This window comes from Lissotriton vulgaris, chromosome 4_1, assembly GCF_964263255.1.
Source record: "Lissotriton vulgaris chromosome 4_1, aLisVul1.2, whole genome shotgun sequence".
NCBI lineage: Eukaryota > Metazoa > Chordata > Amphibia > Caudata > Salamandridae > Lissotriton > Lissotriton vulgaris.
In genome coordinates this window covers 1,201,624,669-1,202,778,101 of record NC_141691.1, presented here as the reverse complement: position 1 = coordinate 1,202,778,101, position 1,153,433 = coordinate 1,201,624,669, and the positions used below count along the sequence as shown (strand labels likewise).

Below are 1,153,433 nucleotides of genomic sequence, written 5' to 3'. Positions count from 1 at the left end.
TGGTACTCGCTGGTTTCCTTCTGTATAACTATTTTCTGGAGATCAGCTTTAATAGTAGTTTTTCTTTTTAAACTCTCCTGTCCACCCCGTCCTTGGCCAATATCCTTAATATGCTGCTCTTCAGCTACCACTAACGTGTCCATAAGCTTCTCAATCTCTCTCTTATCATCTCTCCTAAGCCTAGCTGAACAACTTATCGTCTCTCCCCTTAATGAGGCCTTAAAGGCATTCCACACGCCGTTCCGGGACGTGCTATATCGGTAAGCATCATAAAACACGCCAGCCCATTTTCTAAGATGTTCCACGAATCTGGTATCTAATAATAATTTCCTCTCAAAAGACCAGCTAGTTTGTTTTCTCTCAACTTTAGGCACTTCACAAAACAACACCAGAGGATTGTGGTCCGAAATTGACTTTGGGAGATTCTTGATGCGAACCTTATTCAACTCTGAGATCAGAAAGTAGTCTAACTTAGAATACCTCAAATTAGGACTAGAGAAGTAGGTGTAGCCTGGATCTAAGGGTTCCTTGACCCCCCACACATCCTTGAGGCCATGAGACTTCATCAGAGAATCAAGGGCTCAGAACACTCTAGGTTTCCTCCCAGAATAACCAGCTGGCTTATTCCAATCTACTGAAATATTTAAATCCCCACAAACTATTATGGGTGTTGGCCAATTGGCTAGCTCTCTTTCCAAGAAGTCAAAGATTTCTGGATCATCCTGATTAGACCCGTATATCACACAGAGAGTATAACCTAAATTGAGTTCCACTATCACCCATCTCCCTGCGCTATCAGCCTTGCGACGCTTAGCCCCCCTAAATAGGGTTTAGCTAGGATGGCCACCCCCCTAACTGTTGATGTTTGGGAGGAGCAGGCCAGGATTTCGAACACCCTAAAATTCATCATATTTCTTTTTGCTCAAGGGAGATGAGTCTCCTGTACACAAAAAATATCAAAGGTATTATATTTTGAGAAGTGTCCCACCCTTTGACGCTTCCTCACATCATTCAGGCCACCCATGTTAGCTGTACAAATTTTAATGCTTGACATACCCTTGTATCAAGTTTCCCTGACGAGCCTGGATTATTGTTATAATCTTCAATGAAACCTTAAGGCCAATAATATTTACCTTAACACACCTTTTTTTCTCTTTTTTTTCTTTTTCCCCTAACCCCTTGTCCTCCCCCCTCCTGACCCCCCACCCTACCCCCACTCCCCCCTTGGCCTCCACCCCCTCCCTCTCCACACCCCCTCCCTTTCCCAGCACCCCTGCACCCTTGCTCGTGAGGCGTTCAGACCAAGTCTGTGCGTGTGATGGTCACAGTGAGAGCAGTGAAGCCCTTAACACGATAATCCGAATCAACCTCCTGTTACCCCTTACAACCTTCTGAAAGAACCTTTCTCTGAATTCACCTGATCCTTCGATAATACTTCAATAGTGCTTCAAAAACCAACATATATATGTCCAGTATTGAGTGATTCTACTTCCCATAAGAGTCCGGATACTCTTTGGCTTTAATCTCGGAAGCAAAATAAATAGTTCTCCCTTCATTGATGATTTTTAACTGAGCTGGGTTGAGCAGGTAGGCCTGCATTTTTTTCTCCTGAAATGGGTTGATCAGTTGCCTAAGTCTCCAACGCCTCTCAACCATTACATGGCAAAGAAAGAGACCCCTAAATGTTCCTCTTAGCTTCAGGTCTTGCCTTCTCCGCAATTGCCTGCCTCAGCACGAAATTGCCCAGGAAAATTAGAATTGCTCTGGGTTTGTCGCCTTCCTTGGTACCTTTTTTGATTTTAAACGGGGTGCAATGCGCTCTCTGGATCTCTGCTGCCCAGTCCCAGCTTGAAAGCTCCAGAAATGCCTGCTCAAATAGTTTAATCACGTAGGCTCTGACATCGGACCCTTCCACTCCCTCGGATACCCCAAGAATCCGGAGATTATTCCGTCTGAACCTGTTCTCAATGTCCTCCAGTTTCCACTGGATGTCTATTACTTGTGAGTTTTGGGCTTCGACCTTGTTAATTGCGGCTGCTGCCTCCGCCTCCGTAGAGACCACTCTGTCCTCCAGATTAGTTACCTGATCTCCCAGGTTAATACCGGCCTTGGACAACTTCCTAACAGCCCCCTGTATTTTCCTTACAGCGGCTTGAGACTTCCGACTATACTGCCGGGCTTCCTCCCTGTGGGCCAAAATCTCGCTATGAATAGTTTCCAGAAGTGACATCTGGCAGTAGCCCCCCCCCCCGGCTCCCCTGCAAGGGCATTGCTGAAAAGTGGTCCCAACTAAGCTCGCATTGAGGGAGCTCGCGGCTTTTTGGCCTCGCTTGAGGCTTGACTGCTGTCACCGGAGAGCCAGGCTCAGGATCACTTTCTGCGTCAAGGTCTGAAACCACGTTGGAGCCAAGATCTTCTTCATCATCATCATCCTCTGACCACTCACCTCCCTCCGACACTGAAAAAAAAAATTAGCTCGGGACCTTTTCATTCTCTATTCCCTTGTCGGCTTCCGGGCAGGCCACTGCGTTCTCCTGATCATGCCAGTGGCGTGCCTTTGTTAACTCGCCGGATTCCTGCCCATCTTGGTCTTCTGCCTTGTTCTCGACTTCATCCAAACCAGCTGGACTCCTTTGAATCGCACAAGCAGCTAGTCCGGCATTAATATCCCCTGGCTCGCACTCATACAGTTTGTTATTGCCGATAGTCCCATTTTCCATAGTCTCACTTTCCAAATTGCCTGGGGCATCAAGCTCATTTAGATCAGCTCTTTTCACCATACTTTGTCCTGCGGTACTCAGGGGCAGAGGGGGGTCAGTCAAATCAGGCACTATTGAGGAGGTTACATCATCCCCTGACTCTAGTTCAGCCTCGCCTCCCTCCCCCGCTAGTGTTGTAATCTTTAGCCCCTTCTCTCTGCCAGCCTTAGTGAAGATATCTGCAAATGGGGCTGCGGCTGTGGCCTGCCTCGTTCTAGCTGCCATCTGTTTTCTTACCGGGGGTCTGTATTTTGCCATCAGTGTCTCCACTCCAGTCTTCTTTTTCTTTTCAGAGGCGGATTTTCCTCCCGTATTAACTTTGGGAGCCATTGCCCTTCATCTTTTCTCTGCCCAAAGCCTGTTTGTGCTGTAATCCCCTTCGTGTCTTGCTGACTTCGCCTGCTCCGCCTCAGACGCCGCTATTCTCCGCGAAGCCTGCGTTGTTTCGCCCCTGCCCCGCCCCTTCACTCTCTGACGGGTGCGGGAACACAGAGAGAGAGCGGATCGGGTCTGCTCCTGAAGCAGACGTAACGCCGAGCTGCTACAGGTGAGTGGAAAGAGCATCCATTTAAGTGCTCCGCCGGTTTTATATTATTCAGTTCTGCAGTTTGTTCCTTTACAGAGGGATCAGGGACCTTCGGAGTGAGAGGGGAAACATCCCCGTGGTTCCGCTGGGGTGATTACTCGAGCTTCACTGCTCTGCTGTGCTGTGCTCGACCGCAACTAGGCGGCCGCCATCTTGCCTCGCGTTAACCTCATTTTGCAGGAATTATCACACGTTCTTGAGAATATCCCCCAGTGTTTCTCTGCTCTCAATGTAGCCCTCATGATGTGTGCCTAGAAATAATTAGGTTTGTAGCATTCACAGTATAAGTTTTACAAATAAATATATGATATGTCAAGCAGTGGGCAAAGGGGTCTGCACTTGGGTCTTCCATTCAAGATGCAGTAAAAATTAGAAAGGGCACACCGACAAGCAAACAGTCATCCCTGATACATTATTTTCAACTAGCTGGAGTAGCAGGGAGGTCAAATCACTCAGTGAAGCACCTTCAGAAAACATACATGGGAATGATCATGGACAGCCCATATAACCACATTGACTCAGCAGCAGAAAACATTGGGCTTCAGAAGGAAGCTGTATATTGGACTTTCACCTGAAATTTCTTTGGTCTTCATTAAAGTTTGTATCCATTGTTCACCAATGAAATGGAATATTACTTTACAACAAATGCTTTTACCCCCAATGGCTTTAAAATAATATATACATACAAAGGTGGCAGCCGAAATGCGTTTAGTCGTGTAAACTGTAATCCCAATAAAATCTGGGCAACTACGTTCCTGTGAGTGCTGGTGCATTTTTACCATGAGCTTGAAATCCTGCAGATCCGCGTGGTGTCCGTTAACCCCGCAAGGAAGCACCCGATCGCGAGTGCAAGGGAGCCAAAGACGGAAAGTGAGCACGATATATATATATATAGGGATCTGCCTGTAATTTTACTTAAATTTGCCACGCTGCGCTCCGCTCCTTCCCTGAAAGTTTCAGGGGGATTCGTCAAGCGGAGGCCGAGAAAAAAGGGGGTCCCAAAACGTGTTTTCCCATGTTAATTTCCATAGGGACATTCTGACAAGGCTACAGCTTGAACGGCTGAACGGAATTACACCAGATTTGGCAAAATGGTAGGGACTGGTATGCAGCAGTGCCTTTTGTATATTTGGTGAAAATCCCTCCAGTAGTTGTTGAGAAAATTCAATTTTCCCAAATTATATATCTATAGGCGGGAGACCGTGAGTGCACGTAAGCTTACTGTACTCTGTAACTTCCCGAGTATGAGCTGCATGCTGATTGGCTGCTACTGTCTGTGAACATTCCAAAACAGAAATTGTTGGTAGCCATCTTGTGCCTCGGTAGACTGAGGCACAGGAAAGCAGAAAAAAACATGTAGAACTCAAAAAGGGGGCAGGGTAGAAGTACCCTGACCCCCTAGGCCTGCTCACGGGGTCCCACAAGGCCCCCCCAGCCCCCCCCCCCAAAAAAACAAATATATGCTGTGAGAGCTGTGTGGGCTGTGAGAGCTGTGTGGTCTGTGAGAGCTGTGTGGGCTGTGTGGGCTGTGAGAGCTGTGTGGGCTGTGTGGGCTGTGAGAGCTGTGTGGGCTGTGAGGGCTGTATGGGCTGTGAGGCCTGTGAGAGCTGTGTGGGCTGTGAGAGCTGTGTGGGCTGTGAGGGCTGTGTGTGCTGTGAGAGCTGTGTGGGCTGTGAGATCTGTGTGGGCTGTGAGAGCTGTGTGGGCTGTGAGAGTGTGGGCTGTGTGGGCTGTGAGAGCTGTGAGAGCTGTGTGGGCTGTGAGAGCTGTGTGGGCTATGTGAGCTGTGAGAGCTGTGTGGGCTGTGAGAGCTGTGTGGGCTGTGAGGGCTGTGTGGGATGTGAGCTGTGTGGGCTGAGAGGGCTGTGTGGGCTGTGAGAGCTGTGTGGGATGTGAGCTGTGTGGGATGTGAGCTGTGTGGGCTGTGAGGGCTGTGTGAGCTGTGTGGGCTGTGAGAGCTGTGTGGGCTGTGAGAGCTGTGTGGGCTGTGAGAGCTGTGTGGGCTGTGAGAGCTGTGTGGGCTGTGAGAGCTGTGAGAGCTGTGTGGGATGTGAGCTGTGTGGGATGTGAGCTGTGAGGGCTGGAGGGCTGTGTGGGCTGTGAGAGCTGTGTGGGCTGTGAGAGCTGTGAGAGCTGTATGGGCTGTGAGGGCTGTGAGAGCTGTGTGGGCTGTGAGAGCTGTTTGGGCTGTGAGAGTGTGGGCCGTGTGGTCTGTGAGAGCTGTCAGAGCTGTGTGGGCTGTGAGAGCTGTGTGGGCTGTGAGAGCTGTGTGGGCTGTGAGGGCTGTGAGAGCTGTGTGGGCTGTGAGGGCTGTGAGAGCTGTGTGGGCTGTGAGGGCTGTGAGGGCTGTGTGGGCTGTGCGGGCTGTGAGAGCTGTGTGGGCTGTGAGAGCTGTGTGGGTTGTGAGCTCTGCTTCTTTTGTGTCTCGGTCTACCTAGCACAAGATGAATGCCAACACTTCCTGGTTAGAAGTGTTGACATCCAATGAGCATGCTGCTTTCCTGTGAAAGCGGTACAAAAGGGGTGGTGATGGACGGAGCATCTGAATCAATCAAACACTCACACCCAGTCAAAAGATCTGGGTTTAATCCATCACCATTCTTTAGCCCACTCTGCCACCCCAGTTCAGACATGCTATATGCAAATCAGTCTGACCCTGTGCCTCATGGGAACAGTCCAGCCCGAACTGCCAAGCCATGTCTTCCCTGGACTGGAAACAAGCTTCCAAGGACCGGTTTCTGGCATTCCAGCCGTCTTCAGCCCGGCGTGCTTGAATCCAGTGGCAAAGTGAGCAAGGGACTCACGTCTGAGCATACCCTGCCACACTTATGGCGGCCAAAAGCGTTACAAAAGGGGGTGGTGATTGACGGAGCATCTGAATCAATCAAACACTCACACCCAGTCAAAAGATCTGGGTTTAATCCAATTTTTGAGATGTCATCAGTGATGTCATCAGTGATGTCACTGACAATGTCATGAATGATGTAATATGTGACATCATCAGCAGTGGATTACGGGTGCGCGAAATATAGTTAGTACAACTAACTATATGGGAGCAATTTCAATGGTTTTTTATATGCTATTTCCGAACTATATAAGGCCTAAAACCTATGGTTTTTTTCAGTGAATATATATATATATATTACCTACTGGCGTTAGGTAGTTATAGTTAGGACCTAGCTTCCATAGGAAATCCGCAACAATCTATTGGGAATAACTTTGGCACCGGTAAAGGAATTTGCGTGTAATTTTCCAAAATTTAGGCCAGCTCCGCTCCGCTTCTTTCCTGGAAGTTTTGGGGGATTCCTCAAGCGGGGGCTGAGAAAAAAGGGGGGTCCCAAAGCATGTTTTCCCCATGTTAATTTCCATAGGACGAATAGACAAGGCTACAGCCTCGACCGCTGAACGGAATTACACCAAACTTTGCAAAATTTTAGGGGCTGGTACGCAGAAGTGCCTTTTCTATATTTGGTGAAAATTTCTCCAGTGGTTTTTACGTAAATGAGGTTCAAAAACACATATATATCTATATGCGCGCTTCCAGGGAGCGCACCCGGCGCGACACGGAAGTGCGCGAGCGGAAAGCTGATTGGCTCTCGAGTGTCTGTCAACATTCTAAACAGTCCGGAGAGTCCGCCATCTTGTGTCTCGGTAGAATTGAGACACAAGAGGTGAAAATAAAAAGGGGGAAATGATTATAAGGGGGCAGGGTAGACACCCCCTGACCCCCTAGGTTTTCTGAGGGGGGCCTAGAAGGACACTGAAGGGCTTAAAAACTTTTTTTTTTTTTACATTTTCGCGGGGTAAGCGCTGGGTGCGTTCCCATGTACGCTTCCCGGTACGCGCACCCTAAGCGCACCACAGGGAAAAACAGTGTAAAAAATTTGAGTAAAAAATAATTTAGAGTGCTTAGAGGTAGGGTAGCTCTGAAAAGAGCTGTTGTGTTATGTGGGTGTTTTTTGTACCTACATGTAGTTACCAAATGCAGAGTCTCAAATTCAAGAGGAAGACTCTATTCCCCTCATCTGTAAAATGTACACCCTCTCTCCTATAGATGCCTTGCATGTTGTAACGCAATTTGTTGTGGTATATGGAACCCATACCATAGTCTCTGAGGAAAGCAGAAACAGATTTATTCACATGTTTCCTTGCTTTCTCAATCTGTGGATAAAATTGGTTGGACCAGTTCCATTTTTACCTTTGGCATATATTAGAAAATACCAAGACAGTTTTTGGAAAAAGTGACATCAATTGCCCAAAGAAGTCCCTTAAAAGCATTTCCAGACCTACCCCAGTCAATGTACCCAGGTCATTGCCACCACAGTGCACAATTATGAGGTCAGGGTGTGGTAGATGCATTAAGGATTTTACCAATGGTATCAATTGGTGACTTCTCAATCCTCTCTGTCCAATTCACACAATGTCCACATTTGGTAAATCAAGGTTGCAAATACCACTGTTACGTGCATATTTTTTACTCCAGTGAACAAAGCTATGACCCACAAACCAGACATTTGGCATCTTGAAGGTAGATGTGCTTGTATTCAGATGAGTTGTGGAAATGAAATGGCAGTTTGAAAGTAGGAGTTATGAAAAAAAGTGGTTGCGATTCAGTGCACTTGAAAAACAAGAAATTATTGGTGGTTTCCTAACATTCTCCACTGAAAATTAGGGTGTATGCATCTGTTTTTTGAAAGAAGTAATTCTAATGGTTGAGAAAAAGTAATTGAAAGAAACATTGCACATGATTATCTACTACATTGAGAGGTCAAACACCCTTGCTGGATTTTTTTTCAACATAGTTTGATTAACTTTTCAACTCTGTGCTGAGTTAGGTGGGAGTTACCATGGTAACAGGGTGAATGAGCCCTGGGGGGATGGGTGAATATTATGTGAGTTTCAAAGTGTTGAAATGTAGAACCAATTAAAATGTTAGTTTGGTTTTGAAATAGTGTGGGAAGAATTCTAATTGGTTAAGTCCAGGAATATGTCTGAAGAATTACAGGGAATCAGGGCCATTTGTGGTTGCAGTGTTTCAGGTGCATTTCAGAGATTCTGCTTAAGAAAATCTGGTGTGTGTGACTGACACTGTTCTAAATCTTGCTATCAAAGGAGAGGGGTTTAAGTATTCAGGATTTGTAGGCGCTCAAGCAAAGTGAACATGCAGAGTATATCTCAAAGGTGATGGTGCAGGCAAGAAGGGGAGACCCTTGAGAACCCCTCAATTAGAGCGTAACAAACACACCCTTACAATATAAACACAAAATTCTGCGCACTCAAAAAGAATCTCAACAACAATGTGAAAATTAGATTTGCAAATTAATACAAAAGGAAATTCTTGTCCAGCGTTGTTTTCATGGAGGTTCATGTGACTCTCCTTTTTAGTAGGTCATCAAAATAGGTAACTTTATACACAGCTAGCCAACACGTGTTTCGTTGTAGGACTGTACATATCCAGAAGCTACAACTCTTCAGTGCTGGAAAATACAAAAGGAATGACCTAAGTCGCACTCCTACATATGCATGTCAAAACAAAGTATGCTCTGCCATGCATTATGTACCAATAGTGACATTTTTAGTCGATAGACACCTCCTTTTGTGGAACCCCTAGAGAAATAATAGTACAATGGTATTCCAAAAGTACAGTCTAGTCTCAACAGAACGAATAGAGTGAAACCTCACCCGTGTCGCAATTCTAATAGGTCCCAAATTGTGTGTATACACCAATCCCTCATTGATTACAGCCATTGACACAATGTGAGAGGCCACAGAGAGAACCAAAATGTACATGATCAAAATAATCAAAGTTTATAATACCTCAAATGCTGAATCGCCAATATCTTGACTAGTTCCATGTAAAAAATGTATATGGAAAGAAAGAGAAAGGAAGGAACAGAGAGAAGAGGGGATGGACATAAAGAGAGCGGAGTTAGTCTCTCAAAATCCTTACAACTGAACTCCTCTTGGTTTCAAATATCAATGGCATTCAAGTTATAACTTACCCCAATTCCGGTGATACTTCCAACCCGGAGGGGTATCTTTAAATCTGTCAAATCACGATAGACATTGCCACTGTAAAATATAGGGGTCATGCTATCAGTAAAGCTTGAGTGTAAAATGTGTGGGAAGACACACATTCTCTCAAGAACCTTGTGATTTAATCTATCTAGTCAATTGTCAGTAAAAAAAACGTCATTAAAAAACCTGCTCTTTCGACACCATACAAATGATACGATATAGCAATGAAGATTATAATTGTGGCTCATTAGGGTCCAAGACCATCTCTGTTCCACAAAATATTGTTTGTATTTAAGATATCAAAAACCATCTCCCAACACTCACAGTGTGCCACCGATGTATAATGGCGTACCCTGTACATAGATTAACATAAAGTAAAAGTTAGGCAAATCTTACCCGCTATTATACTGTAATCTCAATCCCAAAGATCCGTATATATTTATTATAGCTTCCGTTTTCACTGAAGTCAGGTCAAGTCCAAAGGGTAAATTCCGCGAAAAAACAACAACAAAACGTAACCAGGGGTGCGTGAGTTACGAGTTCCTATAAACGAGTAATAACCAAACATTAATTCTCCTCATATTCTCATAAATTAGTTAGTGAACTATCATAAACTCAAGTCGAGAATCACAAAAATTATATCCCCGGACCGATGTCCTTACCTTCGGCACAATCGCCCTTGCGCTACTGGCGTCCAAAACCCGGAAGTGAATCGGGTTTGAACTAGGAAGTGGCATCTAAGTAGAGCAATCGGGGAAAACGACTATAGTGATAACCCAATGTCACCTCTGATCGCGTCCGGTGTATACTACAAAAAAGTTACTACTCGGTCTAAAAAACGGGTGTAGACTAAAATACCTATTTATATATCCAGTGTTTAAAAGATGTGATGTGCCGGGAGAAAATTAAAGCGTGGGCTAATTTCTATTTCACATTCGCCTTACAAACGCAATTAAAACAGATGTCAATGCAGCGTGTGTCTGACGGAGATTAATTCTAATGTATCTTACCTCACGGCATAGATGGCTATCTATATGTACATCACCAATACCCTGTAAAGATCAATAAAACCAACTATGCTGAATTATTGCGAGTATATGAAGTCAAAGGGGTCCAAATTGTATACAGGACCCAAAATTATATCAAACACCAATTAAACACTTCAGGACAACCAAGCACAAAGTAAACCTCAAAGCCAAGATGGTCAATCAATGTAGGGTAGTTAAAGGATAGAGAAGTTTCAAACCAGTTCAAAAGACATGGAATAAGTAAAATTACAAAAATACAATGGTGTGTTACTATAATATTGACAAGCACATAGTGCGTTGAGCACAAATTTACCCAAATTAAAATTGCACATGAGAGTTTACAACATCTACTCCTAGAGGTGCATCACATTAGGTTCAGAATCTATATTATCTCCTATGTCCCCCAAGTTGGTTTGCTCATCAAAATTATTTAAGGACATAGGGACAATAAGATAAGTTGCAGTATGAGACCCTAGTCGCCTAAGAAAAATTGCATCTCCGGATCACAGTTGAGCCCCCGTCCCACCATGTGCAACCTCATAATACAGAGCGCCTCTGCACGTCTCAACCGTAGTTCCCTATTGCCACCTCTAATGTTTATGGGGATGTGATCTATTCCAAAGAAAACAAACTCCTTCGGCAAACCGAATTGTGCGTTTCGGGGACGGGTCCCAACCATTTTTTTAAAAGGTTGATGTGGAAACATTGTTTCCGTGCTGGGGATATCTGGAGCCTATATGTGGTGTTTCCTATCACCCAATCAGCCCAATCGCCTATTCTCAGGACCATCCATCTTTTACCTTTATCATAAGCCCGCTTTTGTCGCTGTTGGTTACGCTCGATGTAGGCCAGATCCCTAAGTTTCCCTATCTTGCTCCGCAAGAGTTGGGTGTACTCCAGGAGCGACCTTGATTCTTCCTGTTCCTCTCTCTCCCAGGCCTCTGGGGTTATTTCCAGGAGGGAGGTTGTCTCCCGTAAAGCAGCTCAAACGCTGAATAACAGGTGGTGCTTTGTGTTTGGACCTTAGTACATATAATGCCAATGGGATTAGGCGGTCCCAATCTATGATTGGCATTGGTTGTAAGGGTACCGCCGGGGGTCTTTGAAGGTTTCTCTTTTGACACACTTCGCATGTTCTACAGAAGGAGGTGGTCTCCTTATAAAGACCAGGCCAAAAGAACCATTTGAGAATGTTTTGTAGGGTCTTTTCTTCTCCTGTATGACCAGCTGTTAGATGTGTGTGGGCATAGTATAAAATCTGTTCCCTGAAGTCTTGGGGCACTAGCAATTGTCTAGGGTCACCTTCCTTTCCCTCCCTGTGTAGGAGTTCGTTCACGATGACAAATCTGGGGAACGGAGCACTGGGGTCATTTAGGCTAGCACGAGCCGTTTCCTACGCATTGTATAGTGCAGCATCGTTCACCTGGGCAAAGCGGAAATTCCGGTCCAGTGCCCATGGCTCTGCGGCTATGAGGGCACTCTGTGTACATTCTGGACTCTCTTCTGTTTCCTGGGTTTTTGTCTTAAAAAGGGCTACAAAGTCAGGGTTGTCTTCACCTAGGATCAAATCCTCTGGCAGTGCATCTACCACTCCTACTCTCACCATACAGGGTTTTCTCCCTACGGGTCATAAAGTAATGTCAGCTACAGGATATGGCTTTACATCCCTGTGGATGCATCTAATAAACACCTGGGTTTTGGGTATGAGCTGTTGGGGTAAGTAATACTAACGCTTTTTGAATCACTGATTGTCAGCACCCCGAAACCAGTAACGCCTTAACCCATCTGTGGTTAACCATCACCCTTACGTAAAATGAGGGGCCCATTTCGGCCGTGTACATCACGGCTTTGGGAGCGTAGCCCACTTCCATTGGCTCTTTGGTTTGTTTCCTCCGTGGACACAGGCGGGCGATATGGCCCCACTCCCCGCAGTCGAAGCACTGGCGACCCTTCATCACCGGATATTCTACTTTGTAAGGTTTTGGCTTGGGAGGTTCTGCTCCACTTTTCCCTCTTTTATCCTATTTGGGAACCGGTAGTGTTTTTGGTTTTCTGTGTCCCAGGGGTATGCTCTTGGTTGGGCCCTGGAGTAATTGGCGGCCATTTCTATGGCCTGGGCTGGTGTTAACCCCGCATGCTGTTTCAGCCACCTCTGAGTCCCGTAGGGTAAGGCCACCATGAACTGCTCTAGGTATATGCAGTCTATGATCTCTTGTTTGTTTTTGTTCTCAGGTTGGATCCACTTATCCGCCACGTTTTTAAGCTGGAAGAACAAGGTCTTTGGATTCCCCCCGGGCATTCCTTTTTCTTTTCGGAACCTAACTCGGTACGCTTCCGCGTCCAGCCCCAGGTGGTCGAGAATCACGGTCTTTATCTGCTGGTAGGGGGTGTCCCTGGAGGCATTTGCGACTTGGTACGCGACCTGCGCTTCTCCGGAGAGTAGGGGAGCCAAAAAATACGGCAATTTTTCTTCCGCCCAGCCACATGCTCGGGCCGCCCTCTCAAAGTTTGTCAGAAAGGCATCAGGATCTTCTCCAGTTGTATACTTCTGGAGGGAAACTCCTGAAGGATGGGGTACCGGAGCTCTCCGTTCCACAAGATGGGCTCCTCCTGGTTCCTTTATAGCCTGTTGTAGACCCTCCATCTGGGCTGACATGGCCGCTTTGAACACCTCTCAGTCTGCCTGGGCTGAGCTCATCTGGCGTTCGACCGCCCACTCTAACTGTTCTTGCCCCTTGATGAGGTGGTGTATCAATTGGTCCATCTCTGATACCGGGATGGAAGGGACGTATCCCACTTCTGACACCAGTTGTGGCGGTACTGATGAATGGGCACAGAGACTACTGCGAGGTAGGTAAGGTTTTATTTTAATAAATGTCTTTTTCTTCCTCAGGGACTGTCTCTCTTGGGCCAGTGCTGCTGGATCTATTGTGGCTTGTAGGGAGCAAGATCTTTTGGGGCTGGTCAGTCTCTGTCCAGGCTCAGCAGGGTCCTCTTCTTTTCCTCTCGTCGCGTCCCAGCGCCACATGCGGAGGAAAAAAGAACTCTTTAGTGAGGTGTTATGATAGTCGCTTCCCAAAAGGGAACCCGGGACGTGAGGTCACGGTGCAGGTGTATTCACACAAAATGGTCCGGTGATATGCACATGAGGGATAGAGTGTGAGGGAAAGTAGGTAAGGGGAAGGAACGGTAAAGAAGGGAAGATGGGATATGTACATTATTTACACAGAGTCGCCTCACCTCCCCAGCCAGCCCGATACACACTGACGTACCTGGCTGAGCCACACTCCTCAGTGAGTGTGGCGGGGCGCTTCACGGTGATGTTGGCCTCCAGGCACAGCTACCTCCGTTCTCCTCTCCTCCGGTATCGTTCTCCGTCTCACTCAGTCCTCCTCGTCCTCAGCTCGCTCTCCTCTCCTCTCTCCAGTCTCCGCGGTGTCGGGACACACCTAGCGTTCCTCTTCCTGCTTCTTCACGAATCCACAGTGCAGCGCGTCATAGGGGGGCGTGTCCCCGTCCTCGAAGCCCAGTTAGAGGAGCCTGCCTTATTTTTCCTTGGTTGTTGGTTCCACCATTCTTCGGACTCGGTTTCCCAATGAGCCTGAGACGGTGGAAGAGAGGGGATTGAACGCAAGTCAGTTGTCCACCATTCACTTCCCTCTTCATGACCCGTCCCACGGTTACATATAGCATGAACAAACTGTAAGAAAATGTTGGAAGTGTTTTCATAGAAAAAACAGTATCTCACTGACTTTTTCACATTAAATATACTTTTGTAATAAGTAGGTACACTTTCTTTTGTGCAGTCAAAATAACGTTTCTCTGTTTATGGAGAGTTAAAACTGGTGTGCTCAAAACTGCAGTCTTTTTGTAACAGTTACTTACTGAGCTAAGCACATATATTGTTAAGTATACATAATGTGCAGCAGGTGCATAAACATTCTGCACTACATAATTGGTAATGGTACTTTTATTTCACTTACTTTGGTGCATTGCCTGTGATTATTAGGAGTGTCTTAGGCTAACAGTATTGTTGTTGAAATCTTTGCAGTCCTACTTGCATTAAGATTCTCAGGTGATTTTTTTCTTTAATATGTGAGAGGTGAGTATGCTCCATAGTGTCTGTAATATTCAATTAGTTGTGCAGAGATAAGTAATATGCTTTTTTTATAAACATTTCTTAGAACCGTGGATCTTCTGTGGCACCATAGATGGGCAAAACTCTATTGTTTTTCTTCCAATCACGTGATCGGAATAAACCTGCAGTTCCAATCCACAGTTTCATCAAATTTGTAAGAATATTTTAAGTATATTGGAGTCACTGGTTGAAAAGTTAGGATAAGGTGGGACATATCAGGAAGCTGGGAATTCATGTTAAATATTTATGTTTTTATAAAGAAGTGTTTTTGCGGTTTACCTGCACCCGCAAATCTGCGGCCCTGCACATGTGATTCTGCTCGATGTCAGAAAAAGATTCTGCCATTTCATTGGTTAATATTGGATCACACCTATGTTTGAGTTGGCCACTTCCCAAAACAATTATTATTTCTCTAGCTGGTGTGGGAGAAAAATCTGTTTGATAATCTTCCAGAAATACTGCTTTTCACAATGGCTGAAGGAAGTGCTGCACCACCACCTGCAGAACCTGTGGTAATTCCACATGAAGAAGAAGCTGAAGAGTTGCCTTCATCTTCACAAAGAGAGCGATGTAGGACAGTTTTTCACCATACCTAGTCTCTCAGAAAATTTGTGAAATGCAACCTGTGTAGAAAAGAATTGTCTCATGGCACCGCAAAAAAGCTATAGCCAAGAAATGTCAACTATGTGAAAGCCTGCCTGTAAAATCCACAAGTACGTACATCTGCAGATGATCAGAGAGAGGGAAGGAAGAGGATTGGATGCTGCAGCTGGGTTACTATTACCCACTCCTGCAGCAATCACAATGGCAGGCACCTGCAGCAAATTGGGAGGTATGGTTACTCACTATGCCTCCTGCCACATGTTTGTGGCTGCAAAGGTGAAGGATATCACATTTTTTTTTTGTTGCGCAGGTGAAGAAGTACCATTGTTAGTTTTTTCTCAAACTTTATTTTCCAGTAACTTTTGTACAGCATAGTGGTGTTCTGGAAGTGCGAAGTTTCAGCATTTTTTTTCACAAAAGGTAATTTGATACTTTGTGAAGGAAAAAAAAATAACTAAATAAAAAATGTTTACAAAACCCCCTGAAAGAAACGGTTCTTGTTAGAACCACCATTGAATCAAAGAAAGAGCTGTGTCTGACTCTTTATTATTATTGCCTATTTTGTCTATATGGTGTTAGGTGTACGAATAACTCTGTCTTTGGATTGATGTGTGCATGGGTGTGTCAGCGTAGGTATTACTGTGTCCGAGGGTGTCTGAGTGTAATTATGAGTCAGTGTTTGAGTGAGTCAGTGAATGTATCACAGTACTTTCTTCGTTGTGGCGGTATATGTATGAATGTGTCCTGGGGTGTCTGATCTATGTATGAGTGTCTCAGTTAGTCTGTGAATGCACCAGTGCGTGCTTTGGTTTGTCTGTATATGTATAAGTGAGTCCAGTTTGTGTGAGTGTATGTTTGAGTGAGCGTGTGCGTATGTCAGTGAATGCATTAGTGTGTTCATAGAAATGTGTCAGTGAGTGAGTATATATATATATATATATATATATTCACTGAAAAAACCATAGGTTTCACACCAGTTATAGTTAGGAATTAGCATTTAAAAAACCTATTAAATTCACTAAAAAAAAACATAGGTTTCACACCAGTTATAGTTAACAGGAAACTTTACTGACATAAAACCATTGAAATTCCACATTATAGTTAGTTGGACTCAATATAACTTGCGAGCCTGCAATGCACTGCTGATGACGTCACATATTACATCACTCATGACATGGTCAGTGACATCACTCATGACATCACTGATGACATCATCCAGTGAATGTGTGTCTTTCTGAAAAATAAATATGTTTTATATATGTATTTGTAAAGGTCGATGGACAAATACATGTTTAAATAAGTGTGTAAATGGATGTTTATTTTTAATAAAATAATGATTGTTTAACTGGCTTATAAAGTGTATCTTAGTGAATACATATATTAGCAACTAATTTTTAAATATTTTAAATATATGTATCAGTGTTTCACTTTGTGTATAAGTGGCGGCATGGGTTGGTGACTGACTCACTGTTTGTATGTATTTTTAAGACAGCGTATGTGCAGGACTGTATGGGTGGATGAGTGTGAATATGTGTGTGTTAGTGAGTGAATGCCTGCCTCACTAGTGTTTTTATGAGTAACTACATATGTTTTAATCTAGTATATGTGAGTATTGATGTATATAAGTGACTATATGAGAGAGTGAGAGATTGAAAGAGTTCCTGTTTAAATTAGTATGTGTTTCTATAAGTGATTGTTTAAGAGAGTAAGTATGTGTAAGTTTCCTTAGAAGTAATGTACTAGTGTGTGTATAGCTGTATATGCAAATAAATGGATGTTCAATAGTTTATTTGCATGTGTGAGTATGTGTGTGAGTAACTTTTGGATGACTGTTGGTGTGTAACAGGATGTATATGTGTATCACTACATATGATGAGTGAGTATATGTATGAGTGACTATATAGAACTGTTGCTGAATGAGAGGATGTGTATATAGATGGTGGAATTACTGATTTTGTTGTTGTAACTGGTATGGGTATCTCAATTTTTTTGAAAATGTAAGTTTCTATTTTTGAATATGTGTTTCAAGGGTTACATTACACCCAAAGCAGGTCTGTCAGTCTGTCAAAAGGATGGTGTCATCAGTGATGTCATGAGTGATGTCACTGACCATGTCATGAGTGATGTAATATGTGACGTCATCAGCAGTGCATTGCAGGCGCGCAAGTTATAGTGAGTCCAACTAACTATAACGTGGAATTTCAATGGTTTTATGTCAGTAAAATTTCCAATTAACTATAACTGGTGTGAAACCTATGTTTTTTTTAGTGAATTTAATAGGTTTTTTAAATGCTAATTCCTTACTATAACTGGTGTGAAACCTATGGTTTTTTCAGTGAATTTCTTAGGTTTTTTAAATGCTAATTCCTAACTATAACTGGTGTGAAACCTATGGTTTTTTCAGTGAATTTCATAGGTTTTTTAAATGCTAATTCCTAACTTTATATAGGGCCTCATACCTATGTGTTTTTTATTGAATTTCTAAGGTTATTTATTAGCAAATGTCTATAGCTAAGAAAGGTATTTTTTTCTAAAAATGAATCCTATATTGTATACTAATATAATACTTTTTTTTAAAGTATATTCATTTTTTTTAATGTTTCACCCTGGAGCGCTCCCGGTGTGCATACCGGTGAGCGCACCGGTGAGCGCACCAAAAAAAATAAAAATAATGAAGGAGTGAGCATCAGCAAAGGGGACAGAGACAGTGGTGTAAAGAGAAAGAGAGCTAGAGGGAAGAACACAGAGGGACTGTGTAATAGATAGTAAAACAGAGAAAAGGTATAAGTGGAAGTACCTGAGAAAAGGAAAATGAATAAGGGAGCAAAAGAAGAGAAGAAAGAGGAAGAAGACTAAAGCAGAGGTTCTGGGAGAATGTGAATAGGTGATAAAAGTAAAATGAAGGAAAGTAAAGGATGGGGAGTGACGGGTAGTGACGGAACCAGAGAAAAGGAACAGCGATGACGGAGGGAAAGAAAAGAGCAGTGAGTGTAAGTAAAGAGGGATGAAAGAGGGTGGATAAAAGTGTAAAAGGGTAAGACATGGGGAGTGACAGAGAGAAAGAACAGAGAGAGTAAAGGAAGGAGTTACAGAAAGGCACTAAGTGAACCAGAAAAAAAAGGTGAGTGTGGGTGAGCAGGGGCACTAAAAGAAGTTGAATGTGGTAGGAAAGTAAGGAAAAGAGAAGTAAACATGGAGGATAAGAATAAGTGAGGAAAGCAGAGTAAGGAAACAGGAGTGAGGTAGGGTGAGAGAAAAGTAGTGAGGTTAAAACAAAGGGTTATGACAAACTACATTTTCTAGTCACACTTACCATATAATTAATGTAAACTTAATTGCATGTTTAAACTACACTTTGTATCTGTGAAAGACAAAAGCAAAAAAAGTTATAATTAGTAAAATATGTATTTTAAAATAGAAGAAACAGGTCAAGAGGTAAAAAAAAAATGTACTAAGAAATAAAGCAAGAGTGAAGGATACAGAAACGGAAATAAAGTAATGTACAAGGACAAAAAGAGGGGAAAAAATAGAAGGAAAGCAAATTACTGAAGGTAAGTAAGATACTAAAAGAATGTGAGATACCAAAACGAAATCAAGAAAGAGAAGTAAGTAAAAGAAGAATGAGTGAAAGGGAAAGGAGTCTAAATGAGGATCCATTTACAAGAAAGAGGAATGGAAGATGACTGAGAGTGAGTGAAGGGGAGTCACAGAGTGAAGGGATGAAGGGAATGAGGTTAATATAGAACGATAGAAGAAAAAGGAGTGAGGAAGTAAGTACACAGAAAGACTAAGGGAAGGACTAGGGTGAAGTGCTGTACATTGAGTGAAGAAATGAAAAAGAGTAAAGGAGCAAAACAAGGAAAGAGAGGGGAAGAGAACTAAAGCAGTGGTACTGAGAGAATGTGAGAAAGCTGAAAAGTGGTGCAAGGGAGAGAGGAAATGCAGATAGTTGAAATTGGATTGAGGGGTTGTGAAAGAAGTGGAGTAAAGGAACAGCGATGAAACAAAGTAAAAAAAGGCAGTGTAAGTGAGTAAAGAGAGCTGAAAAAGGGTGGAAAAAGGAAATTGAGTGTGAGACAATGGGAATACAATATAAATTACACAATGCAAACTATAGAATAACTTATACAACATGTTAGATAGTTTATTTTTGCTGTTCTCAGAAGATATTGAATTTCACTAAAAACAGTGAGTTCAAACTCTTCCTCATATAACAGCGGGAAAAACAATCTAAAAGATTGTGTTTTAAAAAACCCATATAAACTTACAAATCATATATGTACACTAATCTTTGATTCACTTACTTTTCCTTGAGGCCAAATAGTAGATAGTGAAGGTCCTTTTCGTTGGAAAATACTCTGCTGTTTTCTAAAACTTCCATTTCATCGACTTTCTATAAAAAAAGCTCTAAGAACATCCGTAATAATTCTCAATGTTTTCATTTTCCTCCTTGTGTTAAGTTATAACTTATTGCTCATACCTTCAACTTTCCTTACGGCCAAATAGTGCCAGATATATGAGTATATTTTGAAATTTCTCTAATTAAACTCTGAAATTACTGTTTACCCAGAGTTTTCAAAGAAAAGCTCATATAACATTTTCACAATGTTTAAAAATTCATATTCCCTTTTTTGATCACTCATGTTCAACATTTCCTATAATACTGATATCACTTACTATGAGATCCACTTACAGTACCTATATAAGATAAATAATTTTAAACATTATACTAACTAAGTAACTAACTTTTTTTAACTGCTCCCGTCTTCATAGACCAATTACCTTTACTAACATTTTGGTTCTAAGAACACTAGGTAAGAATTTTTTAAGTCAAAAGGCAAACGTTGTTTATAAGTCAAATGAGAATCATTGCAGTAACTCCAACCTTTTTGACATTTCAAGTAGCATGTGTATTGTCCTGATGTTGTCGAAGGACCGTCATGATAAATAATAGCTAAAGTTGTAAAGGTTCTTCCTGAAATTGATAACTGAGAAGCCACAACATTTTTGATACAAGTTGTCAATTTAGTTCCATCAGGTCTACATCATTGGAAAACTAAAATGACATACTGATCATAAGTTTGTATAAATAATGTGGACAGCATTGGACACTTACATTGGGTACACACCATATTATGATCAGCTGCTTTAACTAGATTATTAAATGACACTGATTTGCAGTCTGGTAAAGTCAAATATATAAATCTTTCAGTGTCTATTCTAGTAGTACTTGATAAACTACAATTGTCGCAGTCATGCTGCCATTGATAGGAAAGGCTAAAAAGATTTTCTACATCTACACCTTCATCTTCCAAAACACCAAACATATACATTAAAAATTCCTGACAATCCTGCTGAATGTTCTGTGAAAATTTATCTTGACCAGAACACATGTCTAAAATATTTCAAATTTCTGTTGCACTTTCTATTTTTGCTCTATCACTGCTACATTTCTCAAACACAGAATCCAATAAACGGCACAATCTTTGATCCCGATTTTCAACAATCTGTTCTTGTAAAGTTTGAAGAAAAAACAACATTAACACTTTAGCATAGCATAGCATAGCATAGCAGTTGACACCAGAACTGTTTTCAAACTGAAATCCAACATTTTCATCAGAATCCTTTTTCTTTCTGTTTTCAATTACATTTTCATCTACTTTTTGTCTTTTTGCTACTACCTCACTACAATTACTCTCATTTCTTCTTTTTCGGCCTACCACACATTTTTCAAACAGAGGATATTGTGGCAAATGTGGAGCATACTCTCTTCTTAATTTATTGTATTCTTTAACACAATCCAGATCTGCACAAATCATTGTGTCATCACACTTAATCAAATACAATCCTGATAAAGTTCTGACTCGTGATAATGGCACATATGCCATACCCTCTTTAAACACAGAACTTCCAATGTTCACCAAAGCACTATCTACACTTAAACCTTGAGATTTATGAATTGTCACTGCATATGCCAAACAAACAGGAAACGGTTTTCGGTGAACATATAAGTCTTTTACAAGCAAAAATCTAGCAGAACAACGACTGATTTGTTGTACTTGCTCAATGCCATAAAATTTAATTTTTAAAAATTCAATTCCATCTCTATTTCTATAATTCATAAAATCAACAACATGACCCATTGCTCCATTTACCAGACCTCTTTCAAATTTAAATTCCTTCTCAAAATAATACGACAATTAAAACACACATTCAGAGTCTTTTCAAAACCAGCTGTTTTAGATATATTCTTCTCTAATGAATCCAATTTTGATTTCAAATTTTCTGACAAAATAATTGATGCTCCCATATGCTCAATTTTATCTATTGCTTCTAGTTTCACAATCTCTTCATTTTCTAACTTCTAAAAAATTTGTTGTTGAAGATGAAACATTCTTGCAGAATTGGCATCAAACATATTCCAGATTTGTTCTCGGGAATTTTCTTAAAAATATTCTCTGGAAGAATGTTTTCATTTGGATACAAATTTGAAATTAATCGTGCATGTAAAGCTTCTTTCCCATGCTCACTTACTTTTCCGATTCTTATATCATCCTTTGCCTGTCGCATATTTTGAAACAGTTCTGCATATTTGAAATGTAACCATATATTAACATTTCCAATGCTTCCAAGGGACTTCCTGGTATCTTCATGTGTAAGCATTTTAAACACTGGTTGTCCTTTTACTGGAGTCAACTGCAATAGATCTCCAAAAACAATAATGTGTTTTCCTCCAAATACCACATCATACTCTGTTCTAAGAATTTCTTGCATTCTCAAATGCACAAAAGCAAGCATTCGATTTGAGACCATGCTTACTTCATCAATGATAAGAAGTTTCATTTTCTTCAGGACTCTGGAAACTTCAGAACGCGCATCTCCAGATAACTTGTTGTAATGCAATTTATTATCATGCTCAACTGGCAGCATCAGTAAACGATGTAGAGTAATCCCTTTAATGTTATGTGCTGCCAGTCCAGTAGGAGCGGTTACAACACAAGACAGCGGTGATTCAGTCCTTTTCTGCAGATAAGTTGCAATTGTTTTAATCAGAAAACTTTTTCCTGTCCCCGCTTCACCACTTACGTACAGTTGTACAGGCTTAAATGATGTACATGAGCACCCTTTTTTCTCATGTCTGAATCCATGTTCAATCTGTTCGGTGACTTCATCATATATCTTTTTCTGCTCAACGTTTAGTTGATTTACCAAATCTTTTAAGGTAACTACATCCTCTTGAGCTTGTTCTATAGCTCTTTCCACCTCATCCATGGCAGTGGCAGCTTCATTTTGGATAATTGGTCCTCCTAGTGGATCCTGACTCAATGAAGTAGAACTCTGACTGTCTTGAGAACTGTCTCCGGCAATCTCTTCAGCAATTGTGGCTTCTTGCTCTATTTCTTCGTTCAACATTTGCAGATAATTTGGAAAAACAGGACATTCTATGGTATCCTTGGTTGCATTAAAAGAATCTTCATAACAGAGAAAATCTCCAAGTAGTTCCTCTTCTGTACGCCATGGCTTAAAGAGTTGCAAAAGAGCTAAATAGTAAAATTCTCTTTTGCCTGGAGATTCACAACTCAATTTTCGATGATTAATCAAATGGCCTTTTTTCTGCTTCACTAGACATCCTTCATTTCCAATGACAGCATATTTTCCATTATTGATATATTCTGTGATGTTCCTTTTATAACTATAGTTTTGCAGAACTTCTTACAAACAAGTGTTCTCAAGGTGAGTACTTCTATTTGGATAGTATGTATCCAACATGTTTGTCTTCAAAATATCTGTACTATTTGGTTCTTTCTCCGCCAAATACTCAATTTCTAGTACAGATTTCAAAACACGGTTTCGTGTTGCAGCAAGACCTAGACTCACCCAAATGATTGTTCTAGATTTGGCATAGAGACTTGCTGATGATAACCGATCAGAACATTCATATGCTCCAATTTCTCGATGCGACAACATCTTCAGACTGTAACTGTATAATTTCTTGCTTAGACTCTTTTCATGTGAAATGTCCTCCCACATTTCCTTTAGTTCTGTGTTTTCTTTTTTTGTGATGTAAGATGTCACATATCGAGCCACAGCAATAGAGTTGTCAGCAACGAACTGAATATCCATGTTAGCATTCCACATGGACTAAATCACTGGGTTGTAGTCGTTGATGTACTTGGACTCTTTGTTTCTTTTTAAATTGTATGTATTTTTTGGAGATTTCCTCGTCACAGTATGTCGTAGAGATGACATCAAATTATTTACTCTTCCCTTAGAAATCACTGGTCGTGGAAAAGCAAAACGACATTTTGTCTAGAACTTTTCCTTGTTTTTGAATTTTCGACGACAGTACTTCCCACAACGATGGGATTGAAAGCGTAAAACTTGTTGCCTTAAATTGTTTTCTTCAGTAGTTTTCGGAACAGCACATGTTGAATACTCTTCAATGAAACTCATCACTGTTTCATCTGAATCTGATCCAAATTTGGGTGCATCTTTAATCCACAACAACATATGTATATGAGGAGCACCTCTCGCTTGATACTCCTTTCTCCAAAAGAAATCCAAAACCTCTCCAAGAGGAGGATTTTTTTATTGGTAATAACAGACATCATAGCTTCAATCTATGATTGAAATATCTGCATACATTCACTGGATCCAAATAACACATTTCTCCTGGTGTTTTCAATTCTATATTTTGTATATTAGCATTTGCCTCGCGTAGAAATTCAAGTAAGTCGTCCCATGCCTACTCAGCACAGCTAAGAGTAAGGAACCATGTAGGAGTTCCTAAGTTTCTTAGCATACATTTCAATTCCCCATGACGACGGTACCAATACTCGTTTGTACCACACTGACATGCCATGAGATTGATTAGAGGAGATTCCAAAATATTATCTTGCAGATTGACTTTCTCCATAAATTCCCTTCGCAAAACATTTTGCAGATGTGCTCCACTTTTCAGTATATGATTTACTGCATATGAAAGTCGAGACAAGTCACTTTCATACAGTAGATGAAACAAATATGGAATGCATTGACGAAACCTTGAATCTTCAGCATATAATCTTAAAGTCCGGTATTCAGAAGCAGGAATTTGAACTGGTCGATCGTCATATCGTCCACCTCGACCTGTTGGAAATAGCTGTGGAAAACAACGAGCTTCCAAACTTTCTCCCCATAAACTAATGGGACTTCCTTTTGCTGCTTTCATTTGAAACTAGTCAATTGCATTCCCCATTACTTCTTTGGAATGCAAAGGATGAACAGTATAATGTTCATATATTTCTTCACCTCTAGACACATCAACTTTTTCAATTTGGCCGACTGAACAATCACTGTATTCTTCTGCAACTATTTCCTCTGCTTCAACACATACATGTTTGTAGTACTCATTGTTTTTGACCAAATACAACGTTGCCTTTTTGACTTTCCTAACATCCACTAAATCTTGCCAGATTTTCTTACTCTTTGTCGGAACCCCATTAACTAGAATAACTAAAGGTTCCTCTTCCACTTTTTCTACACCAATTATATCAATATTTTTCTGGAAATCTAGAGGCAAATAAACAACTCTTCCCTTTAATCCTCTCTGTAGATCTGAAGGAGGGAATTTCCCTGTCTTAGGCTCCATGCGAACAATTGCCTGAAAAGGATGGACACATTGAATCAAAATAGATTCATATGTATTTAAATCCATCAATTCAGAAGGAATGTCTACCAACTCCAGATTATTATAAACCGCTCTAGCAGGCATTCTGTTTTCATTTAATTTATTATAACAATATTTACAAATATGCTGATCAAAACTCAAATCAAAATAATTCTCCACCAACAAATAAGTTGCAAAATTCCTCCATTCACTATTATTTTCCATTTCACTTTTTGCATATAAATCAACTAACCTAGTCTGAATCCTATAATGAGTCCGTCGACAACACACACAAGTAAAATTAGGCCTTTCACTCGATTTCAAACTGAAACTTGCTAATTTCCTGGTCAAACTTTTCTGTACTTGAAATCTGTACATTGTCTTCCACATTACCTTGTATTACTGTGTCAATTTCTACACTGTCCTCTTTTTCACAAAAATAACAAATCTCAATTTCTTCACAAATCTTCTTCACATCTAATTCAGTTTCATGCAAAAGAACACTGTTTAACTGTTTAAGCTTAAGTGCTGGACTTTTTGCATAATACAACCTTCTCACTAATTTCCTCATTTTGTTATGATGCACTGCTAACATCCTAAAATGATGAAAAACACTCTGACATACTTTTCTAGAAAGACAAGCCAATGAATTTCCATGCAAACCTGTGTTTTCTCTCACTCTGCAAGGATCTAAGTCTTGCAACATCTTCATTTTCTGTTTTAGACTTTTCTTACTATATGTACGTAAGAAATTACGAAGCACATCGATGGAATCCTGTCGCACACTACAAATACTACTACAGTTCCAATTGCACACTGGACCCTTAGTACGTCTTCCTAAAACTTCATCACTTAATACCTCTTCTACATCTCTAGACACAAGTTTCTCTTTTTCAATCGGACAACCGCCTTTCACCTCATTTGCTCGACCACTGGTGTCAACTGCATGCATCAAATCATTCTCCTGGAAGTAACTCTCCTCATTAAAAAATGGCTCACAACTTGAACTATGCATCTATTCTCCAGAAAAACTTTACAAAAATTAGTTCGATTAATTACTCTTTTGGATCTACTGTTTGATTTGAAAACATCAATTGTCTTGTTAAGTGTTCTAATTCTATTGATGACTAAAATAAATAATTTGTTCCTAACTTCAAAAGCTTGATCAACAATCTTCTCTACATTTTTCTTTTTCTTATAAAAAGCAGCACAAACCAACAGCAAAGAAACTCAGGGCCTTATTTATGAAGGCCTTGCGCCACCGGTGCGTCACTTTTTTCCCATGTTAAAAGTGACGCACCGGTGGCACAAGGCAATCATAAATAAGGCCCTAATGTAAATAACATTGATTTGCCCCTAAAATCGTTTTTTGAATAACATTTTAGAAACACAGCGCAGGTCCTATGTACAAGCATTCAATTTCACCACTGACACCTCACTATTTCACAAAATACAAATCCTCTATCTTGCAAATGTTGATAGCAAGCATTATCAAAAAGCAAGACACAAACCAACAGCAAAGAAACTCAGGGCCTTATTTATGAAGGCCTTGCGCTACTGGTGCATCACTTTTTCCCATGTTAAAAGTGACGCACCGGCGGCACAAGGCAATCATAAATAAGGCCCAAATGTAAATACCATTGATTTGCCCCTAAAATCGTTTTTTGAATAACATTTTAGAAAAACAGCGCAGGTCCTATGTACAAGCATTCAATTTCACTACTGAAACCTCCCTATTTCACAAAATACAAATCCTCTATCTTGCAAATGTTGATAGCAAGCATTATCAAAAAGCAAGACACAAACCAACAGCAAAGAAACTCAGGGCCTTATTTATGAAGGCCTTGCGCCACCGGTGCGTTATCTTGATCATTGTTAACCTCTCCACATTTTTGGGCGAGAGGCGGGTCCCTTTGGAAGTTACAATGCCACCAGCAGCACTGAAAACACGTTCAGAAGACACGCTTGCGAGTGGGCAAGACAAGTAGTTTATAGCCAGGTTGGAGATCTGTGCCCACAATTCTTTTTTCCCATGCCAATGGGTCAGCATTAACATAGACCTCTGTTGAGTCATTCAGATAGTCCTGCACCATTGACTCAAGGTCCTCCAAGGTTCCTCCACTTTGCTTACTTTTTGCTGTGACCTTTTGAGAACCAAACCCAAGCCAAGTTAGCCAATCCTCTTCTGCATCCAATGTTACTGTTGTGTCTGGTGCAGATGATCCGGTTGCCGGTGTCTTTAATGGCTGAGAGGTCACTTGTGCCACAGCCACAGGTGCAGAAGTGGATTCTTTTGACTTGGGATGGCCTGCTGGTGCTGATGTACTGCCTTTCCCTTCAATTTGCTGCCGTTCTCTTTCAAACCTCATGCCTGACAAGGCTAGCCAACGTTTGTACTTTGTAACATCTTCTTCATCAAAAGGAAAGAATGCTCGGCCTGCCAGCGCCTTTTTGTAGCGTGGATCCAGAATAGTAGCACAAATGTAATGCTGTTCTGAGTGGATCATTTTAAGACGTTCATCACCAAGTAGGCGCTCTAATAATTTCTCCGCCAAAACAAAATTGTCTTGTTTTTTTTCATCTTTTTGAAACATAGAAGACACCGCCTTCAGTTGGTGCTCCAGCATGTGCAACAATGGGATAGCTTTTCCCAAATTACAGTCCTCCTTGCTGACTGCACGTGTGAAGACCTCAAAAGGATGAAGCATGTCTGTCAGGCTTTTAACTAGGTTCCATTGCGCCGCATCTAGCCTCAGGTCCTTCTGAGCTGTACCCAGTGTTAAGAAATAGTGATCGAGTACCGTATACTGCTCATACAGACGCTCAAGCATGTAGAAGGTTGAGTTCCAACGTGTTGGCACCTCCTGGATGAGTGCTTTCACTGGCATTCGACGTTCATGTAGCAGGCTCCTCAGATGCTTCCGGGCCTTAAAAGAATGGCTGAAATGGTTGCACATTCTTCGGCAGGTGGCCACTAACTCACACGCTGGACTGTCTTCATCACTCAAGAATTTTTTAACAACCAGGTTTATACAGTGCGCCAAACACGGCACTCTGAAATAGTGACCCAGATCCATGGCCTTAACTACATTGGCGCCATTATCCGTGGAAACATAACCAATCTGGCGTTTTTTTGGGGACAGCCAGTGAAAGACCTTTGTGTTAAACTCATTCAAAATGTTTTCTGCTGTATGACGTTTCTCCAAGCCAAACATGGCTAGTGTTGCATGTTTCCGAGCAGCTTTAAAAACTTGGTCCGGGTCAACACCTGTGTTTAGCTTTGCTTTAACCACTGAAAAAGAGACCCAGTGTGCAGTGATGCATATGTAATCAGCGCCTGCGCCACTGGTCCACATGTCTGTTGTCAGATGTATAGTGTGAACAGCACTCTTCTGCAAAGCTGCCCCAATCACCTCCAGCACATCTTCATGTAGTGCTGGAACCGCAACTCTGGCAAAATAGAACCGGCTAGGAACCTTCCATTTAGGGCTGAGCGCTGCCACTAATTCTAGAAAACCAACCCCTTCTACAAAAGAAAAAGGGAGAAGGTCCAGAGCTAGCATTTTAGCCAGCTTAGTGTTATACAGACTCGTCAGTGGGTGGTTGCGATCACATGGCGCTGCTGAAAACAACAAGGTTCTAATGTTGCCCTGGACAATGCTTTTACGGAATGATGATGATGATGACTTCTTCGACCCAGTTACGCTCGCTGATGAACTTTTTCGCATTGGTGTCTCACTCTCTCCCACACTCTTAGTGTGGCTCACAGGGGGTGTGCTGCTGACAGGGGTACTGGGTGTAAGTGAAGTGTTTGAAACTTTTTCCTCCTCGTCATCATCAGATGAAACATCAACGTTTTCTTGACTTCCAATTCGGGCTTCCTTGATCTCCTTTAGGTGCGCATGCCATTGGACAGTGTGCTGTCTCTCAAGATGACCTCTCTGGCCTCCGGTACCATAGTTGGTACCAAGCTTACCACAACTAACTGCATGCTTACAAATGCTACAAATGGCGAAGTTTTCCTTTTTTGGGCAAACACTAAATAAGTCCCAAACTGCGGACTTGAAATGTCTGTGGGGGCCGGAGGAGGCGGCGATACTGGTGGTGGTGGTCATGCTGCTAATGCCAGATGAAGTGGAGGATGTGGATTGCCGAACTTTACTACGTTGTGCACTTTCACCACCACTAATTGAGGTCGAGGTGGATTGAGGTCCCTTCTGGCGAGGAAGAAATATGGAAGCGGTACGTGTTGGTGTACTAGTTAACTCCAATGATTCTGGTGTTTCCATTGCCTCCTCGTCGACAACATCATCACGCTCAGCAGCTTCTCGGGCTAGGGTCAAAATGTCTCTTTGCTGCATGCCCGCTGGGGCTGCAGTGACCTTTATGATGACTGGGTCGTCGTCGTGAGAGTCTTCATCAGCAGTAGTATCCGCCACTTCTTGTTGAGCCTCATCACACTCCATAACTATGAGACTTTCGACGACCTTCCTTTTACGCTTAACTACCTTTGTCAGATCATGGTGTGCCTCACTCTCAGACCGCAGTGGTGGTTCCCAAGTTTGATCCATATCATCAGAAGGAGGTGGGCTTGAAGAAGATGTAGACACCACCCTTGATCTTTTCCTTGCTAGGGATGAGGAAGACAATGAATGATCATCAGGAGGAGTGGCTTCCTTAAATGATACCTCGGCTTGATTGTCGATTTCCTGATGTGCCCCTACTTCGGGAGGAACAACAATTGTGGGCACTTGTGACCCTCCATGCACCTCTGCTTGCGCATCTCCTTGCGCTGCCTCCCCTTCCACAAGTACTTGGGCTTGTACTTGCACATGTGGTTGTTGTTGCGGCTGTGGTTGTTCAACACTCGTCAGATAAGTTACAACAACCTGTGTTGATTGAGGGACATTACTGCTACTTTCTTGCAATGAGCCAACATCACTGGTCGATGGTGATTGAACAACTAGACTAAGTGCCTCTGCAGCACTCAAGGGCTTGGACTTAAGTTGGCTTGGTGGTAGTGCCACTGAGCCCAATGGTGCGGGGGTGCTGCTCCCAGCTTGGTCCCCAGCAGATCCTGCTGCTGCTGCAGGCGTACTTTTTTTTTTACTCCCAAAAAATGTGGCGGTCGGCACACCAGTCTCCTTGGTAACTTGCTTCTTCTGCTCCTTACTGGCAACTTTCCTGCTAGAGGAGCTACGGGTAACTTTTTTTGGGGCCATCTTCTTCAGAGGTCAGAACAGCAGGCCGCAGTTGCACGAGTTGAGAGTTGTCTGTGGCCAGACATGACGTCGCGTGACGTTATGCTGCACACACACACACCGCTGCAGGACTTCTTCCTGGAACTGGTGGTTCTCTTGAGTCTTGTGCACCTAAAAGCAATGGAAGACAGAGGAACATCAGTTCAGTTATACACCCCAAAAACTCGAAAACCACATAAAAATTAGCACAATCCCATACCATCCATGCCCTCCATGATGTTTAAATTCAAGACACCCCACAGAAAGACTAGGCCCATGCACCACTCACTACCCCTGGTCAAAAGGCCACAACAACAGCCCAAAAATCGAAAAACACAGAAAAATCAGCACAATCCCATGCCATCCATGCCCTCCATGATGTTTTAATTCAAGACATCCCACAGAAAGACTAGGCCCATGCACCACTCACTACCCCTGGGCATAATGGTTGAAACCTAGGCAAAATGGTTGCAGACCTAAGAACACTGCCTGCATTCAAAATGGCCCCCTGCCTCCCAGCACATGGCCAGGGCCTGCCTGTACCAGCACTCAAAATGGCCCCCACCCACATGGCCTGTCCCCATGAACACCCCAAAAAATCGAAAAACACAGAAAAATCAGCACAATCCCATGCCATCCATGCCCTCCATGATGTTTTAATTTAAGACACCCCACAGAAAGACTAGGCCCATGCACCACTCACTACCCCTGGTCAAAAGGCCACAACCACAGCCCAAAAAATCGAAAAACACAGAAAAATCAGCGCAATCCCATGCCATCCATGCCCTCCATGATGTTTAAATTCAAGACACCCCACAGAAAGACTAGGCCCATGCACCACTCACTACCCCTGTCAAAAGGCCACAACAACAGCCCAAAAATCGAAAATTCCAAAATTGTAGTTGCAGCAACTGTAATGCCCCAAACAAACTTACTTTTGAAATTTCTAATCCAAAAGTGATCCAAAGAAAGTCAAAAAGGCCTCAAATCCAAATATCCAGCAGCATCCACAAAAAGTATCCTTCCAGGTCAAGAATCCGAATGAAAGTGACCAGCACATGAAGAAAGCACTGGGAGGAGCCTGCTGGACAGGAACAGGAAGTTGGAGACTGTGGGGCACTTCCTTCCTCCCACCCCCCCGCCAAAAAAATGGACTCCTTGCAAAAAAAAGTGCAGTCAACCTGAGGAGGTATTCTGATAAAAATCTTCATTTTCAGAAGGTTTATGCTGCTTGCTGGTGGATTTCTTGTGCAGAATTTCAAATTTTGTAATTTCGCGCGTGCGAGATTGTTGCTGCTCGCCGCATCCACGTGTTCGCGATTGCGAACTCTCGCAATGCGTGCTGTGCAAGGTGGCAAGCCGCGATTACGTAATCCCGGTCGCCAAACTCCCGCAGCAAGATCTAAAATGGCACAGCACTAGCAAAATATCGAGAAAAACAACTCGGCAAACGCTGAATGACGGTAAGTGAATGCCGCAAAATTGTATCACCAAGAAAAAAAAATCCGCTGCGCGCAAATTTGCGGATTTTCGGTAAATTCGCGAGAGTTCGTGGATTGCGAATTTATCGAAAATCCGCAAAATCCGCGAGCGGAACGGATTTTCCGCCCATGCTTAGTGTTTTCACTGTATTGATGTATGTGTTCACAAATGCTTTACACACTGCCTCTGAGATACGTCTGCCTGCTCATGCCAAGCTACCACAGGGTTGAGCAGGGGTTATTTTAGGAGTGTGAACTAGAAGCAAGGGTCCCTATTTGGTCAAAGGTGCAAGCCATTGCCAACTAGAGACCCCAAGTTCTGACAGGGGCAGGTAGTACTTATAAAATGGCTGGGGTGCTAAAATACACCCTTGTTTTAAGCCACTGTCTGTGTTGAGTTGCAGGTAGAGGCAACTATTTTGCACTTAGTCGGATGTTTACAATTGCTTATTTGCACTGCGTCCAAAGTTTACAATTTGCGATTTTTGTACAATAATGCTGTTCGATTCCGTGCTTACTGAAGGTTTACATAGCGCCCATTTGCCCTTTATCACTATGTTTCGCACATTGGTTTTATGTTATTTATTGATTGCAAGACTATTGTCCTATCCCATTTTTTAACTCCTTTTATATTTCTTATTGATGATTGTATGTTATATGTATATTGGCAGTGATGATTTGTACTTTTATGGATATTTGATATCCGAATAAAGACCATTTGACTTGACTTAAAGAGGCTGCAAGATTATTTATTTTAACCCTAAAACAGGTTTCAATATGCAGTTGTCTTTTCACATTTTTCAGTCCGTCTTCAATCCCCTAGTCAGTCATCTTTTTAAAGATTCACCTTGGCTAACATGATCAAAGCATGCCCTTGAATCAGCAAAAAAGCTATAAAATTCTCTTTCATGATGTTTACTGAGTAGTGCTAACTAATATATTGCCAACCATCGAGCTCTCTCTATGAAAGCCTATTTAGGTAGAAGTGATAATTTTCTTTAACCCATGTTTCAAGAGGAGATAGAAATATTCTTTCAGAAAAATGTCCATCTTTATCCAGAAGTGCTATAAACCTGTGTCTACTGAAATAATGATATAAATAGCAATTGCAATGCAATCCGTCTCGCATTTGTGAAAGTTAGAGGTATTGACGTTGTGACTGACAATGTCTTTTAGTTATGTGTATGGAGTGGATGTATGTGGTGTGGAGTGGAATTATGTGGCTTAAATTGAAATTGTTGAATTATGTGGCATGGAATAGTGTGGTGTGGAGTGGATTTGTGCAGTGGAAATATTTGGATAGTAGTTATGTGGTATTGAGTGTACTGGAATTATGTAGAGTGGGAGTGTGTGTCATGGCGTGTAATTTTGTGGTGTGGTATGTAATGGAGTTTAATTATGTGGTGTGGTGAATTTTGTGGCATGATATGGAATGCTATGGTGTGGTTTGGATGCATGTGTTGTGTAATTGTGTTTTTGAGTTGAATTATGTGGTTTGTTGTCAAATTATATGATGTGGAATCAAAATGTGTGGAGCTGAATTGTAATGTGCAATTGTCTGAATTGTGTGGTGTGCAATTGTATGGCATTGAGTGAAATTATGCTGATGGAAATTATGTGGCATGGTGTGGAGTGTATTTATATGGATTGTTGCTATGTGGCATTGAGTGATTTTATGTGGAGCATATTTATGTGGTATTGAGTAGAGTGTAATTACGTGGTTGTGGCTACCTGTCGTTCATCATATTTTAGTGTCCTATCATTACAAATTACATGCTTTAGACAACTTATTTGCACATTCTGCTTCTATCTATTCAAGTTAAAATACAACTTCATTTTTTTAAAGATGCTCAGTTGACCCTTCCTCAATCAATCAACAATATCTGTTCTTTACAAGATGTTCTCAATAATAAAAGATCAGGGATGTCTTTTGTCTGATGCAATCATGTTACATCCTTTCACGAACATTCCCATTGAATAAGCATAGTAATATTATTTCTTATAAGGGACTCATGCTCTACTATAATTATTTGCCGCACTAAGAGATATAAAATTGTGCTTCGTTGACTTGCACACTGCAACAACTGACCTTGTAATTCTTTTTAAAGTGCTTTAAAGAATTGGTCATCACTCTCACTATACCTCCCTATGAAATTACAGCTCCATGGGATATATGGAAAATGTGAGAGCATCACAGCCCGCTTCACAAGATATGGGAACTACTAGGCAAAATCTACTTCATGAAATATGGTTAACTTTAAGAAACTTCTCAAAATTTCCCAGAACATTAAGGGACCATTATTTTCAGAGAAACAGACATAGTATTTTATTCCTGGTCCTTATCTTAACAAGGTTGTCTACATCCTGGAGCACCCATAAAGCATCTTGCACAGGGTATGAACACTTTGCAACAAACTGTAGTTAAGAGCCGCAAAAGGTCGACTTTCAGAAAGCTATCTCAAGGGACGAATAATAACAGGCATTGCTTCCAATGTTTAACAGCCCGAAAAGATTCTTATCATAGATACAAGCTGTATTTAAGATTTTTTGAAGCACTAGGCAGGAAACTGCATTCCCATTAATCATAGGATGTTAAACAGTTCTCTAAGTAATTTTCTTTTTTTTTTTTACAAACTATGTGTGCTTAATACAAACCTCCTTTGCATTTGGAAATGGATCATCTGCAATGTGCCCCAAGTACTATTTTTTTGTATTGAAAAGGACTAAAACATTAAAGTTACAAAATAGAATAACAAACAAATACCCAGTGTACATGCGGTACAAGTTGATCAGTGCAGTAAGTTATTTTTCTAGACTAAATTGAATGTTTTTATTTATGTTGCGAAGACCAAGCACCTGCAAAACGCAACCCTCACTAATATAAGAAAACATTCAGAAATAATTTGTGCAGGCTGCAAGTAAACAAATAGTGCACTAACATTAAACATACACAACAAAAAGCACCTGGAAATGTGGCCTGGAATAAAGTGCCTGTTGCATAGACCAAATTAGGTCTAGCGTTTGTTAGAGTTAGAGCTATTGGTTTTGTAAATGACAATGCCTTTGGTCTATGTATTTTGGTTTGGAATGGACTGGATGTTTGTGGTGAAGACTAGAATTATGTGGGTTGGATTGGAATTTTGTGGGGTGCAATTGAGTTGTGTGTAGTGTATTTGTGTAATGGAATTATGTGGTGTTGTGAATAGATAGAAGTGAGAGCTGCACAGAATAGAAAGGTAGATAGAGAGGCATACGTCGTTTTTACACAAATTGGTGAACATACTCCTTACAGTGGAGCAGACTGTGGGTCAGAAAGAGAGAAAGAAGGGTAGAGCAGGCCACAGACGCATAAATAGCGAGCGCCTATGTAGGCAGAAGAGGCCCAAAGTAGTGGAGGAAAGCCTCGGTCTGAGGGACGGAAACCTTGAAAAGTCACTGGAAAGATACTGTGCTTGATACCTGAAGTCAACCGCATGAGGGAGGCGGGAAGAGTGTGTTAGAGAGCGAGAGAGAGGGGTGAGAGAGAGGATGAGTAGGAGAGGCATCCAGAGGAGGGGGGATTCGAAAGGTGGGCCAGTGCATAGCACAAGGAGGTACAGGAAGGTAGCATGTGTGAGCAGGCAGTATAAAGAGGGAATGTGTGGGAGGCATGAGATGGGGCTGTGAGATTGTGAGATGAGAGGGAGTAATGGCCGTGTGAGATGGAGATGAGAGGGGCAGTGGCCATGTGGGGAGGCTTGACAGGTTGGTGGAAGTGCAAGGGAGAGATGAGATGTATTGGAATTGTTTGTTGTGGAATTGTGTGGCATGGAATTGGATAGTTGAAATATTGGGCATGGAAACTGACACAATTCATTGAAGAGAATGCTGTCCTTGACCCGTCCCAATCCGAATTCCGAAGCAACCACAGCTCAGAGACCACCCTACTCGCCGCCACAAATGACATCCGCACCCTCCTGGACCAAGGCCACTCCACAGCCCTCATCCTACTTGACCTATCAGCAGTCTTTGACACCGTCCCCCACCGCACACTAGTCGCCAGACTACACAACGCAGGCATACAAGGAACAGCCCTGGACTGGATCCGATCATTAGTCACCGGAAGAAGCCAAAGGATCAGACTCCCACCCTTCCTCTCTGACCCCATGAACATCACCTGCTGAGTTGCACAGGGTTCATCACTGAGCCTCACCCTCTTCAACATCTGCATGGCCCCCCTCGTAGCCATCGTCCGACAACACGGCCTCAACATCGTATCCTACACCAACGACACCCAGCTCATCCTCTCCCTCACCAAAGACCCCACCACTGCCAAACTCCACTTCGAGAAAGGAATGCAAGATGTTGCACTCTGGATGACCAACAGCTGCCTGAAGCTCAACGCAAAGAAGGCAGAAGTTCTCATCCTCATTACCACCCCTTCTGCATGGGTACAGTACTTAGTAGCTGACCGCCCTCGGAAGCCCACCTACCCCCTCAGACCACACCAAGAACCTCAGCATCGTACTTGACTCATCACTCACCATGAACCGACAGGTCAATACCGTCACCTCCAGCTGCTTCAACACCCGCTACATCCTCCGCAAGACCTTCAAGTGAATGCCCCCTGAGTCAAGGAAGAGAGTCACCCATGCAATCATCACCAGCAGACTGGATTATGGAAATGCACTCTACGCCGGCATCAACAAGTCCCTACTTCGCAAACTCCAGACAATACAGAACACCGCTGCCAGACTTGTCCTCAGCATCCCCCAACACGAGCACATCAGCCAACACCTACGAAGTCTCCACTGGCTCTCTCCGTGGAGAAAAGAGTCACTTTCAAAATCCTCACTCACACCTACAAATGCCTACACAACAACAAACCCAAATACCTCAACGACAGAATCAACTTCCATGTACCCAAATGAAACGTCTGATCTTCCAACCTCGCACTGGCCGAAACCCCACACATCCACAAAGCCAGAGCAGGCAGAAGATCCTTCTCTCACATTGCAGCCAAGACCTGGAATAAGCTACCAGCAGACGCGCCCCCTCCCTGAACACATCGAGGAAGACCCTCATGACCTTGCTCTTTGGCTAAGCAGATCTGCTGACTCCCAACCCACCCCGCCCCCCCTCCTCAGCGCCTTGAAACCCTCAGGGGTGAGTAGTGTCTTACAATTCCCTGATTGATTGATTGATTGATTGATTGATTGATTGATTGATTGATTGATTGATTGGTGTGCTGTGGAATTATGTGGATAGTAATTATATGGTATTAATCGATCGGAATAATGTAGAGTGTGATTGAGTCTTATGGAGCTTATTGAGTGGAATGGTATTGTGTGTTGTGGCATGTTGTGGAGTTGAATTATGTGGTGTGCTGTTAAATTTTGTGGCATGATGTGGGAATCTATGGTGTGGATTGGGAGTATATGGTGTGTTGTGGAACTGTGTTGTGTATTTGAAATGTGTTGTTTGCTGTGGAATTAAGCGGTGTGTATTGGGAATGTGTGGAGTTGAGTTGTGAGGCCTGGAACTGTGTGACAATAGATGTAATTATGATTATTGGAAGTATGTGTCATGGTGTGGAGGGCATTTATGTGGATTGCTGGTATGTGGCATAGAGTGCATTTATGTGGGGTGTGTTTATGTTGCATTGAGTAAAGTGTAGTTGTGTGGAGTGTAATTATGTTGTGTGATGTAGAATTGTGTGGTGCTGTGTGGAATTATGTGGGATAGTTTGGAGTAGTGTTATGTGGCATGGTGTGGATACTATTATATGGGCTGGAATTATGTGGCATGTTGCAAAGTTGAATTAATTTTGTGCAATACCAATAGGTTTTGCATTTGCGAGAGTTAGACCTATTAGCGTTGAAATGACAATTTATTTTTCCCATGTGTTATGGAGTGGAGGTATGTGTTATGGAGTGGATTCATATGTGTTGTTTTGGAGTGGATGTGTGTTGTGAAATTATGTGGCAAGGTGTGCAGTAGAATTATGTGGATAGTAATTATGTGGCTTTGAGTGTACGAGAATTATGTGGAGTGGGATTGTGTGTTGGAAAGACTGGAAAGCCTGGGGCAGTGTTAGTGGAACAGCAAACCCTGCTTAAATTGCAACTCACTGCAAAAGGTGAAAGCTGTGATACCTTTTAGTAAAAGTAAAACATGTCATGTTACCGCGTCTGATGTACTAGAATGGCTGGGACAGTGTTGGTAGCCTGGGATGTCCTGCTTAAAGTACAGCTCACTGCCACTGTAAAATTACAAAAAAACATCAGTAGGGCTGCATAATATGGCTCCTAATGCAAAGAATCTTTTAAAACTGCTGTTTGCTGCCATTCATGAAACACAAACTGTCACAAGGCGAAGTAACACTCCTAATGTGCTATATTGAAGGCAAACCATTCGAATAATGTACTAACATTTTGAAATATGATTTGTACCCCACTAGATTTGTGTGTGTTCTCTCCAAGCCACAAGACATGAACACAAGCACTCACCAAAAGTCATGTTTTGGACCAAGTTTCTGAAAGTACCGCAATTTGTCTTCAAGGCCTCCCTGGTTGACACAGAAACTTTTGCAAATTAATTCCCAAATATGCTTTTATCCTTAGTGAATGACTTAAAATTACATTTCCTTCATTTATTTATGCCATGTTTTTAGAAACATATCTATTTCGGTTTTTTGCCCAAATACAATATTATTGTATGCAATCATGATTTCACATTTATGGCCAGATGTAGGTGGCTAAATACCGGTCGATAACGCCGAAAATCAGTAAATTTCAGCATTACCGACCGGTATTTAGCCATGTGCGATGTAGGTATTACAGAACGGCATCAGTAATAAAGAATCAGTAAAAATAAGGAAGCCAGTTACAGATTCCTTATTTACCGATTGGTAGACAAAAATACCGAATCGGTAAATAAGGAATCGGTAAAAAATTGCAAATGCGATGTACCAAAAATCGGTAATACCGAATTTGCTGAAAATCGGTATTTAAGAATCGATAATTAGCACTGACTCAAAGCAGGTGATAATCAGGTGCACTGCATATAAACAGCCCCAAAATGCAACAGTGTGAACATAATGGCGGCCCTCTAAGTGATAGAAAGGTGTCTACGTTTGCGAGCAGCAGGAGTGAGGATCTGGAGACGGGAGGAGCACGTGTACAGACTGCATGTTACACTGTTACAACTGACTGAGGCTGAAATCCATGAGAGGTACAGGCTACACCCAAACACCATCCTGGACCTGATGTGGGACCTGCACCCCCTCCTGGAACACCAGACACCAAGGGCTCACGCAATACCCACTCATGTACAGGTGCTCTGTCGCCTGCAACTACTGGCATCTGGCAGTTACCACGGTGTGATAGCTGCGGCAGGTGGTATGTCACAGAGTTGCCTGTCCTGTTTCTTTAACTCCTTTTTGGATGCCATGATGCAGAGAATGCATCACTGCATATGCTTCCCCAGCACACAGGCGGAACTGCAGAAGACAAAGCTGGATTACTACCAAAAGGCACAGTTCCCACATGTAATAGGGTGCATTGATGGGACCCACATTCCAATCTGCCCATCTGCAGCTACAGAATACATATATTGCAACCACAAATCCACCCATTCCATCAACGTGCAGGTGATATGTGATGCAGACTACATTATTACTGGCATTGTGGTGAACTTTCCAGGGACTACCCAAGACTCCTACATATTCAGGAACAGTGGGATCTACACACGTCTGGCTGCTGGTGAATTCAGGGAGGGATACCTGCTAAGTAAATCAATGTGACACACCCGGACGTATACCTTGGATGAATGTATTGGTGACTCAAATTAATTACACTTTCTTTCCCATTTAGGTAACAGCGCATATGTTGTGCGGTCATTTATCCTAGCACCATAACTCAACCCATCCACCCCAAGTGAGAGGAGATACAATGTGGCACATAAAAGCACGCACAACGTTGTGGAGCTCACCTTTAGACTACTAAAAAGCAGGTTCCTTTGCCTCCACAAAAGTGGAGGTGCACGTCAGTACCGCCCCATCATCTGCTGCAAAATAATAGCAACATGTGCAATGCTGCATAACCTTGCCACAAAGAAAGGAACAGCAGTGGAACTAACTGACTCTAAGGACGAGGGTGAGGACTGTCCACAGCCAGAGCACAGTGCATCAGGTGTGGCAGCAGCACCGGATGGGAGACACAGACAGGCTGAGATAACACACAACTATTTCTGAGTAAGTAAGGAGACATAGCCAGTTACTGTATTTGAGTGATGGTGTTTAATGATCATAGCACACCACCAAGGTCAAAAGCAGTGTCCATACAAACATGGGTTACGTCACCCATTTCAGTGCTACCATATCATGGCTGTCTCTATGTCTTGTGCCCACGCGCTGTCCTGCCACTTTCCTTTGCCCCTCTGTCCGTAATGCCAGTCTGTCCAGAGCCAGCGCTGTGGCGTTCGCTGCACCTCCTGGACTCTGTGGGAGGGGGCGTGATGCTACTATGGCTAGTAGCCTCTTCACTCCCCCCCCCATCACCAGTAGTGGCCACCTTATCTGTTTGGAGCACTTCAAGTGCAGTGGTCACTGTGACCAGCCCCCTAGCCACATCACAACTGCAGTGTGCCATCTCCTCCTGCATGGCCACCGAGCATCTGCACATGAGAGAGGTTGCGGTGGACAGGCGGTTCACCTCCTTGTTGTAATTATAAAGTTTCTGCCTCTCCTTGCGCCTTGACAGACGGTCCTCGTCTAATTTGCTGCACATCAGCCTCACAGCCTCTGCAACGTCACTCATGTCCTCTGCAATGGTAGTGGTCATGGCACTGATGCCCTTCTCTTAGCGGTGCATGTGGGCATTCATGTGTGCCATCTCCCCCTGCACTGACCTTATTGCTCTTCCTTGCAGGCGCTGGACCTTCAGCATGTTATCTTCAAGCCCAGCAAACACACTGTCATCTTTTCCCTGGAAGTGAGGACTGGCTGCCCTTGCCCTGCGGCATCTGGAAGTTGTGTGGGCCCTCTCTGTGGGGGACTGTAATCCTGCCCTGTTGGCATCCTCAACCACTGTGGACTGTTGGCCCCCTGTGCTGTCCTCCTCGGACACCTCCATCTGCTGGAGGGTGGCCACTGCATGCCTCCTGCCTGTCGGTGGTGGTGGCTTTGATGGTGGCGGTGGTGTGGTGATGTTGGTAGTGGTGGTGGTGGTGGTGGTGGGTTGGTGTGCACTGTAGGTTACTGGACCTCCTCCTCTTGTCTCCTCTCTGTCTTGGGTGCCTTTCCTTCTCCCCTCAGCAACCCTGCGAGTTGGCTCGCCTGTGAAGACAGAATGTAGATATGCTCACTTATATGGCAGCAGTTGCATTGTAATAAATGTAATGCCTGGCAATCACACTGACTGTCCTCTGCTTGCTAATTGCTAATTGGTGTCACATGCCTTTGGGTTTGGTGGACTGACTGTTCTGACTTGTGTTACTTCTGACTTCATCTCCCTCCACCAGTTTGGTTGACCTGCTTCTGCCTCTCTGCCCTCCTCACCTTAGCAGTCTTTCTCAAATCATACCATCTTTTCTTCATGTCCTCGATGGAGCGCTGGGTGACACTGATGGCATTGATTTTCTCCTGTATTGCAAGCCAGATCTGCCTTTTTTGAGAGATTCTGACACGTGCAGGGACTGCTTTCCAAACAACCTATCATGGTCCTTGGTAACATCTTGAATGAGGACCTCCAGCTTCATCTCACTGAATTTCTGTTTTCTTTTCCTTTCACCTGCCTCCTTCTCCCTCTCCTGGTTTGCCATTTTGCTAGGTTTCTGTTGCAAAATTAAGTTGAGTTGCACCTGGCTTCTCTGCTCCCTGCCTCACAGTCAGCTCCAGATTCAGTGCAGCTGCTTGGGTGTGGCCACTTCCTCTTTGGGAGGTAATTGGGATGCACAGGTTTGGCTGATTCCACAATTACTGATTTTTTAAAATTACCGATTCGGTATTTACTGTTTCGGGATTGGGGATTCGGTGTTTACAATTCTGTAGTGGGGATTCGGTATTTATTTTTTACCGATCCATTCCGAGTCGCTATTTTTTTGCGATTTATACCAAATAGGTAATTTTTACCGATTCATTACGTACATCGGAAATACCGCGTCCTTAATAATGAATCGGTAAAATCCGCTATTTAGGGACTCGGTATTTCTGGATTACCTACATCTAGCCCTTAGAATTTAAGGGCCTGATTCACAGAACTAACTTAAGACAAAATACTAAACTTACTACCATTTTGGTATTCAGAGAAGACACTTACTCATTTTAGTATTCACAAAAGGCACTTACTCATTGATGAGTAAGTGCCTTCTGTGAATACCAAAATGAGTAAGTGCCTTCTGTGAATACCAAAATCCTAAACTTACTACCATTTTGGTATTCACAGAAGGCACTTACTCATTTTGGTATTCACAGAAGGCACTTACTCATTTTGGTATTCACGAAGGCACTTACTCATTTTAGTATTCACAAAAGGCACTTACTCATTGATGAGTAAGTGCCTTCTGTGAATACCAAAATGAGTAAGTGCCTTCTGTGAATACCAAAATGAGTAAGTGCCTTAGTGAATACCAAAATGAGTAAATGCCTTCTGTGAATACCAAAATGAGTAAGTGCCTTCCGTGACTACCAAAATGGAAGTAAGTTTATGATTTTGGTATTCACAGAAGGCATTTACTCATTTTGTTATTCACAAAGGCACTTACTCATTTTGATATTCACAGAAGGCACTTACTCATTGATGAGTAAGTGCCTTCTGTGAATACCAAAATGAGTAAGTGCCTTCTGTGAAAACCAAAATGAGTAAGTGCCTTCTGTGAATACCAAAATGGTAGGAAGTTTAGGATTTTGTCTTAAGTCAGTTCTGTGAATCGGGCCCCCAGGGGTGGCCTGGGAGGCTGCACTTTACCCCTCTGCTTCGAGTCTTAGGTAAGTAAGTAATGCTTTATTGTACATGGTTATTTAAAACCTTTACAATGTAGAAAAAAGTTCAGTTAATAAAACAAAGGTCAAATTCAAACATATTAAGACAATAAATCCTTCAGTAAAAAACATACTGAGACAGCAGCAACACAGTTAAAATAAATTATGATTTCAGTTAGTCAGGCTGTTTATCATGAGAAGATATGCAGAAAGTTAATCCTTGTTGCCGGCCGAGGGGTAATATAGTAAAGTGCCAGGGCAATAAGAACATTTTGTAAAGTGCCACTTCGATAAAAACATGTTTGTGTTAAAAAAGAGACAGTGATTAATTATGTTGACAGTTCAGGCTGTCCCTGTAATATGATCAGTGCTATTCAGTATAGTTCAAAGTGGCTGTTTGCTTTCGGCATTGTCCTCTACCTAGTGAGAATCATGGCTTGGCAGATGGCAACATGAGGCTTGGGTAAAATTCAGGGACCTTGGTTTTGGCCCTTCTGCTTGAGTTGGACCAAGAGATGCGGCTTATTATTCATCCTCGCCAAATGTCTGGCGCATGCTCGACCTTAGTGCGAGTGCACTTTGGAACTCGTTACTCGAGGGGCTGGTGCGATTAACTGCGGTGCGGTGTTCCTGAGCGTTCTCAGCAGATGGGTAGGTGGAAGCTGGATAGTCCATCTGTTGGAAACATATCCGTTTGCATCTTAATTGGGCTGCTAGAATGCTTCTATCTAGGTGCTACTACTGTTTTTCCTGATGGTTAAAGCAGTAAACTTTGGGGCCTGTCAAATTCCCTGCCAGGACTGCGCTCTCCCAAAGTTGGTTTGTGGATGCTTAGGAGTAACTCGACGCCCCTCATGCCGACATAATGCAGCCTATTTCTTTGCCAGTGCCAGTTGGTGTTTGGTCTTTGGGAGTCAGAGTGAATTTGATCCTCTCGTCCTTCATGGTACTGCTAGGTTTTTTGGTTATCCTTCAGCATTTTGAGGCAGGTTTCAAGGAGTTTTACCATTTGACAGCTCAGTTGGATGTCATCGCCTTTGAAGCAGGCAAGCGCCACTTGCCTGCAGGTCCGTATCCTGTGGTTGTTGAGTATTGGTCTCAAGAAAGAGTGACTTTCTTGAATGAGTTTGCTGCAGATGGCAATGAGATGTATTGTGTTTTCTTTGCCATTCCCACAAAGTCGGCATGTCATTGGTAGCTGCAGCCGTAACCATGGTGGTAGGTGAGCCGCTGACGGCAGTAGCCCTAGGCGGATTTTCAGGAACTTTTGTTTTTTTGGAGAAGCCAGTCTGTACTTGTGGCGTGGGCTTGATGTGCGATTGAACTGTAAGCCAGCCGTGAGCACGCTTTATCAAGGCGGCTTTGTCCTGCAACAGTGATTCTTTTCGGACTGTCTTATTGACCACCTTTTTGAAGCCTGCTGGTGAGCCTGGTAGTTCTCATAGTTGCCGTAAGCCGAAATGATCAATAGCGGCCTCCAAGTACAGCCTTGCCAGGCAAGTTTCATTTTCTTGAAGTTCCTTCCACAGGAGAGCATTTAAAGTTTTCGGATCTCCCCTGCTTACTTTGTGCCAGCTTTATATGTAGGTTCCTTTACGTGCCAGCTCTTCTTTTGGTAGCCCAAATTCTAGTCTAATCTGGGCGTGCGATGTATACCTAGGAAGGCCAAAGATCATGCGTAGCGCCTTTGCTACCATTCCATCTGTTGAGGGAGCGCCCCTCCCCCTCATCACTTCGCTGCCGTAAGTGATGGCTGAAATGAATTTTTCCTGGATCACCTTCATGAGGAGTAGTAAGCTTTGCCCAGAGACCGCGTTTTTTGAGTTTCTAAGTTCCACCGCAACCATTAGCCCTCTCCTTTTTATGGCGTCACGTTGGGGCTTGAAGCTGCTCTTGCAGTCTATGATGACCCTCAAGTATCTATATTCACAGACCGTTTCCAGCTTCCTTGATGCCAAGAGCCAATTCCGTGTTATTTTCTTTTTGGAGAGATTAATGCACATAACTTTAGATTTTTCGCTATTGATGCTAAGCCTATTAGCAGCAGAATATCTTGACGTAATTTCCAGCAGCTTCTGTAGGCCTACAAGGGTCCGGCTAATAAGTAACAGGTCGTCTGCATAAAAGAGGTTCGACAGCTGGGAGCCCCCCAGTTTTGGTGCGTGCGAATTGCATTCATTTAGCAGCGTTGATAGCACTCCCATGAAAAAATTAAAATCAGCCCTGAGGAAGTCACAGGGCTTTTACCCTTTCAGCGACAAAACACGTTAGCTTGTTGAGGCTAAAAATTTACACAACTGGACAAAAGATCAAAAAAGAATAAAAAGACACCTGCTAACTTTTGATTGTTGTTAATGTCATTATGTATTAGCGTGTGCTGGAGGTATGCTTGTACATGGTTATTCTGTGTCTTGGAGCTGTAATTTTTGCAAGCAGATGGAATCAGGTAAAAGGACAGCAGCCCATGAGTCTCGGCTGAAGGCTTTTTTTAAACCTGTTAGCCAGTGCCAGGTGGCCTGGGAGGCTGCACTTGACCTCTCTGCTTCTGGTCTTAGGGGCTACAGTGGGCACCAGTACCAGCCCCATGATGCCCTAAGCATGTGGTGAAAGGCCTTCTGCAAAAGAGTATGCACATGGTGCCATAAAAATGCAGCATCAATAGAGAGTAACCCTCTCGGCTGTGTGCAAAGAGTCGGCCTTTCATTTAAAGTCAGAAAGAAAGAAAATAGAGTGAAGAAACCTAAGGGAGGGCTTCTTCCTGACTGAGAGCCCTGCAGAATGTATTTTGTGAGCCCCGGCACACACACCCCTATTTTTCAGAATCAGGGTCCGGTTGGGCCACCAATCAGCCAGAGCAATCTCCACTGTACTCCTCCAAGGAGCATGCTTCAACATTGTACCGTGGCAAATGCAGCCCCTGGAACAATACGGTGCTTTCCAGTACCATGGCAGATGCACCCCTCAAATACCACTGTGCTTTCTGGTACCATGATAAACACACCTCAGGAATAATGTGGTGCTACCCATAGCATGGCAGATGCACCCCTGGAATAATGCAGTTCTTTGGTACCATGAAAGACACACCCAAATATTTGTATACCTGCCTTATCAATGAAATTTTGTCACAGAAAAACAGGATCACTATTGGTGTTTCCGCTGAAGAACTTCGTTTCAAAAAGTAGAAACTAAACAATTCTTAAACAATGGTACATTCGAACGTGAAGTTGTTGTGAATTCCGTTGACTGTCTCTTTCCAAAATATGCCTTAGCTCCCCAGACCGACTCATGTAACAACAAGAGCCGAGAAATACACCAGGGTAGGCAATTTCAGCTGGAGAAGCAAGGGGAAGGAGGGACAGCTGGAAGACAAAGAATGGGGCACTAGAAGAATTAGAACGGTCACAAAACATGTAAGTGGGGAACAGAAAGTGGGTGAAATGAAAGAACAAAACAGAACAACAAGCAGCAATAGGGTATACAGTGGCATAGCATTGGCCCCTGCAGTGAGAGAGGATTCGAGCTCCAGGGTGCCCCTTCTGCACAGTACTAGGTTTGAGAGCCACCGGTTGAGTCCAGAGGGGGGCCCTTCCATGTCCCTTGCAGCGGACCCCTCAAGTTTTTTTACCCCACTGGGGGAATTAGGTCGGCCAATTGGCAACCTGGAAGACATGGTGGGGGCGGGCAAGCAGTGTTGTGGGAGGGAATTGAGGAGACTGGTGAAGGTGTGCACTGGGACAGGAATAACATACGGCATGCAACAAGCTCAAAGCAGAGTGACTGAAAGGAACAAGGAGTCCCTGAAAAACAACCCATAAAGATGAAAGCATATATACATGCAATAATAGAAATGTACAGTCAAGAAAAAGAAACACAAAGACCTCTTCTGCGTGAGTGCAGTGCAGAAAACAGAAGCATGATACTGTCCCAGATTAATGGAGGGCTGTGGCGATGCCATTAAGTCCTAGATTTGCACATGATCCTTTTATTGGCTTGAGCAGCAGTAGTTTCCAAATTAACTGCCTTTTAATCACAAGCAGCTTCTTTTCTCGTTTAGAAGATTTGCTGTATAAATTCACCTATGTATTCAGTCCAGCTGCCAATACTGATGTGCAAATCAGGTCACCTTTTATGATGTTATTTTCATTTTGGGATTGCTGGTGGCCAGGGGTGCTGTTTACCTTTCCTTCAGTGCTGGGATGACCCACAACTATTTCTTCATGCGTAGCTGCTGTGAGACTGGCACTCTTGACAGTCAGGAATGCTGGGGCGGCACAATCTCAAGCACATATATTGGCTTCTAAGCGCCGCAGTGTGACAGTTTCAATTTGGTAATGCTTGTGGCAAGAGGTGCTTTTTTACTTTCCGTACATTATCAGCGCCTTGAACATTAAATAATTGTGGGTTTCTAACGCGCTAGAATCGACTCCCGAAGGAGTATCTCTGCGCAGTAGACCGCTGGGGAACCCGTCCTGGCTTTCCCAGTGAGATGGTCCCTACTGGGTATCTCCAAGGTGAAACAAGGCATCCCCGGCGTATGTTGGGGGCCGTTGTGGAGATGAGGCAAGCTAATGCCCAGAGTTGCCGAGTGTGATCCCTGGTTAGAGTAGGCACCGAGGTGAGAATTATCGAGTCCGCTGACCCTGATCCACGACCCTGCCCTGTCGGTAATGGAACCGTGGTCCCGGGCCGTCCTCTGCTCCCGGGTCTACCGCCTCTAACCAGTGAGCCACACCACTCCACTAATTCTGTGTGAAAGCTAAAGTTCACCTTGCAAAATAATGTTATTTAATATTGTTTGCGTGGAGACAGCTTTGTCAGGGTCGAATAAATAATGGTTGCCTGACTGGGAGTCGGCATGGCAACATGGGTGATGTTTATTATACAAACTCCATCACTTGTTTGTTTAGTTAGAGCAGCATTTCACTGGCACTGAGAGGGGTGCCCCATGCCGGAAATCAAGCCCAGCTGATTCCTGTTTACCTCCTATGAGGGATCAAGCCCAGCTCTCCACCAAGACAGGCTACCAATGACACGTACCCAAAGATATCATGGAAGTTAAATCACCCTACAGGGATTCTGGAAGATTTACCCACCCTAGGCACACTAGAATAGGTAGCATTAGGAAGGGGTCCAAAATATAACTGTACCCATATGCGAACATATATTCTCTGTTACAGCACACTGGTTGAATTGCTTCTCGTCATCACCATGCTTGTAATACTGATCACAATATTCTGTTTCCTTATACTGGTTATTGCAGCTCACATATTTTACACAAGAATCATAATGCTTCAATAAATATTGAAATGTCATGTTGTGTATTTCTTGTGCATCTCTTAGGGTATACATAAGTTACCAAATAAAAAGGTACTAGATCTGTTTCCTCGATTTCCTTGGGTAGTCAAGGTTGTAATGTTCTGAGATTACACATTCTACCTGATACCTTGCCAGGCTATGGGTACAGATGGTGCACTGGGAGCTAGAAGGATTAAGGCCAAAATATCCTAATGGTGTGCATAGAATTAGTCTTGCACAGCTTAGACATTTATGTTGTGTTCGATATAAGCTGTACGACATTGGTCCCACGTTGGGCAATTTAGTGCCTAAGTAGACCCATTCCTATTGATTCACCTGATGTATTGGCAATCATCTTGGTGCCCCTGTCAGGGCTGCCACTAAAAGTATTTAATATGTACAATCAAGTGGTAGCATGAAATGCAGAGACTGGCATGCTTAATGTGATAGAATCAGGTCTCTTTGAGAAAAAGAGGAACTTTGGCTGCAATCCACTCATGCCTTGCAGCCAGGGGTCTGAAGCCAGATAGGATCCCCAATGATTTATATAATGTCAACCAACAAGTGTGGGGGCCATACATTAATTTTCTATTAAATGCAATACTTTCTGGCGTGAAAATCCCTGTATCGTGGAAGTTAACTGAGATTATCCCAATCTTCAAGAAGGGGGCCAGAGCAATCCTGGGAACTACAGGCCCATTAACTTGATTGACTCTCTTCAAAAGAGTTTGTGTAAACAGGTACTTGTTCACCTCCAGGAGTGGATCAAGGAAAATTATGTATTGTCTGACTTACACACAGGTTTTAGAAATAAAGTAATTACCACTGATCAGGTTTTTCAATTCATTTGCATTTTCTGAAAAAGTGGCAGTAATCAACAGGGGCAAACTATATGTTGCCTTTGTTGTTTAAGGGACGCTTTTGATTTGGTTCCTAGTGGTAAACTTTGGAGGCTCCTAGAAACAATGGGCATTCTTGAAAATTTACTGGATATCTTGGTGCGATTACACTCGGAAAACTTTGCCCAAGTAAAATGGGGGATGATGGGCAATTGACTGAGCCCAGTAGGGTCAATAATGTAGTCAGGCAGCGGTGTATCCTTGCCTCCACCCAGTTTTCCCTGTATAATAATAGGGTGGTGGATTATCTGAATAGTGATGGGTGGGATGCCCCTAAAGTTGGAGGGTGCCTGCCCTTCTGTTTGCAGCTGTAGGAAAGTAGGATCTTCTTCTTCTGACTAGCCTGACTGAGATCCTGCTAATCAGGACCCCAGTCCATCTGCTTTCTCCTAAAACTGTTCTGTATGCACTTATGTACACCCCAGATTGGATACGGGAGTACCCTTGTCAGTCCCTAGTATATAGTACTCATGTACCCAGGGCATAGTTACCTCAGCGCTCTCCCCTGGGCTGAGCATGTATTATGGCACCCCTGACAGACCATTCAAAATGGAACTACAGGCCTGCCATTGCAGCCTAGCTAAGTTGATACATGCACCACATACAAAAGATATAGGTGTACCATATCTAAGGGTCACTGCACCTAGAACCAAGCACCCTGCCCTCAGGATTGTAAAGGCCCGCTATAGGGGTGACTTATAGGTTTTAAGTGAGAACGTGCCCCTGCATGAGCAGGACACCCCTGCAGCCTACGGAGTCCATTCTCTCTGGTTGTCAGTGAAGCAACCATGTACTAATGTAGAGGGGCATTACCTGAAAGCATGATGACCATCTCAAAATCAGCTGCAATGAACCTTATCATGTTTGTTGTCGACCATGTTGGAATCATACCCCCACACTGTTACCGGTGTGGGAGTTATGATTCCACTCACCGGGAGAACCCTCCATTAGGCTCTCAGTGTTCCGGGTACCATCCTTCTAGTCCCAGACAGCACAAAATGGTTGTTGCCAACCAGACACACATTTCTGCCCTCCTGCGGCTGAGCAAAGCTCGAGCAGGGGATGGCAGGACAATAGGCATCCTGTCACAGGGAGGTGTGACCACCTCCCAGACAGGATTTAGTGTATTAGGGCTGGGTGGGTGCACTTGCAAGCACCTGAAAGTCTGCATGAGGGGCACATTTGGTGTCCCTTTGCATAGACCAGTTCAAACCAGTCCTAGGAACTGTTGGCCCCCGCTCTGGAGCGAAACTGAACAAAGACATGGGAGTAACCTCCCCCCTGTCCAGACCCTACCCTGGGAGGGTCCCCTGAATCTTCCCAACCCACTCCTAAGAGAACCTAAGGGCTTACCTAGCTGTAGGTTCCTGGATTCATCGTGGACAAGATTCAGAACTGAAACCACTGCACTTTGATGGTCTGGGCACTCTGAACTTCACTGGACGTCGTTTGGGCCTGACTTCCTATCCCTTTCAATCTGCTGCCTCATCTGTGCCCGTGCTCCATTCAGAATCCGTGTAGGGCCTGTGAAGCATCCAAGACATCTGAAGATAATCTCCCTTGGAGTGAAGAAGTCACTTTCATGCATTCACAAGCACTGCAACACTGCTGACCTGTCTGCTGATCCCGAGCTCCTACGGACTCCGAAGGGTTCAACAATAAAGGAGGTGGGTTTCTACTCCCATGAGGTCCGAGTTGTCCTCTCACCTAAATTGAGGCCAGAAACCCTTGTGGGGCTGCAATACTGAACTCCTGTGCACTGCGTACTTTTACAAGTGCAAATGCATGTTGACAATTCTGCAGCAAGTGCATTGGGCTCCAAGTAACCCCAACCTCTGGCAACTTGTCCTGCAAAGGTCTTCAATCACTTCACACCTTGCGCTCCAAGGCCTGTTGTTTTGTAAAGCTGCCCGAGGTCCTCCTGTTACTCCAGTGTCTTCGACCTGTGGGTCCTGTGAAGGGTCATCGTCTTTGGGCTCTACCAATTGCCCTGGGCTTGCCCTGACTCCCCTACTTGTGGTGAGTCTCCTGGATCTTGCTGATCCTTTTACTGCAACTTCGTGACTTCCTGCATGGGTTGCTTTTGCCAAGGCTTGTTGGTGCTCCCACCAGACACCGACCCTTCAGCACTCAACCTCCTTTATAGGACAGCTCGTATTTGGCTCCTGGTCATCCTCAGCGTCACCTGGCCTCCACAGCTCCAGAGTCAAGGTCATCAACATCTATCCTGAAGCACCCCACATCAGTGGGTATTCATCTACCAAGCCCCTAGTCACTCTGAAGTGACCCGGACTCTGTCCCCTCTTCTTTCAGGTACTCCTCATCAAGAATCCACTTTGGATTCCTACAGACATTTCCTCCTCTTCCAGCAGTAGCACTTTCCAGAAGTCCTCCACTGGGTTCGACGGCTATTTCCGACGCCACTTCATACCTATGAACCCTGCTTCTCTGGGATAGGTCACTTGGCTACCATGGTATCCACGGTATCTGTCTTCCACTGGGTTTCCTCAGGGTCCAGTGGGGAAAGGTCCTTAATCTTTAAAAATCTAACTGCAACTTGCATATAGACTTGTCCAAAGCACGCCGTCTTATTCACACACTGCCCGCACTCTCCATGGGGTCTAAATAGCCAGTAGGTATTCGGCAATGGAAAAGACCACTACTCTACTTGTATCACCACTAATTAATCTAAAGTCTTTTATGTGCTGCCTAGCACCAATATTTATGAATAGGTGGACTATCCACTTTGCCCGTAAGCTAAAATAAAACGGGCAACAAAATAAAATGTGGGACAATGTTTCAGGCACCCCTAAGCCTTATTCACTTCCAATTTGCTACAAAACATTTTGGTTGGAAGGGTTTGCTGTCTAAATTGGAGATACATTTTTTTGTGCAAGAGGACAAATAATTTCACCAATTGTTGGTTCATACCATGAGCAGGGTTTGATACCCATATATTCAAATGATCATGATCCCTTGCACCTAGTCAGAATTTTCACGGCTATGAACTCCCAGTAATTTTTTTAACTCTAGCTCTGGGAATACAGCACATCTCCTCTGGTGATGTCCAAAAGCTCTCCAGACCCAGATTCCCTAAATGGGCTTTAATTAACCTCAACCAAGGAATCTTATTCAATTTATAGTAACTCATCCCCCTTTATATTTTATTACCTTTGTTATTTAGGGCCCGAAACACAAACTGCATTTTGTACTACTTAAAGTAGTGCTCAAGTACTACTTACTACAAAAACGAATTGTGGTCTCCACCTTTGCCTCCCTATATTTTCTGCATGGAGATCTTTACCAGAGTTGGAGTCTCTTGGGAGAATAACACATGAATTAAGGGACCATTGTAACTTGGAGCCATCATGGTCTTCCCCAGGTAACTAGGACTCAGCGCCAGGACACCCTAGGGTAGCAGTGCGCTTTATAAGTTTAATAACATAACACATCCCATCACCGGCACAAGCAGTTAAGAACTGGTGCATGTGATGCAATGAAAATGAATCGGTTGGCTGGCAAATGTTGCAGGAGATCAAGGAAGCCGATTTCTTTGTAATGCTCATAAAAATACTGATTCCTCTAATCTAACGTATCTGCTGTATTGAAGTAACCATGACCCTCGTATTACTGAGACTTGGCTGCTGCTTTATTCTTCATGTGAGGCAACCAAATTACACTCTTGCGGTCGTGGAAAGCCGCCACTGCTCATGTTTTTGGATTTCAACCAAAGAGGAGGTTAACAAACTGTGGAGAGGAAGATTCTGTTTTAAGTTAAAAAAAATCTGGTTGCATCAGGGTCCTCATTATGTCAAGGGCATACTGGCTCTGTTGTGCCACTGTGCTCCTTTAAGCAGGTGGAATGGATGAAAACAGGGACAGTGTGCCCTATTATAGAAAATGCTGCTCTGAGGGCAGTGAGGAACACATGCCATCCTTAGGGGTAGTACATTAGTGAAAGGTGGACCAGATGTTTGAATTGGCCCTTTCTCTTTCCATATTGCAAGTGGCATTCCAGTCTGCTTTACAAAGGAGGACAAATGGTACCCCTGAGACAGTTGAGGTGGGTGACTTCACCTGCCAAGAGAGCGCATCTGGGGGGGGGGGGGATCCATGAGATCCTCTCTGGACGATGCAGGATTCACCCACTGTGGCGGAGTCCTTAACCCACCTAGCCAAAGTGTTTTCCTCAGCTGCATTGGGATCACACCCCTATGTAAATGATGGAATGCCCTGTTAGGATAGCAGTAATTCTAATTGTGTACCAGTGCTGTCTATCACAGAAGCAGCTGTACAAGTATCTGCAGACTTTCTGTAATTCCAAAGTGCTCTGAGGGTGTAGAAATCAGGTGCACACACAAATTGCACCACCGTGGCGCTTTAGGTAATCCAGCCCTAAAATAGCTCTAAAAAAATGACACCGGAAGCACAAAGGATATATTTAAATTTACTTTGCATTGTTGTGAAAGTACTTGATGGGATGGGGCCAACATGTGTGCAGATTCTTTACTTCCTGCACAACTAATCGCATATCGAGATTGAGCAAGGCTCACCCTTTCACTCAATACAGATTGCACTAAAATAAGGATGGAAGGAGATCAAAATTGGCAGGAAGGATGTCTTGGATTTCATACAAACTTCAAACACATAAAGTCCTTCAGTTTTTCTGAAATGTTCCCAGTTCCTAACATATCTCACGGAAAATCTGCAGGAAGGCAGATGTTGAATATATATATATATATATTACCTACTGGCGGTCGCCAGTAGGTAGTTATAGTTAGGATTATTTTGTATAGGAAATTCGCAACATTCTATTGGGAATAACTTTGGCGCCGATTGAGGAATCTGCCTGAAATTTTCCTGAAATTTGCCTCCCGGCGCTCCGCTCCTTCCCCTGTAAGTTTGGGGGGGATTCGTCAAGCGGGGGCCGAGATAAAAGGAGGGTCCCAAAACGTGTTTTCCCAATGTTAAATTCCATAGGGCGGTTGGACTCACTTTTAGCCCGGAACGGCTGAATGGATTTCCACCAAACTTGGCAAAATTGTAGGGACTGGTAGCCCGATGTGCCTTTGCTATGTCTCAAGATATGTGCTCCAGTGGATTTTGAGTAATTTAGGTTCAAAAAAATATATATATCTATAAGCACGCCCCGGTACGCGCACCGGGGCGCGTACCAGCGCGCTACGCGAGTTCGACGCGGAAAGCTGATTGGCTCTTGGGTGTCTGTCAACATTCCAAACAGTCCGGAGCCGCCGCCATCTTGTGTCTCGGTAGTATCCCGTAGCCGCGTCCGCGTGATACGCACGGCGTAAGCGCATCCCGGAAGCACTCGAGCGCATACGATCGCGCTACGTAACCATCCGACGCGCCCCGGGGCCTGAGCTTTGCAAACATTTTTTACTAGATCATAAATGGTTGAGGGGTGGCTGGTTGGGGCTCCACTGTTTGAAGAATAGGGTGATTGGAGGGACTGTTCTGTGGCTTGAACTAATTATTGTTACTGCATCGGGAACCTGCGGAGCGTGACGGATTACTCCAACAGTTGTTAGTAAAGTACATGGATTGGCACTCACAGACCCAAAGAGAAGAGGAGCCACTCACCTCTTAGCTCCCTACAGCGTTTGTCTGCCACACCACAATAACCTCAGTCCCAGAACACATACACACACGCACGCACACATGCAGCACCACACTTATGTTTGGCTTCTGACCTGCCAAAACTCGTTTTAGATATTGTAAAAATAAATATACATATATGTTGCTGTCAAAGGGGATGACGTGGTTTTAGCATATACCCATGTTAATTATCTCTCACTTATACACTTTTCAGGTTGTGAAGAAATGTTCCAGGTGTCAGATCATTTGCATTGATCAGCAGACTGGAGAACGAAGCAATGAACTTTTGCAGGTGCTGGCTTCTTGCAAAGGTGGAAAGGTTAGTGTTGCCAGTTGGAAACGAAAATACATTTATGGTTTGTGTTCCCTCTATTCAAAGGGCTCTTCGGGTTATTGTAAGAATCACTGGATAGTAGAAGTGAGATCATGTTCCTAATGACCCAGGAAGACATATCATGAAGGGACTTCACATTACAAATAACCCCAGTGACTAGGAGAATGAATGCATGGAAACTGGCTAAAATACAATCTTGCTACAACTGTGAAACTAGAAATTAACTAAAGAACGATTGAGAAGAAATAACAGCTGAAAGATACCAGGGGTTGAATTGCACATCCTGTGATATTCCTGCCATTGTTTACTGTGCCACAAAATGGCTAGTCCTCAGTTTCAGCTCCATGATGGGTCGGTGGGGACAATCCAAAATAGCGACTTCTCCTCTCGTGTGGATGTTAAACACACAGTAGTCGCCCATCTGAAAGTTGAGAATCTTACACGTGCATGTATTGCTGGCAAAGATCTTGGGACCCGTGATCAGAATCTCACATGCTTTGCACACCACCTTTTGAATGGTCTGCTAGAGAAAACAGAGGGGCATATTATCAAGAACGGAGTTAAAATTATCACCACTTTAGCGGCGATAACAGGCTTCATAATACCCCCTTGCGAATTCCAATAGAAGCCCATGTTGACACCAGAACATGGGCTTCTATGGGAATTCACAAGGGCATATTATGAAGCCCCATTATGGCTGCTTTAGCAGCAGTTTCCTGCCGCTAAAGCAGCGATAATTTTAACTCCATTTCTTGATAATATGCCCCAGAGTTCTGTTGTCTGGAACGTGTTATTGCCCACAGCAGCTGAAGAACGAATGCTGTGTTATACAATTTAAATAGAGGGGCTTTGGATCAGCCCTCTACACCCATTGGTTTGTTTAGGCCAGCAACTGCTTGAAAAAAAATATTAGAATTAAAATTTTGGTTCAGTGCAAAGTAGTATTTCAGTCTTACTGTTCACTTTAGGCTACTAGGTGTGTTTGCCTGCCTGAAGAGTACCCAGTTTTGGTGAAGGGTTGTGTAAATGCCAATGCCCCATTCAGGAGGTACAGTATTCTGATTTCCTTCTATCCTGTCGCTGTGGGTCCACCGCACTGCTCTGTTGGTGACATGTCACCTAGTTTTATGTGGTAGGAGCGTACTCAGATTGGGATGGGTATTTTGTGCCTGCTCTGTGAAGGAGATGTCTGCCTGATCTTCTCCTCCCTTTCCTTTTACAGATTATTTACTGAACACTATTTCAAAAGGGGCACATTACATATAGTTACAATAGTATTCAATGGCACATGCTATTGTTTTATTAAAGTATTTGGTTGTATGCGTCAGATAGCAGGGCAAGTTTACGTGTGCAGCAGAAAGACAAGACCATTAAAGCTTCAAACCAAACGATAGATTTGATCAATTAATCACTCACCATGGCAATTTGGTTATCTGCTTGAGAGAGCAGCTCAGTGTGAGCTAAAGGATCACCACACCTAGCACGTAAGATAGTTTCATGCAATACCTTTGTCACCTGGTTAAATGAGCTCACTGACACGATCACAACTACATAAAACTGGAAACATGAAATGATGAATAAGCATCATTACATGATGAGGGATCAGCAGCAACATTCAGTTAGATAAGCAACAAACCAACAACCTAGGGGCCAATGAGCAACAGAGATGCTCGGGTCTAGCAAAAGCACAGGATAGCTGAGAGGCCAGCAGCAGCACATGGAGCCGAGGTATGAGTAGCAGTACAGTGGACTCGATGACACCTGCCAAGTGTCAGACTTCCTATATGATACAAAAAAAAATGTCCCATTGGCCACTGCATACCCACTTTGTCCCTGATATTGAGGGTACTTTGATCAGTACGCAAACCAAACTTCAGTGCAAAACATTTGCTTCACCCTTGTTGGCAAAGTCATGCTTAGCCATGCCAATGAACTGGACACACTGTAACTTCCTTCTTAGGAAGCTACCTTTCATGGCTCCCTCAACAGCCTTCCTTTTTATAGGTGTGTTTTCTGGGTTGATCAAGGATAAGAACATCTTTATGTATACATTGATGTTTGTCTATTGCATTACCCATTGCCCCACCTCTTGCTTTTCTGCCTTTCTAGATGAGGCAGATCTGCCTTACAAGATGAGGCAGATCTGCCTCCCAGGGCATGCCAGTTTCCAAACAAAAAACAAAATAAGACACCACCCACCTGTTTCTTTTCTGTCTCTTTTAGGCAGTTAGCCATCCAGTCACAGATTGCAGGAAACATCAGGCAATGTATCCTGTCATTTGCTGCTGGCAGGGTGTGCCGGGGAGATACTTACCTGATTGGTGTCCAGAGGGGGACATAGACTCTGCAGGACTGAGTTTTACCAGTGTTTCTCTCGGCCAGTCATGACAACGTCCGGTCAGTCCGATGGGCCTGGCACTGTGCTTCTTGGTTCAGGAGGTTGTAGTTGCCAGGGGAAACAGGATTGCATTTCCTGGCATGGTATGCTGCACACAATGCTGGGAGGCTGGTCGGTTGCCCTATGAAGGAAGTGACCAGAATAGGGTCACCCGGTTCACTCGTGACCACCTCTCGACCTTCCAAACCAAATGAAGTGTTTGAACTCGCAAATAGGAACCCATTTGCGAGTTCAAACACTGAATGCTGTTGACTTTGGTGTTTTTCGTTTCACACGGCATGTCGCTTTCCCCCTGAAGAAGAGCCTATGGCTCAGAATGCATTGGAGTGACCTCTATAACAGCATGATACTGCTTCAACCTCAACGATTGTAATTGTACAGCTACTTTGGAGTTTGTTCAACTCTCGGAATCATTCTGGATCATATGAAGTAATATGATTTAAATCACAGGTTGAATACAATTTTGAACATTCAGATAAACTACATTTGGACATTTATATTTTAAGAAAACCCAGCAATTAATTTTGCACATAGGTGTGCTCAAGTTTCTATCCTTACACCAGTAAGGCATCCATTCATTTCTACCAACTAAAGCTGAAACCCTCTGCTATATGTAATGAACATATTACAAGGCTAGATATACCATTAATATTAAAGAATCCCCATGTCAATGCACATCATATCCTGGATATATTGCATCATCAAGGTCTTGTGCTTAGAGTCATGTTCCAAGTGTTTGGGACGAGGTGTTAACATTTGTGCACAGCATGCACAACAGGCAGGAAGGCAGTGTATGCACAGACAACATGTTAAAAGGATACCAGCTATTGCAATCAGGAAGATAATAATTTTCCTGGCCCGGGTCGCGAATAGGCCCCAGAACCACCCAGTCAGAGACCATGTGCCATTCTCTTGGTGTATATCAGAGGCAAGCCTATGGAGCTTCTGTATAGCAGCATATACATTTGGAGCGTGGTCCGGTATGTATACAGAGCAGCTACTTCCAATGACACGGCATGCCCCACCCATCTCAGCAAGTATGATGTCTAGCACCATCTTGTTTTGAAGGGCAATGAGTCTTGTAGCCTGTAGCTCAGCTGTAAAATTAGTCAGGATGCCAGCTGTTGCAATAGTCACTTCTTCTACCACCCAAGTGGGTTTTGAATATTGAGACTATTAGACATTGGGCCCCAAAAGAGAACAATACACTACAGAGCATCCGTAAACTGCTGCAATGTGGTATCTGTCTGATCTATGTCTACTGTGTCAATAACTTGTCTAACATGTAACAGATGAACACCCCTGCGTTGTAGCCGGTGATCCCCATGGCAGTTGGATGGCGCTATATACACTGGGGGAAGGAGAAAGGAGAGGTAGCATATTCTAGAACATCCTTGAGGAAGACAAACATAGGCTGAGACCTACAAAACAAAGTAAACATTGTGAGGGGGCAGCAGAGGTGGGCTATTTGCAGTGCTCAGTACATAAGCGTAGCTGCAATTACTTACCCCTGCCCCTATTTTCCCTTTTCACTTAACACAGAAACTCGCTGTCATATTAACCACCGGCATTGCCACATCATGAGTAATATTGCGCATCTGAAATAATCTAAAATATTCAGTGCCATTAAAATCACAAAAATCAGACATCTAATTTTGAACTATGTTACATTTTGTTCTCTTTCGTAAACATTCACACAAGCTGTCAGAGACAAGGTATCCGGTGTCCCTTTTTCCCCTGGGGTAAACCCTTGATGTACACGTATATAGTCTAAGACTGTTTCGTAATCAGCTAACGTCATATTCATAGTATCAGAGTGATAATGAGTGTATACCATAGTGAGGAGCTGAAACCAGCCGTCACAACTCCTGAGGTAAGAGAAAGGCATTGACAACAAAATGTCATTCTTGTGTGTCACAGAAGGGTGTAGACTGCAGATCCAGCAATTTGTGACGTTGGACGTACCATGGGCCTGGAGTAAAATTTGTAGGAACACATTATCTACATATGTCTTTTATTGGTGACCCTTGTGAGGAGCCAGGGTAAAAAACATATGTTTGGGGGGGGGGGGGGTGTTGTACCAATCAAAGAGTTCACTGGATATTTCTCGCCTAGAAACCACAATATTCCAAGTACTGCTAGTAGGGAAATCAGAATAATAATCAGGATAACCAATTTACCCTTTTTCGACTAACTGGGCCAATCAACCCCATCCCTCTCCAAACGTGGTGCCCGCAAAAGGCAGTTGTTCCTCAACAACTGGGCGGCCAAAGGGATACATAGTGATAAAAAAAATTATTGCAATGGTAGAAATAGTTGGATGGGAAAACAGTTTCCTGCGTCCTTCGGATCCTTGCTGGCAGACTCCTATAGTTCATCTACAGTGGGGTGGCGTGATCGCAGCCTGTTGAAAAAATTCCACATTGTCCAGGATAGGGCACCCCCCTTTTCAGGAAGACACCCTCAGCTTATCCTGTTCAGTGTTTTGGGCAATGCACCAATCTTCCTTTCCCTAAGCTATCGTTGGTACCACGGACAGGGTACATTCTCCCTATTCTTCATCCATGCAGTCCATCCCTACTAATCTGATTTTTCATTTGGTGCACTGTCCCTCTGGTGGGGTGTGCACAGAGTGGTCAGTGAACAGGGGCTCAAATTTAGAGGGGCCAAGAGACTGAGGCTCAAGCACTTGTGGGTCAGGAGGAGGAGGATCCTGGACAGGCCCTCTCTTTTGGGGGGACCGCCTCATTCAATACTGCATCGTTCTCCTCTGTTTGCACTGACGACAGTCAGGCATCCAAAAAAGGGATGAAGCATGGCACTTTCTCTGTCTCATGGTCACCTATGCCATTGATCACCTACTGGTCATAGGGGAGGGGTAGCAGCACCTTGCAGCTATGATTGGCGTGGGTCTAGTTTTTCCGACCGGTCACTTTAACAGCACTCCTGGTGGCAAGAAGTACCTGCAGAGGCTTTTTACAATGCGGCTCCTGGCTCCCCATCTATGGATTGCTGAACAAGGACAAAGTTGCCAGGTCAGATGGTATGCCCGGGTTCTCTGTTTGCGGTGGTAACATCTCTTGTATCTTGTACACTATTTCCTTGGACAAGGATGGGACTTGGTCAGCAAGGTCTTGAATAAGACCAACACGACTTTCCAACACTTCAACTTTCTGTTCGGTAACGGACCAATTGGTTTCCAAATTGAGTAGACGACGATTAGTTTCCTCCATGTGGGGTTTAAGGGAGCGCAATTCCTCAAGGATAAGATCTGAGGAAGTCAAGGAGGAAGATGCCGGAGGAGGAGATGGAGGATTAACCTTGACACGTTTACCCGGTGTAGAAGGTGAACTGGACGTTGTTGGGGGCGTCTTGGTATTTTGTTTAGTATTAGAACGTGACGCTGAGTTAGAAGACCCCTTAGGACTAGTGGAATCCATGAGAGAGGCCGCCTTAGGGTCCTGTAGAACATCAAAGGGTCAAAGGGATTAAAGTCTTCCAAAGGTAGGCCACTCACTGGTATAGACCCATTGCCGGTATTGCGTGTTTTTGCCATAATGAGAAGTCATGAGGGAAGTAGCTCCTTTTCCAAAAATGACGCAGCACACCTCACAGGATTTACTGGACAAAATGAAGATAAACGATGAAGCCAGTCAGAAAACACACTTCAGCCCAGCAACAGATCAATTGAGGGGTCTAAACGGCCAAAATACTGAGAAAATCAAGTGTGTCCCAAGAATTAAAGGCAGTTCATGAGGAGAAAGACATCAAAAACATCCTGCAGGCGAGAAAACGCGGACGCGCCAAAAACAAAATGGCGGCCGCGACGTTGCGGTGAAATCGCGGGGGTCGAAAACATCAAAAACATGGGTTTTTCCTTACGGGTGCAAGTTGTCGTGGAGACATGATGGGCAGCGTCTCTTCCGACATCAGGAAAAGCCAGAAACTCGGCCCAACAGTCAGTTTGAAAGCCTGGAGGCAGCCCGGTCCCTCATGTCTCGACGGAGCCCCGGACAAACGCGGCCATCTCCTGAGGCTCCTAAGCCACGCCCACCCCATCCTGTCAATTATAACATAGCATAAGTCTGCTCCACTGTCGGAGATGATCCTGATAAGCAACTGCAGTTCTGCTACATTTCCATGTAATTTATAACAAGAAGAGGCTGTCTTCTGGGACTTGACGTTTGAAGTGTTTCTTTGATGTGCATTCGATCGAATATCTGCATGTGAAGTGACAAAACTGCTGTCAAGTGTGACTCTCGACAATGGGCGCAGGAGGGAAGCCAATTTTTTTAGAGGCACTTTAAGGAAAAGCAGGTAGCACAAACTAGAGTAAACAAGCATTTGCAATGCAATAAACTCGTGTAAATGCGAGACCTGAGCTATTGGCATTTTAAATGACAATGCCAGGTAGCACAAACTAGAGTAAACAAGCATTTGCAATGCAATAAACTCGTGTAAATGCGAGACCTGAGCTATTGGCATTGTAAATGACAATGCCAGGTAGCACAAACTAGAGTAAAAAAGGATTTGCAATGCAATAAACTCGTGTAAATGCGAGACCTGAGCTATTGGCATTGTAAATGACAATGCCTTTTATTTATGTTTTGGTTTTTCAAACATAAATTAAAGGCATTGTCATTTACAATGCCAATAGCTTAAACTTATGGAAATGTGAGACCTATTGCATTGCAAATGCTTGTTTGTTTGCACATTCCCTTGTTATTTCAGTTCATAAATTTGAATTGTTTGTTATTTTGTAATTTGTTTTATCTATTATGTATGCACTTTCATGATAGTTTTTTATTTCCGAAGAAACAAATAGAATTGAACACAAATGGCAGGATGACTGACAGGCAGTCTCAAAACAAAAGGTGACCTAGCATTAATAAATAATATTAGTACTGCACAATATTACCCGTATTACATGGGAGTAATTCCCTCATACTGGCTGGGGCGAGATTTAGACTTTACTAATTTGTAGAATCCAAAACATGTCCCTAATTGGACATTCACAAACTTTCCGCTGACCATATCCCAATCTTGAAATAGTTTGGAAGTTTTGTATTCACGCGAGTGAAGGACAAGAGAACTCCCCCAAAGATCCTGAGGGGCTGTGGTGGCGTATAAAAAAGTAGTACACATGCACATTTGTGCAGTGGCAAACTTTTAATGTCAACTGCCAGCACAATTGTGGATTATTCAAATACAAGTGCCTACGAAAAAAAATGAAATAACAAACTTTTCCAAAGATCTTGCTAGCTGTGACTGGTGCAGTGTTATGCTGATCCCTTGCAGAGTTTTGGGATATCAAAAACTTGAAACCACATACCTGTGTAAATATAAAGCTCTGAGTGTAGGTTTATTGTTTTTTTTTGTCAATTCTGCCCAATTCTTTTGTATTGTGTACCGTATAAATATATAAACAAAGATAATAATAAATATGTTTGAAGTATTGCTGTACTTGAATAAAATTGAAGGAAATTTACCCTTGAAAATAACATGTTTCTATATAAATTTAGAAACATCTTTGTGAATCAGGTGTTATATGACTTACTTAAGTAGTGATCTTGGTTTACTCCTGGTCCAGAAGTAGGCTAGTAAGTGTATACATATATATATATATATATACACAAACACTGTAAGAATTCATAAATGTTTGAATGAGAAATATTTAACAAAGTAGCTAGCAGCACCTAAATCCATTTAGCCGCTTACTAATGAAATCATCTTTATTCTGTCTTTTACAGACTACATTTGGCATGTACCTACAGAATCAGGAACTGGGCTCCTCTGTGTCCTCTGTGCTATCTGTAGGATCCAAAGTAGTTCCGGTGCGGAAGAAGGATGAACAAATTGCGCATCCGCTGTCCACTGACTTGAAAATGCTTGAATAGCTTAGAATATTTGGTCAGTTATGTTTTTAATGGGAATCTTGACGATGTAAATGCTAGTTTTATTATTGAGAAATAGAGACCGTGTCATGAAGGAGTGCCTCTTGCCGGCCACAGCTATGCGCCTGATTTTTTGTGATTGCACTTTCTAGAGCAAATACATTATCCTTGAAAGTGTTCCTGGTTGGTGCACGCGTGGAAGACCGTGAGTTCTGATTCCCTTTCTTTATTTTCGAGCTGTGCTCTTTGCAGCACATCCGGGTAATAGTTGAAAGGGTGTGCTATAGAAAGTGCATCACATAAAAACAGGTGCACACCTGTGTCCTGCGTGAATTCACACCTTCACGAAAAAGTAAATAGCCTCATAAGAACAGTAGTACTCGAAAATTAACTCAGGCACTGACATGTAGGGTTTAAATTATATGGAGGTAATCATTTATGTAAACCGTTGCAATTTTGATAAGTCAGTTACTAAAGACTTTATTACTTTTTTGTAACACAAATTGTTGGTACGAGTTTTGAAAATGTCCCCTGCATGATATCCAAGCTTGTTCCCGATTGCCCAACTGCAAGAGGAACTGGTAACCTAATTTTTATGTTTTTTGACCCCAGCATCCTACTAATCTAGCCTTTGTACCGAGGGCTAGGCCTGTCCTTGAGCATGTGAGTTCCAGGATCTGTCCTGTGACCTAAAGAGGTGCATCAAGCATGCCCTTATAATAGACAGTGAAATATTGTTCCTGTCCTAGGTGTATTACTTAAAGCGATGGTGGCAGCATACAGCGTTTTGTGATTTATGGTGTGACTAGACCATTGTCTCTGTGTGAGCATGGTCTACTTACCCCTGTTGTATAAACTTCTGCTTTTATGTGAAAACCAGAACTTTGCACTCAACTTGCACACAGAATGTCAGTGCTGTAAGCTTGTGACACCTGTACAGTGTACCGTAGTAGTGGTAGTAGTAGTAGTAGTAGTAGTAGTAGTAGTAGTAGTAGAAGTATCCTTGTGAGCAGTGCTTAATTTGTAAAATAATAAGTGCCAGGGACCTGACTAGAATGCCACTGCAGTTTGCACCACCCATTGCCCCCTGTCATTGCTGCCAATGGCGGTACCAAAACAACTACTAACCATTTCTCTCGCCTGTAAGTGTGACAGTTCTGATTATTCCAGGCTAGGGAAGCAGGTATTAGAAGTATTTATGGCTATTATATTAATAAACAACAGTTGTTCTGCTCATCTCTAAATTAGCTGAGCAGTGCCACCATGTGGCAGACTGTCATAACTGTGGTGTTGACAATTAATTGGTTTCCGGTGCTCAGCACTGGCACTGCTTGTGAGGACTTGGGTGTGATAACACACTCACTCTGCCTTGTGGGGACCTGGATTCAGGTTTCTACAATGTCTTTTAAATGATGAAAATGACTTGAGGAACACCTGTGTCAATTTGTACAACTTTTATTTTTAAATTGCCTTGTGGGAACCCACGTTTCATAAAGTCTGTTTATATTTTTGTTCAGATCCGCCCCTTTTAACAGGAGGTGGTACTGCAGTCCTAAATACACTTTGAAATGTCTGCTCATTAGAAGCACAAGCTAGCAGCAAGAATAACAAAGGACAAGCTGCATACTCTGTTAAAAAATATTTTTTAATGCAAATTAACCTTTTCTCTATTTATTAAAATACATAGTCCACATTTAATAGCTTCATGTAATTAAAGCTGTGTTTCTGAAATCACTAGTGGTTTTATAAACATTGCTAAAATCAATTTGGGTCAGTTTTGAATCCCAGAATACTCCACAAATGCAGTTTGAGCCTTATTAAAGAATAATGTATCACGGTGTAGTGCATCAACATAAACTGATCTGAACACTTTCTGAAAAAAAAACTAAAAGCATCAATGACTATTGTTGCATTTTAATGCGTTTAACAGGAATTTAGAGTCTTTGTGAAACTTTTATATATTAATATGCAATATGAAATGTGTTCTTTTAGATGATGGCTACTTGAGTGACTAGTGTTGCATTGTGCTTAGGGCTACGCCTCGCAGACACTGAACTGCAGCAATGTTAAGCCTGCAGCATGGAGGATGTTTAAGTTTATTTTTCTGGAAACATGCCTTTTCTGTTAGTGATGTTCTTAAAAAGTATATTCAAATTTTGTAATAATATGTCATTACTTTTAAATAATTTGAATTACTTAATTTAAAAACTGTTCCTAAAACTTTGTCAACAAGCTGTTTTAATTCCCATTTGCCAAAAGTGGGTGATGAGCAATCATATCACTAGGATTGGTAAAGCCAATAGGTCTTGCTTCCAAGAGATCTACAGGCTTTGGCAAAGTTTGTTTGCCATGTTTACAGCAGCGTGCCTGTTCTGCTCCATGGATGAAATTTACATTATAATTTTTCAAAATCTTGAGATGTGAGCTGCAATGGGTAGGACGGACAGTTCGAATGGAGGGTGTCAGCTGCCCTCCGTCCCCAGAATGCTTGTGCATGCACAATTTCCCATATGGTATACTTTTGAGCAGATATCCACACCCCTCTGACACGGACCCAGGATGAAGCACACTTGATCATAACAAGATATCTTGGAGATTGGAGAGAAACTATGCTTTCGGAATGCTCTTAGTTACTGTAATGTGGCCATGGCTCGGAAATGTATTGTAATTTGTGTCTGCTGGTTAAATTGCAATAAAGGAAGTTCATTTTTTAAAGAAGTTTTTTTTTCCTACTACGCAGACAGAGCTGACCGCATCATGGCATTTTTTAAGCTGGTTGTTGGGCAGGAGGGTGGGCATGTGAGGCGTCAGCACTAACAACGGATATGTAGGGAAAAGAAAAATTGCTGGCAAGACCACTGCTGATCACAGTATATAAAGCAGTTGTCAGAGCTAAGCATGGGCGAATTTTGCGAATCCGCGATCTGCGAATTTTGCGGATTTGCGAATTCGCGATCTGCAAAATTCGCGAATTTGTGCGAATTTGCCGATTTTTGTTTTTTTGCGTGTTTGCGGGGTTTTTTGCGTGTTTGCTGGGTTTTTTGCATGTTCGCGGGGCTTTTTGCGTCTTCGCGAGCCGCTTGCATAGCGAAGTTACCCATGCAGTCGTTTATGGGAGAGGGAGAGATAGATAGATAGATAGATAGATAGATAGATAGATAGATAGATAGATAGATAGATAGATAGATAGATAGATAGAAAGAGAGAGAAAGAGAGGGACTGAGAGAGGGAGAGAGAGAACGAGAGAAAGAAAGAGAGGTCGGATCTCTGAAGGGCTAGATTCCTGAGTTGCCCCTACAGAACATACAGCTTTTTATTTTTAGCAAAATGCATATGAAAATTGTGCTGTAAAGGTCTCTTTTAGTTTAACCCCTCCTGACAACTCAAAATGGGTGTATTTGCCATCCTCTCCCTTCTTCCTGTTTTTTATATCTGTAAGTGCTTCCTGATGAGGTTTAATTCCTTGGACAGGTGCCTCGTTGCCTACTTGTAACTATTCTCTGACCCTGCTTCAAGGGTCAGAGCAGGGTCAGAGAATAGTTGCAAGTAGGCAACGAGGCGCCAGGAAGCAATTAGCAGCAGGTGTCCAAGTTGAAGTTAATTTGTTTGTAACCCTTTTGTAAAAGGTTACAAAGAAATTAGGTTCAACATTTGCACCTGCTGCTGTAACCCTTGCTTGGCTGAAAATTCGTCCCCGCTGATTCGCGGATTTTACCGCGATTTCGCGAGATTCGCGGATCCCGAAATTGCGAAAAATCCGCAAATTCGCCCGCGAAACGGATTTTACGCCCACCCTTAGTCAGAGCCTCCTAGGCTTTATTGAAATGTAAAATGGTGCTTCAGATATATATCAAGCTTTATTGAAGTAGGTGCAGAGACACTAGGACCTATTTCACCCTAATTAATGACTATTTTTTATAAAGCCAAAAAAGGGAAGGTTTGTAGGAGCTCACATTCCTATCTTGCATTAGGGCCCACATGGCCTTGCTATTGCAACGGTACCGAGGCGTGAAGTTCTGTGTAAAAAACAGGCCCCCTTATGTAGGTGTCCACTTCAATATGTCCTTTTATGTATTTTAAACACAGATTGTTGTTGTACTACAGTAGCATAGGCTGTGAACAACCACCTGCCTTATGTCTCACTTGTACCACTAGTGTAGTCTAGGGAGATCGTTTTCAAGCTGGAAAAGATGTGGCTTTATGCCAGAGCTGCAGATTTAAAACTTGGAACTCGAGTCTTCACGTTGTATCAACATCAATTCTGGAAAAAAACGTAAGTTCCCTGTGCCTAAAAAAATGAAATTTGCCTTACTGGTGCTCATGTAAGTGCTCCAAAGTGATGCAACACAAGTACCAGCACTGGTGACAATAAGGCATTCATAGAAGTACGTGAGAAGTGCCCCCTGTTGCCTTGCCTTGTGAACTTTTGTGCGAGTCAATAGTGCGCTCACACGTGCCACTCGCTGCGCCCCACTGCATCCCTCTCAAGGAAATGGACAAAAGTCATTACTGTGGTTTAACCAAGGGCGTAGCCTTTTAATCACATAGAAACAACATTGTGCAATGATAAGTGACAACCTTCGTCATAGTAAAGCATACATCATTATGAGAACACCGTTCATAAGATCCACCAGATCACACATAATTGTTTGAGAAGCAGGATATAGGGCAGATAAACAGTTCATCGATTGTGTAGGCAACACATCAGTATCTCGACCTTCCTCTACCGAGGAACATTTCCAAAAGGTTAATGGCAAGTGCCAGCAGGCCCCTTACCTTATCCATCGCCCTCACCATCAATCAAGGGTATACATTTATTAATAACTTCCACGGCAGCGCAGCGCGGTCCATCCCTGGCAGAGTTACCTAGCACTAGGTAACTCCCCCAAAAGGTTCAATTTTTCAGGTAGAGCCGAAGAGTCCGGGACCACCAGCAGGTCATCCCCCCCCCTCCTGCCTTCCCGGTACTCACATAATGAAAACCCCCTTCCAAGGGGAAAATTCCAGTAAATCAGTCCACATTTGGGGTAGCCCCCATTTCTGCTGCAAGAAATTATGCCACTGGGCGAGTTGGCCACTGACGAACTCGCCCTCCCCGGGAAAAAGAGGCCGATCCCTCGCTTGCGGGGCCTTATATGTTGCTGCCCCCCTTTTGCGCCCTCCGATGATGTCATGGGGCGACCCCTCCATTGTGGCGACTCAGAGGACGGACGACTCTCCACCTTTGGCTGCTCCTGCCCGTGTTGCGACTAAGGGCGCCCCTCTGCTATGCGCCGGATGTGCCTTCAGTGTCCTGATGCAAGCACAGCCATAGGCCTAGATGAGATAGCTGTGGTTACCTCTTGACAGACCTTGAGACTGAAGTAGTAGTCTGTTACATATCAATACTACACAAAGTGAGTAGATGAACTACCTGTTTATTATATAGAATAAAAAAGATAAATATGAACAAAGAGAACACTGAGGCCCTGTAGAAAACGTTCCATCTGCTTGGATGAAAAGGTGAAAAGGAAGAGGCAATTGACTCCTGCCCCACTGGTTTTCACTTTTACACAGCTCAGGATTACTATTAAATACTACTGCTTAGATATAAAGGTGAAAAGGAAGAGGCAATTGTCTCCTGCCCCGCTGGTTTTCACTTTTACACAGCTCAGGATTACTATTAAATACTACAACTGTAATAGAGCAACGTTATTTCTGTGATGTTAACGAAAAAGTTTGACAAATGTGGGACAAGTAAAGATTGCATCAGCACAAAAGAATATTCAAGTAATTACGGGCTGGTAATTGAAATATGTCATGTTAAAATTCCAATCAGACTCTTTGATCTTCCATGATTTAACACTTTAGAGCGTAGCCCAAGACCACACATGTAGCTTTGACTTACTGAGCGTGTGCTGGTGTATGCAGATATAAAGAACACACTTTAGAGCGTAGCCTAAGACGACACATGTAGCTTTGACTTACTGAGCGTGTGCTAGTGTATGCAGATATAAATAACACTCTCCCTCCAGAGTCTATGATGGAGCATCACCATGACACGTAAGAGTAATCTACGTGGTGAGAGTCTCTGTAGATTGTAGAGTCGGACTGTACACATTGATCATAGGGCCATCTGGCCTACCCCACTGATTGCTACTGCTTCGCATGGTTGGTCAAGAGTAGAGGCCTGGGTATCTTTCTCCTTTTGACTTTCGCACGTTTTTCCAGTAGAGTGACTGAAGATCTTTTTCCTGATGAATGCCTTGAACTTGTGTGGTCAACATGTTTCAGCCCTATATGACATACAACAGTGTGCACATCCAAAACCCTGTTTACATTGCTTTTATCCCCTATCCTGTAGGACATAAAATTAAAGTTTGTTGTCCCTACTGAGATCATTTTAAACTTACACCTTTTTCTTGCACTCTGCCCCTCACCTTCACCCTTGAGGTATTGAAATTTGGCCTTCTCTATAAAAACACTCCTGGTCCTTCCCCGAGAGGAAGTTCTAGCCCACATATATATCGTGCAGTCCCATTGTGTTGAGGGTGACATGCTTCATCATGGGGTTCCTCCGTGTTTGGACAAGAACCCTCACTCACCCATGTTGTGCCCCACCTGACACAGCCTCTCCTTGGTTGCACCTTGCTACCATATATCCTGTGAGAGTGATCTATCCTATACTTCTTCCAGACAAATATTACTCAATTTCGTAGCATATACTTCCTTTTGACCTACCTGGTGAGAGATACACAATTAATTCTATTTATCATTCTGAGAGGTGCCCAAAAGAAAAGATGGCAGAATTTAAAAAAACGATGACGTGGCCAGCTTTTTAACCTTTTTTTAGATCTCGTCTACGCAGCGCGCATGCGCTGCATAGGAGAGGACCTCATGTCATCGATGAGCTGTTCTTCCCAAAAATGTGCAGGCGTTGCATTGCTTTCTATTGCAACGCCCGCACGTTTGGCGATCTTCTCGAGGGAACGAGCAGCTGGCATATGGCAGCAATTATCGTGGTGCCAGCAGCTCCCTCCTGCGATTAAATCGCGCAGGCCCCCATCTGTCTCCCCTCCCCCTGCGCATACACACTTGTTTATCCTTGTGTTTCCCTGCCTCAGTGTGGGGCTGTAGTGTAGTTCCTTATATTCCCAATAGGCTCTGCCCATTGGAATAACATATACTATAGATTAGACGTAGGACTGAGGTCGACTAGGTCTCTATCGTATATATTAAACTTAATTGTGAGTGCCAGCTAGCTCAGAGGCCACTAGAAACTTTCTTGAATACACAAGAAGGGATTAGTTTCTGACAACCGCATAAACATGACAACTTTGTTTCCCCAGGATAAGAAACGTATCTCTAGAGTCGCTGAAACAATAGATAACTATTTTACTCAGTCAATCGTGCATGCTTCGTTTCACCAGAGGTGCTGAGAAAATAGAGAGAGGGGCATTTTCAATAAAAAGTATTTATTGAACAGTCTTCTTTCTCAAGCATAAGAAATGTACTGCTACAATCGTAATACTGGTTATAAAGAACAGGGCATATAATACGAAAAGTATTAGAAAGTAGTACTGTAAAAGCATGATATGGCTTCTAAGCCATAGGTTGCCTAAAACATATAAAATACATACAGTAATAAAAAAATGACTAAAAGTACTCAACTGGTGCTTCTAAAATACGCCTACCCCGGTGTACCTAACCTAAGTCTAGTACAAGGGAAGTAGTAAATGAGGAGTAGCTTAAGTTTAGTATTTCTCTGCAAGGATCTATCCAGAAATTCTCTAAGTGTCTAATCAGCTCCGTACCTTGGTTTTAGAATGAAGGAGATCTTGAATCTCTCTCTCTCAGGACTCGATCTCCCAGCAACCCGCAAGGATAGCCTGGAAACACTGGAGCTGGATTTCTCGGCAGGAGAAAGGACAGCGTCTCACAGTGCGTCAGCTGGAGGGTCGGCTTCCTTCGGCACTTGCTGCTGCAGGGCGTTGGGCAAGTAGTTAGTTGATCTGCCCCAAACCATGCGTGTTTGTCTAGGCAAATGTAGGCATATTTATACTTTGAGTGACGCTATTAAGTCTAATCATACGTCAAACTCGGCACCTTCAAAGTCCCAGTTCTGTGAAAACTCCATGATTTCCTAGATAAATTAGTATTCAGGTGAGGGGAAGTCCCTAGCTGCTGAAGGCGGGTTTCTCTAAAAAATCGTTGTTGATTCTCTGAACTTAGTGGAAGTAGCCATGCCATATTTGGGCGTCATAGGCTCAGTCTAAATATGGTAATGATTTCTATGCTTATATAAGGATCGGCTAATTTATACCTATGTAAGGGCATGAATCGGGAAAATTACACTAGGGTACTAGATTTATTTACAACAGGGCATGCTTCACGTCTGCTGAGCTTCATCTTCCTTTTTTGTGTTCCTCATGCTCAACGTGGCACACACTTCACATCCGCCATGATTTGTTTTTTCCCCACTTACCCTGTGTCATGCTCTTTGTTTTATTTTTATCCGTGAGGGCATGCAGCATTGTATCCCATTCCAGTCCTCCTTGCTAAGCTTGGTGGTGGCTTCGGAGGCCTCACGCCTTTCTTATATTCTGCATGCATCTGCTTTTGTAAACTGCATCCGCAGTTGGGTTCTGGCCCAAACAAGCTGTATTTCACTCCACCCAGCAGCCATCACAGAAGCGATCAAAACACTCCATCTATTTCTGTGCATCACCAAGGCTTTCGCAAAACTGGGCCATTTTAACATTGGGCAAACGTCACGCTGTTCACACCCCTCCTGGGTCCTCTTTCTCCCAATCTCCATTTGGCAGCAGTTCAGGAGCATCGCCTGTTTTGGAAAACAGCTGACAGGAAGGTGGTGTTCCCCACGCTGAGTTGGGTGAGCGGCGGCTGACTACAGAATCCCGCCCGGAGGCGTCCCGCCTACCGCAACTATTGCCCCCATGCCCCCAAACGCAACCATTGCACTCATGCCACTTAAAAGCACAATCACTTCACTGGGCGGCTTGCCAACGGCAGGGGCCATGCTCCTTTCACCACCAGCTTCTGAGATCCCACGGTGGGCAGCGACTGGGAAAAGGAGAGGGTGTCACCACAGTGCGTGCTGCGGATCTAGAGGTGAGGCCCCCCACCCCTAATTCCACTTCACTTGTGATACTCTCTCCTGTAATGGCCATCCCCAGCTACTGAGACATCCAACTGTCACTATCCTCGTCATCAGCCATTCCAAAATGGCAGCAGAAAAAAAGGATTATGTTTCCTTCAACAACAACAAAAAATAAATTTAAAAAGCATCCAATGCAGTATTTACAATCCTAAGTAAAGTTGTATGAAGATTTGGCGACACAACATGCACTAAGCATTTAAATGTATATTTCATTAAATAAACTTGAAGCGTGAACAACTTTTCCTTTTCATATATTAAATGAGGCAATGTCACACATGTTTAATAGCATCTCCCTCATGTAACTAATTAAAGGTACGGTATAGGCCTTGTTGTAACTTGGAATGTTCTGTTCACCCACCTTCCCGTGTTTCCCCCCATCCCTACCCAGACATTGGTACAGTCCGCCTGACAGCCCGGCGCTCGCTATGGAATGTTGACGGAGCAGCTGGGTTCCTTGTTGACAAGCTGACGGCACCTTAAGCGTTTACTTAGTGAATAAAGATTCTAATTACCCACAACGGTGTTCCTCTTTACTACAATTCTTGGCGACGAGGTGAGGAGACTGTGCCAGGGACAGTGGATGCCGTTCCCCTGGAGTGAATTAATTGCCTGTCAACGGAAGATTAACAGAGTCCGTGGTGATCAGCAGAAGAAGGAGAGTGTTACTGCTGTGGACGGACACGTGTGAAAAGGAACACAAGTAAGGAACTATTGTGACTGAATGCTAATTGGACACGAGCTAGACGCTAGCGAGTCTATGTCAGAGACTAAATGGAAAAATAATCCTGTGTGGATGGCAATTCACTCGGGTGCCAGATCGGGCACTGTGAGCACTGTTTGAATCGTGTGGAAGTATATTAATGAGGGGAGCTGCCTCAGGTTCCAGGGTTCAGTGCGCAAGGAGGCTCATTCGTGTGTCGGGTCGGGCACAGGGGGCGTCCTGTTGGAGAGTGAAGTCGGAGGACAGAGAAAACGAACTGTGAGGCGTATTGGGAAAAAAAAATTAATCGCCAAAGGGGCAGTTAGCGGACCCGTTCACGGACTTTGTACACGCGCAGGGCCCCCAATCTTCCACAGAGCACAGAGCTTCTTGTGTGTGTTTGTTGGGGAGAAACCGCACTCCGATACAGCTTTGGCGCGAGGCAAGCGCGCTTACCGGCAAGCTTCCACGCGGAGGGATCGCGGAATATCTGACTCACTTTTCGCTTAACTCCAGTGGAAATGGCATTCAAATAGCATACGAAGTTTAACTTTAAACTGGGTGAAAGAAGTTTGAAACCAGCAGCACGTATTCTCAGGAGCAGCAGATCCTTTCTTCAGGCAGCTCCGTCCTGACAGGAACTTCTTCAGGGAAAATCTCTCCACAGGAAGTTCCCGCCAGCTTGGGAGGAGGCTCGCATTTTGATTGGATCACAGACTAAAACAAGTGGCTGAAGAAAGGGGACAACAGAGATAATGCTGAATTCACATGTAATGTAGGAAATTGTGCGGCTGTTGAGGGAAAACGTGGTTGTACTAGTTGATACACGGTGGAAGCTCTATTCTTAGTACTCACCCTCAGTTGCAGTATCTCACCCCTTTCATTCTGCTAGTGGAAAGGTTGATCAGGAAATTTAAGGTAATTTTATGGCAATGGCAGGCGCAGGAATGAGTCAGCCTCCACCTTTCCTCAATGAGTTAGGAGAACCCGTCATTCCCTGGAGAAGGTGGGAAGGCATATTGAAATCATATCTAATAGCCATAGGAGGTAGCAATTATACAAATTTGAGAAAACAACATATACTACTCCACAATTTAGGCACACATGGGAGAAAAATCTATGAAGATATTACAGGGAGGTTGGTGGAGGATAATCAAGAGGAAGTGGAGGAGGGTGTCAATGTCTATGAAAGCACATTAAGGGAGTTGGAGTCTCACTTCAAGGAGAAAATAAATGTGGTGATGGAAAAGCATAAGTTTTTTAAGAGGGTGCAGAAGAGGGAGGAGAAAGTGAGTGCGTATATTGCAGTGTTGAGAGGATTATCAGCCACATGTGAATTTGGGCAACTCACGGACTCTTTGATTAGAGACCAACTCGTGAGATGCACCAACGACACCAAGACTCAAGAGGAATTACTTACCAAGAACCCCAACCTAGAGGAAGCCATAAATATAGCTAAGGGCCTAGAACACACCGCGCGATGTATGAGAGAGATGAAATCACAGGAGGGGACAAATAAGGAGAGGGCAGAAAACAAGTCTTGTACAGAGGGAGAAACTGTTTGTAAAGTAGGGGACAAGAGTAAAGAGATGAATCGCAGTAAGTCCAGTACCATGGTGTGTTTTAAATGTGGTAGTCCAAACCATTTTGCCAATAACTGGAAGTGTCCAGCAAGAAATGTGCAATGTAGAAAGTGTAACAGGTGGGGGCACTATTCTATGGTATGTAAAGCTCCCAGTAAAGCAGTGCATGTTATTGAGGAGTCCCCCCAGGATGAGGAAGGAGAAAAATCTTACATTTTCCAAGTGGGGGAGGAGGATGAAAATAATGATGACATTTATCCAAAATGTGATGTTTTACTTGATGGTGTGAAGTTTAGTATGTATGCTGACTCATGTTCCCCTTACACTTTGGTAGATAAAAACGTGTTTGAGGATAAATTTGCAAACCATCCTGTCAAAATGATGCAAGCTGACATTAGTCCCAAGGGGTAAAACAAAGGAAAAATCCCGCTAGAGGGCATGGTGACAATGAGAATTTCATTTAAAGATAGACACACTGTGGGAAAAGTGTATGTGTCCACTAGTGGCTCGACTCTGTTGGGCTGGAAACACCAGAAGGAGTTGGGTATGAAACTGGATCCGAACAACAAGGAGCAGGTGTTATTAATTGACCAGGCAGGAATAGCAGGGGACCTCACCGAGGAGTTGAAGGAGGTATTCAGTGACAGGTTGGGAGTATTTAAGAATTATATGCACAGGATCATTCTAAAGGAGGGGGCAGTACCCGTAGTGCATAAGACTAGATCCATACCTTTGCGCATGAGAGAGCCCCTCCAGCAGGAACTTCAGAGGTTGGTTAGTCAGGGAGTTATCACAGAAATTGAGAGTTCAGCCTGGTTGGCCCCGATCGTGATCACGGCAAAAGATGGAGGGAACAGCATAAGACTCTGTGTGGACCTGAGGGATCTTAATGCGAATATCCTGGTGGACAGGTTTCCTCTTCCCAGGATAGGAGAAATGTTAAGCACGATCCGGGGGGCCAGATATTTTAGTGTACTGGACCTGTCCTCTGCCTATTACCAAATCAAGCTTCATCCGGATTCACAAATACTAACGGCATTCACCACCCCTTTTTGGCAATTTCAAGTTTCAGCGAATGCCATTTGGTTTGGCGTCAGCGGCTGCGGCCTTCCAAAGAGTCATGCAACATGTGTTAAAAGACTGCAGGAACACTATCTGCTTCCAAGACGATATCCTGATCTTCGGTGGTTGTGAGGGTGAACACAATGAGATGGCAAAGAAGGTGTTGGAGAAGTTGAAAGAGGTAGGATTCACCACCAAACCATCCAAATGCAAGCTAGGAGTGTGTTCGGTGGACTACCTAGGACACACCTTATCTGAAGAAGGTATCAAGCCTAAGCACGACTTGGTTAGAGCAGTGAGAGACGCCCCCACTCCCGAGAGCAAAGAAGACATACTATCGTTCTTAGGGCTTGCTGAATACATGGCTAAGTTCATCAAGGATTTTGCAATGGTGTCACAACCGCTAAGAGATTTAATCAGGAAAGACAGTGTCTTCACTTGGGGAAAAGAACAAGAGATGGCCATGAAGTGCATAAAGAAGGCAATCATTGAAGCCCCGTTTATTGGGAAGTTTGACCCGAATGGTGCAACCATCCTCTTGACTGATGCCAGCAACAGAGGAATCGGGGCGACGTTGGCGCAAAGAGAGGGGAGCAAGGTCAATGTCGTGGCTTTTGCATCAAGAACCCTCACTTCATCAGAGAAAAACTACTCGACCATAGAGAAAGAAGCTCTAGCGGTCTATTGGGCCATCTGTCACTACAAATTTTTCATCTGGGGAATTCCATTTAAAGTACAGACCGACCATAAACCACTGGTCTCGCTGTTCACAAAGAAGGACATGGAAAGCATGACGCCCCGCATAGCTAAATGGGCTGTGGGTCTGCAAGCCTACAATTTCAGAGTATCCTACATTCCAGGGCAACAGAATAAGGTTGCAGATTTCCTATTGAGAGCACCAGCTGGAGGAGAGGAGGAAGAAGAGTTGATGGGTGGCTCAATTCTGGAGTTGCGTTTAGCTGCGGTGGAAAAGAATGCATGGGTAACCCAGATGGAACAAGATGAAGTTCTGAAGAAGGTGAAGAGACATATACTCACGGGATGGCCAAAGAAGTGCAAGGACATGGAAACAGAGATCCAACCGTACTGGAACGTGAGGGAAGATCTATCAGTAGAAGGAGATTTCATACTCAAGTCCGGGAAATTAGTCCCACCAGAAGCTTTAAGAAGCCAAATAGTGGAACTAGCGCAGGAAGGACACTTAGGCCGTATTTTGAGCAAAGCAAGACTACGTAGAGACTACTGGTTCCCAACAATGGACAGTGAGATGGAGGACAAGGTGCGCGACTGCTACGCGTGCAGTTTGAGTGACAAGTCCAAAATCACGAGGCGAGCACCCCTGTCACCAGTGGAAGATCCCGAGGTTCCGTGGGACAAGTTAGGCTTCGACATAGCCGGACCCATCCATGGCAAAGGGCCCCAAGACTGGTACCTACTGGTCCTGGTGGACTACTGCTCAAGCTGGATAACCTGCAAGATGGTCCACAACGTGAACACAAAGGCGATCATTGAGTTCCTGAAAGAGGTGTTTTCGAGAGAAGGAATGCCTTTAACACTGGTGACAGACAATGGGGTGCAGCTGATCTCAGAAGAGATGAAGGAGTTTCTTAAGGACTGTTCCATAGTCCATATCCGCACACCACTGTATTGCCCCAAAGCCAATGGCAAGGTGGAGAGAGTAAACCGCATGTTGAAAGAGTGCATACAGTTGGCCAATCAAGCCGGGGAGAACATCGAGGTAGCCATAAGAGACATGCTGTGGGCGTACCACTTGAAGTCAATCAACAGAAATACAAGGAGTGGTACGATAAGAAGTGGGGAGTTAAGGAGAGAGGATTCCAGCGAGGACAGAAAGTCTACGTAAGGAAACCGGAGAGACTGAGAAAAGGGGGTGACAAGTTTTATGCCCCCAATACCATCAGAATGCAAAATAAGAACACAGTGGTCATGGAAGATGGTAGATTATGGAGCCATGATCGGGTGGTTCCCGCAGGTGAAGAAGAACCTAGGTCAGACACGAGAAGGATGGTGGGTGGAGACATCAGTGGAGGGATCAGACAAGACAGGAAGAGTGATAGACCTAGGATCTCCCCTCATTGGCACAAACAATACCTTATGAGATAGTATTCTGCAGGAGAGCTCAAAGTATCACGGAGGGTCTTCTGCGAAAGACCAGGTGCCAGGACTATGGGGTGGTAGCCTCTTGCCCATACCCCACACTGGAGGGTTGTTATCTCTCTCTCCTCTCTTTCCCTTCCCGTTTTTCCTCTTTCCCTTAGGGAGGATGATGTGTTGTAACTTGGAATGTTCTGTTCACCCACCTTCCCGTGTTTCCCCCATCCCTTCCCAGACATTGGTACAGTCCGCCTGACAGCCCGGCGCTCGCTATGGAATGTTGACGGAGCAGCTGGGTTCCTTGTTGACAAGCTGACGGCACCTTAGGCGTTTACTTAGTGAATAAAGATTCTAATTACCCACAACGGTGTTCCTCTTTACTACAGGCCTTTTGCTGGATTTCAATCTTATCGTATTTATACTGCAGTGTAACTGTGATGCCATATAGCAACACAAAGTCAAAAAATGCCCTTTTCTGTGCCTTTCAATTGAATATATATTACACAAGAAAAGCACTTTTGGCCTGATTGTTAGCTTTACTTTGATGCCTTATTTTAGGACTTTGTCTCCTGAAGCCGCCCATGTTATAAACATGGTGCTGTATTGAATCATTCTCAGTTACCTGCCTGGACAGAGGGGTTGTTTGAAACAGACCATTATATTGATTGGACCGCAGTTACCGCAAAGGACAGAAGGGTTGGTGTAAATAGTGTTACTTCTTATTCTGCATCTTATTTATATTATTATGTTTTTAGGCGATAATTGAAGACTACCAAGCACAGTGCGTGTTCTGAGCCGTGTGCTTTTCTCCTCCACTCGGGCTGCGAATGTTTCAGGTGGGGGGTTCTAGATATTTAATCTGGTGTGTGTTCCTTTATTTTGTGCAAAACACACTATTTCTCAAAGTTTTCTCTGTCTGTTAAACCCACTGAGTTCAGGCGGGGCAAGGAACCGATGTATGCCACCACCCGGTTCTTCAGTGCTTTGTGTGGAGCACAAAGATTTTTTCTTGTGTATTCTATTGTTGGTGCTGACGTGCACATATACATTCAAGAATAGTCTCTCAGTAGTGCACACAAAAGCAACGCCTCATTCTTCCGCACACATCCTCTGCCAATCATACTCGGGCATGAAGTAAACATGAACATTCAAATGAACACCATCCAAACACAAAATTGCTTTGAAACACTCTACACACGCAGTTTCTTATATACACACTAAAACACAAAACGTTTACAGGCTTATACGCGCGCACACAATCAAATGCACACAAATAGGAATAAAATAACTTCCTATTCACCCTCACACCCACAATCGTACAAACTGTGAGAATAAGACACCCACATGTACATATTTTCTGTTCATCTGTTGCAGCGCGCACCCATCTCCAGGGCTATTTGATTTTGCACGAAAAAAAAAGAAAGCACCGAAAAAGGATCTTGAATTCATTACTCTGTAAACTGCGTGGCAATGAGTCATTCTGCTTGAAAGGGGAAGAAACAACATTCATTAAATATTTGAAAGATGGTTATTTTTCATTGCAACAGTATATTATCCACCTGCAATCATCTTCAGGTCTTGTGGGAGCTGTATTAGTAGAGCTTATGTTGCCGACTTAGTATATTTTCAGTAAACAAGCTATGTGCACACATGCAAACACTGTTTTTCTAACTGCAATCTTTCTCACAGGTGCAGAATACCACACGTAAAATGCAATCTAAAAAATGCAGAAATGCTATACACAATATTATTACACATAATTAACTTCATAGCACACATTCTCCCTTTACATAATTCCAATACACTTAATTACTATCCACACATTCTCCCTTTACATAATTCCAATACACTTAATTACTATCTACACATTTCCCTGCCACACACTTCCACAAGAAACAATTCCATTACAATACTTCTCTCCTTTGCACTTCTACCAACACTGTCATCTCTCCCTCAAACTCCCACTGCCCCTCTAATCTCTCTCACACGCCCCACTCTCCTCTCACAACACCATTGCCTCTCTCATCCCTCCCTTACACTACCTGTCTTCTCTCTATACTGCCTACTCACACATGCTACTATCCTGTACCTCCTCCTGTTGTGCACTAGTCCACCCCCTTCCCCCCCAGGTTCCCCTTCTACGTGTCCCAATATCTCTCTCTCTCTCTCTTATACTCTCTCCTATGCTCTCTCTCACCCATCTCTCTTGCTCTCTCACACACTATTCCTGCCTCTCTCATGTGGTTAACCTCAGGTCGTCAAGCAGAGTTTCTATCCTGTAACTTTTCAAATTTCCATCCCTCAAACCCACACTCCCCTCTTCTTAAGGCGTCTTCTGCATACACAAAACCTCCCTCTTTACTCGTTTATGGTCTGCTGTACCCTTCTTTCTATCTTTCTCACACACTATTTCTGCTTCTCTGTCTCAAGTTCAATAGCCACTTCCTACAGGAAGTACCTATCCCTCACATTCTTCCTTTCTATCTATTCTCTGCAGCTGTCACCACTATCTACATACCATGCCACATCATTACACTATACAAATGCACTTCACAACATATAATTCTACAACTAACAATTCTGATACAACCCACATGATTCCACTCTACACCACACACTTCCACTACACTCAGAAAACAAAACACATAAGTAAAAAAGAACTTTCATTTACAACGCCAGTAGCTCTAACTCTCACAAATGAGAGACCTATTGCATTGCAAATGCTTGTTATTTATTGCAGGCCGTAGGGTGGTGTGGGGGCAACTTGGAGCATCAGCATGTGGGAGTAAGAGTAACACCGACAACTTTACAGGTGGGGTTAAAAAGCAACATGACACGGCCAGAGTTGGCAGTGTCATAATGTTTTTTTATGTTTATTATGGAGGGACTGTGTGTCGGCAGGCAACATTGTGGAAGGGAGAGTAAGCCAAGGGCAACAAAACAGTGGAGGATGGAGAGAAGGACTGGGGGCAGCATGGACAGCAAAAAGGGGTTGAGGAGGTGGAAGCAAGCACATGGACAATGGAGGTTGGGAGAGAGGGACCTGGGCGAGCAGCAACACGGTCTTCAAAAGATGGAGAGATGGTGGACCAAGCAGCACAAACGAGTGCTAAGAAGTAAAAGGAAGGGAGATGTAGTACATGAGGGATCCAGCTGAAAATGCCTGACTCTACCAGTCCGCTTATATCTAAAGATATAATCAGTGCCCAAGAGAATAAGCAATGGAAGGACACAAGTAATGCATTCATGCTCAGGGAAGGGATGCCATATGAAGAAGCAGGAAGCCTACAGCAGCTGACCAAGGCCTATTTGTCGTTCAGGAGATTTTTCGAGTAACCCTTCATTTCGTCCTTGTGCACCTTGGCGAAATAGGTACATCAGGATCTGGTGATCCTAGCTGAAAGAATCTTCCTGTTATGTTCTTAGATCCCCATTGTGGGGTTTCCAAACCATTTCCAAAAGCAGCTGAAACTGCAGCTTGGCCAGACCTTCCACTGGAAGTAGCCTGTTGTACTGAATTTAAATTAGAATCTGCATTTATTGCACTAGAGACATTTGCTAAATTGATGGTTCTTGATTAATCTGTTCTAGAATTGGGTCTGTCATAGTAGGAACAGTGCTACTAATCTCAGTACGAATAGCCCATGTATGTACATTTTGTCCCCTGTTCCCAGTTTGATTGAATGAACCTTTAGAAGTAATGGTTACAGAACCAGTCAAGGAATCTGGTGCACTGAGCATGGTCTGAGTATTAGTTTCAAGTCTTCCTGTGATATTGTTTACAAGTAAGAAAGGGTTATGTGAATCTGCTTTACTCTGGACTTTTCAGCAAATGGTTCAACCCTGAATGCTCTGCAGCACAAACTACCTTAACTAAAGCATTGCGCCAAAACCCAAGAGATAGAAACATGGTTATACTGGCTAGGAAACAATATAGGCAGGCAATTAGAAAAAGGAAAAATGAACTGAAGACCTGGACAAAGCAGTTGATTTAAGGGATAATAGACTCTTTTGGGAAGTAATAAATAGGCCCTTTTTAAAATCAGGGGACGAAAATACTATTCGAGTTCATTTACCAGAGGAAACCTGGGTAACTCATTACAATAAAATCTTTAATCCCAAAGAGATATTACAGATTGCTACCTCGGAGGAGGATGATTCCTGTTATATTAATATGGAATCAGCTAAGAAGCTTAGTGAATCACTAATGCTCTCAGAAGTAGAGCTAGCTTTGACTAAGGGGGCGCCTTCAAAAGCCCCAGGGCCTGACTCAGTACCTTTAGATCTTTTTAAATATAATCAAGAGGTTTGGTCTCCTCTACTTATGAATGTGTTTAAGGCATTAATACTTGGGCCTATTCCGACCTCCTGGAAAGAGGCCGTTTTGGTTCCAATTTTTAAAAAGGGTGACAAGTATGATCCACGATGTTATAGGCCAATATCACTAATAGACTCAACATGTAAGCTAATGGGTAGGGTGATATTGGCACGGCTGGAAACATGGGCTGAGTCGTCAGGGGTTATTGTAGAATCTCAATATGGTTTTAGGAAGGGGAAAGGAACTATCAAGCAGTGCCTGAACCTGGCATTGATCATGGGCAAGTACATGGGTGCCAAGAATGGTTCTATACACTTGGCATTCATGGACTTGTCCAGTGCCTTTGACACAGTATGCAGGGACAAATTATGGCGCATGATGGACTCTATGGGTTTTGAAGAACCACTGGTCACCCTGCTCCGCAGGTTACATACCGCCACAACGGTTAGGATTAGATATGGCCGTGGTGGAGAGAAATCAAAACCTATATTATCCACTGAAGGTGTCCGACAAGGATGTATTTTAGCACCTTTTCTATTTTTGGTCTATACGAATGGCTTAGAGGGCTTCTTATTAGAAACGACTGCTGATTTCCCAAAGATAAACGGAAAAAGAATCCCAATGTTGTCTTATGCAGATGACACTGTTTTAATGGCACTTACCCCCAACAGCATGCAGATTTCTCTGAATGCTTTTGATACATTTATGGGCAAACTAGAACTAGGTGTCAATTTTACTAAATCTTTTGCCATGACTTGTGGTCAAAAAAATGTTAAAATACGGAAGTATGTGATGAAGAACGCTACTATTGAGAAAGTGGATAACTTCTGCTATCTGGGTAACCTTTTTAACAAAAAATTGAATTGGGAACCTTTGTTGACAGCCCGGGTTCAGAAGGTTGCACAGTTAATTGAAGCCCTCTTCCGTTTTGCCAGCAAATTAGGCCAGCGACGTGTAGCGGAAATTACATCATTATACAAAGCTAAGTGTGTTTCTGCCTTGACCTATGGTGCAGGGGTTTGGGGTTCACAAAACTGTGAAAAAATACAAATTGTGGAAAATAAGTTTGTAAAACGTTTATTATCTGTTCCACTGGGCACATCTAACATATTTTGCCACGGAGAAGTTGGAATTGAGTTTATAAGTGATATTATTCACGTTGCCCCTTTAACATTATGGGCTAAAATTTGGCGATCTGAAGAATTGAAATTAACAAAAGATATTATTCAAGATTGCCTTAAACTTGAACACTACACCCAAATCCCGTGGCTACGATATGTCAGAGAGACTTTTAATAAAATAGGTTTAAGTAAGATGTTTGCAAATCCTGAAATGCTTGGTAAGGATGCTAAGGAGATTAGCAAAAATGCCTATAGTGTCAACTTAGGTTCTTTTAAGACAAATGATCATGCACTAAGTGTACAGGGAAAACTAGTTCGCCAATTTTATTTGTCATATATTATGAACACGCAATGGCGTTTTTATCTTACAAGATTTCGCCTTCACACTTTACACTTTCTGTTTGCATTCCCAAAGCAGGGGGGTTGGTGGGAGAAGTTACTCTGCTGCCCCTGTAACAATAGGGTTTCGCAAAATACTCTTCACCGTCTTCTTTTTTGCACTTTGTATAAAGTTCCAAGAAACACTTTCCTCAAACCATTATTAGAATCATTTGGAACGCGTTATTACAAAGAAGCGTATGACCTCTTGTTATCTTTGTCAACTGCACATATTTGTAATGCCGTTTTAAACTTTATCAGATCAGCTTTGGTGATTAGAAATAGATACTGAATCTTGATGGAAATTAGTTTTAAAAAATTGTGTAAACATGTACTGTGATTTTATGGTGGATTAATTGCAATGTTTTTTAAAAATTTCTATGTACACTTTTATGATTTCTATATGGAATTGAAATAAAGTTATTTGACTTGACTTGACTTGACTTTTCAGCATTGCAGGTGCATTTGAACTAGCCCAAACTCAAATTGTGGGCATATTCCCTCGTTGTAGGGTGGGGGATGATTAAGATTTAATAATAATTCATTTAGGAATTCATCATCATTCTTGATGTCACCCATCTGTGTTAATATCTGTGAGTGAGTCATCAAGATGTTTTTTTCTATTCCTTACACTTTCTCGTCTCTGTGTCTAGTACAGGGTTCATTCAAGTTTACTCTACTATATCTGTCCTCTAAGCTTTCTGCTGTGCATCCCATTTGGCTTCAGCATTTTCTGCTGTGCATCCCATTTAGCTCCGGCATATCAATGTAAGTTTTTTTGTCCCTTCCCTAAACATGTTGTTTCTCCATCTGATGCGCTACATGTTCCCATTCATTGAGGGCTTCAAATTGCATAGGTTTCGGAGGCAGTTTGATGTCATACAGTTGTCTCCGTAGATTTTCGAGAATTCAAATATTAGACCATTAGTTTTTCCACAGTATGGGACATCTGTCTTTCTCACTGTATTTCATATGATTCTCAAGCCATGTGCATGTGTGGTCTCCTCTCTACTGTGTGATGTATATAGCTGGTGTACCAGCTGGTGGTATCGGTACCCCATCTCTTGAGAGCATGGGTACATCTCCCTGAAGTACCTTCTTTAAAAGTATCCTTTTTCCCAACCTAATACTGTCTTTGACAGCAAACTATTTGTAAAAGTTTGCAATATTCGCTTCCTTATTTATGTTGAGCAAGCCAGCCCCAGCACAGCACCTCTATGACGTTATCAACCTATCCAAGCACGGTATTACACCAACCAACCACCTCTGCATCGCCACTTCACTCCTTGCAGCAAGTACGCCTCCTTCACAATTCTCATGAGCACGTTATCTTCTAGCAATCAATTTACTAAAATGCAAGTTTTTCGATATTCCTGTCTGCTCCACAAAAATAAAATATAGATTTCACTCATTTAATAGAACCAATAACACTCCAAACTAGCTTTCCTAACACCTATGCACTGAGAACATATATAATGATCGTAATTATCAACCTCCCAATAGAAAGTTCCCTTCCTTTATTGGTACTGCCGATGAAATCTCACACACAGCAAACACAATAAGCTGATGGCTGGAGTGCTGAAACTTTTCAACTATATCCCCAAGTTAGAGATCTGGGTTAAATCCATCGTTCTTTGGACCCAGCCATATGCAAATCAAACTGGGGTGGCATGGTGAGCAAGTCTTGACCCTGCTTCTCATGGGAACAGTCCAGCCCGGACTGCCAGGCCAGGTACTCCCTGGACCGGAAACAAGCACCCTAGGACATGTTTCAGTATTTCATCAAATCAGCCAGGCTAGTTTCAATCCAGTGGCACAACAAGCAAGGGACCCACCTCTGGGCATAACCTTGGCCACTTTGCCCATCATCCTGTTGTGTTTGCTATGTTTGGGGGTGAGTGGTTTATTCAGCACTAAGTGCAGTCACAGATCTGGGTTTAATCCATAATTCCTATTCTCACTAAGCCACCCCAGTTTCACGCACAGCTCCTTTAAAACCACAGCAGACCGTATGGCATATGCTAAGTAAGAGTGAAACCACCCGTAGGTGTATATCCTGGGATCTTAAGCCACATCGTACCCAATAACAAATTTAGCTTCACTGCATAGGTGCCACATTCAATACAATTATTGATACCTTTGCATAACCTCTCACAGCCATATTTTCACAATGTAGATCTTTAAGCAATAACGTGCAACCCTATTGATACTGACACCATGATCTTGTTGATGTTGTCATTCTCCTCCACACTGGTACTTGGTCACCTTCAACTGCACAGAGAGCTTTGGATTACATCTAAATCTTATTCTGGTATTGTGGCAGATGTTTTGTTGTACAATGAATTAGGAAATTCCTTACTGAGACCCCTATTCAAACCTTGATTTATTTGGGTGCAGCTCAATAATCAGCTCGCCGCCTTCCTCGAATCCAACAAATCCCTCGACCCTACACAATCCGGATTCCGAGCCAAACATAGCACCGAAACCGCCCTCATCGCTGCTACAGACGACATCCGAACACTACTGGACAACAGAGAAACAGTTGCCCTCATCTTACTTGACCTCTCCGCAGCCTTCAACACATTCTGTCATAACACCCTCATACAATGCCTTAGCAACGTCGGAATACAAGGAAAAGCTCTGGACTGGATCATCTCGTTCCTCGCAGGAAGAACCCAGAGAGTCCACCTCCCCCCATTCAAATCAGAGGCCACCAAAGTCATCTGCGGCGTACCACAAGGATCATCGCTCAGCCCCACCCTCTTCAACGTTTACATGAGGCCCCTCGCATCCATCGTGCGAAAACACAACCTCAACATCATCTCCTACGCAGACGACACCCAGCTGATCATCTCCCTCACCAAAGACCCAAACACCGCCAAAACCAATCTACACGAAGGAATGAAAGAAGTAGCCGATTGGATGAAGAACAGCTGTTTAAAACTAAACTCGGACGAAACAGAAGTCCTCATCTTAGGATCACCCCCCTCTGCCTGGGACGACTCATGGTGGCCACCGGCCCTGGGTACAGCACCCATACCTACAGATCACGCACGTAACCTGGGCTTCATCCTAGACTCCTCCCTATCGATGACCAGACAAATCAACGCCGTCTCATCTTCATGCTTCAACATCCTACGCATGCTCTAAAAAATATTCTGTTGGATCCCCACCGAAACAAGAAAGACAGTCACCCACGCACTGGTCACTAGTCGACTGGATTATGGAAATACCCTTTACGCCGGAACCACAGCCAAACTACAGAAAAAACTCCAACGCATCCAAAACGCCTCAGCCAGACTCATACTGGACATCCCCCGTCATGCTCACATTTCTGGCCACCTGAAAGACCTCCACTGGCTCCCAGTAAACAAGAGAATCTCATTCCGTCTCCTCACCCACGCACACAAGGCTCTCTACGACCTAGGACCTGAATGCCTCAACACACGACTATCCTTCTACACACCCACCCGCCAATTACATTCATCCAATCAAGCCCTCGCCGCAATTCCGCGCATCCATAGATCCACCATGGGAGGAAGATCCTTCTCCTACTTAGCAGCCAAGACTTGGAATTCTCTCCCCACTCACCTTCGTCTTACGCAGAACCACCTCTCCTTCAGAAAGCAGCTCAAAACCTGGCTTTTCAATAAGTAATGCACCCAATCTCCCTCAAGCGCCTTGAGACCCTCTGGGTGAGTAGTGCGCTATACAAATTACTGAACTTGAACTTGAACATAACGCTACAACAGTTAAAGTCAATCAACAAATCATAGCAAGAGATATAGTTTTTAGAATGAATACATTTTCCAACTCTCTTGGTCCCCCAACTTTTTTTTTTATCAGATCGATCTCGGCACACAGCAAGATCCAACAGTCATCAAATAAGGACCAGGAATTGGGTGGCTTATTTCAAATTTGTAGTTCAAACTCAAGCAGATTACTCTCAAGAATGCTGTAAAAATAAAAGATTAATACGGCATGCCCAAATCTCCTAAAGAAATGCAGTGGAGCCAAAATGATACACACCAAGTATAGATGAAGCTATGTAGAATAATAATATGATTATTTGATGGGATGGCAGAAGTAGATCAGTTCATGGAGCTCTGAGACCATCCTGGAATCCCGATACCATCGAACTCATCACAGCGACCATGAGGAAAACACACGCAAGAGCCCCAACGGACCCCTGCCCACCACACATCTTCCACAGGGCCCCATCGCACCCGAACTAGGACGCACCATCAATGCCTCCCTCAGATCATGCATCTGCCCAGATGACTAGAAACAGTTTCTTGAGGAGGAGTTTTACTTCCACCCATCGGCCAACCCAATGGACCTGAAAAACTACTGGCCCATCTCTCTCCTCCTGTTTGTGGCCAGGGTCACAGAGAGACTTATAAACGCACTGACTGCCTTCATAGAAGAGAACTCCATACTTGACGCCTCCCAATCTGGATTCCGCAGCAACCACAGCACCGAGACAGCCCTCCTCGCTCCCACCGACGACATCCGCATGCTACTTGAGCAGGGACACACAGCAGCCCTTATCCTGCTAGACCTCTCCACAGCCTTCGACACCGTTTCACATCGTACTCTCGCAGCAAGATGACACGACACAAGACTACAAGAAATCGTTCTTGACTAGATCCAATCCTTCCTCTCTGGCAGACCCCAGAGGATCTGACTCCCTCGACTAGATCCAATCCTTCCTCTCTGGCAGACCCCAGAGAATCTGACTCCCTCCCTTTCTCTCCAAACCCATGGAAATCAACTGCGGAGTATCCCAGGGATCATCACTCAGCCCCACTCTCTTCAACATCTACATGGCCCTCCCGCACCACCATCGTCTGACAGCATGGGCTCAGCATCATATCCTACGCCGACAACATCCAGCTCATCCTCTCTCTCACGAAGAATCCCGAAGACACCAGACTCTGTTTCCAGGAAGGTATGAAGAACCTGTGGCCTGGTTGGACAGCTGACTGGAGCTCAACTCAGAGAAGACTGGTGTCCTCACCCTTGTGACAGGCAGAGGTGCAGGGGCCAACACCTGATGGCCCTCCGCCTCGGGAGCCCACCCACCCCTACAGACCATGCTCGAAATCTCAGCATCATCCTTGACTCCTACCTCTCCTTGAACTGCAAGATCAATGCTGTCACCTCCACCAGCTTCAACTGCCTTTGCATCCGCCATAAGACCTTCAAGTGGATGCCTCGGGAGCCCACCCACCCCTACAGACCATGCTCGAAAATCTCAGCATCATCCTTGACTCCTACCTCTCCATGAACTGCAAGATCAATGCTGTCGCCTCCACCAGCTTCAACTGCCTTTGCATCCGCCATAAGACCTTCAAGTGGATCCCCGCTGACTGCAAAGGACCGTCACCCACATACTCATTACCAGCAGACATGCAGAGAGGGCGTTGCCGTAGTCTTGTTGATTCTGGCATAGACTCCAGACCATTCAGACTCTTCCTCGGGACACTGCTGTGAGAAAGTGCCATCTTTCTTGCATTGGTATGCCCCCAATTTCTGCTGAATTGCTGATGTGCTTTGACTGAGTGTGCCCTGGGCTCCTGCCAATCAGGTGCCCAGGGCATGTGTTCCTTCCCTAAAACTGTATTGAAGCTGAAACCCAATTTGCATCTCTGGCCACATGTCAGCCCCTGGTAGATGGTACCCAGGGCATTGTGACCAGCGAAGACCCCTAAGGGCTGCAGCAGTTATTGTGCCACCCTTAGGGGCCCTGCACCCTGACACCCATACCCTGCCTTTGCAAACGGTTTAGTTCTGCACCAGGACACTGAAAGAGTTGACATGGCACACATCCCTGTGTGCCATGCCCTCACACCCACTGCCCTGGCATACATCAGTCACCCCTCAGCTGGGCACCCTATGCCGGTGGTGTGGGCACAGGTGCATGAGCCCTGTGCCCCTACAGTACCCATTGCCATTCCTGAGCACTGTAAGTGCAGTGATGCGATTAGGAGTATATGGTGCTGGGAGGTTGTCATTACGACCTCCACAGCACCATAATGGCTACACTGAAGACTGACAAGTTTGATATCAAACTTCTCAGCACATTAATCCACACTGATGCCAGTGTGGGATTTAATGTAAAATGCACTTAAGAGGGCATCTTAGAGATGCCCCCTGAAACCTAACCTACAATCCACATCTGCGGTGGGGCAGCCTAGGCAGCCTCTCAGCCATACATGTTGCTCGAACCCTTGGTGGAGAGACCCTGCTCTCCTGGGCCTGCGACAATGAACATCCTGGGTGAGGTGCTAGGCTTCCTCCCCCCCAGGATGGGCAGGGGGTAGCTTCAAAGGCATACCCCCTTTGTGAGCTTCTCCAGACCACTTGCTATACTCAGCCACTGGCCCCCATCGGTTCTGACCCCCACCCTGGCGGGAAAACCTATGTGAGGAAAGGGGGTGTGCCAGCCTGTGCCAACTCCACCCCTCAGGTGGGAGAGGCGAGGTGAAGCACAACTCCGGGCTCCGGTCATCTTGTGGATGGGGCGCCCTTCCCAATTAGAGATAGGCTCCTGCCCCCCTACCACAGGAGAGGAGCAGGATAGGGGGTGTACTCACCCAAGGACAGGGACCCATTGGTCCCTGCCCTTCCCCTACCTGTAATGCCCCTAAATTTAGTATTTAGGGGCACCCTGAATCTTCTTGTTTCAAAATCGGGATCTGAGGAAGGAAGACCAAGAAGAAGAAGACCTGCCTGCTAACAAGAGGACAACACCAACTGATTTGGCCCCAGCCCTTCAGGCCTGTTGATCCTTGAACCTGCTCCTGCTAAATAGCGGCGTGTCCTGTGGACAGCAACCTCAAGAACCCTGGAGGACCTGCCTGCCGTGAACTTCTTAGATTGGGACTCCCACTAGCAGTGGCTCTGCTCAAACAGCAATACCCCTGGTGCCAGCCAGGAACCCCAAATCCAGCCCACTCTGCACCCGCCGAGCCCGGCCTGTGCCAGAGTGGACAAAGACCCTGAAGACGTCTCTCTGGCAATTCTGACCTGGAATCCAGTGTCCAATGACCTTCCTCGACGACCCCTGCAGACTCAGAACCAGGGACCCCTCCAACTGCGACCACCAGAGGATAAGATTTCCCGATGTCCAAAGACACGCCTGCACCAGGCGCCCCCCGGCCTCCTATGCCCAACTCTGGGATTACTACTGTAGTAAATAGCTGGAGACCACAGGTACAGCAATAGAGGTTTATTGCAGGAAAACAGAGTGAAGCAACCTCAACACAAGCTGGCCAGGCACAAACTGTCGCCAGCTAGAACACTAGAAGGAGACAGAGCTATGTACATTCCGGAATGGGTGACATAGGTAAGAACTATAGTGGAGCAAGGGAAAAAGAAGAAAGATAAATATGCAACACATCTCCTCTCGTAGAATAAAACAAAAGAAGTGAAAGAAAACTTAACACGAAAAGGTAAGCATGTCATGGAAAGGAAACTTAACACAACATCATAGAATAATAAGCATTGAAAAACATCATATAATTAATAAGCAATGAAAGGGACACACGTCACCCCTCTAAAAGGCCTAAACGCAACAGAAATCATTCAAATAAGCAGGAGGTCTGTGGCACCTTTGAGGTCTGGAGGCAGGCAAAGAAGAACTTGAAGTAGCAATGGGATTGGAATCAGGATCAGCAATGGAATTGGGAACAGACCCAACGGGATCAGGAGCATCCCCCCCACCATCACCCCTAGCCAAGACATTCACAGGAGCAGGAACCACAAGAGCCGGATCCTGAGAAGGAACAAGCATGAACCCTGAGGAGGGAAGATCTTGGACAGGAGCAGGAAGGAGAGCAGGACCAGGACCAACAACGGGACCTACACTAGCTTTCTGATAGAGGGCAACCCTCCTTAAATTCCATTTTTCCCCATTGGAGAGGACAACATAGTGAGGATAGACCATCTTAACAAGAAATGGACCACGGAACTTGGATAAGCCGCCAGAAACGCGACCAGACTTTACCTTGACAAGGTCACCTTTCGCAATTTTACCAGCAACAACTTTAACAGAGGACCTATCGCCTACAAGAGGTTTGCTAGAATTAACTTTAGAAGGCAGACCTACAGAACTACTACTTGGAGCACACTTACCAGGCGAACCTGTAGGGCCCTTACAAGAAGGCTTGGGGGCCACTCTAGAGACATCACCTAAAAGGGACTGACAGACCAAGTCCTTGAGCCAAGAGGGAATGAGTTTGGTGCTAGGAACTCTACCCCTCATCATCTCAAAAGGGGATCTGGAGTGGGAACCATGAAGGGTGGTACAGTACGCATAAACCATTTCACTAACAAGGGAAGAGACAGAAGAACCACTGGAGAGAGCCATTTTAACAGTACCTTTCACCAATCTATTAAGGCGTTCACAGAGGCCATTCCCCTGAGGGTTGTAGAGGGAGGTCCTATGGTGGGAAATACCGCAATCAGACGAAAAAAATTGCATGTCATGCGAAACTAACTGTGTGCCATTGTCAGTTATAAGAACACTAGGGAAACCTTCTCTAAAAAACACAGACTTAAGATGATTAATGGTAGTAGCCGTAGTAATGTCCTTGAGAAACTCCACAGACAACCATTTAGAATGGCAGTCGACAATGACGACAGCAAATCTCTGAGAAAGAGGCAGTTCGGCAATGGGACCTATGAAATCTAAGCAGATGGTGTGCCACGGAATTTCGGGGAACTGCAGAGCACCCATCTCAGACCCCACAGAAACCTTAAGTCTCTTCTCACCCACCTTGCAGGTAAAACAGTCCTCAACCCATGAGGAAACCATGGAGTCCATACCGGGCCACCAGAAGTTCAGCTTGAGACGCTGTTGCGTCAGGGTTTGGCCAAGGTGACCCTCATGTGCTAAGGAAATGAGCTTTGGTCTCAAGTCAGCAGGGGGCACAAATCTGTCACCACGCATTATGACGTTGTCATTGCAAACGGACAAATCATCAATGACTTTAAGAAAAGGACGGACAGAGACATGGAGACAGCTCTCCCTGCGGGAACCCAACTTGATGAGCTGGATAACTTCCTGCAACACAATATCCCTAGACATGGCATCCACCCACTCAGAACGAGAAAAGGAGCTCTCAGAAAGTAGAAGAACATCATCGATCCAGGCAACATTCTCGTCATAACCCTCCAGACTGAAACCAACATCAGAACCAGACGGAACAGCCAACCTAGACAGACAGTCGGCCTGGAAGTTCCTCCACCCAGAGATGTGAGAGATGTCAAAGTGGTATTCCTGGAGTTTAGAGGCCAACCTTGCCAACCTTGGAGAACCAAATGCCCCTCCCCCGGGAGAAAGAATGCGGATGAGGGGTTTATGGTCAGTCTTAAGGTTGAAGCGGGTGCCCCATAGGTATGGTCGAAAGTGATGAACACCCCACGCAGCAGCCAAAGCCTCTTTCTCGATAACAGAATAGTTCTGTTCGCATTTTGAAAGAGTACGTGAGGCAAAGGCAACCGGCCTGTCGCCATCCTTGTGGGACTGAAGCAAGACTGCACTGAGACCACAGGCACTGGCATCCACCAACAAAGTGGAGGACTTGGCAGTATCAAAGGGTGCCAGAACCTTAGCATTGCAGATAGCCTGCTTAATCTCATTGAAGCAAACTTCCATTTCAGGACCCCAAGAGAACTTGCAACCCTTCTTCAGCAAGGTCCTCAGAGGCAAGGTCTTCTCTGAGAATTTCTCCACAAATTTGGAGTAGTATTCGATCAAGCCCATGAATGACCGCAACTGGTCCTTGTCAGACGGGCAAGGGGCTAAGCGTATTGCATCAAGAAGATTCTTCTTGGGTCTGACACCATTGACTGAAATTTCATGTCCCAAGTACTCAATGTTCTCCACAAGAAAAGAACACTTCTCCCTACGTAATGTAAGGCCAGTGTCCCAGATTCTGTGTAGAACATTCCTGAGAACAAGGTTGTGATCAGCCACAGACTCTCCAAAGACCAAGATGTCATCTTGAAAGAATACCACATTTTTGAGTCCCTTAAAGATTTCGCTGACCAACCTTTGGAAGACACTCGCCGCCGAAATCAACCCAAAGGGGAGACGAGTAAATTGAAAGATCCCCTCTGGAGTGATGAAGGCGGTAAGGTGCTTCGAGGACTCATGGAGCTTAACCTGATGGTAGGCGCTCTTCAGGTCGAGTTTTGAGAAAAATCCCGCCCCCTGAAGAGTGGAAACCATCTCCGTAATATTGGGTAAGGGAAAGGTGTCCGCAACGACACACTTGTTTAGGGACCTGAGGTCCACACAGAATCTCAATTTTCCGTCTGATTTCTTAGAAATCACGACGGGCGAAACCCATGCCGAAGTTTCTGTAGGCTCAATTACACCAGACTGGAGCATCTCTTCAATTAAGAGTTTTACCTCACTGCGGATGGAGATGGGAATTCTCCTTACACGATGTTGCACAGGCAAACTTCCCTTCTTCAACTTAATAAGGTGGGCATACCCCCGAAGTTCACCCAACTCCTCCCTGAACACAGACCCAAATTCAGACAAAGTGAACTCAATGGAGTCATCATCAACCACCATTATTTGGTTCTTTGCCCTAGGATTGATGACGATGTAGAGGTCATATTGATGTACCCACCCTAGAATGGGCGGACCATCAATGGAAACATAGATTTTCCCAAAGATAGACCTTTTCTCAAAAGCAATCTCAGATTCAAAGAAACCAAGGATTTCGATTTTCTGGCCATTGAAACCCTTAGGGGAAATATCACTGCGGTGTAAATTCACTCCCTCCCAAAAGGCATCGAAAGTAGACTTGGGTATAATGGTATGTCGAGAACCAGTGTCAACCATCAACAACACCTCGTGGGAGTCAATCTTGAACATGGCTTTGGGTCTGGTTTGTCTTGGATCATCACAGATGACATCAACATCGTCAATGACCAGAAGTCTATCGGGTTCAACTCCAGAATCATCAGCGTAGTCATCAACAATATTCACTCTCTGTCTAGCTTTGGCCTTGCACATCTTGGAGAAATGTCCAACTTTCCCACACTTCAAACACTCTTTGTTTGAGGCAAAGCAAAACCTCGCGTCGGAAGAGTGACTGCTACTGCCACACCTGTTGCAGACTTTGCTTACTGAGGTTTTCTTGACAATGGGCCTGGGTCTGTTTTTCACTACAGCAACATTGTCTCCAGAACAGTGTTCACACCCCGCAACGCCACCTTTGTCGGTAACCACAGAAACTTCCTGATGTGGAGTAGATTTGTGCGAATCAAGGACCTTCATGCACTTACTAGACTCCTCAATTACTTTGGCCAGATCAATTGCATCTTTCAAGGTAGGGTTCTTAGCTGCCCATAGCCTCTCTTGGATTTTCTTACTTGAGCACTGGACGACTAATTGATCTCTTATGAGCTCGTCGTTCATGGAACCGAACTTACACTTTATAGAAAGCTCTCTGAGTCTGGCCACGAAATCATCTATGGTTTCTGACTCTTTTTGGCGTTGTGTGTAGAATTTATAGCGGTTCATAATCAGATTCTCCTCCTTCGCAAATCTGATCTCCAAGCGATCAACCGCCTCCTTAAACTCATCAATGTCATGTCCACTAGCTCCAAGTGTGATAGGTAGAAATCTAAAAACCCTCTGCCCTTCCTTGCCCAGAGTGCTCAAAAGGATAGCTTTTTTCCTTTTGGGTGAAAATTCCTGTCCATCAAGTGCTTCCAGGTAATTGTCAAACATGATGTACCAGTCTTCCCAAGGTATCTCAGGGACACCAGGTTCAGGTAAGAACTGGGGAGGCAAAGTTACCACAAATTGTTGTGCCATGTTCACTGATTATGTAGAGTGAAAATAAAATAAACACAGGTTTTGCACAACAGGACAAAGTTTGAATTATAGTAACATACCTCTTACCATTACAAAGTGTCCAAAACGATACTAGAGCACTGCGACAGGGCCAGGCAGAAGTTTGAAGGTGAAACGAGAAAATTCCGCTTTAAAACCACTAAAAACGGCTGCCAGTCGAAGTCGAGACTTGGGATGTAAACACTTGAAGGTAAAGATGGCCGCCGCTGGAAACGAGGCTTGGATTGGAGTCAAAATGAGGCTTGAAGAGCAAACACTTGAAGATAAGATGGCCGCCACCGAAAACGAGGCTGAAAATGCTCTGGAACGAGGCTTGAAACGCACACGCAGCGTCTCCCTGCTAACGCCAGGCAACAACGCTGCACTCGGCTCGGCTGACTCACGCGCCGGCTCCACTGACGTCAGCGCTGGTGCGTCTCCAGGGCAACATACAACAGCGTCTCGCGTGTGGCTCACTCACCGATCAGACACGCGCTGAGCTCGCTCAGCTGTTTGAATGACGTCAGCGTTGATTGCGGATCACTTTCCGACTGCTTACCCACGCACACAAATCACTCTACGACATCGGTCCAGAATGCCTCAACTCACGACTGTCCTTCTACACCCCCTCCCGCCAACTACGTTCTTCCAGCCAAGCCCTCGCCACTGTACCTCGCATCAACAAGACCACCATGGGAGGCAGATCCTTTTCATACCTGGCTGCTAAAACATGGAACTCACTCCCCCCTTACCTTCGCCTTACCCAGAACCACCTAGCATTCAGAAAGCAACTTAAAACGTGGATTTTTGACAAGTAATCCTCCTCCCCTTCCTAAGCGCCTTGAAACCCTCTGGGTATGTAGTGCGCTATATAAATTTTATGACTTGACTTGACTTGACATTGCGCTCGAGCTCCGCTCCTCGATCAGATCCCAAATGATATAATTACCCCAGATGGGCGTCTTCACTGGAAACCGAAGCGGACCAAAGGACATTGACGAGGTCTGCACGCCGTAGATTCGTTTCTTGTTGAGGAAACTCCGTTAAAAACTGCTTTCCGCTGTAAATCTTGAAACAGGCATCAAGATGAGGTCTTCAGTGATACTGGCCAGCAGGTAACGTCGCCAAAATTGTAGTAAATAGCTGGAGACCACAGGTACAGCAATAGAGGTTTATTGCAGGAAAACAGAGTGAAGCAACCTCAACACAAGCTGGCCAGGCACAAACTGTCGCCAGCTAGAACACTAGAAGGAGACAGAGCTATGTACATTCTGGAATGGGTGACATAGGTAAGAACTATAGTGGAGCAAGGGAAATAGAAGAAAGATAAATATACAACAACTACCTACCCTCCAAGATCCCAACTTACCCCTCGAAGTGTTGGTCGCTCCAGAAGATCCTCCGACCCTGAGCCTGCAGCCTTTTCTCCCTTTTCAGGCTACGAACTGATGCAGGAGATTTACATAACTTACCTAATAAGTCAGTGTGTATGCTGAACAGCAGCCTTATGGAATTGTCACCACCTTCAGATGCATGAACACATCATCCTTTTTGGGCACACATTGGCTTCCTTTCTTCAAATGCAAAACAGCCCAAAAAGTCTCCAAACAATTGATTCAGGCAATATTATATTCTTTGCGCTTCCGGGGGTGACAACTCCTGGTGTCACCTCATCTGATCATACCACTCAGTCAGTTAGTCAGTTTGCATGGAATGTGGATCAGGAGACATAAAGAGGAAACAAGGACTGCATAATGCTTCCACCTATTTCCTCTGCATTTTAAGTCATCCAGTATGTGAAACGTTGAACACGTTTTTATCTAAAGTAGCATTGTTTAAGGCAGATGTGTTGCAAAATGTTTAACTATAAAATAAAAAATGTTACCATTTCAGGATATGTGAATCTCTGTAAACACACTGAACTCAAGAAGATTACTGGATGTAACCGTTATTTTGTAACCAATCTCTCCTTTTCCAGAGTCATAAAACTTCATAAATACGGTTTGGTCCGTGTCAACTTTAGTTTATGAATGCATGCTCATACTTCTATATATTCTGCATTATAAGGAAACATGAAGATGTCGGAATGTTTGTTTAATTTCTGATACAGGTATTAATGGAGTAGTACCCTAAATGCATTATTTGATCCGATTTCTACATTAAATATTTTTAAGTACCAACATGTAAATGCACTTTAAGAATGTTCTACATATATGTGCTAATAATATTTGCTTGAACCGAAAATTGAAAGTTTCCCAAATGCAGCTCTAGAATGTGTATTTAAAAGTACAAATGTGTGCACCTACTTTTCTTTTGCCATTTTCGGTGCACAGTTTTACACACACAAGAAGGTACTTTTTAAAAATAGTTATTATTTAATGTACATTAAATTCAATTATAGGTAAACTTGTGCGCATGGTGAATTCTCATGTTATTGTTTTCTAGCCCACATTAATAAAACGAAATACTTGTCAAGCTATAAAAAACCGTCTATATTGGAAAATGAATTTATCATCTAGTCTATATCTAGTTCTGCATGCTTTTGTGATGCAGTAACTAAAAATTCTCTTTTCTTGATCATGTTTTCGTAAACGTGTTGTTAGTGCGTTTTTTTTTAGCACTAGTTCATTAACAAAATGCCTCAACTTGTGGTGTTATTTTGACTAATTTCCATTCATCCCTCTTGCATTTAATGCAATATGACATGCTCCTTGGTGATCATAGCCTTCGAAAATACACAATACCCATTCAAAAATATAGTTAGGTATAATATGTAATAAAAGAGTACACAAGTGAAGACTGAAGTGGATTTGATGTAATCATTTGTATTTAAATGTGTGAACATATACACCAGCTGCACTTTATTAATGCATCTAGCAGGTCTTATTCAATCATTTTATTATTTTTTATTCACATTGGCATTTGTAAATCATGTCATTTAAAATACACATTTAAAGCAGAAGCCTAAATCACCACGTCAGTTCTCTTTAGCAGTTCAGAAGTAAAAAGTAAGAACACCATTTTTTTCTTAAAGATGCTTAAATGAGTCATTCAATGTAGAGAAAAAGTACCGATTTTATGAACCTATCCTTCAATGCTAAAAATAACCAATAGTCATTCCAGAACATTGATGTCAAAATCCATCTTAAAAACAAAACAAATATCATCACACAAAGCGTTCACAAGATGCGTCCTTTATAATTACAGCAATAGGGGTACCACTTTGCCAAAAGAAAAATACCAGTCATGGTTCCATGTTTCCGCGTGCTTGCATGCACGTGCTGTTTCTAGTGTTATCCTTTGAATACTATGTCTCATGGCACGGCATGATCTGTGATCGGACCGTTGAGTTTTGAGTAAGCGGAATAGTCAGTTGCTGGGTGCTAACCGGTGCTTCAAGACCTGTAACCGGTGGTGCTTCATTACTTGGGATTAAACTTCTATTTTAAACTACACTTTGCGTACTTTTCAACTTGACAATTTGGCAACGAGGATGGGATCACTCAGACACAAGAGGTCTTCACTTACTTGTACACTTTCTGAAGTATAACATCGTGATCACATTTCAGGTTACAATTTGGTGTTTTGTGCTTTTGTCATGGTTATTTAGACATTTCGATTTAATTATTAGCTGTTGTTTTTTACCTATTATTTTTTTTTGAGGTACAAAATTTATTAAATGGAGTGCTCAAGGTTATCTCCTCCACAATGCTACTGGGCTACAGGAAGTTCTCCCTGCATGCCTTGGATCGAATGGAAGGCATATTTTGTAAATTATATTGAGACTTTAGATGCCAATGGTAAGATGAAACTAGCAGAAAAGAAAGGTATATTTCTGCATTGTTTGGTTGAAAGCCTTGAGACCTTCTGGCCCCAGTTACCTGTAACACAATCCAGTGGTGACATGAATGTTTTTGATAAGGCTTTATTTGACTTTGATAAATATTGTTCACCAAAAGTATGTATTGGTATCTCTAGGTTCAAATTATTTCAGAGAAAACAACTTTGTGATGAAACTGTTGATAACTACGTTTCTGCCCTTAAAACTTTGTCACTTGATTGTAAATTTGCACTTTACAGGAAGATTTAATTAGGGACCAGGTGGTCATGCATTCCAGTAATGAAACTATCCAAGAAAGACTATGGGTGAATGGTGATGAAAATCTAGATTTCAATTGAGCTATTGTGAGGAAATCGGAACTGTCTTGTAAGAGTGCACACCAAATTAAGGGCAATGATGCCACTATTAGCAAAGAGGTTGTGTTTAAAATTAATTCAAAGTCAGAAAATAAAAGTACTGATTTTGCAAAGAGGAAACAGACAGTTAACTCAAAGGGTAATTTTGACGATAATAAGGGAAATTTGAAGTGCTTCAGGTGCAATAGCAAATCTTATTTGGCAAATAGCAAAAGTTGCCCTGGTTTGAAACAAAAATGTTCCAATTGTGGTTTAGTTGGTCATTTTACTTCTGCATGTAAGAAGAACAAGAACAATTGCAAGGTCAAATGCATCGAACAAAGTGACAATAGTGGAGATGAAGGTAATTCTAATGATTCTAGTAAAAGTTCATTTGGACTGAATGTTAAAGACTCTAAACCTTCTGTTTTAAATGTTGATAGTGCTACCATAAAAAAGAAACCTGTGTGTGAAATGACCATTGGTGGTGTGAAAATCAACATGTATGCTGATTATGGTTCTCCCTATTCTGTTGTAAATGAATCTGTATGGAAATCATTCTTCGTTAACAGATTAGGGAATCATCTAGAAAAAAACGATATTAGTCCTGAAGGTTATTCAGGAGAAAGGATTGATATCCTGGGTTTCAGAACCTTAGTCTTTAGATTTAAAAATCGAACCAACTAAGGACAGATGGGCCCTTCTTTGAAATATATAACTTAGCAACACTTTTTCGATCAGGGTAAATTGGATATTATTTTAAATCCCAATAGTCCAAATCCAGTGATGTTGGTGGACGAACAAAATGGTATTGGTTTGTCTATGTTGAAGAAATTTCCTGGGGTGTTCAAAATTGGTATTGGGAAATTGACCAATTTTAAACATGAGATTCGTTTAAAAGAAAATGCTTGTCCTAAAGTACACAAAGCGCGCGACATTCCTTTTGCTGTTCGTGATGAAGTTAAAAATGAACTTCAGGCTTTGGTTAGGGATGGTATCATTGAAAGAATTGAGTCATCCGAATGGGTTTCCCCCATTGTCGTTGCGAGACGTGCCAACGGCAAGGTCAGGCTTTGCATTGACTTGCGCCATCTAAATAATAATATGGGTATAGATCAATTTCCATTACTTCGCATTTCAGAAATGTTGTCAACTGTTGGTGGGTCAAAATTCTTTTCTACGCTGGATCTATCTGCTGCATGCCTCCAAATAGAACTACATGAAAAAAGCAAGGATCTCACTGCCTTCATCACCCCTTTTGGGTGTTTCAGGTACAATAGAGTGCCTTTTGGTCTTGCGTCTGCTGCTGCCATTTTCCAAAGGGTGATGCAGAATATTGTGGTAGACTGTAAGGAATCTATTTGTTTTCAAGATGACATTTTGGTGTTTAGTGAAAGCCAAGAAAAGCTAAGTTTTGCCCTGGAGGGTGTACTGAATGCTCTTGATGAACATGGTTTAACCATTAAGCATGACAAATGCAAGTTTGGAGTTTATTCAGTGAATTATCTGGGCCACGAATTGTGTGAAGATGGTATTAAGCCCAAACATGACCTAATTGAAGCTATCAAATCTGCTCCACATCCTCACTCCAAACATGATGTGAGGTCTTTTTTAGGTCTAATTGAATTCTACGCTAAATATATTCCTAACTTTTCTTGTCGCACATTTAACATAAGAAAACTAATTAAGAACAAAAATAAATTTTCTTGGTCCATAGAGTGTGAAGAAGAGTTCAATGCTGTAAAAAAAGCGATTTGTTCTGCCACTGCACTCTCTTGCTTTGACCCTTCTCTGTCGTGCATCATTACTACTGATGCCAGTTCAAAAGGTTTGGGTGCTGTGATTGCACAATTGCACAAAAAGGTAAATGTGGGAGAGAATGCAACATTGCACCTGCTTCTAGAGCACTCACTCCTTCTGAAGAGAAGTGTTCCACAATAGAAAGAGAAACTTTAGCTTGCTTATGGGCGTTGGAGCATTTTAGAGTGTTTGTTTGGGGAAAAGAGTGTCAAATAAGGAGTGACCACAAACCATTAGTACGTTTACTTACTACGGAAGGCATGTTAAAAGCTTCAGCACGTATTGCACGTATGTCGTTTACAAGATTTTATTTATACTATACAATATGTTCCTGGTAAAGATAATGTTACTACTGATTTTTTATCCCGAATGCCTTTACCCATTAAGGAAGATCTTTATAATGAATGGGATGATTTTCACATTGATCAATGGACATGGTACCTTCATCATGAACCATGGCAAACCTTATGGAGTAGTAAATTTGAAGAAGATGAGATTTTAAAAAAAGTTGCTGGTTACATCTCTAGTGCATGGCCAAGTAAAAAAAACATTAACTCAGAGCTTAGATGTTTCTGAACTCTCTTGTAGTGATAACATTGTTAAAAGAGGTGATCATAGGGTCATAGTGGGAGTTAGAAATAAACAGACTGTAAAAGTTTATACTGGTGGCCTGGGATGGACATGTTCATTGAACGTATAGCTAGAAACTGTATTACCTTTGCAAACTCTGATAACTCCTTAATTACTCTGTAGCCTAACATGGGCGAGCATATTATTCCTGACAATCCTTGGGATCCAATAGTATCCCATCGGCTGTAATTCCAAATTTATCATTGCAGCAATTGATATTTTCTCAAAATGGCCACTCATCAAAATTGTTGAGAGAACTGATACTGACTCTGTACTGTGTTTTTTAGATGAGACTTTTACTGAAGAAGGTTTACCAGTGAGACTTAGAAACTGAACACCATTATCAGTTATTTCCAATAAAGCTAAAGAATATTTAAAAAGAATAGGAATAACTCACGCTACCACTTCTTTGTATAATCCAAGTGGAAATGGTGTTAGAGAAAGGTTTAACAGAGTTCTCTAAAGTGCTATACAAGCTGTCGGATTAGAGAGTGATAAATGGGAATTACAAGTTCACAAAACGGTTTGGATGTACAGAACCATGTTGAATTCCATGACTTGTTCTGGGAAGTCTTCCTCTCATGATTTCAAAAGGAGAGTAACCAAAGTGAATCCATCCTGGTTAGTCAAATCAACTTCATCTAATTTAGATTTAGAAAAGGTAAAAGCAAAACATTGAACGCACTCATCTTATCAACAAAAAGTATTTTGATGGGAAAAAAGGTTAGAAAATAGATCCTTCTGTGGAAATTGCTATGCCAAGAAACAGTGGAAGGTTAAAAAAGGAGAAAGTCAATTCTTGGGTCCATATGAGGTCATTGAGGTATTAAAAACCAAACTCTAAGATTGAGGTCATTGAGGTATTAAAAAACTCTAAGATTGACTGATAACAAAGTGTAGAATCTTAACAGGATTGCTGTTCTTAAAGCAGATAAGGACGTGTATACCAACACCGTTGTCAATAATCACTCTGATTATTCTTATTTAGATGTTAATGAAGATGCAGAGAATTGTCAAGAAGAAGTCAATGTGTCAGATGTTAATGATACAGTTGTTTTAGGGAAAAGATTAATAAGGAAGCCTAAATGGATGTCTGATTTAATTTCTTTTGTGAAAGACAAGTTCGAATTATAATGTATATATATATTTTTTCTTTTTTATTATTATAGTGTTATCCTTTGAATACTATGTCTCATGGCACGGCACGATCTGTGATCGGGCCGTTGAGTTATGAGTAAACGGAATAGTCAGTTGCTGGGTGCTGACCGGTGCTTCAAGACCTGTAACCGGTGGTGCTTCATTACTTGGGATTAAACTTCTATTTTAAATTACTCTTTGCAGTCTTTTAAAGCATGTGCAGATGGCTGTCAAGTTGAAAAGTACGCAAAGGCCCGACTTTTAACTGAAAATGAATACAGGTTACTTATAAAAGTGTTCTAGAGCTGCGGTAAGGATCTCTATTTAACACAACCTGGATCTCTATTTAACACAACCTTTCTGAATAGTAAGTAAAGACAATAAAATCCGAACTTCATACAACATGAAAACACTTTAAATTTGCTTTTTGCAGTATGTACTGATTAAAGTGGAAAGACGTACGTGTGCTTTTAGTTTATTTATTTATTTACCACCTCCAGCACAATGGGCACTGCAGAGATCTGTAGGCAACATTCAATGTTACATTTGCAGGTACAAGTGTGTGTTGGGGGGTGTACCTTTTATTAACTTAGTGAAGGCCTCAGCTTTTGACTTTGACCTCTGAATGTATGTAAATTGATGCCTTTGTTTTCACATCTATACCAGTGGTTGCTGGACAACATTTGTGTTGCTAATGCAGTGCTCTCTTTCCTCCTATTCAGAGAGAACTCGGAGTTTTCATTTCTAACAGTAGAAAAATAAGGGCCCTTCAAAGCAGTCGTACTCTAAGTATAAAATGTAACATCGCCTTTGTCACATTTTTTGTGGAGAGCAGAATAAAACCGAGTAGCTGCTTATGTGCACATATTTACAAACAACATTACTATTGCTTCTCTTGGGTTTAGATTCTATTTCAATTGATCCATGGCGGGGGGATATGAATACTGCTTTCTTGCCTGTTTCGCTTGACGAGCCTGTTGGTAGCTCCTCCCAGAACGCCTGAACTCCATTACGAGTTGGCAACTGCAGTAACGGGCTGCCGGCTGCCGTCTTTCTGTCTGCTGAAGCTGTAACCACTGAAGCCACTTGAAGCCATTCGGAGCCGTGAAAAATTCCTCCACCGAAGCCCCACTGACGCCGCAGTCCTGCAGTAGCTCGCTGAGCTTCCACTCCACCTGCCCACTTTTCCTGAGCCGCCTCTGACCTTGCGCCTAGCCGGTTAGGTGGGTCCGGGCTCGGGTCCTTCTCCCGGTGGAGTCACGACGGTGCGGCGGTGGAGTGGGCCACGGCACGGCAGACTGCGGCAGGAGGACAGCGGGTGTGAGCAGTGAGCAGCAATGCACCACGCCCCCCCCCCTCGCTGCCTCCGCTCCCGCCCGGCTCCCGCGCACCTGGAGGCAGAGGCAGTCCCACGTCAAAGGCATCCCGCGGCTTGGGGGCTGTGGACTGTTTTGCTGCCGGGAGAAGGTCCTGGACGTAGTGGGAACTGCCAGAGCTTAGTTAAAATGGAGAGAGCTGCAGTGGTAGCGGAGAGAGCCGCAGTGGGAGCATAAAGAGCAAAGAAAGGAAAAAAAAAAGCAAACTTACGAGGCTTTGGCCGCCTTCATCCCCTATCAGAGCCAGGTGCGGTCAGGAATAGCTGGTCGCTCCCCGGGCACTTGGCGGGCAGAGACAACCCACGGCAGAGTCATCCTGAGACTGGACGGTAGGGAGCTACTGATTGCTACTTCCATCACAGCAAGATAATCTCCTCCGCAGGGAGCAGGACAAATGAGGCAGGTAAACGCCAGAACCTTCACATCTATCTTCACCACCGGAGAGAATAGCAGCAGCAGCAGCAGCATACGGCGAGCCGCGGGAGGGCTGTGAAAGCCTCATCACTTACGCTGAGGTCCCTGGCCGCCTCTCCCTCACAAGGAGAACCCGCAGATCCCGGCGTCGCTGGAGTGGAGACAAACTTGCTCCCCTAGCCCCCCCCCCCACTTAAGTTGTTGGCATTGTGCCCAGTTGAACCGGGTGAGACGATCAAACTTGGCAAACTATGAGGACCAGAAATTCGAACCTAATACAACTACAGGAGAAGCCCCACCCCCATAGATCAGCCAGGAGACAGAAGGCGAAGCTATTCTACCCTCCAGGAACAGGGGGCTCCTACTTAGGGCCAGGGCTCTGGGATGGGGAACACATAGGTGCAACCGGATCGACGCCTACGTCCCCGGGAGCACCTGTGGAATTTTCAGCTCCGAGTCAAGTAGTGCCACCAGGGAAGACCCATAGCCCTTTTAAGCCATCCGCTCATAAGTCTTGTCTCAGTGTGAAAGAAACTCCTAACGGGACCGTAGGTAACAGAGATATAAGAGACTTTCTGAGCCCCAAAGCATTCATCCCAGCTGAAACCCACCGGATTTTAAACAGCCCACCCACCAATAAGGCAACGCAGGATGGACAGATCCCCAGCCCTGTAGCCCTCCGGGCATTTGGCATTCCTCTTTCACCAACAATAACCACGCACTGGAGTGGAACATTTCCCAAACCTGCGACACCAAACACGGTTTTACCCAGGCCTTTCCACACAAGGCCCACAGCCCTGACCCATCAACAACCGGAGGACCTTCAGCTGAGTCCCACTCCAAATGGAGTTACCATGCCTGACGCACCTAATAGCACACACGCTGACAATGAAGGAAGAACCCCGGCAAATGGAGCAATCATGCCCGACATGCCTAATAGCATCTATGCATCTATGCAGTCAATGAAGGAGGAACCCCAAATTCCCCTGGCTTACCACAAAACCAGTCCCCGAACTTGTCAAGATGGAGCACCCCGGAACACGACAAAACGGCCCAGTCACCAATTTCTGTGAGCAGCCACGCGGATAAAGGCGAGAGGCCCCCATTGATCTCAAATCACCTATTACTGATCAATGAGGCCCTCACCTCAATGACAGGCGCAGCCGTAATGCACGCAGACAAGCTCGACGCCCAAATCAATATTCTACAAACTTTTGCAAGTCTGATCCCCTGGATAGATTTCAAATTGGACAATCTGAATTCATTGATTCATAGAGCACAGGATAGCACGCATTTAAAGATAGAGTCTTGTGGTTGTAGCCCAATTCTGCACAGTCTAGAAAAACTACCAAACATCATGACCACATTAATCGAGGACCTTAAGAACGAAGCAAGTAAGAACCAGAACTTATCCGCACGGGACAGAGCCCAGGCATCCCTAAAAACACAAAGCACAACAAACCCCCAAATTTGTAGCACAGAAATTAACAAAGGAGAAAATACCGTCTGCCCGGCGCCCCCAGCGACAATCAATGTGAGCGGAACAAATGTCATCCTGATTCAGGCCAAATATCAAGACCCTCAACATACCTCCAAACTGACCAGTTCTGAACTCCAAAATCTATCCAGGAAAAACAAGAAAACATTAAGAAAACTGAACAAGGTGAACAAAAACAAATCACACGTCACCAACTCTATTTGGCAATGGCTACAGCCTGACACACAGACGCCTAGTCATACCGAGACTCAGAAAATTACCCAACTGGCAGTCACTACTAAAATGGCAGAAATAAATGTGTCCACCACGGAAGCCTCACACACAATCAATTCAGCAACAGATCTGAGTATGCCGGCCCAACTCGCAGCACCTCAGCTAGCTCCAGCATTGAAAACACAAACCCAAGTGACTGATCCGCAAGGACAAAATAATGGGGAAGTAAATCAAGCCCATCCAAGTGATCGCGATTTTTGCCCGACAAGTTTCCAGCCCTCCGCTCACATAAAGACCACAATGAGCAGAGCGACCCAAGTGCCACCAGATGTCAAAAAACTAACAGCGACCATAGCAATAACGGAAACTTCCAAGCGCCCTCCTCAAGGCAATCCAGCCCTTAAACCTGAGGATGCCGAGAATAGGCCACTTAACAACAGGCCACCTAGCCCACCCTTTGTGGTGGCTCCCCAGCAGACAACAGGGCCAACAAACTAGGCAATCCTCCATCCGTCCAGCGTGGCTCAGCCAATATTCCACTTTTTGCCCTGAATGCTGGTGAAGGACGTGGAATCTGCTAACCATCTAACTCAAATAACACTACAGGACCGGAAAATAATGCTGTACCCTGAATATGTTTCTCAGGGCAAGTGGGACATCCTCAACCGCAGCAACCTTCTTACACTCTGCGCAAACATCCCAGGGCTGGAAGGGACAAAATCCACAGATATTGAGACTATTTCTTTCCTTCCGCCGGACCGGAGGAGAAAAATGAAACTACGGAGATAACTTTCATCAGCTCAAACATGGTAGAGGCACTGAAGAGCCAACAAATGTTACTGGAAAGTTGGGGCATAAAAATAAAGCCTCAGCATGTACAAAAATACCCCTTAATTTTAAAATCTTACTACCCGCTCTTCAACTCGGAAAACCATGAACAGCCTGCCGGGGGGTACCCACGCTCGAACGCTCCCCCTGCCCACGCCCCAGATGCGGCGTCCATTCTTCAGGGGTCCAAAGGCAGCACGAACATAGGTTTAATCTATGGAACCCCAATTAAGATAACCACAAACCCGAGTCAAGGAAAACGCTTGTGCGTAACAAGGGGGTGCGCGAGCAAAGACAGGAGCTGGGGTTTAATGCTAGTGGCAGCCAGGACCAAACAGGCACTGCCCTGAAGACATAGGTCAATCCTATCAACGCACGATTAATGAGCGGGCGAAACCCCTAAACAAAACCGGAACTACAAAGAGCCTGAAAATCATGACCGGGAACGTTGCAGGACTCAAAAAGCTGCTACAAAATCAAGCTGCGGTGACATTCCTGGAGGAGGGGGATATAATCTGCATACAAGAATCCTGGTTGACTAACCCACTTTCATTAAGAGGATATGCAGAATACGGCAAACCAGCAATAAAGACCAACATATTTGGAAGACCATCAGGTGGGACAAGTGTATACATAAAGCACTCGTTGAAACTAGAATTCATGGAAATAAACAACCTACCAAACATGCTCCAGGCGGGCATTTTGAAAGGCCCCCACCCGACCAACGGAACTTTTCAATTCTAGTAATTAACATCTACCATAACCCGCATGGGCCCACAGCCAACTCGCTCATATTAATAAACCATCTAGAGACCCTATTACTACAATTCCCGTTACTAGATTGCATCATCCTCGGAGACCTTAATATTCATAACATAGGGGTCCCAACTACACAAAATCACCAATCTGGGGCTACCAATGCATTGAACGAACTACTAAAATCCTACAAATTGGCAACAACGCACTCAATCTGGGGCTACCAATGCATTGAACGAACTACTAAAATCCTATAAATTGGCAACAACACACTCAGGTCATTTAAAGAACAACCCAGGGGCTTTTGTCACTCCCACGTACAACAATCAGACGACGATCGATTATATCATCTTAAGCGACAAATTGCAACCCCTAATGTCAGATTATACAGTTCACCTGCGCAGTGACAGCGACCACGCCGCCTTAACAATCACTCTGAACCTAACTGCTGAAACACGCCATAGGCTGCAATGTATTGGGGCTGCTGACGGAGAAGAATTGATAAAGCTTCCCAGAAGAATTAAAAGGAGGCACGTAGCGACGTCCACATTCAATAACTGGATAAATTTGTGGGCGGGTTGGCCACCGAGTGAACAGAAGAAGGGTGCTATTACAACATGGGATGGAATTACCGGGCCACTAGCGCCGATACTCCGAGGGGACACAGACAGGATAACCCATTGGCACCCACCAACTGCATTCGGATTCAACCGGGCTATCAAAAAAAGTGCCAAAGACCTGAACACGAAACGAAAAGCTTTCCATAAAAATGGCACAGCCTCAGATAAAAAACAATTACAAGAGGCCGCAAAAAGCCATTCCAAGAACGTGTGGGCCGCAAAGCGTGAACACTGCGAAGCACAATGGCTGAAAATCTTTGACCTGTTGAGCCCCGGTAAATCACAAGAGTTCTGGAGCTACCTAAGCAATCTTGGACGAGGTATAAACCACAGAGAAAACTCCCTTGAGGCCTCAACCTGGGTAGCCCACGTAAAAGCTCTGTAGAATGAAGACCAAACCGCCTCCCAGCCAAACGATGCACCTATAGCAAGAGATGAGCCAGATTCCTTCACTGACAAGAAGGCCCCGCCTGAAAAATTGCTAGTGTCTAAAATTCTCTCTTATTTGGCCTACCAAGCACGGTCACGTAAAAGCCTCCCCTTATTCGACTACTCTGCTGCATTCGATGGGGTAGATAGCGCTACTCTATGGAGAAAGCTGGCACAATGGAACATCAATCCGACCCTGCAAAGAGCGATTCAGTAGTTGTACCAAAAAACGTGTGTGAGAATCAAACTCTCGAGTGACTCCGCATCCGAGAAGATTAACATGGATCGAGGTCTAAAACAAGGGTGCGTTTTAGCACCACTGCTGTTCAATCTATACACAGCAGACATGGAGACAGCCCTGTCTGGGGCAGCCTTAGCATCCCCAAGGATTGGGGGGACCAAAATCCAGTCTGCAATACGCCGACGACCTGGTACTCCTGGACCACACCAAAATAGGACTACAAAAGGCGCTGACTACACTGGCAATATATAACGATAAAAACAGTTTGGTAGCAAACCCTTCCAAGTCAAAAATAGTCGTCTTCGGGCTTGACCCTTCTCTCCATGGAAACAAACTGTGGGACTGGTGGCGGACTGATTCCGTGCACCCCCACCGGGTATGTTAACCTGTCCGCATCAGCTAGCTCACAGTACCACTATAATCTCCATTTACCAAGGAGAGAATAAATTCTGGCAATCTCAGAACATTATTTCCACGATCATGAGGGATCAGGGTTTTAATGTGCTACTTTTCACTTAGTCACTCATGCTTACTTAGTTTGTCCCAGAGAGATACACAGAATAAACTGGCCGGGCATTTTCAATAAGAATTTATTGAACAGTTGTTATTCTAGTGTAGAATAGATGAGCTGCAACAACGATTAGACAGTAGCCGAGATATAAGATCAGAAGTACTTCGAAAGTAAAGGGGTGGTAAAGTTCTACCATCTTGTAATAATCATGAATACATACAAGTATACAAAACACATGATGAAAAGTGCATACTCCTACAATGCCTTCCTAACTAGATGTACCTAAATGTGCCTAGCCTCTGTGTAGGTGCAATGCCAAGAATCCCTCTAGGATCCAGTCACCCCATTACCTGAGAATGAGAGAATATGGGACCCCATCCTGGTCTCAAGTTGGAGACCCGGTGAGTGATGTTAGACCACTGTGAGCTGGAGTGTCTGCGTGTAGGAACCTCAGCGTGTCAGCCGGGAAGTTTTGGTCTCTTCTGTCTTTCTAAGCAAGATGTGATTTGTATATACCCATGTCTCCTCAGGGGTCCTACCTTGCTATGCTACTGTGTCAGTCTAAAGGATGACGTCGGGACTGCACTTTATACAGAGATATTATACAGGGGATGTTAGTCCTGCTGTGCTTCCAAGAAGCCTCATTTCGAACAAGGGAATAAACTGCGGTCTGAATGCAGTGTCGTAGCTAGGTAAAAGTCAGTCCCTAAGAACCGTTATGTATGTTATGTAGGGAAGAATATAGGTGAAAGGTTGCAATGTTCCCTGTGCCTATATAGGGTACCTTTGTGGAATATAACAGCTGGATCCAACCCAACTCAAGCTACCTGGCCAGGTCCTCTCTGCACTGGAAAACGAGCATCCTGGGAACAGTTTCAGGGTATCACCTTTCTTCAGCCAGGCTAGCTACTATAAAGTGGTACAGTAAGCATGGAACCCACTAATGGACCCACTTGGGCCAAAGGCTGATGATGGATTTAACATAAATCTAGCAACACAAAAAGATGATATTGTCATGCTAAGACTGGGAGTGAATGTTAGATGGAATGCTGAACATTCACAACACTAAAAGAAGATTGACAAAGTTGCCCTAGTTGGGAAAGTGGTGCCAACATATGCGTGTACACTATTAAGCCTTAAGTAGTACAATTACTCGCAAATGTAAGAATAAACATGCACATGAAGGTTATTCACCTGTAAGTTTACCCTTGCCAACCTATGGAGTCTATTAACATTTTGTAGTGAGTATATAGAATTTCTGTTGCACTAGCTCATGAACTACAAAATACAGTTTGGAAATTTGGACATGACTACCATAACAAAAACATGGATACCGTTCACAAATGTATGTGAGAAGTTTACCATATTTTAACTTAATGCCCAGGTCTCCACAGAGTTAAATGGCATCACTATAATTACACACTGTGTTTGATTATAGCAAACTTAATCATGTTCAAGTCTAGAGACAGTCTTCATATACTATCTTTGCAGACACTTGGACACCAGTCTAGTCTCTCATGATCTTTGTTTGGACTGGAACATAATTATTTTCACACTGTGTGGACACAAACATCATCATCACGGAGCATTGCCTGGCAATCCAACATGGATTTCTTCAATAGCCCTGAAGAAATGTAAACCTCCTGTAGGGATTCACTGATACAGCTTCTGTGCCAATCTCTTCTTTGTTGGTTTAAAAGAACCAGGTGTAATATAAAAATAACATGTTTGTGACGCATTGTCCCTCATCTCAGGTTAATACAGTACCCTCTGTACTCCTTGGAATGCTTCCTGCAGTGGACAGAGAACAGGGGCCTTATATATACATAGGTTTACATTGTCAGCCATTTTGCGTGCTGGTATGTGCCAGGACCTCCCTTTGGTTTTATGCTACTATGGGTATACAAAATGTGCTTGCTCAACAAAGTGGGAGGAGAGACATTTCTCCTTACATCAGCAAGAATAGCCTGATAGTTCTATTCTAGGAGCAGGTGCATTCTAATACCTAGGCCCCTCTGAGCATGTGCAAGGCTCTGGAAGAGGGAAAAAAGCACATGGCAACCACATGGCTATCTAAGATGGCTGCAAAGTACAAAATGGCTTGCAGCTCACGCTAACAGATTCCTGCAGTCTTTAGCTCATGCTAAAAGGACTATCTGTTAAAGACATTCCTATGATCTAGTAGGAACATAAAAAATATTTTGCACATTTATTCTCATAAATGTATCAATATCCTAATTCATTGCTAGGTGGGCATTTTTCTTTCTAAATCTTAATATGTCCATCAGTTGCACTCTTGTATTTTCACTGTTAAATAAAAAATTTTGAACTTGAAAGAGTTGTTGTTGATGGATTCTTATTGAACAATGATGAATTGTAATACAGGACCACGTCAGGTCCGAGTAAAAATGTGCACACCTCTACACAGAGTGTAGTACCTCTACCCTCACCAATGTTGCATTTTTCTTTCTAAACATTTCATTAAATGGGTATATATAAGGTATAAGTAGGAGTACAAAGGGAACAGAGGATTGGGTCATAATTAACATGAGCAGGAGAGAGTAATGACTATTATCACAAACCGAATGATACATTTTTCTAGCCCTAAGCAAAAAGCAAATCCTAGAATCATCTAGTCTAATTCTATGTAAAAATATTTTTTAAGGGCGCCTCTGCATTTCAGTGACCATCCATTTCAAAATAGCTAACAGTACATATCTAATAAAAACATTTTCAATAGGCTTTTCCAGTGTTCCTTTTATAGGGGGTAGAGTATTATTCATATTTTTAGGAGGAGGGCAAAGAAACATTTTTCTGAGCAATTCAAAATTGTTATTCATGTACAATAAACATTATAACTGATGCAAATATTAAAGCAGTCAGAGAGATTATTACAAAAACAGTCCTGGCTCCAAGGGACCAGGAGGACCACACAGGGTCATAGGAATTAGGACGAGGAGCTGCAAAGGGCTCCACCTCCTCAAAAATGGGTAGACCAAAGGGGTACATTATTATAAAAAAAAATAAGTCCTTGGGGAATTGAAGCCGCTGTGCAACCAGCCAGAGGGGAGTCTTCCTGTGTCCGTTTGAGCATCACAGGCAGGCTCTAGCTGTTCCCACTGTGGAGCTGCACAACTCGCAAATCAGGAATCATGGCTCAGTTTAAGAAGAAAAGTCTTTCAACGATCCTGTCCAGTGTATCAGGCAGTGCACCAGTTTTCTCCACTTTGATCTAACAGGCACCAGAGACACAGCACCTGTACCCTAATCTCAAGTCCTTCCCTAACTTCTGTATTGCTCTGCTGGCACACTGCTATTTTGTTGGGGCCACAAATTATACAGTATGCCCAGGACCTCTTGATCAACAAACAAAGGTGCAAACTTGCATTCACTTTGGGACAAGGATTCAGGGGCCTGATGCTGGGATCTCTGAAGCAACCCTAGTTTCAAAAGGGATCACCTCAAGCAAAGCCTCCTCGCCGTTCTGGTTGGTATGTGACTCATCTGGGCATCAAAAACTTGATGCACAATTTCTCCTTTCTGATTTGTGACCCCGTCTTTCGCCCAAGGCAGGGGTACACACTTCACATCACAGTGATTCTGCCTTCACTGAGGTCCTAGTTAGCATCAACGTCTGTGCTGGCTACCTTCACTTTGGCTTCACGCTGAACTGGTGCTAACTCCCCAGGCTGGATCTGATGTCCGAGCCCCTCTGCCAATGGTTGTAAGGCAGGAAATATCTATTGATGGACAGAACAAAAGGTCTTTAGACAAGGCACAGAAATAATCTATCAAAAGAGAGGAAAGTCTCAGAATACTTCCTAGTCTTGGGAGGCCCCATATATTAGCAAGGCACCCAAGAACCACTTCATCTATCTGAGAGTAAAAAAAGAACTCTGGACCTATTACTCGATTTGAAGCAGCTAAGGAAGTCTGTGTAATTTACTAAATTCTGAGGAAAAGAGAACAATAATACAGATATAGGAATACACAGATGTAAGGATTTAGAGTATATTACTAATCTGAAGACCCTCAAGAAAAAGAGAAACATTCTACACTTTAACTCATAGACTTTGCATTATTTGTACAGGACTGCAGACACTTCTAAAATGATTTATCTTAATAATAACACCTACATGCAGGAAAATCTAAAACTGCTAATTTAACAGGGAATCTTATTACAAAAATAACTAAACACTTAAACATAATGGGTACATATATTTCTCCAGCAGAACATGTTGTGACAAAGAAACTCCAATAGAACATATATCCTTCAGAAATGTTTGCAGGAAAGACGCCCATGTGATCCTTAGCATTCTACTTTTCACAATCCAGACTATGTGTAAATAAACTGACAGTACTTATTAGAGCTCATGTTGCAGATTAGCTAACAATAATGGTGTTATCACCTAAGAATTTTAAAACAAAAACTACCCACATCTAGTTCCTGTTAAAGGTCAACTAAGGGAACATCAATCTAGACTACTCATCCTTTCATAATTTCATCAGGCAGGATGGGCAGTAACATAGCATAGATATATTTTTTCATTTTATTAATGCTAACAATGTCTCATGGCTATTTCATTGACCGCTTAGACAGGCTCAAAAGAGATTGAGAAAAAGAGAGAGAAAACATAAATTTGCCTACCCTTAAGTTGTAGGAGCTAGGCTCATCCCCCCATTACGACAGTAGGAAAACCTGAAACAGGTTTCACTTCTGTTGACACTATCTGCTTCTATTTAAGGCTGCTGGGCACAAATACACTTGTAGGAGGTAAATAGCACATGCAGCTAGATAGAAAACATTAATAACCAACCACCAATTTCTTTAGCAAGTATATTAGTTGTAACATGAGGGCACATGCATTCAAACTAAATCCCATTGCCTCCTTATCTTACAAATGCTGCTATCCCTTGATAAAGTTATTCAATAGGATAACCCCACCTGCACATTTCCTACACTTGTAAGATAAGGAGGCAAATAATACAAGTGTAGGAAATGTGCAGGTGGGGTTATCCTATTGAATAACATTATCAAGGGATAGCAGCATGTGTAAGATAAGGTGGCAAATAATACAACTGCTGCTATCCCTTGATAATGTTATTCAATAGGATAACCCCACCTGCACATTTCCTACACTTGTATTATATCTCAAGAAAACAGTTATATCCCCATGTGCTCCAAACAGAAAACAGTTATATCCCCATGTGCTCCTAACAAAATATGCAATATTTCCTTTAGCTAATGTTATCTAATGCATTACTTATAGTGCTTTACCCTACAGTGCTTTACCCTCCAGTGTGAGGATCAGGATTTTTAAGTAATACAAAGAAATCATATACTGTCACAGTGGCTCCCTACGTGGAAATTGCACGTTCAGTTGGTTAGTTCTAAAAACAGACTTTAGCCCTTACCAGTTGTCCTATTTTTTGTGCAAGGCTTTCCTTGCGGTTTTTCAATTAAAGCAACTTATGGAGACTCACAACTGAAAAGCAGAAGCAGTCCTGTTCCATTCCCGTTTTCCAGTAATCTAGAGGTACGCTTAATAACTTCTGCTGTTTTTTTATATTTAGTTTCATTTGTGTGCAATGTGCAGTGTGCTTTCCTAGCAGTATAGAGGTCAGCTATTTGTGTTAGGCTTCAGTAAATGTACACATTTAAGTATAAGAGCAGTTTGAAAGCTGCTCTGAGTGACAGAACTGCTTTTAAACAGTGAATGTTGGCCAATTTTGACTTTGGTGTTAGGGGCAGTTAAAAATGAATAACCTACAATGTTTTGGCATATTAGTCATCCCCAGAATGTCCTCTTCATATCCCAGAGATGGGGGATCACAAATGTGTACGGTACACCCTTATAAAAATGAGTTTTGTACGCCTGGGTAAGGAGACATTTCGCAAGGTAATTACCCCCATTCTGGTAAAACGCTGCTTAAATTTAACTTTGATGCTAGGAGTTCACAGTATGATAATTAGGCAGTATGGAGATTAAAAAACGTTTTGTGTGCACTTATTTGTAATTAACATTTTTTATTTATATAATCAAAATTCTCTTTTTTTTTAATTTTCTTTTTTTTAAGAACACCAACCCTGTTGATGGTTGCACATATAAAAAAGCAAGCTACATTCCTTCTTGCCTTCAAAATGTATTCATTTATAACCTTAAGCACAGAAGCCTTACTTGAAATCTGAAAATTCTGTGCCACTTTGTAAAGGACAGTTATTATTTAATATTAAAACCACAGATGTGCTTATGTAAAAAGCGGTACAAAAGGGGGTGGTGATGGACGGAGCATCTGAATCAATCAAACACTCACACCCAGTCAAAAGATCTGGGTTTAATCCATCACCGTTCTTTAGCCCACTCTGCCACCTCAGTTCAGACATGGCTATATGCAAATCAGTCTGACCCTGTGCCTCATGGGAACAGTCAAGCCCGAACTGCCAAGCCATGTCTTCTCTGGACCGGAAACAAGCTTCAGAGGACCGGCCAAAAGCGGTACAAACGGGGTGGTGATGGACGGAGCATCTGGCCGCCATAGTTGTGGCAGGGTATGCTCAGATGTGAGTCCCTTGCTCACTTTCCTACTGGATTCAAGCAAGCCGGGCTGAAGACAGCTGGAATGCCAGAAACCGGTCCTCGGAAGCTTGTTTCTGGACCAGGGAAGACATGGCTTGGCAGTTCGGGATGGACTGTTCCCATGAGGCACTGGGTCAGACTGATTTGCATACAGCCATGTCTGAACTGGGGTGGCAGAGTGGGCTAAAGAACGGTGATGGATTAAACCCAGATCTTTTGACTGGGTGTGAGTGTTTGATTGATTCAGATGCTCCGTCCATCACCACCCCCTTTTGTACTGCTTTTGGCCGCCATAAGTGTGGCAGGGTATGCTCAGACGTGAGTCCCTTGCTCACTTTGCCACTGGATTCAAGCAAGCCGGGCTGAAGACGGCTGGAATGCCAGAAACCGGTCCTCTGAAGCATGTTTCCGGTCCAGGAAAGACATGGCTTGGCAGTTCGGGCTGGACTGTTACCATGAGGCACAGGGTCAGACTGATTTGCATACAGCCATGTCTGAACTGGGGTGGCTGAGTGGGCTAAAGAACGGTGATGAATTAAACCCAGATCTTTTGACTGGGTGTGAGTGTTTGATTGATTCAGATGCTCCGTCCATCACCACCCCCCTTTGTAATGCTTATGTAAAAAGGCATTAAGAAAGGAAAATTCCTACTTTCAATAAGTTCTCTGTTATCCAAAATTATGAAACTGTATTTCTAACTTTTAAAATAGCAGTCTGTACTACATGCCTTTATACCAGCTTTACTCTGACTTAAAATCTAGTTTACTCAGCAGTTTCCATCTGTGGCCTACAATCAGGAATAGCCATGTGCTACTGACGCAGCTGTTGCCGTTACCAGCAGGTGTCTAATTTTCACGCCTTTCTGAGGAGAAAAACACTTTTTCTGTATTTGTAATGCCCTGACACAGTGTAATTTCTGTTTGTTGTGTCAGACAGCGGCATCTCAGTGATACAGTTAAAACACAGCTGTTGAAAAGCTTCTTTTTTTTCTCTGGTGGTGAAAGTAAGCACATCATAGTCTATTTAAAAACCGAAACATTTCAATGCAGTCAAAATCTATCTTTCTATTATGTGTGTTTAGTTCAGCAACAACCCACTCAGATGATGTGAATACCTTTTAACAACTAATACAATGTACTTAAGGAAAATGCTGTAACATTTTGTATTTTAGTCACAATTATTACAAAGTGCACAATTTCTTTTTTGAGGCCTATTTTATAAGTATAGAATGTGAATTCTAATTTTATCTTTATACATGTGTGCAAATTGCCACAATGCTAGTTTCTTACTCTGTCAATTTAATAGTAACATGCAGCTATTTAGCATATGTTCTATAATTCATGTCTGGATTTTTTATTTAATATTTATTAAATTACATTTAGCATAACAAAATGATAACAACCAAAAAAAAACACATTGAGCTCATTTCAGACATTTACAGAAGGGGGGCATACACTCAGAACACACAATACAGCACGCTTAAGGCTAGCCATTCTTACACAAAAAGCACAATTACTATTTGACATCAGTGGTACTTGTGTGAGTAAACCACATAGACATGCACAATTGCAATTTACTCACACAAGTACCACTGATGTCAAACCACATAGACATATAAACACACGATTAACCCACAAATCAACACACAGGACAGAACAAAAGACAGCCCGCAGACTGTACTTAAGCCAAACCATTTGTAAATACTAATTGTAAGTCATATTTACAAGAAAAGCTCTCAAAAGTAGCCCAAAAGACTGGACAGAAAACAGCCCAAAGTCTGGTCCATGTCCAAGAAGCTAAAAAATACACCAGATTCGCTAGTTTTGGCTGGCAGAACACTCAAAAAGCGCTCTGCATATCACTACTTATAAAAGTGTGCAGATTAGGATCCTTTTTATGTACATATTTTAATTCCATGGGGTACGTAGTCACCAAGGAAGAAATATGTTTTTTATACCTAAACCTATTTAGGTATCCCCTCTAGGGCAGCCGGCTGATACAAGTTTCTTAATGGTACCTCCAAGAAAGCAACACATTCTATGATGTGTGCTAAGAACAGGCATGCCAAAAATATTGCAGCATACACAATATTATACTCGAAGTAGCACTTAAGTTACGGTGTGCTATTCAAGTTTTGTAAAAAGTAGAGAATAGTCTCCTCATTACGTGCCTACATACATTGGCCAATATTTGGAATTTGGAAATATATGAATTGCAATTTCTATACAATTCCAAAAGCGTCGCAACAAACGACCTTACCAAGCACAAATCTCCAACCTCTCAGTGCCAAGTTCTTAGTGACCTAACGGTAGTTTTAGAATACTCACGCCAAAAAGGTTATCAGTCAGGAGCGGTAAACATTTGGAGGAGTCAAGACCAGAAATATATTGGGCTGCAGCGACAGGAATCTACAGAGGAGGACAGGACTCTGTGTGCAGGGTACCTCCTTAGTAGAGATTATCTGTCTCCTGTCAAGACCACTCCCTTGGATAGCCGCTTCTCTGATGAGCCCCACGATGGGCGCCATTTGAAGAAATATAAACCTCCTATAGGGGTTCACTGGTACACCTGGTTCTTTTAAACCAACAAATAAGAGATTGGCACAGAAGTTGTAATATAAAATAACATGTTTATTAACCTCAGATGAGGGAGATTGCTTCCTATACTGGCCTGAGTGTACTGTGTGATGCATTCTAAGAAGCACACACAACAGGGGCCTTATATATGCATAGGTTTACATAGTCAGCATAAAACCAAGGGGGGGTCCCGGCACATACCGGTATGCAAAATGACTGATATGGGTATACAAAATGTCCTTGCTCAGCAAAGTGGGAGGGGAGACATTTCTCCTTACATCAGCAAGAATAGTCTGACAGCTATTAGAATGCACCTGCTCCTGGAATAGAACTAAGCCCCTCTGAGCATATGCAAGGCTCTGGAAGAGAGACAAAGCACAGGGCTAACTACGATGGCTGCCAAGTACAACATGGCTTTCAGCTCATGCTAACAGATTCCTGCAATCTTTAAAAGCCCGAACTCATATCCTCCATATATCCTGCCCAATCCTCACCTGTTGCCAAACTAACCTTCCCATGTGTCATTGGAGCACTGCAGGCATGGAGCAGTGAGGAGAAATCAGGGTTGCCGAGCTGAAAACCCCGACGCCTCAGGCAATTGCGAAGAAGAAGTGCTGGGCCTGGAGTGGGGCTTGCCTGCGGCCTAGCGGACTTGGTGTCACACCAGAGTGGCCGAAATGAAAGAACAAGGGAACCCTACTCACAACGGAACCAGGGTGTGGACTTTATATAGGAAAACAACGGTTCAAGTGGTATAATATATTCCATTTGTATGGTAACAGAGCGTAATAGCAATAAAAACAAGGGTTAACTGGGATGTCAGAGAGAAAAATTCTAAAAATGCAGTTGTATTTATATAGATCCATAAATCAAGGTATATTACCTACTGGCTATCGCCAGTAGGTATATATAGTTAGAATTTTTTCTCTATGGGACTTTTGAAAATTCTATGTCTAATAACTTTGGCGTTTGTGGACGGAATCGGCTGAAATTTTCAGGAAAATGGCACATTTTGATTCTGAGCAGCCCCTGAAAATTTGGGGGGGTTTCGTCAAGGGGGGGCCGAGAAAAAAGGGGGGTCCCAAAACGCGTTTTTTGCATTGAGTTTTCCATAGGGCGGTTGGACTCACTTTTAGCTCGAACGGCTGAATGGATTTGCACGAAACTTGGCGAAATTGTAGGGACTGTTAGCCCGATGTGCCTTTGCTAGGTCTCAATATATGTGCTCCAGTAGTTTTTGAGAAATTAACGTTCAAACCAAGATATATATCTGTAACAGCGCTCTGGGCAGCGATCCGGTCCGCTTACTTTTCGCTTATCGGAACTTTGCGCGCAGAAAGCTGATTGGCTCTCCGGTGTCTGTCAACATTCTAAACAGTCCGGAGCGGACGCCATCTTGTCTCTCGGTAGGATCGAGAGAGAAGAAGAGGTGGAAAACGAAAGGGGAATTTAATGAAAGGGGGCAAGGTATCCCCCTCTTGACCCCCTAGGAATGTTGTTGGGGTTATTAAAGGGTCCCGTGGGGAAAATAAAAAAAAAAATGATTTTTCACGGTAGAAGCGCTTCACGGGCCGCGAACTGGGCCGCAAACTGGTAGCGAAACGGGAATTCGCCATTTTGTGCTTCGTTAATTAAATTACTAGGTATAAGGGGGTGCGGGAGACGTATCCTAATCCCCTTACTAGTTATAAGTGGGTGCGGGAGACGTATCCTAATCCCCTATGTTTCCTGAGGGTGGCTGAGGAGGCTGATATATGTTGATACATCTCTTCCAGCGGCTGTGCGTGAGCTTTTTTTTTTTTTTTGCTGCGTGACAGTCCGGAGCGGCCGCCATCTTGTCTCTCGGTAGGATCGAGAGAGAAGAAAAGGTGAAAAACTAAGGGGGAATTTAATGAAAGGGGGCAAGGTATCCCCCTCTTCACCCCCTAGGAATGTTGTTGGGGTTATTAAAGGGTCCCGTGGGGAAAATAAAAAAAAAAATGATTTTTCACGGTAGAAGCGCTTCACGGGCCGCGAACTGGGCCGCAAACTGGTAGCGAAACGGGAATTCGCCATTTGCTTCACGGGCCGCGAACTGGGCCGCAAACTGGTAGCGAAACGGGAATTCGCCATTTTGTGCTTCGTTAATTAAATTACTAGGTATAAGGGGGTGCGGGAGAGGTATCCTAATCCCCTATGTTTCCTGAGGGTGGCTGAGGAGGCTGATATATGTTGATACATCTCTTCCAGCGGCTGCGCCATCTTGCCTTTTTTTCGAATGCCACAATTTTGTCGTGCACGGCAGCCATTTTAGATGCCAGGCTGGTCCCAGGATATCACCTAACCCTGCGGATGTAGTTTATGGCCCCAGCTGTAGAGAATTCAGACATGCCAATCCTCCTGATTCAGGCGTGTGACTACTGATTTCAGTGCTAGTCTCCCGCCTCCCGATTTCTGCAAGCAAAAACCCGGGGGCATATTACGAACAACTAGCGATAATTTTTGTCTCTAACTTGTTTAGAGACAAAAATTATCGCCGCACATCGGCGATTTTTATCGCAGATAAACCTTGCTATTATCGCAGAAAAGTCAGCGATATTCATGTATTATTGACCTAATGCTCTTAGCCATGTTATCCACCTCCCATTGGATAACATGGCTAAGAACTGCTCAGGGCAGGTGTTACATTTTGGAGATATTCGCGCTTAGCGCGAATATCTCCAAAAGTTGGTAATAGAAGGTAGCGATGTTAGGGACTGTTTCCAGTCGCTAACATCTTGGCACGCCACTTTGCATGTCATTAGTGATAAATATCACTGACATGCAAAGCGGGGCCCAAGATGGTCGCTATCTCCTTTTAGCTGTCACTAACTGGTGTTAGCGACAGCTTGGTAATAGGGAGATAATTTTATCTCCGCTTTCATGGCTTTTAAAGCCAAAAAAAGCGGAGATAAACCCCCTTGATAATATGCCCCACGATTCCTTGGGGGTTTCAGCCGACAGGGCTTGGTATTGTGTTACATGGTAATTTTTCCATGAAACGTCAGAGGGTCGATGCAGGGGTTGTAGAAGAGGTGATAAACCATTTAAGCCTCATGAACAAGCGCATGGTCTTTTAAAGATTTGTGAAGTACTCGGGGCGGCGGTGTGTGTGTCCCCTCTTTCAGGAGCGGGCGGGGGGGCACTGCCAGCAACTTGCCAGGTCAGGTAGTGTTCAACACGTGCATCACCCTTTCTCTGCCTGCTATTGCGCTCCATGCTTCGGAAAGGTAAGAAAAAGAACGTGCATTTGAGTTTGAAATGTCCGATCCTGCAGCAGCACACTTCCAAAGCCCACACATGACAATAACCCGATTCAAGGCCCATTCACCCGTTTTTAAAAAAATAGATAACACTCCAACAAAGTAAGGTTATAAAACTTTATTAACTACTAACTTTAACAAACGGAACAAAAACTAAAAACATTTAAACATTTCTCAACACAAAAAGCAACAATGGTTAGAAGCGGTCTTTTGTGCGAATAGTCCCAAGGCAGCACAACGTGCAGAGTTCTGGACGGCACCCAGGTGATGTCGCCTGGGTGCCGCACTGGTTTAGGGATCCTACAATGCTGCTCCGAAAATTGGCGTGGGGCGTCCCGGGTGGGGCGAGGGGAGGCCTCGTCAGTAGCGGTCTGTTGTGCGAATAGTCCCAAGGCAGCACAACGTGCAGAGTTCTGGACGGCACCCAGGTGATGTCGCCTGGGTGCCGCACTGGTTTAGGGATCCTACAATGCAGCACAGAAAAACAGCGTGGGGCGTCCCGGGTGGTGCGGGGGGAGGCCTCGTCAGTAGCGGTCTGTGTCCAGTGTCACATGGCTGACACAACATGTACGACAGGCACCCAGGTGATGTCCAGTAAACTGCCGCACTGGTTTTGGTATCCTACAATGCTGCTCCGAAAATTGGCGTGCGGCGGCTCGGGGGGGGGGGCGTGGGGGAGCCGGCGTGAACGGGCCTCCCAAGGTGGCGGCCATCTAGCTGAGTTGCGCTCGCTCTTGCGGCCACAGCGTCTCGCTCACCATGTTGTTGAGTTGCTCCCACTCTTGCAGTGCAGCGATAGGCGGCTGCCACATGGCTCTTAAAATGGCGGACAGCTCCTCGGTTTTAGGCCTGGTCCACTGAAATGGCCCTGGGACACTTTGGAACTCGGACGCTTGCCTGCTAGGGCTTGGGCTCCATTCTCGAAAAGCGTCCGCTCAGCCGTGAAGATTGTATAAAAGTCTTGGGGGCCCCCGACTCCCGCAGGCTTCCGGTGGGGAGCGGCTGCCATGATTGCTCGCGGAATGACCACGACGGAGCCACGAGATGGTGGTGCTCTCATGCTGACGCCAGCTTCAGTCTGAATGATCCAGAAACAAGGTGGGGCTTTCATCGTTTGGGAAAAAAAAATGTTCTAAACCAATGAAAAGTGTTATTTTTAGGTCATATGACCAAGCCTTCCATCTTTAGGAAACCAAAAGTAAAATGAACCAATGAAAAGTTTTATAAACAAGTCACATGACCTGTTATGCGACATAGGGCTACAAAAAGCGTAGAAAATCCGTTGGCACGTGAGGCGGCGTCAGTAGCGGACCGATGTGCGAATAGGCCGAAGGCAGCACAACGGGCCGAGATCCGGATGGTACCGAGGTGGTGTCCAGCAAATTGCCGCACTGGTGTGGCCATCCTACAATGCTGCGCCGAAAGACGGCGTGTCCAGCTGAATTGCGGTCACTGTTGCGGTACAGTGACTCGAACGCGCCGAGATCCGGATGGCACCGAGGTGGTGTCCAGCAAATTGCCGCACTGGTGTGGCCATCCTACAATGCTGCGCCGAAAGACGGCGTGTCCAGCTGAATTGCGGTCACTGTTGCGGTACAGTGACTCGAACGCGCCGAGATCCGGATGGCGCCGAGGTGGTGTCCAGCAAATTGCCGTACTGGTGTGGCCATCCTACAATGCTGCGCCGAAAGACGGCGTGTTCAGCTGAGTTCCGGTCACTCTTCCGGCACAGTGACTCGAACGCGCTGAGATCCGGATGGCACCGAGGTGGTGTCCAGCAAGTGGCTGCACTGGTGTGGCCATCCTACAATGCTGCGCCGAAAGTCGGCGTGGGGTGCCCCGTTGGCTTATGAGGTGATGTCAGTAGTGGACTGATGTGTGAATAGGTCGGAACCAGCACAAGGCGCCAAGATCCGAATGGCAAGTCCTGGATGTTGAGTGCCTCAGTTGAGATTTCTGAGCAGTGCTTGTAGGACTGTCTGAAGCTTATTTGCACCTGCTGCAGCTTCACTAGGTCCGGCGGAACTTTTTGCCTTTTCCTTTCTGCTTCTTTTCCTACAATGCGTTTCATCTGAAGACACGACCAGGTCCCTGAATGTGTGCAGGGGGACGCTATTGATTGAATGAACGCGCCGAGATCTGGATGGCACCGAGGTGGTGTCCAGCAAATTGCCGCACTGGTGTGGCCATCCTACAATGCTGCGCCGAAAGTCGGCGTGGGGTGCCCCGTTGGCTTATGAGGTGATGTCAGTAGTGGACTGATGTGTGAATAGGTCGGAACCAGCACAAGGCGCCAAGATCCGAATGGCAAGTCCTGGATGTTGAGTGCCTCAGTTGAGATTTCTGAGCAGTGCTTGTAGGACTGTCTGAAGCTTATTTGCACCTGCTGCAGCTTCACTAGGTCCGGCGGAACTTTTTTCCTTTTCCTTTCTGCTTCTTTTCCTACAATGCGTTTCATCTGAAGACACGACCAGGTCCCTGAATGTGTGCAGGGGGACGCTATTGATTGAATGAAAATGGCGGCTTGACACAAAGCTGACTCAAGCGTTACTGTTGGTGCTATACAGACAAAAATTGGTTTTCAGTTTGTACATTCTTCAGGTTTTTTTTTTCCATCCAAGTCTGATTGAGAGTTTGTAGAAAAATGGCTTCAGATTTTCCACATACTACTCTTCAACATTCTTCCTAAATGTAACAATGTGAAACTCACTAGGAGAACGGCTGTTTCTGTTTCCTTTCAAAATGCTGCCACCAATATTTTCTGAATGGAAGACACCATCTTGTAGCATAAAGGGCCGAAAGGGGTTCTGGTCTGGCCGATGGTTGGTGGAGACATTTTGACTATATCTTGGACCTGCCCGGCCTCGCCCAAAATGGCGCCGGTATAAATGGGACTCGTAACTCTTTGCCCGCAAATGTATATCTAGAAAATGTTATTGTAAGTGGCCCTGTCGTATTTTAATTACAAAATGTACGTCCACCGATTCCGCAACTGTTAGACACCTTTGTTCTTGTCACCTAATGGCCCGCTCGTTACGTTCTTCTACAGTGTAAATGTCTCCTCATCATATACGATTTCAGTTTGCTCCGTGGCCGGCCCACGTGGTTGTAGGCCCATATTTGTATACTGACATTTTTACAATAAAGGTTTTTAAAACAAAACACGGTAGTAGTATTTTCATTTGTAAAGTTTTTACTTTTAGTGACTGTTTTCGAATCAGTAAAAGGCAAGTGAAATAAAGCAGTCCAATTACATGACGGATAAAAGGTATAATATGTAGGAACGCAGTAAAGATAAATGGTCAAGGGCAGTTGTGTTTTCCACTCCTGCAACATAAAGTGATCGATAAGAATCTGATAATCAGGCGTATCGGCGACTAAGACAGCAGGCCGAATCTCTTTTACTCAACGGCTCCGTCATGGAAGGAAGAAACGCCCTTTTTCTCGAAAAAGGAATATATTTTACTTGCAAGACAGTTGTAAATTTTCCGGGAAAGTACATTAGCCTGGAATATTATAACATATGTTTGAAAAAAAAATATTGTTCGAAAATAATAAAAAGCGTAATTTTTAGGTCATATGACCAAGCTTTTCATCATTAAATTAACAAAAGTAAAATGAACCAATGAAAAGTTTTATTAACAAGTCACATGACCTGTTATGCTTACGTTACGCGCTGCGCGCCGCGCCTCGGATCACTTCCGGGTGCGCTAACGCGGCGTGTCATAAAACGCATTACGCGACAACGTAGGTCAAGAATATAGTCAAAATGTCTCCACCAACCAGCGTTCAGAACACAACCCCTTTCAGCAGTCCAAAAAGTTCTGTTAAATGACAACAGAGGGGACAGGCAACAAGAACCATCAGTCAAAGAGGGGAGGGCAAGTTCTTCTCTTCCGGGTCATGTTGGGGCGCTACCGGAACTGATCGAATTGGTAGTCTACAGTGTTTCTGGATGTTTCAGACTAAAGCTGGCGTCAGCATGAGACCACTACCATCTCGTAGCTCCGTCGTGGCCATTCCACGAGCAATCATGGCAGCCGCTCCCCACCAGAAGCCTGCGGGAGTCGGAGGCCCCCAAGACTTTTGTAGAATCTTCACGGCTGAGGGGACGCTTTTCGAGAATGGGACCCAAGCCCTAGCAGACTAAGCGTGGGCGGAAAATCCGTTCCGCTCGCGGATTTTGCGGATTTTCGGGAAATCCGCAATCCGCGAGATTTGCGGATTTCCCGCAAAATCCGCAAATTCGCACGCAGCGGATTTTTTTGGCGGCGCGCGGCGTTGGTGATACAATTTTTGCGGCGCGCGGCGTTTATCATCGTTTGCCGAGTTGTTTTTTTCGATAGTTTGCGAGTGCTGCGCCATTTTGGATCTTGCTGTGTGATCCCGCGGGAATTGGCGAGCGCGATTACGTCATCGCGGCTTGCCAGCGATAGTTTGTCAACGCGAGTACGGCGAGATCACGTCTCGCGGTACTTCGCAATTGCGAGATTTGAGATGCGGCGAGCGAAAATATAAATTTGCAATTCTGCACAAGAAATCCACCAGCAAGCAGCATAAACCTTCTAGAAATGATGATTTTTATGTGAATAACTCCTTAGTTTGACATTTGCCTGCACTTTTTTAGCGAGGAGTCCATTTTGGGGAGGGGGGCAGGGGGGTGGGAGGAAGGAAGTGCCCCATAGTCTTCAACTTCCTGTTCCTGTTCAGCAGGCTCCTCCCAGTGCTTTGTCCATCTCCTGGTCACTTTTCATTCGGATGTGGACCTGGAAGGATTACTTTTTGTGGATGCTGCTGGATCTTTGGATTTGAGGCCTTTTTGACTTTCTTTGGATCACTGTTGGATTAGAAATTTTACAAGTAAGTTTGTTTGGGGCATTACAGTTGCTGCAACTAAAATTTTGGGATTTTCGATTTTTGGGCTGTTTTGGGGCCTTTTCCCCAGGGGTACTCAGTGGTGGGTGGACTGTGGTTGTCTTGAACTTAAACATCATGGAGGCCATAGATGAATTGGGATTGTGCTGATTTTTCTGTGTTTTTCGATTTTTTTTTTTTGTAAAATTTTGTGTTTTTCGATTTTTGACCTGTTGTTGGGGCCTTGACCAGGGGTAGTGAGTGGTGCATGGGCCTAGTCTTTCTGTGGGCTGTCTTGAATTTAAACATCATGGAGGCCATGGATGGAATGGGATTGTGCTGATTTTGCAGTGTTTTTCGATTTTTGGGCCTGTACTTGTGGCCTTTTCACCAGGGGTATTTGAGTCTAGCATGGGCCTAGTCTTTCTGTGGGCTGTCTTGAATTTAAACATCATGGAGGCCATGGATGGAATAGGATTGTGCGGATTTTGCAGTGTTTTTCGATTTTTGGGCCTGTACTTGTGGCCTTTTCACCAGGGGTATTTGAGTCTAGCATGGGCCTAGTCTTTCTGTGGGATGTCTTGAATTTAAACATCATGGAGGCCATGGATTGAATGGGATTGTGCTGATTTTGCAGTGTTTTTCGATTTTTGGGGGTGTTCATGGGGAGGGACATGCCATGTGGCTGGTGGCCATTTTGAGTGCAGCTACAGGCACTGGCCATGTGCTGGCAGGCAAGTGGCCATTTTGAATGCAGGCTTTGTTGTTAGGCCTCCAACCATTTTGCCTACTTTTCAACCTTTATTTATGCCCAGGGGTAGTGAGTCTTGCATGGGCCTAGTATTTCTGTGGGTTGTCTTGAATTTAAACATCATGGAGGCCATGGATTGAATGGGATTGTGCTGATTTTGCAGTGTTTTTCGATTTTTGGGCCTGTACTTGTGGCCTTTTCACCAGGGGTATTTCAGTCTAGCATGGGCCTAGTCTTTCTGTGGGCTGTCTTGAATTTAAACATCATGGAGGCCATGGATGGAATAGGATTGTGCTGATTTTGCAGTGTTTTTCGATTTTTGGGCCTGTACTTGTGGCCTTTTCACCAGGGGTATTTGAGTCTAGCATGGGCCTAGTCTTTCTGTGGGCTGTCTTGAATTTAAACATCATGGAGGCCATGGATGGAATAGGATTGTGCTGATTTTGCAGTGTTTTTCGATTTTTGGGCCTGTACTTGTGGCCTTTTCACCAGGGGTATTTGAGTCTAGCATGGGCCTAGTCTTTCAGTGGGTTGTCTTGAATTTAAACATCATGGAGGCCATGGATTGAATGGGATTGTGCTGATTTTGCAGTGTTTTTCGATTTTTGGGGGTGTTCATGGGGAGGGACATGCCATGTGGCTGGTGGCCATTTTGAGTGCAGCTACAGGCACTGGCCATGTGCTGGCAGGCAAGTGGCCATTTTGAATGCAGGCTTTGTTGTTAGGCCTCCAACCATTTTGCCTACTTTTCAACCTTTATTTATGCCCAGGGGTAGTGAGTCTTGCATGGGCCTAGTCTTTCTGTGGGTTGTCTTGAATTTAAACATTATGGAGGGCATGGATGGATTGGGATTGTGCTGATTTTGCAGTGTTTTTCGATTTTTTTGTGCTCTATAACTGAACTGATGTTCCTCTGTCTTCCATTTTTTTTAGGTGCACAAGACTCAAGAGAACCACCAGTGCCAGGAAGAAGTCCTGCAGCGGTGTGTGTGTGCAGCATAACGTCACGCGACGTCACGTCTGGCCTCAGACAACTCTACAATTCGTGCAACTGCGGCCTGCTGTCTGACCTGCTCTGAAGAAGATGGCCCCAAAGAAAGTTCTCCGTAGCTCCTCTAGCAAGAAAGTTGCTAGTAAGGAGCAGAAGAAGCAAGTTACCAAGGAGGCTGGTGTGCCACCCGCCACTTTTTTTGGGAGCAAAAAAAAAAGTACGCCTGCAGCAGCAGGATCTGCTGGGGACCAACCTGAGAGCAGCACCCCTGCTCCATTGGGTTCAGTGCCTCCACCACCACGCCAACTTAAGTCAAAGCCCTTGAGTGCTTCAGAGGCAGTCAGTGTACTTCTCCAATCACCATCGACCAGTGATGTTGGCTCATCGCAAGAAAGTAGCAGCAATGTCCCTGAATCAACACAGGTTGTTGTAACTCATCTGACAAGTGTTGAACAACCACAGCCGCAACAACAACACCATGTGCAAGTACACGCCCAAGTACATGTGGAAGGAGAGGCAGCAAAAGGAGATGCGCAAGCAAAGGTGCATGGACGTTCACAAGTGCCCACAATAGTTGTTCCTCCCGAAGTAGGGGCACATTTGGAAATCGACAATGAAGCTGAGGTATCATTGGAAGCCACTCCTCCTGATGATCATTCATTGTCTTCCACATCCCTAGCAAGGAAAAGATCAAGGGGGGTGTCTACATCTTCTTCAAGCCCACCTCGTTCTGGTGCAAGTGATCTGTCTTGGGAACCACAACTGCGGTCTGACAGTGAGGCAGAGGCACACCATGATCTGACACCGTTACCTAAGCGTAAAAGGAAGGTCGTCCAAAAACTCAAACCTATGGAGTGTGATGAGGCTCAACAAGAAGTGACAGATACTGCTGGTGATGAAGCCTCTCACGATGACGACGAGCCAGTCATCACAAAGGTCACTGCAGCCCCACCGGGCATGCAGCAAAGAGACATTTTGACCCTATCCCGAGAAGCTGCTGAGCGTGATGATGATGTCGGCGAGGAGGCAATGGAAATGGAATCATTAGATTTGGAGTTAAGTAGTACACCAAAACCTACCGCTTCCATATTTCTTCGCAAGAAGGTACCCACCTCGTCCTCGACCTCAATTCGTGGTGGTGAAAGTGCAAAACGTACTGAAGTTCGGCAATCCACATCCTCCACTTCATCTGTCATTAGCAGCAGGACCACCACCACCAGTATCGCCGCCTCCTCCGGCCCCCGAAGACATTTCAAGTCTCCAGTTTGGGACTTCTTTAGTGTTTGCCCAAAAAAGGAAAACGTAGCCATTTGTAGCCTTTGTAAGCTTCTAGTTAGTCGTGGTAAGCTTGGTTCTAACTATGGTACCGGAGGCCAGAGAGGTCATCTTGAGAGAGCGCACCCTGTCCAATGGTTTCCGCACCTAGAGGCGGTCAAGAAAGCCGGAATTGCACGTAATGAAAACGTTGATTTGTCATCTGCTGATGACGAGGAGGTACAAGAAGACGATTCAAACACTTCACTTACACCCAGTTCCCATGTCAGCAGCACACCCCATGGGAGCCACACTAAGAGTGTGGGAGAGAGTGAGACATCAATGCGGAAAAGTTCATCAGCGAGCGTAACTGGGTCGAAGAGATCATCATCATCCCGTAAATCATTGGTCCAGGGCAACATTAAAAAGATGTTGTTTACAGAAGCGCAATATGAACGCAACCACCCAATGACCCGTCTGTATAACACTAAGCTGGCTAAAATGCTAGCTCTGGACCTTCTCCCTTTTTCTTTTGTAGAAGGGGTTGGTTTTCTAGAATTAGTGGCAGTGCTCTGCCCTAAATGGAAGGTTCCTAGCCGGTTCTATTTTGCCCGAGTTGCGGTTCCAGCACTACATGAAGATGTTCTGAAGGTGATTGGGGCAGCTTTGCAGAAGAGTGCTGTTCACACTATACATCTGACAACAGACATGTGGACCAGTGGCGCAGGCGCTGATTACATGTGCATCACTGCACACTGGGTCTCTTTTTCAGGGGCTAAAGCAAAGCTAAACTCAGGTGTTGACACTAACATTGTTTTTAAAGGTGCTCGGAAACATGCAACACTAGCCATGTTTGGTTTGGAGAAACGTCACACAGCAGAAAACATTTTGGATGTCTTTAACACAAAGGTCCTTAACTGTCTGTCCCCACTAAAACGCAAGGTTGGTTATGTTTCCACGGACAATGGCTCCAATATAGTTAAGGCCATGAGGGACGGTTACTATTTCAGAGTGCCGTGTTTGGCGCACTGTATAAACCTGGTTGTCCAAAAATTCTTGGGTAATAAAAGCAGTGCAGCGTACAGTGTATTGGAGAACTGCCGAAAAATTTGCAAGCATTTCAGGCATTCTTTTAAGGCCCGGAAGCAGCTGAGGAGCATGCTATATCAATGTCAAATGCCAGTGAAAGCACTCATCCAGGAGGTGGTAACACGTTGGAACTCAACCTTCTACATGCTTGAGCGTCTGTATGAGCAGTATACGCAACTCGATCAATATTTCTTGAAAGAGGGTATAGAGGAGCTGAGGATGGGTGGGCCGCAATGGAACATAGTTGAAAGCCTAACACGCATGCTTCGTCCTTTTGAGGTCTTCACGCGTGCAGTCAGCAAGGAGGACTCTAATTTGGGAAAAGCTATCCCATTGTTGTACATGCTGGAGGACCAACTGAAGGAGGTGTGTTCTGTGTTTCGAAAAGATGACAAAAAGAAAGACTCTTTGCTTCTGGCTGAGCAATTATTAGAGCTCCTACAAGGTGATGAACGTCTTCAAAAGATCCACTCAGAACAGCATTACATTTGTGCTACTATTCTGGATCCACGCTACAAAAAGGCGCTGGCAGGCAGAGCATTCTTTCCTTTTGGTGATGAAGATGTTACAAAGTACAAACGTTGGCTAGCCTTGTCAGCCAAGAAGTTTGAAACAGAACGGCTGGAAATTGAAGGAAATGGCAGTACATCAGCAGGCCATCCCCAGTCAAAACAATCCACTTCTGCACCTGTGGCTGTGGCACAAGTGACCTCTCAGCCGTTAAAGACACCGGCAACCGGATCATCTGCACGAAAGACAACAGAAACATTGGAGGCTGAAGAGGATTGGCTAGCTCTGCGTGGGTTTGGTTCTCAAAAGGTCAGAGGCACAGCAAGAGCTACGCAAAGTGGAGGAACCTTGGAGGAGGACCTTGAGTCGATGGTGAAGGACTATCTGAATGACTCCACAGAGGTCTATGTTAATTCTGACCCATTGGCGTATTGGCATGGGAAAAAAGAATTGTGGCCACAGCTCACCAACCTGGCTATAAACTACTTGTCTTGCCCACTCGCAAGTGTGTCTTCTGAACGGGTTTTCAGTGCGGCTGGTGGGATTGTAACTCCCAAACGGAGCCGCCTCTCGCCCAAAAATGTGGAGAGGTTAACAATGATCAAGATGAATCAGCACCTCATACCACCAGATATAAGAGTACGAGAGAGCGTGCCGGATGAAGAGGAGGTGGCCAGCACCATAGATGAGGGAATTTCTACTCTGTCAGGTGGCACTGACCTCACCCGGGCTGAATTCGCAGAGTATGATGACGAAGCCTTATTCTTATTCCTGGACCGTGATACCGACTTCGAGCCCTGAAAATGAGACAACGAATCAATAACTTTCTTTTTCATCCTTATTCACTTTTATTCCTGTGTGTCTGTCTTTCTTTGTTGTGCACAGTTAATATAATTCAAACTTTAATCAGATAATCACAAAGACAAGCCCATCAGCAGAACTGTCTTCACTTGTTTGCTAATTTATTTGAAGGTGCCGCAGTCTGCATTCCTCAGGTTCACAAGTTCAGAAGAACATGCTCCTCTATCCTCCTCCTCCAGACTCCTATTTCCATCAAAGCAGAGGGCTGGTTTACGCCCAATGAAGAAAGACTCAGCACTTGTGGGGGTGTTGTTCTACCTCTTTGCAGGTGAGTTGACGGGTCTGGGGCCATTGCTGGGAAGCACTAAAAGTGGTTTGTGCCAAATCCGAGGCGGAAATTTTTTTGTGTTTTTGATGACTTGCTTGCCTTTGAGGTGCTCTTAGGGGGGGTTCCGTCTGTTTGTGGGTGAGTTTCGTGGTCTGAGAGCATTGCTGGGACACTCTAATCTTGATTGCATTTGCTTTTCAGGAAATCCGTCGTGCCAACCCCGACTTATGGCCTAGCTACGCAGCGCGTTTGGACCGAAGGCCCAGAAATATTGCAAGTATGAGATTTTGCTTTTGGCCTGTTTGGGGGTGTTATGCTTCTTGGCGGGTGGGTTGCCGGGTCTTGGGGCATTCCTGGGAAGGTCTAATACCGGGTAGAAGTGGTTGGGACAAAATCCAGGCCGATTTTTTTTTGGGCTATTTCAGACATTTTGCTCTATGTAGCGTTTTCGGGGGCCTGTTTGGGGGGCTTCCTGGTGTTTGTGGGTGAGTTTCGTGGTCTGGGAGCACTGCTGGGACACTCTAATCTTGATTGCATTTGCTTTTCAGGAAATCCGTCGTGCCAACCCCGACTTATGGCCTAGCTACGCAGCGCGTTTGGACCGAAGGCCCAGAAATATTGCAAGTATGAGATTTTGCTTTTGGCCTGTTTGGGGGTGTTATGCTTCTTGGCGGGTGGGTTGCCGGGTCTTGGGGCATTCCTGGGAAGGTCTAATACCGGGTAGAAGTGGTTGGGACAAAATCCAGGCCGATTTTTTTTTGGGCTATTTCTGACATTTTGCTCTATGTAGCGTTTTCGGGGGCCTGTTTGGGGGGCTTCCTGGTGTTTGTGGGTGAGTTTCGTGGTCTGGGAGCACTGCTGGGACACTCTAATCTTGATTGCATTTGCTTTTCAGGAAATCCGTCGTGCCAACCCCGACTTATGGCCTAGCTACGCAGCGCGTTTGGACCGAAGGCCCAGAAATATTGCAAGTATGAGATTTTGCTTTTGGCCTGTTTGGGGGTGTTATGCTTCTTGGCGGGTGGGTTGCCGGGTCTTGGGGCATTCCTGGGAAGGTCTAATACCGGGTAGAAGTGGTTGGGACAAAATCCAGGCCGATTTTTTTTTGGGCTATTTCTGACATTTTGCTCTATGTAGCGTTTTCGGGGGCCTGTTTGGGGGGCTTCCTGGTGTTTGCGGGTGAGTTTCGTGGTGTGGGAGCACTGCTGGGACACTCTAATCTTGATTGCATTTGCTTTTCAGGAAATCCGTCGTGCCAACCCCGACTTATGGCCTAGCTACGCAGCGCGTTTGGACCGAAGGCCCAGAAATATTGCAAGTATGAGATTTTGCTTTTGGCCTGTTTGGGGGTGTTATGCTTCTTGGCGGGTGGGTTGCCGGGTCTTGGGGCATTCCTGGGAAGGTCTAATACCGGGTAGAAGTGGTTGGGACAAAATCCAGGCCGATTTTTTTTTGGGCTATTTCAGACATTTTGCTCTATGTAGCGTTTTCGGGGGCCTGTTTGGGGGGCTTCCTGGTGTTTGCGGGTGAGTTTCGTGGTCTGGGAGCACTGCTGGGACACTCTAATCTTGATTGCATTTGCTTTTCAGGAAATCCGTCGTGCCAACCCCGACTTATGGCCTAGCTACGCAGCGCGTTTGGACCGAAGGCCCAGAAATATTGCAAGTATGAGATTTTGCTTTTGGCCTGTTTGGGGGTGTTATGCTTCTTGGCGGGTGGGTTGCCGGGTCTTGGGGCATTCCTGGGAAGGTCTAATACCGGGTAGAAGTGGTTGGGACAAAATCCAGGCCGATTTTTTTTTGGGCTATTTCTGACATTTTGCTCTATGTAGCGTTTTCGGGGGCCTGTTTGGGGGGCTTCCTGGTGTTTGCGGGTGAGTTTCGTGGTGTGGGAGCACTGCTGGCTATATATACTTTACTTTGCAAGAGGTTTGAAGCAAATCCATGGTGGCTGAGGGGACTTAGGGCCTAGCTGCAGAGCGCGCGCGGAGTGATTTGGGAAATTTGTGAAAAAGTGACTAAGTCCCCATTTTTGTACTTTTGCTCTTTGGCTGTTTGGGGGTCTTCTACTCGTTTTCTCCTGGGTTGACGGCTCTGGGGCCATTGCTGGGAAGCTCTAATACCGGATAAAAGTGTTTTGGACCAAATCCCAGGCGGAATTTTTTTTGTGTTTTTGATGACTTGCTTGCCTTTGAGGTGCTCTTAGGGGGGGTTCCGTCTGTTTGCGGGTGAGTTTCGTGGTCTGGGAGCACTGCTGGGACACTCTAATCTTGATTGCATTTGCTTTTCAGGAAATCCGTCGTGCCAACCCCGACTTATGGCCTAGCTACGCAGCGCGTTTGGACCGAAGGCCCAGAAATATTGCAAGTATGAGATTTTGCTTTTGGCCTGTTTGGGGGTGTTATGCTTCTTGGCGGGTGGGTTGCCGGGTCTTGGGGCATTCCTGGGAAGGTCTAATACCGGGTAGAAGTGGTTGGGACAAAATCCAGGCCGATTTTTTTTTGGGCTATTTCTGACATTTTGCTCTATGTAGCGTTTTCGGGGGCCTGTTTGGGGGGCTTCCTGGTGTTTGCGGGTGAGTTTCGTGGTGTGGGAGCACTGCTGGCTATATATACTTTACTTTGCAAGAGGTTTGAAGCAAATCCATGGTGGCTGAGGGGACTTAGGGCCTAGCTGCAGAGCGCGCGCGGAGTGATTTGGGAAATTTGTGAAAAAGTGACTAAGTCCCCATTTTTGTACTTTTGCTCTTTGGCTGTTTGGGGGTCTTCTACTCGTTTTCTCCTGGGTTGACGGCTCTGGGGCCATTGCTGGGAAGCTCTAATACCGGATAAAAGTGTTTTGGACCAAATCCCAGGCAGAATTTTTTTTGTGTTTTTGATGACTTGCTTGCCTTTGAGGTGCTCTTAGGGGGGGTTCCGTCTGTTTGTGGGTGAGTTTCGTGGTCTGGGAGCACTGCTGGGACACTCTAATCTTGATTGCATTTGCTTTTCAGGAAATCCGTCGTGCCAACCCCGACTTATGGCCTAGCTACGCAGCGCGTTTGGACCGAAGGCCCAGAAATATTGCAAGTATGAGATTTTGCTTTTGGCCTGTTTGGGGGTGTTACGCTTCTTGGCGGGTGGGTTGCCGGGTCTTGGGGCATTCCTGGGAAGGTCTAATACCGGGTAGAAGTGGTTGGGACAAAATCCGCGCGGAAAAGCCTTTAGTTTTGGCACTTTTTGTAACTTAGGGTTCGTTAGGGTTAGCCCTAGCAGCAGGATTGCATGTGTTTCGGGGTGTTCTAGATTTTTCAAACTGAGTTCTGGGGTCTTAGAGCACTCGTGAGAATGTGTAATTTTGGTTGCAAGTCATTTGAAGAAAATCCATGGTGGGAAAGGGGGGATTTGGCATAGTTAAAGAAAGCCTTTGCCACTATTCTTAACTTAGGGTTCGTTAGGGTTAGCAGTATTTCTATTGCATGTGTTTGAGTGGGGGGGATTTCGAGTCTTGGAGCGATGCTGGCTATGGCTACTTTTGCTTGGTTGCTTGCAAGTGGTTTGAATGCAATCCACGGTGGGTAATGGGTAATTAGGGTACTTCGGCCTACTTTTACTTTCAAAGTAAGTTTTGTCACCAGTTTTCTGCTAGGCCTCGTTTTTTGAGATTTGATTGGGGGTCTTCTACATTTTTGCGACTGGCTTTAGTAAGGGTCTGGGTGGGAGCACTGCTAGGAAGATCTAATTTTGTTCTAAAACACAGTTTACAGTACACCTAGCTTGAGGGGCAAGATCCGATACATTAATTTGCCCATACATCCTTCAAAAGGTGACTCAGAGTACGCACTTTCAAAAACATTGTACTGTCTACTAGGAAAAACAAATTGTGACTTTTTGCACTCCACAGCCTACATGCCTTATATTTATTTATCAGTGGTGTTGTAATATTATATCACTTCCTGTTTTTCGTTGAATAATTACAGGCCGGGTTTCAGTCTCTGCAATGGGGAAAAAAGGATGGAGTCAGGCTTCACAGTAGCGAGCCACAATTCAGCATCAGGCAGGCAGTGGACAGGGTGTCTTCTGGTGACCAACATCGATGGACGAAGCGTCGGCTGCAATGGAGGAGTGCCGCTAATAGGAGGATTTTTTTTCTGCGGGCAACTTACTTACCACTTCCAACAGGACCACTACAACCACATAGATACAGTATCCCTTGCCTTTTTCTCTGACTGTGACTGCATTTCTTGGCTCTCTCTCTGCTTCTACATTGATCCCTTAACACATCACTTAGTCCACTCCACTATCACATCTGCACCACACATAGTCATTTGTAAGTGCTCCTACGTAATTCGCAAGTCGCAGCACGCCCCAGGCCGTAGAGGACTGGGATGGCCCCAATGATGAAGCATGTCACCAAGGGGCAACCCTGGTGAGTGAGGGGACACCTAGAAAAAAAGCAATTTCTCCTTTTCTATCTACTATACCTTCTTCTTGTATGTTAGGACAGCACTTCACTGATGCCTGTCTTGTCTTCTGTTACAGGTATCCTTTCCCTGCTGACCCTACCTTTACCCATCCCACATTTTTTATTTTAGTTTGTTATTTTTCTCCCCCGCCTAATGCCTCGAACACCCTGTGTTTACACTTCTGGGTGTTGGTGACATTTGGAAGTGGAACCATATTTGCATCGACTGGATCACGGGGAGTAAACCGGACACCTTCCAGACCAACCCCATTGAGTGTTGTTGTGAATGGATTTATAGTGACCAGCAAGGCTCTCGGGTATCTGGCTACAGAGACCTTATGTTGAATATCGTTATCAATAATTCCACACAGGCCCTGTACTGTCGCATTCTTTCTTTCCACAGTTGTCGATGATATATTCTTACTCAGCTTGACAAAGAACCATTGCTAATGTGAAAGAACTTCAACCGAATTAGTAGTTATACTTTACCATTTGTTAGGCTACAATGTGGCACTGCTCTACTGTACTTCTGTCACATGCTATATTCTCAGTTGTACCGTTGAATTGCTCAGGAGGACAAACCAGATTTCATTTTCTTTTTTTTCATAGGCATGCAACTGCCACTGTGTCACAACAATAGTACCACCGCTATGAGGAAATTTTATCCGACCAAGATTGCCAACGTTATTCGGTGTTTCCCGTGGAGCCAGCCCTGGGTCTAGCCCTACTTTCAAACACAAATTACAGGTAAGATAAGCGTTTGGTGGTTTGGGGGTATAATGGAGTATTAGTACGAGAGACGAGAGACTGAAGGTAGTACTACTAAAGTCCTAGGACTCTTGGATTCACTTCACTGAGTCTGTGAGAGGCACTTAGTGTTGAAAACATTTGGGCATTTACACTTAAAGGAAGAAAATGGAACTAAACTTTCAGGAAAACAGTCAACGTTAAACCCCCACCCACCAGGCAAGCAGTAAAAAACAGGTATGCTCAGATAAAGTTTGAAAAAGTATATTTATATCCCTAACAAAATAATCTCCCGCAAGACCCTCCCTAACCCCAACGATTGTCCTTCAAAAGTCCCCAAAAACCCAACTCCCAATTCCCACCCCCCAAAAGTCTCTAAAAAAGGGGCAAGGGACACTATGGGTGGATGCTGTTCACTTTTTGGGCCAGGGCATCATGCTCCTCGCGGAGCAAGGCGAGCTCCTGCTGAAGGCGGGACACCATCAGGGTGGTGCGGCGCAGGCGTGCCTTCACTGCCTTGCAGGTGCAATGCCTGTGAGAGGCAGCTGTTGGCCTTGCTGCTCGGTGGTGGCGTTTGCCTTTGGCAGCCCGGCTCAGTCTGGGTGGACCACTGTGCTGGGTGGCAGCCCGTGGGGCCACGGAGGCCGATGCAGACGACGTTGTTGTAGTTGTCGACTGCACACTTTCCACGTCCTCCAGGGCCACCAGCCGCCGATATTCCGCAACAGTGGCCTCGATCCTCCGTTGCCGGGCCGCTCTAGCCAGCTCCTTCCTCCTTGTCCGTTTGGAAGGAGAACCTATATGAAGAAAGAAAGACATAGTCTGTAACCAATGCTCTTTTAGATTAACTCAATCATTCAGCAGAAATTTGTGTTGCAGTACAACTAGCAACTTGCAAGCGCATTACATAACTATTGAGGCCAGTATCTATCTAACCTCACACTTCTTCATCCTTGCTCTAACATTAGTGGGAGTTTAAGGAACAAAGTCTACGAGCACTGTGGACTTCCATTGGAGTCGACTATGAAAGTACACCAGTCTTATTCTTCTTCTTATCTCTTGTTTTGGAAAATTGGTACGTTATTTTCTGCAAGCCGGCATAATGCCAGCGCGGTAAACTTGCACCCGAGAAAAAGAGACGCACGCCATGAGGAGTGACCTAGACTTGCGTTGCCGTTGCGTTACTGTACCCGTCCAGTACATGCAGGTGGTGAATCTCTTACTTTTCTAGTACGGGTGGCACTGAGAATACTCTGTTACAACTCAAGGGCTACTGCTTAATTAATTTAACTTTCACCCTACAGTGGAAATGAGTACTAGAAATGGAAAATTGAAGAAGATAAATAATCTGATTATCTATCACTTCACATGGGATGTTTTTGCTTATATATGGGATGACTTTAGGTGCTTTGCTTTTTATTGAGTGACCAGTGATACATCCACACATGAATGACTGAGTACTACTAAACTTATTAAGAGAGGTAGGGAGTGGCCACCATAATAACCGGATCTATGCAGTGCTTGCAATACAAACTACTGCTACTATTTATGGTAGTATTTGGACAAAATTAAAAGTTATTTTCCTTGCCTTTCCTACACTGGAACGGACGTGCGGGTGCAGTGTTAGTGTTACATGCTCTTCAAAGTTACACTTAGTTCATCCACTGACCGTCTACTCTCTCTAGATCATGGGTACTCACAAACTTTCTCTCAGGGGCTACATTTACAGTGTAGTTTGGGGCGGAGGGCCGCACTGGTGGGGGCGGAGTCAGAGGGGGCGGGGCTAAAGCAAAACGATAACTTGTGACCATGAGGTTGCACACAGGTCCCTGCAGCAGATGCCCTCATCCACTGAGCCACCAGACCCAGCATTTACATACATCTCTCTCCCTCCTGCTCTCCCTCCTGCCCTCCCTCCATCTCTCTCTCCCTCCTGCCCTCCCTCTCCCTCCCCCTCTGTCATCTCACTGTGTGTGTGTCTATCTGTGTCAGCCTTCAGCCCGGGTTGAGACCGCTTCCTCAACGCGCACACACAGACAACAACACCAAAGTACTTAACAGGTCTTTAAAAGACCATTAACATATTATTGAGGCTTTGTTTGTTTTAGCGCCCCTGCTTCTCCACCCTGACAATCACTGCTTGCCCGGCCCCACAGAGCAGAGGCTTAGTTCTATTTCACCTCTTTGTGGCCTTGCATCTCCACTCTGCTCTGTGGGGGCCGGGGGAGCAGTGATTGTCAGAGTGGAGATGCAGGGGCGCTAACAGGTGAAATACAAAAAAGCCTCTGCTCTGTGGGGGCCGGGGGAGCAGTGATTGTCTGCAAGGTCAGCGCACCGCCAACGAAGGCTTGCCGGGCCACCACCGGCCCGCGGGCCGTACTAGGAGTACCCCTGCTCTAGATACACATATGCTATCTAAGAGTCAGATAGTAGCATGATCCAGGTATATGGACACATACAGTTTCTGTGTCACCCACCCAGGCTGTTGTCCTTCCACCCATCATTGCTTCATCATTCACCCAGCCATGCATCTCATATTCTTGCCTTCCCAGCTAGTCTTCAATCTCAATAAGTAAGGAATATATAAGAGCTTACCTCTGGCCGCCACCACCACCGTCTCAACTCTCACAGCTGCCGCCGCCGCCTCCTCCCCTGAAGCATCGCCCGATTCGCCCTCCGCCTCGGTGTCGAGCACCACCACCTCCACACTGGCCCCGCCACCAGATGTTCCACCTACAAAGTACATTTAAGAATGTTAGAATAAAGCAGTCACTAGTATTTGGTCTAGGAATGAAGACATGTGAAAACAATGTAATTTGTGACTGTCGTTAAAGTTAAAAAAAAATGTCCCTTTTTCCAGGGAAGGTTGTCTTGCTGCACTTTTTGGCACAACTGATGAAGGCTGTTTTTTTAACACGCACCATTTTTCTCCACACAGACAGAAGATGGACTTCTAACAACAAGATCAAGTTGAAACCAGGTGAGAGCTCGGCTCGACCACAAGAAATGTCTTCAATTAATCGTCAGCACTAACCACTTTTCCATTATCAGTTAAACGTTTAGTTTTATTATGACTTCATTTTAATAAATGTGTTTACTTTTAATAAAGCTTTTAAACTTAAATACAATCTGTGTTTTTTGGTCCAGACTAGAGTGACTGAGCGAAAGGTTTTGCAATTTTTGCAAGCATGAGTCCAGATAGAACACTTCAAAAGACATTATGGACAATCCCAGAGGACTGCACTAAGTTGATAGAGCTATTGCTGACTAGAATCATGGGAGTTTCGCCAACCGTGCAATCTTAGTTAGCTACACAGACAGACTAATAAGAATAATCTAGTAATACCACAGGGAGTCATAGTAGAGGCAGGATAAGAATTTAGATACAGTCTACAAGAAGAGCAAAGACAATTTTGAAAAAAGTCAAATGAGGAACGCTAGGAAAAATAGGTACTAGTCTAAAATGAAAACTTACTGGGGCCAGCAGAGGAGCCCTCGCCTGCCCGATCCTGGCCCTGTTGATGAACAGCATCCGCCGCCTGCTGCTCCTGTGTCCTCCTCTCGCCCCTGGGGGGAGCTGACGTACAACATGAAAGAAAGAACAGAAAACATGGATGATTGTTGCTTGTCCATGTCAACCAAATCAAACATTTCAAAAGAACAATAACAAAATATTTCTGCGAAATTATATTGATTATGGTTACTTTTCATTTATATGCGGACCTGTGACTTCGAAAGTCACGTAACTCACTAAACAAAGTGCTGAAACGTTCACCTAGGACTGGCAGGCAGCAGTCCGCAGGCAAGACGCAAAGTGACAGACAAACTCCATTGTGATTTCAGTCAGATCAGTGACAACACTAACAGTTGCCTGCTACATTACCAGTCATTTAAATAGTCAAACTATCAATCCACCGCCACTATTTTTCTTATTGTCAGGGTTACAAAGGAAGGGGCAGATTTAAGCCCTTGCGGCTCTTTTGCGCCGTTCTTGCGTGACTTTTGTGACGCAGCAGCTAAACAAAAAAGGGCGCCATGGTGCGGCGTATAATATTATAACAACGTGACGCATTTGGGAGATGCATCCCGTTATAAAGCCCTGCGCCATCAGGGGGCGTTCCGGCGCAAGGGAGGGCATTCCTGCGCTGGAACACATCCTAATAGTGGCTGAGGGAAATCTACAAAATATCAATCAGTCACCTTTAGGACAATGATGCGTCACACAAACCCTGCACCTGCTTGAAGCAGACGTACGGCTTGACCCAGCATTGGGGAGATAGGGTACCCCAGAGCATTGATGGAGCTGCGCCATCGTTGCGACGCAACTCCAGCAGTAAAGCTTCGGTGACGTTTTGGGCCCATGGTGCGCCGCATTGCAAATACGGCGCACCATGTTTGGTGGTGGTAGCGGGCCGCACAATTAATGGCGCATCCCTGCTACTTTGCAGGGATGCGACGGTAATTGCAATTCTGCCCCTTAGGGGCATACTTACTTACGCGTTCTGGCGCATCTCCAGAGATGCGCCAGATCAAATGCGTCACGCAAAACTACCCTTGCGACACGGCAGATGTGCCTCATTTACAATGCGGCGCGCCCTGGCGCAAGGGTAGGCACTTGCGTGAGGCATCTCGTCACGTAAGAGCGGCGCATCGCTGGAGTCACGTCGCCAACGCAATGCAACTCCAGTAATGCTCAGGGCCACCCAATACTTAACATGCTGTGTCAGTCCTTTCGCCTGCTTCGAGCAGACATAAGGAATTGAATTGACGTAGCAGCGTCGCAGAAGTGCCTGCGTTAAATCTTGTACATTTCACGCAGGCAATTTTGCGAGGCGCACAGCCGCTGGACCGCGGCGCCCACCCTGCGTACTAGGAACGCACCCATTGTGGTGCAGGCCCATGGCTTTATAACATGACGCATCTCCTAGATGCGTCATGCTGTAAATGACTCGCAGGGATGCGGCACGTTTACGCCGCTGTTGCGTCACGCAAGGCAACGTAAACGTGGCGCAAGGGGCTTGTAAATGTAATCTGCCCCCTAGTGTCTAGCATTACGCAGTTCTGTAAAGTACACTCATACATAATAGTTACTCAGGCCAATGAGACCACGAAATAGAAAACAAATAAGCATAGTAGCAACGCCACTGAGAAGGAGAGCAGTGCACCTCAAATGCACAGAAGATTTTGAAATATAATTTAACTACAATGTAATCGTCATCAGCGGCATTATTGGCTTGCTCCATGTAAAAAACAAATATTTGCAATACAACAACACAGAGCAGGAGAAAACATCATAGTAGTGAGTGATTAAATGGCTACTACTACTCACCAAGCCCGGGGATCTCCAAGCCGAGCTGGTCCAGCAGGTCGCGCTCGCGGTCCAGGAGGTCCGTCCAGCGATGGGTGACCTGGCTGTAGGTGCGCTGGACCCCGTAGAGGTGGGATATGGCCCAGCACACCTTCTCCCACCGCTTCCGGCGCTCCCGCATGTTGTACCCGCCGGCCGCGATCCTGCCGCCTCCCGCGATGGTCCTGGGCAGGCGGCGCTGGACGAAGTAGACCAGCGCGCCCACTTCCTCCGGGCTGAAGATCTCCCGTCGCGTCACCTGCTCCCCCCTCAATCTCCCGCATGCTGTCCTGCCACTGGGTCCAGCACTACTCCCCGCCGCCGCTGCGGCCCTCAAGTGCCTGGGCAGCTTCACGGCGCCTGGCTTGACCATGGTCTGGGCAGGTAAGGTAGGAAGAAGTAGAAAATTAAGAAAGAATAGGATAGGGAAGAAGAAAAGAAAAGAGTTTAAAAATGTAGTTTAAAAGTAAAGAAAAATAGCAGAAAAGACAAAAATATACAGCTAGGAAAAGAGAGGGATAGATAAGAAGCAAAATCGTAAAAAAAAAACTGAAAACAAGCAAAGGATGGCAAAGATACCAAGAGGATTAAACACCATGCCCAGACACAGGAAATGAATGAAAAACAAGATGGCCGGCGCCCGTTCACGAGCGCAAAAGTAAGTTCGCGCGAGATTTTCCTCGCGATCTCGTGCGAACCTCTAGATTTCCCGCGCGATCTCGTGCGACCCTCTACTCGCAATGCGCTTACTGCGCGAGATTATACATAGCGGGCGGAAACGGAAATACGTCACGCAAACAAAATGGCCGCGCCCGTACTCGACCTTGGGGTAAATTCGCGTGTTGCGCTGCAAGCGGCTCGCGAATACTGCAAAAAAACTCGCGAAACAACAAGCCGCAAAAAAATAAAATGCTCATTCGCACGAATTGGCGGCTTCCGCGGTCGGTTTCGCACGACGCCGCGCCCCGCGAATAGCGCGAAAAAAAACGAAAAACGATTTCAGCAAAAGCAATGAGCAGGTGCAAAAGGTCAACCTCATGATTTGTAACGATTCTTTGTAGTGCTTCCTGAGGGGGCCCTCCAGAATTCGGTTGCCTGCTTGCAACTATTGTGTGACCCTGCTCTGACCTTAACTGTATGCCACAAAGGTCCTGATTTACAGCTAAAGGAGCAGACAAGCAGGTGCCAGGCTGGAACTTTAAATTCTTTCAGTGACACATTAATTAGCCCCTAATTCATTATTGTCAGTTGGGGCAGGGCAGGTGTTGTAACTAATTTTGCAACAATGAAAGCACTTAGCAAGTGCAAAAGATCACTAATCAGGGCGCACTAAGGAAGCAGGTGCCAGCTAAAAAAATATTCTGTGACACATTAATCAGCCCCAAATTAATTCAAGTCACTTGAGGCAGGGAAGGTGTGCTTTGCTTTGCCGAAAATAATGTACACTGGACAACCAGAGGGTGTGGTGATGAAACAGAGGGTGGCATGGGTGGGCCAGAGGGTGGCATGAGTAGTCAGAGAGTGGCAGTGGTGACAGAGAGTGGCAGTGATGAAGAAGAGTGTCCCAAACAGGCTGGACATGTAGAAACAACAAGTTCGCAAAACTTGCGACCCGACAGGTAAGTTCGCAAATTGCGAAATTGTAAAAACCCTCGCGAACTGGCAGAAACACGGGCGAACACAAAAAAAAAAAAAATCCGCAAATTCGCGGGAATTCGCAGATTTTGCGGATTGCGAATCCGCAAATCCGCAAAATTCGCGAACGCGAGATCCGCAAAATTCGCCCATGCTTATAGCAGACAAGCGTCCGAGTTCCAAGGTGTCCCAGGGCCATTTTAGTGGACCAGGCCCAAAACCGAAGAGCCGGCCGCCATTTTGAGAGTCCTGTGGCAGCCGCCTATCGCTGCACCGCAAGAGCGGGCGCATCTCAACTACATGGTGAGCGAGACGCTGTAGTCGCAAGAGCGGGCGGTAAACAGCTGAATGGCGGAAGAGGCACAGTGTAGCAAAAGCGGGCGGAATGGCAACTAAAACGATAAAGGGGCGCCCCACTACAGCTTGTCTTCAGGTCAAACGGATTGTGGGACAAGGTCCAGAATTGAAGAGTCATCAAAAGGCAAAAAGTTCCGCCGGACCCCGGGAGCCGGCCGCCTATGTCGGGGGCGATCTCAGGCTACACCAGTGCTATAAGACTTGGGGAGGGTGTCGGAGCCAAGCGTCTTCTCCGAGTCCATGGCCATCACACCGCCCCTCAGGGGCCTCCGTCAAGCTGTTTAGGAAGGTAACATATCACATTGTTTTCTAATGCAGTCAGGTCCACAAACGACACTCACTTACTTTGAGAATAGTGAAGCTGCAGTAGGTGGAAATAAGCTTCAGACAGTGTTACAAGCACTGCTCAGAACTCTTAACTATGGCACCCAACATCCAGAACTTATGCTATTTGAGAATGGTAGTGACATCGAAGCATCTCAGGGACCAAAACCATTAACGTACTTTCACGTATGAAAATCTTACTTGGGGAGGGGGCAGGAGCGAAGCGCCCCCTCCCAGTCAGCGCCACCACACCGTATGTTGAAAATCTGAAGCCATCGTTCTACAAAGTCAACCAAACTTGGATTGAAAAATCTAGAAAAATGTACAAACTGAAAACCAGTTTTGGTCTGCATAGCATCAGTAACAACGCTTGAGTCAGCTTTGTGTCAAGCCGCCATTTTGATTCAACAAAGCACAGGCATTGAAAAAGGCTGAAATTCAGAACTCTAAACTATGGCACCCAACATCCAGGAGCTTGCTATCTGGATCTTGGAGCCTTGTGCTGTTTTCGATCTATTCACACATCGGTCCACTACTGACATCATCTTATAAACCAACGTTATGTAAATAGTTTTTTAATAAAATGTTTTACCCTGTTTCTTTGTTGGTGTGTTGTCTATATTTTTAATATTTGCATAGGGTTTGTCGTTATTTTGTGCAGGATGGGTGATGGAGCCGAGCTGTCTTGCAGCCCTCATGGTGTGGAGCTCAGTTCATCTCACTATTTTCGTATTTCTCAAGAAGGGTTGTTCCTAATATTTCTATTTTAGCGAGGTCAAAAAGAGATCCAATTAGTGGCCTACTGATTTTGCTCGATTACTTTTATTTTTTTACACGATTTTTCACTATCTGCAAAGACTAAACAGAGTATTGCGACTTTGTGCTTGTTTGTAAATAGAGAATGATCCAAAGAGAACCAATTCTAAAACAGTAAATGCTTGGACAACAATCAATCAAATGGAGAGACAAGGAGGCACGACGGATTACAACGGGGGTAAAGGCCTGCGTTAACTACCCTTCAGTATCTGCAAAGAGAGAGTACTACTAAGGCAAAAGAGGGGAGGGGGGGGGGGTGCAGCGTTCAAAGCACATCAGCGTGCATAAATACGAAAATGTTTTTATCTATCACGTACTTGACATTTTAAAGCTTTTCATATTTGCTATTAAAAAACCAATGAAATTCACAGAAAAAACCATAGGTTATAGTGGATATATAGTTAGGAATTTGCATTTACAAAACCTTGAAAATTCAATGAAAAAACCATAGGTTATAGGCCATATATAGTTAGGAATTAGCATTTACAAAACCTTATTTTACTCGCATAAAACCATTGAAATTCCATATATAGTTAGAAGCGCTAACTATATATCGCGCACCCGCAATCCACTGCTGATGATGTCACATATTACATCATTCATGACATGGTCAGTGACATCACTGATGACATCACTGATGACATCTCAAATGACATCACTGATGACAACTCAAATGATATCAATGATGACATCTCAAATGACATCACTGATGACATCACTGATGACAACTCAAATGACATCACTGATGACATCTCATTTGTCATCACTGATCACATCACTCATGTGATAATACAATGAACCTCTTCAGACTCTAATATAACCTTAGATACACTCAGTGTAAACAGACACTCACAGACTGTCACTCATCCATGGAGTTACTCACACACCTAGTCAGTCATGCAAAGAATCAATCACACCTCCATTTCCTCAACTATACAGTTATACACATCTTACTTATTCAAACATATAATAACACATATTTACTCTCTTATATAATCCCTGATACAAGCTCACAGTGATCGATACAGCCACTCACACATTCACTGGCTCTTATGTTCAGTTATTTATATATCTCAACTCTCACATGTATTGTGTTTTACATACGTACTTACTTGCTCATGTAGCAATGAGAAATCCATTCACTCACCAACACACCCATGCATAGTCAACCGCCCATATAGCTGTTTCCACATGCACTCTTGAACTCATACTCCTAGTGAATCAACTGCTTACACATCTATGCACAGAGTCACGCACCTCCCAGCCACCCACACACACACTCAGCCTCCCATTCAAATACTTGGGCAACCAATCAATAACCCATATGGCCACTCTTATAGCTACTGATCAACACATGCAGCAGCTTACACAACAACAAACATACTGATGCACAAATTAAGACAGTTTAGTCACTAACCCATGCACTCAGTGAGACACATTTAATCACTCACTCATACAGTCAGTCATGCACCTACTAAATTCTTCATCCAGACACTTATACATCCACTCATTCTTCAATATGTGAAACATATTTAAACTTTACAGACACATACAATCATTTGAGTTGTCATCAGTGATGTCATTTGAGATGTCATCAGTGATGTCACTGACCATGTCATGAATGATGTAATATGTGACATCATCAGCAGTGGATTGCGGGTGCGCGATATATAGTTAGCGCTTCTAACTATATATGGAATTTCAATGGTTTTATGCGAGTAAAATAAGGTTTTGTAAATGCTAATTCCTAACTATATATGGCCTATAACCTATGGTTTTTTCATTGAATATATATATATATATATATATATATATATATATATATATATATATATATATATATATATATATATATATATATATATATATATATATATACACTGCACTAAAAGATTTATGTATATGTAAAGAGAACCAAATGAACTTTTGGGTGATTATTGGTGACTGTATATCTATCTTGTACATATTCAGAATAGTCGCTTTCCATGAAAGAATTGCACAGAACCTTGTAAATACAGACACTTTATACAATCATAAGTGCTGTTTGCAAGGTTCGTTTTCCTTTTTATCGTCGACAGCGTTTCGACCCTGTGGTGAATGGAGGGTCTCATCAGGACCAATAGTAAAGGGATATCTGATTTGGACAATAAAGGTCACGTGCGGTGTACGGTGTTAACCCTGTGCATGGAAGTGAAGTAAAAGTACTCACAGTGAACCCGGCTGGGTTCACTGGTACAGTTGACTTGTCAATGAATGTAGTCAAGGGTGAGTCGCAGTAAAGATGGAGCGCAATGTTGTCTCGACGTGGAATTGAATCCAGGAGACTTGATTAGGCCCAAAATGGGGTGATCGTTCTCGAGGGTAATGCCTCAAGTAATTGCTACGATGGCAGTCCGAATGAATCCGCCTGCTCAGGCAATGAGTTCCGCGGATTCATTCGGACTGCCATTGTGCCATCGTAGCAATTACTTGAGGCATTACCCTCGAGAACGACCGACCCATTTTGGGCCTAATCAAGCCTCTGGGTAGCCGAGATTGACAAGCGAGAGTTATCCACTGAAGGCTACATTTGTGATCTACCTAAAGGGGAGTTGCCCACTGGGGGGATACTCTTGTCTGTGGAGGCGGTTAGGCCAGGTTCCAATGAGACTTGTGGGTGGCAGGTCCCCCATCCAACCTCATTTTCTGCAGAAGGTGATAGTGGTTGACCGCCACAAGGTACACAGAAGCTCTAACAGACAAATATCTTGGTAGTAGGCCTGTGCGCTGGCTGGGGAGCAGGCTACCCCACTGCGTATAGTATTAATGTCTATTACCCTGCTGGACGAGATACTTACCGGGGCCTACAGATACATCCACAATAACTCGGGACAAACCGGCCAGTGGGGCATCAAAGCAGAGCACCATAGATAGTTATGCAGAGCTGAGGGCCTCATCTGACGAAAGGCCTAGCAACCCAGGTGGAAGACGCTGAAGGAAGAGCATGCTGAAACAACCTCCGCTTCGTGGGATTTGTCGAGGGCTGCAAGGTTGAGGATGTTGGGAAGTTCCTTACCACTTTGCTGGTTGTCGGTGGACTTGCTCTCTTCTTGTTTCATCATTGAGAGGGTGCATAGGGCCCTTGTTAAGAAGGCCCCTCCTGGCGCTACGGGGATCCATTGGAGGGGCATTGCCACCAACCCCCATTGTGGTAGGCTTGACTTACTTCAGGAAGATTGTAGTATCTATTGCGGAGGGTTTTGGGGTAATGGAAATGGGTCTATAGGACATAGCATGCACAACAGGTAAACATTCCCCATCACTGTTGCTCTCTTTCTGGTGACCACACACCCATTGCAACCTCCCAGCATGCACATCATACTTGGATAATAGATGTTAACTCTGGTATCTCACAGGGCAAGCTGCACATCATCCAGAACGCCTCTCACTTAATCAGCTGGAATATCAAATGGGGAGCAGTGCTCCAACAGGCCAAGCGTTTTTGCTGCAGATGTCCTAATGCTCCAGGAAACACACCTCATGGGAACTAATGCACAAGCTAGAATATCAAATGGGGAGCAGTGCTCCAACAGGCCAAGCGTTTTGCTGCAGATGTCCTAATGCTCCAGGAAACACACCTCATGGGAACTAATGCACAAGCTGGAATATCAAATGGGGAGCAGTGCTCCAACAGGCCAAGCGTTTTGCTGCAGATGTCCTAATGCTCCAGGAAACACACCTCATGGGAACAAATGCACAAGCTGGAATATCAAATGGGGAGCAGTGCTCCAACAGGCCAAGCGTTTGGCTGCATATGTCCTAATGCTCCAGGAAACACACCTCGTGGGAACTGATGCACAAGTTACTACTTGTGTAACGATATATCTGTAAGAGACATTAGTTAGTGATAGATTCCTTACCTTAGAATATCCCCAGGCGTCAGACTGGATCTGGAAATTTTTGCGTAGCAGTACCCTTCCGCGTCGGTAGGCGTCATCTGTGGCTCCGCATCCGGCGTCGTGGGCGCCGTGATGATGTCCTCGGAGTACTTAGACACCGCCTCCGCGTGCTGACGTCAGTTCTTAGACACAGCTTTTCCACGCCAGAAACGCAGAGCTATGCTAAAAACCAACACTGGTGCCATTGCAACTAGGGCCCTGAAAGGGGATGACCTTAACCCTAGATATCGGTTCGCAGAACAGGGAGGATGGGTGGGTCGGTAAGGAATCTATCACTAACTAATGTCTCTTACAGATATATCATTACACAAGTAGTAACTTGTGCATCTGAAAGAGACACGTTAGTGATAGATTCCTTACCTTAGAATAGGTACCCCAGCAATACCAACCCCAGTGGTGGGTCAGCAAACCAATAATCACACCAGAAAGTCCTGGAGGACAGAACGGCCAAAGAAGCCATCCCTCCGGATTTGGTTGTCCAGGCAATAATGTCTTGCAAATGTGTGCAGCGAGGCCCACGTAGCTGCCTGCAAATGTCCTGCAAGGGCACTCCTCGGCCCAGGGCAGTTGTAGTCGCTGTGGCCCGAGTGGAATGAGCCCTTAGTCCAACAGGGGGCTCCTTCTTAGCCAAGGAGTAACACGCCTGGATACACAAGATGATCCACCGCGAGATGGTCCGCTTGTGCACCGCCTTTCCCTTCTTAGTGCCCACGTAACCAACAAAGAGTTGGTCATTCACCCGGAACTGGCGTGTGCAATCCAGATAGTAAGAGAGAGCACGTTTTGGGTCCAGACGGTGGAGCCGCTCTTCCTCCCTTGAGGGATGCGGAGACGGAAAGAAGTGGGCAAGGTGATGGACTGCCCGATGTGGAAGGCTGTGACTACCTTGGGCAGGAAAGAGGGCCATGTCCGCAACACAACCTTGTCCGGATGGACAGAAAGGAAAGGAGGTTTAGAGGATAGAGCCTCGAGCTCACTCACTCTCCTGGCAGAGGTGATAGCAACCAGGAAGGCAGTCTTCAAGGTAAGAAGGCAGATAGGACAGTTGTGAAGTGGCTCAAAGGGAACGCACATCAGAAAAGTAAGAACCAGGTTCAAGTCCCACTGAGGCATCACGAAGGGAACAGGTGGAAACGTATGTGTGATGCCTTTCAGGAATTGATTAACATCAGGGGACTTGAACAAAGAAGGTTGATCAGGCAGCCTTAAAAAGGCTGAAAGAGCAGAAAGGTAGCCCTTGATAGTGCCCAGAGCAGAGCCCTGCTGGGCAAGAGAAAGAAGGAAAAGGTAGCCCTTGATAGTGCCCAGAGCAGAGCCCTGCAAAGCAAGAGAAAGAAGGAAGAGAAGAACCTCAGAAAGAGGGGCAGAGAGAGGATCCACAGCCTTTGCTGTGCACCATGCCACAAATCTGTTCTACCTGCAGGCGTATACCGACTTTGTGGAGGGACGCCTGGCTGCCAGAATGATGTTACAGACTTCAGGAGGCAAGTCAAATGGCCTCAACTGTCGCCGCTCAATCTCCAAGCATGGAGGTGGAGACTGGACAGGCTCGGGTGGAGGACCATCCCCTGCTGCTGCAACAGAAGGTCCTCCTGAAGAGGCAGATGAACCGGGGGATCGACTGACATACTGACTAGCTCGGGATACCAGTACCTTCGTGCCCAGTCCGGAGCCACAAGGATGACTTGTGCCCGGTCGCGCTTGATCTTCTTCAGCACTCTGGGCAGAAGTGGTATAGGCGTAAAGGCGTACAACAGACCGCAACTCCACTCGCGACGAAAAGCGTCTCCGAGCGAGTGCCGCCTTGGAAATTCCAACAAGCAGAACTATGACATTGCGCGTTCTCTTCAGTGGCGAATAGATCTAATCAAGGCTCTCCCCACTGCTGAAAGAGGCCTAGCGCCACGTCTGAGTTCAGACGCCATTCGTGATCCATCATGCACCGGCGGCTGAGTTCGTCCACCCTGGCGTTCAGAGAACCTGCCAGGTGTTGAACCACCAGGGTCACACCCTCATGTTCCAGCCACTGCCAAAGGCGCAGAGCCTCCTGGCAGAGGGTCCACGACCCCACCCCGCCCTGTTTGTTGCAGTACCACATGGCGGTAGTGTTGTCTGTGAACACCTGCACTACACTCCCCCGGACCGAGGGGAGGAATGCCTTCAGTGCTAGACGAATCGCCCGCAACTCCAAAAGGTTGATATGGAGCCGGGACTCCGCCGGAGACCAGAGGCCTCTGATCTCTGCCTCTCCCATGTGGCCTTCTCAGCCCTGGAGGGACGGGTCCGTCACAACTACGTGCTCCGGTTGGGGAAAGGAGAGGGATCTGCCGCTGACCCAATCGCGGTCCGTGAGCCACCACTGCAGCTGTCTCACAGTGCCCTTGGAGATCAGGACATGGTCGGACAGTTTGCCCTGATGCCGGGCCCACTGAAACTTCAGCTCCCACTGCAGAGCCCGCAACACCCACCGGCGTGATGCACCAGAAGGATGCAGGAAGCCATCAGCCCCAGAAGCCGCAGCGTCAACCTGACTGAGAATCGGGATAAAGGCTGAAAGATTGGAATCAGAGCCTGTATATCCCGCAACCCGCAGTTCGGGTGGGTGAACCGCTCCGATGAAAAGGAGCTTCTGCGAGGGACACAGGTGTGACTTCGGCACATTGATGGAGAACCCCAGCTGGTGCAAGAGGTCTGCGGATGTCTGGAGGTGTCTGACGACTGGGCGAGCCCGCCTTCAACAACTAAAGTAGGGAAAGACTGAAACCCCTAACCTGCGCAGATGAGCTGCGACCACCGCCATCACTTTCATGAACACCCGTGGGGCGCTGGTAAGGCCGAAGGGGAGCACGGTAAACTGAAAGTGCTCGTGGCCTACCGTGAACCGCAGATAGCGCCGGTGGGCCGGCAGGACGGGGATGTGAAAATAAGCGTCCTGCAAGTCCAACACTACCATCCCGTCTCCTGGGTCCAGGGCAGCTAAGACCTGAGCCAGATTCCGCATTTTGAACTTCTCCTTCCGGAGGAAGCAGTTGACATTCCGTAGGTCCAAGATAGGGCGTAGGCCCCCTTTGCCCTTCTTGGATACCAGAAAGTGGTGAGAGTAGCAACTACATCCTACTTCTGGCCCAGGAATGCGCTCGATGGCCCCCTTAGCCAAGAGGGCCGTAACTTCCTCCTGCAAAAGCCGCAAATGATCCCCCGATACAAGGTGGTTTTGTGGTGGCATGGCTTGAGGGGTCGTCTCGAAGGGGAGGGAGTAGCCCCTTCGGACGATTTGCAGCCCCCACCTGTCCGACGTGACAGTGCGCCAGTGGGAGTGGTGATTGCGAACCCTGCACCCCACTGGCATCACATGGGCCGAAAAACACGGACTAGGAGGGTTTTGTGGCGGATGCTGCGGGGGAGAGTGTGGACTGGCCTCGCCGTTGTCCCCGACCGCCTCCACCGCAATTTCCACGGCCGCCACCGCGCTGGATGTTAGTCTGCGGTGTGTGGCTGGCAGCACGTGTGGGGGCGCCCCTTCCTTGGCCACGAAAGGAGCGAAAGGCACCCGTTTGCTGGCGCGGGGCCGAGAGGCCCAAGGACTTGGCCGTAGCCCTGGAGTCCTTAAAGCGCTCAAGCGCATGGTCTGCCTTGTCGCCAAAAAGGTGACATCCGGAATACACTGATGGACATGCTATTTGATGGCCATCGGCCGAAAAGTCGGCGGACCTCAACCAGGCATGTCGATGAATCACCACTGTTGTTGCCATCGCTCTACCTAGTGAGTCGGTGGTATCCAGCCCTCACCGGATTGAATATTTTGCTGCATCCCGGCCTTCCACAAGAGCTTGGCCGAGTTTGGCCCGTACCTCCAACGGACACTCTGGCAGCAATTCCGCGACCGTATCCCACAGAGAGTGGGTGTAGCGGCCCAAGAGGCATGCAGTGTTGGAAGAACGCAGTCCCAGACTAAGGGAGGGGAATACCTTTTTGCCGTACTGCTCATACCTCTTGGATTCCCTGTCCGGCAGAGCTGATGGGAATGCGGTCTGGGAATTTGAAGCCTGGATGACCAGGCTCTTGGGGGTGGGTTGGGGTAAAAAAATTATCAAAAGGGATCAAAAAAGTCTAGTCAAAAAGTGATTACAGTACTGCTTTTTCCAGATCTGCGCTTGCTGGCGCGGAAAAAAGAACTAACGTCAGCACGCGGAGGAGGCGTCTAAGTACTCCGACGACGTCCTCACGGCACCCACGATGCCTACGACAGACAGGGAGCCGCAGACGACGCCTACCGACGGGCAAGGGTACTGCTACGCAAAAATCTCCGGATTCAGTCTGACGCCTGGGGATATTCTAAGGTCTTGGCCGCCATCTAATCCTGCCTCTGTAACGACAACTGTATGCAAATTTTCCAGCTAGCGCCAGGGTGCTCCTTCCGGAGCGATAGTTGCGCTTTACAAATACCAAATACCAATACCAATACCAATACCAAGGTAAGGAATCTATCACTAACGTGTCTTTTCCATATTCAGATATGATTTTATATATCACTATGCATTCACTAGAGCATGCAGCCGCCGGGGAGATGTTTGTGAGTACCCAAACTACTGTCTGTGGCATGCCCGAGAGCTGGACAGATTGCAGCAATGCCAGGTTCAGGCTGATGAAAGGAGGGCATAGGGAGATGCGAAGCAGATGCATGGTGTGGACAACAAACTGTTCTCATGCACCAATAATTAGAGTGAGCGTTCATGTGACTTCTGTCTGTCACCAACAAAGTCAAAGTAATAACTTCCAATGCACAATGTGAGAGTGAAAGATATTCATCTGGTAGCTGAATTGCAATATGTGAAACCAGAAAACCTGGTATCAGTCCTGACTTCCACACTTCAACCAATTGACTAGGATCACACAGTTTTGTGATGTCGCTATGCCTCCCTTCTTCATTAGCACATATGAGATATGAGAGACGTTTAAAATGTTTGAGTTCAGGATGTCTGAAGTACAACACCTTTTCTTGTGTTTTATTTAATAAACTATAATGTGTGTAGTCTAGGTTGTTATATATTTGGAACAACAAGGTGCACCTAACCAATGGCTTGCCTCTTGGTTCACCTAAAGGCATTTTTTTCTGAATGAGGGTGGCATGACTGTTTCCAACATCATGTTTGAAAACTAACACTGCTAAAACACTCAAGCATGTTAAAAAAATTAACTCTCTGCATACTTCAAGAAATGTTATCACATTTTTACATGTTTAGTGCAAAATGTCTTTAAACCTACAGGTGTTCCTAAAGATAAGTTGTCTAGGACGCCTTCTTTTCTTCTTTACCATTAAATGTAGTTAATGTGCAATAAAAGTATGTCCATTCATTTTACAGCTTTCTGAATGCTCCAGCTCTGTCTAGCAAACAGCAACCCCATGCTACTGTTCTCCTGGGGACCATAAGTAAAGGTCAGGACGGCCAAATGCGGTCCACAGGCCGTACTTTAAATATCCCTGCACTAGAGGCCTCTGGGGCACAGCGCTCTTCATACACCATAGAATCCCTTTCCAATTTACACACTCCTGGATAGATACACAGGTCAGATATGTTATTGTGACAGATACCATTTATGGCGAGAAGGTAATACTGGATAGTGTACATGCAACCCCAGCCCTTGCTCAACCACTCAGAGCAACTAATGACCATCTGATTAGATATACCTGGAAAACTAGTGGCCATTGGGGGGGAGACTGGAATGGAATTATGTAATGCACCCACAGCAACACCGATAGCATCCCCCAGGAGGACCAGGGAACGTATGGGAACCACACCTACCGTGACTGTCTGAAGGTATGGGATGGACAGACATGTGGTGCATGCTTTCCCCAACTGAACAGGGCTACACATACTACTCGCAGGTTCATAAGTCACTCTCCTGTATAGACTATGTGTGTAGCTGGTGGGAAAGAACAGATGCACAAGTTACTTACCTTCGGTATCAATATATCTGTAAGAAACATTGGTTAGTTAGATTCCTTACCTTAGAATACCCTCCAGGCATCAGACTGGATCCGGAAAGTTTTTTCGTCAGCAGTACCCCTGAGCGTCGGTAAGCTTCGTCTGTGGCTCCGCGTCCGTCGCCGGTATGACTACGGACTACGGAGTACTTAGATGCCGCCCTTGCGCACTGATGTCAGTCCTGTACATAGCTTTCCATGCCAGGAACGCAGAGTCATGCAAGAAACCGACACTGGTGCCATTAAACTAGGGCCCTGAAAGGGATGACCTTAACCCTAGATATCCACTGTTGGCTTGATTAACATTAAACATCGGAAGCATTGGGAGGACTGATTGAGGTACATCTTTGCAAGGGCAATTGAAGTTTGATACAGCAGCCGTTTACTAAAAAGTAACCTCCTGCGCCAGTTTGCGCCTCTTAAGGAAGTAAAGTTAAACCTATTGATCGTGGACCAAATATGGGGAGAGATTTCACAGTTCTCCTGCCCTGACCATTTCCTTATAGCTTTAGATTCAAGATCAACCCCCCTATGGAGGCTAAATATTTCTTCAAGGCGCCTGGCTTCCTATCAGAAGTCTTAACTAAAAGATCCTCCACCAACTGATTTGGAGCCAAAAAGGGGGTGACGTTTATTTCAGCAAGGTATTTGAATAAAGTGCCATAAGAGTTCATTAGAATAAAGTCATTAATCATTAATTGGTGCATGTCTGCTATAGACACCCAGTTACCATTCCTTATAAAATCAGAAATTTTAAGATAGCCAGCTGCCGCCCATTTTATGGCCAAATATGTGGGTTGTCTAACACCTATCAGGGGGAGAATTTTTTCTAATTAGGAAATAGAGTTAAATACTGGAATGGAATATTTTAAAAAAAATGCCTGCCTTCTTTTAAAAAGCCATTGCAGACTCTTGTAATGGACCAACTTTGGAGACCTAAACATTAGTAGGGGAGAATCAATTTGACTGTCATGACACATAAGATTGATAAAAATATTAGAGAAGAAATGTACTTGTGGTGGAGTCTTGAACCTTGATAAATATTGTGCAAAATATGCATCATAATAACTTTTAAGATTGGGAAGTGCTAAACCACCCTGGTCTTAATCTTCATACAAAGTGCTGAGTGCTAGGCGTGGATTTTTTTCGCCCAAATAAAGGCTGAAAACATTGACTCAACCTGAGAAAAAAAGGCGCCTGACAAAGTGCATGGAATTGAGGAAAACAGAAAATTAAATAACGGCAACACAGACATTTTAATCAGAGCAACACGTCCTATTATAGACAGAGGGAGTAGGCTCCCTCTGGAAAACAGGCCTTTAACCTTCTTTATTAAGGGGACAAAATTCAATTTGTATAGATCCTCTATTAAATTGGGAAAGAATATTCCCCACTATCTCTTTGGGGTGGAATTACCAGAGCGCTGAATATTGGGATGTAGATTTATCGTATCACTCCCACACTGTATGACTTCCGTCTTGCCTTTATTTATTCGATAACCCCCTAAAGCTTTGAATTCCTCAAACAGCTTAAAAACCTTAGATTGCACCTCCACTGTTGGCTTGATTAACAGCAAGATGTCATCTGTGTATAGCTTTATTTTAGGCATTGCTGGAATTGGAGGGCCTATATCAACACAATTTCGAATAGCTGTTGCTAGGGGTTCTATAAAAAAAAGCAAATAACACAGGCGATAAAGGGCACCCTTGCCTTATGCCTCGCTTGATTTTAATAGATCCTACCATTTCAGAGTTAATAATTATATTGGCCACCGCATTCTCATATAAGTTCTGAATTAATAGTATCATAGACTGTGGGATATTAAAGGAATATAAAATTGAAAATAATATCTCCCAAACCACAAGGTCAAGGCCTTTTCTGCGTCAAACAATAACACAAGAGTCGGAATTTCTGAACCTCAAAATAATTCAGTGCTTCTGCAAGAAAGTGGGTATTGGTGACCAATTGTCTACCAGCTAAGAACCCGTTTTGATCAGCATGGATCAACTGTGCTGCGAATTGGTTGAACCTGCAAGATAAAAGTTTTGTAACAATTTTATAGTCCGAATTTAATAGCGTGATCGGACGATAGGAACTTGGGTCCATCTTGTTTTTGCCTTTCTTTGTGAAACCGACTATGTTACCCTGCCTAAAAGATTCTGGGACTGGACCTCCTTCTAATAAGGAAATAATCAGGGTTAAAAAAAAAATCAGATATTTCTCCAAAAAAGACCTTAAAAAATTCTACTGGTAGTCTATCTGGGCCACAGGCCTAGCCATTCGCCAAACTTTTACAACTTCCTCCAACTCTATCAAAGAAAAAGAGCTAGCCATAGATTGGCTATCTGTTTCGGACAGAGTTGATGATGGATTATCCTGACGGAAGGTAGCAAGTAGTTGGGCATCGACCCTTTGAAGTTTACCATAAATAGAATCGTAATAGGCCATCATGATGTCGCCAATTATCCCTGGATCTTCTGTGGAAGCAGCTGTCAAAGGGGATTTTAATACCTTTATTTGATTTGCCGCGGCGTGCTCTTTGGCCTGCCATGCCAACAGCCTACCTGTGAAATTACTCTCTTCATATACCTTCTGTTGGAAGCGTTGAAAAAAGATCTCACTTTGGGTGTTATAGACAGAGCGGAGCTCACGCTTGGCCTGATCAAGAAGCTTTTTACTGGAGACAGAGGGATCTTTTAGAAATATCTCATTAAGGGCATGGATCTTATCTTCACAATGTAGCTTCTCGAGCCTAGCTTTCTTTGACATGGCTGCGTCCTTGTCTATTATCAGGCCCCGGACAAATGCTTTAAGTGAATACCAGACTATATGTGGAGCAGCAGACAGAGTATTCAGGCTTAAGAATTCTCTAATCTCTGAATCCATCAATTTCATCCACTCCTTATCATTTAAATATTGCTTATTGAAAATCGACAGTTTCGGCAGTCTCAATCCTGCCCCCAGGTGGATTTCCAAAGTCAGCATTGCGTGGTCTGAGAAGGCATTAAAACATTTTTTTTGTTGAACAAACTCTAACCCCTAGGAAATCAGAAAAAAAAATTGCGGGAAGAGGAACAGAACTGTCCCGATCCACACATGAATTTCCTTTGAGACGGAAACGCTAATCGCCATGGATCATGTAGGTTCAATATAGATTCATAATTCCTCAAGATTTTAAAGGATATTGGCTTTGTCTGCCTCTTCCCATGTACTGTAGAGTCTAACCGCGGGTCCATCAAAGTATTAAAATCCCCCCCCCCACAATTAAATCACGCGGGATCCTGGTCAGTGCTAGAAAGAGTTCCACTTAGGGGTTTGTACTATCCTCCACTGGTGCGTAAAAACTCACAAATGTGAGAGGGCAAGGTTTAGATCTATACGAAAAGGAAGCCCAGCACCACCTCCCCGATGGATCACTGCTCAAGTTGATATACTCTGCTTGTAAGCTTTTATTAATAAATATAGCTGTCTCTCTGTGGGAGGCCGAAGAGGATGAAAACCCCCGGTAGGGTGCCCATAGTCTGAACATACAGAATTCAGATATCTTTGTGGTAGAAATATGGGTTTCCTGTGGGAGAATTACCCCAGGATTTTCCGTTTTTATCCAAGCTTCAATGGCGCGCATCTTTCTCTTATTATTGAGTCCATTAATGTTAAAAGATACAACCTTTAAATTTGATGTATTAGCCATATATGAAAACTTGTGGTAGGGAGTTTCGATTCTAGGAACTCGGCAGTCGGAGTGTCATTGCGGATTCCCAGATTGTCAGTCCGAGCCGTATAAATGAGACTGAACACTCCCTCAATGTCACGGTGCTTGACTCTGACACCAAGCCTCCTTTTAATCGAGCTGGTGTCAGTACAACAAAGCTCAAGACTGTCCCATTTTAGTATTATTTTCACCTAGGTTGAGATCTTGTATGTGTTACTGTTACTGCTGCTGCAGCATTAGCATTTCTCTCATATGGGAAAATGCGGTATACATTTTGTACTGCAATTTTATATAGCGTGAACTCGTTGAGCACCAGTTGCATTACCGACGGTCTGGACACCTTCTATTGCCTTAGGGCACGCGGCAACAGTTCGTAGTTGTCTCAAGTTGTTCTCTGGAGCTTTGGCGAAGCCATGAGGGAAACGGCACCAGCAGCATTGAAGCGCATCACCGCCGGGCCATACTCGAAACGCCGTGAGGGCAACAGCTGTAGCGGACTACACTACCCAGCAGCCCCAGCAAGGTCGCAGGCCCGTGACGCTCCCAACGCGCCCAGAGGCGCCATAAGATCACCGAACGCCTCCCGCCCGCGGGATGCGCGCGGGCAGCGCCGGGGGAAGCCCGGGCAAAGGGCGAGCAGTCTGTGGCAGTCCGGGGCAGGACGAGGCTGGGCTGGGCAACCCCCCTTGGCAGTTGTTATCGACAACCCAGTAAGTTATAATACAAAGACTTTTTATTTTGTTTTACTCGTAACGTCGTGTTCATAGGCTTCTGGTGTTCCTGCACAGACTAATAACCGTATTCTTTGAAACCAACCACCTATATCCATAGGTATTTGGGTCCAACTATCAGTAATAAAAAGGTCTAAAAACAAATCTACCATGGATAATTATTTAGTAAAAGTGGTACATAAGATTAATAACGACCGGAGAAAGTCGCTGGGACGGGAGAGTCCACCTGACCTACCCCCCCCCCCCATCATCTCCCATAGTTGATACTGTAGTGGCTATGGACGTAAATCATGATCCTGATGTTATACTGACAGAATTACCAGAAATGCCGGCTCTTAATCAGGATTCTCCTACGCATCTGACGATATCCCACGACGGCGTTCTCCAGCCCTGAGAACTATGAGGGCATGCAGAAAATTACAAATTAAGTGTGGGGGAAATAACAACAAGAGAAGAATTGACAGCACACCAAAGAACACTGTATGTGACAATGAGACTTTGCCCAAGATCAGTGCTGTCGACTTTAACACTGAGCAATTGGACATACTAGCCAGCATTATAGAGGGAAAACTTGAAACTATTGTTAAACCACTGGTGGATAAAATAGAACCTACTTACAGCCGAAGTGTCTAGACTAGGTAGCCTCTTAGATGCACATACTGGTAAGATTGACAGCCCTAGTCCTAAAGCGAGGGGTGTACCGCCTAACGATACTGTCCCGAAGCTGTCTGCTGGGGGGACCAGCTCTAACAAATTAGCGCTTGATGGGGGGACCAGCTCTAACAAATTAGTTACACCAGGCCCTCCTGTGGGAAGTCAGACCACAAAGGTATTAATGGCACCTGCTGGTACGATTGGAGCACCAGTACCCAAGAACAGTCGTTATATTAACCTTCTGCCAGATTGTGTGCCTTATGTAGTTGTCCTTTCCAGCGTCCCTCCTCTAGACCTTAGCTAGGATGAAACCCCACAAGAATCGCATGATTCACTCAAAAACAAAACGGTCTCATGGTTACACAGGCACTGTGGGTTCCCCACAAACTACTCTGACGACATATTAACAACTAGAAGGGTAAATTGGATTGGCAACTCAAGAAAGACCTGTAGGGGCGAGTGTGTCATTGTTAATTTTAAATACCCTCAGCATGTCGCAACTGTCCTGCTTAGAGCAGCCTCCCTAACACCAAATAAGAATGATCTAGTGGTGTGGCCATTGAGTTACTTTTATAACCATCTTAGTAAGACCTCTTCAGCTACTAAAAGAGATAGACCTTTCCCCCCCAACCGCTGTCCAGCTTTTGAGGTACCATTACAGAATAGATATGAAGCTTTGAGCTCCCAGGATCAGAACGATTGACATCTAAAGGTTACTCCCATATTGAGCATAACTCCTACTGATCAAGAAAAATATTTGGGAGGGACCAACTTAGATTTGGAGCAGTACTGGGACATTACCTTGAAAGTGAATACTGACAATCGGTTAGAATTTGCTCATGCAATAGAGGAGGGGGTGAATAACCAGCAATTATTGTGTGCTGAGGATCCTAATGCTAGTTTAACTGAGGTTGATACCCATGTATATGGTGCAAACTATAATATTGCCAAAGATAAACCTAAAAATTGTTCCACAGGGGGAACGTCTATTGTTAGCTGGAACATAGCAGGTTGGGCATCAAAAGAGAATAAGTTGGGATGGGAGGACATGATCAATCTTATGATATCTTATGTCTCCAAGAGACATGGTGTACGACAAAACCCAGCTTTGATGGATTTGTTTGTTACAGCTTAGATGCCTTAGAGTCCCGGCATGGCAGAGCAAAGGGAGGTCTGCTTTTCCTTTTATCTGTGGATCTATCGCTAAAAGTTGTAAAACATGTAACAGTTGGAACTCATTCCCAAATTTTATGGGTACAGATGAAGGAAGACCCATAAGTACTTTTAATCAACTTCTATAACAATATTTTTAACAATCACGGCACAAAGTTATAGAGGAATTGGAAAGTGCCCTCATGAAGCTTGAATCAGAAGCAAAATATATTTGTAATTACATTTGGTTAGGCGATTTTAATTCTCCAATTTGTCCATTGTCTTTTTCAAGGGCATGTGGGGTACAAAACAATAGTGATGAGTACACACCACATTTCCCTCATAACAACTATGGGGAGGCAAATAATAGTATTATGACTACATATGACTTAGAAATGGTACAGCCTGTAAAAGACGCTAATAATTTAATTATCCCGACCTATACAGGAAAAAATACTAATTCCTGCATCAATCATATTATGGTCTCTTCTAGTATTGTACCACACTGTTTGACAACGGTAGTAGAGGTACCCACTTTAAGTGATCATAACAGTATCGTAATGAGGATAGAAACTTGGAAGTGCAGAAATCAGCGGGTATCAAGAACCCTAGTTAATATTGAACCCCATAGGGAAAATGGAATTAGGCTAAGGTGGAAAGGGGAAAAATCTGCAATAGTAATTCCTATAATTATATCTAAATCTTTAGTAGATATTAATGCTATCTTGATATCAGGAATTGTATCTGTCTCTACTGTGAATAATTTGTTAATATTAACAGAACCATTGATACTATATTTACAGGAAACAGGCCAGGCAGGATTACCCATGGCAAGGGTTGGTTCGACCATGCTTGTGCAACCCTTCTTTCCCAACTGAAACCTGCCTTAGCCCTTAGACCTAGGGATAAGAATCAAGTTATACTCCTGAGACATGATTATAAAATGGCACTTTCTAAATGGAAGAGGGAGTTGCAGCAAGAGGCGTGGGATAGTTTAACACGGGCTGCTGAAACATCTGATAGCTGCCTGTTTTGGTCTACAATTAACTCCACCTTTCTTAAGGATGATAAAATTCCGCAACTTTCATCTAATGTTATTAGCGACGCTTGGGTTTCCCATTTTTCAACCATATTCCAAGCTAATGGACCGAATAATGTCGAGGAAAGGGACTGGCCTGTAGCCCCACTAAACATCACCTTAGACGAGGTTGAGCGTAGTATAAAAGCTAGTAAGGGGGGAAGGCACAGGGGCCTGATGGAGTCCCCATTGATGTCTACAAGGCCCTCCCGCTGATGTGGGGACCTATACTAACCTTAGTCCTTAACGCAGCAGTAACAGCGGTGATCCCACCTACTTGGGGAGACTCGATTATCGTTCCAAATCATAAAAAGGGAGACAAGACAGCAGCATGTAAATATCGACCAATTAGCCTGCTCGACTCATCGGTGAAAATCATGAGCCGAGTGCTGCTATCTAGACTGGAAGACTGGGCCGATGAGAAGGGGATCCTTGCGTATTCCCAATATGGCTTTAGAAAGGGTTGAGGGACACTAGACCAATGCCTGAATTTAGATCTATTAATTGGCAAGTATACCAAGGCTAAGCCTGGTAATTTATATCTCTGCTTTGACAATTTAAGCAGTGCATTTGATCTGGTCGACCACTCCCTTCTATGGCCAGCTTTGCTAGAGCTTGGTGCACCAGAAGAAATTATCTACTTTTTAGCTAGATTATATGACAAGATGCAGGCCTGTGTAAGTTATGGGACAAGTGGGGAGTGTACCCCAAATTTTAATGTAAAGCTCGGAATAAGACAGGGCTGCGTGCTCGCCCCGTTGTTGTTTTCCCTTTTTATCAACGGCATAGATTCCGCCTTGAAGAAAGTCAAGGCCGATGCTCCCCAGGTTGATGGGTCCAGTGTGCCAGTTCTGCTTTATGCAGATGATGCTGTGCTCCTCTCACGAACCCCCTTAGGTTTACAGCGCCTGATGGATCGGTTCTCTGATTTTATAAGGGAGAGGAAGTTACTGATCAATAAGAGTAAAACCCATATTATGATCTGTGGGGCTAGAACTAACAAAAATCGCGCCTTTTTTATAGAAGGGGTGAAAGTCCAGCAGGTGGAAAATTTTGTTATTTGGGTATTATTTTTTCACATGATGGTAGTTGGCACCAGGATTTAGTAACTGTTAGGTCTAAGATGGTAAAAAGCGCCTATGGCATATTTAAATTCGCCTCCAAGATCGGTGATAGGCGCATCAGGGATATGATGCTGATCTATAACGTTACGTTACTTTACGTTAAAATTATTTGTATCGCGCACTATCACCAATGGTTTCTTGGCGCTCGTTGACAGGTACAGTGATCCAGGGCGAGGGAGTTAGTCAAAGGCGGATTTGAAGAGCAGAGTTTTTAATAGTCTGCGGAAGCTGTCATAGTTGGGGCATAGACGAAGTGAGGGTGGCAGGGAGTTCCAAGTGGAGGGGGCCTGAACAGAGAAGCTCAAACCACCGTGCTTTTTCCTTTTGAATTTGGGGACCTCAAGGAGATTAAGAGATGCTGAGCGAAGAGCTCTAGGAGGGATGTGACGAGTCAAGACCGAAGAGATGAACGCGGGGGCTGCATCCGAGAGGGCCTTGAAAGTTGAGCATGCCAGTTTGAAGGTGCAGCGTTTGGAGACAGGGAGCCCGTGCAGACTACGGAGGAGGGGAATGACGTGCTGATGTATAGGCTGGCGGAAAATCAGGCGGGCAGCTTGATTCTGCACCAACTGTAGTCGGTGGAGGTGGCATGCAGGAATCCCCACGTACAGCATGTTGGCATAGTCAAGCCTGGAGGTGATGAGCGCAATGATAACTTGAGTCAGGGCTTCTCTGGTGAGAAACCTACTGATCTTGCGGATCCGCCTGAGGTGGAAGAAGCAGGCTGAGGTGACCGCGTTGATTTGCGGTCTCATTGAAATCTATAAGGCAAGGAGTGTCTCTATTGCATTATATGGGGCAGGATTATGGGGCTACTCCACCGTAGATTTTCTGCAAAGGGAAGAAAATTTCTTCCTTAAAACACTTCTTTGTTTACCCACCTCAGACCCAAACGATTTGATCCACAGGGAAGTTGGGCTTGCTGATTTGGGTGATCTCATTTCATTAAGGCCCCTGATGCTATGGTGAGGTATATGGTGCAAGGAAGAGAAAGTTTTTAATCAACTTGCCATTAAGGACTGCCTAGACCTGGATAATTGGACCAAGATACCTTGGCTTAAGTATGTCGTTGACAGTTTTCAGATGATCTATGGACTTAACATACTGACAGACCCATGTTCCGCTGGAAATATCCCTAAACAGGAAATGAAAAAAACCTTTATGTTGTACAGAGCTCAAAAATGCCTATTAGCCAATGGTTGCCTTACTACAGTTCATCTTTATAATAAATACATTGAAAGTGAAGGCTTCCAACAGTTCTTGCGCCTGGTAACTAGACCAGCCCAAAGATTTGTCTTAACAAGACTTAGATTTGGAACGGCCCATTGTAGGAAGGTGAATATCTGACTATGGTTACCCCCAAACTTTTTGCCTGGTGTTTAGCTGGTTTTTGACTTAGTTGGCCTGGGATCCTGCTATTCAGGGCCCCAGGCTGATTGCTCTCTCCTTAAAATGGACTCCATGTACCTTAGGTGCATACACAATTGGAACTGGTTCACCTTATAGGCCCCTGTAACAGTGTACCCTAGGTACCCAGGGCATAGGTGTTTCAAAGGCCTACCAGGGGCTGCAGCATGTATTGTGCCACCCCTGGCCTGGCCTCCATATTTGACACAACTGGCTGATCACTCAGCTGGGGTAAGTTGGTGTAATCACCTCTTGCTTAGATATAGTATCCCTATATCTACCCTTAAACTGGACACATATGTTCCTATCAGCCACTTCTATGGAAGGCCTCTTCAATCCTGGAGGCAGAGTGCTTGGAAATATGTGAGGTGGTGCTCTAGCATGAGCTGAGCCTGTCTGCAGCTGTCGGGAACCACTCCCTAAGCTGTTCCGGGATATTGCCATACCATATACTCTTAAGTGCATTATAATCCTCGCGGTTAAATGCTATCTTTGGTTTGGCTTTATCAAAACATGTCGAGTCAGGTGTCGACAGTTCTGTCGACGGGGATAGCATTCCACCCTTCTAGAGGGACACGACATGTGTGTAGCCTTAACCCCGGTTAAAGTTAACCAGAGCCTCAGCATCACAAAATGGATGCTGCCACCACAGACACGAGTCTGACCTCCTGCTGCTGGGAGTCCTTCCAGCGAGGGAGGCTGGGACAAAGGGTTTCCTGCCTTAGGAGGTGCGAGCACCACCCCAGACAGGGTTTTGTGTATTGGGTAGGACAGGGCTGAATATATTGAGACATGCCCGGGGCACACAAGGTGTCCCCGTGCATAAGCCAGTCCAAACCGGTCCTGGGACTTTCCAGACCCAGGCCTGGCGAGGAGCTGGACAAAGGAAAGGGGGTGTAACCGCCCCCCTTCCTGGTTCCTCCCAGAGGAGGGACCTAGTAGGTGATCCACCCCTCAGATTGGGAATAAGAGTGGGAGCAGTGCCATTGCACAGCAGATCATCCTTAATCAACTTGAAATAAAGAAGAAGACTGGACTTCGACATTCTGCTGCTCAGAAGACTGAAGAGAATCTCCCTTGTGGCCTAGGAGTGGCCACCCTGTGAACACAGGCACCAACCAGCAACTCGACGTCTGCTTTGCCGCCGCCTCCCGCCGGAGCCCGAGCCCAGAGCCCAACAAGATCCAGACTCCCAGACCTCTCACAGCCCGATCCACAGTACCTGCAAAGAAGGGACCCGTGGAGGCACCGAGTGACGTGGGACCAGACCTCTTGGAAGACACCCGAAAAGCTGACTGCGCAGCATCTGAGGCATCCTCGACATTGTGCTTTGGGGACTGAGAACCCCCACCACCAAGCAGCCCTTGCACCGAAGATCAACCCCCCAGCATCTCCACGATCTGCGTGGGGCCCTTTTGCATTGTGCCACTCGACATGCCATCCCGGCCACTAGCCACGGGTCAGCGGCCATCTTGGCGACGAAACCGACAAACTACACAGCGGGTCTGGTTGCTCCAGACTTGCCCAAGCTCCTGTGAAAAGGAGCACTCGCTCTGACCTTGCTGGTCCGAGTGTTAAGCATCTTTTGATTCCTGCGTGGCTTGCATTAGCCAAGGCCTGTTTGCTCCGATCAGGTCGCCGACACCGCCAACAGCGAGAAGCCTGCGTGGGACAGCTCGTGGCCGACTCCTGGACGTCCTCGACCTCCGGTGTCCACGTGGCTGCAGAGAGAAGCTACACCTCAACGCCTGTTTGCACCCGACATCGCCTGGTTCCAATCTGGTTCCACAGTAGTCACTGGCTAGTGACTTTGAACATTGTCCCCTCTGCTTTGAGGTCTTCACAACTTCATATCCACCCTTGGATCCACCGGAACTCTTCACATCGAGCCGCCTGCAGCATCTTCAGCTCCAAGCACCATCGACCAGCGTGACGAAACCCGACACTACTTCGACCCTGTGCACCCGCTTCCTGTGGGTGAGGTAACTCAGCTCCGCCGGTGTTCCTACACTGGTACACATCTCAAGGGCCTGTGTCTTAAGTTTCAACGTTCTAGGTCACTCGGAAGGTTCCAAACTATCTAACTTTGTACTTTTTACGCACCATAGACTTTACATTGAGAAGTGCGTGCACTTTAGACACTGCACCCGAGTCCCGCGGGCCTTTCCCGACTTAGTCACTGCTAGTCTCGAATAGCTCCAGCGATTCCCAAGGCCCTAGGCCTGTTCCTGTCCTGATTGGTATCTCTTATACCACTTTCTTAGTATATGGTTTAGGTGGCCCCTAGGGCTCATCCATATTGTGCAACTTTTGTGTATTTTAAACTGTCTTGTGATTTAACGCTTGTGCTTCTGTGCTCATAAAGAGTCCAGGGGATTTTATAGTTAATAAATCAATATATATTTTCAATATATATCTGTGTGGTGTCCCTTTCATTTGGTATTCAAGGGGGTTGTGTATGGTAATACAGCTGGCTTCACATGCCTTTCAGAGTTTAGCCTAAGACTGCTTTGTCCACGTTACCACTAGGATAACTGGTCTACAAGGTTGAATTACAACCAATCATCATAAAGGTTGCTTGGCATGGTACAAAGTGATCACTAAGAATTAGTGAGCATTATATACCAGGCCAACTTCTCACATTGGTGGCAGCGGTGGGATCTGAGCTTGCTGTTGTTTTACCATTACAATCTTTGAGATTATCATTTGAAAGATCATACAGGTACCTGCTAGGTACATATAAAACAAGACTAGTATACTTAAGTTCTACTGAACTTAGTTGTTGTAGAGCAAAGGGAGTAGCACACCCTGACTACAACTACTAGATAGGTTTAGTAGGTAAACACCAGTGTAGGTAGATTGCAACACATCCACCCACACTAGAGCAATGTCTGGAGCAGAGGGTTCCACTGGGAACATCCCTGTTGAGAGTGACCCTCCAAGGGCACCATCCAAATTTGCTATTTTCTCCTTTAAGGAACTAAGACAGCTTTGTGTCTTAAGGGGTCTGAAGACCGGGCCTTCCCCTACTACAGACCACCTAAGAGAGCTCTTAGACCAGTCTGAGACTCTAAAGCCCTCTAAGGCAGACCCCACTGGGAATGCTGATGGAGGCCATCCTTCAGAGGATGACACTGTAGACACCCCTGTCCCTATCATCCTGGTAGATGAGGAAGCCCCCATCACTGGAGCTCCTCAGGTAGATGAGGAGGAAGAGGAAGAAGAGACAGAAGAGGGGGGAGCAGTGAGTCAGATGATGACAGAAATAGTCAGGTGCTGGTCAGTAGACTGAACCAGGCTAACTTAAGCCTATTTGGGACTGAATCTGGTAACAACCCATTCAGATCCCCAGGTGGACTTAACCAGAAGCCTAGGAGGAGAAGGACTCACTCAGGTGACTCTAACAACTCCCATGCTTCTAGAGGTTCTCATGGTCACTCCAGAAGGGAGATGACTAGCCCTCAGAGAAGGGAACATGAGGCCAAAATGAGAGAGGCTGAATTGAGGATCCAGAGACAAGAATTAGAGGTTGCCCTGGCCCAAGAGAAACTTGCTAGAGCAAGACAGCCTAGAGAGAGTGGATTAGGATCCACTGGTGGCAGCACTATCCCTAAGGATAAAGACAGGTCTTTTGATACAAGAAACCTGAGTAAGATTGTGCCCCCCTACAAAGCTGGGGATGACATCCACAAATGGATGACTGCACTTGAGAGAGCCTGCATGGTACAGCAGACCCCTCAGGAGCAGTGGACAGCAATCCTTTGGCTCTCCTTTGAAGGTAGAGGCAGAGACAGACTCCTCACAGTTAGTGATGAAGATTATAGAAACTACATGGTCCTGAAGAGTGCTCTGATTGATGGGTTAGGCTTAACCACTGAACAGTACAGGTTAATGTTCAGAGACACCCAGAAGACACAGACTGGAGGGCTGGTTGCTGGGAAGTAAGGTTACTGACTATACAGGATTGTATAATTTAATTATGAGAGAGCAAATCTTAAGTAATTGTCAAAATCAGCTTCTACATCAGCACCTGGTTGACTCTGATCTGACCTCCCCACAAGAATTGGGTAGGAGGGCAGACAAATGGGTCAGAACCAGGATCAGGCCTAGGAACCAGGGTGGTGACCAAAAGAAAGAGACTACCAAGCCTCAAGAGAAGGGTGGGGATAAAAGTAAGGAAAAGACTTCCCCAGGGCCCCAAAACTCCAAGAATGGGGGTGGGTCCCAAGACACTTCTACAACCCAGAAAAAGCCTTATTGTCATACCTGTAAACAGGTTGGGCATTACAAAACAGACAGCTGTTGTCCCAAGAATGGCAATAAAGAGAATATACCTCCAGGTAAGGCTCCAACACCTCCTGTCACTGTTAGCAGTGGTCCCCCAGGTGGTGGGAGCACCCCCAAGAATTTGGGTGGGTTTACTTTTGGACGACAGGTGGACTCTGGCCTATCCAGGTCCCCTAACTCAGATACTCTTGTCTATGAGACTGGCATGGGGTTTGCCAATTTCACTGCTTGCCCAAACACTTTGAGCAAGTATAGACAGGAGCCCCTCATCAATGGCTTGAAAGTTGAGGCCTTCAGAGACACAGGGGCTAGCATCACCATGGTGGCTGAATGTCTAGTCCCCTCAAGGCAACTTTTACCTGATGCCAAATATCAGGTGACAAACATTGATGGCATAGAAACCAATCATCCCATGGCAGTAGTCAATCTTAGCTGGGGAGGTGTCACTGGCCCAAAGAGAGTGGCAGTGTCAGCAAACTTGCCTGTAGATTGCCTACTGGGTAATGATTTGGAAATCTCAGCCTGGGCTGAGGTTGAACAGCAAACCCATTCTAGAATGGTAAATCTCCATGGAAAGGTTAGTGGGGCTGTGATGGCTACAGCCCCAATCCAAGATGTCCTTCCTGAAAAGGTTGGGAGGGGTGAGCAAACCTCAGCCCCATCTTTAGATAACTTCCCTCCTGAAAAGAGTAGCAGGGCTGTACTAGTAACAGCCCACACCCAAACTGAGTCTCCTCCTGAAAAGGTTGGTGGGGCTGTGATGGCCACAGCCCAAACTCAAACTGATACATGGGTAGTGAAGCCTGAAATGATGGATCACTCAACCCAAACAGAGAGCATTGAGGATGAAGAGAAATCTACCTGCCACCAGACTTTAGGAAAGGAAACTTGCCCAAGCTCCTGTGAAAAGGAGCACTCGCTCTGACCTTGCTGGTCCGAGTGTTAAGCATCTTTCGATTCCTGCGTGGCTTGCATTAGCCAAGGCCTGTTTGCTCTGATCAGGTCGCCGACACCACCAACAGCGAGAAGCCTGCGTAGGACAGCTCGTGACCGATTCCTGGACGTCCTCGACCCCCGGTGTCCACGTGGCTGCAGAGAGAAGCTACACCTCAACGCCTGTTTGCACCCGACATCGCCTGGTTCCAATCTGGTTCCACGGTAGTCACTGGCTAGTGACTTTGAACATTGTCCCCTCTGCTTTCAGGTCTTCACAACTTCAGATCCACCCTTGGATCCACCGGAACTCTTCACATCGAGCCGCCTGCAGCATCTTCAGCTCCAAGCACCATCGACCAGCGTGACGAAACCCGACACTACTTCGACCCTGTGCACCCGCTTCCTGTGGGTGAGGTAACTCAGCTCCGCCGGTGTTCCTACACTGGTACACATCTCAAGGGCCTGTGTCTTAAGTTTCAACGTTCTAGGTCACTTGGAAGGTTCCAAACTATCTAACTTTGTACTTTTTACGCACCATAGACTTTACATTGAGAAGTGCGTGCACTTTAGACACTGCACCCGAGTCCCGCGGGCCTTTCCCGACTTAGTCACTGCTAGTCTCGAATAGCTCCAGTGATTCCCAAGGCCCTAGGCCTGTTCCTGTCCTGATTGGTATCTCTTATACCACTTTCTTAGTATATGGTTTAGGTGGCCCCTAGGGCTCATCCATATTGTGCAACTTTTGTGTATTTTAAACTGTCTTGTGATTTAACGCTTGTGCTTCTGTGCTCATAAAGAGTCCAGGGGATTTTATAGTTAATAAATCAATATACATTTTCTATATATATCTGTGTGGTGTCCCTTTCATTTGGTATTCAAGGGGGTTGTGTATGGTAATACAGCTGGCTTCACATGCCTTTCAGAGTTTAGCCTAAGACTGCTTTGTCCACGTTACCACTAGGATAACTGGTCTACAAGGTTGAATTACAACCAATCATCATAAGGGTTGCTTGGCATGGTACAAAGTGATCACTAAGAATTAGTGAGCATTATATACCAGGCCACCTTCTCACACCCATGACCTGGTGGCCTTCCCCATCCAAAGAAACGTCCTGTTGGCCCTTGCCCTTGTGATGGGCATTCAAAACAAAGCACCATGCACTTTATGCTAATTTGCACGTTATTTTCGAATCTCAGGGTTGTTTACTTAAAACCTTTGTTTGTAAAGTACGGCATTTTTAATGTGGAAGACGCAATGAAGCTGATTTATAATATGAACTCTGTGGACAAATGTTTTTATACTGCTACTTTTATATGTAAATCTATCCAGTCTAAGAAAAGTATGATATTTTAAACCATTCGCTTTTTTAACCTGTATCTTTTATGTTGTAATGCATTTTTGCCTGTGTGCTTTTATGGTCATTGTTTTAATGTACTAAATAAAGCTTCATGAAATGAAAACTAGTGACTTTCTAATGAAGCAAAAAAGAAAAAAAACAATAAATTCTAGACAAACAACCAGCTTCATTTTTTCCTCTTTGCCAACCCAACCCCTCCCCACCCCCAAGAAAAAGTGGACTTCCCCCCTCCACCACACCCTCCACTTTCCCCTACCCCAACTCAATTCGGGTGTCATGTTTTTACACCCTGGTGATCTCAGCTCCCGCCTTACCTGGAGTGTGGGCTACATGTTCCCCTTGACACCTAACCTCCAAAGGTAGCCAGCTGACTGACTATTTAGTTACCCTGCAAAGACAAATAATCAAAAGAAAAAAAAAAGAAAAGGAGAGAAAAGAAAAAAGGATTTTTATCTAGAGCGGGGAATTTTGACCCTTTTACTACTATCCCATAAATCCTAAAAGCAGGCTAGGTGTCAATATCATCCTGGGACTTTAATTATTCTAGCCCTTATCCGTTCAGAGAGATCTGATCCAGAAGCCGCTGGGTTACATCAACATCTGTAAACATAAAAAACTTCCCCTTCAGCAGGACTCTTAGCTTGGATTGCTGAGCTATAGACGCCTGTGCCCCCTTTGCCTTGAATAATTGCAACATTTTGACAAATTCTTTCCAGCGGCGAGCCGCAGAGGTAGACATGTCTGAGAAGATTCAACATTTTGTAGTCTCATTCATGGAGAACTGTCTTTTCTGAAAAGCTTTTGTTAGAACGGCCTCTTTGATGCAAAAATTTGCAAAATTGAGCAAGATCGTGCACAGGAGTGTTGAGTTGGGAAAGGGTTGAGGTGGGACACGATGGGCTTTCGTAATCGTGAGGTCCCCCTTAAAATCAGGAATGACCCTTTGTTTGATTAAGTTATTGACCCAGCTCAAGGGTTGGGACCCTTCCAGACCCTCATGTACCCCAACCAAACGGAGATTTGATCTCCGAGAATGGTTTTCCAACTCATCCAGTTTCATTTCCATTGCTTGTTTACTTTTAGTAGCGACTTTGACCTCTTTCAAAATGGAAGCGAGTTGATCTTCTAAGAGCGAAATTCTTTCCTCAGCCTCTTGAAGCTTGATTGGGAAGCTCCCCATAGTGTTCTCTATTTTCTCCAAACGTAGGCTGAGGGAGGCCAATTCTGCTTTATGAACCCCTTTTAAGTCCGGCACCTCGTCTAAGATTACATTTTGCATATCCTTGACACTCATCTGGAATTCTCCTGTAGAGTCCATCAGTGTATTAGAATCGGTATCAATATTGACATTAGCATTAAAGGGAGGCGAAGGCAAGGATGACAACTGTGGCAGAGGCGGAGGCATTGCGGAAGGAGGAGTTCTTAGATCTGCTGCCGTTGTGTGCTCGTGCTGGCGGGATGGCCCCTGGACCGAAGGTATAGACACTGTTGGAGCTGTTGAAGCAGGGACAGGATTTTTCGCAGAATTGGGCTGTTGCTCTCTTGATTGAACCTTCCCGGAATTCGGCAGATTGAGCATTGGCCTCTCAGTTTGGTTAACAGACTAGGGTTGGTCTCTTTATCAGAATTACGGGAGGCGGGCAGGTTTGATAAGGCAGTTTGATTGACACAATACACCATATTAGGTTAATCTTGTGGACTTACATTCTCGTTGACAGTTCTCAGCATCCGGATGGCTGCTACGGAGAACCACACCTCCGAGTAGCATCAGGTGATCCACCGCTCCTCCCCTGGGAATGGTGGAGTGTACCTGACGACGTGTGTACTGATGGGCTACGAGCTACTGCCGATCTTCACTGGACAGATTTGGCTGGCGGCGTCTCCTATTTTCTCCCCGTTGGCGTGCCGCAATTGAAGGAGGCTGCTTACGGCGGACATACGGCGGATTCCCCTTGGAGCTGGAACTGAGCAGATATTGTCATCAATCAGCAGGGCGGAGACTTGCGGAGAACCGCGGAGCTCCGTGAGAAACAGCCATGAGTAGGTCTGGCGTCTTGTAAGGAGGTGGTGGAGGTGAGGAGACTTTGGGCAGTGGCTATCTAAACTCACATTCAACTAGAGCTAGAGCCATACTCCTCGGCGTTGGAGGCAGAGGCGGACCATCAGATTTAAAATGCTGACTACACAAGCTTAAAGCATAGGGGTAAAACAGAGCGGGCAAGGCAAGGCAAGGCTTACTCAAAAAGTGTACTCCGCGCAGAGAGAACTACTGAAGTTAGAATCAGAGGCAGTGTAAGCACTATAAGCAGTCTAAATGCCGGTCACTCCAGAGATGGGGAAACAGCCGAATACTCCTCTCGCAAAAGCCAAGGCGCGGCGGTTAGCTAAGGAGGCAAGGGAAGCTAAGCAGTACGGCTAGCAGGGGTGGAAAGCACCCCCCCCCCGCCTCGTATCGTGGATTCAACACCTGAGAGTTCCGAGGGAAGTGGAGGTAGAGAGCTTGGACACAGCCACTCAGCAGCTAGTACTCCCTGAAGAGAACTCCAGCAAAGACTGTTGCCACTGTTGCCACTGTAACCGCTGTCTGCCCTCCAAGATTGGTGCAAGATGAATGTATTCTGGAAAAGGAACCAGATTCGCAGAAGAAGGGGTGTACAAAGGAGTTAAGCAGTTTTCATCATTCCTGAAAAAACCTATGCCACAGGCCTCCTTTCCTAGCTCCTCATCAGGTACCCAGAACACTAAGAACGCTAATAAGGATGCAGATAACGGTGGCACGGTCAGTCTAGAAAGTCCGGGTCCGGGTCTGGGCCCTGACCTTTTTTAAATCCTGATATCCAATTCAAGCACTTTATTCCACTACTGTGCCTCACCTCTGCCGTTAGAGCTCCAGGGCCTTGAGGTATTCTTGAACTAGCCCTTTGCATATTTGTAAAAATAACATGTGTCACGGTGCATACATTTTTCTTAGAAAAAGATTCTGAGCATTTTTTCACTGAGGAAATGTCATATGCATGGGGTGAGACAAAAACAGGTTAGTAAACCAAGTCAGAATTAACGTAATTGTAGCTTAACCACCCCTCTCGATATACAGGAATTATGATCATTTTGTGACAAGAAAACAGGACACAGTAACTAATATTGTTAATATTATAAAATGAAGGTGTGCTACATTAGGTATAAATTACGTATGCGAGAAGCAAGAACGGGTTCAAATGATATAAGGGTAGTTAAACATTATTGTACAATTGACTTACTTGCAACAGATATATTGTAAGACATACGAGTATAAAATATGTTGTACTTGAACTGTGTGGTGAAACTTAAAGTCAATGCCTGCGAAGCGAGTTACATTCAAATCGTTAAAATATATGTGTCCATTCAAGGTATTCGTTATCACCAAATCCTCAAATAGAGATAACTTCTCAACTTCATGCAAATATGATGTTCTATCCTGCAATGTCTTCGTGAAGCCAATATTCCAAAATGTGCTTTCCCTGGTTTGATGCAATATTTAATTGATATAATGCGGCTTCAGCGACTAGTCAAGAGGATGAATTGGGATTTATGCAAATCATGTTCTCTTGAGGTTCAGTAATAATTTAACGCAAAGATATGATGCCACACGTATCAATTGTATTCATGTGACAGTGAAACACACCGAAACAACCTTCTTGGTCTGTTCAAGCAAGCACAGCCGTAGACGTGATCAATGCTGCACATTTCTAATTCTACCTAATGTAATTTTCCCAGATAATTTTTGCAAACAGGGTACACAGATTTAGAAAACATATATGTAATGAGGGCACCAGTGGAATAAAGAACATTCCTCTTTACCTGTTTTTCGGGAGGTGAAGTAATCCTGTAGCTCCTGTGGTTATGCTACCATGCCCCAGGGGTGAGCAGAGGCCCACGGGGTAAATTCCAGGCCTTTAAGGTCACCAACAGGTTTCTGAGTGAGAGTAAGGTTCACAAAATGATAGGTTGGCGCTAAATCCTGTCAAAATTCCCCCTGGGTATGGTTGTAAAATGAGGCATTCCCCTGATGCCTCTAGCAAATGTAATCCATAATACCCGCGATATCCTGGGGCCTGTTCTGAACCTAGCAGCATGTACACTCCTTGACCTACATTGAACTAGGCAAAGAATGCTGTCAATGAGGTCTATTATTTCTGTAGAAACAGAGATGGGTATCTATTTTAAACTGAGAATCTCCTTTCTTGGTTTGCGTTCAGCCATTATTTTAAGCTTCCAACCCCTGAGTTCATCAGTTGTCCTTGCTGAAGTGTTGGTCTACTGGTAGCCTAGCATCACACAGACTGTTCACCTGAACTTAATGCCTATCAAAAGTACCAAATGTATAATAACTACATTTTCCTTCAGTTGATCCTCATCTTCCTTTGCCATCCTCAGCATGTGTTTTCTCTCTGGCTCAACCTTTTACAAGACGCCTGCATGTTAGCCTTAATTACTATTAATATATTTCTGCAGTTTGCTCAAAATCAATTTTAAACATCCCAACCTCTTATTTTAAAAATCAATCCCCTTCAACCTAACAACACCTAAGTCTTTCTAGTTCATCTATTAACCTCACCCACCACCTACCCTATCACCAATAAACTACACATTTACTCATATTAATTAATCTTCCACACAGAAACTGCAATGAAAGCCTTGAATGGTATGCTTGAGCACACAAGACTCATCCAGAAAACTGACAGCAACAAATACCACTGGACTAACCACTAATCTTGGGCTCCAGACAGTATGCTGCCCGGCGCAAATATCTTCAATTTCTCATTTTATGTAGTAAGTGTTATGTAAATGCAACTACAATATAATTCAGCGAATAAGTGTAATCAATTAACAGGAAAAGTAGCTTTTAAGTGTCTAATTTAAAAATAAATACCCTTAAATTAAAGATATTACACCTTGTTTCATAACATTTATCTTCGTTTTACTGCATGGTAGAAAACAACGTGGCCCAACAAGGGAGGCTGCAGTGTTCCTCAACATAGATCCCGTAGTGCATGATCCATGATGAAGAGAGAGGACCCAAAGATGTTGCTCTTTCGGTATTGTGGGGCGATGCATTCAATTTTATGTTGTTTTGAAACACTATAATTTGTACCTATATCATCTCTACATCAATGTCCCTTATGAGTACAATTTCAGCTACTTGAATGTAACTGAAATAGCCATGTACCTAGTTAAAACCATAGTCGTTGGTTATGGGGGCTAACTATACCTTTGAAAAAGAAGTTAACAAGTACTCTAATATTCATATTACTAAATAATATTTTTTATCTAGAGGTCGCTGTTACAACAGAATAATACCAGTGCAAATCTGAAAAATATAATGAAAGCTCCAAATGATTTTATATTTTGAAGGATAAGGCTATCTTTACTGTAATGGGCAGATTTACTCATTTTTCGATTTTTCGAATAATAAAGTGCAGCAACCAGCTCTGCTGCTCATTGTTGTGCAGATAGGGAAACACAGGGCACAGCCATATCTCCTAAAATGGGACTGTTGCTGCTGTTCCCTGCGCTGGCACTTTAATTAGGATGGCTTGCACAGCTGATAGCCTTGCACTATGATATGATTTTGTGCTAATAGAGGGTTTGTCCTATAAAGATACCCCTTCCAGTACAAATTCATATGTCCTGACAAACCCAGAATTATCCCATGCAGTGGATGATATGCTGCACACTTTAATACAGATTGGTGGATCACTGGAAACGCCCAAAGGCTTTGACACAAGGCCCGATCTACCAAGATAGGCAGACCAATGTTAGTGTCATAACCAGTACCTCCATGAAACAGGCGCCAACAAGGGTAAATGTTTTAATATCTCAAAAAATCCATGAATTGCAAGTAATTCCCCTGTTAGTCTTCCTTAATGCAAAGTGATGCAAAGCAGCACAACGTGCTTTCTGTACTGAGAAATGGGACATTTCCAGTGTAGAATAACTTTAATGCTGGAAAGTAAATGATGCATTGCTTTCTGTTGCTTTGTACTGCTTAGCAATGGTTCTGAGCCTTAATAAAGCTGGGTCTTAGTTCGTAAGCAATCTTCCATAATACACCCTGTGAATAGCCTTCTAGAGAGTGGAAAAACCAGAAACTGTTTTCATAGCAGTTAAAACAGAGTATCACACACTGGCGCCATGGTTTCTCATCATTCCTGTGGATATGATCGTCCTCACCAGTTCCTTCTTTAAAGAAGGAGCCCATCAGTTTGTGTTTTCACTGATCTGCAAGAAGGTGTTGAAAATAGAAAATATACTATATGGGTAAGAAATGGGAATAAAGAGTCTTACTAATGTCACGTTTGTCCTACTCTTACATTCTGTCTTTTTTCCCTTTCTATTCCTGTGGGTAGATTCTGTTTTTTTGAGCATGAGAAAGAGTAGGAAGAGATAGTTGCTTGAACAGGTCTCTGCTTAGAGAATGTGAAGAATTTCCTGACCAAAATGAACATTACTAGCAGAAAAAACCTCAGGAGTGCAGTCTCAGCAAAACATATGGGGGATAGCTTATCTACCTTACAGCCACATGTCACATACATGCCTGGAGAATGCGTCATACACCTTTATGTCGGCGGTAAATTGTACCCAAAAAGAGGATAGATGTTGGCCGCATAGAAAAGTAATGCACACCGCAATGCAAGTGACCTTGGCATTCAAAAGGCTGGCTCCATTGCCCAAAAAGGCCACACTTGATTGAACAAAAAAATTGAAATACCTAGTTCATTACAAATAGGAATGCAACATATGTGCCCTTTCCAGATGGTGAGATGATTGCTTAGCCAATGAAACACACAGGCCAGGAACAAAATATCAGGAGAACAATCTCTTCATTCAGATGGAAATCAAAAGCACTTTTGTGATGAAGGAAGGATGCCTCCTGAGAAAAACATTTTTAATGAAAAACGTGGCATAAAGGATGTGCATCTCACTCATGGGCCAGGCCAATGTTTTGGCGGCAAATAACATAGTCTTTCATGAAAGAAGTATATCAGCTTAAAATATTTTTGCTAAGCTGGTCACAACTAGCTTCAGATTCCATGAGGCAGATGGACATATAAATAAAGGAAAAACTTCAATGGACGCATCAGTTGTCTCGCGAAAGCCTCATTGGCTATGTGAGTGGGCTGATTGTCTGCACCCAGTGATTGAATCTCAAAGACTTATTTCTATTTTGAGTCCGGGTGGTGGATTTCTTCTCTGTCACAAATACAACAAAATTATCTCAGGGGAGATCTATATCTGTAATGTTTGGCTCCATGTGCTGAGGCTGATCAATGGTAGGCAAGGATGTAACACCTTTTCCCCTTCCAGGATCAAAGGTTTTCCATCATAGGGAAATGGAAATTGGTCTTATGAAGAAACTACACCAGGCTTGAAAATTACATTTGGCAACACTAAGCCAGAGGTTCTTGAATGACAGAGATCCCTGGACTCTCTCAGATGTTCTGAAATACCCTCAAGGTCATAGCAGTTTGATGGAAGTAATATAGAAACTCACCAGTTCAACCCAACATCCCTAGTGATCTATGAGGCAATCTGATGGCACCTTTTTTTGTACCAGGAAAGGCATCTATGGGTGCACAAATGCAATCCTCAAACATGGAGTCGAGGAGTTTGCAGAGACTTTATTACTTCTATGGTGAGTGGAAATGCCGACTCAAGCGGCCCACTTTGGCATTATACTCTGCTCTGTTTCCCACTGATCCACTATGAGCAGGGGGAGCTGAAGGTAATGGAGTCTCCTTCATTCCTCACACAAAAGACGGCTATGATTCATCGCAGGAAGCGTTACAAAGGTTGCTTTCAACTCAAAACCCATTTATGGGCATGTATGAATCTGATTTACCCACAATGCACTGATTGTGAACTTCCTGCAATGCAATCCAGTGATACCCATAGGAATGTGTTTTTACAGCAAGTTGTGAATGGTGCGGACTCAAAGGGCATCCTCCCAAGATGTTTGGAGAATATGTCCAACATTGTAAGGTCAAAATAGAAATGGCCGGACTAGGATGTATTTTATCTGAATCGCCCGCATCTTGTCTATGTGTCAACTAGCTTGAACTGCAACAACTGAGGATATTGGCATGAGCTATGACCTCTAGTAAGAATGTCTATCACAGAAGGTGCTTATAGCTTATCATGATGGCATTGGTGTCACTTGTATAAAGGGGGGAACATAATACCAGGCTGAGGCAGTTTCTTGCAATGTGTTGCAAGACTCTTGCTTCCTTGATCATGTGAGAGTACATTGTCTTACCCCAGGGCTGGACTGGGAACCGAAACTGGCCCTGGCAAACTACTCGGCCGGCCCCCGGTGTGGGGAGGGGTGGGGGCTGCGGCCATGCTGTTTGCTAGGACCGACACCTGTTTGGCCAATTTTGTTATAGGGGGTCGATATTGTCGGCCCCTGGAAACAGAAATGGCCCAGAGGGCCCAAAAATCGGTCTCCACCCTGGTGGCCCACCAGGGAAACGCCCGGTGCCCGCTACGGCCAGTCTGGCCGTTCCTTACCCTTCAGGGGAGCTGCTATCACCAACTTAGACTGAGATGGAGCATTTCTGAAGACAAAAACTGGAGTTACTTTGCAGCCCTGCAGTCACTTGCTGCTTGTATAAACAAGAAGATGACATGTGTACGGGGTGAAGAGCTCTCAAGAATTTTGCAATTGTTTGTGCTGAGAAAATGGTTTCGTCCAAATATCTTTGCCCTGGTTTACAACCTGTGGCTCAACGACCAGGTCTGGGTTAGTGGGATTGACAACAATATTTAATTGTCATTAGGGTGAGTTGGACAGAGCCCTGAGGAGAGGCACTGCCATTATTGTAAGTGCATGTGCAGAGGAGATCACCACTATTGCTGCTCCAAAACATTCACTGGTAGAGAGGTTGAAGGGTTTCCCATTATGCTTGGTGTGGTGTGCTACCTGTGTCCGGACGCCTCCCAACAGGACTGTTGCCTTTGCATGTCTAAAGCATAAAGCGCAGTGGGCGCTTGCGCCTGCTTTGTGCTTCCCCAGTGCACTTTGGTATGACAGAAGGAGGTGCAGATGCTTGTGCGTCCCCTCCTATAGTACCAATAGCGCTGGCGCACTTATAGCGCCAGTGTTACCTTCAGAGGGCGTTCCCTCATTTGCATAGGGGAGTGCCCTATGCAAATAAGGGGAATCTTTGACTTTCCACCCACGCCAAATTACAGAAGCAGGCCCAGAGTCAAAGGAGCCCTCAGAGGCGCACTGACAGTGCGCCATTTAAAGGGTGGCGCACTGTCCTGGAGCCTCCGGACAGCAGCCCTCTGCAGGGGGCCAAGGGGGGTCCCATGGACCCCCAAGACATCCCCTTGCAGGCGGGTGCAGTCACTGACTGAACCCGCCTGCAAACCTGTGGTGTGCGCTCTAGTCTATGAGCGAGTACGCGATGACGCGTCACGCCATAGACTAGAGCGGAAGGCGCGAGCATGCGCAGTAGGCGTCAGAGTGAAGGCGCGAACGGGGAAAACGGCAGTTGGTGACCGGAGCTCGCTGTAGACAGACGCTCGGCGCCCTAAGCTTGTGATAACTTTGTGCATAAGAAATAAAGCAGTTCTTCACCATATGAGGCTCAGACCATTGTGTGTGGGGGCAAGGAAGGAACATTATATTGGCGACGAGGCTGGTACCACGAACACCATCGAGCACAGTGGACAGGAGCAAGCACCCTCCAACAGCCCTACACCAGCCAGAGGTACAGGACAGCGACCAGCACGAGCATAGGGCGTGGCAGCAGCGCAGCAGCAACTGATAAGCCAGGACACAGGCATAAGCATCCAGGTCAGTGACTCACAAGGAAAAGAGCCTGCAGCCAGCACCCTGGCAACCAAAGGCATCACCCCCAAGGCAGAGGAAGGGGCGCAGACAGACAACCCCACGCAGGCCATTAGGGACAGCACTCCAGGTAGTCCCAGAAGTCAAAGTGACGCAGCAGGGAGTGCAGGAGCATCCAGTGTGCCTGACCAGCCCAGTGCCCAGGCGGTAGACCCCAGAGGCGAGGCCAGGATGGCGAATCAAGCCTCAGCCCTGATGGCCCCCATCCCATTCCTGCCCAGACCGGGGGAACCCCAGTTAAAATGGGAGGATTGGAAGGAATATTTTCAAAATTACATTGAGGCACTGGAGGACGAGAATGGGGAGGAGTACACCCCGGCAAGGAAAAAGAGACTGTTACTCCACAATTTAGGCCCAGAAGGGGTGAGAGTGTTCAAAAACTTGGTGTCCAAGGAGCGGGGTGCGACGGAGACGGATGTCTTCAAGAATGCACTAGAAGACTTGGACCGTCATTACCGCCCTGCAGTCTGTGTCTCCATAGACCGCTACAATTTTCAACAGAGGAAACAAGAGGCAGGCGAATCCATAGACGACTACGTGGCCGCCCTCCGGCGACTGGCCATCACGTGCCAGTATGGTGCCCTACAAGATGAGTACATAAAAGACCAAATTGTTATGCACACCACCAGCAGGGCCGTCCAAGATAAACTATGGGCACAGAACGAAACCTCCCTCAAGGAAGTAGTGGCAATGGTTAAAAAGGCGGAAATGTCGAAACGCGGCGCAGATGCGGCCAAAAGGGAAGGCACGCAGCGACAAATGATTAACAAGATAGACGAGGCCTTGCAGTCCAGTAAACATAAAGGGACGTATGGAGAACAGAGGAAGGATACAAAATGGATAGGAAAACAGACGGCCCGCCCTGGCACAGGCAGCAAGTTCTCGTGTTATAGATGTGGTAGCACGGCGCATTCCGCTCAGGATAAACGCTGTCCTGCGTTCCGCGCCAGATGCGCGTTCTGCGGCCTGGTCGGCCATTTTGAAAAAGTATGCCGCAAGAGGGGGAAGAAGTCCACGGTCAAGTGTGTCGAGGCTGCCGCTGCGGAGATCAGCGAGGAAGACGACCCAGAAGACGGAGAAATGGTGCTGTGCATTGAAGACCAGGTGCTGGAGGTGACAGGGAAGCGAAGAGATAAGCCTCGCACGGACATGCTAATAGGTGGAGTGAAAGTGCACGTGGCCGTCGACTCAGGATCTCCCTGGACCATCGTACAAAGATCCATATGGGACGAAGACTTCGCACCAGTAGTGGGACCAGACCTGCTGCCGCCGGACATCAAACCCATCTCGTATACAGAAAACGCCATTCCCCTGGTGGGGTGCCGAGACTTCACATTTGAATTCAGAGGGAGGTCGGCCACATGCACCCTGTACGTCGCTGAGAAGGGCCCGTCGGTGCTCGGATGGAGAGACGCAGGGGATCTAGGAATCATACTCAACCCGGGCGGGAGAGAACAGATATTATTGACGGACGAGTGGCCCCTCTCGAAAGAAGAAGACTGGAAATCAGCATACCCCAAAGTGTTTGAGGGTACAGTCGGTAAACTGGACAAATTCGTCCACAAAATGGTCCTCAAGGAGGGAGCAGTACCGGTAGTACACAAAGTCAGGAACATACCCATATCCACGAGTGGAGCAGTGCAACAGGAACTCAGGAGGCTGGAGAAGCAAGGCATCATAGAGCCGGTGGACAGTTCAGAGTGGCTATCCCCCTTGGTGGTAGTAAAGAAACCCAATGGAAAGGTTCGTCTCTGTGTGGACCTCCGAGAGCTCAACAAAAACCTCATTGTGGAGAGATTTCCCCTTCCCAGAATTGAGGAGATGCTGGCAAGAACAAAAGGTGTCACTCACTTCTCCACCATAGATCTCACGTCGGCCTACTATCAGATTGAGTTGCATCCCTTGAGTAGGAAGTACACCTCTTTCATTACGCCCTTTGGGTGCTACCAGTTCCGGAGGATGCCATTTGGCCTAGCATCTGCAGCGGCCGTATTTCAGAAGCTGATGCATCGATTGTTCAAGGACATCTCTGGAGTGCAGTACTTCCAGGATGACATCCTGGTGATGGGTTCCAACAAAGGAGACCATGACAGGAAGCTGCATAGGGTCCTAGGAGTGCTGCAAAGCAAAGGTTTAACTGCGGAATGGAGCAAATGTAAGATTGGGACTCACTCAGTAACGTACTTAGGTCATGAAATTGGGACACATGGTATTTCACCCAAGGAACAAAACGTGAAGGCCATCAGAAATGCCAAAGCTCCGAGTACAAAGGAGGAAGTACGGTCATTCCTCGGAATGGCCGAGTATTATAGTAAGTTCGTGAGGCACTTCGCCACCAGAACATACAGAATGAGGCAACTCATCAGAGACAAGGCAAAGTTTGATTGGGACTCGGAAGCACAATCTGAATTCGACACGATAAAGGATTGCATCAGCCAAGCTGTTCCACTGCAAGGTTACGTCCCCACAGGCAAGACCATAGTGACGACGGATGCAAGTGACAAGGGCTTAGGGGCGGTCTTGGCACAGGAAAGGGAAGATGGATCCATTGAAACTATCAGCTTTGCTTCACGCGCGCTGTCCCCGACGGAACAAAGGTACAGCATCATTGAAAAAGAGATGCTGGCGGTCACTTGGGCCATGGGCAAGTTTCGGCAATTCATATGGGGCACAAGATTCAAGCTTTGTACAGATCACAAACCCCTGATCAAAGTCCTGACGTCCTCGGGCCATGAGACAGCGACCCCGAGAATTGCGAAAATGACCCTGAAACTACTTGATTACACCTATGACGTGGAATACCTACCGGGAACGCAAAATAGGGTTGCAGATTACCTCAGCCGGGCTGCGGCGATGGAGGATGCGCCGGAGGAGGCCCCGGAAGGAGAGGAGATGGTGGCCAGCATGCAGGACCATGAGACGACGATAAGCTGTCAGGAATGGGCGGCTGCTCACGAGCAGGATGCGGAGAAGGTAGAGATAAAAAGACATCTTACGTCAGGATGGCCAGACAAAAAGAAGCTCACGGAAGGAGTACGAAGGTTCTACGAGATGAGAGAGGAACTGTCCCTGAGCGATTCTGGAATCTTCCTATACAGAGGAGAAAGGGTGGTGCCACCGGAAACACTGATACCCAAGTTGTTGAGACAACTGCACGAAGGACATCTAGGGATCGTAAAGACCAAAGCACGAGTCAAGCAAATGTATTGGTGGCCAGGCATGGATGGCCACATAGAAAGACAAGTGAGGGAGTGTGGGCAGTGCCAAGGAGCAGACAAAGTTCTACGACCACTCAGACCTGCATTGGGAAAGTTCGACACTCCACAAAGCCCCTGGGAGAACGTGGCCATCGACATACTGGGGCCTGTCCTGGACAGCAGAGGTGTGAACAAATATCTATGTGTAGTAATAGACAAGTATTCTAAATGGCCTGAAGTGGACATACAAGAGTCCATGGATACGTACACGATACTGAAATTTCTGACGTCTGTGTTCTTGAGAGAAGGTATACCCAAGTCCATTCTCAGTGACAATGGACCGCAATTTGTCTCGGACAAGTGGGTTCGATTTATGAGGAGGAACGGGATTGAGTCAAAGCACACGGCTGTCTACCACCCAGCATGCAATGGCCAAGTGGAGCGGTTCAACCGCGTACTAATGGGCTCCATACAGGCAGCCATCTCGCAGGGAAAGGACTGGGAGACTGAAGTAATGAGCATGCTGTGGGCCTACAGGATCACCCCCACGGTGGTGGGGTACAGTCCGTTCCAAGTGCTAAGAGGACGACATCCATTCACCCGGGACAACGTAATGTGGAGGGAAAAGACCATCACCAGCAAGTGGTCCCCTGCAGTGGTCCAGCACAACCTGGAGAAGGCCCAGAAGATTTATGCGGCACACTACGACAAACGACGTAACACGAAGGAAACAGAGCTGGAAGAAGGAGAATGGGTCAGGGTCAAACTCCCTACCATACAAAAGAAAGGTGAAAGCAGGTATAGCCAGCCCTTACAGGTCAAAGAGGTGCGAGGCAGGGCGGCTCTCCTCAGCGACGGCAAAGTGTGGTCCCAAGACCGCATGGCCAGAGTCAACAAGATAGTAGTGTGGCCCAAGTCCGAGGAGGAGGAGATGCAGGAGGAGTCCCAAGAAGCAAGTCCTCCAATGGGGCATAGTGCACAAGACCTGTGGGATGGAGAAGGAGATGACATAGAAACGGAAACACCCAACACAGAGTCTACCGACAGAGACGATACACCGGCTGGTGTAGTACAGAGAGGAGATCAGAGAGACGGAGAGAGATCACGAGGAGAGAGAGAGGTGGAAGAGAACATGCCGGTAAGATGCACCCGCAGTGGCAGGGCAGTTACTGTGCCCTCTCGATATAGAGACTTTGAAATGAGTGGACACTAGTCATGATGCATGGTCACCACTATGGTGTCCTCCAGAGACAGAGACTTGGGACAATGGACACTTAGTGAGTTGGGGGGGATAGTTATCTTGTTACTGTTAAAGGGGGGAGATATGTGGTGTGCGCTCTAGTCTATGAGCGAGTACGCGATGACGCGTCACGCCATAGACTAGAGCGGAAGGCGCGAGCATGCGCAGTAGGCGTCAGAGTGAAGGCGCGAACGGGGAAAACGGCAGTTGGTGACCGGAGCTCGCTGTAGACAGACGCTCGGCGCCCTAAGCTTGTGATAACTTTGTGCATAAGAAATAAAGCAGTTCTTCACCATATGAGGCTCAGACCATTGTGTGTGGGGGCAAGGAAGGAACATTATAAAACCGATCTCTAAACTCCTTTGAAAGTTCAGGCGGGTGCCGTCTGCAATGTGAAAACAAAGAGTAGCTGCTCCGTGTTTCACATGAACGCGCTGACCTGGTGGCAGCGCGAGTTCGTGGCTGCCCTGGGGACAGCACATAAGTCATAATAGGACGCATTGTGATTGTTTGCACCTGACTCGCCTTTTAAAAGGTGCCTCGGTCGCAAACAATCACAATACATAATATGGCCCCTGGTTGCATGTGAATTAATGGAAAATGTTTTCCTCGCACTACTATGTCACTGTTAGAATTTAATGTTAAAGTGATAGAGCGCGCAGTTCACCCGGGTCACCAATTTCTTACACGCACTGGGCCCCGGCGTGCATTTAGTTTCAATCAGTGATTCTCGTGAACCGGGTGAGATCCTGGCACGCCACTATGAGTAATCAATGGTTCAGAATTACCTCTGCTTACCATGCACCTGACTTACCACAGGCACAAACTTTCGATGGACCTAGAGCTAAAAGGGAAAATAGTAGACAGGACCTTAAAACATTTCTTTACGTCCATATATTTTATCCACTTTCTGTAAAATGACCACAGACACCTGATGAAGTTTTGACACTTTATATGAAAATTCAAAAAGAAGATGCCAAGACAATAAGCGATATGCAGAACACTATGTCAAACATTAATATCAACATCAAAAGGTAACTTTGCACAAAGAAAATCACGACCATTAAGATATATGGGAAAAACTAGAGGTAGGGTTTGGAACAGAACTAATCACTGCAACGTTATACTAGGGCACGAGGTATAAGGTTGGGACCTAAACATGTACTTAATCCTTAAACTATTCTTTCTAAGTTCACTGCAATCAACTAAAGGAAAGGGAAAAACGGGAACATACTATTATTTATGATAAAATCAATGAGCTCCTAAAGGAAGGGGGGGGAGAGAGAAGGAACCAAACTAAATCAGCAACGGCAATAGAGCAATATCACAGGTAAAGTGCTTTAATAGATCATACGAAAGAGAGAAGAGAGAGAAGAAAACAGGCTACAGAAAGTACGCAAACCCACAAACGATATTTACCTAATTCAGATTTGAAGTCTAACCCTGGCCACGGGTCAGATGGGAAGACGGGGACAAGGACCCTCGGAAAAGGAACACCAGAATGCGAACAGGTACAACCCACGGACAGGTCAGGACAGGATACCCCTCAGGTTCGGGTCAAAGGACTGGGCCTCCCAGGGAACGACCAACACCCACAGCTTCGGACAGCAACGCCTGCGTTACCCCTTTCTGCAAGTAATCCGCCAGAAACCCCGATTGGATTTTCGAATCTCCCAGCAAAGTGCTTCGCCAGCACTTAGGAATTTCCACCCCTTAGAAGTTTGTGGAAAGTATGGACAAAGTGCTCCGCAGCACTTTCAGATTGAGCACCTATTGAGATCGTAGGGTCAGTGACAGGTCTGCTACTCGGACAAGTCGGACAATTTCCATAAGCTAAACTAGGGCAATTATACAGTTCTGGGGTCCCTCAGACCACCCACTAATGTTGCAAGTGACAGTTTCCCATATTTTGATTGGTCAGGAGAGGTGGTGCGATCATTACCACCTCCTAAAATTCAGCTTTCCCAGATTCAATATTCAGGTTTTCATACCCGCCCCCCGGGTTCACGTTCCCATCCATAGAGTACAACAGAAAGTATGAGCGCATAAGACAGTTGCAACAAGTTTGTTAAATTCAAGGTGATTGTCCACACTGGGTGCTGGATTCCCAGGCGCATTTTGCTTCAGGAGCCAGCTGGCTTGGTTTAGCTTCTGCGCAGTCGAGTTTCTCCCAGGTCACATGGCAAACCCCAGAAGAGAGTCAAAGATGGCGTAGCTTAAGAGCTCCCAGCCCCAAAAGACGCGGTACATGAAAAATAAGCGAAAACAAATTAATATCACATCCAGAATGATCACACTGTATACCATGAAAAATCTTATCCAACCCTTACTTTATAATGACTATAGCATTAAGGTTTTAGTGCGAAAAGATAGATAGGCTGAAGCAGCAGCAATAGCAGAGAGCGTGGTGAGAGTCAAGCGGCCATATTAGCAACAATGCGCTTGTGCACAGAACTCCCTCCAGAATGCGAGTGCGTGACATCACATGGGTATGACCGACGCATGCGCAGACTGAATTTCAGCGAAGCAGCCATTTTCCTTAGCGCAAGCTTCGTTAATATGGAAAAGACATACAGGCAAGCATCCGGGGACACCCGCGTGTTTGGAAAAACGTGTAATAAACGACAATAATGAATTTTAGTAATGTTATACATTTGGCGAGGTTCTTGCACGGGGCAAGGCGCTTCACGTGCAAATCCTTGCTCCATCAATCCCCTCTTTGATGATATTTACTATCATCACTACATAATGGAAACAGATGCCAACTTTTTCTCATTCATCCACATCACTCATTTCAATTTCAATAAATTTATTGTTCAGTTTTCTTTCAGCTTCTCTATGAGAGTGGTGATTTTTCGCCTTTTTATAGATGGTATTCTTCACCTCTTCTAATTCCAGTTCATCAATATTTCTTTTCATCCCTCTCTGATTTACTGTGTATTTCCTTTTGCACTTCTGACATTTGCAGCAGATAAAAATAATCAATATAATTACACCTATCACAATTATTGGCATCACTATTTTCCACAACAGGTTTCTACCTAGGTTAGCAAACCAACTACCTATAGAGGAGAGACCTCCAGTCAGTCTTGTCCAGGCACTGTCAACCTCCAATGGTTTGAGTTCTTTTTCCAAATTAGTTATGTTCTTCACATATTGCTTTAATTCGATACTTTTGTCAGGAATGTAAGTGCAACAATGTTGCGCTTTCAGCATTCTACAGACTCCGCCCTCTTTTGCTAATAGGGTGTCAAGGGCAAGACGGTTTTGTAAAACCATTGATCTGATCGCAACCATTTCAGTATTGACCAGCAGGAATCCAGCAGCAGTGTCCGTTGATAACCGGTCCACTACTGTAGACAATTTGCAGATTCTATGGGTGTTCAGAACTACCCCCATCCCAGGTATCAGTGCACTGAAAATATCACCTATAACTTCACCTACACTTTCGCGCTTACTACGCACTAAGCCATTAGTTTCTTCATCGCTTCCAGCTGCATTATTCACATGGTATATTTTCGGGAAAACAATGCCAAAGTAGCAGCTTCCATACCAGTGATCCGGCAATTTGAAATACGCCTTGTTCCCACATATATAATATATTCCGGGAAACACAGGTTCTGACCCATTTTTGAAACCCCAACCTCCAATTACCTTGTAATTATGTTCACACTCGCTGGAACCGATGAATTCATTGTTATAGTACTCTGTCTTTTCCCTATGGATACAAAGTTTCCCTTTTCGTTCAAAATCCAGCAACAAGGCAGGATTAGCTTCGCCTTGCGAGGTGTTATCCATGTGTTCAGCCCACCTAGGGACTCTATCTTTCTCGTCATTTGCTTTCTTTTGAAACTTTTCTCTCCTTCTGTCTGCCATCTTTATGAACATCTTTTCCTGCTCTTGCAGAGAACAGGTCAGATTAGATTCTCTTGCTTCATTTAAATCTATATTACCTATAGTCAGAAAATATTCTCCCATATAACGGGTCACGTCACTTGTAGTATGTACACGGTTCAAGTGTTTTCTAACAGGAAGTTCAGAAAAAACTACGTCATCATTTGAATAATAATATTGCAAGGTGCTTCTATAGAACAAGCTAGCTAAAATACTACAGGAAATTCCATAGGTTAACGGTAGGTGATGATATGTCACACCTTCAGCTACTGAGGTAGGTAGCTTCATGCAGACATAGCAGTCTTCTATTTCCATAGCTTCTACGTAATGCACTAACAAGTTAGCAAAGACATTTAGATGTGTCCTGTTTCTCATTTTGTGAAAATGTAGTCCATCCTCATCTGATGCTTCTAATTTAGGTCGTGTGTGTGTCAAGCCTGCTAGTTTGTCGCGTCTTTCTAAGCTTCGTGGTGTTTCTGCAGTCGGGTCAGCCCCTACATCTACTGCCTCAGGTTCAGTAGGGGAAAGGTTAGGATTCTTACTTATCATAAACGGTAAGAAGATTGTTAGTCCTATCCATATTACTATTAGCACAGCTACGCTACATAAGCATATTTTACAGCAAGTTTTTAGACACCCACATCTGGATCTCCCAGAGACACTCGGATCAGACATTTTAGCTTACAGGTGGCTTTCGCTACCCCTCTTCGTTTCCTTGTACCAGAGGTTCACTTCTGGGCTCTCTCAAGGAGGGTCTTCGTCAGAGCTCCGATCAGCAATGGACTCGTCTTCACTGTTGCCACTGTGGTGTGGTTCGTCTATTTCTTCCAACACATAGTAAGTCCACTCAGGGCTTCGATACTGTTTGCTCTGTTTCTTTATTCTGTCGCTCTTTCTCAGCGATTTTCCTTGGGCTGTCCTTCTTTCACTTTGAGCCCTTTTTCGGTCTTTGTCGTTGTCTGCGGCTGTCTTTAGTCTGAGCCTCAGTCTTTTTACGTATCGAGGTGCACTTCTGCCTCCTTTCCTCCCAGTAGTTGAGGAAACTTGCCCTTCTTCGTGCACTCTTTTTACTTTTTGTTGTGGCACTTCTGTTTCCCTACCTGACTGGCTAGTTCCAGGTCTTTCATCTATCTCTTCTGCCTGGTCCCTAGTCTGACCCTGCTCAGATTCAAACCGCACTTTCTTTTTCTGTTTAGTTGGTTTTATTTCAGATGTCTGAGCACATTGATCTATTTCTATCTGTTCCTGTTCATGCGCTTCGATCTCTTCGTTTTCTTCTGCATGAACGTCAGCTCTAATTACTATTTGTCCCTCTCCAGACTCCGGAGTTCCAGGAGGAGTCTCGATGCCTTGATCTGACCCTACTTGGCCTACTTCCTGATCAGGTGTGATGTGATTCTCGTGGACCTGATCTGCTTCGTCTATTTCTAGCTCACCTGGACTATCCCACTCACTGTCTAAGTAGGAATACTTCCTGGTTCGTATTGGATCATGAACCGGGTCGTCGGCGGGATACCATTCAACGTCTCGACTGGTGCTCGGCAGTTCGATGTCAGCTAGTTCTGGACTCTCCTCTTCGGAAGCCTCCTCAGCTGAGCTGCCTTCAGCTACAGTTGCGTCTTCTCCAGCTACCCGCTTCGTGTGGCTGGCGTGGATCCACTTCGGTACACCAGCACACTTTACAGCAGTGGTAGTGACGAGGATCACTTGTCGTGGCTTTCCCCACCTGGGTTTCAGGCAACTGCTCCGGGTGTGTTTCTTTAACGCCACCCAATCTCCTGGTCGCAAGTTGTGTGCTGGAGTCTTTGGCCACTCGTCTTCTGTCTCTCCAATCTGCTGAGAGAGAGAACGCACTTGGTCACCCAGCTGCTTGCAGTATTCTAGCACCATATCATCAGAAATGCTTAGCAGTTTGTGTCCGGGTACCCATGCCTGCCGCATCACTCTTCCCATCAACACTTCATGGGGACTCAGGCCAGTCTTTCGGTTCGGGATACTTCTCAAACTCATCAGCACAAGGGGTAAAGCCTCTATCCAGTTCATTTTTGTGGAATCACACATTTTTCCCAACCTGGACTTCAGGGTGCCGTTTATTTGTTCCACTACTCCAGAAGCCTCTGGATGGTAGGCACAATGTATTCTTTTCTTCATTTTGAATGCTTTACAGAGTTCTTCTAGCACATCGTTGGCAAAATGCCCACCTTGGTCCGTTTCGATAGTCTCTGGGATTCCATACCTAGGTATCAATTCCCTAAGCAATAGCTTAGCTGTAGTTAAGGCATCAATTTTCTTTGCTGGGTAAGCCTCCACCCACCTGGAGAACAGACAAACTATGACTAGGATATATCTATATCCCTTGCAATTTGGCATGGTTACAAAGTCTGCCTGCATTCTTACAAAGGGACCTACTGCCTTCCCAATGGTACTCTGTTTTACTACAGTCTTCTTTCCTGCATTAAATTGCTGACACACTAGGCACCTCTGGCAAAACCTTTCCGCCTGGTTCCTGAACCTTGAGTTACAGAACACCTGTTCAAACACCCGACACATAGCGTCTCTTCCCATATGTGTTGGTTCATGTATCATTCTGACCATGGGGTCCACCAAGCTATCAGGCAGTACAGGCACCCCAGCCGAATTTACCACCACACCATCCTCTCTCAACTTGCATTCATTTGCTGCCCACCTGCCTTTCTCTTGCCTGTCTGTAGCCTGTTGCAACTCCTTTAGTTCTTCCCACGTTGACACATTCTCAAACAACATAAGTTGGCAGCTGTTTCCACTCCACAATGCAATTTGGAGAGACATTTGATGTCGGGCACAAAACTGTGCCATTTGGTCAGCGTATCTATTACCGGCGGTCACATCATCATTTCCTGATCTGTGAGCCGCACACTTGACCACAGCCAATTCTTTGGGCAATTGGATAGCTTCCAGTAAGTTATGCACCACTTTTCCATTTCTGATAGGGGTGCCGGAGGAAGTCATGAATTCTCTTTGCAACCACAACTGGCCGAAGTCATGAACAACCCCGTAACAATACTGGCTGTCGGTGTATACAGTTATTCTTTTGTTCTTTCCCCTCTTACAGGCTCTGGTTAACGCGATGAGCTCTGCCACTTGTGCAGATTTCACCTCGCTTAGGTATGATGCCTCTATGGTCTTTGTCAATGTAACCACAGCATAGGCAGCACTCAGGCCCCCATTCTCATGTCTTAAACATGAGCCATCCACGAACATTGTCTCATCCCCATCAAGCAATGCTATTTCACGAATGTCTGGACGGGGCTTTGTACTGAACTCAGTCAGATCAACGCAATTATGGTCCCCTTCTTCTTCTGATTCTATATCCAGGGGGACAGGTAACAGTGTCGCTGGGTTTAGGACATTGCACCGGGAGATGGTGACGTTTTCAGCACCAATCAGGATTCTTTCATACTTAGTCAGCCGACTAGGTGTGAGGTACTGGGTCTTGGTTCTAGTTAGCAGGATTACAACAGAATGAGGAACATATACAGTGACGTGATGTCCCATGACAATGTTCTCACTCTGTTCCAGGCTGACACAAGTAGCAGCAACTGCCTTCAGACACCCCGGTAATCCAGCAGCCACCGGATCTAGGGTGGCCGAAAAATAGGCCACTGGGCGTCTAACTAATCCGTGCTCCTGAGTCAGAACTGAAAGAGCACAATTTTCTCTGGTGTCACAGAACAGTTCAAAAGATTTAGAGTAGTCCGGCATACCTAATGCAGGAGCGGTACATAGGCAATTTCTCAATGTTACCCACACATTCATGCTTTCACTGTCCCAGCTGACGGGGTCTTCTACTCCTTTCTTGGTCATGTTTATCAGGGGCCTGGCCAGTGCAGCAAATCCTACAATCCATTGTCTACAGTAACCCACAACTCCTAGAAACATTCTCACTTCTTTCTGAGTTTTGGGCAGTTCCATTGCTCTAATTATTTTGATTCTTTCAGTAGTTACTTTCCTGATTCCTTTTTCTATCTGGTGCCCCAGATACTTCACTGAGTTTTTACAAAACTGCAATTTGTCAGGCGACACTTTATGTCCTCCCTTTCCTAGGTGATTCAGCAAGGCAATGGTGTCAGTGACACAGTCAGTTTGGGTTTTAGATGCCACTAACAGGTCATCTATGTACTGCACCAGAACAGACTCTCTTGGTAGCACTAGGGATTCAAGGCACTTTTTCAGTATCTGGTTGAAAATCGAGGGACTCTCGGTGTACCCCTGAGGGACACGATTCCAGACATAGATATGGCTGTCGAATTCAAAACTGAAAAGGAATTTGCTTTCTGGATGCAATGGGATGGAAAAGAATGCGTGGCACAGATCAATGACAGTGAACCATTCTGCATTCCAGGGAATCTGGTAGAGAATGACTGCAGGGTTGGGTACAATAGGACAGCAAGGTACGACAATTTGGTTTACCTTGCGCAGATCTTGCACTACCCTGTACTTCCCACTAGGCTTTTTGATCCCAATGATAGGCGAGTTACAGGGGCTGCTCATCACTTCTTCTATGATTTCGGCTTCGAGCAGCCGGGTAATTTCAGTCGCCACTCCTGCTTTCACTTCTGCACTCATCTTATACTGTCTGGTTTTGGGGTATATAGCATTCGTTTTTATTGCTATTTTAACTGGGTCCACATTTGCCATCAGGCCTACATCTTTTCCTGTGAAATCCCACACTTCTGGTACTACTCTTAATTGGAGCTCTTCAGGTAAATCTTCAATTGTCAATGTCTTTATATCAGCATCTTGTCTAACTAACATCAGTTTGTATAGGCCATCTTCATCGGGGGTCTGAATTTCGACACCATTTGGTGTGCAGTAGATGGTACAACGCATCTTGCACAACAAATCACGTCCTAGCAGGTTTACAGGACTGGAATCACAGACCACAAATCTGTGCATTTCCTTGAAATTCCCTATAGAAATTTCCATGGGTTCAGTTACTGGAGTACTTATTATTTGATTTGAGACTCCCACTACTTGGATTGCTTCTCCCGAGAGGGGTAGGTTAGGAACATCCACTGTTCTCACAGTAGATCTGGTAGCACCAGTGTCCAACAGAAAGGTGACATCTTTTCCTTCAACCTTTCCTTCAATGTATGGTCCAGTCTGGTCTACCGGTAAGGAGGCGCCAAGCACACACTCCTCATCCTCCCCTCTCAGGCCCCGTCAATCTTGATCCTCACAAAGGAATGTATCATTTAGCAAATACTGTGGAATGACTGCGTTTCTTTCACTCTCGACTTCCCATACTTCCGCCCTTTCATTCTGCTGACCCTGATTCTTAAAATTCTGTCTAGGAGCGCGAGGCACTGGGGGTAGCTTTACCTGTTTCTGGTTCTTTCTCGTCCCCTCTTTCGGCACCTGTGGATTTAAACCATTTACAGGAGCATTACCGGCCTGCAGGTGTGGACACTCGTCTCTCCAATGCCCTATCTGGCCGCACCCATGGCACGGGAATTTCTTCATGGCTTCTTCTCTACTCATTTTAGTGCGGGGCTTCCCTCCTCCCCCAGCAGTGGCATTCTGAGCATTATTATCAGAAGTTAATCTACTTAACTGCTTTTCTTGCTGTTCGGCTAATTTCACCTGTGCCCACATAACTTTCTCTTTGAGGGCCTTCCTTTTGTTTTCGATTTCATCTTCACAATATTTTGCATATTTCAGGACAGCATCTATTGGTTCTCCCTGCCAACTGATTTTATTGTCCCTAATCCATTGGGAAATTTCAGGCCTTAATCCTAGCACAAACCTGTAACTGAAATGTGTCATGTCTTTCAGGTCCACATTGTCGATACCGCTGTATGTTTTAAACACTTGCAGTAACCTTTCATAGTAGGAGTGAACAGTTTCATCACGTTCTTGGGTGGTTCTATCTATTCGGGTCCAATCTGTTTCCTTTGCGGGAACCTTTTTCTTAAGGTATTGTATGACCTGGTCATATTTCCTCATTACATCAGGTGAGGGAGCTCCGGTTTTCTCATCTCTGGGATATTCATCATTAGGCCAATCAATTTCTATTTTACATTCGGTCCATAGATCTACAGGGACCACAATGTCGAAAAACCCATCCAGGTCTTTTAGCAGACATTTCTGAACCTTTATGAAGCGTTCTACCTGCCTGTACCAGTCAACTGGTTTCTCCCGCAATTTCGGGAAGTCATTGGTAAATGACACAATATCCTGTCGGGACCAAGGGACATGAACATATTTTCCTCCCGGGACCTCCCTCATGGGGCACAATTTTTCGGCTGGTGTTACTTCCTTTAATAAGAGTTCCGAAGTCACTGACCCAGCCCTGCTGCTTTCCTTTTTCTTTGCCCACCGGGTTCTCCACTTCCCCACCTCGCCCCACTTCTGCAGGAGTTTCAACAATTCTTTTACTTGGATCTGTTTTCCCATTACATTCAGGCTTTCTAAATCTTTGTCTGAAAAATCCACTCTGTAAGGTTTCTGAAGGATTTTGGAGCGACTAACATCTATTCCCATTTCTTCTGCTGTATCCATTATCTTTTCATGGAGCGACCTAGCGTTCCGGGTCAGATATTTACTGATAAACAGCAACTCTTCTTCGTTATACGAGCTTAGGCGCTCAACTCCTACGTTTCCAGCCATCATTTCTTCTATTTCTATTCTCAATTTATATATTTCCAATGCTTTAGGTTGGGGAGTGGCCTCCTTCTCTAGCTCCTTTGTCCATCTATCTAGTTCTTCAGGGGAAACTAAAGTAGCACTCCTAATTCCCGTTGCACCTTCAATTCCCACCTCCTTTGGTCTGGGTTGACTTCTAGTCCCTATTATACTGGCCCTTGATTCCCTTATGGGCAGATCCATCAAACTCCCCGATTCACACTCACTCTCTTGATCTTCATCTATGAATATCACCTTTTTCGAAGTCAAAATGCTAGAAGAAGGCAGCATCGAGGGGAAAACAGGAGGCTGGGGACCGGTCATGTCATTTTTATACAGAGGAATAGCTGGGCCAATGGTTACTGGAATAGTCAAGGAATCAGGATGGGGCTGCATTTGGGTAATGGTTCGAATTAATTCATCTCGCTGTTTAGTCAGGACCTCTCTCTCTTTTTCTCCCAATACCTTTCCAGTAGATTTGTCATGCAATACCTGGGGTACTAGGGACGGATAAATATTCGGAGCGGTCGGAGTGACCAGTCGCGGAGGATCTTCTCCGAACGGCTGATAATTCGGAACTGTAGGTTTGGGTCTGCAAAACCCGTCCCTTTCACTGGTTTTACTGTCTGTCCCGGTTCCATCTGTATCACTATCCCTCCTACATCTGGGATACTTTGCAAAGGGATTTCGAGAGGGCACAGGTTCTGAGTCTGCATCATAGGGAGGTGGATTTTTCATTAGTAAATCTTCCAAGTGGTCATCATCCAAGTCCCCCATAGGAGCTAGGTGATGGGTCTTTTCTTTGCATTTTCCTTTCCTTTCCTCAACCACCCCCATCATCGGGAACAGCCCTTCAGTTATCATAGACTGCCTCCACTGTTTCATTTTCTGCTCTTTAGTTGGCGTTGGAAGCTTAGGATACCATTTACTCACTCCCTTATCCATCCTGGGTTTATCTCGCTCTGCAGCCTCAATCTCCCATTCCTCCAGAGCTTCGTACTGGGTCAACCTAGGTCTAGGGTGCAATTCATTCATGCGGGTCCTTAGGTTAAACAGGATCCGACCATTAAAAGTACCTTCAACAGGGAATGCTAGAACTCCGTCATCTACTGTATAATTTGCCCAATTTTCTAACCAAACACAAGTGTGATACCCTTTATCAAACATCATGAAAGAAGCAGGGGTATTTGGTGGGGGAATGAGCACACCCTCCCTCGTTCTAATGGGCTTGTCGGCTTTGAAAAAATTCTTTATTTTGTCAGAAAAAGACAATTTCCTCTTTATTCCGTACATCATGTGTGGTCTACCTCGCATAAGCTGATCCTTATAAAATCCTAGGTACTTTGGATTCGGTATAAAATCTGGATACCACATATAATCTTCGGGACTCTCTTCGAACTCGGCTTGATTAATTTTGTTTACCTTTGTGCTTCCAATGCTAGCGCGACTTCTATTTCTCACTACCCAATCAGGTCAGAGAATACAAAACTCTTAGCCAATGGGTGCGCGGCCTTTTCGCGAGACAGAGTCTCACTCTGCGGCACTCACCCCTCCTTCACAAATTCAGCTTCACTACACGCCCGCTGTCTTGACCAATACCAGCGCGGCACGGAGTGACGTCAGAGCAGCTCTCCGACTGACTCCCTCCTTTACAAGGTAACGGAAACTTTTAACTTTTCCTAAAGTGCGATTGAAAAACTTAGTTACCAACACACAACGTCTGCCACTATGTCTGAGTGTTCTAAAAAGATAGAAAGACTTCCTCTCACTGCAAGTAAACCACTTCTGTCTACTTCTCATTCACTCCGGGTAGACTTCTTTGCCTATCCTCACACTCGAGTAATATAGAACCCGTTATTCTTCCGACTCATCCACTGTCGTCAGGGATATGTACTGAGCCGGGATTTCACCAGTGAACTATTTTACTTACCAGACAAGCCTCGGAGACCCTACTACTCCTTCCGTATGCGACCCTTACTAGGTGATATCGCAATGAAAGTTTTATACCGGACTCGTAGCTATCAATTATTCAGATATAACAAAGATCCTAATTAGTGCTTCCAGTTATTCATTTAACCCTACACTAATGTTTCAGACCCTAGTGACTTCAACAGCTAACCGGATTCTGCTCACCGTTAGCTAAAATACTTCCCTGGGGATTCGGACTACACTGAACATTCACAAACAATTCTGGGTTAATTCAACATTTATAGCAGCAATGTAAAAATCATATACATTTATTATATAAAATTTTTTAAAACATTTCAAAAAATTTCAAACAATATAGTAAAAGTCAGCAGCACATTATTTTTCACGGTTTGTTCCCTGTCTACCTAATCTAACTAGTCCAAACCATCCTCTGGCTGCCAGAAAATTACTGATAGAGCGCGCAGTTCACCCGGGTCACCAATTTCTTACACGCACTGGGCCCCGGCGTGCATTTAGTTTCAATCAGTGATTCTCGTGAACCGGGTGAGATCCTGGCACGCCACTATGAGTAATCAATGGTTCAGAATTACCTCTGCTTACCATGCACCTGACTTACCACAGGCACAAACTTTCGATGGACCTAGAGCTAAAAGGGAAAATAGTAGACAGGACCTTAAAACATTTCTTTACGTCCATATATTTTATCCACTTTCTGTAAAATGACCACAGACACCTGATGAAGTTTTGACACTTTATATGAAAATTCAAAAAGAAGATGCCAAGACAATAAGCGATATGCAGAACACTATGTCAAACATTAATATCAACATCAAAAGGTAACTTTGCACAAAGAAAATCACGACCATTAAGATATATGGGAAAAACTAGAGGTAGGGTTTGGAACAGAACTAATCACTGCAACGTTATACTAGGGCACGAGGTATAAGGTTGGGACCTAAACATGTACTTAATCCTTAAACTATTCTTTTTAAGTTCACTGCAATCAACTAAAGGAAAGGGAAAAACGGGAACATACTATTATTTATGATAAAATCAATGAGCTCCTAAAGGAAGGGGGGGGAGAGAGAAGGAACCAAACTAAATCAGCAACGGCAATAGAGCAATATCACAGGTAAAGTGCTTTAATAGATCATACGAAAGAGAGAAGAGAGAGAAGAAAACAGGCTACAGAAAGTACGCAAACCCACAAACGATATTTACCTAATTCAGATTTGAAGTCTAACCCTGGCCACGGGTCAGATGGGAAGACGGGGACAAGGACCCTCGGAAAAGGAACACCAGAATGCGAACAGGTACAACCCACGGACAGATCAGGACAGGATACCCCTCAGGTTCGGGTCAAAGGACTGGGCCTCCCAGGGAACGACCAACACCCACAGCTTCGGACAGCAACGCCTGCGTTACCCCTTTCTGCAAGTAATCCGCCAGAAACCCCGATTGGATTTTCGAATCTCCCAGCAAAGTGCTTCGCCAGCACTTAGGAATTTCCACCCCTTAGAAGTTTGTGGAAAGTATGGACAAAGTGCTCCGCAGCACTTTCAGATTGAGCACCTATTGAGATCGTAGGGTCAGTGACAGGTCTGCTACTCGGACAAGTCGGACAATTTCCATAAGCTAAACTAGGGCAATTATACAGTTCTGGGGTCCCTCAGACCACCCACTAATGTTGCAAGTGACAGTTTCCCATATTTTGATTGGTCAGGAGAGGTGGTGCGATCATTACCACCTCCTAAAATTCAGCTTTCCCAGATTCAATATTCAGGTTTTCATACCCGCCCCCCGGGTTCACGTTCCCATCCATAGAGTACAACAGAAAGTATGAGCGCATAAGACAGTTGCAACAAGTTTGTTAAATTCAAGGTGATTGTCCACACTGGGTGCTGGATTCCCAGGCGCATTTTGCTTCAGGAGCCAGCTGGCTTGGTTTAGCTTCTGCGCAGTCGAGTTTCTCCCAGGTCACATGGCAAACCCCAGAAGAGAGTCAAAGATGGCGTAGCTTAAGAGCTCCCAGCCCCAAAAGACGCGGTACATGAAAAATAAGCGAAAACAAATTAATATCACATCCAGAATGATCACACTGTATACCATGAAAAATCTTATCCAACCCTTACTTTATAATGACTATAGCATTAAGGTTTTAGTGCGAAAAGATAGATAGGCTGAAGCAGCAGCAATAGCAGAGAGCGTGGTGAGAGTCAAGCGGCCATATTAGCAACAATGCGCATGTGCACAGAACTCCCTCCAGAATGCGAGTGCGTGACATCACATGGGTATGACCGACGCATGCGCAGACTGAATTTCAGCGAAGCAGCCATTTTCCTTAGCGCAAGCTTCGTTAATATGGAAAAGACATACAGGCAAGCATCCGGGGACACCCGCGTGTTTGGAAAAACGTGTAATAAACGACAATAATGAATTTTAGTAATGTTATACATTTGGCGAGGTTCTTGCACGGGGCAAGGCGCTTCACGTGCAAATCCTTGCTCCATCAAAAGTACTTATCAAATTATGATTTTAACATTGGTTTGTTTTATTGAAACCTTTTGAAGGAATAGGTTTTATTGTTGAAAAAGGCTTTTTTTTATTCCGTTTCACAGTTACTATTTTTTCGTCGTACTTGTGAAGCAGCAGTTTGGAATGTTGATCTTTCGTCAGATCAACTGCCATTCTAACTGCTAGGCAGCAGAGGGAGCAGTACCACAAGACTTCTGTAAGCTCCATCAGTCACACAAAAGATAAAGTTACCCATTTGCAGAGAGAAATCTCAAATCTGCTCTAACTGTAATGTTCCTTTTCCCTGCAGTAACAAGAATAGACCAACTATATTTTGTGTGTTCTCTTCAGGTGCCAACAGCTCTGATAAGAAATGGAACTAAAATGTATTAACTGCCAGAGGGGTACAGTGTTGTTAACTTCAGGAGGGTACATCTACAGCAGAGAGAAAAGTTACAAAGAGAAAGTTTTCTATAATGCACTCAGTATCAAAGTGCAAACTGTCGGGACTTGTCTGCACTGTCTTTGAAAATTGTGGGCGCTGCACGGGTACTTCAACTTTCCTGCCGGTTTTACAATAAACTGTTCCGGGGATCTATTAATACTGACTGCCATTATTAAAATATAAACATTTTGCAATTGTTGCTTTGTTGTTTAAAATTAAATAAATAACTAATGACACTAAATAATAATCGTACTATAGTTTCGATTGAACTGTGTTTTCATTTAAATGCACCCTTACATTTTCAATTTAAATGCATTTCAATAAAAATGTTTCCACTGATTTTCGATGTTTTGGTGTTTCATTATAAGTGACTTTCCACAAATAAAGTTTTCCATGACTTTGTTTCCTACAATATGCTTTCTATGTTTTTGTTTTTTTATGAATTTACCTTCTGCTCTTTCTTCCTTACTCTTCTTCCAAAACAGGAAATCTAATGTCTCCTGATGAATTGGTGCTCTCTTAAGCCACTTGCAAGCCAAGCGCTACATGAGGGGGCCTTGCCTCAGTGGTATAACAAAGTGCAGGCATGTACCAGGTACGCACTCGGAGGATATGTGGGTCATCTACTGCACTGTTTGAAGTCAGAACAATGTGACATCATCCCCCTGATCTTAAGGAATAAGAGGTCAAAGGGAAAAACTGCAGAAAAAAAATAAAAAATGATCAAAGGCTATAGTGAACGTCACAGCATTAAGAATTACTGAGTATTAGAGAAGTGTATTTCGATCCACACAATTCAGAAAACGAGAACTAGTGAGTGTGTGCTTACACTCAGGAATAGTGGTGAGCACTTATGTGCACAGCATCTATAGACTATGGGGCAGATTTATGATGCCCTTGCGCCGCAATTGCGTCACTTTATTTGACGCAACTGCGGCGCAAACAATGCGCCCTATTTACAACGTGACGCATCTAGGAACCCGAGGATCCCGAGGGATGCGCCAGTTAATGTGCGCCACAGTGCGCCACAGCTACGCCACCCATGGTGCGCCGCATTTATAATGCGGCGCACCATGGTGCAAAAACGGCACAGATGCGTGACGCATCTGCGCAGGAACGCCTCCTGAAAGTGGTTGAGTGAAATCTATCAGATTTCACTCAGTCACTTTCAGGCCAATGCTGTGTCAAAACCCTGCGCCTGCTTGAAGCAGGCGTAGGTCTTGATGCAGCATTGTGTAGATGGGGCACCCCGAGCCTTGCTGGAGCTGCGTCGCGCTTGCGACGCAACTACAGCAATGCGCCACATTTCCGGCACAGATGCGTCACGCATCTGTGCCGTTTTTGCACCATGGTGCGCCGCATTATAAATGCGGCGCACCATGGGTGGCGTAGCTGTGGCGCACTGTGGCGCACGTTAACTGGCGCATCCCTCGGGATGCGCCAGTTAACATAAATCTGCCCCATAGCTCGGTTTCGAAAACTGTAGAAGCAGTTTTGCTTTGTTCATCAGGTAGCTCCTCACCAACAATAGATGATAATGGGTAAGCGGCAGGATTAGGAGTATCATTTATACTTACTGAAATGAACTTTAAATTTATATGTCACTCTTCTGGAATGAAATTGGCCTGATAGTCATTGTGCCCAGATAATGCAACCTGCCCTGCTGCCAGACAAGTTTGCAGGCTTCCACAAATGTTGTCCAGGAGCTGAACACATTTGCACTGCTGACCAAACTGACCGGTGCAAAAGTTATATGTTTGCCTAGGGCAGTTCCAAAATTGTCGGGCATCAGTGAAAAATGTTCTCTACCGGTATAGGGTCTGCTATCTGGATCTTTTCCTTAACAGCAGAACTTGTATCAAAACAACTTCACAAGCCTGGTTGCAAATCCAACCACTCTTTGCTCCATTATGTTTCAGGCAGGCCAGGTCAAAACTGATACAGTGACAGGTCACTCACCATCTTCAAGAGTTTGGTTGACCTGCGAGCTCGTAAACATTAATTATGGGTTGTCACTAGGGCTACGAGCCAATCGCAGCTGCCCCTACTATACCTTTGTCTCCTCAGAGGGAGGACAGGGGCGTTAGTGACTTTAAAGTGTGTAATCTACATCAGTCATGTCAGTCACTCGCGCGGTGGACTGAGGATTGCAGCAGACTGCAATAAATCACCACGTGCAGGGCTGAGTCTGGGTGTGTGCTCTTCTGGCCCCACCTACATGTCATCATCCTGTTCATAAAAGTAACCTCTAAACGCCGCAAGCGAACAACGGAGGTTTTCTGTCACTACTGCCTGGTTGTACACTGGCAACCTTGGGAGCACAATGGAAAGACCACAGCACCATCACAGCAGTGGCTCCAAGACCTGGGACGAGCTGCTCTCTTTCAGATACTTCCAAGGCCTGCCAACGACCCGAGGCTACGGCTACGGGGGCAAAATTAAAGACATTAGAGAGAAAGAGTTCAGCAGGATCCGAGGTAAACAAGAACGTAAATATTTAACCTGCCAAAGCAGTCGGCAAATGTGCAATTACAGAAGAGTATAGCTCAAAAGAATGGATCATTTGTTGCGTTTACTTTTTCTGTTTTAAACTTGGTTGTTGTTCTGAAAGCTTTAAAAGACTCGAAATTTAAATGGGAAAAGGGTTTGTGACCATATTGTCACTGCTAGTTCTACCACTCATTTTGGAGTTTTGTACAGTATATTGGCGAAGAAGAACATAAACATTTCTTAAAAGCAAGACCAGGAATCATTTGGTGATGCAACCATTAATATTAAGGGTGAGCGTAACTTGCTTTTGCGTAATTACATGAAATTTCAGAAAAAATGTGGTGAAATTGCAGATAATGATGTAAACTGCAAATCCATCATTCAGCGCTATATTTTACTGGGAAATGTACAAAACAGTCACAAACAACAGCTGCTTACGCTCTATTTGCTTATATTGTTCCTGCGCTCCTACACATTAATGTCGCTGTGAATGACAGCGTAATTACGAAACATGGCATAATAGCGTAATATCGGGTTTTTTGTTTCGCCCAGACCTAGTCACTATTTGATTTTATTTGATTTTGCTAGCTTTGAACTTCTACTTGAAAGGCACTGGGCCGAAGGAGCATTTGGACGAGTTTAAAAAGTGGGCCGGGGAGACTCATTTTGAGTTATGGTATTCATGTTGTTCGAACCAATGTGCAAATATTTTCTTTGTGTCTTTAAAAATAATTGCTGGTTTAATTTAGTTTGTGGTCAGATATGGTGGTTTGTGGAATATTGTTCTTTAAAAAAACAAAAACACAGTCTTACTTCATATCAAGATGTATTCCAGCTGCGGCTTGTGACTCATATCAACCATCAAAGTACAGTCTGCACCACATCACTGCTCATAGTATCTCTCAATAGTAAAATACATTGACCCTACTTTCAGTGCTTTGTATGACTATACATCATCTTCATAATAAGCTTTTACAGCGAAATTTCTCCTATACTAGCATGTAGAGTAAATATATTATGCTATTTTTAAATGCACATTTTGTTCTTCAACGCCACTTTTATTAGCTTAACTCCTAAAGCTAATTTCACACACACAAAACCATAGAGATTCAGCAGTTGTAGTTACCTGAGCTAACTATAACTTATGCCTCCTGCAATGCACTGCTTATGATCTCACATATTACATCACCCATGACATGTGCAGTGATATCACTGATGACATCATCCAATGAGTTGAGTGCTTCACAAACGTTTGGCATACTGAAAGACATATTTACTGTAACTACATCAGTTTACTTACTATTCTTTCTGTACTACAATTGAGTGTTTTTATTTCTAACATATATCATCTTAACCACAATCCCATTTTAAAGCACCCATACTATTTATGAGTGAACTAGCCTATAAACTGTCATATGTTTCCTGTTGATATATGTGTATGGTAGTTCTTTACAGTCTAAGCTGTTCATTGAGACTTCACTCCATATTGTTAACTGAGTAAACTTTTGTTGACCACTTTGCTTAGATCTCTCGTTTTGTGATGAAGGCGTGTAGTATATTTTTTCAATCAAATTAATCTGTTCACTAAGTCCTCTCTAGGATGATGGCTTAGTGTAGTAGTGATCTGTAACAGGCTGACCTCTATGCTGACACCTTTCTCCAGGATGAAGAATAATTTTACTAGTGGTTTGTGACAGTGGCCTGTCTGCTAAGACCTCTCTACTGGGTGTGTGTTGTAGTGGTTTGTTTAAAACTGATCTCTGCACTAAAGCCTCTTTCCAGGTTGACAAAGGATGTTGTTGTGGTTTGCGATAGATTAGACTCTATCGTTTTTCTGCCCTCCATTTTGCCCTCATCTGCTCTGTTTTGTCTTTTCTGCTAATTTTCCTGCCCTCTGTTTTGCCTTCTCTGCTCACTTTTAAGCCTTCTGTTCTGCTCTCTTCTGCTCTGTTTTGCCGTTATTACACATTTTTCTGCCTTGTTTTTTGCCTTTTTCTGCTTGTTTTTTCTGCCCACTGTTTTGCCTTTTCTACTCAATTTTCTGCCCTCTGTTTTGCATCTTCTGCTAGATTTTCTGCCCTCTGTTTTGCCTTTTATGCTTGTATTCCTGCCCTCTGTTTTGCCCTCTTCTGCTCTGTTTTACCTTTTATGCTTGTTTTTCTGCCCTCTGTTTTGCTGTATCAGCTCGTTTTTCTGGCCTACGGTTTTGCCCTCATCTGCTTTGGCTCTTTTGCTTGTTTTTCTGCTCTCGGCTTTGCCTCTAGTGCAATGTGGGAGGGGAGGACATGTGTACCTCCCTTACCAGGCCACTTTTGGTCCCATGGAACTCAACCCCGGGGTCCAGCCACATCTACTTGTGTCTCCTGGTTCTACCCAGAGCACCCAGTGTGTTTTGTTGGGAACCACAGGGTGCGCCTTAATGATGTCCACTAATGTAAGTGGGCACCCTGCACCAGTCCAGACAACCCTTATGATGAGTTAAGAGGTCTCAGACAACCTTAGAAAGCTATCCAAGTAGTAGCTGTGGAGAGCAATGTGGATGATTCAACCAGCACATCCATATTCTCAACTACTATTCAATTATATGCTATTTCTCGATTAATCAATGTGTGCTGCTTCGTGCATGGACTCTGCCGCTGTGCCTGAAAATGAATTGCTAAGCTTAGTGCATATAAACCTGTACACTTTGTGCAAAGCGTACTATGCAATGACCCAGAAGAGTTCAAAATGATTCAACTAAACTTGAAATAATGTGAAACAAAATACTTGATATTCAACACAAAAACAAGCTCTATTTGCTGGTGTTGTATTTTCAAATATTACTCATTCCCAATTCAGTACATAAACATGTATTCATATAATTGATCATTCTCCTGAATTGAACATCTGTGCATGCATAAATTATTTATAGCAATTCATAAACAGTTCAACATGTATACTAATAGTAAGGCCCTAATGCATTTCCAGTTCTAAGAACCCTTCTTCAGGGGAGCAAATTCATGATAAATGTAAAATAATTGTTGGCCACCCGCCGGAACACACACAAAAAAAATCATAATTGTAATATAAACGATATCCACAGTTTCAAGAAAATTACATAATACTTGGATGAAAGTCCCATTGCATGCTAACATCCGTGCCGACCCGTAAAAAATGTCAAAACATTAGTTTAAAATAATTGTGCCAAAGTATCCAAATGAGTTTGAATATAAATTCACCACACCCTTGCCGCTGTTTCACAAACATATTGTGATGTACAAATTCGTTCCACGTAACTCCACCTTGAGTGCCATTCATAAACCATGCTCAAGTCAAGTAATCCCTGGCGTACCTTCGCTCTAAGCCTCTACTGTTTCATGTCCAAAAAAACTGCAGTATACTCCAGAATTATTAAGAAAGTGATAGCTTTCTGTTTCCTCATTGTGCTGTAGTTTTCTTTTCTTTCCTACATGTTGATTTTCTTTTTGTTCATCTTTCTGTTCAACTCTGATAGACTTCTTTGATATTTCCCATTTTGAACACAGTTGTGCTTTTTGAACCACAGTATACTGGCCTAAATGAGGAGCATATTGAGCTCCTAACCGATTATACTCTGTTACATAGCTCACATCAGCACTTAATTTCTTCGCATCAAAATCAATTAGAAATAAACTAGAGAATGCTCTAATTCATGAGAAAACAGCATATGACATTACTTCTTTGAATACACTTCTACCAATATCAACAAGACCTGTATCTACACTTAAGCCCTGCGATTTGTGAATAGTTACTGCATACGCTTAAGACACTGGGAACTGCTTTCGCTGGACATTCAAGTCTTTAACAAGTGGTAAACAAACAATCCATCTACCAATCTGCTTAATTTCAGCAATATCATCACATTTTATAGCTAAGTGTGCCACATAATTTTTGTTTGGACAATAAATAAATTTCATAACTTTACCTATTGCGTCATTCACTAGTCCTCCTTCAAAATTTTAATTATGACGTAAGATTACACAACAATTTTTACAGATACATAACTGTTTTTCAAATTGTTCTGTTTTCAATACAGACTTTTCATAACATTCCAATTTTGATTATAGTTTCTCTGTTAGTAGCACTGTGACTCCTTAGTGTTCTATTTTATCATTTCCTCTAATTGAGATGATCTCTTCTTTTTCCAGTTGAAATAATTGTTCATTGAATTTACTGTACTCCTCAAGAGTTGGCATTAAACCAACAATAGACTTCTCTTCCTTAACAAAATTATACATTGCATCAGCAGCTGAAACATCATTGGAAACACATTTTTGATGAGACGGATTTGTAATACCGTCTTTCCCTCTTTTGTGAGAACTCCCACTCTTATGTCCTTTAGTATTTTTCCATAATGGATATCTGATGCGTGGCACATATTTTGGAATAACTTTTTGTATTGAAAGTTTTCCCAAATGTTCAAACTTCCAATTCGTCCTAGTTATTCCTTGTTTCAATATGTAGTAGTTTCTTGAATACAGGGTGTCCTTTTACAGGAGTTAGTTGTAGCAGGTCACCAAAGACTAATAAATGTTTCCTTCAAAACATACATCGTAGTCAGTTTTAATATTTGCTGCATTCTTAAATGTATAAAAGCTAGCATTAGGTTAGACACCAAGCTAACTTCATCAATAATTATTAGCTTTTGCTTCTTTAATACTCTTGCCACTTCATGACAAGCACCACCGGATAATTCTTTGTATTGTAATTTGTTGTCACGTTCAACAGGCAGCATTAATAATCGATGAAGGGTAACTCCTTTAACATTATGAGCAGACAAGTCTGTTGGTGCAGTGACTACACACAACAGACTGGAATCAGTTGTCTTCTGTAGGTAACTTGTTAATCGAGAAGCTTTTTTAAGTTCCAGCTTCACCACTTATGCCAACAGAACTAGTTTATATGTACAACATTCAAGCGTTTTTTTCTAATTCAGAAATCCATGTTTTACTTTTCATTTTAACTCTTCAAAAATGTCTTTCTGATCTGCATTCATTTGCTGTATTAGTAGTTTCAGATTAGCAGTTTTCTGTCTTACTTGCTGCAGTGCATTCTCCACCTCATTCATAGATATTTCAGGTTCATTTTCAATCTTTTTCTACCCAAGAGGATCTTGACTTCCAGTTGCTGAACTTTTACTGCTTTTAGAACTCTCCCTTGATATCTCATCAGCAATTATTTCTTCTTGTTCAATCTCTTCTCTCAATCAATCAATCAATCAATCAATCACAGCATTTATATAGCGCACTACTCACCCAGAGGGTCTCAAGGTGCTGGGGGAGGGGGGGTCCGCTACTGCTCGAACAGCCAGGTCTTGAGTTGCTTCCTGAAGGCGAGGTGGTCCTGGGTCAGGCGGAGGTGGGTCGGTAGGGAGTTCCATGTCTTGGCGGCGAGGTAGGAGAAGGACCGTCCCCAAGTGGTGGCTCTTCGGATGCGGGGGACGGCGGCGAGGGCGTGGCCAGTCGATCGAAGCTGGCGTTTGGGAGCGTAGAAGTTGAGGCGGCTGTTGAGGTATCCTGGGCCTTGGTTGTGTAGGGCTTTGTGTGCGTGGGTGAGGAGTCGGAAGGTGATTCTCTTGTTGACCGGGAGCCAGTGCAGGTCTCTCAGGTATCCGGAGATGTGGCTGCGGCGGGGGATGTCCAGGATGAGTCATGCTGAGGCGTTCTGGATCCGCTGGAGTCTCTTCTGGAGTTTGGCGGTAGTTCCGGCGTAGAGGGAGTTGCCGTAGTCCAGACTGCTGGTGACGAGGGCCTGGGTGACCGTCTTCCTGGTCTCGGAGGGGATCCACCGAAAGATCTTACGTAGCATGCGCAGGATGTTGAAGCACGACGAGGAGATGGCGTTGACTTGTCTGGTCATGGAGAGGGAGGAGTCCAGGATGAAGCCCAGGTTGCGTGCGTGGTCTGTTGGTTTGGGTGCGCTGCCTAGAGTGGGGGGCCACCAGGAGTCGTCCCAGGCGGAGGTTGAGGATCCAAGGATGAGGACTTCCGTTTTGTCCGAGTTCAGTTTCAGGCGGCTGTTCTTCATCCATTCGGCTACCTCTTTTATCCCTTTGTGAAGGTTGGCTCTGGCGGTGGCGGGGTCGTTGGTGAGGGAGAGGATCAGCTGGGTGTCGTCGGTGTAGGAGATGATGTTGAGGTTTGCTGGCGTGCGATGTCTGCGAGGGGGCTCATGTAGACGTTGAAGAGGGTTGGGCTGAGTGAGGAGCCTTGAGGAACGTAGCAGATGACTTTGGTGGCTTCAGATCTGAACGGAGGGAGGCAGACTCTCTGTGTCCTTCCAGCGAGGAAGGAGATGATCCACTCCAGTGCCTTCTCCTGGACTCCGGCGTTGCTGAGGCGCTGTACTAGGGTACGGTGGCAGACAGTGTCGAAGGCCGCGGAGAGGTCTAGAAGGATGAGGGCCGCTCTTCCTCTGTTGTGGCTGCGATCATGGCGGTCTCAGTGCTGTGGTTGGCCCGGAAGCCGGACTGCGAGGGGTCGAGGGATCCGTTCGTCTCGAGGAAGGCGGCCAGCTGCTTGTTGACGGTCTTCTCGATGACTTTAGCAGGAAACGGGAGCAGCGAGATGGGGCGGTAGTTCTTGAGGTCGGTGGGGTCCGCTGTTGGTTTCTTCAGTAGGGCGCTGAGCTCGGCGTGCTTCCAGCTCTCCGGGAAGGTAGCGGTGTCGGTGGTCTTCAATCACCCGCCATGTTAGATCTGTGGCACCACAGATCTAACATGGCGGGTGATTGAAGACCACTACGAACGAGCGCTACTGCATAACTAAAATACCCGTGCGAAATAAGAAAATAAATCGAGTACATTGAAGTATTGAAATCGAGTGCTCCGACGTATCCAGTTGGAGTTTGGTCCGCACATACTAAAAAGAGCGGCCATCGGATCACCTCTAGAGGCAATATCGACAGTACTAATTAATTGGAAAATAGGAGTCCACAACACTTTTGTTCGCTATTTATCAGTTCATTTGGAAAAGTTCTTTGCTGTTCGTTGTCTGCAAATCGTTTGGAGTACACTAACTACGACGGATTATCATTAGCCCTTGTCCTGATGAGGCCCATAGTCAATGGGCTGAAACGCGTCGACACCCAAAAGAGACACCAGTGTTAAAACATCTTACGTTGTGAAAATATACAGTTAAAAGAGTTTAATAAGAAGATAGGTTGAAACAATATAGACCTTCCTTGCTCTTTGTTTGATTTCTGGTTAGATCTTGTTTCTTAGGAATGCTTAGTTGTACATGTTTTTAGCATCCTCTTTTTCAAAAAAATTTGGGCTATCATATTTGGAAAGAGATACAAAAAATATGTGTGTATATATATATATATATATGTAAAAAGTAATGTGTGTGTATATATATGTTTGGTTTGTTACTGTACCAAGATATTGGTTGATAAATCAATAAGCCGTTGAGGTAAAGAATTTTTCTAATCAACACAAAAATAAAGTACAAGTCATAAATTGGTGTTTTGTTTGGGATTGGGTATGGAGTGATATATATGAGGTCGAATTTGTTTTATGAAAATGATTAGTTTCATTTAGGAGGAGACAATTTATATTGCTCTTTCATAAACAGAGTGTTTGAATCAGACCTAAGGCATCGTTTGTTTTGGATTAGATGTTATTTACCCAGATGCCGTTGGCTTACCGGGTTTCCCCTTGTTTGAGGTAATGATTAAAGTATTAGCATACAAGTGCCAAACAGTTATGTTCAATATGCAAGGCTCTACTGCAGCCCCACAGTAAACAACCTCAGTGAGCTTTGCTGATTTGAAAATAGAAAACACATTTACAATGAGCCGCCCATGACCTTTCCCATGCAAAGATGTATTGGCAGGCAACTCCTCCAGTGGTACAGCAGCTCAGGAGACACCTGTCCCTGCTTTTCAGTCTTCCTCAGCACCACTGAGTCTGAATGCCAACCAGACTGACTCCTTGAGGCATTTAGCTGCCTCTAATCCCAGCTATAAATCAATGCCCGGGGCGAAGCATTGCCAAAAGAAGTGCGGTGCCTGCTGCTTTGTTTATGCAAATGAAGGGTGGTACCACAGGTACCCCCCCGTGTGCAGACCCCACCTCTCCTTCACTCTGGGGGCTTTCGAGACGACTGCATGCCTTTCCGTGGCGGCATCGCCGCCACGGAATGGATTCTCTTTGGGCCCATCATAATATCGCTGGCGGTGTCTATGAGACACCGCCACCATATTAATCCTTTTCCGCCCCTGCCGCAAGGCGACCGGGGCGGAAAAGTGGCGGACGGTCTTTAGAATGGCGGGGGGAATTCAGGAGACGATGTCGGGCAGATTGCCCCCGCCAGGCCGGCGGTGGCTACGGCCAGCCTGGCAAGGGCAATCCGCCCAACATCCTAATGGGCCCCTGAGAGTCTGTTAGGCCAAGCAGAAGTGATCCAAACTCACGCAATGGCTCAACTCTTCAATATACCGTAATGAGCAGCTTGAGTTAGATGCAGAATTGTTAACATTGCCCTCCAAACCCAGAGACATTTTTAGGCTTTGAGACAATACCCCACACCCATGTAGTCCATCTCAATATGTCACATCACTTGTGATGGCAGCTGCAACTTCTCTATTTGGGCGAAGTCGTGTTACCCCCACTCCCGCTACGGCGACAGCGAAAGTGAAAAATAAAATGGAAATAGCATGATTTTATTATCATTTTACCGATTCCTTTACCAGCTCGAGTTTGGTGTGAGGGCAGGGCCATGACTGCTGATTGGCAGTAAGGAGGAGTGGTGGCTGATTATACCAGTTTAAATTGTGCTTTTCACTCCGGTTGTCTTGCAGTAGCCAGCCTGACATGCGCACCTTAAACCTCTCCAAACTGAGCTGTGTTAGACTGTAGGGTGGGGAGAAAGCACAGTTCCCAGTGCTTAAATGAGCGCATAGCCACCCTGCTCCAACCGCAACTGGTGCTTCAATCAAGCTGGTTAACAGTATGAGGGCAGTGTCTGAATTGGTGTTGGTTCTGGGGCCCCATGCTTGGACAGCAGGAAAAGAACACCAGGACAGGAAAACATGCAGCCAGTAGGTAAGTAAATATTGCATTTAAAAAAGCAATATAAACAGTAGTTAAATCTCTGACATGCTTACCATTAACATTTTAAAAGTTAAACATTTTAACTTTAAAACATTATTGTAATGCATGTCAGAGATTTAGTTACTGTTTATTGCATGCAAGCGTTTTATTTAATTTTGCTTGAGTCAGCAGTCAACACCTTTTTGGCCCACTGAGAGAAACTTGCATTGCCTTCATCCTCAACTCAAGAGCTCTTAGTCAAGCTACGATTGAGAGCTTTGGCACTGAGCCTAAAGATATTGCTGTGTTTTTCTCAGTACCAGTTTGCTCACACTACCGATTTCACTGGTCACAAGCTGCCACATTTTGATGGAACCCAATGATTTCAGTTGTTCTGAAAGAGGCTTTAAATCTCCTACTACTTGATTACATGCTAAAAATCTCCTCCAAGTTACATAAAAATCACCCCTACCACGTCCAAGGTGTGGAAACTAATGCTGATTGGATATGGAATTGAAATATGTGGGTGGGGTTAGACAACACAGATAGGTAGGAGGCTTTGTGGGGATTTACAATAGTAATAGTGCTCACAAAGTAAATAAATACACATGAAATACCGGCATCATAAATTATTCCCTTGCATGTTGTATCGCTAAGTCAACATGATGAGTCTCTCATTGCATATCCACTACTGCTTACTTTCTTATTTTGTAAATTGTAAATGTTAAAGAAAAAATATGGATCTATAAATGAGAATGGCGCCCAACATTGTCGACCATAGTGCAGAAAATGTATTCAGTTAAAGCGCTGTTCAACTTACCTTTCTCAAGATAAGGGGGCAGATTAAATATTGCATTGAAGGCCCGCTTCTCTGCCAGTGCAATGGAGTAAATTACTCTGTTGCTCTACTAAAGATGCCGCTAACCAAATTTGGAAATTACTGCCAAGCTGATAGTCATTTCTATAGCATTGGCAGGAACCACTGTCATGGCGGTCCCTGTCAATGCTTTTCGAAGTTTGGTGCAGGATTCTGTCAACATGACAAAGCCTTCCACCAAACTGTTTTCTTTTTTATTTAAAACAAAATCACAAAGCAGGATTTTGTTTTTAAATAAGAAATATAATTCCTCCCAGTGACGGTCCAAGATGGCGGATTGACACCGCCGAGCGGAGGAACGCTGTACGGGTCCGGGCTAATGATTCTGCTGCTTATGCCGTGTTGTGTGACAAGTTATACCGCAAGCTATACCGCAAGTTCTTGTGACTACACAGATTACACACGGGTGCCGAGAATGCTGCATGCTGCCTACCTGAAATGCTGAAGGCGAAGCTACGGCTGACTGCGAGCCGTTTTCCGCGTCTGACCACATCTGATCCTCGGGAGTTACACCAAACACCGGAGCGGGCGTAGGCGGAGGCATATATGCTGGGGCCGAGATAGAAGAAAATTTTGGAAATTGTGGAAATTGTGGAGCACTGCTGAATGTTGAGACTACGGCTGATTAAGAGCCGAGTACGGAGCTTGCTGCGCTCCGCTCGATTACCGCGTCTGACCCCTGAGACCACGAGGGGTTGGTCGGCGATTAGTTGGTTTGGTCTGCGGATCTATCAGCAGTTCTCCTCTACGTCGACGGAGATAGAGTGCTCAGTGATGGCTCCGAAACCCCCAGCAAGGAATACTCGGACTACAGCAGGAACGGGGAAACAAACACCAGCGCCGCTCTTAACGACATCTAATTCCAGCAATCCAGCTTCTCTGGGGGGCCCTGCTAATAACCTATTGACTTCTACGCTGGATGTGAACAAACAATTCTCTGGTAGGCAAGAGAAACCGGGGGTACTTGTGGGTGGTGTAAAAGCTGATACAATGCTTTCAAAGGTGGGTGCTCAGCCAGTGTTGCTTGAGTCTATTTGCAACAATGTTACTGTAAATAATCAGGACAATCAGGACATTGCTACAGTTTCCAGGATTGCTACAGTTTTCACGGTTGAGGCTAATACTGGCTCTCCTGTTCTGATTAATCAAGATACTTGTTTAATAATTGATACCAGCACAGCCCCCACACAGCCTGACTCTCTCTGTATAGAAAATGCACCAACTATTCAAGCGCTACCTATTAACCTGCCTACTGATTTAATTGTTAACACAGTTGAAATAGGAGTGCTAGGGGCTGAAGGTGGCGACAATGCCGAAAGCATTGAAACAGATGAGGAGTATCTTGATCTTTACGAACATGGGAATAACTCGCCTTCAGGATTGATTAAAGATAAAACTATTAATTAAAAAAAACTTAGAGGCAAAACTAAGAATAAAACCAAAAAGACTATTAGCAAATCTAAACCAAACACTATGAAAGCTATTGCAGAAAACAGCCCTATCAGACAATGGGTGCAAGCTAAAGGCGATGTTAAATCAATGGCATTGAGATTATCAGGTAATAGTCCCACTGATTTAGGTATGATAACCAATGATGCTAATGCCTCTATAGCAATGATCGACGTGCCCGGACCGATGGGTTCTAGCCAACGACCAAATGTAACATCCACTACAGGTCAGATTGCAGAAGTTGAGGCGGCCATAACGGAAAGGCAGGAACTATCTGGCCCTGGCTCTGGCAACAAACCACTAGAAGAATCTCCCTCTTCTCCACTAACAAGTCTGCAATTGCCTTCCTCAATACCGACAAAACCTATGAGCGATACTATTACACTCTCATCTAACAATAACACCTCAGCAGAGGATACAACAAGCATAGTAAGAGCAACAAAAGGGGGCAAGGCATCGGCTCCAGTGATAGAATCAACTAAAGAGAATAATTCAGAAGGACCGGCTCAACCGCCTATATTATCAGCCGATTGGACCCTTCAAGGGGAGGTGTCCGCTTCATTTCAGACGATATTACAGTTACTTAATGAACAGAAACAAGAAGCCAAGATTCATTATCAACAGATGAGGGAAGACAGCAATAAAACTTCTTTGCAAGAATTGTCATGTAAAGTGGGAGCTGTATCCCAAGAGGTGGAGGAATTACAGCAGAGAGTGGTTCTAACAGAGGAAAAATCACACCGGTCAGAGATCGCTGTAAATAAACATTCTTCTCAACTTCTTCAGATGCAAGCTAAACTCGAAGATTTAGAAAATAGACAACGGAGACAAAACCTACGCGTTTTTGGTATTGCGGAGGGAGTCAAGGGAGCTGACCCTAGGGCATTTATTGTCCGACTGTTTCAGAAGGCTTTTCCTGATTTAGCAGATTGGGATTGGGACTCTCAGATCCAACGCGCCCATCGGCTTCCCTTATTTCAAAGGAATAAGAGTGATACATTTCCTCGCCCAATCCTGATCTGTCTAGGTAACTATCTGCTTCGACAAGCCATATCAATAAAAGCTCGACCAAATACTCCAGTTACTATTGACTCAGTTAAATTTTTTGTTCGATCTGATTTAAGTAAACTTTCTTTGGAACGACGCTGGAAATTGAAACAATTTATTGATCCAATTAAGGAGTTGGGTTACCAAGCTTTTTTGCAAGAACCAGCAAAACTGAAAGTATTTAGAAATGGTCGCTCTTATTTTTTTTCTGGAAGAGAACGAGGTTGAATCTGCTATTGCTAAGTGGAGACTGGAAAAATGAAGTCGATATTGACTAATGCTATGCTCTTCCTATTGTCTATTAGTCACTGATGTCTTTAAACACGGTCTCTCTTTTGATTATTTTGAATGCCCGGATCCTACAGGCGGCTAAATCCGCTTGTTGGCTGCCATTATAGCGGCTGCCGAATTTAGGGGGGAACCTGCAGGTAATTATGGGGTGGGGGGAGGTTGGGGTAGAGTGTGGGGTGGGCAAGGGGAAGATATGTTTTGGGGTAAAAAATGCATCAAAGGACACAACAACTATAAAAAAAACTAAGAGGAATTATAAGGCTGTTATGATTTATTATAGAGGTCATATAGATAGCGATATACATAATCTGAAATGCATCAAATAAAATGCTTAACCTGGAACGTGTCAGGTTTAAATAATAAAATAAAGCGGCGTCTTGTATATGAGGAGCTTAAGATGTATAACCCTCAAATAGTGGTTCTTACTGAAACTCATATTGCTTATAAAGATAAACACTTGCTTAAACAACTAGGATATGATATTTTAGTTTGCACTGACTTCAATGCTTCAATTCGGGGGGTAGCGATTTTAAAACATAAAGGATTAAAATGTGAGATACTTAAGACATTAACTGATAAAGCTGGTAGATGGGCGATAGCACAGATAAAGCTAGAAAACCGTAAATATACAATATGTGGAGTTTATGCATCAAATCAAGATGAGCCTATAATTTTTGATCAGATTAATATGGAATTACTTGTTTGGGAGGGGGAATATATTGTGTTGGGTGATTTTAATTGTATAATGAACTATAACTTGGACATTACCAGGAAAAATTCTTTTCAGAGAATGAGGAAAACTAGAGCTGCAATTTTGGATTTAGCTGCTATACATCTCCTAAAAGATGTATGGAGATGTTTAAATCCTAAAGTAGCTGGCTACACATTTTATTCTGCTGCGCATAAGGTATGCTCACGCATAGATATGATATGGGCTTCAGACTTTATTCTTGGTAATTGTTCGATGGTTATATACCCAAGGGTAACCGCGGACCATAACCCGATCTCTTTAACATTTGAACTAGCAACTGAAGAGTTTGCCCCTCGTTTCTTCTCATTTCCTCGATATTTGTTTTCTGACACAGTGTTTGTAACTCAACTTAAAGAGCATATAAAAGAGTTTATTGATATAAACATACAATCTAGCTTACCCTGGATAGTATGGGATTCTTGCAAAGCAAGTATACGTGGATTCACCCAACAATATATTTGGCGACAAAATAAAGAACTTCGAAATTTAAATGAGGGAAGGCTCATTGAAATCCGTGATATTGAACTTCAAATATCTGATGCTATTTGTAATGGGGCTCTGAACTTAGATGTACTAAACTTTAAACTAATTGAGCTTAAAGCTGCATTAAAAGATCTTCTCAGGGGTAAAAGTATTAGCAAATTAAAAAAATATCAACTAGATCAGTATGAAAATGGTGATAAAATTGGTAAACTACTGGCTTACAAAGTTGCTGAAGATCGATCTCAGAATATGGTTAAAGAAATTAAAGGGGATAATAATCAATTATTTTGTGACTCAAAATCGATATTACAACAATTTGCTTCCTTCTATCAAGCTTTATATACACCAGAAACTGCTATCTCAGATGATAGCATTAATAATTATATAAACCTAAACAAAGTTAAAAATGTAAAGCCGGAACAATCTGCTCAACTAGCGGCCGACATTACAGTAATAGAAATTAGGGATGCTATCAAATCTTTAGCGATGGGTAAAGCTGTAGGGGAAGATCTTATTCCTCTGGAACTTTATAAACACTGTACTGAGGAATTGATACCATTATTTACTGGTGTGATTTGTGCTATAGGTAAAGGGCAACAAGCACCCAGATCTTGGAATTTAACACAAATTATTTTCTTTTTAAAAAAAGGTAAGGTACCCCAAGAGAGAGGATCATACAGGCCAATTTCTCTTATCAATAGTGATGCAAAAATTTTTGCCAAAATATTGGCTACTAGGTTAGCGCCACTCATGTCCCAGCTTGTTTCTCCCCAACAACATGGTTTTATTCCAAAGCGAGACACTACAGCGCATATTAATATGGCCATATCTGCCTTTGATGCTGCACGGACTAAACACGCCCCACTCGGTATGATCTTATTAGATGCAGAAAAAGCTTTACAGGCATTTGGCATCCGTGGTCAACTTTTACGATGGATTCAATCGATATACGATAATCCCATGGGTAAGATCTCGTATATGGGGAAATGCTCTACTATGTTTCCAATTAAAAGGGGGACAAGACAGGGGTGCCCTTTATCACCCCTGCTTTTTGCTTTAGGGATGGAACCCTTTTTAATCGCACTTCAACGCCAGGCTTTAATTTGTCCTTTTTTTAATGGCTTAAATAAACTAGATATTACTGTATACGCGGACGACGTTGCAGTTTTTTCCTCAGATGTGTCTCAAACCATGAAAGGCATTATAATAGAAGCAGGTATATACGGATCTGTTTCTTAATACTACTAAAACTCAAGTTGTTATGAATTATCAATCACCTGCCCCTATCCCTGGAACGTGTTGCGCTGCAACTATCTAGGCGTTAAAATCTCTTCTGATATTGACTCTATTATAGCATTAAACTACGAACCTTTATTAAAAGAGACCACTATGCAACTTAAGAAATGGCATAAATTGCCAATTAGTATGATTGGCCGAATAAATCTAATTAAAATGAAAATTTTGCCTAAGTTTTTATATTTGTTTCGAGCAATTCCCTTACGGGTTAACATTTCTTATTTTCTTAGATTAGAAGGTATCACTAGCAGCTTTGTATGGGGATATAAAAAAGCCCGACGTGCCGTATCATCGCTTAAGCTCCCCTTCAGTCAAGGGGGATTGGCGCTTCCGGACTTCAAATTCTATTATTGGTCAGCGTTTTTGATTCGGCTACGTAGTTTGACAGTCATTGATAAATGTTTGTATTTTCATAGGTTCTTACTAGGACCGGATGCTAATATGTTTCTTTACAGGCTGAACGACCCTAATTACTTCAAAAGGGTTAAATTCAAGACAATACGTGATACTGTGAGTATTTGGCGATCTATTATGGTTAAATGTAATACTTCTCCTCTACATTGTAAAACACCTTTATGGGGTAATCCTGGCTTTCCTTTAATTTTTCATGATCCAACTTGTCGATTACTTTTAGATTCTGGTATCAGATTTTTGGGAGATTTATATGACCATCAGGGATTTATGGCATTTGATAAAATGAAACACTGTTATAATTTATCCGAACTGGCAAGGTTTAAATGTTATCAGATTAAAGACTATTTGGTGAAGAAACTAGAACTTACTATGGTATTAGATTCCGAGATATGGGATTGTATTTATAGAGATGTAGACAAATCTATGATTAGCTTAGGATATAAGCTTCTTTCTGACCTCAGGATTAGCGATGTCATAAACTTAACAGAGAAATGGAATAGAAAATTGGCTTTGACTGTACCAACTGATCTAATTACTACATCTCTTAAAAGTCTAAACTTATCTGTTCAATCTTCTAGTCTAAAACTGCAAATGTTTAAAACTGTTTGTCAATTATACCATACTCCTGAGAGGATCCTTAAATGGACAACGAATAATAATTATTGTGATCGCACGAAATGCCCTAAATGTGACCTGAAAGGCGCTGATATTACCCACATGTTTTTTTCTTGCCCACGCCTTAGTGAGAATTGGGAGGGAATAATTAAGGTGATTGCTGATAGACTTGATCAACCCATTTCATTTTCATATACTGATGTGTTGGTGGGCATCAGTGGGGGTAATAGCGCACTCAGAGATCTGTTGAATATTCTAATTACATGTGCAAGACTAACTATTGCTAGAGCCTGGATTCAAAAAAAACCACCAATAGTTTTGGAATGGTGGAGCCTAGTTAAGGAAACATATAATATGGAGACTGCTATTGCTGATTCAAGGGGTCTACAGGCTAAACGAAAAATTGATAGAATTTGGGGTTTATTTATGTCTCAATAACTGTATCTGTCATGTTTTTCTTTTTTTGGATCCTTCTCTTTGCTTTTTTTTCCTTCTTTTTTTTCTTTCTTCTAAAAACTTATGTTTGTATGACCTCTTTATTGGCTATGGCCTATGCAATGTTTAATATTTGCTCACTGCAGTTACTGAAAAATTTATTTATTTCTTTTGTAAACCGAAAAGTTTTATTTATTTTTGGCTTATCTTGTGTGTCCATTTGATGCAAATAAAAAATCTTTAAAATAAAAAAAAATAAAAAAATAAAGAAATATAATTCCTCCCTAGCCATGGGCGTCCTCCCCCATGGGGAGGAGGGCATTTATTGTTTACTCTCCCTTATCACCAAGGTTTGCCTCGTGGTGAACGACAGTAAGACAAATGGCTATAAATGTGCCCATCCTAATTGGGTGGACAGACATATAGCCAGTTCTCCCACAGCCCTTACTCTTTTGGGCCATCGGAGAAGTTTTACTACGACTGTGACAAAGAGTCTAAATCAGTCCCAAGGTTTTAGGTTCACCCTCTACTATACAAGACATTTTCTGGGGAACCTGGACAAGGTATTTTTTTAGTCATAAAAAGCACTAAGAGGGATGACATTGATCGTACATTTACACAAAAGCACACTTCAATTCCCTCATTCAATTTAGAGATATTATAACAACTGGATTCCTTATTGACACTCTTTATTTCTATACCACGGAACACACAGGAGGATCTCAGATGAACTGCACCTGGGAGGCGGCAAAGGAATGTAAATTAGGGGTCAAGGGAAGAAGAATTGGGACATTAAGATTAATTTAAGTAATCCGGCCATAACCTCCATATTGCCTTACTCGTCCAATACCCTACTTCATGTCTAGATACGAAAGTGGCATGCCTTTGTTGCAGTCCACATCTGTTTGCCCAAAGATAAACCATTAAACGACAGGAATTCCATGTCAGTTTCTAAAATGAAACCAAGAAGGAGACCTGCATATTAAAGACCAAGGCATCTCATCTAACGCCAGTCCGATGTGTCTTGGACACACCTAACCCAACCACAAATGGATCTTTAAGCACCCCCACCCAAAACACAAGCATCCTGATTGTTGGCGGCAATCCCAGACAGAAAGACTGGAAGCCATAGAGAGTGAAATCCACCCTAGACATGAAGAAGGTAGCTCTGAAGAGATAAGGTGCATGAACACCACAGGACAGCAGAGGAGGCTAGGCAGACCCCCATGCCTAGGAGAAGGAAAAACACCACTGCCGCCACCAGTGGGCCCAGGAAGAAGACAGAACCACTTCAAAGGCAGAAGAATTCCAGTGGGAAATATTCGGAACACCCCAGACTTAACAATGAGTGTTCTGACTCGGCAAGCTAAATCACGCTTGCCTTAACCTTGCATGTGCCGTAACCAGGCCTATGCGTGGTTAAGGCAATGCGCAGTCTAGTTGCTGGCTGTTGGGGACGGAAGCAGGAAGACCTTGCAGGAAGAGCTCCGCAGTGAGGTAAGTGGGATGTAGTTTTGTGGGCTTAAGGGGTTGGGTAATTTTCTGGGCTGAGGGGTTGGACAGTAGTTTTGTGGGCTGGGGGTTGAGTCGGGCGTATTTTACTGGGCTAGGTCGCAGTCGTTTCCTGGGCTGGGAGGGTCAGGGTAATTTTGGTGCTGGGGCCGGGGTGGTTTTCTGGGCTGGGGGTGGATTAGGGTCGTTTTCTGGGCAGTGGGGTAGGTCAGGGGTATTTTTATGGGCTGGGGTTGGTGTCGTTTTCAAGGCTTGGGTGGGTTGGGGTAGATTTGTGAGCTGGGGGTGGGTCAGTTGTAGTTTTGTGAGCTGGGGGTCAGGTGTACTTTTGTGGGCTGTGTTGTTTGGGGTCGTTTTCTGGGCTGCGGGTCAGGGTAGTTTTCAGGGCTGAGGGGTGGGTCAGGGTAGTTTTTTGGGCTGGATCGGGGGTAGTTTTCTGGGCTGGGAGTGGGTTGGGTAGCTTTCTGGGCTGGGGTAGTTTTCTAGGCTGGGGTCAGTGGTACTTTTGTGGGCTGGGGGTCGGGGTAGTGTTCTGTGTTGGGTGGTTGGGCCATTTTCGGTGCTGGGGTTCGGGCTAGTTTTCAGGGCTGGGGGTGTTAAAGTAATTTTCAGGGCTGGGGAGGGTCGGATTTGTTTTCTTAATTAGGGGTTACGGTATTAGTCCTCAGGACAGCAGGAGAACAGGTTGTTGGGGTAGTTGTTAGTGCTTAAGGAAGGGTAGGGTAGGTTTTAGAGATGGGGGATCAGGTTGTATAAAATAGGGGTTTGCCTAAGGGCAGTGGAATAGGTTGGGGTATTTGTAGGGACAGCACAAGGGGGCAGGGTGTCAAAGTTATGTTTTAAGGGTTATGGACAGCGTGGGGGTCGGGAGGGGGTAGGAGTATTTGGACCTCAGGGTGGGGGGGGGCCTGGGGGGAGTTTGTAGCCTAGGGCGGGGGGAGGCAGGTTGTGGCATTAGCCATTCGTTTTCCTTTACCATTCATGCCTTTACCCTGAAATTACGTGGTAAAGGCATGCGTGGAAAAGGAATGTATGGTTAAGACTCATTTGTGGTTTAGGACGTGGCTCACAACACAAGCCAGGGCAGCCACATCAATAAGCATCAACATCAACAGAAACGTAGAAGATATTTTTGTGGAGAGAGATACAGGAGCCGGACCAAACCCACAAAGAAAACACACAAGAATGTCAAACAACTATATTAAATGAATATACACAGAAAATAAACTTTGAGAAAGAGACGAGGGAGTGAATTCCATCCAGAAAGCGCTACAATAACATCTGAAATATTAACAGCCACCTGCACACTAAACCAGGAGCAAAGGAACAAGGGGTCCGGTCCAAATTCTAAATGGAGGTGAAAATCAAAGCTGAACATTCTGAAGGGTTTAGGACATAGAGGGCATGGCATGCGTGTAGAAGACAACTGTATGGCAAAAACAAGGAACAAAACCGCCAATAAATACACGTGGTATGCCAAGGACATGTTGATCAGGCCCACCGTTTATAGAGGCACGGAGTTGGTGAGGCGCGTGGAGGTGTTGATCATACATTATTTTTCTTTCAATGATTTAGGGAACTATGAAAGTGCTGCTTGGCCAGAGGAGGTGGACTGTCGTCTTTCCTTAATAATGACATGAGCTAAAAAGGGGGTGAGGATGTGATCTGCCTTTTCATTTAATTATAGTTTATATATTTTGCAGCCTTATATTTCTCAAGCAAACTTGCCTTTTGTGTATACTCAAACTGATTTTTACCCACTGGTTGGAGTTACCAGTTACCAGCTGCTAGTCTGTTGTACAATTGTATTTCATGCACTTGATAGCTTAAAGAGATAAATATAAAGGATAATTTTAATTGGAGGGGGGGGAGGGCTTTTCATGCCCGGCAACCTTGTGTCTCATGAAACTGCTGTTGTGTAAGTCATTTTTATAATCACCGTAATGACATTGATGTAGGTATTATAGGGATTAAATAGTAGAGCTATATGTCGGTCCTTTTTTTCCACTGCTTATTTATACCAATGAAGGCTGGGAACAAAACATGTAGATTTGAGTGACGTCCTCCCCACTTGTAGTATATTAGGTTGCGCAAGACATAAGAACCAAAATCCTTCGAGAAAAAAATACCACACTGCCCTACATCTTCAAAAGGTCACACATACGCGCAATTTTGGAGTGGGCCTTATCGCAATTAAGGAAATATGATTTGCTGCACCGAAATTCTATGGGGCCACTTGTTTATTTTTCAATCACAGCGTGAGTTTGAACACGCCAGGTGACATTTGTCAGGTAGATTAGTGGATGGTGTAATACACAGGAAGGGCTGTGCGGAAATTGTGATGTCCTGCCCTTTTGTTTATATCAGATAATTGTCTTTGACCTGGGTATTAATTGTTCATAATTGGAAGGAAAAGCTCAGGGTGAAACTGAAGGTGACAGGTATCATTAGGGATGGGCATATTCTGCTTCTCGCCTTTAATTATTTTTTATACTACTCACCCTCATAAACGTCGAATAGTGGGCGTGGTATTAAAAAGTGTGGATACAAAATACAGCAAAAAGTTACCTTTTCAGTAGAAAAAGATAGCATAATCTACTTACTGCAGATAAATTATTTATTTATTACAAGTATTGGCTGGGAACATGTGCAAAACCTTTTCTACTGGACATTCAGGGAGGAATCGAATTTCTGTTATGGTAACATCTTTTCATCTACACTAAGAACAAATTGTGATTTTCACACAATTTCACAAGAAGAAATGTCATTTTACACACTCCTATACAGCCTGAGTATTTTTCATTTTTTTTTTGTTTCTTTTCATTTTTCGCATTTTTACCTGGCCTTGACATCCTCTGTTAGTCACACGTTGACTTTAGATCTAAAACATTGATTTTATTTCTTAATACAAAATACCTTCAATGTTTAGAAAACCACAATGTAAAATCAATTAAATATCAAAACTGAATACTGATACTCGTGACATGATGTTATACCTATTTCTGCAGTGGCTGTCATGAACTAGAATAATGATACTGGTACTTCAGACTACATCACCCAATCATGTGAAATCTGATGTAAACTTCTGTTTCTACTTTATCAGTGAACTTTTTTGTCCCAAGTTGGTGGAGTGCTACTTGGCCCAATGATGGGAACTTGCAGCCACTAACATGAATGAAACAATCCATGATTGAGTATTATTTTTCTAGTCTCCACCAGTTCTGATATTTGGATAAGGATTAGAGCCCAAGCAGAGACGTTTTAAGGCATAGACAAAGTGGGCAATTGCCCCAACCTTCCAAGGGGGCCCCTGAACAGTGTACTATCTCTCTAGCTCTCTTCCATGCATTTTTGTATCTTCATCTTTTACTATAATTCTTAGGGAAATGTTGGATAAATTATGTATTTTAAATCTCATGGAGTCAGAAACATTGGTGAAAACTAGAAGCACTACATTTTGGCTGGGCAAGTGAGATGAAATAAAGTGGCCCAAAGTCCACAACTCCTGAGTTGGCTATTTATGCCACCTGGCCATTTTTTTTAATCAGCATTACCGGTATTTTACTGTTCTGTCTGGTAGGAAAATTATGAAAATCACCTAAAGTTTGTATTTTCTCCTCTGCTCAAGATGTACTTCAATCAATAAACATAAGGTGAATGCAGGTTAAAATGTGGTCTAAAGCTGCTTTAATGATCTGTGGCATATAGTTAAAAACTAAACAAACGCAGAAAAGCCATGTGAAGAAGCAACACAGACTTCTTTATAATTGTATAAAGAATCCTCTTTCATTATTATTCCAACCTTTGCAGACTCTTCAAACATGAGCATCCAGAAGGTTATTTTTTCTTGTAGTTTTACCGTGAACTCAAGGAGCCCAAGGACAGCGATTATATGAACAGGAGTCACATTACAGAAGGTCACATTCATTTTTATTTTAGCCCTTAGGCAATTAAGTCATTTACCCAGAATCACAGGATGTTGAGCTGAGGCTGGGACTTGAACCTATTTCCATAGTTCCAAATTCGGCAGCTCCGACCCTAACATTACATTCTCACAATGTTGCTCACTGGGAAAGATGCCTCACAGCAAGGCCTGTGCAAGCATGCCCCCTTGCCCCACCAAGGCCTAAAAGACACTAGGGCCGAGGTGCCAACAACAGGCCCTCAATGAAGCTGCTTGACCTACTGAGGGGCGGCTCCTCCATTAGGGCCGAGGAGCGTCATCCCACTGCTTATTCGCAGTGCCAGAAGCAGAAACATAAAATGGTATTTTAAATACCATTTTACGTTTCTGCTTCTTGCTCTGCAAGAAAGCAAAATGGAAGCCTGGTTGGGGGCAGGCAGGTGGTCGGGGATGAGTGGCTTGCCCAATGCTGTTGGCTGACCAAACCAGTCATGACCACTCTGCATTTTCTCTATATAGGGTGCATGCAGCCTACATAGAACATTGCCTCCCCATAGGGCGCCTGGCTGAGCGCTGTCCCCACCAATCACAATGCTGCTATTGCAGCGTTGTGATTGGCTTAGGGGAGGGGAGGGAGGCTGCCTGCTTTCTGTTCCTGCCGGAGCCAATCGAGCAGGAAAGCAGCAGGAAAAAGCAGGACCTGGCCAGGAGATGAGGCAGTACGGGACCGGGTAAGGTAAGCTTTTTTTGTTTTTAAACTCCCCCTCCCCCGCGTGACCCACCACCCAACCCCCCCCATGAGTCATTCCGACCGTGACTGCTCCCCAGCACACTAAAGCCTTAGGGTGATGGCCTGGCAGGGGAGGGTTGAAAGTAAAGCTGAGAGCTGCTGCTGCTCCTGGGGAGATGAGGTGATAATGGGCCAGTGCTCACATCACCTGCTCCCAGGCACCTCTGTCTAAGAGCACAGCAGGGAAGTGTGAGACTGCTTCTGAGAGTCTACCCCGGCCCCACGGGGACTAACTAAAGTCTGCAGCAGTCAGAATCTGACCACCTAGCGAAGTTGCTACAAGTTTCCCCCATCCAAACCTGCCTCCCATAGATGTAGCCTCATGTTACAGTGGCCTGGCGAGGAAGAGGCTCTGTGGGCACTTTTTACCGAGCTGCTAACAAAAAGCTGTCCATAGGTGACCCTTCGATACAGGCCCATTTGGCCAATGCCTGAACGCTCGCTTTCCCAATCTGGTGCTGGTTGCTGGAAAATGTCAAGCTATTTAGCTCGTTCTTGCAGAAAACGCGTAGATTAATTAAGACCTACAGGGCTAGCCTTTTCGGGAAAAGTAGCAGAATGCACTCTACGGTGTTACAAGAGGCACAAAGGACGTATCATCTCAGGGCGTAGGAAGTCATACCAAAATGTACACAGTATCACATTGCTAGCATTCACTTTGCCAATATGCTATTGACAGTTTACCCTTTTTTTGCTTAACCTAATTAAAATTATTTCAGAATTCTACCAGTAAATGTATGATTAGATATCTCTTTTTATTGCTAAATATTAACTGCCTTAAAAATATCAAAAATTGGTCTGGGTGAAATTTTAATTACGCTGTCAGAACTTCCTACATTTTTTGTAATGCAAAACGTTTCCAACATTTGTATTACTACATTTTGCAAAGGTTCTTTCAAGTGAATGTCCACCCAATATTGAAAAGTGTCATGGAATACCAGCGGGAAATGGGTGAGCACAATGAAAAAAGACAAACCACATTTCACTTCAAAATTATGATTTAACAAAATTTTAATGGCAATATCTTGCAATTTCACACACCCCTAAAATGAAAACGTATAGTGGTATTTGAGATAAAAAGGTTTGGAAAGGTCATGTCAAGCTATTGCCTAGTATCTCCAAGATGTGTGTTTTGTAGAGCCCTACCACTAGTATTATGAAAAGAGACTCAAGAGAGACACAGCCATACATTGACATAAAATTGATTAGCACTTGAAAATAAAACGATGTAAATAGAATTTACTTTCCATTAGCAAAACATTCAGCTTATAGCTTTATTCACCCCCCCAAATGTTATACGATAACACGCACTAATCTGAAATATGCAGGAGTACAAAAAACGGGATTAAAACTGTGACCCCTAAAAAGGAATTAACTAGTGGTGAACTTGTTGACATGGCAAACCAGAATCTACTTCCCTCATACAGGGCACAATCAATACCCGTCCCCAGTGACTTACTCTTGAATTAATCAGTAGCTGCCAAATGATGGGACAGCAATCAATGGACTGCAATTAGCACGCTTCCCGAAAAGCTGAGCCACAAACATGTTAGATCTGTTTTTATAATTGCTAGACTTGCCACACCTACTTACCAGCAAGGGGAGAATCTTAAAGGTATGATACATTTTCAAATATCAATGAGCACATCGTATAGTAAAAAGGACATTATAAAAAAGCAGTGCAACTTTACAAAATATTATTTTGTATCTGTTAGACCTGGCAGCCTTAAGGCGGTCTTTCACCCAAAACTTTTTTTGCCTTCAACTCTCCCATTTTGATGATCTTGTTTTTGCTGGCCATAGGACTCTGTGAACTTTACCACTGCTAAACATTGCTAAAGTGCTTGGGATCTCTCCCCTAAACATGGTAGAATTGGCTTATACCAAATTGCTGTACTTAATTTTCTTGTAAATCCCAAGTAAAATGGTACCACATTTAACCAGGACCTGTATATTAAATACTGCTAGTGGGCTTGTATCACTGATTGCAACAAGGGTCAGATGAATGGACAACCAACTCATATGATTGGAGTAACACTGAAGATTCAGATTCCAGCGACTCTGGCAGTTTAAGTAGAAATAAGATGAGACAATCAAGGGGACAAGACTTATTTTCAGCACCCCCCCCCCCCACAGATGCCTTAATTGATGTCCCCTCCAACCTTGGGGTTTTATGACACAACCTTACAACCCCTGCCCTTTGGTAACCAAGGATATCTGGCTTTTTTTGGGGAAGGTCTATGGGAGAAGATTAAGAAGAAGAAACAGAAGTCTACCCAGGAACCAATTGGATGCACGGAAGAGCCATGTGCATAGGTAACCCATGATAGACCAGCAACTGACATGGAGCATGACCAAAGAATGAACACCATCCATGAGCAAAACAACAACATCGTCATAAAACTGAGTCGACTGAGTTTGAATACACAAGTAGAAAATGTTCTGAACAAAGATCTAGGCTCTGTTCCTACCCACCTTTGGGATGATTTTACCACACACTCCAAATTCTTTTGAAAGATATGCGTGTCCTCCTTCTTTGACAAAGCAGAGCACACAATATCATGGTCCAATCTTAACGCAGGATTGAGGAACAAGTCCTCCTTTCACCCACCATAACATCTGATTCCCTTCGAAGTATCTACTTTAAAAAAAGCAGTTCTCAAGTATTTTGAATCACTGAAAGCCCAAGCGAAACACACTTTCTTTAACCTCTCCAAGGGGATGTACTGTCTTAAAAATCTTTGAGATCTGACAAGGAAATCATTGTAAAACCAACAGATAAAAGGCAGTGCAATGGTCATCTTAGATTCCAACACTAACCAGGAAGAATGCCTCTGACCGCTGAGAGATGCAAGATATTACCAGACGTTTCAGAGAGACCCCACACCTAAACTACAGAGAACTATCAGTGCTCTGGTAAAAAGAGGAAGGGATACCGAATGTATTACAAAAGGTGACAACCCCATCATTCAAGAATGGCTCAAGGCTATCACAGCGTTAAACTGCACCCCTATCGTGGTAGACTCTTCCAAATCACTTGGAATAACCATTGATGGCATCTTGAATATGTGTGGCCATATCAATTTGATGGCCAAAACTGCCAGATTTCACCTGAGCTACCTAAGAAACTTTTAACCCTTCCTCGGCACTCCGACCTAAAAATGGCAACCCAGGCACTAGTGATTTCCAGACTAGAATATGGATGCTCCACCCTCACAGGTCTACCCAAGAGCTCGCTGGCACCAGTGAAAGCTTTCCTCAACGCCGCCACCAGACTCCTAACTGGTTCAAAGAAATTCAACCACATCTCTCCCCACTTGAAAGCTCTAAAATGGCTTACTCATGAGGCCAGGATCCAACTTAAGCTGATTTGCATCACCCACAAGGCTCTATACGCCTATTCCCTGGCATATCTGTCCAAGAAACTCGTGATATCCGGAGGAGCCAGAAATTACTGATCCGCCAGAGACCTTTTGCTCCAACCAGCACACCTGCAGAAGAAAATGTACAATTGTGCTTTCTCCGGGGCCGCACCTAGAATCTGGAACTCATCCCGCCTGCCATCAGAAGACTTCCCTCCTTGGCACGCTTCAAAAAAAAGGCCCAAACTTTCCTAATGGGCAAATTCCTCCCCTAACGCTGGCATTACATCCACCACAGTGTCCCTGTTCCACCCACTATCTCGGCATTATCCTCGGTCTTCCTGGATGATATTCACCCACAGTGAGTCAGTTGTTTTAAATATTTCCTCATGTTCTTTTTTCCCCCCAAGGGTATCCTGGGACAGAAACTGCCTGCCTCTTTGTACAATGTATCTCCCTGTTTTTTATCATAACTGTATACCCCCACAAATTCCTTTGTTTACCTCCTATCTATCCTGTAAAGCGCACTGATACCATCATGGGTCTGATGTGCGCTTTATAAAACTCTAAATAAAAAGAAAATAAAAAAAGTGAGGCTGACTTTTTATTTAAACCCTGTCCGAAGACTCCCTACTTCCACAAGTTTTCAAAGATTCATAAACTGGGAAGACCACCTCCAGGTAGATCTATTGCCTTAGGAATTGACTCTCTCCTAGAGCCCTTTTCTCAGTGTGTTGACTGGTTCCTGAGACCCATGGTGATTCATATGCTTTCTTACTTACATGATACCAAACATGTACACACAATTATGACTGATGGCCAGGTTGAAACTCATATGCACTATTTGGTGTCACACTACATTGACTCACTCTATCTGAACATTCCACAAGAGGATAACCTTCAGACAGTCAAAGGATTGTTAGAACAAAAAAAAACAACACAATATGACCAACCCCCTTGTCATGAAGTGTGCATCTATAGCTAAGAAAGAAAACTTCTTCTTGTTCCAAGACTAACTTTATTGGCAGGAGACTAGGACTTCGATGGGCAGTACAGTTTCTCCAAGCATGGCTCATAATTACATGCACAGTTTTGACAGCACCCATATCTATACAGCCAAAAAACCCTTCCAGATGAACCTCAAATTATGGAAGAGATATATGGATGACATCTTGGTCATCTGGGAGGGGATCTTACGATGCTGAACAGCTTTTCTGAATGACTCAGCATGAGGTTCAACAAACTCAAATTCACCTGCAAATACAGTAATATTTTGCTTCCTGTTTCAGATATATTAATATGTACCAAGGGTGGTGTTATAGATTCAGAACTGTATAAGAAACCTATGGTTAGAAACTCCTTACAATGCTAGAATAGCGTTCGTCCACATGCACTTCACAATAACCCTCTGGTGGGACAGTTCCTAAGAATCCGGAAGAACTGCACAGAACTTGAGAAGTTAAAAAACATGTGGCGGAAGTGAGTGACAACCTTACACAGAAACAGTATCTGCAAGCTCTCATCTGAAGAACAAAGAAAAGAACTAGAAACAACTATAGAGAATCTCTATTGGAATCTTTTCTGAAACGTGCTTCAGATAGACTAGTATGCATCAGTAAAAAGAGCCATCTGACTGACACTGTCGTAAAGGCTATTAACAAAAACGGGCACATCCTTAATACAGGTGAGGGTACTCTAGCAAAACCCTTGTTTACCCTTAAACAAAGTAAGAACATCAGAGGCTTAGTTGTCCACACCAGACCACTACCCATGTCCTAGAGAGAAAGTCAAGACAAGTTATGTCTTTACCTCTGGTCAAGGGACACTTCCTTTGTGGTTCCTGCTCAGTTTTTCTTCTGACACAACCTCTGAACCAGATAGTCCTAGGTATGAGGACCCCATAGGAGTTATAAAATCATAATAATTGCAACACCAGTGGGGTAATTTACCTCATTACCTGTTCTTGAAATCTCAAATATGTGGGTATGACTACCCGTATGGTTAAAACAAAAATAGTTGAACACCACAGTTTAGGAAGATGCAAAAAATGGCAAACACGAAATTGAACAGACATTACCTAACATCTGGAAATACAGATGAAGACATCAGATGGGTGATTTTAGATAAACCTTATTGCACTACCCACACGTGTAATTTAGAGACGGTTTTATTCCAGAGTGAACAGCTCTGGATTTTCAGACCTAAACGTCATTTACAGGGACTGAACAATAACATCCCTTGGACTACCTCATAATAACCGTGGTCTGTCCACTGTCATTTGAAAACATGATTATCTGTATGGACTTCCATACACATCTGACCCATGCTCTTACTTAGCACTGCATTTGCTTGAAATAACAAGGAATTCCGTCATGCAACAAGCCCTGCGTTTCAAAAATAATTTTACCTGATTACTGTTGGCTTCCACATCTAAAAGGGACACACCCAGTAGTGCGCATCAATCTGTAAACCTTTGTGATCACAGCTCAGGTTCTTCCCCAATCACAGATGAAAGACGAATGCAGAGCAAGTGAAACATTCAACCCCATTCAAGAGATCCAGGTTAAATCCATCGTTCTTCTGCTCATCATGCCAACCCAGTTTAGACCCAGCCATATGCAAATCAGTCTTTACCCTGAGACCTAAGTGGGAAGGGTATTTCCAGACATGGGTGCCATGCTCACTACGCCAACAGATTGAAGTTAGCCTTGCTGAAGAGGGCTGTTACCCCAAAACAGGCTCCAGGATGCTTGTTTCTGGTCCGGGTAGGACCTGGCCTGGCAGTTCGGACTGGACTGTTACCATGGGGCACAGGGTCAAGACTGATTTGCATATGGCTGGGTCTAAACTTGAATGGCGCTGCGTGCAAAAAAACGATGGATTTAACCCAGATTTGTGACTGGGTTGTGGATGTTTGATTAATTCAGTAATCTGTCCATCCATATTTGCTGATAGATTTTCCATTCTTAAGGCATCGCATTTACCCGCCACCGTGCACGAGGGCCATGAGAGGGTGAATGGCGGGGTTAATCTGAGCATCCAACTTGTCTTTGTTAAAGAAGTGATGTATTGTCACTATTGTTAGTAAACTCCAAGCTGGGGTAATAGATCTAAGAACACAATTAGCAACATTTTCAACTGAGTTAATCATTGGCAGAACTTGTTGCGCCAGAGGAATACAGACTTCTCTCCTATTCTGCAACAAGGCGGGGTCACAGAAAGTTTCAAGTGGAAGCACCGTCCTTCAAATGACCAAAATTTTTAATATCTGCATTTCTCCCAATTCCTCTTCTACAAAGAATTCTCAAAAAGAATCAATAGTTGATTGATCCTTTTTGGCCAAGAGTCCAGTAGTTTCCAATTTTTTAAGAAGTTGGCAATAATGGAAATGATTCACCTGCCAATTTCTCTTATCTCTGCATTATACGGATTGGCCAGTTTTTACTTTTTACCTTCACACTTCTACATCTGACGGCCTGGCCTCTGAGAGGGTAAGTCTAGAAATGTCCGGAGTTCATTCATTGAAGTAGAAGGCGAACCACATTGGCTTCTTATGGAAGACACTTGAGGTTTGTTTTCCAAATGGTATTATGAGAAATCTTTGTATCTCAATTCATTTGACCCTTTTAGGATTATAAATCTCCTTAGAGATGGAATTAAGCTGGGAGTAGCTGTTCCCTGCTAAAGGTTCAGGGAGCGTCTCTCAGTTTGATTGGACAACATGACAATTTTATTTCTAAAATTGAAACAATAGAGGGTAGATTGCTTATGTGTTTTTAGTATCGCAGAGCTGTGGCTCATTCTCTGGCTCCATGGTGGTATATTCTACTACTGTTAGGAGGTTTGCAAGATTTTCATTCCAGCCATTGCCTTTGGGCTTTTCTCTATTTTATCTAGTATGGTAGCACTTCTACTTTTAACATCAAGTAGACGATTGGGGGGACAAGGTCCTTGATCATAGATGAGCCATACATGAAAGTATTTTCTCACAAAACTGTATTTAGGCCAGCTCCTACCATCAGACTGAATATTTGTTTTAAATCTCATTTTGAGCAGAAAATTGTTCTTCTATTTTTTTTCCCAAACCCCATAAGTCAGGAAATATTAGCCAGCATCTTTTAGATTTGAGAAGGGCAGTCCTAATTTACCTGGAGCATACTGAAGCTTTCAGGTCATAAAGATTGTTCTTGAAGTATTTTGCATCGAATGGAATGGGTCATACGCAAACTACTCATGCTATTAGTCTGTGGGACCAGGTCTGCCGTTATCTAGCTTATACTAAGCACTTTCATTTGAATGTTACCTATAATTGTGAGGGTGTTTTAGCCAAAGCAGTTTGAATTTCAGTCAAATATTTTCTGCAACACATTTATTAGTAAATAAATATGGAAGAATTTCTTGAGTGGATCGTATATGTCTAATCTCAGGAGGTCTTAATATGTTCATCCTGAAGAGAGAATAATAACAAGGATGGATAGATAAGGAGGTAATGTCTAGATTACTTATTGGTAATCTTTATTTTTCTGAAACTGGGTCATCCTCGTCACAGTCCTAAAATCCCATCTCTCATGTCTCAGTAGCATGTTCCTCACAATTTGCTTGGTATAAAAAGGAGGAGGAGAAAAGGTGGTTGAATTTCCAGACAGAGTAGTACACATGCACATGAAAGAAAGAGTTACAACCAGAGTTTTTGGTGTAGAAAACATTAGACATCTTTCTTTGCAACAGTTTGGTAAATTATTAGTGCAGCTTGTATTGAGAGGAGGGGAGTTCCTTATGAAGCAGGACTGTGAAGAGGATAACCCAGATTTGGAGTAATTACATTTTCTGGTTAGTAATCTATTTATTTATTTATTTATTTTAAAGGTTTCATATAGAGCTGGCTAGACCAGGAGGTATCAGAGCGCTTTACATGAGCATCAGATCGTGTTTCAAGGTTACATCGTTACAAAGGTTACACCGTTATTAGAGCATGGCAACATAGTTACTTGTAAGGTCAAGATAAACAATAGGCACAAATATGAAAGGGGAAAAGCAAGCACGGGGAAAGATTCAGGGGAGGGGGGAAGGAGCTAGGGAAGTAGATAGGTAATGAAGGTGGGAAAGAGGAGGGGAGGGTGAAGGGCATCGGAAGGAAAGAGGAGGGGAAGGGTGTCGGGGACACAAACAGGTAGACGAGTCAAAACAACGTCAGTAAGCTGTGATCCAATGGGGAAGTGGTATCACTTCCCTATCTCTGTTGCGGGAGGCTCCCTTTACGCAGTGGACTCTCTCAGAGGGGTCTCTGAGACTCCAGGCCTACATACTGGATCCTTCCTCAAAAAGGGGAGAGGGAGTGCTTTGGAAAGGGGTGCCATACCGTACCTCAGCTGTGAGTGGCTCCCTTGGCGCAGTGGACTCTCTCAGCGGGTACGCTGAGCCTCCAGAGTATAAATATTGGATCTTTTTTCAACAAGGGGAGGAGTGCTTAGTCAAAGGGCACAAAGGACAGGGGGCTAGGCAGACTAGCAGGTAAGGTGAGAGATTCAGGGGAGAGAGGATAGGAGCTAGGGAGGTAGACAAAGGGAGAAAGAGTACTAAATTGTAACAAATTTAATAATGAGTTATTATATAGCGCTGGCTAGACCCAATGGAATCAGAGCGCTTTACATGAGGGACAATAATGTTGCAAATTACATCAGTTAAAAGTTACATAAGTATCAACAAAAGCATTTAAAGAACATAGGAGAAGAAGGTGAATGGAGCAGGAAGGGGAAGGGGATAGGGTAAATGGGTAGGAGGAAGACAGGACATAGAGATGAGGGGAAAATAGTTACAAAAGATACCAGAAAAAACTTTTTAGGAGCATAGAAGAATAGGAAAATGAGGTGAGGAATGGAAAGGGGGTGAGGGCAAAAGGGGTAGTGTATAGATACAGCGGAGAGATGGAGGGAAAGTTTGTCCATGGTCCGGCTGGGTAGGTGATCGCTATCTATAAGGGGCTCAAATGCCTTCTGTCCAAAAAGTCAGGGCACACTGCCAATGCAGAGACGGTCACGGGGGCGCACTTGGCGCAAACATACTGCCATCATTACTGCCATTACTATTACTACCACAAGCCTTAACCCCTTTGATGCTCATGACGAGCTCAGCTCGTCATGTGGCACAGTGGAGCTGTGCTGATGACGAGCTGAGCTCGTAATGAACAATGAGATTCATGAAATATCAGCACAGGAGGAAAATATCCCTAGCAGCGATGGTGTTAAAGCTGCTACAATAACTTCCACCTCCACCACCATCCCCACCACCATAACAACCACTAAGTGCACAAATATCATCAATGCTGTCTTTAATATTACCATTGTCAGAACCAACACCACCACTGCTACCATCATTCACACTAATATTAAGAATGTGAGACATTTGCCTTTTATGCATGGTCACATTTTTTACCTTGTGTTGTGGCCCTTATTTTTGCTGGGTCTAGGACCTGGTGCACTTTACCCCTACTAGCCAGGGTTAAAATGCCCCTGCTTCCTCTTTAAACACAATGAAATTGGTATGCTCTCAAATAGTATCTTTAACTTATCCATATGTCTCTAGTAAATGGTACACAATGTACCCTTGACCTGTAAGTTAAATGCCACTAGTAGGCTGAAACACCTATTGTGCCATCCACTAAACTGACTATGTAAAATATAGCTTTAGGTCTACTATTGTAGCTTGATTGGGATGGTTTACGCACTGCGATTTGACTGGTCAATATAAACCCTTTTGACAAGTCAAAACCTCCCTTTTAAATTTTAAGTCATCCATATGTAGGCCTTGTCATTCACAAGGCATGGTGCATGGTATTTAAAATTAGGAAATGTTGAAATGTAATGATACCATGCCCTTACTGTGACTAGTATCCAAAAACTAATTTTCACTGTGTCAGACCTAGATGACCTATTTCTAAATAGAGAGACTAGATCAAAACACTAATACTATATCTCATGAACAGAACTAGCTAAACAAATATCAAACAACTATTTTAATAGTTAGTAAAATCGAAATCAATGATGATGTCAGAATTTCAAGGAAAAGAAACTTTTGGAAAGTTACCTTTTATCTGCCTTTAGTTCCTGGAGGCTAAGGTTGCATTTGGTTTCTCATGTCTACCAGTCAGTAATTTGAAATTGAATAGCCTTGATAAAAGTACAACATGCATCCCAGAAGCAAATAGTAGGCAGACCTGAATGGGCAAAGAGGATTCCTCTGAACCTGACATAACATTAAAAATGGGCTGTAAGCATGCTTTGTAACATTATAGTTTCAAATCCTGCTTGAATTCCAAATCCTTCTTGACAGATAGATCCCTTGTGTTTTACATATAACACTGAGGGCACATTTGAAATGAAACAGGATGACAAAGCAATTCTTATGTATATACTGTCTGGTTGCTGTAAACCCCTGCTTTGTTATCCCAGACTTCTGTCTCTGGGTTTATCTTGGGTACAGAAGCTGCCTCACACTGTATTTAATGTGAGATGTGGAATGACACTAGTATTTCTATTGTACACTACCCATACACACTCCCAGCCCTCAGAGCCCAAACTTAGGGGCTCATTAGGATCGCTGTTTTCCCGCATCCTCCGGGCCGGCGGAATCCACCGCCGGCCCGGAGGATGCGGGAAAACCGCTGCTGAGCCTCAAAAGACCCACCGCCATATTAGGATGGCGGTGGGTCTTGAAATCTGTCCGCAGCAGTGGAAAAGCTTTAACATGGCTGGCGGTGTCTATCAGACAAAAAAATGTATGCTTTTCCGCAGCGGCTTTTCCGCCGTGGAAAAGCATACGGACCTTCACTTCGGGGGCCCATTGAGGGTCCCCTGGGTGAAGGGGGGGTGGGGGATACACATGAGGGGTACCTATGGTACCCCCCTGCATTTGCGTGAGCAAAGCAGCAGGAACCGCGCGGTGCCTGCCGCTTTGTGCATGCAAATGCACAACTTACTTTTTTAACATTGCGGCGGGTGCTGCTTCAAGCAGCACCCGCCGCAATGTTAAAGATACACCCTGGCGGTCACATCCTAATTTGGACGGAGGGACCGCCGCTGCCCCTGCGGACGGTCCCTCATACTCTATGGTGGCGGACAAACTCAGGTCCGTCCGCCATCATAATCAGCCCCTTAGTGTGGCCAAAGACACCCTCCATCTTGAAAATGCCCAAAGTGGGTAGGGCCGGCCCAGTTACTTTTATCCCATTAGATAGGGCATGCACAGAAGTCCTTACCACCCGCTAGCTCTTGCCAGGCATAATTTTGCCAACTCCAGGCACCCACTTTACTTTAAAATACTCCTTGAAGTGAAGAAGATAAGAAGCCAACTGAGTCTATTGTCTGTGCCCTGAGAAGAGCCCTTAGGGAATGGAACTGCTCTCTCTTGTACCCAGGACAAAGAAGTGGACTCCAAGAGTTATAAAGCTGACCTCCTGTTCAAGCTACAGTGATGCAAAGGGCACAAGGGGCCTTTCCAGCAATTGACCAACTGGTCATCAGCAACTGGACCTGGAACAGACCCTGCTGTCTGGCACCTGCCTGACACCCTGTGCATCTCTAAGTGCTTCCTCAAAAGCTCCTGGGTGATTCAGAAGCCTACTCAGGTGGCGGATTGCCACTTAAAGACTAAAATCAGAAGGTAAAATCCTTGACCAGGTTGAACCTAGTTGTTGTATCAGACTCACGCTCCAGAACGATCAGATTCAAATGGTACCTCAGTTCTGGTCTACTGCAACCCTTGACTAATAATTGTACTTTATGCTTCTTGGTGCTATTCATATTCAAAGCTTTAGACATTCATATATCCCTTTCTCCTTATTGGATGATTTTTGTAATTTTAGTATCATTTTGTTCATTAAAAAATGATACTCTACTTTTTTAATTTGGATTGGGATTTTTATTGGTTTAACATTATTACTGTTTTGGTACTGCATAATACTTTGCACATTGCCCCAGATCAAGCCTGTCTGCCCAATGTCATAAGTACCTGGGGGTTGAACTTAGGTTTAGTTTTGGCAGTTTACCCTGGCAAGGGTTCTGATTGATCCTTGAGATGGGCAGTCACCTACCACAATACCTATGACATTTCTTATAGAGACGATCACTATCAGGTCCTGTCCTAGTGAGAGCAGAGTCCATGGTTCTCCCCATTAGTAGTATGCCAAGAACTTCCTGCCTTTTGCCAGGATGATGCACAGCTTAACAAGCATGGCCTACAAGGCATTTCCTGCCACTGGTACTATTGCCACTACCACACTACCACTATCACTGTTTCTACTACAATCACCATTCGGCGAACAACATCACTGACACTACTAGGAGCAATACTGCCATCACTACCACCATCACAATAATTGTATTTGTTTCTGTAGGAGCAATGTATGATTCACCTTGTTATGTTTGTGTGCAGAGGAAAAGAGAGGTGTGCTGGTAATTCTGGTTGTGCATAAAAGGTTTTGGTGTAATCTGTCAAGTGGGGTACGAGAAAAAGGGGAAGGTAAAAAAAATGTGTTTCCTATGTTAATTCTCATAAACTCTTTAGACATTGCAGCAGCTTGAATCGCTGGATGAAATTACATCAAAGTTGGAAGACAGCTAGATATTGTTCCACAGATTGTGATTTGGTTATTAGGTGTAAATCCAATCAGTAGTTGTTGAGAAATTTAAGGAAATCCAAATTTGTATATCTATGACTGCAAAGACTTTGTGAATAATGACGAGCTCATGCAGAGTTTTGCAGAGCTGTGATTAGCTACTAACACATCAACCAGGAAGTATTGACAGCTATCTTGGAACTCGGCTTCAGCCGAGTCCCAAAACAAAATACAGAAAAAAAGAATAGTGGATAGGTACAAATACCGTCATTTCCTAGCTGTGGTCCTGGGGTCCCAGAGGGACCCTGCCTGGGCAAAGATTTTTTTTATAGAATTGTAGCTGCAAAATCAGGAAAATTCACAAATGCATATCAAACTTTTTTTTAAAAATCAAGCACGGTCTCCCATTCTTGTTTTTATTAAGACTCCAGGTGGTCCTGGCCACGGGGGTATGCCAGTGTTTATTCAAAAAACAAGGGAGAGGGTCTCACGTGGCCCCCCTCCTAGGGCATATTTCTGCCCTGGAGACCACCATCTTCCCAGAGCTACCTAAACATACAGGGGGGCACGTAGCCGATAGCTCTCTCCAAGCAAAAGCAAACATTTCACTTCTAGCAAATGGTAGCTGTTAAACCACTCCCGCTTGTAGGAAGTGTAATTTTCATCTCTTTCCCTGCCCACCAACATGCCAGCAGGTAAAGTATTGAAAATAGTGCTCTGGCATGTAGGGTCGATGCATTACTAGCAGCTCCCTCTATGTGACAGCAGTGACGGTAGTGCCGGCTCCTGCAGGAGGTGGGGAGCTGACTGGGCTCATGAGCCCATGAGTGCCTTGGGTTTGGTCTAGGGGACCCAGGGACACATGGCTGGGCCACAAGAGGTTGGGGTCCCAGGGGTAAAATTCAGCCTGGCCCTCTCCCCCAATTTTTTTGTGGCCCAGCCGCAGGTGATGAGCCTTCCTCCCCCATACATCTTTTGCAGGGCCGTTTTGGCCCCAACGCCAATTTTAAAGGAATTAAACCTCAATGTGAGGCACTTACAAATATGAACATAGCAGGGGCTTGCTTTGAAGCTCTACGTCTGTAAAGGAGAAATGATCCTAACTCCTGGGTTTCGCGAAAGCAAAGCAAGAGTGTTTTCTCAGCAATTCCATATTGAAAAATGATCTGAAAAACTTTGTAGAGGTGACTGCATCATTGATATACTGGAGCGCAATCTGTATGGGACTGTGACAAGTGGGTTCTGATCCTGGAGAGAGGAGAGTCCATGGTTCTCCCTTTAAATTACTAAGAGTATACAAATGTGCAAATTACTTGGAAGCTTTGCCCTTAGTAGTATACAAATGTCTTCCTGCCTTTTGCCAGGATAATGCACAGCATTACAAGCGGCCCACAGCACATTTCCTGCCAATTTTGGTGAGGAGTTCTTGATGCTGAGGAATATGAGTACATCTCCACCAAACAAAGAAGCTCTTACTTAATATAGTTAAGAGGAAAGACCCTTGTTTGGTGGAGATTTACATCTTTTTAGACTTATTGTCTTCTCCATATGAGGGTGCTGGTTATCACATGTTTCTGCAAAAAAATGTATCAGAAACAATCACATTGCTAGCCCACACACAAGGACACTGGTGACATTTTCTTGTGCTCTATTATGCAGCTGTAGTGTAGAATACATACTAGACATTTACCCAACGAGGAAGCACTCAGTAATTAACCAGTAGAAAATACTCCACTTAAGTAGAAATTGTGTGCAAAACTTTGGACTCTTGTTGGATAAAAGGGCAGGTGCGGTTGCTTTGTGGCTGTGTCATTCACACAGCTATTTGTGTGAACAAGCAAGGCTTGGGTCCTTAACTGCCTGGGCTGGTCCACTAAATTGATAGAAGAACAAACAGAATGTCCAGGAAGACTGTTAGTCTAAATGAACCTTAAACCAGTAATTCTAAAGTTTGTAAGCTTTATTCAGCTTAATTTAGCTTTCACAAAAAGACATTTGAAATCAATTGTACATGTCTTTAGAAAGGGTGACACATTGTTAGATTACACATTGTCATCCAACATTTTAACATATAAATAGATGCAACACAATCACTTTTGTGAAGAAAATACATAGACAGGGACACTTAAATACATTAATAATACTCCAAAACACTATGAAGAGGCCAGGAGCATTTGACCAATCAAATTCTGGCACCAGGTGGAAACTATCTTGTTGCTAGACACATGTCTAATGTCCTGCCTGTGATCAGAAAATGGGGATACACAGAATACCAAGGTGTTGTCTACAAAATGAGGGGACAACACAGTGTAGCCAATTCCCTCATGGCACACCCTATCAAAGGTACGCCATGCTCAAGAGTCAATGCGTTTTGAACCCCTGATAATTTCGGGGTTCTCCTCAGGACTCAGACTCGGTCGTGGGCTCTAAAATAAAAAATGACGGTACTTAGATATCTGACCCACCCTATTTACAGTTTCAACTGTAATTCAAGGCCTATTAGTATGGGATTGGTGTCAGTACAACGCGTTGTGTGCCAACGCATTCCGTTACAACGCAGATTTTACAACGCGGGATCCATTACAACGGATGTCATTACAATGCATGGCATTACATCGCAGATGCTATTACAACGCATGGCATTACATCGTAAGTATAGGTAAGTATACCTTTTTTTAAAAATGTTATTTAGTTTATTGTAATTAGTTTTTTTTAAATAATTTAATTAAAAGACATTTTAAAATTGTCATTAAATTAATTTAATTAATTAATATCTATTTAATAAATGTAATTGTATTAAAAATTGTAATTAATTTAATTTAATTAAAAAAAAGTAATTAGTTTAAAGTACATATTTTTTATAATGAAATTAAATTAAATTAATAATAATTATTTATTTAATTTAATTAATTTAATTAAAAATGGAATTAATGTAAAATAATTAATTTAATTTATTAAATATATTTTAATTAATTTTAAAATGGTAAATATAATTTAATTATCCCTAAACACAAACCCTACCCTAAAACCTAAAAACACCCCTGTACCCCAAAACCCAAACCCTGCCCTAAAACCTAAAAACACCCCTGTACCCCAAAACCCAAACCCTGCCCTAAAACCTAAAAACACCCCTGTACCCCAAAACCCAAACCCTGCCCTAAAACCTAAAAACACCCCTGTACCCCAAAACCCAAACCCTGCCCTAAAACCTAAAAACACCCCTGTACCCCAAAACCCAAACCCTGCCCTAAAACCTAAAAACACCCCTGTACCCCAAAACCCAAACCCTACCCTAAAACCTAAAAACACCCCTGTACCCCAAAACCCAAACCCTGCCCTAAAACCTAAAAACACCCCTTTACCCCAAAACCCAAACCCTGCCCTAAAACCTAAAAACACCCCTGTACCCCAAAACCCAAACCCTGCCCTAAAACCTAAAAACACCCCTGTACCCCAAAACCCAAACCCTGCCCTAAAACCTAAAAACACCCCTGTACCCCAAAACCCAAACCCTACCCTAAAACCTAAAAACACCCCTGTACCCCAAAACCCAAACCCTGCCCTAAAACCTAAAAACACCCCTGTACCCCAAAACCCAAACCCTGCCCTAAAACCTAAAAACACCCCTGTACCCCAAAACCCAAACCCTGCCCTAAAACCTAAAAACACCCCTGTACCCCAAAACCCAAACCCTGCCCTAAAACCTAAAAACACCCCTGTACCCCAAAACCCAAATCCTGCCCTAAAACCTAAAAACACCCCTGTACCCCAAAACCCAAACCCTGCCCTAAAACCTAAAAACACCCCTGTACCCCAAAACCCAAACCCTGCCCTAAAACCTAAAAACACCCCTGTACCCCAAAACCCAAACCCTGCCCTAAAACCTAAAAACACCCCTGTACCCCAAAACCCAAATCCTGCCCTAAAACCTAAAAACACCCCTGTACCCCAAAACCCAAACCCTGCCCTAAAACCTAAAAACACCCCTGTACCCCAAAACCCAAACCCTACCCTAAAACCTAAAAACACCCCTGTACCCCAAAACCCAAAACCCTGCCCTAAAACCTAAAAATACCCAAACACCCCAAAACATATACCTCAGTACCCCAAAACATATACTCCTATACTCATACTTATTTAAAAAATCAATTAAATTAATATATTTAATTTATATTTAAAAACATAAATACATTTTTTTTATAATTAATAATAATTAAATCAATTAAATAATATTAAATAAAATAAAAAAAAAAAAAATACTTACCAATACTTACGATGTAATAGTATGCGTTGTAATAGCATCTGCGATGTAATGCCATGCATTGTAATGACATCCGATGTAATGGATCCCGCGTTGTAAAATCTGCGTTGTAACGGAATGCGACGTAAAAGATGCGTTGTAAGTGTAACATACCATTAGTATGTGTCTGTACCTTAATTGCAGCATAGAGTGGATCTGAAAAAACTGATAGCAGAAGGCGTTAGTCCTACTCTTCAGGTAATGAGGCTACAAGGATTAAAAAGCAAAACGTGTTAAGTATGACCAATGTAAAGATCACAGCAATTTAATAGTGTGTTTAAATAGAGGAATACATATTCCTACCTTTAGAGCAATCAGGCGCATCAAGTCTCTATTTGAGGATGCGATGTAATTCGAATTTCTAAAACCAACCAATGTAACAAGTATAATAGCTCTAGTATGTACTTTTTTTTGAACAAGCGCTCATACACGAGGCACTGAGTTTGCCTAAAGCATCTGAGCTGGGATCCAAAACTTACCTTTTGCCAGCTGGAAGCTTTCAAATGCCCTAGGTGCGACCTGGTAGAACTCAATGTGAGGAAATGCTTTGTATTTCCTGCAAACAACAAAGTACATGCATTGTTGTACTGATTCCATCCATAGAACGTGTGCTAAAAATCTATTGTCTTAAAATGCAAACATAGCGTGACTTGCCTGTGTGTTAGAACGTGAGAGGGCTTATCACGCCATCACGCTTGACTGATTTGAATGAGCAGCGCAGAAGCAATCTCTAAAGCAGCAAATTAGACGAACTGGAAGGTGAAATTGGAGGTCATGCGCCCCAGTGTATTGTGGGGAATATAGGGCATAGTGTCTGAAACTGTTGTATTCATTTCTATAATTTTGTAATCTCAGAAAGTTCATTTAATCCATACAAGGCTGTATCAGATTTCATGATTAAAAATGCCTCTTTTTGGGCCAATAGCATTTCAGGATCACCTCCTCTTTGATGATTCTTTGGTATAAGAGACAGCACTGTCCAGGTGAAATTCTCATATCTGGGGGATCTGTGTGTACAATGATGACACATCCATGGAAACCAGTAGGTGTACATCTGGATCAAAAGGAAAATCCTCAATTTTATTTATAAAATCCATGGTGTCACGCAGGTACAGTGGAACTTCCTATAAATAAGGTTTTAAAAACCTGTCTATATACTTAGACAATGTTTCCAGAATGAAATCACACCCGGACACAATGGGGTGGCCGGGCAGATTGGTTGCATCCTTGTGCACCTTGGGGTGGAAATAGAGTACCGGTACCCTTGGGTACTTTTTTATCAGATATTCTGATTCTCTGGGTCCTAATATTCCCTGATATTTAGTGTCCCCTGGTTAGCCCCACAAGGCCCACTAGGTTACTTGATATGTCAGAGATTTAGTCAGCCAACTAGAAATGAGGTACTGAGTTCTTGTTCATGTCAAAAGGATTTCAACAGAATGCGGCACATACACCTTAACTTGATAACCCATTAAAATCTACTCACTCTGTTCCAGACTCATGCAAGTAGCAGCTACTGCTTTCAAACATCCAGGTAATGCTGTTGCTACTGTGTCCAGAGTAGCATGAAAATATGCTACTGAACGTCGGGCTATTCCATGTTTCTGGGTTAGGACTGAGAGTGCACACCCATCTCTCTCACAGCAGTACAATGGAAATACTTTAGTATAATCTGGCATTCCCAGAGCAGGTGCTCTACAGAGACTGTTTCTCAATTGTATGAAAGTATTTATACCCTCCTCAACCAAAACAATTCAATATTTTACATCTTTTCTGGTCAATTTTGTAAAGGTTTAGCAATCAGTGAAAAACCACATATCCACTGGCAACAATAACTAACCATTCCCAAAAACATGCATACTTCCTTCTGAGTACCGGGGGGTTTCATCTGTTTTATTACTCTGATTCTTTTTGGGGTCCCTTTTCTGACTCCCTTCTCAATTTTATGTCGAAGGTATTGTAATTCTTGTTTACAAAATTGCAATTTTGCTGGGGACACCTTGTGTCCTCCTTCAGCTAAATGGTTCAATAGAGCAATGGTATCTGTTACACATGCCTATTTTGTCTTTGATGCCAATAATAGGTCATCAATATATTGAACCAAAACTGAGTTGCCTGGCATTATTAAAGTCTCTAGAAATGTTTCCAAGATCTGGTTAAAGATTGAGGGGCTTTCCGTGTACCCTTGAGGGACTCGGCACCATGCCAAAACACGGTTTCCAAACCTGAAAGCAAACAAATACTGGCTATCTGGGTGTAGAGCAATCGAGAAAAATGCTTGACACAAATCAAGCACAGTCGACCATTCTGCAATGCAGGGGATTTGGTAAAGAATCACTGCTGGATTTGGCACTATTAGACAGCAAGGCTCTACTATTTTATTTATTTTGCGCAAATCCTGCACTATCCTGTACTTTCCGTTGGGCTTTTTGATACCTATGATAGGTGAATTACAAGGACTGCTCATTATTTCTTTTCATATTCCTTGTTCAATCATTTGGTTAATTACTGGTGCAATTCCTGTCATCACCTCTAAACTAATTTTGTATGAGGTGTATTTGGATACACAGCACCCTTCTCCACTGTTACCTGAATCTGATTTACCTTGCTCATTAAATCAAAATATTTTCCTGTAAAATCCTACACATTTGAATTTACCGTACCCTTTAATTCATCAGGCAGATTGTCTTCAATGAGAAGTGAAAACCATTCATCCACTTCTGTTCCTTGTTTTGCTAACATCATCTTAAACTCCAAATATTGGTCTGGGGCTTGAAAGGCAATTCCATCTGGGGTACAAAAGATGGGTCAGTTCATTTTGCACAACAAATCTCTTCCCAAGGGATTCACCGGGCTTGAGTCACATACTACAAACCAATGCATGTCTTTGAAGTTTCCAATATGAACTTCAATTGGATTTTTGACTGGTGTTCTAATATGTTTATTTCAGACACCTACAACTTGGATAGCTTCTCCTGACAGGGGTAAGTTTGGAATTCCTGCTGCTCTCACAGTCAAACAGATAGCACCAGTGTCCACTAAGAATGTAATATCATTCCCTTCCACCCTTCCATCAACAAATGGACCTGACTGATCTACTGCCAAAGAGGCGACAGGTACGCACTCTTACTCCCCCCTCAGGCTCCTTCATCCAAAGCAATTCCATTACACTGCATCCAATACTGCTGACTCACACTTTGATTCTTACCAAGCGGGTCTCCTCCTTGATATCCCGGGTTCACATTGTACTTGTGCATCTGAGCATTCACATTACATTGTAGGGGAGCATCTGGCCCATGTAACTGTTGCGTAACTATATGCTGCTGTTGTTGCTAATTTACACCCAACTCATTCTGTATCTGTGGAATAAAATTTGATTTCCCTCATTATTCTTTTTGTTTGATCTGTACTAATTCCTCCAATGTCCAAACTTTCTGCACGCATGACAAGGAAATGTTTTCATATCTTCTTCTTTATTAATCTTACCCCTTCCTTTACCTCCACTGCAATTATGTCCATTCTGATTCTGTCCCTTTACTTGATTATTACTGTTTTCTTATTGCTCTGCTACCTTCACTAGTGCCCACATAATTTTCTCCTTTGACTTTTTACGCTAACTGTCAATTTCATCGCTACATTATTTAGCATAACAAAGAATTTCATCCACTGTCTAACTCTGCCAGCACATAAAATGCTGCTGTATCATACTGCTAATCTCAGATCTCGATCCAAACACAAATTGATATACAAAATGTCCCATGTCCTTATCACCTATGTTTTCAATAGCACTATACTGTGTGAATACCTGAAGCAATTGTTCATAGTAGGCGTGAACTGATTCATTCGGTTCCTAAGTAGTCTTGTCAATCTTAAACCAATCTTTTTCTTTTGGAGAAATTGTCCCTTTTAAGAAGGTGATTACCTGATTATATTTTCTCATTACTTCTTCTGATGGTGCACCTGTTTTAGGATATTTGTGGTAATCCTCTTTAGGCCAATCAACAGTAATCTTACATTCTGTCCATAAATCAGCTGGAACAACAATATCAAACATACCTTCCAAATCTTTCATCAGTACTTTTGACACCTTTACAAACCTATCTACCTGTTTGTATCATTCCACAGGTTTTTCTCTCAATATGGGAAAATCATTCGTAAAAGACAATATATCCTGTCTTGGCCAAGGAACATGTACATATACACCACCTGGCACTTCTCTCTTCAGAAATGCTTTTTCAACCTGTTCCGTGTCTTACATGGGAAACATGGACGTTTCTTTCTTAGCTGCTTCTTCCTTCTTTTTCGACCACCTAACCTTCCATCGATCTACATCTTCCCATTTCTTCAGAATATTCATTATTTATTTCATCTGTAACTTTTTCTCCGATGCATTAAGACTTTCTAAGTCTTTATCAGTAAATGCTAATCTGTATAATGTTTGCAAAGCGTTCAACTTCTCTATGTCTACGCCATACTCACTAACAGCTTCTGATATTTTTTCGTGCACATTATTTGCTCTCCAAGTAATACTTTTACACAAAAATATCAATTCCTCTTCATTATAGGTCTGTAATCTATCTGGACTTATTGTTCCAATAATCATTTCTTCCATATCAACTTTTAATTGGCTCACATTTATACTCTGTGATTGTTGTTTTAGTTTTGTCATTTCTTTCATCCAATTATTCAGCTCTTCTGGGGATGGCCCTGTTGAAGTCCCTGCTAATGGGGTATCAATAAGTCCTATTCTTCTAGGATCGTACTGTACATTTTTCTGAGGGGTGTCAGTTATCAGTTCATTAATCAGGAGATCTAATAATGTATTATTCGTATTAACCTGTCTATCCCCATTCGCACTATTCATGATGCTGCTTCCAGGTACTGTTCTTGCATGCACTTCGGATACATTTTGTTTATTTATAAATAATGGAAGTACTGGTCCAATAGTTACCGGAACTGTCAATGCTTCTGCATTTAAGTTTAACTGGTTCAATCTCTGCATCTGTTCTGGACTGGCTTTATTCAACATCTTGGTTTCATTCTCTTTTATTACTTTTGCTATATCTGTTAGGTGTGGAGTCAATGGTATTCCCATTGGAGGGGCACTTTGAGTGGTTACCCCTAAATGTTCTTCGTATGGGGGAGCCTTTTTATTCAATATGATTTCTATCAATTCATCTTCGTCAGAATCATTCACGTCACCTCTTATACATAGGGTTTCTATATGATTTCTCTTCTCTTTGCACTTGCTTCCTGCCGGCTCATCAACTGTTAAAACTGGGTATAGTCCTTCCGTCAATACTGCCCTTCTCCATCTTTCCAATTGCATCTCTGCTCTCAAATGGATATGCAAACATCATACTCTCATAACCTCTATTACCAAGGCTGTACTTTTCCCTCTCAAACGCTTCTACCTCCCATTCTTCCAATGCTTTGTACTGAATCAATTTAGGGTTTGGGTACTCTGATTCGGCAAAATTCTTACATTAAAGGTACCATACTGTGGAAACACCAAGACACCATAATCTTTTGTATACTCAATCCAATTCTCTAACCATGTGCAAGTGTGATATCCTCGTTCTAACATCATAAAATAAGCCGGTGTTTTCGGAGGCGGAATTGGAATTCCCTCTCTAGTCACAATGAGCTTATTTTTTTTAAAATTTGTATTTTTATGTTCTGTATTAACTTCATTTTCTGTCTTCTTCCCCTAATAAATCTCATTAAACAAACAATTTTTACGTAATTACACTCACCCTATTGGTTATCTTTTGCCCTATATCAGTGCGGCTCACACCAACCAACCAATCAGGGTATCGCTACGTAAGCAAAGTTTCCGCCAATAGCAGCGCGACTCACACCAACCAACCAATCAGAGTACAGTACACGCCCGCTGCCTGATCAATGTCAGCGCAGCCTTTTCTTGATGTCAGTATCACTCCAGCTACTGACCCTCCCGTTACAACATGAGCTCTCTACATGGCCCACTGCCTTGTCCAATGCCAGCATGGCCCTTTGTGACATCAGTATAACTCCTGCTACTGACCCTCCCTTTACAAAAATTTATGGCAATATTTTCTGAGTTTTTCTTTATTAAAATGTATGTTAGTAACAACACATAACAATGCTACTTTGTCTTTTCCACCAGATAAATAGATAGTTTTCACCTTTCTAAAGATTTTCTCACTCAGAGTCCTAATAACGACCAGCGCTATTTTTACTCTTCTAACAAGCTCCAGGTGGACCTATTACTTTTCTAGTGATAAAACCAAGATTTCACAGGAGGCCTTTTTGGTGTGAACAGGAGTCTTGCTAATTTCCTGGAATACGGCCATAATTTCAGAAGTGGACCCTTTGCTATTCAATCACTCCTAATCACAGACGAAATTCCCTAAGTATAACACCTACAGCCCTTTGTAGCTTTTAGGCCATTATTTCAATAGACAAAGTACTTCTGCAGTGTGATTTCTTCACCACACTCTTCTTCTGCCTACTTCCAGCAGATTCCTTTGCGGGATTTCCTCAGGTATCGGCGTACCATGAGTGCTAGACGGTACACAGTCAAAATATCGATTTTGTTATTTCGACTTACACTTATATCGAGTTGCTAATATCGATGGGACAGAATATCGATGTCCAGAATATCGATGGCCAGAATATCGACCCTAAGGTAAGTAATATCGAAATTACTTATATCGATAGCATATATCGATGTAAGTAATATCGACATTACTTATATCGATAGCATATATATCGATGTAAGTAATTTCGATTTACTAATATGTGTTAGAAATATTAGTTAAGTATTTAAATGAATAGTTATAATATGTGTTTAATATGTTTTTATAAAAAAAAAATATATAAAAGTAAATAATATGTTTTACTACCAGAGCGGGTTGTGGGTTTATAGGGGAATAGGGTGGGAAGTAATTTATTTGTAATTAAATAATTATTTTTTAATGATTAATTTATTTTGCTATTCAATAGTAATTGGCAATTAATTATTTTAATTGATTAATTGATTAATTAATTGCTAATTTATGTATTTTTTTAAGTAAATTATATGTTTTACTACTGGAGCGGGTTGTGGGTTTTTAGGGGAATAGGGTGGGAAGTAATTTATTTGTAATTAAATAATTTTTTTTAATGATTAATTTATTTTGCAATTCTATATTAATTGGCAATGATTTATTTTCATTGATTAATTGATTAATTAATTGCTAATTTATGTATTTTTTAAGTAAATTATATGTTTTACTACTGGAGCGGGTTGTGGGTTTGTAGGGGAATAGGGTGGGAAGTAATTTATTTGTAATGAAAAAAATATTTTTTAATGATTATTTTATTTTGCTATGGAATATTAATTGGCAATGATTTATTTTAATTGATTAATAGAATAATTAATTGATAATTTATGTATATTTTTAACAAAATTATATGTTTTACTGCTGGAGCGGGTTGTGGGTTTATAGGGGAATAGGGTGGGAAGTAATTTAATTGTAATATTAATTTATTTTGGGTAAATGAGTATTTTTAGGGTTCAGGGTCAGTTTTGGCTTTTGGGGTAAAGGGGTATTTTTTGGATTCAGGGTCAGTTTTCAGTTTTTGGGTAAAGGGGTATTTTTAGGGTTCAGGGTCAGTTTTCAGTTTGTGGGTAAAGAGATTTTTAAGGGTTCAGGGTCAGTTCAGTTCAGTTCATAAACTTTTATTCGATTATAAAATTGCATAATCATAAAAAGTACAGTTTTATAAAAATTCAAGAATTAATACATTGAGACACATGTAATAGTTAAGAAACGATTTCACGACGAGTTTTTGTTACTAGTTTTAAAAAGGTCACTATCATTTTAGCTTCATGCGGATTTTTCGGTGACTGGAGATAAGCGAGAGCTGGGTATGTACATCTGAGTCCACTTAGGCGGAGAAGGGGAAGGATCCATTTTTTCCTAGCTGCTCTGTAGTACTTGCAGAACAAAATAACATGGACCGTTGATTGGTTGGAAACCCCGTCACAAGGACAGCATGACAGGCTCCTGGACCAGTTGTTCGGTTCTGGAAATGAGACCATTCGGAAGAAAAGGTCGAACCGTAGTCTTGTCAATAGGAACTTTTCGTAGTTCGAGAGAAAAAATGACAAGTAGGGCTGTGGTAACTTCTCTGATTGTAGTGAGCAGATTTTTTCATTTTGTATTTTAACAATCTCGGCCTGATGGCGGAGTTCTCTTAAGTGGCCCATACATAGTTCCTTCAACTGTTTCTTTGAAATGTCCTCTATTGATGGTGGTTCGAGAAAGTATTGCTCCCGATCAAGGTCTTGAAGGAATTTGTGGATGTAATTGAGCCAGGGTATTTTCCTCCAGTAGGCTAGGCCAAGGCATTCGGTGATAAGGGAACGCGTTATGTGGCTTTCAGGATTACACCATATGCGGTGCCAGAGTATAAGAGGCTGGCATCGTATGGTGTCTGTCACATATTCCATCCCTAGCTCCCGATGCGATGCAAAGATCGGGGAGCTTTGGGGGAGGGCTAGAACGTATTTAATAAAAGCGTTCTCCGTTACCTGGAGTTGGTCAATGTTTTCGTAGCCCCAAATGCCTGCTCCGTAAGTGGCCACGCTATGGCATTTTGCGTAGTATATTGTTAACAGTTCCGATGGAGCTGGTTTGCCAAGTTTTCTGGAGAAGGCACTTAGTGCTGATACTGCTCGGCGGAAATTGAGATTTCTAGTTTCGATTGCCTTGCGCCAGGTCATTTTGTCATCCACAAGTATACCCAAATAAGGGTATACCGATGTTTTTTCCAGTCGGTTTTTATTGATATACATGGATTTTGAGGCTCCGTGGTTTGGTCCGATGGTCATTGTAAAAGGTTTTTTTAATGTTGACTTTCAGACCCAGGGAATCCATAAATGCCACGTATTTGTTCAGCTGCAGCTGGAGTTGATTAGCTGTCCGGGCCAGGATGACCGAGTCGTCGGCATACAGGAGGATGGGTATTGGGCGGCGTGCTATCTGCGGAAGGTCCTGGCTCCCTTCCAGCAATGCTTGTTCAATCCCGTTAGTGTATAGGTTGAACAGGAAGGGAGCCAGTACGCACCCTTGCCTTACTCCTCGTGTTATTTTAAAGGGGCGTGATAGTTCGCCTGCGATGCCATAACGAACTCGGCCTTCCGCGTTGGTGTAGAGTTCCCTGAGGAAGGCTAGTATGGATGGATCCACTCCGAGGTTTATCATGGTCTCCCACAGCTTGGCATGCTGAACGCAGTCGAAAGCCGTGCTCAGGTCTACGTAGACCAGATAGATTTTGCCTCCTTTCGCGCTGGTGTATTTTCCGGCCAGGAGGGTCAGGTTTAGAGCCCGTTCCACCGTCCCGAGCCCCTTCTGGAAGCCGTATTGCAGGTCTGTGATGATGCTGTTCTCCTGGGCCCAAGATTGTAATCGGTACAGGAGTAGTCGGCCTGCAATCTTGCCCGTGGAATCCAGAAGGGAGATCGGCCGGTAGCACGCGGGATCATTACGGTCCCCTTTCTTGAATATTGGCAGGAGGGTGGAAGTAGACCATGATGGAAGAAGTCCAAGTTCGGTGACTGCTGTCATTACCCGGGTAATTATTAGTGACCAGTAGTCGCTGTTGTATAAGAACAAGTCGATAGGTACCCCGTCTGGGCCGGGAGCCTTGCCAGTTTTTGACGCAGTAATGGCCTTTCTAACCTCATTAACAGTAAAGCGTAGATTAATGGGATGGAAATTATTCTCTACTTGTGGTTGATCTTCTGTTTGAGAGAGGTCGGTTTGCAAACCAAAAATTTTTGTAAAGTGATGGACCCAGTCATTCTCAGTTATTGCCACATCTAGATGATGTGGGTCTATGGTGTTATCTAGAAGGGGTGATCTGATGGTCTGCCAGAATGGGGTGCTGTCTTTTTTTAGTGCGCTCTCGTGAAGTTGACACCATAGGTCTTGCTTTATCTGGCGCCTTCGAGTTTTCCGGGCAGTGTTGTACTTTTTCCTCAGGAGTGAAATTTTTTGGGCGTCTCTGGGTTTCTGTCGGAGGGCTTCTTTGAGGGACGTGAGGGCCTTTCTGCAGTCAGAGTCAAACCATCTCTTTGTTGGAGGTTTTGCTTTGTTTGCAGTGTATTTAAATAGCTCGTCCCTTATTGCTCCTTGGATATTATGGAAGGAGTTGACAATTAGTTCTGGAGAGGCCTCTGCAGACAGGCAGTCCCTTATCCATGGTTGCGTTTTTGCAAGTATCCTTTGTGAAGTAACTTCGGGGTCTATCTTTGACCATTTTATGGCATACCCATTCTTCTTCTTTAATACTAGTGATTGTTGATCGAGAAGGCTGGCTTTTGTTGTGGAGGGACCCGTGTTTTCCATAAGGAGATCCACGCTCAGGGGGTAGTGGTCGCTAATCGGACTGGACCCTACTTTGTAATTTTTTAATAATCCTTTACAGGTATTTGAGGCTAGGATAAAGTCAATGGTTGACATACAGCCGCGCCCATGAAAAGTAGGTAGAAATTTCTGGACCGGGTCAACTAATTCGTTGGCAAAGTCTAGGTCCAAGGTGAAGAGAATTTCGTTGAGCTTGTTTCCACTCGGAGTGTGTGCAAAGTGTGGGATGGGATCTCCGGATTCGGTCTGTAGACCGCAGATTCCACTTTCATGATTTGGGCATGTTGTTTGATTGAAATCGCCTCCCCAGATGTAGTTTATTGTCGTATTTAGGTTCACGTTTTGTAATGAAGATATGTGTGCTACCATTTCGTCTAGGTAAGTGCAGCATTCCAGGGAGCCTGTGTTATTGTAATAATTTATGATTATGAATAAATTTCTTGACGCTGCCGTCTGATGAGTGAGTTGAATGATTTGATAAGTGGGTGTTTCCTTTGTTAGTTTTGCTGTTAGTGGTAAGTAGTTGGAGAGATAGATCAAGAGCCCGCCTTTTGGTCTTCCCATTGTACTTGGCGTTGCTTTTGTGAAAAATGTCTTGTAGCCCGCTAGATGTAGAGGGGATGTACGCCAGGTCTCTTGTAGGCACAAGATTTGGTGGCTCCTTGCTGTGTTCAGCCATAGAGGGCATGATATTTTTTCCGTTAGGCCTGCAACATTCCAGTAGGCTATACCTATGCTCATGACCTCTTTATTTTCCGTGATAGCAGATACTGTCATCGCGTTGGTATGGATTTCAATAGTTGTATCGGGCTCGATGTTTAATCTTTGGCTGGTATCCGCTTCTACTAGGTGGGAACGGTTCAAGAGATTGTTTATATGGGTCAGTGATGACTCTGGTGTGTAGGGCGACTCTGGTGATGATGTAGGATACTTGTCGGAAGCAGAATGGTGTACGGAATCTGCATTGTGGTGGTTAGGTTTGTCCATAAATGGTCAATCGATCATTTCAAGGCACTCAAATCGGTTTTGGGTCGGGAAGCCCTGCCATCCTTCGTATGCTTGGTAAGGTCTATCCTGCCAATAGGGTATTTGGCGTTCAGCATATCTGCCTCTTGGTCCTCCCCTGTCTGAGTGGTCGCATGGGTACTCCCTCTGATTCCATGGTGTTTGACACCATGGGTCCTGATTTCTTAGATCTTTAAAATGATCTTTAGGATAGTGGTGCCATTCCCATGGTGGAAAGTTGCGATGTTGTTTCGCTGGGGGGTAAAAGAAGGAGAGGTGGCGGGCATCTATTCCCCCTTTTTTGTCGAGTTGGGGCCAAGCACAAATGTGGTCTACGGTTGCGGGATCTCTACATGTTACGATGATGCAATCACAGCGTATTGTTTTCTTTGTTTTGCCTATCCAGGCTACCCTACGGGCTGTAGTGATCCCTCCCGAGAGATGGGATTCAAGGGGTCTGTTTATGCTAAGCCACTGCATGGCCTTGTTTTTAAGTGACCATGCAGTTTCTGGGATGTCATCTGTTAACTCGGGTACTCCTGTTAAAACTATTGTATAGGGAGTAGCTTCCGGGGGCATGTGAGCGGGGCGTCTAGCTATGGGAGGTTTTTTCAGCGTAGTTTTGGATGTGGGTGTGTTCTTGGATGTGTTCTTGGGTGTTTTTTGAGAAAGCGATGGGTTCGATGACTGAGAGTCTGGCTTTTCAGTGGTGGTTCTACTAGAATCTGGTTTGGCTGATGGACCTGGAGTGCCTGTCATGGCCTTGCCTGCGGTTACTGTTTGCTGTACTTTGGAATGAGGTGGTTTCTCCTGCTGGGGAAGGGGTGTATTTACGATAGATTTGGGTATGGTGGCCGGTTGTTTTAATGTCTTTTGTACTGAAGATGTTGTGTTGGAATGATTACCTGCTTTCTGTGCGTGTGATTGGTTTTGCTTTTTTGGTGGGTGCGAGGTGTTACGTTGACCCCTTACATCAATCCGGGTATTCGTATCTAAGAGGGTAGCTGAGATTATTGTTAGTTGAGCTTCGAGATTTCTAATACTTAATTGGATAGGCTTTAAATACTGATATAGTAAGTCCTTAGTTGTGGTGAGAACTTGTGAGGTGATTCTGCAGGTCTTACATTGCTCCGGCATATTATCATTAGGAATTGCCTTGTGGGGAAGAGTTGAGTCAAAGATATGTAATATGCTGTTAGAGGTTAAGGAGTTTGGATGAATCGTTTTAGGTTCCTGGCAGGGAGAACTGTGTGTTCCTTCATTGGTTGGTGATCGGGTTTTCGGTATTGCCCCTTCTCTCTCGCCTTGCTGGGATGAGTTATCTATGGATTGGATGTCTCCTTCGATTTGGCGACCAGCTAGGTCGGGAGTTGCTTCCAGGTCATCCATTGTTATTGAGGGATCCGACTCAGAGTGCGTGACCGACAGGTCAACTACTGATGGGACGGTGTTAAGGTCTGAGGCAGAAAGAGTCACAGGAAGAGAGCTGTTTTGAGTGTTTAAATTGATTGGGGAGGCGGCATTTGCTATAGCGCCTAGTGATGAGCGCTTCGCATTTGCGCTTATGAGATCCATTGAAACTCTCTTCTCCATTAAAGCTATGCTTTGGTTTATCGTGTCATTTACCCGCGATATAAATAAGTCAATAGGGCCTGTTACCTGTGCTACCTCCTGAGCGTGTTTAGATTTGGGTTTGGAGGCACTTCGTGTTTTGGGCGGCATGATTGTTTGTTGCTGGGTCGTTGTTGAAAGGGAATAGGCCCGGTCCGGTCTCTATCGGGCACTAACGGGCAACAACGGGCCCGCCCTTGGCCCGGGCTTCGCCCCGGGCTTCGACCCGTACGCGTCCCGCGGTGCGCGTTGGTATTGCGGTTAAATGGTTGTTGGGTGAGAGGGGGCGTGGCACTGGGAGGGGGCGCGGCTCGCACGGGAAGAGGCAACAGCTGATGTAGCTGATAGCTGAGCCTCGCAGTCCCGGAGCCGCGCCTCGCGCCTCCTCTGCGGCCACGCAGGTGTTGTTCCTCCTCTCCTCCTCTCCTTCAGGGCTGGGATCAGGTTAGGCAGCAAGCTACTCCTGTAGCGTCGTGAAAGCGAAGCAACTGGCAGAGAACCTCACTGCGAGCGGCGCCCGCGTAGCGGGAGCCGCGAGAGGTTGTAGGCGATTTGGTGGGGGCGGGCACTGGGAGGGGGCGCGGCTCGCACGGGAAGAGGCAACAGCTGATGTAGCTGATAGCTGAGCCTCGCAGTCCCGGAGCCGCGCCTCGCGCCTCCTCTGCGGTCACGCAGGTGTTGTTCCTCCTCTCCTCCTCTCCTTCAGGGCTGGGATCAGGTTAGGCAGCAAGCTACTCCTGTAGCGTCGTGAAAGCGAAGCAACTGGCAGAGAACCTCACTGCGAGCGGCGCCCGCGTAGCGGGAGCCGCGAGAGGTTGTAGGCGATTTGGTGGGGGCGGGCACTGGGAGGGGGCGCAGCTCGCACGGGAAGAGGCAACAGCTGATGTAGCTGATAGCTGAGCCTCGCAGTCCCGGAGCCGCGCCTCGCGCCTCCTCTGCGGCCACGCAGGTGTTGTTCCTCCTCTCCTCCTCTCCTTCAGGGCTGGGATCAGGTTAGGCAGCAAGCTACTCCTGTAGCGTCGTGAAAGCGAAGCAACTGGCAGAGAACCTCACTGTGAGCGGGTCAGTTTTCAGTTCTTGGGTAAAGGTGTATTTTTTGGGTTTAGGGTCAGTTTTCAGTTTGTTGGTAAAGGGGTATTTTTAGGGTTCAGGGTCAGTTTTCAGTTTGTGGGTAAAGAGATTTTTAAGGGTTCAGGGTCAGTTTTCAGTTCTTGGGTAAAGGTGTATTTTTTGGGTTCAGGGTCAGTTTTCAGTTTGTTGGTAAACGGGTTTTTTAAGGGTTCAGGGTCAGTTTTTAGTTTTTGGGTAAAGGGGTATTTTTAGGGTTCACGGTCAGTTTTCAGTTTTTGGGTAAAGGGGTACTTTTGGTGTTCAGGGTCAGTTTTCAGTTTTTGGGTAAAGGGGTATTTTTAGGGTTCAGGGTCAGTTGTTAGTTTTTGGGTAAAGGGGTATTTTTAGGGTTCAGGGTCAGTTTTCAGTTTTTGGGTAAAGGGGTATTTTTAAGGGTTCAGGGTCAGTTTTTAGTTTTTGGGTAAAGGGGTATTTTTAGGGTTCAGGGTCAGTTTTCAGTTTTTGGGTAAAGGGGTATTTTTAGGGTTCAGGGTCAGTTTTTAGTTTTTGGGTAAAGGGGTATTTTTAGGGTTCAGGGTCAGTTTTCAGTTTTTGGGTAAAGGGGTATTTTTAGGGTTCAGGGTCAGTTTTCAGTTTTTGGGTAAAGGGGTATTTTTAGGGTTCAGGGTCAGTTTCAGGTTTTTGGGTAAAGGGGTATTTTTAGGGTTCAGAGTCAGTTTTCCCTACTGTTGCACCCACTGGTGTGGGAATAGTAATTATTGTTAAGTAATTACATATTATATATGATTTTTAATTATTATTTTTTAAATTAAATATGTATTATTAATTTTTTTCCCATTATTACATATATTTAAATATGTTTAAGTAATTATTAAGTATTATTTACAGTATATTTTATGTTATTTTAAATAAAAAAAATCGATATATTTAACAACGATATTTTTAACATCGATATTATTTTTTCGATATTTTGGTACTTACCATGTTGTACATAGGGCGTCGATATTTTTGCTATCGATATAATCACGCCGATATTTGTGTAGGTCGAAATTCTGTCTGTCGAAATTCTGTCATAGATTCGTGCTAGACAACATAGAACATGACACTAACCCTTCGTGTTAAAACATATAATCAATAATCATCACCAAACTAATTAATAATTGAACCATCCTCTGCAACCAAGAAACTGATTCGGCACCAATAATACCCATCAATCAGGGATCAATACACAAAAATCACTGCATTGACCCATGCACATTCAACCCAGAAAATCCCTGATTGCGCCGGTGTCAATTTGTTTCGAGTGTTCATTTATATCATTCCTTAACTAACTATTTATTTATCAACTCTTCAAATACTAAACATTCCTTAAATAATTCAGACTCTTGGTATGGTTAATAAATGTATTTATCCAAGATTTCAAAGTAAATGCTCACAATGCATTAGGTCACAATTACAGAAATAAACACCAAATCTCATGGCAAGACAGTTCAATACATAGATCTTGACTCAAATTTTCAATGACATTCCACAATGAAGGAGTGGATAGAGTAGGAGACATAAGGGTTCAACAAAATTGATTCATGCCAAACAGATATAATACCTAACAGAAAGATAGATGAAGAGACAATAGATGCATCTAAAGAAATACATGATCATTCATTGTTGATGCAGTGGATAGGTGGAAAGACAAAAGGTTAAATTCAAATGCACAAATTAAAGAAAATGTTAAAAGTACACCCAATCTATATACAAAACTATTAGACTGAAGGAAAATTTGGGAAAACCACCCCCTAGTCCCAAGGGATGACCAAGATTCCCAAAGGAATCATCAGGAAGATGTGGAGAATCTGGACAGGCACAGGATAAGATGGAAACAGCTAGGCCTCTCAGGAAACTGACGGATAGGGGCGAAAATTCCTCTCTTCTCTCTCCAGCAGCATCCCAACTGCAATATCTCCTCCTGAATACCCGCCCCTAATGTCCCTAAATATATAGTCTAAATTGTCATGTCCGTCCGTAAAAATGTTGCATTTACTCTCTAACTTGCACACTGATTGGTGGGCTGGGGAGGTGGTATGGTCACACCATTATGAGTTTGCATTTTAATCACTATTTCTTTTGTACGCAAACTTTCCCAGGGTCTGGTTCATAACTATATTAAAATGTTCATGTACTTGCAACACTTTATTTTATTTTATTAAGAAAACACAATTCTTTCGCAGGGGCATCTCCCGTCTAATGCTCTTGTTCAGTAATAGGCAGGCGATGCATGCACTGGCCTTCACTACTTTATGTCATCTTCTGTGCACAGCGTCCCTTGCACTCTAACGCGGCAGAATGAACTCCCTCCTAGCAATGCCCCCTCCCACTTCGGCTAAGTTAATAAAATGGAGTCTTCACTCAGCACACTAAAGTGGATAGAAATGAACATTTATTAATTATGTGATAATGAAACCATCACTGTTTACCTCCCACCGTTCTCTACTTCCCGTTAAAGTTACCTAGCGTTGGCAAATATGCAAGCTAACAGCATTAACCAGTACTTTAAAAGCAAGAATGCAACATGCAAATTCTGAAACCCTTGCGGCCTACTCATACAATTTCTTTGTTTCTTCAAAAACACAACAGTTATTACAATGCAATGTGATTATATCTAGAAGAGGTAAGGGAGGCATTGGATTGTGGAGGGAAGGCTATACTGATTATGTTAGATCTGTCAGTAGCCTTTGACACGGTCCATCACAAGGTGTTGATGGACCGGTTGTCTAGGGGTACAAGGTGTTGCCTGGAAACTCCTGCAATCCTTTCTATCTGAAAGAAGACAAACAGTCGACTTGGATAATAAATGGGAGCCATTCTGCCTACCTTGTAGGGTCCCCCAGGGGTCCTCATTGAGCCAGACGCTTTTTAATATTTATGTGATATCTTTGGCTGATAAGATCTTTTGGTTTCCAATTGACCTCATATGCGGATGACACTCAAATTGTGTTAATTCTTAAAGATGGAGAGGAAAAAGAAATGGGAGTACGCTTTCTTGATTGCATGAAGGCCATAGCAGGTTGGATGTTGACTAGTTGTTTAAAATTAAATTCCAGCAAATCCGAGGTTATTGTATTCGGAAATAATCCTCATGTATGGACACCTGACTGGTGGCTAGCAGACTTGGGCAACTGCCCTACCCCTACCCTGAAAGCCAAACATTTATGGGTAATAGTAGATAACAGACTGACATTTAGTGATCATATAAGTTCCGTGGTATCTTCATGTTTCCTGATACTGAGAATCCTAAGGAAAATAAAACCCTATCTCCCAGAAGAAAATCTCAGGACGGTGGTCACGGTACTTGTAATGGCACGACTGGATTGCTTCAACAGCCTCTAGCTGAATGCCTATAATCAGCACATAAATAGGCTTCAGATAGGCTATTTTCAGGCACACCCAAATATGTCTCTGTGAAAAAAAGAATTAACTCAGTTACAATGGCTTCCTGTGAAACAAAGGGTACGTTTTAGGGCCCTCTGCACAGCCTTTAAGGCCCTTAACCGAATAGGCCTTGACCATCTGAGGAAAAGGTTCAAATGGTATTTCCCTGTTAGGACCCTTTGGTTCACAGGAGCAAAATATGTCCATGTGTGGTGGTCTACATGTTTCAGCCTGTTTAAAAAGTGAAAGGGCTTTCTTCAGGACCAGGTGAGTGATTAGTGAGTGGCAAAGGTGAATGATGCCACGTGAAACCTGTGCTGTACCTACACACGCGCTAAGGTGTGTGGTGTAAGCGTCAGCGTTCTCACTTAGTGGCATCCTTCACCTTTGCCACTCACTAATCACTCAACTGGTCCTGAAGAAAGCCCTTTCACTTTTTAAACTGGCTGAAACATGTAGACCGCCACACATAGTCAACTAACGGTAATTATCCCCAAATAGTTGCACTACACATATTGCTTTTAACCATATCCCGAGCCGTCAATATTAAAATTTAAGGCAAGGACTCTCAGAGATATTTTTTACTTTATTAATTCACCTCACATCACATACCTGCACAACACCAGCTCCGCTGTAATCATGCGTCGTAGCAAAACCCGGGGGTACTCGGCTGCCTGGTTGGGACCCCAGTGATGAAGCATGACACCAACCAGGTTGGCATGTGAGTGGTCTTTTAGGAACACCTAATGGGTCCATGTTCATACTACACAAAGTGATTGTAATGCGTACACATAGTGGGTCCATCCACATTGTTTAAGTCTGATTACATTTTATCACCATCTAGGTTCTCAAAACATAAAAACACATGACAATTAAGTAAATTATTTATACCCTGTTAAATTACATACTGTATATATGAAAATGATCAAAATCCCCATAAAGAATCATCATATGTAACTTCCAGATGCTATCAAACAATTTTAACTATAGCATTGCGTAAAGGATGACCACACAACTTCAAACCTCCCCAGAACATTACTCATTAAAAGTTGTTAATATACAAGCTTATAGCCCGCCAGGCTATACTGACCATTAAAGGCCCGATCCTGTATTATAGGCTGCAGCCAAAGCTAGGGGTCTAGATGAAGGGAGCAGGGCTTCAATGACCGGTGCAGCTCACCTTGGTGGGCAATAAGGCAGCATGAATGCCTTATGCCTTTCACAACTCCTGTTTTGTGTACCTGACAGTTTTTAGCATGCCTTAGCAGGTGCTATCAAAGGTGTAGAGGAAGGACCAGGGAGAGTAAGAGGTTGTTGTTCAGGACATTGGAAAGTTGACAGCAACAGGCCTATACCAGTGTTTATACCTTACTGCTGCCTTATTGTCTTCAATGGAGCTCTCAGCGTTCCAATGTCATTAAGTTATTGTGGATGGTAGAATTTTTCTTTGGAAAAGCTGTCATTTGCAGTTAAGACCCATAGTTCTACTCGCCACTTCTAGAGTCTATAGTAACATAACAGTGACTAGGATCATCACAGTCATTCAGGTGGAAGAGGCCTCTCTCAGTTTGCCCCAGCACCTGCACTTCTATTCATAGTTCCCCAGTTGTGAACGTCTTGTGGTCTTCACGTGAACTCCTAACTTTTTAATAACTGGGTTCTGTTTTGGGAGACACCAGTGGTTCCAATTTCAATTTCAATCATAAGTTGCTCTGCTAAGTAATTCAGGCTTGTGAGCAGCACTAGAGCTTACCGCTCCCTCTTTCAGACGTCATTACATAACAAAAGTTTCACAGCTCTGGGCCTTAGCAATACACTGGATTGTGCAAGCACTGCTCCTCTCAGGAGATCATTTCATGATTGTGAATCTCCAGGGTGTGTGCGGGGTTGCCATAACCTGTTCTTGGCCAGAGGGTTGCGTAATGAATACCAAAAGCATGATGCATACCTAATGAAGTGCACTCCTGCACAGACTTCTGTTGTGGAGCGTGCATTGTTTTCAAGTTTGAGGATGTGGGCTTTCCGCATATTGTAGATTTTCATAGTGTACTCGCTACTGATTTTTAGAGTCTTCCTCTGTCATGAAGTTGTTCTAGTTGAGGCTCTAGGGCAGGGGTCTCCAAACCGGTCCTGGAGGGCCGGATCCATGCCAGAGTTTTAAAATAACTACATGTATCTCAATGGGGATTTCCCAAAAATCTGGCATGGATCCGGCCCTCCAGGACCGGTTTGGAGACCCCTGCTCTAGGGATTTATCTGGGTATTTGTGGAACATCTTTCCTTCCTGTATTTTCAGAGACAGGTCCATCAGTGTGGGAAGCCTTTTTCAGCTAGTCGACGTGTTCATCATTGTGTCCCAGGAAAGAGAAAAATATGAAGAGGAAAACATGAAGCCGTACCGCGCTTGCTGTTTAAGAAACAGACTCTAACATCTGTGCTAATAGCTAGATAGTTAAAATAGGGCAGATTTCCTTCCAGGGACCAGAGTACCAGTTCTGGCCTTGATGGAATGGAAGCAATACTTTCTTCACAAAATCTTCATAGTAAAGGAAAGCCAGGAGAACTCTTATAAAGAAAAACAATCAGGGCTACCACCTTCCCAGGTAAAGGAAGTTTTAAAGAGCCAAAGAGAACAATTCTATGATATTAATGTTTATGATAAAGCTTTCCTGTATTGCACATATATTACTCCCTGAAACTAAGCATGAACTTAAAAAGGTATAGATGCATTTTGTAGACACAAGGGAAATCCGAGTGCACTGATGAAACTGTAGAAAGTTTAAAAGTTTAAGTTTTCCAATGCAGATTTGGGAACTTGGGACACCATTTACAAGGCCTCTTATAGCACTTTCACGCTACTGGAATGTTACTTTTTATGCATCAGTGGTGCAATATGCTGCAGCATTTACAAGGCCACAAAAAGCCACTTTACATTGCTTCTACTTGCCTTGGAAATATTGCTCCATTCACACAGGGGGCATTCCGTTGGTGTTGCTGTGGGTGTTCCCACGCAACACCATGGAATCTGTTGCATTGCCTGTTTATGAGGAATAGTAAACCTGGGAATGTGTCAGATTCTAATGCCACGATATTCCTCAATTCTCCTAATTTTCTGCTATTTGCATATGTGCTGCATTTTGCAGTGGTGGCGAAAGGACAGGAATGTGCAGCATCTCATAGATGTGGCACCTTTTTGCCCTTTTCTTTTGATGCAGGCCAGCAAGATTCCTTGTGGAACTCCGCTGTGCCAAAACCTCATCAAGGAGGCCCCAATGTTAAATTCATATGGCATCAGATAAGTAGTTACACCAATATTACCACAGTGTGGGAAAATTAATAGTGCATTGTACAATTTTATGTGAAGTTACCTTACAATGGCTATACATGGCAGACTATCATTGACATAAATATCACCTGACATAAATATTTGTCCTAAATATTGTTTCCAAAAATATTGTTCTATTTGGTGTCGTTTTTTTTTATTAATGTCATTGGGGTGATATATTCTGTAAAGTACATTTTTTGCACAATATGTTTTTCAGAGAATATTCAGTCCACAATATTCTGCAGCCAAACCCTGAAGGACAGTGGAGAGGATGCATTGTTGTTTGTTTCTAGGTGGAGTAATAACTGTGTAGAATTGTGTCTCATATTGTTCATTGTGTTCAGCAATTTGCAATGGACCATAAGCAGTTACGTTATGCTAGTGACCAGGAAGAGAGAGTTTGTCACTGATGTAGGGAGCAAGCAAGCAGCTGTAGCGTAGATGTGTTCTTCTAGAATGCTCAGACAAGATATGACCTACGGTATAGGATGTTTGGTAATGTGCAGGATGGCCTACAGCATGTCACAAGCCATATCACTATTTTTAGGGCCCTTTCTGAGATGGTCAATAACTGGAAGGGGGGCTTATGGGTGTGACACAGTTACTGATTCTAACTAGTTTCTCCACACAGGTATCAGCATTACTGAGTTTCCAAGAGCACAATAGGGAATAAAATGTCCAGCCAGAAATTACAAGGGCCATCTTACACAAAGTGCCATGAGGGCGCAGCGGGTGTTTGTGCCTGCTTTGCATGCCCCTGGGGCTCTGTGGTATCACAGAAGGGGCTGCAGATGCTGGTGCAGCCTCTTCTGTGATACAGATAGCGCTGGCGCACATAAAGAGCTAGTGCGATCTTCAGGGGGCATTGCCCTATTTGCATGGGGGTGTGCCCCATGCAAATGAGGGAATCCCTTTCCCTCTGCGCCCAAGCCATATTAAAGAAACGGGCGTAGAGGCAAAGAAGTTCTCAGGAGGCGCGCTGTCAGTACATCCCATGAGAGCAGCCCTCTGGAGGGGGTAAGGGAATCACCTGAATGCACCCGCCTGTAAGGGGATCTCTAATTCCCTTTAAAAGTTCAGGCGGGTGCTGCCTGCTCTGTGAAAACACAAAGCGGCTTCAAAGCAGCTGCTCTGTTTTTTCACATAAATCTGCTGCCCCCAGGGCAGTGCGAGTACGCGGCTGCCCTCAGGGCAGTGCATTCATCACAATTTGACGCATTTTCCTTCATTGCGCTGGGCATACTTTATAAAAGGTGCACCCAGTGCAATCAAGGAGAATGCGCCGCATGTATAATGTGTCCTCTGGTTCTTTACCACATGTGATTTCCATACTTTTCCACACACAAGTTCAGTCTGCTATGAGCAGGAGGAAAATATGCTGGAAAAAGCATGGGCGTTCACAGGTTGTGTTTCCAAACCTGGTAAAACTTGGAATTGTGTGCAGTGTGGTCTTTCCTGCAGAAATACAACCTGCATGACTCTGAATGGCTGCCCAAGTGGTATGTCAGGTGTTTCAGGTAAACATAATCAGTAGAAAGTACATTTTGTAAACACTCACCAAAACCCATGCAAATAAATTAACAAAATCGACCCAATGAATAAAATGTGCACATAACGTCAGGTCTGTGATAACACTCCTCAAAATAATTGTACTACATCAACAAAATCTGCCCAGTTATAAATGTATTTTGCAAATACACTTAGAACGGAGAAACAGATAACTGTTTAGCTTCCTTGACCTCACAGTTAAACTGTTCCACCTACCCATTGGCTTCGAGTGGAATACTGCAATGCACCTAAGTACAATGCCACATTTTTCTAGATACCTTTCCACATAGTCAGTAATAAATTGAGGACCATTGTCCATCACAATTTCCTGAGGTATACCTTCCCTACAAATCACTTCATCCATACATTTTATCATTCTATCTGATGTAACATCCTTCACCATCTTGATTTCAGCCATTTAGAGAAATAATCAGTCATCACAATACCAAATGCCTCCTGTCTAGGTAATACAGTGAATGGGCCAATAATGTCCATTCCCAATTTCCTCCATGGCGTACAAGGTAACTCAACCAGGCTAGGATCAGACGGTACAGACTTTGCGGTTTTATCACTCCAAGCACAATTAATACAGCTCCTGACATGATGTTCTACAACCAAATCCACCCCTGGCCACCTAAAATTCTCTCTGACACGTCTTCTTTGCACTAAATACCTACATGACCATCATGAGCAATATCCACAATTGCACTCCTCAAATTGAAGGGAGGCGCAAACTTGTCACTTCTGACAACAATACAATTTTCTATTGCACATTTTTCATGTACCTTAAAGTAACTCAGTAATTCACCTGATACCTTCCACTCTTCTGGCCATCCATTTCCAATACATTGTTTTAACTTGCTCAGTACCTGAGCACTTGCCATTTCTGCCTCCCACTTAGCCTCTGGTATACTAGAATGCTTCACCCCCAATATATTTACATCCCAGGAAGTGAATGCAACTTCACACTCATTCTTTTCCATATCTGACTGCTACTCATATTGAAGAGGAAATCTGGATATTCAGTCCGCATGCAAGTTACACTTCCCTGGAACATACTCAATATGATACTGAAAATGTTGTAACCTAGAAGCTAATCTAGCCAACCTTGCTGACATAGCAAGTCCTCCACCAGGTGCCATTATGTGCACTAGGAGTTTGAGATCAGTCTTTAAAACAAAAACAAAATTTGTCCCCCACAGACACATCCTGAAATGCTCTGCACCCCAAACACACATTAACAACTATCTTTCAATGATACAATAGTTTTTCCCAGCATTGTACACGCACAAGATGCATGAGCCACAATCCATTCTTTCCCTTGATCACGTTGCATTAATATTCCTCCCAATTCACATCAACTATCACAATGCATTCCTTCCCAATAACAAATGGTTTAACACAAGAAGCTCCCACAATCATTTCCTCGAAAGCACTAAATACAACGGTCACTGATTTTATCCATACACACTTTGCATTTTTTAAACAGACCCCTAAAAGGATCTACCTTGTAAGCAAAATTGGGAGTAAACTTAGAATAAAACTCTGTAAAACCAAAGAATGCCACTAGTTGTTCCTTTGAATTGGGAATTGGTGCCTTTCCAATATTCTCTGCATTGCTAAGTTTAGGTTTGATTCCTGCGCCACTAATAGAATGCCCTAAATATTTCACTTCTTGTTTCTTAAATTTACATTAGAGTGAGATCCTTGGAAGATAATGCAGATAGTACACTCAAACTTTTATCATGCTCCTCTTCATTTTTACCAAATACCAAGATGTCATCTTGGAAAGCAATTGCCCCAACAATACCCTCTAAAGTCTCTTTCATCAGTCTTTAAAAAACTGAAGGAGAGCTAGCCAAACTAAAAGGCATCCTGCTGAATCTAAAAAGCCCCTCAGGAGTAATAAAAGTTGTTTGATCTTTAGAACTCTCGTCAAGACAAACTTGGTGGTATGCACTCGCCAAATCTATACATGAAATCAAATATGCTCCAACCAAGGCAGAAACCATCTCATTAAGATTAGACAGAGGGTGAGCGTCTACCCATTTTGCACTATTGAGGCTGTGCAAGTCCACACAGGGCATCAATTCGCCTGAACATTCAACTGAACTAACGACCGGAGAAATTCAAGGAGAAGACTCCACTGGTTCAATTATGTTTTTCCTGGATAATTCTTTCAGCAATACCTTTAAATTATCCCAATAGATAAGTGGTACATTTATTACTCTATGCATCATGGGCACAGCTTCATCTCACAACTTAATACTTTGCTTAAACCCTTTAAGCTCCACAAGTTTATCACGGAAAACATTAGGAAATTGCATCTCCAACACTTTAATGAACATGTTCATTTCACAACTCTTCAACTTTCCTTCATTCTCACAACTGTTTTTGACAATGTAAATAGAAGGGTCCACTCTTGGGTTATATCTTGTGCCCATCTCCTCCTGGTGAGGCCAACCTAACAAATACTGTCCATTTCTAGCGACATACACCTTGCCAGGCATTTTCTTCCTAGAATTGAAAGTGTAACATTCCATAACCATATTAATTTTCCAATAATAACGGATAGCTAACTGTTTAGCAGCATAAGCATAAATGTCCAAATTCCCAGGATTAATTAAGTTAGGCACATTTTTCAATTCTTTTAGACCCACACCCATTTTAAACAATGCTTTAAAAGTGCTAGACATCTTACTGGCTCCAAATCCTCCACTTCTATCATTTCCACATATGCTAAAACTATAGCTTCCCATGTTTTCTAATCCATGGGTGGTTCTCCTGGAGTTACTAGAAATGAGGGTGGTGGCACAACTCCTGACATATCCTTACTGTAAATTGACTAAGTCCACTATTGAAATAGCCAAAATGATCACCGAGTACAGACTTGCATATGAGGCAATTACAGGGAACAACACACAAACAGAAAAAAACACAGTATATGATAAAATGTGTAACAATAACTCCCAGAAATTCAATTCTGGCATATAAAACAATACATTCAATTAACAGAAGTATTCTCCGTAGTCAAAATGTACAACACACAAACAGAAAAAAACACAGTATATGATAAAATGTGTAACTATAACTCTCAGAAATTCAATTCTGGCACATAAAAATATACATTCAATTAACAGAAGTATTCTCCGTAGTCAAAATGAATCTGCTCCTTTGTGGCTGATTCACAGAAGTAAACTTATCCGAAAAGTCAAACTTTTGTAGTAGCAAAGTTAGACTTTTGGTCTAAGTTTAGACCAAACGTCTAATGTTACTAGTAGTAAAGTTAGACTTTACCTTTGTGAATCAGGCTCCTTGGTCTTCCTCTCCCCAACAGTTTCTTGCATACAATCGATAGAGTAGGAAATAATCCACAAATCACATCAATCCTATTTGCCAAGGGTCTCTGCCACACACACTGTTGCAAGATGTATCTTCTGTAGTGCTAAATAATGATCACTTGATCAGGTGTGTGCATCACTGTAATGTACATTGCGTAACAAAACTGGAAGGCAATCCATTTTTTTCTTTAAAATGGTGTGCGCATAACCGCAATGCACACATGAAGAGAAAGACAACCTGGATCCGCCTCTTTTGTTGCTTCCACAAAACGAATGCTCCTGCTCCAACGAGCACGGCTGATGAGAACCACCCCTTGGTTCTACTCAAATGAGACCAACAAAATCATTGGGGAACCGTACAGTCTCTTCAGTTCCTCCTATCAAAAGGAATCAGTGGAAACTAACGATCATGTGACACCAAACCACCAAATAGCAGATGACTCGGTTCCTTAATCAGAGTGCTGCTAACCAATCATTGGGGCCATGTATTCAGTCCTCCTAGGCTTCAACTGAACTCTGGTAACGCTCAATGAACTGGGGGAAATTCATTCTTAAATCCAACAAGACTCGTCCTTAGATCGGGATGTCCTTAGGTATCATTTCCGCTCGTCGCCAGTGATGAAAATATGAAGGGGTTCACTCAAAGGAAATAATTAAATTCCAACTTTATTGTAAGTTCAATACATGTCATCATACTGCTAGTCCCAGCATCTGAATGCCCAACGACCAAAACTGCCCTCCATATATATTCGGCCTTCGCATCCAAAACATAACTACCAACGAGCCCAGACAAACTGCAAGGTTTGAACAACAACACACAAGACATGGGGTGAAAAATAACGCGCTCCTCTTCCTGCATGCCTGCTCCGGGGGCACACACACCATCACAGAATGACGCGAGTACGGAAGAACACTAGGGTGCATTCAATCAGAAGTGTATACAACAAGAACTTGATAGCTTTTACTGGCAGATTCTTATTCCCAGCAGGTGCTATGTATGGTAGAAGGGCAGCTATACAATTTGAGTGTTATTAATTTTTTGTCAAATCATGTAATGAACTAGAAGTAGGGTAGGAAGAGACTTGAACCACTTTAATCACTGCAGAATGCTTAAAGTGCAGAATACATGTAATGAGAAAGGAACATTATTGCACTTTTCCTTTTGCACATTCCATTGCTACAGGATGTTGTTGTGGTTGATAAAAGAAATGATAGCTTAGATACTGTTGTTCTCAAGATCTAAGGAATGCCATTACAGTACACATTAGAAATGCGGCAAAGGTTACAGAGAGGATAGTGTTTTGCATTGAATTAACTCATTTTACATCAAGGAATGTACTTCAAGATCTGGATTTCAAAGGAGGAAATGTTGTTTTCTCTAAAGGGCGAACAGAATAGGAATTGAAAATCCCCTATTGCTAAGAGAAGAGTTCCTTTGACTGTGGATGTTGAAAGAAAATGAAATTGCCCTGAGCTGCTCAAAAAAATACAAAAATGTGGGTATGTTTGCCTGGAATGTATGTGGTAAAGACTGCTTAAAAAGTTTTTTCTTTAGGAGTTTGTAGATAATTTCCAAAATAAACTAAGGCTTTATGTAGTGTCATTCATCTGCGCCTATATGTGATGGGACGAGATAACTTTGGAAAGCAAAGGTTTGTACATGGAGGACTAGCACTATTCAACTCTGAGGTTGTAAAGATCGATTTTTTGCCAGAGTGACTGGAAACTACAATGGTAGACTAGTTCAGTACTGATATTTGTATCACATTTTTTTTGCGGTGTAGCAAATCATTTCGGCAGCTCTTGTATGACCTATTATGACCTCTTTTGTACTTCCTACCATTAATTATTCCTTTGTAGTTCTTGTAGAGTTTTCTCTTACCTTGTGATTTTCCTGTATACTTTTACTAATTCAGAATCATGAAATTTGCTGAAGAGAAAATTGCAGTCACTTTCTCCACTTCCTCAGTGGTTAACCAAAATTGAGCCTACTTTTAAAAAGGACCGTAAACATTACAGGATCCTGAATTCATACCACTGCACCCAGTTCATGGAGTTTATTGTAAGAGTTTTTCAACTCATAAAAGGGCATTTGTAAATAGTAAAAAAGTATTTGCTGTTGCAAACCCTGCACTTTTGTGAATTGCAGGAATTAAAAACACAAACTAACTTTGTATATCAGTCCTAAAGTTTTTTACAATGTTGAATTCCGTTTCTGCATATCATCATATTAAATTGCACAAGGATAATCATTAAGCCTTTCATATTACCAATAGATGCATTGAGATACCAAACTTATGACATTTAGATTGATATCTGCTGCTTCTGTGTTCCAGAGGGTTATGGTTTCACTGACGGGGAATATGAATTTTATGATTTTTATGCAATGTTTTTCATTTGTTATTTTTATCTATGTGAGAACAATAAGAGGGTTCATGAGGAACTGAAAAAACTAAGGAGAAATGGGTTATTGCTGAAGGTTGAAAAGGGCAGAGTTTGTTTCTGGGTCATTCTCTGTCTGAAAAATGGGTAAACCCAAAACAAATATAATAAAAAAAATCCCCAAAGTAGGGATAAGGCATTATCCTTCTTAGCGTTTGTGGCATTTTCTAGCTGTTTCTTTACTCTTTTCAATTTATCTGCTAAGTTGGGTGCCCTGAGAGGACTGTGTAAGAAGGGTTTTGACTATCCTTGGGGCAGTGCCTGTAACAAGGAACTTCAAAAGTTAAAAGAAGATCTGAAGATAGTGCTGAATTTGCAGGTTTATAAGCCAGGCAGTGATACTGTTGTGCTTATGGATGCCATCAGCAAAGGGCTGGAATCTGTTTTAATGTGAAGGGACGAGAAAACAAAGGGGTGTGTCAGGGGCTCTAAAATGCCCCCCATTAGCTGAATTGCTCATTACTTGAGAAGGAGAATTTAACTTGTGATTGTGCAGTAAAAAATGTAGGATTTGTTTTGTTGGGTGAACTGTTCAGATAAACCATAAAGCCTTTAAAGAGATTTTGACAAAGAGAGGTTTAGATAGTCTGTGAGAATCAGGATTTGAGTTGTAGGATTATAGTGATATACATGTTTTCATTGAATATATTCCTGGTATCAGGATTAATACAGCTAACATTCTTTTAAAGTGTGGTTTCATTTTCTGCGACTAACAGTGTGAAATCGGAGGGAGCATTTTGGATAATGTCTCTGTGTGTTCAACCAGGAGGTAGTTTAAGAGGGCGATTGGAGAAAAGAAGTAAAGTTAGATGAGTATTTGTCTAGGTGTCTGGTGTGCATTAGAGAAGGCTATTGGTAGAAAAACATAGTGTAGGAGACATTAAGACCTTTATGGAGTGTGAGGGATGAACTGTTGGATAGTAATGGACCAGGTTTTAGAGGTAGGTTTGTCAGAGATGACTTCTGGTGGTCAAGTCTGCACCTGGAAGTGGAAGGACATGTAAGAAATTTGTGGTGGAATGTTCAGGGAGTGTCAAAGTATAGCCCACAATGCCCTTTTTGCTAGTATTGGGGTCCTTCTGGTTCAGAATAAGAAGTGCATTACCAGGATCCAGAAAGAAGCTTCCTGGTATAGCAAAGCTTGTAGGCTGGCCAAGACAAAGCTTTTCTCTGTAGCTAAATCTAAGAATAGGCTTGAGCTTGTGCTCGGTTGGGCAAACTACAGAAAGGAATTGTCAAACGCCAAACCGGATTGGGAGAATGCACTGTGGAGGATTTGTTCCTTGCTGTGAGCACTAAAGATGATAGACAATTTTGGAAAACCCTGGTGTTTAGAGAAAATGGGTCTTGGAAGGAAAAGTGGAATACTTTGTACAGCCCCAGTTTTGGGTTTCACATTTTAGTAATTTGTATTCCGGCACCGAAGATCCATCCTGGTTCAGTATGGATCTTTTTCCAAGAGACAACTAAAAAACCGTAATACCCTTGAATTTGATATCAGGGAATCCCTGGGGGCCATTAGGACTAGTTCATCAGCAAAAGCCCAAACCCAATAAAATCCGAAATGAGCTTTTCTTTGCACACCCTGATGTCTGGGCTCCCTATTTCAACCATGTTTTGAATTCTATCCTGAAGGGTATGAAGATACCTGCCTATTGGCATTCCGCAGAGATCATACCAAACTAGAAGACGGGACATCAGATTGAGCTGAGTAATTACCGGCCAATCAGTTCAATAGATGCCTCGCAGAATATTTTCTGGAAGCAGGTATTAGTGCACCTTCTGAATTGGATTAAGGACACAGATGTACTCTCTGATTTCCAGGTGGGGTTTAGAAGGGGCATTAGTTCAGTTGACAGATCTACTGATTTAACTGTGTTTTCTGGAAGGACATATCAATCAACAAGTGTTGACTTTTTGTCACCTTTTGTTGATTAGCGGGCAGATTTTGATTTAGTCCCAAGAGCAATGCTTTAGATATTCTTAGATAAGATGAGTATCCCTTCCAATCTATTCAATCAAACAATAAATTGGGATTTATACAGTGCAGCTAATCACCCAATAGGATATCCGGGCACTTGCAGGTCCTAAAGCCTTCTTAGAACAGCCAGGTCTTGAGGGTCATTCGGAATTCCAGAAGTGATGTGATGGTCTGGTGGTGTGTGAGAAGGCTGCTCCAGGTTTATGCTGCAATGTGGGAGAAGGGGCATCCTCCACTTTCACTTTGGTAGATGTAGAGAGTATGGGCAAGTGAAAGAGAGTGGGAGCATAGTTTTTCCAACCGTTGGTGGAAGTTCAGGTGGTGGTTAATGTATGCAGGTCCTTGGTCCTGTAGAGCCTTGGGTGCATGCGTCAGCAGGTTGAATTGCTATCTCTTCTGTGCCGGGAGGCAATGGAGTTGCCTGAGGTGGGATGTGATGTGGGTTTGTCAGGGAAGTCCAAGGATGATTCTGGCTGCCGTGTTCTGTATGGTCTGAAGTTTCTGTAGAAGGCATTGCCATATTCCAGTTGGCCAGTGATGAGGGCCTGTTTTATGGTTGTGTGTAGGGGAAGCCGCTTGAAGATCTTACGTAGCATGTGCAGAGCGATGAAGTGGGCGGAGGAGATGACGTTGATCTGTGATTTCATGGTGAGCTTCTTGTCAATGAAGATTCTGAGGGTTTTGGCTTGGTCAGAGAGAGTGGGTGCTGGTCCCAGCTCTGATAGCCAAAAGGAGTCATTCCATATGTTGCTTCTTTTTCCAAAGATGAGCACTTCCATCTTGTCTGTTTTTGGATTCAGGCAGTTGCTCTTCACTCATATGGCAATGTTTATCATGTATCCGTGGAAGATGGTTCTGGTGGTAGTGATATATTCAGCGAGAGATGAGATGAGTTGGGTACTGTCTCTGTAGGAAATTATGTTGAGACCGTGGGGTCTGACGATGTTGGCCCATGAGGTCATATATGTGTTGAAGAGGTAAGGGGCTGATGCCTGATATCTCTCTAGGAGTTGTGCAGTGAGTTCTACATAGAAGGCGTTGCCATATTCCAGTGTGCTGGTGAGGGGGGCCAGTGTCACGGTGTGTCTCGTGTGTAAGGGTAGCCACTTGAAGATCTTATGTAGCATGCAGAGCATGAGGAAGCAGGCGGGGGAGACAGTGTTGATCTGTAATTTTATGGTGAGCTTATTGTCAATGCTGATTCTGAGGTTCCTGGTGTGGTTGGAGAGAGTTGGTATGGGTCCTAGGTCTGACAGCCACCAGGAGTCGTTCCATTTGTTGCTGCAGTTGCCAAAGATCAGTACTTCTGTCTTGTCTGTGTTCAGCTGTAGGCAGATGTTCATCATCCATTTGGTAACATTTGTATCTGTGGAAGATGGTTATGGTGGTGGTTGGACAATCGGTGAGTGAAAAAGTTAGTTGTGTGCTGTCTGAGTAGGAAATTATGTTGAGTTTGTGGGATCTGATGATGTTGGTCCTTGGGGTATATATGTGTTGAAGAGTGAGGAACTGATACCTGAAGTCTCTGTAGGAAGTGTGCGGCGATTCCTATATAGAAGGCGTTGCCACAGTCTAGTCTGCTGGTGACGAGGGCCTGTGTCACGGTGCATCTCATGTGTAGGGTTAGCCAATTGAAGATCTTACCTAGCATGCCCAGAGTTAGGAAGCAGGCGGAGGAAACAGTGTTGATTTGTAAATTCATGGTGAGCTTGTTGTTAATGATGTCTCTGAAGTTTCTTGTGTGGTTTGAGGGATTTGGTGAGGGTCTTAGGTCTGATGGCCACCAGGGTTTGTTCCATCTGTTGCTGCTGTTGCCAAAGATCAGCACTTACATCTTGTCTGTGTTCAGCTGCAGGCAATTATATTTCATCCAGTCTGTGACGTTCTTCATGCATCTGTGGAAGATGATGTTGGTGGTGGTGGGGTCATCAGTTAGTGAGAGGATGAATTAGGCTTTGACTACATCGGAAATTATGTTGAGACTGTGGGATCTGACGATGTTGGCCAGCACATATATGTGTTGCAAAGCGTGGTACCGAGGGATGAGCCCTGGGGCATAATGCAGGTGATCTCCTTCAGTTCGGAGGTGAAGTTGGGAAGTGGATCCTCTGGGTTCTTTTGACCAGCATGTGGAGGGATACGGTTTTGAAGACTGCAGAGAGTTCTAGAAGGATCAATCAAAGCTACTGCTTCTCGTTTATTGAGAAGGGTTCGGATGTTGTCGGTGTCTGCGATCAGGGTGGTTTTGGTGCTGTGATTTCTGCAAAAACTGGATTTGGAGTAGCTAGTTCTGCTCCAGGTGTGTCATGAGTTGATTGCTGATGGTCTTTTCCAGTACCTTCACTGGGATAGGAGCAGGGAGATTGGTTGGCTGTTTTTGATTTTGCTGGGGTCAGCAATGGGGTTTTTGAGTAGTAGCCTAACTTCCACATGTGTCCAGGCATCGAGAAATGTTGCGGTGGTGATAGAGGTGTTGAGTGGGGCGGTGAGTTCCCTTTGATTTCCGAGGTTGAAGATTAGGTTCAGGTATGGGTCTGTGAGAGCTTCTTGGTGGATAGATTTCAGGTGGAGATAGTGTCCTTTCTAGAGAGGATGTTACAATGGGTCAGTGTGTGTTTCGTGTTGGTTACAGTGGTAGTGTATCGCTCAAGGAAGTCCGTAGGTGTGGGTTGGGTTTGAAGTTTCTGTATTTGGTTTTGACCTTGTTTTGGAAGATGTGGGTGAGGTTGTGGCACAGCTCCTGTGAGGTTATGATGTTGTTTTTGCTGGCAGTCAGGATGAGGATTCCTTTATGATGTTGAAAGTTCCTTGGTGTTGCTGGCACTGGTATCAATGCGTGTGGCAAGGGCTGTGTTCTTTGTTGCCCTCAGTAGGTGGTGGCAGAGGTTCAGGGAGGTCTTGAAGGCTTTCCTGTTGGAGGTGTTCTTGCTGACATGCCATCTCCTCTTCAACTGTTTTCTGTCCCATTTTGCTGTTCTGAGTTCTTAGGTGTATCAGCTGGCCTTTTTGGAGGATGGTCTCTGGATGTTGCTCTCAAGGTTGGTGGCAGTAGCAGAGTTGGAGGTGTTCTGGGTGCTCGCCCAATTGGTCTCTGAGATTTTGTTCCACCTCCAGTGGGTGACGTTGGGCATCTTCGGGGTGGTAATTTGGGGGCTAGAGATGCTGAAGTGGATGATGGAGTGATTAGTCCATTTGAGTTCTGTGTCTCGGCTGTATTTGATGCGATTGCTGGAGGTGAAAAGTGGGGCATGCATGTGTCTTACAGTGTGTGTAGGGTCATGGATGACCTAGGTCAATCCAAGGTGGCTCATTCTGTCGGGGAGGTGTGTGGTGTTTTTGTCGTTGGGGCATCCCTGTGGAAATCTAGGTCGCCAAAGAAGATGTAGTCCCTGGATTCTAAGGCTAGAGGCGCAAAGAAGTCTGTGATGATTTCAGAGAAGCTGGAGCACGGACCTGGGGGTCAGTATGTGAGGGTGTGTCTGATGGTTGCCTGAATGAAGCTTGAAGTTGAGATGTTCCATCAGGGTGACGGTGTTGTCAGTGATGGTGGTACACTGTATGATCTCTTGTGGATCATGACTGTTCCTCCTCCTGGCTTGTTGGTGCATTGCTGGTGAGTGATTTATGTCCATCTGGAATTGCTGTGGCAGTGTCTGGGGCGGATGTGTGGTTAAGCCAGGTCTCAGTGAGGAATACGATGTCAGGTGCGAGGGTGGCAATTAGGTCACATAATTTAGTGGAATGCTTACATGAGCATGTGTTGAGAAGGGTACATGAGAGTTGGTATTTTTTTGGGGTGGTGCCTGTGGTGTGTTTGAGCTGGGGCTGGTCGGTGGGCTGGTGGGTTTGCAGTGGCTGGTGAAGTGGCAGTGGGTGCAGGTCGGTACGGTGGCAGTATTTGTTGAAGTGTTCGAGGTGGAGGATGTAGAGCTCAGCTATGGTTTATCTTTAGGGTGGGAGGGCTAGAGGTCATGGGTGGGCACATACGGGCCTGCCCTTGGTGCCCCTTTGGTGCAGCAGTTGCATGCCTGCTACATGCAGTCGCACAGCATAATTGCTAAAAGTAGTTCCTGGGGTGGGCAGGGCTTCTGTTGGCAGGAAGAACGGTGAGTGGGGAAACCCATTTAGGAAGACCACAGAAAGAAAAACCAGGCAGCTGCGGGGTCACTGGATCAGTCTGGAACAAGCAGGAACTGGAGGGCACAGGCAAGTGGCAAGCTCGGTGTCCAGGTGCTTACTCTTATCTATTGACAATCCTTGTTCGGTTACATGAAGAAAACTACACCAGGCTCAGGAGGGTGGACCATAGCCAACTCCTTGATCCCAAAGGATTATAAGTGTGGGGAGACAGGGTTGTATCCTGGCCACAACTCTGTTTTCATTATACATAAATGATGTAGTGGTGTGGCTGGATAGGGATGGCTGTGACTACTCAAAAGTGGTATGAAAGAGAGTACCCTCTTTACTCTTTGTGGATGATACTTTGCTGATTTCAAAATTGTTTACAGGTCTACAACAGCTCCTAAATGATTTTAACACCTTCTGCAAAGAGTGTGTGGGTAAGAGCTTAACAGCTACAAAATCAAATTTATGAAGACCCCCAAAAAAACATTTAAGTTAAATGTTGACAATGATCCCATAGCCCAAGACTCCAACTTTGACTATCTAAGAATAATAAACAACTTGGACTGGTCCATGCAGGTACAAAAACTCCATGTTTCCTTATTACAGTGTATGGCAAGACTACTTAAGATGTTGGGAAAACTAACGCCAAGAGAGCTTTCAGTAATAGAAATCTATATTGTCAAGGCACTGGGAGCCATTTTGTATAGATCTGAGATTTGGGGGTCACATAAATTGCAGCATAATGAGCCTCGTAGAAAAATCAATTTACCAGATCCCTTTTTGCCCTCCCAACAAGCTTGCTCCTGATCCCTATGGAGTTAGACATGAAGCTCCAAAGAATTGCATTGAAAGGTGAGTATACACTTTTGTTATTCTGGCACAGATTTTAGACCTTGACTGCTTTATGAGCTTTTTGAGCAATTGTAAGTGATCTTTTGGCCTTATCTAGTGTCCAAAAAGTACCATGGCTTATGCATGTCAAAATGAATTGAGACATTTGGGTGTGGAAAGGCTCTGGTTTTGTCTGGATGAATCTAACTCCCTTCCCAAAATGGACATCATACTGGAAGTATGTTTCTGTTGAAATTATCAGAGAAAGCAAAGGCACTTTAACAACAGAGTTCATCAATGTTAAACCGCTCCCTTTGTATGAGAGCACAATTGATGAAATTACGCCCCCGGCTCAAAAATTGTACTTAAAATCTAGGTACTCGTCTCTCCCCACTAGAGTTTTTTGTAACAAGTGGTTAAATGTACAATATGTGGGATATAAGAGTTCAGCTTGCAGAGGGGCCTTGGAGTCTTTGACTCATTTTAACTACAGTCCAGCATATGGTTACCAGAGAACAAAATGGACCCTGCCCCTGTGTAGGGATTTGGGTAATAGGAGGCATCTGGAGGGTTGCAGAATCCCCAGTACTTATAGCTCTAGGTTGGTGGCATTTTCTTTTGCAAGATATCTCATGTCGGCCTGGATTTGGTGTTACAATTGTATCCATGCCTGTGAATAGGAAACGTCACAAATTTTGTATACCTATGTGGTAGTGCTTGGACAATGTGCCATTTTTAGCCTGTGTGACTTGTTTGCCCAAGTCTTTGTAAAAAAATGTAATATGCACTTCATCTTTAATGAATTAAAGTTTCGACTCTGCATGATTGCATTTGTTTTTTCAACATTTTAGGATATGCTGTATTTTATGTTAAATGGCATTTCAATTGTATGGTCTGGCGAAACATTGCCATGATAGGAAATAGCTAATGTTGATTGTATGCTTATATGTACTTTTATGATCTTTTGATCAAAATCAAATTGTTATGATGCTGATGAGAAAGTTTTTTAAAATAAAGTGGTATACATGATGTGTAGGGAGTTACTGAATAATTTTTGGAAGAGGTCACAGTGGATATTGCTGTATTTCTTAAAAGTGAAGGGCCAGCTAGTTGTGGTCTTTTTTCAAGGTGGCCAGAGGTGGCTTGTTTGGCCATATAACGTCAGTTGCCATCATGAAACTCTTGGAAGATTTGTGTAAGAGAAAAGGTTTTCCTAAGGTGTTGCTAATTGACAGCAATGTACAGTTGTGTTCCAAGGAAATTAAAGTTTGTTTTACAGTTGATCCATAGCAAATACATGAAACAGAGACGGAGACTGGTTGAAAGGTTCGTGAAGATAAATAACAAGCAATACAACTAGTTCAAGTAAATGGTTTGAATTGGAAGAATGAGGTTGAACTGGTAGTTTATCATCTTTCTCAGCATATCAAGACAGAAAAAACACTATCTAAGTTGTTCAAAGGTTTTAAATCAAATAAAAAACTTATCCTGGGATGGATGAAGTAGTGTAAAGATTAGGAAAATGTCTCGGAAAAGGTCTCGGTGAATGATGTTGGAGGAAAGTGGAGACCAAGAACAATGGTCAAGCTGAAGAAGTATTTTTATAATAGGAATACCATGAACAATATTGAGGTTGGTGTCAGTATTGGGTCCAAATAAAAGCATCAGTTAGGTCAACGCATCCAGGAAAGATTGTGATGTTGTTCAACAATGCAGTAAAGATTAATGATGGCAGTGTTTGGAATTTGAGTAGAGTTATTCTATGCGAGAGACACTCAAGTAATTATGTGGTGTGTGGAAGGAATCAGAATGGCAACAGTTCGGATAGAACTCATGATAGGAAGGAGGATGGTTTTATGTGTGATAGTAGATGGCCTTTGGATGGTAGAGAGTGGAAGGTTTGTAGAAGGCCAAGGTTCTTAAGTACTATGGGCCTGATTTAGAGTTCGGTGGACAGGTGCTTCATTGCAAACACATCAGAGTGCCATGCCCACCATACCCTCGGTCTGGCCACCTCAATTCATTGATGAAGCCCCCAATGTCTCTGTCAACAGAATATTTGCTATTATGGCCCAATAAAATAAGGGCTGCCGGATGAAGGACAGTACACCATTCACCTTATTTAGAATCAGCAGTATAGTGAATATTTCCCTCACTGTCACTGCCAAGGAAACCTGGCCGTGAGGGACATAAAAAAACTATAATGAGCCCCACACTTTCGAAGAAGATTCCTACGGTGGTGGGGGTTCCTGTTTGTTTTCCAAAAACAAACTCCTACTTTGGGAATTTGTTTTTGAATTACAAATAAAAGGTAACTTTTTGGTGAACATCCAACACAACGTTTGTGGTCATGGATATGTGATTTGCCTGAATTAAAGATCGAGCATCCCCATCGGTTTACGCAAGAGTCTTCAATTCAATAAACAACAGTGCAATACAAATAATTGATAAAAGGGAAGGAATATGATTCATATGCCAAGAAAAGAGGTAAAAACAGATGAAATGCCCACAGCTTGAGCAAATTAGATGGGTGAAATGTTGTGAACCAATGTGTTCATGCTGTGGAGGAAAGACACCATCTTTGCTTCTATCATATGACCAGTGCAGTAAAATTCAGATTGTCTTCTGTGAAAATGACTGACCATTCACTAAACTGATTTCTCTACAGAAATATCTTTTTATGCTATCTAAAGAGAAACAGTTTTGTACGTTCACCCTCAAATTTGCAGACATGTTAGCACAATTAGTCTCATTCACTATTCTTAGGATTCTTGTCCTTTATTGTTGCTCATCGAAGACTTGACCGAAGTCTTCCCACACATCAACCAACTTATTCATTATTCCTTTAAGTTAGGTCCTATTTTTTCTATTTAAAAAAGAAATGGGTCATTCCATTGCTAAAAATAAGATCTAGATCCTGTAATTGTAAAAGAAAACAATGTTATCTCTAACTGCTCTCTGTTACTGAAAGTACTTGAAAGGATGTTAATAATTTCTTAGGGTGCTGACAGTGGAGTTTTTGAACTAGGAGTCATATTAAAATAGCCTTCGATACCAAACAGCCTACTATCTTAGACATTGCAGAAGGAGGAAGTGCTTTTTATGTTCTTGAACCTTTCTGTGGTCTTTGAACCCCTTGACCACCTGGTCCTTTTCCCGGCTCATGACGGTGGTAGGGATGTCACATAGAGCAATAGGATGTCTTTCTGTTCTTTAATATAATAATACATCAATACCCCATTGAGGGATCTGAGAGTCAGATTTATCACAAATTATGTATAGTGTCCCTGAGGGTGTTATGTTTGTCTCTTGCTATATTTTGTATTTGTGTTCTGCTCGAGCTCCTCTGAGCAACAGTGGTATTATTCCAGAATTATGAAATTATCGTCTAGATTGTTTTCAGCCTTACAGACTTATTTAAGAAGGACCTTTTATTTAACCCCTTCGATGCTGATGACGAGCTCAGCTTGTCATCAGCTACGGCGCTCGTATGCTGATGACGAGCTGAGCTCGTCATGTAACGCGGTAATTTGTAAAAAGCCATACACAGCGGGAAAAGCCGCCGCAGCGATGCGGTTAATAAGACCCCTATTCTCTCTTTTTCCAGCCTCTGTGATTGCCAATTAGTTCAATCATTGGTACACATCATTAACTTCGGAAAGCTGATCAGCACTACTGTTACATTCCTTGTACATAATTATCTTTTATGTTATGTCTCTTTAAATGCACTGCATCTTTCAGTGTTCTCACTGTTATGCTTAGAACCTGTACTGCTGCTAGGCACCAGGTCAGTTGCTACTGTTCCTGCCTGCCAGCCAGATGCTGTGTTACTGTGCCGCATTTCTTGGAATAAAAATCTTCAATTAATTACCAGTCTCTGTGTGATCTGTAACAAAATTTGGCAACGAGGGTCAAGTAAGAAGGAACAACACTCCATCAACTTTTTAGCGGCACAGGTGTGGAGTAATTTGAGAATTTACTAGCAATCCTTGCTTTAAATATGAACACCTGGTAACTCGGTAACTCTTTGTATTTTGGGTCGGGAGAAATTGATTTTGATTGAAAAAGAAGATATTTCAGCTTTATTTTCTTTTGAAAGCGGCATATCAGCGCGAGGATTGCTCACCTGTTTCTCATCCGCGTGCGTATATGTGTCTCGAGCCAGAATACACTTGGTTCGCCTCACGCACAGTTGAAAGGAACATTCATCAGCAAGCCGCGTTTACGAAGAGAAGACGTTGCGTCTTTCGTCATTGAGAGGAACATTCCTCGGCAAGCCGTGTTGATGCAGAGAAGACGTTGCGTCCTACGTCATTGGAAAACAACGTGGCGGCCATTTTGTTTATTTTCGTTTCCATGACTACACTTCACCGAGTGCAATTTGTGTAATCTGGAAGTTTACTTTGTGCTTTTACCGATATACAAGCGTACTTAAGACTTCAAAGTAAGTGGCACTTATACTTCACAACTATCCAGCACAAGGACAGTACTGTTTTCTTCATTTCTTTTTATTTTGTGTTTTTCACGATGTTGCTTCACAATTCGGGTAACACATGAAAGTTTCTTCTCTTTGACTATTCGTTATTATTTTAGGGTGACTTTTTGCACATATAGTTATCATCACCACATAGTTTTTTTTTTTTAAAGTGCATTTTTACAGTAATGGCCATGCAATTTGATCCACCGGACAAGTTCTTACAAAATAAAGGGGATCCTCCTTTACCCTGGACACGTTGGAAGGAGGAGTTCATCAATTATATGAAGGCGATTGACGGTGAACGCATGGGAGCGGAAAGAAAAAAAAGCATTTTACTACATTGTTTAGGGTCAGAAGGACAAATGGTTTTTAGGGCTCTGCCAGAAATTCCACCTTCAGAAGGTGAAGGTGAAGGTACTAATGTTTACAAGGAAGCTTTATTAAGGCTAGAGAAAAGATTTAAAACAGTTACAAATATTGCGTTAAACAGTTTTATACTAGAGCACAACATGATACTGAGTCGTTTGATGATTTTATTACTGCTCTGAGATCGTTATCCATTCATTGCAATTTTGGCACTATATGTGATGAAATGTTGAGGGATCAAATTATTGTTCACGTAAAAAATAAGAAAACACAAGAGCGTTTGTGGAAATTGGGTGATCCTAAATTATCTGAAGCCATTGCTATTACCAAATCGTTAGAGCAATCGGAGAAGTGGATGATTACAGTTAAGAAACACACTGAACAAAAAAAATGATTTGGTTGATGAAGTGTGTTTGCTCAAACGCACTGAGTCAAATTCAAATGTAAGTGTCCATCCCAGTGCTAATTTCAATTCTAGTAAGAAAAATTTTCATGGCACTGTTAGAAGATTCGATAAACCTTTTATATGTTTCAGATGTGGAAGCAGAACGCATTTAGCTTCATATGGGGGATGTCCCGCTATTAACAGAGAGTGTAGGAAATGTAGTAGGTTGGGGCATTTTTCAAACATGCGTAAAGATGTCAAAAAATGTGTTCCTAATTCCCAGGTAAAGATGGCGTCTGTCGTGGAAGAAGTCCCCAATGTATGCAAGTGTGAATGTGCTGGAAACCATTGTGGGGACAAGAAAGGTTTTGTTGTGTTTTTGATGGAGGGTATTTCAAACGTCAATGATCTTGCTGATTGCATGTGTATTAAAAAACCCCTGTGTGAAGTTGAAGTCTTGAACATCAAATTAGACCTTATGGCTGATTCATGTTCTCCTTGGACAATTATTACAAAGGAATATTTTGATATCCGACTAAGGGGCCGATTATGATGGCGGACGGACCTGAGTCCGTCCGCCACCATAGAGTAGGAGGGACCGTCCGCAGGGGCTGCGGAGGTCCCTCCGTGCAGATTAGGATGTGACCACCAGGGTGGCGGTCACATCCTCAATCTTTAACATTGCGGCGGGTGCAGCTTCAAGCTGCACCCGCCGCAATGTTAAAAAAGCATGCACAGCATTTGCGTGCACAAAGCGGCAGGCACCGCGCGGTGCCTGCTGCTTTGTGCACGCAAATGCAGGGGGGTACCATAGGTACCCCCCATGTGCACCCCCCACACCCCCTTCACCTAGGGGGCCCGCATCGGGCCCCCGCAGTGAAGTTCCGTATGCTTTTCCACGGCGGAAAACCCGCCCCGGGAAAAGCATATTGTACTGCCCATCCTAATGAGGTGGACGGTCTCTGGAAGACACCGTCACCATATTAGAGCTTTTCCGCCGCGGTTGTAAGCCGACCGCGGCGGAAAACAGGACCCACCAGCCATCCTAATGTGGCGGTGGGTCCTTGGTCAGTCCGCTGCGGTTTTTCCGCATCCTCGGGGCCGGCGGTGGCTTCCGCCGGCCCCGAGGATGCGGAAAAACCGCAATCCTAATGACCCCCTAAGTTCAGTTCTTTGTCTTAAAAATATTTTCCCATCTGATATTTGTGCTTTAAGTTTCAATGAGACTAGAATTGATATGTTGCTTTTTTTTTGTGGTGGATCTTACCTTCAAAGGAAAATGTGTGAGTGTTAAGTTGTACATAGCTGTCAAAGGTATTAATGTACTTGGTTGGAGAGACCAGTGGAAGTTTGGAATCATACTCAATCCTCGTGCGAAAGAGCCAGTGATGTTGAATGTGAATGCGGAGATAAATAACATTGCCATGGTTGAAAATGAAAATTTAACTAAATTGGGTATTTTAATTAAAACAGAGTTCAAAGATGTTTTTTCGGATAGATTGGGGAGGATTAAAGATTATTCGCACAGAATCAAACTCAAGAATGATGTGATTCCTCTCAAACAAAAACTGAGAGGAGTACCCATTAATGTTAGAGAAGAACTTAAGAAAATGCTTAATGGTTTAGTTTCAGAAAACATTATTGAACAATAGAGTCTGCAGAATGGGTTTCTCCCATTGTTTTAGTTAGGAAGCCCGATAAAAGTTTAAGAATGTGTGTGGATCTTCGAGTTCTTAATGCTAGTATCACTGCAGATTGTCATCCTCTTCCCAATATAAATGAAGTGGTATCAATGTTGGAGGGAGTGAAGGTGTTTTCCACCTTAGACTTAAGATCTGCCTACCATCAGGTTCCTCTTACTGAAGACTCAAAATGTTTAACAGCTTTTATCACTCCCCAGGGGTTATACCAGTACACTAGAATGCCGTTTGGGTTAGCTTCGGCGGCCTCTGTATTTCAAAGGGTCATGTTTAACATGTTTAGAGATTTTGATAATTTTGTTAAGTGCTTCCAGGACGACATATTAATTTTTTCAGCTACTACTGATGAGCATTTACAACATCTACGGAGTGTGTGTGGAAAGTTGAAGGAAAATGGTCTTACTTTAAAACCTAGCAAATGCAAGATGTTTCAACACTCTGTAGAATACTTGAGACATACATTGTCGGGTGATGGTGTGGTTCCAAAAAAATCAAATGTTGATGGTACTACAAATGCGCCGGCTCCCAAAAATAAGGAACAGTTACTTTCTTTCGCAGGTATGTGAGAATACTATAGTACATTTGTATATAACTTTGCATCCAAGAGGGATCCTTTAAGAAAACTTCTCAGGAATAATTCGGTTTTTCTTTGGGAACAGTAACAACAAACAGCTTTTGAACTTTTTTTACAAGCTTCAACTCTTAGGCCTTTTTGTTTAAACAAAATGTGTATAATCACTGTGGACGCCACTACGTATGGTTTGGGTGCTGTTTTGTCTCAAGTTTCTGGGAAGGAGGATTGGAATATTTGTTTTGCTTCACGTACACTCAATGAAACTGAACGGAGATATGCTGTGACAGAAAATGAACTTTTGGCTTGTGTATGGGCCATAGAACATTTTCGTAACTACATATGGGGTAGTACGTTTCTTTTGAGGACTGACCATAAACCTTTGGCTAATATTCTTTCTACGGGTGGTGGATGGAGTTCCACTGCTCACATAGCGAGATTGACTTCAAGGTTGCAGCAATACTGTTTTACTCCAGAGTTTGTACCTGGTAAAAAGAATGTCATTGCGGATTTTATGTCTCGTATGCCTTGTAAGACTATTTGTAATAGGAAATCTGAGGAAGGTGATATAGTTATGTGTTTACAGGATGTCTTGTCAGGTTCGTTTGGTGATATTTCTGAACAGGCTTGGAAACTTGCTGATGAGCAGGATATCACCTTACAGAATATTAAGAAGTACATTTTGGAATGTTGGCCTGACAAAAGGAATTCATCTGATAGTGCCATGCCTATGTTTTCTGTTTTTGATGAGTTAGAATTAGAAAATGGTTTGATTTTCAAATCTGGTAAATGTGTTCCTCCTTTTGATATGCAGAAGGTAATTTTGGATTTGGCACATAAAATGCATCCAGGAATATCTGCTATGAAGCTTCTTATAAGAAATTACTTTTGGTGGCCCGGTATTGATAGATTGGCTGATCGCAAGATAAGAGAATGTAAGATTTGTATGGGAAGTGAAAAAATGTTGAAGGTCAATGTTCCCTCCTTAAAAAATTCAACTTGGCCAAATGTACCTTGAAAGAAAATTTCTTTTGATATTTCTGGTCCGTTTATGTGTCTTCCTGTTGATTCCCGTTATGCTTTGGTTCTTGTGGATTACCACTCTAAGTGGCCTGAAGTCAAGTTTGTTTCTTCAGTCTCAACTAACGTGGTGATAGAGTTTTTCAAAGTAGTGTTTTCCAGAGAAGGGTCTCCTTCAGTCCTTGTTACTGATAATGGGGTGCAACTTACCTCTTTAGAGATGGAAAGTTTTCTCAAACAACTTAACATCAAACATTGTTTAGTTTCTGTTTATGAACCGCATGAGAGTGGTTTGGTTGAACGTTTCAACAGAGTCTTGAAGGGTTTTGTCTCTGATGTCATTAAAATTGGGTCTGGCTGGAGGAATTTATTAAGAGAAAAACTGTGGTTATACAGAATAACTCCTCATTCAACAACTGAAGTCAGTCCTTTCCGTTTGTTAAAAGGGCGTGATCCAGCTTCTTCAATTTGCCCATAGTGGTTAAAAGACAAATGTCCCAATATATCTTTTTCTGAGGATCTTTTAAGGGATGTTGCACAAAAAGTGGAGTGCAAACAAGCTAAGGTTAAAGAATGGTATGACAACAAGTGGAAGGCCAAAGAGCCTAATTTTACTATTGGTGATTGGGTCAGGATTAGAAAACCTGGTTTCATCACCAAATGTTCAAATAAATTTGGTAAACCCATGAAGATTGTAAAAGTTTTTAGCAACAGTGTTATTACTCAAGATGGTAAGTTATGGAACATCAAACGTGTTGCTAAATGTCCTTCTTTGCAAAATGTTTCTGTGCCAGATGTACAGTTGTGTCCCAATGATGACATTGCCTCAAGAGTTAAGACGTCGGTTCGCTCCTGAATTCCACCTGGTAGATTTGCTGATTATGTAACCTAAATTTCCCTTTTAGTTTTCCTTCTTTTCTTTGTTAAAAGGGAGATGTGTTACATTCCTTGTACATAATTATCTTTTATATTATGTCTCTTTAAATGCACTGCATCTTTCAGTGTTCTCACTGTTATGCTTAGAACCTGTACTGCTGCTAGGCACCAGGTCAGTTGCCACTGTTCATGCCTGCCAGCCAGATGCTGTGCTGCTGTGCCGCATTTCTTGGAACAAAAATCTTCAATTAATTACCAGTCTCTGTGTGAGCTGTAACAACTACAAATAGATCATGGTTGTCAGTTCTATCTCTCCAAATTTGAAAGTAAAAGCTTTATAGGGTATTGTGGACTCAAACTTGCCCATGGAAAACAAATAATCAAAATTAACTCCTTTATGAAACTGCTGTGAAAGATCTGTCTACTGCTCTTTAGAAATCACAGAACCAAAGCTACCAGACCCGCTACTGGCTCAAAATTAAGTCATTGCAATAGCTTGCATAATGAAGCACATGAGAAATAGATTCAGGAACTGCAGTATCAAAGGTCCTAAAAATAGGCCCTTTTTCCTACATTAAGAAAACTAACTTAGCTGCTTGTTGTTCTTAGTATCACCTATGATTCTTAAGATGAGGTGTGGCAACCTTCTCAGACAATTAACAGTAAGATTTAAAATTTAAAGTTAACCAGGAGCTTCCTGTACTGAAATTGCATTTAATATTTATCTAACAGATTTGTATCTTTTTATTATTAGGTTGGTTCACAACATATAGAATTGTAGTGCATTGCAAGATGAACTACATTTTCAATATTAATGAGGTAGGTTGCAAATTGCCACCCACTACGATTTGTTAAAATCCCAGGCATGCTGGCGTCAACATACCACCATGTCTGTAATTGCGTCTCAATAAAAACACAGTTTTTAAGATGAATCCTGGTTTCCTAAATGGCAAACAGGATAAGTTAAACAAGAAAAATGAAATGATTTACAAAAATCTTTTACTAGTAAGCAGTTGTCCTGGAGACTCCAGCATACTCCTAAAGAATTGCATTTTACACATTCACAGAGAGGAAGTGTCCCTTGAGGACCTCATTTTGTTTGTGAATGTGTTACAAACTCCTTTGAGGTGGCAGTAAAATATTAATGGTTTGCGAATGGATTTCGGCTGTAAAACATTAATACATACTATAAGGAGTCTGAATTTGGAAGAGATGCCCTTACCACGCCCCTTCCAAATACTGATTGGGAATGGTTTCCTAACCCCATTTAATGATACGGAAAATGTTTTCCAAACTGTTAAATGGGCTTTGTCCATTTAAAAAAGTTATTACGTTTTCATATCCCTCTGATTTACGTTATCAGAACCTGGCTCTTTGACAGACCCTCTCCTTGATGGACTGGAACCTGCGATCCCCCTCCACCACCCCCCCAGCACCTTGAGACCCTTACGGGTGAGTAGTTGCGCTTAACAAAAACCTGATTGATTGATCGGAGGCTTTGTAAAGTTAGTTTATGAGGCTCAAAGAAGTCTTCCTTCAATGGGAATGCCGTTGGCTAATCTTCATAATGTTAGGTTGAGAAAAAGGATGCAAAGTTAGAGTTATTAATTCATGGCAGTCCGTGCCTGAGACCACACATGTCATAAAAAGCTTTTGTCTTTAAGTAACTATATCAAACCAGTTAGATTTTGATCTCCATCTAATGTGTCTGAGGGTTATAAGTGGTTTAAAACTTAAAGGCTGTATCTCCATAGCTATGCTGTTAAAACTGGTCCAGAGATGATGAGACCACACACATGCACACACTTGAACTGATTGTGTGTTAGCCCTGTGATGGTGCCATGGCAGGGAAATTACCTGTCAAAACCCACTAGGCATTCATCTGTGCTATCTAAGCATCCACCACACAGGTGGATACAGTGAAGGCATAGAAAGCCCTATCAGGCAGATGGGCTATCTACATTTGGCAGGTGGTCCTCCACAACTGAAGGAGCAGTCTGACATGGCCATCCAGTAAACATTTGAAGAGACATTCCCATGATATTACACACAACTTTAGTCTTCCCTAGAATATTGACTTTTATGAAGAGCAGTGATACTGCCAGAATATAAAACAATATTGTGACATAATGTTTACTGCCAAAATATTATAAAAGTATATGTATATAAGTATATGATTCAAAAGCATGTTACATCTCTACTTAATTATACATACTTACTTTAAAAATATTTTGGTAGTCAATATGTAGGTCACTTCTCATTTTTTTCACATTCACATTTTTGTTGCCAATTGTAAGAAATTGGGCCATTGGTTGAGGGAGGGGTCAACCCCTTCTTAAGCAGTAAGCACAATTCTTCTCAGGGTAAAGTCACAAGCAACCCTAAATTAACCTGTGCTCAACCCTCTGGTAGCTTGGCACAGAGCAGATAGTCTTAAATCAGAGGCAAAGTGTAAAGTATTTATGCAACTCTTCAAATAGGATCACTGTGAAAACACACCTCAAAAGGAACCCACAAAAGATTAATAAAGATAGACTAGTTTTCAATAAATAAAATTAGACCAAAGTGTCAAAAAAACAATCAGCAGAACTGGAGATATTAAATTCTAAATATTTTTGTAAAAATAGCGCCAAGAGGCATAATGTACCAACTTGTATCAAGGTCACGTGGCATGAGATAAAGTCACAGGTTCAAGCTGACTGTAATGGAGTGTAGGCCGGCTCGAGGGACCCAGTTAGGCCCGCCAAACAGGGTAGCTTTCATTCCTTGCTTGTGGAACATTGCAGGCATCCTCATCAAAGAAGTGTTGTGCAGCCGAAGCAATGTGTTGGTTCTGAGATGCTGCTAGGCTGCGGACCAAGGTCCTGTTGCATTGTCATTGAAGGCTCCATCGAAGTGGGCTTGTGATGTGAAGTCCGGAGACAGGGATGCATTGCTCAGTCGGGGCAATTCATCTGTTCCAAGACCTGGGAGGTTGTGATGAGGAGTCTGTGTTTTAGTCGAGGCTTCTGTCAATGAGAGATGCACGGGCATGCGCTGACGATGCCCTGTACAGTAACGGTTCCAAAGGGGATGCGGACAGCAGCTTGGATGTGAGTCTATAAGATGAGTTCAATCCATGCAGCAGAGGAGATAAGTCTGTTCTTCTCACGGTTGCACAGCTCATCAGAGGAAGTATATCAATTCTTCTGGATACACAGAGGCTGGCAAAACACCTTAAGTCCACTACCAAGGGACCAGGACTGGGGGAGCACCATGTGGCAGAGTAGACACATAGATGACAGTGTTCAGGTGGATGCGTAAAGTTGTTGGAAACTTCTGTCCCTGAGGCTCAAATCAGGAGGCCAGCCAATTAGTCCTTGGAGCCACTCTGAGTTTCAGAAACGTCTTATTTGGCTGCATGCCTTTTGAGGAGTATCCTGCACTTGAGGAACCTAATGTTATTTTAATTCATGACTGCCCAACCTAAACTGCACTTTATGTCCCTGCATTGTCCTTTGTGTAAATAATTTGTTGTAATATTGTATTTTATATCTCTTCCCTGAAGTTTTAACAACGGTTTTTATGTCTTGGCATGTCCTTTAAATGTATTGAAAATATTTACATATATATTGTTCCTTTTGAAAATTTGTGTATTTTATTGCATGGCTGTCTTTCAAGATCATATTCGAAATGATCTAATAGAGACTATTGATTGATTCAATTGGTATGGTAAACAATTTCATAGCAAAAGTCAACATGTTTAATGCAACCCTATTTCTCCACATCAGCTAAATAACCTTGCCCAGTAAGTCAGGCGTTTTCTACAAGACCACCAAATGTCGTAAAATATTACCATCCCCCACAGTTTGTCCGAAAAGTCACTGTCACATACATAATTAGCAACCATTCTGGTATGTAGTGCAAAAAAGATGCAAATATATTAAATACTATTTTTGAAGACATTCTTATTGAGGACTTGCCCGCCAAACCACATATATTGTACTATATTTTAGACAACATTTTATTCATCAGAAAGTTTTCCCATTTCTTCCAGAAAATAATTTCACTATTATATTTCATTTGGGGAGCAGTGCATATACCTTGAAAATCAATCCAGAACCTTATCTTTTTTCATGAAAACTTTAAATTGTGAGAGTTGTCTTCAGGGAAAAGTTACCATCCTGGGTACCTCTAGAGAACATTGTTCTATATGGTTAGTAGATATAAGTTCACAGATAAGCCAGTGAGCTATATATTAATTTATTAAATTACATTTTCTAAATATTCCTTTTTCATATTTTGATCAACATTTCTAGTTTAATTCCATGAGACTTTTTGAACCTCAGCAGAGGATTTAGGAATAACTGTGTGACTCTAAAATGGCAGTAATTGTTGAAAACTCAGTAGTTGTACAAGTATTTTTTTAAATTTAACTAAAGACGCCAAATTAAATTTAGCAGAAGCCATTTTACTTTTTACGGAGGATCTTTTTATGAAAGAATATTAAGTCTGCATTCTAAAAGGAACCACATTGTTAGTTTTTATCATCATCAATTATTTTCTTACATGGGAAGAGATAAAATCTTCTAATACTTCTAATTGGGTAATATTCTAATATATCCAAAAGCCTTGGAAAGCATAAAATGTAACAAATATGCATTCTTTTGTTTTCATTTAGGAAAAGGCCATTGTGACCACTTGAAAGGGGGGATATTGAATAGAAAAGGAGGAAGCAAACAAAAAAAGATCTGGTCAGAATGCTAATTGCTCTAGCTAGTTTTCTATAATATAACTACGTTAAGAGAGGTTGTCAACTATTCTGATCACCTTTAAGAGCATTCAGAAATCAAATGATCTCCTTATCATAGAGTGTACTTTAAAACATATGACATATAGGACTTTAGTTTGTAGAAGGAAATTACAATTGATTGTCTTCAGTGTTCTGAAGCTTGCAACCCGGTTATGTAACACAATAATTGGGGGTATAAATTATACAGAAGGCAACACAAGAACAATTCCCCTATCGATATCCTCATCAGAATTGCTGATTTGGAGATCTACTGGATTACAATGTCTAAGAAGGCACCTATTTGTGTGTACCATGGTGCTGTGTCATCATAGCACCAAAAGAAAACAAATTAAATCTATATATATAAAAATGAATGTATGTCCGTCTGTCTGTTTGTCCTTTATGCATTACTACACCATTCATCCGATCGCCATGAAACTTTGGGAAGTTGTTGAGTACACTCCCGCAAAAGTTTCTGGCATAAACCTTATTTAAATATCGGCCCCCCAGGGCCCTCATAATCTTTAGAATACTGATGTACGCACAAGACGGAAAAACAACAAATCTAGTATCCACAAGCACTCGAATAAATAAATAGAATTAAAACACCATTCATCCGATCGCCATGAAACTTTGGGAAGTTGTTGAGTACACTCCTGCAAAGGTTTCTGGCATAAAATAATTTGAAATATCAGCCCCCCAGGGCCCTCTTAATCTTTCGAATACTGATGTACGCACAAGTCGGAAAACAAAAAATCGTGTATCCACAAGCACTTGAATAAATAAATAGAATTTACACAGCTTTCATCCGATCGCCAGGAAACTTTAGGAAGTTGTTGAGTACACTCTGGCAAAGGTTTCTGGCATACATTTTTTAAAATATCGGCCCCCCAGGGCCCTCATAATTTTTCGAATACTGATGTACGCACCAGACGGAAAAACACAAAATTGTGTATCCACAAGCATTTGAGTAAATAAATAGAATTAAAACGACACTTTGAAATGTTTTCCATTATAAAATGAATACGTTTCAATAAAATTGACACAATGTAAATTGAATGTTATCCTTGAATTTCCTTTTTTCGGAGATTGCAGCAACTTGCAACGGGTAAGCTAGTAATAAATAAAAATGAGTGAAAGTGAGCATTGGTGGAGATGCACTAAAATAGTGGTGAATAAGTACACCTTTTGTAGCATGCATCCCAGTCAAACACAGGACTAAACCTTTTCCTGGAATATCCACTCTATCTTGTTCAACTCATTGTTAGCATGAAAGAGACCAGCAGTATCCTTCTGCCTAACATAAAAAAGTAAGTTGTGTAGGTAGTCCTTGGATCCTATCACTTCTCTGCCCACTTTTTACCACACTGCCCTTTACAAATCACAGAGAGAGTGTTGACAGCATATTTCTGTGATTTATTTTTTGATATTCTCTATTGATGCAGTCTTAGGAGCGTTCTAAGAAAGATCCCGTTACAGAGAGTGTAAAAGAAAATGCTGTTGGTGTCAAAAATGATAATCTAATCCTCCCCTGCATATTGTCTACCAAAGTGGAATTTTTGAAAAAACGTTTAACAGAATCTGTGTTCTAATTTTAACTCTTATGGGATAGTGGGCATAGGTCTACTTCTGAAAAACCAGTGTTACGTAGAGACGTATGTTCCTGCTCGCTGTAGGGAACCGATAAGGCTAAACATATGTTGAGGCCAGAAGGATAATTTTGCTCTCAAGCTGGAGCGCGTGGCAATAATGGAAAATACATGTGTAATGTATGAAAAACAAATGCTGCCTCTGTTACGTCTAGTGGCTTACTGGCACATGCATCAACTAGGCTTTTGCAATTCCTTAATTGCGTTTATTAAGGAATTGCAATTTGGGATGATGCATCCCAAATGCAAAAATACTAGTTGCAAAGGGGCAGATTCTGAGAATCTGCCCGTTTGCAACTTGTTTTTACTTTGATACAGGTGCATGTTAGACTTGTTAGCTTAAGTTTTTGCATAAAATCCATTGTATTTTATTTTATGGCATCTGTTTAAAAAAGCCTGCTCTGAGTCAAGGAGTCCTCACAATTTGATTTAGCTTTTTTCCAGAATCCCTCTTTCTTTCTCTACTTCTGAATCATAAGCACCTTGAGCTCTACTTATATTTCCATTGCCTGTCCTGGAATATTCATATGTTCTCAATTTTTTTACCCATGTGATCCTCAAATGTTCTTATTGCTTTCATTGCTTTACTTTCCAAACATTGGCGTACACAAAAGAAACTGTTAGCCGCATGAAAAGCAACTCGCTTCAAACAGTCCATTGCCATTCACTTGAATATATTGTTTGACTGCTTTTACTGTTTCTTCGCTCATTGACTGATTCTTCACCCTGATATGATAGCAGGTCATTTACCTTTTCTACTCATCAATGGACATTAGAAGATGCACATGGGGGGCTTCTAATAATCCCTCCAGGATATTGATAAAATATATACCGGATATTTCAAATCAATTTCATAAACTTATGTGGATAACTATACCCATTTTAGGCATTAAGGGGCACATGCATCAAGCAAAAGAATTGTGATTCCTTATGCATAAAGGTTTCGCAGGAAAAATTTGCAATTCCTACACATTACCTATTAGCAGATCGCAAATTGCGGTTCGCTTGTAGGGAATGCTTTCCCATTCATTCCTATGGGCCTAGAGGCCCATAGGAATGAATGGGAAAGCTTTCGTAATTTGTGATTACCAAATAGGTAATCACAGATTACGAATGCAATTCTAGGGTGCAAGGGGGCCAAAAGACCATCCTGATGAGCCACAAAAATGGTATTTGTGCACATGTGACGCACACTCATGGCTTAGGCATGTGTATGTGCCGCATGGCACTTAGAAAAAAGTAATTTTGGGCGTTTTTCTAAGGAATTGCAAATTACCATCAACTTGAAGTTGAGGGTAATTTGTTATTCCTTATTGCAAAGTTACATTCTGAGAATGCTCCTTGCATTGCATTTGGAGAATCACAAAAATTGTGATTACCTATTTTGTGAATGTCTTTGGGGATGATGCATCCCAAAAGGCTATTTACCGGTCGCAATGGTGCCAATTTGCCGAATCGTCCCGTTTGGGACTGGTAAATAGCTTGATGCATGTGCCACCTTAGAACACTGTAGTAAGGTAAATATTTGTAGCTTTTATTCTCTTAGATATTTTTGATAACTTATCCGGCACAGTCATTCACTCATTTGATGAACCAAGGGAATGTATTTGCTAAAAAGTAATGCATTGACAAAGGAGAATGTGTGGCAGATAGAAAAGGGAACAAAAAGGTGCGCCAATATATCTAAATTTATTCATATCAATCAAACTGGGCCGGGAGAGGAACTACGGGCCAGTTGTAACTGGCCGACCCTCTCAACGTGCCTGGAATTGCAGTTAGGAGCAACTTGGTTTGTTCCTGGGCTCAATAATGCACTACCACCAGCCTCGGGTGGCTGCTTGTGTCCCCTTCCTTAAATCACCAGGGTGGCTGCTCGTGCTCCGGCAGCACCGCAAAGGCTTGTTGATACTAGATGGGGGAGGACGCTCACCTAGTTCCCTGTCCGGGAACAGTGGGTTCTGTAATGAGGCAGAAAGCTGAGGTAAATGAGTGACCAGCTTTATTTGTTCCACATACAGAATACCATTAAAAACATCTTTGGCCCACTTCACTCGCAACGTTCTATCCGCGCGCCAAGAGACACCCGCACATGTACACATGGTTGGACGTAATCCGGAAAGGGACAAGACTGGGGAGGGAATGACAACATGTTACACCTTCTCCCGTTTTTTAAAGACAGCTTTTACAATGCATATTTTTCAAATACACAGAGGAAATACATTACTTCTTTTGACAGTAACTAATACATTGCATAATCTTTAATTCTTATGGCCGGAAAAATTGTTCTCCTATCCCATATGGTATTGACAGGACTGGAAGCCAATCCAGGAAGAGACACCTTGGGGAGGTCGTCTATAGACACAGGATCAGTGCGATCCATACGTGCTTCAACTGTGCTTGATTGAGCAGAGGATGCCAGACCATCGTTCTGCGAACTTCAAGGCCTGTTCACAGGCTCAGGGATCCTGCTTCTGGCAACTTTCAAACCATTTCACCACTGGCTGTTGTCAAGGAGTACAGCAGTCCCCTTAGTTTTGACCACACGCCTCGGTTCACTGTATTAGCTCATGTTGGCACCTTTCCTGGGATACCTCACTCTCACCACATCACCTTCCTTCACAGACATCTTTTGTATAGCATTTCATTTCTGGTTTCACAGTTAAAGTGCATGTGATTCTGGCACTCATCCACCAGACTTCTCACCTGCTGTCACTCTCTTTGCGGTTCTTGTTTTCCCACTTTTTCCAAGCCATTGACTAATGTAGTTGTAAACGTGTAATAGCTACCCTACCGCTGATGAGTTCAAATGGGTTTCTACTGGTAGTATTGTGAGGGGTGGTACGGTATGACCACAACCTGGTACATAGGGCTGCCTCAACTGGAATGTGAGGTTTCAAGGCCATTTGGATGGTTTATTTTATCAAGAGATTGGCCCATTCTACCTGGCCATTTCCTTGTGGGTGATACAAAGAAGACTTCATATGCTCTATGCCATTTTTTTTAAGAATGTGCATAATTTGGAGGACACAAACTGCACTCTGTTATCAGAGACGAGCTGATGAGGAAATCCTTCTCTGCAAAACAACTCCTTCAAGAAGCCAATTACTTCACGTGTAATGGGTTGAGGCACGAATTTGACTTCCACCCACTTGCTGAAATAATCAATCAACACTATGGCATAGCGTAACTCTAGATTCAGAGCATTCATGGGACATATGAAGTCAATGCTGACCTTGATCCATGGAACCTCTGGTCATTTTTCAGAGGTCATGGGACAATGGCGTGTCAACAAAGTGTTGTCTACTTCTTTGCAAACTGAACAGTGAGTGGCAAATACATCAACATCATGATCCATGGAGGGCCACTAGTACCTTTCCCTCAATATCTGTTTGGTGCCTGTCATTCCTACATGCCCTTCATGGGCTAACTTCACCAACATGTTGCGCATGGATATTGGTGCTATTAAAGTCTCACCCCGGAGAATGACATCTTCTACAACACCAATATCTTCCTTAATTTTCCAGAAGGGTCTGATTGCCTCATCAAGTGCTTTTTCGCGTGGCCACCCTTTGATCACATCATTTTTGACACTTTCCATCACAGTATCACCACTTATTGCTCCCAACCTTTCTGATTCGGTAATGGAACCACTGGATTTGTGACCCTCAAACAAGCATGCAATGAGTAGATCATCTTCCTCATCCTCTTCCCACTCAGAATTATACTCACACGGGGCACGTGACAGGTGGTCTGCTGACACATTCACTCGGCATGGAAAGTACTCCATCTTAACTTGATACTCCTGCAATATGCATGCCAGCTTTGCAATTCTTGGCAAAGGTCGGCTGGAACCCCTTCCTTCACGTACTGACTAGTGGCTTGTGGTCAGTATGGATGGTGAATTCTTTGCCCCACATGAAACGCCTAAACTTAGTGACAGTCCAAACACAGGCTAACAATTTGTGCTCAGTTACTGAGTACTTTGTCTCAGGGTCCTTTAACTTCCTGGATGCGTATGCAATGATTTTCTCCCCTTTTCTCTGTCATTTGGCTGAGCACAGCTCCCAATCCGATTTGGCTTGCATCTGTTGTTACAGTACTTTGCAACTTCTTGTCAAATGACTTGGAGTGACGGTGCTTGCTCAAGTTCCTTCTTAATGGTTTTTATTCTTTGTTCCCATTTTTCATCCCAATGAAATTCTGCATCCTTCTTCACCATTTTTCATAGTGGTTCAACCTTGGCTGCATAAAGTTGTGTGAATTTGGAGTGGAATTCACACATGCCCAAGAAGGATGCAAGTTGTTCCTTATATCTTGGATTGGGTGAACAGGAAATAGCTGATATCAAGGATGGTTTGGGTCGTACACCATTTCCATCGATGACGTGACCTAAGTACTCAAAAGTTTCCTTCATGAATTTACACTTGACTTTTTGCAATGTGAGCCCACTGTCCTGAATTCTCTGAAGAACTTTGCTCAGGATGATTTTGTGCTCCCCTTCTGTCCTGCTGTAAATTAGTACATCGTCTTGGAACAATCTGACTCCTTCCATGCCGTCGAACAACTTGTTTATCATGCGCTGGAATACAGCTGACGCCGAACACAACCTGAAGGGTAGCCTGAGGAATTGGTATGCTCCTTATGGTGTGATAAACACTGTGTATTTTCTTGACTCCTCTAGTAATTGTATTTGATGGTAGGCGGCACTAAAGTCTAGTGTTGTGAAGATCTTTGCTTGACCCAACGTCATTACAATTTCGTTGATTTGGGGCAAGGGTTGGCAATTTGCTACCATGTGGCAGTTTACATCGAGAAGGTCAATGCACAAACGGATCTTTCCATTCCTCATCTTCGCGATAACCATGGGCGACAACCACTCACATGCATTGATTGGTTCAATGATGCCGTCCTTGCACCAACTCTGCAGAATTGCCTTGACTTCAGTACGAGCAGACAAGGGTATATTCCTAACTTTTTGTTTCACCGGGTATGTTTCACTTCTTAGGATAATCTGGTGTTCAAAGAACTTCAAGCATCCCAATTGCTCGCTGAACATCCCCTTGAATTCCTTGAGAAGAGTCTCCAAGCCGTCCTCTTGAACGCTGAAAACATACGATGGTTGGCAAGGGTTAATCATCATTTTAAGTTTTTGTTGTTCCAGCCAACCTAGAATGTTTACATTGTAGTCCACTACAAAGACTCTTATGGAGGTGTTCTTTCCCTTGAATGCTAAATCTGCCTTGAACACCCCTTCCAATTTTATCTTGTGCCCACCATTTGCACCTGGAACTATTCAACTAGATTCCAAAGGTGTCTTTCACTTGAGACTACTGTAGGTGTACTTGGACAGAATTGTAATTCTGGATCCAATATCCACCAACATTTCAACATCCTCACCATTCACACAGACTTCACACTTGGGTTGGTTTTGTGCATCTTCACCATTGATTATGGCAACCAGCAGCACTAGGTTTTCCAGTGGTTCACTCTCATCTGAGTCTTCTTCGAATTTTGACTAATTTACTGCATAAATCCTCTTAGAACGCAAAGTCCTGCAAACCTTGAGGAAATGTTCCATTTTTCCGCATCCTTGGCAGATTTTTCCTCGTGCAGGACACTCCTTACTAGTTGCCACATGCGAGTTTGGCTTTCCCATGTACATGCTAGAGTTTTTCCTAGTGAAATTCTTGTGTAGTTTGTGAGATGCCGATTTTTCCTCTTTGCGTATGAGATTTACACTCATTTGTTGGTTGTGCGGCTTGCGTAGCAATTTGACTCCTTTAGCCGATCTTTCCATGCTTTTGATGGTAGATACAACTTTTTCGCGATTTGGATTTTTTATGGCATAGTAATTTTTTTTGTGCCTTCACGCACGTAGTACGCATCACCACCTGATCTCTTATCATCTCTTCTGCATCTTTGAATGCACACGAAGTAGCCAACATTCTTAACGTTGCGACATAAGACTCAGTCTCCTCAACTGGTGCTTGATATCTATAGTAAAATGCATATCTCTCCATTATTACACTCATGGTGGTATCAAATAGTATTTCATCCTCAATTTTGCTTCCTTAAACACATCCCATTCTTCATCCCCCTTTTCTTCTCAATGGGAGTTATATGGTCAAATAACCTCCCTTCTTTTGCCCCTAAACAGTAGCACATCATGGCTTGTTTCCTTGTGGGATTGTAGTCAGTACCGTCAATTGCCTCCAAATGTTTCTCAAAACATTTAACTCACTGAATGTGCTGGGCATTGCCACCACATTCATTACTCCAGTCATGCTGACACAGTACAGGTTTTCTTTTGCTTGCAAATAGCTTAAGAGGATAATGATAGGAAGGAGTCTGGCTCCCTCCGGTGGCAGTTCAATGTGATGCCTGATGGGTACACAAATATTGTATTTCACTCACGTTTAGTCGCAGTTCCTCCCAGGGGCTGACAGGAATCAGGAAAGACGAATGGTGTAACCAGAGGAAGGGTAGGCATGGCACGGAGGCGGTACTAGAAATGGGAAGTCCGGTCAGCCTCAGTTTGCATGAGTTGGAGAGTGTGAGGAAGGTCTGAGGCCTCAGGCGATCTGCTGTGCAGAAGAGACTGGGTATATATCCCGTAATCATCGCCAAAAATAAAGGTGTAGTGATGAGGCAGCAAGCGGAGGTAAAGGAGTGATCAGCTTTATTCATTCCACATACGGAATGCCGTTAATAACAGCTTTGGTTCAGACACGGACCCAGGTACACATGGTTGGATGGAATCGGGGAACAGACAAGACTGGGGAGGGAATGACAGCATATTACAATTCCTGGAGTTGGTGCCTTTGCGGCACAGAGCGGAATGCACAAGAGGTTTTCCTGCATGGCAGCTGAAGTGGATCCTTGTTGCTCTGGGGCTCAACGCAGCGTCCTGCCGGGTGGGGCTCTGGCAAACCACTGCTTTTTCTCCCCAGTTTCTTGAAGGTTGCTAGGCAACACCTACTACCTCAGCAGCATTTGGAGAGCGGACGCATAGGAACTTCTCTGCTTCTTGGAGATTTTCCTGCACTAAGGGAGGGTCTCGACACCGACTCAAGCCCAAGTAGGTGTATGGAGGGCACTCCCGGTAGGCTGCTTCCTCCACACACAAGCACCCAGGAGAGCCCTCTGAAATCTCAGGCAGAAAGACACACAGCAAGGTGGGAGAAGAGAGCCCACAGCACTTGACTGAAGTAAACACGGAGCTCCAGGGCAGAGCACTGGGCAGTAACGAGTGATAATACCTATGTTAGCAGAAACAAACAATTACAGCATGTGTCTACAAAAAAGAAAATCACAAGTGCATGTAAGAATACACCTAGACATGCTGTGCAACAATACACAGTAAACCAGACCCCAAACAATGGTCTAAGAATACCTTAAAATTGCATAGCAGGCAAATAACTGATGTAATTGCCAGGAGGAGGAAATCCTACTACTTCTGTCAAGTGCTCGACCTGCAATGCATAGAGCCGCCAGAAGTCAATAAATGTGCAGTCACCAGTGCAAGGTGCACATGATAAAGAGAGTAGCCCAAACGACTCTGCATATCCAACAGACGAAGCCGGCTAATTATTGGAAACCATCCATGACAAGCACATCGTCAAAAGGACGCTGCGCCAAGTTTTAACCCCTTCGATGCGGCCGCGATTCCCCTGGTGTGCTGTAAACAGCACGAACAGGGGCGGGCCGTGACGAACCCCAGTCGTCATCAGCACACGAGCACCGTAGTGCATGACGGCTGGGGTTCGTCATGAGCATGGAAGGGGTAAATGCACGGAGGTGATGAGAAGAAAACTAATAAACACTGAAAACAGACTACAAAACACTGTACTAAGCTGCAAACAATGAAGAAAATCAAAGAAAGAAGAACAGTGCAATCAATCAAGAAAGACAAAAAGTGAAATAATGGTGCCATGCCCACCAAAAAACATCTTGTCAAATAAAACGTACATAACCAAACAGGAATTGTCAGAACACGTTACAAAAGTAACCAAAGGGAAAACAAATATTGACAAACAGTGTCCTCCATGGAGTGTGACATGGAACGGAGGGTGCTGTTGGTACCGAACGGGCAGAAAATATGGGGTCAACAGAAGTGGCCAAAAAAGGATAGGCTGTAAGGGCAGCATTAGGTGCATCAAGAGCAGGAGCAGGGAGTGTCCGAATGTAGATGGAAAGCAGAGACACCATGAAGAGAGCCCGTAAGGACACCAGCACACCAGGTATGAGGGGGCCCGGCAAGCACTTTAACTGGGAGCACCAATACCATCTGAGGAAGTGAGCAGTGCTATAGCTAATCTAAAGCCACATAAATCGCTGGACCCCGTCAGCCTGATGACCTAGTTTCAAAAATATTCTGTGCATGTACTATTTATTTTTTATAGCTTCCACAGCGGGTGCCTTTAACCAGCTGCTTAGGATTATGTGCACTTCTGGGAGGAGTCAGGGGGCAAGGGCTGGGGGCTTTGAAGGTGTCTGTTTTGCAGCGCAGGGATCTTGTTGTTCTTAATGAGGGGTCAGCTTACCGGACATTTCAGGTCTACAACTGTAAAAAAATAACCCAGCTGCCTCCATAAAATGTACACACTTATCTGTAAAGGAACCAGATTTATTCTAAGTTCTTATGGGGATGAAGTTATCCCACAACTGGTAAACTTATATAACTCTCCGGCAGTCCATGGGTATATCTTGTTCCATATGCTAAGATCTAATATGCATTAAACATACCAATTACTAATATGTCAATGCAATCATGTTTAAAAAGGGGAGGCAAAGGTGCTTTACCACTGGTTAGGAAGATTAGAGTGCTCAGAGTTTTAAAGCCAGCAAAAACATAAGGTCCAACAAAGGCCGAAAAAAACAAAGTGAGCACACAGAAAAGCCACATTTCCTCATGATCAGTCCTGAAAAATTTTGCTTCAATTACTTTTGACAAAAATGTATTGTTCAATGTGACTGTGAGGCAAATTTAAAATACTCCTGTGGCAATCATTTAAACTTTGGGAGAGCAAAAGGGACGCAGTGAGCCCTGGTAATACTTGGTACCCTTTGAAAGTCTTCTATGGTGTTGCCGATCAGGCCTTTCCTTGCATTCCTGACATTGTCATCTTTACCTGTGCTTTCAGTTTTCTGGAACACCAGTAAGTCTAAGGTTACAGCTACAAGAATGGTTTTCAAGATATCCCTATGCAGTTCACGAAGTTGATCGCCAACTTGTAGATGTTTGCTATAAATATGAGTTATCAGTAAAGTGGTTGTTTAGCATACCTGCGGAAGAAGAGACCACTAAGCAGAGCACCAACATATTCACAGGTCTATTATAATCACTGATCAATTCATTGAAATAGATGTTCAAATTATTTTGAGTCAAGAAAGACATGCCATTGTTCAGAAGGTGAATTGCTAGACCCTCTATTTACTTTGTGTGAGAGGATCCTTTGAAATCTACCAAACAAATGATGCACACTCCAAATGAGATACAGAAGAAAACAGAAATATCTTACTACAACTATTTTTCAATTAAGACGCTTTGCAACTCCATCTAGTCCTCATAGTGCAGCTTTCCGAGATCAGAACTCAAATAACTATTATAGGTTTTTTAGCTGCATGTCTTATTTTCAATGTACACTGGGGGTATATTCACAGGAATGTGTGATAACTACTGCAAGAGTAGAGTAACGCAACTTTCAACATCACAGCCTATCACGGGAAAATAACCCTGTGTCAACATGGAATTCACAACAAGGTGGTAGCATGCGATAGACAACAGATAACAGCAAATGTCCACGTGAAAATCAACACCAGGCCGCTAAAATCCGATACACGAAATCTTAAAAACATGCAATGAGGCCAAATGCGGTACAAAAAGTTGCAAAAATCAGCTACAGGCCTGCAAATCCAATGTGTCTGGTGGGACAATGCACCATAAAAACCACAGAAAAAACACACCAGAAACAAGCCAAAGCACGTAGAAACATGGATGCACCCTGACCCAGCGCAGAGGCCAACTTGAACCACACAACCCCCACAGACTACCAGCATGGAACAACTGGGTCGGGGATGGCCAAGGACAAGAGGGAGAGGAAGACGGGATGCAGACTGCAGGAAAACAAGACCAGTGTCACGGAGGTGACAGAACACTACCAGCAACTGACCCACCAGCAGACCACCTGGATTGCAGTCGGAGTGCACAGGAGGCCAATCCGGGAGGCCAATAGGCGCAGGCATGACGTGAATACCTAAACCAGGCACCAACCTGCAGCCAACAGGAAGGCAGCAACAGTGACTAGAGGTGTTCAGTCCAGTGCCCCCAAAGGAGTTGGAGGAAACCCAGGCCACAGTCATCAGTGTGGAGACAGTGCAAGGAGTAGGGATTTCGGACATAGCTCGAGAGGACTTGACACAACATCAACAGGGAGTGCCACAAACAGGGACTGGGGGACGGGGGGAGATGGACACAATGGCATACATGCACAACGAGGCGTAGCAAACTGCACACCCACAAACACCCAGGATCATGTCCCAGATCCCCTTGGCACACTGCGGCACACACACATACCACGAACAACACACCCACATTGATGACAACGTGGAACAATGCGCATAGCTGACACTGCAGAACAGAAGACACAACTGGCTCCGCATATACACAGAAACATGCCCACTACATTTGACAGTGCTGGAAACGTTGAAATGGAAATGTACGTGTACAACCTCACATCCATCATGTAATCCAAATGTACACTGTCCCACAGAAGAATCCAGCACCCCCCAAACAGTGACAATGTACATTGTCATACAGTCTGCATGCAAACCAGCACAATGCGTCAACACAAATGCCACAGGCACCTCCCCTTCACATAGCAGAGGGGCACACAACACCTCCAGCAGAGCACAGAACACAACACATCAGTAATGCCGGAAAGGACCACCACACCATCAACACCGTCGCCCTACAACCGCCCATGGATATTTCACGCAACCCCCCACCAGGACCCAGCCAGCCAAGCAACTCAAGTGTGAACACCAAGCCTGCAACAGACCACACAGCAGGAAGCACCCGCAAGCTGGCTCACGACACTTCAGCCACCCACACATGGCACCCCAATGCCATGTATCAGCACGCCAAAAGGAGGTGGCCCAACAATGGTGGGTGGAGGCCGAACCCTTGGAATGTGAACCAGGACACATACGTAGGGGTCTATCACCCTTCAGGGGCCACCCACACCCCACTAAGGAGACCCACACTGCCATAGTGACACATGCAGATGCACATTCACGATTCAGAAAAGGGGGTGGTGATGGACAGAGTGTCTGAATTAAGCAGACCACTCCTACCCAGTCCAAAGATCAGGGCTTGATCCATCACCGTTTTTTAGCTCACTGCACCATCCCAGCTCAGAACCTGGCTACATGCAAATTAGTCTGTCCCTGGCCCAGTGCATCTCGGGAACAGGGCAGACCAAACTACCAAGCCAATTCTTATACTGGAAAGGAAACAAGCTTCCCAGGGACCAGTTTCTGGCATTGCAGCCGTCTTCGGCCCACATCTGAGTATACCCTTCCACGCTTATGGTGGACAAAACGATTCAGATACTTTGTCCATCACCACCCCCTTTTCTGAATCATTTTGTCCACCATAAGCGTGGAAGGGTATGCTCAGACATGAGTCCCTTGCTCACTGCACCATCAGGATTCAAGCAAGCCGGGCCGAAGACGGCTGTAATGCCAGAAACCGGTCCCCGGAAGCTTGTTTCCTTTCCAGTTAAAGAATTGGCTTGGTAGTTTGATCTGCCCTGTTCCCATGATGCACTAGGCCAGGGACAGACTAATTTGCATGTAGCCAGGTTCTGAGCTGGGATGGTGCAGTGAGCTAAAAAAACGGTGATGGATCAAGCCCTGATCTTTGGACTGGGTAGGAGTGATCTGCTTAATTCAGATACTCTGTCCATCACCACCCCCTTTTCTGGATGCACATTCACAGCACAGAACCATGCCCAGGGGCGTGCAAATAGCAGTCACTCACCCATGTTGGCAGTGTGTACGACCGCCCTGGCCACTCCCCTTACGAATTGAGTGGGTAACGACAAAACTACCTGTCCAAGCTCCAACCCGCTGCCTGTGGTGACATGTCTGCATCCGATGTACACAGCACAATGTAATGTTGTCGGGCCCAGGGACCACATGCATACTACAAGACCACATTGACACATGCAGATAGCATGTTGAACTGACTACTGGCACATGCGCCCGGCTCTTTATTGGCAGGGCGAAGTGTACATTGACGCCTGTGGTGGATGTATGTGGGGTGAGTGTAAGCCATTCCTGACCGCATGTCTGGTGCTGGCAGCCACTTGAACATTGGACACCAGTGCAACGGAAACTGAAAACATATGCAATACAGAGTCAACTGCTGAGCAACATGGAGTTAGCCGGAGAAAGTCCAGAGGACAGCCAACATGCAAACAGAAGTGTCCGTGAGTTGCAGTGCACTGTGCTTTGGACACTAGAGATGAGGGCGCTCATGTGAAGAAAAAGTCTTGGGGTGTGTCCCTTTGATATATTCCTGATGCAAATGCAGTGGGTGTGTTAGACCTGCAGAAACGTCTCAGGCCCCCACACTGTTTGAGGTGACATACTTACGCATTCGCTCCACAGCACAAAACACAATCAGCAACGGACAATGGCCTACGGTGCACTGAGTCACTGGCACCTGGAGTGCTGAGCAGGTATCAGGCCGATGATGGTGTTGATGACCCCAAGGCCTATGCCTCAGGGGCCAGCCAATGTCCCCGGAGAAGTGGTCCCAGACAGGACCAGCACTGAGTTAGTGGCCCTGGATGCACTACGGCTGGCACAGGCACCCAGCCATGGGAGGGTGACTTGAGGTGCAGTCAGATGGGCTATGCGACCTGAGAGGGTCACCATCACAATCCAAGGTGTATGTTTTGGAGTGTTTTGAGGAACAGTGGAAGGTGTCCTCCAGGGCAAGACGCCGAAATGTTTGATTTTATCTGGCAGCAGCAAATGGAGGAGTGGAATGCGGTAGCTCCGTTGCCACCACCAATTCCATATCAGCTACATGAGGATGAAAACTGCCCCCTAGTCCATAGGCTCAGATGCCACCACAGTCCGACCAGAGAGTGTCCATGAATGTCGGGGAACAAACATAGTGGCTGAGTTGGTGTGCAGTCTGCGATGATGCCGGCACACTGAACTCCACCATTGCTGAATCATGACTCTGTAACCTACTGGACCGCAGTGTAGGCCGGAGGCAGCGGTCAGCAGTGGCCCACAGCCAGGTGTCTTTGGCTCGTGATGCACAGCGCAAGTGACACCAGGGCAGTTGTCGGTAGTGTACAAACATCTCCGTAACGATAATCCTTTACTCTCCACTAAGATGCAAGGTGGCAACCTCTTACACCTCTCCTTGCCTGCAATGATATGTAATCTACCTTTGCATACTTGATGTTCAGTTCTGAATCTGTGACCTACTCGAGCACAGCCCAGGCCCAGAGCACAGTAGGCCGGAGGCAGTGGTCAGCACAGGCCATTCGCCAAGTGTCGCCTGCATAGGTTGGTGGCCCCACCGGATTGCTTAGTTCAGGTTCAGTGGCATCACGTATTTGGTCACCTCCATGACTGTGACCTGTCTTTCGTCCGGACTGAGCCACATCTTCCTCTTACTCCTCTCCATGTGACCACTAGTGTGGACTCTGCCATTCGTAAATTGCGACTAGGTGTGGAATGTGAGACCTATTGGTCCGCAGGGTAGTCCTGGTCCCGCATCCATGTGTCGCCGGGTGGCGTTGAACAGGGTTTGTGCCAGCACATGTCACCAGCTGGCATAGAACAGGGTTAATGCCACCACGTGTTGCAAGATGCGCATATGAAACTATGCCTCACGGCTCGAAGGTAGTCTGGTGCTGTGGCCGCTATCCCAGATTTGGGGTCACTGCAATTCAGGAGCCAGAATACAGTTTCACATATGGCCGCAGAGGACACTGGTAGAATATGCCAATGAGGAAGGAGTTATGTGTGCCAGCGTTGGGGGGACAGCGATGGCCAGAAAGGCTGGCTGGGTTGCTGGCATCGGGCTTGAAGCTTACACAGGCATGTGGTGGGCCCTTCTTGACACACGCCGGTGTTGAATACTGATCAGTGTGGCCTGGCTACGTACGGTCGGGACTGACGGGTTTGTGGTCCAGTGGGCCAGGGTATGGCAGGCGCACAGGATCTCAGGCAACTCTGATAACAAGGACAGCATGAGCATCGTGGCGGTGTGGGAGGCGTCACCCTGGCAGAGACTTTGGGCTTTCTGGAAGAGGACCACGCCCAGGGCTACGTGCTTTTTATTCACACCCCTACGCTCGCCTGATGCTTACAGGGGGCGTAATAGGCAACATGTCCGCACGGACCCCCAATGGCTGAGGTGACATGGTTGGGTTCACTATCCACTATACTCCGTACACCAGAGTTGTATGTCGCCATGGATATGGGTGTGTTCTGCATACTGAGGTCTGTCCAGCACTTCGACGCCACTCTTGGCACTGTGTACTTTCCCAATCATGGTTCTACTGCATTTTTCACACAAGCCTTATTGCCTTCTCTACCCTCATTCGTCTACTTTGTGGCCGAGGTGCCATGCCGTTGATTGGTCATGTTCACTGCTTGCCCAGTTTACCATTGGAAGATGTTCTATTGTGTCTGGTAGGTGAGCATGTTGTTATGCATGTTGGTTGTGAACTTGTGACGTGTGCATTGCCAGAGTTGTGGATTGTATTGTTGTGGAGTTGAGATGAGTATGGTGTTAATTGGGAACTTGCCAAGGAGCTGCGCATTTCACTTGGTCCCATCCTGGGAAGGCTGGTTGCTGATGGACTGTCGGAGTGTGAAGGGATCATGCACACTGGCTTTGTATTTGGAGGTGACATTGGTGTAGCTCCCACGGGTTGTGATGTTGCCTGCACATTGATGTGTAATGTGGGCTTTCTGTTGCGCTGATTGTGTGCTGTGTCACCAGGGGGGCACAGGTGGGACATGTGTGCAGTGGATTGCCCCCAACACGTGCGTGCGTCCGGCTATGGCGTATGGTCCTTGCTTGGTCTCCTGCGTTGCCTGCGCATTGTGTTGGCTGTACGGGGCCTGGGGTGCCAGGGTGATGGTGATATCCAGGACAGATGTGGGGGACTTGGATGTGGCAGGTGACAGGGGCCAACAGGTGCAGCACAGCCAGCAGCTTGGTGTGGGGTGGGATGTTGGTTGCCCGCTGTGTTGGTGTTGTTGGTCTGTTGGGCGAGGACGGCCAGGATGCGTAGGATGGTTGTCTCTTTCAGCTTGTAGTGAACAGTGACATTGTCAGATGTTGTGCCTGCAAAGCAGGTGCATTTCCTGGGGGGCCGCTGTCTTTGTCTGCGCAGCCTCTGTGGTGGTCCGGGGTGTGCAGGGGTGACGGGTTGCTGTTATGGCCCTCTTTCGTGCCCGGGCTGCATGTTCAATTGCTCCATGGCATCGGATGCCTTTCCAATGACGCACTGGGCTGGGCTCACTACTGTGGTGCAGGCTGCCGTCCGACTTTACACCAGGTCAGAGCAGATGTAAATTTCCTGCTGCTAACGCGCCATATCACGTGTTTTGTGTTCTTATCGCCGATCTGTCTGGTCGTTGTGAATGTTGAGGTGTGGTGTTGTTGTGGATTTGTGCACAGAAACGCCTACTCTGTATCTCATTAGCGATAGTTGTGGGTGTCCTCTGTGGCAATGTTTTTTGCAGCTGCCATTGCTGGAAAACTGGTGCTGTGGGCTGTTAGCACCTGCTTGTGAATGGTGGGGTAAATTTATCATGACTTTGGCTTGTGAATATCCCCCTGGGTATTCTATTGGTTTAAATTTCTCTGACTGACCACTCAGACATTTTTTCTTGGTAAATGAAAAATGCATTCAAACCCACAACACAAATTGTGAAAATAGAAACAAGACACACCAATGGAGCATTGAAAAAAAAATATATACATATAAATATAAATAAATATATAGATATATATCTTTTTTTGTACTCATCCCACCTGTCACCATTCTCGTAAAAGAGACGAAGCGAACCCAAAGTTGTGCTGATTATAGTTTTATTGTCTGCTCAGCACTGCCACCATTACGCGTTTTGGCCCTAGTGGGACCTTGATCACATGACACGCTACATGGAACAGGCCACCCTTTTAAAGTGACAGTGCAACTTTACAAAAGCATAACCATAGAGAACAGACTGCGTTCAATACTTTGCTCAAATCGATGTCAAATACATATTGTTGATGTGCAAATAGCATTAAATAAACTAGGTGCAATTTTACAATTTATCAATAAATAATACCAATAAATATCCTCCTAAAATTGGACCATTAATTATCAGGCCAATTTAAAATCCTTTAAACATGACTCAATTTAAATCTATGTTAAGAACTCAAGGATAAGACCACTGTACAGCATCTAAAATAATGATTACAAATGATTTCTAAATACAATTGTCAATAGAATCACCACTTATTCAATTTGTTGGAAAGGGAAAGGACGATCAGTATTTAGGGACCCTTAACAAGTAGATATAAAGCCTTTGCCCAACCTTTTGAGGTCATAATTTAAATTCTGCTTTTCATCCATTCCTATTATTTTGATATTGCCTGCTCGATTACTTGCATTATTATTGTCCTTTTGATTTTGCCTTTTTTTTACCAAATATTTCCTTTGGAACGGACCAGCCAAACACATTCTCATCCTTGCACTAATGGTTAGGCACTTTGGAACGTTCAATCTGTTTTCTTTTCGTAAAAAAAGGTTCTCAACTAAAACCTTTTATAACACCACCACTCCTGCTGTGAAAATGCGTAACATTTGGCTCACGTTCTCGCCCTTAATCCGTGGAAACTAAAATGTGTAGAGTTAGTAATTTGGAGCCATTTTAATACCATCTTTGGTTATTTTAATTCGTTTCAAGAAATTGCTTTTCCACAAAAAGACTTCCCCGTCGCAGAAACACAGCCAGTGAATCCAGGAAATGGTAATTTCACTTTGCCACACCGATTATTCTAGAACTCTTGTCTTCTTGCTGTACGTCAATCTTTAATATAGACTGATATGGCTAAATATGATTTAGATGCAGGTAATTGCTGGCTACCTAGAATTTAGAGTACAGACTAAAGATAGCATCTAATATGTAACAAGCAACTCAGAGCGCATACGTCAGAGCCACTGTGAGCAATGCCATCACATGACTTCGACAGACCTTACACCCAGAGACATTGCCTGTCAATGTCTGAGGCTACACAGACAAACAGGATCTGACTTCAGGCAAAGGGCTGTTCTCCGGGAGACACAGAAGTCACAAGATCAGGAAACACACATGAGAAGTACACATTGTGTTATATAGAACAAACATGCTTTAGCGTCAGACAGGACCTGAGTTTAGGATTAATTAAAACGTGACATTCATTACGTTTTGGTCTCGTGCTTTGGTTTGGCTTTAGCTTACAATGCCAGTTCTGAAGCTAAATAGGTCTTGCAGATGTTTTCTTTAGACTGCAGAGCCGCCCATCAGGTTACACTGAACATGCAGTTTCAGGGTTGAGATAGCAAAGCTATTCCTCAAGTCACTGTCTGTGGACTTAGACAGGTAGCTAATCCTTAACATTACACTACTCCATGACATGACTGGTCAAATACAGAATTACTGATCAATTTTAATGCCCCAGATCATGGCCTATAGGGCCTATACTTTGAAAATAAATGTTACCCGCTCCCAAACATTTCTGTTTTATGTAGCATCAAATCAGCGCGCAAATACCACTTGCTAAACCCACTTCTAAGAAGTCAGTTTCATGATCTACACTCGAGGTTATAGCTAAGAAGGGGACCGTGTTACCCACCGTTAACCTTTCTGGAACGGGTCTGGCACTTCAATTATCTTTTGAGGTAGACAGAAACAAATTCAGGGCTTCACTCCCAATGTTTTACTGTGAGCAGGGGCTACCTCTTGCAGTGCCCAATGCCTTACTCCAGGAGTAGCCCAGCAGTAGTCCGGGCTTATTTCGAGTTTACTCCTCGAAATCAGGAGTACGTCAGTAGTGCTGCGAGAGTAATACGTCGCAGCAAAATATGTTTGGCAATGGGGCTTCTTTACTTGTATTTTGGACCCAACCACACCCACAGCTCGACAAATATCACAAAATATCTGCTTATTGAAATCAGAGAATAATATAAGATAAAAAACGTCAAAACCAAAGCACCCTGTATGTTGCCTCTGTCATAAAGGTCAAAGTTTTTTTTAAATATATCATCCAGAATAGGGGCTAAAAAGAAAAACAACAACCTAAAGGATTGCCACTTCATCTCTTAAGATGATGTATGTCGACATTTCAGCACGCCCAACAATAAGGCTGTGGTGTTGAAATAAACAGGTAGCGCCTGCGTTATAAGGGCGTGTTGATTGACGTGCTTTGTAACACAAAAGGACAACTCTCCTCCCATGACCATGAATATCCCACACGGTATGCACGTGTTATTCATTAAAGTTTTTCCCATACAGTACATGCGACAAAGAATCGGAAACCAACACAACTATTATAAAATATAATTATTGCACAATTGAAATGCAGGAAAACAATGCACAACTAGAGTCTAGAAATGAGAAAAATGCTGTGAGTGCAACCTCGCTAATATTCACCCACCCACAATCATCAGGAGAACATTGTCTTCTGTGGTACAATAATATGAGCCATTCACAAAAGGTGCCAAAGGGCAAAGGGCAAATAGCAGCCTTGATCGAGACACACAAAACTCTCTCTCTGCGTCACGATACTTCCATCTTTCAATAATGCTTCCAGAAGATGATCATGAGTGTGAGGACTCTGCAAGGTTCTACCCATTCACATAGAAACAACTCACTCTTGATGCAGGAAAAAAGTACTTCATTAAGACAACTGTGCCATAGAAACACTCCGGATCACATACACAGCATTTAATCAATATCAGGAATAAACTAAATATGCTAACAATCGAAATTGATCAGTATTATTTAACGGCTAAAATTCCTCAAATACTTAAAACTGGTAAGATAACTTTAAAAGGACAGCCCATAGCAACATTTTCGATCTTTAAAATGATGGTTCACAGAGTTTAGAAACTAAACAAGAAAACCCAGATCTTCATTTTTCATTCTCATTAGAAGTTCAAATATGGTTCTTGTATGTTTTCTGTTCTAAGATGAAGCAGAGCTTAATATCTAATGGACAAATACCCATACCCTGTATGAGATATTGGGTTGTTGATTGAGGAGGTTAGGAGCCACAATTCCTACCAGGGTGAACCACCAAAGTCACTAAATTACCCAGTGCTTAACCCTTTGATAGCTTAGCACATAAGCATTCAGGTTTCACTTAGAGGCAATGTGTAAAGTATTTAGGCAGCACACAAACAGTAGTAAAATGAAAACACAACTCACTAATGTAGTAACATCGAGTACATTTTCATGAATTATTTAACGCAGAAAGAAAAAAAAATCCAGTCAGTAGAACTGGTGATATGCACTTTGAAAGGTTTGTGTAAAATAGTGCTTAAGAGCACAAAGTGCCAACTGTGGATATCTGGTCACTTTGGTCCGGGACAAAGTCACAAGTTCAGGGCGACAGCAATGTAGTGTGAGCCAGATACATGGACCAAGTTAGTCCTTCAGAGAAATGTATCTAAATTCTGATTGCTGTGCGTTCTGCCGCGCAGCGTTGTTTCCGAGAAGCAATGGGAGGTCCGGGTCAGACTACCTTCGTGCAGGGTTGGTTCAAGATGGGCTGCGATGCCAGTTTGCATCGAGGATGTGAAGCACAGCAGCGATTCTGATGTGCTGCAAAGGCTACAATGTGGGCACCTATGAGCTGCTGGAGCTGCGCAGCAAGCACGCGTCAGGGCTGCGTCCCAAGTAGGGGGTCATGCCTCGGGGCGGTGTATCAATTTATGTGAAGAACAATCTGGCAGCACGTCTCACTACTGTGCAAAGCCCACATAGATTGCATATTCCTCAAAACTCAGACTCAAAATATGTGTGTGTGCACAGCCCAAAACAACAATTAGTGATCCTTGGCAACCCTTGGCAACATTTACCTTCATCCATATTTTTTATTTTATTTATTTATAGAGCACAGCATTCATCCCAAGGAATATCAAGGCGCTAGTAGCAATTATCGTGGTAGGTCATATTTTTTGAGAGTAGGGCTGTCGGATTTATTGTTAAGGGAATAGGTGGGCTTTTATTTTTTTTCGGAAGAGCAGGTAGTTGGAGGTGAGTTGTAATTGAAGCGGGAGTTCGTTCCATTTCCTGGCTGCCTGGTGGGAAAATGAGCGCCCGCCTGCTCTCACCTTCCTGATGCGCTTAGTTCTATCCAGGGCTGCGTGGAGTGAACGGAGACTTCTGGAGGGGACATAGAACTCAATTTTCTCTTGGAGAATTACAGGGCCTGTTCGATACAGGGCTTTGTGGGCAAGGTTTAGCAGCTTGAATTCTGCTCTTTGCCTCATGGGTAGCCAGTGCAAGGCTCGCAGGCATGAGGTAGCTGAGCTTAGCCTGCCTTTGTTACCGACAAGTTTTGCGGCGGTATTCTGAAGAACCTGCAGTCGTGAGAACAGGAGTTCGTTCATACCCACAAATAGTGCGTTTCCATCGTCCAGTTGACTGACTAGCAACGCGATACAGGATCAAACTTGAAGCAACTTTAAGTAAAATGCTTCCAGCTATCAGGGACCTTCTCTCTCCCTAATGGCCTATGGTTAATAATGGGAGATTTTAATGCCAAGTTTATCAAAAGGTGAAAAAGGACACTTGTTACACTTTTCAACCTTAGGTTCAAGGAAGAAGAGTACCCTCAAAAAACTCAATGCTAATCGGAGTGCGGTATATATGTTTCATCCGCCCCGCATTGTAGTTATGGCAGTTATCATAGGGTTTTCTTCAGTGTGTTGGCTGCCAGCCTCATCCAGAGGCACCTCTGGTTTCAAGTGCAGTGTCCAGAGATTGAGGGTTTCCCCACTTATAACGTGCAAAACAAAGGGTGCAAAATAATGTTAAAAATTGGAAAAGAATCCCAGTGGTTTATTAGGGGGTAAATTCCCAATAAGTTAAAATGATGTTATACTTGAAACAGACCGAGTTACTGGGTCTGTAGGTATGTAATTATTGTGGATTTGTCGACAAGTTTCAGCTCCTTAGGCCCTAGGGGTCTGTGGAGCTTTCATCAGGACTTACAAACAAGTAGAGGTACTCACACAATTTGTGCGGTATCAATTTCCATAGAAAGTTTATTCAAGGTAGAGTCAGCTCTCCAAGTTCTGAGTTTGTAGAACTCGTTGGCTGCATCGGGGGAATCGCTTCCTTAAGCGCAGGGCGGCGTGTGGATTGTTTTCCGACTAGTGCTGGCTCTGCCCCCGGATGATACTGCACAAATTGTGTGAGTACCCACCTGGATATGATAAATAAAGATTTCTTTTTTGTGGGTACCCCCAATCAGTTTTAAATCACTCCCTATCAACTGCACTTTTCGTCGCATCACTATTTTGAGCCACTTGGTGACTTGCACTGCTTTATCACATTATATGTTACGTGTATTGTGTTGAATTTCATGGTCGTATGTTGTGTCGTGTGACGTTTGTATGATTTGTTCCCCCTCCCTTATGATCCGCCCTGAGTGTGGCTACACCAGGGAGTATTGCAAGCAGGCCCTATGATGAAGCATGTCACATACCTCTGTATGTGAGTGAGGGCAGTGTTTTCAAACAGATGAGTTTGTCTGTTCTGTTATTAGTTTTGTTGTGTGCTCTCCACCCCCATTGTGTGTGTGCTTCAGTTTGGGAGATGACCACCTCAGGCTGACAGGCCTGACATCATCCTTAAATTTGAACACAAGTTCCTAGTGGATCAGTACGCAATCAGAGTTTGACTTTTGTGTTCTTTAATGGTTAAGAGGTCTTTGCTCATTCCTACCCCATTCTAAAATGTTGCCAATGATCTTGGTTATTTCTTTCACGAAATTTAAGCCATGTTATATTTGACAGTACAGATCAACTCTCTTGAGTTTTGTATGCATCAATATTAAAACCCTCATTTAGAAAGGGATTTTGGTTACACCCTTTTCCATGACAGATTGGGTGGGGTTTTTGCCACTTGCTAATCCTATGCTTAAAGGCTTTGCTGCAAAAATGGCAAAATGCTTTGTCACTTTCTAGCTCAGCATGGATGGCATTGTGGTAATCCTATGTTTTAAAACTCTTGTAAAAAAGTAAACTTTTTAGCTGAGTGTCAGTGGTGTTGTAGAGTGTTCCATATAAAGGTTTAGCCCTCCACCTAAAACTTGGGAACTAACCAGCGTTTCCTGATTTCATTTTTGCATAATATATTTGGCACTCTAAGCCTGAAAAGGGATTGTTGTGATACATTTGGCCCCAAAAGTATTTTTGCACATTCCTTATTCCATAGGAACTTTAGACACAGCTATAGTCTAAATGGCTGAATGGATTTACATAAAATTTGGCAGGAAACTCGATCTCGGTCTCGAAAAAGTGCATTTTGTGACTTGATATAAATCCATTCAGTAGTGTCTGAGCAACTAAGGCTCAAAATATTTGTATATGTCACACCACAGAGAAACTTTGGCCCAACAGATCCTGTGGTGATATCTAAATGGCTGCCACCATATCGACAAGGATGAGGCAGCAGCCATTTTAGTACTCAGAACTCAGTACCAAGTCCTAAAAAAGGATACATAAATGACATAAGTGGTAGGGTAGGGATACCTTGATCTCCTAGGCTTGTTGTTGGGGTTCCAACATGTTTGTAATTTTTTCTACCACAAATTCACAGAGGATTCACTAGTCTGCTGCAATTTGTTTGTCCTGTTCTATTATTAAACACCCCCTGGGTGGGCCAGGGCCCAGGAGCCATCACAAAACATTCGTTTTTTGGACGGGGGCCTTTGGCCCCCCTCCCCAAGCCTTGTGGAGGAACCAGAGACCCCATGCCCTGGGGCTGTGTTATGAAATAAGGGAAAGGGTTGCGCAACACCCAGAGCCTTCAAAGACCACAGTGACCCCAATCCCCCACAGTGGAATTTAGTTAATAAGGGGATGTGTGACTGTGGCTGAACTAATTGGTAACTATAACTTGTGCCCTAAGATAAGTTCAACATGCTCCCTCACCATGCACTTCTAATTATTCCCCATATTACGTCACTCATGACATTTTCAATGACATCATTGATAATATCACTGCAACAGTTGCAGTGTGAGTTCACAGGCTTGTAGGTATTCATATTAAGTGACTTTGTTATGTAAATATAAAGATAAAATGAGTTTACTCAGCGTATCAAATATGTTGTTTCGGTGAAGACAGATACTTAGATAGGTGCAGGTGCAATGTGCTAATCACAAAATAGCTTATTACACATTCTAACATGCCATGAAATAATGTAAATGAGAAAAGTTGGTGGAATAAGCAAGGTTGATAGTGTGAATGTTTACTGGCGGTAGTACATGCAATGATTTATTAACAACAATTTACACCCTGGGAACAAAATTTTATTACAAACATTGGTAATAATATAGCGTTACTACGAATCAACCAGGAGCAAATGATCTGTTCTTCTGAGCCAGTTTTTGATGTCACAATGTTTCTCTTATTTTTATAGTGCAAACATATTTTCAGAGAGAAGTATGCTGCTGTCTCTGGGAACAAATCAAGTACTGCCTGAAATTATATATAGCTGTAGGATTGTAGGATCTGCTTCTTATGGTTACCCCCTCTTTTTGCTAAATAAGATACGGTTATTGACTAGTCTGACTGGGATCCAGCTAATCAGGACCCCAATCAATATGCTTTCTCCCTAAACTGTTTTGCTAGGTACTTAGGTACACTCCAGATTCGATACTGGGGTACGCTAGTCAGTCTATGGTAACCATGTACCCAGGGCATAGGCACCCAAGAGGCCTTGCATGAGCTGAAGCATGTATTTTGCCACCCATTAGAGGCCATGCAAATTGGAACTACAGGCCTGCCATTGCACCCTGTGTAAGTTGGTGCATGCACCCCTTACCTAAGATATAGGTTTACCATCTCTAAGGGTCACTGCACTTAAATCCTATAAGTCACCCCTCTAGCAGGCTTTTACAATTCTGAAGGGCAGGGTACTTAGTTCTAAGTGAGAGGGTGCCACTGCATGAGCAGAACACCTCTGCAGCCTACAGAGTCCATTCTCCCAGGTTGTGAGTAAGGCAGCCATTTACGACAGAGTAGCATTATGCGACCGTATATTGACCAACTCTAAAATGGCTGAAACAAACCCCATTGTGTTTGGTGTCAACATGTTGGAATCATGCCCCCACACTTGTTACTGGTGTGGGGTCCCTTGTGTTCCCGGTACCAGCCTTCTATTCCAGGGCAGCACAAAATGGTTGTTGCTGACCAGAGGCACATTTTTGCCCTCCTGCTGCTGAGCCAAGCTCCAGCAGGGGAAGGCAGAACAATAGGCATCCTGTCACAGGGAGGTGTGACCACCTCCCAGACAGGATTTAGTATATTAGGGCTAGGTGAGTGCGCTTGCAAGTGACTGAAAGTCGCCATGAGGGGCACATTTGGTGTCCGTGTGCATAGTCCATACAAACCAGTCCTGGGAGCTGTTGGCTCCCGCTCTGGCACGAAACTAGACAAAGGACATGTGAGTAACCTCCCCACTGTCCAGTCTCTCCCCTGGGAGGGTCCCCTGAATCTTGCCAACCCTCTTCCGTGGTAAATAAGGGCTAACTTGGCTGTAGGACCTTAGATTCGACTTGGATAAGATTCTGAACCAGAAACCACTGAACTTTGACTGTTTGTGGAGCATCAAGGACAACCTATGTCATCTCAATTGGAGTGAAGGAGTCACTCCCCTGCATTCGCAGGCACCACAACACTGCTGTCTGTTTTGCTGACTCTGGGCTCCTACAGACTCTGAAGGCTTCAGCAACACAGTAGGTGGGTTTCTAATGTCTAAGGTTCGAGCTGCACTCTCACCAAGTGTGAGGTCAGAATCCCTTTAGGGGGCTGCAATACCCAAACCCCTGTTCACCACATACATTTGCAAATGCATATGCTTGTTGCTGTTTCCCAAGCAAGTACATTGGACTCCAAATAGCCCCATCCTCTGGCACCAATTTCTACCAAGAACTCTGGCCTCCTTGCACTGAGTGCACTGTGGGCTGCTGTTTGGTGGAATCGCTTGAGCTCTTCCCATGCCTCCAGCCTGTGGGTCCACTTGAGGGTCAACTTTGCTTTTATTGGGCTCCCCTGGTTGCTCAAGGCCGGTCCTGACTTCCCTTGCTGTGGTGAGTCTCCTGAATATTGCTGGTCCAAACCGTACACATCCTTGACCTTCTGCATGCGTTGCCATTGCCAAGGCTTGTTAGCGATTCTGCCGGACACCGACGCCTCAGTACTTAACATCCTTTATGGATCCACTCATATCTGGCTTCTGGTCATTCTTGTCAGCTCCTGGTCCCCATAGCTGCAGAGTCAAGAACTCCATCAACGCACCTTAAGCAGCCAACATAGGCGGGCATTCGTCTACGGAGCCCCTGGTCACTCCTGAGTGACCCAGACTTTGTTCCCTCTGCTTCCAGGTACTCTTCAACAAGAATCCACCTTTGGATTCCAACTGACACCTTTCTTCCTTCCAGCAGCGGCTCTTCTTCGAATTTCTCCATTGGGTTTGACGGCAGTTTCCGACGCCACTTCATAGCTATGCACCTGGCTTCCCTTGAATAGGTAACTTGGGTACCTCAGCATCCACGGGTGGGGCGGCTCTCCAACCTCCTATCTTCCACTGGGTTTCTTCTAAGTCCACTGGGATGGGTCCTTAAACTCTAAAACTTCAATCGCCACTTTCCCATAGACTTGTACGGAGCATGCAGTCATTTTCCCATACTGCACCCGTCCTCTGTGGGGTCCCTACTTACTCACCCTGGGTGGTTTCTTGGGGTCCCAGTGATTCTACGTCCTCTTGACACTACTTGACTCGAGTCATAGTTCTTTTACCACTTTTACCACTTTCTTAGTATATGGTTTGGTCACTCTGTATTAGTGCTATTTACTGTCATTGCTGTGCTTAAGTATAGTGTGCTTTGGGACTATCTCCGTGTTGGAGTTAATTTGTCATACTAGACAGTTTTATATTAAAACATACATATTTTTATAACTACTGTGTGGTTCTCCTTACATTTAAACAATACTATAAGGCTGTATTCTTTTTACCAGATAAATCTTTGTATTAATTAACTAAAAAAATACTAGTACTAGGTACGTATAATACTAGCTTAGAATAAGTAAGTTCTCCTGAACTTAGGGTTGGGTAAGTCAAGGATCCAGCACATCCTTTCTTCAACCTCTGAGAGTTTAATTGCCACTAGGTTAGGTAGGTGCCACACCTCACCAAACTTAATATGTCTGCAAAAAAAAATAGCAGTGGCTCTCTGCCTTCTAGATACAGTGAGCTTTCGTTCAATGAACTGAAAGCTCTGTCTGCCTCTAGAAAGTTGAAAACAGGGAGAAGTACCAACACTCAACGCCTGGTAGAGGTGTTACTTCTAGATGCCTTAAGGAAAACCCCTGGGTCAGATGAACAGGAGAGAGTTGGTGGGACAGGGAATGAAGACAGGTCAGGAGGTGACCCCTTTTATGACCAAGACTCTAACCCTGACCTGGGAGAACCTGATAGTTCTCACCTGGATAACTCAGATCTTCAAGAGGAGAATGGAGGTGGTTTCCCTTTTTACTCCTCCTGGAAGAGTGTAGAGTCTACCCAGGAGATCTAGATCTCCCTCTGCAGAGCCTAATCACTCACAACAGTCAGTAGGGACCGCTTTATCTAGCAAGAGGGCCCACTATTATGATAGGGTGTACCAATTTTTTGAACTTGATAAAGCTAGGCTTAGGCTCAGGCAAGAACAATTGGCTCTTGATAAAGAGTCCCTATAACTCCAGAGAGCAAGAAAAAAGTTGGGACTAGAGTCCCATGGTGGCAGCAAGAGTGCCCCTTGAGTTAAGGAACATTCCCTTGATAATAGGAACATGAGCACGATTGTCCCTCCCTACTATGTTGGGGATGACATACATAAATGGATAAATGCTTTAGAGAGGCATGGAGAGTTCAGAGGGTCCCACAAGAGCAGTGGGCAGCTATCCTGTGGCTCTCCTTTACTGACAAAGGTAGAGATAAGCTCCTTGCTGTTAGAGAAGTGATGCTGACAATCTTGAAGAGTGCTCTCATTGAGGGGTTTGGCTTAACCATAGAACACTACAGGATTAAGTTTAGAGACACCCAGAAGACACAGACTCAGGATTGAGTAGACTTTGTGGATAGTGACATTAAGGCTCTGGAAGGCTGGTTACTTGGCAGCAAAGTGAATGATTTCAAGGGATTGTACAGTTTGATTATGAGGGAGCAGATCCTTAATAATTGAAACAAAATTAGTTATTGCATCAATACCTGGTTGACTCTGATCTGACTTCTCCATAAGAATTGGGAAAGAAGGCAAATAAGTGGGTCAGAACCAGGGTGAACTGGAAAACCCAGAGCAATGGTGGTAACCAAAAGAAACATTCTAAAACACCAGATAAGGGTGGGGACAAGGCTAAAGATCAAAAACAGTCTTTATCATGGCCCCATAAATCTGCATCGGGGGGGGGGGTCACAATCCAACAAAGGTAAAGGCAAAAAGAAACCTTGGTGATTTCTCTGTAAACAGAAGACACATTTGAAAAGAGATGTTGATTGTCTAAAAGCCAGGGAAAATCCTCCTACCACCACTGCCGCTAAGGCAACTGCGCCACCTAACACAAGTACAAGTGGTGGTACAGGGAACAAGGTATTAGTAGGATGAACCTTGGGCTTTGAGATGAGTTCTGGCCTAGTCAGAACTCCAGCTCAGGCTGTGCTTATCTGTGATGGTGGCATGGATATTGCCACCCTATTTGTCAGTCCCAGTAATCTGGGCAAATACTGACCACAGCCTTTAATCAATGGTAAGGAGGCCATGGCATATAGGGACACAGGTGTAAGTGTTGCTATGGTGGCAAATGATCTTGTGGCCCCCAAGAAAATCATACTTTGAGAGATGTGCCAAGTGACAAATGCAAATAATGTCAGGACTGACCATTCCTTGGCAGTTGCTAATTTCAGCTGGGGAGGGGTAACTGGCCCTAAGAAAGTTGTGATTAGCTCAGACCTACCAGTAGGATGTTGGTTGGGCAATGGTTTGGAGACTTCCACCTGGGCTGAAGTGGAATTTAGGACTCATGCAACAATGCTTGGCATGTATGCAGTTGTGTTTGCTGTGACCAGGTCACAGGCCAAACTGACAAACACTGAACAGGCCATTGATCCTGGAACAATGTACCAAGGGCCTTACAAGAGAAGGAGCAGAAGGGGTAAGGCTGTGTGTCCCCCCTGACGCTGAGTGAGGATCAGTTTCTTGAGGAAAATTGTCTTAGTCCCTGTGAAGGAACTGTCTCAGATTAACTTCAATCTGATTAGGTTGAGGTCTTGGGGAGAGGGGGCCCTTCGAGGGCAGAACTGAGTAAGGAGCTACAAACTCACCCCTCTCTTGAACCCCTCAGATAGTGAGCTGCTGCTGTGGCTGCTGGGAGTGTCAGTGGATCCCACAGGATGTATCTGGATGAGGGACTTCTTTGCCCAGAGGGTAGAGACCCCAAGTCTGGTGCCATCAGGCGGTTGGTCATACCTCTGAAGGTTAGGGGCTTCCTACTCACCTTGGCACATGGTATTCTCTTAGCAGGACACCTAGGCAAATGTAAGACTTGGGACAGGGTTGTCCCTCACTTTCACTGGCCTCACATGTCTGAGGACACCTTGGAGTTTTGTCACTCCTGTACCACCAGTCAAGCCAGTGGTAAGTCAGGTGGTACCACAAAGGACCCCCTCATACCACTACCAGTGGTGGGGGTTCCCTTTGAGAGGGTTGGGATTGATAATATTGGTCCCTTGAATACTCCAACAGCATCTAGACACAGTTATATTCTAGTGCTGGTGTACCATGCCACTAGGTATCCAGAAGCAATACCCCTTAGAGCGACCACAGCTCCTGTTGTGGCCAGGGACCTCCTGAGAATCTTTTTCAGAGTGGGTTTCCCTAAGGAGGTATTAACTGACAGAGGTACAAACTTCATGTCAAGGTATATCACCACTGCATTGTGGAAGGAGTGTGGAGTGAAATACAAGTTAACCACACCCTATCACCCACAATGCAATGGGTTAGTTGAAAGGTGAAAAAAACCTCAAGGGAATGACCATGGGCCTCCCAGAAAAGCTTAGGCATAAATGGGACGTCTGTTGCTCTGCATTCCCTTTGCCTACAGAGAGGTCCCACAGGAGGGGGTTGGCTACAGCCATTTTGAACTTCTGTTGGGTATTCAGTGAGGTGTTGTGTTCCCTCTGTTTGGTGAAAGAGGGATGGAAGTTACCGCTCAAACGTCCTAAACAAGACATTGTGCCTATGTTTTTGGTCTCTGCTGTGGGATGGCTGAGTGCATGAAGAAGGCAAGCACAAACCTTGAGCCAAGTCAAGAATTACAGAAAGCTTGGCATGACCAAAAGGCTGTTCTGACTGTTTATCAGCCGGGGCAGAAGTTAATTGGTGTTGGAGCATGTGGCCCCAGCAACTCTCCAAGAAAAGTGGAGTAGACCCCATTCTATCATTGAACAGAAAGGTGAGGTCAACTACTTGATGGACCTTTGCACTCCTAGTAGCCCCCACAGTGTGCACCATGTGAACAGGCTCAAACCTTTGATGGACAGGGCTGACATGGGCTTGCTCATGGCAACTGATAAGGGACAGGAAGAAGGAAGTGACCCTCTCCCTGATTTCCTCTCTCCGAACCCTGATGATGGGTCATTTGATGGTGTAGCCTTGGCAGGCAGCCTCACTGACCAACAGCAGATTGATTGCAAGAAAGTGCTCAATCAATATAGACACATGTTCTTTCTGATTCCTAGTCAGACCACCTGGTGTACCCATGAAATGGACACAGGTGAGAGCCTACCTGTTAAAAATAAGATGTAAATGCATTCTGACTGTTAGACCTGTCTGGCTTTTTGGCGAAGTCCCTCCTAATTTTTATTTATTTTGTCCCCTTTTTGCCCCTCAAACCCTTGCTAATTTTTGTGTCTACTGACTTTTTGTAGGTGTTGGGCAGGGGGATAGGTGTTTTCTTCCCCCCTCATAATCTTTTACCTTAGGCCCAGAGGCCTGTTCTGACAGGAAAGTTGGCACCACCTAAAATGGTGGCCACCAACTGCCCCAACTGTCACCAACAGAACCTGGCCATAGCCTAACATAGGGCATTCCAGAACCTTCTGGTCCATTCTGGACCACTGAAGGGCAGCCTATATAAGGCGGAATGCGGGGCAGCCATTTTGTCTACCTGTGGAAGTCAGCTGGAGGACAGGTGGTAGCTAAGGGTGGGAAAAGGTTAGACTTAGGGTTGACCTCCTGAACTGGGAAGCTGCCTATTTGGTCCAACCCCCAACTCCCCTTTTAGTTATTTGTCTTGGCCCCGCTGTGGGAAGTTACTGGAGACCCTGGGCGCCTGTGTGACCCCTAATCTAGAACAGAGGGGTGAGAACAGGAGAAGGAGACTGCGAAGTAGTGAGCGCAGTCCTCTGCCCAGTATTGGGATCTGAACTGAAGAAGACTCCTGAGCCTGTCATCTGCCCAGTAAGGTGGGCTGGGGTTCCAGTGCCTTAAAAGTGCACAGTGACTGTCTGCTGAGAGAGCCCCCCTGATTCCCTCCTCCCTTCTGAGGATAGGAAGAAAGCTGGTGGCCGGGGTAGCGCTGTACACCCCTTACCTGTGGCAGAACTGTTGGTGAGCCGATCCCCCCTTTGAACGCTAAGGTGTGGAAGAGTGCAGGAAAGTCCCATCCCATCTGAGGAGTCCCGAGCGCTGCTGCCGAGATTGGGACCCCGGGGGCACCTTCCGCGCTGTAATCACGTGTGGAGAAGTGACCCGGCTGTCAGGGAAGAGCCAGAGCGAGACGCGGTAAAACGGCGCCTTCGCGCATGCCCCAAAGCAGATTCACTGTCTTGTCAGGAAGGACCTAGGGTCGGGCAGGTCCGTGAGTAGCGTCTTCCTTTTGAGGGCGGGCGCGAGCGCTTCCGCGCATGTGGAGGAGATCAGAGCCCCGCCGGTCGTTGTGAGGAGGAGCCCCCGGGCAAGCGCTTCTGCGCATGCCCGCGGAAGCAGTGACCCGCCGAGCAACGCGAGGAGCCGGCTGCGGCCGGAGTGAGTGTCTCCCTACTCCCCTGCTCGCGCGCCACGCAGAGGAGCTGGCCGAGTAGGGAGAGGAAGCTGAGAGTCTCGGCTGTTGTTGGGGGTAATAAGTCATCGGCCCTGTTCTCCGCTCGAGCGCCCAGCAGAGGAGCTGGCTCGAGTGAGGAGAGTACAGGGGAGCTACAAGGGAGCCTTCGCCCCAATTAAGGGATTGCCCGCCTCTGTGGTGTGCTCAGCCCCCCCCCCCCTTAATTTTGTCATCTTGCTGCTGAACACAGAGAAGACCACAACCACGCTGTGGAAACAAGTAAGGAGTGGAGATACAGGGGGAGTGGCGCTAGTGCCTACAGAGCAGTAAAGTAGATCCTGGTCAGTCAATCCCTGCTAACCTCAGGTTGGGGAGTAACATAAGGAAACCAGATCTAGCCAAGGTGGTGAACTGATTAACTGAACTGTGTTTCAAGTAAATGAGAGTGAGGTTCTGGCCTAATTTAAGTAAGCGGAGTACAGTCATTATCTAATCAAACCTTCTTAGTTCAACTGAAAAGAAACTGCATTGTGATTCTCTTTGTAACTGGTTTAATGACAAGTGAACTGTAAAGTGGAACCTGGCTAACTAAATTGCTTAACAGTTTAAATGTTAATACTGTAATGATATTTGCTCGTGCTTATAAGTGAAGTGTAGTTTTCTCCCAAGATTCTAGCGGAGTATATCTAGCCTAATTGATTCTAGGGTACAGTTATCCTAATGCAGAAGTGTGATAAGAATTTGGAAATACAGTAACTGCTAGTAATTTAAAAAGTGATAATCTGCTAGTAGTTTAAAGAAAGTGTAATTGTTGACCCTGAAAGTGATCTAAACTGCTTGAACTATTTATATGTGAGTTACTGATTTGACAACCCAGAGCATATTATTTTTATATAAAGCAGTACGTATTTTCATATAATTTTGGTGTAGTGTTTTCTTTTTGAGTGCTATTGCGTGGAATTACTTTTGGGTGGTCTGCAACCTTTACACCGTGCCTCTGAGATGCTAGTCTTGCCCTAGGCCAGGCTACCTAATTCCAACACTGACCATGCCAGAGATTGCATGGGGACTGAGATCCAAAATATGCTGGAATTGGGAGTGATTGAATGCTAAGATAGCCTTTGGGCTAGTCCAGTGGTCCTGGTACCAAACCCCATACCCAGGGTGGTAAAATAGAAATGAGGTCTTGTAAGGAATACAGGGGGCTCAATGCAGTCACTAGGACTGATGCTCACCCTATTCAAAGGGCAGATGAACTCATTGTCATTTTGGCCGCAACCAAGTTCTTGAGCACATTTGACCTCATTGCTGGATATTCGCAAATCAGACTAGCTGAAAATGCCAAACTAAAAACATCATTTTCCACCCCTAGTGGGCATTATACATTTATTGTAATGCCCTTTGGTTTGAAGAATGCACCTGCCACATTTCGAAGGCTGGTGAACAAAATCCTTACAGGTCTAGAAGCCTATAGTGCAGCATATATTGATAATATAGCTGTATTTAGCTCTACCTGGGAGGATCACCTGGTCCACCTGAGGAATGTTTTGGAGGTTCTGCAGAAAGCAGGCCTCACTATCAAGGCTACTAAGTGCCAGAGAGGGCAGAACAAGGGTCTGTACCTGGGCCACCTTGTGGGTGGAGGCCAGGTACAACTATCACAGAGCAAAATCTAGACCATGGTGGACTGGGTTGCTCCAACTACCCAGACTCAGGTCAGAGCTTTCTTGGGGCTGACTGGGTACTGCAGAATATTTGGAAAAGGTTATGGGTCCATAGTGACTCCCTTGAATGAGCTTACATCAAAAAGAATGCCCAAGAAGGTTGAGTGGACAGTTAGCTTTCAGAAGGCATTTGATGATCTCAAGTAGGCCATGTGCACAGCTCCGATTCTGCAGACTCCTGACTACTCCAAGCAATTTATTCTCCAAACAGATGCATCTGAGATGGGATAATGGCTGTGTTGTCACAACTTAATGCAGAGGCTCTGGATCAACCAGTAGCTTTTATCAGCAGAAGGTTGATCCCTAGAGTGAAACATTGGTCAGCTACAGAGAGGGAAGCCTTTGCCGTGGTCTGGACCCTGTAGAAGTTGAGGCCATACCTATTTGGTACTCACTTCATTGTTCAGACAGACCATAAGCTCCTCCTTTGACTAAAACAGATGAAGGGTGAAAACCCCAAACTTTTGAGGTGGTCCATTCCATTTCAGGGATGGACTATACAGTGGAACATAGACCTGAGAGTAACAATGACAATGCAGATGGGCTCTCCGGATATTTCCACTTAGAAAATGAAGACTCAACTTGGCAAGGATAGTCTCATCTCCTTATGTTTGGGGGTTGTGTTGGAAAGTAGGATCTGCTGCTTATTGTTACCCCCAAGTTTTGCTAAATGTGAAACGTGATACTGTTTTTGACTAGTCTGACTGGGATCATGCTAATAAGGACCCCAAAATATCTGCTTCCTCCCTAAACTAATATGAAATGTACTTAGGTACACTCCAGACTAGATACTGGGGTACACTTGTCAGTCCCTAGTATAGGGCACCCATTTGCCCAGGGTATAGGTACCCCAGTGGCTTCCCATGGACTGAAGCATGTGTTATGTCACACAAGAGAGGCCATGCAAAATGGAACTACAGCCCTGCCATTTCACCCTGTGTAAGTTGGTGCATGCGCCACTTACTTAAGATATAGGTTTACTATATCTAAGGGTCACTGCACTTAAAACCTATAAGTCACCCCCCCTAGCAGGCCTTTGCAATTCTGAAGGTCAGGGTGCTTGGGTGTAAGTGGGAGGGTGCCACTGCATGAGCAGAACACCCTTGCAGCTCATGGAGTCCATTCTCCTGGGCTGTCAGTGAGGCAGCCATTTACAACATATGGAGTGACATTATGTGTCCCTGTGATGATCAACTCTAAAATGGTGGAAACTATCCCTATCGTGCTTGGTGTCAAACTTGTTGGAATCATACCTGCCACACGGGTAACCGGTGTGGGAGGTATGATTCCACCCCTCAGAAGCGAGCTTTGTGGGGTCCCTGGTGTTCCCGGTACCAGCCTTCTAGTCCCGGGCAGCACAAACTGGTTGCTGCCGACCAGAGGCACATTTATGCCCTCCTGCTGCTGAGCCAAGCTTGATCAGAGGAAGACAGAAAAATAGGCTGGCATCCTGTCACAAGGAGGTGTGACCACCTCCCAGACAGGGTTTAGTGTATTAGGGCTGCATGGGTGCGCTTGCAAGCGACTGAAAGTCTGCATGAGGGGCACATTTTGTGTCCCTGTCCATAGATCGGTTCAAACTGGTCCTGGGAGCTGTTTAATCCCGCTCTGGTGCAAAACTGGACAGAGGACATGGGAGTAACCTCCCCAATGTCCAGGTCCTCCCATGGGAGGGTCCCCTAAAACTTTCCAACCCTCTTCTGTGTGCACATTAGGGCTTACCTGGCTGTAGGACATTAGATTCCGTGTGGACAAGATTCTGAACACAAAACCACCGTCTGGACACTGTGGACGCCCCTGGACTTTGTTTGGGCCGACTTCGCCTCCCTATCAGTCTGAAGCTTCGTCTCTGTTCGTGCACCATACAGGATCCTTGCAGGACCTATGGATCATCAAGGACAACTGAAAATATCTCCCTTGGAGTGAAGGAGACACTCCCTTGTATTTGCAGGCACCGCAAACACTGCTATCCGGTCTGCTGACTATGAGATTCTATGGACTCCGAAGGCTTCAGCAACACAGAAGGTGGATTTCTACATCCCTCAAGGTCCTAGATGCCGTCTCACCAAGTTTGATGTCAGAATCCCCTGTGCGGGCTGCAATACTTGAACCCCTGTGCACTGCATACATTTGCAAGTGCATATGCTTGTTGGTGTTTCCTGATCAAGTGCATTGGGATCTGATTAGCCCCAACCTCTGGCACCATTTCCTACCAAGACCTTTGGCCTCCTCACACCGAGTGCTCTGTGGAATGGTGTTTGGATGAAATCGCTCGAGGAACTTTCGCGCCTTCTGTGCCTCCTGCCTTTGGGTCCACTTGAGGGTCAACTTTGATTCTCATGGGCTCTCCCGGTTGCTCCAGGCCTTCCCTGACTCCCGTTGCTGTGGTGAGCCTCCTGGACCTTACTGGTTTGAACAGTACACATCCTTGACCTTCTGCGTGAGTTGCCGTTGCCAAGGATTGTTGGTACTCCCGCCGGACACCGACCCCTCAGTCCTCGGCATCCTTTGTGGCATAGCTCGTATTGGCTCCTGGTCTTCCACGACTTCTCTTGGTTCCCGTAGCTATAGAGTCAAGAACTCAATCAACGTAGCTGAAGCATCCAACATCTGTGGGCATTCATTTACCGAGTTCCTGGTCACTCCTGGGTGACCCAGACTCTGTACACTCTGCTTCCAGGTACTCTTGGACAAGAATCCACCTTTGGATTCCAACGGAAACTTCAATTCCTTCCAGCAGCGGTTCTTCTTCGAAGTCCTCCATTGGGTTTGACAGCAGTTTTCTATGCACCTGTCTTCCCTGGGGTAGGTAACTTGGGCACCTCGTTACCCACGGGTGGGGTGGCTCTCCAACCTCCTGTCTTCCACAGGGTTTCTTCAAAGTCCACTCAGAAGGATGCTTAAACTCTGAAACTTCAACCTCGACTTTCCGGTAGAAATGTACGAAGCACGCGGTCGTGTTCCCACATTGCACCCGTCCTCCTTGAGGTTCCTACTTACTCACCTTGGGTTGTTCCTTGGCGTTCCAGTGATTCTACGTCCTTTCAACACTGCCTCGAGTTGTGGTTCTCATACCACTTTCTTAGTATATGGTTTAGTCCACCCCTGGGGCCCACTTTCTATTAGTGCTATTACTGTCATTTCTGTGCTTGAGTATTGTGTGCTTTGTGACTATCTCAGAGTAAGAGATACTGTGTCGTACTAGATAGTGTTATGTTAATAAATACATATTTTTATAACTACTGTGTGGTTTCATTTAACCAATACTATAAGGTAGCATTCTGGTAAAACAAACTGCTTAACATTCCTTCACGACTGCGCCTAAAGGCTGCTCTCCACAGCTACCACTTGGATTACTTTCTAAGGTTATCTTTGACCTCTTAAATCACTATGAGGGTTGTTTGGACCGTTACAGGGTGCCCACTTTAATTAGTGGATAGCACATACCAGGCCAACTTCTGACAATATGCAATTGAGGTCCTTTTTATTCACATCAACTTCTCACAATAGCCATGGTGTGCATTTTGTTTCACTGGTTGTAGCGAAATTCCAGAAATCCTATTTTACATTGCCCAACAAATCGCAGCATATTGTATCCTTTACATTGGGTGGCTAAAATAAGTATAGGAGAGTATGAGGCAAAGCATATTTTTTGAATAATCACTAACCTTTTAAAAAATTACTAATGTCATTCGTTGCATGCTGATGTATCTAATGCAAACCAACAAATTATGGGATCTTATCAGCCCTAGTGAAGCTCCATTGGAGGCCCTTTCCATTGAGATGATGGGCTGATTTAGAAAGGGGTGTTAAGGGTAATTCAGTAAATTCATAATTTATTTAGCATCCATGCCTCAAGCACTTTATCAGCCCATTTTTAGTGACGTAAATGGCAGACGTGAGTCTAGCAGAAATTCCTCTAGCTTCACTTGCTGTCCGCTAATGTGAAGATGTTAAACATTTGATCCACAGTAGGTGGTCTGCCACCATGTCTGCTGGACTTTTTACCAGGAAAATGCCCATGCCATGAAAGAATGCTAGATAAAGGAATGTATAATGTCCCTAACATACTGTGCTACACCACCAGCCAGAAGCTAAGGGATCAAGATTTGAAGATACTGAAAATGTGTCCCATTTTTTTTTTTACATTTTGAGAAACAATTTTTGCTGGCGGTATTTCAGCTAGCAGTAACGGGCACAGGAAGATATTTCCCTGGGATGTTTTTCCACCAAGGTGTCACATAAATCTCCATCTCAGGTAAGTTACTTTTGCTGCAATGGTGCATTGACAATCTACCCCACACACTGTAGACCATTCAGAGAATAATTTTAATTTGTTAGCTCTGTTTTATATTTTTCAATGCTTTTTTATTCCTAATGTACGGTTTGATGTTAAGAATAAATCCTTTCTCTGAAACACTGCAGTGTGATTGACTCCTAACCTTTAAAATTAGCACATTAGATTGGGTTAAACACAGACACTGGGAGTAACAAATCCAGTAGGAAAGAAAGGGCACAGTACACACACACACACACACACACACACATATATATATATACATATATATATATATATATATATATATATATATATATATATATATATATATATAATTTTTTTATTTATTTGTTGTTTTTTTAAGTTGCTACTGTAAAACTCATCATTGCTTAGTAGATGGCCATAATTTACATTTTGTTTTCTGAACTTGATGGTATATTTTCGGCTTCTGCTACCATATCATAATTCAAATCTCTTAATGAAGGTGAGATTATTGGTATTTCTTTTGTTTGTTCCCTCCTTAGATATTACGTACCTTGATAATGTTGGAACAACACTATTCCCCGAAAGCCTGGTTGAAAACTTTATGAAGGATTTAACTGGAAATGTTTATGGTAAGTGCTGCATGGTTGCATCCCTGTTCTTCTAATATATGCTGTATCATCTTTTTTAATCACCCTATGTCAGAATATAAATTCAGCGAATCAGCAGATTAGCATAAAGTCAATAGCTTTGAATGTTACTCTGAAATTCCTAAATGTTTTAGGGCCCCTAGCAAAATCCTTCAAATCTCTATCTGTTCTGAATTACTCAGAAGAAACAAGGTCGAGGATCCTAATTAAGGCGTGAGAGGGTCAAATCATGTTAAGGTGACCCGAGGAGAGCACCATTCGATTTAAATGCATTAGTGACTCACAGCGGAGGAGGTTACTTAAAGAGAGGTTGATGGCACACAAACCTTGATTAGTTGGCTACATACAGATACAATTAACCTACAATTTTTACAGATTTTACATAGTTGTGGTGTAGTTCTTGTCAGTGAACATTATGTATTGGCCAAAGTCAATATTTATAGATCAGGACTGTAGTTATTCTTTGATGGATGAAAATGAGAAGGCCCAGTGAACTCCATAAGGAAGTAGGTGGCTCTGAGTTGGTGAGGGAGAATGTTCAAAGGCAAAGGCTATTAGAACACATGCAATTTTGAGGAGACACTCGAAGGCTTGTGCAGACTTACTTGTGAAAGGAGATTATGGTTAAAGTCTGTGCTGTGGAACACTTTAAATTCAAAAGTAATAAGTTTGGAATGAGACTATATTTGGCAAGACTACTGTATTCAGCCATCCTGCCTCGTTCAGGTAGGATGTGGTGGTTACACCCAAAGTCTTCTGGTGCATGTGATATCGTTTTAATTCCTCAAAGAGGAGGTGGGCCCAATGTCTTGTATTCACTGTTGCACTGCCATGGTGCTCTCACACGCTCCCTGAATGCAGGGCAGCCTAGGCTGATCACGGAGGGTCAAATATGAAAATGACATCTGATCACCTCAAGCGAACCAGTATTAAGTGCCGCCTGCTCACATGCCCCATCCAACTAAGCTGTTTTAATGGTTACTGTTGGAAATGGCCCGTTTGGCAGGGTTATCCCCAAACATTTTGCTTCTTCCTCCTTTGTTTTTCCTGACCTGTGGTTGTTGGTTATAGGAATCCAGGCACTTTTCCACTGCTGATCAGTGCTAAAGTGCACATGCTCTCTGTGTAAATTGTTATTGTGATTGGCTATCCATGATTGGTTTATTTGTTTCACCTGTAGGTCCCTAGTAAAGTGCACTGAGTGTGCCAGGGCTTGTTATTCAAATGCTACTAGTGGGCCTGCAGCACTGATTGTGCCACCCACACGAGTAGGTGCAAAGAGAAGTCTCAGGCTGTGCGCAGTTTGCTAACTGTCATGTTGACCTGGCCAGTGTACTCACTTGCCAGGCCTTACCTCTCCCTTTTCTTACACACAGGACATCCCTTTGGTAGGCCCAAGGTACCCCCCTGGACAGGGTACAGTGTATGTAAAAGGTCGGACATGTACTAGTGTGTGTTATATGTCCTGATAGTGAAATACTGCCACATATTTCACTATTGAAAGGCCCATAGGACAGAATGGGGAATACTGTGTAACATGTTTACCTGCATATCTTCCCATAGGAGTGAGATAGAAAATTGGAGTCTGGTATCCCTTAACTCAACATTTAATAACACATCTTTTAGGAAGGATGGCTTTTAAATTCTGTATTTGAAAATAGCACTTTTAGGAAGTGGCTACTTTCTTGTTCAACCTTTCTGTGTGCCTCTGCCTGTTTGTGGATTGGCTGTCTGGTTTGAGAGTGACAGGGGCTGGGGTGGCTCCAGGAGTCTGGGTGAGTCAGCACTAGGCTGAATAGACCTATCTGCATTTGGAGTGGTGGGAGGTGTAGCACCTGGGCTTGAGTAGGGCTGTGCCTACCTTCCACAATGCTGGCTCTACCTCCTGTGGTGTGTCTGATGACCCTGCCCCACACTGACAAAGGAAGAAGTTGTGCACTGGCAGAGTTTGCCCTGAACTTGTTTGGACTGGATCCAGGACCCCTCACACATAGAGAACAAAGAATTTTGGGGTATAAATATGAGAACTGAAACCCCTGAACTTCAGACTACTTTGGAACCAAGGAGGAACGTTTGCTGAGGAGAAAAGCTGAAGAACTGAAGGAGAAGTACTGCCCTTGCTGTGTGTCTGGGGTTGGGCTGCAGCTGCTATTTCTGCCAAAGGTGGGACAAGGTACTTTGCTGTGTGCTGTGTCCTGGAAGAAAAGTCTCCAAGGGCCTGAGAAGAGCTGGCCTCCTGTTGTGGAAACACAGGGATATAAAATTTTCCAAGACTACTTTGTGATCAAGAGGAACCTGCTTCCAAAGAGGACAACTGATGATGCTGAGGAGAAGGGATGCCCTTGCTTTGTGTCTGGGGCTGGCCTGCAGTTTGCTGTTTCCGCTGGGGAGAAGATCAAGGGACTTTGCTGTCTGCTGTGTCTTTCATGCTTGAAGAAGGACTTTGCTGTGTACTGTGTCCATCCAAAGAAAAAGTCTCCAAGGGCCTGAGAAAAGCTGGCCTCCTGTTTATGATGTCCCAGGCACAAATGGACTTCACCCCCAGCTTCCCTGACTTCCTTGCTGGAAGTTCTGACCTGCCCTAAGGTGCCTGTAACTGTGTGTGAGGCCCTTGCTGCTTGGAACTGGAAGCGTGACGCAGCAAGGGAGAAGCATGACACCGCCGTAGCAATCGCCGTCGCATTGCCAAGGAAGCATGTCGCCACTGCGGCTTTTCGCCGTCGCATCACCGGACAAAGTGTGTTTCCGGACCGATGCATTGTTAAGGAAGCGTGTCAACGCTGCCGCTGATCGGCATCGCATCATCGGAGAAGCATTTCGCAGGCCCTGTCACGGCTAAAGAAACCACCGATTGCACTGCATGGCTGTCAGGCATAAACACATTGCATGCATGTTGTTGCATCGAATCAGAGACGCCATTTGATCGCACCAGATCATCGCAACGCATCGAGGCGCCATCTTGACGCACCACAACCGGAGCACAGGAAGAGTCGACGCATCGCCTTCTCTGCAACCCTTTTGTTTGTTCTGCGTTATGCATCTAAGATACTTTGAGAGAAAAGTGTTGCAGTTACCATCTACAACTGAATTTTCGCAACAAATCTTTTTAAAGATATTCTGCTGAGTATCTGTATGTTGGATTTTTGTCGTTTTGGTCTTGTTTAGTTTAGATAAAGATATTTTATTTGTCTAAACTGGTGTGGTGTCCACTTGTGGTGTTATCACTGTGTTACTGTGAGTGTTGGTATGAATACTTTACACATTGCCTTTGGGATAAGCCTGTCTGCTTGTGCCAAGCTACCAAGGGGGTGAGCAGCGGTTATCTAAAGTGTGTATCCCCCTTACCCTGACTAGAAGCAAGGGTACCTACCTCTGCCAACTAGATACCCCCAGTTCTAATAGTTACGCTCTAAAAACTTTAAGAAAATGTTAATGCCCAAACAGTATGTCTAGCCAGACTGCAAAAGATATTCCAAAAACATTTCCATGGAATTTCCGCAAATAATGTTTCTATAACATATGCCCAAAGACTAAATGCAGATTAATGGGATGAGTCAGGGGATGATTGAAATGCCCTGGAGGTGCATCAGGGACGTGCGATTGCTTTTTTCATCTATTTCCCAGGGCATTTATATGTTACAGTCGCGGGAGCTGATGCTTGTAGGGCCTGTTCTTAATATGACCAGGAAAACAGAGAAATACTTGCCCATTTGGATGCACCTTAATGCTGATGATACATTGTGCAGTTAATGAGAGTTCCATTCAGGTATACCATCAAAGGCAGGCCAGTCCACCAGAATTGACAGACGGAGCAGAAGTTGGAATCCAGTGCTTTGTTTTCCACAGTTGCACTCTCGTACTCAAGAGATCATAGTGTGTGTAATCAGGTGAGTGATCCCAGATTGCATAAGAGATACCCAAGGAGAGGACTCTGCCCCTAGTTTCATAGGTCAGTGGAGACCCCATACCCATCATCTCATACTAGAAGAAAGTGCAACTGCCATGCTGTGTCAGATTATGAACAGACATTTGCCCGAGAATGTGACTATTTTCATCCCCCTTGTTTCTGGGCTCTGGCTTTCTTCCTCTCAGCTACTAGCCGCCTAAATCTCTTTTTTCCTCCCAAGACGATTTTGCCTTGTTTGTCTCTCATCTCTCTTCTGTCTCTCAGATCTCTCCTGTCAGGTCTTGGCTTTCTTCCCTTCTTTGCTCGGTTTTCATCTTACTTTATTGCCCTGCCCTCACTTGCTCTCTCCTGCCATTGTTATCTCTTCCATCTATCTCTTCCAACTGATCAAAATTCATCTCTCCTTTTTCTGTCACTTGAACATTTGTCACAGACCCCTTCAAACATCTCTCTTCAACAACTGTCTCTTTCTCATAGTCTGTCTCCTTATCACCATGCTGTACTTCTCACATAACCTCCTCAGCTATAGGTTGCCTACTTCTCAACTGTCTTCCTATTTCATTCTTATCATTTATCTCTACAGCTTCTTTATCATCTCTTTTCTCTTATCTGTCTCTTTCTATTCTGTCTCTTTATCAACTCTCTCACATCTCATTTGCTCTCAGCTGTCTCTCACCTGTCTTCATCTCTTTATCACATCCCTTTTGCCTTCTCACCTCCAGCTCTCTCTTGATCATCTACTCCACACATGTGCACCTTCCCTACTTTCCCAGATGTTTCTTCGTAACCAGATAGTCTCTTTATCACCCCTCTCTTTCTCGCCTCTCCTTTTCTCTCTGACGTCGCCTATGTCTGTCTATTTGTCACCTCTCTTACACCTGCTTTCTGCTCTCCACCTTGGACTCTCCAAATGGTCTCTCTTTCACCTGTCTCTTACCTGTAATATATTTCTCAGATGCATCGAACTCCCTTGTACCTATCACATCTGTCTCTCTCTCACTTCTGTCTCATGAGTGTTCCGTGTCTGGCTCATCCCTGCAAATGTCTGTTTTTCACCTCTGGCTGTCTCTATATTAAGTACATCTCACCAGTTCACACTTCCCACTTTTCAGCCAGTTCTAACCTGTCTATTGTCCCTCTCAAATCCCCTAAGCGCTCTCATAATGGTCTCTTTTTATCGCCTGTCTTATTATTTTCTCCTATTCTCCCTCTCTGAATAGTCTCTTGCTCTCCCTCCTATGTCAGATGTCTCTTTGCACTTGCTCCCCAGATGTATCTTTCAACCTTATTACCTATTTCTCACACTCTGCCTCCCCGTCCATTTCTGTCTCGCTTAGCTGTCTCTTCTAATCTGTCTCTGTCATATCTCCTACCTGCTTCACCCTTCTGACCTGTCTTTACTTATCTGACTTTCTGTAGTCTTTTTCTTACCGAACTCTGTGAGCATAACTCTCACACCCGTCTCTCTTCGCCCTTTGTAAACATAGCTGTTGTATTTTTTACCATAAAGATCTCCTACTCATGCCGGTGGGTAGACTGAAACGCTACCCCGTCGGAGGATATTACATTCCTTATAACCTGTATTAAACAATAAACAAAACATCAACATGTAGATCTGTTACCAGATCAGGGTGTGCCATTGGTCCCCAGTTCCTACCCAGACACAAGACACAGTCTTCTGTGAAACCTTGGTCCATCACACCATGAATCCCGCCAAACCGGAAGATGGAGCCGGATTGCTCCTCAGGCCTTATCTGGAATGTTCTCCCCGTGATGATGATAGAGGGGGTCCACATCCTGTGAGATTCAAACCTCCGGGGATCTCACCAGGGAGTCGGACAGTCCTCTATCTGGAGTTCCGAATGGTAATGGTGTTTCTTCATCAGATCTGTCCGGATCATCCATGGGGATAGTCCTTTGGCCAGCCTCCATCTCTTCAGCCAGTCTATGGTGACTTTGACCTGCTTCCATATGATCCGGTCTTGAAGAGTTGGGAGTTCCAACAAGGACCTTTTTGAAGAATGATATATTGCGAGTGAGTTCTTTGGTTCCTCTCCGGACTGTTACCATTGTGCCGGTTCGGTGGATCACTGTCCACAGAAGCTGTTCAAACGGGAGACGGAACTTGCTCCTGGGGTGTCTGTCTCTGACATAGATTATGTCCTTTTCTTGAATGGTCGATGCTCTCGCTCTTCAGTTGATGCTAGCTCGGTTGTTGGTACAGGTCCGTTTGGCTAGGGTCCTCGCGGTGTCGATCTGCGGAGGGGCCCAGTCTGGGTGGCCCATTTTGGGTGATAGGGGGATAGTTTCACGCACCACTCGACCCATGCTTGCTGGTCCCGGTGCTCTCTCAGTGGTGAGATGAGGCGTCAATCTGTATTCTCTCAGGAAGCTATAGATGGCTCTTTCAAGGAGTGCTACTTCAGCATGCGCAATGTGAATGACCTTATTGAGAGTGCGCATAAATCTCTCTACTTCCCCGTTTGCTTGGGACCAGGCGGTGTCACCTTCCGATGTTGAATGCCACAGGACTTGAGATAATCAGCAGACTCTTGCCTCTGAAAGGGCGAGCCATTACCCGTTTTAACCATCTCAAAGATCCCGTGAGTTGCAAGGATCTTTTCTACTTTTGTAATTACCTCCATGGCTGTTTGACCTCCAAAGATTTCTATCTCGGAGTACTTTGTGTAATCATCGATGACCACGAGGGCATAGCGCTCATCCGGCAGATGCCCAAAATCAATACTTATGCACTCCCATGGTCGTCGAGGGTTGTCTTCAGTAATGAATGGGTGAGGACGTTCCAGTTGGCCTGACACCTGGCACCATTGGCACATTCTAACCGTCTGCTTGACCATCGGGTCCATCCCCGGGAACCACCTCTTCGCTCTTAGACAAACATTTGTCTTCACCACACCCTGGCGCCCTCTGTGTGTGAGTATTTACAACAAGGGGTGGTGAGGGACAGAGTCTCTGAATAAAGCAGAAAGCTCTCACCCAGTCAAGAGATCAGGGCTAGATCCAACACCGTTTTTTAGCTCACTGCACCATCCCAGTTTCAGCTCAATTCAGACACTCTGTTCATCACCACCCCCTTTTGTAAATCGATTTTGGCCACTATAGGTGTGGCAGGGTATACTCAGACATGAGTCCCTTTCTCACTGCTCCATCAGGATTCAAGCAAGCCGGGCCGAAGAGGCTGAAATGCCAGAAACCGGTCCCCGGTAGCTTGTCTCCTTTCTGGTAAAGAATTGGCTTGGTAGTTTAGTCTGCCCTGTTCCCATGATGCACTGGGCCAGGGACAGACTGATTTGCATATAGCCAGGTTCTGAGCTGGGATGGGGTAGTGAGATAAATAACGGTGATGGATCAAGCCCTGATCTTTGGACTGGGTAAGAGTGGTCTGCTCAATTCAGACACTCTGTTCATCACCACCCCCTTTTGTAAATCGATTTTGGCCACTATAGGTGTGGCAGGGTATACTCAGACATGAGTCCCTTTCTCACTGCTCCATCAGGATTCAAGCAAGCCGGGCCGAAGAGGCTGAAATGCCAGAAACCGGTCCCCGGTAGCTTGTCTCCTTTCTGGTAAAGAATTGGCTTGGTAGTTTAGTCTGCCCTGTTCCCATGATGCACTGGGCCAGGGACAGACTGATTTGCATATAGCCAGGTTCTGAGCTGGGATGGGGTAGTGAGATAAATAACGGTGATGGATCAAGCCCTGATCTTTGGACTGGGTAAGAGTGGTCTGCTCAATTCAGACACTCTGTTCATCACCACCCCCTTTTGTAAATCGATTTTGGCCACTATAGGTGTGGCAGGGTATACTCAGACATGAGTCCCTTTCTCACTGCTCCATCAGGATTCAAGCAAGCCGGGCCGAAGAGGCTGAAATGCCAGAAACCGGTCCCCGGTAGCTTGTCTCCTTTCTGGTAAAGAATTGGCTTGGTAGTTTAGTCTGCCCTGTTCCCATGATGCACTGGGCCAGGGACAGACTGATTTGCATATAGCCAGGTTCTGAGCTGGGATGGGGTAGTGAGATAAATAACGGTGATGGATCAAGCCCTGATCTTTGGACTGGGTAAGAGTGGTCTGCTCAATTCAGACACTCTGTTCATCACCACCCCCTTTTGTAAATCGATTTTGGCCACTATAGGTGTGGCAGGGTATACTCAGACATGAGTCCCTTTCTCACTGCTCCATCAGGATTCAAGCAAGCCGGGCCGAAGAGGCTGAAATGCCAGAAACCGGTCCCCGGTAGCTTGTCTCCTTTCTGGTAAAGAATTGGCTTGGTAGTTTAGTCTGCCCTGTTCCCATGATGCACTGGGCCAGGGACAGACTGATTTGCATATAGCCAGGTTCTGAGCTGGGATGGGGTAGTGAGATAAATAACGGTGATGGATCAAGCCCTGATCTTTGGACTGGGTAAGAGTGGTCTGCTCAATTCAGACACTCTGTTCATCACCACCCCCTTTTGTAAATCGATTTTGGCCACTATAGGTGTGGCAGGGTATACTCAGACATGAGTCCCTTTCTCACTGCTCCATCAGGATTCAAGCAAGCCGGGCCGAAGAGGCTGAAATGCCAGAAACCGGTCCCCGGTAGCTTGTCTCCTTTCTGGTAAAGAATTGGCTTGGTAGTTTAGTCTGCCCTGTTCCCATGATGCACTGGGCCAGGGACAGACTGATTTGCATATAGCCAGGTTCTGAGCTGGGATGGGGTAGTGAGATAAATAACGGTGATGGATCAAGCCCTGATCTTTGGACTGGGTAAGAGTGGTCTGCTCAATTCAGACACTCTGTTCATCACCACCCCCTTTTGTAAATCTCTGTGTGTGAGGTCCACTGCTTGTTGAGCAAGGCTTGAAGGGATAAACAGCCGTGGACCTCTGAGCAAGCAGCCACTTTGGTCGCCTGAGAGTTTGTCCTTGATCCGCATGATCGATTTGAATGTGGCCGTCGCTTGGGGGGTCCAACGTGACATCCTGGTCTGAATAGGGCACCAGTCATTCACCCGAACTGCGGTGATGACTAGTTGCAGACACTCATCCTCCCAGGTGGCCTCTATTATAGCTTTAAGTCTTATCAGAAGTGGTCGGGACCTCCCTTCTATGAACCAGACGTTTTTCTCTGTGTCCTCAGCATCTTCCTCTTCCGCTTTGGTTGCAGCCCTCGGGTGCCTTGAAAGGTAGTCAGCTGGGTTGGATGAGCCTGGCTTGTACTCCACCCGGTAATCATACCCTTGCAGTTGAAGGATCCATTTCTCTATCCTCGGCGGGCTTTGATGCAGATCCTTGAAATAGGGGGATGAGGGGCTTGTGGTCAGTGGAGACCGTGAATTTATGGCCATACACGTAGAAATGGAAATGCTGGCAGGCCCAGTAGATTGCGATTGCCCCTCTCTCAATCTGAGAGTAGCGCTGTTCTGTGTCCGTCAAAGAGCGTCTCGCGTATGTAATCGGGGCCCATTCTTCATTGCATTGTAGCTGAGTGAGCACTGCTCCTAGTCCATAGGGACTGGCACCAACGGCCACATTGGTGGGCCAGGCAGGGTCAAAATACAATAGCATGGTTTCCGCGGAAAGGGCTGCTTTAGTGTCTTTGAAAGGTTGTTCTTGGTCAGAGTCCGGGATGAAACGCCCACAGAAATTTACCATCCCTAGGAAACTCTGCACTTCTGAGATGTTGGAGGGTGCTGGGCCTTCCTGAGCGTCTCGCACCTTGTCAGGGTCTGGGGCCACTCCTTTGTCTGAGAACGTGCAGCCGAAGAAGCTAATTTGTTCTTCAAGAATTGGCACTTTTCTTTGTGCAGAGTGAGTCCGAACTCTTTGATCCGTTGGAGAATACTGCAAAGCCTTCAGTGGTGGGCTTCCATTGACGAGGCATATACCAATAGGTCGTCACTTACGTTCAAGACTCCAGGGAGTCCGCTGAGAACTTCTCTGATGGTGTTCTGAAATACCTCAGCGGCACTTAAAATCCCAAAGTTGAGATGCCTGTATCTCCTGAGGCCGACGTGCGTAGAGAATGTAGTGATGTACAGAGAGTCCGGATGTAGGGGCAGTTGGTGGCATCCCGAACGTAGGTCCATTTTAGAGAACCACACTGCACTATTCAGTTCCCCCAAGATGTCATTGATGGTCGGTGTTAAGTGGCGCTCCCTTTTCACCGTTGCATTTGGGAGCTGCATGTTGACACAGATGCAGACCTGCCCTTGCTGTTTTTGCTTTCTCGCCACTACGATCGGAGACACCCACGGAGTAGGCCTGCTCACCTTGCTCCCTTGCTTCTGAAGTGCTTCCAGCTCTTCCTCGACCTTTTGTCGATGGTGGAATGCAATGCGCCTGTGCCTCAGTGCTACCGGTTGGACTGAGGGGTCGATATGGAGAGATACCTCTTTCCCTTTCAGACATCTAATGCCCTTGAAGACGTCATAAAAATCTTCCATGATGGCAGCCAGTTCTTCTCCTTGCACTGCCAGAGAGAATGAGATCAGTCTCAGTTCTTCTGCTGTCTGACCGCTTACCACCATTCCACTTCCTTCTTTGGTCACTTACACCGTGGTGAGGACCTTGAGGGCTTGGTGCCTAAGTTCCATTTTGAAAAATACCAGGAGTGGGATGGGTGTCTTCTGTCCGTAGGCAAACACCGGAATCCTCGCTTCGCGCAAAGGTGGGCATGGACTCAACTGGTTGAACACGTTGGCCGCCATCAATTTAATCGAGGCTCCTGTGTCTATGGTGGCCCTTACTTCTTGGTGGTGAATCTTGAGTCTGCACTTTGGAAGTCGCCGTCTGTTCCGTCGTGGCTGATCCACTGCGAATACATAATGGGTAAGGTAGTCCCCCGTATCCTCATCCATATCTTTGCTGTCTTGCGTGTTGGCTACTCTCTGTGCCTTTTCTTTCCGGGGCTTTGACGACCTGCAGACTGCCGCAAAAAGGTTCATCCACCCGCAGGCTGTGCACCGCTTTCCTCTCACTGGGCAGTCTTGCATGCAGTGGGTCGTGCCTCTACAGTAGCCACATTATTTCTGTCTGTCTTGTGGACGTTTCCCCTGGCCTTGGCATGACTTGGCCTTCCCTACGTTCACCGTCTCCACCATGTTCACCTGTTCCGGCTTGATGGGGCGGTGAAGGGCGGCCTCCATGTGGGACGCTCTGGCCTGTGATAGTTCCTTTGACAGTCCCAGGGTGAGGATATCAGTCGAGGATTTGCCAGACTCTTGGAGGATGTTCACTTGGAGTTTGGAGGAGTAGCACCCTCGTATTATTTGGCCTCTGATCTCTTCTTGTTCGTCCTGGAAGCCACAGGTGCTGGCCAGCTCCTTCAAACGCCCTTGGAATGCGTCCAAGGACTCTTCTGCTTCCTGTTTAGCCTGGCAAAAAATGAACCTTTCGCAGTCTCTGTTCGTCGTTGGCGCAAAGTGCGCATTAAGACCATTGAGCAGCGTCACATACGTTTTGGGGGTGGCCTCCGCTAGTGTCTTGTAGATGCGGTGTATGTGGGAAACAACCTTTACAACGCAACTTTTACACCGCACTACCATTACAACGAAACTTTTATAACGTAACATCCATTACAACGCATGCATTTACAACGCAACCATTACAACGCATGACACTACAACGCACACCACTACAACGCATGCCATTACAACGCAGTCATTACAACGCATACCATTACAACGCATAGCATTACAACACATAGTACCCTTACACTATCCAACACTTACCCTACTGTTGCACCCCCTGGAGTTAGAATAGTAAATTTTACCCCTACACTCTCCAACACTTACCCTACTGTTGCACCCCCTGGAGTTAGAATAGTAATTTTTACCCCTACACTATCCAACACTTACACTACTGTTGCACCCCCTGGAGTTAGAATAGTAATTTTAACCCCTACACTATCCAACACTTACCTTACATGCAATGTAATATTATGCGTTGTAATGGTATGCGTTGTAAATGTAGTATGCGTTGTAGTGGAATGAGTTGTAAAGGTAGTTTCAAAGAATTAGTTGTAATGGCATGCGTTGTAATGGTATGCGTTGTAATGGATGTTGCGGTGTAAAAATTGCGTTGTAAAGGTAGGCGTTGTAAAAGTATGCGTTGTAACGTCATACATCCGGTGTATGTCCTTGCTCCCTAGGTGGAGGAGTAGTGCTCTGCGTCAGTCCCAGGCTATACCTGCCCCTTCAAAATAGATTTGGAGATGATCAGTCCAGTCCCGCCATCGAGGGGTGAGAGAGGAGGGGGCACCATCCACGACAAAGGTCTCTATGGCCGGATCAACACCATCCTGGCGCAATTGTGGGTACACCTTGCTTCACGTGCACTGCCCCTCTACTGGATGGGGTGGCTGCCGCCTGGCCAAGATTGACAGTGGCGCAGTTGAGGTTTATGTCCTGCACAATATGGGTACTTAGCTTGACTTCCACTCCGCTCTCCTCCTGGGCACTGGAGTCATCCACGTGCGTGGGCTCAGGCTGATGGGGGCTGAAGGTAGGTCACATGCTCAACACAGGTATTTCTAATGGCTGCACTGCCGTCATAGGTGCTATCAGGCTGGACTTGTCTGTGGATGTAGGCCTGCAAACAGTGACAGCAGGCATGCACCATGTAGCTGACTTTTCACGTGGCTGCAGGGCTTCCATGGTAGGCCACAGACTGGCAAACAATGTGGCTGCAGGACCTTCACATACACACCAGCCACTCAAAATCAGAAGCTGTACACAAACTTCAGCGTGAGCCCGTCAACGCCTCGTCGCCAGTGTAAAGATTCCCGCGGCGCGGTAATTACCAAGCGCCGCGGGGGCCGTAATAAAGACTCAATGCTGTGGTCCCAACTGCCGGAGCCGGGCCACGCCTCTTTATTTTATCATCGCGCCTGGCGTCATGTGCCAGCGCTCCTTCATCACCTCCGGGCATGGGTAGACTGAAACTCTACCCCACCAGAGGATATTACAACATACTCATCCAATCCTTGGCCTCTCTGCAGAGCACAGAGAGGAATGGTCAGGTGTGCCAAGTGTAATTGTGATTATTTGTGAAAGTGCTTAAATAAGTGTAATGGGGCAGGTAGAGTGGGAGTAACGGAGTCTGAGGCCTTAATCAGTGATTTCAAAGAAGGCTTTATTTTTATGTAGGCTTTTCTTCTCCTGCTTGTCGGTCTCTCTCTAGCAAAAACTGCAGGATCCGTTTTAGTGTTCTTGAGTGGCTCCATGGTGAATATGCCAGTCAGGTCGTGGCCTCGGGCGGACCGATAATCCAGAACCAAAAACAAAGAGAGAGAACAAAAAGAATGGTGTTACTGGGACATTCGGTTACGTCTATCAGTGGGACCAGGAGTGAGGCAAACCAAGTGCGCAGGTGTTTGTACAGCTATTCCGATAGTGCTCTGGTGCTCATGTGGGGAAGGGAGGTCACAAGATTGTACAGTTATTTACACGATATGCGGACAGGCTTCTAATCGGCAGACTGGAGACGCCATCTCACCCAACCCGCTACCTTGCCCCGTCCCTCTGATAGCCACGCTCCTCCGCGGGAGTGTGGCGGGGCGGCTCGTGGAGACGTTGGCCTCCTGGCTTGCTGTAATCGCCTGGGCTCGTCTCGTCTTCTTCTTCCGCTCTCACTTCAAGGCTCCTCGTCTGCACACTCGTTCTTCGCTCACCAACACGCCGTCCATTCTCTTCTGGGTTCGTCTTTCTTTTGGCTCAGCTGAGCTGATGATGTCGAAGAGGGGAGGAGTCTCGTTGTTTTGGAAGGCGCTGTTAAAGGCGCCCAGTCCCTTGTCTTCCTCGTATTCCCAACAGTGTTCGCTCTCCTTGGGTTGCCATTCTTCCTGGAGGTATGGGGAGTCACGCTGTTGAGAGGGGAAAGAAACGGGTGACAAGGGGACCTCTGACCACCAGTCACGTTGCAGGTTGTCATTTTCCTTAGAGGAACGACCCGCCCTGTCACAATAAGGTACACAGCTCAAAAAATATTGAGGGTGCGAACGTTAAAGAAAATACTGTGTGTACAGGTGAGCGGATGCATTGTGTTTGGGGGATTGGTGAAGGAGATGCAAGGAAGTATGGGCAGGAGCCAGAGGGAGTAAAAAGAAGGTGCTGAAGAAGAAAGAGAGAGGTGTGAAGTATGCAGATTGTGTGTTTCATAAAGATATGAGGAAAACAATAGTGTCAGTGTCTAACAAAGAGACTAGAAGAGACTGGTTTGAAGAGGATAACTGGAGTAACTGAGACACTCCGAAGTCTTTGCCCCCTCCACGACCAGTGTCATGTTTAATTCGCAATCTGCCTAATGTGTGCATGTGTGCGTGTGTGTGTGTGTGTCTCTCTCATAAAACAGGAATCCACTTTCAGGAAACACACTGACACCCAGTATCCCAAATTTATTTAGTTACGCTTTTCCACATCAGCCTTTATCAAACATCGTTCTGCCCTACCTCCCTTGAAAACAAATATTTTTTTTGTCCATTTTATTTGCATTATATGCATGAACATACACAATGAGCATACTCATTTTACGCCAATTTAAGCACAAGGCTACTCCTTGCCATGCCACAGTACATTAGAGAGAGAGATATGCACATTATATTGTTCGCTAGTGTCCAGGAGGTGAATGAAGGAGGGGTGGTAAGGTAAGACAGGAAAGGAGTCTCTTCATGCACTTTAAGTTTCTCCTTACCAGGGTTAGACAGACAATGTTTGTTGCTCACTCTACCCCAGATTATAAAATTCCCTCTATCAGCCCCAAATATTTTCATATTTCTTAGGACATCACCTAGCAGCATAGACAACCTTTTCGGCCCCCATCCAAGTGTTGACTCCTGCAGTTCATTGTTCCTTATTGGGAACCTCCGATACCCCTCAGACCCTCACGTTGTCCCTTTTTGCCACAAACCAAGCCCAGCGAACAGTAGTGTCTTACAGTGTATGTCTATAGCCCCTGGCACACCAAGAGCCTGAATTGTGGGTTAAGCGGAATCTCATCTTATAGTATGTCCCCCAATTCCTTCAGTATAGTCAACCAGTATTTCTATATCTCTAAGTATTCCCATATTGTGTGATAGATTGGACCAACATACACCTTGCAGCGCTGACAAGTGGGCAGTGGTATTTTCCCCAACCTCTTCAACCTGCTGTGTACTACGTATACTCTGTGCAGGATTGAAGCTATATCGTGTGGACGCACGCCCTGATGGCCACTTCTTCGGGGTGCATAAGCACTGCTTCCCTATCCACATCCTCATATCTCCCAAGTCTCGTTCCCGTCATCGCCGAAAGCCTCCAAGGCCATCAGGGTTTTTGTTAATGATTACCCTGCACGTGGGGGATATGCCCCCCCTTCTCAAGGATCTGGCCAGCAAGTGCACCTCTCGTAGGGACATGTCAGGTAGGGAGGCCCAATCCACCATCTCATCATGTGGCGCATGTCTAAGCTGGGTATATTTGTAGTGATGCGATTGTGAGAGGCCATGTTCTTTTTGCAATCTATAGCGGTCTTAGGTTACTTCCTGGTGGAAGCGGGGGAAGTGGAGCGCTGACGTCAGCAGTCAGCTGATGGCAATGCTAGAGAGCCCATGTCCCACTATCCGCGCAGCGGACGCGCAAGGCGGGCGCGACAAAGGCAAGCCCGTCTGCTCCTGTCCGCGCCTGGACCGGGCCCAGGGCCAGAAACCCTTGTCTTACTCCTTCGAATTCTAAAAAAAAAACGCTAGAAGCTGAGACCCAGGCCTCTCACACCTCTCATAATAGTAATCTTCCTTCGCTCAGGTACAATTCTGAGCAGCTCTGGGCTCTACAATCCCCTTCTACACCGGAATGTTCTAAACTACATTTGGAGGGCGAAATTACACCTTGTCTTAACTGTGGCTTTATAGTTGCTCCAGGTCACAAATCAGCCGTGGATAGGATAAGCTATAATAACGACCAGAGTCAATCTCGATGCAAAACATTCTCTTTTCTAAGCCTGAATTGCAGGTCTTTACCCAAACATAAATTTGAGATTTTTAACCTGCTAATGGATGAAAAGCCTGACGCACTCTTTCTTACAGAAACTTGGCTTCACGAGGAATTGATTGCATTAATAAAACAGGAGGTGGTATTGCTATTCTCTTTAAAAAAGAGTACAACTGTGATTTCACTCACCTACCAAGTCCCAACTGTGAAGCAGCAATATTTAAGCCTGCTCTTACCCCCAATTTTATGTTTTCAGGAATACTTATCTATCGTCCACCTGGCTCGGTTGCAGCATGGGCATCCACCCTCCCGGGCGGCAATTTTTTCCCTCATTGGGGATTTACACATTCACCTAGAAAATCCAACCTGCGCATCAACCTCTGAGCTTATCTCCGATTTAGCGCCTTAAACTTAAACCTGCTAAATTCTGGATCTACACATATAGCAGGTCACTTACTTGATCCCATTTTCTCTAACCTTAAGGCAATTAGCATTCCTCCCGCACTGCCAATTTGCTGGTCAGATCATTACCTAATTAGGTTCTCACTTCAAGTAGTAACATATAAGTTCAAACTTCACTCTGATCAACCCTCATTAAGAAGGAACTGGAAAAAGTTAGATATGGAAACATTGAACACCTTCTTAAAAACACATCTTCCCTGATCAAAGCAATCGGTACATTCACTATCTATATCAGTTCTGAAATGGCTCCTGAAGGCAATTGACACTTGCCTACCTCCGACCAACATAAAAAGTAAGGACCATCGACCCCCTGCCCCATGGTTCACGGATATACTGAAAAAGAAAAATCTGAATGTAAAACTTTCGAGCGCAGATGGAGTAAAAACTACACATCAGAAGCGAAAAAGCGTACAAAAATAAACTAAATCAATATCACACACTCTGTAGTAAGGCTCGAGCCGACTATGTGTGCTCTACTGTCTCAGAGTGTTATAGGCAGGGGAAAACCCAATAAACCCTTGTAGGCTTGGGCACTATATGGCTAAGGTCAGAGTATGCTACAAGGGGCTTATTTAGAAAATAGTCAGTATGATTTATGAGTTGTACAAGTGTAACACAACTGTTTTCATGACCAGAAATATAATATATTGTTCTTGTTCTTTTTTTTAATTTTGAGCATCCATAGATTGATTTTATGATACTCTTTGAAAACTAATTGAGTCATATTGACTACTGTTTGTCTAATGATTGCTTCCCAGGCATTACCAGGAAGGAGTAATTGCTTGGTATTGATTAGACATGAAGTGACTGCCAGACACATAGAGTTTTTTATGTATATATATGATTTTAGTGACTTATCAATATACCTTGTTTGTAACATAAATGTATTGTTTTATATAGGGATTCTTGTAGAGTAAATATTGTTTGTCTCTGTTCATGACTTTTGCTCCAATTTATATGTCTGTATTCATCTCCCCAACTTTGTGTCAGTAAATATAAATTTGCCAAATATTTTTTTTTCTCAATGTGTTCTCTCTTTACCTTCCATTAATTTACTTTGAATCTGTACTAAGATTGTTATCCTGTGGATACAACTGAGTGTGTTACACTTGTACAACTCATAAATCATACTGACTATTTTCTAAATAAGTCCCTTGTAGCATACTCTGACCTTAACCCTACTGTCTCAGAGGCTCTAAATCGTTCCAAAACCCTATTTAAGATGGTGAAAGAACTTGCGGGATCTAAAACTTTAGCCATGCCGCCGGATCTCAATAAACAGCAATGTGAAACACTAGCTACTTTTTTCGTACAAAAGTAGATAAAATGTATCAAGGAATTGCAGCAGCCGAGAACAATGGTCCTCCATCTGCAGCAACTCCACTATGTTCCTCCACTCACAATCATATTAGCAACGCCAACACAGGTGTCTCTCTGAACTCCAGAAATACCTTGGATAGTTGGCCCAGATTAAACACTGAGACTCTTATCAAATTTCTCAATGCTACTAAATCTGGGTCCCCTAAAGACCCTCTGCCCTGTACCATACTCAAACAGCTCGGCTCTTTCATTGGATATTATTATGAATCTTCTCAACATCTCCCTTCAGGAAGATACTGCCCCAGCTGACTGGAAGCATGCTATGATCCACCCTCTTCTAAAAATAGCTGGAACTGATCCAAATCAACCCTCCAATTTTCGGCCCATCTCCCTGTTACCTGTGTTTTCTAAAATTCTTAAAAAACATGTCTATCAAAATCTAACATAATTTTAACTGCCCAAAACTTGTTGCCCCCATGTCAATCAGGCTTCAGAGCTGGCTTTTCAACAGAAACCACCTTACTTGGAGTCACAGAAAATATACAATGTAAATTAGATAAGGGAGAGACAGTGGCCCTTATACTACGGGACTTAAGTGCAGCTTTGATACGGTATCACATATTGTATTAATTAGCACACTTCGCTCTTTAGGTATCCGCGATTCTGCACTTAATTAGCTCATCTCCTTTTTGACTGATCGCACTTTTCAAGTCTTTACTCAAACATTATGCTCAGACACACATGCTTTTGTACATGGTGTACCACAGGGCTCTATACTCAGTCCTCTATTGTTTAATTTGTATATGAGCCCCTTAGCTAAAGTGGTGGAAGACTCAGGATTATTGATGTATTCATATTTTGATGATTCCCAGTTGATTTTTTCCCTTTCCTCAGAGAATATGGATACTCCCTCCCCACTTAAGGAAGGTCTTATTAAAATATCAGGATGGATCCAGGATAATTTTCTCAAATTAAACGGGGAAAAAACTGAAGGAATTATTCTCGGCAAAAACAAAAATTTGTGGGGCCCACATCACTGGCTTTCGGAAATGGGTACGCTTCCCATTCCAGTTTCACAGGCACGTAACCTAGGCATCATTATTGATGAATCTCTCAATCTGCACAAGCAAGCTGTAAAAACTTCGGCCATGTGCTTTGCCATCCTAAAATGGCTAAAAAAGATCTGTTGGATGCTGCCTGAACCAACAAAGAAAACCGTAGTCAATGCCCTAATTACATCTAGGATTCACTACGCGAAGGTGCGTTATCTGGGCTCAAATAAACCAACTAGTTGCAAACTACAGGTGATTCAAAATTCAGCAGCCAGACTGCTTTGTAAAATCCCCAGAACTACTTCCACTACTCAATACCTTCGTGACCTCCATTGGCTTAAAGTCGAAAACCGGATCAAATTTAAAGCACTCTGTTTCATGCACAAAACTAATGCCGGCAAGGCCCCGAAATATCTTCACTCGCTTGTTCACCCGTATCGTCCATATTGCTCTCTCCACTACGTCAAAGAAGTTTGTCATCCCTAAAATCAAGCTCTCTCGTATGGGCGGAAAATACTTTTCCTACCTAGGGCCTTCTTTATGGAACTCTTTGCATTTTTTAGTACTTAATGAGATTGACTACATCAGCTTTCGTAAAGCTTTAAAAACTTGGCTGTTCAACATCTAGACACTGCTTTTCACCTAACCCTACTTACACAACTCCACTAATTCGTGCCGGGAAACTCTTTGTGGGTAGCTGCTGCGCGTTATAGCTGCAATAATAATAATAATAATAATAATAATAATAATAATAATAATAATAATAATCTCGCAAAGGATTTGAGTACCCTATCAGCAATCACATTCCCCAGGTAGATTATGCCACTCGTTTACCACTGATGAAAGTCCAGCAGTCTACTCACTTCATGACTTGTTTCCCTCACCCACAGTAGTGTGGCAGTCTTCCCTTTGCACGACACATGGAATTTCACTTTGTCCCATGCTGTCAATGTAGCATGGGCTGGAATCAGGAGGTTTGGTTGACTTTTTCCAGCATGAGCAAAGTGCCTCCAGTGAGCCCCACCATGGAACATCTGTCTAGGCACACTGCCAGGTCTTCCCGCAGAGCATGTGCCCAATTATTTATTTTCTGTATCTGTGAGGCCCAGCAATGTGCCCTAAAGTGAGGGAGGGTGATGCTTTCTTTATATACTGTTTGGCAGAAGATTGGCACATCTACTTCTTGACTCCTTCATCCTATGAAAGTAATTGAACCTCTTTGTCCAACTTGCCAAAGAACGCTTCAGGTATTGCGATGGTGTATTTTGTAGGACGTCCAAGAATTTTGGGAGGGTGATCATCTTGAGACTGGCAGCCCTACTGAGGAGGGTCAGTGAGCATTTCATCCATTTGGCCACCTCTTCGTGCAGTTTCACCAGCTGAGGGTCCAGCTTTTCTCCCAGAAACACTATGACCCTGAGTAATATATATGACTATCTAAAGCCAATCATTGTCACTCGCACTGAGGCAGGTATCAATAAATCCCGATCCCAGTGCCTTGTCTTGAACAATTCTTACTCTCCTCAATACATCCTGTAGCCAGGGTAATCTCCAAATGCCTCTACTCTACTTTACAAGGTGTCTAGGGACTCCTCAGGCTCCTTGATATAAATTCGGACAAATATTGTAGAGAGACACGTTCACTCTGAAGGGTATCTCGGCGCTGAATAACCCATGTTTATTGTTACCCACTTCAATGTTACTCATTTCATCGACCTCAGAAAGATGAAAGGCTGAGTGGACCCACTGGGATATGGTGGACCCTGTCATCAAAATCTATTCTGGGATCGTCTGTTACAACAGCATAATTGCTTCAGTACTATGGGCAATACGGAACCCGGCTTGGAGCAATGCAAAAGGTTTGACGAAGAAAAGTTACTTAACTACTGGATGATATACGATTCTACAACTTGAGCCGGATATGGTGGAAGTGAGATAAGGCAAAAAAAATGTGGTGTAAGGGACTGCTGTTGATTTCTTAAGCAAAGTCAGTACGACTGCAGATGTAAACATAGTCAGCACTGTGCTCTAATAATGTAACTTCTTATTTAGTAGCGCCAACATAGGGTCGACAACAACTTTGGATAAACATTGCTTAACTGTGGCAAACAGGGGTCTTTGGGGGAGCTTAACTTCACTTTATATAATAAGGAAGTTAACACCTTAGCTGCGTGTAAACATTTCTCCCCAGTGCTGCGCTGTCCATTAGAACTAGTGCTGAATGGACGTTCAATGGTCGTGCGCAGCACTGGGGAGGTAGCGCTGCTGACGACCATTGGCCGTCAGCAGCACTTAAGGGGTTAAAGCCTTCTTTTGTAATGGGCAGAAATTAATGGGTATCTGGGCAAGCAGTCCCTTGATATCTTTTGTGTCATCAACCTGAAAAGCAAAAGGAGTCGCAGAAATACTTTCCCTTCATCAACTTAATCGCTTCTATAAAGAAGGTATTTAGGGAATTACAAAGCTCCTGAGATGGCTCTAAGCCACAACTGACTCTTTTAATATTTGATAGTTCCTTCCTTCTCTGAATTATTCCTTTCAATTTGCTTCAAAGGCAGAGACCCAGGGTCTCGCAAGCTAACAAAGACTGAGTTTAGCAGCCCTATGTTCTTAGGTGAACCAAGGGGCAAATTTAGAAGGGGGCTTTAGGGGCCACTCCATGAGAAGCTCCGTTTTAGTGGCACACTGTACCCCATTTCACACCACTCTGCGGACTTTGATGAACATCTAGGGGATGGAATCCAGGATACGAATGTCTGGGGTGCCAAAAATGAGGAAGAAAGGAGTTGGCAAACACCCGGAAGTACATCCCAATCGACTGCAAGGCCTGGGCGGGAGATGCCTAGTAGTTAGGGTGCCAGTGGATCCTACTAGTCGGAGTCTCCGGATGATGCAGCTTTCCCCAGCCCAATGCAGCAGAAAACAGCAAAGAAACTCACAGACCTGCCCAACAGAGAGGGCGACCGCATTGAGAAGTGCAGATTTCCTCAAAACACAGTGCTTCCACTGCATCAACTGGCAGGAGATTGGTGCGGGATCCATTGCACCACGAAGGTACAGAGGTAAGTACGGTGGCCTTTGGTCGGATTGTGGGTGCAAAAGAGGCCTTGGCCTCGTGGGCCCCTCACAAGGGGACAGTATTAAATATCATAAAGGAATAATGGTGAGGCACTCTGATCCTCTGCACCCCATCACAGGAGGAGACATAGGGAAAGAGATGACTAGGCACACGTCTCTACATGCCGCAAAACAGTGAAGCTCCCCAAAGGTCCCAGGCGGGTGTAATGGGCCAGTTATTCCCCCCAATGAGTCCGCGGAAGCGGGGGTGAGGTTTGTCTAATTATGCTTTATTTATTACAGCAGGAGAGCACGGGGCGTCCGGTGCTCTCCGAATCTTGCTCGTAACTGCCATCCAAGATGGCCGCTGCGCGCTGCGTCATCAAGCAGCGTGCAGCAACTAGAACGCAATGCTACATATCTCCCTCCTTTTACATTTCAATAGAAAATGGGCAGTCTCTTAACACCTTATACTATCTCCCAGTTTAAAGTCTCGGAATCTAGCAGGCTTCACCACCGCTCTGCCTGTCCATGTGCGTCTTACAAGAGTGGTGGAAGCATCTCTGGGGCTGTTCTCTGCCGGGTTCACCTTCGTGTCCGCACCTACTCTAGGGCTCTCTCTCCTCGGAGTCTCACCAACCTCTTCCTGATGTTCTCCTCCTATGGGGTTGTCTTCATTTTTGAACTCCTGCCCCCGGATCTGTTTCTCTTTCGTCTTGTGCCTCCTCACCCACGGGTGGGACTTGGTCCTGTGATGTTCTCACTCTCTCTTCATTGGTCCATTTTAAAATCTTATTGCATTTGGACATACGGTCTTGGGACCAGACATTTCCATCACTGAGCAAGGCTGCTCTGTCGTACACTTCCTTTACCTGCAAGGGTTGGCTATATTTACTGTCCCCTTTCTTTTGTAGCATGGCCAGTTTGACTCTGACCCACTCCCCTCTTTCTAGGGAGGATTCCTTCACATTCCGTCTCCTATTGTAGTGTTCAGTGTATATTCTTTGGGCTTTCTCCAAGTTATGCTGCACCACTGCCGGGGACCATTTACTAGTGACTGTCTTTTCCTTCCACGCGAGGTTGTCCTTGGTGAAGGGGTCACGCCCTCTCAAGATCTGGAAGCGGCTGTACCCTGTGCTAGTGGGCGTAATGCGATATGCCCACAGCATGCTCTGCTCTTCTTTTTCCCAGTCCTTGCCCATTGTAATGGCAGCTTGCACTGATCCAATTATGACCCTATTAAACCTCTCCACTAGACCGTTGCCGGCAAGGTGGTATATGGATGTGTGTTTTGTCTTGATCCCATTACGCTCCATGTACTTGTACCACTTTTCTGAGGTAAATTGTGGCCCATTGTCGCTCAAGATGGATCTGGGAATGCCTTCCCTGAGGAATGTGACCGTGAGGAATCGGAGGACTGTTTCTGTGTTCATCTCCTCCTGTATGTGCACCTCGGGCCACTTCGAATATCTGTCAATCAGGACACACACATATTTTGGAGTGCCCTGGGCGTCCATTATTGGTCCAAGAATGTCTATCAACACTTCCTCCAAGGGATTCGTAGGGTTGGCAAATTTCCCTAAAGATGGTCTAACGCGAGTTAGAGTCTTGTCTGCTCTTTGGCACTGGTCACATTCTCTTACGTGTCTCTTTATCTGCATGTCCATTCCTGGCCACCAGTACATCTGTTTCGTTCTCATCTTTGTCTTCACGATACCCAGATGCTCCTTGTGTAGTACAGCTAGTAGGTGAGGTATCAATGTCGTCGGAGGAACTACTTTGTCCCTTCTATACAAAACAATCCCCTATGGACAACTCCTCGCGCACCTTGTAAAATTTGCTGAGTGCCGCTCGTAGATGTTTCTTCTCTGGCCATCCATGTAGCAGACATTCTTTGACGTCTCCTACATCAGGATCTTCTCCATAGGCTTTTGTCTATTCCTCGCCACTTATCACGCTCTCTGGATCCTCTGTGAAAGCCACCAGGAATTCACTCTCGTCCGCACTGATGGGAGCTTCTTCCATCGCTGAGGCCCTACTGAGGTAGTCGGCTATCTTATTCTTTGCTCCTGGGATGTATTCCACATCGTATCTGTAGTCCAGCAGTTTCAACGTCATCTTAGCGATGCGGGCAGTTGCGCTGGCGTGGCCACTCAATGTGAGTACCTTGACCAGAGGTTTGTGGTCAGTCTTGAGCTTGAACCTCGTGCCCCACAAGAATTTGCGGAACTTCCCCATGGCCCACACTGCTGCAAGCATCTCTTTCTCTATAACACTGAATTTCTGTTCAGTAGGAGATAGGGACCTGGACGCGAAGCTGAGTGTCGCCATTTCTCCATCCTTCCTTTCCCAGCCCTTTTTCACTGGCATCTGTCGTCAACACTGACCGCCCATGGGGGGTCATATCCTTGAAGAGGTACGGCCTTGCTGATGTCGTCTTTTATTGTGTTGAAGTTCTTTTGTGCTTCTTCTGTCCATGCTAATGATGTTTTGTCCCTTATGAGCTGCCTCAGGTGGTGCGTCTTGGTGGCAAAGTGTTGCACAAATTTGCTGTAGTATTCAGCCATCCCCAAGAAGGACCTCACCTCTTCTTTGTTCCTTGGTGCTGGGGCTTCACATATTGCCTTTACGTTGGCTTGTTTGGGTGTGATGCCTTGTTCTCCGATCTTGTGACCCAGATAGGTGATGGATGTCATCCCAAACCGGCATTTCTCCCATTCCGCTGTGAGGCCATTGCATCCAGAACCGGGAGCACCTTGTCCAACTTCTTGTCATGATCCTTTTGATCTTTGTCCATCACCAATATGTCATCTTGGAAGTACTGCACTCCCTCTATATCTTTAAACAATCTATGCATCAGTTTTTGGAATACCGCTGCTGCTAACGCTAGTCCGAAGGGCATGCGGTGGAACTGATAGCATTCGAAGGGTGTTATAAACAATGTCAGCTTCCGGCTCGTGGGGTGCAGTGCTATCTGATGATATGCTGAGGTGAGATCAATAGTGGAGAACCACTTTACTCTCTTTGTCTTCGCGAGCATCTCTTCTATTCGTGGCAACGGGAATTTCTCCACGATGATGCACTTGTTCAACTCGCATAGATCCACACAGAGACGGACCTTGCCATTAGGTTTCATGGCCACCAGCAGGGGCACCAGCCACTCGGAGCAATTTATTGGTTCAATGATTCCATTCTCTTATAGTCTTTGCAACTCCTGTTGCACTGCTTCACTGACCACAATGGGTATGTTCCTTACTCTGTGGGAGACTGGCGTGGCATTCTCCTTGAGGTCTATCCGATGCGTGAATTTCACTAGTTTGCCCACCGTTCCTCCGAACACATCGGGGAATTCACTGTTCATCCTCTCGAAGTTCGGCAGGCTCTCAGTGCTTGTCATTAGTACCTGCGTGTCTCATCCTGGGTTCAATTGTATACCCAAGTCTCCTTGATTCATCCACCCAAGGACCGACGGGCCCTTCTCTGATACGTACAATTTGCACTCAGTACTTCGGCCCTTACACACATTGTGGTTTCCTGGAGCGTTTGCAGTCAATGCCTAGTTCTTGGTCTACGACGCACAGTACGTTGTCCTCTTCGTCCTGTTCTCTCTCTTCTTCCTCCTCCGGTTCATGTGCTACAAATTTAACCGTTGGTCTCCTCATCTTGCGGCAACATACTTTTTCAAGTGTCCTACTATCCAGCAGTACATGCATTTCGTTCGGAACGCCGGACAACGTTTGTCGTGCGCCGCATGGGAGTGGCTTCTGCACCGGTAGCACATGTTTGTACTCTCTTTGTTCTGACTTCTCTGCTGTGAAGGCTTCCCTGTCCACCTGTTGGCGCCTTCCCTTCTATGGCCGTGGCTTTGCTTCTCTCTGCTGGTTCTGCATCATCGATTTTATTAACCATGGGCCTCAGGGCCTATTCTCTTTTTGCTGCATCAGTGCACCTTTTGGACAGATCTGCTTTTTTCACCATGGCAAACACTTCCTAAAGCGTTGCATCTCCATTTACCCATTGTCTTGGACAGTCTTGTTCGTCGTGTGCATGACTATTTGATCTTTTATAAATTCAATGTGCAGGACACCAAATTTGCACGTGATCGCCAGTTTCCTCAGCGCGGCTACATAGTCGTCTATTGATTCGCCTGCCTCCTGTTTTCTCTGTTGGAAATTGTATCTATCTATGGATGTGCACACTGCAGGCCGATAACGGATGTTTAAATCCTCTATCGTATGTCGGAATACATCATCGTCTGCTGCTTGCCTGGGGGTGGGCACGATGTTCTGGAAGACCCTAATCCCTTATGGGCCCAAGTTGTGCAGTAATATTCACCTCTTCCTCCTGCTGGGGAAGGCTTCTCCATTTTCATCTTCCAGGGCTTCTATGTAATTCATGAAGTATTCTCTCCAGTCCTCCCACTTCATTACAGGCTCTCCCGGTTTGGGTAAGAACAGGATCGGCGTTGTGAGTGAGGACGCTTGTGTGCTCATTTCTACGTGTCTTCCTGGCTCTATTCCTTGTCCCCGCAGGCTGCCTGGCGCGCTGCTCTCTCCCCGTGCATCTGGGTCGGTTGCGGCCCCCCGGCGCCCCCTTCTCCGTGTCACCCTAACTCCGCCAGGGCCTTAGGCGTGTACTGGGCGCTCGTGACCGGTGGCTGTCTTTGGGTCCTTCTGTCTCCTCCTAGCCCTTAAGATGGTGGGTGTCCCTGTGGGATTGGCTCCTTGCCCCACCGCTGTAACACACTGCCCTTTGTACCTGGCAAGTTTCTATTCTTCCTGGTTGCCTGCATGTCGTGGTTCTGTCCCCTGCCATGCTCTCCTGCTGTTCCTATGGTCCCTCTCCTTGTTCCTCCACGTGGTGACTCCTCTGCTCACTGGGTCCGATGTCTGCTCTTTCTCTGGGCTTCTTTCCGTGTTTTTTTCTTGTCCCTGCCTCATCGCCACTGTAATGGCCCAGTTATTCCCCCAATGAGTCCGCGGAAGCAGGGGTGAGGTTTGTCTAATTATGCTTTATTTATTACAGCAGGAGAGCACCGGGCGTCCGGTGCTCTCTGAATCTTGCTCGTAACTGCCATCCAAGATGGCCACCGCGCGCTGCGTCATCACGCAGCGTGCAGCAACTAGAGCGCGATGCTACAGCGGGCAGCTTAGGAGAAGGCACCGCTCTGAGGTAACCTGAAGCAGGTTCAGGTGATTAGGAGAAGTATGGTGCAACCTGCACAGCACATGATCAAAGAATGTGGAGGATTACTTTTGGATCCTTAATGCTCAATCAGCAGCTATAGTAGCAGAAAACAGGCCCCACATAAGGTGAGGAAATAGTTTGATCGGTGAGCACTTAGGAGTCGATCAGGAGGTCTAGTTTTGTGATGTCTCAAAAACACAACAAGGGAAGGCATGCAAGAATTCTCCCTGTGCTGTTGTGACCACAGCAAACGAATACCGCCCAGTTGAATAAGGCATCTATAATGACTTTTTGAGAACATTCTGAGAGCAATACAAAGTAGATCCTGATCACTTCCCATTAGCAATAATCAGGGGACAAAGGGAATATATTAACATTCTGACCAGCCTCCAAAGAGAGAAGGGTGTGGTGGGCTATATCACCCAAACATTGAGAAGGTGAACACTTAAGCACCTGTAGACACCCATTGTCGACAAAGAAGGGCCTCCAACATCCTTAGCTACAGTGCAGAGGGAACTTCTCACAGGACATACACTACTCCGGGTAACAGGGCTCAGTCAACTGCTTATGGAGGAGCATCATCCTAAATCCCCTCACACTTAAACTGAACTATCCTGCAAGACAGACACACTCTCATAAAAAAGGCCTGCATTGTCCCCTGAGACACGAGGAATGGTCCGACAAAGCATCACTAGGAGGAGCCACTACACAGGGTTACAGTATCATCGAGGACCACGCATGCCAACATGGGAACAAGCTGCTAGGCAATTATTATTCTTTGAGGCAGGACAAGCAGATTAGCACAACAGCCTCACTCAGACAATTTGCCTTCTGGCATTATGGAGGCTCTACTTAAAGAAATCAGAGCTATCATCACTACTCTCTCCTGCATGGATACACAGATCATGGACCTAACTACAAAAGTCAAATATATGCAGAAGGATAGGCCTTCTTTTCAAAACAGCCTGGATAACGTTTACCGAAGATTAATATCTATAGAATCTGTCATCGACCATATACCTGATGTGGAAAGAGACATTGAATACTTAAGAGTAAGTGATTGACCTTTATGACAGATCTAGGATGCCTGAGGGCGTGGAACAAGATGATATGCTTTCCTTCCTACAGATAATAATCATACAGTTGCTCCACCTCTCCCTTCGAGAGCCACTGGACTAGAATGAGCACACCAATTATGCTCCTACAAACCTTCTCCAGAGAACTCTCCACCAATCATACAATGTACACTTCGAAACCAACATGCTAGACAGATTATACTAGCCACCTAGAAGACCAATTTTTCATGAAGGGCGTGGAATCTCTTTCACAACAGATTTCTCTCTGCCTACCAATTACAAGTGTAAGAGATTCCTAGCATTGAGCCAATTAATTAAAAAACTTGACATTAAGTACAACCTCCTGGAACCAGCCAAAATTTTGTTGACAGTAAACAGCAGGATTAGAATCTACAATGAACCTGTAGACTAGTTGCAGTTCTTGGATTTGTATGAGTATGAAGCAGTGGAGGGAAACCCAACGGATACAGCTTTGGAGAGAGCTAACGGCCCCCTGCTCCCATAGAAACCACAGAAAAGCAACCATGCATCACTAGTCGGAAGGATCCAGGGAAGAATCAGACAGTGGAAGCTTACACCAAGTCAGTGATGCATGCTCTCTCTCTTGAGAAAGATAGAGAGATAGGGACAAGTCACACTTACTTTTAAAAATAGAACACTCCTGGAACAGATGATGGGATGATGGGAGCCCGCCCCCCCCCGGGGACAAAGGACTACAAGACTTGTAATTGCGCATATCCTTTCGAAAGGGAAGGGTGGTGCAAGGTGCCTATTTGGTGACACCGGAGCTAGCTGAGCACACAAAGTAAGTTTAGTTCCCAGAAATCCTCAAGCTCTTTTCTTTACATCTCTTCTCTCTTTCCTTATCTATCCTTCGGGACTACCACTGGTTTCACACTCTCTGTGTCCCCACTTGGATTACAGGTCCATAGCCTCCTTCTCCTGGAGATTATTTTACAATCTTGCCGCTGCGGTGGGACAGACAGACAACGCAATAGGGAAAAATAAATACATTAATAAATCCTATTCCGTTGTCTGATAACTTCCCCCCCCCTCCCCCCACCCTATAGCACTTACCTGCAGGAGCCGTGGCTGCATTCTTGATAGAATCTCTCAGACATTTAGTGCAGTACTCATTTATAGTGATATGTCCTTCTTGTATAGCCTCTCACGATTGTTTTACTCAACAACAATAGTCTTTAAAACGATGTCGAGAGAAAGAAGATACTGTACTATCGATCCATGAAACACACCAATTTAGCTCTCCTCCAAAAGACCCATTTTTCGTTAGAAGAGTCCTTCTAACTTTAAAGTTAATGGGTGGATATTGTGACTAGTAGCAGTCATACCAGGAATGATTCTGATGAGATCTCCTTATCAAAAAATGCCTCCAAGAAATGTTAGATGGCAATATTGATCTGCAGACAATCTTGCATGACCTTGAAGACTTGGACGTATGACTGATGCAGATGGGCTTTCGTAACGATCCACATTATGGAGCGGATTTTCATATTAGGGTCTGTCTAGGTGCCTACAGCAGATACATTTCAATTCCTGTCTGATCTGTCTCGCTTATTGACATCCTTCAAGAAAACACTTGTATTAACAAGGGACAATTGGAATTTGGCCTAATTCTGGATTGAATAGCAGGTCCTGATAACCATGGCTAGACAGACAGAGCAAACTTGCAAAACTTAATGGTGGACCATGAACCGACTGATGCTTGGCGTTTACTACATCCTCTAGATGAAGAATATTCCTTCTTCTCCTGTCCCCATGGCATGCAGTCTTGCATAGACTACTTTCTGGTCCACGGGCAACTGTTGCAGGAAGTGACATCTTGCACCATATTAGAGACAGGTCTCTTGAATCATAGTCCTGTACACCACACGTAGATCTGAGATTGATAGTTCCTCCAATTTTGCCCTGGTGGATGAAAGCCTTTGCATGCAAAACCTCAGCAGACAAGGACAAGCTGCTGGAACATATTCACAGTGTTCTGTTAGCAAATGATGGATTGGTTACATCCCACAGAGAAAGGTGACACTACGCAGGGTTGTAATGAGGGACTCCATGATTTTATTGAAAAAAACTCACGGCTGACTTACAAGCTGTAGGGGAAAAAGTCAAATTCCTTACATTAATATGTGCTGCTGATCCCAAACAGCTAGGTCCAAGGCAACTGGTGGGAGTTAAAATGCAACTAAACTCTTTCTGGTCCTCAGCTGCAGAGAAAGTACTAGTACAATTCAAATGGCAAAGATATGATCATGGAGAGAAAGTGGGCACACTTCTTGCAGCTCAGCTCAAATAACTGGAATCGCAACTGGCCATCCCAGCCATCCACAACCTGGAAGAGGAATTCCTTACGCATCTCTTAGATGTTCTGGGCCGTTTTGTGGCATACTACACTACGTTATACATCTTTGAGATGCAGACTAGTCATTCACAAGTGGGGGCCTTTCTAGAACTGCTAAAGCTACCCAAACTCACTGATGTGGGTTGTGCTCTCCTAGCACTTCAGAGAGAAAGAGGCAGCAGGTAGCAGAGATAGTTGCCCACCTTCCTGCATATTACAAAATAGGCAGACCTCTATTAGTTCCCCAACTTACAGCAGCATTCCAGGAGACAGCAGTGACAAACGCGCTAGGGGCTCTATTGAATAAACCTACCCTCTCAGTCCTCTTAAAGGAAGGTAACAATCCCGTTGAGTGTGCAAGCTATCACCCAATCTCACTGCTGAACGCTGACCTAAAGATTCTGACTAAAAATTCTTGCAGCAATCATAAGCAGGGTTCGCCCCGAAACTGATCTATGGATCTCAAGTGGTATTTTTTCAGGACATTCCTCTTCAAAATATCTATGCCTTCTTTCACATCTACGGTGTCAGGTTACAGACACACCTGGGCAGGTATAAGCGATTTCCCTGGTAGCCAAAAAGGTATTCGACCTGGTCGAATGGCCATACCTGTTCAAGGTAATAGCACATATGGGTCTAGGCAAGGACTATATCAATAAAGTAAAACTCTTATACAATGGCCCCTACAGCAGGGGTTGCATACAGGGGATTCCTCTCACCATCATACTCCTTAGAGAGAGGTACTCACTAGGGATGCCCTCTCTCGCCACTCTATGCAGATGACATTTTTCTCCTCTTCACTCAACTACAGACTTTGATCAACACTGCCATACAATCACCCAACTTTTTTTTTCCAACTAGTGAAGCATTGGTGATGTTGGGAGCTACAATCATAGTCTGTATCCAAGGATATCAAATGACATGGGTCTCAGCAGTTGCTAGGAATTCGGATCAACAGGGGACTTTCACATATTATATCTCCCCTCATGGAAAATGCAATCATGACTTTCTGAAGTGGTCTCACCTCAATTTCTCATTGTGAAAGTACAGAGTATTAAAATGACCATTGCCTATGGTATAATTACATCCTAAGTATGCTCCCTCTTAAGGTCCCGAAATGCTTGCTCACCAGAATTGAGACAGACATTAGAACCTTATTATAGAGTGGCAATAGATCAAGTCTACGTGCTTCACTCTTATGGGCCAACATGACATCAGCGGGACTGAGGCTCGTAAATAAATATCTTTACTATTTAGTGTTTTACCCCTTGCAGTTGGCATCCTAACTTCTACAGCGCTCTAAAGCCCCAGTTTGGACTCACCTGGAGGAGACGCCTTTGGGAGGATGCAAGAGCGATACTACCAATTTACTCTGAAATGTCCTTAGGAGCAGATCAGGGAACACAACAGTACAAGTTACACTAACCGGCTGAAGTGAGGCACACAAACTAATAGTAGTCCACCAATTCCTTCACCTATGAGCCTTGGTATGGCACAATTCAGCCATCCGTGTAGGGTGGACCACAATCGTATGGCCTGGGTGGCAGGCTGCAGGAATTCAGACAGTGGAATACCTAGTGGACAATGATAACGTTAAATCACCACATACACTTCAGAGAACGTATTCCCAGAACAGGGAAGATCTCTCAAGATGCCAACAACTAGCTCATGGTGTTAAAGCAGCACTGGAACAATCCCCATTGACCCTAGCTGAAACCTCAATTTTGTAGTATCTCAGGATCTGTGGAAGATACTGAGGTCTTGTATCAGGTCTTTACAGCGTGCTCCTTAACTTTGCTAACTCGATATCAAATGTGACCTTTACCTGACATACGTTTTATGGTGACTGTGCTGCACTAATAGTTTACGTAGGAGATTTTTGAATGCCCAATTGTACTCTGCACATGTAACTTTGTTTACCTGCTTACCTGCTGCCTATTCTCCCCGTTCCACCGCGACAGAGTCGATTGTTGTGGAGGGAGAATACGCCCACATCCGGTTTACGGAGGTTAGAGTTTGAGCGGCATGACCCCCATAAAACTGGATGTGTATTCGACCGCGCAGCGGATGCGCGCAGCGGGCGCGCCGGCGGCGCATGAAGGCGCGCCAAAGGCACGCCCGTCCGCGTCCCGGAGGCGGACAGGACAGGAAACGCTACCGATCCCAGTCCAGACCATGACAATCATATAAGGTATGATAGCGTTGCGCTAAAAAAGTATTCTCCCCCCCATAAATGCTATAACCACGTGGAGTTAGGTTGGGACAACCAAATCATGCATTGCAGCATGTGTAATTGGAGCAGTTCCCGTTACCCAGCAAAGCCACTCGGGCCCTTGTCTAGCACGTTGGAACGTAATAAGAGGAGCCAGGAGAAACTTTATGTCTACTTGCTCAAAGTGAGATCTTTAAACAAAAATGCTCAGAATATCTCTGACTTGATCTCTGAGCTAAGACCCAATATATTTTTCTTAACGGAAACCTGGCTCTCCGAAACCTCCAACCCCACCTTGGCAATAGCAGTACCCATAGGTTATTCCATTCTTAGGAAGGATCGCACCACGGGGAAGGTTGGGGGCGTTGCCATGATTTTTAAAAATGACATCTCGGACAAAATTCTCCCCATGGATGAAATCACGGGTGCAGGGAGCCATTATTTTTACTGCACATTATCCGCCCACCAATCCCTGGCGCGTGTCCTCTTATACAGACCTCCAGGCCAGGCCACTCTGGACCTTTCTTAAAAGCAATTACCAAAACCATAGCACCGCTTGCCTTAAAATATAACCAATTTCTGGTCCTTGGAGACTTTAATGTCCATATGGACAAATTAGAGAGTGCTGAGAACATTACATTAGGCGAGACCCTTAACTCCCTGAACCTGCTTCCCCTCATAAATAGTCCCACTCATGAGAAGGGACATATATTAGACCAAATTTTCTCAAACACCCCGTGCCAAACCGAAGAGCCCACTCCTCTTGTTTGGACCGATCACTTCCTGCTAAGAATTACGTTGGCTAAAATCAGGACACCAGCATACACCATCACTAAACCCCCCTTCTCAAATCTAGAGCTCTCCATAAACTAACTCCGGAGGCCCTCAGATCCGCACTGCAGATGCATCCCTTTGTCAGCAGTAACAAATTAGCGCTAGATTCCCCCAGCTTGATAAACTGGATAAAACAGGGTGTGGATACCGTAGCACCCGAGACCCTTAGGTCCCAATGGACCACACATCGCTCTGCACCATGGTTTAATGAAACCTTACGCAAGTGTAAAAGTGTCTGTAATCAGTTGGAAAGGATATGGAGGAAAAACTTTAGTGACAATAGTAAATCTCTTTACAAAAAAGAACTAAACATTTACCACCAGAAAAGAAAAGAAACGGTTCTTTGAAACTAAGATTGAGACATCAGCCAATAAAAGTAAGGACATTTTCAAAATCGTAAAACACTTCACCTCACCTCCAGCAGTAGCCTCCAATTGCGAAGCTTCGGAAGCCTGGACCCATCAAATAGCAGACTTATTCCATAGGAAGATATACAGACTTCTCTCAACCCTTCCTCTATGACACTGACCTACACACTACCTCCACACATCAAACCATTACCTACTGCCACCTTCCTCCAATTTCCTTCTATTACGCTAGCTCAATCTCTGAAAATCATGAAGAGTTTGAAATCTGGCTCACCATCAGACCCCTGCCCAGCTAAAACACTGGCATTGGTGGCTGAGGTGATTAATACTGAGGTCAATACGGTACTGAACCTATCTCTGAGCAGTGGTCAGGTCCCAGTCATTTGTAAGCACGCCAAAGTCCTGCCACTGCTAAAAAAGCCTACAGCAGATCCTCTAATAGTGTCTAACTATAGACCCATCTCACTCCTGCCTTCAATTGCTAAGGTCATTGAGAACTATGTGAACTCTGTTACTACCGAATTTATGGAGTCAAACAACTGTCTCCACGCAAGCCAATCTGGATTCCGCGCTGGCTTTAGTACCGTATTAGCTGTCTTTGAAATATCGGAATCCATTAAAATGACTCTCGATTTAGGCGGGAGTGCGGCTTTGATACTGCTTGATTTATCTGCCGCTTTCGACACCGTGCCCCATGTGAGACTCCTACAGAGACTGAGAGACTGTGGGGTTGGGGGCACGGTGTTGAAGTGGTTTTCTTTGTTTTTAGAAGACCGAAGGCAGGAAGTTTGGAACCCACCTTTCTCCTCCCTTATGCCTCCTTCGGAGGTGGGTGTACCTCAGGGCTCTATCCTGAGCCCATTATTATTTAATCTCTACATGGCTCCTCTCGCCCTTCTGGCTGAAGCGGGTGGAGCCATGATTATATCTTACACTGATGACACCCAGCTTCTGGATGGCGACAAAATAAGGAACTGTTTAAGACAGGTCTTCTCCTGGTTTAGCCATAATCAGCTTCAGTGCAACTCCGCTAAATCAAAAGTAATTATTTTCGGAGTTTCGGACCAGGATGCCTGGAGACAGTGGTGGCCGTCTGATGGCCGTCTGATATGTCCCCCCCGCAGACCTCCGTGGGAGTAGCCAAAAACTTAGGGGTCAAACTCGACAACTCATTGAATATAAAGATCCAAGTTCAATCTGTGGTCGGCACCTGTTACGGAACCCTGAAAATGCTCCGGAGATTTCTTCCACTCCTGTCCCTTTCCCACAGAAGGACCGTGGTCCAGGCCCTTATCACCTCCAGGCTGGACTACGCTAATGCCCTTTATCTGGGTCTCCCGGAATGCCTTCTCAGGAAACTCCAGGTCATGCAGAATACGGCCGCAAGAGCCATACTTATGCTGGGACCCAGAGTCCATATATCGCCCCACCTCAAGAAGCTGCACTGGCTTCCCATCCGCCACAGAATCAGGTTCAAGGCCCTGTCCATCGCCTTTAAGGCCCTACATGGTTTTGGGGCCACCTATATTAGGAAAAGAGTGAGTTACTACATTCCCGGTAGAGCCCTCAGATCATCTCGACAACACCGGATGAGTGGGCCTAAATTCAATCGTGCCCGCATGGAAGGCTGATCCTTCCAAGTCCAGGTCGCTCACCTCTGGAATGAACTCCCTATAACACTCAGACAAGCGCCAAATATTCTGCACTTCAGAAAACTACTGAAGACATGGCTGTTTCAGCAGTATCTCGGGCTCCACCCCACGCTCTCGCCCCCTCCTATCGTTCTGCCTTCGCTAGCGCATCTGAGTAGCTGTGCGCTCTATAAATATGTTAAAATAAATAAATAAATACATGGCAAAACCTTCTTGGACTAGAATATACACCACAAAAATGTGCCACACTACTTCACTAGCAAGACAAAGTCTTTAGAAACTCCAGACTGAAATTCTTGTTTTTTAAAAATACTTAATGATTCTATTGGACCCAACAAAAACTCACAAAGGCACCCTCATTGACGATCTAGCAGCCTAAAATACTATATGGGGAGTATTCCTTGAAGACAAGGAAAGGCAGTTTTAGTTGGAGCAGAAAATTAATTGGGTTTGCTCTTTGAGGTTTGTGTTGTTCTGACACCTGTAGAGAGAAGGTCTACTGATCCTTGATGTCATTGTTATGTGGAGTTTGTAGTTTTTGTCTACTAGTTAAAGTACATTTCACCCATCCTCGCCCCCCTCCTCTCTTCCCTCCCTTTACTCATTGCCCTTAACCCCTATTCCTCAGCTTGGTCTCTTTTCAATAACAATTTCAGCCTTTATTACTCACAACCTTGGTTATAGACCGGAATATGTTAATAATGTTTTCTGATCACAGAGAGGTTGTATTCCTAAGGATTCAGTGGATACTGTATGGCCATACTAGCCGTTGTATCCCTTAAACCCTATGAATAGAGTGAATAAAGAATGCTGACAAAAAGAAAGGGGCCTGATATTGTGTAGGGACTCAGTAAAATGGCAATTATAATTGTTTAAGATCCAGCTTGTTAAGTAGAGATTTGCAGTGTCGGTCAGGGCATTAAGAATAACACATAATGTAAGTAGCGTGGTAGCCACATCAGCGTAACTTATCTTCTTCCAGCTGCGAGCAAGTTTATCTGAGGCCTTGCTCTGAGCTTTGAAACTACAAATTTAATGAGATAGTGATCCAACTAGGCACAAGGTAGAATATGTAGTCTGTTGATTAGAGTGTTGTAAGACCACTCAAGATCAATTGTGCGACCTTTTTCATGAGTTGATTTGGGCTTTGCATCATTTCAATACATAGTAGTTAGGTCATTAATCACCTTGAAAAAGTCTCTATGGTTAGCTTGGGCATATCACACCACATGCTATAGTCACCCTCTGTGCTCGTACATTAAGAGGTGCATAAAGAGAATGCGATTTCAAATTAAGAGTTTGCAAAATTAGTCACATGCTGAGGTGGGTGGTATGTCCCACACAGACCAAGTAACAGGAGGGAAAAACATGTTTATTATGACAAAGTCAAACTCAGGAACATAGGGGCATATTATCAAGGGGGTTTATCTCCGCTTTTTTGGCTTTAAAAGCCAAGAAAGCGGAGATAAAATGATCTCCCTATTACCTAGCTGTCGCTAACACCAGTTAGCGACAGCTAGTAGGAGATAGCGACCATCTTGGGCCCCACTTTGCATGTCAGTGAAATTTATCACTAATGATATGCAAAGTGGGCGTGCCAAGATGTTAGTGACTGGAAACAGTCGCTAACATCGCTATCTCCTATTACCAACTTTTGGAGATATTCACGCTAAGCGCGAATATCTCCAAAAGCTAACACCTGCCCTGAGCAGTTCTTAGCCATGTTATCCAATGGGAGGTGGATAACATGGCTAAGAGCATTAGCTCGGTAATGCATGAATATCGCTGACTTTTCAGCGATATTCATGCATAGCGGCTGAATTTTATCTCATTTGCGAGAAACCTTGGTAATACCAAGGTTTATTTTCGATAAAAATCGCCGCAGCTCAGCGGTAAATTTTTGTCTCTAACCAAGCAATAGCGATAATTATCGCTATTGCTTGGTAATTTGCCCCATAGTTATATTTTGCCATCGAGATATTCAGTGAGTAGTGTACGAAAATCAGCGAGGTCCTCCTCAGCTGTACTTTATGTTGCATCAGGAGGTTCAGCCAGTTCTTTCTCTTGGTCTTGAGTTCTGTTTGATTTCTTCTCCCCACGGAACATCAGCTTGGGTTGTTTGATGTCCGGTTTCCCTATTGTGTGATACATGGTTGTGGTTTGTGGCCCTGCAGACTAATCCTGCTCTCTTGAAGTGTGAACAATGATCTTGGGAGTCACTACATTTCTGGGTGCTCCGCTCCACTGTTAGAACAACCCAATTTGCTCGCAGAGCTTTGAGGAATCAAGGCCCTATGTTTTATGACTGTTAGTGTGCAGTTTTGTAGTTTTCACGAAGAATGCAAGAGTATATCTCCTCAAGGCATTCAGTACATGTAGCATTGCTCATTGCTGAAGACCCACATGTAGTTAGGCACAGCACAGGTACCTTCAGAGACGTTTTAAGGCATGAGGAAAGTGGGCTCTGGCTCAGGGACCCAGTCATTTAGGGGGTCCTAAGATAGAGCCAGCTCTGTTCTGCAGAGAGTCTTGCCCTGATGAACTTGAATAATTCTTAAACATATTTTTTAAATACTGTTTTACTTTAATTTACTTTTATTATGGGTAATGAGTGAGAGTCTGTTACAGACATTTTACAAAGAAATGTTGTGTTTATGTTTTAGGCAATATCCATAAAAAGTTTCTTTTAGATCAAAACAGGACCCCCCTTATGCGAAACGGGAGGGTGCCACATAGATTATTTGTAGTAGTAATAATAATGAGTGGCTGGTGTGTTACAATATTGAAAACACATCACTAGCCCTGAAAATTATATCTAAACAAAATTTGAATTTGGAGGAATGTGCCTGAGCACTGCCCGTGACCTGGACAAAGACGGCATGGAAGAGCTGAAACTGGATCATAAAATCATAGATGTTCCGAACAGGAGCCCCAAAATGCAGTAGGGCCAAGGACCCCGAAATCCTTAGGATATCCCTGGGTATATTTGGCTAATTGTCTCACTTCCAAAGGCAGGTACGAGGCTGACATTTTTCCAAACCTCCATATTGCTCGATGCATTTCAACTGTAGTCACTAGCAACATCCAGTGCAGGCTGCACACATCACTTTTCACCCGAAGCATCCTTGTGCTGCTTCAGCTGCTGCACAGGCCAAGCCTTATGTGCTGAGCAGTGCGCTATGGACGTTTAGGGTGGGCTCCATGAACACTGGTCTAGAGTTACCAGATTTTGAGAAGAAAAACCAGGACAGGCCAGGCATAAAAGTAGGCCTAAAGGGTGCCAATGATCACGGACTATCTGGCCTCTCTCGATTGTGTGTGTGAAGTCAGAAATTAGCGTAATTTATCTTTTTTCTTTCAGGCAGAGCAGGAAGAGGCCAGAATTACATGTATCCTTGTAAATGTTTGCTTATATATAGATTAATATAAATATTCACGCATTTACAAGGCTCCCCAATGCTAACTCTTTACCTCCGCAGGCCAGGACGTGCCTCTCTGTCTCGACAGCGCTTAGAGACCTGATGGTGATAATGCGCTCTACAAATGCAAAATACAAATACAAAATACAAATACAAATACATTCACAAAACATTAGTCATGCAGGACCTCTTACCTCAGTGCCCCCGCCCCCCATACCCTCTGCTTCCCCCTCCCTACTTTGCCTCCTCTCTGCTGGGCATATGTAGCTCACCTCCACCTGTGTTGCCTGAATCAAAAAGATAAATTGTGTGAGTTATTTCACTCATCAGAGGCATTGAGTACTTGTTACAGTTGTGTTTTGCAGGAGGAGCTGACATTTGTCCCAAAAACCGGGACAATTATTTGAAATTAAGTAAAGTGTCAGGACACTAGGATAGCTGTCAAAAAACCAGGACTGTCCGGGGCAATCCGGGACGCCTGGTCACTCTATACAGGTCATTCCCTTCCAGGTCGGGCTGAGGGCCGCAGCCCCAACAGGACCCCTTTTAAGTTCCGAGTGGAGCGGCGTCTTAGTTAGGGGCGCTGCGCTGAGATAAATCACTTTGGCCAGGCATGGCCCAGTTTCTATCAACTTGTTTTACAGGCATGCTCTGGTGCCTATAGAGAACTATGTCAGCTTGTTCCACTCCCACTAGCATTTCAGTATTCAGGCCTCACAATTGCAAGAAATGATTGTAGTAATTTAAGGATACTTCTGTCTGATTATTGCTATATCCTCCAGACCGTATTACAGCGCGATCTTCTATTTTGTCACACTCTAGTGCCCCCCTCCCCCAAAGTGTGTGTTGTTGTTTGGATGAAAGTTGTTCTTGGAGTGTTTCCAAAGATCATAACACCTCTTGTAGACATCCTTCCTGGACAATGTAATTGTTTCTTCCATATCTATATATTAGGAAGCTTCAGGCTAATTCATTTGACAAGGGATAGAGGAAAATATAATTGGTTTGCATGGTCCTTCACAATCATATTCTGCCTCTGATCTCTCTCAAGTTTCAGATAGCTTCAGTATTTGATCTCAAGTCAAGTCAAAGAAACTTTATTCAGCCATTCTACGCCATAAAAGCAGGTCAAACCAACAATTAAAAGAAGAGGAAATACCCAAATGAATCAATACAATATATTAAAAAGACAAGGAATAATAATTCATATGACTGTATCAGACAATCAAAAGGTGTGTGGCTTGGAGAACACCGAGACAAAAATTGTAAACCTCCCTGTAAAGTGCAGAATAGTGCAGTACATATATAAAACCATTAATATAATATAATTAAAACTGCTAAAACAACTCAATGCTAAAAATCTAATAACACACGTAAGCTACAGGCATTTTTTCTCTGTCTTAAATCACATGATAAGAAACTGTCAACTCCAAAACAAATCAGAGGTGAGAACAGCATTTGCAAATATATCACGGCTGGTTTCACTTGTGCAAATTCACAATGCCTTAACAATGGATACATATTTTTTTTCACAGGTTGCAATAAAAATCACCAAAACAAATAAAATATAAGAGGTCTTGTTCCGAAAAATGATCACAAGAGCAAGGCATTAAACCACCCGTCTTGGAAAAGCCCATAGGGACAGATACATCCAAATGGATACAATTAAACCTAAATCTGGTGAAAAGAGAACGATGATACTGGCTCCTAATATGCGTCCAATAAGGTTGTCCTTGAGTCCCTTGGCTCACTATTGCATATTGCCTCACTTTAGATTTGGTGAGTTCCCTATTTTCCCTTTCTACCATGCTTCTTGCTAAGAATACTGATTTTACAACTCTCAGCTCATTAGGGCACATCAGCCTATGATTGACGAACAACTCGGGACAGCCTACGATCTTCAACTGCTCTGAGACATAACCAAGCCATGGAATGTCAAGGGCCCTATCAAGCTTCATGCAGTCCTCTAGGATAAGGTAGTTCAGCACAACAATAGGGTTCGACCAGATTTTCAACCTGTGCATTACTGGGGCCATGGCAATAGTATCAGAACTGTATTTCATCTCATCTTCAGATGTTCCCAATTCAGAACAGACCTTGTTCTTGTAGGCATGCCTGAGGTAGGCAAATCCAAGTTGCTTTTTGTCACTCCTGGCTACCTGCTGGTTTTGGCCTTTCACAGGTTAGAGGCCATAGTACTAAAGAGACATGGTAGAATACCTAGGAGTGGACATATGAGGTAGCTACACCTAGGGCCAATAGAGATTCATATTCAGCAACATCAGTCTACTCTTCACTAAACTACGAGGACAGGATTATTGTAACCCTTTCCATTAAATCATCCTTCTACTCTAGGCTTTCTCAGGTTCGTTATCTGAAGGGGTGTCCTCTGGGTCAAGCTCATCCATCTGTCCTGGCAAAGGATGCACATTGTAGAGATTGATAAGAAGGGATGTGTTGTGCATTTTGGGGCAATCTCTGGATGTTTTGTCATGTTTGGCAGTTATTTACACGTGGGTTTAGGGCTGGTCTTGTGAGCCTTGAAGTCAGTCCTCTTTGAACCGATGGGGGAGGTGACATTAAGCATAATGTCCTTGACAGTGTTGTCCTTAATTGTCATTTCTTTCCCCAAAAATTTGGAACAATTGGCCCCCTCACTAACGTTGCCACCCTCCTTGAGGTTTTGTCGAGTCACGCTAAACCTATGTGCCTAGTCTTATTTTCGTACTGAAGTCCACCTCACTAGTTCTAAATCAAGAGTCCATTCTTCTGATTTGATTTTGATGCTTTGAGCTCCAAAAGAGGTTCTTCAAAATCCCTTGAATGTCAAGCAGGTAGAGCAGATTTATCTCTGCAAAACTAGTCCAGTGAATAGAACGGAAGCTTTGTCCGAAACCATTTAGAGTATCAAAAGTAGAGCCAATCCCACCAACTCCAACCTTGAGTAGAATCATCAGATCAGCCATTCTTAGGCAACAAATGCCTGTCCCTGCTGCCCCTTGGCACAGGATTTGTCAACTGGGTGGGGCCTGTTGTGCAGAGGCCAAGGATTTTGCCAATCAGTATCTGCAGTGGCACTAATTCGATTTCCCCAAACATATTTGTGACACATTATCGGCTATAAGCGTTAGAGGGTGCTATGCCTACATTTGCATTTGGAGCTTTGGTTGGAAGGTTACTTTGATTTTGAGTGTAATATGTTTTCCTTTTTTTGTACATTAGAAGCACTGGTGTCTGCGATTTGTTTTGATATACAAAACGAACAGTGTCTGGAGACTTCATAAATATTACCAAATAATGTAAACATTGAGGCAAAGAAGGCAAAAGGAGAAGTAATAGCTTATTAATATTTATTTCAATTAATCCTATTGTTCTCTTTACAGTCTTGTTGAGCGCCTATCTCCCTTGGGTACATTGGCATGGCCTTATCATTAATTTGTGCTAAAGTACTCTAATGGAGTTGGAAGTTCCTCTCAGCCATTTTAGCAGTAGCAGGGAGAGGGGTTTCCAGCATGGAGTGGGACACAGCCGCTGCTCCAGTGTATAAATGGTGGGAGACCTCCTAAATGCAAGGCCTGCCCACAAGGTAGACCGGGAAGTAGAGATGTTGTTTGAATTTTAAGCTTAGCTGCACAGAATATCGCCATTGCCGAAATGGCCACTGCTGGGGCCGTTTCTAGGTGTTTTGCCGCCCTAGGCGAGAATTGAAAAATGCTGCCCCCTCCTTTTTACTACCATCACTCTCTCCCCCTGTCATTCCGGCTAGTTAATTTCATTTAAGTTAATTTATTCTTCAGCCCACCTCTCTTGGTTACCAAGTACTAGGGAGTGAATGCAACGAGTTAACATTTTCTAACTAGCAGACTAGTCTGCAAAAAAATCTAACACTTGGACATTATTCAATAATAATTCATCAACAAACAGCCTCGCAAAACTGACTGGTGAAGACTAAAGGACGAACTTAAAGCACACCCCAAAAATAAAATAGAAATAAAAGTGTTCAGTTAGGAGAAAGCAACTGTACTAGAACTGTACTGTACTACCAGGAGCCTAACGCCCCTGCCCTGTAGGAGCACTACGACTTTTATGGCGGCCGTGCTGGACATCGCTGCTTTAAGGCTCTCTTTCAGAGCGCTTTACAGCCATTCCCATTTGTCATTACAAATTATCACTGACAGCTAGTTGGCGCAGGCGGTCTACACAGACTCTCTCCCATCTACATTTAGAGGAGCCACGCGTGTGGAGGCAGGGGAATTGTGGGCATTTAAAAACTGAATGCAGTAGCTTTAATATGAAAAGAAATGAAACTATTTATAGAAATGTCTTCTGCTATTGGCTAGGCTGTGTTTGCTAATGTGATTAATGCAGGTGGAGGCAAGGGGGGAAATAAAGCAAGACACTTACCCAACTCTCCTAGAGCTCACAAGCTACCTACCCTGCCCCCTAGCCCACGGCCACTTACCGACGCCAGCAATTGTGCACGAACTTGCAGTATCTTAGAATCCCTTTCACTGAGAATTATAGAGCCATTCTCCTCACCTCTGAAATGTAAATCGGTTGAAAATTCTGAAGATTTGATTATAAAAAAACAATCTTTCAAGAATAATGGGACCTGGCGAGGGGGTTAATGAAGATCCTGGCTGAAGTGCAATGCATTGAACCTCGGGGGACTGAAAAAAGTAAAGATCTACTATAGTGTGGTGGCAGAGAAAGTACAGAGAGTGCCAAGTAGTCAAACAAGCACCAAGGCCCCTGGATACGTGTGTGATATGCTGCAAACCTCCCATATTTACCATTGTATGTGGGAGCGTGCCTAAATAGAGCCCGTGGTTTCCTGTCCTCGGCACGGGCTCTTAAAAGTCAAAATACATAAAAAAGAGCATTGAAAATGCAATAGGTCTTGCCTTTGATTAAGTTAAAGCCATTTGCTTTGCTAATGGTATTGTATAACAAAGCAAATGGCTTTAACTTAATGAAAGGCGAGATCTATTGCATTTTTAATGCTTGTCTATTTTAAGAGGGAGAGTACCGGCTCTTCTCAAGAGTGACATACAGGTACTCTGGTACAGAGTACCTGCCCTTCTATTTTCTCATTTCAAGCACTGCTCACAAGTCAAAGAAATTGCAACCTCAATTCCATACTTTGAATGGAAATGGTATTCAGGCCTAACATGGACCAAGTATTTACGATACCAATGCTCAAGCCTCACATCCGCCATGCCACACAACTTGGTGTTACTCCGCATTACCTCAGCTGATATGCCTCCAGGTACAGGCCAATGCTGTAATTGTTCTCAAAATGTACTTCCAGTGAAGCCAGCCGGCATGGCGAGTCAGCGTTCTAGCCGCTTGTGGTGCCCCTTATCTTTCAGGAACTTTGTATTTTCGTCGGAGATGCTAAAATTACATAAAATCGATCAATTTTGAGAGAACAGGTACCCTAAGATTGTCTTACCAGTTCTTAAACACACGTCACTGTATGAGCTAAAACAGTTTGTCCCGAGACATAAAGGAAAGGGATGAAAGACGGATTGCGCCGTGTCCAATATGCTTTAAAAACACATGCACCAAATACTTTAAGATGCTTTAAGTAAGAACCTTCCTCAATTCCTTCAGCCCTTGTAAAGGTGTTTTTATATCACAGTCTTATTCTGTCCATTGTCACTGCTGCTTTGCTACCCATAAAAAAAAAAATTGGCTAAGGTTCTTTGCACTGCAGGTCAAATCACCTTTAAAATGTGTATCACTTTCTAACCTGGATAAAGAAGTCGTTAAGCCTGATCAGTTATGACCCATCAACTAGCTTATTGGGCTTTACAAAGGAAGATATTCATACGCACTTTTCGAGAAATTTCTGCGTAAAGTGAAGTGCTAGAGAATGTACCATTTGTTATCATTTAAAAGAGGAAAAACTGAGGGGGGTGGGGGATAGTGGAGACACCTTCTCATCTTTCCCTTGGCGCCTCGAAATTCTGCGACCCGGGTTTAGTGCTCAAAGCATTAAGCAGCTATCACGCACGTTTTGGTCTGTTGTTGCGCACTGATGCACCATATTTTAACCCAGCCTCTCATGGTGGCTTGCCCCTGAACAGTGACCGATTAAGAGAAGCTGTAGGCGCGCTGCTCGAAAAACAAAAGCACACACGCCTGATTGCTCGCTAGCTAGGGCTTAAAATAAACCAATTTTTCTGGCCTTCCTCTTTACCCCACCACATCCATTCGCCCGTGTCTTACATAATGTATAGTCTTGTTAAATATTACTTCCATAGGAAGCCTCTTATCGTGAATACCCTGATCGAAATCTGGCTATTCACTGCAGTGATGGTGCAACAGGAGTTTACATAGCTGCCAAGGTTTGAGATTGCTATGTGTGACATTTTCATAATTTCTGTGTAATTATGAGTGACATTTCAACGACTATGAGTGACACTTTCTTCTGAGTAAAATCAAGCAATGAAGGCGAGTGAAACATATAGGTTACAGCCAGCCAGGGTGCTGTCTGCCCCCTTATGGGAAAATCCGAATATATTTCAGACGATGACACACACCAAAAGAGAAACGGTTAATGTTTGACACAGGCAACAAAAGGGGTATGCAGCTATATATTTTTTATTAATACACCATACATTTTGGGAGAAGGGTTACTTCTTTATCAGTTTTCCAGCTCAGGATGAAGTCCTAATAATCCTAAACACAAAAGCCTGAGGGTGTAATACAGTCAGAAAGAGTAATGGTAGCAATAAGGAAAGTGTAATGGCCATTCCTAAATGACATTCCCCATTAGTAACCACGTTGAAGAGAAGTCATAAGCATGAAGACATTTTACATATGCACTGTAGCAGCATATAAACAGGTAAGAGCTGTCAGCCAAACTATCAGTGACAGAGAGAGAATAAAAGAGAGCTGCACTCGAGAGACAGTGAGTACTGTGGACTGATACTGAGCTACAGTTGTTACCTGGGCTATAACATATAAATTGGATTGTTTTAAATAGTTTATTGCGCACGTATTTAGCAAGAATTTCTTTTCAAATTAGTTACTAAAGTGATTAGGTGCTGTGGTGGCGTCACGTCACCCAGGCAAGGCTGGCCTGCTTTGGTCTCCACAGACCTGGGCTTGGCAGCTGGCGGTCTCACCAAAGACGGGTGGCATGAGTGGCTCTGTGTATGCACCGACCCCCTCCTCTCCCGCCTAGAGCAGGCCTTTGCAGCCCCATGCTGAGGGGAGATAAAGCCGCGCTGACGGTGACTCGTGCTGAGCTGCTACCAACGTGAGCGCGCGGCTGTGGGCTGGCACGGGCGCAGATTGGGTACCCATCTACTCTCCAGTGTTGTCCGCTGCGCAGGAAACAAGGAGACGACGAGGTTCATGCAGTTCCCAGTGATGTAGGCTGCGCACCAGCCAACATGAGCAGACCTGTTCACGCCTTAGGGGATCTCCTCACCTGTAGTCTGGGTGTCCGGTGCGTCGTCGCCTTGGGGGATGAGCGGTGCAGGCGACCACGAGGCGAGCACAGAGGTCCTACGAGAGCGGGCACGCACGCCCCCAACCTGTGGCGCCGAATGCGACGTCACACCACCTCACGTCACGTTGAATATTAGAAGGCGCTAATGCGCTTTCAGGTCGAAGACAGTTCACTCAAGGGGCAGGGCTGTTTCTATCATTATTAGGCAAGACTTGGCGGCAGGTTCACTCAATGGGATTTCCAAATACATGGTTTTTGCCGCCCTCCCTCTTTTGCCGCCATAGGCAGCCGCCTAGTCTTGCCTACTGGTAGAAACGGCCCTGCCACTGCTGTGTCTCTCATACCTCAGACACACTCCCACAACTTGAACATTGTGCGATTTTGTTTAAAATGAGTCGCTGTTATGCAGTTTTATTGTCGAAGTGAGTTAACATATTGTATCAATATTGAAATCCCTTTCCCTTCTCCTAGGCAACCCCCACAGCCAGAACGCGAGCAGCATGCTGTCGCATGACGCTATCGAGCGTGTCCGGAGTAGGTACTGTACTTTTCACCTTTCACTTCTAATTTACTGGAATTTGTCATATAATCAGATTGTTTTATTTAATTTCAAATCAGTGGAAGAAATGAAAGTGGAAAGTTGAATTAAATCCTGCAGTGCTAAGTGGAATGAATCAGAGGGACACATTGGCCTTCGAATACCTATTTTTGTAATGCCAGAAATGCATGTTTTGTTGTGTCATCGATGTATATTAAATACGGACCAATGCCTGGAAAGGCCTTAAGGCATTCTGCTCACAACGAAAAATAAATTCATATAATTTTAGGGTGTGCAAACGGAAAAACACAATTCCTAATTTGCCTACTTGGTGGAATAAATAAAAAGCAGTCATTCAAGTAATTAATACATAATTGGTTACTAAATGATATTCTAACTCAACAAAAAATTCCGCAAAGCCAATTGATTTGGCTTTTGAGTGAAAATCCTTCTTTATTATTTGACAAATTAGTGTGTGAGATTGTGGGGCTAGAGGCCAGATGTACATCTCATTTTTGCATGCGCAAACGGGGTTGCGAATCATAGGCCATGTACATAGCCTATTTAGCGAATTGTGATTTTTTTGCGACTCGCTAAATAGGTTTTGCGACTCACAATTGCCACCTACTTCAAGTAGATGGTAACACATTTGCAAATGGGAAGGGGTCACCTGGGTACCCCTTCCACTTCCCAGGGACCACTTCCTGCCCTTAAGAAATTAAACGAAAATGTGTAATTTTTTTGTTTTTTAAATGCATCCTGTTTTCCTTTAAGCTGCTTTATTAAAAAGCAGTTTCAGGCATGGTGGCCTTCTGAGTCCATCAGGCCACCATCCCTGGGAGGGCTGGCATTCCCAATGGACTCGCAAATTGCGAAAGGCTCATTAATATTAATGAACCTCGCAATTTGCGACCCCATTGGGAATCGCTAAAGAGTGTAAACACACTGTTGTACATTTCATCTAGTGCTTCGCAATTTGCGACTCGCGAAGTATTGCAAAGTGTGAGGTGCTAATTGAAATGGTCGTACATCTGGCCCTAGGTCAGTTAGTAAATGCAATTATGAGACAAAGGGGGGCATAATTAGCTTGATAATTGACAGCACTAGTGCATAATATGTGAGTGAATGCTTGGAAAGCTAGATGAATGTGTGTGCATGATCGATTAAACAGCAGCAATAGCTGGACATAACAGCGTACCACAAAGTACAGCCAACAGGATACCTTATATTATAATTATTTTATTTTAAATATTTGACCTATTGAAGACAATAGAAAACCAAATACGTTACTAAACAATATTTAGGACAATGTTTATATCAGACTATATTACTGATTTAAAGATTCTCACAACATTTTCAATTTGTAAGGTGCACGGAGTAGCACATCCAGTGTATTCAGCACCCCTGGGTCAAGGAGGCAACAACCTACCTTGAATAATACCTTGTAATGGAGGCTACAATATCTGTCCTGTCCTAATGATCACCTATCCAATTCTATCAAAGAGCAACCTTTAGTTACTCATTGTGACTGCTTTTAGACCGCACCAGTCACTGAGCTGTAACTTTCTAATATTTGTACTTTATTTTATATTTATTTGTATATTTATGTTTTATTGTTGATTTTCACATCATGAAATAATTTACTAGAAAGACAAACTGAATTCTATGTCAGGACCGGAGGCTTCAGATTATGCTTTTCCTTCTTCGCTGTTTATTATATTACCAAACACAGCAGCCCAGAAAAGCTCCACAAAAAATGCGTATATGTCCCAAACACAGGAAAAAGCATTTAATCTCAGAAATCAAACATGATTTTAACATAACCAGACTACAAATCCCATCAGTCCATCGTATCCAGAGAAGTAACAGTACTTTCACAGTGTCCATGGCGACTAGATAGGGTGTCCATCTTGTGTACTCTCCCTCTTTCTTCGCTGCTTCACAGCCAGTTAAGTGTTTCTTATTTCGCTCTGCATAACTTTGTGCCTATACTTGATGTTTATTGTATTTTCATAGCTGTACCTTTGTTAATACCTTTCTGGGGAGGGCTCTGATGCGTGTTGTGGACATTTGTGCCGTTTTTCCTTTTCAGAGCCCTTTATGATCGCGGGGACGTTTCTCCGTCCCTTTCGCGATCTCCCATTGACAGCTGTGGTGCTTTAATTCGCCCAGCAGGGGGAGCCCTTGCGTCTCGCTGCTCTCTGCGCGGCTTTCCTCACAGTTCGGAAGCCGCGCTGAGGAGAAAGACGCTTAGGTGCCATACCCCGCCGCCTCACCCGTACGCCCTCCCTGTGGGGGTCTGTATTGCCCCGATTTACTCCACGCCCGCAAGGGTCTGTATTGCAGTAATACCGCGCTGCCGCCTGCGGGCGTATTTGAAGCACTTTGTTGCGGGTTTTTTTCACCGCCTTTGGGCCAAGAGTGTCAGGCATAGTTTTAGGGCCCTGTGGGAGCGCAAAAGGGGGGGCGGGCGAGACCCAGACATTAGTTGAGGGTCTGTGCGCTCAAGGGTTGGTGCTGCCCTATTCTGGTTTCCAACCAGCCTGTGATATCTGCGAGCCTCTGGCCTGCCCATACACTGGTGCTAAGGTTTGTAGCACTGCCCTCCTCCCTCATCTCCTATCAGGGCCTTAGGGTTTCTATAGGCATAGAGGGGGAATACTACGAAGAGGAGGAGGTATCTCATCAGTATCTTAATGATGAGGAATTCTATAACGTAGTGGATAGTTCTATCTACCGGTGCGTTACCGAGATTGTAGGCCCTATGGAAATGCATCTCTCCACTCGTATAGTGGAAGAGTGCGCCAAGTTAGCCCAAGCGCATTTAGGTGCCCCAGGTTCTGACCCGGGCTTCTCTGGGGGTGCCCCACCTGCTCCCAAGAGACCTTGCAAGGAAGGGGGCTCTGGGGGGGGTGCAGGGTGTGGATAGGTATGCCTTTGAGCGTCTGTGTGACGCTTTTTTGGTGAAGGCAACCAACCCCACCCCTGCGCCGCCACCGGCATCAGCTCCGTCGGTGTCTTTGGGAACGGCTCCTTCATCCCCGGGGGAAATGTCTCCGGTTGATTCAGACGACAATGAGGGTTCTGTTTGGTCTTGGCGGCCGTCCGGCTCTGCCGTCGAGTTGCCCCAGGACAGCTCGGGCATGTTGGACCCGGATGAGATTATTCATCCGCGGTCGGCTGCCTGGGTACCTAGGGACAAGGTGGCGAAGTTTGTGGCGGTGCGTCTCCGGAAACCATTAGAGAAGGAAGCAAGGAGCTGTCTTCGGGGAGGGTGCCCGCGGCCCACGTTAGAGGGGAAGGTCGCTCCGACACCAGAACTGGATGCCAAGATGGCTACGTTTATGGCTAAATTTGTCAGGGATCCGCGAAAGGGCATAGACCGGTCCTGGCGTAGCTGTCAGGACAAGTTTCTGGACGCCATAGGTCCTATAACTAAGATTCTGGACATGGCGGAGGAGGCAAAGGTGTCAGGGGCAGCCATATCTCCCAAGGTTCTGTCAAATTGGGCGCAAAGTGTCGTCATCTTCTTGGGGAATGCCAATTGCGCCCTCTCGGCTGAAAGTCGGCGTTTCCTCTTGATAAAGTTGGACCCAAAGCTGGGTGATTTGGCTTCCTCTGAGGCAGGGGCAGTAGCCCAAGGGGGCCTGTTCGGGTATCCGTTCATGAAAGAATTGGGCAAGTTTGTTTCAACCTTCACATCCCTTGATAAGACCCAGTCCAGCATCAAGCGGGTATTTCAGCAACGTTTTTCTCGGGGGGCCGGTCGCGGTAGGGGCCACGCTACCGGCCGCGGAGGTCAAAATGTTGCCAACAAGGGGCAAGGCTCTGGATGAGGTCAATATAATACCTCAGCCAACTTTACAAACTTCTACCGACGAGAGGCCAGCGCTTCAGGGGGCGAGGCAGTTACAAGAACAACGCCGGCAACAATAATTCCAACGGTAAGTCTTATATCGACGGATATAAATTGGCGGCCGGCTAGCGGCTTTCCCAGAGGCTTGGGCAGCATAGACGCATGGGTCCTTCAGACCGTGCGAGGGTTTCATATAGAGTTCTACGATCAACCCCAACAGATGAACCCTCCTCGCCCAATAGTTTTTTCTTTGGCCGATGTGCAGTTGATCGACGAGGATGTCTCAGAGCTACTCCGTAAAGGGGCCATTTGTCGATCAACTCATCATCCCTCGGGGTTCCTCAGCAATATCTTCCTTGTGGAGAAAACGGATGGGGGCAAACGGCCGGTCATCAACTCCAGGGAATTCAACGGCTGGTTGACGTACCGGCATTTCAAGATGGAGGGGATCCATCTTCTTCGGGATGTACTCCTCCAGAACGATTGGATGGTCCGTTTGGACCTGAAGGACGCCTACCTGGTGGTTCCTATTCATCCACCGCATCGCCGGTTTCTTCAGTTCATTTGGAACGGTCAGGTGTTCGAGTTCACCACCCTTCCATTCGGACTTTCCTCCGCCCCGTGGTGTTTTACCAAGCTCCTACACCCGGTGGTGGAGGTCCTGCGGAGCCAAGGTATCAGGATGATCGTGTATTTGGACGACACCCTCTTGATGGCTCAGTGCCCGAGAAGCTCAGACTTCAGCTTCAAAAGATGGTATCCTTACTACAGGGGCTAGGTTTCGTCATCAACAAAGACAAATCAGTGTTATCTCCGTCCCAGAGCATGGTGTTCCTCGGATTCATCGTGGACTCGCTCAAAGCCTCCTTGAGTCTTCCGTCCAGGAAGGTAGCCATGATCCGGCATGTCTTGTGACTTTTCCGGGGCCCCTCCATTACCGGGCCTTTCAACGCCTCAAAGCGCACCATCTCAGGAGAGGCGTGTCTTACGATCTGTTGGTTCCCCTTACGGAAGAAGTGAAAGGGGAAATGGCCTGGTGCCTCACTCATATGGAGGCCTGAAACGGTCGGGCGATCTTCGCTTCGGCTCCGGACCTGGTGATAGAGTCTGACGCCAGCAGGTTGGGCTGGGGCGCCCGCTGCGGGGAATTCTCCACAGGCGGCGCTTTGTTGTCCGCAGAGCAGGAGTTGCACATAAATTGCTTGGAGCTTCAGGCGGGGTCCTTTGCGGTTTGTTGCTGGACCAGGGACTCGGCGTGCTTGTGTGTTCTCTTGCGGATGGACAATGTTTCAGCCGTCCGATATGTCAATCACTTGGGCGGTCCACGGTCGAGAGCATTGGCGAATCTCGCAAAAGATTTTTGGGACTATTGTCTCGCCCATCATGTATCCGTGACAGCGGAATACTTACCGGGGTGGGCCAATCAGGTGGCCGATTGGCACTCCAGACATCTCTTGGACTCCAGTGTTTGGAAACTGGATGTTCGAATCTTCCAACGACTGTACGATCTTTGGGGTACGTTCTCGGTGGACCTTTTTGCGTCCTGTTTGGATTATCAGATCCCACGGTTCTTCAGCTGGAGGCTGGATCCTCTCGCGGAGGCCACGGACGCTTTTCTCCAAGATTGGAGTCAAGAGAGAGCGTACGCCTTCCCGCCCTTTGCAATGATCGTGCGGATGGCGGCCCAACTTCGCCACCAGGGAGCGGAGGTGGTGGCGGTGACGCCCGTTTGGAGATATCAAGTTTGGTTTCCAGTTCTTCTGGAACTTTCTTGGGATTCTCCAATATTACTCCCCCAGTTTCCCCATCTTTTTCTCAATTCGGAAGGGGAACCACACCACCTACTAACACAGGGAACTCTCCGCCTCATGGTGTGGCGGCTTTCAGGCGACGTTGGGCGCTCCCAGGCCTTTCGAGATCGGCTGAGGATCTCTTGTCAAAGGCGTGGGCACCCAGTACCACAAAGAGATATCGATCCGCTTGGACCAAGTGGGTGCGTTGGTGTTTTCAACGGGATTTGGATCCCTTGGTCGCGGGAATCGTGCCAATTCTGAATGTTTTGGACGAATCGGCCTCTGACGGTCTAGCATACTGCACCATTAATGCAATGCGTTCTGCGATCTCAGCAGCTCATGAGCCGGTGGAAGGGACCCCAGTTGGGGAGCACCCTTTCATATGCAGGCTCTTGCGCGGGATTCGGCTTTCATTACCACCGGAACCGCGATATTCAGTTCTTTGGGACGTCAATGTCGTTCTAAATCTCTTCCTTTCATGGCAGCCTAACAAGTATCTTTCTTTGAAAGAATTGTCGGCGAAACTAGCCATGCTTTTCTGTTTGGTGTCTTGTCGGAGGGTCTCGGATGTGCGGGCCCTCGACATTTCAGCAAGAGTTTTTGCTCCGGACGGTGTGACCTTTACAGTGGGCCGTCAAACTAAGTCCGCATCTCGGACGATCTCTTATCCTGCCTTTGTAGATACACCCAAGTTGTGCGTAGTGCAATGCCTCAAGGCGTATGAGGAGATGACAACAGAACTTCGCCCTCCGGGCGAGAGACAATTTCTCATTGCTTTGCAAAAGCCACACAAGGCTGTATCCTCCTCCACTATTGCTAGGTGGGTGCATTGGGTCTTACAAGAAGCAGGCATTGACGTGAAGTAATTTGGAGCTCACTCAGCTAGGGGAGCGATGGCTTCGAAGGCTTTTTCTTTAGGTGCTCGCCTAGAGGACCTGATGCGTGCGGCAGACTGGTCCTCGGATTCTACTTTTAAGAGGTTTTATTTCAAGCCGGTGGTGGACATTGCGCATTTGTCCGTAAGTAAGCTTTGAACTAGCATAATCTGAAGCCTACGGTCCTGACATAGATTTGAAATTTGCCTAGCATAGTAACGGTAAGTTTCAATTCTATTAAGGACACGGAGGCGAGGATTATCCCTCCCATAACTTTCTGGGGTAAGATTCCCGCCCGTACTGCAGTAAGTAACCAGGTTTTGGTTTCTGTATTGCTTTGCATTCTTTTGGTGGTCATTAATTTTGCAGTTGATTTTGAACTGTTCAAGTGAGACTGAATCTCGTTTGTTTGAGCGTGTAGTTTCGGTTACAACGCTTACGCTATTGTGTCTCTTCCGCTAGGGAATGAAGGTTCCAAGCAGGACTGAGGAGAAGTCGGCATGACTCGCGCGAAGAAAGAGGGAGAGTACACAAGATGGACACCCTATCTAGTCGCCATGGACACTGTGAAAGGACTTTTACTACTCTGGATACGATGGACTGATGGGATTTGTAGTCTGGTTATGTTAAAACCATGTTTGATTTCTGAGATTAAATGCTTTTTCCTGTGTTTGGGACATATAAGCATTTTTTGTGGAGCTTTTCTGGGCTGCTGTGTTTGGTAATATAATAAACAGCGAAGAAGGAAAAGCATAATCCTCGCCTCCGTGTCCTTAATAGAATTGAAACTTACCGTTACTATGCTAGGCAAATTTCGATTGGCATCCACATCCTTTTTTCTCACGTTTTGATGCCTGTTACTAGTGCACTGATTGTTGGAGAAGACTAACTATCCCGCAAAAATTAACAAATTAATATGCAAAGTCGATCCAGAAGTGATTTATTTATTTTATATAATAATAATAATAATAATAATAATAATACGGCGTTTTATAGAGCGCGATCAGCTACCTCAGCGAGGAGGTGTCCCAGCGCTAAAAAGGAACAAAGTTGTGACCCTTGGGGGAGGGCTAGAGAGGGTGTTGTCTAGCGTGGTTGTGAAAACAGCCAGGTTTTCAGTAAGCGCTTGAAGCAGGCTTCGGATGGGGCCTGTTGGAGAGCATGGGGCAGCGAGTTCCATAATGTCGCCACATTGGCCGAGAAAGTGCGTCCACCTAGCCTAGCTCTTTTCGCTCTAGGGGCTGTGATACGGATGCAGTTGTTAGATCTAAGGGATCGGGCTTGAGTGTATCTTGGTAGTCTGGCTTTCCGGTAATTTGGACAGTTGCCGAATAGAGATCTGAAGGCCAAGGTGAGTGCTTTAAATTTTATTCTGCTTGCAACTGGTAACCAGTGAAGAGAAAGGAGGTGCGGAGAGACTGGGTGCTTGAAGGGAATCTTCATTAAAAGTCTTGCAGCCGCATTTTGGACCAGTTGCTGTATAAGATACTTCGGTAAGCCCAAATACAACCCGTTTGCGTAATCCAGCCTGGATGTGACTGTGGCATGGATTACAGTCTTACGGCAGCTGGCTGGTAGAAGTCGAAGAATCTTACGAAGGTTCCTCAGTTTACTCATGCAGCAACCAGCTACTGGCTGGATGTGTGATGCAAAGGACAGCTTGTCGTCCCACCGTACCCCAAGATTTCTTGCTGAATGGCTGGGCGAGGGGGCTTGTCCCATCTCTGCCGGCCACCACAGATCAGATGCTGGAGGAGGGTCCATGCCAAAGAAGATCACCTCTGTCTTGCTGGCGTTAAGTTTTAGTTTATTGGTGTTCATCCAGCAGGCCACATCTTGTAGGCACCCCTTAAAGCTCCGAAAGGATGCCTCTGACGCTTCTGAATAGGGGAACACCAACTGGGTGTCATCGGCGTATGAGATTGCCTTGATCCCCCAGTTGGCAATCAGCGTAAAGAGTGGAGCAAGGTAAACATTAAATAAGAGTGGGCTCAGGGCCGAGCCCTGGGGGACACCACAGCTGAGGGCTTTAAGGGAAGAAGAGACATCCCTTAACGCCACCTTCTGAGTCCTTTGGGTCAGGTACGATCGTAGCCTTCTTTAAGGGATCATAGTTTTTCCTCCAGAGACGTTCTAACCTTTTACATTCTGATTTTTGCAATCTGAGCTCCTGAGAAAACCAAGGAGCATATGGAGAGTTTCGTTTAGATATAGCGACTGTTGCCGGGGCGATGGATGTTACCATGTTCCCGATCCAGTCATTGAATAGCTGGGCATCGGTATCCACATTGGAGGTAAGGGTCGGAAGGTTCTGAGCAAGAGCTGGTCCCATAATGTCAGGGACTAGCTTGCTCCACTGTCTTTTCATGAAGGAGCACTTGCTTGACACAGGTTTGTCAACTGTTACTTTAATTAGGAATGGTATCAGAAAATGGTCTGACCATATCAGAGGTAGCGGTGTGTCTGCCGATATGTTTAAGATGTTGAAAATTATTAGGTCAAGCGTATGGCCCGCTCTGTGTGTGGGGTCCTTGTTGATGAGTCTGAGGTTAGCTGAGGTCAGTGTAGACCGCAGTAGGTCTGCTGAGGGGCAGTCTGCCCTGTCCATATGGATATTAAAGTCCCCGACGACTAGAAACTGAGGGTGAAGGAGGGAGCTTTGGATAATGATATCCATCAGAGTAGTCAGGTTGGGTTCTTTCCCCCCCGGAGGGCGGTAGATGACTAAACCCGCAAGGGATAGCTGAGATCCCACCTGAAAACAAAAGTGTAGTCCCTCTAGACCCTGAATGCACGTGGGGGTAGAGGAGGTGAGTGTAAGCTGTTCTTTAAATATGACTGCCACTCCCCCCCTCTTTTATCTCCTAGCCGATTGGAGAAGCATATTTTATACCCAGAGGGGATAGCCAGTGCAATGGCGGTCATGTTGTCATCGTTGAGCCAAGTTTCTGTTAGAAACAGTACATCCCACTGTTGCCCTTCCAAGAGCAGCCATATATCATCTGCATGCTTTGCAAGGGATCTACAGTTCACAAGTCCCACACTAATGTCTTTACTGATCGGTGGCTTGGATTTAGTAGTGCCTGAGGTCCTGATAACGACCGGTGTACCTAAATGTAGCCCACAGGTCTTACAGGTATAGGGCAGAGCGGAGGACCTAAGATCGGTGCTGTGAGCACACGTGTCCACCAGGGTATTTAGAGACCGTAGGTCTTCCCGCGACCAGACAATTCTATCTTTGTGTGCCATCTCACCGCCAGCATGTCCGGCCCCGGTCGCGGTCTGGTCGCGGACAAGCGCAGACGGGCTTGCCTTAGGCGCGCCTTCGGCGCGCAAACGTCGCGCCCGCTGCGCTCGCCCGCTGCGCTCGCCCGCTGCGCGACCGGAATATGCACATGGTTTATACCGCTGCGGGGGGGTGGAGTCGGCTTTGGGGGTATGGCCTAAGCAGGGGGCGTGGCCTCTGCTTGTGGCGAGGGCGCGAAGGAGTGATGGAGGTTGCCGTGCAGCGTCAGCGCTGCTCCGCTGTACCAGACTGCAAGTATTGAGTGAGTGAGATTTAAAAACTACACAAGTAATCTGTGACAGTTGAAGGTTTAAAACACAATTGAATCTGTGACACTCAAAAGTTTAAGAAAAGGTGCCTAGCTCCCGGCTTCCGCCTCAGGAGCACAAATATAAGCGTTTCACTCACTCAGATCCCCTTTTGAAAGAAGCAGAGTATCACTAGCTATATGTATGACATCTTTTTTAGTTTTGTAAAAGCCAAACAGTGTTGATTTGAAATATACAGGCAGAATGGGCTTTGGATCAGACCATTCTTTCTTTAATTGACTCTTTGAGTCCAACCCCATTCAGCCAAAGCTTTGAATCTGTGTCAATCACATCTTGGTTTAGGTCAGAGGAGTAATTGAGGGGCACATTTACAAGCCCCTATTGCCACCATAAAGACACTTTTTGTGATGTTGTGATGGCAATAGGAGCTTTGCCTTATTTACAAGGCCGTGTTAAGCCAATTAATTTGGCTTATCGCTGCCTTGTAAAGAAGGCCCCCCTTCATGCTTCACTTAGCGCGAAAGGGGCGGACAATGGGTGTTGTGGTGGGGGTTCCAAGGCACACCCATTGATTTTGATGCTGCCCTCTAGTTACAAGGCAGTGTAATTAGAAGGCAGCGGCAACATTAAGACCAGGGAAAACCTGGTCTTAAACAGGCGAAACAAGGAGAAATGCTTAATTATTTCTCCAACTGTTTTCTATTTCCATGTAGAAACAGCAAAACACCAATGATTTTATATGCAGGAAGGTCCCCCTTCCAGCACATAAACAATCATTTAAAAAAAATGCAATTTTGCAACTTCTATGTGTGGTGCATTAAGCAGCACACAAAGAAGTTACAAAACGGCGTTTCAAGATTGTTTATGTACAGGAAGGGGGACCTTCCTGCACATAAACAATCTTCCCCTCAACACAGGCACCCTTGCACTCTGGTGCCTGCATTGGCGCTAGGCAGCTACATTTAGTTACAGTGCAGGGGAGTGCGCAGGGCTGCCCCATTTTCTAGTAAATGTGGTAAAGCACTGCGTTTCTAATATGATGAAGCATGTAGTTAGCCTTCTTGGCTTAACAACATGCGTCACCACTTTCTTGTAAATGTGCCCTTAAGTATCACTTTCATGCAGCTCTTGTTGGTTTTGTTGTTCTGCCTCTAAAGCTTGCATCATTTGCAATTCATGAGGTGCACTGTTTTAAGCAGCTGGCATAGAGTGTTTGTTGAATACGGAAGCCATCTTAAAAGGAAGGTTTCCTAATTAAAAGTAACACATTCTGCATGATAAACAAGAACTTACTTGAAGAATGATTTAAATAAGTATGTAAATGAAAGAAAATATTTCGTTTAAAAACAAATGCTCCATTGCAAAAATAATGATTTTATTAAAAATTACTTGACATGTATTACAGTGTATATACATAGCAATGCAGCTTAACCAGTAAGTGGTTCACTTGTTCTGCGTCTCTGGCAGCTGTGGCAGGCCCTCCCTAGTATGAGCTGAGTCATCTGTACTTGGCTTCCTACCAGCTGGGCACCTTTCAAGCTCGGCAAATGAGTTTTTTTATAGATATTAATAAGGCTCTTACAGGGCTCTAGAGTTAGAGTTAACCATGGAGTGTGATGCTGATGTGGCATAGGCCCAAAGATAGTGTTTTAGAAATCCCTTATAGCCCCTAAAAATGAAACATGATTGTGAGAAGCTGACCTGTATATGATGTCCAGCAACAGAAGTGGGAACCTGGCACCAGTCCCGACAACCCTTATGGTGATTTAAGAGGTCTCAGACAACCTTAGAAAGCTATCCAAGTGGCAGCTGTGTAGAGCAGCCTCCAGCCTTAGTCTTGAAGAAGTGTAAAGCAGCTTATTTTACCAGAATGCAATCTTATAGTGTAGATTAAATGGGAAAGGAACCACAAAAAGTATGTATAAACACTCTAGTATGATACTGTATCTCCTACACAGAGATAGACACAAAGCACACACTACTTAAGGAAATAAATGACAGTAAATAGCACTAATACACATTGGGCCACAGGGGGACCAAACCATTTACTGAAAAAATAGTATAAGAACACCACTTGAGTGAGGACAATGTCGAGAGGGCATATTATTGCTGGGACCCAAAGGAACCACCCAAGGTGAATAGATAGGGACCACACGGAGAGCGGGTGCAGTGTGTGAACACAATGGTGTGCTCCGTACAAGTCTACGTATAAGTGGCACATTTTATGAAATTAGGGACCCTTCCCAGTGGACCCTGAAGAAACATTGTGGAAGGCAGAAGGTTGGAGAGCCACCCCGCCCTGGATATGGTGGTACCCAAGGAAGGGACTGACTTCCCAGGGAAGTCAGGTGCATAAGTGTGAAGTGCCATAGGAAACCGCCATCGAACCCAGTGGAGGACTTCAGGAAAGGGCCGCTGCTGGAAGAGAAGAAAATGTTTGGAGGAATCCAAATGTGGAATCTTGAAGAAGAGTGCCTGAAAGCAGGGAGGACAGAGTTGATGTCACTCTGGAGTGACTAGGTGACTTGGAAGACAAATGCCCTCTGCTGTCGGGTGCTTCAGAAAGGATGACTGTGACCTTGACTCTGCAGCAGCGAGGACCAGGGGATGCTGAGCACTACCAGGACTCGGATGCGAGTGGTGCCACAAAGGATGTAGCGTGCTAAGGGGTCGGTGTCCAGCGGGAGCACCAACAAGCCTTGGCAAATGCGCCCCAAGCACGAATAAGAAGGACTCATGATCTGTCTGAACAATGAAGTGAGTGCCAAGCAAGTATGGCCTCAGCTTCTTCAGTGCCCAGACCACAACAGAGCCCCTACCCCCAACTCAGATTCATCTGTTTGGAAAATAAATTGCTTGGAGTAGTCAGGACTCTGCAAAATGGGAGCAGTGCACATGTCCTGCTTGAGATCATCAAATTCCTTCTGACAGCTAATTGTCCACTGAACTTTCCTGGGCATTTTCTTGGAGGGGAGATCATTTAAGGGAGTCACTATGGACCCATATCCTTTTACAAATGTCCTATAATACCCAGTCAGGCCCAGGAAAGCTCTGACCTGAGTCTGGGTAGTTAGAGTAACCCAGTCTATTGTGTTCTGGGTTTTGCTCTGAAGTGGTTGAACCTGACCTCCACCCACAAGGTGGCTCAGATGCACAACCTTGCTCTGCCCTATCTGGCACTTAGTAGCCTTAATAGTGAGGCCTGCTTTCCGCAGAGCCTCCAAAACATTCTACAGGTGGACCAGGTGATCCTCCCAGGTAGAACTAAAGACAGCTATATCATCAAGTTATGCTGCACTATAGGCTTCCAGACCAGTGAGATTCTTGTTCACCAGCCTTTGGAATGTTACAGGTGCATTCTTCAAACCAAAGGGCATCACAATAAATTGATAATGCCCACTAGAGTTTAAGAATGATGTTTATGGTTTGGCATCCTCAGCTAGTCTGATTTGCCAATAGCTAGGAGTCAGGTCAAATGTGCTTAAGAACTTGGCTGAGGCCAAAGTGTCAATGAGCTCATCTGCCCTGGGAATTGGGTGAGCATCAGTTCTAGTGACTGCACTGAGTCCCCTGTAGTCAACACTAAACTTAATCTCTCTCTTACCACCCTGGGTGTGAGGTTTTGGTACCAAGATCACTGGACAAGCTCAAGGGCTATCAGAGGGCTCAATTGCTCCCAATTCCAGTATCTTTTGGACCTCTGTCCCGATGCAATCTCTGACATGATCAGGCTGCCAGTAGATTTTATTCTTAACAGGTATACTCTCACCTGTATCCACTTCATGAGTACACCAGGTGGTTTGACTTGGTGTCAAAGAAAACATATGCCTGTATTGATTGAGGACCTTCCTGCAATTAATCTGCAGGTGGTCAGTGAGGCTGCCTGCCAAGGCTACACCATCAACTGAAACATCATCAGGGTTTTGTGAGAGGAGATCAGAGAGATGGTCACTCTCTTCCTCCTGTCCCTCATCAGTTGCCATGAGCAAGCCCATGTCAGCCCTGTCCACAAAAGTTTCAAGCCTGTTCACGTGGAGAACCCTATGGGGGCTCCTGGGAGTGCCAAGGTCTACCAGATAGGTGACCTCACCTTTTTGTTTAATGATAGTGTAGGATCCACTCCATTTATCTTGGAGAGCTGCTGGGGCCACAGGCTCCAACACACACACTTCCTGGCCTGGCTGGAAAACAGTCAGGACAGCCTAATGGACGTGCCACGCGTTTTGCTATTCTTGACTGGCCTCCAGGTTTTTGCTTGCCTTCTTCATGTACTCAGCCATCCTTGAGGGGAGACCAAGTACATAGTCCACTATGTCTTGTTTGGGAGGTTCGAGAGAAAACTCCTATCCCTCCTTCACCAAATACAAGGGACTCCTAACTGATTGCCCAAACAGAAACCCCCTTCTGATGGACTTCTTTGTAGGCAAAGAGAAGGCAGGGCAGAAGAACACCCCATTTTCACCTAAGCTTTTCTGGGAGGCCCATTATCATTTCCTTGAGGGCTTTGCTGAATCTCTCAACTAACCCATTGCATTTTGGGTTATAGGGTGTGATGAACTTGAAGTTTATTCCACACTCCTTCCACATTTCAGTGCTGTAACTTGACATGAAGTTTGTACCTCTGTCAGTTAAAACCTCTAAGGCAAGCCTACTCTGGAAAACATTCCCAGAAGGGCCCTGGCCACCACAGGAGCGGTAGTGGTCCTAAAGGGAATTGCCTCTGGGTACCTAGTGGCATGATCCACCGCCAATATAATTTAACTGTGCCCAGATGCTGTAAGAGGGTTCATGGGACCAATTATGTAAATACCAACCCTCTCAATTCAATTCACTTCAAATAAACTTTATTTCGGTTATATTGCAAACCATAAAAGTACACATACAATATAAAATCTTATATCACAGATAAATGTAACTACATAGCATATAAAGTGCCAACGTGAGAATAAAATTGTCCTTTCTTCCACAAAATAGAATCAGGACAAAATAAAGAAAATATAAATGAAGCAGAATTCACAGTGAATCATTACTGGTCCAAACAGTTTCTCAGTTTAACAGTCAATTTTAAAAATTCCTTGATTTGGAGGATACTGTCACTGTACAAAAGTTGTAAATACATTAGCACCGGTCTGATTTGTGTAAAATTAAGTTTTTTTAAAAGTGATACTAGATCACACTTGCGTGGGAATTCATAAAACTTACATAAAAATATAAAATGCAGCATACCCTGTGGACACTTTCAGTCGCAGCCACAGGGTGCTGCCCATTTTTTAAAAATGTCTGTTTTTGGTCTGATCAGCAGATGATGGAATAAATTGAGCCTGAATCTTGTTAGGAGAAATTTTTCGTGGGAGGTCAATGAGCCAGCCAGATACGGTTCGCATGGCAAATCTCCTCACACTTTTTTTTTGGAGCTCCACTTCGTCCCTCTGCATCCTCCTGTCCAGAAGGAAGGCCCGTTTAATGAGCTCCGGATCCCCTTTTGTAATTTTACTTGGATGTTCAAACAGGTCCAGGCGACCCAGCCTAGCAAAATTAGATTTCAAGTATTTCAGCCAAGGAGTACACATTGCATTATCTTGACAAACAAAATACCTCACAATCAAATGTGTTAATGGTATGTCCTGGTTCGACAACATTCTTAGCCAGCAGATCAAGGGGCGTAAAGAAAACAAATCACTTAAGTATTGTATCCCTAGCTCTTCATGGATGTATGACGTTACAACTCATACTTTTACCACGTATACCATTACAACACGGTATTTACAACGAATACCGTTACAACGCATAGCGCTTAGAGGTGCTGGATAGTGGTAAGTATAATTTTATATTCCAACTCCAGTCCCCGTGGACACTAGGGAAGGTGTTGGATATAAAATTATACTTATTCCCTATCCTAGAGCGCCCCCCAGCGCAATGCGTTGTAATGGTTTGCGTGGTAATGCCTGCGTTGTAATGGTAGTGCGTTGTAAAAACTTCGTTGTGACAGTTGTATACCATCTGCAAGTGCTCACCACCAAGATACCCCCAGATTTCACTCCCATACATAACAGTTGCCACTGATTTAGCATTATACAGTTTCAGCATGGCACAAATAGGTTTTTGCCCCAATTTTGCAGAAAAATTACAAATGGAAGCATTAACACGCACAAATTCTCCTTTCTTTTTTGCAAGATGTGGGGCCCAATTGAGTTTAGTATCAAAAAGAACACCAAGATAAGAAAACGACTTTGTTAAAGGGATTACAGCTTCCCCAATTTTAAAATTAAAAGTTATTTTTGATGGCTGGCCTACTTGCATGACAAATGATTGTGAGTTCTTCACCAAAAGATCTCTATCTGTCATGAACAAATTAAAAGCATCTAACAAAGATTGGAAACCCTTTTCCGTTCGCGAGATTAAAACCGCATCATCTGCGTACAGGAGAATCGGAATTCCCCGCCTGCCTACTCTATGGCAATCTGCCTGAACTTTCTGAAGCACGTTATCTAGGTCATTAATATAAAAATTAAAAAGGAAGGACGCCAAGATGCATCCTTGGCGAACACCCTTTCCGATGTTAATATTATTCGTTATACGCTGGTCTTGGGAGTATCTCACATTAGCTCTGGTATTGTTATGCAAATCAGCCGAGAAACCTACCAGACCGTCATCCACTCCCTTCTCCCTCATGGACTGCCACAGCCTTCCCCTGTTGACCCAGTCGAAGGCTGATGACAAGTCCATGAAGGCGAGATGGATGGTGCCCCTTTTCACAACAGTATACTTATTTAGTATTAAAAAGAGATTCAGGCACTGGGTTATTGTAGAACGACCGCTACAGAAACCATACTGAGCAATGGACATGATATTTTTTTCCTCTGCCCATTCAGACAGTCTCTGCAGTATATTCTCCCCACAATTTTAATCATCGAGTCTATTAGTGAGATGGGTCTGTAACAATGCGGGCTACCCTTGTCCCCCTTCTTGAAAACTGGGACAATTGTAGAAACACCCCATGATTGCGGACAACAATTTTTCACCGCAGCATTAAAAACAGACTCTAATATAGGTGCCCGAAAATTGGGCTCGGATTTGAATAAGTCCGGTGGGATCCCATCAGGCCCTGGGGCTTTCCCGGCTGTTAGACCAACCATGCCCTTAATAACCTCACCTCTGTCGAAGCTAGTCATTTCACCACAACTGACTGGCAGGGCGGTATTATAGGCCATATCCAAAGGGCAACAGTACAATTTCTTAAAATGTTCTTCCTAGTCATCCTTAGTTATGTGGCATTCTAGACCATCACCCTGCACCTGGGCCAAGAAAGGTTTCCTCATCATTGCCCAGAATTTAGTACTACACTGTAGTGTAGTAGGAACAAGAATCTCACCCCAGGCTTCTTTCCTAAGTAAATGTAAATGTTTTTGTACTTGTATAGCGCACAGCTACCCGCAGTGGGTTTCCCGGCGCTTAGACGAATACCGCAAGGGAACCCTTCCTGGCTTTCCCTGTGAAGTGTCCACTCCTGGGCACCCCCATGGTGCAGACCTGGCATCCCTCGCGTTGTGGGGGCCGTTGTGGAGACTAAGCAAGCTATTGCCCAGAGTTGCAGCGTGGGACCCATGATCAGAATGGGCACTGAGGTGAGAATATCCGGTCAGGGAATTAATGAGCTCGAGACCCGCCGAGGCGGGAATCGCACCCTGGTCCCTGGCCAGAGCTCTGCATCGAGGTCTGCCTACTCTAACCATTGAGCCACACTTCTTCATTGAGTCCTTATGTCTGGCGATAGTAGTTTTATAGTTCTTCCGACATAGTTGTACATTTGCCTTTATTCTTGGTTTAGTAGCCAGTGCTAATCTTAAATTTCTGGCTGCTTTTGAGCATTCATGATTAAACCATTTAGGTCCCTCGGTCACCATCTTCTTAGCAGGAGCTGACAACAGCTTTGAGACCTAGACCATTTTGGAAAGCGCTAAGGATATTATCTGGCTGAGCGCCTTCTTGCGTTCAGACCATGATCTCATCTGCACAGGCAACTTTAATCTCTTTGTAAAGCAGGACTGGAGTGATCTTGGACCATCTTAATCGCAGTCTCCCATCTGTCGTGGTCACCCTACCCAAAGTGTGATTCAGCCCTTCTACAGCTGTCCATGGGCCCCTCATATGTACAGTAAGTGGGTTGTGGTCACAAAATTCACTGTCCTCAATAATAAAGGAATCCACAAAGGACTGCACTGAGGATGTTAAAAATATATAGTCAAGAGGGGCGCTAGGGGGCGCACAGCGGAATGGCTGTGTGAGACCGCAGCTCCACCGGACGTCCGACATCCTTCTAAATAATGCTCGGCTAATCTCGTCCGAACCTGTCCACAAATACCAAAAACGGGTATCGGAACACAACGTGCATTTGCTGTGCTTCTTTGCATGTGGATATTGTGGCAGTAGCGGGAGATATCGGCAAATTTGTTCACGGGTGAGAGCGCTGGTCAAGATGGCGGCCTCCCCGTGATTCCACGATCTTTCTCCGAGAACCTCGTCGTAGCATTGGCGAGTCACACTAACGTCAGGACTCAGCGGTGTTGGAGATTTTGGACTGTGTCTTTCAGTGCCGATGTACATCTTTGCTGCTCATAGCATGTGCGACTGGGGATCATCGCTGTGTGGAGCCCCTCGGGACCCGGCTGCGGCAATATGGCGGCGCCCAGTTCAGCGAGATTCGGCTAGACCCCACAGAGGCGCTACTAACACAGTGAGTTACTGCGGTGGCTGTGGTATAGGGGATCAGAGTGTCGCTTCTTGCACCCTATAAGCCCCGAGGTGAGAACAGTGGTGTGCGCTGCCAGAGGCGGGGGTCTGTTTCACCGCCTGAGGAAAAGGCGCCCTTTTTCAAATTGCGAAAGAGCACGAAACGTCCTCGCTGTGCGGCAAGACCGCCTCACGGAGCCCAAACTGAACTGTGCTACTGTGCTACCGTGTCGGCTTCCCACGACGTGGCACGGTGGTGTACGAGATCTCGCTGACAAAGGTATGCGGAGGAACCTCACTGCGAGAAGGGCGCTTTGATGGCGGTATGAACTGGGCTAACATCTATGGAGGTCCAGCCAGAGGAGATTACCGATAAGCTGATGCTGCCTGGCTAAATGCGTGTCACTATAACCCTGATTGGCTACACATTGTGCTGCTCATGTTGCCTGTAAACTGACCCCACACAGACTCGGATCGAGAACACACGGCAGAGTCCCCGCTGGGCCACCATTTTGCCACCGCGCGGCTCCGCGCGGCTCCGCGCGGCTCCGCGGGTGAGGTTCACCATCCACAGACTCAGGCGGCGTGAAGGTGGAGAGGCAGTAATTTGCTGCGTGTCCGGGTACACACACCTCAGTGCTACCAGAACATAACGTTCCTAGCCACGACGGGGTCGATCACAAGGTCAACGAGATCCGCCCGGCAGACCACCAAAACTCAACCCACGCCACAAGATATAATGGTGAGACCTGATAGGCAACAACCGAAGATAAGCTTTGAAACTAAGAAGTCCACTAAAAATGCGGAAGCTATGGCAGAGGGCGGGGCCCGCCTGAAGTGTCTTCAAACAACAACATGGAGAAGATTCTTCTGGCCATCCAATCGAACCTACAGGATATCAATGGCAAGCTCGATCACCTAACTTGTAGAATGGATGGCATGTCAGACAAACTTGACAAACATGGGGAGAGGCTTGATGCGGCCAAGGCGCGGATTTCAGAGGTGGAGGACGAGTCTAGAACCACCACAACAAAATGTAATGGTATGGAAAGAGTGCTAGAGGTAATACGTGCGAAGGAGGAAGAGTTGGAAGCGCATTCCAGGCGCAAGAATGTGCGTATCACGGGAGTTCCGGAAACGACAAACACGGGGCGCATGGAACTTTATGTTGAACAACTATGAACGGATTTATTCGGCTCAGAGGCCCTGTCTTCGGTTTTCATAGTTGAGAGGGCTCACAGGTCTCTCGCGCCGCAACCTCCCCCGGGCGCAACACCCAGACCCATTGTTACGCGCATTTTTAACTACTGTGATAGAGACACCATCCTCCGTCTTGCGCGTGAGGAGGGGCAAATAACGCACCAGGGGAACAAGCTGGAATTTTACCCAGATCACACAATTGCCGTTCAGCAAGCACGGAAGGAATTTGCCTCTGCAAAAGCGAAGTTACGTGAGTTGAATATTGAATACGCCATGTTATATCCAGCCAGACTCAGGGTATCCTGGAAAGGGAAAGCGGTCATTTTGTCTAACCCTAAGGCAGCAATGGAGTTTGTGAAAAACGTAAAGAAACAGGCGAAAACGAAAGACCAAGATGAACAGAAGGCTGAATCTGATTGAGATGGTAATTTATCACATCACTTAAGCCCTGCTGTGCACTGCCAGACTTATATTGATTGCATCGGCCCTGTAGAAGGTATGTGTGTTATCTTCACCATGAATTGCTTTTGGCGTTCACTCTGTCGGAACACTACTACAGCCACGGTCGGCAGAGACTGGTGCAGAGCCGTGCCTCACGAGCACCACTATCACAGACTATGTATACTCTGTTGTACTGTGGAGAACATGGTTATTGAAATTTTTGCTATCATTCTTCCTGTACCCTATTGAACACTGTACTGCGACGACAGATGTATTACCCATGCAGTGTTTCGCCTGTGGAAGAGGCGGCAACCTAGGCCCCCAACATCTCAATATATTACCTATATCTGGCCACACATATGGCGTCTGGATGTTTAACGCTGTTGTGCTTCCAGATCTGCCTGATGTACAGCCGCCCTTTCAATGTCTATGAATAATGCATGGGTCCAGGTTTAAGTTGGTTACTTTACTGGTTCGGGTCTGTACCTGCCACATGTCCCTATCTATGACTGAGTATACTTAAGTGGATCCATGTCAGTTATGGTTACCGTCATAATTGCTTTTATTGTGTCTTACTTATGTTGAGTGCTATAGTGGAACACCAGGGGTATGCCTAGTACGGCAATTGAATTGTGTATCTCATAGCAATTTGAGTCCCTGGCTGCTTGCTACATATCCTGTACTAGACCCCTTTTTCTGATGACTAGATGTCCTCTACTATATAGAGCCCCTGTTTAATGGTTCCATGGACACGTCTTTACATAGCTTCTGAATACACAACTGACCTCTGCCTCCGCACATCTGGCCCCTGTCGGCGATGAGTACGTTCAGTGCATGGGCGATGTCGGAAGATCCAAATCTTACATTCACTTAGTCGCTTACCATGTCATTATGTGATGCTGTCTTATTCGCTCTTAGCATTGGGATCGCTGAGATGGGTATGTTGGGATCAGAGGTCCACCTTTGATTGTCGCTGATGGGATCAGGGGTTGAGCCGCATGTGAACTGCTGCATTAACTGTTGTTTGAGATAATATGGTTGCATTAGTGACGTCCACGCCCGTGCCCTCGGGTGTTGAGTTGTGCCCCCTGCGGTCCTCCGAAAGGGTGTTCCCCACTAAGTTCACTTGGGATGGGGAGGTCCTTATTTCCTCATTGTTACTGGGGTGGTTATTCCTGGGGTCAATGGCTTCGGCAGATTTGGGTTGCTGGGGTGGGTGGGGGTAGGTGGGAGGGGGTGTTTTGTTACTGTTTTGAGACCAATTGTTCCAAAACACACCTATGATGTTAATCCATTGCCTAATGTACTCTTTGTGTACGCTCTGACACGTCCTTGGCATATCACGCTTCACTCTGTCACATCAAACATACGTGGCATTGTCCGCTGCGCTGTTCATGACCTATGGCTACTGTGAACACTGACAGACGCAAAACACAGCTGCACCTCCTCACCTGGAATGTTAGGGGATTCACACAACCTAAAAAGATTAGGCAGATTTTCTCTTACTTGAACAGGTGGGAGGTGGATATCGCACTGCTACAAGAAACCCACATTGCTCCTAACTCACGACATACCCTAGGCGCACGCTGGGCCGAATCCTCCTACACTTTGCACTACTCCTCATACTCTAGAGGGGTGATTACCCTGATTCGGAAGGGTACGAACTTCGCACACTTGGAAACGATTCGGGACCCTGAGGGCCGATTCGTTATTGTCACTGGCATACTGCGTGGACAAAGAATCGCGCTGCTTAATGTATATGGTCCTAATATTGATGCACCTGATTTCATTCGAGATCTGTGGTGCCGCCTTCAAGCTCTCTGAGGTACACATATCATATGTGGGGGGGACTGGAATATAGCCTTGAATGACGAGTTGGATAGATCAACACACTCCCACGAACCACACAAACACGCTAAGCTACAACTTCACCACTTGATGCGAGATCTAAAGCTCACTGATCTCTGGCGGCATAAACACCCAGACACCGCTGGCGCTACACACATATCGGCTGTGCACAACAGCTGGTCACGCCTGGATTACTGGCTCGGCTCGGTAGACGTGGCACTTTGGGCCGCAGATATACGGGTTCTGCCCAGGAAACTTTCCGATTACAACCCTGTGCTTCTTACACTGACCATCCTGAGCTACAACCCACCTCCTTTCCAATGGAGATTTAACTCTAGAGCCTTGACGGATCCGATTTATGATCACACTATTCATACAGCCATCGTGGACTACTTACAGCTGAACGAACCGACGGCGGATAACCCGTGCTTACTCTGGGAGGCCTTCAAGGCCACGCTCCGCGGGGTCTGTATGAGCACCACTGTGGGTATACTACGAGATATACGGCACCAGATTAGTAGTCAGGAGAAGCGAATGAGGGACCTAGAAAAGGCTTTTGAATCCACGCAAGACGTTTCCTTGCTAAGCGAACTGTGGCAATTGCACACAGAACATCTCGCTTACGTAGAGGATGAAATTAAATACTTAGACAAACGATACACTGCTGGAGCTTTCGGAGAGGGCGGGAGACCAGGGGGCGTCTTGGCGTCCAAAATATGCGAGGGTAGGAAGCGGAACACCGTCCTGCGTGTCCAATCCAATATGGAGGACTATAAAACACAGGCTGCCGACATATTGAATTGTTTCGTTGATGCGTATGGAGCGCTATATTCCTCTCGTCCTATAGCATCCCCTGATGAAATATTCAGCTACTTGGAGGATGTGGCCATCGCCTGGCTTTCCGACTCTCAGAGGAAATTTCTTGCGGCTCCTATTACAGTCGAGGAGGTCACAGAAATAATCAAGTCCCTCCCCAACAATAAGGCGCCTGGGCCGGACGGCTACACGAATGAGTTTTATAAACATTACGTTGACATTCTGGCTCCACACTTAGTGGCGATGTTCGGTGCCGCATTCGATCGGGGCGAGTTGCCGCCCACTCTTAGAGAAGCGGTAATCATTACATTGTTAAAACCCCACAAAGACCCCGAATTGTGCGACTCCTACAGGCCACTGTCGCTCATTAATGTCGACTCCAAAATACTGGCTAAAGTTCTGGCTGTTAGGCTCACGCCCCTAATGACTAATTTGGTACTTCCCGATCAGTCGGGGTTTATCCCCATATGTTCCACTGCACATAATACTAGGACGCTCTTCGCATTATCCCGCTATCTACAGCCCTCCACGAGAGCTGTTGCTATTATGCTTGATGCTGCTAAGGCGTTCGATTCGGTCGAATGGAGCTACCTGATCACCATCCTTCATAGAATGGGCTTCCCGAAGAGATTCGTGCAATGGGTGCAACTGCTCTACACAACCCTTGCGCGAGGGTGCGGTTAAAGTAAACAGTTATGTGTCAAAAGGATTCCCAAGAGGACGTGGCACAAGGCAGGGCTGCCCCCTATCCCCCCTGCTATTTGCCCTCACCCTTGAGCCGCTGGCCTGTAGGATCAGGCAGAAATATAAATCCTGGGCACTGCGTTTTACTGAGAGACCCCTTCCCATATCATTGTATGCGGATGATATGCTACTATACGTGTGTGATCCCGCCACTAATCTAAACCCGCTTCTGAGGGAATACGTCAAGTTTGAGGGACATTCCGGACTAGCCATTAACTGGACAAAGTCCTACGTTATCCCGCTGACAGATATGGCCGATCCTATACACACGGATTACCCTTTGGTGTGGCAGACAGATCCTATCCGCTATTTAGGGGTGATGTTTCATAGAGATCTGGAGGTGGTGATCAGGGAGAATTATGGAACTGTCATTTCCACCTTGGAAGATAAAATTCGGCGCTGGATACAGCTTCCTCTGTCTCTGGCGGATCGCATTGCGATTGTTAAGATAAATGTCTTGCCCAAATTCCTGTACCTGTTTAATAACATACCGACCCCCCCCCCCCCCTGGCGAGGTATTCCGTCGCATCAAAACACTGACACTACAACTCATATGGGCGGGCAAACAAGCGCGAGTCGACCTTCAGACACTGACGCTCCCGTATATTAGAGGGGGTTTTGGTGTACCAGAATTTTTATTATATTACCTCTGCGCTCAGGCCCAATTTGCTGCGTACTGGTTTCACGAGGTGCCCTACCTCACTCATACGGCTATCGAGAAGGATGACGCGGCGCCGATTCCTCTCACGTCTATACTCACTCATAAACGCCCGCCCCTTTATTCACATGATATTAATCCAGTGGACACTACCATCAGAGCATGGAACAAATTGGGTCAGCTAACACATAGGTCGCCATTGGTCGCCCCGTCCCTACCCTTAGCACATCACCAAGCACTGTCGGTCACTGGGGAATCTGTGGGCATGTCTTTGCTACAACAGGTGGGCATAACACAACTAGGTGATCTATTCTGTGAGGGGGAATTAATCGAAATGGATGACATGACGTACGTACAGAATAAATCCCTGTTGTTCATTTTTACATACTACAGATTGAAACGGGCGTTGAGGGAACACTACCCCACCTTCCCGCACGAACCGGAATGCCTGAGTGCCTTACAACTAGTAATTACATCCTCAAATACCTCTCATCTGGTCTCGAGGCTGTACTCCTCAGCTTAGGCGGATTTGCCTCACTCCACTGACAAAGCCAAGGGGCGCTGGGACACAGTCCTCGACGACCCGCTTTCTGAGCAGGAATGGCAGCAGGCGTGCGCACTGATTCAGATCCTTACCCCCAATGGCAATCTCAGAATCATACACTTCAAATTTTTGCACCAAGCTTACTATACCCCGGCCCGCATGCACAAATACGGGTTATTGGATGTCGACCAGTGTAAGCGATGCGGGAGGGAGGGGGCTGACTTCATACACCTGGCCTGGTCATGTTCAGCTGTTCAGAATTACTGGATTGAGGTGTTCACAACTTTGTCTGCCATGCTGGACTCTGACATTCTGTTTTCTATACGAGTGGGTCTGCTGGGCATCACAGCCCAATTTAAAGCATTTAAACGAAAATTCTGTGTTATTGCTCTGCTGCTGGCCAAGAGACAAGTGGCTCAGTTCTGGAATAGCTCCAAGAAACCGACTGTCACCAGGTGGTTGGGGACATGGCCAGTTGCAGGGATAAGCTCATGACTTACGAGGAGGAACTCCCGGCGAAATCCAGACCCAAAGACTTCTGGTGTTATCTCACTGATTTCCTTAATGCACGGCAAGCGGGTGTGGAGGAACAATAGGTACCGGAGGTGCCGCCTGGGTAAAATGTTTTAGTGCTTGCCAAATATAATGTGAGCGTTGATGCTGTGACGTGCAGGTGATTTTGAATTGCACTAATCTCTTTCTTTCAGGGGTACTGGTCTCAAGTTCAATGTTGTACCTAGGTCTGTTTTTTGTTGCCTAAGTTCGTCATCAAAATACAAATGCCTTTACAAGACCCAACTGTATGTTTTACACTGCCAATCCGACTGCTTGTACCTTTGCACAGTGCACTTCAATTGCTGTTTCTATTTTCGCAGCTGGCCCCAGGGTTGTAGGCTCCTGGCCGTGTAATGTTATGACTTTGCTGCAATAAAGGTCTTGGAAAAAAAAAATATATATATATAGTCAATGAAGGTTCCCCTCCCATGACCCTTAAAATTCGGTATCTCAAGTAGCACAGCAGGGTCCTTCAGAGCCATTGTCGCCGTTAAGTCCAGATCATTAAGCATTTCATTTAGGTGTTCCCTCTCGATAGTATGTTCACGGTGGAAACCCTTGGACTGTGCACAATGAAGGTCCCTAATGCATTTAATGAGGGGTTCCCCACATGGATGCACATTAAAATCCCCCATAATTAAAAGATTATGTAAACAGTCCTTCATTGAAATGCTAATAAAAGCGTTCAATGCTACTATCTGACTAGGAACAGAGCAAAAATTAATAGCGTTATAAAAATTTACAACACCGGCCATACAGTTATCCCCCAATAAGACTAAGCTGATAATACCAGTATTACAAGTTGCCACTCTAAGAACTTTGCTAGATAATGCAACAGAGATAAACGTTACAATTCCCCCCTTGGGTCTGCCCCTATTGGTTGCCGTTGCAGGGATATAAAAAGCCTTGTACCCTTCAAGAAAGTGATTACATTCAATAGACCCGGTCTCCTGCAGGCATATAATTTGATACTGCTTAATATATTTGATCCAATTGCAGTCCTCCATCTTGGTACCTAGGCCCGCAATATTACATGAGATAACATTATTCTCCCTCGTTTTTACACGGGATATCTCTGTACATCCCACTTCCTCCAAACTGTCAATTCCCTGATCCACAGATTCCTCAAGTCAATCACAGGACTCTAAACCTGAAAGTGTGTCATATCTATTCTGTGTTACAATGTTGAACCCATATCCACACTGATTACCAACATTGTAATGATATACTCCGTTCGAAGTCAACGGCTGCTTAGGAGTAAATGTTCTGAGTGGCCCAGGATTCAGTGGGGCTTTAATCAAGTGGGTGTAGAAATAGCCAAGGGGGCGTACACACATACTGTTCTCCGTATAAACTAGGGAAGCCGCTCTTAGTAAGACTGTGGCAACATGTTGGGGATGCTTGAAGTTGACGATGATACAGTCTCCATTTATTGTCTTTTTGGAAGTTCCAACCCAGTTGACCCTCCTTGTTGACAAAACTTGATCAGCATATTTAACTGGGAACCCACAGTTTTAATTCAGCCATGATACTGTTCTATTTTTTAATGAATCATGAGATTCTTCATGGGACTGAATAAAGTGACACTCAGTGGGGGGGAATGTTTGTAAGAACAACCAAATATGGTGCGCAGTCCGGAGGAAGATTAACATGGCAACTTTTCTTTGCATAGGTAGGAGCTGGCGTTACTTCTGTGGCTACAGTGGCCTTTATATTCCACGTATTTGGAGGGACAGGCAGAAGTGGGGATGGCTCAGTTACAGATGTCAGCTGGCTAGTTTGCTGTGAAGTTACTCTGCCAGCTCCTTGCCCCTCGGCATCTGGTCTCTTATCAACAGCTATTGATCGTCCAGCGGCAGCTGAGGCCAGGTATGATGCCAAAATGCCACCCAATCTCTCCACTTCTGAGGCCACAGTATCTAATTTAGAGATCAGGGGTTTCATCAGTTCTGCAATTTTTCCCTCTATTTTAGCTTCCATCATGTGGATTAGGAGGGTAAATTGCACCAAATTTATACCATCCACAGTTTTTCCTTCCTGCAGATCAGTTGTATCCGCGACAGTGTTTGAGACTGTGTGGCCTTTTTCTACTCTTCTTTTACTGTTCTTACCCCCCTTTTTGTTTGGAAGGTAGTAACTCTTCTATTATGTCATTAGTTAAATCAGGTCGATCATCATTAGATTCAGCAAGGACCTGTGCCTCGACCATTATAGTAGTAGAACCCCCATGATTTGATCCAAGTTCTCAGTTACAACCAGGTCGACCATGGGGAAAGATGACTCCTCATGTGCATCACATTGATTCCCTCGGCCCAATGAAGCCCTCCGCTCAGTATTAATTTGGGTCACTTTTTTAACTAGATAGTTATCTATGGTTCCGAGGGCAGGTGCAGGTTTGTTTGTCTTCCCCATAGACATAGTTTCAGCAAGGCTAACCAGGATACGAATTTTAATAATCACAGGCACTTTACTCAGGTAACATTTAAAAGGGACTCACTTAAGTCTGCAAAACCTTGAAGTATGGACCAAAGTCCGTGACCCAGCCCAGCCTCCTCTGGCCTCTGAGGGACTAAGAGGGCCCGCCCTTTGCCCGGGCTTAGCCCGGCACCGCCCGCGCGCGTCTGCGATGTGGAGAGTGCGTCCGCTGTTTAAGCGCCTCCGGGCACGTTGCAGGGCGGAAGTGGGCGGTACGGTGGAGATGCCTGGGAGCTGTAGTCTCCCCCTGCAGCGGCCGTTCTGCGATGAAGGAGACGGCGGCAGGGAAGACCAACAGCGTGTGCTGCCCAGAAAGCTGATGCGGCAGGTAAGGATTATGCTCCGCGCTGTGCTCCCTTGAGTTCTGGCCTCTGCTCCACCGAGGGAGCGTCCGCTGTTTAAGCGCCTCCGGGCGCATTGCAGGGCGGAAGTGGGCGGTGCGGTGGAGATGCCTGGGAGCTGTAGTCTCCCCCTGCAGCGGCCGTTCTGCGATGAAGGAGACGGTGGCAAGGGAGACCAACAGCGTGTGCAGCCCAGAAAGCAGATGCGGCAGGTAAGGATTATGCTCCGCGCTGTGCCCCCTTGAGTTCTGGCCCCCCAACCCTCTCAAAGGGAACCCCCACCACTGGAAGTGGTATCAGGTGGGCCTTTGTTGTGCCACCTGCCTTGCCACTGGCTTGGCTAGTTGCACAAGAGCAACAGAACTCCTTGCTATCTTCAGACATGTGAGGCCAGTGAAAGTGAGGGATAAACCTGTCCCTAGTCTTACTTTGGCCTAGGTGTCCTGCTAGGGGAATGTCATGTGCACGTGAGAGTAGGAAGCCCCTAAACTTCAGAGGTATAACTAACCTCTTTGTAGCACCAGGTTTTGGGTCTCTACCCTCTGAATAAAGGAGTCATTCTTCCCTGTGTCATGTAGTTCTTATAAACCTATATAAGATCTGCACATTTAGACAACATACACTTTAGGATTGGTGTCCGGACAGATCCTAGACACCCTACTGGGTATGTTAGCCTGTATACCAGCTATCTCACAGTGCCACTAGAAACCCCTCTTACCAAGGAGAGAATAGTTCTTGGTAACTATCGAACATGACAGGTCTGTCCCATCAGGGATTGTTGAAACAGTGCAATACTTTTCACTCAGTCACTCGTGCTCACTTCGTCTCAGAGAGAATTGCACAAAATAAACGGTGGGGATATTTTTCAATAAGCATTTATTGAACCAGCGTCATTCTAGTGTAAAAAAGGTGTGCTACTTTCCAAATTTCCCAAGTGTGCTGCATCTTATTTATCACTTGTGGACATGCCTAGCCAAACACCCATTTGCATGCAATTGGAGAGTTATAGATATTGGCATTTTAAATTGTCATTTTTTTTACCTATTTGTTTTGGTTTGGAGTGGAGTGGATGTATTTGGTTTTGAGTGGAATTATGTGGGTTGAATTGGAATCGTTAGTTGTGGAATTGTGTGAGGTGGAATTGTGTAGTGTATTTGAGTAGTGGAATTATGTGACATGGTGAATAGATAGAGATGAGTGCTGCACAGGATAGATAGAAAGGAAGCTAGAGAGGAATAGGTAGTTTGTGTATGAAGTGGTGAATAGAGGTGCAAAAAGAATGTGTGAGAAAGAGAAAAAGAAGGGGAGAGCAGGCCACATATGCTTAAAGAGGGAGCTCTAATGCAGGAGCGACCCTTGCCTGTAAGAGCGGTGGAGTGGGGTTGGGGAGGAATTCGACAGACGACCATGATGAAATATTAATTAAATAATTAATTTTCCCTCATCGTCGTCTGTCGAAATCCCCCACACTACCCCATGCCCCACTGCTCTTACCTGCACAGGCCGCTGTTGCTCCTTTGTATGCAGAAGATACTCTAAGAACAGGAAGAGAGTGTGGGATTGAGGGTCAGAACTGTTGAAAAGGCACGGTAAAGAAATTGGAAATGCAATAGGTTTTGCATTTACTTGAGTTAGAGCTATTGGCATTGTAAATGACAATGTTGTTTACCCATGTGTTTTGGAGTGTATGTATGTGGTGTGTAATGGAATTATGCGTTTTGTATTGGAATTGTTATTTGTGGAATTGTGTACATGGAACTGTGTGTAGAAGATATGTGTAGTGGTATTATCTGGCATGGTGAGCAGTGTACATATGTGGAATTGAGGGTACTGGAATTATGTGGAGTGGAATTGTGTTATGGACTGTGATTAAGTGGAATGGAATTTTTTGTTGTGGAGGGGTATGTAGTGGAGTTTAATTATGTGGTGTGCCATTAAAGTTTGTGGCATGATGTGGAATTTTGTGGTGTGGATTGGCTGTATATGGTCTGTTGTGTAATTGTGTTGTTGACTTGAATTATGTGATTTTGTGTTGAATTATGTGGTGTGGATTGAGAATATGTGGATTTTATTTGTGTGGCAGGGAACTGTATGGATAGCCTTGCCTTTTTGGCGTTGAAAAAAAAAACAAATAGGTAGGAGATAAACCCCAGATCTGTGTCTTTGTATGTGAAAAAAACTCATGTGAGGACACAACTGGGGCGTTTATGGGGCTCCTTGTCATCATGTCTATGGGCAGGATGGATTAGGGACAGAGGCAAAAGCTGCCACCTACCAGAGGAGAGAAGGTATAGCAGGAGCTACCACTGAAAGAAAGAGGCAGATGGTCCCAACTACCAGAATAGAGAAACTATTGCACGAAGGATGTCACAGAAAGGCTGGTGCCTGAAGAGATTCACAAGCAAAATCACCAAAAGCCAGGATAAAACACTAAAGCAAAATGATATCACATGCAAATCAGATGAAACACTAAAGGCTCGTGGGGGGCTGCGATACAATATGTGTCAATAGGGGTAGAAACAAGGAACCTCTGGTACCACTGTTAAATAATAGTGCATTCAATGGACTCGTTTTGTGGCAGCAAGCTTGTGATCGGGGACAGTGACACACTTGTAGATACCACTGCCGACATTAATCAAGATCTTGTCAGGATTCCCAGTCATTGAGTTATTAAGGTGAAGAAATTGGGCATCACACCCAAGAATTAAACCTAAAGTCAGGAGGGCGAGACATGTAATAACAAGCGCATTTATTGACATCCTTATTAAAAATAAGGGTTTAGCCATGCAGCATATTATCAGAATACTGAGTGCGTCACAGAACCTAAAATTAGTTAATGTAAATGTTCTGATAATCATTACCTACCTTCCAGAGAAAACCTGGTGCCTGAAATGAGCTTTTGGAACACTTGAAAATAATAGAAAGTATGTGTTGCAAGTTGTACAACGTGGGAGCAACACAGAGGTCACAGTGAGAGGGTATACAACCCTAACAACGAATCTTTTACCACGCACTACCATTACAACACAGTCATTACAACGCATACCATTACAACGCATTGTGCTGGGGGGCGCTCTAGGATAGGGAATAAGTTTAATTTACTATCCAACACCTTCCCTAGTGTCCACGGGGACTGGAGTTGGAATAGTAAATTAAACTATTCACTATCCAGCACCCCAAAGCGCTATGCGTTGTAATGGTATGCGTTGTAAAAACCGCGTTGTAATGGTATGCGTGGTAAAAGTATGCGTTGTAACGTCATACATCCCAGTGAGAGTTACTCTGAGCAAACACACCACTTACATTTTACTCATCATGTCACCAAGAAGAAGCACAGTAATCTGGACAAACAGGCCCACCATGAACTACTCCACTACCAATTAAACAGCCCACAAGCCAACTATCTTTCCTATCACTCATTTACTTTGACCATGTGATTCACTCCACTGTCCTATGGCTAGTTTTGCACTAAAGAGACAGCATATGCACACACAGAAAGCAAGAAAAGCAACATGAAAACATTCAAATACCAACTTATAGCCCTTCCAGAATCTAACAATGAATTCAAAACCCCATTGGTTGCCATGAGCTGTTTAGTACATAAGTTTGATAATGACAAATAGAGTAAATGTCTCTAAATTTGCTGTTTATGCAGGCGTGTAAGGAAACCTGACAAAGCGCATATCAGTGTAGATTTAGGCCCAGTAATAAAACAAGAGGAGTAGTGAGAAGGGTTAGCTTGTGGCTAGGCATGAGAGTGTGTGAATGTTTACACAGAGAGTGGAAGGTAGTCAAGGCACTGGAAAGGTGATGAGAGAGCTGGCCTGAGCCGGAATAGGAGAGAAGTGAAGGTTAGGCAGCCATTCGACAGTATGGTTCTATGGGTTCCGAGTGTGGACAAGAAAATGGAGTGACTTAGATATTGCTAGAGATGATGAGGGGCTAGGTTCAGAGAGAGAGGTGAGGGATAGAGAAAAGGTGGATGGCTACTGGTCCACAGGCAGGGCCGGACCGGCTACCAGGCAGTTTGGAATACTGCTGAGCTGGGGGCGGATTTTGTTCATGGAGACCTGCGTGTGCTAAACGAAATTCGTTTTGCTTTAATTATTTAGAAGCACACACAGGTCTCCATGAACGGAATCAGCCCCCACCACAGTGAAATCAGCCCCCAGCTCGGTAGCATTCCAAACTGCCCGGTAGTCAGTCCTGCCCTGTCCACAGGTATCAGGCTGGGCAGGCTCTAGAGCTGGTAACTCTTTCCTCTCAGACAGCGGTTTCTGGAAAGTGTGCTACATAAGGGCATTCTCACCTTTTTTTATGAAAGTGCATGCTGCCCTACAATGTGAAAACGCCATTTAAAGCATACTCTGCATTGCATGCAATTTTATTTCAAAGCATTAACGCATTAAGCACATTTGTTTAGGCAATCAAGTTGCTCTAGCGTCATAAGTACAAAGGTAATCAAAAGTGTTCTAGTGTAAGGGAAGGATGGGTGGGAGTGTTGGGTTCTTAGTGAGTGGGTAAAGGTAAAGGACAAAGGAGAGGTATAGTGACATATATACATCAGATTCACATGGAAAGACCTATCTGGCCTATTGAAGTTCAGATTGTTCCACTAGATATACATAGCACTTATGGACACTGTTAATAAATTACAGTCATCAGGGCTCGTATGTTAATGGTGATAGTCAGCGTTTGAACCCCTTTTTAAATAATGTTTTTGCAATAATAGTTGTAACTTCCATTTGTCTGACTTTGCAATTATTTTCTGGGTTTAAGTTCGTGATTAATGTGAGGTACTGGAGTGTCTCTATGGTTGATAGTATAAACATTGTTGAGTGAGATTTCTGAAAAATATTTTTTTAATCTGCCCCAAGAGAGCTTGTTTTGATTATTACTTAAGGTAACCCATCTCTTGGATAGTGGGGTTACTCCCTGTTTCTCTATAACTATTCTTAAAGTGCCAAATCTTATTGCTTCATCCTTGTTAGCAGGATTTGAATTCATTTTCGTGTGAAGAACCATGATGTCTTTACAGGACTGACATATTTTTGTGTGGCAGATACTTTATGTCTCAGCAAGAGGAAGAATATTGTTATTAACTAAATGCCCCACATAGGAAACCACCCAGCATGCTGCATGCTTGCGTTATTGCTCGAAATCGACCACAGCATAAGCACACACATTTTATGTTTAAAGCCGGTTGACATGCCATATGTCATGACTTGTCATAAACACTTTATCACTCGGCTACTCTATTCGATTTACTCCCGTGCCTACATCAGAGACATAGACAAGCACTTGATCACACAAAAGTTAGCATTTTATGTTGCTTTTTAAATGTTTTATATGTCTTGTCTTGTCATTTTCTCTTACTGGTAACGATACAGGGGTCGTAAGTATCGACTTCCCACATTCTCTTTTCTAACACACCTTAGCGCGTGTGTTGTGATTTTATTACTCACGTGGTGTGGTGCCACTCACCTTTTTGCACATGGTCCTGACGAAAGCCCTACACAATTTATCTTTGGGGTAAAACATGTAGACCTACCTTGACAACTGCGAGTCAAACTACTCCACTAGTTGTCCCCTTTTGTATTTTTAATATATCCTGGGCCGCCACGAATAAACATATCCGGCAAGGATTCTCAGAGGTATTTTTAACTAGCACATCACTTCATCACACTCTTACACCACACCAGCTCCGCTGTAATCAGGTGTCGTAGCACAACCGGGTGGCACTCGGCCACCCGGTTGCGACCCCAGGCTGGTGTGTAAGAGGTCTTTTACAAAAACCTAATGGTTTTTTGGCACTGCAATTACCTACAGTGATTACAATATTTCTTTACTCAGTTTCTGGGTACGTCCACATTGTTTACTGGGTCTTACAGGACTGACACAGGTTTAGTGTGACAGATACTTTATGTCTCAGCAAGAGGAAGAATATTGTTATTAACTAAATAACTGTGAGATGTCAGGAACACATTTGAGTAAATGCTCAATGCATCTTAGGCCCATATTCATGATTTAGCCATGTTATATTGCAGCTGCTCTGGCATACTTTATTATTCTGTCCTGATGATGTCTCTTTAAACTGTCTACAGGTTAAAACAACATATACCTACATACATATAAACTAGGTTTTAATTAAAATTTCAACTCTAAAAATAATTGTGATAATCCATGGTATACCAACTACCATTTCCTTTTTGTCATGAGGTTTTACTATTACACACATTTTATACTCTATTTTGAGCACTGTGTGATGTCACAAGCGCAGAGTACTTTATAATTATATTTAGGTTTCTCTAATGACTACTTGCTCAAGATTAAGTGCATTTTTATTATTATTCCCACAAATGGGTGACCAGCTATATGATTATATTTGAAAATCTAGTCACTAAACATTGGTGACACAATTCATGTGTTTTTCAAATTAATTCTAAATAGACCTATTATTTTTGCCTACCAGAACAGACATCATTTTTTAGGTTTTCAAAGACAAATATCCAAAGTAGAGTTTGTATTTCAAGAACAAAAAAGTCAGTATTGAAGACTCACTGAGATGGGGACATCAGTTGTTTCTTCATCCAAAGGAATGTCAATTGTTGACCCATTTCTTAACAAAGACCTCTAGTATGCCCGGTCCAGCATACCCTTATGGCAAGAATTACCTCTTGTATGTTAGTACCAGTATTTTACCATGGGTGCCAAGTATGCCAAAACTCACATACAAATGCCAGTGTTGGAATTTGTCCTTAATGCCACCCATATGCCATGGGTTTCCCTTTTGTTAAAAAATATCTCTAGTAAGCCCGGACCAACATTCCCTTATGACAAGAATGACCTCCAATGTTTCAGCAACAACTTTTTTCCACAGTACCCCTAATAGCAAGAATTACCTCTAGTATTCCTGCACCCATATTTCGCCCCTGGCATGCTTGTCATGCTAAGAATTTCCACTAATATGCCATTGTCAGTAATTTATTATGGATTCCTCTTTAATCCAAGAGTAACCTTCAGTATGCCTTGGGCCGAAGGCATACTTGCAAGCATAGCACTACATTCTTCCTCATATTCACTTGCATTTAATCACTCACATTCAATCTTACTTTAGATCTTGTTCATTTGCAATCACATAATGCACTTGTCTATTCTTACTTACTCTCTGCTCATTCTTACTCTCAATCACTCATTTGCACTCTCACTCATTCTTACTCTAAATGACTCATACTTACTCATACTCACTCATACTCTCATTCATTCCTCCTTTATCTCTCTTGCTTTTTCTAGCTCTAACTCATTCTCCCTAATAATTCACACTTACTCACTCACAGAAAATTCTTACTCTCAGTCACACATACTTTCTATCTTATACTAATTCGTAGTAACTCTTATTCTCACTCATTCTTGCATAACTTGACTCACTCAATTTCGCTCACTCATTTTCACTCACAATTACATTCACTCTCGCTCACTTTCAACACTCTCTTACACTGTTTCTTAATTAATATTTCTGCTGCATTTACTTACACTGTTGCAATCACTCTGACTCTCATTCACTGATTTGCACACACTGACATTTAATCATGCTCATTCTCACTCGTTATCTGACAATGGCTCTTAACCACTCACTTTGACTCACACACATCTTCTCACAAATACACACACTGTCTCAAACAATCTGTCTCACAAGTACATATACACAACATATATTTAAAAGTATTTTTCCACTTACCTCCATTGCCTGTAAAAGTCTGTTCCACCTCCTGGTGCTCCATTTTTTGATACACTATTAGTGAACAACCACCTTGGGGGCATATCATCAAGGGACGGTGATAAATAACGCAAAGCACGCTTAGCGCTTTTTTATTTATCGACGTCTATCTCTGGAATGTATCACCCTGGTAGCGCGTTATTAACAACGCGTTTCTCCAGGACGATAACAATTTCAGCGGGGAACATCGCTAGTTTTTCCAGTGATGTTCCCTGCAAAACGGTGATAATCTTGCTGATACGACCCTGTGGTCGTATCAGCGTAATCCACCCCCAAAACAGCGGTTTTCTCCAAAAACTAACATCTGTTAAATGATGGGGCAGCCTTGTAAATATCGAGCTGTGCACATCAGTGATATTTTCAAGGTTGTACTGCCCCGTGATGCTCACTTTGCATCTCATTAGAGATGTAAAGAGAGGCGTCGGGTAAAAGGGTGCTAACATACGCTAATGCATGTTAGCATCCACTTGAAAATAGGGCAAAAAGATTATCTCCGCTTTTTTGGCTATTAAAGATAAAAAGCAGAGATAATGCCCTTGTTAATATGCCCCTACTGTTGTCTTTTTTGTAATTTCTAACAAAATGGAGGAATGCATGGAGAATAGGGCCCCCAAGCCCATAAAAACAAGCTGCCCCTGTGTCCTTGCCACTGATTTTGAGGCTAACTATCGCAAAAGAAGTGCTGGGGTCACAAAGGGCAAGGCAGGGCTCACAGCTTTGGTCTCAAAATAAAATCCTAGCTAGCTGCCCTTCTGAAGCCTGTTGGTCTGTGGCAGTAGTCCAACCGTGGCAACTTTTCTGATGGCAGAGATGGTTGCGGCTTTGGCATAAGAAACACTGCAGCCCTCCATCGCTATATGAGGTGGTAGAAACTGAAAGGTGGGTGGATTTCATATTTTCCGATTATTGCCAAATGACCGGTATGCTCCTACTGCTTAAAGGCAGGTGGTAAACAGTAATCTCACGTAGTTAGGATTTCAAAATCTTATATTGTGGTATGACTTTTGAAAACCTTTCAGAATATAAAGGAGAACCTATTACTCTATGGATTGATCCTAAAATATTTCAATGTGTTTCTATATTAAAAGATTTTCATTTCTTATTTCCTGATTACAAATATTCATTCAAAAATCAAGGCAAGGAGACCATAAGTATGTTTAATTTACATACATCACACTTGAAGATACTGTACTTTGCATCGTAATCCAGTGCTATTGACCCACACATCTGAGAAAAATGTGATTTGCTCTTGTAAACCAAGGCTGCATTCCCGTCCTTTTTGTTTGCATTCATGACACATACTTTTATAATTATCCACCACGGGCGCCGGGGTCCATAGGTCTTAGGGACCCACTGCATCCGATTTCAATATAAGTTAGTTGCTTTGTGTTGAAATTGAATTAAATGATCAAAAAAAGATAATTATTTCCATAACTTTAATATTTAGGAAAATGTTTTTGTTTTGAAGGGGAAGTCTACATGAAAGCCATATCTGTACATCCTACTCAAATTCCTACATGTGTTTAAGTTTCTATCACCTGAACTTGATTATAGATTATACGGGGATGAGTGTGCTCCTACATACAGTATGCAGAATGAAGAGATACAACCGTTTTGTTGTAATGATATGGAGAAAAGTCTGATTCCACCAATATCTAAACAATCAATGTTGAATTTTTTTAGGATCCTGCAACATTTCAATACCACTGCTGAAGACTACACCGTAATCTTCACATCTGGAAGCACAGCTGCCATTAAGCTGGTTGCGGAATCTTTCCCTTGGACATCTCCAGACTCCAGTCAACCCGGCAGTTGCTTTAGCTACCTCACTGATAATCATACTTCTGTTGTGGGCATGAGGATGATCGCAGCCGCCAAAAAGGTGTCTGTAGTTGCTGTGAGGCCAGAGGAGATGCAGTTTTTGGAGACGTCCCAGACACCTTCTGAACAACCATTGAGGCCAACATCGCATCTTTTCTGCTATCCGGCACAGAGCAATTATACAGGTACAAAATACCCTCTTACTTGGATAGAGAAGATAAAGACTGGGAACCTGAGGCCCAGCTTGCCTGGGAGTTGGTATGTGCTACTGGATGCTGCATCATATGTGAGCACGTCTCCTTTGGATTTATCGGCCTACCAAGCAGACTTTGTTCCTGTTTCCTTTTACAAAATCTTTGGCTTCCCTACTGGCTTAGGAGCACTACTGGTATCAAACAAGATTGCTCCGTTTTTGCAGAAAACCTTTTTTGGAGGTGGAACTGTTGCTGCATACCTTGCAGATGAAGGATTGTGCTTCCTCAAAGATTCAATTTCTGACAGGTAAAGACTTGTTTTGGGTACATTAAGTCATTGGGGAGCCCCAGTAGGGTGTAGGCGGGGAGGCGGGGCAGTTCGATACCAAAACATGCATCTATCTCATTGATCACCTCTGTCCAGTAATCCTGTAGCATTGGGCAGTCCCATAAAATATGTGTCAGTGTGCCAACTTGCCCGCAACTACGCCAACATGCAGTGTCTAGAAGGCGGTTCATTTCATGTAGGCGCTCCGGAGTGCGGTACCAATATGTAGAGACCTTGGTGAAGGTTTCGGTGAGTCCTACATGATAAGCAGAATGTCGTGCCCGGTACGAGATTTGCTCCCATTCCTTGTGGCTAAGTGTTCTCCCCAATTCTCTGTCCCACCTCTCCCTACCGGGGTTATAGAGATGAGAGGGCGGTGGTTGCAGCATTTTATACAGATCAGATATTAGTTTAGCGTCCGACTTACGTGTCGCCAGCCACAGTTCATAAGGCAACAGGTTCCTGTCTGCCGACTCCCGCACCTGTGGCTGCAGGGCCCAGTGCCGAACCTGCCAATACTTCATCCTATCTACCTCGGTCAGTTGGTAAGTCTCTTTGAGAGTCTCGAAGGGGAGGACTCCCCCCTCTCCGTATACATGAAAGAGTGCCCTGCATCCCCTCCCCCGCCAGTGTGTATAGGCTCCCGGTTCGGTCCCTGGCGTGAAGTCCGGGTTGTCCACAATGGGCGTGAACGGTGAAGGGAATGTGGTGAGGCCAAAAGTCCTGCAGGTGCCGTCCCAAATCCGCAGCGGCACCCGCGTGATATGGGATGCGTAAAGGTTCGGGGGGCGGTGCTGTCTGCGCAGGAACGGTATTTCTTGAAGGGGCCGGCCCGCCACCGCCTGATCCTGGAAGAGCCAGTGCTTATCTGACTCCCACCTGCTCCATTCCACCAGATACCTTAGCTGCGACGCCTGGAAATACTTTTGAAGATCAGGGACCCCCAGCCCACCTGCCTCCGGTGCTAGAGTCGTCAGCGTCCTTTTCATTCGGGGTTTACGGCTTTGCCAGACAAAGCGGGACAAATCAGTCTGCATCCGCCGTATCCAACCCTGAGGGGGCTGCAGCGGAAGCGCACGGAATAAATACAGAATTTGGGGTAAGACTGTCATCTTAATTGCTGCTATCCTACCTAGCCAGGATATCGTCCCCTTGCTCCATCTCCCCAACTCCTCAGTAACTTTCTTGCCTAACCCCTCGTAATTAGCCGCCACCATCCCCTGTAACGTGGGTGCTAATAGGATACCCAGGTATGGTACGTGGTGCCGTGACCAGTGAAGCGGGAAACGCCTCTGCAAATCCTGTCTCGTCGCAGGCGTCAGGGAGATATCCAATGCAGTAGATTTCCCTACATTCATCCGAAACCCAGCCGTTTCCGCGAAAGCTTCGAGCTCCGCCATACATGCGGGTAAGGCCCGCCTCGGGTCCTCTAGCGTGAAAATGATATCGTCCGCATATAGGCTGACCGTGTGGACGTACCCTCCCATCCGCACCCCGATCGCATCCGGATTCTGCCTCACTCTCTGGGCGAAGGGCTCCATGTAGAGTGCAAAGAGAAGAGGGGATAGTGGGCACCCCTGTCTAGTGCCCCGCTCAATATCAAAGCGCCTTGAACCGCAGCCATTGACACGCACCATAGCCGACGGGAATTTGTAACAGTTAAAGACCATGCTCCTAAACTTCTCTCCTATACCCATCCGTACCATCACCCGTTCCAGATATGGCCAGTGCACCCGGTCGAACGCTTTTTCGGCGTCAACCGAGAGGAGCATCCTCTCCCCCGGGATCCGCGAGGCTTTTTCCAGTATATGCACCAGCCTCTTAGTATTATCCACTGTCTGCCGGCCAGGTACAAAGCCGGACTGGTCCGGTTCAATCAGCCCAGGAAGATACTCCGCCAATCTCGCAGCCAGGATCCCCGTATAGATCTTGAGATCTACATTTAGGAGAGAGATTGGTCTATACGAGCTACATTGAGTTCTGTCCTTCCCCGGTTTAGGTATAACTGTCACGGTCGCCTGCAGGAGATCTGGTGGGATTGCACCGGGGCAGGCGAAGGAATTGAACAGTTTGGTCAGTATGGGTGCTAAGATCGTGCAGAACGTTTTGTAGAAAAGGGAGGTGTAGCCGTCCGGGCCTGGGGCCTTCCCCTGCTTCAGCCTAGAAATCGCCGCAACTACCTCCTCAATCCGAATCTCACGTTCTAGGTAATCGGCCTGTGCCGGAGCCAGGGACTGGAGAGCTACCGAATCCAGGTAGTCATCGGGCTCACCCACCATCGAGCTATCTGCCGTGTAAAGCTCAGAATAGAATTGGCGAAAACTCTCAGCTATATCGACGTCTTCGGTGACTAACTGCCCCCCCGCTGCCGCAATTTCTTTCACTCGACGGCTCTGGTGCGCAATTCTAAGCTTCGCCGCCAGTAACCGGCCACAGCGATCCCCCCCCGAGTAATAAGCGTGTTTCAGACGCAGCGCCGCATATTCAGCCCTGTCTAAATCCAAAGACGAAAGGAGTTTCCTTGCCGCCTTCAGTTGTTTCCAAATCCTGGGAGCCCCAGTGCGACGATGCACTTGTTCCAATTCCCTGACTTTCTGCGTGAGCTCCTCCCGCTTAACCTTTCTCTCTTTGTTTTCGGCTGATGAAATCGCTATGAAATCTCCCCTCAGAACCGCCTTGAGTGCTCCCCATTGAGTTGCCAATGTAGTGTCGGGGTTAGAGTTATGCAGCTGAAATTCCTGCACAGACTCCGTTATGCGCTGCACCACTGTCTTTTGGTGTAGGAGAGTGTCCCGAAGTCGCCAGACCCCTCGATGTACTGGGGTCGATGGGGGAAGGAAGGATCCCGAGACCGGCGCGTGATCCGAAAGAGAGATGACCCCTATCTCGGAGGCAGTGGCCATGTCCCGAACCGGCCCTGAGACCAGCAGATAGTCCAACCGAGCGTATGTTTTATGTGCGTGTGAGTAATAAGAGTAGTCCCTATCTAAGGGGTGAAACCCCCGCCAGAGGTCATGCAGATCCAAATCAGCTAATTGTGTTCGCACTATGCTCGACAATTCCCCAGTCTGCGGGTGACGCTGCGCTGACCTATCTAGAGAGGAATCAAACACTAAGTTTAGGTCCCCTCCCAGTATGATGTGTCTGTCTGGTGACGCTGTGACATCCAATAATGCGGAGTGTAGGAAACGGTCCTGGTGTTCGTTTGGGCTGTAAACTGATCCTATTGTAAACTGAAGGGGGCCCAGATTAAACCTATAGACTAGCAGTCTCCCTTTCTGTTCTACGAATTTGTGTATGACCTCCCCTCTAAAAGATTTAGACACTAAGATAGCCACTCCAGCCGTTTTTGTGGTATTGGAGGAAAAGAACTGCGTGGGAAAGGAGCGGGACCGCAACCTATGGCAGTCCCCGGATAGCAGGTGTGTTTCCTGAAGCAGACAAATGTCCGCCTGAGAACCCTCCAGTAAAGAGAGAATTGCTCTTCGTTTCGTGGGGTTGTTCAACCCTTTCACATTCAGGGTCACTACTTTCAGCCCCGCCATATCAAAACAGAGTCACCGCTTCCCAGCGGCCGGGTCTTAGCAGAGAGTACCACACCATTGGACAAATAGGCCTGCGAGCTCCGGCAATGCCGAATGGACTTAGTGACAGCACCGGACAGATCCGTCCCCAACTCCCCCCTCCCGGTTCCCCTGTTCCCCATCCCCCAGCTCCTCAACACACCCCCCTCCCGCGCCCCAACTCGAACCCCAAACTCCCCCCACCCTCCCATCCCTCCCTTCCCAATCGTGACCCCCAGTCCTGATAGTCCCAGTCCTGCCCTCACCGGACAAGTCTGTGGTAAATGACCTTCGTGGGCAACCTGCCACAGGCATCCCTCCTCCGCCCCCGCCCTCCCGCCCACCCCTGCGCCTGCTCCAACAGTGATGCGTTGTCATTCTCCCCCCGGAGCCAAATTATGCGGTCAACGCCACTTCCTCCTCGACCGCTGAAGACCTGGAAACAGTTCGAATGGCATCCTCCATCTCTGCCCTAATGATGGGCGAGCCCGGTCTCCGAGGAGCGGTGACCGACCTGCGTCTCGAAACTCTCCGCCAGCCACTGTTAGGGGGATCTCTTCTTCTTGGCGTGGAGGATTCCTCCTCCTCCGCAGTGATCCCCAGCACTTCGCACACATCCAGAAGAGACCGTAGCTGATGTGATTCCCCATTCCAACGGAAGATAAGGCGAAAAGGGTGCCCCCATGAGTAGGGCGTGTCGTGTTGCCTCAAGAAGTCCGTCGCAATCTTAAACGCCCGCCTCTTCTGGAGAGTTGTCGCTGCCAAGTCCTGATACAACGCCACTGGATGGCCTCGGAAAGTGATTGATTGTTTCCTCCTCGCCTCAGTCATGATCCGCTCCTTCAGCGGAAAATCGGGTAGGAAAGCTAGAATGTCTGGGGGAGGGCCCGTCGCACGCCGTTGCGGACCAACCCTATGGGCTCTGTCTATCCTAATGGGGAAGTCGGCAGACTCGCCCAGGATGTCACGGAACAGTCCCTGCAGATAGTCCATTATGCCAGTGTTCTCTTCCGAGGATGGCACTCCCCGAACCCTTATGTTGTTCCGCCGAGATCTGTTCTCCAAGTCCTCATTATGCAGTTGTAGATCTATGTGTTGGTCCCTGAGGCGGAGCACCTCCTGCTGCAGGTGCGTGATCTCCTCATCTTGCCTCTGCGTGGAGTTTTCGACCGTGGCCACTCTCTCGCCTAGTCCGTCCACTTCTCTACGTATTTCACGCACTTCGCCGGCCACTTCTTGCTTTAAAGCTTGAAAGTCCTCCCTCAGCGTCCCAAAAAGTGATTCCAAAAAGGATCTGGTGACTGGGGGCTCTCCACTGCCCACCATGTGAGAGCTGCTGGCGCCTCCCGGCGGCGTTGCGTTCTTGTCTCCTTTCCCCTGGGATTTATTAAGCATCTCCGGAAGAGTGCGACTGCTCCCTTTGCCACCCTTCTGTCCAGCCATTTGTCCTGGGCCTCCGCAGCACGTGCGCTATGCACCTCAGCACCAGCCAATCCGACACTCAACGTCAGGCCCTGAGCGCTAGTGCTCGTCTCCAGGAGCCCCTTCTTCCGCCGATCGCCCCAAGAGTTCACTGCTACACAAATTCGGGCCTGCAATCCGCCCGGCTTGACAGCGGGTCGAGTGCCCCACCACGCCAGTAGCAGCCGCCGCCTCTCTGCGCTCCCCAAGCGCTGCTCCGCTACTGGTCAAGCGACTCTCCACAATCGTCGGCGAGGCTACGCAGCTGCGGCCCAACTGCTACTGCGCCATCCGGCGGAACCTGCTATGCCTCCAATGTCCGCTCACTCCCGGGGAGCCTTTCCCTGCTCAGGTACTGCACCCAGGGGCCTCTTCCCCCTCTCGGACAGGCGCTATAGGCCAGGCGCCACAGCAGCTCCCAGATTTCCCCGGTGTGGTGCGCTCCGATTTGCAGTGCCTCTGGAGCTCCGTGTCACTTCACGCCCCTCCAGCTCTCTCCTCACCACTACTGCAGAAACCAGGGGGGGGGGGGGTTAATGTCCAGGGCCCCGCTCCGTCTCAGCACAGTTCCGAGTTTCGGGCCTTCACCGCCCCAGCCCCCGAGCGCACTGCGCAAGCCGCCCTGGATCACCCTCGCTGAGACACGTAACCTTGTCAGTGCCGCCTCGCCTCCTGCGTGCTTCACTCTGCCTCCATGCAGTCCGCGGGGGCAAATACCACCGCACCAGGGCCCCCGGCTTGGCTCCACACCCCACTCGTTGCCTCCTCACCTCTTCCGAGTGACCTGAGGGGGAGGGGGGGGGGGGGCGCTCCGTCACCGCCCGATTTGCAGCTCTCCCGGCCTCCCAGGCACTGCGCTCCGGGTGCGCTGGTATGGGCACTGCAGCGGGGGGTCCCAGGCGGGTTCACTGGTCTGCAGGCACCGCCGCTGCTACGGGTTCTCTTCCGCCGCCGGAGCCGCCCCTCCGCAATACCGACCACTGCCGCCTTCCGGCTAGGCCACAGCCGCGGCCTCAATTAGCCGAGGGGCGGACTCAGGGGCAGGCAGTCTTTAGGGTTGGCGCCGTCCTCGGGGCTCCGCTCCTCCGCCACCGGATTCCTGCGCTCGTCTCCGCCGGGTCACCGTCCCTTCTTCCACCGGCTCCCAGGCTGGACCCTGGGGACGCCAGGCGCCGCGACACCAGTTGCCGTGCTACAGCTCCGGCCCGCTCTCCTGCAGCACTTCGGGGCTCCGAGGCCGCCTCCACCGCACTCGGCTCGGACAATGACAGAGAGTCCGGACCCTCGTCCAGCAACGACCAGAAGCCTCCCCAGGCAGCTCCGCTACCTCAGGTGGGCAGGGGGGGAGAAATTGCTCACTTTAGGGGCTACGGGCCTGGCCGGGAGCGGGAGCTCGGGAAGGACACGTCTTCCTACTCCTCCATCCTGGCCACGCCCCGTAAAGACTTGTTTTGTAGTTAAAAATGTGTGAATTATAGTTGCAGTTGGAATGATATTCAAAAACAATCCAAGAGCTCCTATATGATTGAACTGTTGTGGCAACTGCCACCAGCCACATTTGAACATAGGCCCTCCTTCTTTCTCTAAAGGGCACTGCAGATAATGTATATAATCCAGGTGTAAACTATGTGAAAGCAAAAGGGAGACCAAGATGAATAATGATAGAATGTAACTGCTCTTCTCCATGCCATTGTGCCAAAATGTTGTATAGATCCAAACGTGTATTTCCTATTAAGGCCTTTTGTGAGCAAAGAAAATTATCAATGACATAATATTATATTGTTAAGCCCATGCTAAAATAACATCATTCTATTGAGTCTTGAAAGCTTTGTGATTGTTTAGTGTTTATCAGGTATGCCTAAACTCCATTAAGTAAATTAATGATCTGATCAATGTCTACAGCTAACACTGTCTTGACCAATGAACATTCAGAATCTTGTATTGGACTATTTTAGGATGTATAGTTTAATACTTCTCTTGCCTCTGTTTTCAGACATTAAGTCTGCAAATGTTAGAGCAGAGTAAGTAGTCAGTTAATATATTGAACAACAAAGATGTTATGAACGTAATACTGCTACTGCTCTGTCAACACTTACACATGTGTGACCTAATTGTGGTTGTTAGACAATGTTAAGATAAAGATGAGTAGAGAAACTGTAGCACAGGTGAGGAGAAGAAGAAAGCGAATTAAGATTTTTTGAGGCAAGGGTAAAAGACAGGAATTAAAGGACCCAGTGATGTTTGAAGCAGGTTAAAGATTTAAAGATGCAACCACTCTCTATGGTACCCCTTTCATCTGCATGATCTAAGCCATTAAAATAGTGTATAAAGGATATTTTGTGATCAAGCGCTTGATCTTCATTTTTTCATAACTTCATGCATATACTTCTTAACATTATCCAATAATAGATAAGAGTTCATGCTTTTTTGCTTATTTAGTTTGGGCTTGAGGATGTCACAACTATAAGTATGATTAGCCCATAACCACCATGTGTGAAGTGACTGTTTTTCTACATTCTTTCAATTACACATCGGTGTCTTAGAGGTAGTCACAGTAGATGGTTCATCAGCAGATTTTCATTCCTCTTCAGGTGAAGGATTGGTACATTTCCGCCTACTTTCTTAACTCCACATGGATTATTTACGGGTTGACATCCTTCTTGGCTAACTGGGTGCATGCCTGGTGGGCTTTTATTATCCATTAACAGTTTGGAATGGCTAATGGCTTGTTTGCTTCCACTCACATCTTAAAGGTCTCCTCCCTTTCAAAAAGTCATTCAATTTATGCCGGACCAACCTTGATACCTTGCCACCCCTTGGAAATTAATACTAGGCCAGTCTAGTAAGCATTAATTCTGCAAAGGCTAGTAGGTCTTCATCTATGTGACTAACTGTTTTGTACTCCTTGTACAAGACTGGTAATTTTTCTTCCTTCACATCTCACTTGCACCTGCTGCAATGTTCAAATCATGACCCTGGTGCTTGCTAGATAACTGCACGAACGACTGCCTGTTTAGTTGTAAAATATTGCAATATTAAGTGTTTATTGGAGTTCTGACAACTTTTTGGCCAATTGCCACTGCACCTGCTTTGCCATTCAAATAATGAACCTGTTGACTGCACTTGTGACTGCCTGCTTAGTAGTAAACTATAGCAATATTTGGACATTAATGGAGTTATGACAACTTTTAGCCCGGGTGTTTCTGCACCTGCTGCACCATTTAAATCAAACCAGTTTCAACTGCAAGGTAACTGCAATTGTGACTGACAGTTTAGTAGCAAACTATAGCAATATTAGGTGTTTAGAGGGGTTCTCTCAACTTTTTGGCCCGGTGCCACTGAACCTGTTGCACCATACAAATCATGACCCTAGTGCCTGAAAGATAAGTGCACTTGTGTCTGCCTGTTTAGTTGTAAAATATAGCAATAAAAGGTATTTAGTGGGGTGCTTAGAGCTTTTGATCCTGATGCTATGGCACCTGCTGAACTATTGAAATCATGACCTTAGCGCTTGCTAGATAAGGGCAATTGTGACTGCCTGTTAAGCTGTAAAATATTGGAATATTAGGTGCTTAGAGGGGTTCTGACAACATGACCCTAGTGCCCGAAAGATAACTGCACTTTTGTGACTGCCTGTCTAGTTGTAAAATATACCAATAAAGTGTTTATTGGGAGGGCTAGAGCTAATGGTCCCAGTGCCACAGCACCTGCTGAACTATTACAATCATGAACCTGGCGCTTGCAAGATAACTGCACTTGTGACTGCCTGTTTGGTTATAAAATACAGCAATATTAGGTATTAGAGGAGTTCTGATAACATTTGGGCCCGGTGCCACAGCACCTGCTGCACCATTCAAATAATGACCCTGTTGTCTGCAATATAACTGCACTTGTGAATGCCTGTTTAGTAGTAAAATATAGCAGTATTTGGTGTTTAGTGGAGTTGTGATCACCTTTGGCACCGGTACCACTGCACCTCCTGCACCATTCAAATCATGACCCTGTTGTCTTCAAGGTAACTGCACTTGGAATTTTAGGTGTTTAGTGGGGTGCCTAGAGCTTTTGATCCTGGTGTCACTGTACCTGCTGCACCACTGCAATCATGACCATGTTGTCTGCAAGATAACTGCACTTGTGAATGCCTGTTTAGTAGTAAAATATAGCAGTATTTGGTGTTTAGTGGAGTTGTGATCACCTTTGGCACCGGTACCACTGCACCTCCTGCACCATTCAAATCATGACCCTGTTGTCTTCAAGGTAACTGCACTTGTAATTTTAGGTGTTTAGTGGGGTGCCTAGAGCTTTTGATCCTGGTGTCACTGTACCTGCTGCACCACTGCAATCATGACCATGTTGTCTGCAAGATAACTGCACTTGTGAATGCCTGTTTAGTAGTAAAATATAGCAGTATTTGGTGTTTAGTGGAGTTGTGATCACCTTTGGCACCGGTACCACTGCACCTCCTGCACCATTCAAATCATGACCCTGTTGTCTTCAAGGTAACTGCACTTGTAATTTTAGGTGTTTAGTGGGGTGCCTAGAGCTTTTGATCCTGGTGTCACTGTACCTGCTGCACCACTGCAATCATGACCATGTTGTCTGCAAGATAAATGCACTTGTGACTGCCTATTTAGTTTTAAATGCCATTAATAATCTGAGTTTAGCGGGGTCCCTAGAGCTTTTGGCCCCAGTGCCCCTGCACCTGCTACACAATTTAAATGAAATCTCTTTTAACTAAAAGGTAACTGCAATGATGACTGCCTATTTAGTAGTGAAATATAGCAATATTATGTGTTAGAGGAGTTCTGACAACTTTTGGGACTGGTGCCACTGCACTTGCTGCACCATTGAAATCATGACCCTGTTGCATGAAAGGTAATTACACTTGTGGTTGCCTATTTAGTAATAAAATATAGCATAGCTCTTTCATATTTACCTTTATTTTTAACATGCAATGTTTATTACAACATTTAGAATTTGATCATAATTAACAAACAGAGTAAGTTGAAAGAACCCAATCCAACAATGTCTACAAAATGCAAAGAAAGGTACTGAGGCATTTCTAGGAAATGCCACAAACGTTCTAAGACTGCAGCTTCTGCTCTACACAAGTAATAAAAGCAAGCATTCAAGCATACTGTTAGAAGCTGTCTGCCCTTTCAGTGGAAAGTGATCCTATTGTGACAGTGAATGGGGCTTAAACAGTGCGAACAGCTTTAGTAGAAGTATTGTAAATGCGTGCAGCCAGGGGAGGTTAACAAAAAAAAGTTCCACACAAAAGTGAATGAACACAATAATTCAACTACAAGCACTGATAAGAAACCCCTTTTAAGATATATTAAATTCAAGAGATTTCACAAGCACAGAGCAAGCGCTATGCAGGCAAACCCCAAAAATGCCTCATGTTGTCCCACCTTCAACTATCACTAAAGGAACTAGCCCAGTGACTATTCCACCCATGTACGGTAGTATTCAGAGTGATAATATGAGATTCCAAAGTCTTCCATAATCAGATTATATATTGTTCCTGGGCTTCTCTCTGCCTGCACAACTCTTACCTCTCTCCTCCAAAACTCTAAATGGTGACTACTACTGGAAAAGTGTGACAGAAATGTGCACTCTTGGTTTATAGATAGACTAGGAGATTCCAGGATCTCATTTAACAGGTAGTTGCTGGGAATCTTCATTAACAATTTAAAACTCCACACCCTTCTTCCAGCAGGAGAATGTTATTCTCGTAAGAATTGAAGGATTGTTGATTAATGCCTTTAAATAGCCAGGTTATAGGGAATTAAACTGAGTCTCTCTGCCAGCCAGATCTAAGGGAACATTTCCTCAGAGAAATATGATCTAACATGAAATATAGTAAAGAATTCATAGAGGGCAAGTACAACCTTAGATAAGAATTCCAGGCCCAAAAATGTATTCAAGACAGCAACTCTAGTGCTTATACCATGTGCAAATAATCAAAATTGCAGTTTGTTTACAGTTTATACATAAGAGTGCTTCAGGTGAAAAACACCACACATCATATTTATTTATAAAGTTTTATATAACGCGAACATGATCCCTAAGGATATGAGAGCGCTTTACAATAGGAGAGAAGGAAGGTAATAAGTTGCAGTATCAGCATCAAATATGAATAATACACCAAATATTTACAACACAAAAGGGTCAATAAAAAGTCAAACAATAAGTGGTACAAGGCGTGCTGAGCGTGGAGCAAACGGTAGGTTAAAAGAAGAGTAACACTCAGTGCAGGTCATAAGTTTGTCGCAAAGCCTGCAAATAGGCTTGTCACGGTGTTCCCCATCTTCCGGTCATAGTGGAGTTAATGTGGCCCCCTTCAGACAGGTGGCTCAGGTTTGCAAGTCTGTGGACTCTTTTGTGTAGAGTTTTGAATAACATTCATGAAAGCATTTAGCCGTTGCTATATCTTGGGTATGTGCTTGCCAGTTTAACGATTTAACTTCAGCTACTGTGCTTTGATACTTAAGCCAGAATGATTGGTGCAGTTCTCCTCAGTAGACAATTGATTTAAAACAATGTAGACTGGGCCTCATCTGCCACAGAGCTACCTGAGCACAGATGCCAGTCTTTTTGCATAGATTAACATATGCACATGTTTGTTGACAGGTGTTGCAGTCGTCATATGGGAGACCAGGTAGCTTAGGGTGTCAAATCACACTTTTTTCATGGACATACAACAATTTCTCTCCATTCAGAACTGGAATTCTCTGACTTGTGCCGTGTAATAGCCACTCATTGTATGACAACACTGTGCTGTCTTTACCGCTGTGCATGTACACGTGATTGGAATAATGTGAGAAAGATTGCAGCAGATGCAATGTTTTGTAGAGTCTTGAGTTAGCCACCACTGGGAGGCCCAGGGGGAAACCCATTAATCTGCTTTTACAAAGGAAGGAATGATGAAGTAAGCAGCTGTGCCAGCAGCCTATTTTTAGGTCGAGCCTGGCAGTGCATGCGCTGTCTGAAACACCTGGTGTAATCAGTCTATGGAGTGTAATCCCACCAGCATGCCTACCATTGGCTCACTCCTCTGTCCCTCTTCTTTGCTGGCTCCTCATTGGTTGGTGCTCCCCATACATCACTTCCATTTTTTGTTCAGGACCACCGGCCAACTACTGCTTTCTTTCGCTGTCGATTTGTATATGTTCCTTCGGGAACTACTTCTTTTATTATCTGCTCTTTCTTTGATGTGGCCTTTTGTTTTTAACGATCAGCTTTTGTAATTTTATGTTTCGTTTTGATTCCCAATGTTTATTCATTTTAATTGGTGCCAATCAATTTTTTTTTTGTAGTCATTGGCGAGCCGCGACTTAAACCCGGTACCCAAGTACGAAAGTCGCCAGCTCTGTAAGTTGCACCACGGCCTCTTAGGTTGCTGTGAAGTACTTGGTGTGGCTTTGTGTGTGCCCGGGAAGCTGTCTCAGCCGCGCTGACACATAAGAGGAGGACAGGGGCGAGGGGGAGGCTGAGGGCCAAGGTTCATGCTTGGGTGGGCCAGGCTCATGTTAGGGTGGGCCTCGCCCACCCGGCCCACCCGCTAGAACTGGGCCTGCTGTGACCTATAGATCACCTCCGTGGGTGTATGTAGACCAGACTGGCCTTGTGTTTTACACATGCCCTCTGCTCTTCTGTGTAACACAGACCCTCCCCATCGAGCTTGCCCTCTGCTTGAGTGCCATCTACTTGCTATACATGCTTAGCTTTGAATCGCCATGCATGCCACTGCTCTATTTGATAACTATGTAGAAAACGAATCCACAGTGCTGTTTACCAGCTACAAATAAACATTCCCATCTCAGGCTGTCCCTGCAGCTGCTGTGTACACTCTTTATTGTCTTTGCCTTCGGTGTGTGCACAGTGCACACTTTTGTGACCTATCCAACACCAAACTACAAATATGTAACTGGTCACATGTTGTATTTGTTTGCTTGCTTTAGTGCCCATGGCGCTCCAGCTTCGTCAGTCGGCTCGAGTGAACTAGGCAGGGTCTAGGATTCACGAGAAGCAGCAAGGAGAGGAGCCAGAGAGATGTGTGGTGGTTTGTTTCTGTTCAAGTGCCTTTGTGCTGCTGATATCCACAGAGCCGCAGGCAGGGCCTAGGATGGGCCTCTGAGCCGACGTTTAAACTGCGCACTCACTTCCTCCCTCGCAGGGTGGGTGTCGGAGCCCAGGCACATGCTTCGGGCGCAACAGTAGGCAGACGGTGTGTAGGGTAAGGGGCGCTTTTGCCCTAAGTGTCCCAGGCAGCATCTAAGTGTGTGTGAAGGAGTTCAGCCAGCTCCGGTGTCTGTGGGGGTGGGGAGGGCGCAGAAGCACCCGAAGAGTGAAGAAACACAGCACCGGAGGCTGGGAGGGAGCAAAGTCAGACAGTCTGTTTTGGGGGGGAAATTTACAATCCCCGAATGAAGAGGCAGATACGGATAGCCCTGTGGAGCCTATTTTCTTTCATGCCCTTTGAAGGTCAATGATACTTTGCCCAGCTCCATGTTCAGAAAGGGAGGTAGCTGTGAATACCCAGTGCTGCTTACTGCATTAATCCAGCATGTCGCAGGTTAGAATCCCAATAGGGATTGATTTGGCCTTCCATTCTTCTGAAGTTGATACAAATGTACTAGAGAGAATTGTAATGCTTCCAGGTATTAGATGGATGCCTGAAGATAATTCAGTTGCCGATATACTATATCAAAATGGCTAATCAATTTCAAATGGTGACGAGAGGATGTCTTGGGTGGGCATGGATGCAAAATATTAACTGCATTCAAATATGTATAGAGCAACTGGCTGACTCACAAAAAGTTTTACACGCCACTTCAAGAAATGTGAGGTGCACATATGTGTGATCTGTGTGTGAGTAATTGTACAGATACTATGCACATGTAGTTTTGAAGTAAGAACGGTTGACAAGCATTTAGGGAAATTCATATGAAATAATGGGAACATCCATGCAGTGGGTATCATTATACATTGTGCTGAAAGCTTCACATTTAAAATTTGAATTCTCCAGGCATAGGTGGCACAGAAACATCTCATCAACAGTTCCCATTTGCCTAAATTAGAAGTGGTGGCAAATACTAGAAAAATAGCTTTAATGAGAGAAAAAAATAAAATCAAGCACCATATTTTTCTAAACTGTACACGTGTTTTGTAACAGTGTATACAGATCGCACACTTCAATTTAGCAAAACAGGTGAAAGTCACCAGTGTTCAGGACAATAAAATATATCTTTCACGCTGTGCTTCGTAGCGCACTTTTGTCATTTCTAAGCACTATTACAGATGTTACTATGACCCATTTTTTATGGTACTTGGTTTACCAACGGTTGAAATGATGACTTTAATTGCTATCTCAATAGTTGTCAGAGGTGATTGTCAGATGTGAGCGTTAACTCGCTAACCACTTGTGCCGTCTGTTCAGTCACTCACATATGTGTGTACTATAAAGAAGTGCTAGCCAGAAATATTTGGGATCCACAGAATATGACCATCCATAACCATAAGTATAAGTGATGGACCTCAGTTTAACCTTTTCCATGTTCATGACGGAGCCGCTCCGTCATGAGCCTCGGTTGAGCTGTGCTCTTGACGGAGCGGTTCCGTCATGGCACCACTCGGTGCGCCAGCGCGGCGCAAATTCCGCGCCTGCGCTGGACGTTCCATTGAGCGGGCGGGGCCATGACGGAACCGCTCCGTCATGAGCACAGCTCAACCGTGGCTCGTGACGGAGCGGCTCCGTCACGAGCATGCGAGCGCCGCTCTGCCCCCCCTCCCCCCTAGCGCTGCGGCGGAATTGCCGCCGCAGCGAAGGGGTTAAACACCCCCCAGTCATTGCTTGCTTTGATGAATCTGCTCCTCGCATAAACAACCCCAGGCCTGGGGGGATTTGACAGAGGCTTAATGGCTTAGAACAAGCAGCTCATAGAAGTCAGAATAAGTAGTAAGAAGGATTCTGTGGGGGGGGGGCAAAGTAGTGCCCAGCATAAGTCAAGGTCACGCAGGTCGGAACAACAGAGGTAAGTGACTACTACTGTTTAAATTTTAGTCCCTTCAACGATGGCAACTTGCTCTAATAAATTACATAGGAGAAGCAGGCTAGTACTACTGGTATTAAAGTTTAATACGACCCTTTGGTGAAAACAGACTTAAGCCACACTGAAGTATCGTCTCTGTGATACGTAACTAAGGAACCGAGTGCATGCGCAAACCAAAGATGGCCCCAAAAAAAACAAAGCCCGTAGAGGGAACACTGGGTTAGGGAATAAGGCAAAGGAGTATATTATGGAAAGTAGGACACATGAAGTAAGTAAGCAGGGAAAGCCCTGGAGTCAAGAAAAAAAGGGTCCCGGTAAGAGAAGGGACAAAGTATGTGACTAATGGCGCTGCTCAGGAAATAAAAGGGGGCACAGTAGCGTCCAGGACAATAAAAGACTTTGGGCTAGATGTAGGTAAATTAGATTTACCGATTCTAAAATACCGAATTTTAACGATTTGGTATTTTAGAATCGGTAAATCTGATGTAGGTAATAATTCGGTATTTTGTACCGAATCGTTAAGATTCAGTATTTACCGATTCAGTAAATACAGAATCGGTATTTGCTATTGAATCCTATGGGCCATGAAGCCCATAGGATTCAATAGCAAATACCGATTCGGTATTGACCGAATCGGTAAATATACCGAATTGCCAAGGGGGACAGGGTGTCACTTTGACACCCTGTTACACCCCTGTTTCTGGCTAGTGTGCCATGTGACACACATACAGTCCCTTTGGGCATGTATGTGTTCCACATGGCACAGGTGTACATGCACAGATGTGCATGTACACAAGAATTCGTTATTTACCATGCAATTGTATTACATGGTAAACAACGAATTCTAAAGGCCCTGTAGCACTGTTAGAAGTGCTAGCTACATAGGAAAATACAGATTCAGTAATTTTACAGATCGGTAAATTTACAGAATCAGTAAAATTTACCGATTCTGTAATTTTACAGAATCGGTAATTTTACTGATTCTGTAAAATTAGCGAATCTGTAGGATTTTCAATGCCCTACATACCAATGTCAAAATACCGGTCGGAAATGGTCGAAAATCAGTATTTTCGGCCGTTTCCGACCGGTATTTTGACACCTACATCTGGCTCTTTGTGAGTAAACACTTTAAAAGGATTCACTCACCCCTGAAGTCCCCGGAAGTAGAAATAAACCAGCAGATATTGAATGTCTCTATAGATCAGTGTGCTCTAACATTAGACTCGTCCTTCCTGATAAATCATTCACTTTCAAGTCAAAATGAACTTATTATAGAACCCATCTGTCTTCATCCCCTCAAATGTTCTCATCACTGGATCATGAAGTAATGGCGACAGACTTGTCCGAGAATATCAGCAAGAGAGTGGGATCCAACCAGGAGGATACTTTGGCATCAGCTCTCAGGGTAAACCTGGAAAAAAAGCAGAGAGCAGGTGTGCATCCCAAGAAGCGACAGGATAGAGGAACCCTCCCGAAATACAACCTTGGATCTAAATATCTCAGCAGCCCCATAGGCGTCAATGTTGGACATAATGTTGATATTACAAAGAACCTTGCAAAGACTGCAAGAAGTCACAATGTTAAATAATGAGATTAAAAAAAAGCAAAAAATGCAATTACATATGATCGTGTGTGAACTACAGGGTGTTAGGGGACAAATGCCAACATTTATTAGACCAGTCGCTGACCAACAGCCCCAAATTGTGGCGGGGCACGTAGAGTCACCCGAAGTTACCCATGATGTGTACAGTTCAAGATGGCCAATGTTGACAAAGCAACAGGTGATTATCTTAGGTATTTTACAAATTATACAAGACGAGCATTAGGAGGAAGGAAGACACGAAAGCATGGGGTGGTAAAAGCACAAATCAAAATGGGAAGGAAGAAAGTGGCCTCTCAGAAACGGGGACACAAGGGAAGAAAAGTTCAAAACAGATAAGTAATGTTGGAAAGAGGAAGGTTGCAGAAACAGATTGGAAGAAGAATGGAGTAGCTGTTCAGAGCGAGGACCAATTTGTCTTATCCCAGAAAATTAAAAGGGGGGCCAGATAGAGCAAAATCTAGGACAAAACAATGACACAAACGTTACTCCAGGGGTAGTAAGGGCACATAGAAGCATGGAAAAGGCAACCATGAGGAAGAACACCACACAGAGAAATATGAATCCCCATAAGGTAGAACCAGAGGTCAAAGGTAATAAGTGGATATACTTCGAGCCAGTACAAGGAAGAGAGAGGGGGGGTAAAAGGAAGTTAACACCCTAAATAGATCCTGTCTCCTACATTCATTTGCAAGATGCCCTAGTCTGAGAGGAATTGGTTCTAATAATCTGCGTCAAGTAGGTTTTGAGATAATGGTAAGGCTAAAGAAATAACCAAGGTCTTAGTATACTCAGATCTGGTAAGGGCGGCACGTGTGAATGCAGAACAAGAAGTACAGAAGGAGGGGTTGTCGATAATCCCAGAGAGAGAATTAGAGGAGAACAGTTAACAAGGTGGTGAATTCTTGAATTGCCATGCAGGGCTAGGCAAAAGACAGGTAAGGTGGATCCAGGAAGAGGGGAAAGCTAATGGGAACCTAAACATAGTGGTCAAGAAAACAGATATTAGTAATTATTGGGGGAATTGGAGCCATAGATGCAGCCCTGCAGGCCCCCCAGTGGTACAACAGGGAAAACAACTGTTTAGGCGACATAGAATAGGATAAAGGGATGTTGCCGAGCCACAAGATCATATCCTGGAATATAAATGGTCTTGGAGGACATGTAAAACATGAGATTGTCTGTGAATTAGCTCTGAGTGCCGAGATCATTTGTGTACAAGAAACATGGCTAAGCGACAAAACCCCAATAATTGATGGCTTCATACAATTACATAAACCTGCAAAGAAAAAAAGATATGGTTGCCCTGCAGGAGGGATCATGACTCTATTATCAACCAAAATTGTGAAGGATGTTAAGCCTCAAAGAGTTAAATGTAAATGGTTGCTTGCTTGCAGAAAAACTATGATCTACATCTGTCAGAGAATTTGAACACTTGGGTATTATAAATGCTTATATGCAATTGGAGAGTCAAGTGGGATATGGAATAGCGATGGGGTTCTTCAAAGAAGATGTTAACCTGTTATGTGAGAAATATAATAATGACATGATTTTAATATTGGGAGATTTCAATCATAAATTGAACCCAAGTAAGTTATATCCCTGGTTTAACGATTTATTAAATGCTTATAATGTAATGATGGCCTCATTTTTAGAGAGTACCCCTACAAGACAAGACACAAATCTAGGGAAGTATCTAGGTTCAAAAGGTCTATTCTGCCTTAATGGCAGGATGGATACAGACCGCCCTGCAAAGAAAACCTTTAAAATAGGTTCACAGGTCTGCCCAATAGACAATGTTTTTACATACGCTTGGAATTTTGAATCAATTAAGGGGTTTCACGTATGTCATAGGGAAGGACACGACCTCAATTATTTGCAGATTGAGATTGCAAATGAGCTTCCTAGGGCACGAGATATAGTACTCACCCCAGAAGTAGAGTACCCTAGGAGGCCACATCGAGACTATCTGAAGAACATAATGCAAAACTGTCAACCCTACAATGAGGGATAGATTTGGGAAATACTAGAGGGCAAAACCCGGGAAGGGTTTAGGAGAAAATCGCTCAGGTTGTGCAGTGTCTTAGAGTTAAACTAAAAAATAAGAAGATACAAGATAAGACTGATATATGGATAGATGTGACCTGATTACTGTGTTAAGTTAGCATGAGCTTTTTATGTCTTTAAACACCATTTTTCCTTTCTGCTGCTTTTTGCACACGACACGCATCTGCTGCTTTACCTTTGAGCCTAGTAAAATGTTTTCGGTTCATACGAGAATAATATGCTGTTACACTGATATCAGCCTTGCTTGGCGAGCTGTGTCTGTACAGTGAGTGCTGAAACCTTCAAGGATATCTCAACACAGTAGTTGTTATGAGCACTGATCTTCGCACGTCCCTAGACATAACATACATGCAGCTGCAGCCAAGTTCTGGCTTTAGGAGCGTTTTAAATTGCCTTGCACAAGAGCATACAAACACACTTGATGGTGCTTCGCATGCAGAGAGCTGGTCACTGATGATGTGATCCCTAACCACTAGGATCTTGAGGTATGGGGCCGCTCTGCTAAAACCCACAAGAGACCTTCCTAGATATAATATAATATACTAGCTAGGGAGGGTGAGAATTGGGTTTTGTTAAACCCTATTCATTTAGCATATTACTATGCTTGCACCGTTTGTGTTCTATGGACTAGTGACTATGCTGATTACCTTGTTTCTTATAATATGTTTGCTTGTATTAGCTAAGATACTGCGCTTGAGAGCACTGCATTAGTGAATAAATATTTCAAATATGCACGTGTCCTCTTTTACTCCTCGTTCTGGACTGAAATGATTGTATAACGAAAAAGTGTTCATGTGTTCCACGTAACCTGAGGTATACTAAGTTCATATTCTAGTTTGTCTAAGCATTGGGAGTTTATGATGACCAATGAGACACTGATTGCTAGTCTGGTAGGGGATTTTGGGGTACTAAGGTGAGTTTTGGGACATCCTAATCCACTGAGGTTCCAAGCCTCTATGCACAGTTCTGTCTGAGCACGGAATCCCTGCGACAAGACTTGACAAAAAACCTCAGCTAGACAGGCCAAGTGGTATACAGAGGAATATACTAAAAAGAAAAGGGAGATATGGAGAGAAGCTCAACTTCTCTAAGTCAAATACAACTTGGCAAGGTTAAATAACCTTAGAAATTTAAGAAATGGATATAAAAAACGAATTAGAAACCTGAAAAGGACTTAGAAAGAAAAATGCTGGGAAAACCTGCTGCAAGCCATGGAAACAAAAAACGTACAGAAGTTTTGGAAGCTAATACAGGCAGCAACCAGACAACCGGGTGGGGCTATGAATTGCGCGGTTGAAGAATCCGCTTGGGAAAGATTTCAGAAGGAATTATATGCGATAGGTTGTTCAGATGCCGCCTAGGGGAACTGTTACACTAGCCCCTCTGCTCAAATATGTTCCTTTTTGTAGGTCGACCCTAGTACAGTGCTAGGAAAACAACTTCTTGGAATCACTCTGGGCTTTCCACACGCTCGTGGGTGTGGCTTTTTTTGCATTATTTTCACTGGTCTTATCGTGTGTGTTTCTGAAAAAGACATCACGCAATTGGGCAAAGGTGTCTGCATGTATTCGCCATGGCCTACCCTTGCGGTTACGAGCAGGGCCCATCTGTTCTACCATCTATTTTTAATTAGCGCGGCTCACACCACGCGCGGCGTGCATCACTTGCGTGCTTGATACATTGCGCTTTCACTTTGATCGGCGCGTGTTAATTTTTACATTGCGCTTTCACTTTGGGCGGCACGTGTTTATTTTTACATCGCGCTTTCACTTTGGGCGGCGCATGTTCATTTTTACATCAAGCTTTAAATTTGGGCGGCACATGTTCATTTTTACTTCGCGCATTCACTTAAAGTGAAAGCGTGATGCAAATATAAACAAGCGGCTGCCTTTGCGTAATGGCAATAGCTTGTTTAACCTGTCTCTTACACATATAGGTTTGTATATTTAACACAAGTCACCATGTCTGCCTATTGGAGCTAGTGATGTCTACCATCCACAGATTGAGTCTTTAGCAGTGCGCACATTTGAAACATATATATTTTAATGTGTTTCCTGAGTACATAGAGTTTGATATCTAAATATTTTCATCTATAGTTGATATGGCTGCTCCTCCTGCCTTTTGATTTCCAGCGCGATTGAAAACAGGCCTGTATGTCTTGTCACAGCACCCGCTTTCACGTTTCACCCTTGTGCGACTTTAAGTTTATTACCACGATGCCCCAAGGCCAGTCATTGGCACTGAAAGGACGCCATATGTGAATCCTTAAGCTCCGGGAGCTTACGCGATATTATTAATGCGTTCCCCATGTGGCTGTCCCCACACCTCACTACCCAACTCTCGCCCCTTTGGGATTGCGGTCTTTATTTAGGCATCCTGTGTGCTGGTATCCTCTTATCAAGCCAATTATTGGCTTGTGGACAGCGCATCATGCAATTTTAATGCGCTCCCCTTGTGGACTTCATGCGCAACACTACCTATCTTCTTTTAAGGTACCCCGTAGGTCTCACCATGAAGCCGCTGTTAGATGCATCGACCGATGCCTCGCATTGGCTTGCATATGTTACGCGGTCAGACACAGCACTCTAGTCAACAGTCTAGTCTTTTTTGCCTCTGCTGATTTGAGGTACGTCATCCATGCAGGTGCAGCAGTCTTTAATTACTGCATACCCAGCTGATTATCTGCACATAAGAACTCACGCTGGCGCTTCCGACAGTGCTTCGGCCAGTGGTATTTGTAGTGTCCTGCGAGACACGTTCTAGTGTCTCAGTGGGCACTTGTTTAGTAACCACTCTCCCTATGGGAGTGGGCACACACACCCCACACCCATCTACCACCGGCGTCACGAGTGACGGGACCCAGCTAATAATAGGGCCCGGGTGCACGTGCTCGGGGCCCAGTTATCACACTAACCCTCATGGTGTCCGTGTCCCTTATTTATATGATGTGGGCCTGAGGCCCATCATCACAGTATTCACCCCTCACGTGAGCGAACAACTCTCCTGTTTGGCGCTTGTATTGTTCATTCAACTTCGTAGGCACTTGTGTGAAACCTGTAGCAGTAGTGTCCAAATAATGCACTGCAACTCTTTAGCTAGTAAACTCTACTGTTCGTCCTACGTACCTAGCTGGTTATTTTGGAAAGAGGAAATTAAAAAATGCTGTTTTAGCGATGTTCTTAAACAGCATGTCTTGATTTTCTACACTGAAAAATGTACCTGCTTTTATGAAAAACTGAATATTATGTTTACCACTAGTTAACATTCAAAGCTTGCAAACCACCTTAGTTTCACGTTTTACTTCAACTGAATCTTGTATTTTTTAGAACTTTTATGGCTCTTGTAGTTGTCCACAACATGCCTTCCATTTTGTTTATTCCACCACCAATATCATACAACTAACAACTGTCCAAGCCAATATGCCCTTAACGTGTTAACAAGCGGAAACAATAGTTCTACTTTAATGTCACACCAAACCTTGCCGGTTCTTGTTCTGTGCTGCAATTTAATGGCCAAAGACATGGCTGTGGCGAACGTAGGCACTCATTTTGTCACCCATCCCCCCCCCAAAAAAAATACAAGCTAGTGCCCAGGGGCTTAGCTTCCATCCATTGGTGTTGCAGGTGCAGTTCACTGGGGCCCTGAGGTAAGAGGGGCCATTGAACTCTGCATATTGCAGCCATGGGCCCATTTCTGTCTGTGCACTAGGGCCCATGTCACACGTTCTAAGCTATTGGATTGTCACTTCCATGGCACTAGTCAAAAGTAATAGTTTGAAACATAAACGTTTCCCCACCTGCAATGTACTGACAACACTGGCATGAGTGAAGTAAGAAAAGTTAGTGTCCTGTTTGTTGTATGTACAATCTATATTGTGTGTGTGCAGCAGCTGTCTATTCAGTCACTCCTACTTGGTTTTTTTATTGAATACATTCTAAACTGAATGGCCTCAATGTTGTCTCGGTTTGGACTCTAGAGTAAAACAAGGCACAGTGAAGTAAAGTTATTTGACAAGACATAGTTTTGTCAAGCAGGGAAGTTATGATTTGGGAGCAGTTTCCCTGATTACATATTTTTTGTCCAATCACTAGTTTAATGTCTTCTTCACTGTCCCTTGACATTTACTTGTTTTAGTATACTGTGTTTTTGCAGATATCACATTTCCCATGTTAGTTGAATTGGACAAAGCACATAAAATGTTAAAACGTCTTTCTTGTAGTAGGTTGTGTGAGGCAGGCAACTGTTTTTTTCGTTAAAAATCACTGCTGCCCTCTCACTTAAAGAGTAAAGTATGAGAGGGTCAGCGCCTCAATAAAACAAGCATTGGCATAGCCAATAGGTCTCGCCTTTGGGACCTTATAAGTGTTTAGCCATGCAACAGTTGATGTTGTTGCACCAAGGGTATTATGCTGAATAACTAAATACTTATAAGTTCCCAAAGGCGAGACCTAATGGCTATGCCAATGTTTGTTTTAATTTAGGCGCTAATGTATAGGCATGTTTTTCTTTCCCATCTTGTCACATACCTTCATTGCCAGCAGCACACTTCAAGGTAGTGCTAATAAATCAAGGAGATTATGGTAGTGTAAAAGAAGCTTTTTAGGCATAACCTCGCTTTTGAATTGTGCCGTACAGATGTTCTTGAAAATGGGAAATTTTTAAACTTGAGGAAACATCATTTGGAATGCTCGTCTTGTTAAACCCCCATACAAGATTGAAGTCCGCCTCTTTTGCCTAATGAAAAGTGAGAGAGGCTACCAAATTGGTTACCGGTTATCATCAATACTCCTATTAGCCTTCTTTATCCCAGTACTTACAAAATTAGAGGTTTGTCCACCTTCCCTAGGCTTTGTGTAACTTAGTTAACCCCATAATAAAAAATAAAAAAAATATGCCCCCCTCTCTGAAACCTTCATTTCTTGCCTACACTCCTCCCACTTAACGGAGACCATAAGTGGGAACCATCCCCTCCATGTGCAAAGGGAGGAAAGTACAGGGATGAGGAAGGTAATAGGAGTAAGAAAATACATCTTAACCCTTCCACCCTTTCTCATCCCAATGCTTATATAACATAAGATATGCCAAAGTAGTAAAAGCCTGACCTGATTCCATAACAGGCACAGAGTCCATAAGAAATGTTTACACATCTGAATTTATTAAAATAAACAATGATGATTCTCCAATTATCATACAGAGAGAATCTTGATTTCATTAAAGATAACGGAGGCTGACATTATGCAATAACTTTTATTGCTCCCAGGACATGCAGCCCTTTAAAGTGTAACAAAATAAATCATAGAAGAAAACATTCCATATAGCAACAACAAAGTACCCTGGCAACCAACTATCTTCCTCTTAGAGCTTCAAACAAATAAACAACTTCTTCCAAGATAAAAATATATAACTTCTTTATAAGGATGAAGATTCTGACATAGAAGAAAAAATAATAATGGTAGAGACAATTCCATCTACGTAATGTAAAATAATAGTAAAGACAAATCCATATATGCAATATGTAATTAGGACAGTAAGTAAACAACATTACAAAAAGCAACCACTAGGGAGTGGTGGGAGGAATAATGTCAGCCTCCGTTGTCTTTAATGAAATCAAGATTCTCTTGGTATGATAATTGGAGAATCGTCATTTCATTACAAGACCAAAGGCTACATTATGCAAGTTTAAAGCTCCGCAAAGCTAAGTTGCTTACATGTTCCACAGGTTTAAGATAACATTTAACAAAAGTGGAGGCATTTGACCAATCCACTGTTTTGAGGATATCTGAAATGGAACTCCTGAAAACTATACTGGCCATAGCCCCTCGTGAAGAATGAGCGCCGCATTTGGATAAGTCAATACCTGCCTCTAACATTACAGTTCTAACCAATCTCGAGATGGTAGCAGAAGAGATTGCCCTATAGGGCTTAACAAAAGAAATCAGCAATTGATTTTCATTTAAATGCCTAAAAACACTCATTTTTGTTCATAAACTTTCATACAGCTTACAACACAAAGTTTCGGACAATCAGAAAAGGAAGGATAGAAAATATTCTCTGAGATAGTTTTGGTTCCTTTTCAAATTCCAAAAAATACACCATCAGGAGAATAAATTCTGTTACAAATTTCCAAAGCTTTAACATCTGAAACACGTCTAAAAGAGATTTAGCAAAGAAGTGTAGCTAACTTAATTGAAAACTGCTTCCTTGAAAGGAAGAGGTTATCGGGCCAGGAAGTAAAAAGTTTGAAAATAAGATTTACATTCCATAAAGAATCATACTTAGCCTTAGGAGGGTGTTTGAGTCTAATTCCTTTCATTACTCTACGAACTAGGGGGTCAGTACTAATAGAAAAATCATTTGAAAAGGAGTGTCCTTCAGAGGTTGCAGATCTGTAACAGTTAAGTGTTCTATAAGAAAATCCTCATTTAAAAAGGTCTGCTAGAAAGTTTGCTACTTCTACAGCACGTGCATCCATGGGATCCAAATCCCGTTCATGGCAACAACCACACCGCTTTTTCCAGGAACCAATGTATCTTCTCCTTGTTCCCGGAACCCATGACTCATCCAAAAGATCTTTAGCCTCTCCTGAAAGGCCTGAGTATATTCCTGAACCCATGAAATCTTCCAGGCAAGAAGGTTAATTTTGTCTTCTAAGAGAAGACGGTGTGCCTCTCAGTCGGGACCCTGAAGGAGGTCTAAACTCCCTGGGATAAGGCGAGGTATCTCTACTGCTAATTCCATCACTCCTGGGAACCATATTTGAAAATTCCAAAAAGGAGTAATTAGAACAGTGCGGCAATCTTCTCTTCGAAATTTCAAGAGAACTCTCTGGATTAGGGCAAATGGAGGGAAGACATAAAAGCTCAGAGACTCCCAAGATTGGAGAAGAGTGTCCACTGCCGATGCTAGCGGGTCTGGTCTCCAACTGAAAAAATGACTTATCTGAAAGGTCAGCCTGCTTGCAAAAAGGTCTATCTCGAAGGGGTCCCACAGATTTGAAATTTTCTGTAAAACTGAAGGATTCAATTTCCAGTCGCTGGAGTCTCTTAGGAACCTCGAGTTCCAGTCTGCCCTTTTGTTTAGGTGGCCTGGGATGAATTCTGCCCTCAGAGATATCTTGTGGTTCCAAGAGAAATACCAAATCTTCTGTGCTAGATCCACTAGAGGTATTGATCTTGCTCCGCCTAATCAATTGATATATGAAATGGCTGAGAAATTGCCTAGTTTGATTAGGACTACCCTGTTTTTGAGGATAGACTTGAAGCTTATAAGGGTGTTCAAGCATGCTAACATCTCCAGAGAATTTATGTGAAGGGTGGGTTCTTCTTTTGGCCATTTTCTCCCATTTCTATGTTCCCAAGCCTGGCACCTCAGCCTCAATTGCTCGCATCGGATTCCAGAGTAAGATTTGTAGTATTCCCGAATATTGCCTTTCCATTCCATTCCAACTGTCTAAGTTGTTGCGCCACCATAGGAGATCCTCCCGAGCACCCGGGGACAGGGGACCACGTTCGAGGTCCAAAGACCTCTCCTCAGACCTGAAGCCTTTAGTCTCTGTAAGGCCCTGTAGTGAAGTGGGCCTGGAGAGATAGCTTGAATGGAAGAAGACAAAAGACCTACTACTCTTGCTAGTTCCCTCAAGCTCACCTGGTCCTTGGATAAAACATATGAAACTTGTTTTTTTTATTTTCGACAGTTTCTTCTTGGGAAGCTGCAAGTGCGTCAAGGGTGTGTTCACCTGGAAACCAAGAAACTCTAGGGTCTGCGAAGGGGTCTTAATGGATTTTTCCGCATGGATGATGAAACCAAGACCCTCCAAGAGATCCACAGTCCAGTTCAAGTGAATCAGGAGTTCAGTTCCTCCTGGCTCTGAAACATCAGCAAGATGTCGTCTAGATAGATAATTAGGCAAACTCCTCTTCTCCTTAAGGAGGTGACTACAGGCCTCAGCACTTTGGAGAAACACCAAGGGGCTGAGGATAGGCTGAAGGGAAGACATTGAAATTGGTAGGTTATTTTACACCAAATGAACCTTAGGTATTTCTGGGAATTTGGATCCATAGGGATTGTAAAGTATGCGTCTTTGATATCCAGTTTTCTGAGCCAATCTCCTTCTTGGAGAAGATCTCTCAGTAGATGTACACTTCCATCTTGAGGTGCCTGTACACAAGGTAGGTGTTCAATTCCTTTACATTTATTAAAGGGCGCCAACCCTTTTCTTTTTTTCTCACCAGAAAGATTGCGCTCATTAAACCCGGACCTGAGTATTGAACGATGCGAATCGCTCCTTTGTCTAACATCTGATTCACTTCCGTATCTACTAGACTCGGCTGTTCCTGGTCTAGAGAAAGTTCCCTGGGTTATTTGATCTGATAGGGAATGGAAATGAAGTCTATTTTGAACCCTCTTACAGTCTCTAGGACCCAAGCATTGTTTGTTATAGAAGACCAATTATTACTGAAAAGGGAGAGCCTTCCCCCTACCTTTGGGAGGGAAGAACCAAGAGGAGGAGACCTTACCTTGTCCCTGACTTTGGAATCTTCCACAACTGTTTCCGCCTCAACTTCGATTGTTGCGGCCTCGCTGGGGAAAGAAGTTGTTGTTCCCCTGGTAGTACTTTGGATACCCACGTTGGTTTTGTTGGTAATAGGACCTGTCATAACCGCCGCCGACAGCCGGTCCTACCCTGCCGGCCCTTCCAAAAAACCTGCCGCCAAACATGCGTCTCATATTTGTCTGGGCTTAGTTAAAGGCAGAAAAAGTCGAGAAGGATTTGCCAAGAGTTTTGATGAAGGTCTCTCCAAAGAGTAGACCATTCAGGTTACCTTGAACGTCTTTGTTGGCTAAATCTCCCAACTTAGGATTCATACGCATCTTCTCCTTTCGAAGGTAAGATTTACGTTAGCATTTCCAAGTAGGCAGATGGCATGTTGGCTCCAACCTCGCAAGAGTTCAGTGTCAACCGGAGTCCCATTCATAGAGGCCTCATCAGCCAGGTCACGGATCCTAGCCAGAGGACCAAGTGTGTCTAAAAGTTTGTCCTGACACTGCTTAAGGCAGCATTCCAGGCCTTTGCGAGGATCTCTCCCAGTTTTAAACAAGAATGTCAGAAGCTCATGATCAAGGTTGGCAGTCGTGCCTGCTTTGTTATCTAAAAAGGGTCTTGTCCTTTCAGATTTCATGAGATTACGAGAATTTCTCTCAAGTGGTTTCCTAATCCAAGCTTTAATGAAGTTAGAGAAATGATCCAAGGGCCACCACTCGGAACCTCTAGGGTGGGTGATCTTAGAGGAATTGAACATCTCACTCCCCGATGGATCTTTAATTGAGTCAGAGTTAATACTAGACTGATCCAGGTCATCCTCAAACTTTTCCTGAGGGTCAAAAATGTACTCATCAGCCTCATCATCAATCTCAAGCGGGACAGGTAATCATCGTCATCATTGACGAGGTCAATTGTGCCGCGATGGGCACCCAATCTCTGTGTGCTGCCAGGGGCACCTCTGCTTTTTGCACCATTCAGGCCACTCGATCTTTTTGTGCCGCTCAGGACACCTACGTCGTTTGTAGCGCAAAGGCTACCAATAGATAAGACCCTGTCGCTGGTAGCCCGTAGGATACCTTGATGCTCAACATGCTTAGTCTTTTTTATTGCCTTACCGCCCTTACTCGGGGGGGGGTATCCACTTCTTTATCTGAAGAAAGCACTGTTTGCTCGCTAGGAGTGTGCCTTTTTCTCTTAGTAAGTGCTGCTTCCCCAGCTTCTTTAAGGGAGGACTTCAATTGCCTCTCAAAGAGGTTCATCAGTGAGGTTTGAGTAAGGAGAGTCTTATTGTTAGAGTGAGGATCCTCCTGAGACGTAGTGTACCCCCAAAAAAATATAATAAGATATAATAAAATATATAGGCCAACCTCGTTCTTTCCACCCTTTTTCTTTTTTTTTTACCACTTGGAAGCGCTCCTACTCAATTAACCGTTAAAAGCGGAAGCGCTGATTTTTCCTCTCATCTAGGGACAAAAAGGCAGCCAGAGGTTGAATTACAAGGCAAGAAAACAGCAGACTCCAGGCCGCTGCTTGAGCGCTGTGCGCCTCCACGGAAACGCAGAGCGCACGAGTCAGACTCGGGTCCTGCTTCCAAACAAAATATCTGCCTTGCGGGTCACAGAAAAGGAGCCTGGAGCTCCTATTTTGTCAAGAGGGACCCAGAAGTAGAGGGAGAAGCTTGACACAAGTGCATACGGTGCATCTAAGAGAGAGACACCGATGTGCCTCAAAGGCTTTGTACGAGGTCAAGAACGGAAGTCTGCTCCCTCACGTCAACGCCCAAGGTCTGCTCCCTTACGCCAATGCCGTAAAGGGGGGCAGAGAGCAAACGCAGGGCAGAGTGATCGGAGATTGGCGCTCAAGCAGTTCTCCAATGACACCGCCCCGAACGGGGCACAAGAAAGGGGAAAAGAGAAAGAGGAAGGACCTAACCGTAAATTGGAAGGGTGTTTGCTTAAGGTAGGAGAAAACTTACCTTATCCAGAAAAAAGGCACACAAAGAAGCCAACTAACTTGACTAGAGGCCCAATGAATCATAAGAAAACATAAGAAAAGGCTATAAACAGGACAGATCTTGTGAGGAACCATAGACAGTCCAAATCCCCTAAGTAGATAACTAAAATAACATCAAAGAGGCGAATAAAACAGTTTAAATATCCCAAATATCAGAAAGTCATGAGACAAGAAGAAGTTGTACTTAACTGTCCGTGGGCACAAATAAAAGAGGAAGATAGTTCGTTTCCATGGTGCTTTGTTGTTGCTATATGGAATGTTTTCTTCTATGATGTATTTTGTTACAATTTAAAGGGCTGCATGTCCTGGGAGCAATAAAAGTTATTGCATAATGTATCCTTCAGTCTTGTAATGAAATTTAGTCAGGAATAATGACTGACAAAATCTCAGTCTCAAAATACGGAAATTCCATGTTGCCTAAATCCAATCTGTAATGAGAGATAACGTTACAAGTGGTACCCAGGTTGCACCACAAACAACCAGCTTTATTCGAGGCACTCTTGTGTTTGCCTAATAAGTCAGTTTACTTCGACCTGAATCAACCCTGCGTTGTACTGAAAAAAACCACTATGAGGCAGGTTTGTCAAGCCTTTACACCAGTGCAAAGGTACAAAAAGTGACAAAACCGGTGCACAGTTTTGATAAACTACTTACTTTCCGTCGAAAACGTTACTTGTAATGGAAAGTTGTCAAAACATAATGCAAACAGTGCTTCAAGCTACTTTGTGCTGTTTTGTGTCAAGAAGGCATTCCATAGTTGGTACATGGGCCTTCCCATGCAATCACACATGAATTTAGCCCTCTCTTCTAATAATGGTAGACAGGGTGTTGCACAAAAAGTATTTGCTTCCCGAGGCAGAAATGTTTAGATTTTTCCTGCCTTTTCCAAAATCGCATGTGTGTGGGCTGTGTTGTACTCACTCACTCACTCACAGTTAGTCTAAGTATAGTATTTGCACTGGAAGAGTATCCATCCAATATGAAACCTGAGGTAGACATCACTTACACCATTGCACTATGATGCAAGGATTTGCATGTGCCTCAAGACAGGTTCAAAGAACACTGGGTCATAGGAAGAGAGAAACAGTGCAATATAACTGTAGACATGCCACTGTCCTTCTCTCCCCCTGTTTTGGAACAGCTACATTGCTGTATTGCTTGACATATTTGAAAGTCTGCCCCTTTGTTTCACAGGTAATAAAAATCAGACTGAATCCCACTACTAAGAAAAGGAGCCTAAACTCCACACCTTGGTTGAAAAACACTTATTTTAATGAAAGGGAATTGAATAGTCAATAAGTAGGAGACCTGGAAATCCAAACTGCTCTGGTGATATCAAGCAGGTGTAAAGAATCTTCTTCAGATGAGGGTTTCAGAAAGACAGATGAAAAAGTAACTTCTTGCTCCTGGTGAAGTCTAAATGCCACTTTAGAACTAAATTCTATACCCAGCTGTAAAACTAGACAGCATGGACACACTCTGAAATATGAAGGCTTTGATAGACAAAGAGTCTAGTTTTCCTCAACATCTAACACATGTAATGGCCACCAAAAAGTACTCTTTCATGGCCGAAAAACTGAAATGCTGCACTTACTAAAGGCTTGAACAGTGAGTTCTGCAAATCCTGAACAATAAAGGCACATCCCAAGAAGGCAATCTATATATTGCAGCAGAACATTGCAAATCCTCTTATACCTAGACCCTCATGGAGGAACAAATTACCTAAAAGGGACGTAACAGTGGCCCACTGTAGCCAGAGTTAATACTGAGAAATCTAAAGCAAACCCATCCTGTAGAAACTATCAGGATTCATAGCTATTGTGATGCAAATAGTAGCCTTGACACCAGAGAGAAAAATAAGAACACCAATTATCCTTTCTAGTCTTGTCTTAGTAACTACTCACCATTTTCCCCTAGGCGCAGGGCCATTCCGGTGGACTGGTGTATTCTGTGAGTGAACAGATTTTAGACAAGTAAAAAGATAGCCCTGCAGCCACATTTTTTACTATTACTGCCTAAACAGCAAGGTTCCCTGCAGCCCTGTAACTCAGCTGACACATGGGAGAATCAGCTCCTGGCAGTCTTGGCGGGGACCTGGACATTTCATTATTCTATCCTCACTTTAATTCCCTCAGTGGAGCCATTTTGGGTTGCGCCACCTATTGTGGTCTAGGCTTTTGGCTATGGCTTTGCAGCAGCAGCCTATTTAGAGATCATCAAATGTACGCCTGTCTGCATTAAGACTGCCCCTCGACCCTGTCTTTTGGCATGCACTTTGAGCAGCCTGTTCAGTGTGAGGTTGCCTGTAACCTCCTGTCAGTAAACTGCTTTGGAAGGATCCTTTAATTAGGCATCATCCAGAATGTTTTTAAGCAGGGTCGAAATTTTACATCCGATATCCAACAGACCTCTCAAGATAGCTCCCACTTCATTTGGTCAATTGACTAACATGAAGGTTCATTGACATCTGGTTAGGTTGGCTTTCTAGGCCACAAATTGCTGTTGTGTTTACTGAAAGCTGCATTATCCTCTACTGTGAATTAAATTAGGCTGGGAGGGGAGTGACACTAATTTTGAAATCTCATCTAGAGCTCTGCTTGGACCATCTCATGGGGACCCCTCTTGAATAGGTCTCATCAGGCAGTTGTTCAAAGTTCGTATATGTGCTAGATCATTAGATGTTTTGGAGTTGAGTTAGTTTCATATGCAGATGGCACTCACCTTATTCAGGGATTTGGCAAGTTCTCCACCACAGATTCAAGACACTCCATAATCTTGCTTTTAACCCATAGTCTTGGATGAGTCATAATCTCCTGGAGCCATATATAGAAGAGATGGAGATGATGATTGTGGGCTTGGATGACCTATGGGTCTGTTCTTATTGGCCTGCAAACATGGTCGCCCTACACTTATGAGTTTCAAAAGTAGAAAAGGGATTTACACTTGGATAAGAAGTTGAGTCTGAGGGATCTGGTAAATGCAGTGGTGTTCTCCTGCGAGTTTCAGATCAGTCTAATGAAGACATTTTTTCCTTTTCTTCTCCAACTCTCAGGGTCACCTGTGATTAGAGATGCTATTATCTCAAGAAATTATTATGCTGATGTGTGTTTTCTAGTCCTCCCCACTGGTATCACTCAGAAACTGCAACATGCCTAAATATGGCCATTTGACGGTTCACAGTCAAAATATCGAATTTTTAATTTCGACTTACACTTATATCGAGTTGCTAATATCGATGGGACAGAATATCGATGTCCAGAATATCGATGGCCAGAATATCGACCCTAAGGTAAGTAATATCGAAATTACTTATATCGATAGCATATATATCGATGTAAGTAATTTCGATTTACTAATATGTGTTAGAAATTTTAGTTAAGTATTTAAATTAATTGTTATAATATGTGTTTAATATGTTTCTATAAATAAAAAATATATAAAAGTAAATAATATGTTTTACTACCAGAGCGGGTTGTGGGTTTTTAGGGGAATAGGGTGGGAAGTAATTTATTTGTAATTAAATAATTATTCTTTAATGATTAATTTATTTTGCAATTGCATATTAATTGGCAATTAATTATTTTAATTGATTAATTGATTAATTAATTGATAACTTATGTATATTTTTAAGTAAATTATATGTTTTACTACTGGAGCGGGTAGTGGGTTTATTGGGGAATAGGGTGGGAAGTAATTTATTTGTAATTAAATAATTATTTTTAATGATTAATTTATTTTGCTATTAAATATTAATTGGCAATGAATTATTTTAATTGATTAATTGAATAATTAATTGATAATTTATGTATATTTTTAACTAAATTATATGTTTTACTACTGGAGCGGGTTGTGGGTTTATAGGGGAATAGGGTGGGAAGTAATTTATTTGTAATATTAATTAATTTTGGGTAAAGGGGTATTTTTAGGGTTCAGGGTCAGTTTTCAGTTTTTGGGTAAAGGGGTATTTTTAGGGTTCAGGGTCAGTTTTCAGTTTTTGGGTAAAGGGGTATTTTTAGGGTTTCGGGTCAGTTTTCAGTTTTTGGGTAAAGGGGTATTTTTAGGGTTCAGGGTCAGTTTTCAGTTTTTGGGTAAAGGGGTATTTTTTGGGTTCAGGGTCAGTTTTCATTTTGTGGGTAAAGGGGTATTTTTAGGGTTCAGGGTCAGTTTTTAGTTTTTGGGTAAAGGGGTATTTTTAGGGTTCAGGGTCAGTTTTCAGTTTTTGGATAAAGGGGTATTTTTAGGGTTCAGGGTCAGTTTTCAGTTTTTGGGTAAAGGGGTATTTTTAGGGTTCAGGGTCAGTTTTCAGTTTTTGGGTAAAGGGGTATTTTTAGGGTTCAGGGTCAGTTTTCAGTTTTTGGGTAAAGGGGTATTTTTTGGGTTCAGGGTCAGTTTTCAGTTCTTGGGTAAAGTGGTATTTTTTGAGTTCAGGGTCAGTTTTCAGATTTTTGGGTAAAGGGGTATTTTTAGGGTTCAGGGTCAGTTTTAGGTTTTTGGGTAAAGGGGTATTTTTAGGGTTCAGGGTCAGTTTTCCCTACTGTTGCACCCACTGGAGTGGGAATAGTAATTATTTTTAAGTAAGTATATATTATATATGAATTTTAAATATTATTTTTTATCAAATATGTATTATTATTTTTTTTACCATTATTACATATATTTAAATATGTTTAAGTAATTAATAAGTATTATTTACAGTATTTTTTATGTTATTTTAAATTTAAAAAAAATCGATATATTTGATAACGATATTTTTAAGATCGATATTATTTTTTCGATATTTTGGTACTTACCATGTTGTACATAGGGCGTCGATATTTTTGCTATCGATATAATTACGCCGATATTTGTGTAGGTCGAAATTCTGTCTGTCGAAATTCTGTCATAGATTCCATTTGACTGGTGTACGATCTGTCTAAATTCTATCAGGTCAGGTGGCTGCACTATCATTCGGTAAACCAACCGATCTAGTTTAATGACATTTTATCATGCTCATAGTGATTTTTGTGGACACATTTCTAAGTGCATTCAGGCTAAACTCGCCATGTGATTTATCCCTTCTTGCACCATTTATCTGTTGCACGCCTCAAGAGGGAGCAAAGCTGTGGTAGGTGTTTGTGGTGTTCGTCAGTCAGTTGTTCGGAATTCGCCAACTGCTCATCTGCTCTGTAAGGAAGTTGCTCTCTTTCTGTGTGTTATTTTATGATGGAATCAATTATAACCCCAATATGCCATTTGGAGCTTGCCATATTCTATAAATCACCACCTTTGTGAATTTGTGGTGATTTCCCTCCTTGACCCACTTTGGTTCCCCACTTTGTTTTACATTTTAGACATTGTCGGATGACATTATTTTTTCAAGGCAAAATTTTATATGTTTTACTTGCATGATATTAGTCTGAGAATACACTGTACATGCTGCCAGGAAGCCTTTCTCCTCGTTTATTCAGTACACTCAGTACAAGACTAGAACATGGAACAAGATAATATGGTGCTTATGTTGCCCTCTCGTGACAGCTTCGAACATCTAGACACATCATTACATCGGAGCTGTATCTCTAACATAGTGGTTTTATTATATATAAACTGTCACCTGTCCTATTGGAGGTCAGAGAGGAGCATTCTGGTCTTCACTGTCCTGGGACGAACTGCTGTGATCGGCATGCAGTCCTGCGAACACTGAGCTTCCATCCTGCGGAGAGGGATTGCCAATCCACTCCAGATCGATTGCCAGTTATCCAGGTATTGGGGTTTGGGCTAGCCTAACAGATTGTATGGAGGGTGCATCAATTATGCATTCAGAGTAGGGGTAGTGATAAGTAGAAATACAGATATAGCACTAATGCTGCTATGGTTGGAAGGTTCATTCTTTTCACCATGTTCATAATGCTGCTTACTTTGCTTAGTTTAATCTGCCTAATAATCAAGGCACATGATGCATACGTGTGAAGGTGGACACTCTGAGACTCTTAGTCTCCTCTGCATGCAAGGTTTACTTATAAAAGTAGTGGAAACCAAAATGACAAAAATACAATTAATTGAAGCGGATATATCAGTTTTGAAGATTTAAGTAAAATAGTGCTTAAAAGCACAAAGTGCCAACTGTGGTTATCTGGTTGATCTGGACCAAGACAAAGCCACAAGTTCTGGCTGATCACGATGGAGCATGGGTAATATACTGGGACAAAATTAGGCCCACTGAACAAGTTACCTTATTTCCTTGGTGCACTGTCTGTATGCACATTGCTTTGCCAGCTTCGCGTCATCTGGTGTTGGTTCCAATGAAGGTGTGCAGCAACGCTTTGTATCACTCTGTGTCAGTTTCAGTGAAGCTGGCAGCTGTGCGGTGAGACTGTGCGGGGCTTTGTTTCGCTCAGCGTTGATTCCGATAAGGCTGGCAGCTGTGTGGCAAGGCTTTGAGGGGCTTAACATTACTTTGTATCGGTTCTGGTGGGGACCACAGCTAGACTTGCAGAGCATCTTTATCCCCACTTCAAGGGGTACAAGTCTGGGGAGGCTCAACTTGGGGGGGTTTAGGACTCACAGCAGAAAGAGTCCAGGTGCAAGGTTCAAGATGGTTGGAGCCTCCTCTGTCCCTGAGGCTCTGATCAGGAGGGCAGTAAATTAGCCCTTGGAGTCACTCTTGTGGTTCTGGGATCAAGATGAGGGTACAGTCCTTCCCACTCAGACAGCAGTAGAAACAACCACACTCTTCTTATAATGGTAAGTGAATGCACCCACCCTCTTCATTCCAAAAGGTGCTCTGTGAATTAACAAGACCTCCGCCCACACCACGTTCCAGAAGAAGGGCAGCTGACTCGTAAAAGCAACGCTAAGGCTGAAATATGTTGACCCCCCACTAGGATCTGTGGACCAATCCTTAATCCACCCTAACACCACTGTTTCTTTTAACCATATATCTTTCCTGACTAAATAAAGTTTCTTCAAACAGAATTAGGAGATAGTTTTAGTCACTTCCCATAACTGCGAACCACAAAGACAGTCTCCCTCCTAGTGGAAGTTGGTTAAGCACTTGGAGAACCAAACCCTCAAGTGATTAAGACCCAATGATGACACTATCCTCCTTACCGCAGAATGGATAACATATACCGCATACTGTGAAAGTGTGCTTGAGGGTCTCTGACACAACACATCAGAGACTCTGGTTCGTTGACACTGGTGATTCATTCCTCTATGATTGTCAATCTACTGCAGTTGGAATTTGAATGAATCTCTGCTTCTTTCTCCCTCATATTTATGTGGGTAATGCACAAAGACCAACTGCCAGCTCCACCTAGTCATGTGACCCAGGCTGCAGGCACCAAATGGTTAGGACAAGAAAATGCCAACTTTCTAAAAGGTACAAAAGGGGGTGGTGATGGACGGAGCACCTGAACCAATCAAACACTCACACCCAGTCAACAGATCTGAGTTTAATCCATCACCGTTCTTTAGCCCGCTCCGCCACCCCAGTTCAGACATGGCCATATGCAAATCAGTCTGACCCTGTACTTCATGGGAACAGTCCAGCCCGAACTGCCAAACAATGCCTTCCCTGGACCGGAAACAAGCTTCCTAGGACCGGTTTCTGGCATTACAGCCGTCTTCAGCCAGGCTTGCTTGAAACCAGTGGCAAAGTGAGCAAGGGACTCACGTCTGAGCATACCCTGCCAACTTATGGCAAACAAAGCAGTACAAAAGGGGGTGGTGATGGACGGAGCATCTGAACCAATCAAACACTTGTAGTGTAGTTCCTATTTTCCGAATAGGCTCTGCACATTGGAATAACATAAACAGCAGTGTAGACGTAGGACTGAGGTCATCTAGATCTCTACTGACTATGTTAAACTTAATTTAGGTTTGCGCCAGCTAGCTCAGAGGTCACTGGAAACTTTCTTGAATGAATAGGGAGGGATGAACTTCCCTGGCTCAGACAAGAAGGGATTCAGTTTCCGACAACCGCATAAACATGACAACTTTGCTCCCTCAGAATAAGAGTGTATCTCTAGAGTCGTGTGAAAACAATAGACAGCTATTTCACTCAGTCAGCAGTTCATACTTAGTTTCACCAGAATGCAGAGAAATAGAGAGACAGGCGTGTTCAATAAAAGGTGGTATTTATTGAGCAGTCTTCTTTCTCATGCAAGAAAAATGAATTGCCACAATTGCGATACTTAAAGTAATGTAAAGTGCGTACAGTAAAAGTAGTATTAGGAAATAATACTGTAAAAGCATTGATGTGGTTTCTTAGCCATATGATACTTAAAATGGATAAAATATATACATACATAAATACATTGACTAACGTACTCAACTGGTGCTTCTAACTAAGCCTACCCCGGTGTACCTGACCTAAGCCTAATACTTTGGGAAGGGATGAGTAAGTAGCAAATTAAGTTAAGTTGGTTAAGATTATTTTGCTAAGAATCTGCATCAAGAATTCTCTTAAGGGTTTAGTCAGCTCCGTACCTTGGTAATAGAATGTGGGAGGTCTGGTATCTCTTTCCTCAGGACTCAATATCCCAGCAACCCGCAAGGGTAGGCTGGAAACACCGGAGCTGGATTTTCTTGGCTGGAGAAAAATACAGCATCTCTCAGTGCGTCAAACAGGAGGGGCGGCTTCCGTGGGCTTCTCGCATCAGCTGGGCTCTCGGACAAGTAGATGACCGCTCTGCTCCAAACCACTGTGTGTTTGCATAAGGCAACTGTTGGTATTTTATACCTGGAAGGTGCCGGGTTTGACGTAAGGTTGGACATAAGACGTCACTAAGAACTAACAGTTCTTTCTGGACTTCAGGAGTTCTTGTTCAAATCAAAACAAAAGCAGGGGGGATTTCCCGGGCTGCTGGAGGCTTGGTTTGTTTAAAGAACACGTTGTGATTTCTAGGAGTCGATGGGAGTAGCCGTGCTGTGCTTTGGACTGCATGGGCTTATTACTGAATATGGATCTGATTCTTATGCCTTTATCAGGATATTATTGATTATAACCTCACAAGGGCATAAATCGGGAATATCGAATTAGGGTCCTAGATATAAACACGACACCCACTCCACGGATTGATGTCCATCATTACTAAAAAACTAAGCAATAGTAAACATTCAACGTTGCATGTGTGTTTTCTGACCTACCCCAAAATACATATTTCGCATTTGAAATGGTGTAAGGGAATTACACGAAAATTGGTATTGGTACTGTACTCTTTCCAAGCAGTGTCATCATTCAGATAAATGCATATATATATCAGCTGAATGAATTGCGAAAATTACACATGAAATGGCTCTAAATACAAAAGAGAAGGTCGAGACCATTTCATCACATATTTATACAAATTGCTGTATATGTGCTAGAGGCTGAGGTAAAATATTGTCTCTAGTATCCTAAAAATGGAAGCTCTGTTCCCTAAGAATAGTTCTACTTTAAGCAGAGTATCATGTGCCAAAAAAAGGTAAATATTTTGAAAAATGGGCAAAAATAATTTCGCTTTCAGGGGAAAATGAGTTCAAAATATTTTTTGTAGCTTTGTTTATCAAAACTGAAGGCCGAATTCAGAGTTCAGGGAACGCTTTGTGCACATTGTTTTTATTAAGAATTATTCTCGTTGATTAGAGAGAACATTATTTCAGACCGACCCACAAAAAATAGGTCTACCACATCAGGTGAAAGTTCGACCAAGTTCGAAAATACTATGACTGTGCAGTTCCCTGCGTGATTGCTATCATCAATGGTTGGATCAGCAATGCTCACAGAAGGCTGTACCTGTTCGGTGCTGCTTTCCTCTCGTGCTTCACTGCCACCTATTCGTAGTGGTGAAGTCTCAACAAATGCCGTCATCAGAATCGGTAGCCGCTGGGGACAACACGATGCATGAGTCGTTACAGGACCTAGAAAAGTATCGATATCCATTGGTACTGCTGATTGTAGTGTAAGAGAGCTGCCCAACACGCATTCTTCTCCGCATAGCAGACATCGAAGCACAAGTATGATGCAATCTTGCCAGATCGGTCTGAATGAAAGAAACCAAGTTGTACTCAGATCTCTTAGCCGGGCCAATCCGAGGACCTTAGTGATACGGTCTCGGTATCGTATTGCTAGGATTGTTTCTTCCATCGTTGCTAGAGTCTTGTTTGTGGATTGGCTTGCCATATCGGTGCAGAAGGAGCAAAAAAAAAATTCCTGCCACGAGTCCCAAGATTAATTGTAGGCCGCCAAAGACAGAATGGACAAAATTCGGGAAGATGCCCAGAACTGTTTCAAAGGGTGCTAACAGTCCCGAAAAAATTGTCTTAAATACATGTGCGATGCCACTGGTATCAGACATGTTTAAGATTTGGCTTAGTATTTCTACGAAATGCACGGGGCAATTTGTCGATAAAAGGGAATGTATCTCTGCCGATGTCCTTGCCACTTGCAGATCATACATTTCTTTTGATGACGTTAAAGGCACAGTTGTCTGTAAAAGAATAGACTTCATTCTGCTTAAGGTATCAATTCGAATAGAAGAGATATTCAACCGAGGTCATAACGCAGCCCCCATATCTGGATTGCTGTGTGGATACAATACTTGCATACAGCAAACGGCCCTGGAAGTTACAGTTGTCAGATAGGCTTTTCCTGGCAGCATGCCACAACAGCTGTGGTCACTTATTAAAACGTAACTGCCGTTAGAAAGTGGTCTAAAAAATGGCTCTATCCGTTTTGCAGGCGTGCCATGCAGGTGACATGAAAGGTTATTTGAAGACCATTCGCAGGCTCCATGCAAATTAATACCTTGACACAGAAGTGTACCGCTTAGTGATTTTTTACAATTTTTACCACTAAGAAATACCTCCTTGTTCCCTTCACTTTAACATCTGTGTGTATAGGGTAAATCCCAGGTTGATTTGATGTATTCTTTACCCAACCTTTCATACTGGCCTACAGGTATATACTCTTGGCAGTATTTAAACTGGAAAGTTGTTATCGGAATTGTAATCGTTCCATGTATTATCCATTCAATGACAGGTCTCTCTGACATTGTCAATGGTAATCTCTCGAGTTTTTCAATGCTCAGAATCGTATAGTCTGCTCCTTTTTGTGCCAAACTGATTTGTTTATCAGTAAGGTTAAAGATACCGAATAATGACGTCGTGTTGATTAAACGCCATGGTACGTGGCCTGAACGCAGATTTTGCAACGTCCAACCAAGCTGTACAATAGAACGTAATTGAGACTGACAATGTTGCAACATTAGTAAGTCCTGCTCTATTATATCAAAAGCAGATGATACAATGCTGTCCAGTGAATATATTCTGGAGGACAGTCGTTAACCCATTGTCCACAACAGAAAGTGATTTTTCCAAATTTATACAATCAATTTCTCGTATTTTTTCTGCTGTCTCAATTTGCATTACTTTCCATGCGTCGTTGTACGCAGCGTATATACCGGCCGCTATGAAAGTTTTTTGACGCTGTTTGCGTGGTCCCATTATGAAATCATGCAAGTCAGCACTATCTTTAAGTAAAGTCAAGTGTTGCTGAATTTCAGCCAGTGTGGATTTCTCTAGCCACTCAAGGCATAGTTTCCCTACACTGTATGTTATAACTATCCCTGGATGTTGTCTCTGGGAGTATCTAGGGTCTGATCTGGTCATTTTTAACCCCTGTGTTTTGTTCAGGAATCTATCTTGACAGTTATTCGTGTCTGTTGGCCAGATCAACCACTTTGTCCAATCAGGATGTGTTCTGTTTTGGTGTAAAATATGGGATACGTCTATCTCCACATCTGTAGTGCTCTCACTATCAGTTATTGGTTTCGGAATAGACGGTGTATTTAAGTCTTTTATCTTAGCTAGGCCAAGACAAGTAGTATGTTGAATTGTGTCATTCAAGAATATCATTTGTTCTGGGATCATGCAGGCCCTGAATAATGCTTCTTGGCCTTGTACTTGCCAATCTTTTGAACCCTAGATCTTTCTTGTTTCAATGGTATTTTTCCAAGTTTCGAAACCAAATGTGGACATCTTGTCATAACATTTTTCAGAATAAATCAGTTTAGTATTTGTCAACATTGTTTTCATTCCTGTCCTACTTAACATTTTGAAATAAAACGTTTCTGGATCACTGTTATTAAACTCTGAGAAGTATTGGAATTTTTCATAAAATGTTCTCGAACTGCCTTTTGGTGGAGTTGGGCAGTGTTCCCACTGGTTATAAGATAAAACATTTCTAGGCTGAGCACTTTTATGCAAATAGTGATCACCATAATGGTTGTAACAGTATAACTCGTCATAATTCGATGAACCCTGTAAGTAATCATGTTCTGTAAATTTTGCTGACATTACTAAATCTGACATCATATTAATAATGCTTTCAAAGTCCCAGTCATCTGAGAATGTACTTGGTGTCACAAAGTCACTTAATGAAACCTTGAACTGATGTGGATATTTCAAGAGCTCAACTGGGCCAAATATGTCATAATCAGTTCTGTCCCATGCTACCCCACCGGGTATTGGAATGGCTGAGATGTTTTTAGATGACAGTTCTCTTATCTCGACGTGAGAGGATGTGTGAGGTTTTAGGACCAAGTTGATGTTCTGACTTGCTGTGTCCATTGTACTATATATTCCATCAATGAAGTTTCCCAAACAGAGAACCATGATGAGCCAAAGCAGGAGAGTAACTTTTGGTATTCTGCTATTTCTTGGGAGTCCACTTGGCCTACTACTTATTATTGGCCGCATGATTTTAGTTTTACCAGGTCGATGGATGCAACTCTGTTCTCCCTTTTACCAGCAAGGGGTGGTAGTACAACTGATCTTGTTCCGCTGATAGCTAAGACAGGTAATGCTTTTCCGTAAGAAGGCCCAACTTCCTTCTTTACCGCAATCTTTTCTCTGACCAGATCCCCAATCTTTGGAATCCAGACAGGTTTTGCTGGGACAGGTGGTTTTTCTTCAGTGGCTGTCGGCTGTTGTTTCAACTTTATGTTACTCAGGTTTTTTCTTGTTTCATTTAAATCCTGTAAAACAGCCAAACGATCTTTGATATCAAAGGATTTTTCTTTTCCCACTGAAGTGTGACTATCAAGATCCTGAATAAGCATTCTAGTTCTGAACAATAGTTCGTATGGAGTGAGACCTTTTAGAGAATTTCTTGGCAGATTATTAAGACTACGTTGGACACTTGTTAAATGTTTGACCCACCCATCACCCGAACCTAATACCCTCGCCGTTATAGATTGCTTTATGTCCCGGTGTTTTCTTTCCACAACCGCATTTCCCTCAGGATGGAAGGGAGAAGAGTACCGCAATGCGATGCCCATGCTGTTGATGCCCTCTTTGTAAGCTTGAGAGCTAAACGCAGGACCCTGATCAGAATGTAGCATGCCAATTGCGTATGTGCCGATATAGACTCGCAAATCTTTTATAACAGTTCTGGCGTCAGCCGAGTGCTGGGGCCACATTTTTAAGTGAATTAAGTCTTTATTAATTATGGGACGCATTTCTCCGACTGGATTTCTGCGCTATAGATAGTCTGATGCTATCTAATAGTGGTATCTGGGCTACAGGCTGGTCCGGTTCACAACTGCGATCTCTGTTGCAGTCCTTGCAATTTTTTGCAAAATAGTAGATATCTACGGTCATTCCCGGCCACCAGTACCCCAATTGTAATTCCATCAGATATTTCAGGATCTCTTGGTGCCTCAGACCCAACCCCATATGTGCTTCTTGTAGCAAGAAGATTCTCCGGTTCGTGTTTGGAATTACTCTATCCCCCACTCCAGGGATTCGAGCAAACAGAACGGAGTTTGCATCAATTATGTATGTATTACTGAGTGGAAAGTTGAGAGGTAATGCTGCATAATCGCCTTTTAATGAGGCTTTTACTGCCAGCATGGTTTCTCCATCTATTTGTTTTTCTGAACGCTTTTCAGTGGCTACGGAAGCCGGTTGAACCGCTTCCGTTGTGGCTGTGTTAGCCAGTGAATTCCCTGCAACGTGAACGCCATCACGTCGATGACTCAGTGTGTGCATCACGTGAGTCTTTTGTAGTTCTTTCTTTACAAGAACTACTTGTTCTCAAAGCGTTTTATGCTTTATTGTAGCACCTGTGTCATCTTTGTAACCGTTTTTGATCCATGTCTGCATGTCACTGTTGTAAGATTTGACGCAGAAATACGAATCGCACACTATAAGTGTGGGGAATTCGCGATCGGCATTTTCAAGCGCCATCTTTAAAGTTCTTATTTCAGCTCGCTGAGCTGAACATTTCCTGAGTGATTCAGTTTTTGTCATCATTGGTTAGAATTTACCAGAGCGCCAGCGACCTTTGACAATCGCGCACGCTGCATCGTAGGATTTATTTTCTACATCATAGTGTTCTGCGAATCTGTCCATATAGATTACGCAGGTATATTGTTCTAGAGGCAGAATTTCAGCTGGAAGAGGATATTCTAGTTCATATACTAGATCATCTAGTTTTTTCAGTTTTGTGTCAAAATAGTATTTCACGTCTTCTGTAGCAAAATAATTTTCCCATTCTATCCATTTTGGATCTAAGGCCACTTTAATCAGATTATGTGGACTTGTTAACGCCTCAAGGGCTGGTTCTGATGAGAAAGCAGCTATTCTTCTGCCTTGGGCTAGGACTCTTTCTTTTGCTACAGCAGTTTGAACCGCAGTTATAATTTTTTCTGTAGAGCTGAATTTCATTTCAGCTTCAGTGTACAAATGAGATTTGTAAGCTATAGGTACCGTTTCTCCCTCATTAGAGGTCAGGTATGTGAATCCGCATCTTCCTGGAATGACTCAGATTACATGATTGTGTATGTTTTCGCAAGTTTGTAATTTTGTTTTAGTTACCATGTCTGTTTGTAATGATCTCAAAATCTCTGTGTGTTTCTGAGTCCAATTGGTTTGTTTGAAATCTGGTCTTATTAATTCATAGAGAGGTTTAACCATCTCGGCATAATTTAGAATGTATGTTCTTCCGAAATTCAGGAAACCTAGTTTTGATTGTAAATTCTTCAGTGTTTTTGGTGCTTGGAGTACAGCACATTTCTCTAAGAAATTGTCTGCCAGGCTTTTGCCTTCACTTGATAATTCATATCCTAAAAATAGACAGTTAGATGGGCAATTCGTGACTTTTTAAAGTTGAAATTGTAACCCTCTGACGCGAACCCAAGTATTATGGTGTTCATCCTTTTTAAGTGAGTCTCAAGGTCATCATCCGTGAGATAGATGTCATCGACATATGATAATGCTTCATCATCATATATTTGTAGTAACTCTGTTACCCTTGCTGAGAATAATCCTGGGATATTCTTGAATCCCTGTAGGAGTCGGCAAAATTGTTTTTGCGATCCAACTATTGAGAAAGCGGTCAAATACCTGCTTTCAGGTGCAATGTTTTGACAGAAGAATCCATTAGAGATATCTAATGTCGTTTTATATTTTTTTCACACAATGTTATTCCTTAGTGCTGCACTATGTGAGTTTTGTACTGCAAATGTTTTACAACAGGAGTTAAGGTGTCTGTAGTCCAAAACTAGGCGATATGAATCGTCTGGCTTGGAGACAGGAAACAAAGGATTGTTCATTTGAGAGGTGCATGTTTCGATCACCCTTTGATATTCAAGTTGATCTAAGATCTCCCTGACTTGCTTTTTAGCTTCTTGTTTAACTGGGTACTGTGCACCGTTCTTTAGCCCACTCTGCCACTCCAGTTCAGACATGGCCATATGCAAATCGGTCTGACCCTGTGCCTCATGGGAACAGTCCAGCCCGAACTGCCAAGCCATGCCTTCCCTGGACCATAAACAAGCTTCCTAGGACCTGTTTCTGGCACGCCTGACTGAAGACGGCTGTAATGCCAGAAACCGGTCCTAGGAAGCTTGCTTCCAGTCCAGGGAAGGCATGGCTTGGCAGTTCGGGCTGGACTGTTCCCATGAGGCACAGGGTCAGACCGATTTGCATATGGCCATGTCTGAACTGGGGTGGCAGAGTGGCCTAAAGAACGGTGATGGATTACACCCAGATCTGTTGACTGGGTGTGAGTGTTTGATTTGTTCAGATGCTCCGTCCATCACCACACCCTTTTGTACTGCTTTGTTTGCCATAAATTGGCAGGGTATGCTCAGACATGAGTCCCTTGCTCACTTTGCCACTGGATTCATGCAAGCCTGGCTGAACACGGCTATAATGCCAGAAACCGGTCCAAGGAAGCTTGTTTCCGGTCCAGGGAAGGCATGGCTTGGCAGTTCGGGCTGGACTGTTCCCATGAGGCACAGGGTCAGACTGATTTGCATAAGGCCATGTCTAAACTGGGGTGGCAGAGTGGGCTAAAGAACGGTGATGGATTAAACCAAGATCTGTTGAATGGGTGTGAGTGTTTGATTGGTTCAGATGCTCCGTCCATCACCAGCCCCTTTTGTACCGCTTTGTTCGCCATAAGTTGGCGGGGTATGCTCAGACGTGAGTCCCTTGCTCACTTTGCCACTGGATTCAAGCAAGCCTGGCTGAAGACAGCTGTAATGGCAGAAGCCTGTCCTACGAAGCTTGTTTCCGGTCCAGGGAAGGCATGGCTTGGCAGTTTGGGCTGGACTGTTCCCATGAGGCACAGGGTCAGACTGATTTGCATATGGGCATGTCTGAACTGCGGTGGCAGAGTGGGCTAAAGAACGGTGATGGATTAAACCCAGATCTGTTGACTGGGTGTGAGTGTTTGATTGGTTAAGCTGCTCCGTCCATCACCACCCCCTTTTGTACCGCTTTGTTTGCCATAAGTTGGCAGGGTAAGCTCAGACGTGAGTCCCTTGCTCACTTTGCCACTAGATTCAAGCAAGCCTGGCTGAAGACAGCTGTAATGCCAGAAACCGGTCCTCGGAAGCTTGTTTCCGGTCCAGGGAATGCATGGCTTGACAGTTCGGGCTGGACTGTTCCCATGAGGCACAGGGTCAGACTGATTTGCATACGGCCATGTCTGAACTGCGGTGGCAGAGTGGGCTAAAGAACGGTGATGGATTAAACCCAGATCTGTTGACTGGGTGTGAGTGTTTGATTGGTTCAGATTCTCCGTCCTTCACCCCCCCCTTTTGTACCGCTTTGTTCGCCATAAGTTGGCAGGGTATGCTCAGACGTGAGCCCCTTACTCACTTTGCCACTGGATTCAAGCAAGCCTGGCTGAAGACAGCTGTAATGCCAGAAACCGGTCCTAGAAAGCTTGTTTCCGGTCCAGGGAAGGCATGGCTTGGCAGTTCAGGCTGGACTGTTACCATGAGGCACAGGGTCAGACTGATTTGCATATGGCCATGTCCGTACTGGGGTGGTAGAGTGGGCTAAAGAACAGTGATGGATTAAACCCAGATCTGTTGACTGGGTGTGAGTGTTTGATTGGTCAGATGCTCCGTCCATCACCACCCCCTTTTGTACCGCTTTGTTTGCCATAAGTTGGCAGGGTATGCTCAGACGTGAGTCTCTTGCTCACTTTTCCACTTGATTCAAGCAAGCCTGGCTGAAGACGGCTGTAATGCCAGAAACCGGTCCTAGGAAGCTTGTTTCCGGTCCAGGGAAGGCATGGCTTGGCAGTTCGGGCTGGACTGTTCCCATGAGGCACAGGGTCAGACTGATTTGCATATGGCCATGTCCGAACTGGGGTGGTAGAGTGGGCTAAAGAACAGTGATGGATTAAACCCAGATCTGTTGACTTGGTGTGAGTGTTTGATTGGTCAGATACTCCGTCCATCACCACCCCCTTTTGTACCGCTTTGTTTGCCATAAGTTGGCAGGGTATGCTCAGACGTGAGTCTCTTGCTCACTTTTCCACTTGATTCAAGCAAGCCTGGCTGAAGACGGCTGTAATGTCAGAAACCGGTCCTAGGAAGCTTGTTTCCGGTCCAGGGAAGGCATGGCTTGGCAGTTCGGGCTGGACTGTTCCCATGAGGCACAGGGTCAGACTGATTTGCATATGGCCATGTCCGAACTGGGGTGGTAGAGTGGGCTAAAGAACGTTGATGGATTAAACCCAGATCTGTTGACTGGGTTGATTGGTTCAGATGCTCCATCCATCACCACCTTTTGTACAACTTTCTAAAAGGGGCATTTACTGAATCGTGACTTAAAATCCGACTTTGCCAACAAAAAGTGTTTTAAATTATAATGCTTTTGACACCAAACTCAATATTCCTAATTGCTCCCGAATTAAAGTTATCCCTTATTTAATGTAATAAGGTATCTCAGGGTGATATTAAGGGGGAGGCAGGCATTGGAGTAGTGAAAAAATGAATCTAAGGTTTTTTACTTCCAGGACATGTAAAAGTTAAAAGTACATGCCCAGCATGTTACATACGCTGCAACCTGCCCTCTGGGCTGTGTCGAGCATGCCCTAGGGGTGACTCATATGTATTAAACAGTAAGGTTTATGCCTCGCATAAGATTTATTTTGCCAGTTTGAGATGGCAGCTTAGAACTGCACACATAGACTGCAATGGCAGGCCTGAGATAGGTTTAAAAGGCTTCTTAAGTGAGTGGCACAATGATTGCTGCAGGCCCAAAAGCATCTCTTGATTTCTAGGCCCTGTGTACATGCAGGACCATTTTACTAGAAGTCATTTTACTAGGAGATTTCAAGTAAATTAAATGTGCCAATTGGGTGGAAGTCAATGTTGCCATGTTTTAGCAACAGAGCACCGGCACTTTAGCACTGGTTAGCAGTGGTAACGTTTGCGGAGTCCTAAAGCCAGTAAAAACGAAGTCAGAAAAAAACAAGAGGATTGAAAGCAAAATGTTAGGGGAAAACCATGCCAAGGATATCAAGACCAACACCAGGAAGATCATATTGCCTCTTACTTTATTGCTAACTTTCCAAGCACAGAAATGCCACAGTTTATAAGGATGTTATCTCACCACTCCTCATTAATATAGATGTGCAAAAATATTTTGAGAATCATTTCATACACAGTGCAAAGATGGAGTCACTTCAATTCTCCGAGTGAGGAATGATCATGGACCTAACCATATTCCTAGAAAAATGATAATAGCCTGCATATTGCATCGACCAAGTGTAGCAAGCATGTCGAACTATCCAAATGTTTTCAAGAGAGTTTGGAGGATTGCAGTAAGAATTGTTTTAATAAAAATGTAGTCCAATTATTCATTTATAATACAATTGTTCAAATAAATGTTGTTGCAAAGACTGTTTTGAATAGAAACGCAATAAATGTTCTAATATATGAGGGCCTTTACAAGTATCTACAAATATTATTTCTCTGCAACAGCAGATTGTGTTAGTGTCCATAAAAAAATTGTTTGCTGCACCCTCAGAACTGTATTGACTGAGGATACTTTGTACCATATTCACTTGAACGCAGGTCACTACCCTGCAGCCTTCGACATTTGCACACATTCTGACATTACCCAGAAGGTGAGAATTGATCGATGAGTAGCCTTCAGTGCCCGTAAATTAAAGTGAGTCATGGGACAAGTAGATAGAAGTATATAGAAATGCAGGTCCTTGTGGCAAGGGCAAAAGTTGGCAATGAGCAAATCACACAGTTTTACAAGAGGACATGCAAGGTTCTGGGTTTGAGCAAAATGAGAGCATGCTTTGTGACCAGTCCAAGAAGGGTTTGTTCTAAAGCAAATAACTGGTCCATTTGGCAAAGTATTATAGTAAACTTAAGGATTAAGGGCTTAGACTAGGAAAATGATTGTCCTGACATGGTTTGCGCTTACACTTACAAAAGGCTGTGCAGCTACAACTTGCGGACTATCTGGAAACCAACTCTCTGCTACACGATTCTCAGTCGGGTTTCAGAACTGGTTTCAGTACTGAGACTGCTCTCCTAGAGGTCTCTGAGACTATTCGAGAGTGTGTGGATAGGGGCGAGGAGGCAATGTTGGTCCTCCTCGACCTATCCGCCACTTTTGATACGGTGTCCCATGTGATACTATTGGATCGTCTAAGGCAGATTGGATTGGGTGGTTCCGCTCTGTCTTGGATCAGTTGCTTTCTTAAAGGACGAACGCAAAGGGTTCTTCTCAAACCATTTGAATCTGAGAGTAAACCCCTTGTCTGTGGCGTACCTCAGGGCTCCGCGTTGAGCCCCCTGTTTTTTAATGTGTATCTTGCCCCATTGGCCAAGGTGGTGGAGTCCTGGGGGATCAGAGTGATCTCTTATGCTGATGATACACAGCTAGTGTTTTCTTTTAGAGATCACTCTGACTCCAGCTTCCCCAATTTTCGCCATTCTCTTGGCAACATATGTTCCTGGATGACCTCTAACCATCTCAGGCTCAACACCAATAAGACGGAGGTCTTATTTTTTTAATCAAAAAACCACCTTACCTCCCATTTTATGGTGGCCGACAGTGCTTAATCCTCCTCCCAGCCCTGTCCAAACAGTTCGCAATTTGGGCTTTCAATTTGACGATGCTCTCTCTTGTAAAGCCCAAATTAATAAGGTTACGGCTGCTTGCTTCGGGAAATTACGTATGATGAGAAAGATCTTTCCGTACCTTCCTGTGGATGCCCGTAGAATGGTTACCCATGCCCTAATAACGTCCCATTTGGATTATGCCAACAGTCTCTATGCCGGTGCCCCTTTGTATCAAAATGAACGTCTGCATATCGTGCAGAACGCGGCGGCGAGGCTGATTGGCAATATCCCCTACCGTCAGTCGGTTGCATCCTATCGTAAGAAGTTACACTGGCTCCCCATCTCCAGGCGCATCCAGTTTAAGATGCTGATGCTTGCTTTTCGGGCCCTCAATGGGTCTGGCCCGGGATACTTGAGAAAGAGACTTGTACTCTCCCAATCGGTCAGATCTCTGCGGTCTAACAACCTACGTCTTCTCACAGTCCCTCGCTTCCACCGCTCCAGAATGGGCGGTAGAGCTTTCACTGTAATGACTGCTAAACTCTGGAACAGCCTTCCACTAGACCTTAGGTTTATTCCCTCTGAACCCATTTTTCGTAGCCTATTGAAGACCTGGCTATTTTCCACCTCCTAATTTTCCTTTCCTTTTCCAGTCTGCAGTCTACAGCGCCGGGACACCCCCATCAGGGGTAGCCGTGCACTTTATAAGCTTCATAAATAAATAAATTACACTTCGAGCTTTTCCTTTTCATGCCATGTGAAATATATATCGTCTTTGTTTTCTTGTGCTAGGTTTGAAGATGGGACGGTTTCCTTCCTAGACATTGTAGCCCTAGGACATGGATTTGATGTGCTGGAAAGGCTAACAGGTCAGTGTGAAAAGACTGAAACAATGCAGTACTTGTTTTCCTACTGTTTTGTAAGTTTCACTTTTATGCATGCATCTATTTGGTAATAAAATTAATTCTCTGAGTGTTATGTCCCAGATAAAGATCCTGTCATGTTATATCGGGGATTGTGTAATGGAGGGGGGAGATGTGACCTTGTGGTTAGAGTTGCTGAATTTGGAAAATGGGGCAATGAGGTGCCAAATCCTGGCCTAAAAATGTGTAATATAGTCTGGTTCTGTGTACAGTTCTTCAATGCCCTCAGGGCATGGTCTGCTGTAAAGTGCTCCAATGTCCTAAGCAAGGTTCATATGTATGCAAATGTACATGCCAATATCTAACTTTTGCAACCATACAGCAATAATAAATCATGAGGGTTATGTAAATCCAGTGCAACAGTACACACATTAATACAATGACCTGCTGGCATGGTCCAGATATTACAGGGTATATTTCACAGGTCGGAATTCTGTTTGGATCGTTAATACCACAACCCAGAACTTTCTCCTGCTTAAATCAGTTTGCCATGAGTTCATCAATGAACACAGGACTTCATCTTCAAAGCTTTTGTAGTTCTGTTAGTTCCCCTTCCCCTTAATGAATATGAAAGAAGCCTGTGCCTAAAGAACCACTGACGAATCTCAAACAAACTTACCTCACGAATATTGATAAGGTAGGTGAGATTGTGACACACCATGTTTCAGAATTTTGTGAACCTACCTATTAGCATATGGATCAGTCCACAAAATTATTTTCCGTTTGCAAAAACTCAGTTCATAATTAGTGGCCACATTTTATGAACAGAAAGTTCATGCATCAGGTCCATAGCTTCCCAAGCAGGAGCGTCCATCTCCTGCTGATGTATTCTTGGGATCTGGGGCTGTTGCAGCTTTCCACGAATACTTAATTCTGCATTTACAAAAGTAAGTGGTGCTTATTTACAAATTCAAGAATGAACTTGCTGACTATATTGTTTTTCTAATTTTGGAAAATATTTCTCCCAACTAAGAAACCCGTTCACCACTCCCTCCATCAATTTTGTTCCTTCCCTATCTCCATCTTCGAAATATTGTTGCTTCTGCCATTAATAAGATCGTATTTAGATTGGGAAGTTATTTAAAAATAAGAAACTTGAGAAATTGTGAGTGTGTACTCATTTTTGTGGGTGGACCTACAAAAGAACATTATCTCACCTACCCCATGTCTATACATTTGATCACAATTAAATTGCACCATATTGGCGGAATTTCCATTTCAACACATACCAAACGCTATTTGCCTCGAAAAATGTACTTCCACGATCATATTTTTCCTATATAATGATAGGCATAAAATCTCGAAATTAAATCAGTAAAAGGTTTATTTAAATCATAACTAATCACTGCATCCATTTATCCATACCTTGGGATTGCAAGTACTCTGCTGAAGCCAAGTGTCAGTGGAAAATATACAATTATAATTAGAAGAAAGCCCTCAGGATCCAAGATCTTCTCTTTGGCCAGAAAATATATTCGACTTGAAATATGGCAGAAACTATTTTTGCAGCTACGAACAAACTAACATGCCTTTCGTTCATAAACCTAGATTTATGATCAGCCGACATATGCAATCAGTTGGCCGACCACCTGATAATCCAATTGAGAATAATAATAATTCCATTATACTGAACCTAGGGAACCATACAATTTTCATTCCTCCACTTTTCGATGATGAGGTACGCTTTGTGTTTCCTACCATTTAGCCAATAACCCATTTTATTCCACTTAAGGATGAGGATTGTCACTCATAGGTTTAAAGAACTAAGCCTTCGCCTCCTCAGAGGATGTTCTGTCAGATAAGTACCATAAAGAACTTTCATTGAAGAATCATAGATGCACTGAAACCATTATTATTGGCTTGTTAAAGTCAGGGTTGATCCCTGATGAAGTAAAATGTGCATGTATTGTTTCGCTTTCAAAAAAGAGGTTTGTAGATCCTGGAAAAATTGATAATTACAGGCTAATGTCTCATGTCTCTTACCTGGTTAAACCTCTCTTATGTCTTCAATCAACTTTCCAACTTGGCTGTTCAGCATATTTTCTTGCATCCTATGCAGACCCGCATTGGAGCCTTACGTATTACTAACTGTGTTTTTTGGAATTTTCATCCCGCGTGGGCTGGGTATGCTCAGACATGAGTCCCAGGCTCTCCACATCACTGGAGTCAAGCTATCCAGGCTGAAGAAGGCTGATAGCCAGAAACCGGTCCTTGGATGCTTGATTCCGGTCTAGGAAAGACATGGCTTGGTAGTTCTGGCTGGACTGTTCCCATGAGGCACAGGGTCAAGGCTGATCTGCATATGGCCAGTGTCCGATCTAGGGTGGCGTGGAGTGCAAAAAAGCGATGGATTTAGGCCCAGATCTTTGTACCGGGGTGAATGTAAGACATTGTTCTGCATTCTGTCCATCAACTGTGTTTTTTTGCAATTTCTTTACGTATTACTAAGACAGTCATGACTGCTGTAATTGATTAGCTCTGAGCGATCGCTTATGTGCCAGCCACCTTAATCATGTTCGATCTTTCCGCGGCTTTCAACATACTGAGCCCACAGCTTCTGTAAAGGTGCTTGAAGGTCTCTGGCATTATGGTTGTGGCACACAGCTTATTTCGAAACTTCTAATCCACCTGGGTGGTCAGGTGTCAATATCCCTTTTTCCATCGGAGGTATGACTTTAGTTTGTTGAGTCCTGAAAGATCAGTGCTAGCTCCATTTTTCACAACATGTACACCCCTCAACTAGTCAGTTAACGTTTTATTATTTATGAGCACTAAAAATATGCAGATTATTTTCAAGATCTCCAGGAGTGCAGCTCAAAATGCTCAAGCTTAATCTGATCACTTTCTGGCCACCTTGCTTTGGCGAGACACTTGTCCTGGTGTCTTGTGTCACTAATCTAGGAGTGAAATATGGTTTACAGTTGTTACTTTCTAATCCAACCAATGCAGTTGGTTCATTGTCTGTATTTTCCAACTAGGTATGCTCAAAAAAATGATACATCTTTTTAGTTTTTTTGCATACAATTGAAATACCTAATGCTTTAGACATAACACAATTAGACCAAAACAATGCCATCTACCTTGAAGAATCTACAAATGCATTGCATATGCTACAGCTGGTACAAACTTCAACAGGAAGACTACTGAATCCCAGGAGATCTAATTCCGTCTCCAAATTCCAGCTTCTGGCAAAACAGCAAATGTTGTTTAAAACATTCTGTTTGATCAGAAGGTCCTTTTCAATTCATAAATCCCACTATCGCAGTGATTCACATTTTGCAGACCCACTTGCTTGCTGGATCTGCCAATGTCCTGTGTGTGTTTATTTAAAAGATTCAATACACAGTCCTGAAGGGCAAGCTTTCTCTGTAGCAGTTGTAAAACATTGGAATGCCTTACCTGCCTGATTAAGGTCACAAAGCTCCTTTGTTAGACCTAGCATTTCGTGGTGTGACATCCCCTGACTTTTTGCCTCTACCTCCTCTTTTTTTGATGCTGTAATGGATTTCGTTTTACTGGTTTAGATGCTTTAGGCACTTTGCCACTGCTGATCAGCATCAAAGGGCAAGTGCTCCCTGTGTAAAGTGTAACGGTAATTGGTTATCAATGATTGGTATGTTTGCCTTACTAGTAGAGTTCCTAATAAAGTGCACTATGTGTTCCAGGGCTGGTAATGCAAATGCTACTAGTGGGCCTGCAGCACTGATTGTGCCACCCACACAAGTAGCCTAAAAGAGAGAACTCAGGCCTACCACTGCAGTGCATGCGCGCAGTTTGTTAAACTACCATGTTGTCCTGACAAGTACACCCACTCGCCAGGCCTTATCCTTCCATTTCTGTGCACATCAGACACCCCTATGGTAGGTCCAAGGTACCCCATGGGCAGGGTGCAGTGCATGTGAAAGGTAGGACATGTACTAAGGTGTGCACCATGTCCTGACAGTGAAATACTCTCCATTTCATTTTTCACTGTTGAAAGGCCATCTTGCCCATAGGACAGAATGGGGAGGCTGTGTAATGTTTTCCAGCCTATCTTCCCAAAGGCTTATGATGTAGAGTTGACATTTAGTGAGCTTGAACTCAGAATGTAATACATCTCTTTATGAAGGTGGTTTATGCATTGTGTGTTTAGAAACCACTCTTTTAGAAGTGGCTGGGTTTTTGTGCTATAACATTTTTGTGTGTCTCTGCCTGGTTGTGAATTGACTGTCTGGATGTGAAAGTGATAAGATCCGGGGAATGTCTTGACCCAGGGGAGGAGGTGAGACAGCAAGAGGCTGACCGGCATCTGGAGAGTAGGGGGGGGGGTTGTCCTAGAGGTGAAAAGGCCTGGGTTGCTGTCATAAAACAATGGTCCCATCTCCTACTGAGTGATTGAGAATCCACACCCCCACTAATTAAAGGAAGAAGGTGTCACTGGCAGGGAGGACCCAGAACTGGTTTGAACAGGGGTAATTGCCCCCCTGAACACAAACACTTCAAAGACATTTAGGGGTATAACAATGAGAGCCGAAGCCGAATGGAGAAATGGAGTGATCAAGACTGTAAAGAATTGAACCACTTTGTGGTCAAGAGGAACCTCTACCATGGAAGAAACAGCTGAAGAGACTGAAGGAAAGGACTGATCCTTGCTGTGCGTTCTGGGGCTGGCCTGCAGTTTACTGCTTTAACCAAGGAGAGGCTAAAGGGACTTTGCTGTGTGCTGTGTCCCCCTGCTTGAAATGACTTTGCTTTGTGCTGTGTCCAGAAGTAACTTATCGCTAAAGACCCTGGGGTGAGCTGGCTCCCTGTTGCAGAAACTCAGGAACACAAACATTTCAGGAGAGTCTCAGCGACGCTGTGTGCATGTGCTTTTGGCAGCCTGAGACCCTCGTAAGAATTGCCCTGTGATTGTGTGCACCATAGTCCAAGTGAGTCTCAGCGATGTTGTGTGCGTGTGCTTCGTGCAGCCTGAGACCTTCAGGAGGATTGCCCTGTTATCATGCACCTGAAGTCCAAGTGAGTCTCAGCAACGCTGTGTGCATGTGCTTTGTGCAGCCTGAGACCTTCGTGAGGATTGCCCTGTTATCGTGCACACCCGGAGTCCAAGTGAGTCTCAGCGACACTGTGTGCGTGTCCTTCGTGCAGCCTGAGTACTTCGTGAGGAGTGCCCTGTGATTGTGCACAACCAAAGCTCAGTGATGCTGTGTTCGGGTGCCCTGTGGCAGCCTAAGGTCTTCGTAGCACCAGTGGCCTGAACCGGCAGCCTCAGAGGAGCTGAACAGCTGGCCCGAGCCCGCCGTTGCCAGAGCGGGACCTCGAACCAACTCCGTCGAGGGAGGGCCTGAGTTCCACTGCCCAGAATCCACAAAGTTGCATCAGAGGCCCAAGCCGCTGGAAGAGGAGAGGAGAGTGGGGTGGCACCTCCCATGTAATGTGTGCCGGCACCTGGGGCGGGGTGCGGGATAAGAGGGAGACACTCTCGGCCTCTCCCAGTCCTGCAGCTAGAGCCTCTTCTTCGGCTCGTATCACGGGCCATACTTGCCAAGAAGTGGCAGTACCGGGGCCAGTGTGCGGAACTGCACTTTGGTTTACATCATACCCGTGTGGGGGCATCTGTTGTCGGAAGATGACTGCGAGTCAGTACTAGTGGCGGAGAGACTGCCTAAGGCACCGTGATCGGTGCTGGAGTGTTTTACGCATTGTGTTATTTCTGCATTACAAACTACCTGATTGTCATATTACGCATTGCATTATTTCTGCATGATGAGCTACCTGTTTTTCGTATTATGCATTGCATTCTTTCTGCATTATGAACCACCTGATTGTTGCATTATGCATTGCATTATTTCTGCATTACGAACTGCCTGATTGTTGCATTACGCATGGCACTATTTTTGCCTAACGAATTACCTGATTGTTGCATCATGCATTGCATTAGGTTGCATAATGAATTACCTGATTGTTGCGTAAAACATTGCATTATTTTGGCATTATGAACTACTTGATTGTTGCATAACGAACTGCATTTTTTTTACATTGCAAAGTGCCTGATTCTTGTATTACGAATTGCATAGCATTGCATTAGGACAGCAGTGGATCATTTAGAATTGCTTATTCATATCGCCAGAACTTACAAGGGCTGGCTGGCCTAACAACCGGCCAAGAGGAATATTACAAATACGCATATGTTGGATTTATATCATGTGTTCTCATTGTATATCTTTTTATATAAATGTATACTTGTTTTTATGAAACTCGTGTGGAGTCTATTTCTGGTATCATCATTGGGTTACTGAGAGCGTGGTTGCAAATACTTTACACACTTGCCTTGAAGATAAGTCTGGCTGCTCGTGTCAAACTATCAAGGGGGTGAGCGTGGGCTATCTGAGAAGGTGTCCTTCCTTTCCCTGACGTGGAAGCAAAGGTCCCTATTTGGCCTAAGGTACCTACCTCAGCCAACTTACGACCCATCGGTCTAACATCCCTATTTAAATTTAGTAAGGCTTTGAAAACTTGGCCATTTCCATCTTCCTGAGGGCAAATTCAGCTCTGCTTGTTTATGTTCATTTAACCCATTGTACATTGTTGAAAATTCACACTCTTTAGGTAGCCTAAATAAATAAATGAATAAATAAACCGTAAGCAAAATCCGATGCACACAACAAATCAGTGTGATATGATTGATCACCAACTGATTTGTTGTGTGCATCGGATTTTGCTTACAATTAACTACAGGGAAGGATCTCCGCCATCCCTGCTTCTCAGAGTTTAGGGTTTTCTCTGATCCATTTGCACCAACCACAAACTAACATTTCTCTCAACCAATCCACTACCTGTTGTGCGCCAAAACATTTCTGAACACTCACAAACCCATCGCAGAACCTCCAAAAAAAACCTTGGCATTATTCGTGCATCATGCTTGAAAAGGTCATGATATGGCATATTTAGTGAGTGATCACTCGTGTGTAAGCTGCATTTGTGTGGCACTTGGAGAAACAACAATTTGCTTTTGGCATGTTTTTACACAGTTCTTTATTGTTTTGTTTTAGACAGGGATAGTATGTATCTTTTCCCGGTGGTCGTCACAGGTGGGACCGTCTGCCTTGATTCTCTTCTTTCTGGCCTCAAGTCATTCCTCAGGAAAAGAAAACAGGAATGTATGATGATTTCGCCCCCTGCTCTTTTAGGGTAGGGAAAAGGAGTGAGGGGATGTGTTAGAGTCACCTATTGCCACCACCAGTGTCGCTGCTCTGCAGGGCTTTACGCGGGTGCCAAATACTCTATCAGCTACAATATTTGGCCTTTCCTCCTGGCTCTTTTAGAAACTCTAACCCACTCCCTGCTGCACCGGAGGACCGTCGCCTCTCCAGAACCCCTATGGAAGATTACCCCGGAAAAGGGTATGTACCTCTGATAGCCACGCTCCTCCTGGAGAGCGGTGGGTCAATCTGTGGTGCTGGATGGGTTCCAGCTCCCTTTCTTGTTCGACTCTCGGGGAATTGGCCTCTGCTGTGCGGGTCTCTGCTCAGTGCGCGACTGGATTCTCTCCTCCTGTGTCTCCTACGGTGTTTCTCTCCACCCTGGATTTGAAATCCTTCCTCTCTCTCTAGGCAATTACTCCTTCGTCATGGGGGACGCTGCCTATCAAGGCCTTCTCATGGTTTCATCGCAGGCAATCGGTTTTCTTGACGATGTCACATGAGGGTTCTCGTAACCCAGGAAGTCGTTGAAGTGAAAGGCGCCATCCCGATTTCTTCCGGCTGGATCCTGTGAAGTTGAAAGATAAAGGAGAGGAGAGACTGGAGGGGAAATCTGTCCTCACTGTCTCCCACTCTGGTGGCTTTCTCAGGTACGTTGTGACAATTTGTCAGCAAACAGTGTGTCCACATCCACACATTTGAATACCCAGTATCACTACACACCATGCAGAAAGTTTAAAGGCAGGGCATATGTCGGGGGTGCACGCAGGTACACGGCATCCACCCACTATTTTCACCGGTTGGACGCTGTCCCCCCTGCCAAGAAGTTGGGCCCCACAGAAATATGCTGAACTTGTCCCAGTGTAATTTTAAGACACCGGGACATGTTCACAGGCACCTGCACATTGTCTGCTTTCCATTCCCAGCAGCAGCGTGCAGGCATGGAGGGGGCTTTTTTCACATCCAGAGGGGCCGACGTTAAGGGGTATCAGACATCCTTTTGTTTGAATATCCTTACTGGAGCAGCCTGGAACCCCACATGTAAATGCCACAGAGGGTAAACAAAGGCATACTGCTTATCTCTTCACAGGTACTTAAGAGAGGCATGCTTTTGATTTTGTTCAGTCCCTGTATATAAGCAATGCATGCACTGCAAGAATGTCAGATGCGTTGGTATGTCCCAGTATTTTCACAAATAACAATTTCAGCAGCACTATTTTATTTCTTTTATGGCGCTACACAACCTAATGCAGGGTGTCAGAGCTCTTTACGGAACATACTCATTATACATTGACAATAAATAATGTACATGTGTAAATCAATGTACAAGGTGAGTTACATAAGACAGGCTTACCCGGTTTAGGAGTAACATGTCCTTCATAACTCACTGTGCTATATTACAAGGATTCAATGTATGAACTGCAGGTAACAAAGCATCTCTGTGTTCAAAGCAGTAGTACCACTTACCTATCTACATAAAATAAGAATCTATCATCTGCATGTTACAAAACGTGCTTTGCAGGAGACACATTAGCCTTCTATTCTACTTTGATTCAAATCTGGGACTACAAAAAACACAGATCTCTCCAACAAATGTGTTAACCTCCAGAGTTATCTCATCATTATTATTATTCCCTGAGATTTATTGTGCACGTCTGCAAAAAGTGGCTTAACCCCATAAAATATTATAAGATGCAGACTTTTCAGCCAATTAGGCATAACAGATCTACTGTCATGCTTCTCTTTGTTGGCAATTTCTTCATGGCAGGGTTAAAAAAATAAAATGTTGATACCAAGATTTTGTGTCAGGATTGCACCACTTTTTTGATGCAACCCTGACACCAAATCTCATTTGTTAAATCTCATGATGCACCAAAATATATTCATGATATACCTGATAAACATATGTGTGTCTTAATATCTGATGTCTCTTCTTGTGATGTCACTTCCAGTGAGGTCACTTCCCGTGATGTCACGTGCAATGTCGCACGTCGTGACATCATGCACTGTGATGGCACGTATCATGATTTCACTTGCATACTACCTAACCTGGTATGTTCCCGCACTTCGTTTTTAGGACTTGTGCCAATTTTAAAAGGGATTTCACCAAAAAAGTATATCGACAGATAACCTAGCAATGCCTGCCGTCCATTTAAGGGAAATAAATCATTATGTGCTCAGTACAAGTTAGACGCAGTCAGATTAATTCATGGTAATGGTTTATTAACTCACCACAAAGAAGAATTAATGTGCAGCAAGCATAGAGAATCAACTGAGGAAAATGAAAGAAGAGTCAATTTAGAGTGAGAACACGGCATTTTAGGAAGGTGCTTGTCATTTCATCAGTGCACAGAAAGGAAAGCCTACGTCCCTCTACGTCAAAGTCTGAGCACTATTAGAATTTGAAAGTAAAGACGCAAAGTGGGGACCTGTAAATGTGACACCAGAAGCCTAGTGTTAGAGGTCTCCTGTTTGTATACAATTTGGATGTGTTGTCTGCTTCATAGGAATACGTAATGACATCACTGCGGTATAGCAATGGGTTAACACTCATAGAAGACCAGTAGGATGAAAGAGAATTGGGGACATGTGCATGGGACCTCAAAAGTATAGTGAATTTTTGGTCTCCATGTGTGATAGTCTTGACTTCTATTCTATTCTATTTCATTCCATTCTATTCTATTCTGTTCTATTCTATTTATAGGAGCTTATATAGCATATAGATACCCGGAGGTCTCCCAGCACTGATAGTGTGCCACATAATATTAAAAGGAAATTACAGAGACTCAATTTGGTAAAGTCATTTTATTAATGCTTTCTGAAAAGGAAATTCCTTTCAGAGAGATTGAAGATAGAAGGGGAGGCAATTCCACAGTTTAGCTGTGTTGTAGGAAAAGATTGCCCTCCATATTTTACTCTCTTTATCACAGGGGTCTTTGTAAGAGAGGAATTAGAGTAGCATAACAATCTTCCTGGTATGTAAAAGGATAACAGGGAGAGAGCGATCACAGTCCTTTTGTCACAAAAAGCCCGATTGGCAATACACAGTGATTGAAATGTAATCCTCTCAACTAAAGGGAGCCAATGAAGGAGGCGTATGGCTTGCCGAGGCGATTGTTGTCTCTGTACATATTACAAAGTACAAGCAGCAGAGTTTTGGAATACCTGTAATTTCTTTAATGTCGCTTTGGATGCCCAAAGATACAGTGAGTTGCCGTAGCCCAGGCGTTAGAGGATGAGCGCCTGGACCACCAACCTTTTTGAGATTGGGGGAAAAGGGGAGAATTTTGCTTATCCACCTTAACATGCCATAATAAGTGGCAGCTAATTTTACAGCTTGAGAGTCCAAAGTTAGGGATGTGTCCAACCACATTCCTAAACTTTTTATAGTTGATTTTGTGGCCAGAGGAGGAACTAAGCAGATTGACCAACCCAAGTCAAAAAATTTATTTGGATTGTTGCCCAGGATCAAAAGCTCTTTTGTGTCTCTGGTTTGAGACAAGGACTTTCCATCCACTTGGCAACTATCTCTAGGTGGGGGCCTAGTGAGGGCGATGTAGGACCATGACTCTGAGTAAGTATAAAGACCATGTTGAGTATGGTACGCATATGATATTTTTGAAATCCCAAATGGGAGGACAATATCAGCCAGAGGTTTCAAATATGCTTTGAAAAGAGTAGGGCTCAATCATGGAGCCCTGAGGTACTCCACATTTAATGGGGAGAATATCTGATGTACAAACTCCCTCAAAAATTTGAAAGGTCCTGTTTTCCCAAAAAAAGATTTGAGCTAAGCCAAGGCAGTACAGGTAATGTCATAACTGTATTCTATCTGTGAGAATGTTATAGCTTACAGTTTCAAAAGCTGAGATAAGATCTAGGGGGATGATTGTTGCTGAATTTTGTAAATAAGTAATCCTCAGTAGCCAGATGATATATAGATATATATTGTAGATTTATTTATAAGTAGACAGCATCAGAAAGTTACTGGAAGATGTTAAGTCCATGTGATGCCCCACCAGGAGCAGCATCTGTCCTGCTCAGCCTGCACACTCCAACTGACGCTCCCAACCTCACCAGGCACCTATCATTCCATTACATCATCAAACATCCAACATTCCAGACATCTCCAGGCACACCAACACTTATTCTGGCTGAGCAGTAGAGAAGAGATATTTAGGCAAGGGGAAAGGCAACAGCAGATCATAACACTGAACCTCCCTGATCATAAAGCTTTTTGACTTCTTCTGCTACCGCTAAGAGAGCAATCACTGTGCTGTGATAGGGACAAAATCCAATCTGGGTAGCATGCAAAATATCATGTTTCTCTAAAAATACTGAGAGCTGAAGGTTGACATGTCTTTCAAGTATTTTACCTATTTAGGGCAGGAGAGAAATAGGATAATTCCCTAGTTTGCGGGGATCGAGATTGGGCTTTTTTTTAGAAGTGCTTTAACAGTGGCATGTTTCCACGCTATTGGGACCAAACCTGTGGTAATGGAGAGATTAGTCAATTCAAGCAGGGAGGGGAGAATCACCTCTGCAACTCTGGCTAGAACGCATGGGGAAGCTGGCTTCTTAGGTGAGCCTGATTTAATTCTGCTTAATATATCATAGAGGCTGTCTGAAGCGAAGGCGGAAAATCAGTCAGCTTGGATAGGTTGGTGACCGTCTCATTTCCCTTGGAGTTACCCGTGTCAGAGTGAGTGACTAATTGAAAAGTGTTATAGGTGGTCGGAATTGTTCTCTGAAAAAACTGCCAGGTCATTACACAGTGCAGTGAAAGGCCCATCCGAAGATGGGCCTTTCAAGGAAGGCTCTAGAAGGATTTTAACAATGTAAAACATTTTGCATGGGGACTTTGAGGCATCAGTAAGTTTCTCCCCGAAGAATACAGCCAGATCTTTTTTAATTTCTGCATGATAGACTCTGATGGTGGCAAGATATTTCTGTTTAGATATCTCCCAATAATATTCTCTCCAGATCCTTTCAGCATTTTTAAACACTTGCTTGAGTTTTCGAGGGTGGGGAGTATATCAAGGTGCAGATTTATCTGTAGCTCTTCTAATGAGCGTTTTTTTCAGGCTCACTGAAACAAGCAAGAACTCTAGCCAATGGGAGATTTTATCTTTTTCTAAGGTCTAGTCAGAACCTAGAAATAGCCTACAGGACTTAAGTGCCTGTTTCCAGGCATCCGTAGACAGTTTTGACCAGACTTGATTTTTCCGACTGACTTGTTTAGCATTTAAAAATGACTGCCAAGAGTCAAAAGTTAGCGGGATCAAGAAATGATCCGACCAAGTAAAAGGAAGAAGTTCAATAACTTTTAGCATTTGCCCTTAGAGAAGACTGGATTGAGTAGGTGGCCCTTCTCATGGGTGGGTCCTGACATCTTTTGTAGTAATTGAATGACTTTAAAATCTTGTGAAAGGCCTGAGGTCTGAGCGTTAGTTGGCTCCTCCAGGTGGAGATTAAAATCTCGTAGAATGGAGAAGTTTGCTCTAGTGCTAGTCATGTGTGCAGCTACTTCATGGAGAAAATTAAGAAATGTAACACTTGGGCCGGAGGGTCTATACAATAATATCCCAGTGAACATTGTTGTGGGGGAGAAGCTAATTGCAAAGATCATGCTTTCACAATCTGAAATAAGTGCATGTTTGGTAAAGCAAATACATTTGTCATTAAGAATGATAACTAGCCCGCCTCCCTTTTTGTTCTCGCAGTCTTTCCATATATTATAGTATCCTAAGGGCAAAGGCTAAACAAGGTCCAACTCAGTCTCACCATGGAGTCAGGATGCTGTAAGAAAAACTGCATTGGATTTCTTCTCCTCATAAAGGGCAAAAAGTTCTAGCTTATTAGCTGGAAGTGATATGGAATTCATTAAAAACATTACCAACATAACTGTGTCAGAAATGTGTGTTTTTGCACCTCAGACAAGGACACAGAGCAGTTTGTACAGGTTGTTTCTCCTGCGTAAACATTGATGGAATGAAGGCAGCTTTCTCTGAAGTTTCCTCGTAATGCTGATAATTGAGTAGAAGAATAAACTAGCTTACTTGCTAAATATGGACCAGGACTCCTGGGCCCTGGCCCCTGGTCCCGTTCGGGCACGGACCGGTACAGATGGGCTTACCTTTGGTGCGCCTTAGGTGCGCCAGCTGCACGTTTGAGCACCACCTCTTATTTTATAGAGGAAGGCAAAAAAGCTGGAGTGCTAACAAAAATGTCATTTCTCAGCGTGCCCAAAAAGTGCAAAAGTGTGATCAGGTATTTAAAGCCAGGATTGGGAAAAAATCGATATTTCCTCAAACAGAGCTAAAATCCGCTCACTTCCCCTAAATAAGCAGCAAGTCAGGATGATTCTCCATGTGCAGAACACTCCAATAAGGAGTTAGTTACTGCATAACAATTTTTCCCCATGCACTTTCCCAGACTGAAGCAGTAGATCACAGAGCGTTGGAGGGCGCGAGTGAGAGGAGAGCGAGAAGACGCGCTGGCAGGCAGTGCACGGACTTTACCGTTTTCGGCCCCTCAGCCTCTCCCCTGGTGCGACCGCCGACCGCCGACCAGTCTTTAGGCAGAGGACCTGCCTGCCTGTTTCACTGCCCCCCCGTGCACTGAGGCGCGGAGCGCGGGAGCAGGAGCGCTGGAGGCCGCCAGAGCTCGCAGGCTCCTCAGTAGTAGTGCCGAGCAAAAAACGGAAGCGGCCCGGTAGCGGCGGGAGCCGCTGCGAGGCTCTTGGAAAGCTCGGGGGACAGCCCGGAAGGCAGTGGGGGATTGCAGTGATTGCAGTGAGGCTCCCCACAGCAGAAGGAGCATTCCAGAAGCCGTGTTTGTCCAACATCCAGAATCTTTTCCTGTCTCCACTCCGTGATGCTGGGATCATACTGGGAGCAAGTGCTGAGATCCTATCAGAGGATGGTGTAGGCAGTTCCTTCAGCTGTGAGAGTACTGTTCAGTGTCCAGTGGAGAGCAAGCAGCAAGGAGCAAGGAGCGAGGAGCGAGCAGGCGTGGTGGTGAGTGCGGGTCAAGGTGAAGGTGAAGCAGGGCGAGCCGCGGCGGAAAGCTGGCGCTGCTGCCCGCCACTGGGAGACTACCGGGGGTCGGAAGCCCACTGGCGGAACACTAAGCCCCTCTCTGCACCTGCAATTTGGTACCTAGCTACAGACGCCGCCACTGCTGAAAACACTCCGCCGAAACACGCTCTACCCGTTGCTGGCAGAAAGGAGGAGGAGGAGAAAAGAGGAAGGGTGAGACGGTGAGATCCAACAACGCGCTCTCACAAGACTCTCACAAGACTCAAGGCATCGGGGGGGAGGGCGAGACACGAGCGCAGCAGCCGCTAGAGGTTGCTGCGAAGTAAAAGCCCTGGGGGGTTGACCGACAGGCAGTCCGACTAGGTTCGACTGACCAGCGGCCCCTCCGGCGCGCTCCGCTCAAAGCAAAACCAGCCAGCTCCCCCTTTGCGACCCCCCCCCCCCCCCACCCCTTCTATCTCTCTTTCTCACCAGCAGCAATAGTAGCACAAGGGGAGCAAGGAATAGAGTAAAGGTACCCGATTACTCCCAAATTGCTTCAACCACCATAAACTAACAGACCAACAGTGGGGAGCTGCGGGGGAGATCAAGAGAACCGAGCAACAGGGTAGCGCAGGAGCGAGGAAGAAGAACAAGAACTCTAAACGAAGGAGACGCAGAAGAAGTACTGAGCCCATTTCCGACTCTCTCCGTAACTGAGACAGCATCGGGGTAGATCAACACCAAAACAAAGCAGGGATCACCATGCATTGCTCCGAGGGACACCCGCCAACGAGCTTCATACTGTTCGAATTCCTAAAGGATGCAGGTTCAGCCATATTCTCGAGCAACAAACATCTCCAAGGGCTGCAATTCTCATTGCTCCCCCCACCATTGGGGGCCAACATGTTCACCTCTGCGCAAAATGAATATAAGCACCCTGACCCCAGGAGCCTCCACTGCCACGTCACGGCCGACCTTCACCAATGTGGCACCTTAAAGCACAGGACCACAAGCGCAAGTGCATCTTTCGAGTCCCTGGAGACCTCACCTGCAATAGGAAAGTCCTTCGACTCAACCTGCACACTGCAGTCATCACCCGCTCATTCAGCCGGCTGCATCCCATGGCCCTCACCGATCGAGATTATAGCCAACACAAAATCTTCTCCAGAAGCGAAAGTAGTAGACAAACCAGACAAACTAGACAAACTGGATCCCCCAGACACCCGTCTAAATACAGGGGAATCCAGAGCCGGCCCACAGACACTGAGATCGACAAAGATAACATCATCGGCTACTCCCAAGGAAACACTACTGGCATACACTCAAGGAGTCTCAATCACAGTCCTCCAATCAATTCTCATTCCGCAGGCACAGGCGCCTTACCACTTATAGATCTGGGAAACCGCGGCTCAACTCCAAGCTCCTCGCGCAGGGAGGCATCCAGCCGACACAACCCCAGCCGGGAAGCCGAAGGCAGGGCTACACCTCCTCACCCCAATAAACAAGAATGGGAATACAGGCTAGCAACCGACAAACCAGATTACACAGACCCGCTTTCCCTTAACTCACCTTTGGCAGTCTACAACAACACTGTCCATACCTCAATCCCCCACATCGCCAACGAGAAAGAGCGGGGAAAAGACCACAATACCGGAACTTGGAACTCACTTCTAAAGACAATCCAGCTAGCAGTAGATGCCCTGCAATATCAATCAGACAAAATGGAGATTCAACTCAATCTCCTTAACACACCAGCAGTCTTCACAGCGGGCATTGACGACAAGCTGGGCAATCTGAATAACCTGATACTAAGAGCACAAACAAATACTTACCTAAGTTGCAATTGCAGCCAGGCAGTAGACAAATTAGCTACACTGCCTTCAATGCTAACCGATCTAATAGGTGACATAAAGACCCTACACAGTGGTAAAGAAATTAAAGAAACGGGCCGTATTACACTTGAAGAAGAAAACATCACCAGTAAACCAGCTGCCACAAATTCAACTGTCCAGAATGCCGCCGCAAACGAGGAAGCTATCCAGAAGGGATTGGAGTCCCAAAAAAAACTCAACGCAAAACAACGGTGTCAATAAAAAAGAAAAGGACATAAGCAAAAATCTCTTACAACTACAGCAAAATTCTTTCCCATTTTCTCTGGCACTACCAGAAAACGTATGGAGAGCACAAACAATGCCCATCCCACAGAAGGTGAAATTCAGGCTTCCACCAGCCAAATCCAGCAGCAAAAGCCAAATGGCAGCCTGACGTTTCGAGAAGATCACGGGCCCCAAATTCTATCGGCCGATAATTTAATCGGACAATCAGACGCACACAGAATAGTGGCGATAAATATCAGCCAGCACACACAACCCACTAGGACCTTAGCACACCAAGAGCTGGTCCACGAATGCCAAGTAGCAGTCCAAACATCGCCAAACAGGGAGTCCCCCCATCAAAGGGACATTTCCACCGAGTCCATCAAACAAGATGCTCTAAAAATAGCCACAAATAAGAAACCATCCACGCCAAATGCCAAGGAGGAGGACAGGGCAAGAACCACTGGCCTAACGTCAAGCCAATCTCATGATGCACAAACTAGAGTCACACTGACTACGACCGCGTCCATTCATTCTGCCCCTAGCCAAAGAGAGTAACCAAAGGCAAATTGGCCACGAGAAACGCAAACAATACTCAAGCATCCAACAGCAACTAAAGCAATAATCCACAACTCTAACACGCCAAGTGTCGGCAGAAACTCAGCATCTCACATAGCTCTGCCTGACCTCGGCTCATCAGTTCATGCTAACTAAACATCTACAAAACAGCAAGCAAAAGGAAGCAAAAAACAACAAACAGAGAGCCGGGTTTTCTACCAGGAATATAGATCACAAGGGCAGCAGGACATACTGAATCGAGGAAACATTTTGAAACTGATAGAATGCATCCCAATCCTGGGGGGCATAAGCTCCAAGGATTTAATTTCTGTTGAATTCTTGCCCGCTTCATTTCCAAATAGCCAGGAGGGGACTAAGTCGACTTGGTCCTCCAGCAGCATTGCAGATCTAATTGCATCAGAAGCAGAGCAATTTAAGACCTGGGGCATTAAGCTGGTCCCTTTACAAAGACCAGCCTATCTCTCTGCACTCCTGAAGAGAGTCAGTCCAGAATCAGAAATGCAACAGGCTAACACCTCCAGTGTTCTCAGGGGTGCCCTGGGAAGCTCACCGAAAAAAGGGAGAACAGCCCCTGGCAGCGATCAATGGACAGACCGCTGATGACAACTGGCTCCGAGCCAGTGCCCACAATAGACAGGCGCAACCCAGCCTCAAAGGATCTTCAGTCCCGCACATTCTCCATCACTAAGTCCCTGCGAGGTAGCCCGTCAAACAAGAACACACGCAGTATTGGGGATCGGATAGAATCCAGTGCAAGGGAGGCATCGCACTTAAATCATGCACTAACAAGAGAAACCTTGTCCCGAACGATCTTCACATGTCCTGAAGAGGTCTGACGCCATCAACAAACTGGAGAAAACATCAGAGTAAGGGTACTACTAGCCATTTGCTCTTGGAATATAAATGGCCTAAACTCAAAAATGGACGACCCGGACTTTCTAAAGTATATTTCCCTATTTGATATTGTAATGTTACAAGAAGCCTGGCTCTCAGGTATAACACACATTCCGGGCTTCACCTGCTTTTCAACAGCAGCGGTCAGAACCAACAGATCAATCAGGAGGTTTGGCGACATATGTATCCACCACAACAATATTCTCGGTGGTCCTAATGGACTCATCTACATCTTCAACCATTTCAGTAAAGATCAAACTACAGCTGGGTATTAAAGAAGAATAAGTATGCTTTGTCAAAGCATACATTCACCCCAAACACAGAGTCAAAGACTCGAAGAACATTATAAACCAACTGGCGGAGCACGTCACTCAAATGGAGAACCCACTCCTTATCTTGTCAGGGAACTTGAATCAAAATGTACTCGGCTCATCATCAGAAGAAGAGGCTCTGGCTCTTAACGATATCTACAGCATACCAGCACAAAGTTTCCCTCCAAACAGGCGAAAGCCTCAACACAACGCTATCCTTCAAGACCTAGAACATCAACATTTCCGGGCATTAAACGGCAGATTTTTGACTGACTCCCCTCCAGTAGATACATTCTACTCACAAACAGCTAGCTCCATCCTGGACTATATTTTTGCCAGTTTGGCACTATTTCCACACATCCAGGGGTTCAGAATAGTGGACCAGGGGGAAAGCGACCATCGCCCTCAGGAATGCCATATGACAGCAATGATGCCAACAATATTCAGGCCAGAAAAAACACTGTGGGCGATTTATTCAATCAATCAAAGAAGAATGAAATGTTCGCCAATCAATTCAACCACCTTGGCCGAAACTGTCCTCCAAATATACAACACACAAAAACCAGATGCAGCTGGGCACATCCTTTACTGGGAGCAATATACAGAATCATTGCTAAACAAACTGGCAACCAAGAACCCCCTAAAGGCAACCACTGCATAGAGAACAGCAGACCCAGCCTAAAGAAAGGACAAAGAACAGAACTACGGTCACAAAAAAGAGTTGTAAACCAAACCCTAAGGAGGCTATGATCAGCGCCCCAAAACGAACAATTACGAGCCACACTGAAAAATCAGAGGGCTGAACTCAACCACACAAAATGGAAAATAAAAAAAGACACAGAAAACGAGGCTTGGGCAAAACTATTATATGACTCTAAAAGCAATAACAGCGCACGCTTTTGGCAAACAGTGAACAAGATCCTACGCCCAGAGCATAAGGACCTAGGATCTCACATCGGGGAAGATCAGTGGATTAACTATCTCAGCAGCCATTTTAATGATCCCCTGGGACAGGCAGGAGCACAAAGAAGCATCACCTCAGAGCAAGCACCCGCAATGACTAGGCCAGCGTTACCCATCATGGGAGAACAACTCCAACCCAAAGAAATCTCAGCACCATCAGCGGCCCAGCAAATAGCCCTAATTACAAAGCAGATGTGCAAGGGCAGGAAAGAAGGAGCTCCAGGTCCTAATGGCATCCCGCCAGCCCTATTCAAGGAAAAAAATACAGAATGGACGACCATAATGCAACCTCTATTCACGGAAATCAGACTCCTAAACAGAATCCCAGATTCTTGGTGAGGGTTGACAATTGTCCTCATACACAAAAAAGGCGATAAAACGGTCCCCAATAACTATCGCCTAGTAGCCCTCCTCGACAACGAGGCTAAATACTTCGCGGGAACCATCTTAGAGGAGACTGTGTCATGGGCGGATTCAACACAGAATATACCATTGAACCAGACTGGTTTCCGAAAAAAATTCTGGAACAGCAACCAACATCCTGGCTATTTCTCTGATTATTGATGCAGCAAAAACAAAAAAACTGCCACTGCACCTGTGTTACATCGATTTTAGTGCAGCATTTGACAATATCGAGAGAGGCAGGCTTTGGTGGAAACTAGCACAATGGGGCATACCGCAACCGATTTTAAATATGCTGATGCTACTCCACTCTGACACATGGGTGCAGGTGAAGCTGGGAAGCGGGACCCATCTGTCTTCCAAAGTCAGCACCACTAAAGGGCTAAAACAAGGGTGTGTGCTTGCCCCGACGTTGTTCAACCTGTTTATGGCAGATCTACCAAGCCGGCTCAACACATGCAATTCCCATTCCCCGAGTCTGGGAGGTAAAAAGCTAAATAACTTGCTTTACGCTGATGACGTTGTACTTCTTAGTCATACACATACTGTCCTCCAGAAACTGCTGATTGAAATGCACAGCTATGCAGCGGAAAACAACTTAAAAATCAATCTGAGCAAAACATGCACAATGACAATCAACGCCAGGAACAAACAACAGAAGTCCTGGACTCTGGGTGGCCAAAAAGTAGAGTCATCACGCGAATACAAATACCTGGGGGTCATTTTTGACAGCGATGGTTCATTTGTCCAGCAGATGCAGGATACATAAAGAAAAGGGGCTTTGATCGCCATTACATTGAAAAACCTAGCCAACCAACTGTCGGGGCCAACTCTATCACCATATCTGAAAGTTATTCAGGCCAAGATGCTCCCCTCAATCTCCTACAGCAGTGAGGCACTACGAGGAAGAGACTCCAGGAACCTAGAAACCACCCAGGTAAAAGCAAACAGAACTCTGTTTTCACTTCCGCCTTACACCTCGCCCGCACAAATAAGGCTGGAGTTTGGCTTGCAAAAACAAAACCTTGCTAGACAGGGAGCTTACATTATTTGCTGCCACAAACTCCGTTCTGCCTCTAACGACACTTTAAATTCGATGCTGTGGCAAGACATACATAGCAGGGATGCATCCCAGGCACGCTGCTACCTGAAGGCAGCATTGGGGGCCGTCAAAGTATTGGCGCTCTGGGACATACAACTGGGGCATAACCCGTTCAAAAAAGCAGTTTGGAAAAATGTCAAATCCCTTTCCCTACTAGTCATGAAGCCTGTCCACTCTGCAATCTAGCAAAGGAAGACATACTCCACATGACCTGTCTCTGTGAAAATCTTCGACAAGCCCGCCGACAGCTCTTACACAACCAGTTCAAGCATATAGGGACCAGCACGCTAAGGCAAGCTGTGCTTGCCTGCTTGAACCCTGCTAACACCAAATTAAACTGCAGATACTTCAAGTTCTTGGCAATAATAGAGCAAAGACTGCCAAACCTACAATCATTGGCGACCATTGACTCAGGCACCTAGCAGACGGCCATTGGGCCCCAAGTGGCTATGCCACCCTGGCTCCGGGAAAGACGGCCAGACAACTACTTTTGGTCTTTTACTGCAACAATGACGATCATAACGACTATACATATTTTTATCACATTTTAAGAAACCTTTTTAAATGTAAATGTTTTGTACTGGTTTTAATTACCTATACATAATAAAATGTACCTTACCTTACCTTACCCTGTGCAGAACACTAGCAGGAGTTCCATGCGCTGCCTCTAAATTTATAGAGAAAGGCAAAAAAGCTGGAGCACTAACAAAAATGGAGTCTCAGCTTGTCCGGAAAGTACAAAAGTGCGATCAGGTATTTAAAAGCAGTATTTTCAAAATCGATATTTCCTCAAACAGAGCTAAAATACACTCACTTCCGCACAAGTTAGCAGCAAGTCAGGTAAGATTCACCCTGTGCCTAACTTGATAGCATGGAGGTGATAGGTGCTTGACTACTGCATTACCACTCGCCACATTATGATGGCAGGCTGATGGTTGGCTTTCATAGAGACTGACCGTCACGGATCTGACGGGCTCAAGGAGGCTGTTGCACCGTCAGATGGAGTGTAATGCCTATAATGGTGGCGGTGCCTTTTCAGTCACCGCCGTTGGTATTACAATGTCAGTTTCTGCTGACCGTTTCATGGCAGTTTACCCACCATGAAAAGGCAGGCAGAAAGGGACATTAGGGGCCTGTGCCCCTTTCCCCCAGCCCTCCAACATGGGTCCTGGGGAGCACATATGGTGTACCCCTACACCATGCGTTGTCTGCCACATGGGGCAGGGATATGTGCAGAAGGTATCTCTTGTACTGCAGTGTGTGCTGCAGCCCCCAGCACATGTCGCAATACAAAGGATACACATTGTAGTGCTTCAAAATAATATAAGGTAATATTTATAAAAGTTTTTTTAATATAAAATTTAAACCCGTTCCTATTTGTGAACATTAGTTCAGCACAGTTCGTTCTCATTCAGTCGCATTGGATGAAAGGGAGGCTTTGTTTGAGTGCTTTAGGATGATGGGTATCAAATTGTGATAATTAATTCCTATTGGTGGGTTTTGAGTATACCTAACGTGTTAATTTGCCTACTTTAGCTGCCAGTAGGAGACCAAGAAAAGGAATATTTTTTCTGTCTAGATGACAGGTTAAAATGTGGAGCACAACCATTGAACAACTATAGAATAGTTTGGCTTGATTCTCATTAACCTTTCATAATAATGAGCAATTCAATAATATATTGTTTCTACTGATCAGGTTTATCAAATATGGATTTCATGTGCTTTAGATGTATTTAGTCTAAAAATGATGACCATATATTAAGACTAGGCTAGGCGGAAAGGTACATCCCCGTGAAGTTCTACCCACCTGGTTGTTATTTTCAACTGAAAAAGAGTTCTTGTTGAGGGCTATGTTTCCCAAAGCCATTACTAATGTTAGTGGTAAATGTGTGTTCCTGAAGATCACTTCCACTACTTCAGATTTACCTTTTAGGGAGAATTCAATTGAATAAAGGACATTCTTAGTATCATTGAAAAAAGGATTATATTTTCTGTGCTTGTTACGGTATAAGAAGGGTAATAAAATAGTGCAAAGGTTTCTAAGATGGCATATACGATACACCTCCCAGAGGGAGGGAAAATGCCTTAACGTATCTTGTGGGGAGGGGGTACACTTAGGGAACACTTGCTTATTTTCTATGTTAGAAAGCCCTCTTCCTGTTTGTAAATTCACTCAACCAGAAGCCCATCTGAAAGATGACCTTGTATTTCTAATTTGATCTTATAAGGCTGATCAAAAGATAATTGTTTGTAGTGATTCAAATTACTATGGAGATTAAGGCATTTTTTCCTGAAGTCTATTTTTTTAAAGGATATTCGCTCCTCTTTCATCTGCTCTCAGACAGTGTCAGATTTCTATGAAATTAGTGAAAGCTATTCTCTCTGCACATGACATATTGTACTGTATGTTTTTTTTTCATTCTAGAGATGCCACATCCCAAATAATTGAGTTTTTAAACAGGTAGCCATGTTTATAGAACATTATATGTTTATTAGGAGGGTTTGTATCCCGGGGAACTTTGGTATTACAGAAAGGCAGCCCCTCATCTCTCATTTGCTTGGTGGCTTGGCCCCTTGCAAATGAGGGAATCCATTTGCTTCTGTGCCCACCCCTTATTATAGACGTGGGCGCAGAGGCAAAAAAGTTTGTCAGGAGGCGCACTGACAGTGCTCTACAAAAAAGGTGGCGCATTATCAGTGGGACCCCTGATGGCAACCGTTTGGAGGGGGGAAGGGGATCTCATAGACCTCCCAGACACTTACTGCACATGCCTGCAGGGGGATCTCTCACCCCTCTTAAAAAAGCAGGTGGGATGCCAATTTGTAACTGGCAAAATAGGACTAGTGACTCACTATTAGGTAGAGGCATTCCTTCCTAATAGCGACTCCTGGAGCTATGTCTGCCTGTTTTGCGACTGCAATTGCGGTCGCAAAACAGTCGCAGTTTACCACCCTTCACAGAAGGGTGGTAAACCACTCGCCAATGGGAAGGGGTCCCTAGGGGACCCTTTTCCCTTTGTGAGTGGCTCTAAAAATATTTTTAAGCACAGGCAGAGATTCCAGGGACCACTGCCTGCCCTTAAAAATGAAACTGAAAAATGTAATTTTTATTTTTTAAATGCATTCCCTTTTCCTTTAAGGAAAACGGGCTGCACTAAAAAAACTTTTATTTAAAAGCAGTCCCAGGCATGGGGGTCTGCTGACCCCAGCACACCACCATCACTGGGAGTGCTAGCCATTCCCAATGGGAACGCAAATTGTGACAGCCTCATTAATATGCATGAGGCATGCAATTTGCGACTCCATTAGGAATCTCAAGCAGTGTCTCAAACACTGTTGTGTATCCCAACTTGCGAGTCTCCAAATGCGAGTTGCAAATGCGATGCAATTTGAGACTGGCAAATTGGTGTGTTGTACATCTGGCCCTAGGAGTCTCACGTCTGTAAGTTGGAGGTCTAGGCAAATACCATCCTGGAATCTCTATCTATTTCTGATGTAACTAGAATCCTGTGTTTGCCTTCTCTGAATTGTAGGACTTTCAGAAGACTTCTGAAAGGTGTCCAATAAATAATCCACAACTTAACCACCTCTCCAAACAACATTAAGACGTTAATATCAAAAAGAATATCGGAGGGGGTCCCAGGTCCAAATGGACTGCCCAACACACTGTTTAAATCCGACCCAGTCAATCCTCTTTTTAACTATAGCCTTCTCCACAGTCAAATCCCCACGTTCAGGCATGGTGCAATCAGACACCCTATGTATAGAGATGGCAAAAAAAATTGATCTGGCCAACTTGCGCCTGATCGCCCTACTTGACAAAGAGGTAAAACACTATGGGAAGCTCTTGTTTGAAGAACTGAATAGCTGGATGGATGCTCATCAGCTAATTCCATGCAACCAGTCTGGCTTCCGGCCAGTAATGAGTGCAGTTTGCCCTAGGTTGGCAGGGTATGCCAAGAAGTGGGTCCCTTGCTCACTTTGCCACTGGATTCAAGCTAGTCTGGCTGATGACGGGTGTTACCCCGAAACTGGAACCAGGATGCTTTTTCTGGTCCAGGGTAGAACCTGGCTTGGCAGTTTGGGCCTGACTGTTCCCATGAGTCATGGGTTAAACTACCCTGGCTGATGAGGGGTGTTACCCTGAAACCTGTCCCAGGAGGTTTGTTTCTCGTCCTGGACCTGGCTTGGCAGTTCGGGCTTGACTGTTCCCATAAGACACACGTTCAAGACTGATTTCCACCATGTGGCTAGGTCTGAACTGGGGTGGTGAAGTGAGCTAAAGAACAATGATGGATCCAACCCAGATCTGTGACTGGGGCTGAGTGTCCGAAAAGTTTCAGCGCTCTGCCCATCATCTCTTTATGTTTTCTTTGTTTGCCCTAAATTGGCAGGGTATGCCCAGACGTGGGTCTCTTGCTCACTTTGCCACTGGATACATGCTAGCATGGCTGATGAAGGGTGTTACCCCAAAACCTGTCCCAGGATGCTTGTTTCTGGTCCAGGAAAGACCTGGCTTGGCAGTTCGGGCTGGACTGTTCCCATGAGGCACAGACTCAAGACTGATTTGCATATGGCTGGGTCTGAACTGGGTGACAAAGTGAGCTGAAGGATGAGGATTGATTCAACCCAGATCTGTGACTGGAGTGAGTGTGTGAAAAGTTTCAGTGCTCTGTTCATCATCTCCTTGTATCTGCTGTGATGAAAAGAAGACAGCATCTCCTTGATTCAAACAGGTATTGATGCTTCAACAGGTAAGGAAATTTAAAAATTGGGAAGGATAATACAATCTGTCTTGTTTTCAAATACCCGACACTGCCTAAATACTAAACGACCATTCATTGAATAAAAAATGTTCTGACTAATGTGACCATTGAGATTGCTGGATATTGTACTATTCCGTCACAGAATGGCAACTGTTCACATAAGTTTACTCCACAGTTTAAATCCTTTAATACTATTTTGAGCATATCATTTTCACCCTGTAGGCAGATATTTCACAAACTGTGCACTAAACCCCAGAAAGAGCAGCATACGATTCCACAGGTCTAGCAATGGCATGATAAAACATACAGATAATGGCAAAATTAGGTAGAGCAAACCTCCCCCTTCCCTTAACATAGACACATAAGACATAGATTTCCCCAGCATGAATTTAACAGCACTCAGCTTGTGACCTTGCGACTCTGTAAATTTTAGTTAAATAAACAATAAAGTAATTGAAGGAAGGCTTTCATCAATCTCACATAGTGGAGATCTTTTGGTGTGCATTCCAGTCCATTGTTTTCACCCGGTGAGCCACTTTAGAGGGAGACCTTTGATTTGAAATAAGTTTTGTTCCTGTTCCTGTCAGAACAGTCCAGTCCAAACTGTTAGTCCAGATTCCCTTCAGATCAGAACGCAAGCAACGCTAGACAAGAATCTGCCTTCTAGGTCCTCATCAGTAAGCTATAGATTGAGTCCTGTGGCACAGTCAACCTGAAACCTACACCTGGCACATGTGTCATACTTAGGGTGTCCACTGCGACAAACACAAAAGGTGATAGCAGGATTGCTTAAATTAATATCAGCCATTGGCGATTGTTTGGGCCACACTCCAGTCCATTGCTTTTTGCCCACTATGCCGCACTAGACTGAAACCTGCCATACGCAAATCAGTCTTGGTCCTGTTCTATTATAAGCAATCCAGTTTAGGTACATTATCCAAAGTATATTTCTGCCAAGCCCCAATGTAAATGTGCTAATCCAGTGATAACATGAAAATGAAAGAATAATGTATAAAATCCCATCTATTTTGGGGATGAGCCAGAGACCTTTCCTGAAGACTTTGATGCTGCTAGGGATCCTGTCCATTTTTCTTTTTATTCCGCTGTCCACTATTTTTGTGTACACTGTATAAAATTGCACGTTGCCTTCATGGATTCTCTCCACTGCTTTATTTAGAAATCTATAACAAAACCCTCCACATTTCATTTATCTACAACTCAATTATTGAGTGGGCCCATTTAATCCATTTAAATTCATTAAAAAATTGTATTTCTTATTTTTGATGTTTTGATAGTTGCCTCATTTAATTGAGGTTTAACATTGTCTCTAATCCAGTGGAATGAGGGAAATCTGATTGAGATCAATTTTGGGGTGTCCAGATTTTGGGGCACACCATTTTGCTCTCTCGGTGCTGGATGCATGATATGGTTAGAGCCATTGTCCTTTGCCAACCGTTTGCTGCCCATTCTTTCAGGCATGTGCAACAGGTTATGGGGGCATGACGATTTGACACAGCACATTCCCTATTTGTCTGGTGTTCGAGGGGATCCTCTCGAAAATCTGGTAAAGCATTTGCAAGATGTGGAAGCATGATGAGGTGACGGCGTAGATTTTTCTGCTTATGGAGAGGTTGGTGTCCAGATGACGCCAAGGTTCTTGGCATTGTTCGCAGAGGTGAGTAGAAGGCTAAGTTTGGATGGCCACCAAGAGGCGTTATTATTATTATTATTATATTTCTTATATAGCGCCTGAATCGACCCCTGAAGGGGTATCTCCGCGCTTGCCTTGGGAACCCGTCCTGGCTTTTTCCCTGTGAGATAGCCCCTACAGGGCATCCCCAAGGTGAAAGCCAGGCATCCTGCCGCGGGGGGCCGTTGTGGAGATTAAGCAAGCTTAATGCCCAGAGTTGCAGAGTGTGAACCCATGATTAGGTCAGGCACCGAAGCGAGAATTATCGAGTCCGTGGACATTTGAGCTCAAGACCCTGCCGCGTCGGGAATTGAACCCTGGTCCCGGGTCTGACCTCTGCTTCAGGGTCTGCCTGCTCTAACCAGTGAGCCACACTTCTCCACTTACAGGGGGAGTGGTTGTTACTGAAGATTAGGACTTTGGTTTTGTCTGTGTTGAGCTGGAGGCAGTTGTTTTTCATCCAAGCAGCAACATTTCTCATGCAACTGGCAATGTTTGCTTTGTTGGTGCTGGTTGAGTCAGTTAGGCAGAGGATGAGTCATTGGCATAGGTTGCTATATTGATGCCTTGGGCTCTGCACCATTTCAGTGAGGGGCATCATGTAGACATTTATGAGTGTTGGGTTGAACAATGATCCTTGAGGGACTCTGCAGATGGGTTTTCTGGGTTCTGAGGTGTAGGTGGAAATCCTAACTCAGGGACAGAAGGCTCCAACAACCATGAACCCCAAAAGTGAATTTACCCTACCAAGTGGTGCCACCACATTATTGGATACTTGGAAGTGGGCCTAAGGTGCTCTGCCAGCCTCTGGTGATCCAGCAGTACTGACTCATCTCTTCTACTGCACAACACAACCCAGAGCAAAACAAATGCTTTTCCACCACTGCATGGATCTCCTTCATCGCATAGACCCGCATCACTTCTCATCCTGTCACTGCATTGTAGCTGCAGTTGTGTGGTGCATCCACTGCACAGACTCTCACATCCCTTGATGACCACATCCTCGATGACAACGCATCACAGCCTTGCAGCTCCTTGGAAGCAATGCATCTTCCCAACTACATGACACATCCTTGATGACATGCATTACATTGCAAGACGTCGTAGAGGGGATCCCTAGCGACAATGTAGGGCCTCACACTGTAGGCTCACTGCATGTCTGATCCAAAGCATCGCTTCAGCTGTGTGATGGAGTTTTCACATGGACCCTTGCAACCCTCCACAATCCAGGATTTACAGTACTTTGCCCAGCGAGACTAACTGGGTAACGGTACCCAGCCCATTTGACATTTTGCTGTTTACAACATCATAAAATGCAGTACAGTACTACACTCAGCACCTTCTCCCACCACAAGATTAAGGAGTCTATGACAGCTTCAATAGCCTCGATATCCCAGGCCCTCTCACCCCACTCAAAACCACTATACTCAATGACACCGTACCCCAGCAGACCCTGCTCAGCTGGACTCCCATCACCACTGAACACACCCTCAAGATCATGAAGAGCATACACTTCGGAGCAGCCGTGGACCCCTGCCCGCACCACATCATCAACAGAGTTGGGACCTTCATCCCCCCGAACTCTGCACAACCATCTAATGCTCCATCAACCTCACCTCATTCCTGGAAGACTGGAAACACTCAGAGCTCAACTTCCTGCTGAAGATACCCTCTGCTAACCCGAAGGATCTCAAGAACTTCAGACCCATCTATCTGCTCCCCTTCCCAGCCAAGGTCATTGAGAAGACCATCAACACCCAACTGCGAGCTCATCAAAGTGAACCACATCCTGGATCTTTTCTAATCTGGCATCCGAAGCAACCACAGTGCGACACTGCCCTACTCGCCACCACAGATGATATCTGCATCCTCCTCGACTGAGGCAAAACTGCAGCCCTCATCCTGCTGGACCTCTGGGACACTTTCGACACTGTCTCTAGCCGTGCCCTATGCACCAGATTCCACGACGCCGGCATCCACGACAAAGCCCTGAAATGAATCCGCTTCTTCATCACTGGCCACACAGAGAGAGTCAGAATACCACTGTTCCACTCTGGACCCACAGAAATCAGCTGTGGAGTGCCTCAGGGCCACTCCCTGAGCCACAGACTCTTCAACATCTACATGGCCCCACTCTCAGCCATCATCAGGAACCACAGACTCAACATTACAACGAACAACACCTAGCTAATCCTCTCCATAACCAACAAACCCACAGTCGCCAAGAACAACTTCCACAATTAAAAGAAGGCTGTCACCACCTGCACAAAGGACAGCTGCCTCAAGCTAAATTCAAAGAAGACCAAAGTACTCATTCTGGGCTCAACCCCCTCCGCCTGGGATGACTCCTGGTGGCTCTCAGATCTGGGATCCACCCACAGATCACACCCAAAATCTCAGCATCATCTTGGACTCGTCGCTCACCATGAACTGCCAGATCAATGCCGTCTGATCATCCTCCTTCCACATGCTATGCCTGCTCTGAAAGATCATCAAGTAGATCCCCACTGAGACCAGACAGATGGTCACCAACACACTCATCAGCAGCAGACTCTACTACAGCAATGCACTCTACGCCAGTATCACTCTGAAATACCTCATGAAACGAAAACATTCAGAATGCCTAAACCAGACTCATCCTCAATAACCCCCGCCCCAGCTACATCACCAGCCTCCTGAGAGACCTCCACTGGCTCCCAGTCAACAAAAGAATTACATTCACGCTCCTCACAAACGCTTACAAAGCCCTACATGAGGCTGGACCAGAATATCTCTACCACCACCTCGCAATCAATGTACCCACCAGAAATGTCCACTTTGCCCAACTGGCCCTAGCCGCCGTCCTCCTTATCTGAAAGACCACAGCAGTTGGAAGATCCTTTTCCTACCTCACAGCAAAGACCTGGAACACCCTGTCTCTCCACCTCAGGCAATCACAGTCACTGCCCTAATTCAGGAAGGACCTCAAGATCTGACTCTACGACTGAACCACAGTGCCATCAACAGATCAGCATCCCCATCTCCCCCACGCCTTGAGACACTTACGGGTGAGTAGTCATGCTTTACAAATCATTTGATTAATTGATTGACTGAACTTGGCATGGACTTAGAATATCAATAGTTCATGACATATATGTATTTCTAAAGGGTGGCAGGAAAGATTTAAAGGATTTAAAGAATTAATCTTTTATATAGTCAGACTATTATGTTTGCAAACTACATGTGTATGTGACAGGTATAGATTACTAATCAAATTAGAAAAACACAGTTGATTGGCTGCAAAAACAGTTGTACATTTGAACATGTACAGGTTTGCAAACTCACACGGTGTCCGCAAACTATAAATTCTTTGTAGCAGTTGTTCTTTTCTGTATGCAGGGAATTTGCGTGATCTTAAACTTCAAAGAAATAAAATATCCTAGTGGGTACATGAGTTTGTCGTTGATGACACCACTAGTGACATCACATATCACATCAACATTGCTACTCTGGAGCTTGGAATGATTACTTCAACCATGACCAAAGAAACACTCAATCCCTTCTCATTGACACTATTGCATTTATCCTTCAGTTATTTGCAGAACATTTTCAGATTTTATTTTCTGTTACAACAAAAACTGTTTAATAGAATTATACCAAACTTGGTATAAAGGCAGGCGTTCACTTACAATATATCCTCCTTGTGCTTTAAAATTGTGTAGTTTAAGTTCCGTTCATCACAAACAAGAAATAACTAAATGCATAAGTGGTGTGTAAATCGTAAATGTAACTTTAGAATATCTAATGTATGTCTAGTTTAAGTTGGGTTTGTAAACCAAGCATAAATAAAGTTTTCCAAACTATAGTTTGGCTTTAACCTTTGTTTTATTTGTGAATTTCAATGGTTTTCATAATACTAGTAACACATGTATAATTTTTGTACAGAATAATGTTGTCGATGGAGTGTTATAAGTGGAGGGTGGTACAATAAAGTGGAGGGTAGTGTTGTGAAGTGTACTGTGGTGCAGTATATTGTGGTATATTGGAGTGCAGTAAACTGGAATGAGGTATACTGGAGTGGCATACACTAGAATGGCATATAGGGAAGTGCCATAAAGCGGAGTTCTATACAGTGGAGTGGGGTAGAGTGAGCTTGGATGCAGTACAGTGGTGTATATTGAAGTGGCATAGAGTGTAGCATACAGTGCAAGGGTATACAACGAGATGGCATAGAGTGGAGTGTGGTAAAGTGATGTTACTTCCTGTAAAAATTGTACTGTGTATTTGTGTCCACTTTAGTGTTGATCAGTAAAGGGACATATAGAATACTGATATACCATACAGCTGAGTGGCATACAGTGGGGTGTGGTAGAGTGGAGTGGTGTAAACTGAAATAGCGTATATTTCAGTGGGTTGCAATGGAGTCCGATACAGTGGAGTGGGGAGCAGTTCAGTGGTGTACAGTGGGCTTACGTAAAGTCCAGAGTGGCGCAGTATAGTGTTGTACAGTAAAATAGTGGAAAGTGGATTGTGTATATTGGAGTGCTATTCAGTGCTGTGGCGCAGAGTGGATTAGCATACAATACAGTGAGGTACAGTGTAATAGGGTAGACTGCAATTGCGTACACTGGAGTAGCAATAAGTGTAGTGCTATACAGTGAAGTAGCGTACAATTAAGTAGTGTTCAATGTGATGACATAGAGTTTTGTGGCATTAGGTGTTCAGATGTACATTAGAGTGGCATATAGTGGAGGTGCGAACACTAGAGTGTTGTACAATGTAATAAGGCTAATTATAGACATGCAGATCTAGTAATGTACACCAAAGTACTTTTTATTGCAGTGGCGCTAAATGTAGTCTTGTACAGTGAAATAGCAGACTGTAGATTGTGGTACAATCCAGTTGCTTATGCTATATTTCAGTACAATGGAGTGCTGTACAGTGGAGTAGCATGCAGTGGAGTAGCATACACAACAATAGTGCACCCTCAAGTGGGGCATAGTGGTATAGTATATAGTGGAATAGCATAAAGTGGAGTTGTGTACAGTGGAATAGCATACAAAAGTGTAATAGAAGACGGTCGTGAACAGTATAATAGCGTACAGTATGATAGGGTAGAGTGGAGTGGTGTACAATGGACTTTGGTAGAGTAGAGTGGAGTAACATTAGTTAGATTAGATCACAATGTAGTAGCGTATACTGGAGTTTCGTAGATCGGAGTGACATACTTTAAAAAGCAAATTCCATTTGGGAACCTACCTTAGACTCATTCACGTAGTAGGAGATTGTGTAACATTTGACTTTAGAGTACAAGAGGCATGGGGCCTTGTTCTACACAAAAATAGGGAAAGGGAGTTTTGTTTTTTGTTTTTTGGTACTTTGAATAGCATACAGTGGAGTGGCATAAAGTCAACTGTTATACAGTGCAGCTGCATAAAGTGGAGTGTTTAGATTAAAGGAAATGTACCTTTAAAGTGAGAGAAAAGATGTCAATGTTATATATCCAAACTATATGTTATAAACTGTAAATGTTAATTTTCTAGTTGTAAATGTATATATTGTAAGCAATGTTAAAGGTATAAGTTGTATAGCACATTGTTATATATTGGGGTATGGAATACCATGGTAAGTTCACTATATACTGCGGTATATGGTGCTGAGAACTGGTGATTATTTGATCACGGTGTTTACCAAAGGTAAAAATCAGCCTTGTACTTTAAAAAAATATATATTTTTTTTTTATTTGCATTTTTATGGTGCATAAACAAAACAGGCATGTCACATACAACCAATCTCCACTTCCCTCTCACCATCCACCCTCCTCCCCCCTCCCGCCAGCACATGATCCCCTCTTCATCCTGACAGGACTGTACCTTACTTGTCCACAGGCCCATAATGTGCAAAAACAAACACCCTTCCAAATCAGCCCCACAATCAGCCAGTGCAGCCAGGTACCTCATCCACTTTTGATTACAATCCCGTATCCAGTCCATGGTATAGGCGCCATTTCCCCCATGCTCTGTTGAATTCATTTTGGCATCCTCTAGCCTTGTACATGACTCTCTCCGCCGCCATGTACGGATCCATGCCCCTTCTCCATTCATCTAGTCTTGGCGGTGTGGGGGCCCTCCATGCCCGGGCCACGTCCCTCTTAGCCACCACTAAGGCCAGAACTATAAAGATGAGAAGTGGGCGACCCAAGTCTACGTCATTTGTTACTCCCAGCAGCACCAGTTTGAGGTCCAATGGCAGAGCGACCTCCAGCACATCTCCCAGCTCCCCCAGAACCTCGGCCCAGTATGTCTGTATTGTTGGACATGTCCAGACGGTATGGTAGAAATCTCCTTGACCCGAGCCACATCTAAGACAGTTCGTGTGTCTATCCCGGCCCATGTGATGTAGCCGCACCCTGTCGTAGTATACCCTATGTAGGATTTTATATTGAATAAGTCTCAGACGGGACTTAATTGCGACTTCCCTTGGATGCATCAGGACTGTCTCCAAATCCACTGTATCCATCTCCCCACCAATTTGCTCCCACGATTCTCTGAGCTTTACCAATCCATCTGGCATGTTATTGATCAGTGTTCTGTAGGTCATGAAAACTGTCTTACTAGGAATGCGTTCCTGCAATAAACGCCCTTCAAGCAGGCCATACTCTGGTAGGGGCAAGCCAAGCGCCGTCTCCGCCTGCCATGCATGTCGCATTTGCACATATCTGAAATACAGTGTGTGGTGCAACCCATATTCCTCCCTCAAGACCTGGAATGACTTTATTTCTCCCCTCTTAACCAGATCCCCCAGTACGGAGATACCAATATCGTCCCACCTCTTGAACCCTCGCAGCTTGTTCAGCTCCCTCAGCCATGCGCAGTGCCATATTGGGGTCTGCTTTGTCGGTGTAGGAGTCCAACCAATTGCTTTAGTCGCCCTCTCCCATATCCCCAGCATAACCCTTGTTGCTGCCTGCAGTCTTAGTGTAGTTCCTATATTTCCAATAGGCACTGCGGATTGGAATAACATATACTATAGTTTAGACGTAGGACTGAAGTCGACTAGGTCTCTATCGTATATATTAAACTTAATTGTGAGTGCCAGCTAGCTGAGAGGTCACTAGAAACTTTCTCGAATAAACAAGAAGGGATTAGTTTCAGACAACCGCATAAACATGACAACTTTGTTTCCCAAGAATAAGAAATCAAATCTCTAGAGTCGCGGAAACAATAGATAACTATTTTACTCAGTCGATCGTGCATGCTTCATTTCACCAGAGATGCAGAGAAATAGAGAGACGGGCGTTTTCAATAAAAGTATTTATTGAAAAGTCTTCTTTCTCAAGCATTGGAAATGAACTGCTACAATCGTAGTACTGGTAATAAAGTACAAGGCATATAATACAAACAGTATTATAAAGTAGTACTGTAAAAGCATGATATGGTTTCTAAGCCACAAAGTGCATAAAATGTATAAAATACATACAGTAATAAATAATGACTAAAAGTACTCAACTGGCGCTTCTAAAATACGCCTACCCCGGTGTACCTAACCTTGGTCTAGTACGAGGGAAGAAGTAAGTGAGGAGTAGCCTAAGTTTAGCAGTTCTCTGCCAGGAATGAATTCCAAGAATTCTCTAAGAGGTCTAATCAGCTCCGTACCTTGGTTTTAGAATGAAGGAGGCATCTCTCTCTCAGGACTCGATTTCCCAGATACCCGCAAGGGTAAGCCGGAAACACTGGAGCTGGATTTCTCGGCAAGAGGCGTCAGTTGGAGGGTCGGCTTCCTTCGGCACTTGCTGATGCAGGGCGTCGGGCAAGTAGATAGTCGATCTGCTCCAAACCATTGTGTGTTTGTCTGGGCAAACCTAGGCATATTTATACTTTGAAGGTGCAGAGCTTGACACATGTTTGGACTTAATAACCTCACTCAAAGGCTAAATTCTTGGAAAACACCAGGATTTCTTGGAGAACTTAATATTCAAGCATGGGGAAGTCCCTAGCTGCTGAAGCCAGGTTTTTCCAAGAAATTGTAGTTGATTCTCGAAACTTAGTGGAAGTAGCCATGCCGTATTTGGGCTGTATGGTTTAGGCCAAAAATGGTAGTGATTTCTATGCTTATATAAGGATATGATAAAGTATACCTATATAATGGCATGAATCGGGAAAATTACACTAGGGTCCCAGATTAATTTACAACACCCACTCCAAGATCTTAAGTTCAATAAAGCTAACCTAATAAGCACTGAACATATCTAAAGCTAGTGTTTACAATCCCACCCCAAAATACATCAAAATGCACTTGAAATGGTTGTACATGAGAGAGAAAAATAATATTGAGCATTTCTACAGTACGCATTTTAAGGAAGTGATGACATTCTAAGTATATAGTATGGTATCTAAGTATGCAATCCGAATGAATCATGAATTTACATTTATGAAAATGGCTCTAAAATACAGAAAGAAAGGTCGAGACCATTTCATAACATATTATGGCAATTGTTGTATGAGGACAAGGCCAAATATTTTCTCTAGGCAGTGTTCAAAAAGAAAAAGAATTTCTTGTTCTCTAAGAACAGTTCTGCTTTAAGCAGATTAAAATGTGCCAAAACGTTCAAATGGTTGTGAAAAAACGGAGTTCCAAAGTTAGCAGTCTTTGTTTTCAAAAATTGAAGGCCGAATTACAGAGCTCCAGGGAACGCTGTGTGCATGAATCAAACGTTATTCTTGGTCTCAGGAGAAAACATCAGATCGTCTAGGCTGGCAAAGAAATTGTCTACCACAGTAGGTGAAAGTGGAACTACTTGATCAAGCAGATCAAATGTGCACAGATGAGAAGCATTGCCGTCAGCGCCAGGTGCCGCATTAGCAGTGTTCATATCAGATAGTACCTGTGTGCCTATGGATCCTCGTATCTCACCCTCAGTTAGACTTACTTGTGAGACCTCAATGAATGCCGTCTTCAGGATTGGTAGCCGTTGGGGACAACACGATGCAAGAGTCGTTACCGGACCTAGCAAGGCGTCGGCATCCGATGGCAGGACTGATGGAAGTGTTAGACAGATGTCCAACACACATTCCTCTCCGCAAAGCAGGCATCGTAGAACAGGTAAGATGCAATCTTGCCTGATTGGTCTGAACGATAGAAACCAGGTTGTTTTCAGATCTCTTAAACGAGCCAAGCCAAGAATCTGTGTAATCCTCTCACGATACCTCATGGCAAGGAGGGCCCCTTCTATGTTGGTCTGGGTATCGTTGGTTGCCGGACTAGCTATATCGGAGCAGAAGGAATAAAAATAGAATTCCTGCTACGAGTCCCAAGATGGGAGGCAGACCGCCGAACACAGAGTGCACGAAATTTGGAAAAATTCCGAGGACTGCTTCAAATGCTGTTAACAGTCTCGAAAAAATCGTCTTAAATACATGTGCGATGCCACAGGTATCAGACATGTTTAGGATTTGACTTAACATTTCTGCTAAATGTACTGGGCAGTTTGTTGATAATAATGCATGTATCTCTGCAGTTGTCCTCGCAACTTGCAGATCATACGTTTCTCTAGACGAGGTAAGTGGCACAGATTTTTGCAAAAGAATGGCTTTTATTCTGCTTAAAGTATCAATTCGTATAGAAGAGATATTCAGTGAAGGCCATAATGCCATCCCACTGTCTGCCTTGTGCGTTGGATACAATACTTGCATGCAACAAGTGACCATAGACGACACACTAACAAGATACATTTTTCCTGACATCATGCCACAGCAGCTGTGATCATTCAACATAACGTAACTGCCATTGGATAGCTGCCTGAAAATGGTTTCTATCACGGTGGAGGGAGTACCGTGCAGGTGGCAAGAGAGGCAATTTGCAGAACCATCGCAGGCTCCGTGTAAATTAATACCTTTCCACAAAAGTGTATCACTTAGTGAGTTCTTACAATTTATTCCACTAAGGAATACCTATTTTCCCTTGTTCCAGCATTTGTGTGTGTAAGGTAAAGTCCATGTTGACTTAATGTATTCTTTACCCAACCTTTCATACATGCCTGCTGGTATATGCTGTAGACAATACTGAAATTGAAATACCGTCACTGGTATCATGATGGTGCCATTAATTATCCATTCAATGACAGGCTTCTCTGAAACTGTCAGTGGTAATCTTTCCAGTTTTTCAATGCTCAGCACCGTATAGTCTGCTCCTCTTTGTGCGAAAGAGATTTGTTTATCTGTAAGACTAAATACAGCAAACAATGACGTTGTGTTGATTAGACGCCATGGCACAAAGCCTGAACGAAGATTTTGCAACATCCAGCCTAACTGCATTATAGAACGTAATTGAGACTGGCCATGTTGTAACATTAGCAATCCTGTTCCATTATGTCAATTGCAGAGGATACAATGCTGTCCAATGAATATATCCTGGAGGACAGAGTCGTTAACCCATTGTCCACTACAGAGAGAGCTTTCTCTAAATTAATACGATCAATTTCAGATATTCTTTCTGCAGTTTCCATTTCCGTTATTTTCCAAGCTTCGTTGTATGGAGGGTATATACTGGCGTATATGAAACGTTTTTGCCGTGGATTGCGTGGCCCCATTAAGAAATCTCACAAATCATTGCTTTCTTTAAGTAAAGATAAGTGTTGTTTGATTTCCGGAAGTGTGGATGTCTTTAGCCACTCAAGGCATAGATTTCCTACACTGTATGTTGTTACTATCCCAGGATGTTTTCTCTGAGAGTATCTTGGATCTGGCCTGTTCAGTTTTAACCCCTGTGTTTTGTTCAGGAATTTATTTATATTTTTCTATTTTGACAGTTATTGATGTCTGTGGGCCAGATTAACCATTTGTTCCAATTGGGATTAGTTCTGTTTTGTGTTAAAATATATGGTACGTCTACCTTCTTTTCTGTAGTATCATTACTCTCAGAAGTGGGTTTAGGTATAAACAGTTTATTTAAATCTTAGTCTGTTGAACAATGTCGGTTAAAAACATTATTTGTTCTGGTATAATGCAGGCTCTGAACAAGGCTTCTAAACCTTGTACCTGCCAGTCTTTCGTGCCCCAGACAGTTTTTGTCTCAATATTGTCTTTCCAAAAGTCGAAACCTAATGTAGACAGGTGAGCTTAAAAGTTTGCAGAATAAATTTGTTTAGTGTTGGTCAACATTGTTTTCATTCCTGTCTTATTTACATTTATGAAATAAAACACTTCTGGATTTGTAACATTAAACCCTGAGAAGTACAAAAACTTTTCATGAAATTTTTTTGAGCTGCCTTTTGGTGGCATCGGACAATGTGCCCATTGATTATATGTAAAAACATTCCTAGGACTTTCAGATTTTTGCAAATAGTGGTGACCATAATGATTAAAACAATACATTTGTTCATAATCTGATAACCCTTCTAAATAGTCATGTTCAGTAAATTTTGCAGACATTTCTAAATCTGACATCATATTATTAATAGTCTCAAAATCCCAATCATCAGAAAATATGCTGGGTGATACAAAGTCACTTAAAGAAACTTTAAACTGGTGTGGAATCTTCAACAGCTCGACCGGGCCATAGATGTCATAATAAGTTCTATCCCATGCTATACCACCAGGTATAGGAACGGCTGTGATGTTCACTGACGATAGGTCTCTCTTTTCACGATGGGATGATTTGTGAGGTTTTAGGACCAAGTTGATTTTCTGACGTGCTGTGTCCATTGTACTGTATTTTCCATCTATCATTTGTCCCAAGCTTAAAACTAATATCAGACAGAGTAGGAGAAAAAATACACCTAAACCAATCCAAAATTCAATCCATGTTGAAACCAAATATATTTTCTCAAGTTGATGAAAGAGTTCTGTTGTTTTTTCTTTGAGAATTTTATTTGCTGGGGTTTCTTCTAGTTCACTGGGATCCTCAGAAAAGGTATCAAAGTTGATAAAGTAGCCAGAGGCAGTTCTGTCAATTGTTGGAATCACATCAGGATTCTTATTAATCTTTGGAGTCGCTTCTTCCTTTGTCATATTGGTGTAGTCAGAGGCTACATCACTGTAGACAAGTGTTTCGTGACGAACTGTTATTTGGGTCTCAATAGGCACGAGTTCCATGGCTTTGTTGCATAGTCCTTCTTTTCTTACTGCACGTTTATCAAACATGATACGTCTTTCAGTCTGAACCTCTTGGATAGTAGCAAGATTTGGTCTTCTGCTACTTCTTGGGAGTCCACTGGGCCTACTACTTATTATTGGCCACATGTTGTGGTTTGACCAGGTCGATGGACACAACTCGGTTCTCTTTTTTACCAGCAAGGGGCGGTAGTACTACTGATCTTGTTCCTTGGATTGCTAAGACAGATACTGCTTTTCTGTAAGAAGGCCCAAATTCCTTCTTCACCGCTATCTTTTCCCTGACTAGATCCCCAATCTTTCGAATCCAGACAGGTCTTTCTGGGACAGGTGGTTTTTCTTCAGTGGCTGTTGGCTTTTGAGATGTGTTACTAAGACTTCTTCTGTTTTCATTTAAGTCCTGTAAAACAGCCAAACGATCTTTGACATCAAAGGGTTTTTGTTCCAGCACTGAAGTTTGACAATTGAGGTCTTTGATTATCATTCTAGTACCAAACAGTAATTCATAAGGAGTGATTCCCCCCAGAGAATTTCTTGGCAGATTGTTAAGACTACGTTGGACACTTATTAAATGTTTGACCCACCCATCACCCGAACCTAATACCTTAGCTGTTATGGATTGCTTTATGTCACTTTTTTTCTTTCCACTACTGCATTACCCTCAGGATGGAAGGGACTAGAATACCGCAATGCAACGCCCAAGTTGACCATGGCCTCCTTGTAAGCTCGAGAGCTAAACGCAGGACCCTGGTCAGAATGTGGCGTGCCGATTGCGTATGTGCCGATAAAGACTCGCAAATCCTTTATAACAGTTCTGGCGTCAGCCGAGCGCTGGGGCCATAACCAAATAATTCTTGTGCAGGAATCCACTGCGACCATAATATATTTATAGTTGCCATCCCTTATTAACGGACCACAGTGGTCCAGGTAAACACAAGCTAGTGGTTTATCTGAAATCAGAAGGGGCGTCTGTGCAGGACGTTTCACTGTAGAAACTTTTATTTTCTGGCAGATTTCACATTCTAGAACATAGTTTTTAGTTTGTTTCCTCATTCGCGGCCACCAGTATCTCTGTTTTAATAATGACACTGTGGCGGAACCTCCCGCATGTGTAGATGCAAGCCCTTCATGTGCTGCTACAATTAGTTCTAACCTATGTCCCATGTTTGGGATTGCCCTATCCCCCACTCCAGGGATTCGAGCAAAAGGAACATTATTTGCATCAGTTATATATAATTACTTTACTGGAAAGACTTTCGGGAGTGTCTTACCACTGTCTTTGACTGAAGCAGTGACAGCTTGGATTATTTCGCTGTCTATTTTTTTTTTGTCCGAGTGATTGCTGCTACGGAAGCCGTTTGCACAGCTGCCTTCGCAGCGTCATCAGCCAATGAATTCCCTGCAACGTGAACGCCATCACGCTGATGACTCAGTGTATGAATCACGTGAGTCTTTTGTAGTTCTTTCTGTAAAAGAACTACTTGTTCCCAAAGCATTTTATGCTTGATTGTGGCACCTTTAGCGTCTTTGAAGCCATTCTGAACCCAGTTCTGCAAGTATTCATTGTAAGATTGTACGCAGTAATACGAATCGCACACTATGAGTGTGGAGAATTTGCGATCAGTATTTTCAAGTGCCATCTTGAAAGCTAGTAGTTCAGCTCGCTGAGCTGTACCGTCTCCGAGTGATTGAGTTTATGTGACCATAGGTCTAAATTAGCCTTCGCGCCAGCGACCTTTAACAATTGTGCACGCAGCACTATAGGCTTATTTACCTCCAATTGTGGGCTGTGCTGATCCGTCTGTATATATTATACATCCGTAATGCTCAAGAGGCAGAATATCAGTCGGCAGAGGACATTCGTGTTTGTATTGAAGGAATTCTTGTGTTTTCAAGCTGGGGTCAACGTCTGTTGCAGCAAGAGAGTTAACCCATTGTATCCATCTTGGATGTAAAGCTTTTGCATTTCGAATGCTTGCTTTTGTCACTGCCTCTAAGGCAGGTGCAGGTGTAATGATCATTATGCGTTTACCCTGCACCAGAGCTCACTCCTTTGCTACTGCAGTTTGAACCGCTGTCAAAATTTTCTCAGTAGAAGTGAACTTCATTTCAGCTTGTGTGTACAAGTGTGATTTGTATGCTATTGGTACCGTTTCTCCCTCATTAAAGGTCAGGTACGTGAATCCGCATCTCCCTGGGATTATTCAGATCACAAGATTGCGCACGTTTTTGCATGTCCGTAACTGTGTTTTTGCTAACATGTCTTTTTGGACTGTACACAGAATTTCTGTTTTCGTTTGAGTCCAATTAGTTGGTTTGAAATCAGGTTTTATCAGTTCGTAGAGAGGTTTAACCCTTTCTGCGTAATTTAGAACATAAGTTCTTCCAAAATTCAGGAAACCTAGAATGGACTACAAGTTTTTCAGTGTATTTGGAGCTTGGAGCAGCGCACATTTCTCTATAAAGTTTGCTGCCAGGCTTTTGCCTTCACTTAATAACTCGTATCCTAGAAATAGAACGTTGAGGTGGGCAATTTGTGATTTCTTAAAATTTAATTTATACCCTTCAGATGCGAACCAAAGTATTTTGGTGTTCACTCTTTTCAAGTGTATGTCCAAGTCATCATCTGTAAGATAGATTGCATCAACATAAGATAATACCTCATCATCGTACGTTTGTAGCAACTCTGTTACCCTGGCTGAAAATAACCCTGGACTATTCTTGAATCCCTGGGGGGGACGGTAAAATTGTCACTGTGTCCCCATAATTGAAAAAGCAATCAAATGCCTACTTTCTGGTGCAATATTTTGACAGAAAAACTCATTTGAATTATCTAATGTAGTTTTATATTTTTTCCGCACTATGTTATTCATCAGTGCTGCACTATGTGCATTTTGTACTTCAAATTTTTTGCAACAGGAGTTTAAATGTCTGTAATCTAATACTAGACAATATGAATTGTCTGGTTTGGACACAGGAAACAAAGGATTGTACATTGACGAGGTGCATGTTTCAATCACCCCTTGGTATTCAAGTTGATTTAAAATCTCTCTGACCTTTTTTTTCGCTTCTTGCTTAACTGGGTACTGCCTTTGTGCAGCAGGTTGATTTTTTTACTGGATTTTATGGTGAGGAGAATCCTCATCCCATCCCACATGACTCATCCCATCCCACATGATTTTTATATAATGCTGGAGCCTGAGCTACTGCCCATTTTCTGGCATAAGTGTATTTTTTATGAATTGGAATGTGATTTGAGAAGGCTGGCATAATTATCTCTTCGCCATTTGGGCACTCCCTGACAAATTCAGGCGGCCAGTCTTGTTCAGCTAAAAGAATGTCATAGCAATTACAGAGCTTTTCCCAAAAGAGTGCTCTTATTTTTCTAGTTATGTCCCCCTCCATCCGGAGTGTTGCTTCATATAACTTGTGGGGTACACTAACCCTGGTGTCTGTAGTTTCAACATGAATGCATTCATTCAAGTCCACTGTCTCCAGATGATCCTTCAGGATCCTGCAAACTATGGTGACTTCTGCTGCGCTGTCTAGCATTGTTTGAGCCCACTCCCCATTCTTTGAGTTGTGTCCTCAAGATTCTCTGCATGTCTGATTTTTATGCTTGATACCTTCTTTTTGGGAAATTGAGCTTTTTTACCTTGGTGAACGGGTTCTTTGTCTTTGGACTTGACACGTTCTTCCTTGTGTTTTGACCGTCCTCTTCTTTCCGATTTCTGCGAGGAAGTCTGAACAGATCGAGAGGGAATTGTATCATTATCTTGATATCTGTCAGGTTTTTTCAAATTATCCCAATTCATAAGGGTATACCTTTTTTCAAAGGGCTCCCGTGGGAAGACCTACCTCCGCTTTGGGGAGATCTTCCTCTGGACTGAGAACGTTTCTCTCTAGGAAGAGTCTGTTTAGTGTTTTCCCACTTCTTTTTAGGATTAGTGAGATTATTTTTAATAAACACCTTATCAGGATTTTCTGTTAATTCAGGTTTTACTGGTTTTCCACCCAAACTATCTCTTCCTAATTCTTAATAAGATTTTTCAATAATTCTAGCAAGCTCATATGGTTGATCTGTTATATCTGTTTCTATTAACTTTTGGCGGATTGCCACGGATGCTGCTTCACCTTTAATGTTAGCTAATAATATAGCTGAGACCTGTTTGAAATCTTTCAGTAATTTCATACCTAGATTTAAGGCCGGTTTTGGAGCGTATTCATTTTGAATCTCCCTCAGAATGTCTGGTATTACCGCCGTAGACAGTACACCATGTGTTTTTGTGTAGATCGAAGCAAAGACTGTACCCCAAGTGTCACAGTCCTCCACATGTGGTGCTATCCCCATTGGTAAACAGATTGTCAGAATTCTGTGTTTCTCATGAGGTGCACTATCAGGGAATACTGCCTCTATCTGAGTAATTTTTTGAGCTAACCAGAACAGAATTTGTTCCCTCTTTGCTGATAATTTACCAATGACTGATGTATAGTTTGTGGTGTTATTTTATTGGTGTTCCCCTGATACGGGGTGTGCTATGGAATTTTTATAGCTGTTGGACCGTTAAGGTCCGCATGATTGAACCAATTGTCTGTGTATTTTAATGAGCTGTTTCAGCTGAGCTAACTGTTCTGGACCTGTCATTCCGTTAGTGTCAGGATGTGGTGTATAGCTCGCTAGTACCGGCCATGTAGCTCCTGGTCTACCTAGTGGACCGAGCCTGGTAATGTGATTTTGATGTTGTAGGGTGCCTTTAAACCAGAGCTGATGCTCCTGGTAAGTTAATGGAATTCCAACGTCCTCGAAAGGAACGTATTCCGCTGGAGGTTCCTCTAATTTGTAGTAGTGGAACTCGTGTGTTACCACATTTGCTGCAGGAAACAGAATCCATGAATAGAACACCTCTGTCTGCCGATATTCATGTGCCTCTATAACAAAGATTACTTTACCACACCTTGATGTTACCCCATTTTCTATAACTTTTATAGTTAAGGTTTTTCTTACTTTTACCCGGATGATTATTGCATCCGCGACATTTTGTTGGAGATTTGTGTCATCTAAGACTGCTTGAGCTGCTATTCCAGCTCTCTCCCTTTCGTCGTCACTCTCTGACATTTTGTTGACTGAAAGTTTTTGCAGAGAAAAGTTTCAAGGAAACTAAGATTAGGTGCACAATATTTTCGAACACTGTATCCTTCAATGTTGAATAAACCAAAAACTAATACATGGGATTTTCGTCCTACTCGGTTCTGGCGGATATTATCCTTTTACCCACTCCAGACGTCTATTGGAGTATTTTACGGGAAAAAGGGGTCTGTGTGAAAAGCACATCTGAGTTATTCTAGTATCTAGTGTTGAATTATTGCCTTACCAAACATTGGGCGCCATGTAGTGTAGTTCCTATATTCCCTATAGGCTCTGCGCATTGGAATAACATATACTATAGTTTAGACGTAAGACTGAGGTCGACTAGGTCTCTATCGTATACATTAAACTTAATTGTGAGTGCCAGCTAGCTCAGAGGTCACTAGAAACTTTCTCGAATAAACAAGAAGGGATTAGTTTCAGACAACCGCATAAACATGACAACTTTGTTTCCCAAGAATAAGAAATCAAATCTCTAGAGTCGGGGAAACAATAGATAACTATTTTACTCAGTCGATCGTGCATGCTTTGTTTCACCAGAGATGAAGAGAAATAGAGAGACGGGCGTTTTTAATCAAATTTTATTGAACAGTCTTCTTTCTCAAGCATTGGAAATGAACTGCTACAATCGTAGTACTGGTTATAAAGTACAAGGCATATAATACAAACAGTATTATAAAGTAGTACTGTAAAAGCATGATATGGTTTCTAGGCCATAAAGTGCATAAAATGTATAAAATACATACAGTAATAAATAATGACTAAAAGTACTCAACTGGTGCTTTTAAAACACGCCTACCCCGGTGTACCTAACCTAGGTCTAGTACGAGGGAAGAAGTAAGTGAGGAGTAGCTCTCTGCCAGGAATCTATTCCAAGAATTCTCTAAGAGGTCTAATCAGCTTTGTACCTTGGTTTTAGAACGAAGGAGGTCTTGTATCTCTTTCTCAGGACTCGATTTCCCAGATACCCGCAAGGGTAAGCCGGAAACACTGGAGCTGGATTTCTTGGCAAGAGAAAAGACAGCGCCTCTCTCAGTGCGTCAGTTGGAGGGTCGGCTTCCTTCGGCACTTGCTGCTGCAGGGCGTCGGGCAAGTAGATAGTCGATCTGCTCCAAACCACCGTGTGTTGGTCTGGGCAAACCTAGGCATATTTATACTTTGAAGGTGCTGAGTTTGATGCATGTTTGGACCTAATAACGTCACTCAAAAGCTAAATTCTTGGAAAACGCCAGGAGTTCTTGGAGAACTTAATATTCAAGCAGGGGGAACTCCCTAGCTGCTGAAGGCAGGTTTTTCCAAGAAATTGTAGTTGATTCTCAGAACTTAGTGGAAGTAGCCATGCCGTATTTGGGCTGTATGGCTTAGGCCAAATATGGTAGTGGTTTCTATGCCTATATAAGGGTATGATAAAGTATACCTTTATAAGGGCATGAATCGGGAAAATTACACTAGGGTCCTAGATTAATTTACAACACCTTCCCCTTTACCTTGTATATGTAATGTAGGCAGTCGCGCTGCACCATCGTCCCGCTCTCCAGTCTGTATGTGGGATGGTCTGCTAGTGCGTGAAACAAATCATTGATAGGGGTTAGGTGCTCCGCCCAATAATAGGCTTCAATATTTGGCAGGGAGATCCCCCCATTGTACTGGTTTCTTTGCAGGGTCCCCAGGGCCATTCTGGATTGTTTTCCCAGCCAGAGCAGTGATCTCAGTTCGGCATTTATATCAGGGAAAACTTGCTGGGGGAGTGTGAAATATTCATTTTGTAAGGCGTAAAGGAACCGTGGCAACATAATCCTTTTAAACATGGCAGCACGTCCTAGGATCGTAAGGGGGAGCATCTTCCACCTGGCAGCATCTTCAGCAAAAATTACCAGCACCCGCTTAACGTTCTTCTGATATGAGAGGTTTCTATCCAAGGTTATATGGACCCCCAAGTACACAAACCCCTCATCTGTAGTCCTGAGCGCACCAGGCAGTAGGGACCAGTCCTCCCCTCGGCGGGGGTCGTATAAGATTGACTTATGCCAGTTTATCATGTAACCAGCACAAGCGTTGTAAGGGCGCAGCGTATCAACCAACGCCGGAATAGTGGTGACAGGCTGGGTGACATACAAGAGGACATGATCCGCATACAGCAATATTTTTTCCTCATATATGTCCGACTGCTCTATTTTAAATCCCCTAATATCCTTGTTCTGCCTAATCTCACATGCCACCACTTCTATGGTTAGGGCGAAGAACAATGGGGACAGGAGACAACCCTGCGGAGCCCCTCGTTTTATGGGGAAATCCTCTGATAGCACCCCGTTAACTTTTACTGTAGCTCATGGGTCTGTATAGAGGAGCCTCACCCACGGCCAAAACCAAACTTGAGCAATACCTCCTCGAGAAAGGGCCAATGCACCGCATCAAACCCCTTTTCGGCATCTAGGGATAAAAACAAATGGGGGGCCTGACAATTATACACCTCCATCAGCCAGTTATGGGTCCTCCTAAGATTTATTCTGGTTGCCCTATCTGGCAGGAAGCCAGTCTGATCCAAGTGGACCAGTTCAGTGATTACCCGCCTTAGTCGGAGAGCTAAAATTGTCGCCAGGAGTTTAACTTCCACATTCAGGAGTGATATAGGGTGGTACGAGGCGCACTCCTCGGGGGTTTACCTTGCTTATAGATCGGTACAATGATGGTCATGCGCAGGTCCGGCGGCAGGATACCCTCTTGCGCTGCTCCATCAAGCAGTGCCAGCAGGTGGCCACCTATAAGGTCCGCCGTTTTTAAAAAAAATTCAGCGGGAAACCTATTTGGGCCAGGAGACTTTCCCGGACTGAGTTTAGTCAAGGCCTCTTTGATCTCAGTAATTGTTATGCCCCCCTCCAGGTCCCTCTGGTCGTCTTCAGTGAGGGCGGGGTGTCAATTTGATCAATGTACATGAGGGTCTCGTCCAACTCACCCAGATCCCTGGCCTTATAAAAATCCTCATAGTAGGCGGCATAGGCCTGAACTATCTGCGCATCTTTCTGACGCATCTGCCCCTGTTTATCAGTCACTTATTCTACCCATCGGGCATCCTGCTCTTTCCAACTCAACCACGCCAGGAGCTTTCCCGATTTGTCCCCTACATCATACAGTCTATGTAGGGTCGCTAGTGCCTGCGTTTTAGCCTCGTCTGTCACCAGCTCTTTGTGTTGCTGTTGCTTATCCCGCAGTAGTCTGAAGGCCCGAGGGTCCCTATCAGTTACATGATTTCTTTCTAACTCTAGAATCTGTGTTTCCAAAGTCTGTAACTCTTCCTGCACTTTCCTCTTCTCCCAGGCTAGTCTGTTCTGGCCCTGTCCCGCATAACTGTCTTGAGGACTTCCCAAATGACTACCCCTGACGAGACCAACCCTATGTTTTCCGCAAAATATATCTTTACATCTTACCCGAGACCCTTCACTAGTTCCTTATTCTGCAGGTCCCACGCAGACAGCCGCCATCCCCTCCTCCCCAACTTCCGCCTCCCTCCCATCGCATCAGTAAAGACGAGTGGTCCGAGATACCCACGTTTGATACTCCACCACATCCTCCACACTGAGAGCTCGTCTTGTTGAAAGACATAGTCTAATCTAGAATACACACCATGAGTCCCCGAAAAATACAAGTAGGTACTAGTGTCGGGGTGCAGCCACCTCCAAGCATCCACTAGTCCAAGGGTAGAGATGGCTCTAGCTAGAGGGGTTATTGTTGAGTCACTAAGTCTATTCTCTGATCTATCCCGCAAAGAGGACATCACATCATCAAAATCCCCTCTCACCACCTGCAGAGTGTCCGCTGTGTTCAGCAGGATATCGTGATGCCAGACAGGGTTCTGGCCTGTAATTTCGGTGGGGCATAAACGGAGATGATCGTGAGTTTCTTTCGACCCCAGGTTCCCCTCACCCTCATGTATGTCCCCAGTGGGTCTGTCCAAGTCTGCGTAACTATAAAGGGGGGTGTTATCTTAATCAGGATGGCAACCCCCCTGGATCCTTTTGTATATCCTGAATGTGCCAGTACTCTATATGGTCCCCTCACCAAGAATCCACATTGGGTGCCCTGAAGGTGCGTCTCCTGCAATAGGACAATATCCGGCCCTATTCTTTTCATGTCAGCCAGGACAAACCCCCTCTTAACCTTGTTGCCTAAGCCAGTCACATTCCATGTGAGGATCTTAGCGCAGCTATTAACCTGGACCTCCACCCCAGACCTACCCATCAGTGCAGAGGACCTTAAACAAGGAGACTTTCCGTGCTAGCAGGAGTTGGGTGTTAGGTACACAAGTGCAGACAATGGTCTCAACCATGACATGCTTAAAAAACTGAACAAACAACCTTGGAAAACATGCAACCTCCCCTCCCTCTCCCCACTCCCCCCAACCTTGTGAAATCCCCCTATTCTCTCTCCCTCCCCACCTCCCCCTCCCCCGTTGTCCCATCTCTCACCAAATAGCAGAGAATAAGATAATCTGGTGCTGGAGGTCTGTTGCCGTCCCACTCCCTAACTCTCCAAGGAATGGAGAAAGCTTGCTCTAAACCTTCAAAGTCCCCACATGCGAAAATATACACTATAGCAGGCACGAACCAAAAGAAAACAAAATTCAAACCAACAATCGAATCAAGTGGGCAGGAGTGTCCAGCCTGCACATTCAAGGCAAAATAGCATCCAGTCTTGGGCAGCCACTTTGGTCGTCTCTTCACAAATTCAAGTCCTGGAGGTCCCTCTGAGACTCCATAGGTTGTGGCGTAGGTTCTTGTTCTATCTCATTGATTTAAATTGTCAAGGGATGCAGCGATTGTCCATCTTGTTCGTCCCCCTCTGACGAGGAGCCCCGTGTCTCTCCCTACACGTCTGAGCACGAAGCCTCCGCCAGGCAAGAGAACCAGGACCCCGCAGTCTGGCCAAGGTCAAGTGACCCCTCACTTTTCCTTCTCCACCTCTTAGTCATAGACTTAGGGTAAGAGGTCGCCCGGGAAGACGGTCTCCACGACCCCGTCTCAACATCTGCACTTTGGGCGTCCCCCAGGGACCTCAGGCTGTCTCTCTGCGTCAGGCGGTCCACAGGTCTCAGGTGTAGGTCGGGCTAGCCGAGGTCGTTCATCCAGCCATTGCCAAGCCTCCACCGGGGTTGGAAAAAAATGTGTCTTGTAGATCACCTTCAGTTTGGCCAGGAACAATAGCATGTATTGAATTTGGAGGGACCTCAATTCCGCTTTCACTGAGTCCTATGAGCGTCGCTGCCGTTGTACTTCCTGGCTGTAATCCGGGAAAATCATTATCTGGGCATTGTCCAACCAGATTTCCCCCCGTTTTCTAGCTTCCCTAAGAATCATGTCCCTGTCCACAAAGTTCAGGAAGTGTGCGATGACAGGCCGAGGTCTCGCTCCAGCCGGCGGCTTGGTCAGCAGTGACTGATAATCCCGTTCTATGACAAAACAAGTAGAGAATGTATCCTTTGGAAAGGTGCGCAGGAGCCACAAGTGGAGGAACGCCGCCATGTTTGTGCCTTCAATTCCCTCCCTAAATCCCACAAAACGGAGGTTGTTGCGTCTTGCCCTGTTTTCGGCATCATCCACCTTCCAGAGCAGCTGCTTGTGCGAGGTCTGGAGCTCAACCATATCTTTCCTCACCTTCTGGATTATGTCCTCAGCCTCTCCCAACCTCGTCTCCGATTCTTTGACTCTATCCGCTAGGTTCCGGAGGTCCTGCCGCAATAGGGTCACTTCCGTACCCACCGTTCCAATCTTGTTCTCCAATGCCTCACGAGATGCCAGGATAGCGTTCCTTAGCAGGGCTGTATCTGAACTGGTGGTTGCCGAGTCCTCCTCTGGCGGGGGGTGGCCGACCTGGCATAGCGGTCCAAGGTGACCTGGCCAGGGGTTTTAGGGTCTTTGTCTTTAAGCCTGCCCATCCTGCGCAGCTTTGTCACCCTCACTGTAAAGGCCTGGTCCTCCTAGATGTCTACCTGCCTAGGGCCTCTTTCCACCTCACCAGGGCCCTCTCCAAGTGAACTCTTCACCTCCTCAAGCCACCTCTCTCTCACTCCCAGCCGCCACTTAGACTTCCAGCAACCACGCTCCTCAGCGTATTCTATCCAGAAAAGGGGGACCAGGGTGTGCAGAGTCCAGAGCGCATCGCAGCCAGATCTGCCGGCCCAGTCGGTCACAGCCTCAGTGCCAGGATATAGGGGGTGCTCACACAGCCTTCTCAGTGCAGGCCCAGGTGGGTTTCTCTCCACCTTGCGCTGCAAAGGTTCACCTGTGTTTCTTCTGGTGCCACTTGCCCTTTCTGCCCCAGGTGCTTTAATCCTCCATGTTAGAGGTCACCAGCCAGCCGCCTTCAGTGCGCGCGCCTCTCATACCTCTTTACAGGGAGCATCCCCAGGCCATCTCCCAGTCAGCCTCCACACCCAGCTGCCTCCGTGGATGAGGGGGCAGGGCGGGGGCCCCTCAGCTTCCCCAGGGCTGAGTGTGAGGATCCCGTTGTCCTGCCCAGGCAGGCACCGTAGACCGGCCACTGGGCTCAGTGTGGTTCCTCAGGTGGCTGTGGTACGCGAGCCGGGCGCCCACCCCCCTTTCAGCCGCACCGCCGCTGGCCTCTCGCCGTCCTCTGCAGGCCCAGCATGCCACCGCGTCTGCCACTTCTTCCGGCTCCGTTTCTGCTACTGCAGTCGGCGGGCACGGGAAGACGCTCCCCCACTCTGCTGTCACCAGTCGCGGCTCCCTCACCTCTGTATGGGTGATAGGCAAAGTCCCTGCGGGCCCCCACGCCACCTGTAGATCATGTAGGGTAGTCGTCCCGGGACTGCCCCCGCTCTGCGCTAGGCCCCTGAGCCGTCTCCCCCTTCACTTTGGCCGTCCGCAGGCCCGTGAGGCCTTTTCGATGCACGATCTCGGGCCCTCAGACCGGCCGGCAGCTCTTCCGAATTCGGGGTCGTCCCCGTCTATGACCGCGGTTTCAGGTGCCGGGGGGAAACTAGACCCCCAGGGATCAAGGTTCAAGCATTTTCAGGACCTCGGGCCCCCTGTTATTGCGTCGATTAGTCGCCCAGGTCGGAGCTGGACAGACTCACGTCCTACTCCGCCATGGTCGCTGGCCACGCCCCAGCCATGTACTTTTTAATCACTATTTTGCTTTATTGTATGGTCAGCGTTTTGCAGCATTCTGGGTTAGAGTCTTACATATAGTTAAGTATTATGTTTTATTGTTACTAACAACCTAATATCACTTAATTTAAGTGGTAATAGTTTAACTTTTTTGTTTATAAATGTGTATATATTCTGAAAATAGGTATTTTTGTAAATGTTGTCCCTTAAGGCATCCGTTTCACGAATGTCCACCAAAATTTGCATAACTTTTGCACTTGTTTCATTGTTGTGGGTTATTAGTTTTGCGGGGTTTGGTCACTGGGGTGCAAATGAAATAGGGGGTCCCAAATGTACTCTAATCCAATGTATTTTACATAGACTTTTGTAGTTTAATTATTGCAAAAAAGCGTCACTTGTATTATGTCAAAATGTGGCGGTATTACATAATATTAATCTTTTGGGTAGTGCAGGTATGTAGTGTTAACATTTCATACGGTTTAAGGTATTTAAAGTCAGTGATATATATTGTTGCAGTATTTTACCAAAATGAGGGGGGATTTGGTGCTACTACCATGGTACATAGTTATCACAAGTCATTAGCTGATTGGCTAATTAGTAATTATTGGGTTTACTAAAGTTAAAGGCAGTCATGTTCTTTGTAGGTACACTTTACCCATATTCTAAGTTCAAGTTAAAAAAATGTTTATTTGGTTCCAAGGACCATAAAAGTTTGACAAACATACATTACACTTTAAAATTTTCTTAGCATATTTTTTAGCAGCGTAGATAAAATTAACAAAAACGAGCATTTCGTAGCGTTCAAAAATTGTCATTTAAAAAGTTGCAGCGTTCCAGATCAGATATTGTGCCTCATAGAGTCTTCTGATGGCCATTTCTTCTTTAATGTAATTAGTCACTGCAGTGCAAATAACAGAAGTAGCCAAAGAGTGCAAAAAATGAAAGCGTTTGCTATAAGTGCACCGCCCTATTTCCCTCAAAAGTAGTGCTAGAAATGTTACCTTCGGCTCCTTATAAAGAGGACAGAACAACATCTAGTGCAAGGTGTTCTGAGCTGCCGAATTGTCACACAGACAAGGTGAGAGTTTATCGACCCATCCGGATTTTTTTGGGAATGCCACTATAAAGTTCAAAGTGCACAGCCGAAGCCTAGTTAAAAGAAATTGGGTCTGTGCATTGGTAGATAAAATTGCTATTGTGACCTGTCACTTCGACTTCAGAGTGGCGCTAGATTGTCCCAAGATAATGCGCCTCTTTTATAATGACTTTTGCGTTTGTGTGAATACTAGCAGGGTTATCATAATAGTGCCCAGACCTATCTTACGGAGTTTCTCTCTCACAAATCGGAGCCAGGGAATCCACAATGCACTATCTAAATTAATATAGTCGCTAATGATGACCCTTGTGAATGTTAATTCCACAGACAGCCAAATGTTTGCCCACAAAAGCAAAGGGGCAATATGTATTCGGTCCTCTAAAAATTCCAGCCCCAGCTCACGATGGCAAAAGAGTGTGGGGGCATTGTTTTCCAAAAACTGTAGATGATGGCTTTTGTGGTAACCCCAAACTCCTGCCCCTTAAGATGCAACAGGTAGACATTTGGCTTGTATAGGGTGACCAGCTGTTTCACTGGCTTGTAACCTAACTAACAGGCAAAGCGAATAACCCCTTTGCAACCCAGCTAGTATGTTGCACCCTTGCTGTGACAAGAGGATCCCAGTACATAGTGTTAATAAAAATAATGCCCAAATAATTGGTCAGCTTGTCAATGCTCTTACCCTTTACAACAAACTTTCCAGTTTTAGTCAATTTGGGGCCACACACCATTATATACGATCTAATGAAGTTAACTTTTGAATTGAGTGCCAACATAAAATCTGTAAAATCATTAAGTGATTTTTGGAGGCTGTTTGCTGTCAGAGCCATTAGCACAGTGTTGTCTGCATAAGATAGTAGCGGGACCGGATTGCCTCCAATTCGCAGGAAATTGATTTCCTTCTCGATCAAAAATGCCTCTGGGCCATTAGTGTTGACTAAAAAAAGAAAAGGAGCTAAAATGCACCCCTGACATACACCCTCTGTAGAGACACTAGTCTAGTCTTCTCCCCTGGGGGCTGTATCTTATGGCAACAGTAGGGGAAGCATGAAGCCTATGCAAAAGTGAGATCAGAGCTTCCTCAACATCCATTTTCCCCATTAGTGCCCTCAATTTCTTCCTATTAACAGTATCAAAAGCACTGGACAAGTCCATGAAAGCAGGTGGATAGAACCTCTCTGGCCCTCATGTACTTGCCCATAATCAGGGACAAATTTATGCACTGCTCTGTGGTGCCCATTCCCCTCCCAAGTCTTGCAAGGACAGCCACCCACAAAGACCGTAGCCATGGCGTCAATAAGGGTAATTGGCCTCTAAAAGGCAGGGTCACTTCTATTGCCCTTTTTAAACACAGGAATCACAACATGTTCCATCCAAGTTGCTGGGATAGGGCCAATCACAACTGCTTTAAAAACGTTAGTCAGCAGAGGTGTCCAAAGATTGAGGTTACTTAAAAAACAGATCTAATGGGACCCCGTCGGGCCTGGGGCTTTCATACAGATTCCCCTAGCTAAAGCCCCCTCAACCTTGACTACTGAAAGGGATGCACTCAATTGGGAGGCCAGGGCTAAGTCTAATATCAATTCCTTGCTTTTCTCCTTCGGCTGGATGGAATTTGGGTTAAATATGGCAGAGAAATGAGATACCCAGGAATCCCCCAAAATCAGAGAATCCATATGCCCAACCTAGTCAATACAAAAATGCGAATAATGATGTCCCAACATTTTTAGTGTCTTTAAGGGCTCTAGCTTGCTCCAGATCTTCCAAAGCGTATCTTCTTTCCTTTGATTAATGATACTTTTATATGCCAATCTAGCGCTCTTAATTTGGGTTCCATCACGAGGGTTGGCATGAAGGGTGATTTTAAGGTTATTTTGGGCCCTGGAACACTCAGTATTGAACCTCCGTGTCTCTCGGAGTTCGCTTTTCTGGACTGGTCTGGTTAGACTTTTGGCTACATCTGCACAAACCAATTTAAAATCATGAACAACCTTTTCTCGGAAAGCGTCAAGTTGGTGGCATCTCATAATAGAATCCAAATTTGCTGTGACAGGCTTCTCCTCAAATTGGGTAGAGTTTATTATACCCCAATTCAATCTCACCTCTTTGTTGGGATTGTAGTGAATGAGGCAGCCATCACTTTTCCCTGTCTGGGCTATTATACTAAGGGAACCGGTGAGGGGATTATGGTCACTGCCATTGTTTGGATCCACCTTAAAGTCGTTAACAAGGGGCAAGAGATGAACATAAAACCAATAAAACTTTCCCTTCCTCCTCCAACAAAAGAAGGGCACTGTAGTATGGGGCTAGTGGCCGAGTTGTTAATAAGGCCCAAGTATTTTGTGATAATATTGGAGTTCAAGGCCTCGCCCTCTGGTGTATGGATGAAATGCGGATGGGGCTGGCCCTCTATGTCCAAAAACCCACAGACTCGTTTGGTGCTATACATACAGGCGGTGAAATTAAAATCCCCCACCCAAAGGATACGTAGTGGCTGTCACTTCCCTGAGATGGTATTATTTCTGTCTGTAAGGCTTCAATAACATGGTGGCTATTTTGGTCAAAGATATTATGATACCAATTCACCACCAGTAACTTAACCTGAATCAGGTTGGAGATCAAGATTAGTTGGTACCAGAGTGAGGAGTTAAGACCACGTACTTGTAAGGATCCATATTTAACTGAAATTAACAGCACCAACCCTCCCTTTGCCCTTCCTGCCAGTGAAGGTGTTGTGGTCGGTGAAGGAACGATAACCATCCAACACAATGTCATCCTTTTGCCACATGTCTTTGAGGCAGATGATGTCAAAGCCCCTGAGATCCGCTAGCCATTCCTCGTTGGACAATTTCAGGCAGATACCTGTGATATTCCAGGAAATCATTTTAAATGGGAGGGTAGTGTGTGCCTGGTTCGCCGAGCCCACATGTGTAAAGTTAATGGCAGGCTTAGTAACAGGAGTTGCCAGACCAAACCCCTCCCCTCCAGGATTATCATTTAAGATTGAGGTGGGGGGCTGATGAAGCTTTTCAGATTTCATCAATGTTCTTACTAGTGCTGATAGAGTTGTGCAAGATGGTACCGAATGGTTCTGAGGGCTGCCTACTATGAATATTGTCAGCATCTGAAGCTCTCTCTATATTGATGCCTTGTAAACTTGATATTCTCGTTTTGACTGAACTACCAGATCGCACAGGTGGTAAGTTGATTTCAGTCAAACCAGAGAGAGTATCAAAGCGGTTCGGGTGGATAAATGAAGAGACCTGGGAGGGGGGAATCTATTTGGGCCTAGCCATAGGGGGTGTTGGATCACTGACAGAATATCGACGGACCGAACATCGACCTACAAGAATATCGAATACAGAATGTCGATGGACAGAATATCGACATTCTATCTCTACAAAGGTAAGTACAAAAATATCGAAACCAAAATATCATTGTTTAAAATATCGTTCCTTAAAATATTATTTTTTAAATGTCTTAAAAATAATGTAAATGAATTAAAGAATCAATATAATTCATAAAAACATAGTTAGAATTATTTTAAAAAGTTAAACATTATTATTAACAAATGTAATATAAAAAAATTAAACACATATTTAAAAAATATATATAAAGTAACTTAATGGGCCTGGTTCACAGAACTAACTTAAGACAAAATCCTAAACTTACTACCATTTTCGTATTCACAGAAGGCACTTACTCATTTTGGTATTCACAGAAGACACTTACTCATTTTGGTATTTACAGAAGTTAGGACTCCTAACTTTAGGACCCCTAAATGCCTTCTGTGAATACCGAAAGTCTTAAAATTAGGATTTTTCTCAGTTTAGTAGAAGTAAAGTTGAGAAAAATCCTAATTTTAAGACTTTCGGTATCCACAGAAGGCATTTAGGAGCCCGAAAGTTAGGAGTCCTAACTTTACTGCTATTAAATTGAGAAAAATCCTAACGTTCAGAGTTTTGGTATTCACAGAATGCATTTAGGAGTCCTAAAGTTAAGAGTCCTAAATTTACTACTATTAAATTGAGAAAAATCCTAACTTTAAGACTTTCGGTATTCACAGAAGGCATTTAAGAGTCCTAAAGTTAGGACACCTAACTTCTGTGAATACCGAAATGAGTAAGTGCCTTCTGTGAATACCAAAATGAGTAAGTGCTTTCTGTGAATACCAAAATGGTAGTAAGTTTAGGATTTTGTCTTAAGTTAGTTCTGTGAATCGGGCCCAATATTATTAATAAATACATATTTTATTTAATTATAAAATGTTAGAAACATAAAACATATATATATTCACTGAAAAAACCATAGGTTTCACACCAGTTATAGTTAGCTGGAAATTTCACTGACATAAAACCATTGAAATTCCCACGTTATAGTTAGTTGGACTCACTATAACGTGCGTTCTGTGAGTTGTCCTTGTGGCCCCCATCTCACCTGTGCGTAGTTGCCCTCATGTAGTCGTATATAGAGTAGTCATACAATTTATAAGTACCAGTGTGTACATACAGCTAATACTTTCTTCAAACGTTGTTGTTTATGTGTTAATCTCCTAATTCTTATGTAAAATAGATCCTAAAGAAGTTTAATGAAGGCACAGTTAAGTATGATTGTGTAACACCAACTTTTCTTTTGCCATTTTTGGTGCACACGTTAGTATCGGAAATAAAATTTTTGTTAATTTTCACACGTTATTACAGAAGATATCATTTGTGTTAATTTTCACAGGAAAACCGAGCTACTTCATATTGTTTCCATTTTAGTCTTATTCATTCCACACTCATATATGAATATCAATTTAATTAGCAATAAAATCTGTAACATTTGATTTTTCCTCCTACATTTTCCAAACACATGCAAATGAATAATATCATTTTCATTATTAAAAATCATATCTATTTTAGTTGAACAAATAACATATGTCTCAAATCTATCTTTCTTCTGCATGCTTTCTTGATGCAGTAACTATACTCTGTGTATGTGTGTCATTTTCATAAAGTGTAACTAGCACACGTTTGATGTGGTTTTCACAGAAGTTGTCATCAATCATTCCTTTGTCATAAAATCCTTTTGATGTAATCTCTACACTATCACTTTCAATACTGAAAGCAAAGTGGACAAACACTTTGACTCTAGAACATGCCCATTTTATAAATGACACATACAATTAGGCTACAGGTAACTGAAATACTGGTTATTTCCCACTTATGATGTATATCTACAGAGTGCCAATTATAAAAAATACTCTAACCTGCCATAGCAATATATATCATGTGCTGAAACAATGGCAGAAAGTATTCAGGTAGCTGTGTCAGACCAAGAGATGGAGAACGTGACATACACATGCGTCAAGCATGGTACTGTAGATTTAACAGTGAAGCTGTCGGCCTTCAACAGTGACTTGGCAACACATCAAACTGTGCGTGGTTTGGCCTACTTGTGAAATAGCTGTTCACTAATGTGTACCTTAGACAATGTATGTTTTTCACAGAACACTACAGTATGCTCAGCAAAAGCAAAACCCAGCTTGCTGAATAGAGGTGGAAACAAGTTCAATGATTACTGTCCATTCTACCACACCTACATCAGGTCCTGTGGGCAGCCTGTATAAAAGGATTACCTTTCCACCTTCTCAATCTCTCGGTGATTGTCTTTTTACAAACTGTACTCTAAAGGTGCACCCAATGTCTTTTCAACTTCCTCACGACAGCCAAGCACAGACAAACATTCCTCTATTCTCAACCTCCAGGGCCTCTCTACAGATGTTGACCTTGTTCAACTGTCAAAGCTCCCATCCAGCGTCTCCTACCTGAGGCTCTCTGCCACAGCATAGAAATGCTACCAACGGGGATTTGAACCCACAAGCCCAGGTTGATGATCGAGTGCTTCACCAATTAAGGTACTGGGGCTGAAATAGAAAGAGTACTGTGAAGCAGAAATATCTTCTGTATTAGGGGCTCCAGTGGGTGACTGAGCATAATCAAAAACTTAATATGGTTTTTAAGGACCAAATGTGATCGGTAAGGTCATTAACCCATCTCTGACAGTAAGACTGTAATTTAAGGACAGTGCTCAATATCCAGACGCGGTGAAAAATCAGCATAATGGAATAGGGACAGCCCTTTCTAGTCAGTGAGTCCACAATGTTGGAATAGGTGATGGTTTTCTCTGAGAAACTGAAAGGGGAAATTACTGTGTTGGGATCTCTGCTGGTGGTTGTGTCAATGTGGTAAAACCCCAAAAAAGAAAAATGTTTTCCAAGAAAGAAAATGAGTTCTGATATAACGGCTACCCTTGAAACAAAGCTTTGCTAAGTTTGCCATTGCTTTTGACAGGAAATACTTCCAGAGGTGCAGCCGATTGAGTGAGTAAATTGTGACATATTTACTTGGTGACCATCTGGAAAAGGATTGTCATCTAAGGGCAACAGTACATTCAACTGAAGATTGTAGCAACAGTGAACCCCCAACCATGTGAGAGTGGCAAGAGGGAAGCAACAATTTTCCCAACCAAAAGGGAAACAGCAGTGAATTGTCCCAATCTGAAAAGAGGGAAAACAGCATTTAAAACACAAACATTAAAAGGTCATTAGGTCAGCTTGCATTTTCAGTTATACGCCAGACCTATTAGCATGGAAAAATTCTATTTGAGTTGCAAGTTTTGTACTAGACCAGGGGAGCCGTCGGACACATTGAATCTTATCAGAATCCCAGTGGATGAATGTTGCTACTGTAACCATGTAATGGATGTATGAGATAAAGTATTGTGTGATGTCAAAGTGTGTTATGATCTAGTGTACTTTGCAGAAGTAAAATAGTGTTTATGCATTGCAATAGAACAACTTCTTATTGGGCGGGGTGATGCAGGAAGTGGGAGAGGTATGATCTCTATGAGGAAGCTGACCCAAACAAGGCAATGGTTAAAGGGGCTGATGCAAACCACACTATGTGCATGTTGAGAACAATAGGTCTATGTACAGCCAGACCTAAAAAGGGAAGAAGTTATGCCTACCTGAGACCTTTTAAAATATTCTTGAGTGAAAAAGGGATGATATTGGTGGCTGTTTTCATTAGGAGTCCAGATCAAGCTTACGTTCATCATGACTACGCTCATCCATAGAGCCAAGTTGGGAAAGGAAATTTGCAGAATTTCCCAGAGAGGGATCAAGCACAATTAAAAACTAGTGTATTCTCATCATTCTGCTTACTTCTTAAGTCACCTAACAGCACCCAGCCTGTGAAGAGACCTAAATGAAAGGTAACCAGAGGGATATACTCTGTCTTTGTTAATGTAGGTACAATGAAAAGGTATGAGAGGCCAAGGATCCTCATCTCTGAGGGCCTTGTAAAGAAAATATGACAAGACACATTTACTGATTTTATGGAGACCTACCTCAAGGAGAACCTCTAGTTATCACCCTGGAATGAATTAATGAATCAGTCAATCAGCAGATTTGTAGACCGCTACTTGTTATCTGTAAGGGTATCTAGGCACTGAATACATACAGTAAAGCTAAAATTGTGTGGCCTCTAGACAACCATGTATTTCATGCACTTGCAACTCCATCCACAATTAGATGGCCTATGAATTCCCATGTACTTAAAGCATCTGCAAACTAAAAGAGATTTCTCTGAATATTTGCAACCTCAATGACACAAGTTTCTTTAGTTTCTTAGTTTCTTCCAAGTCACGAACCACAAGGTGATCTGTACCGTGTTTGTGTCATGGATTTTAGCTACAGCATCCAGTGTTCTATAAAACCTCTGAATGTGGTTACACCCTCCTGCAAGGCAAGTGAAACGGAGATTCCCTGTATGAAGAGTGAATGTGAGTGAGTGTGAATAAAGGAAGGAGAAATAGTAAGCGTGAAAATAAGTGGGAAAGTGAAACGTATGAAATGAAAGAATGAGTGAGTGATTGAGTAAATATGAGTGAGTACGAGTAAGAGTGAAAATGAGTGACTCAGAGTAATTGTGAGTGCAAAAGAATGAGAATGAATGAGTAAAAGTGAGTGTAAATGAACAAGAGTGAATGAGAATAAAAGTGAGTGAATGTAAATGAGTGGGAGTTATGCTTGTGAGAATGCTGATGATTCTGGCATATTGAAGGTCATTCTTGGCTTAGAAAGGAGTCCATGGCACAGTTCTGGCGCTGGAATATTGGAGGCATTTCTTAACATAACACGCAACTATGACATAGTACTGGTACACTCAAAGTAATATTTGGCATAATGGGCACCAGTGGCAACATGTTTATACTGGTATACTAGAGATAATTAGTGCCATGTGTGGAAAAATGTTGACACATTGGAAGTAATTCTTCTCATAAGGGATGACAATAATGGCATATGGGAGGGGGAACGAGGACCAAATGCTTGCTTTCGTATACTATAGGTAATTTTTGCCATAATGGCCACCCATGGCATATGGATGGAATTGATGGCAAACATCTGGCACTGGCATATTGTATATAGATTTTAGCATAAGGTAAAATCATATCAAATGAGAAGCACCAATGGTGAACCACTAGCCATAGCATAGTAACAGTAATGTTAGACATGTGGGGCACCCTGAGCATTCTTTGAGAAAAAATAAGGTCAACTACTGGGACAGCATTTTTATTTTGTCTGAAATTGTTGGCAGTTTTATATAGCAAGAACTGGACCGGAAGGTATCCAAGTACTTTACCTGAGTACCAGTTTCATTACAGATGAACACATTAATTTTTATACTAGAAGTGTAGGGTAGAGCACCGCTGTTCCAACTGAAAGATTTGCGATGTTTTCGTGCCTCCGGGGCTCTCTCCCCGTCTGGAGAGATATAACTCAAACCTCCGATAGCAGCTATACCTAATTGGATTCATAATGCACTACGTTCAGACACCCGGTTCTGCTTAAATCACCATTGCCAGCGCGTAACGCGAGGCTTTTATTTTCATTTGTGTAAACCGCTTTACAGACGGTAGAAAACCAAAGTCAGAAATCGAGCTCAGTGCACTTAACTGTCTTAAGGAACGGAGTGAGATTCAGCTATATCCAACTCTTAAAACTCTTATAGTCCTAATGAAAATGCGAGGTTCCCATGAATTTGAAATAGAAAGCCCGCTGATGAAGTTAAAATGGAATAAGTGTAAATATTGAATAGTTAAGTTGAAAAAAGATGCAATATACTCAAATGTACATAAGATTGAAAATGTGTTTCTTTAATTTGTAGATTTACTATTTCCCTGATGAAGGCAGAAATACACTGCCGAAATGCATTGGATTTTCATGTGAAATAACGGAAAATAATGTTTTGAAAAGAAAACAATTTCATGAAGAATAAATGAAATATTCATAAACAATGGAGTAACCGTTTTATTTAGAGACGAACATCACTAAAATCTTGGTACCTGAGTAACAGGCAAACTTAGAGCTGATTCAGCACACATCGGTGCCCGGGGGGTCAGCTATACCCAATTAGGTATAGCACATTAATTTTTAGGCACTGGGAGATTAAGTGATTTGCCCAGAATCACACAATGTATGAGCCTCCTTCAGACTTGAACCTGGTTCCCCAGCTTCAAAGTCGCTGCCCTAGCTGTTACGCTGTTTTTTAATATTCTCATGGGCAAACCAATTCAACGTTTCAAATATTCTCATAGGCAAACTCCCTTGAGCCTCCCTAGAAGTGGAATGGCTCACTCAATTTATTTGTTTACTACAAATCAGAGCAAGTAATTCACCCCACCACTTACAACGATTATGTTAATACGCTAGCATGGGTGGTATCTAAAACAGACATTTGTGATGTTATATTATTTATACAGTTTTTCTGGAACCTCAGCAATGTCAATTATTGTGATGTCATTCCATGTGACATGACTTCCTGTGAAGATTCGAGGTCAAAGTATGCTTATTCCCCGATTTCACTAAGGCAAGTGGTGTGTGCTATCACTTCCGCTTCTCCTAGCATTTTTGGTGAATCAACATCTATGTTGAGATCAAGAATAGAAATGTAATCTCCTACTATGGGATCACCAACAGCCAGCATGTAAGAAAAATGATTTCTTAGTAGATACAGATACAGAGAACAAACACTGATTAAATATCTTACTGTACATCTTACAGGAAGTGATCGATAGACATTCCACGTTTTAAAATTCCTTTCAAGGTAAGGGTGATTGCCAAAGACATTCTGTACTTCAGTGTCAAATGTGGGCCCAAACAACTCTTTTCTAAATGCCATTGAAGTTTCCATACAAGGTAGAGGCCTACACGCCATGGGGTCTATTGACGAAGTTTATGTCAATCCCTAGGGGAGCTTCATACATACCAGGGACAATCACCAGTTGAAAGTAGTATATAGCATCCTCAGAACCACTGTATTGAGCTCCAAACGTAAAAACACAGAATCCGGAGAAATATTTTCTTTCTAAACTAGATGAACATCACACATATATCAGCAAACCATCAAATCTAGGAGAGTGCAGATGATTTAGCCTAGCTTGATTGAACCGGTTGAACTTTATGATAAGGAGGTGATAAAAATACAAAACAAATTCAAGATCGGTCTTTGCAATTGACTCACCTCAGATCTACTTTCATTACATCCTTTTCAGTGCTAAGAGCAGAAGGAAATAAGTCATAAATGAATGCAGAAATGCATGGATAATGCCCACCTCAAAATATAGAAAAACACACTCAGCCAAGGAACAATTTTAACTTTAAAAGACCAGGCAGAAAAAGGCTCATGAAGTTGCCAGCAGAAAAGTCACTAACTTGACTTACATGGGAATGAAATCACAAATTATGGTTTATTACCTTTTTTTAATCTCATTGAGGAGGTTATAGAGTTTCATCACTTCTCTGCAATGACTCCTTCACATCATAGGCACTCACTGGTCAGCTTATCATCACCTATTCTTTTGGTCTACACGAAAATCTCCTTGCAAACTGACTTCTTTATTATGTATAGCATTTCCTTTCAAATTTGTGCAGACACACTTGTGTCAAGTAGGTGGCAGGATTAAAAAAAACAATAATTCACATACTTAAAAAATGTAAGTTAGTTAAATATTAAAACATATTTAAATAAATTCAAATGTTATAGTTAGGAAATGAATATAAATGCATATACATTAAACCAAGTAACTTGACTGTTATACATAAACAAATAACTTAATTGTTAGTGGAACATTTAGAACTTGATGGACAGACAGCAGATCTGCGGGGCGGCTTAAGCCCATATCCTCTGCCACTCAGGCAGAGGACCATCCACCCTATTTAGAGATCTCTACGTTCTTGCTTGGGATTCCTGTGCTGTGAAGAAAAGCCAAAGCACCCCTTTAGAGCACAGCAGACCTGCTTAGTTGGCATAATTTTCAAGGGTGAACACTCATAAACTTCTATGTGTTGAGAATGTAAACTCTTAAAGAAGGATTTTTTCTCAATACAATACACAGATTCCTGATGTGCATGCAGTCTTCTACCTACTAGTGGCCATTCTACATCATCCCAGACTATATCAACAATGCTTTAAGCAAGGAAAATGAGAAATGGTAGCCCCTCCCTCGATAGGGTGGGAGGAAAGATATTGTGAATTGTCAGCCATTTGGCAGATCAGAGACAAGTCATAGTTTTACACCAGCAAAACCAGCAGAAATAGACCCCTTCCATGAACTGTAAAGAGAGCAGGATAACTGTGAATTTGGTGGAGTGAAAGCACCACAGAGTTATGGTGCGACTCCCGTTCTGCCAAACTCTAAATGAGGTTCACCTCTGTCTTTGCTCCTGGTGCCTTGTAGCTGCCAGCATGCATTATATATTGCTAGAGGAAACATGAAATAAGATCTGATGAACAGCAATGTATTGTTTATTGGCAAGTAGGACAGGCTGCAGGTAGTTTAGGCATATCCGATTTAGGTTCGGGAAGAGAAACAGGGCTGCAATCCCTCCACATTTGTATCACCACATACATGTGAAAATTGAGATTCTCCTATTACCATGACAAGAGAATCTGGATTTCATTAAAGACACGGAGGCTAACATTATGCATACAACTTTTAATGCAGTGCAGAACCAAGCAGACGCATACATCATAAAGCAAGTTCCATATTAGAACATAGAAAATAAATAAATGACAGGAGCACTAGGCAATCAGCCTCTATTAAATGCGGTGTGTAAAGGAGAAAAGGTTCATTAAAATAGCAGGAACAGTCCACTTGAATGAACAATCTGCGGGGCAACAAACTTGGAGGAACAAATCAACAAACTTGAAATAGAATTCCATGAGCACTTTAGTGTATCTTGAAGAAGAAAGAAGATAAATCGATCCGAGGATCACAACAGAGAAGTTATGAGAGATTATCTGAAAAAAGAGAAGAAGATATAACATTTTCAAACAGAGTGCATATTAAAAATGAAAATAAGTTTAATCATAAATTCAAGGTAAACAAAACATGAAAATGCAATATACTGGGTATTTAAAACATATACTGTGCCATATAAAACATATACTGTAAGATAAAACCAACTTATCCAACCACCAAGGGAAAGGGTGGGAGTGATAATGTTAGCCTCCGTGTCTTTAATGAAATGCAGATTCTCTAGTCATGGTAATAGGAGAATCGCAATTTCATTACAAGACCGGAGGCTACCATTATGCATGTTGGTAGCCATGTAAAACAACATCAGACATGTTGTCGTATTTTGACGATGGCTGGGTTAGCGCTTAGCTTTGCTACACGTTTCCCGCTTAAATTAGCTATACGTAGAAACGCCATTTTGTATGTGTTGGCGGCCATCTTAGATCATGAGCGGCCTCGTGGCCGGCGTGCCCTTTAGTCCTTTGTCCGTTCCATTGACCACTCGAGTCTGCCCAGCAACAGGCTATTTTTAGTATTGGTCAAGCCCACACATGCGCAGTTCACACTGACCAGTCACTCCTTAGGAATGTGCCACAAACTGACCAGTGGGTTTGAAACCCTCCAATGAGCTGGCAGTATTCCAAAATATGCCCTTATATGTACATAATGTTCTGTAACTTTGTGCCGCGTGTTCGTTTTATTACCTGTAGAATTGTATAAAAGAAAGGGTCACATCGATGTTCGGTGTGATACCTCTTGCATTACCGAAGGGTGCTGTATGAGTGTACCACCACCCCATGGGGTCTTAATAAACTTGTTCTTTGACTTTTACAGTTTCCGTGCCAACAGTTCTTCCAATGTATGTGGGTTATCTTCGGAACATGTAGGCCTTGGGAACCCAATACGACAAATTGGCGACCACGAAGGGACTCATCGGTGACTCGGATGCCCGAAGGAGAGGTCGTGATGAAGGTTGGGACACTCGCCATGGACGCGCGCTGCCATTAAGTGACCCGAGTCTTGGCTCCCACGGTGTTTTTTCCTTTCCTTCCGATCTGACCTTCCAGGTGGCACCAGTCCCCGACTGAGTTTCGATCGTCTGTGTTGCTGGATAAAGTGCCGTTTGGCTGATTCGATTAAAAGACCTTGGCAGTTGGAATCTGGATCCTTGAGATTTTGGGTAAGATTTGTGATCGGTAAGGTAGTCTGCGGACGCTTACTGGAGTTCTATGATTTGTGATCGGTAAGGTAGTCCTTGGACGCTTGCCGAATTGTGACCTATGACTTTGATTTGAGTTAGCTAACATTTGTGAATTTGTGAATTTGTGAACTTTGAATTTATATGTGTAGTGCACTTCACATAGGCAGGCATGTAGAGATGTTTCTCTAACTTTGTTTTTTCCCTTTGAGCGGCACATTTGTGTGAAGTACTGTAAGTGCCTTTTATACGGTGTCACGCTTTCGTGATACTCTTTGAACATGCCTGTTTTTAGCACGCTTCGAGGGATGTGTTGTCTTGGAAATGGTACCACAATTAGGTTAGCGGAATCACAGCCGGCTCCCCCAGAGGGAACACCAAATCGTGAAATGTATATTAAACATGGCCTTCCCCCTATAATGTACAGTAAACTCTGGCACAAGTACACTAAGTCGGATCCTGAATTGCAATGGCCACTACATGGGTCGTTCGATTTACAAAAAGTACAGTTTGTGGAGCAATGTCTGTTTCAACGCAGGTCTAGACAAAACATGTTTGATTGTGTGCGAATGTGGGAGAAAGCGGTGCGTGAACGAATGAAACGTGAAGTTGCCTTGGCGGACAAAGAGCAGCGCAAGGCTGCTCGGGATAAGGCTTTACAGCTTGAGGAAAAAGAGGCTCAGGAGAAAAGAGAGAGGGAGGAACGGGAACGCAAATTGCAAACGACGGGTCAATTCCCTATTCGTCGACCGCTTTATCCTGTCCTTAATAATGAAATTGATGATTTTTCATTACTAGATCGGTCGCCGCCTCCGTATGTTTCACCGACGGCTCCAGCTGAAGATTCGGGTGATGAGGGGCAGGATAAGTTGGAAAAGAAGGGTGTATCTGCTCTCAGGTTTTCTACGGAGAGGTCCGCACATTTACGTAGTTGGGCTCGTAAAGTGAATAAGAAATGTGTTTCTCAGGAGGAGGTGATTGCGGAGAGGAGTAAGTGGTCGGATCTTGAGTTAATGTATTTCCTGTCTTCTTTGGCGGATGAAGTTGTTGTCGCGTATCGTGACTTTTCAGACGTGTTAGAACCTAAAGCTGTGTCAGTACATCGTGAGAATTTGGATAAAGGTTTATTTGCTCTTTCAGATGTCGACGACCTTTTCAAGCAATTGATCCAGCTGCGGGATGAAACAGCCAACTTGCGGGAGGAGCGAAAAAGGAGGCAAAAGGAGTCTGAGTCGAAGAATAGCGAGCCGATTAAGGAGTGTTCTCTCCGGGGTTCAGATAAGAATTCTGCAATGCATGTTATGCCTATGCGTGAAGCTGCGCCTCTGTATGTTCCACCGAAAGGGGAAGGTACAGATGATGATAGAAGATCGAAAGATGCGAAGGGGTATTTTGTATATAACTGGGTGTATACGCCTTGGAATAGAGCGGATGTTATGGCGCTAAAAAATTCTTTGCCTGATCTTCGTAAGAACCCGGCAGCATTTTATGAGGGGGTGGAAGGGGCTATTTCATCCTGTGTGATGACTCTAGTCGATATCGATTTGTTCTTTGGGTTAATACTTCCGCCTGATATGTGGAGACAAATTCGTAAGAATAATGATGAGACAGTGTTAGGGGGTACATGGAAAGAGATTAATGAAGCCGATTTAGAAAGGAAGCCAGCATGCAAACCTTGTCAGTTGATTTTAGACCTTCCAGCGGCTATTTTGACAAAATTAAAAACGCTCGTTCCCTCTAAAAAGATCGATTGGACTATGTTAGCTTCGTGCAAACAAAAGCCTGATGAAACGGTTTCAGATTTCTTTACACGCTTTGAGGAGGCATTCCATGATTATAGTGGTCAATCATTAACAGATGATACGGGTCGGCATTTGTTTGTAGATAAGTATGTAACTAATCTCCTACCGGAGATTGCAAAACGATTGAAAACGAGTGAAAGTTCCTGGGCCACGGCGACCCCTGCGTCTTTGTTAACGATGGCTCAGTATTATGAGCGGCAGGAGATAGAGGCTAAAGAAAGTGTTGATAAGAAAGCGAAGGAATTGAAGACGAAGGTAATGTTGGCACAGGTCCGTGGGACTCAGTATAGGGGGAGTGATAGAGGAAGACGAGGTGGAGGTACTATGTCGTATGGTCGTACGGATATAGCAGAGGATCAGTGTGCCTACTGTAAGGAGTTTGGGCATTGGGCTGATGATTGTCCGGTACTTCGTGAGCAGCGTAGTCAGCGTGGTCGAGGAAGTGGTAGGTCAAGAGGAGGTTATACAGGAGCAAGAGGTGGCGGAAGTGATCGTGGAAGGGTTGAGAGCAGGGGCCGTGGCCAGGATGAACGAAATACTTTTGATAGACGAAACCAATATCAGATATCGGAAAGTGAGAATGTGGAACACCAGGATTATGTACATGCATAGGACTGCGTAGGATGGGGTGCGGAACCAATTGAAGTGCCTGTAGATCAGGAGGGTCCATATGTAACAGCGGGTATTTTGGGTTCTACTGATCAGTTCCTAGTTGACACCGGAGCTACTCGTAGCGCTTTGTCTAAAAGGTTGGTTCCGAGGGCTCCCCTGTCTGGCGAAATGATTACATGTATAGGGTTTGATGGCACACCCTCCCCTAGCCCATTGTCAAAACCCCTAGCGCTTTGTCTCGACAAATTTTTTAGTTGTGGCCAATTTTTGTTATCACCCTACACCCCAGATAATATTCTGGGCATTGATTTGCTTAAATATTTTCGAGCAACGATACGGTGCGCTCCGGAGGGAGTGCGTGTCATTCTCAATGACAACTATCCTGACCCAAATAGGTTTTATACTATACAGGATATTTCAGCTTTGGCCTCTCTCCCGCACACGTTATGGGCGACCTCAGACACGGATGTGGGAGAGATGCGTATTCCACCTATTCACATTACTGTTAAGGAAGGGGCTTCTCTACCACGTGTGCCACAGTACAAGATTTCGAAGGAAGGAGAAATTGCCCTGACACACATTGTCCAGGATCTGATTGCGGCTGGGGTGGTAGAAGAAGTTTCTTACAATGTTTGTAATAGTCCTATTCTGCCGATTCTGAAAAGAGACACTGACGACAAAATTTATCGATTTATTATTGACCTGAGAGAGATCGACAAAATTGTTGTTCCCCAATACCCGGTGGTGTCTGATATTACAACATTACTTACGATGGTACCACCATCGGCTACGACTTTTAGCGTAATTGATTTGAAGAACGCCTTCTTTTCTATTCCTGTCCATCCCGATAGTAGATACTTATTTGGCTTTACGTTAAATAATAAATCGTATAGATTTTGTCGTGTTCCTCAAGGGTACACTGAGAGTCCGAGTATCTACAGCCAGGCTTTGAAAAGACAGCTTGATTCTTTTGTGTTGCAGTCGGGGGTTGTCCTTATCCAATATGTGGATGACCTCCTGCTAGCTGCTGACTCTTATGCACAATGTGAAGAAAGTACGATTGCGCTGCTTTCTTTTCTGGCACAGAACAATCATAAGGTTTCCAAGAAAAAGCTTCAATATTGTAGACCCAAGGTGACCTACCTCGGTCATCTTTTGTCTAAGGAGGGGCGTGCACTGACATCAGATCGAATTCAAGCAATTTTAGATACACCAGTCCCCCGCACGCAGAGAGATGTACGTGCCTTCATAGGGTTGACGTCCTTTTGTAGACAATGGATCATGGGGTTTTCGCAAATTATAAAGCCTTTGCTAGCGTTACTGTCCAAAACTACACCAATGCCCCTTGAATGGACAGATGAATGTCAGAATGCTTTTGAACAGTTGAGACAGGCCCTTTGTTCTGCACCCGTGTTAGGCACACCAGATTACACGAAACTTTTTACATTGTACGTGCATGAGAATGATGGGTGCGCGTTGTCAGTGTTAGTGCAATTACACGGGGATAAGCAGAGACCATGTGCGTATTTCTCTGCCACTCTTGATCCTGTAGCACGAGGGTTGCCTGGGTGTTTCCGAGCGGTAGCAGCCACAGCAGTAGCCATACGACAGAGTGAGGGAATAGTGTTATCACATAAACTGTTGGTGTTAGTTCCTCACGCAGTAGATGCCCTGTTAAACCAGACGAAAACCCAATATCTCACGAGTGCACGATTAACAGGATATGAGCTTACGTTGTTGGCGCCACATATTACACTGAAAAGATGCGCTACTTTGAACCCTGCCACTTTATTGCCCTATCCGGTCGAGGAGGGTCAGGAAGAAAAACATCACGACTGTGTTTTCCTGACCGAGGAACAGACAAAGGGTCGTATCGACTTACAGGATATGCCACTTCCAGATGTGGATGGGGAACTGTGGGTTGATGGATCGTGTTTGAGGCTGCCAGATGGTACGACTTCTGCAGCTTATGCGATCACGACACTTAAGACAGTGGTGGAAACAGCTAGAATACCACAGAAATCGGCTCAGGCAGCAGAGCTGATAGCTTTAACAAGAGCCTGCGAATTGAGCGCTGGTTTATGTGTGAACATTTACACTGACAGCCGGTATGCCTTCGGAGTAGCACATGACTTTGGGCTACTCTGGAGAGAACGCAGGTTTCTGACTTCTCATGGAGAACATATAATGCACGGAGAATTGGTGCGTGATCTCCTCAACGCGTTGCTTTGCCCGAAGAAGGTAGCGATAGTAAAATGTAGTGCCCATAAGAAGATCACTGATAAAGTGGGTCAGGGAAATGCCTTCGCGGATAGCATAGCGAGACAAACGGCTATGTTTCCAACTGACTCCCCCATGTACGTGACAAAGTCTCAAGCTGAACGATGGAATGATGCTAGAGCTGAGATATTAGATATTCAAAAGTCAGCTACTAAAGCTGAACTTGCGGCATGGGCAGTAGATAGAGTGCTTGATGATGAAGGGTGATGGAGAAGTAAAGATATGGAGAAATGGAAATTGCCTGCAGCTTACTTGCAGGTGATGGTCCAAATGGCACATGGGTTGGCACACGTAGGGGCTCTTGCAATCATCCGACTATTGACACGAGTTTGGGAGCATCCCGAGATTGCCAATACTGCTAAGAGAGTAGTGCAGACCTGTCTGATATGCTTGCAGCACAACCCTGGAAAGGGGACCCATACTCCGAAAGGAGGGTTCGTTCCACCTTCTGCACCATTCGAGGTACTCCAAATGGATTATATCCAGCTTGAGCGCTGTAATAACCTTAAGTATGTCTTAGTGGTGGTGTGCACTTTTAGCAAATGGGTTGAGGCTTTCCCCACGAAAGACAATACTGCTTTGACAACAGCTAAGGTTTTGCTCAAGGAGTATTTCCCTCGATTTGGAATCTGTAAATATCTGTGGAGCGACAATGGGCCTCATTTTGTCGGGAAAATTGTGGAATATGTGTTGAAGGGGTTAGGGATTCAGCAGAAGTTTCATGCTGTGTTCCACCCTCAGTCGGCAGGTCTTGTTGAGCGGTACAATGCCACGTTGAAATTAAAACTGGCTAAGATCGTGGCGTCCACGTCATTGAAATGGCCGGATGCCTTACCGCTAGCATTACTCTCCCTCAGATCAATACCCCATTCTCGAACGGACCTCACACCATATGAAGTGGTGTTCGGAAGGCCAATGAACATCTGGGGGGTGCCTAAGCCGCGATTGATACATGATGTGCCTTGTGTAATGATGAATGACTATTTGGCACGATTAGCAAATGATTTGCTTTCTATTCATCAACAGGTTCGAGAAGCGCTCCCTGACAACTCTACTGGAGAGGGCCATGATCTTCGTCCTGGGGACTTTGTGATGATTCGGTCGTTCGAGAGGACGAATAGCTTGGAACCGAGGTGGCGTGGCCCCGAGCAAGTCCTTCTCGCCACTCGGACAGCTGTACGAGTGACCAACAGGAAGCGGTGGATACATTCAACCCACTGCCGTCGTGTCTCTTCTGATTTGGCAAATCCTGTTGTGTTGACCGATTATAAAGAGATTTTGGAAAAGGAAAAGAGTCCAGCTGTGACGTCGGCCGAAGTTGAGGGAGCCTTCCCGGACCACACTGCTTCTGGACGAGAGCGATATAATCTACGTCCACGATAAGAAGAGTTCTTTCAGTGATTTTTTTTTAATGACTGGTTGGTTACCGCTCCAGGTTTGTGAAACGGAAACCGGGAATTCCAAGGGGGGGATCAGTTCTGCCAGTGTAGCGACACCCGTCTTGGCCCGGAGAAGAAAACAACGGCTACCTCGGAGTTCAGCACCATATTTTTCTTTTTTTAGGTATACACGCAAGTGTATGTGAAACTTTCTGAGCAATTCGAACTATTTGAGACTTTGCAAAGGTTTTCAGAACTATGGCATCATCAGCATCACGAGATAAGAGACTCTTGGGTGCCATTCTCTTTGTCCTAACTATTGTGGTGATTGCGGTAATAGCCTGGGTAGTTGAACTTGTGGTACCTGCACGTGAACATTTGCTGCCGACTACCCCGGCTCCATCTGAACATTTCCATTTCACCTTGCCTTATCACGAAGAACGGCACCGACAGACTTATCTAAACAATAGTTTCATTCAGATCCTACATCATACACACAATATGACAAATACTTCAAATTGCTGGGTGTGTGGGATGTTGCCTGGGCATCAGAAGAAAGGGGGTACTCCGCTCATCCCTCTCCCGTTTTCACATAATGGATCCTGCAATGCATTTTATACTCTCCTCTTTACTTTGAGATGGCCCACAAAAGGGGGAGTGCTTTTTCGTTTGAATAAATTGTGTCATCATGATTGGGATGGGTATCCACAAGCTGAGGGTACTCGATTTGAATATGAGGAGTACCGACCTGACAATGTGTCTGCTTCACGAATGTATAGCAACCAGCGAAATGTCAATGTATCAAATTCACATGTTATTAATGTTATTGCTACTAAAGCAGACCTATGTATACGTAATAAAGGTGTAATTTCGGTTGGGAAAAGTGAATGTAACACCACACTCACGTTTGATAGTCCTACTGGTATATCGTTTGTAACCTCCCAAAATACTTACTTCATCTGTGGAACGAAGGGTTATCATCAGCTTCCTTTGGGATGGTCAGGCACTTGCTATGTGTCTTTTGTATTGCCGCCTGTATTCATTGCCCCACCAATGTATCACAACAATTACATCCTCTATCACGACTTTGTTTTAAACCGTGATAAACGTTCCCTTGTCTTGGACGATGTTTGGACGATGTTGATCAAACGGACACTACTTTGCAACAGTATGTGGACTTTAATTTGGGCTTGTTCTCCTTCGTTGGGGCAGCTTTGAACAGTCGAAAGATCCGACGACTAACTCGTGTTGTTGAGGATGTGGCTAATGATACTGCAATTGCACTCGGAAATATCACTGAAGAAGTACAGATTTCTAGAATCGTTGCGCTTCAGAACCGGATGGTTCTGGATGTAGTGTTAGCTGACCGTGGGGGGGCATGTAGAGTCATCGGAAGTAGCTGTTGCGTCTACATACCTGACAATTCACCGTCTGTATATGATGCTATCACTAAATTACATAAGATAGTGGCTGAAATACACCCAGATAATGGTATTTGGACTCTGTCAGGATGGTTCTGGTCAATACTCGCCACCTGGGGATGGAAACTGTTAACGATTCTATGTGTCATTGTGGGAATTTTGTTTTTCATTTGCTTATGTATCCAATGTGGCCCAGTTTTTTGTTCTATGTGCTTGTCAGTTTGTGTACCATCGAGACGAGCTCTTGCTCATGACAAAATGATGCTTCATAAAGAAGTAACACAAATAATGCTAATTGATATAGAAGATGAACACCCTGATTATGTCCACTATGAGGTAGCTTCAGCTAAACGCTAAAAGGGTCGTCTGTCGTATTTTGACGATGGCTGGGTTAGCGCTTAGCTTTGCTACACGTTTCCCGCTTAAATTAGCTATACGTAGAAACGCCATTTTGTATGTGTTGGCGGCCATCTTAGATCATGAGCGGCCTTGTGGCCGGCGTGCCCTTTAGTCCTTTGTCCGTTCCATTGACCACTCGAGTCTGCCCAGCAACAGGCTATTTTTAGTATTGGTCAAGCCCACACATGCGCAGTTCACACTGACCAGTCACTCCTTAGGAATGTGCCGCAAACTGACCAGTGGGTTTGAAACCCTCCAATGAGCTGGCAGTATTCCAAAATATGCCCTTATATGTACATAATGTTCTGTAACTTTGTGTCGCGTGTTCGTTTTATTACCTGTAGAATTGTATAAAAGAAAGGGTCACATCGATGTTCGGTGTGATACCTCTTGCATTACCGAAGGGTGCTGTATGGGGTCTTAATAAACTTGTTCTTTGACTTTTACAGTTTCCGTGCCAACAGTTCTTCCAATGTATGTGGGTTATCTTCGGAACATGTAGGCCTTGGGAACCCAATACGACAATGTGAGAAATAGGTTTGCAATAATGATTAGCTAAAGTTCTAGAGTTAGACCAATCAGCAGCTTTAAGAATGTCGTCTAATTTACCACCTGACCAATATGACTTACTAGCCATTGTGCCTCTGATAGAATGTGGTTTGAAAATATCCAAGTTGATACCTGCGAGGTTCATAACAATTTTGACCCATCCAGCAATAGAGGCAGTACAGGTATAACAGCATTTGGAAAATGTGGTTACGTTTGTGCCTGGAAAGGAACCTGGATTCCATACAAGCTCTTATCGTTGATATAGCTAATTTCCTTGTGAAACAATTCGATAGAGGTCTTAGTTATAGATCTATCAATTGTTACAGGTCCTCTCCGAGGAGAGTTGAAGCTGTCGACGAAAGTCCTGTGAGATCATTGGATCTCCTGACACCTTCTAGGCAAGAAGGTTTGAATTCCCTGTTTGAACAAGAGGGTGAATTTGACCGTCTACGTCTGTAAGTAGGTCCTTGAGGGGAGGAATAAGGAATGGAAGATCGTGAGTCAGTTCCAGAGTAGTTGGAAACCAGGCTTGGGATGGCCAAAAGGGAGTAACCAGGACAATTGAAGCATGTTGGTGTCTCACCTTCTGATGGACTCTCTGGATTATTGCGAAAGGAGAAAAGGCATATGTGTTGATCCCTTCCCAAGATTGGAGAAATGCGTTCACCTGACATCCAGCTGTAGTAATTCTCTAATTGGAATGTTAGTCTGCTCGCGAATAGATCTATTTCGAAGGGACCCCAAAGATTGTTGAGGAAGTTGAACACAGAGGTGTTGAGTTTCCAGTCAGTTTGATCCAAGGGGAATCTTGAGTTCCAATCCGCACAAAGGTTGGATTTCCCTGGAAGGTATTCTGCTTTTGGAGAGATCTTGTGTTCTAGGCAGAACATCCAGAGTTTTTGGGCCAAATTTGAGAGGTCTACTGATTTGGTACCTCCTAGGCGATTTATGTAAGCTACTGCGGACATGTTGTCCATTTTGAGAATAGCTGATCTGCCCTGAAGGGAGTGCTTGAAGCTCACCAATGCATAAAGACCTGCGGTAAGTTCTAAGAAATGTATGTGGTGTAAAGATTCTTCCTGCGACCAAACTCCCCCAGTGTTCTGATCTAGGAGACAGGCACCCCAGCCATGAAGGCTCGCATCTGATTTCAAGATATAATCTGGTGCTGAACCAAAATATCGCTCTGTCGTTCCAAGCATCCAGGTTCTCTAACCACCAGGTCAGTTCCACTATGGCTTCTTGGTTCAAGGAAACACGGTCCCCGTACCACAGACCTGATCTTAGAGCCTTTTCTTTTATCCTTTGAAGGGCTCGGTAATTTAGGGGGCCTAGAAAGATGGCTTGGATAGAAGAAGAAAGAAGACCCAGGAGCCTGGCTAATTCCCTCAGGGAAAGATTCTGTTGTTTCAGAACATGTTTTATCTCTTTCTTGATTTTGGAAATCTTCTTTGGTGGAAGAAGACAGTTGGTGGTGTCTACAGTGAAACCCAGAAATTCCATGGACTTTGAGGGAGATAGTATTGACTTTTCTTTGTTTACGATAAATCCCAGGTTCTCCAAAAGGTCTACCACAGATTTGAGATTTTTAAGAATTTGAGAGTAATCTTGGGACATGATAAGGATGTCGTCTAAGTAAATGATCATACGAATACCCTTCTCTCTTAGAGACAAGGCGATTGATCTCATTATCTTGGTGAAACACCAAGGGGCTGAAGAGAGGCCAAAAGGAAGAGCTTGGAATTGAAACAGTCGGTTCTTCCAGATGAACTGTAGGAAGGGTTGATGTTCCTTGGCCATAGGAATGGTAAAGTAAGCGTCTTTCAGATCTAACTTGACCAGCCAGTCCCCTTCTAATAATAAGTCCCTGAGAAGATGGATGCCTTCCATCTTGAAGTGTCTGTAAACAAGGTATTTGTTGAGTTCTCTCAAATGTATGACGGGTCTCCAACCCTTGTCTTTTTTCTCTACAAGGAAGAGTGTACTTATAAATCTCAGCATATGCATCAGGACTTCTAAGATTGCGCCTTTCTGAAGCATTGAGTATATCTCCTTCTCTATTATCTTCTCTTGAGCTAAGGTAAGTGGAATTTCTCCGGGGAGCGAATTTTGAATAGGGGTTTCTGTAAAGTCTATAGTAAACCCATTTACGGTATTTAGGACCCAAGAATCTTGAGTAATAAGTTTCCAGTTTTGGGCAAAGAATTTTAGTCTGCCTCGTTTCATGTTTTGGTGGGCCTTATCCGGAGCCGTAAAGGTGGAAACTTATTTACCCAATGTTTTTATTAGGTCTTCACCAAAGAGTAAGCCCTTTGGATTGAGAGAGGGCTCTTTATCAGCTAGGTCACTTAGTTTAGCGCTAATTTTAGTAAGCACAACTCTTCTTCTTTCAGAGTTGAGCCCAGCATTGGCGTTGCCCAATAAAACTAAAGCCATTTGGCTCCAGCCACGGATAATATCAGTGTCAAGTGGAGACCCAATAATATAGCTATCCTCTGCAGCATCTATGATTTTGGCCAGGGGTCCTAAAACATCAAGAAGACAGTCTTGACAAATTTTAAGGGACCTTTCCATCCCTTTTCTGGGATCTCTTCCGAGTTTAAAAATGTACTTTATAAGTTCGGGGTCAAGGTTTGGAGTATTGCAGACTTTCCCTTCAATGGATGGTCTTGAGCATTCTGCTCTTAGGAGGTTTCAGGTTTTTCTCTCCAAATGATTTCTTAACCACTTTGTAATAAATTTACCAACATGATCGTGAGGGACCCATTCTGAGCTCCGAGAATGCTTAATGTTAAGAGGAGAAAACATCTGTTCTCCTAGAGGATCCAGATTGTTATCTTTGGAGGAGGAGGGAACAATATCGTCAAAGACTTGTGAGTCAAATTCCTGGTTGTCTTCATCCAGGTCGAGGATGTACTCATCAGGGAATTCTGAATTATTATCATCATGATAGATGTCATCATGAAAAAATGTGAGATCGTTATCTTGAGCACAACAAGGTATAAAACAATTTAACATATGGTGAGAGCATCAGAGTCAAATCAAAACAGCATGAATAAACTAGATCAGGTGTAAAAACATCATGAACAACCTAGGTCACCATAATAAACAGAAATAATAAAACTAGCAAGAGAATTCAATGTCTCGACATCAAGAAGGTAGCAGTAATGTCCATAAAAAAGTAAATGTGCGTAAAAGAGCACAGCCTTAGCAATCATGAGATACATTACAAGAGTCATTATTATAAAAGATACAATATAAAGATCAATAATAATAAACAGTGAGAAGAACAATAATGAACTTATCTGCTTGGAGGCGTATTTAAAAGAGGCTGGTTGCCTAGTGCTCATGCCATTTATTTATTTTCTATGTTCTAATATGGAACTTGCTTTATGATGTATGCGGCTGCTTGGTTCTGCACTGCATTAAAAGTTGTATGCATAATGGTAGCCTCCGGTCTTGTAATGAAATCTAATGTCATACAAACTGTCTCTTACTGCTATTAAAAACTCTTTTATTTAAAATCCCACTTCGCAGGGCTTTTCCAGTCAGTCTCCATACTCACCAGCCTGTCCTGTGTCAAAATAACTGTTCCCCCAACCCACGTTGTACCCATAATTTGGTCTCATTTCTCAATAATAAGATCAAAGCCATTCATGATTGAATTGACTGTCTTCTTTTTTCATCCTGTCCTTGTGGATGGAATACAAGAGCTATCAAAACGAAGTTTAAGAATTCAAACTTGGACCGCAGGGCAGTAGTTATCTACAGGCTCACATTTCCTTTGCCAGTAGTCAATAAAGTTGGTGAGAAGTTATGGTTCACCAGCATCCTAAACATGTCAAAGAGCACCAGTTAGTAGATGCTACCAGTGTTTGATAAGGGCCTGGGTTGGGCTCCGGAACTGCCTCTATGGCTCTACTGAATGACATTGAACAAGATTACAATGATTTCATTTCAACCTGCCTATTGCAGTTGTGTCATACAGTTACCATAAAATGAAGATCTTTTTTATTTTTATAAATTATTTTTTGCAAAGAAGACAAGCACACAAAAAAATGAAAAAAGCATTACATCAACATAATACATACTTTCCATATACATTCTAGTTACAAGGGGAGAAAATAAGAGAGACATAAAAATTAGAAGACCTCTATAAAAATACACCACCATTCTGTTACATTATATGGCCTTGGAGAGATCCATGCATGGGCTATAGCCAATCTAGCAGTCACTATAACTATAGCCATTAATGCACACTTCGCTCCATTAATAACAGTCCTATACCCCACTAATATCTCTTTGCTAGAGATAATCATATCAAATCTAAGAAGATTTTTTAAAAGAAGCATAGCCTTCCACCAAAAAGCCACTAGACGGGGACACTTGGCGAACATATGAGCAATATTAGCTCCATGCTCCCCACATTTAGGACAATTCGTCCTATTACTAGAGTACTGAGTATTTGTGTACCCCATCTAGCTATCTTGTCAGGTGTATAGTACAACATACATGTAGTTTTAAATTGCTGAAGTCTCAGATTATTAGACCAGACAGCATCTTTTAATGTTGATAATGCATCGTCTAGAGTTGAAGAGGTTATTTCCTCTGTAAGGATTACACTCCATTTTCCAGCTAAATATATTAAAGGATCCGATCTATCCTGATTAAATAGCCGATACGCAGTGCATATTAGTTTCTTTTGGGGAGTTTCATGTAAAAATACCCATAGTTGCTGGGACTCTACCGATTTAAGTCCTTGTGATCTCACAAAATAATCCCTAATTTGAAAGTACTTATAATAATCTTGACGTGGTATCAAAAAGAATCCTGCAGATCTTGAATAGTATGGAAACCGCAACCATCAAAAAGGTCTTCTAGTTTATTCACTCAAAGACTAACCCATTGTTTGGCGCCTCTATCCTGAAATATATCTGGGAGAAGTGGGTTGTCCCACAGTGGAAACTCAGTCAAATAAATCGGTAGAGAATACGTAATAACAATTTCCTGCCAAATGATAGCTAAACCCCTAAGTGTCTTAAAGAGTACTCTCTTGAAATAGTTTGGATCATGTATCCAGTAAAGAAAACTACAACTATCTTGCTTTAACAAACGTTCATGATTGAAATCTTGGTCCCTATTAGAGAGAAGGCTACGGAATCTACTCGTAAAGGAGGCCCAATAATAAAGTTTTAAAATCAGGAAGTGCAGGACCGCCTTGATTGAATGGATATATTAAAGATTTAATTGCCCAGCGAGCCTGCCTATAGCCCCAAATGAAGCTACCTACTGCCCCATCTAGTTTCTTAAAAAATTAATTCAAACTTTCAAAGGAATGGACTGGAATAAGTAACTTAGGAAGAATTTTCATCTTGATAAGGTTACATCGTCCAACTACACTAATAGGTAGTCTATGCCAATTCTTAAATTTTTTAACAAAATCAACCAACAGTGCCTCATAATTTAGTTTAATGATATTTTGAATCTGAGGGGTGATACAAACAACAAGATGCGTGGCTTTGGGACAAGTTCCCATTATAGGACTGTCGGGTTCAAAATTCAGTAAGACCTGAGTTTTATTGGTATTCAATTTGTATCCAGAAAAGGTAGCAAATCTCTCAGCCTCTTGACTAATTAGTTCTAAAGATCAGGCTGGATCCGTAGAAAAAATTACAATATCGTCTGCATAAGCATTAACTTTTAATTCATTAGGTCCTGGAGAAAGCAATGAGATGCCTTGGTTCATCAATAAAACTCGGATGAAAGGCTCAAGATATAGGACGAACAGCAAAGGCGAGAGAGGGCATCCCTGTTGTGTACCCCTATTTATCCACAAAGACCTTGACTGTAAACCAGCATAACTTGATTTAGCATGAGGTAAATGATAGAGCGCTTTCACCCATATTAGAAACCAATCGGGACTCCAAATGCAATAAGAGTAGACCAGAGATAAACCCATGCAACCTGGTCAAACGCTTTCTCAGCATTTAACAGTATCATACCTAAGTTAACATTAGTTTGCTCAGCCAGAACAAATGCCATAATTGCGGTGTTAATATGAGTCAACGTATTTCTTCCCAGAATAAAACCATGTTGTTGCCCAGAGACCAATTTCACCATAAATGGAGAAAGACTATTAGCTAAAACTTTTGCAAACAATTTTGCATTAGCATTAATGAGTGATATCGGTCTATAAGATTCGCCATCTGCTGGTGACTTATTCTCTTAAAAAAAGACAATACTTGTAATGTCTCAGGAAGGTGGTACAAAACTTAGTTCCCCTATTTAAAAAATAACCTTAATAAAGAGCGGGGTTATGATGTTTTTAAAAATGTTGTAAAATTCGATTGGGATCTGACCTTCACCCGCAGCTTTACCCGAAAGAAGAGATGACAGAGCCATCCAAATATCCTCTACCGATACCTCTGACTCCAACTGGGCAACATCCTCAGCTGTTAACAAGGGAAGTCGCACAGTACTTAAATACCTAGAGACCTCCTCAAATACTATGAGATCTAAAGGTGCATTGAGATCTTCATAGAAAGACACAAATTGTTCGAGAATCGCATGGGCTTCAGTATGTAGGGTATTATCTGCGCCTTTAATTTCAGTAATCCTACTTTTACCGATTTTATCAGCAATTTTATAAGTTAATACTCTACCCACCTGCTCACTATACTCGTATTGATCTGAGCTGTATTTATTAAAAGCAACTGCAACTCTCTTCTTAATAATCCCCAATTCTGATTCTTTCACCTCCATTAGTTTAATATACACCTGCAATTGATCGCCCTCTCGTCTCCTAACAGACAATGCATGGGAGAGTTCTAAACTAGTTCCAGTCCTGCAAGCTAGTTTGATGGAAGCCTCCTTAGTTTTGTTTTTAGCCACTATAAATTGTTGTGTAATGCCCCTTATGAATGCCTTCATGGAGTCCAAAACCATATGGGGAGACACAGTATGGGTGTTAAAATGCAAACATTCTGCCAAACGTTTCCCCATATGTAAGATATACTCATCATCTGATAGCAAATACCATGGAAAAGAAAAGGGCCATCCTGCCTTAAGAGCAGGTAGCAACTGAACAGTTAACAAAATAGGATTGTGATCTGAAGTGATCTAAGGGCAAACCTCCATCTTGCCTGTACCCAACACTGCGGTGCTAACCCAAGCCATATCTATCCTTGAATATTGTCCATGTGGGCAAGAGTAATATGTGAACCTGGGGGCATCTGGGTGCAAGTTCCAAGACTGCAGCCCGTACTTTTGACGTTCTTGAAATAGAACGTTGAGAAGTTGAATCCAATGTTTGATTTATAACACCGTTGAAATCCTCCATAATTATAGAGTCCCCTGAAATTCTAGCAAAGTTAAAAAAATGCTTCATCATCGATATTAGGTCCATAGATAACAGATAAAACATATTTAATTCCGTGAACCTCTAGTTGAGCAATAGCCCATCTCCCCCTAATATCAGCTAAGACAGTCAATTTTATATACCAAAAATGTTCTAGCTAATATAGCCACACCCTGTATTAGAACCGTTTGTGATACACAAACAACAATTTTATATCCAAGTGGATTGAGCAATATTCTATCCTTTTGTGCTAAATGTGTTTATGTTAAGAAATTTAAGTACGGGCGATACATCTTTACCTCTTCCTGTACAAGTTGATGCTTAGAAGCGGCATTTAACGCGGATACATTCCAGCATGAACATTTAATCACTCCCATGATATAACAAGAAAAACTCGCTTTTAGTACATTTTTCGAAAGTACACCCAAAAACCACTGCCCCAAGTGGGAAAAATATCATATTCATGGCTCCTTTGCTTTTAACCTGCAGCAACACAACGTCCCCCACGCCCCTCTTTCCACCCACCCCATGTCTAAAGAATGGAATCACCCCCCTCATTGCTATCCAATAGAGACGCTCAAGAATAATGGGAAACCCAATCTACCCTTGAGGGCTTGGGTACAGTCAAATACACGGGTAAAAGTGTCTACAAGGGATTTACTTACAATACTTAGTTATATTATTTCATGTTATCATTCAACCCAAGAGTTTTCAATCAGCTTGTTAATTAATTCCTTTCTTGTAAAAATTTCATATAGCATATAACTCTAATATTTTAAGTTCTATCAAAAATCAGAACCACAACTAAATCATAATACATATAACCAGAGAATATACAGACACGGGTGTATATAAAAAGAGAGAATGTTATCTCTCAAAAGTTTATAAAGGGTATTTCAATTTCAAACACACAATATAACAAGAGGACATCATAAACATTTAGATGGTCCTACAATGTCACAATTGTATACATCTTTTCTTTAAATAAAAAAAAAAGTATTTTCGGAAAAAAGTGTAAAAGGTCGACGTTTTGGTCTCTCATGCAATCATCCGTGAGACCATCTTCAGGACTATTGTGTACAATATAGATGACCCCTGGAATTAACTTCAACTGATCTTCTCGACAGTACAGTTGTAGTGATCAGTATGTGGAAATGGAGCTGATCTTTGTTGGGTTCCTGTTGTTTTAGATATGTGGATAATCATCGTAATATTAGTACAATTCTAGGGAGACTTGCGTCTTTTTATCCAGAGTCCCTTGATTTCCTTCTTTGACAATAAATAAGCGATTATGTGTTAATCCGCTATCGAATGTCTAGCTTCTGGGAATAGCAATCTTTCCTTCAATCGATATCAATTGGAGCAGAGATTGCCATTCCCAGAAGCTAGACAGCAATATGGACAGCATTCAAGGAAGATCGCATGCAAAGTGCCCCTCAATTAGAAAAACAATTTCTGTCATCTGTAAGATAGAATGCAACCATAACAGTCAAGAGAAGGAGAACACCTAAAAGAAAATACACCGAAGCATGACGAGTCTATCCATTAAGCATTATAACTATCACTTCAGGTTATTTCTCTGTCCCCTGTCGCCAAAAGACAGAAATTCCTGAGCCTCCTCTTTCCTAAATACTAGGTTGGAGTAGCCATCTTTTAGGATTTTGTGATGCCCAGGCTCCTGAAAATAAACTGCTGTCCTGCCACCTTCAAAAGATCGATAAACTGGCGTAGTCTCCATCTCATATTCATTGTACCCTTAAAAAATTCTGACCTCACAAATATTGGGAATGAAACCATACGTATAGGAGAAGTAGGCCTAGCCTTAATGGAAACCGCCTGTCGTAATAAGAAGTTTCCCAAATAAATGAGGCTAGGCCCAAGGAAAGTGACCAGGAGGTTAATTAGAGATCAGTGGAAGCCTGTGTACAAGTTCGACTTGGCTGTACCTGTCTGAATCAGCTAAGTCTGGGAAACATTTCTGGAAGAGACTTACGATATATGTCTGGCAGTCCCCACCTTCAAGTCATTCTGGTACCCCAAACACTCGCAGATTATTGCATCGCTGCTGGTTCTTCAAGTCCTCGATCTTCTGTTGCATGGTTCTAAGTTGAGCATCGTGCACCTCTGTTAGCTTAACTGTTCTGCTCATGTGGTCTTCTGTGTCAGCTAGCCTCTGCTGTAGCTCGGTAATATCAGTTTTGAGAGAGACTATTTGGTTTTTAACCTCTGAGAGAACAAGCTTAGTTACAGAGCTGTTGGCCCTAGCTTGGGCATAATAATCCTGAGCCTCCACAATGTGCTTGCAGCGCCTGTAGGATTTCGAGCAACAATGTCTGCTCTGATTTCTGGCTAGGTACTAACTGTGTATCAATTCGATCCCCTTTTAATGGCCACAGTAGTGGCTAAGGATGCTGAGGAGGAAAGCGACAAGGATCACATCTGGCCACCAGTACCCCTACCACTGGTACTGGTACTGTCATTGCCTTGTGCAAAGGTTACAGCCAAAGAGTCTGGAAGAGTCTGAATAAACTGAGATACCGGGTCTGAACCAGTGCCAGAGAGCCACAAAATTATTTTCTTGACTTCTCCCTTCTTTGTAACTCATTTCCAAAGATGGCTACTAGTTGCTACAATTTTAGCGGAGCTGTCAAATTGTTTATTGGGACCCTTCTTTTTGTGCTGTTCTGAACTTTAGGCTTAGCACAGCTTTTGTTATACTTCGTCATTGAAGCCCCCTCTTCATTATGCTCTGTAGGACTCTCCTCGCAGCTAATAGTTATCCAGCCATTGCTAGTAGTGTCCATACTATGAGACGCTTCCTTGGCCCCAGAGCTCTTTTCGTGCATATTGATTTTCCTAGAAAGTATGGGGCTAGTAGTTTGTTGCAGAGTACACATAAATATTAGCTTCCAAGGGGGCCAATGACACTAGTTGACCGTGTGGAACCTGGTTGGTATTGGAGTGTTCAGGGCCTTGAGTAGTAGACTGTGAGATAGAAATGGTAAAGTCTTTACTCAGACCATCATTGGCAACTACTATATCCATGTTCACCTTATTAGCTTTACTTTGAGTACCTGGTTGCAATCCCAAAGCAGTAATTACATTTACATCCTCCCGTCTTTATTCTCCCTTAGGCGGCAATACAGCCCCAATAAGTGTGCTCAACATGTCAATCTCTGGTGGATAAATAGTTGCCTCCCCCAGATTAATTACTGATGAGGCCTTTGCAGATTGCAAAACTTTCAAAATGGGGTGACCTACCTGTGAAGCGTAGCGGGTTGCACCACTAATTTTCCATCAGGTGTGGATACGCTTCTTGTCCAGAAGCAACAGCTGTTTCCCCAGCTCCTACAGCAGAGTTAACTCCTGTGCATCCACCCTTCTGGGTGTTCACCTTCAGCGGACCCATTCCTTATAGTTTACTAGAATGAGGCAGTCTTGTGAACAAATCAGAGGAAGCCTGCAACGGGAATCAGCGAAAATACCCAAGACGCCCGGGAACGAAAAGTAAAACCCAGAGTGGAGTACTGGCAGCCAGTACTATCATGTGAGCAAGTCCAAAATATCTTTCCTCTGCGAATTTTTGGCAAAAAAATGTTCTTTCTTTAACCTCAAGTTTATTTTAACGTTCTTTTGCACATCGCTTTCCATGAATTTTGGCAGGTCTCTGCTCCGCCCGCGAGGTTTGACAAAATGTAAAACCCGGAGCGAAACGCTGGTAGCTAGCAGTATCGAGTGAGCAAGTCCAAAGTATCCTCTGTGAAGTTTTAACAAAGAAAATTCTTTCTTAATTACTCATGTTTGTTTATAACAGCCTTTCACACAGTGCTTTCTCCACCAGTTGCCTTCGGTTACCTCGCTACCACAGCCCCTGCATGCCTATAAGTGGTAAGTGAATCGGGAGCAGCTCTGCTGGCAACCTTCCCAGCGGCGGAGTCAATCCGCCACCATCCTTTCCCCAGCGTTGTGTAATAAATTTAAGATCTTAAAGAAAAACACTTTTTTAAATTCTATGTAACTTAAAAGATTGTGTTGTTAAACCTACCATCATTTTTAGAGTGAACTATGTCAATGCTTGCTACGTTGGCCTCGTGAGTCAGCTATATACAAACTTGAAGATGTTCAGCATATGGTAGCATGGCTTGTCATGAATTTCAGGAAATTTGATAGGTTCTCTGAGGGTGGCCATAAGCTGCTCTGGTGGCCAGTTTCTAGAAGAATCCATTATAAGGCACTCTCTTTCACCCACATAACCTATTATGAAACAGTCCTGCTTGTGCTTGCTTCCAAGTCTAAGGGATACCTTCATTTTGGCTCTTCCCTTTTGCTGTCAGTCCTCCAGTTTAGAAAGGCTTGATGGTATTGGTCTTCTCTTTTATTGCTTTCTTTCTTTGAAATGCACTCTGTCTGCACCTGCACAAAATACAGGACCATTCTGTGTTTAGGAAGACTGTTACTATTAATCAGTTTCATTGATTACCTTCATGTTTTTTTCCATTGTTGTTAGTTCAGCACAAAGATGCTCACACCTCAACAGAACTGATATCTTTGATATTTGGTTTTAAAAAATATTTTTTGGGGTGCCCCATAACACTAAACTCAGGCAAGTTGCACTTTTTGGAAATATTCAGCAGAAAATATGGATTATGGCTCTTTTCATTTGGTGATGTCACCTTAGGGGTAGCTCAAGTGTCTGTCACCAGACCTATGGGTAGAGTGAGAAATAGCTCAGCTATGTGAAGCCTGAACTTTTATTTTATGTATTCAAAAGCATACCTCAGCTACGTGAAGCAAAAACCTCTATGATGAGTTTCTCAGACTACATTGTAAGGCAGATGTAAAAAAATTTTTGATGTATGCCTTATGTCTTCTTTCCTCTGAAATGTCTAATCAAAGGCAATACACCTGCACACCCCTTGTGGGGGTATTGCATCGCTGTGTCCTTCCTCTACAAACTAGTGTAGTTTGGCAGCACAATGCTTGTGATAGCTTATTCTGCTATCAAACTAAATAATTGTTTGTCAAATGTAGCTTTAATCTGATACGTAAAAGCACTGCACAATGAAATCACTACTTTGTGGACTACTTATTTCAATGTTGCAATCTTAAACTGGTAGCCATGTTGTCTTCCCAGTGTCTTTCTTGTGTCCCATTAAAGGTTGCCTAGTTTGCTACTCAGACAAGGCTAATTGTTATTAGTATAGACATTTAGGAGCAACCATTATAGAGTGTATGGTCATTCTTCTTAATGGAATGGAATTTTGGAGAAATTTTTAACAAATGTTGCATTTCTAGTGCAAATTGCACCTGAATTATTAAAAAGAACATTGACACTTTGGTGTATTTGACAGTTTATGTGCTGGGGGTTCAGAATGGTTGGTATTGTTATAATATATGCTATGAAAAGGCACTCTTTCTGATTCTGTTGGAGTGAAATCTTTGCAAGATACTTCCCACCAGCCTCACATGTGTGGAGCTTGAAGGAATACTTGTATCCTGAGCTTTGTAGAGCATCATTTGTTTGCAGAGTTATTTCAAGACAACTACCATTTTGCCAGTTCTATAGTTCTGGTGGTTTCCTGCATGGATGTAGCTCATTCGTCCCATATGAGAACTGCTAAATGAGGGGTGCTAATAACTGCTATTTTATTTTGATTTGAAATAGTGCAGATTCCTGGCAGAGTACCTAACAGGCTGTATTATAGCAAATGGGTTTGGAGTCACTATTTTAACTTCAAGGAAAATGGAAGACGCATTATGAATAGAACCAAAGATGTACCAGGTCACACATCCTGAAATTAGGTGTGTCAATCGCCTAAACTCAATATTCTGAGACATGTACATGTGCATAGACTCAAACAAGTAAATATTGCATTTCTCGAAGAGCATACTGGGAAACATACTGTAGTATCCTGCATATATATTGTAAGGTGTTTTACCTCCCCTGCTCAGCCAGTGGCTGTGCTCTGACTCATTAGAATGTTGGAGTCTGATGATGCCTGTGAATGTTAGGACTGAGAGAGGCAGAGTGACAGTTGGTCATGGGCTGAGCATCTGACAGGCAGCACCTGGTGGGGCTCTGATCTACTACATACCTACTTGATGTTCTGAACCTTACTACCTGTTATTTTCATGAATAAAACATCCTGAATTACTATGCTGTTTTATTTACGCTAATTTTCTATCTTACTTGATTGAATTGTCCATTTGAAAATGGGGAGGAGTACAGTGCTACTGTTTGTGTCTCTTGTCTTCCTCTCTGTTTTCTCAGGTTCAGATTTTCTATAGATGTTCACTTCTTTTTCATCTTTGGTATCTGTTCCATACGCATTTCTCTGCTATTCTTCTTTGGTTCTTAGTCTTTCCCTTTCTGCTACGTTCTTCTTGTTTTTCCTTGTTCTGGAGAAATTCTCTTCTCCCTGTGCTTGGGAATGTCTTCTCTTCTGCTCCCGTTGTGCCTTGTCCTTCTTTCCTTGCTTGCCTGCCTGGCCAGTGGGTGTTCGTAGGGGTTGTCTTTGGTACGTCTGTATCTTTCTATTTCTTATTTCCTCTCCTGCATCTCACTGTCGTCTTCTTTCTAGTTCATTGTTGTTGAGGTTGAGTTTTTACCTTTTGCTTACTTCACTTCACCTTCTCCTCCTTGTCTTCTCCCATATATCTCCTCGCTCTGGCTTGCTCTCTCTTTCCCTTCTCATTTTCTCTGTCACACCGTTGTTCCTTCCTTGCTATCTGTTCTTTGTTCACTCTCGCTATCTTTTATTGTATTTTGCATTGTTCTTCTGTTAGAAGGAAAAGGATTATATGTAGTATCCTGCATATTTATTGTAAGGTGTTTTACCTCCCCTGCTCAGCCAGTGCATGTGCTCTGACTCATTAGAATGTTGGAGTCTGATGATGCCTTAGAATGTTGGGACTGAGAGAGGCAGAGTGACAGCTGGTCATGGGCTGAGCAGCTGACGGCTCTGATCTACTACATACCTACTTCATGTCCTGAACCTTACTACCTGTCATTTTCATGAATACTACATCCTGAAATACTACCTCCTGTGTGGACCTCCATCACTACACATTCCTTTAGCCAATAGTCAGACCGGATAATTTTTCTTAAAATGGAAATAAAAATATTTTATGAGCTCATTGTCATTTCACAGACAGAACTTTCGGGAAATTTGGAAAAATGTTCGTTGTCTAGAAGTACTTTGCAAAAACATTTTCTAAAGTGTTTGAATTGAAATCTGAAGAAGCTGTTTTTTAGTTGTCAAATCACTCATTTCCCTTACTAAATAGCTCTCTCCATAGTCTCTATAAAGATAGTAAAACATATCTGTTATAATAAGTATTCTATTTCACCAATATAACTAAAAAGCACAATTTATGACTCTATTGCTTTGTATTGGTTGTAAGAAAAGTTCCACCTAAGTGTGTGAACTGCTAGTGAGGGATCTATTGGCTGACCAGGTAGTGCCCCCCCCCCCAAAGTTTGGGTCTATTTATGCCCCTGGTGCGAGTCAAGGTGATTCTCACCGAATGAGACACGATTGTGCTGAGATATTTGAACCGCATTACCTTCACATCAAGTTCCTTTACATATGGTTACTGATAGTACATTGAAGGGGTGTACTCCCAAATTCTTACTCCACCTCCACTGATCTCACCACCTTCAGTTACCCAAAAAACATAATTTCACCCTGTAATCCAAACCTCAGTATATTTTTAAATATTACCCCCAAATTTGGTACCCTTTCAGGTAGATCAGTAAAGGCATTTACATTGGACGGGTGGACACACAAGGAGGGAAATAATTCATATTACTGAAATTTAGTACTGTTTTTAAACTGCTAAGGAATATTACTGCTGCATGCCATGTTGAGGTTGTGCGGAGTGTGTGTTCCGTTTTCTAACACGTTGTACTGGAATGAGGCCTACACTTGACATGCCTGACTCTTATTCCCTGAGGTATGTTGAAAAAATGCCACAAAAGCATGTGTGTAGTTCAGAGAAACTATGAGCTAGAGGGAACAGAGATTTGCTGCCAATGCTGACGTGATATTTTGTGCTTCTTACCCTGGCAATGGAACAAGTTTTCTGTTTATGGAGGCTGTGCTACTCCTACCACTGGCATACCATTCTTCCACTTGGTGTTGTCCTGGCCAAACATTTCACCTGGAGGAGCTAGGCTTTTTTAGGTCTTAGTCCGGAAGGGCTTGTACTCTATGTTTATGTGTATATATGCTCATGGCTGTATGTCTTCTGTGTTATCTCATTGCTGCAGGTGTTGCTAGATGTGAGTCACTGGGTGCAGTTTTGTCATGGAACATTTCAAAACTAAACTGCATGATACTTATTTTGTAAAACATTGCTTTCTCACACAGGTGGAATGAGGAACATCCAGGAGCACACATTTTCATTGGGTTGCTATGCCTACAAAGTCCTGTCTGCTTTACAGTATGCTAATGGAACACCTGTACTCCGCATTTATGGCAGTCAACAGTTCAAGAGTTTGGATGTTCAAGGACCAGTAATTAATTTTAATCTACAGGATGAAAACGGAGATGTAATTGGCTATACTCAGGTACACTGTACTGGCCTATCCATCTTAAGGTCACTCTTCTGAAAATGTTTAGAATCTTACGCACAAAGAGTTTGCTGTGAGTAGATGTGACTTACTCTTGTAGTACTCCTGTCTTACTACTGAAGTTCAATCCTCTTAGTAAGTCACAAGAAAATTGTTGTCATTCAGATGCATAACAATTACTTTGTATCCATTTCAAATTTCACCCACTAGTTATATGAGTTTTATACCATTATGTATCAGTCAGGCATGTGCTAAATAAAAATTGAGCGCAATAAGCTCATAATCATGCAGGTTCTCCTTGCACAATTAATATTTATTTATGCAGCAAAGGGTATTATATTTTGCATGTGGCTCGTAATTGAGATTATGGTATCTGGTTATTTAGGAAAGGGAAGATTTCCCAATGCACGGGCAAGCAGAAATTGACATCCTTGACAATGATGCTCCTTTGTAGTGCAATCACACTTCTGTATAAACAAATGCACCCAGATGCATTGCTATATGCGCAGGGGCTCACCATTTTGAGGGTAACTTGAAGGAAGTGAGGCGAGGAATGGCTCTCCTAGAATAGTGATTTCTGTTTTCACTATGTTGAATTGTTTTCGTCCAGGGATGTGTGTGGTCTAAGCGTCCCATATTATTGGTCTAGACCCCTCGTTCATTTGAAGTGAATTTGTGTTCCATTGACGTAAGTGTGACAGACCTGATAACATTAAAGTATACAGGAGCATATAAATATCGAACAGAAGGCTAGAGAAGGAGGACTGTTGAGAAACATTGTATGCTGCCCTTTGAATTGATAATTAATCTCACCCTATGACATTTTATTGAGTTTGGTTCACAAGGAATGGAACCGCTTAATCGGAAAGCCTTGACAAACAGACTGCCCGTTAGTGGTTTCTTTTTTTATTATTGTCCTTAATCTACAGTATTTTCTGCACGGTTTTTGCTGAGTATGAAAAAGGCTTTCTTTACGTCTTCTTCAAGGACAGAAGTGTGAGCTTCTGAGTTTTTTCTTTGATTTCAATTTCACCGAACATAAACCTTATCAGTCTGCTACCACAAACTGAGCAGGGCCGGCTTTAGCGCTAGTGGTGCCCGGTGCGACAATCCTTTTTGTCACCCCTAAACCTTATTCAGATTCTCTCACTACCACCAGAAAAAAGTGCCCCTCATCTCTCCAATCATAAGTTATTGATAAATACAGCGCCGCCCCTGAGGTTAGCGGCCCCTCCAATGGTCAGCGACTTTTGCGGCCGCACCTGTTGCATTGCCCTAAAGCGAGCCCTGAAACAGTGCAGCCCGATGACTTTATAATGCTGATTTCAGGGAGTGCAAAAGCCCTAACTCTGAAATGCCCTTGACCCCCCCCCCCATTCCCTCTGCCCCCCCCTCCCCGAGGAGAACAAAACAAGTTTCTCTTTGTCTAGTGATTAAACAATGTTGGATCGAAAATCTCTTCCAGTTATGCTTGGTTCTTATTGCTGCTGCCCATTATATTACAAGCATATTTTTTTCTTATCCTTCTGTAAAAGGTGACCCCGAGATCTCAACATTGTGCCTAAAAACAACATTCATGTACAGTTAAATTAACTCTGATCCAGAGTGTCCTTGTTTTGATCCGTGTCCTATTAGTGATGGTTAGATATTGCGTTTTTACAGTTTTTAAACAAACTGTTGTCTAGACCTCAAAGCCCTTATTTTTTATTACATTTTATAATGCTTCTAGGACTGGCCTGCAGACAGCTTTATCTGTCATTCCGAATTCAGGCGATACGCAAAAACAGAATACAAAGAGGTGTTTCCCTTTCCTTCATCCACTGGCTGTTTAGGTCTAGCTCCTTTCAGATATTTCTTGATGGAAACCCTATTCAATTTTGTTATTAGCCCACTGGAGAACAACGTTATCACCATCATGCTGCTCTGTGATTCGGAGTGGCTTGTATCATGACAGTATATTTTCTCTTTACTGACATCCTATTGATTTTGAGGTGTTTTAGGCAGCGTTTAATCTGCAAAATATTAAGTGCCAGGGCTCTGACCAGGAGGCCACTGCAGCTTGCACCACCCATCGCCCTTGTCACCGCTGCCAAAACAACTACTAACCATCTCTCTCGCATGTAAATGTGACAGTTCAGATTATTCCAGGTCCCCAAAGCTAAAGGAATGGCTGGGGAGGCAGGTATTAGCAATTTTAATGTATATTGTAGTCTTATACTACTGTTGTTCTGCTCATCTCTACATTAGATGAGCAGCGACACTAAGCGGTGGACTGTTCTAAGTAAGGTGTTGACAGTTAGGTGCCGAGCACCGGAAACCAATTATGTGCCGGTGCTGAGCACCAGAAAGCAAAGGGCTCAAATTAAGTACTGATATCAAGCCACCTATAGAGGTATTCCTTAGATTTTTGCACACTGATAACCTTTCTGCTGTATGGCAGCTTTCTATGTAAAGATGCCTCAGATGTCCATTTATTGGGTAACTCTACAATTCCTGTGTTATATATGAAAGACACAGTTCTTCTGACCCACACTGACACTTCCTTACACCATTTGCTGGTCTTATTTGACACACTGTGTCATCGAGAAGTTTAATATCAACATAGAAAACTGAAAACTAATGGATAAAAGCAGCTGGAAAAATAGACCTACAATAATTAATGTAAGCTATTTTAAATTGATTACTAAATCAATTAGGGCGTTCACTTTTTCAGGTACTATATCCATCAGATTTCCAATTAACAATGCATTGCGATAGGTAAGTTAAAAAAATCATCTGGTGGCTACTCTATTATATCCCCTCTTAGTGTCGCCCAATAAAAGGTGGTTACAAGCCCTCTTTACAGAGCAAAGAGCAATGGTTTAGGGTTTTTCATCTACCAACACTCTCATACCCACTAAAACACTCTTCGCACTCCCATTTCCTTATCCCTGTAGAATTTAAGAACAAAACTTGATATGCCACCAATAGTCAGAAATATAATCAGAACATCACTAAGGACATATTATTGTTGTGAAAATCTGGTTGACTCCTGGAAATTAAAAGTAGACCTGGGTTATTACAAGCTTAAGTCACATCTACATACTGCAAACTCTTTGTGAATAAGTCCCAATGTTTGGTTTTAACCTATAGACATAGCGCTTAGTTGACAAAGATTTGTGATGAATAAATGAAATCCATGTGTCAGCTAGGAGAACTGCATGAGCAAATCACAGCAAAATCTTTATGAACCAACCCCTAAGTATGTACAATTCTGGTTAGAAACACTCCCTTTGGGGAGCTACTTTTAGCAAATAGACCTTACTCCCACCCGGTTTGTCCATTCTACCCATTGCAGATGTAAGATTTGTTTCTTTTTATTTTGCCCCTCTCTCAATTCATCAAAACATGGCTATGTAATTTTCTGTTAACCAGTGTTGCTCAGCAAAGAGTGATTAGGTCAGCAAAAGGATTACTATAAGAGTACTAGTAATATAAAGCCCACATTAGACTAAGGGCTAGATGTAGGTAATAGGAAATTACCGATTCTAAAATACTGAATTTTACTGATTCGGTATTTTAGAATCGGTAACTTCTATGTAGATAACAATTTGGTAAAAAATACCAAATCGGTAAGATTCGGTATTTACAGAATCGGTAATTACAGAATTGGTATTTGCCATTGATTCCTATGGGCCTGGAGGCCCATAGGAATGAATGTCAATTACCGAATTGGTAATTACCGATTCGGTAAAATTCGGAAAAAGTCAAGGGTGGCAGGGTGTCATTTTGACACCCTGTTGCACCCCTGATTAGTGCTGGTGTACCATATGGCATACCTCCATGCCCTAAGGGCATGTATGTCTGTCACATGGCACAGGTGTAAATGCACATTAATGCATTTACATAGGAATTCTTTATTTACCACCAACTAATAGTTGGTGGTAAATAACTAATTCTTAAAGGCCAGAAGCACTCTTTTAAGTGCCTTCTACATCTAATTTACCGTTTCGGTAAATTCTGAATCGGTAAATGTTGAATCGGTATTTACCGAATCGGTATTTACCGATTCGGTAAATACCGAATCAACATTTACCGATTCGGAATTTACTGAATCGGTAAATAAGCTTTCTATTGGAAAAGGTTTTTACCGGTCGGTAACGGCCGATTTCGGCCGTTACCGACCGGTAAAAGCCTACCTACATCTGGCCCTAAATGTTTGCCCAACCTAACTCAGAGAGAAGAGAAAAATGCACACATGAGGAAATCCAAAATAAAAACAAGCACTTGCAGGCAACTGCACTGTCAAACCAGATTTAAAACAGGCATGGGTAAATGCATTCGGTTTCACCTATGTGATTATTAATATATTTATTAAGTAACTTTTAGATTTTTGAGCTGTTGTGCAATATAATTTAAAGAAACTCTGTAAAAGTGTTGCGACTTATTTATTGAGAAAGGTAATATATTGTGCAGTAATAGGTAGTAATATAAAGTGCAAAATGAAAACACATGGCTAAGTCTCACGATAATTGGTTATTATAGGAAGTCAGACTAATACAAATGGCTGACAGTGTGAATAAATACATTCTAAAAGCTCTACATTGTCGTAGAGTAGTGCAGCAGAAACTCTCCATAGAAAGGCGATGTCGGCATTGATACAATGTGCTAATAGGCGTAGAAAGCAGTACTTTAAATAAGGAGTTTACAAGTGCTGAGGGAAAATGGCAAAATGTACAGGTTTAATAAGCGACACGGTTCACGAACAGCTATAAAAAGGATAAGGGTATAAGCATATAAGTGTCACAGGCCATAAATGAGTGCCGTGCAGAAAATAGGTGAAGAGTCATGCAACTAAAGTACAGTATAATAATATCTTGCAAGGTGCAGCATAGTAAATAGCGGTGATATCAACAGTTCAAAGACGGCTAATTATGCACACGAAAGTGAAGGGTTTTAAAATACGAATATATGGGCATGTAACATGCCATAACTAGTTGCCGTGCATAAAATAAATGAAAAGTAAAGAACAGAACTCTTACAAATAGTAGTGTGTGCTGGAGAAGGTAACTGTTTTCTGGGTTACACGTATTCTTTGTTAAAACTGAGGATCAGACTTACTTTTTAAAAAGGTGTACTTTAATTGATCCTCAATCATACAAAGAATGTTTTCATTTATGTCAGGCTTCACTTTCTGTTCAAGGACAGGCCCATACCTAACAAATAGGTGTGGTCCAATATGATTACAGGGTTTCAGCTTCTCTGTCGGTAACTCCCACAAGAAGGTCCTAACAACTAACAGCTGGATGATATCCCATAATGACTCAGCTACACCAAGCCTCAACTTCGGTCCTGCCTATAATGAATTCCTGATTAAAAAGATATTTAACCCTGCAAAAGCAGGTCACAACAAATATTTAATTGATATAGCTTAGATTCTTGATAGAATGAGACACGGCGCTTAACAGTTATTCAAAGAACTGAGTTGCACCTTTCCACTGAACTAATGATTGTGTGTTGCATACCTGTGATTGTGGCTTCAAATCAGTTATACACAAAACAAGGGTCTACATTTGGCCTAGCATCACCAAAACTGACACTTTATCCAAATAATGCAAATGAGATTAACAGAAATCGGACTATAACTCCTCTTCATGTAGAACAGATATCTCACTCTCAGGATCTACAAGCTTCTCTAGCAGCGTACTACAGGTGCACTATTCAAGTGGTTACAAAAATAAATATAATAAACTGAATCTTGTTTCCACATGCTCCAATACCCCAAAAACTATTTAAAAAGTTGGTAATCTATCATGTATGTACGTTTGTAGTATTTGTATAGCAAACGCATAGGCAAAAGGCAGTGGTGCACTGTTCAGACTCAAAGGCAAGCATACAGTCAAAGTGTGAAAGGAGATGTAGCTGGATATATATGTATATACCTTCATAAGTGCTATCACCAGAAAAATGGCTAATGCTTCGCCAGTACAAGGGGTTCTACTCAGAAACCAAAACATACCCTTGTATGCCCAGTACCTTAAGAAATTGATCACTGCTCTAAGGACTCTGGCATATTAGTGTCTGCTCTATGGTCAATCTCCCAAAATAATTATTCTTGAAACAGTGGTTTCAAAATTACCTGGTTATCTGGAAACAGCTCTCCTCGGGGATTTCTAGTTGAGGTTCACACCACGTTGGGGTATGAAATCAACATTAAGAAACAAAAGAAAAAAAGAATTCATGGATGCGAATAAGGGCCCGGACTGCACATAGATCCTTCTACAGCTATACATTGCCAATGGTACTGTAAACTAAGTAATTCTGGTTACTAGGCTGATAACCTAGTGTGATAGAAGAGTTTGCATACACTTACAGTTTTAAATCTTTCCTCTCAAACAGAATCCAGGAATAAAATGAGACCCTTTCTCTAAAATCAAAATGTTTTTCGGCACATCACAAAATGCTTTTGCCTCTTTGCAGATTTTTCAAATCCATCAGGTCACATCTGTGATCTACTCCTCCAACAGCTATATTTTTGACTATCATCTTAGCGCAAGCCCTGCTGTCCTTTAACTAGTTGCCCTGTACAAACCCCACTATAAGCAAATGCTCTCTCATTAAATATGGGACGGTCGCACGTAGGTAGGTATAGTTAGGACCAAGTTTCCATAGGAAGAACATTTTTGTTTTGCTTATAACTTTGGTGTTGTTTGATAAATCTTGATGACATTTTCCAAACTATTTCTTTGTCCATATCAGCTCCTATGTTAAAAGTTTGGGGGTGATTTGTCAAGGGGGGGCTGAGAAAACGTGTTTTCTCTAAGCAATTTTCACAGGAAACTTTAGACAAGGCTACAGGTTGAACGGGTGAACGGAATTGCCCCAAATTTGGCAGGGAGAAGGGTCTTGGTCTAGAAAGCACACTTTTGTTTATTTGGTGTAAATTTCATCAGTAGTTTAGGAGACATATCTAAATTTACAGATATCGATATTTGGGAATTCTGCCATCTGATTGGCTGAGGCTTGCTGGTTATTGGCTGCGAACGGTTGCAACTATGAAGTGTTGGCATCCATTTTGTGATTCTGTTGAAGCGAGTAAGGGGATAAAAGGGCGTAAAAAGTAGTAAAGAGGAGGGAATGAGCGCTGTGAGCTCTGTTGGGTGGTTAGGCCGTGCTCTGCAGGGAGTGTGAAGCGAAGTATTCACCCCTACTGGTGTGAAAGTGCTGTTTTGCCCAGAGTGAGATGATGCTTATGTGAGGTGCTGGTACACTCGAGGATGAAATGTGTGCCTAAACCGTGAGCTGATTGCTGTAAACTGGTGTGCTGTAGCATACTGGCTGCTGTAGCATAGCTGTGCAGGTGGTGTTAGTATGCATTTGGACTATATTGGGAGTGGGAAGCAAACTACTCACTCCTACCGGTCTGAAGACTCGGGGATGAAACTGTGAACCTAAGCCGTGAGCTGATTGCTGTAAAGTGATGTGCTGTGCGTGCTGTAGGATACTGGCCGCTGTAGTATACCTGTGTAAGTAGTGTTAGTATACATTTATACTATACAGGGAGTAAGAAGCAAACTACTCACCCCTACCGGGCTGAAGACTTGAATGCAGTGTTTTAGCAAACACGAATAAAGAAATAATCATGAAGTATATAATGCAGAATGTTGCAATGCCACAGAAGACAAATGGTGGAATCAGATGTGTCTAAGAAAGTGGCTGTGTGTAATAAAGCGATGGAGTTTGCAAGTTATATAAAAAGTGTCTTTATTTAAGTGCCATTAATGGACCGACTGGTGTAAGAGCTAAGGCATCCAGCCGAGGCAAACTCCAACCGCTTCTGCTGTATTCAAATGTAAGCTCCTGCATCAGTGAATTCCACATTAAATGTTACAGTTCCATGTGACATAAACAATACCTATTAGACATGAATGACTCAAAATTCTATAATGAAAATAAAGGTAGGATACGATTACCACATGAATCCTTTAGGAAAACAAAAAAAAAAAATATTGCAAAATGTAATCATCAAACTTCTTAGGTACCCTGGTAGTCCTTTTTTGTAAGACAAACTTATCAACAGCAGAACAGTCAGCAATCTCTTCTACAGTAAATTCAATCTGGTGCGTGACAAAATTGGTAATAGTTCTACCCACATCGGAACTTTGAGGAGGAACACAAACATTACGCTTCTCAGGAGCACATTTGTTACCCTTCTCATCAAACCATACATTATTGTCTTCAGCCCTTTAAGAAAAACATTCTTGTGCAAGAGCTAAGGCATCGAGCTAAGGCAAACTCCAACCGCTTCTGCTGTATTCAAACCTAAGCTCCTGCATCAGTGAATTCCACATTACATGTTACATTTCCATGTGACATAAACAATAGTTATTAGACATGAATGACTAAATTCTATAATGAAAATAAAGGTTGGATACGATTACTATACTGTGCCGACTAGTTCCTAAACAATGTTGTGTTTTTTTATCTTGATCGCCAGCTAGTGAGCAGAGGCTGAGAATGAGCTAATTTGTGTGAAAGGGCTTTGTGGATAACAGGCAGGCCGAGAGACGTGTGCACAAAGAATAGACATGGTTTCAAAATGGATGTCGGGTTTAGGCTAATTTAGCAAGTAAATAGCGTATTTTCATAGGCCATACATCACCCTTCCCTGGTTAGGCTGTAGACGTTAGGGGCAATAATGAAAACAGAGTTCAAATGCCTGAGCATACTTAGAAAGTTATTATATGAAAATAGTTCAATTGAAGTGTATTAAACAAATGTATAGGAAAAAGTCAAAAAAGTTGGAAAAAATCTCTCCAAGAATAACGTGAATTTCTTACAAGTCTTGGAGATTGCAGTCCGGAAGTTCTTCAGCAGCTTGGGATGCGTAATGTTCCAAGAGGCGATTGTTGCCATCATGTGAGAAAAGCGAAGCGATCCAATTCATATCCTCGAAGGTACAGCAATGTTCCTCGAATGTTGGAGTGGAAATTTGAATTGGCAGGCAATCTGCAATGTTGTCAAAAGTCGCACGATGCAGGAGATCTATTGCTGCTGCGCAGAAATCCCATTTCGCCAGAATACCTTTTTGCGTTAGATCTGCCATTGCTCCACTGCTGGAACAATCAAGTTCATGGTTTTCAAGATACTCCATTACCTGCTGGATATCGGGAGCGATTGTTGGGTTTTTGGCAAGGCATAGATCCATTCGCCAGTCGAATGGGAACGTTTTGCAATAAAAAGATGGTTGCATGCAGATTGCATATGTGTGAATAAATGTCATGTTGTAGCTGGCTCTGATAATAGGTAGTAGCAGGCAGCCGGAAAGTTATTCCATTTTTTCACGGTATTGATGTAGCTTCACATAGTGGTGTATTCTGTCGGACATGCTTGTTACCACAGGGAGCGCAGCCATATTTTTTACAACCAAAAATAGTAGTAGGATGGCTGCAAAGAGAGCGAGAATTATGGGCACTGTTCCTGTTATTACAGAGATGATCGAATAATGAAGTCTGGTATTATACAAAAAACTGTTTGAAAGCCTGTGACAAGGCCGGAGGAGACAGTGTTAAAAAAGTGTGCCAGAGCTTGAGTATCAGATATGTTGAAAATTGTGTAACAATTCACAAAGTGTAATGGGAGGTTTGTATTTAAAAGGGACTGTATTTTACTTGAAGTTTGTGCTATTTGCAGTCAACAATTTTCTTTTGCAGTAGTGAGGTACACTTCTGTTTGAAATGAAAGCGATTTCAATTTGCTCAGTGTAAATGAAATCTGTTTTCAAAGTAGGTGTTGAAGGCCAAGTTGAACTTTTGGAGTTACTTGGTGTGGGTGGGAATGGACATTGCCACATGAAGTTACTCAGTTTGAAACAGTAAGGACATAAATTATGCCAGCTCACATTCCGTAGCAGTCCTTATTATTAACAAGCTGATAACTGCTGTTAGAAAGCTGTGTGAATGTTGGTTAAAAGCACGCAAGATTGGGGGCTGTAAGCTTAGAAGCGTCGTGCAGTTGGACATTATTGCATAGTAATGAATGACTGCTATTTTTCTCGCACTTTTCACCTGTGAGGAAAACGTCTGTATCCTCTTTAAAACAGCAATATGTAAATGGAAGAAACCACTGGTCGTGAATAAACGTGTTACCTTATATAATCACATACAACATGACAAACAACATGTACACCTAGCAGGCACAACAATACTACGTACTGTCGGAAATGAGGCTAGCTATGTACACAAACCAAACATGGCATGGTACCTCTGCCACACAATGCAAAATGCTGGGAGAGATGGGTTCAAACTATGTGCAAAGGTGGCAAGTGATTCTCGATTTCAAAAGTAAACAATCCAAAGTGTTGAGGGGATGTGTCACCCAGAGTACCTCCTGGCTCACTTACAGACTGTACAGAACTCTGCCGCGAGGGCCATTTTTGGCCTGAGCCGCAGGTCCCACACCTCGACCCTCCTCGATTCACTCCACTGGCTCCCGGTGAGGAAGCGTATCATCTTCAAGACTTTGACCTTGACTTTTAAATCCTTGCATGGTACTGGTGCAGTCTATCTTAGGAAACATGTTCAGTTTTATCATCCTTCTAGATCTTTACGTTCAGCCACTCAAGCCCTGGCTGTCGTCACAGCTGTAAAGCATGCACGCATTGGAGGTCGCTCTTACAGGGCTCGTGCCCCGCAGCTTTGGAATAAGCGCCCCCTTTCAATGAGAAGAACAGACAATCTCCTGTCTTTCAGGAAAAGCCTTAAGACCTGGCTTTTCGGCCTTTAGTGTGCTTCGGTGTGCTCTGACTCCCTCTACAGATCTGTACAGCACCGGGACACTCTGCCCGAGTAGCCGTGCGCTATATAAATCACCATCATAACATAACATAACAGACTTGAGTATGCAGAGCACAGACATGTACATGTCAACATACACTGATGGTCTATTGAGTGAAGTGGACAGTGGACACAACCATTATAATACAGTCAGTAGGGAAGATTATGAAAACATAGCCTGTACGTGCCCCCTCCCCCCTAAATCTTTAGCGTAGTGGGCTGGCTCGATGTACACAAGGCTAGCTTAGGGGTACGAATAAAAGGCACGTTTCTCTGGGTGTGGTTCTCTTCCGGAATGCCAAACGTGTCTGCCAGGTCTACGCAGCTTACACCGCCACAAGGCTGACCCCATGATCGAAGGTGGATGCATGAATGATGCTCTCAGCCTGCTGGTACCCAGAAACTGTCATGGCTGCTGTGACGCACATATGCCCCACAGTTCACCTTTCAACAGCGCCATATGTGAAAGAGGGCCCACCACGTGCCAGCAGAAGCTCCTTGGCCGAGGTCTGTGAGCTCGGAAGGCTCCTGAAATCAGCGCTGGCTACCAGAACACAAGCACACAGCACCCAGAGTGGAAATGAAGGTATTCCCTTCGACCAGGTGCAACCAACTCTAGGTCCCAACAGTAGAACGGTGTATTGATCCCACAATGGATGATGTCTGGTATTACCTGCTGCTTAGTTTTCATACAACTTCCACCGTTGAGGTTCATCACACTTTGTGCTTCCGTAGCTAACTGCTGCACATGAATATTGGGTTTGGCCGACTGCAGTCGCTGGACTACACCGCGGTACAGCAGGTCCTAACAGTGAAACGGAGTCTTGATTCTATGATTGAGGATGTCAGAAGTTAAAGTCTGTGATGATTTCTGTGTACCCCCTCCGATCAGGTGCAACCAACTCCATGCTTCCGAATCAAACGGCACGTGACTGTGAGGCGTTAATGACCACTGCATCTAGCCTACACTGCGGTCAGCAGGGCTCACAATTCTGATTGGGTGGTGATTGGTTAATTACAGAATCCAGTAGGCAACTAACTACAACGTCTATTGAAATGTACACAATATCTTTTTAGTATACTTGCTTGAAGAACTTTTTTTAGATGAGTTATAGGTTTACTACAATGACCAAATTCTTCGTGGTAGTGAAAAATAACACTGAATAACAGTCTACACTGTGGTCAGCAGAGATCGCAATTTGCTTTGTTTTGACTTATTTATTGCAGAGTTTTTTGTAATTTATGTTGTTGTATTTTGTGAAAAGGAAGTGAGAACAATTTTTCATGGATGTCTGTGCTGACTACTGCCTTCAATTTACACTGCAGACAGCAGTGTTCACAATTCAGATCGAGTCGCTAATGTAGATGACGCAGTCCTGTAAGCAAAAGACATTGCTCCAGTGCTCTCTGTCCGCACCACGCATATGCATCATCGCAGGTTCCGCACACACTTTTTGTTGCTTTGTGTATTACAAACTGGGCAGCTCAAGTCAACGCCACGTGGCTGTGGGCCCATGCTGACCGCTCTCTCTGGCCTACACTGCAGACAGCAGTGATCACAATTCAGATTGAGTCACTATTGTGGATGATGCAGTCCTGTAGGCAACAGACATTGCTCCTAGTACGGCCTGCCCACAGCACACATCATCGCTGTGTAGTATCGGGTTCCCAAGGCCTACATGCTCCGAAGATAACCCATTTACATCGAAAGAACTGTTGGCACGGAAACTGAAAAATTCAAAGAACAAGTTTATTAAGACCCCATGGGGTGGTGGTACATTCCTACAGCACCCTTCGGTAATGCAAGAAGTATCACACCGAACATCGGTGTGACTCGCTCTTTTATACAATTTGCAGGTAATAAAACAATAGGCGGTACAAAGTTACAAAGCGTTATGTACATATATGGTCATCTTTTGGAACACGGCCAGCTCATTGGAGGGGTTACAACCCCGCTGGTCAGTTTGGCGGCACATTCCTGAGGGGTGACTGGTCAGTGGGGACTGCGCATGTACGGCTTGACCAGTACTAAAAATAGCCTGTTGCTGGGCAAACTCGAGTGGTCAATGGCACGGACAACGGACTAAAGGCCATGCTGGCCACGAGGCCGCTTATGATCTAAGATGGCCGCCGTAACACACAAAATGGCGTTTCCAAGTATAGTCAAGTTAAGCGGGAAAACGTGTAGCACAGCTAAGCGCTAACTCGGCCATCGCCAAATTACGACAGACGACCCTTTTAGCGTTTAGCCGAAGCTACCTCATAGTGAACATAATCAGGGTGTTCATCTTCAATATCGATTAGCATTATTTGGGTTACTTCTTTATGAAGCATCATTTTATCATGGGCAAGAGCTCGTCTTGATGGTATGCAAGCCGATAAGCACATAGAACATAAAGCAGGGCCACATTGAATACATAAGCATACACCAAACAGTATCCCCACAATAATGCATAGAATTGTTAGCAATTTCCAACCCCAAGTGGTAAGCATTGACCAGAACCACCCTGAAAGAGTCCAAGTTCCATTATCCGGGTGTATTTCAGCAGCTATCTTATGCAATTTCGAAATGGCATCATAAACAGATGGTGAATTGTCAGGTACATATACACAACAGCTGCTTCCGATGATTCTACATGCCCCCCCACGGTCAGCTACAACTACATCTAGAACCATTCGGTTCTGGAGCGTAACAATCCTAGAAATCTGAAGTTCTTCAGTAATATTCCCTAATGCGATGGCAGTATCACTTGCTACAGCCTCAACTACACGGGTCAGTCGTCGTATCTTTCGACTATTCAAAGCAGCCCCAACAAAGGAAAACAGTCCCAAATTGAAGTCCACATACTGTTGCAAAGCAGTGTCCGTCTGGTCGATGTCGTCCAGAACAACAGCACGTTTAGCACGATTCAGCACGAAATCATGATACAGAATATAGTCATTATGATACATTGGTGGGGCAATAAATACAGGGGGTAGTACAAAAGATACATAGCAAGTGCCTAACCATCCCAACGGGAGCTGATGATAACCCTTCGTTCCACAAATAAAATACGTATTACGAGATGCTACAAACGATATGCCATTCGGGCTGTCAAACGTGAGTGTAGTATTGCATTCGCTTTTCCCAACCGATATTGCACCTTTATTGCGTATACACAAATCAGCTTTAGTGGCAATAACATTAATAACATGTGAGCTAGAGACATTAATGTTGCGTTGATTGCTGTAAACACGTGGGGCAGACACATTATCGGGGCGGTACTCCTCCCATTCAAATCGAGTACCCTCAGCTCGTGGATACCCATCCCGGTCATGGTAACATACTTTATTCAAACGGAAAAGCACCCCCCCTTTTGTTGGCCATCTCAAAGTGAAGAGGAGAGTATACCAGGCATTACAGGATCCATTATGTGAGAACGGGAGTGGAATGAGTGGAGTGCCCCCTTTCTTCTGGTGCCCGGGCAACATCCCACACACCCAGCAATTAGACGTGTTTGTCATGTTATGCGTATGATGCAGGATTTGAATAAAGCTATTGTTCAAATAAGTCTGTCGGTGCCGTTCTTCATGGTAAGGCAAAGTGAAATGAAAATGTTCCGATGGAGCCGGGGTAGTCGGCAGCAAATGTTCACGTGCAGGCACCACAAGTTCAACTACCCAAGCTATCACTGCTATTACCACAATTGTTAAGACGAAGAGGATGGCACCAAGTATTCTTTTGTCCCGTGATGCAGAAGACGCCATAGTTCAATTATCTTTCAAAGTCTTAAATAGTTCAGAAAGTTCACAAATTCTCAAATGTACATATGTGTGTATTACACCTAAAAAAAGAAAAATACGGTGCTGAGCTCCGAGGTAGCCGTTGTTTTCTTCTCCGGGTCAAGACGGGTGTCGCTACTCTTGGCAGAACTGATCCCCCCCCCCTTGAGATTCCCGGCTTCCGTTTCACAAACCCCAGAGCGGTAACCAACCAGTCTCGAAAACCAAAAATCTTCCTATCGTGGCCGCAGATTATAGTGCTCTCTTCCAGAAGCAGTGTGGTCCGGGAAGGCTCCCTCAACTTCGGCCGATGTCACAGCTGGGCTCTTTTCTTTCTCCAAAATCTCTTGAAAGTCGGTCAATACCGCAGGATTCACCAGATCAGGAGAGACGCGACGGCAGTGTGTTGAATGTATCCACCGCTTCCTATTGGTCACTCGTACAGCTGTTCGAGTCGCCAGGAGGACCTGCTCGGGGCCTCTCCACCTTGGTTCCAAGCTGTTTGCCCTCTCAAACGATCTGATCATGACGTGGTCACCAGGGCGAAGATCATGCCCTTCTCCAGTAGAGTGGTCAGGGAGCGCTTCTCGAACCTGCTGATGAATAGAAAGCAAATCATTTGTTAATCGTGCCAAATAATCGTTCATCATTATACAAGGCGCATCATGTATCAATCGCGGCTTAAGCACCCCCCAAATATTCATAGGCCTTCCAAACACCACTTCATATGGTGTGAGGCCTGTTCGAGAGTGGGGCACTGATCTGAGAGAGAGCAATGCTAGCGGTAAGGCATCCAGCCATTTCAATGACGTGGACGCCACAATCTTAGCCAGTTTTAGTTTCAACGTGGCATTATACCGCTCGACAAGACCTGCCGACTGAGGGTGGAACACAGCATGAAACTTCTGCTGGATCCCTAACCCCTTCAGCACATACTCCACAATTTTCCCGACAAAATGAGGCCCATTTTCGCTCCATAAAAATTTGCAAACTCCGAAGCGAGGAAAATACTCCTTGAGCAAAACCTTAGCTGTTGTCAAAGCTGTATTATCTTTCGTGGGGAAGGCCTCAACCCATTTGCTAAAAGCACACACCACCACTAAGACATACTTAAGGTTATTGCAGCGCTCAAGCTGGATGTAATCCATTTGAAGTACCTCAAATGGTGCAGAAGGTGGAACGAACCCTCCTTTCGGAGTATGGGTCCCCTTAGCAGGATTGTGCTGCAAACATATCAGGCAGGTCTGCACTACTCTCTTGGCACTATTAGCAATCTCGGGATGCTCCCAAACTCGTGTTAACAGTCGAGTGATTGCAAGAGCCCCCACGTGCGCCAACCCATGTGTCATCTGGACCATCGCTTGCAAGTAAGCTGCAGGCAATTTCCATTTCTCCATGTCCTTGCTTCTCCAACACCCTTCATCATCTAGCACCCCATCTGCTGCCCAATCCGCAAGTTCTGATTCAGTAGCTGATTTCTGAATATCTAATATCTCCGCCCTAGCATCATTCCATCGCTCAGCTTGGGATTTTGTCACGTACATGGGGTAGTCAGTTCGGGACATAGCCGTTTGTCTCGCTATGCTGTCCGCAAAGGCATTTCCCTGACCCACTTCATCGGTGATCTTTTTATGGGCGCTGCATTTTATTATCGCTACTTTCTTTGGACAAAGCAACCCATTTAGGAGATCACGCACCAATTCTCCGTGCATAATGTGTACTCCATGAGAAGTCAAAAACCCACGCTCTCTCCAGAGTAGACCGAAGTCATGTGCTACTCCGAAGGCGTACCGGCTGTCTGTGTATATGTTCACACATAGGCCAGCACTCAATTCGCAGGCTCTTGTCAAAGCTATCAGCTCCGCTGCTTGAGCCGATTTCTGTGGTATTCTAGCTGTTTCCACCACTGTCTTAAGTGTCGTGATCGCATAGGCTGCGGAAGTCGTGCCATCTGGCAGCCTCAAACATGATCCATCAACCCACAGTTCCCCATCCACATCTGGAAGTGGCATATCCTGTAAGTCAACACGACCCTTTGTCTGTTCCTCGGTCAGGAAAACACAGTCATGATGTTTTTCTTCCTGACCCTCCTCGACCGGATAGGGCAATAAAGTGGCAGGGTTCAGGGTAGCACATCTTTTCAGTGTGATATGTGGCGCCAACAGTGTAATCTCATATCCTGTTAACCGTGCACTCGTGAGATATTGGGTCTTTGTTTGATTCAGCAGGGCATCTACTGCGTGGGGAACTAACACCAACAATTTGTGCGATAACACTATTCCCTCACTCTGCCGTATCGCTACTGCTGTTGCTGCCACTGCTCGAAAACACCCAGGTAACCCTCGTGCTACAGGATCAAGGATGGCAGAAAAATACGCACATGGCCTCTGCTTGTCCCCGTGTGTCTGCACTAACACTGATAACGCGCACCCATCTTTCTCGTGTTCGTACAATGTGAAAATCTTCGTGTAATCTGGTGTACCTAGTACAGGGGCAGAGCAAAGGGCCTGTCTCAATTGTTCAAAAGCATTTTGACATTCATCTGTCCATTCAAGGGGCATTGGCGTAGCTTTGGACAGTAACGCTAGCAAGGGTTTTATAATGTGCGAAAACCCCATGATCCACTGCCTACAAAAGGACGTTAACCCTATGAAGGCGCGTACATCTCTCTGTGTGCGGGGGACTGGTGTATCTAAAATCACCTGAATTCGATCTGATGTTAATGCACGCCCCTCCTTAGACAAAAGATGACCGAGGTAGGTCACCTTGGGTCTACAGTATTGTAGCTTTTTCTTAGAAACCTTGTGATTATTCTGTGCCAGAAAAGAAAGCAGCGCAATCGTACTCTCCTCACATTGTGCATAAGAATCTGCAGCAAGCAGAAGGTCATCCACATATTGGATAAGGACAACCCCCGATTGTAACTCAAAGGAATCAAGTTGTCTTTTCAAAGCCTGGCTGTAGATACTCGGGCTCTCAGTGTAACCTTGAGGAACACGACAAAATCTATACGATTTATTATTTAACGTAAAGCCAAACAGATATCTGCTATCGGGATGGACAGGGATGGAAAAGAAAGCATTTTTCAAGTCGATTACACTGAAGGTCGTTGCCGTTGGTGGTACCAGTGTGAGCAAGGTCGTAATGTCGGACACCACCGGGTATTGGGGAATGACAATTTTGTTAATTTCTCTCAAGTCAATAATAAACCGATAGACTTTGTCATCAGTATCCCTCTTAAGGATCGGAAGAATAGGGCTGTTACAAACATTATAAGGAACCTCCTCCACCACTCCTGCAGTTATCAAATCCTGAACAATATGAGTCAGGGCAATTTCACCTTCCCTCGAAATCTTATACTGTGGCACCCGTGGCAGAGAGGCCCCCTCCTTAACAGTTATATGAATAGGTGGAATACGCATCTCCCCCACATCCGTGTCTGATGTTGCCCATAGCGTATGCGGGAGAGAGTCCAAAGCTGGAACGTCTAGTATAGTATAAAACCTATTTGGGTCAGGGTAATTGTCATTCAGGATGACCCGCACTCCCTCAGGAGCGCACCGTATCGTTGCTCGAAAATATTTAAGCAAATCAATGCCCAGGATATTATCTGGTGTATAGGGCAATAGCAAAAATTGACCAAAACTAAAAAATTTGTCAAGACAGAGTGCAAGGGGTTTTGACAATGGGCTAGGGGAGGGTGTGCCATCGAACCCTACACATGTTATCATTTCGCCAGACAGGGGAGCCCTCGGAACCAATTTCTTTGACAAAGCGCTACGAGTAGCTCCGGTGTCAACTAGGAATTGATCAGTAGAACCCAAAATACCCGCTGTTACATATGGACCCTCCTGATCTACCGGCACTTCAATTGGTTCCGTACCCCATCCTACGCAGTCCTATGCATGCACATAATCCTGGTGCTCCACATTCTCACCCTCTGATATCTGATATTGGTTTCGCCTATCAAAAGTATTTCGTTCATCCTGGCCACGGCCCCTCTCCTCAGCCCTTCCACGATCACCTCCACCACCTCTCGCCCCCGTATAACCGCCCCGCAACCTACCACATCCTCGACCACGCTGGCTACGTTGTTCACGAAGTACCGGACAATCCTCAGCCCAATGCCCAAACTCTTTACAATAAGCACATTGATCCTCTGCTATATCCGTACGACCATACGACGTATTTCCTCCACCTCGTCTACCTCTTTCATTCCCTCTACCTTGCGTTCCACGAACCTGTGCCAACATTACCTTCGTTTTCAATTCTTTCGCTTTTTTATCAACACTTTCTTTAGCCTCCAACTCCTGCCGCTCATAATACTGAGCCATAGTCAACAAAGACGCAGGGGTCGCCGTGGCCCAGGAACTTTCACTCGATTTCAATCGCTTTGCAATCTCCGGCAGGAGATTAGCCACATACTTATCTACAAACAGATGCCGACCTGTATCGTCAGTTAAAGATTGACCACTGTAATCATGAAACGCCTCTTCGAAGCGTGTAAAGAAATCTGAAACCGTTTCATCTGGCTTTTGTTTGCACGAGGCTAACATAGTCCAATCGATCTTTTTAGAAGGTACGAGCGTTTTTAACTTAATTAAAATAGCTGCCGGGAGGTCTAAAATCAACTGGCAAGGCTTACATGCCGGTTCCCTGTCTAAATCAGCTGCATTTATTTCTTTCCATGTACCCCCAAGTATTGTTTCATCATTATTTTTACAAATTTGTCTCCACATGTCAGGCGGAAGTATTAACCCAAAAAACAGGTCTATGTCAACAAGAGTCATCACACAAGACGAAATAGCCCTTTCCACCCCTTCATAGAACGCTGCCGGATTTTTACGAAGGTCAGGTAAAGAATTTTTCAACGCCATAACATCCGCTCTATTCCAAGGCGTATACACCCAGTTATATATAAAGTACCCCTTCGCATCCTTTGACATTTTATCATCATCTGTACCTTCCCCTTTTGGTGGAACATACAAAGGTGCGGCTTCACGCATAGGCATAACATGCATCGCAGAACTCTTATCTGAACCCCGGAGAGAACACTCCTTAGATTGCACACTAGACTCCGGCCCGGACTCCTTATTCTTTTTCCGCTCCTCCCGCAATCTGGCAGTCTCATCTCGCAGCTGGATCAGTTGCTTGTAAAAGGCATCGACATCTGCAAAATCAAATAAACCTTTATCCAGATTCTCACGATGAACTGACACAGCCTTAGGTTCTAGCGTATCTGAAAATTGACGATATGCGGTAACAGCTTCATTTGCCAAAGTAGCCAAAAAATACAGTAATTCTTGTTCTGTCCAATTACCCCTTTCAATAACAAGTTCAGACTGAGAAACAAAATTCGTATTCACTCTACGAGCCCAACTACGTAAATGTGCGGATCTCTCCGCAGAAAACCTGACACCAGATACACCCTTCTTTCCCGGCTTATCCTGTCCGTCCTCGTCCGAGTCTGCAGTTGGAGCCGTAGGCGAAACGTACGGAGGCGGTGATCGATCTAGCAATGAAAAATCATCAATTTCATTATTAAGGACAGGATAAAGCGGTCGCCGAATAGGAAATTGACCAGTCGTTTGCAATTGACGTTCCCGTTCCTCCCTCTCTTTCTTTTCCTGAGCCTCTTTTTCCTCAAGCTGTAAAGCCTTATCTCGAGCAGCCTTGCGCTGCTCTTTGTCCGCCAAGGCAACTTCACGTTTCATTCGCTCACGCACCGCTTTCTCCCACATTCGTACACAATCAAACATGTTTTGTCTAGACCTTCGTTGAAACAAACATTGCTCCACAAACTGTACTTTACGCAAATCGAACGACCCATGTAGAGGCCATTGCAATTCAGGATCCGATTTAGTGTACTTATTCCATAATTTACTGTACATTATAGGTGGAAGGCCAAATTTTATATACATTTCCCGATTTGGTGTTCCTTCTGGGGGAGCCGGCTGTGCTTCCGCTAACCTAATTGTGGTACCATTTCCAAAACAGCACATCCCTCGGAGTGTGCTCAAAACAGGCATGTTCAAAAAGTATCACGAAAGCGCGACACCGTATAAAATGGCACTTACAGTACTACGCACAAACGTGCCGCTCAAAGGAAAAAAAAAACAAAATTAGAGAAACATCTCTACATGCCTGCCTATGTGAAGTGCACTACACATATATATTCAAAGTTCACAAATTCACAAATGTTAGCTAACTCAAATCAAAGTCATAGGTCATGGAACTTCGGTAAGCGTCCGAGGACTACCTTACCGATCACAAATCATAGAACTTCAGTAAGCGTCCGCAGACTACCTTACCGGTCACAAATCTTACCCAAAGCCTCAAAGGTCCAGATTCCAACTGCCAAGGTCTTTTAGTCGAATCAGCCAAACAGCACTTTATCCAGCAACACAGACGATCGAAAACTCAGTCGGAGACCGGCGCCACCTGGAAGGTCAGATCGGAAGGAAAGGAAGAAACACCGTGGGTGCCAAGACTCGGGTCACTCAGTGGCAGCGCGCGTCCATGGCGAGTGTCCAAACCTTCGCCATTACAGCGAGAGCCGAGAGAGAAGCAACACGCACTCGAAAGGAGACGCCGGGAATGCAACGCACCCTCGTTCTCCAACCCCGCGGAGAGACTGTTCCGCATTGATGACGCCGTGTCGCTCTTAAAGAAGCATAAAGACTTTTCCCAGTAACACTGGACTGCGGACGCACAGCTTCACCACATCACCGTGGGATACATTACCACCGCGAATCACATGTAAATACGACATGCAGTAACGCCTCTACTATACTTGGGTGTAACATGATGTCCCACAGCACCTACTGCGAGCCCTGATGAAGACCTGTCTAAACAATCCACCCTGTCAAGATTTTTACAAAGGTCGAAACGCGTAGGCTCAACTCCAGAGCCAGGAGAAAAGCATGCCCTATGATCCAGTTAAATAATCAGGACATATAGTGAGAGATGCATCTCACAATTAGGCATTAAATCCTTTGTGGAACAAACTACTTTCCCTGGCTAGATGCAGGACAATTAATTATTCCTTTGAGGGATAAACTGATAACATACCCCTGGGATACCAATATAACCTTTCTTAGATTCATAGTAGGACCCTGATATATCAATTTCAAATAAGATTATGTTGATATATGAACTCATTTATTTTTTCACTATTTTTTCACTGTGTATTGTTGATATTTGAACTTATTAATTTCATCACTGTGTATTGTGTATTTTTTTCACGTTGATTCATTTAGAAGTCAGCAAGTTATTCGTTGTAAATATATGTCGAATGTGCTTTATGATATAAGGAGATAATCAAAAATGAGTTGTTCACACCCAATGTGTACCCCTTTGAATTCTTCGTAAAATAATGTGCCAAAAAAACATGAGCGTTCATTGTCAATAAATAGGACTTGGACATAAAATAATTTGTGTGATCCATGGTGTCAGAGGCATTGTACACTTAACAATACAAACCTTCGTCACGACCTCTCCTTCGGGCATCCGAGTCGCCGATGAGTCCCTTCGTGGTCGCCAATTTGTAGTATCGGGTTCCCAAGGCCTACATGCTCCGAAGATAACCCATTTACATCGAAAGAACTGTTGGCACGGAAACTGAAAAATTCAAAGAACAAGTTTATTAAGACCCCATGGGGTGGTGGTACATTCCTACAGCACCCTTCGGTAATGCAAGAAGTATCACACCGAACATCGGTGTGACTCGCTCTTTTATACAATTTGCAGGTAATAAAACAATAGGCGGTACAAAGTTACAAAGCGTTATGTACATATATGGTCATCTTTTGGAACACGGCCAGCTCATTGGAGGGGTTACAACCCCGCTGGTCAGTTTGGCGGCACATTCCTGAGGGGTGACTGGTCAGTGGGGACTGCGCATGTACGGCTTGACCAGTACTAAAAATAGCCTGTTGCTGGGCAAACTCGAGTGGTCAATGGCACGGACAACGGACTAAAGGCCATGATGGCTACGAGGCCGCTTATGATCTAAGATGGCCGCCGTAACACACAAAATGGCGTTTCCGAGTATAGTCAAGTTAAGCGGGAAAACGTGTAGCACAGCTAAGCGCTAACTCGGCCATCGCCAAATTACGACAGCTGGCTGTGCACATGCTGAATGCTTTTGATGTGGCTTTATGAGTGCACTAGAACTGATGGACCCTTTATTATACAATCTTTTGTGTATTATTTCAGATCTGCTGCCTGTGTCTCAGTATACCACAAGATATGGTTCTTTCACGATAGAATCTTTTGTGTATTATTTCACATCTACTGTCCCTACCTTACTGCAGCACAAACTATGGACCCTTTAATATTGACTCTCTGTGTGTGATCTAATGATTACTGTTGTAGTTGATGCTAGCAGCAACCATTCCCTGAGGGCTGGTTTACACTCACCCCACATGCATCCAGCACAGACGTCACTGGATATGTGACCCTGGTAATAAAAATTAGTCGAGCGCACGTGCCTGTACCCACTTCCACTATCTATCTGTGTCTGTGTGTTCATTATCTATACATGATACTGCCCCTGGGCCGTACCACATTACATTGTGCTGTGGACAGCATATACAACCATGTTACCTCTGGCAGTGGGGAAAACTTTGGTTATGTAACTTTTAGGTGCATGGCTATCACAGGTGGAAGTCTACTTTACAGACCATGAATATTGATGGTTGCATGTTGTGAGTAGTGTGAGATATGTGTACATAGCAAAAGGTTTTCAAAAAAGCTCTCTAGGCAGAAGAGGTGTGTCTCATCAAATGCTGTAGAGAGAATGACTGAAATGGGTGGTGTTCTCCAACTGATACAATGGGAAATGTTATGAACTAATCAAATGTTTTTTTTTAAGGTCACATGGCAATCGCACACCCAGCGCGCAAGGAGACCACACCCGACACGATTTAGAGAAAATATATTTACCATAATATAAGTTTATTACAGTTAGAAATATATAAATGTTTACAATATTTTAGATTATCGCTTGTTCTCCCATACACTTTGAAGCTATTTAGATATAGTTTTGAGACATAAAAAAAATTAGGGAATGGCGTAGCCGGCACAACACCATACGTCTATGACGTAACACAGGGCCTGGCAGCGTGCACTCGTCGCATACGCAACGTGCATCGGGCGCGACCCCATAAGTACATGACGTAATGCGCAGCATGGTACTGCCTACCTGTCGCATACCAAAGTAGCAGATGGCGTGACCTCATAAGTATATGATGTTACGCGCGACCCAGTGCCACAAACACGTCGGATACGAAATGCGCATCATTTATGAGTTTAACAATATGGTGGATAGGATTCACGCACTGATGGAGCTTGGTACACTACCGGTACAGGACTCCAGTTTTCTCCCAATACAAAAAAGATATAAATTTTTTTTTTAAAGATATAAAACAGTACATCATTTTTAAAGGATAATAGAGTTCCAAAATATTACAAACAAATAGAAAAAATATAGGTTTTATAAATATTAAAATATGAAGTTAACATTTAAAAAACTTTCGAAATTCACTAAAAGACCATAGGTTTTACAGACGTTATAGTTAGGAATTAGCATTTACTAAGAACTAATTTATAGTTAGACATTTGACTCATATAAAACCAGAGAAATTCACCCGTTATAGTTAGTTGAGCTAACTATATTTTGTGTGTCCTCAATGCACTGCAAATGACGTCACATATTACATCACTCATGACATGGTCAGTGACATCACTTATGACATCACTGATGACATCTCAAATGACATCACTCATGACATCATCCACATGATAATCTGCTGCACACACTGATGCCCTAATATAAACTTTGATACACCCACTCTAAAACATAGGCTACTATTTTTGAAACCAAACACACAACAATGCCAGATACTACATACCACCCACTATTTCCTAGGTCTACACTCACATCATAAAGTCATAAAGTTTTTAACTCACTGTAAGAGAAGACGATAGGTGTGTGAATCACTGTGTCACACTGAAGCTTCCAACTTCCAAAAACTAGAACATAGATGTGCGAATCATCGATTGTAAAATCGCACCATAAAAATAAATAAATATTTGTTTAAATAAAAGTATAGGTGTGCGAATCACCGAAGAACGATGTCGCACTGACGAATCCTGATGATTACCACTCACTGATAACTTCTTTCTTAACCAAAATGGCGGCCGACATGCGTAGCGCGCGTCAAACGTCATACGCTCCCATGACGCACAGTGCCAATACGTCACACAGCATTGATGAGTTCCGAACTAGAACATCCGCCACTCGTCATTCAGTCACGTACACAGGATCTGGAAATCAAGGTAAGGTGTGTTTTTTCAAATGTTAAAGACAGCGCGAGCTGCACACCAAGAGATTCCCAACTGTCACAGACGCGAGGTAGTCAGATCTTAACATGCACGATCTCATACATGTAGAAAAATTCACTGGTTATGGTTGAGATTTCGCGCAGCAATAAATTCCAAGCGACAGATCTTAAAAAAATTTGCAAGAATATAATCATTCTTCTAAAGTTCTTGGGCTAATGTGGTGAGCTCTTCAGGTGTCATCAGATCGTGGATCATTTCTTCATAATAGAGTGAATCCAATCGATAGCCCATATGCTCCAACGAAAATCCGTGTACCCCACTCCTGGTACCAATTTGTAGTGTGGGATACAACAGAATTCTCAGGAGGCGATTAAGTTGGTAAAAGAAGACTGTATTTATTATAATGACAAAGTAAATAGGTTAAAATAAAGAGCTCACAGGATGAGCGACTAAGTCAGGAGAGAAGCCAGCAGTAACTGCCTAAAACCGAACTAAAGCTTCATGACATGGACAGAATTCTAATAAAGAATGATGTACTTAAAGAAACAGAGAACAACATACTTACTACACCAAATTATACCTCGTTTAAAGAAAGGCTGGGGAAAAGATAACATTCCAACCTGTACCGTGTATTTTGCATACAGCTATTTGTTGCAAGTACATAGCTAACTGTGCTATATTAGGGTTGTAACCTATGTACTGCAAGTAACAAAAGGATCTCTGTGACAAAAGCAGTTACCCGCCTGAACTATCCACAAAAAATGCAGTTTGGTGGCTTGCATGCTACATCTTCTTTGCCGCAGGCATATTAAACAAATGCGCTACTTTAACATGAGTGGAAACAGCCACTAGAAAAAAGGTCTCTGTACGGCAGGAATGCTGAATCAATGCAATGCATTTTCAATTAATATATAGTGATTATTGAGCAACTGGTCCACTGCATATGCGACGATATACATCGTAAAAGATAGGCTCCCTTTTCCATGTACCCAAGGAGTGATGATTGTATTTGATTTGCAATATCTGTGTTCAAAACTAATAAAATAGTTTTTTAAATGGCTCATACATTTACATTTGGGATGAGAGGACAACTGGCAGAGTACAGTTGTGTGAATAAATAACGGCATGTACCCGAGGCATGACAGCTGATGAAACAAACGTAGGATGGGAGACTGTGAAGGTCATCGAGAGCGGGCATATTTCAAAACTGGCAAACGTAATTGTAATGCTGGAACCAGGAATCTGGCTTTTCTGAATGGGAAATGCCCCGCCACTGATGGGGAAGCAGAACTGCAGGTTGTCTGAGTCTAGGAAACATATACAAAGCAGTTGTAGTGTGAACCTTCCCGGAAATTGCTAACGTGAAACACTTTGAGGCCGAAAGAAGCAACGGTAAAGCAAGATCCACAATTCGGGACCTGCTGACCGTGCTGGAAGTTAAGGCTCAATAAAAATGGTGACATATCTGATGGAGCACCAGAGAAATGTCAGAGTTTCCACTTTTACACATCATTCAGCGCCTAAATCACACACAGTTCTTTTCTTGAGAAGTGTAAGAATCTGATTAGTACTGTCCAAAAGGGCACCTAAACTCAGGCCACTTATGCTAAGACAACAGATGTTCGCTCTAAGTCCAGCAATGATGAAAGCAGTCATACTTCAACAATGCAGCTGCCTGCAGTACATGTGGAATTGAAAGTGAGACCAAATGATGTACAAGACTGGCACCACTATTTCACTGCCCCTCTGCAAAACAGTATCAGTATGCCCTGTGCTGGATCGAGTCTATAGGGATCTGAAACCCTAGTCTCACTTTAGACTCTTTTTGTTCATCTTTTCAGAGATCAATATTTCCTTCATATCAATGACAGTGGGGGCCTTTTGGTTTTGGGGATGTTATTTCAAATAAGCGATAAAACAAAGGTTAAAAAATATATTAATAATAGCAGTGGTCAACACTGGGCACAGATTGCAAATTAAATGGGTAGCAACTAAAATATGCATCACCGGAGTGTATATTGAGAGTAATATAATACTCCGAGGTGTGATTAACCCGTGAGTATGCTAATTGAGCTGGAAGCTGTAAATTCCAGTGCAGAATACAGCAGAAGACTGACTCACGCTGTCCAACACAAGAAATCCATTTGTAGATGTATATAGCGTGAGGGTATCCAGGCGCTGTCATAATTGCCCCCCCCCCCCATAGGTGCCGAAACCAGACACCTCAACACGCCCTGGGGCAGGAGCCTTTAGGCCAACATAGGCCAGGGAAACCGTCCTTAAGGGCACAGACTCACCTCATTAAATGAACGATGCTTCCTCCTGGCTTGCAAGGCCGAGGCAACATGGAACCAAGGGTCGACCTGTGGGAAACAGCATGTCCATCACTGCAGTACGCTGATTATCATGGCCAGAGTAGCGTCTTTGATTGACAAGCACCACACAAGTGCAGCTGTGCAGGCTAAACATAAAACATTCCACCAAAACCACATGAAAACAGTACTTGGTCCTAGTATTTGAAACTGCTAAGAGAAGCAGCCAATAGAAATGGAGGAAAAGTAAGTGCCAAGCACAGGAATCAATCAAAAGTAAGGGGGTCTTATGTAAGCCTCTTTTAAGATTTATATTGAATACAATAGATTTCACAAGTACAGCACAAGGGCTGTGCAGGCAAAACCTAAAAAGGAGTAGTGCAGAAACAACCTTATTGATATTGTTCACTCCACTTCAAATCAGGAAGATTATCTAGATATCGATGCATAGCTTTTTCAAATTACAATCGTTGGACCATTTCTACATGTGGTTGGTGCTACGGAATTGATCTTCTTTCTTAAAAAAATGTATTAGCTATAGCTAACCGTTGCAATTTATTTGAATGCTTATTGGAAACACAAGAGTAACTGCTGTAGCTTCCAGCAATTCATTATTTACCTGCCGTTAATGCTACATTTACACTTTAATAAGTTTAACGGTTAGTATTTTAAAGTCATGCTCAGCTTTTTAAGTAAGCTAGATACCAATAAATATAGTGACCCTACATTATTGTGAGAAGGAGTTATGCATTACATATCGTCACTCTTTATTCATATGTTTATCATGCAATAATGCATATTTTAACTATTTGTTTTACGGAATATTCACAGAAAAAATATATTTTATTTCCACTAATTGGTGTTTCACATTACTTAAAATATGTCTTCCTCTTCACCATACTTATACCACACCCTATTATCTGTGGAATTGTTTTGACTTTGCCTTTTCTTGCAGTAGTGGTAGAAAGCACACGTGTATTGCGTTAAGGTGAAGTGGTTCTTTGTGGCCACACCTGAGAGAAGAGAGAGTTTTTCTGTTGTATAAATGTGACTGTTTTTAAGTTAATTGCAAGTCTTTCTCAAGAAGTGTGGACTTGCGTTGTGATTTTTATAGTCTGGAATGAAAGACATAGAATCAAAGTAATTAAAATTACTGGTAACTAATCTACGAACTGCACATTTAATATGATGAAGATATAGCATCTTTAAATATATATGTGGCTTGAGGCAGGTGTGCAAACCTAATTCTAAGGTTCGTTCTTTTTGTATTTTTTTCAGTTTGACAAGCTAGCTAGCCTCAATAATATTCACGTCCGGACAGGATGTTTCTGTAATGCAGGATGCTGCCAGCTGCATATGAAACTGAGCTGTGAGGATGTGACAAGGAACTATCAAGTTGGTAACAAACAAAGTGCACAATACATACATGGTCAAGTGTAAGCTTGCATGCTTTACACGCCCAGAGAATTACTAATTGCATACATTATTTTTTTTCTCTTTCTGTAATCTTTTAATTTTATTCACTCTGTTACAATCCCACCACTTAGTGTGTTGCATTTGTTGTTGTACAGCCAACCAAAGAACATTCTTAGACACAGGGAATTGGTGGACATGGGATCTCCAAAACGAATTCCACATCTTCACTGTATTCCAGTAAATGTCACAATTTTTCTTTTGGCTGTTGTGGTGCACCTCAGGGCTTTGTCATGTATTGGTTCTCCATCAGTTTCTCCTCTACCTCTTGACATTCAGCTGGACGGCAATTAGATCCAGGGGTTTTTCCTGACTACATGGTGGTAAAGGCATTGTCTAATTTCCCCACAGTCAGGCTGGCCTCAAGCATGTCTTGGTGTTCTTGGGTCAAGAAACAGACTGGCAGTTCCTCTGAAAGAGGACGATTCTAAGGGGGTGTTTCTGTGGTTAATAATTGACTCTTGACTAACTGACTAACAGAAATCTGCAAAGGTCTCTGCTATACTGCGTGAATCTATGAATACTTACCTAGTAGTATTCTTTTTTTAAGTTTAAGTTTAAAGAAACATTTAATTGATGCAATATAAAACACATTACAATAAAATATAGAAACATAGAATAAAGTAATAACTATGCAATCTGTTAAGGCAATATGAGGAATGTTCTATTACTTACCAGTAATCTTCATTACTCCGGGTTCCTTTGTCCTCGTCCCATTCATAACAAAGTGGGGTTATTCATCTCCAGATAGAAAAAAAAAGAGGAATGCTGGGACCCTAAGCCTAGCCCTTCCCACCGGGAATACATAAGCAACACCTACCCAGCATCCCGTCAGAACAACCAAGCCCATAAAGGAGGCCGGCCGCCCGGGAGGGAGGGGGGAGGGCGAATGAATGGAACGAGGACAACGGGACCCGGAGTAATGAAGATTACCTGTAAGTAATAGAGCATTATTCACAGGTCCCTTGTGTCCTTGTCCCAATAATAACAAAGTGGAGAATACCAAGGCAGACAGCCAGGCCTTCCAAACCCACAAGCACACCCAGGAAACCACACCAAAGGCAGCAACCCAAGAGAAGCAAAAGGTAGAACTGCAGGAAACAACAGGTAGAGCACCCAGACAGGAAAGCACCCAACCAAAGCAGGGCCATATCCCCTAAAGAAACACAAGATAACCAACAGATGGCAGACAGCCCAAACCAGGAGCCCCCCGTGAACAAGGAAGGGGAAGAACACACCAAACAAAAAAACAAAAAAACAGAGGCCGCCCACAACAAAAGGACAGCGAGGAAGCCACAGAAAGATACAAGACCCCCAGAGACCCAGCCGGCCAGGAAGCCAGAACACGCCAGCAAGGAAACAACCAAGGCCCGGAAACTGGGACTCAGGAAAACCGAAGGCAACAGCAAGGCCAATAAAGGGAAACCCCAACCCGCCAAATGGAGCAGAGCATGCCAAAAGGGCAACCAGGACAAAAAGAAGACAAAAAGGAAGCACCCCAAAGAGACCCCGAAGGCAAAGCCCCAGAAGGGAAACAGGCGCCAAAGAAACAAACACCCCGGACGACAGCGAACCAGAGAAGAAGCCCCAACAGGACAGGCCCAAGGAGCACATTGGATAAAAAAGGTCGACAAGCCCAGCACCACCAGGCAGGCACACAAGACCCCACAGCAGCACAGACAAAGAGCAGCACCCCCAAAAAGAAAGAAGGGAAGCCCCGACTGACAAAGGGACACACAAACAGCCCCAAAAAGGAAGAAAGGAAGGCCCCACAGCCAACGATGCACAAAGCACGAAGGGCTAAAGGGGGCCAAACCAAATCCACAAGAAAGGAGGCACCATCCAGGCACCAGCCAACTCCCACAAGCAGAACGTCCAGGCCCCCAGAGAGCCCAGAGGACAAAGCCCCCAAAACTCCACAGAGGAGGACCAGGCCCCAGGAAAAAACGGCCAGCAACAACCACCAGAGCAGCGGAACAACCACTATCAGCCACCCGACAGGGAGGCAGAGCCACAGGGAGAGCCCAGGAACCATCCAGGAGCCAGCAAAGGCAAACGCACACACAAGATAGCCAGGGAAAGAAGAACACACCCCCAGGTACTCCACAAGGGCCACAGAGCCAGAAAGGAACAGGCCGACAACCCAACAGAACCAGTCACCGACAGAACACCAGGAGGACCCGACAGCCAGACCCCAACCAAACCGAAAAGGACAGGGGAAGAGCCAGAGACCAGAACCACAGGAGGCCAAACGCCCCACAAGGAACAAGGCCCCAACCGAACCAGGGACTGACAGGAAACCCCAGAACAGCAGGGGCAGGCAAGGCCAACCCCCAAGGCCACAAAGTCCCGGGCAGAAGAGGAAGCCAGCTAGTGATGCCCCCAAAGAGACCAGAGATACGGCTGACCAAACAACGGACAAACAAAGTGGTTCCAGATACAAAAGCAAATAAGCTAAAATTCAATAATATCTCAACTAAATACTAAGAAAATATCACAACATTGTTTTTAATCACAAAGTGTACAAATATTCAATAAAAACGCTGTTCATAAGATACATCAATATTTGAACATAAATGGTGCCCCTAACAGAAGGGAAAGGGAGGGGTGGTGATGTGAAAAGTGTGGGAAAACTAAACAAGTGACAGAGCAATGGTCGATTAGACCTCAACGTAAAATTAATGACAATAAATTAACAAAGGCAATTGAACAGAGAATTCATAATTTAATATAGCAAACTCATGCCTAAAAAGCAAATACACAAATCGTATATGGGGAAAAAGGCTGAGAGTAAAGAAAGTGTCGACGTTTCGACCCAGTTTGATGCAGGCGTAGGATGGGGCCTTGCTAGAGGGTCTTCATCAGGACAGGGATGCAGGAGGGGCAATGGATATTAATGAATGCGGTAGTGGCAGTGATTTTCAAGGATGAAGTGATATACGGGTCTAAATAGGTAATTTGCAGAGTGAACAGCAACTGGATATGATGTCCACAGTTCAATATATCTCGATAATGATGCGTGGTTGCATGATGGATAAGGAATCCTCCGCAAAGGTCAGGATCCTGCAGCATTTTGCTGAGCCGCTAGCCCAGGAAGATGTAGAATCAGTGTTTTTAGACAAAAAACGGCCGCATAAGTTACTTCTGTCCGATTTCTGGAAGCAAGGCGTTGTGGGACTATGACTGGGGACTGGTATGTTGGATCCGGGTTTGTCAAAACCGTGTTGTGAATTCTCTGTTCACTAGCCTTTGTTAATTTATTTTCAGTAATTTTACATTGGGGTCTAATCGACCATTGCTCTGTCACTTGTTTAGTTTTCCCACACTTTTCACATCACCACCCCTCCCTTTCCCTTCCGTTAGGGGCACCATTTATGTTCAAATATTGATGTATCTTATGAACAGCGCTTTTATTGAACATTTGTACACGTTGTGATTAAAAACAATGTTGTGATATTTTCTTTGTATTTAGTTGAGATATTATTGAATTTTAGCTTATTTGCTTTTGTATCTGGGACCACTTTGTTTGCATAATTAATTCACCCAGGTCCCAGCGACTTATTGGGTTACCCCGTGTTTCTATAGCACAAACAACGAACAGGCCAGCAAAGGCCGGGGACCAACAGCCCTGAACCTGCACAGGCCGGGAAGGGGCAGGACAGAGCAAATGGCCCAAAATCCCGACCCCTGAAAGGAGGGAAAGAACCCCCAAAGCCAACCCAAATCTGGGAGGCAAAAGAAGCCATGACGGAAGGACCACAGACACAGGGGCCCAGCACCCACGAAGGAAGGGCAGGAGCAGGGGAAAAAAACAGACAACAGAGCGCCAGGCAGACAGGAAGCCTGGGCCAAAGCCATGCAACCCACCAGACCAGAAGGACCCAGCAGCCCAACCCACAGCCGTGAAATGACCCAAAGAGGTAAGGCCCCAGCAGGGCACAGGCGAAAACAAAGGCCAGGGGGTGCTGGAGAAGCCAGATGCACAAGGCCCTCAACCACACCCTCAAACCACTGCAACCAGCCCTGGAAAATAGCAGCCAAGCAGGCAGGCACTTACCCGGAGGGGGGTGGAGGCAGGAACAAGGGCCCCCCCAGCCGCAGACAAACCACGGTGATGCACAAACCCAGTACTGGGGAAAAACAAGACAGCAACACGGGCTGGCAAGCGGAAGTTCCCGGGAGGCCACCTCACCAGCGACAGCTGCGCACACCGCCCCCAGACTGGGGACGGACAGCCGGACAACACCCAGCCGAAACAGGCAGCGGTCCTGAGGCACCCGCCACAGGGAGCTCGAGGAAGTCGCCTTGCACCGCAGGCGACCAAGAGAGGCAGAGGAGGCAAACAGGCACCAACCTCCGGAACAAGGGCAGAAAACAAATGCATAGACCAAGACTGTAAATTGGGCAGAAATATGCCGCTCCACAGGAGAAAGGAAATGGAGTGCACACTAAGCCGGGCAAAGACCCGAACCTCCAGCCAAAAGCCCGGACCTTTGCACATTCATGGTGGTGTGACTGAACGCAGAGCAGACATACTAAAAGAAGAAATCTGCCATGCAGGACTTATCCAGGGGGAAGAGACAGGAACAAGGCCCCCCTTCCCAGCCACAGCCAGCCCAAGGTGCCTGCACAAACCGCCGCCAGGAAAGGGAAAAACCAGGAAGGCAGGGGAACCTTGCAAAATGGCACGACTTCCACAAGGCCAGGCCTCAGGAAGATGAGCCAGCATCCTGGAAGCACCCGGGAAGCCGACACATCAGCCAAAAATGGCCTGCAGTCCGTCATCAGCATGGAAGAGCTGGACCAGCCAAACCCACACTCCTAGCAAGCCCGGCAGGCCAGGAGGCAGAGCACCAGACACCCCAACGGCACAGTCAGGCAGCCGGACGGGGAAAAATCCAAGGAACAAAAGCCATTCAAGCCCAGCAGGAGCAGCAACAGCATCCCCATCTCAATTTTGTTGACAGACGGAAAAAAAGAACAGATAGGATGCTGGGTAAGTGCTGCTTATGTTCTCCCAGTGGGAGGGGCTAGTTTAGGGTCCCAGCATTCTTCTTTTCTTTTTTTGCTGTCGGGAGATGAATATCTCCACTTTGTTATGAATGGGACGTGGACACCGGGCGCTGGGGGTAAAGAGGAGGAGGAAGGGAGGAAGAGAGATCAATGAGAATTCAATTATTTGTTATTATAGCATAACTACTTATATATTTACTAATGTGTAGTTAACAATAAAAGAAGAGAAAAAGCAAAACGGCAAATAGATAGCATTGATAAGAAAAATAGGTATAAATAGACCAGTTATAACTCATGGAGATTTTTTAAACCCCTTCAACTCGAGGTTGTGATAAATTTGCAGATACATCAAGAAAATTAGTAATGGGTGACCATAGGACGTGACTTTTGATTGCAAGTGAAATGGGATGAAAATGTGATCTGACTAATCTATGGTTATAACAAACCCCATACTTCCAAGCACGGTAGGAGAAATTAGTATTATCCTTCCATGCCCAGGTAATCTGTTGGAAATCAACTGCAAGGAGTAGATCGATAATATGGAAATTGTGTTAGTGAGAAACCCAATCCACAGACACATTACCTAGAAATATATTAACAAAGGAGAAGGGAATTTGTGTATGAAATATGGTAAGAATTTGTTTCCAGACTTGTTTCCAAAAATTCTGAACGTGAGAGCACATAAATAACACATTTTAAATCTGATGAGTTTGTATTACAAGGCCAACAGGAGGGGGAAAGGATAGAATTCATTTTATGTAACGAGACGGGTAAGTAAAAGTCTGTTGTAAACATAAAATAAACTTTTGGTGATATTAGCGTCTCCAGAGGATTTCCTAATTTTAATCCAAACTCATTCCACATAGAAATAGAAAGGGAAGATTGGAGATCAGCTTCCCATGCAAGTTCCACTTCTGTTTTATCCCTAATAAGTGGAAAAGGTGTTAAACGTTTGTATACCTGTGAAGCAGATGGTAATAGGGGCAGGATTGACAGAACAGTGGGGGTGAAGAGGAATGAGTAGATATTAGTGTCAAATGATTATAAACTGATTGAATTAGTGAAATTAAGGAGATGTATTCAGGTGCATATGACGAGGGTAGAGAAAAAAGTGTTTGGGCAATTTTAAATGACATACAAGTATCATAATGATAAAGGATTGAAAAAGCTTTATTCGAGTTATAGACTCATAAAAGCACAAACATACATTTTAAAATACATACATTTTAAAATACATTGTAATTAAAATTCATATTTCATACATAACAATACATTTTGAGCAGTTGTGCAAGCTTTAACAAGAAGGATGATAAAAATTACTATAAAATTTCAATTCATATTGGGAGATAAAGCCCTCTGCCTAATGGACCATGCCCACCCCAAGTACTTTGCTGTTCCCAGCACAATGGGCATGTCAGTGGAGGTACAAATAATTCTCAACCCCTCAACACCACTAGATACCCAAAGGTTTCTACAAACTGGAGCCAACCATGCTCTCCTTGGGTTTGCATAGGCCTCACACAAAAATAAGATAATGATAAAGTTGGTGGATCCAATGAAGTCATTTAAGAAACCAATCTTTCCAAAAAATAACCCTATTTATTTTAAGATCTTTATTGTACCATATTGAGGACTGTCGAAATGTATCTTTAGGGGAGAGGTGAATAATAAGCAGAGGATGAAGTATTTTGGAAGAATTATTAAAAAACAGGAAGAGAAAGTGACAGAGGACGATGTGTAAAAGATAAAAATTCTTGAAAGGAGAAATATTGAAGAATGGATTTTTCAATGGTAGCCCATAATGGTAGAGATGAAGCATCATCATAATCGAGGAGCATTAAAGAGTATTGTTTAGGAGAGAATGCAGTATGATTGAGTTGAAAATCTGGGAAGTTAAAACCTCATAAATGTTTAGGTCATTTAAGTTTATGTAGAGACATATGAGGTATTTTGTTATTCCATAAAAATGTTGATAATATAGAATATATTATTTTAAAGTGAGTGTTAGCAATGTTTATAGCGATATTGGAAATATAAAAAATAATTATTGGAACTGTCATCATTTTTATCATGTCAAGACTACCCCACCAAAATAAAAACAAAAGATTCCATCTGGATATGGTAGACCTTAAAATAATTTGCAATTATTTTAAATGAGTTAATATAGAATCTTTAATGAAAGATTTAAACCACAAACCTAGATATTTGATTTTATTAGAGTTCCATCCAAAACCAGAAGAGATATATTCTGCTGAAAAACATAACTTGTTCAGGGGGCATGGGCAACTGGCAAGCATGGTGGATGCAAAGTAAGAGATCTCCGCTCCTGGACAAGAAAATCCTGCCTTAATCCTACATTACCGAACCTTATCTGAGACAATAATTGCGGGGACAGACCTGCCAGATTCCTGCGTCGCGTGAAACGCGCTATTGCACTGCCTGGAGCCCCGCGAGCCATCAATCAGGGGGCAAAGACTGACTGCTGTGCAGCGGCCGCAAGCCGAGTACCGAGGGCTTGGCGACTAGTGGTAGAGGTGATTTGCTGCAGCCACAACAACGAGCTCCAAGGAGCAATTGAGCTTGATATCAGCCCCAGAGATCGCGATCTGTTGGATAGCGAACGACCAGACGCACAGGGACTGTATCCTGAGACCTGATTCCGGCCTTCTCCACCCGACGCAACCCAGCAGACCACACTGACTACCCCTCTCCCCCTCCATCACCGGGGCGAACTGGCGAGGGGCTCCTGAGTCTCTGGCTGGGTGCCTGGCCCGGAATATTGCGGTGAGTGAAGGAGTGGATGGAGGGAGTGCTCTGGTGTGCATGCCACAACCAGCTCCTGAGACCCGGGACCCAAAAGACTGCAGGAGTGCGTGGAGGACTGTGAAGGGTCAGAGCTTACCTCCAGGCCGCAGCGACCCCGTAGGAACGCCCATAGGGGCGACAACACTAACCTGCAGCCAAAACCGGCTACACCTCTCTCTGTCTCCCTGCAGGTACCGACAGCATCCCCGGAGCACAGCGGACCGGAAACGACCTGGATTGACCCCGGAAGTGCAACGGCCACTAAAGGACCGGAAGTGACCCCGCCTGACCCCGGAAGCCTTTCCTCAGAGACCCGAGTGGATGGTATAAAGGCCGGCAACACAGAGGTGGAGTGGTTCCCAGCGGTGGACTCGTGGCAGGAGTTGGCGAGACGCGAAGGACCGGCGGCGGAGGTTGTAGGAGAGAGGACGCGAGGAGAGAGCGGCGAAGAGGAAGAACTGTGGTGCGAGGATTGGTGGCACCCTCAGGAGGTGGCTGGAAAGCGGCCGTAACTCGGATGAGAGTTACGGCGGGGCACGTGAGTAAACTGTTACTATTCTCCGTGTTTTCCCCGCCCTGTGTAATTAGTGTAAATAGTGTAAATCTTGTACAGATATCACGCGCACCCGCACTGTATATTATAGTCACCCCTACACTGTATGATACCTTCCACCCCCCCCCTCACGACAACCACTCTATCCCGAAGCCCGCATATACTTTCCCTTCTTCCCCTACCCTATCGTCCTCCCTCACGGTCTATTTCCGACCCTACACTCCCGGTGCCGGTGACAGTCATCTGAGTTCCGTGAGCTTTGGAACTAACTGCCCTGTGTCTTTCTCCTTTACCTCCGAGGGACACCCCAACGCCCGCAACCAGGAAGGAGATCCCCCAGCCCGGCAGTGGAAGACCTACCTGTGTTCTCCTCATCGGACCCCCTCTCGAGGAACCGGAGCAGGACCAGCAAGGATTGTACCCGGACACCGTGACCAAGGACTTGACTTACTCTGTATCTAATAAAGTCCTTGCTAACCATAGCGCACTACATTCGGCCTCCACACCTGTTATTCCGGCCCGCACACCCCCACACCCCACAAGTGGTGTCAGAAGTGGGATCGCCCGGAAGCATGGAGGCCGCCGTCAAACAGCTGGCCGAGGGCCAGGAACTTCTCGGCAAACTGATGGAGAGGTTTCTAAAGACCGCAGAAGACGACAGGGGCCAATTGCACGACGTCCTGAAGGGGCAGGGCATGGCCCAGGACCAAGCTCTGGAAAAACTGACCACCGTTATGGGGCAGCAGAGACCCATGGCATCGTTACCCTCGGTAGTCCTGCAAAAATATGTGGCTGGCGAAGACCCAGACTTTTTCTTCACCAACTTCGAGCGTCTCGCTCAGGCCGCTGCCTGGCCCGCGGATCGATGGGGCCATTACCTAGGTCCCCTACTGACAGGGGAGCTGCAAGCAGCCTATCAACAGGCCAACATCCAGGGACAAACCCCATATGCGGATATAAAAAAATGTATCTTGGAACGTCTGGGGATAGATGATGAAACGTATAGGGTTAGGCTCCGTCAGGCCAAGGAAGGACCCCAGGAGAATCCCCGGGCATTGTCATTCAGGATACAAGACTTGGCCGACCGATGGCTCAAACCGGCAACCTCCAGTAAGGCAGAAATAATGGCCAAGATATACCTAGAACAATATCTGGCTTCCCTACATCCCGCTACGCAGAAGTGGGTCCGCCAACATGCCCGTTTGACTCTTGACAGTGCTGTCGAAATAGCCAGTGCCTATAATCGAGCACAGGAAGGCCAGCGGGTGAGGGAAGAACACCCAGCCCACATAGGTCGGGGCAGCCATCCCCGGCCAGCGAGACCACCTCCGGTGCAAAGAAAACCAGAACTAGCCCCACTGATGCCTTATCCGGTCATGCCGAGACCACCACCACCAGGACCTCAATGTTACCATTGTGGTGGATTTGGACACATTGCCCGCATATGCCCTCAGAAGGAGGAACCCATGGAGATAGGGTTGACTAGGAATTATGTGTGTCTCACCACCAAAACAACCCCTCCACCCTTCCGGTGTCCCGTACAGATCGATGGACAAAGAATGATGGCACTTGCAGATACCGGGTGTCGCCATAGTGTTCTGCGTCCCCAAGAACTACCTCACGCCGTGGGACCCGTGACCGGGTCGGTGGCCATAAAATGTGTCCACGGAGACACCAAATGTTACCCGACCGCACAAGTACATGTGCAACATCCAACCGACCCAGGAAGCTTGTTGACAGTCGGTTTGGTGCCCAACCTACCCGAACAGGCAATTCTAGGGAGCGACTATAGTGGTCTTCCTCATCTCCTCCAAGACACCACAGACTCATTGAAGAAATGGTGGGCAGAGGCTCCCTTCTCCCGTGATCCCCCTGCTTCAGTGGAGATACCCAAACCCTTGAAGACCAAGGCCCAAAGGAAAAAGGAAAAGAGGGGGTTCGCCCTGGCCTGCCCAGCACAGGTGGACCCTCATCCGTGGGAAACCGATCGGGAATTCAGAGCCGCCCAGCAAGAAGATCCAGTGTTGCAGGATGCTTGGGGTCGGGCACTCCCCGATGAAGACCCCTTACACGTAGGTCCCTACTTCTTCATACGGAATGGACTCTTGTATCGGAAGGGAGGAGCCCAGGCCAACACTCAATTGGTTATCCCGGGGTTGTTTCGTGAAAAAGTATTGTTTCTGGCTCACAGTCATCTGTTAGGAGGGCATTTCAGTTATGAAAAGACTGGAGAGGCGATCCTGGAGAAGTTTTTCTGGCCCGGCGTGTACGCTCAGATTAAACGCTATTGTCGGGAATGCCCGGTGTGCCAAAAAACCAGCCGGTACCGACCACCGAGAGCTCCCCTACAGCCCCTCCCTCTGATCGATATCCCCTTCACTAGGGTGGGGATGGACATTATAGGCCCCCTGTTACCCTCCAAGAGCGGCTGTAGGTATGCCTTGGTAGTAGTGGACTACGCCACACGATTCCCTGAAGCTGTGCCTCTCCGTCAACCAACCACCCAGAACATAGCCAAAGCGCTCATTGCCATGTTTTCCAGGGTGGGGTTTCCCCGAGAGATTTTAACCGATCAAGGCACCCCCTTTGTCTCCTCCCTTATGCGCCAAGTCTGTTCCAAACTGGGGATTAAACAAATAAGAACTTCAGCATACCACCCCCAGACGGACGGCTTGGTGGAACGCTACAACGCCACGCTAAAGACCACCTTGAAAAAACTTTTGGGTCTCGAGAGCAAAAGGTGGGAGGAATTGCTTCCTTTGGCCCTCTTTGCCATCCGGTGCAAGGTCCAAAGTAGCACGGGTTATTCGCCCTACGAACTGCTCTATGGTCGGGCCCCCCGAACTCTTTTGGACATGGCTCGAGAGGCCTGGGAAGCCGAACCTGATCGGACCCGTCCTCTCCCCGAATACGTCAACAACCTGAAAACCCATTTAGGAGAGATCCGAGAGATTGTGAGACAGAACTTGCTGGCCGCTCAAACGTCTCAAAAGCAACAATACAACAAAGGAACCAAACTCCGATCCTTTGTTCCCGGGGATTTAGTCCTGTTGCTCCTCCCCTCCTCGGACCATAAGCTGCTAGGACAATGGCAGGGTCCATTCACCGTCACCAGACAAGTGACTTCCGTTACATACGAAGTCCAAACAGACGTCACCAGGGGGTACACCCAGATATACCATATCAACCTCCTAAAGAAATGGGAGGGTCCTCGTCCCGTCTTTACTGGTGTTAGCCCCCTCCCCTTTGAATGCTGCTTTGATACAGAGCTATCTGAGAGCAAGAAACAGGACCTCTGCCAGACCTTGTCCTCAGTACAAACCGTGTTTTCCTCCCTCCCAGGACACACTACAGTAGTGGAGCATGCCATCCATACAGAACCGGGGAAAATAGTCAGGCAGCGTCCGTACCGTGTCCCAGAAGCCCGAAGAGCTGTCATAAAAGAGGAAACCAATCAAATGTTAAAGATGGGCATCATTGAACCCTCCCGCAGTGACTGGAATTCGCCCATAGTCTTAGTACCAAAACCCGACGGTTCTACCAGATTTTGTATTGATTTTAGGGAGGTAAACAAGATCTCAGCCTTCGACTCATACCCCCTACCTCGTGTAGACGAGATGGTCGAACGCATCGGCAGGGCTCAGTATATAAGCACCCTCGACCTCTGCAAGGGATACTGGCAGATTCCCTTGAGAGCCGAGGATAAACACAAGACAGCATTTTCCACCCCAGAGGGCCTGTTCCAGTTTAAAGTTATGCCCTTTGGCCTTCATGGAGCCCCAGCAACATTCCAACGGGCCATGAATCAGGTTCTACAGCCCCACTCCCACTACTCGGGTGCTTACCTAGACGACATAGTCATCTATAGTGACACATGGGAGTAGCATCTGTCTCATGTACGAGCAATCGTAACCTCCCTAGGTGCCTCTGGCTTCACCATTAATCCCTCCAAGACCACGTTAGCTGCCCAAAGCGTGAAGTATCTAGGGTACCTGCTGGGGGAGGGGCATATCCGGCCACAAGACAGTAAGGTCAGGACCATCCAAGACATTCCCTTTCCCCAAACTCGTAAAGATCTCCGAGCGTTCCTGGGTATGCTGGGATATTACAGGAGATTTATACCTAACTTCTCCCATACTGCAGCCCCCCTGACGGATCTCTTAAAGAAAACAACGAAAACGGAAGAGATCCTCAAACAACCGACCCCCTTGTTGTTACAGGCCTTTCATCTCCTCAAACGTTCCCTGACATCGGAACCAGTACTGATGAGTCCGGACTATTCCAAGCCCTTTATATTGCAGACCGACGCGTCTGACCAGGGTTTGGGGGCGGTATTGTCTCAAAAAGATGAATCGGGGGCGGAAAAACCCGTTCTATATCTAAGCAGGAAGTTGTTTCCCCGTGAAACCAATTATTCAGTGGTAGAGAAAGAAGCACTCGCCATTAAGTGGGCGATAGAAAGCCTCCGGTATTACCTGGAGGGGCGGGAATTCATTCTATACACAGATCATGCCCCTCTAGAATGGATGGCACGTAACCGGGGTAACAATGATCGAGTACTCAGGTGGTTCCTCTCTCTCCAACCCTTTCGCTTCCGAACATTACATCGGAAAGGGCTGGAACAGGGTAACGCAGACTACCTCTCCCGGTATCCACCAAACCTGACCCCTACAAGAAACAATCCTAGGGAAAGGGGATGTGAAGGGTCAGAGCTTACCTCCAGGCCGCAGCGACCCCGTAGGAACGCCCATAGGGGCGACAACACTAACCTGCAGCCAAAACCGGCTACACCTCTCTCTGTCTCCCTGCAGGTACCGACAGCATCCCCGGAGCACAGCGGACCGGAAACGACCTGGATTGACCCCGGAAGTGCAACGGCCACTAAAGGACCAGAAGTGACCCCGCCTGACCCCGGAAGCCTTTCCTCAGAGACCCGAGTGGATGGTATAAAGGCCGGCAACACAGAGGTGGAGTGGTTCCCAGCGGTGGACTCGTGGCAGGAGTTGGCGAGACGCGAAGGACCGGCGGCGGAGGTTGTAGGAGAGAGGACGCGAGGAGAGAGCGGCGAAGAGGAAGAACTGTGGTGCGAGGATTGGTGGCACCCTCAGGAGGTGGCTGGAAAGCGGCCGTAACTCGGATGAGAGTTACGGCGGGGCACGTGATTAAACTGTTACCATTCTCCGTGTTTTCCCCGCCCTGTGTAATTAGTGTAAATAGTGTAAATCTTGTACAGATATCACGCGCACCCGCACTGTATATTATAGTCACCCCTACACGGTATGATACCTTCCACCCCCCCCCTCACGACAACCACTCTATCCCGAAGCCCGCCTATACTTTCCCTTCTTCCCCTACCCTATCGTCCTCCCTCACGGTCTATTTCCGACCCTACACTCCCGGTGCCGGTGACAGTCATCTGAGTTCCGTGAGCTTTGGAACTAACTGCCCTGTGTCTTTCTCCTTTACCTCCGAGGGACACCCCAACGCCCGCAACCAGGAAGGAGATCCCCCAGCCCGGCAGTGGAAGACCTACCTGTGTTCTCCTCATCGGACCCCCTCTCGAGGAACCGGAGCAGGACCAGCAAGGATTGTACCCGGACACCGTGCCCAAGGACTTGACTTACTCTGTATCTAATAAAGTCCTTGCTAACCATAGCGCACTACATTCGGCCTCCACGCCTGTTATTCCGGCCCGCACACCCCCACACCCCACAAGGACACTGCCCACACTGCCTGCCAAGCCTGCAACCCTGAGGGGGCTCCAGCACCTGGGTGACCCAAGTCCACTGAAACGCCTCTTCCCCGTTGAGTACCTAGAAGAAAGGTGGTGTGCAGCCGCCATTGGGGCCAGTGTGCAGACCCCTTCCTCCCTCCTATGATTTGTGAGAGGCGAGCAGTGGTGGGGGGCGCTCTGATTCCTGGTAGGCCAGGCCCCATTGAAATGCCCTCGCACTGCTGAGCACAGAGAAGAGAGTTGGTGTACAGCCGCCGTTACAACTGGTGTATGATCCCGGGAGCAGCCAATGAGGGGCGAGCCGGCAGGGCACTCCCTGAGCCACGAGGCGCCGTTTCTGAATATTGCATGCACCTGGGAGCCAGTGATTGTTGCTGGTGGCGCAACTTTGCTGCAGGAGATGCCTTGACCTGCCACCGGGGCCTATAATAATAGCAAAACAAAGTGGTGGGTCAGGCCCTGTGCCGGCTGGGCGCATCCCTCCCTAGTATCAGGTGGCTGAAATCTTTGTGTACTGGCCTGGCTTACTCAAATCGTTCTGGACTCACCCCCATGGACAAAACGATTTATCCCTTACTAAAGAACTTCCTTATCTCTTCAGAGCATCCTGTCTCCAAGTTTATTCTACAAGCCACGTTCAACAGAAATTACTTTGAAAGTTATGCCACGTGCCGTGGGGGGCTCTGCCTCGTGCCCCCTTCGGCCTTTGGGTTCTGCCATTTTCCAGTAGAGGTTCTGTTTGAATGACCTCTAGGATTCCTTTGTATCCTTCCTCACGGGATCCTACACTTCCTGATTATGCACCTATCAGCCCAGCAATTCATCCATACGTTAGTCTCCGGCTGAGGCTTCTTTTGTCCCTTTTGAGCTCTGCCTAAGTTGGACGTATTTTCAGCTAGCTACTTTTGTACATCATAGCTGACCAATTTACCTCCATCTGAAAATTGCCATACAGTGCGCCCTTGAACCCTATACAGTTTCAGTGACCACACAGCTCTGGTGTTCTTTGTCCCCTGTTGTGTCAAACATTTCTTGTTGGACTGCATCCGTTCTGTGCCCTGAAGGTGACGGCTAGTGCTCTAGCCTTTCACCGAAACGCCTGTCAGCCTTGAGCTTGACGGAAACTGCATGGTGTTATAAATGAAACAACACTCTAAAATGTGTCTTCCTAACTTGAAACCTACCAGTACATGTTTATGACCTGTGCACCTACACCTATTTAAATATTTTGGTTTACTATTTATCCTTTATCTCTTCCCAATGTTATTTTGAGCTACCTGACTTGGGTTCTAGCCAAATAATTTTGACACCCTCCTGTGTCTCCCTCTAAATGTTCTCCAAATTCCGTTTTCTGTCGCTTTTGTTCTGCAACCTTTTTAATTGTATGATTGTGTTAGAGAGCTAGTATCATGAATGGACTGATGGTGTGCCTGATAGTTTAGATAGTGCTTGGATGAAAGGAGTTTTATAGTTTTTGTGGTTTATCTTTTTTCAATGGGGAAGGTGTGTTTATTAATTGTAATTATATATTTGTATACTATTTTTGTTTATTGCTTTGGTTTGAATATGTACACATTTCTCTAAGTACTGTTCATATGCACTTCCTACCCAAAAGAAAACAGAGTCCTATCCCTTTGGTATTTGGCCCTACATATAAAGAATATTGCTTGGCTTTAATAAAGTATTGTTTTCTGTCCATCGTGCACCCACTTTTGTCTGTATACATTTAAATGTTACATTGATCATGCTATATGTTGTGTTATTTAGTGTTCCCCAGTTGAGAGACCCATCTCAGACTATACAGAAACGCTGTGTGCTCACACTTATTATTAGGCAGGTGACACTGTCCTCCTTCCTACCCGGAATGTTGTTGCTGTTTACTGCAGAAGCACCCAGACCGCCGGCCATGCTAGGCCTATCAGAACTGGCGTAATTGGCTAGATCTGCCTAGAGGGACTGCAGGCTTGAGGACACTCCGACCCCGCTCCATATTTCCTTGGCCTGATGGCAGGCAGTGCTTGACACCCATATAGGCCCTCGAGGCCCCCCTCCCTCCAGCACTCAGGTAGAGACCCAGGACCCTGCTGTGTAGACTGGGGGGGCACTGACATGGATGTGATGCCCTGAAGCGGATGTACTACAGCATTGGGAGTAACAACTATACATCACCATCTGTGGGGGGCCTCTCCTTGTGCAAACAAACCTCCTGTGCCCCTATACCCACGTTTGAAAGGCCTGTGCCTTAGGAAGTGAACAAGAAGCACTGCCCAGCACTGATCCAGTGCAATTGACATAGTGGAACACATTTGGCCGTTGTTACAGGCAACACCACAATATAGGGCGCCCCAAATGGAAAAGTGACTGACGCAAACACTACAAGTAAACAACAATTGGGTGATATGGACGTCCCCAACTAGCTAACTAAGTGTGTCCCACCCACTAATCTGAACGCACCTATGGAAAAAATGGATTTAATCCTGTAAGAGATGAGAAACTCGATAAAGTCAGTAGAGCAGAAAATTGGCGCCCTAACAACTGATTTTACTATCCTGAAGGCAGATGATGCCAAACTGACAGACACTGTAAAGGACCACAAACTTGCTGTAGCTAAGATCTTACCACAACTCAAGGAGCACGTAGTGTAGATAACACAACTGCAAAGCCAAGCGTCCAGGCACCAGCACAGAGTCGCTGACGCGGAGGGGAGAACCTGGCGGAACAATGTTCGAGTTATAGGTCTGCCAGAGTGCTGTAAAGGGCCTAATTTTTCTAAATGTATGGAACAATGGTTTCAAGACTAGGTGGAACCAGAAGTCCTATCCGCATTCTTCTGTGTGAAGAGGCGCACAGAATCCCCACCGGTAGGCCAACGGCTGGGGCTCCCCTGCGCCCCATGATTTCAAGAATACTAAACTTTAGGGATCAGGACATGCTATTGCAGAAAGCCATAGAAAATCTAAAATCTCTTATGAGAACCACCAGGTGTCTTTGTACCCAGATGACACCATGCTACGATAGCGCAGATCGACTCTATACCAAGAAGTCAAAAAGAAGCTCTAAGCCCTGGACATTAAGTATGCCGATCTGTTCCCAGCTCGATTAAAGTTCATGCATGAACAAAAACCACAATTTTTTTATACCCCAGAAGAAGCAAAAGAATGGATGGAGATCATGTTACCCCCGACGAAGTCTGGGCCCTACTCACAAAGCAAATCCCCAAACACTAAGAAGCACCCGGAATCGACAATCATGCTGCAACAAGCCAACCAATAAGCACAGAGACAGGAACCCTACGCTGGAACAAGCCCAGGATAGATCCACAGAAGCAATAGCAGCGGCAACCACATTCTGAAACTGCAACCATTACACAACTTCGGACCCCTCAGATGAGAACAGTGTCCACTCTGACTTTGGGAGTAGCCTGCCACTCTTTAGAACTGTGACACCTCAAACGTCTGATGGATTCCTGGGATGAGGTACCACCAGGTGGGATGGTCCAAAACTATGCAGTCAGAACACCATATCCGGTACTTGAAGACTTTCTGCAAATAGCAACACGCACATCCTTTCTCACATTTGTAGTGTACATACTGGAAAGCTCCCCTGGTCCGAGCCGAGATGAGCCCCTGAGGCACTCAATAGCCAGGGCAATGGAAATCACCCCTCACATGGTGAAAGCAACTAAGCACTTGTTCAATGTTTACACTGTTGTGTCTTTATTTTTGGCCAGCACGGTTCTAGTGCTGGACCGGGTATTCAAAGTTAAAGATAGGGATTTAAGGGAATCTGGACCACCCCACATGGCACGCTATTGATCACATACTCTACCACACCCAGTGAGTAAGTATAACAAACACAAAAACAAGACCACATGCAGGGTGCCTATAATATAATTACCTGGAACATGCAGAACTGGGGTCCATAGATAAACACCATAGAATACACGTGCAACTGAACCAGTGTTCATGCAGGAGTCACATCTTGTTGAGGGGGAAGTAAGTAAATTGCAGAAAAGGGGGGAGGCCAGGTATTCTCCACATCATACTCAGCATTTGCCAGTGGGGCAACAATTTGGATCAGAAACGGTGTCCTGTTTAGGGCAATAGAGCAGCGAGCTGACCCATCCGGGAGATATATACTAGTGCATGGCAAATTAGATGGCACACAGGTAGTGCTGGGAAGCATATACGCCCCGAATTTTGATCAAGATAAGTTCCTCATGGGTCTCATATCCGATTTAGGAAGGTGGGCTGATCACCCGTTGATATTGGGTGGGGATTACAATGCTGTCATAGACATAAACTTAGACCGATCCCATCCCCCACTTCAAAGAGCAGGGTCTATAAAACAGGATGAAGCACTACGTACATGGGCGAGCAAATGGGCACTAGGGGATGTGTGGCACCTGAAAAATCCGACCAATAGAGAATACTTGTTCTTCTCTCCCACGTATCACCTCCATAAAAGGATAGATAGAATACTCTGCTCGGCCCCTCTCACTGCATAGGTCACATGCACCACATTTTTGGGTAAGACCTTTTTGGATCACAACCTCTTAGAGATCACCCTAACCTGGGTCTGGATCCCTAGCCCAACCCCCACTTGGAAATCATGGCCACAAATGCTGGAAGACTCTGTTTTCCAAAGCACACTAGCAGAGGGTATCACAAGCTACTCCACGGAAAATGCTGGTACGGTGTCCACACACCACATAGAGTGGGACACGTTCAAATCAGTGTAAGGGGCATAGCCAGAAGTACGATTGCTGGAGCCAGACAAGAAATACATAACAATCTTAAAGTAGTAGAGAACAACATGTCTAAACTAGAGCAGGAAGCAATAGGTGATCCAGCAAAAGCAGCGCCCCTACAGGAGGCCTGTATAAAACATGCTTAAGTGAAGGAAACCCTCAGAACAATAGATAACAAAGCATACACCCAAACAAAACACACCAGAGCAGATAAGACAGGTACACTCCTGGCGTGTATAATAAGAGACACACCCTCTTTTGTACAAATATGTGAAGTTGGCCACACTAGGAGGGGACACAGTGCACACACAGCAGGAAAGAAATGAGGCCTTCTATGTATATCATTAATCACTTCATCAACACCCCCCGCACATAGTGAATGACTTATTCAGTATAGTCTTAGATAGCCTAACATTCCCCCAGCTGAGCCGTAGAGTAAGAAACCCTATCCGGCCCCATTACTAAAATAGAGATAAAGGAGGCTATCCGGGACTTGTCGCAAAACAAGGCCCCGGGCCTGGACAGCCTACAGAAATAATTTTTTGATTCTTTCTCATCTGCCCGTATCTCACACCTAGAACAACTATACAAATCTGCAATAGACACGGGATCACTACCCTCAACCACAATGCAGGGCTAAGTGGTCTCTCTGCCTAATCCGGGCTAATTGGCAACTGACATCTCAGGATACTGACCTCAATCACTCCTTACTACCAAATACAAAATGTTAAGCAAAATTCTGGCACAACGCCTACTCCCATGTTTACACAAATTAATCCACTCAGACCAATGTAGCTTTGTATCAGCACGTAGTACATCACAAAATATTAGGAGACTTTACCATGTAGTGGCATCCATCCCTATAGACCTACACAATTCTAGCTGCATCCCGCTAGACTTGAGACAAGCATTGGACAGCCTCAGATGGGACTATATGGGCAGGACCCTGGTAAAATTTGGCATATCCCCAATATACATGAAGTGAGTGCAGCTCCTATATTCAGCTCCTAAGGCAAGGGCCCACGCTGGTAGTCACATCTCACGCGCATATCCAGTTGGCAGAGGCACACGACAGGGATGCCCCCTATCGCCGTTATTGTTTGTACTAGCATTAGTACCCTTGGCCATTAAGTTGAGGTCATCTGCTGAACAAATGGGCATCATGCTGGGTAACACCACACATGTGATGTCTGCCTTTGCAAACGAAATAATTATTTGTGCGAAAAACCTGATTAATGCCCTAGAGCCGGTTCCAGAGTTTTTCTCGCAATTTGCAAAGATCTCGGGCCTTACTATAAATGAGACAAAGTCCCAAGCCTCTTTCTTCAGCCATGGAGAATGACCAGACGAGATACAATTTGGGCAATTATCCCTAGCTGTAGCGCAGCACACATTCAAATATCTAGGAATCCAAATAGCCCACTAGACCTAATAGAGGGTAATCCTTGAGGGCACTAAGATTGCAGACAGCCTTCTGGACGTTGCTACCCTTGTCTGTGATGGGGAGATTGGCTATATCAAAAATGGTGGTCCTCCCTCGGCTTTTATATTTCTTTACGAATATGCCAGTATTAATTCCCACCCCTGTTTTTAAATCACTAGAAACTATGCTATCTGAATTGATCTGGGGAACTGTCTGCCAAATGATAGAGCCAGCTCAACTGCAACTAGACACGGACAATGGAGGACTGGGTGCACCTGATTTTCGAGCCTACTGTTATGCGAGACAACTTCAATGGCTGTCGTACTGGCTTGTGGGCCGCAATCTGCATCTGCATGAACTAGGCTACACAGTCTGAAACATCAGCCAAGGCACTCTGCACACGCTACTGCTATCCTGGGCCACGATATCACATGTTTCCCTGACATTATTACATATGGCGCTCGCATACTGTAGAAAGACTCTGCAATATAGGTACAAGTGTCCCCCGTATGCAGATAATATACCACTCCTTGGGATTTCCATGACCATGGGCCTAATCACCAAACACAGAATAAATGCGTGGTTAGATGGTGGGGTCACCACAGGGGGAGTGCTGTTTAGCGATGGAGCCCTAATGGATCGTGAGAACTTTACTGGGGAAAACAGGGTACCTTGTAACCTATATTTAACAAATGCAGCAATACTCCACTACACCAATAATTATTAGGCTCTGCTTAGGGTGGAACCCCAACCCATGCACTGGTAAAGGCACTTTATTTAATGGGGACAGGGCGCCATTTTACAAAATGACTGTATAGAAGCATTCAATCCCAATACAGGGTCTCCTCTTACTAATGTGCGCAACAAGTGGGTTGAGGATCTTGAGAAAGATCTGACTGACAATGAATGGATGGGGATATTAGAATACCCAAAAAAGGTGTCTCACAATGCCAAATTCAAATACATCATATTCATGATATTACATTGAACCTATCTCACTCCGCACCGCCTGCAACCAATGTTTCCCGATACAAAACACTATTGCCCTAGATGCAAAATGGGAGAAGCTGATCTTCTCCATTTGCTATGGTCGTGCCCAATGAATACTGAATTTTGGAACAAGATAAACACCAGCATTAGATCAGCAACAGGCCTACCCATGTGAGAAAGAGCTGGCAGCTGCCCTGGGGGTACGATACAACGCTCAAAAACACTGAAAGTAAAAATACGCTTCACTCACATAGTGCTGCTAATAGCGAAACTCTGCATAACAATGTAACGGAAGTCTGCCAGGTCCCCAAATGAATACACTCGGCACGGGGAAGAGGTGCGATGGGGAGCTACAGAAAGCGCAGCTAAAAGATGAGAAGAAGCTCAGGCCTACGTTAACGGACGATCTCCATAGAATGGGGCCTTATAATGGAAGCATTAAAATCACTTGAGACTACACTTGTCCCCATATCTCAAGAGGAGTTGGTATAAATGGTAGACCAGTCCCTGCCCACACATAATAGAACAACACAAAGCATAGTAATATAGTGCATCAGTTCCCCACAAACATGGGCTGCCCTTACAAGAAATACTGGGGGCAATAGGATGAACTCAGATGACAATGGCATGCATTGGGGTGGTTCCAATAGTGGGGGGAGAGTTGGGAGGGGTAGTTAAATAAGTTTTAGGAACAATGTTAATAAACTTGCATATGAATCTAGTCATTTTGTTGCAATTACAATCAAGCTACTTCTTCAGCGCATGATGTGCAATAGGATTGCTGTGATTCAGCGAATCGAAGTCAGGACTAAAGTCTAAATGCAAATGTACTACACACCACTGTAATATATAGTCTATGGACTTGTGTCTGCATAAGATATAATGTTTTGTATAATATGAAAAAAATTGGAAAACCAAATAAAATGTGTTTAAAAAAAACATAACTTGTTCAATGGAAGGATTTCACATTTATAAACATTTGATATATAACCAGACACAGATGCAAACAACTCTACTTCAGATAAGAAAGCCTGCAGAGACGATTGTGGTTGTGATAAAAAGAGTAGAATATAATTTGCATAAACAGATAATGTTAATTGGTTAGACCCCTACTTAAAACCTGTAATTTGAGAATTTGAACAAATTCTTATCAAGAAAGTTTCAAAGGCATGTGTAAAGAGAAGTGGTGAAAGAGGACAATCTTGTCGTACCCCACAATGTAAAGGAAAATACTGTGAAATAAGATAATTTGATAGTATGGAGAAAACTGCAGAATAGTATAATAAAGAAATATAATTTATAAAATTATGACCAAAACCAAACTAGGACATTGTAGAGAAAATAAAGGGACAACCAACACTCACACCCAGTCAACGGATCTGGGTTTAATCCATCACCGTTCTTTAACCCACTCTGCCACCCCAGTTCAGACATGGCCATATGCAAATCAGTCTGACCCTGTGCCTCCTGGGAACAGTCCAGCCCGAACTGCCAAGCCATGCCTTCCCTGGACCGGAAACAAGCTTCCTAGGACCGGTTGCTGGCATTACAGCCGTCTTCAGCCAGGCTTGCTTCATTCCAGTGGCAAAGTGAGCCAGGGACTCACGTCTGAGCATACCCTGGCAACTTATGGTGAACAAAGCGGTACAAAAGGGGTTGGTGATGGACGGAGCATCTGAACCAATCAAACACTCACACTCAGTCAACAGATCTGGGTTTAATCCATCACTGTTCTTTAGCCCACTCTGCCACCCCAGTTCAGACATGGCCATATGCAAATCAGTCTGACCCTGTGCCTCATGGGAACAGTCCAGCCCGAACTGACAATCCATGCCTTCCCTGGACCAGAAACAAGCTTCCTAGGACTGGTTTCTGGCATTACAGCCGTTTTCAGCCAGGCTTGCTTGAATCCAGTGGCAAAGTGAGCAGGGGACTCGCGTCTGAGAATACCCTGCCAACTTATGGCATACAAAGCGGTACAAAAGGGGGTGGTGATGGACGGAGCATCTGAACCAATCAAACGCTCACACCCAGTCAACAGATCTGAGTTTAATCCATTACCGTTCTTTAGCCCACTCTGCCACCCCAGTTCAGACTTGGCCATATACAAATCAGTCTGACCCTGTCCCTCATGGGAACAGTCAAGCACGAACTGCCAAGCCATGCCTTCCCTGGACCGGAAACAAGCTTCCTAGGACCCGTTTCTGGCATTACAGCCGTCTTCTGCCAGGTTTGCTTGAAACCAGTGGCAAAGAGAGCAAGGGACTCACGTCTGAGCATACCCTGCCAACTTTTGGCGAACAAACCGGTACAAAAGGGGGTGGTGATGGACAGAGCATCTGAACCAATCAAACACTCACAGCCAGTCAACAGATCTGGCTTTAATCCATCACCGTTCTGGAAAGGCGGGATTTTTGATCTCCTATCTGATTACTCTTGATCTAAATCCCCACTTAGGTCGACTGAATCTTTGTTGCCTGTCATAGAGGAAAGGAAACAATCTACTACCAGGTTAATCAACCCAATGATTGATACGACTCTGAAGAACCACTTACCACGAATCAGTTTTAAAGATTTATTATAAAGCCAAAGATAATTGAAGATACAAGCATATCAATATAAGGTTCAAAAGGTATACTGGCACCAATACAAACATGAATTCTCTGAACGATCTTAGTTGGCAGAAAAATACAACTAAAGCCAATTCAAAAATTAACAGGTTTGCAAGAATTGACACAAGATGTAACTGGAGCGTCATTTACAAAAAGAAAAGAATCAGGTTAGACTGTCCCTACACTGGACTAAGTGACATCCCTACTTAACAGAATCTTATGCTAAAAAGGTGTCAGCAGTGGTGACTTCCAAAGAAGTTCACTCACTTTCCCTTAGTCTCTGATGTAATTCTGTGCATTGGAGTAGTGCCCTCTCTGCCTACCCATCCGCTCTCTAAGGGTCCTCAGGCCATATGCTCTAACTCCACCCCAGGATGCTGTCCCTAATACAAAATCACAAGCATTGTTGAAAAACCCCTCAGAGACGCCCCTCACGTACACATTTCACGTGGTTTCGATTCTGGTTTCTTCCATACTGATACTCCTCTGGGCCTCTTGTTAGCGTTGACCTTGCTTCCCAGGCTTCTTCTCCGCTCGCCGGTACCCCCCATTACATTCTTGGAACCTCCTCCAGGCCTGTGCCTGTCTCCCCGTACAGAGCTCTATTCATCACTCTCTTGATTGGAACCCCCTCACACCTGCAAACAGACACCCATGAATAGGGCCCCAAATTCCAACCTCCAGTTATCTGTTTTTAGGTCATAAAACTTCGAATAAGAATGACAATTTATGCTTAACGAGACTCAATTCTAACTAACACGTGCAGATCAAAGAAGCAACTTTATCTTTCCGGCCTACTAAATTACTTTGGAAGAGGCCTGCACTCTGTGAACCTTTATTTCTTAAACTAAACTAATATGATTCTACTTAATACACTTTGATTATATGAAACACTTCTACAAACATGATTTCTAACGCATGATCAATAATATTCTAAAATAGCAATAAAAGTAATAATCCGTTGAATGTGAACTGCAAAAGCATGTTTTCGTTCTTCACACATTCCCATGAGGCCTGCATTTCTACGTTTAGCAGCATTGCATTTTCTTCTGCAACAGTCACATAACATGGAGTCTTAACAGCACTCTGACATTGTCTAAACATTATTACATTAGCTTCACACTCTATAATATGCTCTCTACATTGATTAAACACTCGTAAGTATATGTAATTCTTATGTATTTTCAACACTTCTACGTGCTTTAACTATTTCATGCATCTAACTAGTAAATATGGTGCACTGATACATTTTTCTCAGTTTTGCGCTCTCTCAGTTCTTTAGCCCTCTCTTCCACCCCAGTTCAGACATGGTCATATGCAAATCAGTCTGACCCTTTGCCTCATGGGAACAGTCAGGCACGAACTGCCAAGCCATGCCTTCCTTGGACCGGAAACAATATACATAAAATCCAGTATTTGGGAATAATGCCAGAATTCGCCTGGGCCAATGTGTTACCACAACTATGTATGAGTCAGCAGTGACTGACATCACTAACTATCAGAACATTTACTGCCCTCGAATGACAATCCTGTTCCTCCCAAATTTAAAGCAGGGGAGCATTACGTAATTCACAAAATATTGGCTGCTTAATTGTGCAAGAGAAGAACGCACTCGGTCCAGTCATTTGCAATTAATTATTTTGTTTTCTGGTACAAATGGCTCTTCGTTCAAATTTATTTAAATATACATACACATGCTGCACATTAAAAGTTAAAGTACAAATACATTGATTGACACATAAAATCACAGTTCCGACAATAGAAACATATAAAAGCATAATAAAAGAAGCGCATAAGCCACCTTTCGTGGGTATTAACTGGCATGTTTTAAATGTTCTTCCTGCTATGAAAACGTAATTTTTCTGTTTATCGTCCAATTTAGGAAACCATAAATTTCATTTGTTGGCAAATATTTTGTCATTAGGCATTGTTTTGCTCACTTGATGCAATGCAGAGTTAAGAGAAGGCCATATAAGCAATTTGTAAAGAAGCCCACAACAGATGCATCCTCGTGCTTAACGGCTAATTGTTCTTTTCTTTTCTCCCAAAAGGCTGGGCACATTTGTGGAGACGACATGGATGTGATTGATGGACGTCCTACTGGCTCTGTAAGAATGTCATTTGGCTACATGTCCACTTTTGAAGATGCTCAGACTTTTCTCAAATTCATCATAGACACTTTTATCAAGCGTTCATCTCAGCTGAACCCTCATGCTGGCCATCCAACTACCACAGAGCATGCCATACCAGGCTTGCTCTCCCCGGTCACTGACAGATCTTTCAAGGAAATACTCAAAAATGCAAAACCTTGTAGTGATCCCATTTCCTCACATAATGGTGCCTGGAAAAATTCCATTCTGGACCGGAACAACAACTTAAATGTGCAGCCTAGCAAGCAAGCTGTGTCTGACACACCAGCAACAACAACAGCAACAAAAGAGGGTGCCACACCCATCACGCTTACTCATATTTACATCTATCCAATCGCATCCTGTGCAGCACTGGAGGTAAGGCATTATGAGGTGTTTTGTCATTTATTTTGTTTGTGTTTAGGGCCACCTACAACTTCAGTAATACCATCGATGGACGACACCCTTTCAAAAGAAATTCCACAAAAATGTTCAATTATTTTTTTAATGTCCAGCTATATAATCATTTTGTTTAATACATTTGAAAAGCTGGGCCGTGCCCTGCATACCACAAAGCATGTGTAATCATTTTACAGAATGGTTGTGAGTGCATCCTAACACTTTACACATGATGGAAAAGGAACACAATTAGAACAAAATATTAACTAATACAAAATCATGCATTTTTCAAACATACGATATGCTTCATATGCGTAAACTCAGCCATTTATTTCATAAATAAATCAGGAGATGCAATCACTTGATCACCTGTATTCGTAGAAACTGCTCTGCATATTTAATAAACTAAATCTGAATTTGCAAGCTTGAGACTTGCTTTCTGGGTCAAGGTGGAGAATGTAGAAGCAATGCATAATTTGTGGGAGGTGATTTTACTTGCATGTGTATTCTTGTGTGTAAGTGTTTGCATGTGTATTTTTCTGCACTTGCAACTTTTTACATTTAGGAGTGTGTGCGTGTTAAAGATCTCAGGCCACAAGCCGGTGGTTACAGATGGAGCAGAGTACCCATTTCAGTGTAAAAAGATGGGGAACAAACAGGGCTTTAAGTGGGCCAGCAGTTTTTTGAAGGGGGTCTCAAAAACGGGTCTCTATCGGGCTCTCTTTTGTGCCCCGGCACAGGCGGCCCATTTTTTTCCGCACTGAAGTGACAGCAGGCACATCGATGCACGCTGCCCACACTACTGACTTTTCACTAGTGGAGAAGTTACTGCATGATGTCATACCAGGTGAGCGTTGTAGGGGAAGGGAATCCTTTAAAGAGAGTCATTTTCTCTCTGGATTTCCCTTCTCTTTTTAAAACTCAGGAGCAACAACATTGTCGTGGTGTCACCAGGGCTTTAAATGGAAGCTTTTTCAATATTATATACAAGCCATAGTTGCTGCTTATTTATCTTATGCAACTAACAACCATTGACAAAGCCACTAGTCCTGACGTGTTGTAGGTATGATGTTACTGGTTGTACCATATATCTGGATGAAAGGACAGAAATAGCTAAATTTGCCGGGCAGAACACAGATTTTTAGCTTACATGTTTTTAAGCCACAGCTTTAATTTCATTTGCCACCCCCCTTTGAGAGACCACCCAGTTTTTTCATCCCACTTAAAACCCTGGGAACAAATATATAGAAAGGAACATTTAAACATAACACATGAGATATGCATACTTCTATTAGTTCTGAATTCCCTAATAAGCAAGTTACCCCTGATTTCAAAACATGTTAACAATGTGAGTTTACAAAAACAAGTTAAAATAACGTGAAAGTAATGTCATGCAGTTGTAGATTTGTTGTGCTTTGGAAAGTAATTTGTTGGTTGTGCAAGCAGAGGCAAACCATTGTTGACAGGAAAGGTAATGATGTATTAATGGAAATCAAACTAACACTCTTTTCGAATTTTGGAAGGATCCTTCTAAGGGTGCTGGTTTGAACTGCAGAGCACAGAGTAGGGAAGGCATAACTTGCTTTCATCTGGTATGGTTTCAAGTTATAAGGTCAATATGAGTCCTCTCACAAGGGTTTCCATTGACCTTGGTTTGATCCGTCCCTGTCGTGAGCACTAGTCCAAGCCACACATGTGGCACAGAGTTTTTAGGCCCAGATCTCTGTACTGGGGTGAATGTATGACATTGTTCTGCATTCTGTCCTACAATTGTTCATTTTACAGTTTCTATTGGCACAAGTGGGGTAACACAGGGTGGTAGGCATTTTGTGTATTCCTGGAGATTCTGGAAGTTTCCATCACAGATATATAAGGAAAATGTTTGATTTCAGATAAAGTTGGAGTTTTGCAGAGCATTGTGGATAAGAAAACGTCATGGGATCCACATATGACCCACCACCCTAGAATTCCCTGGTTGTATAGTTTTCAAAAAATTCTGAGGTTTATAGTCTTGCATGGGTGGAACCACAGCATGGCCCCAAATACCGCAGCTACCCCGATTGAAAATCTCTCAAAGTAGCGCTTTAGGGCCTTTTGTGTTGTTGTCTCGCGGCCCACCCACAAGTGGGGTATTGTTCTTATTGGGGGACAGCTGGCAACTCCACAGATTCCAGAGCCATTCATCACAGAAATGTGAAATTGAATATTATTTGTATTACTTTTTGGACTTAATCCTGATGTTTGGCATTTATTTATCAAGCGTTAATTGTCTACAGAGATTTGCAGGCATTTACTTACTTTTTGAGACCTATAGCAGAGGTCAGTGAGCATTTGCCTGTTTGAACCTTCAAAATATGATGTTTTACTTCATGAAAATCTTTTAGAAAGCTGAAAACTATATATAGTTTGATCAAGGAAGTGTCAACCAATTGTCTTTTATTTTTTAAAGACATCTTTTAAAAAAAGAAATTGTGTATCCTTTTTTTTATACTTTCTTTTGTTATGAATATGTATTTTATTAAATATAATGATAGTTATGGATTCATTTTCACTGTCTGGCTGATTTTTCTGTACCTCATCAGGTGTCGGAGTGGCCCGTTGGAAGTCTGGGGTTGTTGTATGACCGTAATTGGATGATCGTGAACCCATTTGGAGTTTGTCTTAGTCAAAAGCAAGAACCTAGACTGAGTCAAATATCCCCTTCAATTGACCTTGCACGTGGAATTATGGTTATCAAGGCAGAAGGTTAGTTAACAACCACTTTGTATTATTTTGTTAATTCTATCATCTTTGTATTAAATATTTGTCTGACGAAAATTACATATTAGCTTTACAAGTGGAACTGTGTTTGCGTTACTTTGTTAAGGAAGCAGGCCTAGAGTGGATTAACTATCCTTGAGCCATATTATGAGGACGTTTTCTGTACTGTATCAAAGCACATGTGGCCTGTGGCTGGCCAACCATTCATGCTCACTTAGCATGCTCCCCACCCATACAGCATTACAGCCTGGGTGAAGAACATGCCGAGGCTCCCTGTCCCCATCTGAGTGCCATGGTTTAGCACTCAGACCAATCCCAACACTGCAATGCAGCATTGTGATTGTCTCAGGGAAGAGTCAGCCTGGGTGCTTCCTGTACCTTGTTCCGGCCACAGGAGAGATGCGATGAGGAGTACGCAGAAAGAGGTAACAAATGTATTTTTTATTTTATTTACACCCCTTAACCTCCTGTCCGCCTCGCCGCCATACCTCCCCACCCTACCCTACCCCATCCCTCCACCACCAGTCCATGCTGGCCTCCAATGCCTTTGAGTCCAGGGCCGATTAATATATGTGAAATATGGATGATGCAGACAGCGCTCATCACTTTCTGCAGGGTGAACCACTCTTTCGTGTTACGCCACTGGCCTGTGCACTTCTTTGTGGTGTTTTGAGCTCATAACTGTACTCAAAATATTTCCGAAGTAGTGCACATTTTTCTGGCAGCACACACAGCTCGAAAACACAAAGAGGCAATTATTGCCCATGTCATCGAGCTCTGCTATCTGCAAAATAAGCATTAGCAGAAGATATTTTGAGTTAATGTATGTGCTTACGATGCCCCAAAAAGCGTGCTAACTTTTTATGTGCTGGAGAAGCATAGAAAATATCATCATGATATGGCCTCTGTTGTAGACTGCACAGGAATCTAGTGAAATCCCCATCCTACCGTGTTTATAACTAGATAAGTGAGTCTCACAGAGTAGCCGGCTACAAGCCATTCAGATATTGATTGGTCAAGCCCTTTTGGTAGACCCCTGTAAGATAATATAACACACCGTCCTCATGCATACCATAAGAACAATGTTGCAGGATCATACAATAAATGCAGACCGCACAAATAAAACAGTCCTACCAGTAAAGTGTGCATTTGTTAATTTACCAACAGATGAAAAAAGTGAACATACAAATATTCTTGTTAGCAAATGACATCATTCAAAACTCATTAAGAGAAATTCTCCAACATTCACTATTTCCCGAAGTAGCCACCCATACAGTGCTCTCTGATTATCTTGGTGTGAAGGTGCAGTACCCGCAGTTGCACAATAAAGAGAAGGGGCACAGAAGGTGTCACAAAATGGCCTCTGATATGAGAACGTAAGTTGCTGCACCACATTGGACAGGGCCAATAAATGGGTCTACTAACAGTTGAAATAATTAGGACAGTCAGGTCTAGTTCTCTGTTAAAAGAAATCTGCACTTGCAAAACACCACACATGAGCAGCATGCCTACTCACTTTTGTAAAGATATGGCTGGGATTCGGGTAGATTGAATTGAGTAGAAGTAGTATTGCACCGCCTTGTTTTTAAAACGGTGTCTTGGATCACTATAGCTGCACCATTGCTGGGTAATTTCTTTGCCTGCCATGCGAGAAATAGTGTTTGTAGCAAAACTAAATCTTTCAGAAGTGATAACCGATTATTGGCGGAACCCCCCACATAAAACCGTCCACTGGTATACATATCCAGACAGACAAAGCTGGTTTAGGAATTAAATCTCTCAATCATCTCAGGCGCTAACGAAGAAGCAAACAAGATGGAGGAGGCAAAGATGTAAGTGGCTTTTAAGCTGAAGAGAAAACCATTGATGAGTAAGATAACGTTCAATAGAGTATGGGTGGAAGGAAACTAGTCTTTAAATGATCACTCAACAAAAACTCCTGCATCCTGCCCACCATTCAAACAGCAAACATGACATAACATGAGCCAATCTCTGAGTGAAAGAACAATCACTTTTTCAGAAAACACGATATGTGCCTAGAAAGCCGATGTGATGCCACTCTCATCACATTAGATAAGGAACTAATGGTGGCCTGGCTCGAGTCTTACTTCCTAGTTTTTAAAATGTACTTTTATGTATTATGGATGACTTAAAACATACTACTGGCTGAAGGTAACCATTAGTAAGGGTTCAAATTAGTTTGTCAGCCCCCCCAAGACACAGTGGCTCAATACAGGCTCCTCAACCTTGTAATGATAGCTGGAGGTCAGTGCATTCCCTTCTGAAGTGTGTGCTGGGCTGGGGCAGCACTACTCAATGTCTTTGAATGCCCCCTCTAAAGTATCTCTCTCTGAATTGCACATGGCCAAATGAGAATGCACATTCCTCCTTGTCAATGCCAGCTCCAAGACGCTTATAATAAATAATGTAACCTTCCGTTTATGTCTACTGGTATGCTCAGGGACTGCCATTATATTTCTGATGCATCCCAGAGCAGCTCAAGAGCCATATCAACTAATGATGGATTGTACCATAATAGAGAGTCATTCATTTCTGTGGTGATTAGGTTTGATAGCTACAGCTTTAGCTACTGTGAAATCATTTGTCATCAATAATTGGTACAAATGAAGGCAAGGTTAGCCCGTTCACCCATTGCTTTTTGTAAGAGTTTTTCAAGGGGGCGAAGTCTGGTCGTCATTAGAGATGGCCGGCTGAGCCTCAATCTCTCCAAAGCCAGGAGGGGGCCACAGAGCTGGAATTGAGCAGCATCCAGAATCCCTGGTGAAGGAGGGGGCCCGTGGATCAATGGTGACTTGATTCGGTGCCCAGCAACCCCAATCCTGTGCTTTGATGATCAGGAGCAGGTGACTGCAGTTCAGGGCTGGCTCCTACAGTCCTGTGCATCTTAGCAGCCCTGCAAGTTGTAGCACCAAGCCAAGGGAGGAGCTAGCACCCTCCACATCTCCAGCATTGGGGGGTTGAGGGTCCTGAGCATATTCACGTCTAACATGTCTACACCACATCAAACTGAACTGTGGGCGCCTCTTGACCTGAGAGGCTTCACTGAACCGGGCTTGCTGCCTATCCGGGCCCACTAGGCACAGTGCAGCCGATCCCAGATGATGGCCGACCTTTGGGAGAACAGCCAGAGCCCATGACTCAGTGACCAGCGCATGGTTGGGAGGCACCATTTCCATCAAGCACCTCCTTCCCCCTGCACTATTTCCTCACCACTCCCCTGATAGTGGGCCTGCACACCCTGGCTACATGCTTTCATTTCTGCAAGCCTGCGTGACTGGCTTGCGGGGCCTGCACACCGGCCCGCAGTGAGAAACAATCCCTTTGTGACCACCCATCCTCCCCTCCAGACCTGCAACCTGGGGCCCCATGTGACGAGAGACTTCTTGGAGGAACCGGTGCCAAAGTGCAGAACAGCGGATTACCGGATGAACTTGGGGAGGTCTGATATGACGTCCCCCGTATCGGTGGAACGTCTGATTACTGGGTGTGTTGCCCTTCTCCCCTCTGCCTGCCATCTACAGTGCTTTGAGGACCTAATCAACTCCAGCGGGACCTCCTGAGATTTGTACATCTGAGAAGTATTTTGTCCAGATTCCTAGGGGAGACTGTGGGTCAGGTCGTAGCTTCTGAGATGCACCCCGCTGGGAGTGGCTGCACCAATTAGTGCATGAGCCCCTGAGCAGGGACAGCCTGGGTACCTGGATATCTGTCATCAATTCCCTGTGGTGTTTGCCAGCACCATTTCCTGGTGACCTTGACAGAGTGTTCAGAGGATTGGTGGGAGCAGGCTGGGAGCAGATTGGCCATGGCCTGGACCTTTGGAGGCTGCTTGGTCCTCACTTCATACCTATTGGGTCTTCAGCTTCCCCCCTCCCCGGCCAGAGTGGCTGCACGCCAGGGAAGAGCATAAACATTTGGGGGTGCCTCCTCCCCTTCATCTTCTTTCTGGACCCTGAGGTCCTCACCATATGTGCGGAAGCATTTGTGGGACTTGCAGGCCTGACTCCTCTTAATCTTCTCTCCTTGTCTCATCATTGCTTCCTTGCTGACCTCTATCTGGCCTGGAGGGATGGGCTCCAGGCTGGTTACCTGCTGCTGGCACACACTTCTTTCCTCCGCCCTTTACTGTCTGGCCATGGCATCCTAGAAGCCGACAAGGCAACTGCTCTTCACAGAGGTTGTCCTCCAGGACAAATTGCCGCCCTCTCAGGTGGGCCCCTCGGAGGCTACATTTGACTTGAACCTCAAGGAAATCATGGCAGTGAGCACAGGCTGGAGGCCATTTCCACGAAGATGACCCACCTCAAGGTAGAAATGAAATCCATCCGGGTAGATATTACGGGCTTCCATGACAAGGTAAAGGAATTGGATAATTGCTTGTCTTTCTTGGAAGCCAGAATTTATCTCATTCCGGAAAGGGACCGGAAACTCAGGGTCTTATGTGACAAGATCACGACCTTGAGGATCAATGCAGAGAAGACAATATCTGTCTCTTTGGTATTCTGGAGAAGGCAGAGGCACTGACGTACGGGACTTTATCACCCCGCTGGAGATGCAGTGTGTCCGGAAAATCTGGCTACACCAGTCCCAGGCATCGTTGTGAGAAAGGCCAATCAGTGTTTGTTTTCTCCGACAAGATTAGGCCTGGCAGATTGGTACAGCAGTGCAGTCACATTGGCCCTATGATTTTGAAAGTCACGAGATACAAATTGTGGCTGAGTTTTCCAGAGAAACGAATGAGATACTTATTGCCTTTTTGTTCCTCAGGCCACAACTATTCATGTGGGATATAAAGTGTGGCCTCTTTGAGCCAGCACGCATGTTGATCACAATAGATGGCAAATCCAAAGACTTGTATGATTCATAGGCATTACAGTCCTTCTTGGATGGTCTGTTTGACGGGCCATGGATACAGCCCCAATCTCCTCCACCCCTTCCATTGCGGCCCTGAGTTCCCTGCCACCAGGTACTGAGGACATGCTGCTCCAGGGCCCAGACACCAGGAGTGATAGGGAGAAGGTGATCAAGGCTGTGGTGGACCTGATTCAGGACGGGGTGGTGAAAAGACCAGTTTTCCACTGAAGTCGGGCCACCTAATGATTGATGAGCCCAGGGACTATTGTTGCAGACCCCTTGAGCCTTCAAGCCTGTAGGCTGAGTATGGCATGTCTGATCACAGTTGATGGCTTATTGTTTGATGTTTGGGGTTCCCAATCCACTATTCCCAGCTTGCCTGGGTACTGCCCCAGGCTCACTTGGTTGCTTGCTGATTGCTTTCTGAAGCAGGTATAGTCTCAACCCCCTGGAGGGGTTCCCCTACTTCTGGCCCTCCCTTCCAGTTGTCCTTTCCACTGTGGGATCTTTACATGGCCCGTTCTGGGGGTGTGTGGGAGGAGGGCGGATGCTCGTACCATGACGACTGGGGGTGCAGACTCTCCCTTCTCCCCAACTCTCTGGCCATGACCTATCACTCTAGGGTCCTCCATCTTCCTTACTCTGGGACTGATGCCTTCTCTCCTTCAAAGTGCAGTGATGCCTGCTGCTTGTCCTTCTCTACTGGCCTCCACCCACTCCTCCTCCTCCCCCTCATCTCCCTTTCTCCCCTTTCAGGCCCCCTCTTTCCCTGAGAGCTGCTGTGGCCTGTGCAAAGGCTCTCTGCCCTTGTGCACTCATTCTCTGCAACAGAAACTGAGCCCTCCTCAAGACCCCCTCTACTCCACTCCTCTGGCCCCATTGTTGCTGCTTCTGTCCCCCAATCACCCACCCACTCACTGCCACTCTCTGTATACTCTCCGGTATCACTACTAGTCGCTCCCCCACCTCACCAGGCTCAGCAACTACACAGGTTTGGACCTGTGGATTACAATTTAGTTTTGTGTTGGCTTCAGTACTAGCAAGTGTCACCTGTTTGATAGTTTTGATTGTTGCATTCTTCTTTCTCTTCTTTTTTTTTTCTTCTCCCCCGTCTTGCTCATTTTGCTTCTTCCATTACTTCCTCTTCCATGTCCTCCCTGCCCTCCTTTTCAATCTCTCGTCCCCTCTAGACCCTTTCTGTGGATCTGCGGATAGCTCCCTCCCCTGGCCATCTTCGGGGGGGCATACACGTTGTACTTGTTGGGTTGTGCCGGGCCCCCCTCCACTCTTCTTCCGGACCTGCACCCTTCTGGGCACACACTCTTGAGTTGCCCCATGAGAAGTGCTTAACATCATCTCTTGGAACGTGCACAGCCTTGCACACTACATCAAATCTAAAATGGTGCTTACGTACCTTAACTCTAAACACATGGATATAGCCCTGCTCAAGGAGACACACCTTACTAGTGTGGAGGTGGAGAAGCTGCGGCAGAACTGGGTGGGGGTGGACAATGAGATCCATAGCTCCTGCCCTCCATCACCGGTGGGCAGGCAGTTTCCTGGAAGCACAGCTTGGCCATCCTGATTCATAAGACTCTACCACTCACAGAGCTCAAGTCCTGGATAGACACAGAGGGTTTCTATGCATTCGCCAATCTGCAGATTGGTAACAGTGTGCACTGCATGGGAATGTTTTGCCATTGTGCAACATTCCGTCCATCAATTGTTGTTTTTGCATTTGTCACCCCGAGTGGGACGGGAATGCTCAGACAAGAATCCCGTGCTCTCCATGCCACTGGAATCAAGCTCTCATGGCTGATGGAGGCTGATAGCCAGAAACCGGTTCTAGGATTCTTGATTCCGGTCTAAATGTAAATGTAAATGTATTGGCATTTATATAGCGCACTACTTACCCGTAGGGTCCCAAGGCGCTTCGACCGCTGCGAAACCCTCCTGGCTTCCCTGAGAGATGGTCCCTTAATGGGTATCTCCAGGGTGAGACCAGGCATCCCCGGCGGTCTGGTGGGGCCGTTAGTGAAGATGAGGCAAGCTAATGCCCAGAGTTGCCGAGTGTGATCGCTGATCAGAGTGGGCACCGAGGCGAGAGAATTATCGAGTCCGCTGACCCTGGTCCAGAAACCTGCCGCGCCGGGAATCGAACCCTGGTCCCGGGCCGTCCTCTGCTCTCGGGTCTGCCGCCTCTAACCAGTGAGCCACACTACTTCACTAGGTCTAGGGAAGACATGGCTTGGCAGTTCGGGCTGGACTGTTCCCATGAGGCACAGGGTCAAGGCTGATTTGCATATGGCCATGTCTGAACTGGGGTGGTGTGGTGAGCAAAATAACAATGGATTAAACCCAGATCTGTGACTGGGGGTGAATGTTTTGCCATTGTGCAACATTCCGTCCATCAATTGTTGTTTTTGCATTTGTCACCCCGAGTGGGATGGGTATGCTCAGACGTGAGTCCCGTGCTCTCCATGCCAATGGAATCAAGCTATCCTGGCTGATGAAGGCTGATAGCCAGAAACCAGTCCTAGGATGCTTGATTCCGGTCCAGGGAAGACATGGCTTGGCAGTTCGGGCTGGACTGTTCCCATGAGGCACAGGGTCAAGGCTGATTTGCATATGGCCATGTCTGAACTGGGGTTGTGTGGTGAGCAAAGTAACTATGGATTAAACCCAGATCTGTGACTTGGGGTGAATGTTTTGCCATTGTGCAACATTCCGTCTATCAATTTTTGTTTTTCCATCTGCATGGGAATGGTCTATGCACTGACAGGGCCCAAACCTTCTTTTCTCCTGCAGCATAAATGGGTGATGGCTGAGGTAGACGCTACGCGGTTGCCCATGGACCGTATAAGCCCAATCGATGCAATCAATAATGTGGATCGAGCTCTTTTAGGCAACTTAAGGAAGGACCACAAGCAAGGACTTGTGGCGCCGCTTGGACCCCACAGTTGAGGAATACACATATATCTCCCCAGTACATAGTACTCATTTGAGGTTGGACTCCTTCCTCGTTACGCAGTCCGTGCTCTCTGTCATGAGCAGCACTTCCATCCTGAAGGGGGCACTTTTGGATCACTCTCTGATCCACTTACTAGTTAACCTAAGTCTTGCGAGGCTGATTCCCAGGCACATGCAAATTAATAATTCCCATTTCAATCAGCTGCAGGTAAGGAACAACTCAAATACCACGGTCGCACATACTGGGAGCATACCAAAGGGATTGGCGCACCTAGACCTGACACTTTGGGCGGCAGGAAAAGCGACTATCAGGGGCCTGCTGATGAGGGACAAAGCTAAGCCTAACAAACAATGGCAGTTGCGTCAACAAACATTAAAGGGAGGTATAGCTACCCTCACAAGTGCCTAAACCGCCCAGCTCTCTGACGCCACTAGACGCAGCCTCCGGAGGGCGTACATGGAACTCAACATTCTCTTTGTCTCCAAAGCCTAATATGCGTTCCAGAAACTAAGGTACATTCTCTAAGAGCAGGGAGCAAAGGCGGGTAGCCTCCTGGCAGCACAGCTGCAGCAACCCAAACTGAGGATGGCTATCCCTGACCTCACTTCTGAGGCCAACTTAGCTGACCGCAAGAAATTGCAGACACATATGCTTCCTTTTACTGGGCTCTCTACTCCCCTGAAACGATCCCGGCATGGGTCACTTCCTTCTTGACTCAGTCCCACTGCCCTGCCTAACGAGTGGAGAAGGGAACGGATCCAGGGAGAGATCACTACGGAGGAAATTGTTCAAGCCTTCTCTAACCTCCTCAAGCACAAGGAACCCGGGAGGATGCCTTACGGGCAGAGTTTTACAAGTTGACTAAGACTGAAGTAGTGGGCTTCCTCCACAATGCTTTCATAGACGCTGACCGCTTGGGCTGCCTAGGCCTTCTTTCCAGCAAGCCCCTTATCACAGTCCTTCCCAAGCCAGGGAAAGAGCCCATCCTCCATTAGCATTTACCGCCTCATCTCCCTCCTTAATGGTGATGTGAAAATCTTGGCCAGTATCCTGGCGGCTCGCCTCACATAGGTTATTTCCTCCCAGGTTCATCACACACAGGCAGGGTTTGTTCTGGTTTGATCATAGCGTAACCTTGTGCAAACATTGTCCCACACTATCTTGCTGGCTGCGAATCTACTAGAGGAGGCTCAGGCCATGTCACTGGATGCACAGAAGGCCTTTGACAGGATTGAGTGGGACTACCTACTTGCTGCACTCTGGAAATTTAGACTTGTAATGGATTTTCTCTCCTTGGTACACTGGCTGTATGACTTTCCCTTGGCACAAGTCAACTACAGTGGTTTCCTTGGACCATTTCCTAGTCCACTGGGGGACATGGCAGGGGTGACAACTATCCCCTATGCTGTTCCTTTTTGCTATGGAGCTCCTGGCAGTGACTTTATGCCAGTCGGAATGGATAGTGGGCTCCCCATACCAGGGGGACCCTCGATGCTCTATTTATATCAGACGATATCCTACTCATGCTTTTGGTGCTGCCCACTTCCCAAACTGCATTGTTGGAGACAAGAATACCTTTATGGCCGTCTCTGGTTACAAGCTTAACTACGGGAAGTGTGAGACCTAGCTGCTCTCAAGGGAAAACCCCGCTGCCATCCATGGGTCCCAGTTCCAGTGGGAGGATTCCCGTCTTAAGTACTTGGGTATCTATGCCAACAGGTTTTGGAGCATATGGTAGCAGATAACCTGGACCCACTAGTGGAGCGGATGCATCTTGATTTGGAGAAGTGTACCCACTTGAACCTGTTATTGTGGGGGGAGGTCCCAGGCGGTGAAGATGGTGACCCTCCAAAACCTTACCTATGTACTGGGCATGCTCCCTCTGTTTACACCCCTTAAGACCCTGCAACATATTTGCAAGGGTATCACATCTTTTGATTTGGGAACCAATGAAGCCTTACCTGGCCATTGGGAAACCTTTAGCCCATAGGTCCTCTAGAGTCCTTGGTCACCCCTTCATTGAGAATCCTTACTTGGCCCTGCAAATGGGGCAATTAGCATACATGCACACCTGGTTCTGTGACCTCCCTCTGTGGGTCGGTATAGAGAATTGCATCATGGGCAGCCAAGCAGGGGTGCACTCTCTTTATATGCCCATAGCCACCAAGACCAGACCAGCGAACCCTTTGATTCAGGTGATGTCCAAAACATGGAAGAGGTCTCACAGGCTCCTCTCCATGGATGTTCACCTCCATGGTAAAGCAAACCTCTTGGTATTGCCACCGAAGTACTTAGTTTAGAAGAGGATGAAGTAGGGACAATTACGGAACTCCCACTCCAACCAATTAAAAAATGGGCAACTGCAGTCTTGCAAATAAATATCTTTATCCTTACCAATGGCCTTCAAGCCTGTAATGTGGGGACACCATCAGACAGAGTAGGGAAGGTTACTTAATTGGCAAGTAGGGGTTTGTCATATTGATTATTCTTTTATAGATGTCAGGCTGTGATCGTGGGTAATTGACATGGAGGTGGTATCTAGGCAGGACAGTAATCAAAATTCCTTAAAACTCTCCCTAACCCTACTGGGCCCTAGTATTGCACCACATGACCTAGAACCCCTCAGAAGGAGGCTTTTCCCATCTAGTAATAGAAGCAGGCTGAGACGGTGTGTTATTGCTGATACCCCTGCCCTGCAGGTCCAGCAGTTCAAGGCCATTGCTATAGCTTTGGAAGCAGTGTTGGCATAAGGATGGAAAACATTTGTAGCTTCAGTATAGGGGAACCTTTCTGACATTCACAGCACCCTGTTCTGCAACATAAAAGAGCTTTCATTTGTAGAAGCTAGGAATCTGCCCAAACGGGTTCATGTGGTCAAATGGTTAAACAAAGTATGTCGACTAGCCAGGCGGGCTCTAATAGCTGCTATGGGGGGGATCAGAGGAACCATTCAGGAAGCCAGAGCTTCATAGAAAGTTGTACTGGGCAGGGCTAACTGAGAACTTGAAAAGGCCAAATGGGAGGCTTTAATGGGTGCATCCAAGGGGACAGATCATCGCTCCTTCTGGCAATTAGTGGCTGACAAGGGCCCAGCTTGAACCTCTCTGCTGCGAGGTAATATAGCAACTGATGCTTGGTTCAATATTTTTTTCAAGCCATTATTCCCGAGATGGGGAAAGGAATGAGGGGGCCCAGCTGCCAACTGTTGACCCAACATTGAGCCTTACAAGAGGGGTAAATGAGGAATGTATTTTGTCCACCCATGCTAAGGGTCAAACCACCATGGGGGAGTGGGATAATGAGTCTCAATCATCTAGTGTTTCCCCTGCTGTTGGCTTGTGCCTCCAGATTGACTTGGCTCCTAGCACCATCACATTGAATAACATTGATATGGCAATTGTCTGGATTGCACCAGGGAAAGCCCTGAGGCTTGATAAGGTCCCTGGGGACCTGTTTGAAGCTGAGAAGGAAAATTGGTGTCCCTAGTTTGTGCTTCTATTTAACAACATCATGAATGGGTTTACCGTGCCACGGACGCCGACAGGGGCTGAAATTGTTACAGTACATACAAAGGGCTTGATTTGCCCAAAATTGCCATATTGCATTTGCTGATAAGTCCCTAGCAACGTGGTACCACATCTGACCAGTGCCTGTAAATTAAATGCTACTAGTAGGTCTGCAGCACTTACTGTGCCAACCACTTACATAGCCCTTTAAACCTTTCTTGGTCCTGCCATTGAAGCCTGTGGGTGTGGTTTGAACTGCCATTTCGACTGGCTAAGTAATCCCTTTGCCAGACTCAAACATGACTTTTTAAAACATATAAGTCACCCCTCAGGAAGGCCCAGTACAGCCCACAGGGCAGGGTGCAATGAATTTAAAAAGTAGGACATGCTGCTTTAGATTTTACATGTCCTGGTAGTGAAAAATTGTTAAGTTCACTTTTTACTACTGCAAGGCCTACTTCTCCTAGATAACATTGGGGTTACTGTTGCAGGGATTCGGTTTGGGAACAGAACTATGCCTGGGATTACAGAACATCAGTATGTAGGGACTGAGTCACCATACCACACCAGTACCTATGACCCCAGATCCAGATTAGCTCAAAGTACCTTCCCTGCCCTCCTAACCTTTCCAGAGTAACAGGTAAGTTGGCACCTCAGAACACAACATTCTAGTCCCTTCAGGGAACCGCTGCAGCATATCATCACCTTTTGTTCGCTCACTCATGTATGTCAATATTAAACAGAAATGAAACATGAAAACAGTTTACAATATTTATTAAGCTATCATGCTCTATTATGAATCAACTGTGCTGCAACTAGAAAACATACAAAACTTAGTAGAGTAATGAGCATCACCAATTAACCATACACAATGAAAAGCCCTATCATAGTTAGTGGTGTCTGCCTGAGCCTAGCTTCACAATAATATAACAAAGATCTCTGGGATGGTACCGGGCTCCATACCTGGCATTTGCCATTAGCTGTTCTTTGTCTCAGATTGTGCAAAGCTGGTGCTCTTGCCCATGAACCTGTCTTATGCTAGAAATCATCCTTTCTTTTTTCAAAATGGCAAATCTCAGCTTGTATGACAAGAAAGGCCATGCTCAAAAACAGCAGCTAAGTCTCTTTTATTGTGTCTAGATGTTAGTATCTCGCCACAGAGAACAGGGCACAATGTTGTTTGACCTTGCCCTAAATATTCAGATTGATTCCCAGCAGAAGAGCTGAATCATAAAACATGTGCAGCCTATTTCTAAAATGATAATGTAGCACAAAAACAAACATGTTAATTTGTGACGTGTGCAAATCAAAAACAGCCTACAACATGTGCAGTTAGCCTAACATAGGTTAAACTACAGTGGGCCCTACAGGGGACTCACAATATTACCATATTACATTTTATAAGCTCTAATTCAAATTCAAACAAGTTATCAGTTCATGTTTGGTATCTTTGGAATCGTAATGAAATATCCTCTTTTATGGTGAAGTCAGATTTTTTAGTGCAATGTAAAAATTATCACTGCAAGAAAGTTGCAGTTCTCCTGCCTTAGCCATTTAGTGCCTGCAGCTTGTCTCTGGGTCATATGGTTGGGTGTAGGTGGCCTGTGTGTATTCCTTCTTGACAGCCACACACAATATAGACCTTAAGTGTGCTTGGATGAGACATCTCTGGCAGGATGAGAGAGTGGAGTTAGGCACCACCATACTTACACCTGTATAGGCTGTGTCATGACTTCACACAAAGGGTTACTTATACCCTGTAGTTAGTCTGGAGCCAGGTATGGAGAGGCACGAAACCTGGGCACTTCAAAGGTAAACCTCTAGAAGCTTCTCTCACTTCAAAGTGGGCACCAGGTATAAATATTGGACCTCAGTCACCAACACTTCAGTAGAATTCTGGACCTGTGGAATACTCTGCCAGGAAGAAGGACTGCCACTCTGCTGCATTGCTGACCTGAAGGTCTGCTTTCAACTGCTCTCTTGCCTGGGTGAGAAGGATTGGGCCTGTAACCTGAATCCAGGATGACTGCAAGGGCTAGTCTCTTGTAACCAGCACCAGATTCTGCAACTGTGAGTCCTACCCTGCCAAGCGGTACCATGCAAGATCTGGACCTTTAGAAGTAGGCCTGAAAGTGCTCTGCCATACTATCAGTTGGTTTAGCAGATTCAACTCATCACCTCTGCTAGGCGGTGAAAACCAGGGCAGACTTGATGTATTTTTTCTGCCCGAGGATTCTTCCATTGCAAGGATTCGCCTCGACCTCACAGCCTGCAGCCTCATCTGAACTGCTGCTTTGCAAAGCATCCCTGACACAGGCCATCATATTGCAAACCTCTTGTCAACTGCAGTTTCAAAATAAATGCAGGACTTTGCATCGCGAGCCCTGCAGTCTCTTTAGAATCAGCTGGTGGGTGACACATCCTCGACACAGTACTTCACATCACAAGGTTCCCTCATCAGTGGGCTCCTTGACAACGATGCAGAAAATCGCATCATAGCCCTGCAGCTCTCCCGAACTGACACATCCTCAATAGGGGACCTGATAACACTCTGCAACCAGAATTTAAGGTACTCTTGTTCAGCAGGCCTATCTGAGTCTCTGTATCCAGCCTGCACTACACTGCAGTCAACCTGAACTCATACCTTTGTGCCGATCCTGCGTGACCAGATTCCATAGTTGGTGCTTTGTACTTTTTGCCACTATTTTCACTTAAATCTTTACATATCTCCATTTCTACTTATTGACTTTTTGTCATTTTTGTCTTGTTGTTTTGTGGTGTGTTTTCACTTTGTTACTGTTTGAAGTTTTGCTCAAATACTTTACACATTGCCTCTCAGTTAAGCCTAGATGCTCTGCGCCAAGCTACCCGAGGGTTGAGCACAGGTTGATTTTGTGTTTGCTTGTGACTTCACCCTAACAAGGATTGTGAATCCTGCTTGAGTAGGGTTTCTCCCACTCAAACAGTAACCCATTTCGTACAATAATAAACTGTATTTTAGAGATAAACATTATGCTAAATGTACACACCTAAATGACTATGGGCTAACATTTGCCCTACACAATTAAGAGTTGAGGTACTCAGTCACACAATGTGGCTCAAGCACACACAATGAAATCTTACAAGCCATCTGAGAAGGTTCTTGAATTTCTCACTAATGAATATTGTAAAATCAAAAGGTATTTGCTGCCTGGAGTTTTATAGACAGCTTAGATGGAATTCAACATAAAATGGGGGGTCATCTAAGTGGTCCAATTGCCCTAACACAGCTGAAATGTTCAAGAGATGTCCCCCACCCTGGCCCATACCAACTAAGATGGCTGCCTCTGTAGCCCAGAGGTTCTGATGGTCCATATGAATAGCCGGAGTTCCGACAGCAAATGAAGGTGGCCCAGAGAGTTAATAGAGGCAGGCTCTTTCTCCGAGATGAGACCGATACCCATGGCCAGAGCCGCAATTGAACTCCCTCATAAGGCTTGACTGTCTAAAGGCCTGTGCTTCACGGGACAAGGTCGCGGGGTGTGCCACACCACCTAGTGCTGTAGAATAGAGCCATCCTAAAATTAGGTTTGCTCTCAAACATCTCAAACATCCGAATATGGGTCTTGGGAGCAGCACTGTTGGTCTGAAATACCTCTGCAGGAGAGTTGCGAGGTGCTTCAGCTGGAGATACTACAGGGACCGATCCTTGGCCAATGCCTCAGTGGTGAACCAGGTAAGGGATTGGACTGCCCCTTGGGGTCTGAACAGAGGAGACCCTGCAATACCCCTGCAGGTGGGTGTACCCTGCCTGGAAAGGGTAATGCCAACAGCTTGCTAACCGAACATTTGAGCTCATATATCTATATCACCTATCTTGGAGCCACTGTCAAGCACAACCCCTACACCCTTGCTATAACCAGGGCGAAGATTTTTCCCACACACCGCATTGTTGCCCAGGTGATTGACTTTGCTGGCTGCTTGTTCTCTGCAGGCATTGACACATCTTTCTGAGTAGACCATCACTGTCACAAAGAGGACACAGTGTCCAGGTGCTGATTTCTGGCCTATCAAACCCCTTTCCAAGCCTTAAGGTCAACTTTCTTCACATGGAAGCCACCCCTAATGTAGGCTCTAGGTAGCCTACAGGCAGGGCGCTGTCTAACTATAAGGTAGGACATGTGCATTTACGTTTTGAATGTCCTGGTAGTGATAAACATTTATATTCATTTTTCACTACTATGAGGCCTACCTCACAGTAAACTGTAATTCCTGATCGAGAAGGAGTAGGTCCGTCATTTTTGACATCATTGGAATGGTATTGATAAACCCTCTTTTCTGGCAAAGTTGAATTTAACATAACTCTTTTAGGAATGCCACTTTTAGAAAGATTGAATTCCTCTGTTCTTAAAGCTTTGTGGGTCTGCAGCCTGTCTCCAATACACATTTGGGGTGGGTGACAGCTGAACATTGTGCATTCCCACTAGACAGCCACACAAAGGAAGGTTAGGTATGACTGAGTGCAAACTGCATCCTGATTGCTTATCCTAGGCAGGATGGGAGGGAGGAGCTGACACATACACTTGAAAGGGCAGTCTCTTGTCCCTACACAAAGGGTTGATTATCCCCCTGTACTTATTCTTGTGTCAGGGCTTGGAAGGGAGGACCTCTGTGTACTTCAAACCCCTCTTGAAAGTCACCTCCACTTCAAAGGCACAAATGGATATACGTTCTGGGTCTCTGATCCCACCAAATCAGACACTTCTAGACCTGTAAAGAAACTCTGCTATGAAGAAGGACTGCTGTGCTGCTACAAGGACTTCCACTCTGCTGGACTGCTGCTCTGGATGAACTGTTTTTATGATGTGCTGCCCTGCTGCCTGCTACCCTCTGTTCCTGCTGAGGGAGAAATGCACTCTTACTCGAACCCAGAGTGATCTCCAAGGGCATGCTGGCTTGCCTCCTGTTTTGAGACTCAGGGATATCAAGTCTCACCTCATGCTCCTGTTCCTGGTCTGTTGGAAGTGCATTGAGGTGCTTAATCCAGTGGAACAGGCGCATCCTTTGCTGTGTGAAGCAAAATGGACTCATCGCCACTGTTGGGGGAACAGGTCCTGTGCATTGAACTCAGAACCAGAACATCGCCTAAAAGAACAGATGCAGTGGAACCGCCACATCGATGCATCCCCTCAGATATGTGGAGGAACCCGGTGCATCGGCTTCAAAACCGACACATTTTGCCTTCATCACTTTGTCCTCGAAACCAGTGCATCACCATCGTTATGTGAAGACAATTGTCACATCACATCGACTACATCGCTTGGCTGCACCCCATATCTCACTGTTGCGACCAGCATTAAGGTACTTTGTTCAGTGAGCCTTGAGTGGCTCCTGTATATGTCCTGCGCTCTATCAAGGTCGGTCTGAATGCTTGACTTTACCCCGGTCCAGCACAACCAGGTAGCCCCCAGAAGAACTTATTGCTTCTAAGGGGTCGATTCCGATTCGGGAAACTAATCCGTACGACGATTCGAATTCGTAGCCGTTTCCGTACAAATCGTACAAATCCGTCCGAATCGCGTAGCATGATCCGTAGGAAGAAAATACGTCTGAATCGTTGCGAATCGTACGGAAAGCAAGGGGTAATCCGTACAATAAGAACTCTGAAAGTGAACCATGCGAATCCCAAACATGCCGTACAACCCAACAAGTACAATCTGGACCGGGGACCGAGAACGCGATTCATACGGAAAACGTCGTATGAGCAATTCGTACGGAGAGCCATACATTTACATACGGACCGTACCCCTGCAATCATGGGGGTATGCACCATACCCCTATGCTCTGTAACCCTACGCACCGTACCCCGATGCACCATTCCCCCTACGCACCATACCCCGATGCACCGTACAGCTGCGAACCGTACCCCGATGCACCGTACCCCTACGAACTGTACCCCGATGCACCGTTCCCTCTACGCAACGTACCCCTGCAATCATGTGGAGTACTCACTTACCCGGGGGGTCCGTTTTGCGCGCGGTTCGAGTAGAAATCTGCTTTTATGGACGTGTTAAACTCCCGTAGCAAAAGAGTTGTACGGATTCCTGTCGTAACGAATTGTACTTGTTGGGTCGGAAAAGGCAGCTTCGATCTGTACGGACGATGCGTACTGTGTGTTCCGAATGTGATGTGTACGTATTGATAAATAATTTGGTCATTTCCTGGGCTTTTCTGCCAGGGGTGCCGCATTATGCCAGTCAGTCAGTCAATCACTTTTATTCGATTAATAAAAATCACAAAAAGACACAAGATACAGATCATCAAAAAGGCAATAAAATACAGCAATAAAATACATACAATTATAGTAAACAAAGAATGTGGATAAAAATTTGATGTTTAAAATGAACATATTTCTTTCATCTTTAAAAATTTCACAGTGACGATTTATTACATGATCTTAAAAATGAAGCACCGGCACTTACTAAGATAGTTCAGTTATAATGTGTCCGTGCCGTGCATTGTTGCACTTCTTGTTTATACGAACTCCTGCCACTAAAAAGCTTGCTACATGAAAAGTTACGCATGCACTGGACAAAAGTTGTAAAAACAGGAGCGCTGGCCTGACCTGTAAGAAGCCAGCCTCCCGGAGAATTGGTAACAAATATTTTTTTCTGATTAGTGCATAGTGTTCGCAAAACATGGTGAAATGTATTGTGTCCTGTGGTGAAAAATGATCGCAATCACAAGGACTTGCATTAAAAGGAGTGTCCCACGTAGCTTAGGAGCCCAACAAAAAATTTAAACAAAATCTAGTTAAAAGAAAATGGTGAAATGGTCTGGTTACAAAAACTAGGTAGGGTTCAAGGCCTGAAGCGGTGATAAGGGCATAATTTCTTCTAACAAGCGGTTTTTTATCTCTATCTCCTCCCGCTCTGCCATAAATAAGTTTATCAATGTAGATTTTATCACTGTAACATCCTCTTTTTTGATGCGATCAGGAGAATAGAAAAGCTCTATGCGCCCCACATATGATAGAATAGATTTTACATAAGCCAGCCATGGGATTCTATGAGCTCTATCCAGGGCTAAACAGTCTTTGAGGATCAGATGGTTTAAAGAGATTTCCTGGTTAAGCCAGGTTTTTAGCCAACAGATAACAGGGGCAGATTTTATTTGGTCTGTGACAAACCCAATGCCTAACTCTGAGTGTGTGGTAAAGGTGGGAGTGGACTGGGGAACTGAAAGCAGCGATCTAAGAAATTTGTTTTCCGCCTTCTGGATAGTATCAGGTTTTGTGTATCCCCAGATTGAAGACTCATAGGTAGCTATAGCCAGACATTTGGCTTTGTACACTTTAAGGATAGCCTCCATTGGCCGTGACCCCATTCTTTTAACAAAACTCAGGAGGGCTGCAGCAGATCTTACGACTGCATTCGTTTTTGACTTGTGTTGGACGCCCCAAGTTCCTCTGTCATCAAAAATCACACCCAAGTAAGTGAAGGAAGAGACCCTCAGAACTTCTTTCCCTGTGCAGGAGAAAGTTATAGGTTTCTTATTCCTACCAGTTAGTCCCAAAATCATGACCTGGGATTTTTGGGTATTAATTTTCAAGTCAAAAGAGGTCATGAAGTCACCAACAGAGGCCAGTAGTTTATTGAGGGCCGCGTCATTCGCGTACAGGAGGACCGGGATGTTGGTCTCCCCTGCACGCGGGACGTCAACTGCCGAGGTGTTAAGCGCTGGCTCAAGTGCATTTATATATAGAGTGAACAGGAGGGGGGCAAGGATACACCCTTGCCGCACCCCCCTCTCAGATTTAAAAAAGCTAGTACATCTTCCCTCCCGGGTGACTCTGACAGAGGCCTGTAGTCCTCGGTGGAGGTCAGCTAAGAAGCCCACCAACGCTGGCTCAATACCCATGTCCAAAAGGACCCCCCACAGCCTCGACCTGTTTACCAGGTCGAAGGCTGAGGAGAGGTCCATAAAGGCCATATACAAGGCCCCCTCTTTCACTATGTTATATTTACTGATGATCAGGTGCAGATTTAAACATTGATCCAGTGTGCTCCTTTTGGACCTGAAACCGTACTGGGCATTCGACATGGTTCCTCTGCCTTCTAGCCATGTTGTTATCCTGCCTAGAATGACTCTACCCAAGATTTTGACAGCAGAGTCTATTAGGGAAATAGGCCTATAGCAGGCGGGATCACCCCTTTGGCCCTTTTTGAAAATTGGAATAATTATGGACTTAGCCCAGGACTGGGGAAAGTTTTTTTCTCTTGCGGAGTTGAAAACATTGGTCAGAATCTTGGCCCAAAATTTTGGTGCAGACTTATATAAGTCCGCAGGAACCCCATCAGGGCCCGGGGGCCTTCTTCTTGAGTGTATAGTTTATAGCTTTTTCTACGTCTTCCTCCCTGAAAGCTAGAATTGGCTCTAAACGAGGGTGGGGAAAAAGGTCCTGTGTGTGACCAGAAGTAGGCTGGCTATAAATATTACCGAAGTGGGCGAGCCACTGCTCATCCGGGATAACACATTCTACACCATGGTTCTCCACCCCCGAGAAATAAGGCTGATTAATCACCTCCCAGAATTTAGAACTGTCCCGCAAAACTTCATCTGATTGCAGGTGAGTCCAGGCTTGTTCTTTGATCTGGTTTTTCCGAGCATGGATAGCGTGTTTTATTTCTTCCTAAGAAGAGCTATATTTGTTCTGTTTCTCTGTGTCTCCTTTAGTCCCTTTAAGAGGGCGGAGTGTGCCTTGGTGCAGTTTGTGCCAAACCACCGTTTTCCTCACTCCCCGCCTGATTTTGCTTTGAGCGTTAGATCAGTATTCACTTTTTGACATATTGTATTAAACGCCTCAACTATTCTGGTATTAGGGGCAACAGGGTCTAAGCAAATACCAACCTCCTCTTCTACCTTTGCTAGGACCTCTTTTAAAAAAGTGACCGGGGTCACTTTAGACCATTTCAACCTTCTACCCTGATCTTTGGTTATCAGATCAGTCGCGCATTGTGCCTGAAAGTCTTTAAAATCTAGTAACCCCCCCTGAGCAACCTCTAATATCACAGGGTTGTGGTCGCTAAAAATAGAGTCTTCTACCCTATAACTTAAGATAAAGGACAAAATAAAAGATGATAAGAAAATATAATCTATGACTGAACCTGTGTCTTTCCCTTTGAACGTTGGCGGTCTAGGGCCTACTGGGCAGCAACTTGATTCATAAAGATTAAAGGAGGCTAAAAGGTTCTCCAAGGCTTCCCCATGTTTAGTGTGTTCGAGGTGCGTGGGGAGCGAAAAGGGTGGCCCTCCTTTGTCTTCCAAGATGCAATCCAAGCGGCAGGGGTGTATATTAAAGTCACCCATGAGGATAACCTCAAAACTGTTGTTTATTGCTCTATAGTTATCTAGAAATTCCCCAAGGGATTCTAGATGTTGGTTTGTACTGACATTTTCAGGAGAGTTATAAAAATGAATAAATAAAATAGCGGGTAAATTCACGACTAGCAGTTCTACTGCTAGGCAGTCGGGGGAGCCTGACTCTAGCTGTTTGGCTGTCCCTTTCAGGTTAAGTGAGATTAATAAGGATAGACCTCCCTTTGCTCTCCCTGCCACACTTGGTTTAGCAGGGATGCTAAAGTGGGCATACCCATCTAAGGCAAATCTGTTAGCTGTATCCCAAGTTTCTTGGAAAGAAATTATATCAAATGATGAAACAAAGCCCAGCCAATTCTCATCTTGGCTCTTGGATCTAGAGCCAGCAATGTTCCAACTAAGGATTCTACATGTATTTTTTTAATTCGATTCGGATGGGACGTGTGATTAATGTCGCGGGGTTTATGTAGTCAATCAGAAATACCTAGATGTGACAGAGGTGTAAAACGATTAGACAATGGCAAGCCCCCAGTCTGTATATCTTCAATATTCTGTGTGGGTATCAAGATTGAGGGGGGGCGCTGGGGAGAAAGAGCAGGAATACCACTCTTGGGGTGCAAAGCAAAGTGACAGGGTCCAAGTGTAGGTATATCTCTTTTTTCTGTCACCCTCTTGGGGTGGGAATGTGGCTTCTTACTCCCCCACGGAGGATAGAAATAACCTAAAGGGAGTGGTCTAATGTTGTTTTTTGCAATGGGAGACCCATCCCAGAATAATTTTTCGGCGACATCTCTCCCACAAAAATTTACAACGATACAATCTCCAGTAATGTTCTTCGCCCCGTGTCCTACCCACCCCACCCTTCTAGCCATGATGATAGAGGGGGATATGTCATACTCCCCACTTGAGTAGTGTTTGCACCATTCCCTGGTTTTGACTAAGAGGTCCCTGGTAGACTCTCTCTCATTTTGTTCTAAGAGTGGGATCCCAGAAACTACTGCCACAAAAGGTGCAGCATCCGGTGGAAGGTGCAACCTAGGGGTACTAGGGTTAGTTGTGATATGAGGGGAGTTAGGGCGTACAGCATTATTCTCTTGTGTGTTCATTTTTGCTGAGATAGGGTTTGATTGTATTATTGGATTTCTAATACCGGGACTACCTATTTTTGGGGCTGGGGTTGGTGAAGCATGTTTAAATGAGACAGACGGGCGTGAATTCCCAGGGTGGTCTTTCGCCCCTGAACATGCCATGGGCTCTATATCATTGTTCTCGAGAGACTTGCAGTCAATTACAAATGCAATGGTTGGATGACGACCTTCTAAAAGATGGGCTGTCATGTCTAAAGCATGTGCCGGAACAGACTTCTCAGGCTCCACCTGTGTAATTGAGGGCTTCCCCTAGCTTAATTTCGGCATCTTAGCAATGAGTAACTTGTAATTGTGCCCTCTCTGGGGACAGTTTGTATTCAATTAAATACCAGGGATAACAGAAGTGATATCACCTACTACTTTACCCTTGATGACATCACAGACTTAACTTCTAATCCGCCCATCAACCCCAAAGTGGCCTCTTCATTTCTACTAAGTTGTAGGAGAAGAGCGATGAATGGACATCAAATAAAGTATATATAATCCTTTTCCCCACTGGGCAGCCAGATATATACCACGGATGAAAGTTGGCATCCCTGTCTATGTTTAACAGATGTCCACGGTAACCTCTTTATTTGCATTGTTTTAAAGACTTTCGAAGGTAAAAGGTAAACTCACGCATACGATTATGACAACGTTATTCCATGACTTAAATAAGCTTATTAAATATGATTTAAAATCAAATATGGATTTTTGCAGTTTCAGTCTGTTAATCAGCTTTACACTGTTTAATTTGCCTTGTAGGAACGGACCCTATTGAAGTACCTTTACCTGAGGCAAGAGGGAAACAGAATAACTCTTCTCAAAGCAGAGTTTGTGAAGACAAGTGAGTTAATTAATCAGTAGAGATATTAATGTTGGTATGTGTCTTAATTATATTTGTGTTCGATAAAGCATTCACTGTTTGCCCATAGCTAGTTAAAAAACAATAATTCTCTTCAAGCCACTGAATTGCATGAGAGTTTTGAGGTTCCATAATTGTAGAAATTGAGTGATAGGTCAATACATTTGAGTGGTATTGGAAAAATCTTCCAAGCAGTTCTATTTCCATATCTTACCTCCTCTAGGGGTATTGAGCTGAGAAGATGTGGCATCACAGAAATGGGAAATAGGGTTTGAGTTTCGGGATCAACTCAACTTCTTGTTATTCTGGGCAAATCACAGAATTGCCATGTGCCTAAAAAAATGCTCTATATTAGAATGCATTGAAATAAATGAAGATAATAAAAAAAGCAAGACAATTATAATAGTTTATGATTCTGCTGCTTTCTCTGGAATTAAGTTATGAAAAACAATTTGTCCTTCAAACATTACAATTCGATTGACAATAAATATAGACCAGAATCAGTGCTATATTATATTTAAGATGTCCAGCCGGACACTTATTTTAATGAATCAAGGTAATTAGTAGTGATCAAACACAAAGTGATCAAGTGGGACCCAGTCCTGTATCCTTCAAGAACAAACAAAAGACATTTACAAATAAACACACAATTTTCAGGCAAAACAGGGAAAAGCTTTTAGCCAATACAAATAATCAGGGCAAGCTTTTTGAGTCAACAGCTGTTGCACTGGTTTTAAAAAATCAGTTTAACGTGCAAGTTGTTAAAAAAGTCAACAACGTTTCAATCCATGACTAGATACTTGGATCACCATCAGAACAAGGAGATTTGCAAGCCTGAAGTAATAGGCTGCGCAATATCACTGACCTGGATCGGCAACGTGAGCTTGGGGAAGTTAAAATTAAGGAAGCGAAAATGGATTCCAGGTGCTTTGGGAACCGCTTTTAGAAGTGTCTGAAGTGAATTGACAAGGTTGCTTGGTACAAAATGTTTAGGACGGAATAGGCGCTTCCATGCAATGATGGCCGGGTGGCATCCGATTTAAACAAAGCTCAGGCTTGGTGTCGATAACACTTCCAGCCGGTGGCGTGAGTTGATCACAAGCAGATCCCTCCGATTCTGCTTATGACAGTACCTCAGAACATTAAAAATAAAATATATGCTTATTCACTGGCTCGCCTCATCTCCTCCTGTCCACTTCTCTACTTGGTAAGTCCGTCAGGGAGCAAGTGGTTTCAGAGCCAGCACCTTTAACCACTCCTGATGCTGCTCTCATGCTACTGATAAGCACCATGAGAGAAGCTCCAGATTTGGCTGGATTATGCTGGCTCTACGTTCCCGCAGGGACTGGAAGCCTGTGAGTGCACTTCACCCAGCTGTCTTAGACAGTTTGGGTTGGAGATGTTTAAAGTCACATGTCAGGCTGGCCGTCGCAAGACAACTAGCCAAAGTGACATGCGCACGTCAAGCTAAAGTCCCCACCACTCCTTCCTGCAGCAGCCACTCAGCAGCAATGGCCCATCCCTGCGCTCAGCTCAGAAGTAGAGAAAAATAAAATAATAATAAATTAACTTTATTACCATTTAATTTTTTTACTTTGGGGCATTTTAATTTGTGGGGCGATGCCCCTTTCCTCTAATGGAGGAAACCATGGCTGGTTCCCACAAGTGGAAGAATCTCTTAGATACCCGTTTCTCTTTCTCTGACCACATGATATTTTGGAAAGATACTGAAAAATCAAGCCTTCACCAACAACTACTGACTCGTTTTGCTCCTTGACTTCATTTCAAAGTACTCTGACCTTTCCTTTGTGATATGTGCACTGTTATACAAAAACACAAATGCCTAAATTGGGCTCATTACAAATCAATCAATCAAGGCATTTGTATAGCGCGCTACTCACCCGGAGGGTCTCAAGGCGCTTGGGGGGGGGGGGGGGGGTCCGCTACTGCTCGAACAGCCAGGTCTTGAGTTGCTTCCTGAAGGAGAGGTGGTCTTGGGTCAGGCGGAGGTGGATGGGGAGGGAGTTCCACGTCTTGGCCACCAGGTAGGAGAAGGATCTTCCTCCCGTTGTGGCTCTTCGGATGCGGGGGACGGCGGCGAGGGGGTGGCTGGTCGATCGTAGCTGGCGGGTTGGAGTGTAGAAGGTCAGGTGGTCGTTGAGGTATCTGGGGCCTTGGTTGTGGAGAGATTTGTGTGCGTGGGTGAGGAGTCTGAACGTGATTCTCTTGCTGACAGAAGCCAGAGCAGGTCTCTCAGGTGTCCGGAGATGTGGCTGTGTCAGGGGATGTCCAGGATGAGTCGTGCTGAGGCGTTCTGAATGCGCTGGAGTCTTTTCTGAAGTTTGGCTGTGGTTCCGGCATAGAGGGAGTTCCCGTAGTACAGTCGGCTGGTGACGAGCGCCTGGGTGACTGTCTTCCTGGTTTCGGTGGGGATCCACCGGAAGATCTTCTGTAGCATGCGTAGGATGTTGAAGCAAGACGAGGAGACAGCGTTGACTTGTCTGGTCATCGAGAGGGAGGAGTCCAGGATGAAGCCCAGGTTGCGTGCGTGGACCGTTGGTTTGGGTGCGCTGCCCAGGGCAGGGGGCCACCAGGAGTCATCCCAGGTGGAGGGTGATGATCCCAGGATGAGGACTTCAGTCTTATCTGAGTTCAGTTTCAGGCGGCTGTTCATCATCCACTCGGCTACATTTCATCCCTTCATGTAGGTTGGTTCTGGCGGTTGCTGGGTCATTGGTGAGGGAGAGGATCAGTTGGGAGTCGTCGGCGTAGGAGATGATGTTGAGGATGTGTTGGCGTGCGATGGCCGCAAGGGGGCTCATGTAGATGTTGAACAGCGTGGGGCTGAGCGATGATTCTCGTGGTACACTGCAGATGACTTCGGTGGCCTCTGATCTGAACGGGGGGAGGTGGACTCTCTGGGTTCTTCCGACGAGGAAGAAGATGATCCACTCCAGTGCCTTCTCCTGGATTCCGATGTTGCTGAGGCGCTGCACTAGGGTGCGGTGGCAGAACGTGTCGAACGCCGCAGAGGGGTCCAGGAGGATGAGTGCCGCTGTTTCCCCGTTGACGAGCAGGGCTCGGATGTCGTCTGTGGCTGCGATGAGGGCGGTCTCGGTGCTGTGGTTGGCTCTGAAACCGGACTGCCAGTGGTCAAGGGATCCATTTATCTCGAGGAAGGCGTCCAGCTGTCTGTTGACGGTCTTCTAGATGACTTTGGCAGGAAAAGGAAGAAGCGAGATGGGGCGGTAGTTTTTGAGGTCGGTGGGGTCCGCTGATGGTTTCTTCAGTAGGGCACTGAGTTCGGCGTGCTTCCAGCTCTCTGGGAAGGTGGCGGTGTCGAAGGAGGCGTTGCTGATGTCCCGGAGATGGGGTGGGATGATGGAGTCGGCCTTGTTGAAGATGTGGTGAGGGCAGGGGTCGGTTGGTGATCCAGCGTGGATGGAGTTCATTGTGCGGATGGTGTCTTCGGTGTTGATCGGGGTCCAGGCGCGGAGGGTGGTGGTGGGGGGCATTGGTGTGGTCGTAGGGTGCGTCGGCTGTGTGCTGAAACTATTGTGTATATCTGCGATCTTGCTGTGGAAGAACGAGGCAAGCGAGTTGCAGAGGTCTTGCGATGGGATGATGTCGTTGTTTCCGACACTAGTGTTCAAGAGCTCTTTGACGATGTTGAAGAGTTCCTTGCTGTTGTGAGCGTTGTTGTCTAGTCGTTCCTTGAATGCGGTTTTCTTGGTGGTGTGGATCAGCTGGTGTTGTTTGCGAGTGGCAAGCTTGAGGGTGGTCATGTTGTCTAGTGTTGGGTCTCTGCGCGAGGCCTACTCGAGGGCTCGGCAGTTCCTCTTAGAGCTCTTGAGTTCGTTGGTGAACCAGGATGCTTTCTTGTTGCCGGGTCTGACGGGGGGGTCTTCAGTGGAGCGAGGTCGTCTGCGCAGTTGCTGATCCACCTTGTGAGGTTGTTGGCTGCTTGGTTGGGGTTTGCTGAGCTGGCGAGAGGGTTCTGGCTCAGGGATGTGGCGAGCTGGTCGGCTGTGATCTTGTTCCAGCTTCTGCGGGGAACCTGTTGCAGGTGGTGGTGGAGCGTGGTCCTTCTGAAGCTGAAGTGGACGCAGCTGTGGTTTGTCCAGTAGAGTCCGGTGGCGTGGCTGAAGGAGATGTCCTTGCTGGAGGAGAAGACGGGGTCAAGCGTGTGGCCGGCATAGTCGGTCGGGGAGGTCACCAGTTGCTTAAGTCCGAGGTTGGCGAGGTTGTCCAGCAAGGTGGTGGTGTTGCGGTCGCTGTTGTTCTCCAGGTGGAAGTTGAGGTCCCCTAGGAGTATGTAGTCAGCGGAGGGGAGGGCGTGCGGGCTGATGAAGTCGGCAATGTCTTCGCTGAATTGTGTGCGTGGTCCAGGGGGTCTGTAGATGAGGGTGCCTCTGAGGGTGGTCTTGGGGTCGGTGTGTATCTGGAAGTGCAGGTGTTCGGCGGCGGCGAAGGTGTCGTCGGAGCTGGTCGTGATACGGATGGTGTTCTTGTGGACGATGGCGATGCCTCCTCCTGTCTGGTTGACGCGGTCCCTCCGGGTGATCTTATATGGCGATGTCGGGCGCTGAGGAGTCGTTCATCCAGGTTTACGTGAGGAAGGCGACATCTGGTGATGTGGAGTCGAGGAGGTTCCAGAGTTCGACGGCGTGTCTGTGGACGGAGCGGGTGTTGAGCAGGATGCACTTCAGGTGGTTGCTGCTGGTGCTCGGCTTGGCGGGTGCAGTGCAGGTCTGGATGCAGGAGAACTTGCAGGATTGGCAGGTGAAGGGTGTGTACGTGCGTCCTGGGGTGGCTCGGTGGCAGCCGGGGGTCCGGCCGGTGTTGAGTGCGTGGAGGGTGGCTGCGTCGTAGGTCCGGCGGGTGGGCTGGCATCTGCGGGGGCCAGGGGTTCTGGCACTGGGCGGGGTCCAGGTGCTGACGGGCGCAGATGGGCTTACCTTTGGCGCGCCTTCGGCGCACAATCGGCGCGCCCGCTGCGCGTCAACATTGCGCGGAAGCATGCCCTCTGCCATAAATGGAGAGTGGGGGGGGCGGCGTGAGGGAGGAGCAGCTGGGAGGCAGGAGCAGGGTGGCAAGTGGGGGGGAGAGTGCGGAGATGCTGGTGGGAGCGGGGGTGGGGCAGCGGGGGAGCAGCGGCAGGGAGTGGGGTGGGGCAGGGAACAACGAAGGACAATGGGACAAAAACTTACAGGGCAAACGCGAGAAAAACGAGAAAATGGCAGCAAAATGATACAGCTTACAACGAGAAAAACAAGCAGGCACAGGGACAGTCAGGGACAGGGGCCAAACCAAGACAGGGGCAGTCTTGACTCGGCAGCAGCAGCGGGAGGAGATCGGGCACACTCGGGGTGGCCACGCGGCAGGAGGAGCGACCGGACTGACCAGGTCAGATCAGGTCAAATAAAGAGCATGTTCTGTTTGCGTTTATAATAAATGACATATGTGACATTTAGGAACTGTAATGTGACCTTGGTTAAATCTCAGTGACAGCTTCTGAAGCGGACCATTGTCCTCTACAGCTGAATGTATCAAATGATAACTGAGGTTTAATCCAATTTATTTGCCATTGAAATCCTATGATAGGTGTTGACAATTTCGAAGATAAGGTTTGCCTCACCCCTGCTGGAAGTCTGGATGTTTGATTGTGAAATATAATCAGAATACATTTTCGATTTTGTTTTTGTTGGTGTTGGAGTTTAAGGCTTTCATGACACCATATATATTGCTTCTCTTTTCCACAGGACGCAAACCCATGATTGTGGGGATAGAATTGCAAACTGGATGTCTCTGTTCCTTGACCGTCCATGTAGGTTAATCAGGCAGACATCAAACTGCCACAGAAATGCCGTAAACAAGAAGAAAAAAGGTACTTTACAATTGTGTATTTTTTTTAATGGATAAAGAAAATCGAATTCCCGGTGAATGATCACTTACTTATTTCAAAAGTGATGAATGTATTTATAGCATGGAATGTTTGTTGGTATGGGATCACTGTCAGAATATCAACACCAAAAATGTTGAGCTACAAAAATGTCGTCACAAAATATTGTTGTCCAAAATGTTGAAGTCCTATCTTCATAAAGATTAGTACAAAAATATCCCCCAAGAAATCGTTGTTAGAAATATCGTTGTTAAAAATATCGTTTTTTAAAACAGTTTGAAAAATAGTGTAAAATAATGCAAATAATACATATAATAAAAGAAAATTGTTAGAATTATTAGAAAATGTTTAAAACTATGAATAATAAATATAACATAAAAATCTATTGAACATATATATTTTGACTGAAGTCAAGGAAACAGCCACACACCCACTGGAGGGACAAAACTACAGACACCACAATGCCCCGCGAACACACACCAGCAGTGTAGTCATGTGGGAGCGCTAATGATCAAAGTGGGACTGAGGAAACGGTGTGGTGCTTCCATTTCCGTAACGCCCTGGAAGAAGGATATTGACTCTCCGAAACGCGTCGGCAGTGACAAGGGGGTATGATTTGGACTAAAATGCCTGCTCGATCCGGTAAATAAAATGGATAGTAACCAACCTGACTTTGGAGTGCGGACTCGTTTTTGGGGACAGAAATTGGTGATGTATATATGTATATATTATATATATATCTATTCACAGAAAAAACCATAGGTTTTAGGCCATATATAGTTAGGGATTAGCATTTACAAAACCTTAATATACTCGCACAAAACCATAGAAATTCGCATATATAGTTAGATGCAATAACTATATATCGCGCACCCGCAACCCACTGATGATGATGTCACATATTACATCATTCATGACATGGTCAGTGACATCACTGATGACATCACTGATGACATCTCAAATGACATCACTGATGACATCTCAAATGACAACATCCAGTGACTGTATGTTTCTGTAAAGTTAAAATATGTCTTAGAAATTGAAGAATGAGTGGATGTATAAGTGTTTGGATGAAGGATTTAGTAGGTGCATGACTGACTGTATGAGTGAGTGATTAAATGTGTCTCACTGAGTGCATGGGTTAGTGACTAAACTGTCTTAATTTGTGCATCATTATTACTGTAGTTCTGTAAACTGCTGCATGTGTTGATCAGTAGCTATATGAGTAACTATATGGGTTATTGATTGGTTGCCCAAATATTTGTATGGGAGAGTGAGTGTGTGAGTGGGGGTGGCTGGGAGGTGTGTGACTCTGTGCATAGATGTGTGAGCAGTTGATTCAGTAGATGTATGGGTTCAAAAGTGCATGTGAAAACAGCTGTATGGGCGGTTGACTATCAGCATGAGTGCATTGGTGAGTAATTGGATTTATCAGTGCTATATGTCAAAGTAAGTACATATGTAAAACACAGTACATGTAAGAGTTGACATATATAAATAACTGTGCATAAGAGCCAGTGAATGTGTGAGTGGCTGTATGGATCATTCTGAACTTGTATCAGGGATTGTATAAGAGAGTAAATATGTGTTAGTATATGTTTGATTAAGTAAGGTGTGTATAACTGTATAGTTGAGGAAATGGAGGTGTGATTGATTCTTTGCATGACTGACTAGGTGTGTGAGTAACTCCATGGATGAGTGACAGTCTGTGAGAGTCTGTTTACACTGATTGTATCTAAGGTTATATTAGAGTCTGAAGAGGTTGATCGTATTATCATATGAATGATATCATCAGTGATGTGATCAGTAATGACAAATGAGATGTTATCAGTGATGTCATTAGAGATGTCATCAGTGATGTCATCAGTGATGTCACTGACCATGTCATCAGTGATGTCATTTGAGATGTCATCAGTGATGTCATCAGTGATGTCACTGACCATGTCATGAATAATGTAATATGTGACATCATCAGCAGTGGGTTGCGGGTGCGCGATATATAGTTATTGCATCTAACTATATATGCGAATTTCTATGGTTTTGTGCGAGTATATTAAGGTTTTGTAAATGCTAATCCCTAACTATATATGGCCTAAAACCTATGGTTTTTTCTGTGAATTTCAATGGTTTTTTAATAGCAAATATCTATAGCTGTAACATATATTTTTTTATTCTACTTCACAAATATTTTTTATATATATTTGTATTATATTTTTTTAATTCAATTTATATTATAGTTTAAAATATTTTTTCTTGTTTCGTTGCCGGTCCGCGAATCGGTAAACGTTCCGTTAGTGTAAATACCGCGTTAGAAAGGCACATTGTGACGCGTCCCATAAACGCAACATATCGCGTTACTACGTAATGCCCCTTATGACGTGCTGCATTAGCGCACCCGGAAGCGTTCTGGAACGCGAACAAAGGCGCGAAACGTAAAGCCCCGGAATCGATGTAAGGCGCAGTGCGGAACGCGGAACGTAAGCATAACAGGTCATGTGACTAGTTAATAAAACTTTTCATTGGTTGATTTTACTTTTAGTTTCCTAATGATGGAACGCTTGATCATATGACGTAAAACAAACACTTTTCATTGGTTTAGAACATTTTGTTCTCTCAAATGATGAAAGTCCCACCTTTTTTCCTCACTCCGACTTTCATTTTTATGAGAGAAAGACCTGTTTTTGTTTGCTAAGACATGGCATTTCTATTAGCTGCAGCTGGTGGATCTCCACCACCTCCATCACCACCAAAGAAGACAGGACCGACTAGCCAGGTCATCTTCGACCAGGAAGAAGAAGAGGAAGACGAGGAACAGGAGCAAGGGACAAGTGGCTTTCTGAAAGAAATGCCAAGAACGTCCCGTGTGAAAGTGAATTTTATCTGGCAATTTTTTTCTTTTCCTTCTCATGAAAAGAAAGTTAATGCTAGGTACGTTACCTGCCTCATCTGCAAAAAAACACTCTCGAGAGGGACCGAAAAAAATATAGCTTTGGTAATCATACCATGCATCGGCACATGGAGACTTGGCATCCTCTTAATTATTCTAGAGCGCAACTTCGAGATTTGGTGGATAACCCCCGACCGGCAAAAACATCCACCAATGACTTTACAATAAGTGAGTCAGAGGCAAGGGAAACGATTCCAAATCTGCAAAAGAACTTTAGGCAGATGAGATTGACTTGTGTACAGTGTGGAAAATTAATTTCATGCGGAGAAATGAATATTACTTTAACAAATAGATCATTTGAAAATCATCAATGTCCAAAACGTCCTAGAAAGTAATTTTTTGTTGTTGCTCCTGTTGAGCCCTTTGAAGTAAATCATTTTTGTTTCTCCTTCCTCAAAAAAAACCAAAAAAATATAAAACATCAAAAATAAAAAATAAAAAGTTATTTTCAGAACTACCTTCCCTTTTCCAAAAAAATTGCAAGAATGTTTAGCATTCTAGCATCCTCTATTTCTATTGATACGCTTCCCAATTAGCGTCCGAGTACGCTAACCGGGAGCGAAGTAAAAAAAAAATTTTTTTTTAAAAAGACGAATTAATAAACAGAGAGTAATGTGAAAACAAAGAAAAATAGACTGAATAACACACAGTTACTGTAGAAAGAGGAACTGATAAAAGAAGTGAAAAGAGTAGTATAAATAAGTAATAGAAAAAGAAATAAAGGAAGTAGCAAAGACAGGAAACTAAGGGTTACAAAAAAGAAGCAGAGGAACTAATAAAAGTTAAATCTGATAGACATGTAACGTAAAAAGTACTAAACGCTTACCTTATAATTGTCATTACGGTACTGTATTGTCATTTTCATACTTTTTATCTGTGTAAAAAAGAACAAAAAAATTAAATTAATACAAGATGGTAAAAAAAGAGTGAGCATAAGACAAAATGAATGTTAAATGTTAAATGTGGTATACTAGTAAAGCGTACAGCTGACCCAGCAAAGAAGCGTCCCGGCGCTGTATTTTCCTGGGGAACCCATCCTGGCTTTCCATGTGAGATAAACCCTCCTGAGCATCCCCAAGGTGATGCCAGGCATCCCCGGCGCTGATGGGGCTGTTAGTTGAGATTAAGCAAGCTATTACCCAAAGTTGCTGAGTGGGACCCATGGTTGGAGTAGGCACCGAAGCAAAAATGATCAAGTCCGCTGACCAAGGCCCAGGCCGACCTCTGCTTCTGGGTCTACCGCCTCTAATCAGTGAGCCACACCAATCCATATACATATTACAAAATCACAATTCAAAGTAGAAAATTAATTAAACATATTTAATGGTTTATTTTTGCTGTTATCAGAAAAAACAAATTTCACTGAAAACAGTGAGTTGAAGGTATTCATCATATAACAGCGGGGAAAAAAAACACAATCAAAATGATTGTGTTTAAAAAACCCAAATAATATAAATAAGCAGAAATAGGAACTTCTCCAAAGTAACTTACTTTCTATGACGTCAAAGGATATCCTATGAACAGCTTATACACAGTTGTGCTGTTACTATTTTCTGCCCGCCACTTTCTGAAAAATAAACTCAATTGTTTTTAGAAAACTGAGACATACAAAGCAATTTGAAACAGCACACTAAGTTACAGCAACACCTAGAATCATTGTAGTCCAATTACCTACCCTAAATTCTGACTTCAAAAATCAAGTTAAAAGGCAACATTGCTTCATACTCAATTAGTAATGTTTGCTGAAAGAATAGCCATTTTTAAAATTTTAAATAAGCTGTGTAATATCCAGATGTTGTCAAAGTACCAGCATATTATGTAATAACTGCAGTTGCAAATGTTCTTCCTGAAATCGATGACTGTGTAGCAAAAACATTTTTAATTAGACTGGACAACTTATTTTCTTCTAGTTTATGTAGTTGAAATTGTAAAATGACGTTTCATCCATAAGTCTTCAAAAATAATGTGGACAGCATTGCAGACTTACATTTCCTCTACTCCTTTTTTTGATCTGCTGCTTGACTTTGCTTATAAAAACAAATAGTTTTCGCTCTGTACTACAATTATCCACAAGGCCATATATAGTAGGAGCCATTAGAACCTCTGTAAATTCCTCTAAACAAATCCCAAGCTTCCTTTCCTAAAATTTTGGTTGTTAGAACACCAGGTAAGAATTTTGAAGGTGGAAAGGCAATCTTTTTTTTAAAAGTTAAAACAGAATCATTGCAGAATGACCATCCGTTTCCAGATTTCAAATAAGCTGTGTAATGTCCTGAATTAGTTGAAGGACCATTATGATATATAATTGCAGTAGTTTTAAAAGTCCTTCCTGATATTGACAACTGCGAAGCCATAAAATTATTAATTAAAGTTGTCAATTTAGTTCCATCAGCCCTACATCATTGGAACATTAAAATGACATACTGGCCACAACTTCGTAAAATTAACGTGGACAGCATTCCAGACTTACATTGCCTGCACTCCATGTTTTGATCGGCTGCATTTACTACCTTATTGAAGGATACTGATTTACTGTCAGGCAAAGTTAAATATATAAATATTTCTGAGTCTACACTAGTAGTACTTGATAGCCTACAGTTCTCGCAGTCATGCTGCCATTGATAAGAAAGGCCAAATAGATAATCTACATCTACACCCTCATCTTGCAATACATCAAGCATATACATTAAAAACTCCTGACAATCCTGCTGAATATTTTCAGAGAATTCTGTTTGACCTGAACATTCGTCTAACAGAAAACGAATTTCAGACACACTTTCTACTCTCGTTTTATCAGCACTACATTTCTCTAACACAGAATTCAACAAACAGCATTAACGAATTGATCACAATCTGTTCTTTGAAAGTCTCTAGTGAAAAGAGAACATTAACAACTACATTAGCATAGCAGTTGACACCAGAACTATTTTCAAATTTAAAACCAACAACATTTTCAACAGAATTCATTTTATTCCTGCTTCCACTTTTGGGTTCATCGACTTTTGCTCTTTTTGCTACAACCTCCCTACTATTACTGATATTTATTCATTTCCGGCCTACCACACGTTTCTAAATCAAAGGATATTGAGGCAAATGTGGCGCATACTCTCTTCTTAACCTATTGTATTCCTTAACACAATCTAGATCTGCACAAATGTTTGTGACATCACAGTCAATCAAGTACAAACCCGATAAAGTTTTGACTCGTGACAATGCTACATAAGCCATACCCTCTTTGAATACAGAACTGCCAATATTCACTAAAGCAGTGTCTACACTTAAACCTTGCGATTTATGAATTGTCATCGCATATGCCAAGCAAACAGGAAACTGCTTACGACGAACATATAAGTCTTTAACAAGCAAAAACCTAGCAGAGCAACGACCAATTAGCTGTACTTCCTCAATGCCATCAAATTTAATTTTTAAAAATTCAATTCCATCTCTATTTCTGTATTTCTCAAAATCAACAACATTACACATTGATCCATTTACCAGACCTCTTTCAACATGTAAATTCCTTCTCAAAATGATTCAGCAATTTAAACACACATTCAAAGTCTTTTCAAAACCTGCAGTTTTAGATATAGTCTTCTCTAATGAATCCAATTTAGATTTCAAATTCTCTGACAAAATAATTGTTGCTCCCATATGCTATTTTGTCAATAGCTTCAAGTTTTACAATCTCTTGTTTTTCTAAATTCAACATTTTGTTGTTGAAGATGGAACATTCTGCAAGAGTTGGCATCAAACATATTCCAGATTTCTTCACAGTAATTTTCTGAAAAATATCCTCTGGCAAAACGTCTTCTTCTGGATATAAATTTGACAGTAATCGTGCATGTAAAGCTTGTTTACCACGCTCAGTCACTCTCCCGATTCTAATATCTTGTAGAATATTCTTGTAAGCTTCGTCCTTCGCCTGACGCATATTTTCACGCTGCTCAGCATAACTGAAGTTTAACCATATGTTAACGTTGCCAATGCTCCCTAGGCACTTCTTGGTATCTTCATGTGTAAGCAGTTTAAACACTGGTTGTCCTTTCACTGGTGTCAGCTGCAGAAGATCACCAAAAACAATGATGTGTTTGCCACCGAATAACACATCATACTCTGTTTTAAGAACTTCCTGCATTCTTAAATGCACAAAAGCAAGCATGAGATTGGAAACCATGCTTACTTCGTCAATGATAAGAAGTTTCATCTTCTTCAAAACTCGAGATACTTCACAACAAGCATCTCCAGATAACTTGTGGTATTGTAATTTGTTATCATGCTCCACTGGCAGCATCAGTAACCAATGCAAAGTAATCCCTTTAATGTTATGAGCCAGTCGAGTTGGAGCGGTCACAACACAAGACAGTGATAAATCAGTCCTTTTCTGCATATAACATGAAATTGCTTTAATAAGGAAACTTTTTCCAGTTCCTGCTTCTCCACTCACGTACAGTCGGACAGGCTTCAACGACGTACATGAGCACTCTTTCTTCTCATGACTTAATCCATGCTCAATTTGGTTGGTAACTTCGACATATATTTTCCTCTGCTCAACGTTAAGTTGCCTTTCCAAATCTTCTAAGGTAACTGCATCCTTCTGAGCATGTGCCATGGCTCTTTCCACTTCAATCATGGCAGTAGCAGCTTCATTTTCAATAACTGGTTCTCCTAGTGGATCCTGACTCAATGAAACAGAACTCTGACTGTCCTGAGAACTGTCTCTAGCAATCTCGGCTGCAATTGTTGCTTCCTGCTCAATTTCTGCATTCAACATTTGTAGATATTTTGGGAAAACAGGACATTCTATGGACTCTTTGGCTGCATTGAAAGAGACTTCATAACAGAGGAAATCTCCAAGCAGTTCCTCTTCTGCACGCCAAGGCTTGAAAAGTTGCAAAAGAGCTAAATAGAAAAACTCTTTTCGTTCGGGAGATTCGCAATCCAATTTTCGATGATTTATCAATTGACATTTTTTTTGCTTCACCAGACATCCCTCACTTCCAATTACAGCATACACACCTTTATCAATATCTTCTTTGATGTTCCTCTTGAAAATGTAATTTTGAAGAACTTCATACAGACAAGCATTCTCCAGGTGACTGCTTCTATTTGGATAATATGTATCCAACATGTTGCTCTTCAAAATATCTGTACTGTTTGGCTCCTTCTCCGCCAAATACTCAATTTCCCGTACAGGTTTCAGAACTCGATTACGCGTTGCAGCAAGACCAAGACTCGCCCAAATGATACTCCTAGATTTGGCATAGAGACTTGCTGAAGATAACCGGTCAGAACATTCATAAGCTCCAATTTCTCGATGCGACAACATCTTCAGACTGAAACTGTACAACTTCTTACTGAGGCTCTTTTCATGGGAAATATCCTCCCACATATCCTTCAGTTCTGTCTTTTCTTTTTTAGTGATGTAAGACGTCACATACCGAGCAACAGCCATACAGTTGTCAGCCACAAACTGTATATCCATGTTAGCATTCCACATGGACAAAATCACTGGGTTGTAGTCGTTGATGTACTTGGACTCTTCGTTTCTTTTCAAATTGTATGTGTTTTTGGGTGATTTCCTCGTCACATTATGTCGCAGTGATGACATCAAATTGTTAACTCTTCCTTTAGATATCACCGACCGTGGAAATGAAAAACGACATTTGGTGTAGTATTTGTCCTTGTTTCTGAATTTTCGACGACAGTACTTTCCACAACGATGACTTTGAAACCGTAAAACTTGTTCTCTTAGACTTTTGTCTTCATTTGTCTTTGGAACAGCACATGTAGCATACTGTTCTATGAAACTCATCACTAAGTCATCCGGATCTGTTCCAAATTTAGGTGCATCTTTGATCCATAGTAGCATATGTATATGAGGAGCACCTCTTGCTTGATACTCCTTTCTCCAGAAGAAATCCAACACCTCTCCAAGAGGTGGATTTTTCTTGTTCGTGATGAAAGACATCATAGCTTCAAATCTATGATTGAAGTACCTGCAAACATTCACAGGATCCAAAGAGCACAGTTCTCCAGGTGTCTTAAATTCAATATTTTCAATGTTTCCATTTACCTCTCGTAGAAATTCAAGTAAGTCTTCCCAGCCATACTCAGCACAGCTGAGAGTGAGGAACCATGTGGGAGTTCCTAAGTTCCTCAGCATACATTTTAAGTCACCATGACGGCGGTACCAATACTCATTAGTACCACGCTGACAAGCCATGAGATTAATCAGGTGAGAATCCAAAATACTGTCTTGCACATTGACTTTATCCATAAAGTCCCTTGCCGAGATATTTCGCAGTTGTAAACCACTTTTCAAGATGTGGTTCACTGCATAAGACAATCCAGAGAGATCACTTTCAAACAATAGATGAAATAAATAGGGAATGCATTGTCGAAACCTAGGATCTTCTGTATACAATCGTAAAGTCCGGTATTCTGAAGCAGGAATTTGAACAGGTGGCTCATCATAACGTCCTCCTCGACCTGTGGGAAATAACTGTGGGAAACACCGAGCTTCCAAACTTTCCTCCCAAACACTAATATGACTCCCTTTGGCTTATTTCATTTGAAACAACTCAATAGCATTCCCCATGACTTCCTTGGAATGCAAAGGATGAACACTATGATGTTCATATATTTCTTCCTTTTTAGAGGATTCTATTTTCTCAATTTGACCAGGACACAAATTGCTGTCCTCTTCTTCACTTACTTCCTCTTCTGCAACACATACATTCTTGTAGTACTTATTATTTTTTATCAAATACAATGTTGCCTTCTTAACTTTCCTAACATCCACTAAATCTTGCCAGATTTTCTTACTCTTTGTCGGAACACCATTAACTATGATAACCAGAGGTTCCTCTTCCACTTTCTCTACTCCAATTGTATTAATGTTTTTCTTCAAATCCAAAGGCAAATAAACAACCCTTCCCTTTAATCCTCTCTGTAAATCTGATGGAGGCAACTTCCCTGTCTTTGGCTCCATTCGTACAATAGCCTGGAAGGGATGGACACTTTGAATCAAAATAGATTCATAAGTATTTAAATCCTTCAATTCATAAGGAATGTCATCTAAATCCAGATTATTATAAACCGCTCTAGCAGGCATCTGGTTTTGGTTTAATTTGTTATAGCAATAAGTACACATACGTTGGTCTGCTCCCAAATCAAAACAATTTTCTACCATCAAGTATGTGGCAAAATCCTTCCATTCACTATTGTTTTCCATATCACTCTTTGCATATATATCCACTAACTTACTCTGATTCTTATAATAAGTCCGTCGACAACACACACAAGTGAAATTAGGCCTCTCACTTGATTTCACCATAAACGTGGAAATTTCCTTGTGAAACTTATCTGTACTGAAAATCTGTTCACTGTCTTCCACATTACCATCTTCTAGTGGTTCAATATCAACATTGTTCTCTTTACCAGCAAAATAACAGAAATCAATTTCTTGACAAATATTCTTCACATCTACTTCAGAACCATGCAAAAGAGCTTTGCTTAATTCTTTAAGCATAATTGCTGGACTCTTAGCATAATACAACATTCTAACTAATTTCCTCACTTTATTATGATGCACTGCAAGCATCCTAAAATGATGAAATACACTCTGGCATACTCTCCTAGAAAGACAAGCCAGTGAATGACCACGCAAACCTGTCACTTGTCTCACTCTGCAAGGATCTAATTCTTGCAACAACTTTATTTTTTGCTTTACACTTTTCTTATGAAATGTCCGTATAAAATCACAAAGCAAATTGATGGAATCCTGTCGCACACTGCAAATAGAACTACACTTCCAGGTGTACACTGGTCCCTTAGGACATCTCCCTAAAACCTCATCACTTAGCGCCTCTTCTGCATCTGCAGACACAAGTATTTCTTTTTCAACCCGATGACCATCTTTTACCTCATATGCTCGACCACTGCTGTCAACTGCATGCACCAAAACATTGTCCTGAAAATAACTCTCCTCATTAAAAAATGCCTCACTATTTGAACTATGCATCCATTCTCCTAAGAAAACTTCACAAAAATTACTCCGATTAACGTCTCTCTTCCATCTACTATTAGATTTGAAAACATAGATTACCTTGTTTAGTTTCCTAATTCTATTAATTACCAAAATAAATAACTTTCGCTTGATTTCGAAAGCCTGATCAATACTTTTCTCTACATTTTTCTTTTTATTATAAAATGACACTTTCTGTTGACCTTTTTTAAATTGTTTTACCAAATTGACAATTACCCTGTTACGGAACATTCGCTTACGAATGTCCCTGAAAATATTTGCCCTTCTACTGCCATGCACAGAGTTATCTCCTGCTCTAGCACAAACTTTTTTGACGGGCCTTTCCTTTCCATTTAAATTGGCTCTCTTTTTCTGGACTAAAACTTGTTCTGTAGTTATACTTTTGTTTCTACAAATGTTTTTAAGGAATGATTTCGTTCTCTTACCCGGTGTTTTCTTCGTCCGTTGAGATAATATTAAAGTAGAGGACTGCTGCAAAATATTTGGTAACTGCTGTCTTTGACGTTTTGTAGCCTTTCGAATTCTATCTTTAGACGGCATTGTCTAATTCCCAAATAATCTGCAGTTGAATCTGTGGTGAAATATAATAAAAAATGTTATTAACCACTATTACCAAACAGTAAATCAATAACAGTAAGAACTAGATTCGGCAATGCTATAAAAAAAAAAAAGTATGCACAAGGGTGCAGGGGGTATCACTTTGACACCCTCTGACACCCTCAAAACAGGCACAGGTGCCATGTGGCAAGCAAACCAGCCCTAAGGGCATGTCTGTCTGTCACATGGCATAGGTGTGCATGCACACATGTGCATGCACACCTGGATTCGATATTTTAACACCCAATTGGATTGGGTGTTAAAATACCGAATCAAAAGGGCCTGTGGCACAGAAAGTAGTCCCACCTACATCCCAAATTTAAAAATCGGTAAAATTACAGATTCGGTATTTTTGCGATTCGGTAATTTTACCGAATCGGTAAAATACCGAATCGGACAAAAAAGGTCCCCTACATCTCAGTAGGCCAAATACCGGTCGGAAACGGCCGAAATCGGCCGTTTCCGACCGGTATTTGGTACCTACATCGGGCCCTTTATGTAAAACACCTAGGGCCAGATGTAGGTAAATCACATTTACTGATTTTGAAATACCGAATATTACCGGTATTTCAAAATCGGTAAATGGGATGTAGGTACCAACATCTGATTTATTACCGATTCCTTAAAAATTCGGTATTTACCGATTCGGTAAATACCAAATCGATATTTGCTATTGAATCCTATGGGCCTTGAAGCCCATGGGATTCAATTCAAATACCGATTCAGTATTTACAGAATCGGTAAATACCGAATTTGTCAAGGGTGCAGGGGGTATCACTTTGACAACATCTAGCACCCTCAAAATGGGCATGTCTGCAATGTGGCACACAGACATGCCCTAAGGACACGTCTGTCTGTCACATGGCATATGTGTACATGCACAGATGTGCATGTACACAGGAAACAGTATTTTACCATGGATTTGTATTCCATGGTAAAATACTGATTCTGAAAGGCATGTGCCAATGGAAAATTGGCTACCCACATTTCAATCTTGCATTTTCGGTAAAATTACCGAATCTGTAAAATTACCGATTCGGTAAAATTACCGAATCGGAAAAATTACCGATTCGGTAAAATTACCGAAAACGCAACATTTAAGGGCCCCTACATGTCAATGCCCATTTACAGGTCGGTAACGACCGAATTCGGCCGTTACCGATCGGTAAATGGCTATTTTCAGCCACCTACATCTGGCCCCTACATTCATGGGGAACAGACTTAAAATGCCCTAATACACATGAAAACGTTTTTTTAAGGAACTTGCACCTTTTTTTCAATAACTTTTAACATGGCTATGTAACTCAAACAATCAAAATTAAAATTTGCCAGGCACACATGGGGGCGTATTTACAAGGGCCTTACACTACAAGGAAAATGACTTCAAATGACCAGACACACATGGGGACGTATTTACAAGGCCCTTGAACCCGGGGGAAGTGACTTGAAATTGCTAAGCACACATAAGAGAGTATCTACAATGCCCGTGCAACACTTATGCATCATTTTTTACATGTACACCGTAACATTAACAAAACAATTACATCATATATCTGTTCCGCAAAAGTGACGCATTGCAGGAGTCACATCATTTTACCATCAAAAACAATTTCTCCGATTCTGTAAAGGTAAATTTACCTACATGTGACCCTGGATTTAGGCGCCTACATACCTTTTCGCCATTTACAGGTCGGAAACGACCGAAATCGGCCGTAACCGGTCGGTAAATGGCCTAAACGACCACCTACATTGGGCCCTAAGTGTGCATGCATTTGATTTCAAACAAAGTTTTAAAACCTTTTATGTAAAACAATTATACACCTACAATCATGTAAGGGCAGGTCTGCCTTTCACATGACATACGTGTGCATGCACAAATGTGCATGCACACCGGAATCGGTATTTTACCATGAAGTTTGATTTCATGCTAAAATACCGATTCGTTTAGTCATTTGAGACTCAGAAGACTCCCCCCTACATAGCAAATTTACAGAATCGGTAAAATTACTGATTCGGTTTTTTTCCGAACCAAAAATTTTTCCGATTCTATAAATGAAGAATGCAAAACCGCCTTTGAAAGCAGAATGCAGACACTTAACGAAAAACATCATTTTAAATACACAGCTGACTTTCTTATTTACGCAAAAAAGCATACTACTCTTTAACTAAAATATATAAACGATAACTCACCTTTACAAATTCTTTTTGAAATTGAAAACAGTCTCAGAAACACACCAATTATTCTGTACCAGAATTAAAGGTATGCACTCCAGAGGCTGGAACCAACAAAGGCACCGAAACGCTGATATTCAACACACATATCTCTCATGTCAGCCAATAAAAACTTTTCCCTCACTTTTTTCAAATCAACACCCTTCCCCCCTCTGCCCTTTCTACCTCTTTTCCATAGCAACTACCGCCTGCCTGACCTGTCATGGCCACAAGTTCACACAACAATGTTTCAAATGAACTTTGAACTCTCAGTACACCTGCTAATCCACTGCAATCTTTCATAACAACATTTTTAAATAACCATTCAAAATACATCTTTCAAAGAACACATCCATGCACCCTAACTTTCGGTTTTCAGCAATGAAAATACACCAATCACTGCTAATGAATCATTTACACTTAAACTCCACAGTTTTTTACATTACAAACATCACTATTTCAACTGCCATTTCATTCCCACACTTCATCTGACTGCAGCAAAAACTCCTCTAGCCATGTTTTCAGTCTGGATTCTGGGACATAGCTATATCCACTGGGCTCACAGGTATGCTGAAAACAGAAATTTACACAACCTCGATTTACAAAATGTGGAAATCAAATGGATTGGTCGAAGAGGATTGAAATGTCACCAATTGATACCATTGGTGAAAACCTTTTTAAATTTGCCAACCCCTGACCTCACAATAGTGCACTGTGGAGGAAACGATTTGGGCACTTTGACTGGGGTAGGACTGGAAATGCTTTTAAAGGACACCTTTGAACAATTGATGACACTTTTTCCTCAAACTGCCTTGGTATATTCCAATATATGCCAAAGACAAAAATGGAGGTGGTCCAATCAATTTTGTCCACAAATTGAGAAATCGAGGAAGCATGTAAATAAGTCTGTTTCAGCTTACATGAGGGACCATGTAATGGGCTGCATCTACAACAATAACTTGCGTTACTACATGCAAGATATCTACAGAGGAGATGGCGTGCATTTCTCAGATGAGGGGAACAGAATTTTCATACTAAATTAAAGAATGTGTATCGGTTCCTACTTATAACTTTCTAGAACATACACAAAACCCAAAAGCTCTTTTCAGAGCTACCTTAACTTAGTGTACTCTTTTAAAATTTCGAATGAACTTTTTTTTCACTTAATTTCACCTATATTCGCTTCCCGGTACGCTACCAATTCGCGTACCTGCAGATAACCACACGAAAAAAAACTTTTTTTTTAATCGACATATATGAGCCTCCTCAGCCACCCTCAGAAAACTTAGGGAAACAGCATACGTCTAAAGTACCCCAATCTACCCATTCTGAACATTATTTACCCTCCATCTTGTATCTCAATTCTACCGAAACACAAAATGGAGGACTCCCGTAACACTGCAAGTTCGCGTACCGCGAAACGCACTGACAAGCACTCGCACAAAAAAGGTGGGAAAGTAATTTACAGAAAAACCACTGGAGACACTTTCACCAATTAAACAGTAGCTCATACTACATACCAACCCCTACCATTTTCACAAATTTAGTTGGAATACCATTTAGCCATTTAGCATGTAGAACTCTCTAAAATCCCTGAGGTAAATTACTTCACAAAAAATATCGAAAGTGTTGGAAATGACAACCAATTAAAATATTACTTTCAATTTCTACTACTATATCATGACATTTGATTGGTTATGTACCTGAATATATATAAACAAAGAGAAAGAAACACAGCCATTTTGACTACTACTTTGTGAAGTGCAGAACAACAAAAAATCAACTGATAACTTCAAATTATATTTAAAAGGTAAGATATTATTTTTAAAACTGAGGGTGCGCCAAAATGCTGGACAATGGGCCCCCCACAGTGTCTGTGAATGGTCTCCTTGCAATTGAGGGAACGTCTCCTTCTCCCTCCCCTATACCTCCTGACACCATCCATGAGAGGCCCAAGGAGGGGCCCCCGCCAATGGACCTTAATTGCAGGCGACACCTTTCTTTGTGATAGATCTCCAGGAAAACAAAAGGACACATCACCAGTGTGTGGCCCCATGCTGATGGGCTGAGTGCGAGGCCCTGACCGGCAGCCCACGCTGCCCATGCCTAGCCCCGGCCCTAAGTTAAGGATAGAGTTAGACTTCTCTAGTATAATTCAGAATTGACTAAGAGTTTATTTGATAATTTTCTTCATATTTCTACTTCCAATTTGATACCATACACGGCCCAAAGAAAAAAACACTGTATAAATAACCAAACTGCCTGTCTGTACTGAAACCCAACAGTGTCCTATCTGTACTGATATATTTTAAAAAAATTCATATTTCAGAATTCAAAATGGAAGGAGAAGTAAACAACTTTAAAACTGAAACAGAAAAAAAAATGAGACAGAAGTTGACATGGATTTCTACGACGACACAATAAACAATGAACTTGTACAATGTGTAGATGCAGTAGATTTTCTACTGAAAAATGAAGAAAAAAATGATCACGATTTTTTAGATTTTCTTTTAAATTTTGTAAAACTATCTGAAAAATAAATTTTAATTTCTTAATTCAAAAATTGTTTGACACAATATTTATTTTTATATATATATTGAAAACTAGTAGCAAATTGATTATAACGTGAAGTCAGACTTTAAATATACTGTGCAACTTTTTGGTGTTACATACTAACTTTGTACATAGTTAATTCCTTTCTCCCACTATATTATCTCCAATGTGTTTTTGCAAAAACAACAAGTGACAACATCAACAACATCTCTTTATCATCTCCTACCTCCATGGTGTTTCGGCTTTCCAGACAGACTATGGTATGAATTCCATATACCACAATAACTTCTTTAATAACAAACAACATATCGACAAAGGAGACGGCGTTTATTAAATTATACACTCTACATTGATACCTACATGTAGCTACCTAAATAAAAATAAATAAAAAAAACAACAAAACGAACAATCAATAAACATACAATAAGTTAAAAGTCAATCATTCTTGATTCCTTATACTACGCTCCCCAGACCGCTTTCCGGTACGCTAACCGGGCGCACCCCACGAAAAAAACATTGTTTTTTTTTTGGCCCCGCGGGGCACTTTAATATCCCCCTCATCAATCCTAGGGGGTCAGAAGGGGTCTACCTTGCCCCCTTTCCTTCATTTCCCTCTTCATTTTGGCCTCCTCTTGTCTCTCGATCCTACCGAGAGACAAGATGGCGGCTGCTACAGACTGTTTAGAATGTTGACAGACACCGGAGAGCCAATCAGCTTCGCTTCGAAAAGCTCCGAAACGCGAAAAGTACGCGAACTAATACGCTATCTAGGACGCTGTCACAGATATATCTGTTTTTTTAAACGCTAATTTCTCAAAATCCACTGGAGCACATATATTGAGACCCAGCAAAGGCACATCGGGCTAACAGTCCCTACAATTTTGCCAAGTTTCGTGTAAATCCATTCAGCCGTTCGAGCTAAAAGTGAGGCGAAACGCCCTATGGAAATTAACATGGGAAAAACGCGTTTTGGGACCCCCCTTTTTTCTCAGCCCCCCTTGACGAAACCCCCCCAAATTTTCAGGGGCTGATCAGAAACAAAATGTGCCATTTTCCTGAAAATTTCAGCCGATTCCATCCACAAACGCCAAAGTTATTAGACATAGAATTTTCAAAAGTTCCATAGAGAAAAAATCCTAACTATATATACCTACTGGCGACCGCCAGTAGGTAATATATATATATATATATATATATATATATATATATATATATTCACTGAAAAAACCATAGGTTATAGACCATATATAGTTAGGAATTCGCATTTACAAAACCTTATTTTACTCACACAAAACCATTGAAATTCCATATATAGTTAGTTGCACTAACTATATATCGCGCACCCGCAATCCACTGCTGATGATGTCACATATTACATCATTCATGACATGGTCAGTGACATCACTGATGACATCACTGATGACATCTCAAATGACATCACTGATGACATCTAAAATTACATCACTGATGACATCACTGATGACATCTCATTTTACATTACTGATCACATCACTGATGATATCATTTATGTGATAATACAACGAACCTCTTCAGACTCTAATATAACCTTAGATACAATCAATGTAAACAGACACTCACAGACTGTCACTCATCCATGGAGTTACTCACACACCTAGTCAGGCATGCAAAGAATCAATCACACCTCCATTTCCTCAACTATACAGTTATACACACCTTACTTATTCAAACATATACTAACACATATTTACTCTCTTATACAATCCCTGATACAAGTTCACAATGATCCATACAGCCACTAACACATTCGCTGGCTCTTATGCACAGTTATTTATATATGTCAACTCTCACATGGACTGTGTTTTACATATGTATTTACTTTGACATGTAGCACTGAGAAATCCAATCACTCACCAATACACTCATGCAGACAGTCAACCGCCCATACAGCTGTTTCAACATGCACTTTTGAACCCATACATCTAGTGAATCAACTGCTCACACATCTATGCACAGAGTCACACACCTCCCAGCCACCCCCACACACACACTCACTCTCCCATACAAATATTTGGGCAACCAATCAATAACCCATATAGTTACTCATATAGCTACTGATCAACACATGCAGCAGTTTACAGAACTACAGAAATAATGATGCACAAATTAAGACAGTTTAGTCACTAACCCATGCACTCAGTGAGACACATTTAATCACTCACTCATACAGTCAGTCATGCACCTACTAAATCCTTCATCCAGACACTTATACATCCACTCATTCTTCAATATGTAAGACATATTTTAACTTTACAGAAACATACAGTCACTGGATGTTGTCATCAGTGATGTCATCAGTGATGTCATTTGAGATGTCATCAGTGATGTCATCAGTGATGTCACTGACCATGTCATGAATGATGTAATATGTGACATCATCAGCAGTGGATTGCGGGTGCGCGATATATAGTTAGTGCAACTAACTATATATGGAATTTCAATGGTTTTGTGTGAGTAAAATAAGGTTTTGTAAATGCGAATTCCTAACTATATATGGTCTATAACCTATGGTTTTTTCAGTGAATTTTCAAGGTTTTGTAAATGCTAATTCCTAACTATATATGGTCTATAATCTATGGTTTTTTCAGTGAATTTTCAAGGTTTTGTAAATGCTAATTCCTAACTATATATGGTCTATAGCCTATGTTTTTTTCAGTGAATATATATATATACATACATATATAAACATATATCATCGGTATATCTATATGAATACAAACATAAATGCATGCATACATATACTTATATGCATACAGATGCATGTTAATTACTTGAAAGTTGAAAAAACACTAATAAAAGCAAAGCTAAAAAGCCACCTCATTACAAACAGAATGGCTTTAACTTAAACGTGGGCGAGATCTATTGCATTTTCAATGCTTGTTTACTTTGGTTCCATCAAGAAGGCATTCAGATGTGTCACACATTTGCCATAAATTCTGAATGTTAGCACTCTAGTTGCACATTAGATCACTGTAGTAAAGCTACTGCTCACCAGGGACGTCTGCTGCTGGTATTCAAAGTGCATGTTTCAGTCTGCATGTCAGAATTTTTTTAATGAAATAGAAGAGGATTTGAGAAGTCACTCAAAATGATCCCTAATTTTTCTTTCTGAAGCACTAATCATACTTTCTATGGCAAAATTAACCCCCTCATGTTGTTCCTTTTTAAATTGAGTGTTTTCAGACTTACCACTTCATTCCAATCAAGATGGCTTCTGGTGTGCCATACTTTTGTCATAAGTAAGACTGTTAGCGCTCTAGTTGTTCTTTAGAACACTCTGGGACATTCTGTCATTGGGCTATACTTGGGGTACATCTGGGTGATATTTGGGCTACATTTAGGCTCTTTTGTCTCTGGTGGCCATCTTGGGAGACTGTATGTCAGAATTGTTTAATGAAATTGAAGAGGGTTTGAGAAGTCACTCAAAATGTGCCCTAATTTTTCTTTCTGCAGCACTAATCATAATTCATATGGCAAAATATACCCCCCTCATTTTGTTCCTTTTTAAATTAAATGTTTTAAGAGTTACCACTTTATTCCAATCAAGATGGCTTCAGGTGTGCCATACCTTTGTAATAAGTAGGACTGTTAGCGCTCTAGTTGTTCTTTAGAACACTCTGGGACATTCTGTCATTGGGCTATACTTGGGCTACATCTGGGTGATATTTGGGCTACATTTGGGCTCTTTTGTCTCTGGTGGCCATTTTGGGAGACTGCATGTCAGAATTTTTTAATGAAATAGAAGAGGATTTGAAAAGTCACTCAAAATGTGCCCTAATTTTTCTTTCTGCAGCACTAATAATACCTTCTATTGCATAATATACCCCCTCATTTTGTTCCTTTTTAAATGAAATGTTTTAAGAGTTACCACTTTATTCCCATCACGATGGCTCCAGGTGTGCTATACCTTTGTAATAAGTAGGACTGTTAGCGCTCTAGTTGTTCTTTAGAACACTCTGGGACATTCTGTCATTGGGCTATACTTGGGCTACATCTGGGTGATATTTGGGCTACATTTGGGCTCTTTTGTCTCTGGTGGCCATTTTGAGAGACTGCATGTCAGAATGTTTTGATGAAATAGAAAAGGATTTGAGAAGTCACTCAAAATGTGCCCTAATTTTTCATTCTGCAGCACTAATCATACTTTCTATGGCAAAATATACCCCCTCATGTTGTTTCTTTTTAAATTAAATGTTTTAAGAGTTACCACTTTATTCCAATCAAGATGGCTTCAGGTGTGCCATACCTTTGTAATAAGTAGGACTGTTAGCGCTCTAGTTGTTCTTTAGAACACTCTGGGACATTCTGTCATTGGGCTATACTTGGGCTACATCTGGGTGATATTTGGGCTACATTTGGGCTCTTTTGTCTCTGGTGGCCATTTTGGGAGACTGCATGTCAGAATGTTTTAATGAAATAGGAAAGGATTTGAGAAGTCACTCAAAATGTGCCCTAATTTTTCATTCTGCAGCACTAATCATACTTTCTATGGCAAAATATACCCCCTCATGTTGTTTCTTTTTAAATTAAATGTTTTAAGAGTTACCACTTTATTCCAATCAAGATGGCTTCAGGTGTGCCATACCTTTGTAATAAGTAGGACTGTTAGCGCTCTAGTTGTTCTTTAGAACACTCTAGGAGGCTGCAGTAGAACACAAAGGAATCAACTGACAGTCTCTGTCCTTGTTAGATGTACATGTTTTACTGAGAATGTCAGACTTCATTTTCACATGACTGAGAAAGATAATGTGAATTTACAAAAAATAAGCTTTCAGTTTAGCTTATAGATCCCCTTCCAAACCACTGTGGGAAAATTATGAGATATTAGTTTTCTTTCGAACAATATTCATGATATCACAGCAGAAGGTTTTTTCACATGGTAAAATCACCTTAGAACCCACCACAATTCCTAAAACGAGTATGGTACCATCAACAAATGATTTATAATGTAACTAAAGTCCTAAAACCCTCTATTAACTACAATGCTTTTTAATGAGGTGCAATCATGTATATTGGTCCCAAGATGGCTGCCAACACTTCTTGGATGAAGTGCTGACAGCCAATCAGATCAGATGTGTGGTTAGGCTCCGCCCAGATATATATCTTTTTTTGAACCTAAATTACTCAAAATCCACTGGAGCACATATATTGAGACCTAGCAAAGGCACATCGGGCTAACAGTCCCTACAATTTTGCCAAGTTTCGTGCAAATCCATTCAGCCGTTCGAGCTAAAAGTGAGGCCAACCGCCCTATGGAAATTAACATGGGAAAAAAGCGTTTTGGGACCCCCCTTTTTTCTCGGCTCCCCCTTGATGAAACCCCCCCAAATTGTCAGGGGCTGCTCAGAAACAAAATGTTCCATTTTTCTGAAAATTTCAGCCAATTCCGTCCACAAACGCCAAAGTTATTAGACATAGAATTTTCAAAAATCCCATAGAGAAAAAATCCTAACTATATATACCTACTGGCGACTGCCAGTAGGTAATATATATATATATATATATATATATATATATATATATATATATATATATACACCGTTAAAATAAAATGAAAAACCAATATATATATATATATATTGCTGTAAAGCTGTAAAGCGAAACGCGTTGTTTTCCTGCTGATTAAAATTGCGTGCACAGCAACTTCTGAGTGTCGGAGACGTTTATTCGAATGACTGGAGTACTTTGGTGTATATATATATATATATGTCTGCCTTGCCCCCGCTCAATGGACACCAGGTACACGAAGGTTGAGACGGTTGGGGACCGGAGGGGACGGCGTGTTCTTCGGCAACAATGTGGGGAATCATTTTTATCATAACAGCGCTTTGTCATCGCTTTGTCATCCCCACGCAACGTTTACCAGTGAAAAGCACAAGGAACTGCATTCTGGGGTTGGTAGTCGTTGTACAAGATACGTTGCGTTAGGCATTTGGGCCGACGGGGTGGAGCAAAGCTGGACATAACAGATGGGGCGTGACATTATGTTAGTTAAATTTGCCGCCACCTGATGCGCCTACACCCGTGGCGCTGAAGAAGGCTAATCCTTAGCCAAAATGCATTCGCCTCGACTGCGGGTGTGCACTGTATTCCTACCTGCTGCAGTTGAATAAATCATTGTTCCCACCTGTTCCCCTGCTGTGGCCTCTTCATTCTCAGCGTTGGCAGAGGTGATGGATCGTATATGTATATATATATATATAAAATTCACTGAAAAAACCATAGGTTATAGACCATATATAGTTAGGAATTCGCATTTACAAAACCTTATTTTACTCACACAAAACCATTGAAATTCCATATATAGTTAGTTGCACTAACTATATATCGCGCACCCGCAATCCACTGCTGATGATGTCACATATTACATCATTCATGACATGGTCAGTGACATCACTGATGACATCACTGATGACATCTCAAATGACATCACTGATGACATCTCAAATGACATCTCATTTGACATTACTGATCACATCACTGATGATATCATTCATGTGATAATACGATGAACCTCTTCAGACTCTAATATAACCTTAGATACAATCAGTGTAAACAGACACTCACAGACTGTCACTTATCCATGGAGTTACTCACACACCTAGTCAGTCATGCAAAGAATCAATCACACCTCCATTTCCTCAACTATACAGTTATACAAACTTTACTTATTCAAACATATACTAACACATATTTACTCTCTTATACAATCCCTGATACAAGTTCACAATGATCCATACAGCCACTCACACATTCACTGGCTCTTATGCACAGTTATTTATATATGTCAACTCTCACATGTACTGTGTTTTACATATGTACTTACTTTGACATGTAGCACTGAGATATCCATTCACTCACCAATACACTCATGCACACAGTCAACCGCCCATACAGCTGTTTCCACATGCACTTTTGAAACCATACATCTAGTGAATCAACTGCTCACACATCTATGCACAGAGTCATACACCTCCCAGCCACCCACACACACACTCAGTCTCCCATACAAATACTTGGGCAACCAATCAATAACCCATATAGTTACTCATATAGCTACTTATCAACACATGCAACAGTTTACAGAACAACAGACATAATGATGCACAAATTAAGACAGTTTAGTCACTAACCCATGCACTCAGTGAGACACATTTAATCACTCACTCATACAGTCAGTCATGCACCTACTAAATCCTTCATCCAGACACTTATACATCCACTCATTCTTCAATATGTAAGACATATTTTAACTTTACAGAAACATACAGTCACTGGATGTTGTCATCAGTGATGTCATCAGTGATGTCATTTGAGATGTCATCAGTGATGTCATCAGTGATGTCACTGACCATGTCATGAATGATGTAATATGTGACATCATCAGCAGTGGATCGCGGGTGCGCGCTATATAGTTAGTGCAACTAACTATATATGGAATTTCAATGGTTTTGTGTGAGTAAAATAAGGTTTTGTAAATGCGAATTCCTAACTATATATGGTCTATAACCTATGGTTTTTTCAGTGAATTTTCAAGGTTTTGTAAATGCTAATTCCTAACTATATATGGTCTATAACCTATGGTTTTTTCAGTGAATTTTCAAGGTTTTGTAAATGCTAATTCCTAACTATATATGGTCTATAGCCTATGGTTTTTTCAGTGAATATATATATATACATACATATATAAACATATATCATCTGTATATCTATATAAATACAAACATAAATGCATGCATACATATACTTATATGCATACAGATGCATGTTATTTACATGAAAGTTGAAAAAACACTAATAAAAGCAAAGCTAAAAAGCTACCTCATTACAAACAGAATGGCTTTAACTTAAACGAGGGCGAGATCTATTGCATTTTCAATGCTTGTTTACTTTGGTTCCATCAAGAAGGCATTCAGATGTGTCACACATTTGCCATAAATTCTGAATGTTAGCACTCTAGTTGCACATTAGATCACTGTAGTAAAGCTACTGCTCACCAGGGACGTCTGCTGCTGGTATTCAAAGTGCATGTTTCAGTCTGCATGTCAGAATTTTTTTAATGAAATAGAAGAGGATTTGAGAAGTCACTCAAAATGATCCCTAATTTTTCTTTCTGAAGCACTAATCATACTTTCTATGGCAAAATTAACCCCCTCATGTTGTTCCTTTTTAAATTGAGTGTTTTCAGACTTACCACTTCATTCCAATCAAGATGGCTTCTGGTGTGCCATACATTTGTCATAAGTAAGACTGTTAGCGCTCTAGTTGTTCTTTAGAACACTCTGGGACATTCTGTCATTGGGCTATACTTGGGGTACATCTGGGTGATATTTGGGCTACATTTAGGCTCTTTTGTCTCTGGTGGCCATCTTGGGAGACTGTATGTCAGAATTGTTTAATGAAATTGAAGAGGGTTTGAGAAGTCACTCAAAATGTGCCCTAATTTTTCTTTCTGCAGCACTAATCATAATTCATTTGGCAAAATATACCCCCTCATTTTGTTCCTTTTTAAATTAAATATTTTAAGAGTTACCACTTTATTCCAATCAAGATGGCTTCAGGTGTGCCATACCTTTGTAATAAGTAGGACTGTTAGCGCTCTAGTTGTTCTTTAGAACACTCTGGGACATTCTGTCATTGGGCTATACTTGGGCTACATCTGGGTGATATTTGGGCTACATTTGGGCTCTTTTGTCTCTGGTGGCCATTTTGGGAGACTGCATGTCAGAATTTTTTAATGAAATAGAAGAGGATTTGAACAGTCACTCAAAATGTGCCCTAATTTTTCTTTCTGCAGCACTAATAATACCTTCTATTGCATAATATACCCCCTCATTTTGTTCCTTTTTAAATGAAATGTTTTAAGAGTTACCACTTTATTCCCATCACAATGGCTCCAGGTGTGCTATACCTTTGTAATAAGTAGGACTGTTAGCGTTCTAGTTGTTCTTTAGAACACTCTGGGACATTCTGTCATTGGGCTATACTTGGGCTACATCTGGGTGATATTTGGGCTACATTTGGGCTCTTTTGTCTCTGGTGGCCATTTTGGGAGACTGCATGTCAAAATGTTTTAATGAAATAGAAAAGGATTTGAGAAGTCACTCAAAATGTGCCCTAATTTTTCATTCTGCAGCACTAATCATACTTTCTATGGCAAAATATACCCCCTCATGTTGTTTCTTTTTAAATTAAATGTTTTAAGAGTTACCACTTTATTCCAATCAAGATGGCTTCAGGTGTGCCATACCTTTGTAATAAGTAGGACTGTTAGCGCTCTAGTTGTTCCTTAGAACACTCTAGGAGGCTGCAGTAGAACACAAAGGAATCAACTGACAGTCTCTGTCCTTGTTGGATGTACATGTTTTACTGAGAATGTCAGACTTCATTTTCATATGACTGAGAAAGATATTGTGAATTTACAGAAAATATGCTTTCCGTTTAGCTTATAGATCCCCTTCCAAACCACTGTGGGTAAATCATGAGATATTAGTTTTCTTTCAAACAATATTCATGATATCACAGCAGAAGGTTTTTTCACATGGTAAAATCACCTTAGAACCCACCACAATTCCTAAAACGAGTATGGTACCATCAACAAATGATTTATAATGTAACTAAAGTCCTAAAACCCTCTATTAACTACAATGCTTTTTAATGAGGTGCTATCATGTATATTGGTCCCAAGATGGCTGCCAACACTTCTTGGATGAAGTGCTGACAGACAATCAGATCAGATGTGTGGTTAGGCTCCGCCCAGATATATATCTTTTTTTGAACCTAAATTACTCAAAATCCACTGGAGCACATATATTGAGACCTAGCAAAGGCACATCGGGCTAACAGTCCCTACAATTTTGCCAAGTTTCGTGCAAATCCATTCAGCCGTTCGAGCTAAAAGTGAGGCCAACCGCCCTATGGAAATTAACATGGGAAAAAAGCATTTTGGGACCCCCCTTTTTTCTCGCCCCCCCTTGATGAAACCGCCCCCAAATTGTCAGGGGCTGCTCAGAAACAAAATGTTCCATTTTCCTGAAAATTTCAGCCAATTCCGTCCACAAACGCCAAAGTTATTAGACATAGAATTTTCAAAAATCCCATAGAGAAAAAATCCTAACTATATATACCTACTGGCGACCGCCAGTAGGTAATATATATATATATATATCACGCTCCAATTCCTCCTCACATAAGAGAAAGACGACAGCACTCGGGGGTTACTTTTCGAAAAAGTGCAGGTTTATTTATTTCTTGCAGGCACCCTCCACAAACGCGTCTCGGCGTGCTGCCTTCGTCAGTGTGGTATATATATATATATCACACACTCCAGGTTAGAGTTCCTTTGTAGAAAAACCAGAGTCAGAGCCCAAGTATAGAATGGTGTTGTCAGATTTATTTGACAGAAGAAATACACCCTACGCGTTTCGAGATCAGCTGATCTCTTGCTCACAGGTGGAGCTTACCGGTACCATCGTTCTTTTAAAGAAACATACAGTGTTATGCTTAGTCACACGTGATCATAGACATTGTGAAAACATTATGTTAAAACAATGTGGTCAACAAAAATTAAAGTTTCATGTGAACAACCCAATTGCTTAACCAATGCGGAAAGGAACGGTGTCTCAGCAGTTGATGTCACAATTCATAAGCGATCATATTAGGCAGTATAAACGTCAAGGTACAAGTAAACCAAATTTAATTGACAACCGTGTGGCTGCTTAACCCCTTCGATGCTGATGACGAGCTCAGCTCGTCATCACCCACGGGGGTCGTGTGCTGATGACGAGCTGAGCTCGTCATGGTGCCACTAAAATGGCATTTTCCAGCACACAACGGGAAAACGCCTAGCATCCAAGTGGTTAATGTCAGAGAGCTCCGGCTGAAAGTCCCCCGGCAGCAGTGGCTGTGCTTATGTCCAAACATACAGCCAGAAACCAGTCCTTGAAATAACCATACAGCCCTAGTGGGCTTGATGCAAAATTCAAAACTGCCATTTGTAGTGACTTATCCGATTACGCCCAAGTGGGCAAATTCCCAGTGGTGACCCCGTTCCTGCAAGGAAAGAAAAAAGCACATTGCTATATGTAACAAGTATTTCATTACAGATCCGTGCACTGTTAAAACATCGTATCAGACTTCAGTTACCCAAGAGGCAGCAGCTTCCCAATAAACCAATCGATGACTCAATTTAATTTTGGAGGTGAATTGCTAGTTCTTCCCCCAAGTTATGTCCTATAGGCTGCATTGTGTTGTACATAATAATGTACCTTGATTCCAGTTTCCTCAGCTCCAACCACCTATTACCGCCCCTCACATTACTCTCAACACTATCAAGAACACAGAATTTCATCAGGTTAGGATTTCTGTTGTGTTCCTCGGCAAAATGCCTAGCTACAGGGTATTGCTGATTTACGTTCCTGATTGCTCTTTGATGCTCCAAAAATCTAAGCTTGGCTTGTTTGGTAGTACACCCTATATAAAATCTGTTGCATGGACATTCTAGTGCATAGATGACATATTCAGTTGTGCAACTAAGGTGTTTAGTGATTTTGTGTGGACAATGGTCCTTGTATTCTTTCATCCTTTACACATTGTTTTGGGACATTGGTACATTATTTTTCACAATTAACAATATAAAATGTTAAATACATAAATATTAAAAAATTAAAAATATAAATGAATTAATTATTTTTAAAATACATACCACCCTACCTCCCTATAAACCCACAACCCAACTTCACATATACAACTTTTTATTAATAATAATTAACAACCAATCATTTACTAATTAATAACACATTACATATTATAATTAACAATATTTAATATTTAATACTTAAATATTAAGATATTTACCAAATATTAATTATTATTTAGAAACCAATTAATAACTAATTAATAATAAATGTATTAACACAATTACCAATATTAAATATCTACATATTAATTATTATAAAATATCAATTAATTAATTAAATAATTAATTACTTATATTTAAATTACTTCCCAACCTACTCCCCTCTAAACTCACAACCGCTCCTAAAAAATTAATACAATTAAGATATTTACAAAATACTATTTATTAATTAACAATACCAATACATTAATAACTAATTATTAATACATAAATGTACACATTTAATTGTATACAATATTAAATACCTAAATAATAATTGATATTAATTAATAATTAATTAATTAATTATGACTAAATTACTTCCCAACCTATTCCCCTATAAACCCACAACCCGCTACGGAACAAAAACACAAACTGTAATTTAAAAAAAATTAATACCTTCTAAAAATTAATATTACATTTATTATAAATAAATTACATCTATCTACACACTATTCCCCTATAAGTCCACAACCTGCTACAAAACTAAAACACAAAATTCACTTTAAAAACAATTAGTAACTTCTAAAAATTAAACACATATATTCAAAAACACATGCAATACTAACACAAAAACATAGAACAGAGACATTTAAAATACACACTAAAATACATAACACTAAATAAAACAACGATATTTTTGCAAACGATATTACTCACTTTGATATTTTGGAAAACAATATCACTTACCTTCAACTCGATATTCTTGCCAATGATATTCAGACTGTTGTTATTTTTGTATCCCGATATTCTGGACTCAATATTAGTGTCAGTTGATATTTAAAACTCTATATTTTGACTGTTCACTATTGCTATATATCATGTTTACTACTAAAATGTATCCCTTCCCTCTGCACCTCCTAAATCCTGCCCACCCATGGCTCGCTTGCACACCGTCTTGTTGGACCTGGCTCTCTCTGCAGGGTCTCCCCCAAACCATTTGCCTTTATCCTCCACTTTTTGCTGAAATAGTTTTTGCTGGCCTAAGGACTCTGTGCACTTTACCACAGCTAACCAGTGCTAATGTGCTTGTGCTCTCCCCTCAAAAAGAAGATTTGGCTTATACCCATTTGGAATATTTAATTTACTGTGTAAGTAACCAGTAAGGTGGCACTACCTTTGCCCAGGGCCTGTAAAATAAATGTTACTAGTGGGCCAGCAGCACTGATTGTGGCACCCAAGCTCAAATTCACGTGATTTCGGTTAGAAAAGCAGCCATAAAAGCCCATTAAATCACATCATAAATATACACACAACAATCCATTGCACTAAAATTTGAAAAAGCCACCCACTTTAGTAGCCCTTTTTCCAATTTTACACCTTCCTTTTTAATATGCATAGGTCACCCCTAGAGTAGGCATTGGACAGCCCAGAGGGCAGGGTGCAGTGCATTAAAAAATAAGACGTACTTTTAAGTTTTACATGTCCTGGTAGTGAAAAAATCTTAAATTCCTTTTTCATTACTGCAAGGACTATCTCTACTGCAGCATAACGTTGGAGTTCCCTTATTGCATTTTATAAGTGTAATTTCCAAATGGAAATAGATAACTAGCTCACATTTGGTGTCTTTGGAACTGGAAGTTAAAATCCTAACTTATGGTGAAGTTGGATTTTTTAAATTACTATTTTGAAAATGGCACTTTCCTGCCTTAGCCATTTAGTGCCTGTGGCCTGCCTCTGGTCACGTGATTGGGTGAAGCTGACAGTTAAACTTTGTGTATTCCTTCTAGATGGCCTCACATAATAGGGAGCTTTAGGTGTGCCTGGATGGGCCATCGGTGATGGGAGGGAGGAGCTGGGCACAGACCCACTTACATTGGAAGAGATTGTGTACTGCCTCCGCACAAAGGGCAGCATTCCCCCTGTATTTAGTCTGGAGCCGGGACATGGAAGGCAGGATGCCTGGGGACTTCAAAGGGGAAACGCCTAGATGATTATTCCCACTTTAAATACACATCTGGGAATAAATACTGAACCTGAGACACAAACACTTTGGTACACTTCTGAACCGATGGATACTCAGCCAGGAAGAAGGACTGCTGTGCAGCTGCAAGGACTGCCACTCTGCTGGACTGCTTCTCTACACAAACTGTTGCCCTGCTGTGTTGAACTGCTACCTTCTGCCCTCTTGCCTGGGGAAGGAGAACTGGACCTACTACTTCATCTTGAACCCAGTACCCCAGAGTGACTCCAAGGGCTAGTCTGCTGCCCTCCTGGTCTAAGCGTCAGGGACATAAAAGGCTCCCCAACTTCCTGCATCAGCCCCAGGATCCAGCTGCAACGAGTTCCTGATCCCCAAGTGGTGCCTCTCAGGTCCCAGACCCTCAGGGTGGCTCATGGGTACTGAAATCAAGCTTTTGGGATCATCGCAACCTCGAACGGGCCAGTTTGCAGCAATATCTTGTTACTTGCACTGCAAATCAGCACAAAGCTCCATCAGCTCGACTCTTCACACTGAAGTATTGATTGCTCATGGAGACAGCCACCATGACGCTACAGCAACATGCACCTGCAGCGCCGGCCGCGTTTCGCTGACACCCTTCTGCGATGCTCTCCCTGCTCCTCACAACCCTCTTGAAAGAGATTGGGACTCTTGGCACAGACCTGAGAAGGTAACCTACAGTGGGATTAACCTAGGACTGTATACGACCTATGTTACATCACGATTGGCCTGAACCTTTGAATTTGCCCCAGTTCAGCATAACCAGATATTTTGAGTTGGTGCTTTGCTAATTTTAGTGCTGCATTTACTTTATTCTTTCAAAATACATAACTCTGGTTCTTCTGATTGGATCTTTATCATTGATTTATTTATTTATTTATTTATTTGTTGATTAATTAAAACCATCACAACAAAGAACAGAAATAAAAACTAACACAACACATTACCTAAGTAAATATTCCAGGATACAATGCATAAGGTTGACCACAATCAATTAACTATTTCCAGTTCGGGGTAATTTAAAATTATTATTTCATTTTTTAACACAATCTATAGGGCTTGGCATTTTTCAGGGATAAAGTGCATGTATGTCATTCGATAAAAATAATAAACATAAAAAATAGAACATTATATAAAAAGTACTACTCTAAAAACAAACAATTAGTACATTAAAAAGAGCCATAGAAGTAATTCATCATCACCTTAAAAACAGGAGCCTCCTCATTTCACACCCATTACAAATTTAACATATACTTTGGGAGTCAACCTTACATAATTTCATTTCCACTATAAGCATAAATTTTACAAATTGGTGTATTATATGGACGTTGACACCGCTTAAACAAAATATTATTGCCGATCTACAAGTCCTAAGTCCCATTTTTTTAAAAATAGGTTTTAAAATTGTTTTCCCTTCTTTCATAATTTTTGGGCATAGTGTTACCATATGCAACAAGGTTTCATCTTTATCATTTTGGCCTTGTTTTCTTGTTATCAGAGCCTCAGAGACCATCTTGAACTTGCACCTGGAGTCCTGACCCTACAAGTAGTGCTCCTCCACTCCTGGACCGTTGCAAGTGGTGCTAAAGTGGCCCAGATAGATCAAATCCAAATCTTGGTAATATCCTGCTAAAAAGTGGCCTCAGAACCAAGAGGACATCAGAGCCTACCGGCTTAACAATCCGCCCAGAGTACATTTGCAGTAGCTCCCACAACATTCTTCTCTGCAGCAGCAAATCCTGTTCAGTGGCTCCTAGCGGAATGGCCATCATGGAGCCCTCGTCGAATACAGCCTGCAGCTTTGCCCAGCTGGAGATTTTCAACTTCCAAAAAAGAGACTAGGGTCCAGATGTACTGACATTAGTGTTTGCTATTACCAAATAGTGATTTTTTGTGATTTGCTGTTTGGTAATCACAAACACTATTGTACCTCACAGCTCCACTTGACTTGGGCTGGTGTGCAGGGGCCGTATTATTGGCTGGAAACTGAAACAACGGATTTGTGTGCAGATACAGGGGATAACTCCAGTAGACAGACCAGTCTTAGTAGATGTTGCTCTGTTCTGTTTTTTCCACTTCATGCAGCACAGCACAGAAAATGTGGAAGCTGCGTTGAATGAAATCTTTTTGAATTACAACCAACTTGCTTTAGTCTTTCTATCTGTATGATCGTAGAGTCATCCCATATAATCAAAAATGATTTAAAGGGAACATTATACCAAAGAGGGAAATTGTAACATAACCCTTCAAATATAAAAGTGTGCTACCTCTCAACCTGTATCATGTCAAAATCAACTCATGTAGTCACATCTAAATCAGAAATAACTTTTCACCACAGACTGAAATTATGTCACATCTTCTTTCATTTGCAGTCTTTCTTTCTCAAAAGCATCACGACAAAAGCAATCAATACTGACAAAAATTGAAATAAGAAGTAACATTGCACAGCAGAGTGAAATTATTTCATGTGAACCTTCAGTGGCAAACAAAGTATATGGGTCAGATTTACTAAGCCCTTGCATTGCCATTGCATCACGCAAGGGGACACATGACAATGCAAGCGCTTCAGTGAGAAATACTAAACAGCACAAAGCCACCTTGCATGGGTCTGCATGGTTTAGTAGATTTAGAGTAACACAAAGTAGCGCAAATCTCTGCCTTCCATTACTTTGTGTTGTGAAGGTGTTCCATGAGTGGAGCATGGGCGTCCTCATGCATCCACCCATTAGATTTGACACAATCTCAGAGTTACTAAGGGTAGTAAACATGGGCTTGCTTCAAAATGGTACCCCTTCACAACAGAGGCATAACAAGGAGAACATATCTTCATTCCTTGTTATTTCCTCTTTTTAAGTGTGCTGCATTCTGCAGCACTCACAGAGAGAGGAAAATGATGGGAAGGATTGTTTTTGCGCAGGCAGATATATTTTTCTGCACAAGAACACTCCTGCCTGTAAAACAGCCCCCTTTGTACCTGGCAGAAGGGTGCTTGTGATGGCACTAGGCAGTACTAAGTGTGCCAACACATGGAGAGAGCAGGAATATGTCATATCTTAGTAGATATGGTGCATTCCGGCTCTCTACCTGTCAAACAGAGCAGCAAGTTGTTTGGCTGCGTTGTGTGGTATGGTTTTGTGATAAATCTGGCCCAGTGTCTCAGTCTGTTTTGTAGTGTTAGCAAGCTATCAAAACAAATATCAAACCACAAGTACAGTTTCAACATAATGAGAAAATACGTCATATAGCCCTTATTTGAAAACTCTGGGCCTCATTTACTATATTTAGGCGCACCGCTCACCTTCCTGCTGCGCTGTCAGGTGTCAAAATAAAAGGGCAGGAATGTGCTGTATCTTCAAGATACGGTGCATTCCTGTCCTTCTCCCCTACACCGCCACACAAACAGCAGCCGTGCTCCAAGGCATACACCGCGGGTGCCTGAGTTGCAGGGCTGATTGATGTTGCACAGGAAGGGACACCTTCCTGCACAAAAACAAACATTAATTGCTGTTTGCTCCTTCTAAGTGTGCTGCAGAATTAGGAGAAATAAAAGTATCTCTCCTTGTTGTGCCACTCCTATGCCTCCCCTGGGGATGCATGAAAGTGGCCCTTATTTACAAGGCTATGAAAAGTCACGCAGGTTGACTTTATGTAGCTTTGTAAATATGGGAAGGCATATCGGGTGCATCTAAAAATGTGACTCACTGGCAGGGCAATAGGCTTGTAAATGAGGCCTTCTGAATGGACAGTAGTAAAAAGGTCTACCTGGAACAACATTCTCTTTCAACTTGTATTGTGGGAAAAGGTCTCTGCTTAGGCGATAAGATTATGGTAGAAAACATATTTTGCCCAACCGGTTGTTCCGCAACATTCTACATAATGTCAGCATCAGGCAAGATAATCATGTGTTTATGCTAGGAGTGGCATATAAAAAAATTAATTAATTCACAATTAGCAGCAGAAACTCCCATAATTTCCTCGTGCCACTCTTGGCATCAGGGTACGTGCGAGCATACGAGGTGTGTATGCATTACGTGTGTGCCGGATGTCATCATTGGTGGCTGGTTAACATTAAAGTATTGCTGCCACTAGTCAAACCTAGCAAGCATGTCTGACATCCTTTAGAGGAACTTATTCCTCCAGAGCAATTTTTGAAAAAATGATGGTTACATGGTGCATAGAGCACACTTTTCTTATAAATGATTATAATGTTTGAGGTTCTGAAGGGGCAATAATTAAATATTTCAATAAATTTGTGCTGTGCAAAGCCCTGATGTTTTGGGGCTCACTCTCCCCAAAAAATCCTTGAAAACTGATAGCAAAATAGAAAACGTTGCACTGCAATCACTCTAAACAGTGGCAAAAATGCCATATGTATCAAGGTAGCTGAATGCAAGTGCAAATGCCTATAGTTTTTTACAAATGTATATAGCATTTTTCTGTGCATCATTTTCCACCCTGCCTCTTCCAGGCAGATTCCTAATTACATCTTGTGACTGACCCACCTATTTGAAAGTGACTTGGTGAAATAAAATCTAGTTGTATGAATCTCAAATTCATAGGCTGTAGACAGCAGAGATAATTGCAGCCTACATGCTTCTACAGAAATGCTTATGCTAAATTATACAGACCTTGCAATATCAGACAGCAGACAGGTTACACCAATCTAAGTTGAGGAAAGAGGCAATATACATTAGTTAATGCATTCACACAATCAGTGTTGTTACAGAAATAGCATTATGTATTCCCAAGAAACCAAAATCACCAATAACCCTCTCAAATGCAGCGTGAATCCTTCAAATTCCTCAAACATGAGTTGTAAATACAAATCTGAAGTTCATTCAAAGTAAGTAAATGTTTATTGTTTGTTAATTAAAACCATAACAATTTAAAACCAGATGTTAGAAAAAAAGGAAAACCAATGTTATACAAGTAAGTTAAAAAAGGATTAAACAATACATTCGTTTCATCTCTTCTGAAGTCCATTCATTTTTGTAAGCGACATCATCTTGTCAGTTTCTGAAAATATTGACATTCCACCATAAAAAAAAATCTCATCTTGCATATGTGAGTTTAATTCTTTCAAAAAGGAGCTGGCCATTCTAATTTCAAGAAACCTTATTTACAGCCTGATTCATCATAGACCCGTTTTGCGAGTCTATAATAGCAATTCATAAGGAATCGCTATTACAGACTCGCAAAATGGGATTCATGTAGGAATTGCAAAAAGAATTGCGATTCCTACACAATCCTTATTTGCGATTAGCAAATTGCTAATCGTAAATAAGGAATAACTCCCCATTCATTCCTATGGGCCAAAAGGCCCAGGGCAAAACATGCGCTAGCTGTGACAAGTGAAATCATTTTGCGAGGTTATGCTGAAGAATGACCCTGCAGAAGGAGAAATTCCCAAGGTACAAAGTCCAGATCACAGAGTATAATTTGATTTATTGCAAAGCAGAAGCACATCGGCCTCATTAGGCAACACCAGATAACTCTGATTAGGTAGAAGAATGTATCATCCCTCCATGTTGCTAGGACCTACAACGTCCCTCAATATAGATTCAAAGTTCCCTTGATATGAACAAATTTGCCTTTATTTCCTAACTGTAAAATATTAAATGCCCTCCCCTGGACGCAGTGCTTGTGCCCGCCCACATGCTTCACATGCCACTAGTGATGGGAGTACTGCTCAGACAGGAGAGGAGAACCTTGGACGTCGAGAACTTGACTGCGACTGCAATGGCTTTCCAGTTCCCAAAGACCGGTTGTCGTTTTTTTAGCACACGTTGCACACTACCATTTTCATCTTGCTCCATGGAGGGTAATTTGCATTGGGGCAGCGCACCTGGTTCAGTAGATGCCGATGCTACAGCCACAGCCATCGGCTGCAGCTCTGCTGTCAGTCTGCTGTTGGTCTGCTGGTTTGTCTGCCCACCACTAATGTACCCTCTTTGCTCGTGGAGGGTGGCGGATATGGGCGTACGGCAGGACGGTGGGAGGTAAGACAGCAGGTGGCAGCCAAAGTGGTGCTATGCTGCATGGAATCGTGCTACAGTCATTCCTTAATTTGCTCTACCTCATCAACTTCAGCTGTGTGGGTGGATGCGGCTCTGACAAGACCAGGGGGGAGGTAAGTGGACCACAATCGCTGCTGGTTTTGCCCATTTATCTGCAGTTGCTTGCTTTTGTCTACTTTTCCTGCATTTTCTGCATTACTGCATCACCTATAATACTTGCAGCTTGGCTTTTGGGTGAAGGGAAGATTTGCTTTGCTTGGGTGTTCAACTTTTCAACTTTACCCAAAAACATAGGAAAGTGTAAAACGGACAGGGAGGAGGACAGTACTCGCGATCCACCTTGGAGCAATGCCTACTTTGGATGCCTTCTAGGCATGAGATGTGAATGTTGTTGCAAGGGAGATAGATTTAGTAGGGAGGCATTTGTCGTTGATTATGGAAGTAGGGCAGAACTTACCTCTTCTGAGGGGTCCCCATTGTTGAACAATCCCTCTGACAAACCCTCTGAGGGGACCAGCCCAAGCCCAAGTATGCTTAATCCATCACCAAACGCTGTATCCCGTAGGAGTAGATCCCATGTCAGACCTAATCAGCAGCCTTCTGGCATGTGTCCCACCTGATGCAATGATGGGGTACTTTAATTGTTCTTTTAAACCAATTGTTGATGGGTCTAGTCTCATTAGTGGAGAAGAAGACGAAATATGGGGGAAACCTACTCTCACCCTGAGCGGTGGCAGCTTCATTTTGGCAAAGAAGCATCACCCCTGTTGCTGTGGGCACATCAAAAGTGAACAATACAACTGTGATACAATTACTTTATTACCATTTGATTTTCTGTTCTTCCAGCAAACGGAGCTGATTCATGTGAGGACATTGCGGGTCGGGCCATTGCTACAGTGCAGACTTAGAGCAAGGGTGCCTGTCTACACCAGTTTAAAGTGTGCATGTTTCTTTGGCTGGCTGTCTTGCGATAGCCAGCCTGACATTCACATTTTAAACTTCTCCAACCTGAGCTGTGTTAATCAGCCGGTGGATAGACAGCACATGCCCCTAGTTTCAGGGTAATCATTCCATCCACCCCTGTGATCAAACAGGAATCATAAAAATAACCCCAGGCATTGGCAAGAGCCTCAGCAAGCTTTTTTGGGTTTTTTGGGGGGAGTGGTGGGGATTTGGTAGGAGAGAGGGCAAAAGTGCCTCCTTTGTTCTCCTTTGTTACGAGGCCCCAACTCTTCATTCCAAGGCACATTCCAAGGCACACAGTAAAATGTTACTGGTCGTTGGGGGGTTTGTACCCTATATGTAATATGCGTAACGTTCCAGTGTTTCTCAGTGTACAGTACTGTTGTTCTTGGTTTCTTAAGAACGTTCCTTGAACGTTTTGAAGTATCCTCAAGCCTGAAACGAGGAATCTAAGAAAATTAAAGGCTCCATCTGTTCGTTCCCCTGAGAACTATTGACGGAGATCACACAATGTACTGTAGCAATTGCACACCCCCGGTAATGGAGACAGAGAATACTCACATATTTAAAACAAAACATTTAGTTGTGTACTGGGAACGTTTGAAAGGTATTTGAATCATTTAGAACATGTTTATTTTTTTAACATGTGAAGGACTCGTGTTGTGCCTTTGATGCTCAAAGTGATGTCCTTGGTATTTCCAGGCAAGAGGTTGTTTCTTGTGTGAAAAATATAGCATAAAAAGTTGTTGAGAGAAAGATCTACCAAAAATATTCTTTCTTAAGTTTGCTGCCAAGTGTGTTCGTCTCGGTAGGCAGATTCCTTATGAGGCCATCAGACCAAGCAAAATAACAAGTAATCCTAGCCGACGTCGACCTCTGGCTGTGATCACTATAACTTTTGGGGCATATTCACATGCTCCTTGTGCCGATGGTGTGTCACTTTTTGTGACACACCGGCGATGCATTTTGCTGCCCCAAATATACAAGGACAAGTAAATCCATCCACCATGGCTTTCTGTGTCCTTGTAAATACGGTGCTTTTTCAAGCAGCACTTTGCGTGAAAGATGCATGCCATGGGTGTTGCTGTGGGTGTTCCTACTCAACCCCCATGGCTTCTGCCGCCTTCCCAGATTTACAACCTTTTCGTAAGCCTGGAAATGTGTCAGAATGCTATGCCTCACCAGGGGCGGCATACGGAGGCGCAACAAGGAGAAATGTTTTCATTTCTCCTTGTTTTTTTTTTCTCCTACTATGTGTGCACAGCACACATTCAAAGAGGAAATCACTTCTTGTGATTGTTTTTGTTCAGAAAGGTGTCCCCTCCTTCACAAAAACAATCTCCACTGCAAACACAGACACCCTTGCACCATGGTGCAAGGGTGCCTATGTTAATGCAGTACGGTCAATTGTGCGCCAGTGTAGAGGAAAACATACAGATGGGACATACTATTGTGAGTATGTTGCATCCCTGTGCTTTGAAAGTGACTCAGTGCAGCGCAGCCAAAGTGCTGGACCGCACTGAGTCACTTTCTTGTAGATAAGGCCCTATGGTTCCAGATCATACATAGATAGTCTATGTCTGACATGGATCTTAGTGCTATCTCTTCTAAATCGTCAGGTATTGTGTAGTACGCTGAATTGGGCCAATTATTTTCTTGGCCTTTTCATGACAGTACTTTCTTTGCTGTGATTTCATTGAGGTTTAACTTTTCTAAAATGTCAGAAGATGGCAGTGTTGCTTTTCAAATGAATGACTATGTTCCAAATCTTTGAAACAGTTTCCGTTTATTAGATTTGATTCCACATTCATATGCCACAAATCCACACCAGATAAAGCAATACAAAATAGTTCATATTAAATGGAAACAGGAGAACCATAAATTAATTCATACAGTTCCTTCAAAACGACTGAATGAACATTATTTGAAATGAGATAAGGAACAGTAAGAGTTTTCTTCCGCCAGAAAATGATGAACAAAATATTAAACACACTAAAAGTGAATCCTTAGAATTTAATATTTACATCTAGCACTCTTTACAGCAACCTTACAGGTTTCCTATATGCAACCTTTCTTGCGGAGTAACACCACCCTGCATACGTTATACCTGACGCAGTTATAATGTAGAGCAGTGGTTTACAAAGTGAGCATCTGCCTAGATGCTTCCCTTTGTAAGTATCCCTTAAAGGACTTTGCTAAAAGGGAATTGTATGGTTTTTAATTAACAGATGAACATTGCATCGACTCAGGGGAAATAATTTCTTGTTTCCGGGACTACATATCCCAAGATGCACAGCAGAAATGGACGCATGAGTTGGGCCCACTAAGGGACCTCATAAGTAATAAAAAGCCATAAATGAGAGGAAAACAAGGTTTCAAGATGTCGGTTTACCACCCAGGAAGAAAAGTCTTGTTGACTTTAAAGGCGTTGGCAAAGTGACAATTTACTGTTCAGATGGGGCGAGTGGTACAGTTAATCAGGAGGGAAGGCAAGCAGTTTTGTGCCCTCCGGAAGCTTTCGGGCACTTTGTTGGAATATATATAATATATATATATATATATATATATATATATATATATATATATATATATATATATATATATATATATATATATATATATATATATATATATATTACCTACTGGCTATCGCCAGTAGGTATATATAGTTAGAATTTTTTCTCTATGGGACTTTTGAAAATTCTATGTCTAATAACTTTGGCGTTTGTGGACGGAATCGGCTGAAATTTTCAGAAAAATGGCACATTTTGATTCTGAGCAGCCCCTGAAAATTTGGGGGGGTTTCGTCAAGGGGGGGCCGAGAAAAAAGGGGGGTCCCAAAACGCGTTTTTCCCATTCATTTTTCCATAGGGCGGTTGGACTCACTTTTAGCTCGAACGGCTGAATGGATTTGCACGAAACTTGGCAAAATTGTAGGGACTGTTAGCCCGATGTGCCTTTGCTAGGTCTCAATATATGTGCTCCAGTAGTTTTTGAGAAATTAACGTTCAAACCAAGATATATATCTGTAACAGCGCTCTGGGCAGCGATCCGGTCCGCTTACTTTTCGCTTATCGGAACTTTGCGCGCAGAAAGCTGATTGGCTCTCCGGTGTCTGTCAACATTCTAAACAGTCCGGAGCGGACGCCATCTTGTCTCTCGGTAGGATCGAGAGAGAAGAAGAGGTGGAAAACGAAAGGGGAATTTAATGAAAGGGGGCAAGGTATCCCCCCCTTGACCCCCTAGGAATGTTGTTGGGGTTATTAAAGGGTCCCGTGGGGAAAATAAAAAAAAAATGATTTTTCACGGTAGAAGCGCGGCCGCGAACTGGTAGCGAAACGGGAATTCGCCATTTTGAGCTTCGTTAATTAAATTACTAGTTATAAGTGGGTGCGGGAGACGTATCCTAATCCCCTATGTTTCCTGAGGGTGGCTGAGGAGGCTGATATATGTTGATACATCTCTTCCAGCGGCTGTGCGTGAGCTTTTTTTTTTTTTTTGCTGCGTGACAGTCCGGAGCGGCCGCCATCTTGTCTCTCGGTAGGATCGAGAGAGAAGAAAAGGTGAAAAACTAAGGGGGAATTTAATGAAAGGGGGCAAGGTATCCCCCTCTTCACCCCCTAGGAATGTTGTTGGGGTTATTAAAGGGTCCCGTGGGGAAAATAAAAAAAAAAATGATTTTTCACGGTAGAAGCGCTTCACGGGCCGCGAACTGGGCCGCAAACTGGTAGCGAAACGGGAATTCGCCATTTGCTTCACGGGCCGCGAACTGGGCCGCAAACTGGTAGCGAAACGGGAATTCGCCATTTTGTGCTTCGTTAATTAAATTACTAGGTATAAGGGGGTGCGGGAGAGGTATCCTAATCCCCTATGTTTCCTGAGGGTGGCTGAGGAGGCTGATATATGTTGATACATCTCTTCCAGCGGCTGCGCCATCTTGCCTTTTTTCGAATGCCACAATTTTGTCGTGCACGGCAGCCATTTTAGATGCCAGGCTGGTCCCAGGATATCACCTAACCCTGCGGATGTAGTTTATGGTCCCAGCTGTAGAGAATTCAGACATGCCAATCCTCCTGATTCAGGCGTGTGACTACTGATTTCAGTGCTAGTCTCCCGCCTCCCGATTTCTGCAAGCAAAAAAACGGGGGCATATTACGAACAACTAGCGATAATTTTTGTCTCTAACTTGTTTAGAGACTAAAATTATCGCCGCACATCGGCGATTTTTATCGCAGATAAACCTTGCTATTATCGCAGAAAAGTCAGCGATATTCATGTATTATTGACCTAATGCTCTTAGCCATGTTATCCACCTCCCATTGGATAACATGGCTAAGAACTGCTCAGGGCAGGTGTTAGATTTTGGAGATATTCGCGCTTAGCGCGAATATCTCCAAAAGTTGGTAATAGAAGGTAGCGATGTTAGGGACTGTTTCCAGTCGCTAACATCTTGGCACGCCACTTTGCATGTCATTAGTGATAAATATCACTGACATGCAAAGCGGGGCACAAGATGGTCGCTATCTCCTTTTAGCTGTCACTAACTGGTGTTAGCGACAGCTTGGTAATAGGGAGATAATTTTATCTCCGCTTTCATGGCTTTTAAAGCCAAAAAAAGCGGAGATAAACCCCCTTGATAATATGCCCCACGATTCCTTGGGGGTTTCAGCCGACAGGGCTTGGTATTGTGTTACATGGTAATTTTTCCATGAAACGTCAGAGGGTCGATGCAGGGGTTCTAGAAGAGGTGATAAACCATTTAAGCCTCATGAACAAGCGCATGGTCTTTTAAAGATTTGTGAAGTACTCGGGGCGGCGGTGTGTGTGTGCCCTCTTTCAGGAGCGGACGGGGGGGCACTGCCAGCAACTTGCCAGGTCAGGTAGTGTTCAACACGTGCATCACCCTTTCTCTGCCTGCTATTGCGCTCCATGCTTCGGAAAGGTAAGAAAAAGAACGTGCATTTGAGTTTGAAATGTCCGATCCTGCAGCAGCACATTTCCAAAGCCCACACATGACAATAACCCGATTCAAGGCCCCATTCACCCGTTTTAAAAAAAATAGATAACACTCCAACAAAGTAAGGTTATAAAACTTTATTAACTACTAACTTTAACAAACGGAACAAAAACTAAAAACATTTAAACATTTCTCAACACAAAAAGCAACAATGGTTAGAAGCGGTCTTTTGTGCGAATAGTCCCAAGGCAGCACAACGTGCAGAGTTCTGGATGGCACCCAGGTGATGTCGCCTGGGTGCCGCACTGGTTTAGGGATCCTACAATGCTGCTCCGAAAATTGGCGTGGGGCGTCCCGGGTGGGGCGAGGGGAGGCCTCGTCAGTAGCGGTCTGTTGTGCGAATAGTCCCAAGGCAGCACAACGTGCAGAGTTCTGGACGGCACCCAGGTGATGTCGCCTGGGTGCCGCACTGGTTTAGGGATCCTACAATGCAGCACAGAAAAACAGCGTGGGGCGTCCCGGGTGGTGCGGGGGGAGGCCTCGTCAGCAGCGGTCTGTGTCCAGTGTCACATGGCTGATACAACATGTACGACAGGCACCCAGGTGATGTCCAGTAAACTGCCGCACTGGTTTTGGTATCCTACAATGCTGCTCCGAAAATTGCCGTGCGGCGGCTCGGGGGGGGGGCGTGGGGGAGGCGGCGTGAACGGGCCTCCCCAGGTGGCGGCCATCTAGCTGAGTTGCGCTCGCTCTTGCGGCCACAGCGTCTCGCTCACCATGTTGTTGAGTTGCTCCCACTCTTGCAGTGCAGCGATAGGCGGCTGCCACATGGCTCTTAAAATGGCGGACAGCTCCTCGGTTTTAGGCCTGGTCCACTGAAATGGCCCTGGGACACTTTGGAACTCGGACGCTTGCCTGCTAGGGCTTGGGCTCCATTCTCGAAAAGCGTCCGCTCAGCCGTGAAGATTGTATAAAAGTCTTGGGGGCCCCCGACTCCCGCAGGCTTCCGGTGGGGAGCGGCTGCCATGATTGCTCGCGGAATGACCACGACGGAGCCACGAGATGGTGGTGCTCTCATGCTGACGCCAGCTTCAGTCTGAATGATCCAGAAACAAGGTGGGGCTTTCATCGTTTGGGAAAAAAAAATGTTCTAAACCAATGAAAAGTGTTATTTTTAGGTCATATGACCAAGCCTTCCATCTTTAGGAAACCAAAAGTAAAATGAACCAATGAAAAGTTTTATAAACAAGTCACATGACCTGTTATGCGACATAGGGCTACAAAAAGCGTAGAAAATCCGTTGGCACGTGAGGCGGCGTCAGTAGCGGACCGATGTGCGAATAGGCCGAAGGCAGCACAACGGGCCGAGATCCGGATGGTACCGAGGTGGTGTCCAGCAAATTGCCGCACTGGTGTGGCCATCCTACAATGCTGCGCCGAAAGACGGCGTGTCCAGCTGAATTGCGGTCACTGTTGCGGTACAGTGACTCGAACGCGCCGAGATCCGGATGGCACCGAGGTGGTGTCCAGCAAATTGCCGCACTGGTGTGGCCATCCTACAATGCTGCGCCGAAAGACGGCGTGTCCAGCTGAATTGCGGTCACTGTTGCGGTACAGTGACTCGAACGCGCCGAGATCCGGATGGCGCCGAGGTGGTGTCCAGCAAATTGCCGTACTGGTGTGGCCATCCTACAATGCTGCGCCGAAAGACGGCGTGTTCAGCTGAGTTCCGGTCACTCTTCCGGCACAGTGACTCGAACGCGCTGAGATCCGGATGGCACCGAGGTGGTGTCCAGCAAGTGGCTGCACTGGTGTGGCCATCCTACAATGCTGTGCCGAAAGTCGGCGTGGGGTGCCCCGTTGGCTTATGAGGTGATGTCAGTAGTGGACTGATGTGTGAATAGGTCGGAACCAGCACAAGGCGCCAAGATCCGAATGGCAAGTCCTGGATGTTGAGTGCCTCAGTTGAGATTTCTGAGCAGTGTTTGTAGGACTGTCTGAAGCTTATTTGCACCTGCTGCAGCTTCACTAGGTCCGGCGGAACTTTTTGCCTTTTCCTTTCTGCTTCTTTTCCTACAATGCGTTTCATCTGAAGACACGACCAGGTCCCTGAATGTGTGCAGGGGGACGCTATTGATTGAATGAACGCGCCGAGATCTGGATGGCACCGAGGTGGTGTCCAGCAAATTGCCGCACTGGTGTGGCCATCCTACAATGCTGCGCCGAAAGTCGGCGTGGGGTGCCCCGTTGGCTTATGAGGTGATGTCAGTAGTGGACTGATGTGTGAATAGGTCGGAACCAGCACAAGGCGCCAAGATCCGAATGGCAAGTCCTGGATGTTGAGTGCCTCAGTTGAGATTTCTGAGCAGTGCTTGTAGGACTGTCTGAAGCTTATTTGCACCTGCTGCAGCTTCACTAGGTCCGGCGGAACTTTTTTCCTTTTCCTTTCTGCTTCTTTTCCTACAATGCGTTTCATCTGAAGACACGACCAGGTCCCTGAATGTGTGCAGGGGGACGCTATTGATTGAATGAAAATGGCGGCTTGACACAAAGCTGACTCAAGCGTTACTGTTGGTGCTATACAGACAAAAATTGGTTTTCAGTTTGTACATTCTTCAGGTTTTTTTTTTCCATCCAAGTCTGATTGAGAGTTTGTAGAAAAATGGCTTCAGATTTTCCACATACTACTCTTCAACATTCTTCCTAAATGTAACAATGTGAAACTCACTAGGAGAACGGCTGTTTCTGTTTCCTTTCAAAATGCTGCCACCAATATTTTCTGAATGGAAGACACCATCTTGTAGCATAAAGGGCCGAAAGGGGTTCTGCTCTGGCCGATGGTTGGTGGAGACATTTTGACTATATCTTGGACCTGCCCGGCCTCGCCCAAAATGGCGCCGGTATAAATGGGACTCGTAACTCTTTGCCCGCAAATGTATATCTAGAAAATGTTATTGTAAGTGGCCCTGTCGTATTTTAATTACAAAATGTACGTCCACCGATTCCGCAACTGTTAGACACCTTTGTTCTTGTCACCTAATGGCCCGCTCGTTACGTTCTTCTACAGTGTAAATGTCTCCTCATCATATACGATTTCAGTTTGCTCCGTGGCCGGCCCACGTGGTTGTAGGCCCGTATTTGTATACTGACATTTTTACAATAAAGGTTTTTAAAACAAAACACGGTAGTAGTATTTTCATTTGTAAAGTTTTTACTTTTAGTGACTGTTTTCGAATCAGTAAAAGGCAAGTGAAATAAAGCAGTCCAATTACATGACGGATAAAAGGTATAATATGTAGGAACGCAGTAAAGATAAATGGTCAAGGGCAGTTGTGTTTTTCATGTCTGCAACATAAAGTGATCGATAAGAATCTGATAATCAGGCGTATCGGCGACTAAGACAGCAGGCCGAATCTCTTTTACTCAACGGCTCCGTCATGGAAGGAAGAAACGCCCTTTTTCTCGAAAAAGGAATATATTTTACTTGCAAGACAGTTGTAAATTTTCCGGGAAAGTACATTAGCCTGGAATATTATAACATATGTTTGAAAAAAAAATATTGTTCGAAAATAATAAAAAGCGTAATTTTTAGGTCATATGACCAAGCTTTTCATCATTAAATTAACAAAAGTAAAATGAACCAATGAAAAGTTTTATTAACAAGTCACATGACCTGTTATGCTTACGTTACGCGCTGCGCGCCGCGCCTCGGATCACTTCCGGGTGCGCTAACGCGGCGTGTCATAAAACGCATTACGCGACAACGTAGGTCAAGAATATAGTCTAAATGTCTCCACCAACCAGCGTTCAGAACACAACCCCTTTCAGCAGTCCAAAAAGTTCTGTTAAATGACAACAGAGGGGACAGGCAACAAGAACCATCAGTCAAAGAGGGGAGGGCAAGTTCTTCTCTTCCGGGTCATGTTGGGGCGCTACCGGAACTGATCGAATTGGTAGTCTACAGTGTTTCTGGATGTTTCAGACTAAAGCTGGCGTCAGCATGAGACCACTACCATCTCGTAGCTCCGTCGTGGCCATTCCACGAGCAATCATGGCAGCCGCTCCCCACCAGAAGCCTGCGGGAGTCGGAGGCCCCCAAGACTTTTGTAGAATCTTCACGGCTGAGGGGACGCTTTTCGAGAATGGGACGCAAGCCCTAGCAGACAAGCGTCCGAGTTCTAAGGTGTCCCAGGGCCATTTTAGTGGACCAGGCCCAAAACCGAAGAGCCGGCCGCCATTTTGAGAGTCCTGTGGCAGCCGCCTATCGCTGCACCGCAAGAGCGGGCGCATCTCAACTACATGGTGAGCGAAACGCTGTAGTCGCAAGAGCGGGCGGTAAACAGCTGAATGGCGGAAGAGGCACAGTGTAGCAAAAGCGGGCGGAATGGCAACTAAAACGATAAAGGGGCGCCCCACTACAGCTTGTCTTCAGGTCAAACGGATTGTGGGACAAGGTCCAGAATTGAAGAGTCATCAAAAGGCAAAAAGTTCCGCCGAACCCCGGGAGCCGGCCGCCTATGTCGGGGGCGATCTCAGGCTACACCAGTGCTATAAGACTTGGGGAGGGTGTCGGAGCCAAGCGTCTTCTCCGAGTCCATGGCCATCACACCGCCCCTCAGGGGCCTCCGTCAAGCTGTTTAGGAAGGTAACATATCACATTGTTTTCTAATGCAGTCAGGTCCACAAACGACACTCACTTACTTTGAGAATAGTGAAGCTGCAGTAGGTGGAAATAAGCTTCAGACAGTGTTACAAGCACTGCTCAGAACTCTTAACTATGGCACCCAACATCCAGAACTTATGCTATTTGAGAATGGTAGTGACATCGAAGCATCTCAGGGACCAAAACCATTAACGTACTTTCACGTATGAAAATCTTACTTGGGGAGGGGGCAGGAGCGAAGCGCCCCCTCCCAGTCAGCGCCACCACACCGTATGTTGAAAATCTGAAGCCATCGTTCTACAAAGTCAACCAAACTTGGATTGAAAAATCTAGAAAAATGTACAAACTGAAAACCAGTTTTGGTCTGCATAGCATCAGTAACAACGCTTGAGTCAGCTTTGTGTCAAGCCGCCATTTTGATTCAACAAAGCACAGGCATTGAAAAAGGCTGAAATTCAGAACTCTAAACTATGCCACCCAACATCCAGGAGCTTGCTATCTGGATCTTGGAGCCTTGTGCTGTTTTCGATCTATTCACACATCGGTCCACTACTGACATCATCTTATAAACCAACGTTATGTAAATAGTTTTTTAATAAAATGTTTTACCCTGTTTCTTTGTTGGTGTGTTGTCTATATTTTTAATATTTGCATAGGGTTTGTCGTTATTTTGTGCGGGATGGGTGATGGAGCCGAGCTGTCTTGCAGCCCTCATGGTGTGGAGCTCAGTTCATCTCACTATTTTCGTATTTCTCAAGAAGGGTTGTTCCTAATATTTCTATTTTAGCGAGGTCAAAAAGAGATCCAATTAGTGGCCTACTGATTTTGCTCGATTACTTTTATTTTTTTACACGATTTTTCACTATCTGCAAAGACTAAACAGAGTATTGCGACTTTGTGCTTGTTTGTAAATAGAGAATGATCCAAAGAGAACCAATTCTAAAACAGTAAATGCTTGGACAACAATCAATCAAATGGAGAGACAAGGAGGCACGACGGATTACAACGGGGGTAAAGGCCTGCGTTAACTACCCTTCAGTATCTGCAAAGAGAGAGTACTACTAAGGCAAAAGAGGGGAGGGGGGGGGGGTGCAGCGTTCAAAGCACATCAGCGTGCATAAATACGAAAATGTTTTTATCTATCACGTACTTGACATTTTAAAGCTTTTCATATTTGCTATTAAAAAACCAATGAAATTCACAGAAAAAACCATAGGTTATAGTGGATATATAGTTAGGAATTTGCATTTACAAAACCTTGAAAATTCAATGAAAAAACCATAGGTTATAGGCCATATATAGTTAGGAATTAGCATTTACAAAACCTTATTTTACTCGCATAAAACCATTGAAATTCCATATATAGTTAGAAGCGCTAACTATATATCGCGCACCCGCAATCCACTGCTGATGATGTCACATATTACATCATTCATGACATGGTCAGTGACATCACTGATGACATCACTGATGACATCTCAAATGACATCACTGATGACAACTCAAATGATATCAATGATGACATCTCAAATGACATCACTGATGACATCACTGATGACAACTCAAATGACATCACTGATGACATCTCATTTGTCATCACTGATCACATCACTCATGTGATAATACAATGAACCTCTTCAGACTCTAATATAACCTTACATACACTCAGTATAAACAGACACTCACAGACTGTCAGTCATCCATGGAGTTACTCACACACCTAGTCAGTCATGCAAAGAATCAATCACACCTCCATTTCCTCAACTATACAGTTATACACATCTTACTTATTCAAACATATAATAACACATATTTACTCTCTTATATAATCCCTGATACAAGCTCACAGTGATCGATACAGCCACTCACACATTCACTGGCTCTTATGTTCAGTTATTTATATATCTCAACTCTCACATGTATTGTGTTTTACATACGTACTTACTTGCTCATGTAGCAATGAGAAATCCATTCACTCACCAAAACACCCATGCATAGTCAACCGCCCATATAGCTGTTTCCACATGCACTCTTGAACTCATACTCCTAGTGAATCAACTGCTTACACATCTATGTACAGAGTCACGCACCTCCCAGCCACCCACACACACACTCAGCCTCCCATTCAAATACTTGGGCAACCAATCAATAACCCATATGGCCACTCTTATAGCTACTGATCAACACATGCAGCAGCTTACACAACAACAAACATACTGATGCACAAATTAAGACAGTTTAGTCACTAACCCATGCACTCAGTGAGACACATTTAATCACTCACTCATACAATCAGTCATGCACCTACTAAATTCTTCATCCAGACACTTATACATCCACTCATTCTTCAATATGTGAAACATATTTAAACTTTACAGACACATACAATCATTTGAGTTGTCATCAGTGATGTCATTTGAGATGTCATCAGTGATGTCATCAGTGATGTCACTGACCATGTCATGAATGATGTAATATGTGACATCATCAGCAGTGGATTGCGGGTGCGCGATATATAGTTAGCGCTTCTAACTATATATGGAATTTCAATGGTTTTATGCGAGTAAAATAAGGTTTTGTAAATGCTAATTCCTAACTATATATGGCCTATAACCTATGGTTTTTTCATTGAATATATATATACATACATACAGATGCGTGTGTGTGTATATATATATATATATATATATCTCCACAACTATTCCCCGAAGGGGAAACAACGGGTCGCACAACCAGCTGGGATTTTAAACAGCAATCCTTTTATTTCATAAATCCACAAAGGGCAAATAGCGCATTGATCTACGCGTTTCGGTGTCTCTCCACCTTGCTCGATCGTGAGCAAGGTGGAGAGACACCGAAACGCGTAGATCAATGCGCTATTTGCCCTTTGTGAATTTATGAAATAAAAGGATTGCTGTTTAAAATCCCAGCTGGCTGTGCGACCCGTTGTTTCCCCTTCGGGGAATAGTTGTGGAGAAATTAAGCGGCATTGTTCTGCCGCAGGATAACGCACATGTGTGAGCGCTGCATAACTCCCGAACAGGAACCGTTGTGGAGGTTGATATATATATATATATATATATATATCCAACAAACTGCAGAGACCCTTTTGGATGCAGCCACACACGAACTCCATTGAGAACTCCTTTATTTCAACAGCCTGCCAGCAGGGTTACAAAAGGTGACGCTCTTCAAGTAATTAGCTGCCAAATGCATTTCGAGAGTCACAGCTCTCTTCGTCAGTGGCAAGTTCATCATGTGCTGGCTCACTCACTCTTTATTCAATTAAGTCCCCGCCTCCTGGGCGTCAGCTGTCAGAGGCGTTTGTGGGATCCGTAGTCTTTCTATCAGATGGAGTATTTCCCAGCGAAATGGATGCAAATTTTAAAAATGAAGGCACATCTCATTTGTTTGCCTGCCTTGCTTTCACGCCATTGATGGAGTGTTCAAAGGGGATACCTCTGCAGTACCCCTAGAAACGTCCGTGTCCACTTTTCCTCCCTGGTAATGAGGGTTGGCTCTGTCGCAACAGCGGGCTGCAGTCCACGACCGGACGGCCGTTATCAATCCAACAAACTGCAGAGACCCTTTTGGATGCAGCCACACACGAACTCCATTGAGAACTCCTTTATTTCAACAGCCTGCCAGCAGGGTTACAAAAGGTGACGCTCTTCAAGTAATTAGCTGCCAAATGCATTTCGAGAGTCACAGCTCTCTTCGTCAGTGGCAAGTTCATCATGTGCTGGCTCACTCACTCTTTATTCAATTAAGTCCCCGCCTCCTGGGCGTCAGCTGTCAGAGGCGTTTGTGGGATCCGTAGTCTTTCTATCAGATGGAGTATTTCCCAGCGAAATGGATGCAAATTTTAAAAATGAAGGCACATCTCATTTGTTTGCCTGCCTTGCTTTCACGCCATTGATGGAGTGTTCAAAGGGGATACCTCTGCAGTACCCCTAGAAACGTCCGTGTCCACTTTTCCTCCCTGGTAATGAGGGTTGGCTCTGTCGCAACAGCGGGCTGCAGTCCACGACCGGACGGCCGTTATCAATCCAACAAACTGCAGAGACCCTTTTGGATGCAGCCACACACGAACTCCATTGAGAACTCCTTTATTTCAACAGCCTGCCAGCAGGGTTACAAAAGGTGACGCTCTTCAAGTAATTAGCTGCCAAATGCATTTCGAGAGTCACAGCTCTCTTCGTCAGTGGCAAGTTCATCATGTGCTGGCTCACTCACTCTTTATTCAATTAAGTCCCCGCCTCCTGGGCGTCAGCTGTCAGAGGCGTTTGTGGGATCCGTAGTCTTTCTATCAGATGGAGTATTTCCCAGCGAAATGGATGCAAATTTTAAAAATGAAGGCACATCTCATTTGTTTGCCTGCCTTGCTTTCACGCCATTGATGGAGTGTTCAAAGGGGATACCTCTGCAGTACCCCTAGAAACGGGGTACAAACGCCTCTGACAGCTGACGCCCAGGAGGCGGGGACTTAATTGAATAAAGAGTGAGTGAGCCAGCACATGATGAACTTGCCACTGACGAAGAGAGCTGTGACTCTCGAAATGCATTTGGCAGCTAATTACTTGAAGAGCGTCACCTTTTGTAACCCTGCTGGCAGGCTGTTGAAATAAAGGAGTTCTCAATGGAGTTCGTGTGTGGCTGCATCCAAAAGGGTCTCTGCAGTTTGTTGGATTGATAACGGCCGCCCGGTCGTGGACTGCAGCCCGCTGTTGCGACAGAGCCAACCCTCATTACCAGGGAGGAAAAGTGGACACGGACGTTTCTAGGGGTACTGCAGAGGTATCCCCTTTGAACACTCCATCAATGGCGTGAAAGCAAGGCAGGCAAACAAATGAGATGTGCCTTCATTTTTAAAATTTGCATCCATTTCGCTGGGAAATACTCCATCTGATAGAAAGACTACGGATCCCACAAACGCCTCTGACAGCTGACGCCCAGGAGGCGGGGACTTAATTGAATAAAGAGTGAGTGAGCCAGCACATGATGAACTTGCCACTGACGAAGAGAGCTGTGACTCTCGAAATGCATTTGGCAGCTAATTACTTGAAGAGCGTCACCTTTTGTAACCCTGCTGGCAGGCTGTTGAAATAAAGGAGTTCTCAATGGAGTTCGTGTGTGGCTGCATCCAAAAGGGTCTCTGCAGTTTGTTGGATTGATAACGGCCGCCCGGTCGTGGACTGCAGCCCGCTGTTGCGACAGAGCCAACCCTCATTACCAGGGAGGAAAAGTGGACACGGACGTTTCTAGGGGTACTGCAGAGGTATCCCCTTTGAACACTCCATCAATGGCGTGAAAGCAAGGCAGGCAAACAAATGAGATGTGCCTTCATTTTTAAAATTTGCATCCATTTCGCTGGGAAATACTCCATCTGATAGAAAGACTACGGATCCCACAAACGCCTCTGACAGCTGACGCCCAGGAGGCGGGGACTTAATTGAATAAAGAGTGAGTGAGCCAGCACATGATGAACTTGCCACTGACGAAGAGAGCTGTGACTCTCGAAATGCATTTGGCAGCTAATTACTTGAAGAGCGTCACCTTTTGTAACCCTGCTGGCAGGCTGTTGAAATAAAGGAGTTCTCAATGGAGTTCGTGTGTGGCTGCATCCAAAAGGGTCTCTGCAGTTTGTTGGATTGATAACGGCCGCCCGGTCGTGGACTGCAGCCCGCTGTTGCGACAGAGCCAACCCTCATTACCAGGGAGGAAAAGTGGACACGGACGTTTCTAGGGGTACTGCAGAGGTATCCCCTTTGAACACTCCATCAATGGCGTGAAAGCAAGGCAGGCAAACAAATGAGATGTGCCTTCATTTTTAAAATTTGCATCCATTTCGCTGGGAAATACTCCATCTGATAGAAAGACTACGGATCCCACAAACGCCTCTGACAGCTGACGCCCAGGAGGCGGGGACTTAATTGAATAAAGAGTGAGTGAGCCAGCACATGATGAACTTGCCACTGACGAAGAGAGCTGTGACTCTCGAAATGCATTTGGCAGCTAATTACTTGAAGAGCGTCACCTTTTGTAACCCTGCTGGCAGGCTGTTGAAATAAAGGAGTTCTCAATGGAGTTCGTGTGTGGCTGCATCCAAAAGGGTCTCTGCAGTTTGTTGGATTGATAACGGCCGCCCGGTCGTGGACTGCAGCCCGCTGTTGCGACAGAGCCAACCCTCATTACCAGGGAGGAAAAGTGGACACGGACGTTTCTAGGGGTACTGCAGAGGTATCCCCTTTGAACACTCCATCAATGGCGTGAAAGCAAGGCAGGCAAACAAATGAGATGTGCCTTCATTTTTAAAATTTGCATCCATTTCGCTGGGAAATACTCCATCTGATAGAAAGACTACGGATCCCACAAACGCCTCTGACAGCTGACGCCCAGGAGGCGGGGACTTAATTGAATAAAGAGTGAGTGAGCCAGCACATGATGAACTTGCCACTGACGAAGAGAGCTGTGACTCTCGAAATGCATTTGGCAGCTAATTACTTGAAGAGCGTCACCTTTTGTAACCCTGCTGGCAGGCTGTTGAAATAAAGGAGTTCTCAATGGAGTTCGTGTGTGGCTGCATCCAAAAGGGTCTCTGCAGTTTGTTGGATTGATAACGGCCGCCCGGTCGTGGACTGCAGCCCGCTGTTGCGACAGAGCCAACCCTCATTACCAGGGAGGAAAAGTGGACACGGACGTTTCTAGGGGTACTGCAGAGGTATCCCCTTTGAACACTCCATCAATGGCGTGAAAGCAAGGCAGGCAAACAAATGAGATGTGCCTTCATTTTTAAAATTTGCATCCATTTCGCTGGGAAATACTCCATCTGATAGAAAGACTACGGATCCCACAAACGCCTCTGACAGCTGACACCCAGGAGGCGGGGACTTAATTGAATAAAGAGTGAGTGAGCCAGCACATGATGAACTTGCCACTGACGAAGAGAGCTGTGACTCTCGAAATGCATTTGGCAGCTAATTACTTGAAGAGCGTCACCTTTTGTAACCCTGCTGGCAGGCTGTTGAAATAAAGGAGTTCTCAATGGAGTTCGTGTGTGGCTGCATCCAAAAGGGTCTCTGCAGTTTGTTGGATATATATATATATATATATATATATATATATATATATATATATATATATTCGAACCTGCAATGCTGGACACAGAAAACGGCACACCAGCACAAATCCTTTATTGTGCACTTATGGAACAAGGACAACGCGTTTCGGCATTTGCCTTTATCAAGTTACCACCATTTTTGTTTTCAAACATATTTAAGTCCGTTTTTCATGACAAATTCATAGAGATAGAAAACATACTTTCAATTCATCTCAGACACAAAATCATATAGTCACAATGTTCAAAATTCAATGAAACAGTGTTAATAAGATCTCATATTTACATGTTTACACATCTGTAGTGTCACAATTTGTGCCAATACGGTTAGGGATTGCCGTTTGGTATATCGGCCTAATCTCATGAGCAGTCGCTAGGCCAGCAGGGTAATGTAGTTCGCCTGTTGAAAGCTTGTTTGCTATTGGGCGAATTCGCTCAATGTTACATGTGACTATCTCGTGTCACATGATTCGCAACCAATCGCTATGTGGCTGGGAAATGTAGTATCCCGCCAGGTGCAAGCGGGGTTCGAGACTGCTCTAAGATGGAATACCACTTTGTGTATCCGTATCTGGGGCACCGTAAATAATATCTATGTTCTTGGGAGCTCCCTGGGTTCAACACAGTGTCTGAAGTGCTGAGTATCCCCTCTTAGCATGGAATGGGGAATAGGTGTTCAAATCTGGTGGTATGCCTTAAGTTCAAGTGCTCATAATGGGGAGTGAGGAAATGGTGACGTTTTAGTGTGAGTGTGTAATTACGTGAAAAGTAAATAACAACTGGATATAAATCTATTTCCACTCAAAAGTGGCTTGTGTGTGGCTTATCAGTCATAATATTCTGGCCCTGAGACGACTAGCGTTCATATGGTAGCACCACAATTGTGGGTTGCCATTCTCAACCTGCGCTCTACATCTACATTTAATTTACTTGTAAGCTCCTGGTAAATGATACTATATGTACCCAGTGCTGTAAATAAAGTGCTTCTAATGGGCCTGCAGAACTCCTTGTGCTACCCACTAAAGTATCACTTTAAAACATGCCTCAAGTTTGCCATTGCAGCATGTAGTGCAGTTTTAAACTGCAACTTTGACATTGCAAAATAATCCTTTTGTCAGGTCTAAACTTTCCTTTTAATACTTATAAGTGACCCATAAGGTAGGCCCTATCAGCTCATAGGGTCGGGTGCATGCAATTAAAAAAGTAGGGCATGTGAGTTTAAATTTTACATGTTCTGGTAATGAAAACCTCTTCAAGCCGTTTTTGACTACTGTATGGCCTATCTCTCCCATTGTTTAACACTGGGTTACCTTATTACATTTAGTAAGTGCTAAGAATATTGAGAGCAGATAATGGTATGCTATTTAGGCTCAAATGATTTGTAATTTAAAATCCTCCTTAATGGTAAAGGTATATTTCAAGTCACTATTCTTTAAATGGCACTTTTAAAAAGTTGGCACTTTCTTGTCCTAACCATTTGTGCCTTCTGCCAGTGTCCTGAGTCACATGACTGTGAATGGCTCCGCTGTTGGGCTTTGTGTATTAGTCCGGCCGTGACACAAAGGGTATTAGGTGTGGGTAGGATGGAGCATCCTGCCTGGATGGCTGGGGTGGAGCTGTGCCCACTTACACTTCAAAGGGCATGCCTCCACCACACAAATGAACATGACACCATCCTTTTGACACCCCAGGCAGTTCCGACCCTTGACAGGTGAAGGTAAGAGCTTTCCAGGACCAATTGTGGGGGTAAGATAGGGTGTCCCCATCACAAACAAAGGCTGGCACCAGGTATAAATATTGAACACTCCGGACCTGTTGAACATTGCCAAAAGGACTGCCTTGCTTCTTAAAAGACTGAACCTGCATGCCTTTTTTCCATGCTAGCCAGAGTACCTCCAACGGTCAGTTGGCTGACCTCTGTTGTGTACTACAGGAACAAAACAAGTTTCTAGCTGCCTTCCCTGCAATTGCCCAGCTGACCAACTAAATCTGGACCAGCTTAAACCTGCCTGGACCTGCGAGGTGGCCCCTGAAACCTGGATCCTTGGCTTTGCACCACAAGAAAAAAGTAAAAAATCATGAAGTTTGGGATTTTTGCAATGGCTGACCAGCTCTTCAGAGCGAAAACCTCCTCTTTGCGGACTCCTCCAAAGAGAACGGAACTTTTTGTGCTTGACCTGAGAAGGTAACTCCTCAGCTGGACTAACCTGGTTCCTGTACTCAGCCTGCACTTCATCACTGCTGGCCTGATCTAGTTACTTTCCCTTGGTCTGGTGGGAGCAGATTACTGTGAGTGGTACTTTCTGCTTCTTAGCGCCATTTTCACTACAAACCTTCAAATTCTTTGTCTCTGGTTCTAGTGAAAGGATTTTTGTAATTCTTGTATAATTTTATCCATGTAAATCTACTCTTATGTTTCTACATTGGTTTGATCAACTTGCTACTGTTTTTTGTGTGGTTTTTAAAGACAATACATATTTCCTCTACGTTAAGCGTGACTACTTTTGTGCCAAGCTACAAGAGCGTTACAATAGGTTAACTTAGGGATTTTTGCGGTTCACCGTAACAAAGATTGTGATTGTTGCCTGAGTGGGGCTTTCACCCCCCTTTAACCAATAATCCACTTGCTTACACTAAGACCTGGGCATGTGGCACCCTTTTTGCTACAGTATTTCAAATGCCCATTATATATGGTCCTCGGATATCTGGAGGATGTTTATACAAATATCCCATAATTTTTTCTGTCTAAGAGGCTTTAAACCTTTTTAAGCTGCTCGAAGCGGTGTTGATAACATGAATACCGAATTCGATATCATTTTCACTTTTAGTCATTAGAAAAAAGAAGGTCCGCCTACCTATAGTGTGCTGAAAAGTATTGAATCCATGTGTAGTATATTGTTAAATGAATAAAGTTGAGACAAGTGGAAGTTCTTCAGCTCAATTTAATCGCCTCATCCACCAACAGCATAAGAGCATCAACTGACACAGAACACAGTGTAATTCCTATTCTAAGAACACTAAAACCTTCCTGTTCTAAGAAATGTCCCCGAGCAGGGAAGCAATGACCTTAAAGGAAAAGTAGCATAATAAAGAAAGACGACATCACACATCTCCCTTCTTTACAAAAAGGTAAGACACGCAGTAAATTAAGTCATAGTAAAAACAAAAGCATAAACAAATGAGAAAAACAAACAGAATGCAGCCTATACATAATCTTTCATGTACATAGGTGCACTACGCAATCTCTGACTCCTACAACGATTATTAGGAGAAGAACTGGAACAGGAAGGAGAAGGATTATTAGTACCATGGAGACTAGAGTCAGAATCACTGATAGAATGAGAAATGTCTTTGGACTTAACAACTACTATTCGACTTTTGTTCCAAATCCTCCCATCCTGTGTTTTGATTGCATTACCAAAAACTTTAATGACAGGTCTGACATTTGTGTATTTAGACCAAGACCTTCTCCCTACAGGTGCCTTTATTTTTACTAGATCACCAACTTTTACATCATGAAATTTAACACACTTGATCTTATCAAAGTACATTTTCCGACAAGTTTGCTTTTCTAACTCTCTCTCTCTCCAAGCACCCAGACGATTGTCAATGAGCCCCTTTTTTAAATTCATCCACCCTGGACACCACATGGTATTAGGGACCCTACCCCTGAATAATTCGAATGGGGATTTCCCAGTGGTCGTATAAGGGGAACAACGATAAGCATCAATTCTTTCCTTCAATACCACCTTCCAGTTTAAACCGCTGGCTCTGGCCAATTGGATACACTCCTTCAACGTGCGGTTGACCCTCTCAACAGCACCATTCGTTTCTGGATGGTATAAGGAAGAACGTTTGTGTATTATGCCACATTTGCTAAGATACGAATCAAACATGGTTGAGCAAAACTGTGGACCGTTGTCCGATAAAATGCTATTAGGAAAACTCTCCCTCATAAAAATATCAGACAAGAATTTAATAATCGCATTCGAACTGATGTCATTAACAGCACAAACCTCAATCCACCGTGAATATAAATCAATTAATACGATCAGATAAGGTGTGTCAGAAACTCTCGTGAGGGGACCCAAAATGTCTATCGCTACTTCATCCCAAGGATGATTCGGTAGATTTCTACAGACCATGGGCATCTGTCTGACTTTTAGTATTTTGTCACTTGCGCAACACTCAACACAATCTCTCACCATACGTTCTATTTCTAAATCCATACCTGGCCACCAAAATTGAGTACGTAACATCTCCTTGGTTTTTACTATACCCAAATGACCAGAGTGTGCATGAAATAACAATCTTTTTCTCAATGACGAAGGAGGGACCAGCCTTAAACCACGAGTTAAAAACGCAGGTTGAGTTACATTTTGCATTTTCTACTCTGTTTTTTCCTTTTAAAGTTGTCCTTCAAAGATTGGTCCTTAATAAATACTTCTCTTCTTTTTATGTATACTTTTCTTTTGAATACAGTTTTTTTTTTTGATAGTGCAAAGAGAAGTCAAAAAAAAACAAACTATAGAACGTTTTAATAAAGCTTGTTCTTTTTCCTTAGAACCTTTAAACAATATGCTTTCTTTTCCTTGTCAAAAAGAATGTTTTAACACTGTTTTCCTTTGTCTTCAAAAACCCAGGACAAATCCTTTTATTAGGTTCTTTGTGAGAACGTTTTCAACAATGGGCGTTCTTTTCTCTAGCTTTCCAGAGAAACGGCGAGGGAAACAGAAGACTCTTTTTTTTTTTGTCACTCGAACGCGCGTGTGTGTAATGCGTCATTGGAACGCATGCTGATTTTGCTTGAAACGCATACGCGATCGCGCACCTTCACGCGGGCAGCAACAGCGTGAGCTAGCGTTAGCGTTGTGGATCGCGCACCTTCTCGCGGGCAGCAACAGCGCGAGCTAGCATTTGACTTAATTTTAAAAGTTAACGCGGACAGCGTTATTTCCCTTGTATTTAAATTCCCTCTTATTTCGATTCTAATTCCTCCCTCCTTGCTCCTCACCGGACCAATTGGTGAAGCGTCGTCTTCTTTGGTTACGTAGTCTGCTGCTGGGAAGGCACCGCTTCCTTCTTAATTAAGACTGCCGCTGGGGAGGAAAGTTGAATTATCGACAGCTGGGTGTTGAGGCATCGAGGTAAGATTAATCGTCGCCAATATTAATGTAGTATATTGTTAAATGAATAAAGTTGAGACAAGTGGAAGTTCTTCAGCTCAATTTAATCGCCTCATCCACCAACAGCATAAGAGCATCAACTGACACAGAACACAGTGTAATTCCTATTCTAAGAACACTAAAACCTTCCTGTTCTAAGAAATGTCCCCGAGCAGGGAAGCAATGACCTTAAAGGAAAAGTAGCATAATAAAGAAAGACGACATCACACCATGCTTTTGCATTTACATGTATTTCAGTCTTAATAGAATGATGGATAGAACCATGCAGTATGATTTGCCGGAATAGTCAAGAATCTTTAGCCTTCAAGTCACTAAGCCATGTTGACCACATATCCTTGACTTTTTTTCCTTTATTAGTTTTTTATGTAGCCTGCATGCGTCAGCTTTTTCTTCCCAGCCAGGCTAATTTATTACTCATTTTCAATGTACACGTTTTAGAAAAAAAATTGGCCAATACAGTAAACAATGAAGCATGAATATCTAATTGGGAGGCATCACCTAGTAGGAGGTCCATGTTTTCTTCTGAAAGTGATACAATCTCCTCATACATAGCTGGTAATACGTCTGCTTTCAAAATAGTATCCCACCTAATCTGTCTCCGTTCACTGACTAAACTAATTTAGGAATCAACTTTATGGTGGGTCACCGGCTTTCTGAACCAATTCACACCGAACAGTATTTATCAGGGGCTCCTGGTCACTGTTTGGCGTCTTCAAAATTACCATATCTAAAATATGACACCCAGGGGTACTTTTTACATTTTGGCTTACTTGGACTGTCAAATGTGGTTCTTTCATTACAAGCCCACAACACAATTGTTGCTCAAGTCGCCATTTGTGAGACCATTGCTTTGGATTGTGTTACCTTGGCATTGTTGGATATATTAGGCTAATATTCATCCTTTAATTTTTTTTTACATATGTATTTTATTATTAAATCAATTTTAGTTATTAAATAAATAATACACTTTATTACATTTCCCTATAGTTTACCTATTGAGTGATACCTGCTGGGACGTTGTAGATCTCGCAAAACAGGTAGACATTTGCATATAGTAAGCTTAATACTTCTAAGTTCAGCTGTAAGGTTCTCCCTTCTTTGGCTTTAGGTGATGGAGACTCTTGAGTCTACAACTAGGGTTAAATCTCAACTCAGAAAAGAGACATTGCAAAACACCTTGGTGTTGGAGTTGGTGTACATGTGAAAATTTACCTATGTAACCTGGGCACCTAATCTTCCTCTTTTCGCATGCAGGCTCAAGACTTTCCTGTTCCATCATGTTCCTGGTTGCTTTTTTAATTCACCACTACCATTGTGAAGTGGCCAGGTCCCCTTGGGTAACTTGGAATCTAACGTGCACAGCTATGTGTGCATTACTCAAAATACAACCATATATAACAATTTTATGCCAGCATTGTGGTTACTCAAATTATTTTCACAATTCAAATAGAAACAGTTCACATATTTTAGACATAAACAATAGATAACTGTTTAGTATGTAATTTAGCATAGATCATTACACACTAGAATTAACACAAAACAACGCCCAATGCATTTCGGGATGCGAAGTCCCTTCGACAGGGGTCAACTGCTTTCACGGTAGCAGGATCGAATCGTGAACACTCTTTCAAGAGACCTGTCAATGGCCAGAAACCTTCCCAGGCCACTTGTACTTGCTGCGACAAATTGGATACGGTCACTGAATTGACACAGTTCCTACTCAAACGTTCAATGACTGATTTCTCAAGTTGTCCTTAGTCTGCGGCATGATCTACTTTGGTAATGTGCCGGTACACTGTGCCACTGTGTGAAGAAGCAAGACAATGGACACATTTTCTCGTAGCGTCCATATCAAACCGCTCCAAACGCCCGTTTAGCCATTGCCAGGTTTCTTGAAAGAGTGTTCACGATTCAGTCCTTATGCTAGGCAGGCATATATCTAACGTAGCACACTGATTGGTTCACCTGCAGTATAACGTGGTTCAATCATAGTGTGCGCAATCCACCAACATTGCATCTACCATTGTATCATGCCATAAAAAAGAACCTCTAAACATATAACCAGGAAATCACTGAAGCACAGATGGGCATTCCAAAGTTCGAATGTCTAAGATGATGTAGAATGTGGACACTTAAACTTGTTTAATGTCCTGCTTACATATACTTCATTCCAAAATCATATCTGCCATTCCTATTAATAATCAAGAATGCAAAAAAAATATGAAATAAAGTAGATAACTTTGCATCAGTTGCTAATAAAATAATGCAATGCAGTTATATGAGACCGTGCTCAAAGTGGAATATTGTTCAAACCAATGGGCCTGGCATGCACAACACATATTGTTTCTTGGTTGACTATTGATGCCTTTGAGATCACTTGAATAAAAAAAGTCTTGGAATATGCATTGTATATTGCTTCCTTAAAAATGCAAATATTTACCCCAAATTTTAAAACTCTCATAAACAATCTTATTGCATGTCATTTATTTGTCTTTAAGGCTCCTCCACAACAGCACTTTCTATGGCGAATAAAGGGCAGTGTCTCCTAATAAACACCGCAACCATTCTGCAGCTTCGACAGCAGATATCACAAAGGTAAGAAAACATGCATCCTGAAAGGCAGTTGGCGGGAGAGCGAAAATATAAGTGGTGTTGGAATCTTTTTCTATATTTATAATAAAAAAGGAATATTCGTACTTGTGACTTACACCTTTTAATTCCAAGGTTTGGCCTTCATATACCCTTCCCTCGATAAGCATGTTTACCATTTCAATCCTGAACCACCACTTTAAGTCTGGCTTGATAGTGCAGTTGTCTGCATGACCCTTTGTGTCAATATTTAGAAAGTGGGCTTTGGTTCAACCCCCTTCACCCATTGGTTAGAAACTTTGTCAATCACATCTCGGATCTGCTCAGAGGAGTATTCATTTCTCCAGCCAGGCTATTGGCTGTTGCCCCGGTTACTTACCGGTAATCTTCATTACTCCGAGCCCTAGTCTACCTCGACACAGTATAGGTTATTAGTAATTACTGTGGCGAGGAAGACGGATGACGAGGTAATGCCCCGGTTACTTACCGGTAATCTTCATTACTCCGAGTCCTAGTCTTCCTCGTCACAGTAATTACTAATAAACTATACTGTGGCGAGGAAGATGGACGAGGAGGTAATTGGAGTATTGTTCCGCTTCCTGGAAAGTGCTTCCATTGCAAAGCATGATGGAGTACATTACAGCTGAAAAGTAAATGCTCATCATCGGGCTCACCCCAACTCCTAAAGATAGGGGTGGGCTCAACCATCTTCCAGGGAGGACTTATGATAAGGTGTATGGGGGCATACCGTTAAAGATAAAATTCCTCACCCACTCATAAAGTATCCTTTATTGGTGGAGTTGGAGGGAAGATTAAAGACACTATTATAGGGTTTCGGAATCTGATGGTCTTATGATCATAGAATAGGCACCCACATGTTTAAGCCCTCCCTAATGGCCTAAATAAGTCCGGGGCTTTCGTCAGGGTGGGATGTAAAGAGGTTACTTCCCCCAGAGACGTGAGTGCATTAATGCAATTTGCATAAAGCACCTCCAAGTGTATAAGTAGGAACAAGCCTAATACTTGCCGCATGTTTCAGGTGAGGAATTACCCCATGTAATCAGGGCATCGATTCTCGAGGGAGAACAGGAGGGAGGCGTTGTAGTCACACATTCGTCAAAAGTCCAACCCTGCAGTAACCTACTAGCTGCTCTGCGCCCCGGCTTTGTGGGGATTACAACTTAAAGCTAGACCTATTAGCCATGCCAATATTTAATTATAGGTTTGGCTTGATGCCTCATGGATAGTGTTTTGGGTATGTATGTAGAAGGCATGTTTGTCCGATTTCTGAAAGTGCATTATTTATTATCAGTGCATCAGTGCAAGACTACATGTATATAAGTATCATGGATATGTGTGAAGTTCTTTTGTTGCTGCTGCTACTTTAATTGTGGATGTTGTTAGAACGGAATTTCTGCTTTCAATTGAATTTTGGGACTGGGTATTTCCAGTACCTCCATGCAAATGAGTACATTACCTCGCTGGTTAACTCCAATATTGATTTGCAAGTCGCATTGCATAGAGCCTTTTAAGTTTGCATTGCAATGTAAACGCACAGTAAAACCGTCGAACAGCAACCAGAGAAAATATTAGGTACTTTATTTAGCACGTTTTCATCCAGGCTGTTACAAAATTGTACAGGAAACAGATTTAATTAATTTGAAAGGCTAATGACACAAAAAACGCGATATTGTCAACTAGGATTGGGCATAATTGTGATTCGCTATGTACAATTTTCTGAATCATTCAAATAATACAATATTATGTTAAACTTCACTTTGTGATATCTTGTGTAAAAATTGAGCCTGAGGGTATTCCTAACAGTCAAAATTCACGAGAGATACCGGCAAGAAACTTCATTGTTATGTCATTTTTATGCTGCCTGTACTTTTTGAGCCATTTCTTCTACCCCCTTCAGTCGGACGCTCTCCATCTCTGCTGCCAACTGGCTCATTGCGGTTCCTCACTTCCGCCTTCCCACCCGTCATGGCACCACTAAGCAGCCCTTTACCTTTCCTGCTGCAGTGGCATGGAGGAACCGCTCCCGGTCATCCTTCCTTGCTGCACAGAGGTTTTAGCCTCCTGCTACCATTGTCCTTTGCTGACCAAGACGGTTTCCTCCACTGTGGTTGTGCCTACATTTTTTTTCTATATTTTCAGCTTTTCTTATTCCATATATTGCTAAGTTTTACTTTTACTAAATTTAATAATATTCTGTCTCTCTTTCTGGGGACTGATTATATAGCACACACAGTAGTTAAGAGGTAGGATGAAAACGCCTCACACAAACCTCCTCAAGAATACCTTCACTCACACTTAGAAGTGGAGCTGTGTAAGTTATGTCGCTGCGAAATAGCGAAGGAAAAAACACCAACATTTTTAAAACTGCCATCTCCCCAGAAATCTGTGGCATGCTTCATCATAGGGCTGTTGATACACCTCTGCGCAGACCAACGCAGGAGGTGGAGCAATAGGGAGGGGAGGAAATTACAAAAAATAAAGAAATAGTGTGGGAGCAAATGGAAGGCGCAGAAAGATAATTAAAACTGACGCTGAGATCTCCAAGTAAACCCTTTAATAATGGACTCCCTTGTCAGATTATAAGATCATTGAAGGACCAATGGATGGTGGTATGGTAGGTTATAATGAAGCAACTACCCCTTCAATCTGACAACTGTCAAAACTGTTTTTTTCAGCAGCCCTATGATGAAGACTGTGGGTGAGGGCAGTATTAAAAACCTTTGTTTTTTCCTCCTCTATTTCGCAGCAACATAACTTACACAGCCCCACTTCTATGTGTGTGTGAAGGACTGATTATTGAGCACTTTCTTCTGCCCCCCTCCCCAAGTCAGCTCTCTTCGTCTCTGCGGCCAACCGGATTGTTCTGGTTCCTCGTTCCTGACCTGCCCTCCTGTCGTCCGGACTGACTCACTTACCTCCCAAGGCTACTTAATGGAGACCACAATCTGGTTCCATTGAGCAGCCCTTTTCTGGTAGAGGTTGCCACTCTCCTCTGCTGCCATGGCACAGAGGACCACTCCTAGTCCTCCTGCCTCCCTGCACAGAGGTTCAAGCCTCCTGGTGCCTTGGCCCTGCGCTGTCCAAGGTGTTTCCTTTGCTGCAGTGGTGCCCAAATTTTCTTTCTATATTTTTCTCTTATTGTTTTCTTTATCTTGCTAAGTTGTATTTTTAATAAGTTTAATGTTATTCTGTCTCACCTTCTTGGGGACTGTTTATTGAGCCCTTCCTTCTACACCCCCTCCCTCAGTTGGCTCTCTTTGACTCTGCAGCCAACGTGCTTGTTCTGGTTCTTCTTTTCCTGCTGCCCTCCTGTCGTCTGGACTGACCCGCCCACCTCCCAGGGCTTCTTAATGGAGGCGCAATGCAGCTCCATTGAGCAGCCCTTTATCTCCTCTGGTAGAGGGTGCCACTCCCCTCTGCTGCAGTGACACATTGGAACTGCTCCTAGTCCTCCTGCCTCCCTGCACAGAGGTTCTAGCCTCCTGGTGCCTTGGCCCTGCGCTGACCTACGTGTTTCCTCCACTGTAGTTGTGCCCAAATTTTCTTTCTATATTTTTCTCTTTTCGTCTTCTTTATCTTGCTAAGTTTTATTTTTACTAAGTATAATGTTATTCTGTCTCACCTTCTTGGGGACTGTTTATTGAGCACTTTCTTTTTCCCCCTTTGGTCTGCTGCTTTCTGTCTTGTTCTGGTTCCTTGTTCTCACCTGTCCAGATTGACCCACCCACCTCCCAGGGCTAGGGCACTGCCATAGCACCAAAGGCGTTCCTGAGGCAAACCCGCCTGTGTCCGTCCGTGCCTAGACCGAACTCAGGGCCAGGGCCCCTGGATCTACAGCCTGCCTCCGATGCTTCTCAGATGAGATCTGCAACCTCAGACTCATATCCCCCACCACCAACCGCCACATTGCCTCACCACACTCCACTGGAGGAACCTTCACCTGCTGCCACTGCCGCTTCTCCTGTGAAATGAGTACCTCTCAACAACCACCCAGCAGGCACCCAACCACATGCCTCAGCTTCACTATATACTACTCAATGTCATATCTATCTGTAAGCACACCACGGAAATCTGGGACACAATACCCACCCTCACCTGTGACGTCATGTGCATAACAGAAACCTGGCTCACCCTACCTCAGTACCTGAAACCGTAACTTCCCCCAGATACAAGATGATCCACCTTGACCACCATCACAGACTCAGTGGAGGCATTGCAATCATCCACAAGGACTCCCTCAACTGCACTGCCTTCGATGATGACACAACACCCATCATGGAACACCTCAATTTACGACACCAATACCACCATCAAAGGAACACTCACCTACAGACCTCCTGGCCCCTGCCGCAGGTTTTGAAACTCCCTCCCGGACTTCAAAGACACCCTGGCCATCGACTCTGACCACTACATCTTCCTGGATGACCTGAACTTTTACCTAGAAGCCCCTGATGAGTCCAACTACACCACACTCCTCGAGAACATGAGCATCATCGGCCTATTTCAACTGCTCCCCACATACAGAGCCAGTCACACCCTGCATCCCTTCTTCTCTACCTTCAACAGAGCTAAATTCTCCCACACCACCAAAATGTCCTGGACAGGCCACCGCATCATCCACTTCAATATAGACGGTCCATGAGATCCTCCAATGAGACTCCTGACCCACCCTCACCACAATAAGGGCAACGCTATAGAACCCCTCTGGACCACTGCCTAAAAGTAACAAGACCCACCCCTTCAGACTCCTGTGAACATGACGTCCAGAACTTCTCAAGCTGGATCTCCCCGGCTGCCAACACCATTGCTCCTGGAAGTACACAATCAATAACAAACTCACCAAAAAGGCAGCTGGTTCACTGCGGAGCTATATACCCTCAAGCCACGTTGCAAGAAATTAAAGGGACACTGGCATTCCAACAAGACCTCCACTAACCTCAAGTCCTTGATATCCACCCTCCACAACTACCACTAACATCTCAGAGAGACCAAGAAAGAAGCCCTCAACACCTGCAGCAAGGCAAGGGTCAAGTATACCATGGAACTGTTCAGCATCGTCCTGCTGCAACTTCAACCCCCAACCCACCGGCCTCAACCACCTCAGCAACCCATGCCTGCCCATCCCGCCAGCCCAGGACCGCCGAATGGAATCAGCTCTCCACTGGAGACACCATCTCTATCATGAACACCATGCACTCCGGAACTCCCAGAGACGCCTACCCATACTACACCTACAAACTAGGAAGAGAAGTCATTGCATGTCCCCTCACTGAACTCCATCATAGCCACCCTACCCATTGTCTGGAAGCACACAGAAGTCAAACCCCTCCTGAAGAAACCCTTGGCCAACAGTAACAAACTCAAAAACTGCTGCCCGATCTCACTCCTCCCTTTCTTCTCCAAAGTCTTGGAAAAAGTAATCAACTGCCAGCTCATGGACTATCACAAGACCAACAACCTGCTCGACCCTTCCCAATTTGGCTTCTGACTAAACCACAGCACAGAGACTGCCCTGATCGCAGCAACTAACAACCTCAGATACCTTCTCCACCTAGGCAGACTCCATCAAATTGGCATCCAGGGCAACACACTCAAATGGAACTCTTCCTTCCTCTCAGGCTGAACCCAGAGGACCTAATTACCACCCTTCTCCTCTGCACCCAAAGACGTTCTATGCAGCATACCTCAATGATTCTCCCTCAGCCCCACCTTCTTCAATACCTACATGACACCTTTGGCAGACATAGCCCGCACCCAAACATCATCTCCTATGCCGATGACACCCAGCTCACCATATCCCTCACAGAAGACCCCAGCTCCATAAAGGCCAACTTCCAATACCCCATGAAAAACCTTGCCACCTGGATGAAGACCAACTGCCTTAAGCCCAACTTGGATAAGATCATCATCTTCTGAAAGAAGCCCTCCCCATGGGATTACACATGGTGGCCCACTGCACTCTGTCTCATACCCACCCCCACCAGCCAAGCCTGCTACCTCAGAATTATCCTGAACACCCACCTGACTATAGGAGCCAGCAGATTAACGCTGGCTCCTCCTCCTGCTTCCTCACCTTCCGCATGCTCTTCAAGATCTTCCAATAGGTCCCCGTCTCTTCCAGAAGGAAAGTCACCTAGGCCCTCATCGCCAGCCAACTCGACTATCATAACACACTCTATGTTGGAACCACCAAAAAAATCCTCAAACACCTCTAGATCATCCAGAACTCTGAGTCATCACTCATCCTTGACCTCCCAAGAAGGACCAGCATCACCCCCCTTAGAGCTCTCCACTTGCTGCCTGTCCAGTAAAGATTCCTCTTTAAGCTCCTCATCCATGGCTACAAAGCCCTTTACAAGTACAAACCCGCCTACATCAATGACCACCTACATTTCCACCATCTGAGCAAGAATCTCTGATCCTCCACCCTCGCCTTAGCCCTGATGCTCTTCATTCACCACAGCCAATGTGGAAGACCCTCCCTTTCTGACCTCAGTGCCAAGTCCTGGTACAACCTCCCCTCCACCCTCACACCACCCCTTCTCTAAAGGACTTCAGGAAGCAGCTCAAGAACTGGCTCTTCAACTGAGGCTCACACAGCGCACAAGTGTGTTGGGACCCACCAGTGTGACAAGCCGCACTATACAAGACTTTCTGATTGATTGATTGAATCGAGCAGAAAATATTTTCCTTGAAAGGCTGTCTGCTAGAACTAGTCCGACCAGCAAAAAAACAGTTACATTTCGCATCTGCAAAATTCTTGAACTTTAAAGAATTTCCAATAAAGCAAAATTCACAACACTTCACTATTTTAGTTGACATTGTGTACTGACCTAATCATGAAAACAAAACACATGTTTAGTAAAGAAAAATACATCTAGAAAATGTTATGAAAGCACACTTCCTGCAGGGTCGTCCCTAAATATATGTTGCCTTTACCTTCCTGTTTTCTGAACCTGTTTTTGTTGGCTTTTATAACAGTACTAAAGTGCTCATGCACTCTCCCTTAAACATTGTAAAATAGTCTTAATCCCAATTGGCACATTTATTTAATTCTAAATTCCTAGCAAAGTGGTACTACCTATACTCATGGTCTGTAAATTAAATGCCACTAGTGGGCCCTGCAGCACTGGTCTTGCCACCCACTTAAGTAGCCCTTTTAAGCATGACTCAGACCTGTTATTGCAGCCTGTTTGTGCAGTTTTTAACTGCTTTTTTGACCTGGCAAAATAAACCTTTTGCAAGGTCAAAAACCTTCTGTTTTAATGCATATAAGTCAACCCTACGGTAGGCACTAACCAGCCCAGAAGGCAGCATACAGATTAAAAGATTTGTGCATTTACTTTTAACTTTTACATTTCCTGGTAGTGATAACATTGGGTCAATTTATTACATTTAATAAATAATAACTTTCCACTGGGAACAGGAAGAACTGTCAAATTTGGTTTCTAAAGAATTGTAATGTAAAACCTTAATGGTAAAGTCAGATTTTAAGTCACTATTCTGAAATTGTCACTTTTAGAAACTTGGCATATACTTGTCCCAATCATTTAGTGCCTGCAGCCTGTATCCTGGGTCACATTACTAGGTGTAGCTCACAGTTGGTCTTTGTGTATTGCTCCCAAACAGTGGGAGAAACAGGGACTAGGTATTGGCAGGACAGGCAATCCATGACTTGATGAGATTGGTAAGCTCTCACCAAACACACTTTCTTTTTAATCAATCAAGCAACCTTTGTTTGGCTTTTACAAAAAAGCATAAAAGTTACATTATACAATAAATGTGCAACATTGAAAATCCATTAATTCATACATATGCGACCTCACACTCAATATCAATACAATAAAATAAATACTGTGTCAGTGAATACAATTTGGAAAGTTAAAAAATACTTAAATAAAAACAATAATAATAATCTCTCAGCGACACATTCGACCATAACTAACCCTTGTGTTTTAATCACAGCTTGATCTAAGCCTAACAATAGACCTTAAGAAAGTGCATTGTTACCTGAGAGCATTTGTAAAAAGGTAAAAGCAGGTTAGACCTGACTAAAATTGACCTTTTTTAAAATGGGGATAATATATGACTTCATGGGCACCTCATCAAATCTACAAAACATTAAAAAATTAAGCATGTCCTGTGAGACTTTTCGTCACAGCAACTGGGTTAATCCACAGACATCTTAGCACTTCCCTGCTCCTGATTTGAATTTAAGCCTATTAGTAATTGTAGCCTGGTTATCATCGTAGCGCTTCACTGCTCTTGCATTTAAATTAGTAATTGTAGCCTGGTTATCATCGTAGCGCTTCACTGCTCCTGGCTGCCCACGTTGCATAATTTGATTTGTAACTGAATTTGATCGTAGCGCTGAGTGTAAAGCTAACATTGTTTACTCTTGCATAGCCCTGCTTGTGTTGTTTTCGTGTTCGATTGTTTGCTGCCACCATTTTGTTGTTCTGCCTCCCAGCCCCTCTCTCCACCCCGCTCCCGCCTCCCAGCTAACCCCACCTCGCCCCTCCCCCCTCCTCCATCATCCATATATGATAGACACCTTAGCGCGCAGCGTTCACACGCAGCGTTCGCGCCCCAGTCGCGCCGAAGGTGCGCCAAAGATAAGCCGGTCTACGCCCGTCTGCACCTGGACCACGCCCAGCGCCAGACCCCCTGGCCCCCGCAAACCGCACTCGCCCCGCATACCGTACGACGCCGCCACCCTCCTAGCCCTTAACCCCGGACGCACACCTCAATGCTACGAAGCTGTCCCGGGACGTACCCACGGTCTTTTCGCCTGCCACTCCTGCAAATTTACCAGCATCAAGACCCATACCACTTCCACTAACCCCAAACACAGCTCCGACCCTAACCACCTGAAGTGCATCCTGCTGAACACCCGCTCGGTCCACAGACACGCCACCGAACTCTGGGATCTACTCGACACTACATCACCGGACGTCCCCTTCATCACTGAAACATAGATGAACGCATCATCAACACCCGACATCGCCATAGCCATCCCAGACAATTACAAGATCATCCGAAAAGACCGCACCGTCCAAACAGGAGGAGGCATCGCCATCGTCCATAAGAACACCATCAAAATCACGACCAGCTCCGACGATAACCTTACAACCGCCGAACACCTACACTTGCAGATCCACACCGACCCTAGGACCACACTCAGAGGCACCCTCATCTACAGGCCTCCAGGAACCCGTAAACAATTCAGCGAAGACATCACTGACTTCATCAGTCCACATGCCCTCGCCTCCGAGAACTACATTCTACTAGGAGACCTCAACTTCCACCTGGAAAAGAAAAACGACAACAACACCACCACCCTTCTGGACAACCTGGCCAATCTCGGCCTCAAACAACTTGTTGACACCCCCACCCATGTAGCCGGACATACGCTCAACCCAATCTTCACCTCCAGCAAACACATCTCCTTCGATCACACCACAGCTCTCCATTGGATGGACCACTGTTAGGTTCACTTCAGCTACAAAACAACCTCGACCCACAACCCCCCACAACCCCCCACAACCTATCCCCCGGAGAAAATGGAACAAAATCACCACCGACCAACTCCTCACATCGCTCAACCAGAACCCACCCGCCCTCTCATTGGACCCAAACCAAGCTGCCAACAAATTCAAACATGGATCACTCACAGCGCTGACTAATTAGCACCCTTGAAAAACCATCTCACCAAACAAGACAACAAAAAGGCCCCCTGGTTCAACGATGACCTCAAGAAATCCAAGAAGCTATGCCGTACTCTCGAGAAAACATGGAGAAAAAACCCAACTACCGGCAACATGACCACCTTCAAGTCAGCCAACCGCAAACACCACCAGCTAATTCGATCCACCAAGAAATCAGCATTCAAGGATCGACTCGACAACAACGCCCATAACAGTAAGGAACTCTTCAACATCGACAAGGAATTCACCCACCCCACCGCAGCCTCAAACGACATCACTCCCTCCCAAGACCTCTGCGACTCGTTATCCTCCTTCTTCTACAACAAAATTGCCGACATACATAACAGCTTCGAAAACAATTCCAACGAACAATCATCTCCACCGCCCTCAGAACCTAAACCGCCCTCCAACCACCTCAACGCCTGGAACCCAATCACCACTGAAGACCCCATCCACCTAATGAATTCCATCCACTCTGGCTCGCCAACCGACCCATGTCCCCACCACATCTACAACAAAGCAGACTCCATTATCGCACCCCATCTCCGTGACATCATCAACTGCTCCTTCAACTCTGCTACCTTCCCAGAAAGTTGGAAACATGCCGAAGTCAGCGCCCTCCTGAAGAAACCCACAGCAGACCCCTCTGAACTTAAAAACTACCGCCCCATATCCCTCCTCCCATTCCCGGCCAAAGTCATTGAGAAAGCCGTCAATAGCCAACTCGCCACCTTCCTGGAATCCAACAACTCCCTTGATCCATCACAATCCGGCTTTCGAGCCAAACACAGCACCGAAACCGCCCTCATCGCAGCAACAGACGACATCCGAACACTACTGGACAACGGAGAAACAGTGGCCCTCATTCTACTCGACCTCTCCGCCGCCTTCGACACTGTCTGTCACAGCACCCTCATACAATGCCTCAGCAACATTGGCATAAAAGGTAATGCCTTGGACTGGATCATCTCGTTCCTCGCCGGAAGAACCCAGAGAGTACGCCTCCCCCCATTCAAATCAGAGGCCACCGAAGTCATCTGCGGTGTACCACAAGGATCATCACTTAGTCCCACCCTCTTCAACGTCTACATGAGTCCACTCGCCTCCATCGCACGCCAACACAACCTCAACATCATCTCCTACGCTGACGACACCCAGCTGATCCTTTCCCTCACCAAAGACCCCAACACCGCCAAAACCATTCTTCACGAAGGCATGAAAGAAGTAGCCATATGGATGAAAAACAGCCGCCTAAAACTTAACTCAGACAAAACGGAAGTGCTCATCCTAGGATCATCCCCCTCTGCCTGGGACGACTCATGGTAGCCTTCGGACTTAGGCTCCGCACCCATACCCACAGCCACGCACGCAACCTAGGCTTCATCCTAGACTCCTCCCTCTCGATGACCAGACAAGTCAACGCCGTCTCATCCTCCTGCTTCAACGTACTTCGTATGCTCAAAAAAATCTTCCATTAGATCCCCACCGAGACAAGAAAGACTGTCACCCACGCCCTGGTTACGAGTCGTCTAGACTACGGAAACACCCTCTACGCAGGAATTACAGCCAAACTACAGAAAAAACTCCAACGCATCCAAAACGCATCGGCGAGACTCATTTTGGACATCCCTCGCCAAGATCACATTACCGGCCACCTGAAAGACCTCCACTGGCTTCCCGTCAACAAGAGAATAACATTCCGTCTCCTCACCCACGCACACAAGGCCCTCTACAAACTAGGACCCTAATGCCTCAACACTCGACTATCCTTCTACACACCCATCCGCCAACTAAGATCCTCCAATCAAGGTCTCGCCACAGTTCCGCGTATCCAAAGGTCCACCATGGGAGGTAGATCCTTCTCCTACTTAGCGGCCAAGACCTGGAACTCACTCCCCACTCACCTCCGCCTCACACAGAACCACATCTCCTTCAGAAAAGAACTTAAAACCTGGCTATTCGATAAATAATGAACCCCCTCCCCAAGCGCCTTGAGACCCTCTGGGTGAGTAGCGCGCTATACAAATTCTTGAACTTAAACTTGAATATGATGTACCTACAGGTGCTGGACTTCCTGAGTGCCACTTCTTCACTATCCAAAATCCGCTTTCTTAAAAATGACTAAGTATGGACGAAGTTTGCGAAATCGCAAACTGCAAATTCGTGCGAAATGGCAAAATAATACGCTTGTTCGCGAATTTTCATGCAAACTTGCAGATTTTTGTGCCATTTGCACAAATATGTGATCACGTGTTCCTGTAACTTTGCCAGCATTCCAAAAGGTGCCGAGGTGAGTGAGCTGGCCATTATAGTGGGGATGGGCGGTAAGACGTTTCATACCGCTAGTGTGTGGTGGACGGGGCCAAACGGGTGGGGCTTCTATGCGAGTTCACATGCATCTTGTTTATAAAGGGTCAGAGACCGATCAGAGCAGCAGATGAGGAGAAAGCAGCCTCCTCCCGCTCGGGAAACTCATGGATGCAAAAATATGTTCGGCACAGGACCCCAGAATCCTTCAGATGTCCAAGATAGCTTTGCTGCGCATGTTGGTACGAAGCCATTCTGAAGCTGCTCAGTGGGTTCAGGCGCATGTAAATGTAAATGTAAATGTAGTTGAGCTTATATAGCGCACAGCTACCCGCAGTGGGTGTCCCGGCGCTTGCTTAGGGAACCCGTCCTGATATTCCCCTGTGTGATAGCCCCAGCGGGTATCCACAGGGTGAAAGTCAGGCATCCCGCCGCGAGGGGCCGTTGTGGAGATTAAGCAAGCTATTGCCCAGAGTCGCAGAGTGTGAACCCGTGAGTCGAGAAGGCACCGGAGCGAGAGTTATCGAGTCTGTGGAATTTTTAGCCCAAGACCCGCCGAGGCGGGGAATTGAACCCTGGTCCAGGACCGATCTCAGCTTCTGGGTCTGCTGCCTCTAACCCTTGAGCCACACTTCTCCACAATGCAGCTGCTGCTGCTGGACAATGTCCCATCTCATACTAAACTGCCCCATACAGGCATATGCTTGCACTGGGCAGTAGGGTGCAGTGGCATGCGGGTGCTCCACGCCTGGCACATGCGCATACCGGTGCCAGGGGGGTACAAAAGGGGGTGGTGATGGACGGAGCATCTGAATCAATCAAACACTCAGACCCAGTCAAAAGATCTAGGTTTAATCCATCACCGTTCTTTAGCCCCCTCTGCCACCCCAGTTCAGACATGGCTAAATGCAAATCAGTCTGACCCTGTGCCTCATAGGAACAGTCCAGCCCAAACAGCCAAGCGATGTCTTCCCTGGACCGGAAACAAGCTTCCGAGGACCGGTTTCTGGCATTCCAGCCGTCTTTAGCCCGGCTTGCTTGAATCCAGTGGCAAAGTGAGCAAGAGACTCACGTCTGAGCATACCCTGCCACACTTATGGCGGCCAAAAGTTCGTCCATCACCACCCCCTTTTGTACCGCTTTGACGGCTGGAATGCCAGAAACCGGTCCTCGGAAGCTTGTTTCCGGTCCAGGGAAGACATGGCTTGGCAGTTCGGGCTGGACTATTCCCATGAGGCACAGGTTCAGACTGATTTGCATATAGCCATGTCTGAACTGGGGTGGTAGAGTGGGCTAAAGAACGGTGATGGATTAAACCTAGATCTTTTGACTGGGTCTGAGTGTTTGATTGATTCAGATGCTCCGTCCATCACCACCCCCTTCTGTACCGCTTTTTGGCCGCCATAAGTGTTTCAGGGTATGCTCAGACGTGAGTCCCTTGCTCACTTTGCCACAGGATTCAAGCAAGCCGGGCTGAAGACGGCTGGAATGCCAGAAACCGGTCCTCGGAAGCTTGTTTCTGGTCCAGGGAAGACATTGCTCGGCAGCTTGGGCTGGACTGTTCCCATGAGGCACAGGGTCAGACTGATTTGCATATAGCCATGTCTGAACTGGGGTGGCAGAGTATGCTAAAGAACGGTGATGGATTAAACCCAGATCTTTTGACTGGGTGTGAGTGTTTGATTGATTCAGATGCTCCGTCCATCACCACCCCCTTTTGTACCGCCTTTTGGCTGCCATAAGTGTGGCAGGGTATGCTCAGACGTGAGTTCCTTGCTCACTTTGCCACTGGATTCAAGCAAACTGGGCCAAAGACGGCTGGAATGCCAAAAACCGGTCCTCGGAAGCTTGTTTCTGGTCCATGGAAGACATGGCTTGGCAGTTCGGGCTGGACTGTTCCCATGAGGCACAGGGTCAGACTGATTTGCATATAGCCATGTCTGAACTGGGGTGGCAGAGTGGGATAAAGAACGGTGATGGATTAAACCCAGATCTTTTGACTGGGTGTAAGTGTTTGATTGATTCAGATGCTCCATCCATCACCACCCCCTTTTGTACCGCTACCGGTGCCAGGGGGGACATGTGTTTATTGGTGCTGTGTAGCAAGTTAAGACTTTAAATTTTGAATGCACGAGACGGTGGAACCACCTACACGGATCAGGAGCTTCCAGGCACCAGACTTCATCGTGCAAGAGCAATATGGTGCTGTGCGGTACAGGTATATATGTACTGGAGGCAGGGGGGCACTTAGCACAATGTGTGCTCACACCCAGAGGGCTCCCAGGCAATTGAGCACAAATGATTTTCACACTGAGAGGGCTCTGGGGCAGTTCAGCAGCGTGGGGGCTCACACCCACTGGGCCCGGTGCAGTTCAGTAGCGCGTGGACTCACAACCCCTGGGCAGCTCAGCAGCGCAGGGGCTCACACCCACAGGGCTCCCGCGCAGTTTAGCAGCGCCACCCTCTGGTTCATCACTGCCACCCTCTGGTTCATCACTGCCCAACTCTGGTTCATCCCAGCTCCCCCTGGTTCACCACTGCCACCCTCTGGTTCATCACTGCCACCCTCTGGTTCATCACAGCACCCTCTGATTCACCACTGCCATCCTCTGGTTCATCACTGCCACCCTCTAGTTCATCACTGCCAACCTCTGGTTCACCACTGCCACCCCCTGGATCATCACTGTCACCCTCTGGTTCATTACAGCCAACCTCTGGTTCACCAATGTCAACCTCTGGTACATCACTGCCACCCTCTAGTTCACCACTGCCACCCTCTGGTTCACCACTGTCACCCTCTGGTTCATCACTGTCACCCTCTGGTTAATCACTGCCACGCTCTGGTTCATCACAGCTCCCTCTGGTTCACCACTGCCACCCTCTGGTTCATCACTGCCACCCTCTAGTTCATCACTGCCACCCTCTGGTTCACCACTGCCACCCTCTGGTTCACCACTGCCACCCTCTAGTACATCACTTCCAACCTCTGGTTCACCACGGCCACCCTGTGGTTTACCGCTGTCACCCTCTGGTTCATCACTGTCACCCTCTGGTTCATCACTGCCACCCTCTGGTTCATCACAGCACCCTCTGGGCACCACTGCCAACCTCTGGTTCATCGCTGTCACCCTCTGGTTCATCACTGCCACTCACCTCTGCCACCCTCTGGTTGATCACTGCCACCCTCTGGTTCATCACAGCAGCCTCTGGTTCACCCCTTCCACCCTCTGGTTCATCACTGCCACCCACAGATTCATCATTGCCACCCTCTGGTTCACCACGACCACCCTCTGGTTCACCACTTCCACCCTCTGGTTCATCACAGCACCCTCTGGTTCACCACTGCCATCCTCAGGTTCACCCCTGCCACCATCTGGTTCATCACTGCCACCCTCTGGTTCATCACTGCCACCCTCTGGGTCACCACTGCCACCCTCTGGTTCATCACTGCCACCCTCTGGTTCATCACTGCCACCCTCTGGTTCATCATTGTCACCCTCTGGCTCACCACTGCCACCCTCTGGTTCATCACTGTCACCCTCTGGTTCACCACTGCCACCCTCTGGTTCACAACTGCCATCATCTGGTTGATCACTGCCATCCTTTGGTTCATCACTGCACCCTCTGGTTCACCACTGCCACCCTCTGGTTTATCACTGTCACCTTCTGGTTCATCACAGCTCCCTCTGGTTCACCCCTGCCACCCTCTGGTTCATCACTGCCACTCTCTGGTTCATCACAGCACCCTCTGGTTCACCACTGCCACTCTCTGGCCCATCACTGCCACCATCTAGTTCATCACTGTCACCCTCTGGTTCACCATTGCCACCCCTGGAGCATCACTGTCAGCCTCTGGTTCATCACTGCCACCCTCTGGTTCACCACTGCCACCATCTGGTTCATCACTGACACCCTCTGGTTCATCACAGCACCCTCTGGTTCACCCCTTCCACCCTCTGGGCCATCACTGCCACTCCCTGGTTCATCACTGCCACCCTCTGGTTCACCCCTGCCACCCTCTGGTTCACCATAGCCACCCTCTGGTTCATCATAGCACCCTCTGGGTCACCACTGCCACCCTCTGGTTCATCACTGTCACCCTCTGGTTCATCACTGTCACCCTCTGGTTCACCACTGCCACTCTCTGATTCATCACTGTCACCCTCTGATTCACCACTGCCACCCTCTGGTTCATCACTGCCACCCTCTGGTTCACCGCTGCCACCCTCTGATTCATCACTGTCAACCTCTGGTTCATCATTGCCACCCTCTGTTTCACCACTGCCACCCTACGGTTCATCACTGTCACCCTCTGGTTCATCACTGCCATGCTCTGGTTCATCACAGCACCCACTGGTTCACCACTGCCACCCTCTGGTTCACCACTGACACCCTCTCTGGTTCACCACTGCCACCCTCTGGTTCATCACTTCCACCCTCTGGTGCACCACTGCCACCTTCTGGTTCATCGCTGTCACCCTCTGGTTCATCACTGCCACTCTCTGGTTCATCACTGCCACCCTCTGGTTCATCTTTGCCATCCTCTGGTTCATCACAGCACCCACTGGTTCACCACTGCCACCCTCTGGTTCATCACTGCCACCCTCTAGTTCATCACTGCCACCCTCTGGTTCATCACTGCCACCCTCTGGATCACCACTGCCACCCTCTGGTACATCACTTCCACCCTCTGGTTCACCACGGCCACCCTGTAGTTCACTGCTGTCCCCTCTGGTTCATCACTGTCACCCTCTGGTTCATCACTGCCACCCTCTGGTTCATCACAGCACCCTCTGGTACACCACTGCCAACCTCTCGTTCATCACTGTCACCCTCTGGTTTACACTGCCACCCTCTGGTTCACCACTGCCACCCTCTGGTTGATCACTGCCACCCTCTGGTTCATCACAGCAGCCTCTGGTTCACCCCTTTCACCCTCTGGTTCATCACTGCCACCCACAGGTTCATCATAGCCACCCTCTGGTTCACCACTGCCACCCTCTGGTTCACCATTTCCACCCTCTGGTTCATCACAGCACCCTCTGGTTCACCACCCACTGCCATCCTCTGGTTCACCCCTGCCACCATCTGGTTCATCACTGCCACCCTCCGGTTCATCACTGCCACCCTCTGGGTCACCACTGCCACCCTCTGTTTCATCACTGCCACCCTCTGGTTCACCACTGCCACCCTCTGGTTCATCACTGTCACCCTCTGGCTCACCACTGCCACCCTCTGGTTCATCACTGTCACCCTCTGCTTCACCACTGCCACCCTCTGGTTCACAACTGCCACCATCTGGTTGATCACTGCCATCCTTTGGTTCATCACTGCACCCTCTGGTTCACCACTGCCACCCTCTGGTTCATCACTGTCACCTTCTGGTTTATCACAGCTCCCTCTGGTTCACCACTGCCATCCTCTGGTTCATCACTGCCACCCTCTGGTTCATCACAGCACACCCTAGTTCACCACTGCCACCTTCTGGCTCATCACTGCCACCATCTAGTTCATCACTGTCACCCTCTGGTTCATCACTGCCACCCTCTGGTTCACCACTGCCGTCATCTGGTTCCTCACTGCCACCATCTGGTTCATCACAGCACCCTCTGGTTCACCCCTGCCACCCTCTGGTCCATTACTGCCAACCTCTGGTCATCTCTGCCACCCTCTGGTTCACCCCTGCCACCCTCTGGTTCACCACTGCCACCCTCTGGTTCATCACTGCCACCCTCTGGTTCACCACTGCCACCCTCTGGTTCATCACTGTCACCCTCTGGTTCATCATTGCCACCCTCTGGTTCATCACAGCACCATCTGGTTCACCACTGCCACCCTCTGGTTCTTCACTGTCACACTCTTGTTCATCACTGCCACCCTCTGGTTCACCACTGCCACCCTATGGTTCATCACTGTCACCCTCTGGTTCATCACTGCCATCCTCTGGTTCATCACAGCACCCACTGGTTCACCACTGCCACCCCATGGTTCACCACTGACGCCCTCTCTGGCTCACCACTGCACCCTCTGGTTCATCACTGCCACCCTCTGGTGCACCACTGCCACCCTCTTGTTTATCGCTGTCACCCTCTGGTTCATCACTGCCACTCTCTGGTTCATCACTGCCACCCTCTGGTTCATCACTGCCATCCTCTGGTTCATCACAGCACCCACTGGTTCACCACTGCAACCCTCTGGTTCACCACTGACATCCTCTCTGGTTCACCACTGCCACCCTCTGGTTCACCACTGCCACCCTCTGGTTCACCACTGCCACCCTCTGGTTCATCACAGCACCCTCTGGTTCACAACTGCACCTTCTGGTTCATAACAGCACCTTCTGGTTCACCACTGTAGATTATGGGGAGAAAGCACACCTGCCCAGCCTCAACCGGGGGCTGGTTAATGTGTTTCTGAATTTGAGCTTCAAGTCCTGCACCTGCTTCCTTATCTGTAAGTGCTTCCTGTTGTGGTTTAATTTTTGTGACAGCCTGGAGCATTGTGCCATACTTGTAACTATTCTCTGACCCTGCTTCGAGGGTCAGAGCAGGGTCAGAGAAAAGTTGCAAGTAGGCAACAACTCTGGAGGCGCCGCTCAGGAAGCACTTACAGGGTTACAGCAGGTGCCCAAGTTGAAGTTAATTTCTTTGTAACCATGTTGTAAATGGTTACAAATAAATTAGCTTCAATTTGGGAACCTGCTGTAACCCTGTAAGTGCTTCATGTACTTCAGTTTTTGAAAATCCGTCCCGCAAGCGATTTCGTGGATTTTTCTGCAATTTCGCGAGATTCGCAATTGCAGAAAATCCGCAAATTCCGCGAACGGAACGGATTTTACGCTCATGCTTAAAAATAACTCCTTGACCCAACAGAGATCCTCCCAACAAACATTTTCTAGATTGTTAAATATGTCTGCCCATCCCAGGCTTATAAAACACTCCTTGATATACTTAAACCAAGGAATACAGGGTCAGAGAATAGTTGCAGTAGGCAACAACTCTGGAGGCGCCGCTCAGGAAGCACTTACAGGGTTACAGCAGGTGCCCAAGTTGAAGTTAATTTCTTTGTAACCATTTTGTAAATGGTTTCAAAGAAATTATCTTCAACTTGGGCACCTGCTGTAACCCTGTAAGTGCTTCATGTACTTCAGTTTTTGAAAATCCGTCCCTCACGCGATTTCGTGGATTTTTCTGCAATTTCGCGAAATTCGCAATTACAGAAAGTCCGCAAATTCCGCGAATGGAACAGATTTTTCGACCATGCTTAAAAATGACTCCTTGACCCAAAAGAGATCCTTCCTACAAACATTTTCTGGATTGATAAATAAGTCTGCCCATCCCAGGCTTATAAAACACTCCCTGTTATACTTAAACCAAGGAATACAATAAAAATGGTCAAGAGTCAGACAATCCTTTAAAATCTCTTTGCTTAATCTGATCCCTTTCCTGAGCCACGTTTTCATCTATAAAGTAAAGGGACGGTAAGCCAGAATGTAAGAAAGGTAGACCTTTCCCAATTCCTCATGTACCACAAAGGTAGAAGTTCCCTGAGGCACACATAGAAGCTGTGTCAAAAAGTCATTTTGCACGGTTTGCAACTCTACGCGAGTAGTGTAGCCTAAGATCTACCTACCATAGGTTACCTTGGAGATACACTTGGTCCTGTATATCTGCAAAAGGGACCCATTTGGTCTGTTGCCCAATCAAGAAGCAAAATTTAAAACAGGAGCAATAGCCCTCACAAAGTCACCTTACTTTCTACTTTTTAGAGACCGCGAGTTCAAAGCAGAGTTGAACAATACCCCAAAGTATGAAAAAAACAATAGTCTTAGGAACTGGGGTGGACCCAACCATAAAGGCATAGAATATTTTCAGACAGGGTCCTATCACTATCACATAGGATTTATTATTGTTAACCAACAGATCAAGTTCCTCCATAAAGCTGACAAAAGAATTCAACAAAATTTGCAGTCCCCTGATTTTCTGAGCCATAAGGAGGGCATTGTCTGCAGACAATAGTACAAGCAGATGTCACCGTCGCACCTGGGGGAATCCACTTTTAGTTCCAAGAGGACCTGCTCCAGGTTAAAAAAGTTAAACAAGTTAAAAAGAAAAAGGACCATGATACAGCCCCGCTGGACCCCTCTCTGTTTTGGGAATGGCCAGGTAACCAAAAGATCTTTTGTGCAGCAAACCACCACCCTAGTATCTCTAGGGAGATCCATTTAAAAAGAACAATATCCCTGTCTACTTCGATGGACAGCATGAGTTGCCAAAGCTTAGATCTATTAACGCAATCAGGTGCAGGAAACAGATCCATAAAGGCCAGGTGGATGGAACCAGAATGGGCAATGGTAGAGTTATTAAGGGTCATGTAATGGTTCAAACATTGATTGACCGTTGACTGTCCCGGGCGAAAGCCGCACTGAACTTCTGCTAAAATATTGTTTTCATCTGCCCATCTAGAAAGCCTATCTAATAGAATGTTTCCAACCACCTTTACCACAAAATCAAGCAGTGAGATTGGCCTGTAACAATGGTTACTATCTCGGTCTCCCTTTTTAAAAATGGGGATGGTAGTACATATCACCCAAGAAGCTTGGGGACCAGTTACAACTGCTGCATTAGTGATAGAGGTAAGGGTCGGTCCCCAGATGTCCATATTGGAGATATAAAGATCTGGTGGATTTACTTCTGGACTCGGGGGCTTGATTTTAGACAACCCCGCTATGCCCTTTCTTACTTCCTCAGCTGAGAACACAACAGCGGGTTTCCCTTCACCCAACCCCGGCCTTCACTCAAAACGGAAGAGGACTGAAACATTTCCACGAAGTGACTTACCCAGTCATCCTCCGTAATAAGAGCATCCAATTCATTAGCAGTATTCACCATCAAAAAAGGACTATTTGCAATGGTCCAGAACTTTGAGCTGCTCTGCTAGGTGGTAGCCTCAAAAAGGTCTGACCAAGCCTCATCCTTTAAAACAGCCTTATGTCTTGCCAGTTTGACCTTGTACCAACTGTGACAATCCTTGACTAAGCAGGGGTACCCTAGTGTAATACCTAGCGCTTACTTCAATTTCACCAGCCCCTCGTTGACGGCATCCTTGACGATTTGGCAGGACTTTGTGTCACAGCTTTGCAAGCTCTTCAATACTGCCATAGAGTGACACATCCTTGACAAAAGATCTCGCAATACTCCTCAACCAGACTTTAAGATTCTCTTGTTCAGCGGACATAGCTTGGTCCCTGTATCCAGCTCACTCTCCATTGCAGTTGGCCTGAACTTGTGACTTTGTCTCGACCCAGAAAGGCCATTAACCACAGTTGGTGCTAAGTGGTTCTAGGCACTATTTTACTTAAGCTTTAAAACTGCATATCTTTGGTTATACTAATTGGATTTTTGTTGTTTTGGTGTCATAAGTGTATTAAAGTTTGCTCTAATTTTCTAAATCTGTGTCCGATTTCTCTTGTGTTGTGTTTTAACTTTTTAATTGTTTGGTCTTAAGTGCTGCAGAAGTACTTTACACGTGCGTCTAAATTAAGCATGACTGTTTTGTGACAAGCTACCAGAGGGTTAAGCACTGATTAATTTGTGGTTTACAAGTGATTTCACCCTGGCAGAAATTATGGCTGCTGCTTGAGTAGGGTTTCACCCCCTCAACCAGTAACTCATTTTCCAACAAGGATGCTTCTAGTTATGGGTACTCATTGAACATATAAGTGCATTTTAGGTGCTTGAGGGTCTTATTTTGCAGACTGGATACTCCATCACAAATGTGACAGATGTCTTGCCCAACATATTAGAAGTGTGTTATATCCTGTGGGACTTGTATTATGGCAGACATAATATCTAACATGCTTTGATGAAGTATCATGTCTGGCAAACTCTAAATAAGGCCTAATCTCTTAATTTGCATTAAGTGAACCAATTGGACAAGCACATCTGCCAAAAATGCTTTATAAAATGTAAGACCAAGATTGTATAAATTATGTTCAGCAATGTATTTGAATCTTTCTTGCATGTGCAATCCAAGCAAGATGAATGCGCCCGATCCTAGTTCTATATAGGTACGATGATGCCAAACAGCCCAAGGTTGAAAAGGGTCTATAGGGGATGATTCTGAGGTGGGCAGGGTATGGATCATCCAGCAGAAGTTCTACATCCATGTTCAAGGCAAGGAAAGAAATGTAGATTCACGCGCACCATCTGTTCTCTACCTCTAATGTATTTTCCTCCACAAAGAGATTAAAAATTAGGCAATCTCAACTCAAGACCAGATAAGCTTCTGTTCAGCATCGCTCTCCCAGCTAAAGCTACATTAAAGTATTGCAGTTTGGGCTTTCTCATTTACATAATGTGCTGACTGTGTGGACTAAAGACACTTGACCTTTAGTATTACAATAGACTACGCCATGGTCCGCTCCAGTCTATGTCTGGCAGAACAAGATATATCTTACAGCTTAGCAAAGTAGAATAGAATTCTATCATGGATATTTGTGGTGAAATGTTGAATTTTACAGATCATAAGTGACATTTTTTAGGCCATGACAAGGAGTGGCGCGTTTAATTTTAGACTCACTTTTTGGGCCCAATCTATAAATCGCTTGCTAAATCATTTGCATACCGAATAGATATTTTTTACCTGTTAAAGGTTGAATAGAAAAAAAAGGATTAACTCCACAAAGGAGAAGGAAAGTGTGTCTCAGTTACACAAGGAACGATGAAAGGAGGGTTACGACGCATGTATGTGAAGATAGGAGAAGATATCAACAATAACAAGTATTGGCAAAGCCATAGCTCTAGCCATTGCACGCTGGTGCAGAGGTTATGTTTTTGGAAAAAAAAATGTATTTCAAGCATGCCTAGAAAATAAAAGGAAAACAATAAAAAGTGGCACTACATAAACTATGCATCATATGCTTGCAATAAAAATGTTTAATTAAAATAAAATTTTCATATAATTTTAATCAACGAGTACAGGTGCTTCTTAACAGGGAGCTGCCCTTAGAACAAGTAAAAAAACATTTTTATTGTTAATGCACATCACAGGAAAATACAGTTCAGAACTGCAAAGAAAATTTACAATTGGCTTTAAATTATTCAGCCTGAAAACATTAGTCGAACAGCATCTGCCACGGAATAACAATGCAGATCCTCTGTCAATATGGTGGCCCAGCGGGCCAACCGCCACGATCCCAGTCACCCTCTTTGCATCATCTCTGAGAACAGCAAGTCACTCCCATTGCAGACCAGTCATGTCCTTGAGCTTACTGACTTCCTCTTTGACTGTTGGAAAGAATAACTTCTCTGACAGTTCTGTTTGACATAAGGTATACTAAGGTATACTAGGTAACCAGCACTGTTCACTAGACACACTCCAGACGAGACACTACTCTCACACCATCAAGCTCTAGCACCCATCCTTTTCACTGATAGCACCATGCAAACTATTCTACTCCTTCCACAGCTCACTGATACAATCAATGTTCAAATTCCTACCATGGGACCTGTATATGCCTTCACATACGCACAACTGGATTCTCCTTAATCGTATAGGGAAATTATGCATCGCACCTTTTCTGAATAAGCAAAGCATAACATTGAACATTGCATATTTTGCATCCTTTTCATTCAGCATTGTGGCACTTTAGCAGCATTAAGCAGAAACTGTTGCAGTGCACTGTAGATTTTCTGGCATGTAGTAGGTAATACTTTCATCACATAGTCGATTACATTCCATTAAATATGCTTACACAGTCACAGAAATTCTTATTTTTGAATAGACCACAAAGAAGCAGCATGTGGTAGTGCACACTAACCTTTGCTGTACACGTGTATTTCACCATCATGCAGTGGTATGTAGCTCGTTGTGTAATAATGTAAACATGACATGCCATAATTGGAAGTCATGCTCTCAGGGTCAAAGATGTTTCCTTCATACACCAACTCAGCGCAAGTATGGATGGTGTGTTTTATTCTCTCCCTCTTCCCTTCTGCTTTTGTTTCATTATGCCCCATGGTTCTATGTGTCTGAGCTTGATCCCCCTCCCTTTTTGGCTTATACCTGCCTGCCTACTTTCCTCCCCTTGGTTGGTCGCAATTGTTACCCTTAAATATGGTTGCGCTCTCTCTATCCCTCATCACCTTGTCATGCTGGCGCCATCTTGGTTGGGGGGCTAGAGCTTCCCTCGTAGGACTCCCACGTCTGGAGAAGTCTTTAAAATAGGATCTCCCTCGCTGGCAGGTAGACTCTACTGACTGCAGCGCGCTCGCATACTTTGCTCTTCTGCTGTGTTTTAATACTTTTAAACTTCTAGCACCATCGCGCTATCGCGCTGCTGACTTTTGAATACAGGCGCTTATTTTTCACTTCTGCTCTCTTGGGGGTGATAATTAGTTTAAGAATCTTACCTCGTACAATAATTGTCTCTCACCCCGTATTTTGTGGGATTTAGGGCGTTTCAGGGCTCGTGTTTACCGCGTCGCGGTGATTTAGGCTGCCATCTTGAGTGGGGAAACCAGGTGGGTGCCGATTTCCGGGCGCCATCTTGGTTGGGGGGCTAGAGCTTCCCTCGTAGGACTCCCGCGTTTACGGCTATTTAAGATGTCCAGTCTTCAAGCGCGCAGCGGACGCGCCGCTGGCGCGCCGGAGTGCGCCTGAGGTAAGCCCGTTTGCGCCCGTTCGCACACATGTCGCGACCAGCGCCGGCCATGCTGCCTCTTCCACCCCTACTCGTCTAGTGTATTCCAGAGATGAGCTCATCCAACTCGATCAGCGCTTCCATCTGAGATGCCAGCCAGACGCCACCAACAGTTGCCCGGGGACGCTATCTTGTGCCTTGCTGAATGTTAGATCTCTCAGTAAGCATCATGTGGAAATCGCACTCCTCATTGAATTTTATGAGTTGGATGTGCTTTTTCTGACAGAGACGTGGACCAGAGCCGATAGTGTTGTAGAACTGAGCCGATAGTGTTGTAGAACTGGGTTTGGCCTGTCCTTCGGGTTATAAAATTAAACATAATCCCCGAGTTGGGAATAGAGGTGGGGGCATTGGATTCATCTTTAGGGATACACTGGCACTTTTTCAGCTGGAGCTCAAGGAAGTCCAAGGTTTTGAACTCATGGGCTTTTCCTTAAATGGCCAAGGGGGTGCTCTGTACTCTGGGCTGCTATGCTACAGACCCCCTGGCAATGCCTTGTCAGCCCTACCTGAGCTGATAGATCTCTTGTATGACCTTTTCAACACCCATGCCAGACTATTAGTTCTGGGGGATTTTAGCCTTTGGGCAAATGGGCCCCTGGATTCAGCTTATAGAGAGCTGTGCCAGGCTTGCTGTAATATACATCTACAGCAACTGGTGCTCTCCCAGACTCACCTAAAGGGTCATGTCCTAGACATGGTGTTTGCGGATAATGATCAGGTCATGATTAGAGACATAATTCCCCAATTCTGGACAGACCATGCTCTTGTCCACTTCTCCCTAATTCTCCCCGCTGGCGCTTTGCGGGGGGGGGGCAACATGGGAGCCACTAAACTTAGTAGGCAATGGTCCAGACTTTTGAAACATTCTAGCCTTCCTACACTGTTAGCAGAGGGCTTTCTCTTGGGAGGAAATGTGAAAGAAAGTTATGTGAGTCTATGCCAACTTATTACTGAATCTTTGGATAAAGTGGCCCCTTTGAGGAAAGCAAGGGATAAGCCCAAACCTGCCATGCCCTGGTACTCGAAAGATCTCCTCCATTTGAAACTGTGATGTAAGCAGGCGGAAAGAGCCTGGAGGAAGCAGTATTTAGTGCAAGATAAAGTACTTTTCAAACAGGCCCTTCTGGACTACAAAGCGCAAATTAAGTGCGCTAAAGCCAAGTTCCTTGAGGAGATGATGTTGCAGGCAGCGAATAATTCCCAGACCCTTTTTAAAATCGTCAAGGACTTTTCGCATCCTGCCTGTGCCACTAATAATATCCCGGCGTCTCAGTCTTTATTTGACTCTTTAGCAGCGGCTTTTGAGGGTAAAATCGCCACCATTCTGAGTGATTTGTGTAACCCAGCTACCACCCGTCAGCCTTTGCTTGTTTCGGCTCCTTTATCTACCTCTGAGGCCCCTGTAGAAGAGGTGAGGCAGGTACGGCTAGATAGCTTTCCTCCCCCTTCCTTTGAGGATTTCTGCCTTTTGGCCAATGGCGTGTCCTTGGGCTCTCCCATGGACCTATATCCTCATAGATTTTGGAAGGTGTTCCAGGAGGAACTCTTTCCCCCTCTCCATGCCATGTGCTGTCAGTCCCTCAGCACCGCCACTGTTCCCGATGTTTGGAAATTGGCTGTGGTCTCTCCTCTTTTGAAGAAGGCAACGCTGGACCCTACTTGTGCGGTGAACTATCGGCCTATCTCGCTGCTCCCCTTCCCCATTAAGATCCTTGAGAAGCTGGTCACTAAACATCTGTCCAGTTTTTTGGAGTCCAACCTCTGCCTGGACGTGGCCCAGTTCGGCTTCAGGCCAGCTCATGGCACTGAGTCTGCACTGGTGGTTGTGTTAGATGACCTTCGTTCGTGTGTCGACTCTGGTCAAGCAGCTTTTTTAGTGCTGCTCGACGTGTCGGCCGCATTCGACGCGGTCAGCCATGATATTCTCATCAGCAGACTGGAGGAAGTCGAGGTGGCTGGCTCGGCCCGGGATTGGCTGGTCTCCTATTTGCATGATAGGCATCAGGTAGTGGCCTTGCCACCCTATAGATCTGCTATCAGAAAAGTGGGGCAAGGTGTGCCTCAAGGGTCTGCAATCAGCCCTATCTTATTTAATCTTTATCTCCGCCCTTTGGTCAGGCTGATCAAATCATTTGGTATCTCAGTTATGAATTATGCAGATGATACTCAGCTTATCTTTTCCTTCGAAGGCAGTGATGCCGTGTCTCAGGAGACTTTCCATCATTGCATGACAGCTACTGTGGACTGGTTGCGCCTTAATTCCCTCCAGTTCAATAGCTCCAAAACGGAGGTGCTGCACTATTCCGTGGATCGCATCCCTCACCCTTTGCCTATGGATTTTTGGCCTCCTCTCTTCCAGGGTACCATTGCGGTGGCAGGTTCCGCGCACAACCTGGGCGTCATGTTTGGACCAAATTGGATGCCTTCGTCAACAAAACAGTTGCTACATGCATGATGTTGCTTCGCACTTTGTGTAAAATTCTCCCTATGCTTCCGACTCAAGCCAGACCAGAGGTAGTGAGCAGTATCATCCTTAGCAGGCTTGATTACTGTAACGCACTTCTTCTAGGTGCCCCTGGAACCTTGATTGGTAAGCTGCAGCGCATTCAGAGCATGGCAGCTAAGTTGGCCCTCTCTCCGCTGCGCTCGGCTTCCTCTTCCTTGGCGTTAAAAGATCTTCACTGGCTGCCTGTCCACCAGCGTATCGGCTTCAAAGCATCTTGCATAGTCTTCAGGGCCTTCCATGGGCAGGGGCCTGTCCGGTTGCAGGAACTTTTTTCATGGTACAAGACAGCCAGACCTTTGCGATCTTCATCATCATGTCTGGTGGTGGTGCCCAGAATTCAAAGGTTACGGATGGGCGGCCGTTCCTTTGGATACACTGCAGCCAAATTCTGGAACTCCCTTCCCTTGGCCTTAAGGAGTGCTGTTGAACTTACCTCCTTTAAGAAAGGATTGAAAGCCTATCTCTTTCCTAGGGCAGTGTAACTTTGCTTTCGTGTGTCAGGCCAGGAAGAGTCAAAGCGCCAGGATACCCTCAGGGTGGCAGTTGCACTATAAAAGTATGGTTACAATTACAATGTATCCTCTCCCTACAGCCTCTTTTTGATTTTGCTTTGACCCGCCCTATCATTCCCTTGTCATCACACTTCTCTAGGGAGATAACTGAACCCATTTTATGCTAACATCTTGCGGCCTTCCACCTTTTTATTATTACCCAAGTTTGTATGCCTCTCCCCCCCACCACCATTTCACAGATACTGCTATTGTAAAAGGGGAGGCAGACAAAAAGCCACACAAATAGATCAGGAGAGAGCGAAAGAGAGAGAGAGCATGAGAGAGAGATCACAAAAGTTCTTCCTCTTGAATGCAAGGCTGAAGGAGTAGCTGTCATCTATGAATGTTCATGTGATCTTGAATCTGAGACAACCTTGGATACAATGATAGCTGCACATCTGAGACTGTATGCACTGAATATGGTGTTGCACCTTTTAGGGTTTGTAGTGTAGTTCCTGTATCCCAATAGGCTCTGCATATTGGAATAACATACACTATAGATTTGACATAGAACTGAGGTCAGTATGTCTCTATTGAGTACATTAAACTTAATCTTGTTTGCCAGCTAACTCAGAGGTAACAAAAACTCCCTGGCACACGTAAAATATCAAGTCCTTTTTAGTGTTTCAGAGTTATACATTCATCATTCTTGCATTCAGAAAATGACTCTTGTTCATAGGGTCCGGTTGTTTCTTATGAAGTTTATTCCTGGACTTTCACAGCCAACACGTGTTTCGTCGTATTGGGAATGTAACCCACGAGTTTCTCAAGGCTGCATAGGTGAAAGAAAAGAACATACAATACTGTTTTAGGACCTAATACAAAGTCCCATTGTTTCAGCGTTAATTCATCACACTGTTATCCATTAGTTATTGTCCAAGTTGGGTCATTGATAAGCATTAGTACTGTGCATTAAAGCATCTTGGGTGGTGGTTAGTCAGTTCACTTAGTTCATTGAAAACTGTAAAGCTACATATAATAATATTTAATTGTTCATATAACACATAATGTACCTCTGTATTCAGTAGGTCTATGAACTCATAGTAAGACGGAGAGACCACATGCAGAATAGACATATCTGTGATTGGTGCATCTACTAGTAAATCTTTTAGTGTTTGGGATGTGATATAGTTGACTATGGAACTTATTTTCTTGGGTCGGTGTGAAAATAGAATGGTTGTCGATGTGAACGTTGCATGCACAATAACTGGTGAAAGTGAATCAAATTCCCTGAAATTCCTCTTTCTTTGGTAACGCAGTCGTATCTGTAAATATGATGAGATTTTCAATAAAAATTGAAACCACATGGTCTAAAAAATTGGGAGATCCCGAAATAGACCTTGATAAAGCGTTAGCTATGGATAAGAGGTTTCTGCGTTCCTCGAATCTCAGGGCCCAACATTTCAAAACTCTATTTAATTTATACTATACGCCCGAAAAATTATTCTCTTGGGGGAAAGCGACAGATAGTAACTGCCCCAGATGTGGAAATGGTACAGCAGATCTTATACACATGTTCTATGGCTGTGAAAAATTAAAAACTATTAAAATTGAAATAACACGGTTTTTAGAGGGGCTACTCGACGTCAAAATTAACCTATCCCCAACTTTGATAATAATTGGTTGTGATGTGAAATTAAATATGAGTACTGAGGCCGAAGCTTTAGTTTTTATTTCCGTAGCAGTCCTTAGGATTTTAATTAGCGCAGCCTGGAAGGATACAGAAGCCCCAACTTTTCAAATGTGGTTGTGTAGAATGTTGGGTATACATAATATTGAGGAAGCATTATATTATTTAAAGGGAGCGAAGCTAAGGGATATGGGCAAGCGACTTTGGGCCCCAGTGGCTACTTGGAGGACAGCAAAACTACAAATGAATGATTTACTGGCTGTGTAGATATTTAACATGTCAACTGACTCTGTACTGTTTAGTATTCTTTCTGCTTTTTCGTTTGACGGTATAATGTAATGCTTCTATCTATGTATTTATGTACGCATTTATGAATATGTATTTACCGGTATGAACTCTCAATAAAAATATTTAAAAAAAATAAAAAAAGAGATTTTCAATAAATCATCAGTATAGAATTTAGCTTGGCTCTAGGTATACTTATCGCATTGTCAGTACAACTATTCTCATCACTTACTTATTTTGCGGTGATAATTCCAACCCGCAGTGGGTTTCTTTTAGGGATGATCTTGGCGTTGTAATTAGGTTCATAAGGAAGTCAGGGTGTGTTGCTTCCTAGTTCTGTTATTCCTTTTGGATGGCTGTAGGAGTAAGATAGGATTCCTCACTATTATTGAAGTTTCTCGTGTTAGTGGAGAAGCCCGTTTATGAAACCTCTGAGCCCATATTAAAGCTACGATACATCGGGTTGAAATTAATTAGTACCCCTCTAGTTGTGGTGTCGATAAGACCTACTCCCAAGTGCTGCAAGTTGATGTAAAACAGTACCAAATTTTGTGTTAGAGATAGTCATGGTGTCAAATATCTGCCATGCGCTCCGTCGCAGGAGTATAACTCCTTAATAAGGATAACGGTACATTTTATGTAAGGCAGATTCAATTGTTTGGAAACTGAGATTAATGAAGCCAGAATAGAGCTAATGCACATCGGCGAGACAATTATTAATCTTGTATTGAAGTATCGGCAACCTCTACTTCGAAGTACGACATAAATACGTTATTATGTGCTTAAATATCGAAACGGGCTATATTGTGAAAGTATTGTTGTGCGGTAAGTCAGCGTGAGACAATACGTTATAATGTGCTAAAATACCGAAACGAGCTATATTGTGCAAGTATTGTTATTTGAATCTGGGTGAGATATCTATGATCTGGTCTAAGAACATAGAAGCCATTATTGAGCCTACCTTTCGCCATTTGATTGGTATTTTCACTCGTCCCCGGTCCTCCAGTAAGACTCCGGTTCTACGGCGTAGTTTCAATACACTATTTTAAATTCACCAGCTATCGTGTAAGTTCCCGTTCGTGTCTGAGGCTCATCGCGTGGTCTCGCGAGAGCCGCGTGAGAAGTTCGAGCATCATCTAGCAGAGTGTATCGCTGTTGCGGCCATCTTAGAGTGTCTGCTTTAGATATTTTTCGTATCACGCTTTACTAGTCTATGTAAAGCATACGGTTTAGGACTTATATTCCTCACAAAAAAATGGAATTAAAGTGAACATCTGTTATTACCTTGTAGCTGTCTATTAGCCTATTATTATTCGTACAAACTTAATCACGTATGGGGCTAATTGCGTAGTAGTCTCGCGAGATGCGAATCATCCTGCTTATACCCCCAGCAGAATATGTAGTTACTGTGGCCATATTGGAGTGCCTCTCTAATGTTATATCGTCTGAAGCTTTACTAATCCGTGTAAAGCCGACCGATTTGGAAAGGTATATTTCTCTCCTTACCCAGAATAGTAACATACATATGTTATTTATCTTATAGTCGTCTAATGGCCTGTTGTAGTGCATAAAGACTTAGTGACTATATTAAGTGTCAAGAATAACTCTTATTAACAATTGTTATATCTATAATTGGATCCAAGTGCTACGTGATTAAGTGATTGGTGGTCAGTACGATCGTGCTCTGTTGTTGATTATGTTCAAAGGATGGTGCTCCTAATTAGTCTCTCCTTCCATTACAAGGGATGTGATTAGCATAATCATATTACACATACAGTATAGTAGGTGACATAGAACATAATAGTTACATAATGTTGCATTCATAATATCAGAACATCATTAAAATCTATTTTTCTGGTCCTTGTTTAGAGCGATTTGAACACTGTTCCCTCTTAGTTAGGCATGTCTAGGGTCATGTCTGTAGTGAGCGTCAGTATGTTGTCTAGGTGCCTAAGAATTAGTGTAGCTCGTGGTCTATGTTTAGGCCCTGGTCAACACTCCGTAATTTTAGTATCCAGTATGCTTCTCTCATTCTCAATGATAGTTCTCTGTTACCACCTCTTGGGTTTTTTGGCATATATTCAATACCGAAAAATTTGAAGGAGCGGTTTTGTGTTTGAGCTGGACAGATTGACATATGAGCAGCAACTGGATATCTCATGTCTTCCTGTTTAACTGCCCTTATGTGTTTGTTTATCCTGTACCTTAGTTGCCTGATTGTGCTACCCACATATCTCTTGCCACATTTGCAGTCCAAGGCATATACTACAAATTTAGTTAGACAGTTGATATTTGTGTGGATGTGATATTTGCGTTTGTCAGGTCCTTCAAATTCTGTCATCTTTTTGCATGCCCATTTGCATGTGATACATTGTCCGCAGCGGAAGAATCCTACTGTGTGTCTGGTTAGCCATGTGTCCCTTGTTTTTGGTGTGGGGTAACTAGGGCTTAATATGTTTCTAAGTGAGGAACCTTTCCTATATGTTATGGTTGGTCTTTCTGTTATGTATTTTTTGAGAGTCAAGTCAGTTCGTAGTAGGTGCCAATGTTTGTAAAGGCTACTCCGCAATACATGTGCCCAGTTATTGTAGCCTGTTACAACTCTAATTTTGTCATCCTTATTACTGTCTTTGGGTAATTCTTTCAGTGTGTCTACATGATTTACTTTATTGATTTTTTGTTCTGCCCTCATAAGTAATTTTTTGTCATAACCTCTATTAATCTTCTTTGCCAGCTAACTCAGATGTCACCAGAAACTTTTTTGAATAAACAAGAAGGGATTAGTCTCTGCCAACCGCATAAACATGACAACTTTGTTTCCCTTAGAGTCGGAATAATATTTTCAGAGTTGCGGGAACAATAGATAACAATTTCACTCAGTCAATCGTGCATGCTTCATTTCTACAGAGTTGCACAGAAATAGAGAGATGGGCGTTTCAATTAAAAGGATTTATTGAACAGTCTTCTTTCTCGTGCAAGAGATATGAACTGCTACAATCGTTAGTATAATGAGTACAGTGCAAACAGTAATATAAAATAATACTGTAATAGCATTGTCTGTTGCTATGACATATAGAAAAGTAGATACGTGGATTACTCAGGCTAAAATACTCAACTGGTGCTTCTAAAATACGCCTACCCCAGTGTACCTAACCTAGGTCTAGTACGAGGGAAGACGTAGGTGCTGGTTTAGCATAGGTTTAGTTTTGCCAATAATTGCCATAGGTTTCTCTAGGTTCTAATCAGCTCCATACCTTAGGGTGAGAGAGGTTGGTCTCTCTTTCCCGGGACTCGATTTCCCAACACCCCACAAGGAAAGTCAGAAACACTGGAGCTGGAATCTCGGCAGGAGGATGACAAATTCTAGTCTGTGCATCAGCTGGGAAGTTGGCTTCCTTCGGCACTTGCTGTAGCGAGCTGCGTTGTGCAAGTAAGTAGTCGAACTACACCAAACCACACCGTGCTTTGCCATAGCAAGTGAAGGCATATTTATACCTTGAAGGCGTTTAGCAATGCCAGTATTGACGTAAAAGTCGGGCATATGAATGTCATGAATGAACCCCTAAGAAATAGATGTTCATGCATAATAAATGAGTTCTTGGAGAAATCAATATCCAAGCCATTAGGGAAGTCCCTAATGGCTTAAGAGTCTGGTTTTCCAAGAACTCGTTGTGATGTAGATGAACGGATGTAACTAGCTATGCCTGTATTTGGTTAGCATGGGCTATGCCTAAATAAGGACTGGATTCCTATGCCTATATAAGGGCAATGTGAATTAAACCTATATAAGGGCATGAATCGGGAAATGCATACAGAATCTAAAATCGCACGCAACAGGTTCTGCATTTCTTCCAGCTCAAATTAAGAAATGCGAGGTGATTATCAACTATATTGCTCAAAACCTTGGCTATATCCTCAGGAGGCCAGAGTCCACGTCACTTTATGATATAATGATGGCTCACAAACAATCAGGTGGTCCTCCAGGTGTGTGTAGTTGGTGAGGGAAAAGGACTATTGGGTGACAAAATGTCCAACTCACGAAAGCATCACTATGAAGGTTCTGAGAGTTAGAAAGCATGAACTGTTGCTTGCTGTATTGTTCTTTTGTGTGTACTATGTGGGGTGGGGGTTGAAATGCGAGCAGCTTCCACCTGCCCTGCACCCGTATGTTGTGTTAGCAAAGCTTGCACTGTTGATACCCTGGTATACCTTATAATACTGTGTAAGAAAGGCTGAACATGAAATTTATGTGTAGAGTTCAGAAAATAGACCAACTAAATCCTTTCCAAGAAATGGGTAATCTACTGTCCTAGGTTGGCTACTTGGTGTAAAAATGATTTGTACTTTTGGATTGATGAGTCCTTTCATCATTAATTAGTAAAACTTGAGCTGGGTCAGAGCGATCTCACACATTATCCCTTGTCCGAACCAAAATGACAGAAATCATACTCCCAGAGCACAGCCACACTTAGATAGCAAATTAACACTCAATGGATAACAAGGAAAAAATTACCCCTCTCAGAGGAACAACAAAAAGAATACCCCAAGAACTTGTATTGCCACAGTGTGCAAATGTATTCCCAGAGACCAATGATAAGAGTGTGAGCTTCACTTACTCAAGATACTTCTGGAAGAGCCAATGAAACTTAACCCAGTAAGTCCCTCTACTTTATGGAACTCCTTTAAAGCAAGGGAGAAGTGTCAAGTCAAGTCAAGTCATAAAATTTGTATAGCGCACTACATACCCAGAGGGTTTCAAGGCGCTTAGGAGGGGAGGAGGATTACTTGTCAAAAATCCACGTTTTGAGTTGCTTTCTGAAAGCTAGGTGGTTCTGGGTGAGGCGAAGGGTAGCGGGGAGTGAGTTCCATGTTTTAGCAGCCAGGTATGAGAAGGATCTGCCTCCCATGGTGGTCTTGTTGATGCGTGGTACAGTGGCGAAGGCTTGGCTGGAAGAACGTAGTTGTCGGGAGGGGGTGTAGAAGGACAGTCGAGAGTTGAGGCATTCTGGACCGATGTCGTAGAGTGATTTGTGTGCGTGGGTAAGCAGTCGGAAAGTGATCCTCTTATTGACGGGTAGCCAGTGGAGGTCTTTAAGGTGACCAGAGATGTGTTTGTTGCGTGGGATGTCTAATATGAGTCTGGCTGAGGCGTTTTGGATTCGTTGGAGTTTCTTCTGGAGTTTTGCGGTAGTACCTGCGTAGAGGGTGTTTCCGAAGTCCAGTCGGCTTGTGACCAGAGCGTGGGTGACTGTTTTCCTTGTGTCGGAGGGGATCCAGCGAAATGTTTTTCTGAGCATGCGAAGAATGTTGAAGCAGGAAGAGGATACGGCGCTGACTTGTCTGTTCATTGAGAGTGAGGAATCCAGGATGACGCCTAGGTTCCGTGCGTGGTCTGTCGGGATGGGTGCTTTTCCGAGGGCTTCCGGCCACCAGGAGTCGTCCCATGTAGAGGGGGAAGTACCTAAGATGAGGACTTCTGTTTTGTCTGAGTTCAGTTTTAGACGGCTTTGTTTCATCCATTCGGCAACTTCTTTCATTCCTTCGTGTAGGTTAGTTTTGCCGGTGCTGGGGTCATTGGTGAGAGAAAGGATTAGTTGAGTGTCATCCGCGTAAGAGATGATGTTGAGGTTGTGTTGGCGTGCGATGGTCGCGAGGGGGCTCATGTATACGTTGAAGAGGGTGTTATTGGTGGATGATTCATTGATTACTCACCTGCCTTTCTTAATTGGCCCATACTCTGGCCAGGTGTTGAACTACAACCTTAAAATATGTGCTAGCTGGATACAATTACAAAATGTATACCACTCATAGATTTCCATTCCATAAATTAAATTTGATTTAAGATTTAATATATATGGTGCAATAGTTATAGTCCTTTTACTTGGCTGCCACTAATCCAGAGAAATTAGCTTAGGAACTTGACAAAATTCACTTCAAGAGGGGCTGAGTTGGAGGAAGACTTCCCAGTCCCATGTATGGCCCTAAAGTTCCTGTGAGACAGCTCTGATTGCTGCAACAAATGCTCAACCCGTCACCCAGATAATTGTAGGTACACATTCGACCAATTATGGGAGGCCTTGCATTTCTGTGGTTACTGTGTGCCCTGGTTAATAATATTTGACTATTTTGAGTGTCTGTATGGCAACCCGCTGAAGTGATTGACCATTCGAATGAGGACATAAAATGCTCTGGGAGTGAGGGGAGTATTATTTTAGAGAGCAAACAGGGACTGATTCCTGGCTATAGGCATCAGACTTTAGACAAGGTAAGATCTGAAGCCCAAGCACCCTAAAGCAAATATCCTATGGGGAGATTCATTCCTGGAGGCAAGACATTCAGTACATAAGTCTGCCCTGTTCAAGGATTTTGGATTAAGGAAGGCCATGAAGAAGTATTGGTGGGCCATGAAGATGAAGGGAGTTGCACTGCACCTACTGGGTGGTCAGCACATGCTGGATGATCTTCTAGGTGGATGACTTTTATACCCTACCTACTGCTGGGGGCGTGCCTCCTAATGACAACTCTATTAGGATTTAGACCAAGGTACTTTACCACTTTGGCTCTTTGCGCCTGGCCCATATTTCCCTGAATTTCACCCTCCCTTCTCTTTACTTTACGATGCACTCCAACCTACCTCACTCACACTGCTTCTATCTGTATCACCCCCTTCCTTCCCTAATTCACCCTTCTCTCTCTGCCTCACTGTCTCCCTTTACTCCAACTCATTCACACCTCTATATAACCCACACTTCTTTAATTCTCCCTGCTACACTCTCATACTTATAAGAAACAGTTCATTGACAGAGGATGATAAATGTCTTTGTAGGATGCTTTTATTGCCATTCTGAGGAGCTAGAATTGGTGAAGACCATCTTTCAAACAAGTGATTCAATCCAAAAAAGAAAGCATGAGAGAAATTGTTGTGAAAAATAGAGAGTGTGATTAAGATTGTGGAACACTTTGTACTTACATGTTTTTTAACGCAATTTACTCCAAAGCTTATTCCCCTTGATGGTAAAACATTCCAATATTTTCTTTACTATAGCCTATAAATATTTATTTATGAAGTTGATGTTGAATCCACTACAATTGTAATTTATTTTACCTCATGAATGTCATTGTTTGTTGTAATTTTATTAAAAAGCTAAATCACTTAGCCAAAAGATAAATGCAACAGATTGCAAACGATATATTACTATTGGTAAATAAGGAATATAACAGATAGGCAAGCCTTTGATTTCACTCTAAACATAAACAATAAAAACTAAACAGAAGGCAAGCACATTAATATCTAAATATCATTAACAAAAACGAGGTGTTGAGGAGCATGCTCTCCACATACCTAACAATGATTTATATTTAAAATGTGTTCCTTTTCACTTTATTTTTATTACAAATGTGCTTTTTCTCTGAATTATGAACAGTTTCAGCAGTAATATCACTGGGCTAGAAGAGCGATTTCCACTGATAGAACTGGTTCCGCTATTCCAATCAAACCTGGTAATAAGCAGTAGCCAAGCTTTTGAAGAAGAGGGATGGTCAGAGATTTCCATCGGCGCAATACGTTTCCAGGTATGGACTTCACCGCAAAGTATTTTCCATAAATAAATTTAAAGGCCCAAAAACTCATTCTCTGGCCACCACTTGCAAAGATTGTGTGGTCCTCAGAAATTTCAAGTGTCCTGGAAACAAGGATGGGTATTTCCCTACCTAGGAGTTACAGATGCTAAGGGTACTGGTAACTCAGGGTGTTGGGGAGAATCAGGCCCATTACCAGTTGAGCCTTCAGGGTCCACTAAGAAATGAGGAGTTATGTGGGGAATTACGATTGTGGTAGTTTTATTGTATGTAGAATAGAGATTTTATTAAAGTCAGAGAGGCTAGCAATATGAACAAAACTTTTATTCGCCACTTCTGAGCAGCACCATTGAAAGCTCTTTTGGAATCTAACAACATCACAATCACCAAAAGAATCTTCCATCCCATAAATAGCATGTGTCCTCCGTCTTCCTCCTCTTTTCATTTGCTCTTCTTTAATTCTCTTAACGTTTTAATTATCCTCCTCTAATTTTCTACAATAAAACATAAAAACAAATCAAACTTTTAAACTTATTTCTTCTCAATCCCATTCAACTTTTTACAAACATCTTTTCTTTTGTTAAGCATTTATTATCCCAAACCACCACACCCAAGGGTCGAGCAGGATAATGCTAACCTCCTTGTCTTTAAGAAAATCTCGATTCGATATTCAGTAAACCTACCAGAATCGCAATCTTATGTCAAGACATTAGGCTAACATTATGCATGTTTAAAGCTTTTTAAAATACATTTTGAAACATGTTCTGTCAAGTTAAAATGGAATTTCCTGAATGTTGTAGCAGAAAACCAATCTGCCGCTTTCATAATATCTTCTAATCTACCACCTTACACACTCGCCTTACTTTCCATAGCTCCTTTTACCGAATGTGCTGTGAACTTTGACACATCCACACCTGCCTCCTTCATAGTACACTTTAACATCTTGCAATTGTCCCACTTGAAACACTTGATATGATCAACCTGATCCACTCGTGCTGCTCTCTTCTCCAGCATTCTGCGTTCATACTCCTTCAGACAAAGCACCATGCAGAAACTTGGACATTCATCAAAAATTGGATAAAAAATAGATCCAGACTTGGTCTTTGTTCCTCTGCTTACTCCAAAAACCACCTTGCTTGGCTGATAAAATCTATGTGATGCACCTAGAGCCTTGACATCTGATACCCTCCGCAAGGGTATAAGACACAACAATGTAGCCAATTTCCAAGATAGTTCCCTCACTTCCAAATATTTATTGCTTGGCCAATTTTCAAACATCTTAAGAACTAAATCTACATTCCATAAAGTTTGATACTTAGGATTCGGAGGTCTCCTCAAACGAACATTACCCTACATACCAACGGACTTCTACCAATAGACCCACCTTGCTTGAGTGAATGTCCAGCAGATTTCAGCGATCTATAAGAGTTCACTGTCCTATAAGACATCCCTTTCTCAAACAACCCTACCCAAAAAATTTCTACCTGAAAGTCATTTGCCTCCAAGAGATCCAAACGCCTTTCCATGCATCAACAAAGCCATACCTTCCATGCCCCTGTATACCTCTTCCTTGTTCCTGGTGCCCAAGACTCTCATAGTAATTCTGCAGCTGTTCCCAAAGTTCTGTAAATGCTCTTGAACACCTGATATCTTTCAAGCTACAAGGTTGAAAGAAACTGACTCCACCAACGGATGTTCTTCTCCTTGCACATTTTTCAAAAGACCCTTGAAGGCTGAAATCAACAGAGGTTCCTTCACTGCTCATTTCATCACAGATGGACCCCAACATTGACCCTTTCAAAACAGGGTAATTAAAATCAACTTGCATTTCTGCCTCCTAACCTGTACTAAGACCCTCTGAATCATAGAGAATGGGAGAAACGCATACCCCTTCAATCCTTCCCATTCCTGCAACCACCGCCATTGCCCCTGGGTCGGGTCTCTAACTCACATAATTCTCTAACTGGTGAGTTAATCTTGATGCAAAAAGGTCCACTTCTAAAGGTCGAAAATGTTTCACAATTTCCTGACAAACGTCCTCTTTCAATTTCCAATCGCTGTAGTCTATCATGTTCCTTGAATTACAATGTGCCAAGACATTCTGGACACCTGGTAAATATTGTGCCTTCAATACTATTTTGTGTTCCAAACAAAGCTCCCAAATTTCTTTTGCCAGATCTGCTAGTCCCTTCGACCATGTTCCTCCTAATCTGTTTCTGTAAGCTACAGCAGTTACATTGACCATCCTCAACAGCAATGATTTGCTTTTCAATCCTGTTCTGAAACTCTTCAAAGCAAGTAATCCTGCTTTCATCTTCAAACAGTTTACATAACTCTTGTTCTTCCATGACCCCCAGTTTCCTGTCCTAATCCAACCACTCCTCAACCGGAATTGCTTGCATCCGTCTCCAACACAAACTCTGGTCTTATTCCAAAAATTGCTCACCCAATCCAAGCATCCATGTTTTCTTTCTACCAAATCAACTCTTCTTTTACATCCATACTAATTGTCACAAAATCTCCGTACCACAAACCCCTTGCTAATCCTGAACTTGTTATTCACTGTAAGGCTCTGTAATGCAAGGGCCCTGGAGAAATTGCCTGTATTGACGACAATAGCAAGCCAATCACTTGTGGTAATTCTCTTAACGTTATCTCCTCCTTCCTTATCACCGATTGAATATCTTCTCTTACCTTCCTTACCATCTTCTCTGGAAGACATAGCTGACCTAAAACTGTGTCCACTACAAACCCTAAATATTCTATCTTCTGCACAGGATTCAAAATTGACTCCTCCCAATTTATCACAAATCCCAGATTTTCTAAGACACTTTTTACCAAATCCAAATGTTCCTTCAGCTCTCCAATTTCCTTACTCATTATTAAACGATCGTCAAGATAAATGATTATTCTGATCTCTCTCTCCCAGAAAAAAACAACCACTGGTAACCTTTGTAAAACACCATGGGGTTGAAGAAAGCTTGTACAGTAAGCTCTGACATTGACATAATTGACCTCTCCAATTGAATTGTGGAACTTTCTGACTCTCCCTCATTATTGGAATAGCAAAATACACATCTTTCAGGTCCAATTTTACTATCCAATCTCTTTCTTGAAAAATATCCCTTGAGAGATAAATACCCTCCATTTTGAAATGTTGATACGTCACAAATTGATTTAATCTCCTTAGGTTTATTACTGGTCTCTACCCTTTGTCCGTTTTCTCTACCAAGAACAAAGTACTTATGAACCCTTTGTGGATTTCCTTCACTCGCACAATCATATTTTTTTCTAACATCTGACACACTTTTTTTTTGCACTATTTCCATTAATTCTCCTTAAAATCCCAACTTGTGCGGTTCTATGTCCTGCACTGGTATTGCATTCAATTCTATCAGATATCCTTCTATAGTCTTTAAAACCCATACATCCTGTGTAATGCTTTTCCAGTTTTCCTTGAAATACCTCAATCTTCCTCTTATACTTTTTGGGGTAGAAAGAGAAACAATCGTCATACTCACCTTGGTTTGGTCCTTGTCCTGAGACTTGGCCCCTTCCTCTGATTATTCTACTTCAACTTCTCCCTCTTTATGGGAAGGAATTATAATAGCCCTGACCTCTGTAGTAACCATTGATATTGGTTTTGATATTGGGCTCTGTAAATCGCACGGTTGGTAGTTTGCCCTTTCCCACCAGCCCGTCCATAAAAGTATTGTGCCTTATCCAGGCTTGTAAAGGTGTGGACATATTTGTATGTGACCTCACCAAACAATAAGACATGTGCCTCCTCACTGGATACCCACTTGGCTAAATCCACTAATTTTAGATTAATGCACATAAGCACTGTCTTACTTCTTTCCACCAAAATTCCTGAATTCGCATTACCCAAGAAACAAATTGCCCTCTGACACCAACCACGCAACAATGCTGAATCAAAATGTTTAAGATATGCTTCCTATGCTGCATCAGATATCTTTACTAGAGGACCTAGAATCTCTAGAATCTTATCCTGACATTGTTTCAAGGATCTTTACCCAGCTTGAACATATATGTAATGAGTTCCGGATCCAAGTTCGGTGTCATAAACACGTTTTCATCTATCATAGGTCTCTAGCATTCTGCTTTCATATTATTCCTCTCTTCCTTTGCTAAAGGCTTTCTTATTATTGCTTTTATGTAGTCTGAAACATGCTCTAGAGGCCACCAATCATTTCCTCTAGGATGTCTAATATCCTTGGACTGAATATTAGCTCTCCAAATGGACCAACCACTAAATCCTAACTCTTCTCTCTCCCACTAAATTCATTTTCCTCCTGTAAACCATCCTTGTATTCCAAATCCAGGATATATTAAACCAAATCTATATCACTGTATTTACTCACATCCTCTGATGCTTTTTCTCCATTCTCAGTGTCAAGCTGCCTTTTCCCTGTACTGTGTCGGGTACCTTTCCTTTGTGATCCGCTTGGGGGTCCACTCTGCTTCATTTTTTCATCCAAATGTATATTTTTTGATAAACATTTTCCTCCAGGACCTCACTCACTTGTCTCCTCTTTAGAGACTGAATAATACTCTTCTTCATCTGTATTTTATCTCTTCCCTAAAGCCTAACAGACTCCTGAATCAACTCCTTCAATTCCTTATTAATCATATTTCTTAATATATTCTCCTGTTCTGCCTTATTCATTTAGTTTATATCCATTTTTATTTAATCCTCTAATATCTCTCTATTTAATCACTAAATATCCTCAGAATCGAGCCCCACCGGTACTCTGTAACCATCTTTCCAACACAAAGGAAATGGCCTCATAGAGTGACCAGCCGTAAAAACAAATTGAATTGTTTCACAACCTGCTCTCATTCTGCTAAAAAAAAGCCCTAAACCTATTCAATAGAAATGCGAGCTGAGCAGCAAACGTCACTCGACTTGTCTTCCCATTACTTATTTCCTGGCTCTAAACCAAAGATGTCTACACGCGCACAACTTCAACACAAGCTTGAGCTAAGGCGTCCTTCATAAATTCAATTTTAACGGTCATATTAACATCATCATTGCATCAGCGCACTACTGCAAACTTTGTACCAATCATAAAAACGCTCACTAGTCAAGCCTTATTAGACCTTTCATTTTGTTTCAGCATAAAATGTATACATCCTAATTTTTAGAAAAACAACTATTAAACATTCTTTGAGATTTATAACTGAACTTCCCTTTAAAATATTGTGTTCTTCCTTCACATTCACACACCACACATCAAACAAACACCCATAAATTGGGTATCCCTCCATTACTCTTTCAATCATAGAATACAGACTCTAATTATAATGAAGAAGATAGAGGTCACATGCTATTTATGGAAGATGGAAGATTATTTTGGTGACTGTGATGTTGTTAGATTCCATGAGAGCTTTCAATGGGGCTGCTCAGAAGTGGCGAATACACGTTTATTGCATAATGCAAGCTTCTGTCTTGACATAAAATCAGCTGGGTTATATTCACCTGGTAATTACTAATTTTGCACTGGGCATCCACCCAGAGATTTCAGCTGTGTTAGGGAGACGGTGGCAGTGTCTCCCGGACCCGCTGCTCATCTGTGAGTCATCTGTAATTTTACCATTCTTGCGTGGGCTGCGAGAGGCTATAGCGGACTGATTTTAATAGTCTACATTAATCTTAATTTAGGACAGCTTCACTTGTCCCTTTAACATCAGCATTCTCTCCCCGCAACAGACAGACTGCCTGGGCTCGATATTGAAGCCTGCCCGCATCGTTCCGACTCGGCAACCAGTGCCGTTGTGCGGAGGGCGGACAGGTAAGAGCCAGGCAGCACTTCCGGTTGTGCCGGAGCTGAGGTTAGCGCTCCAGTGGCTACCTCACTCCGGGCTATTTAGACCGGTCTGACTCTCGGGCGCGCGCGGTAGGGAGACGGTGGCAGTGTCTCCCGTACCCGCTGCTGCACCCGTGAGTCATCTGTGAGTCATCTGTAATTTTACCATTCTTGCGTGGGCTGCGAGAGGCTATAGCGGACTGATTTTAATAGTCTACATTTATTTTAATTTAGGACAGCTTCACTTGTCCCTTTAACATCAGCATTCTCTCCCCGCAACAGACAGACTGCCTGGGCTCGATATTGAAGCCTGCCCGCCTCGTTCCGACTCGGCAACCAGTGCTGTTGTGCGGAGGGCGGACAGGTAAGAGCCAGGCAGCACTTCCGGTTGTGCTGGAGCTGAGGTTAGCGCTCTAGTGGCTACCTCACTCCGGGCTATTTAGCCACGCCCTTCCTCCAAGCGCGCAGCGGTTGCGCGCAGGGGGCGCCTTCGAGCGCGCCTAAGAAGCGCCGAAGAAAAGCCCGTCTGCGCCCGTCCGCGACAGGACGGGGCGAGGGGCGATGGACCCTGACACCGCACAACGAGCTTCTACCGGTATGGGCAACCACATACTTACTTACTCTGGCCAAACGCTACTGAGCCTCAGACCATCAGTGCACTGTAGCACTAGAATCCCTTGGCTCCATATAGAGGGAGGCTTTTCCTGTCTACAATGTCGGCTCCTCTCCAAAACTAGCACACCCCCCCCGACCCAAATACCCCCCACAGGGCCTGAAGAGCTTTCTCTTAAATGTGCGATCACTACCTAAACACCAACATCAGCTCTGGGATTTAATCCACACCACTCAACCGGATATCTGTTTCCTCGTCGAAACATGGTTAAAACCCCATACTATTACAGCTATAGCATTGGGGATCCCATCCGGATATAAGATCAGACACCTAGATAGAGAAATCAAAACAGGAGGTGGCCTGGCAATTATACATAAGGACTACATAAAAATTACTATCATAGAACAACGTCTAGACTCACAGTTAGAAATTATGATTTTTAAAATAATCTTAACCAACCACGTTACCTGGAAAGGTGCATTGGTTTACCGGCCTCCGGGACCTAACCCTAACTTCGCACTTACCCTCCAGGAAATTTTAGCCCCCCATCTTAAATCCAAAGAAGACTTTCTTCTCTTGGGTGATTTCAACATGCATGTAGACCTGCCAACACTGTCTGAATCCACTGCCCTGATTACAGACCTTTCTAATCTAGGTCTAGAACTACAAAACCAAGGACCCACTCATAAAGGAGGACATATGCTCGATCTACTTTTTTGGAACTGCGCCAAAGTAATCTGCTCCCCAGCAAAAGAAATATCATGGACAGATCACTCCATGTTAGATTTCGTATTATTGACTCCAACAAGACCTGTCAAAAGTGCTCCTCGTCCCCCTATCTGGCGACGACAATGGCACAAAGTTACTGCCAACAAAATCCAGGAAATCTGGACAAGTCCTGATTTTCTTGCAACAGGCACAGCAGATATGGCCTTAGCCAAACTTAATGTCTCCATTAAGCAAGCCATCGACATCTTAGCTCCTCTAAAACGGCATAAGCAGTACCCTGCGTCTAAACAAGAAAGTTGGTACACCCCTGAATTGAGAGCAGAAAAACAAAAATGCAGACGAGCTGAGAAAGCATGGAGAAAAAAGAAAACCGAGATTAGCCGAGCTGTTTTCTTAGATGCCCAAACAGAGTACTACAAAAACATAAAGCTAGCTAGGAAAGAACACTTAACGCAACAGATAGCAGCTGCGGGCAATTGTCCCAAGGAGCTCTTTAACATTCTGCAGAACTTTATAAAACCAACTGCATGTGAGAGCTCCGACGACTTCTCGCAAGATCTATGCGATGAAGTCTCTCTATTCTTTGAGGACAAAATTACCACTATTTACGAAAGAATAGTAGCAGCAAACAAGATCACTAATAAGACCAACAAATGCCCCCCTCAGACCCCGGCAATATACAATAAACTTCCTCTGACTTACTTCCCTCCGATTGATAATACAGAGCTCCTCTCCCTCTGCAGTCATATTAAATCAGGGTCTCCCAACGACCTCATGCCTGCCAAAATGGTTGGCCCCATGATTTCTCTTCTGGGACCCCCCATACTGGAAGTGATTAATACCTCCCTTATGAAAGGCCAGGTCCCAGTAGACTGGAAAAAGGCGGTGGTGAACCCGATAAGAAAAAAAGCATCATCCCCATGGACAGACCTTTCCAACTTACGACCTATCTCTCTCCTACCCTACTTGGGCAAGTTTGATGAAAGGCTCATGAACACCCATCTCTCCCAACATCTTGAAGCGACGGAAGGCCTGGACTATTCACAATCTGGGTTCAGGCCAAACCACAGCACAGAATCAGCCCTTCAAACATTGACCAATAACATCAAAATGGCACTGGATGACGGCAGCTCTATGATTCTGGTGCTGCTGGATCTTTCCGCCGCTTTTGATACGGTGTCTCACACGGTGCTCCTCAACCGCCTAAGAGAGGTGGGCGTGGAGGGAGTGGCTCTGGCAAGGATGGAGAGCTTCTTGTCTGGTCGATCTCAAGAAGTTAGGCTGGGCTCCCATAAATCCATCCATAGGGAGCTCAATAAGGGAGTGCCACAAGGCTCTTGCCTAAGCCCCACACTCTTCAACGTGTATGTGGCCCCCCTAGCCAACTTAGCAAGATCTTTCGTGTTCACCCCGGTGTCGTACGAAGACGACACCCAACTCCTTTTTCCCTACAAAAACCTCACACCTGCAATAAAAAGATCTTTTGCAGATGGCATGAGAGCCATTGCAGAATGGATGTCATCAAACTGTCTGCAGTGTAACGTAGGGAAAACTGAGGTCATGTTGTTCGGTCAAGCGGCAACACACTGGTCATCTGACTGGTGGCCCCTAGAGCTAGGCCCCGTCCCCACTCCGAAGAGCACGGTCAGGAACCTGGGAGTGCTACTCGATCAGCAACTTACACTTAAAGATCATGTGAATCAAGTTGCCGGTACCTGCTTTCGGGCTATTGGGATGTTAAGGCGAGTCTTCCCCTACTTACCGGACCATCATAGGAAAACGCTTGTACAGGCTCTTGTCATCAGCAGGGTGGATTACTGTAACGGCTTGCTCCTTGGAGCAAACGAGGAACAACTTAACAAATTACAGGTAATCCAAAACACAGCAGCAAGGATTGTCCTGAACGCTCCACCTAGGATGCCCTCCTGTCCCCTGCTGGCTAGACTCCACTGGCTTCCTGTGAGGAAACGAGTCCAGTTTAAAACTCTATGCACCATCCACAAGAGCATGATAGGGGAGGGCCCTAAATATCTGACTGAAATCTTCCAGCCCTATATCCCCGGGCGTTCTTTGCGCTCCAGCAACCAGCAGTTACTGCAGATACCCAGAGTGAAGAAGACCAGACAAGGTGGCCGTGCGTTGGCCCATGCCGGACCAGTACTCTGGAACTCTTTGCCCTCAGACTTAAGATCACTTACCAGCCATCTGACTTTTCGGAAAGTCTTAAAAACATACCTGTTTCCCAGCAATTAATGTCTCACCTGCTCACAAACCACCACTGGACATACCAGTACAGATCACTCCCTTTGCAGCAACAGCGCGGAGATACCCCTTCGGGGGTCTATTCTGGCGCTTTATAAGAATATAAAATAAATAAATAAATAAATAAAAATAAAATGCATATAATTATGATGGGGGTGGTAACTGCAGTTATAGCAAATCTAAAAGTAAAGTATATTCATTTATATGTATAATGGGGTGAAAGGCAAGCGCTGTTGCTATTAGCATATTTGCACTGTCTGTTTTAAACACCCATGTGAAACAGTTATTGTATATTATTTTCTACTATCAGGAGGTGTTTTTGAGTTGCTTCGATCTTCGTACAAGAGTGGAAGTGAGTTCCAGTGGTGGGGCTTAATAGTTTAAAAGGATCTGAATATAGATGCCATGTATGGTGCCTGGGGTGAGGTTAGAAGTTTCTATTTGGCAGATTTAGGTAATGGGTTGGATTGTATCTTGTTACAATATTTACGGGATAACCTGGAAACCTTGATTAACCAGCGTAAGAAAATTGTAAAGCGTCCTCTTTTCTGCAGAAAGCCAGCTTCCTTGGTGACAATATTGAGAATTCGAAATGTGTCTAGAGATATAATGTAAGGGTTCCGGTGGTAAATATTTCTATGCATTACCTTAGATTCAGAATTAGAAGAAAAAAAAATGAGTGTACAAATTCATGAAAAAGCCTAAACTGCTAGTCCAGCATTTCACATTTTTACAAAACATAGAAGGTAATAGATATGCAAAATACACAGTATTATCCTTTTTGTGAAAAAAAATGAAATAGTTAAAAACCCATAAAAACAGATTTAATCAGGGTGCATTGTGCCCCTTAATCACACAGCCATGTGAAGAAATAAGCTTACATAGAAGCAAGTCTTGTCATCTGATAATTGCCGGAGATCACAGTAAAGTTGAGTGCAATGCTGAAGGTTTCTAGATTTCATAAAAAGACATAGAAACGTTTTTTAATGTAGATTCTATAAAAATCTCATAAAAAAAGGAAATGTAACATGGTTTGTCTAGACTACATGGTTGCATGTGCATGCTCTAGAATCAAGGTTACACTGATGCCCAATGGAGAAGCAGAGTGAGTATTTGATAGTATCAGCACCAAAGTGGAATAATAGGGAGTGATCCCAACTTCCACTAATGTTCCACAAGTAACTAGTGGAGGAAACCTCGAGATTTAGATACAAATAGCTCTTGTCAATTAGCTTCAAGATTTTGGCATTTCATCTATCTGCTTGTGTCTGTTCTAACAATAAAGCTTGCACTTGCTTTATACTAGGGTGAGCGTGAGATACAGTATCAAGGAAAATCTAGTTTGGGCTAATCCCATATAGTGATTTTTCAAAATACACCAATCATTGGATGGAGAGGCCCCTCTAACAACCTAGAAATTCAGTAATGAAATACTTTGTGAAAGAGGCCTCTTCCATTTTCCAAATAAATAACCACAATAGAGGGGATGGGGCTTGGATGCAATCACTCAAGTAGGTTAAACTCAGCGCCTAATGGTAGATAAAATGGGATGTGGGTAAGGTAACAGAATTTTTGTAGAGCCATGGGTTATGCAGTTCCCCAGATTTCCACACCCTTAAATTGCTATTGGTACTCAATGAGCAGTGTATATTTGCAGCAAGGGTTTGAGCGCCTTACCGCCCGGTGTGGATAGTAGACTGGGGTGAGAGCCAACTGCTCTGAAGAGTTTGACCTTGCTCTCTGAGATGTTGGAAACCCATGAACCAGTTGAACTAAAGGTACACCCATGTACAATCTCAGTCAGTGGGAGGAGCCACGATTCAAGCAGCCGCAGCCACAGCTGAGAGAAGCTGAGAGAAGCGAAACAAAGTGAGAGGCGAGCCACGAGGACGCGAGGACGCGAGGACGCACAGCGCCCGTCAGGCACTAAGGCGACCAGCATACCTGGCCCCCAAGCAGCCTCAGGCACCCCGTGTCTCCCGTGACTCCGCGGGGGGTTGTCGGCCCGCCAGAGCACCCCCGCCAGAGCGGGAGAGCGGGAGAGCCGCGGCAGGAGAGCCGTGGCATGGCGCCTCTGTCTCGGCTGCGGCTGCACCGATAACAGCGAGGCCGACCCGGTGGGAGCAGTGGGTGCGGCGTGTGCAGCAGAGAGGCTCGCCACGCCACATCACGGCCACCATGGTTCGGCTGTACCACTGTACGGGTCCCGCGAGGCTGGCTGGCTGGCTGGCTGAGGGTTGTGAAGCCGAGAAGTACAGGCAACGCCAGGTGTGAGCGCTGAGCTCAGTCGAGCCGAGCGCTGTGAGAACAACACCTGCGCTGGGGGAACAACACCTGGCAAAAACTCAGAATTCACCACCAGGTAGTTACTGCCGGGGGGAAAGGAGCAAGAGAAGGCCAGGCCGCGTCCAGGTGAGAGCACCAAGCCCAGCTGAGAACATCACCTGTACCCTGGCTAGGCGTCGGGAACCATCGGCAGAAGTGAGCTGCTACTGAAGAGCCTTCACCACAGGTACCTCGCTAGCACCGCAATTATTCTGGGTCAGGAGGAGGAGCGAGCGGGCGGCGGACAAGAAGACCAGAAGGAGTAGAACCTCCGCAGGTTGATCTGCACGCCCCACACGCAGCTAGTTTCCACACTCCCAGCCTGCCCAGACAGCTCACAAACAACACAAGTTACTCACTCCTGAGACCCCTGAGACCGCCACAAATACCGATTTCATCACAACAGTGGTTGTTACAGCAGCCAGGTGTGGCACGGTTGTTGGGTGCGGGGGCTCAGGACAAACTGCTTCCATTACCGGCAACTCTGCGAGGGCTTAACAAGGAAAACTAAGGGACTACAAACAGGCAGAGCAATGAGATCAGGAACAGTCAGGCAAGAATTAAAGCCTAAATCACCTGCCAAATCCAAAACGAGGAAAAGGAAACAGGGCAACCTAGAGCCGAGACCCTCACCGAACCCAGGACACGTCCAGGCTATTAATCTTCAAGTGCATAATAATATTGGAGAGGACCCTACGCCAGCTGTCACGGAAATGCTGTCACCCAACCAACCGCTAACCGCAACTGACTCAACACACAAAAGCTACCAGGCATCCACTGACCCCCTGCCACTCTGCTCAACTACTGTCCCCCAACATTCAAAAAGGCCCGTACAAAAGCTAGCACAAGCAGTACAGAAGACACCACCAACAGCTCTGGAAAATCTGGTAATAATTGACGGAATGCCACCTAAGAAAAGGATATGCTCCTATCAGCCTAAGATCTACACAAAGTTCTCCTTTCTTAAAGATCCAGGGACAGCCATCTTCTTTAAGACAGGGGACATCAGTGGCCTCCAAACCCTGCTTCTAAAAGGTGCTTCTGTCGGCACCCACATGACAAAGAGCCAAGCAGGCTCACCCAATCGCTCCAATGCCCTTTCTCCATCTAGCAGCGGGGTGGCTACACCAATGCCAATTTCAACACAATTAACATCAACGGACCCAGGGGACACCGTTGCACCTAATCTCACAGCCAGTCATACTCACTCCATCCTCAATTCCTTGGGGAATGGGGTTGACAGGAAAAACCATACGCTGGAGCAGAGTCTCCCAAACGAAGCGGAAACAATTGAGCCAGTACGCCTGCAGACCTCAGCCATTCTTAATATGACTCAACCGAGTAAGCACGGTCTATCTCCCTTGAGAAGCCAAGATAGGTCCAAGGAAACTAAGGTCATGGTTCACAGGGAGGGGGCAAGAGAAGACTCGTCTGGCCCCCATCCAGTCAGCAGTTCTCCAATTCCTGCAATCCCTGCAATGGAAACTCGAGGCGCGGGTATGGAGTCACCAATGGCTCTACCAAGGGAAGAAAGCGGGCATCTCTCACCCCAACCGCCAGGATTCCCCCAGACTTCCGCAAAAAAATCCCAAGGGAACCTGAGCAGAACCATCGAACAACTAACCCCAAACATTGGTCCAACGATGTTAACGGCATCTCAACGCTGTATCCCACTGCAGTTTAATTACTCCCAATCTATAAATAATTCTATAGACAATGATATGTCTTCCATTGCAGCACAAGAGTGGGAGGAATTAATTGCCGCCTACAATCCCAAACCTACTGAAGGGAAATCGACGACCAATGCCACCCTAAGATCAGAAGGGGGCACCAACCTAGGCAAACCAGGCTCAGACACTCTATGGACTACAATCCTAAGCACCTTACAACAGTCGGCCACCGCCCTGGAATTTCAGTCACAAAAAATGGACTTACAGCTCACTGTTTTACAGTCAATGGCCAATTCAATTTCAGGGATTGATTGATTGAAAATCTCGGAACTAAATGGACTCATAAGGAGGGGCCAAGACACAGTTTTCGTAGATAAACAATCCATCACCCATCCCCCACCCTATGATCCTCTCTTAGATAAATTATCATCTTTACCATCAATGTTAGGGGACCTGATAAGTGACTTAAAATCATCAGCTCTACAATCTTTTAAGCAACAATCACTCGACCCCCCGCAGTTCCCCCGGCGACTGCTTTAAGGCCAGCGACCAAGGTGCTAGGCGACCAGAGCCTAGCCACTACTTTGTCACCCCATGCTCCATCTTTTGGGCTACTGGAAATAGAGCAAGCGACTATCACCACGAGCACAGTCGAACTTTCCACACAACCTAATGCAAAGTCCCGTAGAAAGAACAAAAGGAAAGGCAGGAACCGCACACTAACAGGAGTAAGACTTAATTTAGAAGAACCACCACTCTCCATTACGGTTTCAGACACTGACGCTCGGAGTCCGCACCAAGTGCCCCCCGGTCCCCCCTGCCCGAAGCCCGAGGTAGCGCTCCAACAGAGTCCCCCATCGCAGCGTCCAAAATCAACGCTCAATTCCATAAAAAATCTGACACCAAAAAAATATAATAAACAGAAACTTTAACAATTCAAAAGAATCCAGCCAGGCCAGACATCGGATAATAGTAAAATTATATCGGGTGAAGGGGACGCATCAATCAGGCGGGATGTTGCCCCCACGGTCACGACATGCCTAGAGCCCAAATTAAAAACAAACAGTACCCTCTGGCTTACGAAGTTAGATACCGACCAAGGCGGGGGCTCAAACACCTTAGGTGCAGCATCCTCAAGTCATTTCCCTGAACCACCTTCACAGGCCAACAAGAGCCCGCTGACGGTTCCAACAAGAGTGCAGCGCCAGAGCATTCCAACCACAATTTTATTCATTCCAGAATATACATCCAGAGGGAATGAAGACATATTGAACAGGGGGAACATATTAAGACTTCTGCACTCTTTAAAAAACCTTGCAAATATCAACTCGACTGACCTCTTGCAAGTAGGGTTTCAATCCAACACCATGCTCTGCCAGCCTGATATCACCAAAACAACTTGGATCTCGCTGGAGATAGCTAATAAAATTTTGGAAGAGGAGGCAATGTTTCAGCAATGGGGAATTGCCTCGAAGCTGGAAAGGCAACCTCGCTATCCGATTCCCCTCTTACCTTCCACTCAACTTCAGCCGAAAAAAACCCTAATTCAATACTAAAGGGAGCCAGGAGCTGCTCACCGAGGCAACGTTCCCGAAATACTAAAAGCCCTCAATTGGGCCGTAACCATAATCAAAACACGAACCTTTCGCTATCTACTGACCCTAATTGGAGATGTATCCAGCGCACTATCGCCATAATGACTGCTGACGTCTGACTGAATGGGCAATCACCCTTCAACCCTTCTGCGCGACGCAGGGCCATAAGAATCTGTTCATGGAACATCAATGGCTTAGTTAGCAAAAGGAACGACCCGGAATTCATACATTACTTAACCTCATTTGACCTCTTGCTAATACAAGAAACCTGGGAAGATAAAGCCTTTGACCTCCAGGGGTTCACGTCACTCTGTATGCCGGCAAACAAAAACTCAATCTTTGGCCGCGGTTCAGGAGGACTGATGGTCTTCGCCTCTATAACAACAATAGGAGAAATCAGGGCTCTGACTTTCATATAACTCCACCAAGTGTCATACAGTTGGCAAATCTCTCACTCCCCTTAATAAAGCAGCATCAGGAAGTTATTATTATAAATACATACATCCACCCCAAACGTAAACAAAAATCGGTGGAAGAGCTGGCGCATGTTCTACAAAAAATAAGGGATTCCAGGGTGTCGGACACCATCATTCTGGCTGGCGACTTCAACATGCTTCTCATCAGCAAAGAGCAAGGCACTGACCTCATTTACGAACTGGACACAGCATGGGGCGTGCCGCCACAAGGCCGAACAAAAAATAATAATTTAACGAAATATTCAAAAAACCTACTTTTGCTACTGGATAACCATAATCTAAGGGAGCTAAACGGACGTTATGCGGAAGACGACCCACCCGCAGCCACCTTTCACTCTAGTACACAATCCTCGCATCTGGATTATATGTTCATGTCTCTAGACATGTTTAGCTGGATAACATCATTTAAAATAGATGCAACCGACTTCAGCGATCATCTGCCCGTTGTGGCTGAAATAAGATCTAACTCGGCAGAGGAAAAAGAACGCTATACTGGCCCAGAGACAGAAGTCAGCGCTAACCTAAAGCGGATACGAAGCAACTCCGTTAACATTGACCTCTTTAGTACTACTGCGAAAAAAAAATTCATGGCTCATCCAAACTAGCGAACGTCTGGCAAGACGTCATTAACACCATTGGTGAGCAAATGGGAAGTACAAGGTCTATTAACCCTCGCCTCGTGAGGGGACCCGCATGCACAAGACAGATGCGGCTGGATATGAAATTACAAAAACGTTTGATTAACCAAACTCTGAGGCGGATGCGAAAGGACCAGGGAAACCCTAGCCTGCCAGTAGTGCTGCGGGAAGCAAAAAAAGCAACTCAAAGGGTTGAAATGGGAAAGCCAAAAGCAAAGAATGACGACCTTTGTGGGAAACTTCTCTATGAAGGGAAGCAGAAAAACAGCTCTAGGTTCTGGCAAATGGTGAAAAGAATACAGAACCCTGACCATCTGGGTCAAAACTCGTACATAGCAGAGGAAGTATGGACCAAATACTTATTGTCACATTTTAATAATGACAACAATACAGGAGACAAGACAACAAAGTCACCCTGCATGAAGATTACAAAGCTTGGTCATGATGGTAACTTTAACAATCATAGAGGGACAAATAAGTGCAGAATGCTGGAGGGCAAGGGTACTACCCCACCGCAACCTGACTATCTAAAATCGGAAGGAAGATCTGTAAAAGACGCAGAGACAGTGCTCACAGGATTTACCCCAGCAGACATCGGGTGGCGAATCATCAAGGGGCGACCGAATGGAGCTCCGGGGCCGAATGGGATCCCTCCAATGTTGTATAAATCTGACGTAGCTTTCTGGAGTGCATCCCTGGGGCTAGTTTTTAATGAGGCCAGACTTACTTTATCCCTTCCGGACTCCTGGCATGGGTCCGTTATAAGCCCGATTTATAAACATGGGAGCAAGAGTAATCCAAATAGCTATCGTCTCATTGCTTTGCTTGATATAGAAGCAAAATACTTCGCTGGACTCATTCTGGAGGAACTATCGGCATGGGCGTCCGAAAAAGCCATCATCCCTCCCAATCAAACGGGTTTCCGTAAAGGCCAAGGGACAACAACCAACATCATGGCCTTGTCCCTAAAGATGGGTGAAGCAAAAGCTATTAAGCTACCTCTATTCCTCTCATTCATCGATTATACTGCCGCCTTTGACCACGTGGACCGAAACAAACTTTGGGAAAAACTATTTAACTGGGGCATTCCGAAACAACTCCTGGATATCCTAATACTGCTTTACTCTAACACCTGGGTTAAAATCAAACTTGGAACTGGCCAACACCTCTCGAAGCCGATTAGGACAATTAAAGGACTAAAGCAGGGGTGCTTATTAGCGCCCATTTTATTCAATTTGTTTATCTCGGATATACCTGGAGAACTCGACAAATGCCACAATCATGCACCCAAGCTAGGAAAAGCCACCTTCTCAAGTCTGCTATACGCGGATGACTTAGTACTGATAAGCCGGTCGCCAATAGGCCTTCAGCATCTCCTGAACTGTACCCACGCCTTTCCGGTAAAGAATGCCCTACAAATAAACCTTAAATCTAAGGTCATGTCGGTGAACTATAGGAAGGACTCCAAAGATAAAGTCAAGTAATCTCTGTCCTGCACACACCCTGGATTTACAGTGAGCACTGGAGCAAGATCAGTTGACAGGTGACCAACCTAAACCAAGCTGCAGTGGAGTTTGACCTTTTTTGCCTACATGTCTTAGCATCAAGGTCAATACTTGACGTATTGTATGTCCATACATATATTGTTAACATAGCCTTAGCAACAGTGAAACTCTGAGTGCCATTGCACCAATACCCAGTTGTTGGATGATTACATGGGTTCATACTGTGGAAGAGCCTGACCCTCTTTGCTCTCTTGGAGCTGGAAGTGCTCATTTAAATGCTAATAGCCAAGAGTGTGCCTTAATTGAGTAATTGACTTTGAACACATTCTACTACCTGTACTTATCTATCTTATGTTGTTGCAAAAAAAATTCTAGTCTCACCCCACACCTCCAATTATGAATCTGGAAGTTTAGAACATCTTGCAGTTAAGCAACTTAGGTACCAATGCCATCCCGACCAAACCAGACGTTAGCTGTTCCTGTCTAATAATTTTTTTGATGCATTGGTATGTATCCTAATAATGTCTGCATCAAGTCACTTGCCAAGTCACCAAAATCTCCAGGTTGTTATTGATGTCATTTAAATTTCAAAGGAATTAAATAATTCTAATATTTCACCCAATTCTCTTTGTAAGGCGGCATTTCTCCAAAGGTGCTTTTAAGGTAAATTATAAATGTTTTCATAAAGCTTTACAACAACTGAATCTAGTGTCAGTAATTGAGCAAAATCCTAAATTCAATGCTCAAAATCTCAGTAGAGGGAATGAAATGGAAGCATTTCAAAGTAATGGATGCATAGTCAATCAGAGAAGGACCAAACAATGGAGAAGTATGTAAACCGATAGCTGCCACACGCCTCCCTCTCACATGTGGCACCTTAAGCCAGCCATAGCTTCTTGTTTATAGCGCAGTGCAATCTGTAACTCATATTTTCGGTCGCAGCCTGCAAAGTGCTGTTGTCTTAAAAAGGGTACAATGTCCCAATAGGTATCAATAAATAAGGCAGTTTCAAAGATGCATGCATCAAGCATTACAGGTAAAGAACAACAAGGAGTCTCAATACATTTGTGAAAGGCTTATTAATCACCAACTTGTTTCAAATGGGGGATACAGTTAAAAAGCAGCACTGTACATGAAAGCATTCATGAAACAACCCAAATGGCACTTGGTAACAAGGTGATACCAAGGTGAAAGTGACGACGCAAGTGAACGTGGTGAACAGCGTGGTTGGCGCAAAGTGACTGGAAATATTCAGTACAAGGCTCCACAATAAATACACATAATTCCAATGTTTTAAATTGAACACAGTTATGAGCCTAGAGGTAATGCACCAAGGAATTGCGCTGTAATTGTCGATGGCGTTTCGATCCTCGGTGATTTGGGATCCTCTTCAGGACAGGGTTGATGATGGATAGGAGTGCTGAAGAACAAGAACGCTGACATTGAGTGGTAGTCAGTCGTGCAGGAGCTATGGATGCGGGCAATCAGGTTTGATCCAGCAGCCGCGATCTACCTCTATCCTTCGTGAGAATCGGAACTCACAACACGGATTCATTCGGCTCCAGCGCGAGATTAAATCAGGCGCTGTACGGGCTCCAAACGATGAGCCCTGAACTCCCCCGGGAAGGATCACTGCTTCACCCCCTGATCGCCCGTGAGGTTCCGTGACGATTCGAACCCGTGTTTTCGACATCGTCGTAAACCCATAATTTCGGTACCAGTGAACCGTAAATGATCCATATAGTATATCCTGGTGTTTTCGCTATGCTACGAGCAAGAGCACTCGTGTTATGAGCACATTTCCGGTATACCGATGGCATCCATTTTAGAATATGGCATCCATCTTGCATTCTTGCCCTCACATAGTCAATGAACAAACAGTGACCTCTGATCAATTCATTTCGCTTAAAGGACACGTAGGCTTTAGCCGGCGATTCACCTTGTTAATGACACGTACACCTTAAGTCAGAAACGCTGTGGCCGCATGACTCGGCAGAAGCTGCCTCCTCTGCCTGAGGCCAAACCTGCTATACTGGTTCTTGTGCTCGTTGGCCTGATCATGATTAGGCGGCCGAAGTCAGTAGCCTTGCCCATTTTATGACCCACAAACATCTCTTATCCTGTTTTTCTATCTTCTACACCTGGCTCTGCTCCTTTCCTTCTGGGCCTTTATTAGGGGGAGGTAACAAAATTTACGATGAGGTGGTCCGGCTCCTGAATGAGAAGATGACATGGGATTATGATCGAACAGTGGGAACCCCTCATTCGTAATGTTTGACATCAGAAATTTGTTGACGGTTCCTGTTTGACGCCAAATATTTATTGTTTAGGATACAAAGTTTAAGAAATGTACTAGTATGTGAAGAATGTTGCCCGCAGCTAAAAAACTTGTATATAAGGAGCAAGTCTCTTAGTGCAAATCGAACAGGCTCCTAGAATATGCCCGTGTGTAGTTTCTGTGACTTCTGTATCCCTGCAGTAATAAACATTTGGTCTTTGACGCCACCATCGAGAAGCCCGTGTTTCTGTTTATTTGTGCACCGAGACAGGTAGAACTCAGGGGTCTTCGGGTGTTCTCCCTGACACCTCTGGACCTTAATTAAGTCCAGAACTCCACCCGCATCCATAGCTCCTGCACGACTGACTACCACTCAATGTCAGCGTTCTTGTTCTTCAGCACTCCTATCCATCATCAACCCTGTCCTGAAGAGGAACCCAAATCACCGAGGATCGAAACGCCGTCGACAATTACAGCGCAATTCCTTGGCGCATTACCTCTAGGCTCATAACTGTGTTCAATTTAAAACATTGGAATTATGTGTATTTATTGTGGAGCCGTGTACTGAATATTTCCAGTCGCTTTGCGCCAACCACGCTGTTCACCACGTTCACTTGCGTCGTCACTTTCACCTTGTTATCACCTTGTCACCAAGTGCCATTTGGGTTGTTTCATGAATGCTTTCATGTACAGTGCTGCTTTTTAACTGTATCCCCCATTTGAAACAAGTTGATGATTAATAAGCCTTTCACAAATGTATTGAGACTCCTTGTTGTTCTTTACCTGTAATGCTTGATGCATGCATCTTTGAAACTGCCTTATTTATTGATACCTATTGGGACATTGTACCCTATATATACTGTATACCCAGTCCCAGTTTGGTTTATGGGTTTCACTCCTGTTCCCTTTCGCTTAGTTGTCTTAAAAAGTCATAGCAGATTGTATGTGTCAGACATGCGATCCTTGCTTTGCCGCTATGTAAGCAAAGTGTAGCTTATCATTTGAAACTCCGCAATTAAGTATTATCTTTTGTTCCAACAAGAACAATTGAGGAAATTATGATGGTTGGGGTCTTCGTTCAGAGCATCCCCAATACCAAATGTTGTAAAAGAATGCCTGGATTTATAACAAATCTCAGCAGAGAAGGATTTCAGTTCACACCGTTGGACCAGTTTCTCATTAAAATCACCTCCAACAGGGGTGTGGAATTTTTTTTATAATCTACTTGTCCATGGGACAAAATGCATCATAAACCTACATGTCCTGTAAAACAATCAACTTGTCCCACCTATTCCCAAATCAATTACGTGGGATGGCACAGAGCCATTAATGGATTTTTGTTTTAATAAAACTGACCAGTGATTTATCAATGATTTGCAAAAATGTTGGAAGGATCTTGAATAGCGGACTTTAGGTATGGTAGTTTGGATATACTGGTCCAAAAATAAGCTGCAGCATATTTGCACATCGATCCATGTTGGTTGTATGTGGAAATACCTACTGCAGAAACATCATGCTGCCAAATATTGAGAACCAAAATACAGTCTGGAGATAAGAATAGTAAATCTTTACTTACCAATTAATTACCTTCTCAAAATTTTGACCCTCAATATTTTGTATATAATATTCTGGTAGCACGATATTCTGAAGTCAAAATTAAGGTAGAGTACCTCAGGGTTGCAGTAAAAAAGAAATCTATGAGAAATTCTGTGCAGTGTAGGAGGTGCTGTCTGTCATGAGAGGTTTGGCCTGCTTCCAGCCTAATTGCTTCTTCCCCTTTCATCTTGCCCAAACTGACATACTCACTGCACATACACACAACCCAAATACAATGACACACCCTCCCGGGACAAACAAACACCCACTGCACACTCAAACACCATTGCACAGACACATAGCTAAGCTATAGATGTATAGACTCATACATCACTTAATGGACAAACGCACGAAGACATGCAGGACCACACCCCTAGAGACTTACCCCCGCACAGACAAACACATCCACTATAGACACACAATCCAACTACAATGACACACCCTCCCGGGACAAACAAACAAACACCCACTGCACACAAACACCATTGCACAGACACATCGCTAAGCTATAGATGCATAGACTCATACATCACTTAATGGTCAAACGCACAAAGACATGCAGGACCACACCCCTAGAGACTTACCCCCGCACAGACATAAACACATCCACTATAGATAGACGCAAGCGCTCTCTATAAACAAGCTGTACCTGACAGGAACGGTTTGCATAACATGTGCCTAATTTGCCAATGACTGGAGCAGAAATACTTCCTGCACAAATACCACGGATTTCCAAAAAGGCTGGTAGAAGCCACTAATTTTCTTTTCTAAGGTAGGATATTCTACAACTTTATAAAAAATACAAATGTATGTTGCAGAAGGGAAAGAGTTTGTAGGAAGTTTAGGATTAGGTGACAATGATGTCCAGCATAGGTCCATGAGGGCAGGTCAGAATAGAATCCATGGCCAGACTTTCAAAATGACCACTTGCTATTCAAATTCTTTCTAATGAGATTAAGTTAGTATCTGTTTATTTTATGTGATAATCCTGAAAATCTAGTATTTGTTTGGCTGTCCTTGGCACACGTTGCACACACCCAGTCTCTTTCGCTGTTTATTGGCTTGTTTGCCAATGCTTGCTTCAACTTCGGTTCACAAATAGCACAGCTTTTCAGTTTGTTAGGCTCAGAGTGCAGATGTGGACTTGTAAAAGATACACCTACATATTCTTGTGAATTAATATTTTCTGAGGTGTGAGAAGAGGGTGTTTCAGTGTTGGAATCCCCTGGGAAGTTTGTGCACACGCACAAAATAATGCATTGGGGAGTTTTCACAAATCTTGCCACAGCCTATTCGCATCATGGACATGGGCAAATACTTGTTCATATCAAATTTCGGACAAAATCTGTGTCCAGGGTGGAAGTGGGAAGAAAACACCACCTAAATTGGTGGGATTGTAGGGAAAGGTCTCACTGCTTGCTTTGTAGTTCCTTTTCTAGAGAGCATGGAGAAAAATGGAGACAGTATTACTGTTGGGCAAAGTACGTGTTGAATAAAAAAGTATGTTGTTTTCACTCTAATGCGTAATATATCATTAAATGTTTCAATCAATAATTCTCTTGTAGAGTGCAGCTATGTGTTTTGTTTGTGCTTAGAAATGGCAGGAGTGCAGGTTGAAGCCCTATAGTAAAGATTACTGCTTCTTTTTAAAAAGGTATTCTTTCAGACCATTGAGGATCCATACTATTCAGATCTGAAAAGAATATCCTGCCCGGACCCTTATGATGGCAAAGTATTTTTGAGAATGATATTGGTTAATTGTAGATTATTAATTCCTAATATTAGGCATTGGTTCCTCAGACAGACAGCCTCACGTTCTTTACTTGTTTTGTTCTCAAAACATGCCCTGTAGGCTAGGTCGTCTATTTCAGGTGTTTCGCTGCAGTTCTCATTTCTCAAAAGGGTTAATTTCTGATATGCATTTATTTACATGTCTTTGTTATTTATTTACTCACAATAAAATGTCACTTGAGGTGGCCAACATTTGGCAACAGAATGTCACTCGTTTTAAGTACACTGCAACCACGGAAATGTCACCCATAAGCAATGAAATGTCGGCAGCTATGAGTAGCACATCACACAAAAGGCCTTCAAAAGGCTGGGCTAAGTGTGTAACTAAAAGAGCCAAAGCTAAAAGAGCCAAAAGCATAACTCTTACATTTTACACATAAGACAACGTTAAATAAAAATACCCTGAAATGCCTAAGCACACTGACAACTTGTCAGCGCCTCTCCCAAGCAAAAGCTCACCTTTCAGACGCTGAATAACAAGGTCTGTGCCCTCCGAGCAGCAAATCAGGGTCTCTTGGTCCGGAACCTGATGCTCCATCCAACTCCACTGCTCTCTTTAGCACAGCTACAGCCGACTACTCCAACCCCTGCAGAGCCACCATAGTCAGGAGAATCTGAGCCAAATGGGACCCCGCACGCCAGATGAGACAGTCCTTTCCGGTGCTACCCATGCAGGAATGCTTCCTGGCACACCAGCAAATAAGGCTTGTAAATGCAAACTCGCTACCTGCATGAGCAATCTCCACCACACTTTCGATTTCTTTGAACAGCCGCACCACAGGAGCAAGTGAAAACGGACAACAAAACAGACGGAAGAAAGGAGTTTCCATGCCGCAGCAGATTTTATATTGCGTTCTTATCATCTAAAAAAAGAAAAAATGACTTTACTATGGAGGTCCTTCGTGTGTTGTTGTGGCAATTAGTGAGGGAAAAAAATATATACTGGCAGAGTCTACGGCCGCTCTCAAAGACCCCTCTCCTTGCTCATCCCGGTTTCATTCTCTTTATGCCGCCTCTATCCCCCACTTCATAAGCTTGCGGAGCAAAAGTGTCCAGTTTTCAGCACTAGCCACACAGGCATTAGCTGCTAGTAAAACACAAAAACTTGTTTTTAAAATCCTAGCCTGCAAGGAAAATAAATTGTGCGTTCATTCTGTATTTGGCATCCTGTGCCATCACGTATACTATGGCATTAGTAAACTAAGCGAGAGAGACTTGTAGAGCTCTCATAGGCAGACCATTGTTTTTGTGCCCACAAGAGCTATGCATGCGTGCAGAAGCCACAACCAGTAGCCAAGAGAAGTTGCATCTGAGAGAACACTTCCGGCCACTTACCGAGCCGATAGCTGTAGGGGCGGTACCAAGTAGGGACGTCTCCATTTTGTTTGATTTAATGTCTAGTTGTCCGTGGGACAAAATAGACATTACATCTTCTTGCCCCTGACAGAAATCAACTAGTCTCGGGCGTCGGGCGATATGAATTCCCCTCCCCTGCCTCCAAGTAGGTACATGTCACTCATTAATTCACAAACCGTTTGGGAAAAGATAGTGCTGACCTTGTGTGATGAAGCAGAGACCGGTAAAAAGTTATATATTAAAATATCGAATTTGCAATTCTTATCTAATTGAGGTCTGATTTGAGGCCCCAATATTTATAGACAATGTGATAATGACAGCTGTTCTAAGCCCTGTGACCAACGGGTGTTTGACTATGTTGCTGGAGATACTAGTCTAATAAATTGTGATTGCATAATACCTCAATATTTCCAAAATAGCAATTTAGAACCAGCTGAAAAGTTGAACAAAAGTATTATTGATGAGAAAGACAATTCATTCACATTGTATAGATTCTGCAATGTTTTAAGCTGTATATAACAACTTGCTGTTGCTAAATGTGCGCCTGAGTTCGCCAACCTCTGTGCAGAATGGAAGTATCACAGGAGTACCATTTCATGGAAACAGTGGACGGTTCTGAAGTCTGGGCTACAGTATTTCATATTCACTAAAAAAAGAAGCATCTGTAAGTTTCATGTTAAAATGTTGCAAAATTAATTTAGACTTTGCAGAGAAGTTTGCGATTGTGGATTTAAACAGTTAGATTTTTCCTTGTTAGAAACTTTCTCTCACTTTTATACTTTTCAGGTTGTAAGGAAATGTATCAAATATCAAATCATTTGCACTGCTCAACAGACTGGGCAACAAAGCAGTGAATTTTTGCAGGTGTTGGATTCTTGCAAAGATGGAAAGGTACGTCTGGGTGTTTAAGAGCCATGTAAATCCTAAAATGTTTGATATCCAAATTGCAGTGATCCAACTGTCCTACAGTCATTATACCTAACCACAATGGACCTGAAAGAGACATTTATCGCAACATACTTATTATTCATCTCCTTATGATAAATATGGCTGAGCACAAGATTGTGGTTAAAAAGCCACACCAATTTTGTAATCTTTCAATTAATATTTAAAGAGCATTTGTTAAAGGCTGTTATTATTCTATCTGTTCTTTCTAATATTGGGTTTTGTTGCAGTGTGGTATATTTGAATGCACAACCACAAAACACACATACAGTCTCTAAGACTGTGCTTCTGAATATTGAATACAACAGCATTGTTTCATGCTAAAAGCGTGGGCATAAAATCATGGACAAAATATTGGGGGACAAAATATCAAAAGCAGTGGCGCAGCAAGAGGGTGGGGGTGGCGGTATACCCGGGGTGGAACACATTTTGAGGGTGGTGGCCATCACCCCGCTGAGGCTGTTGCCGGGCAGTAAAGGCCAGCAATCACCAGCACAATCCCCCACTCTTACATTCAGGCACCACGCGTAGGCAAACGCAGGGACTGCCACGGGCGGTCATAGGTCTAGATACACCACTGATAAAAGAGGTAAATGCAGAAAGAAGTATAGATTTGCTTTTCTTAACACAACATCTATGTACCTTGAAGATATATATATTGGCATTGGGCATATATGAGGACTTAGATTCACATATACGTGCACACATACCTAAACACTTGCATTAAAAAAAACATGTACCAGCACACGCCAACCAAGGTGGATGTTGATTGGACATATGGATAGAATGGTTGTTGATTGAATAAGAGAAAAAAGAAAGGATTGGATGGCTGCAGGCACATGCAGTTAGTTGGATGAGTGTGGTTGGATGGATATTTGCTTAGGTGAGTGTGAATGATCGATGCCTGTGTATATTGTAGAAGCAGATAAAATGAGATATAGATGAAGGGATGGGCGGTGTAGTGGGAGTTGATGTGTGAAAGAACAAATCAATATGGGTTGATCGATAGGTGCTTTGGTGGGAGTGTGCCTAGAGGTAATTGAATCTAATAAGTAAATCATTTCAAATTACAATAATGTGAAAGTGAGCAGTAAGTATTTTACCAACATGAATTCCAGATCTGCTATCGCAACTGGTTTGACAAGCTCACACTTACCTCTTTCAAGTGTTAATGGCTATGGGCTTACCTCTTTGAATGTCAGGTTTAAGATGTTAACCTGTGCTGCTCTCAGTATCCATAGACTGTATGTATAAAAGCGCTATAAATGACGAAGGGGCTGATTTTTAAGTACCATGGTACATAATACACTTGTAATATGGTGGGCAGGAATTCTGTCACATTTGTCCTAGAGTAACCCTTCAATAAAACTTTAAGTACCTGATTATGAGTTTGGCAGCCGTAAACTGCCAAACTCATGGTGACATGGTGTGGCAGTCTGGCCGCAGTCCGTCCGCCGTATTCCAACTTTGTTGGTCGACTGCCATTGGACTGCCCACAGGACCTTATAGTGGATGCATTAGTCCACTAAGCCACCCGGCCCAGCCTTAAAAAATACATGACACAGGCAAACAGCAGTTAATATAGCTAAAGTTATTAGCGAACCCATATTTCAGCAAGGCTTTAATCATAATATATCTTAGAAACTTTTGAAAAGCACTAAGACATTATCCAGTGACACATAACTGTCCACATCAGAAGGTAAACCGCAAAAAATGTTTTTACCATGTCGATGAATATCTTTGCTGCATTGACCCTCAATTAGAGGACAATTTCTTGAGTAGGAGGAAGAAAAGGTGGGCTTCTAGATAGAGGACAAAACATTTTGGGATGTCCATGGGAGCAGCCAGCGCCAGATACTGCTTCTCTACAGGTGTGGTTTTTGACTTGGATGAGGAGTGCGTATCATCTACAGATTTATGAGGGTCATGAGGGGTTGCCCCAAGGTTGATCCTAAACAGTGAGCATTTTCTGATTCAATTCCTATTTTCTCCACCAAAACCTAGAGCCATCTGTTTTTAACTTAATATTCTGGAGCAGTGACTTTCAATTGTGGGTGTATCTTAAGTAGTTTACTGACTACTAATTTTGACTGCTATTCAATATCAGGTTATCTGTCCCTTCTAAGCCCCAAACATCCCAAGGGTGAGTTTTGTGTATGTATATTGTTGTGTACTTATAAAAGGCATTTTAAAGTGACAGCCATGCGGGTAGGAAAACAGGAGCTAGGGCAAAAAGCATGTGTGCTAAGTAGTATGAATACATATGTAGCATTCCTAACCCTCCAAATGTCAGGGAAGCATAAAGAGTAATGGATATTTTTAGCTGGGGTTTCTTAAAGTCCCAGAATTTTTTTTTAAAGTAGTATCTATATCCCTCAGATTTTGCTGACCATTTTCAGCTTTTTTAATACATAGTTAGACCTGGGTGTTATGTTCATTTTAAAATTGTAACTCACGGCCATAAGAACATATTTAAGGATGACCATCTCTGCAAATCATCCCTTCTTTTGTGCATGAGTCGATTAATATTATCTCTGACCATTTTCCTTAATTCAGAATTAACATAGGTTCCCAAGTATTTTAAGTTTTTAGGCATCCATTTGAAAGGTTATCTATTGCTTCAATGTGTGTAATGTGAGGGGCACTACGTCATTCTTGACCCTATCAAGTTTATGTTCGTAATCTGCCAGTATTGGATATCATTTCATGCATTGAGGTCAGTGAGCTAGAGAGGATCAGTAATATTTAGGTGGCATATAAGAATGCTTTCTGAACGCCAGCTTTGGTGACCCCATCTTTCATCCTTTCATGGAAGTGGCTCCTGCACCAACAAGAAAAACATTGAGGAAATGGGACCCCATTGTCTTGTGTCACAACTAATGGGGAGCTCTGTGGAAAAGGAATGTTTCAAAACAGATTTTTGTGACCAGGACTTCCTATAACCATTTGACATTGCCCCATTCAACACTTTCTCTGCATCTATTTAGATTGATATTTTCATGTCCTTATCTTTCTACACCTGCCATGATATGTACAAGTGGATTTTCATGTTATTACTGCATCTACAACCCAGAGGAAAACCTACCTGTGCACAGTGTGGGAGGAAAGGTATCTCTTTCATGAGCCTACTAGACAGTATTTTAGCTAATAGTCTCCCATATGTGTTGAGACACAAGAGGGGGTGATAGCTGGGTCATTTCTAGGTTTGGGCCATAACATAATTATCTGGTATGTTATGTTATGGTAGCAGAGTTTATAAAGCACAAACAATTACCCGAAGGTGTTAAGGCCCAAAACTGTAGAAAAAGAAGGAAACAGAAAAGAAATACTCAGAAGGACTGATTTCAGGAAAAGTCACGTTTTTAAGGCTTTCTTGAAAATGAGTATGTTGGAGATAGATCTGATATCGCGTGACAGAGTGTTCCATACCATAGCAGTTGTATGGGGAAACTTCTGCTTCCCCAGGTGGACCATTTGAACCTCTGGTATACCAGAAGTCCAGAGTCAGTGAACCGGAGGTTCTTCTTGTCTTCTTGAATTTCTGTCCATTAGACCTATTTTACTCTACATTTTTAAACACTTGATATAAAACTGTCACCAAGTGAGTTTTGTTGATTTTATGAAATGTACTGGGAAGTAAGTCATTCTCCCCTCTTGACCGGTAGGAAAGGGCTTTTCTACTACTCATGCCATCTATGGCTGCCTGTATTTCCGAGCTCTTTCTCTTTCACTCACAACTCATATTGCATGTCTGTTTTGTTAATTGTATGTGGTTCAATAATTGTTGCTTCAGTGTTTGAGAATTTGTCTTCTATGATTTATAGTAGGTTGTAAAACAGTTGGTGAATTCTTCCCAAAATCTGGTGGAGTGTTTGTGTATCCAGCCATCCTACTTTCTTATTGCCAGGATAGATATAGCTGCTTGCCTCTGATGGAGTTGCTAGTAGGTGTCCAGCCTTCTCTCCAAATTCATACAAGCCCACCATGTTCGTCAGCTATGCTAATTCTGGTACTCCCATAATGTGCAAATTGTTGCATCTATGTGTGTCTTTCAAGTCAATCAACTTCCTTTGAATTTTCCATCCAGCTCTATTGTGAACTACTTGGTCGCTGCACCTTTTCCCATTTTTATTAACAGTTTTATATAGGGCAAACGTGACCTGAAGGTACTGGAGTGCTTTAAATGAGCACCAGTTATAAAACGCAAGGACACATTCATTTATTTGTATTTTTAGGCACAAGGAGACTGAGGGGCTTATTACGCAGTCTGGTGGTCCATGGACCACCAGATTTGCAGGGGCTGAGTAGTGGCAGACTTCAGACCATGTTATTATTACCAGGGCGGTCAGGCCACCCTGGAACCACTGCAATGGCCATGGATCAGGGGTCTCTTGCAGTGGCGCGGCGGGCTGGAGGTCGCAATATTCTTCGTAGTGCCGCTGCATCCTACAAAGCATATTTCAAGTTTCCTCACACCACATTTTTCATGGTGGTACGGCCGCCATGAAAAGTGTGGCAGTGGGGAAAAAAAGGGGTCCTTACAGGACCCCCTTGTGCCTCTGCGCCATGGGGTGCATGTTCTGCTGATCTGTGTGAATGTATCCCAGTACGTGCACGCCATGAACTGCAGCAGTCCATGCCATGCAGGTACTGAATTTGAGGTCCCCATTATGGTGCCTATTGCACCGTCGTGGGAATGCTAAAGAACAGCCCGCCACACAGGAGAAAACTTCTAATCTGGCAGGCAGTTCAAACATGGGTTAGGTGGAGTGGGAGCGAGGTGGTCCAGCTGCTGCACTGCTATAATCATAATAAGGCCCTAAGTAATTTGCTCATAATCACAGGATGTTGAGCCTATGCCGAAACTCAAAACTGCCTCTCCAAACATTGTCCCAACATTCCAGGGAGAATCTCAGAGCCTGTAGAACCTTGGACAGTTGTTGTGGGCACTTTGGAAGGCCAAAAGGACCTTCTGGGAAAAGTTCTAGAAGTTTAGAAAACCTTGGAGAATTTTGGTAAAATGCTCCATAAGTGGACTGACACGTCACCGCGAGTCAAACTGCCGTCATTGAGCTGCAACCTGCCCTGGATCTCAGGTTTGCCCTGCTGAAAGCTCTGGAGCACAGGATTCTATGAATTCACCAAGGCCTTGTGCTGAAACAAGCTTCTGTGGTTTACTTGAAACCTGGCCTGAAAAGGTGCTTCGCCCGACAACAAGAGAATAAGCTCCATAAAATTGACTAAGCCCGAGGGTAAATACTTGACCCGGGCCGCCCGCTTAGTGTTTCCCACCCCCGCTCCATTGTGATCGTCCTCAAACTTTGACTTTGTCCCGGTCAGGTGCGATCAGATGACCAAAACTGGCACTTTTTGTTATTAGGCACTAGAAAGTATTTAATCTTTAAAAAATCTTATACCCAGTTCCCTACATTGGAGTTTTGTTGTTTTGGTCTATTTTCATCCTAAAAAATATGATATATTTTTTATAAAATGGTGTTAGATTTTTATTATGTATTGTGTCTTACCTGTTTAATGTATTGTTTTTAAAAAAAATGCTTTACACACCTGCAGTTATAAATTAAGCCTGTCTGCTCACAGCCAGCTACCAAGTGTTGAGCCACTGAATAGTTTATTAAGACCTTGACTGGGCCTTATATTGTGATTGTGGCCTTATTACTAGTTGTAGGTGCCTACTTATGCCTACTTATATACCACATTCCAATAGCACTTGACACAAATATTTAACCCACTACTAAGTGATCAAATGTGAGGCAGCCATGCCAAGTGGCATGCACCTTCTATTAGAATAACACATTTTGGCAATGTTTCCACAATACCGCACTGTGAGGTTGTCGTGCAAAAGTGTTACTCTTGGCAGAGCTTGGACAGCTGATCAGATTAAGCTGTTCTTTGAGCCGTGTCCTCAGGTGCCTTGTCACAGCCAATGCCAGCACCATGTCCTAACTTCGTCTGTTTATAACCAGTAAAAGGCTGACAAGGTCCTTCTGTGGCAGAGTGTCACCGCCTCCCTGATCTTTTAGGCAATTTATTTTTATATAAAAATTGGTGATCATACTGTTTGCTTCATGCAGAGCACCTTTTGTTAGTCATCATTTCTGGCACTAGATGGCTCTCAAAGTGAATTTTTTCACTCAACAGGTGCTCTCCAAATTTCATCTTCCCGCACCCACAACAAATACTGTAAGTGAGCAGTGATAATTCTGCATTACATGATGTGGATATATGCACCAGAGCCCATCCTAAGCTCCAAGGAGCCCTGTACCTTCCTGATAATTTAGCTATAGAGCCTGGGCAATCATTTGTCAGGGGGATGGGCGTAAGAGAATTCCTGAGAACTACAGCATGCATGGCATGAGATATACTTCCAGCATGAGATATCCTTCAGCTTGAATCTCACTATCATTATTACAAGTGTTCGGATCAAGCTTTTGGTCCTGGATGTGGTGGGAATATTATTTGTTGCACTGCTACTAAGGGTGTACTGATTTACACTGATTTCTGAAGGCACACAATTGTGATCCATATTAACCCCTTCGACGTGGATGACAAAGCCATCTCGCCATGGGCGTTACCTGCGCTACGCGGATTACGAGCTGGCTTTGTCACGTTACCCGTGATTTTCACATTTTAGCGCACAGCGGGAAAACCCGCTAGTGCGCATGCGGTTAAACAAAAACAAAGGAAAGCATGCTGCAACAAGAGAAACTGGACACTGAACACACAAAATGTCAACCCTGATTGGAAAAAGAAGCATGTTTGCGTGCGTTAGATGTCACTCCCAACTTCATAAATTCAGCATGCTTGCACATTTATCCTAAGTCTTATGTGAATTTTCCCAAGGCAGAAATGTATCTGAAGGCTGTGAATGTTCACAAACTTGCAAGATTTTAGCCCTTTACTTGCACTTAATTCCTTGATTTTACTTGTCTTTTAAAGCGTCACACATTTGGCAGTAGAATGTCATTCACAAGTACACTGAAACCATGAAAATGTCACACATAAGCAATCTGAAACGTGCCAGCTTTTTCGAACTTCCTATAAACATAGACATCAATACATACATGTCCTGTCCTTTGACAGATATTGTAAATAGTTGTTTGTGTGTCTCAGGAAATCAGAAACATTGATAGTAATTATACAAAAATTCAAAATGAACGTGCAAATTAAGGGCCAGATGTAATAACTATTTAAGCACTCAAAAACAGAATTGGAGTTTGTGACTGTAAAAAAAGGGTTTTCCTATATATAAATCCTATTTTAGGAGTCAGTGATGTTTGGCCAACTCCTAAAATGATTTGGTATTCGGAAAGGGTTTGTTTTGGGGAAACCTTCCAAATACTGAATCTGTACCCAATGTATCACTGCTTTGTGACAGTCATCCAGGATCCAGGTTGCAAACCATCGAAGAGGTACCTACCTCCTAAATTGGGTTTATAATTCCATATCAAAGGAAAAGGAAATTGGTTTTCTCTACAAGGAAAGTATACTTATATACTTGCAATTACAAAGATGGTGAACTATTGACACCTGCAAGCCACCCTCCCAGTGATTATTTTCTAATCATTGTGCAACCTACCTAATGAATGTTCATTACGTGGGAAATGTATGTGGGATTTTTGTGACTGAATTTTATAAATCGACCTATTAGTACATAGGTCGTGTTTCAAAATTCAAAACGATATATAATATTCAGTACAATTAAATTATACTTCTGTCCCTATATGCCCACTAAAGTTGCCCTTTATTTTCTAGTTGCCTTACATTTTCTAAGGCTGACAAAAGATAACAATTTATTAATACCTTAAGTCTCTTGCGAATTTAAATGTAAACGTGAAGTTTGGATTTGCATTTTAAAATTATAACTGTATGTGTGCTTCATATAGTAACAATAGCGAGTGAATATACATTTCAGTGTAATATATATAACAAAGGATAATCGCTTCCCATTTAACCAACTAGGCTGCGATTTAGTGTTGGTTGGTAAGAGAACACACTCCTATTCATGGAAGAAGTTGCAGATTTTATGTTTGAGGATTTTCTTTCTGTGGATTACCCACTAGCAGAATTACTGCTATGCCAGGAGTAGAATATCATAGATAATTTACAAGTAAAATTTCAACAGGGAATGTACCACTTCTTCCACAAATGAAAGCAATCCCCAAATACCCCCCCCCCCCCAACAGAACATCAGGAAATTGAGTAATCTTTTCTTTTTCTTTTACAGGATAGTTTCGGAATGTACCTACAGAACCGGGCCATCGGCTCCTCTGGGTCCGCAGTGCTATCTGTGGGATGCAAAGTAGTTCCTGTGAAGAAGATGGATACCGAAATACAGTATGCATCTACCAATCATCTGAACAAGCCTGAATAGCTTCCTGTTAAAGGGTCACTGGTGTTTACTCAAAATGCAGAAAATAGCCAACTGCTCATTTGTATCATAGTTATATATTGAGCCTCTAGAGTTAAATAGGATTAATGCCTCACTTAGAGTTTGGTGGATGGTGTATTCCATCACAAACAGTTTAGCTATCCTGTGTGCTTATTACAAGTGCATTATATTCTATGGCACTTGTAATAAGGAGGAAGGGTTCACTCTAAATCAGGATGTTACTTTGGTGCAAAGAGGTACAAACATCTAAAAACAATAGTGTTGTAGCAAAGTACCTCAATATGCAACTTACCAGTAGTCCTGGCACTGACACTAGACTTTGCGAATGCTTTATTCCACAAGTTATGAGCTCACCAATGTAAATGACTTAAAAGGGTCAAAGTACCGCTGGAAGATTGATATTTGTCCAGAAGAAACATGAACAACTTACAGCTCACTTTAAAAGTCTACATGGAGCCTAAGTAAAGCACAAAATCCCATTCAAGATTCTCTTTCTCATGCTTTGAAGACCGAACATCCAAATGACAGCAAGAACAAACTTTTTTAACATATACTCTATAAAGTATCTCGTCGAAACACCTAAGCATAGAGGCTACAGAGGATTCTCAGTGCTGAAGCCCGGCCTCTGAAAAACACGTCAAGAAAAATCTGCCGCTGTGTATTGATGATTCAGTTCAGAATGCTTTGATGTAAAAGTCAAGTGTGCCTAATTTGCATTATATATAGACTGTAATACCAACCTATTATTATGTCTCGCTTGTATAAAGTACTTGCAATTGCCTACTGGACACATAAAAACTGCCCAGACATGACACCATTGGCCCTGAAATATGTAACTATTATATAGCATATCTAACTATTTAACCTCAAGCATTGAGCCTTGGCAACATTGTAACCTGGAAAATGTGACAAGGAGCTAAACTATAATGCCACTGGGAATAAGAGTAAATTAAGTGTACATTGTGTGCAATATAAGCAAAATAAGCGTAAAGGGCTGATTCATGAAGGTAAATGTACAATTTGTTTACTCTTTTTCGGTATTCACAAAACTGCTATTTAATTGTGAGTTTACGACTGCGGAGACTCTGCAGGATTAATATCTCCCTGCTTTATGCCATCCTACATGATGCCAAAAGTAAGAGAGAAGGAAACAATTTGAAAAATGTCTATTAAATTCTGGAATATTGTTCTGCACCATTTCCATTGGGATGGGTTCACAAGGTGAACTCGATTTATATTTAATTCTGAGAAGTCAGAGAAATTGATCTTGAGGTCTCAGTTTACAATTTTCCTGATTTTAATTGTCAATATGTGGTGATCCAGAGCAGGAGAAAGAACCGGATATATTTTGAAGACTTTTATGAATGTATTGGCGTATTGTGACAATTTATTCAGAAAATAATTGTAAGATTTGATACATAAAGCCTTGTGTAGACAGGGCTGCTGAAATATTTGATGGTGTGGGTGAGGTTATAAGCAGTGTAATAAGGGCAAGTTACGGTTTTCTCCTCCAACCTTAACTAGGCAATTTTAATGTTTTTTTAGATTTTGTTTTGAAACTGTAATACTACTTTAATAGTGGTTTTTATTTATAATGTTGGGGGGGGTTTAAACATGCATTTCTTATGAAAAATAACATAATGTACTCTTAACTAAGTTTATTTCTGTTATATTTTTTCTTCCTTTTGATGATAGACTGCATCTGACTTCTAAGTTTTTATATTTCACTTTTTCACCACCATATGATGTGCGTGTGCACATTTTGCACAGGTGTCCGCCATTCATTTGTCCTCCATTTGCTTGGACCTATTGTTATCAATCGGTTTGTTGACCCTATTTCGTATCATTATTAAAACACTGTATTATTTGTGCTTCTTTTGTTTTCTATGTTCTGATAATCTGTGCTGTGCTCCTATATTCATACTTTCTGTATAATGTACTGTGTCCCTGCAGTGTTTCTCCATGCTTATTCCTACAAAAGACTGAAAGAATGTCAATGCAATTCTTCACATGCTCCCTCAGGATAACGAGCGACTTGCCCAAACTGTTGTCCTCTGAAAAACAGTACAAATAGGATGGTCTGTGATTTCACTGGCTGATACCCCATATGGTATAATAATAATAATAATAATAATAATAATAATAATAATAATCCACATTTGTAAAGTGCACAATCACCCGTAAGGGTCTCTAGGCGCTGGGGGCCGTCAGGAAGATTAAGTAAGCTATTGCCCAGAGTCACATGGTGCTGGGCTAATCTGCCGCCGGTGCCGGGGATCGAACCGTGATCCCCAGATTCCAGAGTCAGTCGCCCTAGCCGCGGCGCAACACCTCTTCTGTATCCCTTGTTTAGCTGATATGAAAAAACGCGTCCATATCTGGCATGGCCGGCTTGTTAGATGCTAACTTTCGAGATGAGAGGGTGATGGATACAGTGATAGATAATACAAGAAAGTGTAATAATAGAGAATACAAATAAACAGAGAGATGGGGCAGGGGACGGCTGGAGAAGAAGGGGAGAACTGGGCAAGCATGATGGTTGCCCGCTGGACAATCTGAGGTGACGAAGAGCTGTCCAGTGGAGGAATAAGGTACAGGTGGAGAAGCTGGGGCAAAATGGGGCAGCATGGAGGGTTCATGCTTCATGTACGCAGGTGGTGCTGTATTGCTGTCCTGCTGCGTTTGAAATTGTGTCCCTGTTGCCTGCGTTGTTTTGATTCTATGGCCTGCTATTGTGCGCCAGGAAGTTCTTTAGTCATTGTAAAAATTGTCATATTTATTCTTACTTAAGCTTTTACAGTCTGTCCATGCTGTGTTTGAGATTGTGTGCCTTTTGCCTGCGTTGCTTCGACTCTATGGCATGCTATTTTTGTGTGTTCTATTCCTGCAATAGTTCTCTCATGTAACGTAACTGGTTCTATTGTACAGTGCTCTGACACCTTCGGGTAAAGTCTGCGCTTTATAAAAATGCATTAAATAAATAAATAAAATAAAAAATGTCTTCTTTCACACTCCTCCTCCACCCACCGTCCATCTCCGACCACATAACCTGCTGTGTCACCCAGAAATAGGCTGCATGGGAAGGAAACATGGTGTACAGTATATTTCTGCACTGAGGGCCAGGCAGGCAGTCCGACTAAAGAGCACAGAGAATACACCAAGAGCAGAGCAATGGAGGGATGGGTAAGCTCCCACAGGTGTCAGGAAGTACATCAGCTTCCATGTCCATCCTCTCAAAGTACTTTCCGACATATGTGTATCTTCCCTTCTCTCATCAAGAGTAATGTCTCCATGGGAGAAAAAAGCTAAATCGTTGGTTTGTTGAGCGATAATCTTTGTCTCCATATAGAACGAGCCAGGCATGGGACAAAAACCAACAAAAATAGCAGAAACTAGCTTGCATGGCAACACTGACAGGATAGGAAAAAACAAAACCGGAAAATCCTGACAGGCTTAAAGAGCTTCAAGACAGACACAGGCAACACTCTTCCTGGGGCCACATCCTCCTTTCATCTGTAACATTTGCCGACACTAAGTTGTGCTTTTACTGGCAAAAATCCCATAATGCGTCCTTGAAGGCACATCTCTGTCAGAAGCTTGTCAAGTAAAACAGTTACAGTGTCATCAACTTTGAATAACGCTGGCATGTTGGGTGAGTGGAATCCCCTCTTGTTGGAGGGCCACAAGACAAGCAGCTGCATCATTACCTTTGAATATGGCAGCCATCATAGGAGAAGGGAAACCGGTAAGGAACCAAAAGGAGCGCAACAGCATGCAGCTGGTGACCAAACAATCCATGTGCTCATAGTAACCAATATGTGGGAGGGGCCAAAACCCCTTCCCTTAGGAGGGCTTCTAGTTTTTTGGCGATCACATTAGGTCTGGCAAGAGCTGAGCTGTCAATCCAGACCTAAAAGGAGGAAAGAAAGAAGAAAAAAAGAAAAAAATGATTGAAAAACTAAAGGAGAATGAATGACAGGAAGAACAAATGGAAAATAGAAAAAAATACAGAAAAAGAAAGAGAAAGAAGGCAAGATGAAGAAGAAAAGAGAGAGAGAGAAAGAAGAAAATAGATAACGATGGGAAGAAATAGAAGGAATGAGCGAATGAAAGAGAGAACGAAAGCGCGCAGGAAAGTAAAAAAAGATGGGGGAAGAAAAGTGTGAAAAAGAGAAAAAAGGAAGGAATGTGAGGAAGAAAAGAGGAAGGGAAGGATCAGAAGAAAGAAATGGGCTAAAATGGCAAAAAGCAAATGAAGAAAGAGAATGAACTAAAATGGAAGGGAGAGTAAAGATAATCAAAATGGAAGCCAAAAGAGTGAAGGAAGGAGAAAACAAAAAGGAGAATCTATTCAAATCACTTAATGTCCGCATGCCTTAAAAACATGAATTCGACCTTGTGTAATTTCATCTGGTGCTCATGTAAAGTACTCCAGTACTCTTGGGCTCAGTTCGCGCTATGTAAAACTGCAAAAAATGTCATTGAAAACCTAAAAGTAGGTAGAAGAAAGGGAGAAAAGAAGGGCCCTGAGAGAAAGTTTGAAAGAGGAAAGAATTGAAAGGTAAGATGGAATAAGATAGAAAGAAAAGGAACAAGGAAAGAAAGATAAGAAAGGAAGGAAAGGAGGTTGTAAGAAAAATGAAAAGGAAATAATCAAAAAAGGATTAAAGGTGAGAAGTGTGAAAGACAAGGAGAGAAAGTAGGAGTGAGGACTGAATGAAGCACAGAAGGAGAACGGTGGAAAGAAGGTAACAAAGCAAGTAAGTGAGGAAGAAAAGAAAGAATTATGAAATAATAAGAGGAGGAAGAAAAGAAGGAGAGAAGTACTCAAATGTGTAAATAAAAGAGTGAAGAAAGTAAACAAAAGCAGAGATGAAAGAAAGCAGGGAATGCATAAAAGGAGGAAATGCAGGGCTAAAAAATGCAGTTTTCTTTTTCTGGTGAAGAGTCATTCAATGTTGCGTTCCTGCATGACTGGCATTGAACAGCGCAACAAATTCACAGTCTAACATGGAGTACTTCATTATTTCCCTTCTGTAATGTTTTTTTCAAAGGGCATAATGCATGCGCATTGCCAGCGCCAGAACATGCCAAAACTGAAAATGTGCTTCAGCAGTGTCAATCAAAGGCATAGCTTGTAAAGAAGACAGCATCAGCCACGGATATTTTAATGTTATCTATTAGTTTTATGTGAGGTGCGTCAAATATGGCTCTAGATAGTGTGTGGGTACTCTCAGAGGGTACAGAATGCATGCTCTGTTAGCCTAGGGAGAATTCTGGCGTTATGAGGTCCTGGTGTGGAGTTTTCAGATCTACATGTGGGATATAGTGCCCTTCCTTAAAATCATAATTAAAAAATATCTTATGGGTATAATAACATGCCTTTCACCATCCAAGCCCTATGGGCTACCAAGGGCCTAAGGGGCTATCAATCAATCAATACACTTGCAGAGCTCATCACTCACCTGTGAGGGTCTCAAGGTCCTTCAGGGCGGTGGGGGGGGGAAGGGGGAAGGTGCCGCTACAGCTCCAAGAGCCAGATCTTGAGGTGTTTCCTGAATGTGAGGTGGTCCTGAGTCAATCGTAGGTGGGCGGGGAGGGAGTTCCACGTCTTGGCCGCCAGGTAGGAGAATGATCTTCCTCCGGCGGTGGTTCTGTGGATCCGTGGAACGGTGGCGAGGGTGGCGGAGCGGAGTGGAGTTTCCATGTTGGAGTGTAGAATGTGAGGCAGCTGTTGAGGTATTCGGGACCTATGTCGTGGAGCGCTTTGTGTGCGTGGGTGAGGAGCCTGAACATGATTCTTTTGTTGACGGGGAGCCAGTGCTGGTCTCTGAAGTGGACTGATGTTTGGCTGCGGCGGGGGATGTCGAGGATGAGTCGTGCGGATGCGTTCTACATTGGTGGGTGTCACAATAGGTGCATCAGGCCCACTAGTAGCAATTAATTTCCAGGCCCTGGGGATATGGTACACCACTATATGCCAATTAGGCGTAAAGCAATTTTACCATGCTTCAGGGACTGAGCAAAAGCACTTAAACTAATTAACAATGGTATAGTGCACAGAGTCCTAAATCCATCAAAGAGGAATTCGAAAAAACAGGAGGGTTAAGGTGAAGATTTTAGTGAAGCCCGCCCTAAGGGTATCTGGTTTAACATGGTACATCTTCCAAAGCCAGAGTGCTTCCTCTTGCTTCAGTGTCTGATGATCATGTGAGGCCTGTGTACCAGAACCTTTCATCAATGCCTCTTGTTTGCATCTGATGACCCTGAGAGGACCATGTTCCAGAACCCTTCATCGAAGCACTGAACATTTATGCCAGAAGCTTGTGAGAAGTGAGTGTGTCTGGACCTTGCATAGAAGCACATGTTTCTTCAAGTGATTCATGACCAAGCACTTCTCATGCCCAACCTTCAAGCAATGTATTACCTTCTTCTGGCTGTGTTTGAGCCTGTATGGTCACCTCCCCTCCTCCTGAAGAAACCGCTTGTCCCTCTATGGACGGATGACCAGCAATACTATACTGTTGGGGTTGGAATCGAAAATCTAGACTAAAACAAAGTTCAAAAGCAAATATTTTAGATTGATTTCAGCCACTTATACTGACACTGATAAACAACCTTCACGTACATCATTTGTTCCAAGTGAAAAAGTGACTCTCAACAGCTAGCTCTCCCAAGTTCCCAAACTAAGCAAATACAGTTCCACTCACCCAACTCACCATGATCTATTTTATCATCCATGCTTTTTCCTCACTGTGTATGATGGGGTTGGGCACCTCGACTCACAACAGCAAGAGCGAGTGCAGCAACTGCAACCAAATGTTATGATAGAATGTGGCAGGTATCTTGCAATGCCACAGTACCTTAGTGACCATTAAGGGTGGGCGTAAAATCTGTTTCGGGGCGAATTTGCGGATTTTCCGCGATTTCGCGATCCGCGAATCTCGCGAAATCGCGGTAAAATCCGCGAATCAGCGGGGACGAATTTTCAGCCAAGCAAGGGTTACAGCAGCAGGTGAAAAAGTTGAACCTAATTTCTTTGTAACCTTTTACAAAAGGGTTACAAACAAATTAACTTCAACTTGGACACCTGCTGCTAATTGCATCCTGGCGCCTCGTTGCCTACTTGCAACTATTCTCTGACCCTGCTCTGACCCTTGAAGCAGGGTCAGAGAATAGTTACAAGTAGGCAACGAGGCACCTGTCCAAGGAATTAAACCTCATCAGGAAGCACTTACAGATATAAAAAACAGGAAGAAGGGAGAGGATGGCAAATACACCCATTTTGAGTTGTCAGGAGGGGTTAAACTAAAAGAGACCTTTACAGCACAATTTTCATATGCATTTTGCAAAAAAAAAAAAAGCTGTATGTTCTGTAGGGGCAACTCAGGAATCTGGCCCTTCAGAGATCCGGCCTCTCTTTATTTCTCTCGTTCTCTCTCTACCTCTCTCTTTCCCTCTCTTTCTCTCTCTTTCTATCTATCTATCTATCTATCTATCTATCTATCTATCTATCTATCTATCTATCTATCTATCTATCTATCTATCTATCTATCTATCTATCTCTCTCTCCCTCTCCCATAAACGACTGCATGGGTAACTTCGCTATGCAAGCGGCAAAAATCCGCAAATTCGCACAAATTCGCGAATTTTGCAGATCGCAAATTCGCAAATCCGCAAATTCGCGGATCGCGAATTCGCAAAATTCGCGCATGCTTAGTGACCATCTTGGCTTAGCTCCGACTCTGTTTGGGGAATGTGTCCAATATAGTAATGCCTCTAGAAAAATGCCATGGGTTAGAGGCAAATGTCCATTAACTAGGGCCATGACGGAAGCAGCAGTGTGGCACCTCGGAACAGTACCAGCTATATGGTCAACAGCTGCCTACCAAAACAAGAGCACTGCTCTACACTAAAGGCATAAGGCTATGTAGTTTCCAAGGTACACTCTCCCAGGGGGTTGTGTGAGGTTCATTCGAACTTGGCAGAGGGTGTCAGCCTGCATTTCATGGGTCATAATTTACTGGTTCTGTCAGCCACACACACTGCAGAATTTTCAGTATCATTTGGAGTTTGTGCATGGGAAAAATAATGTGCATGCTGATTGTATGCCTAGGTTACTTGTACCAGCTAGTGATCCTGATGAGGCATATAGGGAAGATTGTGTGGTAGCATTTACATTACGGGATGTTGTTATTTGGTGTAGAACAACCCATTGTTCAAGGAGATAAATAGAAAGAGGAGAAGGAAAATAATTTGAAGCTTAACAAGGTGATACAGTATATTTTACACGATTGCCCAAAAGAAAGGAATATTTTAGGAGAATTGATGGGTTATTGCAAGGGGCGGGAGGAATTAGCTGAGGAAGATGGTATTGTTATGAGAGGGGACAAGTATATACCTCCCTATAACTTGAGGAAAATAATCATGAATTTGTCTCATGAAGGGGAATGTCAAGTACAAGAAGACGGGTCAGGGAAAGTTTCTAGTGGCCAAGAATAGATGTTTTTGTTGAACATCAGGTAAGGGTGTGCTTCTAGTGATAAAACAGCTAAGGCAATGTCCATTCATTCAGAGCCTGTTCAGTTTCCTGAAGCACCATGACAGATATTGGGATTAAATATAATCAGTCCATTTGTGATGTTAGCTTGGCAGGAGGCATTTGGGGTTGCTTTGATCTATTACTACTCAGAACTGCCTGAGGTTAAAATGGTAAGGGAAGTCAATTCAGAAAATGTTGTTGAATTTTTGGATGTTGTTTTTTGTAGGGCGGGTATTCCCCTGGAAGTGATAAAGGACAATGGTCCCCAATCAATTTATTAGTAACTATATGGAATATTATTTGGAGAAGAGGGGGGGGGGGTGTGACACACACGATAATTGTGGTGTTTCCCCCAGAAGTGAATGGTGAGGTTGAGAGGTGCAACCGTGCTGTCATGGAAGCTTCCCCTAACTCTGTGATTTCGGTAAGTCCTTTTGAATTATTGATGGGACTTAAACCTAGCACTTGACTAATACTCTAGTGGTTGAAGAACAAATGAATTACCGTAGGTGAGGTTTAGGTTAAAGGAAAGGTGCTTTGAGCAAATAGGCTGTGAAGATTGGTGACATGGTCCGCATCAAGAATGGGAGGATGGATGGTAAAGGATGTGCTAGTTGGTCTGATCCCACAAAAGCCATTGAGTTTTTCAGGAATGCTGTGTTTATTGATGGGGGTGGTACCTAGAATCTCAACAGGGTATTGTTGTTCTGGGTGGGAAACTGTGTTCTAAAAAATATAGGAGCAATGTTTTATTGAATGTGGTGAAACAGCAGTGTTTTAAGAACACAGGATCTAATGTTGCAACTAATTGCCATGGTGCAGTCATTGTCAAAGGTGCTCCTAGAAGTGTAAGGTGTGGCGCAGCGGCCATATTGCCTGACTCCGGACCATGGGGTTCAAGGTTCGATCGCCGGCGGCAGGTCAGCCCAGCATCATGTGACTCTGGGCAATAGCTTGCTTAATCTTCCAGAGGGCCCTCAGCGCCGGGAAACCACTACGGAGGTAGCTGTGAGCTTAACAAATTCAAGGTTATTATTGTTATCAAGGTTATTAAGGTCGCAACGCCCACCCATGAGGTTACAGGATTGTGTCAAAATGTAAAACACATATTATAAAGGGGGAAGGTGTGTTGCATGCATGAGCATGACATTCTTGTTGCACTCGTGCGTTGCTGTTTATGTTTGTATTTGTATGCTGTACTGAAATAGTCGCAGGCATGACAAGGCTGTGTAACACTCGTGCCTATTTCAGAAGATGCCGTACATGATCTAAGGAGCCTGTTGCTCGCGGAAGGTGGGTGCAGATTTTCAAGTGTGTTAGAATGTATATATAGTGAGGGGTTGACGTTGGCTGTATTAATTGTCTTAATTTACCTCCTGTGACGTGCCGTTCCTTGAAAAAATGAGGATTTTCATGAGGGAACCGGCTTCATGGTCTGGAGTGCTTATTTGAGCTTGTGCCTTTTACACACTTCCTACAGTAACCTGGAAGCCAGGATTTTCAAGCCACTTTCCCATCCCTTTTGTTCCACAGATAATGACTTTAACTACTTTAAATCTTTTAAATAGCTTAAGGTGGATGAGGTTGTCTTGTTCTCACCAATGTTAATAGAGTTAACCCTGCTAGCACCTGTTAACTTCCCCATAACATATGTATTTTCAGAACAAACGAAAACTGGCAGGTGTCTCTCATTAGCGTTTGAGTGAGTTATGCTCTGTTAAACAGGAAAACTCTCAGAGAATCTGCAGGTGGTGGTACAATGATCTGGCAACTGCGCCACACCTCTCCCAAGGTACCTTTGTTCCCGAAATGGTGGTGTGTGGTGCTTCTACATAGCATTTTATGCCGATCCGTCCAAAATCACTCTGAACAGGAACACCACAATAGAGCCCCATCAAAAATCCAAGGTATGCTTCTTGAATTAGAACTCATGCCGAGATGTTGACACCTGCACAATGCTGTGTGATCAGAGGTGCTATCCCTTGAAGATAAGAAGTGGTATTGCAGTTGTGTCAGAAATGCCACTTGGTCTGAACAATGGAAGCAGGCATGAGCAGTCGAGATGCGCATACACCTGAAACAAGCATGGGAAGTGGAGAGGGGAACCATAACAATCAGTGGATGACCCAGGCGGCCGTTTCAGAATATAGAGATACTGCAATGTCTATTAAAAACGCAATGTTTTGCAGCGTTAATTTTTGGGGACTAACACAGCAAAACATTTTAAATGGGGCTCTATGGTACTTCATTTAATATAGCCTCTTACAAATTACCATGAAACAATGGTAGCTCCAAAGAGAGAGGGTCACAACATAAATATCTCCTTGAATGTGTGCATAACCATTTGCAACACAACATGGGCTAATAATAACAGCAGGCAGTCTTGAATAAACAGCTATAGAACCCACCAGCTACAGATCCCCACCCACATGAAACCAATCAAAACAGCCAGCACTTAAATTGCCTTTTAACCCGGCTTGGTAATTTATTGCCATGAGCAAACTGTTCTGAAATAAGAAAAGTGAAAACATAATTTCTTGCTGCTTTATTATAGTCTTTTTCTTAGCAAAAACATATTTGAAAGAGAATCTCTTCAAACCTATTCACCAACATTCCAGAACCCAGAATACCAATAAGAAATAGAGAGTTTTAAAAGTAGTAAGCACAACAATTGAGATTTGAAACAGTCATCAAATCAAGTTTTAGAGTGAGAGAAATCAGTACGTGTTGGACTAATGTATATTTTGTTGTCAACATTAGCGGGAAAAACACGTGATTTTCCAATTCAAATCTCATTTGTAAAGTCATATTTTGGGGCAGAAAACTGAACAATTGTGAGATAACATGCCCATTAGTCATTCAAAAGTGAAAGAAAGTTCTAAGGTCTCTGTTAAAATAATCCACCTCCTCAATAGTAAGGTGAGGCTTGGCACCACCCCGTGAAGCCTGATCTCCCAAATCGGCACCGGGCATTCCCCTAGGCATCCATGCCTGGTAGAGTTTTGAGATTAGGGAGGGGGGAGCACAGACCTTCTCCATCTCTTTCTGCTGGTGCTCAGACTCCTACTCTGCCAGTTGGTTGCTCTCCAGCCTGGAGATGGTCTGGTTACATTTATTCATGATCTTCTTCTTTGCTGATCTTGTCTTTAAGTTTGTGGTCCTCCACAGTGCTTTTTATATTGAATGCATAGAATTCAACTGAGTTCATGGCAGCAGCGTTCTCTCTCTAAGCTTTATTATCTGCTTTGTATCTCTCTGCGTCCTGTGCTATTTTCTCGATCTCCTCTTTGCTTGTTGTTGGTGAAGGTGATCTTGTTCTATTTGTCTGAACTCTTGTCCACAGCAGAGACATTTAGGGTGCCATTCCACCACTCACCTACTTCACATCCATGAGCGAATCATCCCTCTGAGTGATGTCTAACTAGTATACAGAGAATCCATTTTTTAGCTCAAGAGCTGCACGTTCCAATTATTGATTTAGTGCTTCTTGACACACTTTGTCAATTGGAAGTCGTTCCAAATTTGAGTTCAGTTGAAGGCCTACCGCTCTCCACCTTGGAAAGTGCTAGATGGATGAAGATGGCTGGTGAGAAAAGTGTGCATCTGCTACAGAGGAGCTGTGGAGGTGTAAAGTATGTGACAAGATAGAAGCAAAGAAAGAGTGGTTTGGCACAAAGAAAGCTCCAAAAACAACCAGAGTAAACTTGGTGAGGTGGAGGGCTCATCATCTCTCTGCACTTATTAACAGATTGAGAAAATATGCAATTAAAATGGAGTTTTTGGAGAATGTCCTGTTTCGTTCACATTGTCAGTACTACATCTAGAATGGAGGTGACAAGAGGGTAGGCGGATAACGAGTTGCCAAGCCTCTTTTTTTAGTTTTTTGTTATAGAGTCTCCTGTACTTACTTTAATGGACTTTGAATGTAACTCCACAAGCGATTGGCTTCTTCAGCTCCTTAACCTTTAGCCATTGGCATTAGATATTTTCAGGCATATCATTGATCATCTCACCATTTTTCTCTTGCCTGTTTCACTGTGCCCTCCAGTGGAATGGAAGGGAGGCTATTTTTTGGTCAAAGCCTAACAACATCTTATGGACATTTGGAAAGTTTCCCTGGGAATGCATTCCGCCCATTGCTTACCATTGGCTTTGTGGTTTGTAACTCACATTTGCTTGGTTTCTGTTTGTTTTAGGCTGTCCAGCTTGATTTCCTCCCTTTCCTTGCCCAAACCCTTTTTAAGGTATTCTTTCACCTTTACACAATTTCCGCAAACAGACCTTTAAATCTTGTCTTTATCTTGTCAGGTCAAATGTCAGCGTCGGTCTTCCAGGGATTTGGATGTTTACTTTTCTTTCTCTGACTTCAAAGTGAGAGGATTTATATGACAATCATGTTTCCTACTCCGGGTATGCTGTACCATGTTAATTTTTTTCTAACACAAAACAAAATTTAAATGTCTGAAAATTAATTGTATAGATATTTCAAAATATAGAAAGCACGAATGAAGCATATTGTTTGAATCTTCAGAATGTGGTGATTCACTTCTGAGGAGTCCGGTCCACGTTTTGCTCGAGGCTGTTGCGGTTCGAGGCTGCCGGAGGCTGTGAGGTGGTGACGGCTCTCGGCTGAAGCTGCCATTGCCGTGTGTCCTGCTGCTGCTGCCACGTGTTATGGGGGAGTGAAGTCGCAGTCTGCGAGCCCCACCTGCCTGCGTGCGGACTAACTGAAACACTTACCGAAACACCAGAAATCGCACCGAAGCCGCCGCCGCCAAGCCAAGCCAAAAAAGCTGTGCCCCCGGCAAGCGAGCTAACCAGGAGCTGGGGGGGGGGGAATCCACCCCGTGGGACTGCTCAACAGGGGGAAGAGCGGAGGAAGAGTCTGCTGGCAGCTGGAGGTGCTGTTCTCTCCCGCGAGACCATCCCAAAGCGGGTGAGTGCCTACTCATAGCTGGAGCCGCGAGTCCCCCCAACGGAAGGAGGCACCCACAGCAGCAGGAGTGGCTTAAGCACTCACAGCAGCAGGAGCTAAGCCACAGGAAATACAAGATACCCCCATTGCTAGGGCGCAAGGAGCTTGGAATCACAGGAGCCACCCGCCATGTGCCAGGAGATGTACAAGGCAGGGCAGGCAGTGCCGCTAGAACTGCCCAATCATGGTAGCCTCCCAGCATTTCACGGCCCCCTAACAGCATCGGTAGGGGTAGTGGATGCAGCAGTGAGATTCTCAACAGCAACAGCAACAGCAAGGATTCTGGTGAATCCCGCCTTGCCCAGCTGTGGTGCTGGTGTGGTGTCAGAATTAACGTTGGTCTTGCACGGGTTCTCCAGTTCTCCTACGCGCATGCTGCACTTCAAGCTGACGAAGACACAATCTACATCAACCCCTAAGGAGCATCCACCCAATCACCTACCATTCACCTGGTCAGCCTTAAATTTCAATGCTCGCGAGTTTAATCAGCATCAATTAACCGGTGCTTCTCAACAAGTGCTCCTAAAACACCGTCTAAAACACCATCTAACCAAATTAAATCAAACAAAAGTACCAACCATCGCTTTATCTGGGCAGCTACCAACTCAATATGAACAGCAAAGGAAATTAATCAACTGTTTGCCCCCCTGTGCGGTATAACTGAGCCACGACCCCCCTGGTAGGTAACTTCTGGTGCACAGTTCATCTTAAGCGGAGAGTAGCTGGGTCAGTAGGGGCGAGTGAGGATCATCTTTAATCCTTACCCCGACGTCCCCCAGCGATGAGATCCGGGAAAACTAGGAAAGCTCTATCTAATCCTTTAAAAAAAAATAGTAAAAAGAAGGCTTCAAAGGAAATAGCAGCAGAGCAATTGTCACTCGACGACCCGGCAAAATCAAATGATTTCCAGTTGCAACAGGGTACTGCTACAGAAACAGCTACAGACATAGCTTCGGATATTTCATTCAAATCCCAACCCCCCTACCCTCCCAGTCCACATTCCAAGTCCAGCCTCCCCCTGTCCATCAAACAATAAGCGGAGCGTGTGAAGCCGCTGTGCCCAAGGAAAATCAAAGCCGCAAAAAAACCACACTTGAGATTTCAAGCCCTTCCAGTTTTGTCATTGAAAAAAATTTCTTTGAGGGACTATTTTAGAAGGTCCGAATCCTCCTCGAAGCTAAGATCCACCTCACTCGACATACCTCTGCCTCCTGCCGCAACGGCTTCGCCTTTACTCTCAGTCCCACTCCAGCATCAAAGACTGGTTCAGCCCATGCTCCATGCGTGTGCCAGCGATAAAGGTCTGAGTTCATCGCTCCTAGGCTTACCAACAAGTACTGACCCCCCAAAAAAAGAAGCATCAGTAACCACCTCATCTCCTCAGGCACACTCCCAGTCTCTGGACCAGTCCCTTTTTGACTTCCAAACCAGCAACGCCCACAACCACGTATCTGCCCACTTATCATCCAGTCTCCCCTTCTTCTTTTATCCAACACCAGTTGGCCCAACCAGACCATCACTCTGTTTGGATTCCCAGCCAGTTATCCCCCTTAGCAAACAAGCCCCAAGTACCTAACGCTCACTTAACATCTACAACTAAAGTCCTCACCCCACAAGGAGCAACCAGGGCAAACAAGCAACCAAGTAACCCCACAACGTCATCACCAACTGCTAATAGCTGTCAATAAAAGATCAATACAGGATGGAGCAACAGCACTATGTCCAACACTCACCTGGACTTATCCTTCTTCACCAAAGAACCCAACAGATTGCCTGTTAGCCCTCACACCTACCCCCCATGCTGCACCCCCCCACCCCTCAACACCCTGGGGGCCCGCAAAGGGCCCCCAAACACTGAAGACCACATGCTTTTCCACGGCGGAAAACCCACCGTGGAAAAGCATGTTTCCGCATGCATCTTAATATGGCTGGCGGTGTCTGATAGACACCGCCACCATATTAAAGCTTTTCCGCTGCGGTCTTCCTGACCCCCCTGCCATCCTAATCTGGTGGGGGGTCTTTTCAATCACCGCAGCAGTGAATCCGCTTCCGCCGGCCCGGAGGATGCAGATTCACCGCAATCCTAATCGGCCCCTATGTTCCTAATATGTCTCCATATAGTACCTCTGCCAGTCAATCCATTTTAAAAGACTTTGAGCCCAACATCATAATATCACCATATTTCTAGTCCCTACTTGCTTTTACAAACTTTGCAAGGGTACATGTAACATCTAAAAATTCCATGCTCATCAAAAGTGCAAGTTCTTCATTCTGATGGTAAATATGATATTTTAATAAAAGTAGCTTTAAAATCACACAACAAATCCTATAAAGATGTATAGAATCTAATAAGAGATGAACATTAACATTTTGAAATCCTAGCCACACATACAACTGTTCTTAACATTCAATAGTGCATTAAACTTCTCAGGATTTAAATAACGCACATTTGGAGCAGCTCAAAATTTTATGAGTGATAAGTGTAACTGGGCATTTGGCAGGGTGGCTATATAAGGGAATGTCCTCTGGTTCTCCCATGATTCCGGAATAAGTTGGTGGATAGTACACACTACTTGTACACAGCTAAACTTTGGGTTAAACAGTAAGTGTGCTATGTTAGAAACTATGCCTGCGAGCATACTCTGATTTGTTCCAAATGAGCAAAATGTTGTCTATGTATCTTCAGAAGACTACTAAACCATGCGGATAACAGCACGCTCTTTAAATCTTGATCATCCATTCATGTGTTGTACTTCTTCAAAGACTTGAAACTACTCGGGTCCGTTTTCTTTGTTTACGGCATTCATGACATGGGTTCACATGATTGCTTCTAACTACCAGGAATCAATTTAGATGCGTAGATCAGGCTACTGCTGTGGCAGCCGAGCAGTGTGTATACAGAGATACCGAGGATACAGGTATAATTTAGAAGTGTTCTCCTGCCGACTACTGGTGAGTAACATTCTGGCCACTTGTGTGTTGCTTTAGAATACTGCTTCAGTAACTTTGGATATCTTTTGCTTTGGATTCTAGTTCTCGCGTCAGGGCGCTCTGACGCCATTGTTTAGCAACCTTCCACGCTACTTTGATGACCATCTGAACTATATGTAAATACCCTACACCACTCAAACGTTTTCAAGGTTAGTCACATGGCGGGTAACGATTGACACCAAACGTCAGAGTTTTTTGAGCTTCAGAACACACTTGTTCCACACAAAATTAGCAGTGTGATCCACATAATTTCTTATTATTACTGTTACAGTTGCACCGCATTTGCCTCGTGGTTTCTGTGTCCTCTGTGGCGACGTAAACTATTCAGTCTTTGCAGACACCGGTTTTACTCCATATATATGATGAGATTCATTATCAACTCAGACTGACAAATTTATTGAGGAATCTTTACAACATTGTGATAACTAGTTACATCTCATCTTTAGGTGCCTGATATATTTTTGACAATAGTACGCTACTCTACAGAATACATGCGCCTCGGCACAGCTAAAGTAGGCATGTAAAGTACTTGTTTCATCTCTTTCATTGACACTGATTGCTGTTTTGCACTTGCGCCTTAATAGACCTGTTGTCCTCTTCTTTTCCTGTGTGTTTAGCACTCTTCGTGTATAGACAGTAAGTGTTTACGTTTATGGGCACTGCACTATGTCACTAACTTTGCCACTATATGGTGTAAGGCACATGATCAGTTATCCTGGGCACTGTGTTTGCTGAATGCTCAGCTTGAAGGTAAATAATAAAGATAATTTTGGTTGTTTGTGCCAATTTCTTCTTTTATTTTGTTTCATATGCTTAATCTCAGATGTTAAATTCACATCTCTCCTCGCATATAATTATGTTTTTTGCTTGTTTATATCATGTTCAAACATTGACAAAATTATCACTTTCCCGATGCATTTCGGCGCATTCGCGCCTATTTCAAGGGATGAATCTGTCAAGATAAAAATATCTTTAACCATTTTGCTAAGCATTATACATAGTTAAATTCAATTGTTCATCACATCAATAAACAGTACAATCGACCTCATGGATCGGCCGAACGTATTATGGTAATACGTTCGGCCGTTCCATTAACCAGTGTTAAAGTGCATGTCGACTTATTAAAACGTGGCACCATTGGCCTATCTAGCAGCAGAGTACAAAGTTCCCCAGAGATGGTGTAAATGCGTGGAGATAAGGGTGGGTATGGTCAATACCGTGACTGGAAGGATTCCCTAGTCGGAACTTGGAGAGCCTCATACACCCAGAGTATTAGGTGTGAAACACACCCTTACTGGAGGGTATCCAGTGTCATCATCGACTCACTGCCCCTCGACAGACCGGCGCTGCAATGTCTGCCGGAGTACCGACAGGTACTCTTTTAGCGGGGTTCTTTAGTTCCTTGCCGATGGTGGGTGTGAGTGAGGAGATAGAGGAGTGTAGTCAGTGTAAACGTGAGTGAAAGTAAAAAGGGTAAAACAGTCCACACTGAATTTTATTAACGTGGCTGGTTCCCTGGTTAAAAGGGGTGAGAGGGGAACTAGAGACCTTAACAGTGTACAGAACTCTAACTCAACCCCCTGGTGTGGTCACCATTGGCCTATCCCCAGTTAGTATGTTTAATTTACTTATACACATCTAGTAAACTGGTACCACATGTACCCACGACCTGTAGATTAAATTCTTCAAGTACTTATTGTGCCATCCACTTAAGCAGCCCTTTAAACATGTCTCCGGTCTGCCATTGCAGCCTATGTGTGCAGTTTTTAAACTGCCACACTGACCTGGAAAAATAAACCTTTTGCCAGGTCCAAACCTTCCCTTTATATCTTATGAGTCACCCCTATTGTAGGCCCTTGATATCCCATGGGGAAGAGTGAAGTGTTTTTGAAAGGTACAACATGTACCTTTAACTTTTATATGTTCTGAAAACCCTTTAAATACATTTTTTACTGCTGCAGGGCATACGTTTCCCATAGACTATACATATACTAAGCTGCAATTTCCAAATGGGATCAGGCAACCAGTTCATGTTTGGTGTCTTTGGAATTGTAATTAAAACTACTAACTTATGGTAAATTGGGATTTTAAGTTACAGATTCGAAAATGCCACTTTTAGAAAGTAAACAATAAATTATACGCAGCAGGATTGCGCCCAAGATTCTAGTTCAACAAGTGTATTAACTTCAATAGATTTAGCAAACAAATTATTTGTTTAGTTCTGTGTGCACCAGGAAAGGGGCCCTGCGGGCCACCTGATTCGCTAAGTGAAAAAGTAATTACCCAGATCTCTATCTGAGGATGCCCAGTGCACTACAAGGGTGTCACATAATAGTGTGCACAATTCTTTCAAGCAATTTCAGAAAAACATATGCTAGCTTCTGACTGTTTTACAACAGTTCTCAATCCAGTTTTGCAAGAGTCAAAAATAATAGTCCAAACTTCAAATCATAAAGTTTCTGTAAATCTGCTTTCATTCAGATGTGATTCACAAAATTATAAATGATATTGCTTTTCTTCAGCATAAACAGTGGTTTTTAAAACTCCCAATGCATTTTGGGCTGTTAAGGAAAGCCCTTCATCAGGTGATTCTGTTAAGGAAAGCCCTTCATCAGATCATTCTGCAAGGTTTTAATAAATTCAATAAGTAACATAAATATTATGAGGTAAACTCTAGATTGAAGGCTTAAGCTAGAACAAGGATAAAACTGCATTTCTATTTCTTCATGCTTCGGTGCTGAAAGGCAGTTTAGAAAAAAGTGTGGCATGCCAATGCGTGGTGTTAACCGAAGAATGAAAAAACTAGAGATGCTATAAAGTGTGGTTGTTAATCTTATGCGAAAGCCAAGTGTCTTTCACCCATTGGTGCCATACAACCCGAGTGAATTATTGTACCTCTATCGTTTTAGAGGAACACCTCTAAATGGAAAGATCAGCCAACTAAGTTTCAGTTGACTGCAGAATAAAGAGGGAAATAACATAACTGAACACAACTGGTATCAGAATCTCGCCGTCAGTAGTATCATAAAGAATAATATGGCGCTTACCTAAATGCGTGTCGATTAATATAAAAAACTCTCGTGGGAAATCACAACTCGGATAGGCGACCTGAAAGTAGGGGTAGGTATTAAATATCGAAATATGTGAATAAACAAGTCTAAGGCTCAATGCCAGTTGCTGATTAGTAAAATTCACCCTTATTTTCAGAAGCAATGCCAAAAGAATCAGTCTAGAGGATGCCGGCTTCAGCAAAGACGCTCGGAAGTCTTCTCTCGTTAAAAGCTCGAAAGTTGACATTTTCCTCCCTTAGCCATTTATTGCTTGTAGCCTGTCTTTGGATCACATGACTGGGTGTAGCTGACAGTTGGACTTGGTGTATTCCTCCTAGACAGTCATGCAGATTGTCGAGCTTAGATGTGCCTAGTTTGGCTACCTCTGACAGGTTGGTCTGGAGTAGTTGGACACAGCCCCACTTTCACTTGAATAGGCTGTATCCTGCCTCCACTCAAAGGGCTGTCAACACCCTGTCGTTAGTCTGGAGTTTGGACAGGCAAGGTAGGATGCATGACAACTTGAAAGCAAATTCTCTAGAAGCTTCCCCCCTACTTCAAAATCACAACTGGGTATAAATACTGGACCTCAGACACCAACTCTTCAGTACACATTTATACCTGTGGATACTCTGCCAGGAAGAAGGACTGCTGTGCTGCTGGAAGGGCAGCTACTCTGCTGTAACTGCTGCCTTGCTGGGTCACTGTCCTGCTGCAGAGCTGCGGAACTACCCTCCTGCCTGAGTCAGAGGGATTGGACCTGAACCCAGGACTCTCAAAGTGACTCCAAGGGCTAGTCTTCTGGCCTCTTATTCTGAGCCCCATGGACATAACAGGCTCCCAACTACCTAAACAAGTACCTAGATCCAGCTGTAGTTACCCCCTGGGCCCTAAGGGATGCCCCTCAGGTCTGGAAGTTTGGTATGGCCTCACAGAGGCTAAATTGGAGTTGTTTGGCTCTTTGCGACCATGACCAGGTATGTTGGTGCTTTAGCTTCGATCACTCTCTGAGATTACCATTGTGAAGCACCAGCATGACCACTTGTGATGACATCAGGATCTTGGTGCTATAGCAAGGCCAATCTAAAATGCCAGGTCTGCTCTTCATGGTGCATCAGTAATTGTCGGCAATGCTTCCCTGTTCCTTGCTGCCCCATACACCACAAATGGGGCTCTGAGTAGGTAACTTTTCTGCAGGACATTCCTAGTCCCAGTATCTGAATCATGCTCCATTGCGGTCGGCCTGAAAATGTAACTCTCTCCTGATCTCCGATGACTAGATAGCAATGAGTTGTGCTTTGGGCTTTTTGGTGCTAATTACACTGACTTTTTTCAAATTGCATATCTCCAGTTCTACTGATTGGATTTTGGTTATTTTGGTCTTGTGTTATTAAATACAAATTACTTTATTTTTCTAAACTGGTGTAGGGACCTTTTGTGGTGTGTTTTCACTGTGTTACCATTTGAAGTGTTGTACAAATGCTTTAAATTAACAGAAGGGGGAGAAGGAGGAATATAAGACTAGGGGCCAGATGTAGGTCACCAAATACCGGTCGGTAACGGCCGATTTCGGCCATTACCGACCGGTATTTGGTGATTAAGATTTAGGGTGTCAGAATTTTACAGAATCAGTATATTTACCGATTCGGTAAATTTACCGATTCTGTAAAATACGGAATCCGTAAATATACTGATTCGGTAAATCTATATGTAGGTTGCACTGCAAACAAAGCCACGGGCCCCTAAGAATTAGTTATTTACCATGTAATACTATTGCATGGTAAATAACGAATTCCTGTGTACATGCACATCAGTGCATGTACACCTGTACCATGTGGCACACAGACATGCCCTAAGGGCATGTATGTGTGTCACATGGCACACAAGCCAAAAACAGGGGTGCAACAGGGTGTAAAAGTGACACCCTGTCCCCCTTGGCAATTTGGTATTTTTACCGATTGGGTAATTACCGAATCGGTATTTGCCATTGATTCCTATGGCCTTCAAGGCCCATAGGAATCAATGGCAAATACCGATTTGGTAATTACCGAATCGGTAAATACCAAATCCTACCGATTCGGTATTTGTTAGCGAATAATTACCTACATCAGATTTACCGATTCATGAATACCGAATCAGTAAAATTCGGTATTTATGAATCGGGAAATCTGATTTACCTACATCTAGCCCATAGTCGCCCTCCCAAGACATAACATGAAAGCTAAAACCCAAAGTGTTGCGTTCTGAGACCTAGCTTATGTTTTGGCTACTGGCCTGTGTCTTCAGGTGGAGCCAGAAAAAGAAAGAAAAAATTCTTTCTTGAGTCCCCTCACTCACCGGGGTTTCACCACGGTGACATGCTTCATCATTGGGGCCATCTCAGTTCTCTACGAAAAGGGGTGTGCTACGACTTGCGAATTACGTAGGAACACTTATTTAGTGAAGGACTATGTGTGGTGCAAAGTGTAGTGGAGTGGGTGTAAGTGATTTTTGGGATGGCCCCAATGATGAAGCATGTCACAGTGGGGAAACCCCGGTGAGTGAGGGGACTCAAGAAAGACATTTTTCTTTTCTTTCTTTTTCTGGCTCCACCTGGCCACACAGGCACAACATAAGGTAGGTCTCAGAACCCGACACTTTGGGCTTTAACTTGCACAAATGCTTTACACATTGTCTCTGAGTTATGACTGACTGCTCTGTGCCAAGCTACCCATGTGCTTCTTCATGCAGAGAAGAATTTTGGTTTCTGCTTGAGAAGGGTTTCAACCACCCTCACCCAGGAACCCAAAGTATTACACCTGGTTTGTAGTACGCTTTCTGCTGCCCACCTCCATGGGGAGGGCAGATTATCGGTAAAGCTCCCAACCTGCCTCAGTTGAGGAGGAGAAAGACTGAATAGGTTAGAAGGGTAGTGGTGTGGTCTGATGCCAGTATGGGCGAGCCATTACCTTTTTGCCTTCTTTCAGTGGGAAAATTGTGGCAAACCCTCAATTCTCCCACCCCAGGGGGTCAGAAAGACTGTTGAAGACCCTGGTGAGTGGAGGAAGCAAATGTCTATGTTTGGGGTGACTCCACACCATTTAAATCCCTTGTTTCTAGTGCTTGGTGTTGTGTAGTACCTTTAAAACCTATACATTATCTGAGCGTTTATACAGCACACACTGTAGGATTTGTGTCAGACTGATTCGGAACACCCCTACTGGGTATGTTGACCTTTTGTACCAGCTAGCTCACAGCGCCACTAGAATCTCCTCTTACCAAGGAGAGAATAGTTCTTGGCAACCATCGAACATTTCAAAGAAGTTGATGAACAAACTTTTGATACCCTCATCTTGATTGTGCTATTTATCAGCTCCACAAGACCAGGGGCCAGATGTAGGTAATTCTTATTTACCGACTCTTAAATACCGAATTTTACCGATTCGGTATTTAAGAGTTGGTAAATAGGAAGGGGGCAGATGTAGGTAATTCTAATTTTAGAATTACTGAATTAGTATTATTCGGTATTGCCCATTGATTCCTATGGGCCATGAAGCCCATAGGAATCAATGGGAAATGCCGATTCAGTATTTACCGAATCGGTAAATACCGAATCCTGCAAGGGTGCAGAGCGTGTCACTTTGACACTCTCTAGCACCCCAAGTACAGGCTTGTGGGCCATATGGCACACATACATGCCCTAAGGGCATGTCTGTGTGTCACATGGCACAGATGTACATGCACAGATGTGCATGTACACCTGAATTCGGTATTTTACCACCCAATTGGATTGGGTGGTAAAATACCGAATTCTGAAGGCCTGTAGCACTGTCGACAGTGCTACCTACATCTGGGTTTTACCGAATCGGTAAAATTACCGATCCGGTATTTTACAGAATCGGTAAATTTACCGAATCGGTAAATTTACCGATTCTGTAAAATAATGGCCCCTACATGTCAAAAACCAATTACCGGTCGGTAAAGGCCGAAATCGGCTGTTACCGACCGATAATTGGCGACCTACATCTGGCCCCAAATGCCTCAGGCCTGTAGCAGTGCAATCTCTGACCAATTTTCAAAGCTGTGCACAACAATTTCATGATTTTGCTATGGAAGTGTGTTCCTCTATGTGTTTCCACTGAGGTTGGTAATCCAAAACAGGATATAAGTTCCCTTAATAGCAATTTTGCCTCTGTGAGACTGTCACATCGTCTAGTTGGATATGCCTCAACCCAACGTTAAAAGATACACACCACCACCAAAACATATCTCAGCCGATTGCACCTCGGCATCTTAATAAAGTCCAATTGTATCCTGTTAAAAGGACCTCCTGGTATTCCGATGTGACTCATCGCAACCACAGTTCTCTTTCCAGCATTCATTTGTTGACACGTAGCACACCTGTGACACGCTACTTCAGCATACACACAAAAACGTGGGTTGAACCAAGTTTACATAAACACTCGCACCATGGCATCTCTCCCAACATACAAAGTCAAAGGAAATTTCCCTGGACTAACTTTATGGAGAATAATTTTGTATCCTAAATAACATTTCAATATGACACTAGCATATTATTCAAAAATAATTTTTTGCCACCAACTAAAATGTAACGTTTATGCGCTTTCTTTATTAAAAAATCTTTTTCCTCACTTGACAGGGTATTATCCTTAACATAAGGAACCCGAAGACCAATTAAAATTTCAGAGAAACCAGTTTTTTCTGAAAAACAGTTAATATACACCTTTCTTAATACAATAAAAATTAATAAAACATACATCAATACAGAAAAGCTATTACAGTATGCATGAAGAACATATATCTCAAAGTAAATACATATAATTTGATTAAAAAACAGACAAGAAACCCCTTCTTTTCAGTGGAACAACAGATGTTGGTCCCAGATAATCAGATCCAATAGCCTTATTATCATGCGTGTGAGCCTTCCAATGTCCAAGATTGGCGTATTTATGGAAACCACTCGGCTTTACTTGGATTCTATAGACATAGTGCGTCGACGCGTTTGAGTGTTTTAGACTTGGATATGGTTACACCTTCCTCACGACAAAAATAATTGGGGTCATCAACAGCAAGTTTGGTGAAATCCTTTATATTAGATCTCGTGTTATCAGGATCCTTAATAGGGAAATGTACCCTATTATGTCCAAATGAGAGCTCATCATTCCCTCATCTCACTGGGTGTAATTAAAATGGTATCCTTATGGGCGCTTTTGTATTCTATATAATCTTTTTATTTGCAATTCTCGTATACTTTGCTGCTTCCCTCAAAGCTTCATTCTATTAATGCGGATTTTGGTACAGGATTCCGTAATCCTTATGTCTGTTAAGTTCACCACGGTGTCACCTTGGGTATCGACTTTCAGATTAGTTATTCAACAAGGTTCTTTGAACTGGATATGTTCTTTTAGTACTCCACCTCGTGCTTCACGGCGAGTCCGTCTCCCAACATAAACTGCTCCATGAATCTGCCATGCCATTGGGCTCAATAAACAATTTGGTAGTACTGGTCTGTCATCTGTCGACACCCAAATGCTATCTTCTCTACTTTCACAGCCTGCTCTAACCCACAATGCAGCTTCCTCCTCTGGGACCTCATCCTGCAGCCGCTTCACCTCATCCCAAGTATCGGCTACAGCTAACATCATGCTGAGCTTGGTCTCTTCTGTGCTTTCTCCTACATATTCTCTTTCGAAAACACAAGCATGTATATTACAAAAATGAGCTACTTCATCAGAGTAGGTATTTCCTTTTGTAACAAAGTCCTCTCCCTTTCCATGGGCTGAACATTTTACTACTGCAATCTCCTTAGGTTTCTGCAAGGCGTCAAATAATTGGCGCACAAATTCTCTGTTATGGATCTGTGACCATAACTGCCCGAGATCATGAACCACTCCAAACCCATATTGGCAGTCCATATAGATAGTCACTCGGACTCGATTCGAGATGGTACAAGCACGTATCAGAGCAATAATCTCGGCCACCTGAGCAGAGTATACTCTTTTCAAACAGATATGTTGCACCTTCCCCAAGATGGTGCACATAGCAAACGCTGATCTCAAACACCCTTCATTGTCTCTTAAACATGAACCATCAACAAAAAGGACCAAATCTGATTGGGCAGAGGTTCATCAACAATGTCAGATCTGGGTTTGGTAGATAGCTCACTAACAACTAGGCAGTCATGCTCTTCACAATCCTCTCCTTCCTCTTGTGGAAGAGGCAACAATGTGGCAGGATTCAATGTGGCACAGCTTTTCAAAGTGACATTTTCAGAAGCCAAGCCAATATAAACTGCTCATACTTTGTAAGTCTGCTATTTGTTAAATACTGTGTCTTGGTTCTTGTCATTATTAGCTCTACTGAATGTGGCACATAGACAATAAGTAAATTACCCATCACTATGCTTTCACATCTCTCAATGCTGACACCTGTTGCAGCAACGGATTTGAGACATCCAGGCAACGCAGAAGCTACCGGATCTAATGTAGCCGAAAAGTAAGCAACTGGTCTACGGGCACCTAAATGTGTCTTTACAAGGACCGCTAACGCACATCCCTCCTTCTCACAGCTGAAAAGCGAAAATGCTTTGTTGTAATCTGGCATTCCTAGAGCTGGAGCGCAACATAGGCTCCCTCTCATTTTGTGGAAAGCTCTCAAACAATCGTCATCCCATGGTACCAGATCACTAATGTCCTTTTGAGTCAACCTCAATAGTGGCTTTGCTGGCAACAACAAAATTGGGATCCACTGTCGACAATTGCTGACCATTCCTAAAAACATGCAGACTTCTTTCTGTGTTTTTGGAATTCCCATTTGCAGAATCAACTCTATGTGATCTGGTGACACTCTTCGTTTTCCCTTCTCAATTGGGTGACCTAGATACTGAACTTCAGTCTGACAATACTGAAGTTTGTTTGGGGAAACTTTGTGTCCATTCTCTGCCAAATGATTCAGTAAAGCCACAGTGTCAATCCTGCAAGCATCCTCAGTCTCTGAAGCAATCAAAAGGTCATCAATATACAGAACCAGAACTGAGCTCTGGGGCATCACCAGCCCTTCAAGATTCTTTTTCAATCTCTGACTAAAGATAGAGGGGCTTTCTGTATACCCTTGAGGGATACAACACCATGTTAACACATGGTCTTCAATCCTTAATACAAATATAAATTGGATGTCCTCATGGAGTGGTATGGAGAAAAATGCCTGACATAAATCTATGACTGTAAACTATTCTGCCTCACATGGTATCTGAAATGACATAACAGCTGGATTCAGTATCACAGACCACCATGGAATCACTATTTTATTAATTCTACATAAATCCTGCACTATTCTGTACTTTCCACTAGGCTTCTATAGTCCCATAATAGGTGAGTTGCAGGGACTTCCTCTTATCTCCTTCAGAATGCCTTGTTCAATCATAGACTTGATTACAGGTTTTATTCCAGCCACAGTTTCTAAAGTCAACTTATACTGTGGAGTTCGTGGCAATACAGCATTTGGTTTGACCTGTATCTTAACAGGTTCAACCCCTAGAATTAATCCTATCTCCTCACCCGTGAAATCCCACACTTTCGGAGAAACTGAGCCCCTCAAATCATCTGGTAAGTCCTCTGTCACGTGAACCACAAATATTTCAGCACACAGCCTCATATTGGCCATTTTAAAATCGTCATCGTCATCACAGGTTTGCAACTCCACATCCCTCGGAGCACAAAGATATAGTACAATTTAGCTTTCACAAAAGGTCTTGTCCCAATAGGCAGACCGAGCTTGAATCAAACACTACAAATTGATGTCTGTCTCGGAATGGTCCTATTCTCACAGGTAACTCGTCTGTTAATGGGTTAGTCCTTCTCTGATTTGTAAGTCCCACCCGATTGTCCTGAAAGGGATACATTTGGGTCCATTTCTTTCCTGACTGTGGAGCTCGCAGCTCAAGGTCTAACAAAATGGTAACAGGATGTCCGTTCGCCTATGCATCTACAATTTTCCACTCTGATCCACTTCCAGTACGGAACCTAAGTGCATTTCTCCTGCACCCCCCTCTGATACTTATGAGGATCTTGAGTTTGGTCAAATCTGTCTTGTATTTCAAAATAAGGCATCTGATGATACACCTGATTACTTTTAGGTATTCTCAGAAGCTGGAGTATCTGCATTTGTGACTCACAACCTCCTCCATACATGGACCTAGGTCTAGTAACAATGTTCAAACACTCGGACATCTGTCCTTCTCCCTCATATTGCATTTGATTTGCCGGATTTAATCAGCACTCGTGCTTGTAATGCCTAACTTTGTGACAATAATGACAAGCAGTGACCTTCTTTTGATTTGCCACCCAATCACCTCCTGCAGCCGCATCCATTCCACTGCCTATTCCCTGTCCAGGTTGGGTTACCATATGTTGACCGATTCCCCTGCTACTTCCTCTTCCTCTTCCTCAAACCATCGCTCCTTCAACCCCTTGCATCAGATCAGGCCTTTCGGCATTCCTCAACTGCACCAACATCTGCATTTTCTTTTGTGCCGCCTCCACCTGCTCACTGCAGAATTTCATCCACCGACTTATTCTGCCAACATATTAAGTGATGGTGTATCATCAAACTAATATCAGATTTCAATCTGAGCACAAGGCTCAAGACAAACTGTCCTGTATCCTTTTGCTCAATAGTGTCCAATCCACTGGGCTATTTAAAAGCCACTAAAAGTCTATCATAATAGTCATATACCGACTCATTAGGATCATGAGTAGTATGATTGATTTAAGCCAATCAACAGTCTGAGGAGCTACTTTGGATTGTAACCATGTAATCACTTGCTCATATTTCTTCATTATCTCGGGTGAAGGACCATGATTTACTGAATCTGTAGCTTGTTCTGCAGTGGGCCAATCAATTGTAACTTTACATGCTGCCCACAAATCACACGGGACCACTGTATTAAACAAAGTATTTAGATCAATCTATAACTCCTTCGAAATCCTGACAAACCAATCTATTTGTTTATACCACTCTGCAGGTTTTTCACTCAGCTGAGGAAAATCATTAGCGAATGCTGCCAAATCACGCCTGCTCCATGGCACATGTACATACCCCCCATTTTATTATTCTCTCAGAAGGAAATTTCCTACTTGGCCCGTCCCTCTACCCGGAGGTGGAGTATCTCCTTTCACTTTCTTAGTACTTTTCTTTTTGGCCCACCTCTCTTTCCTTGTGTCTCTCTCAAGGCTTGCATCCCTATCAGAAATTCTCTAATTTGTGACTTTAATCCTGCTGTTCGCTTTTCTTCCAATTCTTATCAGTATAGTTCAATCTACAGATTCCTGCATCCTTTTAGTCTTTGTCAAATCCACCTAATACCTTTGTGCCAACTATGACAATGTTCCATGAGCTCGCTTGGCCCTCCTAGTAATATCCTTAGCTACAAATAACAACTTGCTTGCGTCATATGTTTCAATTCTGTCCGATGGCAGATTCACATCAATCACCTCATCTATTTCTGCTTTTAATCTTACCACATCTAACAATGGTGCCTTCATTGCAACTTGTAAAATTCTCTGACCTCTTTCACTTCCCAATTCTTCCCTGTCATAACTTTGTGCTCTCCTTTGACCTTCACTCTCTTCCATTTTTAAAACTGGGTGACTTTCTCTTTCACAACTTTGACTTCTCCAATGGTTACCCTCATACAAATTCTGTGGTTTGAATAGTACCCTAGGTGCTTCTCGTCTCATCCCCATTTCCTCTCTCCCTATCATTGACTCCCTCACGGGTAAAACCCACATTCTGATGTCTGATCTAGAGTTCCTGCTTGTCTTGGTTCTGACCCACTGTCCAATCCTGACGGATCAGCTGTAGCTGGGAGTGGAGTACTAGCTTCCACTGGTATCTGAGCCAGGCCCGTTCCACTCATTGTAAGACTCCCTCCAGATATAGTCTCTTCCCCTTCTCTTGTCTGCTGTTGACTTCCACCTGTTCTCTCTCTAGGGTTATATATCAAAACCACAGGTCCAATGGTAACTGGTACTATAAGAGATTCTAGTAACCGCATAGTAAATGCAATTTTTGTTGGCTCAGGTTCTGCATACCCTAGCCCTCCAGATCCTCCTGGAATTCTTGTTCCCTCTGAAATCCTCCCTCTTACTCCTGTTGTCTACTTCTCTGAACCCGTTTGTACCACTCCTAAAGTTTCTTCTGATTGCTGCATCTTCTCAGTCTCTAACCAAGAGTCGCAAGGTGGAGGACGTTCTGCTAGCAGTCTTTCAAGAAAACTGTCATCTGCATTATTTTCCTCTTCTGTCTTCCTCTTTCCTCCAGACCCTCCTTCCAGCAACCAAAATAGATACAATCGTTCTCACTCTACTTTATTTATTTATTTATTTATAAAGTTTTATATAGCGCGAACAAGATCCCGAAGGATATTACAGCGCTTTACAATAAGTTGGGGGAGAGGACAAAATGAAATATGCACAGCAATTGTGAGAGAAAACAAATCCACAATGATAAACAGTAAACAATGGTACATATAGAGGGTCCAGCATTAAGCAGACGATATGGACCGTAACTGTTAGTTGTTCTAGGAGCTAGGGACCAAGGGATAGCCACCTTATGAGTATCACAACCCCATATGGTAGGAATTTGCTCATTAAGAATCTCTTGGCTTCCAGTTTGAAAGCCGTCGTCGAGGCAAGTCTGCGTACATCTGGAGGAAGAGAGTTCCATATTTTAGGGGCAGCACCAGAGAAGGATGCTAAGGATGATAGGTTTCAGGAGGAGAGTGGAGGCACTTCTGGAAGCCCTCTCCCCGCAGGATAATTCAAGTTTTTGCACTAGATAAGTGGGAGTATTGAAGTGCAGGGCTTTGAGCGTCAGGATTGCAATCTTTAGCTGGATTCGTGCTTCAAAAGGTAGCCAGTTGAGAGATTTCAGGACTGGGGAGATATGCTCATTTAGATTGGAACCTGTAATCAATCTTGCTGCAGAGTTCAGCAAGGCCCTAAGTGGAACCAAGGCGTATTTAGGAAGGCCACAGAGAGTTGCACTGCCATAGTCTAACCTTGATAAGACAAGTGCTTGTACTACCTGCTGGAAATCCTTTTGTGGCAAGAAGGGTTTGATCATTCTGAGTGTCCTCATCAGTTGGTTTGCTCCCTTACAGACTTTGCAGAAATGAGCCTTCATACTCAGGTGCTTGTCCACTGTGACTCCAAGCGATTTGGCTGAATCTATGATGATCGGAGTGCAGTTGCGAGTCGTGAGGTGAGGTAACCAGAGATTGATCTTGGGGGTGTGATTCAGCGGGGAGATGAGCAAAAATTCAGTTTTAGAAGCGTTGAGCAGGAGATGATTCTCTGTTAACCAATTTTGGGTCGAAGTGAGGATAGAATTTAGTGAGATGATGTTGTCCGGGGGATGCCATTTTCAGATAGAGTTGTGTGTTGTTTGCATACATGTGGAAGAGAATATTCATAGAGTTAAGTAGGTTAATAAGAAATTCCAAGAAAAGATTGAAGAGGATAGGAGAGAGGGCGGATCCTTGGGGGACTCCCATGAGTACGGGGGAGGGCTGAGAGAGAGAGTGATTTGACTTGAATCTGTGAGATCTGTGGAGAAGGATAGATAAGAACAAGCGGAGCACCAGATCTGAGAAACCCATTCTGTTTTGTAGGATGGATAGGAGAATGTCATGAGAGACTGCATCGATAGCAGAGGAGAGGTTAAGGAGGATCAGGAAGCAGGATTCGTTTTTGTCAAGCATTTTCAGGATGTCATCAAAAATGTGTATGAGGGCCGATTCAGTGCTGTGACCCCTTCTGAAACCAGATTGAGGATGGTCTAAGATTTGGTAATTCTCAATGTGAGCACAGAGCTGGAATTGGACACATTTTTTGAGAAGTTTCACTAGGGTGGAGTTGTTGGAGATGGGATGGAAGTTATTGAGATCCGATTTGTTGGCATTGAGTTTTTTTAGAATAGGTGAAACCTGAGCTGTTTTTAGGCAATAGGGTATCAAGCCTTGAGATAAGGAGGCATTTGCAATCATGGTCCAGGTGGGGATGAGAGCACTCTTGATCTCTTTGAAGATGGCCGGAGGCAGCGGGTCACCAAAGTGGTTAGACGGGTTGATAGTCTTGAGAATATTTTTAATGTCTTTTTCACTAAAAGAGGAGAAGGAGCCCCATGAAGCATTGTTCTTAGCACCAGCGACAGTCGGGATACACTTTTCAGGCAGGTCAGGGAGCGAGGCAGCTAAGGAAGGGGGCAAAAGGGCCTTCTTAACGGCGAGTTCAGTGGAGATGAGTCGAGATTTCTCCATGAAGTAAGTAGCAAAGTCATCGCAGGAGGGAGAATTACCATTTGAATCAGAGAAGATTGGCGTGGAAACAGATTGCTATTTGACAAGTTTGAAGTGTGTCTTGGGGCGATTTGCTGCTTGATCTACTTGTAATCTGAAGTAGTCAACCTTAGCTTTCTTGATCTGTTTGTTGTAGAGGCCTCTGACATCTCTCAGAAGTTTTAGTTGATCCGAAGAAGGATTGGAGCGCCAGGATGTTTAAGCTGCTCTAAGATTTCGACGTTCGGAAATTAAGTTTTTGTTGTACCACGGTTTGGGAATTTTTGATGAGGTATTTTTAAGCTTGAGTGGGGCATTGTCATCCATGATCGTCTATAGTGTCTACTCTCCGTCTTTTCAGCGGTGCATCCCACCTGGCATCCTGATATCCCTTTATTGCTTTCTTCATTCTGCCCTGTGAAGCTTCTCTTCTCTTTGTTATTGCTGCTTTCATCCATGCATCTAATGCCTCAGATTGTGTTGGTCTGGGCGGTGGTTTCAGAAAAGACATCACTCCTCTCAGCTGGTACAGCACCTCCATACGAAATGACCCAGAATGAGGGAAAGCCAATTCTCCCTCTTTCTCTGTATTGTATGCCAATTTTGTAACCTCTTTCTCTATATTGTATGCCACACTATGGTATAGAGTCCGACATTTGTTGCCATATAATGTGCCTCTGGTGGAGCTCCTTCTCCTACCCGAGTCACCACCCCTGTGTCGCCTCTACACAAATCTTGCAACACTTTAAAACATCTCATCATGAAAATCATTTCATTGCAACACAAGTTTCGCTGTTCAACTGCGGAGGAACTTTCACTAATCCCCGTGTGGCATAACACCAACCGACCTATTCCAGCCTGGCGTGCACTAACGTTGCTGCTCCCTCTTTGCAGCGGCTCACCCTCCTTTACAATGTCACCCTGTACACTCCCTCACAAATTCGTTCTAAGAAGTAACTGTATATCCAAAAGCTAATAAACCAAGTAACTGCTTCTAACACAGTCACAATAACTCACAGTTACATAGGACAAGTAATTGTCTGTCCGCTAAAAGATCGATAGAAAATTCTTACAAGAACATTCATTCGCTGTGACCCTTGGCTGGCGACGGTCACTTAATTGCCGTAGTCCGCCCGATACCTGAGGCTTTCTACCCATGACGTAGTCCTGCATTCACACAAAGTTCTCTATCACAAGTGAATCGTTGATAGCGCTTCACAACACCCACAGTATTGATCAGACAATTACAAATACAAAACTATCCCGGGATCTTGGACTTCTCTTGAGTTCTCTCACCAGTCTTCCTGATCCACACGTGTCCGGCCCAGTAAACCGATAAACCCACAAACACTCAACTTGCATCCCAACTTCGCAAGACCTCCCACAATAAATTCCTCACCACAATCTAACACACCACACAGTTTCATACTCACGCTACCACTGTTTCAGCTGCACCATCAACATCCGCCGACTTCAATCAAACTTCGCCATTGCCTACTCCATGTCCAAAGCGGGGAACAGCAATGACAACACGTGGATTACCCCGCAATGCCATTACGATGCAGATATTACAACAAAAGTCTTTACAACGACTTTCGCTGGAGGGCGCTTTTGGATAGGGAATAGTTTTATTTTCTATCCAACACCTTCCCTACTGTCAACATGGGCTGGATTTGGAATAGAAAATTAAACTATTCAACTATCCAGCGCCCTCCAGCGAAAGTTGTTGTAACGCCTTTCGTTGTAATCCCTGCGTTGTAATGGCATGCGGGGTAAAAGCCCAAGTTGTAACGTCATACAACGATCCAAAGCCCTATTATTTTTCGGAATCTACTCCCAATATCCATTTTCTCCGCTCGCTTTATGAGGCTAACCATCCTTTGCAACCATTTGATTATGCTACATTTTACTCCTTGCCTTCCCTACTAGATTCAAGGCAGATGGTCTTTTATAGCCTGCTAAAAGTGTTGAGGAGAGTAAAACAAGTCAAGATTATACTTTCAATTTAGTCATGCTTTTAAAGGACCACTGACTACGAATTCCAGTTTTGTGGATTCATTATGAGGCCAAAAATATTTGAATATAATCACACCTCAATATCGGAGTATATAGGTTTATAAAAATCAATACAGAGCCAAGTGTACAAATATAATTCATTTAGCACAAGAGGCATAATATGATGAACTCAAAAATCAAAATGCAACAAAGAATAGAAGCTGACTCCAATTCTCTTTTTATTAGAGAAGAAAACAAATGTATCTTTCTCTACTCTGCTCTACATGAAAATCCTACCTATTTCCCCAATATCCTATCCCAAACGTGTCAGCACGTGTTGACTTTCTAAGGCTACTCACAGTAAAGCTATAGAGCTTGTTCTAAGATGCTCCTTCTCCTCCGAAATAAGCATAAGTCTCTCGAATCTGTCCCTGCGCATCATACAAAAAGGCAATGTTCAACCCACAATACGTCACAAGGTATACTTTTCCATTTGCAACATCTTTCAGTAAGTTTCCACAGAAGCTATAATGAATTCTCTTCCAGTGGCCTTGGTTCCCAGATAGGCCAGACATGAAAGACATCCGCTCTTTTCACCTTCCAGCCTTCTTCAAAAGGAATCTCCTTAAATCTAAGAATAACAAGGTTGAATTCCCCCACATTCAGTAGGATGAGAACACACTGTCTCCGAGCACAAAAAGGATTAATTTAATTATAATTAGGGCTCCCGGTTTTCCGTTTAAACAGATTTTTACATATAAATACAGACGGAAAACAAGTTTTCCTTTATCTGTATTTATATATAAAAACGGGAAAATACTAATATATTTTGTCATGACTTAAATAAATCACACCCCCGGCCATCTGGTGTCTCCCCCTCCTTAGAAGGTTAAGAGGTGTCAGCCCAGCTGGGACAGCTTCCCGGCGCGCACACGGCGCACCCGAGTACTTCACAGGTCTTTGAAGGACCATTTACATCTTAATGAGGCTTTGTTGTTCACCCCTCGGACCCTGCCTCTTGACTCTTCCGATTGCTCCAGCACACGTCTTTTCCTCTCAGACTGGACTGTGCAACAGTGGTTCACGGGCCCGAGGCGGGGCTCGCTGCCGAGGTGGGTGGCAAGGGGTGAGAGCAGCCCCTACAGAATGCAGTGCCGAGGCCCTTGATTAGAAGCTCACAGCAGTCAGGTAGTGCATAGTTGTAGGAGTGAATACATTTTGAGGGACCTGCTGCTTTCCAAACCCACATTGACGGTTATACAGTGCACCTCTGGGTTTTCGATGAGACGACGACAAGGACTGTATTTTATGCTTTCAGTCTCTCTGGAATCAAGAATGGTGCACTGTCTGTTCCCAGAGAGGAGTGCGGATCTGAGAAGCAGTCTGCGATTGTGATCCTTCCTACTCACAAACGAAATGGTAAAGGTTGATGACGAATCTTGGGGATTAATAATGTGGCCCAAATGAATATTGAATTTTTTAAAAGCATGTGTGAAGTGCAGACAATGTTACTGAGAGTTTCTCAGCGGTGCCCTGCAGAACGAGCAGTCACTGTACAGACCGCTGGGTTACAAATAACATTCGGCCACTCAGAAGATGTGTTCATGCCATTTAATTGTAAGACTTGCATATAATATTCATCTATGTTTGTGTCCTTTCTTCTACTTAATTGCGCTCAACATTCACACCAAGCTCACATTTATATTTTATGAAGACACTGAAACCTTCTGTAATCCTATCTGCATATTTACTATCGTTCACATCCTGCTTCAAATGCAATTGATGCTGTTAAACAAGTAAATACATATATACACATTTGGTTAATGCTTTCTTCGTCATTTCATTAATTACTGCTTTATACATTTCTCTGACGTATTTATAGTAATCTGTCTAGATTAGAACATCCATAACTTATTTAAGTGCCTCATTAACCAGCTCCAGATTACAAAGCAGTGGATGGGGAATGCACAGTCCACAAAACTGACCTGGTTTGAAGTCTCATAAGAAATCCCAACCTTGACAAGATAATCTGCTGTAGGACACCCTAGCTAATGGGAAAAAAATGCATCATGCCTTGTCAATCTTAGTATTGGTACCTCGCCTAAAGAACTGTCATCAATTTCAGACTCAAGATAAAGAGGATGATGTTAATATTTTATATACTGGAAGGGTTATGGCGTAGAGAGTTACTCTCGGAAACCAAATGACTATGTGCACGTTGACAGACTTGTTGACCATTTTCCTCATGAGTTTCATGAGATGAGCTTCAAGGCACAAAAAAAGAAAGGGAGGTAGGATCTCGAATTTACCAACACTTTAACAGATTCCTGCGCACAGGAATGGAGGAGTGCATAATTTGAATTGAATTGCTTCCAATTGGGTTGCAGCTGAAGGCAGTGTGAGTTTCTCAGTGGAGTAGTAAGGTGTTCAGTGGGGGAGAAGATGTGGCACTCTGTTGATGGCAGAAACTGCAAGGCTCTGAGACAAATGGCTTGTGATAGCACTTTTAAGCATATTTGGAACATTCTGCAAATGGCAACGTTTTCAGATGAAGGTAAAGTGTTGACCAATAACAACCGACTGCATGTGTGCATTCACAATTTAAATAAATGTGGAAAAATACTAGATGTAGAGTCGTCTTTTGCTTGTGACAAAAATAAATGTGGATAAATACAGAAAAAATGCACAAAAAATAAATATGGATAAATACAGACGGAAATGGCAAAAAAATAAATACCATAAAACCGGGAGCCCTAATTATAATTATTGGGCAGCTAAGGAGTAACTAAACTCAAAACAACCTGCAGTTTGGGCCTACAATTCAGGCAACTTAAACTAAACATTAATTACATTGCATGAGTAATATTTCATCCTGCAGTTTATACATACAGGAATTATAGTTTTTTTTAATACATACAAAGTACTACTTAAATGTGTACACTACATTTCAATGCTAATATTACTTTGAATAAATTCATCTTACTAATCATGAAACACTGCAAACGACAAAAATACATGTGAGTGCATTTAAACCATGAGTATAGTGCACCCATACAAATTAGAGTGCTGTAAACGCTCTATGAGACACATGCTCTTTTTTTCTTATTCTACTATCTTTGCTGAATTGTTTTGTGGTTACCCAGGCAGTCTTGTTAGTGTGTGGATTCATCAGGCCAGAAGGGTTTCTGTTTCTGAATATATTAGAGAGTTTTTGGTTCTTGTTTACTTAGAACTGCACTTCCTGTGCTCCAGGATGTATTTTGCTGGACATGAGTGGGAATTACGCTGATGTAGTGGGCTGTACCCAGTAATGTGGTCTGCTGGTATTGTACATCCAGTCGCTAGATCTCAGATTGGGACTATTTTGATGTCGACTACCTTTTCCAGTGCTCGCTGAGGTTTGAAACCAGATACCATTAAAGAGCCTACTGGAAGTAAGACATTGTCGGTTTATCATCTGTAGGCCAGTATTTTTTTCAATTTTATATTACCATGATCCCTGAACAAGCAGGAATGATTTGGGATCCGCTTACAACTGCTGCTTAGAGGCGGGTGACATCTGCCAATCTCTATTTCCAAGCATTTCAGGTACTTGTTCACAACATGAAATTAGTCATTTATTTGCTTAAAACTGTGTTTTGTAAGTAAGGCACCTTTCAACTGTTTGCCTTATTTAGCATGCATAATCCACAAACTATTCTGATTATTCTCACTGGCCATTTTCATGATCATACTGGAATCACAAAATCTACTACAACAGTAGCATGGGGCTGTAGGTGACAGTGTAATTACTCTTGCTGTTCGCATCAATGTTGAAAAGTGGCTTTTGAAATTTTTCTTCCATCTCTTAATATTTTTGTATGTAATAGAAAGATAATATGTAAATTTCCTGCTACAGCGTAATAACCATTGTGAATTTCTGGGTTCTATCAGCAACAAATGTTTTTAAACTTTCTCTTTATGTTCTTAGAGTTCTGGAGGACTATATTCCCATGAGTAGGTCCTCTCGATAAATTCCATTAATCAAGTATCAGCCAGGTCCCTATGCATGGGCTGACATAAGTACTCCATGCAGTTCTGATCTTCATGATCTGTAGTTAGCTGCTGCACAGGTCAAAATGTTGTGGACTGTTTGAGAAGTAGTGTCACCTACCTCTGGCAAATTAACCTTATCTGAATTCTGGGTACATCTCAAGTGTACTTGTTGGCAATGGAACACACTGTAGAACAATAGGAGGAATTTAGAAGCAGGTCTCTGATGAGAGCCTTGGTGCACAAAAGTGGCGTTCGAAGATCATCGGCTCAATGGCCTAATTGTTGAAGAGAGTTTTATGAAAATTCTGAAACTCTTTGAAATATAAACTACAGTCACCTTTATTTGAGAGAGAGAAGATCTTCTATAATAAGAGCTTCTAGTAGTATGAGCGCTGCAGGCCCTCTTCATCAAATGCCAGCGAAGAAATAAAAAAGAAATATTATCGAACATACCCGCATTTTCTCCAGATCAATATCTATAAGATTTGTCTATCCAAAACATTTTCGTGAAAGATCCAGAAGGGACTTTTAATTCCTAGAACAATCATTCGTCCCAGTGTCTCTACGGGCAACGGTGTATAACTTGTAAAGAGTACTACAATGACTGGCTTCATGTATAGGTTATGAGAGTCTAATCTCGCTCTTGATAAAGATGGTATAATCTGGACAACACCATCGAAACAGGTTGACGCCTTGATACACAATCCATGTTGATGGCTGGTACCATACAAATTCAACAATTGCCAATATATCGGGTTCCAGTCCTAACGTTTTACATACACAAATGGGTCTTTCTTGATGACAACCTGTATTGTCTTGTTTTACTCTCATCTTTTTATTGCTATTTGTCTGACTCATTGATTTTGTATATGGTGGCAAGCTATCTTGCTAGATGCTGCTATAACATTGGTGCTTCAAGATATGTGCCTCAAATGTATGTGATTTAATACCCTGTTATTCCTATTTTCAATTTTTGCAAATGTTTTTAATGATTTCAATAAAAAGAGATGTATCATTTATTCTACTGACGTATCTCTGGTATCTGGTTTTGAGTTGACAACTAGACTCCGGGGTGTGTGAGATTTTGCATTGAACCGCTTGGTGGATGATTGAGAGTGGTGATTAGCATTAGTCAGACCAAAGGATGATTTGTTTTTTTATTTATTTGCTCAAAGGGGGCAGCCATGTACAGTCTTTTGAAATTCTCTCAAAGGACGTTGGGATGTTGTTGCAGACTTTGTTTATAACTTTGCGGAAGAGGTAGAAGTTGATAGTCAATCTTTTGACATTGGTGACTAGGGAAGTCACATTCAGAACTTAAACTCGGGGGTTATCCTGGAATCTAGCCAAGCATCAGTTGCATGAATGAAAATGATGCGCCTGAATCACTGACAATGGTAGTGGTCCGTAATGGGGAAAATTCTGGCAACATCTTTTGCTTTGATGTTTTTAAATCTTAATCCTTACTCTCAAGCCCTAGTTATGAATTGCCAAGATTTGATGCTGGGATATATTGGAGGGCCTGGACTCTGCGATTCTGACTAGTATCCATGCACCTACAACCAGGTATTATGCGTGTTTACCCCAGGAAGGGGAATAAAACTGTAAAACCAGGAATAATGGGTGAATATCCTTTCATAGATTTTTGATCTGAGGAGGTGGTAACTAGTGGGGGTGGTGGTAGGGTGTCCATAGTGAAGCCAGGCTGTTGCTTAGATTAGGTGCGTATTGCCTGCTTTCCAGTGGTGTTAGAGAGGTTGGTTCAAGGGCATGGCCCCATAACCAACCTCCAGCATGAGAACTTGCAGTGTGGTGGAGGAGTATCGGTCCCTGAGATCCTGCTCTGCTACTGTAGTAAATCCAGATATAGGTAGGATTTATTGTAGGATAAATACTCCAGTAACAGCAGCAGTAGCATCCACCTACCAGTTAGACCAACAGCTGATTACAAGTTGAAGCTGTCACTACATTCTACAACACATCATATAATTCCAATTCAATTTTAGTTAGCTAAGGAATCCCTAACAGGTCAAATGAAGGGCACGTAAATATATGACAAACCCAATACACAATACAACAATTACACTCCTAATGAGGACCTTAATGCTCGTTCTGCTGTGGTAGAGGGTAATCTGGCCTTCCTTATCCATTGGACTGCAGTATTGTGACCATCTGCAGCCTTTGTTCAGAGGCGTTCAACTCATTCACTACTGTGCCACTTCTGGGCTCTATGATGAAACCTCTTTATCAGGCCATGCACACTGGACACCACTGACACTTTAGATGTCAAGGGGCAGATTTACAAGCCCCATGCGCCGCTTTTTCGCCGCCATTGCGTAACTTTTGTGATGCAGCGGCGGCGCAATAGATGCGCCATGGTGCGGGGTATTTACAACGTGACACATCTCCCAGATGCCTCACATTGTAAAGCTCTGCGCCAGAAGAGGAGTACCATCGCAGGGGGAGGCGTTCCGGTGCAGGAACGCCTCCCAGTCACTTTTGGGCCCATGCTGCTTCAAAACTCTTCGCCTGCTTGAAGCAGGCGTAAGGGTTGACACAGCATTGTGCACATAGGGTCCCGCTGATCATTGCTGGGCCTGCGTCGCGCTTGCGACGCAACTCAGCAATGCGCCGCTTTTACGGCACAGATGCGTGACGCATCTGTGCCGTTTTTGTCCCATGGTGCGCCGCATCTTAAATGCGGCGCATCAAGTGTGGTGGAGCTGCGGCACACAATTACTGGTGCATCCTTGCCGATATGCAGGGATGCACCAGTAATTGTAAATATGCCCCCAAATATCATCTTTTTTCTTTGCGGTTTGGACAACAGCAGACATCAGAAAGCACACACTGAATCAAACTTCATCTTCATGTCCACCGGTAGCAGGTTGTAGTTTCACGACTAATACAGTTCAGTCACCCGACCTCCTGTCTAATACAGCCACAAGCACACGAAAGAATTACAACTTCAGAAATGCACAGCCGGGAACCTGCAAAGCCCAGTGAAGCACTCAAAGAGATTGCTTTTATGAAAAAGTCGTCCGGCGTGCCGGCCTCCAAAAATAAATCTTCAGACTGGAAGCACAATATACCCTTTGATGTCTCTTCATTATAAATCGTGCAGACTTGGGTAGCATTAAGCCAGTGTCACTGTAATGCAAAAATCCCTGTAGGTCATAGTTTTGTGTTGAGGTTTGGGAAGTTCATCGTAGTTTTGTTTTCTAATGCAACAAGAAAGCGCTGTTAGATGGGAAATTCATAACCCAATATATTCTAGCAGGTACTTTAAATCATAAAGTCACTTCAGAGATGCAATTGCAATTTTTTGTGTTTGATGAAGTGCTATTGTTTTGGGATTAAAATAAGAAATATATATTGCAACCTAGCCCAGTTTGAAATATATCTATACACGTTTGAGAAAAAGTCAACTCCAAGTCCTGGAGCTATTTTTAGACTATTCTTCCAACTTTTTAACATTATTAATTCTTCATAACGTGGAAATGTAGATCTTGCACCCACGAAAATAGAGGATGAACACGCCTTTAAGAGAAGCACAGTAAGCTCGTGGCACAGAACTACTTCCTCAAGTCAGCGACCTGATAAGGAGGACATCAACTGCAGCGTTTCACATGCGCTCGAGACACACTGGTTTTATTCTCTCATAAAAAAAATGAGCAAATGGAAATACAGCTTAATTTAAGGAAGCACAAAAATGTACAATGAAAATATATAGGGCCATATGTATCAACATACCCTTTTGCGATTCCTTAATAGCGATTTTTAAGGAATCGCTATTTAGAAATCGCAAAATGGTATGTATGAAGAAATTCGCTATTTTTAAGCGATTCCTTAAAATTCCTTAATTGCGATTAGCAAATTGCTAATCGCAATTAAGGAATAATTTCCCATTCATTTCCTATGGACCAGGAGGCCCATAGGAATGAATGGGAAATTATTCTCAATTTGCGATTCGCAATTTGCTAATCGCAAATTGAGAATAATTTCAAGGGTGCAGGGGTGTCTCAAGAACACCCCGCTGCACCCCTGAAAATGACATGTGTGCGCATATGGTGCACATAAATGCCCTAAGGGCATGTATGAGCGTCACGTGGCACCATTGTATTTTCAAAAAATGCTTTTTTAAAAGAATTCGCAACTTACCACCAACTAGAAGTTGGTGGTAATTTGCGAGTCCTTAAGGGCATTTTGGAATTTTTTTTTCCTTGATACATTGCATTTAAGGAATCGCAAAATTTGCGATTCCCTAAATGCAATCGCAAAATAAGGAATGGCAAATTTTGCGATTCCTTATTTTGCGCCCAAATTGTTTGATACATACCATTTTGCAAAAATCGGTTCGCAAACGCCGAAATTCTGCGAATTTTGGCGTTTGCGAACCCCTTTGGCCTTGATACATATGGCCCATACTTTTTTATTTTAAGCGCTGAGGAGGTTGAGGCAGTTTGTAAAGCATACACGAACCAGACACACAAGGAAAAACTCCCTTTACTCGATTCACAAATATGTTGCAAGGGATAGGTGTTACTTACTCTTGCAGAACCCTAGCCCTACTTCTCAATTCTAGAAGTAAGCCAGACGTGCCACAAGAGTCCATCTTTGTGCTTCAAGCTCATTAGCATTATACGTCAGCAACTCCTATGATATTGGTTGAGCTATAATGCACAAAGGCAAAGTATTATTATTTTAAAAAAATAGATAAGCATTAACCCCTTCGATGCTGGTGACAAAGCCAGCTCGTCATGGGCGTTACCTGTGCTTGCGCGCATGACGAGCTGGCTTTGTCACGTAAGGCTCTTTTTTGAAATTTCAGCGCACAGCGGGAAAACCCGCTAGCGTGCATGCGATTAAGTGATATTAGAACATTGGAATGTTGAAGCTCTATTAAAGACAATGGAGCAGCAGCGGCCTATGACAGCTGGTTATGGTTGATGCTCCCAACATTACAATGTCCTAATCCACAGCCTCTGCTTCACACTTTCCCCTGTTTCTAGAATACATGGATGAGGCCGAGCCAGTGCAGCTGGGCACTCTGTATCAGTGGAGCCTCGGAAGGAAGGGGGAAGGAATTCTGTTCAGCTCTGAGTCATGTCTCTCTCAGCACTGTCAAATGATGGCAGCTTGGCAGAGCCTAATGAGTGTTGACACATTTGACAGCCCTTACCGTGTGCGGACCATAGTAACGGGCAGGCACACACACCAAGAGCTGTGAAATTCTGTGAAGTCTGGGAGGCATTGTAAAACCCCTGCGTCACACTGGAGACAACATTTTCAATTAGAATGTTCTGCTGTCTTGGGCAAAATGTACTAATAGCTGTATTGCGCACTGTACATGGCTATACCGGCCATTAAAATCCTGCTCCCTTGTTATATGCCCTCACCTTCCGCTCAGGCCTATAAGGATCAGTAACTGCTAAAACAATTTTTCTAATTTTGCCAACAAAAACACAATTATTTTAAAAGCGCAAAAATATATGCAAAATAATACTAAGTGCAAAGTTACAGTGGGTAGTCATATTTAGTCATTTTAAGCATATAAATGAATCAACATACTCTTTTGACTTAAGTAATACTTACTGCTGATGCCATATTAACCAGCCATTAGACCTGACAACTTTGACGTGTTCTTCCCCCTAATTTTGTGCCTTCCTCTTCCACTTTTCTGACCGCATTTGTGATGGCACTTTACCCATTCTAACTAGTGCTAAAGTGTTTTTGCTCTCTCTCCCCTTAACATGGTAATATTGGTTCATCCCCAATTGGCATAGTTAATGTATTTATAAGTCCCCAGTAAAGTGATAATACATTTACCCAGGGTCAGTAAATAGAAAGCTACTAGTGGGCCTACAGCACTGGTTGAGCTCCCCACTTAATTATCTCTTTGAGCATGTCTCAGGCCTGCCATTGGAAAGCCTGGGTGTGCAGTTTACACTGCCATATCAACCTGGCAAAATAAACCTTTTGCCGGGCGCAATCCTTCCCTTTTTATACATATGAATCACCCCTAATGTACGCACTCACCAACCAGAAGTAAGGGTGCAATGTATTTAAAAGGCAGGACATGTACTTTTAAATTGCGATTCTCCTATTAACATGACCAGAGAATCTGGATTTCATTAAAGACACGGAGGCTAATATTATGCATTAATCCTTTAATGCCAACTCACAACAGCCGCTTACATCAGAAAGGAATAACAAAGAACTAGATGACATCACGCCATCAATATAAGCCATGAGCAGGAGTAGAGCTGCCTTTTTGAAATGCGAACGAACGATGAGAAGTCTAATCAAACTGTAACGTGGTACAAGGATGGTGAAATCCATGTAAGGAAGTGAAGCAGAAACCGTAGAGGTCCATTAATTCGAATTATCTGAAAACAAAATGAAGAATATCAAAATTTGAACCGTTGACTAACAAGGAGAATTCAGAAACTTAATAATAACATTTGATGTATGCAAACTTAAACTTTAAAAATTGAATAAAACATTAAGAGTTATTAATGTCTAGTTGAACAAAATATTCAAAATAAATACTCCATCCAAGGGAGGGAAGGGGGGGATAAGGTTAGCCTCTGTGTCTTTAATGAAATCCAGATTCTCTGGTCATGTTAATAGGAGAATCGCAATTTCATTACAAGACAAGGAGGCTACATTATGCATGTTGGTAGCCCTGAATAACAGCATCAGAAACATGTTCAATAGGTTTGCAGTAATGATGCGCAAAGGTAGAAGCATTAGACCAGTCTGCAGACTTAAGAATAACATCCAACTTACCACCAGACCAAAATGATTTGCTTGCCATAGCACTTCTTAGAGAGTAAGCTTGAAATTTAGAAAGATCAATACCAGCAGAGTTCATAGCTAACTTAACCCACCTAGCAATAGAGCAGGATGAGATGGGTTTAAAGGGTTTGACATAGGAAACAAGAAGTTGATTTGCATCAAGAGGATGAAGGTCTTTCATTCTTGGATTGTATTCCTTCATGCATTCAACTACACAAAGCTTTTTGCAGAGATCAAAACGAGGATAAAAAATGAAATCAGACATGGTTTTAGTTCTATAGATTTCAAATTTAACACCAAACATGTCGTAACATATGTAAGAGATATCTAGAGCCTTTACGTCAGATACCCTGCGACAAGAAATGAGACATAAGAGAGAAGCAAGTTTAATTGAAAGACATTTTCTGTTAAGAAGGGAGTTATCAGGCCAGGAGCAAAAGAGGTCAAGCAATAGTTTAACATCCCAAACAGATTGATATTTAAGCCTGATACTATTAAGATCTCTACAAATGATAAAGTTCTTACCTACCGTCTTACCGTTGAGATGAGAATGTCCTGCGGAAATAGCAGATCTAAAACAGTTAATGGATCTCTAGGAAAGACCACTGTCAAATAGTTCTACCAGGAAATTGACTATGTTGATGATAGGAGCCTCCACGGGATCCAAGTCCCTTTCCAAGCACCAACTAGACCATTTTTTCCAGATGTTATGATATCTGTAGTGTGTTCGAGGTGCCCAAGATTCTCCAAGGAGAGTGAGAGCAGATGACAAAAGCCCAGACAATTGGTTAGATCGCCTGACACTTTCCAGGTAAGAAGGTTCAGATTCCCTGAGAGAACCAGGTGGTGATCTTCTCCGTTTGCGTTTAGAAGGAGTCCTTGAGAAGCCGGAATCAGGAAGGGAACGTCGCAAGAAAGTTCCAGAGCTGTGGGGAACCAAGTTCGACACGGCCAGACAGGGGTTATCAGGACCAGGGAGCACTGTTCCTGTCTCACTTTCTGCAGAACCCTTTGGATCATCGCAAAGGGGGAAAGGCATAGGGGTGGAGAGGAGCCCAAGGTTGAAGGAAAGCGTTGACAGCTAGAGCACCCGGGTCTGGCATCTAGCTAAAGAACTGAGGGAGTTGGAAGGTTAAACGGCTTGCCAAAAGGTCCACATCGAAGGAACCTCAGAAGTGAACCAGGGAATTGAAAACGGAGGTATTGAGTTTCCAATCGCTGAAGTCTAGAAGGAATCTCGAGTTCCAATCCGCTGAGAGATTGGATTTCCCTGGGAGGTATTCTGCCCTAAGAGAGATCTTGTGTTCCAAACAGATCATACAGAGTTTCTTGGCCAGGTCTGAAAAGTCGGCAGACCTCGTACCACCGAGACGGTTGATATATGAGACTGCAGAAACGTTGTCCTTCTTCACGAGAACGGATCTACCCTGGAGAGAGTGCCTGAAACTTATCAAAGCATAGAGTCCGGCTGTCAATTCTAGGAAATGTATATGGTGAGATGACTCTGTGGGGGTCCAGACACCACCAGTGTCCTGGTTGAGGAGACGTGCTCCCCAACAATGAAGGCTGGCATCTGACTCTAAAACGAAGTCCGGAGTCGAACCGAGATAGCCCTTCCATTCCAAGCATCCAAATTGTCGAGCCACCAAGAAAATTCCACTCTGGCTCGTTCGTCTAGAGAAACGTGGTCTCCGCACCAAAGTCCGGATCTGAGAGCTTTGGCTTTCACTCTCTGAAGAGCACGGTAGTTCAGCGGACCAGGAAAGATAGCTTGGAATGAGGAAGAAAGAAGACCGAGAAGTCTGGCTAATTCCCGGAGGGAGAGAGACTGTTGCCTCAGAGCAAACCTGATCTCTTTGCGAATTTTGGCAATCTTCTTTTTTGGGAGTAAGAGGAGACAGCTGGAGGTGTCCACAGTGAAGCCTAGGAACTCCAGAGATTTGGAGGGTAAAAGTATGGATTTTTCCCTGTTTATAATGAATCCGAGATACTCTATGAGGTTCATGGATGTTTGCAGATCTTCTAAAATTTGTGCATGAGATTGGGACATGATAAGGATATCGTCTAAGTAGATGATGAGACGAATACCTCTGGCTCTCAGGATGGATACTATCATTCTCATCACCTTGGTGAAACACCAAGGGGCGGATGAAAGCCCGAAAGGGAGGGCCTGAAACTGAAAGAGGCGATCGTCCCAAATAAATTGGAGAAAGGATTGATGTTCTATTGCCATGGGTATGGTGAAATAGGCATCTTTTAAGTCCAATTAGACTAACCAATCTTCTTGGAGGAAAAGGTCCCTGAGCAGATGGATGCCCTCCATCTTGAAATGAAGATAGACAAGGTATTTGGTTACCTCCTGAAGGTTTATTACCGGTCGCCAACCATTGTCCTTTTTTTTGACTAGGAAAAGGGTGCTTACAAAATTCTTTTGAGACCATGGAACCTCGATTATAGCGCCCTTCCTCAACATAGAAGAAACCTCTTCTTTGACGATTTCTAGGTGTTCTAAAGGAAGAACCAGAGGTTTGGGGGTAACAGATTGATAAGGGATCTCTATGAAGTCTATTTTGAAACCCTGGACTGTGTCTAGAACCCATGGGTCTTGTGTCAAGGAGTTCCAAACGTGAAGGAAATGTTTGAGCCTGCCCCAACCTTTGGAGGGGAAGAATAAGGAGAAGCATTTACTTTGAGTAGTGTTGTTGGAAGCACCACATACGAGGAAGCCTCTTTCGCGTGAATCTCTTCCTCTCTGTGGGTAGTATTGTCTGTTGTTGGAGGGGTAGAAGCCTCTACCGGTTGAACCTCTTCCTCTTCCTGATAAGAAGGCCCGAAAATTTCCTCGGCCGGAAAAACGGCCCCTTCTTCCGTCCTGACCGAAAAGGTTTGTAGGAAAAACTCGTTTCATGTTGTTTTGAGCTTTATCCAATGCGATTAAAGTTGCAACGTATTTACCAAGCGTTTTAATCATATCTTCTCCAAAGAGGAGGCCATTTGGTCTACAAGAAGGTTCTTTCTCAGCGAGATCCCCGAGTTTGGGATTGATTCTATTTAGGACAGTCTTCCTTCTCTCAATATTAAGGGAGGAATTAGCGTTTCCAAGGAGTACTATTGCTCTCAGACTCCATCCCCTTATTAGATTTGTATCAAGGGGTGAGTTAGAAATGTGGGATTCCTCGGCTAGGTCGAGGATCCTAGTAAGGGGGCCTAATAGGCCAAGAAGGCGATCCTGACATGCTTTTAGAGCCCTTTCCAGGCCCTTCCTTGGATCCTTGCCTAATATAAACTAGAACTTTATACGGTCGGGGTCTAGGTTAGGTGTGTGACAAACTTTATCTTCTATGTATGGTCTAGGACACTCAGACCTCATGGTGTTATTACGTGATTCTCTCTCTAGAGAGTTCCTTAACCATTTAGTCACGAATTTAGTGACTGGATCATATGGATACCACCTTGAGCTGTTAGGGTGGGATATATTGTTGGGGGAGAACATTTCTCCGCCCAGAGGGTCGAGGATCGCGTCCTTTGAAGAAGGGGAGGATTCTGCCTCTGAAAAGGTGTTAAGATCCAAGTCGTCAATATCTTGCTCATCAAGGTCAAGGACGAATTCATCGTCGGGATCGTTGAAGAACTCGTCTTCATCAGAGCTAGGATCAACAGGTGCACTGTCTATACCTGTGCCGCTTAGGGCACCCGCCAAATTTGTGCCGCGAGGGGCAACCTTACCTTTTGAGGCGCTAGAGCCTCCCATACCTTGTGAGGTGCTTGGACCTACCGTGTCATATGAGGTAGCGCGACCTCCTTCACGGCTTAGGCAGTGTTTTGTTTTTTTATTGACCTTTGAATATTCGGTTTCGGGATCACAAGGAGTGTCATCAAGGAGAAGGGATCTTTTACTGGACATGACCTCTCTCAATGTATCTAACATACAGGATCTCATTTCCTTTTGTAGGAAAGATTTGAATGCGTCGCTATTATGGTTAGGCGAGCTAGCCACTGCATCGTCTGATTCGATGTCAGACATGGCAGGTAAGTTGGTAGATATAAAACGCTAATATGTTAAAATGAGGCCTTATTTTTATTTTATCTTTTTATTTTGATAAACTAATTATCTAAGAAGGGGATTAAAAGGGGGGTATGACTAAAATAGAAGTGTTTACAAATTATTCCATATCCACGGATTAAGTAAAATTCCCCCCTTTTTTTTTTTTAAGGTCGAAAGTTATCAAAACCTATGTATAACCTATGTATCTATATACAAACTTTGTAACTATGTATGTCTGTATAAGAGCGGGACTCAATACAGGTTTAGGACACTGAAAATGCCAGCAAAAGCCTTCCAACGCAGAAACAGCTGATCGGAGCGCAGTCGGCAAAAGCAACCGATGCGCTCGAGCAGCCGATGCATGTTGAGGGGGGAATGGACCCTATGAGGCATACGACGTCGCGCCGCCGTTGCCAAGGTCCATTCCTCAGCCTCAATTCACGAGCTCGCGCTGGAGGGGTTTCTCTGACGGAGCCCGGAGCTAAGAAAGGCTTCAAATATCGGCTTACCTTGAAAAAGCTTCAAAAGGGGGTTTCAAGCAGGACGACGATAATATGAGGACGTCGGGGCGATTAAGGACAAAGGTAAAATAAGCGCGGGAATTACATAATGCAGAAATAATACCGAAATAACCCTGATAACCCTACCAAGCTCCTAACGGAAATGAAAGGGGGGGGTCATGAGGGATCGACAACCATAAATTGAAAGTCGAGGGTTAGGTTAAGCTTATGGAAACAGCGATTATAGTCAAAAGGTGATATATATCATCAATGTATAATACAATAAATCCAATAAAGCATCAGTAAGGCATAATAAGATATTGCAAGAAGATAATTAACAATAATGGTAGATAAGAAGTTAGAGAGGACTTATCTGTTGTGAGCCGCATTTAAAAGAGGCAGCTCTACTCCTGCTCATGGCTTATATTGATGGCGTGATGTAATCTAGTTCTTTGTTATTCCTTTGTGATGTAAGCAGCTGTTGTGAGTTGGCATTAAAGGATTAATGCATAATGTAGCCTCCTTGTCTTGTAATGAAATTTACATATCCTGGTAGCGAAAAACCCTCAAATTCGTTTTTCACTACTGCGAGACCTACCTCTCCCATCGGATAACATTGGGATTGCCTTATTACATTTTATAAGTGAAATTTCCAATTGGGAAGTGATAACGCTTCTAGTCTGGTGTCCCTGGAATCCAAATTTAAAACCCACATTTATGGTGGCCATATTTTAAATTTTTAATTCTGAAAATGCCACTTTGAGAAAGCTGACATTTTCTTGCTTTAGCCATTTGGTGCCTGCAACCTCTCTCTGGTCACATGACTGGGGGTAGTTGGAAGTTAGATTGTATGTATTCCTCTTGTACAGTCACACACAATGGGCAGCGTTGGTGTGAATGGATGGGCTATCTCTTGCATGATAGAAGGGAGGAGCTGGGCATAACCTTATGTACACCTGATAGGCTGTGTCTTGTCCACATACAAAGAGCTGCATGCCCCCCTGTAGTGAGTCTGGAGTCAGGGCAGGAAGGGAGGACATCTGTGCACTTCCAATGCATTTCTTTGAGCCCCCCATTTCAAAGGCACCATTAGGTATAAGTACTGGACCTTCACCAACACTTAAGTATACACCTGGACCTGTGGATACTCTGCCAGACAGTAGGATTGCTGTGCTGTTGAAGGACTGTCCATCTGCTGGACTGCACTCTGCTGGACTCCTGTTTTGTTGTGCTGATTTGCTATCTGCTGCCCTCTTGCTTGGATGAGAAAGACTTGACCTCCGTCACTTAACCCCATAACCAATAATGACTCCAAGGGCTAGTTGACTGGCCTCCTAAGCTGAAGCCTCAGGTACATAACAGGCTTCCCACTCCTGCATTTAGACTCTACCATCTGTGAGTCTACCCTGCCAAGTGATGCCACCCCGATCCTGGATCCTTGGAATTTGGCCTAAGGTACTTTTGAGCAGAATCAAAGCATCTCCTCGGCTGAGTGAGGCATCCCTGAGCAGGAGGACCCATAGCCACTGCTGTGTGGATTGGACCCATTGCAAAAGACAATCATCGCCACTGCCTCCTGCATCTTGGAATTGGTGCATCGCCTTCAGAACTGCTGCTGCGCAATGCTTTTCCTGGTGCAAGCTCTTCACATTCCTTAATGATGGCAGCCTCGACGATTACGCTGCAACCCAGCATCACAGATTCACCGCTTTTTAAAGTCTGCTCAATCACCTCTGTCGCACTTCGCAACCTTGGCACCGAACTTCACTTCCGAAGCCCCATTAGCAGGATACTTGATGTTAAGGAAACAGGACCTCGCTCCACAGTCTCCCATTATCTCAGTACTGATACATCGACTGTGAAGCACAACTCACCTTTGATTTGGATCCACACATCACTCCACAACCAGGATTTAAGGTACTCTGTTCAATGATCCTAACTGGGTCCTTGCAGCCAATCCACGCTCCATTCTGGTTTGCCTGAAATTGTGACTTTGTCCTTGTTCGGCACAACCAGTTATCCCAGAAGCACTGTGTGCTTTTTGGTGTCATTTTTCTTATACACTTTAAAAATTGATTTCTCGGGTTCTACTAATTGGATTTTTGTCGTTATAATAATTAAAATGAGTTCTATTTTTCTAACTTGGCGTGGAATCATTTTGTGTGATATTTTCACAGTTTTTCTGATTGAAGTGTTTTACACATACTTTACACACTGCCTCTAAGTTAAGCCTGGCTGCTCTGTGCTAAGCTACAGGAGGGTGAGCACAGATTAATTTAGGGTTTGCATGGCCCTTACTCTGATTAGGATTTTGGCTGCTGCCTGACCACAGTAACCCACTTTCTAAATTTGGTGATTGGTCATAACATTGGTGATCAATGGCGGGTTTAGGACTTGTGTTTGATCTTGAGCCAGTATGACGACTGTGAAGAGTCCTTCATAATAAATTGGGAAACCCAGTAAAGTGTCAAAGGACCTGGGTATCGATTAAAAAAGAAGACAGTGGTCCTAGACAATTACAACTATACTCAATGCGCGTCTGATAAAGAGTATACTATGAAATCAATTCTCTGCGCTTTGCACTTTGTCACTTTATTAACGATGCTGTTATATATACACAACTTGAACCATCCCTGCTGCTATTAAAACTATATGTATTCTGCACTTTGGCACTTTGATGTTGTTATATGTATAATTTGCTATATCTGTGACAATTTTGTGTTCATTTATTGAATTGTTCTTACTTGAAGTACTCTTTTTTAAAACCAAACAATGTTTTTGTGTAAATGTGTGAAATAATTAATTTTGTGAGATTTGTTTGTGTTTTTATGGATTTTTGTATGCCTGAAGAAATATTATTGAATTGAATTCAATTGAAATCAATTCATATAAGTGAACATGAACAGTCTAAAGACACATTCAAAAAGGCAATGAAAACAACAAATCTTAAATTATGGGCCACCAAAAATTCTTTAAATTGCAAACATCAATTTATTTCCACGCTGGGTATTAATCATAAAATGATGTACATGTGTACAGGCATATTATGCAGCATGTAATATTGACGCAGTTTATTTTCAAGGGGGAAGAGAGGTGTGAAAGTAAGTGCTCATGTGGAGAATAGACAATGGAGATGAAGATCATCAAGAGACACTGCCAAGAAAGAGAAGAAAAAAGGTGCATGTGAAAATAGCCCCTGAAGTTCAAATGGCGAAGGATGACAGGGCACCTGAGGAGGCCCCTGAGCCACCCGGTGAGGACATTGCCTCCCTGGGTGACTTGCCTGAACTTGCTAGTTGGCAGGTTGAGTGTGGAACCACCGAGGAGGAATTCTGCAAGATGCAGAAAGAGTGTCCTACTAAAGAGGGCTTGAGGTGACAAGCCTAAGCTCAGGCAGCAGGTGACACGTCTGGGGTACACCTGATCTACTGGGAGAATGGCCTCCTACATAGTGAGCCTAAGGCGCATGGTTCTGGGGAAGCCTCTGTGCTAGTGGCCCCCAGTTTTACAGAACCTTCCTTCTGGGTTTGGCTAATAACATAGCGCTGGCAGGACATCTAGGGCAAGACAATACCTTGGTCAGGCTTGTAGCTTACTTTTCTTGGCCCCAGACGAAGATTCCCTCAGATGTCTTCTGTAGGTACTTTCCTACATGCCAGGCCAGTGGGAGGTCTGGGAAAAATCAGAAAGCTCACCTGACCCCATTAGCTGTCATTGGCACTTACTTTGAAAAGGTAAGCATCAACATCATTGGACCCCACGACAGCTTTAGGCAACAGTTTTGTTACGTTCTTGGTGGGCCAACCCACCCACTACCCAGAGGCCATCCCTCTGAGGTCAGGGACTGCACATGTGGTGGCCGGAGCTTTTATGGGCATCTTTAGCTGTGTGGGGTTCCCCATGGAGGCAGTGTCTGACAGAGGCACTAACCTCATGTCCACGTACATGAAGTCCATTTTGGATGAATGTGTGGTAATCTACAAGTTTACCACACCCTATCACCCCCAGACCGGTTGTATTATGGAGAGATTCAACAAGACTTTCTAAGGCATGATAATGGACCTTCCTAAGTCCATGAGGTATACATGGTACATACTTCTTCCATGCCTTCTCTTTGTTTACAGGGAGGTGCCACACAAAGGAATAGGTTTTAGGCCCTTTGGACTCCTCTATGTCCACCCTTGTGATGGTGGAGTGGAAGCAAGTTTCCATAAAACCTCCTCAGGATGTGTTCAGCTACATGATGTCCCTACATGATATCCCTCAGTAGCCAGATGCTGCTTCTCAAAAATGGCAAGAAGCAGCCTTGAGGCCAGTCAAGAAGTTAGAAAGCTCTGGTATGACCAGAAAGTCACTCTGGTGGAGTTGCAAACTGTTCAGAAACTATGTGGAGCCCAGAGCTCTCCAGGATCTCTGGACAGGTTCATATGAGGTAAAAGAGCAAAAGGACTACCTGGTGGATCTCCAGACCCCTAGGGACACCTAAAGGGTGCTCCAAATTAATTACCCCAATCTTCACTTCGAGAGGTCCGTTATGAGCATGCTCCTGGTAACTGATGAGTGAGTGAAAGAGGGAAGCAAGCTTCTCCCTGGCCTCCTATCTTCCCAGGGACATGATGAGTCAGTGACTGGTGTTAACCTCTCTTCCACCCTGACCACAGAGCAGCAAAGTGACTGTTACCAGTTACTGGAGTAGTTTGTGTCTCTCTTCTCCATCATCCCTGGACTCACACACATGTGTATTTATGATGTGAATACTAGAGGAAGCCTACCTGTGAAGAACAATATGTACGAGCTGTCAGATAAGGTGAGGGTCAGTATCAAGGAGGTCTCCAAGATGCTGGTGTTTGGGGTGATTGAGTCCTGCAACAGTCCCTGGTCCAGCCTTGTGATGCTGGTACCGAACACTGCCCCATTGGGGCCACTCCAGAACGTAGGTTCTGTGTGGCCTCCTGGGGTCTGAATTCCATCACAGGGCTGATGCTCACCTCAACTCCTGAGCTACTGAGCTCATCAACAGTTAGGGCTCTCCCAAGTTCATCAGTGCTTTTCATTTGACATCAGGGTACTGGCAGATCACTCTGACTGACAGGGCCAAAGAGAGGCCAGCATTCTCAACCCCAGAGGGCCACGTCCAATTTTGGGTGATGCCCTTTGGCTTAAAGGCTCCCCCTGTCACCTTCCAGAGGTTGGTTAACAAGATCATAGCTGGAAAGGAAGCATTCTGTGCCACGTACAAGGATGATATCACTGTCTACATTCCCAGCTGAGAGAAACAACACTACCAGTTCAAGGAGGTGCTTCAGGCCCTGCAGCAGGCAGACCTGACTATAAAGCCAAGTAAGTTCCTGACAGATAGGGCACAGTTCCATGGTGTATCTGGGCCACCTGGTGGGAGGGGGCAAGATACAGCCTCTCCACACCAAGATTGAGACTATCATGGCCTAGCATCTACTTACAACTCATACTGAGGTGAAAGCCTTCCTTATCCTTACATGATACTACATAAGTGGTGTTAATGGGAATGGAACCATTGTTGCCCCCTTAACAGAGCTGACTTCAAAGATAAATTTAGCAGTTGTACATTGGCGCTCCTAATATTTATCTCTTCATTCTTACTTTTATTCAGAGCATACATTTTTCATACATTTCAGGTAGCTCAAATCACAGGAGACACCAATTACTGCACTAAAATGTTCTTAAATGTAATAGTTTGCACGTAGCCTTGTATATACATATATATGCATTTGTAGGAAACATTTGGACATGAAGGAGCAGTACAGCCTGGTGATGAAGAAAAACAACAGCTGACACGTGTTTCGTTACATTCATACCTTTTTCAAGGCTTCAACGAGGTAGAAATGTAGCTCCTCCAAGTCATAGTGAGTATTGGAGACTAAAAAATAAACGTGAACCCGTCGCTGTGTTGTATGGCGAATATCTAAATTTCTGCCTTGTTCAAACTTTGGAAAAGTTACGGATGTAACAAACAGATCATACAGATTACGGGTGAAAATCCCAAATGGTGAGGTAGTCCATCTCCCTACAGAGAATGGGATTCATGGTGGAGCACTGTCTGGGGTCAGTCATAGCCAATGCAGATGGCCTTTCCAGGTTCCTATGCCTTAGTGAAGAAAACTGCCAATGGGTTGGGTAGCTCTCTAAGCTTCCAGCTGTGGGGCTTGTGTTAGATGTGACAGCCTTGGGGTGGTCTTCCGCCAAACATGTTTGTTTCCCCCTCCGCTTTCTGACCTTCTTCGTACTAGTATTAGGGCTTTGTGCACTTTACCACTGCTGCCCAGTGCAAACCTGCTTGTGCTCTCTCCAGTAAACATGGTAATATTGGTTTATTCTCAATTGGCATATTTAATTTACTCATAAGTCCCTAGTATAGTAGTAATACATGTTACAAATGCCTATTAATTAAATGCTAGTAGTGGGCCTGCAGCACTGATTGCGCCACCACCTTAAGAAGCCCTTTATCCATGTCTCAGGTCTGCCATTACAGAGCTTGTGTGTGCAGTTTACACTGCCATGTCAACTTGACAAAATAAACCTTATATAAGTCTCCTATAAGGTAGGCACTGGACAACCCACAGGGCAGGGTGCAATGTGTTTGAAAGGTACGTTATTTAGTTTTAAGTTTACATGCCCTGGTAGTAAAACTCCCTAAAATGTGTTTTTTTTACTACTGCAAGGCTAATCTCTCCCATGGGATAACATTTCAATGAACTTATTACTTTTATTAAGTGTATTTTCCAATTGGGAAGAGATGAACATGTCAAGCCTGGTGTCTCTGAGAACACAATTTGAAATCCAAATGTATGGTGAAGTTGTGATTTTAAATTGCAGTTCTGAAAATGGCACTTTTAGAAAGTTGGTATTTTCTTGCTTTAACCATTTGGTGCTTGTAGCCTGTCTCTGATCCCATGACTGGGTGTAGTTCAGTCAATACAAAACGGTGTATATTCTTAGTAACTATAGACAAATTATCTTGGAATCCGCTTCTATGATCAATTTTTCTGTTGAATATATAGATAGTTTGCTTCTCTACTAGTCTCATGCGGATCTCATTTTTGTGGGCCGGGAAGGTGTCCTTCATCACCTGTTTCGATAAGGTTGTCACACGTTCTCGATTTACATGAATCTTAAATAATTCATTATAGAAAGAAGTGATATATTTTATCCAAGGAATAGCCCCTGAAGTTCAAATGGCGAAGGATGACAGGGCACCTGAGGAGGCCCCTGTGCCACCCGGTGAGGACATTGCCTCCCTGGGTATCTTGCCTGAACTTGCTAGTTGGCAGGTTGAGTGTGGAACCACCGGGGAGGAATTCTGCAAGATGCAGAAAGAGTGTCCTACTATAGAGGGCTTGAGGTGACAAGCCTAAGCTCAGGCAGCAGGTGACACGTCTGGGGTACACCTGATCTACTGGGAGAATGGCCTCCTATATAGTGAGCCTAAGGCTCATGGTTCTGGGGAAGCCTCTGTGCTAGTGGCCCCCAGTTTTACAGAACCTTCCTTCTGGGTTTGGCTAATAACATAGCGCTGGCAGGACATCTAGGGCAAGACAATACCTTGGTCAGGCTTGTAGCCTACTTTTCTTGGCCCCAGACGGGATACTTCATGACCTACTTGGATAAAAATACTAGTAAAATGTATCACCCATGCTTCACAGTTAACATGGGCTAGTAATTCTGGGAATGAATCATTTTTTAAAACGGTAAATTAACATTTTCCCCGATTAACTTATTGTTAGCTGTGTCTGCTGCCAATGATAGTTTGTCCCACGCTTTCTCAAGTAACTCTCTTTTCTTTGCTTTAAGGGCTAGTTTATAATTAAATCTTAATTTTTTATTAATTTAATTTTCCTGGGTTTATTGTTAAGGGCATGTTTCAATTGGTTAGAGGCCTGTGTGCAGGTATGATCAAACCATCCCCTGCATTGTGTAGTTTTTTCCCTAGGGAGATAGTCAATATTCTGTCAATATTCCTATTAGTTTTACAGAAGGTATTTATTCTCATAGTCGGTTTAACATCCTCATTGAGGCAGTAGGAAATCTCTGTCCCACATTTTACAACAATGTCAAGTAATACTTATATGGGCTCTACCCCCTCCTGTTTGATATGTGTACCATTTGGTCCAATAGGGCCAATGTTAGCAATAATATCTTGTTGTTATACAGTTTTGTTGCCCCATACTAGTATTGACATTATATTACAATTATTGTCACTAAGTGCTAACTGTGCAATCCTTGGTGTAGAACACATATAAGTAATTCTTGCAGAAATTAACACATGGTCAATGACAGAAGTTTAATTCTTACCTATAAAAGTTGGTATTAAACCACCATTGAGGTCACGGGCACATTGTAATAAATGAAGGTCATATTTTGCTATCATAATATGTAATGCTCCTCCAGAGTTATTGTGTGGGAAGTGTATAAAATCATCTCCTTCATCACTCTTGTACCCACTGGCCTTGGTCATAGACAATGGGCATATTTGTGTATTAAAATCCCCAACCATATAATTGCAAAACTAGTATTAATCTCACTTATCAGTTTATCAAGCCCTTTGTCCAGCTCAGATACAACAATGTTATGAGTTGAGTCGAACACATTATTATAATAATTGACTATAATCACATCCCTGCCATCTTTACAATTCAACTACGAATTCTGAGAGTGTTCTCCTATTGTAATCGCTCTTTTAACAACAACTGGTAGTTTATTTGCAATGAGAATTAAAAACCCTCCTTTTGCTCCCCCTGCATTGGAAGGTACTGCAGGCATTTGTTCTAGGAAATTGTTCCTTCAATGGTCATATGTATCAATAAGCAATATACATCAAATAATTTAAGAAAGGTGACAGAATTATGTAAGAGTGTTTACTTTATCATAGTTTTTATTTTCATTTAATGAAGTTTTTTCATTTCAGTTTTTCATATAAAAAATACATGATTCATTATAAATACATTTTTCAAACTCGTATTTTTTGCTTTTAAGAACACACATAATTATTAACGCACCAGTGATAGAAAAACATTTTTATACAAGATTATAGTAAACAATTAATTTTTAAGAAAGCCACCTGATATTAGATACTCAACTCAATTCGCTAACATACACACATGCATACCACAACCACACTACCAAAAGGGGAAAAAGGGAGAAACTAAGTATTGATTGACAAGTTCACAAGTTGTCAAATTCTAGGGTCTCAGAAGAACTCGAGACCCCCGCACATGATCGGTCGACGCGCGTTTCGGTGGGTGAACCACCTTCCTCAGGACCTTTTTTCTCTTGTGGATCAAAGATATCAGGGGACCTAAAAAGATTTATTTACAAAAAAGACAAAAAGTATATCTGTCACCAACCCTTCTCATAATGATTTACAAACACAAATACCAACACAACAAAATAGGACATTGTTTAGATCTATCATGGCTGCTCCTCACATGACCGATGATTGTACAAAGGAAGAATGCACTAAAGCCAATTACTCTGATGTAGATGGATCATAAATGGTTAATTTATTATGATGTAGATGGAAAATAATTTGGATATTAGACTCTAGTTGCATGAGGATAAAGAACAAATATTACCCGTATTGTTTAACTGAGATCCCTTTATGCTAATTTGAGACACAAGAGGCATTGTCATATAAACCAAGACATGGTTCTACTTACGATAAAAGACAGGCCGATTTATGTTCCTTAAGTACTCAGTTGCTAGATTTTAGGACCGGATACTTGTTAAGAGACACCTGCATGGAGGATACAATGACCCTTATTCTATCTTCTATAGCTAAATATGCACAACATACAATACCCATCGGTGGTCAATCTTACCAATTTTCGTTGCAAGACAGGGTGCAATTACTCCAACCTGTTCAGAGATAGTTATCTGTTCTCCAGGGAGTCAAATAAAAACTACAAAGCAAAAAAGTACCCATATTTAATGTTTGGTTTCTTCTTTTGGTTTGCGAACACACTATTTGAGCAGGATACAACCTTCCTAGATGGTATGGTGCTTAGCAAAATACCTTTTAGTGAATGATGATGCCCTTAGCGGTGCAATACGGATCGATAAGAGGCGGTCTCAACAACTGCGGTCTACACGGGTAGGAAAAGGAGACAAAAAACCCCATTTCGTCAGATGTTTTACACTTTGATACATCGAGTTCTTCAAGTGAATACTAGTAAGATGGACTTACATCTTGTTACTGGCACAGAAGAGGAAAGCATTCCTTTCTTTAGTTAGAGATATAACGCCATTCTTCGGACAGAGAGTGAAGATATTCCTTTCTTCGGTTGTGTAAATAACCCCGTTCTTTATACTGCATCCATCTAAGGTGTAAAGAGGTTGGAGATATTTGTGCAACCGGGAGCAGTAAGGTGAATGTAAAATACTGTAACGTCTCTAGTCTTTCCCGTTTATGGCAGGAAGAACGCGGTGAGGTTTAAGCGCTGCGGCAGTGGATGAGGAGCAGTAAGGTGAATGTAAAATACTGTAACGTCTCTAGTCTCTCCCGTTTATGGCAGGAAGAACGCGGTGAGGTTTAAGCGCTAAGATAGGACAGTTAATGCAAGATGACATAAAAGCTCTAATCGTACGAGATTTTTAACGAGGTAGTCGCGGCAGGAATTTTAGTCGATGTAACGGACGGGCAGCGACTAAGATGGCTACATACCTGCACATACGAGGTCGCGGAGTCTGTTTTGATCTTCCTCGGCAGTCGGCGATAAGCGGCGTACTGTGTCTCCAGTCCAGTTTATAACGCCTCCCTTTGAGTGTGAATTAGCAGACTAGTATATCGCGAGAAGACGACTGTCGGATTGCAATTAACATAGAGGATGGACTCTTGTTTTGAAGTACAAAAAACATAAAAGATGGACATTAATTTGTTACTCAAGTAAATGGGAGAGAACACAAAGAGTGGACACTGATTTGTTACTCGTATCTTGGTCGGGTAAACACAGAAGCTGAACATTCATTTATTAGTCAGTTTCACAACATTTCACCGTCGCCTATGTTCTAATAGGGCGTATTGGACGTGATGGTCAATGACTATAACGCTAGAACGTAATTGGGAAGCGAGGCTAAAAATGAAGAAAAAGAAATAAATCACGAGAAAGTGGACCAAGAGAGTTGACACGATCAATTAATAGTCAGTGATAGGGGTCAAAGGATTCAATGGGTAAATACAGCAAAGTCCGTCAAGAAAATAACACACATTAAGTATCATACGGGGAAAACCCTTTGTATATATTTTAGGCATGATTCTACAAGATGATTATGAGTACAGAGTAACACAGAAAAAGGGGGGGACCAGGGTTGTAAGGTGTGATCAGAAGAGGGTCACTCAGGGCTAAGTACTAGAGCATGGATATTGGATGAGAATGAGGTATGCATATGTTTATCTTGTAACATACCAGGAGATTTCCTCATTCAATCCATGTTTCAGGCTGTCAAGATGGTATATCCAAAACGTTTCTCGTTTCTTGCGAGTCACTTCATAGGTACTGCAGGCATGCCATATGAGGCAAACCCTTCTACATAAGCTCGAATGGTACATTAGGTTTCTTGTATACAGATTATATCATGCTCATTAATTAAATCCATCCATCCTAGAGAGTTCTTTTTACCTAATAGGCTGGCTATGTTCAACATAACAATTGTATAGCCATTTTCAAATATTTCCTCTGGTTTATCACTAAAATATTCACATTTTCTATCTATATCCCTACTTATATATGAGGTCTCCTCATGTGTATTCTTTATATTTGGAAGAGTGTTAGATACAGTTACCAATCAATTATTGATACTTGGTGCCCCTGTATCATATTCAGTTAACCCGTCTACAGCAGAGTCATTCTCCACTTTGGACAAACGGGCATCGCTGTGTCAATCATTATCTTGTAATGTACTCAGTGTTTGATATCTATTTGATACTGTCAATGCATATTGTGTATTAATTGGAAACACAGGGTTCATACTGGGGTCACCTCGTTCTAATCTCCTATTTGCTACAAACCTTAAGTGTCTATAAAAAAAGCCTAGGGGTTGTAATTACACATTCTGTCAAGGTGCAATGGTGGAACTGCTCTAACCAGGGTGTTCCTTGCCCAACTTGGGCTTCTTACCACCTCTTTTTCTTTCGGGTAGGGGATCCGTCAGGTATATGTACACGTGGGGTATTGGGCTGCACATATAGGTCTATACAGGGTCTATTACATTTTATGTTGTCCTTGGATTACCTTTTTGCCCAGTATATGTAAGTTCCCTTGGTGCATTCTCTTCTTGGACTAGTCCGTTATGCTCCCCGGCTACCTCTACTAACACCGGACTGATCCTAAGGATAAGCGGCGTTCCACTCCATCAAGTTCATCATTAATCACACTAACTGCATGCACCAGAAGCAAATCAATAGTGGTACATGGGAGAGGTCAGCTCCCAATTTTTGAAGTTTGCGCTTTACCATTTCTATCTCATAAGGGATGCGATACCTAGTCCTGAAGTATCTTAGTAATGTCTTGAAATACTAGTTTGTACTTTTGGGGCTGTATGCACAGGTATCTGCAGGTGACAGAATTCACAACTAGTGCAGTGCAAAGTGCAAGGTGCTAGGGGCTAGTATATAGATTCAAAGTGCCAAGTGCAAGATAAAAAGGGCTAGGTTTCAATAAGCAAAGATGCTAATATAAAATTCACAACCAAAAATATGTTAAGAACAGGTTAAAATACTAATTGTCACTAGATATATACGGTATCATCAATGGGGCATTTAAGATATGTAAAATACAAAAAAGTGACACAATTCAGCTGAACCGTAGGATCCTAAAACTCATCAAAATATGGAACAAATATTTATAAAATATGAATATGGGAATGCCGTTTCCAGTATGTTGCTGCTCAGAGCTGCCACTCACAGATCCCCACTGCTGCCAGTTCAATAGGGAAAGCTCACCGATGTTTCAGTGTGCAGGTAGACACAAGGTAAATAGTAATCCTTAAAGTCTCACAACCTAATCAGTTCTGTTCCACTTTGTTGAGCTGCAGGAGCCCGCGGACGATTTTGTAGCGCCTCCTGGCACGAAGTGGTGACATGAGTGGCTACGCGCGGCAAGGAAAGCAGGAGGTCGTGGCACTCCCCCCGATATCCGGACCAGCAGGGGTGGAAAAGACCTTCAGGCAGGCAGAGAGTGGGTCATCAATGTCAAGAAATATGTTATAATTTCCATTGACATCCATTTTTACTTCTCACACTCCTGATCCCATTGTGCAAAAACACTCTTCTCAAAGTCCATATACAACCTGCTTGATCCCTCTCTGCTGCTCCCATTAATTCAGTTACTCTTTGGTGATCAAACCACAATGCAAAATCCTTCTGTGCAATCCAATACTAGGATTCCTAATCCATACCAAATCACCGTCATCAACATGCATACCACCAGATTTCCTCACACCTGCTACTTTCCTGACCATCGATAGTTCGATCTTCTCAAGATATTCTTTTACTCTTTCCCTCCCCTCAGTATGCTCAACAAAGTACAACTTCCTCTCCTGTCTCTGCAAAAACCACCATGGAACCGGTTTAGTTTTTGGTTTCTGACCTGTTAGCATCTTCAATGCCTATTTCCCTGTTACAGTTTTGGGAGTCACTCTATATGACAGCACCATATCCTGCTAGGTTTTCTTCTTGCGTAAGCATGATTTGAATGCTAACTGTATAGATTATTTAACTACTCTATTAAATTGTTCCACTTGACCATTTGCTTCAGAGTAATACATAACAACCATTGTATACCTGTTACCACTAGAGGTCTAAAACTGGTACATTTACCCAGAAGTGCATTTTATGCCATTGTCCAAAACTAAATCCTACGGATTACCCTCTTGGGAAAACACATGCTCTAAAAATCTGAATACCCACTTCCATTGTCACACTACCCACCATCTGCACTTCTGGCCGCTTGGATTAATATTCAATTAATACTAAAGCATAGAACTCCTTCTGGGATAAAGCAAAAGATTGTCCAATATCAGCAAATAATTGCCTCAATTAGGATATTGGTATCTCAACCACACACATAGGAGCAGATACAAGCTGACTTATCACTTAACCCACATACTTTACCCTCCCTCACCCACCTATCAACATTAGCATCTATTGCAGACCACCAAGCATTTTCTCCAACTTTTCCATGGGCACAATGCTCATCATTTTTGCAGAAAATTCTAAATTAAACTTTTGTTAAATGAGTATATTGTTTAATTGTCGGTGCATGTTGGAGTCCTAGTTGCCACCACGGGGCTAGGCCACTATCATTTGTATATACATATATGCTTAGCAGGCATAATTCTAACACAGCACACATATTGAACAATACTGAATTATCATATTACCAGAGTGCGCCTTTCACCAACATTGTTTATCATATCCTCCCTGTTCATTTGAAAAGCAGCACCGCAGATAAAAATGTCATTCAAATCAATAGCAAATATTATGGAGAACCGAGCATCTACCAAAGCCTATACAGCAGACGAGGCAAACAAAATATACAACCTTATCAAGGAAACATAATCATTTGATGCACATAGTGGCATTGTCACTCAACAATTACGACAATTGGAATACCTCACAAGGAGGAAAATAAACCAATGTTTGCATGCATCTACATTGATACAATATCATCGTGTGAAGAGGATCCCTCGTGGTCTGAGATTAGCAATTCGACCCATGCATTTTAGACTTCATAGCAACCCACAATTCATGGAAAAATGGTATTCCATTTTAAATAAATGTTCCTTAGATTTGATACTACTTTTGATTGAAGAACTTTCAAAAACAATTCACGATCTCGAAGAGGAGATTTTCAATTTGAGAAATGATTTATCTAAAAGAATGGAAGAGGAACCTTGGGGCAAATTCCTAGAAGATCTTGATTGGAAATTGGACAAGTATGGCAAGGAGCTTCAAGAAACAAAGTTAAGGAAATTCAAAAGAGACACCATTGATTATAGGCTTAATGAGGTCTATACATGGGCAGAAGTATATGCACAACGTTGGTTCTCAAAAAGAAACACACAAACATCTTCAGAGGAAAAATGTAGTCTTTGACCATGATACGGATACATCTAGACCGCCAGTTCAAAACTTGCTGGCAGCAAAGAACAATAGAAAAGATGCAGATGAAACCCCCTCAGGAACCACAGCTAGTGTCTCTTTTTTAGAAGTCCCAGATCCCGTTCGACCATCGGATCAATCGTTGACCAAACCTCAAGAGAAAAGACAAGGAGAGGACAAAGAAAAAGAAAAAGACAAAGGCAAGAAAGGCCTCAAAAGCCAGACAAGAGTCTCATAATCAATATTTGCAAAATTAAACTCACGAAATTTGAAGAAAAAGTATTGAACAAAGGCACATTGTTCGTTAGTATGTATAACACCACGGAATTGGAGACAGAAGTGGCGTTCTTCAAATTCATGAGGATCCTAAGATTAAGGAACTTCTTTTCTAATATTGTCCAAACGAGACCAGCCAAGAGAGAACAAAACTCATGTTCAAACCCAACAGCACATTCATGGCGCCAGTATCACACAAAACCCAAGACCCTTCCGAGATACTTGTAAAAAAAATACCTCAAAAAGATTGGTTACACAAGGGGATTTAAAAATGTAAGTCAAGCAGAATACAGCGTACTCAATTCACTGGCAAAAAATCCTAACATAATCTTCCAAAAGGCAGACAAAGGAGGAGGGTTGGTCCTGATGGACACAGAATACTATGACAGAAAAGTTTTGGAACACCTCTACAAAGAAACAACATACAGAATCCTCAGTGGAGATCCAACTCTAGAAATAGCAGAAACTTTGCGTAAAATACTGGACCAAGCAGAGAAATTGAATTGGATTGATACGGCCAAAAGTTATCTCATGAATCCATTCCCAAGGAGACCAAAAATGTACTTACTTCCAAAAATCCATAAGGATCTTGTTGATCCTCCCTCTAGACTAATTGTGTTGGGTGCGAATTTCCTGTTTGAACACCCTGGGCGATTCATAGATGCCCATCTACAACCGTTTGTCAAAAATTGAACCACTTACATTGAAGATACTACGGATTTCTTACGAAGTTTAAATTGTATACAGGATGATGTATCAGAGGACTGGCTACTTTGCACCATAGACGTGGTCGTATTATATACCTCTAATCCCCATGCACGCGGATTAGAAGCTGTAGAATGAGCATTGCTCAGACAAGAGAATCTAGATGCACCCAAATGTTTCATCATACAGTTGTTGGAGTTCTGTTTACAGAACCGTTTTCACATGGAATGAAAAGTTTTTTGTACAGTTGAACAGAACTTCCATGGGTTTCCCTGGAGCACCTGTCTATGCGAACTCATTCATGGCTAAATTTGAGAATGATTTCATATTGTCTGACACGAGTTGGAACGATGGCCTGGTTTTCTTCCGCAGGAACATCGATGACATCTCCCTTATTTGGAAAAAATCAGAGTCTTCTCTGTTAGATAATATACGCACTCTGAACCTTGTGGATTCCAGGATTCAATTCACATACAATATTAACAAAAAATCTTTGTCCTTCTTGGATGTTTGGATACAACTAGAGGCAGGCAAAACCAACACACAAGTGTATAAAAAACCCACTGACAAGAACAATGCTCTCCTGTTCAGTAGTTTCCACCCTCCATCTCTAATAAACAACTTACCAGTTTCTCAGTTCTTAAGTACATGACGCATCTCACCTGACAATAAGGCATGCGAGGAAACATTACAGCAACAGAAATCGAATTACATTGATAGGGGATACCCCGAAACACTGCTAGATTTACAATTGAAAAATGCTAAACTTATACCAAGAGAACAACTGTTGGATAAATTGCCCAAGAAATCAACAACTCGAGTTATTTTTTAAACAAAATATTCCACTGCATCAAGAGAGATCAAAAAGATTATTACTAAATGTTGGGATCTCGTTTCGTTTCATAGACTTTATTCGATTGTTATAGAAACATCATAAAAGTGTACAGATTAAAACATTACGCATATAAAAATTTACAGCAACAGGGGAAGTATTTTTCATCATAAGGTTAGCTTAATGGAATTAATAAAAACTGGCGGTAATGGTTGGTATATAAAAATTTTACTGGAAAACCATACTTTTTCTAACTGTAATAGATTTTAGAATAAAGGTTGCGGTAAAGAAATATAGATCTGGGCTAGCAAGTGAAAATAATAATTTCATAGCATTTCTTGTGGTATACGTAGAATATTTTAAAAACATTAGTTTAAGATAGAAGATACGCAGAGCTTTATGCAGTGAGCAAATTAGCAAAAAGTGCAAGGTGCTTTGTTTAGTTAAACCATCGCACGGACAGGGTAAAGCAGAATGGAATTTCATTGTAGGAAAGGCCACCAAATTGTGTACAATGCCAAGTCTAAATCTTGAGAGGACAAATTGATGGGACCGTCTGCTAATAGCATTGAGATACATGGGCATACCTAGAACATCGTCATTAAGGGAGTAATAAAAAACATGGGTTGAATATTCACTTGTTTCTGTCTTTCGCATATTAGTTTTAGCCCTCAGAAATACACCTTTAACGTCCTGTTTGGACAAAGTGGTTATACATGCAGGATCCTTGCTTACATCCACATCAAATAGTTCATTGAAGGTTGAAATCACGTACTTTAACCAAGGGATTTTATAAACTTTTTCCAGGTATAGACAATCTTTGATGATATCTCTAGTAAAGCTGGTTTCAACCTTGGTCCAAATAGATTTCCAAACCAATAATGGTCTCAGACCAATTAAGTCAGCTAGGTAATCCAACCCTAGTTCAATATGGGTAAAATTGGTGGATGCCGAGGTTGGGAGGCAGAGTAATCGTTTAAGAAACAGATTTTCCATTGTTTGCAGGTCCCTTGAGTTCCAATGTCCCCAAACCCCGGATCCGTACAATGCTAATGATGTACATCTATGTTTATAAATATTCAACATGTCCGGGATATGGCGGCTTCCCAATTTTGATGCAAAACGGAATACACTCAGGGAGGCCTTACCCATCTTTGCTTTAACATTTATTAGCTCTGGAGCCCAAGATCCTCTATTGTTAAAGGTGATGCCCAGATAACAGAAATTTTCGACAACCTCGATACAGTTTTCCTTAAAGTAGAAGGATTTAGGATGGTTTACTTTTTTGCCGCATACCATAATAAAAGTTTTTGAGTTATTAATTTTGAGTTTCTTCCCCTGGATAAAATCATAGAAACAATTCATCAGCTTCTGGAGGCCTATTGGGGTTCTAGAGAGAAGAACGGTGTCGTCGGCGTAGAGCAACACCGGTATAGGTTGGCCACCTGCTTGTGGGGCATCGGCTTGGACCTTCTTTAGTTCCTGCTCAATAGAGTTAATGAAGAGCGAAAAGAGCATTGGGGCCAAAACACATCCCTGTCTAATGCCAGATTTAACCTTGATCTTTCTAGTGCATTCTCCCTCCGGTCCGTAACGAATTTGGGCCGATAAGTTGGAATAAAGTCTTGCTAAGAAGTGGATAACAGCAGGGGGGGCACCTATGCCCAATAAGGTTGACCATAACAAAGTATGGTCAACCAGATCGAAGGCGCTAGAAAGATCTGCAAAGCACAGGAACAGAGAACCCGGTTTGGCCTTCGTGTATTTTCCTATTAAAAGGTCTAAGTTAATACACTGATCTATGGTGCCAAGACCCTTTCTAAAGCCAAATTGGGATGATGCAAGAATGTTATTATCTTCAGCCCATTCTTCCAGGCGCATCAATAGGACCCTGCTCATAATTTTTAATGAGGAATCCAGAAGGGAGATAGGGCGGTAGTTCTTTGCCTCTCCTCTATCTCCCTTTTTATAGATTGGAATATTTATGGATTCACTCCAAGTAGACGGGGTCCTATTGTCAACGGCGGCATTAAAGGCTAGGGTCAATAGTGGGCTCCACAGGGCCAGATTGAATTTATAAAGGTCAATTGGGACCCCGTCTGGTCCTGGGGCCTTTCCTCCTTTGCTACTATTGATTGCCATGTCTACTTCTTGGAGGGTAATTCCCAGTGATTGTGGTGATGTAAGGGGATTATTACAGATGATATCACGGGTCTCCCTGATTGGATCAAAAATCCCAGAGAAATATAGGACCCAACTATCTTCACTCACTTGGGCAGTAAGAACTGGGAATTCTTCCTTCTGGAGGAATGGGCTATTAATGGTACTCCAGAACAGTGTACTATCCCGGAGAACTGCAGCTTTATTCAGATCATCCCAGGCTTGCTCTCTAAGTTCTTGTTTCCTGCGTTTCAGTTCGTTGTTATATTTGGCCCTCAGGTGTTTAACCACTTCTCTATCTCTGGGTAGATTAGATAGCGCTTTCTTTAGGGCTTGTAGCGCCCGGGTGCACGCCTGATCAAACCAACCTAACATTTCCCGTTTTATTGGCGGCTTATTAATTGTAAGGGTTTTTTTAGTTATGGTGCCAAGTTCCTCAAAGTCGTTTATGATACTTTCAGATGGGGCATCATTTTCAAGGCAGCAAAGTATCATGAATGTTAAATGTTGGGATCTACTGGAGGCAGAAACCAATTTTCAAATGTTATTCTGTGAAAAACAACTGTTTGCGTACACTAGAGCGCAGAATCTCAAAGAACTACTGTCTAAGAAAAAGCGAATAAGCAAGCCAGAGTCAGCATCCACAAAAAATGGCACAAATAAATGCTGGAATTGTAAGCATTGTAACAATGAGTTTCTAGGTGACATTCTGCTACACCCTCAAACAGGTGCAAAAATAAAACTACGAAGTAGTGCCAGCTGGAATTCGGAGCATGTTGTTTATATTATAAAATGCCCATGAATCGTCTTATATATGTGATATTTAAAAATTAAATACCACAATTCACTTTATTATGATATATTTTATTCCTTTTGTGGCGTTTTATGATTTATGTTAAACCTTTTATATGGATTGCAACTTTTTTAGGTAATGTGCTGAAAATGTAGCTGAGAATTTATTGTATGATAATAATCTGAACCGATAGATCTTCAAACCATTTGTAATTTGTGTTTCTTTTTAAAAAAATGTATACTTTTATGATTCTTTTCCTTGAATCGAAATAAAGTTTTATGACTGACTGGCCCATGTGGGCTTTTGTACGTCAGTAAAACCAAGAGAAAAATGAAAATTTGGCTAACAGAACACAAAAGCCGAATTTGCACTAAAAACTCAACTTCCAGCTTGGCAGTTCATTGGGACAAACAACGCCATACAATTGCACAACTAAAATTTCGGATTATCGAACAAGTTCCTAAAACTCCAGGCGTTGACAATTCTAAAATTCTCCTCCAGAGAGAAGTCTTTTGGATTAAAAAATTGCAGCCCATGATGCCATTGGGTCTTAACAAAAAATTAGAAATGTCATGTTTTCTCTAAAAAAGCTTCCACCCTAAGGCTTTATTACGCAATCTACCGTTTTCACAATTTTTGCGTACCAAACGTATTGCCTCAAGTGAGCAGTTACTTAAATCAGAAACAGCATTACAACGGCAAAGATTTTTAACTCGTTGATATCCTGGTGAAACTATACAAAGGGCTGAGAACAGATCCCTCTCTTTATCTAGACAAGAACTCATTCAAAACAAACCTAAACCAAAGAAAGACAGACCAGTGTTTGTGACAAAATACTCAGTACAATCTCAACAGATTAAAAAGATAATAAACACCGGATAGGAACTGTTACAACAGGAAGACGACTTCCAAGGTATATTTTCTAGCAAACCTTTATTTGCTTACACTAGAAGCAAGAACTTGCATGAACTGGTTACTCACAGAAAGAAAGACCAACTTAAACAAGATTTGAATCCAGGCATGAAAAAGTGTCACAACTGTACGCACTGCAATAATGTTACAGAAGGAACCTTTTTACTACATCCTCAAACTGGAAAAAACATCAAACTTAGACAACAGACTACTTGTGATTCATCTCACGTCAGTTACAGTATTAAATGCCCATACTATCACTCAACTTAGATTCCAAGTACTTGAACAGATACAGTTGTTACCTGACCGAGATAATGGAAAATGGTTAACTCAAAGAGAAATATGGTGGATAGATTTTCTTGAAACTATGATACCGAAAGGTCTTAATGACAAATTAGACATGATATGTTTCCTGTAACCTAGAATCTTCGTTACCACACTAGAATCAATATTTTGTGGCATTCACCAGTAAGAACATGTTTATGTTGAACTACCAAACAGTACGCATAATGACAGCATGCATGTATAGTATGACAGCATGCATGTATAGTTAATGAATGTATTGTACCGTATCACAAACTGCTTGGTTTTGAGCAATCAAATATTATTGGACATTCTGGTACCACTAAATCAAGTTATAATTGATGCATGAAAATGTTAGTTTTCAAAATAAAAGATACCTCAAACCATATTTCATATTCTTTTAATCTTTTTATTATTTCTGCATCTTTTCTGTTACTATTTTTCATTTCGTTTTTATCCACTTCTCTTGTTTTTAAATTTGATCATAATCATAGGCAGTATTGACACTATACTCAGGTGGTTTGACACATCGTTTTCGTAAATTCACCTAAGATGGCTGCCGTGGTTTTCGGGAACATGAGTCCATTGTTTTTGTTGATCAACGAGGCAAGTTTCGGTGCAGGAAGTCGATAGGATTAGTCTGTTGTTTGTGTTAATTCCTGTAACTTCATATGCCTGTCGCAGATCGTCCACAGTCAATCAGCGTTTTCCGAAAGTGGGGAGTTTTGCAGCGCCTGGATCTATTCAGAGGTATGTAAGTGTAGCGGACAGGTGTCAGGTTATAGAGCGAGCAATTTGGGTTTTGATCATTTACATAAGCGTTTTTCATGTTTGCTGTAGCAGTGGGCAAGAAGAACTAGCTTCCTTTGAAGGAAAGCCTTGTCGGAGATCTTCGAATGTGAGGAGTTTTTGTAGCGTACTGATCAATCCAAAGGTACGCAAATGTAATGGACAGGTGTCACGTAATAGAGCTAGCAATTCGGCTTTGATCATTTGCTTAAGGGTTTTTTTATGTTTGTTGTAGCTGTGGGCAAGAAAAAATAGTAGCGTCCCTTCAAAGGAAAGCCTTGAAAGGTGGCTTTCAAAGTCGTCAACAGCCTACACGAGAATACTTCTGGTCCAAGGTACGATAACTCAATTAAGAGTTTGGATATTACAGAGTTAGCTTTTCCGTCTGAAACAACTGTATTTAATTACAAACGCTTGTTATTACAGCCTCGAGCTAGTTTGGTTACGCCACTGTTCACACACTGAAGGAGCTTCACCCAGGAGTTACACACCATAGTACGCAGGTACTTTTTCTCGCGTTTGCCTCATTTGGTGCAACAGGGTATTTTTCAGATACTCATTTCACAAAGGAGGCGGATTTATCCTAATCTATTGACGCATTTAAAGGGCATAGCGTAGAGTTGTAATGTGAACATATTAATGCATTTTTTCGCACAGATTGATTTTAGCAATGTTTGGTTTTCAGCTTTTTTGAAAAATGTTGGTGTTTGAATTACACTATATTATTTCAGATTATTGGGCTCTGCAGAAGTGAACTTAGTGAAGCAGTCCACATTGAATGGCCATTGGTCAGCCACATCGACTGACATACGTCATTGTAAGCTCATGTTCAGTTTTATTCTTTTCACACTCATACTTTTCTTACCTTCACTAACTTTCTACTAACCAATCACATTTTCTGAACAAAGTACAGAGGAAGAACGGGAATAGTCATATAGCATTGAATGCTTGTTGATAATATGTTTTGCCCAGTTCATGTGCTGGATGTCGGCTTATACATGTTTTTGCACGTTTTATTATCTCTACAGTGCCCCTGACGAAGGGATCATTCCCGAAATGCATTGGGATTGGACGACATTTTTCTGTTTGTTTATTGTTAGATAGGAAATCATATGTCTAGCTTTGGGCATTGAAAAATGGAATTCATTTGTTGTTCTATAATTTGTGTCATAGGAGTTTAATGAATTGATAGAGCTGCATATTCACACTGAATATAAATTAAATAAGATAGCAGCAAACACAAGTATTGGATGATTTAATTTAGGCAGAAGGAGCTCCGCCATTTAGCTGTGCAGAAAGGGTCTGGTGATTTTGGTCACCAGAATGGTTCATTCTCTAAAAATCCAACATACAACTTTCTGACCCACTATGGGATCCACTTCGGCTTTTGAAAACACTACATGAGTTTCACATCCTACTTTTCATACACAGATACACACACACACACACATGGGGAATGTATTGATTGTGGAAATTATGTTAGAAACAAAATTACATGTTGTTGATAACTTTTTGTGGCGGCACGCTTGTAATGTCTGTAATGATTTACATATCTGTAATGGTACAAATATTAACAAAGGATACTTGGGGTGTGATCATGTCATTTGCCAAACTCCCTGACTAATACTCTATGTACTGTCATAATCACTTATTATCATTTTGATTTTTAAACATGTGGTAATTGTGCATGAAATCTCACATAGCATGATTTTTCAAATTTACCCTTGAGATCCATGAGGGACTGTTGGCACTTTTAACAGAGCGTCGTTGACTGGTCAAACAGGCAAATTTTCTATTTTCTATTTCTGATTGGGTTTTATTCTCATTGGAACCGCTCGAGCCTTTGTGAACAGACTTGGAGCGATATTTTTGGCACATTTGACGGTCTTTGATAACGTTTTTTTGCCTGCACGAGTCCGTTGTATATGTCCGTTTTATGTGGAGAATGTCATTGCGTGATGGCGGATATACAAAGCAGCGCGTTTTGTCAATATTGTTCTACTCGGCAGAGGTCGCAGCTTGAAAGCGAACACAGAGGATTAGGGAATTGTTGAGAAAGGTGAGCACAATGTTACATTGTGTGTTCCTGTGTCTTCTCGGCACACTGGTTTTGCGTGCGCCGCTTGAACATTCCTCTTTTATTTGCAGACTTGCACGAAACATCATCTTGTGTATGGCAAAGGTTTCAGTGAGCGTGTTGACAATTATAGAGCAGCTTGCCGGCAGGTGAGAACTATGTATCACTCAGAACTTTTAAGACTCCTCTGTTCACGGTCATTTTCTGCTAATTGAATATTCCTTATTTCTTTGCAGGCTCCTATGAGGTATTTAGCCGCTCTACTACCAGCGGAAACTATTGTTGATATTTACACTGTTACTTGCGCCCCTGAGGTTAGTGTACCATTTCTTCTCGTTACATTTAGTACAAGGTTGCCTCTATTGACAGATGTAGTGACTGTAGTTATGTTGTTTGTGGATTGATTTACAAGCTCCCTAGACCACGTGTGATTTGCGTTTCATTGAAACATACTGAACAACACTCCGCAGAATTGCACAGGCACTTATTCAGCAGGTACGTGTGATTTGTGGAATTACATTTCACTTTGAATCCACATAATGAATCTAGACTATGTTGTTCTAAGTATCCCCATTTTTTGGGGTGTTTTGGTGATGTTTGTAGATTGTGGAATTATTTGGTTACAAGAACCCAGTAAGTGTTTTTGGACTCGTGTACATTTGCCTATTACACCTTGGTGAAGGTAGGACGATTTAGTGGAGAAATCACGAATGTTCGTTTTCTTACTAACAAACTTGACCAACCCCTCATATGCATCTTTTGAACATGTTTCCTTTTTCCTTTTCTACATAAAACCCCTGAAGAAGGGATCAAGTGTCCCGAAATGCAATGGGTTTCAAGATTATTGTAAAAAAAAGTTTGCTTCTAATTGAAATTAATTCATTTTGTTTGTTATTATGCAACTAATCAGGTGTTATGATTAGACAATCTACATAAATACGAGGTTTATAATTTTTGCAGAAAATTCAAAATGAAACTTTTATTAAATGAGTATACTGTTTAATTGTTGGTGCGTGTTGGAGTCCTAGTTGCAACCACGGGGCTAGGCCACTATCATTTGTACACCATGGGCAAATGCCATAAAATTCTGTCGCAATCCACATTGTGGATCAATTTTGTTAGATATTTTTCTTCAATGCCAATTCCTTCTTCACCTAACACTAAACTGTACACTTGCCTTGTAGTTTCTTTCCCCATGGCTATCCTGTCACTAAATCTCCCACTAAGGATATGTCACAATATTCCTTCATTGCTTCTTCTGACTCTTGTTCACGTACACAGCACTGTGCATTCAAGCTCTCCTTCACATCCCTCAAAGTCCCAGCCAATTCACGATTTGCATCCTTCTCACTCATTTCTTCACCATACAACTGAAACAGTAATCTACACTACCTCAAAGTAAAACAGTTGTAACTTAGATGTTCATCTGGCAAATCAAGATGTCAACATTCTAACCCCACCATGAACCAACATATTAACTGATGGTTTATGGACAGTTCTAAACAAAAATCTTGTTCCCCATAAAAATGTTTGAAAATGCTCTACTGTCTGTGGACATGCTAACACTTATGTTCAATAGCAGTTTAATTATTTTCTGAAGCACATATTGCTAAGGACCCATATGCTACAACGATTCAGCCCCATCATAATTTTGATCCAATGTATGACTCAATCCGTACCTACTTGCATCAACTGCTACAACATATTTCTTCCCACTTATAAACAGTCTCAAACACAGAGCCTTTAGAATGTCTTTCTTTATGCTCACAACAAAACTATCATGCTCAAAATTCCATTGGTAATTAAAGTTTTGCTTTAACAATTTGCATAACAGTTCCAGGAATGCCCAATAAACCCTGAATAATTAAGTCAAACCCAAAAATGAGAGCAAAGGCTGGTTGTTGCACATAGTGGAGCATTCACAATGCATATTCAATTGTGGGCGTTATTTGACATTTGAACATTATGTGACCTAAGTACTTCACTTTGTGATCAGAATTTGCGTTTCTCCCTCTTAACAGTTAAAACTGATTCTATTAAAATACTTAAACCTTACTTATATTGTCCCTGTGTTTCATTAAAGTGAAAATAATCAAAATGTCATCCTGAAACAGTCTTTCTCGATAGACGTCCTGTAGTAACAAATTTATCAACCACTAAAAAAACTGCTGATCCACATGCAACTCAAGCAGCATCCAGTTGTATTGATACGTCCCGTTTGAAGTAATGAAAGCCACAACATGTTTTGAGTCTTCTTCCAGTACAATTGGATGGTACGCATATCTCAAGGCAATCCAGGAAAACCTCAAGGCCCCTTCTAATGAAGATAATAATTCTTGTAGATTTACTAGGCCTGGCCTAGTGGGACTGATGGTTTGCAGTGTACCTATTTTTGCTTGAATATTATGTGTTTAAGTTTGTAATCTTTATTATTGAATGTGTTGCTTTGTATGTACATTTATGTGGCCCTCTTTGAGAGCCAAAACATAATAAATAAATTTGAAATTTGTAGATTTACTATGGAAAACTATCAATCCATATGACGTAATCGAGGCAAAGGAAATCCACACACAACTGTAAGTCTCTCAAACTCCTCTGGGAAACTACTACTTGCGAAATCAGATGATTTGACTGATTACATTTTATCCTTTGAGCATAAATCACACAAGATCTCACAAACCTTACTCTTTTATGATAATAGCACATTCCTTAATGTTTGTCTTACAGGTACCATATGTTCATGCACCACAATCCTGCGTTTGTACACTTTTATTTTCCCAAGTGTACCCTTGAAATCCTCATAAAATTATTTCTCAGGGTCCACATAACTTCCCATGATAAGCTTGCACACACCAACAGATCACACTGGGAAAGTTTCATTCAAAATTCTTCTTGGTATGGCCAATCTAGAATAGGATTTCCCTTAACCCACTTTACCCTTTACCCACTGTACAAAAGCCTTACATGGAGTTGTCCTCCCATTGAAATTTATATCAGACAAAAAGTACCTGATTAAATCTATCTTATGGCCAGAAGAAATACCTAGACACACAGCAGTAGGTTTCAATTTCATCCCACAGCAATGTTTCTCAAACTCATTCATACCTATAATGCTGTACCATGTACAAGAATCTATCGCAACCACCGCAGGAGCCCATCAATCAGGCCCTCACACTTGGCCAATCCTTTACTTTAACTACTATGCTCATTGGCATTAATGCATAGGAAAAGAACCATCATTATACTCATCATAGTCCTTCTTACCTTCATTTATCTCCAATACACAATTTACCCCTTTTGACTGTTCTCTACATGCACAAACAAAATATCCACACATAATTTTTCGTTTCAAATTTCTAAGTACATTTTTTTGTTACAGCATTTTCCCCACATTTGACTTGGCCCTTTCTACAGAGCCACCCCCAAAAGTTCTTTCCTTTACTCTGCACATTTTGCTGTCATATATATTTGTTTACCTCTAGTAATCTGTGCACTTTATTACTGCTAACCAGTGCTAAAGTGCTTATGCTCTCTCCCGTAAACATAGTAAACTTGTCTTACACCTGATTGGCATATTTAATGTATTTATAAGTCTCTTGTAAAGTGGTATGCATATACCTAAGGCCTGTAAATTAAATTCTACTAGTGGACCTGCAGCATTTATTGTGCCACCCATTGTAGTAGCCCCTTTAGGCATGTACCAGGCCTGCCTCTGCAGCCTGAATGCCTTTTTAAACTGCCAATTTGACTTGGAAATAGAACTCCCTTGCCAAGCCTAAAACTCCTCTTTTATTGCATACAGGTCACCCCTATGGGAGTCCCTAGGTAGCCAAAAGGGCAGGGTGCATTGTAATTAAATAGTTGGACATGTTCTTGTAAGATTTACATGTCCTGGTAGTTTGTTTATTACTCCTGTGAGGTGTACCTCTCCCGTAGGATAGAACCGGGTTGCCTTATTACATTTAATAATTGCTATATTTTATTTGGGAACAGAAAAACATTTCATATTTGGTGTCTGAGAAATTGTACTTTTAGAAAGTTGCCATTGTACTGCCCTAACCATTTGGTGCCTACATTCTGTTCTTGGGTCATGTGCCTGGGTGCAGATGGCAGTTGGTGTTTGTTTATTCCTCCAAAACAGCAACTCGATAGAGTGGCTCCAGGTGTGCCAGGGATGCTTGGAGGGACCATCAACTGGCAGGATGGAATGGGCGGGCGGGATACAGTCCCACTTGCAACTGAATAGGGTGTGGCTTGCCTTCACATAAAGGACTTGCCACCTCTGCATTGTTCATGCAGCCAGCTTAGATTCAGGGCTGGGGGTCATAAAACTTCCAGCACTTCAAAACGAGTTCTCTAGAAATGTCTTCTACTTGAAAGGATGCATGAGGCATAAAATAGTACCCTCCTACCCACTCTTCCCTTCAATTTTTGGACCTGTGGAAGAACTCTCAGATGACCGCCGGCTGCCATGGCCTGCTGTTTACTCCACAGGACTGCTTTGCTACACCTTGAAGGACTGCTTTGCTACCCGGAACCTGACTTGAATCATTAGAGGCCTGTCCTGCTGCTTTAGCTCTGTTTCATCACTTGAACCAGGGCCACCACAGTGACTCAAAGGGCTTGTTGGCTGACATCCAGATCAAAGCCTTAAGGACAGAAAAAGCCTCAACCATCTTAAACCTACACCTGCATCCACCTTGAGTGAGTCCTAACCTCCAATGACTCCCCTGCAGTCCTGGACCCTTATGGTGGTACTAAAGGTGCCCAGATTGGCAAAATCCACCAAAATTTTGGGCTAAAATCAGCTCTGAGAGGAGAGGAGACCAGGACCAACCTGCTTCTCTATCTGTCCAAGATGCAGCGCTGGTCAGCCTGATTTTACGGTATCTCTTCTATGTCCTTCGCAAAAGGTGTATCGGGATATGTGGAACTCTCGTGAGCTACAATCTCCAGCCTTGACCCACTCTAGATTTTCAGCTTCCGAAACAGAGACTAAGTTTGAACGTAGGAATCTACTCTACGGCTTCGGCCAGTGGCTCCCTGACAACTATGCCTTCTCCTGGGACACTGTCTGTAGCCTTGTCCTGCTGAACTTTACCTACTCAAGTAACATTTTCTTGCACTTCCTTTTAAGTCCAAATGTACGACCGGGCCCAAATCACGTATTGCATTTGGCTCTGCTCAATCGCAGTCTGCCATATTTTTCAGTGATGACCCATCTCATGTGATTAGATGACTATGGTTGGTGATTTGATCTTTTAAGCACTCGTTTTTATTATAAAACTTTATAATTCATAAGTCTGGCTCAACTGATTTAATTTTTGTGTTTTGGTGCCAAATAATTTATTTAAATGTACTCCGTTTTTCTAAATTGGTGTGAGATTTTCTTGTGTTGTGTTTCCACTTTATTACTCTTTGTGTGCTTCATAAACACTTTACACATTGCCTCTAAGTTGAGTCACCTGCTTTTTGCCAACCTTCCAGAGGGTTAAGCAAAAGCTATTTAGTGAATTTTGTGGTTCAGCCTGACATGGATTTTGGCTTTTGCTTCAGCAGTTACTCCCTATTCATCCACCAGTCCAATTTCTCATACACTTGGATTTAATTGTTCTTTAAGTACTTCCTGAACACATTTCTCAGATAGTTCATTCACCTTTTCTGCACCTTTACTTCCATAAATGTTGTACTACCCATGCCTACCGATAACCTCTCCTGCACCTTCTTGGATTTGGTTTTCATTAATATTTTGTCACATAATACCTGTTCATATTTAATGTGCTTGAAGTCACAAGACACAGACAGAGTTCTCAATGCAGCCACATACTGGTCTATATCCTCAGCTTTCCTTTCATCTCTAAAATAAAATGTAACCCTTTCCAACCCAACATTTACCTTTTTCCTATATCTACTTTGTAATTATTTAATAGCAAATAAATACACATTCAAACTAGTTATATTCTCCAATGGTCACAAACTATTTCAGTCGTACAGCCCCAAGTGACAACTTTAAGAAACAATAATTATCTTTAGGGTAAACATTCGCCATCCTCTAACACATCCACATATACCTAGAATAAGTATATCCAAATACCATATTCAAAGGGCAGATCTCAAGGACATTGCTACAATGATGGCAGAGATGGTACATTTTACATTTTGTACAATGTATACAATGATTTCCATCAAACAACTGACAATTCAATATGCAATTCAATATGATACATGTTCCACTACAGTTCTACTTAAAATGGAGTGCCCATCGCTGAGATGAAAAAACACAAGGAGAATTTGTTTTACTTATAGTCTAATATAATTAATGTGTTGCTGATGTTGCAGTAATAATGATATGCTCATCAGCAAGATGACAAGCACAATGAGATTTGGTTTTACTTATAGATCAGTGGTCTTCCCAATAAGCAGAGACGACGTGCACAGATGAAGACCATAAGTACAAAGACGACTCAATCAGCCAGATTCATCAAGCGAAATGCGCTCGCAAAAGGGCCAGATTCTGAGAATCTGGCCCTTTGCGAGTGCAATTTTTGCATTTGGGATTCATCATCCCAAATGCAAAAATCGCTAATAAAGAATTTGCAAATTTGCGAGGATTAGCATTTAAGGAATCTCTATTAGAGATTCCTTAAATGCTATTCATGAAACATTTAAAAATTGCAAATTCGCAATTTAGGACCGCTATTTACCACGAAGTCAAACCTCGTGGTAAATAGCGAAAACTTCAAAAAATGCATTTAAAGGCTTTTTTCTAAGTTGCATGTTACACACACACATGTCCTTTGGACATGTGTGTGCGCAACATCAGTCTACATTTTCATTTCAGGGGTGCTACAGGGTGTCCTTCGGACACCCCTGGCACCCTTGAAATCTCATCCTTATTTGCAATTAGCATTTAGCTAATCGCAAATAAGGAAGCTGGAGGAATCGCAATTTATTTTGCGATTCCTACATGAATCCCGTTTTGCAAGTCCTTAATAGCGATTCCTTAATAATAGCTATTAACCCTTTCGATGCTGATGACGAGCTCAGCTCGTCATCACCAAAAGGTGTCGTGTGCTGATGACGAGCTGAGCTCGTCATGGTGCCACTAAAATGGCATTTTCCAGCACAGGGGGGGAAAACGCCCAGCAGCCATGTGGTTAAGGACTTGCAAAACGGGACAATGATGAATCTGGCTGAATATACTTTGAGCCTGATAGTGTGCTCATCACTGGAGCCAATATGTATTGATGATTGTAATACCTTGCCACACAAGTTTATGGCCAGTGACACAAAACACACCAATAATTGGCCAACAACAAATCACTTACTTTGAGAATTACTGTTACAGTTTGCTGCTTATGTTGTTGGCGCAGTATCACTAAATTCCAGAAAGATGTATGAAGCAGTGACCCTCGGGCTGGGAATGTTCCCTCTAATTTATTTCTTCTGCGTGCGGCAATGTAACGTCTCTGTGCACAGCATCCAAGGCTACGTGCGCCAAGAAACTGACCATGCATGCAAGGATTACTTGAGGTTCCACTTTAGGTCAAATAGGCATATACTCAAGTTTGTTTATTGGCATTTGCTATGATAAACATGTTTATAAACCAGTATTGTGTGTTACGCCTTCCGTGCTGCACTTTTGCCTGGCATTCATGCTGCACAAGAGGTAGAGATATGCAAGCCTGAAAATTGATAGGGAGCGTTGAACCTGATACGATCGTTTAGAATATCCTACATATAATGATACAGCAAGTGGCATACAAAAACATATAAATATGGCAGAGACTCTTTCAAATAATTAAAAAGAAGTTATTACTTGATCAGTTACATGTGAATGTATTTGTAGCACAATAGATGACAGAACAGCAAAACGAGGATGACAGACTTTAACACCATAGGAATTGGGCAGCAGACGGCCACAACCCTAAAACCTGAATTCTAACTGTTTCATTGCACTGAATATGCAGTATCAGATTGTATCCACAAGAGCCATTCTTCAATATCACACTGGGTTCTGGAGACCATACCATAACAATGGGATTTTTCTATTACTACATCAAGCATAACTCAAGAATTGGACCTTCGCCTTTGACAAGCCAGACCTAATGGTTTTACAGATGTGCTGTAGCTGTATCAAACAAATGAGTAGCATTATTTCGTTAAAATAATGGGAAATGAAAATGTCTGCCCTTCACACCACTTTTCTTTGCAATTTCTCACTTTGTTAGACAGTTACATCCTTTGTGCCACCACAGCTTCCTGAAATCCTCAATATGCATCACACATGTCATTTCTTGCTTCTTGTGCCCAGTATTTTCTCTTTCATGCTTCATTTCACCTCCTCTACTTCAACACTTCCCCACACATGCACCACCCTCCCACTCACCTTCTGCAAGCGTTCCATTTTGTTTCTCCTTGGTGATGTCTTAGTTGGAAAGTTGTGTAACTCTTTCACCCATTTTCCCACAGTTACAACTGCATATATATCACTGTCACTGCCTGTGTTTTGTATAGAGACCAAAATTGGAGGTGGATGTAGTCTGAACAGCTTTAGGACTCACAGACAGGCATGCATCTCAGCATAATGTGTGTAAAACGAGCTGGTAAAGGAGTGGCTGTTAATGTAAGAATGTGTGTAATGTGTATTTCCAAAACATGTGTATTTATTATTTCATTAAATGTATAGTGATTATTATTATACTGCATTTATAAAAGCAAACTGTAATTGTAAATGAAACAAATATAAAAGTTTGTTTTCAATTGAAAGAAAGCCGGCATGAACCAAGAAGAGGTAAGCAAAGGTTTCACACCTGCTCAGACAGTGGTGCTGCTGTTACACATAATAATGTTATTGTTCTCTGTGTGGGGTTCTGAGCAAATCAACATTCCTGTCAAGAAATACAGTCCTCCATCTTTGCTAGCAGTGGCATGTTGCTAAGGTTATGCATATTTTGGAAAGACCAGGTAAATGCCAGTAGCATAGAAATTATGTCATGAGTTTTGGCTCCTTTGACTGATGTCGGGACATGAAAATACAGACATTTACTTGGTTGACTGGTCCCTGGTGCCACTGCACTGGCTGCAGCAATAGTAGCTTCTCCCCTGGTACTAACATCAGCTCTTGCACACTACATCGAAACAGTGAGCTGGTGCCTCTAAAGGAAATGCTACAATTAGTGTTGTGTAGTGTTGTGTCTAGGCCAGACGTACCCACTGAATATTTATTATTGCTGTATTTCACAGTTCAAACACACATTTAGTGGCTGATTTGTACTAAGTGAACCCAGAAAACCTGAGATTAATCCTGACTAACCCACCTAATCAAATTGTGTGACCTTAGGCAAATAGTATATTTCAGCAATATGCCATTTGCCTCATTGTTGTATATGATTGAATCCATCAAATAGGAGAGTTCAGTGTAAGAGGCATACAAACATATTGTGTTTGATTTACTAGACTAAAATGTTGCTCTCTATACAAGAATGAGGGCCTCATTCAACTTACTTGCCTCTGTTCAAAAATGGTTTTGCTACAGGGGAGGGGAGGATTGGTTATAAGATCATGTTTAAAAACTTACTTTTCTTCAGTGCTGTGCAGTGAGAAATGTGACTCATTAATGCCAAGGCTTCAGCGTCTTAAAAAAGGTGCGTTTTTGTGTTTTAAAGAGGCTTTATTCTCTTTAAGTTGATGTTTGCTGCATGATTTAGTCGACAAGCATTTCAGGGCTCAGCTCGTAAACCGAGCCTGTGCACTGATGCACTAAGAACGATCAGGTTGATCTTCATCCACAAGTGGAATGGCTGGGCCAAGGACAGCAAAATCCTTCCCTGTAGGAGCATCAGATGTCCCTTCATAAACACGAATAATGCCCAGAGCACTTTAAACAAAACTTTATTACCCGGCCTTCAAGTCATGTCCTTGGATGCTGAATAATGCCAATTGATGAATGGCCGTGAAAAATACATTAATCAGAGATGCCACTGCTGCCTGTTTTTCCCTGTGGCTGCTGCCCATATCACAAAAACTAATGAAGCAAGTGCCATGTCCTGGAGCCCCTTGCTGAGCACCTTATGACCAGCCCTTAATGCACCTCAGTGTGTGTAATTTTTAGCACCTTATCAATCCCCTGCCCTCCACCCACCTTCTACAAGCCTCCTGCCCCCACTATAAGCACCAAAGTTCCTTTCAACCCAGGGCACTGTCCTGTTCGATCAGATGTATGGCGAGCCCTGCTTGTGATCCTCTGCAGCCCCCCACACTGCCTCCTCCACAGTGCACTGCTCCTCCGCACTATATTGCCTCCGCTTCTCCCTGTAATTCTCCAACATGCAAGTGTCCATTTTTTCAAGCCGCTCGCATTATTAAAAACAGCTGCAAATGGTCTCTCGCATGATTTGTCAAGTGTGCGTGCTTTACGATCCAGATTGCCTGCTCCCAAAAGTTAGAGTGTGCGTGCGTGCATTCCCCCACCACACAGGGAATACTACTGGCTGTTATATTAAGCTGACCAAGGCAATATGGTGCATGCTGTGACCGTGCTTCACCCTTTGTTTCACTGGGTAAATGGCATCCCATTATGTCGGTGGTCCATCAGAGATTTACTTATGTTTAGCACTTAAAGGTCACACAATCCAGAGATCCTCGTGGATGTAAAGGTTATCCTCACGCTTGTGCCACCCACAGATCATTGTGGATTTTATTTCTCCCAATCCTCCTGAATCACTTAAACTGTTCACATGCTGAGCCCTTCATTGTTGACTCTTCCATCTGCAGTAGTTTGAGGATTACCAAAAGCTCCAGTTCACTGATCCATGTCACCTCATGCTACAATAAACACTCCATGACCCATGAATAGTGTGAAAGGCCAATTTATTAGCACATGGTTGCACATCAATAACTTTATTAACCCTTAACATCAACTTATAACTTAAGACAACAATCTCCCAACATCAAGCATCCAATCACTTATCACAGCAACATTCAACCCTAATCGTCCTTTCTCATTCCATCCTTACCTGACAAGCTACCAACCCCGGTTTTTCCTCCTGCGCACCGTTCTTTTCCCCCTGAGAGCGTGTAAGAGCCTGCATGTGACTTTTTAACCCCCAAGACATCCACCCCGCCTGCTAAAAAAGCAACCCGTCCTAATATTGGCATAAGAAACAACAGTAACCCTATACAAATCCCCCACTCCTTAGACCCTCCCACAATGGAGGGAGGGTGGGTGAACAAAATAAATCTTTCCCTACTAGCCCCTACTGCAGTGATGCACAGCGTCCTGGAAGAGGCCGTTTATGCTTTGCTGGACCCTTTTATGCAAATGGATGGCCAACCCCTTCCCCCCTGAGCAACCTTTTACCCACCCATGTCCTGCTTAGGCACAAATTCCTCCAGGGAAAGACTAGTCTGCGTCTTTCTTTTCCCGGCGGCCGTCATTGGCCTGGGAACAATTAGACCTAAGCCATTTCAAAGATGTTGGGGAGAGGAGTTGGCCTAACGGCTAGGGAGGTCGACCTCAAATCTGAGGAACTGGGTTTGAGTCTCGACAATGACGCTGAACATCCTATGATTCTGGGCTAATCACTTAATCTACACGTGCCTATCACAAATGAATGTGTCCTCATGTAATACAACTGGTGCTACGTACAGCGCTCTCATACCCGATTCAGGTCAAGTTCACTCTATATAAAACTCTGTAAAAAAAAAAATGCCTCCACCTTTAGCCCAGGCTGGTTACTTACGATGAAGATTCTGGTAAGTCAGTAACTCAGCAACGTTTTTTCAGATTATGTCTACTCTAACTGTCCTCCTCCAACCTCTCCATTCTTATTCCACCTCAACACTCTCTCATATACATGTTTATAGAAGTGGAGGTCCCTGTCGTTTACCCCTGCCACCAAATGCTGCAGGCGTGCATCCCTGACCCCTCGCTTCAATGTTAGGCTAAGTAAAGACACCCTCTGAGAGAGCCCTGCTCACCCCCTTAGTAGCTTGGCATGAGCAGCCAAGATTATCTTCAAGGCACGAGTGTTCAGTATGTGCAACCATGCTCACAGTAACCCCATGTATTCATCACAAATACACTCCACGAGAGTATTGATACAATTAGTATAATCTTTATATAAGCAATTGTATGATACAACCACACAATACAAAATCAACATATAAGAATAGGTAGTATTCTTTCTGGTGGGTTGGTAGGTTCTAATCCCACCCACCGCTTCTGACCAACAGTTAAGCTCACTTCTAACTGTTTCCCAAAATGTTAGGCAAGTCGTATTGCTAGAATCACACACGTTGCAAAAGGAAACAATACTGCAATGCGTAACAATATTCTCTTATACTGTGCAACAAAGAAACAATGCCATACATAGCGCCACAGTCGTGTACTTTGTAATTGAAGGAAAAATGCAATGCGTATCACCACCAGCATGCCCTGTACCAGGAAGAAATAAACCAATGCGTCCCCCTACAATCCTGTATGGTGCAATGAAGAAATAATACACTGTGACACGTTATACTCAGATACTATGCACTGAAGAAAAAATGCCATGCGCCATGTTACAATCAAGTAATATGCAAGGGAGAAATAATGCAGTGCATAACGCATCAAGCATAAAGTTTGTCAGGCACAAATGAGGTCAGGTGTCATATGACAGTTCAATAGTTTGTTAGCAGAAATAATGCAAAGAGTAATTCAACAGTTTTACGTGCTCCGTTAACAGTGCCCCCATTATGGAGAAAATGATGACACATAAAGTATTGCTTCCCACTCCGGCCCCAGTACTGCCCTGTCTTGGGTCAGCACGGGCCGGGATCTGAGCTGAAGCAACGGCTCACGCAGCTGACTGAAGCGGGAGGCCGAGAGAGTGTCCCTCCGGGCCCGCACCCCACCCCAGGTGTTGATTCACGTTACCTGGGTGGGCACGATCCCACACTCCTCCCCGTCATTAACTTGGTCCTTGAACCAGAACTCCGTCACTGGCTGCTGCAAACTCGGGCCTGCGGCTCATTTCTTCCATGACTGCCAGTCTGAGCCGCTGCTGGTTGACTCTGAGGGCCCCAATGACTTGGCCCTTACTCTGGCGGTCTCAGTCCACATTGAGACCCGCACCCAACACTGTGGAGACTTTACTTCAATTTGGTGCACAACCTAACCAGGCACTACTCATCAGCACCTAAGGTTTCATTTCAACACACACACCACATGTCCGAGACTCGACTCTTCTCTGGAGCTCAGGACGATCCAGCGATCTTCACCAACACTCCGCTTGCACCTCAACACGCACCCTGCGCTTACGAGCCTCTCCTCTCTCCCGGTGCACACAATGTCCAGGCGCTCTTCACAAACTTCCTGGTTGCACCACAACACGCACTCTAGCACGTCTGAGTCTCACCTCTTATCCTGGTTCACACGATGTCCAGACGCTTTTCCCTAACACCCTGACTGCACCACGACACACTCTCTTGCACATCGTAGACTCACTTCTTCTTTTGGTGCCTAGTGGCCCTGGCGCTCTTCACCAACACACGGGCTGCTTCATGACACACACCCAGGGCGTACAAAACTCACTTCTTCCGTTGGTGCACTTGATGTACAGGGGCTTCTCACCAACGCCCTGGCTGCACCACGTCATGCACACTGCGCGTCCGAGTCTTGCTTCTACCTCTGGTGCACACGAGTCCCAGGCGCTCTTCACAAACACCCAGACTGCACCACAACACGCACCCTTGTGCTTCTGAGCCTCACCTCATCTCCCCGCGCACACCATGACCAAATGCTTCTCACCAATGCCTTGGCCTGCACCACAACATGCACTCTGCACATTGAGACTTAGCTTGCTCCTGCGTGCCCACAATCACACAGCACAACTTCTGGGAGTCTCAAGAAGCAAAAAGCATGCGGACACCGCCTTGCTTGGGACTTCTCCAGAAAATTTGATGATCCTGTATTTCCAAACAGGGAGCCAGTTCACCTCGGGCCCTTGGGGTTACAAGACACAGCACAAAGGACAGTCTTCTTCAAGCAGGGGCACCCAGCAACTCCAAGCAAAGTCCCAACCGCCTCTTCCTTAGTTAGAACAGCAAACTGCAGACCAGCCCCAGACAACAAAGCAAGGATTGGTCTATCCACGGCAGGCTCTTCAGTTGTTCCTTCTTTAGCTGAGGTTTCTCTTGACCACAGAATGGGTCCAAGCCTTTTCAGTCTCAATCGATATCTGTTTCATTCCAACGTTCAGGGGCTTCATCTCTCATAGTTATACCCCTTAATATATTTTAAGTTTGTATGTACTCAGGGGTCCCTGACCCCTCCCTAAATCAATTCTGGGTGTCTCCCTCCCAGTGTCACCTCTCTTCCTTTGATACTTGGGGTCTAGATCCTTAGTCACTCAGCAGGAGAGGGGTCAATTGGTTTACAGCACCAGCCCAGGCCTTTTCACCTTCCGGGCTTCTCCTCCCCCTACTCTCCAGATGCAGGGCAGCCTGGTGCCATCTCAACCCCTCCCTGGGTCAAGACCTCCCCCAGATCCTCTCACCTTTCAGTTCCAGACAGACAATCCACATTTCAGAAACACACAGAAATGCTCAGAGCACAGAACTCAGCAACTTTCTAAAAGAGTGGTTTATAAACTCACAGTGACAAAATCACCTTCACAGAAAGATGCATTATGACACTGTGAGTCCATACATACTAAACTTCACCTCTCCATTATAAACTGACAGGAAACTAGGCTAACAAACACAACACCCAGCCTCCCCCAGTATGTCCTACGGGAAGAATGGCCTTTGAGCAGTGAAAAACAAAATGGAGAACTTTTTACTGCAGAACATAACACACAGCTCAGTTTATGTTCTGCCTTTTACCTACCCTGCACCCTGGCCAGGGGTTACCTGATACCTGATGGGTGCCCCATGTGTACGTAAAAGGGAAAGTCAGGCATGACCAGTGGTTGTACTTGTCAGGACTACATGCTAACTTAGCATACTGCGCGCAGGCCCTACACTGAAGGCCTGAGTTTCCTTCTCTGTGCGCCCTTGCATTATTAGCCCTTGCACAACCAGTGCACATCACTAGGGACTTTTACTGGTAAGGCAAACATACCAATCATGGCCAACCAATCACTGTTACATTTTACATTGGGAACTCTTGAACTTTGACAGTGATCAGCAATGGCAAAGTACCCAAAGCATCTAAATTGGCATCTCTAGGTCAGGAAAATGCTCCAGGGGGAAAGCAAAAAGCTTAGGGAACTTTAACCAAAAAGACCAAGTCCTTCACATGTATTCCACCTGCTACACATTCCATCTTCCATGCATTTCATACACCGCTCAGGTGAAACTAACACACAGTGGTTAGGGATAAGAATGCTAACTACCTGAGGCCAGAGGAGTTAGTGAGGAGTCCCTGAGTTCCCTGCACAGGCACACTGTTCTTCAATCCAGGCCTGTCCTGCAGTAAAGTCTCCCAAATGAGCCTGACTGCAGACTGAAATGAAAGGGCCCATATATTTCACAAATGTCAGATGTAGCTGAGTGTGCCTGGTCAGCCCAACTTAAACCTGCTAACTCTCGCTACACTCTTGTAATAGAGTTGCGCACAGTTTTGTTAGATGCTGAGAAGCCTTTTGATCAAGTTGAGTGGCTTTATGGAACTATAACTTTTGATAGTGGGTATTCGTAAGATGGCAGCAGTAATGGGTTTCCAGATAGTGGCCCGTAAAAGCACGTTTTTTTCTGTATGCTGACAATACCATTGTGATGGTATTGTCAGAGCCCCAAACTTCTTTGGATAAAGTGTCAACATTTATCTTCAAGTTTCAGAAATTCTCAGGTTACAAGATTAACTGCTGAAGGAGAGAGGCACTCCCAATGAATGCATACACAATGGCAGGTTCTTCGCACTACATTTAAATTGATAACAACGTCCAATCTCTCATTCCCAACATGGAGATGGAGATTTTGAAATGAAAATAACTACAACTCTGGCCGTGATGGAGAGTGCAGACAGTTTACATTTTTGTGTCCTCCCTCCTCTTTTATTACATATTCAGTAAGCTGCCTCTTTGAAAACTTCAAAAACTTATCATAGAAGTGGACAAGCTTGTCAAGGGTTATGTGTATGAGTCTGAAAACCCGCAGCTGAAACTATCTACTCCTACAACCCCAGGAGATCTAAAACTTCCCAGTTTGAAGATGTACTATACAACTCATCACCTCTTGCACCTTGCTCAACACCTGACTGCATCCTCAGACAATGTTCATATTAAACGCCACCTTCGGGGATCTTCACCAAATCTTATGTCACTTGCTGCATTACCAGAAACATCAAGGACCCAAATATCCCAATGCTACTAGAAACACAGAAAATATGGCTAACTACTCATAAAAGCCTTGGAATGAAGGGCCTTAAACATCTTTCACCACATATAGGGAAAACTACTGGTATAACAATTGGTCAGAGTATGCGTACCTAGTCAGAATAGTTGAGACAAGGCATCATTTCCCTAGATCTTATTTTTCAGGCTGGTTACCAATATCTTTCTCTGTTCTCACAGACATGTTCAATCTGAATTAGTAGTCAATACTGGAGATATATCCAATTCAAACGTTGTTTATGGAGCACATTTGGAGAAACACCAGCTAAGATATTGTAATTGCCCCTGCACCCGTCTATTACTTGATGGTGGAACATAAAAAGGCACGGTGATGCGTCTGTGCAAAATAGTAAGAGAGAAACTCCACTCCAAGCAAAAGTAAGAAACACTCAGTTTATTCCAGTAAGCTGAAGTCTCACATGATTTAAAGGATCAGGAATTGGATGCTTTATTAGAAATGAATGACCTTGGCATCAGAGCACCCCGACTAAAGTTCAGATTTATAAAATACTGAACAATTGTCACTGGTCTCCAAAAAAGATCCAGACTGCAAATCTAAGCTGGCCTCCGTGTGCTGGGGATGAGTGGAACAAGGAGCAGTTGTGGTATATATTTCCCACTCTTGTACTACTAGTAGTAGTAAATACTTTATCGTATTAATCAATTGATTACAATAAAAGTGTGATCATAAAATATATCATTTAAAGTTATCCGTAGTTTAAAATGTCAGTATTTAAAACTTACAATCAAAACTTGCAATAGTCAGGTTCAATGCAAGCAATAAAAGGTATACAATTCTGCATGTCTCTGACTTATGCAATATTTAGCATACAGTATTCATTCATCTACCACTGCTGTACTATTTCCTTTAGCTCAATCTATTCCTTTTTAAAGATAAAGTGCTAATGTGCTAAACTTGCAAAATATATGCATCTGGTTTACCATAAAAGTTTCAATACATTCACCTCCCGGGTATAATGCAGTTTGTTTTTATTTTTCTACAGTAATTTACATATATTACTTAGCCATTTGTCAATGTATTTTTATCTTTGTCTCAGTCCGCAATTTCATTGATGTACTAAAGTGCTAATGTGCAAGATATACAAGCGTATATAGTTCATTGTATTTGTACAGCGGGTTTCCTTATCTTTCAAGGACGAGGCGTTACTCTGCTAAATAAAATAAGTTATGTTCAACCATATGCCTCTGTGCTATAGTTTCTTTAGAACAATCTATTGCTTCACTAATGTGATACTGTGCTGATGTCAATTTGTAACAAAAAAGGGTACCCCTATCTCGAATTACTCCGTATTTCAAGGGGCGTGCGCTTATAGTAGACTGAGAAGCGCAATAGACTTCCACTTATCGAGCGAACTACACATAGGCATTGGACCAGTAGTTAGGCTGATGCCATTTGCGTAACCATAGATTGAGGCACTCTGCTTGATCAAGCTATCACATCGCGCCTCTAAAAGCGGGTCGATAATTTTTTTCCTTTATTTTTGCAGGACTGTTTCTATCTCAGGGACAGAGAACCTTTACTATATCTTCTGCCTCATAGTGCCCGGGTAAGTATTTTTGCCTTGCTTGTCTATATTGGTCTTAGATACAGCAGGGACCATATATGACTAATTATGGTTTCCAATGGCCTCTTTTTAATCTAGGTCTTATTTGCCAAATGTAGTCCTTAGCTGGCAGTTCGACACTCTTTCCAGAATATCACTTTGTATGCAATCCCAAAAGAAGGTAACCATTATCTGGCCACATGTGGCATTAATATAGAAGCTTGCAATCCTAAATTCAGGCACAGAAGTTTATATATGTTTTGTCTAGTGCACATCTATGGATAGTCTTTCGTTCTGATCCTGGACGTCTTGGAGAAGGGACACAATCTCTATTTTTCCTTGTTACTTTCGCCACACTGGGTGCGGTAGTAAACATTTCTGATTATATCTGGTAATTTCCCTTATGTCCTTTCTTTTATGCACTTCCTATGCCAGATTGTTAGATGTATATATGTACATATGATGCTTTTTAACATTAGTTATATAACTGTATATATTGAATATTAAGTAGGACTGATTACATGTATTCCCCATAGACACATTTTTCTGATACACCCTCACAATAGTGTTCCCCTGTTTATTATCTCCCTTTTCTTCTAGATTGTACAAGTACATGGCTACCTGATGATGGCTCAAGGCCAAAACATGCATAGATTCTATTCCTAGCCATGAAAGATATATATAATTGAAGTGAGTTGGTGTTTTGTCTGTATCCCCCTTTTTGTGTTTTTTGGACATTCATTGTTAATAGGATATATGAATGTGATATAGGACTACTGACATTGCAGCGATGAAATGTTGGATGTACATAATATTTATTATATAGTGCAGATAGGATCTCATCATTAGACCATAGTATCAAGAAGAGATTGATTTAACATATGTGGTCCTATTGATTCAAAGATAAGTACATACATCTATTAAATTGATCTTAATTTCCTCTTTTTCTTATGAACTATTGCATAATAAAATATGAATTGTGATACATAATTGTTTATGTAAAGTAAGTAAGTAAGTAAAGTTTATTGTAAAGTTAATAAAAACTCACAATATAAAACATACAGATGTATAAAAAAGCAGTCATAGTTACATTTAAGATATGTAAAAAGCAAATAGGCTTGCTTGTTAAGATCAGAAAAGTCACAATATATTTTGTTCGAACCCGTAGGGAATAGGAAACAAGGGACTCCAAGGGGCTTAGCCCAGCATTGAGTCCGCTAGTGCTTAGTGTGAACCAGGTGTCTGGTTCGTAAGCCTTCTGGCCAATATGCAAAAGAATTTAGTTAGTCCACAGTTTAACTGAGTCTCCTCTGGGTTAAAACACAGCATCACAGACTGCCTGCAACTTGTTATGCCCTTCTGATTCCAAGGGGGCCGGAATAGGGATCGTCTTATGTCCATTAGCTTTGGGCAGATGCAGATTATATGGATAAGATCCTATTTCCCTGATAGGCAGAGTCGGCAGCAGATTGCTGAGCTTCCCCTTTTCCAAGGTGCCAAGTGCGGTAGTATGGGTATGATGCCAAGGAGCATGTTTAAAAACGTGTTTTTAGTTGACTGCTTGCGGCCCATTTTTTTATATTCTTGTGGTTTCAGGGCTCTATAGTCTTTCAACACAGCCCATCCATGGGCCCTCTTAGTCAGTGTGGCTTTATCCTCTATGGATGAGATCAACTTGGTTACTTTTGTTACCACTTTTTTAAAGGTTTTAAGATCTGTTGATGACTCCCAGAGGTTTTTTAGGTCCAGGATCTCCAGTGAGTCTTGTAGATATTTCCTTGCGGGGGAGTTGCCTCTAGTGGTTAATTCAATCCAGAGAATGGCATTTAAGGATCCGTGATCTTTGTCTCTGATTTTCCGCCACGTTTTAATGTATGCCCCCTTTCTTTCCACCCTTTGTTTCTGAAGCCCGAATTCGAGACGAATTTGAGCGGGCGATGTGAAGGTGGGTAGGTGGAATATTGCCCTGTATGCATGACTGATGGTGTTGTCTAATATCGTGGCGTCTTTTCCTTTTAATGATTCGCTGCCATACGTAAGCATGGGTTGCAGTCGTGCTCTTATCACCTTCAAAAGGGGGTCGAATGACCGGTCTGGGAGAACTTTCTTCAAGGGTTTAATTGACAGGTAGAAAGTCGTTCCCTTCCGGTGAATGGCCTCTAGTTGTTGCCTGAATGAGCTTCTGCTGTCTATAAGGACGCCTAGGTATTTATAGGTTGCTACCTGTTCTAGCCTCTGGCCATCCAGAAACCAAGCAAGTTTCCTTTTTTTATTGTAATTCATTGTCATAACTTTTGTTTTTTTTTAAGTTGATATTTAGTGCGTTGTTTATGGAGAATGTGCTGGTTGTATCCAAAAGATTTTGGAGACCAATAGGGGACCGGCTGATAAGGACCAAATCGTCGGCGTATAGGAGGTTTGAGAGTGTGATGTCGCCTAGTCGAGGGGCATGAGATTTCTTTTTCTCTAGTTCTACAGGGAGGTCTGCAAGAAAAAGGTTGAACAGCATAGGGGATAGGACACAACCTTGTTTCAAGCCTTTTGTGGTGCTGGTTTGCCTTGAGGTGTGTGTGCCAGAGCCCAATTTGATCCTAACCCAGGTGTTGGTATGTAGCATGATCAACTGCTGTAGGAGTGGGGCTAGTATCCCCCATTTTTCCAGCTTCTGCCAGAGTTTGCTCCGGTCTACATGGTCAAAAGCAGTGCTATAGTCAATGAAACATAGGAATAATGAGCTCTTGATGGATTTTACTGCATCTGTCAAAAGGGTTAGCGCCATGATGTTGGTCGTTGTACCCTGACCTTTGCGGAATCCAGTTTGGGTAGCTGGGATGATATGGTTTTTATTTGCCCAGGATGTTAAATCCTTCAGTACGAGGGCTGCGTAATACTTTGCCTCTATGTTGACTAGCGCTATTAGTCGATAATTGCTTGGGTTGTTCCTTTCACCCTTTTTGTAAATCGGGCTTATTATGGAGCCTCTACAGGTTATTGGACATGTAACTTTATCCCTTATTTCCTGGAAGACTGGTGCCATGATGTTGCTCCAAAAGTCAGCTTCTTGTTTGTATATTATTGCCCGGTTCCCGTTAGGGCCCGGGGCACCCTCGAGTTTGCTCTTTGTAATTTGTGTTCTGATCCTGGCCGTTATGTCTGAGTATGTGTTTTCCTCTCTGTTTATGATTGGCGCGAGACTTGTTATTGCATCCTCGTCCGGTGTTCCAATATAATGGGCGGATGGTTTCCTTATGTTGATGTTGATCAGCTCATTGTTGTCAGTGCCAATTTTGTTGGGGATCTGGTCCAGACCAGATTTCTGGTCTTTGCCTCTGGGCGAGCACCCTGCTAGGTTTTTGGTGTTGAAGTGAGCTGATAAGTAGTTTGCCCAGACTAATTCGGAGATGTTAGAGTTGATTCCTTTGTGACCTGGGCATTGGAGTGAGTGAATTAATTTCCAGAATCTTGAGCTGTTCTTCTCTTTAGAAATGTGTAAGTTTTTTACCCAGAGATTATCGTTCAGCTGCCTTTTCCTCTCCCATGTTTATTTCTTTAGCTGTCCTTTTAGAGTGCGCAGCACCTTTTGCGGACCTTCGCTGTTTGGGTCTTTGCGGAGCTGTCGCAAAGTCTGGTTTATTCCACATTTTAAGGTTTTTATCTCTGGTGTTACTTTTCCGACTATGTTCCGTGGTGTGTACCCTTTGTTGGTCTTTAGCTCTTTGGCATGTTTTCCCACGAGTTCTGTTGTAAATTCACCCCAGGCATCTAGTGAGCTTTTGTCTAAGCTGGATATCTGGTGCATGATTATTTTTGCACTAGTCAATAGTTTTTCAGCATCTTCTATCTTGCACCTTACTCACCTGTAATTTGAGGTGTACTCTGTGCAGATGTTTATTCTTTCCGCCACCTGGTACCTGACGGACATGCCCAGTTTCACTTCTAGCGGCAGATGGTCACTCTGACCTTTATCTCCCACCTTGAATGAGCTGATTTTTTCAAACAATGGTAAAGTTGCGAGACTGAAGTCAAGGTGAGAGGAAGTACTTGACGACAGGTATGTTGGGGCTGGTGGTGTATCCTCTGCAAATCGACCCTTAAGAACTCTCAAGTTTAACTGCTCGAGATCGATCAGTAGCTGGTTTGAACTTTTTGTGTGTTTGTTTGGTAAGGGGGTAGATTGGTTTGGTATCTCCCATGCGAGATCCATTATTTTTGTCATTTCATCGACTGGTTTCCTTCCAAAAAGATGGAGGTTAAAGTCGCCAGCTATGAGTATATTGTCCATTTCCCTTTCAACCATAAGTCTTGCCAATTCGCTGACGAGTTCCCTTGCCCCCAGTTGTCTGTGCTTTGGATGTATGTATGTGTTTATGAGGAATAATATATGAGTAGTCTGATTGTTTATCGTTGTTATGGCTAGTGCCTGAACCGCACTGGGGGGAGTAATTTTTATCGCAATTTCTTCCATTGCTCCGATGGTTGATATTGAGGCGAATGACGCCAGACCACCTGAACAGTGGCCGTAGTTGGAGCCTCTAATTGCCGGATGGATTAAGGGTGTCTAATCTTGTAGTGAAATTTCCTGTTATTTCCACATATACTGATTTTGGAGGTGGAAGCTGTCTTGAAGGTTGATGCTTTTGCTCTTTGTCAAGTAGTGTCTCTTATGGCTATTGTACGCTGTATGGTTAATCTGTTTGTTATGAGTTGTTGAGGAATAAGATGTTGTAAATTCGATTGGTTGCTGTCAACTCTTGCCGAGTGACTACGTGCTCCTTTCAATATTGATTTGGTTGTTTGAAGGCATTCTTGTGACCTTTCTTCAAGGAGCGGGGTTGGATAGCCTGGCTTTTTTCCAGCTTCGAGTTTTATTCCCCAATGTGTGAATTGAAAGGATTCCCCCATTATTGCACTTGCAATATCGTTTGTATTCCAGGTGGTCTTTGTTATTTCGTTGGCCATGTTGGTCAATGGCTGGGAGAAATTCAATTCCGAGCAAATCTGTTGTGTTGATGTTTTTTAGTTTGTCTATTGAGTTGATGAGTCTTAATATATTGCCCTTGTTTAGGCTGTCCACTCGTCCTCTGGATTTGAATTCTGGAGTAAAGAGAATTATGCCAGACTCTTTTTTCCCTGGGGGTAAACTTTGCTGTTGTATGTATGTCTGGCTTTGCTGAGCCCCCTGTGCTTCTTTGAGTTTGTTTATGGGTGTGTACATATTTGAGGGAAGACACAATAGAGAGTAATTGCCTGCGCACACCCTTTTCAATGCCTAGTACTCTATATGTAAAAAACTTTTTGAACCAAGTGTGTGTGCTGTTTGGTTGGAAGGCAGCCAGCCCAATTGAAGATCAACATCTGGTGGAAACTCCACTAGTATGCCAAACGCACAACATGTTTTAAAGTATAACAATGATAAAGTTTTTATCTGTTACTGGTTAAACTTCCAAGTAATCACTCAGAGAATAACATTTTGTAAAAAAGTATGTGCTATTTAAATCTGTGAATTCTCTTACAATTTCAAAAATCACTCAATAACATGTTAATACATGATATTGGATAAATCCAAAAACAAAAGCATTGTTATGAAACTGTCATAAAAACATTGTCATGAAACTATCATACTGAGTTAATTAAATGTAAAGTATCAGCAATTGTAAACCTATAAAACATGATCACAACTTAAACTAGGCCCAATGCATTTCGGGAAACTCCCTTCTTCAGGGGCACTGTGGATAGTGTCTGGTTGTGATTCTATCTTTGCACCAGCGGGACAATTGATTGATCATTTTTTACAAAAATGTGTACAATCCTGGCGAAGTTATGTCAGGGACACTACTCATTTTTTGAATTTGCTACAACAAGTACAAAATGAATACAATCCTAATTGGCTGATGTGTACTATTGACGTCACTTCATTGTATACGTCAATCCCGTTGAAAGAAGGAGTTGAAGCCTGTGAGTGGGCTCTTCTACAACTGCCAGATTTACTAGTAAACAAAGTTTTCATACTCGAATTGTTGATTTTTTGTCTCCAGCATAGTTACCTAACATGGCAAGACAAGTTTTTTCTACAAGTGAGTGGAACCTCCATGGGTTTTTTAGGAGCACCGGCGTACGCCAATACGTTTATGGCGCAATTTGAGGACACATATTTTCAGTCAGGAAATTTGGTCTAACAATCTAGTGTTTTACACAAAATTCATGGATGATATTTTCCTAGTGTGGAAAAATTCCCAAAACCTCTTGGAACAATTAATTGGTGAACTTAACAACAAGCATGAGAGAATCAAATTTACCCATGAGATTAATCAACACAACATTCACTATCTAGATGTATTGATTAACCAAAAAGAAGACAAATTGGAAACGCTGGTATACACAAAACCAACAGACAGAAACAACTTGTTATTGTATACAAGTTTTCATCCACCCTCATTGATAAATAATTTACCTTATTCACAAATGCTGAGGGTGAAACGTAATACGTCCAACAGATTAAATTTACAAGAGGCACTAGAAAAACAGCAAGCAAAATTTAATGAAAGAGGTTATCCCTCAGAAATTTTGTCAGCAGCACTCACCAAGACTGAGTCTAAAGAACGTGAAACATTGCTGACAACCAAGCCAAAAGAAAAATCTAACCGACATGTTTTCGTGTTCAAATATTCATCTAGATCTCATGAAATCAAGCATATCATCAAATCAAGATGGGAATTACTGAAACAAGAGCCTGACTTCAAGGGCTTATATGATGAAGAACCCTTGTTTGCGTACACACGCAGTAAGAATATCAAGGATATTTTAACCACCAAAGTACCAGTTGAACAACAATATCATGGAATGTGCAAATGTTACAACTGTGTGCATTGCAACAATGTAATGACAGGAAATATCATACACCATCCACACTCAGGGAAAGAAATCTCACTAAAATACAATGGGGATTGCAATAGTTCTAATGTAATTTACACCATCAAATGTCCGTGCGGATCATTATATGTAGGCAAGACTTCAAGAAAAATTAAAGTACGTATAACAGAACACAAAAGCACATTTCGCACAAAATCTACTAAGTCCTACTTTGCGACACATTGGCTAGAACATCAAAATACTAATGCTCAGTTAAGGTACACCATCTTGGAAATACACACAACTCTACTAGCACAAAGAGAAGCATGGTGGATAAAATATTTGAAAAGACTAGTACCTAGCGGGCTTAATGACAGAATCGAATTGCAATGTTTTTTATGAAAGCCTTGAAGTACTGTTAAAAGCGTTGCACTTTCAGTCGTTCATCACAACCATTGTAAATGGGTTTACGTTTAGGTCAACCAGCACATGTGGCATGGGACTCATATTCCGTTTTTTTGTTTTTTCCCTTTTTTTTCTTGTTGTGTCCAGTATCTCCCAGTTTTCCGCAATCTTTGCTATTCGCATTCTTCTTTACACTACTTTTCCACTACTATTTTCGGTCTTACTTCCAGTGACTCTCCTGAGCATGAGTCTATAATTACACTGCACATCCAACCATATTGAGCTACCAGCTAAGTTCTTTATTTTTCACCACACATTCATTTTCATATAAGCAACTTTGGGCTTGGGAAGATGGCATTCACGATCCTCTGTATTTGTTTTACCACAGTGTCCTAGGGTATCTGCAAGCGTTGGTTCTCTTTATTGGTATTATACAATTCGCTGAGTAATTCCGTTACAATAAACAATAGTTGGATTGCAGAATTCTTAATTACATTCTTAGTAATTCGGTTTTCTCATTTGTCAGAATCTACACACAATTTATCATTTGCCTCTAGACAATCATATAGGGAGCGCTTTGCTCAAACCACTTTAATATGGTGGCTAAGTTCAGTCCTCTTTCTATGTGAGTTTGGAACGCGCTCGTATATTTTACTCAGGTGTCCGGTAGTAACACGCGTTCGCGTTTGCGGGTCAGGCAGACGAGGCTACTCTGTTTTCGCCGCTGTGGTGAGTAGAGGATTCATGTCACACTTATTTTCAAACATAGGGATAGCTTTGGCAGTTAGTTCGGGTTTCAGGAATCACATAACTGATAGCGTCTTGTTTTTTTCAGAGTACCTCTGCGATTGACCGTACACTGCGTTAACTGTGGACACAGGTTTCTCACTAATAGGTGAGTCGTTCAACTAGTTAGAGCGTGTTAGTAGTAATCAACTAGGTATCTGGCACAAACAGTGTAAAACGTTTATACACTAACAGCGTTTCACTATATTTACTGCAGGTTGTGATTACGCATTAGTATCCATACTGTCCTGAACAGAACTAGAATTTTAGGACTGAGAGGGACACGCCACACGTGTTATGGTGAGACAGGTTTTTGGTTTTAGTTAGAGCGTGTTCACTTGTAATCAACTAGGTATCTGGCACAAACAGTGTAAAACGTTTATACACTAATAGCGTTTTACTTTATTTACTGCAGGTTGTGATTACGCATTAGTATCCATACAGTCCTGAGCAGAACTGGAATTTTAGGACTGAGAGGGACACGCCACACGTGTTATGGTGAGACAGGTTTTTGGATTATCCCCAGCACATTAGAAAGCAATCAGGTTATTTACTTATTTGCAAACCATTTGATAAATCTTGTTCTGATATTGCAGGTTGATATTTCTGATTGAGATTCGAGTGCATCATATTGTGTGGCAGCGGATACGCAATTTTTTTTAAAATAACCAGTTGTCATACTGAGCAGCTTGCTCACCGCAGTAAGTCATTAAGTACGACCGCAGCACAGTGATAATACCCAATACATGGGCCGTTCCCATTTTTCTAATGACCGTCATGGTATTTTGTTTGTTGTTTAACTACAGAGCTGCAGTGCCCCATTTTCAATCCTGTATTACGCCCGTCACTTACTGCACAACTTTAGTTTGAAGTGAGTACTACTTGGTTCAGATGGAACAAGTTTCTTTAAGGTTTTTATTTTCACAATGGTGACAGACAGACTTCGGTGCTTAGCACACAAGCTTTCCAAAACATTTTTTCAAATTTTACATCCAAGGTGGCGGTTGATCCAAAAGCTTATTTTTTCTTCATTTTCTTCACCTTTCATGGTTTCTCTTGACCTAGAAATAAGCTCATCATCTAGTTATCTTCGTTGTTTTCAATAGTGCCTCCAGTATGATTTTGAACTGCTATCTAGTGATGTTAACTATGATGTTAACTATTCAGTTAATTTGCTGCATTGAGCAACAACAAGTCAAATTGGTATAACTATTCACACAGATTGCTGATTTAATGTCTCATGTTTTCCACAGTGCCCCTGAAGAAGGGAGTTTCCCGAAATGCATTGGGCCTACTTTAAGTTGTGATCATGTTTTATAAGTTTACAATTGCTGATTCTTTACATTTAATTAACTCAGTATGATAGTTTCATGACAATGTTTTTATGACAGTTTCATAACAATGCTTTTGTTTTTGGATTTATCCAATATCATGTAGTAACATATTATTGAGTGATTTTTGAAATTGTAAGAGAATTCACAGATTTAAATAGCACATACATTTTTACAAAATGTTATTCTCTGAGTGATTACTTGGAAGTTTAACCAGTAACAGATAAAAGCTTTATCATTGTATACTTTAAAACATGTTGTGTGTTTGGCATACTAGTGGATTTTCCACCAGATGTTGATCATCTGTGTACATATTTGTACAGGTATTCAGTCCACTATAGATTGTGTTTCCTATATAGTTTTTTCGTATAATACTGTGCTGATGTACCAGATGTGCAAAGAGCATACCGTTCTTTACGTATATTGGGCTGTTGTTATTTCTAAAAGGTTTTATACTCTGTTGCATAAAACCAGTGTTGTTCACCCATCTGTTTCTGTATTATGTTCTTCTTTTGCTCGGTTGATTGCTTTCTGTAATGTACTAAAGGTCCAATGTGTCCAATATGCGAGATACATGTTGTTCTTTACATTTATTCAACTTGATTTATTACCTCTTAAAAGAAAGTCCAATACTAACATAAATATATCTTCCGTATCAACAATAGTTTAGGGCAGATAAATATTAGATGTAAAAGGGATTCGACAGTAGTGCCACAAAGCCGGAATGTTGACCAGCCTTTAAGAGCTGGGTTCCATTTTCTTTCAAACTGCCACATCGGTCTATAAAACAATCTAAATCTTAAAAAATGTCATTTATACATGGCCGGGTAGATTTAAGCCTAAATACACGTGATCCTTCGCCGTTTAAGTTGTATTTTTCAGCTTGTAAGTGGTCTAAGGCCCATCACTTTGTAGTGAGTGTATTGTGAATTAAGTTCTTCTGGCTGGAACTGGCCCTGTATTAAGATAAAACCTTTTTGACAACAAGTCAGGTCCACAATGACATCCATAGGCCAGCTATAGTTATTTCTTTGTCATTAACCGTATTCCACAACTATCTCTGCTAAAGGGGGTGACGAATCTATGGAAGAGTTGAATCAATGCCTCTCTGGCTGCCACCAAAATGCGTATTCTGCAGAAAGGAAACCCTCAGTTCCTCCTACACATGAAGACTGGATGAGGGGCCTGACAACAACAGCCTCATAGGAGAAAGTAGTTTATAGGTTGCTGGACCAATGGTTTTAACTAGATTTGGGGGCCGTTTTTGCACGCTCCTAGTAAGGTAACCTCTGACCTAATCATCACGATTTAGATTTCTTTATATCCTCACCTATATTTGTCCTTTTCTCTGTTGTTAATAGAGTACAATGCTTGACAGTAACTCTAAGCTTCCTCTAATATTAGACACCCCCATTTGAACGGAACCCAAGTATTACTCCGTTCTGAAAACTTACCTTCTTGTACTCCTCTCCCGCTTCCTGCTTCACTACATATCTTCTTTGACGCTTTTGTGTGTTTACAAAATTTTGTTTTTTGCTTGAAAATAGGAAGTGCAGATTTTCTTGTCTGTGTTTTTGGAGCATGTTTCATAAGTTGAAAATGTGATCGAAAAATTGTACATTGCATAATCATGATTATCTATGTCTACCAACGCTTGTCAACTTCAATACATTTTTGGGGGTAAAAATACATACAGAACAGCTAGCCCCAAGAAGAAAGCAAACCGACCGGCACTAGAGAAAATAAGGCCTAAAAAACGACAAAAGTCTTTCTTCTTTAAAGTCTTATTTGGTAAAAGGGAGAATAAACAGGAAAAAACAACAAAATAAACACTTTCTAAATAAATAATGACAAAATGCACTGCAACATATTTCTTCGCCACACTATAACACAGCTTTTCTTCAATTGTGGACAAACCCTACTTCACCCTCCTGCAGCCAGTGGAAGTCAAAAGTTGGTGGCCTAGTCTTATGTGCCCACATTCTGAACAAGTTCCAGCAAATCCAAGCTTTCTTTTAGTTCCATTAGCATATACCAGAACCTCCTTCAGGTTTATAATACTCAAGCTTATAACTCAGAAATGTGAGCAAGAAGTAGGAGCGATCAGTCTCAGCTGGGCCTACCAGGAAATTCTCGGCTCACTTTGGAGATGGAGCAAGAAGAAAGCTTATAAAGGATCCTAAAGATTAGGCAAAGTGGCAGCGACAGCACAAGTGAACTCCTGCACCCTTTGACCGCCGATGACCTGGCTTGACCCCATGATGAAATCCTAGCTCCTCAATATACTCCATTTTGCTGCTGAGGGGCAGAGGGTGGAAGCTACAGAAGGTGAGCATGAGTCATGAAGATTTAACTACTTTCCGGTCCTGTTTCAGCTTTCATAAGCATTGAAAGGAAGGCAAACGAGGACCGCGCATGTGTACGAATGACAGGTTTTAGGGCGCAGTTGCTAATTTATGTCTGTGCTTTTTATACATTTCATACTGCTTTAGTAAATGTAATTGACAGAATCCCCATGTTTTTTGCTTGTACACTATAATACATATTAAAATGCATTAGAATACATCTGGTTTTATTTTGTAAAGTTTAAGATACGTGGCTTTTCAAATCCTTCATGAAAACATTCTTCGCTGCGTGGAGATGAAACTGCGACATGCTGTTCTACTCAGTTCCCTGTGGGAGGGCACCGAAGCGTGTGTGATTTATGAATAACTTGATTAAACTGTAGACTGTTCCCATCGCAGCAGGCGGCTCGGTTATAAAAGCACGGTGCACCTCTCCGCAATGGCATCAGAAAGCCATATAAGGAGCATGTTCAATTACTTTTTCGTGTCAATATTATGCGTGATTAGTGGACGCATAACTCTAGCGGCATTTATAGGTTTGCTCATGAAGTGTCGTACCTCCTGTGAAGAGTCAGCTTTCTAAAAAGCTGTTTGTTGTTCCAGTTTCTCGGATGATGCATTGTTGTGACTGATGTGTCGTGTAAGGTGCTAACAGCCTGCTGAGCTAAAGTGAATTTGATTCGCCATCGTGCAATTTATCCCTATTACCGCGGGGACATCTAGGCCATTTTTTCATTATCAGTACATTAAGTAGAGTGCACATTTGTATTTAAAGCAGTGAATGGCAGCTCTCAACGCTCTCTCTGGCTCAGCATCAGATCTCACCATCCAAAAAATTGGACGGAGTGTTGAAACTCACTCACTCCCAGTCACAGGTCTTGGTTTAATCCATCATTATTTTGCTTGCCACGTCACCCCCATTTGGAACCAGACATATGCAAACCAGTCTTGACCCTGCTGCCCTTGGGAACAATCCAGCGCAAACTGTCAAGCCAGGTCCTCTCTGAACCAGAAACAAGCACCTGGGACTGGTGTCAGGGATTCACCGCTCATCAGCCGAGCAAGCTTGAATCCAGTGGCACAGCAAGCAAGGGACTCTTGTCTGGGCAAACCATTAGCAACTTAGGTTGCACCTAGTGACATCACAAAATCAAATGATGGACGGAGTGTTTAAAGATTTCAAACATTCACCCTCAGTCACATCAGATCCCACCACACCCCAAACTAGACCCTGGGATTGGATGGACCTAATCTTCTCATGGCTCCCAAGCAGCAAAGGGCAACCTTCACGGCTTTAACTGTGTTGTAAAATGGGGTGGGGTGCCTCAAAGTCGGTGTAGCCTAAGAAACTTAACTAGAAATCCTTGTCAAGAGGCGTAGTCCTTGTAAATATGAGCGTGATTTAAAACATATACTAAAATCTTGTGCTTACCATAGGTGCCACCCTACCAGCATTTTGGTGGATCTTTGTAAGCTTTCTGATATTTCATTCAGACATGTAACACAGCAATGGACTGGAACTTAAAATAAGCCAGACTTATTGGCTTGTTAGCAGTATCTGGCAAATGTGTAGCAAAGATTTAGTCAGGGCTAAAGTCCTAAAGAAAGAAGTGGGGCCCTCACCAAGTTAGGCAGAAGGGGTATAACATCACCGCGTGTGGCATCACTGTGTGTGATGTCACCACATGTGACATAACATGAAGTGACATCACCGCATGTGACATCAAAGGAAGTGACATCACAGTTCGTGACATTGTATGTGGAAACACAGGTAGTGACATCAGATTTTAAGACCTCACATATGTTTAGCAGGTCTATCATGAGCGCATTACAATATTTATTGAATTAGATTTTGCTTTGGGGTTGTGCCAAAACACAGACGCAACCCAGATGTAAATCTGAGCTTTAACGTATATATTTGTTTTAAACACTACCACAAAGAAAGTTGCAACAAGATGACATCTGCACTGATGTATTGGTTGCACTGTATGTATTTTAAAATATTGTATGGGGTTAAAGTACCTGCTGCAGGGATCTTTGTTTGCCAAATAAATCTCAGGTTATAATTATGATGGTAAGATAACTCTGGAGAATAACATATTTGCTGGAGAGATCTGTGTTTTGCCTCATCCTAGTTTTGAATCAAAGTAGCTTAGAGGGTTAATGTGTCTCCTGCAATCACAATTACCTAATTACAATGTCAGTCCGCCCAACACCTTAGCAGTCTGGAACCACCCGACCATGGGTTGCGGTTCCGACCTCACAATTTGGATACGACCATCCGAAACATCCATTTTTCTTTGGCAGTTTGTGTGGCAGGTGGAATAGGCCGGCAGCACAAGCTACCATTGCAAAATGGATGTTTGGAAATGTCCCAGCATGGTGCCTGCCACACAGTGCAGGGATGTTTAGTGGGGCACTATAGGTGCCCCCCAGTCCCAATAGCAGAGGGCCAGAGGGCAAAGGGGTCCTGCTAGGGCCAAAGTGTCTTTCTGCCCGCCTTTTCATGGGGTGCGACTGTCATGAAAGGGCAGGTGGAAAGTAGCATCATAATACCGACGGCGGAGTCGAGGCTGGCTCCGAGGTAACTAGGGTATTATAGTGCCTTCCGACGGGCTCCTAGAACCCATTGGAAGCGCATTGAATCCCCCCGCAGGATTCACTCTGACCACCATCATCCTAATACGGCGGTCAGACTGAAACCTACGATGTCGGGGGGAAAGCCTCCACAGCTCGTCGGAGGCTTTCCACCTGACATCGTTATTCGGCCCATTGTAACACGAAAATTATTTTTATTTTATGTAAATTGATAAGTAGATTAATGCTTTTTAGACAGAGATCCTTTTGTTACTTGTAGTTTATAAATTGTAAATCTCCTAATATAGCACAGTGTGGTATAAAGGACATGTGGCTCCTACACCTTGTAACCCTCACCGTCTTATGTAACACATACTTTATATTGATGCACAGACATATGATTTATTGTCAGTGTATAATCTGTACATGTGATGTAAAGTAATCTGACACCCTGGATTGGGATGAGTAGTGCTAAAGCGCTATAAAATAAATAAAACAAACTAGTGGTATTTAAATTGTTATTTGTGTAAATACTGGGACAGACCAACACATCTGACAATCTTACAGTGCATGCATATATCTGAGATACAGGGACTTAACAAAGTCAAAAGCATGCCTCTCTTAAGTACCTGTGAAGTGATAAGCTGTGTGCCTTTCTTTCCCCCATTGCATTTAGGTGTGAGGCCCCTATAAGCTGCCAGCCAGGATATGCCAATAAAAGGAGGCCTGGTGGCCCCTTTAATTTGACTTTTGTTATGTGAGCTGAAATCTGATAATCCTCTTTCCTGCCTGCATGTTGCTGCTTGGAATAAAAGCAGACACCATGTAGGTGCTGCTGAAAGTGTACCGGTGTCTTAAAATTCTACTGGGACGAGTTCAGCATATTTCAGTTAATTCCGGGAGAAGTAGGAAAGGAACGTGGCACTCCGCTGAAAGTGACCAGCTTTGCAGCAGAGTAGATGGTGTCTGCCCTCTAAAAACAGTGGATGAATGATTTCTACTGGCATCTACCCATGACTGGATTTAGTTGTGTATAATTAGAATTTAAAATGTCTCTATTGTAAAAATGTCTGTTATTGTAAATTGGATCATTAGCAGTGACAAGTAGTGAATTACGACTCATAATAAGGCTACAAACACAATAGGAGGGTCAGTTAAGGTCTCAATAAATTATTCCCTTGCTCAACTCCTGGTAGCTGTAAATAAGCAGGCAGGTGTAATCTGGATACAGGTCTGTAAGGCATTTAAAAACACAAATACCTTAAGTAAATAAGACACAACACACAATAAAAATCCAACTCCTACTTATAAAAATATATTCTACTTTTATCAACAAATTGACACCAAAATGCCAAAAATCAAATGTAGAGAAACAGAAATATGATTTTAAAAAGAATGAACACTTACCAGTACCTAAAACATATACCAATACTTTGGGACATCTGGTCGTGCTTGACCGGTACAAAGTAAAGTTTGAGGCTGAACGGAATGGAGCCCTGGTCTGATAAACTAAGTGGAAGGCCTTGGTTAAAATGTTACCTTTGGATTTAGAAATTTTTCTGAAGGATTCTTCTCTTGATTTTGAGGCGTCCCATCCACCAGTCCAATTTTGATACGCCATAGTCAGATTGCCTCTTTGTGAGGCTTTGCTCAAATCCTGGAAGGTTGGAACTCTGGAGATTTCAGTGGGACGAACCTAAAATACAGGCCAGGTCACTGTTGAAGGTAGGTGGCTTGAGTTTCGGTGTCGAGTTCGTCACCTTATGGTCTTTTTGACAACAATTTCCCAAACTTCAAAAAACATCTGGATTTTCTTCTAGAAGGTCTCAATGAGGGTTTAACATATCCAAAAGACAAATCCAAGGGCCTGCAATCTGTTAGATGGTCCTTGGCATGTCTGCAATACAATTCCAACAATTAACCTGGTAAAATCCTTAAAAGTCCACTGAACCCATTCCAGGATGATGACTATTGGTAGAGATGATGTGGGTGGGCACTGTTAACCTGTAGCTTGCAGGGAGTCCACTTCTTAATCGTTCTTAAAGCAACGCGAACCTCTTAGGGCTGTAGTGCCAGCTGTTGCAGCAGGTGCTGTCCTTCAGAGAGCAGACTTTTGGGAACAAATCTAGATTACAGAAGGCCAGTCCTTCTTCTCCCTGTAGTTTCAGGCAGCAGTTCTCTGAGGAGCTATGCAGCTCTCCCATATTTATTCACAGTTTCTGGGCGTCAAGCAGGGGAGAACCCCTGACCATTGGGATGCAGAGTGCCACCTACGTGTATGACCACTTCCTCCAAAGTATGGCATATGGTTGTCCCAGAAAGCAGCATTCTCTCAAAATCAAAAATAGAGAACGTCTCTCCTTTGGGGTTAAATCTGGCTAAGCTAACCAACTGGTGTGGCTGATTTTCACAAACACATCCCTTCCAGCCCCCTGACTAATATAATTACTGAGGCTTCTATGTGGCTGGGGGGTGCAGGATGTGGGTGTCACCCTGTGCTGGTCCCTTTGAAGTCAAGTTTGGCTTCCCCAACCCTTTTTTGCCATTAGGCTTTTGCAGCTAAAGTTCTCCACCCATAGGAGATCCATTGTCTACTCTGACAGGACATTTCACACCTCATCAAGCAGCTCTTGCCCAGCCGATGAAAGTCCGGACAATCAGGAGAGGACAGCTGGAAAGCTGGATTTTGGCTCACAGAAAATAAATGTTATTAACTTATTTTCTATAATCGTTATTATAAATCTAACAGTGGCAAGGTATCTGGATGTATCTTAAGAATTAATTAGATACCTTGAAGTATATTTTTAGGTTGCTCCTGTTAATATTGGTACTTAAATAAAATATCCCAATATTAGCCTTTGGAGCCATTCACTTCAAATGGGTAAATAGAATTAGCAGTGTCTCCCTCACCAGGCTTATAAAACATGTTTAGAATGTCCCTGCTTAAAGTTACAATGCACCCTACCCAAGGGGCACCTAGGGGAGAGTTAAGGGCTGCTTTGTATGTAGAAATAGGGTCATTTGAGACTTTGGAAGTACCTTTAAATCCAAGTGTCTAATTTGCGCATACATGTACATTAAAGGCATCTTGAAAGGCACTGCTGCCAAATGACAGAAGCAAAAAGCACAATTGATGGACAGAATGCAGAGCAATGTCATACAATCACCCCAGTATGGATATATGGACCTAAATGCATCATTTTCTGCTCACCATGCCATTCCAGTTTGAACACAGACATATGCAGATCAGTATTGAGCCTGTGCCTAAATGGGAACAGTCCAGCCAGAACTGCCAGGCCAGGTCCTCCCTGGCCTGGAAACAGGCACCCTAGGACTGGTTTCGGGGTTTCACCCCTCATCAACCAGGATAGTTTTACTCCAGCGGCATGGAGAGCACAGGACCCATGTCTAAGCATTCCCGTCCTACTCGAGGTGACAAATGCAAAAAGAACAATTGATAAAAAGAATGCAGAACAATGTCACACATTCACCCCAGAACAGAGATCTGGGCCTAAATCCATTGTTGTTTTGCTTACCATGCCATTCCAGTTTGAAACCAGCCATATGCGAATCAGTCTTGACCCTGTGCCCAAATGGGAGCAGTCCAGCTTGAACTGCTGGCCCAGGTCCTCCTGGACTGGAAACAAGCATCCTAGGACCAGTTTCAGGGTTTCACTCCTCATCAGCCAGGATAGCTTGACTTCAGTGGCATGGAGAGCACAGGACCCACATCTAGGCATAGCTGTCCCACTCGGTGTGACAAATGCAAAAAGAACAATTGATGGAAAGAATGCAGAACAATGTCATACATTCACCCCAGTACAGAGATCAGGGCCTAAATACATTGTGTTTTTGCTCACCACTCCATTCCAGTTTGAACCCAGCCATATGCAAATCAGTCTTGACCCTGTGCCCAATGGGAACAGTCCAGCCCAAACTGCCAGGTGCAGTTTAGTCTACTGGGCCTCTAAACCCACATGCCTCATTATACTAATAGTACCAAACAATAAAGGGGGGTGATCAGGGTAAAAAGGATGACTTTCTCACACATTCCCCCCCCCCCCAGACAAATGGTGATGGGTAACTAACCTACACCGTGGTAGTGCACATCAGCTAAGTGGAAAAACCTGGAAAGTCCATCAGCATTGGCAGTCTCAGGTCTGTGTTCCACTGTGAAGTACATCCCCTGTACGGAAATGGACCACCACAACAGTTTAAGATTTTCCACCCTCATCTGCAGGAGCCATTTGAGAGGTCTGGGGTCAGGTTGAACACTTAAGTGAGTGCCAAACAGATATGGCCTCAACGTCTTCAGAGACTAAATCAAAGCAAAGGCTTCCCGCTCAATGGCACTCTATCTTTGTTTTCTGGGGAGAAGCCACCTACTGATGAAGGCAACTTGCTTATGAAGGCCCTGTTAATTTAGTTGTTCCAATACTACCACAACCCCTTGTTCTGAAGTATCTATCTGAACCACAAATTACTTTGTGTAGTCAGGAGCAAGTAGCACTGGTGCTGAAAATAAAACCTCTTTTAGAGTGTCAAAGGCCTTCTGACACTGTGGGGTCAAAATGACTTTATTGGGCATCTTCTTAGATGTGAGTTATGTCAGGGGAGTCACAATGGGGACATAGTTCTGAACAAATCATCTATAGTACACAGTCAGGCAAAGGAAATCCATAAACTGAGCCTGGGTTGTAAGAGCTACTCAATCAACAATAGTTTGTATCTATCAGGAAGTCACTAGCCAGAATGAAGGTAAACCAGAAACAGACGGAAATTATTGTATTCCACCTTACATTTCCCCCTCCTTTATTTACAGCCCATATGGAGAGGAGCAACGGACGTACCTTCCAGCAGCATGAAAGAATTGATGGAGGACTGCGGGCCTTTTAAGAGCAGCCCTGCTACCACCCACGTGGGAGCTCACATGGGGAAAGAGGAAACATTTTTCCGAGAGGAGGAAGAATGAAGGGAAGAATGAGATGTGGAGCAGAAGATGCCGGTGAATCGAAGAAGCGACAGGGAGGCGGTATCTGCAGGAAGCGTGTTCCCGATGTGGAGAAAGGAAGGCGACAGGAGAAGAACGAACATCGTACAGACTGAAGTGGACGAAGCCCAGCCGCTGCAAAGTCAAGCCGAAGAGTCCTGCCACGGCCCAGGAGGGTTGTGGCTCTCACAGGTGCGTGGACACCTACGAGGGTACTGGAAAAGAGGGGGAGGGATCGGGAGAGACAGGGATGGCAACGGGGAAACACTCTGAGAGCAAAAAGTGATCTAAGTGTTTTTGAGCGTGAACACAGACCTTCCTTATTGGGCTCCTGTCACAATTCCCTCACTCCTCACTTTTATGTTTCTTTTTGGAATCCAACCGGTTTACTTTATTTTTGGTATTGGTGGTCCCACACGCCCTTCCCCATATTATTACAATTGAATAACCAAAACACTTACCTGAGCCTCTTTTCTCTCTGAGGGAAACTGCTGGCCAGGAAGACATCATTCGGGATAATCACCATAGAAGACCCTGCAAAAAAGGGATCAAAAGGAGGATAAAGTCATCAGGAAATAATTACTTTTCATCTGTGCACAAATAATTTTGAATAAAGGAATACTACATTCAAACCACAGCCTGAATAAGTCTTTTACAGGCCCCGCAAGTTTACAATATATCACATATGGTGGAGAATGCAGGCAGCCTCCATTAGACTGGCATAATGGAAAACCTTATACAACTACTGATCTGCATACAGGACAAGTTAGAATGGGCCATCGAGAGACAAATGACATCTGCCCAAGCCGATTGAGATATGTTCAAGACCTCCCTATCCCAACTAGTGGACTGTATTGGGAAGGTGGCCGAAGGACAGACCTATTCACCTCAAAGCCAACAAAACTGGCAGGGTGCTGAGGCAGGCTATCCTACTATTTCACTCCAAAAGTATAAGTCTGGGGAGGATCCTGATGTGTAACTTTTAAACCGAAAGGGCCTCCCAGGCTTGTGGATGGCCAGAGGCAAAGTGGCCATTCTTTTTGGTGAGGCTATTACCTGGGGAGGCGCAGTGGGCGTATCAAGTGCAAATCCTACAGGGACCACAAACTATAAGGAGATCAAGAAAATCATTTTGGATCACCTGGGGGTGGATCCAGAAGCATTCCGGGTACGCTGTAGGAAGGAACGGGGTCATCTGGGAGACACCCCAAAACCAATATTCTTCAGATTAAATGCGGCTGCAACTAAATGGCTTAGGCCTCAAGAGAATAGCAAGAAAGATATAATGGAGTTGATCTATTTAGAACAATTCTTAGAAGCCATGCCACCACCCACTCAAAGGTGGCTTAAACAACAGACTAACTTGACTATTGAACAAGCAGTGGAAATGGCGACATCATTCGTCCGAGCACAACTGAAGCCCTTAGTATATGAATCCGAGAAAGTCCAACGTTTCAGCTCGGGACGCGGGCGAGTTGGGAGGAAAAATAGGCACTCCAAAAAATTACACTACCCTAATTAAAGGCCCCCAGTGCTATGAGTGCGTAGAGAGGGGCAATATACCTAGGTTCTGCCCTCAGAAGAAGAACCACGATGAACCAATGGATGTTAGCTGTGTACCACATAGCATTCTATATACAGAGGAATGTGGTTCCTGTTTCTTTGTAAGTCTTATTTTAAACGGATATACGGTTAGGGCCCGTTTGGATTCAGGCTGTAGAAGAGTCTGTTGTGCGCAAAACGTTAGTAAAAGAATCCCAACTTTGTCCCAGTGAACAGGTGATGGAGCAAGGATTCGCACGTGAAGCGACTTGCTTGTATTCATGAACCTCAAAATAACGTTAATAAAATTAATCAACATGTTTGTTTTACTAATATCACATCTTACATAAACATTTGGGTGTCCGAGTGAAGCTTGCTTATGTGTTTTACTAACTGTAATACGCTTGCATCTAAGATGGCTGCTGCTACACGAGGGTTTTTACTGCGCATGCGTCTGTCATACTCACGTGACATGGCCTATTCTTTGCTTTGGAGGGAATCTGTCGCTTCTGCGCACAAGAATTAAAATGGCTTCTTTGTGTGACTGCATGCATGAAGCTTGCACTGCTGCTTTTGCTAAGCTGGTCGTTTTGCCTAATCCTAATGCTATAGTTGAATATAAAATAATAGGTATAGCGTAGAAGTACATGTTATACAGTGTATTCATTTTTTCTGTGTTCTAAAACTGTTTCTTTTCCATTTCATGTTATACATTGAAAACTGGCCTAATTCGTAATGCTGCACTCCATCTTTGTTGAAACTGCGACTGCGCGGAAGTCTTAAATCTCAAGTCTCGGGAACAGTGATCTTTGGACTGCAGCCAAGGATCTGACTGACTTGAAGATGCTCCTGAGAAAATGAACTGTTGAACTCAAATTTTTACAATGTTATAACAATGTATTTGCCAATAGGACATCCATTGTTGGGTGGAATAAAGATGTCATGAGAAAATAAATTGATGGGCGGGAACGTAAAATTAATATTCAACACTGAAGTATCAAAATTTGGTGTGGTATGATGACCTCTCCTCACTCTCCTACACTGACCTGGAAAGCAGTATAACTAGGGTAGGCTTAGCTAGTTAATTTGTACAACTTGTCCGAATAGCTGACCTGTCACTGACCCAATGCACTCAATAGGTGACCAAGAGCAGAGGGCTGCAGAGCACTCTGTCAGAAGATTTGCTGACCCAATCGGGGTCCGGGAAGCTGAGGTGCTGGCGAAGCACTTTGTTGGTGAAATCGATAACCCAATCGGGGTTCTTGACTGTTAGCTGCAGAGAGGGAGTAGCACAGGCATTGCAACTGAACTGCTGGTGCTGGTCTTAACCTTTGGTGGTCCTGTCCTGATCCAAATCTGGTTTTCCTGTCCTGATTCTGATCTGCACCTGCTGGCCTACTGGCAAGTGCAACTTTTGGGGTTCTCCTGTCTTTCAACTGACCCGTGGCCAGGGTTGGTCTTCACACAATTCTAGGTAAATATAAATCTGTGTGGGTGTGTCATTTGCATATGTTTCATTTCTCTTTACTTTCTTTTTTGTTAAAAGCTTCAATTGCATATGCTCCCATTTTCCTTACCCATCCCTTTAGTAAATGATCAATTTGTTTTTTTCGGATATAATAGTGTGTTTCATTTCTTACCTTCCCTATAGTTGAATGATAAATTTGTTTCCATATTATGTTCCTATTCTTAACCGTCCTTTGAAAATTGCTAAATTGTTTTAATCTCTTGGCGTGTTCCCTTTTCTTACCCTCCCTTTAAGTTACTGCTCAACTTGATTGATTATCTAGCATGTTCCCTTTTCTTACCTTTCCCTTATTGCTAAATGATTAGTATAATGTACCTTTTGCATAGTTATACATTAATTCTGTTTTCATTATTGAGAGTCTTTATGTTTTTAATTTTTGGATCATGACCATTTATGAAATTTAGATAAAGAGTTTTAAATCTTCCCGAGTCTGTGGTTATTATAGGAGTGCAAATGTTATTGTTTAGCGATTTATCTTAAAACTAACTCTCTGATCCAATAGGTTACATGTACCAGTGACAAGTATTGGTAAGTCAATGGTATAGGACCTAGTAGGTAAAAAATATCTGGTAGTAGAGCAAAGGTTACCTGATTAAGAAATTAGTTATTTGATTATGGGCCCAGGTGAGTATGGTAAAATTATAGTTGGGTGACCTGCGCGCTCTATCAGTATATTCTTTTGGTAGCAGATGTAAGGTTAGGGTTTAGTTAAAGATTAGTAGTTAGTTAGTTGGTTATGATTTTACTTTTGATTGATCAAATGTGATATTATTGACATTTTATTGATTCTGTTGATGCTGTATTGATTTTATGTATTCACTAAAATTGTTCGTACCTGTTATATGTTTTGTCTGGAATCCCCGGGGGCAGAATAGCGGGAGGTAAATGGAAGCCACACTGCATTGAGGTCACTTACCTAGAGGAAGTTAGTACATGGTTAGGTAAAACCGGAAGCACTATTTAGGGTCTTCTGTATGAATGAGTCAATAAATGAAAGCAAAGAGTACGCTAGCAAAACTTTTGTTGTGATATCACCTAGAAAGGGTCACACGGAAGGAGTAGCAGGTTCATCTGAGCTTGATTGATAGCAAAGGGGTTCGCTGGGGAAACTTTGGTCTTAGTATATATCCCGGAATGGATAAGTCTGAAGGAGTAACAGGTTCCCTGATGCTTGCATGAAGGGTAGGTGGAAGGGATCTACTCGTAGTATATGAAGAGTAAACGGAAGGGATTTACTCGTAGTAAATGATATTTATCTATCCTTTGAATTAGTCACTCAGGTACAGTGGAAAATGTTTTTACATTGTTGAATAATACATTTTTGCAATAAAAAGTGAAAGAAATTAAGTTTCGTATTACCTTGCAAAGAAGGGAGTCAGTCGCGAGCTGCGCTGACTTCACTCAGAGCCGCGCTGGTATTGGTTGAAACAGCGGTCGTGTATCTGAGATAGGTATTGTAAAGGAGGGGTGAGCGCAGGAGCGTGGGAACTCGTCTCACGAGAAAAAAACGTGCACTCATTGGTTGGTGTTATTTGAAACTACAGTGTTGATTGGTTGAAGAAAAATAAAATAAGAAACGCACTGGTATTGGAAGCACTTTAAGTAAACAAACGAGTATAACTGAAAACCAAGAAACCTAGAGACAATATATGTGGCAGATAGGTCCATTTGACGGAAACAGACCTGATAGGAGATACTTAGGTTTTGCTAGAGAACAGATGATAAGAGGCAGACCTCATACTATGTACGGAGGTGAAAGTACATGAGGTTTGACAGGGGCTACCACACTTGTGTATGGCTAGAGAATTGGGTGGAATACACAAAAGATGACAGAGTTTTGGCATTTCCCCAAAATGGTACTTTTAACTGCAGAGTTCTGTTTAATTTAAGGACACGTATGAATGATTTAAATCCCAGACCTAGAATAACGGAGTATGAGGAACTAGAAGAATGGGATATTGAGGATTTTGAGCTGGACAGTCCCAGAAGTGACAAAGGGTTGAGTAAATTTTATCCTTCGTATCCACAAGAAACTAGAGATAAGCAAATGAAACAATGCCGACAGAACATGATAGTGGAAGGACTATATCCTGTATTAACTTTAGAAGAGCCCACTGGAAGTAAAAGGACTGAGAAAACAAAACATTTACCCCCAGATTCATCATGCTCCTCTTTTGCGAGTCCTTAATAGCGATTATTAAGGAATCGCTATTAAAGACTCGCAAAACGGGATGTAGAGAATTAATAGCGATTCCTACATCTTCCTTATTTGCGATTAGCTAATTACTAATCGCAAATAAGGAATAACTCCCCATTCATTCATATGTGCCTAAATGCCCATAGGATTGAATGGGAAGACATATCAATGTGCGAATCACTATTAGCGATTCGCATGTTGAGTTTGTGATTTAAAGGGTGCAGGGGTGTCCAAAGGACACCCTGTTGCACCCCTGAAATGATATTGGATGCTTGTGTTACGCACACACATATGTGTGTGTAACATGCAACTTAGAAAAATGCATTTAAGTGCATTTTTCTAAGTTTCTGCTATTTACCACGAGGTTTGACTTCGCGGTAAATAGCGGCCCAAAATTGCGAATTCGCAATTTTTAAATGTTTCATGAATTGCATTTAAGGAATCTCAAATAGAGATTCCTTAAATGCAATTCCTCGCAAATTTGCGAATTCTATAATAGTGATTGTTGCATTTGGGATGATGAATCCCAAATGCAAAAATTGTGCTCGCAAAGGGCCAGATCCTCAGAATCTTGCCCTTTGCGAGCCGATTTTACGTTAATGAATCTAGCTGTATATGACTAGTGGTGATTCAGATGATGACTATATGGAGGATTTATTAATGAAAAATCCACCACCTTATAATGAGGAACCCAGTACTGTAAATCCAAATGCACCGTTACCGAAACCAACTCTGATTCCGCAAGTTGTACTTAACACCTTGATAGAAAGGGTATTACAAGATAGAGAAAGAGAAGCATTAAATAAACAAAAAAGTGAGTTGATCCAGAAGATTTCTCAATTAAATACAAGTTCCGAAACTCTGACAATACCAGTAACTATTGGCCCAGTTGTTCCTTTGTGGGGACACAAATAAGCTAGTCCTAAAACTTCCGTTTTGACTACACCGATTGTACAGCCAAGAAAAGAACCTCTGATAGCAGATGATCAGGCAAGTGAATGTGAGTCAGTAATCTCCTTAATGGACTTACCAATAAGAGAACCAGAGAGTAGTACGATTAGGAGAACCACTCCTCTAAATTCGAGAGAAGTACAGATGGAGACGTCCTCGGGTACAAGAAGTGCCACAGTAGTATCCACAGAAGAAATAGAAAGATGGTCATGAGATATAGAGAAACCAAAAACACAGCCAAAACCATTGGATATATATAAATTAAGAATTGAATTGGAGGAAATGATGGCTGGAAATGTGGGATTGGAAAGTTTAAATACATTCAGTGAAGATGAATTATTATTTATATGAAAAAGTATTACCAGAAATACAAAAGTGTTTCATGAAAAATTAATGGACACAGCAGCTAGCATGGGAATCGACATTGGTAAATCTAAAGTATTACAAAAATCATATTGAGTTGAATTTTCTGACAAAGATCTACAAAATATGAATGTGTCAGGAAAAAAGGTACACATCAGAGAGCTGATGACAGTATTGCAAAAATGGAGAGAACTAGAAAAATGGAAAACTAGATGGGCAAAGAAAAAGGAAGAGGTTCGAGCAAGACAAATTGCTTCTGAATACGTATTAAAAGAGACAGAAAAGGTGGAAAAATGATGTCCTATGAGAGAGGTACCAGGTGGAGGTTATGTGCATGTTCCAAGGTCCCGACAGGATATTTTATCATTTACAAATGATTAACCAAAACTTCGTGAAAAACCTGTAGAATGGTACAGACAAGTTGAGAGATTTGTAAAAGTTTTGAAATGTCTTTTGAAAGATTTAGATGGATTATTTGACATTGTTGTACCTGTAGATTTGTAGACAGAATGTAAAATTGCTGTTGATTGGCTTAGTGATGAGTACCCTAGAGACCCAAAGACAGGGCCTCCTTCCGAAGAAGTACAACCAGGTAATACTCTACCTCAAAGGGAAGGTGCCCGCAAAGGAGACAGATTGGACTAGAATAGATAGAACTACCCATAATAAAGATGAATCTGTGCATACATATTATGAACGCTTATTGCAAGTATTCAAACAGTACAGTGGATTGGATAACTTAGATATGAAAGATATGACACATTTCATTTATCGATTCGTGTCAGGATTAAGACCAGAAATTTCACAATGGATTAAAGATCATAAAATTTATTGGCAGGCAAAACCTATGGATGAGATCCTTAAATATACTAAATATTGCGAAGATGAGCTTGAAAATAAACGAAAAGAATTAAAAGAAAAAGTAATGTGGGCACAAGTAAAATTAGCAGAGCAACAAGAACTCCAGTTAAATTAGTTAAATAGTAACCAGAATCAGGGTGATGGAAATGGAGGAAAGCCAAGGGGAAAATTCAATAGAGAGGAGGCAAAACGGAACTTCCCTTGTCATGGGTGTGGCAAGTTGGGGCACTGGAAGAATTAGTGTAAGGCGGTGCAAAATGGTAATGTGCAAAATAATGATTTGAATTCACAGACGCAGAATGAAGTGCCACGGAAAACACAGCGACTGTAATACAAAACCAGTTACCTCCCGCACCTATGCCAAATTACAGGAGCAAAGCACAACAGAGTGTAGATACCACTAATTTGGAGGGAAGTGAAAGGAGAGATACTACAACTTCACAATTTCTTTTGAGTTATACATTTTTCAGTGAAGATCCTTACTGACGGTGCCTGAGAGGGGAGGACAAGGAGTGCTTGCTTGGCGCCTCCTTGCCGGTAGACCAGTCAGGTCCATACATCGAAGGAAAGGTTGAAGGAAATGATGTCACCTTTCTATTGAATACTGGTGCCACCCGTTCTACTGTGAGAACAGCAGACATTCCAAACATACCGCTCTCGGGAGAAGCGATCCAAGTAGTGGGCGTTTCTAATAAACAAACTAGTACCCCAGTTACAAAACCAATGGAAGTTAGAATAGGGAATTTTAAAGAAATGCATAGAGTTGTCGTATGTGATTCAAGTCCAGTAAACTTGTTAGGTCGAGACTTATTGTGCAAAATGAATTGCACTTTTTTCTGCACCCCAAGTGGTGTTGAAATTCAAACCCCAGACGAAGCTGGAGTTTAGAAACTGATGTTAGCAAAACAAGAGACAGAGACTAAAAGGCTGACAATAGAAGACTTACCAGAAGAACTACAACAGACTGTAAAACCTAATGTATGGGATTTTCACTGGAAAAGATGTAGGATTAATGGCAAATGTCGATCCAATAAAAGTGTCAGTAAAAGAAGGTGCAGTTTATCCAAATACTCGACAGTACAAAATGAGCCCAGATATAAAAGCAGGTGTTGCAGCAGAAATAAAGCGCTTGGTTGAAGCAGTCATTTTACAAGAAATAATGAGCAGTACTTGTAATTCATCCATAATTGGTATAAAGAAACCGAGTGGCAAGTACAGGGTCGTACAAGACCTCCGCAAAATTAATAAGATTGTTGTCCCATTTTGTCCAGTCGTGCCAAATCCTGTGGTGATTCTGTATCAGATACCATGGGAGGCTGGAAGGTTTACTGTCATTGACCTGTGTCACGCATTTTTCTCGATTCCATTACACCCAGATAGCAAATTGATTTTCTCATTTGAATTCGACAGTCATATTTATGTCTGGAATCGTGTCCCTCAGGGGTACACAGAGAGCCCTTCGATTTTTAATCAGATTTTGAAAAAATGTCTTGAGTCTTTGGTACTGCCTGGACAATCAGCCCTGGTCCAGTATATAGACGACCGTTTGGTGGCGTCTAAAACTCGAAATGACTGTGTTGTCAACACCATTGCTTTACTGAATCATTTAGGTGAAGGAGGACACAAAGTGTCACCAGAGAAATTACAATTCTGCACAACGTCAGTGAAATATCTGGGGCACCAGATAGAAAGAGGCGTAAGAAGGGTTACCTCAGAAAGAGACAGAATAATAAAAAACATGAATGTGCCTCAAACTCAGAAAGAGATCAGGATGTTTCTTGGAAATGTAGGATATTGCAGGCAATGGATTGTGGGATTTGCAGTCCTAGCAAAGCCATTCATACAAATGACAAAGAAAAGAGCAAAAGACCCATTAGAGTGGGATGACGAAAGTGTGACTGCTTTTGTAAAATTGCGAGAATGCCTCTGTACAGCTCCAGCATTAGGGATGCCTGACTATTCAAAGGATATTTCACTTTTCTGTGACACACAAGATAATTGTGCCCTTTTGGTTTTAACTCAAATTCACGCTTTAATGAGACGTCCTGTGGCATACTTTTCTTCCACGTTAGACCTAGTGGCATCTGCCTTGCCCGGATGTCTGAAAGCAGTGGCCGCAACTTGCATAAGCCTGGAACAGAGTGAGTCCATTATCATGGGACATCCTGTGACTGTGTATGTTCCACATGCAGTTGTAATTTTGTTAACCAGGACTAAGACCCAGTATCTCACATTAGTCGGCTGACTAAATATGAGAGAATCCTTGTAGGTGCAGGAAATGTAACCATTGCTAGGTGTAATATTCTGAACCCAGCAACACTGCTACCTAACTCACAGTATGGTTATGGGGTTGTGCACGACTATGGCCAACTATGGATGCAAAGAGAGTTTCTGACTTCTTCAGGTACTCCAATTAAAAATGGTCATTATGTAAGAGATTTACTTGAAGCAATCCAGTTACCAAAAGAAGTGGCTGTGGTCAAGTCTGCTGCTCACAAATCTGGAAATGACAAAGTGACAGCTGGTAATCGATATGCTGACCAGTTAGCCCAACATTGTGCAAAATATAAAATGGCTGTTAATAAGAAAGTTGAGGTGGGCGGAAACAGCTGCCAATTTATGTTGCTAGAAGGTGTGAATATGTGGGAGGAAGTGAGAGATTTGCAAAATGGACCAGAACCAAATGAAAGGGAAGAATGGAGGAAAATAGGTTGTCAGAGAAGAGTTGAGGATGGTGTCATTGTATATCTTAATGGGAGGCCAGTGTTACCAGACTGTATACTTGCTCCTATGGCTAGGATGGTTCATGGAGATTCTCACTTGGGAAGAGATGCTATGACAAGTCTATGCAGACAGTCATGGTTCAATTCGAAATTCAGGAACATAGCAGAGGCACTTTGCCAGAGATGCTTGGTTTGTCAACAGATGAACCCAGGAAAGAAAACAGTAGTGCTACCAGGAAAGATTGGAAAGGCAGAAGGTCCCTTTTATATGATTACAGATTGATTTCATTCAGCTACCTCCTTGTTGAGGACTAAAATACATCCTTGTCATTGTCTGTCTGTTTTTTAAAATGGGTGGAAGCTTACCCCACAGGCAGAAATGATAGTATCACTGTAGCCAAACTTCTACTTAGAGAGATTTTACCACTTTTCGGTTTTCCAGTAACAATTGAATCAGACCAAGGCTGCCATTTTAATAATGAAATAATTAGTTTAATTAGTGAAGCATTCAAAATTAAGCAAAAACTGCACTGTGCATATCGCCCAGAGGCTTCCGGAGTGGAAGAACAATTGAATGGCACAATCAAGTCAAGACTGGGAAAGATGTATGAGTCTACCCGATTGGAGTGGCCAGATGCTTTGCCACTTTTTCTGATGGGACTTAGAAGTATCCCAGGCAGGAACACAAGCTTGAGTCCCCATGAAATACTGATGGGAAGAGCAAAGAGGCAAGCATGGGTGCCAGGACACAAACTGATAAGTATATCTGATGATTTAATAGTGAAGTACTGCAAAGAACTGGCTGACCAAGTGCGTTCTATCTCTTACCAGGTTGGGAAAGACGCTGTCACCAGGCAAGCAACACCAGCACATGACCTGAACCCAGGTGACTGGGTAATGCTAAAGAAAAATACTCGAAAATCTTGCCTTGCACCAAGGTGGGGAAAACCACATCAAGTAATTTTAGTAACCACTATAGCTGTTAAGTGTGCAGGAGTTCCACACTGGATTCATGCTAGTCACACGAAAAGAGTGACAGGACTTGAGGAAGACGGAGCTGAAGGTTGTGCAGCTGAAGGGTCTCAAAACATCGATCCTGAAGTAGCTGAAGAGGAACAACCGAACACCAGTCAGGATGATTGGATTCCAGTGGTTGATATACCTGCCGAATATGTGAGAACCAGAAGTCAAGTTTATTTAGACAGTCAGAGTGAAAGTGAGGACGAGACAGAAATAAAAGAAGGTACTCAGATCATAGATATACAAGTCAAGGGCAATACTCCACCAAGAACTCCAGAGTCTGAAAAGGGACAGATAGTAATTAGGGTGAAGGCTCAAGCAGAAGAAAATAAAGGGTTCGAAGAGCATGAGCAGGACCAGTCAGGGGTAGAAAATTGTGTTCAGGAAGAAGAAAGTGAAAGAAAACAAAGTCAAATTCAGCCCATACCTGAACAAACCCAGATTAGTAACCAGGCAGAAGAAACAGAAATAAGACCTGGACCTAGTCAGTTAGAGAGGGATACAGAAGACAGCATTGAAATAGATTTGCCACAACGTAATGAAAATAAAAGAACGTTGGAAGAAGGCCAAAGCACAGTGCCAGCTAAAAGACTCAGAAAAAGAGACAAGTGGCCTAGATTTGTCAAAAGATTGAGACTTCTTCTAAAAACAATTGATGAAGTACCCGAACAAGTGAATGAAATAACAAGTCAAGCTGATCAACCTGTGATATAAACAAAAAGGAGAAGTCCACAACTAAAGAGACTGAATAATAAATACAAAGGCCCTGAATGGACCTACATAGTGTTGGAAGATTTTGAAAACTTGGAAATAAGTGACGAAAGTGATGAAGAATTGATTGCTGATCAAACTGACGAAGAAGTGAGACCAACCTGAAATTCACACAGGGTAAAAGGCTGTGTAAAAGTTACAAAGAGGGGTTGGATCTCCTTAGCTAGAAATGGCTGATCGTACTGTTAATGGAAGACCGAAAAGAAATAGTTTAAAAACATGCTGTAGAGTATGTGTATGTAGTATAGCAATAGTATTTATAGTTTAGATAGGACTGACAATAGCTATCCCTTACATAATGAGTAGAAATATGAAGAATGATATAAGCAACCACTAGTAGATACAGATGAGCTACAAACGACAGATACACCTGCAAAAATAAATACACAGGGGAAAGCACTTAGAATTAGACAACAGAAGGTGGACTTAGAAGCATCAGATGAGGAAGGACTACAGTATACTAGAATTAAAAATCAAACTCATTTAAATGTATTTGCAAACCTGTTAGTAAACTATGTAGAAGCTATGGAAATAGAAGATTGCTATGTCTGTATGAAGTTGCCTATTTCAGTAGCCGAAGGTGTGACCTACCACCATTTGCCACTAACATTTGGATTTCATGTAGTGTTTTAACTAGTTTATTCTATAAGAAAGACCTTTACAGTATTACTATTCTAATTTAGATGTGATATTTTCTGACCTTCCTATACGTAGTAACTTGAATCCTGTACATACTACTAGGAATATAGCACGTTACATGGGTGAATATTTTCTAACTATAGGTACAATAGATATAGCTGAAGCACACAAGAATAATTTAACATGATTATTACAAGAAAAAGATAAAATATTTTTAAATATGTTTGAGAAAAGGAGAGAGAATTTCCAAAGAAAGGCTAATGATAAGAATCACAAAATTCCCAAATGTGCTGAAAGTGTAGTGTTCACCTCAAATGGTAAAACCCATGCTGCTATGTTGCTGGATTTCGAAAAGAAGGGGAAACTCTGTCTCCACAGAGAAAGAACTAGTTATTATAACAATATATTCATAGGTTCCAGTGAATGTGAACACAATTATAAGGTAATTGAGGGTTGGGGTTTCAAAGATGGAACTGAAACTGTGTTTCCTGGAATCTATTTTATATGTGGAAACAAGGCCTATTACAAATTGCCAGATCACTGGTATGGAAGCTGCTATTTTGGAATAGTCTTCCCAAAAATATATCATGTGGACAAAGTCACTGGAAACAATGAAGAAACTAATGGAATAATATGTTGTAAAAGAGCTAGTTTTGGTGAAATAGTAGGTGATATATTTAGTGTATTGATACCTACAGTGGGAGTGGCTCTGAATACACACAGAATCTGCAAATTGTCAACAGTAGTGGATCGGTTATCAACTGACACTGCTGGAAGGTTCTTGATGGTCAATACAGAATTGGTTGCAATCACATCAATGGTTTTACAAAATCGACTTGCTCTTGATACATTATTGGCAAAAGAGGGCGGAGCCTGTAGAATGTTAAAAGCGCAACATTGTTTCACTTACATACCTGACAAAAGTGTTGAAATAAAGAAGTATGTGAGGAATATTACTAATCTGGGAAAAGAGCTTAAACCACTGGAGGTTGACAGTGCATGGAAGAGACTTATTGATGGTCTCTCCTCTATAGGTAGTTGGCTTTCTAGTGTAGGAAAAAGCTTTGTAGGTAGAATACTGATGCCAATGGTGGGAATAGTCTTACCAGTATTAGGAATAATGATCTGTTGCAAATGTCGAAAGCATAAAAAGACATACTCCATAAATAGGCGAGGAGTATTGATGAGCTTGAATTAGAAGAAATAAATGAAAAAATATACAAGAAAATGAAACATTTCCATAATAATAATGAAAAGAAGCAAAATAGAAAGTTTGAAGAGATTGAGATGGGTGAATTGTGAGAAGTTGGCATCTGTTTCATTAATTTAGTGATGATATAAAATATCATCAAAGAGGGGATTGATGGAGCATGGATTGGCACGTGAATTGACTTGCTTGTATTCATGAACCTCGAAATAACATTAATAAAAGTAATCAACATGTTTATTTTACTAATATCACATTTTACATAAACATTTGGGTGTCAGAGTGAAGCTTGCTTATGTGTTTTACTAACTTTAATACTCTTGCATCTAAGATGGCTGCTGCTAGACGAGGGTTTCTACTGCGCATGCGTCTGACATACTCACGCGACATGACGTATTCTTTGCTTTGGAGTGAATCTGTCGCTTTTGCGCACTAGAATTAAACTGGCTTCTTTGTGTGACTGCATGCATGAAGCTTGCACTGCTGCTTTTTGCTAAGCTGTTCGTTTTGACTAATCCTAATGCTATAGTTAAATATAAAATAATGGGCATAGCGTACAAGTACATGGTATACAGTGGATTCATTTTTTTCTGTGTTCTAAAACTGTTTATTTTCCATTTCATGTTATACATTGAAAACTGGCCTAATTCGTAATGCTGTACTCCATCTTTGTTGAAACTGCAACTGCGCGAAAGTCTGGGGATCCTTACACTTGCAACATTAGAGGGTGGTACACTGACCTGGAAAACAGTATAACTAGGGTAGGCTTAGCTAGTTAATTTGTCCGACTTGTCCGAATAGCTGACCTGTCACTGACCCAGCGCACTCAATAGGTGACCAAGAGCAGAGGGCTGCGGAGCACTGTTAGAAGATTCGCTGACCCAATCAGGGTCCGGGAAGCTGAGGTGCTGGCGAAGCACTTTGTTGGTGAAATCGATAACCCAATCGGGGTTCTAACTGTTAGCTGCAGAGAGGGAGTAGCGCAGGCGTTGCAACTGAACTGTGGGTGCTGGTCTTAACCTTTGGTGTTCCTGTCCGGATCCAAATCTGGTTTTCCTGTCCTGATTCTGATCTGCACCTGCTGGCCTACTGGCAACTGCAACTTTTGGCGTTCTCCTGTCTTTCAACTGACCCGTGGCAAGGGTTGGTCTTCACACCATTCTAGGTAAATATAAATCTGTGTGGGTTTGTCATTTGCATATGTTTCATTTCTCTTTACTTTCTTTTTCGCTAAAAGCTTCAATTGCAAATGTTCCCGTTTTCCCTACCCATCCCTTTAGTAAATGATCAGTTCATTTTTTTAGATATGATAGTGTGTTCCATTTCTTACCTTCCCTATAGTTGAATGATAAATTCGTTTTCCATATTATGTTCCTATTCTTAACTGTCCTTTGAAAATTGCTAAATTGTTTTAATCTCTTAGCTTGTTCCCTTTTCTTACCCTCCCTTTAAGTAACTGCTCAGATCGATTGATTATATTTATCATGTTCCCTTTTCTTACCTTTCCCTTATTGCTAAATGATTAGTATAATATACCTTTTGCATAGTTATACATTAATTCAGATTTTCATTATTGAGAGTCTTTTTGTGTTTAATTTTTGGATCATGACCATTTATGAAATTTAGATAAAGAGTTTTAAAACTTCCCGAGTCTGTGGTTATTATATGAGTGCAAATGTTATTGTTTACCGATCTATCTTAAAACTAACTTCCTGATCTAATAGGTTACAGGTACCAGTGACAAGGATTGGTAAGTCAATGGTATAGGACCTAGTAGGTAAAAAATGTCTGGTAGTAGAGCGAAGGTTACCCGATTAAGAAATGAGTTATTTGATTATGGGCCCAGGTGAGTATGGTAAAATTATAGTCGGGTGACCTGCGTGCTCTATCACAGATTCCAATACGTTGTGTGCATGGGGATGTCCGCGTCTATCCAATAGCTAATATCCCTATCAAACTTCCCAATGGAGTCATTGTACAGACAAAGGTGGGGGTAGCGGACACCCTTCCCAGAACAGTTACTTCTAGGGACAGATAATCCTGTGTTTACCATGTTGCTTAAGAACTCCTTAAGGAAAGCTCCAGTGCATTCTTCTGTTCTTCTTACACAGGCCCCATGGTTATCAGGCAGGACCTTTCGGTTTGCACAAAATCAAGATCCCACTCTCCAAAATGCTTGGCAACAAGCTAAAGATACCACATCGTCACCATCTTATTCTCTTTTTCAAATTAAGAATGGGTTACTATATCGTAGGGGTACTCCTGAAGAACCTTTACAATTGGGAGTCCCCCAGAGATTTCAGGAACAAATTATGTTCTTCGCTCATGCCCATATTTTGGCTGGTCATAGCTGGCAGCAAAAACAACCCAAACGGTATTAAGATACTTTTATTGGCCTGGCATATACGCCAACATAGATCGATACTGTAAAGAATGCAAAATATGCCAGAAAAGGAATTTATACACACCACTGCCTGTTCCCTTACAATGCCTTCCTACCGTCGAGAAACCTTTCGAGAGAATCGGCATGGACTTGGTAGGACCCCTTCCTAAATCAAAAAAAGGGTATCTATATATATATATATTAGTCATAATAGACTATGCCACACGATATCCAGAGGCTTTCCCACTATGAACACCAAACACCTAGAATATCAGTGAAAAACCTATTAGAACTGTTTTCCAGGGAAGGGTTTCCGAGAGAAATATTAACAGACCAGAAAACCTGCTTTGTGTCTCGCCTCATGAGACGAGTATGTAAGACATTAGACATCTCCCAGATAAGAACATCAGCATATCACCCACAAACAGATGGTTTATGTGAGCGATAAAATACCACTCTAAAGCTAGCCCTCAAAAAAATGTTATCTACAGAGGGAAGGGAATGGCCCATACTGTTGCCCCTTGCTCTATTTGTCATCCGCAGTCAGACCCAGAGTAGTCTGGGCTGCTCCCCATTCGAACTTCTTTATGGAAGACAGCCCAGAACACTATTGGAAATGACAAAGGAGGCATGGGAGCAGGAGACACAGGAGGACACCCAAAACCTTCTCGAGTACACCCAAGCACTCAGATCACGTCTACAAAAACTACGAGATTTGTCTTCCGCTAATCTGGAACAAGCCCAAAGACAACAACAAACATAATACAGCAGAAAGAAGAAATGGAGACTGCTTACCCTCCATGATTGGGCTCTTGTACACATGCCATCCTCCCTACCTCATAAACAGGCAGAGTGGAAAGGACCCTATGAGTTTATATTGAGAAAATCGGTCTAACGAACTATAGGTTGCGGTTGTCATCAAAAAGAACCCACATCTATCATATAAACCTTTTTTATAAAATGGTTAGGACCTCTTCCTAAAAATGTCTAAGTAACTTCTTCTGAAAATACATCTTTTCTCTCCTCTGTGAACCAGATAAACATAAACGAAAACCTGAACCCTGACCAAAAAGAATCCCTCCTCCACCTACTAGATACCTATTCTTCCATTTTTTCTGATCTCCCTGGTAGAACCTCCTTAGTTGAATATACCATCACCAGTCCCCCGGGGAAAGTAGTGAAACAGCGCCCTTATAGATTTCCAGCAGCCAGGAAGGATGATGTTACCAATGAAATAGAAACTATGTTAAAGCTAGGTGTCATTAAGCCATCCCATAGTAACTGGTTTTCTCCTACTGTCATGGTTCCAAAACCTGAAGGCTCCATCCGTTTCTGCATAGATTTCAGAGCGGTTAACGCCATATCAAAATTCGACTCTTATCCATTACCAAGGGTTGATGAGCTAATTGAGAAATTAGGGGAAGCTCAGTACATAATTACACTTGACCTTATCAAGGGATATTGGCACATTCCACTGAGACAGAAAGTCCATGAGAAAAGAGCTGTCAGTACCCCCTTTGGTCTATACAAGTTCACAGCGTTACCTTTCGGACTACACAGGTTCCCTGTGACTTTTCAACGTCTCATGAATAAGGTACTCCAACAACACCAAGCCTATTCATCAGCATACATTGATGACATCATCATATTCAGTCCCAATTAGGAACAACTTCTTTGCCATTGTAAAGAGGTATTTCAGGCACTCAAGATGGCAGGTTTGCATGTTAATTCCAAAAAGTCCAGGGCAGGCTTTTAGAAAGTGAGGTATTTTGGATACCTCCTAGGGGATGGAGTCATTGCACCCCAACAGGAAAAGATTAAGGCAATCATGGATATTCCTTTCTCCACTACTAAAAAGGGTGTTAGATCTTTTCTGGGTTTAATTGGCTATTACTGTAATTACTCCGAGATAGCGTCACCCTTAACTGACATGCTAAAGAAAGAAGTAAAGATTAAGGATCTAATGCACCCCCCAAACCGCCAGAAGAGCGTATTATAATCTCAAAGAAGCCCTAACTAGCAGTCCTATTCTTGTCTCACCTAACTTCAAAAAAACATTCTTATTACAGACTGATGCATCGGAAACAGGCTTAGGGGCTTTCCTTTCCCAGTGTACCGAGGACAATATAGAATGCTCTGTGCTGTTAGTCGTAAGCTATTTCCACGGGAAAAGAAATGATCGATGATTGAAAAGGAATGCTTAGCCATCAAATGGCAGTGGATAAGTTGCATAATTACTTAGAAGGAACACACTTTACCCTGTATACAGATCATGCGCCCCGGCTGTGGATGAGTCGCAATAAGGGTAATAATCCACAAATTCTGTGATGGTTCCTATTCCTACCACCCTATTCCTTTGACATACGACATCGAAAGGGAGCTGAAAAGGGAAATGCTGACTTCCTTTCACGGAATCCGTGTTTCCTCAAACGGGAAAAAACTGGGGGTGGCGTGTGTCAGGAAGTCACTAGCCAGAATAAAGTAAACCAGAAACAGATGGAAAAGATTGTATTCTGCCTTATATTTCCCCCTTCCTTTATTTACAGCCCAGATGGAGTGGAGCAACAGACGTACCTTCCAGTAGCACGAAAGAATTGATGGAGGACTGCGGGCCTTTTAAGAGCAGCCCTGCTAACACCCATGTGGGAGGTCACATGGGGAAGGAGGAAGCATTTTTCCCGGAAGAGGAAGAATGAAGGGAAGAACGAGATGCAGAGCAGAAAACGCCGGTGAGTCAAGAAAGCGACAGGGAGGCGGTATCTGCAGGAAGCGTGTTCCAGACGTGGAGCAAGGAAGGCGTCAGGAGAAGAACAAACATCGTACCGACTGAAGCGGATGAAGCCCAGCAGTCACAGAGTCAAGCCGAAGGGTCCTGCCACGGCCCTGGAGGGTCGTGGCTCTCACAGGTGCGCGGACGCCTATGAGGTTACTGGAAAAAAGGGGGAGGGATCGGGAGAGACAAGTGGGCAATGGGGAAACACACTCAGAGCAAAAAATGATCTAAGTGTTTCTGAACGTGAACACACACCTTCCTCATTGGGCTCCTGTCACGATTCTCTCCCTCCTCACTTTTATGTTTATTTTGGGAATACAACTGGTTTACTTTATTTTTGGTATTTGTGGTCCCAGATGCCCTTCCCCATATTATTATAATCAAATAACCAAAACACTTACCTGAGCCTCTTTTCTCTCTGAGGGAAACTCCTGACCAGAAACATCATTCGGGAGAATCACCATAGAAGACCCTGCAAAGAAGGGACTAAAAGGAAGATAAAGCCATCAGTAACTAACCAATTTTCTTCTGTGCTCAAATCATTTCAAATAAAGAAATACTACATTCAAACCACGGGGTGACTAAGTCTTTTGCGGGCCCCCTCAAATTTACAATATATCACAGTACCTTGGGCTGGAAACGTTTTGCGTGGCCTCCACCTACAAGGTGCCCCAGGTACACCACTGAACTCTGCCCTATTTGACACTTACTGGCCTTAATAGTCAGGCCTGTCTGCAGCAGGGCCTAAAGCACTTCCTAGTGATCCTCCTAGGTAGAACTGTACACAGCTATGTCATCCAGATTAGCTGCACTGAACTGTTCCAGCCCAGACAGAACCCTGTTCACCAACCTTTGTAGGGTAGCAGGGGCCTTTTTAACACAAAGGGCATTACTGTGAATTGGTAATATCCCCCTGGTGTAGAGAACGCTGACCTTTCCATTGTACCTTCAGTCAGGGCAGTCTGCCAATAGCCTGAGGTCTAATCAAATGCACTCAGGAATTAGCAGACACTAACCTATTAATGAGGTCATCACTTCTAGGTATAGGTTGAGCATCAGTCTTGGTGACTGTTTTCAGTCATCTGTAGTCCACACAGAGCCGTAACTCCTTCTTTCGCCCTGGGGATTAGGTTTGGGCACCAGCACCACTGGGATGGCCCATGGACTGTCAGAGGGCTCAATTACCCCCAGTTCCAGCATTTTAGCTACCTCATTCTTGAGGCTGTTTCAGGCATGGTCAGATAACCTGTACTGTTTGTTTTGACAGGCAGGCTGTCACCAGTGTCAATTTCGTGGGTACACCAAGTGGTGATACCTAGGGTCAAAGAGAACAGATCAACAAACTGCTCCTATATCTCCTTGTAGTCTTTGTGCTTCTGGTCTGTCGATTTGGGAGAGAATACAACTCCTTCTACTGACCTATCTTGCACATTGTTGGAATAGAGGTCTGGCAATGACTCGGTCTCATCTTCTCCTCTCATAGTTGTGTCTGCCCTGTCTTGGTGGGGTTTCAATCTGTTGACATGCAGGACCTTGTGAGGGTTCCTGGGGGTGTTAAGGTCTACAAGGAAGTAACCTCACCCTTCTCTAGGATTGGATAGGGCCCAGTTACTTGTCCTGGAGGGCCCCAGGAGCTACAGGTTCCAACACCCACACCAAATGTCCTGGTATATACTCTGTCTGAAATGAGTCCTCGGGAACCAGGGACTATGCAGCGCACAGCTGTAAGGTAATTATACCTCAAACATTTGTAACTATAATTTCAAAAAAATCTTTGTTTATTTTTTGACACAAATTGTTCAAATATTTCAATTTGTCTAACACAATTTTAAAGATGCTTCAATAAATCATAACTTCCATAAGACTCATAGGTGCATCAATGCAAATGTTGTACACATACATCAAATCAATAACATTTTCTGAACAATGAAAACAAAAATCTCAAAATAACCCAATGCATTTCGGGTCCCTCTTGACCCTTCCTCAGGGGTTTTGGTTTGATTTTCAAATGTGCAAAAGTTCAAAGTTCAAAATCCTCAGGGATGATTCAGGTAACGTATCGTTGTGTACCGTATGGTGTCCAAAAATAACTCTGGAGTGAATGTAGTCTCTTGAATGACATCGGCCCACTCGTTCTCTCACGAACATTAATCCTGAAGCTTTCCTCAAATCACTAAGACCATCGACTTGTAAATGTGTGCCCCAAACAAAGTTATGGGTACCCAAATCTTCTATGTTGCCGATTTCTACCTCCTTTTTTTCTTCTCCGGTCAAATCTGTCCTGTGATATGAACTGTCCTGTACCCGGTCTCGCCAACGGTTTACAGCAACTCACCGCTGTAAACCGTTGGCGAGAATGCACCAATGTAGTGCTGATTGTGAATGCACCCCTTGAGCAACTTTTGTGCCTGAGCAGCAGCTGATACGCTTTTGAGTGGACTGCATTCTCCAACAGGCCATTGGAGTAAAGTTTTTTGTGCCATAAGTCTTTTATTAAACTTTTTTTCCAACAGGAATAAAGTGCCCCAGAGACTCCTACTTTTTGATCCTGTCCAGCAGGCTCCTCCAAGTGCATTGTCTATATCCTGATCACTTTTCATTGGGATTCAGGGATGGAAGGATCACCTTCCTTGTCTGCTGCATATATGCCATTGGATTTAAGGACTTTGTATTCAAGATTTCACAAGTCAGTTTAAACACTGTTGTATAAGTGTGTTGTTTGTTTAATTGGGGGCATGCACCAGGATTTATTTGAACTTTTCTTCAATTTGAAAAAAATGTTCTTGTGGGTGGCCTGCAATTTCACTAGGGGACTAGTTTTTTTTTTGCATGTCATTTATATATTTTTGTAAAGTAAAAATGTTGCACAGTTTAGTACATTTTCTCCATGTTTTTAGATAAATGTGCAGTATTCAACTAATTCACTATGTAGCCTAGTCTGTCGTAATTTGGAGGTGATCGGGTTAGCGTTAAGCTTTTGCTACACGAATTTCCCTTATATTGACTATGGTTGTCGGAAGCCATTTTGAAAGTGCTGGCGGCCATTTTATATGAATGCATCGCCTCGTGGCCAGCATACCCTTTTGTCCTTTCTCTGTACCACTGACCACTTGAATTTGCCCAGCAACAGGCTATTTTTAGTACTGGTCAAGCTTGCACATGCGCAGTTAAACCCTCTGTACTAGTGGACAGTCATCACTTTGGAATGTCCCCTCCAAACTGACCAGTGGTGTTGTAACTCCTCCCATGAGTTGGCTGTGTTCCAAAAATGACCATATATGTACCTAAAACTCTGTAAACGTGTTCCGCCTACATTTTTATTACTGTAAAACTGTATAAAAGAAGGTTCGCACCGATGTTCGGTGTGATACTTCTTGCATTACCGAAGGGTGCTGTAGGAATGTACCACCACCCCATGGGGTCTTAATAAACTTGTCTTTTGCATTTTCCAGTTTCCGTGCCAACATCTTTTAAGCTGTAGCGGGTTTTGCGGAGTATGTAGGCCTGGAGAACCCAATACCACAAATTGGCGACCACGAAGGGACTCATCGACGACTCGGATGCCCGAAGGAGAGGTCGTGACGAAGGATTGGAAACTCGCCATGGACGCGTACGCTGCCACTGATTGACCCGAGTCTTGGCACCCACGGTGTTTTCTTCCTTTCCTTCTGATCTGACCTTTCAGGTGGCGCCGGTCCTCGACTGAGATCCTGCTCGTTTGAGTTGTCGTACAGTGCCGGTTTGGCTGATTTGATTAAAGACCTTGGCAGTTGGAATCTGGATATCTGAGAATTTGGTAAGTTTGTGATTGGTAAAATAGTCTACTGACAGTTACTGTGGTTCTATGAATATGTTTTGAGTTAGCTAACATTTGGTTCTATGATTTGAGCTATATGTGCAGTGCACTTCACATAGGCAGGCATGTAGAGATATTTCTCTGAACTTGTTTTTCTTTGAACGGCACATTTGTGTGAAGTATATTAAGTGCCATTTTTGTGATATCGCGTTTCCGTGATATTTTTGACATGCCTGTTTTAAGCACACTCCGAGGAATGTGCTGTTTTGGAAATGGTACCACTTATCGATTAAATGAATCTCAGCCGGCTCCCCCTGAGGGGACCCCTAATAGGGAGATGTATATCAAATTCGGCCTTCCCCCTGTTTTATATAGTAAACTATGGCACAAATACACAAAGCATGATCCTGAATTGCAATGGCCACTACATGGGTCGTTTGATTTACGAAAGGTTCAGTATGTGGAGCAATGTTTGTTTCAGCGCAGGTCTAGACAAGATATGTTTGATTGTGTACGTATGTGGGAGAAAGCAGTGCGTGAGCGAATAAAGCGTGAATTAGCCTTGGTGGACAAAGAACAGCGTAAGGCTGCCCGTGATAAGGCTTTACAGCTGGAGGAGAAGGAATTACAGGAGAAGAAAGAGAGGGAGGCACGGGAACGTAATTTGCAAACGAACGGTCAATTCCCTATTCGACGTCCTCTTTATCCTGTCCTTATTAATGAAGTTGATGATTTTTCATTGTTAGATCGGTGCCCGCCTCCGTATGTTCTGCCTACGGCCCCAGACGAGGACTCGGATGGAGATAGTCAAGGGAGTAAGAGTATGAGGCTAAGTGCTAGTGAGGCTGCGGAGTTGTGCAGTTTTGCCCGTAAACTGAATTTGAACAAAATAACTATGTCAGAGATTAATGATGAAATGAGCAAGTGGTCCGAACGAGAATGGTTGTATTTCTTGAGTCAGTTTGGAGATGAAGTTGTAGATCGGTTTAGGAAATATTCGACTGATCTAGAGCCAAAGGATATATCAGTCAGTCGTGAGAATATGCGTAAAGGTTTATTTGTTATTGCAGATGCGGATGGGTTTTTCCATCGGTTGGTCCAGCTACGGGATGCGGCGTCAAGATTACGGGAAGCAAGAAAAGAATCAGATGTGTCTGCGCCGGGATCGACGGAGCAATCCAAAGAGTGTTCTGTCTTTGGAACAGATAAGAGTTCTACGGTTCATGTTATGCCTATGCGTGAAGCTGCACCTTTGTATGTCCCTCCTAAAGGGCAAGGTACAAGTGACGATAAATTGTCTGAGGATGCCAAGGGTTATTTCATATATAATTGTGTTTATACACCTTGGAATAGAGCAGATGTTATGGCATTGAAAAATGCTTTACCTGATCCCTGTAAAAATCCGGCAGCTTTCTATGAAGGAGTGGAAGGGGCTATTTCTTCATGTGTTATGACGTTAGTTGATATTGATCTTTTCTTTGGGTTAATATTGCCCCCTGATATGTGGAGAGCGATTCGCAAGTTTGACGATCAAGCGATGTTGGGAGCGGATTGTCAGTCAGTCAGTCAGTCAAAGCATTTTATTTCGATTATTAAAAATCATAAAAAGACAATCATGAACATATATACATATATACATATATATACACATAGTTACACATAGTTAATTATGCAAATCAATCATGAATTTTATGTACAATATAATAAGAAAAATAAAAATGTACGTAATCACAATACATTCAGATGTCTGGTTGCGTTAAACAAGAGATTAACAGTTTCGTTAAAATTCAGGCTAAAAATATAATTTACCATAGAGGTAGTTCATAAGGACATAATACACATTTCATCACTTACTGCATCTAGCGGACCTAATCTCATCATATGTATACAAAGTGCAAAGTGCCAGTTAAATAAAGGAAGACAAATCAATAAAAGACATTTTCCCCTACATAGCATTTACCTGTCTATCTAATGTTTTCTTTTTCCGGACCGCAGCCACCAGAAAACTCGCAACACAAAACATGACCCTAGGACAACTTAACATTTGTAAATATAAGAGAGCTGGTCTGACTTGTATAAAGCCGGCCTCTTTCAACAGCGGTAGCAGATATTTACCTCTCATTTCTTGATAAAAGTCACAAAACATGACGAAATGCATCGTGTCCTGGGTTGAAAAGTTATCGCATTTACAAGGGTTACAGTTTTCTGGCTTACCCCAGGTTGGAAATTCACCCAAAGTTAGGTGTATCAAGTTAAAACGAAACCTCGATAAAAGCTGTCTGTGGAAAGGTCGATTGACTATGATCAGATAAGGTTCAGTTGAGGGGGATGTTAATAATAAAAAGTTTGCCCTCACAGAGACTTTCTTAAGCTCCTGCTCCTCTCGTTCCATACTGAGCATGTTCAGGAAATGTACCTTTATCCACCCAACATCCTCTTTGGTAATACAATTGGGGGTAGAATAGATCTCAGGGCGTCCCAATTGCGTAAACATGGTTTTAAGATACAACAACCAAGGGATTGCATTCGCCCTGTCTAACGCAATACAATCCGTCAGGATTTGATTGTTTAATGATATTTCCTGATTAAGCCAGGTCTTAGCCCAGCAAGTGAGAGGAGCCAGTCTAAGCTGGTCCGTCACATATCCTACTCCAAGCTCAGTATGCACTGAGAAGGTGGGTGAGGAATGTGGAAGACCCCGCAATGTTCTTAGGAACTTGTTTTCACAGGTTTGAATTTTAGTATGGGCAGTATATCCCCAAATACAGGAACCATAAGACGCTATTGCAAGACATTTGGATTTGTAAATATTAAGAAGAGCCTTAATTGGTTTTGCTCCTAGTTTTTTTGCAAACGCCAAAACAGCGAAGGCTGATCTAGTCAGAGCATTACTTTTTTGGAGCTGCTGTGGTCTCCATGTCCCCCTTTGATCAAATAAAACCCCTAGGTATGTAAACATTGGAACCCTAGAAATAGCTATGTTGTTACAAAGAAAAGTTTTCTTTGTTCGAGATCCACAATGTTTACCCACCACCATGACATGTGACTTTTTGGGAGCGGATTGGAAAACTCTAGGCCAAGCTGATTTAGATAGGGAGCCTGCATGTAAGCCGTGTCAATTAATTTTAGATCTTCCAACAGCTATCTTGAATAAACTAAAAACACTTGTTCCCCCTAAAAAGATTGATTGGACTATGTTAGCCTCTTGCAAGCAGAAGCAGGATGAGTCGGTGTCTGACTTCTTCTCACGTTTTGAAGAAGCGTTTCATGATTACAGTGGGCAATTATTAACAGACGACACGGGTAGGCATTTGTTTGTCGATAAGTATGTGGCTAATCTCCTGCCGGAGATTGCAAAACGTTTAAAGACTAGTGAAAGTTCCTGGACCAAGGCGACCCCTGCGTCCTTGTTGACTATGGCTCAGTATTATGAGCGACAGGAATTAGAGGCTAAGGAAAGTACTGATAAGAAAGCAAAGGAGTTAAAGACGAAAGTGATGTTGGCTCAGGTTCGTGCTACACAGCCTAGAGGGAATGATAGAGGCAGGCGTGGAGGGTATGGTGCGTCTTCTGGTCGTACCGACATTGCTGAGGATCAGTGTGCATACTGTAAAGAGTTTGGACATTGGGCTTCAGATTGTCCGGTGCTAAGTGAACAACGTAATCAGCGTGGTCGAGGAGGTGGAAGAACACGGAATAGTTATTCAGGAGCGAGGGGTGGAGCAAGTGATTGTGGTAGGTTCGAATCGAGGGGTTGTGGTCAGGATGATCGTGGTCAGGATGATCGTAATACTTTTGATAGACGGAATCAGTATCAGATATCGGAGGGTGAGAATGTGGAGTCTCAGGACTATATGCATGCATAGGATTGCGTAGGATGGGGTGTGGAATCGGTTGAAGTACCAGTAGATCAAAGAGGTCCCTATGTATCAGCGGGCGTTTTGGGTTCTATTGACCAGTTCCTGGTTAATACAGGAGCTACTCGTAGTGCTCTATCTAAAAACCTGGTTCCAAGGGCTCCCCTGTCTGGTGAAACGATTACATCTATAGGGTTCGATGGAACACCCTCTCTTAGCCCATTGTCACAACCCCTTACATTTTACATTGACAAGATCTTTGGTCCGTGCCCGTTTTTATTGTCACCAAACACTCCAGACAATATTATGGGTATAGATTTGCTTAAATACTTTCGAGCGACAATACGCTGCGCTCCTGAAGGAGTGCGGGTTATCCTGAATGACAATTACCCAGATGTAGAGAGATTGTGTACTATACAAGAAATTGAAGCCTTAGCCTCTCTCCCACAAACGTTATGGGCTACTTCGGACACGGATGTGGGACAGATGCTTATTCCCCCTATTCGAATAACTGTTAAGGAGGGTGTGTATTTGCCACGTGTACCACAATACAAAATATCCAGGGAAGGTGAAATCGCCTTAACTCGTATTGTACATGATTTGATTATTGCAGGAGTAGTGGAGGAAGTTCCCTACAATGTCTGTAACAGTCCGATTCTTCCAATCTTAAAGAAAAACACTGATGACAAAGTCTATCGATTTATTATTGATTTGAGGGAAATTAACAAAATTGTAGTGCCCCAGTATCCGGTGGTGTCTGACATCACCACCTTACTTACTCTGATTCCGCCCACTGCCACCACGTTTTCCGTGATTGACTTTAAGAATGCCTTCTTTTCTATTCCCATACATCCCGATAGCAGATATCTATTTGGCTTCACATTAAATAATAAATCGTATAGATTTTGTCGAGTTCCTCAAGGCTATACAGAAAGTCCTAGCATCTATAGCCAGGCTTTAAAGAGACAGCTCGATTCTTTTGATTTGCAATCTGGAGTGGCTCTCATCCAGTATGTCGATGATATTTTACTGGCTGCAGACACACATGCACAGTGTGAAGAGAGTACTCTTGCTTTGCTCTCCTTTCTTGCCCAGAATAATCACAAAGTATCTAGGAAAAAATTGCAATACTGTAGACCAAAGGTGACCTATCTCGGTCATCTTTTGTCTAAGGAGGGGCGTGCATTAACATCTGATCGAATTCAAGCAATTTAAGATACACCAGTCCCCCGTACTCAGAGAGATGTGCGCGCTTTCATAGGCTTAAAGTCTTTTTGTAGGCAGTGGATAATGTGGTTTTCACACATTATAAAACCTTTGTTAGCATTATTGTCCAAAACTACACCAATGCCCCTTGAATGGACAGATGAATGCCAGAATGCTTTTGAACAATTGAGACAAGCCCTTTGCTCTGCACCAGTGTTAGGTACACCAGACTACACGAAGATTTTTACGTTGTATGTACACGAGAAAGATGGGTGTGCATTGTCAGTTTTAGTGCAGACACACAGGGATAAGCAGAGGCCCTGCGCGTATTTTTCGGCAGTGCTTGACCCCGTATCACGAGGATTACCTGGGTGCTTTCGAGCAGTTGCAGCAACAGCAGTGGCCATACGGCAGAGTGAGGGAATAGTTTTGTCACACAAATTGCTGGTGTTAGTTCCCCATGCGGTAGATTCTCTGTTAAACCAAACAAAAACCCAGTATCTTACGAGTGCACGTCTAACAGGATATGAGCTCACACTGTTGGTGCCACACATCACACTAAAGAGATGTGCTACCCTGAACCCTGCTATTTTATTGCCGTATCCAGTTGCTGAGGGCCAGGAGGAAGAACACCATGATTGTGTTTTCCTGACTGAAGAACAAACAAAGGGTCGTGTCGACTTACAGGATACGCCACTTCCAGATGTGGATGGGGAACTGTGGGTTGATGGATCGTGTTTGAGGCTGCCAGATGGTACAACTTCTGCAGCATATGCGATCACGACACTTAAAACAGTGGTAGAAGCAGCACGAATACCACAGAAATCGGCCCAAGCAGCGGAACTGATAGCCTTAACAAGAGCATGCGAATTGAGTGCTGGCTTGTGTGTGAACATCTACACTGATAGCCGGTACGCCTTTGGAGTAGCGCATGATTTTGGCCTACTCTGGAGGGAGCGACGATTTTTAACTTCACATGGAGTGCACATCATGCACGGAGAACTACTGCGTGATCTCTTGAAAGCGTTACTTTGTCCAAAGAAAGTGGGAATAATCAAATGCAGTGCACATAAGAAAGTGACTGACAAAGTGGGACAAGGAAACGCTTTTGCAGATAGTATAGCGAAAGAAACTGCTACGTTACTAAATGCCTCACCAATGTATGTAGTAAAATCACAGGCTGAGCGATGGCATGATGCTAGAGAGGAGATACTAGACATTCAGAAATCAGCATCTGAAGCAGAACTCGCAACTTGGGCAGCAGAGGGAGTACTGGATGATTAGGGTTGTTGGCGAAGCAAAGATATGGAAAGATGGAAGTTGCCTGCAGCTTACTTGCAAGCGATTGTCCAAATGACACATGGATTGGCACATGTTGGAGCTCTTGCAATTACTCGATTGCTAACGCGAGTTTGGGAGCATCCTGAGATTGCCAATACGGCCAAAAGAGTAGTGCAGACCTGTCTGATATGCTTGCAGCACAATCCCGCAAAAGGGACGTACACTCCGAAAGGAGGGTTTGTTCCACCTACTGCACCATTCGAAGTACTACAAATGGATTACATTCAGCTTGAGCGTTGCAATAACCTTAAGTATGTCTTAGTGGTGGTGTGTGCTTTCAGTAAATGGATTGTGGCCTTCCCCACGAAAGATAATACAGCGTTGACAACAGCTAAGGTTTTGCTCAAGGAGTACTTCCCTCTCTACGGTGTTTGTAAATTTTTATGGAGCGATAACGGTCCTCATTTTGTTGGGAAAATTGTGGAATACGTGATGAAGGGATTGGGAATTCAGCAGAAATTTCATGCTGTATTTCATCCGCAGTCAGCAGGTCTTGTTGAAAGATATAATGCTACTCTGAAATTAAAGCTAGCAAAGATCGTGGCATCTACGTCTTTGAACTGGCCGGATGCTCTGCTTCTGGCATTGCTATCTATCAGATCAGTGCCCCATTCCCGAACTGGCTTCACACCTTATGAAGTGGTGTTTGGAAGGCCTATGAATATATGGGAAGTTCCTAAGCCTCGGTTGTTACATGATGTGCCTTGTATAATGATGAACGATTATTTGGCACGATTAACAAAGGATTTACTTTCCATTCATCAACAGGTTCGAGAAGCGCTCCCTCACAATTCCATTGGAGAGGCTCACAATCTTCATCCTGGGGACCATGTCATGATCCGGTCCTTTGAGAGAACAAGCAGCTTGGAGCCGAGGTGGTGTGGCCCCGAGCAGGTGTTGCTCGCAACTCGAACGGCTGTGCGAGTCACCAACAGGAAGCGGTGGGTGCACTCCACTCACTGCCGCCGTGTCTCTTCGGATCTGGTGAACCCAACTGTGCTGTCTGATTATCGAGACATCTTGGACGCGGAGAAGAGCCCAGCTGTTGCACCTACTGAGCTGGAGGGAGCCTTCCCGGACCATACCGTCTCTGGAAGAGAGAGATATAACCTACGGCCAAGAGAAGCAGTTATTTTGTGCGAGACTGGTCTGAGGTTTGTGAAACGGAAGCCGGGAATATCAAGGGGGGGGGGGAATCTGTTCTGCCAAGTGTAGCGACACCCGTCTTGAATCTCGGAGAAGGAACCAACGGCTACCTCGGAGCTCAGCACTCATATTTTTATTTTTTAGGTGTTTTTTGAGACATTTTGAACTTTGAACTATGGCATCTACTACAATGCGAAATAAGAGAATTTGTGGTGCAGTACTATTTATTATGACAATTGTGGTGATTGCTGTGATAGCATGGGTAGTAGAACTCCGGGTGCCGGCAAGAGAACATTTATTGCCAACTACCCTAATTCCGTCTGAACATTTTCATTTTACCCTGCCTTACCATGAAGAGCGGCACAGACAGACTTATTTGAATAACAGCTTCATTCAGATTCTGCATCACACCCACAATATGACTAATACTCCGAACTGTTGGGTATGTGGGATGTTGCCTGGACATCAAAAGAAAGGAGGCACACCACTTATTCCACTCCCGTTTTCCCATAATGGTTCTTGCAATGCCTGATATACACTTTTGTTTACTTTGCGATGGCCAACGAAAGGTGGACTACTTTTCCGACTCAATAAAGTTTGCTTCAATGATCAAGATGGTTATCCACAAGCTGAAGAAACTAAGTTCGAATGGGAGGAGTACCGTCCCGATTACGCCACGTATTTATAGTAATCAGAGAAATGTAAATATGTCTAATCTACACGTGATTACTGTTATTGATACGAAAGCCGATCTTTGTGTTCGAAATAAAGGTACAATCCCAGTAGGACGAAGTGAATGTAACACTACTCTCACCTTCGACACTCCAAATGGTATTACGTTTGTGGCATTACGAAATACATACTTTATTTGTGGAAATAAAGGTTATCACCGTCTCCCAATAGGATAGTTAGGAACATGTTATATATCTTTTGTATTACCCCCGGTGTTTATTGCCCCACCTATGTATCATAATAACTACGTGTTGTATCACAACTTTATATTGAATAGAGTGAAGAGAACATTAGTTCTCGATGAAATTGACCAAACAGACACTGCTTTGCAACAATATGTTGATTTTAATTTAGGTCTCTTCTCATTTGTTGGAGCTGCTTTGAATAGTCGGAAAATAAGACGACTGACACGTGTTGTAGAAGCTGTTGCTAATGAGACAGTTTTTGCTTTAGGAAACATAACAGAAGAGCTTCAGATTACCAGAATTGTAACGCTCCAAAATCGCATGGTGTTAGATGTAATATTAGCTGATCGTGGAGGAGCATGTCACATTATCGGAAGTAGTTGTTGTGTATACGTGCCAGATAATTCACCTTCTGTTTATGATGCAATATCTAGATTAGATAAGATTGCTGCTGAGATACATCCTGATAATGGTACATGGACATTCTCGGGGTGGTTTTGGACATTACTTAGTACGTGGGGTTGGAAGTTACTGACAATTCTATGTGTAATAATTGGGATATTATTCTTCCTATGCCTTTGTATTCAATGTGGCCCTATGTTATGTACAATGTGTCTTTCTGCCTGTATCCCGTCCAGACGAGCTATTGCCAAAAATGAACAAATGATGCATAAAGAAGTAGCGCAAATTATGTCCATTGATATTGACGATAAATACCCTGATTATGTCCACTATGAGGTAGCTTCAGCTAAACGCTAAAAGGGTCGTCTGTCGTAATTTGATGGTGATCAGGTTAGCGTTAAGCTTTTGCTATACGAATTTCCCTTATGTTGACTATGGTTGTCGGAAGCCATTTTGAAAGTGCTGGTGGCCATTTTATATGAATGCGTCGCCTCGTGGCCAGCATACCCTTTTGTCCTTTCTCTGTACCACTGACCACTTGAATTTGCCCAGCAACAGGCTATTTTTAGTACTGGTCAAGCTCGCACATGCGCAGTTAAACCCTCTGTACTAGTGGACAGTCATCACTTAGGAATGTCCCCTCCAAACTGACCAGTGGTGTTGTAACTCCTCCCATGAGTTGGCTGTGTTCCAAAAATGACCATCTATGTACCTAAAACTCTGTAAACGTGTTCCACCTACATTTTTATTACTGTAAAACTGTATAAAAGAAGGTTCGCACCGATGTTCGGTGTGATACTTCTTGCATTACTGAAGGGTGCTGTAGGAATGTACCACCACCCCATGGGGTCTTAATAAACTTGTCTTTTGCATTTTCCAGTTTCCGTGCCAACATCTTTTAAGCTGTAGCGGCCTTTGCGGAGTATGTAGGCCTGGAGAACCCAATACCACAAGTCTACTAATGATCCTTCCAGCCAGTAGGCCCAGTACTAGTCATGTGTGTATGAAACAACTGTTTCTGTGATGTCTGTTGAATTGAAACATGATGTAGGCCATAGATGACATTGGATTCAATTACAAAATGTGTTTTTTAGGGAGTTTACATTATTTTTCTCAAACACTCTAGAGGAGGGGTAATATGTTTGATGTCTTTGTTGCTGTAAAAACGTGTAGCCTAGTTAGATTTCTTTATTTGCATTGCTGAATTAAGGCTGTTTTCTCCTGTGTTACCATTAACCATGCCTCCTTTCTTTGTCTGGTGCGTGTGTGAGTGTGTTTGTCAAAGGCTACCATTTGACTTATGTCCGCATACCATGTAGCCACAGGCACTTCTTTTGTATAGTCAGTGTCCATAGGCCTGTATGTGTTCTTTATTTTACATGCCTCCTGCTTTTTGCTGTTGTGACCACGTGGCTGGTGGTCTTTTTGTGTAGGCAGCCAGTGATTTTTCCCATAGGCCTGCATATGTTCTTTGGTGTTGCCATGCCTCCTTGCTGATTGTTTTTGATGTTGTGACCATGTGCTGGGACCCATTTTGTGTAGCCAGCCATAGTCTTGCATAGATGGATTGGATATCATTTCAATAATATGCTTGAGGATAATTTTGCATCTTTTTTTCATTTTTTATAATTTACATTTTTTAGGTTACATTTTTTAGTAATTGTGATTGTTTTATTTTAATTTGTAAAATGTTTTAAACTACCTTTTTAATTAATTGTTACAAGTGTTATGATCAGCCTTTAATTATATATTTAAAATTTTACTTGTACTTTTTTTTACTATAATTTTTTTATCCATTTTTTTATTTCAAATTATTATGTTACATTTTGCATGGGGTCGATTCATCATTCATCCATCCATCCATCCATCAATTCATCTATCCATCCAGCCATCCATCCATTCACCATAGGCACACGGCCTAGCAACAGTATTCCGTTTTTCAGGTATTTAATTCCATTCCCTCCTTGACACCCTGGCTGTGGTGCACTTTAGAGTAGGCATATTGGTTTCATTCATTTATGTAATGATGATTATTATTACATTTCCCCCTGGACCACTTTGACTGACATAGGAGCACACTAACCTCAATTTTTTAAAACATTACTATTCCATTTATCCATTCACTTTCCTGAGTGCCACAGGTGCCTCCTTTAGAATATATGTACATAGAGATCTATCATTCTTTATGCTTGGAGTTATTCTGATGGAGATGTATGGTTTGACTTTAAAGTGGTTACCTAAGTTAACAAAACAACCGCACTAATATTGCCTTTGTCTGTATAATTAAAACTGCAAACAATGCCATGTTTCACAGGAAATGCTTTTTTTGCTTGTTTGCTTTTAGGTGCAAAAGAGAAGAGATATCACGAGCAGCACTGTCAAATAGAAGGCCTGTGCAGTCACACTTTAGTCATCCAATCCCTTCTGCTTGTGCAGCTTAGTGCCATTGTCAACTAAGAGCTTTAAGATGGCCCCAAAGAAAGATGGTTCCAAGAAAGTGGTTAATTAGAAAAGCAGTTACCCACCAGTGGAATGTCACCTCAAATCTTTTCTGGACCACCACATTGTGTGCCTGTCAAATCAGCCTCAAGGAAGCAAGGTTAGAGCAGCACTCCTGCACCAACAGCACCATCCAAGCCTAAGCCCAGGACAATGTCTGTCAGTGAGGCAGCCATTCCAATCATGGTAACACTTATGAGCAGTGACATTGACTTTGATTTATCCCTTTCACAAAGTAGTACATACTCGTTTCAGTAAACAGAGCGAAGTGGACAGCAGCAGCAGCCATCAATGGTACATTTTCCAGATGTTGGAGCAGAATCAGAGGTTGAGTTTCTCTCCAAGCAAGACCCTTTTCTTTTAGAATCATTGGATTCCACATCTCCAGCAAAGAAAAGGAAGGGTACTACTCCACCATCTTCTCCAAGCACCACTTTTGATGAAGATGGTGATGATTATGATAATAGAGTCATTGAGTCGACCCTGGCAGAGTCCAGGAGACAACAGGAGAGGCAAGGGAAAAGAAAAGTTCCTAAATGATTAGGAGTTTTGGAAGGGGATGATGAAGAGAATGAGGCGGATGATGGGGCAGTCATTTTGGAAGGTGGCACAGAGAAGTCTGAATTGCTATTCAACCTTCTCTCAATGATGCGGCACAAGTAGAATTGCCAGCTCCCTTATTTTCAAAGCCCCAGCTGAGACCTGCACCAAACCCTACCTCAGGAGAAGCAGAGAGCCAATCAATGACATGGCCACCTACCTCCAGCTCTCCTTCAGGCATTGGCAGTAGCACATTAAAAAAGTATGTATCCCCACTTTGGGACATTTTTATGGTTAGCACATTGCAGTATGCAGCATCCACTACACAAATATTCCTTGAGGTAAACCTGGCACAAATTATGGTCCTGGAGGCCAAACTATCCATATGAAAAAACACAACACAATCAAGTGGGAGGAGCACCCTAAAAAATTGCTGCGGAGAGCCGGGGAGCATCAGCTACAAGTCTAACCATGGTGGGAGGTGATGATAAGGAAGGAGAGGGTGACATCTTTAGGCAAAGAAGCCCTGTCCCCAGCAGTGAGCCATCAGAGTCACCCACTTCAGTGACTTCACAATGGCACAAGACTCGGAGTGAGATGGATACTGTAGTGGAGTTCCTATATACCTAATAGGCTCTGTGCATTTGAATATTATATCCTTTAGAATTGACGTAGGACTTGGGTCGACTTGTTCTCTATCGAATATATTACACTCAATTGTGGCGCCAGCTAGCTCAGGGGTGACTAGAAACTTTCTCGAATAAACAAGAAGGGATTAGTTTCTGACAACTGCATAAACATGACAACTTTGTTTCCCCAAGATAAAACTGATCTTCAGAGTTGTGGAAAGAATAGATAGATATTTCACTCAGTCAATCGTGCATGCTTTGTTTCACCAGAGGTGCAGAGAAATAGAGAGATGGGCATTTTCAATAAAAATATTTATTGAACAGTCTTCTTTCTCATGCAGAAGAAATGAACTGCTACAATCGTAATACTGGCTGTAAAGTATAATACGTACATCAAGAAGAGTATTATAAAATAATACTGTAAAAGCATGGTATGGTTTCTGAACCATAAACTACATAAATAAAAAACAAAGACTAAAAGTACTCAACTGGTGCTTCTAAAATGCACCTTCCCCGATGTAGCTAACCTAAGTCTAGTACGATGGAAGAAGTAAATGTGGAGTAGCATAGGTTTAGTATTCTTTGCCAAGAATCTATCCAAGATTTCTCTTAGGGTCTAATCAGCTCCCTATCTTGGTTTTAGAATGAAGGAGGTCTGGTATCTCTGTCTCGGGACTCGATTTCCCAACACCCTGCGAGGGGAGCTTGGAAACACTGGAGCTGGGTTCTCAGCAAGAGAAAGGCAGCCTCTCTGTCAGTGCATCAGCTGGAGTGTCGGCTTCCTTCGGCACTTGCTGTAGCAAGCTGCGTCGGGCAAGTAGAGAGTCGAACTGCTCCAAACCACCGTGTGTTTGCTTGGGCAAGTATAGGCATATTTATACCATGAAGGTGCCTGGATTGACGAAAAGTCAGACATAATAACGTCACTAAAGAACTGTACTTCTTTGAAAACGCCATATTTTCTAGGACAAATCAATATTCAAGGAAGGGGATGTCCCTGACTGCTGAAGCTGAGTTTTCCAAGAAATCGTTGTGGCTTTTTGGAACTAGTGGAAGTAGCCATGCCTGTATTAGGACTGCATGGGCTATGTCTAAATATGGGTATGATTTCTATGTCTATATAAGGGTAGGGTGAACTATACCTATATAAGGGCATGAATCAGGAAAATTACACTAGGGTCCTAAAACGCTATACAACACCCACTCCACTTTATTATGTTTGACATTACTAAATACTAAGCAAAAACATATCTAAAGCATGTGTTTACAATCCCACCCAAAATACAAAAAATGCATTCGAAATGGTTGTACACGAAAATGAGCATTTGTGATGTACGCATTTAAAAAATAAATATTTTCATTAAAAGCATGTAGTGTGATATTGGAAAAATGCTTATCAGAATGAGTCATTAGATAACATTTTATGAAATGGCTCTGAAGTACAGAAGAAAGGTCGAGACCATTCCGTGACAGAATATGTAAACTGTTTTGGTTGTGAACGAGGTCAAATGTTGTCTCTTGGAAGTATTCAAAGAGTTCTTGTTCTCTAATTCTACTTTAAGCAGATTACTATGTGCCCAAAATAATTTCAATTTGGAAAAAAGTTAAATCTTCGAAAACTAGAATTCCAAAGTTAGAGTTTTTGTTTTGAAAAGTGAAGGTGGAATTCAGAGTTCATCAGAACGCTGTGTGCTAATTTCAAAAGTCGCTCTCGCTGTTGGGAGAAAACATCAAGGCTTCTAAGTTACACCAGGATCCTAAAACGCTATACAACAATACACCATGGCATACAGGGACTGCCCCACACACATTGTGTCTGCCACCACTATCTACTTCTCAAAAGACCCCTGAGTAGTGGCCCCAGAAATTGGAAAATCCAAGCTGCTATTATGGTCATGTTTAGGCAGTAGGGGAGCTATGAGCGGTACAACCCAACTTTACATTTGTTCAAAGGAAAGCTGGCAAAAATGTTAGTTCTGGACTTCCTTATTTGTTTGTTTTTTGAAGGAGTGGAATTCTTAGAAGTTGTGGCAGTCATCTGCCTGAAAAGGAATGTACCAAGTTGGACCTATTTTCCCAATGTTGCTGTTCCAGAGCTGCATCACGATGTGCCTGAGTTGTTTGGACAAGCTTGGCATCAAATTGTTGTTCACACAATCCACCTAATGACAGACATGTGGACCAGTTGTCAGGCATCACTGCACACTGGATCTCTTTTGCGGGGGTAAAGCAAATGCTATCTGCAGGTCTTGGCCCTGAAAAAAGTTTTAAGATCGTTAAGCGGCATGCAACAGTGGGCATGTTCGCCATGGAGAAATCACATATGCTGTAAACATCTTGGACAAAGTTAACAGCAAGTTGCATGAATGGCTGCCACCCAGAGTTCTCAGAATTGGACTTCTTGCCACAGACAATGGCAGTAACATAGTCAAGGCCATGTTAGCTGTACACTATTTCAGAGTCCTGTGTTTGGCCCATTGCATCAACCTTGTGGTGCAAAACTTTCTCCAAAAAGAAGGTCAGCAACATACGGACCACCTGCAGAAGAATCTGCATCTATTTCAGCCTTTCTTTTAAAGCCCCGGAGCAGCTGCGGATTATTCTGCATACTAGTAGAGCACCAGTTAAAGCCCTGATACAGGAGGTGCTAACACGGACTGAAGTCAGCCTATTACATGTTGCAATGTCTGTTTGAGTAGAACAAACAAATCAATGACCATGTCATTCTAAGAGGAGGGGATGCATTTGTGAAAACTATGATCATGGATGCGGACAAATGGGCCTGAGTCAAATGCCTGGCACGGATGTTGATCCCTTTTGAGTTTTTCACACAGGAAAATAGCTATGACGAGAGTGCAATGGGACAAGGTGTTCCATTCTTGCTTCTGCTACCATACCAGGTAAAGAAGGTGTCTGAAAGGTTCACCCCCACAGGTGTGAATGAAAACACCAAAGCTCATGCCTTGGTTCAGATCTTAATCTTTCGCCTGGCTTGTGATACAAGGCTGCAACATGACTTCATTGTGCACCACTTGATCCATGGCACAAAAATTTCTGCTAACTTGTATTCCTTTTTTAAAGGGGATGTTTCAAAATACAAGAGGTAGATTGTTGAACAAGCCAGGAAGAAAATCATCTGGAACTAAGAATACCACCCCACAGTCTGGGTTGCAGCGTTCAACTTCCAGAGAGGGTAGTCTTGTCTCACAGCAGCCAACAAGCCATCCACCTGAATACCGAAAACAACAGCAACAGAAGGACTGGAACCAATATCTGCACAGGGCATTACTCCAGTGCAGAGTCAATGGCAAAAGAGGATGAGTATGGCAGCACCAATAACCATTCACAGGATGTTCCAGGAGCATTTGGATGTTCCAAATGAGGTCTATGTAAATCAAAATTAATTGATGTATTGGTATCGTAAGATGCACCAATGGCTGGAGCTCAGCATGCTGGAAATAAAGTATCTGGGTTGCTACGTAGCAAGTGTGTCTGCTGAGTGTGTGTTCAGTGCAGCTTGTGTAATTTTGACAGTGAGAAGGACCAGTCTTTTGCCCCGAAACATGGCAAGTGACTATGATCAAAATGAACCAACATTTTATACCACACAATTACACCTAACTGTGGCAGTGTTATAATTATATGCAAGGAGCCTTGCGACTCCCTCACTGCTCCGGGGACCGCCACCTCCACTGGTCAGAAATGTTATAATATAATGATAGGCCTCCCCCACAGTTCCGAGGAGCACCAACTCCCCGGGGCACTGCTTCATACAAATGTGGGGGCCCCGATTGTCCTCCCAGCTGCTGCAGGGACCGCCATCTCCCTGGGGCACATGCATTCCCCTGAAGCCCCAGGGACTTCCACCTCCCCAGGAAGAAAAGAAATAATGATTGTTGGACTTGGCCCTTTTTGCACGTTTATCCACAAACTTTTTGTTTTCTTCCTCCTTTTATGTCCTGACCTGTGTTTGTTGGTTTTAGGACTCTGGGCTCTTTACCATGGCTGATCAGTGCTAAAGTGCATATGCTGTGTAAATTGTTGTTATGATTGGTTCTCCCTTCTTAGTTTTTGAGAATTAGGCGCATCACTTCTAATCCAGAGGTTGGAATGCAGACGATTGAAAAATCAAAAGAGAAGTTCCTAAGTAGAGCTTATCCTCAATCGGCCATTGACCAGGCAGCCACAACATCATTGACATTACGCTGTGAAGACTTGCTGAAAAAGAAAGTCAAACAAACCAGCTCAGCCAGAGAAGTTTTTGTTTCCATATATTCCCCTCATTTTTGATCTTGTTAAATTGAGTATACTTGACAGATGGGCTCTACTTCAATCTGAGCCTGATTTCAAAGACATGTTTGCTGATCCCCCACTGTTCGCGTACAAAAGGTCAAGCAATCTTAAAGAAATTCTGAATAAATCCATGAGTATACCTGAAGCTTCCGTTAAAGGGATGTTGAAATGTATGAATTGTTCACATTGTAACAATGTTATCACAGGCAAAATGTTATCACATCCTCAATCAGGGAAAAAGATTGCTTTACATTTCAATGCCAACTGTAACAGTCACCATGTTATTTATTTAATTAAATGTCCATGTGACTTGTACTATGTAGGCAATATGGAGAGAATTCTCCAAACTCGTATTACTGAGCATAAGAGTTGCATTAGAACTAACACTACTACCTTTCCTATTGCACAACATTGGCATGCCGCAAAACACAGTATCGCACAGTTAAGATTTGGGGTTCTAGAGCTGTTAGAAAATCGATCAGACAGAGACATGTCGAAATGTTTTTCGCAACGTGAAGCACATTGGATCTGGTATATGGAAACATTGTCTCCCACAGGGTTAAATGATAAATTTGAACTTTCTTGCTTTTTATAATGATGTGATTCGTGTCCTGACAGCTGTCATTTTTCATGTTTTCCATTCGCGCACGGCAGGTCCATCGTATATGATGCACATTTGATGTTCCTTTAATGTCATGCTTAGTTGGACCAATGACACATGTTAGCACAGTTGCACATAGTGCTCGTTATGCAGTTTATTTCTTTTTTAACTGTTTACACTCATGCCTGGTTGAACTGACTATGCTTAATAGGTTGATTGACCTGTAGATTTTGCCTCTTTTCAATACTATGTTTGGATGAACTCAACTTTTGTGTTACCATAATTCCACAGAGCTCCTGCTCTGTAGTCGTTTACATTGTCATGCCTGCCCTCATTTGATCATGTGAGATGGGGTTGCCACCCATAGTCACTTTTTATTTTATTTTTCAGTTATCACATTTTCTCATTGTCACATTGTTCAAATTTTTTGGCCTTCACTGGTGTCACTCTCGGTCACTTTATTCTACTTAATCGTTCAGGTTAACCATCCTTGCATACTCGCTGTTTTAATCCGCTTGTTTGCTCACTACAACATGGCCGCCATTCTTTTTCCTGACGTTTAGTCCTATTTTCATTCTCATCGTGAACGCTGTTTGCGTGCTCTGGGAGAAATATCTTGCGAACGTGCATTTTCAAAGTGTGAACAAGCAAAAAATTCCACGAAGCAGAGGATTATGGAATTTTTGGCAATTCCGCGTTCTCCTCAGAATGCGAAATTACCCGAATTCCGCAAATTACGCTAGCCAAACGGAATTTACTGCCCCTGGCCTAGACAGAACACTATAAATATATAAATCTCCCATCAATGCACACCTGAGAGTGAATAAAAAGATGAGCAGCAAACTAAGGCAGTGACTGACAGACACTATGCTGGTCCTCTCGTACTGTGCCCTATTGATACTTACTATGCCACTGGTCACTCCAGCCCGGAAAAATTCCTTATTGATTGCTACTCTGACTGCCCCATGTACCTCATTGTCTTGTGTAGACTAATATGTTTTGTCGGACAAAATGAAAAATATCTTTTTTTAAATCTGTGTTTTAGGTTATGCAGCTACACTGGGAAATGGTTTTTGTGCGCGACACTAACCTTGGAACATCTGATTGGTTCCCTCACAGACCTGAGGTACTTAAAGCACCAGCTGCGCTTCTAGGTTAACTTAATGTTGGATTCAACAAGCATAGGGGCCAGTTGAAGCAAGGAAGACCCTGAGGAGCGCATATTTCCTAACCAGGGCATTTCAAGTGGTGAAGGAACAGGCTGAATATTAAGCGCTACAAACCAACTAGCTCGCCAGAGGGTTCTAACAGGGATCAAGGCACAACATTTCCTATCCTCAGGGCACCAACGTAGTTTTAATAAGTAGTCCATTGTGATGCTCTTTACTTTGGGTACTTGACCAGTACCTGTGCTATCCTGGAAATCTTCTGGTCCTGAGGTTTGGGGGTGTTAGTTACAACTTGTCACGCCCCCTGCCTAGAATGTCTATGTATGCGAAGGATCTCGGAATAGGGGTCTTCAATTATGCAAATCTCACAACCACTACATTTAGACCCTACATTCTTCAAAGCACCTACTAGCCATTTAGTTGGCTGCCTGTGTCAAATGTATACAAAAATAAAAACATGTGTTATGGCCATTTACAATGCTTTACTGTGATTAGGAACAACTGTGAACAGATGGACAGAAAAAGAGATTCAGCCCAAAGTTGAAAAAAGATTGAAGGATGGCCTTTTTTGTCGCGTTACAAAGTACCTAATTATGGATTCTCGACCTTTTGTTCTGTATTTTTGGTAATTAGGGAAGGGATACATGAAAATGAAACGGATGTTTCTACAACCATTTTTACTCTATACCTCGCAAATTACATTTATCCCTTGTACTGGTGTTACTTTACTTGGTTACCTTTACCAAGCTCAAGCAATCTTGGAGCACGTATGGCAATTTTAAAATTAGGTTCGAGTGGAAGTGGTCATCGCTGCCCCACTAACCCCTTGTTTCTGACATCACCAGATAGTAACTTAGTGCAGGTGAGGAATGCAGACATCTTTTTGGCAGGATGCTACGGAAATATCTACCCCAGTCTACTCAGGAGCACCTGCTACGCTGAGTTTGTGTTATGTTTTCATACTCATTTCTGTGTCATTGCAGGACTCCCTGAGTTTTACTGTTTTCTCTCTCTGACCGTCTCATTTTGACAACAGCACGGGCTCAGACTCTAGTGCATAGGTTGGGAGACCCTTAAGTGTGTATGAGGCACTGCCCTAGTTTTGGGGCCCGCCAGTGGTGAGAGGTAGCTGTGAAAAGTGGCTCTGCCATGGGCAGTCAGGTGCTTTCCTCACTTTGTCTGTCTACGGTCCTCACAAAGGTCTGAACCTCCTGAGGCCACATTCACCACACAAGCGCAGCCACAGCATCTTCGTCTAGAGCACAGGGGTAAGGTAAGCCTTACTTCCCCAAACACACTCTACACTGTGAGTAGAATATGAGGCACTCAGCAGGGATACCCTAACAGCAGGGCCACTGTAATTATGAGGCAGGGAGGGTCATATAAAGTGGCAGGGTTGAGTGAATTATGTGTCAAGAAAAAGCAAATTATGTGGTACATTTTGTGACAGTATAACTTCATTTTGTCATTTTTAAACTTGTTATCACTGTTTGGGCATTAGTTGCACCTCATTAGTACTAGTTAAACCCCCAAATATAGCATCAAGCTACAAAAAGTTGATCAGTCAACCTTTGCAAAGGACTTTCAACTGCCCAGCAACATGTGTCGCTGCGTTTTTACAAACCAACAAGGATTCTCTCACTAGCACCCTTTAACAGTGACCAAGTCTCCATAACCACTCTCTCAGATGCATTGAATTCGTTATATAGCGCTACTCATACCAGTAAAGTATGTCAGAACACTTTACATCACACACACATTACACAGAGACAATCAATCATACATGTGTAAATCAGTGTATAGGACATGTTACATAAGAAAAAGGACTAAAAGTGTAGGAGTCACATGTCATCCAGACTGGTAGGCAGTGTAGTTTAGGAGTGCTTGGTGTGGAGAAGCACAAACCCAGAGTCGAAAAAGAAACAGCATAGTTGGGAGTTTTCTTTAATAATAAGAATCAATTTCTACCCAAATTAACCCTTTTTGCAACATTAATCAATGTTCTATACTTAGCAGAGTGTATGCACTTCTATGATGAAGGGTAACACCTCACTATTCTATTTAGGACTTTAAGTTATAAATTGCAAGTAACAAAAGGATGGCTCTTTTAAAAGCAGTAACAGTAGCAGTAGCAGTTTACATTAAATACACTCTGTAATCTACTTGGTACACGTTCTTTGCAGTAGGCATATTAACTCTCTGTACTACTTTCACATGAGTCAAAAACATCAACTACACAAAACTCTGATCTTTGGCCAGAAGGAACATTATTCACAGGAGTTATCTTGACTTTTTATGAGACCCCTTAATTGCAAGAGAAAAGGAACGTGCAGCAGGAGCTTTTAAAATCATAATTAAGTTGTAAACACGGCGCCCCCAGGAAGCCAGCAGGTGCGATGGCACAGTTCACACCCCCCTGGCTGGAGGGGCAAAGAGGGGCGCTCCAGGGGAGGGCAAGCGCCCCTCCTTGCCCCCCCCCCCCCTTGCGGACGCCATGAGTGCACTGCTTCTGTTTCTTCAGTTTGGGTACTTTTAAGGTAACTATCTGGGGGCAGATTGTAGCTTTTACGGCCTCACAACTAAAAAAAGTGTGAAACATATAGAAGAACTACAAACTTCTTAGGACAATGCTTTTAGAAAACTGAAATAGTTGGCAAGGGGACAAAATGTAGTAAATAGGCAACTAGTAAAAGCAAAACAGGAATTGAGGGACTTCTTTATTTTAGAGGAAATACAGAGTGCATGGCTTTACCAGCATCAGGTCTAAGAGTAAAGTCAGACGGTGGGGAGGTTTTTAGCGTGGTCAACTAGGATTAAGCAAGAAATGGCAATGATTACAGAACTAGTTGAACGAGATACAGGGGCTTTAGTTTAGGAAAAGGATAACATGGCTACAGTGTTTTTAAATCATCATTACAACGTATATGCAATTAAGTATATTGCCTCAAATTAGATCATAAGTCAGTATGTTCAGTCCATTAAACTCCTGAATCTGGCTAATACACAGTCTGAAGAATTATTTATTGATCACAGCATTACAAATCCGAAATATTTTGGCCTCAATGCCCTGGGGTAAAACTTGTGGTAATGACAGCTTCCCTACTGAATTTTAAAATACTTTTCCAAAGAACTGATTCCCCTCTTAATAAAACGTAAAATTTTTTTTTAAAGGTGGTGAGATTCTCACAGTTTTTAAGACATATACAATCATTAGCTTTGCTAGGAAGGGGAAGAACCCAAGAGATGTAAACTCATATAGGCCAATAAGTCTACTTAACACAGATTATGAACATTTGGGCAAATCGTGTCACCCCAATAGCACAGAATATAATCCATAGGGATCAGATAGGATTTGTGACTGATAGGTTGATGTCGTCCAATACAGATTTTTTAGTACAAGCACTTGATTTTTTTAATGTGAGCGAGACACCAGCAGTTATAATTATGGCAGATGCAGAAAAAGCATTTGACCTTGTGAATTGAGACGCTCTTTTTTTGGGCCTAGAGAGGTTTGACTTTCTGCTACAGTTTATCATCATGCTTTGTCATTTATATCAAGGTGCACAAGCAAAGATTTCTTAAAATCCCATTTAGCAGGAATTGTTGAAATATACAGGGGGACTCAACAGTGTTGCCTGCTGTCACCTGTATTTTTCACTTTGTTATCAAACCACTGGCTGGTAGTATAAGGGTCAATTCAGATATAATAGCACTGATACATGGTATGGCCAAGCTTACATTGTTTGAAAATTATATAATACATTACCTCAGGCCAGAAGGAGAAAATATTAAAACAGCGTTGATAGAATTTGAGCAGTCCCAAGACACTGGGGCTATAAAATCAATAATTCTAAAACTGAACTGCTGCTATTTAATACCCCTCTTAATATTCTTTATGTGGGTCTTCTAATCATGCCCCTATCCATTACAAGTTACTTATCAGTACAGAGAATTATATAGATTAAATTATGAAATAATGATGAAAAAGAATAAAGATTTACTGGATAGATGGATCGTTCTTTCTCTTATGTTAATAGGGTGGGTCTTGTTGATAACAATGTCTATTTTACCTTTGCTACATTTTTCTTTTCACTAACATTCTGATTTAAATTAATAGAGCATATTTTATGGAATTAGAGACTTTTTTTGGACACTTTATATGGAATAAAAAGGCTTCAAGAGTTAGTGTACTGGTGCTGCAATTAGATGTTAGTCAAGGGGGATTAGCATTACCTTACATGTATACATATTATTACGCTTCTGTTTTAGACATGGTAGTATGATTCATAGATGCCAAGGGTATACAGGATAGCTTTTTAGTTGAGAAGACTGTCCAGGAGGCAGTATACCAGCTGTCAATATTTATTAAAACAGCAAAACTCCCCAAAAAGATAAGATATACAACAATTCAGGAGTATGGTTGGAGACTCCAAGCATTCTATTAAAAAAACATGCTGCAGGGTACGGATACTTGCAGCTGAGTGAATATAAAGTGTTGGGTCTTCACAATCCAAATAGCCTTATAAGGCATTGGGCAACAAATGGATTTAAAGAACTGTGACATTTTTTGGTTGAAGGGAGAAATATAGCCTGGCAGCAACTCCAAGCCAAGTGTGGAGATCGCTGCAAGCATTTACATTGTTGGTACCTCCAGATTGTACATTTCCTAAAATAATGTTGTGTTTACTTGTTCATTGACTCTTCACCAAAATAACAGCATTATTTAGAACTAAACTGACGGATAAAGGAAATTGGTATAGGCTAATATGGATTCAAGGGGAGTGCCATCGGGTTAAAAAAGGGTTTTAGAGAAGATTACGCTGACAACACAGTGTACCTTTTCCGAGGCCAAGTGGCACACAATTTCAGAATTAGTATATAAGGGACTAAGAGCTGCCAATTTTTTAGAGAATGGAATTCCTGGCATGTAGGATGGCATATTATACCCCCAAAGCTCTCCTGAAAATCTATCCCGAAATGGAAGATCGTTGTTTTCATTGTAATCAGCTAGGGAGAGGAGACTAAGGCACATGTTTTTGAACTGTTCAAAGAGATCAGAATTCTGGGTACAACTGTTTGAGGCCCTGAGTAGAATATTGCACAGACGGATCGATCCTGAGGTAGTTGGGCATTTTTTGGATTATTTAGACAGATGCAAGATGGAGCATCAAGAAAGGGGGCTGATGTGTTTACCACTATTGGTTCTTTAGTTGATTGATCTTTGCGAGACCTTTGCGAATTAAACAGTGGAAACTGCGGGTGATTGTGGAAAGAAACCTAACCTCTGGGCACTTCTCTACCCTGCCGTTGCTGCACGAGTCCTCCCGCCGCCGCTCACTGACACCATCGCGGCCGCCGAGCGGAGGACTCGGAATCCCAGCAACCTCAGCGGCTAAGCGCAGGCGGGTACCGTCATAACAGCGCCAGGAGGCGCTACAAAGGGTGCTGACCCCCGGTGGAGCTTGCAAGACCTTTGCGAATTAAACTGTGGAAACTGCGGGTGATTGTGGAAAGAAACCTAACCTCTCGGCATTTCTCTACCCTGCCGTTGCTGCACGAGTCCTCCCGCCGCCGCTCACTGACACCATCGTGGCCGCCGAGCGGAGGACTCAGAATCCCAGCAACCTCAGCGGCTGGGCGCAGGCGGGTACCATCATAACAGTGCCAGGAGGCGCTACAAAGGGTGCTGACCCCCGGCGGAGCTTGCGAGACCTTTGCAAATTAAACTGTGGAAACTGCGGGTGATTGTGGAAAGAAACCTAACCTCTGGGCACTTCTCTACACTGCCGTTGCTGCACAAGTCCTCCCGCCGGCGCTCACTGACACCATCGCGGCTGCTGAGCTGAGGACTCGGAATCCCAGCATGCTCAGCGGCTTGTCGCAGGCGGGTACCATCATAACAGCGCCAGGAGGCGCTACAAAGGGTGCTGACCCTCCGCTCCACGGGACGCCGGGCGAAGCCCGAGCAAAGGGCGGGCTGTCTGTGGCCGTCCGGGGCTGGGAGAGGCTGGGCTGGGCCACACCTCTTGGTTCTATCTGCTTACTTTCCTGTCGTTGACTAAAAGGTACCCCTACATTGTCCATTGTTCATACTTTAAACTGAGATATGGGGATAAACACTCCAGTCCAAACAAGATCAAGCTCCAGACTCAAAGAGAATGGTACAATCCCATTGCCCACACTTACAGCAATTGATAGGATGCTACAGAAGACAATTGGTGTGGTTGTTACTGCCATCGAGAACACGGAGAGACGTCTTTCTCTACCTCCAAATATGTGTCTGCAGCAGATACAAACTGACACCACTGTGACTCAGGCAGATAACTCCATCTCACTACTTGTGGACTCATATATAGATCTCCCTAGGGCTGACCATAATTCTAATAACTCTAACAACTTATCCACACAAAATACCCTACTGGGGTTACAATATAATAATAGTAGCCTTTCACAAACACCAAATTTGCAGCTTGAAGCTGACCTAAGTGCAGATTTCTCTTTCTCATTGAATTCTTCACTATTAGGTCCCGCATCTCAGGTTGAGTCCCCTAATGTACAGGTGGGATCAGCGGTGTCTCACATCGGTGAGGGTCCTCGCTGACTAGGCACTGTCGAACAAACAATGGAGCAGGAGACCGACCCAACTACTGATAGTGCTACATTCGATTTAGTTAGTACTCAAGTCCAAAACTACGAACCTATCAGAGACACTACAAAAAGAAACAGGACTGAAACGTCAAAGAAAGGGAGGCAACAAAAAGCCGTAAAAACGACGGATTCCGCCCTATTTGACCCAGGCGTACACGTAGCCAAATTGCCAGTAAGACCTGACATTGCACCAAGGGCTCTTACCAAAAATACCAGAGTTAACCATGCAGGGAAGGTCCCTTCGGCCCCCATTGAAGAGGCTGAAGTGTCAATGGTACATATTGAAAAAGTTGTCAAATCATTGATTCTCCCCTCCTTGAAAGGATAAAAATGGTTAACAACAAACTGGAGAAACTTGAACAACTAACCCTTGACAACTTTACCTCATTAAAAAATCTGGTAACATTGGAAGTTAGAGGCCAGATGAAGAATATGGTTCCCCCTTTATAGGACTCCGCCACAACCTCTACAGGACCTACAGTAGGTCCAACTGCCAATAAAACTATTGGGGTAGGTTTGCCAAAGGTCCCTAGTGCTAATAAACAATCTAACAAACAAACTAAAAAGTCTTCTGAAAATACTATTCAGCACACCACATCGTGTAAAGCAAATGATGTACCTAAAATTGTTGCATCCCCAAAAGAAGTAGGAAATAACAAAGAGAAAGAGGTTAGCATTATAAGAGATCCCCTGGCCACGGTTGACCTACCACCTGAGTCATTACCATATGTTATTGTACTCACGGGTGTTCCTGAACTAAAAAATGGGAAAACAGAATCCCACCAAGAATTGAAAAACAAGGTGACATTCTGGTTGAATAATAATAGGCCAATCCCTAGAAATCTGAATGGAGAGGTGATGTTTGTTAGAAGAGTCAACTGGATAGGCAGAAAACCGAAAGATATTCAAGGGGATACAATCATTCTCAACTTCAGAGATAGCAAAGTAGTGAGACTAATTTGCGAAGAATATCAGTATATGAATAAGGGCTCAATTTGCACGAAAGATCTCACTTACTTCTATAGACTGAGGGAAATGTGGCAGTCCTGAAACCAGCACATCCCTACCCATAGGGTGATGGCAGATGGCTATGCTCCCAATCCCTATGTGGCTATAAATAACCGATTTGCACCACTCTATGGGCTAGATGAAGTTTACTGAGTTGGAGATACACATGAAACAGGTGAATCTATATTAACAACAGATTTCACCTATACAAGCAACCGCAGGTGTAACCCTAGAGAAATAGTCATTAAGTCTACAGATCCCATTTTAACGAATACGGGTGGAAACTTAAATTTAAATTTGTTAACCCCCAAAACCATAGAGAATATAAGTGCGAATAATAGCCCAACAGCCACACTCGCTAAGGACGAGGATAACTCTAAGTTATTAATAACATCTTGGAACATTGCCGGCATAGGGAAAAATATTCCTGATCCAGTATGGCAGGAATATATGAATAGGGGGGACTTCATTCTGTTCCAGGAAACCTGGGCCCTAGAAAATGTTTTTAAAGTAGGGTATAGATCCTTATGCATCCCAGCTAGCAATCTGAACAAGGGTAGATCATCTGGTGGCCTGATAATTTGGATAAGAATAGCATTAGGAATTGATGTTAAACACATAGACTGTAATAGCCCAGACATCCTGGCGATAAAATTCAGAGATGGAAAAGGCTGCTCGGTCTGTATCATTAATATCTATAACAGACCACAATCCACTAATAAGGATTCGGAAACAGTAATGCAACTAGCTAATCTTATCTGCGGTCTAGACCACAAAACTAAGCTGATTGTTGGAGGAGACTTCAATAGGAAGTTTGAACCGGTTGTGGGGTTAGAAGAGATCTATGAGGAGGAAGATAGTGTTAACAATATCCCTCACATTGATACAAATAGCACTGTTGCTTGCTCAAAAGGGGCTTTGCAACTACTAAAGCTAACAATGGAACACGGTTTGCGCGCCTGTAATGGGCGACTGCCGTCGGATTTTCCAACTAAACCTACCTTTAAAAGAGGTTGTTGTGCCAGTCATCTAGACTATATATATATACAATGTGCTTATGGCCAATACTTCAAGATCTAAAGGTGGACCACCGCATAGAAAGTGACCACCTTCCCTTAGTTTTGTCAATCTGTGGGACGCTAGTTGCCCCCCCTATGGGTGATAAATCCCTGTAAGAACTCTCGGTCTGAGGATCCCCTAGAATCCAATAACAGCAGGTCTTTAAAATTGCCTGCGGTAATGGGTAATAAAAGTATTATTAAGAAAATCTATGACTCTTATGTAAATCTAATGTCCCGATTAGTAGATAACAATGGAGAGGGTATCTTCTCAGTTGAGTTACATGAGAACCTAATGTCACAGCTTAGAGAGATCTTCATAAAAGGGACTAAACAGGCAAAATCTGGCCAAAAAAAACGATTCCGAAGGAAGGCCGCTGGTATAATAAAGCTTGTCGCCATGCTAAAACCGAATTAATACAAGCCATAAAAGATAATCAGATTAACATTATTAGAGAGAAAAGGATGGTAGAGTCTGGTCGGGCCTGCTTTTAGCATGTAAAACAAAAGACCAGTCCCTCTTCTGGAAGCTGATTGCGAGTGGCTCGAAAGAAAGTAGTCCATCAAGGGATAGATTCCTTGAAGAAAGTGTCTGGGTCAAGCACTTTTCATCCCTGTACTCGTGTGGTGGGGAAGATGAAGACAAGTGTACATTAGGGAATCCACAAGTCAACCCGTGTATTACTCCCTTAACATTTAGTTTGTCTGACACTATACTTGCCATTAATGCAGTCAAACAGGGTAAAGCCCCGGGCCCAGACAGAATTCCTGGCGATCTTTGGAAACACGAAAATCTCCTTTGGGCTCCGTACATTAATTTACCTAGTAATGACATCCTAAGAGGGGCCCCAATACCAGAGACGTGGCGGAGTGCCGAAATTGTAACCATCTTCAAGAAGGGGGATAGATCTAACCTGGCCCACTACAGACCAATTAGTCTTTTGGATGTACTCCAAAAGATTTTTGCACGACAACATTTATTTAAGCTTAACATTTGGATTGAAGATAGCTGTATTTTAACAAAATATCAGGCAGGCTTTAGAGCTAAAATTAGCACAGTGGATCAGGACTACAGAATTTATTAAATGCATTTTATTCGTACTGTTTGGACAAAAATCTTTAAATTAATTCTTCAAAAACTAAGGTTATGTCCATCAACCCCCATAAAGGTTTTAAAAAAGTTTTTAGTGTAAATAAGGAGAATATTGAACAGGTCCAAAACTTTAAATACTTGGGTATCAGCCTTGACTCTAAAATTAATTGGACTTCACAGATAGAAAAGTCCCGGCTAATGCTAATACAAAGCCAAGCTCCCATAATAAGGAAGCACAAAAGCAGCTACCTCAAGGCAGTATCACCTGCCATTGAATTATATAAGTATAAAGCTCAATCTGCCGCCCTATATGGGGCAGAATTGTGGAGACATGTAGTCAGAGACTCCTTTTCACTACAGGACTATAGCTTTTTTAGACAACTTTTAGCTGTCCCAGGTTGTACACCTTTAATTCCTCTATTTTGGGATCTAAATGTACGACGTTCCGATGACCATGCCTCCCTACGCCCGCTACTCTTTTGGGTTCGTCTTTGGTCCGCTGATGAACTAGTGGACTAAAGGAAATCCTACAGATAAAAGATATTGTTCGAGTAAGCTGGCTACTGCACATTGAAAAATGTTTTTTAAAACTAGGTTTATATAGCTTTTGGTCAGATCCCGATTCTTTAACTCACAGTTCAAAAAAGGTATTGAAGGCAAGATACCGGGAATATATCTATAGTTACCCACTTCAAAACTCCAAAATCGGGAAACTGACTCTTAAATTCTTTGATGTCAAAAGCGAATGTAAATTTGAATGTTTTATGGATTAAATCTTACCCTCAATGGCAAAATAATTGTATTTATAGTACCGCTACGGCATTTTACAATTAAAATCTAGGACCTCTAAGTGGGTGTGTAAGTCAGAGCCTATGAACAAAAGTGATTCTGATCATTGTGAACTCTGTGATATGGGCATTAAGGAAGATGAGGCCCATGCCATATTTATATGCCCTGCGTACCTGCAAGCAAGGAGAAAGTGGATTAAACCCATTTTTCTCCTTTTAGGCTTTAGGAAAATTAAAGAGGGGGAAAGAGTATTTAAAGGGGATTCACAGACCATAGTATTCAGTCTGAGTCGGTTCCTTCTTGCAGTAGCGATAGTGAGGAAGAAAAAAGGTTTAAAAATGTAATAATATTTTTAGTTCTGCTTTAACTGATAGTATAATGAAATAAAATGCATTGGTACTATAACAGTCCCCACTTACTTTAGCTCAAATTATTCCCAGTAACATGCTCCTTGATTCTTTTTAAACTACTTTTAATATATTTATTGTACTAATTCATTTTTGTAAATATGAACTATCTGATTGCTTTAAATTCACTGTAAACCTGATCCCTTTGGCTAATCCTTTTTATACACCGAAATAGCTTAAATAATTATGTATGTCTCAAATAGCTTTTGTTTGGATATTAGCACTTGATGTATTTGCTGTATCTGTTGATGTTTTTTAAATGTACTGTATTCTTTTATGGTTATTTTAACCGAAATAAAGATTTAATGATTGTAATGAATGATTGAATGATGATTGATCTTTGATTTTGCAAAATTAGAAGACAAATAGAGTGCCAAAATATTTGAAATGGTATAATAAGATGTTTTGAATGAAGAAGTTTGAGGAGGCCTATGGTAAAACGGTTGGGGGCATCAAAAGTTTAAATGCCTCTTGCCAATTCATGGAGAGTATCGATAATAACATTGGGTAAGATGTTGAACAAATCTAGTTTGGAAACTGATTGGAGTAAATGAGGATACCTAGTATACAGATGGACGCTGATGTATAAGTGTATGGCTACATTACATTATCGATGCTATAGGAATAAGGATACATGCACACAAATATTTTAAAGAAAATCATCGTAAAAATCTAATTATGTTATAGTTTTTTAAATACAAAAAATCAGCTGATGTAAGTTAGGGGGAATTTAATCTTGAATATAAGTGATGGACTATCTAAATCTATCACTGCTGCATTGTACTGAAAGTAAAACAGTCTCTGGTGCTTATAGTATTGATTAAATGAAATGTATGACCATAAGAAGTAATAATGTAAGAAACGTATGTTTTTAACATTAATTGGAAATAGCTTAAGACTGAAATTTGAGGAAATTAACTTGGATGTAATTGCAGACTGCTAAAAGCTGCACGGGTGCACTTTATTGAAGGTATAAAGGACTTGTTCTCCATTTATGTGGAGTCATTATCCATTTGCTTCATCATTATTTATATGTGTGGATAGAATAAGCATTTTAGATATGTATGTACAATATTTATGAATGTGATTTCTCCTATGGATTTTCTTTAACAAAAAAAATAGTAGTATTCCATCAGCTTGGTGGAGTACCCGCAAACTTCACCATGGAGAGATGACAGGAGTCCTGCCAAGATCTTAATCAGGCCCTAAATCTTGGAGTTAGTTAGTAACCCACTTCTTCTGGTCAGATATGTCCCAGAAAGTGAAGGAAATCTGCAGCTACTGTGATACCTGTTAAACCAATGGCAAGACAGGTAGCAAACCAAAGGCCCCCTTAAGTTCACTACCAGTAGTTGGGGTTCTCTTTGAAAGGGTAGGCATTGACATTGTTGGTTTTCTGGCCCTCAAACAGCGTCAAGATACATATTTATACTATTGGATCATGCCAACATGTATCCTGACGCCATTCACTCAGGACTGTCACTGCTCCTGTAGTTGCCAGAGCCATCTTGAGTATTTTTAATAGAGTGGTTTTGCCTAAGTAAGGGTTTTAGACAGAAACAGTAACTTTATACCTGCTTACCTAATGGGAATATGGAATAAATGTGGTATGACATTTACTAAATGTGGTATGACGTTCACTACGCGAAAGTGAGAGGAGCACTCAAGATTATTCTGAAGTTCACCTATTAAACTAATCTACTCCAAGGGTGCTCTACTACGGAACTGTGTTGGCTAGCACAGACAATAAAACTAATAAGTGAGTAGGAAAAAACCTACTGGTAGTGAGCACTGTTCCTACAGGGAAAAAAGCCTTTTTCCAACACTAAGGAAAACTGCTAATCTTAGATTAGCAGTTTCCTTAGTGTTTGAAAAAGGATTTTTTCCCTGTAGGAACAGTGCTCACTACCAGTAGGTTTTTTCCTACTCACTTATTAGTTTTAATGACGTTCACTACCCCATATCATCTGCAAACAAATTGTCTGGTTGAGAGATTCAACAAGACCATGAACGGTATGATCATGGGACTCCCTGACAAACTCAGAAGGGAATGGGATGTATTTTTGCCATGCCTATGTCTCACCTACAGAGCGGTGCCATAGTCAGTCAAATAGGATTTATTTCGATATAAAAATATCTTAAAAAGCAGTACATAGAAATTGCAACTTGTGTAAAAGGATAAAAGCCGAGTCATGAGATAAAATACAATTGTGCAAAATACAATACAAATGACGGCAATACATTACTTAAAATGATCTAACACAATGACCTAGATTAAACCATATACATAAGCCTTTTTGACCTAATAAGCCATGCCCAGCTTAAAAACTTCGCTATACCACAAACAAGTAGGGGTCGTGTATCAGACTTCAAGATTCGCAAAGCCACATTATATTATCTGGTACCCAACTCTTTGCACAAGGGTTTTAACCACCTGGTGCGAGGAGCTTTTTATGCAGGGCATTCAAACAAAAGGTGAGGCACCGACTCAGTCCTAAGTGGACAGAGCGGTGCCATAGTAAGGAGTGGACTTTAGTCCCTTTGAGCTTCTGTTTGTCCATCCTGTTAGGGGACCACTGAGTCTAGTGAGAAAAAGTTGGGAGAAACCTATGAAAGAGTCAAACCTGAAATTGTCAATTATATGGTTGACATTCATTCCAGCATGGCTGAGTAGATGGAAAAAGCAAATAAAAACCTTGAGGCCAGTCAAGAGCTCCAAATGAAGTGGTTTGATCAAAAGGCTGCACTGGTTGAGTTTCAGCCAGGGCAGAAGGTATGGGGTTTGGAGCTTGTGGCTCCTAGAGCCCTCCAGGACAATGGAGTGGTCATTACCATATCCTAGAAGGAAAATGGGGTGTAACCCACTTGATAGACCTAAGCACTTGCAGGAACACCCACAGGGTCATCCATGTAAAGCGCCTTAAAACTTTTCATCACAGGGCTGATGTGAGCATGCATATGGTCACTGATGAGGATCAGGAAGAAGAGAGTGCACCTCTCCCTGACCTATTCTCAAACAACCCTAACGATTGGTCTGTTGAGAGAGTTGTCTCTTTAGACCAGATCACTGCCCAGCAGCAACCTGACTGCATGCAAGTTCTGGGGCAGTATGCTGAGCTTTTTCCTTTTTATCCCTGGTCAGACTACCACGTGTACACATGGTGTGGATAATAAGTACAGCATACCTGCCAAATGCCAGAGTTGAGGTTTTGTGTGAACTATAAAGGTCTCAATTCTGTCACTCAAAAAGTAGTCTCCCCTTTTTCAAGGGCTGATAAACTGATTGACAGGTTGGATGCAGTCAAATATCTCAGTACTCTTGTTCTCACCCCAGGAGCCAAAGTAAAATCAGCATTCTCGACCCCAGATTCACATTACCAGTTTACAGTAATGACATTTAATTTAAAGAATGTCCTTAGCACCTTCCAAAGGCTGGTAAACAAAGTACTGGCTTGGCTGGAGTCTTTTAGTGCAGCATAGCTTGATTATGTTGTTTACAGCTCCACTTGCCAGCATCACCTGATTCACCTTATCTTGAAAAGGTCCTTGAGGCCCTGCTGAAGGCAGTACTCAATATCAAGACAAGCAAGTGCAAGATAGGGCAGGGCTCGGTTGCATACGTGGGCCAACTTATAGGTAGAGGCCAAGGTCAACCATTACAGTCCAAGTTCCAGATTCAGACTATTATGGACTGGGAGGCTTTTACAACCCAGACTCTAGTCAAGGCATTCATTGACTTGCCTGGGTACTACTGGAGGTTTATGAAGTTATATGATAATATTGTAGTACCCCTCACAGAAATTACCTCAAAGAAGCAAATAAAGAAAGTAAACTGGACAGTGAGCTATCAAAATGCTTTTGACACAGAAGAAAACAATGTGTTCAGAACCCATACTAAAAGCTCCAAATTATACAAAGCAGTTAATTGTGCATACAGATGCCTCTGAGCATGGTTTAGGAGCAGCCCTATCACAGACCAATGATGATGGCCAGGACAAGAATGATGTGTTTTTTTAGCAGGAGGTTACTCCCTGGAGGACAGCATTAGAGTGCCATTGAGAGGTGAAGCATTTGCTTTAGTTTGTTGCCTGAAGAAGCTAGACCATGGCTGTTTGATGCTCACTTCCTTGTACAAAATGACCAAAGGCCTCTCAGAAGGCTGATGCAAATAAAAGGGAAAATCCTAAATTATTGAGGTGGCCCATCTCCCTACTCGTAATGGTCTTTACAGTGGAACACAGGACCTAAGACTGACCATAACAATGAAGATGGCCTTTCCAGCTTCTTCCACTTAGACAATGAAAACTCTCTTGGGAAAAGTTGATTATGTCTAAATGTAACCCAATTGGCAATGACTTTAGCACCACTGTACATCCCTAATAAATGGTACCCCTCGTACCCAGGACATAGGTATCAAAGATGGTTGCTACGGCCTGCAACATGTATCAAGCCACCCAAGCAGACCCACATAAAAAATGCATGCAGACTGACAGTACAGGATGTGTGAAATGGTGAAACCCATTGTGGAAACACAACTTGGCACACTCCCTGTGTGTCATGCCAAGCTATACTACATATGCTATATGTAAGTCACCCCTACAGCAGGTCTTAGAGCCCTAAGGCACAGTGCTTATATTAATATGAGGATACATCTGCATGAGCATATAGAACCTTGTGAAGTATACTTCCATTACTAGATATTGCAATTGATCAGGCAGCCATCTAAAGGATACGTACTGGGCACTGGTCATTATGAGTCAACCAGAAACATAATGGCTGCACTGTAACTAATGGCGTTTGGTATCAAGCACCCTGTCTTAATAAATCAGTACTGATACCAGTACTAAATGTAATATTACATGCACCCAGAGGGCATCGTAGAGTGCCCCCTGCAAACCTACTAGTCCTCTAGTGTGCTGGCTGACTGGGATCACCCAGCCAGCCACCACAGATGAGTTTCCGACCCCCTGTAGGTGAGAGCCTGTAATCTTAGAGGTCAGAAACAATGCCTGCTCTCAAGAAAAGTGTTCACACCTCCAGGAGTATGGCTAGTGAATTAGCATGTCAAGGCCAGAGGCATCAAAGCCTCTGCGGCCTTTGCTATAATACAACTGCTTTCCCCCGACCTGAGGAATCCCATCCCCTGGGGTCCATTTGGCACCAGAGAAGGGGGAGAATGAGTTAGTCATAAGGTGTGCCACATGTTTCGGCTAGTTGAACAATGAGGGGTTGGGCCTATACTACGTCCAAACTGGGCCAAAATATTAATGAGAACAAAGAGGGTGATTGGACATACATTTATCTTTAACACATTCATAAATACCCACCTTGAAGTCTAAATCAGTTATGGTGCTATCATTCCACCTTTTCTTTTTTCTTTTATTTTGAGAACAAACATGATAGACATTTAATCATGTCTTGGAGAAAAATACTGCTTGATACAATTCCACACAACTTTAATCACATCATTTACCACATTTCACAAGTCCATCAAAAACTAACAAAAACTTGCAAATGACACAACATAACAGGACACAATGGACCAGTCCTTATTTAAGCAAAAGAAACAATGGCGGTGAAACATGTTAATGTTTTTTTCAGGAATGCAACATGCCATAAACAGCTTGACAACACTATAGTTACACCAGGATGATTGCCCTCTATGTACACAGTATTATTCCGTGGATTAGTGGTGGTTACTGTTAGCTAGGTGGGGTCGATGCGGTTCAGAACCCTTTTCAATTTCAGGGTTCTCGTCAGGACCAGGACTTGGTCAATCATGGTTATGAAGAGAAAGTGCGTGTAATCAGTGGTTAGCAGTTAAGACCGTGTTGCGGTTGCGAAATTGCCAAGATATTCTCGTTTATATTGCCAAACACGTCTTTTTGCAGTTAAAATTTTCTCAATAAAAGGATGCAGTGAGTTCTCGATTTTACAGACTTGTAGCTGATTGATGTTGGAACAAACGTCAAAGCGTTTATAGAGGGTGTTGCCTCTATCGGCTCCTAGGTGAATTCATCGTTTTGAAATGTGGAGACGGCATAGGAGAGACAATTTGTTTTGCTATTTGGTTAGGGCTCAGCTCCTGAGTCAGGGCATCAGTTTCAAAATGGCGTTCTACTCCTGTCTCGTCTCTCAGGCATCATAGTAATGATGCACTGAATAAAACTGTGTATATACTGGTGTAACTATAGTGTCATCTAGCTGTTTATGGCATGATGCATTCCTGAAAAACATTAACAATTTGCACCGCCATTGTTTCTTTTGCTTGAATAAGGACTGGTCTATTGTGTCCTGTTATGATGTGTCATTTGCAAGCTTTTGTTCTTGTTTTATGTATTTGTGAAATGTGTTAAATGTTGTGATTAATGTTGTGTGGAATTTTATCACGCAGTATTTTTCTCCAAGGCATTATTAAATGTCCATCGAGTTTATTCTCAAAATAAATGAATAAAGAAAAGGTGGGATGATAGCACCCTACCTACTTTAGACTTCAACATGGTTATTTATGAATCTGTTAAAGGTAAATGTACATCCAATCACCCTCTTTGTTCTCACATGTTTAGGCTAGGCACAGTCATAAGGTGGTCCACCTGAAGGGGACAGCCAAAGTTCGGTTTAATTATTTTGAATTTGGTGAAACTAGGAACTCTGGATCAGGTTTATGCTGACTCTCCGTAGAAAGTGGTTATATAGGGGGTATTGTCCCCCCAGGTGTAAGTACCCTATTGGATATGACCCCACACTGCCCTAAACACGCCAAAATTCAGTATTTAGGGATCTCCTGACACCAAGAATTCAAATGTATCTGCTATGAACCACAGGAAGGGCAAAGAAGAGCCAAAGACATGAGAACAAAGGTCCGGCACCAAGATTGGTGCCAAACCTGCCTGGCTGCTTGCACTTCGACAATCACGAAGACCGACTCTTCAAGAGGCTGAACAGCCTCACCAAATACTTGAAGGACTGTTCTTAACTCTAACAAGCAAGGAGCATTTCCTTTGAGGTGGAGGAGCCATCCCTGCATCTGCAGGCAGTGACTGCATCGACGGGTTACCTTGTCTTGCTGCCCATTGGGCCCACTGAGAGCAGAACTTACCAGAAAGAGGTTTTCATTAGCCCAGGAGTCAGCCCTATCGCTTTAATCAAGTCTCAATGTGCTGACCCCTCCCGGAGCCTCTCAGCACCAATACCCAATGTACCTGAGCTCTTGTGACTACAAACGTTTTTTGCATGTTCAGTTTGGACACCGTCAATGCTCATATTGAGGTATTTCAGGATCCATGAGATCTTCAATGAAAGTGGCCCTGCCATCTTGTTATCTCTCCAGGTCACCAAAGCCAAGTAAGAGCCTCTAACTGCAGCAACCTTCCCAACAAAACAGACCAGAGAACCTCAAGAGCCAAGCCCCTCTTTGGGTTTTTCCAGACTTGTCCTCAAGTCCCCACTTGCAGCCCTTTCTTTTTGCTGGTACATCTCCATTTCTCCATACACTTTACCGTGTAGCACTCGAGGCTGCCAACTATACCAGCACCTCTGCACCCAGACCCACCAGGGCAGTTTAAACTGAACTGCTGGTGGTTTCTTGGACTGTAGCCCCTAAACACCTTAAGTCCTAGAAGTAACCCTCCCAAAACCTTTCTAAGTATACCTATGCCTCAAAGCCGTTATGCAATTGTATTTTTCTTTTGCTACAAAAATCTATACCTCCAAAAGTTCTTGCCTGTGTTCGATGATCTTGGTGTCTAAAAATATTTAGAACTCTGTGTTATTTTTCTAAATTGGTCTCAAACTTCTTCTTGAGTATTTGTCCAATTTATTAGCTGTGTGTGTATAACAAATACTTATTGTCACCTTCTCATAAGCCTAAACTGATAGACCACACTACCATAATTAGGCACTTGGAATTTTCCATTTAAACCCTGAAAACCTATAAGGGTCACTTGTACTTTTTGCATGCTTTACCCTTACATTGGCACTACACCAGAATAAGCCAGCTTCCTTTTGAATGCATTCTGATCATACCACCATTTCATGTCCTCCTTCTAGATTTTCCTGTGCCTCCTTCCAGAAGCGCTTTATTTGGTTATGGAAAAAACAACACAGGGTTCTGGCTGTTTCCAGCAAGGCTAAGCCAAAGATACCAAAAAACAAAACAAAGGCCAATACTGGATACCCTTAACTGGGAATAATTGTGGTCACCTTTATGAACAAAGCATAACGGTCCAGATTACGTCATAAGTCAAAATTTTTATTATTTTCTTTAGTTTAACTTTCTTTTAGTAAATGATTTCACAAATTAATTGTGCATGTATAAACATTTCAAACGTTAGACATAACAACACAAAAAATCTTTTTACATATTTACAATTTACAATTTACACACATCCTCTCAAGCATTCATTCTGCATTCATCCAACTGTACACACAAACAATAGAACACCTTTTGTCAAAAAGAGCAATTGAAATGAACAATAAATGATAATCCCTATTTATGTTTAGAAGATGATTTCAATTAAATGTTTGGAACATTAATTCCTTTTAAGGAAAACCAAAACCTTATTGTAAAGAATGTAGTCATATGACAAAAGAGTTCAGTCAATCCTATTGAAGGTCAAAAGGTCGACGCGTTTCAAACCCCCAATTCTGGGGTTCTCATCAGGACCAATCTTTTTCTACAAAAAAGAAGAATTGTAAACCAAGAATTAGCCAACCAGCTTAATATTGAACTAAAGACCTGCAAAACGCCAGTTTCAACCAAAGCCATACCTTGTAAAGTCACTTAATGGCCATGCGTGTTTCTGTGGGACATTCGACAGGTACACAATGACGCTAGACAAATAGACAGAGATCAATGAATCAACGTGCATTTGGGTGGAGAGGCACTTGCAGAACCTAACGGGCATGGGCACATAATGCCATACACTATAAGAACCGCCATTCGTCCTCGCACAGCACCGTGTGTGCCTATCACCACAACGCGCTGACCGTTTATTCCGTCTTTCAGATAAATCTACTGATTCAAGTATACGGAGCGAAATTCCAAATTCAAGCGGACATGTAACATGAGCCACCGCTAACCGGTAAGCGTCCATTGCCCCAAGTTTTTGCAGCACTTCTCTTCCGCCCAGACTGTGGCTTGAGTCCTTACAGTTTATCCTTTATTCATTTCAGGGAGACCCTGCGCCACCATAAAAAGGTGAGTGCTTCTTGTATATGACCAGTTAGGTTCTGCAAGTGCCTCTCCACCCAAATGCACGTTGATTCATTGATCTCTGTCTATTTGTCTAGCGTCATTGTGTACCTGTCGAATGTCCCACAGAAACACGCATGGCCATTAAGTGACTTTACAAGGTATGGCTTTGGTTGAAACTGGCGTTTTTCAGGTCTTTAGTTCAATATTAAGCTGGTTGGCTAATTCTTGGTTTACAATTCTTCTTTTTTGTAGAAAAAGATTGGTCCTGATGAGAACCCCAGAATTGGGGGTTTGAAATGCGTCGACCTTTTGACCTTCAATAGGATTGACTGAACTCTTTTGTCATATGACTACATTCTTTACAATAAGGTTTTGGTTTTCCTTAAAAGGAATTAATGTTCCAAACATTTAATTGAAATCATCTTCTAAACATAAATAGGGATTATCATTTATTGTTCATTTCAATTGCTCTTTTTGACAAAAGGTGTTCTATTGTTTGTGTGTACAGTTGGATGAATGCAGAATGAATGCTTGAGAGGATGTGTGTAAATTGTAAATTGTAAATATGTAAAAAGATTTTTTGTGTTGTTATGTCTAACGTTTGAAATGTTTATACATGCACAATTAATTTGTGAAATCATTTACTAAAAGAAAGTTAAACTAAAGAAAATAATAAAAATTTTGACTTATGACGTAATCTGGACCGTTATGCTTTGTTCATAAAGGTGACCACAATTATTCCCAGGTAAGGGTATCCAGTATTGGCCTTTGTTTTGTTTTTTGGTTTTTTGTTATTTGGTTATGGAGCGTCGGCTTCTAGCTGACACATCCTGGGGTCCTTCCTGTGAGCTTGCCCCTAGCCCTCTTTCACCAGACTGAGAGGTCCTCTCACACAGTGCCTGTATAAAAGTTCAAAAGGGCTTAAGCCAACCCCCTCTGCGGTACCTATATTTAGGCACATAAAAGGAAAAGCAGGAGGATGTCCCATTTCCACCTCATGGGATTCAACATGCCCATCATCATGCCCTTTAGGGTCCTGTTGAAACTCTCAACAAGCCCATTTGTTTGAGGGTGATAAGGAGTGTAGAACTTGTAGGTTACCTCACATTCCTTCCACATTGCTTTCATGTACCCCAACATGAAGTTGGTATCACGGTCTGATACTACCTTCTTGTGGAAGCCCACATGGATAAAGATTTCCATCAGTGCCCGGGCCACTGCACGCGCAGTTGCTGATCTCACGGGGATAGCCTCGGGGCATGGTCCACCATGACAACGATAAATCTGTTGGCTATCTTGAGGTTCAGAGGCCCAATGATATGGATGTCCACCATTTCAAAGGAGGTACCAATGACAGGAACAGATTGATGGGAGCTTTGTGCTGCCCTCCCGACTTGCCACTGGCCTGGCTAGTAGGACAGGAACTGCAGAACACATCTGATGTCCTCCTCATTTGAGGCCAGTAAAAGTGCATGACCAGCTTATCAAAGGCTGGGTTCTGTCCCAGATGACCTGCCAGGAGCACATCATGAGCCAACTCCATTAAGAAGGCCCTGTAGCACTGGGAGACCACCAACAATCTGGTTGCACCAGGCTCAGGAACCTTAGGATGACTATACAGGAGACCATTCTCCCAGTGAATTCGGTGATTCCCACAGGTGTATCCAGCTGCCTGGGCCTCAGCCTGCTACTGTAGGCCCACAAGATTAGGGCATTCCTTCTGCACCTTTAAGAACTCTTCCCTAGTAGGACTGCATTCCTTATGCCAGTTTGCTAGTGCACGTAGGTCCCCCAGGGAGGTAACACCTCCCCTGTAAGCTTTGGGGCACCCCCTCAGGTTCAACCTCCTCCCAGACCATGAGAGCTTCATGAGTGGGTTTCCCATTCCCCTTGCCCTTCTTCTTTTTGGTAGTGACCTGGGCTAGTCTTCCAGGCTCCAGGTCCTCCTGAATGCTATCTCGGGTGGCCATGGACCGTGCGGTCACCAACACCTACTTAGGCAACCCTAAGATCTTCAAGAGGGTCCTCGTCCTTCAGGATGGAGTGCTCCAGGTCATTGCCAAGCAGACAATCCACAGGCATGGCCGGACTCACAGCTACCCTCAAGGATCCTGGGATCTCCCCACTCAAAGGGAGCCAGAGCCAGTGGATAGTGACTCTCATGGTTGTCAGCTGCAACTAATTATTGGAATGAATCATGGACTAACTGCCGCTGTTAGATCACAAGATGACTTCTGACGGTTGTCATACTGGCTCCTGTATCTCTCCGAGCCTTCACCCTTTGCCAATGATGGTGACCCACTGCCCGTATTTCATAGAATTACTAGGCATGGGAGTACTCTGCACCATCTACACTGTCCCCCTCATTATCTGGGACTAGCTCCTCTCAACGTGCTACAATAGCCACCCAGTTGGTCTCCCCCTTGAAATACCCATCAACTTTGCACTCATAGCACTTGGGGGTGCCTTCCCTGAAGACTTACTGCCAGGTAAGCATTCCGTCTTTTTCTCAGTTTGGGGATGGGAGCCCTGACCTGTGGAACTAGTTTTGGGCCCTTTATAAAACACATTGTTTTATGTTTGTCCCCCCTTCCTTCTTGTGATGGGTACCCTGCACACCCTGGGGTGATTTCCCCCAGATACCTTCTTGTGGACCCTGGTGCTCAGCCAGCAGTCCACCTCCTTACCAAGCTCCCTGTGGTCACAGAGCTTACTGTCAATCAGGTGTTTGCGCAGATCTGCAACACTAAGAATGAGCACGCGCTCCTTTGCAATGAAATTGTACAGCTATGATAATCCTTTACTTTACTGCCCTTAAACAATTCATCCGGTGTCATGCAAAAGATATACATACAAGCCACCCAGGCCCGTACTAAATGTACTTCTCTGGGGTCAGACCATACTCCCATCAGAAGGGTTTCTTTCATGGGGCAATCGTTCATCTTGTCACCTGTCTCTTTGACCATTAGGGTGTCCCTCCCTTCACTAGGGATATGCCTCCACAAACTAGCCCTCCAATATTCTTCAGGCTTCTTTGCATCTGTCAGGAAATGTTATAAGCATCAAACCACTTGTCAATGTTGTCCCCTACAACAGATTAGGGCACCAGACTGTTAGGAATATCGACTCCTGTGTCTCCAGATGGCGCTGAAAAAATGCTGCCACTATCACTGCTGCACTCTGTCTGTCTGGCCTTGATGTACTGCTTTTTAAGGTTCTCCTCATGAGCCAAATGCGCCACAGTAATTCTCTACTCCATGGTCTGTTTCCTCTATTCTGCCTCTGTGGCCTGCTTTTTTTCCTCCATCTTGAGCTTGGCCATCTCCACCCTGTACTCCCTCTCTGCCTTCCTTTCTACTAGCTCCTTTGGGGACAGATTGCGAGAGGACACATTACTACCTATCAGGAAGGGGATTTTCAGTCCTCGGAGAAGGTTACCCCACTCCTCAACAGGCTGCATTCCAGGACCCCCCTGTAGGTACTGCTCTGATCCCTCCTCTTCCTCATGGTCATCTGTTGTGACTGGCAACTGGTGGGCTTCTGACATGCTCCCAATGCTTTTTGGAGTTCGACCTTCTTCATGCTCCTTTTAGTGGGCAGCCCTCTCACTGGCAAAACTCCTTGAGCTGAGTCACAGTGTAGCTCTCCAGGTTGACAAGCTCAAACTCAATTTTTGCAGGTGAGGTTACAGACAAAAAACAGTCAGGCAGAGTAGGATTAAATTTTGAACAAAAAGGCCAATCAGGCAGAATCTTAAACTCAAATTGGTCTTGGATATGAGATAGTAGTGTACACCAAATCACTCTATGGCACAGTACAAATGCAATTACTATCCTCACCACTGATCACTAACATTAGAAATTAGGTTACTGGTTGACTGGGGTGAAGCAACACCCACAATCTTAATCATGGTAAGCCAACACCAATCCGCTCTGTGCTCTGGTAGCTTGGCACAGAGCAGCCAGGCTTAACTTAGAGGCAATGTGTGAAGTATTTGTGCAGCACTTCAAACAGTAAACTTGTGAAAACATCACACAAAAAGATCCCACACAAGATTAGAAAAATAGCTTAATTTAACAAATAAAACAAGACCAAAATCACAAATATCAATTTCGTAGAAACATAGATATTGGTTTTTACAGTTTTTAGAGAATATAGCACCAAAAAGCGTAAAGCAACAACTGTGTATCTGGTCGCGTCGGACTGGCTCAAAGTCACAAGATCAGGCTGACCGCAGTGGAGCATGGACCTGCTACAGGGATCTGGTTAGGCCCACTGAACAGAGTACCATAAATCCTGGTTTGTCGACCATTGTGTGGAACCATGTCGAAGATGCATCAGTTCTTAGATGTGGTGGGGCTGAGGAGCAAGGTTCTGTTGCATTTATATAGGAAAATCATCCTTTTCGCACTGATCAGCCCCATTTTTCTGACTGATACTGGTGGTTACTGCCTCTGAAAGTGCCCTGGGCTCTGCTAACAAGGCTCAAGGTGAGTGCTCTGTCCTTAACAGTTATATGGTAATTGGTGTAATTACAATTGGCTAAGACAATCTACCAGTAAGTCACTAGTACATGGTAGGGCATAGTACATGGTAGGGCATGAAGGTTTATAGACTCCAGTAAACTTAGTTCACATAAGTGTGTACTGCTGTGCTGTCTGGAATCATTTTAGAGCCAGACCTGCCTTGCAGGATGGTTTAAAAAAATATTACTGTGTCCAAATTTGGTACTGGGATTAAATATACTTCCAAATTCCAAACCTACTTTTGTATTAAATATAAGTCACTTCTAAGGTCTACCCTAGCTGCTCCGAGGGTAGGATGCCTTGCTTCAAAAAGCGGGACATTAAAAAATATGTTTATATACTGGTATGGGTAAAAAACAGCCAAAGTAATGCTTCCCTGTTGTAATGATTCTAGCTCTGTAGGCTAACATGGAAAGGCTTTATTGAAGTTTAGTAAAGTCTAACTTTCGACTGCGGGTAGTAGCAACCTAATTCAAAGTAGCAAAATAATAGTTGCATTAAATCCATAAACCTGTGAAGGGCGAATTTATTATAACAATCGTAGGAAAGTCGTATTTAGAACTTACTGATTCTAAAATTACCTAAAACAGCCCTTTATCAGCCTCTTCTGATTGATCAGCCGCTGGCATCCTACACCAAGTTGCTTCCTGAGCAGGAATGAAGGAGTAAGGAAGGAACAATATATGATGCACACAAAAAAGCCACCAGAGTGAAAAACTTTAGAGATTTTAATTCAGCATATTATGCCCTTCCTCCATGGTGCCCAGATTAACCAATATTAAGGTACCTAGGGACCAGAGAACATAGGTTGGTGATAAAGGTCAGACCACTGAACAGTTTATTTGCATTGTTTGTATGTCAAAAGAGGATCCTGTGTCTCACCCTGACGAATGTCATGGACTCTTCTGAGCCAACAGGCAGTAACATGTTGACGGTTTGAGTGGTGATGGGGTACTAATTCCCCTTTTCTCCACCCAGTATAAAGGTCATATTGATGTACCACATCGCTTTTTTCTTTATTTAATGGGTCCATATATAGTTAGTATGTGCCTTCCTGACTTCAGGGTGTAGGCTCACTCTTCGTCAAACTGGATTTTTGAAGAGCGAGAGGAGTCCTATGATGAAGCATGACACCTGGTAGTGTGTGAGGACATCCTGTTACATTTTTGTGCATGTCCAATAGTAGACTATCGTAACATGTCCATAATGCATATTATGCCAAATTTAAATCTCCGAAGTTCCTCACAAGCTTTTTTGTGTGTAACAGTTTGTTGCAGGAGGCCAGCTCACCCTGGAGGCCCCATAGCCTCTAGTGTCCTATCTTGGATAGTCCCCAGGGTCCATGCATTTTGCTAAACCAATGCAGCCTTTTGGTGGGAGCAAATCTGCTTCTTGGAGAAGCCAGGGACAGGAGAGTGGCTGTAGAGATAAACTGAGCTTCGAAGGTAAAAGCACAGATGTCACAGGGCCCACAACAGCCTCCACTTCCTTGTTCCCAAGAAGGATGGGAGCCCACCTAATTAGATTAGGAGAGGGGCTGGATGGGGAGTGTAGGGAGAAGTTAGCCACTCCTGTGGGTTGGGGTAGCCAGAATTGCACTCCAAGGAGAGAATGTCTCCATTTATATTTTTGGTGAAATTTACAGTCTGGGACAATAATATACGCCACTTACCAGAAAATTGTCATACCAGAGGGTGGCAACTTGAACTCCATTGGCTGGAGTGGCCTCGCCTTTTCTCAGCCCAGAACGGGGAATAAATATGAGGGATCTGCAGGAGCCAATCAGATCCCTGTCAAAAACATCTGGGGAAGAGGGACTATCCTGCTGGACCCTTGAACTTCACCTGCTGCACTCTAAAGTCTCTAAACAAGAAGGACCTTACCTGCCTCAATGATAAGGAGTGCACTCCCTGAGCAGCAACAGACAGAAAAATTGCTAGAAGATGTCATCTGCATCATCCACTGAAAGGACAACTCAAGCATACCATCTTCATCTGGTTTTCTTGGCCTGACCAGGTGCATTGTGGAAATTGGAATCACAGACCAGAGCTTTTGAACGCTTGGCTTGTGCTGTTGGACCCTTCCTGACCCCCCAGGAACCTTTTAGAAAAAGATCTGAAAGTTTGGGAACTTTTTCACAAGTTTAGTGAAAAATCTCCATAAGAAGATTGGCACCAATAATGAGAGTCAAGTCAGCGACATTAAACCACAATTCAGCTGGCCTTGCTAGCTTGTCCTGCTGAAAGCTCTAGAGCTCCTCGCCATTGACGGCAAAGACCATGAAGGCTCACCAAGGCATCATGCTGCAGCAGGCCACTGTTGTCAATGCGAAATCTGGATCCAAAGCCCCAATTGCTTGTCATTGAGAGATAAACATCCATAAAAGTGACTAGGTATGGCCGCATTCCCTATCCAGGACCTGGTTCTCCTCACTCCCCCACTGCCTCTGTGATGGGCTTTGTTAGAACTGGGAGTCTCTAGTCGGCAGAGGTAGGTACCACTGTCCAAATAGGGACCCTTGCTTCTAGTCAGGGCAAGGAGATAACCCTCTGAGATAACCCCTGCTCACCCTCTAGGTAGCTTGGCACGAGCAGTCTAGGCTAATCAGAGGCAATGCGTAAAGTATTTGTACCAACACTCACAGTAACACAGTGAAAACACCACAAACTGATTCCACAACAGTTTAGGAAAATAAAGGTATTTATTCTAAACTATACAAGACCAAAATGACAAAAATCCAACATACACAGTTCAAGAATATGGTTTCAAAAGAGTTCTTAAGGTTGTGATCAAAGTTCTTTAAGTTGCGATAAAATAATCCACAGATGCGCGAAAAGTTCACAGGTGCGTCACGTTTACTCACAGTACCTTTTAGTTGTGACAAAGTTCCACAAGCAGAAGCTGGTGCGGTGGAAAACAAGCGATGCGTTGCTCCTGAGACCCTGGGGAGGCGATGCGACAGCCCCGCTGCAGCAGCGGGCATGTTACGGTGATTCTGGTCTGTATGGGGAGGAAGGCCACTTGTATGGATTCCGGTGCGTAGGTTCCGTAGGAAGTTTGTTCTCGCAAAGGCACAATGCGACGATCTCGTAGGGGCTCGACCTTTGTAGCGGCGGGAAACTTCTCGCACTGTCGGGGATGCGCTCCGCAAGCGAGCGATGCGACACTTTTCAATTGCAAAAGTCTCTCCAGTTTAGTTTCAAGCTTCCCAGCACAGGCACAACTTTCAGAGGCCCCACAACTGGATCAAGCACTCTAGGAAGGACAGAACCCTCTCAGCAGAGTTCAGGGAAGATGGGGGGTGAAGTCCTTTTGTATCTGGGACTTCAGAACAGGGAGCCAGCTCTTCTCAGGCCCTTGGAGATTCCTTCAAGCAAGGGGACACAGCAAAAAGCAAAGTCCATCCCCTCTCCTTGGCAGCAAAGCAACAGGTCAGTCCAGCAGAGCAACAGCAGGACAGTCTTCCTTCTTCAGATTCAGCTTTCTCCTTAGCAGAGGTTCCTTCTTGATTCCAGGATGATCTAATTTCTGTTGTCAGGGGTCCTGAACTTATACCCCTAAAGTCTTTGTTCTCTCTGTGCATGTGGGCCCTGAGCCCGGTCTGAACCAGTTCTGGGTGTTTCCTGAGTGCTTTGTTTTGCTGGCTTCTTCCTTCCTTTCAGAGCGAGGGGCAGGGTCGTCAGCAGCCGAGCAGGAGGTGGAGCCAGCATTGTGGAAGGCAGGCACAGCCCTATTCAGGCCCAGGTGCTAATTGCTCCCACCACTCCAGTTGCAAATGCAGTTATTCAGCCTAGGGCTGACTCAGCCAGCCTCCTGGGGAATCCCCAGCCCCTGTCACTCTCAAACCAGACAGTCAATACACAAACAGGCCAAGGCACGCAGAAGGGTCAGACAAGAGAACAGCAACTTTCTAAAAGTGCTGTTCTCAAACACAGGATTTAAAAAGAACCTTTCCTAAAATATGTGTTATTAAATTCTGATTTCAGGGATACTAGATACTTATGTCCTATCTTGTTCCTATGGGAAGAAATGCTGGAAGCCACTGTAGCCAGCATCCCCCATGTTAACCTATGGAGCAAGATAGCCTTACAATAGTGAAAAACGAAAATGGCTGTAAGTCACTACCAGAGCATGCCACCTGCACCAGTACATGCTCTACCTTTCACATACACTGCACCCTGCCCAGGGGGGTACCTTGGGCCTTCCATAGGGGTGACTGATGTGCACAAAAAGGGAAGGGTTAGGCCTGGTCAGTGGGGACACTGACCAGGATGACATTGCAGATTCTAAACTGCCCATAGGCACTGCAGTGTCAGGCCTGAGACACCATTTTAGAGCTACTCCTGTGGGTGGCACAATCAGTGCTGCAGGCCCACTAGTAGCATTTGTCATCACCAGCCCTGGCACACCCAGTGCACTTTACTAGGGACTTCATGGTGATACAAATATGCCAAATATGTATATCCAATCAGAATAGCAATTTACATAGGGAGCACTTACACTCTGGCACCGATCAGCAGTGGCAAAGTGTCCAAAGCATCTAAACCAGCAAAAACGAAATCCAGCACAGCATCAAAAATACAGGAGCTAGAGGCAAAAAGATAGGGGAAAACCACGCCAAAGATGCCAGGTATAACAGTCTTACACTACAAAGGACAAAGCACTTTATCCTCCTTTGCACTCTACATATGACACAAAGGAGACAGGTTATTTACCCAGTCCTAAAATGATCAGGAACCTGTGAGTTAGCTTTCGATTGTCTGCATAATTTGACAACTGAAGAGGTCATTTTCGTTGTGCTTAATTTTATTCTGAAAGCCCTTCGGGTCCGTAGGAATTATTGACTAAGAGGTTTACTATTGCTGTTATTAGGCCCACCGCGTTTTTAAGGGCAGTGCAAATATATTCCACGGCTTTATAATATCCACTGTTAGCTCAGTCCCTCCAAATGTCATAATGGACCCTTTTTAGTCCAAATGTTAGGACTTCCTGAGGGTTTTGCTCTTTTGTGGTCTTTGTCATTAGCAGAAAATGTCTTAATATTTATGGGGTATTTTTCTTGATGCATGCATGTCTTTTTATGATGCATACTTTTAGGGTTCATTTGTACCAAAATTAAGTTAGTCATTGATTGATTAATTAACTAAGTCAGAAGGTAAAATCTTGACTGGACCCAAACGCTCATTGTATCTGACCCGAACTCCATCGCTGTCAGCCGAAAACTTTGACTTTACTCCAGTCCAGTGCGACCAGATAGCTGGAGTTGGTGCTTTACACTTTTTTGTGATAAAAGCCATTTTTTATGTAACATTTTAAAATTGGTTTCTCCAGTTCTCTACATTGGATTTTTGTAGATTTTGATGTCATTTTAAAGATACAAATATTCTCTTTTCATAAATTGTTGCTGGATTTTTATTGTTTTGTGTCCTTCGCTAATTTACTGTTTTGGCTATATTAAATGTTGTACACATTTGTTTCGTAAATTAAGTCAGACTGCTCATCTGCCAAGCTTCTATGTGTTGAGCAAAGATTAATTTATTGAGACATGACTGGACATTTTTAGTGATTGTGGTATTTTTAATTGCAGTAGGTATCTACCTGCACCTACTAATAACCCACCTTCCTAAAGTCAACATCAAGGATCCTGCCAATGAGGTTTGTGATGTGTAGTCCAGAGTCAGGGCTGCGTTGTGCAGTCAGGACATTGCGTCAGTTCTGAGAAGCCGCAAGGCTGCGATGCAGAGTCCGGCATTATCCTCGAGACTGCTGTTGACCAGAGATGTCAGAACCTGCTTCAAGGATATGTCACGCAGAGGCATTTCCGAAGGTGATGCGGGCTGTGGTGGTGATGCAAGCCTAATCCAAGCAAGCAGCAGCGGATATGTGCTGGTTATGCTCAGGGTTACAGCACCCAGCAGAGGAGATGTGTCAGTTCTACTGAATCAACAGAGGCTGGTAAAGCACTGTAAGTCCACTTACAAGGGTACAGGATTGAGGTGGCACCACTTGGCAGGGAAGGCTCACAGATGATTCCAAGTGCAGATGCAAGATTGTTGAAAGCCTGTAAGGTCCTTGAGGCAACAGTTCAGGAGGCCAGCTAACTAGTCATAGGAGTCACTCTGGTTCTGGGTTCAAGAGATGCAGGTCCAGTCCTTCTCATCAAGGCACGTGGGCAGCAGGTCAGCACAGCAGGACAGCAGCTCCTTCAAAGCAGCATTCAAGCAGAGTGGCAGGCCTTTCATCAGCACAACAGTCCTTCTTCCTGACAGAGTATCCACAGGTCCAGAAGTGTTCTGAGGTTGTAGTGTCTGAAACTGTTCCATTATACACAGCTGTACCTTTGAAGTGGGGAAAAGTTTCTAGAGGCATGCATTTGAAGTGAACAGATTCCATGCCTTTCTGGCCCTGGCCCCAGACTCAATACCAGGGTTATGCATTCCTTTGTGTGGAGTCAGGACACAGCCTATTCAGGTGTAAATGAGGCTGGACCCAGCTCCTCCCTCCCATCCTGCCAGCAATGGCACATCCAGTAATACCTAAGCTCCCTTTGTGTGTGGCTGTCTAGGAGGAATACACAAAGCCCAACTCCCAACTAAACCCATTCATGTGACTGGAGACAGGTTGCAGGCACCAAATGGGTAAGGCAAAATGCTAACATTCTAAAAGTTGTGTTTTCAGAATTGTAATTTACAGTATGACCATAAGTTAGGATTTTAAATTCGGATTCCAAAGACACCAAACATGAGCCAGTTATCTCTTCCTCTTTAGAAATGACACTTTGTTATCCTATGGGAGAGGTACGCCTTGCAGTATTGAAGCATTTATTTAAGAGGTTTTCACTACCAGGACATGTAAAACTTAAATAGAAATTTCCAACTTTTTAAATACACACTACCCTGCCCTGGAGGCTGTCTAGGGTCAAGCTTTCGGTGACTTATATGTATTAAAAAGGATGGTTTGGGCCTAGCAAAAGGTTAATTTTACCAGTTCAACATGGCAGGATATACCTGCACACACAGGCTGAGTAACTACAGTCCTGAGACATGTTTGAAGGGCCACTTAAGTGGGCGGCACTATTAGTGCTGCAGGCCCTCTAGTAGCATTTAATTTACAGACGATGGACACTTGTAGTGCACTTACTCGGGACTCATAAGTAAATTAAATATGCCATTTGAGTATAGGCCAATGATACCATGTGTTGAGCAGAGATCACAAGCACTTTAGCACTGGTTAGCAGCTGTAAAGCTTGCAACAGATTGGTCAATGTGCAATAGGAACTGAAATTAAGGACTAGTGGTAGAAGCAGTATAAAAGTGCACTTGACACCTGCAGTCTGTTCCTTGCTATGCTGTGTGTTAGTTGGTTTCTCTTGCCATGGATAGCTCCCAGACCTCTCCTTCTCCTGCACCATATTTGTTTTAATATACACTTAGCTCTCCCCTTCAAAGCTGTAAACCCTGAAGTAAATTCTGCTGCTCTTTGTTCTTTTCTTTCTTGCTTCCTTTACCTAAGGAGTATCACAGAGTCTGCTAAGATCCATGTGCACCTCTTCCATTTTCCTCTGAATTAGCAGCACTTACCCTGGTAAGGGGCAAGTTGCTATATGATTTCTTTCCAGAGGCGTCCTGGCAGTTTGGATACATGGAGCATTTTGTTTCCAGATGCTGACAAGTCTTTAGCACTATGGCCCAGTGTTTCTCCCTGCCTTGCCCTTTCCCATTATCCTGTTTTTTCTTGAACTAGCCTCTCTTGTACTTGAATTAGAAGGCTATTGGGAGCCCTATGCGCAATTGCACGCATGAGTGGCAGCATCATGGGACTGTGTTCATCCATGGCTCTTATACTCCTTCCTAGTTTTGTAAATCTGGATTAGGATTTGATGGTGCAAATGAATAGGTGTTGGACTTTGGAATGGCTAGGAGGAAAGACAAAAATGTTTTGTCTGAGCAGGGTCATGCCAAACTTTTTTTCCTTTCCTCCTAGCCATTTTGTTGCTTGTGTGGGATGGAATGCTGTGCAATGGTGTGCAGAGGTTTATCTTTACATTACAAAAATTGTCGCTTTTAAAATGTCGCCATTTTGGTGTGCTTTATGCCTGCCTGAACGAGGTGGGTTGCCGGTCTAGTTGTCTGTTGATCAGCACCCAGCACTTGGCGGGAAGTCTGGCAGATGGGGTGCTCTACACCTGCCCCAAAACCAGTTGGGACGGCTTTCCCCAGAGAGCATTCTATAAGGTTCTTGCCCATTCTGGTAGGTGGGGTGAGGGGTGCATATATAGGGGGCTGTGCCTCCATGTGACAGGCTGTGCATGGACTTTGATAGCGAGGGGACACTCTGCCAGGAGACACCACCGCAAGGGCCTGTGTACTGGCCCCTGTGCCCATCTACACCCCTCTACTGTCTGCAGGGCTAGTGAGGGCCCGTCGCTGGAGTGAAGACTGCGGTGTCAGGAGGAGTACCATGTTATGGGGGTTGACTGCTCCTAGGAACTGCTGTCCTGTACTGATGAGTGCCCACTGCCTGCTGATCTTGCCCAGCGTTGCCTGCCTGCACTCATGCCCTAGCGCCTTGTGAGTGCTACCGCTTTACTTGGTGGGACCTATCGCCTGGGGAGCGCTACAACTTTATCCCTATAGAGTAGGGAATAGCTAAGAGGGATTTTGTTTATACACTACTTGAATTGATTTCTTAGCATGAGTCTTGGGAGTTAGTTTTCAGCAATCTAACCCAAATGTATACATAGGATAACCAAACTAATTATTGATATTGGTCACATTGAATGAAAAAGGAAGAAGCACACGGAAAAAATCTATTTATATGAAAAAATATTGTATTTCATCAGTCAAAAGAAAATAAATTCACGGGGATACAACAAACAAATCAATGTAAGCAAAAAAAGTCACAAACAGATATGTGTGCAAATCAGCAAATCAGTTCATAACAGGACATCAACTCCTTTCAGTAGCAGTGAATAACTAAGTCCATTTATGTACAAACGTTACTGTTAGGAAAATAAATTGCTTTGGAGATGATGACGAGGTTGACGTTTCGGTCTTTGTTGCAGGTGTCTATAAGACCATCATCAGGACAATTGTATATTGCAGAGGAAGCCCCTTAACAGTGCTGAAGAGGTTGTTAAAGTCCGTTGGCTAACAAGTAGATATAAATCACAGCAGAAATCTGTTGGATTCTTGAAATCAATAATGAATGGTTCGGGTCAGCAATGAATGGTTCAGGTCAGCAATCCAGCACAAATGAAGGAAAGCTCTTCGAGTCACAAGTTGACTGCGTCAATTGTTCAAGAGGAAAAACGGCACATTGAAGGTAATCCTGCTGTCCTCTGCTTGCTGCGAAAACTTTATCCCAGCATTGGCTCTGCAACTGTACCCCAGAAAGAGGCGAGGAGCGTGTGGGTCCTGCAGCACTGTGCTGCCAAAAGCGCTACGAAGGAATCCCTGCGTGTAGCTTCCCCCTGCATGCTTGCCTCATCGCGGGTGCCCTCCCCGAGTGCTGCCAGGGAGAGCGGTCTATTTTTACCTAACTCGCGTCTTGACTGAGAGAGCTGCTTATTGTAAAAGGCAGCGGGAGCCCACCCCGCTGTCTGCTGAAGAAATGGGTGCCCACCCCGCAATTGCCTGCTTCAATACAGTGGGTGCCTCCCCGCAATTGTATTTATTTGAAGGCGTGAGCCCACCCCACACTTCTAAACTGCACAGGATCACCGCGCAGCCCGTGTTCACAGAGAGAGGAGAAGCTGCGTCGGAGCAGCAAACAGAGAGTCTGGCGGCCTTGCCTGATGGTGGGCGGGGTACCTCATGACGGAAGGAGCGGACGGGAGCATTCCCCACGCCCCTGCGACCCTCAGTGAAGAGTGGAGTTGTCCTCCCTGGCCCAAGTGAAGCCAGAAAAGGTGCCGCTTCTAGCAGGGCTCCCCGGGAGATGAGGAGAACCCCGTGCGTGTAACTGGGATGCCGGTTGGAGAAGAAGACGGCGACCCAGGTCGAGGAGTGCTGAGAAGGAGGGGCTCGATCAGAACCTCACGGGCTCCATTGCTGCCCCGCGGGAAACCAAGGAGCCGATACTCTGCAGGACAGCCGGTCAGTGCGGCAGCTTGAGATCCTGTGGGTGTAGAGGGCAACATGGCAAAATGTCGGTGCCTGCCCACCCCTGTGAACGCCCGTAGGGCACCGTGGTGGCAGTGCTGATTCTACAGCTGCCCCATCTTACAGCGGGCAGCTGCAACATTGTGGGGCACTCTTGATTTCAGGAGTCCCAGAGTTGGGCCCCCAGTTGCACAGCCAGTGCCTTTTTCAGGCCTGATTCACTGCTGCCCTGTGAGTGCGCAGGCAGCTGCAACATCTTGGGAGCATCTTACTTTCCAGAGGAGTGAGAGACCCTTCGGCCCTAGCGCTTTGCGCACCTTTGTTTTTGCTGCCAATGCAGCCAGCCCTGACTTTACGGGACATAGGGCATTTGAGCCCCTAAGGGAGGCCAGCTGGCCTGGGGCCCGTTTCAGTATGTTGTAACCCCGATTGGGGCTCACTGTGGTTATGCTTGTGAGGCCTATTGCCTCATATGATGCATGCTAATGTCGTTGATGTCACTAAGGTGCGGTTGTATGCATAACGTGTTGTTACACTAGGGATATTGCATTCCTGCCTCAGATTCATGCCTGATGAGAGGACTATGACTTATGCCTATTGTTGATGCCTGATGTTCTTTTTCCCCTTAGGCTTACCTTGTTGGTGTTTTGCATAACATGTGTATGCATACTCTGACTTAGGCTAATATGATGAGGAGTACAGTTCTGCTAATGTATGCCTAATGCATGGATTCATGATAATGCTTTTACCCTAATGCCTACATGGCTGGTTTTATGTTTAGGCCTAATGCTTTCATACCTAATGGTTTCATGCTAACCAGATGCCACATGCTAAAGTGTTTCTATTCCTAAGAGTTACGTCTAGGTGTTTCCTGCGTCTCTCCTGACTTTATCTCCCTCCTCCCCCCTTCACCCTACCCCCTTCCCCTCTCCTTTTCTCATCTTTCCAGCTATTGACAACTGCCCTCACCCGTCCTTGCCTTAGTTCCCACCCTGTTTATCCACCGGACTTTCTTATGTGAACTTTCCTTCATCAGTCGAGACCTAGCTATTTGACTGATGCCCGATGGAGCTAAATTGTTTAGCTAAATGGGAGACGGGCTATGGATTCCCTCCTCGGATGTCACCTACCCAGTCAGTCTTTGGGCAGACTTCCCTTCGTCTCTCCTGCCGTTTCTTCCCTCATCCTCCCCCTTCACACTTCCCCATTCTGCCCTCCTCCTTTCTTCTCTCTCCTTTCTTTCCTCTTTCAATGTGTTGCTTATTTTTGATGTAATGTGTAATTGTTATCATTTTCTGTAACATTGTCGAACCAAATGTAAAGCCCTCTGATACCTACGGGTCTAGCCAGCGCTATATAAAACTCATTAAATAAAAATAAAAAATAAAAATCATACATACTCTGTTATTGTATTGAACTCAACATGTTACTGAGTCTCCAGTGGTGTATTATTACAAATGTTTACATTCTCTGTACTCAGAATGTTCGTTACTGGTCAGGATTGCACACACTCCTATTGTTCTTCACAATGTACAGACCGGAAAGACTAGCTTAAAATCTAAATTAGAGTTTGAGAGACAAGTTACTCCATCACAAACGTGAGGGCGAACTCTTTCCGCCAAACCCTTGATCCACCTGCTCTAGTATGTGTTGGGCAGACCTTCAACCTTTCAACAGCAGTGCCCTAATTGGCTTTGCCATTGGAAAGTTTACTCAGACGGCCGAAGGAGTAGTGGCCATTGGAGTATGGACATCAGGCCCCCACTCACCCCTATTTTGAGAGGACAGTGTGATGTACATTTTTCTGATCGTCACCACCAGGAAAAATCTGGCAGTCACAGACAGAAAAGAAATCATGACTCTCACACCCTGCCAGAAATCTCCCTGGGTGTGAAGGTCATTATTTGTATGTGTTTTAGAAGCAAACTACTGCTTTGAGAGAGTGTTTGGTGAACAGCAGTGTAAGAGATGCTGGCTGGCCTCCAACTGCATAGTGTCTTCAGAGAAACAGTTGTAGTCTGAAGGCAAAGCGATCCCTGGTATCTCGGTTGGGATTGTAATTGTAATTGTAAGCAAAACTTATACAGCGCACTGTAACCCAACAGGCATCCTGGAGCTAAAAGAGGGAGGTAATGAAAGGCACCAGAAACTGAGCGGAGGAAACATTAACTTGTGGGAAAGAGGCAAGTTTTTATTTGTTTACGGAATGGCAGTGATCTCTAAATGTGGTGGTTTGTAGTCTGCCCAGGTGATGGGTGTAATGTTCTCTGCCGCCCTGACAAATGGCGGGCCATCAACCAAACAATAGATCAGACCCTACATCTTCAAACCTTCTTTTTCTTTAGACTGTGCCCTCTTTCGTTCTCCAGTGCTTGTGGAGCTGGAGCAGGTTGCTGAAAGTGTTCAGCATCTGAACAGTGAAGGTTGAAGAAACGGGATATGTTGTTGAGTCTTCGTCATCTTGGTAAGCAAGGCAATAAGGGATGAGAAGATCCTGTACCAAATCACCTCCTATTATTCAAGTCAACGTTAGCATTGCACACAACAATTATTTCAAATGCATGTAACTTAATTCCACAAAAGGCAGAATAAACTTGAGAAAGGTCCAAAATATTCCAAACTGTCAGGGGCAGGGTATGAGTGGTGTGGACTGGCAAGTGTCAGAGTTGAGGTGGTGAAAGAGGCAGGATTATCACCCTTAGTTCCCAGAGGCAGCAACAAGGTGCTTCCACCACATTGGCCACAATGGGCACTAACAAACCCATCAGCAACACCAGGCAGATTTAGAAGGCTCCAAAACATTGCAAATATAGGTAGCTGCTATCCCCTGCAACAGATATTGCCGTGGGGCAAGACCAGATGTACAGGGATTCAAGTAATCGCTAGAGGATGGAGTAAACCATAGAACGTTTCAGTGATTTTGACAATCCTCTTTATCCCAGCAAGAATGTCAAGTCCATTCTTGTGGAATGTCAATGCCTTCTTGGCTAAGTGTCAGTAAGATACCTACAACTCAGTTTGAAGTAACATTGAAGCTGTTTAATCTGCTATTCAAAGGACTGAGACAAGTTCCAGATCTTCAGGATGTTAGCTCAGTGTTTTGCTCCCCATTTTTATCTATTTTTGATATTTGTGATGGTATATCCTTCAAACGAGACTACATGTATCACACTTTTCATCTTTGTGAACTTATATTCCTCATATTGATGATGAAGATGCTGGCACGTGTGCTGAATTATAGCAACAGGTACCACACCCTAAATAAGGTAGGATGACCGTCCCTGTAACCTGGTGGCCCGCTGGCGGAAACGCTCCCAGGTGAATTGTTTCTTTCAGGGGTGCCTGCTGAGGCTGTATAGGTGGAACTGCCCACCTTCATGTGAGGTAGGGTAATGGGAGTTTGGCAGACACTACTACTTCTGATTTATGGCAGGGATCCCACTCAGCTAAACTCCAAACCACCTTCCAATTCTTCAAAGTCCCACCCCAATGATGTTTTGCTTTTGGCTGTGACTGAAAATGATAAGTCTGATTCTATCAGAATTCGCATAAGCTCAGTGTAATGAATATTGAATGCTACAAAGCAGAAGTGTGTCCACGGATGCTCACAATACACTAAATTCTAGGTCCTCTTATGTAATCTACTCAAATGTATTAAACTCAGAATGCTCATTAGGCATACATATCAAACCAAATATTCGATGAGTGCGCTAGCACCCTTCTCTTAGTACTGAGGAAAACAGTACTGAACTTAGCCAATGACCCAACGCCCTATGCACTAGTCTTCCTAATATGCAACATTTATGGCGAGATAATAAAATGACAAGGAAACCTAAAAAATGCATAAATATTGGATTTTTAACTGTTACTTTTTCTGCTGTTTAATGGATTACAAGTTAACTCACGTTCATTCATATCAGCGGCAATACCTTATTTATAGGGTTAGTTCCACACTTACATAAACCTTTGCCTCCATAAACCTTTATGTATTTGCTTGAGTAATCTGTTTAAAGCTCTTAGTTATATTTATGACCAGGCATAGCAGAAAAATTAAAGGAAGGTACAGTGTTGCGCCTCCAAAGAATAATTAATGACTTACAAACACAATGTTACACTAAAGCAGAACACATTTTTATATATATACAATGCAAATGGAAAATAAAACATTTGGGGCTACAGAATGTAATACCAGTGAAAATATGATTTGCTTCAGTGTATCTGACAGCAGAAAGCGCCATTATCACATTCTAATGGAAGCAATTGCTGGTTCTTTCCGAATATATAATGGTGTGAATGAGTTTAATACTTCAGGAGCATAAATCAGGTTTACTGTAAAGTTTAGGAGCATGCCATAATGGAAATAAAGAACCAATTTCATGTATCATTTATATTTTCATAAACAAAATATATCGGTAGCTGGGAAATGGTTCATTCCGGGTGACCTCCAAACGTTCTTATGTTAAAAACAATAGCATATGGCAAAGTATCACGTGCAATTGTGTGCAGATTGGCTCACGTACTGCAGCAATATGTAGATTTTGCCGAATAAACATGCTGCAAGGCCCTTCGGTTTAGGAAGCGAATTATATCTGTATGGTATGCGCATGAATGTTTTGTAGATTCTGCAAGTAGAAAAGTATTTGTGTATATCCAACTGAAGACGCAGGGTCCTGTATTTTGGAAACCACTGGTTTCAGTCAAAATTATTTCAGCAACCGCAACAACTGAGGAGGAACATAGCATAACATATGTGTATTTGTACATGTGTATTTGTAAAGCGCACGTATCACCCAAGGGTCTCAAGGCGTTGAATGGCAGATGTATATTGTTACCCAACTCAATGGTACTCAATGGAACCAGTTACCTAGTAGCTACTGGCCACACATGCCATGGCAAGGCCAATAGTTCCGTTTTATTGACCGTGACAATGTTGTTTAGCCTGTTGTACAGTAGGGCGGCTGAGAGTGAAAACAAAGTGCGCTATGACATGGTGAACGCTGACCGTGTCATAGCACGAAAGCACAGGCATCTAAAATGGGTACGTGAAGCAAAACAGGCTGCAAAATGCAACATGGAGTGGAGACTGGAGAAAATAAAATCGGCCTTGGAAACGGCTATGTGGAGTTCACTGCAACTGCGGCCCGATTAAATTCTTCTGAGAAAAAATAAAAAATTAAAGGCTTCAATCATTTGCCACTTTCGTACCTTACCTGTAAGCAACTCCTTAAATATAAATATAGACCTGTCTGGATCGGTTGGAAGAACAGTTGCTACTGACGAGCGGTTTATGAACCGAACACGCCCACTCGCACATCTGTCTCCCATCCCACTCCCCAAAGAACTCATAACTACCTTTGTCCAACTCGGCGCTGCAGATGGAGGATCAGGGACATGTCGATAACCCAGGTCACAACAATCACATGAGAGATAAAAGAGCAGGGGAAAATTGTCAGTGCAAAAGCCAGGAGCTGACATGAAACAAATCATACCCATGAGGCAGTCAGCCTGCCTGCGCGCTGCAACAAACGACCAAATCCCTCTGAACACCGGTAGCCATCCAAACAAACAATGACAACAAAATAATTACTTACACAGTGAGCCAGGGAACAAATTCTTCTTTGCGTGCTCACTCATAAAGTGACTAGAAGAGGAGAAAAATATAAACAGGAAGCAGTGACGTTATGACTGTTTCCCTAGGAGGTATGAGTGGAGCACAGCAACCTCAGTACACTCAAGGGCATATTCTCAAGGACCTATCGCCGATTTTAGCGCTGCAAAAGTGGTGATAGATTTATCCCCTATTCTCAAGCTGGTGCAAACTGCAGATATCGCCAGTTTTCCACCGATTGCTGCAGCAAAAAACATCGCCACGGATGAGATCAAAAACTAATGCTAATGATATGCAGAGTAGGCGTTCCCGTGCAAAACACTCTAAAACACCACTTTGCGACATTTTCAATGACCAGCCAGCGATGCTATCCAAAAACAAGGCGCATTAGCAGCAGGGATTTAACATCTGCCTTTTACTGGTGTAAAGCAGGATGATAACCTGCAGTATGAAAGGGAGCCCAGCCCAGCGCCACATCTGAAACCAACACATGTCATGGAGGAATATATGTCGAAATCCCGCATACAATCATCCCGCAAACCATCATCCCGCATTTTTCATCCCGCATATACTATAAGTCTGCAAACTAAAAGAATTAAAACTTTTAGAACGAATATGCCTTTAGCCCGCATGTCTTTACAACGTAAAAGCATGCATGTTAAAGGTATACTCATTGTAAAAGTTTAAAAGGTAAGTGAAAGTACACTACCCTACCATACACCACCAAAAACTACCCTACACTACAGTCCTTTTACTACATTTACATGACCCAGCACGACCCCCCAACACTACCATTAAGCACTTTACTTCCCTACACAAACACTACAACAGTACCTTAATACACTACCCCCAGCATGACCCTACACAACACTACAATACTACACTAAACCACTAACCCCAGCATGACCCTACACTATGCAAACACTACAACACTACCCTAAACCCTAAAACACTACCCCCAGCATTACCCTACACTACGCAAACACTACAACACAACCCTAAACCCTAAAACACTACCCCCAGCATGACCCTACACTACGCAAACAATACAACACTACCCTAAACCCTAAAACACTACCCCAGCATGACCCTACATTACGCAAACACTACAACACTACCCTAAACCCTAAAACACTTCCCCAGCATGACCCTACATTACGCAAACACTACAACACTACCCTAAACCCTAAAACACTACCCCCAGCATGACCCTACACTTCTCAAACACTACAACACTACCCTAAACTCTAAAACACTACCCCCAGCATGACCTTACACTACGCAAGCACTACGACACTACCCTAAACCCTAAAACACTACCCTCAGCATGACCCTACTCTGCACAAACACTACAACACTACCTTAAACCCTATTACACTTTCCCCAGCACGACCCTACACTAAACAACCACCACAACTCAACACTACACTAACACAACACTACACAATCACTACCCCAGCACGACCCCCACCCTTAAAAATTAACCCAAACCCACTTACCTCTCTCATCGTCGTGGTTTACAACGCAAATACATTTACCATACATGCCTTTACAACGTAATTCGTTGTAAAGGCATGCGTGATAAAAGCACATGCGTTATAAAAAAATGCGGTATAATGGTATGCGGTCTGAAAGCAATTGCGGGATTATAGTATGCGGGCTAATGGTATGCGGGATAAAAAATGCGGGATAAGGGTTGATTACCGTCATGGACTACTGATCATGCAGCTCAGAGACCCAAGAGGGCCAAAATACCCACAGCCACCACCCCCAGGCCCCCCGGACCCCCCATGGAGTACCACCGAGGCAGCACAGAGAAAGACAGCTGACCTTCCAAAAACGATATGGCTCCCGGCCACACAATTGTCGAATGTGGGGAGAGGTGGGAATCAAGTATGAGTGAAGGAGGCAAGTCACCCATGAATAAGAATGTACACAATGCCAAGTATGGTGGTGATGTGCTGGGCAGACTTCAGTATGCAGAGCAGAGACATGTCCATGTGGACATATGCTGATGGTGTTTGTAGTGGTGTGGACAGTGAATGCAACCATGTTACCTCAGTGGGGAAAACCTTGGTCATGTAGCTTTGTCGTCCCCTCTGTAAGCGTAAGCAGAGTGGGCTGGTCCAGCAGACGCCAGGTCAGCATAGGAGTGTGAATAAATAGGCCGGGGCTCTGGCGTGTTTCACTTCCGGGATGGCCAATGCATCTGCCAGGGCCATGCCCCTCACCCTGCCATGAGTCCAACGCCATGGCCGCCAGCCTCCTCAGCCGATAGCTGGTTTCTGCGACACAGGCCCCCAGCGCACCCAGCGGCACAGCATGGTAGAGTCGCACAGTAGAGTCATGGTTGTGCTAACTACTGCCTTGGGCCTACACTGTAGTCAGCAGGTCCCCCAATTCAAATTGAGTCTTGGTGTATTTATGGCGCAGTCCTGTAGGCAACAGACATTGCATCCAGTGCGGCCCACCCGGATGATGCATTATCGCTGGATGCTCACAAGCTGAGCTCATCAGGTGCCACTAACTCTGTGCAGATCAAGTCAACGCCAAGTGGCTGTGGGCCCTTACGGAGCACTGCCTCTGGCCTACACTGCGGGGAGTAGGGCTCACACATATCACATCTAATCCTGGCCTGCAAGGACACGCCATCATCGCTGGATGAGCAGTCGCTGAGCTCATCAGGTGCCACTAACTCTGTGCAGCTCAAGTCAACGCCACATGGCTGTGGGCCCTTGCTGACCGCTGCCTCCGGCCTACACTGCGGTCAGCAGAGCTCACACATATCAAATCAAATCCTGACCTGCCAGGACACGCCATCATCGCTGGCTGCACACCCGCCACCACGGCCAGAACCACCTCCAACCAACAACTGCCAGAGTCGGAGGAGTCTTACAGCCAGCCGATCAAAGTTGGCTCAGCTCTTCAGGTGCCACTAACTCAGTGCACTACAACTCATGGACCCTTTATGGTTGAATTTCGTGCTGTGGACAACAGACTCAACAATGTCACCTCAGGCAGTGGGGAAGACATGGGACAATGATGATGTAGATGAGGCAGGTGTACCATACCCCACTGCAGCTGCAGCAGGAATATCCAGAAGGGGCACAATCATTAACAATGTCTTCACATGCGCACGCTTATCTCTGGTGCCCCTACCTAAATGCAGCTCAAGTCATGGACCCTTTATGATTGAATCTTTTTTGTGTGATTTCCGATCTGGTGTCCCTGCCTCAGTGCACCACAAGTCATGGACACTTTGTGATTGAATCTGTGTGTGATCTGATGATCACTGTTCTAGTTGTTGCCAGCACCAACTACTCCCTGAGAGCTGGCTTACACTCACCCTGCACCCATCCAGCACAGGGGTCACTGAACATGTGACCATGGTAATAAAAAGGGACCAGGCCCACATGGCCATAGCCAGTTCCACTTTTTATCTAAGTGTGTCTGTGTAGTCATTATGTATGCATGATGGCTCCGGGCCCTACCACATTACATTGTGCTGTGGACAGCGGTCACAACCTTGTCACCTCAGGCAATGGCTATGTCCATGGACATGTAGCTTTGTCGTCTCCCTGTAAGCGTGAGTGGAGTTTACTGGGCCGGCATGCACCAGTCCAGCGTAGGGGTGTGAAGAATTTGCCCAAGGCTCTGGGCGTGGTTCAGTTCTGGCCTGGACAAGGAAGTAACTAATGCATGTGTCTCTGTTGTAGTGTCGGCGCCACCAGGCCCGCAATCAACAATGTTGCAATGTAGCATGCACCCGGAGAGCAGGCTCGCATGAACAGAGAAAGGAAGGAGCGCAAGCCAGCTCGGGGTCTTGGCTCATGCATGCCAAGTGTTGTGTGCATCTGTATTGCCGCAGCATGAGCCAAATGCCTAGCCCTACTCACAGCGCTAGTTCAGCCAGGCATGAACTCGACATCTGTGTCTGCCATATCCTTACCATAGGCCTACACTCACGAGGCCTCCCACCTTCAACGGCCAACATCACTGTGTCATTGTCAGGCTTGTGGACATGAGCAGACAGGCATGACAATGATGTGCCGTAGGAGTGCAAGTGATGCAACCGCGCAGCGCACACAAGTAAATAGGCTCAGGGGAGGGAGGAGCAGATGTAAGGCAACATGAAACACAGTGATGCCGCACATTTGCCATAACCAACAAGTCACATCACATTTCCTGAATGCAAGGAGATGACAAAACTAACATTAGGGATGGAAGCTCCTTTGTCTGAACTATCAGGCGGAAGCACATCTGCACCTCCGACCTCGGAATTGCATGTGCCTGGCACCTCCTGACAGATACTGTAGCATTTGATGACAACTCCCACACTATGATAGCCCTACGAAAGACCAATGTATACACACCCCTCAGACAAAAGTCTTTGCTCAAAGTTATCTTGCATGGAATGACCTTCACACTTACTCCCACACCATCCCAGGTGTACAACCGTTGCGCACTAAAACAACTCATTGATCCGTGCTGTGGCATTTCATCCACAGAACTGGCGCAGGTCAGAACAGTGCAGCTTCAACCAGAGCCAATAATGAAATGGCAGAACATCCCGGACACATGCACAACCCCTGTCACATGGAACTGTACTGTGCACGTATGCTGCATTTACTGGGGCACTGCCATTGGCTCAGTTACCGGCTAAGCTTCCGCCTTGCTAACATCACCTGCTTTCAGCCTGTGTTGCATTGTCAATCGTGCATATTCGAGTGGTCCATTGAAGTCTGCCTATCCAACAGGACAGTAGCTGAACTGGATTTTGACATGTGCGTGCGCCCCCTGTTGGCCCACGACCAGGAGTGTCACCGTGATACCCATTTAAGGGGTAACTTGATACTTGGAATACATGCTGGCAGCTGGACCTGGGAGATTGCACAAATCCTCGTATGCAGTGACCACGTTGAACCTCTCCCCTATTGGGCTGTAGTGCTAATTGGTGAAAGGGGCAGCACATCTATCTGGACCTGCTGATTGATCGACTCGCCGTCCTGTTTGATGAAGTCGACAATTACCTCATGTTGGAAAGGATAGCCTACAAAGCTGCAATCACTTTCATGGGCGAGTAACTACGTACCTGCAGCTACAACTGATTAGGACCCATTGCACATGTCCCAACACCTTGTTGCATTTTGAAGGTCTGGTCACATATCCCATGACAACAGTGGACATGGCTGCATTCGCTTGGACTCCGAACACATGGGCGGACAACAACGTGGGTTAAAACATACATGTGAAAGGTGAGGCACTCCCCCGGAGAGGACAGCGGCGCTTGGCAACATTCCTCATTCTGACATACTGCTGCATCGTTCTGCATGTTTTGGCATATATCTTGACCATACTGACAGGCATATGCTAATAAAGTCTACGCACCTTCACTTGTATTCAACTGTGATGAGTGTTGATTTGAATGACAATCCGATCTTGGTCATGGCCATTTATGTGCATTGATAGCATTACCCATGGAGCACCTTTTTGTTGAATCACTGTCCCTACATTCCTCCATACTTAAATACTTGATTGATCATAGCCATGACACATCTGTGTAAATTAGAATGTTTTATTCACATTCAGCGGAGTGTTGAAGCTGGACCAGTACAGGGCCATGCAAACCCCACTTTACATTGTTGCCCCGTGGAGGGCCAGCCAGAGTCCTTTAGGGATTGACAAGTTCATCGGAAGTAGAAGACTTCAGTCCGCAGTGTGCTTGCTGTGTCATTTCAAGGTCCAAGGTGAGTGTCGTTGAGTGTATCGGGGGACAGTGGAAGGTGTTATTCCAGGGCATGATGCAGAGGGCAGAACCAAGCTGAAACTGGCCAAATGGCGGAGATGAATGCTATCACTTTATTCTTACCAAAAAGCCAGATTCATCATCATCTTCATCCTCTGATGTGTCAGGTGCCCCACATGTGGGGGATGGTGTTTTGTCTGCATCACTGTGTGGCAGTGACACTTCAGGGTCCAGAGGTGGAATGTCTGCCACACTGTGTGGCACAGACACTTCAGGGGGCGGAGATGTGGATGGAGTGGTAGCAGCTGCATTCATCTGCACCAGGCCTTGTGGTGGCAGTACCATGAAGAGGATCTTCAGGGCATGGAAGATCACTGCTACATCTCACTGGTGTGTAGCCGTGGCAAACATTCTTTTTGCCTGCATCCGCTTCAAGCTCTCCATCATTCTCCTCATGTGTCCCAACTCCCGGCTGACATCGCTGGAGCAACTCTGACTAGACAGTTGTTCTTGGCTCAGAGTCATGACTCCAGCGATATCAGCAATTGATTGTTGGAGAGCATGGAGCGGACAGTGGTTGTCCATTAGAGACTGTAAGTGGTCCCTGATGGGACTTAGACACCCACCTATGGCATCTAGTTTGGTTGCCATGAGGTCGAACACCACCCGCAGCTGATCAGCCATCTTTACCTGGCACCCTAACACATTGCATTGGAATGTTCTGTGTTGGTCGTGGGGGTCCTGTGTGAGAGCCGTGGTAGTGGGTACTTCCTGCTATCTGGTCTGTGCAGAGGGTAGGGTTCTCCTCGATGCAGCTGGGCTGCCCTGCTCCTGGAGGTTGGGTGATAGAGCTGTCCATGAGCTGTTGGAGGGCATCGGTGTCAATGTCCTCTTCATCATCAGTGCTGTGTTGTTGGGTCTGCTCTGCAGTAAGTGTTGATTCTCCCTCTGCAATGTGAAGGGGAGATGCAGATTGACATTGTGTTCACATGTATGTTCACGCATTATACAAATTTACTAACTCACTGCGTGACAATGTACATTGTGACTGCTTGTGAGGAGATGCCTATTTCATGCGGGACAGTTGACAATTCTACACCATCACAGATGTGAGGTTGTACTTGTACATTGTCATTTCACGGTTTCCTGGTATGCCATATGCGAATGGCCATTTTTTACACACAAGCGGCAGCAGTTGTGTCCTCTGTTCTGTTGTGAAAGTGTTGCAGTTTGTACCCCATTGCTGTCAGTTTTGAGGTGCTCTGATTCGTATGTGTGTGTGCTGCATTGTGGGTGAGATGCCACCTCAGCTCCGATTTGCCTGTCCCTTATCCCTTTCAAGTGGAATGAGTTTCACTTCTGTGCTTATACTGTGCTGAGATGTTGCAGACTTGGGTAAATTGGGCTAATGGTCAGAGTTGTGACTCTTGAGCATGGTTTGTCCACAGATGTTCTATACCTAATTGTGCATGTGTGCCCTTGTGCCCATCTCCCCAGTCCCCCCAGTCCCTGGTCATTACTCAGCCTAGATTCATGTGGGGCACAATCTGCTTTGTCTGGAATAGCTGAAACTCGGCTTCTTAATTGATTTGTCTTTGGGGCACCAGAGTGCCCATAATAATGCAGTGTTAGTGCCACTGCTAAATAAAATATTGAAACCAGTGATGATGCTAAATATTTTAAAACATATTACAAAACACATTCACCATTTTTAAACTTGGAAAACTGAATTTACACATTGCACATGTTAAATGAAGTTAAGACAAGTGACGTAACAGCACTGAAAAGCATGTTTGAACGTGTTAGAAAAAGAGAAATTAATTGCTAACTGATTATCATTCTTATTAATAGGTTTCCATAACACAGAAAATACTTTTGAAAATAACGTTTTACTATTTATTTACTGATGAAACTAATGATTCTAATGATGTGGTTTAGCATTTTTATTGCCTTGCATTGAAATATATCATTAACTGATAAAATTAGCTAGGAAGCTGAAATTTGCAAATGTGATCATAGAGACCATAATGATCACAGGAAATAAAAAGTCACTATGGAAAAATGTTTTTTAAGAATAATTCAAACAAATGGGTTTTGAAAAGTGTGGCAGTAGGCCATAGTAAACGTTAATATATTTTGTGTAATAATACATTGGTGAAGTATTACTATTTTTCTTCTATTATGAAATGCTTGCTTTAAAGCATTGTATTCAATTCTAATTGAGTTAATTTCATTTAAAGCTGACATACACATTTTAGGGCCTTTTAAACATGTTCATTCCTAAGCTGTGTTGTTCCCCTTTGCCAAGTACAATGGTCCCTTGGCATTTCTGCAAATGTTGCCTTATTTGCTCTTTACACGTATCATCTTACGTTTAAAGGACATTCGTTTAAAGTTCACTGTGAAATACTACTGTGGGAACGGGAACCATTTCTGGATGTCATGGATTGATACAATGTAAACTTCTTATAGTTTACAAAAACGGTGAGGCCTGGAAAACCAATTCTTTCTCATGATCAGCATGGGAAAATGTGCAGAACTAACTAAATTGTGTTTGGTGTTTTCATACGAAACTAATCATGCTTGGACTGACTAGTGGACGGGTTCTACACCACTAACATTATAAAGACTATAAAAGAAGAAACCCCAAAGGAGGGGCAACACCATACTTTTTCTTTCTCTGAGACAATACCATTATTTTTCATTCATTGGAAGACTGACACTATGCCAGGGTTTTTCTGTCCCTTCGCAGGAGCTACAGATGACATATTTCTCTTTGCGAGAGGACTAAATGCTTTTCTTATGACTTTATAAACCATCCTTGATCTCTAATTTTGGATTGCCTTTTGCTGATCCTGCTGCCTTAAGCAGTTGTGCTGGAATCCTTCTTTTCCGAACTTCTTGATTTTGCTTTATTTCTCCTTTTTCCCTATACTTATGGACTTGACCTTAGTGGACTTTAGTTTGATTTCTTTTTGCCTTAGAACCTTTAGATGCTGTTAGAGAAATTATAATTTTAGAAAGAAGCGGCCCCTGCAAACAAGGTAAGACTTGCCAATCACAGAGAAAGTATTACAATTGAGAAAAGACCTAGGCAAGTAAGAAATATGTCATGTGTGCAGGCAAACCCAAATGAAAGAGCACAATTACAGCATATCAAGATCATACTTGACGATTTTGTTATTTTTTTTATCACAAAAGATGCATTATATCAATTATCAAAAATAGGGCAATATTAAATAGTTTACAGTATAAAACCAACAATGTGATTTGGAATAGTGTACTATATTACACTGTGTATATACAATAGTACACTCTAAATTGGGCATTCGTTTACTTTCTTTTCCAAGTGTTTTTCAACTGAAAAGATGCACATTACAAACAATCATTAAATCATTGAGCAATTAAAAGAAAGATCCATAAAGCGAATAGCTGAGATGAACAAGAAGGCTGGAGGTAGGTTGACACACTACGCGCATTTTGGCTGGAATGCCTTCGTCAGGGGACCATCACAACATATGCTGTATAGAACACACAGAAAAAAGTCCTTGCTATATATGGTTGCCTATTTATTTTATTTTATATCTACGACTTACAGGAAGGTTGTTCTAAAATTGCAAGTGTAGTAAATCGGTTAGCATTCTATCTCCCTTATTTAAGATTTATTTGTGTACACCCACTGTATCGATCACTGTGAGAATGAAAATGGAGATAAAGAAGAGAATTGTGCTCTGCCAAGTTTGAACAGGATACTATGAAAAAAGGTTTTGGTTATAAATTAGAAAGATAATTATGGACTAATCAGCATCACCGCTGTGCCCCAATTCATGCATTATTTGTGCAGTAAACTATTAAGGAATTGTTGAATATGGCAAATCTAATAGTTATAGATGTTCTGTAAAACCCAAAAGGCATACATAAAAAGGTGGACATGATGAGGGAAAAATTCTAAATTGAGCGAGGTTTCCTAACATTAAATTCATCATAAGACTGCAAGAAATGTATATCTGGGAATATAAGGACCAATAGGAATGGAGTCCTGGATACTGTAAAGGTGAACAAGAAGGAAACATAATAAGCAAGGTTGTTATTACTTCAGGTAGACAATTAGTTTGATCGGCTCAATTGTAAATTGTGCCTTTTAGTGTATGTGTGAGTCCACACACTAGTAGAGTCCCGTCGTGTTGCTGGTACTAGACAATTAAGTTCTTCTTGATTGGCAGGTGCTTCAAATGACATAATATAGATGGAGGAAACTGGCAACAAGAAAGAGAGGGCTACGAATTATAACATTATCAATGGTCCAGAAAGCTGACTATGGGCCAGATGTAGGTAATTCCGATTTACCGACTCTTAAATACCGACTCATACCGAATCGGTATTTAAGAGTCGGTAAATTGGAAGGAGGCAGATGTAGGTAAAAAATTACTGATTCTGTAAGAATCGGTATTTACCGATTCTGTAAATACCGAATCTGTATTTCCCATTGATTTCTATGGGCCTTGAAGCCCATAGGAATCAATGTGAAATACAGATTCGGTATTTACAAAACCGGTAAATACTGAACCCTGGCAGGGGGAACGGGGTGTCACTTTGACACCCTGTAGCACCCCAAATGCAGGCTTGTGTGCCATGTGGCACACATACATGCCCTAAGGGCATGTCTGTGTGTCACATGGCATAGGTGTACATGCACAGATGTGCATGTACACTGGAATTCAGTATTTTACCACCCAATAGGATTGGGTGGTAAAAGTAAGAAATCCTAAGGGCCTGTGGCACTGCAAACTGTGCCACCTACATATGGATTTACAGAATCGGTATATTTACCGATTCGGTAAAATACTGAAGTGGTAAATTTACCGAATCGGTAAATATACCGATTCTGTAAATTCTGACCCACCTACATCTCAAAAGTAAAATACCGGTCAGTTACGGCCGAAATCGGCCGTTACTGACCGGTATTTGGCTACCTACATCTGGCCTAAGATGTCTTTATCCGAGTGGCTGTGTGCTGCAGGCATTGGGGTATAAACATTACCGATATAGATCGACATCTAATGAACAAAAATGGGGAAAAGCAGCAATAAATTAATCCTGAATACATTACCAATGGATGAGGTGTCAATAGGTCAATGTATAACAGGTAGTGTTCGGTCAATCTCGACTAATACGGGAATGCCGGTGTGGCTTAGAGAAACCTTATGGGGCAAAATTTGTCCTGCATTAGAGAAATGAACCATCCTTCTGCCTTTAATGGTGGTAGGAATCTGTAACTTTGCATCTGATGACTCTTTTAAACCATCCTCTTTGGGTTTGCATTTCTGACTAAATATGTAGTTTTCTCTGTGAGATTACTTATCTGTATTGATTACAGACCATTAATACAATAACCAAACTATCTAAACTTGTCTGAGATTATTATTGTGTCCTGATGTTCTTTCATTGTACTGTGCTATTTTCCATTTACATCGAAATGTGTTGTAGCGAGAATGAGCAAATATTTTCAGAGTGTCAAGTTCTGCTTCTTTAATTCTGTGTTGTTGTAGCAGAGCTCCTAGTGTGCATAATTTTACTTAGACTTAACTTCTTTGTGAGGTTGGGTTTTCCCATTGCTATTTTCTATTTCTATAGCATGGTCCTAAGAGTGGTGTATTTGAACCTGATCTTGAACTTGAGAGTTAGTCACCAATAAATGGTCCTCATTAGGTGGCCAGCATTGTGCTTTGGACACCCTAATCCCCACCCCTCCAATCACCAACATAAGATCCATGAGAGGACCATTCACCTCTGAGGTAAGGGAAATGCTGTGATCCATCTAACTGTAGAGGGTCCAGTATGGCTAGAGGGATAAATGAGTAAGTAGCGGATATTAAAGATAGAAAATTAGAACTATTACATCACTTTCTCTGGATCACAAGTGAAACAGCATTCTTTTCAAGCACAACACTGGTCGGCGAGCACACACTTAATACAATACTGTGTAACTGGCCTCCTAGAGCACACTTCACCAGGTGCTAAGAAGTGCTAAATTGCATGATTATTGCATTTTAGTGCTGTGATGTGGAAACCAGCACTAAAATGCTTAAGTCCTAAAAAAGAAGCGGGGAGACTCACCAAGTTAGGCAGAATGGGTGTGACATCACTGGGCTTGACATCACAGAAAGTGACATCATCATGTGTGACATCACAGGAAGTGACATCATGCTATGCGACGTCACATGTGGCATCACAGGAAGTGCCATAACAACCCATGACTCACAGGAAGTGAGATCAGATCTGAAGGCCTCACATATATTTAGCAGGTTTAGCACAATACAATATTTAACAAATTAGATTTTGCATTGGGGTTGTGCCAAAATATTGAAGCAACTTCTACACAAAATCTGGACCTCAACTTATACCTTAGGTTTTTTAAACCAAGCCACAAAGAAATTGGCAACAAAGAGAAACATGGCAGTACATCTGTTCTGCTCAATTGATTGGAATGTATGTATTTCAGAATATCTTATTGAGTTAAGGCACCAGCCTCAGAGATCTCTGTGTGCCAGATAAATCTCAGGGCATAATAATGGTAAGATAACTCTGGAGGATAACGTATTTGCTGATGAGATCTATGGGCCCGATTCACAGAACTAACTTAAGACAAAATCCTAAACTTACTACCATTTTGGTATTCAAAGAAGCACATACTTATTTGTTATTCACAGAAGTTAGGAGTTCTAACTTTATGACTCCTAAATGCCTTCTGTGAATACCAAAAGTCTTAAAGTTAGGATTTTTCTCAGTTTAGGAGTAGTAAAGTTAGAACTCCTAACTTTAGGACTCCTAAACTGAGAAAAATCCTAACTTTAAGACTTTTGGTATTCACAGAAGGCATTTAGGAGTCCTACAATTAGGACTCCTAACTTCTGTGAATACCTAAATGAGTAAGTGCCTTCTGTGAATACCAAAATGAGTAAGTGCCTTCTGTGAATACCAAAATGGTAGTACATTTAGGATTGTGTCTTAAGTTAGTTCTAGGAATCGGGCCTAATGTTTTGTCTGGTCCTGAGTTTGAATCAAAGTAGCATAGAGGGGCAAAATGTCTCCTGCAAGGCACATTATGTAACACACAGATGACAGATTTTAATTTTATGCCAATAGGTATGTAGTTTACTGATTTTAAGACAGGGATCCTTGTGTTACTTGCAGTTCATAAATTGTAATCCTTCTAATATAGCACAGTGAGGTATGAAGGACATGTGGGTACTACATCCTGTAACCCTCACTGTCTTATGTAATACTTCCTTTATATTGATGTACAAACACAATGTATTGGCTATGGACTTGTGACGTACAATGGTCTGACACCCTGCATTGGGATGAATAGTGCTAAAGCGCTATAAAAGATATAAAACCAAATAGTAGTATTTAAATTGTTATTTGTGTGAATATTGGGGTGACCAACACATCTGACATCCTTATGCATATCTCCTATATAAAGAGACTGAACAAAGTCACAAGCATTTCTCTCTTAAGTACATGTGAGCCAATGTTTCCCCTCCATTGCATGTAGGTTTAAGACTCTGTCTAGCTCCCAGCCAAAATACTAAAGAGGCCTAATGGCATCTTAACTCCGGCTTTTGTTATGGATGAAGCTAGAATCTGAAACGCCTCTTCCCCCACCTGCATCTTGCTGCTAGAAACAAAAGCAGACCAGGTGCTACTAAAATTGTTCCGGTGTCAGAATATTACATCAGGATGTTTTTGTGAATTCTGGGAGAAGTAGGGAGGAACATGGCCCTCCACTGAAAGTGTCCAGCTTTGTAGCAGGATAGACAGTGTCAAACCTCTGAAATAGTGGGTAGACAGCATCTTCCCGCATCTACCCTCGACTCCAGCCGTCAATGTGTGAGTTTAACCCCTTATGCATGGCACTTGGAAGGGCTCTTCTCAAAAGAGAGTTCTCTTTGGGTGACTCCTGATATCAGAACCCAACTCTAATGTCAACAAAAATGTAATTAAGCATTCAAAAAACAAACAAAGAAATTACTGCCAGTAGTATGCCCCTCCATCATTAGAAAACCCATTACCCTTTATAACATACGACTATAGAGCTACTCCTAATGAGGCGACCCTCTGAACTAAGATTGGATAAACGTTTGAGAAACACAGACAGCATTCTATGGCAAAATTTCACCCGTATCCTCTAAAGTGTGTCCAATTCATGACAAGATGTAGAACACTGGAGCAACATTGGGCCTGATTCACATAGATTTGTGGAGAAAGCCAGGGAAAAACTAGTAGGTCTTCTGTCTTACTCTTAGGTTTGTACCATGATGGGCTTTGCAGGCACAAAGCAAGTGCTTAAACTTGCAGGAGCAAAGATTTTTGCATCTCAATTGTTGAGTATAATTATTAAATAGCTCCAGCCGTTGGTTATATGGACCTTTGATAGTCGACAAGGAGATATGATAAGGAGCAATCATTTACATCAGTTACCATAAACAGTGAAGTCCAATTGGGGCTTCAGAGGAATCAACAGAGATTTAGGGCCCGATGTAGGTACCAAATACCGGTCGGAAACGTCCGATTTCGGCCGTTTCCGACCGGTATTTGGCCTACTGAGATGTAGGGGACCTTTTTTTGTCCGCTTCGGTATTTTACCGATTCGGTAAACTTACCGAATCGCAAAAATACGGAATCGGTAATTTTACCGATTTTTTAAATTTGGGATGTAGGTGGGACTACTTTCAGTCCCACAGGCCCTTCAGATTCGGTATTTTAACACCCAATCCAATTGGGTGTTAAAATACCGAATCCAGGTGTGCATGCACATGTGTGCATGCACACCTATGCCATGTGACAGACAGACATGCCCTTTGGGCATGTCTGTGTGCCACATGGCTCACATGCCTTTTTTTGGGGTGCTGGAGGGTGTCAAAGTGACACCCCCTGCACCCTTGCACAAATCGGTAATTACCGAATCGGTAATTACCGATTCGGTAATGCCCATTGATTCCTATGGGCTTCAAGGCCCATAGGAAGCAATGGGGGATACCGAATCGGTATTTACAGAATCAGTAAATACCGAATCTTACAGATTCGGTATTTACCGAATCTGAAATACCTACATCTCCCCCCCTCTAATTTACCACTTCATAAATACCGATTCGGTATGATTCGGTATTTATGAAGTGGTAAATGTAGATTTACCTACATCGGGCCCTTAGTACGGGTTCAAAGGGTTTTATTAACATATTAACCCAAATCAAATATTCTGTTTAGTAAGAATTATATTTGGTCAACATTGTTGCAAATTCAAATATTCTACTGGTCGATGTTTCAGAACAAGCTAAAATACTACATTCATAAGAATTGCAAATAAAATAGAGAAAATATAACAAGTGTGTCCGGTAAAGGAAGATCCTTAATCTAAATGAATGAGGTTAGTTCATAAAACATCAATTATCTTCAGTATGAAATGTAAGGTGTCAGTTTCAGAAACCCAAATGAAGGGCTCTGATGAGAGAATAAAGATGCAGAGGCTCAAGCACTCAATCAAAGGAAATTTGCAAAAGCTGGAAAGTATTTTCAGCTCACGGTCAGCAGGGATCCCTAAGGTCTGCATCCTAAAGTCTGCAGCAAGCTCCTTGTACCTAGTCTCTGGGTGAGAAAAGAGAGATCTCTGAAAGAAAGTGGCTCTCTAATCTAAGGGACACAGAGTAATCTAATTCTAAAAAATATAAAAAGCAGGAAGTCCTACATTCCCTGATCCCACCAACCAATCAGTCCCCAGATCCTCTGGAAGCAGGTAAACTTCCAAGTTTCTCGGGTCTTCACAATGAGCTATGGAAGCATATCCTTGGTTTATTACCTTGATCACATCATGTGGTTCAGATGTTTTTTCCAACGAGTCACATTTTCTGCCATCTCCTTCCCTCCCAGTAAGAACCTCACTTTCAGTTGTCTAATACAAAACAAATGCCTATTCACTAGCTAACAGAAGGCATATAGAAAATGACAGTATCTGTTGAAGGTAAGTAAAAAACATCCTGTGCAAAACAACAGTTTAGATGCAATAACACGCCTCTTATCCCTAACATGTAAAGTCAACATTTAATATTACATCAGTAATTAGCCTAACCTAAGTAAATACATTATGTTAATTCATGCATGTGCTTTTAATGTATAAATAGGATTACCTACTGCAAATTTGTGTGCGAATTATGCAAGCTTTGTTCAGCAGTCAAATGAACACTTTATAGTTAAATTTGTTTAGTTTGCAAAATGAGGAAATTCACTATATCAATTTCCCCACTCAGGGCTACAATAGCCATTACTTTTTAGAGGGCACCTCTCTTCTTTGCTGAGTTGTTTATCTTTTCCTTCAAGTTTTGTACCTCCTTCAACTCCTGGTAGATGTCACTCTTTCTTTCTATTTCTTCTCCCCTTTGCCTTTTTCTTTCTTAATTTTTTTTCTTTCTAGGTAACATCTAAATCACTTATATAAAGCAAACAAACATATTAGGTAAATGCCAATATTCAGTGTAGTTCAAGTTTTTTTTATTTATGCTCTTGGAACTCCGAAGAGATCCACATAAATTAATGACAAACTACATATAAAAGTTTTGTGTAACAAGTTTCTTATACATTAGGAGATATTTAAAGTATCCTTTATGCCCTTACCACTAAAACATCAGGTTAAAACCAAAGTTAATAGTTGCTTCTTACATAGAATTTAATACAAATTTATAAAACACATAAAAAAGTTAAAAATCCTATAACAAAACATTTCAATTGGTGGCTCATAAATAGAATACATTAGTGCTGACGCTGAGAGGATAGATAATTGTAGACAATTAAGTCTCATCCATTTACGTCAATACATTCGTAAAGCGGGACAAATAAATAACACATGATTAACGTCCTTAATGGAGTTATTACACAGATTACAGATCGAGGAGGAGCCATACTGTTAGACCTGGCATCATTGGTATGCGTCTCCCTTCCATTTGTGATGGATTTCCTCCTCTGTTTTGATATGTGTTTGCTGGTTATATGCTTTTGGCACTGTGCCACTGCTAATTAGTGCCACAGTGTTAAATTAATGTATTAATTGGTGATTCCATGATTGGTTTATTTGATTTACCTGTCAGCCCCTAGTACAGTGCACCATGGGTGCCCAGGGCTTGTAAATCAAATGCTGCTGGTGGGCTTGCAGCACTGGTTGTGCCAGCCACAGAAGCAGCTTGTAAAGTATGTCTCAGGCCTGCCATTACAAGGCCTATGTGCAGTCTAGCACTGTCATGTCGACTTGGCCAAGTGCACCTTGCCAGTCCCTAAACCTTCCCTTTGCTTCATATTAGACACCCCTATGGTAGGCCAAAGGGCAGGGTGCATTGTAAGAATAAGGTAGGACATGCTCTGATGTGTGTAGCATGTCCTAATAGTGAATTACAGCTATTTTTATTTTTCACTATTGAAGGCTACCTGTTCTCCATAGGCTGGAATGGGCAGTTAGGTTATTACATTCTTATATTCCTAACTGACTCAGGGAACATGGTAGAAATTCGAATTTAGTATGCCTGAACTCAGAATGATGAAATCAATCTTTTAGTAAAGTTGGTTATAATATTCTGTGTTTGAAAATACCACCTTTGGAAAGTAGGTATTTTCTTGTCTAACTGTCCAGGCCTGCCTCTGCTAGGTTGTGTATTCCTTGTCTGGATTTGTGAGTGACAGGGCTGGGGGATTCCAGGAGTCAGACTGTGGCAGCCCAGTGGTGAATAGAGATATATGCATCTAGATGGGAGGGAGGAGTTGCACCTGGGACCTGAATAGGGTTGGGCCTTCCCTCTACAATGCTGGCTCCACCTCCTGTGGCTTGTCTGATGTCTCTGCCCTGCACTGTGAAAGGAGAGAAGGAATCTTGTCAACAAAGTGCTCCAGAGCTGTATCTTCCCTCCCCTGTGCTGGCTCTACCTCCTGTGGGGCGGCTGAAGTCACTGCCCTGCACAATGAAAGGAAGAAGAGAGTCAGGGAAAAAAAGTGCTTAGGACTTAGTTCGGACTAGACAGAAGCCTCTCTGCCTTCAGAGAACAAAGGATTTTGGTGTATAAATATGGGGACCCTGATCCCAAGAAATTAAATCACTTCTGGAACAAGAAACCTTTTGCCAAGGAGTTGAATTAAGGAAGCTGCAGGGGTTTTACTTCCCCTCTGCCAGTGTGCTGTTTGCTGGGTGGGCCTGCAGTGGTTGCTTTATTGCCAAGGAAAGGAGAAGGAACATTTTAAGGACTTTCATCTACAGAATATTCTCCAAGGGCTTGAACTGTGCTTGCCTCCTGCTGAAATCTCATTGACAAAAGACTTCACCTCCAGCTCCCCTCTGAGTTTCCTTGCTACTTCACCTCCAGCTCCCCTCTGAGTTTCCTTGCTGGGAATTCTCAACTCCAGACATTTGCGTGTCGCTGGGAGCTAAAAGCGCGATGCATCGAGAAGAAGCGTGTCGCTGCCGCAGCTGAAATCGTCGCATCACCGAGAAGCGAGCCTTTGCCGCATCTCCCTGTAAGCGTGTGTTCATCGAAGCTGCCTGCTGTTGCATCACCGGAGAAGCGTGACGCCATCGAGAGAGTCGCAATCACATCACTGGAGAAGCGTGTCACAGGGCCTGTCACGGCTCCAAAATACAGAGTCGTCGCAAGGCTGCCAGGGTGTCTAGGCATCATCATCGCATCGCCGCATCAAGGGCGCCATCTTCTTGCATCGCAACCGGATCATCACATTGCATCAAGGCGGCATCTTGTGCCCCACGACGGGCCTGCTGGCCGAGAATCTACGTATCACCTCCGTACCGGTAAGGATCACAACGCATCATCTCCCCCGGATCACGGAACCGACGCATCTCCCCGTTTGCAAGCCTTTTGTTTACTTTGCGTTACGCATCCAGGTTCTTTGTTGAGAACTTTGTCGCATTTATCATCAACTTGAACTAAGCAATGTTTTATCATCTTTAAGCAATATTAAGTGTAGTATTGTGGATTTTTGTCGTTTGTGGTCTTGTATTAAGTCTACATAAAGAATACCTATTTTTATAAAAACCTGAGTTGTGTCCATCTGTAGTGTTTTCACTGTATTACTGCGTATATTCACAAATGCTTAACACATTGCCTCTGAGATAAGCCTGTCTGCTCGTGCCAAGATACCCATGGGGTGAGCAGGGGTTATTAAGGAGTGTAATCCCCTTATCCTGACTTAGAAGTGAGGGTCCCTATTTGGACAAAAGTGAATACCATTGCCAACTAGAGACCCCCAGAACTAACACATACCATTTAGCGTGCACATTATTTAAAGGAAGCATACCCTGTCTCAATTATAGCCAGAAGCAGGGCATTCCATGGGGCAGGTTCTAGGAAATATAAACCTGTGCTTTATTTATATCACAGGAATATATAGAAGGATGGATACCCCTCTTTAGGATGCAAGCGTCCCTATCCCTAGTAAAAATTAATTCCCTGGTGGCCTGTGTCAAGATGGCCCTCAATTGATATGGCGAGAGGGTGAAAAGCAGAGACTCATCCAATTGAAGCAAATCAACCGCAATCCTAACATTTTTAAGAACTAATGACTGTTCCTTCAGATTTACTAATATTTCTTTCTGGATAAAAATCTTAATGTGCCAGGATTACCCTTTACCAGGCTTGCAACTCATCGCACTATCCCCGCAAGACCCTGTACCCAACTGCTTATTATACCAAATTCTAACCTTAGGGCAGCCACTGGGCAAGCAGAGTTGACTGAGGCTAGGTTCCTTAAAATGTGTCCTTCTGTTCTATTTAGAAAAAAAAAAATCTTTATGTCAAGCAATTCAATACTATATAACAGAGAGGCAGGTATTTTTGCACGGAAAACCTCTTATAAGAATGAGAAATTTCTTTTTCCAGTAGATCTATATAGGAAGCCCAAACTTTCCCCCTGCGTGGTAGCTTTACGGATGTTACTTTCTATAAGGGCTTTATCACTTAGATTGGTACACACTACTTTTCCCAGGAAAACATAAGCCTTTACAAATTCCAATTTTTGGCCACCCACAGACCATACAAAATTCCCATACTGCATCTTTTTTCTTCCGCGCATGCACATAATTTTACTTTTAGCTATATTAATCATTAAATAGTGGGCTTCTGCGAATTCATGTAGTGCCTGCAGATGACTATGTAATCTCCTAGGCGTTAAATCCAATATTATTATGTTTTCTGCATAAAGTAAACATGAAATTGGTTTTCCCCAATAATGGGGCTATACCCTCACTTTGAGCCAGATTGTGAGGAAGATCAGAAATATATAGGGAGAAAAGTAAGAGAGCTAATAAACATCTTTGTTTTAGGCAATTTGCAGTGGAGATGGTTTGGGAGAGACCTCTTTCCCCACCCATTAGGACTCTTCACCAAGTATCAGTATGGAGAGCTCGAACTAACTCCAAAAGGGTAGATGGGAATACCCAGGTCTGACAGTTTTTTCCACAGCAAAAAAAAATCTACTTTATCAAATGCTGTAGAGAAATCTATGAAGGCTGTACACACTTTTCCTCCTCTAACCTACACATTTTTCAATTATTACCTGTCATGCAGTTAGGTTATCAACTGTTCCATGCCTTGTCCTAAACTCAGTTTGCTCCAACGGTAACAATTTTTCCGCAACCACCAAATCATTAATTTGGGACAAAAGGCATTTAGCAAAAACTTTACCCACTGCATTTAGAAGTGCAATTTGAAGATAGTTCTGTGGAGCTTCTCAATCTACTTTCTTAAATAAGGGGACTATTATACTCCCCTTCCAAGAGGGGGGAACCAATATATTTGCATAGCAGTGCTTGAACACCGGATAGAGAATTTTACTCCACAGTACACTATTTTGTTTTCACACTGTGATTGGTAATTCCTTGGGCCCATTGCTCCTGAGGAGTGCATCTCCGTAATCGCCATTTCTATTTCCTTTTCAGATGGTGAATCATACGGTAAAAGGTCTTCAACTAATACAACATACTTATTTACTATTGCATTATGAGCATACAGATCCTGAATAAAGCTAACCATTTGTGCTCCTCTATGGTCACAGGAAGTGATCGTGATCTAGCTCCACATCCCTCCCCGATGAGAGACCAAAAGGTTCTTACCTGGCCTTTAGAGGCTGCTTCTCTCAATTTAATCTAAATGTTATCCTGCCTCTCTTTTCTTAGCTTAACCTTTACCCGTGTCCTCCTCCTTTTTAATAGTAATATTCTGTGTTAACGTTCAGAGGAGTAATTCAAGTATTGTTCCCTAACTAGTTTATTTATTTTGTTATTTAATGGCAAGAGAGGTCTAGGGACTACTTTAGGGCTTTTTCTTAGATTCACCTTCTTTGCAGTTTCTACCGCTTGATTCATAAATGTATCAAAAGTTGCAATTTCTGTTGCATTCCAGGTAGGCAAGTTCTCTACAGTGAACTCTAAAACATTGTCCAGGCCCAATAAGGCTTTATTATCCCAATAACATCTCACTGTTTTCTTAGAGAAACTAACTGACTCACCATTTAAAGCCCATTGATCATGCAAAGATAAATTTGAATCTAAAGTAAGAGTTAATACTTTATGGTCACTGCAGGAAGAATTAGAGACCTTTAGGTTTTTTATTAAATTTATTAAATAGAAAGAGGAACTTCCAACTACCACATAGTCTAAGATAGATTCTCCATTATGTGTTTTACAAGTAAAGCTTTCCTGTGCATCTAAAGGAAATCTTCCATTTACTATAATGCCATCAGCCTTTATCAGTTCATCCATGAGCATTTTCCTTCTCTTATTAGTTCTAATGTTTTGTGGAAAGAAAGCTTGAGAGATATGCATAGATTTTTCTTTTTCTTTGTTTCGGAATATTTCCAAAGTAGAATTGTAGATTTCACAGTTCAGATACCCTACTAGAACTATATGAGGGTACAATTCTACAATATTAACTTTTTTAATGTAGGAGAAAAACACCTGTAAAAGAATATCATGAGAAGCATCTGAAGGATTATTATCAAGATTATTCAATGTTATAGCCAGAAAAAGATTACTAGGATCGTTATAGTAATATTTCCATTTTATCTTATTAGACAGTAAACAAGCAACCCCTCCCTTTGCGTGTCCCCTCCTGGACTCGGTTGCTTTACAGTCTAAAATAAAATAATCCTTACATAGAAGTTCCTCTGTACACTAGGTTTCCTGAAGACAGATCACATGTGCATCTAATGCACTTAAATATTGTAACTTTTCTCTATTATTCTTTATTCCTGCAGTATTCCAAGATATCATTTTTAGTTCATTGCTCAGGATGGCAGTTGTAGATGTTTACTGTTATGCCTACTGGATAGCACCCCGGGTAGCCAATTCCATTTTGGGTTTTCTTCTTTAGAATTCCACTTAAAAGAAAGGGGAGACATGCTCTAAATTTCACTTGTATACTAATTTTTTGTAATATAGATTTTTAATTTCTCTATTTCATGCAAGCAATCTCTATAATCTGAAATTGAGTAAGTGGGCAAACACCTATTCTCACATGCTCTATTTCTGGATATCTTAGAAAATGGAATTACGCCAATCCCCCTGTTTTGTAAGCCTTCTGACCATTGTTAAAAAATAGGATTTACAATAATTCTGGAGTTAACCCTTACCCTCGACTTATAACCTGCTTCTGTATTTAAGAGGGAGACAAAACGTATATCACTACTTTGTATAAGTTTCAAACTTTCAAATTCCCATATACATTTGAGAAGCAAAGTCCTATTAAATATTAAATCTATATCAAACAGAGGGATAAAGTCTAACTGAAATGTATCCATACTTTCTCAGAGAGCTTCAACACCAATTTTCCCTGCATTATCTCTCATTTTTGCAATATCAGGGAAGGGTACAGGTAGGGGGTTAAGTACTGATGAGGGAGAATTAGCAGGCCTCAACTGCTCCATTTTGGAAGTAATGGGAGCACTTCTATTACAGGGTTAGCACAATCTCCTATAGAATGTGCAATATTCGAGGGGGGGCTCATAGACCTTCATCTGCTCTGTTATTAAATATTTATTCCAAGTGTTCACAGAATCAATTTCGTCTTTCAGGTTCGTATCTTGTGATGTATTTTACAAGGGCTGGAAGGGACTTTCCATACTAGCTGAAACCTCTATGTTTTCTTTAAAACAAATTCTCCTTTGCTTCTTTTTAGGGAATCTTCGTATTGGTTTCATCTTTTTCCCTCTACTATTTTCCTTATTCCCATTTCTCCCATTTTAATCCAGGAGCGAAGATCCTAAGACATTATCTTTCTAGACACTTAATTGGGTTTTGAAGATGGGAAATACTTCCCGGTCTATCCTTCTAGGTGAGCCCAACAAGCCCCTTCCTTTTTGAGCTGAATCAGAGGAAATCTGTCTAAGTTCAGATAAAAATTCAGGGATCTTCTCTTGCATCACAACTTTATTAATTATCTTATCAATTTGGGGATTAGCGTCATGAGTAGTACCGATTAGTTGACCACTAGCCCCATCAGGTATATTCACTAGAACCACTTCTGTCTTTACTTCCACATATACTTGTTCAGAATGTACGCTTGAACTAGTCTCCCTCTCCTGATTACTTTTTAATAGTACCTTTAGTATTTGAGATACAGTTTCCAAGACACAGTCAGACCCTCCTACACATTTTTTGAGTAGTATTAAAATAGAAGACAATAAATGTTCTAAAGAAGCTAATGAATCCAAAACTATTTTATCTTTCCTTAGAGTTTGACTGGGTTGGGTATCACTGATGTTAAATCAGGAGTAAAAGAAAGATGTGATTGCAAGAGAGAATCATTAGATTTATTCGATGGTGTACTACTGAATAATTGTAATCCTATAGGAACTGTTATTGCAGGAGTATTTACTAGTTCCATAATCTTGCTAGTATGATGAGAGATATCCTTCCTGCAAAGCTCTAAGTCCAAATCAGGTAGTGAAAAATCTTTATTTTGGACATCCTCCGTTAGATGGGGGCCAAGGGGTTTATCTATAATTGTGTGCGGTATATGTGGTGTTCAGAACAGAATTACATCTGCCGTCTTAGGAGATCGTAAAGTAGATCCTAAGGATACCAGGGAGACTGTAGGGCCAATCAGGTCCCCAGGGCAGCACACTGGATGCCTCTGGGATTCTAGCGGGTTTTTTCCTCCATGTTTACTATCCACAATATGTGATTCTATGACCTCAACTATGTCAACCATATCATTGACAGTGATAGCATTAGCAATATTAACAGAATTAACCATTACACCATCATTACCAACCACATTTTCTCCCCTATTCCGAGTGGATGAAATATTTAACTCAACTTGAAGATTTTATTTCCTTGCCCCTTTCCCATACACTAAATCTTTGGCTTTTCCCTTTCGACAGCATGCCAGCAATATTTACGTAAGGGATTTGATTTAGTTTTTGCACAGGTCCTGCCCACAACTAATTGCCCTGACCTAGGTTTTCTTGTCGTCATTTTACTTAAGGCCTGCTCAGAGAAATATACTACGTAAAAAAAAAAATATTCAAATATCAGATATAGAATCAATTACTTTAGTTGTAATTGTTGTAGACTTATTCCTAATTGTATATTGTCCGAAACAAAATAGCTATTTCTACGAGAGCTAAAGCCAATACAGTCCTTTCCCTGTTTATAAAATAAAAAGTCCAAGGGCTTGGCCGAGGAATATCCCCCTATAGACTTTCTCGGGGGTCTCTATGCCCCCTTTAATAACTTTAATAGCTGCAGGAAGGAGATATCCAAGAGGAAAATGTTTGCAGGGCAAGGGGGTTAGATTGTTAATTAGGGACGTGGCCGCAGAGTGTCAAGGCTTTTAAATTGAGGTCCCTTTCCCAACCTCTCACCCAGCTTCTCTTCTGACTCCTCACCTGGTGGAAAGCACCATCATTAGCTCCACACACTCCACACACCAACCGGCATATGGAAAAACTGCAAAACGGCAAACCTGTCTTGCCTCCCATCTTGCCTTGGGCGGTTATGCAGGAGATGCTCTGAGATGAATCACACCTTTCCTCTTGCGGGCAGAAGACACAACATGACAAAAAGAGCCCCGGGCCACAGACTGAAGCTGCCGGCTCTGGACGGGCACCTCAATAGAAAGGTGAGGGTCACTAGCGGCTCCTGTCGCTTCTTAAGGGACAAAAGAGGGTGATGCTCTAATCAGCAAGGCTGAACTCAATAAAGTTAAACAACAAGAAAAAATGCCAGTGCTGATGTCTTTTTTTAAAAGACCAAAATTTCCGGGGATGCAAAGACAACTGTACAAAGCAACCAAATGCTATTCAATAGCTATTTATTTAAACAATTATTCTTTCGAAAGTCATTTGAAAATCAGACCAAGATCACACTTTAAATTATAAACCAACAAAAGGAGTGGACACTAAACATTGACAAAAATCACAAATGCCTTCATTCAACAATAATCAAGCACTTCACAATCGTACCTCACACATCCAAACAAACAAGTACTCACTCAAGTGGGGATTAAATGCACCAAAGGAGGAGTAATGAGTCTGCAAACAACAATATCTACATCACAATTAATTTAAAATACACCATATTCAATTCAATTCAACAGTTGAGTTCATTCAAAGGAAAACAACAAGGTTGGGTGTATAGTTGCCACACAAGAAATTGCAAAAAAATGTAATTTAATTAACTAGTAAAAACAGGCAACTTGGCAGACCCGATGGTCTACGCGTTTTGAATCCCTTCAACTTGAAGGATTCTCCTCAGGACCAACAAAAGCCTGTAGAAAAAGTGAAAAAATCTCTTTTTACTCTTCAGGAATCAAGAAACTGAAAGCACTACTACACCAGAAAAATACTGCAGCTTACCAGTGTGGAATGGTAGAATTTCTTCTATTTATTGCCACCATATCTAGTCCTCCTATATACACGTAGACGGCTAAAGGAGTAGAATAAGAAAGGAGAAAAGAAGAAAAGAAACCACGAGTGTACCCACTGAAGAGAAGTTTTAATTGTATTGTACCTAAAAAGACTCAGGGGTCACTTACCTACTGGAGATACAACCCGAGTGTAAAGTCCACCAAGTATTCAATGGACTGGTTTATTGGCGTGAAAGGCCAAAAGTAGCCTGCACGATTTTTAGAGGATGCCTGAAAATGAATAAAAACAAGGGATGAGCACCAAGCTCTGGTGAAAAAGGAAGATATGGTTTTCTACTCTCAACAAGCCTGCTTGGCTTACCTCAATCCCCAGTGAGGCGCTCGGTAATGAAGCTTGTATTGATTACAAGGGAGAACGATACTTGGGTGTCGTGCTCGCTGGATAATAAATCACGGAGCAAAGTCGTTCTGAAAAAACGGAGAAGTCACGTTTTCAATCATTGTGCCTGTACGGTGGTAAGGTTTTTAAAAAAGTTTTAAAAAAACAATTAAGGGGTATAATTATGAGAGCTGAAGCCCCTGCACGTTGGAATGAAACAGATATGGATTGAGACTGAAATGCTTGGACCCATTCTGTGGTCAAGAGGAACCTCTGCGAAAGAAGGAACAACTGAAGAGACTGCTGTGGATAGACCAATCCCTGCTTTGTGGTCTGGGACTGGTCTTCAGTTTGCTGTTCTAACTAAGGAAGAGGCTGTTAGGACTGTGCTTGGAGGTGCTGGGTCCCCCTGCTTGAAGAAGACGGTGCTTTGTGCTGTGTCTTGTAACCCCAAGGGCCAGAGGTGAGCTGGCTCCCTGTTTGGAAACAAAGGCCTACAAAAGTTTCCGGAGAAGTCCCAAGTAACGCAGTGTGCACGTGCTTTTGCAGCTTGAAACCCTCTGAAGTTGTGCCTTGTGATCATGAGCACGTGGGAGTAAGCTGAGTCTCGGACATGCAGGATGCATGTCGTGGTACAAGCCAAGACATTGGTGAGGAGTACCTGGTCGTTGTGTGCACAGGGAGATGAGGTGAGAATGGGATGCGCAGGGTGTGTGTTGTGGTGCAGCCAGGGCGTTGGTGAAGAGCTCCTGGTCATCGTGTGCACCGGGAGAAGAGGTGAGACTCGGACGCACAGGGTGTGTGTCATGGTGCAGCCAGAGCATTGGTGAAGAGCACCTGGTCGTTGTGTGCACCGGGAGAAGAGGTGAGACTGGGATGCGCAGGGTGCGTATCGAGGTGCGAGCAGAGGCATTGTTGGGGAAACACTGGGTCGCGTTTCAACGGGACTACACCACTTCCGCTTTCTGCATTAGCGGAGTGGTTAGCGCTCTAGACTATTGTTAGGAGGGGCTACTTAGGCAGCGAGGAGCCGGCCGCTGACGGTGGTAAGGGAGACAGTGGCAGTGTTGACCGAGCCACTTGACGCCTGCCAGAGCTCCGAGCATTATTTTAAATAGAAAATGTTTTAAAAATCGTAATTGCCTAAAAATTGTACTTGCTCATTTTAAATTAGTATTTACCTGCTGCACACGACCGAAATCATAACAGCTTGTTTAGAACATATAGCTTGCTGCAATCTTCATATTATTGTTGGGGGAACACTGGGTCGCGTTTCAACGGGACTACACCACTTCCGCTTTCTGCATTAGCGGAGTGGTTAGCGCTCTAGACTATTGTTAGGAGGGGCTACTTAGCCCTCTCGTCGCCCTGAGCGCGCAGCGATCGCGCGCAGGGAAGCGCCAGTGAACGCGCCTGAGACAAGCCAGAGAGAGGCCCGTCTGCGCCCGTCCGCGCCAGGACGGGGCTAGGGGCCAGGGGATCAACATCTGTCGATATGCCTGCCACTGAAGGCATGAGAGTTACTTATACTTCTCAGGTACTGTTACGTCTCAGATCTTTAACATCGCAGGACTGCCATAGCAGTTTTTGCCTACAGGTCGAAGGTCCATTTTCTTGTCTACACTGCCGCTCTCAGTTTGACACTACCCTAAAGGTCCCCAGTATAGATAATATTCGATGTCACATGCTACAAAGCAACACTGCCATTTATGTCCCTAATGACCATACTATCCGAGCCGGAAGAAAAAATATCCTCTGTAATATCAGGTCGCTCTCGAAACACTCAGCCCAGGTCTGGGATTTGATTTCCTCTAAACAACCTGACCTGCGCTTTCTTACTGAAACCTGGTTAAAACCGCATTCTACTCCTGCTATTGCGTTGGTAGTTCCTAATAACTATAAAATGACTAGGCTAGACCGTCCAATTAAAATGGGCGGAGGAATCGCCATTATATATAAACAAGACATTTCAGTTAAAATCTTAGAGGAATTGACGACCACTGAAATTGAACTGCTAGTCTTTAAAATTACATACTCGTCTAGAGACTGTCAGACAGGGGCCTTAGTTTATCGCCCTCCTGGCTCCTGTACGGGCTTTTCTAATCTTCTGATCGAGTTGCTAGCTCCTAATGTCAACAGTGATAGTAACTTTGTATTAATAGGGGACTTTAATGTTCACAGTGAGAAGTCCGACTGCAGCGAAGCGCAAGCCTTGTTGACAGATTTGTCACTATTGGGTCTAAATAAACAAAACTTCAGACCCACCCACATAGCTGGCCATACGCTAGATCTGATTTTATCTAATTCTTCATTGGTCTCCTGTCTGCCGGCGGAGCAGGTCAATTGGACCGACCATTTTGTCCTGGAATTTTACACTCCATTTCCTAGGCCAGTCAGGTCGCAGCAGATTTCACTACCTCCTGTCCGTAGACAATGGCATAAAGTCACAGAGAGCTCCTTTGAAGAGAAGTTTATTATGCCCATTTTCCCTCCCAGTGATAATATTGACATGGCATTAATTAAATTCAGCAAGGCGACTAAAATAGCCATTGATAAAATAGCCCCTTTGAGACATTTTAAACCCCGACCAGCTGATAAACAGGAAGTGTGGTTTTCTGATCACTTAAGGACCTTGAAACTTTCTGCGAGGAAGTTAGAGAAGAGATGGAGAACCACCCATTTGGTAGAGGATAAAAAAAGATATTGGGATTCACTTTCTATCTACCATAAGGCAATTCGGACAGCTCGAAAATCACACATAACAGCACAAATTGCCGAGGCTGGAAACTCCCCCAGAGTTCTCTACCAGATTCTGCAATCTTTTGTTAAACCCACTGCTTGTGAATCTGTAGAAATAGCATCCCAGCAGTTGTGTGATGAGATCTCCAATTTCTTTACCACAAAAATTGATAAGATCTATGAAAAAATAATTAATGCTGGTAATGATAAGGTTTCCTCAATAACAGCACTCTCTCAGGCCGATACAGAGTGGAAACAGGATATACATTCTCTGGAATCTTTCCCCCCCATTTCTGGGGAGGAAATTTTGACATTGATGACCAGTATAAAAAGTGGGAGCCCGGAGGACATTATTCCAGCCAGGATTATACCTGCTCTAGCAGGGCAGCTTTGCCCTGCTTTTGAGCAACTTGTGAATCTTTCTGTCACTTCTGGCTATGTCCCCAAAGATTGGAAACGAGCCCTTATCAGACCCATTAGGAAGAACACTGCCACTACTACCTTTTCTTGGAAAAATATCTGAAAAACATGTTAATTTCCATCTATCCAGATACATCGAACTGGCAGACGTTCTTGACTATCCCCAGTCTGGGTTTAGGCCAAGGCATAGTACGGAATCCACCTTGGTATCCGTGACTGACGACTTGCACATGTACCAAGACAGGGGCTTTTCAGTGATCCTGGTTTTGTTAGATCTATCAGCGGCGTTCGACACCGTGTCACATTCCATCTTGACAGAACGGTTGTCGAACGCCGGGATCAAAAACAAAGCCCTTGCTTGGCTAAAGAGCTTCCTATCTGACCGCACCCAGAGTGTCACCATGGGTGCATATCGGTCAGCGGAGGTAGAGATCTCCAAAGGGGTGCCACAGGGCTCTTGTCTGAGCCCTACTCTTTTTAACATCTATGTGGCACCCCTGGCAAGAGTGATGCGTAAGTACGGTTTCATCCCCGTGTCTTATGCTGATGACACGCAGCTCCTCTTCCCGTTCAAAACTATCTCCGCTGAAGTGAAGAGCTCCTTTTCAGCTGGTATGAAGGACGTGGCACAATGGATGTCGGCCAACTGCCGTCAGTGCAACGTCAGTAAAACTGAGGTTATGTTGTTTGGGGAAGCTAAACTGCTTTGGTCTCCGGACTGGTGGCCCAACGACTTGGGTGTTGTTCCCGAACCCAAATCAATGGTAAAGAACTTAGGGGTCCGTCTGGATCAAGATCTGACACTCAAGCAACATGTTAATTATATCTCAGGTATATGCTTTCACACCATCAGCCTACTGCGTAAGGTTTTTCCCCTTCTGCCTGATTCGGTGAGGAGAACTTTAGTCCAGGCACTTGTTCTAAGCAGGATCGACTATTGTAATGGTCTACTGCTTGCTGCCAATGAAGGGGTATTGGATAGACTACAAGTCATCCAGAATACGGCGGCCCGCCTGGTTCTTAATGCCCCTCCTAGAACTGCCTCCAAACCCCTTCTTGACAAATTACACTGGCTTTCTGTCCGGCAGAGAACGAAATTTAAAACATGTTGTTTGATTCACAAGTGCCTAAATGGCCAAGGACCTGCCTATTTGAAAAATAAATTTGTCCCTTACACCCCCATTCGATCTCTTAGGTCCAGCAACGATTTTCTGTTGCAGGTACCACGGGCTATGAAAGCCAGACACGGGAGTAAGGCACTCTCCATAGCAAGACCTACTCTCTGGAATAAACTCCCTTTATCACTCAAACAATGCACAGATCATTTAAAATTCCGGAAACAATTGAAAACAATATTGTTTAAAAATGAAATTTAGCTTCCACCCACATTTATTTCTTGGTGTTCTACAGGTGTCAAAGCGCAGAGATACTCCACTGAGAGTTGATTCCAGCGCTATATAAACCAATAAATAAATAAATAAAATAAATTGGTGAAGATCGCATGGTCATCGTGAGCACCCGAGAAGAGGCGAGTCTCGGACGTGCAGAGTGAATGTCAAAGTGCAAATTAGAGGTGCTGGTGACGAGTGTCTGGGTAGTGTGCACACCAAATTCAAAGTAAGTCTCCACAGTGCTGAGGGTGATTCTCTGTGCTTGCTGAAACCGCTGGATGGAAGGCCAAGTCATTGGGCCCTCAGAGGAAAACAGCAGCGGCCCGGACCAGAGGCCCTGGAGGAGCTGAGCTGCCGGCCCAAGCTCGCTGCACCCCTTGACAGAGTTCTGAATCAAGGTCCAAGTGGCTGACATTGGAGAGGAGAGTGGGGTCACACCCCCAGGAAACATGGATCACCACCTGGGGTGGGTTGCAGGCCCAGAGGGACACTTTCTCGGCTTCTCGCTTCTGTCAGCTGCGCAAACCTGCTGCTTTGGCTTGAATCTTGGCCCATGCTGACTCAAGGAGGGGCAGTACTGGGGTCAGAGTGGGAAACAGTACTTTTGTGTCATCATTGATCCATATTTGAGGCACTGTAATGGTTCACCTAAACTGTTGGATTACACTTTGCATTATTGCTGCTAACGAACTACCAAACTGTCATATGACGCCTGACCTTATTTGTGCCTGACGAACTACATTGCATTATTTTTCCCTTGCAGATTACCTGATTGTAACATGGCGCATTGCATTAATTCTTCATTGCACAGTATCAGATTATAACATGGCGCAGTGCATTATTTCTTCATTGCACAGTACAGGATTGTAGCGTGAAGCATTGCTTTGATTCTTCCTGGTATTATTCCTTCAATTGTAAAGTGCATGACTGTGGTGCTACGTATGACATTGTTTCTTTGTTGGACAGTATAAGAGAATATCGTTATGTGTTGCAGTATTGTTTCCTTTTGCAACATGTGTGATTCTAGCAATACGACTTGCCTAACCTTTTGGGAAACGGTTAGAAGTGAGCCTAACTGTTGTTTAGAAGTGGTGGTTTGTATTTAGAATTTACCAACCCACCGGAAAGAATAATACTGATTCTTATATGTTGATTTTGTATCCTGTGGTCGTATCATATAATTGCTTATATAAATATTATGCAAATGTTATCAATACTTGTGTGGAGTCTATTTGTTATGACACCATGGAGTTACTGTGAGCGTGGTTGCACATACTGAACATTCTTGCTTTGGAGATAAGCCTGGCTGCTCATGCCAAGCTACAAAAGGGGTGATCAGGACTATCTCAGGTGGTGTCCTTTCTTAGCCTAACAATAAAGCGAGGGGTCGGGGACTCCTGCCTCCTGCATTTGGTGGTGGCCGTAAGCGATAAGGAACCCCACTTCTAACAGTGACCAATTTATCCACCACTGTAGAAAGCTTTCTGATTTTCTCATCATTCAGAACTAATCCTAGTGGGGAAATAATTGCACCAAAAATATTTCCGAGTAATTGTGTCTCATCAATATCACTACTTCTATGTCTGTGAGATGGATTCATTGTTAAAACTTTTATGCTATTTACATGAAACATTTTAGGGAACAATAAAGCTAAATAGCAAACACCCTCTCAATCAACAGGCAATAGGAAAAATGCATCTTGCCCACATATAAGGTTCACTCCAGGGATAACTGGTTCTTCCTCAGTTAATATTTGAATAGGCCGTCCAAGAACTTCAAATGTATGTTAACAGCTACTTATCCCCATGTGTCTAGTTTTGATGTGGTTTATTCTCTTCTAAAAGCAAAAATTTCCCTTGCACCATCTGTCTAATTTCAATTTGGGATACACTGTTTTCTTTTCATACTCATCTTCCTCATCTTTCCATACATTCTTCAAAACATCCTCCTGCTGCATTCCTTATGTAAATTCTCCTTTCCTCTAAAGCTGTGATAAATTTCATTGAGCTTGTCAAATTTCATTTATATGCCTCAAAAGTGTCTATCATTGTAAGGGATTTAAAGAAAAACAGACTGTCTTAACCTTCTTAGCCTGTGGGTGTGGATTCATTCTTTTTTAAGAGGGGTTTCAGAAAGGATAAAATCATAATTAGAAAAATAATTTTTTTAATGATTCTGTCTAGAAAGAAAACTAAGTAATATACTGCATGTAACTGCATATGATAGTGAAATATGATGGTAGGTCACATCCTCATTATCTGAAGCAGGTATGTGTGCTCAAACACAACAATCCTTAGCATCTAGAGTGTGTGTGTACTCTTGGACTAATCTACAGTAAACATTTGATGTGAAACCCCCCCCCTTAAGCTTCTTTAAATGTTGCCTTTAACTTTCTCTCATCTATTGTAGGTGCAGGTGATGTAAGCTCAGGTGTAGAATTAAGTATTTCTATCTCAGGAGTGACACTCCTAAAAATTAAGATGACTATGAATCCTAAAGCATTAACTTTTATGGTTACAAGAATCGCTGTTCAACATTTAGTCTTGGTAAGAATACACGTTTATCTACAGTCAGACTTTCAGTAGAATATGGCAGACAGACTCAATATTTTGCATTTGTTTCTACTTGGAAAAATAAGAAAAAAAAGTGATTGCTAGTTTGTATTTATTTTCATTTAGCTTATATACAATAGTCTTCATGAGGCGTCCCTAACCTTACTCCATCCTCTTCTAAAAATGTTGACACTACATTTTTTACTGCAGCCTTGTGCCTAGAGAATTCTTATTAATTATTCGTATTTGTTTTATTGTTCTTAAGCAATAATTATGGTCCTTTATCAATTGGCACAGCCTATTCAATTGCTAAGTTCAGATATAGTTAGTTATTTAAAAATACAATATTGTTGAATTGAATCAATTAGATATCAAATGAGTTTAGCTTAGTTATGATTTTGTTTCAAGAGTTTAAATCATGCGCTGTGATAGTGTAGCATCTTGTGGAGGTTCATGTGGTTTTGTTCTCAGTTCATTCAGATTAGTCACACTATCTGCATAGTAAGTCCAATCATGTGCTGAATACCTGCAATAAAGTTCTCTTGCTCTATTTGATCTAGGTGTTTGTTGCACTTCTTCCAAATCACTTATACCACTACATTCTGTTTTCTCGATGATGGTTTGTGGTATGTATTCAACTGTCACACTATATTTTAATTGCTTCCTTCCCCTTGGCTATTCTTTTTAACTTGGAGTCTCACACTCCTCACACCTGTTCCCCCCACTTGTTCCTTCACCACAGTCACTTGGTTGTACTGATGTGACTCAGCAGCCTCCCCTCTTTCAGATGTCAGATCTGCATCTTTAGGGATGTTTCAGAATAGATGTCACCACCCACTGGTCCTTCAGGATGTGCAGATATAGGTGGTCATGGACCTGGCTCAAATGTCACCACCTCGCTCTCTGGGTGTGTCAGGCTTGAATGCGGTTGGGTATCCTGTCAGATTTCACAGCGGTGTTGGTAATCACCTGATAGTGCCCTTTCCCCTTTGGGATCAAGCAGGATTTTCAAACAATCTTTTATATTAGGACCAAAAAGCCATGGATAAGCCATGCTCTTCTCCTGTTTTTAGATGGCAATAGCAGCTCTAACCTGGTGGGAAACAGAGTGCAATCCCTTGCAGGAGTTGATAATCATGTCATATGTGATATTTACAAGTGCATATGCAGACACAGAAGGTAGTCGCATGGCATGTCCCATAAATATTTTGTGCAGCAACAATCATGTTCTTCAAGACTGATTACACCACCCTCTGATTGACCACCAAGACTAGTGGGAAGTGGTTATGTTGTGGTATCCTGAGGTATCCCAGTTGGATTAACCTCTGAAGGAAATGGTACAGTGGAGTCCTGCTGCTGAATACAGCCATTCAATTTAAATACACACAGGGTGGACCCAGTAACCCTCAGAATCTGGAATGCAGCTCAATTATTCACACACTGGAGGGACAGTGTATCTTTGAGGTCTATTAACCCAGATACCATTACAGTGAATTGTTCCTGTTCTGCATACCTACCAAGATAAAGGACCTACACTGCACCTCAGCACACCATAAAGTGTTTTCGAGGGTGTATCCCTTCCATGTTGTCCCAAAGACTATCCTGTTCCAAAGCACATATGATTTGAAAAGTTGACAATGAAATATATTAGGAGCTTGATGCAGATTGACGGTTACAGGGCAAAATAAGGAGTTGACTAATTGCCCCCTTTTAGCTAACTTTGAACATAATAGTTCACTTATCCTTATTGATGTTGTACATTGCACTGTAGTGATCGCACTTTGCCAAGCACTGCACCAATCTCTCATTTTCTTTTTAATTAGCCATTTGTATGACAAAACACAGAAAGAAAAAACAAGAAGATAATATAAAACCAGTACAGAAAAACAACACAAACATTGAGTCGGCAGGAGCAATGAAAAAAAAAGGTCTACCACATATGGAGCATGTGGTATTTAGTTAGTAAATACATTCAATACTTCCTATATTGAAAAGGAAACCATGCTCCTAGTGCAGAAAGTAGACTAATAGGATGATGAAATAATGATACTACTAAAAATAATAGTACTAATGATGGTGCAGGATTAACCCCTTCGGTACTGATGACGGCCCCCAGCCGTCATGCATCACTGTGCTCGTGTGCTGATGACGGCTGGGGGCCGTCATGAACACGCCCACTCATTAAAAGCACCGCCAGGCACAGAATCATGGCCACGCCCAAGGGGTTAAATCCAGTGAACACTACCCCATATCCGTTTAAATCTAAGCCAAGAGTGAGGGCCTTCTGCATGGGCTAACACTAGTTCAGATTCAAACACCTTTCTGAGCAATGTCCAAACTTCATTCGCATTTGGACTCGTAGGGTCTGTCCAAGCTCTTGCAATGCACAAGCGAGCACATAAAATGATAATAAAATTTAGTGACCTCTCTTGACTGTTACACCCGTTTTTACACCTGAGGAGGATTTCCTTATCCGTGAGCCGAAACTCAAGGCCAACATGCCCTGTAAACTTAGTGAATACTTTATTCCAAAGTAAATGTAACCTCATACAGTCGACAAACATATGTTTTAAATCCACAGCAAAAAAATTACATTTTGGGCAGTTTGTTTTTTGTGGAAGATCCAGAGGTTGCCCACCTAGAGATGAGCTTGGGAGTATAATATAAGATGACTATTGTCCCACGTTGCTGCAATTTCAAGTTAACAGAAGTTACTGCTTGATCTAAGGTGTCCAATGCCTCCTGTATTTCTTCTGCAGATATATGAGTTTTAAGAAGACAATTTATTTGGGTGGAAATCTGCAGACTATCATCACTAGCTGTTGCCATAAACTTCAGATAGATTGTGCTAATAGTACCTTTCTCAGGAGTTGAAAATACCCCGTCAAAATTTCCAACGTGTGAGGTAAGTCTAATAACTTCTGTCCATGTAGTAAATATTCCATTATTTCTAAATATTTAAAGAAGGAGCTGTGTGAAAGCCCAAACTCCTCTTTTAATGCAGAAAATGATTGGAATCCCTGACTATTGTGTATGTGACCTATGTTGTTGATTCCCTTCCACCGCCATATTCTACCAACAGCATCCCAGAATATCTCCGGAAATGTTGGGTTACCCGATAAAGGAATATATTGATGTAGTGTCGGCAGAGAATATTCCTTACAGATTTCTTGCCAGATCAGAGGTCTTATACAAGGTAAATCCGATCGATGGTCCACAGGCTAATTGATACCCAACTGAAGACAGGCCAGCTCTGAGCTCATTTAGCAGCGTTTGAATCTGTCCAAAAAATGTGACACAATAGTAGAGCTTGAGATCTGGGAGCTTAAAGCCCCCTTGCTCAATAGTGAGTTTAGTATGGCTTTGGGCCCTTCTGACGCATCTATACCCCAAGATAAACTACCTATCGCACTATCCAGATGCTTGAAAAAAAACACGGTGACTCTTAGAGGGATAGACCCATACAAATATAAAAACAAATGCATCTTAATTATATTACAGCTGCCCATAATGCTGCCAGTAAACCAGTGCCAGCTACATAGCTTGGCTACAGCTTGTTTAAGGAGTGACTCGCAATTTAGAACTTCCTCTACCTGACTGCAGAGTCAGATACCTTGGTAAGTGGCTGAACATGTGACACCAAGAGTCATTGGTGCGAGGTCTTGTTGATAATCAAAATTTACTTTGTCTTAGACAAGTTTAACTTGTATCCTGCGAATGCACTGAAGAGCTCTGCAGCTTTCGTTATACCAGTTATGGCTATATCTGGGTCTGCCGAGAACACAGCAATGTAATTGGCATATGCGGTAAGCTTTTATTCTATACTGTTAAGACATACCAGTGAGATCCCAGTATTCTGCAACAGATGTATAATAAAATGCTCAATGTAGAGTGCAAACAGAAGAGAAGAGAGTGGGCAACCCTGCCTCGTCCCCCTTTGAACAGAGAAAGATGTTGATGACATGCTGTTCAGTTTCTTCACGGAAACAGGGTTGTTTTAGAGCTTTTGCACCAGTGAGATGAACTGGGTGCCAAATCCAAAAGATTCCATAGTTGACAAAAGCGCCTCCCAGTTACTCTGAAAGCCTTCTGGGTGTCTAGCATGACTATGTGTTTATTCAGTTTATCAGCTACATTGAAAGCAGCTATAGCAGTGTTGATATGGGCTGAAGTATCTCTCACAGGGACAAACCCATATTGTTGATTGGAGACTAGCTGATGTATAAAGGGGACCAGGTGTGTAGCCAAATTTTTAGAGAAGATTTTAGCATCAGCATTAATCAGAGATATTGGATGGTAAGAACTTGGGTCCTCTGGTAGTTTTCCCTTCTTAGGGAATACCTCTATTGTAGTCACACTCCAGAACGATGCCGTGGGTGCTCTCCCGTTAGTAATATAAATAGTTAGTTTTGTAAATGCCGGCACCATAATATCCTGTACGATTTTATAGAATTCAAGAGGTATAGTTTCATCACCAGCAGCCTTGCCCGAGGACAGAGATTTAATTGCATCCTTTACCTCCCTTATCTCTATACCTTTTTGTAGTATTGCCTACTCAATAGCATAGAGCCAAGGTAAATGGCTCTCTCGGAGATAACCCAAGATCAGGTGACTATTATGAACAGTTGGTTCCCCATATACTTTAGAATAGAACAAACCAAATTCCTCAACTAAATGCTGAAGCCGAGAGTAAGACACTCTGCCCTCCCCTTTGATGAGTTTAATATTACATTTTGTCCTCTTTTTTTAACAATATCTTTTTATTGAAAATATTTTGCCTTCTTATCTGCTGTCTTGGTTGCCAGAAGCCGTCCCACCCTCTCACCATATTCATCTTGAAACATTTTATATCTTTGATAGTTAGCAGTCCCTTTCTCCTTTAGCCTTCTACTTAAAATACCTAGAGTTTCTAAGAACTTCAAGAATATCAGCTGTTCTGCTGGACCCCTCCTAATGGTTAGCTGTGCGTGTTGACATTCTAAGTTTGAGTACTCCGTAAGACATTGTTCTGCTTTTTGAGTTGCCCCTCTATTCTGTGTTAGGCCAAACTAAAGAGTTGTTCCCCTGATAAAAGCTTTCATGTAATCCCAGACAACCGGGTAGGATCAGTGCCCTTATTATTATCTAAATACTCCATGATTGCTAATCTGAGGTGAGCACAATACTAAAAATGGTTCAGCTGATGTCGGGGGAAGGAGAAAGCACAGTGATCATTCCTATCTGTTGTATGCATCTGGAATCTTAACATCACTGGATTATGATCAGAGGTAATTTTAGGACAGACCTCTATGTGATATACAGAAAGGTGAGCAACCCAATATACCCTTGCGGGCTTGGGCAAGATTTGTAAAAGAAAAATGGCCAGCAAAGGGTTTTGTTTTTTCTAGGTTATTTACAGCACTATTAGGACTTGTCAAGGTTTAATCACAGTGCCTAAACATGAATTCAATCAGTGGCTGTTAAATTCAATTCAAATGAAACAAAAATCATAAGATGTTACCACACTAACATCCAGCGTAGGCAAAAGTGCTCAATAAAACAAGGAACCAGGGTTTATTGTTTAAAAGTTATTATTGAACTTCAAGGCAAAATATATAAATTTCTGTACAAAAACAATGAACAATCATAAAAAATAGGGTGCATAAATGGATATAATAAGGATATTCAAGGTCTTGGTTGCTTTTCCTTGGACATATCCAGATTTAAGTCCAGACTGCTACGTCACAGTAGTTGTTATAACTCAAAGTCAGAAGAAAATCAAAAGATGACTTGAGACAAACTAGGCAGAATTGGACTGAACAGGTCGACGTTTCGGTCTTATTATGGTTACTCTTAAGACCATCATCAGGACTACAAAGTGGTATATACAATTGATGACCCTTTTTTTTTTTTAGTTTATTGTAAAAAAAGGGTCATCAGCGTAGGCACTTTTGCCTACGCTGGATGTTAGTGTGGTAACATCTTATGATTTTTGTTTCATTTGAATTGAATTTAACAGCCACTGATTGAATTCATGTTTAGGCACTGTGATTAAACCTTGACAAGTCCTAATAGTGCTGTAAATAACCTAGAAAAAACAAAACCCCTTGCTGGCCATTTTTCTTTTACAGACCTCTATGTGAGCATTTTCTAAGAGTGCTGTTTTTATAAAAATAGTGTTGATGCTTAAGTATTGTTTATGCGAAGCGGAATAGAATGTGTACCCTGGCAGTGTTGGACACAATGTCCTCCAAGCGTAATCTCGGTGATGAATATGCACATGTTTAAGTATGGCTGCTTGGATGCTAACCATCCTAGCCTGCTTTTTTCTATTTGTAGTATCTATCTTTTTATCCATAATACAATTACAATCAATCATGATTATGAGATTCCCATCCCAACCCAATAATTTGGAGCTTAAATCATAAAAAATGTCCAGGTTGTCAGAATAAGGGCCATTAACCACACATATCGTGCTTTTATAACATTTAATGTCAGCTAGCTTACGAAGGATGGTGACCAATAAATTTGTAGATTTTAATATAGCGACCCCAAATGGAGACTGCTAGAGAGGTAGAAGTTAATACATCATTCCCTAGCTGGTTCAAGATAGATCTTTCCTTATAAGCAAGATGGGTCTCAGTTAACCCTCAAACATATGGCTTAAATGCCTGAAGTTCCTCACAAATTAATTGCCACTTTCTGGTTTGATTTAATCTTGCAGCAATCCAACACATGTTTGTGTCCCGCTTCTGCCTTCCTTGATGCTGTTTTTCTCCCCCTTTTTTTCTTCTGTATCCCAGCCGTCCCGTTCCCGCCGCTGCTCCCCTGCGGCCCCGCCTCGCTATCCCATTTGCCGCCCTGCTCCCAGCTTCTCCTCCCTCCCTTCTCACCGTAAATGGTGGCCGCAGCGCGTCCGCGTCGCAAGCGCGCCGGAGGTGGCCAGAGTCAAGCCCGTCAGTGCCCGTCCACGCCTGGACCACGCTCAGCGCCAGAACCCCTGGACCCAGAGAACGCCACACCACCAGACTCTGATACGACGCCACCACCATCTTCACACTCAACACCGGCCGAAACCACACCTGCTTCCTGGCCACCCCAAAACGGGCCCACGGACCCTTCTCCTGCCGCACCTGCAGCTTCACCTGCGACAGAACCACCAATCCTCCAAGGACTGGACCCAACAACCTCCGCTGCATACTCCTCAACACCCGCTCCGCACGCAAACATGTAGTCGAGCTCTGGGATCTGATCGACATTTCTGCCCCAGACGTGGCCTTCCTGACCGAGACCTGGTGGAATGACTCCTCGGCACCCGACAATGCCATAGCCATCCCGGACGGCTACTAGATCACCCAAAGGGATCGCACCTACGGAATCGGAGGCGAAAGAGTCATCGTCCACAAGTCCACCCTCAAGGTCGCCACCCATGCAGATGACACCCTCAACACCGCCGAACACCTGCACTTCCGGATCCACACCCACCCCAACACTACTCTCAGAGGAACACTCATCTACAAACCCCCTGGACCCCGGGCTCATTTCAGCGACTCCATCGCCGACCTCGCCAGCACCCAAGCACTCGACTCCATGGACTACATCATCCTGGGGAACCTGAACTTCCACCTCGAGAACAACAACGACACCAACGCCATCCTGATCGCCAACCTCGCCAACCTCGGCTCAGACAACTCGTCACCACACCTACCCACGCACGTCACCGGCCACACCCTGGACCCCGTCTTCTCCACAGGCTCCTATGTTACCTTCGACCACAACACCAAAATCCACTGAACGGACCACCACTGCATCCATTTCACCTTCAAAAAACCAACCACGCACCATTACAACCAATAGTTGCCTCGCCGCTGCTGGAGCAAAGTCACTGAAGACCAGCTGATCACCACCCTCGCCCAAAACCCACCCACCGACCCCACCAACCCAGACGCCGCAGCCCGCAACCTCAGACAGTGGATCGATGACTGCGCCAACACCCTCACCCGCTCAAAAAACCTTCCAACAGCCACACCAGCAAGAGAGCCATCTGATTCACCAACAAGCTCCAGACCTCCAAACGCGCATGTCGGAAACTGTGCCCACACCACATATTCAACAAAGCAGATGCAGCCATCGCACCCCAACTACGGAGGGTCATCAACATTAAGTATGGGTGAATTTTGCGAATCAGCGGTTCATGAATTCGCGCGAAATCACAAAAATATCCTCGAATTCACGAATTTCCCCGCGAAATGGCGGATTTTTTTGCGATTTTGCACCATACTTAACCGGAGTACTTCCTACTGGCTAATCAGTAAGTGCTACCTCATTGGGTAAATGTATAGTGCTTTTCCTGCACTACAGCTGCGTAGGGCCAGAAGAGGTGCCTCCAGTGACCATGTGTGTATAACTTTGCCATCGCACCGAAGGGCGTCGGGGTCCCTCGATTGAGCTGTCCATCATAGTGTGTAAAGGGCGGGAAGACGGTGCACACCTCTAGTGTGTGGGGGCAAAAGGAGGGGCTTCTTTGCGAGTTCACATGCCTCTTGTGTGTACAAAAGGTCAGGCACAGATCAGAGCAGGAGATGAGGAGAAAGAAGCTCCTGGTCACAGGAACTGCACGGGGATTGCACTTGTGGCAGTCAAGGCTGCAAAGGCCTCCATCATGCATCATAGCTAATTTTCGACTGTAGATATGGGGAGAAAGCACACCTGCCCAGTCTCGACAAAGCGCACGATTTTTTGGGGCTGATTAAGGAGTTACTGAATTTGACCTTCAACTCGGGCACCTGCTTTATCTATATCTATAAGTGCTTCCTGTTCACGGAGCCTCGTTGCCTACTTGTAACTTTTCTCTGACCCTGCTTCGAGGGTCAGAGCAGGGTCAGTGAATAGTTGCAAGTCGGCAATGAGGCGCCGCTTAGGAAGCGTTTACAGGGTTACAGCAGGTGCCCAAGTTGAAGTTAATTTCTTTGTAACCATTTTGTAAATGGTTACAAAGAAATTAGCTTCATTTTGGGCACCTGCTGTAACCCTGTAAGTGCTTCGTGAGCAAAATTTGTCCCGCTCGCGAATTCGCGGATTTTGCTGCGATTTCGCACGATTCGCGGATAGCGAAATCGTTGAAAATCCCCAAATTCCGCAAGCAGAACGAATCTACATCTCCTTCAAAACAGTGACTTTCCTGGAAAGCTGGAAGCACGCCGAAATCAACGCACTCCTCAAGAAGCCCAAAGCGGAGCCCATGGACCTCAAGAACTTCTAGCCCATCTCCCTGCTCCCGTTCCTGGCAAAGGTGATCGAGAAAATAGTCAACATGCAAGTGGCCCGCCACCTGGAAGACAACAACCGCAGCACCGAGACAGCCCTCATCGCCACCACAGACGACATCAGGCGCCAACTAGACAATTGCAAAACATCAGCCCTCATCCTAATGGAACTGTCAGCCGCCTTCGACATGGTCTGCCATCGCACTCTAAAGACATGCCTCTTAGAAGCCGGAATCCAAGAGAAGGCCCTTGACTGGACCACGTCCTTCCTCTCAGGCAGAACCCGGAGAGTCCGCCTCCCACCCTTCCTATCCAAAGCCACCGACATCATATGCGGCATCCCCCAGGGCTCACCCCTCAGTCCGATGCTGTTCGACATCTACTTGGCGCCCCTCGCACAAGTGGCCCGCCACCACAACCTCACCAAGGACCCACACACCACCAAACCAACCTCCATGAGGGAATGAAGGCTGTCGCCGACTGGATGAGGAGCAGCCGTCTGAAGCTGAACCCCGACAAGATGGAGGTCCTCATCCTCGGACCCACCCCCTCAGCCTGGGATGACTCCTGGTGGCCAACCACACTGGGAACAGCAACAACACCCAGCGATCATGCACGCAACCTAGGATTCGTCCTCGACTCCTCCCTCTACATGTCCAAGCAGGTCAACGCCACCCCCTCCTCCTGCTACAACACCCTCCGCATGCTCCGCTTTAAGTGGATCCCGACTGAAGCAAGATGAACGTTGACACAGGCCCTTGTCAGCAGCAGACTGGACTATGGCAACGCACTCTATGCGGGAACCCCAGCCAAACACCTACTACGACTACAAAGCATCCTGAATGCCTCCGCCTAACTGATCGTCAATGTCCCCCCGTCGCAGCCACATCACCCCCCACCTGAGAGACCTACACTGGCTCCCCGTCGACAAGAGGATCACCTTCAAGCTCCTCACCGACGCACACAAAGCACTCCACAATGCCGGACCAGCCTACCTGAACAGCAGACTCAGCTTCCACACCCCCACCCACAAGCTCCGCTCCACCAGCCTCGCTCTCGCCGCTGTCCCCCTCATCCAACGTATGACCTACGGTGGCAGATCCTTCTCCTACCTCGCCGTCAAGACCTGGAACACCCTCCCTATCCACATACGACAGACCCAAGACCTACTCGCCTACAGAAGACTCCTCAAGACCTGGCTTTTCGAACAGTAGCCGCACCCCCCCCTCCCCTCAGCACCTTGAGACCCTCACGGGTAAGTAGCGCGCTCTACAAGTACTCTGATTGATTGATTGATTGATTGATTGATTGAGGGTCTGAGCATTACCCCCTTCAGGTATACAGAAAACCCCCAAATTGATTTGCTGTTGTCAATTTTCAAGATCCTTTAACTCTGCCTGTGGAAAAGCCATTCGAGTCTCTTGAGTTTTGATAGATCTTGTAGCACAGGTATTACCTCCTCGACTGCTGTGACCCACTGCTGCAAATTCAACACCTCTGAAGACAGAGAAGCAACCTTGGAGGTGACATCCACTACAGCCTGTTTGGTTTCACTACTGTCTGCCTTGGCTTGGAGATAGTATTCCTGAGCCTCCGCTGTCTGAGTAGTTAACACCTGTAAGATTCTGGATAAGGATGGCTCCTCAACCTCACCCTGAGCCTCTGCAGCTTTCAAATCTGTTGGTGAGGAGGATGGAGATGGAAAATCCTTTCAGTCAGAGGCCCCGTTCCAGGCCACGGGCTGTCCCTTTGGGCAAGGCTAGAGGTGACTGAAGATTGATCAATATGAGATGGATAGGAGGGATCCTCTGATTCAGGCAGTGTTGTGTTCTTTTTGCTAGAGTTAGACAGTCTAGAGACAATGACTTTCACCTCTCCCTTAGACAAAACCCATTTGCACAGTGGGCTTGCGCCGACCCCGACCTTAGTTACTGTGGGATTTTTTTATTGCTCCACCAGAGCTGTAGAAAGGTATTTCACTGCTCCTTGCCCTTTGCTTCCTCTAGCCCCTCTGACTCCTTTGGCTCTTTTCCCTCTCCCAGATGTAAGTCCCAGTGGAGTACTGCCCTTTGTTGGGTCGGAGAGGGGGGCTCATCTGATCCATTCAGTTCTCTGCCCTGGTCAATTTGATTTAGTTGGGCTTTGCTTAGGGGGTTTAAAGAAAAGTCAGTGACAGCAGACTCTGCTGCTCCTGTTGTAGGAGTACCAGTAGCCTCTGTCAAACCCATGCTCGAGGGACTCTGAGACTCAGAGTCAATAGATGAGTTGGCTGATATCCTTTTTTATTTATTTATTTATTTTTAAAATGTTTAAATGTCCTCATACATGCCATCAAGAGTACTCTAGATGGGATTCCTCCACGCCTTCCCCATAGACACATCGATACCGCCCTTACGGAGGGCCTAAGAAGGGAAAGCAGAGTTTACCCAGAGGTAGGCTGTATCCTGGTCCTAATCCCGTTCACAGAAACTGGGGGACCGTATGTTACTAGGGAGGACTGGACCAACAGTCCTCTGGCTTAATCATAGGACCGATCTTACTTCTCCCTCCAGGCCTCTAGAGCCACCCAGATTTTATTGGCACTGTGATAATCTTATTATCACAGGCCATATCTGATTGACTAACCGTGATGACATTCTTTAGACAGTCCACAAAGGGGGGAGGAGTTACAGATTTCCAAGCTCTACAAATTTCCCTTCTAGCAATAGTTATTACATAAAATGCAAATTTTGAAGCTGGAACATTCATGCAATAATGCGGCAAAAGACCAAAAAAGAATAACCTTGGGCTTACTTCTATCCGCTTGAGCAGAACATCCTCCAGGAAGCCACATACCTCAGTTCAGAAAGAGCCGATCTCCGGGCATCCATGAGCATATGCAGGTCGTCTGCGGATGGGTACTTACATCTAGGGCAGCTGTAGATCTTCGCGGTCACCTTGGACAGTTTCCCAGGAGTCCAGTACATTCTATAAGTAGTGTACAGATGGTTCCTCCTGAGGGTAGCTGGTTTAACCACAGTCTGTAACATAGTAAAGGAATCACACCAAAGTATTCGTATTCCATCCCAGTCTCCTGGGAAAACACTGCCCCAGAGTTTCCCCACCTCCGCATCCAGATGATCTCCTGAATCCTCGAGGGCCCCATACCAGAATGATACTTCGCGTCTCCATAGACCCATTCTGGAGATAGAGTCAATGATTATACTGGCGTCCTCGTTACCCCATGACTGCGTTGCCCACCATGTGGATAACTGATAGTACTTATATCTCGTTAGTGTCCCACCAGTCAAGTTCGAGATTGACTCCCAACTAATAAGTTGTGAATCATTCCGGAGATCTCCCTACAGGCTAATACCTGCTAATCTAAGTGGCTGACACAGTTGATCTTGAAGGCATTCAGGGGGGCCATGGGAGCCCCAAATCGGGGCCTGTGCTGTATAGTACGGTATTTTCAAGACTCTCCTGATATGCCCCCAGTTATTAAGTGTAGCTAGCAAAGTCTTAAGTCAGACTTCTTCATAGAACTTTGGGTCGCCAAACTTGTAGAGAAAAAACTCCTGTCCCTGCGGAACGTCATGTAGCATTGCCTGGAATAAGAGGCCTAAAGAGGAAAAGTCGAATTTATTAGCCAAAATTCTAACATTTTTAAAGTGAAAGGCATGACAATAGGAAAGTAGGTCGGGTAAGGCCAGTCCCCCTATCTTTAACCCTCTCCTGAGCTTTTTCTAAGCTATTCTCTGGATTTTTGTGGCTCAGATAAAAGAACCAATTTCACGTTGAAGGATAGCAAGATCCTTAGTGCTAAAGGATACAGGGATTGAGTTAAACATGAAGGTTAATTTGGGCAAAATTATCATTTTTACGAGGTTGACCCTCCCGTAGACATTCAATGGCAGATTCGCCCAGCGTAGCAATAGGCTGGCAACCTCCTTAGAAAACTTCTCCCAGCTCATCTTTGATGTATTTGTCTCCTTCTGCACAAGGTATAGCCCCAGGTATATTATCTGGCTCTTTGCCCCCTGTATTGTATTCACGCAATTCCAACCCATTATTTAGTTTTATTCTCTGTTAATTTTATAGCCCGAAAATTTTTCCTCATTCGAGTAAAAGTAGGTTTTGTTAGTTCAAGATGGGTAGGTTTGTGGGTAGGTTCATGGGTAGAGAATGAGTAGGTCGCATGAGATTAAACTCCTCTCTTGGAACGTGAATGGTCTAAGGAACAGTAGGAAGTTATACCGGGTGTCCTAGTTTCAAACAAATAATGAGGCTCATATCTATGTGTTACAGGAAACCCACCTGGAAGCCCAGGAATGTAAACAGGCTTTTAGCAAGTTTAGTTGGGTTCAAGAGGTGGCATGCTCTAAACAAAGAGGCTGCACAAGAGGGGTAGCAATGATTATAAGAGCTAATATGGGGATTAAGGCGGAAAAATTGGACACTGATCAGTCGGGGAGGTGGCTGGTGGCAACCCTGTCAATCTGCGGCTCACTAATAGTTTGTGCTGTCTACTATGGGCCCAATGAGCATAACCCGGACCCTGTTTTAAATCTTGAGGCTAGCTTGTGAAAAACATCTGCCCCAGTTATACTCGGTGGCGGTTTTAACTTAGTATTTGATAAACAATTAGACCGGACCTCCAAAGTAAAATATAATGTTCCGCCTAGAAAATTCTCTTTACTCAATAATGTTAATAAGGAGTTTAACTTGATGGACATCTGGAGAGTTAGTAATGGCAATGCTAGAGAATTTTTTTTCTATAGCAAAAATACAAACAACACTCAAGAATAGACTACTTCTTGGTTGATCAGAGTATGCTCTCAGACCTTAATGTGGCTCCCTGATGGCATAGAAATCTAGAGCGGATAGGGTAAGAAACCATATTAAGATCCTGGTCCAAAGAGGGTCAGGTCTCCTGCTGCAGGAGGATGATAAAATTAGGGAGGAGGCAAAATCTTTTATGCTTAACCTATACGAGTAAGATATTGAGTATAGACCGGACAAAGTTAGGGCCTGGTTAAATCTGAGGGATCTCCCTCATTTGTCCGAAGCAGATAGTTTATATCTATCTACCAGTATCTCTGAGGGTGAAATCAGAGAACAACTTCAAAAAATGAGCAGGGGCAAAGCCGCCGGTCCCGATGTACTTCCTGTTGAGGTCTATCTCGGTTTATCGGACAGGGTAGTGCTGGTTTTAAAAACACTGTTCAATAAAATCTATTTACAGGGTGAAGGCACCCCACGTCATGGTCCGAAGCAATGGTGTCCTTAATCCTTAAACAGAATAAGGACCCCCAAAAAATTGAGGCATATAGACCCATCTCATTGTTAAATTCGGATCTTAAGATTTTTCTGGGATATTGGCCACCAGGATGGCAAAAATTATTAAAACCATCGTACATCCTGATCAGAGGGGGTTTATACCCGGAAGACAACTCAATGAGCTCACCTTTCAGGCTATTGGGGCAATAGACGTTGCAATCGATAAAAAGCTGCCACTTACCATTGTTGCAATCGATGCCGCTAAAGCATTTGACCAGGTGAACTGGGGCTATCTTTGGGAGACCATGTAAAAGTTTGGTTTTCCAACTAATTTTGTTGAGGTTGTTAAATCTCTTTATCTGCACCACAAGCAAAAGTTTTAGTCAATGGTACCTTAACTGAATGGTTCAGTATCTTTAGACGCACTAGGCAGGGCTGTCCCCTGTCACCTCCATTATTTAATTTATATATTGAACCTTTTGTGTGCTCCCTTAGAGCGGATCCCCTTATAATGCCTTTTAAAATGGCATATCTGGAACTTAAGTTTGCTCTCTATGCTGACGATCTCCTTATGTAGACTGAGTTAACTGATATCCTGACATCTGTGTCAGCCAGTACATTTCACCACAGATTAAGCTCGCCCGGGTGTAGGCATGAGAGTGGTACAGAGAGTGCCACATGGGGCAGGAGTACAGGAGCTGTGAGATGTAGGTTTAACACATGTTGGCACCTCTATTTTTAAATTGCTGAGCTCCCCAGGTTAGGGCATAGCCTCAACACTAATCCGTTGAGGTATGAGAGGCAAGTTCAGTTCGCCAACAGCAGAGTGAGCCAGGGCACCAGCTTTAGTCCCTCAGCCCTCCTTTACTGCTATGAGTAGTACTTTGGCCATCTCCGATCCTGGAGTGGTGTTCTCAAAGCCATATAATTGGAGTAACTCCCCGGCCCTCCCAGAGCGAAGTGAACTGAGTATCAGCTTACCAAGTAGAGAGCCAGGGCCTCCATCAAGATGATAGGGATTGTTCCCTTCCTGTTCCTGCATACCTCCCAACAGACACCTAGACTCCCTAGGCTGCTTCAATTACCTCTGTGCCACTGCCTCATATGTGAATCCAAGGCAGCCCAACTGGCCGACCTAGTTGAGTAGATACGGCTGCAAGTTTCTACAAAGTGAAGACAGCAAATCTGCACATCCACCCCGCAAAACAGGTAGCAGTCTTTTTCCTTGCCGCCAGTCTTTCGTTAGACAAGAGTTAAATTAATTTCCTCATTTTTAAAAAAGGAAGTGCCTGCCGCCTTAAGGTGAGAATGGAGGTAAGCACCAGAGACAGCTGGGGCAGCTGAAATCAACGGGAGAGAGCCGCACTAGATGTCTTCCTCATCTGAGTCAAGCTGCCATCTTCCTTTACCCTACAAAAGACCACAGCACTGTGCCAATCTCACTGCGTGGAATACCCATATATAATTTTGTTGTTTTGCAATTCCTAAATATAGCATGTTTTTTCTAAGTGGTGTGTTGTTTTAAGTGACTACACAATCTGTTAAGGGGGATTCTTTTATCCCTAATTTGTTGTTAAAAATCCTGTTTGTTACTCTCCCTGTAGAATCATTCTGAAATTCTAAGAATACTGCCATTCAGAATGACCTGGGTGTCAGGACAGTGATGGTGATGAGTGTAGTCTGTGATTAAGATATTGTGGGTGTCCTTTGGAACCTGTATTGTCAGAACAACACAAGTGCAGAGAAAAAGTGCACAGTTGAAGCCCTTCATGAGGGAATGTTGGGAAACAACCTTTACATTGCGGTCATTACACCAAGATGCCTTTACAACGCGGTTGTTACAATGACCATGTTGTTACAATGCAATGCCATTACTATGCAAGTCATTACATTGACTTGCAGTAGATGGCGCTCTAACATGAGGAATTGTATGATTTACTATTCCAGCACCTTCCCTACTGTTGCATAGGCTGGAGTTGGAAGAGTAAATGATACTATATTGACTTGCGTAGTAATGGCATTGCGTTGTAACAACCGGGTCATTGTAACGACTGCGCTGTTACAGAACGCAATGCAATTGCATGCATTGTAGCATGCTATGTTCGGGACTGTTGCTTGTCTTGGGAGGGGTAGAGAGACTTGTTTGTAAAGAAGAGGATGCTAGAGTGTTTCCTGGCATATGAGTGTTCTACTAGACAAAGATTCATCAGTCTATAATTATGCAGTAATTCTCCTCAGAATTTTGTGCGCTGTAGGAAATAAGTACTGTGTGTCTGTGACTCTGGTGAGTCCTTATTGAGACTGCCATAATCTGCCCTTCCTGGACCTAAAGAGGCTCCACTGAGCAAAACCCAAAACAGCATAAATACCTGTGTAACAGTTGCCAAAATAGCTACATTTTAGAAGGTCACAATCTTCTGCAGCTTTATCCTACCTTCACACCTATGCCCTGAGACTGAGGGGATCTGTTGGAATCAAAATAATTCCAGCACAAATGATCTTGAGAAAAGCACATTGGAATTTGTGATGCAGAGAAACTGGTAACCATGTTCAGCGGGTTCTGAATTATCGCTAATTCATGTACTACTGCCCCATGGATCATCATCACAGTCTGGAAACAGTCATGTGGGATGCCATCAATGATGTTATCGTTGACGTCATTTATCATATTGTCAATGATGTCATATGGCGATCATACGCGGTGCATGAATAGGAGACTGAGATAAGGTAAGTCTAAGTTACCAAACTGGTGAATTTCTGTGGTTTTTAGGTTTGGTTTTATAAACATAACAGAATGTTTGTAACTTTCAGTGAATTTTTCAGTTTTATTTAAAAATGTGAGTCTTAATATGTGGCATGTATTCTACCTCTAATAACTGGTCTTTAAAGGATTTATCTCTATTTTTTTTAATGTATATTAATGCAAATGACCAAAGCAAATCATACCTTCACTTTAACCTCTAATTTTTCAGTGAGTATCAGAGGTTTTTGATCACTTAAGACATCCAAAATGAGCAGGCCATGTGACCAACCTGCCTTGGATGCCCAAAGAACGGTGCACTAAGTAATGCTCCTGATAGATTTAACTTCGAACCCTTGCAACCCAATGACACATTTTTGTAATGCTAACCTCTCACAAATGGCTGAATACTTATACACCTAACCCGGCAAAGTTTCTTTGAGTAAATATGTAGTTTAACACCAAGTTTTGTGGTAATTCCTTTAAGAGTTTTTTTTGCTTTTGGCAGAAAACAAAAATTACTATGTAAGGTAGAATGAAAAATAATGTTTTCTTATCATCCTAATAAGTGTCCTCTTAATATATTTGCTTAAAACTCAGAATATCTCAATTTGCCAAAAGTTGTGCATATCCCTAAACCTTTGCTAAGATTATTAGCAAATCAATGATTTGTTGCCACCCTTACCTTTGCCCTTCCTGTTTAGATCTGCATGAAACAATAGATTCCTGCACTGGGCTTAATGCGCTTAAAGTCTACCAGATTTTGTGCAGATTAAATAAAAATCAAGAACACGTTTTTGCCTTCTTTTTAACTTTGTCTCTGCTTGATGGATTAAATTTACCATACCAACAGAAGATTCAAAATACTAAATGTCTGCAATAATTCATGTGGATTTGTCAGTTGATGCAAGTGTTATAAGCAAATAAGAACTTTTTTTACCATCCCTCTTTCACTGTGTCACCTTTGAGGAATCTAATCACATTTAACGAAAATAAGAGCAAGTTAAGCATGCTAGGATTTTGCCAAATTTTAATCAAAAAACATCAAACAGTGTTAAAGGTATATGCAATTCAAAAATGCATCTTTCCGACTTTTAGGGTAGCTTTTTCATCATTTTAAGCACGCACCATAGACAGTTACTGAACACATTTACATCAAACCAAGTAAAGGGCATTCCTTTTTAAAATTCTATTTTATGTCAATTTGGTTTAATTTTATTCAGCTGTTCTTATCAGCACCAAAAAGCCAGTAATTCTATGAGAATGAAAATGAGAATTGTCATTTTTTTAGTCTCCCCCCCCCCTTATTTTTTACCACTGCTTGACAAATCTGCATGAGGCTTGCTGTACTCAGCCAAAGTCAATGAACCTTTTTTACTGGAAATGAAATGGCTGGGACCATTAGTTCTAAATCTTCCCTAAAGACACAATTTGATGGTTCTTTTTAGTAGCATGAAAGTGTAAAGGGGAGAAAATCATCAAGATACATACAACTTGCCAATAACTCTCCTTGATACATATTAATTCACACACAACTATATATGGATAGTTAATTTATTACAAAGCCAAAAATAACTGGACTTAAGAGACACCTCAACACAAGGGTATAGAAATACAAAGGAATTAGCATGAAGCTTAATCTACGCATGCAATTTAAATGGTGCAGCATCAACAAGAGTATAAATTCAAGAAGTATAGTACAGATAATCAGAAAGCATGAGTCCAACATTCCCCGCATCAAGGGTTGATGAGTGACAAGCATTAAATCTATCCCTACTCTAGCGCTAAGATGACATTTCAACACATGTATTTTCTGTGAAAAGGAAAGGTGTCAGTACGTGGGGTCTTCCTAAGAAGCCTCTCCACCATCAATGGGTCAAGTAGCATAAAGCCACTATCGCAAAAAAACCTGTCATTTTTAGATGCTCTCTTTCCAAAGACAAGAAAGAAGTCGGCACTTTCCCTAATTCCAACAATCAATTATCCACAGGTAGCTTTCCCATAATACAGGGCATTCACATAGGTCACAGTGACAACAGTCATGCGAGTACTTTTACATGATATTCTCCATGTAGCTCCATCGCAACAATTTGTCCTTGGTTCTCATGCCTTCTACCATGTGAGTTTGTCTCCGTCTTTATCACCTCCACGCCATGTAACTGTAACCTCTTCTCTCCTTGCCAATCTACTAAAACAAAGACACTACTTTTCCCCAATGAATGCTTCTCCACTTGCAATACAAATGTGAGAAAGAACAGACTCCACAGTGCACAGGAAATAAAAACTATTAATTCTAAAGGGAGAGTTGTCAGGGAATTGCATTTCAGGCTTACAATTTTAGTTAAAATAGGAACATATCATTGTACTATTACAAATTCACATAACCCTTTTGTGTTTTAACTAACACATTTGCCAAATTATAGAAATAAAATTTAATATGAGAGTGGTGTTAACTTTACAGCACCAGTTCTTCATGTTAACATTTTCTGCTAGTTATATTCATCTCCTATGCAAGTTCTCCATGCTACTACTTGTCAGTACCCTAAAATATGTCACTTAGTTACAATAATACATTACCCAATTTGATTACCTCACAGTGATATAATTGCAAGATTATATGCGGGCACACTCTACATGTGATTATCATGCACCCCTACAAGTGAAATGAGATTTACATTACTTTATAAAGTTTTCTGCAGATTCGTTAAATGGCACCAACTGTATTACAGAATTCAAAAAATGACTTTTCACTGGAATAGTGGAAACTCTGACTTACCCATTCCCTATATATATTTAACTGAACGTTCACTTAACTTTTCATTTTTATATACTATTTTTTATTCATTTTCTGTGACTGAATAGATATGCACTGTGTGTCCCAAAGACAACAATGGTACACCACACAATATCTGAGTTGTACATGACAATATTAAGTTCCCAATGTATATTCAATGTAACTGTTGAACAAGGTGAATGTGTAATGTTGTGTTTTACAGGACACCAAATATTTACCCACTTTGACTTTGATTGCTAATTTAATTAATGTAATAACAAATGTAATATATAGATTATTTATTACCCATCATGATATTTCTTTAATATTGAGATTATCAATGGCAATATTATTCTCTGATCACCGTAATTGTCAGGCTTGATCACTTGCCTTGTCTAGAAATATATGTTATTAGCACTGAATTGAAACATGATGGTAATTCTTTTTTTAGAGAAGTACCCTTGTCCACAATTAAGCTACTTTAGTATTTTATTTTATATTGCAACATCAAAATGTTATATTATGTCTATGAAGATTTTTCAATTTATTTATTTATTCATTTACATGTTTATCATCATTTTATTCACAGTTAGATTATTAAAAACAGAATAGAAATAATGAACACTAAGCAATACACCATATCGATATACTCTCTTCATAGCGATATCACTGTTATAGTTGTATAGGACTTGGTTATCCTTATATACACAGTCGGTAAATCTGGTTTTTATTTTTATACTACATCATATGTTTATCACAGACAACTTTATGAATGAACTTTATTATGTCCAAGCCCCAAAGAGGATTGAAATGACTTAATCTCAGTGGTGAAACAAAATACTGGCAGTGTTAAATCTTCTCCGGAGCGGCTTGTATGTTCAGTTCAGGAGCATGCCAAACTAATATCCTGTATATATATCACTTGGCATTGTCCTGCTTGAAAATTTTCATGCAGATCTGAGCAGGTTAAAAAAGGGAAGGAGAATGAAAATATGTTTCTCCATTTTAGCTCCAGTAGGAAATTGTGCTTGCACTTACAGCCCAAACAACTGAACAGATTTACAGACAAACTTGCCATGATGGTATAGGTTTATTCATGATTTTGTTGGTTTGGTGTAAATCAGTTCAGAAATGTTTACAATATAAGCATTTCAAATAAGTTGCCCAACAGGCCTTAAAAGGGTAACCCATTTGTATATCTATGTTGTTTGAGTCCTCCACAGATCTGGAAGTATCGGCAAAGGAATTAGATAGGGCGAGGAAGTCATTGCTCCCTTTCTCCCGTCCCTCCTATTTTATCTGGGGTCCCAACATGGGCACTGTGGATCAAGATGATATGGATGGTACCCGTAAGAGAAAAATGTATTTTGGAGAAGCCATTTCAAGGTATGGGGCATGGATGCTCTGAACAAAAAGGTATAAGGCTATATAAAGGGAAAAGCCCCCATGGAGTAAAAAATTAAAGTTCAATAAGTTGCAAGATCCATGGATCCTTTTAGGTATCTGAAATGGTGACAATGCAGGTACTGCTGACCATGGTTGATATTTTAGGTGTTGAGGGTCTGTGGTTCCTGAAAAGTTACTGTGGTTAACGGGTCAAGCTTCACGCTTAGTTACCACAAATCAAGAGCAAGCTTCTCTGACCCAAAACGTGTGTATTGCACAGTCGCGGATATTGATTCAGAACCAAAAACCTTCTAAAGTGTGGCATGGGTCAGGAAAGCTAGTTTATGCGTGTGGTTCCAGACTAGGATTCTGGTCTAATTTTTAAATAAATAAATCAATATGGTGATGCTAAATTCCAATCTATATGGGCCTACCTTTCGCGGCAGCAGTGTTTGCTGCCACATTTTAGTGCAGATTGGTGCACGGCTTTGTATAAGGCCATTCGTAGCAGCGGTTTGAAATTAAGTACATCATAACAAAACAATCATTCACTGAAAAAACATTCAAAAACTGAGTTATTGTTCTGGTTTGAATGTACAAAATAACTGAAATTCACCAGTTATTGATACCAGTCCACACAGAACACTATATATCTTGCACCTCCCACGAAGCAACACTTTGCCAACAGTACAAAACCAAAGAAAATACTACTGAAAGAGCAACATAGCCAACCGTGTCAATTAGGGTGTGTGGTGTGTGCCTAAGTAACCATAAATTGAGAACTTTAGTGGTTTAGACAGACTGACAGGTATAGATTTGTTCAGACACAAGGGAGCTCCCAGTATAGGTCAAAACAATACCCTTTCAGCATGAAGTGACACATAAATTATGAAAAAAATACAGAGAACTGTGGGTAGTTCTCAATTTAGGTGGAAAGCAGCTCCTGTATAGAGCACTCTCAACACCAGCGACACTCTAGATATGCTCACCTCAAATGTCTGCTTTTCTATCAAGACAGGTGCAGAAAAAGCCAAGAGAGGTACAGAAAGAGGCAAGAGAACTGCAGAAAGAGTCAAAAGAATTGGTGAAAGAAACAACACAGGTGTAGAAAGAAGCAAGAAATGTGCAGACAGAGGCTAGTGAGATGCAGAAACAGGCAAGAAAGGTAATTAAAGAGGGAAGATGAGTGCAGAAAGAAACAACAGGGATGCAGAAAGAAGCAAGAGACATGCAGAAAGAAGCATGGAAAGGGCATAATGAAGCAACAGGGGTGCAGAAAGAGGCACGAGAAGTGTAAAAAGAAGCAACAGAGTTGAAGAATGAGACAAGATAACTGCAGAAAGAGTTGATGAAACAGGAATAAGTGGTATGGAAAGAGGGAACACCAGTGCAGTCAGTGGCAAGAGAGGTGCAAAAACAGGTAAAAGGTGTACAGAAAGAGGCAAGAGGGGTGCAGAAATGTTCAAGAAAGGTGCAGAAAGAAGCAAGAGCAGTGCAAAAGAACTAACAGAGGTGCAAGAAAGAAGCAATTGAGGTGCAGAAGGAGGTAAGACAACTGCAGAAAGAGGTGATAGAGTTGCAGGAACAGGGAAAAGCGGTACAGAAAGAGGGAACAAGTGGGCAAACTGAGGTAAGAGAGGTACAGAAAAAGGGAAGAGGAGTGCAGAAAAAGGCAGGAGGGATGAGGAAATTTGGAACAGAGGTGCAGGAGGATGCCGGAGCAGTACAGGAAGAACCAACAGAGGTACAAAAAGAGGCAAGTTATGTTTACAAGGAGGGAAGAGAATTGCAGAAACAGGCAAGAGGGTTGCAGAAACAGGCAGAGGTACAAATAGAGGAAGAGAATTGCAACAGTGGTGTAGAAAGAAGCAAGAATAGTGCAGTACAAGTGAGATGCAGAAACAGCCAAGAAAGGTACAGAACGAGAGAAGTCAAGTGGAGAAAGGGAAAACAGAGGTGCAGAAAGAAGCATAACAGGTGCAGAAAGAAGCATGAAAACTGCAGATTGAAGCAACAGGGGTGCAGAAAGAGGCAAGAGGTATACAGAAAGAAGCAACAGAGGTGCAGAAGGAGGCAAGAGAATTGCAGAAAGAGGCAACAGAGTTGCAGAAACAGGCAAAAGATGTACAGAAAGAGGGAACAGAGGGGCAGACAAAGACAAGAGAGATGGAGAAACAGGTAAAAGGAGTGCAGAAGGAGGTAATAGGGTTGCGGAAAATTGCATGCGAGGTGCAGAATGAAGCAAAAGCAATGCAAAAGAACCAACAGAGGTGCAAAAAGAGGCAAGTGGGATACATAAGGAGGCAAGAGAACTGCAGAAAGAGGCAAGAGAGTTGCAGAAATAGGCAGAAGGGGAGCAGAAAGAGGGAGCTGGTGGGTAAACTGAGGCATGAGAGGTACAGAATGAGGGAAGAGGGGTGCAGAAAAAGGTAAGAGTGATGCAGAAATTTGGAACAGAGGTGCAGGAAGAAGACAGAGCCCTGCAAAAAGAACCAACAGATGTGCAGAAAGAGGCAAGAGGGGTACAAAATGAGTAAAGTTAAGTGTAGAACGAAGCAAAAGAGGTGCAGAAAAATCAACAGAGGTGGAAAAAAGGCAAGGGATGTGCAGGAAGGGGTAGGAGAGGTGCACAAAGAGGCAAGAGGGGTACAGGAAGAGATAGGAGGGGTGCCGAGTAGGTGCTATTTCCTAGAGCTCCCGGTTTAGGGATCGCATATCGGCTGATATCCCTGCATTAACCTGCCATCCAACAACATCTTTTAACTTTTTGCCACCTACAACATGTAACTCTCCCTAACTGAACAATGGAAGCTTCTAATCTGCGCCTAACTGCTTTACCCGTATCGGTAGAACCCCGACTCGGTTGACCCGACGCCTTCGCCAGACTACACCACTGGAGCAACTGGAGCAACCGCCTGCGTTCTCGACAGAAGAGATGGATTGAAGTGATCTCCTGCTTTCAAAGTAATCTACTACAATCCTCCGGTTCAAACAGCGCCGCCGATAACCCTGGTGTTGCTGGGCCTCTCCGCCTCACTAGCAGGAACCAAAAGACGTGAGGACCACAACGGCCACTGAGCCCCGACGTGATTCGTCCCCGGCCTGTCTGCATTTGTTCCCCTCTCTGCGAGATGAGCCACACAGCCTGCCACCCTGCCTGATTGCAGTCCCTCGTAATGTGAGTGGAATGGAGACCGAGGCTTGCAACAGGTGGGGCTGGAGACCTGGTCCGTGAGACCTGAACTACGATAGCAGTGCATCCCCATTTCATAGCTGCCCTCGGGAGTCTGCTGCAGCTGACTCCTGCACCATCCCAGTGCATTGCCCGAGGTATTGGTCTACTCCTGATCTCCCTCTCCCCCCTGCTCGCTTCGCCCGATCATGCTGAAGAAAGTTTCGAAATAAATAGTGATCTGTAGTCTTTGATGCCCTTGGACGCTCCTGCGGCTCTTTGTTTCTCCTGTGGGTTGCTGAATCCTGTTATCTGCATTCAGCCCCCCGCAACGCGGATGCCCTCGGCCATCGGGATTCCCTCTGGTCATCGGAAGCGGCTGGCTTGCTGAAGACCACTACAGATAAGAGCTGCAGGGCACAAGGACATCGGCTGAAGTCTCTGATGTCCTAGGATCCCCCTGTGGCTGGCTGTTCACGGAGGTCTCCATTTAGATGAATGAAGCTGTCTGTGTTGAATCCTGTAGGCTGCTGTGCCTAACTTACTACGCTAATGGATATAGCTGTAAGTGCCCATAGTTACAAGCCTTTTGCCTTTTGACGTATTACCTGCTCCCAATCTCCCAGCCATACTGAATGCTTTGAAATGGCCTCCCTTTGCCCCTTTCTCATTTAACTGGGCCTATTGCAGGACACCGCCTTCACTATTCTGGATCCCCTCTAAAATGGCGGCTCCCTACCTGAAGTGCTATATCTGGGCCAGGTACCCCTCTAAAATGGCCGCTCCCTGCGCAGTAGTGAGATAGCTGGGCATACCCTCATGACCCCAGTACTATACTGACCCCTGCACATGCCCTAGCACATGGCTGTTTTTTGCATTATCCTGAACTACCCTACTAGCTATTCACTGATCATAATGGATATTTAATGGATGCCACCTGCTCATCACTACTATTTCAGGGTTGATATCTTAACTCCAGTCCCACACTATCAGGAATTCAATAACTGGTCCTAACATCTAACCATGACTCAGCAGATCACTGAACGCTCCAATAGGCTGCTCCCTGGACACATGGGAAGCTTAAAGCCCACCGCCTGCGCATCAATGTGTTTCTAGTACCGACTGCTTATATACACTATCTGTTCTTACTCTAAAACTGGTAGAGGCCTGCTCGTACAGGTGCTGGATTACTGCTAACAAGACTACCATCACTGTCGCTTCCACCCTAAAGTGGCAACCCTTGGTTATATAGTAATTTGCTCCCCCAGCTGGATCCCTGAGGTCTCTTCCCCTCCCTGACCTCTCTGCTATACACCCTTCCAAAGAGAGCACCCTCAAGACCACCCTACCTTAGTCCAAAAATGGACTCCAGACTAGAACAATTTGACACCAATAGCTACACAATAAATTATCCAACCAACCTCTCCAAAAACGCAACAAAAGCTTTGAAACACAGGCTCCTCAAAGCTAATCCCGAAACCCTTATTTCTGACTCCTACCTATGCCCCAAGAAAGCTACTATCACTAGCGACCTGATCTTCTACACTAAAATAAGAGCTCAGTAGTGGTCGATATTCCACTTCTCATTCAAAATCTCCTCAACTGAAAAATGTCCTCATGGCCTTCGACTATTGGCTATGGCGTCTCCCAAATTTAGAGGAAATGCTACAATATCCCTCTACAACATTGGGACAATTCTAATTCAGGCCTCCGACCTCAACCTAGACATCTTTGATGACAGATTTGCCCTGCTTAAAGGTTCACTAATAACTAATGTTTTCCCAACACAACCTAGTAACGGGCATCCAAAACGATACTGATCCCTCCCCAAGGGGTCTCAACCTAAAGACTCCCCATCATACCGCTACCAACACACACATGACCTTACCTCCACCTACCGAGGAGCCCCAAATTCACCCAACTTGCAACGTACAAACTATTCAACTGTCACCAACTCAGGAAAACCGCATATTGCCTGCGCCGCCTTCCTCCCCGACATCTCCCCATCATCCATCGTTTCCCCCCTTCTTCACTCCCTCATTCAACAGCCGGCTTGACACGCTTCAACATAAACTCTTCTAACCTCCCTTCCCCTAACCTCCCCTCCCCTAACCTCCTTTACGCTAACCCCCTTTCCCCGAACCTCACTCCCATTGCCCACTCTCCTGGCAGTCCCTTACAGAACATTGGGAATTCTCCCAACCCCTCTTTTCCCAACCCCAATCCCACTGCCCTCTCTTCTGGCACTCCCCTACCTCACAGTGGTAATTCTCACAACCCTCCTTCTCCCAACATCCATCCCATTGCGCACTCTCCTTGCACTCCCGCTCATCACAAAGAGACCTCCCCTCTTGCTGACTTTACCCATCATCCAGCCCAGGTCTCCCCCCTCCCCTCCCTTTGTCCAATCCTCTGCCTACCCTCCACGTGATACATAATCCACATTCAGAGCCTGCTACAAAACTCAAGGAAATAAATCAAGTACTTCTATCTCTCAAAATTGTCATTCAAAAAAACTCATTGAGTCAACCGAAGAGCTGGCACTTGATCTCTCCTCCAGCAAGAGCCCCCAGGAGACCCTGCATAGGATTCTGTTGAAACCCCCAGTCCAGAACTGGACTTCCAACCTTTATCCTAACACCCCAGCTAGAACCCCCATGGCCATGTACCCTCACTCAGTACCAGATATTCCCTTAGGCCAGACCTAGAACACCACCCCCTACCCAAACGCCCCATCTAGACCCTCCAGGTCCATGAATCATTTTTTCTGAACCAGATATCATCTCCCTCCTCCGATCGTACACCTCTCCGCACTCATTCACCTCAGTCCCCTCTAGATCAGCACAAGCAGCCCCACTACCTACCCTAGCCCGATCCATCCTAAGCAATGCTTCTCGGGAAACCCATCCAAAGCATCACATTCAACCCTCACAGAGCTCCCAGACTCAACACCAATACCCTAAACGCTAATAATCAATCTCATGCAGATCCCCTTCACATACCCACCGCTCACTGACAGCCTGCACAAATGGCACCTGAACTGCGTGTTACTTAACTGCAAGTCAGCGGTTAAACATGCTGCAGACCTTGCAGATCTCATCCTTGCCCAAGAACTGGACCTCATTGTCCTCACAGAAACCTGGCTCAACAACTCCTCTGGGCCTATCCTTGACATACTAGTCCCTCCTAGCCACAATATTATCAGACTAGACCGCGTCAATAAAATTGGTGGTGGCATAGCCTGCATCTTCTGCAACTCTTTCACAGCAAAACAATCCTCCTCAGCTAATCTCTCTTCCTGTGAATACTTAGGAATAGTCATCACCAGTGCTCACAGACCCTTATGCTCCCTTCACATCTTCTAACACCCCCCTGGAGATAACCTCCCTCTAATTGAACAAACTATGGAAACCATCTCCTCCAACTAGGGCCGTCACTGCCACAGATCTTCCTTAATGACTTCAACCTTCACTGGAATGACCAGCATGATCAGGTGGTTAACACTCCCAAGAACTTCCTAACAGACCTCTCACTATCTCAATTCTGTGACAACCCCACACAGAACTTAGGCTTGACACCGGATCTAATCATTTCCAACCCCATCACCATTCATCTCAAATCTATTCTTCCCTATGACTGGTCAGACCATCACTATATCAACATCCTTATCCTTGAATGCTGGATCCCCAATAGATAAAAACCACTAAAATAAAAACACTGGAAAAGATCGCTTCTCAACACTAGCACTAATGAGCTCATAGCGCACTGCAATGACTCCCTTCCACCACCTACAAACATGACCGACGTGCACGACCTCACTTTGCACTATAAAAATGCCATTCTCAAGGCACTGAATGCTGCGGCCCCCCTACAACTAAAAAGAATACCCGCCAAGGATTCCAAACCTTGGTTCAATGACAACCTAAACGCGGACAGACATAGCCTTAGACTGGCTGAATGCTCTTGGAGATCCACTCCCTCCATGGATCTGCTAAAAATCCTTAGACTCAAAAGAAGTAAATACAACAAACTCATTAGAACCACTAAACTTTCCTTCTTCAAAGCACAACTTGACAAAGCAAGAAATTGCCCGAAACAACTATTTGAGCTGATTAAAACACAATCCAACAACGCACCCACCCAATCTCAGCAATTTGCTCGTCCACAGCCAAATTGCGAAGCGGTTACTGACTTCTTCCTAAAAAAGTTGAACAAGATGGAATCTGACCTAAGGTTGGCTGCACTCTTACTCTCACCCCCTCCCTCCTCCTCCCTCTCCATGCCTTCGCCCAGCCAGTCTGTTCTCTCTCCCAAAAACATGGGCTCTTGGAGCCAATTCACATCCCTCGATGACATTGCCATCCTCACACTCTCTCAACCATTAAACCCTCAAACCACTTTAATGACAACCTTCCCCCAACTTTTATAAAGAAATGATAGGCTCATTTACACCATTCCGGTCCAAGATCATCAACGCCTCGCTCCGTCAAGGCGAGATTCTGGACTCCGTGAAGGAGGGCCTAGTGCTCCCCATCCTAAAGAAAACCCTTGGCTGACCCTGAAGACCTGAATAATTACAGACCAATCACAAACATTTCTACCCTGGCTAAACTACTGGAGAAATGTGTTCATGAACAACTGCGAAGACACATTGAAAAATTCCAGCTCCTCGACCAATTCCAATCGGGTTTCCGCACTAGCCACAGTAAGGAAACGGCCATCACTCGCATAGTGGATGATGCTCTCACTTTACTGGACCAGAATGAAACCTGCTTACTAATTCTTCTCGATCTCCCATCTGCATTCGACACTGTCAAGCATGACAATCTTCTCCACCTCCTTGAATGCAGAATGGGACTATCTGGCACGATCCTTAAATGGTTTGCCTCTTTCCTCAACAATAGAACTCAAAGAGCCACATCCAATCAGACTCTATCCAACCCCAGTCCCTGCATGGTGGGTGTTCCCCAAGGGTCCTCACTCTCCCCCACGGTCTTTAAACTTTTCCTGGAACCACTGACGGTAATTCTTAAAGCCTCCAACATCCAATATCACATATACGTCGATGACACCCAAAATGAAAATATCCTCCCCGGAAGACATTAATGCCCTCAACGGAATCCTGCTCAAAACCCTAAACTGGCTTGCCGCCAACCACCTCAAACTAAATGCCCTCAAGACGGAATTCCTCCTCATTGCACCGGCTAGGCATACCCCCACTGTTGTGAAATATCTCTTTAATCTCACCACGCTCAACTGCATACCACACCTCGTTACTCCACAAAATCACTGGGAATTCTGCTTGATAAAAACCTAAACATGCAAGAACACATCAGAACATCTACCAAAGGAGCGAATTTCCAGCTATGCATCCCAAGAAAACTCAAACCCTACCCGCTCCAGGACTTCAAATCCGCAGTGCAAGCACTGGTCATCTCCAGACTAGAATATGGCAGTGCTACTTTATGCGGACTGCCGAAGCTCATTTTAGCCCCCATCAGAGCTTTGCTAAATGAGCTACAAGACTCATCATGGGGTCTAAGAAAACCAACCACATCTCGCCGGACCTCTAATCACTCAACTGGCTTCCCTTTGAGGCAAGTATCCAATTAAATATTGCTTGTATGTCCCATAGAGCTCTTCACTTTAATACCCCACTCTACCTGTCAAATAAGCGGAAACTTTCTGGGGGCTCCCGGTCCACAAGGAGCACCCGCACCTTGCTGCTCAAGCCAAAGAAATGTAATAAGCTTAAAACCTACAACCGTACATTCTCAGGCATTGCACTGAGAATCTGGAACGCCCTTCCAGTGGAGACAAGGCTTATTCCATCCACCTTTGCCATCAAAAGGGAAGTGAAAGCACTACTAATGAACAATGCGCTAGAAACTTTGCTCCTCTTACCTTAAGACTTTTTGGATATCCTAACTATTACATGTCATCTGTTGCGACCTACTGTTGCCTGCCATAATGTCCCTTTTGATCTTTATGTATATTGTCCTACAATTCCTGCTCCAATAGCCTTCAATCAACTACTTTTAGAGGGCGCTACATACCCGTGAGAGTCTCAAGGCGCTGGGGAGGGGAGGGGGGGCTTCTACTGATCGAAAGCCAGGTCTTGAGGAGTCTACTGAAGGTCAGCAGGTCATGGGTCTGTCGTAGGCTAAGTGGGAGAGTATTCCAGGTCTTGGCGGTGAGGTGAGAGAAGGATCTCCCGCCAGTGGTTGTTCTTCGGATGCGCGGGACGGTGGCGAGTGCGAGGTCGGCGGAGCGGAGCTGGCGGTTAGGGATGTAGAAGGAAAGACGTCTGTTGAGGTAGGCTGGGCCAGTCTCGTGGAGTGCTTTGTGTGCATGGATGAGGAGCTTGAAGGATATCCTCTTGTTGATGGGCAGCCAGTGCAGGTTTCTCAGGTGGGGGGTGATGTGGCCGAGGCGTAGGACATCGAGGATCAGTCATGCCGAGAAATTTTGGATGCGTTGCAGTAGTTTGATGAGCTTGGTCCGGCTCCTGCGTAGAGGGCGTTTCTGTAGTTGAGTCTGCTGCTGACGAGTGCCTGGGTGACTGTTCTTCTTGTATCTGTGGGATCCACATGTAGATCTTGTGGAGCATGCGGAGGGTGTTGAAGCAGGAGAAGGAGACGGGATTGACTTGCTTGGTCATGTAGAGCGTTAAGTCGAGGATGATTCCTAGGTTGCGTGCGTGGCCGGTGGGTGTCGGGGCTGCCCCCAGTGCCGACGGCCACCAGGAGTCGTCCCAGGCTGATGAGTTGAAGCCGAGGATGAGGACCTCCATTTTGTCTGAGTTCAGCTTCAGTCAGCTTATCTTCATCCAGTCGGCAACGGCCTTCATTCCTTCATGGAGGTTGGCTTTGGTGGTAATGTTGTCCTTGGTGAGAGAGAGGATCAGTTGAGTGTCGTCGGCATAGGAGATTATGTTGAGGTCGTGCTGACAGGCGATGTGTACGAGTGGGGCCATGTAAATGTTGAACAGTGTCGGGCTGAGGGAGGGTCCCTGGGGTACACTGCAGATGATCTCGGAGGATTTGGATCGGAAAGGGGGAAGCAGACGCTCTGGGTTCTGCCAGAGAGGAAGGAGGTGATCAATTCCAGGGCTTTGTCTTGGATCCCTACGGTGTGGAGGTGTGCGCATAATGTACGGTGGCAGACGGTGTCGAAGGCGGCGGAGAGGTCCAGGAGGATGAGGGCTGCAGTCTCACCATTGTCCAGCATGGACCTGATGTCTTCAGTGGCGGCGATGAGGGCGGTTTCGTTGCTGTGGTTGCTGCGGAACCTTGACCGGGAAGGCTCCAGGATTCTGTTTTCTTCGAGGTATCGGGTTAGCTGTCTGTTGATGATCTTCTCGATGACCTTGGCCGGGAATGGGAGCAGAGAGATGAGCCGGAAGTTCTTGAGGTCTCTAGGGTCTGCCTTGGGTATTTTGAGTAGGGCGTTGATCTCAGCGTGTTTCCAGCTCTTTGGGAAGGTCACAATCTAGAGGGAGAGATTGATGACGTTGCGCAGGTGGGGTGCGATGGATCTGCTGGCTATGTTGAAGATGTGGGGCGGGAACGGTTCTGACGGGGAGCCGGAGTGGACTGTGCTCATGGTATTGATGGTGTCATTGATGGTTACGCTGGCCCAGGCTAGCAGAGGGTCGTGGTCGATGGTGTGCAGAGAGTCTGTTGTGTTGCTGTCTGTTGGGGCTGTCTGGGTGATGAAGCTGTCGTGGATGTCTGCTATCTTGCGGTGGAAAAAAGTGGCGAGGGAGTCGCACAGGGCTTGCGACAGTGGGATTTCGTTGGTGTTGGAGCTGGGGTTGGAGAGTTCTTTCACAATGTTGAAGAGCTCCTTGCTGTTGTGTGCGTTGATGTTGAGGCAGTCTTTGAAGGAGGTCCTCTTGGTAGTCCTGATGAGGTGATGGTGGTTACGGATGGCACCCTTGTGGGCTGCGTGGCTGTCCGGAGTCTGTTCGCTGTGCCATTTCTTCTCTAGTTTCTGGCAGGCTCGCTTTGAGGCTAGGAGTTCTGGGGTGAACCAGCTGGCCCTCTTGCTGATGTATCTGTGGGTGGGTTTCTTCAGCGGGGTGAGGGTGTTGGCGCAGTCATCGATCCAGCGTGTGAGGCTGTAGGTAGCATTGCCGGTGTTGGAGCCTTCTACCTGTTTCCCTCCATTATGTAATTTTTACTCTTGTGACACATTGACCTACTTGTTTTGTTCTCTTTGAGCTGTGTTCCTATTTTTTCGTCATCCTTATCTAAAGCGCTCTGATACCCACTTGGGTCATGTTTGCACTATACAAAACCTATAAATAAATAAATAAATAAATAAATCCATAAGAAAATAAGAAGAGAACTGCAGAAAGAAGCAACGGAAATGCTGAAAGAGGCTCAAAGGGTACAGAAAAAGACAAGACAGGTGAAGAAAGAAGGAACAGAGTTACAGAAAGAGGCAAGAGGGGTACAGAAAGAGGGACAAGATGTATAGAAAGGCACGAGAGTTGCACAAAGAGTGAAGAGGGGTACAGAAAGAAGCAAAAGGGGTGCAGAAGGAAGCAAGTAAGGTACAGGTAGAAGAAATAGAGGTTCACAAAGAGGCAGGAGAATTACAGAAATAGGCAAGTGAAGTGCAGAAGAAGGCAAAAGATCTGCAGAAATAAGCGATGGAGGTGCTGAAAGAGGCATGTTAGATGCATAAAGAGGCAAGAGATCTGTAGAAAAAGCAACATAGGTGCTGACAGAGGTAAGTGAGGTGCAGACAGTAGCAAAAGAGCTATAGAAAAAAGGAAAAGATGTGCAGAAAGAAGTAATAGAGGTGCTGAAAGAGTCAAGGCAGGTGGAGAAAGAGAAAAGAGGGCTGCAGAAAGAGGCAAGATATCTGTAGAAAAGAACAAAAGAGGTGCTGAAACAGGCAGGTGAGGTAAAGAAAGAGGCAAGGGATCTGCTGAAAAAAGCAAGAGAGGTGCTGAAAGAGGCAAGTCAGCTACAGAAAGAAGCAAGACAGGTGCAGAGAGAGGCAACAGAAGTGTGGAAAGAGGAGAGAGAAGTACAGAAAGAAGCAAAAGAGGTGCTCAAAGAGGCAAGAGGGATGCATGAAAGAGGCAGGAGCAGTATAGAAAGAACAAAGGGAAGTGCAGAAAGAAGCAACAGAGGTACAGTAGAAGGCATGAGGAGTGCAGAAAGACAGAAGAGAAGTGCAGAAAGAAGCAATAGAGGTGCTGAAAGAGGCACAACGGGTGTAGAAAGAATCAAGAGAAGTACAGAAAGAAGCAAAAGAAGTAAAAAAAGAGGCAAGAATGGTGCAGAAAGAGGGAAGAGAGGTGTAGAAAGAGGCTGGAGAGTTGCACAAAGAGGAAAGACAGGTGCAGAAAGAGGCAAGAGGGGTGCAGAAACAGGCAAGAGAACTGCAGAAGGAAGCAACAGAGGTGCTAAAAGAGGCACAAAGGGTACAGAAAGAGACAACACAGGTGAAGATAGAAGGAAGAGAGGTAGAGACAGAGGCAAGAGTGATACAAAAAGAGCTAAGAGAGGTGTAGAAAGAGGCAAGAGAGTTGCACAAAGATGGAAGAGGGGTGCAGAAACAGGCAAAAGGGTTGCAGAAAGAAGCAAGTGAGGTGGATAAAGAAGCAAGAGAGGTGCACAAAGAGGCAAGAGAGTTACATAAATAGGCAAGTAAACTGTAGAAAGAGGCAATAGAGGTGCAGTAATAATTAAGTGAGGTGCAGGAAGAAGCAAGATCAGTGAAGAAAGAAGCAACAGAGGTGCAGAAAGAGGCAAAAAGGGTGCAGAAAGACATAAGAGGGGTACAGAAAGAAGCAACTGAGGTGCATAAAATGGCAACAGGTATGCAGAAGGAGGGAAGAGAGGTGCAGAAAGTACAAGAGATTTGCAGAAAGAAGCAAGAGAAGTGCAGAAAAAGAAAGAAACGCACAGAAAGAAGCAACAGAAGTGCAGAAAGAGGCAAGAGTGGGGCAGTGGAAAGCAAGAGTGGCTTGCATACCATTAGTGCCAATTAACACCGGCATTTAGCAATAGCTACCAGGTGACCATTCTAGGTTTGGAAAGGGCCTTCCACCATGTTGTAACCCTTGTCACTGCATTTTTGGTAACGTTTGAGCAGTTTGAGTTAAAAACAAGGCATTTTTTGTACAAATCTGCAGATTAGGGAGCAGATGATGAATTATGTGGCTAATGCAGAAAATGTATAACTGTGCGAAAGTCGGTGCAGCCAAACAGTCACATAACTCCAGTGGCCCTGCTCATACCTCTGACTAGGTACACAAGTGCTCATAAGTGAATCCTTCTTTTTTTTGCCTCACTGAGTTCATAGTTGAGCTTCTATGGAAAAGAGAAAGACTAAACCTGAGGTTACCACTCCACAACACAGACTACCATACCACATAATTACTCTCCATAACACATAATCCCACTCTAAATAATTCCTAAACACTAAATGCCACATACATTATATCCACATAATTTCACTGTACAATTTACCACATAATTCCACTACACAAAATGTACATCCACTTCACTCCAAAAAACATTAGTAAAAACTTTTGCATTTACAATGGCAATAGCTTTAATTCTCACAAATGCAAAACCTATTACATTGCAAATACTTCTTTAACTAGTCGTTGCGTTTGCAGAGTCATGGAGAAAGGGTGCTGAGCCTCCGACCAGCGCTCAGGAATTCTGTTACGTAGGACTTACAGGAGATACCAGGAGGGCTTTTTGGTTCCCAAAGTTCCTCAGGAATTAATTGGACTTCATCCCCCATCCAGTAGTCTGCCAGGAGTCGAATTTGCAGAGTGGTGGAGAAAGGGGGGCATGGCCTCTGAAGACGTCTTAGAAATCTCACTATGTGGGACTCACTAGAGGTAACAAGAGGAGTAGTTGGCCCCCAAGGCTAACCTTGGGGGCCAACTACCCCTCCTATTACCTCCAGTAAGTCCCACACAGCAGAATTGCTAAGTTCCGATAGCAGGCCATGCGCCCTTTGTCCACCGCTCCGCAAACACGCTCTGTAGCGTGCTCTTGGATGGGGATTGAAGTCACTTTCACAGCTGGGGGTCCTTTAGGAGCCAACAAGCCTACCACTTACCTCCAGTAAGCCCCACACAGTGGGATTGCTGAGAGGTGGACAAAGTCCATGCCCCCTTCCCCCACCACTCTGCAAACCCACCTACAGGCACATGCTAAGTTGGGGTATTAAGTCCCCTTCAGTCTTATTGGTCCCTGGGAACCAACAAGCCCACCAGATACCTCCAGTAGGCGCCATACACCTGGATTGCTGAGAGTGGTCCGAGGCCACACCCCCTTTTAACACTACTCTGCAAAAGTGGGTCTTGGTGCACTGCTGCTCAAGGGATGAAGTCCACTGGTGTCCTGAGGTTCTCGGGACACAAGTGGGCCTCATTGCCCCACCAGCAGTGCACCAAGAGGCATATTTACAGAGTGGTGTAAAAAGGGGCTTTGCCACGGACCACCTCTCTGTAATCCAGCTGTGTAACACTTACTGGAGGTACCTGGTGAGCTAGTTGGCTCCCAGGAACCCTTAGTATTCAAGGGGACTTAATTCCCTGACTTAGAATGCACCAGGGGGTGCATTTGCAGAGTGGTGCAGGGAGGGGGCGGTGTCTCCAATGAGATGGCAGCTTTTTTATATATATATATTTATTTAGAAGGGGGTCCTTGTGGCCCCCGTCTAGTATATTTGGGCTGCTGGGGACCCCATCCCCAGGGCCTGACACTTAAAAAAAATCTTTAACAGGAAGATTGGCTGCGGAGCCCCCTACCAAGGCTGATTTTGGCCTTGGGGACCCCATCCCCTGGTGCATGGCCTCCTTTTTGTAAATGTATTATTAGGGAAGGGGGGCCGTGTTGCCCCTTCCCTGGGCCATTTTTGGCCCCGGGGAACCCATCCCCCAGGGCATGGCCCATTTAAAAAAACATGATTGGGAAAGGGGCTGCATGGCCTCCTTCCCTAGGCCACTATTGGCCCGTTTGAGGCCGTTCGAGGACGGGAGAGACCGGGACCGGGCCACCTTCCTTGATCTGGTCTACCGTAACTTCTGACCTTCTCACCCCCAAAGACCGGACAACACGCCGCTACAGGATGACCACAAGGGAAACCCGTAGCAAAAGCAACTTGGCGACAGCGGAAGCTGCTAAAGGTACGCTTGAAACTATTTTGCCAAGGCGGGCTCACAACTGATTGACGAAATTACGGTGTTAGAAAGGCGTATCTCACAAGAACTAGATAGGGCAAGGAGATCCTCCATGGGTCCTCTGGCACTTGCAAAGTCCCCGGTTAATAGAGACATTCACACACCAACCATTGCCAACACCGACTCCAACAATGAGACACCTGGTGTGGCCAACTCTCCAGTGAACCCAGATACATTAAATTCGACTACATTTAGCATCACAAAGGACCTCAGTGAATATGTGGATATGAGCATGCTACATCTGCCATCGACACAACCACATCATACCCCACCAACTATTACACCCCTAGTTCCACAGGTAATTATTGATAATGGTGCATTTAATAACTCGCTGCAGGCGGCAAGGGAAGGGGCAATTCCCAAAAGGAAAACTAACACCAAAAATGAAGGGAAAAGAAAGAAAAAAACTCCCAAACTAAATCCCATCCCGAAGTTAATAGATCTGGCATAACCAGCACACAGATTAGGCCGACTGATGCAACAGAGATAACAGCCTCTGATGTCCTGCTTATAGAGACAACAGAGATCCTATTGATACCTCCAGTGAGGATATCACGTTAGAAGACATAGGTGCTCTCATTAGATCCTTATTAAGGCCTCTAGAAGCACGCCTAATTAAGATGGAAGCTAGGTTGGTAGCCATAGAAAAATCGACTGTGCAATTAGCCGACAGCCTAAAAGTAAATAGTGGGGGTGGTAGAGGGGCTGCAGAGATTAAGAATAAAAGGGATCTTCCAACAAACCCCAGAAAAGACAACAGGGTAGTTCCTGTGTCACAAAAGGTGAAATCAATTCCTCCCACAACCACAACATGCTCACCCAAGGCCAAGGCCGAAAATTCTAATACACATGCAATTCAACAATCATTACACCCCACTCCTCAGGCGAACTCCAACAACACTAAGGACAATACGCAAGTTCCCAACGACTCACAGAAACTAACCCCACCAGTAGTCAAGGCACCTGGGAACGCTAGAAAATTCAGAGCTGTTTACTGACCTCCGGAGGCCAGTCCTGTATACAGTAATCCTAGCAGGGATTCCGGAGTTGAAAACCACTTTCAGAGAATCAACAGCTTCCCCGAAGAATAAGGTGATTAGTTGGCTATCCATGTATAGACCTTTACCTCAGGGCATAACCAGCGAGGTCCTGATGGTTAGAAGGGTCCCATGGGTAGGCAATTCAAAGAAAACCATCCAGGGGGACTGTGTGTTGATAAATTTTAGAGATCCCAGGACTGCCGCCCATATCTGTGGATGGCATCCGGACGACCAAGCGAGCACCATTAAATCATTACCCCTTTCCTTCTTCTACCCACCACCGAACTACGAAGGGGAAGTGGAGAGATGGAGTACTTCTGCTGAGAGGGGGGTGAGTGGGACTATACTGGGAGAATAAACTCCAACTACCCCAGAATCCAACATCACCCGTTCCTCACACCATTCCTGGAGGACGAGGGGTGGGAAACGTATCATGGGAGGGGAGGTGTTTGGGGAGAAAGAAATAGAAGAGAATATCGCCCTAGAGTCCAACATCCAACATATTTTCCCACAATCAATAGATACAGTGCACTAGAAATGGTGGATTGACAGGCGAGGCCTTATGGCAAGGAGTATCTCCATTGCCATAGAGAGGGCAAAGATAGAACCATCACACCCTGCAGCCCGATCCACGAAACAATGACAAAGACAGGCCAGAAAGCAGAAATGACCCATCCAAGTGAACCAAAAAAGCCCACCATCAACCACCTTAATAGTCATAGGGAAATAGGAGAATTACGAGCAGACATGATTATATCAGGAACCCCCACGCCTAATGGAAATGATCATGCTCCCTTTCAACCATCACCAGTAAATCACAAGCCGCCCTTCATGAAAATACTGTCATGGAATGTGGCAGGCCTGGGAAATAAGTGGGATCAACTGGAATGGTTATCATTCATTGACTCTAAAGATATATGCCTCTTTCAAGAGACCTGGGCGAGGGAAGAGCTCTCCCACCAAGGCTTCGCTTCATTTCATATCCCAGCGAAATGGGGAGGTAGAGGACGCCCTTCTGGCGGCCTTGCAGTATGGGTGGCAACTCACTTGGGATGTCAGGCCACGCGTCTCCCGCTGCCCTCAGAAGATATCCTAGTGGTGCAGCTCGACTGGCCAAATTCTCGTAGACTAGTCCTGATAAATGTTTATTCTAGACCAGTAAACATAGCACGAGATTCGACCACCATTGAGGAACTTTCAGTTTTCTTAAATGAATTACCCACGGGAATCCCAATAGTGGTGGGAGGGGACTTCAACTCGCATTTTGAGCCTCTTGCAGGTCTCCTGGATGGCTCCTCACTAGAAGAGGATGCAAGATGGCTAGTTCCTCCAACAGCAGCTCCCCCCCTAGAGCATGGACCCCACTTGCTCTACAGATTACCGCCCTAACCCTCAAACGAGGAATAAGGGCGTGTAATGGTCGTACTAAATCTGACAATCCCAGCAAATACACCTTTAATAAAGTGGGAAGGGAGTCAAGAATAGACTACGTCCTAGTCCAACTGTCTTCATGGCAGCATATAATTGACTTTAGGGTGTTATCGAGAACAGATAGTGATTATAACGCCCTAGAACTGGACTATGTGAATCCTGGTAAGGAGGGGAGGGACCATGCACTGGGGGCGGTAAACCCAAACCCTGGTCTACTCCTTGAGAACAACAGAAAGAGAGTGAAATGGGAAAAACTGGCTACCAGCAGGAAAAAACTATCATGCCTTTATATAAGAGTAATCCCAATATTAAAAAAAGTTGGTCGCCTAATGGGGAACCAACCTCATGGGAAACTCACAAAACAATGCGCTCCCTACACGAGGAACTCGTTAGGAACTTGCCAATAGTTCTCTCCACCAAGACTCATAATAGAGGTGCTAGTTATTACCGTTCCACATGGTATAACGCTAATTTCCGCAAGGCAAAGGGGGACCTTCTCCTTTCTATTAAAGAGGGTAGAAGTAGATCAGAGATACAGTCTAGAAGAAGGGCATATAAGAAAATGGTCAATAGTGCCAAGATGGAATGGGATCAGAATAAATGGGAGGAACTTTCCAGCTCCCTGGTTACTAGGGACTCCCGGAAGTTCTGGCGTATAGTTAACAGGGGGTGCGAAGATCTAGCGCCAGCACTAGAACCAAACATTGCTCCAAGTGCCTGGCAAGAGCATTTTCAGTCCCTCTATACAGAGGAAAATAGGACCAAATGCTATTCACTCCCATCCGTCCCAAATCATCTAGGGGGGGAACTCTTCACAGAAAAGGAGGTCAGAGCAGCGATTGCAGGCCTACCATTGGGCAAAGCCCCAGGTTTGGATGGTCTCCCTGGCAACCTGTTTAAACAAGAGCCTGATGTGTGGGCCCCTTACCTATTGGTATTATTTAATGCAGTTCTGAGGGGTATGGACGTGCCTTGTACTTGGCTGGGAGCGGAGGTGGTTCCTATATTCAAGAAGGGCTCGCCCCTGCTCCCAGCCAATTACAGGCCCATCAGCCTCATAGACGTGTCCCAAAAGCTCTTTGGGAGGCTTATATTAGACCGGCTCCAGAGTTGGCTTGAGGAATGTGCTATTTTGAGCCCATACCAGGCAGGTTTTAGAAGGGGGATATCAACAACTGACCAAATATTCTGTTTAAACCTCATCTATTGGAGGACTGTATTAGTCCAGGGGAGCAGCTTGTATACTGTGTTTGTGGACCTGAGAGCTGCCTTCAACTTGGTCCCCAGACCAAAACTATGGAGAGTCCTGGCAGAGATGGGTGTCCCTGTAGAAATCCTATCCATCTTAGTTAAACTACATCAAAACAACTTTGCACGTGTCAGGTGCGGCAGGAATGGGGACCTTACAGAAAAATTCCCCGTTGACAGAGGGGTTAGACAGGGCTGTGTGCTTGCACCGACCATGTTCTGCCTCTTTGTGAACGGGGTGATTGCTCACCTGTCCAGGATTGCAGACATTGATGCCCCTAAGCTGGATGGCAGCAGGGTGCCCGCCATTATGTTTGCGGACGACACCCTGCTGCTATCGAAATCCCCTATGGGAATCCAAAGGGTACTGGATGGATTCCTTGAATTCTGTACGGAAAGGGGGCTTGAGATCAACGCACAAAAAACAAAATACATGATCCTAAACCCCACTCCATCAACACGCCCAAATCCCTTGCTCGGCTCAGTCCGCTTGGAGAGGGTCTACACGTTTGAGTACCTGGGGGTAACTCTAAATGAGAAAATGACTTGGGACACACACTAGACTAAAGTCAACATGAAGCTTGTGCAGTTAGTGGGTGGCTTCTCAAGGATGGTCAAGAACTCTACACACCGCCCACTGCGTCCAATTATCCAAATCTACAAAGCTCAGGCACGGGGGACAGTCACATACGGGGGCGAACTCTGGGGTCACCCACCACTCAGAAATTGATGTCTACTGAAAATAAATTTATCAGACAGTTGGCAGCTCTCCCCGCAAGTACGCCGCTGCTCCCTCTGAGACTGGATTTGGATATTAGGCCAATCGAAGATGAATTGGGACTTAAGCCATTAACTTTCTGGCGAAGACTCTGGAGCAGCATTGACCTTACTAAATATAGGAGTGAGCTTCAGGAGTTTTTACACACACCAAATGCTAACTCTATTCCATGGCTAATCTATATAAAAAGGTAATTTGAGACACTTGGCTTACCAGAACTATTGAATGACCCGGCAAATGCTTGCACCAGGATTTCACGGCAAGAACTATCAAAGGTTTATTACAACTCAAAACTTACGGTTGCCGTGAATGAGTCACGGGTGGGCTCCATGACAAATTTATTCACCCAAAACAAAGACTTTTACTTCTTTGAATGCGTTTTGGATGGAGTTAACCCACCACTTGCCAGGAAACTCTTCCTCCAGTGGAGGTATGGCACTCTACCTTTAAGGTCATTCACAAGCTCTTGGTCCTCGCCCCCGACCACTCAGCGATGCCCGGTATGTGCCCACCCTCCAGAAAATGACTCACATGTGGTATTTTTCTGTGAAGCCTACCGAAAAAATAGGAAATACAGGCTTATTCCCCTCCTCAAAAATATGGGCTTCAGAACATTTTTACCTGCGTATAGAATTCTCAAGACTGATTCCTCCCCACAGATAGTGTTTGCAATGGCAAAGTTCCTAACGGCAAGGTGGCACCTACGCTCACGCTTCATCAAGTTGAATGCGGATTCTTAATTATGTACCACTATATTTTATCTGATAATTGATTTTAGATAACTTGATTTATCTTTTATAGCTCAATTTTTAATTGTTTTGGTGTATTGTAAATATCTTTTTGCTTATGATGAGTGTATATCTTTTATGATCTTATTGGTCGAAATAAAGATTTCAAAAGTAAGTATTGGTATTAGCTACTAAAGATAAAAGGAACTAATCTTGTTTGTATATAGTTTATAAGAGGAGAAACTGAGAAGCTTACCTTGGAATTGTAATTCTCTTCAGTTCCTGTAAATAAAAGAAGACACAAATAATTATTGCGATAGCAAAGACATCTTAACACAGAAAAGGCATAAGAAATAAACAAAGGAACATTCAATAAGCAAATAAGAAGATAAATTAACAATCAATACTGGTAGGTGAGTTAGTTATATAGCTGAATAAGATAGGCTAATGTTAAATTAGAGTAAGATTCACAAATTGTTATATAATTCACAGATTAAACTCCTAAATACAGCATCAGAAGAAATAGGAAAAAATGAAAATCGCTAAGGTCCAACCAGTGAGAAGAGAGGCTTAGTTCACAGGATTTAGGGGTACGCGGTAATAATAATACTAAGTGAATCTATATAAGTAGACATAGAGTAGAATAGGGTGATACAGTAATTGTGTTGTGTTAGTTTCCTCAGGTCTCTTCAGGAACCCAGTCTGTTGATTGGGAGCAGTCAGGAAAATCTGAGGTCCAGAACAAGTCTCTTCTATTGTTTGTTATTTTGCCCACTCCCCCTTCCCCCTTGGGGGTTTATTGGAGACGTGATTAATTATCGGTCTCTGAGGAATCCTTGCAAGGGAGGTGGGAACTAGCTTCTTCTGTTCATATTCAAGCAATTGGTAGGAGTCCTCTGTTTCTGGCCTTGACACCAGAGCCATCAAGGGCTCCAGGGGGGCCGCGTGGCCCCTTCTCCCAAAATTTGCAAAGCCCTAGGGAGGAGGTGGTCCCCGGGGCCAAGGGTTCACAACGGACCCCTGCATTCAAATAATTAGTGCACCGGGGAGGTGGTTGGTCCCTGGGGCAGAATGGGGGGCAGGTGGCCCCCACGCATTTCAAAACAAATCCCCGGAAGCTGCTGGCCCCCGGGTCTGTGAGAGGGTGCATACCCCACATATAATTGAAAAAAGCCCCCGGGAGGTGGTGGTCCCCAGGGCTGTGGGGGCAGCCCTAGGCCCCGCTAATTTACTATTCATAGCCCCCGGTACTTGGCCCATCTGGGGGCTTACAGGTAACACAGCGGTTTTTATTATTTTGTCAGCTGGATTCGCGCAACCAGTGCAAATTCTGCAGTTTTTAAAAAAAATGCATTTTTTGGCCTGGGGGTCCCTGTGGGAGCCCCTGAGCAGGCCTAGGGCGTCAGGGTGGTTCTACCCTGCCCCCTTTTCTACATTTTTCATCTTTTTTTATGATTTCTTGTGACTCGGTTACTGAGTCACAAGGTTCCTGGTTTGGTGTGTTGACAGCCAATCAGATCTCACGATGAGATATGTGGGGAGGCTCGGCCCAGATATCGATATTTTTTCTTTTTTTGAATTTCTTAGAAACTTCTGAATGGATTTTCACCATTTAAAAAAAAGCACGCTTTCTAGACAAAGACCTTCATTTTTGTCAAATTTATTTTCATTCCGTTCAGCAGTTCGGGCTGTAACCTCTTTCAAAATTCCTATTGAAATGAACATGGGGAAAACACATTTTGGGACCCCCCCTTTTTTCTCGGCCCCCACTTGACGAATCACCCCATAACGTTTAAGACAGGAGCTGACGAAACCACCCCATTAGTTTTGCAAATTTTGCGATGATTTGTCAAGCTGCGCCAAAGATATTGGCAAAACAAAAAATGTTTTTCCTAAATATATATTCTACGAGTGCACAATAAAGGGTTTGTGCAAAGATCTCCTGGTGTGTCGTCTCTGTGTCCTTCTAACCAGCGGGACTTGGAAGTTGTGGATAATTAAGAGTAGCGGCTGCTACTACCGACGACATCAGCATTGTTTGGCTGAGGATCGCTCTAGCAGCACTTTGGAGTACATATATAAACATGCTGCTACAGTCGTATGTTTACATATTGCGTTGATTTGCACAGAAATATGTATAGATGCAACATTTCAATGTTTACAATATGGCTTATTTTGCACAAATAATTAGTATTACTAATTTTTTATTGCATCTATTCTGACATCCATTTTTAATGATGCACTTTGCACTTTTCTACGCATTTTTGCACTATTATTATATTGTGTATGCGAGGGCTTTGATTACTAATGTTTGGTATTACATTTATAAGCATTTTATGCATTGTATGTTTTTTGTACCATTTTTCTACATATCATATGTTTTAATATTGTCACAACAATGAGTGGATTTTAACCCCTTCCGTGCTTCGAACGTCCAACGGTCGTCGCACGCGCTACCTCGCTGGTGCTGCTCACGACCGTTGGACGTCCGAATCCCGTTAGCGCGATCGAACGTCCGCACTGGGGCGGAATGTTCGACGCACTAAAGGGGTTAACCAGAAATTCAAATCTATTTCCGATTGTTTTTAAATTTGAAATGTTTGGAAAACAGACTACTTTATGCAGTACTAGTAGTTTGTCCTCTCTTTCTATTACCACGTGGTGTATGACAAAAAAATGAAAAAAATGCACTTTTCACTGTCAAGCATTTGGTATTTAAACGCAAGCATTTCCAACTCTGATTGTCTGTGAGCAAGGGCGGATGCCCGAAACGCGTCAGATTGCTTGGTTCAGCTCGTAATAAAATCTGTGCTTGAAATAAGTTACTGGATCTGCGTGATTTCCTGGGTCGCTGCGGTCGGAGCCTGGGAGGTAACACTTGCTTGATGTAATTTTCGGAAGGTGATTGCTTCCGAGGCGGATCCACTCCCCTGAAGTCGGCTGTCGTGTGCAATCATCCCTCAAGCCTTTCCTGTCAGGAAATTCGTCGACAACAGCCCCTGGGTCTGCGGAGGCATAAGGCTCACGTTGGGAGAATCTGTGGCGTTTACGTAGATCGAAAGGGCGCGGCGGCGCCAACTCGCCTGACGACTCGGACTCCAGCGGTGAGCACTCTGCAATTAAGCGGCACGGTGGGGAGGAACATTTAGCACTTGCACGTTACCCTGGGAGCAAGATTTGCGAGCTCGGGTAAATCAGTGCAAACAACATCTTCGAGCAATTTGAACCAGGCGCCATGTCAGAGGAGACCCTCCGAGGCAGGGAAGCGGCGGCGGCCGCCTTGTACTCTAACCTGCCCAAGGTAACATCGGGTGCAGGAGGAGGCAGCGATAAAACTGACCAAACTGATAGCTCCAGAACGGTGGAAAACCAAATACGTTCTGCATTGAGAAGATTGGAAAAATGCATGTATTCCGAAATGTCCAAGTGGTGGGAACACAAATCTTTGACCATGTACTTGGAGGAAAATAGAGTCCCTAGAGAATTGCGCATTTTGCTGGCACCTAGCTACGACAGACCGAATCCCAGTATGCTTAAGGAGTGGGGTCAAGCTAACCTTGAGTCATCTGCCAAATTGATACAGATTTTGGTCAAATATGCTGTGATTGATCGTGAGCAACTTATGCAAGAAATTACTGAGATTAATGAGGAGTTGTCAAAATTTGAACCGCATGACCTAATAATTAAATCTCGAAAGGAAATTGATGAGCGCTTATCTAAACAGGAAGAGAAAATAAAAGCTCGCAAGATTTTCAAATTTGCGCGTGACAAAGAGGACTACGCACAGGGTAGAATATTTACCTTTGCACGTAAATTTGACAATGCGAAGCGCTCCAAGTTTGCCCAACAAGCACAGCTAGCTAAACAGGGCAAATCAGATAAACAAATATCTACCTCGGCGCCAGCCCAGGGCTCTACAACAAGCAGCACCAGCCAAGTACACAGCGATAATGAGTCACTTACGAGTGCGCCTACCTCGGATGACGACGCCAGCAGCACCTGGGAAGCAAGCTCAGTCATTTTGGACCTAGGGGAAGAAGTGGATTTTTTATCCTTAGAAAGACTTCAATCACTGAGGCCCCGGAACAAACAACAGACAAAGGGGCAGCAACAGCAGCAAAACGCGCCAGGAACAACAGAAGACGGGGCCAGCGCCGGAAAAAGCACAAAAGCGCCCAAAAAACCAAAGCGGCAATATTGGCGCAAAAACAAGTAAGTGACAATACGATAGTTAATTTGTCTTTCATTGACCTAACCTTGGCTGAAAAACAACTTTTAAGTCTTGGGCTTTCATATTGTCCAACAACTGACTTTAACTATGCCAAGACTCGGATAGACGTATACATGTATATTAGGAAACTTAAGCTCAAAAAATTCTTTGATATTAAGGAGGGTCTTAGCAACAAGACACCACAAGGAATTGGAGCTACTATTAACATTCTTCCCAATGTGCCCACACTTCCGGCCAGTGACACCAGAACGGTATTAACAGTTCTTAATCTTTTGGCGAATGATGCACCAACTAATGACTTTGCATCCACACAGGATGAATTGAGAGCAGCTGCCATTCCCCAAATAGGAGCCAATATCAGTCCTTTCAAACAAGCGTCCAAATTCAATCCTACCATGCCTAGAGACTCTATTGATGTCTTCCAGGACGTGGTAGTGGAAGACCTAAAGCTCTTGCATCATCGGATTAAACACAAAAAGCGATACAGGAGCAAACAGGAAATTGATTACCATTCATTGGTCAAAAAACTGGGCAATGATCATAATATTATTGTAACAACGGCTGACAAGGGGGGCAATGTGGTCATCTGGCCCCAGGATGACTACATTAAGGAAGCCAAGAGACAGCTAAGTGATAATACATGCTACTCTATTACCAACATGAGACATTTTGAAACTTCCAAGGATGTGCTTAAGAAATTACTTTTTAAGTATAAAAGGGAGGGCATGATTTCCTTACAAGAGTTCGAGTTCCTCCATGTTGAATTTCCTGTTTTGCCCAAACTTTATTTACTCCCTAAAATTCACAAGCTAACTAGACCGGTACCTGGCCGACCGATCATTTCGGCCATTGCAGGTGTGGCAGAGCATGTCACAGAGTACATAGATTATATCCTGCAAGGCCTTGTCCAGGACCTTCCAACATATGTGAGAGACACAGGCGATTTTCTTGCCAAAATTCAGAATACCCAGTGGAATGATGGAATGCTCATGATTGCTTTAGACATTGAATCGCTCTACACGAGCATAGAGCACATGTCGGGCTTGAAAGCATTGGATTTCTTTCTTGGTAAAAGGCCTATGAACTGTTACCATCATAACAAAGTATTAATTGAGCTAACATCATGGTGTCTCAATAATAATTTCTTTCTTTTTGGGAGTGATTTGTATCTGCAAAAGCGTGGGGTAGCAATGGGGGCCTGTTTCTCTCCCAGCTACGCGTGCTTGCACGTGGGCTGGTGGGAGGAGCAGGTCCTCAGGCGGCAACACGCCCAAGTTTTTTCCAGTCATGTTTTGCTTTGGCTTCGTTATATTGATGACATTTTTTTGTTATGGCAAGGTGATAGGAACAGCGCACAAATGTTCATTGACGCCATTAATAACAACAATGAAAACCTTAAATTCACGAGTTCCATCAGTGATTGTGAGGCTGACTTTTTAGATGTAAAAATCCTTATCCGCAATGGCCAGCTAACAACAAAGCTACATCGGAAAAGCACTGCTGGCAACAGCATTCTTCATGCCAGTAGTGCAGATCCGCGTCATGTAGTAGATAATATCCCTTTGGGTGAACACTTAAGAATTAAGAGAATTTGCAGTACAGACTCTGATCTTAAATCATGTACTAACGAAGCCTTGGCTAGGTTTCGGGAAAGAGGTTACCGTGAATCGGTGTTAAAAACAGCAGTGGAAAAAACCAAAAGTAGATCCCGTGCCTCTCTATTAGAGACCAAAAACACTGCTGACACATCAACCACGACTGAAGATAACACCACTAATCCTAGGTTCACAACCTCTTACAGCAGACAGGCCAGGCAAATAAGATCGATTTTGTCCAATAGATGGCCTGTGCTGACAACGGATCCTGTACTGAAACCCCAACTCGCTGAAGCTCCAATTGTCACTTTTAGAAAAGGTCCCTCACTCAGGTCCCATATTTCCCATGACTTTCCTGAGCTCAGAAAAAAGCAGGAATGGATGAAAACTAGGTCAGGTTTTATACGCTGTACCTCTTGCAGGGCCTGCAAATTTGGCAAAAGTACCCGGCAGTACCACACGCCCTTCAGTCCGGACCCAATTCAGATCAAGGGTCAATACAATTGTAAAACTGAATTTGCCATTTATGTTTTAACTTGCACATGTGCATTAAGGTATGTCGGCAGCACACGACAGCCTGTGCATGTTAGGATCCTCCAGCATTTACGAGCCATCGTCAACAATGACCCAGCCTATCCGGTGGCCAGGCACTTCAAGGCGGTACATAACAACAACTTGGAGTGCCTATCCTATTTCGTTATCTCTGCAATTGACAAACCTAGAAGAGGCGGAGATAGGGTCAAGATGCTCAGAAGAATGGAATCCCATTTTATTCTTGAGCTGGACAGTAGATCCCCCAATGGCCTTAACAACACGGAGGACCTACATGTGTTTCTGTAATTTACTTTTGCACAGGCCCCCCTTTCTGTATTGCTTTGGTCATGCGAGTCCTGGTAGGCTGCCGCCCTCCCCCATGTGATTAATTCTATATCTCCTTGTTGGGTTTATGCACGTAAATCTTTCATTTTATAAATGTTTCACGGTGATTCACAATTTATGTTTAGGTATTATATTTTTTTGGTTAACACCTACCTTTTGAGGACATAGACAATAGGCATTCTCTGTTCTTTCCTGAAAAGTACGCTTTTTTAACAATCGGATATATGACAATGACATTCCTGTGGTACTTATATCAAATAGTCCTTGCCCCACAAACATGCTGCTACAGTCGTATGTTTACATATTGCGTTGATTTGCACAGAAATATGTATAGATGCAACATTTCAATGTTTACAATATGGCTTATTTTTCACAAATAATTAGTATTACTAATTTTTTATTGCATCTATTCTGACATCCATTTTTAATGATGCACTTTGCACTTTTCTACGCATTTTTGCACTATTATTATATTGTGTATGCGAGGGCTTTGATTACTAATGTTTGGTATTACATTTATAAGCATTTTATGCATTGTATGTTTTTTGTACCATTTTTCTACATATCATATGTTTTAATATTGTCACAACAATGAGTGGATTTTAACCAGAAATTCAAATCTATTTCCGATTGTTTTTTTAATTTGAAATGTTTGGAAAACAGACTACTTTATGCAGTACTAGTAGTTTGTCCTCTCTTTCTATTACCACGTGGTGTATGACAAAAAAACGAAAAAAATGCACTTTTCACTGTCAAGCATTTGGTATTTAAACGCAAGCATTTCCAACTCTGATTGTCTGTGAGCAAGGGCGGATGCCCGAAATGCGTCAGATTGCTTGGTTCAGCTCGTAAAAAAATCTGTGCTTGAAATAAGTTACTGGATCTGCGTGATTTCCTGGGTCGCTGCGGTCGGAGCCTGGGAGGTAACACTTGCTTGATATATATATACATATATATATATATATATATATATATATATATATATATATATATATATATATATATATATATATATACAACGCCGTACTCCTCCTCCAGGTACAGATCTCTCAAACACCAAAAGTTGTGCAATAACGTGTCTTTATTCCCCCCTCACCATCAGCATGACGCGTTTCGGCTGTATCACAACAGCCTTGATCACATGGCCTCAAATTACCAATGTGGGTGTTTAAATACTGTGTTCATTAGAGGTGACATCAAGCATGTGGGTGATAGACATAGAGGAAATACTTGTGCAAATTCACGATATATACAGTGGTTAGAACAGTCTATTTACTACCGAGATAAAAATAATGTCCCAAATTATAAAAACTCATTTTCCCAGAGTAGCATTACTAATAATAATAACATTTAGCGACCAATGCCAACATTGCTGTTACAAAAATGCAATAAAGTGCAAGTGCCTACGATTGTTCTTATACTGCTAATCTGTTCATCTCTCGAGTGAGTTCACATGTTATTTACTTTCCACTCATGTGCACTTAAAAGTGAGGATAACATGGACCATTCTGTCACCCTATGTCTATAAATATTACCAACCACAAGAATTATGATGTTACCGAAAAGTGCAAAAGTGCTCAAAAATGATAATAAAGTGCATAATTATAGCGCAATATATACACGTTGATAATCTTTCAATGAATGTAGTCAATCAAAATAATTGATCCAAATGACTATGCATGCGCAAATATTTTATATATATATATATATATACACAGCTATAAACACAAAGCATGACTGCTGTAGCTGGGAACCGACTAAAGCCATAGTGACTTATTGTCATGTGGTACGCTGAATTCATATCAAAGATTACCACAATCCGGTGTGTAAGAAACGATTACAATATATATAACCTCCTCAAATGGAAAAAAGGGCTTTGATTTATCAAGGTTGGAAGAAACTGATTTCCTGAGGCTAACATAACAGAGTACTCTTTCGATAGATTCGGGACATTACTATGATAGTACAGAACTTAACCTTCTTACAGAGAATTGGTGGATGTTCACCCCCAGTAGTTAACCCTTGCCACTCTGTAGAAAAGATGTTAACAATGATGTTGGTCACAGGTAATATCTTAAAGGAAGACCTGTAAATCTTCCCCCCTGTTTAACCCATTGGGGATTCTAGTATCTAGGAGTACAATATATTTACTCTCTAGCTGCCTTAAAAGTTTTTCTCGATCCCCACCTCGTATGTTCCTTGGTATAGAATCGATTACAAAATATTTCAGATGGTTCAAATTTTTGGCATGTACTAGTTCAAAGTGGCAGGCAACTGGATAAGTTCCGAATTTACAATGGCTCTCAAATGTTGCAGTATTCGGTTTAAAACCTGCAATTTGGTGCTGCCCACATATTTCAACCCGCAGGAGCATTCTAAAACATATACCGCGAAATCAGTGCGACATGTATATAGCTCCCTTATAGGTGTTTGAATGGGGTTGAATGGCGATCTAAATTCAGAGGTGTGGACCCCGAACTTGCACGCTCTGCACGAGATGCACTTATGAAAGCCTTTCTGGAGAAGTGTGGCTCACTGGTTAGAGGAGGCAGACCTGGAAGAAGAGGTCAGCCCGGGACCAGGGTTCAATTCCCGACTCGGCGGGGTCTTGAGTCCTAAAAATGTCCATGGACTCGACAATTCTCACTCTGGTGCCTACTCGATTCACTGGTTCACACTCTGCAACTCTGGGCAATAGCTTGCTTAATCTCCACAACGGCCCCTCGCGGCGGGATGCCTGGCTTTCACCTTGCGGATACCCTGCCGGGGTTATCTCACAGGGGAATACCAGGACGCTGTCCCTAAGCAAGCGCTTAGAAACCGCTCGGTGATTTGCGCTATATAAATTCCTGTACATTTACATTTACATTCTTGTTGGAGACCCATATTTTGCTGCTCTTAACCTCCGGACTACTCCTAACCACAGTTGGTCCGCAGGGAGCCTGAACCATCACCAGGGCGGTCATGACGTTTGGGGGCGGACAACCTCCAATCATATCCAAAAAGTCTCATATTCATGTAAATCTTGTGGTCAATACGTGAACGACTGATGTCATTCATTTTCCCTTGCCAGCGGTGTTTTCCAAAAATTCCCGGCTGAAAACGTCATGCCTTATCGTTTGGAACAGCGCGGGAGGGTCCCACTCCTTTTACATAAATTACAGCACAGTTGGTCCGCAGGGAGCCTGGACCATCACCAGGGCGGTCATGACGTTTGGGGCGGACAACCTCCAATCATATACAGCACAAACCTCCAGTCTTCCGAAAAGAGGCACGTCAGACCAAACTTCAAGGTCAGCTTGTACTTTATTCATCAGAAAAACAGCCTTCTTTCATCCTTACGTGTTTCAGCTACATAATTAGCCTTGTTCACAGGTGTGCTGCATCATGGATTTGCAGCGTAACTTCCTGTTTTTTATGCCATTTGGTGGGACTACTACAGTGCTACGTAGCCCTCACATACCACAAATCCCAACATGCACCGTAAAATACAAAAAGTCTCGTATTCATGTAAATCACTGGTAATCCTTCTCCCTTTGCATTTCATTCACGGATGTTTTCACAGTGACAGTTAAATATTCCAGAGTCTGTTCACGGTGCATTTTCTTCACTCAATATTCATTTTGGCTGTTATTTCTAAATACAATTCATGGCAGTCAGGGGCGGCTGGTGACATTTGAAAGTGGTGGGGCGTAAACTAATTTGCATATTGCACCGCAGCGATCGAGCGCAGTGAGCGAGCCCGAACCACCTTGCATCCATCCATACATCATTCATGCATCCACCCATCCATCCATCCACTCACCCACCCTGCATACATCATTCATTCATGCATCCACCCATCCATCCATCATGCATCCGCCCATCATGCATGCATGCATCCATACATCATTCATGCATCCATCCACCCAACCATTCTGCATGCATACATCATTCATGCACCCACCCATCCATCCACCCAACCATCCTGCATCCATACATCATTCATGCACCCACCCATCCATCCACCCATCATGCATTAATCCATCATGCATGCATCCATCCATACATCATTCATGCATCCACCCATCCATCCACCCACCCATCCTGTATCCATTCATCATTCATTCATACACCCACCCATCCATCCACCCATCCATCCATCATGCATCCACCCATAATGCAAGCATCCATCCATACATCATTCATGCATCCATCCATTCACCCACCCATCCATCCTTCATGCATCCACCCATCCATCCATCATGCATCCACCCATCATGCATGCATCCATCCATACATCATTCATGCATCCACCCATCCATCCATCCACCCAACCATCCTGCATCCATACATCATTCATTCATGCACCCATCCATCCACCCATCCATCCATCATGCATCCACCCATCATGCATGCATCCATCCATACATCATTCATGCATCCATCCACCCACCCATCCATCCACCCACCCATCCATCCACCCACCCACCCATCCTGCATCCATACATCATTCATTCATGCACCCACCCATCCATCCATCCACCCATCCATCCATCCATCCATCATGCATCCACCCATCATGCATGCATCCACCTATCCATCCACCCATCCATCCTGCATCCATACATCATTCATTCATGCATCCACCCACCCATCCATCCTGCATCCTTCATTCATGCATCCATCCACCCATCATGCATGCATCCATCCATGCACCCATCCACCCACCCATCCACCGAACAATCATTAATGCACCCACCCTGCATCCATCCATCATTCATGTATTTACACATTTCTGCAGCAGATGCTTTAACACACTGAACTATCGCAAGCCATTTGTGCAAGCTAAACACCGAAAAACACACTCTTACCTTGCTGCCGGTCCCGCACACGTCACAGGCTCACAGCGCCCCTGGCCAATCCTGGCGCCAGGGGCACAGGTACCCTCTCGCCCGCAGCACGCCCATTAGGGCTCCTGATGGGCATGCGCAACGCCGCCAAAACACAAGTACGCATGCGTGGGCACAGGTAAAAATTCACCCTCCGTCCCCACGCATGCGTACTTGTGTTGCCGTTTGTACATTATCATGTCAATGAATCAACATGACGCCCGCCCGGCGGTCTGACGTCATGTTGATTCATTGACATGATTGTCATGAGGGAGCTGCGGGCGGCGTTAGGCAGGGGGGGCTACGCCCCCACGACCCAATGGACGAACCGCGCCTGATGGCAGTACCTGGCTGTCTTGTAGTCAATACGTGAACGACTGATGTCATTCACTTTCCCTTGCCAGAGGTGTTGTCCCAAAATTCCCGGCTGAAAACCTCATGTCTTATCATTTGGAACTCGAAACCAAAGCAGGGTTTGGGCTCAATGCAGTAAGGTCGAGCCTTACTTAACTTATATGACAAAACAAATACCAGTAGTGCACTTCAATTGTGGAACAATTATATGAACATAATGAGTTAAATCACTCTATCACCAAGACGTCTTTTTCTGTCTGAATTGAATCTTTGTTTTTTAATTCTTATTTTGCAAAAAACATTTTTTCTTTTTTATGACATTTTAACAATTATGTACATTTCTTGACAATTGCACTATATCACAACCTACAAAAGCAAAATATATTCTCTCATAGTCTCAGTCATTACATACAAACATTCACTCAAACACATTTAAGTCAACCATACTTTCTTTTCACATTGATCTGTACACAATATACATTTTTACATAAAATTAAACAAAGTTTTTTCAATTTGTGACAGCCTTGGGATAATTTTTTTAAGTTATTAGTTTAGATGTACTATGAAGATTCCTAAGGCTGTATGAAGGGCCGGTCTACGCGTTACGAACTCCCTCATTTAGGGGGAGCTCTCATCAGGACCACGTAGCTCTACCTTGTGTCGGTAGGTGAATCGTGAAGGACTTTGTATGGCTTTTTCGTGCCTCCAAAGGATGGTGTTAGAGGTGGGTGTTGGTCCCTTGTAGGTGGAGAACCGAAGTTATGCAAGGTGTAACAAGCTCTAGCCATCTTTTTTATTTTAGAATGTCAGTTTAGAGACTTTGTGCCGTAGTTTTCGGCACATCCACCCTGCAGTTTCGACCGTTGTGGCCAAGAAGACGGCTAGAGCTTGTTACACCTTGCATAACTTTGGTTCTCCACCTGCAAGGAACCATCCACCAGTCTGCCTGCTTAAGTAGGCATGTAGTTCCGCGCTGCCTCCCCTCTAAGCATGCTGGTAGTTGTAATTGCCGCAGCGCCGCTCGGTGCCGCGGGACCCCCCATTCTCCAGCTGTCATCCGTGGGTCAGGGCGAACAAGACAGCTAGGTCCTAACTATAACTACCTAACCGCCAGTAGGTAATATATATATATATATATATATATATATATGTTCCACCAATACGCTCCAGCGCTTTTCAGGAGGGCACACCGCGGCACTCAGCCATCCGGCTTTCTTTTAGCACCCGAGCAGCTCCACCGCCTCCCACCAACAGTAGTAAAAGAGTCCGACGCGTTTCGGGGCTAGGAACGCCCCTTCTTCATGGGACACACAGGAGCACACCAGTATTCACCCATTTGACTCAAATGCATTTTATTTGAGTCGGAAGCACCCTTTGTGGGTGTGGTTAACAAGGTTCTGTCCCCAGGCATTCTGGTTACTGAAGTCCTTATGGGTGAATATTTTATAATCCTTAAGTAGGCGGCGTGTCTTCTGTGTACTTAATACAGTCCATTATATTATCCTTTAGTAGGTAGTGGTGGGTGGGCTTTGGAGTTGCATATTTGTTCCTCTGAATGTCGCGCTGACCAACAAGATGCACTCGCACCTCGTCTCAGTTCTCACCGTCGCAGGTTTGTGAAGCTTCGATGAAATGGTACTCCTTCCCACGGCTCGAGCCAGCCGTGCAAACAATTTTCCACCAATACGCTCCAGCGCTTTTCAGGAGGGCTCACCGCGGCACTCAACCATCCGGCTTTCTTTTAGCACCGAGCAGCTCCACCGCCTCCCACCAACAGTAGTAAAAGAGTCTGACGCGTTTCGGGACTAGGAACGCCCCTTCTTCATGGGACACACAGAAGCACACCAGTATTCACCCATTTGGCTCAAATGCATTTTATTTGAGTCGGAAGCACCCTTAGTGCGTGTGGTTAACAAGGTTCTGTCCCCAGGCATTCTGGTTACTGAAGTCCTGGGAACTGAGAACTGAGACAAGGTGCGAGTGCATCTTGTTGGTCAGCGCGACATTCAGAGGAACAAATATGCAACTCCAAAGCCCACCCACCACTACCTACTAAAGGTTAATATAATGGACTGTATTAAGTACACAGAAGACACGCCGCCTACTTAAGGATTATAAAATATTCACCCATAAGGATCATAACTTAGTCTTGGAATAGAGCATTTCAAGAAGAGCTTTAATTGGGGTTTTGTCCATGATGACAGAATATTTTCAGTCAGGTTCGCTATTTTAAATGCTTCAGACATGTTTTTAGAGAAGATCAGTTGCCGAGAATCTGTTTTAAATATCTCAGTCTTTAACAAAAATCTTAGCGTTCCTTCCTTAGCGTGCAGAATATTGTATGCCCATCGAATAACGTTTGCCATAGCTGTTGCATATGAGCTTGTCAAAGAAAATTCCAACCTCAGAGCCTGTACAGATGTAGATGTAGAAACCTTTAATAGTCTTTTCAAGATCTTTCCTTCAGTAATGTCCATAAAGGACCATTGTTTTGTAGGTAAATGTTCAGTTGCATAAGACAGGACCGAGGGTATTTTTACTTTATACACCTTGAGTAGTGAGGAGAAGTGCCTACTTCCTGTGGCAGTATACATTCTAGAGAGTGCCCCGGCGTGGATTTCAGATTTTTTCTTTAAATTGTTTATGTGTTTAAGATTTTGTAAGTTCTTAGTGAAGATCCTGCCAAGGTAAGTGTATTCATCTACTTCCTCTACTCTTTTCCCGTCGAGGTTCCAGTGGTATTTAGCGCTTTTTTTCCGGCCAGAAAACGCCACCACTTTTGTTTTTGTTAGGTTAGGGATTAAAAAATGATCCTTCGAATAGATATTTAAAGAATCCAGTAAATTTTGGAGACCAAAAGGAGTGAGGTCTAACAGAACTATGTCGTCTGCATAGAGTAGCGCATGTATGCTCTGAAGGGCAATCTTTGGTGGCAGGCTTGAGCATTTTTGTAAATATGATGGTAGGTCGCTCAGATACAGTGAAAAAAGAATTGGTGCAAGAAGACATCCTTGTTTAAGACCATTCGACGTATTAATTGATTGCGTCAGACCTTTTTCACTTCCCATTTGTACCTGGGACCAGGTATTCGTATGTAATTGGATTATGATTTGCAACAAATTTTCAGAGATCCCCAGTCTTCTCAGTTTTTTCCACAGCGTTGGTCTATCCACGCGATCAAACGCTGTGGAATAATCTATAAAGGCAGCATACACTGGTTGTGATTTATTCCCAACGTATTTATCGAGGATAGTCTGAAGTACGGAGATGTTGTCTGTTACCGAATGATTAGGACGAAAGCCAGCCTGATACTTCGGTATTATTTCATTCGAGAAGCACCAGGCTTTTAATCTGTCCAGTACCTCTGCTGCAAATATTTTACCTGCCGCATCCATTAATGCGATCTGGCGATAATTACTAGCAACATTTCGATTCCCTTTTTGTATATAGGGATTATTGTACTTCCTTGCCACGATTTAGGAATTCTCCTAGTACAAAAGATAAGGTTAAAAAGTGATGTTAACATCTGGCTCCATTCCTTAGGGTTAGACTGCAGAACTTTAATCGGTATCAGGTCAGGGCCTGACGCTGAAGTGGTCCTGGCATTTCTGATATGAAATTCAATGGAATGTGCTGTACTTTTTTCTATTAAGTTGCTTTCCAGATAAGTTTCAGCAACATTACTGTCGGTCTCAGTTGGGTTCGCTTTATAAAGATCAGTTAGATAGTCTTTCCACTCTTGGGGTGGTACTGGAATGGCAGATAGTTTCTTTTTACTTCCAGTTATTTTGGCTATCAAAGACCAGTATTTTCTTTGATTGTTCTGTTTCGCCGCCTCTTGAATGTCCACCCAATTTTTGTCTTGTTGCATTCTTTTTTTGCTTGTTTTCTCCCTTCTGAGTTGATTTTTTAGCTTGTTTATCTCTTGCTGTATAACAGGTGAGTAATCTAGAAATTGCCCTCGTATAAGTTTATTTAATTTCCTCCTGTGTATATTCTCATTAGAGTTATTATAGACTTTGTTTTTGCGTGGTTTCTCCCCATTAAGAAGAAGACCTTTAAGGATTGTCATAATACATTCGAAGTTTGTTATTTGATCTTCAGAGTGTATTTTAGTTAGAATGTTATTTTGTAGAATCTTTCCATTTATGTAGTCTAGTGTCCCTGAGTTCCAAAAGATTCGTCTCTGCTTTTTATCTATTTCAATTTTTCCCTTAAGGTACATAATTGGGTTAGACGGAGCTGCTTTTAGTGACCAGCCAGTGTTTAGGCATAAGAGCGCATGGTCGCTTTCTTCTGTAAACTTTACTTTCAGGCAATGGAATGTGTCCGATATCTCTATGCTACATATTAGGTAGTCGATGATAGAAGAGGATCCATTTCCCCGCCTTGTGTCAGATGCTGGTCTGTCGCCTTCTACGTATTCATTCAGGATTAATCCGTTTATATTTGGGAGTGAAGCTAATAACATTTTCCCTCTTTTATCGGCAACTTTTCCTTTCGGGAATATTGGAATAGGTAAATCAATTAGCTCATCTTCATACATTTTTGCCCATTTGCCAATTTCAGTATTGGAAAGTTTCCCGTTCACATCACCCACAATTAAGTACGGAGTATTTGCTCGTTCTTCGATTATTTTGGATATTAGATCTATGGTTTCTATAAAAGATGCATCTTGTGAAGTGCCTGGAGGGTTGTACATATTGAAAAACAAGAAGGCTTTTTTTTGATCAGAAGTATTTGTTTTTGTTATGATCTTGATACATTGAAAGTTGTTAGATTTGGAATCGATTATTTCTTGAGACCATTGATGTTCTTCGCTTAAAAGAATAGCCAAGCCTCCCTTGGCGTGACCTCTGCTAGTTGTTATAGCTGGGATATCGTAAACAAAGTAACCCTTCTGTTTAAATGGATTTATTGCCCATGTTTCCTGGATGGCTAGAATGTCAGGGTTATCTTTCAGCGCTATAGTCATTTTATTGGGTAACTTTCCGGCCATATTCCACGAGGTAATCTTTAAGCTACTGTTAAACAGTGCATTGCAATCGTTGTTCTTGTTTGTTGCTGTTTAAGGCCTCTGATATCCAGGCCCAAGATTCTGTTGTTTTTCTGGCCTCTTTTGCTTCAAGATTTTGGGTCCATACATTTCTTTGACCATTATTTACCTGAATTTTCAGAATATCCTTCCTAGAGCTATTTCGCTCCAGTTCAGCAAGATCAGTAATGTTTGCAGTCCAATTGTTTATGTGGGTGTTGGTAATAATATTTTGAGGACCAGTTGATTTGAATATGGAGTTCTTAGATGGAAATATTTCGATAACATCGTATCCATATTTATGCAATGTTTCTTTTTCTCTTACAATGATCCTGGGAATAACAGTTGACCAGAAGGCTACTTTCGCAATTTTTTGATTTTCTTTTTCAGGAAATGTGACTAAATCTATTTCTTTACTGGTGATGGATTGTAGTGTGTGAATTTGTTGCAACAGATTGATTACCCTTTCTCGATTTAACGAAAAATCATCCGTGGGAAAAAGTTCTTCAAATTGTAGATATTTCGTCAGTGGTTGATCATCACCGTGGGGTTGTAACTTATTAGTTGTGCTTTCTCTATTTGTTTGATCAATGCTATTTCTAAGGGGTACATATTCAGGTGCTTTATGGTTCAGATGCTTTATGGGCACTATGTTTATGATTACATTTTCCTCCTCTACCATAGATTGTTTAGTTGTTACCTTTTCCAGAGATCCCTCCTCATTATTCTGGTCAGTGTTTGCATTTTCAAATCTGATCTTTTGTTTTTCTTTTTAGGAATTCTTCTTAATGGCCTCCTATTACTCATTTTTCTTTTTGGTCTTTTGTTACTTTCCTTTTGATAGGATTTTTCATTTCCAGTCTCATCTGATACAGATACTATGGTAGTTATTTCATTCCCTTCAGCGGTATCTTTTATCATTTTGGTATTCTTAATCGAGAAGATCGGGAATTCTTTGGTTGGCAATGAAGGTTCCTCTCTAAACAGTTTCTTCAGAGAGTATATTTGATCCCCATTGGAATTTTTCTGGGTAGATTTTTGCTTGGTGGTTTGAGTACTGTTATCACATTTGTCTTGAGATTCAGGAGTTGGAGTTTTTGTAGCAAGGAGCAATTCAGAGAGATCTTTTCTTTCCTCTTGAGACTGTATACTTTGTGTTATTTCAATATGATCTTTTTTCCTCTTTTCTTCTACCAGAAATTTCAGAATGCCAATTTGAACATCCAAGGTTTGATCTGAATTTTCTAGGATGTTACCTAAGAAGGAAAGGACAGATTCGAGTATTTCCTGTAAGGTATGTAAAGATTTTGAGACAGGTGTCGCCATGTTAGTAGAGTTCATGTTATTTGGCAGAAATGTGTCCAATGATATATCCATGTCTGTTTTGTGATCAAGTATTTGATGATGAGATTCAATTTGCAGATCGACTGAGTTAAGTAATATCTCAGAAATGTTTTCTGTCGGTTTGTTACCGTTTGGGTTAAAATCCTCGGTGTCAGAAGAGTGATTTATTTGTTTCACCGGTGTGATGGTAGTTAATTTTGGAGAGTCAAATATAGATGTTGATGTTTGAGACTCCTGTGTTGAACAGGGCGGTTGAGGTTTAAGTTGGGAACCTTGATCACTTGAAATTGAGGTAGTGTGAGCATCCGTAGTGGGCAGTTCAGATGCCTCTTGAGGTGGATTTTTTCCCAACATTATAGACGGTTCACGATCAAGTAGACAAGATTCGTTTTTGGGAGTAGCTAAGAAGTAATTACTAATGGCTGGCGTGCCAGTTAACCGGCCCCGTTTTACTGCTTTTATGGAACTTTGTCTTACTGCTTCCTCTGTACCCATTCTCTTCATGAAAATGGAACGCGATCTTAGTTTTTTATATGCCATATATAATTGTCACTGTAAATATAGAATATTATGGAAAGTTACCGTGTTATTATCAGATGTTTTGTTTATCGGCGTCAGTGGGCAGCGACAAGTACTTTGCTCAGAAGAAGAAGTTTTTCCACGTTTTCGCAGATTTCTCTTTTAATCCGTATGTTGTTTTCACAGCGGTGAATAAGTAGATGAAAGAGGGGTGGCCCGTCCCGTCCTTGTGCGACCTTGGACGGCCTTAGACGGCCCGCCCTTTGCCCGGGCTTCGCCCGGCGCCCTCCCGCGCGCTCCCGCGCAGCGGGACTCTGTAGTTGATAATATGCTATCAAGGAAGGAAGAGGAGGAGCCTGCAGGGAGAGCGTCCCAGCTGGTGATGATTGGGAGTTGTGGGGGCTCCTGGGACTTTGAGTCCTGCGCCCACAACACGCTCGCAGCCCTGCAGGTCTCGATGCCCAAGTTCTTGATCCAGGTGGTAGCGCTATATTCCAGGCGATAGCGCTATTGCAGAGTGCCCTCTGGCGACGCGGGACCCGCGCAGCGGGTACCGCTAGCTGTGATCACGAAGGTGAAGGCAAAGTCTCAGAGCCACAGTGCAGAGTCAGCGATTGAACGCAGCAACAGAGTGAGAGGAACAGGAATCCACTGACACAGGTGAGAGGGCGGATTTTACCGCGTTTGGTCAGCCAGAGGAGGAGCCTGCAGGGAGAGCGTCCCAGCTGGTGATGATTGGGAGTTGTGGGGGCTCCTGGGACTTTGAGTCCTGCGCCCACAACACGCTCGCAGCCCTGCAGGTCTCGATGCCCAAGTTCTTGATCCAGGTGGTAGCGTTATATTCCAGGTGATAGCGCTATTGCAGAGTGCCCTCTGGCGACGCGGGACCCGCGCAGCGGGTACCGCTAGCTGTGATCACGAAGGTGAAGGCAAAGTCTCAGAGCCACAGTGCAGAGTCAGCGATTGAACGCAGCAACAGAGTGAGAGGAACAGGAATCCACTGACACAGGTGAGAGGGCGGATTTTACCGCATTTGGTCAGCCAGAGGAGGAGCCTGCAGGGAGAGCGTCCCAGCTGGTGATGATTGGGAGTTGTGGGGGCTCCTGGGACTTTGAGTCCTGCGCCCACAACACGCTCGCAGCCCTGCAGGTCTCGATGCCCAAGTTCTTGATCCAGGTGGTAGCGCTATATTCCAGGCGATAGCGCTATTGCAGAGTGCCCTCTGGCGACGCGGGACCCGCGCAGGGGGTACCGCTAGCTGTGATCACGAAGGTGAAGGCAAAGTCTCAGAGCCACAGTGCAGAGTCAGCGATTGAACGCAGCAACAGAGTGAGAGGAACAGGAATCCACTGACACAGGTGAGAGGGCGGATTTTACCGCGTTTGGTCAGCCAGAGGAGGAGCCTGCAGGGAGAGCGTCCCAGCTGGTGATGATTGGGAGTTGTGGGGGCTCCTGGGACTTTGAGTCCTGCGCCCACAACACGCTCGCAGCCCTGCAGGTCTCGATGCCCAAGTTCTTGATCCAGGTGGTAGCGCTATATTCCAGGCGATAGCGCTATTGCAGAGTGCCCTCTGGCGACGCGGGACCCGCGCAGCGGGTACCGCTAGCTGTGATCACGAAGGTGAAGGCAAAGTCTCAGAGCCACAGTGCAGAGTCAGCGATTGAACGCAGCAACAGAGTGAGAGGAACAGGAAGTGATACACCTATACATCCTGTTACACACCGACATTCATCCAAAAGTTACTCACACACATATTCACACGTGCAAATAAACTATTGAACATCCATTTATTTGAATATAGAGTTATACACACACTTCCACCTTACTTCTATTTAAAATTACACATATTTATTCTCTTAAACAATCACTTATAGAAACACATACTTATTTAAACAGGAACTCTTACAATCTCTTACTATCACATATACTCACTTATATACATCAATATTCATATATACTAGATTAAAACATATGTAGTTACCGATAAAGACACTAGTGAGACAGTCATTCACTCACTAACAAACACATATAGACACTCATCCACCCATACAGTCCTGTACATATGCTGTCTTCAAAACACATACAAACAAAGAGTCAGTCACTCATGCATCTATGTGCTAGGTAATACCCCCACCAAACCATATAGACACTCATACTGATACTAATAAAATTATCTAATAACCCATATACATACGCATGTAGCTACTTACCAACACATGTAGCCACTTATACACAAAGTGAAACACTAATATATATATTTAAATATTTAAACATAACTCACTAATATTTATTTTTCAGAAAGACACATATTCACTGGATGGTGTCATCAGTGATGTCATGAGTGATGTCACTGACCATGTCATGAGTGATGTAATATGTGATGTCATCAGCAGTGCATTGCACGCGCAAGTTATAGTGAGTCCGACTAACTATAACGTGGGAATTTCAATGGTTTTATGTCAGTGAAATTTCCAGCTAACTATAACTGGTGTGAAACCTATGGTTTTTTCAGTGAATTTAATAGGTTTTTTAAATGCTAATTCCTAACTATAACCGGTGTGAAACCTATGGTTTTTTCAGTGAATTTCATAGGTTTTTTAAATGCTAATTCCTAACTATAACTGGTGTGAAACCTATGGTTTTTTCAGTGAATTTCATAGGTTTTTTTAATGCTAATTCCTAACTATAAGTTTCACTTTATAAATAAGACTGTTAGCACTCTAGTTGTTCTTTAGAACACTCTGGTACATTCTGTCATTGGGCTACAGTTGGGCTACATCTAGTTGAAATTTGGGCTACATTTACATTTTTTGGTCTCTGGTGGCCATCTTTGGGCTACATTGGGCTACTTTGGGCTACATTTGGGCTACATTTTGGCTCTAACATATATTAAGCCCAATGTAGCACAATACATATTTTTCTAAAGTTAATTTTTTTACAAACCACTTCAGAATAGGGCTACCTGTCCCTACAATTATCCCATTTTTTTTTTTAATTTTTTTGGGGAGCGCCCCGAAAAGCGTATTTCTGAAAAGCGCCCCGGGGCGCGCTCCGGGGAGCGTCCCGTGAGCGCCAATATCGCAAACGAAAACATGATCGTGACGTATCGCGTAGCCGCGTCCGCGTGATACGCACGGCGTAAGCGCACCCGGAAGTACTCAAGCGAATACGATCGCGCAACGTAAACATCTGACACGCTTACGCTGCGCGACCCGGGGCACGCCCCCGGGCGCGCCCCGGGCGCGTAGCGTAAGCGCGTCGGGTCATGTGACCAGAAAATAACACTTTTCATTGGTTCATAACAGTTTTAGTTTCATAATGATGAAGCCCCTGGTCTTGTGACCTGAAAATAACACTTCTCATTGGTTCAGGACAGTTTTTTTTTCTAAATGATGAAAGACCCCACCTTTTTTCCTTATTCTGACTTTGTCCTTTGACTGAGGAAGACCTGTTTGTAGCTCTCTCTACTTTTTTGCTCCAAATAATGGCTTCAGTAGTAGCATCAGCTGGTGCATCTGCCCCACCACCACCACCACAACCACCAAGAGGACCAGCTCCAAATTATATTGGTGGTCAAGAACAGGAGGAGGAGGAAGAGGAAGAGGAGGAGGGGAGGAGAAGATGGCTGCCAGAAGAAAATACCCCATACAAACCCAAACCACACATTGTATGGGAGTTTTTTTCAATCCCAGAGGGGGAAAAAAAGGTGAATGCGGCCAAGGTGACTTGCCTAATCTGCAATGATGAACTTTCACGGGGCAACCCAAACAAAAAATATTCATTTGGTAACTATACCATGATTCGGCACATGACCAGAAAGCACCCAATCAACTACTCTCGTGCAGAGTTCAGGGAACTGGCCAGTAACCTCCCCCAGTCATCAAGGACCCCCTCCCAAAGAAACCAACCCACTTCATCGGAACCAGAAACATCCGAGGTGATGCCTTGCATTCAGCCGAGATTTGCTGATTTTAAAATCACTTGTTCTGCATGTGGCAAGCTTATCGCCTATGGCGAAAAAAGCGTTAAGCTCATCGTCCTTGCAGGTGATAATCACAAGTGCCCCAAAAAGAAGTAATTTTTTGGGTTTTTTGTTTTTTTGCTCCAGTTGAGCCAGTTTCAATTCCCTTTTTTTGTTTCTCCCCCTAAAAAAATACAAAAAAAAATATAAAACTGTTTTGAAAAGCCCAAAAAAGTTCAAAAAGTTCAAAAAACACAAAAAAAATATAAAACAACAAAAAGAAGAAAAAAAAGTTCTTTTTAGAACTACCTCCAATTTCTAAATCAAAACTTCATTTTTTAAAACTCTGTCAACTTTTTTCATCATAGTACGCTCCCCGGGCCGCTCCCCAGTGCGCGCACCGGGCGCTTCCCCCGCGCAAAACGAAAAAAAAAAATATTTTAAATGCCCCGCGGGGCCCTTTTATAGCCCCCACATCAAACCTAGGGGGTCAAAGGGGTCTATCCCTGACGCCTTATGGTCATTTCCCCCTTTGTTTTAGCCACCTCTTATGTCTCGATTTTACCGAGACACAAGATGGCGGCCGCTCTGGACTGTTTCGAATGTTTATAGACACCCGAGAGCCAATCAGCTTTCCATGCGCACCTCGCGTCACGCGCCCGGAGCGCTCCCCGGTGCGCGCACCGGAGCGCTGCTATAGATATATATATTTTTTTGAACCTAAATTACTCAAAATCCACTGGAGCACATATCTTGAGACATAGCAAAGGCATATCGGGCTACCAGTCCCTACAATTTTGCCAAATTTGGTGGAAATCCATTCAGCCGTTCGGGTTAAAAGTGAAATCGACCACCCTATAGAAATTAACATGGGAAAACGCGTTTTGGGACCCCTCTTTTATCTCGGACCCCGCTTGACGAATCCCCCCCAAACTTTCAGGGAAGGACCGGAACGCCGCGAGGCCATTTTGAGGAACTTTTCAGTCAGATTCGTCAACCGGCGCCAAAGTTATTCCAAATAGAATTTTGAGATTTAACATTGAAAAAAATCCTAACTATAACTACCTACTGGCGACCGCCAGTAGGTAATATATATATATATATATATATATATATATATATATATATATATATATATATATATATATATATATATATATATATATATATATATATATATATATATATATATATATATATATATATATATATATATATATATATATATATATATATATATATATATATATTACCTACTGGCGGTCGCCAGTAGGTATATATAGTTAGGATTTTTTCCCTATGGGATTTCTGAAAATTCTATGTCTAATAACTTTGGCGTTTGTGGACGGAATCGGCTGAAATTTTCAGGAAAATGGCACATTTTGTTTCTGAGCAGCTCCTGGAAATTTGGGGGGTGTTCGGCAAGGGGGGGTTGAGATAAAAGGGGGGTCCCAAAACGCGTTTTTCCCATGTTAATTTCCATAGGGCGGTTGGCCTCACTTTTAGCCCGAACGGCTGAATGGATTTCCACGAAACTTGGCAAAATTGTAGGGACTGTTAGCCCGATGTGCCTTTGCTAGGTCTCAATATATGTGCTTCAGTGGATTTTGAGAAATTAACGTTTAAAACAAGATATATATCTGTAACAGCGCTCCGGGCAGCGCTCCGGTTCGCGTACTTTTCACGTATCGGAACTTTGCCAAGCGAAGCAGATTGGCTCTCCAGTGTCTGTCAACATTCTAAACAGTCCGGAGCGGCCGCCATCTTGTCTCTCGGCAGGATCGAGAGACAAGAGGAGGCCAAAACAAAGGGGGAAATTACCATAAGGGGGCATAGTAGATCCTCGTTGACCCCCTAGGTTTTATGTGGAGGTTTTAAAAGGGCCCAGGAGGGTCAAAAATTTTTTTTTTTTTTTTTTTTTGCGTGGTGAGCGCACGGTTCGCGAACCGGGAAGCGGCCCGGGGAGCGCACTATAAGGAAAAAAGAATGATAGACTTTTCAAATACTGTATGTTAATTGATTGTTGGTTTTGTTGATTATTTTTTTTTTATTTATTTTTTAATTTTTTATTGTGATTGTGCTTCAAAATTTATTAAACTTTCTAACATTTCAGTGTCTGAAATGTCATTATTTTCTTGGAATATTGTTTGCAATCTGTGAGGTTGTAAAATGTCCTCATTTTCAAGGAGGTTATCTACTGCTTGGACACATTGCAGTAGTTCTTGGTCCCAAGTTTCATCCATAAATTCAATGTCAATTTGATCAATTGTATCAATCAATTCTTGGCTGCTCTCTTGCATTTCCATTTCAAAAGAAACCTGGTTTTCGCCTTCCATTTTGCCTGAAATTTGGATTAAAAAATTATATATTAGTAGAGATAGGGCACTGTTGGGAATAATTTTAGATAGGCATTTTTTATCAGTGAATTTATCTTTGGGCAGTGTATAGTATCAGAGTGGAAGTAGGAATATAAAAAAGGGTATGTGATTTAACGTAAGTAAATTTATAATTATACAAGAGAAGTCTAAGTCCATCCATAACTATAACAGAGAAGTCTATCTAAATCTATAACTACTACAGAGGGATAGTATTTAACTGTCTGAAAAAGTTTACCACATTTACTTATAGTGCACAATATACTTCAGTTTTAAAAATAACAACTTACCTTTAGAAACAAGTTGAAGTGATTACTGAGATTCCAAATGATATATACAACAAGAAGTAGTAGTCAAAATGGCTGTGTTTCATTCTCTTCCTTTATATATATTCAGGTATATAACCAATCAAATGTCAGGTAATAAAAGTAGAAAATGAAAGTAACATTTTCATTGGTTGTCAATTCCAACACTTCAGATGTGTTTTGTGAAGTAATTTACCTCACGGTACTTAGAGAGGTCTACAGGCTAAATGGCTAAATGGAATTTCAATCAAATTTGTGAAAATGAAAGGGATTGTTATGTAGTATGAGCTATTCTATATTTGGTGAGAGTGTCTCTAGTCGTTTTTCTGTAAATTACTTTCCCACCTTTTTTTTTGGACCGCTTCCCGGGAAGCGGCCCGGTTCGCGAACCTTAAGCGTCACGGGAGTCCACCATTTTGTGTTTCGGTCGCATTAAGATACAAGATGGAGGACAAATAATGTTTAGAATGGGTAGAAGGGGTCATGGTAGACTTATCTTGACCCCCTAGGTTTTCTGAGGGTGGCTGAGGAGGCTTATATGTGCGGAAAAAAAACATTTTTTTTAAAAATTCTGCGAGGTTAGCTTTCGGTTCGCGAACCGGGTAGCGCCCCGGGGAGCGTAATTTGTGGAAAATTAGTGAAAAAAGTTAGAAAAAAATAATAATTGAGAGTGATCAGATGAAGGGTAGCTCTGAGAAGAACTTTTGGGTTTATGGTACATTTAGGTACTTATAAGTAGGTACCAATGCACAGTCTTAAATTCAGAATGAAAATTCTGTTGCCCTCATCTGAGAAGTGAACTCCATCTCCTCTGTAGATATCTTGCATGTAGTAACGCAAGTTATTGTTGTACAAGGAGCCCATTCCATGGTCTCTCATGTAAGCTGAAACAGATTTGTTTACATGCTTCCTCGCTTTCTCAATTTGTGGACAAAATTGGTTGGACCACCTCCATTTCTGTCTTTGGCATATATTGGAATATACCAAGGCAGTTTGAGGAAAAAGTGCCATTAATTGTTCAAAGGTGTCCTTTAAAAGCATTTCCAGACCTACCCCAGTCAAAGTGCCCAAATCATTACCTCCACAGTGCACAATTAACAGGTCAGGTTTTGGCAAATGCATAAAGGTTTTCACCAATGGTATCAATTGGTGACATTTTAATCCTCTTTGGCCCAACCACTTAATTTCCACATCTTGTAAATTGAGGTTAGGTAAATTTCTGTTCTCAGCATACCTTTGAGCCCAGTGGATGTAACTATGTCCAACAATCCAGACTTTAAACATGGTGAGAGAAGGTTGTGCTGAAGTCAGATGAAGTGTGGTAATGAAAGGGCAGTTGAAACAGAAGGAGTTTGTAAAGAAAAAAAAATTTGGAGTTTCAGTGCTAATGATTCATTAGCAGTGATTGGTGGATTTCCATTTCTGAAAACAGAAAGTTAGGGTGCATGGATGTGTTCTTTGAAAGATGTAATTTGAATGGTCAAGGAAAAAACATTTAATGAAAGATTGCACTGGATACGCAGGTGCACTGAGAGTTCAGAGTTCAATTGAAACATTGTTGTGTGAACTTGCAAACATGAGAGGTCTTTCAGGAGGTGGTTGCTAAGCAAAAAAGGCAGAGAGGGCAGAGGGGGGAAGGGTTTTGATTTGAAAAAAGTGAGGGAAGAGTTATGATTGGCTATTATGAGAGCTATGTGTAATGAATATCTGTATTTCTGTGCTTTCAATAGCTGCAGCCTCTGGAGTGCATCCTGTTTGATCTGCTCAAGACAATTTGGTGTATTTCTGAGACTGTTTTGAAACTCAAAAAGTATTTGCTAAGGTGAGAAAAGATTTATTTAATTTAGATAGAGAATAGTATGATTTAAGGAGAAAATGATGACGAAAGCTGTGTTTTTAAAATGTGGCTTTGTCTCAAGTGATATACAAATAGATTTTGTTTCTTTGAGAAATTTTAATTGCATATTTTGTGTAGCAATCTGGCATGCAGTAACACAAGTTATTGTTGTACATGCAGCCCATTCCATGGTCTCTCATGTCAGATGAAACAGATATGTTGTGTTTAAAAACGATTTTTGAAAACAATTACATTTTTGGATATGTTCTGCTAGATCTTCATAGGTTGTTTGGGTCATATTTATAAGGCATTTGAGTGTCTATGATGTTATTTTTCCCTTTTTAAATGGAAAGCGTTCCTCATGGGGCAAGTTTGTTGTAAATACGCTCCCACCTGTGCTTGGCAAATTTAGATTTTGATTATGGGAGTTACATAGCCATGTTAATAATGTCCCAAAAATGGTGCAAGGGCATTCAATAAAACGCTTTCATGTGTCTCAAGGACATTTTCAGTCATTTCCTCTTGAATGCAGGTATACAATTGATTTATATGCTGTGTTTCAAAACGTTTTTTTTAAATCAATAACATTTCTGAATATGTACTGCTAGAGCTTCATAGGTTGTTTGGGTCATATTTATAAGGCATTTGAGTGTGTATGATGTTATTTTTCCCTTTTTAAATGGAAAGCGTTCTTCATGGGGCAAGTTTGTTGTAAATACGCTCCCACCTGTGCTTGGCAAATTTAGATTTTGATTATGGGAGTTACATAGCCATGTTAATAATGTCCCAAAAATGGTGCATGGGCATTCAATAAAACGCTTTCATGTGTCTCAAGGACATTTTCAGTCATTTCCTCTTGAATGCAGGTATACAATTGATTTATATGCTGTGTTTAAAAACGATTTTTTGAAATCAATTACATTTCTAGATATGTACTGCTAGAGCTTCATAGGTTGTTTTGGGTCATATTTATAAGGCATTTGAGTGTCTATGATGTTATTTTTCCCTTTTTAAATGGAAAGCGTTTCTCATGGGTCAAGTTTCTTGTAAATTCGCTCCCACCTGTGGTTGGCAAATTTAGATTTTGATTATGGGAGTAACATAGCCATGTTCAAAATGACCCTAAAATGGTGCAAGGGCAATCTAAAAAACGGTTTCATGTGCATTAAGGACATTTTAAGTCAATAAGGAAACACAGGTGATGTAATTCTGAAATGAGGAAAAGAAACTTCACATTTTTCAATTACATCACTAGTGTTTCCTAAGTTTATGAATGACATTGTGCAGATGAAGTTTAGCTGTGACCACAGATTCAAAAGATGTCTGCCCTTTGTTCAAGAGTGAAGAGGACATGACTTACTTCATTGCTAGGCCTTCACATGTATTATCTCCTTTGTTTTCTTCAACAAGTGAAAATCTCATCTGCAACCGTGTGTTGGCCTCACCTCAAACAAACAAAACAGGTGATGGACCGAATGTGGATCAATGACACCCATTTACCCCAGTCCAAAGATCTGGGCCCAAACAAACGTCTAGATAGGCCACACTTTATCGTCAACCTGAATAAATCATTTAAAATATTAGGGAGAGATTTATGATTGTTGTATGCCTGTTTTATACCACTGTGTGTCATTTTTGTGACGCAGTGGTGGTGCCAAAGATTTGCTATGTTATATAATAAGTAGGGTGTTAAGTTTTTGATGACTGTTATTCATTTACTGTTTGGTAATAGTGGTTAATAACAGTTTTTTATTATATTTTTCCACAGATTCAACTGCACATCATTTCTAAATTGAAAAAATGCCAAACTAAAAATCGTATTACAAAGGCGAGAAAACGTCAAAGACAGCAAGATCATGTATTATTGCAGCAGTCTCTACCCAAAATACTCGTGAAATCACCAAGAAAGCTCCGGGTAAGAGCACGAAATCATTCATAAGAAATATTTGTTGTAAAAAAAGTATTTCTCCCAAAAATGTTTCAGTCCAGAAAAAGAAAAGCAATTTAAATGGAAAGGAAAGACCCATCAAAAATGTTACTGGTAGAGGAAGAGATAACTCTGTGCATGATAGTAGAAGGAAACAACAGTTTAGGGACATTCGAAAACGAATGTTCCGCAACAGGATAATAGTTAATTTATTAAAAAATATTAAGAAAGGCCAACAGAAAGTGGCATTTTATAAGAAGAAGAAAAATGTAGAGAAAATTATTGATCATGCTTTTGAAATTAAGCGAAAGTTGTTTATTTTGATAATCAATAGAATTAGGAAACTAAACAAGGTAATTTCTGATTTCAAATCAAATAGTAGATGGAAGAGAGTAGTAAATCGTAGTAACTTTTGTGAAGTTTTTTCCGGAGAATGGATGCATAGTTCAAGTTGTGAGGCATTTTTTAATGAGGAGAGTTATTTTCAGGATAATGATTTGGTGTTTGCAGTTGACACCAGTGGTCGAGCTTATGAAGTGAAGGATGGTTGTCCAGTTGAAAAAGAAAAACTTGTGACAACAGAGACAGACGAGGTGTTAGGTAATGAGGTTTTAGGAAGACGTCCTAAGCGTCCTGTGTACACCTGGAAGTGTAGTTCTATTTGCAGTGTGCGACAGGATTCCATCAATTTGCTTTGTGATTTTGTACGGACATTTAATAAGAAAAGTTTGAAGCAGAAAATGAAGTTGTTGCAAGAATTAGATCCTTGCAGAGTGAGATAAGCGACAGGTTTGCATGGTCATTCACTGGCTTGTCTTTCCAGGAGAGTATGCCAGAGTGTTTTTCATCATTTCAGGATGCTAGCAGTGCATCATATTAAAGTCAGGAAAATAGTGAGAATGTTGTATCATGCTAAGAGTCCAGCAATTATGCTTAAACAATTATGTGCTGCTCTTTTGCATGGTTCTGAAATAGATGTCAAGAATATTTGTGAAGAAATTGAGTTTTGTTACTTTGGAAATAAAGATGAGAATGTTCAAATTGACCCAGAAGTAGAGGGTAATGTTGAAGATAATGTACAGGTTTCTAGTACAGATACATTTCAGAAGGAAATTGCCACGTTTCAGATGAAATCAAGTGAGAGGCCTAATTTCACTTGTGTGTGTTGTCGACGCACTTATTATAAGAATCAAACTAAGTTAGTGGATTTATATGCAAAAAGTAAAAGGGAAAATAATAGTGAATGGAAGGATTTTGCCACATACTTGATGGTAGAAAATTGTTTTGATTTGGGATCGGATCAACGTGTGTGTACTTATTGTTGTAACAAATTAAACCAAAACCAGATGCCTGCTAGGGCGGTTCATAATAATCTGGAATTGGTTGAGGTTCCTTCTGAATTGAAGGATTTAAATACTTATGAATCTATTTTGATTCAAAGTATCCATCCCTTTCAGGCAATTGTAAGAATGGAGCCAAAGACAGGGAAGTTGCCTCCATCAGATTTACAGAGAGGATTAAAGGGAAGAGTTGTTTATTTGCCTCTAGATTTGAACAAAAACATTAACACAATTGGAGTAGAAAAAGTGGAAGAGGAACCTCTGGTTATCTTGGTTAATGGGGTTCCGACAAAGAATAAGAAAATATGGCAAGATTTAGTGGATGTTAGGAAAGTCAAAAATGCAACATTGTATTTGAAGAAAAATAATAAGTACTATATAAATGTATATGTTGCAGAAGAGGAAGTAAGTGATGAAGAGGATAGCGATTTGTGTGCTGGCCAAATTGAGAAAGTAGAGGCCTCTAAAAGTGAAGAAATATATGAACATTATAGTGTTCATCCTTTGCATTCCAAGGAAGTCATGGGGAATGCAATTGAGTTGTTTCAAATGAAACAAGCCAAAGGGAGTACCATTAGTGTTTGGGAGGAAAGTTTGGAAGCTCGGTGTTTCCCACAGCTATTTCCAACAGGTCAAGGAGGAAGATATGATGAGCGGCATCATCAAATTCCTGCGTCTGAATACCGGACTTTACGATTGTATGCAGAAGATCCTAGGTTTCGTCAATGCATTCCCTATTTGTTTCATCTCTTGTTTGAAAGCGATCTGTCTGGACTGTCATATGCAGTGAACCACATCTTAAAAATTGGTATACAGATGCGAAACATCTCGGCAAGTGACTTTATGCATAAAGTCAATGTCCAAGACAGTATTTTGGATTCTCACCTAATTAATCTCATGGCGTGTCAGCGTGGTACTAATGAGTACTGGTATCGTTGTCATGGTGATTTAAAATGTATGCTGAGGAACTTAGGAACTCCAACATGGTTCCTTACTCTGAGCTGTGCCGAGTATGGCTGGGAAGACTTACTTGAATTTCTACGAGAGGCAAATGGAAATATTGAAAACATTGAATTCAAGACACCTGGAGAACTGTGTTCTTTGGATCCAGTGAATGTATGCAGGTACTTCAATCATAGATTTGAAGCTATGATGTCTTTCATCACAAATAAGAAGAATCCACCTCTTGGAGAGGTGTTGGATTTCTTCTGGAGAAAGGAGTACCAAGCAAGAGGTGCTCCTCATATACATATGTTGCTGTGGATCAAGGATGCACCTAAATTTGGAACAGATCCGGATGACTTAGTGATGAACTTCATAGAACAGTATTCTACGTGTGCTGTTCCAAACGCAACGGAGAAGAAGAGCCTAAGAGAACAAGTTCTACGTTTCCAAAGCCATCGTTGTGGAAAGTACTGTCGTCGTAAATTCAGAAACAAGGACAAGTTCTACACCAAATGTCGTTTCAACTTTCCACGACCAGTGATTTCTAAAGGAAGAGTGAACAGTTTGATGTCTTCGCTGCGACATAATGTCACGAGGAAATCACCCAAAAATACATACAGTTTGAAAAGGAACGAAGAGTCCAAGTACATCAACGACTACAACCCAGTGATTTTGTCCATGTGGAATGCTAACATGGATATACAGTTTGTGGCTGACAACTGTATGGCTGTGGCTCGGTATGTGACATCTTACATCACCAAAAAAGAAAAGACAGAACTGAAGGATATGTGGGAGGACATTTCCCATGAAAAGAGCCTCAGCAAGAAGTTGTACAGTTTCAGTCTGAAGATGTTGTCGCATCGAGAAATCGGAGCTTCCGAATGTTCTGACCGGTTGTCTTCAGCAAGTCTCTATGCCAAATCCAGGAGTATCGTTTGGGCGAGTCTTGGTCTTGCTGCAACGCAAAATCGAGTTCTAAAACCTGTCCGGGAAATTGAGTATTTGGCAGAAAAGGAACCAAACAGTACCGACATTTTGAAGACCAACATGTTGGATACATATTATCCAAATCGAAGCAGTCACCTTGAGAATGTTTGTCTATATGAGGTTCTACAAAATTATATATTCAAGAGGAACATCAAAGAAGATATTGAGAAAGGAGTGTATGCTGTAATTGGAAGTGAGGGATGTCTGGTCAAGCAAAGAAAATGCCAATTAGTAAACCATCGAAAATTGAGTGGCGAATCTCCAGAAAAAAAGGAGTTTTTCTATTTAGCACTTTTGCAACTTTTCAAGCCTTGGCGTGCAGAAGAGGAACTGCTTGGAGATTTCCTCTGTTACGAAGACTTTTTCACTGCTGCTAAGGAGACCATAGAATGTCCTGCTTTTCCCAAATATCAAGAAATGCTAACTTTGGAAATTGAGCAGGAAGCAACGATTGCAGCCGAGATTGCCAGAGACAGTTCTCAGGACAGTCAGAGTTCTGTTTCATTGAGTCAAGATCCACTTGGAGGACCTATTATCGAAAATGAAGCTGCCACTGCTATGAATGAAGTGGAAAGAGCCATGGCACATGCTCAGGAGGATTCAGTTAACTTAGAAGACTTGGAAAAACAACTCAACGTTGCGCAGAGGAAAATATATGATGAAGTTACCAAGCAAATTGAGCATGGATTAAGTCATGAGAAGAAAGAGTGCTCATGTACATCGTTGAAGCCTGTCTGACTGTACGTGAGTGGAGAAGCGGGAACTGGAAAAAGTTTCCTCATTAAAGCAATTTCTTGTGATTTGCAGGAAAGGACTGAGTCATCGCTGTCTTGTGTTGTCACCGCTCCTACTGGATTGGCAGCACATAACATTAAAGGTATTACTTTGCATCGTCTACTGATGCTGCCAGTGGAGCATGACAACAAATTACAATACCACAAGTTATCTGGGGATGCTTGTTGTGAAGTTTCAAGAGTCTTGAGGAAAATGAAACTTCTTATCATTGACGAAGTAAGCATGGTTTCCAATGTCATGCTTGCTTTTGTGCATTTGAGAATGCAAGAAGTTCTTAAAACTGAGTATGATGTGTTATTTGGTGGCAAACACATCATTGTTTTCGGAGATCTTCTGCAGCTGACACCAGTAAAAGGTCAACCTGTGTTCAAAATACTCACGCATGAAGATACCAGGAAGTGCCTAGGGAGCATTGGCAACGTCAATATATGGTTAAACTTCAATTATGCTGAACTGCATGAAAATATGCGTCAGGCGAAGGATGAAGATTACAAGAATATTCTACAAGATATTAGAATTGGAAAAGTGACCGAGCATGGAAAAGAAGCTTTAAATGCACGATCACTTTCAAATTTATATCCCGAACAAGACATTGTGCCTGAGAATATTTTTCAGAAAATTACTGAGAAGAAATCCGGAATATGTTTGATGCCAACTCTTGCAGAATGTGCCATCTTCAACAACAAAATGTTGAATTTAGAAAAGCAAGAGATTGTGAAACTTGAAGCTATTGACAAAATAGAGCATTTGGGATCAACAATTATTTTGTCAGAGAATTTGAAATCAAAATTGGATTCATTAGAGAAGACTATATCTAAAACAGCGGGTTTTGAAAAGACTTTAAATGTGTGTTTAAATTGCCGAATCATTTTGAGAAGGAATTTAGATGTTGAAAGAGGTCTGGTAAATGGATCAATGGGTAATGTTGTTGATTTTGAGAAATACAGAAATAGAGATGGAATAGAATTTTTAAAAATTAAATTTGATGGCATTGAGGAAGTACAGCTAATTGGTCGTTGTTCTGCTAGGTTTTTGCTTGTTAAAGACTTATATGTTCGCCGTAAACAGTTTCCTGTTTGCTTGGCATATGCGGTGACAATCCATAAATCGCAAGGTTTAAGTGTAGATAGTGCATTGGTGAATATTGGCAGTTCTGTGTTCAAGGAGGGTATGGCATATGTGGCATTGTCACGAGTTAGAACTTTATCGGGATTGTACTTGATTGACTGTGATGTCACAAACATTTGTGCGGATCTAGATTGTGTTAAGGAATACAATAGGTTAAGAAGAGAGTATGCGCCACATTTTCCTCAATATCCTTTGTTTGAGAAACGTGTGGTAGGCCGGAAACGAAGAAATATCAGTTACAGTAGGGAGGTTGTAGCAAAAAGACCAAAAGTCAATGAACCGAAAATTGTTAGCAGAAAGAAAGTGGATTCTGTTGAAGATGTTGTCGGTTTTCAATTTGAAAACAGTTCTGGTGTCAACTGCTATGCAAATGTAGTGGTTAATGTTCTCTTTTCACTAGAGAGTTTAAAAGAACAGATTCTGTTGAATTCAGAACAAATTTTATGCTGTTTGTTGAATTCTGTTTTCGAGAAATGTAGCACTGATCGAACAAAAGTAGAAAGTGTGTCTGAATTTCGTTATCTGTTAGATGAATGTTCAGGTCAAACAGACTTCTCTGAAAATAATCAGCAAGATTGTCAGGAGTTTTTAATGTATATGCTTGATGTATTGCAAGATGAGGGTGTAGATGTAGATCACCTGTTTGGGCTTTCTTATCAATGGCAGCATGACTGCGAGAACTGTATGGTATCAAGTACTACTAGTGTAGACTCAGAAAGATTTATATATTTAACTTTGCCAGACAGTAAATCAGTCTCCTTTAATAAGCTAGTAAATGCAGCGGATCACAACATGGAGTGTAGCCAATGTAAATCTGAAATGATGTCAACATTATTTATACGTAGATATGGCCAGTATGTCATTTTAATGATCCAACGATGTAGGCCTGATGGATCAAAATTGTCAACTTTCATAAAAAATGTTGTGGCTTCTCAGCTGTCAATATCAGGAAGGACTTTTGTAACTGTAGCAATTATCTATCACGATGGTCCTTCAACAACATCAGGACATTACACAGCTTATTTAAAGTCTCGAAACGGCTGGTCATTCTGCAATGACTCTGTTGTAACTTTCAAAAAAAAATTGACGTTTGACCTTAAAAATTCTTACCTGGTGTTTTTAAAACCAAAATTTTAAAGAAAGAATCTCGGGATTTCCTCTGAGGAATTGCAAAAGGTTCATCAAGTAGAGGGAATGTAAGTCTGCAATGCTGTCTAGATTATTGGTCCAAAACTTTTAATTATAATATCAATTTAAAAATCCAACTATATAAACCTGATGCAAGTAAGTCTGCTTCATAGTAAGCAGTATCAGTGTCATAGGAAAAGGAGAACATGAGTGAGAAAGAAGGGTAAGATATTAGTAGTCCAGGATTGTGAAAATAATCTTAAATGTTTTCTTTTTGAAAGTTGCGAAAATAGAAAATGACGGGATTTGATTGGAAGAATTACAAGAGTTGTGAATCGCTGCAACATGATTTGGCCAAGTGGAAACATGTGGTAGAATGTGAGAAGTCTTTTCTTGTATGTAACATATTTTTCAAAACGATGGAGGTTTTCTTTCAGAAAGTGGCGGGCTGAAAATATTTATAGCACAACAGAGTGGACGCTGTTCATAGGACATCCTTCGACGTCATTGAAAGTAAGTTAATTTTAAGGAGTTTTGAATTCAGATTTCTTAGGTTGTATGGGTTTTTTAAGCACAATCATTTTGATTGTGTTTTTTTTTCCCCGCTGTTACATGATGAATACCTTCAAGTCACTGATTTAAGTGAAATTTGATACATTCTGAGAACAGCAAAAATAAACCATTTAACATGTATAATTAATGTCCTGCTTTTTATACTTATGATATACATTTAGAAATGTGAGGTAGATATGGAGAAACTGAGTCTTCTGTAAGTGTCAATTTTAATGCTTACAGTGCTGTACTTCTGGGTACTGTTTTTTTTAAAAAAAACTGAATAGGCCTCACCTCAAAGAAAGCTCTTGAAAGCACACATCTTATTTGCATCCTGAAACTATCATTTAAAATGTTAGACACAATTTTATGATGGCTTTACATCTTTTTTGCGCTGCTATTGCATCACTATTGTGAGACATCAGCAGTGCAAAAGAAGCACCATGTTCCAAAATAGGCCTCACTTCATCAGCATGAAGATACTGTTTGTTTAAAATATATATCTTTAGGATTGTGTAGGGGACGTAGAGAAGCAGAGGCTTCTGTAAATGTCAAAGTTGTTGAAAAACAGTTTGTTTTTGAACCTTTTCCCTTCTCTTTTCTAATTTTTAAATACATGTTTTAATATTTTTGGAAATGTTTGTTCTCTCTTTTACAGATTGAAAGTATGAAAAAATATTTTTAAAAGTTAACAAGAATTATAAGGTAAATGTTTTCTACTCTTTTTACCCGCAATGCACTGCTGATGATGTCACTGACCATGTGATGGATGATGTAATAAGAGGACATGACTTACTTCATTGGTAGGCCTTCACATGTATTATCTCCTCTGTATTCTTCAACAAGCGTAAAATTGATCTGTAACCCTGAGTAGGTCTCACCTTAAACAAACCTCAGGAGAGACCACACCTTATCGTCATCCTGAATTAATTATTTAAAATGTTAAGGACAGATTTATGATATATGTATGCCTCTTTTGCGCCACTGTGCGTCAGTTTTGTGACGCAGTGGCGGTGCAAAAGATATGTTATGAGGCGTCAAAATTACAAATTGATGCATTTAGGCAAATGTATTATGCTGTTTTAAAACCGTGCCACATGAAACCGATGCAGCACTGATGAAAAAGATGCACCATGTTGCAAGACAGGCCTCACTTGGAGTCATATGTATCAAGCTAATTAGAATGCTTTGGTGACATATTTCTGCTGATAAAAAAAGCAAAACTTTTATTGCCTATGTTGATGATATGGCTCTATGTTATTTACATTTCTTTGCTGTTTCAATTAATCTTTTTCAGTTATTTTTTCTTTTCTGTTTTCTATTTTTTCTCTCTGTTATTCGACATGTTTTAATCTTATTTTGAACATTCACTCACATTCTCCAAGAAACTCTTCTTTGTTATTGTTCTACTCTCTTTTTTTTCTTTCACTTCCTTATCCATTTTGTTTTTCGCAATTATACCCTCTTCCATATTTTCTTCGTTAAATAGATCTATTAAACAGTATCTCTGGTTTACTCCCTATAGCTGTCTTTCTTTTAACATTACTCTCTGTTTACTTCCCTTATACTAACTCTTCTTTTTTAAAAAAAAAAAATTTTTGGTTCGCTTCTAGTTCGCGAACCGGGCAGCTAACTGGAAAGCGAACCAAAAGAAATAGAGCTTGCCAGAGTGCTAAACATTCTAGCAATTTTATTTGAAAGGGGAGGTAGTTCTGAAAAGAACTTTTTTTTAATGTTTTTGTTGTTTTATTTTATTTATTTTTTTTTCTAAACATTTTTTGATTTTTTTGTATTTTTGCACAGTTTTATGTTTTTTTTTTGTTTTTGAAGGAGGGGAAACAACAAAAAACAGGCATTGAAAAGGGCTCAACAGGAGCAAAAAAAAAATTATTGTCTGGGTTGGTTAGGGCAATTGTGATTTTCGAAAGCAATGTTCATTAAGTTTATGCTCATGTTCCCACATGAAAGTAATGCCCCGCAATACAAGCAGGTTAGTTTCATGTGTTTAAAGTTCTTTTGAATGTTTGGCACGGTTTCCTGTGCCTCTCCTCCAGTCAAAGAGATATGCAAGGTTGACCTGGCCACAGGAGTTGTTGGGGGATTATCCTGCAGGTCACGCAACTCTGCACGGCTGTAGTTGAGTGGATGCCACCTGGTCATATGGCGATGCATGGTATAGTTTCCCATGCTATACTTTTTTTCAGTGCCTCTTGATAGCCTTTTTTTACAGATAAGGCAGGTGGCATATTTTGCATTGACTTTCTTCTCCCCTCGAGGGATTGAAAAAAACTGCCAGATAAAACTAGTTTTCCGACGGGAAACACGGGGCAACTCCTGTAAGAACTCTTGTTCTTCTCTCTCCTCTTCTTCAAGTTCGTCCTCTTCCTCCTCCTCTGTGTTGGCGATGAACCGAGATGATGGTCCTCTCTTCTCATGAGGAGGTGGAGGTGGTGGTGGGGGTGCACCAGCTGAAGCAAGTACAGAAGCCATTGCTCAATTATAGGTAAATGGTCTTTCTCTCACCAAGATGAAAGTCAGAGTGAGGAAAGAAGGAGGGGTTTTCATCATTTGGGAAAAGCAAAAGTTCTAAACCAATGAAAAGTGTTAATTTTAGATCACATGACCTAGTATTACATCATTAGGAAACCAAAAGTGAAATGAACCAATGAAAAGTTTTATAAAGAAGTCACATGACCTGTTCCGCTCACGTTACGCGGTGCGCGCCGCGTCCCGGATCGCTTCCGGTTCGCGGTTCCGGAGCACTTCCGGGAGCGCTAATGCGGCGCGTCATAAGACGCATTACGCGACAAAGTGATATGTCGCGCTTCCGCAAAGCGTCACAGTTGTGCAAACGAAACGTTTACCGGTTCGCGGACTAGGTCGCGGCATCAAGATGAGCTAACGGAAAGCTTCCCGGTTCGCGAACCGAAAGCGAAGCAAAAAAATATTAAAAAATAAATTATTAATAAACATCTAAAATATATTTTTGGATTTAAAGAAGAATACATTTTACAGCTTCAGATGTTAGCTTTTAAAAAACTAATGAAATTCACTGAAAAAACCATAGGTTATAGACCATATATAGTTAGGAATTAGCATTTACAAAACCTTGAAAATTCACTGAAAAAACCATAGGTTATAGACCATATATAGTTAGGAATTCGCATTTACAAAACCTTAATTTACTCGCACAAAACAATTGAAATTCCCATATATAGTTAGTTGCACTAACTATATATCGCGCACCCGCAATCCACTGCTGATGATGTCACATATTACATCATTCATGACATGGTCAGTGACATCACTGATGACATCACTGATGACATCTCAAATGACATCACTGATGACATCTCAAATGACATCTCATTTGACATCATTGATCACATCACTGATGACATCATTTTTGTGCTAATACGATGAACCTCTTCAGACTCTAATATAACCTTAGATACACTCAGTGTAAACAGACACTCACAGACTGTCACTCATCCATGGAGTTACTCACACACCTAGTCAGTCATGCAAAGAATCAATCACACCTCCATTTCCTCAACTATACAGTTATACAAACTTTACTTATTCAAACATATACTAACACATATTTACTCTCTTATACAATCCCTGATACAAGTTCACAATGATCCATACAGCCTCTCACACATTCACTGGCTCTTATGCACAGTTATTTATATATGTCAACTCTCACATGTACTGTGTTTTACATATGTACTTACTTTGACATGTAGCACTGAGATATCCATTCACTCACCAATACACTCATGCACACAGTCAACCGCCCATACAGCTGTTTCCACATGCACTTTTGAAACCATACATCTAGTGAATCAACTGCTCACACATCTATGCACAGAGTCATACACCTCCCAGCCACCCACACACACACTCAGTCTCCCATACAAATACTTGGGCAACCAATTAATAACCCATATAGTTACTCATATAGCTACTGATCAACACATGCAGCACTTTACAGAACAACAGACATAATGATGCACAAATTAAGACAGTTTAGTCACTAACCCATGCACTCAGTGAGACACATTTAATCACTCACTCATACAGTCAGGCATGCACCTACTAAATCCTTCATCCAGACACTTATACATCCACTCATTCTTCAATATGTAAGACATATTTTAACTTTACAGAAACATACAGTCACTGGATGTTGTCATCAGTGATGTCATCAGTGATGTCACTGACCATGTCATGAATGATGTAATATGTGACATCATCAGCAGTGGATTGCGGGTGCGCGATATATAGTTAGTGCAACTAACTATATATGGGAATTTCAATGGTTTTGTGCGAGTAAATTAAGGTTTTGTAAATGCGAATTCCTAACTATGTATGGTCTATAACCTATGGTTTTTTCAGTGAATATATATATATATATAGGAAGAGCATTTTATGCTTTGCCAATGACTTTGCTGCCGTCTACTGAATCACCACCATATTTTCAAAACTTATACTTTAGTCAGTTTCGCTGCTGTGTTAAAAGATTTTCTGTCCGGTCCGTGTATCCCCAGATCCACCTGTGATGCAGACAAAAATGAAGAAAAAGAATCCACATGTGGCAGGGTTGGCCGCAGGTCCTGACCATAGGTTAAATTAATGTTTGTGCTAAAAAACCCTCAGAAATTCACTGATAAAACCAGAGGTTACAGGGATGTTATAGTTAGGTTCAGAATTTCCTCGCACAAACCATAGAATTTCAGCAGTTATAGTTAAAGCAAATAACTATAACTCGCTCCCTAAGGTAACTATACCTCACGCCCTCACCATGCTCAGCTATTTGCTCCACATGTTACATCATTGATGACACCTTCTATGGCATCATTGATCCTATCTCTGCAACAAATGCAATAAAATTATTGATGAGAAAACTGTACATGGTCGGGGCACAAGGTATAGTTACTTGAGAGAACAATAACTATAACTTGTGAATTTCTATGGTTTTGTGAGAGTAAATTAAGAACCTAAATATAACTTCCCTGCAATTATATATATATATATATATATCATGCTTTCCACCAAAACTTGAGAACTACCCAAAGTTATCTGATTCTTTTTTACATATTATACATATATATCGAATTTCTATCGATTTTTTGAAAAACAATCCTATATATACATAAAAATGTTTACGAGAAAGTGCAGAGAGGTGAAATGGTGACATGATTTTGAAGTTGTTGGACACCCTGAATGAAATTATAAGCCCAGATAGGATTGCTTTTATGCTAAATCATCCTTTTGACACGTTGCATTTTTAAAGAACACGAGCACAAGGAACCGATGCGCAATGATGTATTAACTGTTGGGCCGAAATGAATCCCTCTCTGATACGAAATCCTAATTGCCAAATCATGTTCTCTGCTCTGAAATACATCTTACAAGGGATACGCATTAGCATCCTGGCGATGCATCACTGCAATTTAGGGGATTTTATTTCTGCCAGTAGTGCCCAGCTCTCTTGAATTATTACTGGCTACTTATGAGTCATTTTTTTTCTTAAGGGACACTGTCGACAATAAGTTGGTCTTTGGAGAATTAGAACTGTCTAGGCTTCACGAGCCGTACCACAAGATGGCCAGCAGGTGGCACTAAAACAGCAGCCAATGTCCAAACAAACCGGAGTTTATGTCCAGTTTAAATATAAAGATATAAAGAGCACAAGACTGTGTAAGTGTAAACGCAATTCAACAGCAAAGTGCAGAAGACCTTATTTTTGGATTATTATTTTTTGTTGCCTTTGCACGGTCTACAATGTATATGTATATATATATATATGTATATATATATATATATATATATATATATATATATATATATATATATATATATATATATATATATATATATATATATATATATATATATATATATATATATATATATATATATATATATATATATATATATATATCCAACAAAAGGGTTCTGCCCACTCGAGGGAGCCCATGCAGGTAGGTAAAATACACGTTTATTTGATGAAAGGCTGCAGCACAGCAGTCAGTATATCGCACCAAAATTCAAAATGTGCCGACGCGTTTCGTGCTACCCAAGCACTTCTTCACAGGCAGGTTCTCAATGCAGCGCCTAACAGATTGCAAGCACCTGATATGCTCCTCATACCCGCCCAAGTGGGTGTGGACTGTTGCACTTCTGCGCACAGCCTGCTGGTATGCGTAGTGTCTTGCTAATTTTTTCAAGTGGGTCCGTTTTGCGCTGCATTCAATAAAGAGTCAATAATCACCACAGTGGGTTGGTGTGATGCCCGCTCACACTGGGATGCACCTTGTACCTTTCATCACGTCCTCCTGCCCAATTAAGATGATCGCTGTTGTTCGCCACCATGGTCTGCTTCTCTGCAGCGGGGCTCCTCCATGGCCAGGCTAGCCGTACACATCCAACAAAAGGGTTCTGCCCACTCGAAGGAGCCCATGCAGGTAGGTAAAATACACGTTTATTTGATGAAAGGCTGCAGCACAGCAGTCAGTATATCGCACCAAAATTCAAAATGTGGCGACGCGTTTCGTGCTACCCAAGCACTTCTTCACAGGCAGGTTCTCAATGCAGCGCCGAACAGATTGCAAGCACCTGATATGCTCCTCATACCCGCCCAAGTGGGTGTGGACTGTTGCACTTCTGCGCACAGCCTGCTGGTATGCGTAGTGTCTTGCTAATTTTTTCAAGTGGGTCCGTTTTGCGCTGCATTCAATAAAGAGTCAATAATCACCACAGTGGGTTGGTGTGATGCCCGCTCACACTGGGATGCACCTTGTACCTTTCATCACGTCCTCCTGCCCAATTAAGATGATCGCTGTTGTTTGTCACCATGGTCTGCTTCTCTGCAGCGGGGCTCTTCCACGGCCAGGCTAGCCGTACACATCCAACAAAAGGGTTCTGCCCACTCGAAGGAGCCCATGCAGGTAGGTAAAATACACGTTTATTTGATGAAAGGCTGCAGCACAGCAGTCAGTATATCGCACCAAAATTCAAAATGTGCCGACGCGTTTCGTGCTACCCAAGCACTTCTTCACAGGCAGGTTCTCAATGCAGCGCCGAACAGATTGCAAGCACCTGATATGCTCCTCATACCCGCCCAAGTGGGTGTGGACTGTTGCACTTCTGCGCACAGCCTGCTGGTATGCGTAGTGTCTTGCTAATTTTTTCAAGTGGGTCCGTTTTGCGCTGCATTCAATAAAGAGTCAATAATCACCACAGTGGGTTGGTGTGATGCCTGCTCACACTGGGATGCACCTTGTACCTTTCATCACGTCCTCCTGCCCAATTAAGATGATCGCTGTTGTTCGTCACCATGGTCTGCTTCTCTGCAGCGGGGCTCCTCCACGGCCAGGCTAGCCGTACACATCCAACAAAAGGGTTCTGCCCACTCGAAGGAGCCCATGCAGGTAGGTAAAATACACGTTTATTTGATGAAAGGCTGAAGCACAGCAGTCAGTATATCGCACCAAAATTCAAAATGTGCCGACGCGTTTCGTGCTACCCAAGCACTTCTTCACAGGCAGGTTCTCAATGCAGCGCCGAACAGATTGCAAGCACCTGATATGCTCCTCATACCCGCCCAGAAGTGCAACAGTCCACACCCACTTGGGCGGGACCAGAATCCTTTTCGGCAGTTCTGACTTCGTCATTACGAGCACTAGAAAACAAGACATTCTGGGCAATACCACCCTTGACGCAACCTTTTATGCTACAAGATGGTGTCTCCCATTCAGAAAATATTGTTGGCAGCATTTTGAAAGGAAAGATAAACGGCCGTTCTACTAGTGAGTCTCACATTGTTACATTTATGAAGAATGTTGAAGAGTAGTATGTTGAAAATCTGAAGCCATCGTTCTACAAACTCTCAACCAGCCTTGGATGGAAAAATCCTGAAGAATGTACAAACTGAAAACCAGTTTTTGTTTGCATAGCATCAGCAGCAACACTTGAGTCAGCTTTGTGTGAAGCCGCCATCTTGATCCAATCAATACCGTCCCCTTGCACACATTCAGGGACCAGGCCGCAGGACGTGTCTTCAGGTCAAACGGATTGTGGGACAAGGTCCAGAATGGAAGAGTCACCAAAAGGCAAAAAGTTCCGCCGGACCCCGGGAGCCGGCCGCCTATGTCGGGGTCAATCTTAGGCCACACCAGGGCAACAAGACTTGGGGAGGGGCAGGAGCCAAGCGCCCCCTCCCAGTCCGCGCCACCACACCGCCTCTCGGGGGCCTCCGTCAAGCGGTTCAGGGAGGCACCGCATCACATTGCTTTCCAATTCAGTCAGGTCCTCAAACAGCCCCCACTTACACTCACCTATGAAAATCTTACTATTGATGCTTGACTGAGGCCAAGGAGATCAGAGTGCATGTCTGTGTAAGGTAATGTACCTCTGGGGAGACAAGGTCCAGAATGGAAGAGTCGCTGTATCGCAAGAGTGGGTGAAATTTAGCCGGATGGCGGGTGAGACGCTGTAATAGCAAGAGCAGGCGCAACTCAGCTGGCCGAGAGAGACTTGGGGAGGCGGCAAGAGCCAAGTGCCCCCTCCCAGTCCACGCCACCACACCGCCCCTGGGGGGCCTCCGTCAAGCGGTTCAGGGAGGAACCGCAGGCAGCCGTTCTTCTGATCAGTGGCTCTCACCGGCAAGGCTCCCCTCCTTTAGCAGCGATCGTTGGCGCTGTGGTTGCGGCCGGAGGCCCTGCCTAGTCAACGCCCCGGCCTCTCCATGTCGTAGGCCGCAAGAGTGGGCGCAACTCTGCTGGCCGAGCGAGAAATACCGTCCCCCTGCGCACATTCAGGGACCAGGCCACATTGCCAGGGCACCGCAGGACGTGTCTTCAGGTCAAACGGATTGTGTGACAAGGTCCAGAATGGAAGAGTCGCTGTATCGCAAGAGTGGGTGAAATTTAGCCGGATGGCGGGTAAGACGCTGTAATAGCAAGAGCAGGCGCAACTCAGCTGGCCGAGAGAGACTTGGGGAGGGGGCAGGAGCTAAGCGCCCCTCCCAGTCCGAACCAATGAAAAGTGTTATTTTTAGGTCACATGACCTAGCCTTACATCATTAGGAACCCAAAAGTGAAATGAACCAATGAAAAGTTTTATTAACAAGTCACATGACCTGTTATGCTTACGTTACGCGATCCGTGCCGCTCCCCGGATCGCTTCCGGGTAGCTGCTTTTCGCGCCTCGCGCACCGGAGCACTTCCGGGTGCGCTAACGCGGCGCGTCATATGACAGAAGGGACAGGCAACAAGAACCATCAGTCAAAGAGGGGAGGGCAAGTTCTTCTCTACCGGGTCACGTTGGGGCTCCACCGGAACTGATCGAATTGGTAGTCTACAGTGTTTCTGGATGTTTCAGACTGAAGCTGGCGTCAGCATGAGAGCATTCCGTGGCTACGTCGTGGCCATTCCGCGAGCAATCATGGCAGTCGCTACCCAACGGAAGTCTGCGGGAGTCGGGGGCCCCGGTGACTCTTGTAGAATCTTCAAGGCTGAGGGGACGCTTTTGGGAATGGGGCCCATGCCCTAGCAGTCAAGCGTCCGAGTTCCAGGGTTGCCCAGAGCCATCCTTGCAGGCCAGGCCCAAGTCTGTGGAGCCGACCGCCATTTCCTGAGCTCCGTGGCAGCCGCCTCTCGCTGTACTGCAAGAGTGGGTGCAATTCATCCGGATGGCGGGTGAGACGCTGTAATAACAAGAGCAGGCGCAATTCAGCTGGCCGAGCGAGGCCCTGTGCCGCAGGAGCGGGCGCAACTCAGGTGGCTGAGTGAAGCACTGGGGTGTAGCTGAGAAACCTCCACCTGGGGAGGTGGGTGAGGCTCGTTCGTGCCGCCTCTCCCTTCCAGTGCACCCCACGCCGTCAAGCGTCCGAGTTCCAGGGTTGCCCAGAGCCATCCTTGCAGGCCAGGCCCAAGTCTGTGGAGCCGACCGCCATTTCCTGAGCTCCGTGGCAGCCGCCTCTCGCTGTACTGCAAGAGTGGGTGCAATTCATCCGGATGGCGGGTGAGACGCTGCAATAACAAGAGCAGGCGCAATTCAGCTGGCTGAGCGAGGCCCTGTGCCGCAGGAGCGGGCGCAACTCAGGTGGCCGAGTGAAGCGCTGGGGTGTAGCTGAGAAACCTCAACCTGGGGAGGTGGGGGAGGCTCGTTCGCGCCACCTCTCTCTTCCAGTGCACCCCACGCCGTCTCCTGGCGCTGGTATATGTGATGGTTGGACCAGGGCACCGCAGGACTTGTCTTCAGGTCAAACGGATTGTGGGACATGGTCCAGAATGGAAGAGTCACCAAAAGGCAACAAGTTCCGCCTGACCCTGGGAGCCGACCGCCTATGTCGGGGGCGATCTCAGGCCACACCAGGGCAACAAGACTTGGGGAGGGGGCAGGAGACAAGCGCCCCCTCCGAGTCCGCACCACCACACCGCCCCTCGGGGGCCTCCGTCAAGCGGCTCAGGGTAGCATCGCAGGCAGCGGTTCTTCAGATCAGTGGCTGTTAGCAGCGATCGTTGGCGCTGTGGTTGCGGCCGGAGGCCCCGCCTAGTCAACGCCCCGGCCTCTCCATCTCGTAGGCCGCAGAGTAGTCGGGGAGAAATCCCGGGAACGGCGGCATGCATTTGGATCGATGTTGCAGCAGGCTGCCATGTAAATAGTTATTTAATAAAACGTTTTACCCTGTTACTTTGCTGGTGTGTTGTATATATTTACAATATTTGCATAGGGTTTGTTGTTGTTTTGGGCGGGGTGGGCGGCGGAGCCGAGCTGTCTTGCAGCCATCATGGCGTCGAGCTCAGTTCCTCTCACTAGTTTCATATTTCTCATGAGGGGTTGTTCCTAATGTTTCTATTTTAGCGAGGTCAAAAAGAGATCCCATTAGTGGCCTACTGATTTTGCTTGATTCCTTTTGTTCTTTCTAACGATTTTTCACTATCTGCAAAGACTAAACAGAGTATTGCGACTCTGTGCTTGTTTGTAAATAGAGAATGAACCAAAGAGAACCAATTCTAAAACAGTAAATGCTTGGATAACAATCAATCAAATGGAGAGGGAAGCAGGCACGACGGATTACAACGGGGGCAAAGGCCTGCGTTACCTACCCTTCACTATCTGCAAAGAGAGAATACTCCTAAAAGAAAAGAGGGGGGGGGGCAGCGTTCAAAGCACATCAGCGTGCATAGACACGAAAATGTTTTTACCTACCACGTACTTGACATTTTAAAACTTTTGATATTTGCTATTAAAAAAACCATTGAAATTCACTGAAAAAACCATAGGTTATAGACTATATATAGTTAGGAATTAGCATTTACAAAACCATTGAAATTCACTGAAAAAACCATGGGTTATAGACCATATATAGTTAGGAATTAGCATTTACAAAACCTTATTTTACTCACACAAAACCATTGAAATTCCATATATATCGCGCACCCGCAATCCACTGCTGATGATGTCACATATTACATCATTCATGACATGGTCAGTGACACCACTGATGACATCACTGATGACAACTCAAATGACATCACTGATGACATTTTCCAATGACTGTATGTTTCTGTAAAGTTAAAATATGTTTTACATATTGAAGAATGAGTGGATGCATAAGTGTCTGGATGAAGAATTTAGTAGGTGCATGACTGACTGTATGAGTGAGTGATTAAATGTGTCTCACTGAGTGCATGGGTTAGTGACTAAACTGTCTTAATTTGTGCATCATTATGTCTGTTGTTCTGTAAACTGCTGAATGTGTTAATCAGTAGCTATATGAGTAACTATATGGGATATTCATTGATTGCCCAAGTATTTGTATGGGAGACTGAGTATGTGTGTGAGTGGCTGGGAGGTGTATGACTCTGTGCATAGATGTGTGAGCAGTTGATTCACTAGATGTATGGGTTCAAAAGTGCATGTGGAAACAGCTGCATGGGCGGTTGACTGTGTGCATGAGTGTATTGGTGAGTGAATGGATATCTCAGTGCAACATGTCAAAGTAAGTACATATGTAAAACACAGTACATGTGAGAGTTGACATATATAACCGTGCATAAGAGCCAGTGAATGTGTGAGTGGCTGTATGGATCATTGTGAACTTGTATCAGGGATCGTATAGGAGATTAAATATGTGTTAGAATATGTTTGAATTAGTAAGGTGTGTATAACTGTATAGTTGAGGAAATGGAGGTGTGATTGATTCTTTGCATGACTGACTAGATGTATGAGTAACTCCATGGATGAGTGACAATCTGTGAGTGTCTGTTTACACTGATTGTATCTAAGGTTATATTAGAGTCTGAAGAGGTTCATTGTATTATCACATGAATGATATTATCAGTGATGTTGTCAGTGATGTCATTTGAGTTGTCATCAGTGATGTCATCAGTGATGTCACTGACCATGTCATGAATGATGTAATATGTGACATCATCAGCAGTGGATTGCGTGTGCGCGATATATAGTTAGTGCAACTAACTATATATGGAATTTCAATGGTTTTGTGTGAGTAAAATAAGGTTTTGTAAATGCTAATTCCTAACTATATATGGTCTATAACCCATGGTTTTTTCAGTGAATTTTCAAGGTTTTGTAAATGCTAATCCCTAACTATATATGGTCTATAACCTATGGTTTTTTTTCAGTGAATTTCAATGGTTTTTTATTAGCAAATATGAAAAGCTTTAAAATGTCAAGTACGTGGTAGGTAAAAACATTTTCGTGTTTATGCACGCTGATGTGCTTTGAACGCTACCCCCCCCTCTTTTCTTTTAGGAGTATTCTCTCTTTGTAGATAGTGAAGGGTAGGTAACGCAGGCCTTTGCCCCCGTTGTAATCCGTTGTGCCTGCTTCTCTCTCCATTTCATTAATTGTTATCCAAGCATTTACTGTTTTAGAATTCGTTCTCTTTGGTTCATTCTCTATTTACAAACAAGCACAGAGTCGCAATACTCTGTTTAGTCCTTGCAGATAGTGAAAAATCGTTTAAAAAAACAAAAGGAATCAAGCAAAATCAGTAGGCCACTAATGGGATCTCTTTTTGACCTCGCTAAAATAGAAACATTAGGAACAACCCCTCATGAGAAATACGAAACTAGTGACATGAACTGAGCTCGACACCATGATGGCTGCAAGACAGCTCGGCTCCGCCACCCACCCCGCCCAAAATAACGACAAACCCTCTGCAAATATTATAAATATATACAACACACCAGCAAAGTAACAGGGTAAAACGTTTTATTAAATAACTATTTACATGGCAGCCTGCTGCAACATCCATCACTATTCCTGTCGAGGTACCATAGCTGGCGGCCTAGGGGTGGAGAGCCGTTGTGCAAATTACCCGGGGACGACACCATGCGCCAAGACTCGTCCCCAATACATCCAGAGCTGATGTCCGACAAGTTGTGTGTGAGGATGCCTTGCTGATGCCGCCACCCCCACCACCACCTTTTTGTTGCCTGATCCGGCTAGCTCAATCGATCGAGCATGAGACTCATGCACTCTGATCTCCTTGGCCTCAGTCAAGCATCAATAGTAACATTTTCATACGTGAGTGTAGGTTCATGGTTTTCCATCCACAGACTAAAAGCCTGGAGTGGGAGTGAAAGAACCATAACTAGGTAACAAGGAAGGCAGACGCTGTGGGAAGGACTCTGGATATGGTATGTTCCTTTGTCCCTGAGTTACTTCGATGTCACTGCCTTGCACAAATGGCATAAGTCCTGGATGCTGGGTGCCATAGTTGACGGTTCCGAGCAGCGCTTGTAACACTGTCTACAGTTTATTTGCACCTGCTGCAGCTTCACTATTCTCAAAGTAAGTGGGGGCTGTTTGTGGACATGACTGCGTTGGAAATCAATGTGATGCGGTGCCTCCCTGAACCGCTTGACGGAGGCCCCCGAAGGGTGGTGTAATGGCGCCGACCCCCTCCCCAAGTCTTGTTGCCCTGGTGTGGCCTGAGATCGCCCCCGACAAAGGCGGCCGGCTCCCGGGGTCAAGCAGAACTTTTTGCCTTTTGGTGACTCTTCCATTCTGAACATTGTCCCACAATCCGTTTGACCTGAAGACACGTCCTGCGGTGCCCTAGTCCGACCATCACATATTCCTGCGCCAGGAGACTGGAGACGGCGTGGGATGCACTAGAAGGGAGAGGCGGCGCGAACGAGCCTCCCCCACCTCCCCAGGTGGAGGTTTCTCAGGTACACCCCAGCGCTTCACGCAACCAGCTGAGTTGCGCCCGCTCTTGCGGCTACAGCGTCTCGCCCACCATCCATTTAACAGAACCTTTTTGGACTGCCGAAAGGGGTTCTGGTCCAACGGCTGGTTGGTGGAGACATTTTGACTATATTCTGGACCTGCGTTGTCGCGTAATGCGTCATATGACGCGCCGCGTTAGCGCACCCGGAAGTGCTCCGTTGCGCAAGGCGCAGCTTCCCGGAAACGATTCAGAGCGCGGCGCGTAACGTAAGCATAACAGGTCATGTGACTTGTTAATAAAACTTTTCATTGGTTCATTTTACTTTTGTTATTCTAATGATGAAAGGCTTGGTCATATGACCTAAAAATAACGCTTTTCATTGCTTTCGAACATTTTTTTTCCCAAATGATGAAAGCCCCACCTTTTTTTTTCTCGCTCTGACTTGTAAAGCAAAGGACCCAGATGCATTTACAGTTTATCACTAACAATGTTCCAGGCTAATGTATTTTCCCGGGAAATTTACAACTGTCCTGCAAGTAAAATATTCCTATTTCGAGAAAAAGGGCGTTTCTTCGTCCCATGAGGGAGCCGTTGAGCAAAAGAGGCTCGGCCTGCTGTCTTAGTCGCTGATAGGCATGAATATCGGATTCTTATCGATCACTTTATGTTGCAGGAGTGGAAAACACAACAGCCCTTGACCATTTATCTTTACTGCGTTCCTGCGTATTATACCTTTTAACCGTCATGTAATCGGGCTGCTTTATTTCACTTGCCTTTTACTGATTCGAAAACAGTGGCTATTATTCAAAACTTTACCAAAAAAGGTACTACTACCATGTTTTGTTTTAAAAACCTTTATTGTGAAAATGTCAGTATACAAATACAGGCCTATAACCACGTGGGCCGGCCACGGAGCAAACTGGAATCGCAAATGATGAGGGGACATTTACACTGTAGAAGAACGTAACGGGCGGGCCATTAAGTTGCAAGAAGTAAGGTGTCAAACAGTTGCGGAATCGATGGACGTACATTTTATAATTAAAGTACGACAGGGCCAGTTACAATAAAATTATCTAGATATACATTTGCGGGCAAGTACCATGGGTGACGTTAATTCGAACTTTCAATAGTACAGTAATCAATAACACATCAGAACTTAATATCAATAGGGATGTCCAAATGTTCAATCAGTACTCGTCCCCGCCCGCCATGTGCTTCAAAACTGCATATGTATCTCGTGATATCAAGGTTGGGCAACCAGTACACAACAAGGAGTTACGAGTCCCATTTATACCGGCGCCATTTTGGGCGAGGCCGGGCAGGTCCAGGATATAGTCAAAATGACTCCACCAACCAGCGGTCGGACCAGAACCCCTTTTGGCAGTCCAAAAAGGTTCTGTTAAATGACAACAGACGAGATAGGCAACAAGAACAATCAGTCAAAAGAGGGGACGCTTTCGTGAATGGGGCCCATGCCCTAGCAGGCAAGCGTCCGAGTTCCAAGGTGTCCCAGGGCCATTTTAGTGGACCAGGCCAAAATCCAAAGAGCCGGCCGCCATTTTGAAAGTCTTGTTGCAGCCGCCTTTTGCTGCACCGCAAAAGTAAACGCAACTCAGCTGGATGGGGGGTGAGGCACTGTGCCGCAAGAGCGGGCGCAATGCAGCTGGAAGGCGAGTGAAACGCTAAGGGGCGCCCCACTTCAGATGAGGTACCTCAACCTGGGGAGGCGGGAGAGGGCCGTTTGGGCCGCCCCCCCCCGGGTACCCGACGCCGTCTATTGGCGCAGCATTGTAGGATGGCCACACCAGTGCGGCAACTTGCTGGACACCACCTCGGTGCTATCCGGATCTCTGCGCGTTCGAGTCGCTGTACCGCAAGAGTGGGAGGAAAACAGCTGGATGGCGGGTGAGTCACTGTACCTCAAGTGCGGCCGCAACTCTGCTGAACGGCGAGTGAAACGGCAAAGGGCGCCGCACTGCATATGAGGTGCCTCCACCTGGGGAGGCGGGAGAGGGCCGTTTGCGCCGCCTCTCCCCCCCCCGGGCACCCCACGCCGTATTTCGGCGCAGCATTGTAGGATATCCACACCAGTGCGGCAACTTGCTGGACACCACCTCGGTGCCATCCGGATCTCGGTGCGTTCGAGTCACTGTACCTCAAGAGTGGCCGAAACTCAGCTGGACACGCCGTCTTTCGGCGCAGCATTGTAGGATGGCCACACCAGTGCGGCAACTTGCTGGACACCACCTCGGTACCATCCAGATCTCGACGCGTTGTGCTGCCTTCGGCCTATTCGCACATCGGTCCGCTACTGACGCCGCCTCACAGGCCAACGGATTTTCTAGGCTTTTTATAGCCCAAAGCCGCATAACAGGTCATGTGACTTGTATATAAAACTTTTCATTGGTTCATTTTACTTTTGGTTTCCTAATGATGAAATGCTTGATCATATGACCTAAAAATAACACTTTTCATTGGATTGAAACATTTTTTTTTCCCAAACGATGAAAGCCCCACCTTTTTTTTTCTCACTCGGCAATCCTAAAAGGTTCCGTTAGATGACAACAGAGGGGACAGGCAACAAGAACCATCACTCAAAAAAGGGGAGGGCAAGTTCTTCCCTACTAGGTCACGTAAGGGCTCCACCGGAACTCATCGAATTGATAGTCTACAGTGTTTCTGGATGTTTCAGACTGAAGCTGGCGTCAGCATGAGAGCACCACCATCCAGTAGCTCCGTCGTGGCCATTCCGCAAGCAATCATGGCAGCCGCTCCCCACCGGAAGCCTGCGGGAGTCGGGGGCCCCTAAGACGTTTGTAGAATCTTCAAGGCTGAGGGGACGCTTTCGAGAATGGGGCCCAAGCCCTAGCAGACAAGCGTCCGAGTTCCAAGGTGTCCCAGGGCCATTTTAGTGGACCAGGCCCAAATCCGAAGAGCCGGCGGCCATTTTGAGAGTCCTGTGGCAGCCGCCTATCGCTGCACCGCAAGAGTGGGCGCAATTCAACTACATGGTGAGCGAGACGCTGTAGCCGCAAGAGCGAGCGGCAAACAGCTGAATGGCGGATGAGGCACAGTGCAGCAAAAGCGGGCAGAAAAACGCTGAATGGCAAGTGAAACGCTAAAGGGGCGCCCCACTACAGCAGACGAGCCTTCACCTGGGGAGGCCCGTTCACGCCGCCTCCCCCCCCCCGGGGCGCCCCACGCCGTTTTTCGGAGCAGCATTGTAGGATGCCAAAACCAGTGCGGAGAGTAAAGAACATCACCTGGGTGCCGTCCAGATCGCAGCGCGTTCTGCTGCCTTGGGACTATTCGCACAACAGACCGCTACTGACGAGGCACAGTGCAGCAAAAGCGGATGGAAAACCGCTGAATGGCAAGTGAAACGCTAAAGGGGCACCCCACTACAGTAGACGAGCCTCCACCTGGGGAGGCCCGTTCACGGCCCCTCCCCCCCCCTCCCGGGGCGCCCCACGCCGTTTTTCGGAGCAGCATTGTAGGATACCAAAACCAGTGCGGCACCTGGGTGCCGTCCAGAACTCAGCACGTTGTGCTGCCTTCGGACTATTCGCACAACAGACCGCTACTGACCATTGTTGCTTCTGTTTAAAAAAAAATTTTTTAACGTGTTTACTGTTTTTGTTGCGTTGTTTATGTTTATGTTTATGTTTATTAAAACTTTTATAGCGCGCTCTATTACCACGGGGTATCCTGGCGCGGTGAGTGATTTGACAGCAGGAGTGATGGTTCAGACCAGAACGATCTGTTAGAGTGGAGCATTAAACAGATGAGTCTTAAGTTCCTTCTTAAAAACAGTAATGGTCGGCGAGGCTCTAAGGAACAAGGGGAGGGCATTCCAAGCAGAAGCTGCCTTAACTGAAATTGATTGGCCTCCCAATCGGGCGTATTTGTATTTAGGAATGGTCAATTGACATTGATTGGCCGATCGTAGGGCACGATTGGGAGTATAGAATGAAAACCGTTTCTGCAAATATGTCGGTCCCTGGCCATGAACTGCTCTGAATGCCAACACAAGAATTTTAAACAAGATTCGGTGTGGCACTGGGAGCCAATGCAGACTTCGTAAGTGGCTTCGCATGCTCGACCTCCTAAGTTATTAAAGTGTTATAATCCTACTACTTTGTTGGAGTGCTATATATTTTTAATGTGACACATAATTATGAAGACTTTGATGTACAAAAAGGCATCCCTGGAATCTTCCGCTTCAGACTCGGTCCCACACACCCTCACAGTGAGAATCCCCTCCCCAATCATAATACGGGATCGTTATCAGATAGTAGGAACGCATGTGGTGTGACGGATCTCATCGGGTGGGGGCCTTGATCTACTGTAACTCCTTTGAAGAGGAGTGATTCTTTACAGTTGGGGCCATAAACTACATCCGCAGGGCTAGGTGATAGCCTGGGACTGGCCTGGACAATCAGACACAGAAGAAGAGGAGTGTCAGAGGGTGCAGTAGTGAATAGGGTGAAAGGGAGGTGTCGGGCGGGCACAGGGTGTGATTCTCAGGGAAGAGCAGCGCAGATGGGGGGAGGTTTATGGCCCATGCATATGACAGAGAGCGGGGGTGACCAGTGCATGGGGGAGATGCTTGCGAGGGTGGGGAGCCATGCTGAGGATCGGCGGCGTGCAGAGAGTGGGTCTGCTCAAGGCATCTAAAATGGCTGCCGTGCACGACAAAAATGTGGCATTGGAAAAAAAGCAAGATGGCGCAGACAATGTTTATCAATACGAATTAATTTATAACAATTATTTTTAACAATATATTTACTCGCAGTGTAAAAATGGCGGTCAACACTTCCTGATTTCCTTCGAATCGAACGTTAACAGACGTCACGATCGGCGGCGTGCAGAGAGTGGGTCTGGTCAAGGCATCTAAAATGGCTGCAGTGCACGTCAAAAGTGTGCCATTGGATAAAAAGCAAGATAGCGCAGACAATGTTTATCAATACGGATTAATTTATAACAATTATTTTTAACAATATATTTACTCGCAGTGTCAAATTGGCGGTCAACACTTCCTGATTTCCTTCGAATCGAACGTTAACAGACGTCACGCAGCAAAAAAAAAAAAAGAAACGCTCATGTGCAGCCGCTGGAAGACAAGTATCAACATATATGAGCATCCTCAGCCACCCTCAGAAAACATAGGGGGTCAGGATACGTCTCTCGTACCCCCTTATACCCATTTCTCACATTGTTTTTCCTCCATCTTGTAATTTAATTAAAACGAAACACAAAATGGCGAATTCGCGTTTCGCGTCCCGATTCGCTACCCGGTTCGCGAACCGGAAAGCGCTTCTACCGCAAAAAAATAAAAAAAATTTTATTTGCCCCACGGGGCCCTTTAATAACCCCAACATCATTCCTAGGGGGTCAAGAGGGGTCTACCTTGACCCTTTCATTAAATTCCCCCTTCGTTTTTCTCCTCTTCTTGTCTCTCGATCCTACCGAGAGACAAGATGGCGGCCGCTCCGGACTGTTTAGAATGTTGACAGACACCGGAGAGCCAATCAGCTTCGCTTCGCAAAGCTCCGTTACGCGAAAAGTTCGTGAACCGGAGCGCTACCCGGGACGCTGTCACAGATATATCTGTTTTTTAAAACGTTAATTTCTCAAAATCCACTGGAGCACATATATTGAGACCCAGCAAAGGCACATTGGGCTAACAGTCCCTACAATTTTGCCAAGTTTCGTGCAAATCCATTCAGCCGTTCGAGCTAAAAGTGAGGCCAAACGCCCTATGGAAAAATGAATGGGAAAAACGTGTTTTGGGACCCCCTTTTTTCTCGGCCCCCCCTTAACGAAACCCCCCTAAATTTTCAGGGGCTACTCAGAAACAAAATGTGCCATTTTCCTGAAAATTTCAGCCGATTCCGTCCACAAACGCTAAAGTTATTAGGCATAGAATTTTCAAAAGTTCCATAGAGAAAAAATCCTAACCATATATACCTACTGGCGACTGCCAGTAGGTAATATATATATATATATATTACCTACTGGCGATAGCCAGTAGGTATATATAGTTAGGATTTTTTCTCTATGGAACTTTTGAAAATTCTATGTCTAATAACTTTGGCGTTTGTGGCGGAATCGGCTGAAATTTTCAGGAAAATGGCACATTTTGTTTCTGAGCAGCCCCTGAAAATTTGGGGGGGTTCCGTCAAGGGGGGGCCGAGAAAAAAGGGGGGTCCCAAAACGCGTTTTTCCCATTCATTTTTCCATAGGGCCTTTGGCCTCACTTTTAGCTCGAACGGCTGAATGGATTTGCACGAAACTTGGCAAAATTGTAGGGACAGTTAGCCCGATGTGCCTTTGCTGGGTCTCAATATATGTGCTCCAGTGGATTTTGAGAAATTAACGTTTAAAAAAACAGATATATCTGTGACAGCGTACCCGATAGCGTACCAGTACGCGTACTTTTCGCGTAACGGAGCTTTGCGAAGCGAAGCTGATTGGCTCTCCGGTGTCTGTCAACATTCTAAACAGTCCGGAGCGGCCGCCATCTTGTCTCTCGGTAGGATCGAGAGACAAGAGGAGGACAAAACAAAGGGGGAAATGAAGGAAAGGGGGCAAGGTAGACCTCTTCTGACCCCCTAGGATTGATGAGGGGGATATTAAAGTGCCCCGCGGGGCCCAAAAAATAAATAAAATAAAAAAAAATGTGATTTTTTGTCGGAGAGGCGCAAATCGGTACGTGAACCGGGCAGCTAACCGGGCAGCTAACCGGCAGCGTAACGGGAGTGTGAGGAGAAGCTGATTGGCTGTCAACATTGTAAACAGTCTGGAGCGGCCGCCATCTTGTCTCTCGGTAGGATCGAGAGACAAGAGGTGGTGAAAAACAAAGGGGGAAATGAAGGAAAGGGGGCAAGGTAGACCCCTCCTGACCCCTTAGGATTGATGAGGGGGATATTAAAGTGGCCCGCGGGGCAAAAGAAAAAAAAAATTGCGATTTTTCACGGTAGAGGCGCTTCCCGGTACGCCAACTTGGCAGCTAACCGGCAGCGTAACGGGAGTCCGACATCTTGTCTTTTTGGAGCGTCCGGTTTGCGTACCGGGTAGCGTTCCGGGAAGCGTAAGAAGGGGAAAACCAAGAGAAACAGTAAAATAAAATTTAAAGGAATAGATTTCCACCAAACTTGGCAAAATTGTAGGGACTGTTTGTTTGTTGTGCCTTTGCAAGGCCTCAAGATATGTGCACATGTGGATTTTTTCGAATTAAGGTTAAAAAAAAATATATATATCTGTAAGCGTGCTCTGGCGCGCTTACGTTACAGGTTTTGTTTGCGCTGCAGAGACGATACGTCACGTTTATGCGACGCGTCATGAGGCGTCTCACGTGGCTACGTGATACGTCACGTAATAAAGAATATATTTTACAGCTATAGATATTAGCTTTTAAAAAAACAATGAAATTCACTGAAAAAACCATAGGTTATAGACCATATATAGTTAGGAATTTGCATTTACAAAACCATGAAAATTCACTGAAAAAACCATTGGTTATAGACCATATATAGTTAGGGATTAGCATTTACAAAACCTTAATTTACTCGCACAAAACCATAGAAATTCGCATATATAGTTAGTTGCAATAACTATATATCGCGCACCCCCAATCCACTGCTGATGATGTCACATATTACATCATTCATGACATGGTTAGTGACATCACTGATGACATCACTGAAAACATCTCAAATGACATCACTGATGACATCTCAAATGACATCACTGATGACATCACTGATGACATCTCAAATGACATCACTGATGAAATCACTGATAACATCTCATTTGACATTACTGATCACATCATTGATGATATCATTCATGTGATAATACGATGAACCTCTTCAGACTCTAATATAACCTTAGATACAATCAGTGTAAACAGACACTCACAGACTGTCACTCATCCATGGAGTTACTCACACACCTAGTCAGTCATGCAAAGAATCAATCACACCTCCATTTCCTCAACTATACAGTTATACACACCTTACTTATTCAAACATATACTAACACATATTTACTCTCTTATACAATCACTGATACAAGTTCACAATGATCCATACAGCCACTCACACATTCACTGGCTCTTATGCACAGTTATTTATATATGTCAACTCTTACATGTACTGTGTTTTACATATGTACTTACTTTGACATGTAGCACTGAGAAATCCAATCACTCACCAATACACTCATGCAGATAGTCAACCGCCCATACAGCTGTTTCCACATGCTCTTTTGAACCCATACATCTACTGAATCAACTGCTCACACATCTATGCACAGAGTCACACACACACTCACTCTCCCATACAAATATTTGGGCAACCAATCAATAACCCATATAGTTACTCATATAGCTACTGATCAACACATGCAGCAGTTTACAGAACTACAGAAATAATGATGCACAAATTAAGACAGTTTAGTCACTAACCCATGCACTCAGTGAGACACATTTAATCATTCTCTCATACAGTCAGTCATGCACCTACTAAATCCTTCATCCAAACACATATACATCCACTCATTCTTCAATATGTAAGACATATTTTAACTTTACAGAAACATACAGTCACTGGATGTTGTCATCAGTGATGTCATCAGTGATGTCATTTGAGATGTCATCAGTGATGTCATTTGAGATGTTATCAGTGATGTCATCAGTGATGTCACTGACCATGTCATGAATGATGTAATATGTGACATCATCAGCAGTGGATTGCGGGTGCGCGATATATAGTTATTGCAACTAACTATATATGCGAATTTCTATGGTTTTGTGCGAGTAAATTAAGGTTTTGTAAATGCTAATCCCTAACTATATATGGTCTATAACCAATGGTTTTTTCAGTGAATTTTCATGGTTTTGTAAATGCAAATTCCTAACTATATATGGTCTATAACCTATGGTTTTTTCAGTGAATATATATATATATTACCTACTGGCTATCGCCAGTAGGTATATATAGTTAGGATTAATTCCCTATGGGATTTTTGAAAATTCTATGTCTAATAACTTTGGCGTTTGTGGACGGAATCGGCTGAAATTTTCAGGAAAATGGCACATTTTGTTTCTGAGCAGCCCCTGAAAATTTGGTGGGGTTTTGTCAAGGGGGGGCTGAGAAAAAAGGGGGGTCCCAAAACGCGTTTTTCCCATTCATTTTTCCATAGGGCGGTTGGACTCACTTTTAGCTCGAACGGCTGAATGGATTTGCACGAAACTTGGCAAAATTATAGGGACTGTTAGCCCGATGTGCCTTTGCTAGGTCTCAATATATGTGCTCTAGTAGTTTTTGAGAAATTAACGTTCAAAACAAGATATATATCTGTAACAGCGCTCCGGGCAGCAATCCGGTCCGCTTACTTTTCGCGAAACGGAACTTTGCGCGCAGAAAGCTGATTGGCTCTCCGGTGTCTGTCAACATTCTAAACAGTCCGGAGCGGCCGCCATCTAATCTCTCGGTAGGATCGAGAGAGAAGAAGAGGTGAAAAACAAAGGGGGAATTTATTGAAAGGGGGCAAGGTATACCCCTCTTGACCCCCTAGGAATGTTGTTGGGGTTATTAAAGGGTCCCGTGGGGAAAATAAAAAAAAAATGATTTTTCACGGTAGAAGCGCTTCACGGGCCGCGAACTGGGCCGCAAACTGGTAGCAAAACGGGAATTCGCCATTTTGTGCTTCGTTTTAATTGTTTAGAGACAAAAATTATCGCCGCACATCGGCCACAATGCATGAATATCGCTGAAAAGTCAGCGATATTCATGCATTATCCAGCAAATGCTCTTAGCCATGTTATCCACCTTCCATTGGATAACATGGCTAAAAACTGCTCTGTGCGTGAGCTTTTTTTTTTTTTTGCTGCGTGACGTTTGTTAACGTTCGATTCGATGGAAATCAGGAAGTGTTGACCACCATTTTGTCACTGCGAGTAAATATTTTGTTATAAATGAATCTTTATTGATAAACATTGTCTGCGCCATCTTGCGTTTTTGTCCAATGCCACAATTTTGTCGTGCACGGCAGCCATTTTAGATGCCTTGACCAGGGCCACTCTCTGCACGCCGCCGATCCTCAGCATGGCTCCCCACCCTCGCAAGCATCTCCCCCACGCACTGGTCACCCCCGCTCTCTCTCTCATGCATGGGCCATATACTTCCCCCCATCTGCGCTGCTCTTCTCTGAGAATCACACCCTGTGCCCGCCCGACACCTCCCTTTTACCCTATTCACTACCGCACCCTCTGACACTCCTCTTCCTCTGTGTCCGATTGTCCAGGCCGGACCTAGGCTATCACCTAGCCCTGCGGATGTAGTTTATGGCCCCAGCCGTAGCGAAACGGGAATTCGCCATTTTGTGCTTCGTTTTAATTGTTTAGAGACAAAAATTATCGCCGCACATCGGCCACAATGCATGAATATCGCTGAAAAGTCAGCGATATTCATGCATTATCCAGCAAATGCTCTTAGCCTTGTTATCCACCTTCCATTGGATAACATGGCTAAAAACTGCTCTGTGCGTGAGCTTTTTTTTTTTTTGGTGCGTGACGTTTGTTAACGTTCGATTCGATGGAAATCAGGAAGTGTTGACCACCATTTTGTCACTGCGACTAAATATTTTGTTATAAATGAATCCTTATTGATAAACATTGTCTGCGCCATCTTGCGTTTTTGTCCAATGCCACAATTTTGTCGTGCACGGCAGCCATTTTAGATGCCTTGACCAGGGCCACTCTCTGCACGCCGCCGATCCTCAGCATGGCTCCCCACCCTCGCAAGCATCTCCCCCACGCACTGGTCACCCCCGCTCTCTCTCTCATGCATGGGCCATATACTTTCCCCCATCTGCGCTGCTCTTCTCTGAGAATCACACCCTGTGCCCGCCCGACACCTCCCTTTCACCCTATTCACTACCGCACCCTCTGACACTCCTCTTCCTCTGTGTCCGATTGTCCAGGCCGGACCTAGGCTATCACCTAGCCCTGCGGATGTAGTTTATGGCCCCAGCTGTAGAGTATCCAGACATGCCAACCCTCCCGATTCAGGCGTGAGACTACTGATTTCAGTGCTAGTCTTTCGCTTCTCGATTCCTGCAAGGAAAAACCCGGGGGCATATTACCAACAACTAGCGATAATTTTTGTCTCTAACTTGTTTAGAGACAAAAATTATCGCCGCACATCGGCGAATTTTATCGCACATAAACCTTGCTATTAGCAAGGTTTATCGCAAATGCGATAATAAACGGTCGCAATGCATGAATATCGTTGAAAAGTCAGCGATATTCATGCATTATCCAGCAAATGCTCTTAGCCATGTTATCCACTTCCCATTGGATAACATGGCTAAAACTGCTCAGGGCAGGTGTTAGGTTTTGGAGATATTCGCGCTTAGCGCGAATATCTCCAAAAGTTGGTAATAGGAGATAGTGATGGTTAGGGACTGTTTCCAGTCGCTAACATCTTGGCACGCCCACTTTGCATGTCATTAGTGATAAATATCACTGACATGCAAAGCGGGGCCCAAGATGGTCGCTATCTCCTTTTAGCTGTCACTAACTGGTGTTAGCGACAGCTTGGTAATAGGGAGATAATTTTATCTCTTTTTTTTTGGCTTTTAAAGCCAAAAAAGCAGAAATAAACCCCCTTGATAATATGCCCCATGATTTCTCGGGGGTTTCAGCTGACAGGGCTTGGTATTGTGTTACGTGCTAATTCTTCCAGGAAACGTCAGAGGGTCGATGCAGGGGTTCTAGAAGGGGTGATAAACCATTTAAGCCTCATGAACAAGCGCATGCTCTTTTAAAGATTTGTGAAGTACTCGGGGCGGCGGTGTGTGTGTGCCCTCTTTCAGGAGCGGTCGGGGGGGCACTGCCAGCAACTTGCCAGGCCAGGCAGTGTTCAACACGTGCATCACCCTTTCTCTGCCTGCTATTGCGCTCCATGCTTCGGAAAGGTAAGAAAAAGAACGTGCATTTGAGTTTGAAATGTCCGATCCTGTAGCAGTACACTTGCAAAGCCCACACATGACAATAACCCGATTCAAGGCCCCATTCACCCGATTTTTTAAAAATATATAGCACTCCAACAAAGTTGGATTTTAAAACTTTATTAACTTTTAAATATAAGGAACGCAACAAAAACTGTAAATATATTTAAATTTTTTTTTAAATTAACCAGAACTATAACGATAAGAACAACAACAACAATAATATAACTTTTATTCCTAAATTACGCAAATATTTAGCTAATCTGCTAAAGGGGGGAGTCGCCATTTCTTTACAATAATCAATAATGAAAAATCAACATCAATAGGGTTGTCCGTTTTCTCGATGGAGCACTATAGTGCAACATACCCAGCACCTGGGGTGTCAAGAGTGAACAGGTCCTACCTGCTTAACCAATGACTGACAAATGCTATATTAAACACTTACTATGTATAATACTTGCGTTCACAATAGTTTTACTTTATAAAACAGAACAAAAGATGTCCCCTGTAAGTAAACCCATATTAGCTGTTTCAGTTATTGAACATCCTAAAGTTTTATGACATGGGGAACAGTGGTGATATCCTGGGTGGGTGATGGAAAAACATCTACAAAGAAAACTATTACTATAATGATAACAACAACAATAATATAACTTTATTAACTTTTAAATATAACGAACGCAACAAAAACTGTAAATATATTTAACCATTTTTTGAAATTAACCAGAACTATAACGATAACAACAACAACAACAATAATATAACTTTTATGCCTAAATTACGCAAACATTTAGCTAATCTGCTAAAGGGGGGAGTCGCCATTTCTTTACAATAATCAATAATGAAAAATCCACATCAATAGGGTTGTCCGTTTTCTCGATGCAGCACTATAGTGCAACATACACAGCACCTGGGGTGTCAAGAGTGAACAGGTCTTTCTTTGTTCCTTAAGATGTTATCTGTGTCAACCTCTTCCGAGAATGCTGATGCGTTAGGATTTCCTTGTGTTTCTTAATAGCATTGGTGTCTGTACACGTCTTTGTCAATTCTGTGAAGATGATAACTGCTTCATAAACAGACGATATCTTTGTTTAGTCATTAGTGTTAAGTGTGTCTGAAACTACAGTGCCCTTCTGTTTTTTTTTCTTCAGGCTCTACAGAGTTTTGTGTGTTGTTCTTTTGTGCGACAATTATTCCAGAGGTTTCAGGTTTACTTGTTTTGTCCTGCAGTGAGTTAACAGCTTTAGAGACTTCATGTTTATTTGCTATGTCCTGCTGTGCGTCAACTGCTTCAGAGACGTCAGCCTCATTTGTTATGTTTGACTAGATCCTGGACCTGCCCGGCCGCGCCCAAAATGGCGCCGGTGTAAATGGGACTCGTAACTGCTTGTTGTGTACTGGTTGTCCAACCTTGATATCACGAGATACGTATGCAGTTTTGAAGCACATGGCGGAGGCTCGTCTGCTGTAGTGGGGCGCCCCTTTATCGTTTCAGTTGCCATTCCGCCGCTTTTGCTACACTGTGCCTTTTCCGCCATTCAGCTGTTTACCGCCCGCTCTTACGGCTACAGCGTCTTGCTCACCATGTAGTTGAGTTGCTCCCACTCTTGCGGTGCAGCGATAGGCGGCTGCCACAGGACTCTTAAAATGGCGGCCGGCTCTTCGGATTTGGGCCTGGTCCAGTAAAATGGCCCTGGGACACCTTGGAACTCGGACGCTTGTCTGCCAGGGCTTGGGTTCCATTCTCGAAAGCGTCCCCTCAGCCTTGAAGATTGTACAAAAGTCTTGGGGGCCGTCGACTCCCGCAGGCTTCCGGTGGGGAGCGGCTGCCATGATTGCTTGCGGAATGGCCACGACGGAGCTACGAGATGGTGGTGCTCTCATGGTGACGCCAGCTTCAGTCTGAAACATCCAGAAACAAGGTGGGGCTTTCATCGTTTGGGAAAAAAATGTTTTAATCCAATGAAAAGTGTTATTTTTAGGTCACATGACCTAGTCTTACATCATTAGGAAAAGAAAAGTAAAATGAACCAATGAAAAGTTTTATTAACAAGTCACATGACCTGTTATGCTTACGTTACGCGCTGCGCGGCGCGCTCTGGATCGTTTCCGGGAAGCTGCGCCTTGCGCACCGGAGCATTTCCGGGTGCGCTAACGAGTCGCGTCATATGACGCATTACGCGACAATGCAGGTCCAGAATATAGTCAAAATGTCTCCACCAACCAGCGGTCGGAATACAACCGCTTTCAGCAGTCCAAAAAATTCGGTTAAATCTTAAGAGCGGGAGCAACTCAACTACATGGTGAGCGAGACGTTGTAGTCGCAAGAGCGGGCGGTAAACAGCTGAATGGCGGAAGAGGCACAGAGTACCAAAAGCGGGCGGAATGGCAACTAAAACGGTAAAGGGGCGCCCCACGACAGTGTGTCTTCAGGTCAAACGGATTGTGGGACAAGGTCCAGAATGGAAGATTCTTCAAAAGGGAAAAAATTCCGCCGGACCCCGGGAGCCGGCCGCCTATGCCGGGGGCGATCTCAGGCCTCACCAGGGCAACACGACTTGGGGAGGGGGCAGGAGCCAAGCGCCCCCTCTCAGTCCGCGCCATCTCACCGCCCCTCGGGGGCCTCCGTCAAGCGGTTTAGGGAGGCACCGTATCACATTGTTTTCCAATGCAGTCAGGTCCACAAATGGACCCCACTTACTTTGAATAGTGAAGCTGCAGCAGGTGCAAATAAGGTTTAAACAGTGTTACAAGAGCTGCTTAGAACTCTGAAGTATGGCACTCAACAACCAGGACTTATGCCATTTGTGTAAGGCAGTGACATGGAAGCAACTCGGGGACAAAAAGCATGAACGAACATTCACGTATGAAAATCTTATTTGGGGAAGGGGTAGAATCCAAACGCCCCCTGCCAGTTCGCGCCACTACACCGTATGTGGAAAATCTGAAGCCATCGTTCTACAAACTCTCAACGCTTGCTATCAGTGCATGAGTTTCATGCTCGATCGATTGAGCTATAAAAAGTATAAAATAGTTATGTAAATAATTATTTAATAAAATGTTTTACTCTGTTTCTTTGCTGGTGTGTTGTGCATATTTATAATATTTGCATAGGGTTTGTCGTTATTTTGGGCGGTGTGGGTGGCGGAGTCGAGCTGTCTTGCAGCCCTCATGGTGTGGAGCTCAGTTCATTTCACTATTTTCGTATTTCTCATGAAGGGTTGTTCCTAATGTTTGTATTTTACCGAGGTCAAAAAGAGATCGAATTAGTGGTCTACTGATTTTGCTCGATTACTTTTATTTTTTTACACGATTTTTCACTATCTGCAAAGACTAAACAGAGTATTGCGACTTTGTGCTTGTTTGTAAATAGAGAATGATCCAAAGAGAACCAATTGTAAAACAGTAAATGCTTGGATAATAATCAATCAAATGGAGAGACAAGCAGGTACGACGGATTACAACAGGGGTAAAGGTCTGCGTTAACTACCGTTCACTATCTGCAAAGAGAGAGTACTACTAAGAGAAAAGAGGGGAGTGGGGGGGGGCAGCGTTCAAAGCACATCAGCGTGCATAAACACGAAAACGTTTTTACCTATCACGTACTTGACATTTGACAGCTTTTGATATTTGCTATTAAAAAACCATTGAAATTCACAGAAAAAACCATAGGTTATAGTCGATATATAGTTAGGAATTTGCATTTACAAAACCTTGAAAATTCAATGAAAAAACCATTGGTTTTAGGCCATATATAGTTAGGGATTTGCATTTAGAAAACCTTATTTTACTCGCATAAAACCATTGAAATTCCATATATAGTTAGAAGCGCTAACTATATATCGCGCACCCGCAATCCACTGCTGATGATGTCACATATTACATCATTCATGGCATGGTTAGTGACATCACTGATGACATCACTGATGACATCTCAAATGACATCACTGATGACATCACTGATTACAACATCCAGTGACTGTATGTTTCTGTAAAGTTAAAATATGTTTTACATATTGAAGAATGAGTGGATATATAAGTGTCTGGATGAAGGATTTACTAGGTGCATGACTGAGTGATTGAGTGAGTGATTAAATGTGTCTCACTGAGTGCATGGGTTAGTGACTAAACTGTTTTAATTTGTGCATCATTATATCTGTTGTTCTACAAACTGCTGCATATGTTGATCAGTAGCTATATGAGTAACTGTATGGGTTATTGATTGGTTGTTCAAGTATTTGTATGGGAAACTGAGTGTGTGTGTATGGGTGGCTGGGAGGTGTGTGACTCTGTACATAGATGTGTGAGTAGTTGATTCACTATATGTATAGATTCAAAAGTGCATGTGGAAACAGCTGTATGGGCGGTTGACTGTGCATGAGTGTATTAGTGAGTGAATGGATATCTCAGTGCTACATGTCAAATTAAGTACATATGTAAAACACAGTACATGTGAGAGTTGACATCTATAAATAACTGTGCATAAGAGCCAGTGAATGTGTGAGTGGCTGTATGGATCATTGTGAACATGTATCAGAGATTGTATAAGAGAGTAAAGTAAATATGTGTTAGTATATGTTTGAATAAGTAAGGTGTGTATAACTGTATAGTTGAGAAAATGGAGGTGTGATTGATTTTTGGCATAACTGACTAGGTGTGTGAGTAACTCCATGGATGAGTGACAGTCTGTGACTGTCTGTTTACACTGATTGTATCTAAGGTTATATTAGAGTCTGAAGAGGTTCATGGTATTATCACATGAATGATATCATCAGTGATGTGATCAGTCATGTCAAATGAGATGTTATCAGTGATGTCATCAGTGATGTCATCTGAGATGTCATCAGTGATGTCATCAGTGATGTCACTAACCATGTCATGAATGATGTAATATGTGACATCATCAGCAGTGGATTGCGGGTGCGCGATATATAGTTAGCGCTTCTAACTATATATGGAATTTCAATGGTTTTATGCGAGTAAAATAAGGTTTTCTAAATGCAAATCCCTAACTATATATGGCCTAAAACCAATGGTTTTTTCATTGAATTTTCAAGGTTTTGTAAATGCAAATTCCTAACTATATATCGACTATAACCTATGGTTTTTTCTGTGAATATATATATATATATATATATATATATATATATATATATATATATATATATATATATATATATATATATTCACTGAAAAAACCATAGGTTATAGACCATATATAGTTAGGGATTTGCATTTACAAAACCTTATTTTACTCGCATAAAACCATTGAAATTCCATATATAGTTAGTTGCGCTAACTATATATCGCGCACCCGCAATCCACTGCTGATGATGTCACATATTACATCATTCATGACATGGTCAGTGACATCACTGATGACATCACTGATGGCATCTCAAATGACATCACTGATGACATCTCAAATGACATCACTGATGACATCACTGATGACATCTCATTTGACATTACTGATCACATCACTGATGATATCATTCATGTGATAATACGATGAACCTCTTCAGACTCTAATATAACCTTAGATACAATCAGTGTAAACAGACACTCACAGACTGTCACTCATCCATGGAGTTACTCACACACCTAGTCAGTCATGCAAAGAATCAATCACACCTCCATTTCCTCAACTATACAGTTATACAAACTTTACTTATTCAAACATATACTAAGACATATTTACTCTCTTATACAATCCCTGATACAAGTTCACAATGATCCATACAGCCACTCACACATTCACTGGCTCTTATGCACAGTTATTTATATATGTCAACTCTCACATGTACTGTGTTTTACATATGTACTTACTTTGACATGTAGCACTGAGATATCCATTCACTCACCAATACACTCATGCACACAGTCAACCGCCCATACAGCTGTTTCCACATGCACTTTTGAACCCATACATCTAGTGAATCCACTGCTCACACATCTATGCACAGAGTCATACACCTCCCAGCCACCCACACACACACTCAGTCTCCCATACAAATACCTGGGCTACCAATCAATAACCCATATAGTTACTCATATAGCTACTTATCAACACATGCAGCAGTTTACAGAACAACAGACATAATGATGCACAAATTAAGACAGTTTAGTCACTAACCCATGCACTCAGTGAGACATATTTAATCACTCACTCATACAGTCAGTCATGCACCTACTAAATCCTTCATCCAGACACTTATACATCCACTCATTCTTCAATATGTAAGACATATTTACACTTTACAGAAACATACAGTCACTGGATGTTGTCATCAGTGATGTCATCAGTGATGTCACTGACCATGTCATGAATGATGTAATATGTGACATCATCAGCAGTGGATTGCGGGTGCGCGATATATAGTTAGCGCAACTAACTATATATGGAATTTCAATGGTTTTATGCGAGTAAAATAAGGTTTTGTAAATGCAAATCCCTAACTATATATGGTCTATAACCTATGGTTTTTTCAGTGAATTTTCAAGGTTTTGTAAATGCAAATTCCTAACTATATATGGTCTATAACCTATGGTTTTTTCTGTGAATTTCATTGGTTTTTTAAAAGCTAACATCTGTAGCTGTAAAATGTATTCTTCTTTAAATCTTAAAATATATTTTAGATGTTTATTAATAATTTTTTTTTAAATATTTTTTTTCTTCGCTTCTAGTTCGCGAACCGGGAAGCTTTCCGTTAGCTCATCTTGATGCCGCGACCTAGTCCGCGAACCGGTCAACGTTACGTTAGCGGAACTGTGACGCGTCGCGGAAGCGCGACGTATCACGTTGTCGCGTAATGCGTCTAATGACGCGCTGCGTTAGCGCTCCCGGAAGTGCTCCGGACCGCGAACCGGAAGCGATCCAGGACGCGGCGCGCACCGCGTAACGTAAGCGGAACAGGTCATGTGACTTGTTTATCAAACTTTTCATTGGTTCATTTCACTTTTGGTTTCCAAATGATGTATGACTAGGTCATGTGACCTAAAAATAACACTTTTCATTGGTTTAGAACTTTTGCTTTTCCCAAATCATGTAAACCCCTCCTTCTTTCCTCACTCTGACTTTCATCTTGGTGAGAGAAAGACCATTTACCTATAATTGAGCAATGGCTTCTGTACTTGCTGCAGCTGGTGGACCCCCACCACCACCTCAACCTCCTCATAAGAAGAGAGGACCACCAAGTCAATTTATCTCTAACAGAGAGGAGGAAGAGGAGGAAGAAGAAGAAGAGGATACAGATCAACCACAATTTATCCCGGAGTTGCCCCGTGTTTCTAAGAGAAAAACAAGTTTCATCTGGCAGTTTTTTTCCATCCCTCCAGGAGAGAAGAAGGTGAATGCGAAATATGCCACCTGCCTCATCTGTGATTACAGATTGTCTAGAGGCACAGAGAAGAAATATAGTATGGGCAACTATACTATGCATCGACATATGACCAGGTGGCATCCCTTAAACTACAGCCGGGCTGAGTTAAGGGACCTACAAGACAATCCCCCGACAACTCCTGTGGCCAGATCTAACACAACAATGTCTTTGACAGGAAGAGAGGCACAGGAAACTGTGCCAAACATTCAACCAAATTTCAAACATATGAGGTTAACTTGTATATATTGTGGTGCAATGCTGTCGTATGGGAACATGAGCATCAACTTGATTAATATGGTGTTCGAAAACCATAAGTGCCCTAATGCACCCAAGCAGTAATTTTTTTTTTGCTCCTGTTGAGCCGTTTTCAATGCCTGTTTTTTTGTTGTTTCCCCTCCATAAAAAACACAAAAAAAACATAAAACTGTTCTAAAAATACAAAAAAATCAAAAAATGTTCAGAAAAAAAAAAAATATATATAAAACAACAAAAACAAAAAAAAAAAGTTCTTTTCAGAACTACCTCCCCTTTCAAATAAAATTGCTAGAATGTTTATCACTCTGGCAAGCTCTATTTCTTTTGGTTCGCTTCAAGTTCGCTGACCGGTTCGCGAACTGTAAGCGAACTAAAAAAATATTTTTTTAAAAAAAAGAAGAGTTAGTATAAGGGAAGTAAACAGAGAATAATGTAAAAAGAAAGACAGCTATAGAGAGTACATGAGAGATAGTGTCAGTGACATCATCAGCAGTGCATTGCGGGTAAAAAGAGTAGAAAACATTTACCTTATAATTCTTGTTACCTTTTTAAAATATTTTTTCATACTTTCAATCTGTAAAACAGAGAACAAACATTTCCAAAAATATTAAAACATGTATTTAAAAATTAGAAAAGACAAGGGAAAAGGTTCAAGAACAAACAGTTTTTCAACAACTTTGACATTTACAGAAGTCTCTGCTTCTCTACGTCCCCTACACAATCCTAAATATATATATTTTAAAAAAACTGTATCTTGATGTTGATGAACTGAGGCCTATTTTGGAACATGGTGCTTTTTTTGCACTGCTAATGTCTCACAATAGTGATGCAATTGCAGCGCAAACAAGATGTAAAGCCATCATAAAATTGTGTCTAACATTTTAAATGATTGTTTCAGGATGCAAATAAGATGTGTGCTTTCAACAGCTTTCTTTGAGGTGAGGCCTATTCATTTTTTTTTTAAAAAAAACAGTACCCAGAAGTACAGCACTGTAAGGATTAAAATTGACACTTACAGAAGACTCAGTTTCTCCATATCTACTTCACATTTCTAAATGTATATCATAAGTACAAAAAGCAAAACATTAATTATACATGTTAAATGGTTTATTTTTGCTGTTCTCAGAATGTATCAAATTTCACTTAAATCAGTGACTTGAAGGTATTCATCATGTAACAGCGGGGAAAAAAAAACACAATCAAAATGATTGTGTTTAAAAAACCCATTCAACATAAGAAATCTGAATTCAAAACTCCTTAAAATTAACTTACTTTCAATGACGTCGAAGGATGTCCTATGAACAGCGTCCACTGTGTTGTGCTATAAATATTGTCAGCCCGCCACTTTCTGAAAGAAAACCTCCAACGATTCGAAAAATATGCTACATACAAGAAAAGACTCCTCACATTCTACCACATGTTTCCACTTGGCCAAATCATGTTGCAGCTATTCACAAGTCTTGTAATTCTTCCAATCAAATCCCGTCATTTTCTATATTCGCAACTTTCAAAAAGAAAACATTTAAGATAATTTTCACAATCCTGGACTACTAATATCTTACCCTTCTTTGTCACTCATGTTCTCCTTTTCCTATGACACTGATACTGCTTACTATGAAGCAGACTTACTTGCATCAGGTTTATATAGTCGGATTTTACAAAATAACATTACAATTAAAAGTTTTGGACCAATAATCTAGACAGCATTGCAGACTTACATTCCCTCAACTTGATGAACCTTTTCCAATTCTTCATAGGAAATCTCGAGATTCTTTCTTTAAAATTTTGGTTTTAAAAACACCAGGTAAGAATTTTTAAGGTCAAACGGCAATTTTTTTTTGAAACTTACAACGGAATCATTGCAGAATGACCAGCCGTTTCGAGACTTTAAATAAGCTGTATAATGTCCTGAAGTAGTTGAAGGACCATCGTGATAGATAATTGCTACAGTTACAAAAGTCCTTCCTGATATTGAAAGCTGAGAAGCCACAAATTTTTTTATTAAAGTTGACAATTTTGATCCATCAGGCCTACATCGTTGCATCATTAAAATGACATACTGGCCATATCTACGTATAAGTAATGTTGACATCATTTCAGATTTACATTGGCTACACTCCATGTTGTGATCAGCTGCATTTACTAGCTTATTAAAGGAGACTGATTTACTGTCTGGCAAAGTTAAATATATAAATCTTTCTGAGTCTACACTAGTAGTACTTGATACCCTACAATTCTCGCAGTCATGCTGCCATTGATAAGAAAGCCCAAACAGTTGATCTACATCTACACCCTCATCTTGCAATATATCAAGCATATACATTAAAAACTCCTGACAATCTTGCTGACTATTTTCAGAGAAGTCTGTTTGACCTGAACATTCATCTAACAGATAACGAACTTCAGACACACTTTCTACTTTTGTTCGATCAGTGCTACATTTCTCGAAAACAGAATTCAACAAACTGCATAAAATTTGTTCTGAATTCAACAGAATCTGTTCTTTTAAACTCTCTAGTGAAAAGAGAACATTAACCACTACATTTGCATAGCAGTTGACACCAGAACTGTTTTCAAATTGAAAACCAACAACATCTTCAACAGAATCCACTTTCTTTCTGCTAACAATTTTCGGTTCATTGACTTTTAGTCTTTTTGCAACAACCTCCCTACTATTACTGCTATTTCTACGTTTCCGGCCTACCACACGTTTCTCAAACAAAGGATATTGAGGCAAATGTGGCGCATACTCTCTTCTTAACCTATTGTATTCCTTAACACAATCTAGATCCGCACAAATGTTTCTGACACATCACAGTCAATTAAGTACAATCCCGATAAAGTTCTAACTCGTGACAATGCCACATATGCCATACCCTCCTTGAACACAGAACTGCCAATATTCACCAATGCACAGTCTACACTTAAACCTTGCGATTTATGGATTGTCACCGCATATGCCAAGCAAACAGGAAACTGTTTACGGCGAACATATAAGTCTTTAACAAGCAAAAACCTAGCAGAACAACGACCAATTTGCTGTACTTCCTCAATGCCATCAAATTTAATTCTTAAAAATTCTATTCCATCTCTATTTCTGTATTTCTCAAAATCAACAACATTACCCATTGATCCATTTACCAGACCTCTTTCTACATGTAAATTCCTTCTCAAAATGATTCGGCAATTTAAACACACATTCAAAGTCTTTTCAAAACCCGCTGTTTTAGATATAGTCTTCTCTAATGAATCCAATTTTGATTTCAAATTGTCTGACAAAATAATTGTTGATCCCATATGCTCTAATTTGTCGATAGCTTCAAGTTTCACAATCTCTTGCTTTTCTAAATTCAACATTTTGTTGTTGAAGATGGCACATTCTGCAAGAGTTGGCATGAGACATATCCCGGATTTCTTCTCAGTAATTTTCTGAAAAATATTCTCAGGCACAATCTCTTGTTTGGGATATAAATTTGACAGTAATCGTGCATTTAAAGCTTCTTTCCCATGCTCAGTCACTTTTCCAATTCTAATATCTTGTAGAATATTCTTGTAATCTTCATCCTTTGCCTGACGCATATTTTGATGCAGTTCTGCATAATTGAAGTTTAACCATATATTGACGTTGCCAATGCTCCCTAGGCACTTCCTGGTATCTTCATGCGTGAGTATTTTGAACACAGGTTGACCTTTTACTGGTGTCAGCTGCAGAAGATCTCCGAAAACAATGATGTGTTTCCCACCAAATAACACATCATATTCAGTTTTAAGTACTTCTTGCATTCTCAAATGCACAAAGGCAAGCATGACATTGGAAACCATGCTTACTTCGTCAATGATAAGTAGTTTCATTTTCCTCAAGACTCTTGAAACTTCACAGCAAGCATCTCCAGATAACTTGTTGTATTGTAATTTGTTGTCATGCTCCACCGGCAGCATCAGTAGACGATGCAAAGTAATACCTTTAATGTTATGTGCCGCCAGTCCAGTAGGAGCGGTGACAACACAAGACAGCGATGACTCAGTCCTTTCCTGCAAATAACAAGAGATTGCTTTAATGAGGAAACTTTTTCCAGTTCCCGCTTCTCCACTCACGTACAGTCGGACAGGCTTCAACGATGTACATGAGCACTTGTTCTTCTCATGACTTAATCCGTGCTCAATTTCCTTGGTAACTTCATCATATATTTTCCTCTGCTCAACGTTGAGTTGTTTTTCCAAGTCTTCTAAGTTAACTGAATCCTCCTGAGCATGTGCCATGGCTCTTTCTACTTCATTCATAGCAGTGGCAGCTTCATTTTCGATAATAGGTCCTCCAAGTGGATCTTGACTCAATGAAACAGAACTCTGACTGTCCTGAGAACTGTCTCTGGCAATCTCGGCTGCAATCGTTGCTTCCTGCTCAATTTCCAAAGTTAGCATTTCTTGATATTTAGAAAAAGCAGGACATTCTATGGACTCCTTGGCTGCATTGAAAGAGTCTTCGTAACAGAGGAAATCTCCAAGCAGTTCCTCTTCTGCACGCCAAGGCTTGAAAAGTTGCAAAAGTGCTAAATAAAAAAACTCCTTTTTTTCTGGAGATTCACCACTCAATTTTCGATGGTTTACTAATTGGCATTTTCTTTGCTTGACCAGGCATCCCTCACTTCCAATTACAGCATACACTCCTTTCTCAATATCTTCTTTGATGTTCCTCTTGAATATATAATTTTGGAGAACCTCATATAGACAAACATTCTCAAGGTGACTGCTTCGATTTGGATAATATGTATCCAACATGTTGGTCTTCAAAATGTCGGTACTGTTTGGTTCCTTTTCTGCCAAATACTCAATTTCCCGGACAGGTTTTAGAACTCGATTTCGCGTTGCAGCAAGACCAAGACTCGCCCAAACGAGACTCCTGGATTTGGCATAGAGACTTGCTGAAGACAATCGGTCAGAACATTCGTAAGCTCCGATTTCTCGATGCGACAACATCTTCAGACTGAAACTGTACAACTTCTTGCTGAGGCTCTTTTCATGGGAAATGTCCTCCCACATACCCTTCAGTTCGGTCTTTTCTTTTTTGGTGATGTAAGATGTCACATACCGAGCCACAGCCATACAGTTGTCAGCCACAAACTGTATATCCATGTTAGCATTCCACATGGACAAAATCACTGGGTTGTAGTCATTGATGTACTTGGACTCTTCGTTCCTTTTCAAATTGTATGTATTCTTGGGTGATTTTCTCGTCACATTATGTTGCAGCGAAGACATCAAACTGTTCACTCTTCCTTTAGAAATCACCGGTCGTGGAAAGTTGAAACGACATTTGGTGTAGAACTTGTCCTTGTTTCTGAATTTACGACGACAGTACTTTCCACAACGATGGCTTTGGAAACGTAGAACTTGTTCTCTTAGACTTTTCTTCTCCGTTGCGTTTGGAACAGCACACGTAGAATACTGTTCGATGAAATTCATCACTAAGTCATCCGGATCTGTTCCAAATTTAGGTGCATCCTTGATCCACAACAACATATGTATATGAGGGGCACCTCTTGCTTGGTACTCCTTTCTCCAGAAGAAATCCAACACCTCTCCAAGAGGTGGATTCTTTTTATTTGTGATGAAAGACATCATAGCTTCAAATCTATGATTGAAGTACCTGCATACATTCACTGGATCCAAAGAACACAGTTCTCCAGGTGTCTTGAATTCAATGTTTTCAATATTTCCATTTGCCTCTCGTAGAAATTCAAGTAAGTCTTCCCAGCCATACTCGGCACAGCTCAGAGTGAGGAACCATGTTGGAGTTCCTAAGTTCCTCAGCATACATTTTAAATCACCATGACGACGGTACCAGTACTCATTAGTACCACGCTGACACGCCATGAGATTAATTAAGTGAGAATCCAAAATACTGTCTTGGACATTGACTTTATGCATAAAGTCACTTGCCGAGATGTTTCGCATCTGTATACCACTTTTTAAGATGTGGTTCACTGCATATGACAGTCCAGACAGATCGCTTTCAAACAGGAGATGAAACAAATAGGGAATGCATTGCCGAAACCTAGGATCTTCTGCATACAATCGTAAAGTCCGGTATTCAGACGCAGGAATTTGATGAGGTCGCTCATCATATCTTCCTCCTTGACCTGTGGGAAATAGCTGTGGGAAACACCGAGCTTCCAAACTTTCCTCCCAAACACTAATGGGACTCCCTTTGGCTTGTTTCATTTGAAACAACTCAATAGCATTCCCCATGACTTCCTTGGAATGCAAAGGATGAACACTATAATGTTCATATATTTCTTCACTTTTAGAGGTCTCTACTTTCTCAATTTGGCCAGCACACAAATCGCTATCCTCTTCATCACTTACTTCCTCTTCTGCAACATATACATTCTTATAGTACTTATTATTTTTCTTCAAATACACTGTTGCCTTTTTGACTTTCCTAACATCCACTAAATCTTGCCATATTTTCTTATTCTTTGTCGGAACCCCATTAACCAAGATAACCAGAGGTTCCTCTTCCACTTTTTCTATTCCAATTGTGTTAATGTTTTTGTTCAAATCTAGAGGCAAATAAACAACTCTTCCCTTTAATCCTCTCTGTAAATCTGCTGGAGGCAACTTCCCTGTCTTTGGCTCCATTCTTACAATAGCCTGAAAGGGATGGATACTTTGAATCAAAATAGATTCATAAGTATTTAAATCCTTCAATTCAGAAGGAATCTCAACCAATTCCAGATTATTATGAACTGCCCTAGCAGGCATCTGGTTTTGGTTTAATTTATTACAACAATAAGTACACACACGTTGATCCGATCCCAAATCAAAATAATTCTCTACCATCAAGTATGTGGCAAAATCCTTCCATTCACTATTATTTTCCCTTTCACTTTTTGCATATAAATCCACTACCTTAGTCTGATTCTTATAATAAGTGCGTCGACAACATACACAAGTGAAATTAGGCCTCTCACTTGATTTCATCTGAAACGTGGCAATTTCCTTCTGAAAATTATCTGTACTGGAAACCTGTACATTATCTTCCACATTACCCTCTACTTCAGGGTCAATTTGAACATTCTCATCTTTACTACCAAAGTAACAAAACTCAATTTCTTCACAAATATTCTTCACATCTATTTCAGAACCATGCAAAAGAGCAGCACATAATTGTTTAAGCATAATTGCTGGACTCTTAGCATAATACAACATTCTCACTAATTTTCTCACTTTATTATGATGCACTGCTAGCATCCTGAAATGATGAAAAACACTCTGGCATACTCTCCTGGAAAGACAAGCCAGTGAATGACCACGCAAACCTGTCATTTGTCTCACTCTGCAAGGATCTAAATCTTGCAACAACTTCATTTTCTGCTTCAAACTTTTCTTATTAAATGTCCGTATAAAATCAGAAAGCAAATTGATGGAAACCTGTCGCACACTGCAAATAGAACTACACTTCCAAATGTACACAGGACCCTTAGGACGTCTTCCTAAAACCTCATCACTTAGCGCCTCTTCTGTCTCTGTTGTCACAAGTTGTTCTTTTTCAACTGGACAACCATCCTTCACTTCATAAGCTCGACCACTGATGTCAACTGCATGCACCAAATCATTATCCTGAAAATAAGTCTCCTCATTAAAAAATGCCTCAGAACTTGAACTATGCATCCATTCTCCGGAAAAAACTTCACAAAAGTTAGTACGATTTACTACTCTCTTCCATCTACTTTTTGTTTTGAAATCAGAAATTACCTTGCTTAGTTTCCTAATTCTATTGATTACCAAAATAAACAACTTTCGCTTAATTTCAAAAGCATGATCAATAATTTTCTCTACATTTTTCTTTTTCTTATAAAATGCCGCTTTCTGTTGGCCTTTCTTTTTAATATTTTTCAATAAATTAACTAATATCCTATTACGGAACATTCGATTTCGAATGTCCCTAAACTGTTGTTTCCTTCTACTATCATGCACAGAGTTATCTCTTCCTCTACCAGTAACATTTGTGATGGGTCTCTCCTTTCCATTTAAATTACTTTTCTTTTTGTGAACTGAAACATTTTTTTGAGCAAAACTTTTTTTACTACAAATATTTCTTAAGAATGATTTCGTGCTCTTACCCGGACCTTTCTTGGTGTTTTGACAAGTATTTGGGGAAGCGGACTGCTGCAATAAAACATCATCCTGCTGTCTTTGACGTTTTCTAGCCTTTCTTATTCTACTTTTGGAAGGCATTTTACAAACTATGAAAGAATCTGCAGTTGAATCTGTGGAAAAATATAATATAAAATGTTATTAACCACTATTACCAAACAGTAAATAAATAACAGTCATCTAAAACTTAATGCCGTACTAATTATTTAACATAGCAAATATTTTCCACCAGCACTGCATCACAAAAATGACACTCAATGGTACAAAACAGGCATACAACACTCATAAATCACTCCCTAATATTTTAAATCATTAATTCAGGATGACGATAAGATGTAGCCTATCTAAAGATTTGTTTAGGCCCAGATCTTTAGACTGGGGTGAATGTGTGTCATTGATCCACATTCAGTCCATCACCTGTATTGTTTATTTGAGGTGAGGCCAACACATGGTTGCAGATAAGATTATCACTGAAAAAAACCAAGGTAAAAAAACATGTGAAGGCCTACCAATGAAGTAAATCATTAAATGAAAACCAATACATTTCTGGAAATATGCACTACTAGTGCTTCATAAGATGTTTTGGGTCATATTTATAAGGCATTTGAGTGTCTAGTATGCTATTTTACGTTCTTCATGGTGCAAATTTATTGTAAATACGCTCCCACCTGCGGTTGGCAAATTTAGATTTTGATTATGGGAGTTAGACAGGCATGTTAATAATTTCCCAAAAATGGTGTATAACCCCAAACAACCTTTGAAGCAAATGCTCTTAGCCATGTTATCCACCTCCCATTGGATAACATGGCTAAGAACTGCTCGCAAATGCGAAAGAAAACGGCCGCAATACATGAATATCGCAGAAAAGTCAGCGATATTCATGCATTTTCCAGCAAATGCTCTTAGCCATGTTATCCACTTCCTATTAAATAACATGGCTAAGAACTGCTCAGGGCCCCATGAGGAACGCTTTCCATTTAAAAAGGGAAAAATAACATCAAAGACACTAAAATGCCTTCTAAATATGACCCCAAACAACCTATGAAGCTCTAACAGTACATATCCTGAAATTTAATTGATTTCAAAATTCGTTTTTAAACACAGCATATAAATCAATTGTATACCTGCATTCATGAAGAAATGACTAAAAATGTCCTTGAGACACATGAAAGTGTTTTCTGGAATGCCCTAGCACCATTTTTGAGACACTATTAACATGGCTAGGTAACTCCCATAATCAAAATCTAAATTTGCCAAGCGCAAGTGGGAGCGTATTTACAAGACACTTGCCCCAAGAGGAACGCTTTCCATTTAAAAAGGTAAACATAACATCGCAGAAAAGTCAGCGATATTCATGCATTTTCCAGCAAATGCTCTTAGCCATGTTATCCACTTCCTATTAAATAACATGGCTAAGAACTGCTCAGGGCCCCATGAGGAACGCTTTCCATTTAAAAAGGGAAAAATAACATCAAAGACACTAAAATGCCTTCTAAATATGACCCCAAACAACCTATGAAGCTCTAACAGTACATATCCTGAAATTTAATTGATTTCAAAATTCGTTTTTAAACACAGCATATAAATCAATTGTATACCTGCATTCATGAAGAAATGACTAAAAATGTCCTTGAGACACATGAAAGTGTTTTCTGCAATTCCCTAGCACCATTTTTGGGACACTATTAACATGGCTAGGTAACTCCCATAATCAAAATCTAAATTTGCCAAGCACAAGTGGGAGCGTATTTACAAGACACTTGCCCCATGAGGAACACTTTACATTTTAAAAGGAAAACATAACATCTTAGACACTCAAATACCTTATAAATATGGCTCAAAACAACCTATGAAGCTCTAGCAGTACATATCCAGAAATGTAATTGATTTCTTAAATCGTTTTTAAAAGCAACATATCTGTTTCAGCTTACATAACAGACCATGGAATGGGCTCCATGTACCACAATAACTTGTGTTACTGCATGCCAGAATGTTACACCAAATATGCAGTTACAATTTCTCTATGAAACTAATTCTATTACTATATCACTAGAGACAAAACCACATTTTAAAAACACAGCTTTCTTCATCATTTTCTCCTTAAATCATTCTATTCTCTATCTAAATTAAATAAATTTTTTCTCACCTTAGCAAATATTTTTTGAGTTTTCAAAACAGTCTAAGAAATACACCAAATTGTCTTCAGCAGAAGAAAAAGGATGCACTCCAAAGGCTGCAGCTATTGAAAGCACAGAAATACAGATATTCATTTCACATATCTCTCATATTAGCCAATCATACCTCTTCCCTCACTTTTTTCAAATCAAAACCCTTCCCCCCTCTGCCCTGTCTGCCTTGTTTCCATAGCAACCACCTCCTGGAAGACCTCTCATGTTTGCAAATTCACACAACAATGTTTCAATTGAACTCTGAACTCTCAGTGCACCTGCGTATCCAGTGCAATCTTTCATTAAATGTTTCTTCCTTGACCATTCAAATTACATCTTTCAAAGAACACATCCATGCACCCTAACTTTCTGTTTTCAGAAATGGAAATGCACCAATCACTGCTAATGATTCATTAGCATTGAAAACCACAGTTTTTTTTCTTTACAAACTCCTACTGTTTCAACTGCCCTTTCATTACCACACTTCATCTGACTGCAGAACAACCTTCTCCCACCATGTTTAAGGTCTGGATTGTTGGACATAGTTACATCCACTGGGCTCAAAGGTATGCTGAAAACAGAAATTTACCTAACCTCAATTTACAAGATGTGGAAATTAAGTGGTTGGGCCAAAGAGGATTAAAATGTCACCAATTGATACCATTGGTGAAAACCTTTATGCATTTGCCAAAACCTGACCTGTTAATTGTGCACTGTGGAGGTAATGATTTGGGCACTTTGACAGGGGTAGGTCTGGAAATGCTTTTAAAGGACACCTTTGAGCAATTAATGGCACTTTTTCCTCAAACTGCCTTGGTATATTCCAATATATGCCAAAGACAGAAATGGAGGTGGTCCAACCAATTTTGTCCACAAATTGAGAAAGCGAGGAAGCATGTAAACAAATCTGTTTCAGCTTTCATGAGAGACCATGGAATGGGCTCTCTGTACAACAATAACTTGCGTTACTACATGCAAGATATCTACAGAGGAGATGGAGTTCACTTCTCAGATGAGGGCAACAGAATTTTCATTCTGAATTTAAGACTGTGCATTGGTACCTACTTATAAGTACCTAAATGTACCATAAACCCAAAAGCTCTTCTCAGAGCTACCCTTCATCTGATCACTCACAATTATTATTTTTTTCTAACTTTTTTCATTAATTTTCCACAAAATTCGCTCCCCGGGGCGCTACCCGGTTCGCGAACCGAAAGCTAACCTCGCGGAATTTTAAAAAAAAAAAATTTTTCCGCACATATAAACCTCCTCAGCCACCCTCAGAAAACCTAGAGGGTCAAGGTAAGTCTACCATGACCCCTTCTACCCATTCTAAACATTATTTGCTCTCCATCTTGTATCTTAATGCGACCGAAACACAAAATGGTGGACTCCCGTGACGCTTAAGGTTCGCGAACCGGGCCGCTTCCCGGAAAGCGGTCCAAAAAAAAGGTGGGAAAGTAATTTACAGAAAAACGACTAGAGTCACTCTCACCAAATATAGATTAGCTCATACTACATAACAATCCCTTTCATTTTCACAAATTTGATTGAAATTCCATTTAGCCATGAAGCCTGTAGACCTCTCTAAGTACCGTGAGGTAAATTACTTCACAAAACACATCTGAAGTGTTGGAATTGACAACCAATGAAAATGTTACTTTCATTTTCTACTTTTATTACCTGACATTTGATTGGTTATATACCTGAATATATATAAAGGAAGAGAAGGAAACACAGCCATTTTGACTACTACTTGTTGTTGTATATATCATTTAGAATATCACTAATAACATCAACTTGTTTCTAAAGGTAAGTTGTTATTTTTAAAACTGAAGTATATTGTGCACTATAAGTAAATATGGTAAACTTTTTCAGATAGTTATATACTATCCCTCTGTAAGAGTTAGACATTGAGAAAGGCTTCTTTATTATAATTATGGACTGATTTAGGTTTCTGTGGTATAATTATGAATTTACTTAGGCTTCTTCACAGGCACTTTTTAATAGTACTACTTCACGCCTGAAACCATACAGTGCCCATAGATTACTTCTCTGTTATAAACTCACAAGTGCCTGTCTGAACTTAAACCCAACAGTGCCCTATCTCTACTGATATATTTATTTTTTATGCAAATTACAGCAATAAAATGGAAGGTGAGCAAAATGTTTCCTTCGAAATTGTTCTGGAGAACAACACAGAAAAAGTTATTGAGGACAATGATGACTCAGATTTCATGGATGAATCACGGGACCATGAATTAGTTCAATGTGTAGAATCTGTGGATCATTTACTTCATTATGATGACGGTCAAATGTTGGAACTTATGTTCACTGAACAAGAACACATATCAGACAGTGAAATGCTAGACGTTGTATTAAATTTTGAAAAACAATCCGAAAAATAAAATTGTATGTAATATTAAAAAATTGTTTGAGTCTTTAATCATTTTTATATGTAATTCATAAACTAGTTAAATGTTAGAAATGTTATTAAATTTTGAAACACAATCACAATAATAAATAATTGCTTAAAAAATAAAAAAATTAAAAAATAATCAACAAAACCAACAAATAATTAACATACAGTATTAGAAAAGTCTTTCATTCTTTTATCCATAAAGTTCACTGCCCAGAACGCTTTCCGGTTCGCGAACTTGGCGCTTACCACGCAAAAAAAAAATTTTTTTTTTTTTTTTTTTGGACCCTCCTAGGCCCTTTTAAAACCTCCACATAAAACCTAGGGGGTCAACGAGGATCTACTATGCCCCCTTATGGTAATTTCCCCCTTTGTTTTGGCCTCCTCTTGTCTCTCGATCCTACCGAGAGACAAGATGGCGGCCGCTCCGGACTGTTTAGAATGTTGACAGACACCGGAGGGCCAATCAGCTTCGCATCGCAAAGTTCCGATACGCGAAAGGTTCGCTAACCGGATCGCTGCCCGGAGCGCTGTTACAGATATATATCTTGATTTAAACGTTAATTTCTCAAAATCCACTGAAGCACATATATTGAGACCTAGAAAAGGCACATCGGGCTAACAGTCCCTACAATTTTGCCAAGTTTCGTGAAAATCCATTCAGCCGTTCGGGCTAAAAGTGAGTCCAACCGCCCTATGGAAATTAACATGGGAAAAACGCGTTTTGGGACCCCCCTTTTTTCTCGGCCCCCCCTTGACGAACCCCCCCCCCAAATTTCCAGGAGCTGCTCAGAAACAACCCCTTTGTGAGTGTGTGAGAAAATATTTTTTTAACACCAGGCAGTGGTCCCAGGGACCACTGCCTGCCCTTACAAAATGAAACTGAAACGTTTCATTTGTATTTTTTAAATGCATCCAATTGTCCTTTAAAGAAACTGGGCTGCATTTACAAAAAAAGAAAACTGCTTTATTTAAAAAGCAGTCCCAGACATGGTTTTCTGCTGACCCCAGCAGTCCACCATCCCTAGGAATGCTAGCTATTCCTAATGGGGTCGCAAATTGTGCTTCCCTCATGAACACTGATGAGACATGCAATTTGCAACCCCATTTTGAATCACTAACAGTGTCCGTGACACTGTTGTACATTGCATTTTGTAAGTCGCAAAGCGACACAATTTGCGAGTCACAAAATGTAAGGATTGTACATCTAGCACCAAGTCTAATAATAGAATAGCCCGGGATAGTCTATATCAACGAAGAAGGGGGGTGGGATGGAGAAGAATATTGACCTCTGGATTGAAGGAGAGAGATTTAAAGATATGTAATGGTGCTGGCATGCTTAACGTTTCTCAATTATATAATTAGAAAGGGGGCATAGGTGTTTTTGGACTTTGCCGTTTTTGAAGGTTTACCCCTGAACTTTTTGCCTTTTAATATGACCTGATACTAGTGATTTGTGGCCTCTGCACACTTTAGCACTGTGGTCCAGTGTAAAGTGTGTGCGCTCTCTGAGTGCGTGTGGTGAGATTGACCTGCCCTCCCATAGGAATGCATGGGGTATATGAGTGTTGATGGTAATTCCTGATGTGAGAGGAGTGCAGGGGTGAGTTTGGTATGTGCAAACTCGTGAGAATAAATCCTGCGCGATGGTGAGCGCAGATGTATTGTGACTAGTGGTGAAGTGCTACTTTTAGAAGTTGGCATTTCTGTGTGCAGTGTCTGCCTGCCTGATGTGAATTGCATGTCTGGCTTGTGATTGACAGGGGCTGGCTGGCAGCCCCCCTATTTGAGATGGCTAGTTGGACAGGGGGATTGTTACATTTATAGGGCAACAGGCACTAATGTGATTTATGTGCTCATATGATTTTGGTGCTAGGAAATGTATTGTGTATAGTATGTTTTACGCACCCTACTTGATACCTCTAAAAATGGTTTATGATTATGAGGTTGTTTTGCGTATTATGGTTTGTGTTGTGAGATCTTCACTGTGTGATTTACGCCCCTAATGTAAGTTATACTTAGGTGGTTAGGGTCTAAGGTATTTAGACTAGCGTGATACTGTGCATAATGTAGTTTATGTCACAGACTGATGCAAAGTACAGTGATTACCAGTGTTTACTGGTTGTACGTTGTATGATCTATTTTACTTTTACCAAGTTTGCTTTGCGATGGTTCTGACAGTGGTCCATGTGGCCCTGTCAGGTGCACATAATCCCTTGTAAATATTGCCCATTGCCATTCGGCGCAGTGTACAGTATCTGTTTACTATTCTAATGTGTTTGGAAAATACAAAGGTATTTTTGATATAACCTTGTGTGTAGTTCCTTTTGTAGTGTGCCTGGGATGTTGTTACTGTTGTGTGCGTGTGCAAATGCTTTGCACATTGCCTCCGAGATAAGGCTGACTGCTCGTGCCAAGCTACCAATGGGGTGAGCAGGGGTTATCTTGGAGTGTAACTCCCTTGCCCTGACTAGAGTGGTGGTCGTTGCCTGGCTTTTGGCGCAAGCCTTCACCAAACAGAGATCGCATTTCTAACCGGTGTAATACGGATTAGTTACTTATTGTATGAGTTTATTTTTTTAAGGTAGCTATTGTCTTATTGAAAGTGTGTGTGGAAGATCTTGCAGTCACTTTCAGGCGCAATTACCTGTATGCAACGAAAACATTCTAGTCAGTACACTAATAGATGGCTTAAAAGGTGCTTGGGAAGTCCGTGACAAAAAGCTGAATACTTTCGTTGTGCCCGTTTTTTGTTTTATTTGTTCGTTTTGGATTTATAGGTGGGAAGAAGCAAGGCGGGGATTACCATCGGGTTGAAAAGTGTTCACTGCTGTACATCTGGACACTGAATTCTAGCAGCACAAACAACCACTTCATAGCAGTTTTAAGCTTCTTTTTGGAAAGGAGTTGTTTTAGATGTGTTCCCAGGAATGGGGTGAGCTTTCTCCAAGGACAGACAGCCTGCATTCCCAGGGTTCTGCACCCTTGCTTTTAGGTCTTGTTTGTAGAGAGCTTTAGATGTCTCATGCCACCACACAACATGCACATACATACATGAAGAAAGTGGCTTTTAGACTACCCCTTTCCAACACTGGCCACTGTGGTTCAGATGCCTTTGGTCATTGGGTGACAGGCTGTCCGGCGGCATTATTATTAATCCACGGCATTTAACGAACGTGAAGTAGTCCAAACAAACACTGCCCATTTGGAATGTTTTTTTTCATCTTTTCTTGTTTTTTCTTGAAGCGGACCCCTGTGCTTTAAATTCCTCCCTGTTCAGTGCTTAATTTGAGACTGTGGTTGCCAGTGGGAGCTAAGTGCACTCATTTTTGGGATCAACACATTTTTCCTCATCAAACTTTTCCCGAGAACAGGAGCTGGAAAACGTACAAAGGGAAAAAAAGGATGAAGGGAAAGACAGAAAAACCTTCACAAAGGGAGAAACAGGGACCGCAGGAGTGATATAAACGGAGAGGGAGTGTCTGTCAGTCTATTATTAAAAAGGCCGGAGGTGGGTTCAAGACTAAGCAAACTTGGTATTTGCACTGTGACATTTAAAAGCGGGAGCCGTGGGTTTCTCATCAGAGCTTTAGGCACTGGCATCCATTATTACGATATTTACACTGCTCGTCCTCCCTCGCGTGAGATCTTCTGCTTCTTTGTGTTACTACCACGCGTGTCTGTATCCTCCTGTCCATAACTTTTAAACATGTGTTTTTAATTTCAACATAACGCGTTCGAATCAGACAAAGGAGCAGAGCGACCTGATTGTTGCCTTAAAACATGTTTTTATTGAGAGCAGAGAAAATCCAATTGCATGTTTGCAACATGGCCACTAGATGTCCTCAGTACACCATTCCTAAATGAATGTTCCTGCGCCTCGAGAAGAGCCGTCTGCGCAATCCCAGATGTTGCTATGGAAGCCAACTCCGATTGTTGTAGGAGCAGGTACCGGGAAACACCAGTGTCACAATGTAAAGATCGACCATAACAACCCACCGTGACCCTGTAATCCTAGTTCTTTACCTAATATTGGCAAACCAAAAGTACTCGTTTTCAGGTTCCTTTCCCGCTCTCTTCTTCGAGTGGGTCCCGCCCGGGACCTGCCAGATAGAAGTAATTACAATTTGACTAGGGTGACCAGATGTCCCGATTTTCCATGTACAGTCCCCGTTTTCGGCGGAGTGTTCTGTCTGACACATTTCTTCATTGTAAATATATTTCCAGGTTTTTGCGACAAAGGTGAGGAAATTGGAAATGTATGGAGAATAGTAAGATATGCTTTCTTTACACAGACGCCCAAGAAGAATGAAAAAAGTCAATCAGGCAGCAAAGGAGTAGTTTGGTTGAATGATCCAAGCAGAGGGGAGACAGGGTGGGAGAAGGGCAGGGGGCTGGCTCAGGGTGGATGTACAGCCATACTGCTATAGATAATGTTTAGTAAATGTAGCCTTGTAAATCCATCCATCCATCCATCCATCCATCCATCCATCCATCCATCCATCCATCCATCCATCCATCCATCCATCCATCCATCCATCCATCCATTCATCCACCCATCTATCCATCCATCCATCCATCCATCCATCCATCCATCCATCCATCCATCCATCCATCCATCTTTCTTTCTTTCTGCTTTGTTAATTCATCCAAAGTTTTTATTCGTGCAAGTCTATCAAACAACCCAACGCGTTTCGGAAATCAAGTCACCTTGGCTACGGTGACCAAGGCGCCTTGATCACCGAAACGTGTTGGGTTGTTTAATCCACTTGCACAGGGGCATATTATCAAGGGGGTTTATCTCCGCTTTTTTGGCTTTAAAAGCCAAGAAAGCGGAGATAAAATTATCTCCCTATTACCTAGCTGTCGCTAACACCAGTTAGCGACAGCTAATAGGAGATAGCGACCATCTTGGGCCCCGCTTTGCATGTCAGTGATATTTATCACTAATGACATGCAAAGTGTGTGCCAAGATGTTAGCGACTGGAAACAGTCGCTAACATCGCTATCTCCTATTACCAACTTTTGTAGATATTCGCGCTAAGCGCGAATATCTCCAAAAGCTAACACCTGCCCCTGAGCAGTTCCTAGCTATGTTATCCAATGGTAGGTGATAACATGGCTAAGAGCATTAGCTCGGTAATGCATGAATATCGCTGACTTTTCAGCGATATTCATGCATTTCGGCCGATTTTTATCGCTTAGGAGATAAACCTTGATAATAGCATGTTTCCTAAGTGATAAAAATTGCTGCAGCTTGGCGATAAAAATATCGTCGCTAAACCAACATAGCAATAATTATCGCTAGTTTTTGGTAATATGCCCCAAAGTGTTGTAACTTGATTATCGCCTCTCCTTTCTCTTGAGCATTTCTTTCCTACTGCTCAGCCAGGATGAGTGATGGAATGTGTGGTGATTGTTATGTTCCATGCTGTCTATCTAATGTTTTATTACCCTGGCAACCACCTCCTGTCAACACAAGCTTCTACTACTATAATTCAGGCTGTTGGAATCTAGGAGAGAGAGGCAGGCATTGCTTCAGGAGGACGGGTGTTGGGGGTTCCAGCTCTTATAGTTATTAAAGTCAGTTCTTTACCTTTAGGCTGTGTTTTCCCTCTTTAAATTGGCGACGAGGATGGAATGCATCCCATGAAGAAGAAGAGGGTGAGAGCTTAACTTGCAAATATTTTTTTATTGGATCGGTATTGATCGGGACTTATTTGGCAAGTACTTCGCATTCCAACAGTCCTGAATGCCCCCAGTAGCATGCGTGCCTGTACTTGGAAGGCCATATCTAGCTGCTGTTGAACAGTGCTTTATTTGTGCCGGTGCTTAGCACCGGCACATCTTTCTCAGGGCCTGGTCTATAGGCATACCTGAGAGTGCTGACTCACATGGTGGTGGCAACGTGTATCAAAAAATATCGGCACTTCACAACTGCCTCCAGGTGAAGGGCCAGCCGATTTGACACGGTGAATACAAGCTTTCAGCCAGTGTTCTGGTGAGCCACTGATTGTGCTGGATTTGTTCCTGTGTGCTGCAGTGTAGCCTTTTCAGGATTCAACGCCACCCACATTATCATGATGTAGACACGCACGACGCACAGCCGTCCGCCCTAGCATACTGTGCAGCTGCTGCGCTGCGCTATTCAGTCTGTTAAAGAAGCATGCAGCCTGTCCTCGTGTAGCAGCAGCAGGCCTCGGAAACAGATTAAATTGCAGTAAGTAAAAATAACGCTGCTTTTCCTCAGCCAGATAAACTAACTGTCATGTAGGCTTATGTTCCTATGTTATGCACGAAAATATCGTCGGAAGTGAGTAAAATTATCGATGGCTATGCAATGTGCGGTGCCTCCAGCACACACAGACCGGCCTGGTTATCAGCATCACGTAATGACATCATTCATTGAACGGGCTGGGTGGGGTTGAGAGTATCTGTCCTGGACTTGTAGATCATTCTAAAGGCAAATCATTAGGTGTACAAATTACTGATAGAGCGCGCAGGTCAACCGGGTCACTATTTTACCAATTTCCACGCACTGGGCCCTGGTGTGCATATGATGACTGAGTTTGCGTGAACCGGGTGATTCTTACACGCTACTATGAGTAATTCAGGGGGTGACTCTCTCACCACTTACTATTCATGTACCTGACTTACCACAGGCACATTACTCCTGATGGACCAGGAGCTAGCAGTGAATAGGTAGCAAGTTTCCTATAAGAGTAAAAATACCTTACACACTCAATACATTTAAAGACACTTTGGTGATATGTAATGACCACAGACACCTGATGGAGTTTTAAAGGTTTATATGAAGTTAGTTTCGAATGAATATGCCATGAATAACAGGCAGATACAAATTAGAACATCAATAATCAGGATCAAAATCAAAATGTAGCTATGGATTAAGGCAAGCACCATAGGGTACTAAGAAATACTACAGGGTATGCGCATTTGGGAACATACTAATCAGTACGAACTTTAAACTAAGGCAAATTGGATGAATAGGGCTAATAAGGGTACTTGATATTCAGATTCTAATTACTATCTCTAAGATATCTTCACTAAATTCACAGCAAACATACTAAAGGAAAGGGATGGTGGAACAAACTAAAAATATGCAATCAGTTTTAATAATCTCCTATAGGAAGGGGAAAAATGGAACATTACTAATAAGCAATTTCGTAAAAGTCACTTTCGAAAAGGTGATAGGAAAATATCACAGGCAAGAGTGCTTTATTAAGAAAAGGAAAAGTAAGAGAATAGTTTAGACGGACACCCACATATATATTTACCTAGGACAGAATGAGGACTAACCCTGGCCACGGGTCAGTTTGGGAATAGACGGGGACAAGGACCCTCAAGGATTCAGAATGCCAGTAGGCGAGCAGGTACAGCTCAGGACAGTCAGGACAGGATACCCCTCAGGTTTTGGGTCAGGACTGGTCTCATCAAAGGGCACGACCAACACCTGCAGCTTCGGATGCAACGTCTGCGTTACTCCCCCTCTGCACGGAATCCGCCAGTAACCCCGATTGGGTTTTCGAATCTCCCAGCAAAGTGCTTCGCCAGCACTTAAGACTATTTCCACCCCTTGGAGGTTGTGGAAAATACGGACAGAGTGCTCCGCAGCGCTCTGTATCAATCACCTATAGAGTTCGTAGGGTCAGTGACAGGTCAGCTACTCGGACAAGTCGGACAATTTCTCTAAGCTGAGCTAGGCTAGTTATACCCAATTTGGACCCCCAGACCACCCACAAATGTTGCAAGTGACAAGGTCCCAATTTATGATTGGTCAGGAGAGGTGGTTAGGTCATAGTCACCTCCTAAATTCTGCGTTCCCATGTTCTAATATTCAAATGACAGTATCCACCCCTTAAATTCCTGTTCCCAGGCATACGTGTAGAAGAATACAATTGCGCATACAGTAGAAAGAAACAAAAGTATCAGTTCAGATGAAATTCAGCTTCTCCTCTCTGGGTTATGGGGCAGGTTCCCAGGAGCATCTCAGCTTTGGTAGCCAGCTGGCTGATTTCCATGGATGCAAGGCCCGGTCCTTTCGTCAGGTGACCAGGTCCACACGGGCTTCTAAAATGGCGCAGCTCCCCAACTCCCAGGCCCCCAGATACGTGGTACATGAAAAGTAAGCGAAAACAAATTAGAAACACAGAAAAAATGAATACACTGTCTACCATGAATAAGCTTCACTGCACCCCTTACTGTGTAATATCTATAGCATTGAGGGTTAATGCGGGAAAGACAGATATGCAGAAGCAGCATGAGCTAGCAGAGAGCATGGTTAAAGACAAGCGGCCATATTTAGCAACAATGCGCATGAGCGAAAACATCCCTCCAAATTGCGAGTGCGTCACATCACGTGGGTATGACCGACGCATGCGCAGTCCGGATTTCTGCGAAGCAGCCATTCAGTAGTGCAAGCATCATTACAATTAATAAACATAGATGCGAGCTTCTCTCGGGCACCCGCGTTTATTCGGAAATGGTGAAGATTAAGACGGACAGAATTGGTACTTTTAGGATGCTGTTGCGTTATAATCTTGAGCCTGCCTCACAGCAGGCGTAAGACTGACGCAAGCCCTTTCACATGAGGCTTTCCCCATGTGAAAGGACGCATTGCTGGAGTTGCGTCACTTTTGTGACACACTCCAGCAATGCGTCACTTTTGCGCTTACAGATGCGTCAGAAATACTGACGTATCTGTAAGTCCTTGCGAAATGATGCGTCATACATTAAATATGACGCATCATTGGTGTCGCAAGGAGTGCGCAGTGAAAAGTGACGCATCGCTGTTTTCACGCAGCGATGCGTCACTTTTCATAAATGAGGCCCAAGATCTTTATCAACCCTGACCCTAGCCCCTGTCATTCCAGTTGTGGTAACCCCACGCTGCATCTTACAAAAGTGGTGCCTTACTTTGCCACAGCCGCTCTCCTCACTCTAGAATGTTGGATCACATATTTGCATCTCGGAGATTATTAAGTATTTTTACAAACTAGCTCGCTGTTTTATTATTTTAAAAAGTAAGCCTTGCTGGCTAGCATATTGAGTATCACTGTTCTACATTTTAGATTTAAAACCCCTCAAACCAGTCAGTTACACCAGTGACGCAGTGAAATCTCATAGATTTCACTGCGTCACTATTACGAGGCTTTTTGCGGGGGAACGCCCCCTCTGCATACATTATACCTGACGCAGGTATAATGTTGCGCAGGGGTTTAAAAAGTGACGCATCTACCTAGATGCATCACTTTTAAAATATGGCGCAACAAGGCGCATTTTGTACGCCGCTGGTGCGTCACAAAAAGTGACGCACCGGTGGCGCAAAACTGACGCAAGGCCTCATAAATAAGGGCCCTATGGTCCAACTCCACGGTGCTCTGCTTTTGTGACCGAAATCACGCAATATAACAACCCTATCTATGAGAGACTAGAAGCATTTTCTGTTTAAGCGCCAACCTCTCTCATGATCAAATTAGATGTAGATGGGGAGCTTGACCCTTTATATCCCGCACATTGGAAACCCAATCGCCACTCCGCCTGTTAATGATAGGTGCTGCTATTACCCCGCTCAGTCGTACTCCTATTATTGGCACTCTAGAGCATTAAAAGTTGTCAGTCTGCCATGCCCAGAGGTGAATTGGACTCCATTGAATTTGAATCACAGATTCCTGCTGCAGATGCATATGCACACAGACTATTTAGCTAGAATAATGCTATGGTGCTACCCCTTCTAATAAAAGTGACCTATATCCTTCACGTTTTTATTGGCAGATGGCCCTCTCCAGCCCCAAACCCAAGCTCAGCTAGTCATTATCTGTGTTTTTTTATGCTGTTCAGGATTTAGTTTGTAAAGCAAGGGTGTCCAACATAGGTCGCAGAAGGCCGGAACTGGGTTACAGTTTTAGGATATCAAAATAAGATACATTTGTATACAAAGATGATAAAAGGAACTCATTCAGATAGTCACTTTTAATGCTTAGAATATGGATGGCGCCAGCCCTTCTAGACATACTTTGGACACTGTTACTGTACCTGCGTATGGGCACTTAGACATACAGTGGTCAGCATGCCCAGCCATTCTACTCATGCCTTCAGCACCACTGCAGAGTTTACTCTAGAAATATTATCTCAGTTAACAAATCCTGCACTGTTAGAATGCAAAAGTTGTTTCTCATGTTTCTCATTGATTAAGCTGCTCCAGTCGTAATTAAAAACTCTTGAAAATAAGTGACTACACTAAGTCTAATATCCACCATTTTGAATTGTTGATTTGAGGAATAGAAGGTTACACTTGTGTTTTTCCATAATGAGAGAAGCAGTGATAAGGGTTGTGTGACGTGCAGTGGCACAGTAAGTGTGCCATGGGCCCTCCGGTAAAGAAGGACATTGGTCACCAAACCCCTGGTTAGGTAGTAAAAAGAAACCGCCACGTTATAAATTGGGGTGCAGTGGACCCTTGCTAACCCTGGGGCCAGGATGCCACTGCACAATGTTTTAAACGGAAATATAGAGGTGCAGGTACTCACTCGAGTGAACTTGTTTGTTCCTCAGAATTGGCAGTTCTCCCCCATTAAATGGAATTGCTGAGAGGTGCAGGTACTCTCCCTTTCAAATTCAAGAAGTGCAGGTACTCAATCGCAAACAGTACCTGCCCATTTAAAGCATGGCCACTGCACCTACTGGAATCGAGATAGCTGTACCAGTTTGAAGTTGTGTGGAGGGTATAAGATAAGTAGAGGGCATGCATGGACAGAAACAAGTTGAGGTAGTATTGTAAAACCTACTATGTGGGATATTGGTTTGTGGTTCTGGAGTTGGTTTCTGTCAAAATGGTGCAAAGCAGAACACCATAGTGTAGGAGTGAAAGTTTTTATAAAGTGGCTGGTGGCTGTCATAAACCCCACACTTGCAGCTTCGTGGCATGTGCCTGCATTCACCGTATACTCTACAGAAGGATTTCGCTATAATCAAGACTGACTACAAACACAGGATCCTATTGTTTTGGGAGTGGGCTACGATCTGGAGTAATCTGGAAAAAATGTGCACATTTTTTTATTTGGTTTACACATGGGGCAACCCAGATGTGTTTATCCTTCCTCAACACCCACATAGAGCTGTGGTGGTAATGTTTTCCCAACACTAAGACATTCGGTGTGACTTCATGGGGTAGCAGGCATACTGCACGGCTCGTGCCTCCAAGGCCCATTATGGTGTGTTATGGGGCAACTGATTTGTGATGCCTACTCACTGTGCTGCCCACTGCTGAGGACGCATGACACATACATCCTGTACTATATGTTAGTGTATAAGTTTAAATCCATATGAGTCCGTTCACAAAACAATATTCCAACTTTAGCTAATTCAAATTGAAATTGCTCTAAAACACACATGAACATTTTGTCAAAAGCCCAGGAGATGAAATGAAGGAGGTACTTGATGGTGCAGTTATGGCAAATACTATACACCCACCATTTGCACACTAGTTTCATTGATGGTGAGAACCTGCTCTCTGACAGAATCTTTTGGTTTAGTTTGTCACATACGATATGTAAAAGTTGTAACTTTGAACTAGTGAAGTACTATTCGACTCTTCTAAAAATGACAAAACATGGCACCTTTTGCATATCCAATATTGTCATTTCACCAAATTGGCACATTTAGACTGGAATATTTCACAGGTCCCTTTTCAAGGCATTAGTCATTTTAGCCACTTTATTCCAAAATTGTACTTTAAAAGTTCAAAGTTACAACTTTTACATATCGTATGCGACAAAATAAATCCAGCGCAATCAGTGGCTCACCAGAACACTGGCTGAAAGCTTGTATTTACCGTGTCAAATCGACTAGCTCTTCACCTGGAGGCAGTTGTGAAGTGCCGATATTGTCTGATACACGTTGCCACCACCATGTGAGTCAGCACTCTCAGGTATGTCAATAGACCCGGCCCTGAGAAAGATGTGCCGGTGCTAAGCACCAGAAAGCACCGGCACAAATTAAGCACTGATTATAACTATGTCAAACCAAGCTATTGTTCCTCCTCCCACATTTTCACAAGAACCTGGTTCCAATTGTATGGATTGGGAGGACTGAAAGGAGTCCTTTTCTACATAAATGGAAACAATTGGAGGTGATTTCTATGTTGCCAATAGAAAACTGGCAATTTCGAAGCATCATTTAGGTGGAGGGTAGGAAAATATTAAAAACTCTCCCTAAACCTGCAGCTGGTGAAAGGAATGCAGATGAATCTGATGACAACTAAGATGTATACGAAATAGCCATGGCAATGTTAGAGGAAAACTATGGAAAGAAGTTAAGTATTGTTGTGGAGAGGCATACATTTTTTCCAGCAAACAGTTGCATGGGGAAAATATTTAACAATACGTTGCAGCTTTGAGGAGATTAGCAACTATATGCAGATTTGGAGATTTTAGAGATGAGATTATTATGGACCAGTTAATAAATGCTACGAATATCAAGAAGGTTCAGGAAAAACTATTAGATTTAATGGACTCCAGTTTAGATAAATCTATTGAAATATCCAAACGCATAGAGAATACTTCACAGTATGTCATGAATTAACACATGTTGAACCTTCTGTTGAGTCCAATACATCTAAAGTATGTGATGTAAGTGTTAATCCAAAAAAAGTGGGAAACAGAAGAAATTAAAAATGAAAAGAAAAAACAATTTACTAATGTCAGTCAGTCAGTCAGTCAAAATACTTTATTGCGATAACTTAATATCATACAAAGTCAATGGCAAAATATATGTTACATTAATAACAATACAAACAATACATACATTAAGAACAATTAAAAAACAGTTAAAATGTAACAAGTTAAAAATCATCATACACCATAACACAGTTTATATCGACAAGAAAAATATAAAGTGCAAGGTGCTAATGTGCAAAGAGCTTAAAAAATACTAAGGAAATCCCCAGCTAAATAATCATTACTAGCATCTAATGTCCCTGTTACAGTGGTTTCTATAATTACAGTCCCAGAAAGGTTACAAGCAATCTAACTAAAGTGCACAGTCTGTACTACAAAGGGAGGTAGACACATTTTTTAATCTGATATTCCTGCTCCTAATAGCTCTCACCAGAAAACTAGCCACATGAAACATAATCCTGGGAGTTTGTAACAGTTGTAGATAAATAAGAGCAGGTTTAACTAAAATGAATCCAGCTTCCTTAAGTATAGGTACAAGGAACATTCTCCGAGCATCAATGTAGTAACTACAAAACATTATAAAGTGCATGGTATTTTGCTCAGAGAAATGATCACAGGAACAGGGTGGCGCCTTTTCTGGGGTACTCCATACAGGATAAAAACCAAGATTAAAATGCATCAAATTAAGATGAAAACGAGTTAAAATAAACCTGTGGTAAGGATGAGTCACCATGTTCAGATAGCTATCAGGGCCATTAGGTATAGACAATATTATACTGGCCCTGACACAGGGTTTTTCAGTTCAAGTTCTTCCCTCTCCAAGGATAGAAGCTCCTTCATTGCATGTTTTGTATACACAATATCTTTAGATGTTATAGAATCAATTAAAGTATAAAGCTCAGGCCTTCCCAACCTCAAAAAGGTTTCCTTAATATAAGTCAGCCACCTAATGTTATGCACTTTGTCCAGAGACAGACAGTCTCTAAATATAATGTGATTTAGAGGAATTTCTTTATTAAGCCACAACCTCAGCCAGGCAACTAATGGTGCTGTTTTTATCAGGTCTGAGAAATAGCCTTCCCCTAATTCCATATGGACAGTATAGGACGGGGTTGACTGAGGGACGCCAAGAACGGATCTAAAGAATTTGTTTTCCACTATCTGTAAAGATTCCACTCCCCTATAACCCCACAATAAGGCACCATATGATGCAACTGAGATACATTTGGCCTTATAGATTTTACTAATAGCTGCAATTGGCCTGCCCCCAAGTTTTTTAGAGAACCCGTGAAGGGCTGCGGATGTCCTTGCCAACATGGTTGCTCTATTATTAACATGGGGACCCCAGCTACCCTTCTCATCAAAGGTGATCCCTAAATAGGGAAAGGAGGGTACGCGAGCAAGCTTTTCCTGCCCGCAAAGAAAGATTTTGTGAAAAGGTCTCCAAGATGCCCTACCCATAAGCATAACCTGAGATTTTTTAGCATTTATTTTCAGGTCAAGTGAGCCCATGAAAGATTCAAAGGCATCCAGGAGTCGTTGAAGCCCCACCCCGGTACGTGCTAGAAGAACCGCGTCATCAGCGTAAAGGAGAACAGGAATCCCCTGATCCCCTGCACGCGGAATATCGCTGGTCACGCCCCTAAGAGCAGGCTCCGGAGCGTTCACATATAACGTGAACAACAGTGGTGCCAGTATGCATCCCTGTCTAACTCCTTTTTCAGAGGCAAAAGCATCGGTACACCTTCCACTCGAGGAGACTCTAATCTTTGCAGTAAGGCCAGAGTGCAGGTCGGCCAATAAATTAACTATAGTCCTGTCCAGGCCCATATCAAGCAGTTTTGACCATAGCTTTGATCTGTTTACCATATCAAACGCAGAGGAGAGATCCATGAAACCTAGGTACATGGACCCCTCCTTGACCCTGTTATATTTCTCGATCAGCAGGTGGAGATTAAGGCATTGATCCAGGGTGCTTCTTTTGGGTCTAAACCCATATTGCACATTGGTCAAGATGCTATTCTCTGTAACTCATTCGTTCAATTTAGCTAATATAACTCTCCCTAAAATCTTAACTGAAGAATCTATCAGTGAGATTCGTCTATAACATGCAGGATCCTGCCTATTTCCCTTTTTAAATACAGGAATGATTATAGATGTTTTCCATGACTCTGGAATGTTATCATGGTTTAGGGAATTAAAGACCCTGCAAAGTAGTCTTGACCAAAAGTTAGGGAAGCATTTAAAGGCATCTGCAGGAACACCATCTGGTACTGGTGCCTTTTTTTTCAGGGTACAGTGTATAGCAAATAATACTTCTTTTACTTCAAAGTGCAATTGGTTCCCAGTGGGGGTGATATTAACCTCCTGCTCCCTGGATTCAACATTAGTGTGCCCTGAGTAGATGTCACTAAAATGTTTGATCCAACCCTCATCAGGGATGTTAGTTTCAAGGGGGGAATTTTCCTCCCCAGTAAGTAAGGGTTGGTTGACAATTCTCCAGAATTCCCCACTATTTTTTAGTATTGCTGGATCAGTGAGTTGTGTCCAGGCTTCGTCTTTGATCTGTTTTTTTCTTTCTGCGATAGCCTTTTTATATAGGGCTCTACTGGAAGTGATAAGATCACGATTTTTCGGAACAGTTTTTAAAGCATTAAGCAATGCAGAATGTGTTTTTGAGCATTTGTGATCAAACCATCTTTTAATGGGCTTCAACTTGGGTTTGGTGGTCACAGAAAGTCTACAATTTATCTTGCTACATATGCTACTAAATGCAAGAATCACCTCCCTATCATTGGACACACTGGATAAACACACGCCGACCTCCTCCTTAGCCTCCGAAAGTACCTCTTGTACAAAGGTCTCGGGGATTATACTATCCCATTTCAGTCTACGACCCTGGTCCTTTACTTTAAGTGCTCGTTTATCATAACAAGGGCCATGATTACGCCCTATAAGCTCAGAAGCTACTAGGTCCAGGGAGACTGGATTATGATCACTGAAGGCAGAGACCACAGTTCTATACATTAAAACTTTAGATAAAAAACATGCTGAAATAAAAATGTAATCAATAATAGAGCCATTGTCTGTTCCCTTAAAAGTAGGGCCCCCCCCCCCCGTCCCCACAACTGGATTCGTATAGGTTCCATCTTGCTAGGAAGGTCTCTAAACAACCCCCCTGTTTATTATGTTCAATATGGACAAGCGCACAATTTGGAGGGGGTTCTGAGTCATCGCAGACACACATAAGTGAACAAGGGTGTATATGAAAATCACCCAAAAATATGATTTCAAAAGCATTAACGTCTTGACTATAGACTGACAGAAAATAATCCAATCTATCTAGACTATATGATGTACAGTCTGATGCGTTGGAGTTATAAAAGTTTATAAACAAAATATTGGGAGAATCTACACGAGACAGTTCAACAATTAAACATTGCTCGGATCCTGAGTCACATTTCTTAAGACTACCTTTGATGTCTATTTTAAAAAGGCTTAGCAATCCTCCCTTGGCTCTTCCTGCTGCACTAGCCACTGCAGGTATACAGAAATGGCTATAGCCATCTAAGGAGAAACTGTTATTTGTATCCCAGGTTTCCTGCAATGCAATAATATCATACTTAGTCATAAAATCTGTCCATGTGACGTTACCTACTTTAGCCCTGATACCCGCTATGTTCCAGGTAAGCATACTGAGTACTGACATAATATTCTCTTCTTGATTTGTATGTTCCGACGAAAGTCAGTCATTTTGATCCAAAAAAGATAGGGGGGCAAATCGGTTGGACAACAGAAGAGGTTGTGCAAAAGGATTCTGGTATACTAAAGGGGCAGGATGGTTTACAATATTTCGATGTTGTTCGCGGACCATCTATTATTTACATCCCAATTATTGTCCCATCCAAAAGCTGGTGTCTTAGGGTAGGTAACGTTCTGCTGTTCTCCATAAAAGAATTTTAATGTTAATGGTACAACAGAACCCTGCCTACGTTGGGGTGGGAGTATGTTAGTGAGGATGTTTGGCAACACACCAGAGTGTGAGAAACTTACTGCCACACAATCCCCCTTAAATGTTTTTGGGCGATTTCCTAACCATGAAACCCTTTTAGCAGTCTTAATCTCTTGAGCCAACTGTTGCCCGCCGCCTGGGGCTAGCCTCATGTTATTTGTGAGCCACTGCAATGCCTTATTAGACAAAGAGGAAGGGGATTCTTCTATACCAGCTTCTAAGGGCGGTACATTAGCTAGTACTAGAACAACAGGTGAGGCTTTAACTATACTGTAGAGGGTCAGTTAGCTGAGCTTGTGCAGGGGGTATCTCAACTGTTAAAGGACCGTCCCCTCTACTGTTTGTTTCATTGGTTTTTAAGACTGGTATCTGGGTTGGAGGATTATTATGTAATACTTCGTCTGTGTCCTCACCCTCCTGATCATCATGTTCTCCAATATTATTGTCCAAGTTTGTTACCAGCATTGTAACGTTATCAACACCCTCAGTTATTTTATTCAACTGCCCACCTAACTTTTTAACCTCAGATTGTAATTTGTCTATTTTCGTAATTAGAGGTTTAACAATAACTTTAATTTTACTTTCTAATAAATCAGCAATTCTAGCAAGCAGATCATCATCAACAATAACGTTAGGCTTAGTTCTTCCCTCACCATTTTCCTTCAGGTTAACTTTTGGGGTGTTTACCCTCTTTCTCCTTGTCCCCGACCTTAATCCTCCCCGTTTTGGCTGAGTTTTAACTTTACCAAAGTCTGACCGAGATGCTTGGTCAGAAATAGACAAGTCTTCTTCTGAGGGACCAACATGATTTTCCTGATCCAAATCACTATCTATATTATTCACGCGGTCCACAATAAGAACCTCCGGTCCAGACGACGTATTATCATTTAAAGTGCCTGTATCCTGAGTAGGGCAGTTAGAACAAGCTTCAGGATGAGTCTGCAGGGGTACTATGTCATCAGGTGAGGGTGATAAAGTAGGAGTCAGACAGCGTAAATCAGGTGATTGACTAAGTCCCAGGGATTCTCTCCTTTGTAAGTTTATTTTTTTCACTGTTTGAACCATATAATTTTCCATTGTATTTACTGGTGGAGCAATGCCTTTTTTGGACATCCTGTTACTAACAACAAAGATCGCAGCTCCTCAGACTCGCAAAGGTGTATAGTTCATACACAGCTCTGACTTACTTGGGTAGTAGAATATCTCTCGGGCTTTGAACAGGGTATCTAGCCCTGTCCCTGTCTCTTCGTGCCGATGAGGGCCGTAGAGGGCCCGCCCTTTGCCCCGGCTTCTCCCGGTCGCTCCCGCGCGCGACTCGCGGGGTGAGTGGGGGTGTCAGCCTTTAACAGGCGCCTCCGGGTGCTCTTCGGGCATCACGGGCGCGCTTCCGCCCCAGGGGCTGCTGGGGAGTGTAGTCCGCTGGACCGGGCTGCCTCCCGGCATTCTGCTGTTCCTGCCGTTTCCCTCACGGCTCTGGCCCGATGGCGCGATACAGGTAAGTTGTAGGTGTTCCCCCCTGGGCTCCCGGGGGGTCAGCCTTTAACAGGCGCCTCCGGGCGCTCTTCGGGCATCACGGGCGCGCTTCCGCCCCAGGGGCTGCTGGGGAGTGTAGTCCGCTGGACCGGGCTGCCTCCCGGCGTTCTGCTGTTCCTGCCGTTCTCCCTCACGGCTCTGGCCCAATGGCGCAATACAGGTAAGTTGTAGGTGTTCCCCACTGGGCTCCCGGGGGGTCAGCCTTTTACAGGCACCTCCGGGCGCTCTTCGGGCGTCACGGGCGCGCTTCCGCCCCAGGGGCTGCTGGGGAGTGTAGTCCGCTGGACCGGGCTGCCTCCCGGCGTTCTGCTGTTCCTGCCGTTTCCCTCACGGCTCTGGCCCGATGGCGCAATACAGGTAAGTTGTAGGTGTTCCCCCCTGGGCTCCCGGGGGTTCAGCCTTTAACAGGCGCCTCCGGGCGCTCTTCGGGCGTCACGGGCACGCTTCCGCCCCAGGGGCTGCTGGGGAGTGTAGTCCGCTGGACCGGGCTGCCTCCCGGCGTTCTGCTGTTCCTGCCGTTTCCCTCACAGCTCTGGCCCGATGGCGCAATACAGGTAAGTTGTAGGTGTTCCCCCTAAAAAAAGTTATGTTATGGATGTGGAAGCAGCAGGCATTCAGCTGATGTTGTTCATTGTCCTGCGTTAAAGAGTAGATGTTTTAAATGCAAAAGAATTGGCAGATTTTCAAGAGTTTGCAAGGCTACTGATATGTCTCTTTCAAAACCTGTTATAAATGTGATTAGAGATGATTCTGTAAATAATTGTAGTGATAGTAACATTGAAGTATTGGTAATTAACGATGTCAATGATATGTGTGGAAACATTAGCGACGCATACAACCCGCCTACATGCAACATTGGTATAGATAACAAAATCATACCAATGTGGGCTGATTCAAGCTTCCCTTTTACTTTGATTGATAAACAAAACTGGGCGAACATAGATTCTAAGGAACTATAAGTTGCAGATATGAATCCAGAGGGGTACCTGGACAAAAACTACCTGTGATTGGTTACTTTTCATCTACAATTAAGTTTCAAGATAGAGAGGCTGTGGCTAAAATATATGTAGTTGAAAAAGAAAAATCCTTACTTGGATGGAGAGAGCAACAAGCTTTAATACATTATACTCAATCCTAACCACCCTTCACAAGTACTTCTTACTGAATCACAAGATGATAATTATAATGATAATGAATGGGTATTCAAGTTCCCGGATCTCTTAAAAAAAGAATTAGGTTGTCTTAGGAAGTTCAGACATTGTGTAATTCTCAAGAAAGAGTTCTCTCCCAAGGTACACAAGGTATGAAACGTACCTTTAGCATTGAGGAGACCCCTCAAGGAAGAGATAAATAGGTTATGCAAGGAAGGTATCATCAAACCAATAGAGGCATCAGAATGGTTGAGTCCAATTGTAATCGCACGCAAACCCAATGGCGGCATCCTCATGTGTGTGGACTTAAGCGACTTGAATTAATGTATATGGGTAGACCGTTATCCCATGCCTCATATCAATGAAATGTTGGCTAGTGTAGACAATGGAAAGTTTTTTTCCACCCTGGATTTGTCAAGTACATATCATCAGATCTTGTTACAACCTGAATCTAAACACTTCACATCAATCATAACCCCTGAAAGAGCATTTCAGTTTGTTTGAATGCCCTTTGGACTGGCTTCTGCCTCTGTAGTTTTCCAAAGGGTGATGCAAACAGTTTTAAAGGACATCCACATTGTGCTTGTTTTTCAAGATGACGTCTTGGTTTGGTGTAGAGATAAACTTGAGCATGACAATCTGTTATAAATTGTACTTAACAAACAAGAGGAAGCTGGCCTTATTATAAGTCTACAGAAGTGAGGTGGATTACTTAGGTCACACATTATCCCAAGAAGGAATTAAACCTAAGCTCACATTAGATTTGGAGAAAGCCCCAATTCTGAAAGATAAAGACCAGTTAAGGTCATTTCTTGGGCTGGCTGAGTATTATACACAGTTTATTTTTAGTTTTTCTGACCGTGTGTTTCCTTTGTATGAATTGATGAAAACTAATGTGACCTTTGTATGGACTGACGACTGCCAATGCCCTTTCAATGAAGTGAAGAAAGCCATTGCAAAAGCTACTGCCTTAAAACCATTCAGTCTTAAGGATAAGTGCATTATAGTGACAGATGCTAGTGGGTGCGGGTTGGGTGCAGTGTTAATGCAAATACTTGATGGAAAGGAAAGAGTGGTGGCCTTCACATCATGCATGCTCAAGGGAGTTGAATGCATGTACTCCACCAGAGAGAAGGAAGCATTAGTGTGTTGGTGGGGAGAGCAGCACTTTTGTACATTTGTGTGGGGTACACATTTTGAATTACACACAGATCACAAACCACTGATTGACATATTTTCCACTGCATGTGCGGGCAGAGCTACACAGTGCAATGTGTAGTGGATATTTTGTCTTCAAGAATTCAATTTTACTGTGAAGTATGTACCAGGAGTAAGGAACATAAACGCTGATTGCCTATCACATCTTCCTGTAGTAACATTGGATAATGAAGAATTTAACACAATAAATGATGACTGGGTGGTGGCTGATTTAGTTGTTGTTTGTCAGGCAATTGAAGAATCAGAATGAAAGCAAGCCAGTGTTGAAGATGTTGTGATGAAAAGAGTTATGGATTGTTTACTGATGAAAGAAGGATAGAAACTACATGATGGCCTGTTACAACATAAGGAAGTTTGGTGTGAAATTTCAGTGGTGAAGGGAATTCTAAGGAGGAATGACAAGTTTGTAGTTCCTATCTCCATGAGATCTAAATTAATAGAACTATTGCACGAGCGCCATGGTGGCATGACCACTATGAAGAGGAAAGCCAGAGAAGACTTCTGGTGGGCAGGCATGGACAGGCAAATCAAGAGATTTGTGAGAGAATGGGTGGCATGTTCACGTAGCGACAAGGCTCATGTGGTACAAGAAGCTCCCTTTCATCATTTGAAAATTCCAATGCATGCATGGGAAATGGAAGCTATTGATATTTGCTGCCCTTTTGAGATATAAGTTGTTGGCAATGAGTACGTGATTGTATTGATAGATAATTTCTCTAAATGCCGTGAGGTAACTTTTGTGCAAGAAGTCAAAACCATTAATGTAATAGATTTTTGCAAAGAGATTTTTCATAGAGAAGGATGTTCCACAGAAATGTTGGCAGAAAATGGCCATCAATTTGTGTCAAATGAATTTAGTGAGTTTCTTAAAAAATGGGGCATCAAACAGCTTAGGAAACCAGTCTATCACCCAAGAGGAAATGGTTTAATAGAGAGCTTCAACCGTGTTTTAGGTGAATGCATCCAGATGGCTGTGCATAGCAATGTATGTTGGAAGAGTTTTGTGAAGAAGATGCTGTGGGATTACAGGACCATCCCACATTCTGTAACAGGTGAACACCTTTTTGAGCAGAGGCACAATAACAAGTTGGTCAAAAAACCGAGGTTGTTTGAGTTAGGTATGTTTGTGAGAGTACAAATAGGAATTGTTCATGGTAAAGGTACTTCCAAATTATTGGAGCCTAGGAAGATTTTATTTTTTATGATCAAAGGTGTGCTTTTGAAACTCTCTCATTGTAAATGGTGGAATGCCAATCGCGTTGCCAAGTGCAGTGAGTTTGAGGTTCATGAGTGGTTAAAGTGTAAATCAGAAGATGAAAAAGAATGTAATGATTTTCATAGCAGAAAACTAAATTTTCATTCTAGAGTACTGCCCAGAAAGTTCCAAGACTATGTCTGTAATTAGTCTGAATAAGTATGATCAAAACTCTTCCATTTTGTTGTTTATTTAAGAGAGAGGATATGTTATATTCCATGCTGTCTATGGAATATTTTATTGCCCTGGCAACCAGCTCCTGGCAACTACAAGCTTCTACTACTAGAATACAGGCTGTTGGAATCTAGGAGAGAGAGGCAAGGTTTGCTTCAGGAGACAGCTGTTGGGGGTTCCTGCTCCTATACTTAATAAAGTCAGTTCTTCAACTGTAAGTCATTGAATGCTTGGTTGCCTGGGTTATGATTGAGAGTCAGTTGGTGAATGCAGACTCAGCAGCACGGAGGCTGCTCCCGGTGGGGCTATTTACTATCTATTTACCATCTTACTTACCATCTCATCTAACATCTACTTTACTTGGAACTGAATTAACAAACTACATTCTTGGAACTTACAACCTGGCTACATTTGGACTTCTTTTACCTACGACATTTTGGCGATGATTTGAATTACGAACCTGCATGTGTTGGAATACAATTTACATTTTATACTGCTGTGGTAACCTGGATCTTGCTACAAAGGAAACTGATGATGAACTGTACTACTGGAATCTACTAAAGAGATATGTACTAAAGAAGCTTGAAACCTGGAGGAAAAAAACGCTCTTACTAGCCCCACCATTGTCCTTTACAAATTGGACAGCTCGTTTGTGGCGTTTCACCTCTCTTACATCAAGGGATTTTATGAATCTTTCTCTGCTGCTGCGAATTGAAATGTGGTTTGAGGCTCAAAGAGTCATTGAGTTATCACATAAGCTCTAATGGCTGTGTTTCGATGGAACCGGCAACTGCGTGCGTGTTTTTTATTGAGGACTTTTGGCATTAGCCGGAAACTTGTTAGACATTTTTCCACCCTGACGTTTACATTTGATTTTCTCATCAAGCTACTGACGTCTTGGTTTGCACCACAATATTTTTTTTCTTGGTCATGTTTCCCTGTTGAGTGTGTACAAACTATTCTTCAACTGCGAGCATTTCCACAATCGTTACCGTGCAGGCTGCATGAAGAGCCCATGTGGGGTGAGACCTTTTTCTGTTCTTTTTTTTGTTTGCCAATATTTTCG

General features: G+C 43.5%; 2 protein-coding genes across 2 annotated transcripts in view; both read left to right on the top strand.

Moving 5' to 3' along the window:
• The window catches only part of LOC147723041 (molybdenum cofactor sulfurase-like), a 1,924,377-nt gene extending 1,858,764 nt beyond the window's left edge, over window positions 1-65,613 (top strand). Inside the window, exons 14-15 of the mRNA XM_086965414.1 lie at window positions 54,487-54,591; window positions 62,755-65,613. Of these exons, the coding sequence (XP_086821540.1) occupies window positions 54,487-54,591; window positions 62,755-62,901 (252 nt within the window). The 3' untranslated portion in view covers window positions 62,902-65,613. The remainder of the gene's footprint in view (window positions 1-54,486; window positions 54,592-62,754) is intronic.
• A 139,352-nt stretch (window positions 65,614-204,965) lies between these two features.
• LOC147723040 (molybdenum cofactor sulfurase-like) lies at window positions 204,966-782,029 on the top strand. Its single transcript, XM_086965413.1, has 15 exons — window positions 204,966-205,125; window positions 334,164-334,253; window positions 381,079-381,145; window positions 419,037-419,675; window positions 470,144-470,220; window positions 560,450-560,649; window positions 589,166-589,282; window positions 615,292-615,747; window positions 618,351-618,513; window positions 641,130-641,211; window positions 646,992-647,116; window positions 708,765-708,861; window positions 745,993-746,140; window positions 771,595-771,699; window positions 779,999-782,029. The coding sequence occupies exons 1-15, from the start codon at window positions 204,972-204,974 to the stop codon at window positions 780,143-780,145; spliced, it is 2,667 nt and encodes an 888-aa protein (XP_086821539.1). The 5' UTR covers window positions 204,966-204,971; the 3' UTR covers window positions 780,146-782,029.
• Window positions 782,030-1,153,433: the final 371,404 nt, after the last annotated feature.

What these genes read in the sequence shown, in the direction of transcription:
- LOC147723040 (XM_086965413.1), top strand. Translation starts at nt 204,972, where the DNA reads ATGGAAAGACCACAGCACCATCACAGCAGTGGCTCCAAGACCTGGGAC. An exon ending in ATGTGACAAGGAACTATCAA is followed by an intron (nt 589,283 to 615,291) that starts GTTGGTAACAAA and finishes TTCTCCCAAAAG; the next exon opens with GCTGGGCACATTTGTGGAGA. An exon ending in ATTCTTGCAAAGATGGAAAG is followed by an intron (nt 771,700 to 779,998) that starts GTACGTCTGGGT and finishes TTTCTTTTACAG; the next exon opens with GATAGTTTCGGAATGTACCT.